This window comes from Felis catus, chromosome B2 (assembly GCF_018350175.1).
Source record: "Felis catus isolate Fca126 chromosome B2, F.catus_Fca126_mat1.0, whole genome shotgun sequence".
NCBI classification, from domain to species: Eukaryota; Metazoa; Chordata; class Mammalia; order Carnivora; family Felidae; genus Felis; species Felis catus.
In genome coordinates, this window is record NC_058372.1 from 107373623 (window position 1) to 108520241 (window position 1146619).

The 1146619-nt window shown below is 35.6% G+C and overlaps 1 protein-coding gene, 4 long non-coding RNA genes and 1 other non-coding gene across 22 annotated transcripts; 4 read left to right on the top strand and 2 right to left on the bottom strand.

Moving 5' to 3' along the window:
- The first annotated feature begins 4147 nt into the window (after positions 1–4147).
- LOC123385530 lies at positions 4148–11459 on the top strand. Of its 2 annotated transcripts, none has more exons than XR_006598221.1 (4): positions 4148–4861; positions 9445–9554; positions 10645–10827; positions 10955–11458. It is a non-coding gene; the product is annotated as an uncharacterized LOC123385530 (long non-coding RNA). The 2 variants fall into 2 exon arrangements; XR_006598222.1 differs by lacking the exon at positions 4148–4861 and adding an exon at positions 5995–6878 and having other exon boundaries at positions 10955–11459.
- Positions 11460–33987: 22528 nt separating this feature from the next.
- Positions 33988–57912, bottom strand: LOC123385531. Its single transcript, XR_006598239.1, has 4 exons — positions 57781–57912; positions 36928–37047; positions 36367–36464; positions 33988–35916 (listed from the first exon to the last, which is right to left on the bottom strand). It is a non-coding gene; the product is annotated as an uncharacterized LOC123385531 (long non-coding RNA).
- Positions 57913–58254: 342 nt separating this feature from the next.
- On the top strand, positions 58255–866215 carry LOC109499872 (high mobility group protein B1-like). Of its 16 annotated transcripts, none has more exons than XR_006598229.1 (13): positions 667732–670019; positions 702235–702376; positions 704991–705101; positions 708047–708092; positions 751017–751063; positions 803936–803997; positions 822000–822185; positions 822654–822791; positions 825307–825461; positions 827562–827747; positions 828061–828083; positions 843052–843211; positions 860557–861443. XR_006598229.1 is itself a non-coding variant. In XM_045057966.1 (5 exons), exon 1 carries the CDS (start codon positions 824061–824063, stop codon positions 824454–824456), a length of 396 nt encoding a protein of 131 aa, XP_044913901.1. In that variant the 5' UTR covers positions 824024–824060; the 3' UTR covers positions 824457–825461; positions 827562–827747; positions 828061–828083; positions 843052–843211; positions 864778–866215. The 16 variants fall into 16 exon arrangements, 2 of the variants coding, with proteins under 2 accessions (XP_044913901.1, XP_044913900.1); XR_006598230.1 differs by having other exon boundaries at positions 667732–669937; XR_006598226.1 differs by lacking the exons at positions 667732–670019; positions 702235–702376; positions 751017–751063; ... (5 more) ...; positions 843052–843211; positions 860557–861443 and adding exons at positions 58255–58769; positions 80283–80320; positions 314995–315138; ... (4 more) ...; positions 769362–769414; positions 808024–808854.
- On the bottom strand, positions 270300–270431 carry LOC111560686. Its single transcript, XR_002742679.2, has one exon. It is a non-coding gene; the product is annotated as a small nucleolar RNA SNORA72 (small nucleolar RNA).
- A 51694-nt stretch (positions 866216–917909) lies between the features above and the next one.
- LOC123385532 lies at positions 917910–928099 on the top strand. The gene is made up of 3 exons (XR_006598240.1): positions 917910–918155; positions 919634–919886; positions 927851–928099. It is a non-coding gene; the product is annotated as an uncharacterized LOC123385532 (long non-coding RNA).
- A 65825-nt stretch (positions 928100–993924) lies between these two features.
- LOC109500209 lies at positions 993925–1013038 on the top strand. Its single transcript, XR_002157852.3, has 3 exons — positions 993925–994086; positions 994602–995060; positions 1012475–1013038. It is a non-coding gene; the product is annotated as an uncharacterized LOC109500209 (long non-coding RNA).
- The last annotated feature ends 133581 nt before the right edge of the window (positions 1013039–1146619 follow it).

Consider the following 1146619-nt stretch of genomic DNA (forward strand, 5'->3'; position numbering starts at 1 on the left):
AATATGCATAAACAATAGCACAAAAACAGGGATAGGAAAAATGAAAATGTGCTACTATAAGATTATTATATTATATGTGAAGTGGTAAAATCATACTTGAATGTAAACTGATTATTTAAAAATGTATACTATTAGCCATAAACGACCACTAAAATAACAAAACAAAAAGTTATAGCTAATCAGTAACAAATGAGATAAAATGGAACCACAAAAAACCTAATTAATTCAGAAGAGAAAGGGAACAATCTTGTAAATGTGAAAGACAGAAAACAAATAGCAATATGGTAGATTAAACCCAACACATCAATAATCATTAAATGTAAATGGTCTAATTATTCCAACTTAAAGGCACAGGTTACCGGGTAAAAAGGCAAGACCCAGTTACACATGGCTTATAAAAAACCCACCTTAAATATAAAGACACAAATAGGTTGAACATAAAAGGATGGAAAAAGATAAATCATGCTAAGGCTAATCAAAAGAAAGTTAGATTGACTATATTATTTCAGATAGATTTCAGAGCCAGAAGTATTATGAAGAACAAAGAAGTGTTAATTCATCAAGAGGACATAACAATCCTCAATGTTTATGTATCTAGTTACAAAAATTCAAAATACATAAGACAAAGACTGATAGTACTGCAATGCAAAATAGACAAATCCACAATTATATTCAGAGATATTTTAACTCCTCTTTCATTAGCTAATAGAAAGAAATAGAGAATTAGAAAATATGTAGAAGACCAGAACAGCACTATCAACTTGACTAACTGACATGTGCATGTGTATAACATTCCAGTAGACAACAGCACATACATTCTTTTCAAGTGTACAGAGAATATTTACTAAGATTGGTCATATTCTGTGTGATGAAACAACTGAATTCAATAAATTTAAAAGAATTCGAATTATACAGAGTATGTTTTCTGACCACAATAGAGCTACGTAAGAAGCAAAAACAGAAAGATACTGTGAAAATCCCTAAATATTCGGAAAGAAAGTAATACTCTTCTACATAAACTATGGATCAAAGAAGAAATCAAAAAAGAAAATAGAAAGTATTTTGAATTGAATGAAAATTAAAATATCAAGTAAAAATTGTGGAATGTATCTAATCTAGTAATTAGGGGAAGATTTCTAGTATAAAACACTTATATTAGATAAAAGAAAGGTCTTGAATCAATGACGTCAACTAACAGTAAATGAAACACTAAGTAGAAGAAAGAAAATAATAAAGATTAGAGTGGAAATCAATGAATTAGAAAATAGAGAATCAATAGAGAAGATCAATTATATCGAAGTTACTTTTTGAGATAAAAAAAATTGATAAACTTCCCGCTAGACTGATTAAGGTAATAATAGAAGATCTAAACTCCAGTAGTATGAGAACTGATACCACCATAGATTCTATATATAGAACTTTATAAAAATACAGTTGGCTATTTAGATGAAATGTTTAAATTCCCTGAAAGACACAAACTACCAAAGTTCACTGAAGAAAAAAGAGACAACCTCAATATTCCTAAATTTGCTTTCAAAATGAATTTGTAGTTTAAAATTTCCCTTAAGGAAAATTACTGGCCCAGATGTCTTTACTGATGAATTATATACTTGAGGAAGGAATAATGTAAATTCCACACAAATTGTTTTAGAAAATTGGAGGGGAAGGAATAGTTCCTAAATTATTCAATGAGGCTAATATTATTCTGGAACCAAGAGCAAAGATATTACAAGATAAGAAAACTATAGATTAATATCCATCATGAACAAAGATGAAAATATTCTTAGGAAAATTTTAGCCAATTTGATCATACAAATATATAAAAATGAAAATACATTATGGCCAAGTGGTGTTCATTCCCTAACATTTGAAAACTAATGAATGCATTTCAACATATTAATAGACTGTTTTAGTTGGCTTATACTGCTATAACAAAATACCATAGACTGCGTGGCTTACACAACAGAAATTTATTTCTCACAGTTCAAGAGGATAGGAAGTTCAAGATCAAGGTGCCAGTCAATTCAGTTTCCGGTAAGGACCTTCTTCCTGGGTTGGGGATAGTGCCTTCTCTCTGTGTCCTTATGTGGCAAAAAGAGAGAGGTCTGTTATCTGTTATCTCTTCCTCTTATAAGGGCACCAGTCCTACCAAATTAGGGCCCCACTCTTATGACCTCATTTAACCTTCATGATCTCTTTACAGGCTCTAACTCCAACTACAGTCATGTTGTGATGGGGGAAGGGCTTCAACATATAAATTTTGAGGGGACACAAACATCCAGTTCATAACACAGATGAAAAAGAAAAAAAGTATATGATCATCCCAACTGATGAGGAAAAGCATTTCACAAAATTCAACATCCATTCCTGGTTAAAAAAAGAAAAAAAAATCTCAGCAAAATGATGAAAGGCTGCTTGCATTCCCCCCAAAACTCAAGGATTTTTGCTTTTACCACTCATTTCTATTCAACATTCTACTAGAGGTTCTAACCAGACAATAAGGCAAGAAAAACAAAAGTTATCCAGATTGGAAAGGAAGAATAACTCTCTTTATTCACAGATAACATGATCATCATGTAAAAAAATCTTATGAAATCTACAAAAAAAGATACTGAGAGTAATAAGCGAGCTTAGCAAAATTATAGAATATGAGATTGATATAAAAATCAATGTACTTCTATACATTAGGAGATAATAATCAGAAATTGACATTAGATAATACCATTGATAATAGCATCAAAAATATGAATTACTTAGGGATAAATCTGGCAAGATGAAGGAATTACAAAAGGGACAAAGATAAAGAAACTTTTGGGAGAAATGGTTATGTTCATTACCTTTATTGTGATGATATTTTGAGTGCATACATGTGTTAAAACTTATCACATTGTTCATTTTAACTAATACAGTTTATTGTATGCCAATTGTGCTTCAATATAGGGATTAAAATATACTTTATCTTATTATTAAAGTTTTTAATGTTTATTTATTTATTTCTGAGAGAGAGAGAGAGAGAGAGAGAGAGAGAGGCAGAGAAAGAGGGAGACAGAGAATCCTAGGCAGGCTCTGCACTGTCATCGCAGAGCCTGAACCTGATACAGGGCTCGAACCCACAGACTGTGAGATCCTGACCTGAGCCGAAATTGAGTCCGATGCTCAACTGACTGAGCCACCCAGGCACCCCTAAAATATATTTTAATAAAGCTCTGATACATGTACTTTTGTTCCTTCTGGGTAAAGTAAGTTGTTCTACCTGAATGTTAAATAGTAGGCAGAGTTATATTTTTAACAATTTTTTCACTGAAACGTTAAACATGATCTATTACTTCATTTTACATCTATCATGACCATTTTGTTGTATGTGCTTCTCCTATTTGAAGAGATGATTTCACTTTCAATTTTGGTTTTAAATAATCTAATAGATCAGTGGAATAAATATGATACATTTACTCTATGTTATATCACACAATTCTTTTTTTTGTAATATCACATAATTCTTAAAAAGAATTAATTAGGGCTATAATTATAGACCTGGAAGAATATCTACACTATAATCTTGCAAAAAAAGAAAATTTGAGGGTGATATAATAGAATCCTATTTTCTATAGCAACAAACAACAGACCCTTATGCATAATAAATTAGTGTATATGTGATCATAGACAAGGGTGTGGAAAGATTCATATCAACTGTCAGCATACATTGCTGTTGATGGGAATGAAAAAGTATAATTTTTTCATCATTTCACTGCTTACAATGAATATTGCTTCTATAAGAATAATAAGTTACAAAATCAAAAAAACAATTTGATAATTTTTCTGTCATGGAACCTATTGATTTTTAGGTAAATCGGCTTGAATTATTACTTAAAAACATTTTAATTATGAATACCATAATTTAATTCAGTACCTAATAACATAAGTTAAAAATATTTTAATGTTTATTTATTATTTTTGAGAGAGAGAGCGAGAGAGAGCAGGGGAAGGGCAGAGAGAGAGAGGGAGACACAGAATTCAAAGCAGACTCCAGGCTCTGAGCTGTCAGGCCAGAGCCTGACACGGGGCTTGAACCCACGAGCTGCAAGATCATGACCTGAGCCAAAGTCAGATGCTTAACCGACTGAGCCACCCAGGCACCCCACCTAATAACATAAATTTTTTAATATTTATCTTAGTAATATATTCCTCTTGTCCTACCCACACACATAAGCTACAGACATGATTTTAGACAGGTTGAATTTCCTCCTAAGCTTATTTTTGAAAATTAAATGAAATATAATCCATACTAAATCCATACTTAGAACACGGACTGATACTTAGTCAATATATAGTCACGGACTCATACTTAGTCAATATATAGTAAGTGTCAGTTATTACTAAATGATACAACTGTTTTTTGTTTTACAAGACTTAGTATCAAGTTGCTACAGATTATGTTTTCCAAAGATGGTTTAAATAATATTTCCTAATGCATATGCTTTTCTCTATTGCTACATCCAGAAGTAGAGTCTATTTCTCTGTCCCCTTGAATCTGAATTGGCCTTGTAATTGCAGGTTAAAGTGGAAGTAAGATGATGCACCAGTTCTGGGCAGAACGTTAATTAATCTGCAGCTTCCATTTTTTGTCTTTGGAATGCTTGTTTTTGGGACACCTTCTTGGAAATTAGCTGCCATTCTGTGGGAAGCTGAAGGCATGGAGAAGACCACATGAAGACAATCCCATTGACAGCTCCCCCTGTGTTCCCAGTTGGCATCCACCCATCATGGCTAACTGGGTTGAACCTTCAGCTGCCTCTAGACCCAGTTACCAACTGAGTGCAATTACATAAAACACTTCAAGTGAGAATCACTCGCCTGAGCCCAGGTAACCCCTGGAACTATGAGAGATAATGCTAAATTGTTTTAAACCATTTAACATCGATTGTAGTAAAATTTTCTTATCACATATTACTAAATATACCTTTGCATTTTTAATACAGTGTATGGTTTTAAAATGCTTAAAATCATGACAGTGAAGCCTGTGAAATATTTATTTAAAAGTTAAATTATTGCAATCTTTAAAGGTGCTGTCTCATGGACCAGTTTTGAACTAACTATTCAACTTGGCCTAGGCTGGTGTTATTTTAAATTAGCATAATGTCTGTAAGAGAACAGACCTTTTTCCTTTTACATATGCTCATTTCTCAGTTTACAAATATGTACAACTTTTATCTTTTTAGTACAACTTGTGGATCCACTAGGAATTATGTTACCTTCAAATACACTTTCTGAAAGTCACCAGCTACTAGGAGGTTTTTAATAAAAGTAATTTGAGACTGAGTGGGTTGAAGTCATCCTTCAAATTCTCTTTAATGTAGTTGATTTGTGAATTTGTAATTCTTACTTTAAGAAGACAGATTTCATTTTATAAATGTGTGCGTATCACAGATCTTGTAGCTCAAAGGGAATATAGTTATTATCTAAGGCTTAAGAAGGTAGCAGAGTGTGTGCAACAGGGCCCTGGACTAGCTCTCAGAAAAACTGGCTTCTTTTCCAGTTGGACTAGATTTGGTCATTTCACCTAATTTTCTTCCTTTGTATTCAGATATTGGCTCCTCTTTATCTGTTTTAAATTTTTTAAAATCTTTATTTTTGAGAGAGATAGAGACAGAGTGGGAGAGAGAGAGAGAGAGAGAGAGAGAGAGAGAAGAAAGAACCCAAAACAGGTTCCAGGCTCTGAGCTGTCAGCACAGAGCCTGACGCGGGGCTCAAACTCACGAAAGCAAGTTCATGACCTGAGCCAAAGTCTGATGCTTAACGGACTGAGCCACCCAGGTGCCCCCATTAGCTCTTCTTTAAAGTTCTTTCCAGTGGAATTGGTGGCAAAGTAAGGCATTTTGCCTCCCAGATGTGTCCTCTTTGCCTGCAATGGTGTCTTCTGGCCCAAGATTTTGAGAAGAGGCCAAGCTCTGTTGGAGTGAAATGATCTTTAGCTTGGCTCCCAAAATGAGCCAGGCACCTTCCGATGCTAATCATATGTGACTTTGAGAGGCTGGTTGTAAAGTTAGAAATGCACAGGCTTAGGAGGACAGTTACTGATTAATTCTAATTGTTTTGTGTGTGTGTATATATATATATATGTATATATATACCAATTTATACAATACAATCCAGGATTCTTCCCATATGGTAATTTTCTTGATAATATAGTTACATACAGAAGAATTGACACAGAATAAGAATAAGATGTCTAAAAAAAAAGATGTTTGCACATTCAATTCCTTTGTTTTCTGTAATTGTTGTATGCACAGCCTTTAGTTTTAGCCAACCATGAGAAACAAGGTGAGAATGTCACCCATCCATTCACAGAGTTGTGACAAAAATAGTTCAGGACAATGCTGTCACCCATAGTACATTGTGCTTAGGAGTGAAGAGGTAGGATGGATATAGAAATTGAACTTTAATAGACAGTTTTGCACAAATCATTTTAATTCAGCTTGCTCTTACTCAATATGTTTACAAGAAAAAATAACATTAAAAAGCAGATCTCACTGATAACTTAAAAAAAGACATTAATAGACAAATCCATAAAGAAAAAAGAAGAAATGAGACATATGGAAAGATGTTCACCTTTTTGAATAATTGAAGAAAAGCCAATGTATCATGAGATATGTATCAAAAGTCTTTAAAATGTTCATATCTTTTTATGCTGTTTGTTGCTTATGTTTTATGACAGATTCCCTTTTTGCATTATTTATGATGGTAAATAATGGAAACCAATGCCCAACAGTAGAATAATGATATGTAAACTATAATACATTTGTTCTGTTTAAGCTAAATTCTTTATAAACAATATTTACAAAGGCTGGGACATAACATGGGAAAAGGCTCTTCAAGTCATAGTAAGTATATGAGTAAATGAAAACTTAACACTCAATAACTTCACTGACATTCCAAAAAATACTGGATTATCTATATATTTTTAAATCTTTGAAAAATATCCATAAGCTAGAAAGTAAGTAAAATAAGATCAGGAACCCAGAAAGTAAGCAAAGAATTGAAGCTGGGGTATTTTTAATTTGGTGAACTTGGACTTTAATCTGCATTTGGAGTAGTAATCTTGGACTGTGGCTCTGGGACCAGGAAACAGGGTCTAGGACCTGTCTACGATGTGGGGTTAAATAGAAAGCATCTCTCATTACGCAGGAACAATACAGGTTGCACCTTCTGTGTGGGGGTGCAAGAAGGACATTTTAGACAACACAGACTGAAAAAGTTTACATCCACCAGAGCCTAACTAAAGGAAATCTGGAGTAAAAGTTTTACTCCAGGCATAAAACAAACAAGGAAGATTTGAGATGCAAGAAAAAAAATAAAGGCAGACAAAGTGGTAAATATGAGTAAATCTAAGCCTGTAAAGCCATATTTGTACCAATAAAAAACCTACCCTGTTGAGAAAACACACAAAAAAGGAAAGAAAGAAAATGTTTGATAATAGCATATAAATTAGGAGGGGATTAAATGGAATTAAGTATTCTAAGACCCTTTTATTTTTCAGATGGAAAGCAAAGATTGATTAACTTTAAACATTGCTAAAATTTCTAGAATGTATATGTAATTTTCAAGTTAGTAGTATGATAAAACATTCTGCAATCTAAAATAAGATGAAAAAAGAGAAAAGAAAACAGAAAAGACAGGATACATTTTAAAATTTGGGGGTAGAAAGAAATTCAAGTATATGAACCTGTTAAAAAATCAAAGATAATTAGGCTAGACTATAAACAAAACCAAGTAAAATTGAGATATAGGCTGCTTACAAGATACACACTGAAGGCTTAAAAAAAAGCTCAAAAGTGAAACCTATTTCAGGCAAAACCTAATCAAAAGATACCTGATGTAGCTTTATTATTTTTATCATACAAAACAGATTTTAAGTCAAAAAGCATAAAAATAAATAAAAAGGGTCAACTATTTTCAGATATTTTTATATACCTGTCTCAGTAACTGACAAATACGGCAAAAAAGTAATATATAGAAGAGTTGACTAACAGATTTACAATAAAATGATCAAAGTGTCTCACAACTGAATCATCAACTTAAAAAAAAATTTTTTTTAACATTTGTTCCTTTTTTGAGAGACAGGGACAGTGTGAGAGGGAGAAGGATAGAGAGAGAGGACAGAGAGGCTGTTAGCACACAGCCTGGTGTGGGGCTTGAACTCATGAACTGTGAGATCATGACCTGAGCCGAAGTCGGATGCTTAAATGACTGAGCCACCCAGGCTCTCCAATCATCAACTTTTTTTTTAAACACACGTGAAACATTTAAAAAACTTACTACATACTAGGCCTTAAAGTAAGTTTGAGAAACTTGCTAAAGATTGGCATTTTGCAGACCATATTCTGGGACCACAATAAAATTAATCTAGGAAATTCTAATTAAAAGATTATCTGAAAAATAAAAAAAATCCTGTAGATAGGAAATGAAGAAACCTATTTCTATTTATTTATTTATTTATTTATTTATTTATTTACTTATTTATTTATTTATTAATGTATATTTACTTTGGGGGAGGGAGGGGCAGAGAGAGAAGGAGACACAGAATCCGAGGCAGGCTCAAGGCTCTGAGCTGTCAGCTTAGAGCCTGACGTGGGGCTCCAACTCACAAGTCATGAGAGACTGAGCTACCCAGGCGCCCCAAGAAACTCATTTTTAAATAAATCATATGCCAAAGAAGAAATCATAAAGAAAATTAGAAAATTTGTAAAACTGAATGATAGTAAAACAAAATGGTAACAAAATCACTGTCTATAAAAACTTACGGGAAGTGGCTAAAGCATTATTAAAGGAAAATATATAGCCTAAAGGACTTTTATTAGAAAGACTGGAAGTTATTGAGTTATGCATTTATATCAAGATGAAGTTAGAAAAGAGAGAGCTGGGGCACCTGGGTGGCTTAGTCAGTTAAGCGTCCAACTCTTGATGTTGGCTCAGGTCATTATCTCACCGCTCATGAGACCAAGCCCCATGTCTGGTTCTGTGCTGACAACTTGGAACTTGCTTGGGATTCTCTCTCTCCCTCTCTCTCTCTCTCTCTGCCCCTCCCCCACTCGTGTGCACTCTCTCTCTCCAAATAAATAAATAAACATTAAAAAAAAGAGAGAGAGCTGAGTAAACCCAAGAAAGAAGGAAACGCATAATGAAAGTAATAGTAGAAATTAGTGAAGTACCTAGCAAACGTTACTTAGAAAGGACCAACAAAGACAAAAATTGGATCTTTGTTAAATCAATACAGTTGATAAACTTATGGCACCAAGATCAGAAAAAAAATGGGCAAAAGGCAAATAAACGATATTAGAGATGGAAAGGGGGACATAACTTCAGTGTGTAGGAATTAAAATAAGAGGATGTTATGAACAATTTTATTCAAATATATTGAAAAATCTTTTTAAATGAACACATTTCCAGGAAAATGACACCTATCAAGTTGACTCAAGGGGATATAGAAAACCTGGCTATCCATGTCCAGTAGAGCTGAGGCTGGTAAACTATGGTACCTGGGCTAAACCTAGCCTGAGGTAAGTTTTGCACAGTCTGTCTGATGGTTTTTACATTTTTAAAGGCTGTAAAAAAGGGGGGGGGGAGGAAAAAGGGGGAAAAAAGAATATGTGAGAGAAGAGGACATGTACAAGAATATTCATAGCAGCATTATTCATAGTAGCCAAAAACAGAAGACCACTTCAATCCCATCAAAAGTAGAATGGATAACATAGATTGTCACAACAGTGACAATGAATTAGTATAACATATACCAACATGGATGAATCTCAAAAACAAAGGTTGTGGGAAAACAGAAGCCACAAAAGAATACAGGAAATATGATCTCATTAAATAGAGTTCAAAATTGAGGCAAAATTGAGCAATATTATGTTTAGTGATACATTACCATGGGGCAAAACTATAAAGAACAGCAAGAATGAGGAATATCATAGTTGAGGAGAAAGGTGGAGGGACTTCTAACAAATGGTAAGAGTGTTAACATCTTACAAATGGTAAGATTGTTAGCATGGCATGTTGCCACTTTGATTTTATTTTACTTTATTTAAAAAAATTTTTTTAAGTTTATTTATTTATCTTGGGAGAGACAGAGACAGCACCAGTGGGGGAGGGGCAGAGAGAGAGGGCGTGAGAGAGAATTCCAAGCAGGGGATGCAGAGCTGGAACCCACGAAGCTGCGAGATCATGACCCTAGCCGAAACCAAGAAACCAAGAGTGGGTCCCTCAACTGACTGAGCCACCCAGGCGCCCCTTTGCCACTTTGATTTTAAAAACAGAGAAGGCTAGAAAGACTTATACCAAAATGTTACCAATTGTATTTGGAGGGTGACTTCAGTCTGATTTCTGTTGATTTGAACATGAAGTGCAGGAAACCAGCAAGGACAGGATCAGCGACTTTATTTCTTATTTTAGTCAATTAACCTAATTTTGATCACAAACATTTCCTCATGCTTTATAACTTTTGATAATCTAGAAAGACTAAAGATGTCTTTCTCTGACTTTATTTATTTATTTATTTATTTATTTATTTGGTATATTTGAACTTAGAGTATGTTGTATTTATAAGATAAACTTTAAAAATAAACTATAATTTCCCCCTTTTTTTAAAAGGCAAAACAAGCTATTGAAAAGACTTCCAGGACATCCTGATTTGTTATTATAAGCTAGAAAAAAATCACTTTCTCTGTTGCAAGCATGACAGCAACATCATCCTTTAAATCCCACAGCCTAGCAGGCAGATCTGACTGGGTGTGTGCCCAGGTGAGAGGCCAGCTCAGCATATGGACAAGGCAGGTGAGCACCGGGACAGCTGTTGGCACCTGCACCAGCAGGAAGACCTTGGCTTACATGTGATTTTAATGCCTACGTTTCTGGGAATCCCTACCAATCTTGTTTTCTGCCAATGGTGCCTCTGTGACAGGGAAATACGATCTGGGAGCCCAGGAAGCCAAGAAGAAATGCAGTCTCTTCGATACTCAGAAGTAGTACACAGGACGTGATGAGAATGGAATGGTGCCTGCTGTCCTGTGTTGTGGGAATCTGCAAATCTTGTGAGTTTCTGAAAACAAAATATAATATAATGAACTGGAAGGAGAGATGTCCCTACACACGTGCCTGTAACGAGCTTACTTCTTGTCCTGTCTAAAGAGAAGAATGGATGTGGAAAACTATGTAGATTTTTCACTAGATAGCTGAAATATGTTAATTTTACTCTACATTCTTATTACTCTTCTAATAATGGATTTGTTTCTCATCTATAGTAAACTTGGTCCACAGGATAGAGGAACAATTTGCGAATTTCCTATTTTATAGGGAAAAAAATAAAGATGATGAGTTGATGGTTTTAGTGAATTTAAGTGATTCAAATTGTCAAATAAAAAATAACACGAAGGGGTGTCTGGGTGGCTCAGTCAGTTCAATGTCTGACTTCAGGTCCTGACTTCAGTCGAGCCCCACCTTGGGCTCTGCGCTGACAGCTCAGAGCCTGGAGCCTGCTTCAGATTCTGTCTTTCCCTCTCTCACTGCCCCTGCCCTGCTCACTCTCTCTCTCTTTCTCTCTCTCAAAATAAATAAATAAACAAAAAAATTAAAAACAATAACATGAAAATTTTTTTTTTTATCTTTTACAACACATTTGATAAACCTGACTATTTGCTTTGCTTTATCTAGTTTGTCTTCCCTGAAAGCTGGGTAAAATTTTTAGTTGGGCCAGCTGGTTGTTTGGTAAGCTTGTTAAAGACTTGAGCAGTTACATTTTCCTGACTTATTTGTTCTTACATAAGACAACCAAAGAGACCAGGCCTGCTACTTTTTCCTCGTAGACAGGACAAATGCACTAGAAAGAAGACAGTTTCTCAAATAAACTACTTGCACAAGAAGATTTCTCAAACACATAAACAAAACACAAAACCTGAGCCATAATTTTTGTTGGGGTGCATAAATTTGAAGCTGGGGTGGAAAAAAAATCTCCTGTTTTCCCAAGCCAGGTTTTAAAGAAGTTTCTTCTTTTGAGCTGACTTGCTAGTGGTGACCTTTGTTCTCTGAGCCTGTATCACTTAAAGGGACAGAACAAAAACCATTTTCATGCTCTAAGCCATCTATAGTTGTAAGGTCAGGGATTAGAAATGAAAAAATATGGTAACTACGAATATAACAGATGTCTGAATATCCTCAAATTCTCCCCCTTCCTTTCTGCCACGTGGCCTTGGCTAGGTCATCCCGGGGCTTTCTTGTAGAATTGGGACAACAGGTAATTGTCTTAGGTCGCAGATAGAAGTGACCTAGATTTTCTTGATTTAAAATGGATAGAGCTGAAAATTTCTTCAGGATAAAAAAAAAAAAGACTAGATCTGGGAAAGGAAGGAGAAAGAAGAAATCAACAAGGACTGGTTTTGAGGGGAAATATTTTGGGGAGTTTGGGAGTAGGGGAAGTAGGAGAGTAGGAAGAAAAAGGCTCTTCATGCTATCTGAAGCATTGGAGAAGGATGGAGTGAGGGGTAATTTAAGTTTGCCTTCTATTATTAATGTCATGACTCTTCGCCATCTTTGAAGGACTGCAGTAAAGGTTTTAATTACTTTTCATCTATGTTTGGAGGGCAGATAGGTGAATCTTCTGAATGGGACACGGTATAGAAACTATCCTTAAAGGGGGTGGGCTGAAGATGCACCTCTGATAATCCCTAAATTTAAGGGCACTGAGGTGAGAGTATGAGTGTAAGAAGGACAGAAAGGTAGAAGAGGGAAGGAGCCTTTTGTCTTCGATCTCCCTTTGCACTGTCAGCTATGTCTTTATTATGTCCTCGATTCCTGAGCACAGCAAAAAGGGAAGTAATTATTATGTTTTCTTCTAATTAACGCATGACCGATGAGATGTTTCTAACATTAGAGAAATAGATTCAGCTATGAAGAGCAATAGCATTTTAAGCGGCAGGAAGAGAGAAGCCAACTCAGACTCTTGCCTTCTGTCTTTACCTTCATTTGACTCCGAGGTTGTCTGGGAGTAAAGATGAAAATGGAGAGATCATAATGTCTAGGAGGCTGACCTTACACAGTGAGCTGTGTTCTGGGATGTTGGAATCAAGCATTCCTATTTCACATCCCCTTCCCTAGGATTGCTCTCCTCCTCCCCACTTTTCCCTGGGTCTATCTCTTCATTTCTTTGCTCACATTTTCTGCTGGTGTTTTTATTCTTTGACTTCCGTATCCTTGCACACACATACTTTCTCTTTTCTCCTTCTTCATCACTTTGTCTTGTTCACATTCTCCTGTCCCCTGAAGCCCACCCACACCATTGTTTTTGCCTCCTGCTATTTATCAAGATTGATATTTATCAAGATCTGGTATGTGCTATTTGAAAATGGTGACAACCGAGTGGCTGATTCCATCACTGACCCTTCACTTTATACTTTTGGCACAGCTAAGAATCGACACTCTGCTCCTTACTGAGCTAAGAGCTTACCCATTCAAAGGACAGGACTGAAGGCTCTGAGTGCCTGCCCAATGATTGTTCCTTCTGAGGAATGCTATTACAGGTGATTTCTCATGATTTGCTCAACAGCTGATTGGACAAAGGACTGATCTGAAGGCACCATCCATAGCATGTCAGTGACCTTGAGTGAGCCTGGCAAGAGAACTCTGTTCAGCAAGAATGTTCTTTCTGGATCGTGTCTGAGTAACCCATACAATCTCTCTCTCTGGAGAGAGTTTGAATGTAGGTTACCAGGATAGGTAGAAGTAGTTTAGAACACATGTGTACCCAGAAAAGAAAAAGCAGAAGTCGTGAGATAGTAGAGGCTATTAGGAAAAGACAGAAAGTCACAGATCAGAGGGAAAAATGCTGTGGAGGCAGAGACAGAGAGAGATGCTAGTAGAGTGACTAGAGATGCTGGAGGAAGGAGCAGGGGAACTCACTTTTGAGAGTCAGCTGCCTCCCTCTCCAGGAGGCCTAGCACTATAGCTGATGAGAGTGAAGCTACTAGAATATGCACGCTTTTCCCTTGCTACTTGAAATACTTAATGCACATATTACTTAATTTAATCCAACAATTCCAAAAGGTTATTCCCATTTTATTGGTGAGACGGCAATTCAGAAAAATTACATGACTTGATTGTGATCTTGTGAAAACCCCCAAATGCCTCGTTCTAACGAAACGCTTCCTTCTAATGTAGTAAGGTAGAGTTTTTGAAGCCTATGAGCAAGTAGAAAAACATGAGATTTTTTTTCTATTGCAAATTCTTTTTTCTGTCCACATTCCAATGTAACTCCAATGCTTTATTCTCTCCTTTCTTCTGTCTGCCACTCCCTCTCTTTTTGTCTCATTAACTTGTACCACATATAGGCTACTTCATCCAGGCACTACTTGATGTCAATATCTAAAAGGCTTGCTTTGATAAAACCAAATTGGGATGTTTTATTTTGACACAATTTAGAGAACAAAATAATCTGGAAATGTTCAGTGAGGACCACACCTGATTTGAGTTAATTAAGAGTGTAGCAGGGATTAATTTGTGACCTGGAAAATTTAATTCCCCAATTAGGAGCTGAGAGCATGATATAGTCTGTGGGGTTCATTTTGGTTTAATATGTTCATATACAATGCTTAAGGTTCTCTGTCTTCTAACTCAGGGTATTAGAAAACGAAGAAATTATTTGAGAACTCATTGTAGTAGGTATAACAAAGAAGGCCTTATTTAATTACTATTCCTTTCTCAAGATAATGTGGATTTTCTATCTATCTATCTATCTATCTATCTATCTATCTATCTATCTATCTAATATCTATCTCCATTCTTCCCTTCCCCTTCCTCATCCTAGGACTAAAGGCCAGTTCTGAATACTAGACAGGGTCTCTTTGTTTTCCTTTGGTCCTCACATGCTTTTCACCGTTGACAGAGAATTTCAGTTTTCCTGTGGGCCATTTTCCTTCCTGATTGGTTTAGTATGATGACTTGCTACCTTGCCTCAAATAAACTGTCTGCTGTTTAAACAACTTGCTGTTGCTTTCTGCTCTGAGCTCTTGGGCTCTGTGTTGCAAGCCCTTTGCTGGGCTTGGGTTTCCCTCATGCTTGTTTTGTGCTGAGCTATGTAACCTAAGTGTACACATTCTCTTTAGCTTCCTGAGCTCAGAAAGAAGGCCTCATTGATTTAGTTGCCTCCTTGATTTAGTTGCCAGGCACTACCATTTTAGCTCAGACTATTCTGTGGTGTTCTACTGTGAACTGTGTCCAGTGATTCACATGGACTCCCCTTTACCATAAAGGGAGGGGCTGTTATCCTGTGCCTGAGTTTTGGGTGGGGAGGAAATGCCTCTGGACAGACAGTATTTGAGGAAACACGGGCATCCTTGTCCATAGTCATTTTCTTTCTCCATGTTTCCACATGTGGCCCATTAAAACCATGCTGAGGCTCATGGCCAGTGCTGTGAACAGCTGGAGAAAAGCTTCATGCCATGTTGTATTTTTCAGTCCTCCATCTCTGTTTATACTGCAAAATGGTCTCATTGATGAGACAGGATTATAGAAGAGTTATTAAAGAAAATAATGAAAATAAACAGGTTTGCCCCCAAATTGGGATATAACAGTTGAATCTTACCTAAATTTCCCCCAAAACTGGGTTTTAAAAGGTATCCTTTCATTCTAGATGGTCCTAAGTTATCATCCCTCAAAGATTTCTGAGAAAGAGAAACCATTTTGGGCTGTCTCTTCTGGTGAAGGCCTGGTTTAGGTGTAGTGGGGGTAGTTTCTGTTTCAGTCTCAAAGTGCTCTGGAGACATCGAGGTCTGGTTTAAATGTTATCTGGAGTAGTGTTTATAAACTCCCGAGCAGGGCCGGCTTCATGGGCATGCAGCCCACGTAGTTACACAGGGCCCATACTTAGAAAGGCCTTGCTCTTGGTCTAACACTCTGCTGTTGCCATCTTGAAATTTCTAATTATTTGTGAACAAGGAGCTTACATTTTCATTTTGCCCTGGGCTCCACAAATTCTGTAGCTGGACCTCCTCCCTAGACCATTTGCCTCAGAATCACCTGATATATGTATTATAAATCAGATTCCTACTGTATGAGACCCAGTAGGGCTAAGACCTCTAAATCAGCATTTTTAAAAAACATCCAATTAATTCTTTCACAAAGTTTGCAAAGCCAAGGAACCACTGGGAGAGAGAGTCAAGACATCAGGTTCTTGGGCAGCTTTGCTTGTTGAAAGATTTAAAACAGAATTCTTGGCTTTTATTTCAATGGGGGTGGGGTGGGGAAAATGCATTCATAATTAAAAATGTTTTATGTAAAATATATTAGGCGGTTTTGTCTTATTTCCAAGTTAATTATTTGGAAATATGCCTAAATTGTGGATTTAAGAATTCTCACTTTCTTTGTTCATTCTGGCATTATTTATTTATGTTTATTTTTATTCATCTCTCATTAAGTCGAGGCAATGCACCCCCTATCTGTTAACTAATTAGACCCACTAAGAGGAGTAATATTGCCCTCATAATTTCAAACAATTTCCTCCAATCCCGTCAACATCCTGCCAAATCAGAAAAGATGGAATCCTCATCCATGACTTATAGGTTTTTGAGAAGTGCTAGCTGACAGTCCTGTAGGCATATATATTTAGTTTATATCCCAAACCTCAAGACAGGAAACTGCTTCAGCTTTCCGGACAGTTTTACCAACACATGGTAATCTGGTTGTGGAAGGAAAGGCCCTGGATCGAGGGTGACAGGACTGTTGTCTTCTTGAGGATCTTGTTGGGACTGGGAACATGAAGATAATTAGTGTTAGTTGTGCTAAGATTGTAGCATTAAATATTTAATCGAGGCTAATTCACCATAGAGCCATTAGAAAGAAACAGCTTTTCATGACTGCACAGAACACAATTTCAGCCAGCACTCCAGTGATGAAAAGTCTACCTGACACCTGAAAGCCCCTGGCTCACCTGACTGCAGTGCTTTTTGAGGTCAAGCCTTGAAATTCCACTCTTTCTGACCATATCAAGCTCAAACTGTGAATATGAAGCATTTTTCTGATCCATATTCTTAGACACTTGCTGATCAATGGACTGTTTGGCCTGATTCCCTGTGTATTTTAAAAGTAATATTTATTAAATTTTTTCCTTCCCAGGAAAATAAGAGGATTTCATGGCAGAAAATTTAGAGGAAAAAAAAACCTATGTATTTTTGGACAAATTTTCTGATGCCTTTTGAAATTTAATTTTGGTGAATCCATTTTACTTAATATTTAGAACTATTGTAATATATAGCTTTCATCTTTGATTCAAACATATGAATAAGAATTTTTGGAAGTTAATTACCAAGATGATTAATTTAGACATTTTACCATTACTGATTTTCTCTCATTGTATGAGGTTATTTAAAATTAAAATCTTTAAAAAAAATTTTTTTTTTAACATTTATTTATTTTTGAGACAGAGAGAGAGACAGAGTATGAATGGGGGAGGGTCAGAGAGAGAGGGAGACACAGAATCTGAAACAGGCTCCAGGCTCTGAGCCTGGGGCTCGAACTCACTGGCCGTGAGATCATGACCTGAGCCGAAGTTGGACGCTCAACCAACTGAGCCACTCAGGCGCCCCTAAAATTAAAATCTTTTAGGATGGAGTTCATTCTTTTTAAGAAGAAATTATTTTAACCCTGAAGTTCCTACTGTCTTTTGATAAGTTAAAAACATTTTTTTAAAGTTTATTTATTTATTTTGAGAGAGAGAGTATGGGAGGGGCAGACAGAGAGGGAGAGAGAGAATCCCAAGCAGGCTTCACACCATAAGCACAAAGCCTGATGTGGGCCTTATACTCACGAACCATGAGATCATGACCTGAGCTGAGACTGAGTTGGTCACTTAACCAACTGAGCCACCCAGGCACCCCATTGATAAGTAAGTTTTTAAATGAGTAATGAGAAAATAAGTCATAGCCCTGTAAATTGGACCCCAAAGATAAACGAAACGTTATGAATGAGTTTTTGGGAACCTCACATTTCTGTTTCCCTCCTGATTCATTTGCCTCCAAAGCAGGGTGGTGGGCAGCCTCTCCATCCTGCTGCTCATAACCACTCTTATCCTTAATGCAAGCCTCGTCCAAACCTCTCCCAGAATGGCATTCAGGCATCTGCTCCATCAGGACACGGGCCAGAGAAACAAACTGAACTGTACTAATTATCTTGATTGCTAAAGTGAGTCAAACAACTGGACAAGAGCCTAAAAGATATAAACAAACAAAACTTCACAGATCTCTGAGATGTACTTTTTGTTTTTAATGTTATTGCCCAGTTAAACGGTGAAGATGGTTTATGTATGTGGTTATTCACAATTCTGTTTGGGCCCTTTATAAAAGGTCTGTCTAATTATTAAAGAATAAATACAAAGTTCTATTATAGACTACAGATTTTATGTAGTCTACAATTATTTGGTTAAAAAAAGGTAAACACTAGCATGATCTGGGAGAGAGATTTGTGTACGCAGGATCATTGTAGTATTATTTACAATAGCCAAGAGGTAGAAGCAACCCAAACGTCCACCAAGGGATGAAAGATAAAGAGAACATGGTACATGCATTAAATCTAGTACGAGTCAGTCTTAAAAAAGACAGAAGTCAGGTCTCATGTTATATAATGGTTGAACATGAAGGACAGTATGCTAAGTGAAATAAGCCAGTGACAAAAAGACAGATAATGTATGATTCCCATCTACATGAGATATCTAGTCAAACTCATAGAAACGGAGTGGAGTTGTGGTTGCCAGTAGCTGGGATGAGGGAGAGGTACATGAAAGAGGTATTCAATGGGTAGAGTTTCAGTTTGCAAAAAAAAAAAGTCCTAGAGATCTGTTGCACAATAATGTGAATACACTTAACACTGCTGAACTGTACACTTAAAAATAGTCAAAATGGTAAAATTTTAATGTTTTTTTTAATCACAATTAAATTTTAAAATCTTAAAGTAAAAACTATAGAATGGCTGATTAGCTCAATTAGTTAGAGCAGGCAATAAAGTTAACCCTGGCCTTAAACTTAATTTTAATCCCAAACTTAGCAGTTATTGTCTTTCTCTGAGCCAGTTAGCTTTCCCTCTGTTATATGTTTTTTTAAATTTTTAAAAATTTTATTTATTATTTAAAAAAAGTTTTTTAAGTTTACACCCAAATTAGTTAGTATATAGTGCAGCAATGATTTCAGGAGTAGATTCCTTAATGCCCCTTATCCATTTAGCCCATACCCCTCCCACAACCCTTCTAGTAACCCTCAGTTTGTTCTCCATATTTAAGAGTCTCTTATGTTTTGTCCCCCTCCCTGTTTTTATATTATTTTTGTTTCCCTTCCCTTATGTTCATCTGTTTTGTCTATTATATGTTTTAATACTGCATGGGTTAGCTTGGACACCTATTTTCTGGATGTTTGCCCAATGTTTCAAGGCATTGCTACCAGGCTGAATATTTAAATGGTGTACCTTTATGACAACTTTATAAACCTAAAGGATAGGTCATTTGTGCCAAAAGCACAACTATTTAATTTTCTTAAGTTTAAAGGTTGAGAAGAGAAAACACACAACAAAACTCCCCATTCTCCTTTCATTTCTGCTTTCAAAATTTTCAAGTAATTGTTCTGACATTTAAAAAAGTATCTTGACATTTATAAATAATAAAAGCTAGGGAATTAAAAAGGTGGGGAGCCCGGGGGGCTAGTCAGTTGAGCATTGAGCATCTGACTCTTGGTTTCGGCTCAGGTCATGATCTCGTGAGCTCTGTGATGAGTGCACAGCCTGGTTAGGATTCTCTCTCTCTCTCTCTCTCTCTCTCTCTCTCTCTCTCTCTCTCTCTCTCTCCCCTGCTCCCACACCCTCTCTCTCTCTCTCTAAATAAACATTTTTAAAAAGAGGAATTTTAGTTGAAATTAACCATTTTGCTTAAACTATGCATTAGTATTTATTGGGTAAAGTTAATCAACAGATTGCCCATGTTAAATTACAAATTCTATTCTATCCCCAGACATTGCATTATAATTAGGGGATTGTTTGTGTAGGGCTTTCTGTTCACCAATGTAGTGCAATTCTTGTCAACACTAGAAAGAGGCATGGGGTTAGATGTTTAAAAATTTTTTGCCAATGACTAATCCTTGACTGTTGTAAAATGAAAATGGTTTGAATTCAAGTTAATATAGTCCAGTTACAGAAGTGCTTCGTAAGGGTATCACCGAATTCAATCTATCTAACAGCAAGCTTACTTGGCACACACATATCACTTTGTATCAGTATTACTCCGATTGAGTGATCTTTTGTCATTTTCAGTAGCCATTTGTCTTTTATAGGAATGAAACAGATTTTAAAAAATGTATTGAACCAATTTATTACTTAGAGAAATGTCCAGCTCAATCTTTGTAGGTGATACTAATTTACAGTTCATTGCATTTACATTCCCAATGAATTATTGGGAGACTTCCACCAAAGTTTTTGCTCAGATTTAGATCATTACTTTTGGCTTAAGAATGTGAGTCTGTAGGAATTCAACTATTAACCACATATGAAATACAGGTTGTTGTTGTTTTCTTTCCTTGAAATCTCACTCATGTAGCATATTTCAATTACCTCAGTTATATATCACTGAACTGCAATTCAAGCTAAACTAGTGCTGTGTCTAAATCACTGTGTCATTTATTGTATTCTTCCCTTTCAGATAATCAAAATGCAATTAAAGTGGAATTAAAACAAAATGACAGGATAAGAAAAAAATTACAAGTAGAAGTGTATTATAATGTAGCTCTTTGTTAAGGATTTAGGTATACTGTGATTACATTGTATTCCCTTCCTGAAAAAAACGAATTTACAGTTTTCCTATTACCATAGACTTAGACCTGTCTCCCACCACTACCATTCCAAAAGAATTCCACTGTCTTGGAAAAGAATGGAATTTACAGTAAATGTAAACACAAGGTAAATATATCAGGACAAGATTTTTAAAATATTTGTTCCAATAGCGTTGCAATTTGCCTAATAGAAAGCATATTGCTGAATGTGTAGAATATTCTTACAGTGGTGGTGCCACTTACTGGCAGGGAATAAGGACCCAAATGGAATTCAGAAATAAGAGTTAGGGAGTGAAAATATTCACAAGAATATTTTTTAACTCTTTCATTTTGACACATGTTTTTATTTGTGAAATTGTTGTTTTTGTTGTTTTCCCAGCAAGCTATTTACAACAAGCAAACAAGCACATCCATAATATGTTCAGCTGTTTCAGACCTTTAACATTCTTACTTGGACCAGATTCCATGGCTTCCCATTGCTCCTAGCAGGTGATTTTCTTACCTCCTGAATCACAGAGCATCTATCTGAAGGCAACTTCCTCAACTTCCCATTTCTTTCTTCACCCCCTTCTACTAACATAGCTCTGTCTAGACCAGGATATAATTTATTCCCTCCACTTTAGGGGAATTGATTTTAAAAATTTTGCCACAAATTTGTTCTCCATTTGTTCTGTTGGTCCTATTCCTCTTTGCACTGCTGATTCTCTCTTCTCTCCTGTGTTTTGTCTTCTAAAGATCCCCTCCTCAGTCTATAAAGACACTAAAGTCTGTATCACATAAAAACAAAGGGAAAAATTCACCCCCCTTCAGGTCCCCTATTACCTCTACAGCGCTATCTACTAGCTTATTTTTCTAATTCATTTATAACTGAAAATTTCCCAAGAAGATAACACTGGTTTCCAATTCTTTTTGTTTTTTTTGTACCTGAATCCATTGCAGATTCCACTCCCATTATTTAACTAAAAATTTTATTTACAAGTCATCAGGGTCTTCACTGCTAAATTTGAGACATTTCTATCTTTTTCTTACTGCATCGCTCTTTAATGTTTAGCATTATTGTCCATTTTGTCTATGAAACGTTTTCACCTTGTTTTCCATTATAATAAGCTTTCATGGTTTTCAGGATATCTTTTTGGCACCTTTCTTTGTTTATCTTTCCCCTAAACACTGGTATTTCCTCATAGTCTATGCACAGACCTCTTTGCTTCTGAATCTACACATGTTCTATGAAAAGCCTTCTCTACTTTGCTGGCTTTAGCTGTGTCCTACATGCTGATGAATCTCAGACTCACATCACATCTTAGATTTCTCTTCTGGATTTTTGTCCTTGATCATGTCACAGGCACCTCAAACATAATGTGGTCAAAAGTGGAGTCTCCCCACTGAATCTGGTTCCCTTCTGTGTGTTTTCTTGTTTACTGGACCAGCAGATATCTAGTTACCCAAGATAAACTGGGACCCTCTATGTTTTCCCTTCTCCTTTCAAGTCATGGCCAGTTAGTGGAAGAGCCTTGTTAAACTTATGCTTTTAATATCTTCTGAATTCACCCCCCTCTCTGCTCACTGGTTGAATTTTGCTCACTGGTTGAATTTTTCTCACTGGTTGAATTTTGACCATTTTCATCCTTAGGTAGAGACAGTCACCCTACTAATCTTTCTAAATCCAGTCCTGATGTCATAAAACCCATTCTTTATCTTAAAAAATAACCATTTTTCTAACGTATGAATCAGATCTTGTCATTCTCACTTTAACACTTTTAATAGTTCTTTAATGCCTTTAGAAAAAAAATCCTGACTGATTAGCACAGTAAAGAAATTCCTTTATTTGGATCCTAACTGACTCTCCAAATCCACCTCTTAACACACTCTGCCATTTATTTCTTGCATGCTTCACTCAAATCATGGTAAGTCTCCTGTTTGTGGAAGGGCCAAGTGTCTTCCCACCTTTGTATCTTTGTGAATCCTTTTACTGATGTTTGGTACATCTTTCCTGTCCCTTTTACACCCATGTATCCTTCAAAACCCAGCCTGATCATCGATTCCTCAGAGAAATTTTCCAGCAGTTTAGTTGTCTGTCTTGTGAGCTCATATTAAATCCTGTGCTTAGCTCATAGCACTTTTTCATTTATATTGAAATTATTTTCCTCTTCAAACTCCTAGAGGTCAGGGACCTATATCTCTGATATCTCAGTGGCTGGAAACACAGTAAGTGATAGAGTTGGTGCTCAATAAATGGAAAAAGAATGAATGAAGATAGAAAGAAAATCCGCTGTTTTGTTAGAGCCAAATAAAGAACTCAGATCCTGGTCTAGTTTATATTGAGATTTGAGAGAGCCACTCAATTTTATTATCTAGGAGATAGAATCTACTGTGATGATGATTTCCAGTTTTCCTTCTGAAAGGTTTTGGCAATACAATTTCCTAAGTATAGAATTTTGGAACCAGAATTTGCCTTAAAAATTCAGGTGGTGTCTACTAGCCACACATATTTTAGATCTTATAACGTCCAGTAAATATGAGTATATAAGCATTATTAAAAGACAAAATGCAAGATCCTCTGACAATTACTCTTGAAACCATTCTTGCTTATTAAAGCATGTTCAGTGTTGTGAAGTACGTAAAAGCAAGCAAGACAATCTTTTAACTATATAGTTTCAAAATCCAAAGGAAGAAAATTCTCCCTTTTTACTTTCAGTTTTCTGAAATTCCTTAAGTGTATCAACCACAGACAAGTTTCCACTGCCATTTTAATGTCTCTACCTTGACAAATGTAATGGTTAAAAAGGAAACCAAATAAGTCACTCAAATGTTTGGTCTACTTAACCTGAGACAATGGGTTTGACGTTTGCCTGTGTTACCTGGAATCATGAGTAAATCAGCCAGTAATTTTGATATCCTATCATTTTTAGGGGATAAAAACATGTTGTTAGGTGTTGCAGTTGTAGGCACTCATGTGTCTATTCTTTGGACATTATTGCATCTCTGTGGAATGGTTAAAAAATTCTTATAATTCAAAGTAAATCTGAAAAATACTTTAATAAACTGATAGGCCTAATGATTCTTTGATCTAAAAAGTCAAAAGTAAACAACTAACGAAAAGATAAGCAACTACCACAAAACCCACAAATCCTTCTGAAATCCACCACCCAAACATTTCTCTTGCCTTTGAGAATTTCCATTAATAACCATATCCTACCTGCTTATGTAGGACTCTAGTCTCTTATATATTCCCTTTCCCAGGGTAGCACTAGGTGTTACATGCAAGTGATGAATCACTAAATTCTATTCCTGAAACCAATATTCCACCACATGTTAAGTAACTAGAATTTAAATAAAAACTTAAAAAAAATAAATTCCATTTCCCCAAGAATTTCTGGAAGTCCTGACCTATATACACACATACTCATCAGTTACTGAGTAGCCCCACCTTCACTCTTCTACCTTCCAAAGTTTGTCTTCTTTAAGCCAGTTTGAGGAGACATCCTTTCTTTATTTTGATGTAATATTCTGTTAGAAAGTTGCCAATTACCACTGTCTGTGTCCAGTGTTTAATGAGGCTTTTAAGGCAACCAACTCTTAGACCATGGGAGATGGGGTTAGAAAAAAAATCCATCTTGCCTGTCATCCTTGTTATATGGGTTATCACTCAAAATGCAAGCCTCTCCAAGTATCACTAAACTCTTGTACAGAGGACCTACATCCTACTTGGGGGTTGGGTTATATGGGTTATATAGGTAGTGTTTAAGGCAAAATCAGGATTACTCTTGAAAATCCTTTAAATTACTCACACAGGATAGTGCGTTTGGTTTTGAGGATATAGTTCTATACAGCAATTCTTTGAGAACCACTGAGGTAAACAAAAGGAAGGAACAAAGGGGAAATACATAGGTCTTGTCTCCTTCATGGTAATCATTATATCCTTGGTGGTAAACAGGTGGAGGTTTCTGAAGTGTACCAGTTTATCTGCTGACTAATCTGCATTGTTTCAATATTAAACCTTTACAGTCTTCACACACATACGGTTTGATTTGTGGCGGTATAAGGATTAAAAGAGATAATATACATGAATGTACCTAGCTCAGGTTCTGGCATACAGTAAATGCTCAAAAAAATGTTTGTTGGATTCAAGGCTAAATTTTGTTTGATCAGATTAATGTATACACTCTTCTTTGGAAACAGGCCACCTGTTTCCTGTTTTTCCTAGTTGCTTTTCCTCTTTGAACAGGTGTCACTTTCATGGGTATTGGTCTTATGACCCTTAAGTGGAATCACAACTTCCTCAAGGATTAAGATCTAGGCAGCCTGAGATAAGTGTGTGCATATGATGTGTCCCCACCGGATTCTTAGCTCCGCCACCCTCCTTTGTGTGTTTCTCTTCCCAGCTCAGCTCAACCCATCTTGTTACCCTCACCCTTGCTCCCTGCTTTAAAACTCCTCTTTTATGAATAGCAAACTCTTCAATATTTGTAGTTTTTTCTCTCTTATTTTTCCAGTTCCTTTCCTTGCCTGACTCCCAGTTGGGCACTCTGAGCCAGGACTTTTATTGTATTGGACCAGATTGTATTGTGTTTTCTAAATTGGAGTACAATTAACATATGATGATATATTAGTTTTAGGTGTGCAACATATTGATTCAACAATTCTGTACATCACTTACAGAGAATTTCCAAATTTGATGTTGTGTTTTGTTTGTTTGTCTCATGCTCTGTGTTCTTCAAGGCCAGAAGTTGGGCCAGTGTCCTTTTTGCTTCTGAATGTTGCTTGTAGACCGTTACTCCTTCTCATTAAAACCCTACTCTTTTGAGGCTAACCTTTTTCCTCCTATCTAACCCTCTCGGTTAACATTTACTGAACATTTCCACTGAGCCAGGGAGTGTGCTAATCATTTGCCTAGGTCATTTCACTGAAAACTCACAATAATACCATTTAGGTAGAATCTATCATTATCAAACCATCATGAGGCTTATAGAGGCCAAGAAACTTGTTCTCATTTTATGATACGAGAATGCCTAACTCATTGGGTTGCTGTGAGGTATCTCTATTTGTAAGGTGCTCAGTAAATACCTTGCAAGTGTTTTCTGTTATTTTGTTGCCCGAGGGAACTCTGTGAGAAAGTGAGGGAACTGGAATTCAGACCCCGGCAGTCTGACTCTGGAACACACATCAGTGATCATTATGCATGGCAAGGTGACATTCTACTGACCATTCCTCATTTGATAGTTATATCCTTGGGACACAGCCTTTAAAGCCAGTTCTGCTTCAGTTGTCCTAGGCTTTTTCATAGCGCAAGGGCTGGTTCACTCCACCTTTGCTCCTATTTCCTTTGTCTCCTCTGCTGCAGCTGGTAGCAGGGAATCAGATCCAGAACACATTTAGAATCTGTCTTTACCAAGAAGAGAGACATTTCCTCTCTATTAAGAGGGAAAAAAGGGGCTAAATGCAGAGGTGGTTTTATGGGTCTGACAATGGGAAGTTGAAGGAGTTTCCATCTTGTTATCTCTATTTTCTTAACAAAGTAGGAAATGAGGTCATCAGTGAGAGTGAATGTGGAAATCTGCACTGATGACACTTTGCTCTGTCATTCTGCCCCAAAGTACCCCAGTGTCACAGGGACACTCCTAGTTTTCACCATCAGTATGCTTCACCAAGTGACCACAATAGCTTAGTGGCTAGATGAAAGAACTCAAGTCTGAAGATAACTTTGACTCAAATAGTCAGGATTTCAGAAGACTACAAACAAGATCTCTAGCATCTAATTCTTCACATTACCTCAGCCACCCACTGCCACAACTCATCCTGCAACTCACTTCTTCTGAAATCACTACTAGTGTATTTCACTATCTCGCCACCACCCCACACACAGTGGTGAATCCTCACTGAGATACCTACCCCATAAATGTGACCACACTTCTATTATCCATCAACGATCCTTCACTTCTTCTTTTGCCCAGTTTAGTTTTCATGGCTCAAATCATAACCATGTCCTTGGGGAGACGCTCAACTCCTTATTCACCTCTCTGCCTCTCGCACTCACTTGGCAGAACTTAGGCACTTGTTGAGCACGATTATTTTCCTTCTTTGTTCCTACATCTGAGCAATTGTGTATGACTAGAGAAAAATAAATAACTAGGCTGCCTGATTTTGACGATAAATGAATTCATCATCATATTTAAGTGCACTGCACGATGGTGTAGTGTTTCCCTAGTAAACTGAACCACCGTCGAGGTAAGTATTATACACTTTTCCCCCCTTCACTTCTTGCACACCTCCTCTCACTCTCACTGATGACCTTATTTCTTACTTCATTAAGAAAACAGAGATAACAAGATGGAAACTCCTTCAACTTCCTATTGTCAGACCCATAAAACCACCCCTGCATTAGTCCTTTTCTTCCCCCTCCCTATTAATACAAAGGAAATGTCACCTTTATTGTTAGAGGCCAGCCAGATCCGATTTCCTACTCCTCCTGCTCTTTTCTGCATGTCGAAAGCCCTCTCAGCAATGTTCCAGGATGAAACCCTCCTACAGCTGCACACACCCTTCCAATTCCTCGAAAACTTAGATCTGAAGTGGACTGCTGTCTGCAATCTTTATCTCTGCTTCCCTATCTCACATTCACTGTATCCTCACCTTATCAGCCTGCTCCCACCCGGCACTTACACCACTTCTCTGAAACTTTTTCTAAGGTCACCAATGGGTTCATGCTGTCAAACCCAATGAATGCTATCCATTCTTTAGTTTACTCACTCACAGGATGGCTTTTTTCTTTTTTCATTCAAATTGCATCTTTTTAGAGAGATCTGCTCTGATGACTCAAGCTGAAATAGTTCCTCCCTTCCCCCATAATGGTGCCATGACATCACTCTGCTTTATTGTCTTCATAGCATTTATTATCTGAATTTATAGTGTTCATTTATTTGTTCACTTGTTGACTGTGCATCTCATGTCCTCACCTAGAACAGTGCCTGGCACATCACAGATGCTCAATGAGTATTTGTTGAGTGATCGACACAATGCTGTATTTAGAATCTTCTCTGCCCTCCAACAACTAAGCTATTATTAACTGGATGAAGTTTGTCTGCCTAACTCTCTCTAATATTGGTGTAACCATCTAGTCCCTCAAAAGAGTTCCTGGTGGCTTCCTTCCTTCTTGGACAGGTCTGAATCCATGTAGGACCAGCTTTATTTTGGGCATGTGTTTCCCATCTTTCTCCTCCTCCTTTTCTTCCCACCCATCTGTACCATTCTGGCCACACATTTCTAGTCTCTTCTTTTCTTTTTCAATAGGATCCCCAGTTTTAGAAACTTATTCTTCCCAAAATAACTTCACAACACAGGTGGCTGTGTTGGTGGTGATTGGTGGGCATCTCTGAGCCAGTTTGGGAGTGTCACAGCCCTATACTTGCTCTATAAATCTGGAAAACTTCCCTGTTTGGGGCCAGCTGGCTAAGTTCCAGATCTTGTCTCTAGTCTTCTGAAATCCTAAGTGTCTGGGTCAAAGTTAGTTGCAGACTTGAGTTTTTTTCATCCAGCTACTAAGCTATTGTGATCACCTGGTAGAGCACATTGATAGTGAAAACTAGAAGCAATGTCTAACCTAGAGGTTTTTGTAGGGTGAGTTTGCCCAGTCCGACAGTGCAAAAAAGAATACGAAATTTAAAAAGTCACCACCTTCCAGGCACACAATGTTATTCTCCATTCTCCTATTGTTAAACAAACATGAAAGCAAAACAACACCCAAAAGAGTATTATTGAGAAACATTTTGAATTCTAATTTTAAAAGTTTTCTTCAAGTGGTCATAAATTCCTTTGAATCATGATTTAATGATGAAAAAATATTGTCATATACACACAGGTATAATCATCTCCCTGATACCTGGACTCAGCATAGATGTATTTTAGAAACCTAAGGACCACGAGGCCAGTTAAGTGTCATTGGCTATTCAACTTCAGCTCCTACTTTGATCATACCCAATAAAGGATCCATATCCAAGGTAATAATTTAATTTACCACCCTAACTGGAATACTATTGATAATTATTCTGGAATAACAGGAACAAATCAGGGCTGTCCTGAGAAAATGGGAACAGATAGTCATTCCAACCATAAGCTCTTATGATGACTGTAGACCAGTCCAGTCTCCTGCAAGCCAAATGGAGGCTCTGTCTGCAGCTGCAACTCATTGCTGCCCTTGGTCCACAGGTTTAAAGGTGTACAGGCACTGTTAGTCATGAACTAGGGACTTACCTAGCTGTTACAAGTGCATTTAAATAATCTCCTAAGTTTGTGATCACACTGACAATATCCTTTTTGGTGTTTCTTACGCTACCTCTCAAAAAATAAAGCAGGCCCTCAATACACGCCTTTGAGAAAGAAGGAACTGAGAGAGAGGCTTCTATGAACTAACTTCCCTTTCCCCAGCCCAACCACTGTTTAATTCAACACATAGTCTGCTATGGTAAATAAAATTGAGTCCTTTTCAGACAGCATCTTATCCTCAATGCATTTGCAATTTCTAACAGAAGCAAAATGTGTGTGCGACGGGTACATACATACATACATACATATATCTCTATCTCTATCCCTATATATATGAAACACATGAAAAAAACCATGAATTTCTTAGAGAAAGGTTATTATATACATGCCAAAACCAAACCAACACTCTCCCTCCTTCAGAGTGACTCCTGTCAGCTGATCCTGGTTATTCTCCTGTAACTGAAGCCCTAAGGCTGGCCCTGAGCAAGGGCACCAGCACTGTTCTCCGTACTGGCTTTATGTTGTGAGCAGTCAACCATGAGAAAAAGCTATGAATACTGAGACTATAAGACATGTTTGGAATTAAAGAAACTCTTTTCCTTGGCGGCTCACAGAATTTATCTCATTTCACATATGCCTTCTATGTGTATGAAGTTCCAGACTCCATAGATGGGCTTTTCTTTGAAAGTCATCAACACCCACCTCCCTTTGAGTGTCAGCCTCGTGCTGAGCTGAGCTTGAACATGTCCAGACAACAAACTCATTGCCTCCCATTGGACAGTTCTGTTAAAAGGTATCTTCCTTTCATTGAATCTGTCATCCCAAGTGACCAACTGTTATTGTTTGCCCACAAATGTCTTGGTTTTAACTGAAAATTCTGCATCCTGGAGGACCCCTCAGTCCTGGGCAAACAGAGACAGTTGGTCACTCCATTTTTCAGTTGCCATATGTTGGCCCTCTGCTCCATCTTTGGCTGTGCAAAAAAGTGCTATTATTTCCTTCCGATGATGTCCATTCCAACACATTTCAGGTATATTTCTCTTGTTCCAAAAATCTCAGCTGGCATAGCTCTAGATACTGCATTTTCCACATGGTCTCCTCAGAATGTATGGTCCTCTGTTGAGGGAGGAACTTCCCATTTCTATCCATGTGTTTCATAGAGGAGATGAATTTTACTTCTCTCTCCATGCAGGGGAAGGGTGGGGTGGGGAGAAGGTAAGTAGGAACACTTTTGTTGTTTCTCTACCCACTTTTCCTCCTATTCCACTGAGAGGAAGAGTCACAGCTCATCTGATTGTTGAGAACCACAACTTTTGGGACAAGGTTCTCAAAATGGCCAGGATTCCTTTACCTCATAGGTGATAAACAGGTTCTGTCTCTTTCACTGCCAGTCTCAGACTCACAGATCACAGAAGACCTGACTTTCCCCTTCTTGCTTCCAGGCAGTGAGCACACTGAAGCAGAAACCAACCCTGTCTTGTAGAGGCAGCTAAAAATTCCTTGATATTGCTTTAATTTCTAATTTCCCTGCTTTCTGGGTGAGTAGGTCAGGTCACCCATGCCCTGTAAAACATGGCTGTTTTTAATTTAGAGTGAGTGAGAGTGAGGAGGCCTCACCACTTTCTCCTATTTTTCTAAAGAGCCCAATACTTGTTATAACAATTAATTAGTCTAATTCTTTGGTTTTTCCTTTGGCTTAATTCCTCACATCTTGTCTTCATCCTTTGCAACAGTGATGAAAAAGAGGAGCAAATCCTTGAACTTAAAGCCCCATTAAGCTAGAATTTATGGCACAGTGCCCAGAAATGAGTATAATAAACTACATGTGAGAACTTTTCTATTCCAGGCATAACACTTCCTTAATCCAGCCTATGATCGCAACAGTTATTTTATTGACTTCATTCTAGATTCCTAGTTTTCTTAATGATGACTGAAATCCTTGATAAGGAACATGTTTGTCCTCAAACTTCTGTACTGGCTGTTTGTACCAAAGTCCAAAGGTTTGACAACCTCTATACCTACCATTCACTTTGAACTCACTGCTCTGAGCCTCTTGTCCCCCAGGGCTCTAAAGCAAGTGCTGTCATTAAGGTTACTGATGATTTTCTAATAGACAATGATCTTTGTCTCTGATCTGCCTTATCACTATTCATTTACCCTGGGTGACCTCCTTCAACCCACTGGCCTTTATCTGTCACCTAGATGTTGATGATTCCCAAACCTATACCCACAGCCCAGACCTCTCTCCCAAACTCCATATTCAGGTAACCCAGTTGCTTATAAGACAGCTTTACCTGGATGTCATTTCTGCACTTCAAATTCAACATACCAGTAACCAGACTATTATCTTGGTATAAGATTCTCAGTTTACTCCAGTATTCCCCATGTCAGAGACTGGCACAACTATTCGCATAACCTCCCAAGCCAGAAACCTGAATACTGGTCTTAATTCCACTCTTTCTACGTTTTTATTTTCAATTTATGCTGTTAATCCTACTTCCCAAATACTGTTGTACATCCCTCTCTTGCTCTCTGGTCTTATCGTCACTAGCTTTCTTGTTGGAATTCCTTTAATACCTTTGGAATTACCCTCTCTGCCTCTGGTCCTACCTGTCCTAATTCTCCACACTGTTGCCAGAGTAACTTTTCTACAAGGCAAATCGTATCAAGTCATGTGCCTGCTTTTAAAATCCTCGAATTCATTCCCATATACTTCAGAATAAAGATCAAATTGTAAAAACAGTTTAACACAGAATGCCCTTCATGGTTTGTCTCCTGACCATACATTAGCCTCATTTCCTGCTACCCTCCCCACCTCTGGCCCTCATTCCTGCTCAGCAACATGAAAGTTCTTGAGTACATTATGCTGCCCCACGCTGCAGAGCTGTTTCCACACACTACTCCCTCTACCTGGAATGCCATTCCTCCCCTTCCTCCATCAAGCCCCAGCCTACTTGTCCTTCAGGATCATACCAAGGGTCATACTCTTTAGAAATCTTTCTTGACCCCATTTTCCTCCACTGTCAGCCAGTTTCATTTTTGATGCTCCTGTTGTGATCTAACTAAAACTCACGCCTCAATGAATGGTCATTTCAATATTCCACTGAAATGGCTCAGAAGAAGATCTATGGGTGGAACGTACAATTTTCTATAGAAAGTTCCTCTATATACACCATTCTATCTGAACCATTAACAAAAACAAATGAATGATCAATTCCCCAAAGCTCTACACTATAGAATGCGGTGGGTATAATATATCCTGGAATATTATCAAAGGAGGAGCTGCAAATAGCCTGTCACAATCATAGAGAGCTCTTAGTAGTTTGCTCAAGAAACATCTGGTTTGGCAAAACTGAGCAACAGAGATTCCCAGTGAAACTGCCAAGGTCCTAAGTAACCACATGAATTATTTGTTTCATGGAATTATTGAATATAAACTAATTGAACCAGGGAGTAGCTGCCAAAAATAGTGATTTTTACCTTCAGAATTATTGGTCATAACCTATCCTTTCTAACAATCATTAGACAGCTGAACCAATTAATTGTCTATTGCTGCTATTAGTTCATGACAATAAAACTATGTCATTAGCATATAGGAGGGATATTTTTCTCTCTGTAGTGAAGAATGTGCTTCAGATCATCCTAAATAGGTTTTATTTTATTAAAGTATAAGTTTAAAAGAAATTTGGATTATGATTTGGTCATATAGGAAGTTTTCTACAGACCCCAAGTCTCATGGTGGTGGTAAAAAGAAGATTTACCAGTTTGGGGACATACAGCTTAACCTGTAACTGCTTTTGGTCTGCAGAATTAAAGGCCAAAGACAGTCAACAATCTTTCATTTGTACCGAAATGACTGCTCACGTGGCCAGTAGTGCATTGTACTTTTGTCTTGACAAATGTTTTCACAAGATGATTAGAGCTTAATGGGTTCTACAGGAGACAGGGGCTGCTGTAGACCATCAGCTCTGCTTATGCTCTTGTAGCCTAAAAGTTAGAATAGCCATAAGAGTTATATGGAGGGTTTAATAACAAATGTGGCTGTAGCTGTGGAGAAGTAAAGAATTTTTTCTTTTCCCAAGTGAGATGGTAATATCTCACACCTAGCTAGCTAATATCATGCCTAAAATTAATAAAGCCAAATACACAAGTTTGCAAGAATTGGAAACCATCAGTGAGAACACACAAATCCATTTCTTAAACATGGATTATAAAACAGAGAAAAATAATTCTCCTGGGTGTTCAATGGGAGCTAGACTTCTGCAGGCTTTATCAGATCTACACCACAGATGAATTCGTCCCCAAATTACATCTAAATGTTTAATGTCTAATTAAATTAATAGATGTCGAAAAAGTTGTGTCAGAGAATAATTACAGGGGCACCTGGGTGGCTCAGTCAGTTGGCCGTCCGGCTTCAGCTGAGGTCATGATCTCAAAGTCCGTGAGTTCAAGCCCTGCGTCGGGCTCTGTGCCAACAGCTCGGAGCCTGAAGCCTGCATCAGATTGTGTCTCCCTCTCTCTCTGCCCCTTCCCCACTTGCACTCTCTCTCTCTCTCAAAATAAAATAAAAGCATAAAAAAATTAAAAAAAGAGTAATTACAAAAACTCTTACCAAAGAAAATTTAATGAGAGCATAAAATGTTTAAGTGAAAAGTTTAACAGAAGTCTATATAGTATGATCTTAATAAAAAAAATTCATAGATGTACCTATAAAAACACTGGAGGAATATTCACAAAAATTTTTGTTTATTTTGAAGAAATTAAAGTGAGGGAAAATGTTTAAAACCATCTTATTACCTTTCAAAACCCATCCTAAGGAGTATGGTAAGCAATTTGTGAGCGAACTATGCTATAGAACTCCAAGGATGAGTATATGCATGGCATTTCCTCAAGTCTTCTCAGGTGCAATATCAGTTTCTGTTTCTGACTATTTTTAATGAGGAGTTTTCTCTGTGAGTTGGAACAGCTGATCCTAGAAGAATGGCAGAGGGGAGACAGCTCCCCTCCGCCACACTGATCCTGGTAGAGCGTGGTACACTGTGGATAATCAGCCTGCACAGAGCAGTTTTCAACTGTACTGTGATTGTTTATATGCATTCTCCACTGTACAGTTGTGCTCATTATTTCGAGACGAGCATGTGTCTGGAGAAGCACAGAGTTTCTGGCTCCTACACAGGAGCCCCCATGTAGAAATGTGTGCCATATCCACTGAACAAGGACACCAGGATTGGTTTGGGGAGGTGAAGTGATGTTTATTTCCTTGTTGCTCTCTCTGTCACATGGTGAGTGGACATATGGAAGAAAAGGTGGCCACCCCTGATGTCACTGCATGTGTGCACATGAGCATGTGCACCTGCTTGTGTTTGTGCCTTGTGGGTACACTCACGGTATGAAAAGGATGAAAATAGTTCAGTCTATAGGATCAAAGGGCTTGAGCAGTGTGGGTGAATCTTGCCCACCAGGATCTCATTTCATAGGGATAGAAAGAGAGGCTTTTTTGTTTCTGATGGCTTTTTTGATCAGATGATAAGCTCACTTGAGCCTCTTTGTGCTTCTAGAAAACAGGCAGCACAGGTAGCAGAACTGGCCCAGGGTGAAGTCCTGATAATCCTGAGTGAGCAAAGGAATGGGGTGGGGTGTGTGTGTGCCTGTGTGTGTGGCTGTGTGTGTTTCCAGATTCTACTGTGGGAATCCCTCGCTAACAAGCCTTAAATACGAAATCTACTAGGGATTCTAGTCCAGTGTCCTTTTTAGATATACATGAGAAGAAAAAGTTGGGAAACACACATTCAGCTGGCAGAAAGTTCCTTTCCTTTCCCATTCAGACATGGCTGAGAGGTTATTTCTCCAGTACAGTACTTATGGTACTCTAGGCTGCAGCTTTGAAGCTTTGCCTCATTTCAGCTATTCATAGAGGAGCTGATTTTTATAAGAACAGAAAATGTATTCTTGAAACCAAGCTTTCCTTTTTCTTGTTTAAGATTTCTTGAAAAGACTGTAAGACGGTTAAACAGTTACTATGTGGCCATACAGTGAAAGTCATAACACTGTTTAGAGTAAATAAGGGAGTCTTTATGAAAACACCATCATGCATATACAGTGGTTTCTGCATGAAATCAAATTGTCTGCTTTCAAAACATAATTGACATTCTTAGGTGGGATGGTGGTTTGGTCCCATCAGAATACTGAATGTACTGGTGCCAGCTTGGAAGGGATCATTAAGTAAAAAGAAATGACACCAACAGAGGGGTGCAAATAATCCACATTAAAATACCAACAGAAAGCTGAGTTTGGGAATTATTTATAACCTTGAAATTCAAAAGGATTGCTAGGGTACACATACAAGTACATACAGAAGATTTATCTCAGCATCTATTGGAAACTTTGCTTTTCACTGGTTTTGGAAAACAGCAATTCTTAGGTGGAATTGTGTATCTCTGGTAGGAAAATTATGATAATTTGCTTGGTCTTGGAAATAGTAGGAATAAAAAAGAGCACAATTCACAAATGGAGGCCCTATTTTTCCCCTTTCATTTTTTTCTTAGCATATATTTTTTAAAAGTAACTATTTCAGAAAATAAAATAGATACAATTTATTGCAGGAGAATCCTTCTTTTTGAGTTTACAGTCCCTATGGGAAGAAATGCAAAATTCTTTTAGCTATTGGAAAGCATTGGAGTGTGATGGCAGAGTTTAAATAATATCCAGCATTCAGTCAGGGAGGGGGCTCGCTGTGTCCCTTGTGAGCCACGGCAAGAACAAATACACAAATACTTACATGACATTGGGCTGTCTTCCTCTAAATGTTTTTGTTCTGCCAGTCGTGTGAAAGAAAAAAAAAAGAACCCTGTAACTCATAAAAATCACATTTCTCCATTTCATTTCAAGTACAAGTTTTGTTCCAGAGACATATTCAAAGTGGAGAATAGGACAAAATATGTTTTATGTTCCCATTCATCTTTAAAATAGCCTCTCGACACTGTTAACTTGCTACTGGACAATTACTTGGCACATAACCCATGCAGACACCAACCTTGACAGAATTAGAGGAAATCCTACTTCAAGGATGAAGCGTTCTTGAACAATTCATTGGAAGCATGAGGCACAGACGCACTCTTTGACTACAGCTCATGCATGCCAACCTTCTTGCTCGCTCATTTTCATGTGCTATAAATGGTTTTGTTTCAAGTTTCCTGTTCTATTTCCCCAATCATCCCTTCCCCATGACAGACCAGTTAAGCAGATAGGGAGGCATTCCACATACGTGTAATTCAGGTCTCCTCGAGAACTTTTCTTGTGCTTCTAGAGGGTGCTTACATGGCATTAACGATAACCTGCATCATTCTTCAAGTGTTGTAAGCTCTTTAGAAAAAAAAAGCCTTTATTTAGCTCACTTGTCTCTCCTTGCTGAACAAAATAAATCCTCTGAGCATGGATTATTGGTAAGAAGAACAGCACTTATTCTAGCCCAGTTCTGGGCCTTACTTTATGCTCAATGTGACTTGCTACCTACGGAGACTGTTGGGTGCCATTGTGATCCTTAAGGAAGCAGGTAGAAACACACTTCTCAACACACACACACACACACACACACACACACACACACACTTTATATGCTTAATATAAACATGTAAACATGTAAACACTTTATATGCTTAATATAAACATGTAAAGAACTGGGAATACAATACTGAACATGTCCTGACTAGCATGATACCCTTCTCTTTCCCAACCACCTGCCTGAGAAAACATGAATGCAGATTCTCACACCCTGTCCTGTAGCATTGTATGCAGGACATTTGGGGGCTCAGTCTCCTTAACTCACCCTCTTGGTCTTGCCTGTTCTCATTCTTTTAGGCTTCGACTTCAGATTCCATTTTGCTGTTTGGCTTTAGCCTTGATGTTTTCGACGTTCCCTTGCTTTCCAGAATGTCCATATGTGATACTGTGAGTTATAATAAATATACATTTGGTCTATATCCCTGTTTCCGGCACAGAGATCCGAAAACCCTTGGAATTTCTTAATTCCAAGAGCCTGATAGATAGTGTCAGAACTGAGTTGAATTATAGGAAACCCAGCTGGTGCCCAAGAATTGCTTGATGGTGTGGGAAAAACCCACATACAGTAGAACTGGTCAGAATTGTATCGTATCTAGGATGCTTGCTCCTCTTTGCTCATACGTCTTGCCTTCATGGGAAACCTACACATTTATTTGGCATCAGTGTTTACTTTTCTTTGTTCCTCATCCAGCAGCCAGCTGCCTACTCCTATAACCAGCCATGGCCCCAAGACTGCGACTAGGGTCAGATCTGAGGGAAGGGGTATCAGTGGAGAAAATAAAACATTTTTTCTCTTCTTTCTTTTGTTCCAGTCATGGCCGTGGGTATCTGTGAGCATTCTGTGGGTATCCCAGAGGGAAAGAGATTTAGAGAAAGGAGCTTTCTTATCCATTTACCTAGGACTCATTTCAAGTCCTCTTTCCTTTCATTCTATAAAGTAGAACATTCCACATATCTTGTGTTTATCTTTTATTATCACCCACTCAAATGTAGCCTCTGTGTGTACGATTTGAGAAACATTGAACAAAGGTGCTGCTCTCCATTTGCCTTCCTTGGCCTTTCCTTGTGTTCAGCTTTCTCAACAACAAGGACACGGCCACCAAATTATCATCCCGAAGGGAAGTGAAAATCAGAAGAGGAACTTGGGAGAGCCCATCCATCTGTGGCAACCATGTTCTTGAGTGCTCTCCCTTTGCCACATGTTCTGGAGGTTTACATGGTGCCTGTTATGCTCCCCTGAGAGGCACAGAAAGCTGGAGGTCAGGATCAGGCAAACCAGCACAGAAAGCGCTCAGCATCCTTACAAAGTGGGGCTCAAAGATCCATAATATTTTAATTTTTTTAATGTTTATTTATTTTTGAGAGAGACAGAGACAGAATGTGAGTGGGTTGGGGCAGAGAGAGAGGGAGACACAGAATCCGAAGCAGGCTCCAGGCTCTGAGCTGTCAGCACAGAACCCGACCCGGGGCTCGAACTCACAAGCCGTGAGATCATGACCTGAGCTGAAGTCGGTCGCTCAACCGACTAAGCCACCCAGGCGCCCCAGATTCAGAACATTTTAAAGTTGCAAAGAGTTAGATATTGAGATTCTATTGCCACAAAGATTACCAAATGAAAGTGTCTTGCTCTGCAGTGTTATAATAAGCAGAAATCTTTTGAATGTACTGGGCAGACTTCAACATAAATGATGAGAGTGGGGTCACTGCTCTGAAAGAAATCTTAGCTTGGAATCTGAGAATTGTTAAATTATTATACAGTTCAGATAGGTATTGAATCCATTCATTTTTGCAGTACAAAACCAAGAAAAACAAAACAAAAAGCCCATTAATGCCTTCCTAAAGATTCCCACTAGTAACAGTTTTAACCAAGGTGAAAATATATTTAATTTTGTGATCTAGGGCTTCAGACTAATTTTTCTGAGGGAAGACCTTTCAAAAGAGTAATTGTTTGAAGCTTTTAGATAATTCAAAATGTATTTTATTATAATTTCAAAGGGGTTGTCTATTTTTTTTTTTAACCTTACCTGTGGCACAGAAGACATTAGCATTCCCGTGCAGCCTAAGTAATGCTAGGTTTTTCATGTGAGAAGCAAACTTATACATAATGCAGTTCTTTCTCTCATCTCTAGTAGTAGGGATTGCTTAGTGTATTGAAACTGCAGGAGAATTACGAACTGATGTAACTCTGACAGAGGATAGACTGTGGCCAAATGGGTTGACTCAGTGCTGTAGCATAATCTTCACTTTGGCAGTTGCCCTTTAAATCACTTCTAATCACTGTGTACACACCCATGCTGGTCCATTTAAGAAAACAAACAAAAATAGTTGAAAACATGGATGTTTGATTGATGCACTATTAATTTCTTGAGCACTCACTATATGCCAGAGGCTGTCCTAGGCACCAGGGACACAGTAGTAAAATTAAACAGATGAGTTTCTGAGCTCATGAACTTGTAAAACAACACAATTAGATGAATCAAAGCCAGGATCAAAATAAACCATAGGTTTGCTTCAAGTGTTTTTGTACTTGGCTTTTTTTTTTTAAATGAACTCTTGGCTCTACACCAAAATGTGGGCTCTGACCATTTGTCATTTGGGCAACACACCATGTTTGATGCTTTTTACACTCCCTTCCAGGCGTGTGGGATCTTGGCACACCTCATATTCTCCAGTTTCGCTCTTCCCTTTGACTTATGCTTTCCCCATTGCTTCAAGCTGGGACTTAGTGCTGGTGACCTTAGTCCTAAGAAACCTGTCCACTTCTACCTCTTTGTGCCCTGGCAGTCTTAGAGGCCAAGCAATCTTGTCGTGCTGCCTGCCTGAATGGTGATGGTTTCTGTGATAACAGAGGCTGATTGGAAGTGATGTGGGTTGTTTCTATTTCTACCATCTCAGGTGAGGAATTATGTGGAAACATTTTTGGGGATCGTAGCTGAAACCTCATCATAACAGATTTTCAAATATGATCAGACAGTGATAACAAATTCGGAGAACAACATCTGAGGATACTGGAATCGCCCTCCTGACCGTTTCACTTCTTAGAAGTGAAAAGGGGAACTGTTGCTCTGAACCAATTTCTGATGAATAAGGAAAAATGAACTGCTGAGGTGCAAGTGACCATGTTGTGATCTATGTAATATATGATATATTCAATATGTAATATCCTCCGGAGAGGAGAGAACCCTAATTTCTAGGGAAAGGCAGATTTTCAAAAAGCATAATCCCCCAATCCAAGACTCTGGAAGAGCCCAAGAAGCACAAGTGACTATCAAAAAAAAAAATTCTGACAGTCCTGTGAGAAATGATTCTTACAAGGGATAAATTTTAGTTATCCAAAGAAATAAGGAGCTATCAGGTGAGTGCGTATTTCAGAAGGATGTGCTCCAAGCATCAGAACCTGTAGAACATCAATCCCATTTTTAGAATCTGAAGTGGATATAAATAATGAGTTATATTCCCTACTCACTTTGCTCTGTTTCCCATGTTTGCTTTTTAATGTTTCTTCCATCTTTTGATTTCCTTCTGCCTGTGAATTCACCTTGTCTTTAAATTTCTCTCTCTCTCTCTCTCTCTCTCATTCCTGTAATTTCTTCTTGTGGTTTCTCTTCTTGGATTTCAACCTACACTTACGTGTGTCCTCTTTCTCCCTTACAGTCCTGGGGTGCTCCTGGTCTGATACTTTCTTCTCCCTGCTTTCTTTTTCCCTTCCTTAGTCCACTCTCCCAGTTACAATGGCCAGAGAGGATTCATTAAAAGACTGTACCTCCAGTTGGGGTTGGGGCTAAAAAGCCCAAAAGCTTTCTATAGTGATGCTTCCTTCCCTTCAACTCCCCTCATTCCCAGCCCATTTTTTTTGACATTAATAGCAGAATGCTTACTTGAAAACTGGAAGATAAATTTAAGAGTGGATTCATTCTCTTAACAAAGTACAGAGGGATCAGAGTCCCTTTAAGTAGCATCTTTTCAAGTGTTTGTTTACAGATCATTAAATACTTAACTTAGTGAGAAACTAAAAGCTGAAGTGTTCCAAACCACTGCTGATTAAATAGCAATCTGGAATTAAGATAAGGCAAATCTAAAATTAAAATAACAACAAATTTGAAAAGTTCATGTTTTCAGATAAGAAGCTAAAATACTTGAGTATTTGGTTCAACAGGAGACAATCTGGCCAGCCCAGACCTTGCTTTTTCTGGTTACTGAGATCCGATGTCAGTTTTTGTATCTTTCTGTCACCTGTGCTGCTTGTATTACTGGGATCTCCCCAGGGCAGGGGGCAACTGCTCCATTCTCAGCCCAGCTCCCTATCCTCTTCCATTGGTACTCTGGTCTCCCTTGGCCAGAACACAAAAGATTGAAGGAGGGGCTCATTGCCAAAAGTGAATATTCCTATAGTGACTAAAAATGTAAGAATAAAATCAGCAAGTCTAAAACTTATCATGATAAAAATGCTAAAGATAATAGCAAAGGACAGTCAAAACCATATTTCTAACTAAATAATTGGGTTAGGATAAAGGCTTGATGGAATGGGGATGGATGGCATAAGGTTAAATGATTGAAAGGATATGCCTACTAAACTTTGATTTCACCTCTGTCTTTTTTACCTGGAGAATGATCTTCAAACTAAAAAGAGCAGAACAAACATAGTTAAAAAGGAACAGAAACCTGAGATAAGGGAAGGAATAGTGAGAAAACACTTAGATCCCTTAAAGGTGCTCAAGCCTCTGGGAAAACTGCATTCTAGCAGAATTAAAGTGCTTACTTGTGTGCTTATGAAAATACTCTTGGTGATTTTGGAGGATTTATGAAGAGAAGCATGCAAAGTCCAGATTGGATAAATATTATTAATTATTAATAAGGACAGAAAGTGGATTTCAGACATGAAAGACTAATTTAAAGGTGAATTTGAAATCACGATAGAGAAGGGAGGGGATGACTCCTACCAGCAGTGTGGATTTAGGAAATAATTCATTTTCTTTTTCTGGTGTGAGTATTTAATCTATTTTTATGAAAGTTACTCGACCATGTGACATAATTCACTTTGTCGATTCATGCATTCAATACACTAATACATTATTAAGTGTTTGCCTGGCTCTGAGGTCAGGTATGGGAGGTCAGAGATAATTAGGCCTCAACTCTGACCTTAAGAACTCATAGTCTATCTGGGAACTAAAGGAATCCAGAAGGAGGAATAGATTTGGAAGAGCACAGTGAGTTTGGTCTTTGGGTTGACTTTGGGATGTCTAGTTGCCCTTTGGAGATGTCTGGAGGTCCAGGGAGATCTTGTCTGGAAAGGTAGTTAAGTGGTGAGTAAAGCTGTGGTCTTGAGTGAGAACAAATGAAGGTGAATTATGCAGGACACTTGAAAGGCAGGTAGTGGCACGGAGGGACCAGTTAAAGAGATGGAGACAGAACTAGCAGGAAGGTAAAAGGAACATCATGAAAGGGGGGGTATGTGGAAGCCAAGTCACAAGAGAGCCAAAAGAGAAATGTCCCTAAAGAAAGAATACAGAGACTAGAACAATGAGACAATCAGAGTCCACTACTTTTGGAATTTAGTTGTTGATGATCTTAGCAAGGTCACATTAGTGGAGTGTGGGGACGGAAGCCAATTGCAGCAATCTCAAGACTGATGAGATGTGAGAAAATGGAGACAGGCAATGGAGACTTTCCTGGGCTTGGCTGTAAAGATGAGATTGGGACAAGGGAGGGACTTTTCTTCCAGCTTCCATTTATTTAAATACAGCTTCCATTTATTGAATATTTAGGCATGGTAAGGAGAGCTTTACTTATATTATCTCATTTAATCTTCATTACCATCCACAGAGGCAGGTATTATCATTCCCAGTTTATAGATTAAACTATTGAGGCTTAGGGATGGTAAGTCATGTGACCTCCGTGCCCAAGAAGGGACACAGGGATCAAACTCAAATTTCCTTGGCTATAAAGCCCTGTTTTTACTCAAAATGCGACCAGTGGTTTTGAGATGTTAGTGTGTGTGTGTGTGTGTGTGTGTGTGTGTGTGTGTGTGTGTGTAATAGACTGCTTGGCCCTTGCCCCCAAATCTCTGATTCAGTAGGTCTGGAGTGGGGCCTGAGAATGTGCATGTCTAACTGTTCCCAGGTGGTGCTGATGCTGCTGGTCCAAGGAATGCATTAGGACCACTGGAATTTAGAAATGCAAAATCTTGGGCCCCTGAAACCTGTGATTTAACAAGACTTCCAGGAGATTCTGATGCCTGCTAAACTTTTAGAACCACTGTGCCAGGCTAAGGAAGAGGTGGTACAAAGGAGCAGGTGGGAAACAGAGAGAGGAAAAATGATGCATTAAGAGGCACACAGGAGATTGGAAGTGCTGGGATTCCTCATGGCCCAGGTGGTGGCTTCTGTGGCAGAAGGAGTAGCTGTAACTTCGAGGTGGGAGGAGGAGGTGAGCATGAGTGTACAGGTAGCTGACTGCATGACTGGGGAGTGGAGAGTGGAAAACCTAGGGCAGAGCTATGACTGCCAGCGTTGTGAGCTTTTAGCAAGACAGCTGACAGTACCTTTTTGGATGCTTTTGTAGAAAGGCGAAGAAATGGGGGCTTGCTGAGAGTGTCTTCAGTGGTTTTGAAGTTGGCTATCCCCTAGAGGGAGACTTTAGGGGTGTGTTACAGGGTTCAGTCAAATTTATAACAAACCGGCGGCAGAGCATGGGAAGCTCACTCATCAAATCTGAGGATGGCATGAAGCTGGGAGCAGCAACTAATTACTTGGATGACAGAGTCAAGACTCAGAAAGATACTGACAGGCTGGACTGGTGAAATTTAACAGGTATAAATATAACTTCCTGCACTTAAGTTTAAAAGCTTATCAACCTCGCCAGTAGAGGGGAAATTTCCAGAACCTGAGTCCCATAGCTCAGGCAGCTCAGCACCATAACTGGTTTCAATAACAAAATTGTTGGCCTTGTTTCTTATGCCCAATTCTTTCCTTGTAACCTGCCTCTGGTAACATGCCATTTTCCCTTGTTTTCTGCTGCTGTGGGCACACCCCAAAACCTGCAGGAATTAAGTAACTGTAGAGACTTTTAATGATGTTTCCTTTTGAAGGAGTGAGAGATTTAGTTTCGATTTACGTATAATTGCTCACAAAAATAAAATTCTGTGCTCATATTGCATTCTGAAATGTATGAAGTACTTTCATGTACTTTTTTTTTCATTTAAATGCGATCATAATCCTGTAGATAGGTATTGCCATGTTCATTTCACAGCTGAGGAAATTGAAGCTCAAGACGGTGAAATGACTTGCCTAAAGCCACACAGCTTCTAATTGGCAGGAATGAGATCAAAACTCAGGCCTTCTTATGCCAGCCACCCACCCCCCACAACAGCTGCACCTGTTCATCAACTTGCAATGAAAACTTGAGTTGTCTCCCAAGTATTAGCTTTTCCTAAATATATATTTTGGGAAAGTGTCAAATAGATAATGACTCCAGCACATGAAACGAAAAGGACCGCAAGGATCAAGAAGGCAATTTTCAGTGTAATTTATCAGGGTCGTTTTCATTATTAAAGGCACCAGCAACTACTTCACCACTTAAGCCAAGTAACTTAAACAGGTTAAGTGTCCTAAGGAAACACAAGAAAGGTAGCTAAGTCCAGTGTTGAGATGTCATTCCCATTTCTATCGTCCCTGTCTAAGCTTTCACTAGTTCATGCTTGGATTTCTGTACCCATCATTGGCTGGTACCTCTGGTTCCATTCTCTTTTTAGCTGTAGTCTATCCAGACCACACGGCAGGGGAGAACCTTTCTGAAATGTTGCCTTTACCGTTGTTATACCTCTAGCCAAAGGCTTTCATTGGCTTGTACTTGTCTGAAACATCAAATTTAAACTATTTTCATGGCCTTCTGTGCCCTTCCAAATCTGATCATATCCTGCCTGGCAAAGCTCTCCTCATACAGACCAGTCTCCTCCATCTGTTTTATCCATGCTACTTGCTTCTCATGCTTCCTGAACTCTTCATATTGAATTCACCTCTTCACTCACTTTTGATTTGTTTTTTAATGTTTATTTATTTTTGAGAGAGACAGATTCAGAGTGACAGCAGGGGCGGGGCAGAGAGAGAGGGAGATACAGAATTGGAAGCAAGCTCCAGGCTCTGAGTTGTCAGCACAGAGCCTGACACAGGGCTTGATCTCACAAACTGTGAGATCGTGACCTGAGCAGAAGTTGGATGCTTAACTGACTGAGCCACCCAGTCACCCCTTCACTCACTTTTAGTATTTCCATTGGGTAGTGCCCTGTGTGCAGCCATGCATAATTGTGAGAATAATATTATGGAACCTGGTTTAGCTAGGGAAAGCATTTGGTGTATAAAACAAGGAACCACAGTAGAAAGCGAGGTTCTCAAGCATGAGCTGAAAACATTTCCTTGGAAAGAGCACAGATTGGGAAATTAAAAGCAACTCAAATAAAGAAATCTGACAAAGAAAAGATATTGTTTGAAATTTATGAAAATGGTGATTTTATAGAGATCATGGAGTCTCTTTTAGATTTGCAAGGGATACAAAAAGTCAGTTATCTTAAATGAGAAATATAGTGTGGTAAAAAGAACATGGGACTTGGTATTAAAATCTCACTTCTAACATTTATCAACTTGTTAACTTGGGTCAATTATTTGCCCTCCCCAAGCCTCATTTTCCTTATCTCTACAGTAGAAATGATGATTCTTATGTGTATACATATTGTAGTCGAGAGGATTAATGAGTGAAGTGGATTACATAAGTGTGTCCAAAATTTAGCTGCAGCCAGCTCAGAGCCTAGAGCCTGCTTTGGATTCTGTGTCTCCTTCTCCTTCTGCCCCTCCCCAGCTCACACTCTGTCTCTCTCTCTCTCTCTCTCTCTCAAAAATAAATAAATAAATGTTAAAAAAGTTTTTTTTTCAAAATTTACTACATAGTGTGCAGCTTAATAAAGTGTAGACACACTTTTAGCCTTTGCTTTTCTTGTCCACAGGCCCTGAGGGCACCATCACCTCTTCTCAGCCCTTCCTCCCTATCTTGTCCCATCCACTTCCTAGGCAAGCTGCCCCAGCATCTGGCCCAGCATCTGAGTTGGAGAGACTCAGAGCAGGTCAGCCAGAAGAGGAGGGTGCTGGGTGGGGTGTCAGGACTGCCGTGTGTACTTTGAGGTGTGGATACAATTGAATTTGATGAACTTTCTTTAGGGGAAGTAGGGGATGTCTAGTTGATGCTTATTTTCAGGAGATATGCTGAATGAAACCTCCCCTTGAACCACTGGAGGGAGTGTGGCCCTGCTGACATCTTGATTAAGGACTTCTGACCTCCAGGACTAGGAAAGAGGCACCTTTCCTAAAACACCTCTGTTGTTTTAAACCACCAGGTTTGTGTTCACTCATCCATCTTTTTGTTTCATATATTCATCTATCAATTATGTATTGATCACAGACTACGGACATTCTTCTAGGTACTACAGGCATGACAAAACATATCTTTTCCTTATATTTTAGCGTGTGTGTGTGTGTGTGTGTGTGTGTGTGTGTGTGTTGGGAGGGAATGGCAGGAGTAAGAGAAAACACAGAACACAACCACAAACATGATGTTTAAAATGTTATGAAGAGGCATCTAAGCCTGAAGCATAGTTGCCTACAGAGTAGTCAGATCATAGTTTATTAATATTTATTGATTTAAGCTCTCTCTTTCTACCCCCAAATCCTGAGGAAACTCCAAGGTCCTTTGTAACTCTAGGAAGCTATATTCTCCAGCTCCAGGCTCCTAGCAACATTTCCTTCATGCATGGCTGTGGTTTCTCAAGAATGATCTCCTTTAAAGCAATATTTATATTACATCTTAAAAATGTAGTACTGGCATTTTAAAGTCCAAAGACAGATGTAGTCTCCTTGGACCCACCCATTGTATCAACAATGATCAAATTCTCAATGTGGAAATCATGCCACACACATGCTTGAAAAAAATAGTGTTCTTAACAAGATTGCACATTAATTAGCAACATTCTGAATCATGTGTTCCTAGGCACTGCACTTAATTTTAAGTTTATTTTATAGTGGTTAAATATCCTCTCACATATTATGGTTTGTATCTTAGTCATTCTTAAACTTTAGTTATGCTTCAAGTTTCTTGCTAAGTGAATACACATTATTCCCGATTTTTTTTTTTAATTTTTGAGAGAGAGACACAGTGTGAGCTGGGGAAGGGGCAGAGAGAGGGAGACACAGAATCTAAAGCAGGCTCCAGGCTCTGAGCTGTCAGCACAGAGCCCGACACGGGGCTTGAACCCACAAGCCACAAAATCATGACCTGAGCCGAAGTCAGACGCTTAACTGACTGAGCCACCCAGGCGCCCCTATTCCAGCTTTCTTAACACCACTTGTAATAAAATTATCTGTTAACCTACTTATACTTGCACACTTCACATTTTTTTATACCAGAGTTACATTAGTATACCTAATAGCATTTTGAAAGAATTTCAGCTTAATTCACTAAAAGGCCATTAAAATTACTTGGACAAGGAGCTGATTATATTTCCTTTAAAAGATTTTTTTTAATGTTTATTTATTTTTGAGAGAGGGAAACAGGCAGAGTGCGAGCGGGGGAGGGAGAGGGAGAGGGAGACAGAAACTGAAGCAGGCTCGGCTCTGAGCTGTGGCTCTGAGCTGTCAGCACAGAGCCTGTCACGGGGCTCCAACTCACAAAATGGGAGATCACGACTTGAGCCGAAGTTGGATGCTTAACTGACTGAGCCACCCAGATGCCACAAGCTGATTATATTTCTTATGTGTACAAATCATGGGACACCAGAAATGCTAGAGACACCAGGCTGGAGACACATGACTTTATTCTTTAATTTTTTTTTTATTTTAGAGAGAGAGAGTGTGAGTGGGGGAGAGGGGATTCTTTATCTTAATGCAGCAGATACATTTTTTTCCCTGTCCACCACCTACCTACCCTCAGTAGGTAGGGCAAAAAATCAGGAAAATTTCACGAATTAACCTCATATTTCTTAACTGCTTTCAAAGCAAGAGTGTCAAAAGCAGTAAAGTTTACTGGTTACTGTCCTACCTGGTGATTTCGTCCCTCTACATCTTTCAGTGCCTCTGCAGGAGTCACTCCCAGCATGTTAGTGGGCTAGGATTAAGATAAATATTGCTAGTAGTTATTGATTATACATAATTTGCCAGGCACTGTATTGTTTTATCTGATTTATCACATTTAAGCATTATGGCAAACAAAAGGGGGGAGCATTATTGCTTTGAGCACTTTACAGAAGAAACAGAGTTTAGAGAGTATGTGCGACTTGCCCAAGATCATATAATTAAAAATTAGCAATGGATGGTCTTCAGCCCACTCGGGCCACTGCAGTTCATGTTCCTATTTGCGGAGTATCCCACAGATGAAGACAGTTGGGATCTTCCCCAAATTTTCTCCCTAGGTCAGGAGCTGATTGCGGTTATTAGATACCCAGGGTTAGCTGTGAATACACTTCGGATTATTGTCTCCATTTCACTCAGTGTGGCTAAATGCTTTTCCTTGTAAGAGAGAAAATGAGATGGATGAGTGCCCAAGGGAGTATTGGATTCAAATACCTTAATTTTTTGGTGTGCGATTAAATACATTCTTATCACAGAAGGAAGATAGAGTGAGTACGTGAAGTTTGGGAATATAGAACAGAGCTAGTATGTGGAAAGTAGCCTTAAATCTCTTTAAGGGCAGCATTTCTGCTGCCTCTTCCTCTCCCCATCCAGGAGGACTGGCTCTTTGGAGGAAGAGGAAAGATAGGAACCAGGTGGGCTTTATGCGTGGGGCTGAAACAGGGCCAGTGGCAATACGATCACAGCAGGAAAGTCATAGAAAAACAATCCTAAGGCTGGTCAAGAAAGAGCAGCTTGTGGCAGATGAGTACTTCTAATGAAAATGGCTCAGAAAGCTGGAGGAAATATAAAAATCTTCAGCATGGTCTAGGAAATGAAAATAGTACTAATTGATGTTAGGTTCTTTTAACTCAAAATGCATGTTATAATCTCAGGGATAAAAGAAAGTATATATAAGAAGCTAACAGAGGACAATAAGTGGAATTATAAAACAAATACTGGATATATCCAAAGAAAAACAAAAAATGAAAGGGAAGAAAAACTGATGGAATAAATAAAAAAAGAACAAATGGTTATATGAAAGTTATAAATTTAAGTATATAAGTAATAAATGAAAGGCATCTAAACTCTCCAATTAAAAGACAAAAATTTTTAAAAAGACAAAAATTTTTAAAAAGGAAAAAATTGGCAGATGTGTAAGAAGATAAAAAGCAACAAAGACCATTATTTGCAAGAGACATAACTTAAGTATAAGTATACACAAAGCCTGGAAGTAAAAGAAGGCAAAAAGATGAGTGTATTAGTTTGCTATTGCTGCTGTAGCAAATTACCAAAAACATGGTATCAAACAGCATAAATTTATTATCCTACAGTTTTGGAGGCAAGAAGTCTGAAATGGATCTTATGAGGATAAAATCAAAGCATCAGCAGGGCTGATGGCAGTTCCTTCTGGAGGCTCGAGGGGAGAATCTGTTCCTTGTCATTTGTAGCTTCCAGAGGCCACCTGCATTCCCTGGCTGTGGCACATTCCAGCAATCACATCTCTCTAACTTCTCTGCTTCTATGATCACATTTCTTTCTTTGACATTCCTAATCAGCATATATGAAGCGCTGCCTTCAACAATGTAACTGCACACATTATTTCAAGTGTATATGGAACATTTACCAAAACTGATCATATATTGTGTCATAAAATAAATCTCCACACGTTTGAATGAATTGAAATCATTGAGTATGATATATGATCACCCTATAATTAAGTTTGAAATCAATATTAAAAATATAAACAAAAAATCTCCAAATGTTTGAAAATAATACATGGGTAAAAAAGGACACAACAAGGGCAATTAGAAATATTTTGAATTGCATGATTCAAAAAAATATTTTGAACTGAAAATATGGCATCTTAAAACTTGTGGGATATGGCTAACCCCATCCTAAGAGGTGAATTTACAGCTATCCATGCTTTATTATAAAAGAAAGCTAAAAATCAATTATCTAAGTATCCATCACAAAAGTTAGAAGAAAAAAATAAAATTAAACCCAAAGAAAGTAGAAAGATTAAAATAATAAAGATGAAACTAGACATTAATAAAATAAAATAGAGCAAATCACTAAAAAAAAAAATTGGTTCTTTGAAAGATTAATAAAATTAATAGACCCAAGTAAGATTAATCAAGAAAAAAAAGTACAAATTCCCAGAAGCAGGTGTGAAAGAGAAGACATAACTACATTTCCTATAGGTATTTTAAATATAGTTAAAAGATAGTAAAACAATAATATATTATTACTATATTTGATATACACGTGAAATGGACAAATCCATTGAAATCCAGAATTTATCAAAACTATACAAAAAGATATAAAATTATAAATAGTTCTATGTCTATTTGTAAATAAATGAGTTCCCCCCCAAAACTCTCCATGACCAGAGGCTTCATCAATGAAAGTATTGAAACATTTAAAGAGGAAATAACATCAATCTTAACAATCTCTTTCAGAGAACAGAATGAGAAGGAACACTTTCTAGCTTATGAATGAAGCTAGCATAACTTTAATAACCAAAATGCAACAAAGATATTACCAAAATAGAGGTCAATCTCTGTCAAGAATATAGATACAAAAAAAAAAAATTAAAAAAAGTATTAGCAATTTGAATCAGTAATGTAAATAAAAGGGTAAGACATTACGGTAAATTGGGTTTATTCCAGGAATGCAAGGTGGTTTCACACTAAAATAACCAGTGTATAAACCACATTAATAGAACAATGAAAAAAAAAATCACACGATCATCTCAATAGATGCAGAAAAGTATTTGATTAAATCCAATGATTCATGATTACGAACAAAACTCTTAGGAAACTAGGACTAGAGGGGAACTACTTTAATCTGATAAGCGATGTCTGTCAAATACATATAGTACATTTCCCACTGTATGGTGAAATACTGAAGATTCCCTTGAGATTGAAATTATGGAAAAATTATGTTATTGCCTCTTCCCTTTAGCATTGTACTAGACATTTTTAGTCAGAGCAATAGAGCAAGAAAAGTTTATCAGTATTAGAAAGGATGAAATAGAACTATTTTTTCAGATGACAAAGAAATCCAAAAATTATAGAAAATACAAAAGAATCTACAATCAAACAACTTAGATGAAAAAGTAAATTTAAGTCTCTAGATAAAAAGTGAATATACACATTCAATTGTATTTCTCTACACAAGCAACACAAAAATTTGAAATAAAATAATACAATATACGATTTATTTACATCAATACCAAAAAAATCAGAAGCCTAGAATTAAATCCAACAAAAAATGCACACAGACTTTATATAGAAACAACACTGAGAGAGATGAAAGCATACTTAAAGAAATGAAAGATTATTCAAAGTTTGTGGATTAGAAGACTCAATATTATAAAGAAATAAGTTCTCTACAATTGATCTATAGATTCAATGAAAGCATAATCAAAATCCCAGGAAGATATTTTTTCTAAAAATTAAAAAATTGAATCTTAATTATGTATGGAAATGCAGAGGATCAAGAATAGTTATGGTAATAGGGAAGAAGAAGGTGGGAGACTTGCACTAGCAAATTTTAATATTTACTATGAGGTCACAGTAATTAAGACAATATTGTATTCTCTGGGGCATAAACAAGTAGATCAAATAGTAGAAAGTCTAGAAATAGACCTATCAATATATGATGACCTGATATATGACATTGACATAGTAGCGAAGGGTGAAAAGAATGGTAGTTTTAATAAATGTAATGGTTCAATTGTATATCCACTTGGAAAAAAGTGAATCTTACTCTTACCTAATTTCACACACACAAATAAAATCCAGATGGGTTGTACATCTAAGTGTAAAAGATAAAACAGTAAAGCTCACAGGAGATAGCAAAGGAGAATATATTTAAGACTTTGGACTAGGGTAGAAAATTCTTTTTTTTTTTAACGTTTTTTAATTTATTTTTGAGAGAGAGAGAGAGAGAGAGAGAGAGAGAGAGAGAGAGAGAGAGACAGAGTCTGAGCAGGGGAGGGGCAGAGAGAGAGGGAGACAGAATGCGAAGCAGGCTCATGGGGCTCGAACTCACGGAGTGTGAGATCGTCACCTGAGCCGAAATCGGTCGCTTAACCGACTAAGCCACCTAGGCACCCCGGGTAGGAAGTTCTTAAAAAGGACACAAGGGGCACCTGGGTGGCTCAGTTGGTTAAGCATCCAACTTCAGTTCAGGTCATGATCTCATGGTTTGTGAGTTCAAGCCCCCCATCAGGCTCTGTGCTGACAGCTCAGAGCCTGGAGCCTGCTTCGCATTCTGTGTCTCCCTCTCTCTCTGCCCCTCCCCTGCCCATGCTCTCTCTCTCTCTCAAAAATAAATAAACATTAAAAAAAAAAGACACAAAACGCATGAGCCATAAAGGGAAAGACTGGAATTCATTAAAATAAACAGCTCCTCAGAAAAACACACAGTTAAGAGAATGAAAGGCCAGACACTGTGAGAGCATATATTTGGAATATATATATTTAACAAAGATCTTATGTTCTCTGTATAAAAACAACTCATAAATTAATAAGAAAATGATGGGCAAACTCATTTAAACATGTGCATAGACTTAACATATATTTGAAAACAGAGGCTATCCAAATGGCCAATCAACAATGGGCAAATAAATTGTAGACTATTAATAAAATGTAACAGTATATAAAAGATGAGAATACAGGAATTACTACCATATATACAATATTGATGTATTTCATAAGCAGACAAAATAAAATGTGAACTGTATGAGTCCATTTATATAAAGTTTAAAACCAGGCAAAAATCACTAATGGTAACTTATGTCAGAGTGGTGGTTACCTTTGGGGAGGCACACTGGTGGTGGTGGGGAACACAAGGTAGGATTCTGAGATGTTGCTAGTATTTTATTTCTTGATCTGTTACACATGTTTTCACTTTGTGAAAACTGAGCTGGGCGTTTATAATTTGTTTCTTCTATTCATGTTATATTACAATAAAAAGAAAATAAAAAAAAAAATTGGGACGTCTGGGTGGCTCAGTCTGACTATGGCTCAGGTCATGATCTCGCAGCTCATGAGTTCGAGCCCCACATCAGGCTCTGTGCTGACAGCTCAGAGCCTGGAGCTTGCTTCAGATTCTGTGTCTTTCTCTCTCTCTCCCCTTCCTTCACTCACACTCTGTGTGTGTCTCTCTCTCTCTCAAAAATAAATAAACATTCATGTCTTCTGCCCATTTCTTCAATGAATTAACAACTCAGGAAACAACAGATGCTGGTGAGAATGTGGAGAAATGGGAACCCTCTCGCACTGTTGGTGGGAATGCAAACTAGTGCAGCCATTCCGGAAAAGAGTGTGGAGGTTCCTCAAAAAATTAAAAATAGAACGACCCAGCAATAGCACTACTGGAAATTTATCCAAAGGATACAGGAGTGCTGATTCATAGGGGCACACGTACCCCAATGTTTATACCATCACTTTCAACAATAGCCAAACTATGGAAAGAGCTTAAATGTCCATCAGCTGATGAATGGATAAAGAAGATGTGGTTTATATATACAATGGAATACTACTTGGCCAATGAGAAAGAATGAAATCATGTCATTTGCAGTAGCGTGGATAGAACTGGAAGGTATTATGCTGAGTGAAATAAGTCAGGCAGATAAAGACAGATACCGTATACTTTCACTCATATGTGCATCTTGAGAAACTTAACAGAAGATCATAGGGGAAGGGAAGGGGAGAAAAGTTACAGAGAGGGAGGGAGGCAAACCCAAAGAGACCCTTAAATACAAAGAACAAACTGAGGGTTGATGGGGGTGTGGGGGAGAGGGGAAAATGGGTGATGGGCATTGAGGAAGGCACTTGTTGGGATGAGCATTGGGTGTTGTATGTAAGCGATGAACAATGGGAATCTATTCCCCAAACCAAGAGCACACTTTCCACACTATATGTTAGTCAATTTGACAATAAATTATACTAAAAAAATAAATAAACATTAAAAAAATAAAATAAAATGAAGTGATATAATACCTGAGTGCAAAGGTGAACTTAGACTAGATCTTGATTATATGTTTTTGGACAATATAAGTAATTTGAATATTATTTAGATATTAGATGAAACTAAAATGTTTCTTCATTTTTTGAGGTATGATGGTATTGGAGGCTTTAAGGAGAACATTTTAATTTCTATTAGAGGTTAAGCTGAAGTAATTACGAATAAAGGGCCAGGATGTTGGCAACATGCTTTCAGTTTCAAACGGTTCAGTACATACATATATGTACATATCTATGTACATACATAGTTATATCAGTACACACACCGATAAAGCAAATATTTGAGTTTTAACATATTCGAATATTCGAATGTTAACAAAAGTATTAACTGTTGAATTTAGGCAGTGACAATACTTACGATCAATGTACCAGTGTTTCAACTTTTTTGTATGTTTAAAAATATTTAGGGGCACCGGGGTGGCTCAATGGGTTAAATGTCTTGGCTTTGGCTCATGGTTCCCGAGTTCAAGCCCCATGTCAGGCTCTGCACTGACAACGTTGGACCTGCTTGGGATTCTCTCTCCCTCTCTCTTTTCCCTATCCCCTTTCCCCCATTCACAGTCTCTTTCTCTCAAAAATAAAATAAACTTAAAAAAATTGTATCGTAATAAATTTGGGGGAAAAATTCTAAAGCGTTAATGTTCAGCTATATGTGGCTTGTGGGCTAGGAGTCCTGTGCAATGGCCATCCTGGGCCAGAATGATGTGTAATGTTGATTTTTGTGTCTTCCCAATCTTTCTAGCTCATTTTGCATTCTCTGGACTCAGGAGGCAAGGCCCAGGCCAGCTGCTGCCTTGCTCGGTCACTCACACTACCAGATGTCAGGTGTCCCTTCCTGGCTTCATGCTCAGCAACCTCTCCTTTCTCTTGTCCTTCTCTCCTTGTACACTGCCTTCCTTCCCTCCAATCCCTGCTCATGGCATCATACAGTCCAATTCCATAGTTTTGGAACCAGGAAAAGAGATACAAAAAAATCAAACAAATGTATCATCTCAATACACTGGAGGACACTCTAACAGCGAATCAAAACAATTTCCTCTTTAGCCAGCACCACAGCAAAAGCTGGGCTCTCACCACATGTGAAACACCCTGCATGTAAATATTTTCAAATTGCCTTGTTAAAGAAAAGAGGAAACCCAGGCAGAGTCATACATCGTCCAGATGTATTAGATCAGAAGAATGAAAGTGGGAAAGGTCAGATACTCTTTCCGTAAAGGAGAGAATATCTGTATTACTTATAAAGGGCAGAATGAAGATTGTATGGACAGGGAGACAGATACTAGCAGGCTGTCCCTGGAAAATTAATGGAGCACTGCAAGGTGCAAGCAGACAAAACCCCAGCCACCTGTGAAAGCAGGACGGAAAAAGGAAGAAAGGCTTCTGAACTGCCATTCTGTAACATGTGGGCTAGAGGCCCTCCCTGCAAGTACACGACTGTTTATTAGTCCTAATGTCCCTTATGTACACTACTGAGAAACACCAATAAACAAAGTTTGTCTGACAAAAACAACATTTTGAGGTCGGTGCTTCACTCAGTTTAAAAAATTCAGGAATGCTAGACTTGTAACTTAGGCTCCTCTGCTTGCTTATTGATGATGTGACCTTAGGCAAGTCACTGCCCCTGTGTGTCTCCATTTTCTTATTTATAAAATGGGGGTATTACAGTATGTACTTCATGAGCTGCTTTTAGTGTTAAATTAGTTAATACGTGTAAAATGCTTAGAACGCTTCCTAGAACAGACTGAGTGCCATCACTTGTAGACTATGATGATGGTGATGGTGTTGAGGAGGAGGAGGAGGAGGAGGAGGAGGAGGAGGACAAGGAGAAAGAAGGAAGAGAAGAAAGAGCAGTTGGAGGCAGAGGACTTCACAGGCATTATCTTCCCTTTAGTCATCTTTTTTTTACCTGTTTCTATTTCTGAAACCATCATTTCAACCTCTAAACCCCAAATCTGGGAGTCACTGTGGACTTATTTTCTCCCCCAAGTCCTGGAGTCACTATTGACATTTTCTCTAAGATTTCCAGAACTCAATTAATTAGTTGACATGTTCTGTGGATTTTTTTTTTCTTTGACAGAAAGAGAGAGAGAGCATGCGAACACCAGCAAGGGATGGGCAGAGAGAGAGAAAGAGAGAGAGAAAGAGAGAATCCCAAGCAGGCTTCTTGCTGTCAGCCTGGCACCTGAAGTGAGGCTCTATCTCACAAACTGCAAGATCATGATATGAGCTGAAATCAAGAGTCAGTTGGATGCTTAATCGACTGCACCCCAAGGGAGAGAGAATCCTAAGCAGGCCCCAGAGCCTGACGCAGAGCTGGAACCCACAAACCATGAGATCATGACCTGAGCCAAAACCAAGAGTTGGACGCTTACTGGACTGAGTCACCAGGCACACCTGATTTGACCTTATGTTTATCATAGGCCTTTACTCTAAGTTTGCTTCTAACCTGAGAAATTGGCAATGACTTCTTGGTCTAATAGTCCCCCCAGTTCCCTCCACTCCATTATGTCTCTACAATGCCATCAACTTGGGTAATGCCAAAACCTGTTCAAAACCGTTCAGTGGCTGCCTGCTGTCTGGCAACAAAGTCTTTAAACTAGAATTTGGGATCTTGGAAACTTGAGCTGTATTTCTAGACTTATTATTATTATTATTATTATTGTTATTATAGTTTATAGATATGCACTAAAAGCTCTGTTCAAACTAGATTCTAACAGTTTGCTGAACGGTTTTCAGTTTTAGATTGCGCTACTTTTAGCTATCTGTCCTGGGCAATTAACCACTGTTTCAGTTTCCTCTTTCGTAAAATGGAGATAATAATAGACTCTGCAGTGTGGTTGTGAAGATTACAGGAGTTAACACATGTAAAGAACTTAGCACAGTGCCCTACATGAAAGGAGTACTCAATACATGCCAGTCTGATGATGATGATGATGATGAATGCAATTGTTTATGCTGTCCTTTTACAGAAACTTTCCTCACCTGTTTCCTTCTGAAAAAAACAGTAGCTATCCTCCAAGTCTTGTCTTTTCTCAAATCTGCCCATTTATAAGGTGCTTTTTTATTCCAAGCAACCAGATACCTTTTTTCTCTCCTCTGAACTCTCATGTGCTTACCTTTCTTTTGGAACGAAACCTTTTTCCTACAGCCACCCCAAGCCACCCTAACTCAAGAACCGTAACACAAATTCCCAGACAACCCCTGAAGGTCAAGGCTGAGGCTTTACTTATCTTTGTGTCTCCTGCAGTATCTACCACGATCACACGCAAGATCCTCAAATGACCCTTTAATTGATAATTTAAGTAAAATTGATTAATTAATAAGCTTAATTGATAAACTCAATTTGCTGGATTACTTCTCCTAACTCCTGCATTTGGATTTGACAGCCATAGAATTAGGTGTTGACTACTTCCTAAAGCCCCTAGCTCCCACAGGGCACTACTTAATAGAAAAGCCCATCCTTAGGACAACTGTAAAACTATGTTATCCAATACTCTTTGGGAAAAGCTTCATATTTTATATTTCCCTGTTTAGAGATAAAGATTAAAATAATCAAGATGAATAATCAGAACTTTGTTGATACTGCTTTACACATACTGGGCTGGTGGAAGGATCGTATTATAATTTTTTTAGTGTTTAAGCTGTAAATCTCTCAGTCTGATCTTACTGTTTTCCTCTTTTGTGCATAAGGAACTTTGCTCAACCTTACCTTTTTCTTTCTTATTTTAAAGTTTACTTATTTATTTTGAGAGACAGAGAAAGTGGGTAGAGGAGGGGCAGAATGAGAGGTAGAGAATCTCAAGCAGGCTGGCATTGCCAATGTGGAGCGGGACAGTCGGGGTCCACCCCGCAAACAATAAGATCATGACCTGAACTGAAACCAAGAGTCCCATACTTAACTGACTGAGCCACCGAGGCACTCCTGAAGCTTACCTTTCTCTTCTCTTTATTCTTCTGCACCCCCTGTTTTTCACTGGGGTGTGGGTGGTGGTGGAAAGGTTGGTTCACAACCTTAGGGATTTCCTGGCGTGGTCTGAAACTGGCTCCCGTAGAAAAAGGGCGAGGAGAGGTGGAAGAAAGAAGCAGCCACTCCAAATTGGTGGTGGCAGGTTTAACAGGCCAGAGAGCTACCACACGAGGCTCACCCTAAGCAGCGGCACCTCTGGTTGGTTTTGCACCTGTCTGCGCCGGAATCTTACAGGTTTAAGTAGAGGCCTTCGCCGGGTTCAGTCACGTGTGCCCGACGCGGGCGCGGAGGGAAACTTTCTCTCTAATTGTAACAGACTCTCACGAGGGGGCGGAGTGTTGCAGGAGGTTATCGAGAGGACGTCACCGCCTACGGCCTGGAGAGCTGGATCCCGGCCTTCCGGGGCTCCTCGCGCCCTCCCCTGACCTTGGAATGTACGTTCTGCCCACCACTCCCTTGGTGGGAGCCATTTTCATGAACACAGTCTTGGCAGAGTACGGTGTATATATACACTCGGAAGATTCTGGCGGGCGGGTGTGGAGATGTACTGGAGTTGCTGCGGCGCAGGGCATGCCTGGTTCGGAAGCTCCCTCGCTTAACCTGCCACCTACCCCTCTTTAGTGGCTGCGTCTTTCTTCGGTCTCTCCTTGCCCTCTGTGTGTGTGTGGGGGGGTCAGTTTGCGAACCAAAAGGGACTGTAAGGAATGAAGAGGGAGTCCTTCATTCCCGTCTCATGGGAAGACCCTGAATTACATTCCCTTCTCTGCACCCTGAAAAGTTTCAGCTGCAGATAGCTGCTGATTCCAGGCTTCAGATGAAAAGCCACAGCTTTCCTCAAGCCAGAGCAGGAACTGTTTTTCTCAGTGGGCTGCTAAGCCTGAACACTGGGTTCCCCGGAGCTCCCTTAAACAGACCAGACCACACCACTTGGGCAAGGTTTTGAATAACCAAAAAGGTAAGATAATGGAGGACATAATTTGTTTTCAGATTTATGTTTTTGAGGATATTCTTCTATAGATTGTAAAAATAAGAATCCATGCCTGATAAACTGGGTAAGTGAGGACAAATCTGGCTTAGCCTAAGGAAATTATTACAGATTCATGGCCTGGTGATTAGAAGCTCTTCATGTTAGGATCAACAGATTGCTTATGTACTATCTACTGCAAAAAGGCCGGGTCACAGCATGTCTTACCTGGAGCTACTATACACTCACGCTTAAAAACTGCTGACTTACACAGGTAATAGAATCTCTTTTAAAGACATCTTTCTAATGTATTTACTTTCCAGACAGCCAAATACCAGGCTGCTAACAGATGAGTTGTTTGTACTTTAAAAGTTTACTGTTCCAGTTTAGAACATTCTTGATGGCATTTTATATTCTCTTTGCAGTGCAGTCAGCTGATTCATGCTGTATTCTGAAGGTTATGAGTCTCCATGTGATGTTAAGAACTATACGTCTGAACCATTAAAGAAGTGTATAAAATGCAGTGTTGCTCAGTGGAAGTATATGAACCAGAAGTATTTCATTTTATGCCATGGCTCTAGCTATATTTGTAGCTTTTGAGCACTGACAGTTCTTCGACTTTCTTATACTTTTGGAGTTATAGCTGTCTTCCATGTTGAAAAACACAGGCCAAGGTTGTTACCAGATGAACTCTTTATATTTATTATACGTGTTTTCAGTTCGACTTACAAATGCCACGATTTGCTGAGTTATTGGTATATGTAAGTTTTTCTGCTAGATCTGCCAAGAGGGCTACCTACCAGGATGACTCAGGTAGAGTCCCTGCTCTTTGGGAACTTAAAGTCACCCATAACTGAAATGCGTGCTAGAATGTGTTAGAGATTATTAGAAAAATATAAAGCATTAGATTCAAAAAAGGGAGAGGACATATTTGTTTGGGAGAGCTGAAAAAAAACTGCATAAAATGTCTTTTAAGATGGGCACTGAAAGATAAACAGGTGGAGCTTGTTTGGGGTAAAGGAGATCCAGGAAAATCATGGATTAGGCCATACATTCTGGGAAAGTGTGGAGTGCCTTTAAAGAACAGTGGGTGTCATAGGGGGATCATACAGAAGCAGGGGGGCTATTTCCACCTAAGATTCTTGCTCCCATCTCCAGTGTATTGTTCCTAGAGAGTGACTACCTGACCAAAGGCTAAAGTTTCCGGATTCTCTTGGGATACAGGCAGACATGATGGGCTATTTCCTGACCTTATGTGCCAGTTAGCTCTTGATTCTGAAGGTGACATTGAAAGCCTCATGCAGCAGTTGGTATAGCCTCTGAATGGGTAGAGCAGCCTCTGACTGGGTAGAGCAGCACGCTCCTTCCCTTCCCTTTCCTACCCCAAGTGGGAACACTCAGGTGTAGTTAGCTGAGCAAGAAAAAGAATTCTTCAATGTGTTTAGGTGTTTGGGGTTTTCTTAAGGAAGCTGGAGTTTACCTTCTCTAATGTGGTTAAACGGGAAAGGTAGTCCTGACCCATGTTTTTGAGAGACAGCATGATATAGTGGAAATAGCTCTAGGCTAAAAACATGGGTTTCATTTATTCATTTATTCACTTATTCATTAATTCATTTCATATTTACTGAGACTTTTATAGCCTGTCAAATCTTGAACTAAATTCTGGGAATGCTATGATTAATAATGCAGAGTTCATGGCCTTATGAAGCTTACAGTGGAGTGCAGGAGAATTAAAAAAAAACACAAAACACCCACTGGGCTGTAATGATCTAGAATGCCTTAGACCAGTAGTATCAACATCACTCAGAAGCTTGTTAGAAATGCAGAATCTCAGGCCCCACTCCAAATCAATGGAATCAAAATCTTCATTAACAAGATTCTCAGGTGATTTGCATGCACATTAAGGTTTTCCAAACACTGGAAAATGTTTAGTAGGAACATGCATGGGGGCAGTGGGAACCCAGAGGAAGCATAATTAGTCCAAACTTTTATCAAGACTTTTCAGAAGGCTTCTTAGACTAGGTGATGGCCAAACTGACTTTGGAACAGCATGTTTTAGTCATAATAGTTGTGTGAAGTTTTGGTTTCCTTCTCTGCAAAAATAAGTATAATATTCCACGGTGGTTTCGAGTCTCAGGACTTTCCAAGGTTGTTTGGAGGCTCAAATGAACAATACGTAAAAGTGCTTTGAGTACTCTAAAGCTGTATTAAAAAACAGAAAATGTTTACTTTCTTCACTTGCACTTGGAAATATAGGAAAACGTTGTATTCTTTGGTAAAGACAGTATTTAGTAAGAAAAAAAATATCCATTATGGATTCTTTGTTTGGAGTATATGCAGAACTGAAAGATAATTTTTTTCCTCCTATTTAGAGTGGAACAGTATAACATCTGAAAAATAGGTCAAGTACGTTGGTCAAATAGGATATCTCATGGGGTTGAAAAGTGCATTTCCTTGGGCCTTGTGGGGTCTGGACTTTAACCATTTGTTCCCTTGCATAGAGTTTACCCAAAACATAGAGACAGTGGGGAGGGACTTTCTTTTGACTAAGACCAACATTAATTTTGGCACAAACAGAAAAATCGAATTGAGTGAGTTTATTCAGAATTAATAGGACTGTAGAAGGTTAATTAAAAATAAAGAAAGAACAAGAATTAATTAATGATGTTAGCGATCCAGTAATGCAGTCTTCACACAGAACTTCCTCACCACCACCAAGTATTTTTAGTGTTCATCAGGTGTCAGGCAAGGTTCCATCCAGTCATGTGTGACCCAGCCACACAAAGTGACCTATTCATTTATGCTTCTATCCTTTTGCATGTGTTTTTTTCTTTGCCTGGGATATTCTTCCTTTTCTGGGTCACCTGGTCTACCTGGGCCATTTGGTGATTTTTCTAAAAACTCCATTTAGACATCATGTCCTGACAGTATGAAGCTTTTATTGACCAATGTAGGCCAGTTAGACTCACCTTCTTCTATAGTCTCATGAAAAGTATATTGAGTCACACTGTGATCATTACTCCATGTGTCTTACTTACTTCCTATCCCTAGTATTTGGCACAATGCCCAGCACATAATAGGTCCTAAATAAATGTTTGTTGAATGAATTGAGAAAGGCTAGCAAGTTTAAGAGGGAATGCATAAGCAGAAACCATACTAATACTGATGGAAATTTGGTTACTTGTTTGTTGATGTCACTTACAGAGGGATTCTGTCAAATAATAGTCTAAGTACTTGTAAAAAGAGATGGTTATTCACAGATCTTAGATATTCTATCTAAATCATGGTTAGATATTAATATATATGTAATGTCACAAATTCTAACTCAGAAATTCCACTTTTAGAAATTTATCCTAAGGAAATTAAGAATGTGCACAAAGATTTAGCTACAGAGATGCTAATTTTATTCAGTTCATAATGACAAAAAACTGTAGATGAGCTAAATGGCCAATAATTGCGAATTCGTTAAATAAATTGGGACACAAAATTAAAAGTGAAAATGTAAAATGTATTTATTAATTTGGAAAGGTGTTCATATTATTTCAAATGTACAAAGCTGGTGATGAAGTAGTATATTTTCTTAGTTGGCATTTTATTAAAAGGAAAATTTGCATGTTTGGACAGGGAAGTTTGGGGAAAAAATGCTCATTAAGATGTTAACAGACATTTTCTGTAGTTGGTAAAATTAAGGGTCATTTTGATTTTTGTTCTCTTCACCTATAATTGTTTAACATGCTCACACTAACATAGATGAATTGGATAATCAGTGTTTAAATTATAAAAGAATCATAAACATTTTTGGAACAAACCATCCCCCTGAAGGCTTCTTGAGACCCTCACATCTTTTAACATTCCCTACATTCTATTCTTGCACAAGTCTTCCTCCTCCTCCAGTGGGTTCCCAGATCATTACAGGCTGGTGAAGGGAGAGGATGGAATTAAGGAACAGGAGGAAGAGGAGTCTAATCCGTTCTTTCCATATTGCCCAAGCTTCTCTGGGGAGTTCAATCACCAGAAGTCAGTTTTGGGGCAGGCTGGGTTGTTCATTTGGGTCGCCGATAGCAGGACTTGGGGTGGAGAATAAGATGTGAACCAGGTGCTAACGGTGTTGACAAGTGAGGGTGTGTGAAATGCAGTTCTTAGATCTGATCAGGATGAAACGGAGAGGACTGAACTGAAGAAACTCATGTTCTTCAAAAGAACATGGCTTTTTTTTTCCCCCCAGGAAAGTGAGAGAATATAGTTCTGGAAGTAGCAATGAGGAATAAGACAGATAACAACCATGTCTACAGACCCTGAGGAACATGAGGTGTGAGAATAAACAGGTAACCCCTTCAGGGGGTCACAGAGGATATGGAGTCCTGGGAGAGTCAGGTTTCACTTAAGGGAGGGATACTGTTGTTGGTCAGACCCAGTAAATTTGCATCACAATCTCAAGGGCAGTGGGTGTCCCAGAGGTTGCTCAAAAAGGATAACACATGGTTCCTGGCTTTAGGTAACTTGCTCTAGGAAGCCACACTGAACATACACAAAACACCTGGAAAACATTTTGATGCTGAGCTGTAGCAATGGGCTGTCAGCTTTAGTTTTTAAAAACAGCCCAGCCTTGGTTTTTAAAACCATTTGTAAGGTTTTGAATTTGTCATCCTTTGAACACAATCCCTGCCTCTAAGTCCTTCTCCTCTCTTGGCTGCTATTTCACCCAGCAAGGTCAAATTCCATGTCATGAAGAAGGAGTTAGACTGTGACTCTCAGTGAAGCAAGGATTCAGAGAAGACAGATCAGAGTGGCAGGAAAGAACTAGAATGGGGATGATGCATGAGACTGACTTACCAGTTCTTAAAAGATGGATAAGGTTTAATTTCTAGACACTGGAAACAACACAAGCAAAGATGCCACAATGGGAATGAGCGTGATAGGAACATTGTAATATTTTTGCATGATAAAGTTGTTTCTATTTTTCTTAGACCATATTTTAAAATTAAGCTTATTGGGGTATGATTCATATACAATGAAATTCATTCTTTATAGTGTACAGTTTAAGAGGTTTGTCAATGTAAACAGTCATGTCCCTAATATCACAATCAAGATACAGAGTAGCATTGTCCAATAGAAATATAATATAAATTACATATGTAACTTTACATTCCTAGTAGCCACATTAAAAAGGTAAGAAGAAACAGGTGAAATTTATTTTAATAATACATTTTGTTTCACTAAATATGTAAAATATATCACGTTTCAATATGTAATCAATATAAAACTTATTGACAGATTTTACATTATTTTTCATAGAAAGTTATTGAAATCTGACGTGTCTTTTATACTCACAGCACATCTCTGTTCAGACTATTCACACTTCAGGTGCTAATAGCCACGTGTGTCAAGTGGCTACTCTGTTCAACTGTGTAGATAGATTATTCCCCTCATACCAAAAAGTTCTCCTGTGCCCTTTTGGAGTCCATTTGTTCCTCCCTAATTCTGGCCCCTGACAACTACTAATCTGTTTCCTATCCCTACAGCATTAGTTAGGGTTCTCAAGAGAAACAAAACCAAAGGGATATATCTACATCGTCTATCTCTCACTATCTCTATATATCTAGAGAGATTTATTTTAAGGACTTGGCTCACATGATTGTGGGGTTGGCAAGTCTAAAGTCTACAGGGCAACCCTAAGGCTGGAGACCTAGAGTTGATGTTGTAGCTCAGATCTGAAGGCAGTCTGAAGGCAGAATTCCTTACTCTCCCTGGGACCTCAGTCTTTTCTTTTAAGATCTTCAACTGATTGGATGAGGCCCACCCACATTATGGAGAATAATCTGCTTTAGTCAAAGTCTGCTGATGTAAATGTTAATCACATCTAAAAAATAACTCACACCCTGCAATTCAGCAATTCCACTTCTGAGTATATATCCAAATAATTGAAAGCACGATCTTAAAGAGATACTTGTACACTTAATAGCATCATTTAGTAGCATCATTATTCACAACAGCCAAAAAGGTGGAAACAACCCAAGTGTCCATCAACAGATGAATGGATAAACAAAATATGATATTTGCTTACAAAGGAACATTATTTAGCCATAAAAAGGAAATCCTGACACATGCTACAACATGGATAAACCTTAAAGATACGCTAAGTGAAAAAAGCCAGCCACAAAAAGACAAATACTATATGATTTAACTTATATGAGGTACTGAGAATAGTCAAATTAATACAGACAGAAAGTAGAAGTGTGGTTGCCAGGGGCTGGGGAGAGAGTGAAAAGGGGAGTTATTATTTAATGGGTATAGAGTTTCAGTTTTTCAAGGTGAAAAGAGTTCTGGATATAGGTTGTGCAACAATGTGAACGTACTTAACACTTCTTAACTGTACAACTAAAAATGTTTAAAATGGTAAATTTTATGTTGTATGTATTTTACTACAAAAAAATATACCTTCACAGCAACGTCTTCACAGCAATATTGGTTACCAGCAACTGGGTACTGTGGCCAGCCAAGCTGACATGTAAAATTAACCATCATGGTATAGTTCTCCCTTTTCTAGAATATCAGATAAATTGAACCATACTATGTAGTCTTCTGGGGATGCTTCTTTTACTTGACATCCTGCTTTTGAGATATATACATATTGTTGGATATGTCAGGAGTTTCTTCCTTTTTATTACTGAATAGTATTCCATTAAGTGGATATACTATAATTTTCCTAACCGTGTACCAGTTGATGGGTGTTCGGGTTGTTTTCATGTTTTTGTTTTTATTATTAGGGCTGCTATGAACATTCGCTTACAGGTCTTTGTTTCTAGTTCCTTTTGAGCAAACATTTAAATCAATACATCATATAGAGTGCTTGTGGCTGCAAATTACAGAAAGTTGCCTCTTAAAATATAGAAATTTATTACCTCATTAATAAAAGTCTAAAAGAAGAATGCCTCTTAGGGTGGATAATTCAGTTGATCAACAACATCATCAAAGACCCAGGCTCTTCCTCTCTTTCCTCTTTTTCCTGTTCCTCCAGTCTGTCCAAATAGTTCCTGATGCTACAGCTGGGGGCCCGCCTTCTGGCCCGCCTTCTCTCCTGTCTACCCCTGAAAATCCTATGAGCTGCCCTCACTCCTGGTCACAAGATAGCTGTGACAGCACCAAACATTATACCCAGATACAACAATGTCCAGAGGTAGAAGATGGAGCTGTCTTTTCCTCATGTTTTTTTTTTTTTTTCTGAAGGTCAAGGAATCTTGCCCGGAAGTGCCCTGGCGAACTATCACTTTTCATTGGTTTGGGTTCCATCAAATATCCAGAATTGCATCAAATGATTAAAGCAATTGATGGCAAAGACAGTGGGGCCCCTTTAGTTATCTTAGAGCATTGAGAACCCAATACAATACTTTGAGATGAGGCTCATATAATTTCCTCTAAGGCACATACCTGTGCAGAGGAGAGTAGACACCTGAACAAGGCCAGAGTTTGCCAGCAGGAAGAGTAAATCAATGTTGGATAGACCGGGTCCATGCCATTAAGTCTGTCCCATGCCACTTTCATACTGGTTTACTGTTGCTAACTTGTGACATACTTCCTGACATACTTTCACATCTATTTTTCTATTTTTCCTAAAAGCTTAACAGTAACAAAAAGAAGCCCCACTCCCATCCTTTAGAATAGATAACTGAAAATTGTGCTTGTTCCTCCTGCAAGACTCAGTTTTAAATTACTTCAATCATTTATTCAACAATAATCTGCTGAACTCTTATTTGATGGAAGGCTTTGCAAGGCAAATAAGGAAGGATTCCTGCTTTTATCACTTTACAGTTTAGAAGACAAATTAAAAGTGATAAGTTAAATAATTGCAGAGAAGATATAAACAGTGGTTCTACATAACTGTGCAGAGTTGGTGCAGGCAGGCGGATGATTAATGGTTAAATGACAGTAAGTACCATGGCAGTTCAGAGGAGGACAGGATACCTGTGGGCTGGAACAGGCTGAGAAAGCTTGCCAGCAGAGGAGGGATTATAGCTGGGTCTTGACAGATAGGATTTACAGAGGTAGACAGGAGAGAGGGCGGGCTCCCAGCTGTAGCATCAGGAACTATTTGGGCAGACGGGAGGAACAGTATGATATTTGCTTACATCCAAGATATAGAGCGGACTCTCCAAATAAATTTTTTTCACTCATTCATTAGATAAATCTGTTTTATGTGCTGCTTATGTCCCAGGCTCGGTTTTCGGCAGAAAGGATATTGCTGGAAAGCAAACAGACACAAATCTGGGTCCTCAGAGAGGATGTATTCAAGGAAAGGAATGTAGACAACCATACAATAAGAAAAATATATCTCGCATTAAATATAATAGAGAAAACTCGGGGAAAAGGAGGGACAGGATGAGGGGGAGGATGTTATGATTTCACGGATGAGTCTAGACCTAGAGGTCTGAGCTGGCTTCTCTCCCATATGTGCACAGGGATACAGGGAGAATGAATGACCTTAAAGGTTTGGAGGCAGATGGTGGCAAGGCTGTGAGTGTGGAGGGGGAGGAAGGGTGGAGGTCTTGCCAACATCATGCAGGGATGAGGGCTCCCTCTTTATTCCTGCTAATGGTGAGGGGGAGGCTGGGGAAGACTCAGAATTACCCAGAGCTCATAGGGCTCCTGGCCTCTTCCTTACTTCTGCCATTGGAGAGGGGAAGTTGGGAGGGATAGCCTTATTCTTTACAAATAGTAGGAGTTAAAGCTGGAAAAGTAGGTTGGAGCCAGGTTGTCGAGGACCTTGAAAACCAGGGTAATGATCAAGTGTAGTCTTGTTGAGCTAGGGGATGGTTGCTTGAATACCTGTTTGTCAACATGATGAAAGCATAGAATGGACCCTCTCAAGTACCCCTTAAGTCAAGTTGTTCTTAAAGTTTTTGAAGTTCTTGAAGTGTAACCAAACAGAAGAAAATCCAAAATAGGTTGGCAAAAATTGTGGTCTATTTAAATTGTTTAAATTTAATACATTAATGTTTTATCAGACAGTAACACCATGTGATATAATTGTGCTTCCCATAAGGTACTACAAGATTTATTAAAGAATAGTTCAAAATGCCCTAGTGGGTTTGGTCATGGGACTGTTATTTAAAGTCATATGATAAATGCCTTCTTTCAGTCCTGTCAGTTTACCTCTGCATCTGTGTGTGCAACCTCATTTGGGTTTAATAACCCTCTACTTTGGGCTGAACTTCAAATTTAGCTGATTTCCCATTTGCTCATTGTTGGATCTTTTATCACTCTCCGTCCTCTGCTGTCAGTGTCCTTTTGACTTCTATTTGTTTAATGACTTTTGACCAACCCTGTTACTGTTGTGACCCTCATGTTTTGTCTGTATCCTGGTTTCCTGATCTGGCTCCTTGCCTGGATCCCTTAACCTGCTGCCATTCACAGCCTGGCATGACAGATGGCCATAGGCTAATGGCAAGGGCACCCCATCAGAGCTTTGGCACTGCATTCATTTAAGATGTGAGACAGGCAGCAGAGAAGAAACATGAATAGGTAGCTTGATGCTTTTTATGTTTTCTATATAGTGCCAGTTCTTGGCTGGACTGCTTGTTGTCCACCTAAATGAATCATTGCCAATGAGACTTTGGGTAGACAGAATCTCTCTGGGTCATATTGCAAATTATTTTAATTCAGTGCATGCTTATTATAGGTTGGTCCTGAACAGAGATGTGCTGGATACTGAGGGGGATACAAAGATGACAAAACACTATTGCTGCCCTCAAGGAGCTTACAGGCCAGCAAGGGAGATGCCCCCGTAACTAGCAAATGTTAACATATATTAAAATGGGGAAGTCCTGGGGTGCCTGGGTGGCTCAGTTGGTTAAGCCTCTGACTTTGGCTCAGGTCATGGTCTTGTGGTCCAGGAGTTTGAGCCCCACATCAGGCTCTGTGCTGACAGCTCGGAGCCTGGAGCCTGCTTCAGATTCTGTGTCTCCGTCTCTCTCTGCCCCTCCCCTGCTTGCGCTCTGTCTCTCTCTCAAAAATAAATAAACATAAAAAAATTTTTTTTTTAATGGGAAAGTCCTGTGGCAGAGATCCAAACCAAGCTGCTGGGAGCACACAGACAAAGCCATTAACTTGACAAGGTGAAGGATTTGCTGATGGATTTGGGTGGTAGTTCCAGTTGTGATATGTGTGCTTCTGGGTCTTGAGAACCACACACACATCAGTTTCTGCTAATTGTTTTGAACACTGCATCAGACTCATTATTTGAAGAGTCAAAGGAGTGTTTAGATACAATCATCGCAGTAAGGCAGATAAGATTCAAAAGTGTGTCATATTTATGGAAGAGGAAGTGACAATGAAAAAAGGCAGAGAAGAAATGGCTCCTTACAGTAAAACCATGGCCTATGTTAATCAATATATTTTAATGTTTAAGGTCAAACAGTATGTAGAATATTTTGGTCTTTTCATTATCATAGGCCTGCTGTGTCAACTTTAATAGTCATTTAACCATTTTCAGGTGCTCACCTGAACGCAAAAATGTCTGTCCTCTACTTGTTATATGTGGTCACAGTTTTTTAGGAAAAACCCTTGAAAATGCTTAGAAGTTACAGTAAAAGATTTTTCTCTTTGGAGAAATACACCGTATCAACTCCTTTAAATGTTCTAATGTATATCCCTAACATTTATTCACAAATGACTGTATTAATATAAAAGGACTATCTTTTTGGTAAAAATAAATAAGAAGTGATGACAGTTTTAATCCCACAGGAGAATGTACAGAAAGGCTTTTCTTTTGGAAAGTGTAGGTTTTAAACAGTAACTGGCTCTGTATTTACTACCAATATTTGCTTAGAGAAATGTGTGTACATGAATTTGTGAAGATAGGCCTATGCATGTATATAGAAAAAACAAATTGCTGTCATCCCGCTTCACATTATTGGCCTCCATATATACAGATTAAGGGGTGCAGGACATAGAACTTTACTTTTCTAAAACTGTAGTTTCTATTTCAACCTTCTATATTTTTGAGATGGTACAAATTTAAGTTTATCAATCTGAGGGTTCTTCCCATATTCTACCCCCAGGGTCATGACTAAGGTCTGGCGGTCTCCACTCTATCAAGGTATTGGAAGGTGGTTTGTCTAGTAGTATACTCAATGATATCTGCCCATCCATAGAGATATCAGAAAAGATGTCCTCTAGGGGCCCTGGGTGGCTCAGTCGGTTAAGCACCCGACTTCAGCTCAGGTAATGATCTCTCAGTCAGTGAGTTTGAGTCCCGCATCGGGTTCTGTGCTGACAGCTCAGAGCCTGGAGCCTGCTTAAGACTCTGTGTCTCCCTCTCTCTCTCTCTCTGCTCCTCCCCCACTCACGCTCTGTCTCTCTTTGTCTCTCAAAGATGAATAAATGTTAAAAAAAAAAAGTTAGAAAAGATGTCCTTTATTCCTGTCCTAATTATCCTAAAGAAAAAATCCAATTTAGATCTTAAATTATTCCAACACATTAAATAATTTACTGTTTTACTGCAGTTCGTTCTTTTATGCATCTCATTAAGCATTCATCCAAATGGTCTGTACATATATGATATCTTCATGAAACAAAATGAAACTGTGGTAAATACAATCTGAGTTTTAATTTATTTTTAGATATGCCTGATGGAGACATTTAAAATCCTCTTTGGAAGTAAACATGGATATAAATAAATAAAAATTGCCGTATGATTGATGAATTTGTAAACTTAATTATTTATAATATTATTTTCTCCAGAATGGATTTCGGGAAGCTAACAGAAATGAATGCAGTAATATATCATGGTAAAATAAATAGATAAAAATAAATCATACAATGAGTGTATAGAAAATTGCTAGAACTGGATTACACATTTAATTCTGAGAGTTTGGAAGCCAAAGTAAAGAGGAGATCACAGTTTATGGAAGGATTCATGTGTCAGTACAATACTGTTCAGGAGTTACCCTAATCCTGGGGCCTTAGAGAGGGATCTCTCGTAGATCTTCATTCATGGAACCTTCTGATGTCCTGGGCATTGTCCTCAGTGCCATCCCTAAAACCAATCTAATACTGTCCAAGGCAGTCCATGAACAGTCACTGCATAAGTCACCAAAGCAATGTTGTTTAAGTACTGAGTTCTCTGCTGTGGCTTCAAGGGAGCAATATTTGAAATATCCAGAGAGATAGAAGTAAAGTTGGTATTTAGCTCAACCGAACACTTGTCTGTGATTGAATGGAGGCTGCGGTTATACATCCAACAAAAATACACTCAAGCATTAGTTTTGGTGTTTAGAGTTTTCCTGTCCCTTATTAGTTGAAACCCAATTGTTGACACACTTTGTTTCTAGTGAAAATCATTTACTATGTGACCGTAGGGTTCAAAGCGGAGCAGTTTTGGGGCCCAGGACAAGCAGGATGAAAAGCAAACTCGTCACCTGTGTGGTTTGTGATGTGGCTTTCAGACAGTGCTATTATCAGCAAGTGCCATCTGGTCGCTGCCTATTTTTCTTAGTTAGTTTTGCAGCTCGGTGCAGAACTCACTTGTTTTTGAGCTATGGAAAGGGGGTGCATATGGTAAACATGTAAATGTCACATATTTTAAAAGGAACAAATTTAAAGATATTTATTATTATTATTATTATTATTATTATTATTATTATTATTATTATTTTCTTCCTGTAAATTTTGATGGTCCAAGACAAAGGCCCAGAAGCATGGTGTCACATTCCAAAGGAAGATCATTAGGGCTTTAAGAATGTCCCCTGCTTCAGATCCAATATCTTGTATCCCAGACTCACTGGTATCTCAGGAATCTGAGAAACAAAGTCTTTGCTGGTATAATGATATTTGTGAATTGCAAACATTTATCTACTTGTCTGACTCTGCATTATTTTGGAAGCTCCCTGTGAGCAGTATTTATTTGGCTTGGATATAATTTGTAAAAAAAAAATTAACTTTAAAATATTTGTAAGATAATTTGGAGAATAATTCTTGGCCATATATCCATCAATCAGCGTTAACAAAGGGTGACATTCTGTCATATTTTCTTAGTCTTTTTTGTTGGCAAGGCAGAGTGTTGAGGTATAATTTGTATACAGTATGGTGCCTAGATCTTCAGTGTGCAGTATGAAAGATTTTGACAATTGTGCATACTCATTTGATAACCACCCAAAGCAAGATATATGACATTCTCAGGAGTGCAAAAAAATTCCCTGAAGCCACTCTCCCATCCACTGCCTGTCACAAAGGGGCAACCTTTCTGATTTTCTATCTGATTTTCCATCAGCTTATGTTAATTTTGTCTGTTTTTGGACACCATATAAATTAAATCACACAGTATACACTCCTTTGTGTCTGGTTTATTTCAGCTCACATAATGTTTTCTAAATTCACATGTGTCAGTATGTATTACAATAATTTGTTTCTTTTTTATTGATGAATAGTATTTCATTGCATTTGTTCATTCCGCCTATTGATGTATCATATTTGGGTCATTTCCAGTTAAGGCTACTGTGAGTATTCTTGTAAAAATCTTCTTGTGAACATATGTTGTCATAAATATATATATATATATATATATATATATATATATGTACATATATATACATATATATATATATTTTTTTTTGGAGGGGGTAATTATTTAGGAATGGGAATGCTGAGTCAGAGGGTAGGTGTGTGTTTAACTTGACAAGAAAATGCCAAATTGCTTCCCAAAGTGGCTGTAGCATTTTACACTCCTACTAGCATCATGCAGGAGGTCTGGTTGATTCACATCCTCCTCAACAGTAGATGTTGTCAGTTTTCAATTTTAGTCATTCTGGTGGTTTTATTTTACATTTTCCTGCCGAGAAAGATGTTGAATACCTTTTCATGTGCTTCTTGGACATTTGTGTATCTTTTCTCTTGAAGTGTCTCTTCGGGTCTTTTGTGCCTTTCTGTGTTTTTCTTTTGTTTGTTTGTCTTTTATTCTTTTGTTATGGAAGTTCTTTATATCCCAGATACAAGTCCGTTGTCAGATATGTATTGCGGATATGTTTTTCCAGTCTGTGACTTCCCTTTTAATTTTTTTTGCCTATCCCAATTTGTAAAGATAGCTTCCAGTGTTTTCTTTTAGAAGCTTTAAAGTTTTAATTTTTTTTGTAGGTCTAAAATTCATCTTGAATTAATGTTTTGTGTATGGTTTCAGAGAGGATGGGGTTTTTTCTTTTTTCTCTCTCACTCTCTCTCTCATATGGATATCTAGGTACCAGAGAGCCATTTATTGAGAAGAGTTTCTTTGCCCATCAACTTGCTTTGTGCCTTTGTTGAAAATCAATGGACCGTATAAACTGTGTGGTTTATTTCTGAATTCTCTATTCTGTTGCATTGATCTACTTGTCTGTCCTTACATCAGTGCCACTCTGCCTTGATTCCTGTAGCTTTCGATCAGGACTTGAGGTTACCTAGTCTAAGTCCTCCAGTTTTATTTTTCGTTTTCAAGATTGTTTTGGCAATCGAGGTACATTATATTTCCAATTAAATTTTATGATTGACTTGTAAAGTTCTCTAAGGAAGTATGTTGGGATTATGATTAAGGTTGTGTTGAATATATACATTAATTTAGGGAGAATTGACATAATAATATTGATTCTTTTAGTCTACTACTATGGTCTGTCTCTTCACTTATTTAGATCTTTTAAATTTTCTCTGAACAATTTTTTTTTTTTTGTCATTTCAGTGTAGAGGTTGTTTTTGATACCATTGTAAATGGAATTGGTATTTAAATATACCTCATAGCCAGGAAGTAACAAAATTCTGATTGGGTGGTGAATTCTGTAACAGGGAATTTAGTGCAAAATTATTTGAATAAGTGAATTACAAGTAGATTCAGGAATGACTAGTTATTATTCAGAAGTGCCAGTCTATTTCTAAGGGCACCTTGTCATTGCCTAATTGTGGAGATTTAAAAGTCCTATAAATTACAAGTTATTGAGATAATTGTTTTATTTGGTTCATTAAAACGATAAGTCAATATGAAAATTTTGATCATTGCAGAAGATGTTCCCTCATATCACAGCAGTGATGAGGAAGGCCTTTTCATTCCCACACAAAAAATTACAAAATATGATTTTTGCATACAACTTGTAAACATAATTGTACATTAAAATTTATAATTGATTTAATTAATCAATTACTGTATAAGGTGATATTTTCTCTAAGTAAATTTAGATTTGTTATAGAAACAATAAGACCATAAAATGATAAATTGAAACAGTTTTACCAATATATAATTCATAAAACAAATCTCTTTGATGAGAAGAAAATACTGATAAAATACTGAAAGCTCATTAATTTGATTTAATTTATATGTCTACCCATCCAATTCCTTATCTATCACTGTTAATATTTAAAATAAAATTAATATTAGTATAAACCAAGATTCCACTTTTAGGTACAATTAATTTTATTTTTTAAAAATTAGTTGGGGCGCCTGGGTGGCGCAGTCGGTTAAGCGTCCGACTTCAGCCAGGTCACGATCTCACGGTCTGTGAGTTCGAGCCCCGCATCAGGCTCTGGGCTGATGGCTCGGAGCCTGGAGCCTGCTTCTGATTCTGTGTCTCCCTCTCTCTCTGCCCCTCCCCCATTCATGCTCTGTCTCTCTCTGTCCCAAAAATAAAAAAAAAATTAAAAAAAAAAAAAAAGTTGAAAAAAAAATTAGAGAGGGGCGCCTGGGTGGCTTGGTCGATTAAGCATCCGACTTCGGCTCAGGTCATGATCTCAAGGTCTGTGAGTTCGAGCCCCGTGTCGGGCTCTGGGCTGATGGCTCAGAGCCTGGAGCCTGTTTCAGATTCTGTGTCTCCCTCTTTCTCTGCCCCTCCCCTGTTCATGCTCTGTCTCTCTCTGTCTCAAAAATAAATAAATGTTAAAAAAATTAAAAAAAAGAAAAAGAATTAGAGAGTGACAGTAAATTTGCGACAAAAGAAAACCTCATTCTACATCTTAATATTTGTAATAATGTTCAGTTTTCAATATATATTGATGATCTTAACTGTGCTAGGATCTCTTGAACCTGCATATAGCACATAACGTCTAGACAAAGATTTTCATCATTGCTGTTATATTTAAAATTATCTGTGGTGCTTCTAATATCTGGATGTCCTTCCCTGTGTGACTTATGATACTTGCCCAGATCAATCTTTCCCCATCGTTGTCACTGTCACCTGCTGTATTAGTGTGCTATTGCTGCATAACAAGTTTTCACTAATTTAGTGCTTAAAATAAGCACCCATATATTAGCTCACAATTCTGTAGGTTGTAGTCCAGATAAACTTGATTGGGTTTTCTGCTCAGGGTCTCACAAAGCCAAAAACAAAGTGTTGGCTTAGCTGGGCTCTTCTTTAGAAGCTCTGGGAAAAGACATTCTTCCAGATTCATTCTTATTGTTAGCAGAATTCAGTTCTTTGTGGTTGTGGGGCTGAGGCTCTGTTTCTGTGCTGGCTTTTGGAAGGGGGTTGATCTCACCTTTGAGAGGCTTTTTCTGTGGCTCCCTCCTTCTTCAAGCCAGCAATGGAGAGCTTCTCATATACAGAGTCCCCTTTACGCTGCAATTATCTGACTTTTCCTTCTGAAACTGGCTGGAGAAAAGTATGTTTTTAAAGGGCTCATATGATTAGGTTTGATTTCTCTGAATAATCCCCTTATTTTAAGGTCACCTGATTAGTATACTTAAATACATCTGCAAATCTTTTATGCTGTGTAATGCAGCACAATCAGGGGAGTAACACCAGGGAGTAGAGATCATGAAGCTATTTTAGAATGGGGGCTCAGCATTTGTGCAGAGACCCTTGTTACACATTTACCCCTAAGTTCCTTGGCTCTATACAAATGGTATTCAACTCCAGGCCTTATTATCATTCACAAATACTGTACATCTGAAATCTGAAACCTGTTCTTCACTCTTAGATAGTAATGTTCTTCTAATTTTTAAAAATATATCCCATATTGATTTTACCAGGAGATATAGTGGAAAAGAAAGGGGAGGATGCTAGCAATGGTTAGGGCCAGGGATGGGGGGACTGACTTTGTAAGAGGGCTCAAGGGGTTTAGGTCAGCAGAGAAGTAGTAGGTCATTCACAGTGATCAAGGAGGCAGGACGTGATGGTGATATTGAAGAACTCTTACTGAGTGGTTGGGGCTGGAGTTTTTAGCTTTTGTGATACTGAAATCAGTGAGGTGGTCATGTTTTGGCAGCTAAGGTCAATATGGATTTAGGCTGGATCCCAAGCCAGCACGTTATAGCACACCAAGTCAGTCCCATGTTGGGTGAGAGAGGGCTGTGAGGGATTCGGTATGCTGTTGGCACTACAGGCAATCATTTGGCATCAGGCAGAACTCTAATCCCAGTTGGAAATCTGCTGAGGAGCCAGGAATTGGAGCATAAAACTGGACAGTTGTGGAGGGAGTTGGGGGGAAGGCCATGGCTGAGGCCAATATGGAAGCTAGGCTTTAGATAGCAAGATTATTTTATATGCCACATGCTAGAGAGATGATGCTTCTAATAGTCTTGTATGGTTGTAGGCTGGATTGAGACTGCATCAGGCTAGGCTAAACTTCCATTTCCTGCAAGGGAACGGATGGGTCTAGGAAAGCAGGACCAACATCTTCGGGCTTTCTTGGTCTCACTGAACTTCTCCCTCTGAAGTCACCTGCCCAGGCTTTTCCTCACATGGGAACTGGAGAAGAGTCTCCTCTTCTGGTTGATCCCATAGGGACTCAGTAGGGTGTGAGATCCTGAGGCACTCTATCCTATGGTCTCACAAGTTAGGAGGTCAGTGGGAGGGTGACATGTCAGGTACTGGATGGACAGTGCTAAAGTGAAACACAGAAAGTGAATCCAAACCCAGGTACCTCTCAGGAGGGGCCAGCAGAGCAGCAATAGCAGGAGCACAAGGTAGAGGTAAGGGGCTTAAGGACCAGGAAAGTTAGGGCAGCAGGGGAATGGGAGGCAGACTGGATGAAATGCAGACCTGCAGCCGAATTCTTTTCCCTTACATTCCCTCCCCTCTCCCTCCTCCAATCCCTTCCCCTCCCCTCCCATCCCTTCCTGTCCCTTCCATCCTTCCCTCCATCATTCCTTCTTTTTAATATTCTCTGCACATTTTAGCGTGAGCCAGCCAGAATGGGAGAATACATCTTTCCATTTTACTCTAGTCTAAAGCACTCTGCATATATGTAACTTTCACATCACTGTATTCTCTAGTGCTCAGAACAGTTTTTTGGGGGGTACTGAACAATAACATTAATTTAAATAAAAAGGAAACATAATAAAAGAGGGAAAAAGATCTTGTTCACAACTAGGGCAGAAACACTGGCTTAGCCTTGTGTGACTAGAATTTTACCAATATCTTATTGACAAATGATTGGCAGTTGGGTGTTTATGTATATTTTGCTTTGTGAAATTATAGTTCAGTTAACCATTGTCAAAATGTATGGTTTGTTTATTCTGTTTCAAGGCTGAAATTTGTTTCAGCCCGTCCTGTTCTTGTTCTTACATAGCTTCAGAGACTCCTCAGTACTGTTACAGAGTAGCACTTGAAAAGCAGGTGCTGCATTGATTGTTTCAGTGGCTCTGCTAATGTCCAGATCAGAACATCCTCTTCCTTTAGAGATGGGATTCTGGAGGTGCCCATGAGGAGCCGCAGGAGTGCTCTACACCCTTCAGAATGCAGGGAATGAAGTACGGTTACATCACAATAATATCTGTAATGCCATGTCCTATGGCACACACAACGTTCCAGTGAGGGTATTAGAAAGTTTTCAGAGCTGCCTAGGTTAGGCTGGTTGATTAAAATTCATCGAGGGCTTTACTGTTTTCTCTGTGTAAGAATATTGGAAAATACAGAGACTCACAGGTGACTCTGGACCTACAGCATCAGTGCCCATCTCTGCCGGAAATTTGCTTCAAGATCACTTCCTGTCTGTCACTGGGCCAGAGCAGGTGGGTGGGTGTGAGAGCACAGCCCTCACTCCTGCCTGGCATTCGGCAGCACTGTCAGAAACATTTGTGTATCATCAATCCCCTAATCATTTCTGAGACACTGAGGCATTTCTGTAAAAAGCCTGATTTACATGGTATGACTACAGATTTAAAAGATGGATTTTGTTCTGGCTTGTTGAAATCATTTTTTAGAGACAATGTTTGAAACAAAATTTATCAAATGGTCTGTGGTCTACTTACTCCCAGATATTAATCTCTGCCTGCAGTGCTGGGAGTCTCTTTTCCTCCCGAAAAAATTCCATTCTTGTGAATTTGGTCCATTCATGTGGAGTCAACCTTATAGGACTATTATTGACTTCTTTTTTAGAGGGAATAGAATAAAAAAAAAAGGCATTGACAACCAATTGTGTGGACTGGTTCATAGAAAGACAAATGATTTTTTTTTTATTCTTTAAAAACATACAAAGCTCTGCTAAAATAGAACTTCATATTACAGGTTGCAGTTATTAACTTAGGAGGTAATGGAGTTTCTACTTTCTTATGATAAAAGCTTCCCATGTTAACACCACCTACTGAATAATGTCTTGGCACGATGTGCAGAATTTTCTTTGTTATATAGTTAGTGAATGGCAACTTTTCCCTCATGAGTTCCAATTTTAGGCAAAGATAACTCCATGAATTCTAAGAACGAGAGCTTGTGTTCTCCTTAGAAATAGTGAGCAAGGCAGTAAAACATACTATTTTTGGATTGCTTGTTAATCTTGTTTTATTATATACCACACATATATTATTCAGAAAACTTCCCTAAAACGTGGACATGAATAAACATTATAATTTTTTACTATCAACCTTAATATTTCCAGAAAAATGTATAGTTAAAAAAAGAGGTTTGGCAGGAAGCTCCTTTGCCTTTATTCTTAATCTTCTTGGCTCTTTACCCAGTTTCTACAAACCTATAATGCTATCTCCATCTGAACCTTGTAGAAGCAGGAAGATGGAAGAAATGTATGGGACTGAGGAGTCTCACACTTTTGGAGATTTCCAAAGCTTCCGTACTGGGGGAGGGAAGCGTGTGCTGAGGTATAGGGATGTGTCTCTAACATAGGAATTGATTTGAATTATAGATGTGGGACAGAGGGGACTCCTCAAAACCTTTCTTCTAGCAATCTTAGTTATTATGGAGGATGGGTTCTCCTTCCACCTCGTGATACAAATTCTTCCCATCGTCCCTGGAATTGTGGTCTATCTGCATTACTATTAAGGGGATGTTTATTGACTAGTAGGGCAAATTCTTTTCTTTTCCTTTTTTAATGTTTACTTATTTTTGAGAGAGAGAGAGGGGCACAGAAAGAGAAGGGGACAGATGATCCCAAACAGGTCCAAGCTGACAGCAGAGAGTCCATTGTAGTAGGGCTTGAACTCGTAAGATCATGACCTGAGCCGAAGTAGGATACTTAACTGACTGACCCACCCGGGCAGACTGGTAAGACAAATTATTTTCAACCAAAGTGATCCAGATCCCCATTTTGATTTGTAACTAGAAGGAGGATGGAGGGGCTCTTAGATTTCTATAAGAATTTGAGCATTTTAAGTAGTGAAAGGAGTGTTTTTTAGTTTTTAAAATGTTCACATTTACATTGCAAATTAGTATAGACTTAGGGAAATATTGATGTGCTAACTTAGAAAAGCATAAAGTGTAGTTCTCAATGCCTTTTGTGGAGAACATTAGATCCCGGAGGTCCAGAAACTGTAGAATAATAAACTCCTATTTTCCCTTTTAAAATATGGGATGCATACTTCACTCTGCTTGTTATATAGAGTAAATGGAAGGAGAAAACACTGAGAATACTATGAAGTCTTATGTTTCTGATTTAGGCTACTGTTTAGAATGCTGATTGTCATTCACATTTTATGTGTATGAAACAATATGAGTTTTATAAAATTACTAAGTTTATGGGAGGATTAAGCAGGTTTTACTTTTATAGTCATAACGTGTTCAAATGCATTTGCATCAAATGGGAGATATAATTTCTCTTTGTAATTGAAATTTAAATCCCAGCATAAATACGGTGCTTAGAAAACTATTTTATAGGCCTTTCTTTTATAAGGATCCTGCATGGAAAGAAGGTTACACAGCTGGAGATTGTTTAGAGACAATTAAACTTATTGGCTTTTCAGCTGGTGATAAAAGCAGGGCTCTGAGACTCTCTGCATCTTGAAATTGTTACCCAGGTGAATTTCCTTTACAACACTAAGCTCTTTAGTATTCTTAAAAAATTATTTAGTACCAGAGACTTAAGGGGATGATCTATTGGAGTTTAAGCCCATGATGAACGCCAAGCATACATTTGTCTTTAACATGATTCATGCGGGGTGAACCTGAGACCCCAGCGATCTTTTCAAGACTATTACTCACTTCTTTTCCTGAGGAAATTGAGGTGTGTGGTTAGTTTGAGCACTCGCTGCCTTCTGTGTCTAGTGCCTCTGAAGCAGTATCCTACTCCCTTCAGATTTTAACATCTATCTCCTGTTCTCTCCTCCAGACTCGGGAAGAGGCTGCCTGGTCCAGCAACCCTGATAAGTAAGTGATTTAAAAATACTACTGATAGGGACAAGGATTTTATGGATGAGTCTTATTAATGAGGGACTTTCAGAATCCATTGGTAAACTATACACACACACACACACACACACACACACATACACACACACACATACATATATATATGTATGTCTTTTTTTATCTTAGCAATATTTCTTTCTGGTGGCTCACATATCAGATCACGTAGGGGATGCTTACTTTATGTCAGTTGTTTAACAAAAACCCTAGAGGATATAAACTTTTATAGTTAAACACTTTAAGTTGACAGCTGGCTTGATCCACCTTTTAATCAAACCCCAAGTGGCCACGACACTCAGATGTGAATAATCTGAAGCCATCAATGTTTTGAGTTTCTTTATTGAAGTAACCGGTCAGAAATTTGACTTGTCTTACTCTCATAAGTGTGACTCTTGGTATCATACAGGTAAGGATGAACCTGTTTCGGAAGTTTGATTTCCGAACTGAGATTTTTACCCTTATTTGACTGAAATCTCTCCACATCTAAATGTGACAGAATTTATTTCTTGATACATAGCAAAGGCAGATTGAATATTAAATTAATTTAATTTGTTCTATTACACTAGTACTATGTGTCTATTAACTTCGGTGGGAACATTGAACTTGTCTTTGGTTTGCTATTTCACGTAGGGACATGAGATGGTGTCACAGTGCTTCCATCTCTGTACTTTGCTTCTGCTTGACACGGTTTTATTTTCTTTGACAGACATTCAGTGGTAAAAAGTAGTGTAATTATTAATTTCCCACTTGACATTGTGAACATTTCAATGCTAAGTTAGCAGGTAAAAATGTCATTTCTATTATATGTACCCACAGAACTTCAAAGGGCTCCTAGCAATCGGTTCTTGAGCTGGAAAGAAGGCTGTGACATGCCGATACCAACTAAAATTAACTTTGTTAACAGTACTTGACCTTTCTATAAAATACTCAATTTTGTCAGATACTTTCCTCATGATGATAGTGTGAAAAAAATTAACATTCATCATCTTATATGGCTTGTGTTAGATGGAAAGAGATTGTTTTAGCAACCGACCTGCGTTAGTCTCTCACATATTGAGCAAATGCTACTCCCTGGGGCTATAATAACTGCCAAGCTGTAGTAGGTATGGGGAAATACCAACCTCTTTACTGAACTGATATATGGTGAGAGACAACTGCTTCTTACAAAGGCACTACTGATTAATTGGCCTCAGAGAGTTATGTCTCGGACCTATTAACTTGAGTGTTACCGCAGGGCTGAAGAGCACTGGGCACAAAGGTAAGGAGCAGGAACACGGCTTTCAGGTCGTGGTGAATCTTGCAGCTCAGCCCAGTAGAAATATAAAACTTGCTGCATTAAAAACCTCCTTGTGGCCACAAAAACAAAAACAAAAAAACAAAAACACCCCACAAAAACTAGAAATAGGGAATTGATTTTTATAATCTACTTTATTTGACTCAGTATATCCAAAATATGGCTGTTGAGCCACATTTCCAGGGCCCAATTGGTACATGTGGCTATTGGCAACCATATTGGCCAGAATAGCTCTTAAGGGCCCTGGATCTTCAAGCTATTTGAGTTCCTGTTTATATAAAGCCTGCTTTCTAACCCAAATGTTGTGTCTGTGTAGGAAATACTGAAATATCAGGTACTTTAAAATCATATTTGACCTTTGATGGGCAGTTTTAACTCTTTATTTTGTAACACTTGTGATCCAAATGGAAAAGAAACTGATTTATCTGAATCAGATTTGTGTGGTGGAAAGAGTCCTGGGGCAGGTGTGTGGACAGCTCTGGTTTGTGAAGGTCACTTGCTAGTGACAGGGACAATTCAGGCTATCCTCACTGAAATTTAATTTTGTTTTCCAGAATATAGGAATAGTAGACTCTACCATGTTCCCACGTGTAAATAGGCATGTGACAGCCTATTTACTTTAAAAAAAAATAACTGTAAACAGCTGAGGAATAAAAGGCACATCTGGGGCACTAAAATTGGTTGAGACCAAAAGTAATTCTTTGGGAGCCATGCCTGATTCCAAACAATTCTCTAGTGTGAGGCTACTTTCTGCCTCTATTCCGTCACTGTTACTCCTTTCAACTTTTAGATCGATTAATGCTCTTTCCCCCTTCAAAATTCTTAGTTTATTTTGAAAAATGTACTGCCTACTCGGGGCACACATGTTGGGCAGGGTTCTTTTGTATCTCTCATCTCATTTAATCCTCAAGACAGCTTTACAGGTTTTGCTTCATTTCATGGACAAAGGTGATTTGCAGAGTGATTAAGTAACTTGCCAACACCCCACAGATAGTAAGCTGTCATTCGGATCAAGCCGTCCGAATCCAGAGTTCACGTACTTGTGCACTAGACAGCTCTGCTGCCAGTCTGAATTGCTGATGGGACATGCTCCTGAACATATTGTATACATTTTTTTATATTCTGTGTATTATGATCTTTTGACCGAAAACGATCTTTCTGGCTGGGCATAGACCGCCCCTCCTGAGGCTGGCCAGTTCTTAGAGATAGCACAAGACTCCACTGGAGCTTACCATCGCCATGTAATGAACCAGTGCAGAGAGATACCTGTTATGTCTGGCTCTGGATCGTACACCTCAGGAGGCAATACTCTTATATCTTAGTCATCCTGGAGCCGGGTCCTAGGCAACTGGACGCCACCCCTGTAACTCAAATCTCACTGAAATCACTCGAACCAGCAGGACCTAAGCTGTTTACCCTGCCCAGCCTTGCCTTTCTTACAGAGACACTAATAAAGGCTGTGGCCTAAATAGTCCTGTGGCTCTTGTCTTCTGCCGCTTGACCAAAACCGGGTGCTTCCATGGTGACTCTGTGTGTGGCATGTGGTGACCCCCTCTTTAGGGTCTGTGAGTATGATAAACTTTGTTTTCGTGTGCCTTTCCTGTGTCCCCTCTTGCAGCTGTACTTGACTGACCATCAACTAAAAGAACACAGAGCACTGAACCATAGCCGTCTGGGCATGACAGTACTAACTGATGATGAGCTTTTGGGTAAATTGTTTTTTTACTGCTCTAGAGTAATGTTCCACCTTGTAGGGTAACTCTAGGGGGGGCAGTGGGTAACCAAGAGTGATCAAAAATATCATAAAAATGACCAGAGATTTCTATAAGTTTAGTGAAGACAACCCCAGGGGGAAGAATACTTGTGACATTTGAGTGGAGAGGACTTTTCTAAGCTTTTCTTAGGGGCTGCTGAAGTTAACAGTAGTCTAAGTTCAGTTTTCAGAGCTATGGAGAAATGAGTAGGTTCTTGAAATGTCCATGGGAAAAAAATCTAATTTGGAAAAAGAATGTGGGTGTGGATGATAGATATGAATTTAAGATAGGAAGGAGGAGGAAAAGTACAAAGTTTTGTGTTCTTTTTTTGTCTAAATGGTATCTGTAAAATGAGGGAAATCAATAAATTAACAAGAATCCATTGAATATATACTCTTTTTAGGGCACAATTGGGTATACAAATATGCCAGAGATGTCACAGCTTATTGGGGAGCTAACATGCACTATATGAACAATCAGGTAGTGTAAAGAGGAAAAGGAGAGGTGGTATAAGACTGCTGGCTGAATGGGGGTCAGGATGAAGTGAGAGCACTTAGCTGGGAGTGACATAGCAGGACCTCCAGCAAGAGCTGGGGCAGGTAAGGGCCAGAGAGATGGTATAAGGTTTGGACAGTCATCAAGAAAAAGAGAAAGTAGTACAGATATTTAAGAAGGTATGCGATTGGTTTTCTTGTGTAATGATTAGAGCGTGGGAGGAAGGTGGGAGGAGAGATAACTGATCTGTGTGTTCATTTAAATTTTAAAACTAAGGTGACTCTCAGAGGCCTCCCAAATGCAGAAGAGGGACACCACTGGCCAGACAACAGGACTCACTGAGATGAAACTTTGATTTATTCTAATTCAATAATTTCTCCATAAGAAGGTGTACATTTTAGTTCCATTCAAGTGTAACCTAACTATAAGGAGGATGGAGCTGGATGACCAAGAAGGTCAAGATACATCTCAATTTTTAAAAATGCACCCTCGGGGCAATGGGGTGGCTCAGTGGGTTAAGCATCCTTCTCTTGATTTCAGCTCAGGTCACGATCTTCTGGTTCAGTTTGTGAGATCAAGCGCCGCACAGGGCTCAGTGCTGACAGTGCTGATAGGATGGATTCTCTGTGTCTCTGTCTCTGTCTCTCTGTCCCTACCCCTACCCCACTCACACTTGCACTCTCTCTCAAAGTTAGCAAATAAACATTAAAAAAAAAAAAAAGAAACAAAAGTCCACCCTCTGTATGGATGTGAAGGGAATGCAGAGGCCTTCTGGGGTCCTGCTGGGGCACAATGAAGTCACCTGCCTCACTACTCCCCAAGCCTGCATGGCTGCAGTGACTTACTGAAAGGATGTGATTGATTTCCATCGCTGTCTTGGCCAGGCACACTTTCAGTCATGGTTTTCTGGTTTCTTCCCCGTTGATATGTTAGTGTTAGTGCATATACTTGTCACGGATTGAAGGCTCAGGAAAATATAAGAAATGGTTGAGGTTGCGGATGCCAGATAGGCAAACTTTATTTCACAAGCCCAAGGGGATAATTTGCTTTTCATCTCCTCCCTCTTTCTCAAAATAGAGAACCACCAACACATGGTATATAAAGGAAAACAGAGCAAACAGAAAGGGGAAACTTTGCAATTTATTAACTCAAGCATGAAAGAACAGAAAATAAGCAGGGCTCAACTTACTTGGAAAAATGAGTCTGAACCTATTGCATTAAAACATGGTGTTGTGCTAATCTAATGAGTTTTCCGGCAAATGAGGCATGAAACATTGCCAAAATATAAAGTCAGTAAAATATCCAAATTACTATTTAATGCCATTATATGTTTTATCTTACTGGGAGTTGGTAAAGAATAGATTATTCCTAAATCTGCATTAGTAGCAAAGTAAGTGAAATTATTCTACAAAAATTTATGATTCTGATAACTTGTTATGTTAATAATGGCAGATTATTAGTTATAAAGTAACTGAAATTCCAACACAAGATACACATATCCTTACTTTGTAAGAAAATATTAACAAGACATAATACATTTTTACCTTGGTCATTTAAGTCCTGAGGAATTCAAGATAATACTGAAGGAGATGAAACATGATAGTATGTATGCAATTTTGAGCTAGCACAAAATAACCAAAGATTGCATATAATTTTTTTAAGAAAAGAGAATTATTCATCAGACACATTCATAAGGTATATTTAGAAAAAAATAAAGAAAACATCTTTAAAGTTTATTCCGGAATTATTCTATTACATTCTGGATATGATTGAATACAGTGTTTTGTTTTGTTGTTTTTTTTGAATATAGCCGAGTGCGATTAATGAAAAGCTTTGGGTTATGTTTTCAGTAGTGAAAAATGGAAATGATTTATTCTGGAAACCCTGATTTTATTATAGTACTGTCAAGTTATTAAAATATTGCCAAATTATGTACAGTTTAGTAAGGGATGGCAGCTCATGAATTTTTTAACACCTTATTTATACGGTTGTTTGAATCTATTTATGTACCATTTGTAATTATTTCTAATCATTAGTACTACTGGCTGTTATGTGCCAAATCCTTTTTCAGGGGAAAATTAATCTTTCATCCTCCACATCATCAAAAACTTGTCATTTAAAGGCATCTTAAGTGCCTTCCAGTGGATTTAATATTGTATTTATTCTGCCTAGGTGAGGCAGGACTAACTTTACAATTTTTATCTCTACTAGCTATTGTCCAGTGTGTATTGACAGTTCATTTGGTTTCGAATGGTTCTAAATGATTCTCCACACTTGGGTAGATGTGCTTATCTGTGAATGAGCAGGTTTCTTGTGTGCACTTGTTTCTGTCACCTTGTGCTGAGTTAAATGCCCTTGGTGCTCTGGAATCATATTACAGTGGGAGGGCATCAGAAAAAGGAGCTGGCCCAGCACAAAGCAGAGCATTTCTCCTTTGTCTGATTCCACTTGGACTGTGTTTCTGGATCTGACAGGAATGAGAAGTTGCTCTTTTGGTCTTCAGTCCATCACATGGCTGGGGGTCCAGCCAGAAATCCATCAGCATCCACGGTTCTCCCTCACGCCCTCCTCTGCCAGGCCAGTCAGCACTTATCTGACCTTTTCTATTCATGCCCTTAACTGCCTGATCTTTACTCCCAGATTTGGTCCCCCCGTTCCCCCTGACCTGCCCTGCGTGGCTTTATACCCTGTTTTCTCTCTTGTCAGAGGGAACTAGTGGATGCTTCCCTACATGACTTATGACTTGTATCGTTTCCTACTTCTTTTCTGGGGGTGAAGCTAACACTACTGCAACTCATGCACTCCATCTGCCCATTTGGGCTTTAAAGGGTCTGGTAAAAATTGGAGATAAAATTTCTGATTGATCTCTTAGGGTAAGTTACAGTACCATTAGCATACAAACAAAAATGTACTTGACTAGAAAAGAATTTGCCTGAACCTCTTTAAAATCTGCCTATGATTTTGTGGTACTAAACCACATAATTTAATTTGGCATTGAGTCTTTGTGACAAGATTGCAGGTGAAAATCCTTAAAATCTTTGGTGCCTGTTTGTGCAAACTGGTCTTGAGGGCAAACTGCTTTGGGGTTTAAGTATGAGAAGAATAAAACAAATCTTCCTCTGTGAAAATAAGTTTGTTTAACTGTTATACAAAATTAAGCAGATCTATTTACCGATAGTATTCTTGTGTATTAATATGCATTGTGAATCTGCAAGAGGGAGATTTCATTAGGCAGTGTTTCCTGAGCCTGTGTGAACATGCATATCCCTTCTTGGAACACAGTCTATGGAAGACTGCTCTATCAAATGGCCTGTGGATAGCTCATAATTCTGTCTACCAGGCAGCTAAATTTAAACCCCACCCTCCCATACTGTTGAATAGCCAAATTATAAATGCCAGATCAAATATCCATGAGAGTATAATCAATACCAAATACATTACTATACTTATCAAAGTTTCTCTACTGTAATTCAGGATTTTCTGTTCTGCTCATATAAAGGCCTTTCCCCAATTAATGGTGCCATAAATTATTAGAGAAGAGGGTACTCTGTCTAGATTATTATAATGTGGCATATTTTACCAATATTTTGGAGAGAGGCAGATATTGGGTGCCCTTATTAGACATTTTGTCAGTTATGCAACTGCTCTTTGCCTTTGCAAATGTTCCCCCAGTCTTTGATGTTATAATTCAGGGTTCCAGGCAGTGACTCAATGTGAAAATCTGGGGAAAGAAACATAGGGAAGTTACTGGCTCCAAATTGAGCAAAACAGACAAGGGCAGGAGTATAAGTGGAACCAGGCCTTGAACAGAGCAGGACTCTCTCCACCTACCTCTAGTCAGCACTTCTGTGTGCTTGTTGGCTGTGTTCTTTTTCTGCAACTCCATTTCGTTCACATGGCCTTGAAGGTGGCTGCGAATAGCTGTTGCCTGACGTTTTCCTTGCTTCACCATCAGAGAGCCAAAGACTATTCTTTTCCTTCTAATTTGGAAAATCATGAAGGAGGCTGATGACCCACCATCTTGTATCATTTGCCATCTGGACAATCACTATGGCCCTGAACAGGACCATTTGAGAAAGTGGCAGTTCATTGTTAGAGCATTCCAACCATGAGTCAGGGAGAAGGGCCAGGCTCTATAAGAGGGAGGGTGTAGTGCTCATCAGAAGCGAGGGAATAATAAATGTCCCGTCCCCTTCAGATGCCCACTCCCCTTCTTTAGTGGCTAAATCTTTCTCCTTCCCCAGCCTCACCTCAGGGGCTTTAGAAGTTTTCCCCACTTTCCCCACCCCCAGGCCAAACATTCTGAGAGCTGGGAGGGGACAGTGGATGAAGGTGAAGGGACAAAAGTGGATGAGCAGAGCAAACTCTTTATGTCACTCACAAACTTCAGGTCAGTTATGTTTCAGGGAGCCTTCTCTGTGGTATTGGTGTATGCAAAACAGGAACATTTGTCCTTTAACTTCACTGCTTGCAAGGGAATCAGTTTATCAGGGGTGATTTGTGTCTGTCTGGGATGATTTCTTACAGCTCTTCCAGACCAGTGATTCTGGTAATTGTCCTTGTTCCTGAAGTCCCAGCACTTGTGACATTTAAGCTCAGTTCCAAATTAGTCCCTTACTCCCCTTTTGGAGGAATGAAGAGGAGAAGAGGGAGGAGAGATGATGCTTCTGTGGCTTTTCTTCTGTCTGAACAGTGCCAATGTGGATCTCCCATAATTTCATTGAAATTTCAAGCATCATGATTCTGCCACCACTAAAACCTTACTAGCCTTGCTGTCTATGGAGTGGACTAGACTTGTATAATTGATTAAATAATTAAAGAAATAATAAGATTAAAAAGAGTTGTGAATTTCATTTGATAAGGTTTCACTTGATAAAATAATGCACACACAAGATGTATTTTACATTTTATTTCTAATGCCTACAACATGATGATATAAGTGAATATTTAAAAAAAAAATTCAGAGGTTAGAGCTATGTGAAATTTAGGAATCACCTGAATCTACCGTCTTTTTTAAAGATATGAAAACAGATGCCCAGGCTGGCGAGACACAAGAATTAGTTGAATATGTAGGCATCTTAGCTCTCTCCAGGCCAAGGACTTTTCTAGTTAATATTGATGCTTCTTACATCTTAAATCAAGTGGGTTATTAGAAAACTTGAGTTTCACTAATTTATTTAATCAGTTGTACAGAAATGTAGGATAGTAGGTTCCAAACTTATGGTAGTAACTGTAAAAATAGTGTTAAAAATGAGTTAGCTACAGGGTCTTCTCTCTTGAAATTATTTGATTTCAAACAGTTTTAAGTCTCTTTCTTTGTCTGCTCCCCCTTCTCCTCTTCTCCCGCTTTCCCTCTATTGTAATGATTGTTTTAGGTGGTTGGTATGCATCTTGGTACTTGGTTGCCTGAAATTAAATACACTTCCCCAAGAAGTGTACATTTGTATTCAAAATGATTTTTGTTTAATTTAGGAAGAGTGAATAAATTCACATAGCAAGATTTGTCAGTAATGGATGAAAATCACAGAACCTTGACATGGAAGTGTGTCTCATTATTCGTTTTAAATCTGTAATGGATTTTTATTTTATTTTATTTTATTTTATTTTATTTTATTTTTATTTTTATTTTTATTTTTTTTTTAACGTTTATTTTTGAGGAAGAGAGAGAGCATGAACAGGGGAGGGACAGAGAAAGAGGGAGACACAGAATCTGAAACAGGCTCCAGGCTCTGAGCTGTCAGCACAGAGCCCGACGCGGGGCTCAAACCCATGGACCGCGAGATCATGACCTGAGCTGAAGTCGGACGCTTAACCGACAGCCACCCAGGCGCTCCTGTAATGGATTTTTAAAGGAACACAGCTTATATTTGCTTACATTAAAAAGTTATTTATTTAAATTCAAGTTACATAAGATACAGTGAAGTATTGGTTTCAGGAGTGGAACTTAGTGATTCATCACTTACATATAGCACCCAGTGCTCATCCCAACAAGTGCCCTACTTACTGCCCGTCACCCATTCAGCCCATCACCCACCCACCGCCCCTCCAGCAGCCCTCAGTTTGTTCTCTGTATTTAAGCATTTCTTATGGTTTTCCTCCCTCTCTGCTTTTATCTTATTTTTCCTTCTCTTACCCTATGTTCATCTGTTTTGTTTTTCTCAAATTCTACATATGAGTGAAATCATATATTTGTGTTTCTTTGACTTATTTCACTTAGCATAATACACTCTAGTTCCATCCATGTTGTTGCAAATGGCAAGATCATTCTCTTTGATTGCCAAGTAATATTCCATTGACTATATATACCATATCTTCTTTACCCATGTATCCATCAGTGGACATTTGGGCTCTTTCCATACCTTGGCTATTGTTGATAGAGCTTATATAAACATTGAGGTGCATGTGTCCCTTTGAATGAACACTCTTGTATCCTTTGGGTAAATACCTAGCAGAGTCGTAGGGTACTTCTATTTTTAATTTTTGAGGAATCTCCATAATGTTTTCCAGAGTGGCTACACAAATTTGCATTCCCACCAGTAGTGCAAAAGGGTTCCTCTTTCTCTGCATCCTTACCAACATCTGTTGTTGCCTGAGTTGTTAATTTTAGCCATTCTAACAGGTGTGCAGTGGTATCTCAGAGTGGTTTTGATTTGTATCTCCTTGATGATGAGTGACATTGAGCATCTTTTCATGTGTTTGTTAGCCATCTGGATGTCTTCTTTGGAAAAGTGTCTATTCATGTCTTTTGCCCATTTCTTCACTGGATTATTTGTTTCTTTGGGTGTTGAGTTTGATAAGTTCTTTATGGATTTTGAATACTAACCCTTTATCTGATATGTCATTTGCAAATATCTTCTCCCATTACATTGGTTGCCTTTTAGTTTTGCTGATTGTTTCCTTCACTGTGCAGAGGCTCTTTATCTTGATGAGGTCCCAGTAGTTCATTTTTGCTTTTGTTTCCCTTGCCTCTGGAGACCTGTCACATAAGAAATTGCTGCAGCTGTTGTCAAAGAGGTTATTGCCTATTTTCTCCTCTAGGATTTTGATGGCTTCCTGTCTTACATTTAGGTCTTTCATCCATTTTGAGTTTATTTTTGTGTATGGTGTAAGAAAGTGGTACAGGTTCATTCTGCTGCATGTCACTGTCCAGTTTTCCCAAAGCCATTTGCTGAAGACACTGTCTCTTTTCCACTGGATATTCTATCCTGCTTTGTCAAAGATTAGTTGGCCATATGTTTGTGGGTCCAATTCTGGGTTCTATTCCATTGATCTATGTGTCTGTTTTTGTGCCAGTACCGTGCTGTCTTGGTGATTACAGCTTGGTAATACAGCTTGAAGTCTGGGATTGTCATGCCTCCAGCTTTGGTTTTCTTTTTCAGGATTGCTTTGGATATTTGGGGTCTTTTCTGGTTCCATACAAATTTTAGGATTATTTGTTCTAGCTCTGTGAAGAATGCTGGTGTTATTTTGATAGGGATTGCATTGAGTATGTAGATTGCTTTGGGTAGTATCGACATTTTAACAATATTTGTTCTTCCAATCCATGAGCATGGAATGTTTTTCCATCATTTGGTGTCTTTTTCAATTTCTTTCATAAGTAGTTTTCAGTGTACAGATTTTTCACCTCTTTGGTTAGGTTTATTCCTAGGCATTTTATGGTTTTTGGTGCAATTGTGAATGGGATTGATTCTTTGATTTCTCTTTCTGCTGCTTCATTATTGGTGTATAGAAATGAAACTGATTTCTGTACATTGATTTTGTATCCTGCCACTTTGCTGAATTAATGTATCAGTTCTAACAGTTTTTTGGTGGAGTTTTGTGGGTTTTCCACGTAGAGTATCATGTCGTCTGCAAAGAGTGAAAATTCAACTTCCTTTTTGCCTGTCTGGATGCCTTTTATTTCTTTGTGTTGTCTGATTGCTGAGGCTAGGACTTCCAACACTATGTTGAATAACACTGGTGAGAGTGGACATTCTGGTCGTGTGCCTGACCTTAGCGGGAAAGCTTTCAGGTTTTCCCCATTGAGGATGATATTAGTGGTGGGTCTTTCATATATGGCCTTTATGATGTTGAGGTATGATCCTTATATCCCTTCTTTTCTGAGGGTTTTTATCAAGAAAGGATCCTGTATTTTGTCAAATGCTTTTTAGCATCTATTGAGAAGTGTGGTTCTTATCCTTTCTTTTATTAATGTGATGTATCACATTGATTGATTTGTGGATATTGAACCAGCCCTTCATTCCATGAATAAATCCTACTTGATCATGGTGAATGATTCTTTTAATGTATTGTTGGATCTGGTTTTCTAGTACCTTGTTGAGAATTCTTTCATCCATGTTCATTAGGGAAATTGGTCTGTAGTTCTCCTTTTTAGTGGGGTCTTTGGTTTTGGAAGCAAGGTAATGCTGGCCTCATAGAATGAGTTTGGAAGTTTTCCTCCCATTTCTATTTTTTGGAACAGCTTCAAAAGAACAGGTGTTAGTTCTTTAAGTTTAAGAATTCCCCTGGAAAGCCATCTGGCCCTAGACTTTTGTTTTTTAGGAGATATTTGATTACTGATTCAATTTCTATAATGGCTATGGGTCTGTTCAAATTTTTTTATTTCTTCCTGTTTCAGTTTTGGTAGTTTATATGTTTCTAGGAATTTGTCCATTTCTTCCATATTGCCCAAGTTGTTGGCATATAATTGCTCATAATATTCTGTTATTATTGTTTGTATATCTGCAGTGTTGGTTGTGATTTATCCTCTTTAATTCTTGATTTTACTTATTTGGGTCCTTTCCTTTTTCTTTTTGATCAGTCTGGCTAGGGGTTTATCAATTTTGTTAATTCTTTCGAAGAACCAGCTCCTGGTTTCACTGATCTGTTCTACTTTTTTTTTTTTCTTAAATATCATTGTTTTTTGGCTCTAATCTTTTTTAGAGCCTCTTCTGATGGTTTTGGGCTTTATTTTCTGTTCTTTTCCCAGATCTTTTATGTGTAAGGTGTGGTTGTGTATCTGCGATTTTTCTTCCTTCTTTAGGAAGGCATGGATTGCTATATACTTCCCTCTTATGACTGCCTTTGCTTGCATTTCAGAGATTTTGGGTTGTTGTGTTTTCATTTTCATTTACTTCCATCTACTTTTTAATTTTTTCTTTAATATCTTGGTTAACCCACTCATTTTTTAGTAGGATGTTCTTTAATCCCCAAGTATTCATGGTCTTTCCAAATTTTGTCCTGTGATTGATTTTGAGTTTCATAGTGTTGTGGTCTAAAAATATGCGGGGTATGATCTCGATCTTTTTGTACTTGTTGAGGGCTGATTTGTGACCCAGTATGTGATCTATTCTGGAGAATGTTACATGTGCACTTGAGAAGAATGTGTATTCTGCTGCTTTAGGATGAAACGTTCTGAATATATCTGTTAAGTCCATCTGGTCTAGTGTGTCATTCACAGCCACTGTTTCCTTGTTGATTTTCTGTTTAGATTATCTCTCCATTGCTGTAAGTGGGGGTGTTGAAGTCCTCTACTCTTATGGTATTATTATCAATGAGTTTCTTTATGTTTTTGATTAATTGATTTATATACTTGGGTATTTCCACATTGGGGACATAAATATTTACAATTGTTAGGTGGATAGACCCTTTAATTATGACATAATGCCCTTCCTCATCTCTTATTACAGTCTTTATTTTAAAATCTAGTTTGTTTGATATAAGTATGGTTACACTAGCTTTCTTTTGATGACCATTGGCACGGTAGATGTTTTCCATCCCCTTATTTTCAACCTAAGGTGTCTTTAGGTGTAAAATGAGTCTCTTGTAAGCAGCATATAGATGGGTCTTGTCTTATCCATTCTGATACCATGTATGTTTTGATTACAGTATTTATGCCATTGACATGGAGAGTGAGTACTGAAAGATATGAATTTAGAGCCGTTGTGTTGCCTGTTGAGTTGGTGTTTCTGTTGGTGGTCTTTTTCCTTTCCAAACAAAGGACTGACTAGATTTCCAGAGTTTTATCTTAGATGGGGTTATGTTTCAAAACCCCCCACTTCAAAGACCCCTGTGGCTTGGATCTGCCCCGACTCTCTGGGGGAGGATCTCGCTGAGCAATGGCTGGGTGCCAGCTTGCCCCAGAAAATGTTTGTGTGATCCCACAGCAATAGAGGTCAGAGATTATGGCAAATCACAATACACAGCAGGCTCCAGGTTTCACCGCACTCTCATACATTGTCCTAATACCAGCAAATGTGACTGATCTCCAGGATCTGCTGGGATTTTTGCCTGTGGGGAGGTTCTATGGCCTCTATCAAATGCACTCCAAGCAGGGGAACTGCTTCTCCCTATGTGGCACGTGGACCCCTCAAACCCTGTTTTCTGATCCTGGGAATTTGCTCTGCTTCCTCACCAGAGCACCGACGGGCACTGAGTTCCGAAACATCAGACTCTGTGCTGCACTGTTTATAGAATCCTGGTGATTGAAATCCTCTGCTTTGTTCCCGCCAATGGTTTTCAGGAACCGATTTCTTGTTCGGTCCCCTGTGAATGTTTTCACTTTCTCTCTCTTTCTCTCCAGCTAATTCTGGGGGACTGATTTTCTTGCACAAACCCAGTCTGCTGCACTCTCCCCTCTTCCCTTTCTCTGTTCTGTCTCTGAAAAAACAGGTCCCTACCCTCCATGGCTTTTCTCTCCCCCAGTTCATTTCTCCACACCGCATACCTGTCAAGTCCTGTGGCTCAAGTTAAGTAGATTGTTGTGTTAATCTTCAGATCAGTTTCTTAGGTTTTCAAAATAGTTTGGTGCTGATCTGGCTGCGTTTCAGGGATGAGACAAACTCAGGGTCTCCATGTATATCACCAGCTTATTATGGAAGGGTATAACTCAGGGACAGCCAGATGGAGAAGACATAGGACCGGGTGTGGGGAAAGGGCAATATGTAAAAATATGGGGAAGAATAAGAGTACTAAAGAGTCCTATATTAAGGGAACCTAACTCAATATTGGCAAATCAGAAGGTTTCCTATGGTGGTGAAATACATTTTGAATACTGAATGCTGAGTAAGTATTAGGACCAGGTGAGTTTGGGGAAGGAAGAAAGGAGGAGGTGAAAGTTATTCTGGTATCAATTAAGGAACTTTGCATTGTTGGAGAGTGGTGACAGGTGAGGCTAGAGATGTGAACAAGAGTTAACTCATGAATTGATGTGTATAATGCAAGTTTTTCTTTTTCTTCAGGGCAATAATTACTCTTCAAGGTGAGAAGAAATGATCCAATTCACATTTTATTGTGATCACCATATTGCAACTAGGAGAATGGATTGGAAGGGGCAAGACTTAAGGAAAATCATGCATTGGGAGATCTGTAGTAACTTGGGTGACCAATGAAAGTGTTGAGAATTAAGATAATGACCATTGGGATGGGAAGAAACAGATATTTGGGGAGATATTAGGGAGGTGAATCAACAGAAATTGATTAGTACAGGGCTTGGTGTATGAAGGAGAGAATAGGTGAAGCCGCCGGAGCCTGAATGGATGAGTGACATCAGTTGTTGATGTAGGGACCAATGTCACATGGGAAGGGAAAAATACTTTTCAAGTTTGGATATATTCAGTTTGATGTGCCCATAGGGCTTCCAAGAGATATTAAGGAGGGCAGTTTATGTAAACATTAAATCTAGAAGAGAGACCTGGGTTGAAGAGTTCTCATGATTTATGAATCATGAGCTTATTAGAGCCATGTGTTGAAATAATAGGTGAGAATGAGATCATCCAGGGAGTGTTTGGAGTCAAAATAGTGTTTGCCAAATAGAATCTCCTGGGAAAAATCAGCATTCAGGAAGCAAAATGAGCAGAGGAAGCTAACAATGCAACAGCATCTGCAAAGGAAACTAAATGAGAATATCTAAGACAATAGACATTATTCCTTCTTCTAAGGAAGAAGATGTAGAGGTCCAGCTTATCAAAAGCTGAGGACAAATATAATAAAATGAAAACTGAAAAAAATTTCATATATAACAAAGATTGTTGATGATCTTGGTTTAATGAGAACTGGTTCAGAAAATGAGATGGAGTGTACCTACAAGAGATGAAATGAATTGTATAACAGGTGTAAATAGAATTGTGAGTTTATGAAGACCAGAATAGGCCACAATACTTGCCTAACCCTGTGTTTTGGAGCATTAAGATGGTGAAATGGGGCAAATATTACATGTTGTGTTAGCATATTTAATATTCTGAGAAGATCTGAAGTAATAAAACTTGCCTAACTTTGCTTATCGTGGAGTTCCCAACGTATATTGTTTATTTCATGTAATAACAATAATGTGATGGAACTGTGTAGGAAATTCTGTGGTAGCAGACATGAGGCAGTGAATGCAAAAAAAGTGAACAGCATTTTGTTAAGAAATATATAAAATACCATCAGCCTTTTAGCTGTTCTTATTTTGACAAGGGTTAATTTTGACAAACTTTACAAATTAACCAATAAAGTGTTTCCCAATGAAAGATAAAGAACAACACTTAAGAATGGTGTTATTTTTTAACCATAACCAGTATTCTTAACCAATAAAAGATTCAAACAATTTTATGAGTTGTATAAAAGGAAAAAATAAATCAACTGTAATCCTACCACTCATATATAATCATTGTTGACATTTCATATATGTATGCTTAAAAAATAATAATGAAAATCCATCATTCACATTGTTTGGTGATATCAATTCTTCCCATCCCCATCAACAAGGGCCTCGTGTGGCAGGAGACCTTTAGAAACCCCAGAATTGCCTATTGTGGAGCTTCCTGATCATAAGTCATGTGATCATGTTTCCTTATTCTGGAAAGGTTTGATTGGTAAACCAATTCATTTGGTTCTAGAGCTTGGGCTTTCTATTAAAATTTTTTTTTAATCTTTATTTTATTTTTTGAGAGAGAGAGAGACAGAGTGAGAGCAGGGGAGGAACAGAGAGAGAGGGAGACACAGACTCTGAAGCAGGCTCCAGGTTCTGAGCCATCAGCATAGAGCCCGACGCAGGGCTCGAACCCACGAACTGTGAGATCATGACCTGAGCCGAAGTCGGATGCTTAACCAACTGAGCCACCCAGGTGCCCCTTGGGCTATCTATTTTATGAGATAATTTATACATGTTACAACTAGGATGGATTCAAAAGCATAAAATATTCTGCAAAATTCTAATGTCTCTTGTCCTCTGTCCAGGAAAATTATATGTGTATACAATTTTGTAACATTTTGTTTAGGGAATAGCAATGACCTGGTTGTCCACGGGCAGCGACTTTGCTGGTGGTGAAAGTATTCTCCTCTGGTTAAGAATTTGGGTTAAAAATTAAAAAATCTCCAGGGCGCTTGGGTGGCTCAGTCGGTTAAGTGTCCAGCTTCAGCTCAGGTCATGATCTTAGGGTTCATGGGTTCAAGCCCTGCATCCAGCTATGTGCTGACAGCTCAGAGCCTGGAGCCTGCTTCAGATTCTGTGTCTCCCTCTTTCTCTGCCCCTTCCCTATTCTCTGTCTCTGTCTCTCTGTCTCTCTCTCTCTCCTCAAAAATAAATAAACATTAAAAAAAAAATCTCCTCCAAAGAGGAGTGAGAAACATGCATGCAAATATGTGATTTTAGTCATATGTAAATTTAAAAAATAGTTGAGGTTGGCAAAGAAAAGGCTAATACTACTTAAAACACTATGGATATCTTTTTAATTCCCCACATAGAGATCAACAGTATCATTTAAAATTTCTAGGGGGTTCATTTTAGAGAGTGGTTTTTAGCTTGTTTAATCAATTCCTTTAAAGAATTACAGTTGTTCATCATTGTATATAGTACAAGCCCCCAATTCTTTTGCATAATATACACTCAAACATTTACACTCAGATTGCATGCAAACACACACACACACACACACATTAATAATTGTTTCACCTGGTTCTATTTTTTTTTCTCTCCTGGTGTAAGTTTCAGAAGGAGGAATGTTGGGCCAATGGGAATATACACTTAAAATTTAAAATCATACGTAATGTCAAATGGCCTTTCTGAAAGTCTGTCCCACTCTAAGCATCTAATAGCAGTGGGTGTTATTAAGTCTTTTAATATTTGCCAATATAAGTAAAATCAAATTTTCTTCATTTTTATTTTTTTGATTAATAAATTTGAACATCTCTTCACATGTCAGTGGACTAGGCATTTTCATTAAGTTCTTTTGGAATTACTCTTATGTGTTTCTTGGCCATTTTTCTATTGCTGTGTTTGTCTTTTTCTTATTGATTTTTAAAAGCTCTTACATTAAAAATATTACTCCTCTGTCTATTATGTATGGTCCAAATATTTTTACTGTTTTTCCATTTTCTTTTAGCTTTGTTTATGATTATGTTTACTGTGATAGTCAAATCTGTCCATTTTTTCCTTTATTATTTTTGGCCTTGATATTTTGCTTTAAAAATACTTTGACATCCCGTTTATGCGTATAGAACTATTTACCTCAATTTCCTTCTAGTTTTTTGTTTCTTGTGTTTTTGACCATCACATATTGTACAGAACAGACATTGTCAGTGCATCCTTCACCTTGACCCAATGCCCAGCTTCATCAGGTGTAGCAAAGGTGACAGATGGGATAAGGCTTAGGGGCATCAGTTTGACTTAACACATTGTTCAAACAAAAATAAATAAGAGTGTTTTTGCATATTTTGGTTACCATTTTTGTACAGTCTAGTAAAAATACTCATTTTTAAAAGGGTAGGTCAGTTCAGCTGCCAAAATGTATTCATGGTGGATGGAGGCAATAACTTTTTCCTGAGGGAATTTTTATAATTTTTATTATCAAGTTTATGAAGCAATAAGTGTAAATTTTTCCCTCTACATTTGAACCTCTCAAAAGACTTTCAGGGCTCTTGAAGGCCCACAACAGTTTTATTTTGCATTGTTATGCAGAATATCAGAGACACACATTCTGTTTGCCAGAAAACCTCTGCTGGGTACATGGAAAGAATTAGTTCATAAGTATGATGACAATAGTAGACATCTGTTGTTTTGGCTTGCTCACTATTTCTTCCTCTCTCAGTACCAGCACACCAATTTTCTTTTGGAAAATAGCCTCTCCTTAACTCCATGTAGTCCAATGGGAGCTCTACGTCATGAGGCACTCTCTTCTTTGCCTTAGGGGTGGGCTTATGACAGAATGGCCAATAAGATCACATGTTCCTCCCCCTTGGTCTTGGTGGTTTGTTCAGCGGTAGTCATACGATCCCAAACTAGGTTAAGATTTCTCTAAGATTTGATATGTGAGCCCTTGGGTGGAGAGGGAGGAGAGGGAAGGGTCACATTTTCTTTTGGATAATAAGTTGGTGCTTATTGAACTCATGTTCTTCGCTTCCTCTGTAAAAGATTTGAGGTCAACATGTAAAGAAGCAGAGAAAGAGATGAGGTGGAGTAGTGGAGACCTGAATCAGTACTAAACCCTCAACTTTTAGATACTTGTAAGCCTGAAATCAGTACTAAACCCTCAACTTTGAGATGCTAACCTAATACATTAGCTCCTTCTCTTTTTTTAAAAGCTAAGTAGAATTGTTCTTGATTTTTATCATTTGCAACTAAAGATTATTGATTAATACAACAGCAAAGTCAAAGTCTTTCAAATGCTCAAAATTATTGTTTGAAATTATTATTGAATTATTGAATAGATGTTGAAGGGTAGATTTTATAGTTTGATTTTAATCTGGAAACAGGTATTACAGGAGAAAGAACATGACTTTGAAACAACGGGACACACTCATTTCCTAATAAGAGGGTGTGAGAATTATTTTCAGATTTGCTACTGATTGTATAACTCTTCTGAAAATGGCTGTGTTATTAAAGAATGGTATTGAGGTGATGCTAGGAAGACTTTGGTAAGTCACGAGATAGTGCTCTCCCACAGGCTCCTCGAATGAACAGTAGCCATTTAATAAGATGCACACTATCAAGCATAAGTGTTGTGATAGGGATTGATTAAATGATTCCAATTCTAGACTGGAATTTCCTGGAGAATATGGCCATGTAATAGCTGGTGTCATTGCCCTGTGTTTAAGTAGTGTATTTAGAAGTGGGTTTGTAGTGCTGGGTTACCACCATTGATTTACTACTGAAGCATACTATGTAGGGCACAGAAAACACAGAGTGTTACTCTTCAGTACATTGGTGATTTTTGAATACCAGGTACTTTGTAATATTCAAGCACTAGTCTTTTAAAATCTAACAATCATGTACTACTACTTTAAGGTGTTAAAGGTGGCTTTCAAAAGGAAAAATTTTAAATCCTGTTATCTTTTTACATAGTACATTTCACACTTAAAAAAAGGCGTGTAAACATTTAAGTAATTGAACAACTTGGATGGCAATTCCTCTCCTTCCTTCCTTCCTTCCTTCCTTCCTTCCTTCCTTCCTTCCTTCCTTCCTTCTTTCCTTCCTTCCTTCCTCCCTCCCTCCCTCCCTCCCTCCCACCCACCCAAAAAAGCCCTAACAATTTGGCTGTGGTTGTATAGCTGTTTTCAGCTAATGTCAGTGTTTTATTCTCTTTTTCATGTTTGCTTCATTATCCTCATAACCTTTTCTTCTCATAGGACATACATTATCATAGCACATCAGTTCAGAAGTGTAGACTAATAGAGAAGACAGAAGATGAGTTTATGACTTCTGCTTTGTCTTTTCCCAAGTCTTTTCACCAAATAGCTGAATGGTTTCAGTAATATTTCTCAGAAACTTTATGTTCAACTGGGAAATACGTGTTAGAAACAGAAGTGGAAGAGGAGGGGGGAAAATGATGACATAAGCAAGGGTTTGAGGCAGAAAAATTGGAATGGCTGTGGCATTATTTTCCTTAAAAATTTTTATCAAAGCACAAAGTAAAATCAATTTAAAGGAATTGGCTTATTAATTTTCACATATATGTGTATCCACATATCTACCCCCCAAATCAATATACAAAATATTTCCAGCACTTCAGATGTCTCCCTCCTTACCCCTCCAAGTCCATACCCCTTCAGTGATGACCATTATTCTGATCTTTATCATCACAGAATAGTGTTTGCAATCTTGAACTTCCACAAATGGAATCAAGTAACATATAGTTTTTGTTTGTTTGGCTGCTTATATTCAATATTTTGTCTGTGAGATTCATCATTGTTGTTGATTGAGTTATGTATATATTTTTATAAGGATATACCACAGTTCTTTTCAGTTGAAAGAAAATACCACAATTAGGCAAACAAATAGAGACAGTAGATTAGTGGGTGCTTGAGACTGAAGGTGATTACAAGGATTAATGGTAAAGGAACATGGAGAATTTTATTGGGGTAATGAACATGTTGTAAAATTAGATAATGGAGATAGTTTCAGAGCTTTATAAATTTCCTAAAAATCATTCCATGATTTTATACTGTTAATCTTAAAAAAATTAAGGAACACACCCATAATTGAAAAATGATAGCATCCTATCACTTGATTTAGATATTTTCCTATTTTTAAAATGAAACTTTATAGGTGCAATTTAAATTTCTTTTTAATCTTCCACAAACTTACTGCCTTCTCTTCTTTTCCAGAAATGCCTACCATCATGAAATTGGTATATATCCTTCCTGTTCATGTTTATATATAATATATATATATCCAGAATATATGCATACATTCACAATCAGTGTATAGTGTACTTATGTAATGAAATAATGAAATATAAGCCTTGTTCATTGGTATCTAACATAGAGTAGGTAGTCATCAAATATCAGTGAAATAAATGAATTTAGAATAACATTTAGTTTTGAGATTTCAAGAGGTGTCATATGCAATGCAAAAAACTTGGCAAACAGGAAAACAGGAAGAGAAACAAAAACTATAATGTCTTCTAACCTCACCATTTGAACACAACTTTTATTAACTATTTGTCATCTTTTTCTTATAATTGTTCACATATATATGTGAAGCAAGCTGCCTGGGCCCTCTGGCTAACCTAATAGTCTTTAAACTTCAGCAACCTCCCTTAGCCCACATGATTGATTAACTAACCTTTCTCTGTATATCTATAGATCATGCATTCTTTCCTAGAAAGAACAGAGCACAACCCCCAAGCACTAAGGAACCAGACCCCCTTGTACAACCCCTGGGCACTGAGGACTGAGCCCTTTTCTTTGCACAACCGCCTAGCACTGAGATAAGGTCTGTAGCTGGCACCACTGAGTCTGCACGTAATCAAGAAATGTTATGGACCACTGCACTCCTTTTACTGATTAACTGCCCTAAGCCCCTTGAAAAACCCCTGGGCCAGGCAGAAACTTCAGAGCTGGCCTTTGTACAAGAGCCTACCTGCTCCCTGGGTGGCCTGCCTTCTGCATAAAGCTCTTATTCCTTTCCAGTCAAGACTCATCTCTTGAGTCTTGGCCTTTTGAGCGACAGGAAGCCAAACTTGGGGTTTCTGTTACATATATACACATATATATGTGTGTTTATACATGTGTGTGTATGTACATGTATGTACATATTTATGTATATATATGTATGTATATATTTATGTATGTATATTGAATACATTTCTTTATTGCCTACTTTAAAAAATAATGTTTGATTTAATATTTGTTTTTTGGCTCCTCTGTGTCAGAAAGTTCTACTGAGCACTTTATATACATTATTTCATTAAAACATTCTGTGACTACATTTATCAACAACATGATTTGTAGTAATTGCATGGCATTCTATTGTATGGATTTATCATAATTTAGTAACTCTCTATTCTTAAACATTAGTTTGTTTCCAGATTTTCACTTTTCTAAGTAACAAAGAAATTCCTTTTAAGAAATTTCTTACATGTATATGGAATTTATATATGGACTGTATATATTCCTTAAATATAACTGATTATTTACTCAGGATAAAGCCCTAGAACTGGATCTGTAGGGACAAGGAATAGATATATTTTAGAATTTTGTGATTTGTTTTACCAAAATAAATTTCAGAAAAGGTGTGCCCATTTAGACTCTCACCAGTAGTATAGGAGACCAGCTTAAGGCAAAGAAGTAGGGTTTGCCTCAATATAGGAAATGACATTTTCACAAAATAGCTGTCCTAGAGGTATTTAGGCAGATACTGAGTGAACATCTGTCACAGATGCTGGAATGGTGGCTCATATTGTGTGGCAGTTGATTTAGATAAATTCTACTGACCTTTTCAACTCTCAGACTTGTAAAATACTTTTTCCTGTTCCTCATTCCTCACTACTTAATTCTCTCAAAACAGCATTTTGATAAAGACTTGTTGATCTTCATGCCAAGATTACCTTCTGGTTTCTATTTACAGTTCTCATTAGGTCTTGTGTTTGTTTTTCCGAATAACTAAAAAGACATCTCTTCACGGTTTTCTTCGTAACTAAATTATTTTTTAAAAGGGCCAGCATTGTATCCATAAGAATGGCCCCATGGGAGGAATTATTATTTGAAATTAATTTTGGCACCTTGATTAAACTACTCTTTGTGTGTGTGCGTGTGTGTGTGCGCACGCGCGCGCGCATGCACGTGTGCTGGGAAACGGAATATAACTAATCCCTGTGAGATTAGAATTTCCGTGAGAACATTTTCTCAAGTGTTCACAAGGAGAATACAAATCTTGATAATAAAAATTAGGAAAACAATGTACTAAAATGAACTTGGAAAGTGTATTTTTACTCTGCTTTTACACTAAGGTCTTCTAAGACCAGCATGGTTACTTATATTTTAGGCTAATATAACACAAAATTTTTAATCAAAAGATTGATGGTTTAATAATTAAATCACCATTGAGCACAGTGGTAGTGGGGTTCATTTTGTAAAAATTATCGACATGGCTATTGTGCTGCAATATCATGCATGTATAAAAAGTACAACAACATAAGTTCTTTGTCTTTGAACACTGTACAATCAATATTCTATTACCACAATGCTGGTTTTGCTGCATTGTAGCTAAATTAGTGTGTCAGGTATAGAAATGCTTAAACCAGACATTCAGGGAGCAAGGATGATACAAGAATTCTAATTATTTTCTCCGTATTTATGCATTTATCTGTTTTTTTCCAGTGCTTTTAAAATTATCTCTCAATTTAAAAGTCATTAAGATATTTATAAATATGTAAAGGAACGTGTTAATTTGTATTATTATAAATGAAATTGTGTGGCAAACGCACATTTTAGTAACAATAATAATGACATTTGTACAGAGCCTTACAGTTAATATTCAGTGGGCGTTAATTCTCAACTTGGCATAAATGTAAAATCTCAAAAGTATAGAAATATAGGATGTTTTAAAATATGTAAATGGAATGAGAAAATATTACTGAAAGATTAACAAAGTTACATAATAAGTAAGGTATCTGAAGTATAGGTTACTGTCTGATCTTTTAGTGGAAATTTACTAGGAGAAAGAGAAAATGGAGTAGCATATGCATGTTATGACAGTATGTAACATGCTGCCTTCAAAAACGCATAGAAGCTAATGCAAACACTCTGAACTTATCCTAAGCAGTGTTACAACAGTCCAATAATTTTTATTCAAATAAAGTCCTGGGTGGTTTAGTGTCTGACTCTTGATTTCTGCTCGGGTCTTGATGTCAGAGTCATGAGATTGAGCCCCACGTGGGGCTCTATGCTGAGTGTGGAGCTACTTCAGATTCTCTCCCTCCCCCTCTCCCTTTGCCCATCCCCCTGCTCTTGTGTGTGTACATGTGTGAACATGCTCTCTCTCTAAAAAAATTATAAAAAAATAAGATAGAATCCAGATTACTAATGGTGTATGCCATATTGATTGAGATCTTTATTATAATCATTTTTTATTTAATAGGAATTGATATATTTAAAAGCATATTTTTATGATAGATTTTTTAGCATTTTCAAACATGTTTTGCAATTTTTCCCGAGTTTTGCAAGATTTTTAATTTTTGTCTTGTTTTCTGATTGTAGAATAACCTTAGGAATCAAAATTTGTGTGTGTGTGTGTGTGTTTTTGAAAAAACAGGTTTGAGGTGTATTGAAAATAACGAATATAATGTTGTTTTTCTTTTTAGTATAAAACATGCTGGCTTTAGTGAGGCTGATAATGCCAAATTTGTTTTAAAAGTACTCCCAAAGATACATTTTTAGCAAACTTTTGTCTGAATTGGATAAAAGATGATTTTTGGGTAGGACAACTATTTGAAATCTCTTAGTAAAATGTAGGATGTCCACACACACGCACACATTTCTTTGGTGCCACAGATTATTCTGTGAGGACAACTCTGGGTGGTCATGAGGAAAAATGGCTGGCTGTTTTTCAGGAACTGCTTTTCTTTCAAGGTAGACATCTTAACTGTTTACTTCTGTTTTAGTTTTTGTTTTCATAGTGGCAAAGAATAAAGTCTTAAGTTGTCCTCACTAATGATAATTCAAAGTTGTGTGGGCATAGATGGCAGGGAAAATCCAACAGACTGGCCTCAGGAAGAGCAAACATGTCAGGTCCTGCAGGAGGCCTAGAGGCTTCAACCTCAGGGTCAGAGGTCTCTGCCTTTTAACTGGACTTGGCCACTCTCCGAATGCCTGCTTTTCTCTTTACCGCTTGATTTCATAGCCTTATGTTCTTTTATTTTCTCTCTCATCTGTTTCTATAACTTCATATTGTTGGGTTATACATGGAGGGGTCTATGCAGCCGCAGCGTGTTGCAAGCAGCCAGGCATCTGCAGAGCATTGAGGTAGCTACTGGTGTGGCTGAGAGGGCTGGTAGACCAAAGGACACGCAACTAGAATGAGGAGAGAAATGACAGAGTGAAGTGACTGTAAAGATAATTAGCATTTTATGTACATGTGACTTTTGTGATTGAGTAAAATTCAAACCTCCTACATAGGAAAATCACATAAAATGGAGTTCCATGTCTGCTGTCTTAGGAAGAGCAACCTGTCATGCTAAGTAAAGTATTAACTACTCACTTTATCTCTGTAATTCATGTGAATCTTGAATATTCTGCATATAATATTAAGTGTCAATGGCTGTACTCATTTACTTTCAATTAACAAATTGATTTGTCTACTTAATAATGATTTTTCATTTTCCATTCAAAAATCTAGAGCATGGCCACCTTTTAACAGGCTTCCAAAATATGTTCCCTTATCCTCCAAAATGCACAGAAAGTTTTGAATAGTCCTCTCATGAATCAGTAGCATATATACTTCACGGTTAATGTAAAACTCCTTTATTGTGTTTGTTTGGGGATAATGACATAGCCTTTAGGGACTAAATTGCTTTTGAAAGATTAAAATTAAAGCAATTATGGTTTTTTCTAAGAATAAAATAAATCCAAGAATTTGCAGAAACATAAACAGTGAGCATATGGATAAATTAGAAGGTGAAAAATGCCGGGGCGCCTGGGTGGCGCAGTCGGTTAAGCGTCTGACTTCAGCTCAGGTCACAATCTCGCGGTCCGTGAGTTCGAGCCCCGCGTCAGGCTCTGGGCTGATGGCTCGGAGCCTGGAGCCTGTTTCCGATTCTGTGTCTCCCTCTCTCTCTGCCCCTCCCCCATTCATGCTCTGTCTCTCTCTGTCCCCAAAATAAACAAACATTAAAAAAAAAATTTAAAAAAAAGGTGAAAAATGCCCTGTGATCAGGTGAAGGGTTAAGCATCAAGTGAGAGTTGGAGAAATGGGTGGCAAGAAGTACTTGGCAATACAAAACAGGGAATTTACATTTTGACAGAATGTGCCAGTGAGGCTGCATTAATGTGACTGCATCAAAATAGAAATGTCAAAATCTCCACATCATGAGGTTTCTATGGGAATGCAAGAGTCCCGGCCTGGCCTATCCAGAGTGTGGGTCCAGTTGTGACTGTCCTTTAACCAGGTATCAGATAAATAAGTAAGTCTTTGAAACTGATTCCATATATTTGAGAATATGCAGTTCTGTCTTGTGGCAAAGGCATCAACATGCCTAGCATAAAATATCAGTAACATTTCAAAAATTTTTTCCGGAGGGATGTCAATGCAGTCTCTCAAATGAACATTTTCATCTGTCGGCTGTTTTGGGTGAACATGGTTACCATGTCAGTGTGACTGGGGATGAGAGGAAGGAGTGGAAGGAGTGGGAAGGACAAACCATTTGCAGTTCATAAATACTTGAATCTAAAAAATTCTTGGGCAGGGGGACAGGTTAAATGGGTGGTGGGTAGGAAGGAGGGAGCTTGTTGTGGTGAGCACTGGGTATTGTACCTAAGTGATGAATCACTAAATTCTACACATGAGACCAATATTGCACTGTATGTTAACTCACTGGAATTTAAATAAAAACTTGAAAAAAATACTGAATTCAAGCCATTTGTGACTGCACCTCACATTTAATCCTACCCTGAAAAATTATCCCAACTTTCACTACCCATGAAGGGAAGAAGAGGACTCAAACCAATTATTAGCAACACAGACTCTTCCATTCTAAGTGGCCTAAGCTTTATTATTTGAAACACTTAAAGCCAGGCTCAGCAAAGTGTAAAATAAATCTTGGTATGAAACAAACCTGTAATAGCAGGGGGTGTATAAGAGGATAAAATAGGTGGGCCCTTTTCTCTTTCCCAGTCCTGCTCTTGGGATCCCTAAAGCTGTTCTGTTGGAAAATTAAATTACTACTTTCAGGTAGGAAGAAGGTTGGGTTAGAGTTTTTCCTTGTGATAGATTACTTTGGGGGATTTGCTCTGTGACAAAGCTTAATTATTTTTTCTTAAAAAATTCTCCTTAGTATTCTAGCCCCAGGGAGAGACTTTAAAAAAGGAGGGCAAGTTGTGGGAGATCACATAGAAGGTCCCCTAGATATACGCACTGAATATAGAGTCACTGAGCAAAGAACATTCTTTTAAAAAAAGTGAAGATAGTTAAAAAGTTAAAAGGTAAAGATTTTTTTACTCAGATGGCAAACTACCTTTTTGCCATTTTGGTTAAAATCCTCTAATGTGTTAACTCATAACTGTACTCTTCTCTCACAGATAGACACACAGCTCTGCAGTTGATATCTTTTTTCATTTTATTTTAATTTACTTACTTTTTTAATGTTTATTTATTTTTGAGAGAGAGAGTGTAAGCAGAGGAGGGGCAGAGAGAGAGGGAGACACAGAATCTGAAGCAGGCTCCAGGCTCTGAGCTATCAGCACAGAGCCCCACACGGGGCTCAAACTCACGGACAATGAGATCATGACCTGAGCTGAAGTCAGACACTTAACTGACTGAGCCACCCAGGTGCCCCTCTTTCTCATTTTTTAAGGACTTCAGGTGACAGTGGTAAGGCAACATGTGTTGCGGAAAGGCTGGATGTGGGTCTAGGTATGACCATTTATTGCCTGGTGAATTAAACCAAGTGAGTGGGCCTCCTGGGTCTCAGTTTCTTCATGTCTAAAATTGGAGATTTATTTCAGAGTTCTATTTTGTGAGGAATAAATGAGTTAATGTATGTAAGAGGCTTTGGTAAATTATAACACGGTGTTAACTATAGTTATTGGAGAACAGGAATTGAAATGATGGTATGGACTTAGAGCTCTTTTTTGGTGGGCAGAGTTAGAAACAGTTTATAAAATTAAGTCCTTGAGTGGTATGGATTTTAGGTTTCTAAAAAAATATGTAAGGCTGATTAAATACCGTTCCAAATATTGTAAAATCCCCAATAGGTATCTATTATACTATTAGAATAAAAGGTGAACAGTTTTAAAAATAAAAACTTTAGGTAGAAATTAGATTGCCTCCAGAGTTCAGACCCAATTCTTTCAATTCTTAAAAAAACTAAAATATTTTAATTCTCTGCTCCATCCATCCATCCATCCATCCATCTGCATCCACCAAATATTTGTCAGCAGATCTTGTGCCGCATACCAGGTTTAGAAAAGAGTGAAGGAGAAAGTAGCTTGGGTTGGCAGCAAAATTACTGCAGTCTGAGTTATGACTCCTTTGGCCTCTCTGCACCTGGCTTACCCACCCACCTTTCTCATTCATCCTGTGTCTTCATTGAGCCGATTCTTTTTTTTTTTTTTTAATTTTTTTTTTCAACGTTTATTTATTTTTTGGGACAGAGAGAGACAGAGCATGAACGGGGGAGGGGCAGAGAGAGAGGGAGACACAGAATCGGAAACAGGCTCCGGGCTCCGAGCCATCAGCCCAGAGCCCAACGCAGGGCTCAAACTCACGGACCGCGAGATCGTGACCTGGCTGAAGTCGGACGCTTAACCGACTGCGCCACCCAGGCGCCTCGATTGAGCCGATTCTAATCTGTCTTCATGGACCACCTCAAGTCCTTTCTCCCCCAATGAAGTAATCAGTGGTGACTCCAGCTCTTAATGCTTTCTTCTTATTGTACATATTTCTAAAACCTCTCATTTTGTATGTATGTGCTCCTGTGGGTGGGTAGCAATGATTTATTACATACTTGAGTTTGTCCCACCCATCCATCCATCCATCCATCCATCCATCCATCCATCCATCCATCCATTTCATCCATCCTTCCATTTCATCCATCCTTCCATGCATCTATCCATCCATCCATCCATCCATCCATCCATCCATGCATCCATCCATCCATCCATCCATCCATCCCACAAATACATATTAAGCACAGTTATGTGCTGGAATCTGAACTAGATTATAACTGTAATGTAGTTATAACACCTACCCTTGTAGATCTTACATTCTTATCTATAGTCTCCTAAGTTAGAATATTGCTCTGTGAAGGTAGGGACTATGTCTTGGCATGGAATCATGGAATTTGGAACTGAGATACCTGCATGTGTATCTATTCATCTGTAACTGCTCAATTTTTATTTTAAGCCTTTTTCTGCTAGGGTGGCAGAAACTAGATGTCAGTGATTTCAGAGCTTTCTTCTTCTCCTCTGGACCTGGGGTTGTGTCAGAGTTCCAGAGAGTTTAATCTGAGCCAACACTAAGGACTGGGGTGGGGAGGGAGTGTGTGGCAGGTTCCTGCTGTCATCTGGCTACACAGACATGTGCTGAAATGGCCTTTGCTCCATTAACTGCTTGGTCATTGGGCTGCATGCTGGCCTGGAAATGTCTTTTGTTCTTACCCACATGACTCCAGAATATCATGCAGCTCTCTTTTCTGCTTCTGTGTCACTTCTGGGTACAGAGTGTTCGTTTTACAGCTCTTCTACCTCCCAGAGAGACTGGAACCTCACAGGCTGCTTAAGATTCTGTCTAGACATACCACCAGGTCCTGCATCCTTCCTGGGGATCTACTTGTAACTTGATGCACAGATTTCTCTCTCTCTCCTCTATCATCAATGTTATTGAAGTATAATTGACAAAAAATAAATTATGTATATTTAAAGTGTACAATTTGATATTTTCTGCTGTATGCATGTACCCATGGGACCATTACCACAGTCTGCCCAACAATGAGAATATCCATTACCCCTGAAAGTTTCCTTGTGCCCTTCTGTACTCCCACCATATCCTCTTGTCGTTCTCTTCTGGACTTCAAAAACCTCTATTAGGACCTACTTGGAAAGCAGGTCTAGGACCCCATCTCTGGGAAGCACCATTCCTACACTCTGCTTGTTTTCCCTCGACTCTTGTCTCCTTGCTCAAGACAAGGAGGGCTTTTCTCTAGCAGAGGGGGCATGAGTGGGAAGAAGCCTTGCCCTTATTATCATGTTTTCTCTCACATCTGTGATATATGCTGTGAAAGTCTGGCTTATAGAAACACAGAAGCCATAAAAGGACCGCATTTCTTTTCTTTTCTTAAATCATTCCTTTGAGGAAATGATATGTATCTTGTATCTGCTTGCATGGCTGATTGAAGGGTAGGTGAGAAGAGAAGGTAAAGAGAGAAAATATTGGGGAGAAGTGATATAAGCTAATGTTTCAAAAATACACTGACATAGGTCTAGAAAGCATATTTCATTTTATTCCCCTTACAAAGCTGGACACAGTAGTAACCAATTAACACCTGTTTAGTGATTGATACCAGTGACCTGGACATCCATAAGAGCTATGTAGGTGGTATTCTGCCCAATGAGGTGAGAAGAATAAACTTGAGAAAAGAGGTTAATGGTTTTTTAAGAGGTACAACTTACTGGGTTTGGATTAAAAAAAAAAAAAACCAAAACAGTCTGTTTCATCTTTCTTTATTGAGGATGATCAAATACAGTAAAATCGTTGGGTCGGATAAGACAAACTCTCTGATGTTCCTTCTCTCCAAGGATCATATTTCCTAAGCATAACTGACAAGTTAAATTATATGACTCCCCAGATTGCTAATTTTTTATTTTGTTGTTCTATGGAGTAGATGAAACATATGTGCATTTTAATATTGGCTGTAAGGATATCTGAAGAATCTTTCTAGAAAGAAATTTGTAAGAAATAATGATTATAGTACTGGACGGTTATCATTTGTCAGGACTAGAAAACTAACAACAGGGGTGCCTGGGTGGCCCAGTCAGTTAAGCATCCAGCTTCAGCTCAGGTCATGATCTTGTGGTCCATGGGTTTGAATCCCTGCATCTGGCTCTGTGCGACAGCACAGAGCCTGGGATCTGCTTCTGATTCTGTGTCTCCTTTTCACTGCCCCTCCCCCACTTTCTCTCCTCTCTCTCTCTCTCTCTCTCTCTCTCTCTCTCTCTCTCTCTCTCTCTCATAAATAAACATTAAAAAATAATAAAAAAGAAAACTAACAACAGCAACAGTAATATTAATTGAGTGTTCCCTATCTTCCAGGCCCTGTATTGTTTTATATGTATTAATTCATTTTTGTCTTGCAGTTAACCCTGTGAGGTAGGCACCATTATTTTTTCCATTCTAGAGATGAGGAAAGTAACACATAAAGACATTAAGCCAAGATCACACAATTAGTCCTTGGTGGACTCAGGATTCAAACCAGGTAGATTCATGCTGTTAGCCACTCTTCTTTATGCATATATATCACTTAATCCTCCTAAAATAGCTCCTCACAATATTATTCCTACTTTACGATGAAGAAAGAGTGTCAGAGAAGTTAAATAATGTGCCCAAGAATATAAATATGATAATTTTTGGTGGATTCAGGACTCATCCATGGTGTGGCTACCTTCAAAATCCTTGTTGTTAACCATGATGCTGTGATACCAAGAATGGTAAATGTTATACTCTTTTAACTCTATACTGAGGGAATAATAAAAAAAATTTGATAAATTTGAATGCATAAAACATTGATATAAAAAGTATACAAAAGTATCCTAACTGATCATGGTTAAATAGTTATATATAAATATAATATTATGGAATTACTAAAATTATGTTTACAAAGATTTTTTGATGATTGGGGTGTTTAATGATACATTGGAAAAATAAGACATAAGAGTAAATGGTTATGTTGTGGTAAATATTTTAAAATGTGAGCAGAGAAAAAAAGAGTGGAAGAAATACATCAAAATGTTAATGAAAAATGAAAAAATTCTGAATGGTTTGATTATGGACAGTTTTAACTTTCTTCTGAATTTTCCACATCAGTAGAAAATTTTACTTACAAATGTGAAGGTCAGGGTTGAGTTTGTGTTTTTATATTTACTTCAGTATAAATTTTACACAAAAGCGCTGTTCTTTAGAACAAATTTCTAAAATATTTACTACCAAAACACTCTTCCTTAGTGTACTGAAAAATAGCAAGTCATTTAAATTGGCTTGTTACCAGCACTCTCAACAATAGCCAAATTATGGAAAGAGCCTAAATGTCCATCAGTTGATGAATGGATAAAGAAATTGTGGTTTATATACACAATGGAATATTACGTGGCAATGAGAAAAAATGAAATATGGCCTTTTGTAGCAACGTGGATGGAACTGGAGAGTGTGATGCTAAGTGAAATAAGCCATACAGAGAAAGACAGATACCATATGGTTTCACTCTTGTGTGGACCCTGAGAAATTAACAGGAACCCATGGGGGAGGGGAAGGAAAAAAAAAAAAAAAAAACAGGTTAGAGTGGGAGAGAGCCAAAGCATAAGAGACTCTTAAAAACTGAGAACAAACTGAGGGTTGATGGGGGGTGGGAGGGAGGAGAGGGTGGGTGATGGGTAATGAGGAGGGCACCTTTTGGGATGAGCACTGGGTGTTGTATGGAAACTAATTTGTCAATAAATTTCATATAAAAAAAAAAATAAATTGGCTTGTTACAGTGTTTTTAGTAGTTAAGTACAGTTCTTAATGTGTGGATCTTTTGTGGAAGCAAATGAAATTTGGAATGTGACCCCTGTACTTTAATAACATTTGATCTACAGCTGACCAAATAGAAAGTGAGCCTCTTTTGTTTAGAGAAAAAATACATTGAATTTTACTCTGTATCAATTCTACGTATAAATTTTACTTCACCACGTATTAAAAATGATGGGTTGTGCTTTAAACCCTAGTGATGGATAAAAGCAGACAAGAAACTTTTGGATTGCTGTGTGAGTTAGAAGCATTGCTAGCCCCTTGTCCTAGACCCTTAGCCCAAGTCACACAGCCAAACATCTCCAATTCCAAAACCAATTGAACTGATAATTTCTGATTATATGTTTATTTTTGATTTACATTTTGGGCATTTACTTGCATTTGACAGTTTAGCACAAACACAAGATCTGATTAAAGAATAATTCTATAGAAAACAATATATTAAGAGAATTAGGTACTTTGAGGTTGGAATTGGGAAAAAAAAAGCGCTTTTCTATGTACTTTTATAATACAAAGGCAAGGACACAGAAGACAGGATTCCTGTCCTCAATTATTCTGGGGAGAAGTATTGCTGGAGGAATGTTGTGTGAGGAGATCAAGTGACTAAGCATAGGCAGGACTGAGAGGGCAGGGCTGTGGAACGTCCAATGACACCTCTACTACCTGTATAATTATGACATTTCAGTAAATCTGTAACACATTACCTAAAATTAAAAAAAAAGTGTTTTGATTAGTTGTAGACTGTTTCCAGAAATGAATCATATAGCATCTGGGGAAGTGCCTCTAGAGGTATTAAACAAATCCTCTATTAGTCATGAGCAGTAGACTGAGTTATAAAACCACATCTGGAGAATTACATTTCAAAAGGCTCATCCTTTTCTCTTTAATTTCACCAGGTGCTAAGGCAGGTGTTTTACATAAATTATCTCATTTGTTTTCTCTGACAACATACTAAAGTAAGTGTTATGAATCCCATTTTATAGATAAGGGAGCGAAGGCTCAAACAGTTAAATAAGTTGTCCAGTTTCACTCAACTCACTGGGATTTGACACAAGACCTGCTCAACTCTAATGCCTTTGCCCTTGCCCCAGTAGCTCGCAGGAGAGCGGGGCATGATATATGAACAAATGGGGAGGGAGTGTGGTGAAGAGGTCATAGAGGGTAGTTATTGAGTGGCCAAGAAATAGAACTCATGAAGTAGACTTACGCGGTAGGTTCTATTTGTAGTGACATAACACAAGAAGCAGTGAAAACGTGATAGGCATGTAACAGGTGAGGCTGTCTGGAAAGAATAAAATGGAAGAACTATATATGTGTGTATATATATAAAAATAGTAGCTTGGAAAGAAGTCCAGATGCTGGCAGGTGAATAGACAGATCTAGGAAAAGTATAGATGTGGTTTAAGGACCTGATTGCTGGCCTAATATCCTCTGATGGATGTAGTTTCAAGTGCATGCAGCTTTAAAATAGTTTAGCCTTGATTGCGTGTGGCTGGAAGTGAGTTTTTGGGAAGCAAAATGTATTTTCTTTCCTCTTGGGAGCCTTATGCACTGCATCAAATAGCCTAAATTAAAGGAATTGCATTGGCTTGTGTGTGTTGATAAAATTACTATTTAAAGCAAACAGAGGATTTCAATTTTTTAGAAGAGGAGGGAATTAGAGATAGAAAATCGGTAAGCTGTGACACCTGCACAGAATCTTGTTTGAAGTTCAGAAAGGGAATAAGCTATGTAAAAAGGTGTTCTTTTTTTTTTTTTTTCTTTTCTGGAGAGATGAGGTATTAGTGCTCTAGTCTAAGTGAACAGAAACAGGAATGTGATGAATTAACTGAATAATATGGTAATTTTCATATAGTCTTGTTTTCAGGAAGGAAATAGACATTTCCCTGGGATATTCATAGTAAGGTGATTCAGACAAATGATGTAGACATGTAAGACAACAGAGACCAAAGATGACTCCTATTTGAAGGCTCAGAACTAGCTAGATAGAGACAAAAAAGTTGGGGGGTTTTGAGTAAGCTGCAGTTATAAACTGGAAGGTAAGTTACCTTGTTACCCTTGAGAAGGGAATGCTGAGCTCCTAGGGCTGTTAATGAGAAGGGTTGAGGCTGAATATGCAGATTTTAGATGCAGCCTAGTGTTAATAGACCCCCAGGAGAATGGCTGCAGAATGGAATCTGGAAGGTAATTTGTGACTGGCAGCTTGTTCCAGATGGGCTAGGCCAACAGAGGATATCAGTCAGAAACTACTCCAGGTTATTTAAGAGAAAGGATTAATTACAGTAATTATAATTACTGAATTGACTATAGAATCAGTAGGAAAATAGAGGAAACAGAAAGTTAAGTTTTCAGGGACTACTTTGAGTTCATGTCACAGAGTCAAGTTATCAAAAGAGCTACTGCTGCTTCTATGATCAGTAGATGTGATCGTGGCCAGGAAATTGTCATAATGTGGAAGAGAGAGCAATTTGGAAAATACCGCAGAAAAACCATGACTGTGCTTTTCAGCAGAAACAGGAGAAGTCATGGAGGTACGGCTTCGTTCTCAATTCCCCCCTTTTAATTATTATACAGGTGTTGGTGGAACTTAGTTGTGTCTAGGGCCCTAAATGAATGGAGCCCAAGAAATGTGCTCTGTCTGACATGTACCAGAAGGAAATTGGTTGGATAGTGCACTCCATTATCATACCCAGCACAAGAAGCAATGCATACTTGGAGAGGCAGCCTCTGTTGTGGTCCAGATAGCTACGTGAGGTGATGCTCCTTGTCTGTTTTGTTTCCTTTTTTTCTTAATGGAAAAATTTTCATGGATATATGGTCAAACAGCAAAAAGAACTAAATTTTGTTTCACAATTTATTTGGTCATTTGATCATTTTCCCCTCTCTTTGGAAGGAAAGATTATGATATTCGTTACTTTTGAGAAGGATTGTAGAAATGGAGGGCGGTGCTTATAGTTTTCCTTTAGAAAGATTAGATCTCTGCCCCAAATGCTATATTCCTCTTGGAATATATCTTAGAATATATATTGGAGCTGATTGCCCAGAGGGAGTATATTCTGCCTCAGGTCATGGAACCAAAGCCACTAAAGGAAGGGAGGTACTTTTGATGCAAATCATGTTTCTCATTTTCTGTAATTTCCACCTCCTTTTTTTCCTGCAAAATTCTTAGGTACTAGGGTTGCAGCCTTTTTGAATCCTCTCAGATGTACAGAAAAATGTGCATGTTCTTTCTTTTGTCTTCCCAGCTCCTACCATGGAGTAATCTGTGTAGCCCCTATACTTTTTTTAAGTTGATATCTAAAATTTTTCAATCATAATGTTATCCTGTTGCAAAGGCTGTTCTTTCTGGCAGGTTGTAATTATTGATATTTTAAAAGGAAACTTTGCATTCTTTTCAATATATCTAATAGAATTGAAAGTAAAAATATTTCTAGGGGCGCCTGGGTGGCGCAGTCGGTTGAGCGTCTGACTTCAGCCAGGTCACGATCTCGCGGTCTGTGAGTTCGAGCCCCGCGTCGGGCTCTGGGCTGATGGCTCAGAGCCTGGAGCCTGTTTCCGATTCTGTGTCTCCCTCTCTCTCTGCCCCTCGCCCGTTCATGCTCTGTCTCTTTCTGTCCCAAAAATAAATAAACGTTGAAAAAAAATTAAAAAAAAATATTTCTAAATTTAGAACAGTCCTGTGGAATTATGGAAATGGTTCCAGATAATATTGTCTCACATTTCTCAAACTTCTATGCCACTTTTCTCACTCCCTCTCAGACATGGTGCTGGTCAGGGTATGTGTAGTAAGAAATTACCTTCCAGAGGATCAAGGAATTGGAGTAAAGAATTGATAAGTGAGGAAAGATGGCCTCACCCAGGTAGGAAGCAGTGACCTCACCTACCTTCCTCAGAGCAGGACCAAAATGTGGGAAGGGGGAGTCAGGACAAAGATAACTGTTTTACATTCTTTGCACATTTTCTTTTTTCCTCTCCTGTCATGTCCTTGTGCCACAGAGATGTAAGTTTCATAATTTATCTATCATGGTCTTCTTTATTTCAGTAGTCTTCAAATTCTTGTATTAGAATATCTTCAAAATAATTTTCAAAATCTGTAAACCCCATCATACACTTTTAAGTTACTGTCTAAAATTTAACTTCTTCATTCTAACTTCAATAGTTTCAAAGATTGTAATTCTGATATAGACTAAGTATTGATGTATCTGAAGAAACCATTAAAATGCTTTTTAAAATGTGTCCCAATAAAATCTAAAGATGATTGTGATTTGATCGTGTCAATTGAAAAATACGAGCCACCAACTGGGTGGCTCAGTTGGTTAAGCGTCTGGCTTCAGCTCAGGTCATGGTCTCATGGTCCGTGAGTTCCAGCCCCGCATTGGAGCCTGTTTCAGATTCTGTCTCCCTCTCTCTGTGCCCCTCCCCTGATTATGCTCTCCCTCTTCAAACTAAACATTAAAAAAATTAAAAAAAATTAAAAAAAAGAAAAATACACGCAAACTTTTCTTTAACAATAATGTTACATTGTTCTTTTTTTTCCTAAAATTTATATTTCATTCTATTTTTCCCATAATATTTTATTCTACTCCTTAAGGTAAAAATGCCTAATGTTTAGAGTAAAAACTCCTATTATTACATGATACTGTTATTAATATATATTATTATATATTCTAAGCATACATTTTCATGCATAAGAGCTTTCATTTTTAATCAATATATTAATTAAAATTTATTTTATTTCCAGTTACTCCACGTCTCTAAGTGTTAAAACATTTCTTGTGACTTGAATTATCATTATGAAGGTTTTTGGTACAGAATCAATCAGAACAACATAAGTGTTAAAAACTAAAATATACAAGAGGAAAAGAATTTTTGTAAATCTATGAATAAGATTTTTCCCTCGTTCACATATTTTCAGATAAATATAAAATTCAAATATCTATGCTATTCCAATTTTTCATTTTTATAGAGATGGTGAAAAAACTTGGTCACATACGTAGGTATAGAGAAATACAATAGAATTTTGTTTTATTATAGCAAAGTCACCCAAGCACTTGAACTCCTTAGGAGCTATATGCTAAAAATTTCATAGTGAAAAGATTGGATGGTGCCCGTGCCTTGCCTTACTGGTTGTTAAGTATTTTGAATATCACACTTAGGCCATATTTTTACTTTGATGTAAGTAAGGAATTGGAAATCATCTGACTTAAAAATGTATTTGGTAACCAATTACTAGATACAGTTTATTCCATTTCTCCTTTCTCTTCTGGCAACTTATAAAACCACATATATTGAAAATGAGCAGGAAAAATTAGGATAATGTTAATTTTAATGTAACAAGAATTTTTTTTTACTAAAACACTTCCATTAGCTTAAGTGTATTTTTATCAAAACTTAGGAGATACAAATTTAGCTCATCTACTTTATGGAAGATGCTTACTATATAACTTGTTAGAATGGCTAGTTTTTATTGTGAAAAGAATTTCCATAATTAGATCTACTCTGAGACAGAAAAGTTTTAATTACCTGACCAAAGAGCAATCACCTAACCTCTAAATTTGAATTCCAAGCTAGAAATATTTGTTAGATGTACCTTACAAATTTTCCCTTTTATCACTATGAAATGACCCTTTTCATATCTAGCAATACACTTAGTTTTGAAGTTCCTTTTATATTAAACTACTATAGTTTTGTTATTCTCACTGTTTTCATAGTGTTTTTTTTCCCATTTATTTGCTTGTATCTAATCTGTGTCTTTATGTTTAAACTGTCTCTTTTAGGTAGCATATGTAGGATCATACTTTTGTATTCACTCTCATTCTCTGTCTCTAGAGAGATTAACAAAGATAAAATGGTTAGATCATTTAGCTTTTGAATAAATAATAGCTTTATTGATAGATAATTCATGTAACTTAAAGTTCCTCATTTAAAAGTGTGTAATTCAGTGGTTTTTAGAATGTTCGCAAAGTTGTGCCTCCCTCACAACTATCTTATTTTGGAACGTTTTCATTACCACTGCCCCCCCCCCCCCGCCCCCAACCAAAAAAAAAAAAATAATAAAACCCTTATACACATTAGTGGTTACTCCCCATTCCTTCTCTCTTCATCCCCTCATAACCCTAATATACTTTCTGCTTCTATAGATCTGTCTATGCTAGATAATTCACATGAATAGATAATCCAATATGTGACCTTTGGTGACTGGCTTCTTTCAGGTAACATAACATTTTTAAGGTTCATCCATGTTATAGCATGTGTCAGTACCTCATTCCTTCTTTTGGCCAAATAATATTCCATTGTATGGATGACTACATTTTACTTATCTATGATAGATGTTTGATAGATGTTTGTTGATAGATGTTTATAATTTCCATTTTTTGTTATTATAAATAATACTGCTATGAATATTTGTGTACAGGTCTTTTGTAGACATAAAATTTCAGCTTTCTTGGGTATACATGTAGAAGTTGAATGCTGGGTCTGGGTCATATGGTAACTCTATGTTTAACATTTTGAAGAGCTGCCAAATTGTTTTTCAAAGTGGCTGCAAAATTTTATAATCCCATCATAACTGAGGATTCAAGTATCTCCACATCCTCATCAGCTTGTTATTGTTCATCTCTTTATTTTACCCAACCTAGTGGGTGTGGAGTGGTATCTCACTGTAGTTTTTGACCTGCATTTCCCTGATGGTTAATGACATTGGTCATCTTTTCATCTGCCTATTGGCTATTTTTATATCTTCTCTGGAGAAATATCTATTCAAATCTCTTTCTTATTTTTTTCAATTAGGTTATTAGTTCTTCTGTTGTTACGTTGTAAGTGTTCTTTATATATTCGGAATACAAGTCCCTTATTACATATGTGATTTGCAAATATTTTAGCCCCTTCTGTGAGTTGTCTTTACACTTTCTTGATGGGGTCTTTTGAAGGACAAAGTTTTTAATTTTGAACTTCGATTTATGTATCTTTTGTCCTTTGTGCTTTTGGTGTCTTATCTAAGAAATTATTTCCTAATCCATGACCACTATACTTTTATATTTTATATGTTTTCCTCTAGGAGTTTTATAGTTTTAACTCTTACAGTTAGCCCTACAATCCTTTTTGAGTTAATTTTTACATATAGTGGCAGGTAGGGGTCCAGCTTCATTCTCTCGCATGTGACTATCCAGGTGTTCAGTACCATTCTTTCCTTAGTGAATTGTCTTGGCACCCTTGTCAAAAATCAATTAAGCATAAATGTGAGGGTTTATTTTTAGACTCAGTTCTGTTCCAGTGATCTATATGTGTATCTTTATGCTAGCATCACATTGTCTTGATTAACGTAGATTTGTAGTAAGTTTTGAATATATAAAGTATGAGTCCTCTGACTTTGTTTTTCTTTTTCAAGATTGTTTTAGTTATTCTGGGTCCCTTACATTTCCATATGAATTTTAGGATCCGCTTGTCAATTTATGCATTAACATAAGCCAGAATTTTGACAGGTATGGCATTGAATCTGCAGATCGCTTTTGAAATGTTGCCATATTAACATTAAGTCTTCTGATCCATAAACATGGGATATTTTTTATTTATTGATATCTTCATTTCCTTTCAATAATTTTGTATTTTTCAATGTATAAGTCTTACTCTCCTTTTCTTTTAAACATTTTTTTAACGTTTATTTATTTTTGAGACAGAGAGAGAGCATGAATGGGGGAGGGTCAGAGAGAGAGGGAGACTCAGAATCTGAAACAGGCTCCAGGCTCTGAGCCATCAGCCCAGAGCCCGACGCGGGGCTCAAACTCACGGACCGCGAGATCGTGACCTGGCTGAAGTCGGACGCTTAACCGACTGCGCCACCCAGGCACCCCTACTCTCCTTTTCTTAATGTTAGTCCTAGGTATTTTATTCTTTTTGATGCTTTTATAAATGGAATGTTTTTCTTAATTTTTGTAAATTTTATTTTATGAGAGAGAGAGAGCGTGCGCAGGAGAGACGGGCAAGGGGAGAGAAAGAATCTTAAGCAGGCTTCATGCTCAGCATAGAGTCCAACATGAGGCTTGATTCCACAACCTTGAGATCATGACCTGAGCCGAAATCAAAAGTCAGACACTCAACCGAGCCACCCAGGAGCCCCTAAATGGAATTTTTTTCTTAATACCATTTTTGGATTGTTCCTTGCTAGTATATGGAAATAAAATTGGCTTATGTATCCTTATCTTGTATCCTGAAACCATGCTGAATTCATTTATTTTAATAATTTTTAGAAGATCCCTTAGGATTTTCTATATACAAGTTCATGTAATCTGAGAATAGAGATAGTTTGATTTCTTCCTTTACAATCTAGATGTTGTTTATTTTTTTCCTTGCCTGTTGCCTTTGCTAGAACTTCCAGGAAGTGTTGAGTGGTAAGAGGAGACATTCTCATCTTGTTCTGGATGTTAGCAGGAAAGTTTTCAATCTTTTACCATTAAATATGATGTTAGCTGTGGATTTTCATAGATGCTTTTTATCTGGTTGGGGAAGTGCCTTTCTATTCTTGGTTTCTGTGAAAGTGCGCTGGATTGTGTCACAGTCTTTTATGTCTATAGAGAGGAACATATGCTTTCTTTCCTTTATTACTATGGCATATTACATTGATTATTTTCACATGTTAAAGCAACTGTTGGCCGCGGTACATAATCCTTTTCATGTGTGTGTTTCTGGATTCAATTTTCTGGGATTTTTTTTCCAGCATTTTTTCATCTATATTCATAAAAGATAATTGACTTATAGTGTTACTTTTTCGTCATGTTGATAACTTTGTCTGATTTTGGTGTCAGTGTAATACTGCCTTCATAGAATGAGTTGAGAAGTGTTCCCTCTTTTGAAATGTTCCTTTCCCATCTTTTGGAAATAGGCCACTGGCTTTTAATGTAATTATTGAAATGGTTGGGGTGGCTGGGTGGCTCAGTCAGTTAAGTGTCAGACTTTTGGCTCAGGTCATGATCTCGTGGCTCGTGAGTTCCAGCCCAGCGTTGGGCTCTGTGCTGACAGCTCAGATCCTGGAGCTGCTTCAGATTCTGTCTCAGTCTCTCTCTGCCCCTCCCCCACTCATGGACGCATGCGCACGTGCACTCCTCTCTCAAGTATAAATAAACATTAAACAATGGTTGGATTTATGTGTACCATGTTATTATTTGTTCTCTATCCTGTCTGGTTTTTGTTCCATAGCTATTACCCCTTTCACCCCACCTCCTTTGTTGCCTTCTTTTGTATTACATGAACATTGTTTTAACATTCAATTTACATTCATCTACTTATATTTGACTGTATAATTTTACATTTTTTTTCTGGTGGTTGTGTTAGGGTTTACATTATACATGCCTAACCTTTCATAGTCTACACTGGTTAATTTTTTATTACTTCATGTGAAATATAGAAAATTTGTATCCATATAGTTCTCTTTAACTCTCATGATCCTTTGTGTTATATATATCAATATGTATAGTATCTTCATAGGTTGAAAATCCCAGCACTGAGTGTAACAATTTTGCTTTCATCATATCTTAACAGGAAAAAATAATCTTTTTAATTTATTGAGATTTTTATTTCTATTGTTCTTTATTTCTGAATATTCAGATTTTCCTGTGGTGTTATTTTCATTCAATTTGAGAAATCTACTTTATCATTTTTTTGTAGAACATGTCTGCTGCTAATGAATTTTATTAGTTTTCATCTGAGAATGTCTTCATTTTTCCTTAATTTCTGAAGGACACTTTTTCTGGATGTAGAATTCTGGGTTGACAATTCTTTTAACAGTTTAAAGATGTTGTTCCTCTGTCTTCTGGCCTCCTTTATTTCTGATGGAAAATCCATGATTATTCAAATCATTGTTCCATTATATGTCTCTAGCAACTTTCAAGATTTTTCTTTATATTTGATATTCAGAAGTTAGTCAGGGTTTATTTTTTGTTGAAGTTATCTTGTTTTGAGTGGTCAAGAACTGTGAAAGGTCTGAGATTTTACCCTACTTGCCAATACCCTATTTGCAAGATAGCAAAGTTAGCCTGATATAATTTCATGGATGCTGACAGAAGGCATGATATTCTTGGGTAAGAGACAAAAGATTTTATTGTTTGTGGCACTTTTAACAATGTGAGCTTCAGGTTCATATTGATTCCTCTTGCTTCATAAGTCCCATGGTATGATATAGAGCAGTCCAAGAGGATGTTGACAATCTACATGGAGTAGATTTGAGACATAGCTGAGGCAATCCCGATCTTTTGAAGGGCACTAAAAACAAACCTGCCCAACTTTTGCCTAAAAAGAGACATTATGCTTATTATAATGGTCACAAAACAAATTTGTTCTTTGTTTCAGAGGGAGATACTATCTCTGTCATCCAAGATTATTTGCTATACAAACATGCTAGAAAAGACAGTCTGAAACAAAAGCTGATAAAAAATGTGTAGAACTGCCATAGAGAATTGTCTTCCAACAGGAGCATGCTGAAATCCCTGGATTTGTTAACATATGGTTTTTATCAAAAAATTATCAAATTTATGGCTATTATTTTCTCAAATAGATGACCCTAATCTTTTCCTGCTCTCTTTGTGGGACTCCAAAGTTCTGTATGTTAGACCTTTTGATGATGTTTCACAGGTCTCTGATGCTCTGTTAATTGTTTTTTCTAAAACTAACTCATATGGAAGTTTGACCCATAGTTACCCGTTTGACCAAGCACCACTGACCCTAAGCCCCCCCTTCAGCAACTGCCAATATAGTCCTCGTTTCTATGAGTTTGGTAAGATTCCACATGTAAGTGAGATTGTACACTATTTGTGTTATTCTATCTGTCTTATATAACTTAACAAAACACCCTCAAGTTTCATCCATGTTGTCACAAATGGTAAGATTTCCTTCCTCTTTTAAGGCCAAATAATATTCCATGTGTGCGTGTGCGTGTGCGTGTGTGTGTGTGTGTGTGTGTGTGTGTGTTTTCTTTATTCGTTCATCTCTTGCTGAACACTTAGGTTGTTTCCATGTCTTGGCTATTGTAAATGATGCTGAAATGAGAATGGGGATGCAGATATCCTTTTAAGACAGTGATTTTATTTCCTTCAGATACGTACACATAAGTGGGATTGTTGGATTATGTGGTAGTTCTATTTTTTAATTTTTTGAGGAACCTCCATATTGTTTTCTGTGGTGGTTGTACCAGTTAACATTCCCATCAATAGTGTACCAGGATTCCCCTTTCTCCACATCCTCACCACCACTTATTTTTTTGTCTTTTTGGTAATAGCCATTGTAACAGGTATGAAGTGATATCTCATTGTGGTTTTGATTTGCACTTTTTCATGTACTCGACCATTTATATATCTTTGGAAAAATGACTCTTCAGGTCCTTTGCCCATTTTTTTTAAATTGGATTATTTGTTTTTCTTTGCTATTGGATTTCTTACGTATTTTGGGTATTAAGCCATTATCAGATATATGGTTTGCAGATAGTTTCTCCCATGCCATAGGTAGATTTTTTTTCATTTTCTTAATCATTTCTTTTACTGTAAGAAGCTTTTTAGTTTGTTGTTTTCCTAGTCATTTATGTTTGCTTTTGTTGCTTATGTCATTTGCTGTCATTTCCAGAAAATCTTGTCAAGACCAATATCAAGAAGGTTTTTCTCTATGTTTTTTCTTTTGATTTCTTTTTTGATCCATTGGTTGTTCAAGAGTATGTTGTTTAATTTTCATGCAATTGTGATTTTTCTAGCTTTCCTCTTGTTATTGATTTCTAGCTTCATACTATTGTCATTGGAAAAGATACTTGATATAATTTCTGTCTTGTTGAATTTGTTGAGACTGGTTTTGTAGCCCAGTATATGATCTATCTGAGAAGCATTCTGCATGCACTTGAAAAGAATGTGTATACTCATGGAGTTGGGTGGAATGTGCTGTATATGTCCATTAGGTCCTTTTGGTTTATGGTGTTCAAACCCACTATTCCTTTATTGATGCTCTGTCTGAATGATCTATCCATTTCATTATCTATCCATTGTTGAGAGTGAAATATTAAAGTCCCCCACTATTACTGTATTGCAGTTTATTTCTCCTTTTAGTTCTGTTAGTATTGGCTTTATATATTTAGGTGGTCTAATGTTGAGTGCATGCATATTTACAATTGTTATAGCTCCTTGATGAATTGACCTCTTTATCATTATATAATGACCTTCTTTGCCTCTTGTGACTATTTCAAGTTTTAAAAAATTTTTAATGTTTATTTTTGAAGGAGAGAGAGACAGAGTGTGAGTTGGGGTGGGGGGGCAGAGAGAGAGGGAGACACAGAATCTGAAGCAGGTTCAGCTCTGAGCTGTCAGCACAGAGCCCGACGCAGGGCTCGAACCCACAAACCGCGAGATCATGACCTGAGCCGAAGTCGGACACTCAACTGACTGAGCCACCCAGTCGTCCCTCTTGTGACTATTTTTAGCTTAAAGTCTATTTTGTCTGATATAAGTATAGCTACTGTTTGCTTTCATTTGATTATCATATGCTTGAAGGAACTTTTCCATCTCTTTACTCTCAGCCTATGTAGATCCTTAAAGCTAAAGTGAATCTCTTATAGACCACATGCCTTTGGATCTTGTTTCTTTTATCTATTCAGCCATTCTATGTCTTTTGAGTAGAGAATTAAGCTCATTTACATTTAAAGTATTATAGGTAAAGACTTTTTTTTTTTTTAATTTTTTTTTCAACGTTTATTTATTTTTGGGACAGAGAGACACAGAGCATGAACGGGCGAGGGGCAGAGAGAAAGGGAGATGCAGAATCGGAAACAGGCTCCAGGCTCTGAGCCATCAGCCCAGAGCCCGACGCGGGGCTCGAACTCACGGACCGTGAGATCGTGACCTGGCTGAAGTCGGACGCTCAACAGACTGCACCACCCAGGGGGGTAAAGACCTTTAATTACCATTTTAAAAATTGTTTTCTGGGGGCGCCTGGGTGGCTCAGTCGTTTGAGCATCTGACTTCGGCTCAGGTCACAATCTCACCCCTCTGTGAGTTCGAGCCCCACATGGGGCTCTGTGCTGACAGCTCAGAGTCTGGATCCTGCTTTGGATTCTGTGTCTTCCTCTCTCTCAACCCTTCCTCCCATTCACACTCTGTCTCTCCCTCTCTCTCTCAAAAATAGTAAAACAAACATTTAAAAAATAAGAATTGTTTTCTGTTTTATAGATGTTAAAATATTTTAAAATATAAATTTAAATAAAAATATTTTTCAAAAATATTTTTCTCCCTTTTCTTCAGATTGGATAATTTTTATTGATTTATCTTCAAATTTACAGAATTTTTTTTCTCTGTCATTTCCAGTCTTGTATTGGACCTATCTAGTGAACATTTTTTTGTTTCAGATATTGATTTTTTTCAATTGAAAAATCTCCATTTCATTATCTTTTATAGTATGTATTCCTCTAAGAACTCTTATCCTTTTATTAATTTTGACTCTGTTATTATTTAATTCATTGTGCATAACTATAATAGCTGTTTTAAAGTCTTTGCCTGCTAATTCCAACACATGGGTCATTTTGAGATTGGGATTTGTCTATTGTTATCTTCTTTTGGGAATTAGTCAAATTTTTCTGGTTCTTGGCATGTTGAGTAATTTTATTCTGGACAGTAAAAATGTAATGTTGTATAGACACTAGGTCTGGTTATAATCCTCTGGAGAATGTTGAAGAACTTGAGTAGATTAAGACTAAATATTTTGTCTTGTCTTTTCTGGCTCTAATTTCTATCTCAATTCAGTTTTCAAAGCATTTTCTATGTTAGTTTGAGCTTATACCACACATTAGTAGCTCAGAGCTTAGTTTGCCCACCATGGCCAGTCGTTCACATCTCCCTTTATTTGTCAAAGAGTGTATTTTATCAGTTTGGTTCTGTCCCTCACATGCATAGATAAGGGTATGCCTAAGACTTGGTATAAGTTCACAGATTTAGGGTATCTCTTGTGTACCTCTCAGTGCTCTAGGATTTCCTTATACTCTTCAGCCTGTTGGATCTACATTTTCTTATTTCTATGACCAGAAATATGGGGTTACCTGAAAGTTTTGTGGCTGCTGCCACTCTACTGTGTGGCTGGAGCTCACCCTTGGGAATGAGGTTGTGAGAAAACAAAAGGACCATTCCTCACTTTCTTTTCTACAATCTGCCTCTTTTGGTTTACTTTTCAGAACCCTCATTAGTTATTTAGAGTCCTTGGGTACTTGAGAACAAAGTTTTTAGATGTATTTAACTAGAGGAAGGTACTGTGGAGTGTTTGTATCCAGTGCTAATTCTAGAATCACCCCCATTCCTTAATTTTTAAAATGAGGATACCAACTAAAGTCACGTCCTGAGAAGGACTTAGGGGCTCAGTCATAAAAAACGATGTCATTATATGTTCTTTGCTTTTCTTCTCTTTTCTCTGTTGCTTTCCTTTACCTTATACTGGTCTCTCTTTCCTAACACACACAATACTTTCATGTCTGCTCCTGGCTTTCTAGTGGTTGCTATTAAAAAACCTTACCCAGGACAGTTTTCCTCTCTTTTTTAGCGTTTTCCCAGCCCTGTTAAGAATCCCATTTTCTTAGTAACCTACTTGAACTTAGTTATCAGGTGAAACACACTTGATAAACGAATTCTCTTTAAGGTGCTGTTGTCTGATAATGGTTATCTCCTCAGTCAGTATGCCACCACCTTTTTAAGTACCTTTCTGGAAGGAGACTTTATATTAAATCTAAAGCCTCATCTCTAATAGGAGAACTCTAAGCTTCAGTGTCAAGTACTTATAGAGATACTTTCACAGGGAAGATAACCAGGAATTCTCAAATCAGCAGGAAAATTTTACCCAAATATAAAGGCAGTTGTGGTTAGTTATATGTGTAATTTACATGTAGAATTTCTGTTACTCATATGGTATAAGGACCTATGTGATAATTTAAAAAATCTTATTAGTAATAAAAATAAAAGCATGTATTAGCAATTGCTTAGACTTTTTACCCAAATTTTTGTGTTAAGCAATAAAAAATAGAAAAATCTCTCACAAACAGCCAAGATTATCTTTCTGTTATTACCTTCATTGTGTCCTTTAAGGTATCATTAAATACTTTTATTAAATAAAAGGAAAATGGTAAATATACATAACTGAAAAGTAAAGACTTAATATAAGTGAAAAAACTCTAAAATATCCACAGGTGTATTTTCCAACCCTCACTCCCCAGATCACCCACACCTACCTGAATAAAATTTCTAGAATATAAATCTAACTTTGTAGCTCTTCTTCATATTGCCTAGAAACAATATATACAAACATTGGCCAATAGCATAACATTTGGGCAATATAATCAATAGTCCTTAAAATTTAGCTCCAGCTTCATCTTCTCTACAGAGTTTTCCCTGACTCCTCCCAAAAGAATCAAGCACTTTGCTGTGTATATATTTAGAAAAACATTTTTCATATAGTTTTCTAATTGTTTAATGACAACCTCCTTCACTGGGGTATGGGTTTCTGCAAATCAGAGACTCTGAGTTACTCATTCTTTGCTTCCTCAGAATCATTGTAAATCCTCACTTAATGTCTGTTAAAAGGGAGATAAAAAGGAAAGAAAGAAAGAAGGCAAGAAAGAAAGAAGGCAAGAAAGAAAGAAAGAAAGAAAGAAAGAAAGAAAGAAAAGAAAGAAAAAGGTGGATAGCTCCAGGGTTGTTATGTGGCTAGAAATGAGACAGCTATGTGTCATTCAAGTGATTAATAACAAAGTGTAGGTTGGAAATCCAAAGGCAAGGGTAAGAGGAAACCAATGTGTTTGAGTTTTCTCTGGGTTAAAAGATAAATGATTCAGCAAATCAACAAGAGAGGGAAGACAAACAAGGAGAGAATCCACCATGGCATGGCATGACCAACCTGATTGAGGTCCAGGTGGTCAGAGCCCAGGGTTCAGCCAGATATGCACCACAGGAAACCATGAACATGAAGGAGCTATGATATCGAGGGCATATTTTGACACAGCAGTTGAGCAAAAGGAGCAAGGCTATTGACATTCCTTTTTTGACACTTTCTTTAAAAACAGTCATTGAGATTTTATTTTTACCCTTAGTCTTGGGCTATTTTGAAGACATTCTAGGGACAGTCAGCTACTGAAAGCAGCAAAGCACTTATTAAATACTTAGGATATGCAGACAACTATGCAAGATGCTGTGTGCTATGCTGAGGGAAAGCTCAACAAACAGAATCTGCTTTGGGCAAAGACTGTATGTGTGTGTGTATGTGTGTGTCTGTGTGTGTACACATGTGTATGAGAGGGACAGAAATGGACTTCAACTAGGTTGAAATAATGTTTTTCAAGCTTGGCCTGGCAGAATTTCATGCTGTGGAAAATAATAATACTAAATAATACTGGGGGGGGGGGAACTCAGCAGACACTTGAGAATCAATTAAGGTTTGGAGGTTAGGGTAGGTGAAGCATTTTTCCCTTGTGCTTTATGCCTTTTTCTTCTGTCCATCAAGATAGTGGGCTAGAATCTATCATATGATAAATAGATATTTATTAACCCCTCTTGAAAAACTAGTCATTTAACTAATTCAGTTGAATAAGTATTTTTAAAAACGTTCTATGTGTCCAGCATTATGCCTTGCAAGTGTTGTGCAAGATAAAAGATAATTCTTGGCATTATCTTGCCTTTGAAAGTTTATTGGGGGAAAATGATAAATGAAAGCAGTATGAAAAAATAATAAGACTTAAAGCAAAGCTCTCAAATGAATTTAACCAAAAGCAGTCAAGAGTACTGACTTCTGTAACTTCTCCTTGCTTTCTCAGATTGTACCAGTCATGAGCATAAGCAAGGATGTGGATGACCATCACAATGGCTTTTGCGTATAGGCTTCTGCTTGTTTCTTCCTATTGAGATTTTTTTTTCTACTGGTTTCCAGGGTAATTCTGGATAATTGGCATCGTTGTCATGGCTTTTATGCTGGTACTCTGGCTGTCACTACCCAAGTACTGAAACTCTGAGAAGTTCTAGGGAGGGCTGGTTCTCCCACCGTCTATTAGGTAATAGGAGAGAAACAGAGCAGTTTGTAGGCACTGGGTGGGTACATTTGGAACAGCTGGAATGGGCACAGGAAAGAAGCAAAAATTTTCAGAGTATACGAAACTGATAAAATTGATGCTGTTTCTTTGAGTTGGAAGAAGAAATTTTTTTCCAATCTAATGAGAGCTCTTATGGCCAATAATAGATGGTGTCATTATATATATATATATATATATATATATATATATATATATATATATATATATATTTTTTTTTTTTTTTTTTTTTTTTTTTTGGTGACTTCAGCTGTTTGGTGTTTCATGGTCAGTGCTGTCAAATAACTTAGGGTACATTCTTCAGGGTTGCTGTACTAGACTGATTGCAAAGAATGAAACCCATTCAAGCTAGCTCAGTGAAATGATTTTTATTTAACATAAGAAGCAAAGAAACTGGGCCTTCTGAGGATGGAGTTGAAAACTGGAAAACTATTAGGAATGTGGACTCCTCTCTCTGGGTTTCTGGCTTTTGCTTTCCTGCCGTGTTTTCCTATTCTTTTATCTCTCTGTGCAATTTAGCGTTCTATGACTTAAACATTAGTGCATACATATTTGGAAATGGTCACTCTAACCCCACCTCCTCATGACTTTTCAGTGGGAGTTCCCATTAGTTCTCTCTCTAGCTATGTAGGTCTTAGTTCAGAGTCTCAGGGAAGACTAGTACCCATGTGTTGTCAAATCACCTGTGGCCATAGGAGCAGGGTCATATGGTAAAAACATGGCTGGTTAGGCCTACCCCTGAAGTAGATGCTGTGCTATAACAGATAAGATGACCTAGATTGGGCAGGAATCCCCAAACCTGCATGCAAAAGTGCATAGGAAGGGCATTTACCCATGTAGCAATACTCCTTGCCAAAATCAAGTCACTTTCCTAGCTCCTTCTGAAACAGGATGACTCACTGCTTTGCTAGATTCAAGAATTTGAGAACTCAAGGGCCTTAGAGAACTAGCTGTCAAATTACGAAGTTACCTTTCGTGTTTCCTTAAAGAAGCCTTTATGGAAATGGATAAAAGGAGTCCTGGTGGCCTGCCTGGGTATCTCGGGGTTCTAAACCTGCTCTTAACCGTTTGGATACCAGTGTAACCCTGGTCACACAGTACAGTTGAATAAGCTTTGCATATCGATTGTTAAAGAAGAGAAGAGAATAATAGTATAACCAAGTTGATATGGGAAAGGATTATCAGTGGGGAATTTCCCTGTTCTGATGTTTTCCCCCTCATAAACTGATTTTAAGAAAGTTAACTATTTTTATTAAAATGTATCTCAGAAATTGGGCGATGAATTTGATTTAAAATTTATTTTTTTAATGTTTATTTATTTTTGAGACAGAGAGAGACAGAGCATGAATGGGGGAGGGTCAGAGAGAGAGGGAGGCACGGACTCTGAAGCAGGCTCCGGGCTCTGAGTTGTCAGCACAGAGCCTGGTGCGGGGCTCAAACTCACAGACCATGAGATCATTACCTGAGCGGAAGTCGGAAGCTCAACTGACTGAGCCACCTAGGCACCCCGGCAATGCATTTGATTTAAATCATTCCATGAACATTTCCTATTTGTATACCATGCACCAGATATGTGTTAAATCCTGTGGCAACTGAGATAATGTTCTTTTACTTGCATTTGGTCTCTCTGTATACAGAATTTGCTACATAACGTGTGGGGCCTAGGGCAAAACAAAATTGTAGGACCCCTTATTAAAAAATTATTAACAATTTCAGGATACTGATAACAGAGCATTAAACCAAATGCTGGTCCCCTTCTAAGTGTGGCTGTATTGTCATGAATAGTTCACTTTTAACTTTGTCTCTCATAATTTTATGAGGAAAATAGGGGGAACTGTATTTTATTGCCAAAGAGTAGATGTTTTATGTGGACCAGATGATTCTGGTCTTTCTTCAGGCTATTATTGTGCCACAAGGAAAAGCTCATACTGTGCAGGGTTTTTATTTTTTTTTAAGAATAAAACTCATTACTTCTAATTATATGTCATTGTGTAGTTACAATATTGGATAACTGCAGTCATTTATTAATTACAAATAGTATTCCCTATAATGGTTTTCATGTTAAATCATCCCCTTTCTTGTGTTTTCTTGTTGTTTAAAACTTTCAGGTGGTATGTTTATAAACTCCTTAGTAATAGATTGTGCATACAGTTAATTTTAGTTTAATTGGTATCCTGGATTATAATAGCCTATAAAATACCAACTCAATACATTTTAGTTGAAAAAGACAATTGACTGGTTGTGTTTCAAGGGGATATAGTGATTTATAATTACAGAATTTGTGAATTGAGAGTATTTATTATGTAAAACCAGAGGGAAGTGGTTTATCCTGAGGGGGAAATGACAGTTTTCCACAAGCGGTATAATGTACCTTAAAATAATTTAAGTAATAAGTTTCATCTCCGGATTTTCATTAACTCAAACAGCATGCATTATAAAATATATCAGGCTGATGTACTATATAAGTGCTGGATTTTTTTAAAGAAAAAAGGGCTTCTATAAAATTTTTAGCTGGAAACATTTCTGAAGAGAGAATAAAGGTTCCAGAGAGTTGTTCGTAAGAAATTATGATAAAATCATCCTTTGTGGCATCAATATAGCCTGAAATGAAATATATGATTATGCCAGGAAGGTTGTTCTTTTTTTTTTTTTTTTTTTTTTTAAGACTGAGCTCATGAACTGATCAGTCTTCCTTTATGTATTCTTCCCTGTAGTGCTCCCCGTGGCTCTGGCTGGGCTGTCTTACACTATGCAGATGCCTCTGTATCAGGAACAGGGAAGGCACCATATTCAGATGCTGGCAAGAGCTGTGACTCTGGGTATTCTGGCCTGCCAGCCTCAGGCTTGTGCAGCCCTGCTTGGTTCCTGAACCAGTGGAAGCCTGACTGGCAATACACTAAGGGTCTCTTTCCCACCAGTGGGGATAAACTGTAAATAGTCTGTCACCTTACACTCATTGTCTGGTATGTGACAATGATTCAGTGTCTGGCTAAGCAGCGAGCTATATCTTCAGCTGTTTTCTTTGCATCCCATTGTAAATGTGGCCAGTCTGCTGTATGGATCTTCTGTCTGATGGGCTCTTGGCTTCTGGTTCCCACTCTAGTTTTCTGCTGGGACTGAATTCTGGATCATAGAGTTGGCAGGGACTGAACCTTATTTCTAAGCTCCTGCCAAGCTTTTCTCTTTGGGCCTGGCTTCTAACATCCTTCAAAGAGACTTAAATAGACCTTCCTAAACTTACGGAACTTCTACTTAGCTGGACAACTCTTCATTGACTGGATGTTTTACTGTGTGCTTTCCCTTGCCCCCTTGGAGTGAGATTTTAGAGATGTTGTTAACACTCCTAGGCTACATTTAAGTTTGCTCTGCTCCAGTGAGACTGCTGCTGATCTTCTCATAGTAGTCTCACTTTGCTGTTAGATTCCCCTGAGTTCCTGGTTTTAAAGGTCCTATAATGTCACCAGGGCTTGGCCAGCTATGACAGAAACTAGGAAAGTGATTGAGATCAGTCATTAATTGCAATGGCTTATCAAGGTATTTTGGACGTGATCTGAGGTGTGGTTATAACTGAGTTGATCTCCTCTATTTAACAAATGTGAAATATATTCTATTAGGAGGAAAACTCTTTTGAGACAATAAAGAATGTAAAGTACCATGACATGACCACTTGTCGATCTACCCTTAGCCTTCATGGAGTAAAACTCAAAGTGTGACTGCTTTTTTTCAGCCATGATTCTTTCCAGTGTAGTGGCTCCAAGAGACTAAAAAGCTCTGGAGCTGATACAGGGCTTTTGTTTTTCCTTTCAGTGGCTCTCTGGTTGGGACTTGGTTCCAGAGCCTGCTCTAGAACAAAAAGGGGCAACTGAATTTTTGGCTCCCATTTGGCAATCACCTGACTTCTAAGGACCTACTCTCTTTGGCTCTTTCTTCTCCACCCACCCTGGACCTGTTCACAACCACAGTTCTTCCCTGGACAAAGCTGACTGGTGATTAATGGGACAAAGAAGAATGCTTTTAGTACCTGCCACCTCCCTGTAGGTGCCGACCCTTTTGTTCCTGTTCCAGGTCCCTTCTTCCATATCAAAACTCACTCTTAGATTCCACTTGAGAAAGAGCAGAATAATTTTAATAGAAAGTATAAGTAAATAATAGCTATTATTTTTATTATACAAACATATAGCTATACCTACATTATCTCTTACATCTCATATCATCTACACATATCACAGAAATAAAAAGGATATGAAGTATTTAAAAAATAGTAGGTATACAAGCAAAACAATAATTAGAATTAGGTTAATAAATCAAGGCCTAAAGAGGATAAGGAAATTTGAAATGGGGAAGAAAATTTGATTAGAAACATAAGAATACTAGATATAATTTTGAATTTATTTTCTAAGTTTTCTGACATCCAAGACCAATAACAACATGATCAGATTTATAGACCTTATTTTGTCCTAAATCAAAAGAAGCATATAATTTCAAAAGGAGAGATAAAATGATAAAGAAAATATAGTCTACTACATTCTGAGAAGAATTTATCTCATGAATCCTCTTATAAAAGGATTAATGTACATATGTATACATATGTACGTATATACATTTTACCTATATGCTATTTATATATTTCTAGATGTTTATGGAATATATTTATAGAGTTATATATACATTTAGTGTGTGTATATGTATGTATAGTCATGATAGACATTCTTATGCCTTTCTCTGGACAGAACTTCTAGGAGTTTTAGAAAATGCCTAGTCTCAAAACTATACAAAAAAAAATGCAGTTATTCCTCAGGTCCTGAGATTATCCTCTAGTGAGATTATCCCTCATGGCTTTGAGGGAACAGATCATTGTTAGCAGTTATTTGTCATCGTTTTGATATTACTTATTTAGTGTTGACTTTGTACTTCAGCCCAGCCCTGACAGCCATATTGGCTTCTGTAAAGAAGTTGTATAGATATATTTTTCTACTCAGGTTCAGTGACCTAACCAAATAGGCCTCCTTCGGATTAAGAGTGACAAGTTAATCTCAGCAACTTTAGAATTATTTTCTGCTTGCTTTCTTAGAAGATGTAAATACTTTGTTGTTTGGGAATTTCTTTGTTTATGGTTCTTCTACTCTTCAAATACTAAGTAAGATGCCATTAGTGGGATTGATTTTCTGTTAGAACACATTTTAATCTGTGCACACATATATTCTTCCAAGAAAAAAATCTATTCACTGAAGTTCAGGGGTACATGAAGTGAAGAAAAGGGAGGAAAGGCTTATCCACTTTCTTCCTGTTATAGGATATTAATCCTATATTAACATAGGAGTATCAACGAATACGGACAGATAAAGATCAATAGTATCTTGCCTATAATTATTTCATTTTTGGTTATATTTACGAAGAATTTGATAAAAGTAATAAGCCATAAAGTAAGGATTCAAAGACTTTTAGGGGTATTTACCTTGAGGCAAAGATTATTTAGCAATGGGTATCGCTCTTCCCATGGTCCTGAGCATTCAAGCCACTGTGCCAACACATGTGGACACGGAGCTCTGAAGAACTAACCACAGTGGTGTTGGTGGCTATTCTTCTTAGAAGTTCTTTCTAATACTTTTGCACTCTCTCCAGACCTACTACTTACTCCCTGGGGTCATGTTCCTGGCTCCCATGTCTTTGGTTTTACTCGTCTGCTCCAAGAACTTGCCTTAGGAGCACTTGTTCTGATGATCAGTTTGGACAACTGACCCTTATCCTACCACCTCAGACAATATTTTGTTAATTACATGTTACATTCATTGTAGCAGTAGGTAGGAGGTAGCTATTTCTTCCCCGGTTGACAGTTTTTAAACCTTGTTCCAGATGGGGTATCCTACTTGCTTTCTTTGTTGGGCATGTAGAGGACATTTAAAGAGCATCTCTAGTATGCATTGTGTTGGGTCCATTCTTATCTTTATATCATGCCTCACGTGCAGGTAAAGTGTGTAAGTGTCTATATCAGTGCTTCTCTTGATGTCTGATGTTCCTTCAAGAGGAGAATTAAATGGGGAATGGGAATATTCCCATGTAACTAGAGACAGGCTGTAAAGTGCAAGTATTTAAGGGAGATGTACATGGGGTTCAATTCATCCCAAGGTGTAAATGACTGATACCTGATCTTTTCCCCAGTCTCATGGATGGTAGTGATTAGTTGTGGTTGCAGAGGCACACAGGCACTGCATGTCTTTAGAGGAAATTTGAGGCAATATGGAGAGGGATATTTGGGAGAGGGTGGAAAAGAGGTGAATTTGGAGGCTGAGAAACTTCATAAATTTTGTCTATTTCAAAATGGTGTCTGAAATCAGCTCTGGATAAGGTGTAAATAGGTTTTGCATTGCCCTTCTCATTACTTGCCTCTTGTGACCAAAGTAATTTGAAGTTGACTTCACATGCAAATTTGGGATGCAAACTCTAAAGATTCAAGTGTCTAAGGAGCCAATAATCATCCCATAATGTGGTATAGGCACTCACTAATTCTTGTTTCCCTTCCCCAGCTCAGCCGCCACCTGCTTTTCCTTTGGTTTCCTTTATAACAGTAAATGGTATGTCTATTTATTCTACTAAACGGTGTTATATCTATTTTCTCTGTATCTGTTAACTTGTTTCTCTTTTGTAATCACAAGATTTGTTAAACGAATACATATGTTGACAAGCAAGAGAATTGCCTTCTTGGAAGCTGGCCGTAACCTAGAACCATGTACATTGAAACAACATTAAAAAAGCAAGGATAAATAAGCGAGTAATTGCATTGTTCTCAGAGTGCGTGTATAGAAACTACTTTTCACCTAACTCTAGGTGCTCCCTGCTCTTTTTGGCCTCCAAGGAGAAGAATTACTATATGGTGGGTCAGAAACTGGAAACTGTAGCCTGGTGCCTCCCTGGGGGAAACCAACCACCATGTGGAAGGAGATGATAGTAATTCCAGGGAAGGGTTTTGCAACTTCTCGATGGATAGATTTCTGATGAATAGATTACCAGGCACGTGCTTTCCTGAGCAAGCTCAAATCACAAACACTTAATAAAACAAAAGGAAACCAAGCTGAAACAATGAGTACCCATTCCTGAGGAACTGTGGGGAGGAAGGAGATAAGTTTCAAGGCAGAGTTCTATGGTGATTGAGTATCTTATAGGTTGGCCTGATAACACAAACTGTGGTGATGACCTATGGGGACATGCTCCAACAGGGCTGTTTAGAATAAAGGTACAAATATGTTAATAATATAAAAGATAGTCTACCTAATTGTGCAAGGTAAAACCATATGAAAACCATATGACCCTTGTAAACAAAGATTTTCCTTGGCCTTTGTCAAGTAGACATCAGACTTGAACTGTACGAAAACATGTAGAGTGTAAAGAATTTGGGAAGCCATGACTGGCAATACTCTTGGTATAGAGGCATGGAAAGTGTGAATTTCAAAATCTACATGAATTTAGGGTACATGGGAGGGCTCACTCACAGCAGAGATGGAAGAGTTAGAAAATAAATTCCAAGAAGAAAACTCAAAGTTGAGTCAATAGCTGTCCTCCAATTTATAAAAGCATTCTTTTGCAGGTGGTAACGAACTGTTGTGTTTTATCTCTTTATCTTTGAAATCCCTGTCACTGTCTACCCTGTGAAACTCAGAGCCTTCTTCTGGAGGTGTTTCTTGACAATGTGATGCTCTGCTGCCTGTAATTTCCTTCACCGCCCCCCCCCCCCCCTTATTATCTGATGAAACTATTTCAAAGCAGACACCTCCCCAACCTTTCTAGAAGAACAGGCTCTCTGTGTTCTTTTCTTCCATGGTATGTAATTTGTTCACACCATTGCTGTGCTGTGTTGGTACTCTCAAGGTTTGCTCTCCTGATAGCCTGAGATTTTTCATAAATGCAGGTATTGCCTTATTCATTCCTGTCTTGCTTTGGCACAGAGTAGATTTTTTTTTTTAGCGTATGTCACCTTTCTATAAGGTCTTTTCACTGCCCCAATTTTAAGGTAATCTGTATCTCTAGCCTTCTCTACTTATATTTTGTTTGTACTTCTCCTGATACACTTGTCATAGTCTGCCCTGCCTTAGAACGACTTGAATTTATGTGTCTCTCTCTCCAGGGACCATGTCTAATCTTGTCTTCTCTTCTGTGCCTAGCACAGTGGCTGGTGGTTAGTAAATGCTCACAATATATAAGTTGTACTAAAGAGATATGGACTTAGGCTTCCAAATGAAAACTTATTATTGCTTAGGTGAGAAATTACATCTGTGATGGCTGTTAAGAATTGGTTTAGATAGCAGAATATGATGCTAATTTATTTCCTGGAGGTTATGTAATTAAAAATTGAATAGATTCATGTCTTTGAAAGAGGAGGAATAGATATAATGGCCTTGCCAGTTAACTTATTTTCCATTCAAAATTTAGTAACTTTTCTGCGTTTTCATATTGAATTTTCAAAATCATGTTTACACTCTACCTTAATTGATAATTTCAAGTAACCTAATATAAATACATATGAAGTTCTATGCAGAAGAGAAATTGCAGAGAAATTCAGAAATGCCAAAGGCAATTCAACCACAACAAGCTGGGCCACAAAAGATGATGGTATATTTAAAATCAAAATGCTATCAGATCCAAAGGACTGAATTGCTGATAGTGGAATTTTAGGAATATAGGAGAAAGGGGATAGATCTGATGGTGAGATTTCTTCAGCCCTTCAGTCGTACTATAGAGGCAAAATATACAATGTACTGGACTGGTAGGAAGAAAACCAATCTTACAATCCTTTCCTTAAATTAAAAGAAAGTTCTTTCTTCAGAAGGAGGAAGTCATGCTTCAGCTGTTAAATGTAGAGCAAGCTAAAGAGTCCTTTCTGTAATAGTGCTTGTTCTATTTTTTCTCACAGTAAGTCACTCAGCCAATCTCATGGAGTTGCATGACAGAATTTATTCCTCCATGTAAATTAATCCAATTGTTTACTCTTTCCTTCATTTTAATTTTAGACATAGTAGTACAGAAGGACAGCTTTTTAACTGGAAGAACATGAAATACAGGTTTTGTGTTTTTTGGGCCCTCAGGGAATTCCCTCCTATTTCTAATTTGGTGTGAGTTCCATTGAGGTAAAAGAGAAGTCAAGGAAACTCTGCCTTTGGTTATTATTTTTGAAAATTTTGTTGAATCAATGTGGTTAAAGTTTTCTACTTTATTTTGGAGATCACATAAATGTATCTCTCTCTCTTCTCCAAGTCCCAAATGGCACATATGATTAGTCTTTAATATATTATACAGATTGTCAGTAATTGAAAGCAATATCCAATATTTCTGCAGGAGAGAAATAGCATTGACTTTTTCTGTTAGTCCTGTCAAGTGGAAGTGCAAGAAATTTTAGTATTTAGGACATATATAAGCTGTAAACTGGAGATTCTTTGAGGACTGTTTGTTTTAAAGATAGCATTTTTGGTCTTGTGAATAGTATATTCTCAGTTAGTTAGCTGGCAGAGCAGATAATACAGAAAAGGATTCTTTTTTGGAATTGCACTTGTGAGGTCATCATTCTATAGGTGGCTCTATTAATTGGTCTGAGATTGACATTTTTACTAAAAAAAGGATTGAGTTTCTTCAGAATAATGCTAAATTGTAACTTGGATGCATTTCCATATTGCACCTTGCATCAATCCTCACCCTCCACAAACAATAATAAAGCAACAACAACAACAACAACAACAACAACAAACTCCTGTAAAAAGAGTATAATGATGTTGATCCTTGATTTATGCTGTATTCTTCAGGAAAGTTCAAGAAGTATATATTTCCCTACAGGTCAAATTCCTCATTGCCCTTTGAAAAGAGTCTGACTTTAAGTTTGTGTTCTCCTCTCCTGATGAAGTTGCATTTGTTGGGCTTAGATTATCTGTCAAGAAAGATGGAAAAGAAAATTTGGATGTAGGCTTCATGAAGGCACTGACCATCTTATTCATCATTGTTTTTCAGTTATCCAGCATAGTTTAAGGCATAAACAGAAATTTAGTAAGTACTCATTGAATGAATGAAGATCAGTGGTTCTCGTGTTTATAATCCTGTTCATTATGTGGGAGATAGTCCTTGCTGCTCTCGATTATGGTAAGAACAAGAGTTTTGGCATCATGAATAGTGAATTTTACATGATATTTGTCTGTATTGATGTATATGAAATTCTGCTTCAACTAAATACAAAGCAACTGAATAAGTTAGAAGTTGTTTTTTCCCCTCCACTTGCTCACTTGCTCTTAAAGAAATAGAAGAGACCCAGCTTCAGCCCAAGCTATATTTTATTGTTGAACTAAGGCTTGTCTATGTGTGTCTGAACAACTGAGGGTCTTGTCAAGGGATTATTTATATGACAAAAGGGCCATCATGGTATGAGAGATTTGAGGCACTTTGCCTTGCTTAAAGTCAAAGGTCATTCTAAGTGTGGTACCTCCAGCTAGTCAGTCAGCTCCCAGGGTTGGTTGTAGGGTACAGCCTCAAATATGAGTGAGCAAATACTAAAAGTTAAAAGTAAACACCAAAAATACCATTTCACCAAAATCTCCACCGATGTTTGAAAACGTAAGCCATTATCAGCATCACTGGTTTTAACAGCATTGGTGGCTGGGCAGACAAAGTCTGACTTGGAGAAATGGCACCACCAGAAGGACACAGGATGCCTGGACAGCCCAACCTGGCAGGCTCCATGAGACATCTTCAGTCTCCCCAGCTCTGCTGGATCAAACTGGCTGCACTGGCAGCATCTCTGCTCTTGATAACATGTTGCCAATGGCATCTATGGCCTAAGTAATACCACAGCAGGGAGATAGCAAAACAAAAGAGGGAAATGTTGATTGCCAGTCACATGGTAACTGAGAACTTTAGGTCAGATGCACAGAAATGGCATCTAACAGACTACTAGATTTATTTGTGAGAGATTTAAGGGAAGAGTTCCTACACCATTGTAACTATATCCACATAAAATAGAGTTTTGTGATTGTTAATGTGACCTTATTTTGTGTGCAGACAATGAAGTATGGCTTACTTTAAGAGGAAATAAGTAAGTGTAAATTGTGATTAAAAAGAAGAGATCAGAAGATGATCTAGACTTGATAGCAATCCAGTGTTCCATGATTTCTACATGTCCAAATAAAGTACTTGATTATCATTCCTGAGCAAAATTGTTTTAGAAAAGAAAAAAACTCTAATATTTTAGGGATTTTCTGTGAATTTCTGCTGAAATTCCTTCTGAGGATTCTTCAATAAAAATCTGATTGTCAAGTTATGAATCACCCACAATTAATGTTGCTCTATATCCTCTTCGGGATCATCTTTATTAGACGTTGGTCATGAAGAATGAGTGGATTAAAATATGTTGGTCTTACAGGAAGTGAAGGACGCATCACATTGTGCTGTATTTTGTACTTCCTCCTCAGAGTTTGGAAAATATGAAGGCATAAATATTTTTATTTTATTAGAGTTTTCCATCAGTGAATATGTTTGATATGATTAATCCTGAACTTCATAGAGCTACAAGTTTAATATGTTGATTTAATTCAGTACATCAGTCAGCATATTTGGTCAAAAAAAGTTAAAAATCTTTGTCCTTCCTGAACTGACTGATTCTGTGAATAAACTGATCAGAGTCTCTTGTTTGCTTTACCATATAAAGCACTGTAACTGCAAATTCTGATTTATGTTTGACTAGCATAATTTCAGATACCTCTCTATATATGGAATGATAGAAACAATTTCAGGCAGACAGAATTTAAAAGTAAAAGTTGAAAATATAGTTTTGAAAATTGAAATTTACTGAAGAAAAATGGAGTTTTACTGAAGTGATGGGAATTAATTGAATTCCAGATAAATCTTTATAAGACATACTTGCTCCTAAAAGATTCTTCTACCTTCTAAATGTTCTCTTTCATATATATATTTTTATAGTCAATATCCTATTTATAGTCAATATCCTATTTTTAAGTATATATTTTAAGTACCCTATTTTTAAGTATATTTTTCAACTTCATAAAATGTCCGTTGACTTAGTCTATAAAAGATTAGTTTATAAACAGAGGCTAATTAGACCTATCATGGTTGTCATTTCATAGTCTATAAAAATATTGAATCACCGTGTTATGACCTGAAACTAATATAATATTGTATGCCAATTTTAATTCAATAAGAAAAAATGAGGGGTTTGGGCTCAAACAATAGAAACTGACTATGGTTCACAGAAAAGTAATTTCTTTGTAAAGATGTAAGGTAGGTTCCAGAATTGATGGAAAGTCTTGACAACATTTTCCTTATTATCCTCTTGGTAGAGCATTATTCTGTATCAGTTAACTATTGCTGAGCAACAAGCCATCTAAAATTTAATGACTTAAACAGTAGGCATTTGTTGTTGTTTACCAGAAGTTTATAGCTCAACCGAATGATATTTTTGACCTGGACCAAGCTTGGGTAATTTTAGCTGGGCTCACTCATGAATCTGTTGGCAGCTGGTTTATCTATCCCTAGCTCCGAAGTCTGGGAGTTAGCTGTCTGTTGTCTGTCTTGAGAAGAGTAACTAGGCCACATGTCTCTCTAGTGGCTTAGCCTAAAGTTTTTCTTACAGTAGCTGGAATGGAGGGGTAAGGGAGAGAGAAAGAGAGAGAGAATTTATAAGAACTTTTGAGGTCTAGGTTCAAGATTGGCATACGATATTTTTGCCATAATCTACTGGCCAGATCAAGTCAATAAGGAAAATAGAATCTATTTTACCTCTTGATGGGGGCAGTTGCATAGTCACATTGAAAAGGATGCAGATAAAAGAGGGTGAGGAGAAAATTGGGGCCATTCTGTTAAAGCCTCCTTCCTCCCTTCATCCCTGGCTCTCGGAAAGCCTCAGTCACTCTTGATGTCAAGCTTGTATGCTAGAGTTTAAAGCTCTAAGTAAAGTTCAGATATGGTTCCTTAGATGTAGTTACTTTTGCTCCAGACACCTATGAATTAAAAAAGGACAATGCCCCCCATATACTTCACATAAAGATAGCGTCAAGTTAGTGTCAAACAATATTCCGTCAAACAAGAGAATGGAAGGCACAGCAGTCACTGGTTTGTAGCAGTTCTGAAACCCAGCTGGGGATGTATTGCCAGGTTCTCCTTTCCTGGAGGTTGGGAATGGTGCTTGATTAGACTGAGGTTCTCCTGGGAGTGTTCCCATTGCTTTCTGAAGTGGCTCTGAAGTCACTGTTTTTCATGACTCTCTGTTTTACACTCTCATCCTTCCTTGTCCATCACCCCCTTGGCTACTTCTGAAGAAACAGCCCGTTTTTTTCTTTTTGCCAGAAGATTCACTTTTTTAATCTGCTCCTTCCTAAAGAAAGTTCAAGGCCAAGATCTTTTTACAGTTTAAACAATCTCAGTCTCTCTTAGTTCAGGCTGGCGGTATTTCACATGTATATTGTTTAAAAAACTTTGTGATCTTACTAAGAATGGAATCAAAGTCCACTTCATTTCCCTAAAAACAAACATTCCTCTTTCTTTACAGAAATTCTACTTTGGGATGGCTTCTGTGGGACCACACTCTGAAGATTCCTATAAGTCCTTTTGTCTAAGTTAGAAGGTCTATTAGACACCACCTTGACTCTTTCAGAGATTTTAATCCTTGATTTCACCTTTGTCCTCAGGCTGGGGACACTGGTGATGAGAAAGATTTCAATTTTCCAACTCAGTAAGTTATGACCCATGATATTTCCTCCAAATTCCAGTTTCAAATAGCCAATTATTTCTTTGTCTTTTTTTTTTTTTTACTGTATTGTGTCATGCTCAGCTAGAACTCTTTTGTCATTTTGCCTGGAGGTTTTGTCAGTCAAATCCAGAAGTTCATTAGATACATTTTTTATCTTCCAAGCAAGCCAGGCAACTGTTTTATCAATGTTTGCTGCTCCATAACAAAGATCACCATATTTTCATCTTCAAATATAATTTCGTCACTATTTTTCCAACTTTTGCTAAGAGTTTGTTTTGTTTTCCAGCCTCTGCTTCTTACCCAGTCCCAAAGTCAATGGTATATGTCTTACATTTTATTAAGGTAGCATCCCCTCCTGGGTATTAACTTCTGTATTCTTTCGATATTGCTGCATAATAAACCACCCCAAAAGGTAGTCCAAAAGGCCATAAGCACTTCTTTTTTATTCCTGAGTCTATGGGGCAGCTTTGCAATTTCAATCTTGGTCAGGTAGGCTCAAGTGTGACTCAAAGAAATGACTGGGGGTGCCTGAAATAGGATGTCTGGGGGTTGGTTGCTTCTGGTTAACAGGAGCAACTTATTATCTGAAATACTAGCCTGGGATTGTTCTCATGGTACTGGACAGATTCTAAGATCAAGTAAATAGAAATGTGCAAGACCTTTGGAAGTCTGGGCTCAGGAGTGTCACATACCACTTCTGCCCTTTCCATCAGCCACATCAAATCATAAGACCAACCTAGGTTCCAGGAGTGAGGAAATAAATTTCACCTCTTGAGAGAAACTTCCAAATCACATTGCAAAGGCATGGATAAAGAAAAGAGTGGAGAATTGGGGCCATTTTTATCAATAATACACCATAATCTCAAACTCTGGGGCAGTTGGTTTTCTTAGTGGAATATAGATGACTTTTGGGGGTCTACTGCGTCAATTCTGCCACAACTTACTGTGGCTCATGTCCTTCCATTTCCTCTGAGAGGGAACACAGTATAATATCTCAAGGCCTGCGTTGGAAGGTGGCTACATAAATATTTCATTGTCTGCTACTGGCAATAGTGGGATCACTCCTAAAATACACTGGAGTTTATCTTGATTGTTGTACCCAATAACTCAGCTTTTTGAGATCACACCGTTAATGTCCAGTGCTTTGCTAGCCTATAACTCCCTCCAAATAGTACCTTCCCTGCAGATTTAACCCAAGATATGATTAATTTTACATACTAGAAAGCAGAGGCTTAATCCCTTCATGTTTTAGGAGGAATATAGCCAGGTATCACAGGATTACTGTTTTAGTAGTCTTGTATCTTGACATGTTAACTCAGATTCCTTCTCCTTGTTCTGACTGCTTAGTTCCTCTGTTCCTTTCTCTTTAGCTTTTTGTATGAGATGCCTTCAGGGTGAGGGATTATCCACAGCAAGAAGAGAGTCAAATTCTTAGCATTTGATCTTCTAAGGAGACATCTGTATATCATCAAAAACCATGATTCTGGTATAAACAATAGGTTTCTGAATACTTAGTTATATTTTTCTGCCTTTGGGAGTAAAGATAAAGTCAGTTGACTGATGGAAGGAGTGAAGTTGGGAAAAGGGGAGAAAAAAATTGGTTGTTTGAGAAAGGGGTATGTAGCTTACTTGTTTGTGGGGTTGAAATCCTTTGTGTTGGGGGGAATAACAGAAATGTAAGAAAAGTTTGGAGGCTCTGTAAGAAGAGTGATCTATACGTTTCTTCTCAAGTTCTAATTAGGATGAGCTACAGGTCTCTCTGACAAGCCCTGAATCCAGCATGAAGCCAGAGCAGAAATGTGCTCTTAGTTGAGGAAGATGTACAGCAGAGAGGGTCTACCTCTCACTGTAGGGTGGGAAAAGCAGCTGGGAGTACCTGAGCTTCTTAAATGATGACCAAAGGTGCTGGTGGACTTGGAGGCACTTTGCAGTTTGATCACGCTGGGCACGGAATATATGGACCAGGAGAATGGAGGCTGTGGAATGGTGAGCTACATTATCAGCTAAGACTGTTGTGGCCTGAGGAGGACTACTTACTACAATACTACATTTCCCCTTGAAATTAAGAAAACAACCCCTCCCTTCTGAACTGTCTCTGGGAGAATGCTGAATTGACTGAGTGTTTACCGAAATGAAACAGAGTAAAATCCAGAAAACATAGTTTACTCTGAAGTAGCAAGATCAATGTTCCTGTTATCAGTAAAAATGGGGTTTGAGAGTTAAGTACAATTATGGAAATACTTTAGTCCATTGATTCCAAGGCACACATTTTTTTCACATTTTAACATGTCTGAAATTGAAATGCAGCTCACAATCCATGGTATATCATAGTTTAGCTGGCAGTGATTTTTCTTTCTTAATGGTACGTAAAACAACAGTGCATCTTATAAATGATGGTGTCTTAAATTCAGTGCCATACAGTGTAATGGAACTTGTATCTTTGCGTACTTGGGATCTGTAAATCTCACTTATTAAACTGAAAATGCTAGTATTTCAACACCTATAGCTCAGCCATTCCTGGCATTCTTAACTCTTCCTTTGTGCACAATGATATCTTTAGGAAGAGTTCCACAGCCTAGAGGATGACAGCTTGATGTTAAGCTGGTATCTAAGATGGGGGGACTATAACTACCACACAGCCTCAAGCTGAATGCCACTTGGGGCCAAGGTGATAATGGCATGGGGTCATTCTGTACGATAGATTGTGCATTATATATGAGGTATATCATACACACTGACAACAGTTGGGAAGTCAATTTTGATAGTAATACCTGTATATGGCTAGATAGTAGGATTATGAGTAGATTTAATTTTCTTTTTTTTTTTAATTTTTTTTCAACGTTTTTATTTATTTTTGGACAGAGAGAGACAGAGCATGAACGGGGGAGGGGCAGAGAGAGAGGGAGACACAGAATCAGAAACAGGCTCCAGGCTCTGAGCCATCAGCCCAGAGCCCGACGCGGGGCTCGAACTCCCGGACCGCGAGATCGTGACCTGGCTGAAGTCGGACGCTTAACCGACTGCGCCACCCAGGCGCCCCTTAATTTTCTTTTTGTATGATCTGTTATTTCAAAATTTCTATATTCTTTCATAAATTATAAAAAAATATTTTTAAAAAGTACACTGCCAGATTCCTGTGTACAAATTTCAAGCCACTGCTGCTGCCCTCAATCTTTTTACTCCAAAGGCCACCTGCAAAGGAATACAAATCCTCTGCCACATTTATATCAATAGGCTTTCATGAGCCATTCCTTTTGAAGGAGCCCATATTCAAACACTGCTTATTTCCTACTTATTATTCTTTAGCATCTCTAACATAGATAGTGATGCTAGTTAATTGGTTAGCCATACATTGTGTGGGGAAATTTTTAAGAAATTGAAACACATATCTCTAGGGAATCCACTGGGCATCAAAATATTTTTACATGATTTGTTCTATAATATTTAGTAATTGCAGTCCCAAAATAGTAAGCATATTCCATCTCAAATAAGATTTACTTTCTTTGAGCTCAGCTAATTAGTCTGTTTTGTAGTTTATTTAATCCCTGGTCAATAAATTACAAAACTCTAGACAGGCCATTCTAAAATACTGTCTGGTTAACTATGCTTGTAAAATCTCAGGGTGAGGGACGGCATGAACCCTTCAAATCCATGTTTTACAACGTCCATGCTTCTATTATTGTCTTCTCCCATGCTATATATTCAATAAGCTATTACTGAACAAAGTGTAATGTCTAAACTAATACTCTACACTATAAAATAGTATTACACATTATGCTATATTGCTGGAATTTTATGCTCCTATAAAATTGTTTTAGGGAATGATTTTTGGGTCCCAGCTTTAGGCTTTCTTCCTAGAGTGCATCTCATTTTTAAAGCAGTTTAGTTGCCATTTATTTTTCTTAAAAGTCAAACACCATGAAACATGATAGAACATTGATCACCTTCCTTTACTGTTTTCAGAATCCATTATCTCTCTTGTGACAGAGGACTGTTAATGCTGTGTGGTTTGGTAGCTCACCATGATTCATAGGAAGATTTTAGCAGAGGCCTCGTGTCATGCACAAGATGGCATCTAGAACACCTACAGAGAATTTGTCAGAGCTCTCTCTGAACTCAGACCTAGTTCAGACAGAGTGTGACTTAGTGTTAAGATTTTGGTCCTTTCCTAAATAGAAACAACTTTGATGACCCTAAGCAAGTTTCTTATTATGGTTAATTTCATGTGTCAAGTCAATGGGCTAGTGGTTGCTCAGAATGCTAGTAAAATGTTATTTCTGCATGTGTCTGTGAGGCTGTGTCTGAAAGAGATTAGCATTTTTTTTAAGGTTTATTCATTTTTGAGAGAGAGAAGGACAGAGGGCGAAGGAGAGGCAGAGAGAGAGAGAGAGAGAGAGAGAGAGAGAGAGAGAGAGAGAGAGAGAGAGAGAGAGATTCTGAAGTGGGCACCATGCTGTCAGTGCAGGGCCCGACATGGACTCGACATGGGGCTCGAACTCACGAACCTGTGAAATCACCAACCATGAGATCACCAACGCAGAGATCATGACCTGAGCTGAACCCAGGCACCCCTGAAAGAGATTAGCATTTAAATCAGCAGGCTGAGTACAGAAGATAGACCTCACCATTGTGGCAGGCATCACATAGTCCCCTGAAGGCCTGCATGGAACAAAAAGTTAGAGGAATGGTAAATTCTCTATCCTTTTGTTTGAGCTGAGACATCCATCTTCTGCCCTCAGACATCAGCGTTTCTGGTTCTCAGGCTTTCAAAATCAGACTAGATTACACCATCAGTCCCCTGTTCTTAGGCCTTTGGACTCAGACTGAGTTACACTACTGGCTTGCCTGGTTCTCCACCTTACACAGGACAGATGGTGGGACTTCCTGGCCTCCATCACTGTGTGAGTCAATTCCTTTAATAAATCTCCTCTTATATATGTCTCTGTGTATCCTATCAGTTCCGTTTTTCTGGAGAACTCCAATTAATGCATTTCTCATCCTTTTTTCCTCTATATCACACATGGCAGTTGAAATTTATATTCAGGACATAGTATATACATGGACCAAAAGTTTTGTAGATATTTCTTAAACTGTTAAGAGGAAAAAACAAAACAAAATAATAAAATGACAATAAAAAACATCACACAGACCATGTATTGGTATAATAGTCATACAAGGTTGTACCAAACATATTCTTTAAAGAGCTTAAAAAAAATAAAGAGCTTAAAAGATGGCATAGAGCAAGGATAAATGGTTAATTTCTTTAATTAGAACATTTTAAAGAGTGTTTTGATTTTTGTAGATACCTATTCAACAAATAATATGAATAAGAATAGACAGAGGACCATGGGGGAGGGGAAGGGGAAAAAAGAGAGAGAGAGAGAGAGAGAGAGAGAGAGAGGGAGGCAGACCATAAGAGACTCAACTGAGGGTTGATGGGGGTTGGGGGAAAGGGGAAAGTGGGTGATGGGCATTGAGGAGGGCACTTGTTGGGATGGAAGCCAAATTGACAATAAATTATATTTAAAAAAAAAGAATAGACTATCAAATATATATTACATATATTATTAAGAAAAAGCAAGCTTTGCTTTTTAAAAATTGAAGAAAGTTTGGACTTCATCAAAAGTGAAAACTTTTGTGGTTCAAAGAATACTATTAAGAAAGTAAAAAAAGAACTCACAGAATTACATATCCTATATATCAAATCATATATCTGATAAGGAACTTGCATGCAGAATGTATAAAGAATCTTCCAACCCAATTACAAAGAGACAAATAACCCTATTTTTAAGAAATAGGCAAAGGATCTGAACAGACATTTCTCCAGATAAGATACACAAATTTCCAATAAGCACATGAAAATATTCTCAATATTATTAGCCATCAGGGAAATGAAAATCAAAACTATACACTAGCATGTATGGCTATGCTAAAAAAAAGTCAGATAATAAGTGTTAGGGAGGATGTGGAGAAATTAGAGCTTTCATGTACCACTGGTGGGAATGTAAAATAGTGCAGTCACTTTGGAAAAAAGTCTGGCACTTCCCCTAAGGAATAAACAGAGTTATCATAAGACCCAGCAATGCTACTCCTAGATATATACCTGAGAGAAATGAAAACACATGTCCACACATAAATAAAATGTATACACGGATGTTTATAGTAGCCAAAAACATTTGGCTATTAATAAATAGCCAAAAATGGAAAGAATCCAAATGTCCTTCAACTGATGAGTGGCTAAACAACATGTAACATATTCATACAATGGTATATTATTTAGCCATAAAGGGGAATGAAGTACTGATGTATATTATACCACGATAGACCTTGAAAGCACTATGTTAAGTGAAGTCAATCACTAAAGACTGGCTTTGTATTATTTCATTCACATGAGATGTTCAGAATAAACAAATAGAGACAGAAAGTAGATTTGTGGCTGCCTAGACTGGGGAGTTTTAGGGGAAATGAGGAGTGACTACTGATAAATATGGGGTTTCTTTTTGGGGTGCTGAAAATGTTTAAAAGTTGATTGTGCCAATAGTTGCCCATCTCTCTGAATACACTAAAACCCATTGAATTATGCACTTTCAATGGGTGAATTGTGTGGTATATGAATTGTATCTCAAAATTATTACCTAAAAAAATTGAAGGGTGTACTTCTGGTTCTGCCAACACAGAGAATTTCTCTGGTTCTACCAAAAAATGGAGTAGCCCCATCATAACTCCCATATTATCCTTCCAACTAAAAAACTCTAGATATTTTACGATAACAAACATAAGAAGACTGAAAGGTGGAAATAAGAAGGTGTGCAACCTAGGGACCTCAAGACCTTAGGAATGACATGATGGTGAGTTCCCTGGATTTCCTCATTGCTTCCCATATAGGTCAGAGCAGTGCAGAGGCCTCCAACACAGAACTGGCAACACACGGAGGTAAAAATGGCTCCAAGGAAACCTTTTACCTTTAGGCAAAGGATTGAAAGAGCGTGGTCTGACAGTAGAAAATCTTTTTGGCAACACTTACCCTACTCTGGGCCACAGACTACTGGAAAAACCACCTCCCTGCCTTTGTTTCAGCTAGGACCAGTTGGGAGTTGATTTTCCGCCACCACTCCCTATCCTCTGTCCTGGGGAAGTAGACAGTGTACTCTGATTACCCCACTATGTGGTACTGGTGGGACTCATTTGAGAGTTGTTTTTCCATCTCTACCCAGTGGAAGCAGGCAGCAGTTACGTATCTAATTACCTTATTGGTGTATTATTGGCAGAATGAAGGGCAGCTGATCTTCCATTCCCTGTCTGGCAGATGTAGTCAGTCCTCTTATTCTCCTGCCAGGGTAGTATCAGTGAGGCTAGGGGAAGCAGATATTGCATTTCTCACTTGGTGGAAGCAGGTTATTCTCTGATTCCCTCCTGTCAGGGTAGTATTTGGAGGGTCTGGTGGGGTGAGCTAAGATCTGACCCCTACTCAGCAGTAACAAGACCTATCTTGGCAGTGTGAGGCGAGGCTAGTTGACACTAGGCTTCAACACCTGCCATTTCAAATCAGCAGGTCCCAGGAGGGAGGTGAACCTCCACCCTCACCTGTCATTATGAGGTGGAAGGAGGTGGTGGCAGGTAAGACTAACTGGCACCCTGCTTTCCCATCCCTTCTCTTAGTGTCAGTGGGATACAATGTGGAGTTGAGTTTCTGACCCCACCATGAGCCAACAAAGAAATGTGTATGTCAGCCCTCTGTTTACTCTCTGTGAATGGTAGTGGGGCCCATAGAGGTGGTGATCTTATAACCTTATTCAGAGCCAATATGGCAGTGTAAGTCAGTGCTGCATTTTGGTTGGAGTGGTATTGGCAGGGAAGCTGATCATACACACTGACCTAGCCTTTACACTATACTTAAAAAGGGAGAATGCTTCCTGATAGAAGATTTAATAAGATCCAAAGTCTCATAATATAATATAAAAAATGTCCGGGGAATAAAATAAAATTACTCATCATGCCAAGAAACAGGAAAATAACAACATGAATGAGAAAATAAAATCTATAGATACTAACACTGAGATGAATCGGACTTGGAATTATTTAACAAGGATTTTAAAGCAGGTATAATAAAAATGTTTAAAAAGTATGAATTCTTGAAACAAATGAAAAAAATTAGGAAATCTCAACAAAGAAATAGAAATTCTGAGAAAGAACCAAATGGAAATCATATAACTGACAAATATAAAAATCAAAATAAAAACTTATTGGGTAGCCTTAACAATAGAGATGACAGATTACAGAATCAGAGAACTTAAGTACAGATCAATGGAAATTACCAAATATGAACAATAGAGAGGAAATATACTGGAAAAAAAAGTCTCAGAGACCAGCGGGATATTAGCAATAGAGCTAACATGTGTATCATACGATCCCCAGGATGAGAGAATAAGTGAACCTGAAAAATTAGTTGAAGAAATGAAGGCTAAAATTTTCCCAAATTTGCCAGAAGATATAAGCCTGTGGATATAAACAGGTGAGTGAATCCCCAGTTGGAGAAACCCAAAGAAATACACGCCAAGACACATCATATTTGAACTTCTAAAAACTAAAGACATAAAAAAATAATCTTGAAAGTAGTCTGGGAGAAACAATGTATTACTTACAGGGAAATACCAACCTGAATAGTAGTGAATTTTTCATCTGATACCATGGAGGGCAAAAGGAAGTGGCATAACATTTTTCAAGTATTCAAAGAAAAAATATTATCTTTGAATTTTATATCCTAGAAAAATACCCCTTTGAAATGGAGGGAAAATAAAAACATTCTAAAGATAAAGAATTTGTTGCTAGCAGACGTATCTTTAAGAATGACTAAAAGAAGTTCTTTAAATAGATATATAATAGGTTCGAAAATTACAAAAGGAACAAAATGAAAAGATGAGCATCAGACTGGATAAAAATAGAGGTAAAATATAATAGACTATCCGACTTCTAGTGAGTTTATTAAATCATATTTGATAGTTGAATCAAAAGTCATAATGCCACCTGCTCTGGTGCTCAATATATGTAAAACAACCACATTTAAACAGTAGGGAGGATAAAGAGACTTAAATAGAAGCATGTTTCTACATTTGACTTGAAGGGGTGAAGTGTTAACATTAGTAAACTACGATCAGTCATGTATATATATTGAAATACCTAGAGCAACCACTAAGAAACCTATACAAAGTTTATACACTCAAAAACTATAAATAAATAAAGACGAAATCTTAAAATATGTTCAAATAACTTACTGAGATGAGAAAAGAGCAACGAAAGAAACAAACAAAAAAAGGTAGGCTTAAACCCAAATATGTCAATGATTAGTGCTGTGGCCTGAAGTTTGTGGAACCTCCATGTTGGGATTAGTGTCCTTATAAGAAGATGGAGAGAGCTATCCTTTCTGCCATATGAGGATACAATGAGAAGATGGCCTTTGGCAAATCAGAAAGTAGATTCTTGTCAAGACACTGGATCTGCCAGGGCCTTGATCTTGGACTTCTCAGCCTCCAGAACTGTGTGAAATAAATGTTTGTTGTTTAGGCCACTCAGTGAGGTATTTTTTTTTTTTATAGCAGCCTAAACTAAGACAATTGCCTTAAAAGCAAGTGATCTAAATACACTGATGAAAAAGCAGAAATTGATACAGTGATTTAAAAACAAAAACAAAAAACAAACAAAAATGATTCACCAATCATTGTGCAAGAGGCTCACTTCAAATACAACCTCATAGACAGGTTAAAAGTAAAGGATAGAAAAGTATACCATGCAAATAGTAAAGAAAGAAGCAAGAACGGCTATTTTAATGTCAGATAACACAGACTTTAGAGAAAAGAAAATTCCTATAGACTGAGAGGGATTAATACATAGTGACAAAAGGATAAATCCACCAGGAGGACATAACAATCCTAAGTGTGTATGCACCAAACATAGAGTCTCAAAATAGATGAAAGAAAAATGATACAGTTTATAGGACAAATAGACAAAGCCACAATTAGAGCTGTGGATTTAAAGACTTCTCTCTTAGCAGTTGGTAGAACTACTAGACAGAAAGTCAGGAAGAGCTGTTCAATAAAGTCAACCAAGAAGGTTTATTTGATGTATATAGGATACTGTACCCAACAATAGCACAATAAAAATTATTTTTCAAATGCCCTTGGGACATATATTAAGATGGACCATATCCTCTGCCTTAAAACAAGCGTTCACAGATTTGAAAGAATTGAAATCATACAGAGTTTGTTCTCTGACCATAATCAAAGCAAACTAGTTATCAGTAACAGAAAGAAAATAGGAAACTCTTCAAATAGGAGGAAATTAAACAGCACAATTCTAAATAATCCATTTATTAAAGAGAAAATCCCAAAGGAAATAGAAAACAACATAAAACTGAATGAAATGAAAATGCAAGATATCAAAATACTTGGGATGCAACTAAAGATGAGGGGAAAATTTCTAGTAGCAAATGTTTGCATTAGAAAAAAAAAGAAGGATCTGAAATTAACAATCTAGATATCTACCTCTGAAAGTAAGAATAAGAAGAGTAAAATTAACCCAAAGCAAGTGGAAAGATAAGAAATCAATGAAATTGAAAACAGGAAAAATAATAGAAAAAAGTCAATGAAATAAAAGATGCTTCTTTAAAAAAATAAAATTGATAATTTTGTAGCAAGACTAACAAAACCATCCATTTCAAGAATAAAATATGTGATATAATGACAGATCTGGCAGACATTAAAAGGATAATAAAGGAATACTAGGAATAGCTCTATGCTCATACATTTGACAACTCAGAAGAAATAGACCAAAAATTTCAAAAACCGAAATCTATCTAACTTCAATCAAGGTGAAAAAAATAAGCTGAATGGTCCTATCACCATCAAAGCAGTTAAATTTGTAACTAAAAGCTTCTGAAAAATAAATTTGTCCCAAATAGTTTAACTGGAGAATTGTAAAGTTTTAAAGAATTGACAGTAATTTTAACACAATTTATCCTGGAAGGTAGAAGAGAAGGGAAATATTTTCAATCATTTTGTGGGGCTAGTCTTATTCTGATACCCCAATTAGACAAAGATAGTACCAAAAACAAACCCCCCTCCAAAAAAGACCCTACAGACACAAATCTTCCATGAATTTATACACAGAATATCCTCAACAAAATATTAGTAAATCAAATCAAACAATGCATGAAAAGAATTATATACCATGAACAAATGGGGTTTTTTTCCCCTAGGCATAAAAGATTGGTTCAGCATTTGAAAATCAATCAATATTATCTACCCTATTTAGAAGACGAATCATACGAATATATCAATTGATGCAGAAAAAGTATTTGACAATATTCAGCATTAATGACAAAGATTTTTAGCAAACTATGAGCAGAGGGGAACTTCCTCAGATTGATAAATGGTCTACAAAAAACCCTATAGTTAATATCATAGTTAATGGAAAAAGACTGAACGCTTTCGCTCTAAAATCAGGATAAAGGCAAGGATGTTTGCTTTTACCACTTTTGTTCCACATAGTACTGGTTGTTCTAACCATTGCATAAGGTAAGAAAAAGAAGAAAAAAGACATAGAGATTGAAAAGGAAGAAACTAATTTATCCATATTGGTAGAAGACATGATTGTGTATGAAGAAAATCCCAATGAATTAACATACAATTTCCTATAATTAATAAATTAGTTCATCAGTTTCATAGGATATAAGAAAATAATCATGTATCTACATACTAATCATAGCTATATGGAAATCAAAATTAAAAATATAATACCATTTAAAGTAACCCCAAAGAAAATAAAATATTAGGTATAAACTTAATAAAATATGTATAGGATCTATATGCTAAAAATCACAAAATTTTCATAAATGAAATTGAAGGAGATCTAAATAAATTGAAATTCTAAAGAAATGTTACATTAACCCAAAGCAAGTGGAAGACTTATGGACTGGAAGTCTCAACATAGTAAAGATGTCAGTTTTTCCCAAATTGATCATGGGGTTCATGAGATTCTTATCAAGATCCAAAGTTTTTTGAAGACACAGACAAGCTTTTTCTAAAAGTTACATGAAAAGACAATGTCCCTGGTATGGTGAAAACAATCTTGAAGTAGAAGAATAAAGGGAGAAATCATCCTATCCAATTTTAAATTCTACCATATAGCCAGTAGCATCAAGACCACATGGTTTTGGTGGAGGGATAGACACAAAGATCAATGGGACAGAATAGAGAATCCAGAAATAGATGCACACAAAAATGTACAGCTGATTTTTCACAAAGGTGCAAAAGCAATTCAATGGAGGAAAGACAGAGTTTTGAACAAATGGTGTTTGTAGTGCAGTTGACCCTTTAATAACACAGATTGGAATTGCCTGGGTCCACTTGTGCACAGAATTTTTTCTGTTTTTGATAAATACGGTATAATACTGTAATGTATTTTCTTTTTTAAATGATTTTATTGATAAAATTTTTGTTTTTCTAGCTTATTTATTTTAAGAATGGAGTATATAATACATATAATATACAAAATAGGGGCACCGGGGTGGCTCAGTCAGTTAAGCATCCAACTCTCGGTTTCAGCTCAGGTCATGATCACATGGTTTCTTGAGTTTGAGCCCTTCATCAGGTTCTGTGCTGACAGTGCAGAGCCTGCTTGGGATTCTCTCTCCCTCCCTCTCTTCCCCTCTCCTGCTCGCGCTGTTTCTGTCTCTCTCAAAATAAATAAACTTTAAAAAAATTAATAAACTTAAAAAATACGCAAAATATTTGTTGTTTGACTTCATGTTATCAGTAAGGCTTTAGGTCAACAGTAGGCTATTAGTAGTTAAGTTTTGGGGGAGTCAAAAGTTATGGATCAATGTTTGTCTGCAGAGAGGTCAGCACCCCTAACCCCCGTGTTTAAGGGCTAACTATAATTGGACAAAATTCCTTGAAATAAATAAACAAGAAGTAAACAAAAATTTCCTTGAAAACAAATAAAAACCTTGGACTAAACTCATACTTTTTTTGGTAATTAAAAAAAATTATATCAGGATTGTGCTTATCTCATAAAATGATTTGGTCAGTCTTCCCTACCCTTCTGTTTTCTTAAATTACATAAAGTGGTCACTGTTTCTTCCTTAAAAATTTTAATATAGTTTGCCAAGAATATTATGTGGCCTGAAATTTCTTTATGGGAATGTTTCGGATTATGAATACAGTTACTTTAATTTGCATAAGATTAGTTAGGTTTACTATTTCTTCTTGTTCTTAGTTTTGATAATTTAAATTTTCTAAGAAATTTGACTATTTGACTAGATTGTTCAATTTAATTTTCATATTTTTTCTTTATGATCTTTTTGTATCTCCAGGGTCTTCAGTGATGTCTTCTTTTTCATTCTTGCTATTGATAATTTTTGTGTTTTGCCTTCTTTTTCTTTGGAGTAGCTAGGGGTTATTACTTACATCAATTAATAATTTTATTTATTAGACTTTTTAAAGAACTAATTTTGACCCTTTAAAATTTCTGTTTTCTTTTTCATTTTTTATTTTGTTGATTTTTGTCTCTTACTTTTACTAATTCCTTCATTCTATTTTCTTTGAAATGATATATTGTGGAGATTATAGGTACCATTATTTTTCTCTGAACTGATTGAGTTTTGTTCTAGCACGTAGCTAAACTATGAGAGATTACTTTAGGATGAATGAAGCTTGGATTTAGGCTTTGTTAGGGATATCTTTATTTTGATTTTGCTCTTGACTCTTAAATCATGGTTCATTTTTGTTTCAATAGGAGGTTACTTTAACTTGGCATGACATGATCTCCAGTGTTCTTGCTGTGCGGAGCTGTGAAAACTTTTCCTCAGCTTTTTCAGACTTTCAGCTGTTGATAATCCACCCTGGGATTTGTGGAGTCTTGCTGTATATTGAGCTGTGCTGGAGTCAACCAAAGATCTGAGGGGAGTTTCTACATGGATTTTCATATTTTCCACTATCAGTCCCTCAACTTCTGTGGCTCTAAATATGGCCTAAATATGTCCTCTGACTTCTTAGGGCAATAGGAGTACAGCCTTCACCTTGATCTTTATTTCTGTACCTGGGCTTGGGAATGCCCTTAGGGAAAAGCCAAACAAATATGATCTCACTTAGTCTGTTTCCTTTCTCTGCAGAGTTGTATCCTCTCCATTTTCAGACTGCTTTTGGTCACTCTCCAGTGCCTTTACACAATTGCATTTTATACTTCATTTACAGTTTGTAATTGTATGGGCAGGAGAATTACTCTGATAACAAGCAACTCCACCATTACCCTTAGAATATAATAGACTTCATTTTATTGTTAACATTATACTACAGAAGATTTATAGTTTTTTACCTGATTATTATTTTTATAAACATTTATTATTGCCAATTTCACTTCCATTTCTTCTTCATTATCACTTTATCTTTGATTAGTAAATGTGATTGTTGTGTTTTTATTAATAGAGGTGTTTTGATATCTTTCTTGCTTGGGTTCAGAATGGATGTAGATTTATTATGGATAGTTTATCCATCCATTTTTCCTTATTACAAGTTAATCCATGGGTAGGATAAAAAAGAAAGTAAAAATCTCAGAACTCACAAGCATTTAATTCCTATGTCAGCATGATGATTAAAATGGGGTTTTCATTTTGTTTTCGTTCTTGCTTTGGTTTCATAATCCCATGGTTACCTCTGTTTAGGACGCTTTTGTTTTCAAGCTTCAAGGAAGCATGTTCATACAGAAGCAGAACAGTGGAGGGAGAATGAGGAGGTAAATGAAGAGGCCATGGAGAAGGAGGGAGTCTATACTTGAACAATTATAAATTGTTCATGGGGAATGGTTGAATATATTTTAGTGATCTTGACTTTTGGCAACACATTTACTGAGAAAATAGCTCCCATTACTCTCCAATGAGAGTGTTCAACAAGTAACAGCTCAGGGCTCCACAGAATTAATCTCCTCAGTCTTTCTTCAAGAATCCATTAGTGGGTCAGAGGGCTTAGCATCAGTTTCATTCTCTACTAGTGTTTTTCTTCTCATGACTTTTTCCACTCCTGCTTGGACTCTGTTTTTTCTTTTCCTTTTAGAAGCTATAAAATATATAAGGGATAAATGATTTTTCCTTCATTAGAATCCCTAGAGTATTAGTCATTATGTGCATATGTGCTTAATAATAACACGGGTATCATTTAGTGGAATGGATGTTTATAAGGTAAGAAGAACATTGTTAATAACTAACCTATGGATTTTCTAAGTAAGTCAGAGCATATGCTAGTATACATGTAAATGTAAATATTTTAGGTGGAAGGAATGCAGATTTTCAGGCCACTGCCCCGCCCGTCAGGTTTGCTTGTTATTAGACTTACTGAAAAGTTAATGAATGTAAGACTGTACATTAAAACTTATGAAGTTCAGTACTCATTGGCAATATTTTTTATCAACTTGAAAACTAAAGAGTACTGAAATATTCCTAAGTAGAAACACTGCATCCAATTGTTTGTAAAAGTTAATAAGCAAATCATTATTAATCTCCATACTGAGTGTTCTAACTTGTATTTTTCATGTTCAATAAATGTAATAGGAGTTTGAAAATTTTTTTGGTATAAAAGAGGGCTAGATATTATTGTGTCTACTAGTCACATGGACCTGGCTGAGAGCTTTAAGACATGAGTTTTTAGAGTGTATACGGAATACAAAACTCCTATCAGAAACTAAAATTATAGACCCAGTAAGTGGTATGAATGTCTCTATATCCAAATAAAAAGAGTACCACCAAAGAGGCTAGCTAGACAGGCTAGCTGCTTCTGTATCTTATCCTCTAAGCTACCTGGCAGGAATAAGCTTAAGGTAGATTTATTTGAACTGAAAGAGAAAGAGCTTCCTCAGATAATTTTATTCTTACCTGAATATAATACTGTATTTGTTATAATTGCCCTGTTGTTAGTCCAGCATTACTATTTTACATTGATATACATAACATATGGTTTCTAAGCACTATTTTTGAAGTGCCACAAGTAACATAAAGGGCCGGATGTAAGGATAATGTAACTGGAGCAGTGGCAAACCCACTGATTTACAATTTGATCCATTTACCTAAGTGGCTGCCTCCTTCCCTCACTGGTGTTTGTGGATTTCTTCCAAAGAAGTAAATTCAAATGAAGAGGACTAGCCTTTCAGATTTTCTTTCACTAATGGTATGTGGATAATTGCACTCTATTGCTAGAAGCTCAAAGAGCACAAACCATTTAGTTTTCTAGTTACTAAATTTGAAGTACATTTTTTTAGGAACATAAGGTGATACTTCTAGTTTTATGTAACAGTTAAAATTTGAAATTGTGATGAGGTGAACAACTCACCACAAAGCCCTCACAAGAATGTCTCAGGAGAAAGACAGTCATATTAAGGGGAAGTGGGTAGCAAGGATGTATCAGGAGAGCCCAAAGTGAAGGGCGCCTGTGACTATCCGTCAGCATCTGGCAGGCGGAAATGGGTGGGAACTGAAATCCTCTTGGTCTTTTCCTGTTTTGGAAGTGAGGTTCAGTGAGATAGGGGAAATGAAGTGAAAGCGGCAGGTAAAACCCCAAAGGGCAGAGTGCCTGGAGAATTTTGGTAATAGCATTAAAGCCTTTTCTGGATCGGTGGGTGAGACAATAGAGAGTAGTTGCAGTGCAAAAGAGGAGAAAAAATAATGTCGCTGTGGGTTGTAAATTAAATCACAAAAATTATATTTGATATGCAAGTAAAGACTGCAATTCCTCTTAAATTACTCTCAGTGGCTGGGCTGTGCTGCTTTGAATGTGACTTTGAGGTGAGCCTGAGCCACAAGGGGTCCTGCATTTATTTTGTTCACAAAAATTCATGGTTTCTAAGTGTGAAAAGATACATTAAAAGCTGATTTATCTCTTAGAAGAAGAGGCACAAAACCTGGGACAGAAAGCACAATAAGCTCCGTGAATTCTTACTCTTCTACCAATTATCTGTATGACTTTGGGAAACTGTTCTGGGCCATATATTCTTAATTTGCAAAATAAAGGGCTACATGAGATAATTGAAAAGTTAGCTTTCACCTCTAAGATTTATGCTTTAATTTTTTTTTAACGTTTATTTATTTTTGAGAGGGAGAGAGAGCCCGCGAGCAGGGGAGGGGCAGAGAGAGAGGGAGACACAGAATCCGAAGCAGGCTCCAGGCTCTGAGCTGTCAGCACAGAACCTGATGCGGGGCTCAAACTCACAGACCATGAGTTCATGACCTAAGCTGAAGTCAGACGCTTAACCAACTGAGCCACCCAGACTCCCCTAAAAATTTATGCTTTATCAGTTAAAATGTCAGCGTGAGCAAACACAGTTACTTTATAATTAATGATTATTACCATGTGCAAACACAATTATTTTATAATTAATGATTATTTTATAATTAATGATTATTACCATTAAAATTAATGATTTTATTACCATAAAACAATAATGCTAATGATTAGACTAGCTATCCCTTAATGTATCTTTTTTTTCTATGTAGGAATTTTCTAAGTATTATCTAACTGTGTCTCATTTAATTTTGATAGTAGTTCTTCAATGTGAGTATTAGTTATCCCTATTTTATAGTTGAGGAAACCAAGGAGGTTTAAATTAGATGAGACCTCAAACTTTCAACTACATGATGTTAGAAATGAGATTTGAACCTAGGTCTGCTTGACTGTGAGGTCAGGCTGGTGTCCCACACCTCTGGGACATAGCTCTACAAAAGAAGGCCTGAGCACCATGGCCTGAGTATCAGAACTAGCAATCTCCAAAGGGCATTGCAGCAATTTCCAGCATCTCTAGAGCAGGGTTTGGCAGGGAGCTATAATCGTTCAGTCAGCTGGAGCCCCATTGTGGAATCCTGCCTAATCTTCTCCAGCTCTGTAGCATTTCACTAGGCAAAGAATTGCTGCTATATCCTTCCCTCCCTAAAAACATCACTATTTATATTTAAGGTGAGCCTACGGCTTGTTCTGTGCAAGGCGGAACCAACTGAAGGGTGCAGAACAAGAGGGGGTGAGGTGCAGAATGGCATTCTTACAAACTCCAGGCTACTTGTTTTTAAACTTCAGGCCTAAAGCATCTCTACTTGTGCCCATAGCTACTCTTGAAAGATTCTGATGGGTTGTCACTATTACCACTTGCCCAGAATCAGTAAGTACCTTAGGAAAAAAAAATTCTGCAGCTTCTGACTCTCTGTTTATTAAATATAATTTAAAATCAATCCACAGGCCAGACAGGCTGTAAATACACTATAATTACCATTCTCCTTTCCCCCCCTCTTCCCTAAGAAAAGGCTATATGTATATGTATATGTGTATGTGTATGTATGTGTATGTGTATATGTATATGTATATGGAAGATAATTCCCCTTTCTCTACCAACAAAACTCAAGCCCCCATGGATATCTGAGTATATAGACCCAGATGAAGAAGGGAGAGTGATTTCTCGGAGCTGTTTGCATCCATCTATCTTACACCCAAACCAAATTTATGGAAGAAATATCTCAGTTGAGTCCTAGACACAAAGAGCAATGATAGGAGCTTGTCTTGACATAGAAATCAGGGTGTGAAATGAATCACAGTCTTCTTCCACATAAATTTTTATGCATAATTATGATCTTTCCAGGTGGAATGAATTGTTCTCTTCTCTGTGGTCCTATACCTCATTTATTTATATCTCTATTATAATATGGATTCAACTTTTTTCTTTCATTACTGTGATTTATATATATGTCATATCTCTCCTCCCAGACTATAAACTTCTTAAGTCCAGATTCCATATTTATATACTTGAACTGCATATTCATATCTTTAGAAATGGAGCTCATATCTTTATATTTTCCTACCATATATCTATGAGACATCTGAAGTTAAATTTATTTTTTTTTAAATTTTTTTTTCAACGTTTATTTATTTTTGGGACAGAGAGAGACAGAGCATGAACGGGGGAGGGGCAGAGAGAGAGGGAGACACAGAATCAGAAACAGGCTCCAGGCTCTGAGCCATCAGCCCAGAGCCTGACGCGGGGCTGGAACTCCCGGACCGCGAGATCGTGACCTGGCTGAAGTCGGACGCTTAACCGACTGCGCCACCCAGGCACCCCTGAAGTTAAATTTAAAAGTTCAAAAGAGTAAAATTCAGAATTCAAGGTTGGCTAAAATGCTCAGAGTTATTTCTTTTTAGTAAACAAAATTTTAGGAAAGAGGATTATTAACATATATAACCTGTCCTTACCATTTGGCCAAACTGGATCCTATCAGTGGAAGAAATTGTGTGAAATAGAAAGGAAAGGCATATCCATTTTTCTATTGAGAAGCTCCCTTTACAAATCCAGGCTAGTTTCCCAACATAGAACAGTGCTCCTACAACCATTCTAGGCTGGTGAAAGATGCAGTCATCCTTTTTGTTCCAAATTCTTCCCCTCAGAGGTAAAAGATATATAGGATAAATAATACACCTCAAAGTGAGATAATCCTTTATAAGATCCTATTTATTGTTAAAATTCTAAACTTTATTTACTTTGATTCATTAGAGATGATCAGTTTTATTCCCATTCCAAAACACTTTGAAGATATTGTTCTGTGTTTTTTACATTTTTTATTTTTTTATTGTTTATTTATTTTTGAGAGAGAGAGAGCAGAATGGGAGCAGGAGAGGGGCAGAGAGAGAGGGAGACACAGAATCTGAAGCAGGCTCCAGGCTCTGTCAGCACAGTGCCTGACGCAGGGCTTGAACCCACGGACTGTGCATGACCTGAGCCGAAGTCGGATGCCCAACCAACTGAGCCACCCAAGCACCCCTCTACTATTTGTTTTTTTAAAATATAGCCTTTCTCCACCTCTAAATAAAGGATCAGTGTATGAAGTTTTAGAGATTGTCTCTGATAAATTCTGAAAGGTCAATAAAGTGGCATTTAGCCCTGGGATCCTAATACTCAAGATTGCATAGTGCTTCTCATTTTGCTTCTCATCCATTTATTATCTTTTTTTCTACCTCCCTACCTGTTATCATTTCTCTGTCATCTATTCATTTACTAATTTATCCATCTTTTTTCTTAGTCCAAGAAACTCTTTTGATAAACAAATAATCCTCTAATTTCCCAAGCATATTTTTCCTCCCTCCCTCCTTCCTTGTCTCTCTTCCTTTTTTCATTTCATCTTTCCTTCCTCAAGTTTCTACAGGCTAGCCATTGTTTGCAAAGGAAAGACACACAAACCATGATCCTAGGATGGGGGTACTTTACAGTATACTAGTGATGCAGACTAGGAAACAAACAAGAGCAGTAGCTATCATGGATATATTCAAAGTATAATGAGAACAGAGAGAAAAGAACAGGTAAGAAAAAGAAATAACATTTAAGTTGGAATTTGAAGGATGAGTGAGTAGGAGTTTTTATATAGACATTTCAGGCAGAGAGAATTAATATGCCAAGACACAGAGGAGAGGAGTGAGTCAACAGGACATGTTCTGAGCATTAGAGACATTCAGTATTGCCTACAAGGCAGATGTGTAGGAGGAGGAGTTGGAGATGGTATGATGGTAGACAATGACCTTGCCACGCAAGGCAGTTTGTCCTTTATCGCAAAAGCTCAGAGAGCCATTCAAGGATTTTGAGCAGGGAATGACAAGCTCTAATTTGCGTTTTACATGGATAGCAGAGTAAGATTGGAGGAAGGAGACAGAAAAGGAAAGTTGGCCTACCTCCTTATACTCTTACACATCCTTGTATCTGACTCCAGGTGAGAGATGGGAGAGACAGAAAAAGGAAATTAGCAATGACAATGGAAAACGGGAAAATCAAAGAATTCCTTTGGAGATTAACTCAGTGATTGGATGAGGGGGATAGCAAGACAGACTCTATAGTCTTTTAGCCCCTACCACACTCCTTGTATGTTTTTCATTTGAATTGTAACATTTATTTTATTAGACATTGAACTTTTCTATCTCACATACACTCAAAGTAATCTGTTGGCCAGAATAGCCTATCAGCATTAGTTGAAGAAGTTCCATTTTGTGGTCTACCATCACATTTCAGGGTTAGACCTCCTCTGCTAAATCCCTGGCTGTTTGAGATTTTGGATTTAGAATTTCTGAAAGAAAATCTCTGAAATACTTTGTAGGTCTATATTCCTAGTAGACTACTCTGAAATTTATTTTTTAAGATGAGCATTTAGCTTGTAGGAGGACATTTATTCACTTGAGAAACAGATAACAGATAACTGTTAATTGAAAAAGTATGCTGCAAAGTAGCAAGTACAATATAATTCCATTCTGGTTGGAAAAGAATCTATGCAGCTATCGATGTATAACTATATACATCATGTATCATGATTCATTCTTCTTGGTCATATCTCCGTTTTCTCTAACAATTATATATTGCTATTATAATAAGAACTAGAAAATGCAGGAGTCACTTATCTGCATCCACAGTTGACCCTTGAACAGTATGGGTTTGAATTGTATGGGTCCACTTATATGTGGAGTTTTTTAATAAATATAGTACTGTAAATGTATTTTCCCGTTTTATGACTTTCTTTCTCTTTCTTTCTCCTTTTCTTTTCTTTTCTTTTCTTTTCTTTTCTTTTCTTTTCTTTTCTTTTCTTTTCTTTTCTTTTCTTTTCTTTTCTTTTCTCTTCTCTTCTCTTCTCTTCTCTTCTCTTCTCTTCTCTTTTCCTTCCTTCCTTCCTTCCTTCCTTCCTTCCTTCCTTCCTTCCTTCCTTGAGGCAGCATGAGCAGGGGAAGCACAGAGAGAGAGGGAGAGAGAATCTCATGCAGGCTCCATACTATCAGCACAGAGCCAGACACGGGCTTGAACCCACGAAACAGCGAGATCATGACCTGAGCTGAAACCAGGAGTCAGACGCTTAACAGACTAAGTCATCCAAGTGCCCCATGATTTTCTTAATAACATTTTCTTTTCTCTAGCTTAGTTTATTGTAAGAATACAGTATGTTATATATATAACATACAAAATATCTGTTAATTGACTGTTTATGTTATCAGTAAGACTTCCAGTCAACAGTAGGCTATTACTAGTTAAGTTTTAGAGGAGTCAACAGTTATATGTAGATTTTCAACTATGCTGAAGCTTGGTGTCCCTAATCCCCATGTTGTTTCAAGGGTCAACTGTATATTCACTTGAGTTGTCCTGAGGCCTCTTTGAGGAAAACTGCTGATGTGCATTTGAATGTTTTGGGCTTCCCTTTGCTGACTTTTTCAAGTAGCAGCTGAGACTAGGATGGCCACCTGCTCTGGAAAACTCCTGCTGGTTCCTCCCAAGCCACCCCTTTTAGGCTAGTTTCTCCTTATGGAGGGCAGACTCAATCAGGCACCTTGAGGTACAACTGCTGAAGGTATGGGTTGAGAACTGTGAGGAGATGAGATGATCTTTGTTTTTAAAACAAGTTTGACCCTCAGGTGGGTGGCTTCTATCCAGCACTCTTAAGATAGGTTGAGGTAGTCTTACTCATAAGTGTGTTAACTCTTTTAAAAATATCTGGTTCATCAAGCATTCACTGTCAGGAATCCTCAGAGTTCATGGTCTTTATAATGTGCCATGAAGATGTATGTTACTTCTGACAAGATTGGGAATAAATTCATTAATTTTCAGATATTCTGATCTGAGATAGCTAGAGCTATGAGATTCTCATAATTATCAACACATGAAACTTTTTGGCAGTTTTGAAAGAAAAATTTTTTTTGAAAAAATGTTGTAGTTGGCGTAACTTCTGTTTTTAACTTGTGTTTAACATTTTCCTTTTGTTCCATCCTGAATAGTTGGAGGAGTGCATGATTGAGCCTGTCAATTTGAAATATGGTTTTTAGATTTCAAGATATGGTAGAGAGATTTTCTTCTTTTTTTTTCACATGACTGCAGGAATTAAGTAGCTGTTTTGGAAGATATTTTTGTTCATGTTTTTCAGGCATTCTACCCACTTCATTCACTTATTTTCTATTCTAATAATAATATTAATAGCTCAAATTATTGAAATATAGGTATGTGATGGTACTTTGTAGATTATTTTATATAAATTATCTCATTTAAACTTCACAATAAGTTTATAAATAAATATTATTTATGGAGGCATAGAAAATTTAAGAAACTTCTTTAATGCTAAGTACTCATACTAACAGAACTGGGATTTGACTGTCTGACACTAGAGTTTTAATTGCTTTATTATATTAGAGCTTTTATATTCTTTCTTTAACAGACATACACACGCACACACACACACACACACACACAACTTCAAAAGGAATGTTGTCAAGACTGGCAATCAGATATCATATTGGATTTTGTTCTTTGTGTTTCTCACTAAGTATATAATTTTTTGCTTCAGGAAAAAAAACTCTGCTAGTTGAAAACAGTAACAAATGAATATACATATGACAATAGGTAGGATTGCCATAAGAGCATAGATTCAAGTTTTAACTTCTACAGAGTTTGGGCAGAAAAGAGTTCTAAAATGTGCATTTAACTTAGTGAGAACCTTATAACAATGACAGATCTGAAGTTTTCAACTTACAACCACAGCTGTATTGAAAACCTCAGGCACTATTCTCACTTCAATTGGTTTTGTGTACAATTTTTTTTAAAAAGTAGGTATCTCCTGACCGGGGGACTTGAAAATAACTTTTTTTCCCCAAAACTCTAGTTACAGTTTATATGTTACACAAATGAGAAATATATCTTAATTCAAGAAATTCCCAGAAGTATTTGAACTCATAAAGTGGAGAATATTACTCACATGCAGTGAAATTAAGGCTAGAAACTAACTGCAAGCAAAATGATGATGTAGACAGCTTGTTGTTTTGGTTACCAGTCTTCCCAGTGACTGTTCACTCCTTTTCCTCTGAGGAGAGCAAGTGTCCTTGAGTCCCGCATCTACGAAAATTATCTTCCTGATCCTTCATTAATCTGACTTGCAAATGATTGAAAAGAAATGATGGATCAGATGCCCTTCCAAAGATATTTTCACTTTAGAGGTATTAGAGATTTTACTTGGGGAGACAAATACATAACAAAATTTTAGGCAGGAACCAGGAAATATAGGTAGTTATTTAAACTCATGGGAGTTTTGTAGTCGTTCAAAAGTACAGTGGTATTTGTCTATATGCAAAGCTGATCCTACCTTTTTAGCTACTGTTATATTTTCTCAGATTGAGCTGGTTCTTATATTCTCTCTTTGCTGATGAAATCAGTCAACGACTGTCAAATATCTAATGTATATAAAGGAGATTATGACATTAATTCATGTCCTTTAATTTCAAGCTAAAAGGAAAGAATGGAACTACAGATAATAAAAGCCACAATTAACATTTGTTTGTTGTGTCATGGTTTGCAAAACACCTTTTATATGCATTGTCTCATTTCATCCTTGCCACATTTTTGAAAAGTAGGTATTTTTGTTATTTCTACTTTACAGCCAAAGGCACTAAGCTTCAGAGAGGCTTTGAGCCAGTCTCAAGTCATCTGGCTGTTAAACTGCAAAGTGAGGGCTTGAACCCATGTCACTGCTTCTTGCAATTCTTGGGACATGGTAGCTAAATAAATATTGATTTTCCTTCTCATTTCTTCACTTGTCTTCTACCTTCCTGCCCTTATTCATTGTTCCCTTCCTTTTTTCTTTAAGTCTGTCAACTCACCAATTCCTCCTCATGAAAATAAATCATATAAATGTGAAATATCAGTAGTATCACATAAATAATTTTTAATACTATTTTGTGGAGTAAACATATGTATGAAATAAACGTGTGTGTGTGTGTGTGTGTGTGTGTGTGTGTGTGTGTGTATATATATATATATATATATATATATATATATATATAACCCTTAACAAATATTAGTGAATATACAGTGAATGAATCAACAAATTAGGGCAGTAGAGAAATCTAGACAAGTTGAGAATTTAGCGGTGCAAGAGAAATAATTGTGTGCGTATCTGGATAGCTTGTTGGTTTTTCCTATTAGTGCATGCCTTGTCACTGTCTAGCAAGGATCTCATTTGCTTTGTACTTTATGAGCTTTTTACTCAAAGACGGATTTCACAAATAAAGCTTCTAATTTAGAATTGAGTTTCTTACATGTTATGGTTGTGGGGACTCATGAAAATTGGGGTAACATCTGTATAATCAGAAAATGGTCATTTTTGATTTGGCTCCTTCATGCTGCAATGTGCCTCATTGTGCTGTGGATCCAGGAAGGTAGAGGCTTACTGCTGGGGTGACGACTGTTGCACATGCATTGGAGACAAGTCCAATATCAGCTCAGGGTCTGGGAAGGGTGAACTGGCAGCATGGTTCTTCAGCGTTGTCACACCATTTCTGTGTAGAGTAGGGAAGAGGGAGAGGAGGGAGAGAGAGCTGAGAGTGAGGTCTAGGGGCGCTTGGAGTTAGGCAGAAGCAAGATGAGTTTTGTGTAGACACAGCAAGCAAAGTGTGTTAAAGTCAGGCAGGCAGGACGTTCAGATGTCACACTAGAGCCAAGAGGATACAGCAACTGAGGCAGTTAAAAAGGAAAGGGTCAGACAACCTGATATCAAAGCACAGTCTCACCATTCATTTCCTCTGTGGAATCTAGTAACTGCATGTCATGAGCCTGAATATCCTTGTGTGTTCAGAGGATATTTGTGTCTTTGCATTGTAGTCATGATGATGGCCTAAAAATCAAAAGAGATAATGCCATCCACAATTGCTCACCGATACCACTTGAAATTCAAAGAGGTCAGTTTCCAAAGGGAAACCAAGGTTTTCTTACCCATAGAATTAGAGAAGGATACTGTGCAGGCAAAACCAAGAGGTGCCTATCAGGGCTGCTGACAGTGTGTATCTCTTTTGATGAATTTTCCTTATTTATGAAATAAGAAGGTTGTGAAAGTGGTATGCTGGCAAATGTTTAACTGGCTCCCGTACCACCTGTCCACTCAAATACACATACACGAGCAATTATACTTTTACAACATAAAAGATATATAGCACAGAATTTACTGTTAATAATATAATACACAGTACCCTTTATTGGAAATTTCATGGAGCTAATTGATTACATAAAATACCTTTTTTGATTTTTGTCACAGTTTTATACCCGTAGTCAACCCATAACTACAATTGATGGTTGGGTATAATTCCAACAGGAGTGTGTATGTTAATGATGAAGATGAAAGAGCAACAGTGAAGATACACACTGGAACTTCACTTGTCCTTCAGTGACACGAATGAATTCTTTGTTGATCTAGGTAATAACTTTCAGATACTGGGAGAATATTTTCTCACAATGTAATGGCTATAGACCTGACATACTTTTAAATTTGATCTGCTTTAATAACATTTTCTCTATTACTTTCTTTTTAAAAAATTTAAAAAAAATGTTTATTTATTTTTGAAAGTGTGGGCGGGGGGGAGAGAGAGAGAGAGAGAGAGAGAGAGAGAGAGAGAGAGAGAGCGCGAGCATGAGTGGGGAGGGGCAGAGAGAGAGGGAGACACAGAATCCAAAGCAGGCTCCAGGCTCTGAGCTGTCAGCACAGAGCCCAACGTGGGGCTCAAACTCATGAACCGCAAGATCACAACCTGAGCTGAAGCTAGATGCTTAACCAACTGAACCACCCAGGTGCCCTTCTATATTACTTTCTACTGTGTACTGAATTGTGTCCCCTGAAAATCCTCTAGACCCCAGTGTGACTATATTTGGAGATAGGGTCTATAAGGGGGTAATTCAGGTTAAATGAGGTCATAAGGGTGAGTACCTTGTACTGTTAAGTTTAGTGTTCTTAGAAGAAGAGACACTATGGAGCTTGCTCTCTCTGTCCACCGTGTGAAGACACACAGAAAATTGGCTCTCTACCAACCAGGAAGAAAGCTGTCACCAGAAACTAAACCCTTGATATTAGACTTTCCAGCCTCCAGAACTGTGAAAAAATAAATTTCTGTTGTTTAAGCCACCCAGTCTGTGGTGTTTGTTATGGTAGCCTAAGCAGACAAATATATTTTCTTTTCCTTTTTTTTTTTTAAAGTTTATTTATTTTTGAGAGAGACCAAGACAGCGCAAGTAGGGGAGGGGCAGAGAGAGAGAGAGAGAGAGGGAGAGAGAGAATCCTAAGCAAGTTTTGCACTACCAGCACAGAGCCTGACCTGGTGCTCAAACCCACGAGCTGTGAAATCACAACCTGAGCCGAAACCAAGAGTTGGATGCTTAACTGCCTAAGGCACCCAGGTGCCCCGACAAATACATTTTTCTTAAGTCTAATTCAGGGATCAAATTACAACCCTCAGGGGGCGCCTGGGTGGCTCAGTCGGTTGAGTGTCTGACTTCGGCTCAGGTCATGATCTCGCAGTCTGTGAGTTCAAGCCCCGCGTCGGCTCTCTGCTGACAGCTCAGAGCCTGGAGCCTGCTTCAGGTTCTGTGTCTCTCTCTCTCTCTCTCTGCCCCTCCCCTGCTCATGCTCTGTCTCTCTCTGTCTCAGAAATAAATAAATATTTAAAAAAACCAAACAAACAAATTACAACCCTCAGTCCCAAACTGATCCACTGTTGGTGAAATTCTGGCCATGACCCTTCATTTATGTATTGTCTATGTAGCAACAGTGGAATTGAATAGTTGTGACAGAGATATAACATGGGGTGCAGAGCCTAAATTATTTATTATGTGGCCCGTTACAGAAAAAGTTTGCCAACCCTTGTGTGGGAAATCAGCAAACAACAAATCAAGACTTGTTGCATTTACTGATTTCCTTGCTGTAAACGTTCACACTATGGCTGATTTTGAGCTGCCAATGTGACAGGGCTGAAAACAGAGTTGGAGGAAATGTGCAGTAGTAGTATTTCCACCACAGATACAATAGACATAAATAACCTCAAGAATACATAATTGTAAAATGTTTTAAAATGACTGGGAATTGATGACTTTTGAGTATTACCACCTTTGTTTTAATATAATTCATTGATGGGGCACCTGTATGGCTCAGTTGGTTAAGCATCCGATTCTTGATTTTGGCTCAGATCATGATTTCACAGTCGAGATAAAGCCTGAGTCAGGCTCCATGTTCAACATGGAGCCTGCTTGGGGTTCTCTCTCTCTTTCTCTCTCTGCCCCTCCCCCACTCACACTCACTCTCTCAAAAATAAATAAACATTTAAAATATAATTTATTGACTTGTAAGGTTATAAAATATCATTTTTAAAATGGCTATATTTAACAATCACCTTGCAAAATTCCTAAATATTTAACAGCCAACTCTCGTGAGCCAAATATGAACCAGCTCTAGCTCACCACAGCTCACCTTAAATTCCAGATGGTGTTTAAATTTCCTTTTAGTTGCTGCATTAAAGCAGTTTTAAGTCTTTATGTCTGGGATTATCCATAACTTGGGTTTTCCAAAATAGAAAAAATAATTTAAAATGAACTTACATTTGAGTGGTCTTCTATAGGTACAAATAGCTTTCATATCTTTCTTCTAATTATTTTCCAAATCTTTCTGATCATAAGTGTCATTTGAGAAACTTGTTAACCCTAGAGGAGAAAGCAGGCAACAACCTCTTTTACCTCAGCTGCAGCAATTTCTTACTTGATACATCTCCAAAGGTAAGGGAATTAAAAATGAAAATGAACTATAGGGACCACATCAAGACAAAGAGCTTCTGCACTGCAAAGGAAACAACCAACAAGACTAAAAGTCAACCGATGGAGTGGGAAAATATATTTGCAAATGGCATATCTGATAAAGGGCTAGTATCCAAAATCTATAAAGAACTTACCAAACTCAACACCTGAAAAACAAATAATCCATTGAAGAAATAGGCAGAAGACATGAGTAGACACTTTTCCAAAGAAGACATCCAGATGGCCAACAGACACGTGAAATGATGCTCAACATCACTCATCATCAGGGAAATACAAATCAAAGCCACACTGAGATACCACCTCACACCTGTCAGAGTGGCTAAAATGAACAAACCAGGAAGCTACAGCTGCTGGGGAGGATGTGGAGAAATGGGAACCCTCTTGCACTGTTGGTGGGAATGCAAACTGGTGGAGCCTCTCTGGAAAACTGTGTGGAGGTTCCTCAAAAAATTAAAAATAGAGCTACTCTATGACCGAGCAATAGCACTACTAGGAATTTACCCAAGGGATACAGGAGTGCTGATGCATAGGGGCACTTGTACCCCAATGTTTATAGCAGCACTTTTGACAATAGCCAAATTATGGAAAGAGCCTAAATGTCCATCAAGAATAAAGAATAAAGAAGATGTGGTTTATATATTCAATGGAGTACTACTTGGCAATGAGAAAGAATGAAATCATGTCATTTGCAGCAACGTGGATAGAACTGGAAGTTATTATGCTGAGTGAAGTAAGTCAGTCAGAAAAGGACAGATATCCTATGTTTTCACTCATATGTGGATCTTGAGAAACTGAACAGAAAACCATGGGGGAAGGGAAGGGGAAAAAATAGATACAAACAGAGAGGGAGGGAGGCAAGCCACAAGAGAATATTAAATATAGAGAACAAACTAAGGGTGGATGGAGGGGTAGGGGAGAGGGAAAATGGGTGATGGGCATTGAGGAGGGTACTTGTTGGGATGAGCACGGGGTGTTGTGTATAAGCCAATCTGACAATAAATTATATTCATAAAAAATAAAATAAAAAAATCAGCATCTGCCAAAAAAATAAAATAAAAATAAATTTGCTATTCCATGTTAAAAATATGTATATAATGTATAATTTATATATAAATATAAATACACACACACACACACACACACACACACACACATATAAAATATGCCCAGGCTGCTGCTTTCCTGGAGATTCTAATGATAAATGTGAAATGCATTTGCAATTAAAAAACGTGATAAACTGGGAAAATATTGCATTGCATGTGACATGGTATTAATATTACTAATTTACAGAAAGGTTTTGGAATTAATAAGAAAATGCTGTCACTCCAAAAGAAAATGGATAGAGCACATGAACAGGCAATTCAAAAAAGAAGACATAAAAATGATCAATATATTTATGCAAAAAAGGTCACTTGTATAAAAGAATTTGGAGATAAGGCTGTGTGAAAAATGTTCAAGCTTATGGACCATAAGGGGGAGAGTAAATGAGAACAAGTCTTCCAGAGGGTTTCAAAATGTAAAATGTTCATCATTTTATATGTAGAAGTTCAATCTCATTAAAAATTTTTCATGTTAAAGGGATAATTATACAAAGGTAAACTAAATGGAGTGATGTTTTAATAATAAAAAAAGAATAAACCTAAATGTCAGTTCATATGTGCATATATACCAAAGAGCCATTACAATAGATAGCTGACATTACAACAGATACGTCTATTATAATGAAATACAGCTTGCCTGTGGTTACTAACTGCTCCAGGTAAAAATCTCGTGCTGATTGCAGAACTTTTATGGAGGGAAGTTTAGAACAGCAACCTAGCTGGGAGTGAAGGTAAAGGCTTGAGAGAATTCTACACTTTTTACCTAAACTTTTTGCTCATTTAGGGTGGTTTGGGGGAGGAAGAACATATGGAGATCATTGGTGTTATTGACTGATTACAAATTATGCAACACTGTCTACATACAGTTTTGCAAATACCAAGTCTTGCCAAATATCATGTTTTGCCTTCTTCGTAGACTCAGATCCCTTAAAATCCCCCAAAGCCAGTTAATCATATTTTATAGACCTCTATTAGGCTGGTAGTTTTATCCTTCTAAATACTTTAAAATTCTAACACTGTGTGTTCTCAGACTGATCATGACTTAACTTTAACCCCCTTTTGTCTCAGTATGACACTCAAGGAACACTGATCTGTGAATCATTTGAGCAGACTTTTTCTACATTATGGTGAATTTTTTTTTTTCAAAACATGTTGTTAAGGAGAAGATTAAACCATTGATGTGTTGCTTACCTCACATTTTTTTTCTTAAAGATTGAGTCCTTATAGGTTAGAATTCTGCTTCTCAGACCAACAGTTGGGTACCCTCCGTACACACAGAATAAACACCCAAAGTTTATTCTATGAAAAACACTTTTCAAATGATTTTATACAACAACCAATAAAGATTCATTCCAGGGTATGTTACTTATTTGAATTTATTTTTATGCTAAACTAGGAGAGTTGAAAGCTATTTAGGTCTTGTTGCTAACAGAACACAGGACTCTTTCACAATCCAGTCTCCACACATTTGCTAGGTTTTGTGGGCTCACATTTGCATTCTTTCTCTGCCCTTTAGCTTTTTGTTTTATGGAAGCTTTAGAAACTGGGTTAGAGACTCGATTTCTGCTTTCTAGGATGTTATGGTACAATCTAGTTTACAATTGGATTCCTTTATTCCTTTCCCTTATACTAGGCCAGCCCTCCCATGAGGATTCCCTGGGCACATATAGACCTGCTCCTTGACATTTCCCAGCAGCCACAGAGTATCTTTATAATTTACTGGTTAGACCTGTTCACAGTAGTGCTGATCCCCCACCTGAAGCTTGTCTGAATGTCTGCCGAGGGGCTCCACATAGTGCTAAAGGCAGATGTTTTCTGCATGGCTCATGTCTTCCAGTCTCATTAAAGTAATTCATATAAGTCCAGTGAACCAATGTAATTCACATTGCTTTCCAGTCTTTGTTTCATGGATGTTAAGATCAACTTGAAAAGTTAGGATTATAGCAATGGGAGAAACCAGTAGAAGAAGCTTCAGTGTTTCTTCAGATGTTTCCCTCTCTCTAGATTGCTCAGTTTAGAGAGGACTTGAAGGGCATTAGGATTCTTCCATGATCACAGATACCTGCAAGAGACTTAACCTGCTCATATGTGACACCTGCGCAGGTGACAGTCTTTATCCTCACTCTCATCACGCCAGCAACAATTTTTTATTGATTTTTTTCATGGTTCGGAGAATAGAGTTTAACTGTTAGAGTTATCTCTGTCCTAGTGTTGCTAGGCTATTTGGATTGGAAGTCACAGGAGCAGAAAATCTTGGTAATGTTGAAAAAAAAAGTTTGGTTAGCTTTCAAGTATTTCACTCAGTGGGTGAATCAAAAAATCATTTTTAATCTGAAGGTTATTCATGTAATAATTAAGATGACACATTTCGAGCTCCCCCTTTCTGACAAATGTTTCTTTAAAGAGACACTGATGCCTCATAGAAAACTTGCAAGACGTGACACATCAGCAGAAATTGTTTCTGCACAGAATGTTTTTCAAAGATTTTTCCTGAGTAATCACTGGCATTTCCCCCCTTTTTTCTATAGTCTTTGCAAAACCTTCTGTTACTGCACGCTTGTTATTTTTGTGCTGTTAGTAAAGGTTTCATTTTTAAAACAACTTCTAAAACCACAGTATATGTAAAATTGCGTTTAAAATAAGCCAAACACTCTGATTTGAATACTGATTAGATGAAGCACACTCATCAATAAACATGGAGCCACAATGACCTCGGGAGGGCGAGGAGCCTGTGATGTGCATCAATTGTGTTTGGGAAATAGCTTTTACTTATGACTCCAAAGTCTGCTTAAATTCAGATTCCCAAATGCAAAGGACATGAAGCGTCTGCTTCACCTGCCAGCACTGCATTAGGCACGGCTTCTATTTTAGTCAGGAAGTCAGGCAGCGTAATAACAACATAGTCATTTCTCTAGACCATCTTTTCATTTTTCCTACCCCAAATTGCTTTTTAGGGGCTTTGGGAATGGCTTTGCATCCTGGACATGCACTTAGGGAGGTAATGAATCATTATTCCTAAAGCTTGCTTTGATTCTATTGCTTAGATTTAAAAATAGGGAAAAAATAAAAATGTACTAATTTCCTGTCAGAGGAATAGGATGGCTTCATGCAGTATGACTAAATATTGATCCCATAACAGGCTGGTGGAGGGCAGCAGCTGGGAATTTAATGCCATTCATGTGATTGTTGCAGGAGGGGTCTGTTTGGGTGCCCAGGGAAGCAGTCCAGGAACATCTCATCTGTACCTGTTTTAGCCTCCACTGGGGGAACTTATGTAGTGCATCCCACTGGGCTTCAGTGGTCAGCACAGTGAGGTCAGCTGGAAGTTTCCCCCAGCCTGGAAGCCCAATTTCAAGAGCCTAGTGCTGTATGTTCTAGACTGGGATGGGTGCCAGCCCCAGAAGGAAGAGGGGCAGGTATGGCACTCAGTATGGGCAGCTCCCTTCTGCCCCATTACTAACACTGTGTGGCCAGCTGGGTTCCCAGGGGGAATGTATGTGTGGCAGGTGACAGTAAATTTGTACAGAGGAAAAACCTGTCTCCATATTTGTGCCTGCTGGGTGCTATTCTCCCACGCATGCTCCACCCGTCTTCTTCCCGGTCCTCCAGGTTCTGAGTCTTGCCTTCCACAGGCAAGCTAAGATTCAGAGTAGAGATGTTCCTTGTTTGTTGGTGGAGAAGTCTTTCCACAATGCAGAGATTTTAGTAGTTGCTTGAAACTGAAGAAAAATAAAGTAGTGGTGGGGAGGGGGTGGGAAAGAGGGGGGAAAGACAGAGACAAAGGAAAAGAAGCCACACACTAAATCAGGGAAATGCCTGAAAGTGGCAACGGTGGGAGGAATTTATAAGGCTACTGATGGCTATTTAGCCACACATCTTAAAGATCCCGGCAGGTTAATAAGCTTTGACAACTGGTGCCTCCATCTCATTTTTCCCACAGCATTATGAAATACTCTACAGACCCCATCTTATTGATATTAATGTTGTAACAGCTGCACGGGCTCACCTGGTGTGTTATCAAATGTTCTGTACTCAGCCCTGCCATGTGCCATGCACGGGCTCACCTCCAGGAGCCATCCAGCACCTTCTGCAGGTGTCTGGGCCAAAGCTTTCAGCACAGGTGCCCTTGTGTCACTTCCGAGTTGGGATCCTGGTGAGATATTCGGATTTGACACAATTTGGTAGCTTTCAAGGTGTTAAATGTCCTGAAATATAGGTGCTGGGGAAGAGATGTGCTTTGTTTTAGTCCCAGATAGCTTTTAGCCTCATTCTCACAAAGGAAATAATTCATGGGGAAATAATTAAATGGGTCTGCCTGAATCAGAAAGGGAGAGGTGAGACTATCTTTTTTTAGCAAGTTCGATAGGCATGGCTGAGATGCATGAAGTGAAGTTTCACACTATAAACACAGCCCTGAGAAGTGCATTGGCTTACTTTTAAAATTCAAGCATTTTCCAGGGGCTGAGTTTATCACTGAGGTCTTAGGAAACAGCAGATTATATTGGGCTTACTAAAAATCAGTTATTAAGGAGTGACAGTGTAGAGGACATAATACTCTTAGGAAATGATCTTAATATTGATTTCTGTTTGTGTTTCCTAATGGAAAATAACTGCAGTAAAATGCAATCAATATTGATGGGGACAAAAAACTAGTATTGGAAAGGTCATTATAGCTAAAGGGTGCTATGATAATAAATTAGTGATTATCCCAAACATCAACAGCAGCCAATAGAAGGCAGTCAGGCAAAGAGGAGTCACTGGAGGATTATAGCTAATAGTGACCTGACATGGGACACTAGGAGGTTTGGAATCATCTTAATTTTTTCTGTTGTTGTGGCTTTCGTTACATAAGTGTGGTGCTTTCACACAGAGGTATGAAGACATTTATTTACATCCTCTACAGGAATCTGTACTGCAGTTACAGCAAATGAGAGAGAATTTAGAAACTGAGCCATTGCTTGAAAAAAGATGGCAGAGCAATGATAGATTCCATGTACTGTTGGAAAGGGCAGTGCCCTGGGAGAACGTACCCTCCAAGAGCAGACCACCTGTGTTCTTTCTTGCCCAGACACTGAAGTTCACTCTCTCACGGCAGAACTTAGGGCAGGCCTGTTTTACCATTTGTGTTGGTACACATATCTGTAGACTGGAAATAATCACATATGCCTAAATTGCAAATGCAGTTCAAGTAAGATAATGTGAGAAAAAGCCTCTTGAAAGTTATAAAGCCTTTTGTAAATAATAAGAATCCTTGTATGAAGACCAGTAGCATGAAAGTCATGCTGAATGTGCCAATTTGGCATGGCCCGGGCCAGTAGGAGAACAGATATCTGTCTGATCTCATAGCAAAGGCAAAGAGGCACCAACAGCAACATGTTTTGAACAATTGACTGATCAAAGAGTAACAGGTGAATGGTTTCCTGAGGTCTGGGAATATTGGTCCTTGAAGAACGAATAGAGTTTCATCAGGCAGCTAGAGTAGGTGAGACAGAGCAGGACACTGGAACACCTGCTCATGTTTTTAAGAATCTGTGGTGCCTTTGTTTTGAAATATTTCCCAAGCCTTTATTAAATTGACCATTTCCACTTTTCTGCCCCATTTGTATTTCATGCAGGATTTTATAACAGCACCTATACATATTTTAGAACCTACTATTTATGTATGTCTGATGGACTCAACTAAATTGAGATTTTAGAAGTTGAAAGGTGTGATTTATTTTTAAATGGAAAATTCTAGCTACAATGCCTGGCATGTGGTGGGTACCTAATAATGAATTTCTTAGATAAATTAACACATGAAGTCGAAGGCACAGGGGTCTAAGAACCAAGATGTGAGATTGTCATATCTATGAAAGTGTATGCAGTGCAGCAAATCTAGATTATAGAGTTGGGGAAAACAGAGTGTTATGGGTAGGAAATTGTGGGAGATGAAGTTACAGAGGATAGGGTTAGATTGCAACTCATGTTTAAGGAGTTGGGGTTTGGGGCGCCTGGGTGGCGCAGTCGGTTAAGCGTCCGACTTCAGCCAGGTCACGATCTCGCGGTCCGTGAGTTCGAGCCCCGCGTCGGGCTCTGGGCTGATGATAGCTCAGAGCCTGGAGCCTGTTTCCGATTCTGTGTCTCCCTCTCTCTCTGCCCCTCCCCCATTCATGCTCTGTTTCTCTCTGTCCCAAAAATAAATAAACGTTGAAAAAAAATTTAAATAAAGAGTTGGGGTTTAATCTTATAAACCTTTCAGATTTATAAGAATTATTAAGCAGAGGAGTGACAAAATGGGAAAAATCTGGCAACAATGAGGAAGATGGATGGAATGAAGGAAAACTAGAGGCAAAGGAGACCAGTAGGGATATGAATGCAGTAAGCCTGGGAGAGAGAATGGGATGATGGGAACCAGGGCAGCAGAGAACATAGTAGCAGTGGAAAAGAGGGAATCGATTTGAAAGCCATTTGGGGATGAAGCTGGTCAATTATTATTATACTTTCTCCTCATTATCAACATAATACATGCCTTTTGAACAAATTTGTTAAGTGTAGTGTTATGAGTTAAATTGTACTGCTTCAGGGGTGCCTGGATGGTTCAGTCAGTTAAGAGTTTGACTCTTGATTTCCCTCAGGTCATGGTCTTGAGGTTCTCAAGACTGAGCCTAGGGTTGGGCTCTGTGCTGACAGAGGGAAGCCTCCTTGGGATTTCCTCTCCTTGTCCTCTGCCGCTCCCCTGCTCTCTCTTTCTGTCTCTCTCAAAATAAATAAATAAACTTAAAAAAATTTATCCTTGGGGAGCCTGGGTGGCTCAGTCGGTTAAGCGTCCAACTTTGGTTCAGGTCATGATCTCCTGGTTTGTGAGTTAGAGCTGCGCGTCGGGCTCTGTGCTGACCGCTCAGAGGCTGAAGCCTGCTCTAGATTCTGTGTCTCCCTCCTTCTCTCTCTCTCTGCCCCTCTCCTGCTCACGCTCTGTCTTTCTCTCAAAAATAAATAAACATTAGCAAAATTAAAAAAAATTGTATCCTTTCAAAAGATACATTAAAATCCTATTCTCTAGTATCAGAATGTGAGTTTATTTGGAAATAGGGCTTTTATGAAGGTAATCAAGTTCAAATGAGGTCATTAGGGTGGGCCTCATCTAGTATGACCAGTGTCCTTATAAAAAGGGGAAATTTGGACACATAGACAGACATGAACAGGGGGAAGACAATGTGAAGTCACACAGGGAGATGATGGTCAGTCACGTGACTGGTGTGACACATGTACAAGTGGAAGAACTCCAAGGATTGCTGCAAACACCACAAGTTAGAAGAGGCAAGGAAGGATTCTTCCCTAGAGTTATCACAGAACACATGGTCCTGCAGACATCTTGATCTTGGACTTATAGCCTCCAGTACTGTGAGACTAATTGCAGTCATTTTAAGCCACTCAGTTTTTTGTACTGTGGTACGGCAGCCCTAGAAAACTAATACATGTAGAGCAGTGTGAAGAATTTGGAAAAGAAAACTCTTAATACCAACTCCTTGAGGTAATTGCCATTAGCATTTTGGCACATTTCCTTCAAATCTTTTTGAAGTTTCTAGTAGAAACTAGCATTGATCATCATACCTTGTATTTATTTAACTAATTTTATAGGTAAAACTAATTTATGTTTTTTTTTTTCCCCATTGGGCCCCTTTATATAGAAAATTTCAAACTATGACAAGATGAAGCTCCCCCTTCCTATACAAGTCACTCATGATTCCACACTTTTATGTCAATCATAATATTTTAACATGTTTCCTTTTAGTTTTCTATGAGTGTTTTTCAGTTGAGTTCATATTATACAAAAACTATAAGTTCTACTTTTATTTATTTTTAATTTTTTTTTAACATTTATTCATTTTTGAGAGACAGAGACAGAACATGAGTGGGGAAGGGACAGAGAGAGGAGGAGACACAGAATCCGAAGCAGGCTCCAGGCTCTGAGCTGTCAGCCCAGAGCTCGATAAGTTCTACTTTTAAAGGAAATACTACATTATATTTATTTTCTCACATCATTCAAAACTTCAGAAACTTGATATTCCATAATATATCATAATATTCCATCAGTAGATGTACCATAGCATATTTAATCAATTCCTTAATGGTGGATATTCATGTTGTTTCTGGATTTTTTGGTTATTATTTAAAACATACTGAAATAAATACCCCTTTGCTTGCATAAATGTTTCTACATTTCTGGTTGTCTCCTTGGGATATTTTCACAGAAGAGCAAGGAAGGAAATGAGCACTTTATAAGACTCTTGATACATATTGCTATTTATCACTTTCTCAGATGGTTGTACCTTAGAAGCAGTATATGGTGAGATTATTTCATCTAAGATCATTGGATGCTTTAAAATTTTAAAAAGCTTAGTAATCTGATAAAAATTATATCAGTAATCTGAAAAAAATTAAGTTATAATTTTTTCGTTAATGGTGAGTCTGAATATTTCCCTACATCTTGTTTAGATACTTGAATTTCATCTTTTTAAATAATTTGTTCACATTCTTTGCCCAGTTATACGCTGGGATTTTAGTATTCTTATCTATTTGAATTTATTGTAATGTTAAGATATTAACCCTCTCAAATACTGTTCCATATATATGGAAACACACATACGTGTGCACAATTTCCTTTATTTCTTTTTTTTTTTTTTGAATGCAAAGGAGCTAATGATTTTTGGACTTTTTCATTTTCTATTTCTTGTTTTCTATGTACCCAGGCCTAAAGTAAACATAGTAGGGTATCCTAGGTAACCTAAACTAAGATTCTTAGTTTAGCTGTGAAAATATGTGGAGCCACATCTTTTATGGAGCATGTACTTATTAGAGCTGATATTTATTGTCACTTGGGGAATTGATTAGACAAAGAATGAAAAGATTGTCTTTGTCAGTGATACCAGCTCACTGATTGGTCCAGTAGAGAGGATTGAATATCACTAGTTTTCTCCTTGATTGTTTGGACTGGGTGGTAGTTCTAGGGAGTAAAGGGTGAGGAAGATGATGGTTTGGGTTTATGAAAGATGCTGTAAGATAACAGATGGGTACCAGTAGTTCTGCTCTTAGGACAGGATGCAGCCTGAGTGAGGTGGAAGGCCATGTCTTAATTTGTACATAAAACATGACACTGCCTGATGTCTTCAAATGTGTGGCTTTGGAAAACTTGGAGAACATTCTAGGCATGAGACCTTTCCATGATGCTACCTTTAGGTGTTTTATAATTATCACTGCTGATTGACACATCTATTGAAAAAAGCTAATGCAGGGGAGAATGAAAACAGCAGATGGTTTCTAAGTGTATGTAAAAATTTCCCTTGAAAGGTTGGGGATACTGGAGAGCCCACACGTACACATTGTAAAGAAAAAAAGCATGTGGGTTATTTAAGTTAGTGTGATTGTACTTATAGGTGGTTGAGTCTTAGAACATATAGTTAACATTTAAAAAGCCTTCTTCTCCAGAGATTTGATTAATATTGAGAGATATTTTGAATATAGAATTGACTAAACAATGACTGAGTAGCTCTGTCTAATAAGAAAAAGGAGGCTTCATGGGAATTGGCCTTGCTGAAGTTTCCAACTTGGGCAGTTGGGTAGATTCTTGACTAAATCTTTGTTGTGTCTCATGATATATTCAGGTAGAGAGTATGAGAAAACTCTTGGACTACATAAATGGTTGAGTTTAGGAGAGAGAGAGTTCAAGAGATGTGTTTGAAAATCATCAAATATGGGTAAAAGTTAAAGCCATGAAAGTAAATAAGATCAACCAGGGAGAATATCATCTATTCATACATTCATCCCATCTTTTGTTCCATGATTCATTCTTTGGCTTTTTCAGAAAAAAAAATTAAATCTGTGAAACTCCAAGCATTTAGGAGTGGTTTTCATGTGTGAGGGATGTTTTAGTGGAGTTATGGGGGAGAAGCCAGATTGTAGTGGGCTGAGGAGTGAATGAGAAGAGAGGAACTCTGGGCACAGAACTTAGGGTATGGAAGGAAGGGAAAAAAAGAAAAATGTTATAATCAAAATTGGTAAGCAGAGTCCTTAGAAGTGATTTTATTTTGGGTGGGGATTAAAGAAAGGAAAAGGATGTGTTTTTATTGAGTGAGCATATGTACCAAGCATTGGGCTGACTGATTTCTGTACAATATCTCATTTAATACTTCCCCAAAGTCTTGTGAGTCATGGATTATTATTCTCATTTTGCAGATGAGGAAACTGAGGTTAGAGACCTTGTCTGTGGTTATGTAGCTTGAAAGTGATGATATAGCTAGAAAGAACTGTTGTCTTCAAAGATCTTAGTGAAGACAGAGAAAATTAAGGTACAAGAATGAGATGGCTAACTGATGGAGAGAAATCCCAGAGGATGTTGAAAAGAAGCAAATCCATGTTCATGTTGGAAACCATATGAAATTTTCCTCTGAGAAAGGGAAAATGAGAAAAGGAAGAGTATAGAGTTAAATAAGAAGGTAAGGAGGTAAAGAAGAAAGAAGTGGAAGAAATTTGTACATGATTGTGTCTATTTTTTAGTAGAATATTATGACATTTGTTGGATATCAGACTGTGGAATTGATTTTAGGGGGATTAGGAGAAGATTAAAATATTGAAAGTCTGAAACTCCTGTGAAGGAGCTGAAGATGGACCAAGGAGTGGAAAAAGTGATAGAACAGCTGGGTATCACCAAAGGCCCCCTGAGGTTGGTAACTATGTTTAGAATGGATCTAATGAACATATGTATGTGACTATTCATAAGCCCTGTCAAGTGACCTATGATCAAAAAGAGATGTTTTAGTTCTTTCAGGTTAGAGATCTACAAAGAAATATTCCTAATTTTTTCATCAGCTTTATTGAGTAGCAGAACTTGTGCTCAGTACTGGGGATATGTGCACAAATAAGTCAAGGGTTGTCTTTTGTGAGTAAACTGCCTATGGAGGGGAATAGACCTCTAAATACATAATTACATTACTGGAATTTAGGAACTATGATAAACAATATTGCAGAGGAGGAAGCTATCTGAGAGGTAGGCAAAGACCTCAGAGAGGTACTTACTTAAGGTAGGCCTGGAAAGAGTTCTAAGAATCCATTATTTCTGGGCCTGCTATAGATGTCTGTGCCTTATATGACTTTCTCCTCTGTCCTTTCTCCTCTGTCCTTCAACAACTGAGGCATTCCAAGTGGGTTCCCGGTGTCCTTAATTAGTCGAAACATACAAAGCTCTTCTCAATACACTTGGTTTTAAAAAGGTGCATACTCTCCCCTCATGTACTTGTATCTTGAAGCTTGCATTTTGCTATTCTCCAAAAAGCATGAAATAGGGGCGCCTGGGTGGCTCAGTCGGTTGGGCGCCCGATTTCGGCTCAGGTCATGATCTTGCGGTCTGTGAGTTCGAGCCCTGCGTCGGTCTCCTTGCTGACTGCTTGGAGCCTGGAGCCTGCTTCAAATTCTGTGTCTCCCTCTCTCTCTGCCCCTTCCCCATTTGCACTCTGTCTCTCTCTGTCTTTCAAAAATGAATAAATGTTAAAAAATTTTTTAAAAAAGCATGAAATAGACCAGGTAAGATCTACCCCAGGATGTGTCTTTGAAAAACAGAGGGAATTCATGGAATACCCAGAGGTTACCCAGGAAACTGGAATGATTTTTCCTCCACTCTCCTCCCGGCACCTTGCTTCTAGCTGGCACATCAGCTTCTTAACAGAAGGCCTCTGCTGCCTAAAGTAGGTGCTACTGGTGACTATTGGAGCAACGCGCAGGAGTAGGAAATGTCAGTTTGCCTGCAGACTGGAAAGCTTATGTCCTTCAGTGATTTTTTTTATAACCATCAGTCAATAGATTCTAGGCAGAAGCTATAGAAGTACAGACTAACATACCTCTCTAGGTCAGACAGGTAGAAAACATTCATTTTGTCTCATAATAACACAATGTCCTTAAAAAGTGGCCTTGGAATGATGGAGGGAGGTAGTGAGTTGAATAGCTATTTCTTGCTTCCCTTAAATACAGTGCTAATATACTTCTCAGAACTTTCTATATAAAGGCTTCAGTGTATTTTTTCCCACTCTTTTCTGTGAGAATGAGTATTTTCCAGGATAAGCTTTAACTGGTGAAGCAGACTTCAAGCTTCTCATTTGCATTGTTGGGTTATGCTCTTTCATAGTTTCATGAACAATAACCTCCCACTTCTCCACAGGCTGATGGGATAATTTGCTCTGCTGAGAAGATGAAAACCAAAATGTAGACGTTTTCTTAAAGCACGTGGTTCAATGGAAAAGCTTCCAACAGTGCAGGCAGTGAAGTTTTAGGTCTTTTAGATTATAGACTGGGATAAAAGGTCTTTCTGTAAAGAAGACTAGTACAATCCATGTGATCGATACTTTTAGACTTAAAAGAAAATCCTTTAACAATACATTTGTTTCTCCCGTGGTTTCCTGATAATGATGCTGGGAGAGAGAAACCTGTCAAGTAGGCTTGGTTTCAGCTTTGCTTGTCATTGGAATCATGCTGGCAAGGGTAGATCCCCTCTTTCTTCACTTATTATCTGGTATTTCATAAATTTCCTTTATGATGTATGGTCCTGGTGATTAGTAAAAGGTAGATTGTGGAAGACTGTCCTTGAGAGTATTTGAGCCCTGGCAGTCTTATTTAGGGTCCCGACTTTTACTTGGGCGCCCCCTGTTGGTGATATGTTTGAGAGCTGCAGCTTGCCAAGCAGTCTGTCCGCTCACACTTTCTGATGAGAGCTGTGTTCACAAGGAAGGAGGTAGGAGCAGAGAGAAAAATCTGTGGAACTTTCTGATGTCCTGCCTAGAGATACAGTCTCTGTTAAAACACTCTACAGGGTAATTAAAGGATTGTTCCATTAAGCTTTTGCCTCTGTGACTGTTTAAGATCAGGTGATGGGAAGCTGTGGCTGACCCACTGTACTTTCCTTAGTGACTAGTGGTTGGTAAGGAGAACCTTTCCTTCGTTTCTCTAATGCTGTCATTTGAGCTACTCCCTGGGAAAGGAAAAGTTATGATTCCCTCTAGGATATTTTTATTACTGCTCACAAGAGAGTCTAGGCAACCCTAGGAAAGCATAATGGCAAGAACCAGTAATAAGGGATTATGCTTTAGATAACTTTGGGTGTTCAAGGTTTATTTGCTTCTGAGTGACTGACTCATGGGGTATTCTAATGGGAGCATTCCGTAATCATTACTGTTGTGTTTTCTGTAGGAAAAGCCATAATCCTAACAGATGTTATTCATATTCATGGAAATGTATGATGCCTCTTTTTTTTTTTTTTTTTTTTTTTTTTTTGAGTTTCACCAAGTCCCATACTCTGTAGCAGTGAAATCTGCAGTGAGCATTGGGCACAGCTGATTTTCCATGGTGCTCCTTTTAATTCCCAATTCACCTGCCCTGGACTCCACAAGAGAAAGGCTATAGTCAATTCGATACCTCAAAACACCTCCTCAGAGCACCAGAGGAATAGAAGAGATGTACATGTGGCTGATGTGACAATAAACCGTATTTCTTTTTGGAAAAAGCTTCTTCAATACTTGATAACTCATTTTCTCCTGAATTAAACGAGGCTGCTTGCTGAATTAAATTGGCTGTGCAGGGATTTCAGTTAGAGAGACTGGCTATGTTAACAAATAAACCCCTATTTTTCATTTCTCCTGCTAGTTCTGACAATGTTTATAAGTTTTGAGGCTGTATTATTAGGTGATTTGAAGCTATATAATTAGATAATATTAAAGTTTTGTCTTCCTGATCAATTGACATTTTTAGATGAAATGACCCACTTTATCCCACACAGAGCTTCTTGCCTTAAAGTTCATTTGTGTTTGTAGTTCATTAGATAGCCAAACCAGCTTTATTTTGGTTAATTCTTACTTGATGTGTCATTTTTTCCTCTGGTCTTTTTACGTTTAGATTTTCTGTATTTTTATGTTTTAGATGTATCTTTCATTTATTTTAAGATCTCCTGACTTTGGTACAATGAATGATTTTTAGTTGAAATGTATACATTTTGGGTATCATGAGATTAAACTGTTAAACTGTTTTATCAGCTGATCTTTTCTGATATCTCTCTGATAGGGGAAGTGGAGGTGGAGGGTGGCCGGGCCTGTTAATTTTGGGTCGGGGGTGAGAGCTCCAGCTTCCTGTCAGGTCCACACCAGTACCTTCCTGGCTGGGAGGAGTAGGAGTGACTCATTGCTGTTCCCCACGTCAGGTGGATGGGCAGTGGCAAAAATCTGTGACTCATTGCTAGGACTCCTCTGACACCTCCCAAGTGCCTTACTATTCCAAGGAGATGGAAGTATCCAAGGCTTTTCATGTGATCTTTGTTGACATTGCAGGATGGGAGGTCTTTCCTTCTCAGCAAGGATGAAGTCATAGCGCCCTATTTGATCTTCTCTGACACCACCTCTGTAGGGTGGCCAGGTCAGAGCACCTCATTATGTACAGTGTGGTAGGGGTGCAAATCTAGGCTCCCGACTCTGTCCTTGCTGCTCGGGGTGGGGTTCCAGTTTTTGCTGTGGTGGATGCTCAGAGTTGAACAGTTGTCTAAGCTTTCTTCATGGGGCGTGTAGGTGGCTCCATCAGTTAAGTGTCTGACTCTTGATTTCGGCTCAGGTCATGATCTCATGGTTCGTAGGTTCAAGCCCTGTATCATGTTCTGTGCTGACAGCACAAGCCTGCTTTTGATTCTCTTTCCCTCTCTCTTTGCCCCTTCCCCGCTTGTGTTCTCTGCCAAAATAAATAAATACACTTAAAAATAAAAGTTTTCTTTCTACTAGATCCCATTTTTAGTCTTTTGGCTAAAGAAAGCAGAGTTTTGTTGGAGCTTTTTGTGTGCCCCTATTGGTGTTTCAAGCTTACCAGCTTCTGCAGCAACAAGTCTAAGATTTGCAAAGCAACAAGAAAACCTGAGGACACACCACTGTGTTGTTCCTTGAGTCTCAAGATTCCTACTTGATTTGCTTTCTTCTCTCCATCTTTCAGGGTCATCTTATGTTTCTTTTATATATAATGTCCCAACTACTTAGTTGTACTTAGTGAGAGTAGGGAAAAGTAAGTCTCCTACATATTCCTGAAAGTGGAAGTCTCCAACGTGTCTTTCTTAAACCGCATTTAGCGTTCATTTTGAAAATAACCCATTCTGAAACAATCTGTCTTCTTAATGGAACATTTAGTCCTTTTACATTTAATGTAATTCTTGATACAAAAATATACGGTACTATTTTATTTTGAACTCTCTTTCACTTCTTTTATATGTTTCTCTTTTTTCCTTAATTGATTAATTTTTCTTTGTTTTTTCATCTCCTTGTTTGAAAATCATACATTCCATTTTTATTTTTATTTTAATGATAGTATGCATGCTTAACTTACCAAAGTCTCAATTTAGTTAATGCCTAGTTTACTTTCTTGAACCATTAAGTGGCTTTAGACACGTTAGCTCTGTTCACCCCCTCGTAGTTAATTATTCTTTGGTGGTTTTAGATTTTAATCATCTTATTTATTCTATAACACATTGTTATTGTAGTTTCTTTCTTTCTTTTTTTGTTATTGTAATTTCAGATAGATTTTTTTTTCACTGTGCTTATTGATTTCTGTGTTTATCATTTCTTCTCAGAGCTCCCACCATCCTTCTGGGATCACTTACCTTCTCTTTGAAATGCAGTAGTGAAAAAAGCTGAACATAAATACTCTTGGATTCTGTTTTATAAAAAATATCCTATTTTGTCTTCTTTTGATTTTTGTTTTTGAGGAGAGCAAGAGACAGAGAGAGAGAGCAGGAGAGAGAGAGAGAGAGAGAGAGAGAGAGAGAGAGAGAGGGAGAGAGAGAGAGAGAGAGAGAGAGAGAGAGAGAGAGAGAATGCATGCACCAGTAGAGAAGGGGCAGAGGAAGAGGGAGCCAGAGAATCTTAAGCAGACTCCACACCCAGCATGAAGCCCAAGATGGGGCTCAATCCCATGACCACGAGATCCTGACCAGAGCAGAAATCAAGAGTCGGAGGCTTAACTGACTGAGCTAACCAGGCACTGCATTGTCTTTGTTCTTGATGGATATTTTTACTAAGTACATAATTCTATAATTTTCTCTCAACATATTAAACACCAGTCTAATTTAAGACTTCCGTAGTTACCGAGGAGAAGCCAGCTGTTAGTCTAAACTGTTGCTCCTTTGAAGGCAAAGGAGTTGGTCTTTTTTCTCTAGCTGCTTTTAACATCATTTCCTTGCTTTGGTCTTCAGCAGATTTACTATGAGGTGTCTAGGTTTTTTTTTGTTGGGCTTTTTGAATTTGTGGATTAGAGTTCTTCTATGATTCTGGATAATTTTCAACTTATATTCCTTTAAATATTACCTCATCTATCTGTGTCTGATTTTTTGAACTACAAATAAGTGTAGTCATATTTTTTCACTTCAACTGTTTATGTCTCTTAACCTTCTTTTTTATTTTTTATCTATTTGTCCTTTTGCACTACCTATAATCTGGATAATTTCTTCATATCTATTTTCTAGTTCACATATTCTCTCCTCATTTATGTGTTGTTACATTTATCCACTGGTTTTTAAATTTCACATCTACACATTACACTTGGTTTATTTTAAATCTGCTTTGTCCAACTCACATACATCTCTGACTTTAAAATTTTCTTTAAATGTGTTAAACATAATTATTGCATAGTTTGTGTCTGAAAGTCCTTCTTTATCACAAGTCCTTTTTAAATTATGTTGTTTTCCTGCTGGTTCTCAATCATGGTGTGTTTTTTCCTTTTGGTTTTAGTTTTTGTTTATGAGATGATTTTCTTCAAAACAAGACATTTTTGTTTTGTTTGTTTTTTGTTTTTTTTGGAGAGGATTTCCATTTGCCTTTGTCTGACAACTAGAGGGAATTATGTCCCAAATATCTAATTTTAATCTTTGATGTGAAGCTTTTCCAAACACTGAGGCACTGTACATTTGTCGTGTGGACATTGGTGAGGGTTGGCTGTGGTTCTGAGTTCTCATTGACGATTTTTCCTCTTTGTTCAGCATTAAGTTTTGAGATACACAGATTTCCTTGCAAGCTTCTGGAGTTGTGGACAGAGGGCTATTTTTGGTTGGCTGTTCACTGAAGGTATATCTCTTTGGAGTTACAACCTGTAAAACCTCATGAGTCTATGAAAATTGAAGCTTTAATTTACCCAGGTAGGCAAATGATCTCAGGGTGAAAGGTGGCTTCAGTATTCTGCTTCTTTGGGTTCTCATTTCAAATTAGATTATTTTTACTTGAGAATTTATTTTATTCTTTCCAGTTTACTTTAAAAAAATTAAAAATATTTACATGTATATACTGCGTTATTAGTTATTTTCAGCAAGTTGTTCTAAACACTTATTTAGCCCACCATATTAGCAGAAACTGTATTTGTGTCTGAACTACAGTAATTATAGTGGCCCTTTTTGGAACATATTTGCATTGTTCTTTTCATTGTTCACGATTTTCTTTATTGTCTGTGTCTTTGATTATGCTGATCCCTTCCAGTATTTTTATTTTTTGTTACTCTTTTTCTATTCAAAACCTGCCAACTCTAATATACAAATGTTCTACGTGTGTATTTCTGACATTTGGCACTATTTGTAATACCTGAAGAGTCAGGGAAGTTACTTTTGTCTTTTTTTCCTTAAATTTCAATTTTTTATTTTAGAGAAACAGAGAGTGCGAGTAGGGGAGAGGGGCAGAGGGAGAGAGAGAGAATCTTAAGCAGTCTCCACGCTCAGTGTGGAGCCCTGAGGTAGGGCTTGATCCCACGGCCCTGGGATCATGACTGGATACGAAATCAAGCTCAACTCATTGAGCCACCCAGGCACCTCTGCTTTTTTTTTTTAATTCAGTTTTTATTTGGTTAGTAAAATTAAGGAGCTCAATAAATCTTTAATATATATTTGGCCAAGTAGTGTATTCCACAAGGTTATAATAGTACTATTTTAGCAACATTTATTTTTTATTTTATCTTTTTAGTGTTTATTTTTTTGAGAGACAGAACATGAGCTGGGGAGGGGCAGAGAGAAAGGGAGAAACAGAATTCAAAGCAGGCTCCAGCCTCTGAGTTGTCAGCACAGAACCCAACGTGGGGCTCGAACCCAGGAACCATGAGATCATGACCTGAGCCTGTAGGTCGTTCAACTGACTGAGCCACTCAGGCACTCCTGTTTTACCAATACTCTTAAGCAGTGATAGCATTTACTCAAATAAATTTGTAATGAAGTATTTTTAAAGACCAAAGCAAAGTTGGTTTAGTTTTCTCACTCAGGAAACTCTGAGTTGATTAACATCTTAATTTGAAAATCTTCAAATCTGTTCATATGTAAACACTGGAATGTGTAGGTTTTACTTCTCTTTAAGATTTTATAGAAGCATTAGATTTGTTAAAAAACCTGAAGTATGAGTCACTTAAACAGAACTTAGATGCTTATGTTACTAGAAACTTGATATAACTTCTGAAAGGATGGTTATTCAACTCATTCATCACTTAATGCTCAAAGTTCATTCATCATGAGTACTTTATGTCATTCTTTAAAAAAAAACAACACGTAACTTTTTCAAAGATTCAAATTACTGCAAGTCGCATTGTGATATGTCCATATGGTACATTTTGCAACTAACAAAAGAAGAAGGAAATAACATCCTAATCTGTTTCATTCATTCATGTGCTCTCTTTATTTCATTCAGGAGGATTTTCAACAGAAAGAGCTCCAGTGATGGTAGAAACTACAGAAATAATGTTGGGAATGCATTATTGGATGCAAATGTTGGAGAAGAGTGAGGAGCCTAAGTAATTCTTCCTTGTTGTGCTTTGCATAACTGAGCCTGTGTTCCTATCAGAACGAGAGGTTTTTCTATAGTAGTTTCTGTAGGAAGAAAAGAATACAGAGGTTTTATTTTTTGTAGTGGGAGACTCAGGTTAAACTCCCACAGAAAATAATATAACTCTTACAGTGTACAAAGGCAATTTAATGAGGAGCACTGTCCAATAGAAATATATTTCAAGATAGACATGTAATTATAAGTTGTCTAATAGTCACATCAAAAAATAAAAAAAAAACAGGTAAAACTTTTATACTATATTTTATTTGATGCAATATATCCCAAATATTATTTCAAAATATAAGCAACATAAAATTGAGATATTTTACAGTCTCCTTCTTTGTACTAAGTCTTCAGAATCCAGCATGTATTGTGCACTTACAGCATACCTTAACTGGCATACTAGTATTGGAAATACTTTATCTCCATTTAGATTTCACTAAACATAGAACAGAAAAAATAGATTCATATCTAAGTTGTTTCAAAAATACTTAAAATTTTCCACTGACTGAAATGAGTATCAGTCATAAAATTTGTCTAAATGAATTAAAATGACATAAAATCAGATATATATTTTTTGAGTGTTCAATAGCCACATGTGGTTGGAGGCAACTTTATTGGACAATAGGGCTCTAAGCCAATGTTAGACATGAGAAATGAAATCTTATTTAATATATACAAGTGAGGTTAGGCTCATGTTATTAATAATAACTTGGCAAACTAATAATTTATATGAAATTGCATAAACAAAGCAATTTTTATAGTGATCTTGTCCTCAAGACTGAAAGTTCTATGCTAATACTGAAAGGACCATAAATGCAGTCGTTTTTTCTAGATTTGCTATTTCCAGGCTAACCAGAGTCAGAGCTCATAGTCAGCAACAACAGAAAAATATCTGGGTTTGGTGCAAGACCTGGGTCAGAACCTCAGAGTTCAGGGTCTAGTAAGGGGCGAGGCAGCAGCAACAATGTAATGTATCAAAGGGTTTGCCTTTCAGCCCAGAGGCTGGGTCTTGTTAACCCCTGCTGCCCAATCAGCCTGCTGCCCTGCAGTGTCGGGTCAAGGGAAACATCTGCAGCTGGTAGGCAACCCAATAATCAACTGATTATCTATCTATCTATCGATCTATCTATCTATCTATTTACCTATCTATCTGTCATCATCATCATCATTTATAATCTATCTTGCAAAGAACCCTGCTGTGCCTTCTAGACTTCATGTTAGAAGTGACTTATCCAAGATCACCAGAGGAGGTATTTGATATTGTAGCACTACAGGTAAGATTTTGAATGGGCAAGTGGCTCCTGAGTAGCTCAGTTGCTTTAGCTTCTGACTCTTGACTTTGGCTCAGATCATGATCTCACAGTTTGTGAGTTCGAGCCCTGCATCGGGGTCTGCACTGAGTGTGGAGCCTACTTGGGATTCTCTCTTCTTCTTTCTCTGTCCCACCCCCACTGGTGTTCTCTCTCTGTCTCTCTCTCCCTCTTTCCCTCTCAAAATAGATAAACTTAAAAAAAAAAAGATTTTGAGTGGACAAGAAGAGAATACACACACACACACACACACACACACATGCTAAAATTTCCAATTTGTTTAGCTAAGAACAAAGCAAGGTTGAGGTCAGTATATGTAACAGGAGCTTTTCTCTTGCCCCTTGTTCTATACGGGCAACTGTAGCTGGTGCGCTTTCTTCTAACCTAAGATCTTGTCAGAGTGAGAACGAAGATGGGTTTTTGCCAGCCACTGCTCTTTTTACTGGGGTTTCTAACACTATTTTAGAGGAATTACATCAGTAATGTTGGTACTTCCCATTTAAATGTTTATAAACATGATAATTTTCTAGTTTGAATCAACTGAGGCATCAGCAAGTCCCTGTCCTTGTCAGGGCCCAGGCAGTCCTAGGCACACCCCCATTGCTGGTCCTTCAGTGACCTGGAAAGTTAATCTTTCCATAAACATATTGTCCAACTTTGCTGATGTTGTTTCTTCTGATAGTTTTGTTTTATCCTTTGACCAGAACATAAAATGGAATCTGGGGCAAGAAGATAGGAAAGCAAATTGATTATTCAAAATATAACTTAAATTCAACTATAAGACAGAAAATTATTTTTCTTGAACACCCGAGTTTGTTGACCTAAGATTATTCACACTTGTTACAAGTTGAACCTGTTCAAAATTTCCAAATATCCTCATGATCATCCAACTCTGCACCATAGACTAATTATAAATGCTGGTCCAAACTGATCTAGAAGCAATGAGTGTTATCCAATGAGGGATTTAGTGTGTAAAGGTAAAGGGGATTCAAAGGTTAGTAAGGCTTTCAATGAAAACTAGTGTGAAAGAGAACTATATGATGTCTTACATTTCCCTATTAAAGGAAATCCTAGATACGGGAGAAGTGGTAAAGGAAGAAAGGGAGAAATACGGAAGGCTATTTTTGAGACTGTTGGCAACTCTGAATTTCTAAAATAGCCAAGTCTCTTCCTGGCCAAGGAGGAGTCCTTCCAGCAACATCAGCTATACTGGCCTGCCCTTCAGTCTGCATACCTATATGGGGAAGACATCTATTGGGTGTTTTTTCATTCCCAGCAATTACTTTTCAACATGTTCTCCCTCCATTTTATGTAGAATTTGTGAAGCATCCACTGTCACAGGACAGAGTTATTGTAACACCACAGCAGACACCAGAATTTTGGGGTTTTGAAAATCTAGGCTGTTGAGTACAGATGTAAAGATCATATAGGACTCAAATTTGGAAGAATATGCATTTCATTCATAAGAATTTGTTTCCACCAACTTAAAGACTAGATACATTTTTCTTTTCCCAAACTAGAGGCAAAGGAAAGAGGAAAATCTATAGAACCATAAGACAATTCAGGTTTTGTTGAACCTTTGTGAAGAGACATTGTGTCTCTTAGTGTAGAACAAAGTCTTGAGAGATGAGATAGAATAAGATGACAGTGGCTTGGATAGTGTGAAAGCAATGGAGCATGTGGAAAAGGGACAGGTACTAGGTAAATTTTGAAGGTAGACACAACAGAGTTTGTAGAAAGATTGAATGAATGTTGCAGAAAGGGGGTGGGAGTCAAGGATGACTCCAAAGCTTTTGACTGGAACAATAGGAAAGAATTGTTATTATCAGAGATAAGGAAGTATGTAGGCAGAAGTGTATATTTTTGGAGAGAGAGAGAGAGGGAGGGAGGGAGGGAAGGAGGGAGAGAGAGAGAGAGAGAGAGAGAGAGAGAGAGAGAGAGAGAGAGACACTGTGTGTGTGTGTGTGTTGATCAATGATTTAATTTTAGGCAAGTTAAATATGAAATGGTTAGTAGGTATCCAAAGGGAATAGTGCAATAGACAGGCAGTGAGGTTGGGATTAGAGATATAAATTTGGGAGTCAGTGTCATATAGATAATAGGACTGGATCAGGTTACTAAGAGAGTGAGTAAAGGTAGAGAAGAAAGGAAGATCAAGGAATAAATACTGGGGCATTTTAAAATTTTGAGATGTTCAAAAGTAAAAGAGGAGGAAGAATCAGGTAAGAGGAAAACCAGAAATTTCTCTAAATACTCACCTAGTCAACAACCCCACACCATAACACATTTGTGTTCTGGTGAAATCTACTTTACTTGAAAGGAGGCTATTCTTTAGAATAGGAGGAGGAGAGGGGTACCTAGGTGTCTCAGTCAGTTGAGTCCCAACTTCGGTTCAGGTCATGATCTCATGGTCCGTGAATTCGAGCCCCACATCAGGCTCTGTGCTGAATGCTTGCTTGGAGCCTGGAACCTGCTTCAGATTCTGTGTCTCCTTCTTTCTCTGCCCCTCCTCTGCTCATGCTCTGTCTCACTATGTCTCTCAAAAGTAAATAAATGTAAAAAAATAAAATAAAAGTATAGGAGGAGGAGGAAAAATGGAAACATATTCATAGAGCCCTTCTTCTTTACTTCATCACTCCCCATGCCTCAGGTTTTCCAGGAAGATACAAGGTTTTGTAAGCAGATTGTATCTTATAATATCCTCAGGTCTAGTTCATCATCTACTTTGGAAGATCCATCTTTTGGTCTCCTGCCTGCCTTCTCCAGGAGTCGTTAGTACAATTTTCTGTGGATTAGTAGAGAGCTTCTTACAATTCAGGTCCAAAACATGAATACCCCACATTTTCCATATTTTGGAAGTGTCTCACTCCACCATTTACAGAAATTTTTGCAACTCTTGAACTGTTGTTTGTCATGAAGCTTTCAAAAATGGATATCCTGTTCATGACGGATTTTCTGCTTCTTGAACAAACTTGGTTAAGACAGATAATGTTTATCATTCTTTTTTCCTTTGTACTAATTTCCTGTTGGGGAAATTCTTGAATTCTATATATAAATAGCTCATGTTAAGAGATTATTACCAAGTCTATTGATTTAGCATCTGAATTGAACATTATTTTAAATAGGATAAGTTATTTAGACTATAAATGAGGATTAGAAGGCATGCCATTTTCTAGTATATTGAGGAGGAACGCTTTTATCTGTATAAAAGAGCTTGTGGGCCCAATGGCTCAAGCGGATGTGCACCAGAAGCCTTAAAGGTAATCAAATGGATTCTGAGATGCATGAGATGATGACTTCCAGAGAATGAAATGCCCTTCACTGGCTTCACTGATAAGGCAAAACTAGTAAACATCAAAGGCACTCCCTACCTTGCAGTCCTTTGGGCTTCCTCTATGCTTGATTCTGACCTTTTTGACATTGGAGAAAAGTAAATTTAAGAGCTGGCATTTTACAGAAGGACAGAGCCATTGCTCTCCTTCTTATGCACAACTTTAGTGATGAATATATTCAGAACACAGATAACTGGCTCTGAAAATAAGGAAAATCTTTCCTAGTGTCATTTATTTGTGTATTGTATAGATGTGTGTCTTTAAGTGCATATAGAGGTATTGTCATTCCTTTGAACTCTATAAAGGAATGGATTATATCTTCATGTGCTTTGTACAACACCCAAGCCCAATATTCTACTTATACTTGGATTAAAATATAACTTAATGATGATACTATGCTTGGATAAATGAACGATATTTGATATTGTACAGAGCAGAATAGGTATTTATTTGTCAGAAACAGAACTTTTCCTGTTTATATTTCTATAAAAGTAAATAATTAGGATGATTTCTGTATCTTTTCTTTGCAGAAACTGGCTTCAGACTTTGTTAAATCTTTAGCTATGTCTTGTGCACTGTGACATAGTCTATGGCACTGGAGTCTGACCATTGTGGTGTTTGCCAAGCAGGCACAAAGGTTAATTGAAAATCTGTAATAGCTACAATACTACACAGCAAAATCCTCATAGCTATTTTCTTCATTTATAAAGGCTTGAGCCTGTCTTACCATTAATATCAAGAGCACAAATGATTCCTTTGAGTGAGATTTCAGAGCACAGAATCTGCAAAAGGGGAAAGAGTTGATGCATGTGGATTGCTTTCCAGGAGGTATGCAATGCCTTTCATAAGCTTACTTTAAAATGCCTTCCTTACATTTGCCTAAAACATATGAATACCTGCTAATGGGGAGAGTAAGAAATCAATTGTAAAACTAACATGAGGGGTAACTAAGTCATACATATTTGGTTTTTTTTTTCCACTCCAAATAACCTACTTTTTAGTTAGGACTTTCAGATGATGCTATAAGATGAATATTCTGATTTTGCATAGGAGAACAAAAGGTTTTATGACAAAAAGAATGAATAAAACTAAACCCAGAGTCCACAGACCTTGAACCTTAATGGTCTCAGGTGATTTTCTCACGTAATACTTAGAGAATTGACCCTGTGGGCTGGGACTGTCAATTGAGACTTGAAAGGCTCTGATTTTGAGATTGTTTGCTTACTGACATTTGATCTTTGCTAAATCACAGAACTGTCTCTGCTCCATTTTCTTGCCAGTAAAAGAAAGATGATCCTTGACACTCGCTCAGCTTGTAAGATGTTATTAAAGTACCTTGGTTAACACGGTATCAGGGAGCATTTTTAGCATCTCAAACATCAACACTGTCTAACCAGAAGTCTCTATTACTATTGTGTGGTTGCTGTTGGCTTTTTCTGCATATAGGAAGAATTCAAGTGGCTTTCGCTTCCTCTTTAGTTCTTTGAAAATCACATAACAATATTGCCTTTGTTTTATACAGAACAAGCAAAGTGGAATACATAAAGTCAGGCAGAATTGCTACTTGTCCCATTCTATTAATAACGATTTTTTTACTTCTGCTGAAATTTGAAAAATATTTGCTTCATTTAAAAGATATAGCTACTTCCTGTCATCAGTTCTACTTTTACAGTCTAACTTCACAACAGAGAGCCTGCCATGTAAATATTTTAAGTGAGAAGTTCCCATCTTAAGCTAACAAGTAATTATCCTTCAGAGTAGAACTACACAAGGAGTCTTAATTAATGAGTATCTTTTAAGTGTCTTTCCCTGTTGCTGTTGACATAAAAGCTAGAAGACTTAAACAGGTGAGATCATTGCTTAGGGGGGAAAGAAAGGAAAAGAAAATACAACACCTCTGAGAACTAATCTCAAGAGTTCTCAAGACAGTCTCTCCATCATTCAGTTCACCTTGCAATTTAAAACATTGTAATGCCTTTGTGCTATTACTGTCTATTTTGAGTGTTTCCTAAGATTTTCAGTTCTTTGTTCCTGCTTTACTGCTGAGAATTGCTTTCTTCTGTGATACTAAAATTATTTTTCATTGTGTGTTTCCTTACAACTTCATAACCACAGAATTTGTTCCCCTCAGCAGAAACTAGTTCCTTGTTATTTTCCCATCTTCACTTATTTCCAATATACTAGTCAGCCAGGCAACCAGTAAAAGGAAAGGCCTGTTGGCATCATTATGTGTGAGATTTTCTGTGGGAAAAGGTTTTCTTTTACTCACTTTTTTAAAAATGGTGTCTGAGATGAGGGCATGAGGCAAAAAGCTCAAATTGGATTCTTAAAAATAAAAATATAGGAAAAGACACTAGTTCAAAAACACAGCCTACAATGCCATCTTAGTTCTAAGAACTGAATATAGTTTTCAGGCTGAATTCAAAGGGTTCTTCATTTTGGGGTCAGCCCAGCTTAGAGAACAGAAGGCACCATATGGAACAGAGTCTAAGGCAATTATACCAATAAGAGTTTATAATGAAATGGTTTAGAAATAATAAAACCTAGATTAAGTAGGACCCAGTTAACTGGAACTTTCAATTATCCACATTTTAGTCTGTTTTTATCTTTTAAAAGAATAGCTAAGTAATGAGAAAACAAACTTATTAAGTGAAAAAAATCCCTTCTTTTATTATATTGGAGGAAAATAAGGCCCATGGACTATGGATTAGCACCTATTTTTCTACCTAAATTCAGAGATCCAGGAACCAACTTTTAATAGAGAGTGTTAAGAATAGGCAAATTTCTGACTTGCAGATAATGAAAGACCATTATAAAGTTAGTCTCTTTTTCTGTAGTTTTCACAGACATGTCTACCATACTACCAGAAAAGGACTAGACTCAGTGTCATGACCTGATCAAAGATCAGTTACCATCTAAGTGTGTGGCCATGGGCAAGTTACTTCCTTCCTATATATCTCAGCATCTTCATGTGCCAGATAAAGAGGTTGGCCCTATTCCTTTCAAGCAATAAGAAGATGTTGAATTTGGAAATCACTGATCTTTGAATGATCACCATGAGGCAGTCAGATTTTCAGCCAAGATAACTGATGTTTTCTTTATGTGTATATATATATATATATATATATATATATATATATATATATATATATATAGTTGTTTATATATTTGTTTATTTTGAGAGAAAGAGAGCAGGGTAGGGACAGAGAGAGAAGGAGAGAAAGAATCCCAAGCACCTTTGTGTCAGTGCAGAGCCTGACATGGGGCTTGATCTCACAAACTGTGAGATCATGACCTGAGCTGAAGCCAAGAGATGAATGCTTAACTGACTGAACCACCCAGGTGCCCCAGGAAGCAATATTTTCTGTTCACAATTGTTATAATGTATTCTGTGCTAGGAACATTGCATACCTTATATACAGAGGAAACAATGGCTTAGAGAAGTTAGGTAACTGGTCAATGGTCACATTGTCAGAGTGACAGCATGTGAATTGGGATGAGAACCCTGGGCTGTCTGACTTAAGTACTCATGTTTGTTTGTTTTTTTCCACGACATCAATGGATATATCCCAAAGGCTCTGTTGGAAATGGGATTTTGAAATGGGAAATACTGATCCTATTTATTATAAACTGAAGACAGACCGGAAATACCTATTAAATCCTATGAATTTGATTTGAAGACTAGAAATTGCAGGAAATAGGGAAATGAATTCAATATGATTCAAAGACATAATATAATGTGACAAGTTTAAAATAAATGTTTACCTAATTTCAAATAAACATTTACAGAGTTTGGGCATCCAAATAGATATTGCCTCTGATGTATTAGGATTACTTGCTTCATTTTTGATTGGAATAATGTTACAGACAATTGTGTCTAACGACAACAACACATTTTTTTTAAAGTATCAGCCTTTAAAGTCTCATCTTTTGAAGATGGATTTTATTTTAGAATTGGTAAATAACCTCTTAAGAGAAAAAACTATTTATCTTCTTTATTTTACATCTAACAGTGCCTATCCTAGTATTTTTTCCTTAACGGATAGTCAGTAAATAGTGTTTTTTCAAAAGGGACACCTGGGTGGCTCAGTCAGTTGAACATCCAACTTTGTCTCTGGTCATGATGTCATGTTCGTGGGCTCGAGCCCCACGTCTGGCTCCATGCTGACAGCTCAGAGCCTGGAGCCTGCTTTGGATTCTGTGTCTCCCTCTACTTCTGTCCTTCCCTCGCTGTGCCCTCTCTCTCTCTCTCTTAAAATAAATAAACATTAAAAAATTAAAAACAAATAATAATGTTTTAAAATTTGATTTATTATTTTTACCAGACTGAAGTGTGAGAATATTGTGAAATTCTTAATTTTAACAGGTATGTTAGTCAGGGTTCTCCAGAGAAACAGAAGCAGTATTATATGTGTATTTCATTATTATTTATAACATATTGGCTTTTGTGATTATGATATGATGATAATAATCTTCTGTCCATACACTGAAGACCCAGTCTGGCTTAAAGGTTTGAAAACCGGGGGCACCAAGGACAGGAGAAAGTGAATGTCCCAGCTCAACATTCAGGCAGAGAATGAATCCAACCTTCCTCTGCCTCTTTGTTCTACTTGAATCCTCAGTAGATTAGATGATGCCCACCCACATTGGAGAGGGACATCTGATTTACTTAGTTCACTAATTCAGATGGTAGTCTCTTCTGGGAACACCCTCATAGGTATACCCAGAAACAATGTGTAGCCCATTATTTGGGCACCTCTTGGCTCAGACAAGCTGACACAAACATTAGCCATCACAATAAGTTTATAGAGTAGATCAAAAGGAGTTGTTTAGGATAACACTTTTTGCTTGTTTTTTTTTGATGGAATCCAAGAATACTCCTAAACCTTTGTTAGAAACTACTAAAGTGGAAATATGTTGTAACATCCAGCATTTCTATTGGGATCCATAGAAGCAGATCTCAGAGGCAAGAGGAAATTTTTGCCTCATAAAAAGTTGTTTTCATTTTTATTAGAAATATTCAAGTAATACTTTTTACTGTTTACAGTGTTTTGGTCATAGGTACAGAGTGACCCTTTGCATTTTTTTGTGCGGTGGCTTAGATGAATTCTGTGCAATATCAAATTAAGATCTAAGATGCCTATTTAATGTTAGTACTACCTGAGGACGACTTACTTGCTTACTTACTTACTGAGGAGAACTGCACTTGTGGGTTCTATGCCTGACGTCAGACAGGCAGTGACTCCGTGTGTCTGTGCTAGAAAGCATTTCCCAGAAACAACCTCATGTAAGGCATAGGCTACTCCAACACTTTACCTGGGCATGTGAGACAAAGCACTTTCCTTGATTTTATTTGATAATAGTCACTTCCCCTTCATTTTCTTCTGCGCAGAATAAACCAAAGTGAATATTCTTCATCATGGTGTTTTAAACATTTCAAATCATTTGTTGTAGGCCTGAAGGATTTTAAACAAAGGTACAACATACACAAATCTCTATAATCCTAGAAAGACAAGAAGAGCTTTCAGAGATAGGGGACACTAAGTTCCTTGCCAGTAAATGAGAATCAAACAGTTATGTTGTCCCACGCAATGAGATACCATGCCCATTTTGCTACTGGAAGAGTCCAAGCTTGGGCGTAAAAGTTCCCATTAAGGCTGATTTTTCAGAAACGGAGTTGGAAGAGCCAGAATTGCTGTTGCAGATAGGCAGATTCCAGGTTTTATTTCTCCAGCCTGTGAATCAGCACATCCTATTATGTTTTAAGGAATCACATTTTGCTGCTCCTGCAGTCTTGCAGCATTTCTGATTAAAAGTGCCTGCTCTTCTGAACAGGTTTTGTAAGGTTTCAAAAGATACTTTTGTGTTTATTTCCCTCTATTTGTGTTTTTAGTACCTTTTTTTTTTTTGGATATTGCCTTTAGCAAAGTAGGAATATGGAATGTTTAGATATAGTGCTGTTAAAGTGCTTATAGCAGTAGTATCTGGTTACTTACATAAATAGATGTGAAACGTCTGTGTGAATAGAGGAAGTTTCAGCTGGACCAATGGTTTTCTGAGAGCAACCTTTGGAATGAAGTATATAGGCCCTCTTGAAAGATTTAAGATAGATTTTAAAATAAGTTGGATATATTTGAGTTTACTTCTGTGGACAATAGACCTAAAGTTAGAGGGATTGAGACAATGGGAATTAGAAGTAGAGAAAGGACAGTTTGAAATGGCCAGAGTGGAACTGAAAAGGGTACATTGTGAAGAGACTCAGACATTGACCAGTGCATTAGGACCTCTGGAGACTTAGGTCTGGTCCTCAGTCATGGCATCTCTGGTCTCAGATGCCACAATAGAACACAGGGAGATGAAGCAACATTCCCCATATCCTGTGACTAGGAGATGATGAGCCTGGCATTCAAAAGCAAGAGATCTATTACAATCTTACATTCACTATTGAAAATGCCTGTGGGATAGGTGCCCTGCGTTATATCATCTCTATTTTAGACATCAAATTCCTCCGTGATACCACTTTTATTTGGGCCCCTTGGTGCCACAAACACAAATTTCATTAGCTATTTGTGTTTGAAATTGTGTCTTAATCTTGAACAGAGTGCATATTTTGTCATCGTGTTTTGCCTTCTATCCTACCTGCACCATGGGATGATGGCTCACTGATGATGGTTGTACCTGTGACTCAGATTCCTCCAAACCCTTTCCAAGAGCAATTAACTTGGGACCTTCCTTTTAAGTCCAACCCCCTGGATTTCTTATCTCTTTTGTCCCGTTGCCTCCTCAGTCCCAGCTCTGACAAGAAGAAAATATTACCAAAGGTAGCTGTGGGAGCAAGAATTTGAATACCTTAAAGAGAAGGAAATAATCTTATTTTCAGGCAGAGGGGAGTAAATTGATGTTGGGGACTGGCACTATTTCCATGAGAGATGATTTTCATTTGTTTAACGGTCTTCATGTGTGGGAGTGTTATTCAGTTTACCTTACAATACCCCTGAGTGCTCTGTCGCCTTCTTAATCTATTTGTTTGATTATGTCGACTTGGCAGGAAAAGGTATTTGAACACGTTAATGTTCAAATATTCTTGTTTGAAAAATAAGCCAGGAGAACAAACTATACCCCACTTGTGTTACTACATTTGCAAATCTCCTTATTTTGAAAGTCACTATATGTTCTTCACCAGTGCTCCTTGATCTCATGCAGTCCGAGTTTTTATGAGAGTATAAAGGTTACTGTATGTTAGATTCAAGAGAATGTAATACTATTTATTTGTTTCACCAATTCACGGTCATGAAATGGAAAATATTAAAAGAAAATTGCTGGTCAACAATGAAGAAGTAGATTGTCAGAATAATTCTCCTGCAGATAACAGTTATAAATTTTGAACAAAATGAACACACATACAATTCTTTAAAGGCATGGAAAGCAACCATAAGCAGGCAGAAACTGAATAGGCTTTAGTCATAAAGTGTATGTACTTTGAAAGAGGTCCATATTTATGAGACTACTTATTCTCAAGCATCCTACCAAAAACACCAAACAAAAAAATCAACAATAAAAAAGCATACTCTAACTTATAAATGAACTTAGTAACTTCTCAGTATATAAGATAAAAAAATGAATTATATTTCTACATCCTAACTTCAAATAATTTTAAAATTAAATTTTATAAATTTCTTTAATATGCAGTCAAGAAACATGAAACATTTTAGGAATAAATGTTACAAAATATATGCACGACCTCTACACTGAAAACTATAAAACTTTGCTGAGTGAAACTAAAGACACTTTCCAAATAGATGAAAAGGCTTAACATACTCATGGAATCAAAGACTAATAGATTCAGTGTAACCTCTATCAAAATGTCATCACAATTTTTTTTATAGAAATGAATAAGCTGATGTAAAAATGTACGTGAAAAGAATGGACATTAATAAAAAAATTATGAAAAAGAACAAAGTTGGAAAACTCAAAATCCCTAATATTAACTCTTATTATAAGCTATTGTAATTAATGAAGGCAATGGTGGTATTGGAATAAAGATAGATAAGTAGACCATTGTAACAGAACAGAAAGAGGCCCATAATTATATGGTTAATGATTTCAACAAAAGTACCAATACAGTTCAGTGGGGAAGGGAAAGTATTTTTGCCAGTGGAGCCAGAATAACTGGATAATGTATAAAAACAAAGGAACCCAGGATTTCTGCCTCACAACCCACATAATAATTTATTCTGATTGGAACAGGACTTAAATGTAAAGATACTTAACAACATTAAGTGACAGAGATACAAATTAATCCAGTATGAGGTATCATTTCATGCCCATTAGACTGTTTAAAAGAATAAAAAAAAAGACCAATAATTGAAAATATTGGCAAGGGTATAAAAGCAACTTACACACTCATATGTTGCTAGAAGGAGTGTGAGATAGTACAGTCACTTTGGAAAACAGCTGTTAAACATATGACCAGCAATTCTAATCCTAGAAATGAAATTGTATGTCCACAAAAAGAATTTTGTAAAAGTATTTAGAACAGCTTTGTTTATAATAGCCTATTAGCCACAACCCAGATGTCCATTTAGTATGAATAAACAACTCGTCAAGTATAATGGAATACCACTCAGCCATAAAAAAAAAAAAAACTATTATACATGCAACAGTATCTTAAAAACAGGTCAGGTGGAAAAGCCAATATGATACGAAAAGGTACATATGGCATAATTCCATTCATATGAAGTTCAAGATGCAGTGATAGATATTAGAACAGTTACAGAGGTGGGGATCGACAGAAGGGAGCACGTGTGAATTTTGTAAATTTTATGAGGTGATAGAAATGTTTTATACTCCTGATTTGGACAGTGGTTACACAGTTGTATACATTTATTGAAACCAATTTTCTATCTATATGTTTCTAGAGCTAGTCTAGACTAACATTTGATTATTTGTCTCTCTAACCCTCATTTTCATCTATAGGCTTGTCTCCTGTTTAGAAATCACACTTAGCACTGTGTGAAGGGCTTTAAATGCATTGTGTAGTTTAATCATCATGACTTCATGAAGTAGGCACCATGGGAGCTTGCCCATTGGACTATCTGTCCACACCTGTTGCCTGACCGGGCCTCTGTCATCTAATGCTATTTCTTGCTCTAGCTTTACTTCATTCACTGCCACACTAAAATCTAGTGAGAGCCAATCAGACAAAATCTGTTTACCTTATTGGTTCAATACCAACTAATGCCAAACTCCTTATTTAAATACTAACTAATGCCAAACTCCTTATTCAATCAAGTGCTGACTTGCTCCTGTCCAAATGATTTAATCTTCCTGGCTCTATTCTATTTTTAATGCGGAAGAAATACTTCCTTGCATCGCTGAATGCGTGTTGAGGAACATGGAAACAATGGTTTTCAATGGTGGGATGAAAATCATGTGAATATCGATGGAAATACTAAATATATACTTGTTTATTAATAATAATGATTTAGTTCATTCACTTAAACCCCAAATATCACCAAATTTATTTAATCTAAATGTTTAGTAAAAATAAAAGACTGTATTTAGTGCTATATTTGTAGAAAAATACAAAATGACTACATGTTTACAAAATGGACTGCAGATTGATGGGATGATTTCTCTGTAAGCCAAATCCTATGAAATCATTAAGGAAAAGGGAGAAACTCTTGGTAAAGATTACAGCCAAGCAGCAGGGTAGAAGCAGGGTAGTCAGCTCCCCAGTAATGCCTTCAGTTATATAGAGGAAACTAGCAATTTTCCATCCTCAGGGGAGAAACAGGCAAGTGGTATTACGTTCTCCTGTGTCTAATCAGGAAACAAAAATAGGAAAACATGTATTTTCATCAGGGAAGCTGTTGGGTGGTGTGTTTGGTGAAGGGCAGATTGTGACTTTCAAAGGAGGGAAATTTGCAAATGTAGTAACACAAAGGTAGTGACAGATGCAGAACTGAAAAACCACAGGGTAGAGGAAGGCTTTTTAGCTGTTGCTTATTAAAATACTGTGTGGGAAGTGAGAAACTTTCATTCTGCACCAACACATTCATCTAAGGGTATTTGTCTTTGTGATGTGAAAGAAACAAAGTCCTATGACTCTTAAACTTTTCTACCAAAGTGCCGTAATAGTGGATGAAGTCATATGTTAACCCAGGAATTGGAGGTGAGAAAATTGGAGAGAGAAGGCTTGGCAGAGGAAGAGAGTATGGTTTAAAATGGTCCTCTGCAAGTGGGAAATTTTGTTGAAATCTTGTTTTATCTGCTTAAAATTATGTAAATAGCACCCACATTCATTCAAAGAGTTTTATGATACTTTCAGTTGTTCTCAATTAAAGTTAATTTGCCATGTTTATCATGTGAAATTATTTTGGGTGACCTAGTTTGGGAAACTGGATGAATACATTACCAATGGTCTTGATTTTCTTGTTAAGCTTTCCTATCCTTTCACAGGATGGTAAGCAGTCTCTGCTGTTCTTCTTTCTGCTATTCCCCTCGGGTAGCCAGCTCTGCACAGGTGATGGTGGAGGGTTGTGTAAAGGAGGTTGGGAGGGCAGACAAGCAACAGAGAATGAGTATATATCCACCCCCAGTTGTGGGTCCCTGACATCTGTGGTTTCCTTCACCATGTAACAACATTGGCAAATGGGTCATTTGAGAAAGCATGGAAATATAACTGGGATTTATTGCTTGTTGCTGATGCCAACCAAAGTAATTGGAAGGACCTAGAGATCAGTAGTCTCAGAATGTTGTCTAACAACAGCTCAAGGTAATCTTACATAAAATGCTATATTCTTCTTGTTCATGACATTGGTCTTTGTCTAAGACACAGATTTTTCCAAAATTTCCTCCTAGATGGTTCTTAAAAACACCACCCATAATTATACTTCATTTGCATCTATATTTTATTGTTTTAATATGGGTATCATAGAAGTGGGTGCTATAGCAGGAAAACCAGCAATGACATATGCACCAAGCAGCTTAGCCTCAGCCTTTATCTGTACCAGATCCTGTTCTCATTGTTCTCTTTCCTTCCCATAGTCAGTGATTTAAAAAATGCAAATCATTTTACCCTTCTCTCCATTTCCTCTTTGTTTGGTCTTAATCCCTCCTTAAGGCCTTTCTAGAGATTTTTCTCTCTCTTTCTGTCTTCACTCCACTTCAACGTCCACATAATTTCCAAAATTTTCACTGAATTTACTAACTTAACTTATATTTCTATAATCTGATCTTGACGCTTTCTTCTTGCTCTAATATATATATGTATATATATACACACACACACACATGTATATATATACACATATATATATATAACATATATTATAATATATATATTTCTCCTGTGATTAATATTTTCACACAGCAGTCTTGCATGGGTTATGGTGAGTAGCAACAATGATGATACCCTGTATTTGTAGAGGGTACTTCCATGGATGATGATGACAGCCAATATATATTAGGTGTTTTCTATATGCCAGATGCTCATTACATGGGTTTATTTAATGCTCATAACTTTTTGAATTTGCAGCAATTATTATCACATCTTTCAGATGAGAAAACTGAAACACAAAAGAGGTTATCAGTTTGCATAGAGTCCCAGTTCTCATAGCAGTTAAGTGTAGAACTGAGATTTGAACCCAAGTCACTTTGATTCAATATATTGTGCTACATACTGCCATCAATACTAATTCTTAAGAGTATTATGATGGTGCCCACCAATCTCTTCTAGAAGCCTTTGCTAGAATAGTCAACACTATATCCTGAAATTTAAGTAAACTTTAACTTTCCTCTAGATTTCTCAGTATAGTGAACTAACACTTTAAAAGTTACATATCACCATTAGGAAACTTATTTATGTAAATAGCAGATAGATAATTAGTTCACTGTTGACTTGAGTCTTCAAGCAAGACTTGTGTTCAGAGATTAACGATGCTGTTGAGCATGCTGTCACAGAATCATTGATTTTTAAGCCTGAAAGGGATCTTAGATAATAATAATGGTAATAATAATAAAAATTAAAAAAAATAATAATAACACCAACAAATACAAGGCACACTAAGCTTTCTATATTCTAGGTCTTTTAGTAATATCATTATATACATTATTAAATTCTTAGCAAGGGATGCCCGGATGGCTCAGTCGGTTAAGCATCGGACTCTTTATTTTGGCTTGGCTCATGATCTCACAATTGGTGAGATTGAGTCCTTTGTCAGGCTTTGCTCTGACGGCGTGAAGCATACTTGGGATTCTCTCTCCCTCTCTCTTGCTGCCCCTTCCCCGCTCAGGTGCTCTCTCTCTCTCTCTAAAATAAATAAACTTAAAAAATTCTTAGCAAAACATTATCAGGTAGGCTATAATTTTGTACTATGATCATTTTGTAACAGAGAAAAAAAAGCTTGTTATAGTTTGATGACTTGCCCAGGTGGTAAATTGGCAAAGTTAAAATTCAAATACTGCAGAGTTTGTGTTCCTAAACATGTTATTTATTCATGTTTATTATACCTACAGATTTTTACAAATGGTGAAGTTCATGTTTAGAGAAGTTTCTTGGCTTTCCCAGACCCTACAGCTAGTCAATGGTAGAGTTGAGGCTTTTAGATAAGACTTCTCCCCATTACTGGCCACGTTTTCTTTCATGTAACCTTTTTATACAGAGTTTCAACTGTTATCTTTCTTTTCATCATTCATTCCTTCATTCAATGCAAAACCCAGGGTCAGGCTTACTCAGTGAACAAAGTACAATGGAGAATACAAAGATGAATATGTCTTCTAAGATCTTATAAGCCAATGAGGGTAGGAAAAAAATACATAAGCAACTGATGGTGTTTCAAAGCCGAAAGAATGATATGTTAAAAGTACAAGCAAAGTGTTATGGTAGTTCAGAGTAAGACACAGTCTTAAGGTGGACCTGGGAAGAATACTTAGAGAATGTAGAACTTGAAATGAGCCTTGAAAGAAGGGTAGGGGGTTTGAAGACAGCGTATTCCATCTACGTAACTAGATATGAGAGCCAGGTAGGTGCTATGAAGGGCAGTCCAAAGACCAGTCTCTCATCACAACAAAGTGAAATGTTACCTGAAGAGGAAAGTCCCATTCATGTGAAATGAAAGTGAACAGTGAAGTGTTAAAATGCCATAGGAGGTCAGATGTAGAGAAATATCTGAGAGCTAGAGTAGACAGGGAAGGTGTCCAGAAAGAACAGAGCCTGAATGAGAACTTGAAAGATGGGCAGGGCTTTTAGGGAAGAGGAAAGGCAGTGCAGGCAAGGGGAGGGTTCAAGGTACAGTGAAGTGGGAGTGCACAAGGGTGTTCATGGCATCGTGAGGGGTACATTGTAGTGTGTGTGTGTGTGTGTGTGTGTGTGTGTGTGTGTGTGTGTGTCCATGTGGTGGTTAAAGAATAATTGCAGCAGACAAGAGAAGTTGGGCAAGTGATGCCATTAAGCAGCATGATGACATGTGCCAGTCAGAAGTGAGGGACCCAGTGCAGTGTCCTGTAGGCTACTGAATAATGACAGGCCCTGGAGAAGGTTGTTATATACCCTGGGTGATTGCAGCTCATGCATCAGTCATGTGAATGCCTCTGGCTGCGAGTAATCTTGTTAGCAGCTTCATCTTTAAATATGAAGAACAAAAACAGTCCATGGCAGTACACATTGTTTATATTTAAAGACTTTCTTCTTTTTATAAGGAAACAACAGTGTTCCATCATGTGCAAAATCTAAACAAATGCTGAAGAGGTCTGCATTGGCTTACATTGTTTTTTCATAATTATTCATTAGAGGGATCTCTAATGTACTTGCATGAAAACTTAAATCAGTTGCTAGCGATGAAGAAATCTGAATTCTGGCGTATGAAAACAGTTGAGTAGGAGAAGCAGCAGAGAGATGAAATGGACTTAGATGAGGAATCTGTTATGAGGATTGTGGAGAGCTGATAGTCTCTATCTGCCATGCTTTGGGGATCTGCTGCCACATTCACGTTGAGGCCATGCTCCCCATGAGCTCCTTCCAGCTGATGCCTGAGTATGGGAAGGTGATAGGGCTGGCGATTTCTGTCCAATGTCAGTCTCCTCTGTGATTATCTTTGCACTGGAGTGCCCTGATGGGCTGGTCAAGACTTTCTCAAAGCTGCACTGTCATCTGAAACTCTTTATAAGGAAACCTCCCTTCTTCCCCCTTTCCTTTTTCAGATTTGTATCTTGGTCTGAAGGCTTTTCCCGACTACTCTTGCTTTCTCTCTCTCTCTAGTAAATCTCTTGCCCTTGAATTCTCTCTTGGTGTCTTTGTCTGGAGGATGCAAACTTATAAGTACCTTTATGATGATCGAGATCTAATAACTGAAGCTATAGTCTAGAAAAGGGTTCAGCAAGCTTTTTCTATGAAGGATTAAATAGTAAATATTTTTGAGTTGATGTTCCAGATATGGTGTATGTTGCATTATTCTTTGTGTGTTTTTTATTTTTTCTTACAACCTTTAATAGCAGAAAACCATTTTTAACTTGCAGATTATAAAAAACTGGCCCTTACTCTATGATACAGATCTAGTTTGGGAGGTATTTGTTTATTTGCTGCATGTTTCCATTTTATTATCTGGAAGAAGAGGCTGATTTCTGCCCTCTAATAAGATCATCGGGATGTTTGTTAGCTTTACCAGTTATGGTGAGTATTTTCAAAATGGCTTTGAGGTCTGAAGAAGGAGTAGACTGAGATGAGGTAGCAATTCACGAAGTGGAGGTGAATGACAATGAATACATGTGAGTCCGAGGCAGGAAGATTTTGGTGAAGAGAGAATTATAAGAACAATAACAGCGAAAGCATCAGAAGGCCTCTCTTCCTAAACTTCTGTAAGTCAGCTGTGCACGAGAACTTTGAAAAAGAGGAATGGAAGGAAAGCTAGAGAATTAGAGCAGGTGAAGAAGGAAAGAAGGGAAGACATTGACAGGAAGGCCAAGAAGAGGGAAGGAAACCACAGATCATTATGTGGTATCTTTTTTTTATTCCACAAAATAAAATAGTTGAGAAAACACAAAATGAAAAAGGGAAGAAAACATAGAAAGCCCATGAGAGTAGAATTGATGACTGAAATTTGGTTGAAATAAGTAGTCCAGAAATTATGTTTTACAGAGTATAGAGGTAACTTCCCAGGAAGAGAGAAATGTGTAAGGAAACCCTGATTAGGATCAATTATGATGAGCTATATTCTTACGAGTTCAAATTTCTAGAGTTTGATGTGAATGTTAGCTTGCAAAGAAGTGATGTCTGCAGGAGGAGTTTAATGTTTGCTGTAGAAGTTAAAGGGATTTATATCACTTAATAGAACAATTGTACAAGTTCTGTTCATTCCCTCTAGGAAAATCTGTGATTCAGGATGTAGGAATCTTTGTTCTGTATTAAGTATTCTGGTGTGGTTTTAGATTAGAAAATATAAATATTAAATTGAACTAACATGAGAGTCTGGGGCAGATATGTGCTATGTTTCATCATATCATTCCCATTTTCTGGGGACACCTGGAAGTTAGGTTGGGGTAATACTAGTGAGTTTTCATCAGTGAGATGAGGGTAGAAATGATATAAGCCTCTTTCAATCCTGGACCTTAAAACGTTTTCCTTGACCCTCACTCAGCTTTCTCTCTTGCTGCAGGGAACTTGGAGGCCAAATTTAGAGTTGAAAATAGCTACACTTTGAAAGAGGACAGCAAAATTTCTGCCATGCTACATCTGAGTACGAAATGAACTGTAGTTAGTTGAGCTAACCCAATGGTATTTGGTGCTTTATTTGGTATTTTAATGGAGTGCAGCCCATATTGACCAGTAGAGGTACCGAGCCACAGTCAGCGACTTGCTACATGTAGGCTCAGATAAACATCTGCCTGTTAAGTTTGGCTAACCAATGTCATTAAAGAGGGGCATACAGAAATGCCTTCTGTAGAAAAGCAGATTAAAAGGAAAGCAGATGTTGCTGGAATAATTTCAAGGGTACGGAATTTTAAAAAAAGAAAAAAAAAGCTCAATGAATAACACCTGTCCAGATGAATTAGAGCAAGCCTTTGAGGGCTACAGGGAAAGGGGGAAAGTCAGACATGATATGTACTCTTTGGAGATATTATTGCTGAGGCAGAATGTAATGATGATTGCTGGTGGTGTTAGTTTTGGTTTGGGGGGTACTATAAAATTCTGCTTTCTAATGTTTAAAAACTACTGAAAAGGGAAAGTTCTTTTGAAGAGAAATTGTTGAAAATAGTAGGTTATGTGTTAAAGTATAGATATCTGTGCATTACAGGCCTGATGTGGTAATTTACCTGAAATATAGCACTGCTCCTTTCAGACCCCTGTTTAAAACAGCTATGATTCCCTCTGTCCTCCCTTGAGCACCATTTATGCTTGTCATACTGAATTATTTGCGCTTTCCCAAATGAATCTTCCATTCTCTCAGTTTAATGGCTTTACTTATCGTGGGTTCTTCTGATGGACATGCTCTTCTTTGCCACTTCTGCCTGCTGAAATCCTAGTTCTTTGTCAAAGCCTAGATCGAATGCTGTCTTCCGAGTAAAGGATTTCCTGCTAATATTAGTTTATCATTTTTTCCTTTGGTTCTTTCATGGAACCTAATAACTTTCTGATAACACCTTCTTTCTACTTGTATTATAGTTATCTGTATTCATGTCTTTTCTTCACAAGTATTTCGTAAACTACTTGAGGTCATATATATATATATATATATATATATATATATCTATATCTTAGTACAAATCATACTTTCTGGTCTGAGGATGTGATAAATAAGTAAATGTTTGATTAAATTGAAGACAATTGAAACAAAAAGAAAAAAAACTAATTGTCTTTGGTATTACTGGGTAGAATAACATATTATAAGTGATAATTAAATTAGCCAAATATTGTTACAAGAAATGAGAAAGTGAGATGAAGGGAAATACTGGTAACCAAAAAGTCTCAGTAAATACAAAGTATATAAATAACAAACTATCAAAATATTATGCTGGGACAGTTAGTTTGCTATTGTAAAAAAGAAAAAGAAAGAAAGAAAAAAGAAAGAAAGAAAGAAAGAAAGAAAGAAAGGAAGAAAGAAAAATAATAAAAATTGGTTTAGAGCCTTACCTTATCCTCTATCAAAATAAATACTAGATAGAGCTAAACATAATAAAAAATCAAGCCATAAAACACTAGAAGAGATTAATATAGAACTTATATAACTTCGATGGACAATAGGACTACAATAGTACGCGAACTGGAAATTGATAAAAGAAAAAAATAAAATTTTCAACCTCATTAGAGGTTAAAGAAATGCAAATTAAAAGAATGATGAGAAATAATTTTTGGCCTATCAGATAATATTAAAGACTTAACAACTGATAATACTGAATGTTAAGTAGGTTAGTGAGTCATGCATTTATACTTATGGGAATGGAAAGTTTCTAGAAGGCAATTTAATAATATGTACCAAAAGACTAAAATATTTATAACTATTGACTCATTAATTCCATTGCTAGGAGTCAATTCAAAAGAAATAGTGTGTAATGTAGACAGTTTTACATGTGGTGATGTTTGCAGAAGTTATTAAAAATGGTAAAAATTAGAAACAATTTAGGTATCTAGCATGAGAGGAATAGTTCAATAAATTATATGTAGTGGAAAAAATATGGAGCCACCAAATATTTTCATAAAGAGTCTTACATCATGTGAGGAATTGCTTATGATATGGTGTTGAGCAAAAACATAGGCTATATACCTTTGTAAGATTTCATAGAAAAATTTGTCAAAATGTTTGTTGTGCTACCTCCTTGTGTTGGCATTATAAATGTTGCTTTCTTTGTCATTTTCAGATTTTCTACAATAATTGTGCAAAGAGTTTTAAAGAGAAAATTTTAAGCAAATTGCACAAATTTTAAAAAGGCCAATAACTTGAATGAAATGATCTGTATGAACAAAATAAAAGTTCATGAATTTGAAATTCAGAGTATTTTCAAAGGTCCATAAGACGTGATCACATTTAGAAGCACATTCTAGGGGCGCCTGGGTGGCTCAGTCGGTTAAGCGGCCGACTTCGGCTCAGGTCATGATCTCGCGGTCCGTGAGTTCGAGCCCCGCGTCGGGCTCTGTGCTGACCGCTCAGAGCCTGGAGCCTGTTTCAGATTCTGTGTCTCCCTCTCTCTCTGACCCTCCCCCGTTCATGCTCTGTCTCTCTCTGTCTCAAAAATAAATAAATGTTAAAAAAAAAATTAAAAAAAAAAGCAGCACATTCTATTTGGGTAGATTGTGGGAAATTTAGGGGACCACTTACTAAAGTATACAAGGTGCTTAATGAAACTAGCAAGAGATACCTTAATATCCCAGGGTAAGGAAAATGAGGAGCTGTTTCTACCCCTAGAACTGAAGGGCCAAGTGGTATATGGAAAAGGATAGCCATATGGGAAAGATTCCCTGGTAGCATCAACCAGTACACAGAGTTCAGAAGATGGAGCAAGAATAATGACTTCCATTTCACTTCCCTCCTGTTCTCCAGGCTCCTGCTAATGTTCCTCTTTGGGTAACCCCCAACAAAGCCAGAGGGCAAGGGAGCCTGTTGATGAGGATCAGCTTCCTCTTGCACGGAGCAGGGTGGAGGGAAGAGAGAGTGGACCTGGAAGGTTAGTGAGACATGCACAGATACTGTCAGGAGAAAGAAGAGCTCTTCATAGTGGATTTCATAAGACATTCTTTATACAACAAACTGTTGTTCAAAGTCGATAAGAATTGGGGAGCTGATTGATACAAAATTTTCCAAATGAAGGGCAATCAAGGTTTGGACATGCCACGTATAGGAAAAAAGATTTTTGGGTACAGCTAGTATTGTGGGAGAAATAAAATAGGCTGCAGTAACAAACAATTTATGGAGTGTCATTAAAATAAAAGCTGAACAACAATCAATTTAGGGATAAAAATTCCCTGGAAGAGCAAAAATGCTCTCATTTGCAAATAAATGTGGATGCAGGTCAGGGAAAGACTAAGAAGTCTAGGACAATTTATACTAAAGAGAATATAGGAACTGGTGAAGAGAAAATAATGATAATTTGAAAAATAGGAGTGTGGGGGGGTTACATACATTGCATACATTTTGGCATATTTAATTAAAAGTATAAAAGTGAAAGTTTGGAAGGTATGATTAGAAGTTAAAAATTTGAAATTACAATTGTGATTTTGTTATTTGTGATTATTTAAAGCTAAATTTAATAATTTTTTCCATTTTTTGTCTGCTTTATTGAGTGTTAGATTTTCAATGATGTTTAATTCATTTGAAACACATTTTTGTGAATTACTTAGGAATGAGGTCATGTTATAAAAAGCAGAATATGGTAGCTTGCCAAAGTTTTTGGATAATTGTTTTAAGTGGTAGTATTACCCTTGGAAAATAAAATGTGGCTGTTTTGGAAAGATAGCATTTCCTCCAAAGGTTAAAAATATATTGACAGCCCCTGAGATTCAACAGGAATTCATCTTTAAGATAAAACCCACATAAAAATTTTAGATATTGTCTGATGGCAGGGAGATAAATGGTTGTCAGAAAATGGAAAAGACTCATTTTCTAAGTCTGAGTGGCAATTTTCCTATAAGTCTGTCACATGGATAAAGTACTTGCCTTTCAAAAGCAGACTAGCTGAAGGGAAAGCAGGAATGGCCAAGATTAATGAGATAAACCAAAATAATATTTATTTTCTGAGACACTCTATTAACATCTCAGAGTAGGTCTGCCAGAACCTTTCTCCCAATATCATTATGCGGATGACATAGTTAAGACATTTATTAAGTTAATAGAAGTGGAAAACAGAGACGCCCAGGAGAAACATCTTTGGCAAAAATGAAGGAATCTGTTATAACTCCATTATGTCTGTTGCTCTTCTTTTGCCCGATCTTATCATGTGTGTGTTTGAAATTTGTTCACTATTCTTGCCTTTTATTTAGCGCTGGGTGAAGGACTCTTGGAATGTATACAGTGCCATGTTTAGCTTTTAAGAATAAAGATAACCTATGGTTTTGCTGAAGAGCAATTTGAGCAGGAAAATGATTGCTTATATCAGAGAGCGAGAGGGAGGGAAGGAGAGGGAGAAAGAAAGAGAGGGAGGGAGAGGGAGAGAGATTGAAAGAGTGATACAGAGACAGAGAAAGAGAAAGAGAGACACAGAAAGGAGTTGTTAGTATAAACTGTGACCCAAAATTTAAAAAATACTTTTAATCAGCCAGGCACAATGTGTGTTCTCCTGTTTTATCCTTTTTACTTGCTTGTGTATTGAAGAGCATTTCCAAGCCTGACTGAATATCTTCCTACATTCTGGACAGAAATGTTTGTGGGAGATAGTGCTGCCAGATATATGGGGGATATATGTGTTAATAGACAGTAAAATACAATTTTGGGTAATTTCCTTCTCATTTCCCCAAATGCTAGCCCACTGGTGTTAGTATAAGATAATGTGGGGACGGTCTTGAAGTTTTATATGTTATTTCCCTGCCAACAAAGTTATTACACCATGAAAGTACCCAACGCATTTAAAGATATCTTATGCAAAATACAATAGCAAAATGACCCACAGCCTGTGCGTGCATCTGACTTTGTCTTTCTTTTGGTTGCTTCAGTGCAATATTCAGATCTGCATAAGTCTGAGAGATTCTCAGGGACTCAGTAATCCCAGTCTAGAGATAAAGTGTTCCTAGGAAAGTATTTATCTTTCCAGCTTTCTGCAATACACATTTAAATGTGTACATTTTCTCTGTTATAGTGAACTTTTCATCTGCATTCCATGTATGATATGCTAATATCTAGCAATGACCTGATCCTTTCTGATGGCCGTGTAGCATTCTGCTGTATAGATGTACTCTGTTTTCAAAATTCTTTATTGGACAACTTTTAGGTTGTTTCACATTTTACTGATGAAACAATGCCCCCAATTAACTTCACAATGCCACGTATGTTTGCACCTTTCTTTCTTTCTTTCTTTCTTTCTTTCTTTCTTTCTTTCTTTCTTTCTTTCTTTCTTTCTTTCTTCTCTCTATCCCTTCCTTCCTTCCTTCCTTCCTTCCTTCCTTCCTTCCTTCCTTCCTTCCTTCCTTCTGTAGGATAAATGTATAATGTGGTATTGTTATGACAGTGTATATTTAGATTATTGGGATGCACTGAAACAGACAGCTCATGCAATTTATATTCTGAATATAAGAATCTATTTCCTCACATGGTCACCAGCATTGGAATCGGAGTAATGTTTGCAGGAATAATAAGTAAAAGTGATATTTTATTGTTTTAAATATTACATTTCAATGAGTTGAAAGGTTGAATAAAATTTTACCTTTTAAAAGTTGAAAATCCGAGTAGTTAAAATGATCCAAAAAGGGAATTTTTTCACAGAATACACATATTTTCTTCATTATTTGGTGCAGATGTTAAATGTTTTCATTTTTCTCTTGCATGTGCCACTTTGGAACCCTCTCTGTTTGCCTAGTGTTCTTCCATAACATTGTAAATGGAGTTACTTATTCTTAATATACCGTAATCATAATAGACCATAAATTTGTGTGGATTCCTCTCCTTCCAGAGAAGTGCATTTCCCTTTGTGGGATTAAATGAGAGGGAAAGTTCTCTGTCATCTAATGACATTGATGGTGATCCTGACACGATTCGCTAAGTGGATCCTATTTCTTTCTGTCTTAAGGTGGTGATTTTTGTAGTTTTGAAAATAGCTTGTATTTAAGATTTGCCTGTTACTTAGGGTTTTTTTTTAATTTTTCCTGAACATTTCCTTTTATATGGCAATGTATATGATTTCTGGTTGTGTGAATTTCAGCTGGATTAGAGCACAAACATCCAAGCTCAATAGTCATTAGAATTTGATAGTTGTTAAAATTTCCGCCAGATACATTATTTCTCTGTGTGTTCAAACTTGGCTATCAGTAATAATGGAATATTTTGTTTGCATGTTATATTTAAGAAATCACATTGAACTTTGTGAAACTAGTAAAGGGAATGTGCTTGACATTTAAAGTCTTGTGTATTAACATTTCAGTGATGTAATGGTAGGTATTGGGGTAGTAAAAAGAGACACTTGGTCTGCTTTATGTGAGGTTGATATTATGATATGTATGTGTGTAGGAAGAATTGATGAGAAATGGAGCTGTGAGTAAATGTTTTCATATCATCTCTAAGACCATGAGAAATTGCTTACCTAGAATACGAATTTTCGAGTTTTTCACACAGTTGTTTCTAAGTCCAAGATCTTAAAATGTAAATAATTTATTTGGAACAAAGTTTATTTTATCTGGAAAATGAGGATAATAATATCATTCCTGTTCTACATTACAAAACAGGGTATTTATTACTAAACAAATATTTTGTTTGACATGAAATCAAATATACATCTAATATTGCTTTTTTCCAATCCTTTTTATTATTACCTAAGTCCTGTGTTTTTGCTGCTTATGTAAAAAGCTAGGAATTTTAAATGGCTGCTTTTGATGCTTCCTATTAATTGCATAAATTATTCAACTGCATAATTTATGTGTACATCTTTAACAAAGGATCACTTTCTATAAAGAGAAATAGGGATGTAACTGAGGGGGAAAATCCAGGCAAATATGCTTGTTTTGTACTTTTATCTTGCTTTCCATTCTTTTTTACATCTGGGTCTAAGTTTCAATACAGCATCAAATATATGTTTTAACTAGTTTTGGAGAGTCTATATTAAGCACTTTTATTATTTTTATTTAGTTTTTAATGTTTATCTTTGAGAGAAAGAGAGAGAGAAAGTCAGAGAGAGTCAGAGCACGAGCAGGGGAGGGGCACAGAGAGAGGGAGACACAGAATCTGAAGCGGGCTCCAGGCTCTGAGCTGTCAACACAGAACCTCATGCTGGGTTTGAACTCAAGAGCCATGAGATCATGACCCAAGACGAAGTTTGTTGCCCAACCCACTGAGCCACCCAGGCGACCCTATACTAAGTACTTTTAAGTAAAACAATTTCCATTTTACTGGTGAGGAAATGGAATCTCAGTGAACTTCAATGACATGCTGAAGTTCACACAGCTAGTAAGTAAGACATCTGGACCCAGAACCCAGAGCTCTTTGGCACTCAACCACTATTCCTTCCTAACCTCAGTGTTCCCTGTTACTTGGGGCATTTTGTTCATACATCATTATTGTGTATCCTTTGATTTTCATGAATACTAGCTGAGAGTAGTAGAAAGAATGTTGCAGTGTAAGTCAGATATCTGGGATTGTAGGTTGACTTTTTCTGTCTTAATTAGCTCTGTGATCTTTGGTTATGATTGAAATTTCCCTGAAGTTTCATTTCATACTCAGGAAAATGAAGCTAGTAATACCACCTACTTTTTTTCTACCCATTCCACAGGAATGATATATGAGTATGAATGAAAAGTTTATAGAGATATTGTGAAGCTTTCTGAATTATTGTTCAGAATTGTCTCTGTCCCTCCCAATGGGAGGATTTATACTTCCCTTTTCCCCTAATATAAGAGTGGGCATATGTTTTGCTTTAGTCAATAAAATATGAACAGAACTGATAAGCTTTATTATAAGCAGAAGCTGTTGATATCTTCTCTTTGACTTTATTCCTTTTCATATCTTCTTGCTATTTTTTTTTCCTCTGAGCTTGTCTCTTTTTTGTAATGAGTTGCACAACGTAGCCATGAGTAGCCCACATATAGTATTAAAGAAGCTCAGTTGTTAAAAGATAAAACTGAAAAGGCCTCGTGCAGTATGAGGCCTTTAGTTAGCAACACAGGCTAATTAAAATAGACAAAATGACTTAAAGAAAAGCGAGGGTGTGGTCCTAAATCCCATTGTTAAAATCCTCAAGTTGACTAAAGTGATACCCACTAAATTCTTCCAAATGGATAAAATTCCCAGGAAGAATAGAGCAAGATCATGTCTCTCCCATGGAAGCCTGATAAGCCCAGTCTGGAATGGAGGCATGTTCTACAAAGAATTACTATTGTGATTCTTGGTGCATGGTGCTAATCTGAGTCAAATAGATAAGAAACTGTTTTTTTTTTTAATAGATTAATGTGACCCTAAATTCTACTCTTCTTTACTAACAAAAACTCAATTTTTAAAACTTACTGTGATCCTTAGGTTTCCAATCCTTTATGGGTGTGAAATTTTTCTGATTTCAAGAAGTTCATTTGCTCTAATTGCCTTCTAAAGAGGTCAGGGGAGATAATGGAAAAAGACCTTCAGAGGGTTGGTTGAGCCAAGGGCCATTCATAACAATGGAACGGAAAGCTACTCCTCCAGGCAGAAACAGGGCTTTCTCATGAAACATTTCCTACCGTATTGGTCTAGGGCTGCTGCAACAAAATACCACAGGCCAGATGGCTTAAACAACAGAAATGTATTTTCACACAGGTGTGGAGGTTGGAAATCTGAGATCAGGGTGCCAGCATGATGGGTTTCCCGTGAGGACTCTTCTTAGTTTGCAGACAGCTGACTTTTCACTGTGTTCTCACATGTTGGTTTTCCTTTGTAGGGGTGGCAGCTAGTGAGCACAAGCCCTCTGGTGTCTCTTCTTATAAGGACGCTAACTACTTGTAACTGTACTACTAACTACGCTACTACGTTAACTACTGCTACGTTAGCTAACTACGCTAACTGTACTACATCTTTTAATCTTAAATACTTCCTTAGAGGCCCCATCTCCAAATATAGCCACACTGGGAGTTAGGGCTTCAATATATGAATTTCAAAGGAAAACAAACATTCAGTTCATAATACTTCCCTTGAGGGTAGGGTCCTTACAATGCCTGCCAGCAGGATTTTAGAATTACTATGCATCACTGGCTGCTTATATCTGCCATTCTTCCTATTTTGGAATGGATATCACTTTTTATGATGGAGGGTAGGGGAAGGAAGATCTAATTGGCCTTTTAGTTCTGGTTCTTTGGATCAAGAGGAACCACAGATGAACCGAGTGTTGAAGCTCTCAAGAGAGGGTAAGCCTTATGCTTTGATGAGATGATGGGACTTTTGGATTGCTCCTGGTGCAGATAGGATGGAAATTTTTATATTTTATATATGGAAAAGAGGATGTTAAATACTTGTGAATAAGAGAGCAGACTGTTATACATTATGATATGGTTTAAATTTTTGTTTGTCCTCCTTGCTGTGACCCTTCTTGTCATGTATCTGTCTCCCTGTGGAAGGATTTTATGTTGGAATCCTATTGGTATTAGACTTGGCATTATGACTTGTTTATTTGACCAGGAAAATGTGAGCAAAAGTGACATTTGTCACTTTTGTGAGGAAGTGTTAAGCCAGACCATGCTTGATGAAGATATATACAACATCCTAGATAGGATCCTAGATACTCTTTCAGCCTTAATGCTGTTGAGAAGATAACATTGAGCACAACCATAATGGGCATGTGGTGTAAAAGAGAATAAGGTACAATAAGACAAAGCTTTTGTTGTTGTGAGCTATTGAGAGTTTGAGCTGGTTTCTTATCACATATAACCCGGCCTATGTTAACTGATAGTATCCCACATGCATATGGGGAATTAATGTTATATTTAGTATATAAGTTATATCTAAGTGATCCAAATTGACCAAAGGATTAAATATACTGTTTTATTTGATTTGCCAGTATCTTGAGGTTATGACTGAGCTATGGAGAGGCACATTGTCATATTGAAAAGTGGCCCGAAGGATAATGGAATCACTCATTCTATTTCATTGTTAATATTATAAACTAATATTAAGCTGTTCTTATCACAAGTGGGAATAAAATCTTTAAATGAAGAGTAGAGATTTGGGGAAAGAAATAGTTCTTCCAGAAAGTTTGTTATGACACTAACTCCATTTTGTATTGTGATAGGGGTACAGTACACTATTTCTGCTCCTAGGGAGGACAAGGATGCTGACTCATCCCATCCTGTTTCATTAAAATAAATTTAGGATGACTTCAGCAACATTTTCTATGAATTGGCCAAAACCATTAAGAGGCTAACTTTGCTTTTTCCTAATTTAAATTCAATTAATGCTCCAATGTAAGATTTCTAGCTTATCTGGTCTTCATTAAGGGCCTGTTAAACTATGAAAAAAGTATTACATTTTTGGACGGTTATACCATTACATATAATATTAATTGCCAAAATGTACTAATTAGCTGATTAAAGTAACTGTTCTTTGTATATATGTCATTTCACTTAGTCTAGAGTCTGTACTTTGAGCACAGAGAGAAGCAGAGAGAAGAAATTTTGTGTTCTGAGGGAAAGGATCACCCAGGTCTTCCATGAGCATCAGTATTCTTTTCAATGTTGCACCAGTTAAAACTCCTTCAGTCACCACCTTGTCTTCAATCACTGGAAAGGACTGGACACTCATTAGTAAGCTTCTCCATTCAGTTTCTGGTGCTGAGCCTAGTATTGAGGGAGGAAGATAAAATGGGCTTACTCAGCACTGCAGATAGAGTCAATTGATCTTCCAGGCAGCAAATACTTGATCAGCCCTTCTTATACTTACCAGTATCACTATGTGAAGATGTCTGAAATTGGGGAACGGTAGCAGCCTAGCCAAGTGAGATACCAACAGGATGTGCTATAATTGTAAGAACAATCTATCCACCTACATTAAGACCCAGAATAATTTGTGGGCATCAGGGGCAAGGCTAATTAGTTAACAAGACTGTTTTTTTTTCCTTATCCTGCAATAATTCCAAAGTCGCAAACCCTCCGTTTTTATCAAATGAATGTAAAATAACGTCCCAGCACAAAAATCTTATTTTATAGGTGGGAAGTATAAATATTTGCTTGAAGTTCCTATGATGTGAGAAAAAGAAAATCAGAACAGAACGATCTTACTTTGTCTTATTACTATAGTGCTCAGAACTACCAACCACAATGCAGTCATGGATAATAGCCCCAATCGGGGAAATCTTGGTGGCGAGAAAGTGAACTGTTCTGGGAGTCAATCCACTGAAGTTCTGCACTGAGAACATCTGAAAATAGGTGACTTCCTTTACAGAAATAGAAAAGAGAAGCTATTTCTAGCATTAATAGTACATTATTTGAGAAATCCATGTCTATGTTTTCAGAATATTGCCAGTAGAAATGCTAATAGAACTCGTGGAAATTTCCAAATGCTGTGGTTCCCAAACTTCTAATATTATATATTGCATACTTTCTTGTTTTGCTGTTTATTTAGCTTTGCACTTTACTTTCATTTTAATCAGCTTATGCTCTCCAAATATTTAGAGAAGGTAAATCCTTATAGTCAAGCTTTCTTGCAATGTAACAAGGATAATTTAATATTCTTGTTCATATTTATTCAATACCTAGTTCTCTCTAAGTGCTTATTCAGTTTGAACAATCAGCTTATGTGTTGGCAACACATTTCTATTGATCACTCACAACTAATTTCTTGTACAATGGCATGGCTAAGGCTTATATTTATTTTGGTGCACATTTTCAGCATCGACATTCCTTGCTGTGTAAATAGGACTGTTGTTAAGGAAGAGTACAGTTTTTCATAAGTATGTGTTGAAAAACGGTTAAGTACTTACTATTGGGAGAAACCGTTAAGAGATGATTACCCCCCAAATTGATCATATGTATTGCTATTTTCATACAAGATAAAGTGTATGTATCTAATACAGGCTTTATATTTCCTGTGTAGAATCTAGTACAGGAGTCTCAGAAAATATTGATAAATAGAGAATCACATATGAAGATATTTCAAAATGGTTTCATCTTGGTTCATATATATTGGAGAATATTAGTAAGAGTATTAAACTCTTAAGAGTATGAAACTTTAGATCTGAAAGAGCCCTCAGAAATTTAGTTGTCCGATTCCTACATTTTAGAGATAATAAAAACTGACCAAGATGTGGCCAGTGCCATGGTGCAAGAGAGTAAAAGATTTGAAGTTTGAATAAAGACTCTGTGAGTAATCAATGCTCCTTCTGCTCAAAGTTGATTACTTATATTCTTAAAAATCACAACCTACTGAATTCATTATGGAAAAATCAGGGCAAAGTAATCCTATCAGTATTTCTTGTTTACCAGATGAGATGGGCATTAGTTGGTGTTCTGACCTAGTAAAGTGATAATTCTTCCTGAACTAAATTCTAAAATTAATAATTTTAGGGAGAATTACTGGGAATTAAGAAATGGGTAATATTTAGTTTGTCCAAAGACAAACTCATCTTTCCTTGCTATGTACCATTTCTTTTTTTATATTTACTGGACTAAAGGCCTGGCTAGAGAATCTTGCCAAAATTCTGTTATTCCATTATTTGTGATATATGGGAATGTCTATTACAATGAAACTAGTAGGAGGTATTTTTCAAATATATTCTTGCAAATACCGTTAGGTGGGAATGTGACTTCCATACACCATTATCTCTAATTTAGGTCCATGGGAGGAGAGCTTGATTAATGCTCCTAGCATCTCTTCATCTCTTTATTCACTCTGCTCCTAGAAAGTAAGGATCACTTACGTGATTGGAGAATTTGAGAAAAATGCATTCACTATATTTGTCTTTGTTCTGCTTTTCTTTTTTCTTTTTTTGGTTTTGTTTTGTTTTTTGTTTTTTTCTATGGGAGGCAGGCTGGCTCAGGAAGCAGAAGGTCTCCAGTCTACCACTCAAAGTGAGGAGGGCTTCTGCTGTTTAGTGTTGCATATAACAAGGTGATAAAATCTTGGGTTTAGTTAGGAGGGTTGTTATAGTTCTCACGATAAGCTATGTCCTCTGAGTCTTTATGGGTAATAAGTGTGGTATTTATGTTATCTACATTCCTTCCTTATCTAAGTTTTTGGTTTGTTTGGAAGAAACTAGGACACTATAGACTTCAACAGATGCTCCTGGCACAGACTAATTAAAAACATAATGCACAAAAACATGATTTTTGAAAATTAGCTTAAGAACAGTGTAGGGAGAAGGAAGACTTTCATTTTTACCCTTCCCAATCATCTACATTAATGAACTCTTGAATGAATGAGCATGAATGAGCAGCGTTAGGCTTGTTATAAATGAAGGGATTTCTCCTCATGATACCTTCTTCTAAATTTTTTTTCATGTTTATTTACTTATTTTGAGAGAGAGAAGGAGACAGCATGAGCAGGGGAGGAGCAAAAGAGAAAAAGAGAGAGAGAGAGAGAGAGAGAGAGAGAGAGAGAGAGAGAATCCCAAGTAGGCTCTGCACCATCAGTGCAGAGCCTGACACAGGGTTTGATCTCACCAACTGGGAGATCATGACCTGAGCTGAAATCAAGAGCCGGAAGCTTAACTGACTGAGCCACCCAGGTGCCCATCCTTATGGTACTTTCTTGATCTTGCAGTCCCAGTCTGGTTCTGTATGATGAGATCCTCTTCTTTTCACCTTCTGGGAGTTGGTGCTGTACTCTCATTCTCTCTCTCTCTCTCTCTCAAAGCCATCAATCTTGCACATTCAATATTCCATAGAATCCTGGCTGTCTCAAACCTGCAAGATTTTTCAAAAGAAGTTCACATTTTAATATTTATTTTTATGTCCACTTTTCTCTTCCTCCCCTAAAACTGTTCTCTTTGGAGTCACTCTTTTTCTTATATATTCCTGTAATATTCCTCCCCTTTAATCCTCCATACTCACATATAATATCCATATGTGTATATATGTATACATATATATATATCTGTATATTATATGTGATTTTTACATTTGTACTGTACAAAAATTATGGTTTATAGTGAATAATTCTCACCCACTTTGCCATTTATATTATGTATATATCTGCTATTACTCTTCACACTCACCAAAGAGGAGTTACTGGAAATGACAATCTGAGAGAATTTACCTAACTTCACTCAAAACCCTTGAAGAGGGTAGTGGGTAATACATATGGAGAGTCCATTGCAATCTGTGGAGCTAGATAGAGTGCTTGATGATGAGGGGCATCTGCAAATTTGATTTTCTTGAGAAGGAAATATGTGCAAATAAGCATTGGATGAGCTTTGGTCAAGAGCCATTTTTATTTATCTGTTGCACTTTCTTTATTCTGACTACACCTTTTAATATTTTATATCCTACAAATCTTTACTTGGAACACAGTGAAAAGCACCAATTGAAATTTTCTTCTTTTGGAGCCATACTCCAAAAAAAGGAGAAATTTTACCAAAAAAAAAAAAAAAAAAAAGAAAGAAAGAAAGAAAAAGGAAAATACTCAGTGCCTCATTTGACAAAACAAAGCAATGTGAACTTAAGAAAATTTTCTAAAATGTGAAAGGCTAGACCAAATTTAATGAGTGCTATAAGAATCTTGTCCATAAGGACTTGAAATTCAGGTTAACTATTGAAGTCAAATTAAACTACTTAGCAAGTTTTATCTGTGACACTGGGATTACTTGGCTTCATGGACAAAGGCTAAAGTTAGTTAAAGACTGAGGCAAAGTTCACTGCAAATCAATTGTTTGAGAGGATGTTGAGTAAATTGCTCTGTGATGGACTGAAGAAAGGGAACTCTGGAGGATAATGGAAGACCTCTGTTAAGGAAAGCTTAGTCCCAGCCTGCATCCATTTTGAAGACTGAGAAACAACCAGGTCATGCTGGTGCAAGGTGAGTGAGTGATCAGGAGAGACATCCAATTGACTGGGAGGTGTATGCAGAGCCCATTGCAGTGTTTGGATTAATAAGAAGCAGGAGAGTTTAAAAAGTGAATCTTTGTGTATGTCAACCATACTTCAATTAAATAAAATCTTTGGTTTCATTAAAAAAAATAGTTCTAAAAGATCAACAGGAAATGAGCTATTGACTATGTGTTGACATTTCAGGTCATAAAAGGACTGGAAGTAACATAAACATACCCTTCAATTATGCTGATACATTTGAGTGACATTTACATAGGAAAAAGAGATTAAAATCACATTCATCCTCCTCTAAAGGGTGTGTGCACCAAGATTAGGGAATTAAACAAGGGTCTTTTCTAAGGAGTTTCTAATTTATAATGCTTGGTTTTGCTCCACTGGCTTGTTGGGCATTGAGACCAATATCCAAGTTGAGCCCAGGTCCCAGTGACCTTCAGGTCCTCTCTGTTGACAAACAGTGACCTCTCAGGGCACTTTTGTGTATCTTTTTTTCGACATTAACCAAAAGGGTAAACTAAATTGAATCACATCCCAGGTCTAATGATGAAAAATAATAATGTTTCCAAAGCTTTGTCATATTTTTGTTAATATAAGCTGAATATCAGAGCAAACCTTTCTTTTTAACATGTAATTTTTTTCTTTCTGTAATAGAGGTCACATATAGCAACTTTTGAGCTCAAAATGTCTTACACATAATTTTTGTGTGTCCTTTCCAGTTTGATAAAATTTGAGAACACTAACATAAGAATCCAGATCTTCAGATTTACTTGAAGAATTAGAAGGTCTGTCACCATTTTCCTCACTTCCCTCATAATAATGACTTGACGGAGTAGAGTAGTGCTGCATATCCAAGCAGAACAGGTTTGTTAGAACAGCTTAATTACTTATTTGAGTGGCCTTATAGGTATGTGAATTTGTGTCTCTGCTTTTGATAGTCTAGCATGTTCGATAGTGCCTGATCCTTCTTCAAACTGTCTCTTGCAAACTTCGTACTCATCTTGCCAGTTTCCTGTGTATTTAAAAAACAAAACTTTAGCTTTGCAAAATCAATCCTTATCTTCCTTCTAGCAGTTATGTCAGACTTTGCCATTTTGATCATCCTTTATTTTAAAAATTTACTGCATCCATAATATTGGTGTGGTGGGTGGTGGTGGAGAAATTGAGGAAACTAACAAATAAGAGTAAGTTGGTCAATAGAAACATTGTGTGTGTGTGTGTGTGTGTGTGTGTGTGTGTGTGTGTGTGCGCGTGCGTGTGTGCGCGCACGCATGCAAAACAAAATCCATGTTGTCCTTTGGGTTCCTATCTCTTATTCTGACAAGACTTTGATACGTTAGTTTTTCTCCTGAGATCTAACTAACCTATGCTACTTTGCTGCCTTTCATCTCTCTGGCAATGTGCTACATTAATGATTAAATTTCAGTGGGTGGATGTGTGAACACCTTAGGCAAGCTGTTCTCTGGGGGAAAAACTTTCCTACCAGTCTTTATTTTTCTTGACTTATCAAGTGGCAAAACCAAATTACTGCCCTGATACGGTGAGTGTAATAAATTAAGGTTAGCTGTATCTGTATTGTGATTCCAGTTACGGTGGTGACCCACTATTAAATGGATTCCAATTTAATTCCTGTAGTATGTCATTCTTAGTTTTTAGTTGAATCTTTAATACACTGTTATCTAGACATGGACACCTTTACCCTTTTGTGATGGATATGGGGGGAGTTTTTGTTACTTTTTTCTTTTTAATTGTACAAAAACATAAATATACACACACTAGATATGAAATAGTCCTCATCTTATTAGAACATCTCTTTCACAGAAGGCTCCAAATTAATATTTCTTTGTGAAAATTAACATGATTATAGACATTCTCCCTCTCGTTTTAGACACTTTCTGATCTGATTTGAAGGTAAACCAAGTCCTAAAGGTGATAAGCTAAGGCATATCACCATCCATTAAAAAATTGGTTAGTTACTTATTAATATTTTGAGAAAATTGTGTTTATCGATATTTGCAATCTGTACTACAGGACTGTATGCAATACAAATTGGGAGAAATTGGTAAATTGATCATTTGCTTAAAAGCCAAATTTACCCTACAGCAGAATAAAGTAGAAGATAGCACATTCAGTGAGATACAAGTAGATTTGAGAGGAAAGCAAATATTTGACCAATAAGGAGCAGAAATTAAAAAATCAAAATAAAAGAACATTGATGATATATTCTAAGGTTGGAGATACATAAATACTTTCAACACAGGAACTAGTTTTTGGTTTTGAATCTCCAGTGCTGAGCCCCATGCCAGTGTATGGAGAAACATTCAGTAACTGTCAGGTGAATTACCTTGAATATAGTTGTGGGGGGGGGGGAATTAAGCTGCTACTCAGATATCTATGGGCAGACAAGCCCAGTGGGAACACTTGCTTCCCAAGGACCTATCACTAATAACAAATGTCCTTCAGAAAATGAATAAAAGATACAGCAACATACTACTGATTGCAGTAATAAAAAAAATGTCTGTTCACTTAAAGATGAATTATATTCCTTGTCTTTAAAGAGACCCAGATATGGGCAGGTCTTGAAGATTCTCCTGGCTGATGCAAAAGGAAATGAAAATTGATGGTGCAAATGTTATGTAATAAAGAATAAGAAAACCTTATTTTATTTTTCTGGGAGGAATTAATGCTGCAAAACCCACAGAATTTTAGAGCTCTTGAGTATACTTTCCAGAATACTGAAAAGAAATGTGACACTACTACAAGCTACTAAAAATATAAGAAACTAAGGTGGTACCAATGCTTTGCTTTTTGAAAGTAATATTAAACATCTTAGAGAGTACTCAGAGTCTTCCATGGCTTCAATGGGACTTAATCATTTTGAGGACACCTATATAGACAAGCTTCTAAGATGGTCTCCCAAGATTTTCCAGTCCCCTGGTGTTCATGCCTTACATAATCCCTGGCATGGTAAGTATGATGGATTTTACTTCCATGCTATGTTGTGTTATATGGCATAGCTGATCTTAAGATAAGGAGATTTATCCAGTGGTCTGACCTAATTAAATGAGCCATTTAAGAAAAGGGAGTTTTTCTTGGTTAGTGGCAGAAGAGGAATTCAAAGATTCAAAGCATGGGAGGAATTTGGTGCCTCATCACTGACTTGAAGAGGGAGGGGGCGATGTGGCAAGAAATGTAGGCAGCCTCTAGGAGCTGAGAGTGGTTCCCACTAATAGCCAGCAAGGAAATGGAGACCTCGGTGCTACAAAGGCAAGGAATTAATTTCTGCTAACAACGAGAATGAGCAATAGGTTTTTCCACAAAACTTCCAGACAAAAACTTAGCCTGACTCCCACCTTGATTTTAACCTTGTAAGCTCAACACAGAGAACCTAGGTATGCCATGCCAGACTTCTGACTTACATGACTGTGAGCTAACACATTAGTGTCATTTTATGCTGCAAGTTTGTGGTAATTTGCTATGCAGCAATAGAAAATTAAAATAACAACCAGAGGCATTTTGCCATTCTTGATCCATAAAAAAATTGTGTTCAGCATGTTCTCTTAAAATGGCTAATCTATGTTACAGTATTATTCAGTTATAAAGTACAATATTCAACAAGTACAATATTCAACAAGGAAGAGTTTCTTCATTCTTTGACTATTCTGGTTAACTGAGATACTGCTTTGTTAATCCTGCCAAAAATATATACTTTTTCATTTTATGTAGCTGTCACATAAGATTTAAGTCTCTCATTTAAACCAGTTATCAACAGTGTGGTAAAATTTGTAAAACAGATACTTGTCTCATTTTACAAATGAGGATGAGATATTTAAAGAGGGAAAACTTGTTCAGTGTGGCAAAATGTGGCTAGAACGAGATATTGGATTAATTTATTCTTTAATCTGTTCACTTATTCAATACTATTTATTATAACCAACATTGTTCTAGGTGGAGAGAATACTGTAGTGGTCAAAACAGAAAAGTTCTTTTATAATGAAGTTTACATTCAAGTTTTGGGAATTTAAAAATACTTTCACTGTAGTATGGTGCTTTCAAGCTGTTTTAAACTTATGAAATGTATCATACATATACAGAAAATTGTACAAGTTAAGGATGTATAGCTCAGTGCTCTGTAACAAAGAAAACACTTGCATAAATACCAAATGGGTCAAAATACAATAAATAGAATATACTCCAGGAGTCTCCGGAAACTCACTCTTATTCACTAAACTCCCTGATGGTGCCATTTTTCAGATTTTTGTACTTATCTTCCTTCTTGCTTTTATTGTTTTACCACCCAAGCTTGCATCCCTAAATATGATTGTTTAATATTTTAACTTCAAAAATATGGTATCATAGTTTGTTTTCTCTTGTGTGTGGTGTATCTCAACATGAAAACTTTGTGGTATTTGTCTATGTTGTTTTGTTCATTTTCATTGCTGTATAGCATTTATGTGAATATAGCAATCTATTTGTCTTTTCTACTTGATGGACCTTTGGGTTGTTTCTTTTTTTTTTTTTTAACTTAAATTCAAGTTAACATACAGTCTAGTCTAGTCTTGGCTTCACGCATAGAACCCTGTGATTCATCTCTTACATATGGCACAGTGCTCATCCTTTCTTAAAAATTTTTAAAAATGTTTATTTATTTTTGAGAGAGAGACAGACAGACAGCACAAGTGGGGAAGGGCAGAGAGAGAGGGAGACACAGAATCCAAAGCAGGCTCCAGGCTCCAAGCTGTCAACACAGAGCCTGATGTGGAGCTCAAACTCATGAACTACGAGAACATGACCTGAGCCGAAGTCTGATGCTCAACCGGCTGAGCCATCCAGGCACCCCAAAAAGTGCCCTCCTTAGTGCCCATCACCCATTTAAGCCATCCACCCACCAGTCTCCTCTCTAGTAGTCCTCAGTTTGTTCTCTGTATTTAAGAGTCTCTCGTGGTTTGCCTCCCTCTGTTTTTATTTTATTTTTCCTTCCCTTCCCCTGTGTTCGTCTGTTGAGTTCCTCAAATTGCACATATGAGTGAAATCATATGATAGTCTTTCTCTGACTGACTTATTTTACTTAGCATAATACTCTTTAGTTCCATCTAGTTGTTGCAATTGGCGAGATTTCATTCTTTTTCATCATTGAGTAGTGTTCCATTGTGTGTGTGTGTGTGTGTGTGTGTGTGTGTGTGTGTGTGTGTGTCACATCTTCTTTATCCATTCATCAGTCAGTGGCCATTTGGGCTCTTTCTATAATTTGGCTATTGTTGATTAAATATCCTTGCACAGATCTGTTGTGTGCATTTCTGTTTGTTATTCAGGAATATTCAGGAATAGAATTGTTGGGTCAAAGGATATGAGTTCAGCTTTTGTGGATACCATCAACATGTTTTCCAGAATAGTTGGGTGGATAGGCTTTATGGTGTATTACACCTCTTGGTGTCCATGCCCTTCGAGTATGAGCAGAACCTGTGACTTGCTTTTAACCAATGAAATATGGCAAATATCACTCCCTTCGGTGGATTATGCTATATAGCAAAGGTGATAGGGTGTCACTTTCATGAATAGATTATGTTATATGAGATTCTATTTAAACAGACTGGAGCAAGAGATTGGTTTTACAATATCTTGGCTGGTTTTACAAAAGTATGCTGTTATGTTTTTGAGAAGGCCCATACAGGAGACCATGTGGCAAGGAACTCTAGGTAGCCTCTAAGAACTGAGAGTGGTCCTCAGCTGACAGCTAGCAAGAAAATGGGGACCCTGGTCTATAAAGAAATGAATTCTGCCAACAACATGGATGATTTGGAAGATTCTTCCGCATTCAAGACTCCTGATGAGAATGCAGACTGGCTGATACCTTGATCACAAGTTTCTGAGGCTTTGAGCAGAGGACTCAGCAAAAGTAGGGCAGACCTACAGAAAATGTGAGACAGTCTGACCCACAAAAATTGTGAGGCAATACCTGTATTGCTTTAAACTACTAAATTTGGGGTAATTTGTTATGCAGCAAAGAAAACTAATACAGTATTTCTACCAACTTATAGTCCCAGGAGCAGTATATGTGTATGTGTATGAGTAGACATATTTGGCCCCATGTGGTATAGTTGGTATTTGAATTTTAGCCATTCTAGCAGATGTGTGGAATTATCTCACTAGGGTTTTAATTTGCACTTCCCTAGTTCCCACTGAAGTCAAGCAACATTTCATAAGCTTATTAGCTATTTGGTTTCCTGAAGTGCCTGTTAAAATCTTTTGCCCATTTTCTCTTGCATGTCTTTTTCTTATTGATTTAGGAGTTTTTAATCTTTCTAGATATGGACCCTTTGTTGCTTAATGAATTGAAAATATGCTCTCCTACTCTATGAAGTGCCTATTCTTTCACTTAATACACCTTTTCATGAACAAATGTTCAAATGTGTCAATATTTTTCTTTATGGTTGGTGCTTTTTGTGTCTTTCTCTACCCTGAGACCATGAATATATTCATCTGTATTACATTTACAAGTTTTATTGTAGCATTTAAATTTAGATTTATAATATATTCATAGTTGATTTTTGTGTCAAATATGTAGTGTGGGGTGGGGCTACTGTTTTCTTTTTTGTTGTTTGTTTTTGTTTTTTGTTTTGGTATAGATATCCAATTGGCCCAGCACTGCCCAAATCTGTCTCCACAATTTACAGAGCTATTTTATTATAAATCAACTATAAATAGGTAAGTGTGTGTTACTGGCTCCTTATTCTATGCCAATGGTCAAATTGTCTATTCTTGACTAGTACCATCCTATCTTAATTAACTGAAATTTATTATTAATTTTGATATCCAGGAGACCAGGTTTTTCATACTGTTTTTCTCTTGGAGTCTTGATTATACTAACATTTCTATTTAAACTTTAAAGTCAGCATGCTAAGGTCAACATATTAAAAAGCAACGTGTTGAGATTTTGATAGATATTACATCGATCTATAGATCAATTTGGGAAGAACAGTCTGTTCCCAATCCATAAACGTGACATATACTTCCATTTATTTAGGTTTTATTTAATTACTCTCTATCATGTTTCATATTTTTCTGCATAGAAATCTTACATATTTTTGTTATATTTAATTCCTAGGTATTTAATATTTTTGATATTATGGAAATTTTTATCTTTAATATTTATTTTTGTTAATATTGAAATGACAAATGAAATTGATTTGCTAACTCATATCAATGTTAATAATTTATTCATAGATATTTGGATTTTCTATAAATAATGATAGTTTTACTTCTGTCTTTGTAATTTTAACATTTCTTTTTTTTTTTTTTTTTTTTTTTACCCTACTGTACTGGCTAGGAGTTCTAGTACAATATTAAATTTAAGTGATTATAATATGCACCCTTATTTCTTTATTGATCTCAAAATAGAAGAATTCAATAATTTTATATTAAGTATGATATTTGTTGTTGTTTCTAAAAATATTCCTTATAATATTAAGGGATTTCCTATTCTTCCATGCATGCGGTTGTTATGAAAAATGGATATTGAAATTGAATATCAATATTTTTATTTATTGCTTTTTTTCTTTTTGTTTTTAATATAATTTATTGTCAAGGTAGCTAACATACAGTATATACAGTGTGCTCTTGGCTTCAGGAGTAGATTCCCATGCTTCACCACTTACATGCAACATCCAATGCTCATTCCAACAAATGCCCTCCTCATTGCCCTTCACCCATTTTCCCTTTACCACCCGCACCCCCCCCATCTATTTTGGCATTCCTTGAGATGACCATATTAACTTTATCTTTCTTTTTTTAATGTTTATTTATTTATTTGGGAGAGAGAGAGTGAGAGAGCCAGGACATGAGTGGAGGAGGGGCAGAGAGAGAGAGAGAGAGAAAATCATAAGGAAGCTACATGGACCCTGACTAGGGGCTCAGTCTCACAACCATAAGAGCATGGCCTGAGTGGATGTCAAGAGTTGAATACTCAACCAACTGAGACACCCAGGTGTCTCTGCTTTATCTTTCTGTTAAAGGCATGGGACACATTAATTAAAAAAAACAAAAAAGTTTATTTATTTAATTTAAGAGAGAAGGTGGGAGGGGCAGAGAGAAGGAGAGAGAATCCCAAGCAGGCTTCACACTGTTAGCACAGAGCCTGATCATGCAGGGTTCGATCTCACAAACCATGAGATCATAATCTGAGCTGAAATCAAGAGTCAGACACTCAAACTGACTGAGCCATTCAGGAACCCCACATTGATTTTGAGATGTTAAAAAACACTTGTATCCTGCAATACATTTAAATTTTGATATTGCTGGACTTGTTTTATTTATATTCTGTTAAGGATATACTCTATTCATGCTTTTGTGAGTTTTTTTTTTTTTTATCACTGATGTTTGCCTTAAAAATTGGGCCAGCGAGTGGCTCTTGTTTTTCTCATAATCTAGAAATGTTTATATAATATTCAAAATATTTTTCCTTAAGTATCTGGTTGAGTTCACTGGTGATGTTATTCTGGGGTTTGGTTCTTTTTTTATGGAAGATGTTTGATTGAATATTCTATTTCTTTTATGGTTAGAGGAACATTCAGATTTTCTACTTTTAAGTGTCATATTGGTAAATATAATTTTCTAAAAAGTTGTCTGTTTATCTAAATAGTCTGATATATTGACATACATGATATCTTTCATTTTAATTCTCTAAAATGTAGTGATATTCCCTTTCCAATTCTACTGATGTTTATTTGGGCATTCTCTATGTTTCTGAATTAGTTTCATTAGGGCTTTATCCATTTTGTTCATCTTTCTATTTTAATAACTTTAATTTTCATCATCAGTGTTCCTTCTACTGTTGGTTTTAAGCTTCTTTTCTTTATCTGACTCTTTGAAATTTAAGTTTAGATCATTGATTTTCATCCTTTATTCTTTCCTAGTTTATGCATGTAATGTTGTAAATTACTTTCTAAGTATTTCTTTATCTCTAGCACACAAATTTTTATATACCATATTTTAATTATTGGTCACTTCAAATATTTTCTAATTTTATTGTTTTATATTCTACTTATAGGCTTATTTATAAGTACAAGTATATTTCTTAATTTTGAAGTGTTTAGAGATAGTCTAGTTATCTTATTTTAAAATTTGTTTCTATCTTAATTCTCCTATTTAAGGTCTTTCATCAATAATATCTCTTCTCAGATATTATCTCTTTAGATATTCCTCTGACCATTTTTTTAATGTTTTCTTTTTTTTTTTTAACATGTTTATTTATTTTTGAGGAGAAAGCGCATGTGGGGGTGGTGCTGAGACAGAGTGAGACAGAGGATCCCAAGCAGGCTGTGTCCTGACATCAGTGAGCCTGATGCTGGGCTCAAACTCAAGAACTGTGAGATCATGACCTGAGCCAAAGTTGCATGCTCAACTGACTGAGCCACCCAGGCACCCTTATGGTGATATTTTAAAATTTGAGGATTGTAAAAAGTTCCAGAAACTATCTGATATAAAGTCAAGGACCTAGTGTGTTTCATTTTAATTAGTAAAGAAAATGTGTTTTCCTCACTTAAGTTTTGAAATCATACCACAACTTCTGCAGAAAAACAGTTGAAATATGGAGTAGCAAAAACATCTTGAAGAAATGATATTGTGAGATAAAAATTTTATGAGGAACTCTATCCTAATCAACCTTAGAAGCCAGTCACATTAGACCATTCATAAACATGCAATTTTACCTAGAAATATCTCAGCATTCTTCCTTTAATATATTAAAGTAAGGCAGTAGTGCCTCTGTGTTCTTCAAAATATGCAGATTAACATTTGAAAGGTCAAAAAACATTCTGATCTTGGGCATTACAAGCAAAGTTCTTAAAATAGATTTTGATAATTTAGTTACAAAACCTTTACTAGTATGATGTAGTATAATTGTTGCAGAGTTACTGAGCTCTTTTATTTAATTTTCTTCTTTGTATTATTTCTGAATTTTCATAAAAACTTAATAAAATTCTTAGAATAGGGGTTTGGGGTTCATTGAATTTTCTGATTAATTGGTGCTCAAGCTTGTAATCTTTTTATGTTCATGAAAATTAAAAAAAAATTTGCATCCACTTGAATGATTTAGTAGAATACAATGAACATAATTGAATTTCCTTTTTTTTGATTATGATACTTACAATAAATGATTCATGGTGGTTATTCAGAATATGAGTTTCCGATATTGTTCAGGAAACTGAACTAAATTTCTTCTAACTTTTGGACTTAGCAGACTGACTTCTTCAAACTGCATGATGATGTCAATGTGTTTTCTTGCAATTTGACTTTGTCCTCAGGGTTGTAGACCATGAGAATGTAATAGCATGCAAATAAATGGTTAATGAAGATACTATGTCTAAGTATTTGGGATAGATTTATTTCTATTAATTTGGGGAAGTGTGGATTTACTTTTTTGACAAGGATTAGAGAATCAAAGTAAAATAGAATTCTAAAATAGAATTTGCATCATTTGACATGATATTAGTGTAAATTTAGTGTCATTTATGCTTTGCTGAATGATTGATACTTAATCTGTAATTGGAGAAGCTATGCAGCAATTTCCTGGAATAGCTTACAATCTATATCTAATTTCTCCTTGGGGGAGAATTTCAATTGTACATTACACCCCAAATATGGACAAATTTAGCTGCCAGATCTTTCTTGAATTTGGTATTAATCTTTCTGGTAAGCCTGCAGTTTTCATGTGTTTATCACCTTTTTTTTTTTTTTTTTTTTGGTGTGATAAAATAACAAAATCTTTTGATACTTTCACAACCAAGAGTAAATATCTTGGTTTAAGAAAAAAAATCACAGCAAACATGAAAATAAATCTCTTTGGTAGAAGTCCCTGAGCTCAGCTTTCCATATTAACAATTATAATCATAGTCATAATTATTCAGTAAAGAGTTATTGAGAGCCTGCTGTTCTGCTATGTGTCAGGCACTGTGATAAGCAGTTCTATGGGCAGATTGCAGAGCATGATAAACAGAGCTTGAGAGCTCATCTACATCTCGTGTATTAACAATGATACCATTTTATACATGCATATGCACATATATACAGGTTTTCTATTTCAAAAATCTTTTAGCATCTCATTTGATCCCTAGATCATATAAAATTCTGAAGATAAAATTTAGAAATCTGCTAAGGTTCTTGATTATGTTACAGGTATGGTGGCCAGTGTTATGAGTGTTCTGGTTAAGTCCAGAAATGACTACTTTTCCTGCATTGTGTGATACACAGGAGACCCTAAGTTGACAAGTGGGGGCTATTTTTAGCTTGCCTTTTTTTTTAACTGCAGTATAGAAGCTAAGAACACAAGTTCTAGACACTGTCCTAGTTCTGTCAGATTGAAAAAAATATATTCTTTTTTCAGAGTCTTAACTTCTTCAGCTGTAAAATGGGTAAAATTGGGGAGAGTAAGATTTACCTCATAGGATTGTGAAGATTTAAGTCAATGATGACCCCTGAAGGTCTAACAGCTGGTATTTCTTGTGTTGCTCATCAGATTAAATTGCCTATGAGGCTGCCAACTCAAGAGTTTCTTATCAACAGAAAACCCCATGGTCAAAAATATTCTTTCCTGCACAATCTAACTTTGTTAACACAATATTTGTATTTTTTAAATATTGTGTTTAAATTTAAATATTGTGTTTAAGTTACAGGAAATTGTGATAGGTTCTGTGAAAACCAACCAGCCTATTTCTGTTCAGGGATTCTGGGAGGTAGACATAGGTAGCTCTTGGAGACATAGCAGGTAATATAGGTTATAGTCTTCATTCATTATAAGTCAGTTTTACTGATCTTGAAATTTAAGGTATAGATTGAGTTATTCACCTGATCGTCCACCTGAAATTTATGCTTAACTCCATTTTAACCTTCTTTAATCTGGTCCTTATCCTATTTTAGACTCTTATCCTAAGCTCCTGTTCATGATCTTGCTCATGCCTCTCGGTCTTTGGTTTGGTTTTGCATTTGGTCTCCCCACCCTTGACTTTGACTCCTTCCCCTCCCTTATTCATTATGGAATCCTGAATTGAATTCATAGCGGCAGGCTGTTCCAGCTCTAGCCCAGGACTTCTCAAAACTTATGTACACAAGTCACCTCAAGATATTGTTTTGTATTTTTTCAATTTTATTCTTGCTAATTAAAAATGTTAATTGAGATATAGTTGTCATAAATCAATTATTGTTAAATATATAGATCTGTTAAAATGCAGATTTTGATTCAGTAGGAGCAGAGCCTGAGATTCTGCATTTCTAATAAGCTTGCAGGAGTTTAATTCTACCGCTACTGCTACTGTTTCTGGGACCACAGTTTGAGTAGCAAGACTCATTTCAGCCAGTGTTTTGGTTCTTACCACCCCCTGCAACCCAATCTCAGCCTCTAATTTTAGCAGTACTTGCTAGTCACACACTGTGCTTCTGCTTATGGGAAAGACTATTGAACATGCACCTAAGGTCTATAAACATCAAATTGAATCTACTTATATGACTTTCAGGGCAGGAGAGGAAGGATAGTCTTTGAAGTCTTAGTCTACCATGGAAGTATCAGATCATTAAAAGTTTCAGTTTTTTATGCTTTTTATGTAAATATACCCAGAGTTCTTTAGCAACTGGCTGTATAGCTTAGAAATCAAATAAATTGCCATTTATTTAAAATGTGCCAAGACAGAAAGACCTAAATCCTGTACCTTACATTCTGTTCAACATGAATAATATAGTCAATAATATAGTCAAGACTATTTTGCTAGCATTATGAAGCCACACTCACTAAAGAGATAGAGAATGTGAAACAAAGAAACCTGTAAAATCTTGTGAGATTTCTGGTGATACCTATTTCTCTGTTGACAGTCATATGAAGAAATGTAAGCATTTGGAAATGACATTGAAGTTAGGATTGTTTTTTTCTCCTTTTAAACTACCTCAATGGAAGAAGGAAATTAGAGAGTTGTTCATGTAGTTATAGAAGTTGTGTGCTTGGATTGTGGAGTCAAGGATTAAATCCAGAATTTAAATTCTGACTGCAATTTTCTATTTGCCCAAATTATCACATACAGTACTTACACTGGGAAAGTATTATTGGTATCTAGCATCTGCTAACTTCCCCATTTAGGTGTGATGATGATTTCTGGTCCCTATAGCCACACTGCTTCTTGTCTGTATGTTGATTCAGGGGCTCATCAACAGTTTGTGAATTTACAAATAGTCCATGTGTCATTCATTCATTGCCCCAGTTTATGTCACCTTGTAAGTCAGGTTTATGTGTTTTAATATGACTTAAGAAGATAAGCAATTTAGAAGGAAATCTTGTTTTCTTTGACCTTCACAGAAAAATTTAATATACATGCAAGAGACAGAAGTGAAACAAAGGCTTTAATTCCACTCCACTTGTAATAGTTATTTTACCACAAGCAGATTTCATTGTATATGTGTTACTGTCTGACCCAAGGAGCTGCTTCCAGAACTGCCATTTATTTGCTGAGTATTAAGTTCACAAGAAAGCAATATAAAGCTTCTCTCAACCATTAGCTGGGGAGAAAAAGCTCCTGTGTTTTACATCAGTGAATTTGGAAAGGGCAGTATATTTAGTTACCTGTGTGTGAGGTGATTATACAATTGCTCTGTGTCTTTTTATGTAGTGATCAATTGAGAAGGCTTTAAAAGCTTATTTGAATTTATGGCTGTTGCCTGGCCCTCCTCCGGCTTTATATCAAGCAAGGTAAACAGGGTGAATTCACCCATGTGGGGCTTCCTGTTTGACAACTTACTGGGGCTTGCAGTCGCTGTTGAATGCTCTCCAGTCACTCTGTATGAAAATGCTTATTAACAACATGGCAGAGGCTTAACTGTCCTCCAGAACTTCTTCCTAATTAATGCCTTTGTGGCTGATCTCCTTAGAGCTCCGCAGCCTGCAGACTGGGACATGTTCAGCAGCCAGATTCTGATTCACAGGCACAGTAATTCACAATGAGATTCTGAACATGCCAGGTGAAGGGGTTGGCCTCCAGGGCTGTTTCTCCTAGACAGCTAAAAGCTATTCAGCAAATTAGTCTGAAGTATTGGTTTTCTTTTTCCACTCATTTTATTCTGAAAAAGGTATTAGACACAAAAAACAAATGTCTTTCATTTTACCCATGAGGGACAATATTAGTGTTTTATATAAAAATCATATAAATAAGGTTGTCATTTTTTTTTTTTTGCCAGAAGCAAGAAGTGCTAAGCATATTACTGTTCTTGGGTCATTTTCTAGAGATGTGAAACTGAGTCAACTAAGTAAATAGGATCTTATAGCCTTTGAGGTCTAATATATAGGTGTTTATAAAGAGGTCATGGCTCAGATGTAAAACAACTACAGGAATTGTAAAGTGGGGTTATCGAACTTTCTTGGTGCCACTGTTATAAGTAAGGCATGTTCATGGAGGGTCTCTAAACTGGAAGAATAAGTAAAACCTTATTTTTACTGAAATATGAAAGTATGTTGAGGGGCACCTGGGTGACTCAGTCAGCTGTGTCCAACTTCAGGTCAGGTCATGATCTCACGGCTTGTAAGTTCAAGCCCCACATCCAGCTCTTTGCTGTCAGCGCAGAATCCTCTTTGGATCCTCTATCCCCCTTTCTCACCACCTCTCACCCACTCATATTCTCTCTCTCTCTCTCTCTCTCTCTCAAAACTAAATAAATAAACTTAAAAAAAAAGAAAGTTTAATATTCTGATCAGATAAGTAAAAGTTTTTCTGGCCTATCAAATCCATCTGCACTCTAATCTCAAATCATTATGTATTGAGTTATTAACATTTTAAATCAACCATAAGTGTACATAGTCCTACACTATTTCACATCTGAGGAAACTGAGGTTCAATTCCACATAGCTGGTGAGGATCCATTCTATCTACAACAAAGTATTGTTTTATTTTTTTTTTTATTTTTTAAAAAAAAATTTTTTTTCAACAATTATTTATTTATTTTTGGGACAGAGAGAGAGACAGAGCATGAACAGGCGAGGGACAGAGAGAGAGGGAGACACAGAGTCGGAAACAGGCTCCAGGCTCTGAGCCATCAGCCCAGAGCCCGACGCGGGGCTTGAACTCACGGACCACGAGATCATGACCTGGCTGAAGTCGGACGCTTAACCGACTGCGCCACCCAGGCGCCCCACAAAGTATTGTTTTAAACTTTTATTAAAGTTCTATGGAGGGGTTTTTTAAACATTAGATATAATTTCTTTCAGATTTTCTCTTCTTTGTGTGGAGTAGATGATCTTTATGGCTTTATTCTAATTTGTCAGAGGATGTGAGCTAGTTTTTCTTTGTTAGGATTTTTGTTTTATGTGCAATGTTGACGTTTCTCCATAATGGTTATCTAGGCTGGTTTGGGGAAGAAAGAGAATAGCTAGGATTTACATCGAATACCTGGGATTTACATTGTCAGATGCCTGTTTTTTTTTTTTTTCTTTTTGCTTTGCTTTCACAGCTTGCCCCATTACAGAAAGATGTATCATGACAAACAAAGAATTAAGAATTTTCAACTGGCCCAAAGGGAAAGAACAGTCTCATTTACTGTCCTACATGGCATTATAAATCAGGAAGGATAATACCCATGCGATTGTAATCTGGCATTAATTCTGGCACTAAAAATTTAATGCTTCCCTGGCCAACCCTCAGAAGTGTTGGAGTTAATAAGGGAACTTTGCTGGGGGACTCTGAGTTCCTTTGGAGGTGAGTATTTGGGAATTTGGCCCAAGTGAGCTTTGTGAAGTCTGTGTTATTACAAATGGCATCCACAAGCAAGCCAGGGTCTGTGACAATGCTGGATTGAGTATCTTTAACAATTCATTCTTCACTTTTACCTAGATGCTGATATCAACTCTCTGTTCCACCAGGTTATATAATAAACCTTAAAAGCAAGAATGTTGAAATGTTTTTAAAAAATATACTCTTCATGGACTCATGGACTAATGGTCACTGTCAAATGAACCAAAGCCACAGTTTGTTTGTTTGTTTGTTTGTTTTTCTTCAGCCTCATTAATTTAGACTTGACATATAGGACTAACCATAAGGTTGGACTACATATTCTGGGCTACATGCATAAGGCTTAATACATATCCACTCTGAATATTCTCTATTTTCCTCATTGCCTAAACTGATACTGTGTAGAGTGACAAACTAATCCTATGTGGAAGAGGTTTCATAGAAGGACTTGTTAATAGAATCTGTATATTTTGATAAGATTGCAAAAATGTATAAAAAGCCATTGATAAGAAGTTTACCCTCACATTTCAAAGTAAGGCGCTGGATCCCTTAAGAAGGCTTGTCAAGAAGGTGGTAAGAACCAAGATTGCCCTTGTGCAGTATAAAAAGAGAGAGAGAGCAAGTGGTGTGGAGCTACTTGTGACCTCAGATGGCCACCTGGAGCCCGATCCATGTTGGGGAGTGTTTAGGGACCTCTGGGGGAATTGGGATACTCTAGTGTCTAGTCTAGAAAAGACTTTCTGATTTTTTTCCCTCTCCTCTCCTCCCCAGACATGGAAAGGGCTATAAGATGTAGTAGGAGGATACAGTGGAAGGTATGGTAATGGGGAATAGGGAACTAATCAACCTTTGCATGCCTCCCTTTCCTGCTGTGGAGTTCCTTCTTGCAGTAAGCCTAAGTTGGGCAGAGATATTTTAACGTTGATTGAACTTCTGAGTTTTTATATTCTTTGGGACTGGACATATCAATTAGTGACTAATACTTTCAGGGAAATCAGGATGCAGTTTTTCTTTGAAGCAGATTGCTTATATGATCCTACAGACTTTGTGACTGAAGATTTTATTTCATATCAGTATATTTGTGTGACATCAGTTAAATAAATAAACAACTGGATAAACAAGAAAATAGTGTGGTCAATTTTTTCAGTGGATGAAAATACAGTGCAAAGATAGTGGGAAGTTTCTGTGGATTGGCTGGTCAGGGAACAGTTCTCCATGGAAAAGGGAACAACACTAATATTAAAGGAACATTTCAAGCAAAAAGGGATAACAAGTGCAAAGACTTAGGATGGAATAAGCTTGATATGTTTGGGGAACAGAGAAGGCCAAAGTGGCTGAAGACACACTGATGAAGTCAAAAAAGATGTGAAGTTGGAGGGGTTAGGCTGGCATGTCACAGAGAACTTGATAAGCTAGAGTAGGGCAGGGAAACATTGGGGGCTCTAAATAAGGAAGTGATGCGGTGTTATAAAGTTCTCTCTCTAGCTGATATCTGAAGAATGGATTCTCAGAAGGCAAGAATGGAAGCAGGGAGACCAATTCAGTGGTTATTTCAAAGTTTAGACTAAAGATAATCATGACTTGAATGAGAGTAGTCAGAGAAATGAAGGGAAATAGTTGGATTCTGGGTATGATATGGAAGTGGTAACTTTAATGATGTTTTGGATGTGGGGATAAGGGAAAGTGTTCTCATATATGTGTTCTAGAGTTTTTGCTGGAACAGCTAGGTGGATGTTGCAGCCATCTATTAGTCTACCACTTGATGTATTTCTTTCATAAGCGGGCTACAATAAAAGACTGATCAAGATTTCATTGGTGCTGTCACCAGAGCCATGGTAGAATCAACATTGGACCTCAGCAAGGTGGTAATAGTAATCCCAGCATTGATAGCATTATTGGCTGCAATAGTTATGGCCTTGACAGCAGTTAACAAGGACATCTGTAGCACAGGGGACAGTAGTGTGCATAATAACAGTGGCAGAGTTAGTGGAGGGGCTTGAATATTAGGCATCAGGTACAGCATGAACTTCAGCATCATTTTTGATGCTTATAAGTGTTGATGCAATGTTTATGGTTGACATTGGCAGTCTTGGTGGTCATAATTGGCAATGGTGGTGGTGGTCTTTGGAGAACTGAAGCAGCTTAGTTACCACTTTCGATGTTGGCTATGTAGCCCCATAATATAGACGAGCCAGAGCACAGGAAAATAGTGGTGGTCACCAGAGTTAATTAACTCCTGGTTTCCATGTAAAAAAAAATCCTATGCTGATACCTAGAATATTTTCCAAGGGACTTATAGGATACTTGAGTTCTCAACAAGTGGGAGAGGATTAGGAATGTTTTGTGGTTATGTGCTTGAATAGCCTGGAAAATATAGATTACCCATAAGTATAGCAACTCTCCAAAGAGAAAGCATATAAATGTGATGGTATGTAAAAGCACTTGGGTAAAATATAAATGGTTTAGAAATGCAAGCTATTTGTTATACAAAAATTATGGAGTGGCATCCAGAGATACCATATGAAGTTTTGTAGGTGGGAACAAGTTATTTTGGTCATAGTGGAGGTTTTTGTTTTGAGCTGTGATTTTGGTATCTCATCCCACTAGAATAAGAACTTTTAAAATACTTCCAAGGCTTTAGGGCTTCCTGCTTCTGCAGAGGATTTTAGGGAGATAACTCAACATCAGATGGATGCTTGGAGCCAGGTTCAGATTCTGAGCACTGAAGAAATACAGCTTTAGAGTAAGTCAAAGTTTTCTTAGCATGTGATTTAGAGCACTGGCCGTAACATTTGTTATTGTGTGGTTTTCTGGGACAGATTCTATTCCCAGAAGGGCTGTGACTCAACACTTCAACCAACCAAATAGAATGCCAGAAGGATGAGACCATAAAAAATGAGCCTTTACTTGGACCTTGTGGGAATTCAGGAGCTCATGGTCCTTTCTGTAATGTTTTGACCAATCGAAATTGGTCCAAAGTACTTCCTTTCCTTTTTCACCTCTAGGCTCTTTGCCATTTTTTTCTGCTTTTCTTCTATTCCTGAAGGGTTTACTTTTTTTTTTTTTTTCCTGGTGAAACTGCATGTGTGGGGTTTTGAGAAATGCTTCAGGGTGAAGTGCTATCTATCAATCCAAAACACTACCAAGAGATTTATTTGTTGTTTGCCTGTTCCTCTCACCCCCTCACCTCTTTGCGTTCTAACACATTTTTCTTCCATTCCTGTTTTTCTTCCATCCACAGCAGAGAAGGGCTGCCTACAGCTTTTCCCCAGAGCCATTCAGCAGAGCAGTCTTAGAGAGGAGTTAAAGTCTTCAATGTCTCCCCTGACAGGCACTAGAATGTTTTATTTTTTCTAACTCTAGCATCACTGATCTTTGCCACCAAATATCTACCACCCTGCTTCTCTATCTCAAATAAGACATTTTTGTTGGTGGGTAGATGGGTGGATAGGTGAGTGGATAGGCAAAGGCCACTGTTATTCAACTAGTTTTCATTTTTTCCTTGTTTTTATGGAGGAGGAAAAAAGCTACCTTGCTAGACATGTTTTTAGGAGGAGTTAGTAATACTATTCACGTAATAGAAGTAGGGAAAAAAGAAAAAAGAAAAAAAAAAGAAAAGACAACCTCACCTAGCAAATTTTGATTGGGTCGGGAAAGCTACTGAAGTTCATACTGCTTAATTATGATGATGGTGATTAGCCTATCTGTCTCAGTGAAAGATCATGACAATGATTAGAAAATCGGAAACATGTAGAATTACCCCACTTTGCCTTATAAATAAACCCCTGCCTATCATCATTAGTATGTGAACATACATGTCATGCTCATATCTCATTGTCATATTGTTTAAGCTGTACCAAGGAAACTATCTTAAAAACCTTTTGTTCGGCATGCCTGCAGTTCTTGTTTTTAGGTGCTATCCTGTCCAGGTTCTTAAAGCAGTCAATAGTGTTAGGAGAGCTTCATTGATTGAAGCTCTGACCTGATTATAAGAATCAAAAAGCTTGGGTGATTATCTAAAGCCTATAGGAACTTAATCACATTGCCTTAGTCATGGAAATAAGCCAAGATTGCACAATCAGCTTTTCAAGTAAGATATCTGTAGATCTAGGGTTGAAAGAGAATAATGTGATCCATTTTAAATTAGATCTTCCTCTTACAGTAGTAAGTGAATAGTTTGTGTTCTACCAAGTTTACGTAAGGGGGAGGTCCTTGCTGCTATCATTAACACGGTTTCATGATTTCCAAGAGTTGATACGAGATAAATCATGGTTGAGAATTTAAAAATAATCAAATTATTTCAATACAACTAAGTAAATACTTCTTTCTTTAGAGTCTTATAAAGAGCCATTTTAGAAAGAGCTAGGTTCACTTTAAGGATATGTCCCTTAATAATTTTAACACATTTATTTGATATTTATTTAATTTATTTTTTAGTGTTCATTTTTTAATTTTGAGAGAAAGAAAGCATGAGCAGGGAAGGGACAGCGAGAGAGGGAGAGAGAGAGAATTCCAAGAGGCTCCATGCTGTCAACGTAGAGCCTGACATGGGGCTCCCTCTCACGAACCACCAGACCATGACCCTAGCCAAAATCAGGAGTCAAGACACTCAACTGACTGAGCCATCCAGGTGCCCTTGAATTGATATTTTAACTATGTGTTCAAGTTTTTATTTACTGCTAATCCAGCCTCTATTGACAGGTGTACATCATTATTCCCTTTTTCTCTTGTTTAAGGCCACGCTTTGCCTTGGATCCCATGGCTTCTAACTGAAGTCACTTAGGGACCAGTAAACTATGGCCAGAGAGGCCTACTTCTACTTTTTTTTTTTTTTTTTTTTTTGGTAAATAAAATTTTATGGGAACAGAACTACACTCATTAGTTCTCATACTGTTTCTGGCTACTTTGTGTTATAACAGCAGGGTTGAATAGTTGCTATAGAGACCTCATGGCTTATAAGACTAAAATACTTACTATCTGATCCTTTAACAAAAGGTTTTCAAAGGTTTCCTTCAGCCAATGAATAAACAAATCTCTTTATCACCCTCAGCAACCGTTTGTCTTTATAGAGCTTCTAGACCTGTCTAGTCTATTTCACTTCCCTTCTATTCAAACTTCTTGGAGACTACTAGACACTCACCAGGTTCACTCCCTGTCTGCCATTCACTCATCAAATCTTCATTTTTCTCTCTGCTCTACTGTATTATAGTTGCTGTTGTTTAGTTTAAAAATGGCTCCTTATTTATCAATACCAATGGCCACATTTTTGGTTCTTTTCTATGGCATTTGATGTTGGGATTATTAGTCCTCATGCTGTATTCTATAGTCTTGGTTTCTGTAATGGTGTATTCTCCTCTTAATTCTGACCTCTGTGGTATTATTCTGTGGGCCTCTTTGAAACCACATCTCAACTACTATGGACATTTCAGGCCCCCATCAGTTCTCTCTTGCATGATCATAGTAGACTTCTAGCTGGCTTTACCTTTCTATATCATTGTCCTCTAAATCACTTTTCATATATAGTGATCTACATTTAAACCCAATACTATACCTCTGATTACAAAGCTTTACAAATTATCATTTTCACAAGGATAACTTTAAAGCTCTTCTACAGCTAAAGTCAACAAGCCAGGGCTCAGATTGCTGCCTTACAGTTTCTTTCTGATGAGAATTGTCCATGGACCACTGTTTTATAACATACTCTATATTCGTGGAAGAGCACAACACGTTGTAAATGCAGAGTGTTGATGCAAAATGTTGGGTGAAATGATTCAGTATTTCATAGGGTGCATAAGAAAGATGGGTAAGAGATGAGGACCAAAGCTGAGTGGAGGACAGGTAATGAGGAATCTAGCATGCTGTATTAGAGAATTTACATTGTATTCAGTAAGGATCCGCTGACTCATTTTTAGCCAATTAGATTTATTAGTTTTATAGTGAAGACAAATCCATTCTTAAAATGGAGTATTTCTGGAAAGAAATTTTTATAATATATATAAAGGTAATTAAGGGGTTATATGGCTGTGCCTTTTTTTTTTAAGTAGGAGAGATTTGAATATACTTATATACAACCACTCAACATGAAATGGCTAATATACAGGACAGAGAAAGAGTCATTGATGGAGTGATTTATCGGGGGCTAGAATACCAATAGAGGATTAGCATGGATAGGACAAAGAAGACCTTGTATGTGAAATTGAGAGAATTCTCATGGGCTTTACTACTTGTGAACTGGGAAGCCACCTGGTCATCTGAGAATGATGAGGGAAATGATGGCAGACAGTACTTGAAAGAGATATTGGACTACAGCTGAGGAAAATGGGAGCTAGAGATAAATCTAGACAGACAGTTAAATGTAGACAGATTATTTGGCAGTGTTAAAGATCACATGAGAGGAGAGGTCTTCAGAGTACAGTGACTTCAACAGAAAACTACTTACAGTGTTCAGCCAACCACAGTAGACTTGCAAAGTGGGAAGCGGCCATTTGGTTGGACAGGTACAGGCCTTGGAGTTTGTCATGTGAAGAGGACATGATGGAGAAAAAGGTATTGACAAATACCATTTTGAAGCCCTGAATCAGTGTCTAAGGCTGGCTGCAGATGGAGTTAACTTGCACAGATTCAGAATTATGATCAGTACACAAAGCGTCAGCCCATCATGTTAATACCCTTCAGTGGTTCCTAATTGCTTTGCATGTTAATGCAATCTATTGGTAATCAGCTTTAATGTCCTCCAACTGTTAGCTTTCTTTTATCTAACAGTTGTGGATGTTTTGAAAGGGAAAGTCTCAGGCAGAATTGGAATGAACTATGAGGAACACCCTGTTGACAGAGGCAGCCAGCCTGCCTAAATCTGTATCCCTCCTTTTGTTCCTCTGAAAATGTCTCCTTATATCATCCACAAACTTCCTTCATTCTCTTCCACCTCAGAGACTTCTGTTGTTCATTTACTCGGTCAAAAATACTTGAATAATATGTTCAGGAGCTGTAATTGAAGTTTGGTTGCCATCACCTGAGCTAGGATATTTAGTTTTAGTATTTTTGGACGTGGAAAAATTTGAGAATTATTCTTGGTTCTTACATGGTGGGGAAAATAAGATATATCTGGAGCTTTTTCAGAGCTGTTGGTTCATGCTGTAAAACAAGGTGCCAAAAACTCACAAGGGAAAGTAAGATAACTGCATGAAAGTGCCAAGGGCAAACATGTCTTGCTTAGTTTTGTGCTTTCAATCTCTCCCTCTCTGATAATATTTCTGCGGTATATTATGAGATATTGGTGGCTATGGTGATGGAAGTTTCAGTCTATATAACATTTTCTTAATGTTTATTTATTAGAGCTTGACTTTGAGATAGCCTTTTCCTGCCTCCCACTGGACTACAAGTCCAAGAGGTCAATGACTAGCATAGGATGATGTTCAAAAATATTTGTTAGATGAATGACTAAATAATGTTGATAGATATTATGAGCCTAGGCCCTGAAAGCCTGTGTTGGGTTCTGTTAAAAATCTAGTGACCCCCAGGGAAACCACAGCTGCTGGGGAGTGAGTTTCCTGATATGATAAACACAAATTACTATAAACTCACTGTAATAACTTCAGACAGGCCAGCCCTTTTCACACCCTGTGATGTGATTGGCCACCCATTCTCCATTTTCCATCTCTAGTGTCCTCTAGGCAAATTGCATCAGAGAAACTCATCTGAAGAATCCAAATTGTCACAAATTATTTCCTGTCTACCATTACAATCACAGTTAAAGGCTTCTCTCACTTCATTTACCCTGTTTTCTTGTTCCACAGTGCTGTCAAGTTCCAGGAGAAACGGAATGGTGTGATGACGTGTTAATTATATTTTCATGCTTTAACAAATATCTAGTGCTTAGGAGATAGCTTGGTTTCCTGCATAGATTTATAATAAACAAAAGGCGAGTAAACAAAAAGAACCAAGGGCTACTATATTCTGATCCTTGGAATATGAAAGCCATTGTCCTGATGCCTGTATCTATATTGGATCTTTAGCTTTTTTTTTTCCTTTTTCTTTCAATAAATCTAAGTCAGACATTTAGTTACCTACTAACATTCCTTACTTTTGCACTTAGCGGGTATTAATAAATGATACAGCCTGAGTAGCTTTACTTGAGGACCTCATTTAAATCTCATACTAAACATTCGAGTATTATCAACATTTTGCAGGTGAGGGAACAGGTTCAGTTTTAAATCGGTTAAATAAGCAAATGATAGTAACAAATATAGTGATAAAGGGAGTAGCATTCAAATAAATGATAATGCAAATACCAGGTGAGGTGAATATTATTGCCACCGCTTTACAGACAGTATCAGTTCAAAAAGAGAAAGTACCGTGTCCAGGTCCACTCAGTTCTAGTATGTGAGGGAGGCTAGTGTTTCAGCCTGATCTGCCTGACTAGAAAGCATGAGCTCTTGCTGGATGGCTGAGTTGTTTAACTGAGGGCTTTTCTCTCAGCAGGAGATCATTCTTGAGTGTGTACAGCTTCCCTGGAACAGGGAAATTACTGGATAAAACTGTATGCTGTCTTGTCCAATTATAAGATAATCAGTGCTGGGAACACTTTACTGGCTAAAAGTGAGTGTTAACACCTCTGTTCTTTTAACCAGCATAGGTTAGTCTTGCTCTCAGGAAAGTAAAACATGATAAGCAAAAACAAGTAAAAATCCTATCGATGCTTGCCACCTTTGCCTTTTTCTTTCTTTTCTCCTGAGCTGGTGCCAAAGTAATCACCTAATGGGCAACCCCAGAAGCATTATGCTGACAGATCCTGATGTTCCACTTCTGTGTTTTCATTTGAGCTGTGCAGTTATGTCTTCAGTCAAATGGAGATATGCTGTGAGAGATGTAGGATGGCATTTTTCAAAAAGCAGTGAGGATCACAGAGACTACTTCTTGTTGTCGGTGGGAAGGAAAAGCAGGAACATAAAATAAAAATGAGAAATTGTAGTTTCTTCTATATTGCCATATAAAAGTACTTTTCTAGCTATGTGTTCTGTATACATTTAATCACATCAAACTAGCTAATAAAATAAAAGCTCTCCTCCCTTGGCCCCATGCTAATTATTCTTGTTAATTATTTTTTAATTGTCTTTCTATCACTGGTGCTAGAACAACTGTCATAATTTCCACCTCAGAGGCCCCAGACATGATATACCTATAAACATAATATAAAGAATGGTGGCTGGTGTGTGAATGCTTTCAAAGGAAACACAAAAGGGAAATCAAATCCAACCACAGCTTCCACCATGTTAGCATGGAAGTCTCTCCTATTGCTTCTGTTAATTATTCATTATAGGAGCACATACACACTAAACCCCTTAATTAGTTGAGGGTTTGCATTACTTAGTTCATATCTGTGTATATTGCAGGTGTCTCTGACAGCATGTTGAACAAAGCAGATCTCAAATAGCCTGCTAGGTTGTCTAACCTTACTTCTGGAATTAAAACAGCAATTAGGCTGAGCACTAATTAATTATGTGGACCTTTAAGTCTGCCTCGTAATAACTAGCTATTCTCTGGTCAAGTGAAGTCATTAGCACTATGCTAGGCACTCGATATGAAGTCATTTGATTTCTGTTCTCTGCTCTCAAGTGGATTTATCATCTCAACAACAAGGCAAAATATGTATATATGACATTAAAAAGTATTGGACCGATGGAGTGGTAAAGACAGGAATCCAGAGGAGATTCTCAGGGCCCTTTCCCTGAAGGATGTTTGGGTGGGAGGACATGGCCCTTCATGGATAAAACTTTAGCTTATTGGTAGCAGTGAGTACAGGTTATTCAGTGGGCTGATGGCCTGATTGAGTTGAAGACTATGCATGAGAATATGAACAGGTAAGATAAACATACATAGACATGAAATATATAGCATATATATCGTATAAATTGTTATCCATTTGCTTAGAATATCCTTGACCAAATTCCATTTCAGAGGCCTGAAACCCTGCAACACTCACAGTACAGTTAAAAAGTTTTTCTTGGGGCGCCTGGGTGGCGCAGTCGGTTAAGCGTCCGACTTCAGCCAGGTCACGATCTCGCGGTCCGTGAGTTCGAGTCCCGCATCAGGCTCTGGGCTGATGGCTCGGAGCCTGGAGCCTGTTTCTGATTCTGTGTCTCCCTCTCTCTCTGCCCCTCCCCCGTTCATGCTCTGTCTCTCTCTGTCCCAAAAATAAATAAAAACGTTGAAAAAAAATTAAAAAAAAAAGTTTTTCTTGTATGAGATTAACAAATTATACCTAAAGATAGTCCCATCAAGACCTGTGCATTTGCTTCTCAGAAAAATAAATTTTGTATCATTGTTACAACTGGACTATTTATATTTATGTTATTTTATTATTTTTTCCTAAATTTTTAATGTTCATTTATTTTTGAGAGAGAGAGAAAGAGACAGAGCTTGAGTGGGGGAGGGGAAGAGAGAGAGGAAGACACGGAATCCAAAGCAGGCTCCAGGCTCTGAGCTGTCAGCACAGAGCCCTACATGGGGCTCGAACTCACCAGCTGAGAGATCATGACCAGAGTCAAAGTCGGACACTAAACCTACTGAGCCACCCAGGCACCCCTGGAATATACATATTTATAAAGTTTAATGCAAGCTCTTTATTCAAAAGTTGGATCAACCTATGTCTCATTGATGTGAAGTATCAGGGAGGGACCTGGAATTTAGAAATACTCCATGTGACAGATAGGATATGATTCCACTCATGTGTGGAATCTATAAAACAAAAAAAAATGAATAATGAAAAAGTAGAATCAGACCTGTAAATGCAGAAAACAAATTTATGGTTGCCAGAGGGAGGAGGATGGGGGGGTGGTGGGCAAAATGGGTGATGGGGACTTGGAGATATGGGCTTCCAGTTATGAGAATAAAAGGTACACATAGGGAGTATAGTCAATGGTATTCTAATAGTATATGGTGACAGATGGTAACTACACCTGTAGTGAGCACAGCATAATGTTTTAACTTGTCAAACACTGTGTTGTACACTTGAAATTAATGTAACACACTGTGTGTCAATTATACATCAATTAAAAAATAAAAATATAAAAATATTCTGTATGAGTTCATCAAGTTAGACTGAATGTCATCTCTGCTTATCATTTCTAAGAGAGGTTATAAGGGATCTGTTACCCTCTCCATTATAGCAGTCAGTTGAAGTCAGGCCCTAGTGCTTATTCTTAAAGAGTTGAGTTATCTAGTTATTCTGGAATATATGAGAAAACTGATAACCTTTTAAGCACAGAGTCCAGCACAATGCTATAATGTCTAAGTGCGTTGAAATAATTGAGCAGTGGAATAACACTTAGACTGGTTTCCAGGTTTGTTCATCTTCTAAGAATACAGCTCATTACTGGGTGTTGTATGGAAACCAGTTTGACAATAAATTTCATATTTAAAGAAAAAATAAAGATCACCTGAGAAAAAAAAAGAATATAGCTCATTGCCTTCTTTCTCCCCAACAAGATTTATTGGCAAAACTTAAGGAAAAGTGACTCCTTATTTTGAAAATTGTATAAGAAATACAGTTTTCACATGCATCATCATATTTAATTCTTGCATAATTCTATGCAACAGGTACAATTGTCTCAATCATTCCTGCCCTTAGATATGAATAAAAAGGTCTTCCAGTCAGTGCTCTGAGCCTTGGATGACACTGCAAATCGTGGGTATTAAAACACAAAGACATTTTTTTTTTCGTTTCAAGCTAAGATTTTCCTTTCTCTCTGTGTCTCTCTGTCTCTCTGTCTCTCTTCTTTTTGGAATGAATTTGACTCTACAAGAGTCATGGAAAGTAAAAACATTAGCCAAAATAACTGCCCCAGTCCAGAGGATCTGGGCTGAGAGTCTGTGTGTGTGTGTGTGTGCGTGCATGTGTGTGTGTGTGTGTGTGTGTGTGTGTGTGTGTGTGTGCGTGCGTGTGTGCATATCACATATTCTGCCTTGGGAAACTAGGAAAAGAAACAGTGTTCTTGCTTCCATCTGGCTGCCCAAATCACCAAAGTGGGTGTCTGGGCTAACCAAGATCTCTAGTTAGTGGCATTCTTTTCCTCCCTACCTCATACTCTGTGCTTGGATGATCTACTTTTGTTAGGTGCTTAGAGTTTGTCTGTAAATCATGACTCAGAAAGAAATCCCTCTGGCACTCCAGTCACCATCCAGGAGGCGTGAGAAGCTTCTTCCCTGCCCAGTTCCAGCAGACCAGAGCTCCTACCCAGGCTTGCAGGGGGCAGGGGCTGGCCCCAGGGAGAGCAAGGTGGCTCAATGGCCTCTGGTTTGTGATCACCAGAGGACTAGACTTGAGGAGGGGGAAGAGGAGGCTGAGTGGAAAATAGGCTAGTAGGGGGCATAGGTTACTTGATAACTTTCAGGTATTTAGACAAATAGTATGTTGGTGTGTTGGCCCTCATTTGTCCTTTTGCCCTGGGCTGTGCTGATATTAGGGGAGACCTATTCTCAATTCTACCGAGGAGAAAATCGAAGCCAACTACTAAATAACAGAGCGGGGATTTGAACACCGATCTGCTCACATCAGATCCTCAGATTTCGGGTAGGGCGGTGGCAGTTTCTCCCTCTAGGGACCACCTTAAAAATATAGACTTATGTAATAAATAGAGCTTCCTATAGAAGTCTAAGGACAAAAAGCATATGAGAAAATCTTGTCCTAGAAAGATTTGTCTAGTGTTCTAAAGGCTATTAACCTTAGCTGAATAAGAATTGGCCTTGCTTCTTAATCTAAAGGTTTCCAGAGGACTGTTTGTTAAACCTTGATTCACCAAATGCTAATAGTTTTTACACAGGTGCACAACACAACAGATGTTCTCAAATTAATAAGAGTAGGAAATCCAAGGTTAAACAAAGTGAAATATCATTCTTTATTGCAGCACTTCTCAGAGTCTTAGATTTGCTTATTTGAATTTCTGTGGAGTAGATAACTTCCCCAAACTACATGCTGAATAGCCTGTTTTGTGGAACATGTTGTGGATATAGTGATTTGTAATCCCTCTCGTGGTGACTTTTCCGTTGGAGGCAGTAGAGGGAAGCAGCCCCAATAGCTGCTGTGACCCACAGTGGCTGAAATGAATGGTTCCCATGTGTGACTACCAGTTGAGCCTCTGGCCAGTGAAGGAAAGACGGACCATAACCTATGGCAAAATCCGTTTTCAAGGCACAGTGATGGTCCTGATAGCCAAGAAAACTTATTTGCACCAAAACTTAAGGATGCTTGCTTTTGGGGGACACCTGGGTGGCTCAGCCAGTTAAGCCTCTGACTCTTGATTTCAGCTCAGGTCATGATCTCTTGGTTCATGAGTTTTAGCCCTGAATCAGGCTCCATGCTGACAGTGTGGAGCCTGCTTGGGATTCTTTCTCTCTTTCTCTCTCTGGCTCACACTTGCTCGCTCTCTCTCTCTCTCTCTCTCAAAAAAAAAAAAAAAAAAAGAATGCTTGCTTTTAAGGGTTAAGTGCCTAGTTGTTCCACATAAATGAAAAACAAACTGAAAGGCAGTACCTTTACTTTTATATTTCTGCATTCAGAAAAATAAGAGAAGAAATAGCCATCTAAATAAATTTGGACAAAGACAGGAGAAGGAATTGAAATTGTTCAGTATCTGTGCCTCTGGCTGGCAGTATTAGAAATAAAGCATCCTCAGCATGGGTTAAGAAAGAAAATTATGAGACAGAAAGATTTTATATTAAAAAAAAAGTCTTACTGCTTCAGGATAACAGGTCGAGAACATACTATCAGGTAATGTGGTTACCAATGGAAAAAGTGATGAGAGCATATAAATGGGAGCATTATTGACTAATTTTTACATAAGAAGTTTAAGAGAATAAGTTAGTGCTTTTCAAAAAGGCTTAAAAATAAAGCTACTAGGAGAAAAAGTATATGTTACAGATCTCCAGAAGAAAAGAGGTACAGCAAAGAAATATATGAAATGGTAAGAGAGCAAGAGAAGATAAGATGAGACTTATGGGAGATGTCTAACCCTTTTTGTGATGTGTCATTTGTGAAACTTTTGACACAAGGTTGGAATGAGGAAGAAGGATGGGATGAACTTTCTAAATGCAGGTCATAGATTTTCTTTAATTTACAAAGCTCTAGCTGACCAGGGCTGCTCAAGCAAGTTTGGTTAGGGTGAAATTTTCAGTCCAGCTCAGAGTAGTATTAGCTGGCACTGGGTGAGACTCAATTACTCTGCCATACCCAGACTTCTTCAGGGCAGCTGTGAAGATGTCTTGCAGTTGAGTGCATCTGGTCTAATGAAGTCTGTGCTTAAACATCAAGGTTATGGTCAGTAGGCTTTCAACAAGCTGCTAGAATGTAAAAGCAAAAGAATCAAATTAAAAGAATAATGCAAATAGTTTATGAAGTAACTAAGTAGTTAAACTCCTTATGTGTATATATGTATAATTATGAATATACTGTTGATTTTTACATACTTTTTATACAGGTAGGCTTGTTTATTAACAATCCTGCTGAGTAGGAATTGGTGACATCTTTTGAATCCTGGGTAAGTGGGAGCCAAATTGTAGCCGTGGTTCATAAATTCGTCTCTTCCTCAGCCTCCTTAATTTTTGTTCCTGTTCATTGGCTTGGCTTTTTCCTAAAAGATCTAACTCTGAAAATATCTTGGCTCCTTTTTCAATTTAAGCAAGCCTCAATTTTATTGTGCATTTCTGCCTTTACCACAATTGCTGCTAGACTGTTGCTGCTGCTAGTCATTTTCATTTACCTCTGTTTACGCCATGCACTTGCACTGTACTATGGAGTTAGATGTATCTCTCTGTTTACTTAGGAAAAATGACTTTTCCTTTTGTCTGTTGCATTAAAGATTTTCTAGTATAGAATTATGGGCTCTTTTTCTTTGTCCCAAAGGCATGTTTTAAAAAATTGGTTTACCAATGTAACCGTTTTTTCACCAAAAACAAATTTAAACATTCAGTTGCAAACCACACATATTGATTGATTGCTTCATGTGGGCCAAGTACTAAGTGAAGTAAATGTAAGAGGAAAATGTGCCTGCCTTCAAAAAACTCATAATCTAGTGGAAGAACGAGGTAAGAAACAATGTAATACTTTAATATGAGAGCTGCCATAGTGGTTTTTGAAATGCTCCCCTTGTCCTCTTTGACAGAACATGCTCCTAGTTCTCCCATTTCTCTGGCTTCTGTTTATTTTTCTTTTTCCACTTTTACTGTTTACATGGCCAGCAACTTGAGGCCAGTTCCTCAAGGGTCAATCCTGGTCTCTTCTCACCTTGTATTCTCTCTCAAGGCTGTTTTTGTCTATCCATGCCTATTATTTTAATTTATATGCAGAAGACTTGTACGTTTTCTCTTGACTGAGAAATCTACTCTGAGTTTCAGACCTATATATCCTAATTTTTATTTAACATCTTTCCAGGGAACCCCCTACACAACATAAGAAAAGACTGAATTCAATATCCACCGCCGCCCCCCAACCCCCTCCAATCTGATCATCCTCCATTACCACAATGTCAGTGAATGATACAAACATCCATTCCCTGTTCAAGCTAGAAAAGGACATCTTTTTATTTGTTTTTTTCTGCTCAATCTGTCATTAAGTCCTATTGGTTTTCCTTTCTAAATTTCCCTCACTTAGGTTATTATAGTACCCTTCTTTTTCCACTCTCAAATCTTTTTCACCACTGAAGCCAGCATGATCCTTTTAAAACTCTAATCCTAGTAAGAGAGCTCTCTTCTTAAAATCTTTTATACTTTTCTATTGTTATTTTTTAATAATAACTTTATCAAGATATAACTTACATGCCATAAAATTCATTCTTTTAAAGTTGCAATTCAATAGTTTTTAGTATATTCATAGAGTTGTGAATTATCCCTAATTTTAGAATATTTTTATCTTCTCAAAAAGAAACCTTATATCCATTAGCAGTCACACTCCATTCCCACTCTTCTTCCAGCCCTGACAACCACTGATGTGCCTTCTGTCTCTGTGGATTTTCTTCTTCTGTAAATTTCATATAAATTAAATTATACAATCCCGTTGCTTTTTGGATAAAGACAAAACTCACTAACCTTAGCTTTAAAACCCTGTAGAGCCTGGCCTCCATTTCTTCTCGTGTCTCATCTTAAATTATGTTCTCTCTGATTCTTTTGCTTCTATTCACACTGGGCTACTTTCCTTACTCCCCAGTTGTCATGCTTCCTATTGTTAAGGTCTTTGAATGTGTTGATTTCTCTTTCTCCTCTTTTCTGGTAAAACTCTTGCTTCATTGGTCAACCAAAGCTCAAATGTCACTTTTTCAGGGTCGCCTTCCCTGACCCCTCTGACTAGGTCACATCTCCCAAGTACAGGATCTGAGGACACTGGTTGCTTTCACTTTGTAGCATTTTCTAGTTATAACATCCATTTGTTTTCAGAATTATTGGATTAATGTCTTGCCTTTAGTGGTCCATGCTTCCTGAGAGCAGGAGCCATGTCTGAGTTTGTATACTGTAGTAGCCCTGGTATCTAGCACAGAATCTGACTTATGTTGGAAGGCTGATTAATATATGCTTAATGAACGAAAGAAATTTGGGATAAAAAAGATTTATAGAAAATAGGTACTGAAGTTGAGCTGACATTAGAACAAATATGAAAAAATTAAAAATATAATTCAAATCTTATTAGTGGAAGGATGCAGCAAATATTAATGGGATTGGCTTCAGCATCCTGGAATACAACTGTAGCTCATTCTTCAGCACCTTCTTGCCTCATTTTCCCAATCTGTAAAACATGGATTACATTTCTCTTTTTATGCCCCAGATTAATTCAAAGACCCAAATGAAGTAATGTATTTAAATAAGGTAAATAGAGGCCCCTTGGTGGCTCAGTTGGTTAGGCATCCTACTTCGGCTCACATCATGATCTCACAGTCTGTGAGTTCGAGCCCCACATCGGGCTCTGTGCTGACAGCTCAGAGCCTGGAGCCTGCTTCAGATTCTGTGTCTCCCTCTCTCTGACTGCCCCCCCCCCCATTTCATGCTCTATCTCTCTCCCTCAAAAATAAACAAACACTAAAAAAATTTAAATAAGGTAAACAAACCATATGGTATAGAAATGTTCTTATTAAATAACCAATAAATATATACTCAATAATCTTAGTTATTATAAGATATAAAACTAGGTTACATGGAAAATTGGAGGAATGATAATTTTTCCCCAATTGTGTATATAAAACACGTATTTGCCCAATTACATAGATTAAGGCATTTTTTTATTGAAAAGAATGTGAAGGTCACTTTGCAATTTTATGAAAAAGAGAAGTGGTTGGATCTAAGGTAACATGACATATGTGACAACAGCATTAGACAGTAGCCAAAACACTGAACATGGGAAGAGATCTCTAAGACCATAGACACTGAACCAATAGGATGTTAAAGGTGGGTTTACTGAGCTGACTGATGTAAGAATGAGTTAGGAAGAAAAAAACAAAACTGTATATGGAAAGGGAGGTTTCGTTAAAAAAAAACTGTTTTAGTTTCATATTGTTGATTAAACATATTATAGAATTATAATTCAAGCATTCCTCTGCTTCTGTGTGCTTTAAAACTCATCAATAGGTTGTGTGGGATAAGAAAATCATGTAGAGACCAGTCACAGCATCCTGGAGAGGAGAAAGATAGGTGTCAGCACTAAATACAGTGCCTGTTTGATAAAATGAGCATATAAATGTGTTATATATACCGATATGTGATTCCTGTATGCTTAATGCTTGATTGTGTTGTACATATCCAGGAACAGAAAGACTATTTGTGGACATTTATTTTCATAATATTATAGAATTTTATGTGGATAGGACCTCAAGTATCATTGTGTTATGATTCAAGGAGGCTATGGCTTTTCTTAGAGGCTTATAGCCAATTAGTGACAGAAATGCCTAGAGCACAGATAATGAGATTTCTGATCCTATGTTGTCTATTTACTACCCACTATCTTCATTCCTGAATTAAGAAAATTTTCAGTCAAGAGAGGAAAAGTGGTAAAATTACGGCATGTAAACATTTTTGCTGGATGAGGAAGATAACTTCAATTATCATATTGGCTCCATTTCATCTGTGGTTATCTATATTTTTATCTACACCTCCAGAGGTTGGCTTATTTACTTACCTTCCCACCTGCAGGCCATTGTGCAAGAGCATCAAATTAAGTTCCTGAATTATTACCCTTTGAATTTTATGGCTACCATGATTAATATCCATAGTGTAATTATTCAAGGCTTTCACGTCTAAGAATAAGCACTATTTTAAGCAGCCAGTCTTTAGGTTCATAGAGAAAGCCTCTTGGAATAGCAGAACTATAAACGTGCTGGGGCAGCCAGTGTTTGATGCTTATATTATAAGCTTACTATTAGATACATAAATATAAGTGGGAAATCAGCAATGCACGTATATTTGAGTAAAATGAAAAGCAAGAAATAATATAAAGCTTTGAAAATCTGAGCAAAATTATTTTGAACCTAGAAATTTTACCTCAGCTAATCTCTCAATCACATGTGAAGGCCGAAGGATAAATATTCAAACTTGGAAGGAGTTTATTTAAAAACATATATTTAAGAATGTACTCCACCAAAACATAAGTGGAAACTAAGCAAGAGGACAGCACAGAAATAAAAAAAAAATAGGACATTAAACTTGGAATGCTATTAAAAGAAATGTCAAAATGAAAAACGTGCATCAACTTTAGAAGAGATAGCAGCAGGTTTTCTAAGAAGATTGTTTTCAAAAAAAATTATTCTATTCAACATATTTTATTGATTAAGAAGCTGGATGACTTAGTTATTTGGCCAAGGAGGCAAACATTTCTTTTGTGAACAAGAAAATAAATGTGAGAGTTGGAGGAAAATGTTAAACTTTCAAGAGAAGACAAAAAAACAAGCTAACAAGAAATCTTCCCTAGATAAATGAAACAAATTGAATAACTGAGAGTTTAAAATAAATAACTCATTTGAACACAAGCCTTTGATATACTTCAAGAAAACAGCTTTCAAAATAAAATTGCTTGTCTTCTGTTATTTGTCCAATTGCTATACCGGGTCCTGTAATGAATAATATTTACATAATAATATTAATGGTTTTCAATCTTTAGAATTAAAACTTAGGCATAAAACATGAGAATAATAGTTATATAAAACAATATAAGTGTTATAAACTTTGATAGTGGAAAAGCAATGATATATGTTGGCCGGCAGGTTGAATGTACAACCAGAGTGTGGAATAGCATTGATGGTGTTTTCATTTTCCAGAGTAGAGAGTGTGTCTTAAATTCTATCCAGTTTCCAGGGCTAACTTGGTCGATGACTACTTATCTAGTTCAACTAGGTGAAAAATCACTCTGTGATAATGTTTTAATCATAAAATGAAAATTTTAGAGTGTATTAAAGTCATGGTCATTGAGATAATATCCCGATTCTGAATATATATTTTAAATAGCAATCTGAAAAGGAAAAGAAAATGTCTAAATGAAAATGTAAAACTAACAAATTGCCCAGTACTCTTGAAAAAATGGAAAAATACTTAAAATTTGATATGTATAAAACAATGTGTGTGAAACTGATAATAATGTGTACTTGAATTATTTATCAAGGAAGATAGTATTATGACCGTAATAACTAACATTTACTGAGCACCTACTATGTGCTGAATATGTAGCAAGTAGATAATGTATATGAACACAAAGTAAATGCAAATGCATAGTTACCACCAGCATTTGAAAGGACAGAAGCCCAGTGGAACCATTGAGAAAAGCATAATAGGAGAGGTGATACTGCAGGAGCTTACCAGTGACGTGGACAACACGGATGATGCTCGTATCAAACTGCCATAGTGTTTGGATTCCCTCTGGCTATATTTTAAAAAGTGAATTTAACTGCTTTTGAAAGTTTTAAGTGTTATTATTTATATTATGACAGAAATTGCATCTTTGGTAACCATTTCAACTTAAGATGGAAAATGTAGAAGTCATTTTAATATTTGAGGGAATACAAAATTACTCAGAATTATTTCAGATAATGCCACCAAATAAGTATGAAGACCAGTGTAATAACCAACCTTTATTTTCCCTTCCAGTTTTTTAATATCATGATTCAAGAAACACTTATTTAAAAATACACAAGCTTTATTTAATAGTTGGCAAATGTTTTGGGATAGCAGTATTGCTTAATTGAGATTTTGCTTTCTTCTTTGAACTCATATTTCCATTATATTTTTACAGTAAATTTTACTCTAATACAATATAATTTTATGATGCTTAAAGTCTTTTATTGGTCACCTATCATATTTCTCTACAACAAAAGTAATTGTATAAATTTTTAATTATTTTTATTTTTCTGGCCATAAAGTTCTAAGTGTTAACAAATATCTTTTGGATTGAGTTCGTGAAAATTATTACTACCCAATTGAACAAAACAACATAATATTATATATTTTTGTAAATACTTATTAAATATAAAAAATAAAATATTACTGAAAATCTCTTAATAAGAATAGCTTATTTGCTCCTGAATGAATATTAGTTATTATTTGATTGAGGCAAAGTTCAACATAAATTATTTTTATATTTTTATATTCTCCATATATGTAAGCCCTGAAAAAACTTATTATCATAAATAAGAAGATAAAAATGGAAAGAGTTCTGGGGTAGCAATAACAATTCTTTGAACTCCTTCCAAGTTTTGTGCCAAAAATTCATATAAGTGATCTATCATCAAAAATATTTTTATTAATCTATCAGCTGACAATTCAATTAGGTTCTCATCAATTTTGGTCCTAACTTGCAAAAAGATTTAGCACCCTGTCATTAGAGTCATTTTATTTCTTAATTTATAGGAAGTATACCCAAAAGGCTATTTTTTACTGAGATGTATTCAATAGCTATTATTATTAATTTTGATACACATTTAGTGATAAGTAGTCTTGATAAAATGCTTTCTTTTCACACACTTTCAATATATTATTGTTACAATCTCAGGACTATAGAATTAGCTAATATATGGAAGATGTTTATTTTACTCATTTGTTAAAGTCAGTCCTCATGTCAAACCAATCAGCCAAATCAGATTTACTATCTGTAAGGAAAATGTGACTTCGCTTCTTAATCCAGTTACATGTGTTAATATGTGTATTCATGAAACCCTCTCACATCTGAATTCTCAATCTGAGAGAGGTAGTCACAGCACAGAGCCCTGCCAAGACTTTATTGCTTGGATAGAATAAAGCAGTTTTGGAGTTGAGTTCTGTAAATGATTGGAATCTTGGGTGAAAATGTTGTAGGATGCATAAAAGAGAAATAAAGAAGTATTAGTCCCTGTCAAACATACTCTAGATTTGACAGAAGCTGGGTTCCAAAAATGGGGGAAAAAAGAGACATGCACATCATAAACTGAGGTACTTTTGAAATGAAAAATGTGAAAATCTGATAGTAATATTGCTTATTATTCCTAGGGAAAAAAATAAAGGGGATACCAACAAAAAAAAATCAATGAACTTCACAGAATATGCTGTTATGAATCCAGATTGTAAAGTTCCCAAAATATAGAATGCCACATGTGTGTAAAAAAGTGGCTAAGGTCTGGAAGAATATGAGCACAGGTAAAAGGCTAGAATAGTAGAGAATTGTGACAGAGTGTTATTGAGGACAGGGAGTGAGCTGGATAAAGACGAGATCAGCCCATGGTTTCCTAGATGCTGTATTACTAAGAGCTCTACTCAGCTATTTTTCTTCCATATTCAAGATCAATAAAATCAGTTTTCCAATTGGAAAAGTAAAGTCTGAAATACATTATGAAACAATAAAAGACAGTAATCTCATTTATTTATTTTTGAGACAGAGAGAGACAGAGCATGAACGGGGGAGGGGCAGAGAGAGAGGGAGACACAGAATCCGAAGCAGGCTCCAGGCTCTGAGCCGTCAGCCCAGAGCCCGACGTGGGGCTCGAACTCACGGACCGCGAGATCGTGACCTGGCTGAAGTCGGACACTTAACCCACTGAGCCACCCAGGTGCCCCTGACACTAATCTCATTTAAACAAAATTATTTTAATTTTAATAAATTACCCTATCATTTATTGAAGGAATTTATAACAGAGTTGCAGAATTTCCATCAGTAGTATTTAAAAAATCATGATTAACTTGGAGGCACCACAATTTTTCTAAAATTGTACAAGTTTTAAAGATTGGGTGTTGATATACTCAATGTCAATGTTAAAAAGTTTCTAGAACAAAAAACTAAAATAATTAACCAGTGATCTCTTACAAAATACCTCTTTATCTCTCTCTTCCAAGAACCTGGCAGAATCTGTTGGTAAAAACCACGGGGGACCACATCACAACTCAAGATGAAATAGATTTCATTAAAATTTATAGTGGCCCAAATTTGAACCATCATCATATCTGTATGTCTGTTGAGAATGCATGCATCTGGAAGATACTAAAGCAGAGACATCACCACAGACTGAAGGGCAATTGAGAGGATTCTTTTTTGGGTAGAACTGTATTCAGGCCATCTCAGATTTCAGTGCCAATTCTTAGTTTCTGGAATTCTGTGCAACTGTCTTGGGTGAATGGAATAGACCTGCTTAAGGAGCACAAATTTCTTTGCATGCTTTCTAAGTTTCACCCATTAGCTCTTGGTAGGAGATGGTGTCAGTAGTAGGTCCAGAGAAGTGTGGAAACTCACATGTGCATCATTGGTGAGGGTGGAGTTGGAGAAGGAATTGCTGTCTACAAATCTGTGCTATATGGATCATCAGCATAATCCACTGGGAAGACCAGTGTGGGTGTGGTTTGGATTCTCTTGGTGTTAAAATTTATCTGCCTCATGTTTAATCTCTAAGAGGTCTTTGCTGCTCTTATGGATTTGGAGGCTCTGCATCACTGGAAAAATCTCCTTTTTTGTTTGCTGCTATTGTATCTGCCCCTTACTCCTGCTGAAAAGTCAGTTACATGTTTTATTGATCATTCCATGTGGAGAGTCACCTGGATTTGGCCTTATCACCACAGTGCTTTTGGCCTTCAGTTTCTGCCTTGTGGGAAAAGAGGGGTATCCAACTTTCCTCAAAATTTTGAATATATGCATTTGTAGGAATTCATTAGTTTTCCATTATAAAAATTAATTTAAAATTACAGGCCTATGAAAAGCAGTAATGGCGGTATAAGATAGTTCTAAGAGGTGTGTATACGTATATGTATGCATGAATATTGAGATGAGTGGTTTCAGGCATACGTTGAAGTGAGGCTTCATTTTTATGTGTACAACAGACTCTACTCAGCAATCTCTTAGCTTCCTTTATTTACAAACCAGGAACTTCAGCTGTTTTATTAAAGACTGGATGTGAAAGCTGAAGTGCTTTGCCGCCACAGACATCAAAGGGACTTAAGTGTATTTTCCCCCATATGTTTTAGCTACTTTTTCCCTTCATGCCTGATATCAGAGAGTGCTAGAATGTAATACCTCACACCTCAAAGATTAAACACCTTCTCAGTTGGTATTTCTGTTTCAACTTCATTTCCTGCCTGCCACCTTCTATCATAAGCACCTTGCACCATGTCATGTACACACTTGGTTCTGTCTGAGCAATGAGACTGTGTTTTTGAAAAACATTTTTCTGCAAATAAGGAGCCTCTGCGTTGTCTTTGACGTGAGCTTAGTTGCTGAATGAATAGCTTTGTTGGACATCGAGATAAGATTATAATAGAGTCTATAATAGCAGTGCCAATCACGGATAGCAGAAAGGCTGTTATTCTTGGGCTGTTGTATTTGTAAATCATGCTAGATTTCCCATGGCTTAATCTAAAAATGCTACACTGTCAGTGGTAGAGGCTTACAGAAAGAACATCCTACTCTTCTTTACTGTGTAATAAATAAGTTCTAAGAAGGGCTCATATCATCTAAGGAGTCACTCAGGTGGCATTTTCACTTCTGTACCTGACCCTGTAGGAGCCAGGAAGTTACCACACTCACTTACATGTAAAATGATTCTTATTTCTGTTGAAAGTTGTATTTTTGTTGGTTTTAGTTTTCCTTTTGATTGAATTAGAAGCATATGTCTTGAGATGGGCTAGGAAGTGTGGATTGTAGAGCTCTTTGTCAAGGGGGCAGAACTATAAAGAGGAAGAGGCAGGTCAAAGGATCAGTTTGGGGGTGAGGAAGAAACTCTTACAAACAGGAGGACTTGGAGTTAGGTATTAAAAGAAAGAAGGAAAAACAAAAAGGAAGTATTTTCAAACATTCTGTAGATCTTCATGGAATTGATATGTTCTTAAGGGTAAAACACCAAGGTATAGCTAAATAAATAAGATTTTGTGTTTCATTGCCTTATACCTTCAGAGATGTTTCATTTTTTATCTGGAGTAGGTGGCTTTTCATATAATTTTCTGTCAACTTTCATATCCCTTCTATATACCCCAGTCACTAAAAGCAAAGTAATCACCACTGCATAGCTATAATAACAAAAGAGCTGTGGACTGTTTCTGTATAAGGAAAGGACCTATTTCAAAGTATGTTCCTATGTAAAGGCCTATTGTGAGTTAGGAATATAAAATTCAGAAATGATAGTAATATTTTATAACTAACCACTCAAATGAGTCAATACTTATAGGGACCCTCTAGGAAAATTATAAGGAAATAGTCGGCAAATTTAGTTTTAGAAAGAACATCATATTATATTCCTTAATCATTGCAGTTGAAAGATAAGCAAAATGAGGCTCAGAGAAATCAAAAACTGTGTCATAAGTTTTTTTTTTTAATGAGTTGGATGTGAAATCCTGATTTCTTGAATGTCATTCCTGCCTTCAAGCTCTCTTGGATATATTTGGTATCTTCTATAATGGAAAATGCTCATAACCAAATCTGCTTGTTTTATAATACATACAAGATTTTTTCTAAACCAGAAAATGTCTTTAATCATAAATTGTCAATTGTAATGAAGTAGCAATCAAGATCTAAAATACAACCAATTTCCTGTATCAAAAAAAGAAATTCTAAACATTGGATAACTGAGCAACTAACAAGAAAACTCTGGTTTGTTACAGCTACACTTTCCAAATTATAGCCACAACCTTAGATTAACTTCAGATGCAAACTAAAATTACTAATGTTAGCTTGAAACAAGCCAGTTCCCTCACCTGTGAAAGTGGGGATTTGACCCACCCATGCTTGTTATATAGCTGTTAAGAGGAGAGTTTTCTGACTCAAGGTTCATTAAATACTTGGATAGCATATTGAAGGCTGCCTATGTGGATTGATTGATGCGAAAGTCAAAAAGATGTTGTGATTTCTGACATTCCTGCAGCCTTGCTTAGAGCCCAGGACAGGCTGTGCAGTATACACGCAACTAGCCCCCTTCACGTCTGTAAATCAAGATGTATCTAAATCAGTATTTTTCCCAGATTCATTCTGCTGAATTTTCCAAAGCATATTAACTGATGTGGGAAAAGGATTTTATGCTACATACTTGAGAGGTGTAGTATGCAGTTTCCCAAAATTGTCAACAACGAACATACTTCATTGTGTATCTTTTAGGACAAAAATTATATAAAACACACTATGGGCAATTTATTGAAGACCTGGGATTATTCTGAAATTGTCCAAGTACATTTTTCTACCCCAACCTCTGCACACCTTTAGGAAAGATCCTTCTTCATCAGAGTTCAGTAGAACTTTTCTCAGCCTTTGACAAAAGTTTGGGTGGGAGAAACATACTTCATTTAATCCTCTTTGCTACTCATATTTGGTAGATTTAAACTGGACTATATATTGTAATTCTGGTTAAATTTTGGGTATTGAACCTTGCTTCCTCCGAAACATTATAAGATTTCAAATGTTAACAATGTCCTGAGACTGGAATTATGAAAATTAATTCTCTTAAAAGCCTACTACAGGAAAGGAACTTAGTGCCCTCCCTTTACGAAAACAGGAACATGGAAACTTGTGTGTATAGTTCTTACTATATGAAAGTCTTGCCACCACATCTAGCTGCCTCATCCTCTCTAAACCTATCTTCAGAAAAGTGTGTTGAAACAAAAGACGTAAAGAGAATAACTAAAATGAACACAGTGTTTTTAAAAGTTCTCTGGCCAGGTTTTTGTTTGTTTGTTTGTTTGCTTTTAGAGAGAGAGTGAGAGAGAGAAAAACTCGAGCATGCAAGTGGGAGAGGGGCAGAGGAGGAGAAAGAGAGAGAGAGAATCTCAACTAGGTTCCATGCCCAGCAGAGTCCCATGTGGGACTCGATCTCATGACTGTCAGATCATGACCTGAGCCAAAACCAAGAGTCTGACACTTAATTAACCACCTGAGCCACCCAGGCACCCCTGGCCCGTTTTATTGGAGAAAAATTTTGCACAACTTACTCTTCATCAGTCTGTTCTGGCATGCTTCTCATGATATTAAAATCAGAAAATAAAACACAATCATTTTACAATTCAGTAAATGAAAACTGGTAATCATCAAACTAACCACGGTTATCTTCAAAAGTTATTACACTAGCTGTGTTCTTGAGGTTGATCAAAGATACTTAGAGTCATAGACACTTCCCATGTAAGATGCATCATATAAAAGCCCCTGGGTGGCTCAGTCGGTTGAGCATCAGACTCTTGATTTCGGCTCAGGTCATGATCCCAGGGTCATGGGTTTGAGCACCATGCTCAGAATGCTTAGCATCCTCTCCCCCCGCTCTCTCCCCTCCCCCTATTTCCCCTGCTTATGCTGTCTCTCTCACTCTATCAAAAAAATGCATCGCATAAATCAGACTTGGTTTTATCTCCAGCACTTATAAAACCAGACCTAGGAAAAGAACGAGGTCTGGAGACATATGCATGGTCTTAATTTAGCAAATGTTGAGCTTGCCCTGATGGTTACAAAATCAGAACAGCAAGAATATTTGCAGTATTTTATCAATTAAAAATTCATAAGTTCAAAACATAATATGTGTTATTTGTAGGCATTTCTAAGAAAAAGTTGTAAAAGATTAAACTCATTTGAAAGAATAGCATATTATTAAATGATTTGTATCATAAATTTTATTTTATTTTTTATTTTTTTTTTTTTTATTTTTTTTTTTTTTTTAAATTTTTTTTTCCAACGCTTATTTATTTTTGGGACAGAGAGAGACAGAGCATGAACGGGGGAGGGGCAGAGAGAGAGGGAGACACAGAATCGGAAACAGGCTCCAGGCTCCGAGCCATCAGCCCAGAGCCCGACGCGGGGCTCGAACTCACGGAGCGCGAGATCGTGACCTGGCTGAAGTCGGACGCTTAACCGACTGCGCCACCCAGGCGCCCCAATAAATTTTAATTATAATACACTTTCACAAATATTTTCCTATGTATTTGTCACAAAATACAAGTGAGGTGAGTGGTTAGGAACTGTACTTTACAGACAAGAAGTCTGAAGCTCCAAATTGAAAAGGCAGATATCAGGGTTGGGTCTCAGGCCCAGGGTTCCTGACTCATCACACCACAGCTGTTTGCATTGTCTCATAGTTGGTCTTTAATGGTTCATTGACCCACCTTTCCTCACCTCCATTACTTATCTCTCAGATGTCATTCCAGTTCAGGAAATAATTTTTAAAAACCAAGAGGTAGTAGTAGGGAATTTCCAAAACAATTCTGCAACTGAAGAAACGTATCTAGAAAGAGTAAGAAGGGAGGCATACTGTTCTGGTAGTTAGGATGGATAGAGGCAGGGACATCGTGAAGCCAGTTCACACAGGTTCGAAAGAGCCCATTGTTAAATTTACAGCAATTTTGCTTTTTGTTAAATAGTGATTATCAGAAATTAATTTACATAAACTTGTAATTGAACATTATGTTAAAAACAAAGGTAGTAAGTCCTGGACTTGTCACTTCCTACTTATTTTACAGTGGTTTACTATTATCTATGCTTTTGATATTATTTACATCCGTGGTGTCTGTATGGTGGAAATACTGTCATGTTACCTGCTTTTCCCTGTCCTGCATTGGTAGTCCAGAACCAACCACGATGGAAGTATTTACACCATGAAAATGACAAATGCTACAATTGTTGTTTTGTTCATTGTCTGGACTTTTAAAAAATGGAGAAAATGTTAATGCAGATTAAATTTAAAAATGTGTCTGTAGCTGTTACATTGTGAATAGCTCGTAAAATGGAGAAAATATTTGTCTAGTATTTGAAACTACTATCTGATTCAGCAAAGAAATTGCTCATGTCAGTGAAAACTGAATGAAGTCTGACAAACGTTTTGTTAGTTCACTTTAGACTCACTCTATAATGTAAAAGAAAATATCAACTAACATTTATGTCAGAACTCCACTTCTTTGTCAATAACATGAGAGATTTCTTTTTGGAATAAGATCATAATCAAGCATTTAAACATAGTTTACCTTTGTGGCACTATTGTTGGGCATAGGATGAAAAGAAAAAACATAATGGATTTTATAAGAAACAACAAGTCACACTAAAGTCATTGGTATGGAGTTTATAGTGATGGTTATCACATATTTTATAACTATTTGTAAATTGGGAGCTAAATGTTCTTAAGGTAGTACATTTTGTAATAAACTTTTTCTACCCCTTGGAGAACCAGTTAAACACTTAGCATACCACAGGATGGAGGACATGCTTTGTTACAAGATGAGCACTCTGCCAATGAGAGAGATACCAGAAAAATCTGTGCTTGTCCCTTTGTAATTCTCTTTGAACAAGAGCTCTAATTATGTATAATGATGCCAGTTTTATGTAATAGACCTCTGTGATTTTTTCCAATATTGTATGGGGAGGGACTCTTTTCTACATGTGAGGTCTTAGCTTTAAATGCCAGAATGCATTTTCCTTGTAAAAGGTCATCAACTTACATAGACAAGTGGAGGACAAAAAGCACTCACTAGCTGTAGGTAAGCTTGATGAGTGGCCCTAATATTCTTTCTTAACACTCTCCTTTATTTCACTTTCTTAGTATCCAGTACCATATAATGATGTTATCTTCTGGAACTAAGCCCCACAGTTCTGGTGCATCTTTGGTCCTTCAGAGCTTCACTCCATTGATGTGACTTCTCCAGAATGAGTCATAATTTACATTTCATTCTATCCCCTTGGGACTCTGCGTTATATTATGCTACTGTAATGATAGTCACCAAGGAGTTACTGGCATCCAAGTGATATATGTTCATAGTTATACTTGTTCACTTTTATACTTGTTTTCTGGTCATGATTTAACCCCAATTGATAACTCTGTGGTTGAGATTCTAAGCATGTGGCACAATGGTAGTGGTGGAAAATATTCAATAAATAATTGTGGATTGATTGATAGGATGTCCTTCTAGACTCCTTCAGGCATACCACTTCCAACTTCTGTACTGAAGGCCAAATTAGTCATATGATTTCTTCTCCCTTTTATTGAATTTTGAATGAAAATTAATTTATGCAAAATCCAAAATTGCAGAATGGTTATCTACCAGTTTTCTGGTAAAGCTGTCTTGGGCTTTAGAGCTGGCTTGCTTTGTCATTCATATATGCCCTGTTGGTTTTTATTTGAGGTTTAACTTGTACTATAGTTAATCATACTTAAGTTCCATTTGTAAAGGCCTTGATGAGACAGCAGAAATGTCTGAAGAGAAGACAAAATCATGAGATGCCATGGTCTTTTGACTTCCAATTGAAGAGTGGAGGTTAGTTACAGGTCAAAGTGAATGAAGGGATGTTTTCTTGTCATAAGAAGCTTGCTAAAGTAAAATAGGGGAACCTTACTGAGAATACATACTTCCTTTTAAAGCTTCCATGGCTACTGTATGATTTAAATAGGAACATCAGGGTGTTCTATATATTTAATGTATGAAATAGTTACCTGACTATGAACATCACAGAGAGAGGTGGGTTAAGGAAAGTTCTTTGTAATTAGGTGGACTGGCTTCCAGTCCTGGATGTGCCTACGCAGAAAACTTAATCTTTCTCAACTTCAATTTTGTTATTTGTAAAGCTGGAGATAATTTATAACGTATAATACCTACTTTGTTAGGCTGTTTTAAATATTAAATAAGATGAAAAACATAAAATGGTTAGCAAAATTTCCACTCACAGATGTTGATGGAAACATTTTGCAAAGAATATTTCCATGATGTAAAACCTTATTGAGAAGGCAAGTTGGGGAATAGTTTCCCTTCAGAAAATCTTTTATTTCATGGGCTACATACTGACTTTCTCTGTTACTATTCTAAAATGGTGCTACTTCATAAAAATATTTTAATAAACTACAAATAGATTTACCTACTTTAAAAATGATTTGCTGAGTTTTTTGAGTATTGTTCAATTATATGCAATTTGTGAAGGTTAAATTACATTGGGGATTCTTTTTTTGTTATAGATCATGAAGATCTAAGAACAGTATGTCTCATATCACAGGGGGAGGTTGTGGTACAACGGTCATCTGGTCTGCTGTCATGGCATGTTTAATTCCAAATCCAGTGTAATAGTTTCCATTTTATGTACATGTTTTCTGTGAATTTTAACTTTTATCTGATTAAATGTCATTCATAGTAGTTTATAGGTGATTCTCTGGCTACTCCTAGAAGATTTATCTATCCCTTTCATTTGAAGTAATTTTCTATATTATCAAAAGATAACAGTTCACATACACATCAAGCCTTTACAATTTATATTTTAATCTCTGTTATGTTAACAAAGTGTAAGTGAGAAGTGAATGCAAAGACTAAGACAATCAGGCCTTACTTACTTGGGCAGGTGAACACCGTCACCCACTCTTGCCCCACTGGCACATTATTTCCGCAGTTTGCTCCTTGGAGCCTGAAGAGGCATGCTGTTACAGAGGGTCACCTCAGAGGCCCAAGTAGTTATGAAAATGCTGCTTTTGAAGATTTATGAAGCACACTGGGATATTAAAATCTCTGAGGAGTCCTGCAGTAAAGCAAGTTGTTTGATCCAGCATTTTCCTCTTTTATTGCATAATAACTATACCTGGTATCATTTGTATTTGATGAAACATGCTTTAGGAAACTTTCCTCTGGATTGCAATCCCTCAGCCAGAAGCAAGAGAAGGACTTGAAATTGCCTTTAACAAAGTTCTTAGAGTTAATTTAGAACAAGAAGAATTGGGTTTGAGCCTTTATGTTGTAGTTTTACAGCTAGATAACATTGGGTAACTTATTTCATTTCTCTCAATCTCACATTCCTTGTCTGTAATAGCATAGAATATCTAATACATATCTCCACGTTTTTATAAATATTGTATAAATTAATGTAAGTGAAAGTGATATATAAAACCAATGGTTGATATTTACTGGCTCCAATACTTCCCTCATAGATTTATTGGGCCTTATTTAATATACACATGTTAATGGACTTAGGTCTCCAGTATCTGAGGCCATGATAAATTAGAATTAGAAAAAACAACTAAAAGGTAGTGGGGCAGTTACAGAACAGTGATAATAAGAGCATCAATCCCAAAATTGAAAAGCAAACTTATTATATTGATACATAGCAAATAGTCATTGGCTATAGTTCATTAAGAAATTGTTAAATGATAATAGAAATTTTCCATTTAAAAATGGACAAGGTATAATATTTTGGAGAAAATAATGTTCCTTTAGATCAAGATTTCTTTTGTTACACATATTTGGGCATCTGCCTTTTGTACTCAGGTCAGGACATACTGAGATCTCTAAATTTCTGCTTAATAATATTTTTAATGTGATTTGACTGGTAATTTCTTTATTTAGGGCAAGTTTTTCTTTGAAAATTCTAGATTAATTGTACTCTTCTTTTAAAAAGTAATATAAACAACTTAATATCTAATTGTTTATAGAGGGTTATGTATATAATACAGTGTGTAATATACATTTGTTAATAATGAAAGTAGAGGAATTATATCTATCCATGTGGAATATATTTGTGATATCCTACTGAGAGAAAAGAGCAAGATTCCAAATAATATAAAGACAACCTTGTTTAAAAATATGTACACAAAGAAAAAAATTGGCCAAAAATTTAGTGTTGATTTTGTCTTGATAGTGAAATTATGGTTAGTTTTTACTTGAATGTATTTGCTTATCTTTATGTTCCAATTTTTCTACAATACATGTATAATCCAGTATGGAATATTTCATACCAGCATAACTAAAAATAAAATCTTTACCCTGATATTTCTGACTACCTTAGTCCGTTCAGGCTCCTGTCAGAAAATACCACAGACTGGATAGCTTATAAGCAACAGAAATGTATTTCTCACTGTTCTGGAGGCTGAGAAGTCCAAGGTCAAGGTGTTGGCCAATTCGATGTCTGTGAGGGCATGCCCTCTGTTTTATAGATGGCACCTTCTCACTGTGTCCTCACATGGTGGAATAAGGATGAGTTAGGGATCTCTGTGGGGTCTCCTTTAAAGAACACTAATCCCATTCATGAGCCTAACACTAATCTACCCTCATTACCGAAGCATCTCTCAAACCCTTCACTGCCTAATACTATCATACTGGACATAGGATTTCAACATGTAAATTTTGGGGAGACATATATAATCATCCCATAGCAATTACGAAAACAATTGAGCCGAACAAATGGTAGCCATCACATGAAAGTCATTCAGGAGTGTGAATGTGTATTCTTTGGTTACTCAGATTTCTTTCTGGTGCTCTGCCTACCCACCTCCCTGAGTGGCATAGTCTCTGAGGAAATGGTGGACTGTTATGCTTCTAATCAATCAAGTTCTTAGATGAACTGGATTTCCTAAAAGATGAAAACACGCACATCAGCGAAAATCTGAAACCCATTAATCTTAACACCCCACAGGACTCTTCAAAAAATTTCTAACTACTATTTTAAATAGTTGAACAAAATGAAAAGAGAGTAATAAGGACCTTGTAAAAACTGTGAACAGTTTTGTAGATTTTCACTGGACTCTCCAAGCAAGTATGTCTCTAAGCTTTTTAATGATTATTCAATATTGGTGCCGTGCCATTGGTGACATAGAAAGGTATGAAGAAGGACTCATCACATATCACCTGGGAAACAACAAAACTAAAAGGCAACCGATGGAATGGGAAAAGATATTTGCAAATGACATATCGGATAAAGGGCTAGTATCCAAAACCTATAAGGAACTCACCAAACTCCACACCCAAAAAACAAATAATCCAGTGAAGAAATGGGCAGAAGACATGAATAAACACTTCTCTAAAGAAGACATCCAGATGGCCAACAGGCACATGAAAAGATGCTCAATGTCACTCCTCATCAGGGAAATACAATCAAAACCACACTCAGATACCACCTCGTGCCTGTCAGAGTGGCTAAAATGAACAAATCAGGAGACTATAGATGCTAGGGAGGATGTGGAGAAACAGGAACCCTCTTTCACTGTTGGTGGGAATGCAAACTGGTGGAGCCGCTCTGGAAAATAGTGTGGAGGTTCCTCAAAAAATTAAAAATAGAACTACCCTATGTCCGAGCACTAGCATTGCTAGGAATTTACCCAAGGGATACAGGAGTGCTAATGCATAGGGGCACTTGCACCCCAATGTTTATAGCAGCACTTTCAACAATTGCCAAATGATGAACTGACGAATGGATAAGGAAGATGTGGTTTATATGTACAATGTAATACTACTTGGCAGTGAGAAAGAATGAAATCTGTCCATTAGCAGCAACATGGATGGAACTGGAAGGTATTATGCTATGTGAAATAAGTCAGTCAGAGAAAGACAGATACCACATGTTTTCACTAATATGTGGATCTTGAGAAAGTTAACAGAAGACCATGGGGGAAGGGAAGGGGAAAAAAAGTTACAGAGAGGGAGAGAGACAAATAATAAAAGACTCTTGGGTACTGAGAACAAACTGAGGGTTGATGGGGGTGGAGGGTAGAGGGGAAAGTGGGTGATGAGCATTTAGGAGGGCACTTGTTGGGATGAGCACTGGGTATTGTATGGAAATAAATTTGTCAATAAATTATATTAAGAAAAACAATGAGGAGGCTGAGGCAAACTCTTGAGTTAATATCACTGTGAGCTTAATTCCTTTAAAGTCCTTGTGATTTGTTGCCTTTAAAAAATTAGTGAATTATTCATGTTACACTGGTATGAAGCAGTAAGGCTAGTAGGCTAGTTATTGGTTGCATGTGGAAGGACAAGCTATTCACTTTAAGCCATGTATTTCAAAAGGTAGGTGGTTTCCACATGCAAGCAAATTATAAGACTGAATAATTTAAAACTAGGTATATTGATGCCCTTTTATTGATTATCCAAGGGGATAATCCTAGCTTCTATGCAGAGGTTTCTATCTCTCTCATTCTCTTTTGCTGATTAGCCAGAAAAAGTGTGGATTTGCAACAGTAACCCTGGCCAGAGATGGCCAAAAGGATGCACAATCCATATGGATTCTCCTCTTCTTCCTTTCTTTAGCTCACTTGCTTTGTTTTTCTGTTATTTTTATTATCTCCTTTTTTTTAAAAAATATGGTTTTTATTAATTTTTGTTGTCTGGTTCTGCATTCCCTTTCCTTTTATTTTCTGAAATGTTTCTCCTGTGTCTTCTTCTCCTGATTGCTTTTTCCCATTATAGTTCTCATTTTCACCCCACGTTAGCCTTAAATTTGTTTTCTCACCATCTCTCCTCCTGGTAGTGCCTGGTATTTTCCCCCTTCTCTCTCATGATTGTTTTTTTTTGTTGTTGTTGTTGTTCCATTCTCTCCTTGCCTTCTGACCTCCAAGGAGCCACTTCTGCACGTTCATCTCTGTGCGCAGTGAGACTCATTCAGATTTGTCTGGGATTGAGAGGAGATAAGAGTTTTATTTAGGGCAGGGGACATGACAGTGAGTGCCTCTTGTGTCCTGCTTAGCTGAGATCTGGCATCTGGTCAGAATCAGAAATCAGGCAGTGTTTAGGAGAGGTGAATTTTTGATTGCAAGACAAGGGTGATGTGTGATGCCTGCTATGGTAGGTCACAGGGAATGGACACTGTGTACATATGTAGGTCCTGGGCTGATTAGGTGTGTTTCAGTGCTGAAGAGCTCCATGCTGATTATAATAGGGCAAAGTCAGAGTCCCTGTCCACTCCATCATTCCGTTTATGCCATATATTCTTGCCAAATGAATTTGTCAAATTTTCTGCCTTAATCTCTCCTCTCTTGAAACCCCTCAGAAACAACAGTTACTGCTTTGTGCAAATCTCTGCTCCTTAGCACTCCTTTCTTGTGCCAGTTGAAAGCCCATTCCAACTTTTCTTCCTTTTCTCACTCATGCTCTTATGTATTGGTTTTTTCCCCAAAAGTATCCCCAGTCTAGCTTTTCTATGAGAATTTACCACAACTGAACAGCCCTATCGGTAATCCCCCAATTTTCTTTTCCTGTGGTAAAGCATAGCTTTATTTTATGCTTTTCCTACATATTAATTAAAAAAATTTTTTTTAACGTTTATTTATTTTTGAGACAGAGACAGAGCATGAATGGGGGAGAGTCAGAAAGAGAGGGAGACACAGAATCAGAAACAGGCTCCAGGCTCTGAGCGGTCAGCACAGAGCCCGACGCGGGGCTCGAACTCACGGACCGCGAGATCATGACCTTAGCCGAAGTCGGATGCTTAACCGACTGAGCCACCCAGACACCACCCCCCCAAAAAAAAACAGATTAAAAAAAAATTTTTTTTAACGTTTATTTATTTTTGAGACAGAGAGAGACAGAGCATGAATGGGGGAGGGTCAGAGAGAGAGGGAGACACAGAATCAGAAACAGGCTCCAGGCTCTGAGTGGTCAGCACAGAGCCTGACACGGGGCTCAGACTCACGGACCGCGAGATCATGTCCTGAGCTGAAGTTGGACGCTTAACCCACTGAGCCACCCAGGCTCCCCTCCTACATATTAATTTTAATCTCATCTTTCCTTCTGTCCAGTATTCTCAGTTCTATGCATAAGCTTTACACCCATCTTGTCTATGTCTAGTAAACATTCATTTTTAATGAGGATATAATTTCACTTTTTAAAATTTTTATGATTAAAGCAATCTTAGTGATTCTACTGATGTGTGTAAATAAAAGTAGTACAAAAGGCAGTGTACTTGGAAGAATTTTATAATATTATGTTTAATTTTTAAGTGATAAGTAGCCTTGTCTATGCTTTTTTTCCCCACAAAAACTGCTGAACAAAACACATTCTTTGGTGGGCAGGGTCTCCATCCAAAATCACAAAGTTTGGTTCTCACTTGAAGTGTTTCAAGTGAGTGTCTTTAAGAGTGGTCTGTTGGTAGAACAGTGCAATAATCCCCATGGTTTGGACCATTCATCTCTTTCTAGGAGATGTCGGGGGATCTTTTTATGTTTTTTAAATGCCTTTTGTTTTTTGTGCCTATGGTATAATTTCCCGGATTGGTTTTTGGACACTATCTTTAAAGTCAAAATCAACTGGATATTTCAAGTACCCTAATGAATAGTTCCTAGGAGAAGCTGATGTTTTGTCCCCTTATTAAAGTAGACATGTTTCCTATAATACCCATGTCTTTTTCACAGAGCGTGTTCTAACAGCCACTGCTGAGTGGGTAGCCACCCATGTGACACTCACTTCAAATAACCCATAGCTTATCAGTAGTCTGTGTGGCCAGTTAGGTTCTTTCTCATAGAAATTTGGAGCTAGGACACGGGGACTCTCCCTAGTCAGCATTTAAATTTATAAAGGATGTTAGGCTAGAACTGGGAGTAGCAGTCTTTGACTCATATATAAATGAGTAAATAGATCTGGACAACACAGAAGATATGAAGAGACATGAAGACAGAAGCAGAGAAAAGATTAGGTGGCATGGGAGATAGAGACAAAAAGCAGGTAGTTACAGACACAGAGAGATGGACACCCGTACACAGAAATACAGATATAGAAGGAGACACATCTGTCAGTTAGGGGGAAAGAGAGAGGAGGGAAGGAAGCACAGACACCCTCACATGGAATAACAGTCCCAGATCCTAACTGTTCTCCAGTTCCTCATTCCAACCCTCACCACGAGGACAGAGGTAGAGCCTCTAGTGCTGAAGCAGGTTGAACTGGTTCTATTCTTTGTATCCAACAGATTCTAGCATAAGATAGAGTCTGTCTCTAGTCTGTCTGTGCCTAACTCAGAGTACCTCACATCAGGACAGTTACATATTCCTCCTGTGAATTAAGGGTTCATGAATTCTGCTCTGTATTTAGTAAGTTGCCAAAGCTCATTAGTAGTTATTACCATAGTAAATTCATAATGAGGACTTTTTTACTGAATGATATTGAAAAATTGCTGCCAATTTTTGTAATTTGGAATGCTTTACTTAGTTCATTGGTTAATCATGATAATAGTAAGTATTTAAAAATAATTGCCTAAAAATAACATTAATCATGACAAAGACCCAAATGATGGTCTGTCATGTTCTAAATGACCTATGTAAAACATGTATTTTTTTTCCAAGAAAATAACCATACTGATTAGCATTTAAATTAAAAAATATATACTGGGGTGCCTGGGTGGCTCAGTTGGTTAAGTGTCTAACTCTTGACTTTGACTCAGGTCATGATCTCACTGTTTGTGAGTTTGAGCCCTACATTGGCTGTGAACTGACAGTGTGGAGCCTACTTGGGATTTTGTCTCCCTCTCCCCCCCCCCCCCCCCCGATTGCTCTCTATCTCTCTCTCAAAATAAATAAATAAAAAATATATACTGAATACATTCATAATTATGTGTCCTATGGTCACACTAAGGTTTTAAATTACAATTTCATTGGCTCTGTACTTTTGCTATCATTTAACTTATAAAGTTTAGATATTTTAGCTCTGTAAGAGTATAAACATAAGAACTTTATACCTATTTTATGTAAGTATATATATATGTATATATATATAATATTAGATAAATTTAAATAATATTGAGTTGTCTAATATTTTTCCCTTCAAAGAAGTTTCATGCGTGGTTTAAATTTGAGAAACTTTAGGTAGTAGTTTTTTAAATGAGAGTTTGTTCTAAGTTCACTTTACTTTTTCAGTTTTTTAGATAACATTCTTAAAATTATCCATGTGTACTTAATATTTACTTATCCTGTGGTAGGCTTCCTTAAGAGTCAAATACATTTATTTTGGACAATTCAGGGGAATTTCTCTCTCTCTTTCTCTCCCTCTCCATTTTCTTCAGTATGTTTCAATCTTTTCTCTGAAAACCAAGAGTTGGTCATTTCTCCTAGTCTGAACACTGTATCAGTGGAGGCCAAGCTTGCAATGTGAAGATAGGAAGTTGAGTGATTTCTATTTATGGTTAGTCTGACTGTGGTGGCTGGTCAGCCCTCCTGGTAACGTTGCAGTATCGTTCATAGGGGTACCCGGGGCAAATAGTCTATCTCAGCTGTAGTAAAGCAACTCATCATTAGACCAAAGCATCATTTTTGTATTTGCAATTCAGCATACCACTATTACTTAACAGAAAAGTGATACAATGCATAAGTAACATGAGAGATCATCACAGGTTTAAAAACAGAGACAAACAATACTCTCCCTTTAAATCCTTCCTAAGCCCCCATATAAATTTTAACTTAAAGTATAAATTAACATTTGGGGAACAATAAGCCCTCTCTCTGAAACAAATGTTTTGAGGTGGCCCCAAAATAAGCCTTCTTCCCTGTGGGTCCTAGAAAAGTTCATCTTCACAACTTGTCCCTGTGTCCTTGTGGTTTCTCCAGAGAACCGGAACCAACTAGATTTGGCTACATGACTGTGGGCTGAAAAGCAGGCAGACAGGTTGGAAACTGTTGGGAGAAACTGATGGCTGCAGTCTTGAGGCAGAATTTCTTCTTTAGGGACAAACTCCATTTTGCTCTTTAGGCTTTCCATTGATTGAGTAAGGTCCACCCACATAATACAGGATAATCTCCTTTAATTAAAGTCAACTGATGGTAGATGTTAATCAGATGTAAAAACACCTCCAGAGGAACACCTAAATTAGTTTGTTTGTATACCTGAATACTGAAGCCTAGCCTAGTCGACACAAAATAACTAACCATTATAGTCTACAAATCTGATCAGAATTTTACACATGCTGACTGGTAGGACCCAGGGTTTCCTCTTCTAAAATGCCCTCAGAATCCACAAGAGGGTAAGATATGATTCACATTTATTTGAATTGCTATTGTACCCAGCTGTTCTCCTCTCATGGTAGCTAGCAGCCTCCATGCCACAGCTGTTTTCAGGTATCTTATGCTTTATTGAAATTCCTGACACTCTGCTCAAGCTGTCCTCCAGTGGTGCTGAGTCCTTGGTCTTTGGAACCTCCTTTCCCCACCACCCATTCTGTATTCTCTTACCTCTGCCAGTGCTTTGGCTGGTAGTATCCTTTAGGGTGGGGTAACCCTAAACTTTATTCTCACAGAATCTGAACACTTTGTAGCCTTACTTTTATTGAATTTCTGCAGATTACCATAAAAATTTATAATGGGAGTAATAGGCACTCTGGTGAATTTATTGGACTCCTCCCATATCCCTTCTTGTTCTTATTCTGTAGCAACAACACAATCACCCTTTGGCAATTGGGATAGATTACCCCAACAATAGTACAGGTTCCATTTCTTCATGTCAATTCAGGGGCATAAGAGCCCTAAATTAATAGGAGGAATTAGCTTCCAATATAATGAAATTTTGACTTTATTCCCAATTGGAAGCATCATTCTCTTAGGAACTCATAATTCCAATTTTATGGAACCCAAGTGTTCAGGAACAGGAAGAAAATTCCTTAACATGGAGAATTCAGGTTTAGTATTGAGGGGCTAATCCCACCTCTATCCTTTGGTTCCTTGACCTGACCATGGGGTAGAGTGGGAAGATAGTATCATATATTGTTCACTGCTTTAGAGTATCCTTATCTCACCATCCTTACATGGTGCCATAGTTGAGCCTTCCTTACACCATCTGCTGCTGGATGATGGCACATGTAGGGAATTCATGTAGTGAATTCCATAAAGTAAGCTCATTGCTGCTTTTCTTTCCTTATAAAGTAAGTTGCTCTGTTGAGGGTGATGTTTTGTGGTATATCACTGAAAAAGGGCACAGATAGGAGTATGTATTATATTCCTTGGGCCACTGTAGCCAACTGGGGGGCTTAAAAGAACAGAAATTTATTCTTGAACAGTTCTAGAGGCTAGAAATCTGAAGTCCAAGTATCAGTAGGCCCAAAATATCTCTAGGATCTAGGGAGAATCAGATTCATGTTGTACCATAAAAGGGAGTATATATGCAAAATGATCTCCAAACGCTCAAGGAGGTGTAAGACTGAACAAAATGACCAACTACTCCAGCTTGACGAGAATAGTTTATTAAGAGGACTTATGAACAGAAGTTGTCTTGGGTAGCTGCAAGACCAGTAGATTTCCATAACCCACCACCTGTTAGACCTGCTTTTATACTTCTAGAGCCTGGGTAATACAAGCTGGGGACCACCTGGAAAGAAATGTTTGAGAATCAGTCATATCTCCAGAATAGATAACAGGTATTGTGGCTCAAGTGTGTACTTAAGAGTGTAGTTAAAAAATGTGGTAGTGGGATCTGTGCTCAAGAAGGCTTCAGGTCACAGAAGGGTCTCATGGCAGATTTGTCCAAGGCGGTGTTAGTCGGTTTCACAGACATTCTCTTAGCTTCTGGTGTTTTGGGAAATTCTTGGCATTCCTTGACTTATAGATGCATAAGTACAATCTCTGCCTCTGTTGTCATGTGACACTTCCCTCTGTATTCTCACATCCTTTTCTTATAAGGACATCAGTCATATTGGAATAAGACACCATCCTATTCCAGTATGACCTTATCTTAACTAATTACAACTTCAATGACCCTTTTTGCAAATAAAGTTACATTCTGAGGTACTGGGGTTTAAGACTTCAACATACAATTGGCGGGGGGGGGGACACAATTAAATCTACAAAAGGTTACTAGAAAAATCATTGTGGACTGGAAGGCCAGTCCATATCTGGGATAGGTATTAGGTTCCTGAGGACGAAATAGTACTCCCCCTCCCCGCCCCCGCCTCTCCCAAATAAAAAGGATCCAATGCAATCCAATGCATCAGGGAGCTGGCTGTTCCCCTTGGAGAAAAGTGCCATATCAGAGCTCATTATTGGCCTCTATGGTTGACAGGCTGGACACCTGGAAATTATAATAAGGTAATCCCAGATGAGCCTTGGGAAGAGAATGTCTGTGTTGTTGAATCCTATGTATAATCTCCAGCCCTGCCACCGTGGCCATTTTGAGAACACTGGATTGGCTGGGTAAGGAAGCTGAATGGTATCTTCAGTAGGAATCACTTAGTCTCTGGTTATTAAAAGAATCCTCTGTTTTTTTTTTTTTTCCCTTCCCCTCCCCCATGGGTTTCTGTTAAGTTTCTCAGGATCCACATAAGAGTGAAACCATATGGTATCTGTCTTTCTCTGTATGACTTATTTAACTTAGCATCACACTCTCCAGTTCCATCCACGTTGCTACAAAGGGCCATATTTCATTCTTTCTCATTGCCCTGAAGTACTCCATTGTGTATATAAACCACAATTTCTTTATCCATTCATCAGTTGATGGACATTTAGGCTCTTTCCATAATTTGGCTATTGTTGAGAGTGCTGCTATAAACATTGGGGTGCAAGTGCCCCTATGCATCAGTACTCCTGTATCCTTTGGGTAAATTCCTAGCAGTGCTATTGCCAAAGCATGAGAGACTCTTAAAAACTGAGAACAAACTGAGGGTTGATGGGGGGTGGGAGGGAGGGGAGGGTGGGTGATGGGTATTGAGGAGGGCACCTTTTGGGATGAGCACTGGGTGTTGTATGGAAACCAATTTGACAATAAACTTCATATATTGAAAAAAAAAAAAAGAATCCTCTGCAGTAGAAGCCCTCTGGTATGCTTTTAGATAGGACATGAATATCATAATATTTCATGACTATTCCAAGAAATCTATTGATATACCTCTTCCTCACTCTTTGTTGCCAATCCTCTAATCTTGTTTTTCAAGTCTCTGATGGAATAGTCATCTCATTAGCTTCTCCCAGGAGTCATTGATGGATCCATATAGTAGACCAGCTCTCCCCTACACAAAGTAGAAAACCAAATGGACTACCTAAAATTCTGCCAGCTGGGAATATTTTCTCTTACGACTGTCTTCCAGACTGTCCCAGATGGGGCTGGAGCGCAACAGCTTTCAACCTCTGAATGGGGTCAACAGCTATTAAGCAGGCACATAATCTTTCCTCTTTAGCTAATATAGTTAACTGCCCATGAGGCCACAGGTAATGTGTAAGGGACTGTTGACACAGCAGTAGGAGTAGGTACTTTGAAGTCTGATTCTACTCAGAGGGGTTGTTTGAGTTTTCTGGACCTCTCCAGGCCTTTTTAGGTCTATTCCACCCCAATTTAATTATTCAGTGCTGCTGCACATATCAACTTTTGGGATTTGGTTGACCAAATAATACCCAATTAATGACAAGCAGCAGCTCAGGTCATACAATCTCCTGGTTGCTGAACTCGGGTGTTGTTTGGTTGAACCAGGGTCAAATAGCAAAACAAATAACTTTACAGATTGAAAATAGTAGTTTTTAGAAGAGAGTTTGGATTTGCCCCAGAGTATAATGGTCTATTCTATGTTTTTTCCTATTGTGGCACACTGAAAGCTGCAAAGGGCATTTTTAAGAGAGTTCAAGTATCATTTAGATATTCTAGCTTATGAAGTCTAAGAGGTGGGGAAGCTTCCATCACAACTTGGACCTATTGTAACTCCTTTTTTTTTTTTTTTTGCTCTGGGCAACAATTAAAACTGGTATTCTTATGGATTACTCAGGAGGGGGGTTATAGCAGTGTCCCAAATATAGTATATGTTTCCTCTAAAATACAAAGACTTATGCTAAATTTGGTCCTCTCTCTTCATAGTAGGGAATTCAAGATACAGTTAACTGTTGCTGACTTTAGAAGGGATACCTACACATGCTCTACACCAAAGGATAACTAGAGTTTTTGCAATGTGGCAGCATCCCAAAGCTTTTTGGGGTTTATCTCCTATTCAGTAGCACACATAGTTTTACTTAGATATGTAGGTGCTTGTGACCTATTCAAGAGGCCCAGTTAGCATAATGTCTTCAGATTAATGGATCAGAGTGATGTTTTCTGGAATTTCAAGATGGTGAAGATTCTTCTGGACTATATTATGACAGAGACCAGGAGTGTTGACATAGTACTGAGGTAAGGACACTGAAGGTATAATTCTGTTCCTACTATTTAAAGATGAACTGTTGCTTGTTGTATTTACAAATTCAGTTGGAGAGAGAAAACCTCACAACAAATCAAAGCACTTCCTAGATCAATAACTACACTCTAGGAACCAGTAGTTGTATTGATTTGCTCTAATAAGGGAACCACATCTGGATCAGCAGATGTGGCTGGTGGCCCCAATAATTCAGGGTCATTCTAAAGCATCCATTTGGCTTTTGTACAGGCGAAACTGAAGCATTAAAAGAGGATTGGGAAGAATTACGATCCCTACTCCTTTCAGTCTTGATATTACTACTTCCTGCAGTTTTAGTTCAGATAGTACCAATTTCTGCAACTTTTCCAAGATATTGCTTTCTGTTTACTATTTGACAGGGGAGATATCAGGGCGCTCTTCCCACCATAATAACATTTACTTCATTGGCCAGAGAACCAATGTAGAGATGTTTCTAGTAGTTAAGTATGATATTCTACCTATGCAATCAGGAACATGGGAAATAACCACCAGAAGCCCACTGACCACTGCAGGTGGATATGAGCCAAGATTCCATTTATTTCCTGACTTTGTGCCCACTCTGATTAGTGCTAAGTTATAGCCAATGAGTAATAACTCCTACATAGTACAGTTATTCTCTCTCTCAGTTCACTGTGACCCAGTTAAATGGCTATGGATCTTCTGGGGAAAGGTTTGGAGGAAGATTTACAGTGTATTTTTGTGTCTACATTTCAGTGATTCCTTAAAAGAAACTAGCCTCCATCTCAAAAGGCTCCAGGTTTGAGAATGGGGTAAAAGGCCATGAATTCCCACTATACTACTTTCATTTGGGTATTACCTACCAAAGGAACAAGAGGTATGATAATGTAGACTAAATGATATTTTAGAATGGTGACAATTGATTTCATTCCTAAGAGTCTCACAGAAAAAGTTAGCCACAACCATATACTCATGTGGATCACAACATTTGTATTGCCATTCTGCCATTCTGTGGTTCATTGTGATTCTTGGGCCAACCTCATCCCTAAAATTGAGCACTGTTACCTGGCCTCTACCACTCCAAGGCCCCAACATTCTCACTGAGATTAGGGGGGCCCAAGTCTTATGTAGCATCTACATAAGGCAGTCATGATAGAACTTTTTGAGGAAAACTAGTGCTCACTACCAAAGCATTCTTATTGCTTTTGAGAAGGAAGTGTCCTTTTGTTTCTCCTGGAGGTATAGTAAGGATGTGGCTGAACAGATTACAAATAATAGGTCCACTCCAGCATCCTCACTTCCTTATGCTTTTGATCTCTTTCCTTTTTGTTTCAGAGAAATCCCAGCATCTGAGTTTCATTTCTTCAGGCCTCCACTGAATCCAGGCTTCAAGCAAACTATTAGAGCTCATCCTAGGTGTTTTAGCAGACACAGTATATTTAGCATCTTCAATAAACTTTCCTGTATGGATAAATTCCTTTTGAACCAACCTTATAATTTTATCTCCTTGATTTAACCCCCTCAGAATCAGTTTTTAAATATGCTTTTCCCCACTCCCATTTCCTGACTATAAAATTTGTCAGGGTTCTATCTCACCTTCAATGTAGAATCTAGCTCATACTTGAGAGTACTTTGCAATTCTCCCTCTGGCCATGGAAGTGATGAATGATGGTGGGGGTTAACTTTGAGGAGAATGGGAATGTTCTTGCTAGGCAAGTGCTCCGAATGAAGTCATTGAAAACAGTTCTTTCAGACAAGCTGGAGGGATTGCTTCAGCCAGCAAGGAAGATTCAAGGGTCTTTGAAAGTTCAAGTTAAGAACCTCATGTCAAGTTTTAGGGTTCTACTTTTTCAAACAGTGACTTATATAACAAGTCTCATAGATTACAGTAAGAGCCCTAGTTACAAAGGAGTGGGACCCTGAGATTTAAGATGTACTGCTAATCTTAACTTCAACTCTCAAGGCCCACTGATTATATGTATTTAATCAGTGTTGCAACTCTTCAACTTATACTATCAGGTTATGACTATTATCATTAATTATGTCTGTGCTACATATACATAAGAGATACATATAAAGCTTATTAGAAACTTTATGGTTTTCTATCATGGCTTGAGTCAAAAGTTCAAAGCACTAAGCTTTTTTTTTGTTTTGTTTTCTGGTTTTTTTTTTTATGTTTGTAAGTTCTCCAGTAGACTGAGAGGCAGCCTGTAATCTTTATCTCTATAACATGCAAATGATACAGACACTTAACTTCCCAAAAGTTTGTCCTCTGCTAGTTACCCATGTTCTTCCTCTACTCGAGTAGGGAAGTCATCTTTATGTTAAGAAATAACATGTGTGGAATCAATACTAGAATTTCAACCTCGGGGTCTGTTTCTTCGGGCCACACCTGCACTCAATTACTGTTATCAGCCAGGGGCCAAGCAAGAGACAGAAGGCACACTGACGGAATTCTGAGAATTTAATGATAGTACTTGTTGGAGATGTGTGGGGTTCAATAACAAAACAAACAAGAGAAGTTGAGGCATCTCCAACTAGCAGTACAGGAAGGTGCTATTATCGCTAAACCTGAGGAGAAGAACAGCTCACTAAAGCTGTGTGACAGCCAAAACCATGGAAGAGGGGCCACTTGGCCGGGGCTGTGATCAGAGGGAGTCACAGTCACTGTTAGAATCCTAGCATTGAAGCCCAGTATGAGTGAACTAAGAACAACATTGATCTCTCTCTCTTTTCTCTTTTTCTGCTTTCCTCCTGGGTTTCCCATAGCTCAGGCAATGTAGTTTGTAGGATCCAGCCTTTCTGGCATACACCAAATACATGGAGAATGGATCCAGGTTAGGGGAGAATGGAGAATGACAAATGGAGAATACTAAATGTGGTTGGGGGAGGGGGTAGCAGTGGTGGTAGTGGTGGTGGTGGTGGTGGTGTCACTGGTAGCAGTGGTCTATGCAGTAGGGGTAAATTCAAGGAGAGTCTCCTACTGTATTCAGAAATACTACACCCATTAGGTATTGCTTCTTGCAGAGAGTATGTATTTTTTAGGCTCATTGTGCCACCATAACAATCCCTTTCCATATCACATCCTACCCCAGTATGTCAAAAATTCTTTCCTATGGGCCTCCAGGGTCCCCAGGCAAATCAGGAACTGTGGCTAGAAACTTTGAATGTCCTGAAGAATTTTCAGACAGCTAAGGTGATTGTATATGGTTGTAGCATATGAGAGCCTCCGGAGAGATCATTGCCTAGTACATCTGAGTTTCAGCCAAGATAACCTGTTAAGAGTAGTGAAGTAAAAGAAAATTAAGGTGAGCATTACTTGGAAGCAAAATTAATTTATAATGTGATGTGGCAGCCGAAAAGCCGAATGCTTTTTGAAGAACTATATGAAGAATAATCACAGACCTGAGTATTTCTTCCCACACAATTCAGTTACAATGCTTCAGACATCACATCTGATTTTGAATGTCTGAGTTACAATAAGTTGCAGACATTTGGTGGAAGAAATGGTAGTAGAAAGAAAAAATGTGCAATTAAATACAAGAAAAAAGCCTTACTAGCCAAAAATATCTACCACCGTTCCCTTCTCCCAAGAACCAAAGTGAAATAGATTAATTGGCTTGGCTCCATAACTGGGAAATAAATTTTTACTACCCAAATAATCATAAAGAGTGTAATGTGTTTAAGACACATAATAGATGATGCAATAGAGGCTGTAGGGAAAATATACCTTGGACATGAAAAAAAATACTATAAATGAGCACTCCTGTATCCGTAACATAATCTTTTTTCGAAAAAGAAAATCAGTAATATAGAGACCTGTGGAGAGGATGTTGATTGTCTTTTCAAGAGTAACTTGTTTATTCATAGCGGTGCATCCTTTTCTGTGATGCATCCCTCCACTCTGAAGGTGAAAATTCAAACTGGGGATAGATCTGAAAATGAGGAAACAGGAATCTTTACTCTCCTTCCATTCCCATAAGTAGAACAAATTTAGCTGTATTTTGCTACAGGCAAGTTTGCTGAACTTGAATAACCTTTACATTGATTGCTATAGACATTCAGGTAAGATTGCGAGGCTTTTTCTGTGGTGTTGCAGTTTTACACGGTGTAGGGTTTGGTCACTGTGTCAATCTACATTGCTTGCCTCAGACTATCTCTATTTGAGTTGCTCCTTAAATAGCGGCCTTTACTTGAGTTACTGGGTTTTTCATCGCTCACTATGGGGGAGAGCATACAAACTTTGAAGCCAATCAACCAGGATTTGAGTCTTGCTTCTTCTACTTACTAGCTGTGTGTCCTTGGACACAATGGTAGCTCCTATGAGCCTTAGTTTTCTTTTCTGTAATATGGGATGATGAATGCTTATAGTGTTTTCAAGATTAGGGGAGATAATATATATAAAGCATCAAACATGGCTGGCATGTAGTGGGGATTCCATGGATGAAAGCCGCTGCAATTCTTCTTCATCATTTTCTTATTTCTCAATTATGGAAGCAGTTTGCCTTTCTTGAGAAGTAGAGTGGCAGTACTTTCAGGAGAGAGAATGTTGGCAGGGCAGGGGCTTGTCTCTGTCGCCAGAGTTAGACACCATCTAACTAAAGTAGCTCCTCCATTTCTACTTCTCAGAATAGACTGATGCAGCACCCCCTGGAGACCTTAACTTCTTCCCTAATAAATGAAAAGTTTGAATCTGAAGTCAGGTAGCATTTTGCCTCAAAGCATTGTCTTAAATAGATTTTTCTTTCCTGCTTAAAAGGAAGTCAGGAAAGATTTATTATAAATGCTCTCAGGAGACCTCTTCCAAAATGCTTCCCTTAAAGAGGTAGTCACAAAAATGAGCACAGAATCCTGCCTTGGAGATTTGCCAAACCACTTTCCACATGTTTATTAGTGATTTTGAACTGAGTTTGAGTATGCTAAAAATTAACCTGAAATTTCACATTTGATTATATTAAGATCCACATGTGAAGTTACGGATAATTCATTTTATTTTAAAGAGACCAATTACTAAAAAAGAGATATGAAAAGCTGATAAGGAAGCCAGATTAAATTAGGTAGCTTTACAGTTATATGTTCAAGGTCAAAATCTCTTTAAGAGATAATTTCATCAATATTTAGTTAACTTACATTTATATTACATTTGATTCAAGTAGCAATTATGAATTTAATTAAGTAATATAAATATGCTTTTCTTTTACTCTTTGACATTTTATAAGTCTTTGCAAACATTCTTTTAATTTGGGGGGTGGGGATAAAAATAAAAATACGAATTTCTTTTCAGATGCCTCTTTCTATGTCTAGGTTTTGAGTGGTTTTTGAATTTTTGAAGGAAGATGAGAACTTGCAGTTTGCAAACTTGCTTTACCTGTGCCCTAAACTCTATTAACAGCTTAACATTCATTGAGAGGGAATGCTGTCTATCTATTCTTCCTAAATTGACCTTTTTGAAACATAATAACAGCCTGATAGATGAGCAAATAAATGTCAGGAAATGTTAGTTCCCCTTATGGAGTATGCTCAGTTGTTTCTTTTCTAGTTTAATAATCCCTTATAATCAGTACTACATGGCAAATTGGAAGTATAGTGTGCATGGCATAGAACCAACAGGTTCTGTTCCTGGTAATTCACTTATTTAACACTGAAGCCTTGTTACAAATCACTTAAATTTTCTTCATCTGTTTCTTCATCTGTGAAATGGAAGTACCAACTCTTGCCTGTGGTGGCTACGGTTGGTCTGTCCTCAGCATTCATTTCTAACTGCTTCTGTGTATCCTTTTTGTCCAGCAGAAGCTAGAAAGCTAAAAAGAAACCATATTTCCGTGGCTCCCATGCTGCTAAGGGTTTGGAAACAAGTTAGATCCTATCATTCAGAAGCATTTATTCAAGATTTGCAAGATGTGAGTGATATGGATGCCATCTTCCTGAAGCTTTGATTTTTTTTCTTTCTTTCAGAGAACAGATTATAAAGATTTGGGGTTTTTCTCAGCAGTGTGCTTGTGTCTAGCTCTGGCTAGTTCCTAAGGTGACAGCAGCAGATACCTTCTCAATTCCAGATGACAGCCAGAGCTGAATGTTCTTGACTTAGTTCCAGTGGTGGCCTCTTGATTCTTACTGTCATATTGTGGCAGAATCAACAGCCCTCCTGGTATTTCAGTCATGTAGTGTTCAAGATCATTCCTGGAGCCCCAGCCTAGAGACTGTTCCTTCCAGATTTCTAAGAATTTTGTAAACACCTAATTTCTTGTATTAAACTCATTTCTCTTAACACACCTGAAGTGTTTCTGTTTACACTATTGAACTCTGACACTTGGCCCAACGTCTTGTGAGGATTGCATGGAATTTATCACATATTTTAAGGTGCATTGTTAAATGTTGTATGAGTATAGGAATTGTTGTGCTTAACACACACACGATTTTCCATGCTATTTGTCTAGTGGAATTTAACCAAAGCACACTCTATAATATACCCCCTGGGGCTGTAAGAAATTAGATCAAAGTGGGTAACTCTTCACAGTGGGAAAGGAAATACTGTGTATCTAAGTCATAATAAGCTTTCTGCTTGTGTTGTGGCAGTGGAGTCAGGATAGAGTAGCCTGAGGGGACAGGCAGGTGGCCCTAGTCTTCTTGAATAGCTTGGCATCTGGCTGTGCAGAGCACTGGGTCCTGAGTGATTTCCTTGCTTCCACACTCTATTCCTGATCTTAGCTCTCTTTGACTAGAATTTTCTGCAACACTTGTGAATTAGAAGTTTCTAAAAGAGTACTGGGATATTTCTTGCTTTCCCCTTTTTCTTGTAAGTTATGTCCCTCAGGAAACTAAAGGTTAGAGGTTTGCAATGGTAAAGGATTGAGCTGATTCCTAACATCGTTAGTTATTCCAAGATGCAATCCTGATATATTTCCTGCAAGAAATCAAATTACTCAGTTAGAAAATATGATGATTCTTGAAATATAACAGGAAAGTTATACGTGCTAAATCAGCACTTTGGGTCTCAATATTTCTGAGTTATGATTAGCCTGTCTCACTGTTACCATTCACTTCATATAGCTGCCTTTAATATTTGTGGCTTTGGATTTGTGGTTAGTACGGTGAGTCAATTATAATTTTTTTCCTTATAGTTGGGGAAAATAAGATAAACAGTGGACTGCTCTGATCAAACACAATCAATTTTGAAGGAAAAATGTTCCTAGTACTATCCTGAATTGATGAGCACTTACTAAAAAACAAATGTTAGTTTTTACGTTGAACCACGTATGCATATTTTATGCTGTCATATATCAAAATACTGCTGAAGAGGTTTTTGATGGTAGCACATGGTGGGAATTAGAAAGATAAGACCTGGTAACCCTATTTAACTGTCCAGTGGCTTTAATATTTGGAGGAGTAAAGCAGGATTTTACTTTACGGATTATTTCTACTTTGAGTAATGAAACACAATAATTGTACAAATTCTGATATAGTCTGTGTTGCCCCTAGCAAGAGCTTTTCAAATCTAAGCTAAAGCCACTTCTATGGATGAGGCAGACCTACATGGGTCAGTGGTTTTTCTCAACACTTTTGAAATATAAATTGTTACCAGGTGAATTGAAAGATTGCTTGGACAGTTGAGAATTTAGAAAATCACATTTTAAAAATGTTTTTAGTATTTATCTATGAATGTAATAAATGTTGGACAGGTGTGAAACACTTCTCAATCTCTATTCATATTTAGATATATATTATCTGCAGGCTAATTTCTATCTGTCTCTGTAACTGCATCTATATCTCTACAATGACATTTATAAATATGTGTATATATATACAGATATATTGGTAGAAGGATGAAATTTGAAATAATAATGATATACCATATAACTTGCAATATAGAATATTTCCTTCTCTCTTCTGTTCCTCAAGGCCATTCCTAATTTAGATCATGAGTTTTTATGGAGTGGGGAGGCACTACTGGGGCCAAGCGCATCTGTTAAGGTGAAGAGCTGAGGAGCCCCTTTTTATTCCTCTTCCCATGCATAAAGGGCTTTGAACCATGTTGAGTATAGAGAGAGAAGAATTGAGTTTTAGATGAGAAAGAGAGTGAAAACCAGCTGGGTGTTGTTTTGTTCCCCTGACCCCTTGTGCTGAATGCTAAATGGGAAAGAAGGATGCAAATATAAGAAGCCCCTAGGGAATATGCAGATACCTGGAAAAGGAGGTGGCTCTTCTGTCTTCTGTCTGCATTTTAAAAGTGGCAGCTGGGCAGATGTGCCTCACACCATCCTGCATTGATAATTCAAGAGAGATAGCCACATGGTTCATTTAGATGTGACAGGGGCCTCCAACCCTCCCAGTCTCCAGGGTGTCACCTGGTCCAAGAGTGACATGCCCAAGGGTTGCTCCTAACAATGGACTAAAACACGAATGTCATGACTCAGCTGGGAGAGGCAGTGGACATACAAGCTGGCAGGGCAAAAGGAGGAGAGAGGAGCAGAGCAGCTGCATCTCTGAGACATCACCCTTCCAGGTTGCTGGAAGGGGGCCCTCTGCCAGGCCCCCTGCCAGGCTGCTCCTGATGCCGCTGAGAGACCACAAATGTCAATGCCATGGCCATAAAATACAGCATGGAAAATAGGCTGCCACTCCTCTTCACACCCTCTCCCCTCTGTAGGTGAGCAGCCAGCTGCTATCCAAGGAAGCGGGCCGGGGGGGGGGGGGGGCTTGATACACTGGAATAATGAGAGCCAGAAGATGAGGTGGGAAAAAAGTATCTAGGCTGCACTATTGAACCAAACCGTAACTGATCTATGCATACTAAGTTGACTATTAAATCACTAGAAGTGGCTAAAATGAACAAATCAGGAGGCTATAGATGCTTGAGAGGATATGGAGAAACGGGAAGCCTCTTGCACTGTTGGTGGGAATGCAAACTGGTGCAGCCACTCTGGGAAACAGTGTGGAGGTTCCTCAAAAAATTAAAAATAGAACTACCCTGTGACCCAGCAATAGCACTGCTAGGAATTTACCCAGTGGATACAGGAGTGCTGATGCATAGGGGCACTTGTACCCCAATGTTTATAGCAGCACTTTCAACAATAGCCAAATTATGGAAAGAGCCTAAATGTCCATCAACTGATGAATGGATAAAGAAATTGTGGTTTATATACACAATGGAATACTATGTGGCAATGAGAAAGAATGAAATATGGCCTTTTGTGGCAATGTGGATGGAACTGGAGAGTGTTATGCTAAGTGAAATAAGTCATACAGAGAAAGACAGATACCATATGTTTTCACTCTTATGTGGATCCTGAGAAACTTAACAGAAGACCATGGGGGAGGGGAAGGAAAAAAAAAAGTTAGGGAGGGAGCCAAACCATAAGAGACTCTTAAAAACTGAGAATAGACTGAGGGTTGATGGGGGGTGGGAGGGAGGTGAGGGTGGGTGATGGGCATTGAGGAGGGCACCTCTTGGGATGAGCACTGGGTGTTGTATGGAATCCAATTTGACAATAAATTTCATATTAAAAAAATTAAACACACACAAAAATAAGTCACTAGATGTGGTAGAATTGTAATGCAAGAACTAAATTAAATTGCCTGATATAAGGCTGGCTGTTTGGAGATTCAGATTTAGAAAATAAAATTAGTTGAAGAAAAAAAAAGCATTATGTTTTTAAACACCCAGCTTTATAATTGTGTAATACAATCATATATTCTAAATTATATTTATTGGGGCGCCTGGGTGGCGCAGTCGGTTAAGCGTCTGACTTCAGCCAGGTCACGATCTCGCAGTCCGTGAGTTCGAGCCCCGCGTCAGGCTCTGGGCTGATGGCTCAGAGCCTGGAGCCTGTTTCCGATTCTGTGTCTCCCTCTCTCTCTGCCCCTCCCCCGTTCATGCTCTGTCTCTCTCTGTCCCAAAAATAAATAAACGTTGAAAAAAAATTAAAAAAAAATCAATAAATTATATTTATTGATTTTTTTCCAAAAAAGAGATCATGCTATGAATGCACATTATCTTTTCTTGCATGCCCATAAACGCTGTAATTTTAATAGGTATCTAATTCACATGTTTAAATTCATACGAGGTCAAAGGTATTTTTCTTTTATTATTGCTTTTTATGTCATTTTTATATTTTGCATTTATAACATAATGTAATATAATATAAAATTATGTAATATACCAGGTATATAAGTATATAAATATCTCTATATTCTTATAGCATTTTCATCATTTTACACTTTTTAATTATTTGTTTTTTGGAGTATAGTTGACAAACAGTGTTAACATTAGTTTCATGTGAAAAAGTATATAAGAATATAAATATCCTCTCTATATGCTTATAGCATTCTCATGGTTTTACATTTTTTTATTATTTGTATATTGGAGTATAGTTGACATACGGTGTTACATTAGTTTCAGGTGATAGTGATTTGATAAGTCTGTGTGTTATGCTATGCTCACCACAAGTGTACCTACCTACCATCTGTCACTATACAATGGAATTATGATACCATTGACTATATTACGTATGCTGTGCCTATGATTTGCTCATTCCATAACTGGAAACCTGTACCTTCCACTCCCCTTCACCCACTTCGCCCGTCTCCCCCACTTACCCCTAATTGGCAACCATTAGCTTGTTTTCTGTATTTATGGGTGTGTTTCTGTTTTCTGTTTCTTTGTTTTCTTTGTTTTCTTTTTTAGATTCCACCTATAAGGGAAATCATATGGTATTTGTCTTTATCTGACTTACTTCACTTAGCATAATACTTTCTAGGTCTATCCATGTTGTCACAATCTCGTTCTTTTTTATGGCTGAGTAATATTCCACAGTGTGTATAATATATACGTTGTGTGTGTGTGTGTGTGTGTGTGTGTGTGTGTGTGTGTGTGTGTGTGTATGTATCTAACTATATCTAATCTCACATCTTCTTTATATGTGCATCTGTCAGTGGACACTTGGGTTGCTTCCATATCTTGGCTATTGTAAATAATGCTGCAATAAACATAGGAGTGCATATATCTTTTTAAATTACTATTTTCACTTTCTTTGAGTAAATACTTAGTAGTAGAATTACTGGATCATATGGTATTTCTATAGTTTTACTTTTAAATTTAATCTTTACTTAATTTCCAACTTATTGTAGGGAAAGGATAAAGAGGAATCTACCTGATTTATTTCTACATTGCTCACTCACTGCCCCAACTCCATTTATTAAATTATTCATCTTTTCTGTATCAACTTGAAAATCCATCTTTATCTACCATTTTTTATATATTTGTGTTATTTTCTTCTTTATTTTGAAAGCACCATACATTTTACATTATGGTAAATTTAGACTACATTTTAGAATCTGTAAGGAGAAATCCTCCTGAATTATTCTTTTTCATAATTTTCCTGTATATCTGGAGAACTTTAGGATAATTTTTATCAATTCACTGAAAAAATGTTGGTATTCTGACTAAAACTGAAATAAATCTATAGCTTAATTTGGGGGGAGAATTTGTGTCTTTATAAAGATGTTTCTTTCTATCATAATCTTTATGTTTTCTACATATTCGTTTTACTTATATGCTTCTGAATAAATTTTATAATTTTCTTCAAATAAGAGATCTAATTTCGTATAAAGTTAATTACCTCTGTAGTTCTTTTACATTTTATGTTACTATTCTAAGTGAAATATTTTTGCTTTACATTTTCTAATTTTGAAAATGTATTAATTTTTTGTTTAATTGTCAAATTCACTGAATCTATTTTCTATTTTTAAAACCTTCTTAGTTGGTTCATTTATTTTTTTCTAGGAAGATAAATCTAAATGTTTTCCTATACTTCAGTACTTTTCATTTGAATTTCATTTTCTTATTTAATTGCATTGGCTATCTGATTCAGAATAATGTGTGCATTATTTGTGGATAAAATGAATATTTTGCAAACTAATACTGGCATTAATGGGCATGCATGTAATGTTTAAGTGTGAAGCTAACTGGAACTGTGATTGATTTTTAACATACTACATCTTTCTATTTATGTTTTTAAGAAAATTTCCATTAAGGGTAGATATTAGATTTTATCAAATACTCATTTTTAATGCATTAAAATTATTTGAGTTGTTTTTATTATTTGATCTATTAATAATATGAATTCTATTAATAAGTTTGCATATATAACCTATATATTCCTGGAATAAATAAAAAGGATATAAATGTTGAATACATAGATGGATTTGATTTGTTAATTTTTATTTAGGGTTTTGGTTGATTATATGCATTATTAACATTAAGGTGGTTCCCGTATCTGCCATGGGATCAGAGTTGCATATGGTAAGGAGGATATTGAGAGAACTTTGTTGTGTACCTTGGTGTTTTTGAAGGCACAGATGCAGGCACCAGACTTTACCTTGGAAAAGTCTACAGAGACCAGTTGGGATTACCAGTGGTCAGAGTGAGCAGGAAGTCTATACTTCCAGAGTTTTGGGGGCTAAACTCTGTTGCTAGCAGATTGTGTGAATTAGAAAAAAAAAATACCTCTTGCTCCAGGCACATGTAGTCCCATTCCAGGTTGTACAGTTTGATATCAAGGATGAAGGCTTCTCACTTGTAGAGAAATGAATACAGTACACAATGTTTTGTGGCAGCTTTGGGAAAATATGCCAAATTGTTATCAGGGCTAAGGAGACAGTAGAGAAGAAAGCCCTATTAGAAATATTTTGTAAAGACCTCCTTAAATAGGACTGTCTGCAAAATCACTGCAGAAGAGGAATGCTGGTTTGATAGAAAAAGAATGAATAAAAAAAAGATAGTTATTAGTGATACAAAGCTTCTCCATAGCCTATGACATGCTTATGGAAGTTACATACGAAATTACTGACCAGAAGTTATGGAAAAGAAAACTAATTCTCTAGCTGAAATAAAATGAAAACAAATGTATACCACAGTGTGGGACAAGATATGACATAGAATTGGCAGATCTTATTAAATGGAGAAGGAATGCATATGCTTCTATGTTCTAAGGATTCCCACTCCTAGACAATGGTAATATTTTGTTAACTTAGCCATTAACTTAATTTTTGTTCCAGGGAGGGGGGAAAAAACAGTCCCTTAGTTTTTAGGCTAGTGTGTGATTTACATCTGCCCTCTGTGTGTTCAAAGAAAAAAAAATGGCACAGTATATTACATGGAAACTCTGGAAGTCAACATTACAAATTTGTTCCAGAGTATCTGATTTATGATAAAAGCCTGTGGCATACTGATGCTGTCTGACCCCATGTGAAGTTGCATTTGGTATTTGGACTGTGAGTAGAATTTCCTTCATTTGCAATAACATGAAACCCAGCAGTAAATCTTCACAAGATTATGTAACTTGGACCAATTGGAAACTATCCTTAAGGTTTACTGAGCAGTGTAATGGCAAAAATTTCAAATCTTAGGTGATAAACAGCAAAAGAAAACCCTCCCTATTTTCCTTCCTGAAAAATTCTATACAAATGGAATGATGCTTCTTACCTCAGTGTCTAGTCTTTGGATCTTTATAAAACCACAAAGAAATAATTCTTTATAAATGTCTAGCATCTTGAATTTAAGTGGCTAGAATATCACTAAAAATAGATTAGTGTATGTAGCCTAGGTGCAAAACTTTATATCAGAGATGAAAGGGAGGTAGAAATCCCCAAACTGTTGTAACTTGAAAAATGAAACATATTTAACCTACCGCAAATGGACCATGTGGATGTAAGAAAGGACATATTAATCAAACCTTACCAATTAAGGAGCTGGTACTTCACTATTAAACTGAGATGAATTTCAAAAGCATGGCTTGATGGAATGGATATTTACGTTATTAAGATTTCATAGCAACCGATCTTTATTTGTTCTGAATGCTACATAGAGGTCAAGTTGAAAGTTCTCAGCTGATTACCATCGTGGCAATTAATAAAGATGATTTAGCTTGTCTGTTCTAACTTCTCTGAAAACATCAGTATCTAGAGGTAGGAGATTCTTTCTAATGCTAAATAGTGATGTCTTCTGCTAAATACATGAGAGATAAATGAATTAAACTATTGCTAATCATTAACATTAAAACATTTCATTTCATTATCATTAAAACATTGCTAATCATTAAACAATAACTTCAAACCAATTTTAATTAATGTAAATTTTTTTAGAATTTATGAAATTTGAAGCTGAAGTCCTACTATTGTCTGCAATGATTTTCAATTATATTTTCTAAAGATGATTTATCTTGGGATGTTATTTTCTTCCAGTTTTTGCTCTGATTACTGCTACTTTCTAAAATGCTTCAGATTTGGAATTTGAGGCTATGTACTTATTACCACTTATATAAACATCTTGTAATGCTATTAACTTCTATTTTTCTGTTTTTCAATGACCAAATTAGCATTTATGGAGCATCTTCTCTTGGAACCCTCTTTTAGGCTTCTTCCCTAGTCTTCCACCTGCCATAACTGTATCACTCTTCAGATCAATCACCTGGAAGTCATCCTTGATTCTTCTTATTTCCTCACAACTCACGTGCAAACCACTAGCAAATCTTATCATCTTGCTCTGCTTTCAAAGTACATTCAGAATCTGACCACTTCTCACTACCTCAATCTAAAACATGACTACCTCTTGCCTGGCCCATTGTAATACCTCCTGACTGGTCTCCCAGCTCCTATTTTTGCAACATGCTAGCCCATTTGCCGTATAGCAGCCATAGTAATCTTCTTAAAAGACGAATCAGATTATGTCACTCCCTTGCTGAAAACCTTCCAGTAAGCTTCTTATCACATGAATATAAAATCTAGACTGCTTACCATAGCCCAGATTGGCCTTACATGATCTGCTTTTTCTAACCCCATCTTATACCCTTACTCACTCAGGTTCAGCCACATCATCCTTCTGATACTGTTGGAACTCAGTAGGGCTCATTAACACCTCAGGGGGCCTTTGCACTTGTGTTCTCTGCCTAAAACATTCTTCTACCCAGATCTTTCAATGTTTCTTTAATATATTTAGGTGTGCTTAAGTGTACTTTGGCCATTTCATCTTACATAACTTTCATCTTTATCAGTTTCTAATACCTTAGTCTGATATGTGTTTCTATAGCACTTTTCCAGCTAAATTTTTCATATTTGTTTGTTTGCTTTTTTAATCTTTGCTCCACCCCATCTCCCCCGACACACTCAGTATAGCTCCATGGGCGCAGGGACTTTATCTTGTTCTCTACTGTGTATCCGGGTCTAGCAGAGTAACTGATACAACAGATACTCAGAAAATATTTGATGAGCAAAGGTATGAAGTGATACTGTAAAAAAGAAGGACAAGGTGATGGAAAGGAGTTAACTAAATGTCAAGGTGTCTGTTGCCAGAGAACTTCAGGTCTAATAAGAGGAAAAACCCCACACCTATGAAAAAGAATATAAAGCATTACAGATTGAATGCATAATATTCAAGTAAGGCAGAGCGAAGCAGGATAGTTTATTATGTATATTACATGGAGCCATCTGTCTCCCTCCTGTTTCTTTTGCATTTCTCCATACTGCCTCATATGGTCTCTGCACATAAATGTTGACTATGACTAATTGATTATTTTTAAAAATATGCAAGTATGAGTAGAAAGTAATATTGAAAGCAAAACTAACGTCAAGGCTTAAATTAACTCTGAATTACCTGTGATTTAATTTTTCCATGCTTGATGACAAATATGTATGAATATGTATTGGCTTGTGTTTAGTGTCTGGACATATATCAGAGCAAATTTTTATGGCATGGTTTAACATTTTCAAGATACTACTAGTTTAAAAAATTGTACTTAAAAATCTCAGTTCCCAGTGCTTTATTCTGCTCTGCCATGTCTGTGATCCTTGGAAATTAAGTTTTATATTTTTTTGAGGATCAAGTTCGTTGTAACTTGACTATATTTGTAGAGTGTAAGTGTATAACACACAATGTACTGAATTGATCATTGATTCAGAAAATTGTTGCTCACTGATTTGGATATAAAAACTTACATAAGATATAGTTTCAACTCTCAAGAAGCTACCATGCATTCATTTGTTCACCTAATGTTTTCAAATAGTTGAGAACTAACAGATTCCAGGCACTGTCCCAGGCATTAGGGATGCAACTGTGAACAAGGCTGTCAAGGTCCCTATAGTTACAGAACTTAAAGTTCTGGGAAATAGAAGCTATACAGATGCTGACAAATGTGATTTTGTATACCTCTTGCCTGGCCCATTGAGAACAGAACAGAATGGGAGCATATAATGGGGAAACCAACTCTGAGCCTTTGGGAAGGCCTGTCTGAGGAAGGACATTGAGATTAGTTCCTAGAAGAAATTTAAGGGCAAAGGCGAGGGTGGGGGAGAATGATGGACATGCAAATAAATCACCATAGTACAGTGTAATCAGAGCTCTAGTAGAAGAAAGGAAGTGAGTACATAATCTGCTGGTTGCATTGAAAAAGGAAAGATAAACACTGTTGTTTGGCATCATCACAGCCTCACCCTGGAGGAGATGCTTTGGCCTCAAGAGTGTAGATTTGCGAGGTAGATAAGGAGGTAGGATTTAGTATGTGCACAATCCAAAGGTTGTTAACACCGTAGGGAGAAAGTAAACAAGTAACATGACCCAGCTTCACAAAAAATGGACCAGTAGAGTGAACTGGTCTAGGGAGCTTGGCTGCAATTCTGCCTTTCTGTCCACATGCTAGGCACTATGACATTTAGAACAGTGATGAATACTTGGGAAGAGTGCAGGTCAGTGCTTTGGGCTGATCTGACCCAAGAGCTGCCTGCAGCCAATTTGCAGCAAAACAGAGTTCCATGGTCACTGCAGACCAGCCATTCACCCTTGCCTGGTGGCCATGCTGGCTGCATAATGGGTACAGTTATATAACAGAGGGCTGACTTCTGTTCCAGACAGCACTGTACTTGGCCCTGGACGTGGAAACAGAAATAGGGCTAAAGCTTTTCAAAATGTTTGAGAAGTACCTAAATGAACAAATTGTGTTGAATAATTGTGGATAATATTGGTGTTATATAAGTGTAGAATAGGGCTTCTTTTATCTTTTTATATAAGAAATAAATAGGGACGATTACATTTCCCTTTAAGAAAGATAGCTTGAAAATTGGTTAATAATCTGTTCAGTACTAATAAAGTAGACAATCTTCAAGAGATATTTTTTTCACAAATAACAAAATGCATATCTACTATTGACATCCATTTTTATGAACAAATACAGAGTAGATTGGAAGGAGAGAAATTCATGAAAACAACTTCAATTCTGTAAAGCAGGTTTTTTTAAGGATTTTATCTGCTTTAGAGAGAGTTGTTACTTTAAAGGACTATGATTTTCTCCACAGTGCCCTGTTTTGAGAACATGGATTTACTTGGCTGTTATGTGCAATTGCTTGCCTTCCACAGCTCTCTAAGTAACAGCATTTTTCATGTATGCAAAAAGGAGGCAAGTGGGTCTGTGAAATGACATCTCGTTTGATTAGCTATATGAAAGCTGCCTTGTCATGAGAAGTCTTAATTGTAATAATTCTCTAGCAAAACTTAGTGATGTCTTTTAGGCAATGCTACTATTTAAGGCTTTGCTTGTGCCCTAGCCAAACAGATGTGTTTATTTACATGTCTGATCTAAACAGGAAGACAAAAGGGCTCTGCCCACAGCCTTGTACTTCCTCTAATACAGATAAAAGGGGAGGAGAGATGTGAGCAGTTGGGGATCATGGAAATGAGAGTGGGAATGAAGAAAAGCCCCGTAGGTGTGAGTCAAACTGAGGCAGCTGTTCTTTCCCTCTCGGCGCTGAAACAGCTGTGTGGGGGCTGTACAGAACCAGAGGGAGAGCTAGCTGGTGGCACTGGTTTTGTGCGGGTGGTCTCTCTCTGTGTGCCTGAGAGGGAATAGATGTATAATCATCCTATCTGTGCAGAAATACTACTGCTGGGGCACTTTGAATCCACATCTGCTCAGGTGCAGGTAAACACAGAGACGTGTCACTGTTGCCGACTGTGACTGCCCACAAAGGGATGCAAAGAGGCTGCTTCTCTTTAAATGTGGATGTAAAGCTTTGAACGGTTGGGCAAACTTTGCAGGTAGAGGGCCTGCAAATCTAGAGTAGATAGAATGCAAGAAGTCAGAGTAATGAAGTGGTCTTTTAGCGAAAAAGCTGAGAGTGGTAGGGTAGGATCAGGGGAGGGTCCTTACCCCAGGCTGGGGACTTGGGGATTGAGCCACGTGGGGCAGCAGGAAAATGAAGAGTTATAGTTTTCCTTCACTAAAACACATTTCTTAAAAGTGTCCTGGATTGAGATTTTCATCTTCTTTCACTTCTCAATCTCTTTCCTTCCTCCTTAATGACATTATACAGTAATGAAAACCTTAAGTAGAAAGCAAAATCCAACAATTATCGTACCAGAGACGGCTTTGGAATTTACCCTGTTTCTACACAGTGAAGGAAAGCGTGTTATCAGTTGTAACTATTTTTTGAAAAATATATTAGCTTATTGTTCCTTTAGTCATAGGTTAGAAAAATGTAAAACCACAGATGCGTGCACACACACACACACACACACACACACACATAAACTATAGAAAAAATGCATCCTGTAGCTTTGTGCAACTTATCTTTTGATTCTAATTTTGGGCTCTTTATCAAATTTCGTTCTCTAAAACTCATTCTCACAGGAAGTCAGGGGATATATTTATTAAAGAGAATTAATAGCACCAATTTTAGTATGACTTTTCTCTAAGGGCATTGATCCTATGTGTTTAAATGGCACCACAAGCCAACTCCGAATTTAGAATTACAGTTAGCCAAGGTTTTTTGGTTTGTTTGTTTTGTTTCTAATTGGTTTGTTTGCTTACTAATATGAGGACCAGGGTTTTCCTGTTTAATTCTAAATATTTGTGACTTATTGTACACAGCAAGGAAAGTAAGAGTCCTCTGTACATTGGTGATGAGACAGGGTCAAATCTCAAAGGTAAATATAACTTATGCTTTTCATGACACACCTTGATGTATGTTTGCACATAGATTTGAATTGAATTGAATTGCATGTGTACTCTGGATTTCTGAGTTTCCTTGAAAGTTTGTGTACATTTTTTATGTATGTGTGAGGGTATATGTGTTTATTTGTGCCAATATTGAAAACTTAAATGGAGACTGATTTTATTCAAAAAAAGGATCCTGAATACTGATTTTGGGGATTGGTATGAAACTGCATATTCAAAAAGCTTGATTTCCATCAGTAAAGAAAAAAATATTTTCCTTATTTCCACTGTTCCTTACTTGGTCTGTAGAGAGGAAGGAGCTCAAGAATGAGTAGCAGGAGGTGACAGGGTTAGGCTGTGTTAGTCTTTATATTTTTCTAATGGAGATGCCACAGTACCTACCAGTACAGTTCTCCCAAGTGCTTGCAGGTAATATGAACCTGTTTAAATGTTTAGTGGAAATAGTGTTTAATAGTTAATAGTTAATAGTTAAAATATGCATTGCCTTCGGTTCCACCATGTTTGTTTATAGTGTAAAGGTTCTTTCAAATATAGTAGGTCCTTTCTTGGTAAGCAAAGTATTCTAACATGTGAACTGTCTTGATCTTTGGCTAGCTATTCTGTTTACTAGCTGTGTGTGCCAGAAGCTGTGATTGGTCTCCAGTGATGGGAGCTCTTTCATGGTTATTTTTACAGCACAGCTCTTATCCTTTAAGATAGTTATGTCCACTAATTCTTAGGCATATGGGTAAGTTACCAGTCACTTCTCTAAACTGAAAAAGAGAAGGGATGGAAACAATAGAAGAAATAAGGTAATTTTCCTGTTTTGGGAACCTCTTGCATATTCCCTGTGGTCATTTCAGATGTTTGCATTCGTGCAGAGAGTAAACTGGTTTTTCTCTACCAGAATGTAAAAACATGGTTAAGTAGAAGAGTAAACAGTGAGTTGCACTAGGGTCTATTTTTATTTCTGAATTAAAACTAAATTGGTTTTTATCACATGTTAGAGCTCTTTCCATTTCATTTTTTAAATCAAATATTTTGGCTGCTTTAACCACGAACTGGATAGTTTGTCAAGAGAGTAATGACCTGCTATACTTGGTTTAAACCAAACAGACTCCTAGAAATAGTCATATAAGAAGATAAAACTGGTCCATATTTCTCCCCTCACCTTAGATGATATGTTCAATAGTAGTTCAGTGGAAAGGTTTAGAGTGTAGAATTTCCTAGGCTGTCTATGAACTTGTTGATTTGATGTATTGGAAATGATAATTTGGCTCTTCCTCTCAGTTCTGAACTTTTTCTATTTAGCTCAGCAAGCTGGTTCCATTTCGTTTTCTTCCCCTTACACAACTGAGAAAATAGATTTGAAAATTACCTGAGTACTCTGGTCTATTTCAAAGACCAAGAAAGAGAATTTTGTTTCCATTTCTGATAAATGATATATAACATTTGGAAAGCAGGAAAATGATAACTGAATATGGACATAACTAATTAAAATATTATATTCAGGACTGGGATTGAAACGTAGCTAAGGAGAAAAATCCTACAGATGCTTAAAATCTGTGAAGCTTCTAAATTAGTTGAATCCCCAGTGAGTCTTCATTATCAACTAGGGGAAATTATATGGTATTCTCTTTCTTTGCAAGGCTTGAAAATTTATTGAATTGATACTAAAAGCTTGCAAAAGGTAAAGGAACCTTCTCAGAGGCAATTATGCTGCATTTTGCTACTGAAATCTAAGTTTTTCCCATGTGTGACAGAGTTTTAAATGAAACTAAGGAAAACAAAATGTTAAAATAGATCATCATAGGCTTGTTTAGAATTAGTGTATACTCACAGAGTTTGAGAATGGTGGTTGAATATAGATGTCTCAGAATATGGCTTATCTGCCAAATGACAGATGGTCTGAAGTCAGAAGAGAAAGGCTCAAGAAGATGTAGTCGAGGATGAGGCTGGTTCTGGAAAGAGCTGAGCAGCTGTTTAGTGGTTGTGTTAACACTCATCATTAGTACAGCCTCTTTTTCATTCTGCTACATTCATTTGTTATTGTTTTCACTTTTGTGATGATTCAACGAGGCTCTTTATTAGAAAGGATGATATCTGCATAAAGGTTCACTGAGTGAAAGTATTCTGAAAGATTTAGACTGAATTAAATAGTTTTTTTTTTTTTTTTTAGACTAGAGGGACACTAATGTTCTGTATCACACATTAGTGAAAAAAATTCAAAACTGATTTCTTTTTTTTGTTCTTCGGAATACTGTCGAGATGTGTCATTGTGTTTTGCTACTTATGGAAGAGAGATGTGGAAGCCAAAGAAACCTCATCATGTGATGAGGAAGCTCAGGAATTGTCAATTATGACCTTTTAATTTACCAAATATTCATTTATTTATTATGTGTTTTAAGTCCACTTTGTTGACTTAAACAACAAAATGCACTTTTTTAAGTGTACATTAATGGGCTTTGACAAATTTAAAACCCCATGTAAACACTATCACAATCAAGATATAGAACATGCCCATCACCTTTAAAAGTTCTCCTACGTCTCTTCCCACTCAATCAATGCCACCTTGGTTCAGGTAACCACTAATTTGTTTCCTATATTAGAGTTTCATATTAAATGGAATCATACAGAATGTAAACTTTTGTTTGTAGCTCCTTTCACTTTATTAAGTGCTTTGTATATATGCATTTAAGGTATGTGTTTCAATGGATTATTTCTTTTTATTGATGACTAGTATTTCATCGCATAAATATACCACAGTTTACCTACTTTAAAACATTTGAGTTGGTTTGGCCATTCTGAATAAAGCTTTTTGAACATTTGTTTGTAGGTCTTTGTGTGGGCATATGTTTTTATTTCTCTTGACTGAATATCTAGAAGTAGAATTGTTGGGTTATGTGATAAGTATGTATTTAGGTTTATTCTACTGCTGAATTGTTTTCCTAAGAGACTGTGTAATTTTACATTTCCTCTAGCAATATATGTGATTTCCAGTTGTTCTATACCCTTGTCAATACTTGGCATTGTCAGTTTTTCCAAAAAAATTGCCATTGAAATGGATGTAGAGTATTATTGTGGTTTTATTTTGCATCACTTTGATGACTAATGATATTAAGCATATTTTTCGTGTGCCTGTTAGTAATTGAATAGTAATTATACACACACATATGGTTCATATCTTTGCCATTTTCTTATTGGCTTATCTTACTGAATTGTAAAAGTTCTTTATATATCTTCGACATGAGTCATTTTCAAATATGTGTATTATATGAATATTTTCTTCCAGTTAACTTGATTTGTTTAACAGCATTTTTGAAGAGCAGAAATTTTAAATTTTGACAATGTTAATCATTTTTTCCTTTGATGGTTCATATTTTTGTACTAAGATACTGACCTTAGTTAATTCTACCTCCATATGTACTCAGTGATCCAAAACAGAAACTTGATCATCCTTGATTCATCTGTTCTCTTCATAGTCTCTATTGGTTTTACCTTCTAAATATCTCCAGACTTTACCCACTTTTCTCCAGCCTCACTTCCATTCACCCGGTCTAGACAATCATTCTCTCTTGCCTGGATTGCTCTCATAATGTTCTTTGGTGATTTTTCAAAAATGGTAACCTGAACACAATATTTGCTGCTTAAAACCTACCAATGGATCCCCAATGATTTTAGAATAAAGTATAAACTTTTATTTATGGCTCCTAATGATCTGGTCAAACTTAAATTTCCCATTTCCTCTTTTTCTACTTTCTTCATCCCATCTCTACCTGCAATGTTCAACTCTTTTTCAACTCTTTTTTCTTTTTCAATACAGAGAGAGAGAGAGAGAGAGAGAACAAGCATGCACATGCAGAAGAGCGTGACAGAGGGAGAGAGAATATTAAGCAGGCTCTGTTCTCAGTGCAAAGCCCCAGGGACTCGAACCCATGACCTTGAGGATCATGACCTGAAGTTGAAATCAAGAGTCAGATGTTCAACTGACTGAGGACCCAGGTGCCCCTGCAGTGTTTAAATCTTTAGACCTAATGAACTATTACCACTTCCTCAACAACTCAAAGCTTTTTCTTAGTTGCATATCTATTTCTTACTCACTTTTTGTGAGTCTAAGTAAGCACCCTTCTTGCCGGAGCCATTCCCTCATGGCCAGGCTGGATTATATGACTGTATGTGTTCTCCATTTAGTGGGGACTATAAATAGACAAATAATGATGTATTTTGAGAAAGTGGGATTAGTCCTATGAAAAGATCCTCACAAAAGGAACATTTTCAAGTAGGGAGTATATTTTATGTACTTTATGATGTAGAGCTTTATAATTTACTTCTGGATACACTCCATACGCTTCACTCTATACACTAAAGTCAGAACAGATTCTTAATGGTTTCTAATAGCCTCAAGCAAGACCAGTGGGTAAAGTGAGCAGAGGCCCTTAGGGGGCAGCAGAGGATCACATACCTAGAAAGCCTTGGGAGGGGCAAGTGTGTAAGCAAAGGGACCTCTGTGTGTCACTAGCTAAGAGGTTAAAAACTATTTGTCTTTCCATTCCTCAATAGTAAATAAGGATAAAAGCTAAAGGAGTTGAAGTGTCAAATCTCACAAATTCAAATGCCTACAGGGGTGTGACAAGAAACATACTTCTGGGAATGAGACCAGTGTTAAGATAAAGCATGATTAAAGATCAGCTACCAACTTGAGAATACATGCTTCATCTGGAAGCATGTAAATGCCTGCAAATGGATGAAATGAGTTTTGATTGATTAACAAAATGAATTTTGTTAATCAATCAACTTGTGGCATCTCTGCACGTGTGCTGCAAATCTGTGACCTGAGAATGGCTGACTACACGGAGCCACATAGGGAACTCCATTTGAAGATGGGAAAAGAAGCAGGAAATACCAGCAAGGAGAGCTAGAATCAGGTTAGAACAAAAATGGAAATGAAGACTGAGCTGAGGTCATTGTATGGAGTAAGTTAGGATTGTGTTTGATGGTATTGTGAGGGAACGAATATTTATTAGGCACCTACTATGTGTATTAAGAACTGTACATAATATTAGAATAGTAACAGCCTTGTTTATTGGGAACTTATATTGAATCAGGCACTTTGTTGGGTATTTTACATATTGTATGCAGTTTAATTCTCAGAACAACATTATGTTATAGGTATTATGTTTTTCCCATTTAACCAACAAGGAAATGGAGGATTAGAAAGGTTAAGTAATTTGTTTGAAGTGAGGGCCACCTGAGACACAGAGAGAGAGAAAGGAAATTGGTGCAGGGCAAAAATTTTTTGCTGGGCCCCTGTTTGTATAAACAACTTGAGAAATCTTAAATCACTTGGAAACAACTCACTGGCCAGGCTATTCTACAACCAGGCTTTCCATGTGGCCCCTGAAGGAATGTAGGAGTGGAAAACTTTGCCCTTATTTCCTTCTAGGTTCTTTAGCTGGTCTAATAATTTAATTGGCATAAGACAGATTAACAGGAAAAAAATTTGCATGTATGGGAGTCCCATTAAAAATATGAGACTCCCCAGAAGTCAGGTAGTTGAGGCTTATATACCATCCTGAGCTAAGGAGAAGGAGGTGAGGGTCTGGGCTTCAAAAGGGAGGAAGACAATTCACAGAAATTGGAAGATGATAATAGCAAATGTTTGGTAAACAATGTTTGCCATGTCACACAGTTAAGTTTTTCTGATATTGAAAAGCTATTTCTGGTAATAGCTCTTTTCTGGTTATAGGCCTTCTATTTAAATTCTTTTAGGCAGTTAAGGGGGCAGTTAATATCTCTTCCTGAGTCTGCTGGGCCCTGATTGTCTTCAGCTGGAAATAATCCACATCCAAAAGTGGCACATTCTGGGGTGACCACATATTCTGCTCCCCCTTAGAAATAATAGGCACGATGGGGCACCTGGGTGGCTCAGTCGGTTGAACATCCGACTTTGGCTTAGGTCATGATCTCACACTCCATGAGTTCCAGCCCCATGTCAGGCTCTGTGCTGACAGCTCAGAGCCTGGAGCCTGCTTCATATTCTGTGTCTCCTGCTGTCTCTATCCCCTGCTTGTGCTCTGTCTCTCTCTGTCAAAAAAAAAATTACAAAAATTACAACAAAAAAAAGAAATCATAGGCATGAGTCCTGGGAGCTCCTTGTGGCATTTGGCCAGTCCCACATATGGGAGGTGGGATGAAGGTATAGTCTCCTTCCAGTATAGGATTGGGCAGCTCCCTGAAGGGGAAGAACAGGTTGGAGGTGAGTGGTCTGGTAGTGGAAGCCTCTAGTAAATAGAACCTGTGTGGATTGGTCTGGGTAGGGCACACTTCCTAGAAGGCACTCTATTGAAGCTTAGACATTTAAATTTTTTTTAATGTTTTTATTTATTTTTGAGACAGAGAGAGACAGAGAATGAGCAGGGGAGGGGCAGAGAGAGAGGGAGACATAGAATCTGAAGCAGGCTCCAGGCTCTGAGCTGTCAGCACAGAGCCTGACATGGGGCTCGAACTCATGGAGCGTGAGATTGTGACCTGAGCTGAAGTCGGACGCCCAACCGACTGAGCCACCAAGGAGCCCCTCAAAGCTTAGAAATTTTAAAGGACAGTACAGTTAACCCTTGAAAAACATGGGTTTGAATTGCACAAGTCCCTCTTATATGTGGCCTTTTCCTTAAGAAATATGGTATGCTGCTGTAAATGTATTTTCCCTTCCTTATGATTTTCTTAGTATTTTCTTTCCTCTAGCTTACTTTGTAGTAAGAATACAGCATTTAGTACATATAACATGCATAATATGTGTTGACTGTTTATGTTAATAGTAAGTATTCCTGTCAACAGTAGACTGTTAGTAATTAAGTTTTGAGGTAGTCAAAAGTTGTACATGGATTCTGACTGCATAGGGGATCTGCACCCCTAACCTCTGCATTGTTCAAGGGTCAGCTGTACTCTAAAGAATAAAGTCTCCTGTGTGTAATGCAGGGGAGGGACCCTGCTTGCTGAACTTAAGAGCAGCGTTGCCCAAAGTTACACAGCTAATAAGGATTACAATCCAAGTCTTTACCTATAAGAACACCATTCACAAGCCATTTTGAAGAGAGTATGAATTATCTACTGTGCCTCTGATTTGTCTTCTATCCTGGCCAGGACATTAGTAGGACCTAAATAGTCTAACCACTTCTTCTTCTTCCTTCTTCCTTCTTCCTTCTTCCTTCTTCCTTCTTCCTTCTTCCTTCTTCCTTCTTCCCCCTCCTCCTCCTCTTCCTCCTCCTCCTCTTCCTCCTCCTCCTCCTCCTCCTCCTCCTCCCCCCTCCATCATCATAACCACCACCACCACCACCATTACTTTAAATTTACAATATGTTGAGGATGGACACCTTTGTAAAATACAATAAAAATGTTCCAGGAATATAAAATTTCTATAGAAGAATAAAAATTATCTCCCAGTTTCTAAACTTTCTTAACCAGACCACACTGGTCCACGCCCCCTCCCCCCCCCCCCCTTTAAATAGCTCTGGTCTAACCCAGTGTCAGGAACTTGTCCTGTTCACTCAGGACTTTTCTAATTGTCATGTTCCCATAATTTGCTATTGAAATACATAAATGTATAATTGTGCTTGGCAAAGAATTCGAAGTGATAACGCTTTAATTTACATCCAGATAGGTGAGAGCTAGAGAAGCCATATCTTTAACTGGACTGTCTTCAATTTTTCATCACTTCACCATTTAACTGAGACATTTTGGAGATTTTGGCTCAATATTTGTGGTAGAGGTGATTTCAATATATAAAGGATTGGAGATTGATAGGTTCTAGTGATTGATATATTTTAAAGTTTGTCTTCTTATCTTCCCACAAATCTTCATCACCTACATATAAAGATATCTTTGTAATTTTCATTTGAGTGACCTCTCCTGGATATACCTGGTTGGAGGAATATGAAATACCATTTATTGAACAAGAAAATTAATATTGTGATGGCTGTATCTGCCAGATTTTACATGTCTCCATTCATATAATCATTTATATGGAACTTCCTTTAGTGGGCAACAGCTCACAGTTGAGGGAATTTGTCTATAACAAACCACTTGGCTTATGTTACATCAAATTAGATCAGATCAATTTCCCTCATTCTTAATTCCATCCACATCACATCAGAATTCTCCTTAAATGAGATGCCTGTAAACAGATCTGGCTCCTTAAGGATGATAACAAGATATGAACATAAATGTCAAACTGTTTTCTGGGAAGGGAGATTTTCCTTTTGTGAAAGGAGATTTTCCTTTTGTGAATGATCAGTTGAGATATGGCAGAATGTAGATTTAGGTTTAAGGGAATATTTGAAGAGGAAACTAAATATGTAAGATAAAATATTTGTACTTTTTGCTAAATTAATTTTTTATTTTTTGAGTATGAAAGCTTGCTAGGTCCTTACCTTAACTTTTAAGGAAAAGATGCTGTTACTTCATGGAAAGTATAGAAAAAACATGTTTTATTTGTAAAAGAAACGAGTCTAAGCATTAGAGTATTGGAAGGCCTCCTGTGGGTATACCACTTTATAATGTTGATTTCCTGCAAGCATATATCAGATCACATTAATGTGCATATAGATGGGTATGCCATCTGTTACAGCTTTAGATGCCAGAAAACATTTCTGTGGGTTTTCTTGAATCATACTAATTCAGAGACTGTCTGTGATACTTCATAAACTTGCTGACCAAACAAGTTAAGAAGAGATTGAGTTTACCTCCTGACATATCATTTTTTTCCCTTTCAAATATTACCTGAAATATTGTCGTCCTTGAAATCTTTCATAGGATTTATTTCCTTCTCATTTGGAATTTTCATTATATTTCCATTCATACTAATGACTTTTCTTGTGTATGTATGTTCTTTGTCTGTATAATTATCAGACAAAAAACTAGGTGATAACTCTGGGGGTTGAATGACTGAATCTGTTTTTTTTTTTTTTTCTGGTCAGAGATATTAATGTAACCACCTGGGTAATAGTATAAAGACTGAGGAAGACCAGATTATTTCAGTTGATTTCCACGGAGGTAAAATTGTGCGGTGAAATATTACATAGGGATTGAATGCAGAGTCCCAAGTGACCGATTAGTAATTATAATGTTTGATGTCAGATGTTGACATGCACTTGATATGTAAGGTAAAAGGAGAAAGACAATGAAAACTTGTAGGTTAGTAACCCACGAAATCTTTAGACTAGCAGATATGTGAAGACATGTTAAATATTAAACAGCTCTGAATTTTTTTTTTTTTAGACAATTCAATGATCACCTCAGGGAAAGCAGCAAACGTGAAAATTTGATGGCTTAGGCCATATTTCACATCCTTGGAGGGCTGTTTGTATGTTTTGTATCATAACTACAAGTCACAGGAAAATCAACAAGAAAAGAAAACTTGTGGTATGTTTAAATCAACTAATACCTTATTTTAAGTATGAATTTTTTTTCTTTTTTTTTAAAGAAGGAGAATATATTAATGTTGATATTCATGCACAGAAATGAGTCAGCTGATATTTTAAAAAAACTTTCTTGCTTTGTTTTGCTTTGTTCCTAGGGTCACTGACCAGATCCTGGATAGGTAGTGTACTAAGACTCTAAATGTCTACAAGGGCAGTTTTTATTTGTTCCATGTAGAAATGCCTGAGAAGGCTCTGGGTCTGAAAGAATATGTAGTTTATGGTAAACATTCCGTTAATATACAGTAACAATGATGAATTTGGGGCCAAATATTTTTTGAGAGCTGGAACTTTATTAAGTACTTATTTCAGGCAAGGTATTAAGCATTCCATGTAGATTTTTAAAAATTCATGTTAGATAAATATTATCCTTATTTCAGAGATTAAAGCAAAACAATGGAAAAATAATAGAAATTGATTATTAGGCACAACTGCAGCTCTAAAGTGGAATGGTTGAGCCTTGGTTTGAACCAAGGCATTCCTACACTAGAGCTCACTCTCTTAAGCAACCACTCCATTATTCTGCCTTGCTATCCAATACTTAAGAGTTGTGGTAATAGCATCAAAGAGGTAATCTAAAGGAAGAACTGACTACAAGAAAGAGGACTATCAAAGAAAGTACACATTTGTGAAACATTTTGCTATGGCAGCAGGAAGATTTGATTTTACAGAAGATGGCTTGCTAGATGCCAGTTTAATTAGGCAATGTCCTCTTGGATCTTGATGTAGTTGTTAATTCTCGGTGTCATGGGAATGACCCTGAAAATTGTATTTATCTGTCTCTTTCAACTGGTGATACACCCTAACAAATTTTGTGTAGCAGGTAAGTTGCTTTTTAAATGTTTTATGCCATTTTCAGAGCACAGAAATGAATCCCTGAGAAGTGAGTGGTATATGAAGCCAAGCAGATGGTTCCATTTAGTCATAGCCTAAGTGGCACATACAATATTAAAATGTATAAATAGGGGCACCTGGGTGGCTCTGTTGGTTAAGCATCCAACTTCGGCTCAGGTCATGAACTCATAGTTCATGGGTTTGAGCCCCGCATCAGGCTCTGTGCTGACAGCTCAGAGCCTGGAGCCTGCTTTGGATTCTGTGTCTCCCTCTCTCTCTGCCCCCCCCCCCCCACTCATGCTCTGTCTCTCTCTCCTTCAAAATAAATAAATATTAAAAAAAAAAAGAGCATCCAACTCTTGATTTCAGCTCAGGTCATAATTCCAGGGTGGTGGGATTAAGCCCTGCATCAGGCTCCATGCTGAGTGTAGAGTCTGCTTAAGATTCTCTCTCTCTCTCTCTCTCTCTCTCTCTCTCTCTCTCTCTCTCTCTCTTTCTCTCTCAATCTCAATCTCTCTCTCTTCCTGCCCCTTCCCCATCTTGTGCTAAATAAATAAATGAAATGAAATGTATAAATGGATATGCTTAGACTAATTTTCTCTCACAGTCTTTCTCTTCTGTTTATGAAACTGAGTATGACTAGTTCTTAGCAGCCTTCCAGAGAACAGGGAAATTCTAGTCTAGAGTCCTGATTTATCATGGTGCTCATTTCAAGATGGAGCAGAGGCTCACCTTGTTGTCTGCTTGGGGCAGGGAGTAGATTGGGGCAGGGAGTAACTGGCCTACTTGCTGTTCCCCACAGTCTTCTTCAACAGAGGTATTATAGGACTTCCAGGAGTTAAGGACCATGTTTGCCAGATAAGGGGTGTATATCTTATATTATTTCTTATAGGTAGAAATGATTTCTTACATAGAGCTGCTATACAAATGACTATAGAGTAATGCTGTGTCCTTCATAGAAAAGTTTGGAAAAGTAAATATCAGAATTCTTAAATTTTAGTTTGTTTCTAACCAGTGTCAATTAGAGATCTGGCTCTTTATGTTAGAATACTTCAATAAGTATCCCCAAATTTATATGGCATTTCTGTGTTTACAGTCTAGGAATCCTCTAACAGATTTGACATTCACCAAAATTCTTCTTTTGATTTTTTTCCACCTTATTTATATATTTTGTTATATTTTACTCTGCACCATTAATGCTCTCTAAATTGTAGGTATATTGTCTTTATCTTGCTTTCACCCTGTTATTTTTATTATTGCAGTTCTCAAATTAGTTGTATAATGTGTTGACAGTTTAATTATTATTATTGTGCCTTAAAGGTTGGATTAAACCCAAAAGATCAGAATATTCTTTTTTAAAAAAAATTATTCTGAGCTTCTTGTTATCTTGTTTGCTCTGTCACAGTGTGCATAGATGCAGAACCATGCTAACTAGAATAGGATTGAAGTCAGCCCTGTCTGCAGAACTATTTCAGCTTTTGTGATATTTTAAATTGTATTTATTATTTTTATGCTGTAATGACATCTGATTTTTTTTTAAGAAACAGAAAAAAAACATATCTTTTTATCTTAGGCAGTAGCTGCCTTCCAGACCTATTTTTTGATCAAATTTGTAGCACAGGTGTCAAACTAAATTGTTTTTTACTTCAGCACCCCAGTGTTTTGTATATTAGAGGTAACCTCCATGCACTAGAAGCTATTTACTTCAGTGACTTCCTCTCTTTCTGACAAGCATCTATCTCTTTACCACTTAGTGCCCACTGGTGAAATTTACTAGGTTTTGGATGGAGAGCTGGGAAAACCAATTATCTCCGCCTTGCACATTTCCCCGATCAGGGGATCAGTCATGTGCTTTAATAGTGGTGTCGCATAATGCCCATGCTGCTTCTTGCTTTGAGCTGAATTGCTGCAACTGTCTATCTTACTTGGACTACTCTTGAAAATGTATCCACGTATGTCTGTTTTTATTGTCTAATTCATGGGCATAAACTGTATATTGGTGACAGAGTGGTATGATGAAGAGAACATTGAAAATTTCATGTCAGAAGAAAAATTTGGTGTCAGAAAGTCTCACTTTGGTGCTGATGCTACCAGTTGTTACATGCCCGTTTGATGTTGGGCATGTTGTTGACCCTCTCTGAGCTCCATCAGCTTCATGATAAAATGTGGTTTATTACAGTAATAATTTTAAGGATATTTATATCCTATATTTTATATGTTATATAGCATATAGTTACATATGATTATATATATAATTTTTTAATGTTTTTTTTTCATTTTTGAGAGAGAGAGAGAGAGAGAGCGAGCATAAGCGAGGGAGGGGCAGAGAGAGAGGGAGACACAGAATGCGAAGCAGGCTCCAGGCTCTGAGCTGTCAGCACAGAGCCTGATGTAGGGCTCCAACTCAGGGACCGTGAGATCGTGAGATCATGACCTGAGCCAAAATCAGACACTTAACTGACTGAGCCCCTAAAAATAATTTTAATTATGTATCATGAATTAAGGGTTACATATTACACAATAAATGTTCTGTGTTATATATATTTTATATGTGGCATGTATTTTATTATATAGATTTTGTTTCTCCTTTTCGTTTCATTTCAAAGTTGATGTACTTGATGCCGGTATTCACCCCTTTGTGTTTTTTGTTTGTTTGCTTGCTTTTTTGTTTGTTTCATAGTCTCTGAAATCCTCCCTCTTTTGCTATTAAAGCATAGACAGGGGACTTCAACAATCCCTTGTTTGATTAATCACTGCCCCTGACCTACCAGTTGGTCTTAGAGAAAATATCCATATGGTGTGTCGTAATCCCCCAAACTAATAGTTTCCTCAGACCTAGGAGATTTTTACTTTAGATTCAGAATATTCAAGGAGAGTCTCTGAACATTGTGTTTAATATTCCTGGTGATATAGGTCTGAATGTCATATTGGTGCAATGACTAAAATACCCTGATAGCTTCAGAGAGGCAAAATCAATTATGTCTGGCTCATCAGCAAAGGCTCCATATTATACTTAGCTCTAGTAAATATGTAGGATTATGTTAGTCAGAACTGGGGTAAAAGTAGATTCTAAGAAGAGAGAATAGTATAAGTGATTATACAGAGATGAAAAGTTTTTGTGGAGTCTTCTATGTAGGAAATGGTGAGAAGTCCATTGCAGTAAGAGCATAGAATACTTTCTGTGTTAGGGGAAAAAATAAATTATCTGAGGAGGGATCTGGTTCTTTTGATTTTGAAAGTTCAATGTTATGATGATATCTTAAGTTTTATTTATTAACTATGTCACCCAACGAAGATAAATTTTATATATGAATGCAAATATTAGCAAAGATTATGATGAAATATTTAAAATGGGAAAATAGCCACTCTATAATTGAACATAAAATTTCTTGAAAATATGTGTATAAAATACTTTTAGAGTTGATAGTAGTAAGGGAAATTTTAGACATATCACCAGCCTCATAAACTGTCTTAAATTTAGTTCCTCTGTGATTCCTACCAACCTTAATATGAATATTTTTTATCTGGATGTAATATGATGATTTTGACCCCCGTTCCCCTCCCCCACAACAAACACACTCTCTTTAATGTTAGAATAGAATCTGTACTCACTTGTACTCAACAATTGGACTATTGAATTTTGTAGGTTGAAGTCTGACATGAAGTGAGTGGCTTTTAAATTTTAGCAGCGTCATGTGAAGGGAAGTCTTCTTTATTCATTTCATGATTCAAAAAAATTCAAGGAAACAATGTGAATTGCTTGTAAGGAAGAAAGAACTGATTGAAGAATTGAAGAACAGAGACTTCAGTTAAGAGGACAAGTTTGATGTTCACTGAAATAATTCAAGTAAAGGCTTTTGAAGGACTAAACTAGGGTAATGAGGACAGAAGAGGCATTTTTGATATAGAATGTATTAAGATTTGAGAACAGATTGTTAGGGATTGAAGAGTTAGAGAAGTTGAGAGCTCTAAATTGTTTAGTAGGGTGACTGGTTAATGGTCATGCTATTAACTTGGGCAGGAAAAAAAAAGAACAAGATGAAACCATTAATTGAAAAATGAAGTAGGTAAGGGTGAATTAAGGGGTTGAGCAAAGTGGCAAATATTTTGGAATAGTCTCTCTGATAAAAGAAATGATAACAAAATATGAATAAAAATAATATTTGGCTTCAAGGAGGTCACAGCTAAGGTTGGAATACAGGTGTTGATATTGACATTCAAATTTTCAATGGCTCCTTATTGGCTACAACAGGAGTTTTTAATGTTTTCCCATCTAGAACCCAAGAGGGGCAATATCCATATCCTGAATATAATCCAATGAAGTTTTGGCATAGACAGAACTGGATTTATAAATGTAAAATTGCCCATTAACTAGCTATAATTCCACCACTTTGTCTTTAAGTATCTAAGTAAATGAGTGTGATGTTATAAAATAACTTTATATGAGTTCTATTTTATTTTTTAGTAATTTTATTTCAGTTTTGATAGTTGTAACAATAACTGTAGTATGCCTCTCAAATTACTTGTAGTATGCCTCTCAACTAATCTTAACACTGAAATTCAGAACTAGTCTGTATAAGCTAATTGTCAAATTTGTTGGTCCAGTAAATGAGGCTTTCCACAGTCAGATCCTATCTCAGATTTTATTTTCCAAGATAGTTGTAAGAGTACCTCTCACCCATATGGATTTCTAGAACCTTTTCACTAGAACTAGAATCTATTTCTTCTCCCATGGAATCTGGGCGTATTTATGGTTTGCTTGTAACTAAAGGAATGCAGTAGAAACAAGTGGACTTCTGAGGCTACTTCAAAAGAAGACAATGCAGCTTCCACATTGTTCACCAGAACATTAGTTTTGGAACTCCAAGCCACCATATAAATAATCCCAACTGACCTCAGGTTGTCATTCTGTAAAGAAATCCAAACTAGTTCATAAGTAAAGAGCATGGAGAAGCCGTAAGACCACATAAAGAGAAAGATGCTTGTCTGGTCTCTAGCTGCAACAGCTGCCATTATTCCAGCTCTGAAGGGTCTGATTGTAATCATAGGAGAGAACTCTAGTAATGACTATCCAGCTGAGCCTTTTCCGAATTCCTGACCCACAGAATCCATGGCAGACAATAAATTGATTTTTGCTGTTTTAAAATTTTGAAGCATTTGTTATGCAACAATAGTAACTGGCACAGAAGTTTGGATCTGGAAGTGGGGTTCTATCAAAACAAAACACCAAAACTTGTGTCATTATATTTGGGACGAGTTATCAGTAGATGTTAGAAGGGGCTTGAAGAAAGGCTGTGAAGAAAGCTTGAAGAGTCCTGAGCAGGTTGTTAGCGAAGCCAGAGGAACTCAGGAAGTCTGTCAAAGGAGGGTCAAATAAGTGTGGAAGCTGTCATTGAATGCTGGGGAAAAGGAGACCCTAGTTATATAATGAGAGAAAGTTAACAAAACTGTTGCCTGTATTAGCATGGAAAAGAGAAAATACACCAAGTGAACTTTACGGTATTTCCAGACATGGTCCTGAAGGTACCACCGAGTTCTTCTAGCTACTCATAGTGAAATGAGAGAGGAGAGAAATGTATGAAAGAACACATTATTCACTTTTAAAATGGAATTTAGAAGACAATATAAAAGTGTCTAGAAGGATTTGTTTCCAACAGCAAAGGGTTCTCCAGGTAAGAAAGGGTTTCAACAGAAAGATCAAATCTAGGATAGAAATAAAAACCTTGGTTAAGACCTTAGAATGATTTAAGATAGAACAACATTAAAAACTTTCAGATGGATATGATGACCTCTACATACCTTAACAGCATGCTTCATAGATCCTTTTAATTAAACAGTAGGGCTTCCAAGACTCTTCAGGGTATTGTTCCATAGTTACAGGAAGCCTACAATAGAACAGGGATTGTCTTGAAGAGATTATTGATACAACTTGGCCACTAGTAGGTCTTTATTCAGACTGACCTCTTTATCTCTTTTGACTATCTCTGTTACTCTAAGAGTGTCCTTGTTTTGACAACATGGTATCTCAGGCTCATTTTGAACTGTCCTACCTACATGGATTGAATTAATTGTTCTAAAAGACTTGGCTCCTTATTTCATTTAGCATAACACTCTCCAGTTCCATCCATGTTGCTACAAAGGGCCGTATTTCATTCTTTCTCATTGCCACGTAGTACTCCATAAATAAGCCATACAGAGAAAGACAGATACCATATGTTTTCACTCTTATGTGGATCCTGAGAAACTTAATAGAAACCCATGGGGGAGGGGAAGGAAAAAAAAAAAGAGGTTAGAGTGGGAGAGAGCCAAAGCATAAGAGACTCTTAAAAACTGAAAACAAACTGAGGGTTGATGGGGGGTAGGAGGGAGGTGTGGGTGGGTGATGGGTATTGAGGAGGGCACCTTTTGGGATGAGCACTGGGTGTTGTATGGAAACCAATTTGACAATAAATTTCTTATATTGAAAAAAAAATAAAAGACTTGACTCCTTTCAGTGGAGAGTAGACAAAGGATTGAGTCTGGATGCTACTGATTGAATACTGTATACATTGCTTTACATGAGCATTTGAGATAGGATAGGATGACACACAAGCTACAAGTTTCCTTTTTGTCTTGTCAGATAATAACCTTTTCTTAAAAAATTACAAGTTTTCACTGATACTTCCAATTCAACTTTTTCATTCTTATACTGCTAAAATGGCTTTCATTTTTTCAATGCTACATTATATTATCATACCAATTATGTATGTACCAATGTTCTTTATTCATTTGTCTATCAACAGATGCTTAGGTTGTCTTCATATCTTGGCTGTTATAAATAATTCTGTGATGAACAGACAGATGCATGTATCTTCTTGAGTTAGTGTTTTTGTTTTCTTTGGGTAAATACAATGTAGCAGAATTCCTGGACTACATGGTATTTCTGTTTTTAACTTTCTTTTGACAAAACTTCATAGTGGTTTCCACAGTGGTTGCACCAATTTACATTCCTACCCACAGTGCATGTGGGTTCCTTTTTCTCCACATCTTCATCAAGACTTGCTATTTCTTGCCTTTTTGATAATAGCCATTCTGACAGGAGTGAGGTGATAGATCTCATTGTGGTTTTAATTTGCATTTCCTTGATGATTAGTGATGTTGAGCATATTTTCACGTGTCTGTTGGCTATCATTATGTTGGAAAAGTATCTATTCATGCCCTCTGCCTATTTTTAATCAGATTGTTTGTTTGTTTGTTTTGATGTTGAGGTGTATAGGTATTTTATATATTTTGAATATTAACCCCTTCTCAGATATGTCATTTACAAATATCTTCTCCCATTCAGTAGAGTGCCTTTCACTTTGTTGATGGTTTCCTTTGCTGTGAAAAAGTTTTTAATTTTGCTTTGGTCCAAATAGTTTATTTTTGCTTTTGTTTCCCTTGCCTGAGGAAACATATCCATAAATATATTGCTAAGGCTCATGTTCAAGAGATTACTGCCTATGTTTCCTTTTAGGAGTTTTATGGTTTCAGGGCTCATATTTAGGTCTTTACTCAATTTTGATTTTTTTTTTAATTTTTTTTCAACGTTTTTTATTTATTTTTGGGACAGAGAGAGACAGAGCATGAACGGGGGAGGGGCAGAGAGAGAGGGAGACACAGAATCGGAAACAGGCTCCAGGCTCCAAGCCATCAGCCCAGAGCCTGACGCGGGGCTCGAACTCACGGACCGCGAGATCGTGACCTGGCTGAAGTCGGACGCTTAACCGACTGCGCCACCCAGGCGCCCCATCAATTTTGATTTTTTTACATGTGATATAAGAAAGTGTTCCAATTTCATTCTTTTGCACGTAGCTGTCCAGTCTTCCCAACACCATTTGTTGAAGAGACGGTCTTTTCCCCATTGTTATCCTTGCCTTCTTTGTTGTAGATTAGTTAACCATACAGGTGTGAATTTATTTCTGGGGACTCTATCCTGCTCCATTAATCTATGTGTCTATTTTTATGCCAGTACCATATTATGCTGACTACTGTAGTTTTGTAGTATAACTCGAGAGCTGATATTGTGATACCTCCAACTTTCTTTTTCAAGATTGCTTTGGCTTTTTAGGGGGTCTTTTGTGGTTCCATACAAATTTTAAGTGTATTTGTTTTAGTTCTGTGAAAAATGGTATTAGGGTTTTGATAGGGATTGCATTGAACCTGTAACATTGCTTTGGGTTTTAATTCTGAGAGTTGTCCACACTAAGCCTGGAGCAACTCATGAATTACAATTCAGGTTTTTTTACTTTATTGGTTCTCACAACAGTGTCCATTCATGTGTCTCTTCTCCAGGAAGCAGTGATTCCCTGTATTCATCTGTCTCTCTCTCCAAACTTTGGGGTGGTGACCTGCTGTATGTCCTTTCCTCTCTTAGGGATCCAAGAAAAGCTTGTTGACTTTTCCAGTTTTTTTATGTGTTAGGATGGGGTAATGACTTCCAAGCTCTTTACATGTGGAACCAGAAGCTAGAAAGTTGTCTTTTTTTTTTAATCAGTCTTATCATTAGATCAAAAGTTTAGGACTTATTGGATATTGAATTTGATTAAAAGCAGCACCAAATGTCATTTACTGTCTTTAAATATTGAGTCCTTCATAAATGGCTCTTGTCTCATTTTCCTAAATCTTCTTTCCTTTCCTTATTGTACTGACTTTTTGACAATGTATATACTCAAAAAACACATCTCTGACTGGAGGGAAAATGCCCCTTCTCTCTATAGTGCAATGGGGTGTTGTTTGTGTTGTAAGCAACCTGCTGGAGTGTGCTGAGGATTTGTAAGGGCAATTGAATGATTAGCATTTGAAAAGAGGATGTGTAAATTTTGAAACTAATCTAGACAGTTGGTGATGGTTAATTTACCTCAGTGCTACCTAGAATAAGGTAGGGCTGCCTACAGTAAGGCCTTACTTAGCGCACTTCACATTTTTTTAGTAGAGTAAATTAACTTTCATTTCTGCATTTATTCATGTAGAAATATTTTAATGTGTTACATGGGCAAACATTGATCAGATTTTCCATTGACATCAATTATATGTAATCCAGGATACATGTATGCTAATTAAGATCTCCCTTAAATAAAGGCCTTAAATAGGATCTCCCTTAAGCATGGATGCTACTATAAAAAATAAATGCAGAGAGAGACCATTCTTAGGAAGATGGTTTCCTGCTTTACAGTCTTTGAGAAAAAAAGATAATTAGACTGTAAAGACCCTCTATGCATTATAAATTTAGAGACAAAATTCCTACTTTGTTTTAGTTTGTAATTTTGGATATTTTGTGTGTTGGGAGTGTGAAGAGATAAGTGAGGGAATGAAAGTTATCAAGTTATGAGTCGCCTTTATTTCAGGGAGAACCACTTCAACTAGAGTGAAATCCCTGAAGACAGAGTATTGTGAAAACAACTGTGTGTGTGTGTGTGTATGGTGGGGGGGGGGGTTGGGGTGGCAGGCACATAGTAGGCGCTTGCAGTTTTTTCCAATATATTTTAATTCATCAAACTGTCAATTTACCCAAAACTATTTTGTATTTCCCGGAAAGAACAGATGGATGATATGTGTTGTTTACACTCTAGGCACTATAAAGTGAAAGAATGTTGATGAAGTGCTCTTTAGACATTTAAATCTTTGGTGCCAGCAAAGAGGAAAACATAGCCACCAATAGGAGAAGTTCCGCTAGATGAGCATGCATACCGTGGCTGTATGTATGGCTTCTTTCTGTGTCTTTCCTGCGTGAACTCCTTGATAAATCACAAGCAATTGCTTGTCTCTCTATGTCGGTGAAGAAGGGATGGAAACAAAAAAAGATGCCCACTGATTTTGTTAAAAGAAAAGTCAATGATAAGTTTTTTAAAATTCAGAGATAACACTTGAATTAATTTAATGTCACCGAGTTTGACTACGTTCTCTCTCTCTCTACTCTTTTTTTTTTTAATTTTTTTTAACGTTTATTTATTTTTGAGACAGAGAGAGACAGAGCATGAACGGGGGAGGGGCAGAGAGAGAGGGAGACACAGAATCGGAAACAGGCTCCAGGCTCTGAGCCATCAGCCCAGAGCCTGACGCGGGGCTCGAACTCACGGACCGCGAGATCGTGACCTGGCTGACGTCGGACGCTTAACCGACTGCGCCACCCAGGCGCCCCCCTCTCTCTCTACTCTTAAGAAAAGGTTTTCTGCTGTCATTTTCCTGATGTTCGAAGGTGAGGTTTGCTGACCCCGGAGGACTGCTCTCCCATCAGCACTAGTTAGACACGGTTCTCATCATTCTGTCATGGCACCCCGGAGTTTCCCTGACACTCCACGTCCTTCTGCACTTGTTGCCCTTTTGGTCTCTGGCTGTGTGGAGTGGGTGGCACCTGTCAGAGGTCTGGCTGGGCTGCCTAGGTGCTATCACGTTTCCTGGCTGCCCTGTCTAGGGATGAGCAGAATACATTGGAAATTTTATGTGTTGTCATATTGGCTGGCAAACATGAATCATCAAAGTAGATTTAGTGTATCAGCAGCTAAAATAAACAGAAAAAAGTAACCCTTTAATCCTTTCAGCTAAGACGCATTTACATGAATTGATTAAGTAGTAATTGGAATAGAATTTCTTGAGCACCTGATATACTCCAGATATAATTCTAGCCCCATGAAATATATGAAAAGAATAAGATACAGAACTTCTGCTCAAGAAACCTATAAGCTTATAGTGGAAATAGAAATGATGTGATTGACCATATTCTAAAGTATAAATTGTCACACAAGGAGTATCTCAGAGAGAAAAGTATCAGGAGTATCAAGAAAGTCTTTATGACTTTATGATTTTCTTGAAGTTTTCTCTCTTTTAGGTTGTTTAATTAGAGTAACAGGAGAGCCAACTCAGATTGGCTTACAGAAGAAGATAATATTTTGGTTCATGTAACTGAAAAGTCTAGGGATAGACGGGATGGCTTACAGGTCTGGCTTCATCAGGGCTCCACACTTTTGTGATTCTTTCACATTCTTATGAAAAATAAATAAGATAATAGGTAAAACCACTGCTCACATAGAGTAAGCAACTAATAAATGTTAAAAAAGCCATTATCAGTATTTTATAAGTAAAAACATATTTAGTATAAAATTCTTAATATTCATGACCATCTAGCTTTCCTGCCCTAGTGATAATTAACATATTTTTAAACTGTTGGAACCATGTAGCACTGAAGAAGTTTTGAAGTCATAGAAGTTTTATATTAAAAAAAAAAACAGGAACCTTTATTGAGTCAACTTCTGCTAATAATATCCACATTAAAAGAAGCATATGCGTATTTACTTTTTAGAGGATGGTTATATAAATATTATTTTTAAAAATTATTTTAGAGAGGGAGAGAGCATGAGATGGGGGAGAGGGGCAAAGGGAGGGAGAGAGAATCTTAATCAGGCTCTATGCTGAACAGAGCCCAATGCACGGCTAAATCCCACAACTCTGGGATCATGACCTGAGCTGATCAAGAGTTGGACCCTCCACAAACTGAGCCACCCAGGTGCCTGTATGAATATTCTTACTAACACCTGTGATACTAATTAAAGATTTTTAATGAAATATCTTAATAATAAGGTAAGTACCCTGGTAGTAAGATTGGAAATGGGGTTTATAGGGATTTTTTTTATGTTTATAAATGATTTGTGCCATCATAAAATAAATGTATAGTTTCTTTTTGTAAGTGGTGATACTTTTACTGCTTCTTATTATCACTTTGGAAACTTAATGTATTTAAGAAGAATTTGGAGAGGTAGTAAGAAAAGGAAACTGGATCGTGAGATATTGTCGTCAAACAAACTAGAATGAAAATAAGTAATATGACAATGTCACCTAAAGCCCAATCTACTTGTACAATTTCCATGAGCTCCAAACTTAAAGTTATTCAGGATTAAATGTATGATCTACCACAGTTGTGTGTCTCTGGACCAGCCATTTCTCCATCTGTATTCCCAGGTTACAGTTTGTGCAATTCAGGTTCGGCTAGATCACTAACTTGAACAGTCTGATTCTGTGCCCTACCTTTCCCAATGTGCCATTCCATATATATTTCCCCCCAGAATGCAATGCCAGTAACACAGTCCCGTAAATTGCTGGCAAAAGCTCCAGAATTCTACCTTAAGCAATGTTTCCATCTTTGTCTTTTTCTGTTCCCTTTAACCACCATCATGTTCAATAGTTTCATCTTTAGTTTCAAAAGAAATTGATTTGAATCTTGGTTCTGCCTCTTCAGTTTGTCCTATTTGGACTAAACCATCTAACTTTTGGCTCTATATTTGCTGCTGATTCTCATAATTACTCCTCAGACTGTGACTGCGATGTCAGCTGGAGGTACTGGTTTTAGTGTTGACCCAGTAGGGTATCTTGGACCCCGCCAGAATCGAGGATGTGAGGTTCATTGAGCTATAGAATCATTAAGGCTTTGTTTGTTCATTTGGTAAATAATATTAATAATAATTATTATTGTAATAGCAACACTTTTTTCTGTCTAGGCTGTTTTATAATATACACAGCACTTTCACAAACTTTCTTATAAAAACACTAATTATTTTTTAAAAAAACATATTTTCCTTATCTTTCAGATTTGAGAGTTAAATATAAAAACAAAATTTGAGAGATAGGTAACCTGCTCAAGATCACATAAGTTAATAAATGGTGAATTTAGGAATCCAATCTGGTTTTAAAGATAGTGTTTCTAATTTATAACTAAGTAGTTATGCACATAACTTCTCTGAAGACTTAATAATATTACTTCTCCCAAGACTTGCTTTCTGTGTGTGTGTGTGTGTGTGTGTGTGTGTGTGAGCGTGTGTGTGTGTGTGTGTGTGTGAGCGTGTGTGTATGTGTGTGTGATATGTGTGTGCTATGTTAAATTTAGAAAGGAAAAGTAGTAATGAGATTCCTCCAAGTCACATGTTGGAGTTAGGAGATTTACATGGATTTTGTTGTATAAATTAAAATGCTGATATAAATAATTTGATAATTCAGGATATAGAGCAAATGGTTAAACTAAAGAGAAAAGAGAAAAGAGAGAGAGAGAGAGAGAGAGAGAGAGAGAGAGAGAGAAATGCTTATTTGCAACTCGTATTCAATATGTTTTACTTTCAGAAATGAAACATCCAAAAGAATGCATTCAGAAACAAACATAGGGGTAAATTTGCCCATTCATCAATTATAAATATTACTTAGTGGGAACACAATTATCACAGGAGAAAGACAGGCAAGAGCTCCAAGTCTAGGACATGCTATCTTTTTTCATTTGCATAACTCCCTACAATTTACAAAGACTTTTTTTATATTTTATTATACATATTTCTAATTGTAATCTGTGTAGTATAATTTGTAATCTCCATTTTACAAGTAGCAGTTGAACACTAGATAAATTTAGTGATTTGACCAAGGTCAGAGTTAATGGGAAAGATTGATGCAGAGGAAAAGGTCATATTATTCATTAAATCATGTAAATCCTAAATCACATCCTTAGTCCTTGACCTATGAAATTTTCCAAGTTCAGATTTCTTCTGCTTTCTTTGTGGTTTAAGTGGCCTTTCCCTATCTATGTAGCAGGATTTTAGGAGTTAGGAAAACATCTATTTCCACAAACAGTTGGATACATGTGAAATTTTAGTCTGAAGATGATCAACTATTATATGCCACAGTATTTTTTAAATTTAAATTAAACTTAGTCAACATACAGTGTAGTCTTGGCTTCAGGAGTAGGATCCAGTGATTCTTCTCTTATATATGACACCCTGACACCCACTGCTCATCCCAAAAGTGCCCTCCTTAATGCCTATGACCCATTTAACCCATCCCTCCCCACCCACCTCCCCTCCAGGAACTCTCAGTTTGTTCTCTGTATTTAAGAGTCTCTTATGGTTTGGCTCCCCTCTGCTTTTATCTTATTTTTCCTTCCCTTCCTCCATGTTCGTCTGTTGAGTTTCTCAAGTTCCAAATATGAGTGAAATCATATGATATCTGTCTTTCTATGATTGGTTTATTTTGCTTAGCCACAGTTTTTAACAAACATCTAATGAGAAGTTGATATAAGTTAAGTTTTTCACTTGTACCCAGGAAAACAAAATTAAATTAATGTAGGATAGAGGGAATTAGAAGAATATAGGATATATGTAGTAAACAATGTAGTTTAGAGTAATATTATGAATTTGTCCCCATGAATTTCCAAAATACTTGAATTCATCTCATATGGTCAGCACATTAGTTCAGACTCTTTCAGTCACAATGAGTTTTGCATTAGACTTGGGTTACAGTTTACCTTGTTGTTTTGGTCCTCCCTGTGTCACGCTGTCCACTTTCAAATATTAGAAACCTATGCCTCTTTAAAAACATAAAATATACCAATCTTTTAAATGTAATTTAAAATTGCTTTAGGTCATTCAATACTAAAAATTTCTAAGCAGACTAAGGTCACCATATGGGGGATGAACATTCTGAGACTTGCTCTTTTTGGTCACCAGCTCAGACTCCTGCCACTGGCAGAAGTGGTTGTAACATTAATAGTAAAGAGAAAGCAGGAAGGGGGCACCTGGGTGACTCAGTCAGTTAAGAGGCCATCTCTATATCTTGACTCAGGTCATGATCTCATGGTTCTTGGCTCTGTGCTGGTGGCACAGAGTCTGCCTGGGATTCTCTGTCTCTCCCTCTCTCTCTGCCTCACCCCTGCTCACTCTCTGTTTCTCAAATAAGTATATAAACTTTTTTTTAAAGAGGGGCAGGAGAATAACTAGGACAATTATTACAATAATTTAAGACAGATTGTTTTATTGCAGATTGCAATAAATTTAAGACACATTACAACTCGTATTTTTCAGGCGGGGGGGGGCGGGTAAGGTGATCTTTTATCAACCTTGGGAAAATATATGCCTTTGAATGAGGTTTAGAAGATTTTAGTGCATGTTCCCATGGTACCAGAATACCTCAAGGCATCAGTGATATTTTCTGATAGTTTGTAAGGCAGTGTGTGAAGGTCTTACTAACTGTACAAAAATCATCTCTGCCACAGGAAACAGACATTTGGGAAGATGAAGGGATGGGGTGTTTAAGGAATGAAGAGAAAGGAACATAAGTGGTTCACATTTCAGAAATGGTGTGAAGCTATGATGGTGTAGAGGAGCAGGATGATGTAAGGAGGAATGTTGAAGGTGTGCTAAGGAGTTCAGGCCATCAGGGAGATTGGATTACAGCGTAAGCACTGAAGTAGAGGTTCATGGACTGCCTCCCTTTGGCCTCAAGGCTCTCTTCTCCTGCTGTATTGAATGAGAAATGGATATCATAACCAACCTTCGTGAAGCAAGCTGCCTCCTTCCTCCAGCACTAAAGTGCCACTTAACAGGGTGGCCCAGGCACCTTATTTCTAGGCCTTGTGCACGGGATCATAAGTATGACCAAATAACTCAAATAATAGCAGTGCCAAAAAGGGGCTGCTTCTTGTCATGTCTGTCCACATAGTTCATTTCACTCTGCCTATTAACATTTCTCCCTTGCTCAGAGCACTGATGTTGCATAAAACTAAGTCATTATGTAAAAGCTGCATGCTGCTGTGCTGATAATTAGAAGCTTCCAACTTGATGTGGCCCACTGGAACACAGTGGGCCTGCTAGCATTTAGGGGAGTAACACCTTTGCTTTAGAAGAAAGGCACATATAAGGTGAGTTTGGGGGCCTGTGCTTACATCTTTTGATGCGTAGGGTCTGTGTATTGTGTTAATTGTGTAGAGGCTAGCCACTCCAACTTGGAAAATACAGGGACAACTCTAGGAACTAAATAGTATAAAGCAGTGTAGCACCTGATTTTTTTTTTAAAGAGCTTTCTGTATGTAAAGCATTATACTCAGTCTGTCAAACACTTTATAACAAGTTTAACATAATTCTTGTCTTTAGAAGATTATATTTGTCATATTAGTTAATGAGGATAGCAACTTTGCAGATGGCTATAAGGCAGACTATGGTAAGTATCAAAAAAGCGATATAAGCAAAATGTCATAGAAGTTCTTAGAAAAGCAATAAATCAGGAGAAGTTTCATGCAGGAGGTTTTATTTAAGATGGGCACTGAGAAGCAGTGATCTGAGAATGAAACTTACCGTTTAGGCTGGTAATAATGAAAAAAAAAACCTGGGTGTAGAAAATTTCAGAGTGACCTTGGAGAATGGGGGATAGTTTATTTGTTTTAGAATTGGGAATATCAATTTAGTGTGTGTGTGTGTGTGTATATATATATATATATATATATATATATATATATATATATATATATATAGTATGTGTGTATATATATATATATAGTTCTGAACTCTATCTACAACCAATGTAGACTGTACGGAGATGAAACCAGATAGTCTCTTTCTCTCTTTCCTTTAACTCCTCAGGTTTAGAATCCATCTGAGCATAGGTTATGTATAGGAGAATGTCAGGACATAAGATTGGAATTTAGGTGAAGACATATTGTGGAGTGTTTTCTTTTCCCAGTAAGCTGTTATTAAGTAACCACTGATAGTTCTTGATCTGGATTGCAATATACTTGTATACTGTAATATACTTGCACATTAGGGGCTACAAATATGATTAAGATAAGAATCACTTCACTCTGAAGACTCATAGTCTCATAAGGGAAATAAACACATAAATAATGATAATTAAATGCAGAGAGTGATATGTGGGAGTATCAGTGAGAAATTCCTACTATATTTCAGATATGAATCAAACATTTTCTTGCTTTCATTCATTTGAGTCCACTCAGCTCCTTCATAACTGAATGACAACATAAATGGAAGTACATTGAAAAATGACAAGCACTATAAGAATTTGTCCAGAATGTATTGAAAATAACAGAAACAATAGAACTAGAAAAATTAAAAGGTTGGTTATTGCATAAATGTAGGTGAGATGCTTAAAGTTTGTTTCAAAACGTAGCTATCAATGAACAATTCCAACAAAGGACCAGGAAAAGGTTATTGTTACAGTGTAAATGGGATGGTATTGAAATGTTATTATTGATGGCTTAATTAAATTTTTGAAGAAGGGCTGAAGTGTACAATCTGAGCTTCATGGATCTCAAGTAAATACTTGCTGAACTTGCACAGGAAAAAGGAAAAAGAGCAACCTTTTCACTATGGTGTCTGGGCATCTGAATTCAACAGATTGATTACATAGCAGCAACCTAGAGAAATGAGGTTTCAGCTTCAATCTCTTTACATGTCTTTTATCTTTGATTGGTTCCATTCCTAAACACTGATTCCCGCATACAGGCAACTGTCTTTAACGTGAGTTGCAGTAGTAATAAGAGACCCTGAAAGAATCAGCACATATCCATCTGCACTCTGGGAAGAAGAATTCCAAATACATGGACCAGTTATATTACTTTCTAGAGGACAGCCCCGTGAAAGGTACTCTTAGTATAAAAGTTAAGTCTTCCTTTCCTGTTGAAATACAAGACCCAGATTATGAGTATGATTTTTTACTGTGCTTATCAATTTAGAAAATCCTTCCCTAGTGTTGTCCTTCAGTTACCACGGATCGAGGGGCTGAGCAGAATTGAATGGAGGCAATTAAATGTTTGTTTCATACCTAAGTATAGCAGGAGTTTCTCTCTGATACTCCTGTGTATCACACTCTGTCTTATATTATGATTATTTACATGTTTATTTCTCTCATCAGGTTGAGGTGAGTGAAGAGATTGTATCTGTTCATCTTTGCAAGCCCCAAAATATCTAGCATAGTATTTTTCAGTGTTGATTTTTAATAAATATTTGTTGATATAAACGGAATTATGAGGGGCACCTGGGTGGCTCAGTCTGTTGAACCTCCGACTTCGGCTCAGATCATGATCTCACGGTCTGTGAGCTCGAGCTCTGCTTTGGATTCTGTGTCTCCCTCTCTCTCTGACCCTCCCCCGTCCATGCTCTATCTCTCTCTGTCTCAAAAATAAATAAACATTAACCAGAATTATGTTTACAAATTGTTTAGTCATAGTGAAAATTGGCAAAGATGTCCAGAGTCTGGTTCTCCATGAAGTTAAAATGACCAGCATGTTCTAAGAACTTTTAATGTTGTAGCATTTAATACTCACAATGAATGTGTAAGATAGGTATTATCATTGCTACCATTATGCCAGTATGGAAACTGAGGTGTAAAGAGATAAACTCTCTTAAGGTTACACAGGTAGAAAATAACATACCCAAGATGCATACTACTATGGTACCAGGGGCAAGGCTCTTAACCACTCTGCTGTTGCTCATGTTGATTCTATCCGCATATCTTTTATAATTGTAATAAAAACACGTATATTTGTGAAGTGCTCTCTATAACATGGAGGCTTTATATGTTACCTGATTGCCATCAAAAAGCAACTATGGAAGATCAGCAGGGCAAGTATCATCTTTATATTTCAGGTGAAGAAACTAAAGCTCAGAGAGGTTGTGATTTCTCCCAGACCCTCTGAGCTCAAAACCGGAAGGTCTTGCGCTACGATCATGCTCTTATGATTTTAGGTCAACCTAGTTTCCTCATTTGTATTCTGGGGATAATAATACCTATTGCCATATTATGTGAGTAATCAAAGTAAAATATACCTTAGCACAAAATATGCATCCAATAAATACTTTCTTCCCAACTGCATATGTATGTCTGTATGTGTGATTATATGTGTGTATGTGTGTGTGTATGTATGTATATATGTATATATATGCATATATAATACATACCTTTGCATTGCATGATGATTAATATTGATAGCATCTCTCAAAACAATTTCTCTCTCAAGCTTAGGTTTAGAATTCTGTAATACTTCTACTTTGATAAATCTTGATTTTTCTTGATCATGTCATCTATTTTTTCTTCTCCTAATATCAAGCTTCACCATTAATGATGCCACTTGATCATTGCTACATTGGGAATATAAATATAAAATGTTAAAATTATACTTACTATATTTCTAATACCCTATTCATGTTCCATCTCTATTATGTTCTGAAATTAACATTTGTAATAACTATTATACCTTCCAGAATTCATTTTGTTGATGTAGTTCTCATTCTTTGATTCCATTGTTTTTATACTTGGTTATCAAGTTAACAAATCATTGAAAACTTCCCTTGAACTTTATTCTAGACTTTAATGTTTATCTATAGAATTTCACCAAGCTTATCTAGAGTGTCATCTTTGAATCCTTGTCAAATACTGGATTCAAATTTTCAAAATATTCGTTGACTTAATGTGTTTGCTGCATGTCTTTGAGATTGTTGACATGTTAGAAGCACCAGAAATGAAGGTGAATTTTGTTCTAAAAGAGTGAATATTATGGGCAGTCTTATATTCTCTGAGATTCATATAAGGAGGAGATAATGTCTTTAATTTTATTAAGGTATAATTGCTCAAATTTTCCTTGGCTCCAAATACTCTGAACCTACTTCTTCACTTGTAAATTAGGATTGTATTCATTTATTCATTTTTTTTTCAATAGATATTTATAGAGTGCATTTTATGAAGGCAATCATTGGGTAATAATAACAAAACATTAACAGCAAAAACAACCATATGCAGTTACTGATGAAATTAAATTATATGAGGTGTTTGGTGGTGCATGACTCATCAGTTGCATATTTTATGAATACATTTAAATTTTTATTTTACTTATTAAGAGTTTATTTATTTTGTAAAAGAGAGAAGCAGATGAGGGGCAGAGAAAGAAGGACAGAGAGAATCCCAAGCTGGCTTGCTGCTGTCAGCACAGGGCCTGATGCAGGGCTCGATCTCACAATTGTGAGATTATGACCTGAACTGAAGTCAAGAGTTAGACACTTAACCAGATAAGCCACTCAGGTCCCCTAAGTTTTCTGAAAAGGGATTTCACTCATAACCATTTCAAATTTCAGTGAATTCTTAGAGTTTAATTGTTTCACTTATTTTCTAAATATAATTTATCATCAAGTTAGCTAACATACAGTGTAATTAGTTTCAAACAGAGATGGAGTTAAACCATAAGAAACTCTTAAATACATAGAACAAACTAAAGGTTGATGAGGTGTGGGGAGGAGGGGGAAATGGGTGATGGGCATTGAGGAGGGCACTTGTTGGGATGAACAGTGGGTGTTGTATGTAAGCGATGAATCATGGGCATCTACTCCCAAAACCCAGAGCACAGTGGATACACTGTAGGTTTTAATTGTTTGAGATGTGCATGATAATCACACACACACACACACACACACACACACACACACACACACACACACACACATATGCTTCTTGAAATACAATTTACCTGTGGGTTTTAATCCAGTGCAGTGACTCAGTGCTACATTTGTTTGCAAGAACTGCACCAAATCATGACCAATAGTAGATGAGCGTCTGTAGAAAAATGCACATGCAAATCTGACTGAAGAATATTAAGAACCAAATTCCTTTAGAAGCTTAGATTTTATTTCTATAACTTTTTGTTTTTGAATCTTATTTAGTGAAACTTTAATTATATAATTCTCTTTTAAGTACTCCTGTAACTCTTGAGAATATTTTTCCATGGTTAACTTTAGAGAGTTATATAAGTTACCTAATATTAATTTTTCCAAATTATTGAAGTACTTTTGCTCCTTTAAGGAATTACACAAATATTGCATGTTTAATGATCTTTGACATAAGAAGTAAAGTCAAATTTCAGGTGATTTTTTGTTGCAATTTGATACATAAAATATTGGACAAATATTAAATAAATATTTAATATCATTTGTTAATGATCACTACATTACATTATCATAAGGTTCACTACCAAAGCTTTCATTAATTTTTCCTGATTTGTGCTGAAGGTAAAAATAAATTTTAATTTTTTTACCATGTGTAGGTGTTATTTTTCAATTAAAAATAAAATTTTAAAAAGGGAATAAAATGATAACATGAAGCTCATAAAAGAATAAAAGCCACAATAAAAACATTGTTTGCCTCATTGATCTCTCTTATATAACTTATGATTTTAGTATTAATAGATCCCACAGATACTGGCTTTTGGAAACTATCTAGTTCAATTCCTAATTTTTCAACCACTGAAATTGAGGTTGAATGACTAGCCTAAGTTATTTAGGTTAATAGCTGAGTAAGGATAAAGAGCTCAGTCCAGTGCTCTTTTCTGGCTAAGTGAAACTTCCATTTCATGGGATATGCTCTCTTATGCTGTATCCTTTCCTTCTTTCATCTTCAGTTTTGAATTTTCTCTAATGCCTACAAGAAGATACCATGTCCAATCATATGTTTCAGTAGATCTATTTTTGTAAATAAAGAAGAAACACAAATCCAGAAGATATTCCTATAGTTGAGCAAATGATGAAGGTCTGAGGAGTATGGAGAGGTTGGAAGAAGGGAGTGGTCACAGAGGGAGTTGTATGGTCATGCAGGAAATTTTGAAGCTGAAGTGACCGTGGGTATGTGATATGAAAGATACATTTACATATGAAAATGAAGGTTGGCATTGAGCTATTTATGACCTGAGTAACTGTACCAGAAGACAGTATTTGATTCAGGTTAATCAGTAGAATCTGGGAGGTGGACTTATCATCTTATGCTTCCTGTAGACCAACATCATCATAGCCATCATACATAGTATCTATCTTTGTTTTCCAATTTTGCTTAATTTGTATGGGCATAAGAGTGCTATATTTGGGCAAGTGTTTAAAAACACACTGATGCAAAATATATGTAAAAGCTCTATATGAAAAAAATTTCAAAAGTTTAATGAATGAAATCAAAGAACTAAATAAATGGAGAGATATTCCATATTCATATACAGGAAGACTCAATATTCTCAAAATGTCAGTTCTCCCCAGCTTGATCTTTAGATTCAGTGCAATCTCAATCAAAATCCCAGCAAATTATATTGTGGATCTCAACAAGCTGATTCTACAGTTTACACGGAGAGGCACAAGACTTAGAGTAGTCAAAGTCGTATTGGAGAAGAACAGAGTTGGAAGACTGACACTACCCAACTTCAAGATTGACTATACAGCTATAGTAATCAATAGTGTGGTATTGGAAAAGAAAGGACATATAAATAAATGGGGCAGAATGGAGAGCCCCAAAGTAGATCCATATAAATATCAATTGAACTTTGACAAAGGAGCAAAGAAATACAATGGAGCAAAGATTGTCTTTTCAGCACATGGTGCTGAAACAACTGGACATCCTCATGCCAAAAAAAAAAAGAAAGAAAGAATCTAGACATAGATATTATATCTTTAACAAAAATTAATTCAAAACTGATCACAGAGTTTAATGTAAAATTCAAAACTATAAAAATCCTGGAAGATAACATAGGAGAAACCCTAGATTAACTTGCGTATGGTGATGGCTTTTTATTTTTTTATTTTATTTTATTTTTTTATTTTTTTATTTTTTTTAGTATGAAATTTATTGTCAAATTGGTTGCCATACAACACCCAGTGCTCATCCCAACAGGTGCCCTCCTCAGTGCCCATCACCCACCCTCACCTCCCTCCCACCTTCCAGAAACCCTCAGTTTATTCTCAGTTTTTAAGAGTCTCTTATGGTTTGGCTCCCTCCCTCTCTAACTTTTTTTTCCTCCCCCTTCCCCATGGTATTCTGTTAAGTTTCTCAGGATCCACATAAGAATGAAAACATATGGTATCTGTCTTTCTCTGTATGACTTATTTCACTTAGCATAACACTCTCCAGTTCCATCCACGTTGTTACAAAAGGCCATATTTCATTCTTTCTCATTGCCACTTAGTACTCCATTGTGTATATAAACCACAACTTCTTTATACATTTATCAGTTGATGGACATTTAAGCTCTTTCCATAATTTGGCTCTTGTTGAAAGTGATGCTATAAACATTGGGGTACAAGCGCCCCTATGCATCAGCACTGCTGTATCCCTTCGGTAAATTCCTAGCAGTGCTATTGCTGGGTCATAGGGTAGATCTATTTTTAAATTTTTGAGGAAACTCCACACTGTTTTCCAGAGTGGCTGTACCGGTTTGCATTCTCACCAACAGTGCAAGAGGGTTCCTGTTTCTCCAGCATCTCTCTCCAGCATCTATAGTCTCCTGATTTGTTCATTTTGGCCACTCTGACTGGAATGAGGTGATATCTCAGTGTGGTTTTGATTTGTATTTCCCTGATGAGGAGTGACATTGAGCATCTGTGCCTGTTTCATGTGCCTGTTGGCCATCTGGATGTCTTCTTTAGAGAAGTGTCTATTCATGTCTTCTGCCCATTTCTTCACTGGATTATTTGTTTTTTGGGTGTGGAGTTTGGTGAGTTCTTTATAGATTTTGGATACTAGCCCTTTGTCCGATATGTTATTTGCAAATATCTTTTCCCATTCCATCTGTTGTCTTTTAGTTTTGTTGGTTGTTTCCTTTGTGGTGCAGAAGCTTTTTATCTTGATGAGGTCCCAGTAGTTCATTTTTGCTTTTAATTCCCTTGCCTTTGAGGATGTGTCAAGAAATTGCTGCAGCTGAATAAATATTGTTAAAATGTCAACACTACCCAAAGCAATCTACACATTCAATGCAATCCCAATCAAAATTGCACCAGCATTCTTCTCGAAGCTAGAACAAGCCATCCTAAAATTTGTATGGAACCACAAAAGACCCCGAATAGCCAAAGTAATATTGAAGAAGAAAACCAAAGCAGGTGGCATCACAATCACAGACTATAGCCTCTACTACAAAGCAGTAATCATCAAAACAGCAAGGTATTGGCACAAAAACAGACACATAGACCAATGGAATAGAATAGAAACCCCAGAACTAGACCCACAAAAGTATGGCCAACTAATCTTTGACAAAGCAGGAAAGAATATCCAATGGAAAAAAGACAGTCTCTTTTACAAATGGTGCTGGGAGTACTGGACAGCAACATGCAGAAGAATGAAACTAGACCACTTTCTTACACGATTCACAAAAATGAACTCAAAATGGATGAAGGACCTAAATGTGAGACAGGAAACCATCAAAACCCTAGAGGAGAAAGCAGGTGATGGCTTATCAGATACAACACCAAAGGCACAATCCACGAAAGAACTAATTGGTAAGTGAACTTCATTGAAATTAAAAAACCTCTGTTCTGTGAAGGAAAGTGTCAAGAGCAAGAGAAGACAAACCACGGACTAGGAAAAATATTTGGAAGACACATCTGCTAAAGGACTGTTATCCAAAATATACAAAGAATTCTGAAAATTCAACAGTAAGAAAACAACCCAATTATAAAATGGACCAAAGACCCTAACATCTCACTAAAAAAGTTATACAGATGGAAAATAAGCATATGAAAAGATGTTCCACATCGTATGTCATCAGGGAAATGCAAATTAAAACAAGGAGATACAACTATATACCTATTATAATGGCCAAAATCTTGAGCACTGAATACATCAAATGCTGACAGAGATGTGAAATAACAGGGACCCTCATTCATTGCTGGTAGGAAAGCAAAATGGCAGACACTTTGGAAGATAGTTTGGACGTTTCTTACAAAACTAAATATACTCTTACCATACAAGTCAGAAACTGTGTTCCATGGTATTTACCCAAAAGAGTTGAAAACTTATATCCATACAAAACTCTGAACATGGATATTTAATAGCAGCTTTATTCATAAATGCCAAAACTTAGATGCAACCAATGTGTCCTTTAGTAGGTGAATGGATAGATAATCTGTGATATATTTATACAATGGACAATTTATTTAACACTAAAAAGAAATGAGCTATCAAGCCATGAAAAGGCATGGAGTCATCTTACATGCATATTACTAAGTAGAAGGTGTCCATCTGAAAAAAGTACATACTGTATGATTCCAACTATATGAAGCTCTGCAAAAAGCAAATCTATGGGGAGAGTAAAAAGGTCAATAGTGATGAGGGGTTTGGGTTGGAAGGAGTGATGAATAGGTAGAACACAGATTTTTAGAGTAGTGAAAATAGTCTGTATAATTCTGAAATAATAAGTGCCATTATATGTTCAAACCCATAGAATGTACAACATGAAGAATAAACCCTAACACAAATTATAGACTTTAGATGATTTTGATGATGTGTCAATGTAGTTTATCAATTACTGCTCTGGTGGGTGATGTTGGTAATGAGGGAAACTATGAATGTGTCAGGAGTAGAGGTAGATGGGAATCTTTTTACCTTCTCCTCAATTTTGCTGTGAACCTTAAAACTGTTCTAAAAAAATAAAATCTCAATATACAAAACAACAAAAAACCACATTGATGATACATCTTCTTTTTAAAAAATTATTTCATTTGAGAGAGAGCAAGCACAGGAGTGGGGCAGAGAAAGAGGGAGAGAAAGAATCTTAAGCTGAGCACAGAGCCTGATGTGGGGCATGATCTCATGACCTGAGCCTAAATCAAGAGTCAGATGCTTAACTGACTGAGCCACCCAGGTACCCGTATACATCTTTTTTTTCAATATCTTTTCCTCTACCCAGAAACAGATATAAGATTCATTCCTAGTGTATCTGGCCATTTTTATATTAAAAAAAAAATCTTGCAGAAATAAATAAAATAACTCCAAAACATAAAATGCTATCTTTACATTTAGACACCAGATGCTTTTCATCTTCATGAAATGCATAAACTAACAGGTTGACAAATATATTAGTTCTCATATGGTTTATTTTGGTACTGCAAAATCTATACAAACACATGCATGCACCTATAGATACCTCCTCCCCCTCCACACACACACGCACACATTGCACTATATTAAGAGACCATTGAGATTAAAAATACTCTAATTTGGGTTGATACGTATGAGATGGATATATAGCAAGTCCACTTAAAAAAAAAGATTTCTCATGAATCACCAGTGTTGAACAATATTTTTTCTTAAATTATAATATTACTTGTTTTTATAGACATACAAACCTAATAAGCTCCATATGGATAAACTGTAATATAAGCATAAGACAAATTTGAAAATCAAATGCGAACAGTGTTAATACCAGTTTCAAGAAAAACAAACAATATAATTTTAATGTGACTGAAGCCTGAAAATACCGCATTGTTGAAATCATTGCTATGGCTTCAGAAGTGACTGTTTTGTATAGATTTTGTTAAATTCAGTGTAACTAGGTTCTCCCATTTTGTACTGTGATATCACTTGGAGCAAATGCTTCCTTTTTTAATTTTAATTTTAATTTTAATTTTAATTTTAATTTTAATTTTTTTTTTATTAAGTCCAGCCTTTTCTCATGGCCTTCAACACAGGTAGTGCTTCTTGCTGCCATTTGAATTGTTAATATAGGTATTAATGGGAGCACATGTGTTGGCTGGCAGCATAATCCAGATGACTTAAATGTGGTTATTTTAAGTACCCTCAATTTCGAAAATATCTTTGATTTTTCTGAAGATAGATTGTACAACAATAAATAGAAAATTATTACATTTTCCTTATGTCTCCATACATCATTCATTACTTATTATTTCATTTGAATATAAATTCTTTTTTTTTTTTTTTTCAACGTTTATTTATTTTTGGGACAGAGAGAGACAGAGCATGAATGGGGGAGGGGCAGAGAGAGAGGGAGACACAGAATCGGAAACAGGCTCCAGGCTCTGAGCCATCAGCCCAGAGCCCGACGCGGGGCTCGAACTCACAGACCGCGAGATCGTGACCTGGCTGAAGTCGGACGCTTAACCGACTGCGCCACCCAGGCACCCCTGAATATAAATTCTTTAATCACCTTTAGAAAGCTGTCAAGGTAATGTAAACAGGAGCTTTGATTTCTTCTCATAACTTCTAAGAAAAGATTTTAGAAGTTGTATATTGATATTGGGAATTCATCATAAACTTTTTCCTTCATCAATATATCTATAACATATAAAATGTAGTCTAATGAGTAATAATGCAACAGAAGTAGTTATTAAATATTTTGAGGTCTAATTTGTTTATGCATTTAAATTTAAATAAAAATTGGCATATTACCTAATTTCCTTTTTTTAAAACTATTTCATATATTTGTAGTTTGGTATGATAATTACATGAGCTCAATTTGATTTTTCTAACCTCTCCTATTACCCTGAATATTATTATTATCTAAAAATTTTTTTGTTTATTTATTTTTGAGATAGAGGACGGAGTATGAGCATGGGAGGGGCAGAGAGAGAGAGAGAGAGAGAGAGAGAGAGAGAGAGAGAGAGAGAAATCCCAAACAGGCTCTGTGCTATCAGCTCAGACATGGGACTCTATCTCACAAGCTGTGAGATCATGACCTGAGCCGAAATCAAGAATTAGATGCTTAACCAACTGAGCCACGAGGTGCTCCTGATTATTTTTGTATTATGAACAAAAAGTAATTTGAATCGTTGATTTATTATTAAAATGTTTAGTTCATTTTTACTTTCACTCATTTCACCATAGTAACCTCTTAGTGGCAGCCTATTAATTTTTTTTATATTGTCTTACCATTTGAACATACAAGTGACAAGAAATATACAAATGCCCCTATTTATGGTAAAGATAATATGTGTCTAATATTATTTTGTGCAGAGCATTGGGAATTATTTCTTACTTATGCTCGTATTATTTTGATAAATGGTAACATGCTTTTTAATTCACACTAAGCAGTTTCACAACCACACAGCTGTAGTCTATGGCATGATACATTTGCTTTTATTTCTGTAGCGAGTAACTTAGTTTGATAAGTTGGAAATGCAAAGAATAAATAAATATTGTGAGTCTAGCAAGTGCAGAGCTTTTGCCTCAAATCTTGGTCAGGTCCAGTTTCATAGGTTATCCAGGGCATCTGACATGGATCAAACTAATTTATTACCCCTGAAAAATTAACTGATTCCTTATGGTGGGCTTATTCTGTATAGATAGGGAACAGATACTATATATGGGTATTGTTATGGAAGGAAGATCACTTCTACATATTCAAACTTGCAAATTTGTACATTTATAGAGGAACATGAACAATATTCTTCCTTTTAATGTGGTCTTCTATACTGGTAATCAATAAATATACATGATCATTATTAAAATGAGAATCTTGTTTGTAATACAAGTTCCTGATAGGGGCCAAAGTAATATTATTTTCTTACTTTTCATAGCAATTGCTATATCTAGAAATACACTTTTTCCCCCCTTGCTATTACTTTTTCTACCCTCAATTCTGCTTGGAGGCTCTTAGCAGCTTTTTTCAAGCGAGATGTTTCACACACAGCAAGAAATAACAACCAAATAACATAATGTCCTTGTGGTTACCTTGTGTATAGCATCTCGGATCAACTGGGGAGGTATTTCTAGTAACCTCACATTTTAAAAATCTCGGATCAACTGGGGAGGTATTTCTAGTAACCTCACATTTTAAAAATTAACATTAAGATGAATTTGAGATATTAAAATTTTTTTTGTTAATGTTTATTTACTTTTGATAGAGAGAGAGGGAGAGAGAGAGAGAGAGAGAGAGAGAGAGAGAGAGAGAGAGAGAGAGGGAGGCAGGCATGAGCAGGGGAGGGGCAGAGAGAGGGAGACACAGAATCTGAAGCAGGCTCCAGGCTCCAAGCTGTCAGCACAGAGCCTGATGCGGGACTCAAACTCACAGACCTCGAGACCATGACCTGAGTTGAAGTCAGAGGCCCAATCAACTGAGCCACCCAGGCATCCCATGAGATATATTTTTATGTTTTATTAATTATATTTTTGTTTTCCACTTTTGCCTACTGTTTTTGCTATGATGTTTCTCAAGGCTTCCTCCTGTGTTCTACAAGGTGGCTTTTGCTCTTTGTAAGACAGCCTGTGTGTGTGTGTGTGTGTGTGTGTGTGTGTGTGTGTGAGAGAGAGAGAGAGAGAGTGTGTGTGTGTGTGTCTGTGTCTACATTTGTATGCTTGTATTTTTACAGAGAGTGAAATTTGCCTGTCAAAGGGACCTGGTGTTAACAGCTCCTTCCTGAGCCAAAGGAAAGTTAGAGTTGGATTTAAGACCTTGTAATCAGAGGAAAGAGTCTATTGAGATCCTCTAGCTGACTTGGTTTCATTGTCTTGAGTTTTATAAAAATTCCTGGAGAAAATGATGAGATACTGCACTGCCTTTCACTCTCAAGGAATTGAAAGCCCCTGATGGCAATAAGGAACTGGGGAGATATAAGGCATTCATTCCCTGGGCATATAAGTGCACAATTTTCTTGACATCACAATATATCACTCTGTATATTACACTGCCAAACTCCACATTTCTTGGTCTCTCTTCAGAGTCTTTTTGATTGGCCATCAATAAGCAAAGAGAATGAGACAGACTTTCTTGAATTTTCATAGCTACGCCCAACCTTCTTTTTTAGTTCTGACATTGTCTTTGAAAATAAAATCATGAATTCAAGAATTATAATGTCTTGAATCCCAAACATTCCTGTAAATTTCCTTCCTTGCTCTGTTCAAAGTGCTAATATTTTGTGTCTGTTGTACTACATTAAGGAGTCTCAGTGTAGTTTCTTTCTGCATTTCCTTGTCTGTGCTAGCTCTTGTGTTTCATCTTCTTTTGTTAAGCTTTGTTTTATTTCTGAGATTGAATTCTCAACCTTATAAAGAGGAGGTGGCTTCACACTTATTTTTCTTTATTCTCTTTCAGGAGTGGTCACAGCATGCATTTCAGCTGTGTTATACTTGGCAACTGAGTTCTGAATGGCAGATGAGTTGTTGCTTTCTAATTGCATCATGTTGTATAGCTATCTACTTTTGTCTCCAATAAAAGACCTCAAAAACCGTGCTATTGCAAGTAAATTCAGGTCTATTAATTTTGAGTTAGATTACCCTTTGCTGTAATATGTCTTGGAACATGTTATTTTACTGAAATGTAGATTAAATTCACTCAGCATATTTTATTATATCTTATTATATACATCTAATGTTAAAGAACTGAAACATATGGCCCAAATCTTTGCCTAAACAAGATCTTGCATGATTATTGGGCAAAAATATAAGGACTTTGAATAAAACCTAATAGTACCAATGTAACTCTATTTTAAAAGAGTTATGATATAAGAGAGACCTCACATGTATCAAATGTAGTGTGTAAGAGTAGCTCTGTCTCTATAAATCATATAAGTGAGATTCTAGTTAAGCTATTTTGAACTTATAAAACTAAAATAATTATAAATTCCAGTAGGCATGTGGGAGGAGAAAGGGAGATACCTACAAATTAAGAGTCAGAAAAAGTTTGGGACCAGAACTGACTCCAGAGACAGGAGTGGGTCCAAACCTGAAAAGCAGCAGAAGAGACACAGGTGGACAGAGAGAGGGAAGACTGAGGGTGGAGGTTCTAAAAGAGAAGACTAGATAGTACATCCTGGGGGAGGGCACTCTTATAATCCTGGTAATAGGTCCAAACCAAATTCATTTCATGTTCAAGGCCAACTTGTTCAGTTTATTATTAAAGTGCTGCAAGAGAAAGAGAATGTGCTTTGGCATCAAAGACCTGAGTTTGTATCATGGCTCGAGCTACTTAGCTCTGTGACCACAATGTGTTTTTCTCAACTGTGAAAAAAGGGTGATAACTGTACAAGAATGTCTCAGGGATCAGGGCTTCTGATAGGATTACAGATACAAGAAGATGCTCACTAAATGGTAACTATAACTTTTATAGCTCAAGTAAAGAAACTGGGTCTTGTGTATTCTGGAGCTTGTCATTGCAAGCCAATCTTTTATCAAATTATTTGTGTTTTAATATTTTGGATTTTGATGTTTTTGCTTTTTAATATTTTGGATTTCTTTTTCATTTTCCCATTGCTACCATTTCCCTAATAGGGTTACTGTAAAAAAAGAGAATTATTTCTTTGCTGAAACTAAGGAGAAAAATAATTTGCTGTCAAAACCAGAAAGTTAAGTGATTTTAGAGGACACACTTGGGGGGGGGCACATCAGTATCTGGCTGGAAGATGGGGAAAAGGAGAGAATAAAAGAGAACGATGGTGCAAGAGAATGGTAAAATCAGGTACAGTGGGATTTCCAATCCATCTCCACTTGAGCCATTTGTTTCCTTAGTTTTGTTTTTGTTTTTGTTCTACTTTTTTCTCTGATTCTCTGTTGTTTGGGAAAGTCAAAGTGGGGCAAGTTGGTTTTGGTCTCAGGGGTACTAGAAGAAGTTATATTTGCCCAATGTATTGGATAATAGATCCATTCAAGAGAACTGTTAAGTCAAGAATTCTAAGGACAGAATAGGGCAGATTTGGGGACAAATCATGTTAGGGCATGATAGCCAGAAAAAAGGGAGTCTAAAGCAGTGACTTCTAACCCTGGATGTATATTGTAGTCACTTATGGTCCTTTGAAAAAATATAGAGACTTGAGCCCCACATTGAGAGATTTTGATATAATAAGCTTGGTGGTACCTAGGCATTGGTATTTGTCAAATACTTCCCTGGTAGTTCTAGAGTCCAGCCAAGACTGAAAACCTACGTATAAACTAAGGGTGAAAGTCTAGGGCAGATGCTTTTCATATATGATGCAAAAAATGCTTTCAAGTCCTATAGTAACAGAATATATTCAGATATGTATAAAATGATTACAGCACATCCACCACTGGTTTTTTTTGATCAGTCATCATTCATTCATTCATTTATTCTTTCTTTCTTTCATTTATTCATTCACTTATTTTGAGTACCTACTGTGGGAGAGACATACAGACATCGGCTTATCCCTGTCTAGGCATTGGAACCCCCCTTCCTATTGTTTTCCCAATAGATGCAATATACCTGTATTGTGTTTTCCAACCACTATTAGTTTTTAACTTTCAAAGTGCAAACTCAAGGAGGTTGCATAGCCTATGTATCAGGTGGTACATATGTAAAGAACCCCCTTCTCTAAATCTTTATGTGAATCTGGGAATGTGATGTACCTTCTACAAGCTATGATAATATATGAATTTTATTTTGACCGTTAACGATCTTGGACATTCAGCATTTTGACACTTCTTCCCTGCTCACCCTGATTCACAACACCAGTATCTCTAATGATTAAATTCTACTCTGGATTATGCATTGTGCTTTACCTTTCCCTTCAAGAAAACATTCTGGTTTTCTTGAGCTTGACCTCATCTCCTATTGGCCCCAGTTTAATGTCATATGATTAGTTAGTACTGGTAGAATTTGATGTCAATATGGCTGATGGAAACAGTATCTTTATTGGAAAGTTACTGATGGTAAATCTTCACAAATATTCAAGTGAGTCCTTGAAAATTACTTCAGCATAATTCACGACACTAAAGAAATTAATATTTTCTGTGTGTACATTTCAATGCTATTACTATAAAATATATTTCAGCAATAATAGTACATGTTTTTATTTTCTTAAGTCTTGCCAGAAAAATGATGATTCTGAACTCATAATATTTATCTCAGAGGAAGTTGTTTTTTTATAATCTGGGGATTCTTTGATAGTGTAATGGGAGATAGTAATAATAAGAAGAAAACAATTATAGCTAACATTTATTGAAGGCTTTCCATGTGTCAGGAATGGTTCTAAGTGCCTAACATATTTTATCTGATTTCATTTTCATTATGTGATATATAAAGCATATACTAGTTAAGTAATGTTCTTGAGGTCATACAGCTACTAAGAAGAACTATGATGCACTGCTTAAATATACATTTAATATTTTACAAATAAAAAAGAAAATTCTTGGTTTTCTGAGTAAAATCCACATATAATTAAAATCTCCTTGGTTTGATACCTCCAAATTATTTTCATTTTTAATGTAAATTTAAAATAATTACTCATTTAAAAATACTACTAGTTCAATGCTGTCTGTTCTGTATTCAGAATTTTAATTACAAACTATTATTTTAGGTAAACAATTCTAATCTAGAACAACATATTGTGTATGTTTATTACACATTGCTTAATATACTTAATAGAATAGAGAGCCAGAAATTCAACTGGAGTTTTGAAATTTTAGAGTAGTTTTACATAACTCAGCAGGGTACCAGTTTTTTTGTGATAAAAAAAATGAGAGTAATAGGCTTAATATTTGACATAACATTTTGATAAAATGAAGATTTCCTGGAAATATAATTTGCATATTGAATTTACTCTTTGAAATAGAGAAATAGTTCTTTTCTCATCTGTACCATGTATATATACTCTGTGCAAAGATGCATCTTTGAGATGCATACCATGTATGTATGCCTCTACAACATAGATATTTGAGAACCTCTAGTGTCTCCAGATGCCAGCAGGAGTGGTCTGAGACTTATCTGAACACTCTTATATAGTTATTTTAAGGTGACCTTCTTTGAAAAGAGGGTCATATTTTCTTCAATATTTGAAATTTTTAAATTTTATTTTTTATTATTTTTAGCGATTTGAGTTTTAATTTTTTTAATGTTTATTTTTGAGACAGAGAGAGACAGAGCATGAATAGCGGAGGGTCAGAGAGAGGGAGACACAGAATCCAAAGCAGGCTCCAGGCTCTGAGTTGTCAGCACAGAGCCCGACATGGGGCTTGAACTCATGGACTGTGAGATCATGACCTGAGCCAAAGTTGGCCGCTTAACGGACTGAGCCACCCAGGCGCCCTGCGATTTGAGTTTTAGAATTCACAATAGTTTTATGAATGATAGGTTAAACATAATTATTAAATCACACTTAATAATTCACAGTGGTTAAATGACAGCATGAAATCGGGAATAAGAAAAATATCTGATAAATGCTGTTTATAGATAGTATGGGTATCATTGGGGTGTCGCTGAGAAATGAAAAGGTATTGAGTCCACATCAATGAAATAACCAAACATTTAATAAGACTGAGAACAAGATGGTGGACTGAGTACATTGATCTACCTCTACTCCTGCTCTAAATTCCCTGAGTTGTAAAGAAGGATCTAAGACCAAGTACTAATAAATACTTCAATATGATGAAAAATCAAAATAGATTCCTTCATTATATGAAATATTCTTAGGAATTCTTGAAAGGCAGAAATGAGCCTGAATTAGAGTAAAAGAGAATAAATAGCTAAAAGTACTTGCAGGAGGGAACTGGTTTGTAAGGAAGGGTTGCTTTTGGGGGAACAGACTTCTCAGAGTGAACATTCTCATAGGGCATGAGGAGAGAGATGGTACAGTAATATAGCGTTGCCAAACCTATTTCCCAAAAAGAGTGGGGCACATACATTTTTTTTTATCTTGAGCCAATTTAAAAGCTTTTTAAATGTATGATGTACACATACTAATCTGCATAAATTTAAAGTGTACAATTTTATAAATGTTGACACAGGAATGAATCTCTGAAACCATCATCATAGTCTTCATCATGCCCCTATCTCTTACAGTACACTTACCTTCTGTCCTTTGTAATTTTCCTTGCCTTTCCCACCTCTCCAGGCAACTATTCATTTACTTTCCTTTACTATGGACAGATACCTTTGCATTTTTCTGAATTTATATGTTTGGAATTATAAGTCATTTGCTGTATTTTTTCCTGTTTTTCGTTATTTGTCATAACTACTTTGAATCCATCAGTGATACTATATGAATAGCTCATCTTTTTTTTTTTTTTTGCTAAGTAACATTATTTTTAGATATACCACAACTTGTTTATCTATTCATCTTTTTATGGGCATTTGGGTTAATTTTAGATTTTGACTATTAAATATAAAGATTGTATAAATATTTTTTTAAGAGGAGAATATTTTCAACTAAATGTAGTGAGTAATTTCAGATAAATCCAGGAGGACTTTGCACCCATGAAACTGTTAGAAATTAAAAATTAGCTGAAATTTAAAACCCTAGAGATGGAACGAATAAGGTTCAAGATAGACTGGAAGATGACAAAGAAAGGTTTTCACAGAATGTAATACAAAAGGGCAAAAGGTGTAAAAAAAAAAAACAGCAAAATTGAGATATAAATAAAAAAATTAGATGTTCAAACATATATCTAATAACATGTAGAGAACAAAGATAAAGAGAAGAAATAATTGAAAGAATAGGGAAAGATTAGTTCAGTTCACTGAAAAAATATAAAAACTTTTGGTGAAAGAACTTGCTGAACATGAAATAAAATGAATGAAAGAAAACAGATCCTGACAACACATGGTGAAATGTCAAAATAGTAAGGATAAAAATAAAACCTAAAGATGTCTAGGTAAAATTGGCTTCTGTAGGGGCCAAAGGAAGGCCACCCTAAGATAGGCCAGTTTGGCATGAAGATTATTTTGAATTAAAAAGCAATCAAAACCCAGTGGTTTCAGGAAAATCTCTTTACCTCCCCCTCAACTGCCTGAAAGAATTTAGATAGAGGACCTGCTCCAGAAAGAGAGCTACCACCTGGTATAATTACATTATACCATGAACTAAGTGTGCTAGACAAGGAGGAACCTAGGAACGTCTGTTTGATCAAAGTTCTCTATGTATCATTGTTTCTGAATGGCCCAGCAAACATTTGTTTACCAAACATTTACTCTTTTTCATTTTCCTGTGATTTGCATTCCTTCCCTTTGAAGTCCCAGAGTCCTACCCTGTTCTCCTTAGTTTAGAATGAACATATGTATTTCCTTTTGCCTGCCTGTCTTTGGAATTTTCATGTCTGTAGATTCTCCATATGTATGAAATTAAATTTGATTTTGTCCTGTTAATCTGTTCTCATGTCAGTTTGATTTGATTTTGTCTTGTTAATCTGTTCTTATGTCAGTTTGATTCTTAGTCCATCTAGAAGGACATTGAAGGAGATAGGAAATTCTTCCTCCCCGACACCTCCTTCAAACGAACGTCATTTGTTTTAGTACAATGAAGATTTTTTAAAACAAAAAAGAAAACTATAATTCAGTTACCAGATACAAAATTCTAAAAACAAAAAGCAAATACCATCTAGTAATATAGGAAAATAATGACTAGTAATTCATCATGACTTATATACATCTTTTAAGAGCAAAGATAATTCAAATTAGGAAATTTATTAAAGCAATTCACCATTTTAAATTTTATTAGAAGAGGGGCACCTGGGTGGCTCAGTCAGTTAAGCGGCCAACTTCAACTCAGGTCATGATCTTGCGGTCCATGAGTTCAAGCCCCACATCAGGCTCTGACAGCTCAGAGCCTGGATCCTGCTTCCTATTCTGTGTTTCCCTCTCTCTCTTCCCCTCCCCAACTCACACTCTGTCTCTTTCTCTCTCAAAATAAGTAAACATTAAGTTTTATTAGAAGAAAAGTATATGATCACTCTGGAAAAAGTAGGAAAGAAAATAACACACCAATTCTTAATGTGAATTTCTAGCAGAGTAGAACTAGTCTGAAATGACCTTAGTCTGATAAAAGATGGCCTTAAAGTAAAGTATACCTGTCAGAGATCCATGAATATGTTCACAAGAGAGAGATTAGAAACACTTCCATTAAAGTCAAGAACAAAACAAAAATGTCATTTATCATAACTACAACTCAATATACATTGGGCTTAGCCAATGGTATAAGACAACAAAATGAACTAAAAAGTTTAGTTAGTGGAGTACCTTTCTATACTTTTTGCTTTTTTTTTTCTTGTAAACCTAAAACTTCTCTAAAAAAAGTGGTTTTCAAAGTGTTTTTATTAATTTAAACCTCCACTGTCAAGGATTAGTATTTCTATTACTGCAAATAATTAGTTTCATTTGGTATTGTCAGTTTATAATTTTGGCCAATTTGGCATGTATAATGTTATCTTACTGTGATTTTAATTTGGATTTCCCTGACCACTTATGAGTTGTAACAACTTTTTAGTGTATCTATTTGTAGTTCAAATGTCCTTTTATGATATTCTTAGTCAAGTATTTTGTCTGTTTATAAGATTTGTATTAGCTTTGATTTTTTTATTAATTTGTGTCAGTTCTTTATAATATTCTGAATATAAACTCTATTGATTATTTGCATTGCAAATATCTTATCCAACCCTGATGCTTGCAAATATCTTATCCCACCGTGATGCTCTTAATGTTATCATTTAATAACATGAGTTCTTAACTTTAATTTTAATATGGATCAATGTATCAATCTTTCCCTTTATAATTAGTACATTTTATGTTCTATTTAAGAAATATTTATCTATTACAAAGTCATAAAGATATTCTCCAACTTTATAATTTAGAAACATCATATTATTTTTATCTATGTCTCATTTATGCAAATCACATCTATGTCACATTGATATCTACAACCCATTCAGAATTCATTTTTGTGTATGGTATAAGGAAAGGTCAAATTTCTCTTTCATACATAAATCCAGCAACCTAACACAATTTACTGAAAAGATCAGCCTTAGAACCCTGTACTTGGGAGGCATCTTTGTCTTAAATGAAGTCTTTGCATCTCTACTGGAAAGGTTCCAGACTGGGTTCTGTCTGTGCCTTCTGTTCTGTTTAATTGGTTTACTTATCTTTCTTTACTCCAACACCAAAGATCTGAATTGATGAAGATTTTAAGTTGTCTTGATAACAAGTAGGGTAAATTTACTTTGTTATTCTTCCTTAACAATGCTGTGCCTGTTCTTTCTCCTTCAGATTCCCATGACCATTTCAGAATCAGATTGTTAATTTCTTATAACAAAAATCTTTATATTTTGATTGGGATTATGTTAAATTTATAGATCCATTTAGGGAAATATGTTCTGTTTATGACATTGAGTTATCTAATAAAGAACATGTATTTTGCTACTTTATTTAGATTTCTCATTTCTACTTGATAAATCTATAGTTTGTGGGCAGAGATTTTGTGCATCTTTTTAAAGATGTATTACTTGGAATTTTATGTTTTTTTATGCAATGAAATAGTGTCTCTTTTTTTGTTTTTAAAAATGTAATTTTTCTGTTTGCTAATGTGTGTGGAAAATGTAAATGCATCCTGTGTAGTTATAAAGAATGTATATTTGGTATCTGTTGGGTCTAATTAATGATTTTTGAAGGAATGCTGGTCATTGTATGTATTGATTTGATTATTAAAACAATGATAAAGAAAAGAGCCTTTGGGGCGCCTGGGTGGCTCAGTCGGTTAAGCGGCCGACTTCGGCTCAGGTCATGATCTCGCGGTCCGTGAGTTCGAGCCCCGCGTCAGGCTCTGTGCTGACAGCTCAGAGCCTGGAGCCTGTTTCAGATTCTGTGTCTCCCTCTCTCTGACCCTCCCCCATTCATGCTCTGTCTCTCTCTGTCTCAAAAATAAATAAACGTTAAAAATTAAAAAAAAAAAAAAAAAGAAAAGAGCCTTTACAGAACTTTGTTCTTATATTTTAAATTTTATTTATTTCTCAATTACATCTATTCTTGTTTATTGCATTGCAGAGTCTACAATTATATTCTGTCCTTGCATGGACATTAGAACTCAGCTCTACTGAGCTGTATATGTCTAAGGTTCAAGGAGGCTAACAGACCACTGTGGGGTGTGTTCACACTCTTAGGGCTCTGGGTTTAAGTTGCCTCTTATTTTATGGCACTTTTGTGTTGCCTTTTATTTAGTCTTGGTGATGTATTAACTTTTGTTACATTGCATACAGCATCCTTTTTGTTTCAGGATATGAAATGGCATCCACTCAATCTACCATGTTGCCAGGAGTCTTCAGCAATCATATTTTCAACATATGCTCCTATTTTCTTTCTTTCTCTTCTTAAAAGTCTAGATTACATGATTTTCTCAGGAGTGAAAAAATTTACATAATCTATTGTTGCTGATCCGTGCCAAGTTCACTGAACCACATTCTGTTAACATTTTTATTTTATTAAAATTAAATATGTATCTTTTTTCTTTATAGGTATGTTATGCATGGAATTTAAACTAAGAAAAAGCAGGTCAAATAAACAGAGTGGCATTTTCTATAGTATAACTAATATCTGTGTTGTCTAGTTTTCTTTACGTGTATTTTTGATGTAAAGTGTCATCAGAAAAGAGAGAACTGAACCAACTCTTTAAGCCCCTGGTTTTTTTGGCTCAATACTTTTTCTTCGATAGGTATACAAATTTTTGTTGGGGTAGAAATCAATTTTATTTCTTATAATTTCAACTTCAGAAAAGTTAGGATTATATACCAAACATTCTAGTTTTGTTAATAACGTATTACGAATTTATCATCTAAAAATGTATGGAAAGCTATATTTTTGGCTTGTTTCACAGTTGGGGGCATAAGTTTCATGAGCTTACTCCCTGCTGCATAAATTAGTACGTTACTTTTGTTGTTTTATAACTACAGCTTTTAGGCTACCTAGGATGCCCTTTTAGTTCTGCTATTATAGAATTTGGTGAAGCAGATTTTAGTGGATGAACATGATTTTCTAGACTCTGACTATGTGAGGAAACTACCATATAACCGTTCAAAAAGTGTTATTCGCTTGCATTTAAGCCTATATTTAAGATTTTGAGAAAGGGTTTTATTACTTTGAAATTTTTATTTTCTACCAGAAAACATCCAGTTTTGCTAACCAAAAGTTATGGAAGGGGTACAGCCACTTTAACTGTGAAATGCATTTATTGAACCCAGTGCCTGAGAGAAGCAGAATCAGAGAGAAGAGCTAGAAGAGGTGAATAGGACACACAGGTGAAAGCAAGAGACTCCTGTGCTCTGATAGGGTCTTCCTAAATGGTTGAGAACATTTATGAGAGTAAGAATCTGATCATAATTTATTTTCACTTAGAATTTGTTCTTTCACTGCACTTGCACTCCAAGTCCCCAACATTTCATCAGATCGACATACTGATTCTATTATCTTGAACATTGAACATGCCCTGAGAAGTGCCACACGTTTGAGTATTTTGTGCCAGCTTCTCTCGAGACCTCCAACCACAGCTGGGCCCTCCATGCTACCCAGCTGTCTTACTGTCCATAGTTAGCTCTGCGCCATCTTTCTCTGCAATCGTGCTTACCTCACTGCTCTCACTCTCTCGAGGACTAGGAGCTTTTGCTCTGCCGCTACAGATTCTGTCTCCGGTTTCCTTCTATTCTTTTCTTCTTCCGTCTGGACTCTGTGTAATCTACATTCCTTTTCCAATCCAAAATATTATCTCTTGGAATGATGCCCCATGCAAGTTCTAGCTACACTGAACCATCACTGCTTTTACTTCCTTCCATATCCGATTTAGCTTCTGTATTTTATTTTTATGGTTACCTCCTTATGGATACTCTCAGAAATTTTGCCTGCTCTCCTCCTATCATATGCACTTGTAAAAGCTCTACCTTTATTTGTTCTAGTCATCTATCTTTTCCATGCCCACAATAGAACTACAGAAACTTCTGCGGGAAAAAAATCACCCACCTGAAATAGCTCATTTTTCTTTTATTACCACAAACCTGAGCAACACTTAATAATGCCTAGCAATACTTTTAGGTTTCCACAGTAAGTTTACTTTGCCATGTTTTGAAAGAATTGTTTTAAAACATTTCCTTCTTAACCTTCCTGTGCCATATATACTCCCCATATTCTAAGCTGATAGCCTTCCTCATACCTCATTAATCAAATAAGAGCAGGTGGCAAATGCCTCATTCTCCCCTCGCCAAGTCAACAAACTTATCTGCCTCGTCATCCATCCTCTTTCCTACCCCTTCCTTTCACAGTTGAAAAGATGTCCTTGCTCCTATCAAGGGCCAATTTCTTCATTTGTACTCACAGGCTTTAGTATTTCTCATTTTAATTTCAAAACCCCTCCTTTGACCTAACATCCTCTGCTTAACTGTCATCCTGTTTTCTGCTGTTTTTCAAGGCAAAACTATATACCTGACCCCTACTCCTATTTACTCTTCAGTGCACTCCAATTTGGCTTCTTTCCATAGTGTTCCATTGCCACAGTATGGGAGTCATCGATTGCTGTGTTATGAAACATAAAGGGCAGTCTTCTGTCTTTATCTCACCATAATTTTTGACTTTTTAAAAGTATTTAACTCAGTGAACTACTCAGTCATTTTGGAAAAACTTTCCTTTTGGGGCTCCTCTGAAATGACTTTCTCCTGAAATGACTCTCTCTCCTGTCCTCCTACCTAACTGGCAAACTTCTTTCAGTTTCTGTAATTGTGTCCTTTTCCACTCGTCTCCACCTCTAGATGTGTGAGCGCTCCACTCATGGGCTCTTTTCTCTTCCTGTGCTCTCCTTAAGTGGCCTAAGCCATTTGACTATAACCTGTAAACTGATAACTCTCACGTTTGTGTCTTAAACCCCGATTTCTGTTCTGAGCTGCAGATTCAAATTCAGTCACCAACTTGACATTCTCCCTTGGAGATCTAATAGGCATCCCACACTAACTTACCAAAATGTTACTTCATGTCTCCCCCACCCTCAAAATTATATCTGTATGACATTTGCAGTAATAATTGTACAGTATTTTTTTCACAGTATTTCAAGCAGAAACATGTGATTCTTCCTTGATCATACTTTCTAGTTTATCCTCTTCATCCAATCCATCAGTAATTCTTATTGATGGAAACACAGCACTTTTATGTCTGTAATGCCAGTGGTGTCCTCTTAGATGCGGCCCCTATGTGCAGTATACAAACTGCACAATCATCATTGTTCTATGTACCAAAATATATCTCAAAATAGGTTTCTCTCTCACCTTTACTGCCACCATACTAATGAAAACGACATAAGTTTTCACCTGGACTGCTTGCTGTGGCTTCCCAGCTGATCCTACTATGTTTTCCTGTATTTTATTTTACATTCAGCTGTCAGGATGATCTTTTTAAATGTAAATTACATTATGTTTTCTTCTTCAGTTAAACAATTTAATTTTAAAACTCCTAGTAAACTTCCATATGATTTGGCTCCTGTCTATTGGACTTCATCTTGACCATTGTCTCCTTGCTGGTCCAAGTTCCTTCCTATTTTGGCGTTCTCTTTTTTTGCCTAAAATATTATTTCCCTCTCAACATGCCTGGATACCTCTTATCCTTCAATTGTAAGCCCCTAAATCACTTCCTCTGAGAGGTATTTCCTGCCCCATCAATCTAAAGCAGCACCTCCCCCTCTTCATAGACTTCTCTGCTACAGAACAATCATGATTCCCTTCATAACATTTCCAATCAAATATCTTGTTGATATAAACATCATGTGTTTTTTTTTGCTTTATATCTTCTGTCACTGCGTAAGATGCGTAAGGATGGGGACATTATCTTGTCACCTCCTATTCTTAATTTCTAGGATAGCATCTAGGACACCTCCTCACCAAGTATTTATTGAATCAAATATTTGTTGAATGGATAAATGATGCTGTGAGATAGTTGCAAAGGTATTATTGTATCTATTTTTAAATTTAGGCTTAGTGAAATTAGATCACTTGCCCAAGGATATATAACCGGGCCATGATTGACCCAGATTTCCAGAAATCACAACCTATTTCTGTTGGGCTGTGTTGGATGATACAATTTCCATAATAGTTCAGGGAAATCATGCTACTTCCTTGTAAAACTATCCAGTATTTGTTTTGCACAGGAAGACGATAGGAAAAAATATCAGAAAAAATGTTCCTTTGGACAAATGGCATCATGAAGAAAAATGTAATACCTGCTTTTGATGAAGCATGGCCAGTTATACATGGTACTGACAAAACAGCTCATTTATCTTAGGCTGAGTATCTCTCAGCAGTGGCAAGCTCCATAGGAAATAACCAATAAAGGGATTGATGGGGGATAGCTAAATAACTGTATTAAGGTAGGCAACAATTGGCTATGTCATGAGGTTGTGTCGATAGAAATAGGAAAGACAAAGCCATTTGGGGCTGGGACTGAGAGTCAAGTGAACTTAAGGGGACTTGGCAGTTACTCAAGAGCAGCAAATTAGTTATTATAAGCAGAGACATTCCAGAAGCTTGTAAATCCAAGCAGAAAAATCAGAGCTTGGAGTCAAGATTTCCTTGACACTGTGGAGAAAATAAGCCCTGGTACTCTTGATAGCTGATTTAGAAATTAAGTGAATCAAATAATCTCAGATATCAACTGAGGCAATGCAAATTAAGTGGATATAAAAGTAACAGTAATAGAAAATAGAGCTGTGACATTTCCTTTGGCAAAGGGATTCTGTCTGTTTTGAAAACCTTGGTTTGCATGAGAAGGCAGATAGAACCCCAGGTGTCAAGAGATCCTGATAGATTATAACAGCGATACAAAATTATTCCTTTCAGCCCTAGCTATTAGGAGAAAACAGCACACAGGTTTTGGCAATATCAATATAGTCATTCTAACTTAAAATGAAAACCATCTTTACAGCAAATTTCCTTAATAATGTTTCTTATTTATTCTGTTGTATTAGTAATTGCTTTTATGTAGCAAAAGCAAAATTGTTTGGAAATCATCGATCCCGGTCTTATCACCAATATTTTAGGATATCTTGGCTATCTGGTAGATTTCTTACCTAACAGCAATTTCCTGAAATTATAAATATAATGTTCTGCAAAATCATATTGAAATTGGCACAAAACCACTTTATTTTTCCAGAGCTTCTCTGCTCCTTTTGTTTGTCTGCGTAAAGGAGACCCTTAACTATTTTTTTACTGCCTATGGTGGTTAGTTTTGTGTGTCAACTTGATGAGACTCTGGTGTCCAGTTGTATAGTCAAACACTAGTCTTGATGCTGTTGTGAAGGTATTTTGGAGGTGTCATTAACATTTACAGTTAGCTGACTTTAAGTAAACATTGCCCTCCAAAATGTGGGTGGGCTTCATACAATCAGTTGAAGACCTTAAGAGCAAAAGCTGAGATTTCCCAGAGAAGGAAGAGTTCCACCTTAAGTCTATAACGTAGAAATCCTGTTTGAGTTTCCTGTCCACCAGCCTGCCCTGTGGATTTCAGACTTGCTAGCTCCTACAACTGTGTGAGGTGACTCCTTAAAATAAACCTGTGTGTGTGTGTGTGTGTGTGTGTGTGTGTGTGTGTGTGTGTGTCCTCTTGTATTGGTGTTTCTCTGGAGAACTCTGATACACTGCCTGTGTGGATGGATATACTACCCATGTGTGGATCTCACTAGGCACCTGTGTGTCAGCTTGTACTTTTATTTCAGGTATGAATGCATCACAGATTTCTATAAGGATAAATGTTTTCTCTGTTAGCTTTAATAAGTTTCTTGAGGAGACCTTACATTTTCTGAGCCTTTGGTGATAATGCTACATTAGATCATCCTCTTTGAGGAATGGTCTTATAGTATATTTTCGGTTTAGGGGTATAATTGATGACATTGTCTAAGCTGTGCCCAGGCATTTGTGCTTGTTCTTTTCTTACAGACTAATTATCCTCAGTGGCCCTTACTAAAGTATTTCAAAGAACCATAAAGCTTTCCAAGAGTCCTGATGAATGTACAATGCAACAAATCATGTGTCTAATGAACCCTGGATCATAATGGATAACTCATAAACTTTCACTGTAGGTGGTTTACATGGTTTTTGCTTATATTGAAACTTTACCTGCCACTTTCTTTATCTCACACACACAAAGCAAAATATTTTTGTAACTTTCCCCATTGGGCTATCATTTTACCATCTGAAAAAGCACATCTTCTGCAAATTTAAGGAATTTACTGTATGTGGATTCATGCTGATTACTTATGAAAGTCTCATCCCTTGTGGACCCAGTGGTTTCTACTTCACTCTCTGAAGGAACCACTGCTTTTCTCCACATCACTATCTCTTTAAAACTCAGTTCTTCATCTCTGACTAAAACAAACCTCTCTAAATTTCATGTGTGCTTTGAATACATTTTTATTGGTATAGTCTGTTCAATTTTATGACCTCCTTTCGAAAACCCAACAAATAATAATTACTAAGGTAACCACGGAGTACGGAGAGATAAATAGAAACAACAAGATCAAATTCTAGTGTTAAAGGATTTTTGGAACTAAATAAATCACATCTATTTGTTTTCAACATTCTTATTTTATGTTTCAGAGTAGTCAGACCTGATTTCTTGCCATGTTTCTTTTCCTTTAGAGATTATGTCTGCTTCAGTATCCATTGAATTTACATTTTTATAAATGCAGCCACCTCTCTTATTATGAAAGTACGATTCATTGGTTTGTACTTCTCTGGTAGTTTTTGAAATTCTTATAGATAAAGATATCATTAGTGTGTCAACAAGCATCCACATAACAAATTGTCTGATTTAAGAAGCAAGTAAGCTGATGATTTTTCAAAGGTGTAAGGAAGATACTTTGTTTTCAAAATCTGGAAAAGTTATGTATTAGTTCAAACATTTGCTGCTAGTGTTAATATTATAAAAGTTAAAGAGAGAATATTTTAAATACTAAAGGAAAATTTTAAAAGAAGCATTAAGTTAACACTAAGATATATAATACTATAATATATAATACACTAAGTACAATAAATGAATATGTGTATAATTACATGTATGTAACATACATATACTTTATTTATAAAACAGAATTCACCAATGCTGGCTGGTGATTTCACCTGAAAATTAAAATAATGAGTTAAGGTAGGAAAATGATCTATCATGAACAGGGTTTTTGTACCTTAGTAAAAAAAAAAAAAGTTAGAAACATAAGCAAGGGAGAATAGTGGAGAAAATACATTGTGCTTTAATGCACATAACTGAAATGTAGTGGGATGATTCTTATAATGAATGTCAAAATTAATAGGTGCAGTCTGTGTGGGAGAGAATAAAAGAAAAGAAGGGTGGCAGTTTGTGCCAAAAACATTTACTAAGCAATTGAGAGTCCTTTTGAAATATGCAAAAGGAGAAGATAGTTTGAATAAGCCTGTAAGCAAAGAAAAGTGAAGTCCTCCTTAGATGTTCTTTTATTGTGTTTAAATTTGGTGTTGGTTTTGTGGACTATTTTTCCTAAGAGGTGTTTTTTCTGTGTTTCTGCCACTTCTTGGAGCCCTGGAAAAGACTGGTTGGAATAGTAACGCGCCATCTATTATTTTCACTATTTGAAAAGAGGCCTATTCAAAAATGGAAGGATTCTGAGACAACTTTGCCACACTGTATCGTTTCCAGTGTGTCTCTACCTTTGGCTATTTTAATTAGGGCTGGACTAAGCTGCTTTAGGCCTTTACCACTTATCTCTGAAATACTCAAATATAGCCCTCCCATAGATTAGTCTCTCCAAATCCTTTAACTCACCTCCTTGATCAGACTGTCTGCCTGCCTTAGCTCAACACTCCTGTATGTCTGAGGTCTTTAGCTTTAATTGCACCTTTTAAAATCCTTCTCATCTTGCAAGCACCCACTATCTGTATCTTCCCTTGTGACCCTCACTGCAACCCCTATGCTGACTCCCCTCTCTTTTCTCTGATCTCATAGAAATCTTACAGAATTTAATGTCTGTATTACTCATCAGTTGTTAATCTGGGTCTTGAGAAGCAGCAGGCTAAGGAAGCAGGTTGGGAGCCAAGAAACTGAGTATAAAATGTGGAGGTAAGACTGGATAAACAAGCAGAAATCAAACAGACACACAAACATACACACGCACATATGCACTGAAAAGCAGGACACTAAGATCAAAGTATATATAAACCACCAGATCAGCAGGATTTGAAGGAGGCTGTCAGTGTCGCTGTCAAAGTCCAAGGGGAGATTGTCTAGCAAAATCTCAGCTTTTCATATTTCTTTCTAAAGCTAATTTTTAGTGAATTTTAGGCCATATTTTTTTCTGCCACAAAGCACCTGCCACCAGCAGTTTACTTAGTAGGTATTCAATAAATCTTTTTTGAATAAATGAATGAATAAATCAAGAGATTCTTCCCATATATTTACAAAAGAATGCTTATCATTCAGGATATCTGAATGCAAGGCCAATTCAATTCTCTTTGGGATTCTAAGCTTTCTGACTGGCTCATTTAGGGTGGGGGCATTTCTCATTAAATCATGAATATTAGAGCTGGAATAAAATCACATTTCCTTATTCAACCTTTTATTCTACAAATAAAGAATCTTTTAGGGCTGGTGATGAGGGATACATAAATGTACATAACAAGCCCCAACCTTAAGTACATTCTTAATGGAAAAAGACTTTCAATGATAAATTAATGTAACCATGGAACGATTCTTGTTTTTTAAAATACAAATCAACAAATAGTCATTAAATACTTTTTCCATATGTATAAAAAGGTACTGTGCCAGGGGCAAGAGTATGAATAAGACGTACAGGAAACCTACCATCAAATAGGTTATCTTCTGATTCCAAAACAAAATGATGGGGGGCTTTATATTTGTTTTCATTGAATTGGAGGCTAACCATGAAGGCTTCTAACTTATATCACAAAAAAGGATCAGGAGCTTAATTCTGTCCCTGTGCATGTTATTCTATATTATTTAGGTATATGCTTGTTCTATTCTACTGTTAAACCAAGTGCACCTGGGTTTCTTTTTGCTTAATTTGAATGTGTGTGTGTCTACACATGCCTGTAGATCTTTTGAATGGCTCCATACACTATGATAGGAATTTTTACTGTGATTCTGTTTTTCATCACATCATTTAAAAATAATTCCTGGGGTGCCTGGGTGGCTCAGTTGGTTAAGTGTCTGACTTTAGCTCAGGTCATGATCTTGTGGTTCCTGAGTTCAAGTCCTGCATCCGGCTTTGTGCTGACAGCTCAGAGACTGGAGCCTGCTTCAGATTCTGTATCTCCTTTTCTGTCTCCCCCTACCCCCACTCATGTTCTCTCTCTCTCTCTCTCTCTCTCTCTCTCTCTCTCTCTCTCTCAAATATAAATAAACATTAAAAAACTTTTAAAATAATTCTTAAATATTTCAAACATACAAAATGTTTAATAATGATACAATCATCAGCTGCCAACTTAACAAGTAAAGCATTAAGAATACATTAGGATCTTCCTATATGTTTGCTATGGAAGACTGATACAACAACATGGGAATAAATAAAGTCAATCTGCTGCTAAAAGCTATTGTAGTAAAAAGCATCAAACATTATTAAAGCCTAATTTGTCTTACACACTGGGGATATAAAAAGAGTTGATACATGCCCTCTGGCCTCTTTTCATGCATTTTAGTGGGATATACCTGTAGAAAGTCTATTAACAATTCAAGTAAGTGAAATAGGCTTCACATCATGCTTCAATAATGCTTAGTTGATAATAGTCATCTGCAGAGCTATGTTAAAAAGATTCCACTTCTGACTTAGCCAGAAGGAATACTAAGAGTGACTAGTAACATCTTCCACAGGCACCCCAGGAAGGTACTGAGGCACTGGTATTGTGTTTGGAGTATTTGTTATTGTCTAAGAGACTGCTAAGTGGTACAGTCATTGAAGTACAAACTCGAATGAGTAGTTATCATGGGAGAGGTGACATTTGAACTGTCCCTTGGAGAAAGAAGCAGCCTGAATTAACTGAGAATAAATTTCAATTAGAGAACAAGTAAGCACAGATGAGAAGATGGGAATATGTATGATATTTTAGGGGTTTTAAGCAGATGTATTAGGCTAGGAAATATAATAGGTAAACTATTTGAAACATAAAGTTAAATAATCTTTCATCTAAGTTTGTGCTTAAGTCTCAAGAGTGGGAACCAAACAATTTCATGGCAGATATTCTCATATTCCAAATTAAGGTGTTAGACCACTTAAGCAAAACTTGCAAATAAGGTATTGAAGAACTCCCACAAACAGCCGTAAAAGAGCTTAAGGAGGCTAATGAGTGTTAGGAGTCAGAATTGTTGAGGTACTCTCAATCTCTCCCCTGCCCTCATGGGGATAAGGAGGCATACTGCCTTTACTCTTCTTAGAGGGGCCTTCTGTCAACCAGAGAGCTCAGGATGAGGTTAGACATACCTCTTGGATGCTATCATTCAGGTTGTGTAGCTTTCAGACATGACTCTTTGTCCTTCTCACCTGTTTGGGTGCTAGAGAAGACGGTGTTACAAACACTTGAGAAATATAAGGATAAGAGGAGAAGGCTGGATTTGTTTCTCTGAAAGCAGAATAAGAATTGGTTTTATATTTGTTTAACCTGCACTTGCACAATTTGATGGGTATGAAGTTTGTGTAAATGTTTACTAATAACCAGAAAGGAACTAGTTGAGATATTTCCGGGCTGGCATTCGCTTTGATCTTATCCAAGAAGCCTGGGTGGGTAGGAGAAGAGACCTCAGCAGAAACAGGTGGATGATGCATGGACAGATTCCCAAGAGCTAAGGGAAGACTGAAGTAGCCATTCTGAGGAACTGCATTCACCTTACAAACAGAAATGCAGCTGTGGAATTACCACTGATGATAAGGAGGGATCTCTGAAGAATACACAGAGCTTCATGTATTCGTCAGGATTCTTCAGTACAAAATAAAGCAAACAGAGATTTATTACAAGTTATTTTTATAGCTTGTGCAATCTTGGGAGTTTCAGTAAACCAGTTTTGTATACTATAAGGCTAGAAATATCAGTAACCAGGAGAAATAACCAACCTCATCACAGAACTGTCTTTTGTATCAAAAGAATTACTGTTGCTGCTCATACAGATTGATGCTTACAATGTCAGACCAAATTCTAGAACCTCTGCTAGAGTTATCCTGAAGAATCAAAGGCCTCTACTTGCAAGAAGAGCCCATTTCCTCATTCATGGCCATACCTTTTATTTCTCATGTTCTTTCAGCGGCATAGAATTTAGGACCTATGTAGCACCCTACCTGTAAGCTAATGGTAATGTAGCTGTTAGTATTCTAATCTGGTTATCATAGGAAGGAACTAAAAACAAACAAAATGAACAAACAAACAAAAAACAAAAAAAGCCCAAAGAACAATGTTTGGTGCAGGTGCTAAGCCAGTGAAACTCCAGTATCTAATATATACTTAAAGAAAGTTACCTTTAGAAATTTTAACAACCAGAGGAAGCCAATGGCAAATCACAATATGCCTATGTAGTAAGACAAGTAAGCATTTTCTATTATTGATTTCTAGTTTAATTTGAGCCAGAGAATATACTCTGTTTTTTTTAAGTGTATTTATTTTTGAGAGAGAGACAGTGCAAGCGGGGGAGGGACAGAGAGAGAGCGGGGCAGAGGATCCAAAGTAGATCTGTGCTGACAGCAGAGAGCTGGATGCAGGGCTTGAGCTCAAGAACTGTGAGATCATGACCTGAGCCAAAGTCAGATGCTTAACTGACTGAGCCACTCAGGCACCCCAGCTCTGTATGGTTTTGATCCTTTTACATTTTTCCATATTTGTTTGATGGTCCTATATGTTAATTGGAGTGTTAAAATTTTTACATTTATCATAACTGGTTGGGTTTAAATCTAACACTTTGGTATTTGTTTTCTATTTTCCCCATATCTACCTTTTCTCTTTTTCCCTCTTGTCCTGAACTCTCTTTTGGATTGACTGATTTTTTTTTGAATTCTAAATATTTTTGGTATTTCATTTATCTCCACTGTTTGCATCTAGCTATTGCTTTTTGCTTTATTCACTTATTTTTTTAGATATTGCTCTATAGCTTACAGTATGCATTTTGACTTGTCACAGTCTACTTCAAATATTTTGCCTCTTAAATCTAATGTGAGAAACTTGCAACAGCACAGATCCATGTCCTGATGTTGTCCTTTATTTATTTATCCTTTATTTATTTCTACATGTTAATAAACACTAAAATACATTGTCATTATTTTTGTTTTAAAGACTAAACTTATCTTTTTGTTTAACTTATTTGAACTAATTTTAAACTTATAGGAATGTTGAGAAAATAGCACAGAGATTTCTTGTATAACCTTCTTTTAGCTTCCCTGAATGTTAACATCTTACTTGATATAAGACATTTTTTTTTAAGACCAGGAACTTTGCATTGGCTTGATACTATTAACTACAGATCTCATTAGAATTTTCCCGGTTTTAGAAGAATTTAAAACAAGGAAAAAAAGGCTTTTATTCACCCACATACTGATCATTTTTGTGTTACTTCTTTTCATAATTACAAATTTCTACCTGATATTATTACCTTCTGCTTGAAGGGCTTCCTTTATCATTTCTTATAGTGCAGACCTGTTAGTGATGAAGTCTCTCAGCTTTCATTTGTCTGAAAAGTGTTTTTTTTTTTTATGTTTAGTACCCTTTTAAAGGATATTTTCATTTTATATTGATATCGAAGTTGGCAGGTTTTTCTTTCATTCCTTTAAAGATGTCATTCTATTGTCTTCTGGCTTTCATGCTTTTGTTTTTGTTTTTGTCTTTTGTTTTTTGGTATGAAGTTCACTATTTCCTTGTTTTTCTTCTGCAAAGTGTCTTTTTCCTCTGGTTGCTTTAAGAGTTTCTCTTTATCACTAGTTCTCAGCAATTTCTCTCTTTTTTTCTTTTAAATGTTTACTTATTAATTTTGAGAGAGAGAGAGGGAACACGACCAGGGAGGAGGCAGAGAGAGGGGGACAGAGGATCCGAAGTGGGCTCCACTTGACAGCAGATAGCCTGATGCGGGGCTTGAACTCACAAACTGCAGGATCATGACCTGAATGGAAGTTGGACATTTATAACTGACTGAGACAACCAGGCATCCCTCAGCATTTTATTTCTGATGTGTCTTGTAGTTTCTTTTTATTCATCCCTTGGGGTTTGTTTAGTCTTTTAAATCTGAGAAAATATAGTTTTCGTGGAATTTAAAACATTTCAGTCATTATTTTTCAAATATTTTTTTTCTGACATCTTCCTTTTCATTTCTCCTTCTGGGACTTCAAATATCAGTCAGTGATTTTTCCCAGAGGTCACCGAGACTCGGTTTCTTTTTAAAATATTTAGTAACAGCTTTATTTTGGAAATTTTTCTTCATTAAGTCTTCAAGTTCACTGATATTTTTTCTGCAATGTCTAATTGGCTATTAATCCCATTCAATGAGCTTTTCATTTCAGATATTACATTTTTCACATGTAGAAATTCTACACGATTGTTTACATATCTTCCTCTTCTCTCTTGATTTTATTCATGATTTCCTTTAAATTCCATAATCTACTTCCATCATCCATCTTATTTCTGTGTCTGGTTCTACTGACTGCTAGTTATGGATCTCATTTTCCATATTTTCCTGCCTTTTATTTTCATATCTAGCACTTTTGTTAAATGTTGTACTTTGTGATTTTTACATTGCTGAGTGCTGAATTTTTTTAGAGTGGTGTATTTTGTTCTGACAGACACTTATGTTGTATGTATATGACTTTAATATACTTAGGCTTAAAAGATAATTTTAGGTTATATTTAGAATGACCTTTGGTCTAAGGATAGTTTATTCCTTAGGTATGGATCTTCTGTATCTTATAACTTCATAACTCAGAAGTTAACCACAACCTCTATTCTGGCTGATGAGAACTTGAATGTCTCCCAGCCCTATGTGTGCTCTGGGAATTGTTCAGTCTATGACTTCCAGTTATTATTTTCTGTCTTGTTAAACTTTATCCTGTGCATGCACAGTTAATATTTAACACTAGACTCAAAGGCAACCCTAAGCAAATTTTTGGAGCCCTTTTTCTGAATATATCCCTCTGTTCTAGAAACGTGCCCTACAATACAGTTCTCTGTCTCCTGAACTTCTAATCTTTGTATCCTCAACTCAGTATGACTAGTTTCTCTGCTTACTCAGAGTACCTTCGGGAAGAAAGAACATTTATGTTATTCTCTTGTGTTGATCTCAATCTGTATTCCCAGTACAAACATCATCCAATGTCTAAAAATGGTTGTTTCACCTTTTTTTGACCAGTTTTATATTTGTTTATGGTGGGAAGTCTAGCCTAGTTCCAGTGACTGTATGATGAACAGAAGCAGAAGTCTACTGGCTGATTTTATGTGGAGAAGTAACGTGATATGCTTTGTGTTTTTAAAGTGTCATTCTAGCTTCTGTGTGGAGAATCGACTTTTAAGGATCACGGTTGATGCAGAGAGATCTTTAGAAGTCTCTTACAATTGTGTAAGAGTGTGATAATTATTATTTGGGTTAACATGTTTTCATCATATTTTGTAAGAAGTGATTGGTTGGTTTTAGGACATATTTGTGAGATGGTGCTAATAGCTCGGATGTGAAAACATGGGTTAACATGTTTTCATCATATTTTGTAAGAAGTGATTGGTTGGTTTTAGGACATATTTGTGAAGTGGTGCTAATAGCTCGGATAGCTAATTCCTCTCCTAGTAGTAGGAGAGGAACTAAGAATGAATTCTCTAATTTCTTAGGGGGCAAATATGGAGCAATTGAGAGAGTGAGGATATATGATTAAAAATGGGTTTAAGGGAAATAGAAGAGTCAAGAGTTCTGTTTTGAACAGATTAATCCTAGTGAGCCCAAAGTAGATATGCAAGTTAGAGATCTTATGGTAAAGGTAGATTCTGAGAACAAAATTTTGGAAAGTAAGGAGTTTACATTTTTGGAAGCTTTGTTATATTGACTTTCATTGTGAATTATCAAGTAGGAGATAAGTGCACTGTGTTTTCCAATGTACTCTCAGACCCTTGTTTCTAAGGAGCATCTTGCGAGATGAGTATTCTGGGGAATACATTTTGGAAATTTTGCTCTGGGAAAACAGAAGACAGTGAATTCTTTAAGGAGGGCTACATGGTCAAAAACTTTATAAGGGTTATTTTGGCAGGACTGTGATTTAATGAGAAAGAGGCTGGAGTTCTAGAGAACAGAGGGGAGCCCGTTGATATCAACAGTTAGACATTTGGGGCTGAGGGTCCATCCAGGTGATGGATAACAGTAGGGGTCAAAATGAATGTGTAGATACAAGAGAACATGTGAAGGACAAAGAAACATCAGATAATGATGCTTAGTTTTAAAGCATAGGTAACCCAGATTATGTGATGGCAAGTTTAAATGAAAAAATCTCAATATAAGTGGCATTTAATGAACACTTGTTATATAACTAGATTATATACCTATCATGTATCTGTCTATATTTATATTCCATAGGCTAAGACAGATGAAGTAATTTATCCATCATCACATGTCTAAAGTTGGAATATTAACAAATGGTGTTATAATTAAGATTTTCTTGGGGCGCCTGAGTGGCTCAGTTGGGTAACCATGCAGCTTTGGCTGAGGTCATAATCTCACAATTCAGGAGTTTGAGCCCCAAATTGGCACAGAGGCTGCTTCAGATACTCTGTCCTCCTCTCTCTCTCTGCCCCTCACCCACTTGCTCTCCCTCCCTCCCTCTCTCTCTCTCTCTCAAAAATAAACATTAAAAATAAAAGATTTTCTGGACTTTACACATGAATTAAAAGAATATGATCAATAAGGAATGTTTACTGTGAGATATATATGTAACATCAAAGCCTGCTAGAAGGGGAATTACCTGAAGTAATTTAAGCATGACACTTAAGCATTAAGAAAGTATTTTGCTGGTAAAAATGTATGATAGGTAATATGATATTATATGATATATAGTTATATGTGATATGATATAAATTGATATAAGATAAACTAATAGACTTCAAGTACAACTAAAAGCTCAAGAGCCTCATAAATTTTACTTGTAAAAGCTGAGGCTGCTGGCAGTAGACAAACTTTTCAAAACAAAGTGATGGGGCAAATGACGAATACAGAATTAACTGAGATTCATCTTAGTGAACCGTGTATACAATAGTAACAAGACCAAATGATTGAGATACAAGTGCCAAACATAGTAGATACTTTTCTATATTAACTGAACAGATAATCTTTTGTGAATTGTGCAAAGCACTGTATAAATCACTTTCTTTACATTATTTTCTATTCCTCACAACAACCTTGTGGATATGGACACATTATGCCCATTTTATCCATGAAGAAATTAGAACTCATCAAAGGTTCATACTCAGTTATCTGCAGAGTTGTAATGGAACTTGGGATTCTGTGACTTTTGTGTTGCTTTATTTCACCAAGAATTTAAAGAAACGTTAGCATTTCTCTATTTTTTTTGTGATTGTTTTAAAAATCATTCTTCAATATCATATAAATACATCCCTTCCAACTTATTTCAGACTTCTTACAATTCCACTTCTTTGTGAAGCTTTTCCTGAATAAAATAGAGATAAAAGATTGTTTTTCCTTACTAAATAGTATACACATACCTTCCAGGGGTGAAGCATAAATGTTCATTCTTGAGCTTTGTATTTACAACATCTTGATTTGTTGTTAAACTATATTTATTCATCTGAATAGTTTTCCTGGTTAAGGAAGGAAACTCCAAATGGAAATTATGAGAGGTTTGAGACCACCTGAAGTCTTTTTGGTTATGTACAGTATTAAGCAGAAATGGTGGAATGGTGCTAAATCATTAGATACAGCCTCAGGTTTGGTACGTTTGCTTTAATGATATAATGAAAGAAGGAAATTAAAAATAAATGAAACTATTTCACAAGTGTTCCTGTAAATGAAAGCAATACAAACACTGATGAGTACAAAAATTCTGAACATAAAATTCTTATGACAGAAGACAAATGGATAAAAAACAAGGAGATGAATTCTGTGTGGAAAGGAGGAGGCTCCCTTATCTTGGAAAAATAATTAAAAACAAGATGTTCAGAAGGAAAGAATAACCTGGAAGCATTACTGTCAGAAAGACCTATGGTAATAGAGAAAAAGAAATTAGAAATGAGGCTGAAATGTGATGGTACACAAGAATGTTATTATGACTTTGTAGCTGCCTATGGAAGCCTCCCATTAGGTAGCAGGAGGGAGCCATGCCTCTTTACAGGGCAGAGACGCAATCACATTTGGAATAATAAATAATACTTCTGTTTGGGGGATCTCATTACCAGAAAATTACAGTCAAAATGGAAGAAGTAAAGAGAAGAGTAATAATAGTGGTTAGGGAACTGTCAGGCTTACTTCTGGAAGAGATGGTTAAAAAAGAATTGAACAGCTTGGTGAGGGGTGACTAAGAGGGCTGCAGCGTTTGCAGTCACACACAGCATGTTGACCCTAAGAAAGAGACGTGTCAATTATTTAGCATAGTTATAAGGGCCATGGTCAGAAGCAACTTAATGAGATCAGGAAAAGGAGGATTGAGGCAACAGTCAGCAGAGCCATTCGAACACTGGCTGAGGAGTGTGCTTAGAAACACAGCCTGGGTTGACAGTTGGCAGTTTGAGCTTCTATGATTCTGAACATTTCTGAGGATCTCATGTACTCTTTTCCCCTCTTTAGTCCTTTTCTTCATAGTTTTTTATCCCTCTCACTTGAACCATAAGTTCTGTGTTCCTTTGTGTCAATACATTTTATGGATCATCGTGGATTCCTGCCCTCTTAAATACACTACCTTTTAAAATTTATGCTTCAGCCTTGAGCTAGCAATCATTTTGCAAGCACTGGAAGCAACCTTTTCCTCACAAATTTACCTTCCTTTCATCTATAGGGATATCCTATTTTTTGGGTGCTATATAATGCATTTCTGTAACCAGAACTTTTCAGTGTTCAAATAAAGGTGTAAAAAAGGCATGACTATTGGTAACTCGTTTTAAATATTATGTTATAGCATTCAGTGTTTCCTGGCCACCAAGTTTGTCTTAATGTGAACTTTAAATAGACTTGGTTTTGAGTTTTGAATATAGTGAAATGTGACAAAATATATAAGGAATTCCACAGAAATGTAAATTAGGAGACAATATTCTTTTATTGTGGAAGAGCCGCCTTCTTTTTAAGAGAGTAATGTTTGGGGTGCCGGGGTGGCTCGGTTGAGCGTCTGACTTCGGCTCAGGTCATGATCTCATGGTTCATGAGTTTGAGCCCTGCATTGGGCTCTGTGCTGACAGCCCAGAGCCTGGAGCCTGCTTCCGATTCTGTGTCTCCCTCTCTCTCTGCCCCTCCCCACACGCACTCTGTCTTTTTCTGCCTCTCAAAAATAAAGAAAACTAATAAAAAAATTTTTTTTAAAGAGAAACATCACAGCATGCCTGGGTGGCTAAGTTGGTTATGCAGCCAACTCTTGATTTTGGCTCAGGTCATGATCTCATGGCTCGTGGGATTGAGTCCTGCATTGGGCTCCATGCTGATAGTGTGGAACCTGTTTGGGATTCTCTCTCTCCCTCTCTCTGCCCATCCCCACTTGTTCATGCACATACATGCTCCCTCCCTCTTTCCCCTCTCTCAAAATAAATAAAAAATAAACATTAAAAAAAGTAATATTACTTTTAAAGTCCTATCATTTAAGCTTTATAGAGAAGCAACTGGAAGAAGCAAAAATGAAGAGATGCTTTAGAAAAACAAATCTCATCATCCTCAGTGGTACCCAGAAACAGATCTCAGAGGAAGATGGAAAAGAGAGCAATTCAGTCATCAGTACTCAAGGAAGGCTGAAGTACCTTTATGAATGCCTCTGTGCCTAGCTCTTCAGTTCCCTTAGGAAGAATGTTCTCTTAATCAAGAATTAAAATATCCCATGTTAAATCCAATGCTATTTTCAAGATGTCTGAAGGGTGATGTGGGAGAATCCATCTCACCACAACAAACAACAAAGAAACATATTTTAATTGCTCTTATGCTTTGGAAAAATATTTAGTTGACATCTAGAAAATTTCTTTCTTCCCTCTTTTCTTCCTCCTTTCTCTCCCTTCCTTTCTTTTTTCTGCTTCAATGAATGTTATTATAAATGATATATTAAATTGTTTTGCCCAATTGAAATATTATGGCTTATGTGAGTCATAAGAAAAGTGAGGAGTTGGCCTTTCTTTTGTTCCGAAGATGTGCCTGACACAGATGGTGCCTGTGGCCTCTTCTGCAATTGGAGGTGAGGACTGTGTGTTCACAGTGGTAGCCAGATCTTCCTCCTGATTCTTGTGGTAAGTACCCCTGGGATCTGCCCTTAGGCCTGGTATAATCCTCTGGAGAGGATACTGTGTACCTCTAAGTGCTCCCAGAACCTGGTTGTAGATAGTACCTGAGAGATAACCAATTGTTCCTGACTTGAGAGAAAAAAATATCCTCTCTAATCTGAGCAGATATTTCTTATCTCTGGATTCCAGTCCAATTCAAAGAAATAAGTAGGTCGAATATGTGTCTTGAAACCTTTGCTCAGTACTGTTTGGTAAAAGAGATCAACACTATTGCCCAGTCCTCACTTACTGTTTTTAGTTTGGAAATAAGAGAAACATTTTGAAACTCTTGACCTACCTGTCTTACTTTGCTAGGGCTGTGATAATGAGGGAAGTGTGGAATTAAAAGGGGCCCACTTACATTCCATACCTACCATGGTTGCACATCTTTCTTAGTGAGTCTCTAAATGAAATGGAAGCCCGGATCTCAAAACAGCACTAGTAAAGAAGGAAACGAGGACTGGTGCCCTGGAGCATACTGTTATCAAGGTGCTGACCTAGGACTTAGATGCCACAGGCCATCAGTTTCCAATCCTCTTTGGTAAAACGAAGTTTAATATATATTGTTCATGCAAATATACACATGCACACACAAAAGTGTGTGTATATAAGTATACATGCACACACATGCATGCATATATAGTTTATTTAGAAAATTGACAACTATAGAAAAACCAGAACGTTGGAAAAATGAACAATATTTCTATAACCCAAAGGTAATTGGAAAATTACTGCTAATATCTTTTTTGGTTTTTCCCCAGGCCTTTACTTAATGGAGTTGTGATTATATTATATTTTGTATCTTTTTTTAAATTTAAAATGATAATGAGCATTTCATGTGCTTCTATAAACTCTTTATAGATATCATTTAAAATATATTTTAAGAGTCCACCGAATGGACAGTAATTCCATAGTTTACTTAATCATTTTCCATATTTGAGGCTTTTGGTTTCTCTCACTCTTTCTAGCTCTTTTTCATTTTTTTTTCATTTTTTCCTTCTTTCCTTCCCCTCTCCTTCTCTCTTCCTTCTTTATTTTTCATTCTCTTTTTAATAGGGACTCTGTGCCAAAACATTGAGATATGACTGGAGTATTAAAAAGACTGACAGTCCTTGCTTCAAGAAAATATTTATATTCAGTAATTTTAGATTTTAGTAAACCTCATGACAGGAAAAAAATAAATAAATATGATGGCAATAACATTACTCCAAAAGAAAACCTTGAATCATATTTACCTATGAGTGTGTATATTTGCACATGTGAGTTTGTATGTATGTCTGCATGTGCATGTGTATGCAAGTGTGTGTGTGTGTGTGCACATGTATGTGTATGTTGTGCATGTGTGTGATATATTGGAAGAATGGGACGTCAACCAGTCAACAAATTAGGCTTCAGATAGAGATGAGTAGCTCCATAAAACAGAATTTGTAAAATGTATTTGCAATTCAGCAGACTTGACAACATGGTCTCATGGTTTTGGATTTAATGTGACAGCTGGTGTAGACATCTTTTTACCCCAGTTTTACTGAAATATAATTGATGTTTAATATTGTATAAGGTATACATGTGATGATTTGATACACATTATATTATGAAATGATTATGGTGTGGACATCTTTTACACTCCAGATGCTCTAATGTATTAGTCTGTGTGCCTTGGAGAGGAGAGGAAGAGCCATGTGGTTAAACTGAGGGACTCTACTGGTAATTTTTTGATAGCGAGGTAATACCCATGAAAATCTGCTGGATATCCCCACATGGAGCATAACCCAGGAGGGGAGCATTAACTTCCTGGTTATAAGAGGCTACTGAGAAGAAACAGCAGCATCATTGTGAGCACTGGTGATGGAACAAGTGCATGGCCTTCAGCTCAGGACCGCAGAGGCCAGTGAAATGCTAAAGGTAGAGGCTTCAGATGGTGACAGCCCTGAGCTATTTAGAAGCAAACATAAAGTATGATGTGTGGACTTTCAAAAAATATTTTATAAGAGCTAAGAGCCAATAAGTTAAGTATTGGGATTCAGATATCAGTGTTACTGTAACCTTTCTGATAGATAGGGAGATTTGAGTCATATGACTAAAATCAAAGTAATCAATCTTTGTTCATAATTTTGCCAATTTTTTTTCTTAAAGATAGATTTCCAAAGACAACTTACCAGGTTTTTCAGTCTGAGTTGCCCCCAAACTAACTTTCAGACAAATATTTTTGTACTAGGAGTTTACTTGGAAGCTCCCAGGATGCTCACATGAGGAGCTGGATACAATGAGGTGAGGAAAGAAGAGAAGCCAATAACACATGCTGTAATGACCCCCATTCTGTCATAAGTGACTTACCTATGTGGGCAGGTGGGCTTCATCTCACCAAGGACTCTATGAAAAATCAGTCCATAGAGACCAGTGAACAGGCTGAGGCATCAGGGCATTGACTAGAATCTCCTTTTATGAAGGTTTTTTAGGCTCATTAATACCCCATGGCTCCAGGAAATGCCTCCTTGCAACTGAACAGAATGATAAGAAAAGAGACGAGGGCACTTGAGGTGTGAAATTGTCAGCAGGATGAAAGTTGTGTATTACCACTGCTAAACCACTCAAGCAAGCCAAGGTGTAAGGGATGGGGCATTGGCAGCATCAGCCACACTGGTTTACCACCTCTCTCCATTTCAATGTACTATTCTTGTGACTATGTGCCACATGTTTAGGATGGTCATTCCCTTGCTTTCTGCCATCTAAGAATCACTGGTATCAGAGATAAACTATGCCTCCAAAGCTTTCTCAATCTCTGTGCCACAATTTTTTTTTAATCTTAGAGCAAGCACATGCATGCAGGTTGGGGAGGAGCAGAGAGAGAGAGAGAGAGAGAGAGAGAATATCCTAAGCAGGTCCCATGCTTAGCTCAGAGCATGATGCACTGTTCCATCCCATGACTGTAGGATCATGACTGAGCCAAAATCAAGATCCAGACACTCAACCAACTGAACCACCCACGTGCCTCCTGTGCCACAGTTCTTTTAAACAACCAAAGCACAGGGGCCATTCTACATTGAGGGCCAGCTGTGATGTTAATGTCTCCTATCAAAGAAGAAATAGTGAGTCAGAAACAGGCTTGAAATAGGGAAAATAAATGTAGTACCATTGGCAGCCTTCCTCTGACGGTGGCCTAATTGACTTAGTGTTTTGGCCCATACCTTTGAAAATTCTCTTTTGTTTCCACCCCAAATTCAAGTTGTCTGATGTCAGTACCTATTTGTTTATATAGAATTTCTTTCATTTTCCAGCTCTCCCTCATTCCACTTGTAATAAATCAACCAAGAAACATTGTTGACCTTTCCTATGTCTTATCTTTCTTTTTTCTTTCTTAGTTAAGAATTTTGAAGGGGGAAAAAAAAAAGAAAAATGAAAGTAGTTTACACTTCCTCACAAAAATGTCACACCTCCACACATAAAAATATTGGTCTACCTCCACCACTCCATTAAGAATGTTCTCATCATATCCACCAAATATACATCGGCAAAGCCAAGCATCACTTTGTTTTTATTCTATTTGAACTTACTGATTGCTCTGCTGAGATCAAGACTGTTACATACACCACAATGAACGTCTCCACTTGTACAATCCACAGACCTCAAGGTCAAAAGCTAAATTCATCATCTCTTAAACCAGCCACACCCCTTGGGGCAGCCACATCCTGCCCCAAATTTGCTTCTTCTCTTGTGTGTTTTCTCTTGGTGACCAGTATCATCATCTACCTATAGCCAAAAGAGTTGGAATCATTTTGGACAATTCTCTATCACTTATTTTTTATAGGCAATCAGTCTTACAGTTTTTGCTTCCTAAATAAAATATATTTCTGAGACTACACAATAAATCATAAAGCAATATTTCTTTGATGCTGAACCTGTGTAATCTTTGGAAATTCTGACCTCTCTCAAGATCTTCCTAAACTTTTCCGGGTATTTCCAGTAGTTATCTCATGTTTATTTCAAGAACTTGTCACCCCATTGAGATTCTGTTATTTAGCATCTTTACCTTATATCTTCAGTTGCTTCTGAGATCAACAGTAAATTATGCCACCAGTATCATATTACAGAAGTCCTTAGGGTCCCTGCTGCTGCCTTACAGAAATGTTGCTACTATTACTGATGTTCACGTGATTTGCATTAAGGCTGTGGAAACTCAAAACTAAGTGTACTATAAATGCTCATCCCTGACTGTCCAGGACACTGGGTAGATCATGACAGCTAGCCACTGTTGCTGTCCATTGCTGCCTCTGCATGTCTGGTGATTGTTGTACTAGCATTCTCCTAAAGTATTTTTCTTCCTCACTATATTCCCTGATCATTTATTTAATTAGACCCTTGGCCAACTATGGCAACTTCCTCCAGATAAACCCACAGATAGCTGAATCCTAGGATAAATAGAATGTAGGCTTAATAGGGTAGACTTCTGCTTCATTCTGTTTTCAGTAAGATGTTTGAAATTTCTCTAAGTGCCTCACCTGAGAACCCAACTTGGAATGATAAGAATATGAAAAATTCTTTGCCTGGGCTACCCCAACATTCTTTTCTGGGGACAGACTCTCAGATGCAGGGACAGACTGTGGATGTGACACCTTCTCCTGGCATGCCAGGCTGTAGAAGAAAAAGAATGCCCTGGTAGTACCTCATATACTTGCTGTGTTTTGCCAACGATAGATTATTTCTGGAGATGACAGTCTTCACTTACATCACCTATCTTTCTCAGCATCTGGAAGTGAGACCTCTGTTTACCTCTGTGATCCTTCACTCATCTCTGGGCTTTTTCTTGGAGGAGCAGCACATGTAGAAGACATGACCCATGTTTTCCATCCTATGCATATGGGATGACCTAACTGCCCAGGCTAGGGTATCATTTATTCTTTCCAGTCCTTTATGCACCATTGATGCTCGAGTTACCTGATAGAACAGACATGTTCCCCAAAACCTAAATGAACGGGCTCTTCTGACTTGGTCCAGGGGGGAGGTAATTACAATCCTTTGTGACTGTTTTGGTGGACTCACTCTGTACTATGCTACACTTAGTGCTCAGGAAGAGTCCCAAATCATCTTCCTCTAGCTAGGGAAGACCTGTGCATCAGTCTCTGACCGTCCCTCTACAGTCTTTCACAAGATCACTGTAGCCAGTTTCTGGGGGCTTGTATCCCTGCTTCTCTCACCTACTCTGCTGCTTATACTACTGCATGGGAGCGAGTCAATGGGGTCAATATCTGGAACCTGCATAGTCTATGAAGAAGAAGAGGAAGATGTGTTTTTTCCCTCTATTCCTTAGGGAGTCAACCAGAGGAAAATTTAAGTGATAAATACCTAGTGGTTTTCTCAACCAATTAGTTGAGAATGTTGATTAAGCCTGTTAGCCTTGAGTCAGAGTTACACCTTGACTTTCTATTCTCCTAGGGTGAACTCCTTTTTTTAGGAAGGTCCTCATTTTTTTTTAAGTAAAAAGACCTCTGAGGAGTCTATTTCACTTAATTCTTTCTTGATATGTTATTCCAGATTCCTAAAACACCAGTATTTCTTGCATATATTTCTTTCATTACATTTCCAGTGTTTTTCCTCAAGGTCAGACACATGATAATGAAATCACAGGCTAGGCAAACCTAGGTTCATATCCCAGCTCCACTGCTTACAAATTATGTGGACCTTGGCATGTTACTTATCACCTTCTCATATCCTAAGCTGACTCATCTTTAAAATAAAAATAAGAGCAGTTCATGCCTCGTAGGGTGATAGTGGGACTGCATGAGCTAATGCATATGAAGCACTGAGAACAGAAGTGAGCACATAATGCATGCTCCATAAAGGTTAGCTGCTATTATTGTTATTACTTTTGCCTGGATTACCACAGAATTGTCTTAACTGGTCTCCTAATCTTTATTTGGAGCTCTTCCATCTATTCTCCTCACTGCTGTAAGAGTAATCTTTCTGAAACTTAACTGTGATTATGTCACTACTCTGCTTAAGACATTTAATTGATTTTCATAGCTTTTATCCTGATGTTTAGACTTCTGAGTCTGGCATACAGGTCCTTTGAAATCCCTTGCTGTCTCCCTCATCTTGTTTCCTGCCAGTATTTCCAAGGTTTCATTGCTTTCAGCATGATCACATACTTAGAGTTCTCTGAAAGCAGAATACACTTTTATGTCTCCTTGATGTTGTGCATATTCCTATTCATGGAATATATTTGTTCTCATTTTCCTCTTTTTAATTTCTTATTTTTTTTACCTGTCTTTAATTTCTCCTCATTCTTCAAAACCGATCAAAAACGTCACATCCCCCCATGAAACCTTCTAGTTGTCAGGAGTTTGATTGAGAGAATCTCACTCTCTCTCTGCCTGTTAGCTTCTAAACAGGCCCATCCTGGCACTTCTCATGTGGGGCTATAATTATCCCTTTTCTATTTGTGACCCTTTTAAATTGAAAGCTCTCCTGGGGCCAAGAGCACGTATTATCATGTATCTTTAATGTATAAGCTATCTAGGAAATGGTAGATACTTAGTGTTTGTTGAATAAAAAGCCTGAAGAGGAAAGAAATGAAAAACCAAGGTATGAATGGGAGGAGAGGCACAGTAATACCCAGAGGAAGGGTCAAAGATTTTCTCTCCTACTCTGGATTTCACTATGCACTGTTAGAAGGGGCAGGGTATTTCTAAGATCTTAGGAAGTGTGTGGGAAGAAGGGTGTAGAATTCTCTAGTGTTGCTGGAATAGATTTGTATTTGGGCTGAGATGTAGAAAGTATTTAATGGTCTGAAACTGCCCCTCCTCGAGGCTGTAGAAAATAGCTGGGTTACTTATTTATACTTGAGAACCTCTTTAGAACAAATCTCAAATATCTGATATGTGGATATTTCAATTTTCCTATTTCATTCTGTTAGCGTCTCAGAGTCATACATTCTCTCCCTTTCTGATCCCCTATAATAAATGGGATTGCCTAATACATATTTACATATTAAATGATATCCACATTACATAATGTAGTGGTAGTGAAGAAAAAAAATGGCTGAAATCTGAGCTGCATGTCTATGAAAAGAGGCTTTAAGTTCATATTTAATTGAAAGTTGCTTAGATAATACACTATTGTTTTTCTTCCTACAAAATTTTCTCATAGTGAGTAGTTTATTTGAAAAATTGTCAACAAGCACCAGGGACTATATTATTCAGTAGATAAAAGTCCTTATCTCTATTAAGAAGATGTGGTTTTAAAGCCTTTATTAGAGGCAGAATTTCCAATGGTTATACTTGACCTAATGACCGCATTATTTGAAAAAACTTACAAACTATCCAATAATAAAAAAATAATTTTCTACATGGCAAAAAGGACTTAAACAACTTTATGCCCTTATCATAAATGTCATATAGTGTGCCACAGTCTCTGCTTCCGAGATTCAATTATTGAGTTTTTAATAAAGCACATCATCAGTTAATTGAAAAAATGGTTTAAGGCAAAAAAAATTTTGAAAGAGCATCATAAATGTTTGAAACCATAAAATTGTAAACACTTAAAGCTTATAAATAGGGCTTTACGGGAAGTCAATTTGGCTTCTTACACTTGTTAAAAAAGGGATATTTGATGCGAATCTTAAAAATCATAAAAAATAAATATTTGGAATTACTTCTACTTTACATTGGAGTAATTTATGTTGATATTATCATATTAAAGTAAAGAGAAAGCATGGTGAATTCAGAAGGCAATATACAATTTTCAGTTGACAGATGGGTTATTTTCCTAAAGTTCCTTTATGTAGTTCCTTGAGAATATGCTGATTGAAGTACCTTTTTTTAAAAAAATTTTTTTTTGATGTTTATTTATTTTTGAGAGAGACAGACCAGACGACCAGGGGAAGGGCAGAGAGAGAGGGAGACACAGAATCCGAAGCAGGCTCCAGGGTCCGAGCTGTCAGCACAAAGCCTGACGCGGGGTTCAAACTCACCAACTGTAAGATCATGACCTGAGCGAAAAGTCAGAGGCTTAAGCGACTGAGTCACCCAGGTGCCCCTGAAGTCCCTTTCTGTAGTTGGATTCCTAGATCAGGAAATGGAAGTTACTTCTGTAGGAAGTATAGTGCTAAATATTATGACATCACTCCACTGGGAATGTACTTTAAGCATTTTGGCTGGGATTTCAGGAACACATCTTGTTTTGCTCCTGTGGGAGTAAGAATTACCAACTCTACATCACAGGATTCCTAGAGTTGCAGTGACCGTATGTTTTAGATTTTCTGAGTTGGTTCTGACAGCATGTGATGTTGACAAGCACCCACCCTATACTGTGAGCTCCCTAAGGCAGTCACCATGTTCACTCAACATCCTAGCTTGATGCTTAGAATACAGCAGAGAACAAGACCACATATCCCTGCCTTCATACAACTTTCTGTTTTTTTGGTTCTGAAGAATTCACCAAATTCTATAGAAATTACCTCATGGAACTTAATTGAAATTGTAACTGGTGAAAAAAGAATGGTCAAGGGAGACATCTCGTATCATTTTAGGATCTTAGAGATAGATCCTTTAATTCAAAAAAATTGACTTAAAGCTTATGAAAATGAAGCTAAAAACTTCATAAATGTCTTTTCTGAGATTTTGTGGCTAATAGTTAATGAAACTGCGACTGTGACATGGGTAGATCTTACTACACTCTTAGTATGGTGTTTATTTTATATTCATACATGTTGTCAATTTGTCACTTTTATCTATTTATGTAAGTAGGAGTGTTATTAGAATTGTGAAGCTGGAAAATATCTAAATAATCATTAAATGTCAATATTTAAAAACAAATCACCCATGATCCTCTCAATTTAACATGCTCTGCTAAACAGAAATGTCAATGTCTAGGTCATGACTAATCCACTGAGAGTCTTTCACATATACTGGGTGACCTAGCTGTAGAGTAGCCAAGGTTAAAGGCACTTAAGTGCCACCCAGAAAAGAGACCAGTGTATGGTTGTTGTTCCCAGAGAATAGACAATAGGAGGAGAGAAAGAGTGTGCAGTATCCAGACCCTTGCACTGCGTTGGTCCCCTGTGGCCAGGGCATCCACTCTGCAGCCAGCAGTCCAGGGTGATGTAGCTGCACATCCCCTGCTTCATGCTGCAGTGGAAATATCCCATCACTCCCCACCTCCCCTAGAGAAAACTGGGTGTGTGCCCGAGGGCCATTGACTCAAGTACTTAAGCAGAACAAAAGAGTAAGAGAGTCTGATATAGGAAGAGATTTTCTTAAATAAGGAAGTCAATCCATCACAGGCTGTGATGATTCTTTCTCTCTCAGTGAAAAGTGTTACAGGCCCAAAGCCCATTCTTATGTGGCTGGAGTCCAAAGTTTGCATGTATGCCCAACAGAGAGGCTAGAGTTCTCTTAACTACCAGATACCACAGCTAGGTCTACCACCATGTGAGGGGCTTAAGAACACCTAATCCCTGCGTTTCTGAGGGTACCCCTATAACTTCTTGCTAACATTTAACAAAGAATTCTGTCAAGACTATAGGCAAGTATCACCCTACTCCCAGAAGTTCAGGGCCCTCAGCCCATGAAGGCCACAGTGTATCCCCCAGGCTCCTGGCTTCTCCTCAGAGCAAGCCTGAGAACACTTCAGGCTTCAAACAGTCACAGCCTTGAAGCTGCCTCATCCACTTCAGAAATTTGAGTCCATTTCATCATACTGTTCATTACCACCACTCAAAATGCACGTTTATTTTTCTCTTACACACTGTTTCCTTTCCCACATTTTGCCTTTTCAAACTTTCCTTCCATTATAAACAGTCTCTACAATATTCTCAGGCTGTTGAGGGAATCCTTCTTCCTCCCCTTTGCTTCAAAAGGAGCCTGATAACAAATTCCCTTGAGTAATGCCAAGTGGAGGGTGATCATGTAGTCTCCCCTCGCCTACATGCATGGGTGGTGGAGGTAAATGCAGAGTCCTCCTTGCTCTCCAGTGCTTTTCCCTCCTGTGTTCTACTGTAAGAGTCCCTTCTGGTTATTTTTAATGTTTATTTGTTTTGAGAGAGAGTAACCGTGAGTCAGGGAGGGGCAGAGAAAGAGGGAGAGAGAATCTCAAGCAGGCTTCACACTGTCAGCACAGAGCCCAATGCAGGGCTTCATCCTACAAACCTCGAGATCATGACCTGAGTCGAAATCAAAAGAATAGAATGCTTAACCGACCAAGCCACCCAAGTGCCGCTAGAGTTCCTTCTGTTTTGACACTCAGGCCATCAGAGCATCCATCCTATGCCTTGGCTCCTCCTGACCACTTTCACACCTTTGGAGGGAATGCTGCCATCCAGCTTATAGTCTCTGTCTTTCTACCTTACTTCCCCCTACTGAACTCCTTTCACAGAGGTCAAGACTTAGCAAATACAGAGTATACTTTTAATATTTTTTTATAATTTTTTTTTTAAATTTATATTTGAGAGATAGAGACAGAGTTTGGGGGGGGAGGGGCAGAGAGAGGGAGACACAGAATCTGAAACAGGCTCCAGGCTCTAAGCTGTCAGCACAGAACCTGACGCGGGGCTCAAACTCATAAGCCATGAGATCATGACTTGAGCCGAAGTCAGATGCCTAACCAACTGAGCCACCCAGGTGCCCCTGCAGTGTGTACTTTTAGTCTTCACTTACTTGACCTCCCTTAATCATGTCCTCTCACCCAAAACTAGGAACTCCTTCTCCTGGGCCATTCTCAGTGAGTGGTGGTGGGTGGGATTGATTCTTAGGACCCATTATGCCACCTCTCAGACATAAGAAAAAATTTATGAAATAAAAGCTAATTATTGATTTTTATGAGTTAATTCCATTTTATCCTTGTAAACATCATGTGAAGTGTTCAAGGAAGATATTGTAAACATATTAAAGGTGAGAATCTGAGGCACAAAGAGAATAAGTAGTTTGTCAAAGTTTCACAAGATGGCAGAAGCCAAAACTAGCATTTAGATCCCTTTCTGATGCTCCTTCCACTGTGCCAAGAAGTATTAGTGAAAGAATAAGGGTATAGAAAATGCCCTCATAGATGGATTTTAAATTCAAATTCTTATTTGTATTTATGATTTAGTAGTATACGAAAGAAGCAAATATTAAGATACAAATTCTGAAGTAGATTTCCTAGATCATCTTACATTCAGAACAGTGTTTCAGGCCTTATTTGAATGAATTTAGATTGGGTGACATGACTTTCCATCTGCAATTTCTATGTGTTTTAGTATGAAAGAACTACTCTGTGAAACTTGCAATTAAAAGAAAGCAGAATAATAATTTTTATGTAACCTCTGTAGCAGAAGAATCTTAATGGTGGGTAATAAAATGTTGAAATGAGATATATTTTAATTAGGTAATAATACCAAGCTTTGTTTATTAACTACTGTGAAGGTTCTAATGAGCTGTGAATTCTGAGGGCTCTTTGGCAAGGAAATGAGAACATTTAACAATTTCCCAAACTAATCTCATTATGGAGAAGTCAGCCTTGCACATGCTTTATTTAAAAATGAAGAAGCAATGGAAAACTTCTCTGCTGGCTCCTCATGATACATCTTGAATACAACTTCCTTTGTTCTTTTATATTTCTGAAAAACACTATTTTATACTATTTTATATTTCTGAAAAACAATATTTTTATACCTAAAAGTTTAGAAGCCAAGTTTCCTAACCCAGGATGAACATAATCAAGTGGAATAATCTTTTTGCAGTGTCGTTTCAGAAATAATTTCTGATTTTGAGGTCTTCTCAAATCTCTTTCTGTCCTCACATTAATCAGAAGTATGCTGTAGCTGAGGTGTATATATATTTTTATATCACCAAGGAGCTGTGACCAAAACTCCATGGTTCTTAGATCCAGTTAGGCTGCTTAGACAGAAGGTGACCAGAACCCTTCAAGTCACAGAGCTAGTGAGAGCAGGAACATGATTTCAACCCAGGTCAGGCAAGATCTAACGTCCATGGCCTTTCATCCATATAAATTGAAATTAAATATTAGTTCATCCTGATTACCCCGTCTTGCCACGTTATTACTGAGGTTAATTCTTCAAATGAAACTTCATTGGTATGTACTCAGGGTATAATTCAATTTTTTTAAGAAGGTTGAGTTTCCAAAATTCTGAAAGGCAAATAAATAGTTGTATATTCTCTTTGCATGAGGACTATTGAAATATACCTTTGTGTAAAGATTTTCTTAATTGTTGTAGGTGGGAATAGCAACAAAACAAAACAAAACAAAAGACCAAAAGACTTGTATTTTTTAACCCCTTCTTTTGTTTAAATGTTTATTTTTGAGAAAACCTCATTTGGCAAAATGCATTTCCTATTTTTCCAAAGGTTAAGCCTTTTCTTTACTGGCAATATCACAAAGTAATTTTGTTGAAAATAAAAGAGGTTTAACTGGTAATCCTAGAAGAATGTTTTCATGAATGGAAGGCATGTATAATATTTGTTATGGTTATGATTCTGACGCTTTATACAGCCAAATTGGGCTTAACTTTTCTATTTATCTTGCCAACATGTATATAGATTCTATATACATTTATATATACAATAGATTTACATTCATACATATATCATTTACTTTAAAGGGGTTTCAAGTGATATGATTTATAATGTTCTAATATTTAATCATTAGAAAATCACTCAAAGACAGATTCTTCATGGGATATTTATCTGGAAATAGATGCCAAGGTCATAAAAGAGAGGATGTAGCTAAATTTATCCATAAAAACACTTGATATTGTTAGCTGACAACCTGTGGGACAAGTCCAGACTGAATTTTAATTTTATATCAAGCAGTGGTGGCAATGTAATTGGCTACTTACCTGTTAGTACACTTTTTGCTTATTTGAAATGTATGCTTTAGCTTACGTTCTTATGTTGAAAGCTATCACTTTTCAATTTTATTTTCTTTGCTATGACTATTCAGTGTCTATTTTTGCTGAATAAGAATTTTAAGAAGCTGAAATAGAATGAGATTTCTAGTTCTATAAACAGGCTGATGTTAATAATATACCAATAAGTTATTAATTCTTAAGGAGGTTTCACTCTCAAAGATATAGCAATCAAGTACTGTGTCTATGGTATCTGCCCCAGGTATGATACACTGATCTTAACATCAGTCCATTCTGGTCATTCCAGACTGCTCAATTGTTCATCAGTTTGACTCCAAGGAGAAACCCAACCTGGGTGAAGCTTAATTCTGTTAGTCTTCTCATAAGGTCATATAAATCATATACCAGTATACTTCATTTAAATGGAATTTTGATTTCTGAGTATCTGGATGTTTAGAGCAACCATAGTCAAGAATAACTTAGTTCATGGGAGTATTATTGGCTTTTAATACCATGATAGAAAAATTAGCATGAACCAACTTGTAAAAATTAAGAATAGATTCTGACTTTCTGCAAAGCCTAAAAAATAAGTATATGGTATTACTAGTACATGGTAATACTAGTCTAAATGGGTAATAACAATTTCCCTGGTAGGCTAGCTTACATTTGAATCATATGTAAAATTTCATGTTTCAATTCCCATTTAACATATTTAGAATAACCATTTTAACATCTTTAAAACATGAGATCATGTCCATGGGCCATAAAAATGGCATGAACATTATATTCTTTACTGATGATATTTCTTTAGAATTGGACACCAGGAATGGGTACAAAAATCATTGTAACTTATAGCTACCATTGGAAAGTTGAGTTCAATATTAACAGTGTCAAGTCAGAAAAGCTTGGTTTTTGGCAGACCTTTTAAAAAAGGTTTGAATCTTAATATTAAAAACTGTCCATCAGATGGATTTATTCTGTATCCTGTGTATTTTGCTGCAGACCATTGGATGTTCATGCTGCTCGAAACTGAGTAATGCACACATATAATACTGAGTTTCTTCCATGGTTGATATAGACAACTAGTAATGTCTTCTCTATTGTTCCTTGGGTTTATGTTTTTTTTATTTTTACCTGTATAAAAGTTGTAATGATAGTACAATAACAACTCATGTACATTTCACCTCTATCTAGCAGTTGCTAACATTTTGCCTTTTTTGCTTTATATATCTCTCTAAACATTTCTTTTTTAATCCTTATTAATTCTTCTCTCTCCCTCCATTCTGTCCATTCTTTCCTCCTGTCTCCCTCCCTTCTTTCCATTTCTTTCTCTCTTTTCTTTTATTGCTTTTATCTTATTTTAGAACAATTTTGAATTACTCTCAGAAGTGAGCTAATTCTTGTATTTTAAGTTTATTTACTTATTTTGAGAGAAAAACAGAACACATGAGTAGGGGAGGGGCAGAGAGAGAGGGAGAGAGAGAGAGAGAGAGAGAATCCCAAGCAGGCTCTTTGTTGTCAATGCAGAGCCCCATGTGCGGCTCAAACTCATAATCTGTGAGATAATGACCTGAGCTGAAGTTAAGAGTCAGATGCCCAACTGACTGAGCCACCCAGGCTCCCCACAAATGAGCCACTTCCTTAACTAACATTCTTTAATATGTATTTCACCTAAGATCAGACATTCCCCTAAATAACTACATTTTTCAACCTAAGGAAATTGAAGAATTTTTCCTAACTGTTCTAATAACGTCCTATGTAGCTCTCCTATGTATTACATTTATTCATGTCTTTCTGGTCTCTTTGCATCTAGAACAGTTCACCAGCTTTCTTTCTGTGTTTTTCATGTCATTGGCATTTTTTAAATGTCCAGGACAGGGTTTTTTTTGTTTTTTTTGTTTTTTTGTTTTTTTTTTTTTTTTTGCAGAATATTCCTTGATTTGGATTTGTGTGATTATTTCCACATCCACACTTAAAATATTGTAAAATTACATAATCTCTGCTAGAATCTGTGGTATCATTTATAGTCTTTTCTAAGGCACTTAAGGTATTTTTCCTTGAAAATAGGAGATTTTTTAGAATTATAAGTATTAGATGATGTGCCAACTCTTTATTTTTATCTTTGAGTTTGAGGAAATTTTCAGATTTTAAATTTCTTCCAAAAATATTTTATTCACTCTATAATTACTTTTGGATGAGAGATGGTCCCAAGTATTGGTAACATCTGGTTCCCTAGGTCATAAGAACTTGGAAACAGAAATATGAAAATCAGAACACTGGCCAATTTTTGTTTAAAAATAAAATTTTCCTCAATTCACAATCAAATATTAATGTACTATATTACTGTAAGAGTGTCAGTAGACATTTATTAAATGCCAGATAGATGAACCAGAAATAGCAATTAAAACGCTCCTAACCTTCTAGTAGTAGTTTACAATAATGTGGGAGAGAAGACACACATAAAATACTCAAATACAGTATTGTAAGTGCTTAGATGTGTGAACAAAGTGCCAAGTAACATAGGGCAGACAACCTCTCATGCTGCTGGGGAGGAATAGGGTGGGTGCTGGGGCATCAGGATAAGCTTTACCTTTGAGAGGGCACTGCACTTGAGGAGTGAAAACAGGTGAGTGCAGTGGTAACATGCCCAAGTTTTGAGTTTTGAATTCAAGGTTTGGCTTTGAATTCAACTGTGTGATCTTTGGTAAAATATGATAACTTTCTGACACACAGTTTACTCTTCTGTAAATTGGGGATAATAATACCTATCCTGTAGTGCTCTGAGAATTGAGTAAGATAATGAACGTGTGTCACCCAGAATAAGTGTTTAATAAATGGTAGCTCTTTCCAGGATTATTTAAATATGATTGGTAGTCTCCTTCATAAGTAGAAAATGACACGAATATGTGCCATATATAGTACACTAGAAGAAAGGGTGTTTTCTGTGGATTCAGCAGGCCTACAAGGAAGTAAGACTGCAGAGTTTAGCCCCAGATTTTGTAGAAAATGTTCACTAACCAAAGAAGAAAGGGCATAATCTTTTGAACAGTCACAGAGTTTGGGAAAGGGAAGGTAGTATCAGGATAAGATCTGTGTTTCAGTAAAATCAGTCTGGGGGGCAGTGTAAGTGATGTATTCTCTGGATCCTAACCTAAGAGGTCAAGATGACTTGAATGCTGTATGTGCGCATATAAAATGTAGGAACTGATAGACTTTTGAGAAGCATCTAATCACCACCCTGGGGCGGGAGGATATGATTCAGTGGGCTTCAGGAAAAAAACATTCGAACTTTTATTTATTTCTACTTCACCTTTTAAATTTATTTTTGTATGTTTAAAAAATATATATTATGCGTTAGCAAAATGAAACAGACACATAATTTATGAATATATAAATGTGTGTATGTTGTGAGTGCATACAGACTTTTTTTTTTTTTTACTGAGATGTGAATGATCTGAAATGTTTTGAGACCTCCTTTCCAGAGGGTCTGTTTCAAAGTTTAAGGACTTCTGAACTAAAAGTAGCTAGTAACTAGTAGAAAAGCTAGTTAGTGTAGCAGTTCAGTGGTCCCGATGAGTTTTTTTTTTTTAAGTCTTAAAATGTATTTTAATAAGTTGATGCAGCATAACTGGTCCATTTCTCAGAAAAACTCCAAAGATATCAGGGACAAATCAGACATGGTACACCAATTAAAAAATGCACAACATAACTACCTAAGGTAGTCAAGAATAAGAGCTACTGTCCGACTTTCAGCACACAAAAATTCTGTTCCTAAGGTGGTACTAGGCCTATCAAGAACAGCTGTGAACAGCAACATCATAGACACTGAAGGCCATTCCTGGGTTGTCTTTACCCAAGAAAAAAAGATGGAGGGGCGCCTGGGTGGCGCAGTTGGTTAAGCATCTGACTTCAGCCAGGTCACGATCTCGCGGTCCGTGAGTTCGAGCCCCGCGTCGGGCTCTGGGCTGATGGCTCAGAGCCTGGAGCCTGTTTCCGATTCTGTGTCTCCCTCTCTCTCTGTCCCTCCCCCATTCATGCTCTGTCTCTCTCTGTCCCAAAAATAAATAAACGTTGAAAAAAAAAAAAAAAGAGGGAGGCAACTCAACACAAGATTTTTTGAAGATAAAAGCCTGATTAGTTTTAATAAAGATTTGATTTAGGGTAATAAGATTGGAATGGAGAAAGGAGCTAGGTTTGAAAGGCTGAAAATAAGTTCATCATCAGGAGCTTGAAAGCTGTAATATCACCATAGATACCTTTGTTTACCAAGGATTTGAAGATTAATAAGGGATCAGCTGAGAGGTGGCTGAAAATGTATCTTACACCCATCCTACACAATCCTTTGAATGGAGATTTATCTTAGAGACAAACTTAAGTTCTTTGATAACCGGTTGCCTAATTGGATTATGGAATTCAGTTGACAAGTAAGAAGTAAAGAAGGATAATAATGTGTATTGAGTTTTCAGTTCAGAAGTGGTCCTGTGAGGAAGAGTTGATTAGAGTAGAACTTTCTACCTCTTTACATGAATTGAGTGGTGATAACTCAATTAAAATAATTAAAGTATCAATTAACTAACTACATGACTTTATGGAGAACAAAGTTGAATGCTTTATTGATACAGAGTCAATAGGTTAAAGTTAATTTTGAGGAATGCTCTTATATACTGTATCTGAAGGAATGAAATTTTGCTGAATCGCAAACTGCTAGAATGATCAAGGAAATAAAGGTTTTCATGAAAACAAATCAAATGTGAGTAAAGAGTACATATTTGTTCTGTAAAATGGCAGTACTATGTTACCCTCAGTTTTGTCAATACAGAGATATTCTTTGAGTTTGTTATATTCCTCTGTCAAAACATGGGTAGTTTTTTTTTTTTTTTTTTTTTTTTTCTGACAAAATGGAGGGAGCATGAGTACTTTTAAATCTACTTAAAAAAAACCTTTATACTAATGTAATTAGAACAAAGCAAGGCTTGGGAAGTTACACTGTACATAGCAGAGAAACATTTTCTAGAAAACCCTATTCATTCGTCATTTAGTCAGTATTTCAATCAATCATTCTTTCCAGAAATAGTTCCTGGATATATCTAATTTGGACCAAAAATGTGGTAGGTCTGTGAATAGTGTGATCAAGACAGAAAAGGATCCTGACTTTATGGATCCTAAATGGAGATACAGACACATACATACATACATACATACATACATACATACATACATAAGACTGATTGCAGAGTGTGAGAACAAATGCTGTGAAATTTATAAACAAATTATATGATTGAGAGTACCTGAAAGAAGGTGTGGTATGTGTGGTTACTTTTTCCAAAATGGACAGGGAAGGTCTCTGAAAATAAGTGACATTTGAGACTTGAAATATGAGAAGGAATCATATCTCTGACCCCAACTTTAGAAAAAAAATTCTTATGATTTTTTGTCTGTCTTTTGAACAATCAATAAATGAAAATGCAAAATCATCCGTTTTTCAATAAACCCATGATGAATCTCCTTAACATATAACTCTACTTCTTCTAGAAACCTCCTCCAATTAAACTTTTCTGATTATTTCCAGATGTATTCTTCAGTTACTGTCATGTCCTTGTTATGATTATATTGCTCAACTTATTGTCATCTGCTACGTTTCTGTCTTTACGTTTACCACAGTTTAATTCAGTGTGGCAAATGTTTTGTAGCTGAACAACTCAGTAAGTTCAGCAAGAAAAAGATCCCTTCAGATGTTAGGGGGGAGGAAGGGATATAAGATAAATTTTAATAAAGTATTTGGCTGTGTGGTAATTTAACTTTTATCAAAAAGACTATAATGTATACAGTGACACCCAGTGTCACTCTCCATCCAAATCTCAATCATTTGGTCTTCTACACCCCCCACTGGGTGAATGTCATGTCTTTTCTGTTACTCTTGCTTTTGATTTAAGTGGACTATGCTCAGCAAAGAATTTTTTTTATTCAATCAGAAAAGGTTGATGTTTTCATTGATTATTTTTTTCTTAGGTATGATCTGCCAACATAACTGAAATAAACACACAGTGTTGCTATGTCCCAAAGACCTTAGCTGACATTCGTGTATTAGAGGATCTGTCCCCACATCTGGATTCTGATACAGTTCAGGAGATTAGTGCTAATTTGCTAGAGAGATGCTGTCTTTCACCAATTATTTTTTTAATGTTTATTTATTTTTGAGAGACAGAGAGAGACAGAGAATGAGCATGGGAGGGACAGAGAAAGAGAGGGAGACACAGAATCCAAAGCAGGTCCCAGGCTCTAAGCTGTCAGCATAGAGCCCAATGCGGGGCTCAAACCCATGAACCATGAAATCATGACCTGAGCCGAAGTCGGACGCTCAACTGACTGAGCCACCCAGATGCCCGTGTCTTTCACCAATTCTTATGAACAAAAGATAAATTTAGAGACATAATCCATAAAAATTGTCCTAGGCTACTTCTGAGGGTTTCTTGACAGAAAGTGAAGAAATGTTTCTATCCATGCCCATGCGGACTTATATATTTAAGAATTTATTTCTTGTATATGCTTTATTTCCTATTTTAACTTTTCAGCCCCCCATGACTTTCCTGGAACTTTTACCCTGAAATCCAGTATTTGGCCCTATCATTAAGGACTGCCATGGCAATGTCTTTTTCCTCATCTTTAAATAAATTCACTAACATTGATAATGCACATGGCCTCTTGGGATTCTGAAAAAAGTTTATTCAGCAAACGCGGTTTACATTTCTTTGAACTGATTTGACCTAGCCCTTTTATTTCTCTAAACAGTAAGCTAGCACAACTGTGTGATCTACTATCAAAGGCGCTTGCCTCTCATCACTATTCAGAAGACTTCTCCCCTGTCTCTGACACATTTTTATAAATTGAGACCATCAACTCCCTGTATTGCTCTGCATTCTTTTAAGGGCTACTGAGCATTTAGCCATGGAAATGGAAGTCTATACATTAAAATCCTCAAACTATTTTTGATGCAAAACCTATAGTATTGCTCTTAATCTCTGTTGATTCTCATTTTCTGAGACCTGACATTACTGTAGTATTTCAGAAGCACATTCTGTTTTCCAGCCCTGGAATGTAATTTCTGAAAACTTCTCTAGTTCTGTAAAGGAGGGATTTTTCAGTCCCCTGAGGTCTCCCAAGTGCCAATGAATCAGGTGTGAGTCTGGGAAACGGCCCTAAAACTATTCAATTATACCTGCTACAGACCTCTTCTTTTCTTCTAAGAAAGACTCTGGTGTTTTAATAAATTATGTGTCTGTAGATGTGGCTTAAACACTAATTTCCATCCTGTAGCCTCATGAGAGAGTTTCTTAGATTTTTACAGTTTGGCAATCTCCCAGAGTTCTAAGGCTCTCTATTCCATTTGATCTATCTAGTTACAGATCAGGCATTCTCCAAACTCGGAGTAATTCCTACAATTTGCTTCTCACCTTAATATGGAGCTATAAGGGCAATTCAATCATGGCTTGTGTCTGCTTTGGCTTGTCCCCCAAATTCAGCCACCTGACTCTCATGATGAAAGGTCAGTCTTGGCTCACTGGAGGTGCATCTGGGCAATAACGTTATATCTAAAACTCCATGAGTCCAGAACTGTGTCTTGAATAAAATTGTTTTTGTTTCTTTTGACTTTAAGAACAATCGCACATGTTGTAATATTAAACAAAGTTGAAGAGAATGCTTTATTTTGAGAAGATTCAGAGGATTTCAGATGAGGGCATTATGTTGCATGGTATGCAGTGTAACTAAGCACCTCTTTTTTGTCAAAGTCCTGTTTCTCATTGCAGCTGACCAAATCCCAACTTCCTTCCTTGTGTTCTCTTTTCCTTTACAAAAAAAAAAAAAAAAAAATCCCAAGCTCACTGGTCCTTTCCCTCACAACAAATCCCTTCCTTCCTTTAACTCAGCTCCTCCAATACTGTTTCTTTCTGCCTTCATATCTCTTTTAGCTACCACTGACAATCTCTTCTCCATATTTTCATGCATTTTCCTATTCCAATCCATTTAACCATTTTCTGATTTTTGTTATCTAGTTTGCAAGCCTATGAGACCTCATTCAGCAAAATAATGGCCTTCTGGCTGAAGTGTACACAAAGGATCAAAGAAAAGTAGTATCTTAGTATGAAGGTAAGTGGATGTATATCCTTGCGATTTGATCGTTTTGTCTTTATCATATTATTACATGTCAAATTACATATCAAATTATTACAAATTTCATAACTCCAAAACAACTTATAAACATGTAAAAAAATAATACCAAGATAGATTCAAGTCACTGATGAGGGCTCTTAGCATTCAGCCCTTAACAGGATTTCTGATTTCCTTCTTAACATATGTAAAATGGATCAAATTAAGCACTCTTGACATTTAGACTCTTAAAACAAAACAAGAAGCCAATTTACACTTCACTCAGAATAAGCAAAAAAGAAGAAAATAAAAATCCCCACAGATGCAGCCTGCCATCCTTTCAACTTCTGAAGTGAAGTCTTATGGATAGACTGCTTCTCAAGAAAAGATCAGAGTAGATTAGTGGATTCACTGGGTTTTAGATGATAGAGGCCAGGCAGTGAGCTTGTCCTATTCTGGTATTAGATACCTGACTTGAGGTTGAACCAGAAGGTGATTGGTAATTATTCCTATGGAAGAACAAGGTCAGATATCAGTAAATCTCCAAGATGAACAAAGCCCTCTCTGTATTGTTCCTAATTGCTTCACAGATTACTGATGACTTATGATCTACTGCTCATCTTTATAATGTCAGAGATTGGAAAAGATCCCATGCCAGATAGAATGTAAATACTTTGACCCTCTTCCTCCAGAACACTTTCCCACTAAAGATCGTCTTATTGATCCTCTCAGGTATGAGTGATTTTTCTTAAGTTTTCCTTAAGTAAGACAGGGCTGGCCCTTTAAAATTAACAGCATGACCCTAATTGTTGCAGCTTACATGGAGAAATGGGAAAAAAACAAGGACAACCAACCAAACAAATATAAAACTTGAAATTGTGTAGAACAAGCTCAATTACAATTTTAATTTTTTGTTGTTGTTGAAGGAGGGAATTAGACACATTTAGAGGTTCCTCTATTCATATCATATTTTTTTACCCATCATTTTTCCTCAAGAACATCACAAGCCTTTCTCTTCCTTAGAAAGCAGATAACATGAAGTTTCTTTTCTGTCTCAAATATCTTTCCCCCTTTGTTCCTGCTCTCTGTCTCTGTACTAGCTTCCCCCGACTACATTAACTCCCACCCTTGCTGTAATAAATATCATTTCTCATTTCACCCAACGGCAAAACACTACTGTTTTTACTATCTTACTTTTGATTAATACAACCCCATCAGCTATTTCCCTTGTTCCTCATGTATTTATTTATTTTTTCTTCCTCTCATCCTCCTTCAGTATTTGAACTTTTAGCTAACATTTTTCCTCATTCTACCAATTCTCAGAAAAAGTGTTATTTGAAAAATTCTCTGTCTCCAAAGATTCTACAATTTTTTTAAATCAGTGTTTGTGCTTCATCTCAAGATTAAACAACTCTCTAAACACTGATAAAATATTGGAGAATTGAATTTACAGCCAACTTATGACCTGAAGAATACCTGTGATGATGGAAAAGAACAAAACTATTTAAAGGAAGGTTTTAGTAAGAAATACAGTGGGTTCCAGGGCCAGTTGGAGGCAAGATTACCAAGCATATGAAGTTTACCATTTCTCTGTACCTTCACCATTTCCTGCCCCAGTATCATGTGTTCTGATGCCGTATAATTATCATTTATTGAAGTTATCATACATTCTTAGTTTGTGTCACTTTCTTATATATCACCTCTCTGGCTCCGTCCTTGAAACTCTAGTCCCTTGAGTTGCCCTGGCATAGGCAAAGTGTTGGGAGATAACAATGTAGTTTAACAACTTTACTTTGAAGTGTCAGTGATGGATAGCCCAGCTTAAAAACCTAGGGATATTTTCACTTGAAAAGACAGAATATCATAACCTTTATCATTATCTAGTTGGCTTATTTAGATAGAATTTCAGGCTTAAGTTGTAACTATTGAGAAAAATATTAGTTAATAGAAGATAGAAAAGACTTTCTGTTCCTCCTGAACCCTACTTACTATATGTCCATTGATAAGTAAGACAACAGCAACAAAATATTGAATGCCCATAGTCAGTGTAGTGCTACAGAAAGTTTACAACAGAAGTGAAAATAAATCTATGAAAGATACTGCCATTTGGGGGAAGACAAAAAAAGTAAGAATAAGAACAGAAACAAGGTAGTTATGTAAGATACATTTATACTGGGCCCCAGGTACACGTTTTTAATTACTGCCATCCCTAGTTCTCAGATACTGATGGTCTGATTGACCATCACTCATTGCTCTACTCCAGCTTTCTCCTCCTTCAACAGCTCTGAACTATTTTTCTTCTGAGTTCTGTAGTGAAGTGTTATGATGATGGCAAGATGGCTGTGCGAGTTTTGTTGTTGCTTCCTCTCATCCTTCCTTTTTCTCTTCCTCCCTTCCTTCCTCTGACTTTATGAAGGTAAATGTTAAAAAAAAAAAAAGAGGGGGGAGTAATGTCAGGGTTTGATTAAAAAGTCTGAACTACTTTGAAAGAAGATGATCAAAATTCTCCTGACAGGGATAGGGTGTGCTGTGCTAGTTTAATTGAGCTTGTTTAATATTGGTGAAAACTTGTTGTTTTGTTTTGTTTCTTTAATTGTGCCTCTGCCTTGTTCTTCTATTTTTCATTTTTCGAATGATAGAGGTGTAGGTATTAGGTTTTCCTTGTGTCCCCAGAGAAGAAAGAAGGCACACTGTATGTTCAGCGTTCTCTCCTGGATATTTTCCTATATATTGTGACCCTTTTATAAAGACCAGGCCAATATTGTTTGTAAGGTTTTCTGGTTCCTGAACTTGCTCAGTTTCTCTAGATTCTACTGCTAAAACAGAGCAAACACTCATTAATGCATCATAGTAGGATGCTTATTAGAAAACACAACTCTGAGAGCAAGAGACTTTTCTATGAAGTATAATAAATCATGGTTTGGTAATAAGTAGTAAGTGTTAGCCAGCTCCTGGAACAATGTTTTTTCCTCTTGTCAAGATTAAGACAATTAGGTGATCTATACAGATTTCCAAATTAAATATCTACTCATTATGCTGCTTTAAAACATTCTATTTGAAATAATAGTATGCTTGATCATTGAGCCTAGTATTTTAGTCTACAAAACTTCTTGGAAGAGCCAAATTTGCCTCTTTTATTTTTGTAATATGTAAATGACCCAGAAAGTTGGATTTAATTGATCATGTTCCCTCTCAAATATCTACCCTTTTGCTTATTATACCTAATTCTTTTTTACTTTTTCCCTCTCTCTTTAGCCTTTGGTTGCATCTGATTGCTTCACATGTGTTTGGTATAACCAAGAAATTAAAAATGAAATGCCTTTAGCTTATGGTTCTGTGAACATTTTTGCCGTCCTTTTTCTTTATAGAGTAATGTCTCACATTGCTTTTAATGCCTCAACATAGTTGAAAATCAGCTACAGAAATATACACGCTGCCAAATCTAGACTATCAGCCCACTGGGGACTTCATTAGAAGATGTCTTCTTCAGTTCAAAGATGGCACTTGAGAGTTTTAAGACTCTCTAGTTTACTAATTAGCTTACCTCCAAGGACCATGTTTAACATAGCTCAAACCTTTTTAACTTTTATTGATATGGGCATTGGCACATAACTGTTTTCAGTTTAATGTATCCAAATCCCTAGTCACATTGAAGAACAAGTTCTTCAGAAATCCTGTTTAATGATTTCCTTTGTCATATTTATGTATATTTATTTATGAGTAAATAATTTATTTTGTCTTACCTTTTATCCAACTAAGCATATTCTCTTTGCTGCTATTCTCTTAAGCCTTCAGGTTATAGTAGCCACATAAAAGTAAATTCACTATGAATTGGTAAATTCTGAACTTAATCCCACCTAGTGGGATTCTAATTGCAATAGAAACCTTTGACATGAGTCTGTATCCATCAGATGGTATTCTAGGGATTAGAGAACTCTCCTGGTAGGTAAACATGGGATTAGCTGTATAAACTCTATTGCCCTATTCTGTTTTCTGTACACTATTACTATATAAAGGGTTTCATTGAAAGTAGTTTTTGTAAAGTTATTGCCAAAGTTTTATCTTGAGTCAAGAAGTAATTGATGTTTATTTATTTTCTGACCTTCAGTTTATGCTGTAATATCACACAGATATATTTCAGAGCTATCTGCTTCTTTCCATCTCCACTGTCACTACCTAAGTCCTACTCCCATTATGTCAGAGGTGCAGTAGCCTCATGACCAATCCCTTTAATCCGTACCTACTACTTCCAGTGCCAGACTGAACTTTTTTATGAAATAAGTTTGGCCAGGTCCTTCCCTTGCTCAGAACTCTTCAATGGTTTCCTATTGCATTTAGCAAAAAAGAGCCAAACCCTTGATATATTTTACCAAGTCCTGCATGACCTGGCTCAAACCAGTTTTTCCAGCTTCTTCTCTCTTATTCTCTATCACTGATGAAGCTCCTGCCTCACCACCTACATTTCAATCCCTTGAAAATGTCAAGATTTTTCCTACATTGCAGACTTTCTCCACACACTGCTTTCTCTGCTTGAAGGGAGCATCCACCTAATAAATCCCTATATTCTTGCATAACTCTAATTTTTTCTTTCTTCAATCTAAATTAGATCATCTCTTGTCTATCATAGACCTTTACTTTTTCATCATAGACCTTATAAAAATATTTAGTCGTATATTTATTTGTGTAACTTAGTCTAAAGTTTGTTTTCCCTATAAGAATGCAAACTCCATGAGGTCAGAGGCCATCATCTCTTTTATTTTTAATCTTTTAATCTGCATTTTAATACTTAGAAACACTGACTGTCACATAATAAGTCATAAATACCTGTTTGATGTTTGAATAAATGGATAAAATGTTGTATTAGATTTTTCAAGTTATCCTCCATTTTTTCTCAGTCATCAACAATCTAGTCTCTAATGGTAAGATTAACTTTCTCTTAGAAACAAAATCTCTTGGTTATTTTATTTTATGTTTTATTTTTAACTGATCATCTATGGAAGGAAAGAGTGTACGTGGGGAATTATATGGATGATATCATATGGTTGGCTGAGAAAACTGAATTTAACCAGTATATCATGTGGGCAATATTTTTGTCATATACTATATATATGATTTTAAAAAAAAGAATCTAATCCTCAGCTAGAAGGGATGTTCATATCATCTGGTTGCTTCTATCTCTAGAGAATTCCAGGCCATCTAGATAAGGTATTCATTGTGCTCTTGAACTCTTTCCATGAAGAAAAGAAAAATGGTTTACTCCTACAATTGTTTGTCTGCATTTTTTCCTTATAATATTTTTATTATGACTCTAACTATTTCGGGGCGCCTGGGTGGCTCAGTCATTTGGGCATCTGACTTTGTCTCAGGTCATGATTTCACTGTTGGGGGGTTCGGGCCCAGCATCAGGCTCTGTGCTGACAGCTTAGAGCCTGGAGCCTGCTTTGGTGCTTTGGATTCTGTGTCTCCCTCTCTTTCTGCCCCTCCCCTGCTCATGTTTCTCTCTCTCTCTCTCTCTCTCTCTCTCTCTCTCTCTCTCTCTCTCTCTCTCCCTCCCTATCTCTCTCTCAGAAATAAACATAAAAAATTTTTAAAAGAAATGAATCTAAGTATTTCTATTTAGTAGAGCTATGTTGGAGCTAATGACAACCCTCTGAATTCATCTCTGAGTTATGATTATAGAGTCATGGGATTAATTTCATTTTAGGTATCCTTAGATGACTCTTAAAATAATTCCCTAAAGTGGAATTCTAAAAAGGGTGTATAAATGGTACAAGTTGCAATAAGTTGCTTTGAGAGAAAAAAATCATTATTTAAACATGCATACTTAAATGTTTCTTAGAAAACACTGGCTTCAAGTTTTGTTCCCATGGAATTCCTCTACATTTAATGAGATAAAAATACGCTAGGAAAAAGAAGAAATTCTTGGTGATTAAAAAAAATCTTTCAGAGTTTTTAGGTCCTGTGGTATTGATCAAATTTCTTCCAAATCATGATGTCATAAGGATATGATTGGTTACACTTTCTTATTGAAGATTTTAACTGTATGATGTTGCCAGGCAGCTTCCTTTTTCACATAGATTAGTTTGATTCTACCAATCCCATTCCAAGAAAATCACCTATTGCGTTTGGTACCATTTACTTGCCTTATGGATTGCATTTGTGGTTGATAGTCTATTAAATTACTGTGCAGATTGGATTCAGGCCAGTGGTTAAAATATTTCTATTAGACTCCAACAGCATACGTGTATTTCTTACAAATTCACATCACCCTCTTATCGTTTGCAGTGTTTCATTCTGTCTACGGAGGTTGAATTGTGTGCACACTCAATTTCACAGGTGAACACCAGCCAGCAGTTTTTCTGGGTTGAGTGTTTGGGAAAAGAGAGCAGTACCCAGAGTCAGCGTAAAGGCTTGTGTGTCACCAGCATTCTGTCAAAATAACCTTATGTTTCCCTTATGAGTTATCAAAAGAGAAATTCCCTCCTATCTTAATTTATAAGACCCCAAAATACACTTATTTACAATTCATTGTTGAGACTTTTTATGTGTTTACTTAATCTGTGCCGTACATTGACCTCTTTCAAAAGACAACATGTGCTATGTTCTCTCTTATTTAGACCAAATATATCTCTCTGTGTTCCACAATAAATGGAAATCCATGTTATTGTTCTGTCTATCAAGACACAATTATGGGTTCCAGGATCAATTTTATTTAGAAGTTACATATCCAGTCTCATTGTTTCCTTTTATTTAAGAGAAAAAAATTTTTAATGTTTATTTATTTTTGAGAGAGAGAGAGTGCAAGCGGGGGAGGGGCAGAGAGCAAGGGAGACATAGAATCTGAAGCAGGAACCAAGCTATGAGCTGTCAGCATGGAGCCCGATGTAGGGCTTGAACTCATGAACTGTGAGACCACGACCTGAGCTGAAGTTGGACACTTAATCAACAGCCACCCAGGCGCCCCTGTTTCCTTTTATTTCTGATTGTCTAAAAACCATAGATTTCTATTGTGGGAGATGTATGATAGGGACAGTAAGGTGATCACTTCTTCTGTTATTTATTTATTTATTTATTTATTTATTTATTTATTTATTTAATGTATAATAGACACACAATACTATTCATTTCAGGTGACTAACATAGTGATTCAACAACTGAGTCACAATTATGATACATTATGCTATGCTCACCACAAGCGTAGATCCATCATCATATATAGTATCATTGACTATATTCTCTAGACTGTACCTTTTATTCCTGTGATTTGTTCATTCCATAACAGGAAGTCTGTATCCCCACTCCCCTTCACCCATTTTGCCCAACACTGACCCCCTCTTCTCAAACAATATTTGACCTTGGGATTCCTCTTTCTCTGATACTGAACTGACTCTCTTTGATTTGATTCCTAGGGGGTTATAGAGATATGATCACCAAGTTTGCCCAAAATTTCTGGATTAGCACTATAAATCATTAAACTGTTGTCATTAAACCTCAAAGAGGCCATGAATTTAGTGGGACCTGATACTCAGAGTGAATGACATCTCACAGGCCTCTCCTTCATTTGGCTTGTCTTGTTCTCATCTTGGCATTTTAGCCTTATCTGAAGGTTATCAGGCAATCCTTGATTAGCCTAGAAATACCTTGCAGTTTCCCAAGGTCTGAAAGTAACAGCAATTTGTTGTACCCATATTCCTTTATTATTTCAATGTTATTCAATGTTATTTCAATGTTATTCTAATATCATTTCTATTTTGAACATGTGATAAGATCAAATCTGTGGATTCAAAATGAAGAAAGACCCTCAGGTTTTCAGGGTGGAGCAATATGAGAACTAATACTTTGACTCTTTCATGCAACTGTCTTCTAAACTCTTCGACATACACACCACCCTTAATGCCTACGGTATCCTGGGAAAATAGATATTCTCATTACTTAGACTCAAGTGACTTGCCAAAGCTTCAAGAGTTTTAAACAAGTGTCAGAGGGGGATTCCAACTCAGATGTGTCAATCTATAACATCATTCTCTTTTGAACTCCCTACACTACCTAGTTAAGAAGAGCATACTATTTTGCTGTGAGACCACAGAGATTCAGACTGAGAATATCCAAGAAGGTTTATTAAAGGAAGTAACATTCAAGTCCAACCTTCTGGATGGACTTCCTTCCACTTTTGTGGAAGTAGATTTTAAACTTTTTAAACAATGATTCAGGAGACTTATTTTGTCAGTTTGAGTCAACTACAAAAGTCTGTAATTTTTCTTTCATGGAGTGTTTGAAATTTATTTTCCTATATCCTGGGCAGGGGGCTGGGGGAAAAATTCCCTGTTACTTCATAGACTTTATTTTTTAAAGCAGGTTTTATTTAATCTACTTTATAGTTCTAATTAAATATATCTTTCTTCCATTTGCAACTCCAAAAATGTTTAATTTTTTTTATCTGTAATGAAACCTCATTTATATTCATCCTAGATCAAATTTAATCCATATTCAAATTCATTGTATTTGCCCTGAAATTTTCCAGTATTCACTAGTCTTTTTCCTTTTCTTTTTCCTTTTTTTTGTTTTCATCTTTTATTTAATTTTTTAAATTTTATTTTCTATTTTTTAAAAATTTACATCCAAATTAATTAGCATATAGTGCAACAATGATTTCAGGGGTAGATTCCTTAGTGCCTCTTGCCCATTTAGCCCATCCACCCTTCCACAACCCCTCCAGTAACCCTCAGTTTGTTCTCTATATTTATGAGTCTCTTCTGTTTTGTCCCCCTCCATGTTTTTTATATTATTTTTGTTTCCCTTCCCTTATGTTTATCTGTTTTGTCTCTTAAAGTCCTCATATAAGTGAAGTCATATGATATTTGTCTTTGTCTGACTGACTAATTTCACTTAGCATAATACCCTCCGGTTCCATCCATGTAGTTGCAAATGGCAAGATTTCATTCTTTTTGATTGCCAAGTAATACTGCATTGTGTGTGTGTGTATATATATATATATATATATATATATATATATATATACCACATCTTCTTTATCCATTCATCCATCGATGGACATTTGGGTTCTTTCTATACTTTGGCTATTGTTGATAGTGCTGCTATAAACATGGAGGTGCATGTGTCCCTTTGAAACAGCACACTTGTATCCTGTGGATAAATGCCTAGTAGTGCAATTGCTGGGTCGTAGGGTAGTTCTATTTTTAGTTTTTTGAGGAACCTCCATACTGTTTCCCAGAGTGGCTGCACCAGCTTGCATTCCCACCAACAATGCAAAAGAGATCCTCTTTCTCCACATCCTCACCAACATCTGTTGTTACCTCAGTTGTTAAGGTTAGCCATTCTGATAGGTGTAAGGTGGTATCTCATTGTGGTTTTGATTTGTATTTCCCTGATGATGAATGAAGTTGAGCATTTTTTCATGTGTCAGTTGGCCATCTGGATGTCTTCCTTGGAGAAGTGTCTATTCATGTCTTTTGCCCATTTCTTCACTGGATTATTTGTTTTTTGGGTGTTGAGTTTGATAAGTTCTTTATAGATTTGGATACTAACCTTTTATCTGATATGTCATTTACAAATATCTTCTCCCATTCTGTTGGTTGCCTTTTAGTTTTGCTGATTGTTTCCTTTGCTGTGCAGAAGCTTTTTATTTTGACGAGGTCCCAGTAGTTCATTTTTGCTTTTGTCTCCCTTGCCTCTGGAGACGTGTTGAGTAAGAAGTTGCTGAGGCCGAGATCAAAGAGGTTTTTGCCTGCTTTCTCCTCGAGGATGTTGATGGCTTCCTTTCTTACATTTAGGTCTTTCATCCATTTTGAGTTTATTTTTTGTGTATGGTATCAGAAAGTGGTCCAGGTTCATCTTTCTGCATGTCACTGTCCAGTTTTCCCAGCACCACTTGCTGAAGAGACTGTCTTTATTCCATTGGATATTCTTTCCTGCTTTGTCAAAGATTAGTGGGCCATACGTTTGTGGGTCCATTTCTGGGTTCTCTATTCTGTTCCATTGATCTGAGTGTTCTTGTGCCAGTACCATACTGTCTTGATGATTACAGCTTTGTAGTATAGCTTGAAGTCTGGGACTGCGATGCCTCCTGCTTTCGTTTTCTTTTTCAAGATTGCTTTGGCTATTTGGGGTCTTTCTGGTTCCATACAAATTTTAGGATTATTTGTTCTAGCTCTGTGTAGAATGCTGGTGTTACTTTGATAGGGATTGCATTGAATATGTAGATTGCTTTGGGTAGTATCGACATTTTAACAATATTTGTTCTTCCTATCCAGGAGCATGGAATCTTTTTCCATTTTTTTGTGTCTTCTTCAATTTCTTTCATAAGTTTTCTATAGTTTCCAGTGTATAGATTTTTCACCTCTTTGGTTAGATTTATTCCTAGGTATTTTTTGGTTTTTGGTGCAACTGTAAATGGGATCAATTCCTTGATTTCTCTTTCTGTTACTTCATTGTTGGTTTATAGGAATGCAACAGATTTCTGTGTGTTGATTTTATATCCTGCAACTTTGCTGAACTCATGAATCAATTCTAGCAGTTTTTTGGCAGAATCTTTTGCATTTTCCACATAGAGTATCATGTCATCTGTGAAGAGTGAAAGTTTGACCTCCTCCTGGCCAATTTGGATGCCTTTTATTTCTTTGTGTTGTCTGATTGCAGAGGCTAAGACTTCCAATACTATGTTGAATAATAGTGGTGAGAGTGGACATCCCTGTCTTGTTCCTGACCTTAGGGGGAAAGCTCTCAGTTTTTCCGCATTGAGGATGATATTAGCATTAGGTCATTCATATGTGGCTTTTGTAATCTTGAGGTATGATCCTTATATCCCTACTTTCTTGAGGGTTTTTATCAAGAAAGGATGCTCTATTTTGTCAAATGCTTTCTCTGCATCTATTGAGAGGATCATATGGTTCTTGTCCTTTTTTTTATTGATGAGATGAATCATGTTAATTGTTTTGCAGATATTGAACCAGCCCTGCATCCCAGGTATAAATCCCACTTGGTCATAGTGAATACTTTTTTTAATGTATTGTTGGATTTGGTTGGCTAATATCTTGTTGAGGATTTTTGCATCCATGTTCATCTGGAAAATTGGTCTATAGTTCTCCTTTTTAGTGTGGTCTCTGTCTGGTTTTGGAATCAAGGTAATGCTGGCTTCATAGAAAGAATTTGGAAGTTTTCCTTCCATTTCTATTTTTTGGAACAGCTTCAAGAGAATATGTGTTAACTCTTCCTTAAATGTTTGGTATAATTCCCCTGGAAAGCCATCTGGCCCTGGACTCTTGTTCTTTGGCAGATTTTTGATTACTAATTCGATTTCCTTACTGGCTATGGGTCTGTTCAAATTTTCTATTTCTTCCTGTTTCAGTTTTGGTAGTGTATATGTTTCTAGGAATTTGTCAATTTCTTCCAGATTACCCATTTTATTGGCATATGATTGCTCATAATATTCTCTTGTTATTGTGTTTATTTCTGTTGTGTTGGTTGTGATCTCTCCTCTTTCATTCTTGATTTTTTTTATTTGGGTCCCTTCCTTTTCTTCTTGATCAAATTGGCTAGTGGTTCATCAATTTTGTTAATTCTTTCAAAGAACCAGCTTCTGGTTTCATTGATCTCTTCTAGTGTTTTTTTTTTTTTTTTTTTGGTTTCTATAGCATTAATTTCTGCTCTAATCTTTATTATTTCCTGTCTTCTGCTGATTTGGGGTTTTATTTGCTGTTCTTTTTCCAGCTCCTTAAGGCATAAGGTTAGGTTGTCTATCTGAGATCTTTCTTCCTTCTTTAGGTAGGCCTGGATTGCTATATACTTTCCTCTTATGACTGCCTTTGCTGCATCCCAGAGGTTTGGGGTTGTGGTATTATCATTTTAATTGACTTCCATATACTTTTTAATTTCCTCTTTAAGTGCTTGGTTAGCCCATTCATTCTTTAGTAGGATGTTCTTCAGTCTCCAAGTGTTTGGTACCTCTCCAAATTTTTTCTTGTGATTGATTTCGAGTTTCATACCTTGAATATATGCATGGTATGGTCTCGATCTTTTTGTACTTACTTAGGGCTGATTTTTGTCCCAGTATATGGTCTGATCTGGAGAATGTTCCACGTGCACTGGAGAAGAATGTATATTCTGCTGCTTTAGGATGAAATGTTCTGAATATATCTGTTAAGTCCATCTGGTCCAGTGTGTCCTTCAAAGCCATTGTTTCCTTGTTGATTTTTTGATTAGATGATCTGTTCATTGCTGTGAGTGGGGTGTTGAAGTCTCCTACTAATATGGTATTACTCTCAATGAGTTTCTTTATGTTTGTGATTAATTGATTTATATATTTGGGTTCTCCCATATTTGGTGCATAAATATTTACAATTGTTAGGTCTTCTTGGTGGATAGACCCCTTGATTATGATATAATGTCCTTCTGCATGTCTTGATACAGTCTTTATTTTAAAGTCTGGCTTTATAAGTATGGCTACTCCGGCTTTCTTTTGTTGACCATTAGCATGATAGATGGTTCTCCATCCCCTTATTTTCAATCTGAAGGTGTCTTTAGGTCTAAGGTGGGTCTCTTGTAAACAGCATATAGATGGATCTTGTTTTCTTATCCATTCTGTTACCCTATGTCTTTTGATTGGAACATTGAGTCCTTCGACGTTTAGAGTGAGTACTGAAAGATATGAATTTATTGCCATTATGATGCTTGTACAGTTGGAGTTTCTGGTGGTGTTCTCTGGTTCTTTTTAATCTTTTGTTGCTTTGGGTATATATATTCATCTTTTCTCCCCTCAGAAAGTCCCCCTTAAAATTTCTTGCAGGGCTGGTTTAGTGGTCACAAACTCCTTTAATTTTTGTTTGTCTGGCAAACTTTTTATCTCTCCTTCTATTTTGAATGACAGCCTTGCTGGATAAAGAATTCTTGGCTGCATATTTTTCTGATTCAGCACATTTAATATATCCTGCCACTACTTTCTGGCCTACCAAGTTTCTTTTTTTTTTTATTTAAATTTTTTTTTTCAATGTTTATTTATTTTTTGAGGGACAGAGAGAGACAGAGCATGAACGGGGGAGGGGCAGAGAGAGAGGGAGACACAGAATCGGAAACAGGCTCCAGGCTCTGAGCCATCAGCCCAGAGCCTGATGCGGGGCTCAAACTCACGGACCGCGAGATCGTGACCTGGCTGAAGCCGGACGCTTAACCGACTGCGCCACCCAGGCGCCCCTGGCCTACCAAGTTTCTGTGGATAGGTCTGCTGCAACCCTGATCTGTCTACCCTTGTAGGTTAAGGACTTTTTTTTCCTTGCTGCTTTCATGATTCCCTCCTTGCCTGAGTATTTTATGAATTTGACTATGATATGCCTTGTTGATGGTCAGTTTTTGTTGAATCTAATGGGGGTCCTCTGTGCTTCCTGGATTTTGATGTCCGTGTCTTTCCCCAGGTTAGGAAAGTTTTCTGCTATGATTTGCTCACATAATCCCTCTTCCCCTATTTGTCTCTCTTCCTCTTCTAGGACCCCTATGATTCTGATGTTGTTCCTTTTTAATGAGTCACTGATTTCTCTAATTCTTAAATTGTGCTCTTTTGCCTTAATCTCCCTCTTTTTTTCCTGCTTCATTATTCTGCATAAGTTTGTCCTCTGTATTGCTGATTCTCTGTTCTGCCTCATTCATCTTTGTCGCCGCGGCATCCATCCATGATTGCAGCTCAGTTATAGCATTTTTTATTTCATCCTGGCTAGTTTTTACTTCTTTTATCTTCACAGGAAGGGATTCTAATCTGTTTTCAACTCCAGCTAGTATTCTTATTATCATGATTCTAAATTCTGGTTCAGATATCTTGCTTGTATCTGTGTTGGTTAAATCCCTGGCTGTCATTTCTTCATGCTCTTTCTTTTGGGGTTAATTCCTTTGTTTCATCATTTTGAATGGAGAAAATGAATTAACGGGGTAGAAAAATTAAAATTAAAAAATTAAAATTAAAAAACATATTAAAATTAAAAATTAAAAGCACACACACAGAAAAAATTGAATAAATGATGCTAGATCCTAGGTGTGTTTTGGTCTGGGTGTTGAAAGTGGTGTGATAGATTAGCAAAAAAAGGGGGAAAAAGTAAAAAAAAAAGGAAATCATTTGAGAATTTGAAAAAATGAGTACACTGAAGTAGGCTAAAATGAAATGATGGGAGTAAAATAGAATTTGAAAAAAATTACAAAAAAGTAAAGAATACAGTAAAAAAAATTAAAGAAAAATTTTTTTAATAAAAATTAACAATAAAAATGATTTTTTTCTCTTTCTGTATTCAAGAAAAAGAAGTGAAAAAGAGAAAAAAAAAAAAAAAAGAAAAGAAAATTGAATAGATGGACCTGCTAACAGATTGGAATAGAACTGAAATTACTTCGTTTTCTCCTAGAAGTCAGACTATGAAGCACTTTATAGTCCATAAAGTAAGCAGGCGGGGAGTCTTGGGTTCTTGAAGAGTGAGGTTGGCCCAGTTGGGCAGGGCTTAGTGTAAAGGCTCCATTCTCCACTAGATGGCGCTGCTAGCCTACTGGGGTGCAGTGTTATGGCGCTCATAAGTGCATATGTGTATGCGCATGCGCGGGAGCGGTGAAAATGGTGTCACCCAGCTACCCAGTCCCTAGTATCAGAACTCTGTTCTCCCCGATCAGCAATCGCTCACCTGTCCTCTGTCTTCAGCTTTCATCAACTCCCTGCTTCTTCACTGTCTGTGACCAGGCCCCAGGCAGTACCTCTCTCCCTAGTTTTGTCTCGGATGTGGCTGTTTTCCCCGGCTCCTTACTTCTGAAGGACTGTGGCTTGGACCTATTCTGCCCCTCTGCAGGAGGGTCTCAGCAAGTAATGGCTGAATGCCGGCTGCACCCAGGAACACTTGCTGGACCCTGCTGCTTCTAGTGCCCCAACACTGAGGCCAGGTGCTAGCCCACCCTAGAAAAAGTTCGCGAGATAGCGTAGCAGCAGCATTTCAGTTATTATGGAAAATCACACACATCTGGCACCAGGCTTCACCCTTAACGACATTGTTCCAGCACCAGTGAATGTGGCCTTTCTCTGGGGTCTTCTGGGACCAGGTGGCCTCAACAGTCTCTACCAAATGTCTTTCCAGCAGTGGAACCGCTTTTTCCTGTGTGGCCCAAGAACCTCCCAGACCCCACTCTGCTCCTGGGGATTCACCCTTCCCACAAGAGCACTGCCAGGTATTGAGCTGGGGAGTTGCAGATTCTGCACTCCCCTTATTTACAGTCTTAATGGAATTTAAACCATCTCCTTTCTCCTTTCTCCCTTTTTAGTTTAGTCCCTGTGACTGTTTCCAATTTTCCACTTTCTCCCCAGCTGCTTTTGGGGAGGGGTGTTTTTTCCATATTCTCCCCCCGCCCCCAGTCTCCATCCTCTCGCCGCCTGCAAAAGCGGCTCCCTGCCCACCACGGCTTCTCTCTCCCTAAGTTCACCTCTCCGTACCCGGTACCTGCTGAACTCTGTGGTTCAGGTTGTGCAGATTGTTGTGATAATCCTCAAATCAGTTTTCTAGGTGTGCAGGATGGTTTAGTGTTTTTCTGGGTGTATTTCATGGATGCAAGACACACAAAAAACTTCCATGCTGTTCCACCATTTTGGCTCCTCTAGTCTTTTACTTTTTAATGTGTTTGTCTAAAAATCTAACTTAGGCAATGCCTGTTCGGCAGTCACTCTCATCCCAGGTTTTTGGTGTAAAAGTACAAAGTTGGCTATGAAATGAGCACACAAAATTAAAAATAGTAGAGATGAATATTCTGTCACTACATGTTTTTTTGATATCATGTTAGTCATGACTTTGGGCTTTTTTGTACAATTTCTCTTTTGAGAGAAAGTGTGAGCAGGGGACAGAGAGAGAGGAGAGAGAGAATCCCAAGCAGTCTCCACGTCCAGCTCAGAGCCCGATGTGGGGCTGCATACCACCACTGTGAGATCATGACTGGAGAGGAAATCAAGAGGCTGATGCTCAACTGACTGAGCCACCCAGGAACCCTATATTGTCTAACTTTTGAAAATATGCTCTATCAGAAGAAGGGCACTGTGTTTAGAAATGAATTATTTCCCCAGTTTATTGAATCTGTTTTTAAAACATTGAGAAGTGAACTTTCTTTAGCACAGCCTTCAGCCTTTCTTTAATCAACTACAGGCATGTGGATGATGAATATCCAATAACTGTCCACTTAGAAGTGACAGAGAGTTGAATACACATTGTAGGTCTTGGCAAAAAAAAAAATGAGACTCATCCATTTAGATTTTCCAATGAAGACATATAAAAAAATAAGAAGAAAAAACCCTATACTGAAAAAACATTACAGTTCCAAATATTTGACAAAATTTCAGTGATACACTTTGGTTTATTTTATTCATGGATTCGGTAATATTTACTGATGTATATATTTAGTTCAGCTTCAGACCCTGAACTAAGGTGATGGAAAATATAAAAAGTTCTTCCAGATTCTTTCTACTTTTCTTACAACAAACTAAGAAGTTATATGCAGTCACTTAAAGCAAGTGAAATCATATCCCTACAGATGTGTAGGAATATCCTATATTAAATTTATTTCTGATTTTATTCATATTTCTACCAAGTTTTCCTTTCCTATGGTCATCTTGAGTTCAAATGGAGACCTTAGTAGATTTAGAAAGCTACTAAGAAGAGAGTCAGAGGCCTTTGAAAGAACATTAAGTGCATCAAAGTAAGTGTGCGTATTTGTGAAATGTCGCTTTTTTTTGAAGCTATGAAGTCTAATAGTAGAAAGCATAGAAGTGAATTAAGATTAAAACATTTCAGGGGTGCCTGGGTGGCTCAGTTGGTTAAGTGTCTGACTTTGGCTCAGCTCATGATCTCACAATTTGTGGGTTAGAGTCTTGCATCAGGCTCTTAGCTGCCAGTGCTGAGTCTGCCTCAGATCCTCTATTCCCCTCTTTCTCTGCCCACCCCCCCCCCGAAAATAAACATTTTTAAAAAATTCGTGGCACCATTTGATCAGATGACAGAGCAGACTGAGATGGGATAAGTACATTTATGAAGCATAAGGAAGACAGAGGATAGAATTTAATATGGCTATATTAATGCTATCTGTAAATATTACCTATTTTGACAACGTATGATAATGATGAAAATAGCAATAATAGTAGCAGGTAGTATTTGTTAGGTTTTTATTTTATACCATAATTCTAAGTGCTTTAATATATTACTTCAACTGATTCTTATACTAACTATATAACTACCATTAGTGTCATAATATGAATGGAGGTGCAAACATAGGCACAAATCAATGAAGTACTCTCCAAATATCACCTTGTAAGGCTGCTGAGGCTAAATCCACTCAGTCTTTGAAGGAGAAGAGTGTAGTACAGTGTTTTCACACAACTGACAAATCCTCAGAGAGCAAAAGAACTATTTACCATTACTGTGGAAAGACCAACATGCTTTTAATACCAATAATTCTGTAAGACCCAAGTATTTATATTAGAATAATACATAGCTTCACATAGCTTCCATACTAAGGGACTGAAGAAAGGTGATATTAAGTTTATTATTTCCCTTAAGATTTTGACTTAATGAGGTGCCATTTTTCTTTCACCTTGAGTTGTGTTGATCCTAAATGTCTTTTGCTCCATGAGAACCCACCACAAAATTTTCTTCTAGAGCACCAAAGCATATCATTACATCTTAGGCTTGATGTATGCAGTGTGTAGAATAAAGAAAACAGCATTGAGATTTCTGTGACCTGATTTCTAACCTTGGCTCTTCTGTTATGATCACGTGCAAGTCACTTGGCCTCCCCTGGGCCTTAGTTTAGTCATCTGTAAAATGAAGGGGTTGATTAGAGATCTCTACAGCCCATTTCCAGCTCTAAAACATGATTCCTCTTCCTAAGCAAAAGGGAAGCCAGTGAACAGTCAAAAAATACTTATCTTCCATAACTTTCCACTGATTTAAATAAGATTATAATTGCTTTGAAAGTGCCAGAAAAACCAGTAATATTTTATTTGGAATGTTTCAGTTCAGTAAGCTTTTTTTGTGAGTGAACCAGGTTAACATCTTTATTTTTAATTTATGGATTCACCTATTAAATGCTTTGAATATGAAAGCATTACTCTAGTTGATTAACAGGAACCCACTAAAAAACACTGATTTAATCATTCATTTATTCGGTAGATAAGGCACAACAATAGGTGCAAAGTGATAAGATGAATCAGGCATTTATAAATGAATAATAATTGCTAATTATCGGGCACCATTGACATGGAAGTTATTTTACATGCATTGCATCACTGATTCTTAACAGCATCTCTGCATAACACATATGGGCTTTAGCAAACACATAGGTAAACTGAGATTATAGAATTTTTAAGTAGCAAAATTGAGAATGGAACCTACGTCTGTCTCTAAATCATGTGCTCTGCTTATTATAACATGTTACCTCTCCTTAATATCTGAAGATTACTCCCCCACCCTCCCTGCACCCCCCCCCCCCCCCCCCCCCCCCGCTTTATCATCAAGGCTCCTGAGAAACCATGGAAGAATTCAGCCTGGTTATTGTAATGTACAATTACAGCTTTTCATGATACCATTTAAAAACAAGCTTATCAAAACAGCTAAATAAAGGTTACGATGTGAGGAGATCATTTTAGGTTGAAGGAGAGATTAGTCCAAGAGAGTTTGTCATTCATTTCTAGACAGCTGGCATCATGAATTCCACCCACTTGCCTCTGTGTGAGTCCATCTGTGTCTGTTGAGAGAACTGTTTTAAATCTCCCATTTTCCAGGTCAACCGTTATATCACAATCCAAAGGAAATTGTCTGGCTCCATAATGTGGCTTAGCAGAAAGCAATATGTAATATTCTGTGAGCCACATATGGTTTGAGGGTTGTAGGATGAATATCACTATGAGATTCTGGATCCAATGATATTGAAAAAAATCTGTTTTTCTCAATTCCGTGTGTTTTCAAAGATTGGAACAAGAATGTTTGGTTTCCAACCTGACTATATAAAAGTGATTGTCTGATGTTCTCCAATTCAACCAAATCATGCAACAAAATTGAAAAGCCCACAAATAATACAATTTCAAAAATTGTACCTATGGAGAAATTCATACCTAAAGGAAAAGATTGAATTCCCATTACTTAAATTAGCTCTTTAAAAATTTTTTTTTTCAACGTTTATTTATTTTTGGGACAGAGAGAGACAGAGCATGAACGGGGGAGGGGCAGAGAGAGAGGGAGACACAGCATCGGAAACAGGCTCCAGGCTCTGAGCCATCAGCCCAGAGCCTGACGCGGGGCTCGAACTCTCGGACTGCGAGATCGTGACCTGGCTGAAGTCGGACGCTTAACCGACTGCGCCACCCAGGCGCCCCATTAAATTAGCTCTTAATGTAGCTTTAATACACATCTTTTCTGGTGATATCATTGAGTAGTATGCTTCAATACACATCAGAAACAAAGCACCCCTTTCTTATTATTCCATTACATAATTCCCGTAACAATAATGAAATTGAATGCAGTCCTCAGCTTTTCTTTTCTTTTCTTTTCTTTTCTTTTCTTTTCTTTTCTTTTCTTTTCTTTTCTTTTCTTTTCTTTTCTTTTCTTTTTTCTTCTATTGGGAAAGCACATGGCTTGCATAAGGGAAATACTGTTGTAACTTAGTTTCAGAAAGAAAGCAATCATTTTGTTTGGAATTGTTGTAAATCTATGCTAGTTATATATGATATTCAGAATTTTGGTCAAATGGAATAAATCACTCATCTGATAGGCTTCTACAAGAAGGGAACTACTTGCATGGAAGACCCAGGGATTAGAGCAGAGTATCAGCCTAGCAATGTGAGCACTATTCCCTTTTCAGGAAGCAAGAGACATTCAGAGAAGTGCTGAAAGCTGAGGCTGCCCAGATACATTTTTTTTTTTCCTCAGCTACATTTTTGATAGAGTCTTGGAAAAAAACTCATTTCCTCTGTTGACCTTATGACTTTCTATTTAAGAAATAGTTCTGAATTCTGACTCCTAATTAAACTAGTAATGCTGTCAATAAAAAATATATATGTATTATATATATATACATATATATGTATATATATGTATATATATGTATATATGTATATATATACAAAATATATATATGTATATATATATAAAATATATATGTAATATACAGCTTCCTGGTAAATTTGCTACCAAAAAAAAAAATGCTTTGAAAGCAGTATGTGTCACCAGCTAGAAAAACATACAAGTAGCCTTATGAACAGTTATCAGTGTTTTCTCTGTTAGTCCTTTCGAGAGTAATTTTCCATGCCTCCTGCACTTCTTCACATTGTTGGCCTAAGAGAATAAAATGCATGTCATCATGTTCGCTTAGAGATTAATCACATAAAATTGAACAGATTGCTGACTGGGTCAGGGTATGATGCATTTCTTTCAGACCTATTGCTTTGTTTCCTTCACATCCTTTATATTTGAGCAAATTGCTATTCTGTGAAGTGGATTTATGGAATTAAGATGATCAAGGCTGCATAATTTGACTAAGGACAGATTTAGAAAATTATATTTTCTCCTAGCTGAAATCTGGATTATTGCTCAAAGCCATGACATTCTCATTATGTAATTAGGATGCTTGGCCAATTCTTATCTTAGTGCTGGTATTCCAATTTCAAGCTTGAACCACCTTTTAAACTACCCCCCTCTTAGTCATTTTAAATCCTTTGTATTCAAAATATAACCCCAAATCTTATTTCACAAGAAAAATAGAGATATCCAATGAGAGGATCCTCATCTGTATGGCTCCCCACATCCTAAAGTCAGTTTCACTTGGTCCCCAGAATGCAATGTACGTCTGATCAGATCTATTTTCCATCTCCCCCTAGGACTCTGCTCTGGCAGCTACCCCTTTTCTGTCTTGGACATTCTTTTTCTGGTCTTGTTCTCACTCTACTTTTTCCTTTGACATGCTCAGATAATTCATATAGTCACAGGTTCCAAAACCACACCTAGAAATAAAACAAAAGGCAAATAAACCAAAGTGAAGCTCTTTAACTCTAGGTCCCTCTCTAGTTATGCCTTCTTTCTCTTCTCTTTTTCCAAACCAAAAAGTTTGAATGAATGGTCTGAACTCACTGTCCTCTTTTTTTCTGTGCTTATTACTTCATTAGTGTATAATGCAGCAATGTGCACAGATCTTAAATATAGCCTAATAGATTTGACCAATCTGCATGCCCAAGTAACCACTACTCCAAGATGTAGAACATTTCCATCACCTCTAAAAGTTTCCTCTTCCCCTTTTTCAGTAAATCCCTGCCCTTCACTTCCCTACAATCACTTCCCTGATTCTTTTAACTGTAGATTATATATTTCTTTTATTTTTCCCTTCAACTTTTCAAACAACTTCAAATATAGAAATTAGCATAGTACAGAAACTTTTTTTAAAAATTATTTAAAATTAAATTGTCAACCTATTGCCTCATCAAGTCTGAATATTTTAGTATGTTTTTTTTCCTCCAGGGAAAACATTTTCATGCAGGACCACAATGCAGCCATCAGAGCTAGGAAATTAGTATTAAAGCATCACTAACATCTAACTCCCAGGATCCATTCACGTTTCACCCATAAATGCCATTATAGCAAAAGGATCCAGTTCAAGATCACACACATTTAGTTGTAATGTCTCTGTCGTCTCCTTTAATCTAGAACAACTCCTCAGTCTTTCCTTGACTTTCATTACTTTGACATCTTTATAAAATGCAGGCCAGTAGTTTTATAAAATATCTCCCAATTTGGTTTGTCTGGCATTTCCTCATGAGTCAGTTCAGGCCAGGTATGTTAGGACTACCACAGGAGGGATTTTGTGTTCTCATTGTATCCTGTCAGTGGCTCATGACTTTAATTTGTCCCATTATTGATGATGTTCACATTGATCACTTGATTAAGGTGCTAACTTCCAGGCTTCTCTGCTGTAAATTACTCTTGTTCCCTTTGTAATTAGTTAATATCTTGTGAGGAGGTAATTTGAGCCTATGTAAATATCTCATGCCTCATCAAAGTTTCAAATTATGCATTTCTTTATTTACATTTGTACAGACTCTGTATTTTAATTTTATTCAATGGATTAAAATCTTTTCCCATAATTATTTATTTTAATGTTTGTATTGGCAAAGATTTGGCCAGCGACAGTTCCTTCAAGCCGGCTTCTTTATTTTTTGACCTGTCTTCATAATTTTTTGATGCTTACTTCCTGGCATAACAGAAGATCCAGACTCCCCTTTTACTGCCCTAGGCCTGGAATCAAATATTTCTCCAAGGAGCCTTGATTACTTTTAGAGGAAAATACAGCAGTAAGCAAAATCTGCTTATTCTTATGGCTAATAGTGTATCACTGCTTCCAGTTTCCCTCAGTGGACAGACTGGGGAATATATACAAGTGTATACACACAGACACACACAGGCACACACACATTCATTTGTATCTGTTTGCATTTTGTTTATATGTGAAAAATTCGGAGTTCACACTGAAACTTCCAATTCCAATCCAACACCATATGGTTCATGTTAGTTTACTCTATTTCCTATTTGTTACCCCTTTCTCTGATAGTAAGAAATAGATCCTCATTATCCTTGAAATTTTTTACTTATCTGATGAACTCTCCTCTATGTAAGCAACATCATTCATGGCATGCCCTTTCCCTTCACCTGGAAGTCTTCCTTAATGCCACACTCACTCCGACAACCTGTGCCGCACTGCCATCACCATGCCGTGAGACCCCAATCAAGGCCTCCTCACCACGAACTGCATGGTCCTCCTTCTCACGCCACTGTTGATCCAGTGTTCTGTACTGGCAGCTCCCACCCCTTACACGTGGATGCTGTCTTTACTTTGCCTATGCTCTGACGCCTACTCCAGGCCTCTGTACTGGGTGGAAGAGTGTTTCACTTTGCCTGGCACCAAAAACCCATGATGGGCCATCATCCATAACCTTGTCAACACGGATGTCCTTTCACCCGTACTTGGCCTTTGACACTTGTACCTCACACCCTACGCTGCGGCTGCCTTCCCATCACTCTCCTCACCCCACATGTGCTCAAACATGCTGCATATTGCCACTGCAATCTATCTTCACCCCGGCCTTAGTCTACTGCCTTTCTGGCTTGGCCCCCACACAAGGCTTTGGTTGAATTCTTCAGGAAAGGAATGGGAATATAAAGGAAGTATTATGAGCTTAATTGTTTCCCTGTAGCTGCCACTTCATAGTTTGAATCTCTAACCTCCAATGTAACTGTATGTGGAGATTAAACCTTTAAAGAAGTAATTAAGGTTAATGAGGTCATAAGGATGGGGCCCTAATCCAATTAAAAATCGTGTCCTTATAAAAGGAAGAGACAATAGGGATGTCTATGCACAAAGAAAAGGTTATCTGAGAACCTAGCAAGAAGGTAGCCATCTAGAAGCCAAAGAGAGAGGCCTCAGGAGAAGCCAAACCTGCCAACACTTTACTCTTGAACTTCTAGCCTCTCAGAACTGTGAGAAATAGACTTCTCTTGTTTAAGCCACTCAATATGTGGTGTTTCAGTATGTGAGTCCTAGAAGACTAATGCAAGAAGAGAAACATAAGAGGAAAAGGAAGAAGAAAGTACTTCCGCTATATTTTACTTTAGGCCATAAGCTGCTTCAGTCCTGCAACTGGGTTGCTCAGTCAGTTAAGTGACTGACTCTTAGTTTTGGCTCAGGTCATAATTTCGTGGTTTGTGGGACTGAGCCCCACGTCGGGCTCTGTGCTGACAGCAAGGTGCCTGCTTGGGATTCTCTCTCACCCTCTGTTCCTCCCCTGCTAGCCCTCTTTCCCTCTCTTTCTCTCAAAATAAATACATAAACTTAAAAAAAACCCAAAACCTTCAGTTCTTATGATAGTTCTGGGCCTACTTTTCCCAAGGTCATTAGGTGTTTTCAAATCTAAATGAATAATTTTAATGGACATCACTCTAATACTTAACACTGTCAACTGCTCCCTCTTTCTTTTTAAAAAATTTACCTATCCATATCTATTTATTTTCCTTTTTAAAAGTTAGAAAAAATTCAGCTTTATTGAGATGTAATTACCATATAATAGTGTCTAAGTTTAAGGTGTACAATGTATTGATTTGATTATATATTGCAAAACAGTTACCACCATAGATTAGCTAACACCTCCACATCACATAATTACTATTTCATTTTGTGGTGAGACAATTTAAGATCTATTCTCTTAGCAATTTTAAACATAAAACATGTATAATATAGTATATAATAAATATACAGTATCATAAACTATAATCACCATATGTACATTAGATCCTCAGAACTTATCCATCTTATAACAGGAAATTTGTACCCTTTGACCAACATCTCCTCTTTTCCTTCACTCTCCAGTCCCTGGTAACCACCATTCCTATCTTATACCACTTCTAAAAATTAACTTGAAATAGGTTAAAGACTTAAACATAGACCTGACACCATAAAATTCCTAGAAGGGAACATAGAAAAAAATTCCTTTACAATGGTCTTGGCAGTGATTTTTTTGGATACAACACAAAATGCATAAGCAACAAAAGCAAAAATTAGTAAGTGGTACTACATACAACTGGAAAGTTTCTGCACAGCAAAAGAGACAACCAACAAAATGAAAAGGGAGCCTACAGAATGGCAGAAAACGTTTGCAAATAATGTATCTGATAAATTGTTAATATTCAAAATATGCAAGGAACTCCTAAAACTCAGTAGCAAAAAAACAAAAATAAACAATACATTAAAGAATGAGCAGAGAAACCAAATAGACATTTTCCCAAAGAAGACATACAAATATCCAACAGTTACATGAAATGTGCTCAACATCACTAATCATCAGGGAAGTGCAAAACAAAACCACAACGATATATCACCACACAACTGTGAGGATGGCTGGCACCAAAAAGACAAGACAAAAAGACATGAGATAAAGGAGTGCCTGGATGGCTCAGTTGGCTAAGCATTGAACTCCTGATCTCAGGTCATGTCTTGATCTCAAGATTGTGAGTTTGAGCCCCACACTGGGTTCCACACTGAGCATGAAGACTGCTTAGGAAAAAAAAAGATAAGAGATAACAAATATTGGCAAGTATATGGAGAAAAGAGAATCCTTTGCACTGTTGGTTGAAATGCAAATTGGTATAGTCACTATGGAAAACAGTATACAGTTTCCTGAAAAAATAAAAAAATAGAGCTACCATATGATCCAGGAATCTCACTTTTGGGTATCTATTCACAGTAAATGAAAACAAGATATTGAAGAGATTTCCTGCACTATCCATGTTTATTGCAACATTATTAACAATAGTCAAGGTATATAAACATACCTATTTGTCCATCAACAGACAAATGGATAAAGAAGATGTATGTGGGTCTACACACACACACAAACACACACACACACACACACACACACACACACACACACACACACTGGAATATTATGCAGTGATGAGAAAGAAAGAACTCTTGCCATTCGAGACAACAGGATGGATGTTGAGGGCATTATATTAAGTGAAGTAAGTCAGAGAAAGACAAATGCTGTATGATATCACTTATATGTGGAACCTGAAAATATACCATCCTTCTTAAATTAACAGGTTGTATTGATTAAGTGGACCTTGCCATTTTAGCATCAAGAAGTACATGCTCCCTTCATAACCTCTATCTCATAAACCAATACCCTTTTTTATTCTCAGCATAAGATTATTTTTAATGGATTAAATCAATTGTGGTTATTAGTTATTAAAGAGTAGGTTTTAAGGCATTAAAAAAGGAAGATCATAGATTTCATAAGATAGGTTTGTTTCTCAGACTACTTTTATTCATGATTCATGTTGCCCTGTTGTCCCCATAAATCCACAGAATCCTGTTTTTCCTTGGCACTTAAAGCATCTTCTCAATAACTAGGGCAATATTTTTGGCTTCCAAAATTTCTCTTCTTGGTCTCTGAGAGGGCACATAGCATCAGTGCAAACAATATCAAGAAAGAAAATGCTTTCTTATCTGTGATTCTCTTTGTAGTGACCACTGGCAGGGAAGCCAGGCAATGACTGCTGCAAAGAGTAGACTCTTAATTACCCAAGAAACTTAAATAAGTGAGCTTTAGCAGCAACTCCCTTAAGACTGCCTAATTAGAAGTACTGACCTGTCTGCTGGCAAGTTAGGAGGCCCCGTGTACATTTGTGAGGCTAAAGACACATGGGACCCAGGCCAATGCCTGTCAGGAAAAGGCTTTTATCTGTCTCAGGACAAAGGAGTATCTCAAAGAGCATCACCCAGCCCAAGTCAGTGGTATAAACAGTGGGCTTCTTTCCCTGTGTGTGTTTTATGATACTTTAAATTACAGAGGGTCATATAAAACATACTATATGTTTTTTCCTTATACTTGCTTCCCCTCTTGACACCTCTAGTTCAATTAATGACACCAACATTTAATAGTTGGCTAAATTTAGTAATCCTTTTTTCTTTCTTTCTTCCACATCCAGTCAGTAACTATGTCTTACTGGTATTATCTCCATAATATATCTCATATCATCTTATCAGTCAACTGCTTTCTATTCCCACTGTTAGCAGCCTTAGTTCAGACCCCCATCCTTTCTTAGTTGGATTATTGAAATTCTGTATTGGCTCTTTCCCCTCTTCTGAGAGCTAATGGCCTATTTGGAAAGAGCCATTATCAGGATATTTGATGGTATTTGACAGGTTGTGTGTACACACACACACACACACACACACACACACACACACACACGGTTAGTGGTTGGAGATGACACTTGTCAGCCCCAAGCTCAACATTTCCCATTATCCCCAGCGACATAATAACACAACAAGAAAATAAGAATGTAGGAAATATGGCTGTTATGGCTCATTTTATGTGTCAACTTGACTGGCCACAAAATGGCCAAATTAAACATTATTTCTGGGTTTTTCCATGAGGGAATTTCTGGATTAGATTACCATTTGAGTCAGTGGACTCAATAAAGTAAATCCCCCTCCCCATTGTGGATAGTTACCATCCAATCCACTGAAACAAAAAGGCAGACAAAGGCAACAAAAGGCAGAGGAAGAAGGAATTCACCCCTTTTTGCTTCTTGAATTTCTGCTTGCATTGGGATAGCTCATCTTTTCCAGCCCTTGGACTGGGAGTTAAGCCATTGGCTTTCTTGTAGGCCTTCAGACTTGAACTGAATTACATCACAGGCTTTCCTGGGTCTCCAGGTTACAAGTGCCAAATCATGGGCCTTCTCAGATTCCACGATTGTGTGAGCCAGTTCCTCATAATAAATTCATAATAAATCAATCTCTCTCTCTTCCTCCCTCCTGTGTGTGTGTGTGTGTGTGTGTGTGTGTGTGTGTGTACGTGTGTGTGTGTGTGTATCTCTTACTGGCTCTGTTTCTCTGGAGAACCCTGACTACTACAGAATGGTAGAATTGTTCCTCTGTACATGAATTCACTTACTTAAATTGTTTGTCTTGTGACAATGCAAGCACTAGTTTTTTCATTTAGATAGAATTTAAAGATAAAAAATACATATTGTAGACAATCCTACTACTACTAAGTTCAAATATTTATTCTCTTACCCAATGCCAACTCTCTTTCCTAGCTCCCCAGCACCATGGTGGCTCATCTGAATTGCATATAGACTATATGGAATCATTGTACATCTTTATTTTTATTTTTTTAAATTTATATATCTATTAATTTTTGTCTTTGAAAGTATATTTTTAATTTCTAAGACCATCATTTTTTAATTTTATTTTTAATTTATTTTTAAAATATAATTTATTGTCAAATTAGCTAAAATACAATGTATATAGTATGGGGAGTATGTATATAGTATATATATAGTATGTATATAGTATGTATATTGTTTGGGGAGTATATTCCCATGATTCATCACTTACATACAATATCCAGTGCTCTTCCCAACAAGTGGCCTCCTCAGTGCCCATCACCCATCTTCCCCTCCCCCCACCCCCAACCCCCATCAACTATTTCACTAGAGAAAGGCCCTCTGCATTTTGTTGTTTTCTGGATCTGAGTGTCTTTACATCTTGGTCAGGCACTTTTATGTTTAGGTTCTTGCCTGCTACTCTACTGGAGGATTATCAGTACAGATGTGGAATCTGAAGGGGACTAAGGCATGCATCAAAGATGAGTATAGCCAGGAGTTCTGAGTAAAACAGACATGATCAAGCAAAAATAACACTATGACGATTAAATGAAGTTATGTATGTATGGAGAGAGATCCTTGTTCAGTACTTGAATCATAGTAGAATGTCAGTTCATGTCAAAAGAGTTGGTGAGTAGATATCAGAAGTGTTGCACGAATAGGTCACTGCTTGAATGTTGGATGGTGTGTGAGGTTGGCAGCATTGGCATAGGGTGTGGTGCCTAGGAGGGTGGGTTTAAAGGACTGTCACTGCATAGTCATGTATCCTTTGTGTCTAATACAGTGTTTAATTCATATTATATTCTGGTTGAATGTGTTTGTGTATATAAATTGTTCATTGAATGCATGGAAAATATATAAAATCTTTGGCATTATTTTCTCACTTACTACAGGTACACTTTTTTGATTACCTTGGAAGTCAGTGTGTCATTGTCTCTTTATTACCTATTTCTTATGGCAATTTTCTATCATGAGTGGAAAACTGAATGCATGCATTTCTAGTCTCACATGAGAGATATGCCTTTTTAATGTGACAGTGTTTATAGTGGATCTTTGACTTGGATTCTCTTCTCCATATCAGGTGTTGATTTTCACCTGGACTCAGCTTCAGGATTTAACTAAGTTTCCAAGGCACCTGTAGCATTGTTGTTCCTGGCAGATAAAAACATTCACAATTTTGCTTCCTTTCCCAGTATATTTTGGCAGGTGTTTGAAGAACAGCATATGGGGAGGAGCTTGGGCCCCTATTTTAGTCCAGGTGAAACAGGGGCATTTTCAAAGTTCCTACAGCTTGTTTATATACAGCCATCACTTTATGACACTTGAACCCTAAGGCAAAGAAGCAACCAACTTCCCCACAGATTTCTCACTGTCTAAGCAGATGGGTGTGATCTTAAGCAGCCAACAGCGCACATATGCTAATGTTGAAAGGAAGGTACTGAGCCAAGAATGACTGCAAAAGCCTGTCTCTTCATACCTTCTCTCTCAGGTGGCAACAGTAAATATGGGCCCTCTGTAGGATTAATTAAATAAAATGAAAAGCACAGTCAAATATTAAGGGATGAAATAGAAGTTACTGTGTGGAGGAATGTCTGATGGTGATTTGATCTCAGTGGGAAATGCTGGAGAAAATTCCTGACAAAATTTTCATTAGGACATCATCAAATTGGTCAGCATGTGTTTCCAACTATTAGTTAGATACTACAGCAAATGTAAACCATAAAAAAACACATGGGACCAAGTTTTAGGCCTACAGATACAGTTATTTAAAATAATGTTTGTAAAATGGCAGCTTTTTATTTTTCACATAATACATAGGACTCAAATTACTAAAAGAGCCTTGTGTAATTGAGGATTTTCCCCAAGCATGTTTCAACTGGTAATTTCTTCCTTTCAATGACGGTACTTAATTATCAAAACTTAGCACACACTAAAACACAATCTCTCCTTTTAAAATTTAAAATCTATGATGACACAGTTTTGTGCATTATAATACCATTGAATATCTGTGGGGGTCAGACACCCCCCTGGGCTTTCTATAATTGTAATATTTCTGTATATTAGTTGAATGAGAAGGAAATGCTCTTTCGTTGGGACAAACAATAAATCATTTGTTAAAGGTCATAATATTCCCACAGATGACAGAATTCAGAAATTCTGATTTCAGTTTCAATTTAAAAATTAGAAACATAAATCATTACAAAATAAAATTCGTTGTCTGTCCTTTAGCCACGTGTATCATGTAAATGTATAGTTTAAATAATTTTTTATTTTCTACATATAGAATACTTCCAATTATGTTCATACTGTGTTCCAATTACTCTTAAAACAAGCAGGTAATCTTGTTCCTCTCATTACATAAGGAAAGAAGAGGTTTAATGATGTGGATCTCAATCTTCCAAAAAATAGGTTTTCTGTATGAAAAATAAAATTAAATGTTAATTAAAATTATATTAATATTAATATGCATAGACTGTGCATACAGTTGGCACAACTTTCCTGCTACACATAGCACTGAACCGCAGCCATTGCTATTGACTTGCTGTTCACATTGCAGAGTTGCTGGCCAAGAGTCTGGGGCTCATTCAGTTCAGCACAGTTTTACTAGGAGTTTTCACATGGATAAGAATCCACTGCTTTCTGTCTATCATGGGACATTTCAGATGATCAATACGCGGATTATAGAAGCATAATGTAGTGAATCTTAACACGCGGTTTTGTTCATATGTAGATCAAAGTTTGGAAAAGGTGGAAAGACACTGAACCAAGAGTGAGACAACTAAACTTGGTATCTTTTTCTGTACCAAGTACTTGGTATCTTTTTCTGCTGGATACATGCCGGGCATTCAGTTTCTCAATTTCCATTACTGATATATACGATGAGAGACAGTAATACCAATGCTGCCAAGGGAAGAACTGTTGAGAAGATATGTGCTTGAAAGTTCTTTGCAGATTCTTAAGTGTGGCCTCATTGTTGTATATATTTTTTATGGACTGAATGTTTGTGCCCTCAAAAATTCCTATGTTGAAATTCCCATTGTGATCGTACTAGGAGGTGGGGCTTTGAGGAGGTAATTAGGTCATGAGAGTAGAGTCCTCATGAATAGGATTAGTGCCCTTATAAGAAGAGGCATGAGAGAGCTTGCTTTTTATCTGTCTTTGCCATGTGACAGAAAGAGGGCTCTTACCAGAACCTGACCATGCTGGCATTCTTCTCTTGGGCTTCCCAGTCTCCAGAAGTGTGAGAAATAAGTGTTTAGGGGCACATGGATGGCTCAGTCAGTGAAGCATCCAATTCTTGATTTCAGATCAGGTCATAATCTTATGGTTTGTGAATTTGAGCCCTGAATCAGGCTCTGAGCTAACAGCACAGAGCCTGCTTGGGATTCTCTCCCTCTTCTCTCTCTGCATCTCTCTCTCCCTCCCTCTCTCTCTCTATCTCAAAATAAGTAATAAACGTTAAAAAAGAACACTTAATCTATGGCATTCTTGTTATAGCTACCTGCACTATGACTTATCTTGTTGTTATTATGAGACATATTGAGCAGTCAGGAATGATTTTCAGGTTTTTATCTGGAGTAGCACCTTTGATCTCCTGCATTATTTGCCTAAAAACCTATGATACTAGCCTTCTAAAAATATTATATAAATGGCTGTGATGAATATTACACTGAGCTACACCTATTCAACCACTTTGGTTCAGTTTACACTGATATTTCTGATAACCTTTATGGTCTAGTAACTCTTCCAAAGCTCTTCTGTTAATTTGGTTAATCATCTCAAATAGGAATTGTTGAATACCTTTGTATTGTGGACTGGAGAATTTAAAGGTGGCAGTCACCACTAAAGGCCACTCCTAGGCCAGGTCCAAGAGTTGCAGAAATGACTTTGTGTTTGGTGAGTGAAAACCTCAGTAGCAAGGTACAATGCTCAGAAATTTGGCTAGTATCAGTACTTTGTGTTTAGAACTGTTTTGTGTAGTACTACTGTACAAATGGGCAAAGATAACTAATAAACCAATTAGTAGATACATCTGTTTCCATACAGGCCACTTGGTTTGGTAACTGGAGAGTAGTCAGGTTAGATGTGGTGATCTTACTTTCATCAATTTGCTTCTGAATGGCATTTGTTCACAATTTCAGCATAATGGTTTGGGGTCTGTGGCTGCCCTACAGGGATGCTAGATGCTGGATAGTATTGGAGAGCTTCAAACCAAAATGTGCTTCACATCCGGTACACATGTTCTGCAAGGCAAACACCTTGATAATTTCTCGGATTTGTGACAATTGGATACTGAAATCTTCTTGCCTCTCAATATGGGGCGTATTTTTTCAAGATAATGAACACTAAATTGGGGTTCTCAAATATTTGTGCTGGGTGTGGGAAACTGATTTGTCTCCTCCAATTCTTCATTTACTCTAGTGTTCAGATGATTGTATAGATGCAGTGTTTTCTGTGTCTCAGTGCTTAGGTAAGAGAAATATGTACTTTGGTCGGTTGTGCCATCTATGCACAGCTTTTATTATTTCCACCCCTACGTAAACCTGACTCAGTGATACACATGTTCACACTTCCACACAATATATTTTAATGCACTTTAACTACTGTAAGGTCATTGGATTTGCAAGCTGGGAAACACTTTGCTTGGTTTAAATGGATAAATTAAGAATGAGTGTGCCAGTGGTAATGAATGACCAAACTAACTTTTCCTATCTCCATCTTTTACTCTGTAAATCATCTACAGCTTACGTCCACAGTGTTATGTTCGTCCTTGACATTTCATTCTATAAGGCTAGTGTCATTATGTGATTGTTAAAATACAGCCATATAAAACATCTGTTTTATTTCAGCATATATAAATATGTGAAAGGAATAACAAAGAAGATGATAGAAACAGAGATAAAAAAGAAGGAAAAAGGGGGAAGAGAAAGTAAAGATTGAAAAGGCATACAAAGAGAATGAAGAGAATGCTGAGCAGGGAGATGATTTTAATCAGAGAAGTGAGGGATGAAGAGGAGGAAAAAGAACCTTTCTCCTTTCTTTCTTTCTATGTTTGGAATAAGTAGTGAACCTGAACGATTCCAGCTGGCATGGTGATATTCCCTTTTAATATCGTTCCATGCCCATCTCCTCAAAAATTCCACCTCTGAGGCAGAGCCTTATTCATTTGTCCTTCATACTCCTGTGGCTTAGGAATTTCTCTACCTTGTCATGATTGTCTGTCATGCAACTGGGAAAGAGGCTTTTATTATTCTGCTTGGGCTGCCATAACAAAATAATATAGATTGGATGGCTTAAACAGTAGACATTTATCTTTTCACAGTTCTGGAAGCTAGAAGTTCCAGATCAAGGTGCTGGCCAATGTGTTTCTTGGTGAGATCTTTTTCCTGGCTTGTAGAAGGTTACCTTCTTGCTGTGTCCTCACATAAACTTTTTTCTGTGCATGTGAGTCATGGAGGGGGTGGGATGGTGAGGGATAGATCCTTCTTTCTTCCTTTTCTTATAAGCCCTTTCAGATTAGGGCACCACCCTTACGACCTTATTTAACCTTAATGATCTCCCATTTCCAAACATAGTCACATGGGGGTTAGGGCTTCGACATATGAATTTCAGGGCGGGGGGTGGGGGGATACAATTTAGTCCATAGCAAAGTCTCCTTCTATGTTTCCACAGAAAAAAAAAGGAAAATTCAGCTTCACCATCACAGAAATAGGTCAGAAGAATACTTTGCTGTCTTTCTATTTTCCATTTCCTATTGATATGGTTGTTTAAATATGGCTCCTTAAACCTTTAAGCAAGACACACACTTCCAGATGTGTCTTCCAAATTATAGAGATTTATATGAAAATACTTCAAACCCGCAAATAAAACTTCCTTGAAATTCAAAATGTTCCTTTGTATGTTCTCCACACCTTCTGTTGGAGCTACTTTGGTTGCCAGTCACTTATCCTTGTCTATTCCAGTAGGTTACCTGAGACTCAGAATTTACTTGAGTGTTGCCCATTATATCAAGAAAGCTTCTCTAGTGCTTATGTTGATTGCTTAACTGGCCCCTTGATTCTTCCTTTTCTAGAATCTTTATATTTCTGGGATGTCTTTTCTTTCCTGCCAGAAATCCTACTTGACATCTTACCTGGGCTCTTGACCTATTGGTCTCCATATTTAGTTAGGTTCTTGGTTTAGGCTATTTATCTACTTTATTTACTTATTTATTTATTTACTTATTTATTTATTATTTAAAAAATATATTTTTAATGTTTATTTTTGAGACAGAGTGTGAGTGGGGGAGGGGCAGAAAGAGGGTGAGACCCAGAATCTGAAGCAGGCTCCAGGCTCTGAGCTGTCAGCACAGAGCCTGATGTGGGGCTCATACCCACCAACCATTAGATCATGATCTGAGCCGAGGTCGGATGCTTGACCAACTGAGCCACCCAGATGCCCCATATTTATCTACTTTTTAAAGGCTGTTAAAAATTTTTTGAAATATGGTAATTCATTTATTTATTTTTTTAATTTTTTCATATTTATTTTTGAGAGAGAGACAGAGAGAGCGTACATGGGTGGGGGATTGGCAGAGAGGGAGACACAGAATCTGAAGCAGGCTCCAGGCTCTGAGCTATCTGCACAGAGCCTGACGCAGTCTCGAACACACCAATAGTAAGGTCATAACCCGATCTGAAGTCCAATGCGCAACCGACTACGTCAGCCAGGCACCCCATTGATGATTTTATTTTTAAAAAGAACTGATTTAATATATCATGCTGAAAATATTTTTCCACATTGCCAATAATACCTTTTATGCATTGACCAAAGGTAAGCATAGATCCTCCATTTTTTCTGATACATAATTGCCCAGAAGTTTGCTATTTATTTTTTTATAAATAAGGTATTTAAAATTTATACACATAGCTTATAAATTTGGATTCCTTAAATGACAGTAATGTTTCTTATGTACCTTCCAAAAGTAAGCATATACCACTGATGAAAGAGAGCGTGTGCTTTGTGTATGGATGTGTTTGTGAGTGTGCCTATATCTTCAAAATGTCTCCTAGCCAGGAAATCTCCCGTGAAGTCATTATGTATTATCTCAGTCAGTGTGTAAGGGTGCCAACCAAAGACAGCATCAGGCATTCTGGTGAAGGTCCTGTTTCTGATATATTTGTTGTCTTTTGACTTAGCTGGGCAGAGAGCTTTCATTGGAAAAATCTGGGTCTGCAGTTGTGATTTCTCAGACTTCATGAAGGGCTTAAAGGAAGTCTGACTAGAAGGTTTAAGTCATGAAAATTCTTAGGCCCAGGGCTGAGATTTCTCATAAGCAGCTATACCTAGGAAGCAAGCTGGTACTTGGCAGCCTTTCCCAAAATGCTAGAATTTCTTTCAACCTAATGATAGCATATGAGTAATTTCTCATTAACACTACGAACATTTGCAGTCTTTCTGCTGACAGTGTGAGAGTGACAACTGACAGGCTTTATTCCCTTGATATAAGAACCCATGAAGAAATGCAGAGAAGTCAGATATGATTTCATTAAAAAAGTAATCATTCTTTGTGGATCATCTTCATAAAGGTTTCTTATATCTTTCCAGAAGGTTCAGATTTGAAGGCACTAGGAAGGTCAATAAAATAAGAAGTACATGTTGATTTTTTTTGTTTGTCCAGTACATGAAGTATACAATATATTTTCCACATGAAGATAATGATGCTCACATACAATTGGGGTTTAAAGTCCATTTTCTTTTCTTTCTTTATGTAAATATGATTTTTAAATATATTTCCCTATTATGAGAAAGGGCATAAGATGGAAATGTACAGGTCATTCTAAAGCAAAAGCAAGGAACAGACATTCACACTTGACAACTGAACTAATGGCCATACGCATTCAAAAACTGATTGACCTATTCAAATAAATCATCTTAAATTAAGGAAAGAAATCCTATTCTTATTCCATTCTTCACTTAAATATGTTTCTTGCCAAAATGGCAGAAGGTTTCATTTCTTTCTCTCTATGGCCTTAGCCAGATCACAGTACTGATAGAAGGCATTTGTTTTTAATAACTTGGTAAAAGTTAATGGAGTATATAATAGACTTTAGCTGGTTTGACTTGAACAGTTCCCATTCACTTGGGGATAGGACATTTGATTTGGACAGAAAGTTGATACTAAAATGGAATCGTGTTGGGTTGAGATCCAGCGACTTCTCTTCAGCCACACTCTCAGCAACGTTTCCTGCTCCAGCTTTTGGCTTAAGTGGCAGCACCCCCTGGAAACATCAGAGAGAAAGAGATGTGGTGACATTTCAAATTTCTGTTTGTCATATTTTACCATTTGTGTGCTTTTGTCTTTTGCAGAATGGTAGCCATAGCTTCTTCCCTAAGGGTTAGCCACAGAAGGCTCTAAACTATTTTAACTCTCTGCTTACAATCTCCCAGGTACAGTCTAATATATACTTTACATTGCAGCATACCTCATTTGGCCTCTTTGGCAGAGCAATCTGAGGAAATTTGTTGAGTAAGACATATTGTTCTTTTTATTATTCTTCCTGTGACCATTGATTCTCTCCTCCCCCCACCTCCTGCCACCTAAGTGTTTCCTTGCCACATGCAGCTTTCTCAGCAAAGGCCATTCCCTAGGTCTTCTGAATTCTCCTCCATCCTCCAGAAAATGACCCTGTGCCCTTGTTTCTAGGCTCTGTTCCATGCTGTATGGCAGCAATAGGTCTAATCACATAGGGGAACCTTAGCTAATGTGAAAGCATACCGATAGTTTCCTCTCCCAGGTGATCTAGTGCATTTAATGCCTTGACTCAGTAAAAAGCACATGTCTCAGCCCTTGTGAGATATATGCTGTCTGAGAAATGGTGGGAAAGGTGTTTTTCCATCCTGTCAGCCTAATTAGTTTCTACAAATACTACTCAATAGAGAGAGTTTAGAATGTTGCAAACCAACCACTGTGGTGAGGACTAAGATATTTTATGCTGTTATATAAGAAGATAATGCTAAAGATTGATTGTCAATGTCATTATGCCATTTTCTCCCATTTTCCTTCTTCAAAAACTTTCACACATTTAAAAATACAAAACGAGTTGAGAACGTGATTTGTTATTATTTTTGTTAGAGTAAAAATAAAAGAGGTAAATGCAGAGATTGTATTGAACTGCATAACTTACAATCATCTTTTTCCTTTATAAAAATAGAAGTAGATTTAGCTTATGTATAGCATATAATGAAATCTGTTAATTGCTAAGTTTTACTGTTAAATTTTTGCCTTTAGTCCCTAGCTCTTCTATACATACATACATACATACATACATACATACATACATATATTCTCACATTTAAAAAAAAATACAGAACAAGCAGGATTCAGGAAAGTAGTACCACTTTCTACCACAAAGAAATTTCTACTACAGAAAACTATTCCTCAGTCTCCTTCTCCTTCTTCACCCCACCCAGTTTACTTAAAACCCTCTGTGGTGCTGGGGAAAATTGTTAGCCGGCTTTCTACTAATTCATAGATAACAGGAAGTACTCACAAGAAAGTTCATCTCAAGGCAATTTGTTTCTATAATTAAAATGTTAGGTCCCACCCCAGACCTGTTCTACATGAGAAGCCTTTGGTGGAAAAGCAAGGGGTGGGCAAGATTGAGTCTTTTTTTACCCCTCTTAGTCTCCAATCCTTTCATTCTCCTCTGGAATTGGCAGGATGGCCCATGGGATGTGCTTCTCCTGGCGATCACAGAGGAGCTGGTGTAAGCACAAGCACTGTTCACTCTCTGGTGTTTCATACCTGGTAGGTCCCATTGACCAAAGGAAGTCACATGGAAAAATCCAGAGCCTAGTGGGGCAGAGGATCTTCCCATGGAAGTGAGTGGGAAGGAATGAACATTTCTGAGCAATAATTCTACCTACCAACACTGGATATCTCCTTCTCCTTCAGCCTGAGCCTCAGAACGAAGGTAGATGGAGCAGAACTGAGCTAAGAGCCAGGCTGCCTGGCCTGTAGCTTAAAACTCAACTGTCCAGCTGACCCCAAGCAGACCTCCAGCCAGACTGCAAATTTCTGATGCTTATTTTGTACACTACTGATTTTGTAGTTGCTTCTTGTGGAACAATAGGTGTCTGATAATGGCAAGATCCATGGTAACCCCAGGGCAACTCATTCTCCTGTGATCCATATCTAGTGCACAGGAAACATACACCTTTGCCCTATCTGTGGTGCTGCAGTTACATCCCAAACACAGCCCTCTATTCTGTGGACATAAACTGCCTCAGCCAGTCTTGGAATCTTTAGAATTATTCAGATGCCAATCTGTCCTTTGAATTCCTGGACCACCTTTCAAGTTTTTTGAGTGGTCTCCTGAAGCTGTCCTCAAAGTAGGATTGAGGAGAAAGGAGAGAACTTCTTATTCCCCATTTGGGATGCTGGTAGTTCTTGGGACTCAGATGAAGTAGGCACTAAGGATCACAATTCTGATATTAATCACTCCCTTTATACCTCTGTGACTGCCTTTGTAATGTGGGATTATTTGCTGCTTATGGCCTTCAAGCCTCAATTAGAACTGATAGAGAAAGATTCCCATTTTCTACCCTGTAAGACACAGAAAAGAAACACATGGTGCACATGAATATACAGTGGTATCATAGTTGGCTGGCTTTTCACTAAATATATTATGAACACCTTTTATCATTAAAAAATTCTACATCGGGGCCCCTGGGTGGCGCAGTCGGTTAAGCGTCCGACTTCAGCCAGGTCACGATCTCGCGGTCCGTGAGTTCGAGCCCCGCGTCAGGCTCTGGGCTGGTGGCTCAGAGCCTGGAGCCTGTTTCTGATTCTGTGTCTCCCTCTCTCTCTGCCCCTCCCCCGTTCATGCTCTGTCTCTCTGTCCCAAAAATAAATAAACGTTGGAAAAAAAAAATTTAAAGAGACCGACTTTGAGAACAATGTAGGCTTTAAAAAAAAAAATTCTACATCATTTTTGATTAGGATATAATATAATGTGTGGAAAAAGTACCCTATTGCATACTTGGGTCATTTCTTTATTATTTTTTTTCTATTATAATCTACAGTGTAATGAACATGTCACAGTGTAACTTCACAGAATTTCTTAGGGCCATATTTCTGGTAGACTAAAGCTTTAGTTCTTCTAATCTCATCCATTCACTGCCATTTACTTTATTCATTATAGCTTTGGTGCTTAAAATTTCCCACTTCTGTCTTTTTTTCCTTTTTCTTTTTTGATTTTTTCAATGTTTATTTATTTTTGAGAGATTGAGAGAGAGACAGAGCATAACAGGGGAGGAGCAGAGAGATAGGGAGACAGAATCCGAAGCAGGCTCCAGGCTCTGAGCTGTCAGCACAGAGTCCAACGCGAGGCTCAATCTCACAAACCCAAGAGTATGACTTGAGCCGAAGTCAGATGCTTAACTGACTGAGCCACCCAGTCACCCCAGCCCAGTTCTGTCTTTCTATATGTAAAGGTTCTGATTTTAAATTTTTTTGTATATTTGATATCAGTGATGGTAAACTTATTCTAGACTCTTCCCAAAAGTCTATTTTTTCTTACGTCAGCTCAATTGAAAGCAAATTGAAAACAATAAAAGAGTTTTTACAATATACTATATTTTATTGAAACAATCACTTTTACAGGTATATCCATTAATCAATGTCCAGTGGGCATTCAGAATTATTCTTGTTTGCAAAGGAGAATAAAGAATTGTATGATACATTCTATAGTCCTAAAGAACTAAATTCTTGGGCAACAATCTGGGCATATACAAAAATAAATAAATAATAAGGCAACTATACAGGGAGTATATGATCAAAAGCTATATTGTGGGATACTAGCCTTAAATTCATTGAGATTAATGTGGTAGTTGGGATATCATGGCATATAAGGAAGAAGGAGATCTACAATCTAGAGATTTGAATCATAGCTTTGCTACTTATAAAATGAGTGATCTTGGGAAAAGATCTCACTTTTTTTAGGTTCAAGATTTCTGTTATAAAAAGGGAGCTAATAATGTGTAAGAATGTGAGACAATGTGCTTCAAAGTGTAAGATCAAAATACATTGGGGCAGCTAACAATTATTTTTGACCAGAGTCAAAAAAACAAATTTGTCCTTTAAGAAAAAAACAAATTGCTATCCAATAATATTTAAATGGTTCAATTTCCTCAAAGCAATGTGTACTTGATAGTCTTGAAAATATTAAGAAATTACTTACTAGAACTGATTTTTTGGTCAGTATATACCAGTCATGTGCTGTTGTGGTTTGGACATCTTTTTTTTCAAGGTGAGTATGTATAAACAAAAACCAAAGTTTATTTTTTGTAGAAATAATTTTCACAGTATTTTATGAATATAAACAAAACTTGTCATAATATTCTGAAGTTCATTACAAAAAAGAAATCACCCCATCTTACTGGCTACCAGTGTGCACCCATGCCATTGGGTGCGATCTATTTACAAGTTAGATGTATAGAAACAGTGGTAACCATAACATCCTCCTATATGTATGCAGAGATATTGACCTCAGATTGTCAGGTAATACACATGAAATTGTTTACAGTACCCACTGGATACTGTTAGGCTGGATAATTTCATACAACTTCTATAATAAATTTCAAACTTTATATTTTAGCAGTTTGAAAAAGTTTACATAATTCTAGAACTGAGTTTCACTAGATCATCATATTATAGCATCCTTTCTTCTTTCAGTTGCTGAGACCAATGCCAAAGAAATTGGGTTAGCAAACTTGTCTTCACGGAGATAAAAATTTCAGGCTCATTAATCATGTTGTGTTGTTTTGTGGGTTTTTTTTAAGATGAGCAGCATTAAATTATTATAAAGACCCTTAATCAAATAGGGGTTTTGGTTTATTTATTTCTAATATATTTGTTATGCTATTTAGTAGGAATTTTAACCACTAGAGGGGAGGGTTGCCATTTTGGTCATTTTCAGACTGTTCTCTAGACAATAGAAGCATGAAGGAAATTCACTTTAATGCTATTCATGACACTTCATTACCCATTAAATTCCATATGGTTTCACATTATGAGCCTTAGAATGTCCAATTACATCCAACCTGAAGCCAACACACTGGGGCTTATGAGAATTTTGTTATTCTGTAACCTTTTAATCTCACCTCTATGTACTGACCTTTTGCAAAAAAACTGATAGGATAAAAATGCAGTTGACACTAATCCACCCATTGCCTCCCTCAACGCTAAGGTGACCTGTTGTGTTCATGATTTCTTAACCTGGGGGTTTAGGAAATGATGTGGACTGCCACTCTTTTGGACTAATCCCATGTGCAAATTGTTGTGTAACTAGAGCAATCAATTAAGCACTATTCGTGTATATACTAGATGTGATTGAGTGTGGAAATATGTTAGTCTGACTTTAAAATAAATTTCAGTAAGTTCAGATGAAAGATGAAAATGATTTTAAATTTCAAAAGGAAAGTTGATTGACTAGAGGTTTTTCTATATTTGGAACTAGAAGGAAAGGAAGGCAGGCCTAGGCTTGGTGTTTTGGGTGAGATGTAAAAAATATAATAAAAGTGAGCAGTGGCACATTTGCTTGCTTAAATCATTTCTTTGTTGAGGAGAATAAGCTGCACATTCACAAGGCTAGAAAATTTATTGATAACAGAGAAATGAAGCCAAGATATTGACCAGAAGCTAAATGTGCACATAATTGCTCTAAATGAGTTCTACTTTTCTGGACTAGGTTAATTGCATCCTGAAAGAATTTATAGATGAAAATCACTGAATGGATGAGTTTATAGATGAAAATCACAGAAAGATTAAAAAAAACCTGTGGAGCAAAAAATAAGTGATAGAAGATTGCCAACAACTGTTATCCTTATTTTTAAGGAATGCAAGAAAATGATTTCTATGAACTTTAAATTAGTGATATGACAATAGTTGTAGAAAATTTTCCGGAATGAATCATTATAAGGTTGGATTATGCATGTTTGGTACAAGTAGCTGTGTTCAGTGGGGGCAAGCCTAAATTCACATATTGTACATTGTAGCAGATATTACAGGTTGGCTTATGATTAATCTTTCTTACTACCTAATTTCTTATTGTTTTACTCAACAGAGGCTTAGAAGCAAAATATTTGATTTTTTACTTTTGCAGGTAGGGGTGGACATCTGACATATTTCTGACCAGAGACACAATTAAAATTTGTTGCCACTGCTCTTATAGCCCTTCATCTTCCTTACTTCTTACTCTTGGGAGGAGTATGTGATTCTTGGAGGTATAGCATCTGTCTTTGGCCATGAGATTATAAGTCAACAAGCTAAGTATGCATGTAATATGACACATCAGTACTAACTGTGATAAAACTCTGGGACTTAGTTCCAGGTACTATAGCCAAATCTGTATGAGATGGAGAGAAATGACTTGAAAGCAGTACATCTGAAAAATACATAATTTTAGTTGCTAGTAAGCTTAGTTCAGACCAACACATTGTATGATATCACCTCCAAAATTCTAGTTCATGCCTGATCTACACTAAATATAGTTGTGTTATATTCTATAATTATCTGACCACATCTAGACCAAGCTAAAGGGCACTGGAATATGTCATGATGGCCTGAAATGATGACTAAAGATGATTAGTTTGTAGAAGAGAAGATTTAGGGAGAATGTGACTGCAAACTTTGAATATTAAAAGGTCGTAAGTCAGAAGAGGAGATAGACTTAACTTTAATGGCTTCCAAGTACAGAAGTAGGACTGGGGCTAAAATTCAGCAGATATTTTACTGTAGTTCAGAACAAAATGGAATATGGTAATGAGACAGGCAAGTATTTTCTGATTTCTTAAAGTATTCCATTAGAGATTGGATGTCCACTTGAAAATATTATAGGAATATTGATCTACCTAATGGGATTTATAACATAGAGTTTCCAAGATTCTTATCAATTTTTGTTTTATGCCTTTATGCCTTAACATTAATCTCAGCATCCTAAAAAGTAGTATTTGGTTTTGCAGATGTTTAAAGTTAATCACCTTTGTAGATGTGGTAAAGATTCTATCAGCCAGTAATTCTACTTCAATAAATACAAATTTATTTTAGCTTAAAATTCAGGATTACATAACAAGTCTTTCTTTCATTTATACCTATCTTTATGCTTTACCATCATCCCAAATAAAGTCATATATTTAAAACTATTGGTGAACAAGTTAATTGTCTGGATTGTTAAATCCAGTTTGTTCCATGATGTGTCTGAAATGTCAAGACCATGGCCTCATCCCTGAACTCGATGCAGTTTATACTCAATAGAAAAGCAAAAGGAAACACATTTGTCAACAGTCTGCACCTTGAATAATCAGTGGTTTTAACAGTGCATTCAGTTCAGAAAGGAGACCGGTTAGGAAAGAGTCTGAAAAACTTTACTGGATGCCCTGGATTGAGTCCTTGAATTCCATTCCACCTTCATTCTGATGGAAAAGACTGAAAAGCTAAAGGTGGCATTTCCCAGACTGCATTTCCATTGTGCTGGGATTCTGGAAGCAAAATATTCTTACCAATTAGTATTTGTGTGAATATTAGAATGTGGAAATGATGTACAGGCCATTTTTCAACCTACATTTAGCTGTTGTCAGTGGCAGGTATGGTTGCAGAATCAGTGGGTTCCCGGAGTAATCTTCCAGGGCCTGTCCTACAGTCTCCTGTGAGTACCGTGGTTGGGGCATGGCAGCAGCTAGTGATTCAGCAAAGCTCCCGGGGCATCCTAGTGGCAGAACTACATACTTTTATGGGCTGTTCCTGGAGGTCCAGGCTTTACTCTGCTGCTACAACCATTATAATATGTTGAAAGCCCTCAATTCTTTTATAATACTCTAAAATATATGAAATCCTTTCTACACTAGACTATCCATGATAGTTATTTGCAACGAAATGAGTTAAAAATGACTAGTGCTTCCTGGCACATGATAAGTGCTTCAGCTATACCAACATCCCCATAGTTATATCCTGAGCGCATCTTGCCACATCATCTTGTCCACAGTGCACACATTCCTCCAAGACCTAGAATATCTATTGCAAGTTTTTTACCTGACTAACTTCATGCCATCTTTTAAGTCTAAGCTAAAACTACTCCTCAATACAGACTCAGATTTGATCTTGTCTCTTACCTCATACTCCTTATTTCTGGGTATCTCCTAGCATCCATGCTACCTCTTCTGGCCTCTACCATACCACATGTGTCTCACTGCACAAAGGCCTGTTTTTGTTACTGTGCTGGGAGGGTTTTTGAGTGCCAGTGCCAGATCTTTTTTATCTCTGGGCCTACACAGTGTCAAACAAATTGAAAGCACTTGAGAATGTTTACTACATGAGTTAATGTATAATTAATGCACAACTGAGTGAAGCATAAAAAGCCACAATAATATTCATGAGTTTGGAAGCAAGAAACTCCTTTACCCATTTAACACTGATTTTTTTTTTTAATTTGGAGAAAATTCATGTTAAAATAGTTAGGAAAGAAGGATCATAATGTTTGCAATTCCTTTCAAATGACTCAGCATTTTTTTTTGAAAGGAGATGCAGACTATCTAAAATATTTTATCATATTTGCTTCATATATGTATGAACATCTACTTCTGCATTATACCTTTGGTAGATTATGGAGCCTATTTAGTTCAGAAATTCTTTGCAATTTAAGTAAGAGAATGCATGAGAATAGTTTGTAAATGCTGAGGATTATTCAAATGATACTTGTTATTTTCATGTGTATTTGTAAGATCATGCTCATCCATAAATACATTTCACACAAAAAGGCTTTCCAAAAATAACTTGTACTCTTGTACTTTCGTCTTTTATAAAATTATTAACAATTTACTTTTATTTTGTTATACATTTATTTTTAATATATGTGTTTATTATGGTAAATTTGGTATGAAATCCTGTAAAACGGAATTTGTTTAAACACAAAAATGCCCTTGTTATGTATATATGTATATGAAACAAATAAGGCGTGTATAAATATGAAGCAAATATGATAAAATAACAAATCTAGGCAAAAGTTGCATGGGTATTCATGGTGTTCTGGAAACAGTTCTCCAAACATCTTATTGCTATTTCTATAAAGACTTTACTTCCTCTTAGAGACCAAGCATGGAACAACATGATTATGAATTCTTACCCCTCCTTCTCCATCCATCAAAATGTATTTGACTGGAAACTGAGCATCAACATTTTTTGAGTGGGATTATTTTAAAGTGTAAATTCTGTAACAGTGTCCTCTCTGCTCCCCCACTCCTCTTTCAGAAATAGGATACTTTGGAGAAGAACAAAACATGTCCTTACACTGCCTGATCAACTTTTTAAACTGGTACCCATAAAGTAAATTCTTATGACAACTCTCATCTTTTGAGAGTAAAACATAGTCCCTTCCACCTTTGCCAATTTGGAAAATGCTATTACCACCATATTTCTAGAAATATTTTCTTTTCCACAGTACAGGAAATTGCATTTCAATTTTTAAATATCATTGTACATATTTTTAGCCCAACCTAGCTGTACATGACACTTCATTGAAGTGAGAAATGTAAAGCAAAAAAAAGGCCTACATCCCCTTTACATACTAAGTCCAAAATTATTACCTGAATCATTTAAGATGAAAATCACCCCACTGGCAGGCATAATTAAAAGAGTAATGCTTCGTTCAGGAGTTTCGCATCATTTATTTGAGACAAAAGATTGTGGAAAGAGAGAGCCAGACACTAGGCATTTTAATGGTATTTCTCATCGAATAGACAAAATATCATAAGCACTGAAGGAATTATACTTTTAAGGCTATAGAGTAAGGGCTATAACTTGATGGCATTACCAATAGTGGCAGCCAGGTTATGCTGAATTTTAAAACCAGTGGGCTCTCTTGGGTTTCCCTAAAATTGCTTTTTATTATAATATTGCTACATTCATAGAATGCATAGAATTTAATATAACACATGAAGTATCACATTCTTGGCTAGCTGTTGGATTTTCAAGCCTTGTAAGTGCTACAGAATTGTCACTGTGTGTACTACCTTTTTAGACAAGGTGTTACTTGAAGTCTCCTTAGTCAGCTGCTTCAGAGAAGTTAAAATTCAGGAGCTTTCTTAGTAGAACTTGAGCCATTACCTCCCTGTTGTGATTAGCTATGTTTTCTCTCTCTTAGAGGGAGTATTCAATATTTAGTATGATATTTTTCTGGTAGTGGGAGGCACATTTTCAATGCTATGGTGAATTTATTAGCTTAGAATTGCCGTGAAGTATTTTTATGTGTAATACATGTAATCACAAGTATGGCACCTATTACTGTTTATAAAGAGCAAATCTTAAGTGTCAGATATTTGCCTGGCTTGAACATCTTACTGGTGCACAAAAATAATTCACTGCTATCTCATTATGCTATAAAGAACAACTGAAAAGAAAATCCATTCTGGACCCTGTCCAAGTAGATTTAATTATTGATGTAGCAAAATACCTCATTATTAAGTGCTAATGTCCAACATTGAAATTATTATATTTTCCTTGAAACCACTCCTTCTCTTTTATTTCTGTTTTTTTTTTCATTATCAACCAATCTCCTATCCTTACCCACACATTCCAATTAATTGCTCAATCTTGTCCATTCTCTCTCCTAGTATCTTATTTTCTTGGTTTAGGAATGAGGCATCTCTTATCTAGACTACTTCCTTTTTCTAGGAGGATGAAGGGGAAGTGTCAAATGTCAGATTTACAGGAATAAAATAATAGATGTTCCCAATTAGAGTAAATCACACATAATTCTAGGACTTGAAACAGCTTTCCTTGAGGATCATATCAAAAAACCCCAGCAAAATATAGGTATAATAGCATGAGCTTTTGAGAGACACCTAGACAGATGTGCCTCTCTGCACTGCCACATCCTAGCTGTGTGACTTTGAGCCATTGCCTTAAATTTTGTTAGTCTCAGGGTTTTTTTGTTTGTTTTCGGGTATAAATAATAAAATCTGTAGCAGTAAGATATACTTCAGAAGATAGTCATGCCATTTAAACAATATGACACAAATAAGACATTCACTGTTCTTAAAAAAAAAATCATCCACCATTCCACCCATTTTATGTCCTACACATATACACACCCCTCAAAAAGAAAAAAAGAAGAAGAAGAATTCCCAAAATACAAGTATGTGCACAGGTTTTTTTTTTTTAACTATTATTCTAAGGAGTAGATTGCACTTGGCTATTTTTGTGTTATATGGTTGTTATGTATAAATAAAGAGTATGCTTCCTCAGGAGTATAGCCTCAACCTCAGAATTTGGTAACCACTTTCCTGATGTACACTGCTTTATCATTTGAAATCTTTCCTGCTGTCTAAACTAAATCCCTTGTTTCAGTATCAATGATATTCTTTTTACTTCATTTTTCTTAAGAATGAAACAACTGCTAAAGTACAGTTTTCCCTGAACTAGAATTAATTTATCTTCTTTATTTGCTTTCTCCTTCAGGAGTTATCTTGTGATGTCTTAGCAAAGCATTATTTTATGGTCTTGCAACATTTGCATTCGTTAGCATTCCATTATAGATAAATATAGTCGTCGCCTCTAGGGTGAAGTGAATGAAAAATAATGTAAGCTCCCATGATGGATCAGGTCAAGGCCTCAATCTAAGTTTCCTCCAGCACCTTGCCTTCTATAACTGTAAAACTCCTTGTGGAATGATGAAATCTTTTATATTTCAAGATTTTTGGTATCTCCCAAATCCCTTATATCCTTGAGTGTTCAGTCATTGAAACTTGCAGTTGCCTGCTGTACAGGCAAATTTCTCTTTTTACATGTTGTATGACTTGAAGAAAAGCATGACCAACTACACACCTGACTTTCAATCAGATTAGTCCTCTTAATAAATTTCCCATGTCTTTTTGATTCCTCAGAGGTCGGGGTAGTGCTTGGAATTTATGGTCTGTGGCTTTATTTCTATTGGCACATTCTTTTGGTATTCTTTCTTAAGAAGTCCCACACCCCTCTGGGGCTTCTTTGCTTTTGCCATTTGGACAAGACATCTAAGACCCTAGAGAGAAGATTGTTAGAAAAGGACATGACCACCATAGCACATTTTCAGCTGGTGGGAGAGAAGAAGCACTTTTTTTTTTTTTTGCTTCTTTTCTTTGTGTTGATTAATAACTAAACACATAGGCACATTGGTATTGAAAAGGTAGTATATTGCTCAGATGATTTTTAAAATGAAACTGTGTTTGTCTAATTCTTTGTGTTTTTTTCTCTGCATTCATCTTTTTTCATTTGTTTACTTTAACCTTGGTCCTTTATTAAGAAAACAGTCATCACTGGGGAAAAGCATGCATGCTCATTTCATATCTTTTAGTGCTTGAAAAACATTAACATATCCATTTCTCTTCTAAATAGAACCTTCTGAAATAACTTAGGCAGGATTTGTGTGAATGGAAACTCATTTGTTTTAATTACACAACCAGGGAGAAAGAAGTTCTAACATGTTCTCCTGTATTGCTTTGCATTCTAAATAAGCATTCACATCCTATACAGGCACTCTCACATTTCAATTACAAGGTGGTAATTGTTCTGTTTTCAAATTTGGTTGGTTTTCTTTTTCCTTCCTCACCCACAGATTTCTTCCAGCTATATTGACAAAATATTTATTGATTTTTACTTTCTTATTGATATCATTCTTCACAATCCTTTTGTCATTTTAAAGCCTATGGCCTTTCTAATCCTGATTAAGAAAATTAAATCATGTCTAATCAGATTGAGCTAATCCAAGAAAACTACAGAATCATTCTGTTTCACAATTTCTCACAGGCACACACTATTCTAGGTTCTGGGAAGCCATGATGAACAAGTGCAGGCCAGACCTTCCAGGGGCTCAGAATCCAGTGGGGCAGATGGATAAGGAAACTGGCAATTAAAATGTGTGCTCATGTTGTGAGAAGAGCTAGAGTAGGCCTGCTGTCTCCTTATAATTGTACCCATGCTGAGATCTGTCCTCAACCACTGGCTGGGCCTCATTTGCAGGACAACTCATTTCCTTTGATCTATTGTCTTATTCATACCACCCTTCCCAAAGTTACTAGAAGCTGAGGAGAATCATATTGACATCTGGTGACTTCCTGGAGATCAAGGGGCATGTCCATTTCTTAGAATCCAGTATACTACATAAGACAAAGTAAGCACTCAGTATAGGTGTGTTAAATCATTGGATCTTGACATAATTAGCAAGGAATATTTGCAGCCAGAGAATCCTCAGGCTAACCTTTTTGTATGATGGGGGTTACTCCTCTGTTTCTCCTTCTGTCATCACACACTTTTATCTGTCATCTAACCAGCAATGGACTCTAGTCATCTGAGGCCTCCAAACTCTTGCCTGCCCTCCTGGCCACCACCGGATATTCTGGGAAAGAGTTATATTTTGATAATTGACTTAGGTATTTAACCCACTATTTGGGAAGTTTTTGACAATATTTTTTTTTCAGGGCTAATCAAGATTATTTTAAGCATTTAATCTGTAAAAGACATTACCATCAGCAGCAACATTAATATCAACAAAATACCTAACATTTATGAGTGTATTCTATATGGCCAACTATATTGAATACTTTACATTTATTGTCTATTTTTACTCTCCACAATAATCCTACTAAGGAAAGTGAGGTTCAAAGAGATTATGACACTGTTTAAGGTGACCTAGCCAGGAAGGGTTAGAGGTGGAATTGGGACCTTTGTCACCATGACGTGACAGAGATTCCATGAGCTAAAGATTCCATGAGCTCCACTGCAGTGTTATCTCACCAGTCCCCACTCACCAACTTGCTTGCTTTCTTGGGTCTACAATTGTATCAGTCCCCAAATTTCTGATAATCTTCGACAAATGAGCAATGTTTCCAATTGACTGGATTAGTTCTCACTTGACCCTCAGCAATAGTTCTGACTGCAAGTGTACATGTCACTGAGGTATTTCATGACATTCTTGGCATTTTTTGTGCATAAGCATTCCATGCTGTTTGGCAGAGTACCATTCCTTTGTGGAAAATTTGTCCCAAGATAATAGAGAAGAACTTGTTTTTATTCACCTGGGCAGTGATTTATCCTGAAGAAAGACTAAGTACTCTATTTGCAAAATGCATGTTGTGGCAGAGTAACCTATTGGGTCTTAGGATGCCTCATGAAATGGAAAAAAAAAAAAAAAAATTAAATCCCTTATTGGTTTTCTTAGCCTGAGATACCAAGTTTGTTTTTTTTTTTTAATTTTTAAGTGTTTATTTATTTTTGACAGAGAGAGAGCACATGAGCAGGGGAGGGACAGAGAGAGAGGGAGACACAGAATCCAAAGCAGGCCCAGGCTCTGAGCTGTGGGCACAGAGCCCAATGTGGGGCTTGAACTCACGAAGTGTGAGATTGTGACCTGGGCCGAAGTCAGATGCTTAACTGACTGAGCCACCCAGGCACCCCTCAAGTTTGAGTATAAAACTTTTTTTTTCCTCTTTTGTGATGATAATAAGAACCATCCCCATGGTACTTTTCTGTTTACATGGCTTCATAAAACTGGACAGGTCAAGATTTATAGGGAGAAAAAAAAATAGGAAAAAGAAAACAATAATTCTTATATTTAACCATTCCTCTACTCTTCTAACAGAGCAGCAAGGGTATACAAATTGAAATGGAAACTTATTCAAATACATTAGGGGGGTCTGTGCTTTAAGACCTAAGAGACACTAAAGGATTTCTGAAGCAGAGCAGTGACTTTGTAAATCTGATGTTTCTATTAGTTGTAATTTTCTTTAAATAGTCTTCCATTTAATTTTCTCTCTTCTGCATGAGCAGTAATTCAGTGACAAGTTTTTCAATCCTCACAGGTATATTTAGGCACACTGAGGAATAAAGCTGCCTTTGGCTTATAGTGTAGGCTTTTATCCAGTACTGAGAACTGATTTCAGAATTTACTTTTCCATTAATAAGTCCTTTCACACCAGGAAAATCATGCAGGGGAATATTTATTTCTTGCAAAAGAGTCTAAGTCGAGAACAGCTATGGAAGACTAGATAAATGGACTGAATCCAGTAGCTACATGAAACATTAGGTAAAGTAAATCAAGGCAGTGGGAGTTCTCTCTTCTCAATGGATCCCAAACTTATATGAGCATTTTTTCTTTCATCCATCAACACTTTATCAAATATGTTTTCCAGTGTTACTCTCTCTGTTCTTAGTAGAAAGTCTGTATCCTACTAAATATGTTTATTTTTGCTGTACTCTGTGTTCTGCACACTGAGTCAGAGAAGCTTGGAGAGAAATAAGGCAGAGGGATATTGAGAGTCACTGGGTGCAGAGTAGGGATAAAATTATAAACTCTGGGCTGGGAATCAAGAAGCCTATGTTTTCCCCTGGTTTCAGTCATTCACTTATTCATCCATTCATTTAATCCTCCTTTCATTCTGTCAGTCAGTGAGGGAGTCAGTCAACATCTATGTATTTAGTGCGTCTTAATTGTCAAGAACTTTTTAAGTCACAAATCATGCAGAGATTAAAATGGCAGGACTGGCCACTGCCCCTGGGAAATGTTTGCCTTTGTAGCTAACTGGTAGGATGCCTTTAGAAAACTTAATCTCTCTGGGCTTCACATAAAAATGAGAAAGTTTATTGGGTGGTCTGCGTTCTATGACAGCAGGTTTTGATTAAGGATTACACTCTGGTATGACTAACTCAAATCTAAAAATTGATTTTTTTTTAATGAATTTGTATTCCTACAACATCCTTTTACTTCCAGCCCCTGCATTTCTAAAGAGAGTTGAAAACTTCTGTTAATGATGTATTCAGGTTTTACAAGAGGGATATCTTTCACATATTTAACATTCATACTTTTCATACTTTAGTTTTCTTTTTCCCAATTATTAGTCATTATTATTTAAGACTTAGGAATAGGAATAGCCTTAGCTTTCTTATGAAAAAAAGTTGTGTCACTGCAACCCATAATAAAAATAGCTACTACTTCTTGAGCACTTAGTCTGCTGGGGGCCCAGTTTTTATAACCAGTCTTTCATTTAAGTTAGGGATGAAGCACTGAAGCTGTCATGTAATAAGCAGATGAGACCACTTATTTAAATTCAGGTCCTCTAGATCTAGAGCCTGTGCTTTTAACCATTGTTATATAATCAGATAGGTACCCAGAGGGGGTGACATTTTTGGAGTGAGTGACCAACCATTCTGGTTTCCCAGAACTGTGCCCGTATTAGTATTGGCAGTCTTGTACTCAGTTCTGCACAAACTGGGGAGAAAGGACCCTTAGTTATTCAGAATGCTAAGAACTGAACACATTGAAGAGAGACTATCCTTGGAGGCTTGGAAAATCTTTAAAGACCACTTTACAAAAATGTATTCTGCATTGTAGTATTGTTACATAAAATGGTTTGTTTTAGGGATAAAGGGGCACTAGTCACTGTTATAGTTTATTTAAAGATCATACTTTTTTAAGAGCAAAACTTTGGGAGTCAATAAAATGATAACACAAACAAAAACTATAAAACCAACAAAAACTCTCTTACATTGATCTTCCATTTCAGTCTTTAAAAAGGAATCTTAAAAGAATTTTAAAAAATTTTTTTACAGAATATAATGATATAAGAATACTGGAGGATCCTTGGGATCCTGGGTGGCTCAGTTGATTAAGCATCTGACTCTTGATTTCGGTTCAGGTCATGATCTCACAGTTTTGTGAGTTCTAGCCCCATGTTGGGCTCTGCACTGACTGCAGAGTCTGCTTGGGTTTCTCTCTCTCTCTCGCTCTGTCTCTCTCTGCCCCTTCCCTGCTCATGCTTTTTAAAATAAACTTAAAAAAAAAAAAAGAATACTGGAGGGTCCTTACTAAAAACATTTTAAAATACAAATCTATTCCAAGGAAATTGAACATAATGTAGTATCTCAAGAAAGAGACAAAATAAATTTCAAAGGGAGATTTTTGAATTATGGCTCTAATTGTATGGTACTGAACATCTGGATAGCATCTGAGACATTTTGTCAAATATTTACATGAATAATTAGCATCCAAAGTTTCGCCTTTGAAAATTGCTTCGAGGCTATCAGTTTTATAGCAATGTTTGGCATTTTTAAGTTTAACCTTTTATTTAAGAAATTGGTGATTAATAATTGCTTCTTGAGGACATTACTGACCTTTGGGCTACTAAATCAGCATTTTTCACAGTTCATTGCTCACTCCTCATTGAAACGTAGCCTTCTCAGAGTTTTCAGGGCACCTCACTTTCCTGGTTACACTTTTACCTCAAAGCTGTGCCTTTCCTTCCTTTTCACTTCTTCATTCTCATCTAGACAACTGTAAACATTGAGGTACCCAAGGGCTTGGCCATCTGGATTTCTCATCTTTTCTATGGACACTGATACTTTCGATCTTTTTCAGTCTCTTGGCTTTAAAAACAAATGTATGTTGAGACAGTCACATTCCTCCTTTCAGCCTAAACTTCTGTGATCCTAGTCTTGTATATCCAGCTGCTTAGTCAACATCTCCACTTGGATGTCCGAAAACATTCTTAAATCTAATGTCCAATACTGAGCTCAGATTTCCACCTCAGTCTTGTTCCTCCACAACCCCAGAAGTGGCAGCTCCATCCTTCTAGTGCCTTGGGCCAAATTCCGTGGTCTCATCCTGACTCCTTCTATCTTCTGCATCCCCATTACCTCTGTCAGCATATCTCATCAGCCTACCTTTGCCATGTAACTACTTATATCTGCCTCCTTCACTATCATGCTAGTTCAAACTACCAATATTTTTCACCTCCTAAGTGGTCTCCTTGATGACAGCAACCAAAGTAATTCTTTATTGGTGTGTGATATCATGTTACTCCCATGCTCAACATCCTCATCATATTGTTAAAAAAAAATCAACTAAGTCAATTTGAAGATCTAATTGGTTATTAAGCACTCTTAAATTGGGCAACATCCCATCTAGAAGGAGAAGGGAGTGCTGAAGAGTTGTACAAAGAGGTGGGTTTTAATAGGAAGGAGGGTGGGCCAAGGAAGTTATTAGCAAAAGAAAAGAAATGATTGTTTTGGGTAAAGTCACCTTCCTTTAAAGGGAAGGGCAGGGTCTTATTAGGTGAATTACCTCATCTTCCTTTGGGGATTAGAGAGTGCCCTAGTGACAGATTACCTCATTGGTACTGATCAGAAAATTCCTGACTGACCTATTAAGACTACATTTCTTGGATGGGGTGGGGTTGAGTTTGGAACTGCAGTTAGATATTAAGCCCGGGTTACGGGTTACGTTACTTGGCCTAAGTGACTTCATTTTGAGCCTGTGGTTTTGTTTTTAACAATATTCAGAATAAAAGCCAAGAGTATCACAGTAGCCTCTAACAACATGTAATCTGAATTTCCACCACCCTCTTCCCTCTGTCTTCATCTTCTCTAACTTTTCTCCTAGCTTTCTGTCCTTGAACTGCCTAGATCAAGTTCCTGCCTCAGGAACTTTGCATTTGTTACTCTCTGGGCTTGGAATGGTCTTCTCCTAGAGAGCTTCATACCTCCTTCTCTTACTTTCTTTAGTTTTACATTTTAAAGTCACATTTTCACCAGGGTCTTTCCTGAGCTCTTTATTTAAAATTGTACTCATAAACTTCCTCACTGCCAGCACTGCCTATCTATCTTGCCAGCTTTATTTTTCTTGTAGCATTGTACCCATAGTTATTCTAAGCTTGAACATCAGTGTCAATATTATAATCTTACCAACAGTGTCAGAATTCACAGTGTAGTAGATGTAACCTGAAAAACAAGGGTCAAATTATATTGGCATATTACTGGAGTCCTATTCTATCATTAGTAATTTGTCCATGCCATCGTCATATCATATGACCAAAATACCTCCCAAGGTGGGGCCACTAAGTTTTGCAGATTTACATTTGACTTTGTCATGTTCCAAAAGCAAGACTGGTCTCAGTAATATACGGCTTCACCCTTTCTGGCATATGGCATAACTAAACTAAGAGAACATATTGTCTCTTGCTCTGAGCCTTTTTGAGGCATTAATGTTATATTGGGTTATCTTGAATGCATAATCTATTTATTCATTTCTTTACTTTCAGCTACTAGTTCTTTTGCTTTCCGTTTGAAGTAAAACTTTTTCCTCCTTGGAAGGAATGTTAATCTTGGCCACTGTGCTCGTTTAGATTAGAGGCAGCAATATTAGTCTAACAAGCAACTCCCTCTTTATTCACTTTCATTCATATGGGGAAGGGTTACTTGGGTACAGAACTTGTGGGCTATCTTGACCTCTCAGCTATACAGCTGCATTCACTTTGAAATTGAATTTGCCAGATGGTATAAAGGCATGGTCCCATCAAGACCTTAGGAATTCTTATATAACAGTTTAAGGGGATAGTCACAGTTTCCTGTTTCAAGCCAGGATCATCCCTGCTTCTGATATTTTCAGTTGAAGTCCTAGTTCTGGGATCCCGCATCAGGTGTGTGCATTGTGGGGAAGTTGAGGTGATATAGAGAAAAAGAAAAAAAGGTTGAGGTTATTTGGGAAGAATTGTTTAGTCATACTAGCATCTATCCTCACCCCCTTTTGCCCAGATCCACCATAAAAAATAGAGGAATCCAACTAGTGGGGACACCACCCTGTGTTGAATATGAGCACACACTCGTTAAGGGGTATAATCCAGCCCTTCATGCCTATATATTGTCCATTTTTGACAAACCATGTTTTCAGTTGTCCATTCCAATTCTTTATCAAACCATTACTCTGAGGAGGTTATCTCTCTGTCCATTGTTGGACATTTTGGCCTGTAAACTGTATTTCTTGGTCTGAAGAAATTTGACTTGGTTGTCCATATTGGTCCTGTAGCAACTTTGTAGCCCCCTGGGGCTACTGGCAGTTATTTTTCAGTTATTTGCAAGTTTGCTTACCCCCAGGGAACCTCTCCCACAGCCATCTGCAGTCTCTTGTCTTTCTTTTTTGGCAGTCAGAAAGTTCTCATTGGCATTTTATGCCTCAGGAAGTATAAGAGGAATATGTATAGATTCAGTCCATCTGGCATTGCTGTAGTATTCCATGTCCACTCATTTCATGAATGAGGTAGCCACCTCAGTTGAATACACCAGAATGTTTACTCATCAATTCTGATCTCCTTCAATTCTGAAAGGGTGTTCTGATAAGCACAACACATCCCATTTTAATGTGTCCCTCAGATTCCCATAGTTATTTCCATAGGGCCATGCATCAAAGTCACATACCTTAAGAGGCGAGTTTTTCATTTTCCTTTTGCCTGACCATATGGCCACGCCATGGCCTACTGGCCATGAATTGTAAAAACTCAAATGTAGGGGCTAAGAGCATACAATTCAGCACACCATTCTGATTTAATGTACTTTCTTCAGTAAGAGTGGTGCCCTTCCATACAGGATGCTGTCCATTTTCCTTGGAACTGCCATTGTTAAACCAAGTAGCTCTTTGTTAGTCAATCAAGAGTCATTTAAGGACACCAATCAAATAGCAGCAGGGTCAGGCAACAATTCAGGTTGTTCCAAAGTCAACCGTAGGGGAAAAGGGGTTTTCTGCTCATTAATATCTCCTTGCATTCCTATAGTAGCATGTTTCTGTGCAAAGCATTTCAATTTTCTTTTGGAACTCTTCTGGGCATTGCCTTTTCTGTTACAACATCTCTCAGACATCACTCAAGATATTGTAAGTATTTCAGTCTTTTAGATTATTCTAAGGGCAGTCTCAATCAAAACCTGATATCCAGCTACTAATTATCTCTCAAATGGACATTTTCTGATCCAAAATCCCAATAGGTATTGCTAGATAGTGCTCACAGGCTTTTGCAATAAGCCCTCAGTTGTGCTCAACACAGATGATTGTACAGATAATTTGTTCATACCAGCACTCCAGCTTTTATTCTACATTGTTTGATACAGGCTCAGGCAATCGTATTGATTCCTGTTTAGTATGTCCAATTAATATTGCCTTAAGGGTAGATTTCCATGCCTTCAGTTTTTTTTTTTTTTAATTCTAGGTAGGAGAAGTGTTCCCCAGTCAGACACAATATAATGCACTCACCCCATCTCCATAATACATTCAGCCAAAGGAAATACTACCACTTCACATAAAGTCTGTTCAAGTAATTGTTCACTGTAATTTTCATCTGAACTTTCATCTTAAGCTCTCAGTGTAATTACAGCCCCAGTTAGGGTTTAACCAATGGATTTTGGTACCAAAATGTATATGGCTCCCATGTCAAAGAGTCCCAAGAGCATCTTTTCTCCACTCCCTAACCATTTTCTTCATTTATGGGCATAAGACCTCGGACCCCCAGTGGAGGAGGGGTGTCAGTCCTATACTTATTAGATTGCTTGTGAGATCATAGTTGAAACTAGGGTGGATAGTGAATAAAGCAGATTTGTTTACGACACTTCAGTGTTGGGGGACCAACAAGGGTTTGTACTGGTCCACCCAACCTCTGAGAGTACTGCTTTAAGATCTTCTTTTTGATTCCATCATTTTCTGTTTTATTCATCCCATTTTTAATAACTGCTTAAAGATTTCTATAGTCCTGATAAGTCCCTTGATTCTCTCCATTTTCTTTCCTCTTTGTTCTACACCATCAATGTTTGATCTATTCACTCCATTTTTTTAATAACCATTTAAAGATTTCCACTTTGCTGGGACAAATTCTTTGACTTTATTCTTTGCCTTTTTTACATTGTCTTGGGAACCAGTCTAGCCTTTTTTTTTTTTTTTTTTTTTTGCTGTCTGTTGTTTCAACACAACTTTTCTCTCTGGGAATTGCTCTGAGGCTAGGAGTCTTACCTCACGCTATGCAGAATCTAAACTTGACCTGGTGTCAGTTTCTACTCCAACACATTCCTTTGACTTGATGCCCTCAGATTTGAAGCTATGATCTGGACTAGCCAGAATCTGAGTTTGGCCCATTTTAGTTATGATAACTAAGAAGAATAATAAAAATAATAGCTAACGGATTACATCTTTTGCTTTTTTTCTCATTACTTTGTATTTCCTTATGTATCCAGTGGTATCCTTGGGAATTAGATTCATCATTTATAACTTCCATTGGTAAATTTTACCTCCAGTAACTAGTAACATATCTTAGAATGTGGTGTCCCTGTGGCTACTCAGAAATCAAAGATTCTTCATCCCCTGAATAACAAGAACACAGCAAGCTGGCCCTCCTCCTTCCTTGCCCTAGCTTCTGAGATGCTCTCCTCTGAAGAGCTAGGAGGACTCTACATAATACCATTTTGTCAACATTATTACTGCTTTGTTCAGTGTTAGAAACCACATTGAAAATGAGTTTCTCAATGTGAAACATATATATTAAATGTTTTTAAAATAAAATATTTAATTTATTCTGAAAAATGAAACATGACTCCTAAGAATTATTGAAAATCTTAAATAATACTTAAAAATAAATATTTTACTTACCTGACTCTGAACATTGAAAAATTATCACAAACCCTAGAGTTTCAAATAACCTCAGTATTTTCTCAGTCTAAAAGTAAATGCCTGGGGTGCCTGGGTGGCTTAGTCGGTTAAGCATCCAACTCTTCATATCAGCTCAGGTCATGATCTCATAGTCTGAGCACCATGTCAGGCTCTGTGCTGAATATCGAGCCTACTTGGAAGTCTCTCTGCCCATTCCCTGCTCTCACTCTCTCCCTCTTTCTCTCTCAAAATAAGTAAGTAAATTAAAAAAAAAGCAAATGTCTATGACTTTAAAAAGAAAAGGGAATAGATTATTGGTCAGTTGAACACTGATCTTGTATTGTGGTTTCAACAGTACATCAGACATCTCCCCATTTTGGAGAGTTTTAGCCCTGTTCTAGGATGCTATAATTCTCTCACCACCATCAAGTATAAAAAATAATCATATAATGTTACTTATTGTTTATCCAAGACAGAACTAAAACAGTAAAATTAAATTATCAAATAATTATTAAGTATTAAATTATTTAGCTTCTAATTTTTATATGAAAGGAACCCAGAAGTCTTAGATCAAGACGGTAAGAGAGCACAGTCTTTGGGTGAGTTCATAACAAACAGCCATTTAAATCAAACACCAAACTCATACTGTTGTATTGATACAAAAGTGAACTCTGCTGATTTTATATAATTGTACTGAGTGTGAATATTTCAGTTGTTTAGTTATCTGTAAGAATAATTTAGAGGAAATTTTAAGTATAAAACCACTTATATTGGGAATGAAAGTTAAAAGCAAAAAGCTCCAAACTTAGCAAAAGTGACCATTTCTTTCTTTTTCTGCACAATTTCAGGAGATTCTATGACAAGGATTCTTAAAGTGGAGTTCTTACACAAAGATGAGCAGAGATGAAAATTCTCAGTCCCACCTCAAACCCTATGATAGAAACTCCCTGTTGGGGCCAGCAATCAGTGGGTGATAACCTCTGGGTGATTCTGAGGTCCACTAGAGTTGGCAAGCCAGTACCTCAAAGTGATCAACTAATCAGGGTTCTCACAGAGATGACACGTGCTTTTTTCCTGGAGCACTTCACCAGGAGGTCCATCCCTCCTTCTCAGCTTTTGGCACTTTCTGTAGGATGGGTATAGATCAAGCTCCTTTGTTAAGAGTCAGTGTTCATGTGCTTTGTGAAGTCAAACTGACAGTCCGGATAGCCAGTGTAGATGTACAGACACTGTGTATGCACAGATGGAATTTTAAGGGGAAATAATCTTACAGAAAATCCTTTGTGAATGGAAAACAAGAGAGGGAAACTCAGTGACTACTTCAGAAGTAGGTACTCCGTCATGGGAGCTCAGCTCATCAGTACAATGACCCCGGATGCATGCAGTGAGCCCAGTTAGGGTGAAGGAGGCAGTACTAAAAGCATAGATAGTCATCATGTTAGCTTTGTGAAAGCTGGGATGTCTGTCTTGTCCAGCTTTGTATCCCCAGTGCTTAGCACAGTGACTGGTACATAATAGGTACTGAGTAAGTAGGTCTAAACTCCAGGAAAAAGAACAAATGGAATAAAAAACGCAGAAGAAAAAATTATGTACAGTAAGGAGAAAAGTTAACAACAGAATTGTAAAATCTGCAAAACATCAAAACTCCCCAGGATTAGAATTATAATAACCAAGTGTTAAGAAATGCTTAAATATGTGGGGGTGCCTGACTGAGTTGCTCAGTTGGTTAAGCCTCTGACTTCATCTCAGATCATGATCTCACAGTTCATGGGTTTGAGCCTGGCGTTGGGCTCTGTGCTGACAGCTCAGAGCCTGGAGCCTGCTTCGGATTCTGTGTCTTCCTCTTTCTCGGCCCCTCCCCTGCTCATGCTCTCTCTCTCTCGAAAATAAACAAACATAAAAAATATTAAAAAAAAAAAAGAAATGCTATATGTCTTTTCTCAGTAACACACATGCAAGAAATTAAATGACAGTAATCAAGATTAAAGCACTGAGGCACTGGCCAGACAATATTTGCCTGCTCTCTGTGTGAGAAAATACGTGTGTTCAGTGTTGAATGCAAATTCTACAGTATATTTATATTAACTAGTAATGTTAGTTTAGATATTAAATAAGCTCAGTGCAAGGTTGAATATAACATATGATTAAGTGAATCTTAAGCAAATCCTTCTTGTTTTATTTTGTTTCAAGCCCAGATTAGGAAGATATTAATTATATAGGATATCAGGAAACTTGAGTGGCTAGGGTGAATTTTTCCTCATTGTATATACTGGGTTGAACCATGTGAAATTGCTGGTTTTGTAAGTCCAAAGTGATTAATTCTTGGCAATTTCATATAGTTCCACCTAATAAAATGAGGGGTTTTTGTGTGTGTGTAATTGCTGAATGTTAACAATTATGTAAGTTTAAAAAAATCTAGAGAATAACGCAACACCACCATGCCATTGTGCATACCACACGTGTCTTTTAACATGTCAGTGTTCCCACATATGACTATAGAGACCATGGAATATACAATTTGGAGTGGGGGTAGCACTATCCATATACACTACTTACATGGCACTCCCCTGGAGTATGCATTAGGCAGATTTACATTTGCCATGTTCATGATAACTGATTTTTTAAAGAGAAATAAAACATCCATCATGGAATTGAAAAAAAAATTTTTTTTACTTTTATTTAATCCTATCTTCCCTTGTCTAAGTAGAAAATTAGTCTAAAGCTGATGTGTACCTTTCCTATTTGTATTTTATACTGTTTTAAAAACATTACTTTTAAAAGATAATAAATAGAAGGACAGAAGTCTATGAATAGTATTTGTAACTCTTATTATCACATAATCATTATAAAAACATATCCAAGCTACTTTAAGAGAAAATTATCTAGGTCAAATTTTCCCAAGTGTGGTTTCTGGTGCACAAGCATGATTTGGGTAACTAATTGAAAATGTAGATTCCTAGACTCCACTTTCTACTCCCATACCCTAAAGACCTAATGCCAGAGATGCTCCCCCAAATAATTCTCACACTCACTAGAGTTTAGAAACCCATGATCTAAGGAAGGAATAAGTAGCCATGTGAGTGTAAGCTATCTCATTTCATACCGAAAACTATAAACCTCTGTTATAACTTGATTATGTGATTAATATATTCATAATGGTAGAAGCAGCTCAAACAGTGAATAATACCAGTCTTTTTTATTTTTCTCCCCAAGAAAATCTAATGTCATTAAATGAAATAATGTCATTATTTCATGCACCAATGAAAAAAAGAAAAAAAAAACTACCAATTAAATCATAGCACATTGCTCTTATCACTTAAAATCTTTATGTTTATTAGAAGAGCTCTTTTAGATGTCTCAACATAGAAAACATGTAATCTGTTCTCATCATCTTGAACAGATGTAATCTATTCTCATCATCATCATCATCATCATCATCATCATCATCATCATCATCTGCTATCATTACCATTGATAGCACAATCTTGAGGCAGAATCTTGATTCTGTGAGAAATTCCAGTGGGACTTTAGCTTCATATGGGCATCAGTTGAATCACTTGCCATTGGAAAATATGCGGGTTTTGTTCAAAGTTAGTCAGAAGTTTCTTACAAATTGATATTGATAACTTAATGGCAGTCCTATATATCATCTGAATCACATGACTTAGTCATTCCAAATTCTCAAGATTTGGGATTTCTTTCATTTTTCAAAGGATTTGCCTGCTTCTATTCTGCATTTGGTTGTGATGGTGGCATATGATTTCTTGTAAACTAGCCTAAATCCTTCACTACTCCCACTTCTACTATCAAGGTAAGGGGTCTACTTCCCCACTCCTTTTATTTGCCTTGACCTTGTCACTTGCTTGAGCTAACAGAATGTGGTAGAAGTGACACCATACCAGTTGAGAGCCTCGTCTTTGAGAGGACTTGCACATTTCTGCCTTCTCTCTTTGGAAATCTGCTACTACTATGAACAAACCCCTCTAGTCTGCTGGAAAGTAAGACTTCGTGGACTAGAGCGCTCCATTCCTCCAGCAACAAAAACTTGCTTCACGTTTACTTATGCCCTGCTTGTTTCATTTCTAAGCATTTCTGGGTAAAACTATCATTTCATTTTAAAGCAGAAGCAGAGTATCATTTTCTTTTGAAGCTATGTAAAATGGCAATTAAATGCAATACATGAACTGTCAAGATTACACATGGCTCAAAGTGGTGACACTGTGAACAGCAATGATGAGTTTGTATGTGTATGGCAATGAATATGTTGTGGCTGTCGCATGGCTGAGAGTGATTCCAAGATGCTTCAGATTTCAGAGATAGAAAAATAAATTTTAAAAAGTTCACATAGAGTACATCTGCATGTGATAATAACAATAGTAATAATAATAATTAATAATAAAACTCAGCATCTGGCTGGAAAGTGCTAGTGAATTTTATGGAGGCTTTCTTTCAGAAGAATTGAATTGCTAAGAATTGAATCATAAGCCTGATTTTTGACTAGAATGTTTTAATATAAAGTGTTTCAAACAGCTAAATTAAAAGATAATTGACTAGAAAAAGACTAGACTTCAAAGCTGGGCAGAACTAACCAGGCTGAATAAATTCTGATCTTTCCTCATTTGTCCTCTCCTTAAAAGGACATCAATGGCCATTTTACCCAAACAGTAGCCCCTGTAACTATCCTTTTACTTACCATCACCCGACAATTTGTTATATATACAGGTTTATTATTTGCTTCCCATTAACATTTTTTATTGCTGTATTCCTGGAACCTAGCAAAGTATTAACATTCTATAGTTTTCAGTGTATAGGTATTTTACCTCCTTCGTTAAATTTATTCCTAGATATTTTCTTTCTTTTTTTTAAATGACCACTAGGTTTGATTACTACTTGGAAAAAGATGTTTCTGGTAAGTTGTAATGTGAAAAAAAGCAAAAGCCACCTATAAAACTATATGTGATGATGAGAGGCCAATTTATTTGAAAAGTATTTGTGTATGTTCATGACTAGATGAAATACTGGTAAGGTATATTTGAAAATACTAACAGTATTTATCTACAGATGATACATATATAGATCTGTTTTCTTCTAGATGATTTTCTGTATTTTTCAAATTTATTATAATGACAATGTATTATTTTAATAATAAAAAAGTATTTTATAAAGTTCTTGCACTTGGAAGTTCTGGAGTCCAGACATTTAGAGAAGTATACTACAAAAATGGCAGTGGAGAGGAAAATAGAAAGGATGGGTAGGTTTCTCCCATCACCAGTTCTGTGGGGAATCTCATTGTCCTTAAAGTAGAACTTGCCATTTTTGTAGTTGATTTAGTTCAGAAAGTACCACGCTATCTATGTCTTAAGTATTATATATCAAAAAGTATATGATGAACGGCAAACATCGGATCTCAGACTCAACTTCTTTTGAGACCATGATGGGGTGGTTTGCTTCTTGGTTCTATGTTGTGTCCAGGGATATTTTATACATGGGCTTGTGCTCTCCTACTGTGGAAGGGGTCAGTCTGAGGCTATGTCACAATCTGTATCACTTCAAAAAAAAAAATCAAGAGCATGTTCTGCATTCTTGGGAATTTCATGTAAAGAGCTAAATAGAGTATTGTTGGCACAATACTTGGATTAAACAACAACAACATTGTAGCTATCAGGTCACATCGGCTTTTAGTTATAGGAAGTTATGACTTGGGGAAAAAGGCAGGTCAGTTTCCTTGCAACTAGTTCTGTGGCCTCTCGGTATTTTATTATTTTTGATGCAATTGTAAAATGGGATTCTTTTCTTAATTTCTCTTTCTGATATTTCATTGTTAGTGTATGGACACACAACTAATTTGTGTATATTGATTTTGTATCCTGCAGCTTTCCTGAATTTGTGTATTATTTATAACAGTTTTTTAGTGGGGTGTTTAGGGTTTTCTGTGTATAATATCGTGTCGTCTGTAAATAGAGATTGCTATACTTCTTCATATCTGATTTAAATGCCTTTTATTTCTTTTTCTTCCCTCATTTCTCTGGTTAGGACTTCCAGCATCATGATGAATAAAAGTAGTGAGAGTGGGCAACCTGGTCTTTTTCCTGATCTTAGAGGAAGAATTTCAGCGTTTTACCATTTAGCATGATGTTAGCTGTAGGGTTGTCATATTGGTCTTTATTATGTTGAAGCATGTTCCATCTGTACCCACTGTGTTAAGAGTTTTTATCATGAATGGATGTTGGGTTTTGTCAAATGCTTTTGAGATGATCATATAACTTTTTACCGTTCATTTTGTTAATGTAGTGTTAAAGTGGCATATCACATAGATTGACTTGCAAGTGTTGAACCATCCTTCATCCCTGGATTGGAATCTCACTTGATGATGGTATACAATCCTTTTAATATATTGTTGAATTTTGTTTGCTAATATTTAGATGAGGATTCTTGCATCTATGTTTATCCAGGATATTGGCCTGTAATTTTCTTTTCTTGTAGTATTCTTGTCTGGTTTTGGTATCAGGGTAATTATAGCCTCATAAAACAATTTGGGAAATGTTTCCTCCTTTTCTATTTTGTTGGAAGAGTTTGAAAAGGATTGGTATTAATTCTTAAAATTTCTGATAGAATTCACCAGTGAAGCCATCTGGTTCCAGACTTTTGTTTGTTGAGAGGTTTTGGTTGGTTTTGATTCAAACTGTTAACTGGTAATTGGTCTGTTCAGATTTCCTCAGTGCTATGGTCTGAATTTCCAAAATCATATTAAATGATTTATATTTTTATATTATCACAAAAATGATTTTATTTTTGCTTATTGTGTTTATTTTACTTTCCTTTCATTGAGGTAAAATTACATAAAATTAGCCATTTTAGAATATACATTTCAGTTCTATTCAGTATATTCATAATGTCGTGAACTAACACCTCTCTTTCGAAAACATTTTCATTACCTTAAAAGAAAACCCAGTATACACTAAGCAGTTAGTTTCCTTTCCCTTCTCCTTCCAGTAACTGTAAAGCCCCACTTTGCTTTCTTTCTCTGTGGATTTATCTATTGCAACCATTTCATATAATGTAATCATACAATAGATGGCTTATTGTCTCTGGCATCTTTCACTTCACATGATGTTTTTGAGTTCATACATATTCTAGCATGTATCAGTACTTCATAACTTTTTATGGCTGAATAAAAATTCCATTATATGTGTCATACCACATTTACTTTATCCATTCATCCATTGATGGCCATTTGCATTGTTTCCGCATTTTGGCTATTGTGAATATTGCTGCTGTGAGCATTTGTGTGCAAGTATCTGCTTGTATACCTGTTTCCTGCTCATTGTATCTTAATGTCCTTTCCTGCTCCAGGTTCATAAATATATTGTCTGATGGCATATTCCAGTATACTTATGGCATGTAGAGTTCCTCTTATATGTAAGTTTTTAATTCATCTGAAGTTCATTTATTTTCCCCTGTGATGATGCAGGGATTTAATTTTGATTTTTAAGCATGTTGATATCCCATTATCTCAACCTTGTTATAGAAAAATTATTCTTTCCTAATGATATAGAATCTGTTTTTTCTTACATTCTGATTGAGGGTTCTATTCTTCTCTATCATTTATTTTTCTTATTCAAAACTATTATCCTATAATTTGGGGAGGATTACTCATTTTTCTAAGCTTGTTGAGATAATTTTAAATATTTAATGCACATGCTAAACTTCATATTTGTAACGATATTATGGAAGATTAGACTATATCCTCCCCCAAACATGTGAAGAATTGTATGCTTCCTTAGTTTATGTAATTCTCAGGTTGATCTTATTTGTAATTTAATTACCAGATTGTGACTAAAATAATTTTCAGGGCACCTGGGTGACACAGTCGGTTAAGTGACTGACTCTTGATTTCGGTTCAGGTCATGATGTCACAGTTTCGCGAGTTTGAGCCCCACGTCAGGCTTTGCGCTGGCAGTGCAGAGCCTGCTTGGGATTCTCTCTCCCTCTCTCTCTCTGCTTCTCTCTCTCAAAATAAATAAATAAACTTTAAAAAAATAACAAAATAATTTTCATTTTTGCATTCAATTCTTACACGTCAAATTATTGGTAAAGAATCTTTACCAAATTCTTGCACCATTTTCTATGATTCAGTTCTTTTTTCATGGGGAACATCTACCAGCTTTGCTTTTAGAAATAATAAATTTGTGGTAACACCTCTGAGTTATGTTATCTGAAAATAATACTATTGCTGGTTATACAATTCTATACTAAAAGCTGTTCTCTCATAGAATTTTAAGCTTTGGTTCCTTGTCTTTCTAATGTTTGTAATGTTTTCAGTGACTTTATGGTCCATATAATTGTAATTATTGTTTGTATTCTCCATTTAATGTGTGAGGTTTTTTGTCTTCATATGTGTTCTGTTTTTAGGTATGGGTTTTATTTTTGCCAGTATTTTTCTTTTTGCTCCTAAAATGCAAGTCCTTTTACTTTTAAAAGTCATTTGTCTTCACAGATGAGAAATTGTCTTCTGTTTTTTCCCTTCTTTCTTTCTTTCTTTCTTTCTTTCTTTCTTTCTTTCTTTCTTTCTTTCTTTTTCTTGCAGAACATTGCCTGTCCAAAATTCTATTTTCTCATAAATCTTGCTATAAATCTTTTCAAATGTATATTGGAACTTTTATTTTAAAGCAGACATCACAAAATGACTAAGAAGCTAAACACAGCTGAGGACCTAGTTTGTCTAATTTGCACAATATTTTGAAAATAATTGATTCAAATATTTTTAAATTGGTAGTTTTTGCCTAAAAGTACAGATTTCTGGCAGTTTTGGCAAATTGGAAGATTTGGCAAAAAAACTCGCATTCCTGAAAAAGTAATTGGCAAGCAGTAACAGCCTCCACTCTTAGATGGGCTATACATGTTCCAGATTGTCCCTATTATTTCTGTTTCCCTTTGTCCTCCTGATCCTAAGATCAATTGTTCGTTGCTAGGCATCATCATGCTTTACCACTTTTTTTTTTTAACTAGAGAGAGATAGTCTCTATTTGTTTATCTTTCTAAGTGGGCACAAGAAAGAAAGTACAATCTGTTTCAAGAAAAAAGAAAGATTATTTCTTAGTGGAAATAAAGTTTTCCTACATATTTATAGCATAAACAAAATCTGTTAAATAAATACCATAGAAAGTGCCATTATATTTATATATATATATATATATATATATATATATATATATATATATATATATGACTAAGGATTATAACAGATATATGGAAAATTCATGATGAAAAAAATTAATGAACTGACATATACACTTTAATGGTTCCACAGGCTTAATATTTGCATACAAATGCATATAAAGTCCATGATTTTGCTATGATATGTTACTACTATGAATTAGGTTAAAAAGTTGCCCAGATAGCACTTTTATTACAGATGGTAATTTTATAAGAGTATCTACTGGAGGCAATAGAAATTATATTTTCCTGAAAGAAACAAGCATTGAAAATATAAGTGAAATTGGAGATAGGGCTAAGAATTTGCAGTCTACATTGGAAAAAAAAAGTTAAGTCATTATGACATTGTTCCTTGTAGTTGATGATAGCACAACCATAAATAATGCAAACTATTTAGATATATTTATTCATCATCAATAAAAATTTTTATATCACTGAGTAACATTTGGAAATGGTGCCTTGATAGTCACAGAATTACTTAATTCTTAGGATTAAGATAAGTTTAATGTAAATTAGTCAAAATCAGTAAGAGTATTTATAGATGATGCCTAAGTGATGATCTATGTTAGATTTTTAAATAAACTTAAAAACAAAGCAATGAAATTTTGCAGAGACATAGAACTATGTCTTTAGATTCCATTATTAACCAGAAGTAGTTTTGTCAGAAAAAAGTAAAGAGCATAATATATAATACACTTAAACTCATTTCTTTAAACTTAAAAGTCTTTTCATTTCTAACGACCTCACCATGGCCTATAGGCTTCACAATCGGTGCTGTTCCCACACACACTAACCTCTTGGACCTCATTTCTTCATGCTTTCTCCCTTGCTTAAGCCACTTCAGGCATTTTAGGGGCCAGGTGTACATCTGTCCCACCTTTGCATCTGCTCTTCCCTCTGCCTGTGAAAATCTCCCACAAATTTCTCCCAATAGGCTGCTTCCTTTACTTCATTTGGCTATTTTCCAAAGTGCTGCCTTTCCTGTGATGTCTTCCTGGGCTAGTCTATTTAACATAGCACTTCCCCACCTTCTGCCACCTGCCAACACACAGGTCATATTGTTTTTCTGCTTTCTTTTTCTCCACAGCCATATATTCTTATTACCTATATATTTTGTTTTCTGTCCCCCACCCCTCCCAACACATACCCACATACACACTTAGAAAGTCAACTCCACAAGGATAGCATATATTGTTTTTAAATTTTGTTTTATTTTTGTTTTGTTTTGTTTCGGTTTTCATTCTCAGAGGTTAGAAAAGTGTCTAGAACATAAAAGTTTCTCAATAACTGTTTGTTAGATATTAAATGAACCAATAATAAATGATCCAATTTATTTGGATAAAATATCCAATTTTTTTTAGACCTTAAAGTTTAGTCAAGATTTTGCTTAATTGGCTGAACTCACAGAATAGTCTGGAAGTTATTTGGCTTGGCAATGATATGGAGGCATAAAAATATTTTAACTATCAAAAGAATCAACATATTTCTGTCACTGAGAACAAAATCCTCACCTCACATCACCGCAAATGTTGATTATGTAACTAATCTTTTTAGTTGACATTAACACACATGATTAAATATTCCTCCAAATGTGATTTCTCTGCAAGTATATGCACATGTATTTACCTACATGTATAAATTTATTTGTTCATCCCCAGCAAACATATATTTGGGAAGCTCATTTGATGCCCTTTTCTACACTGACATTTATTTCCTTAAAAGAACATGACTTCCTGAATTCCTCTTCCAAAATTGGGCTATTTGTGAATACTAAATTCCAAATGGAATTATCATTGTTGAGTTTGCCTTTCTCAATTATGACTAGTGGTGTCAGTTAAGACTTAAGAATAGAAGTTATTGAACTGCAGTGCAATATGGTAGTGTAAACCAAATACGACATCACAATATCAAAATTATACAAATATTTGAGAACTAGTTACTGTAAAATACTGTAAAAATTCTGTTCATGTTTTTGACTACAAATGACATGAAATATTGCTGCTAGGTAAGGATTCAAGCCCCAGTTCTCTATTACATATGTATTCCTGCCCCCCAAAAAACCTTATTATTGACATTTTGAGGCAGAGAAAAAAAATTCAGCTTTCCTATTTATAAAGGAATAAGGAAGCACAAAAAATATATAATATTTAAATACTTTATTTTTAATCTCTGTGTTTGAAGTAACAAATTTAAACATTACTTAATCTTTATTTTGAAACATGCTTATATGTAAGATAATTCACTTGGTTTTAGTTATTACTGCCTGAGGACTATAGGTATTAAAGCTTTGTTGTTGTTTTTTTTAAGTTTTATTTACTTATTTTGAGAGAGAGAGAGAGAGAGGGAGGGAGGGAGGGAGGGAGGGAGGGGAAGAGAGAGATGGAGAGAGAATCCTAAGTAGACTCCACACTGTCAGTGTAGAACCCAATTCAGAGTTCAGTCTTACTAACTGAACTGTAAGATCATGACCTGAGCCAAAATCAAGAGTCAGTGCTCCACTTACTGAGCTACTCAGATGCCCCTAAGCTTTATTTTTTCTAAAGTGAAGTATGGGAAAGACACACATAGAACTGGGTGTTCTTAAATTATATAATGGGGAGGGTTTTGCCCTGGGGCACAATGCCACTTTTAACCTATCTAGTTCTTTACAAAGAGATTCTATGATTTCATGGGAGAAAACTTCTCCATGTTCTCTCTTTTTTCTTTATTTCTTTTTCCTGCATGTTTACAAGACTGACATTCTGTGCATGAAGGCAAAATTGTGGGTGAAGTTTTTTATGTGTAGACTTTAAATTACTTACTTTTTTCTCTTCTTCATTTCACCTGGGCTTTTGAAGGGAAAATCAGACCTTCCCTTACTATAGGAGAAGTTACCTTACCTTACCTTATTTATATCCCAAAATATAAGAGCTTATAGTTTTAATCCATTTACATTTATTATAACTCTTACACTTAATCTTACTTTTGCCTTTTTTATTTTTGTTTTCTATTTTTTTGACAAATATTTTCTTACTCTTTGTTTTGTAGTTTCATGAAACTGTTCCTTGCCTTATTTTTCTTTTTTTCCTTCCTGATTGCCTTAAAGTTTTGTGATACTGTTTTTTTTTTTTCTTTTCTAAAGTTTATTTATTTTGAGAGAGAGAGGAAGAGAGTATGAGTGGGGGAGGGGCAGAAAGGGAGGAAGAGAGAGAAGCCATGCTGTCAGTCAGGGCCCAATGCAGGGCTCAATCTCATGAACCATGAGATCATGATCTGAGCCAAAATCAAGAGTCGGGAGCTCAACCACCTGAGCCACACAGACACCCCGATCCTCTTTTAAATCTAGTTATTTGATGCCCTTCTAGTTCTACACTTAATTTCTTTAAATTAATTTTGGGATATTTTGTAAGATGAGATGTAACTTGATATTTTTATTTAAATTAACTTTATAGGTGACACTTAACACATACTGCGATACTTAACAAACTTTATGATTTCTTTATAAACATTATATAAGAGATCTTAGGGAGATGGCGGGGTAGGAGGATGCTGGGCTCACTGTGTCCTGCTGATCACTTAGATTCCACCTACACCTGCCTAAATAACCCAGAAAACCGCCAGAAGACTAGCTGAACGGAGTCTCCGGAGCCAAGCGCAGATGAGAGGCTCACGGAAGAGGGTAGGAAGGGCAGCGAGACGGTGCACACTACACAGACTGGCAGGAGGGAGCCGGGGTGGAGGGGCGGCCCGCCGGCCAAGCAGAGCCCCTGAGTCTGGATTGCAAAAGCGGAGGTGTCAGACGGAGTGTGTTCGGACAGCAAGTGGTACTTGATATCCGGAAGGTTATAAGCTAACAGCTCTGCTTGGAGAGTGGGAGGGCTAGAGGACAACGGGAGGGAGAGTTGTTGAGCCCCTGACGACAGAGCGCAGCTTGGCGGGGAACAAAGGTGCTTGCCAGTGCCATCTCCCTCGCCCATCCCCCAGCCAAAATCCCAAAGGGAACCGGTTCCTGCCAGGGAACTTGCTTGGACCTCGCAAACACCCAACACTGTGCTTCTGCGGATCCATCCCTCCTGCAGGTCTGATTCCCTCCCGGTGCCTCAGGGCCCCTCCCGAAGCGGATCTCGGAAGGAAAAGCGAGCTGAGCCAGCCCCTTCCGCCCCCATGCACCTTGCCGATCCACCCCAGATAATACACCAGATCCCCAGCACCACAGCCTGGCAGTGTTCAAGTAGCCAAGATGGGCCACGCCACCCGACAGTGAATCCTGCTGCTAGGAGAGGGAGGGAGAGGGCACACACCAGTCTGACTGTGGCCACAGCGGTGGGCTGGGGGCAGACATCAGGTCTGACTGCAGCCCCACCCACCAATGCAAATTATTCAAGACAGCACTGGGGAAGGGCCCGCAGTCCTGCACCACTCCAGGGACTATCCAAAATGACGAAACGGAAGAATCCCCTCAGAAAAACGCCCAGGAAATAACAACAGCTAACAAACTGATCAAAAATGATTTAAACAATATAACAGAAAGTGAATTTAGAAAAATAGTCATAAAATTAATTGCTGGGCTTGAAAATAGTATAAAGGACAGCAGAGAATCTATTGCTACAGAGATCAAGGGACTAAGGAACAGCCAGGAGGAGCTAAAAAATGCTATCAATGAGATGCAAAATAAAATGGAGACAACCACGGCTCAGATTGAAGAGGCAGAGGAGAGATTAGGTGAACTAGAAGATAAAATTATGAAAAAGAAGAAGCTGAGAAAAAGATAAAAAAAAATCCAGGAGTTTGAGGGGAAAATTAGAGAACTAAGTGACGCATTAAAGAGAAATAATCTACGCATAATTGGTATTCAAGAGGAGGAAGAGAGAGGGAGAGGTGCTGAAGATATACTTGAAGAAATAATAGCTGAGAACTTCCCTGAACTGGGGAAGGAAAAAGGCATTGAAATCCAAGAGGCACAGAGAACTCCCTTCAGACATAACGTGAATCGATCTTCTGCATGACATATCATAGTGAAACTGGCAAAATACAAGGATAAAGAGAAAATTCTGAAAGCAGCTAGAGATAAACGTGCTCTAACATATAAAGGGAGACCTATAAGACTCGTGACTGATCTCTCTACTGAAACTTGGCAGGCCAGAAAGGAATGGAAGATCTTCCATGTGTGAACAGAAAAAATATGTAGCCAAGAATCCTTTACCCAGCAAGTCTGTCATTTAGAATAGAAGGAGAGATAAAGGTCTTCCCAAACAAACAAAAACTGAAGGAATTCGCCACCACTCAACCAGCCCTACAACAAATCCTAAGGGGGATCCTGTGAGACAAAGTACCAGAGACATCGCTACAAGCATGAAACCTACGGACATCACAATGACTCTAAACCCATATCTTTCTATAATAACACTGAACGTAAATGTACTAAATGAGCCAACCAAAAGACATAGGGTATCAGAATGCATAAAAAAAACAAGGCCCATCTATTTGCTGTCTACAAGAGACTCATTTTAGACCTGAGGACACCTTCAGATTGAGAGTGAGGAGATGGAGAACTATTTATCATGCCACTGGAAGTCAAAAGAAACCTGGAGTGAGTAGCCATACTTATATCAGACAAACTAGACTTTAAATTAAAGGCTGTAACAAGAGAAGAAGAAGGGCATTATATAACAATCACAGGGTCTATCCATCAGGAAGAGCTAACAATTATAAATGTCTATGCACCAAATACAGGAGCCCCCAAATATATAAAACAATTACTCACAAACATAAGCAACCTTATTGATAAGAATGTGGTAATTGCAGGGGACTTTAACACTCCACTTACAGAAATGGATAGATCATCTAGACATACGGTCAATAAAGAAACAAGGGCTCTGAATGAGACATTGGATCAGATGGACTTGACAGATATATTTAGAACTCTGCATCCCAAAGCAACAGAATATACTTTCTTCTCGAGTGCACATGGAACATTCTCCAAGATAGATCACATACTGGGCCACAAAACAGCCCTTCATAAGTACACAAGAATTGAAATCATACCATGCATACTTCCAAACCACAATGCTATGAAGCTTGAAATCAACCACAGGAAAAAGTCTGGAAAACCTCCAAAAGCATGGAGGTTAAAGAACACCCTACTAAAGAATGAATGGGTCAACCAGGCAATTAGAGAAGAAATTAAAAAATATCTGGAAACAAACGAAAATGAAAATACAACAATCCAAACGCTTTGGGATGCAGAGAAGGCAGTCCTGAGAGGAAAATACATTGCAATTCAGGCCTATCTCAAGAAACAAGAAAAATCCCAAATACAAAATCTAACAGCACACCTAAAGTAAATGGAAGTAGAACAGCAAAGACAGCCTCAACCCAGCAGAAGAAGAGAAATAATAAAGATCAGAGCAGAAATAACAATATAGAATCTAAAAAAACTGTAGAGCAGATCAACGAAACCAAGAGTTGGTTTTTTGAAAAAATAAACAAAATTGATAAACCTCTAGCCAGGCTTCTCAAAAAGAAAAGGGAGATGACCCAAATAGATAAAATCAGGAATGAAAATGGAATTATTACAACCAATCCCTCAGAGATACAAGCAATTATCAGGGAATACTACGAAAAATTATATGCCAAGAAACTGGACAACCTGGAAGAAATGGACAAATTCCTAAACACCCACATGCTTCCAAAACTCAATCAGGAGGAAATAGAAAGCTTGAACAGACCCATAACCAGCGAAGAAATTGAATCAGTCATCAAAAGTCTCCCAACAAATAAGAGTCCAGGACCAGATGGCTTCCCAGGGGAGTTCTACCAGACGTTTAAAGCAGAGATAATACCTATCCTTCTCAAACTATTCCAAGAAGTAGAAAGGGAAGGAAAACTTCCAGACTCATTCTATGAAGCCAGTATTACTTTGATTCCTAAACCAGACAGAGACCCAGTAAAAAAAGAGAACTACAAGCCAATATCCCTGATGAATATGGATGCAAAATTCTCAATAAGATACTAGCAAATCGAATTCAACAGCATATAAAAAGAATTATTCACCATGATCAAGTGGGATTCATTCCTGGGACGCAGGGCTGGTTCAACATTCGCAAATCAGTCAACGTGATACATCACATTAATAAAAGAAAAGATAAGAACCATATGATCCTGTCAATCGATGCAGAAAAGGTCTTTGACAAAATTCAGCAACCTTTCTTAATAAAAACCTTCGAGAAAGTCAGGATAGAAGGAACATACTTAAAGATCATAAAAGCCATTTATGAAAAGCCCACAGCTAACATCATCTTCAATGGGGAAAAACTGAGAGCTTTTTCCCTGAGATCAGAAACATGACAGGGATCTCCACTCTCACTGCTGTTGTTTAACATAGTGTTGGAAGTTCTAGCATCAGCAATCAGACAACAAAAGGAAATCAAAGGCATCCAAATTGGCAAAGATGAAGTTAAGCTTTCACTTTTTGCAGATGACATGATATGATACATGGAAAATCCGATAGACTCCACCAAAAGTCTGCTAGAACTGATACATGAATTTAGCAAAGTTGCAGGATACAAAATCAATGTACAGAAATCAGTTGCATTCTTATACACTAACAATGAAGCAACAGAAAGACAAATAAAGAAACTGATCTCATTCACAATTGCACCAAGAAGCATAAAATACTTAGGAATAAATCTAACCAAAAATGTACAAGATCTGTATGCTGAAAACTATAGAAAGCTTATGAAGGAAATTGAAGAAGATATAAAGAAATGGAAAAACATTCCATGCTCATGGATTGGAAGAATAATTATCAAAATGTCAATACTACCCAAAGCTATCTACACATTCAATGCAATCCCAATCAAAATTGCACCAGCATTCTTGAAACTAGAACAAGCAATCCTAAAATTCATATGGAACCACAAAAGGCCCTGAATAGCCAAAGTAATTTTGAAGAAGACCAAAGCAGGAGGCATCACAATCCCAGACTTTACCCTCTACTACAAAGCTGTAATCATCAAGACAGCAAGGTATGACACAAAAGCAGACACATAGACCAATGGAATAGAATAGAAACCCCAGAACTAGACCCACAAACGTATGGCCAACTAATCTTTGACAAAGCAGGAAGGAACATCCAATGGAAAAAAGATGGTCTCTTTAACAAATGGTGCTGGGAGAACTGGACAGCAACATGCAGAAGATTGAAACTAGACCACTTTCTCACACCATTCACAAAAATAAACTCAAAATGGATAAAGGACCTGAATGTGAGACAGGAAACCATCAAAACCCTAGAGGAGAAAGCAGGAAAAGACCTCTCTGACCTCAGCCGTAGCAATCTCTCACTCGACACATCCCCAAAGGCAAGGGAATTAAAAGCAAAAATGAATTAATGGGACCTCATGAAGATAAAAAGCTTCTGCACAGCAAAGGAAACAATCAACAAAACTAAAAAGCAACCAACTAAATGGGAAAAGATATTTGCAAATGACATATCGGAAAATGGGCTGGTATCCAAAATCTATAAAGAGCTCACCAAACTCCACACCTGAAAAACAAATAACCCAGTGAAGAAATAGGCAGAAAACATGAATAGACACTTCTCTAAAGAAGACATGCAGATGGCCAACAGGCACATGAAAAGATGCTCAACGTCGCTCCTCATCAGGGAAATACAAATCAAAACCACACTCAGATATCACCTCATACCAGTCAGAGTGGCCAAAATGAACAAATCAGGAGACTATAGATGCTGGAGAGGATGTGGAGAAACGGGAACCCTCTTGCACTGTTGGTGGGAATGCAAATTGGTGCAGCCACTCTGGAAAACAGTGTGGAGGTTCCTCAGAAAATTAAAAATAGACCTACCGTATGACCCAGCAATAGCGCTGCTAGGAATTTACCCAAGGGATACAGGAGTACTGATGCATAGGGGCACTTGTACCCCAATGTTTATAGCAGCACTCCCAACAATAGGCAAATTGTGGAAAGAGCCTAAATGTCCATCAACTGATGAATGGATAAAGAAATTATGGTTTATATACACAGTGGAGTACTACGTGGCAATGAGAAAGAATGAAATATGGCCCTTTGCAGCATCATGGATGGAACTGGAGAGTGTTATGCTAAGTGAAATAAGCCATACGGAGAAAGACAGATACCATATGTATTCACTCTTATGTGGATCCTGAGAAACTTAACAGAAACCCATGGGGGAGGGGAAGGAAAAAAAAAAAGGAGGTTACAGTGGGAGAGAGCCAAAGCATAAGAGAGTCTTAAAAACTGAGAACAAACTGAGGGTTGATGGGAGGTGGGAGGGAGGGGAGGGTGGGTGATGGGTATTGAGGAGGGCACCTTTTGGGATGAGCACTGGGTGTTTTATGGAAACCAATTTGACAATAAACTTCATATATTGAAAAAAAAAAACAAAAAAACCCAACACTATATAAAACTTTAGCAATACCATTATATGTTTCTCATTATTTTTGGTTTTATCATGGGTCTGAGTGTTTATTCCTATGCAAAATATCATTACATTTAAAAAATATATTAAGTGTCCGTCAAGAGTGTCTTTTATTATTTTGCTCTTTAAATAATTTCATAGCTTTGGGGCGCCTGGGTGGCTCATTAGGTTAAGTGTCCAACTTCAGCTTCAGGTCATGATCTCACAGTTTGTTAGTTTGAGCCCCACATCTGGCTCTGTGCTGACAGCTCCGAGCCTGGAGCCTGCTTCAGATCCTGTGTCTCTCTCTCTCTCTGCCCCTCCCCAGGGAGGGGCATATAAATAAATAAATAAATAAATAAATAAATAAATATATAAATAAATAAATAAATAAATAAATAAATAAATTTCATAGTCATCCTCATGTATTTATTCTTAAGGAATTTCAAATTACATGATCAATTCAGAACATTCCATTAGAGATTTAGTTTCTAATTTTATTACATTCAAATATTAACTTAGGGAAAATAGTGCTATAATATTTATATTTCATTTTAGAAATATTGCCTTTTCCTTTATTTACATCTTTTTCATCTGACATTTAAAAGTTCATATCTTTCTTTAAACAACTCTTGCACATTTGTGATTAAGCCAGTGTGATTTTTGTTCCATTTATATAAATTACACACACACACACACACACACACACATACACACACATTTTTATTTAAATTTAAACATTTAACCAAGATATATCTGTTTCAATATTCATCTGTTTTGTATATTATGAATTATTTTGAGCTGCATATTTGGTCTTTTATGGTTCCTTAACCTCGGTAAGTTGTTGTAAAAATAATTTTGCTTATTGATTTAGCTGAATTTATTGGGATTATATTTTCAACTCGAATTTCTATAGTCGAAGAGGAACATTTCTCTTTTTTCCATATCTATTATGTTTTCTTATTATTGGTATATCTGTGCTCTTTTATTTTTCTTTCAGAAATCTGGAAGAACTTTTGAAGTTGATCTTTGTATTACATATTAAAAAGTTAATTTTCTAGCTATTTCTCGTCTTTAAGTCCCTTTTTACAGCAGTTTTAAATTAATCTCTTACATTTTTGTGTTCTTAAAATTATTTTCTTAACTTGCTCTTTTGTTTTAGCTAATTGCCTTCATCTAAGCTACTTCTCTTTATGATATTTTAATATTAGTCCATGTAGGCATTTATATGTGATTTTTTGAAGACATGAAGCAGATATTTTTTTAAATCCTCATATATTTCTTGTGTTTAGTTACTTTCAAGAGATTGATTCTCTTTTGAAATAATAATGCTACTCTTCTTTTGCTCTGGATTCTTAATAATTTCCACCCTAGTTTAATCATTCACATATGAAAGAGGATACATTTTTTTATGTCAAGCACTTGCTAAAAATAGGATGCTTTGATTGTTTTTAGAGCCTTCTTCATGTACTTGGGTGCTAATAGACTCTCAGATCTAAAACTGAGTTGATGGGAATAGTGTGTAGTCCAATTTCTGGTAACTGTAGGCTTTGATCTTACATTGTTTCATGCTGAAGTTGAGATTTTTTTTTTTTCTGCCCAACTTCTCTTTTTTTCTTCCTTTTTTTTTTAATGTTTCATATAATGGATTCTAAAAAAAGACAGCAGAAATTTTTTAGATTCTCTCTGAGTTTAGGACTAGGTTAAACCAAATAAGGTACTTTGTTAGGATGCAAAATTTAAAGGGGTGCCCCCCAAAACTTAGTAATCAAAACAAATGTTTGTATATAAATATATTGTGCTTTATATAAATAATGCAATATTAATTTTTTTTCCAAATCAAATTGGGAAACAATGGCTCATAGGTGGCCTCTGTTTTTATAAATTAAGTTTTATTGGAATAAGGGTTGGTATTAGGCTGAGGTGGGTGAGAAGGGTCATACCATTGCAGAGTCACATCTCAGCTTCATTTAAAATTTTGATGTTTTTTTCAACAGTATATTTTTGCATTTAAAGATGTTTCTAAAAATATTATGTATCTTTATAACTGAGGGTTTTGTGCTCTCCTAAATTGCATGCTTGAGGAGAGTGCATGGCATACCTTCTAACCTTAGTCCTGAGCTGGAGAATTTTATTCATAATACATATGTCTGGGTTCTACCTTGAACCTACTCATTTTAGATGAAGGTCTCCAGTGGATCCCCTTACCTCCTCCCATTTCTCTCTCCAGCCCCACCTCCACTACCATCCCTGGCTTTAAGAACTGCTAAAGAAAATAATTTCCATCCTAGAGAAATTTAAAAAGTGTGAGCTTCATCCCCAGAAAACTCCATCTAGGGTTTTATCAGTTTCTTCTTACCAGCTACAGATCCATTCTGTAAGCATTAACATATACTATCCTATTTTCTCTCTGTTTCTGCCTGATGTACCCAGAAAGTAGCTAAAAGGATGCAAAAGAGAAACGGATAGATTGGGTATATGTATTAGTCTGCTCTGGCTGTTGTAACAAACTCACATAGCCAGGGTGGTTTAAATAACAGACATTTACTTAAGGCTGGGAAGTCCAAGATGGAGATGCCAGCTGATTTGGTTCAGTGAGACACTTCCTGGGATGCAGATGACTGCCTTCTTGCTGTGTACTGATGTGGTGGATAGTGAGAGCTCTGGTGGCTCTTTCTTATTAAGAGTGCTAATTCAGGGGCGCCTGGGTGGCGCAGTCGGTTAAGCGTCCGACTTCAGCCAGGTCACGATCTCGCGGTCCCTGAGTTCGAGCCCCGCGTTGGGCTCTGGGCTGATGGCTCAGAGCCTGGAGCCGGTTTCCGATTCTGTGTCTCCCTCTCTCTCTGCCCCTCCCCCGTTCATGCTCTGTCTCTCTCTGTCCCAAAAATAAAACGTTGAAAAAAAAAAAAAAAGAAAAAAAAAAAAAAGAGCGCTAATTCCATCATGAGGGTTCTACCCTCATGACCTCACCTAAACCTCATTATCTCTCAAAGCACCATCTCCAAAACCCATCACACCGGGAATTGGGGCTTCAACATATGAATTTCTGGAAGACACAATCAGTCTATAGCAGTATGTGATTCTGATACCTTCAGAATGTGATTCTCCTGAATTGGGGAGCAGAGTATAGTGTGATGATTATGGAAAAAAATGTTTTCTTTTTGAGGTAGCCCTAGACCTTTAATCCTATTTTTTTTATTTTTATTATTTTTTTAATTTTCCTGTTTCATATGAGTGGAAAGTTCTATTCCTTAATATTCCTTTGTCAGTGCTAGTTAAGTTTACTTCTTTGGTAAAAGTTGGCTGGCATTTTTACTCAAAGATGCTGTTGTAAAGTGCTTCACTCTTTTTTAAAAACTGCAGAGAAAATCCATCAGAGACTATAAATGTCATTTTGACCTGGAGAGAGAATTTTTACTTAGTTTCATAACTTCCTAGAACTACTCATTTGCATACTCCCTTTCCCTTTTAATGGCATATACAGAATAATTTACTTCTTATGTTTTGACCATATATCCCAAATTTCAGTCTTAATTACATACTGGATTTTTTGTCAATTTCTTGACAGTGAAAGATTAGAGAATCTTAGGAGTATCACCAAATTCTAGCAGTCCCTTATCATTGTCCTGTTGCTATATATTGTTGCTGGTGCTACTGACATACTGCATCATATCATATTTTTTATCACTTGTAAAACTGGAAAGCAGTTATAATGAAACTAAATATCTGATCTCTAGTCTCAATTTCATCTGTTTCCAGATGTGTGATCTAGTACAACCCACTGAAAAACTTTGGCCCTCATTTTTCATACCTGGGTTGAGGGTGTATCACTGTTCTATATACCGAATAAGTTCTGGTAACTCCATGGAAAAACAACAGGACTTCCAATTCAAAATATTTTTAAAAATAGAAATATATGTTTCAGATTATATTGTATAATATGAAGCCTTTCCCAATAGAAGGTTCTCAAAGATGCATTAAAAGACAAAATTTCAAAATAGAAATTGCTATAAATAATATAATATTTAAGATTAATGTAATATAATTACTAAAAGAAGGAGGAACAATAATTTTGGAATAGATTTTTGGACTGATAAAATTGTTATCAGGCTTTATTTTAATTCTACTTACTACTACAGACAAATTAGAATGAAGCTTCATGCCTCCTACAGAATCAATCCCCTGGTTTAAAGATGCAGGGGCCCTACCAAACTGTAAAAAAAAAAAAAAAAAAGCATCATCATTATCTACTCTTTGGATATTGATCTGTATGGCATATAACTGTTCCTACCTACTCTCCAAACTTTTGCCTTAGTCATTTCTTTAAACATTCCCCAGTTTTTTCAATTAGGCTGCATCAGGGGTTATAAACATGCCCTTTCTGAACCTCAAAATTGGTTCAGGGAGTCATTGCCTAGAAGGTTTAAATCCTTTTCAGTTAAAATGTTCTCAAAGTCTTTCCATTGATAATGCATATTTTACAAAAAAGAAACTTTGACTAAATCAAAGTCAATTCATGTTGATTGTTATGACCATCACTATCCTGGCTAAGAATGATTTCTATTTTATAACGTTTTAGAATTTCTTGAATAGTCAATAATTTAAAAAGCAACAGTTTGTGAATTCCAGTTGTATTGTCTCAGGCAGCTAGTGTGTCTCTTTCATTGATTTTTTTTTTTCCTGTTATGTTTGCTCAACTTTGTGTGCCACTTTAGTAGGTAAATTCATATAATTTAGAATTATTTCATTTATATCATAGAATTACTCTGCAATCAAATTTTCTTTCTCAGTAAAGTTCTTTAATCATACTATAAATTTTAAGCAATAGGTTTACCAGTAGATAAAGTTGCCAATATTATGCTCAATACCTAAATGTCATGAAGGTTCTTCCTCTTAAAAGTCAAGCCATCTGTGGGGCGCCTGGGTGGCGCAGTCGGTTAAGCGTCCGACTTCAGCCAGGTCACGATCTCGCGGTCTGTGAGTTCGAGCCCCGCGTCAGGCTCTGGGCTGATGGCTCGGAGCCTGGAGCCTGTTTCCGATTCTGTGTCTCCCTCTCTCTCTCTGCCCCTCCCCCGTTCATGCTCTGTCTCTCTCTGTCCCAAAAATAAAAATAAACGTTGAAAAAAAAAAAAAAAAAGGAAAAAAAAAAAAAGTCAAGCCATCTGTTATTTGCTGTAAAACTTCCTGTATTTCGAATCTTTTCATGGAGGGAAAAGGTCTCTACTTACTTGGATTCACAGACTAGAGTTTATCTTCTTTCCTTCTTTCTTTCTTTCTTTCTTTCTTTCTTTCTTTCTTTCTTTCTTTCTTTCTTTCTTTCTTTCTTTCTTTTCTCCTTTCTTTCTACATAAATCACACTATAGCAATCTGCATCATTTCCAATTCTGTTTTCTTTATAGGGAAGTGATTGCTTAGACTGAGTTCAGAGTTCTAAGATTTTAGAATTTCTCTTCTGTGCTTTCAGAGTTAAGCATCAATATCTACTTCATTGGCATTTATAGGTAGTCTTAATAAAGATTACTCCAGAAGAAGCTAAAAGAATACCATCATGTAAAATCATGGAAAAACCATCATGTAAATATCAAAATGGGCTTCTCTCATTATGAAATTATTTAGCTTCCTTAAAGATATATAGGAAGATATACCTTCTACATTTTCTAAGGAGAAAAATAGCTTGGAAAGAAAAGGTGAAATAATGGTATAAAAGTAATCTCAATAAAATGATAAAAAGATTAGAAGCAAATAAACAAACAAACAAAAAAACCCCACAGTAGTGGAGTCAGGCAATATAAAACCTAAGGCTGTCAAAAAATTAAAACACGAATATGAAATAGGCACATGTGAAGTGATCCTGAAAATGTGGAAATAAGATTAAATACCTGAGGAATAGAGAAAATAAATGCTATACTGATTGTTTTGTTTTGAGCAGAGACCAACACCAACAAAATAGATGAGATAATCCAATATGAACAGGATGAAAATGTTCTGGATAAAGAATAAAGTACTATATATGAAAATTAAAATGTTTAAAACTATACACTAGTACAAATTGATATCAAGTTCCAATATCATATTGTGTGTATACATATTATATATATATATATGGACAAAAATTTATTTTACAAATGAGCAAGCAAACATTAAATGATATCTATGAAGGCAAGGGGCAGAAATCTGTCTTTAGACTTCTCCATCACTAGCAGATGTTTTGAAAATTGAGATTAATGAGAGGGATCAAAATTGATGAACTAAGAAAATTTCTTATAAATCTATAGTAATTAAAATATTATCATAGAAAATCGAGCCCTAAGTCTATGCATTCATTGAGGTAAATATAGGCATTTAGTATATAATAAAGATGACATCTTAAATCCCTAAGGAAAGGTGTTGGAATAACTGATTTACCAAATTGGATTCTAGAAGAAAATCAAATTTATCATTCAATGAACTTGGCTTGTAGAAAGGTTTGAAGTTATAAATAGATCCATAAGAAGCCATAAAAGAAAAGCTATATAATCTAATATAGAAAATAAATTATAGCTTATAACAAGAGAAATGAAAATATTAAAAAAACTAAATGAAAAAATGTGCTACATATGACAAGCAGGGAGGTAATAATAAAAATGATATGTAACTCAGCATGTAAAAGACAAATACTCTAATAGAGAAAGACAAAGAGCTACAGTCAACATATACATATATTTAAGTCAAAATATATGAAAATAGTTAATCATAGTGCTAAACAAACATAATTTTAAAAAGCAGTTACCACTTTCTGCCTGTTAAAAAACAAAATTCAACTGAGGAAATTTTAAAGAGCTTATGGGTTTTATTCAAAGATTCATGACTCAGGTAGCACCCAATGTAGCAGATAGAATGGAAGTGTACAAAATGAAAGACTTTCATAGGCAGAAGAGAGCAGGAACAAGGAACTAGTGTTTTGACTAGTGTAACTAATCAAAAAAGTGGATTGCTGACTGCAAGATTGCTTTCCTTTAGAGAAAGCCTGGGTCTATCAAGCAGCTTACCTACTAATGCTGATCATGTAATTCCCAGTTTAAAATTCCATGTCTGGGAGAACCAAAACTGTAAGTTAAGTCTCGGTTTGGTGATGTGAGGCTTACCATGAGCAACTTTATTTTGGGTCCTTGTTGTCTTGCTTTAAGCATGCCTATATGACAGTTCCTAGTATAACTGAGGCTTTGTGGCAGTAAGAGCTCTTATAACCTCTTTGGATCTTTGAGTGAATGCAAATTTTCTTAATGATTGGTAATATGTACTATTAGACTTACAAATACACTTTGGCCCTGAAGAGCTACTTCTAAGAATGTACTGTAAGCAGACATTTTAACAAGAGTCCAAAGTTATATGTACAAGAATATTTTCTGTAACACTGTTAGAAATAGCAAAACAAAACAAAACAGCCCACAATTTATCCGGGTGAATATATCATGTGATAATCTTAAAGTACAATAGTACCCATCATTTAAAATGTTAATTTGAATGTATGTTATTTTTTGGCATGGGAAAATGGTCACAATGCAACTTTCAACCTAACAAGAAAATTTGTAAATCTCTGTATAGTTTGACTTCATTGTTGCAAACTAACATACTTACCTAAATGCATAGAAAAAAAAAACTTTCAAAGCAAAATACAAATAGCATACTCAGTAAGATTTTACTTTTAATTTTTTACTTTTACAGTTTTTCACATTACTTCCTATTTTTCTATGATGAACATATAATGTCCAAACAGAATTATACAAAAATTCATTTCAAAAAATTGAAAGCATTTTCCAAATGCTAAATTACAAGACAAATGTGACGGGGATCATAATATTCACATGAGACGGGTTTCTCCTGAATTTCAGATGTAAATCTAGAATTGAGCAGCAATAAGCTGTGACATTTTCAAAAGCTCAGAAATATGAGCTGGCCCCCAATAAAGGACACCATCTGGCTATGGCTTTGTTAGAGGTTTTCTTTTCGATTACATTTTCTGTTATTTTTGCATAAAAATGCTTCTCTCAGTGCATTTCAAGCACATGTTTGGAAGGTTCTATGTTGGGTTGCATTCAGCCCATTTAGCTGTATTGTGCAGGCATTTAGCACTAAGCTTTAGGCATTTAGGCAGGTGCTTTCTACTTAAATACTAACAGGGAAGAGGTAACATGGAGTAGGAGGTCAGGGACAGGGCAGGCAACATGATTATCATGGCCTAAGGGCTGGAACACATCCCTGGAAACAGACAAAATGCTGTGGGCATTAGGAAATGTCTTTTTTACTCTTTTTTTTTTTTTCACTAGCTGATTGCTTGTGTGAATGTGCAATCAGGTATTTCAATTCCTTTTCTGAAAATCTAGTTTGGCTTTTGTAAGATGGGCTTAAGTTACAGTATTTTTGCCATGTGAGTCTGAATTCATTGCTAAGCTAACAATACATAAATGTGTTTCTTCTCCTTTCAGTATTTGACATTTTGCACTAGTCATTAAGAGAACTGATATGATGCAGAAGTCATTCATAAAAGATAGGAGAAAATAATTTCTACCAAAATTCCATCAAGACAGTCACCCATTTTGAATCAGAAACCACTTATTTTATAGCATATGAGTCCATGATGAATATATGCAGGACTTTCCACACCACCATGCCATATGTGGAAGCTGTTGGTTTGAAATTCAGCTGCCATAAAAGTTTTCTGCACTTTTTGGATTGAACAATTATGACATGCTTTCATGGAATTCACTCTGGAAATGTTAATGACCTTTTGAGATGACCATTATGTGGTTTCTAAGGCTTTTCTGTAATAATGTAATAAGGAATTGTCTCTCTACTTCCCTATTTTACATAGTCCAGCCATAAATGCACAATCCGTTGATCAAAAGTTGCAGAAATAACTTACTATATTAGTATCCAGATAAAATTTTTACATACGTTTCCATGATGACAACAGCTAGGGCCAAATATTTGCTGACAGCAACATTAGTTGATTCTAACTAATTAGAATCAACTGAGTCAGAGGGTACTTAACAATGTCAATTATCTGTCAGCCTCCTCCTTTCTGGGGGGATGAGAAAATAATTGATTTGTAAGAGAAGAGTAAGGGGTGGGTTAAGGGGATCTGGCAGAAATTTAAAGCATTATACTTTGAAAGGAATTTTAAAGCAACACATTTTGCTTAGATTCATCATTGTCAAAGAGTTTCTATTGACTACCTTCAAATGGAGCCGGGCATTTGCATAGTATGGTGTTATATTTGAAGTTGTGGCTTTTGCTAATCCATTACCGGTGCCGAATGTCAGGAAAATGTCTATTTCACATTGTCTAAGGGGAAATTTATTAGAGATAGCTTTTTGATACATTTTCAGGGTCCATTTGAAAGAAAGAAAGCAAATAATCTTACCTTTAGCTGTGTTTTATTGAGCAGAGAGGGTAAAATCATTGGCATTGCAGTTTACCAGAATTACAAGAACAGAGAAAACAAAAACAAGGTGAAGTGGCAAAGGCAGTCTATTTTGCCATCATTTTTTTTCTTTCTACTTACTGCCAACAACTATTTAGTAACAAAGATAATGGAAATAGAATTGGAATCTTGATGGATGCTTAACTGTAGAAGTCAGAGTTTATGTCCAATAGGAGTCATAGAAATTTGCAGGCTTGCTAGAGTATTATAAGGTTACATCCAGGTATGGTGGAACGAAATAGGTGGGAAGGTTGACACTGGTTGTGATGTAACTTTTTCTCTGTCCATGCCGACACAGATGGCATGATTTATTCCAAGGCAGATTTCCAGGGAGTACTGTAGTAAGATTTTCAAGAATAGTCATTTTTAAATATCTCTTTTTTATCCTCCATCTCAAACGGCCCTTTTTTATTTAGTTGTCTGCACTATTCATGAGTGAGAGATGACTAACATAAGATATCGAGAGTTAACGTTTTGGAGTAGAGAAATGCAATGTCAGTTGGGCTTCTGTTTCTGATTTGTTTGTTTTTTGGAGGGGGGATATGTAAGATTGCTGAGTGACTCAAAGGTAAGAATGTGAAGTATAAATACTATTTGACTTCTGGATTTCATCTCGTCATGTATATTGTTGAATAATAAATTTCTACTGAGTGTAAAAACCTTAGTGGCTTAAGACAAGACAAAGTTATTATCTCAAAGTTCTGGAGGTCAGAGGTCTTGGCATAATATGGTTGGATCTTCTACTCAGGGTTAACAAGGCTGACGTCGAAGTGTTGGCCAAGCTTTGTTCCTTGAGCTCAGGATACTCTTTCAAGATCACATGGCTTTTGGCAGAATTTAGTTCCTTACAATTGTAGGACTGAGGTTCCCATTCTTCTTGCTGGCTGTTAGCCAGGGACTGCTCTCAGCTTCTAGAGGCTACTCAGTTCTCCAGTGTGTGGCCTTCTCTACAAAATGGCACTTTGCATCTCCAAGACCAGCAGGAGAATCCCACTCATGCTTTGAATCTCTTCATTTTTAGAGACATCAGCTGATTAAGTCAGGTCCATCCAGATAACAGCTGTTTGATTAAATCAGATATGAAATATTTGCTGCTTTGATTATGTCTACAAAATCCCTTTGTCATAATATGACATAGTCATACCCGAACTCAATGGGAGGGAATTTATACAGGGTGTAAACATTGAAAGTTGTGAATCTTGGGAGCTAAATTAGAATTCTACCTATCATAGCATGATTTTGAAAACTCTGGTATATGGAAATAAAAGGAACATTCCAAGTTCAAAAATGTGGTATGGGAAGACTGAAAATTGAATATGGAGTATGTATATCCAGATATTAAAGGAAATAAACACAGAAAAGAAAGATTTGAGGTTGCAAGTGTTGTTTTTTTACAGGTTGACAATGAGAAAGTGCACTTTGTAAAAACAGAGGTTTCGGGAGGCATACAGTAAGCAAAAACCGACAAAACAATATTCTAAAGAAGTCTGTGTTCATTTGTAAATAGGAAGTATCTACCTCAATAACTTTATCATTTTCTCTCTGTTTTTTTTAAATAATTTATTCATTCTACACCTCAAAAAAACTGTTGTACTGGGGCGCCTGGATGGCTCAGTCGGTTGAGTGTCTGACTTTGGCTCAGGTCATGATCTCTCAGTTTGTGGGTTCAAGCCCCATATCGGGCTCTGTGCTGACAGCTCAGAGCCTGCAGCAGTCTCCTTTGGATTCTGTGTCTTCCTCTCTCTTTGCCCCCTCCCCTGCTTGCACTCTATCTCTCAAAAATAAATAAACATTAATATATTTTTAAACAACTGTTGTATTTAAGTTTTTGTCTTTTATATTTTTTTATTTCAAAATATGAGAATTTTTTGAAGAACTACAGTGACCAGCTTTTTCTTTGTAAATACATCATGAGAAATTTACTACATGCCATCTTGTATTCACATGGAAGATAAGTATTTTCACTACAGTGTTGAAAAGATTAGATATGCATGCATACCCAGAAATGATACTGTCTTATTTACAATTTAAATTCATACTGAGAAAATGGGAATGGAGGTGGGGGCAGGGCCTAGGATAGAAAGAGGCATTGCCAAATTTAATACATTTCTAATTTTTTCTTGGTGTGTGCTGAACAAGTTGGCATTCTCCTCATAATTATACTCTCTATATTCAACAGTAAATCACCTTGCAGTCCATTATTCTCTAGTTTAAATAATTCCAATCCAATTAAGTTTCCCTTGTAAAACCTAATGTCTAACTGTTAAATAGCTTTCCTTTTTTCTCATTAAATTTATGTTTTTCTATATGACTTTAAAACTTTAGAGTGTAGGCATTATGATATACACTATTAGACATACGGAGGTTTTATAATACATGGATAACTATGGATTGTAGATTATGTACATACTTTTATTCTATTGTTAATCTAAAAGTGACAAGGTGGGCCTTGACAAAAACACAACCACTGCATCTCACTTTTTCATTTTTGAATTTCTATTGAAAATACATAGAGGCTTACAATTGAATACAAGTCTACTAGGAAGGTCATTTTACATCGAGTGGAAGAAATAGCTGAGCAGTTGCCTTGGGATTTTTCACTGCCTTTCTCAGACACCCTCAATATTTAAGTAGTTTTGTGATCTCATCAAGATATTGTATTATTTTTACTTCATTAGACTACTGCTGGATTACTTAATAAACATCATTGCTTCTAGGAACTAAATGACATGTGTAATGTATTAGTGCAGATTCCAAAATTGGGAGTATTTCAAGAGGGTAGCTTGTATAGTGAGAGAATCTGGAACCACTGAATAAAACTATTCATAAATCCCTTCCTTCCTTCCTTCCTTCCTTCCTTCCTTCCTTCCTTCCTTCCTTCCTTCCTTCCTTCTTCTTTCTTCCCCCCTTTCTTCTTTCTTTCTTTCTTTCTTTCTTTCTTTCTTTCTTTCTTTCTTTCTTTCTTTCATTCTTTCTTCTCTCTCTCTCTCCTTTTTTTCTTAAGCCTACATCGCATGGCTTTGACATTGCAAAAACTTAATATTGCTTGGTTTTGACATGGTTTAAGTATATTTGCATGATGGATATTACACTTAGTTAAGATACAACACTCTACATTAGGTTAAAAAGTGGCAGGAACCAGACTTTGTGTTTTCAAACCTATAACAAGGCACTCCGAAATATAACTATGTATAAATCATATCACAAACAAGAGTGTTTTTTGGCAAGATATGCAATATCCCAATCTAAGTAAGAAAGGAAAGCCAAAAAATATGTCTAATTGCACTCTGTATAAGCAGAGGTTGACAGACTAGCTTCATGAATGAATGAATGAATGAATGAAAGCATGATGAATAAAATACCTTTATGAAGGGCTTAGTCAGGGACTAGTGGAGAAGCACTGCTGCTGAGTCTGAGTTTTAAAGGGCAAATACATATCAGAGAGTTGAATGAAAGGGTTTTAATCTGGCCAGATCTGAATTTAAGAGGCTTTTTCATGAAAGAACCAAATTACGTCAACAATGCCTCAGTAAACTATCTTTGTTGGCAAAGTAAAAACCTTTATATTATGTCCTTTTGAAATGGTTTTGAAGGTGATGGTCAGGTTTAAGGATAAAAAGTACTTGAGTAAAGAGTAATGGTGAGGGCAAAGGCTTCCAGGGGTAGACTCCAAGATTTTTACTTCCGCCAAATGGGAGGAAAATATATGATTGTTCTGCAAATAGGCACAGACGTTGTTTTTCCCTATGTCATAATGCTAACGTGGGAAGTATAAAGCATCTCAGTCAGTTCCTGCCGTATATTTTTCATAACTTTTATATCTATAAACATTAAACTCTTTCCTGGAGTCATTGACATATTTTATTTAGTCTCAGTATTTTTTGATTGCTCACAAATAGTAGAAACTCTGTAGCAGGCCATTCATTAATGATAAATTTCAAGTACTCGCCTTTAATTTGACATATTTACTTAGTCTCTGAATCTAACTCTTACTTATTGTGTTGACAAAAGAACTCAAAGAATAATATCACTTACTCTGTAATGACCAAGACTCTGAAGTGACTATAAAATAAAACCTGAAAGTCAATTATATTTGGACAGTATCGTGACAGCTCAAGGCACTAAACTTATGGAATATAACATGGGTTACATTTCTCTAGAAATACTAATTTTGAAATGCATTGTGTTTTTGTATTTAATTTTTCAATTTGTACATTATGATTTTTCTGTTGATATAAGGAGAACATACTATGAAATTTTAAATTTCTAAATATTATAAACAACAAACACTATTATGTTCTACTATGTTATATGAATGATTCTATAAACCTATAAATTCATTACAATATACTTCTTATATGTGCAGAATGCTGAAAAACTGTAAAAATAGTATGTATAAAGGTTTGGCTTCCTTGCTAATTAAATGAGATGGGGAGAACCATAAACTTGTAATGAATAAAGGGATGGAAAATATTAAGTGACAATTTTAAGGGTTGTAGGAAAGAGTTAGGTCTGAAGGTGTTTGGCATCCTGAATTACATGAATTTCCCTGAGGTATCTGAATTTTCATAAGTGAGCATTATTTTATAAATATCTTAAATGCCGTTGGTTCATCAAGGCAGTAATGGCTAAATATGAACTTTGAAAGAAGAAGAATTTTGGAAAGTTATGTTAGAAATGCTTTTCAGTTTATTGTGCTTGAAATTATATTATAAAAAGTCATTGTATATAGTTTATATACATTGTTGTGGATTATTATTGAAAGGGTCAAGGTTTACAGTTCTGTAAGTAAACGAATACTACATTCAAAAACAAGTACAGGGCTCTTCAGAGAGATGGCTGATTCTAGGACTGCAACAAGACATATATAATGAGCCTGGAGGATTGTATAGTGCCAGAAGCTTAAGAAAGTGGTAAAAATGAACTTGACAGTTATGTGTTTATGTTAAAGGGATACTCAGGCCAAATGAAATCACTACCAATGGCCAAAGCTGGAACAACTTAACAAATAAAAGAGTATAGGATTATAATCCAAAATATGAACTAAATATCCATAGTGTTAAAAATAAATGATTGAATGGGACGCCTGTGAAGCTCAGTCGTTTAAGCGTCGACTTTGGCTCAGGTCATGGTCTTGCAGCTCGTGAGTTCGAGCCGCACGTGGGGCTCTGTGCTGACAGCTCAGAGCCTGGAGCCTGCTTCAGATTCCGTGTCTCCCTCTTTTCTGCCCCTCCCCCGCTCAACAATCTGTCTCTCTCTCCTTCAAAAATAAATATACATTAAGTAAGTAAATAATGCACAAATAAGTAGATAAATGAGGGATGAGCTACATCTCCCTTGTAGAAGAGCTCAAAATAATTTATACAGATACTTTTTGCTGAAGGATGTGTACCATGACTCCTCATTAGTTAAGTGTGCATTGCACATAGTAACTTTCTTCCAAAGAGTACAGTTATGAAAAGAAAGGGGAAAAAAAGGAATAACTTTACAGTGGAGGTATCTGATAAGCCATGCTTCAGCCAACTGATTAAGATCAATACTGATAAATCACTTGATAGTGTGTACCTTGATGTTATGAGACAAAAATGATACTTTACTACTGTAGTCTTTCTTACAAAACCTTTAATCCAAGTCTAATCATGAGTAAAATATCAGACAAATGCCTATTGAGGGATTATTTTATAAAATGCCTACAAGTAATCCCCAAAACTATCATGGCCATCAAAAATAGTCTGAGAAACTGCCACAGCCAAGAGAAGTCTAAGGAGACATGATGACTAAACATAATGTGGTGTCCTGGGTGGGATCCTAGAAATAAAAATGACATTTATCTACCTGGTACATTTTGAGTATGACTGCATGATAGATAATAGGCTCAATTAAGATACGGTACTCTACCACTTAGGTAAAAAAGTAACTAGGAGCAAAAAGTAACCAAAAGCAGACAAAGATATTACAAGCAAAGAATACTACAACAAATTGACATCATAAACATAGATACAGTAATACTTATTAAAATACTAGCACATCAAATCTAAAAAACCCCAGAAAGTATAATGCATTGTGATCAATAAAGTTTATGCCAGGAATGCAAAGCTAGTTTAACATTAAAAATATTCATTCATATAATTCACCTCATCAACAGACTAAAGTAGAAAGGCATGATTATTTCAATGGAGGTATAAAAGGTATTAGATACATTTTAAAATGTATTCATAAAATCTCATGGTAAAATATGAATAATAAGGTATTTTCTCAAGCTGATAAAATCTAAGAAAAACCTATAGTCTACATCAAACTAAATGCTGAAAAGATGGATGCTTTTCCCCTAAGATCAGAACCTAGGCAATCAGTGATAGTCAACATTTTATTGTAAATTCCAGTCAGTGAAATAAGGTAAAGCAAGATAAATAAATACTAAAAAGACATATAGATTAGATAAGCATGATAATCTATATAAAATATATGAAAGAACCTATAAAAACTACTAGAACTCATGACTTTGGTAACATCACAAAATATGGTCAATATACAAAAATTCATTGTATTATTCATTATAATACTGTGTATAAGTAGTTGGAAATTGAGTTAAGTATTACTTATAATATCAATAAGTGAGAATTGTTTAGGGATAAAGGTAAAAAATGTACAATTCCAGTGTAGTTAAAACTACAAAATATTGCTGATAGAAATGAAAGAAAACAAATGAAATGGGGAAATATTCTATGGTTATGGATTGAAATATTCAATATTGATTTGAACGAATCTATAGATTTAATGTATTACTAGTTAAAATGCCAGCAGACTATTTTATAGAAATTGACAAACTGGATCAAAATTTATGTGAAAATGTAAAAGCACGTAAAAGAGCTGAATAATTTGGAAAAGAACAAATTTGGAAGACTTATGTTATCTGACCTCAGTACTATAAAAGGTGTGAATTCTGTGTAAGGATAGACATATACATCAATGAAACAGAATAAAGTTCAGAAATAAAAAAATGGCAATTGATTTTGAATAAAATGCCATGGAGGGAAATAGAAAAAACCTAGTCTTTTCAAAAATGATATTGTAATACTTGGAAATCTGTTTTGGGATAAAAATAATTTTCAACTTTCACCTCACACCATACACAAGTCACTTTGAAATGAAATGAATCAGAGATATACATATTAAAAGCTAAACTATAAAATATTGGAAACAAAAACCAGGAAAAAATATATGTAATTTTGTTTTAGGATTATATTTTTTTAAAGGGCATGCATCATTAAAGAAAAACTGATAAATTGTCATCAGTAAAATTAAAAAAAAACGTGCTTTTCTAAGTCATGGTTACAAAAATGAAAATGAAGGGGTGCCTGGGTGGCTCAGTCAGTTAGGCATCGGACTTCAGCGCAGGTCATGATCTCATAGTTGGTGAGTTCGACCCCCGTGTGGGGTTCTGTGCTGGCAGCTCAGAGCTTGGAGTCTGCTTTGGATTCTGTGTCTTCCCCTCTCTCTGCCCCTTTCCTGTTCATGCTCTGTTTCTCTATCTCAAAAATAAGTAAACGTTAAAAAAATTTAAAAATGAAAGTGTAATACGCTGTCTGGAAGAATATATTTGCATAACACTGGCAAATAAGTGGATTAAAATATTCTTGGCATCATTATTCACTGGGGATGCAAATTAAGCCACATGTAGATACCATACATACTTACTGCACTAGTTACAGTTTGAAAGGGTGAGAAGAACAAGGGTTGGTAAGGTGGTGGAGCAAATGGAAATCTCATATATATATTGTTGGTGGAAATATGGAATGGTGTAGCCACTTTGGAAAATAGGTTGGCAGTTTCCTATATAGTTAACCATGCACTTGTCATATAATCTAGTTATTCCATTCTTGCTTATTTAGTCAAGAGACTGTTTAGTATTTGCCCAGAAACTAGGGCATGGATTTTTTTTTAGCAGTTTCATCTACAATATCAAAAATCTGGAAACAACCCAAATCTGTCAACTGATTAATTGAAAAATATTTACCATGTAATGGGTTATCATTCAGTAATCAGAAGGAACAAATTATTGATACACATGGCAACGTGAATGAATCTCAAAAACTTCATTCCAAATAAGAGAATCTAGTGAGTAGAATAGACTCTATGCTATATAATTCTATTTATGTAAAATTCTAGAAATGGCAAAAATATTATTACAAAAAGCAGATTAGTTGTTGCTAGAGTCTATGGTTAAGTGGAAGGATTTCATGCAAATAGGCGCAAGGAAAATTTTGGGAGTGAGGGCATTTAAATATGTTTATGTTTATCAAAAATCAGAATAATTTAAATCATTTCATTTTATTATATGTAAATTTTACCTCAAAAAAGATGACCAAAAATATAATTGCAACATCTGCATGCAAAAAATAAATGAACCTAAACAGATCTTATATTAACTCAGAATAGATCTGGCCCCAAATATAAAATGCAAAACTATAGAACTCCTAGAAAGTAATATAGGAGAAAATCTAGATAACCTTGTATTTGATACATCAAAGGCATGAACCATGAAAGAAATAATTGATTAACCTGGAATTTATTAAAATTAAAAACTTCTGCTCGCTAAAGACACTGCCAAGAGAGTAAGAAGACAAACCAAAGACTGGGAGAAAATATTTGTAAAACACATGTCTGATAAAGAACTATTATCCAAAATATATAAACAACTCTTACAGTGGAACAGTAAGAAAATAAATAGCCTGATTAAAAAATGGGCCAAAGGCCTTAACAGACACCTTGCCAGAGAAGATATACAGATGACAAATAAACATATGAAAATATGCTTAAGTCCTATGTTAAAATAGCAATGTGATGTCACTAAGCATCTTTTGGAATGGCAAAAATCCAAAACACCGACAATACCAAATTTTGGAGAAGATGTGGAACAACAAGAACATTCATTTATTGCTTATAGTAATGCAAAAATGATACAGCCACTCTGGAAGACCTTTCGACCATTTTGTACAAACCTAAACATACGTTTACCATGTGATCCAACAATCACATTCCTTGATATTGGCCCAAATTGGTCGAAATCTTGTGTCTAAACAAAAACCTGCACATAGATGTTTATAGCAGCTTTATTCATAACTGCCTAAACTTTTAAGCCACCAAGATTCATAATTACCAGACTTGGAAGCAACTTCAGTAGATGAATGGATAAATAAATTGTGGTAAATCTAGACAATAGAATATTATTCAGTGCTAAAAAGAAATGAGTTATCAAGCTATGCAAAGACATAGAGAAACCTTTTGACCCCATATCTAATTTTCCTAGATTTTTCTCATTATTGTGCATGTGGTATGTTGTTCATAGTATAGGATGTTGATAAAGGTGGTTAAAAAAATGGAAGGGCGCCTGGGTGGCTCAGTCGGTTGAATGACTGACTCTTGATTTCAGCTCAGGTCATGATTCCAGGGTTGTGGGTGGGGTTCCTCAGCATGGAGCCTGCTTGGGATTCCCTTTCCTCTCCCCCCCTCCCCCATTCCCTTGCTTACACACTCTCTCTCTCTCTCAAAAAAAAAAAAAAACAAACAAACAAAAACAGAGATTCCTTAAAAATAAGAACCATGCACTAATTTGACAAGGCCACAGACATCTAACTTTATCATTAGCCAGGGAAGACCTTCTGTGATTTCTAAACAAAGTCAGTGTCCCAGAACTCCATTTTCTACCTTCCATGGCATCTAAAAATGGGAATTCTACCTTTGAATTCTTAGAGAATTTATTTCTCATGATAATTCTGCAGTGACTTTCTATGAAACAGTTTGTTAGCCAATTCATCTGCATATTGATGTTTTTGTCTCCTTTTTCTAATAAGAACAGAATTATTTTTAAGAGTAGTGCATTCTATCATCAATTTCAGGAGAAAATATGTTTGCTTGCCTCTCCCAACCAGGGGCTGCTATTGTACCTTTCTAGTCGGATCTCAGATGAGACTTTTACAGAAAGAATTAAAAATAGAAGAAGAAAAAGGAAATGAAACCGGCGCTTCATCATTCCCAAAGTTTCTTTGACCTTTAAGGGAAATGAATGGCACTGAGAGGAGTTGTAATGAACACTGGCTCCAGTGTTGTGACATTTCTATTACCTCATTGTTTGATAATTTCTCTCTACACTGCTCAAATGATGTCTGCAGTTTGCTTTTTCCATTTTTCACCTTGTGATTTATCCAGTGTTATTGAAGACTTAGTCTGTTTACTGTAACTGTGTTTTTATTATCCTTGTCTAAGGATGACTTTATGATTATGAGTTCCCTCTGAGTCTGCTCTAAATTCTTTGTTGCTAGCATTCTACAGCATTACTTTAACTCATAATGTCTTACAGTACACTGCTGAATATATTGCCGTACAAACAGTGTACAAATTTATTTCTTTCCCTCCTCAGATTTTAATTCAGCAATCAGCTGTCTTGGGGAGTGGTTTACTCAGTACAGCAAATGAAGGAGATACAGATCCCATAACCAAATGTGGCTGGTAAGAAAACTCCACAGAAACAGAAATATTACACATTTATAGCTTTCTTGCACTAGTAAACTCTGGGAATTTTCATTTGTTTTGTAAATGTAAAGATAAACCTGAAACTATCTTAAAATATATTGCACCATGGACACCTTAATGGGATGTGAATGTGGAACTGTCAAGTTATGCGTACGAATGATGTTATTTCCTAAACAATTTTATTTTAGGGATTTGTACAGTATTTTTCCTGAACCAATATGTGGATTAAGCCAAGATATGTCAATAAAAGTGCTGGGGAAATGCCTTATGGATATGAACACATTATCTGATAAAAATTCATATGCAGCTGTTTGCTCGTGGCTGAAGATATAGATAGGCCAAAGATCACTGAAGAGGAAACAAATCCAATCCTATGCATTAGGATTCCTCATCATAGGGAGCACATACCTAATACACCAAAGCAGCACAGTAATGATTTTGTTTAATCTGAAGTTGCACTTATGATCAGGCAGAACTGTGGTCTCACGGAAATAAATTTGAACTTATAGGAACTGGTGTAGACCAGCTTGTCACTGTGTTGCTGCCTGGAAAAGTACGCATTCATCTTTTCTTAAGTATTAAGTGTATTCATTAATTGGGATGATCAGAGAACTATTCTAAATCAGAATATGCTGGCTTAGAATATTCCTGACCACCTCCCTCAAGTCTAGGAGGCTGACTGGTACTTTGCTTAAGAGCATATCCTCTGAGATTAGACAGCTGGCTAGGATTTAAATACTGGCTCTACCAACTTTTCTGGCTTAGGTATGACCTTGAGAGTGTCTTCAGAACAGGATGGGTATAATAATGGTACCTGCCTCAGAGATGTGTGAAGAATTTAACACATAATAGAGGAGAAATGGTAGTGGCTAGAAAACGGTTGCTTTTGCCAATGATGTTGCTTATCTAGTATGTCTAGTAAAGTGACATATTCCTTTCTCCCTTACACTCACTCTAGTACCCATCCAGACCTATTGAAATACCATTGGCAGAATAATATGACATTCTTTTTTACATTTGGGAGTATTTGCTCTCTATTTCTCTCTATCATCTATAGGGTTCACTCTATTGCTTCCCCAAGAAACTGATGGCCCAATATTTGTAAACCTCAGGACCTATGTACCTTTCAGAATTGTTAAGATTGGGCATTAATTATACATTGACAAAAATAATCTTTATTTTATGAACTTTAGAAAAGGAAAAAAACCTACTTGTTATATATCTAGGGATAGAGGAAGTGTGATTAAAAATAATGAATAATACGATTTCCTATGACTAATTTGAAAAATGAATTTTCCAAACTACAACATTGGATCAAAGCCGTGTGCAGATTATTGAAATAAATGATTAGGAAATGCTGTAAAGAGAAAAGAACAAGTAATATGAAACATGAAAAGAATTGCTCACTTCATTTATATTTTTGAAAGGTGCAGAGCTTCCAAAACAAGCACAAAATCAGTCTTGGCAAAGAGGATATTAACCTAATAACAAATACGGTTTCATTTTTCAAATCAGGCTCAAGATTTCCAAATTAATCTTAGAAGATTTAAACTGTGATTTTATAATGATAAGAAGAAATGAATGGATGAAGTTACTTGAGAGAGTATCTGAGGGAATTAGTAGTTGGATGTTGTAGAAAAGCAAATTAATAATGTATATTAAGTGCTCTGTACTTAAGTAGTGAACAAACTGATATTTCACATTACTGTTATTTTATGAGAAAATTGCTTTATTTAAACATAAGATGATAGCAGTGATTTCTATTCTTAAAGACGTGGAAACTATTATTCTCTTTTAGAAAAAAAAAACTGAATGTATCCACACTGTACAAAATTTTAAAATGTGCCCCAAAGTATACATTGCAATGCATATCTCTTCATAACCTCATCTACCTATTTCCTCCCAAAGGAAAACTGGTACTATTTTTGTTTCATCTACTTAGAGATATTTTAGATCCTACCTTGGCATAATGCTAGGCCTGGGGTCTAAGATTAATAGTTTCACTTGTGTGCCATTTGAAACTGGAATCAGGATTTTTTGGATATCAACATTCAGTATTGGGGAAGTAGAGACCCTCTCTTGGAATTAAAGGTGTGGCGTAAGACTTGACCAGAATAGATTGTTTTAGTTACTGGGCTAAAGCCAAGTGCCAGGAATACTTGTGTCTGACACTTTCTTAGGAAAACGCCAGCCTGCAAGGTATTTATCTAGAATCAGTTAACTCTTATCTCTTAGAGTCTTTGCTTTGATATTATTTTTTATTGTAATGCCTCCTCTTCAGTTTTCCATCTAGTAAATTGTCAATAACCACTCTGGGCTTGAACTCAAATAGAACTTTACTTGATTCCTGATGAACTCAGTAATAAGAAATACCCCCTCAAATATATTCTTATAGTATATTATATTACTTGCCATTTATACTCCCAACATCTATTTATACTATATCCGCTACACTGATGTATTTATATACACTCCTTCAGTAATCTCATTCATATTCCATTGATGTTCTATTGCCCCCAAGATGAATACTTTCATCCCAGAACAGTTTTTTAACCCCAGATCTAATATAGCTGATGGCCTACTTGATTTATCCACTTGAAAATCAGAATTACCTTCCTGAACCTGAAAATTGACTTATCCAGATGGCTTTTATCAATAGGGGAGAACTACGTTCCCACCCTGAAATAAACTCTAGAGATCGCTGTGTTTTTATAAGTCTGCTGAGGACTTATAGTTCTTAATTTGGTCTTAACTCTTTTTGAATAAAATTATTTTTCTACTGCTATCATATTTTGGATTGGTAACATTAAAAATAAAAGCCAGTTATTTTACCAGCAAAATAGGTTTATGTGGGAATAGCAAAGAATTGCAATTTGGGACACGCAAGCTATGGCAAAATCATAGACAAATCCAACAAAAGAGTGTAATGTTATTTTATGAAGAAGGAGGAAGTTGGGAGATGTTTTGAATGAAAGTCTATTGGAGAAAAAGCAAGAGTTCAAGGTGATGACAGTTTCTCTTTGGCTGATTTTCTGGGATAGTTGATTTCTTGTAGGAGATACTACGTATGTCTTCCTGTTGGAACCCTTAATAGATAATTCTTTCCTGCTAGGGATTCTTCTGCTGGGGTCTGAAATTGACAACTCTTCCTGTGATTAATGTGGAGTGGTACAGAGTGAGAGCTCCCCCTTCTGGCCTCCCAACTCCTTTTAAAATGAGCTTTCCCTTTATTAATTTTCACAGGGTTAAGGAATACTGTCCATTTCTAATTTCAGGATATGTCATCATATTTATCTTTAGATTACTAGATTGATTTACAACTTATCCCCTTTGTATTATATTTAGACATACATAAATTTATGCTTACTTTATTTGTGCCATTCAAGAATTCATGGAGTAATTGCTACCCCAGTTTCTGTTATCCAAATGCAAGAGGTCAGATATTTTTATTCTTATAAGATGAATGTACTCCTTTTCATTCTCATTCGTAATTCTGGGGATCTATGAATCTTTTTTATTAATTCATTATTTCTACCTTGGAATGTTGTACAAATTATTTTCCAGATACAGACATTTTTAATAAAAGAATAAAGATAAGTTACATGTTTCCATTTAGTTTACTATTTTAATGATATCTAACAGTCTGTATTTTTACTGGACTTAGCTCATTCCTGGAGAAATACAACATAGAAAAACCTATAGCCAACCTTCCTCAATCATGTCTCCTAATTCACTCTTGAAAACGTCTATAAATAAAAGCTTTAATTGAGATATAATTTACATACCATACAATTAAACTACTTAAGGTGCACAATTTGATGGTTTAACTATATTCACAGAACTGTGCAACCACCACCATGGTCAAATTTGGAACATTTTCACCTCCACCACAAAAATAAATCCTGCACCCTTCAGAAGTCATTTCCCATTTCCCCCCAAAGCATCCCCTCTCCAAGTTCTGGGCAATCACTATTCTATTTGTGTCTCGAGTTACTTCCCCATTCTGGAAATTTCACCTAAATGTAATCACATTATTATATGGTCTTCTGTGACTGACTTCTTTCATTAGCATAATGTTTTCAAGATTCACTCATGTTTTAGCATGGTTTTTTTATATACCAAATCATGTCATCTGAAAATGAAAATAGTTTTATTTTATCTCTCCAGCCTGGATGACTTTAATTTAATTTTCTTGACTAATTGCCCTGGCTAGAATCTTTAGTATAACATTGAGTAGAAGTAATGAGCGCAGACATCCTTGCCTTGTCGCTGATCTTAGAGGGAATGCATTCAGTCCTTCTCCATAAAGGAGTTATCTTAGTTGTGGATTTTGAAGATGTCTTTTATATTGAAAAAGTCCCCATCTGTGACCAGTTTGTCAAATATTTTTGTCACTTAGTTAGGTTGGAGTTTGTCAAATATTTTTTCTGCATCTATTGAAAAGATCATGTGGGTTTTGTCCTTTATTCTGTTGACAAAGAACATATCTCTATCTATCTATCTATCTATCTATCTGTCTGTCTATCTATGATTTTTATCCTATTTATCTCTAGTAACTGTTAGAAAAATTTTTAATGTTTATTTTTGAGAGAGAAAGAGACAGAGCACGAGTGGGGGAGGGGCAGAAAGTGAGGGAGACGCAGAATCTGAAGCAGGCTTCAGGCTCTGAGCTGTCAGCAGAGAGCCTGATGTGGGATTCGAACTCACTGAGTTGTGATCATGTGATCATGACCTGAGCCAAAGTCCAAAGCTTAACTGACTGAGCCACCCAGGTGCCCCTAGTACCTTTTTTGTTTTAAATCTATTTTATCTGATATTAGTCTAGGTGTTTTAATTCTCATATAGTTTTTGTTTGCATGATATATAACTTTTCAACCTTTATTTTAATTCTATTTATATATTTCAGTCTAAAACTGTGTCTCCTATGAACAGGATGGTGATATAGGAGTTTTTACCATTATTCCTCCCCTCAACCCCCAAAACATTGATTTGTAGGAATCCAGGAGTCTAGCAGAGAAGTTCCAGCATACATCTTTCCTTAACATTTAAATTAAATTGTTTTGTCCTCAATCCCATGTATTATAAGAGACCTAACCATTTTTTTCCTTTGTCCCAATATTTTTACATGTCCTGAAGTTTATCTAAACTTTTTTTTTTTGAGAGAGAGAGAGAATGGCAGAGCATGAGTGGAGGAGGGGCAGAGAGAGAGAGGGAGACACAGAATCTGAAGAGTGGGAGGCACAGAATCTGAAGCTCCAGGCTCTGAGCTGTCAGCAGAGAGACCAAGGTGGGGCTTGAACCCATGAACCGTGAGATCACGACCTGAGCTGAAGCTGGACACTCAACCGACTGAGGCACCCAGGCACCCTTATATAAACTTTTTAAAGGGATTAATTTCATTTCTCATGGTTGTAACTAATTTCTTCTCCTTCATCTCCTTCTCCTTCTTCTTCTTCTCTTTCTTTCCTTCAACTGAATCCCCTGTCTCACTTTCTTCATATTTCTCCTTTTTTCTCCTATCCATTGTATGCATTTCATTTCCTGTGTTGGATATTGTCTCTATTTTTCCTTTCACCAAAATATAACTAACACAAAGCTGTTGTATGTAGTATGGGTATGTATGTGTATGTGTGTGTGTGTGTGTGTGCCTCTGTGTGTGTGTGTGTGTGTGTGTGTGTGTGTGTGTGTGTGTGTGCAACAGGCTGAATAATGCCTTTCCCCCACCAAATATATCCACATCTTAATCTCTGGAAACTATGAATGTCATGTTACCTTATATGATAAAAGAGACTTTGCATATATGATTAAATTAAGAGCCTTGAAATGACAGGATTATTTGGGATTATTGGAGTGTGTCCAACATAATCACAAGGGTCTTTCTAAAATGGAGGCAGGAGGATCAGTGTTAGTAGAAGAAGGCAGTGTGTCATGGAAGCAGAGATTGGGGTGGTGTGACTGCAAGCCAAAGAATGCCAGTGATCTCTAGAAGAGACAAGGAGTGGACTCTCCTCCAGAACTTTCAGAAAAAGCCAGCTTCACTGACACCTTGATTTTAGCCCAACAAGTCTTACTGGACTTCTGACCTCCATGACCATAAGAGAATGTGTTGTTTTGAGTTATGAAGTTTGTGATAATTTACTACAGCATCAACAAGAAAATATAGGGTGTCGCACTTTTTCTGAGAGTCTGAGGTTATGGAGGAAAATTCGGGTATTTCACAGTTTCATAGCAACAACATAAACATTAATTTTACTAGACATATATTTCCTAAAATTGACTGGCCATCTCTACCAAATCATCAGATGGCCTTGTTCTAAGACCTTCTACTTGTTACTTTCCAGACCTTTATTTTAAGAGACCGTTTCTCCCATTCCCTATTATTTTTCTAGTTTGTCTCCTGAGTTACCAGTAGAAATCTTTAAAGTCCTAATATCCAGACCAATTGAGCAATGTTGTTTAAATGCCATTCATCTATACTGTGTTGACTTTCTAAACCAACAGTAGCCATCCATTATTAAGATAATATTTACTTTTTCAAAGGTAGAAGCACAGACATTATCTTATTTTTCCCCCAAGACTAAGATTTTATTCCCTGTGAAATGTAAATATATTACTATTTCCTTTCTTCTGTTAAAACCTGTCTCATTTCTACTCACTTTATCAGACCTTTCTTAAAATCTATTCTGTGACTATCAGTAAGAGTTTTAAGCATTCATATCTTATAGGTCTTTAACCCTGGTCAGATAGGTCTGTGCATCATTTTGATAATCTTTTATGTATGCAAGCATATTTTTCTGTTAAAATTATGGTTTGGTTACTCAATTAAGAATTATTTATCAATTATTTTTATCAATAATTATAATTTATCTATTATTGAGCTCCTACTGTATGCACACCTTGGTACATTGGCTTATCCACATGATATCATTGAATGTTAACAACAAACACTATTAGGCAGATACTGTTTTTCCCATTGTATTGCTTAGTAAAAAACAAGTGTTTATGTTTTATATTAACATTATATTCTCCCCTAATGCTTCCATTATACAGACTATAGCATTCTAATCCATTGAATACCTTTTGGTTCTAAACAAGATGAGAAAAACAAATGTACTTTAATAATATATTCCCTATAATTTCTATTACCCTTTATTTTATCTCATCCTCTACCTTAAGACTTTTATACTTCATCTGTCGTTTATAATTGTCTCAGGCAGCTATGTAAAGTAAACCATGTGAGTATGTGAGTTTGCTTCAGTTTTCTAGGTGGAGTTAATCTTTCTTTCAAGGAAGATATCTCTTCTGACTCTGAATTTATTACATGGAGTACTTTGATAGTGATTAGGGAAGCCTCTGGGGTTTTTCCACTGAATAAATAACAAATATCATCATTAAAAGTGCTGCAGGGCAAGTAGTAGGTATAAATTTATGGCATTAATTTGAAGTAAGACAAAACACAAATATACATGAATTCCCCAAGCCCCGTTATAAGTATTGGTTAATGTTTTCAGAAAATAATGATATAGAAACAAATTTTTATTTATTCTGAAGGCTGATAATGGTTATAATTAGATTTTGCAAAATTTAGTGAAGAAAAGAGATGCTATAATTTTATGTGTGTCTGTTTGTGTTAGTATTGTGAATTTTTAAGCAGGCAAATAAATATCCATTATGCTCTTAACATAAAGAAATGCTTCCCCACAGGGTAGAAGAAGTGTGGGTATGTCATCCATATTTATTATACAAGGGTCAATTAATATCTAGAAAATAACACTTAGAGAAATCAAAGCTCTCTTTAAAGATTTCAGACACAATAGTGATTAAATTTAGGACAAAAGGTAATGACAATGCTTAATTTCTTCAGAAAAATATAGTTTATCTATCCCCAAATTTTTTATTTTAATAAAATAGCTTTAAGATTAGAACAAAATTAAATTTTTGTGGTTAATACTGACTTGTTTATAAATTTGAAGTGTATCCATAAAAATTGCTCCATGTGATAGATTTTATTTAATATGTAACTGCTTTAGAGGTCAGTAGTTAGCCTTAATTTTACATCCATTAGTAGTATGTTTTCAGTGCCCGAACACTTTTTTTTTTCAATATTTGTGTTAACTTTGGTGGCAGTCTATGTATTCTTGAAGCTTCCACTCAATCAATTAATGAGTTTGAATTTGGTAAGAGCAAAAATAGCTGTGACCCCAGAGGCAATGTTCAGATTTAATCACCCTGTCTATTTGGGGTGAAAATGTGATGCTATGGCTGCTATCAATGGGAAGCTCAGGGCACAGGGCAGGGACTGCATTAAAAAGTTTTGTATTGGGGCGCCTGGGTGGCGCAGTCGGCTGGGCGTCCGACTTAAGCCAGGTCACGATCTCGCGGTCCGTGAGCCCCGCGTCGGGCTCTGGGCTGATGGCTCGGAGCCTGGAGCCTGTTTCCGATTCTGTGTCTCCCTCTCTCTCTGCCCCTCCCCTGTTCATGCTCTGTCTCTCTCTGTCCCAAAAATAAATAATAAAAACGTTAAAAAAAATTAAAAAAAAAAGTTTTGTATTGGGCAACAAAGATATCACATTCATAAAGAAAACTGCAATTGTACTTCCCTGCTTTACCTGTTCTGTAAGATTTAGCTCAAGTTCCCCCCTCTTTCTGGAAAACTTTCATTAGTCCTATCTAGGTTATTTGTTCTTATTTTTTTATTTAAATTTTAATTAGTTAATATACAATGCACTATTGGTTTCAGGAGTAGAATTCAGTGATTCATCACTTATGTACAACACCCAATGCTCATCATAAATGCCCTCTTTAATACCCATCACCCATCTAGCCCACCTCCCACCCACCTCCCTCTATCAACCCTCACCTTGTTTTCTATAATTAAGAGTCTATTGTGGTTTGTTTCCTTTTCTTCTCTTCCCCCTTCTTCCCATATGTTAATCTGTGTTGTTTCTTAAATTATACATATAAGTGAAATCATATGAAATTTGTCCTTCTCTGATTGACTTATTTCACTAAGCATAATACATTCTAGCTCCATCCACATCATTGCAAATGACTATATGTCATTTTTTTGGCTGAGTAATATTCCATTCTGTATATATATTCTTTATTCATTCATCAGTCGATGGGCATTTGGGCTCTCTCCATCGTTTGGCTATTAATGATAATTCTGCTATAAACATTGGGGTGCATATACCCCTTTGAATCTACCTTAGGATAAATACCTAATAGTGCAATTGCAGGATTGTAGGGTAGTTCTGTTTTTAGTTTCCTGAAGAACCTCCATACTGTTCTCCAGAGTGGCTGCACCAGTTTGCATTCCCACCAGCAGTGCAAGAGGGTTCTCCTTTCTCCACATCCTCACCAACACCTGTTGTTTTTTGTGATGTTAATTTTAGCCATTCTGACAGGTATGAGGTGGTATCTCATTGTGGTTTTGGTATGGATTTCCTAATGATGAGTGATGTTGAGCATCTTTTCATGTGTCTGTTAGCCATCTGGATGTCTTCTTTGGAAAAGTGTCTGTTCATGTCTTCTGCCCATTTCTTAACTGGGTTGTTTGTTTTTTGAGTATTGAGTTTGGTATTTGGTAAGTTTTTTTTTATAGATTTTGGATACTAACTCTTCATCAGAGATGTAATTTGTGAATATCTTCTCCCATTCCTAGGCTTCCTTTTAGTTTTGTTGATTGTTTCTTTTGCTGTGCAGAAGCTTTTTATCTTGATGAGGTCCCAATAATTCATGTTTGCTTTCATTTCCCTTGCTTTCAGCAATGTGTCTAGTAAGCAGTTGCTCCAGCTGAGGTCAGAGAGGTTGCTGCTTGTATTCTCCTCTCTGATTTTAATGGTTTTCTGTCTCATATTTGGGTCATTCATCCATTTTGATTTTATTTTTTTATATGGTGTTAGAAACTGGTTTAGTTTCATTCTTCTGCATGTTGATGTCCAGTTTTCTCAGCACCATTTGTTGAAGATACTGTCTTTTTTCCATTGAATTTTTTTTTCTGCTGTGTTGAAGATGAGTTGGCAATTAGTTGTAGGTCCATTTCTGGGGTTTTTATTCTGTTCCATTGACCTATGTGTCTGGTTTTTTGTGTCAGTACCATATTGTTTTGATGACTACATCTTTGTAATATAGCTTGAAATCTAGAATAGTGATGCCTCCAGTTTTGTTTTTCTTTTTCAGGATTGTTTTGGCTATTCAGGATCTTTTGTGGTTCCATACAAATTTTAGGATTGTTTGATATATCTCTGCAAAGAATGCTGGTGGTATTTTGATAGGGGTTACATTAAATGTGTAGATTGCTTTGGGTAGCATAGACATTTTAACAATGTTTGTTCTTCCAACCCATGAGCATGGAATGCTTTTCCATGTCTTTGTGCCCTCTTTAATTTCTTTCTTAAGTTTTCTATAGTTTTCAGAGTCCTCGTCTTTTATAACACCTTGAGTTTATCATGATCTTAGCATTTAATGTACTATATCATAACTGCATGTTTTCTTGTTTTGTGTATTTGATTAGACTGTGAGCTTTGTAAGGGACAGGACTATATTAGATTCATTTTAAATCTTCAGTGCTTAAAATGGTGCTTATCCCCCATAAGACATTTTAAAATACTTTTGAGTGAATAATAAATGAATAAACTGAAACATTCTGTGCTAAGCTTGTAAGTATAAATAAACTTATATTTAAGAAAAATAAAAACAAGTCAATTAAAGGTTATTTTCAAAACCAACCAGGCTTGTTTTCTCTGAAGAGTCGTTAAGTCAATTTGGAAGTCAGAATGTTTCTAGATAATAGAAATACAATTTGAGGGGAAGAGAAACAGAAGGAAGGGTTTGTTCTTGATAGATTGATAGGTATTTGGGGTCCATGATATGACTTAATGTATGTTTAAAATATTCACCTCATCAATAGCAGAGGAACTTCTCCATGTATCTAGACAGTTTTGACTTTCTAGGGATATGTGAAAGTAGACTTCAGCAGAGATTTGTATTTCCAGTGTTCTGCTCTGACTGTGAAATGAGACATGCCATAGGGAAACTAAAATTCAAGGAAAAAGCCGTTTGTTAATTTATGCCACATTAGTTGTCACTCAGCTGTTGTTACCATTCATTTATGACTTAAATTCCTTTAATTACATCTCCATTTCACTATACGGGCATAAAGGGTAAAACCTTTTATAGTGCACACAGTTTCCTGATTAGCTTCCAAAGACTTAGTTGGGTGCTTTCTCAATATGTGAGGCACATCCAGCTTTCCTGATTATGTGTTTCTGAGACATTTTGCCTACATCTTCTGAATTGAAGTAAAATATCATGGAAAATAAAATAGCAAGAGCTTTCCCCCCTTTTTTTGTTTTTCTTTTTTTTTCTCTTTCTTTTCTATTTTGTTCTGTTTTGCTCTTGGAATGAAAGAATAGAATAGGTGTTGGAACAATTTAGTATAAACTAAAGTGTTTGCTTTCCATTTCATGGGGCTTATGAATACAAATGGTGAATCAACATTTCCTCAAAGATATACAAATGGCCAATAAACATTTGATCAACATCATTAGTTATTATAGAAATGTAAATCAAAACTGTAATGAGTATCATTTCATACATACTAAGATTTAGGATATTTTTTTAAAAACACCAAAAAGCAACAACAACAACAACAACAACAACAACAACAACAAAATAAAACAGAAAATACCAAATGTTCATGAGAATGTGGAAGAATTAGAACTCTCATTTATTGCTGGTGGTAATGGTTTAGTGTCTATGTTAAACAGTTTGGTGGCTTACACAAAAACTAAACCTAGAATTACCGTATAAATCTGCCATTCCATTCGTATATATATACCGAAAACAAAAACAAAAACAAACAAAAAACCTTAAAAGAGGCATTAAGGCACCTGGGTGACTCAGTCAGTTGAGCATCTGACTCTTGATTTTGTTCAGGTCATGATATGAGTTTGTAGGATCGAGCCCCGCGACTGGCTCAGTGCTGACAGCAAGGAGCCTGCTGGGGGTTTTCTCTCTCCCTCTGTCTCTGCCCTCCTCCCCTCCCCTCCCTCAAAAAATAAATAAAGTAAAAAAAAAAAAAAGAAAACAGGCACTAAACTAGTACATGTGCACACATGTTCATATCAGAACTATTCACAAGAGCTAAAAGTTGGAAACAGTCCATCAACAGATGAATGGATAAACAAATTATGTTATATACATACAATGGAATATTATTCCAACACAAAAATGGTTGAAGCATGATATTTGCTACGATGTAAATGAACCTCCAAAGTAAAAGAAGCTAGACACAGAAGGTCCCATATTATATGATTCTATTTATATGAAATATCCAGAATAAATGAATCCATAGAGACAGAATACAGATTGGTGGATGCCATGAAATAGGGGAAGGTGGAGATGAGGAGAAACTGCTTAGTGGGTAAGATGTTTTACTTTGCAATGATGGAAGTGCTTTGGAACTAGATAGAGGTGATGGTTGTACAACATTGTGAATGGACTAAATGACACTAAATTATTCACTCTAAAGTGGTTAATTTTGTGTTATGTGAATTTTGCCTCAATAAACTACTTTAAAAATACAAATTGTTGAAAAATATTTATTTATATATGCAAATGAGATTAAAGAGTGAGGTGATAACAGTTTTGATGAAATTAAACTTATTTTTAAGAGCAAATTGGTTTATTTTAAAATTAGTTGCTAACTCTTAGGAACTGTGATGCATAGGATTAGAAAATGAGATTAAATTACTATAAATATAAAGAACAATGCCAACTGAATTTCATTTTAATAATTATGACAATAGTAATAATAATAATAAACATCTGAAGAGTGCCTCTTCAAGGGTCTATTTCCATTAACAATGACCCTAACAATAGTATGTTACTCCTATACATTTCTCAAGAGCTCTTTTTTTTTTTGGCCTTTTAAATCTTATTTTATTCATTTCAAAAAATAAATTTCTGAATTTTACATTCTCTTGGATTGTATATACAGTTTTATTATAATAAAACCTTTGTACAACAAAGAAATTTCTGACAAAAGTTCATCCCTTTCAAGTGCTATTTAATAAAGCAACATTCCATCTGATCAAAAATGAAAACGCTTCTACTTCTCACTTTTCTTTTAATAAACAACAGTTGAATTGCTAGACTAAAATCAAAATGATGTTTCTTTGTAAAGAAATCACTTTCTTGCTACTTCTTTCTAAATTTACTTTTTATGCAACCTCAGAAATAACATATCTCATCCCAATCTGCCAACCCCCTCTGCATTATATGGCTATCACCATAATAACCCTCAAGGAATGATTTAACTTCATAATTACAAGGACCCAAAGAATGATTAGAACAATTTTTTATTCTCTCTCATTTCCTCTTGTTAATTCTCTAGCCTGCAATTCTCCTTTCATTTAATGTTCACTGTTGGGGCCCACTAATGCCCCCTGGTAGAAGCAGGATGAGGAGTTTATTCACTGCAGAATGATGAATGTCTCTTAACAGCAGTGGGATGTACAAGCATATTGAATTGATTGCTGGCTTGTTTTTCCCATTTCCTTTTAAAATTTGTTGTTTAAAATTTTTAGTAACAAATACTAACTTTGACTTTTTGGAAAATATCAATAGCTATTTTCAGAGTTGGTCTGTAGAGCCATATTGACTGAACATATATTATTTTATATATCTTGCATTTTATGTAATTGGGTGTAAAGACACATCTCGTTTTATGGCCGTGTAAACTCCCTGACCTTTTATCCCAGGATTGAATTGAAAACAATGGATTATGTATCTGTTTGCCTGTCTTTTCTCCACACAACTATTACTTAATTGCAGAGAAACTGTTGATTCTTGTAGATTGGAAAATAAATTAAGGCACAAATAAGGGTGAGTGCAATTAAGAAGGAAATGTAAGCACATTAGTAAGATTGGTCCAAGCAGGATAAAGAGAACTGAAATTTTTAAAAGGGCCAAGAAGAGAAACTTTAAACTTTTAAATAAATGCTTTTAGAAAAGTTATCTATTTGGGTCAACAATAATGTTAAGCCCCTGGGTAACACTATACCAAAAATTGAGGATGTTCTAATAATTTAAATGTGGAAAAAAATATACAATAACTAGACTGGAATATGAAAAAGTTGTTTCATAATTAGCAACAAAATAGGATTTGTGCTTAAGTTTTGGCCCTGTAAAGGACAGGATTGGTGGATTTGTCAACACAGACTTTCAAATCAGCGAAATATCAGAGGGGCAATGTAAGATATAGGTTGAGAATAAATACCAATGAAATAGTTACCAAATAAAATATTATATCTATATATTATAGATAATATTTTATTTTAGATACATATATACTTAGATAATATATTTTTAGTATATATCTTTTAGAAACTATATAAATTTCCCAAACAACATAAGAGCAAAGTAGGCAGAACACAGATAATTGATAGAATCTAATTGTGTGATAGGTTACACAAATGATCAATAAATTCCTGAAAAAATGTTTAGATTCACTGAAAATCAGTGAAGGGCAAATTGTTTCACATCAATGAATACCATTTCTTACATATATAGAAAAGTAAAGATTGATGCTATCTAGTATTGGACATGAATGGAAATGTGTATCTTTACACATTTCTGATAGGAATATAAACTGATAAATCCTTTTCTAAGGTCTGTTCGTGAACAACTATCAAAACTTTAAATGTGATTAACCTGGGTTAGAAGTTCTTTTCAAAGTATTCAAAACTACAGAAATGCTTGTACATGTGCCCAGCTACTTCTATATGAAAATATTCAGGGTAAAATTTTAAGAAGAATATTAAAAAGCAACATACATGTCCATTTCTAAGAAATGTTTGGTTAAACATTTAGCCTGTGCTACAGGCTATTCTGCAACCTTTAAAAAGAATGTGGTAGACTTGTGATAATGTGGAAATAAACTCATGATTTTTTGTTCCACGAGGGAATTATTTTTAATTTGAAAAAGTTATCTATAGTATTTAAAAAATCCAGATGACTGTATGTATAAAAGTGTGCACCTGCATAGAAAAAAAAGGCCTCAATGGTTGTTTCAAACATTATATCTGATAAACAAAAATTAATATATTGGGGAATGGCAAAACAAGACATTTAAGCTTTACCCAACATACCTATATTATTTCACATTTTTATGCATGAATGCTATTTTTAAATAAGTTTAAATATAATAAGTATAATAAAAAAGAGCAGAGGAAAACAATAGAGATGTTTGAGTTTTACCCTTTGATGATTTTTAAATTGAGATTTTTCATAAATTAGGTGTTCTAAGAAAGCCTCTCCAAAACATTTAGTTGGCCTAATATCGGAAGCAATTAAAATGAAGTCACTTTTCAAATTAACCTTTTGGTGACATTACAGATTGAAATAAAATGAATGTATTCAAACAGAGCTTTAGGCATTTCCTCTGTATGTGTGTTCCAGTGAAAGGGCTCAAAATTGTAACTTGTCTAAATCAGAATGTCCAGGAGGGAATATGGACCCACACATCCTCTGAAGTGTTGGAGGAATTATAAAAACCAAATAAAAATTATTCACCTTGTGAAAAAGCAATCTTCATGTGTTACAGATTTCCTTAGATCTCGAAAATAACTTTATTGCCTTTCACCTTGCCTGAACTTGTAACTCACAATGTACTCATTTTTTCCCTGACTACACCACTCACTGTAACATTAAAACAAATCTTTGATATTTTCACATGGTTTTTATGTATGTGTTTATGCTAATAAATACACTGTTAAGAGGGATCTGTTTAGCTGCCCTTTATGGGTTCTCTAGTATGACATAGCATATATTCAAAATAACTCTTATAAAAATAACTGAATTATACATTTAGTTATAGAATATACTTTCCTAATGTAGGAAGAAGATTTTTCAATCTGTTTTATACTTTACAATTACTATTTTTACATGAGTGCTTTCAAAATTATGTTTATTTTAATGCATGACTTTCATTTTCTTTATAATTGGTTAGTTGATCATTATTTCTAAAAAATAACCTCAATTACTGTTTCACAATAAAAACAGAACAATCATGGAAATTTTTTGACTAAACTGTGTGTAACTCACCAGAATATAAATGTACTTGGACACTCTTTTTTGGAGGGGCTACTTGGATAAGGGCTTTTTGTTTGCTGGGTTTTTTTCATAGGTTTATTTCCATGAATTAAAATAACTAAGGAATAAAAGATGAATTAATTTCAGAAAACCATCCCAAGATGATTCTCCCTTTCATTAGTACAAAAAAGAGATAGGCATGATACTTATCATTTACTTGGGCATATTGTCATGATGCTATGTTTTATAGATTGAATATTTCTGGGTGCCTGGGTGGCTCAGTCATTTTGGCTCAGGTGATGATCTCCTGGTTCATGAATTTGAGCCCGTGCCGGGCTCTGTACTGACAGTGCAGAGTCCTGCTTGGGATTCTCTCTCTCTCTCTCTCTCTCTCTCTCTCTCTCTCTCTCTCTCTCTCTCTCTCTCAAATAAATAGATAAACTTAACAATTTATATAGATAGAATATTTCATTAAGTCATGGAAATTATACTCAGAGACATTCTCCTTATCCTTGTAACTTTTTGCTCTTTGTTTTTCCTAATCTTTAGAATTGTTTCTCTTTCATTTAAGAAATGTAGGCGTATATTCTAAATTAGTTGTTGTTACTAAGAAATTTCCCTGGATCTAAATTAGTCTGGTTTTGACAGAATTATAGGTATTCAACATCCCATCAATCTCTGTGAAATCTTCTGGAATAATATGAATTCATCAACATTGCTGACAATGGTCTGTATCAATCAATCTGTATGGAAGTTGTTCGTTAGCAAGTTGTATTTAGTTTATCTGCAGTAATTGTAGTTTATCTTTGATAGTTTGCTCTCTAGGTTGTACTATGCTATTGTGAGTTTGTCCCTGTGCTATTCCAGCCTCTTGAATTTTGAAATATTAATTAATGACTGGCGTTTGGCAGAAGGTGCTTTACACGGGAATGCATGTTGTCATAATAATCTGGGATTGGATGATTTCCATTGTTGCCAGTTCATGCCACACTTAAATTATACAGTTTGGTCTGCTTTTCTGAATTAAAGCATAAATGAGAGTGGCCATGGAGTTATTTTTTAAATAAGACACAGGGGATTGGTAATGTGCATATTCTGACTTAAATTCAATGTCTTAACAGTAAACTTGTAAACACAAGTTTTATTAATATAAAACTTTTCAGTTTGGTTTTCTTACCAAATATCCCTTTCGAAGCTTAGCTTGAGGACTACTTGTATTAACTAATACCTTAGAAAAATCTATTTAAGACCAAAACCCCTATACTATGTCTTGTTTTTAGGTAAAATTTAATAGATATTCAAATTAAGGAATGACATATATATGGCATATTATGTAATTAGGGCCTATTAGGACATTCAAAACCTTAAGTAAAAAAGTTATAACTTTTCTTCTTTTATAATACTTTTTAAAGTTTGTATTTATTTTGAGAGAGAGATAGAGAGCAAGCAGGAGAGGGGCAGATAGAGAGGGAGACAAAATCCCAAGCAGGCTCCGTGCTGACAGCACAAAGCCCAATGCAGGCCTTGTACTCACAAACCTTGAGATCATGACCTGAACCAAAATCCAGAGTTGGATGCTTAACTGACTGAGCCACCCAGGCACCCCTATTACTTTTCAAAATCTCTTTTTATATCACTTTACACCAGTCTATTGAAACATTTTTACATTTTATGTATTAGGGTCTCTAGGTATTTGCCAAAATAGGTGCTTCTTTAGAAAAATAGTTTCACTCAAAAATTATTTGAGGTAGGATTTCTGGCTGGAGATTGTTTTAGAAGAAGGTGTGGTCAATATTGAGAACAAATATGTCAGAAGTTTGTGTAAGTCAGATTTTTGTGTAATAATATTTTTATATTATAAACTTTAAGGGGAATTACCAATTGCAATTAGGTAAATTTAACTTTGGAAATTTAAAACATTTCGAATTTCTAGTCCAAGCTCATTAAATGATTTTGCACTTTTCTCACTACCCTTTTATTAATGATTACAAAGTGGACAATCACTTTATATTTCTGTCAATGGCTGAGGCCTTGAAACAACTGAGTCCATTCTAATAAGCTAAATGTCTTATTAAAGTTACAAGGAAGAAGGAAACATGTTTAGATGGTGAATTTACCCCTGTTATCATGACTTCTCAATTAAATTCCAGTTCCCATATATGCATGGTTAATGTCCTTTATTACAGTGTTTAATTGGTGAGCCACAAATGTGGCCATCATTTTCTAATCTCAAGCAAGGTTTCCCACCTCACCTTGATATGTAAATGTTAATCTCTATATAACAATATATTATACCTCTAACATACATTCATGTATAGGAGCCTTCCTTTGATATTTTTAACAAGTAAACTTAGAGGTGGTTCTCTGGTGGGTGGTATGTTTGTGAGTGTGTATAAAGCACAAATGCCTTTAATACTTGTATTTCCTTTTTCCTAATCTGTTTGAGGTATATAATACCATCCCAAAGAGAGTTTTTCTTATGGCAAAATTAATCAAAATTTTAATTTTTCTCCCTATGATTTCAACCATTATAGCACAATCAATTTCGCCAGTACCTTCAAGATAAACTCAAACTTATTGGCATGGTATAAAAACTCTGACTTTGATTTGACTCTGTCAAATCCCTTGCTATTCCTCAGGGCCCCTGTGTTTTCTCTTGCCCTCCATCGTTTGAATATTATACTTTCTCTGACTGATTCACCCTTTTCATATGGTTAACACTTACTTAAATTGTAATACTCTGCTTTAATATTCCACTGACACTTCAACTAAGTTAGATGTATCTTCTCTGGGAGGTTAGAACATGCAGGAAGCCTTTTTTTGTTACTCAAAGCCTTTTTAATTCTTGTCTCTTAATCACAACTTCATGCTTCATGTCTTTTCATCATAAGAATGATATATACTGTACAACCTAAGTCTATTTCATATGGTCTCTCATTTATCGGATGAGACTTTTCCTCTTCACACCCATTTACTCCTTTATCTCAAACATATGGGTTTACTCATTTCCATAGACGATGTGCAATTTCCCTACCAGAATATTCACTGGGAAGAATGAATCTTAAGTTGGACCTCAAAGCATTTGGACATCTGTTGTTTAGTTTGTAGTGTTAAATGTACCTATGTTGTGTGCAATACTTTAATCAACCTTAATGGATCACCATAATGTTCAGGACTGAAGTAAATGCCATTGCATTCAAATCTCCTCTTGATATAGGCCAGATAATAACACAAGGCTTCACCCATGCCTTCTCCTCCTCCTCTACCTCTTCCTGTCCCCCTCCCCCTCACTTCTTCTCCTTCTTCCTCTTCTTCGTCTTCTTCTTCCCTTTCTTCTCCTTCTCCCTCTCTCCCCTTCCCCTCCCCCTCCCCCTTCCTCTTCTCCTCCTCCTCCTCCTTTCTTCTTCTTCTTCTTCTTCTTTTTCTTCTTCTTCTTCTTCTTCTCTTCCTTCTTCTTCCCTTCCTTCTACTTATTCTCCTTTTTATCACCTAAAACCATAGTTTACATTAGGATTCACTCCTAGTGGTAAATTTTATGGGTTTGGCAAATGTATAATGACATATATCCACCATTATATATCATACAGAATAGTTTCACTGTCCTGTGAAATTATAAATCCTCTGCTCCACCTATCTTTCATTCCTTCCTCCTCCCTAACCACAGAAATCTCTGATCATTTTAGTGTCTCCATAGTTTTGCCTTTTTCAGAATGTCATATAACTGGAATCAGTACGTAACCTTTTCAGATTGGGTTCTTTCACTTAGTAATATGCATTTAGGTTTCTTTCATGCCTTTTCATGGCTTGATAGCTCTTTTTTTTTTAGTGCTGAATAATACTCCATATTCTGGATGTACCACAGTTTATCCTTTCACCTACTGAAGGACATCTTGGTTGATTGTGAAAAGTTTTCACAATTATGAATAAAGCTTCTTTAAATCTCTGTGTGGAAATTTTTGTGTAAGCATAAGTTTTCAACTCCTTTGTGTAAACACAAAGGAACACCATTACTGGGTTGTATAAGAGAATGTTTAATTTTGTTGAAACAGCCAAACTGTCTTCTGAAGTGCTCTATGATTGTATGTTCTCAACAGCAATAAATGAGAATTTTTTTTATTGCTCCAAATCCTAGCCAGAATTTGGTGGGGTCAGTGTTCTGGATTTTGGGCACTCTTATAGGTGTGTAGTGGTATCTTGCTGTTTTAATTTGCATTTCTCTGATGACATATGATGAGAAACATCTTTTCATATGCTTATTTGCCATCCATACATCTTTTTATGAGGTATTTGTTGAAGTCTCTGGCCCATTTTTTAATTGGGTTGTTTGCTATTATTAAGGTTTAGTAGTTTTTTTGCGTATTTTGGATAACAGCCCTTTATCAGATGTATCTTTTGCAAATATTGTCTCTCAGTTTGTGGCTTGTATTTTTAGTATCCTGACAGTGTTTTTGAAGGGCAGAAGTTTGTAGTTATAATGAACTCCAGATTATCAGTTATTTCTTTCATAGATCCTGTTTTTCGTGTCATATTAAAAAGTCCTCACCAAACTGAAAGTCATCTAGATGTTCTCCTCTAAGTTATCTTCTAGGAGTTTTATAGTTTTTCATTTTATATTTTGGTCAGGTCAATTAACATTTTGAGTTAATTTTGTGAAGGGTTTAAGGTCTGTGTCTAGAGATTTTGTTTTTGCTTTTGTTTTTGTTTTGTGGTGGATTCCAGTTGTTTCATCACCATTTGTTGAAAAGAATCTTTGCCTTATTGTATGGCATTTGCTCCTTTGTCAAACATTGGTTGAATATATTTTGTTTTTAAGTAAACTCTTCACTTAATGTTAGTCTTGAACTCATGATCCTGAGATCAAGAGTCATGTGCTCTACCAACTGAGCCCCACTGGTTGACTATTTTAATGCCTTTCCACTTTTGGGTATGGGACACATAGTTAAGGTTCAGGTAAGAATTTTTAATTAGATATTTAATTAATAAATTGACAGAACAGATGTCCATGTACAATTTAAATCAATTATTTAAATACTGCTATTAAAGTATTGCTACTAAAATATTGCTACACATGTAAATGGCCTTTTTTACTTCTCCACCACTACAAATCAAAATGTATGGAATTTGTTCCCTGTTTGGAATTCATCAGTTTATTTTAGTTGAGGAAATTTAAAATTTAAGCCATTTTTACTATAACCTTCCATAACACCAAGATTTAAGTGAATATTTTTCTAACTGCAGAAAGTTGAGCTTCTACCTAATGATTCATATTATTGCTACCCATTGGTGTAAGATTTAGGAAAATATCTCTAGAACTGCATTTATGTTAATTAATTGACATTGCAGACTGGATACTTATTTGGACTCTCTTCATATTGTTTTTTCCCACTTCAGAGTCAGCTCAGTCAGGTACCTGCTACATTAATTTATCCACAAAACCAACTTCCAGTTAAATCTCACCTAATCTTAACCTCACATATAATTCTTTATGTTTGACATATTCAGTTGAAATAATTTTACTATATTTTCTTGCATCTGGTATTAAACATCTTTTTTTTCGAGAATCTAGTAAGTGTGGCATACTGTTCCCTAGCACATGGAATATGACAGTGAACAAACATGATTTTCCTGCCTTCAAGGACCTTCCATCTTTCTTATAAGGAGTGGAGTGGCAGGGGAGAAAAAAAGGGATAAGTATGATGGGTGATGGAATGTGTTAGGGGATATTACGTAGGGTGTGTGGGCAAAAAAACAAATGTGGAATGTTATTCTAAGTTAGTCTGCAGAAGTCTCTGTGATATGGCGATATTTAAGGAAAGATCTAAAGAAAATGAAAAGGAGGACCTTTGTGGATATCTGAGATTAAGTCATTCCCTGCAGAGGGAACTGCAGTAGCAGTTCAGTGTGTTCAAAGAACAACATGGAATCTAATGTAGTTGGAGTAAAATGTGCAGAAGGGAGAGATGTGGGAGATAAGATCAGAGAAATAGCAGGGTCCTGGGTTATATAGAGTCTGCTAGACCGCTGAAAAGACTGGTTTTTTACATCCTATCAGAGAACTTTGAGTAGAAGAGTTTTACTTCATGACTCTGACTCTTTTTTGAGAATGAAGAGCAGGAAAAATATAGAAGCAGAGCTCTGATCCAAATGAAACATAACGGTGTCTTGGACCTGGGTGGTAGTGGTTAAAATGGCATAAAATTGTTACATTTTCGATATATTTGAAAAGTGGAGTTGTTAATATTTGCTTTATGATTGTTATGTGGGGTATGGAGGAAAGATATGAGTCAAAGTGATGCTTAAGTTTTTGTTCTGAGCCAGTGGAAGTTCAGTGTTTCCATGTATTTAAATGAAAGAGACGGAGGGAAGAAGCTGTTATAGGAGAAAAAAAATAATTTGCTTTTGGACATGTTACATATGAAGTTTTAACTTGTTAAACATGTTAATTCTGAAATATGGTGAAAAGTGTGAGTTGAAAATGTAAATTTGAAACTCATCACCATATATGTAGTATTTAAAATTTTTTAATGTTTATTTTTGACAGAGAGAGAGAGAGAGAGAGAGAGAGCGAGCATGAGTGGGGGAGGGGCAGAGAAAGAGGGAGACATAGACTCCAAAGCAGGCTCCAGGCTCTGACCTGTCAGCACAGAGCCTGACGTGGGGCTCGAGCTAACAGACAGCGAGATTATGACCTGAGCTGAAGTAGGATGCTCAACTGACTGCGCCACCCAGGCGCCCCCATATATGTAGTATTTAAAGCCTTTAAAGAATGGAAAATAGAATGTAAGCAGTGTCACTGGAGTTGAAAAGACGTCTACAGATTAAATCCTTGAACACAACCAAGAAGGCTAATAAAGAACAGCCAGAGATAAAGGAAGACACCAGAAGATATTATCCTGGAAGTCATAACTTGGGTAGGATCCTACTTTTGAAAGTTTTTGTTTGTTTTGTTTTGTTTTTAATTTTTGTTTTAATTTTGTGAGCTCCCTGTAAGAGAGGAGTCAGGGCCATATTCTGGACTAGCAGGATGTCATGCCTGGGTTCGTTAAACTTAAATTTTAATGCAGCCAATAAAAGCAGGCAGCAATAGGACATTCCTAATGCAAAATTTCTCATCTGTCCTGTCCCCAGACACTGCTGCCATAGGGACAGTCTGCTTCCTGTAATTATAGATTTTCTGTGTGCTTTCATGTTTAACTCTGATTTTTCTACCTCTCATAGAACCACATGGGTTCTGTGGGCTTTTTTTTTTCATATTGGTTATATTTTTAATGCTGTCAGCAGCATTTCCAAGTTGTACCCCCTCAAACCAAGTTCTTAAGAGCACCGTCAGGTGGGATTGCAGGATACCTCTGTGATTAGGGTCCATGCAGCATGGATTGGGTTGGGCATGCTGGAGGGGCAGGAAGTCTTGGTCTGTCCAGTGCCTTGCAGCAGCATTTCAGGGGCTCTCCCAGCTAGCCCTGACAGCTTCAATATCACTAATCAGATTCTGAACCAAGTATATCCCCCAAATCTGTAGCAATGCAACGCCTATGAAAATACCAGCCATTATGGTTAAATTGTCCTGTCTCAAACTGGAGCACACAGCCTTTCATGCAGATTACAATCTGCTGGTCAACTTCTGGTTTTTGCCTGGCATCATGGCCACATTGAGTATTGATGACATCTTCTGCAGAATCTTTAGTACAGCAGGATAATGGCATGCTGCATGACTCGTGACTTGCACTGGAATCTGTGCAGTTGAAGTAAATATTTAGGTTCTAGTCATCAGCTCCAACAGCCTCACAGCACTGCCAGTATTCCTGGGTGAAGTCTATGAAGTTCTGCAAATCCATGTCATCTCTGTATGCTCCGATGTTGTTTATAAAGAAATACAGCTGGTCTTTGATTCAGGAATGTTTTTGCCACTAGTTTGAGCACCCCCTTCTAATTGTGTGAAAATCAGAATTTTTGCTTTTGCATGTGGGAAAATGAGCTTTTCTGGCTCATTCCTGAATCTGCAGCCACAGGGGTCTTCTCTGCTTTATCCAGAACACCTGGATGCAGACCAATCTCTACCACATCTGGCATGACTCCTACTTATTTGGGTCTCAGCTTCCTTTCTTTGAAGAATGTGCATTCTTTGGAATGTAAATTGCACTGGTTTTCATAGTCTATACAGGAAACCCTTATTGTTGGTGATAAAAGGAGTCAGTATTAAGCAGTTTATACCATGTCTTTATATTTTACTTTGAAAAAAGAGAAAAAATGCCTTCAACTAATGAAGGTAAAAATTGTTATCTAATAAATGAATTGACTAGAATTGATCCTACTTGAGATAAGATTATTGAATTTTAATTAGGGGCAATTTTATAGATACACTAATTATTTCATATGACTACTGACCTCTGTTCCCTCATAATCCAGCATAATCCAGTGATTTATTATATAATGTAGCTTCTTTTGTTTATGGGAAAGTTGTCTCCAAATGCCTTCTGTGACTCAGGGAGCATTTGAGATCCCCTCTGGTAGTTCAAATTGTGTTGCAGTGGCAACACATCAAAATGACTGTGAAACGTCTTGTGTTTGTAAGTCATTGCAAAATGTGTGGCTAATGGTCACAAAAGGGGAAAGATGTACTTGAAGTATTGCAAACGAGATTCTCTCAGTGTTCAGGATGAATCTTAAGATTATGAAATTGTAGCACTATATCAAACTTGAATAAGGGAACAAGATATTTATTGAAGAATAAGGAAAACCCACTCACTTTAACAGAAAAGAGATCTTTGTGTCATTTTTTCCCCCTTCATCTTGCCTACTTCCTTTCTCCATGATTCCTACTGGCTTATTTTTGGCTTGGTTTCAGAAGGAATAGAGGAGAACATTGAAGAAAGTGTGATTTACTTCATCTTTTCCAGTGTTGCCTTGCCAAACCACAGTCAGAAAAAGTACTCCTTGCTTTATTTTCAAAAGCAAATTATAACCTCATCAGTTTTAATAATAATATTTAAATGCTTATTATGTTATACAATTTTACAAGGAGCTCTTTCAATCTTCTGAGAATCCCATGAATTATCACATTTCACAGATGAGGAAATTGAGGATTGGAAAAGATGTATAATTTTTCTATGATTAAAATATGTCATTATAATTATAACTATGAATTTATTAGTTGCAGGATTTTGTATTTCTGGTTTCACAGAGGGAATTGTACCAAATAAATACCATTACCTCATCCCCTACTACATAATTTCAGAAGAGTTTGAGGGTTTTTCTTTCTGTAATGCATATATTTTTTGAGATATATGTGGCACACAACATATTAGTTTGAGATGTACAGCATAATGATTCAATGTTTGTGTGTACTGCAAAATGATCACTGTAATAAGTCTAGTTAGCATCCATCACCGTAATGGTTATTTATGTTCCTAGAAGTACTAGATGCTATGTGCTGTGACATTCTCAAACAGAACAGTATTCTAATTAGCTCCCAATTTCAGGCCAGAGAGACGCACATTGATGATTTCAGAACATGTTGGAATAAACTGTGCTCAAATATGGGAGCATAGTCACAAAGGTAGGCCCATGGGCTCAGGTGAGGCTTCCTGGACAGGACAGTTGGGCTGGGTTTTGGAGGATGTGAAGGCAATGATAAGGGTAAGGGTTTGAGCAGGGAGGTAGAAGGTGACATCCAGTGGTGGTATAAGGTTGCTGTCACTCCTAATCTCATCACACGAGTGCAAGGCCAACAAAATCAAATGGGAACTGATAGATCCTGCTGAGTTTGCTGTTTGCATTGAACTGGCCAGAGAGGAAGGACAATCAAATATGGCACATAGTTATGGGTTTGTTTGTTTTTTGCCTGATCCAGCCTATTGACTCTGTCTCATTCAGAACTTAGTCTAAGACTTCTTTTTTTCCCCAAATTTTTATTTAAATTCTAGTTGGTTAACGTACAGTGTAATATTGGTTTCAGGAGTAGAATTTAGTGATTCATCACTTGCATGTGACACCAGGTTCCCAACACAAGTGCCTTCCTTCATACCCGTCACCCATTTAGCCCATTTGCCACCCACCTTAGTCTAAGATTTCCAATTATTGTTGGAGAAGTGAGTACTCTTCACTCAGAAAAATAGCTTTACTGGTGATAACTTTTGTCAAAATCACACAGTTTCAATTCTGTGAAATATCATATAGAATTTACAAGTTTACAAGATTTTGAGGTCAGAATGCCTGGATTGAAATATTGGTTTTACCTGTTCTTTTGGCAAGAAATTCAAGCCTCTTTTTACCTCCATTCCCCCATCTATAAAATGGAGACAATACTAGTGCCTATGTAATAAGATCCTGTATTTATGGAATGAAAAGAAATATGGAGAATACAATGCCTGCTACATTGTCATATTCAATAAATATTAACTCCTTTATTATTCAATTGCAAAACTAGCTGAAATTGCAGCAACAAGCAAATAGAACCTTTGTATAAACTGGGGAATGGTAAGCCTGGCTTTGGATCTGGATCCTTTGAGGATGACTGTCAAGATGAAAATGTCTAAGACATTGTGTGAGCAACTCATACTTTATCTGTGTTGTCAGTAGTTAAGCATGCTGACAGTGGGTGGGACTGGGACAGGATGGGAGAGTCGTCCAGGTTATAGTAGAACCCTTAGCCAGAACAGTATACAGTAGCTGAGGGCAGTATGCATGCTAAAATGAGATTGGGAGTGAATCCAATGAGATCCTAACAGCTGGGAGTAATGAGAATATAGAGTAGGCTCTCCTAGGATAGCAAACAGCTAAAATCTTAGTAGAGAGCCTGAGTCGAATTGATACAAGAGCATCCTGCTGTGTGTGGACTGTGATGCCACTACAAGAGATTAGAAGGGAAGCTTTCTTGCATAATAAACAGTAAAACCCTGGGATGTCCAGTGATGCTCATGAGAACCCAGGACCTAACAGAGTAAATGAAAAATGATTACCTGGGACTGGCTCCTTCCCTCCAGGCACATCCGTTGCCTCAGGCGAGATACCTTCCAAGTCTCTCAGTTATCTCAACTGGAGGACAAGCTTAATAATATGCACTTCACAAGGTTGCTGTAAGAATGGGAAAAAATAATGCATAAAAAGTGATGTAAACTTCCAAGTGTAACACGGACGTTGTTATGATTCTTGTATTATCTTTATTCCCTTCCATCTCTTGAGGGTTTGTTCTTATTCTACATGGCTTTTTAGAAGAGAACATTGTTAGTATTTTCTAAGGTTTTTAACTCTCACTCCACATACATTCCAGTGACTCCAACAGAATATTTTTTCCTCTTCAAAGACCCTATTTTACCTGGAGACTGACATCTCTAATCTGGATCATTCAGCCATTTGAGAAATCTGATTTTTATGAAATTGAAAATGAATTAGAGGCAGCATTAGGGCAGGGCTCCTGTGTTGGGGAGAAAGTTAAAATCTAGGAGCTGGCTAGTTATTTTCAGTTAGAATTGCAAAGTCAGAATCACTATAGTAAAAGGTTTCGGGCTCAACTGATTTAACCTATTTATATTTACTAAACTGGTCCAATTTCATACAGATTGACTCAAAATACCTTTGCCCCTTTGAAGCTTGTCAAAAAATATTAATCTACTTTGGATCTTGCTCTCATCAAAGAAAAAGATCTAAGAATTTGTCTTTGAGTCGTAGAAATAAGAAATCATGGGGGATTATTCTTACAGGATGATTGTTTCATGACCTCCAAATTGGAAGTGCTCATTTAAGCTAGAAGCAGTGATGGCACATTTTCATTTAGCTGTTTTCTTCTGCTAAAAATCTCACAACTAATATTCTCTGGTGGCTGCCTTCAGTAATGTGCAAAAATGGTTCATACTCGATTAAATCCCACTGGCTTAAGGATAAAAAGAGGCTATGGCCTTTCCTTGAACCGAGTTTGCCTGTTTATTCAGGTCTACTCACACTTTTATTCAGCAACTGATGGAGTGTTAGTGGTAAGTTAAGCATCATGTTCATAAGATGTAGCCTTTACTTTAGATGGTTTTCTAAATTCCTATCTGAATAATTGAATATTATCATCTGAGCTGTGCATATAAAGTCATGGCAATGAATATGAAGAGGGAAATATGCATGTTTGACATATTAGCACCCTCAAAATACAAATAGTCCTACTGAGATAGTAGGCTTTGACTTTTTCCAAATGATATACACATTTCATTTTTTGGATACATATCCTCTAGTTGCTTTCCAGAAAGACAACTTTTAATTCGCATTCTCACCTACAGTGTAATATATGCTGGCTTCAGCAAGGGGTATTCTCAGCCTTTTAAGTCTCTTCAAATCTGAGTCATGCACAATTAAGTCATATGGTTGCTTTTATTTATTTTTAAAACAGCTATTATGAATGAGAATGTATATTTTTCATTATGTTCATTTGATAATATATTTCTTTTTTATTGAGATATAATTGACATATAAAATTATATTAGTTTCAAGTGTACCACATAATAATTCGATATTTGTATATATTGTGAAATGATCACCTCCAATAAGTTTAGTTAACATCCATCACCACACATAGTTAACTTTTTTGGTCTTGTGTGATAGTCACATTTCTTATACCATGATGTGCTTACTTACGTTTCTTGCCCATTTTTCTTTTAAGATATTGGTCTTTTACCGATCTCTTAAACTTTCTCTGTATTAATAGATAACTATGCTTGAGGGCTTATTATACATTGGTCAGGGTTTGACTTTTAAAGAGAAGGATCTCCCAGATACATGGCGTTGGATTCTTTCAGAGTCATAGATTTAAAAAAATATATAGCGTATAAAAATCCTGTTTCAAAATTATGACTTGGGACTTCGTTCCCCCCTATTCAAAATAGTAATGTGTGATTATGTGGTCTCTAATTGATCAGGAATTTTAATTACTCTGAAAGAACTGTAGTTTTATTTTTATTTTTTTTAATTTATATTGAAGTTAGTTAACATACAGTGTAGTCTTATATTCAGGAGTAGAACCCAGTGATTCGTCTCTTACGTATGACACTGAGTGCTCATCCCAAGTGGCCTCCTTAATGCCCATCACCCATTTACTTCATCTCCCCACTACTTCCCTCCAGCAACCCTCAGTAGTATATGAATAATTGCTGCAACAGTCACTCTGAAGACTTTGCCAACTTGTGAACGAAGGACACTTTAGAAGTCAGCCTGTTCATTTTATAAGTCAGTCTTCAGTTAGTGTCTCTTATACCTACAATTAGTTTGAAAAATCAGAGATTCCAATTTGCTGTGGTGGAGATCATGGATGATTGACCAGGACTGGCACTTTTTCCAGCTGTTAGTGAGTTGAAGCCAGAATCTTTTGGTGGTTCACCGAATAATGTGGTTTTCTTCTCTGAAGAATGTCTTGCACCTGCTCTGTCTCTCCACTCCCAGACTGAAAGACCACTTACTCCCAGAATTCAGGTCATGCTTGTTGTCAGTACTGTTATTACTACATTTGTTCATTTAATGATACAAAACTGAAATGTTGCCCTGTGCACCTAATCACGGGTGAAAATGGAACAACAACAAAAACCCACAAAAACTATAAATACATACTATAAACATATGCACATATATATATATATATATAATGTTTCTGTATATAGATAATAGATACTTCTGCATATAGATAATATATATTATCTCACAGTATAATTCCTCAAAGTATATTCTTTTGTCTCAGTTGTTTGTAATATTATAAAAATATTACCACACTGTATGTAATCTTTTGGGAAATGTGTTTTTCACTAACTATTAAATTTCTAAGATTTGCTCAGATCCTTTTGTGTCTCTCTAGGTAATTTTTTTAAATAAGTCTTTTATAGTGACAGATTTGTATTGTGCTTCCAAATGTTGCTGATTTTACTGCTATTATGAAAAAATTCAGTCATTAAAGTTTTGGAGGTTCATTGATAGAATATCTCACATAAGGACTACTTTTTAATTTTGTTGTAGTGCTTTTACCTGACCAGTGTTTTCCAACTCATGATAGTGGGCTTTGTTTTGCTTATTACTTCTTTTGAAATAATAGAACTGGTTAGAATTGAGAGACTAAACTGAAAATTAGTTTCCCCAACCAACATTTTTCAGTTATGCTGACCAGAAGTCTCTCAATGTTTTGTGTAGACTGCATTCCTGACTATATCATAAAAACAAGTTTGTGATCATATGAGACACATGGATAGTGTTAAGCTCATGTGGTTTGTATTACACAAGAAACCATTTTTTCACATTTCCTTTAAGCAACTGTGTTTTAAGAATCGATTAAAATCTGACACATATGGGCCTTTGAGCCTATTTATTTGCTTAATTTAATCAGTTCTAATTAGACAGCGTACACCAATTAGATAGATATTAATTGATTGTGAGACATCTGTGTCATAGAAGTAGGGCTGAAACCGTAGGGCTGATTATTTCCCCTGAATCTTTCCCTAGATAGCCATAACACCAAGTTTTTAAATAGGAAATAATTTTAATAACCACATAGTCCAGTGGTTCTCAATTCTGTCTGCATATTAGAACTCTGGAGAGTCATTACCCTGATAGAATTTATTTATAATAATCAGAAACTGGAATAATGCAAATGATCATCAGTAAGGTAATGGATAATCCCACTGTGATACATTTGTAGAGTGGAATATTACCCACCTATGAAAGTCAACATATTGAGTAATGAAAGCCAGACAGTAAAATGCATGCTGAATGATTCCATTTAAACAAAGGTTTAGGATATGCCAAACTAAGCTATTGTGGGAAAATCAGATCATTGGTTTCTTGGGGCAGGGGAAGGGAAGGCTAATTATAAAATGGCAAAAGGGAATTTATACAGAAGATGGCAATATTCCATATATTGTCCAATATTTTATTATAAGAACTTTCAAATATACAGAAAAGTTGAAAGGGTTTTACAGTGAACCCTTGTTCACTGGAATCCATATGTTAATCCATAACCAAGATTCAACCATTAACATTCCACTGTTCTTTATTTGTTACAAATCTATCCATTTATCCATCCCTCTATTCACCTATGAATCAAACTATTATATGGGTGCCTTTCAAAGAAAATTGAAGACATCAAGATACTTGCCATTAAATACTTCGACATGCATATCATTAGCTAGAATTCAATATTTGTTTATAATATTTTTCCTTTTGAGTAATATTTATAAACAACAAAATGCATAAAAATTAAGTACCATTCACTGAATTTTGGCAAATGCAAACACCAGTGTAACTGAAAGTCTCATGAAGATACAGAACATGCCTACTACCACAGAAAATTTCCTTATGCTCTCTCCTGGTATATTTCCACTCCAAATATTCCCAGTGGCAATCACGTTCTGTTTTGTTTATATGGTAGATTCTTTTTGTCTGTTCCATAATTTCATATAAATGCAATAATACAATAGGTACTCAATGATGTCAAGCCTCTTTTACTCCTTTTGAAATTCATCCATGTTGGTGTATCAATAATCCATTTTTTTCATTGCTGAAAACTATTTTGTCACATGAATATATCAGAGTTTATTTTATTTATGGACACTTAGACTATTTCAAACTTGAGACTTTGATCAATATAGCTTCTTTGAATATTTTGTACAAGTCTTTTTGTGAATATATGTTTTTATTTTTATTGGAAAAATACCTACAATAGGAATTATTGGTCACATAATAAAGGTATGTTTAGCTTCACAAGAAACTGACAGATTTCTTTCCAAAGTACTTCTATCTTTTTACCTTCCCACCAACAACATATGTGAGTTCCAGTTGCTCCACAGTCTCACCAATAGTTTTGTCAGTTGTTTTCTTTTAACTTTGGGTTTTCTATCTAGTAGGTATGTAGTGGTATCTCCTTGTGATTGTAATTTACATTTCCCAATAATTAATGATTTAAGCACTTTTCACGCTTGATTCTTGGCCATTTGTATATCTTCATTTGTCAATTGTGTTAATTTTTATTGGGTTATGGTCTCCTTTATTATTCAATTGTAGGAATTACAATGGGTTCCAATCCTTTGTCAGATATATATTTTGGGATATTTTCTCTCAGCCTGTCACTTAATTGTTTATTAATTAATGATATCTTTTTATGACCAGACATTTAAATTGTGGTGAAATCTATCAACTTTTTACTTTTATAGTTATCATTTTCTGTGTCTTTCTAATAAATGTTAATTTCTGATTATTTAAAATATTATCTTATGTTTTCTTCTGAAAGTTTTATGTATAGATTTTAGATTAAGAATTATTATATATATTTGATTTTTTTAAGGTACTGTGCTCATCAATCTTGATGAAAAACAGGGCAAGACAAAGCAATAAAGAGTGCCAGAGGAAGAGTGAGATCGTATTTTTAAATTAGCTGCTAAGGGAAATTCTCTCTGAGAAGGTAAAATACAAGCAGAGACCTGTTGACTTCATAGAGATGTGTGAACACATCATTTAGTTGCCTAGGAGAGAAACATGCTAGATGTGGGGAAGAGTAAATTAACTGAAGGAAAATGCTCCTGCGTGTTTGTTTGTTTTTGAGGAAGCAAGGAGGCCAGTGTGGCTGTGAGGGAAATGGAGTAGTTGGGAAAGAGAGCAGAAGAATATCAGGTGAGTTCTTTGGGTCTTGCTGATCATCTTAAGGACTTTGGTATATCCATCTGAGTGGAATGGAGATCTGCTTCAGGACTTTTAACACAGGAGTGGTGTGATCTCACTTGACATGTAAAAGTCCAAGCTTTGGATTCTCTCTCTCTCCCTCTCTGTCTGCCCCTCCTCCACTCGTGTTGTCTCTGACTCTTTCTAAATAAATTAAATAAACTTAAAAAAAAAAGACACCTCTGACTACTATATTGAGAACAGATTCTAGGAGGGAAAGGATAAAAGAAAAATGCCTGTTAGGAGGACAGGCAGGAGCAAATAGTGTTGGACCAGTTTGGCAACAATGAAGATAATGAAAAATAGATCTTAATGGTCTTTTTAAATTTGATAACTGATACTTTAGTCTCAATTTTTGAGCTCAAATACCTCTTTAGCTACATCAAAATTTTAATGTGATGCTGTCAATGAGATTATATTTCAATATTTGCAATCTGGAAGAGTAAAAATGGGTAAAAATTATTATTTTAAATTGGCTACAGATGTTTTCTGATTTATTTTTGGAGAAAAGTAATGTTTACTTTGGGGAAGAAATATTGTAATGGTCTTTTGATTATGTAGACGTAGAACCAGTTTTTTTGTGCGTGAAATGGAAATGTTTAAATCAGTGAGGAGGTGAATTATTTTACATAGCAGTGTATAAATGTTGTCTTGTCAGGTTCTCATTTCAAGGGGTTATATCCACTTAGAGTAAATTCTGGGCCTTAGCCTGGAGGTCAGTGAGAGTGATGAGAAAGGCCTACTCTATGCACATGAAGGCATTGAATGGTCAAGGCCTTTCTCTTGGGGAAAGGAAGCTAACAGAAATTCTAGGTATGACACCATGTGAAAGGCCATGATCCATTGATATGCAACATTTGATTTTTTCTTGTTTCTTTTTAGTCAGTGTGAGTCATTGCTACATGTCTAAGTCTTCAGTCAGGAGAGATAGATAGGATAGGTAGATAGAGATAGGTATAGATATATATGTATAGGTATAGATATAGATATAGTATGTGTGTAGATATAGTATGTATATATTTATATATGTGTATGTATATTTATATATTATATACATATATGTGTATATAATACATACCTAGATATGCACATATGTACAGACTACATTAATATAATATATAATATTACATTGTACACATGTTCAATATGTACATATATACACATCTATGTGCATATATGTATATATGTACATGCATGTGTATGTTAATGTTATTTTTACTCAAAGTAATTCAGGGAGAGACATATACATTCTTGGTGAAAACCATGTAAGTATCCTCTAGAAATGTCAGGCCAGTTAATTTAGAGCAATTTCGGAAATTGACTTTTTACTTTGCTTTTTACTTCTGAGAGTAAAACATGATTTCAGTTTAATGTCTTGCAAAGTGCTGCAGCATGGAGAGATTATGAGGTGGAAATGTCCCCCTTTTCCTGGGAAAAGGGGTTTCTATAGGTTTTGGTGTTTGGGATTATGGAAGGTCAGCAGCTACATGCAATTTCATATATTCTTTTTGGGAAAACATAATAGGAAAACTTCTGAAATTGGATCCTCCCGAGATGTGGTCACTGTGGCTAAAGGTTAGTCAGATACGAATTTTGGATGATAACAGAAGTTCACTGTGCCTGCGGAAACTTTCTAGGAGCATCAGTTTTGCAGGAGAACCTCCCTTGCTTTCTCCTTTCAGGAAGGGCTTAGCCCCTTTTAATGGCTTACCCAATTAGATTGTGCCCACCCAGGATAATCTCTCTTCTGACTAGCTCAGTCATTGAATTTGGGGCCTTATGGCTTTCCAACTAATTAAGTCAGTTTGACTTAGTAAATTCAAAGATTAAAAAAAAAGAAAGGAAGGAAGGCTGACAAAGCACTTCAAACAGAATATAACTTAGGGAGGGTTCAGTCTTTAAAAGTATAGCCATATTATGGCAATCATTCAAGCTTTACAATAGGATATAATGATTATTCAATTAATTGATTTACTTCTTAAAAGGAGAACATTCCACTTGAAACTTGAATTAAATGACAACATACTTGTACATTGGACTTGTGCAATATAAAAATTAAAATCACCGATTAAGTTAATGGTTACTATTTGATGGTCGTTAGGACATCGTATTCAGAGCAAAGAAACTGAACTTGCAAGTATAAATGTATGGCCAGTAGTGATTTAAGAAAGTCTTCACTGCACATTAAATGTTTGTTATGAGCTGGATCTAAATTCATTTAATGGTAATACCTGGGTACTTATTTTGTGACTGGTATAATTCTAAGTATTTAAATGTATTATTTTATTTGGTCCTTATAATACCCCTTTGAGGCAGACATTGTTATTATTTCCAGCTTGCACACGAGAGTTCATGTAACTTGCCTGAAGTCTCATACTAACTAATGCCATGTGGTGCCAGAGTCTAATGCTTGTGAGGCTGACTCCTGAGTCTGCCCTATGTGTCTCCCAGAATAAAAAAACAGAATAGACATTCCTAAAGTTCCATTTAATTTAATGATAAGTATCTGGTGATTCTCAAATTACTCAGGAGGGAGTAATTTAGACTGAGTTTTGTTTTGTTTGTTTGTTTTCCCTACTAAGGACTGGCAAACATTCAAAAGAAAACGGGATTAATTCCTTTTTTATGGGCAGTTATAGTCTCAAATATGAGAAGAATAAAGATGGTTTCTTCACATAATACAACTAATAAAGATTTAAACAAATACAGATTCTCTCTTTAGTTGTATGTATTTGTAAACTTATGTTCTTTACAGAAAAAAAAAGCAAAAAATACTGGAATCTTTTCCTTTATTCTCTCCACAATTCTTCACTTTCATCTTGTCCAGGCAAACACCTTGATATATTACATAGTTATCTCCGTTGGCAAGATTATAATATTTTGGTTTGTGTGTTTTCCTAAAGAACACACCAGCTGGGTTGTGATCTAAGTGCCATGCTGCTTGGCGCAGCTGTACCTGGCAAGAAGTGACATTCTACATGTTAGCACTATGAGCTTTTTAGGCAAAACACTGAAAATATGACAGTGACATTAGCATTAAATAATAGATGTTATAAATCATCAAGGCAGCATGAACTGGAACTCAGCAGCTAAGGAAAACCTACGTATTAAAAACTTCTATACACATGACTCATCATTAGAGTGAGCCAAAGTCCTGTGCACAGGTGCTAAAGACACCTCATAAAGCAGGAAAAGTAATCATCAGAGATGATATTTAACAGGTATCAAGCACATAGTTTAAGCAAATAATACTATCCTTGCAAAGCTTTCCAGACTTCAATCCCTAATCCTTAAATGTTAGCAGAATCATTTAATGTCTTTGCGGTTGATTTTCTCTTTAACTTTTTCCCATTCCATGTTGCTTTTTCTTTAAATTCTGAGTATCATCAAAATTTATGGTTTTAGCTATGTCTATTTTCCAGTTAGCTACTCTTGTGGGAAGCATAGCATTAATACATAGACTTGTATAGGCTTGTGGAATCACTGTGTTCTATACTTGAAACTAATGTAACACTGTATATCAATTATACTTTGATTTAAAAAAAAAGAAATCTAAATTAAAATTAATTCAGATTTGTATCCCTTCTTTCCAAAATATTTCTTGCTTTTAAAATGTATAATTCATAATTTGACTATTGTTTATAGCCCTGCTATAAACATTGGGGTACAAGTGCCCCTATGAATCAGCACTCCAGTACCCTTGGATAAATTCCTAGTAGTGCTATTTCTGGGTCATGGATAAAGAAGATGTGGGATATATATACAATGGAATACGACTTGGCAATGAGAAAGAATGAAATCTTGCCATTTGCAACAACTTGCATGGAATTGGAGGCTATTATGCTAAATGAAATAAGTCAGAGAAAAACAGATTATGTTTTCATTCATATGTGGAATTTGAGAAACTTAACAGAAGACCATGGGGGAAGGAAAGGAGAAAAAAATGTTACAAAAAGAGAGGGAGGCAAACTATTAGAGACTCTTAAATACAGAGAACAAACTGAAGGTTGATGGAGGCAGCGGGGGAGAGGAAGAAATGGGTGATGGGCATTGAGGAGGGCACTTGTTGGGATGAGCATTGGGTGTTGTATGTAAGCAATGAACCATGAGGATCTATTCCTGAAACCAAGAACACACTGTATACACTGTATGTTAGCCAACTTGACAGTAAATTATATTTAAAAAGAAAGTAAACAATGAGAAATCTGAAAAAATGTATATTTCATAGAATTTCCCTTGTTTTTTTGATACAGTTTTTAAAGGTGAAGCTGAGCTTTGAGCTGGTAACAAATACATTATCTAACAGGGAAAATGAAGGGATGGAGTAGGGAGAGGAAGAATGGGGAGAAGATAGATTTTTAACCATTTATATAATTTGGTACTTAAGGAATGAAAGGGAGAGTGTTACAGGGAGGAAGATATAAAAATTTGTCTTGCCTGACCGAGATGTTGTGACATTTTTGCTGTTTATCCATATTTGAGAATTTTTCAAAAAGTTACTTATTTTCAGGGCACCTGGGTGGCTCAGTCCGTTAAGTGTCCAACTTCAGCTCAGGTGATGATCTCAGTCTGTGAGTTCGAGCCCTGCGTCAGGCTCTGTGCTGACAGCTCAGAGCCTGGAGCCTTCTTCGGATTCTGTGTCTCCCTCTCTCTCTGCCCCTCCCCTGCTCATGCTCTGTCTCTCTCTGTCTCAAAAATAAATAAAAAACATTAAAAAAGTTTTCAAAAAGTTATTTATTTTCTACATTTTCATCTCTCATTTTATTTTCTTTTATACACTTCATTCTTCAAGCCCGGTAACAATTGCCATTTTCTATGATCTCAGTTTACTTTCTCCTTTTTCCCTTCAAGTAGTTATTGGAAACTCTGCCTGTTCCCATTTGCCCATGTAGTTACTCAACATCTCAGCTGAAGTCCCTACCTACCTCTTCACCAGCTCAGCCCATGTTGTGAGGTGTGATCTGCAGGACGTTGGCTCTACACCCCTGGAGGTTCTCTCAGTGAGGTATCGCAATATTTCCTCAAAGCCAAAAACATGAGACAAATAAAATATGAATGCACATCTCAATCTTAGGTGCCATGGCTAAGTTCGAACTTCCTATTATTCCTTGAAAATACCAATCTGTGGTAGGAAGAATAATATCACTCCACAAAGATGTCTGTGTCCTATTTCCCAGAACTGTGAATAGGTTAGGTTGCATGGCAAAGGAGAACTAAGCTTGCATGTGTAATTAACACACTAATCAGGTAACCTAAAATAGGTAGTTTATTTTGAATTATGTGGCTGGGCCCAGTGCAATCACAAGGGTCCTTTAGAGTAAAAGGGAAGCAAAGGAAGAGAGTCAGAGAATCTGATGTAAAGAAAAGCCCAGAGAGACTCAAGGCTGCTGGCTTTGAAGGAGGATGAGTCCATTAACCAAAAGATTGTAGGCAGCCTCTAGAATCTAGAAAAAACAAGGAGACAGATTCTCCCCTAGAGCCTCCCAGGACACAACCTAGCCTGCTGACACCTTGACATTAGCTCCATGAGAACTGTCAGATTCCTGAGCCACAGAACTGTGAGGTAGTCAATGTGTGTTGTCTAAAGCCACTAAGGTAATGGTATTTTGTTATGACAGTAATAAAGACTAATAAGCTCTCCTTGCAGTTCTGTCCTTTAACTCCTGTTGACCCTTCCTGGCTCTTGCTGATGCTGGTCTCTCTTCCATGTATCTCCCACAGTATCTTCTGTTCCTCTCTGCCTGCAGCCAGCAAACTTACATTTTCTGGTGCTTCCTTTCATCATCTCACCCTTATTTTAAGTGGTTCTCAAATACTGGTACTCGACTGCAACCAAACACTGAATCAGGACTACATTAGCAACTAAACAAAATTCTCCACAGGTGATTAAATATGCATACAGATTCCGGAATTGTTGCCCTGACTAAAAACCGAGTCTCTCCTCAAACATGTTTTTAAAATATTTCACCTTTAAAAAAGGTTTTCACCTTTAAAAGTTCTTTCCAAAACACCAGGAGCTGACAGTATTTTTGTAACTAAGTATTATTGCTTCCAAAACATTTATCTTTCATTTGTAAAATACCTCTTTCATTGAGGCTCCTGCCAACTGGCTTTATTCCTTTTCTCCCCCCTCTCCCTTTTTGCTATTTTCTGTTAATTACTAGGTCAATTCCTTCAAGTCATTTCAGTCTTGGAAACTGGTTCACAGTTTTCTCTTCACACTAGCTCCTGCCATAACTTGAGGATACTTCAGTATCCCCACCTGAGAAATGCATCATCCTCCCTTCATTAATTGGACTGGCAGCCAGTGATTCTCAACCAGGGAAGGGAGGAGCATTTTAGATTGATCATTATATACACTTCTTCACAGTCCTCTGGTAGCCAAAGTGGTGAGGAAGAAGAATAATTGTTTGATCTGTATGTTTGATCACTATTTCTTTGCTGTCCATTATATGCTCTCTGCCATTTTCCATGATTTTGTTCTTTTGCCCTTCCTTCTGTAAATAGTATGTTCTCATTGACATCTCCTATTTCATAAACCAGCTTTGTGTGCTCAGGGTTGTCAGGTCTTTAATCAACTCACACAGTGGAACTAGTATATCTTATCTCACCCTGGTTCTTTCATTACACTTCAGTGTGGGTTGTCCTTCATATTCAGAAAAGTGCTTGTGCAATTCAAGGGAAGACTCAACAATGCCAGGGGAAGTGGAGTCAGGAAAGAGGCCTACTAGGTGCCTGAGTGGCTCAGTCAGTTAAGTATCTGGCTTCGGCTCAGGTCATGATCTCACAGTTCATGAGTTCGAGCTCCGCATTGGGCTCTGTGCTGACAGCTTAGAGCCCGGAGCCTGCTTTGGATTCTGTATCTCCCTCTCCCTCTCTGCTTCCCCTTGCCAAAAAGTAAATACACATTAAAATTTTTTTTTAAAAAATGAAAGAGGTGTACAGTCCATAGGTTCTCAGGGTCCTGTTGCCACACATGTTGGCCCAACCCTGTGTAACCCTCCAAGGCTCATTCTTGGTCTGTTGAGGCAATAGTTGCTACAAATGGAAATCTACCGTTAGTTCAGAAGAGTGGTCAATTTTGCCTCATATGACTTTGCCGCATTTTGAAAATCTGAATAAGAGAGAATGTTCATGGCCTATGAACTCTCTTTAGAGGTAGCTTCATGTTTGCCTCCTCTGTTTGGCCAGCCTTCTCATCTGTCCTTGACGTCCACTCATTTCTTTTTAAGATTTTTTTATAAGTTTTCACAGTACAGAATGGTTCTTTCATTCTGGGCCATGTGTTTTTGCTGACATCTTTCAACTCGATCATCTAAGAAAAGCAGCTGTATTGTGGTATGTAGATAATACTTTTCTTTATCTGTAATCATACCAGAGTTTCCTTATTTTGAAAGTATTCTCTTCTCCTTTTATTGTTGTGTGTTATTGTGACAGGGCTTGGGCATCTATTACTGGGTTATCATTTTCTTAGAATTCCAAGGGAGATTCATCGAGAAGAGAAATTATGTTTTAAAATATCTTAGAGACTGCAAAACTAGTCTGAGCCTATTCAAGTATTTAGGCCTATTCTGATAAGTGACTAATGTGGAAATGTATGACACGGTTATGAATTAGAGAAACATTACAGTGACCTTAGGGGTTATCTGAAGGGGATATAAATAAGATGGATAAGTCTCAGTGACACAAAGGTTTTTGTGCTCAGCCATACCAGTTCAAATATCTGTTACTATAGAGAGTATGAAACAGTGTATGCGACATATGGAGTGAGAAGTTTATCAATGAGACTCACTGAAAGCTCTTCAGCATGAGAAAAAGCTGATTCTAGATATGTAAAGCTGTTTTGCAGATGTTACATTAAAATTCTACCATCCCCATTTGAGCAGCTGGTAATTTGCCTTTGATATAATAAACGTAGTCCTCCAAAACTTACATTCAAGTTATAGGTGCTGCTGACAAGTATAATTACACACAAGTTGTTATGATTCCTCTTTCCCACAAACAGGCATTTCCAGGGTTGCAACTGAGTTTTTCAGTAGTCCAGCTCCAGAGATACTCTGTTTGGTGTGCAAAATTTGTATTGATTTTTTTGCAAATGCATTTGCTAAGCATTAGTTCTACTCCATGGAACTTACTGGGTTTCCTTACAACATAGAAGTATAAAGAAATTATTAATGAATGCATTGGTCAATAATAAGAAACACTAATGAAAAAAAAACACAAGGAATTCACTGAGAAAACCTAGTCGTAAGAAACATTAACACGGTAGCAATTTATAGATATTTTCAAGAAAAAAAATCCTGGTCTCTCCCCGTAGTCAGATTTTTCTACCATTGGTCCTGAGATCTCTGACATAGCTGGTAATAAACATTTTCACACTCAGGTTTGGGCATGGGTTCCCAATCCTCCTCCTGTCACTTTTACTTTTCCAGCCTTTCTAAGCATGTTTGTCTTCTCCAGGAACTTCTCATCTAAATGAAATGAGAAACAGAAATGTCTCTCTGTAGCAACTGTACAAATTTCTTATAAGAAAGTGAACACTAAAGAAAAAAGAAAGAGAACAGGATGATAAGGTAATTATCTTATGGATACCTGATTTTTGTAAAGCCTACTTCAGCCAAAAGAGACTTTTTTTTTGTGGTGGTTTTTATGATTATAAAATATTCAGTGACAATTGAGGAAAGAAACTTGTCAACTCCAGGTTTTCTCATATGGCAAATATAGTACCTTATCTTAAACACCCAGCATAAAAAAACTTAAGACCATTTCCAGGGGTATATAATTGGTACCCAAAGATGATACGAAGTTCAACATCTGACCTGCAACATAGGCCAAGTGAACTGCCCATGTCGCCGCTGCTGGTTGAGCGAGAGGTTGCTTTGCTGTTTGCTGTCTGCAGTTCCCAACATGGTGCCTTTGACTATTAGCACCACCAAGGGTAATATAATTACCTCACTCTCCCTTGGGAGATAGTGCCTTCAATGTGGCAATAGAAAAAATATAAGCTAGAAATGTAACTGTACATTTTCTTTTGCAGTTGCTTATGGAAGCACTTTCTTAAAGAAAAATTAGAACTCACCAGGAGCTCCTGAATTTAAACTTTTATTACCTGATGTTTGAGGGCTTTTTAATTCTGTTGATGTTTACTTGGTATCTATGTGCACTGGCTTATGTAAACTAATTAAACATTTTTAAGGTGCAGTTTTGAAAACAAAAAAAAGGAGTTTAGGATATAAATATCACCGAGATTAGTCCTTCCAAAAAGCTGTCATAAGGAGATATTGCAAATAATAAATACACCTCATTTTATGTTCGTTAAGCAGGCACAATCTTAGTTATAAATAGGGCTTACACTAAGCTTCATGAGTGTGGGTTCTCTGTTGCCTTTTGTGTTCATCATTGAAACCAATGCGTAGAACTTAATGGAATTTGCTAAAGTCTGGTTTTATGATATGGAGTTGGTATTGATTAAATATTTAAGAAATGTAGTCACCATCTCAAGCTCCTTTGTCCTGTCTTTTACAGGTTCTGTTTCAGGATCAATATAAATTAACTGTTCACGGAAGTAATTGTCTATCTTTTGTCTTAACTGCACTGTGTTATAAGGAAAGCCTTTTCTTTGAAGATGTTCCTTTAGGGAATTGTGCTCATGTATGCCTATCACTCTGATAACACATATTCCCAGGTCCTATTACTACTGTTGTCCATTACATACTCATTGTCATGTGAAACCTCATTCTTTGCAGCCATGCCATCTGATCATAATTGGACCTTCTTACAATGTTATCTACTAACTATTATTTATCATTGGCTCATTCCAACAACTGTAATAATTTGTGGGGCTCAACATCTGTGGAGATTATTCTTCTAACATTCATGCTACCTATCTCTGATTTTTAACCTTAATAAACTTCAGATCCACAGAATTCTGCATCCTGTATCCATGTTTAACCTTGATCTTTGACATCATACAAGATTTCATCAGCTTTGAAATCATAAAATATAGCACACGCAAGACTTGTTTTTTTTTTAAAAAATTAATGTTTATTTTTTGAGAGAGAGCATGAGCTGGAGAAGGGGAGAGAGAGACAGAGACACATAATCTGAAGTAGGCTCCAGGCTCTGAGCTGCCAGCACAGAGCCTGATGCAGGGCTCGAACTCACAAACCACAAGATTGTGATCTTAGCCGCAGTCAGATGCTTAACCAACTGAGCCACCCAGGTGGCTGCACATTCACGACTTCTTAAATAGTGTATAGGTTGCAGTTTTTCAATTGTTAAATTAACACTTATAAAAACACAAGTAAAACTTTAGTAACTAATACTAAAACCCAAGATTGGTGGAGACAGTCAATGCCATAGGTGAGAAAGGTCAGAATGTGTCATAAGGGGAGACCTGGATTCAGAATATCCCATCCACATTTTCTTGTTGGAAAACCTAGTTTTTTACTCATATCAAACAATCAACTGAAAAAAGGCAGAAAGACATATCTAACCTTTTCAAATTCAAATAGATATAAATGAAAACAGGTAGGCATATTACTTCTAGGAGGATCTATTTTTTTTTCTGAATTTCGTTAACAGTACAAACCAAATATTTTGTATCAATTTTTTCCTGTTTACTGCAATATGTTGTTTTAAAAGTTTGTCTTTCTACAGGTTCTTGAATCTTATATTCTATTTCTTTCATGAGAATATCTTTTTTGACCCCACTTATCCTGTTCTTCCTCCATGAGCATATGGAAATATAACTAATTTATCCATAAAGAGAAGATGTATTTTATCATCTCACAAGGGTGTGGAATTTTCTTCCCAGTCTTAACTAATTGATATATAGTGTCTCTAACTCCATTTCTGGAATACAAATTCTTTTATATACTGGGTAAGCTGCTTATTTGGTGAGACATCTCATTCACTGCTTTCTTGAATAAATTGACTTTTTTTTCTGTAATAGTTGGAAACAGTCTGAATTTGGTATTTATTTCATTTTATTTTTTTTTATAATGCACATACTGGAAGAAACAGTAAAAACTATCATCTTAAACTACACTATGCAATTCCTGTTACACTTACCATGGACATGTGTCTTCATCCACAAGATGGCTAACAATTACAGTCTTAAGAAAAGAAAAGAAAAGAAAAGAAAAGAAAAGAAAAGAAAAGAAAAGAAAAGAAAAAGAAAGATATTAACAGTAAGAATAGGGATGTGAACTTGCTCTAGTTATGCTAAAAATCAGTTTCCATACATTCTTTCCTCTCTCCTCAGGTAGACAGTGGGCTAAGTGTGTGAAGTAGTAACAGTATAACATGGTGACTAAAGGTAGAGTCTTCCAAGTCTGATATCAGGCTGTGTTGAAATCCTAATAGTACCAATGGCCCAAGTATTTGATTTGTGAACTTGTATAAGTTGCTGAATCTCATTAAGCATCTTACTTGCTTAATTTTTAACATGTATGTAATAAGAGGCTTTGTCCTGAGGATGAAGTAAGGCCGTGTATGCACTACTCTTTGCCCAATAGACCAGTGGTAGATACTTGATTCATGACAAGAGAATTGTCAGAATCTTTCAGCACACTAGACATGGACATCAGTGACGTACTGGCTTTTATTCTGCTTGTGGTAAGAATGGTAAATAGAAGCATGGGAACTATGATCATATTAGGTCTTCCATAATGCTGGGGAACAAGAGAGGAATATAATAATTAGATATGCAAAGAGAAGAAAAAGTGGAAGATTTTAAAAGTATTTCAGTGACTTTCCATGTCCTGGTTACAACCTCTCTGTCCCCTGGCAGATCCCTACCATTGTGTTCTGTGAGATCACTCTGTTTTCTTAGGACAAATTTATCCCGGTCCTGTTCCAATTGTACTTTGTAAACTAGCCCCAATTTGTTCCTATCACTTGAAAACAATCAGTGCTAATTAATACATCCATCATTTTTGTGCATCTGGGTTCTAGCCACAATGGCCTTCTCTAACTACCCTCTGTTCTTGGGTGCCTCTGAATATGTGTTAAAATGCGGAACAACCAAGTAAACAAACTATCTCATGTCCTTCTTTCCTTTATATACTCATTAAAGTTTTGTTTTCTTTGCTTAGATTAAATGGTTCACCCATGAAGTCTTCCCTATTTCTTCAGCTGTATTATCCATGATATATCCATAGACATATGCACCTGCTTTGTGGAAGTTATTTCATTTTGTCTCACATTATAGTTAATTAAAAACCACCACCAAGAGTTTCTAACTCCTTTACAGACAGTGCCATTTCTTCTTACTCATTTTATATTCTCCTAATATATGTCTTTACACATAGTGTGTATTTAATAGAAGCTCATATGTATGAATGACTAAGGAAATCCATTTCACACAGCCCTTTAATCATCCCTTTTATTACATAGAGTCAATGTTTGTTGAAGGTTTACTGTATTCTGTGTGTGGGTGTGTGTGTGTGTGAGAGAGAGAGAGAGAGAGAGAGAGAGAGAGAGAGAGAGAGAGAGAGAGAAGCAGAGAGAGTGATAGAAAGCATATGTATAACAGTGTATTATAAAAAAGGGAGTAAATATTTGCCTAAATATTTACTGGTGGGGTGATGAGAAAAGAGTAAGTAAAAAGTAAAGCGGCAAGTTTTGTTCAAGTAACTGTAAGAAGAGTTGCAGGAACATAAAGCATAAAGTTTGATGAGAATAATCATGATAGATAAAGAGGGCAAGATAGTGAAGAGTCAGGTAAAAAAGGACCTTTTATAATATGATAAAGAGATAACAAATTGCCAAATTTGTGGAATGTAAATTAAGGCATTTGGAAGTATATTTACTTTTCAGGTCACTGGAAGAACATTGAATGAATGTGACTGTAATTTTAAAGATAATGCCTTAATGGCCGGAAAGACTAATTCAGTCTTCTGTGGCATCTAGATAAGGCAATCTGCTTTTAGTATAGCACAGATGGATTCAAAATTAAAGAGACTGTTAAACACTCTGAATTAATTGCTTTTAACTTTTGTGTTTGAATATAAATTTGAATTTCACTATTGAAATTCAGGCCTTGCTCATTATCCCCTGGGCAGGAAACCTAAGTTCAAAGGCGCTGAACTGGACAGAGATAGTCATTGTCCATGTGATGCATAATTAGTGATAAATCATGTCAAAGTGTATGCTCCTAAAAGTTTGGGAAACTCCAAAATAAGACAGGCTTGTGCTTTAGCAAAGTTTGTTTACTTGTTACTTCATTATTTTTTTTTTCATCTAGAAAAAAAAAAAACACAGAGCAAATTGCTGCTGTTTCTTTCTCTTTAAAATTGTATCAAAAGCATACTTTTAAACATCTGAAATGCTGACGTGATCTACTTTCTCTTTTGGATAATGAATATAAGCTTAAAGTGTCACTGCATAGAATCACTTGGCATAACAGAAAGTTTTATCATATTTATGACTTCTGAGCCTAGATTTGATAAGAAGTTGTTATAGCTGAAACAATGACACTGTATTAGAGCTAAAGTATTTGGACCCATCACTTAAGAGATGAGTATAGTCTATTATACATGAATTTTTTGCTGGTTAGCTCCAAGAAAAATTTGTAACTTCAATGGTTTGTTAAATATGTATATTTTATGATCGCACATTTACAGTACTTATGATACCAATTGATTGAATCCTATAATTGATTTCTGAAGTATATATCAGGGATCAAATAATAGCATAATTTTTAGTAGAATTTATAAACATGTGCATATCTACATGGTATGATTTGTAAATAAAATGCACATGTATGTATTACATTTATAATATTTTTATATGCGCACACCCTTGGCAGAAACCTCCCCCAAATTCTGAGGTTTCTATACTGTACAATCATCAACATCACAATATTTTTTGAACTTTTCTACCTTCTATGTAATAAGATTATTTTTTGAATATTTTTCTCATTTTTTACAGTCTATAGACCAAATGGTAAGAATCAGCTGTTTTATAAAACTCAATACAAATTAATCCAATTTTGACTGATTCCTATACATGCTGAATATATAGCATGCCTGTATGTCAGAGGTCTTGCTCATGTGCTTATGTGTGTGTATATTTGTGTTTATTGAGACTCCTGTTTGCAAGTGGTAGCAACCTGACTCAAAATAACTCAGGGAAAAATGAGAATGCATAAGTTCATGTGGCAAGGGCAGGTGCAGCTGCAATGCAGGGAGGTCTGAAACCAGAGATTTTAGTGCCTTCAGGAAGTCCTAGGGTTCACAGTAGTGAATCTAGTGAAACCTAGTGAATTCTACCAAGAGTTTATTTTACTTAGGCAGGAAGCATGGCTGCCAGGATACCAGATTCTCAAGCATCCAGCATATTCCCCATATAGGAATATGGTGTGTCTGGGGCAAGGTGAAAATGATCTTGGAAGGGAAATCATCAGAATTAGGTAAGAAAAGCAGGAGCTATCCTAGGCAATCAATATGGGAAAGGCTCGTGTTAGGAAAGTAAAGGTTTACAGAACCTTTGCAAACCGGAACAAAGATTAGAAAGGTGAACTGCAGGAATTTCAGAAAGGCCACCATCCCATAAAACTAATATCCATGGTTTCTGTTTTCTGCTATACCTAAGTAGAGGGAGTTCTTCTCAGGGAGATATCCAAAAATTACTGGCAAAAACCTGTTTCTTTACTCTCTCAACACCAATGCATGTCTCATCCATTTGAAGTCTTTCTTCTCCATCATACCACAGTTCTGGCAGCTCAGCTTACTTTCATGTGTTGCTGGCATTTCACTAAGCAACCAAGCAAACTGTGAGTGCTATTTGCAGCTGCTCAAGCCTGTACTTTAAATTCAAAAATCTGTAGAAAGTGTACTCATAACTAATAAATTTGGACAAATCCAAAATTGTATTTTTCCTCCTTGATCGCATATCCTTGGAATCCATCCCTTCACCTACCCCAAAGGTTTCTGTCAATGTCTACTGGGAAAATCTTGCGAGCTACTTGGTACACATATACCTTCTCCTGGGATAGACTTTAATTTGTCTTCCTGAGTTGCTAGGGTCTGACATTAAATATAGATCTGTAAGTATTGAGAGTAGATGGAATGGGTCCTGAAAGGAGTCAGCTTTCCTTACAAGGCAGCTCGCTCAAATGAGGTAATTATAAGGTCTTCAGAAAGTGGAAGCAGTCACAGAAAGTATGTTTATATGGCAAGATAGGCCCAGTAGAACCTCGGTCGGCAAGCTATTCATATGATTGAGTATCCAAACAAATGTCTCCATTTCAATTCTCAGGGAACTGTTCTTTCCCAACTGATGTCTTAACATTAAGGACAAGCATATGATAAGGCTGTAAATTCAACCTGCATTATAATTCAGTGACCACAGAATCAAAATTTGTTTCTGATTTTCAGTAATACTGGTCTTCAACTACGTGAGGAAAGAATTCTTTCAGGGCAATAAAAGGTTTCTGGCTATACCTTCACCTGAAAATATAAACCCTGTACTTATAATTTTCTTTAAATTGTTCTTTACAGTATGAATCAGCCATATAGAATAGTCCTTATATTCATTATTTTTGCCATAATATTTCATTGCAACAGCGATATGGTCACTCGAATCTTGTTTTAATTGTCACATCATTTCAACAATAGTAAAACTAAATTTTTAAGTTTAAGCTTTTTTTTTTTTGCTACTACATACCAATATTACATATACTGGTAATAAGATCATCTAGTAATGTGATCATCATTGCTTTCAAATCTAACTAGATCAAAAAACCAATCCCAAATTCTCATATTTGGGATTGTTTCTTTGGAAACACCGCTGGTAATTAAAAGGACTTAATTACAGTATCCATGGATGATTAAAAGTGTCAATTCTTTCCAAATACTGATGGGACTATTTTTATTTTTGTTTTGTTTTATTTTTTTAAGTTTATTAATTTAGAGAGAGAGAGCAAGGGAGGGGCAGAAAGAGAGAGGGAGAGAGAAACCCAAGCAGGCTCTGCACTGGCAGCATGGAGTGCAATGAGGGGCAAACTCACAAACTGTAAGATCATAACCTCAGCAGAAACCAACAGTTGGACAGTTAACCAACTGAGCCACCTAGGTACCCCTGATGGGACTAATTTTGAAGCTTGGTCACTTAATTTTAAGATTTAAACAGGAAAGAAGAGTGCCAAGATATCTATGACCCTTTTGAAGAGAGCTATACAGCTTGCTTATCTGGTATCAAGAATTATTACAAAGTTGTAGTAATTCAGATGATGTAGTAAACAGTAATTGCACCTTGAAATTTAATCCAGAAAAACACCCAAACAATATGGAATTTTAATTTATGAGAGGTCTGGCAGTGCAGAGTAGTGAGAAATAAAATGAACAAAATGAGGCCAAGTCAGTTGGCTCTCCAAAAAGATAAAAGTTAAATTAGACCCTGTGGTAGGCATAATTTTACCTACTACTGATGCCTCCAAGAGTCTCACCCTTTGGTCCACTCAGCCCTGTAAAATCTCTTGTGAAATATAGGCTGAACTTGTTAATATGGTGGGATATCACTCTGGTATTACATTTCCTGACAAATTGTGCATGTGTAAAGAATGTCCCTATTCAGCTGACTTTGAGCTCCTCAGAGGACAAGTTCTCTTGGGTGGGCAGACCCTAATCAGGTGATTCCCTAAAGAAACAGGAAGCAGTAGCTGATGCTCTCCTGCAGCCTGGAAGAAGTCAGACACCATGCTAAGAACAGTCCTAACCAACAGCTTACAAGAAAACTGGAACCTCCATTATACAGCTGGAGGGAAATGAATTTTGCCAACAACCAGTAAGATTGGAAAAAGATACTGAGCTCCAAATGCGAATATAGAACAGCTAGCATCTTGAAATCACTTTGTGAGACATTGAGCAGGAAATCTAGCTATGCTATGTCGACTTGTGACACATGGAAACTGTGAGATAATTAATCAATATTGTTTTAAGTCACTAAGTTTATAGCAATTTGTTACACAGAACTAGAAAATTAATACTGACCCTTACTTCCATCACACACAAAATCAATTCCAGTTGGATTAAAAACCTATACGTGAAAAGGCATAAAACTTTATAATAATACATGGTAAAAAAAATCTTTATCATGCCAAAGTTGAGGAATATTTCTTTATTCTTAAAAATTTTATTTATTTATTGAAGTATAGTTGACCCACAATGTTACATTAGTGTCAGGTGTATGACATAGTGATGGGACAAGTCTCTACATTGTGCTATGCCTACCACAAGTGTAGCTGCCATCTGTCACCATTCAATCCTATTAAAATATCATTGACTACATCTTCTATGCCGTGTCTTTTAGTCTCACAATTTATTCATTTTGTACCTGGAAGCCTGCATCTCTCACTCCCCTTCACCCATTTTTCCCATCTCCCCCACTCTTTTCCCTTCTGGCAACCATCAGTTTATTCTCTGTATTTATGGGTCAGACTCTAGTTTTTCTTGTTTGTTAATTCATTTGGTTTGTTTATCTTGGATTCCACTTATAAATGAACTCATACAGTATTTGTCTTTTTCTGTCTGATTTATTTCACATAGCATAATACCCTCTAGGTCCATCCATGTTGTCCCAAATAGCAAGATCTCATTCTTTCTAATGGCTGAGTAATATCTCCATTAATTATATCTATAATGTATATTATATATATTTATTAATGTATATATGTGATATATATATATATATATATATATATATATATATATATATATCTCACATCTTCTTTATCCATTCTTCTATGGATGGACATGTGGGTTTCTTCCATATCTTGGCTATTATAAATAATGCTGCAATAAACATATATCTTTTCATTTTCAGTGTTTTCAATTCTACCACTAGTAGAATTACTAGATTATATGGTATTTCTACTTTTAATTTTTTAATTTTTAATTTTTTAATTTTTTTTTAAATTTATTTTTGTGACAGAGAGAGAGCATGAGCAGGAGAGGGGCAGAGAGAGAGGGAGACACAGAATCCAAGGCAGGCTCCAGGCTCTGAGCTGTCAGCACAGAGCCCGATGCAGGGCTCGAACTCATGGACTGTGAGATCATTCCCAGAGCCAAAGTCGGACACTCAACTGACTGAGCCACCCAGGTGCCCCTCTACTTTTAATTTTTAAAGAAATTGCTATGCTGTTTTCCACAGCAGCTGTATGTATCAGCCTACATTTCCACCAACAGTCATGAGGGTCCCTTTTTTCTGCACATCCTCACCAACACTTGTTATTTCTTGTCTTTTTGCCTATCCATTCTGACAGGTGTAAGATGATATCTCATTGTAGTTTTGATTTGCATTTCTCTGATGATTAGGGCATTATTAGGGATGATTAGATGTTGAGCATCATTTCATGTGTCTGTTGGCCATCTGTATATCTTCTTTGGGAAAATGTCTATTCAGGTCCTCTGCCTATTTTTAATCAGATTATTTGGGTGTTTGGTGTTGAGTTGAATAAGATTTTTAATGTTTATTTATTTTTGAGAGAGAGAGAAGGATAGATAGAGTGGGGAAGGGGCCGAGAGAGAGGGAGACAGAGGATCCTGTGTGGGCTCTGTCCGACAGCGGAGAGCCTAATGTGGGGCTTGAACTCACAAACCATGAGATCATGACCTGAGGCAAAGTTGGATACTTAACTGACTGAGCCACCCGGGTGCTTTAATAAGTTATTGGATTTTTTGGATATTAATCTTTATCGCATATAGCATTTGCAAACATTTTCTTCCATGAGGAATGTTTCTTTAAAAATACCAAAAACAGGACACCTGGGTGGCTTAGTCGGTTAAGCATCCAAATCTTGATTTCGCCTGTCATGATTTCATGGTTCGGTTCATGAGATGGAGCCCCATATTGGGCTCTATGCTGACAGCACAGAGCATGCTTAGGATTCTCTCTCTCTTTACCCCACCCCTGCTTTTGCATGTGTTCTCTCTCTTTCTCTCTCAAAATAAATAAACTTTAAAAATATATATAAAAAGCACAAAGAAAATGAAAAATTTATATTGAGCACATTAAAACCAAAAACTTTTTTTTAAATCTAAAGACAAAATAAAGGAAATGAAAAACAACTCAAAAACTTGGAAAAGCTTTATAAATACTACCTAAAATTTACAAAGGATTAATATCCAGAACTTATTTAAAAACTGTTATAATCAGTAAGAAAAATACAAGTAGCACAATAGGAATACAGGCAAAAGAGATGAATAAACATTATTCAGAAGAAGATGGCTAATAAACATAAGAAAAGATGTTCAAATTTATTAACAACAAAAGATTAATTAACAAGGGATTTACAAACAAAACCAAAGTGACCTACCATTACACAAACTCCAGACTTTGAGGGAAACAACAAAAGCCCTACCAGTAGTAAGTGTTGACAAAGATATAGAGCAAATAGAATACAAACACTGTTCTGGGTAAAGTATAAATTGGTGTGGACATTTTCAAGGAAAATAATGTGGTTTTACTTTCTAAAGTTGAAAAAGCACATGCTTTATGATCCAATTGATTCTATTTCAACTTAAATACCAAAGAGAACCTCTCACACCTATAAGTGGCAAGACCCAAAAAGATTTTAAGAACTGGGTTGCAATGATTTATTCCTTGTATACTTTATGAATATTTTTTTTATCTACTCAATATTTCATAAAAATATCCTTTAAAAATTCTTGAGGATTGTCTTTAAATGTGTTTTCTTCGGACTGATCACAGTGATGAGAAAGAAGAGTTTCATTTAAAATAAGATTAGAAGGAGTATTTTCAAAACTGGCAGGTGTTGTTTGTTGTCAAGGTCCAGGATCAAGGCAGGAAAAGAAATGGAAACCACCCTTGCTTAACAATGAAATGTTAAAGGTATTTACCCAAAGGATACAAAAATACTGATTCAAAGGGATACATCACCCTGATGTTTATAGCAGCATTATTAACAATAGCCAGATTATGGGAAGAGCTCAAATGTCCAGTGACTGATGAATGGATAAAGAAAATGTGGTATACACACACACACACACACACACACACACACACACACACACATACACACACACACACACACACTGGAATGTTACTTACCCATAAAAAGGAATGAAATCTTACCATTTGCAATGACATGGATGGAGCTAGAGAGTATTATGCTAAGCGAAATAGAGAAAGATACCATATAATTTCACTTGTATGTGGAACTTAAGAAACAAAACAGATGATCATAGGGGGTAAAAAAGAGAGTGAGGGAAATCACAAAACAGACTCAACTATAGAGAGCAAACAGGGTTGCTGGAGGGCAGGTGGGTAAGGGGATGGGCTAAATTGGTGGTGGGCATTAAGGAGGACATCTGTGATGAGCACTGGGTGTTTATGTAAGTGATGAATCACTAAATTCTATACCTGAAACCAATATTACACTGTATGTTAACTAACTGGAATTTAAATAAAAACTTCAAAAAAAGTGAAAGTGAGAGAAGAAAGAAACTAATTGTAGGAACATAAAATCCTCCAGAAATCAGGAAAATCAATATGCATATGATATTAATCCACACTGTGTATATAAACTTGGTCTAATTAATCAGTATGCCTGACTGAAACTCTTGGCTGATGGTGAGGCTGTATGGTTTCTCAACAGGAAAAATGCTGGGATCAGTTCTTATTATAAACTGCAGATTTAGTAAGATAGAATAGTGGCAAAAGGGTTTCATGTATTTGTCAGTATTTTATTTATGTACTTGCTTAAAATAATCCCAAATTTTGACTCAAAGCATTCTACCAGCTAATGTTAAAGTGAAAACGTAAATCATTGCACATTTCATAGTGTTCATTAAAATAATCCAATTACCTAGAAGAAATATAACACTTCTTGGACAACCATTCTTCTAAAATCCTCATAGATGTGTACAGTTTGATATATTGTACTATTGTTTTTTAAATAATATAAGCAACAAGGAGTTGCACAGGGCTCTGCCTTATATTGATACTCAATATAGACTGAAGGCATCAGACTAAAAGCAAATCAATAAAAGTGATTTTTGTCTGCAAAAAATACCAGAGGTTCAGGTACCATCTATCTGCTGATTTATAGTTTGAATCAGGAATAAAATTAGATTATGTAATAGAGAAATAGCTATACTTCAAGTGTTTTTTTCTAAATATTGCTTCTCTCGTTGTACAATTCTATCAATTTGAAATGTATTTTATGAGTATTGACAATTTATTTCAGACATTTGTAAGGGAGTGAGGATCAGGTTAATAATTTCTTGTGAGGTTTGAGGAGTTCCTGGTCTTTACCACACCAAGGAAATAAAGTGATGGTCTAGATGAAATATGGGAAAAAAATTATTCTTAAGCATCATTTTGATTGTGCTTCAGTGCCTTAATATATGAGTAATGGAGCCTGCAGAATTCTAATTCACCTAGGATTAGACATTATATTTTTCCCTTTAATGCACATTTCACAGCAGTAAGCAATGTTAATTTAATATATGACTATAACTATTGTTCAACAAAGTCACTGAGAACCAAGAGTCCTTTTTGTGTCCTTCTCTGTCCATGTGTCTGTCCAGTTTTCTCTGTCACTGTCCCAAAAAGATTGCTTCTCTTTAAGAAGTATCTCTGTCCTGAATTAAGTTAGAAGGAAAGGATTCAGAGCAAAAGGCAGGTGGCTCCTGCAAGGTGTTTCCCTAGATATTAAAAAACTCCCATAGCTTTTGTAGAAGCCCCACTTAGGATTCTGCTTACTTTTTAAATGATCGCAAATAGACTTTGTTTTTCAGAACAGTTTTAGATATACAAAAAAGTGGGCAAATAGAACAGAGTTCATTTAGACTCCCTCACACAGTTTCCCATTCTTATCATCTTACATTTCTATGGTATATTTGTTACAATTAATGAGTTAATATTGGCATATTGTTATTAACTAAAGTCTGTAGTTCATTCAAATTTTCTAGTTTTGATGTAAAGTCCTTTTTCTGTTCCAGAATCCTATGATACCACAGTGCATTTAGCAGTTATGTCTCCTTAGGTTTCTCTTATTTTTGATAGTTTCTTTGTTTTTTGGTGACCTTAACAGTTTTGAAGATTATTGGTCAAGTATAGGTACAGGATTGGAATTTGTCTCATGTTTTTGCCACCATTATGCTGGGCTTATGGGCTTTAGGGCTCACAGTGTTAAGGTGCCATTTTTACCATGTGCTTTATGACTGTTGGTGTTGATCTTGATCACCTGGATGAGGTAGTGTTTATCAAATTTCTCCTAACAATGAGTTGCTCTCTCTTTCCTTCTTTCTATACTATACTCTGGAAGGAAGACACTGAACACAGCCTATACTTAAGGAGTAGTGAGTTATGATCCTTCTGTTTTTGGCTGGAATATTTAAATAATTTATTTGGAATTCTTCTACATGAGAGATATGCCTCCTCTCCCAATTAATTTATTCAATTGTTTATTCATATTAGCATGGGCTTATAAATATTTATTTTATACTTATAACTGAAGCTTTATTATCCAATGTTGCTTTGTTTGTTGTTCCAGTTCTTGTAGCTTTGGCCATTGGGAGCTCTTTCATTTGGCCTCCGTATCCTTTGACAAACCCCTAATCAGTTTTTCAACGCTATCTATTTTCTGGCATTACACAAACTCCAGGCTTATATTGCATATTTCTTGCTCCAGTCTTGGAATTAGCCATTTCTCCGAAGAGCTTTGGTCCCTTTTATTGGAGAATGGTACTAGAAACCAACATCTGAGTGCTAGGTGTGATTGTTGCCACTGAGGTATCATTTTTTTTAGGCTCACTCACTTGCCAGAACAAAAAAAAATGTGTGTATATTAACACTGGTTACAGATATCTATTTATATATTTTATGTGTAGCCATCTATAACTGTATTACGAAAAACATAATCTCTTACTGATGTCTGCAACTGTAATCCATTACCACATGAATGATTCTAACCTCCTACATTTGCTTGCCTGCATTCCCTGACTCCCAACAGTGAGAATCCTGGTTACTATTATCTGCCATCTATTTGCTCAATTGTTCACCTATAATATACATGTAAAGCAGTACCAGAATTATTAAGCCAAATCCCCACGGTAAACATTTTAGCAACTAGAATACAGTGTTTATGTGCAATTCCTTTGATCTTTAGCTTTACAGATTCCATTAATTTTGAAAGTTACATAGATTATCACCTTATTCCCTTTACCCTTCAGTGAGATTTCTCCATACATTTGTAATATAGGTAATTTGTAACATATTTCATTTGTAAAGTAGTTATTTCCTTGGAGTCCCCAACCTCCTCAATGATCTTTTAAAATTTGCATTATTGAAAATTCACTTTTTGAACTTTGGACTTTTGAACTTGGAAACTTCTGTAGGTTTTGACAAATGCAAAATGTCATGTATCTACCATTTCAGTATCATACAGAATAGTTTCATTACCCTAAGAAGTCCTTTTGTATTCACTACTCTTGTCATCCTGAAACCTTGGAAAATAATGATATTTTCCTGGTTTCTAGAGATTTGCCTTTTTCAAAATGTCATATAATTGCAATCATACAGTATATAGCCTTTTCAGACTGGCTTCTTTCATTTAGCAGTATGCATTTAAAACTCCTTCATGTCTATTTGTGGCTTGATAGCTCTTTTTTTATCACTGAAAAATATTCCATTGTATGAATTACCACAGCTTGCTTATCTAATTATGTATCATAGAACATCATGGTTGCTTTCAGTATTTGATGATTATGAATAAACCTTCTCTAAGTAATTTTGTGGAGGTATTTGTATGAACATAATTTTTCAACTCCATTGGGTAAATACCTAGTAGTATGATTATTGGATCAGACGGTAAGTAAGACTGTTTAGCTTATGCCAAACTGCCTTCCACAGTGTCTGTATCATTTTGCATTCCAGCAAGGAATGAAATCTCCCACCGCTCTACGTCCTCGTTATATATGAATGTAGCTCTGGCGCTGGCTTTGTCTCTTTGGATCATGTTTCGCTTTGCTTTTTAGCTGCTTCACAATTTTTTATTGAAAGGGGAGCACGATGTTTCGTGCAATGGAAAGTGAGGTGAATAGGCATTTAATATGAGGTGCGTGTTAATCTCATATTAACATATGAGATAGGTGCTGGGATGTGTTTAAGGTTTACTATAGCTCCAGATGCCAGAGGCTTCAGTTTCTTCAAATGTCTTTTTGTTCGTTTGTTCTAGTTTGTTTTGTTTTCTTTGAACCTTTTTGTATTTAGTTTTCCCTAAGTCCTTCTTGTTAAATACTGTGTGTGCTTTCCATCTCTTTGCATTATAGTCCACTGTTACACTTGAGCCCTGTGGATGTGGATGTGGATGTGTGGAGAAATGAAGCATTCTGTAATATTATGATTAAATCACAGTTTTTCGTGGGCTTGGGTCCCTGGGTTCTGACTTAGAAGTGTGTCTTAGTGTCATTCTACGCCCGCTCCCTTAGGTGAAATAGGGTGTCTAGAGGGAACTGAATTTGGTTATTTCCCTTTCCCCAAGATTAAAAAAGCTCTGGTAGAGTTGTTTCTTCTGGAGGGCAGAGTTTTGTTATGGGAAATGCTATAGGAAATATAGAATAATGGATAATTGGAAAAACACCAATGAATTTCATATCCAACTTTATTTATTAGTATTCATTTTCAAATCCATCCTCTTAGTGAATCGTCAACACCTGGTTAGCATTACATCCATTGCCTTTTAATCTGGAGAGACTTCAGTTTCTTCTGATCTATCCAGCTACTTTCTTGACCTTATTATGGACAAATGGAAGTCATGGGAGGCTGGTCTAAGGAACTAACATTCGGACTAAAACCTAATGTTGTAATAGGACTTCACGAGATGAATTAATTGGATGGAAGACAGTTCTATCCAGAGGAAAGGATGTGCATATGTGAAAATATCATCCAGGAATCAACACAACTAAGAAACAGACAGCAGGCCACAGTGATGCTAAAGTGTAATGAGGAAGAACATGGATGCTTGGGACTCCTTTCAGTACACACACTTGTGAATCTTTGCAGTTACTCAACATTGTTAGCTAATGTAATTAAACAAAAGAAATAAATGAGAAGCATAAGAATTAGAAAGGAAGGAGTAAGGGGCGCCTGGGTGGCTCAGTCAGTTGAGCCTCTGGCTTCAGCTCAGGTCATGATCTCGCTGTTCGTGAGTTCAGCCCCGCGTGGGGCTCTGTGCCAACAGCTTGGAGCCTGGAGCCCGCTTCAGAATCTGTGTCTCCCTCTCCGTCTGCCCCTCCCCCACTCATGCTCTATCTCTGTCTGTCTCTCTCTCTCTCTTTCTCAAAAATAAATAAACATTAAAAAAATTTTAAAAAAGAAAGAAAGAAGTAAGACACTATTTGCTGACAATATGATAGTATACCTAAAATGCCTGGAGAATCTGTGACAAAATTAACTCACAATAAAATAATTCAGTGACAGTATACAATATCAACTTAATACAAAGAACCAATAGCTTTTATATACATGAAGGATAACCAGTTGGTACAGAATATAATGTTTGAGAAACTATTTACAACAGTAAAAAAAAAAGTAAATTACACAGGAGAAAGTTAAAAGAACTGTATAAAATCAATATGGGAGAAATTTTAAAGCACTTCTGAAGGACACAGATGCAGATTTGAACAATTATAAAGACATCCTTGTTCTTAGATAACCTGATTCAACATCATATAGATTCCAATTTTCCCTAAATATTAAATATTTAATGCTATCTCACAAAAATTATTCACAAACTCTTGTATGAAACTAGTTGATGCTTCATTTCACATGATAAAATAAATATGCAAGAGTAGTCAGGCAAACACTGAAAAAGGAAAGCTATAAGGAGGAGATTGTACAAATTCAAAGTTAAAACTACTTGACACAGGTGCTTGAATAGATATGCAGGCAGTAGAAATGTGCTCCAGCACATATTTAGTATATTGGGATTTTAATAAATATCGTTGCTGGCTGATTGAATAAACAACCTTCGATCCACATCTCAAAAGAATTAATTGTAGATGAATCAGAGATATAAGTGCAATAAATGAAACTATATAACTATTAAAAGAAAGTATGAGTAAATTATTCTATAACATAGGTGTAAGATTACACTTTTTAGCTATGGCTCAAAATCTATTTGTAGTCAAAGAAAAGATTGACAAATTTAGCCACACACACACATACACACGCACACACACACATACCTGTACAGCAATAACAAACACGTAAAACACTGTAAGCAAAATCAAAGTCAAATGATAAACTTAGAGAAAACATTTGCAACATGTCACACAAAAATGGTTAATATCCCCCAAGATTTAAAAAAATATACTTAAAAATTAAGGAAAAATGGAATAATAGACCACACAGCCCACTCAAAAAAAATGAGTAAAAGATAAAAACCAGGAATTCATTTAAAAAAATACAATTGCATTTAAAAACGTAAAAGTATCCCCTACTCATAAGACAGAGATGTAATTGTCAGATTAACAACTATTAAATCCCTTGGCAATGTAGTCTGTTGACTGAGCTAAGCAGACATTCTATGCCATTGCACCTGGGAGTACAAACTGATAATAAACTGATGCAACTCTTGTGTAGGAGTATTTGGCAACTTCAAAAACAAAAATATTCTTGTCTGTTTATCTTCAGGACCAGCATCCTACTCCTTGGAATTTACCCTAAAGATAATACTTCCAACAGTTCAATATATATATTACGCACACACACACACACACACACACACACACACACACACACACAAAAGGTTGCATTGTAGCATTATTTGTATTTGCAAAAGAAGAGTAAAGGAATAAAAGCAATAGAAGGAAAATGTACAAGGGAAATGACAAGAATATACAAAGGATATCAACAAAGTTATGTTATTTACATAGTGTTAAAGAATAAAAATTCAACTGAGTAAAGTTTGAAGATCTAATTGGCTGTATTAATTCCTGATTGATTCATGAATTGGGCAGGATCCCATCTAGCAAGTAGATGGGAGTTCCAAGAAGCTCCCCAAAATGGAAGGATTGTATAGGCAGAAATAGGAGTGGGACAATTAGCAAAAGAAAGGAGTTTTTCAGGCAAGGTCACCTTCCATGATCTTGGGGAACGAGCTAGAGGGTGCTTATTAAGGATATTACCTCACCTTCCCTTGAGAGATGGAGAGAGCCCTTGTGACCAATCTCCTTGTTAGTGTTGACCAGAAAATTGCTGACTGTCCTGTTAAGACTACATTTCTGGTATGGTGACTTGGCATCGCATAAGTGAGTCCTTTAGGGGCCTGTGGTTTTCTTTTTAACAATAGTGATGGAGTAGTGTCAACTGCCAGAGGATGTTAAGAGGCTAAGTATATAAACAGACAAAGGGCAGAACATCCAGAACTCTGAATCACAATCTGCAGACAACTGCCCAGGAAACCAATCCGTATCTATATCAAACAACCCAGGAAGCCAGCCTGCTACAAGTGAGTCTTACAGCGAGCCAGATTGCCATCTCTAGTAACAATTCAGGGAGCTCAAGGATAAGTTCTGTAACGATTGGCTCAGAATGGCCAGGATTTGATTAATAACTGACAGCTTCCCCTAATTTTTGTCCCTGCTTCCAACTTAGGGCCAGAGAAAGCCACATCTGTATCCCTAACCAGTCACATAGGAAGCCCCACTTCTAACTGGGCTGCCTATAGCTTCCCCAGACAAACAGGGCATGCCTGAAGTCTTCACTTTTGTCCACTATAAAGCTTTCTACTCCTCTGTGTGACTTGGAGTCTGTGCCCAAACACAGACAACAGTATCTGGCTCCTTTGCCATAGCAAGCAGAATAAATGGCATTCGTTTTTCTGTTGTAGTTAGCCTTCACTTGTTTCCACAATACTAAAACCTATGTATAAATACTTGGAGCCATTATCTCAGAACATACATAGGAAGTATCAGTTGCCTCAGGAAATGAAAGAGTTTGGAATAGGGTGCAAAGTGAAAGTGTGGTTGAGAGATATATAACTATTTCAATCCTGAAATTCCTTCCCTGAACCTGCCCATATAGAAAACAGAGGTATTGATAATCAGTACTCTTCTCTAGCTCTGTCTCTAGAATGCCAGAAACGAAGCCATACTCCTTGGCCAGAGGGTCATGCTACACTGAATTAGGAAACTTCCTCAAAGGAAAAACAAGATAATAATATGGGTAATTGAAATCCCCAATTGCTAAGTACCTATATGACTTGCCTGTAGGAAAGCATAACACTGGGCAAATGCTGTTTCTACAAACAGAATGTCTAAGCAAATTTGTAGTGCCTCAATCTCAAGTATGAATGCTCAAGTAAATTTGAGGAACGTCTTTAATATGAAAGATACAAAAATCATGCATAAAACTAAAAGGAAATCAAAGGCAACAATCACTAGAAAAATAAAACCAACTAACAACAACCTAGTTAGTGTTTTCAGAGAAATAAGAAAAGGTGTTACTCTTATAAAACAAGATATTTTGAGGGCACCTGAGTGTCTCAGTTGGTTAAGCGTTTGACTTTGGCTCAGGTTATGATCTCACAAGTCATGAGTTCAAGCCCAGTGTGCTGTACTGACAGCTGAGAGCCCAGAACCTGCTTCAGATTCTGTGTCTCCCTCTCTCTCTGCCCCTCCCTCACTCATGCTCTGTCTGTTTCTCAAAAATAAATAAATATTTAAAAAATTAAATTTTTTTTTAAAAAAATATTTTTTAAAGCATGCATATTCATAGAAATAAAATATCTTAGTAGAAATAATTACTACAACAAAATATTTGGAGTCTGGATGAAGAAAAATTTTTGGATAAAACAGCAACATTAACAACAACTACAAAACTCAAAATGAAGGAAAAATTAGAAATAAAATTTAACTGATGCAGCCTTCTGAATAATATGAGTTACAGAACGGCTAAAATATTATAATAAAATTTCCCCATACTAAAGGACATGTGTTTCCAGATTCAAATGCACACAAAAGACCTTACACAATGATTCCATATAAATACACCAAGACATGATATTGTATTTTTTTTAGTTTTTTGAGGAAGAATGATATTTAATATTCCCAGAAAGAGACGAAAGGCAAGAAAAAGGAGGAAAACCAGTGCGTACAAAGACTTAGAGACTAAAATCAATGGCAATAACATCAGAATCTCCAAGGTGAGATAGAAACACCTGCCAGACTCTAGGATGAGGCATTGCCCATGTAGAATAACATACAAAGGAAATTATTAACCAAGTGTTAGGACAGAATAAAACATGTTTTCAGATATACAAAGTCTCAAAAATTTTAACTCTCATTCACTTTTTTCTCAGGAGGTTACTAGAGTGTGGGCCCTATTAATGTATAGAAAGATTGACTAGGGGCGCCTGGGTGGCGCAGTCGGTTAAGCGTCCGACTTCAGCCAGGTCACGATCTCGCGGTCCGTGAGTTCGAGCCCCGCGTCCGGCTCTGGGCTGATGGCTCAGAGCCTGGAGCCTGTTTCCGATTCTGTGTCTCCCTCTCTCTCCTCTGCCCCTCCCCGTTCATGCTCTGTCTCTCTCTGTCCCAAAAATAAATAAACGTTGAAAAAAAAATTAAAAAAAAAGAAAGATTGACTATTGTTTAAAATATCGTTTACACTCTACTAAAATACCATACATATTTACTTCCAATCCCTGTCAGATGTTTCATGGAACTTCACAAGCTGGTCCTTAAATAAATATGAAGATGTAAATAAACAAAATCAGATAAGAAAATTGTAAAGTAAAAATGTTAAGAGGATATGTTGTAACAAATAGAAAGATTTGTCATAGTGGCATGAAATTTAAACATTGTAGCATTGGCACAGACGCATACAAGTAAACCAATGGAACAATTTGGAGATACCAGAAATAGAGCCCTGTATATTTGGGAACTTAGAATATGGTAAATATTTCATTATATTTTAGTAGGAGAAAAAAGGTTTATATGATACAGAGGACATCAAAATTGTTTGCATATGCCTCAAATGTATTATTACAATCTAATCTCCTTTACATATTTATTGTTTTTTATTATAATTTGTAAAGTTTGTAACCTCTGTATGCTTAAACATTGAGATTTTAATTAAAACTATTATAACATTATTTCATATTAAAACAGTTTATAAAATATATCCAATGGAATGTAAATACCATAACAAATTGTATCCACAAGCATCCACCTAAAAAATTCATGAATATGCTCTTTTTAACATTCTGAGGCTTTATATCATAACTTTCTCCTCTTTGAACTCATATTTCCATTCCACTTGGTTGCAGATTTTTTTCCCAATTTACTCTGTTTTATGCTTGAAAGTTATTTATTGATTGTCCTATTTTTCTTCAATAAAATATGTATAAAATTAACATTTTAACTTATGGGTTTTTTTCTATGACATTAAAGATCTAAGTATTCATATATTCACAGGATTTTTAACTTCCTTTGATTAAATAACAGTTTACTGAAATGTTAAATACATGTGAACATATGCACAAATAATAAATGTAAATTGGGATCATTTTCACATGTTACACTCACAGATCAAGAAATGGAACAAGACTAGCCATCAAGAAATCTCCCTCTCCCTCTTACTCACTGCTTCCCCTCTAAGTGACCATTATTATGATTACTGATATTAGAGATTAGCGTTGCCTACTTTTGAGCTACATATGAATGGGATCATATGTTAAGTCTTTATTTCTGTGGCTTCTTTTGCTCAGTATGGGCTCATGAGAAACATTCACATCATTGCCGTAGCAGTGGGTCATTCATTCTCATTGCTTTTTAGTTTTCAAGTATGTGGCTATAACATGTTTTTTGTTGTTGTTATTGTTGTTTTCTGTACTTCTGCTCTGCCCCCTCTAGTGTAGTGCAGTCCTCTAGAGTTTCCAAATGAGGTGAGGTGTTTACCAAGGTGCCTCTCCTCGGTGGGTCTTGAATTCCAGTTTTTGTCTTTCAGCACTACCAACAGCATAAAACGCCTATTTGACCACTAGCAGCTTTCTGCCTAGCTTCTTATCTTCTGCCTTGTGAAATTCAAGCATTTGTCAGTTGCCTTGAGGTAAAAAACAATATAATGCTAGTCTTCTTTCCTGTGCTACATTCTCGTTCTCTGTGGTAGAGACCCTAGACCAACTCCCTCTCTCCCAAGTTCTGATATTTTTGTACCCATAATTTTCTCTTCTTTTCTCCAGCCCCATGAAACTGGAAGAATATCTGCCGAGTTCTCTACCTTTAAGTAGTGGTAGTTCCTACATGGATTTTTTAGGATATATGCCAAGAATCATCGAGTTTCCCCAGGGATGAAGAGCCTGGGGCACAGCTCACTTACGTGTACTTCCCTTTCTCTTTGCGATATTGACTACTTGAGTTCTGTTTCCTTTGGGAATTCTCCACTGCCTTCTAACAACTTTGTTGTGGTAGTTGCGGTATGCTGTGGTATTTGTTTGTTTTCTGTATTATATCTGGGTATTTCTGGGTTTCTTGGTGGTACATTTGACTGTTTTAATTATTTTATCTTAGCCCAACAGAAAAGTCTACCATCACTTTAAGTAAACTTTTTGTAATCAAAGCATAACAGATACACAGAAAAGTGCACAAATATTCATGGACAGATACAAGATTTTTCCAAAGTGAACATGCTCTTTTCATAAGCACCCAGATAAAAAATAGAATGTAGTAAACAGTAAATTAATACCCTTATGCCTGTTCATAGCCACTTACTACATCCACCCAGGAATACCGACTATTCTAATTTCTAACATCATATATTACTTTTTGTTGTTGTCGACCTTTATACATAAAAGGTCATCATGAACATTTTTTGTAACAGCCTTATTTTGCTTAACATCTATTTTTCATACAGTCATTCTTTTTATCATATTGAGTACCCTTTTTGTTCATCGGTAAATTTATTGATTTTCAACTCTTAAACCACCTCTGAATTCCCACAACAGCATTTGGTTATGACACTTATCCACAATATATTATCTTGATTCGATATTATAACATGTTTTAAGAATCTTTGCACTTTTGAAGGTTGTTTATTACATTTATATTTAATGTAATTTTTCGTGTTTTTTGGTTTATGTCTGCATTTCACTATGTATTTTCCATTTGAACCACCTGTATTATATTCTTTTTATCAATCCTTTCTGCAAGTTTTTAGTAACCAAGTGTATTTATCATTGCATTTCCCCATTTATTAACATTTAGCTATATATGACATCTTTATGGTTTTAATTGTTACCAGAGGATTTATTACAGTTGAACAATAAGTTGAACACTTTTATGTCTCCCCCAGTATTAGGCTTTAAAAGGATTTATTACAGTTGAACAATAAGTTGAACACTTTTATGTCTCCCCCAGTATTAGGCTTTAAAAGCATTTATTCCCATCCATGTACCTCACTCTTGCCTTTGTTTTATGCATTTATGTTTGAAACCCCACAAACGGTATCATTAAGATTCCCCCTCAGCTTTTCATACACACACACACACACACACACACACACACACACACACACACACCACAGATATACATGCTCTCCTCCATGCTTACTTGTTTCCCGGTTCTTTATAACTTCTTTCTTTTCCTTCTTTCCATTGAAATTATCATTCTGCATAAAGAATCCTCTTTTATTTCCTTTAGAGCATATCTTGGTTGGCAATAATTTTTCAGCATATTAAAGATGTCTTTGCTTATACTTAGAAATTACTTATCCATTTTATTCTATTGCTCTCTTGAAGGTATCTTATTCTTTAGCTACTTTTAAAATTTTCTGTCACTGGGGTTCAGACATTTTACTAAGAAACATGGGTCTGGCTTTCTTTGTGTTTTTTTTTCCCTTAGAATTTTCAGAGTATCTTAAATATATATGTTGATACCTTTCATCAACTCTTTGTTGAATTTTCTTCCTTCTTTTTTTTTTTAAATTCTGTCCGAATATGAAATCTTTTCACTGTGTCCCATGTATTCTTTCTCTTTTCCCTATAATTTTTATTTTTTCTTCTATGTTTTAGTTTATATATTTCCTCTTGGCTTGTCTTAAACACATCACCAATCCTTTCTTCTTCTCTTTGGTAATATTTTATTATGCCATTTGATTGCTTATTTCTGTTATTGAAATTTTCAGTTTATTTCAGTTATTGAAGTTTCCAGCTTTTTTCAAATCCAATTTTTCTGTTAAATTCTCCACTTAAAAAAATATTTTCTCCATCTGCTACTATTTCTTTTAAAATTTTACTCATAGTTACTTTAAAGGCTTTGTGAGTGTACTCCAATATCTGAATCCTATAATTTTTCAGTTTTCTTGATCTTCAGTTATATTTTTCCATATTTTGGCAAGTCTAATACTTGTTGGTTGACTTGTGGACATTGTAGATAAACTTAGGTGTTTCAGATGATACATCCCTCTTTCAGATAAAATCCACCCTGCTTTCTATTAGGGAAATTGAATGGGGAATATTTACCTTAATTTAACCAGAAACAACTGAGTCATCCTGTTTTGATGATTTGGTATTACTTCATCTACTGATTTCCCCTATTCCTAGAGCAAAATATCCAAGAGTATAATTAAGAGGCCAGTCCTCATGAGTATATATCCCATTAGTATGTCCTGAACTGAAATTCTTTTTTTGTTCAACACATCAAGACATTCAAAAACTGTACTGTACACATAGAGATTTTCTTACTACTTTTTAATCACTTTTAATCATGTGGCTTCCAGTTTTCAATGTGTTTGTAGAAAGCTGGTTTCATTTAAATTCAGTTCTCTGATCCTTTTTTTTTCCTTATCAGGATCTTGATCTCTCAAGTGTCCAAATTTATTCCTCAACTCCTGAAAACCTATAAAAGGTCTTCTGATTTCTCCATTCCCTGAGAAGTGTTCCTCTATTTAGGAAATGGCAATGTTTTTAAACTCTTGAATATATAAAATACAATATATCCATATCATGTTATAGAATCCATCTACCTACTTCCATCATTTTATAATCCATCTACCCATGTATCTGTCTATCATCACTCATAGATATTTATGAGAAAAAAATGGAGAAGAGACAATGGAAAGCACAGAGAAAAGCTATAAGAATCTTAGAGTTTCTATACATATGTTGATATTGTGGCAGTGGAGATGAAGTACAGTAGATGTGACTAAGATGTATTGGCAGATATGACCTATAGCAGTATTTCAAAATATTTGTGATAGTAAAAACTATTTTTAAAGTTCACCAATCAGTTACAGACCAACACTTTATAAAGTAAAATAAAACTGAATTGCCATGAAATGAATTGGCAAATAAATACACAAAAATGTAATCCTATTTTTTATTACTAGATTTAACTGATACAAACTATTTTGTTAAATTCCTGTAAGAATTTCTAAATATTGACTCTATTTCTGTATTTATCTCATCCCATGTTGCTAGCAAATAGTTTGCTGACTACATTTAAGTAACACTGATCTAGATTATGTGGTGAAATAGAAATAGAGATGCACTACTTTTGGGCTATTACTTTTGAATTAATATAAACGTAATTTTGTATTGGTATTTTTATGCTACCGGTATCAGCTTTACAGCTTGAACAACTGAATGGGTGCATTTAAATATTTATTCATATTGAAAAGTTTTAAAAAATTATTTTGACAGGAAACAATCTAAGTTTTGTCTGTAGCATGTTAATTTTGAAATGTCTTTGCACATTCAAGATTGGTATTTCATGTACACGCTTACCTATATTTAAAGCTGAAATTATATGATTTTATTTCTTCTATTAATAGTCTTCTAGTAGTATACTTTCTAAGTCATTGTATGGCTGAAAAAAGTAATTGTGTATTCTTCCTGCTGAATGCCATCTTGCGTTGAAAGCAGGATTAAAAATAATTGTGTTCTCAAACTTTGCTTCATTTTCTTCTAAAATCCAAAATGGCTGTTCTGCACCAAATTTGTTTGTAACCATACTTTTTATTTTCCTATTTGTATCTGGATTAAATTGTAATTCTTATTTTCTCTTGCTTTTTTAAAGTTATATGAGGATGTCTACAGCTATACCTATTTATAAATGTGCATCTTGTAGAGAAATTAAAGAGCACTTAAAATGTATGAATTCCTATATATCTATAATTCTAGAAAATATTGTTTTATTTATTTTATTAATCTCCCCACCAGATTCTCTACTAACTTCTTTTAGAATAATATTGGAAATGCTAGCTATGTTCCAATATTTTAATTTTTGCTATTCCTTTTTTTCTTTGTGATAGAATTTAATTCCTTTGTTTGGTCTTGTATTTCCTTAATTGACTCTTCAGCAATGTCACATAGAAATTCAACTTATGCATAGCTATTATTTAGATATCATTTATCAAGTTTAAAAATTTTTTTAATGTTTATTTATTTTTGAGAGAGAGAGAGAGTGAGAGAGCACAAGCAAGGGAGGGGCGGAGAGAGGGAGACACAGAATCCAAAGCAGGCTCCAGGCTACAAGCTGTCAGCACAGATCCTGATGTGGGGCTTGAACCCATGAGCTGTGAGATTATGACCTGAGCTGAAGTCCGATGCTCAACCAACTGAGCCACACAGATGCTTCATCATTGATATATGTATATTTTTAAAACAAACCTTTGTTTTGGGTAGCTTTTGCATGCCCTTATTCTGAAATTTCAGGACAATGACTATATTATTCTGCTGGTGGGATGTTAATTCTTCTCCTTGTTGAGTTTGTTAACTCACTATATCAGTATTTTTTAGTTTTCTGGTCACATTTTAATTGAAGAACCTATTTGCCTATCAGTATTGTTTAAAACTCATAGGCTGTTTCCGTTAATAATAACCAGGTATTTTACTTCAACTCCATGGTCAGCACTTATTTAATTTGTTGATAGCTATTACTTTCAAGCTCAAGTGTCTTGGGTGAGTAGCAGGATACAGTAATCTAAGTGATGTCAATTTAACTCCAAAGTAATTATCCTGGTAAATGTTACAGGAATTCCTCTACCTATTTGTATCAGCAAGTATAGGATTAAATACTATATGTTTTTCTTACATTCACATTTAATCTCAGTCTTACATATAATGTTCACCACTAGTCTTTATGTTGATTTATCTCTTGTCATTTTGGTTGCCTGAATTTTGCACTCTAAATTCTTCAAGAGTAATTTTGTACTCTAGATTCTTCAAAATAATATCCATGGAAACAATATTTTCAGAGTTCTTTCATATCAATTACACTTTTTTGTAGCTTTTACTTTTCTTATTAATTTTTTATTTTTTAAGTTTTTATTTTATCCTATTAGTTAGCATACAGTTTAATATTAGTTTCAGATATACAATTTAGTGATTCAACAGTTACATACAACACCCAGTGCTCCTGGGTCCCCATCACCTATTTCCTCCGTGACCCCACCAGCCTTCCCTCTGCTAACCATCACTTTGTTCTCTAAGTTAAGAGTCTGTTTCTTGGTTTGCCACTTTCTCTCTCTTTTTCCCTATTCTGTAGCTTTTACTTTTGAAAATCTGTTGGCAGATATAATATCCTTAGTTCACACTTTCTTTTGGTATCTGAGATGTTTTAATTCACATCCTTCTGGCGGAAGGGATTGAGTTTTGCTATTTTTTTTCCCCTAGTCTGTCCTTTGATTTGGTATTTTTACTTGCCCGCTTCAAAGTTTTCTCTTTTTAATTTTCTAACTTCTATTGATTTTTTGAGAATATGTTTCAGTGTTGGTAGTTCTGGATTGATTTTCTCAGGAACGTGATATGTCCTTCCAATATGTCATTTAATTGCTTTTGCTACTCAAGAACATTTCCTTGACTTAAACTTTTCAGTACTTTTCTCTTTATTCTTTTTGTAAAGTTTTTGTTTAAATTCCAGTTAGCTGGGGCACCTGGGTGGTTCAGTCAGTTAAGCATCCGACTTTGCCTCAGGTCATGATCTCACGGTTCTGAGTTTGAGCCCCATGTTGGGCTCTGTACTGACAGCTCAGAGTCTGGAGCCTGTTTCGGAATCTGTGACTCCCTCTCTCTCTGCTTCTGCCCCGCTTGTGCTCTTTCTCAAAAATAAATAAACTTTTATAAATAAATAAATAAATAAATTCCAGTTAGTTTATATACAGTGTAATATTAGTTTCAGGTGTATAAGTTAGTGATTAAACACTGATATGCAACGCCTGGTGCTCATCACAATATCCCTTTACTCTTGCTTTGGTTTTCTTACTTAAATACTCCTATTATGCATATGATGGACCTTCTTTGCTTATCATCTACATTCTTCACTTTCCCTGGAATTAAAAAAAATTCTTCCTTTATTTTTTAAAGTTGCTATTAAAGTACAATAATAATAACATAGAAGAACAAACATAAATGTACACCTAGGTAAATTGTCAAAAACTGAACACATCCATGTAACAATACAGAGATCAAAAAATAGAACACAGGCAGCACAATAAAAATCTTTTCTGGTCCCTTTCCAGTCTCTACTGCCCACATGGCTAACCACTATCATGACTTGCAATGGCTTATTTTAGGGGTGTTTCTTTTTATGTTTTATATGAACAGAATTTTTATGTGAATACTAAGGCAATTTCCCTTTTTCAGTGTTGTAAATGTGAAATTTTATATTATTATATTTTGGTATGTCCACACATTTATTGTATCATTGCTATTTATATTTTCATTTTGATATGTTTCTTTTCTTACTTGAAATTTTACTTTTACTGATATGAACTCTAAAAATGACTCTATATTTTGTAAGAAATTGCAAAATAAATGATAAAATATTTATCACTTGAATTAATCTAGTAATTTCAAACTGTATTGACCACAAAGATTTTTTTTTTCCAATATGGACTAAAGTTAATGATTATTCCTCCTAACAGTGTTTATACCAAGTAGGGCTTATTGTATGTGTGAATTTGAAATGCATACAGAAGTATGTCAATATGAATTTGAATTAAATTGTATCTATTGTAGTTGACTGTGAAACTTGTTATTGGAAGATGAAATTAACAAAGGTCTATAATCATATTAATCTATTAGATAAAATATGAATTTATAATACCAATGAGGAAACTTCTATATTCTTAGCACCAAATAGCAATTACTATAAAACATGTGGCAAAAAAAATAATTTTTTCTTCTTTTCAATAATGTTTAATATAATACTTTTATATGACCTTATGAGTTACTATATGTGCAACATCTTGTACACTGTAAATATGTACACAAATATTTAATGTTTGTCTACCTACATTTTATGTGTTGTGGATTATAAATTGATTTAATGTATATAAACTAAAAGCTATTCTGCCCCTCTATGTAACAATTTTCCTTAATTGGAAAAATTTATATTCCAAAATATAATTTCCCTGTATGTAAAACATTCAATACCAAATTACATTGTTTAAACAGTGTCTAATCAAAATTCTATTGCTTCTCTATGACTGCTAATGAGAACTAAGACCCTAGACAGTAAGTTGGCAATGTATATTCATTCAACAAATATTTTTGGACAGTTTTCCTATCCTGGGGATTATATTCAAAACTCAAAAATAAGACATGATAATATGCATTTTAGTTATGGAAAAACAATTGTGCACATGGTAGGAACAGTACCATATTATTATAAACTTTGCCATAACCTAGGATTCTTAAATATAATATATTATTTAATTTTGGCAACCACCTATGATGAAAGTTTTATTTCATCATAGATGAAATAAAGATGAGGAAACATGTTCAGATAGTTTTGGTGGTCAACCAAAAGTTAAAAACACAGAAAGTCCAGAAGCTGAAATTGGAATATGTGCTTTTGTTATTAACACTCAAGATCTTTCCATTATATACCATATGGCTAGTCAGATAAATTTTAATGATCTTAAGTGAGTGCTTTGTAAGTATATAATTAATCTCCAATTTGGAGTTCTTGTTTTAAGTTCAAAATTGACATATAAATACCCATTAATTGGAACTCAGAGATAATGTTAGTCTGTTTTGGCAAAATTAATATAGTTGCTAAATCTTAGTCCTTAATTAAGTGGTTATGTTACAGCATATCATTCAATAGCCTTATGATTTTGTTTTTGGATAACTATTTCCATTCCATATTAAAATGTGTTAATATGTTTTTCAAAGAATACTTTTTCTTATTTTTATTTATACATAAGCAATTTATTGCCAAATCAAATAACTCCCAACTATTTCTAATGACAATGTTAGTACTTGAATAATGAGAATCATTTGTTAGACTAAAGTGAATTTACTTCAGATTCCATTTATTTCTAGTGGTCAGTAAATCTTTCAATTTACCTTAAGGACTCAAGAAACTCATTCAAAGTTTGTCTAAAGGAAAATTATACCCCTAGTGGGAAACATTATTCTAGATGGGATCCTGCAGCAACCATAATATACTATAGTTACAGAGATTGATTCTTCTGGAGAGACATGATTCCTACAGTGTCTTTGGTGTCTGTTTAGATTTCTTATTGTAATAGAAATTCATTCATTCATTCATTCATTCATTCACACATTCATCTTTGTAAATTATGACAAACATATAATCATCCAAAATATAAGATTAAGTCTAAAGAAATTAAAAATAGAAAATAACTATGACATTAAAATTTATTCTCAGTTTAAAATGGTGATAGATTAGATTGAACATCTAGGCCTTTCTGTCCATTATCAGAATCCAAACTAGGAATTAGGAAGAGACCGAGAGACACTATTTCATTAATTTTGCATCTCTGTGTGAGAAGCATTCTGTTTCTTAGATATATACATTTATTAAGGGAAATGAAGATATAAAAGGAAAGGAAAAATGTAAAACTGTCTTTTTCAAGAATAGTGTATGAATACCATTTTTAAAAAAACAATTAAAAACTTGTTCACATATCCTGGTGCTTATTTACATTATTTTTATTGTAGTGTTTCTTAAATATGTACAAATATAAACTACAAAATCTTACAACTATAAACTACAAATCTAAAAGCAAATATGTAAGTTAAATACAAGCAAAACAAGAAAACAGTAACATTCTAATCAAAAGGATTAATCTGATATACAAGTTGACATTTTGTTGAAACTGTGATGTTGTTCAAAGTGACTTGTGTGCTCATGCTATTGCATGAGTCCTTGTGAGTTTGGCATATCTGTGTTGCGAGGTAAAATCTGCTAGGTGAGTTATTCCACTATTTTCCTCTAGGTGAACTGTTGGAAAACATTTATTCGTACGTAATGTTCTGATAACATTTGATCCTCACAGAGCAATGATGAAGACTATATATACACACATTGCTCTCTTCTTATTATTAATTTACTACTATTAAAATCATAAAGGTACCAAGACAAATATAAATGAGAACATAATAGTAAACACTGAAGTTAATAGCAAGTAATAGTTATCACCCAAACCATTTTAAAATAAATTAAGATATTATAAGAGTTTATTATTGCTATTATGATGAAAATCAAAACATACCAATCTATGTGAATGAGCATGGAAAGGTATAGATGGCATATTCATCAGGGAACTAGTATACCCTGAATGAAGTTTGGAGACATCTTCCTCCTTACTCATCTTTGCAATATGTCTCTAATCCTCATTGATAATTCTGTGGGTCTTTCAGTATTAATTAATATGCTAATTATAGAATGTTTCTATAATCTTAAAGTTTCAGTTTTTTAAGTGTATCAACTATGTACATACTACTCTTGAAATTTCTATTTTTTTCTAAAAGAAATTCCAGATATCAGTGCAATGGGGAAATTTTATCATAATTCTTAGGTAGGTTATTGTAAGTTCCACAAATGCATTCTTTATGTCAGCCTTTTAGAGGTTATAGGTATTGCGAATATCTTCTCCCATGTTTTGGTTTATTTTTGTGATTTATGGGATCCTTTGAAAAAGAATTTTAAAAAATTTAATACAGACAATTTGATCAATCTCTGTGTGTGTGTCTTATTTAATTTATGAGATCATGGATCTGTGAATTTTTATTTTCTTTAATTCTGAAAATAAAGATCATGACCTGAGCTGAAATGAAAATGAGATCATGACCTGAGCTGAAGTCGGACGCTTAACCGACTGAGCCACCCACACGCAACCCCCTGCTATGTTTTTTTTTTAAGGAAAAATAAGGCAATTGGAATGTCAATTTTTTTTAGTAATATATTGTAAAAGCTTAAACAGTATACCCAGCTGATTGACAAAATTCACCCAGCTGTTAAGGGCAAAACAAAACTATCTCAAGAGGTACAGTGAAAAATACTTTTTTTTTTTTTTTTTTTACATTTTTAACAGAATAAGATTTTGTTTTTCACACTTAAATTCCTAATTCATTTGTAATTAATTTTTATGTAAGATATCTGTTATGGGCTGAATAATATCCCTCCAAATAAATATGTTGAAAATATAACCCATTCTGTCTCAGAATGTGACTGTATTTGGAGATAGGGTAATGAAGGGGTAATGAAGTTAAAATGAGTTCTGTAGGGTGGGCCCTAATCCATTATGGTTTGTTTCCTTGTGAGAAGAAGGAATTTGGACAGAGATACCAGGGCTACTCATGCAACAGACGAAAGACCATGTGAGGACACAGTGAAAAGGCGGCCACCTACAAGTCCAGGAGAGAAGCTTCAGAAGAAACCAAGCCTGCTGACATCTTGATTTTGAACTGCTAGCCTCCAAAACTGTGAAAAGTTAAATTTCTGCTTTTTCGGCTGCCCAGTCCTTGGCATTTTGTTATGGTAGCCCTAGCAAACTAATGCACTATCACATTTTTGTTTTCCATACATATAACCAACCACTCCAGGATTATTTTATACTCTATCCTTTTCCGGATGCTCTGAAGCACCACCTTTGTCCATGTATCAAGTTTCCATTTATGTAGGGGTCATTTCTAGGACCTCTATTCTCTTCAGTCTATTTGTTTAGTTCTGCCCAGTTCCACACTGTTAAAATTATAACAGCTTGAAAAGATAACTTGCTAGAGCAAATATTCCTACTTTATCATCACCTCAATCAGTGTCACCATCAGTCTTTCTAACACAATATTTTTTTGGATTCATAGCCAAAGTTTGTAGAGTAAAAGGTAAGGCAAGCAACAGATAAGTCTTCCGATAGCTACAGATCAAAGAATTGCTAAGAATGAACAAATAAGTTTGCAAAAGAAATAAAGTTCTAGAAATTAAGAATATAATTGAATATAATTGATGAAATGAAAAACTCTGGATGGCTTAATCAATGAAAACAGTTGATGGTTGATGTGGTAAACTGAAGAATATACCTAAATACATCCTCAATGTGTGGCACAAAAAGAAAGAAAAATATACCTGAAAAAGAAGGTAAGAGGAGCACCTGGGTGGCAGTCAGGTTAACACCCGACTTCAGCTCAGGTCATGATCTCATGGTTTGTGAGTTTGAGCCCCATATTGGGCTCTGTGCTGTTCTGACAACTTGGAGTCTGGAGCCTGCTTCAGATACTGTGTCTCCCTCTCTCTCTGCCCCTCCCCTGCTCTCACTCTGCCTCTCTCTCTCTGTCTGTCTGTCTGTCTCTCTCTCTCTCTCTCTCTTTCTCTCTGTCTGCCTCTCTCAAAAATAAATAAACATTTAAAAAAAGGAGGTAAGAGCTAATGAGAAAATGCAAAGGTTTAATGTGGGTCAATGTAGAATCACAGAGACAGAAAATGGAGAAGTAACATTTGAAAGAAAATGGCTACAATTTTTCAGAATTAAAGAAAATAAAAATTCACAGATCCAGGATTTGTGACCTATCACAAGGAGAATAAACAAAAATCAGTCAGAATGCAGACACATCATAGTAAAACAGTAGAATACAAAGCCAGAAGAAAGAATGACAATTAGATAATGACAAAAGTCTCAGCTGTAACAATGGAGAGCAGAGATGGTAGAATCATATCTTCAAATTGTGGAAGAAAAATGATGCTCAACCTACCTTTAATTTCCAAAATAGTAACTTTTAAGAAAAATTATGAATTAAAGTATCATCAAGAAAGGCCTGCACTCAGGGAATTCTCTAGGATATAAAACAAAGAAAAAATCTGTGTTGCCAGAAATAATATATGATCAAATGATAAATGTGTACATTAACAGCTCATTACTTGATCTTCACCTGTAAGAATCCTGCAGGCCCAAATTTGATAAGATTTTATCAGGCAGGATTGCTTTTACTTTGGCTTGTCACCAAGGAAGGTTTCTGCCTCAGTGTAGGCATCTGGGTTCACAATGGGCCAAGCCTCAGTTATCAAACAGAACTTTTCCTATTGGTTCCTACCATAAAGTACCTTATCCCTCCCATTTGCCTGTTGCGCCTGGCTTCCAGGGCTGGTTTCAAATCGTGTGTGTGTGTGTGTGTGTGTGTGTGTGTGTGTGTGTGTGTGTGTTGTGTAATGATCCTCATGATAAGTTTAGTTACTATCTGTCACTATAAAGAGTTCCATTATTTTTATGAGGAGAACTTTCAGCATCTACTCTCTTGATTTCTTTTACTTGAACTCCCTTTAAGTGCTTACTACTTTTTGTTGGGGGAGAGTAAGGGTCCAACTCTTTTATTTTTCTTTCCATCTATTCTATGTGCTTTAATTGTTCCTTCCTGTTGCTTGTTATCAGATTATAAAGCTCTATTGAGGATCTCTGACATTACAGGTTTGCCCATTTGGCGAGTTGTAACCTAAAACTTTATAAATTTTGTAAGCTTTATATGAAGAGATACACTACATCTTAGAAAGTAAGTTTGATTGATTATAATACATGCGGTTAATAAGTAATACTTACTAACATTATTTTCCTGTATTTTAGAATAATAATAATTAACCAAACTGCTGTTTTGCTTTTCACATTTAAAATGACTACTCCCACATAAAGCTACATTCTGCTTCACTACACTTGTTTCCCTCTGGTGTTAATTATCATGTATTTTTTCCTCCCCAAAATGATAGACTGTAACCATAAATGAGTGTGCTAAGATCTGTGATATTCCAGGAAATTATTACTTGTCCTGTTATTTTTTGTTTGGGAGGTTGTTTTTTAAATGTATTATAGGTCGCCAGTAACAGAGGGCTTTTCAATATTTTTACGCCACAAGTTGCAATGATTTGAGGTATATTTATTTGAAGTGCCATTCTACAGTGTGGAGAGATTTTCCTAATAAAAATGTGTATTTATTTCTGAGTGAGAACTGGTGAAATAAGATGAGTTATAAATCATTACTTTTTATGAGACACCCTTACTTTATTCCAAATGACTACCATGTTATAGTAATTATTTCATCTGTAGCAGGTTAAACTTGGCTAGAGCCTGTGTCTAGTGGCCTGAAAGTTTCTGCTACTGTACTTAAAAAATATAGCATGAACCTCCCTGCCAAAGCCCTTTTTAATTTTATGTTATTTTTATTTATTTTTATTGTTATTTATTTTTTAGGAGTGTTGGCTAAGAAGCTTTTGTTAGGACTTGTCTTTAATTTTTTTTAAGAATGTTGTGAGTCCTATAAACCATTCTTCTGTTTATAAATTTTGACATATATGTAACACAAAATCTGCCTTAAAAGTCTGCTGAGTCATAGGGTAAGAGTGTGTTTAGTGATGTGAGAAACTACTAAACTATTCTCTAAAGTGGCTGTATCATTTTGCATTTCCATCAACAATGAATGAACATGAATGAACATTCATGAATAATTCATGAATGAATGAACATTCCTGATGCTCCACATCATTGTCAGCATTTGATGTCAGTATTCCAGATTTTCGCCATTCTAATGGTTGTATAGTGATATCCACTGATGTTTTAACTTGCAATTCCATAATGACATATGATGCGTATTTTTTCATATGAGCACTTTCCATCTGTATGTCATCTTTGTGAAGTATCTGTTCAGTTCTGTGACCCATTTATTAATGGGGTTGTTTGTTTTCTTATTGTTGATTTTGAAGCTTTGTTTGTAAATTTTGGATAACTGTCCTTTATCAGATGTATGTTTTGTAAACATTTTCTCCCAGTCTGTGCTTATCTTCTCATTGTCTTGAGATGGTGTTTCATAGAGCAGAAGTTTTAAATTTTACTGACATCCAGTTAATCAGTTATATCTTCCATGGATCATGCCTTTGGTGTTGTGTTTAAAACAATCATCACCATACTCAAGGTCATCTAGGTTTTCTCCAGTGTTGTCTTCTAGAAGTTTTGTAGTTTTGCATTTTACGCTTAGGTCTGTGATGTACTTTGAGTTAATTTTTGTAAAGAGTATAATAAGGACTGTATCCAGAATCATTTTATTTTTTATTGAGATAGAATTAACATATAACATTATATCGTGTGTTTGTGGGCATATGTGTGTGTGTGTGTGTGTGTGTGTGTGTGTTCTGTATGTGGATGTCCAGTTGTTCCAGCACCCCTTGTTAAAGAGACTATGTTTATTCTATTTGATTGCTTTACCTCTTTTATCACAAGCAGTTGACTATATATATATCGGCCTATTTCTGGGCTCTTTATTCTGTATGATTGATATCTTTGTCTATTCTTCCACCAACAACACTGTCTTGATTACTGTCACTCTATAGTAAGTATTGAAGTTGGGTAGTGTCAGTTCTCTGCCTTTATTCTCCTTCGGTATTGTATTGGTTATCCTGACTCTTTTGCCTCTCCATATAAATTTTAGAATCTCAGTGTCAAAATCCATGAAATAACTTCATGGTATTTTGATTGGGATTGCATTGAATCTACAGACCAAATTGGGAAGAACTGAGATCTTGATCAATATTGAGTTTTTATCTATGAACATGGAATATCTTTCCATTCATTTAGTTCTTTACTTTTATTCATCAGAGTTTTATCATCTTTCTAACATAGATCTTGTATATATTTTGTTAGATTTGTAACTAGGTATTTCATTTTTTGAGTGTACTATGGTATTGTGTTTTCAGTTTCAAATTTCATTTGTTTATTGCTGGTATGGAAAATGTTTGACATTTAAATATTAATCTTATATCTTGAAATCTTGTAATAATCACTTATTAGTTCCAGGAATTTTTTAATAGTTCTTTTTGGTTTTTCACATAGGCGATTATGCCTTCTGTCAACAAAGACATATTTACTTCTTCCTACCAACCTGTATATCTTTTATATCCTTTTCTAGTCTTAGTGCTTAGCTAGTACTTCCAGTATAATATTGACAAAGAGTAGAGAGAGATGATATCCTTGCCTTGTGTATTAAATTAGTAGGAAAGCTTAGTTTCTTACCATTAAGAATGATGTTAATTATGAGTTTTTTGTATATTTTCCTTAGGATGAGAATGTTACCTTTTTTTCTTAATTTATCAAGAATTTTGTCTTGAACAGGTGTTGGATTTTGTTAAATACTTTTCCTGAATCTAAAGATAAGATCATGTGATTTTTCTTTTTCAGATTGTTTTGATGTGATGTAATTGAGTTTTGAATTTTGAACCAGCCTTACATACCTGGAATAAATTCTGCTGAATCATGATGCATAATTCTATGATTATGGGTGTGATTATGGGTATGATTTTCTAATATTTTGTTAAGGATTTTTACATCTATGTCCCTGAGAGGTATTGGTTTGTAGTTTTCTTTTCTTATAATGTGTTTGTCTGATTTTGGTAGTAAGGTAATGATGTCTCATGGAATGAATGAGGAAGTATTCCCTCAGCTTCCATCCTCTGTAAAGAGACGGTAGAGAATTGGTATAGGGCGCCTGGGTGGCTCCATAGGTTGGGCGTCCAACTTCGGTTCAGGTCATGATCTGGCAGTGCATGAGTTCGAGCCCCACATCGGGCTCTGTGCTGACAGTTCAGAGCCCAGAGCCTGCTTCGGATTCTGTGTCTCCCCCTCTTTCTCTCTGCCCCTCCCCAACTCATGCTCTCTCTCTCTCAAAAAAATAAATAAATGTTAAAAAATTTTTAAAAAGAGAGAGAATTGGTATAGTTTTTTCTTTAAAAGTTTGGTAGACATTGGATCCAGTGGATCCATTTAAGCCTGGTGCTTTCTGCTTTGGAAGGTAATTATTTATTGATTCAATGTCTTTAATAGATATAGGCCTATTCACATTATTTACTTATTTCTTTTTGTGTAAGTTTTGGCAGATTTTGTTTTTCAAGTAATTAATTCGTTTCTTTTAGGTTATTAAATTTGTAGGTGTAGAGTTGTTTTTAGTATTCCTTTATTATCCTTTTGATGGCCATGAGATCTGTAGTGTGCTTTCTCTTTCATTTCTTTTCTTTTAAATTTTTTTAATGTTTATTTATTTTTTGAGGAGAGACAGACAGAGAGAGAGAGAGAGAAAGAGCATGAGAGGCAGAAGGCCAGAGAGAGAGAGGGAGACACAGAATCTGAAGCAGGCTCCGGGCTCTGAGCTGACAGCACAGAGCCCAATGCGGGACTCAAACCAACAGACCATGAGATCATGACCCAAGCTAAAGTCAGCCGTTTAACTGACTGAGCCACCCAGGCGCCCCTTTCATTTCTAATATTAGTGATTTATGTGTTCTGTCTTTTTTTCTTAGTTAAATGGGCTATATAGTCTTATTGATTGTATTAATTTTTCAAGGGATTAGCTTTTAGTTTTGTTGAATTTCTCTACTTATTTTGTTTTCAATTGTATTGATTTCTACTTTTTTTTTAAATTTTTTTTTCAACGTTTATTTATTTTTGGGACAGAGAGAGACAGAGAACGAACGGGGGAGGGGCAGAGAGAGAGGGAGACACAGAATCGGAAACAGGCTCCAGGCTCTGAGCCATCAGTCCAGAGCTCAACGCGGGGCTCGAACTCCTGGACCGCGAGATCGTGACCTGCCTGAAGTCGGACGCTTAACCGACTGCGCCACCCAGGCGCCCCTTGATTTCTACTTTTACTTTTATTATTATTTTTAGTATGCTTACTATGGGTTTAATTAGCTCTTCTTTTCCTGGTTTCTTAAAGTGCAAACTTAGATTATTCATTTCATAGTTGTTTTTTTTTTTCCTTTATGTGTATTTAATGCTATAAATTTCCCTGTAAATACTGCTTTCACTAATCCCATGACTTTACTTTTGGAAGACTATTCTGGGTAAATATTGCCTTGATTATGGAAAATTAACTTGCAAACTTACACCAAATCTACTTTCAGTAATTGCAATGTTGCACGTATACATTTACATGATAATTACTGCTAGAAGCAGTGGTACTCAATAATGTTGAATTATGTATGTAGAAAATACATACATAGATGTGCCTAACTGTAATGTACAGATTTATCCTAAGACTTACAAGTTAGACAAAATCATATTCTGGCTTAACATTAGTACTGGCCCATTACTAGTATTTTTACGGAAGTTAGTCTTTGTTGGTGACTATATAACAAGATCAAGGTGGGCTTTCACTGCTCTTAGAGTCATGCAGGCAAATATACAAGGACAAGGATGTTCATGTGTTAGTGGGCTTCTCTAATCTTTATGAAGTTTCAAAATAGTATTCTCCAGAACACTCTGGCATCAACTACTCAGTGAATACTATCCTTTTGTAAAGTGGTGTGTCAATACCAAAATATAGAAAACATGTTTTTAGCCTTCTTAAAAACATGGGGAAGAGTTAGTAAGCATAACCAGGTAGGGGATGGTAGCAGTTGCTGCTTTTCTTTTTGGGCTAACCATACTCTATACATGTGATCAAGCCAACATATTTTTTAAAGACAAAATGTTGGCACAATGTTTTTTAGAATTACCTACAGACTTGGTAAAAACACTGTTTTGGGGGCCTAGCTCTAGGTCAATTAAATAAAAGTCTCTGTGAATGAGGACTTAGGAGCCAGTGTTATATACAAACTCCCTAGTAATTCTAAAATGCAGTCAGTTGAATAGCATAGCATTATAGGAAACAGTGTAAAAACATCAGTCTGTTTAAAACTCAGTTGAGGGGCGCCTGGGTGGTGCAGTCGGTTAAGCATCCGACTTCAGCCAGGTCACAGTCTCACGGTCCGTGAGTTGGAGCCCCGCGTCGGGCTCTGGGCTGATGGCTCAGAGCCTGGAGCCTGTTTCCGATTCTGTGTCTCCCTCTCTCTCTGCCCCTCTCCCGTTCATGCTCTGTCTCTCTCTGTCCCAAAAATAAAAAATAAAAAAATAAATAAAATAAAAAAAAAAAAACTCAGTTGAATTCCCCAGTCAGTTACTGAGATACTTAGAAAGATCATGAAAGGTTGTGCGCTGTTTTACCCACCAATCAATGACATAGGTCTTTTCCCTTGGCCTCTGTTCTGCTCTGAAACTTATTCCACCTCATGTAAGAAAGTGAAACTACTTCAAAGAAACAGTATATGATCCAAAGCATACTCTGGTTCTCAGAGTGTTATGGATCTTTGGAGTTCTGTGGCCTGTAACCTTAGGTGATTTAATGTGGAGTTAATTCATTAGTTCATCCAGAGTAAAAAGAAATACGATGGAAGTTCTAGCTCTACTCATTTGTTGCAAGTATTATTGTTAATGAATGAAGCGGTAGACAAATGTGTATTTATTTTCTAAATTACTGAATTTCCCTAAGTTAACTTAGAATCTTTTTTTAAGCAGAATACCTTCCCTTAGTGCCATATATGCTGTGTATGTCTTCTATTATTTTATATCATAGCAAGTGATGTGCAATACCTATTTAAAACAACAATATAAAAATAAAAGGAAACTATCTCACAAGCATAACAGGCATTTCTTGGTGCACAAATCATAACTTATCTTCGTGGATAAAATATGTGACTGACTAAACAACCAAAGAGGCTGGCAATTTCAATATGACAGTTTTAAAAAAATAATTTTAAATGTTTATTTTTGAGAGAAAGAGAGAGAGACAGAGAGAGAGAGAGAGAGAGCGCCTGTGCATACTAGTGAGGAAAGGGCAGAGAGAGAGGGAAACAGAAGATCCAGAACAGGCTCTGTCCTGATAGCAGAGAGCCCAATGTGGGGCTCGAACTCACGAGCCATGAGATCGTGACCTGAGCCAAAGGTGAATGCTTAACTGACTGAACCATCCAAGCACCCCTCAATATGAAACTTTACAAACCAAAGTCTGAAAAAAGTAAAAGAGATACACTACAAAATGAATGTTTTATCTTATTAATGTCTATTTTTTTCCTTAGAGAAATGATTCTCCTAAAGAGGTATTTTTTTATTTCATTTTTTAAAAATTATTTATTTATTTACTCATTTATTTTGAGAGAGAGAGAGAGCTGGGTAGGAGCAAAGGAGAGGGAGAGAGAGAGAGAGAGAATCCCAAGCACGCTGCATGCTGCCTGCGCGGAGCCCAATGTGGGGCTTGAACTCACACACTGTGAGTTCATGACCTGTCTAAACCAAGAGTCGGGTATTTAACCGACTGAGCCACTGAGTCATCCCCAAGAAGCTATTTTAAATTGTTAATATTCTTCATTACTGCTTTTCTTTTGCTTATCTTTTGACCTCAAAAAAGATTTAAAGCCTCTGAAAGCTCTTAAGAACTTGTTTCTGTTGTTTGAGAATGTTTCTTGTTCAGGTATATTTTCTTTACTTTGAGAAATTCTTCTGTTCAAAGACCTCTGATTTAAAGCAAAAGTAAGTGGGCACATAAGAGAAAATATGAATATTGCACTAATTATGTATCTGTGTATTCTGTGAAGCTGACATTATTCAATAACCTAAAACCTAATGAACTTTTCTCTTGACTGAAACTTTCAATTACTCACTGTTACATTAGTCCTTAAATATTTCATTTATTGCCACAGCTCATTAGAATGTAAATGAAGACCAAGGGTCAAATTAACACATTTGGGGCCTGATTTAATCCCGGATTAGTTTAGAGAGATTTTCTTGCAGATGTCAGTTTCTCCCCTCACACACTAACTGTAGACACCAAATCAAAGCATTCTATACACATATATGGGTTCATAACAGGGACATTTCTGCCTTTATCTTTTACTCAAAGAGATTCAAGATGATCCTGAGTAGTGTTCTTGGAATAAAGGCTTTTTAACCTTTGATTGTAGTTTCATTGTTTGTAACACATCTTATTAATGCTGTCACTTTTGCTTCCCAGAACAAACCAGTCACCCTGCAGTTCACGAAAGAGGGCTTGTATGGCAGCACTGGAGTGAACTTAATGGACTGGTCAAATCCTTTCTGAACTAGCTTAGAGATAATGAACTTTTTCAAGTAAACATTTAACACTAAAAATCATCCATATTGCTGATGATTATCTTTATTTTTTTAACCAAGAGGCCGAAAGTCTTAACATATTTTGCAGTTATTAAATACACTGTGATTGCTAGGAATTTACCCAAGGGATACAGGAGTACTGATGCATAGGGGCACTTGTACCCCAATGTTTATAGCAGCACTCTCAACAATAGCCAAATTATGGAAAGAGCCTAAATGTCCATCAACTGATGAATGGATAAAGAAATTGTGGTTTATATACACAATGGAGTACTACGTGGCAATGAGAAAGAATGAAATATGGCCCTTTGTAGCAAAGTGGATGGAACTGGAGAGTGTGATGCTAAGTGAAATAAGCTATACAGAGAAAGACAGATACCATATGTTTTCACTCTTATGTGGATCCTGAGAAACTTAACAGAAACCCATGGGGGAGGGGAAGGGGAAAAAAAAAAGAGGTTAGAGTGGGAGAGAGCCAAAGCATAAGAGATTCTTAAAAAACTGAGAACAAACTGAGGGTTGATGGGGGGTGGGAGGGAGGGGAGGGTGGGTGATGGGTATAGAGGAGGGCACCTTTTGGGATGAGCACTGGGTGTTGTATGGAAACCAATTTGACAATAAATTTCATATATTGAAAAAATAAAAATAAAAAGTAAAAAAAAATACACTGTGATTTTTGTTACATATCATGTGATTTTATATACTTATGCTTTTAAATATAAATATGTAAAAGCCTTAAAAATCATTAGCCATTCTTCAAATCCTTGCAGTTGTGTAAAAACAACATGGCTCTTTGCCCTTATTCTTTCAGCACCTCCCTAGCTACTTTCTTTAATTGAGGCTATGAGAGCATCTGTGTCTGTCCACATAAAATGCATACAGAAGCCATTCTCCTATTTTTTTTATTTGTAATTTATTTTTCGGAGAGAGAGAGAGCACGAGCAGGGAAGGGGAAGAGAGAGAGGGAGACGTAATCTGAAGTAGATTCCAAGCTGTCAGTGCAAAGCCCGATGTGGGGCTTGAACCCACAAACCCTGAAATCATCACCTGGGCCAATCAGATACTCAGCTGACTGAGCCTCCCAGGTGCCCCCCCCCCATTCTTCTACTCTTAAAAAGACAACTGATGACAACTGATGGGGGAAAAATTGGTGGTGGCAGCAGAGAGCAGCAGAGATAAATATTTTAATTATCTACACTGTTGGGGAAAAAAGGAAAGATGTAGATAAAGAAAATCCACACGTCATCTAAATGTGTTGTTTTCATAATTTGCATCAACCTATTTCATTGGTATTTTCAAATAGGTGTGAAAATGAACAATTGCAGATTTCATCTATTTTGTATTCTCTCTTCTCCAGCTTTTCTTTAGGTGAAAGTTAAACATCCAAGAATTAGGTAAATGTAAAATATGTTCAAAAACAAGCAGGGAAAGCGGAAGAGGTGAAAAGAAAAAAGAAACCTCCATAGTCCACTTACTGGTACACACCATCAATTAGAAGTTAAAACTTCATTAAGTTGCCAATCAGGCCCAATGCCACCCATGATGTTTTTTAACAATTTTTTTAAGTTTATTTATGTTTGAGAGAGAGAGAGAGAGAGAGAGAGAGAGAGAGAACGCAAATGCAGGAGGGACAGAGAGAGATAGGGACAGAGGATCTGAAGCAGGATCCACACTGACAGCAGAGAACCCAATTTGGGGCTTGAACTCAGGAACTATAAGATCATGAGCCAAAGTCAGACACTCAACCAACAAAAGCAACCAGACACTCCACCACCCATGATTTTTCATGCAGAAGAGGGAAGTTAGTTCTTTTCAGGACTGTCAAGGATGCGACCCACTCCAGGTACAGTAGCTTGTCAGCCACAACTCAGAACAAGTGATGAGACTCTCTAGGCAAATATCACATAGTTGGCAAACCACACATGCTGTGTGCTACAAAAGAGGTAACGGTAGATGCTTCATGTATTGTATCCAGCTTGATTTCACAAAGAATTAAGGTGGTTCTGAGTTTTTCTTAGGATTTCATGGGAGGGGTCAGACAAAGAATTTCCTGGTTCGACTTCTGGCCCCATTTTTGATTACCCTGCCTTATAGGTTCCTCCTGATCTATCTTCTTCATAGGATTGCACACTTTTATGGTATGAAGTTAGCCCTGCTTCATTCTCTCAGTATGCTTTTTCCCTTTAGATTACTGTAATTAGTTGTATTAGTAATTAATTTGCAATTGCCCTTGTCAGAAACTGACACAGAAAAGGACTCAATTAAATATTGGCTTTTAATGATTTCATGAGTCATGAGAGACAAGAAAATGGAGAGTTTATTTCCACTTTTGTTTAACTGAATCAGCTAGGCCTTTGTCAATGGTCTTCATGGCCCTGGTTGTAAATTTGGGACTTTTTGGACTGTCTTGGCCAAGGGAAGGAAAGTGTCCTGGGATGAGCTATTTCCAGGCTTCTCTGAGCAGAAAAGAATAAATTTCTAGGAAAACTAAACCTTTTGATTGGGGACCTGAACTTTTTAAATTAGAGTAAGTATGGAAAAATAGTTTGGCTTATAGATGATACCACCCAAAATATTTTTCTCCTACTTATCCTTATTGCAGAGCTCATTTGTTTTACTGGGGTGAAGATTATTACTTTGCAAAAAGTCTCATGTTAAAGGTTTTAGACCTAACCTTAAAAGGACATGAAAAGATAAGAAATATCTAAAAAGTGATAAAGATTTGATCCTAGGTGATGAAATGTGAAAGTTCCCCTCACACTACACTGTCACAAGCATATACTGGTCATAATCTGCCTCAATACTGACATTTTCCCATAAACGGTGAATGTTGATTATCCATGTTTTTAATAATTAAATTCTTAATGTGACATATTTTGGTAAAATATAAAAGAGAGAGAGAAAAACAGGCAACAGAGTCTGTAATTCAATAAAACCCAGATGAATATTAACATTTTCTCTTTTTTAACCTCACTTTTACATTTTTATATGCAGTTAAATCATATAATGAATGATTTTCTGACATACAGTTTCAATAAACATCATATCAAAAACACTTCCATGGCCATGAAAATCTACATAAAATAATTTATTATAATGAGGTATTTTGTTTTCCTGAAATAGTATCAATACATGTTTCTAAAAAGTATAAAACACATATATATAATAGAAATGCCAGTGTTTACATTGCATTTACTTTGTGTCAGATAGAAGTGCTTAATTTGTATGATCTAATTCTAAAAAGAAAACCCTAAGCTTTTAATTACTGTGTGGCAATGCTTCTAGATAGTGTAAATGCATGAATATATAAAAATTTAAATGCATTTACTACTAAGAAATACATTCCTACATAATTTACTTTTGTTGATGTATAGGTACTTTTTACTTTATAACGAATGGTATGTTGAAAAACTTGTGTCTTAAGCTTTGAACATATTCCTAATTTTGTCTTTATGGCTGGGCCTTTTAATTTAGGATATTCATTATGGGGAATACAGCCATGTGCCAAGATGCTCTCAAAGATAGGATACATAGATTATGTTTTTGTAAGGTTTAAGATTACTCAAAAATTCAGAAAAACAAATTTGCAATTAAAAAAAGGAGATAGGATACATAGATTATGTTTTTGTAAAGTTTAAGATTACTCAAAAATTCAGAAAAACAAATTTGCAATTAAAAAAAAATCTATTCATTCAATTCAAAATGTATTTATTGAATGCCTACTATATTCCGGGAATTATTCTAGAAGCCAGATGCATAAGACACACTGTGTATACCTCTCATACTCTTTTGGTTTCATGTAATAATTCATGGGTTTCCTTCTTTCTTCTTTTCTGTTAAATGCCATCTCTTCTGTGTAGTTATAGTCTTTGAAATGTTTAAGTTTTTCTTTTCAAATATGCACAAAGCAAATAAATCCACTACCTCTATATCATTGTTTGCAATCTTGTATTTTGTGGTGAAAATCTAGTGAGGAAAGTACAATGTGCTATTAAGAAATGGGAAATCTATCTAGACATAAATATAGTTATGTTAAATCTAGAGCACAGAGAGAAGAGGGCAGATTACTTTTTGTGTAATGTCACATGCTTAGTGAGAGTTGCTGGTCAGCTGGTTTAAATAAGCTATTCTGTTAAATTCATCAGTAAATCTAAAAAGGGCCAAGCAGCTAGCTTTGTAAGTTGTTGAACTTGTCACTGTGCAAACAGTATTCTTAAAAATTTTGATTACAGAAAATTAAACAGTGACACTCATGAATGCATTCAAATCATGTCACAATTATACTCAATCAAATGTTATTTACAAACACCATTAAATTATGCCTCGTTCCATTTCTCAAATCAGCGAGTTCCCAGATATCATAAAATTACCAATTTCTAGTTTGTGTATTTTAATGCTATTCTTCATTTACTTTTAAAATTATTTAATTGAAGTATAAAATGTATACAAAAAATGCAAACACATAAGTGTAGGGTTCAATGAATCTTCAAAAATGGAAGGCAAGCATGTAATAGGCACCCAGATCAAGAAACAGAACATTTGGCAAAATGAACTCAAGCAGAAGTGCCTGGTTGCTGCAGAATCCCTTCCTCATAAACTCACGAAAACAAATCACTCTCGGGGCCCAGAGGGGAAAATGGCTGCCTATGCTCCAAATATTTGTCTCTATTCTGGTATTTTAGGCTGTCTAGACTGAGTTGTTCTCTAGTTCTCTGATGCTTATAAAAATATATTTATTCCAATTTTTCTAGTTATTGGGATCGTTGGCCTGCCATGAACTACTGTATCCTACCTCACATAATAAACCCTCCTTCTTCGCTTTAAAAAAATTACACTCCAATTACAACTTACTGTTTTGTAATACAGAGTAAGTGAAATCAATCCAAAAGTTGTCAGTCAAATATGCACTTTATTTCTGAGTAATTGGAAGTGAGACAAACATTGAATTTCTTTGGAAAGAAAAATAGAGTACTAATTGTGTGAAGCTCTAAACAATATATATCTCTAAGATTAAATTATGAAAATTTTGAAAAAAAATATTTTTTAATTGGTAAATGGTTTGGCTTGAGCCTAAATATAACAATCACAGTAAAACAATGAAATAAAAAATACCAAATGCCTGAATCTTTTTTCCCCCAGAATTACTAGGCTTGGAGAGGCTTCTGTGATGGATAACTATATTAGGATATCTACAGAGTAGTCGTGGCCAAAACTATTTTGAATCAGAAAGTGAAAATTAAGCTGACAATGAAATATATACTCTTAAGGAATATTTTAATGATTTAAAAATGCATACTTGACCATCTGATTGAAAGAATGATATTAACCTCATTTTTAATCAGGTAGCTGGACCAAGGAAAAGATATTAATTTTTTGCAAAGTAATTAGGTTTATTTCCTAAACCTGTACTCAAGCTTGTAAATACTTGGGGATAAAGTCATTATCTAAGAATTTTATTAACAAAAATACTTTGTAAGCAAAATTTTTCTTTAAAGACATAAGAAGTATAAAAGTACAGACAAATATTTTTAGAGGCACTATTTTAACAGTTAACTTGGTAATGAAAGCTTTCTCTGTAATATATCAAAAACAGAGAAAGTGTTGATCAGAGTTCAAATATATGAATGTTTGTGTGTGTGTGATACTACAGATTATTTGGGGATTATTTAGAGCCAATTTTCTTTTATAAAAGACCCATATCAGTCCCTGTTTTGGCCAACTGAAAGAAATCTAAAGAAGATCTTTGCTTTTACAAAAAAAAAAAAAAAAGCAAAAATAGTGTTCAGTATTTGTTTTGCAGCAAGATGCAGATCTGGTATTTACTGGGAAATGGTAAAAATAATTTATATTAAACTAAAATAAATTGAGGATGTATAATAGAATCTCTATGATAACTCTTAAAAGAGTAAAAAAGAATCTATAAATAACAATTTAACAGGGAGAAAAAAGATAATAAAAAGATACTTTTTTAATCTGAAAGCAAATAAGATGAAGAAAAAAGATTTAAAAAAAGAAGAAGAAAAGGAAAAGGAAAAATAAGGGACATATATAAATAGAAGATAAAAAATTTGAAACAAATATGAGTTTTTAGAGTAAAATCAAAGAGACTAAATACTACAGTTCAAAAGAGAAATGATTGTTGGAATGGGAAAAATACAATGTGCATATGCTGTTTATAGTAATTAGCATAACTTAAATGTAAGTATAGAGAAGTTGAAAATAAAAGGATGTAAAAGAGATACACCTTAAAAACACTGACCAACAGAAAGTGAAAGTTATTATACAAATATTTGGCAAAATGAACTTTTAAGCACATCTCAGAATGGAAATTTCAAAGATAATATAGTGAATACAGCAGAATGTATGACATAGATGAAAAACAGATCATGATAAGTATACTCCTTAATTCCCCATCCTCCCACATACCTCCCCTCTGGTAACTACGTGTTTGTTCTCTATAGTCAAGAGTCTGTTTCTTTGTTTCTCCCTCTTTTTTCCTTTATTTTTTTGTTGTTTATTTGTTTCTTAAATTCCACATATGAGTGACATCATATGGTATTTGTCTTTCTCTGACTGACTTATTTTGTTTAGCATTATACTCTCTAGCTCTATCTGTGTTGTCGCAAATGGCAAGATTTCATTTTTTATGGCTAAGTAATATTCCATCAGCTCTTTCTTATCCATTCATCTGTTGATGAAAACACTTGAGCTACTTCTGTAATTTGGTTATTGTAAATAATGCTGCAACAAACATAGGAGTGCATGTATCCTTTTGAATTAGTATTTTTGTATTTTGGGGATAAATGCCCAGTAATGTGATTATTAGATCATAGGATGATTGTAATTTTAATTTTTCTGAGGAGACTCCATACTGTTTTTCACAATGTCTGCATCAGTTTGCATTTCCGCCAAGAGTGCAAGAGGGTTCCTTTATCCCCACATGTTCACCAACATTTATTGTTTCTTATGTTTTTGATTTTAGCAATTCTGACAGGTATAAAGTAATACCTCATTGTATTTTGATTTGTATTTCCATGATGATCAGTGATGTTAAGCATCCATTGACCATGTGTATGTCTTCTTTGGATAAATATGTATTCATGTCTTCTGCCCATTTTTTAATTGGATTATTTGTATTCGGGTATTGAGTTGTATCTGTTCTTTATATAGTTTGGATACTAATCCTTTATTAGATATGTCATTTGCACATATCTGCTTCCATTTAGTAATTTGCCTTTTAGTTTTGTTGATTATTTTTTTGCTGTGCAGAAACTTTTATTTTGATGTAGTCCTAATAGTTTATTTCTGCTTTATTTCCCTTGCCTCCAGAGACATATCTAAAAAAAATGTTGCTATGGCCAGTGTCAGAGAAATTACTGCATGTGCTCTCTTCTAGGGGTTTTATGGTTTCAGGTCTCACATTTAGGCCTTTAATCCATTTTGATTTTGTTTTGGGGTATGGTTAAAGTAGCCTAGTTTCACCTTTTTGCATGTTACTGTCCAGTATTCTCAATACCATTTGCTGAAGAGACTGTATTTTCCCCATTATATGTCTAATTCTCCTTTGCTGATGATTAATTGACCATGTAATTCTGGGTTTACTTCTGGGTTTTCTCATCTATATCATTGATCTATGTTTCTGTTTTAATGCCAGTACTATACTGTTTAAATTACTATGGCTTTGTTTTAAAACTTGAAATCTGGAATTGTGATACCCCTGTTTTTTTGTTTTGTTTTGTTTTGTTTTTTTGTTTTTGTTTCTGTTTTTGTTTTGTTTTGTTTTTAAGAATGCTTTGGCTATTCAAGGTCCTTCGTAGTTCCATGCAAATTTTAGTATTGTTTTTCTAATTGTGTGAAAAATGTTGTTGGTATTTTGATAGGGACTGCATTAAATATGTAAATTGCTTTGGATAGTATATACATTTTAACAATATTTGTTCTTCAACCCATGATCATGGGATGTCTTTTCAGTTATTTGCATCATCTTGAATTTCTTTCATCAGCATTTTATTGTTTTTAGATCACAAGTCTTTCACCTCTGTGGTTAAGTTTATTTCTAGATATTTTATTGGATCAATTGTAAATGGGGTTGTTTTAATTTCACTTTCTGCTTCTTTGTTATTAGTATATAGGAATTAAACAGATTTCTGTACAATGATTTTGTACCCTGCTACTTTACTGAATTTATCAATTCTAGTAGTTTTTTTTGGTGGAGTCTTTTGGGTTTTCTATATATAGTATCATGTCATTTGCACACAGAATTTTACTTCTTCCTTATCAATTTGGATGCCTTTTATTTCTTATGTTGTCTAATTGCTATGGCTAGGACTTGTAGTACTATGCTGAATAACAGTGGTTAGAGTAGACATCCTTGTTCTTGTTCCTGACCTTAGGAGAAAACTCCCAGTTTTTTATCACTGAGTATGATATTGGCTGTGGGTTTTTAATATCTGACCTTTATTATGTTGAGTATGTCCTTCTATACCCTCTTTGCAGAGGGTTTTTATCATGAATGGATGTTGTATTTTGTTGAATGCCTTTTCTGCATCTATTGAAACAATCATATGGTTCTTATCCTTGCACTTATTGATGTGACATATCACTTTGATTATTTTGAGAATATTGAGCCACTCTTGCATCCTGGGAATAAATCCCACTTGATCGTGGTGTATGATTTCTTTTAAATGTGTTTGATGATCCAAACAGAAAACAAAACAACAATGAAACAGTGGCTTTGACACTGACACACTGAATCAGAAGGATTTACAGACATATTCAGAATACACATTCTTTTCAATGCATTTGGAATATTCTTCAGAATAAATTACATATTAGGCCACAAGTCACATTTTCTGACCACAACACTATGAAACAAGTAATCAACCACAAGAAAAAAATTTGGAAAGACCACAAATACATAGAGGTTAAATAATACAACAAAATGGATCAACCAATAAATCAAAGAAGAAATAATAAATTATATGGAAACAAATGAGAATCAAAACACAACAGTCCAAAATCTTTGGGATGTAGCAAAAGTAGTTCTAAGAGGGAACTTTATAGCAATACAGGCCTACCTTGAGAAGCAAGAAAAATATCTCACATAAACAACCTAATGTTGCACCTAAAGGAGTTAGAAAAAGAAGAAAAAACAATACCCAAATGCAACAAAAGGAAGGAAATAATTAAGCTTAGAGCAGAAATAAATGATATAGAAACTAAAAAAAATAATAGAACAGATTAATGAAGCCAGGAGCTGATTCTTTGAAAAGATTAACCTCTAGTAAGATTCATTAAAAAAAAAAAAAAAAAAGAGGGAGGAGAGAGAGTGAGAGGACCCAAATAAACATATTGCTTATTAACATATATGCCGGAAAGCTAATAGAACATTAGGAAAATAAGTGCACTATATTAAGGATATACACCATGATTATTTATGTATTTTTAATGTAAGAATAATTCAACCCTTAAGAATAGTATTGAGGGGCACCTGGGTGACTCAGTTGGTTAAGTGTCCGACTTCTGCTCAGGTCATGATCTCACTGCTCATGGGTTCGAGCCCCGTATCCGGCTCTGTGATGACAGCTCAGAGCCTGGAACCTGCTTCACATTCTGTGTCTCCCTCTGTCTCTGACCCTCCCCAGCTCGTGCTGTGTCTCTCTCTCTTAATAATAAATAAACATTAAAAAAAAAAAAGAAGTGTATTGATATTCAAGTACTCACAACCTGTTCTCTCACATTGTATCAGTGAGAACGGGTTACATGACTTCACCTAATTTTATTGGTGGGAGGGAGCTGAGAAAGGTAGTGCATGGGTAGGAAGTCATTTCCCAGCAACCATTTCTACTACTGGGAAGGGACACATTAATGTTTCGGTGGATCTGTAGCTATGTACTACACCAGACGTTAGTAATGCGTTCTTAGTACTGGAACTAATTGCAGTAATCTGTACTCTCGACCATTGTGGTTTCAGAGAGAGGCAAATGACTTAAACTGATCTATCTAATCTGTTTCAGTCAGGATTTGAGATGGCAATGCTGGGATGCAAATTCTTGCTCAGCTCCTGAGTAGGATGTTGGGGTCATTCTACTAGTAGCTTCATGTGATCAAAAGAGTAGATGCTATCTGAAAATGGAGCCAACCCAAATGAAGGAAAAAAATGGATATAGATCCTGATTTTAAATGCTATTTACACCCTGAATCAAGCCTCATCTGAAAAAAATCAGATTAGGCCTGAGGTGTTTAATTATGTGAGCTAATTAATTTCATATTTTGCTTAATTTGGTTGAGTGTTCACTTATTTGCAGCTAAGCATGTTCTTATACAAAAATTAATAAAAGAGTTCATTAATGTGGCCAGTTAACATACAGCTTTGGAGGAAACAACAGCCAATTTGTAAGAGCACTGAGAAAACAAATCCTATTAACACTCATAAAAAATCTGTTAATAAGGAAGGAGCAAACATATGGAATATATTAAAGTGCATATTTAAAGGCCTGGATTCAGCTTTTAATAAAATTATTATTTAGTGAGATTTTGGAAGATCTGAGTCATAAATTAACATGGATGAGAGTATTTGTTTTAGAGAATGATTCTACAACTCTTTTCTCCAGTTTATACATTATTGGTTTTTCTCTTTCACGGGGATAATTTCATTCTCTATGTTTTCCTTGCAAATGATCCACTTTATGGAGGTTTACAAATTCATGAGCACAATGTCTCAGCCTTCTGTCATAATTACTGTGCTGTGATGTCTTCTATAACTGCAGGAATAGCTCTTATTTGTTCCTGATATTTGTACTTTTGTTTCTCCATCTTTCCTGATTAACCATACTAAATGTTTATGGAGTAGTTCTGACCCGCATTACCCTTTTTAACTCAGAGGAAGTAGAGACTGACTGAGTTGCAGAATATAAGTTGTTTATAACTAAGGTGATGTTCATTTGCTTGCAGCATGGGAGTCTGGCATTAGCTTTGGCCAAGCCCAAATCAGAAAAGAAAAAGAAAAAGAAAAAAAGAAAAAAACCACAACTTTATGCAACCATTCTTATTAATGCAAACACCAGTCTATCATTATATTACTTCTCAATTCTACTCTCCTTACTTAAAAAATCAATTTCCCTGCTCTTTGCAAGTATTTTCTGGTAGCATATGATCTACAGCATGACCCCAGTATATTTATTCCTCCCAGAAATTTTAGCAGCCTCAATAATATTTATTTTTTATATATTAGAGAAAGAGAGAGCAGGAGTGGGAAAGATGGACAAAGGGGGAGAGAGAGAGAATCTAAAACAGCCTCCAGCCTCACACGGAACCTAACACTGGGCTTGATCCCATGACCCTGTTACCATGACCTGAGTCAAAATCAAGAGAGGGATGCTCAACTGAGTCACCCAGACATCTCTGCAACCTCAATAATATTTAAAGTTCACTCACAATATCTCAATGTTCAGCATGCATGAACCAAAAACGTAAGAAATACCAGCTTTATATTCCCAACAGAGAATATATACTCCACCCAAGTGCCTACCATGAGATTCACAGAAAGAAAGGAAGAAAGGAAAACAGAGGGAAGAAAAAGGGAAAGGAAGGAGGAGACCAGCAGACAGGAAAGCAGAAAGTCTTTTAAAGCAATTCACCTGAATTAAAGATTAATCCCCTGCCCTCCACTTCCTGAAGACATGTGAGTTGTGTCAGGAGAAGGAAATTACTATTTCAATTGAGTTTGCTTCAGTTATTTTGACAATTAGGTCCCCTTTATTTTAATGATAAGTGTCTCACATTAGGCCTCATTAGCATTTGGGTATTCACTTCAGTGATACTCATAATATTCAAATAACCCCACAGCACAGACAGCAGCCAGAGCAGATGCTGGGTATAAACAATTGGTAGACTGTGCTGGTTCACACTGGCTGAAAAATCAGCTTGGGTGTTCATCAAAACATGAGGAGGACAAGGGGCGCCTGGGTGGCGCAGTCGGTTAAGCGTCTGACTTCAACCAGGTCACGATCTCTTGGTCCGTGAGTTCGAGCCCCGCGTCGGGCTCTGGGCTGATGGCTCAGAGCCTGGAGCCTGTTTCCGGTTCTGTGTCTCCCTCTCTCTCTGCCCCTCCCCTGTTCATGCTCTGTCTCTCTCTGTCCCAAAAATAAAATAAAACGTTGAAAAAAAAAAAAAAAACATGAGGACAACCTCACGCCCATTAAACTCTTCAATGTATTTATAAATTATCTTGCTTTTATATTTTATAAATGAGTATTTTTGTGCATATTTACCTATATTAATTTTTCTGTTTTCCTTTGCTCATTTGTAAACCTTTGCCAGTTTGGATAGATTTGATGTTTTCTTTTATAGTTTCTTTTGTTGTACAGCTTTTGATGTGTAATAATAAAGCAATTATAGCTTTTTCTTCGGAATACAACTTAAATGCCATGTTTGAAGTATGTTATTATAATTTCTCTTCTCTTAATTGGCCATGAAATGTAATGTTGTCATCCTCTCTGACCCCAGTTTTAATTTGAGTGATTAGTATTTTTTTTTAATTTACAAATATATGTAGTTTTTTTTAGTTGGACCAATATTATTAATTTCTTCTTTTATGGCATCAGGATCAAAGAAAACATTCTGCACATTTTTACTTTGAGATTTAAATTTTTATCTTATAATACAATAAATTCTTGGAATACTTCATGGTTCGTGGCATTTGAATAGTGCACTGTTCCACTGATAAGGAAATATAGCATACGTTGCAAGTTGCCCCAAAATATCCTTTCTCCCTTTTTTTTTATTGACATAAAAAATGTTTGCAGTGGTAAGTGTCCAACTCAGAATATGCCACTTCATAGACTCTGCAGCTTGGAGCAGTCATGTGAAACATTTCTGGAGAATAAACAAAAGTGGGTCTGAATTTGAGTTTTAATGATAATAATAACCACTATTCATGAGATGTGAATAGCCAGCAATAAGACTTCTTGAATGTAAGATGAGGAATTCTTTATTTCTTTAAGCCACTGTTTCTTTAGAAAAATAGCTTGATTCTCTGTATCAGGAGTTGGCAAACCTTTTCCGTAAAGAACTGGAGATTAAATATTTTTAGTTTTGTGGGCCATATGCTCTCTGCTGCAACTACTCACTTCTGTAAATAGATGACCTTAGGTATATTTCACTGAAACTTTATTTACAAAACTAATGATGCTTCATAAATTAATCATTGTGATGGTTCTCTTTCTCTCTCTTATTTTCAATTTTATCTGTTAAATGCCAAGGTAGATGAAGTAGATTGTCCCAATATTTCTGTTTCTCTCAATTTTTTCCTATTTCTGTTTCTATTTTTTATTTGTTATAGCAGTCTATAGTTTATTCTTTCTACTTTTTTATTTGAATATAACTTTTTATTTTAATTTGAGCATAGTTGACATACAGTGTTTCATTAGTTTTAGGTGTACAACATAGTGATTCAACTTCTCTATACATTGTGCTGTGCTCCCCACAACTATAGCTGTCATCTGTCATCATACAAAAATTTTATAATATCATTGACTATATTCCCTATGCTGTGCCTTTTATTCCTGTGACGTATTCATTCCAGAACCAGAAATCTGTAACTCCTACTCCCATTCATTCATTTTGCCCAACCCCCACTCTTCTTCCCTCTGGCAACCATCAGTTTGTTCTCTGCTTTTTGTTTATTTATTCATTTGTGTTTTTTTTAGATTCCACATATGCGTGAAATTATATGGTATTTATCTTTCTCAGTCTGACTTATTTCATGTAGCATAATACCCTCTGGGTTCATCCATGTTGTCTCAAATGGTAAGATCTTGTCTTTTTCATGGTTGTGTACTATTCTATTACTTATCCATTTGTCTTCCTTATCCATTCATCTATTTTTAATTTTTTTTTTTAATTTTTGAGAGAGGGAGACAGAGCACGAGCAGGGGAGGGGCAGAGAGAGGGAGAGAGGGAAAGACACGGAATCCAAAGCAGGCTCCAGATCAGAGAAGTCCTATGACATTTTTTAATCAAATTGTAATTTTGGTGTTGAGTTGTATAATTCTTTATATATTTCGAATACTAGCCCCTTATCGGATGTATCACTGCAAATATCTTCTCCAATTCAGTGGGTTGTTTTTGTGTTTTGTTTTATTTTGTTGATGGTTACCTTTACTGTACAAAAGCTTTTTATTTTGATGTTGTTCCAATAGTTTATTTTTTCTTTTGTTTCCCTTGCCTTAGGAGACATTCAAGAAAAATGTTGCTATGGCTGATGTCAGAGAAATTACTGACTATGCTTTCTTCTAGTATTTTTACAGTTTAAGGTCTTTAATCTATTTTGAGTTTACTTTTGTGTATGTTATTACAAAGTGGTCCAGTTTCATTCTTCTGCATGTCCCTACAAATTTTTGTATTATTTTTTCTAGTTCTGGGAAAAATGCTATTGGTATTTTGATAGGAATTACGTTGAATCTATAGATTGCATTCATTAATACAAACATTTTAACAATACTAATTCTTCCAATCCACAAACTTGGGGTGTTTTTCCATTTGTTTGTTCCATCTTCAGTTTCTTTCATTAATGTAAAATAGCTTCATAATACAGGTTTTTCACCTTCTTGGTTAAGTTTATTCCTAGGTATTTTATATATTTATTTTTGGTACAATTGTAAATGAAACTTTTCTTAATTTTTTGCTACTTTGTTATTAGCGTATAGAAATGCTACTCATTTCTTGGTATTAATTATTTTAATACACTATCATAATTTTGCACAAGTTACAGCTTAATAAAAATGTAATAAATAAATATATGGGGCACCTGGGTGACTCAGTCAAACTTCGACACTTGATTTCAGTTCAGGTCATAATCTCACAGTTCATGAGATCAAGCCCCACATTGGATTCTGCTAACGATGTGGAGCCTGCTTGGAATTCTCTCTCCCTCTCTCTCCACCTCTCCCCCACTTGCACTCTCTCTCTCTTTCTCAAAATAAATGATAAATAAATTTTTTGAAAATGTAATAAATTTAATAAATGTAATAAAAGATAAATATAATTTTTGAGGTATAATTGACATACCACATTATATCAGTTTCAAGTGTACAGCACAATGATTCCATATTTGTGAATATTGTGAATGATCACCACAATAAGTCTAGTTAATATGTGTCACCATACACAGTTATAAATTTTTTTCTTGTGATGAGAACTTTTAACATATATTCCCTTAGCAACTTTCAAATATGCAATGCATTAATATTAACTATGGTCACCGTGCTGTTTATTACATCTCCAAGACTCTTTTATTTTACAACTGGAAGTTTGTGTGATTTCACTTTTTTCCCTCATTTCACCCTATCCCTGCATCCTTACTTCTGGGAACCACCAAATTGTTTTCTCTCAGTATCTATGAGCCTTTTTTGTCTTTTTTTTCCAGATTCTACTTTAAGTGAGATCATAGTGCCTTTGTCTCTTTCTATCTGACTTATTTCAGTTAGTATAATGCCCTGAAGTTCCATCCATGTTGTTGTAATGGCAACATGGCCATTTTATGGCTGAGTAATATTTGATTTGTAAATTTTATCATTACAAAATAATGCAATCAACAATCCAAAAAGTAAATTAAGAAAATCAGTTCCATTCTCAATAGCTTCAAAAAGAATAAAATACTTAGGAATTAAATTAATCAAGTAGATTGAAGATTTGTACACTTACAACTATTAAACATTGACAAAAGAAATTAAAGATGTAAATAAATGGAACCCCATATCACCATTCCATTTATGAATTGGAAGTCTTTATGGATTGGGAGATTTATATTGCAAAGACATCAATACTGTAAAAAGTGATCTACATATTAAATTCAATCTCTGAAATTCCTAAATATATTTTTTGTAGAACTTGAACAATGAATTATAAAATTAATATAGAATTTCAAGTGATTTCAAATAAACACAATAATCCTCCAAAAAAAAAAACAAGTTTTCAGGTCTCATATTTCCTGATTCTAAAACTTATTACAATGCTACGGTAATCAAAACAGTGTGGTATTGGCATAAAGATAGATATATAGACTAATAGAAGAGAAAGAGAACCAGAAATATACCCTGTATATATGGTTAAATGATTTTTTACAATGGTGCCAATCAACTTATAAAATATTTTCATCGTACCTGACATTTCCCTCATGGTCTTTGCAGTAAGTCAACCCTCCCCCATGCTGCAGACAATTAGTGACCTGATTTCTAGTGCCATATTATCTTTTTGCCTGTTCTAGAACTTGACACAAATGTAATAACATAGTATAGACTCTTGTGAAGCTTCTTTTTTTCACTTACTTGGTAAGTGTAACAGAGGTTTACCAATTTTTATTGATAAGAAGTACTCCATTGTATAAATATACTATAATATGTTCATCTTGTCAACTATTGATGATTTAGGCTTCTAGATTTTACTGTTATGAATAATTTTCTAATTTTCTATTAATATTTGTGTATTAGTTCTTTAGGAACGTATATTTCCATTTCACTGCATAAATGCCTAAGAGTAACATTTTATGATATGATACCTATATGTTTACTTCTATAAGAAATTTCCAAAATGGCCATAAAATTTATACTACCTACAATGTGTGAGAATTCCCACTGTTCCACTTCCTCAGCAAATTAATATTTTAATATTCAGAGTAAATATTCAATATTTTTAATAGTAAATATTTTAATGTTTACTATTATGGGGGTGTAAAGTAGTATCTAATTTTTTCTATTCATCTATTTTTTGTTCCTTTTGCATTATTTAGGATAAATTGAGTGTTGGGTTTGTTTGCACATTTTTTTTACTTATCCCCATTATTGGCATATAATTTACACTTTTTTAAAATTTGTGTTTGCCCTGGCATTTTATAATATATTTATTTAAGTGATCCCACTCTACCTTCAAATGACATTACTGCATTTTACCTATATTGTAAGAAACTTAAACCATGTACTTTTATTTCTTCCCCTTCCATTTTGTGTTATTATTATCCTAGTTTTCACTTCTACATATGTTATAAACCCCCCAAAATATTGTTATTATTTGAGGACACTATTAGTATTATCATTCACTTTTAAAAAGCTTTATTTAGGGTATAATTAACCTACAATAAACTACATATATGTAAATTACATAATTTGATCAGTTTTGAGATCTGTAAATTAAGAAAATTTATTTTACCTTTGTATTCATTTTTATAAATTCTGTTGATCTTTATTTTTCTTATAAATTGAGAATTCTATCTGATGTCTTACTCTTTCTTCTGGAAACATGTCCTATAATATCTTTTGTAGTGCATGTCTGTTGACAATGAATTCTTTCACCACCTTGTAAGGAAAAGTCTTTTAATAATTATTTTCTAATTTTTTTAATGTTTGTTTATTTTTGAGACAGAGAGAGACGGAGTATGAGTGGGGGGAGGGCAGAGAGAGAGGGAGACACCGAATATGAAGTAGGCTTCAGGCTCCCAGCTGTCAGCACAGAACCTGATATGGGGCTTGAACCCACAGGTTGTGAGATCATGACCTGAGCTGAAGTTGTATACTTAACCGACTGAGCCACCCAGGCGCCCCAGTAATTATTTTTGAAAATGTAATGTCAGTAGAAATAGAATTCTGTGTCAATTTGTTTTTAACTTTAAAAAATGTCACTTCATTATCTTTTGGCTTGCATTGTTTCTAACAACTAATTTGGTGTAACTATTATATTTGTTACACTAAATGTTTTGCATTTTTTTTAATTCTCCCTCCCTACCCTTACCCCTAGCTGCCTTCAGGAATGACTCTTTTGGTTTTCATCAGTTTGATCATGACGTGTGGGGTGTGTGTGTGTGTGTGTGTGTGTGTGTGTGTGTGTTGCTTTTTGTATTTTTCCTGTTTGGGATTTTCTGACCTTCTGGATCTGTGGTTTGTTGTATTTCATTATTTTTGGAAAATTTTAGACCATTGTTTTCCTAAACATTTCTTTTGCTCATTCTCTTTCCCTTTTTCTTTCTGTAAATGCAATTTCGTGTGTATGCTGACTCATTGTTATACACACTTGGGAGCTTTGCTCTGTTTCCCCAAACACACAAAAACTTTTTTTTCCATCTTTTTTATTTCATGAATTTTCATTCATTTCTCTTCGATTTCACAGATTCTTTCCTTGCCTATATCCAAATTGCTGATGAGCCCATCAAAGGAATCTCTTGTCTCTGATATTATGTTTTTTATTTCTAGCATTTCATTTAACTTTTTCTATACTTATAATCTTTCTGCTCAAATGATCTATCTCTTTATGTATGTTGTCTACCAATAACATTATGAACACAGTTATTTTCAAGTCCTTGTGTTATAGATCAGACGTCTGGATCATCTCTGAGTCTGTTGATTGCTTTTTTCTTAATGTGTTGGGTTTTGTCCTTGCTCTTTTGTGCCTCAGAATTTTTCTTTAATTGAATATCAAAAACTTTGTGAAAAATAGTAGATACTAAGATAAATATTACACTCAGACATGAACATGAATCTTCTCTCAAGCCTTATTATGTGGAATTCAATCAAACTAGTCAAGACTTGAGCTGGGTTTGGGTTTTGTTATCATAATCTTCTGGTGACTACAGGACATTTTTTCAGTGGTGACTTCATGTTACCTTGTACCTGGAATAGGGTATGGGGTGCCTAAGGGTTTTTTCCCAAAACTCTCTTGGCAGTCCTTGTACACCTGTAGCACAGAGATGGTCTCCCCTTTTGCCCTTATACAATGCAGAAAGAAGCCTCTGTTTTCTTGGTTCAGCTTCAGTATTGTAGGCCCTGTATCATTGGCCTTGAGAATGGGCTTTTTTTTTTTTCAGAATTCTTGTCCCTTTTACTTGTGAGAGCCACACTCTGACTTGTATTCTTGGTGACTCTGGGGAAGGAAAGTAGTGTTTACCCCTCCTTCTGTGACACACATAGTGCAATATTTTTATTAATGCAGTATTGTTAGTCACAGCAAGTTTCCTGCCCATCCATCCACATGTAGAAGGTTGTTGCTTTTATCTGTCCTCCAGGAGCAGTAGATCTTTGCTTGTGTTCTGGACGTGGAAGGTTTCCCTATTCCTTTTCTAGAGGAAAAAAATTGCTTCTATCTCTTCCCACAAGCAGTAGATTTTTGACTGGGTCTGTGCTGAGGTGGGACTATTTCCATTTGTCCCATATAAGAGATTGTATTTTAAGAACCGGAATTCAGATGTTAAAAGGAAAAGTATTTGCCTTCCAGGATTGCATTCTAGTTGCAGAGATAAATGAATTATTATTATATTATATTATATTATATTATATTATATTATATTATATGTTTTTATATCATATCACTGATTAAGGAAGTGAAATTTTTAAGAAGAAAAATTAAGCAGGATGAGGGCATAGAGAATGAGGGGGGTGAGGGCTTATCTTTTAGATGATGTGGTTAGGCAAACTTTATCAGAAAGGGTAACTTTTGAACAAAGACTTAGATTAAAACCAATGTAAAAGTTAGACTTAGTCAAGATTGTTAGAGAATGTTTTTTTTTCTAAGAAAAAATGTCTTATTCATATATTTCTAGAATATGGACAAAATACCAGGAAGTTCAAAAAAAAGCCATACTTCTAGGTCAGTTTAAATGTTCTCTATAACCTCACCACCTGAATCCTCTGAGCATTATTATCTCTTTTTTTCTGTTCTATCTAGCAAGATAAAAATGTCTCTAAACAATTTAAAAGCAATTTCATATCATTAAGATACAAAGATGGCCCAAATATACCTGATTTTAAATTTGCTAAGCTACTACATGATCTCTTAGAAGAACATTTTTTAAAAATATTTTTAATGTTTATTTATTTTTGAGAGAGACAGAGACAGAATGCGAGTGGGTTGGGGCAGAGAAAGAAGGAGGCACAGAATCTGAAGCAGGCTCCAGGCCCTGAGCTGTCAGGACAGAGCCTGACATGGGCTTGAACTCACAAGCTGTGAGATCATGACCTGAGCTGAAGTCGGACACTCAACTGACTGAGCCACCCAGGCACCCCAGAAGAACATTCTAAATAAACTCTGACTCTCACTGTAGTGTTGAAATGCAAATTCTATTATTAAATATTAACAAAAAGCCAATATTGAGTTCATGCAGAATAAGCTATAATATGATTCTTTTGCAGAGTAGAAGCCAAAGAAAAGTCAATACAAGATGCAGTCATGGTATACACATGAGATGAACAATTATACACACATATAAATAGGGATATAAAATAATATTTATTGATGTGATAAAAGAAACATAAGAAAATTAACTTTGGAAATTGAGTAGTAATAGATGTCTACAGTTTTAAAATATATAAACTGCTCTGCTTAGCCAACTTTGGGCAGACTAATGAGACCTCATCACAAAATTCTATGAGTATGCTTATTTATTATTAAATTTTGTTATAATACTCAATAGCTAAGTATAGTAACAAATAAATAAGTGTAGTAACAAATATAAACAACCATAAATAAAACATTTGCCTTCTGATTCTAAATCTATAAACATAATTTTTATTTTTTTTAAGTTTATTTATTTTGAGAGAGAAAGAGAAAGAGCACATGCCATAAGCAGGGGAGGGGCAGAGAGAGAGCTAGAGAGAGAGAATCCAAAGCAGGCTCCCCACTGTCAGTGCAGAGCCTGACACAGGGTTCGAACCCTTGAACCACAAGATCATGACCTGAACTGATCTTCCCACTAGTGAGGGAAGAATTCTCACACTAAGGTCATGAGGATGGGAGAACACATGGTGCCCAACACTGGCCAGGTGAGATCAGTGGCAGTTTATTAGTCTCATATAATCACAACCTTGGGGAGGAGGACTGCATGCAGGGCTACATAGGGGACACACTTGGGAAGAGTTAACAAGGAGAGGCTATGGGAGGCTGACTTCATAGCATCAGGAGGCCAGAGAGTTTCCTGGTTCCTGCAGAAGTAAGTATGTGATTTGGTTGTTCACATAATTCTACATGCTGGTAGGACATTGAAACCTGCTACTAACTGGTAACCAAGAATTGCAACTAGTCCATATGATAGGGGGAGCTGGGGAAGGAGATCTTACCCACAAGGTCAGAGGGGGAAATAACTTGTGGTTAGGCTTTTTGAGGTCCTCCTGATTTTATCAGATGTCAAGGCAGCACATGATATTAATTCTAATCTTTCTACCACACAACCTCAGCACTGTTGACATTTTGGGTTAGATAAAGCTTTGTGGTGGTACTTCCTTGTGTGTTATAGGATGTTTTGCTGCAACTCTGGCCTCTATCCACTGATGCTGGTAGCTACCTGTCCCACCACATTCCCCTAATTCTGACAGTCAAAAATGTCATCACCAAACATTGCCAAATGTCTGTTAAGTAGCAAAAGCAAGCACAGTTGAGAACAACTGTTATAGAAGAGCAGAATTACATGCCCTCACCCCCAAATTCCAATGGGCCCTCTACAGGAGACCTGGGATTCCCGTTGAAAATCACTATCTAATGAACCTCAGTTACCTATGAGAACATGAGGTATTCATTCTGGTTGTTGAAGAAATGATAACTATTTGTATGATTTGTTCTCATCCCATGCTCTCAGGCTCCATCATTTATGTGTTTTTATTTTATGAGTGAATCTGTTGATTTAATAAATTCGTTTAGTGCACTTATATGGGGCCTAATAATAGCTTTTTTGTATACAATGGTAAATAGAAATGGTCTTGACCTCCATGCAGCTCAGAGTTTCATAAAACTATGAAGTACAAAGGAAGTCACAGCAAATTGGTCTCAACACTGTGAAACACAGAGGAGGGTCATCTACCAACTAGTGGGTTTAGGAATTTTCCAGTAATTGAAAAAAAAAGTAATTTTCCAGTAATAAACAACAACATTGAAACATGAAGGATGTTAAAGTTTATAAACTAAGGAGACAAAAGTCTGTTATAAGTAAGAGAGATTCAGAGGTTAGAAATTACATTGCACATTCAAAGGAGTGAAAATGGAATGCATTTCACTTTACAGTGTGAGCCTTGACAAGAGATGATTCAGGGTAGATAAGCAGGGGCCAAATCATGAAGGGATTTGCAGACCATGTGCAGCTATTGTACTTTATTCTAAAAGAAAGTGAGATGATTTTGAAAAGCAACAAAGTAAATTTATGACTTATTATTCTATTTCTTGATTTTAGTAGGGGTAGTAGATTGAGGCGGAAAAACTTGGGGACAGAAAGGCTTGTGAAAAAGGTATCTATTTATTGTTTTGTTTTGTATTTCAGCAACATAGGTGAGCTATATCTATGTTGGTGCCAATGGAGATAAAGAACGATGGATGGATTTGTAAGGTTAGCACTAAGAACTGACATGGTTTGGTGATGCATAGAATGAAGGAAGGGGCAGAATTTAGATATTTTTTAAGTGATATAAAAGTTTCTGCATGACCAACTGTGTAGAAAGTTAGGCAACTTTTATTGAGATTGGCAATTGAGAATGAGAAGCAGGTGTTAGGAGCAAAATAAGAAATTCAATATTGGAGAATATGACAACTCAAGTGGAAATATCAAGTTAACAATTTAACTCTGGGACTAAGGAGAAAAAACTGGTAAGGAGCCATAGATTTGAGTGTAATTTGTTTATAGGTTATTTATTAAAGCTGTGATGGAAAATGTGGAAAGATAATCCAAGAGGAGTGAAAAATCTAGGGATCTAAAACAGACTCTGAGGTATAATGCCAACTATGACTTAGGCAGAAAAAAAAATAGGAGGATACAAAGTACTTTGTAAAAAAAAAAAAAAGGCAATATGGAAAGGAGAAAATCCTAAAGATTTTATCATTATAGGAGGTTAAGGAAGCCATAGTGAACAGTATTAAAAGCTGTTGAAAAATAAAGTGTAATAAAAGATTAACATGTCCTCTTGATTTAGTATCCAAAATAAATTAATAAATCTGTGAAAAACAGTTTCAATGCTTTTGTGAGGGAAAAAACTATCAAGCAATGTGTGAGGATTAAATAAGTGAGGAAAAGAAAATTTGAAGGAAATTTTAAAAAACTGGGGCTAGAAAGAGGATATGAATGATATGGCAGTAATTGGAAGGAGATAGGCATTCAAGAGAGTATGTTGAAGAAATTGAAATTCAAGAGAGTATGTTGAAGAAATTTGTTGCCATAAAATTGAAGAAAATGAGATTTGAGAAACCTATAAACATTATGAGACAGCTTTGAAGTGGACTTTGGGGGCTTTGGTTTTCTTCATCGCGGTAAAATTTTGCTATTATATCACTTTCAACAGTAGTCTGAATGAAGGTGTGGAGAAGAGTTGGTTTAACCTAGTGACACATTTTCAAAATGGATAGAATTAAAGAAAATGGTGAAATAGAAGAATGTCAAGATTTTGCCTGATGTGTTGGCCTGGATAGCTTAGATAATTGGAGTTTAAAATGAGGATCAGAAGAGTCTGATATATGGAGGAGAATTAAAAATTTCCCTGTTGTTGGAGATAATAAGTGGAGTGAGAATGAGAAGAAAAACAGGAGTCTTTCAGGAAAGAAAATGAGTTTGAATTTAAAATTTAAGAAGCCAAGCTGTTCAGGGAGACGATGGAGTAGAGTGTGTCACAATTGGAGTAACTAGTTGAGGTCATAATGCACTTCCATGTCTCAAGTGCTGTCAAACTAAGATGGCTGATGAATGATTCTCACTTATATTTTCCCTGACTTATCATTAACATTCTTACTGACCCTACCTCCTCTGAAGAATTTAATCTTAAACTGCCATTTATTTCTCTTCACATCTTAATGAAAAAAAATGGAGTAAACTTATCACCTGTCTTCCTTCATCACACACTTTACCGGACAGGGCATTAATGACTTCTTATCTCCAATTTCTGTCTTCTTCATTGGTACCTCCACAACATTTGAAGGGATTGATTTCACCCAGTTAGGTATTATCTTGTCAAATTTACTTCACATACACTCTCAATTCCCCTCCATTTCTGATGACCATTTTCCAGCTCTCCTCATTTAACCTTTTTTAAGACCTGTCTTAACACATAAGGATTACTGATCCATGGATTTGTCTGTTTCATCAGCTCACAAACCTACAACAAATATATTTTCATGAAGATTACTGCCAAATCCAGTTTTTTGTTTTTTGTTTTTTTTTTTTAAGAATGGTTAGGCACAGTTTTGAAAAGTTTCATCTTATAGAGAGATTTGTTGATGACAAAATAGAAGCAAATAGCTGATGTTCTTTTTCAGGTGCAAATATAATTGTTTGTTAATTTCTGGACATTTACAAGTATATAATCTCCTGGATCCTCATACAAAATGACTGAAGACAAACTTTTATTTATTTTTAAATCAAACCCCACTTTCAATATTTAGTAAATACTTGCACAATTGTTTCAATCATCTCAACTCTAAGACCTCTGCTTTGGTCGTAACCCTAACCTTCAGGCTGCTTTTTGTGCAGTTAAAAATTTGGGGCCCTTTAGCCTTCAGGATCTTCTGTAATTCACCTATTATTATTAACCCCAAATCTTTTCACTTTTGTTATTTTGTCAACATGGAATAACTTACTCATTCGTCTCTGCGTGTTGAAATTCTGTCCTTTTTTTTAGGGCCTGGTTGAGATATCATCTCTATGATTTTCCCTAATCATCACAGGGAATAACCATGAAGCACATATATCTTGTTCTGTTGATTTTTTTTTAAGTATTAAAGTTTAGACCTTCATTCTTCAGCTCCTAGACTGGTTATGAAAGTCTCTCATCAAAAGGACTATATTTGCCAGTTAAGTATTGAATGAATACTTTATACAGTTATGATCATTTAATAAATACCTTTCCTTGATTTGTATTTTAAAAAAAAAATTCTCTGATTTTTTATTTTAACGTGTTTTTTTACATTTATATTTTATGCTTGGAGTGTTTTTTTACATTTACATTTTATGATGGAGTGTTTGTAAATTATTAAATGTACTTTTTGAAAATGAAGGCAGTATCTTATTATTAAGAGTCCTGCTTAAGACCTAGTAAAATCAGTAGCTTTTTACTCTGAGGTGAGTTGTATTGTTGTCTAGTTAAAATTGTGTTTTAGAATAAACAGTTGACATCTACACTTGCCAAATTACCCATGTGCACACATAAACACAAACAGAGCATATTTACATGTATATAGAGAATGTACTCAGTGATACAACATATTTGCAAATAGTCTTCAAAATGTGATTTGTATATCTGTGTTGATGTGTTAAATGCACTAATTCCTCACCCCTCGTCTCAATTAACTTTGGCTGAGTAACCAAGAATTACAATGTAGAAAGGAAGAATGTGGAACTATTCATTGCTCAACAGAAAGTGTTAAAAGATTTAATATAAGAAAAGAGATGAGGTATAGCCTACTACCCAATTTCTAGGTTTACTGTTTTAACAATTCTAGAAATAAGAAATAGGTTTATTTTTTATAACTGTCTGTGCTTACATGAAAGTCTCAAAGAAAATGAGGAATTTAATAGAAAATAAAGTAGCAAGAGCTTAGACATATCTGGATATTTCTCCTCCAGTTCTAGGGTCCTTACTATATATAGATTCTGGTCAACTACAAAATATTTATCTATATTATATTTTTGGCATTTTATGTTAAGAAATATAATAAAGAATGTTCTCATTTATATATATTTCTTTATGTATAAGTTTACTTTTCCTGTTCTACTCACTGTAGTAGCAATAACATTTTTTCTTCTTAATATAAAGACTACTGAGGACTAGATTAAAAACCTATATTTAGATAGTTTGTTATGCATTTCATTTCCTGTATGTCAAAGGAAATGAATGCTTAAGTAAATGACTTTTTAACATGGTTGCTTAAGTGTTTGTTCCTTTTTCCTGCTGTGGTGACAAGGGTCTTATTAAATTTTGTTTTAAAGTGTATTCTTTAAGTGGCTTCTCTTCCTATGAACTGTAAAACTGGCAATTTTAAGGAGCATTTTAAGGTAGACACAGTTAAAGGAAAACATTTGCATTGCTCTTGGAGATAGGGATGTAAGTGATTTTAAATTGGCAAGAAACCACTTTTCAGGCCTTTTCTTTTTAAAAATGTGTTGTAAGGCAGCTTCAGGAAATTTTAACCAGTTTAAATTTAACTATTTAATTACAATAATGTAGGAAAATTAAAAAATAACTTGTTTAATATCTTCATGCCATATCATTTCTGATAATTTTTAATTTTGTTGGATAGGAATAATGTATTTCTTCCTTAATTTTAAAGAGAACTCTGACAATACTAATTAAAACATAGTATAATTTTATATAGAAAATATGTTTGATTTTAATGAATAAAAGGAATTTAGCAGAAAAAGTTTTAGGGAAAATGACAACCTCTTTGAATTAGATATCATTCATAGCAGTGGAATAAGACATAAGTAATGAAATTATAACTTCTAAAATCAAATCTTAGAATATAAAATGGACATGCACCTCTTCATCAGTCTTGTAAGACAGTAACAAAACTTATCAAAGACCTAAGTATAACTCCAAGAGCTTAGAGTGAAAAAAAAATCTGTTTAGACTCTTGTACCTAGCAATCCAAGGCAAATATTGAAATGACCAGTCATCTAATAAAGATTCAGTGAGTCATCAAAATCACTGCGAAGCAGTTTGACAAAGATGGCAGTTGAGGGGATCTGGATGGCTCAGTCAGTTAAACGTTGACTCTTGGTTTCGGTTCAGGTTCGATCTCACAGTTCATGGGTTTGAGCCCCGTGTTGGGCTCCCCACTGGCAGTGCAGAGCCTGCTTGGGATTCTCTTTCTCTCTTCTTCTCTCTCTGCCCCTCCCCTGCTTGCTCACTTTCTCTCTCTCTCAAAATAAATAAATAAACAGAAATATATGGCAGTTTGAAGTCAAATATACTCTACTATCCTTGAGACTTTCTAATATCCACAAAATACAGAACATAAAAGAAAGAAGTCTGTATTAACAAAGCAAAGAAAATCAGAATTCCAAACCATAAACTATGAAGAAGTATAATCCAGTCCTATGAGTTTGGGCATCTAGGAATAAGATGTTGACAACATACATGTAACTCAAGAGAATTTAAGTGGGTGTACATTTTTCTATGACTAGTTCAGTAGCTGTTACATTTTGAAGGATCTATCTACCAATTTTGATCCCAGTGAACATCTATTGGCTAAGATATGCCATGAAAGTGTGTGTGGTGGGGGAGGTATGTCTATAGAGATCCAGTTATGCATTAGAATTTAAAATAGGGGGTGGACTTGAAGATAAAATCCCATCAACATTACAGTTTTACTTGTCACAGCCTCATGTTTATGTGACAGAAATTGTGGTGAGGCAGGACTGGCAGTGATTGGAAGGTCGTCACAACTGAATCTCTTTAGTAATCATTGTAACTTGCTAATTCCTGGAAACTAAGAAGAGACTCCTTTAAGGGCAAAAATCATCTCGGGAAGATATGTTTGAGAAATTAATGTCAAAAATATAAAATTAAAATTAAAGTTCTTTAGTGTTCTACATGTCCTCTATTGAGTTGACATTTTTAATTTTCTTTTTTTAACGTTTATTTATTTTTGAGACAGAGAGAGACAGAGCATGAACGGGGGAGGGTCAGAGAGAGGGAGACACAGAATCTGAAGCAGGCTCCAGGCTCTGAGCTGTCAGCACATAGCCCGACTTGGGGCTTGAACCCACGGACCGCGAGATCATGACCTGAGCCAAAGTCGGCCGCTTAACCGACTGAGCCACCCAGGCGCCCCGAGTTGACATTTTTAAAAGAACATGAATCATAAGAAAACCATCATAGAACTGAAGCATACAAACTTAAGAAAAATGGAAAGAAATGTATGCAAACGTAAATAAGCAATAGCACAAGGGAAGTTGCCAAAAGAATCTACTGAGGTTAGACAAATCCTCCTCTATAATTTCAAAGAAAGAACAGACAAAATGAAACCCATAAAATAAGTTAAAGGAGAAATCTTAAGGAGAGATATAAAGGAGTGAGTTTAAAAAAGAGATTAATTAAGTAAAAGGAAAGAGTTAAATAAATAGAAAGAAAACACTTGAAATTGAAAGACATACTGAAAATAATAAAAAGTAGACTCAAGAGAAAAGAAAATCAGGCAAGGATACTATGAGTAAGTTTGAAGTCACACAAGGAAATGGAAGGGCACCTGGGTGACTCAGTCGGTTAAGCGTCCGACTTCGGCTCAGGTCATAATCTCGCTGTTCATAAGTTCAAGCCCCGTATCGGGCTCTGTGCTGACAACTCAGAACTTGAAGGCTGCTTCGGATTTTGTGTCTCCCTCTTTCTCTGCCCCTCCCCCCTTCGTGCTCTCTCAAAAATAAGTAAACATTAAAAAGGAAATGGAAAAATTATTTAAAAGTATTAAAATGATTTGAAAGATGAGATATTAAAGGAAGACCCCGGATATCCAACATAAACATAATTGGGAAGATTAAGAAGAGAAAAACATAACTACAAACACATAAAATAAAAAATAGAATGAAGACTAAACATTGAAATTTCAATGTAAATATTTTAAAGGCATATACTCAAGAAAAATAATAAGTGATAAATCACAGGAATTTACTCCTGAAGCCAAGACTACACTATATACACTGTGTGTTAGCTAATTTGACAATAAATTATTTAAAAAGAAAAAAGAAAACTCCCATCATTCAGGAATTCATTTCAAAATTACTGAGATTTAATGGGAAAAATAGTCCTGTGGACCCTTAGAGAAGGAAATAAAATCATCACTACAGGAAAAATGTCATTTTTGTCTTTAATTTCATCATACCAGTATTTATTATTTTTTTTTCAAATTAAGTGAGGCAGCCCAAGTTCATTTTTTTTTAATTTTTTTAACGTTTATTTATTTTTGAGACAGAGAGAGACAGAGCATGAACAGGGGAGGGGCAGAGAGAGAGGGAGACACAGAATCAGAGGCAGGCTCCAGGCTCTGAGCCATCAGCCCAGAGCCCGACGTGGGGCTCGACCTCACGGACAGCGAGATCGTGACCTGAGCTGAAGTCGGACGCTTAACCGACTGAGCCACCCAGGCGCCCCGTCATCATACCAGTATTTAAACCTAGAAAGTGACAGGAAACGCTATAGCACATTTTTTTGTGAATTTATATATGACCTAAATTTTTTACACTTCATTTTTCAAATAAGACATTTTTAAGCATGCAAAAACTTTTAGCATCTATTAGTTCATTCTGAAAAGAAAATTTTAATGATCAGTTGTAGAAATTCAAGGAAATGATCAAAATGAATTATAGGACTGAAAAGATGGTTTGTTATTTAGGAATCCATAATTCAACATATCTAAGAAAAAATCACTAACATAAGTGATAAAAATACTTTTTATCAATTGGATAAATTTCTACACCTGTTATCTTTTGACAGCAAACAAAACTATAAAATAGTAATATGTACATGCTTCCATATCATTCTAAGTCATCTAGCTCAATCACAGTATGCCATCATGCAAAAAGAATATAGAAACATTAAAAATTTTTAAAGATAGTTATGTCTATTAATTCCACTATCTTAAACATTGATTTGAGGTCTTAGTGGAAAAAAATAAGGAAATGAATTAGAGATATAAATTGAAAAATACGCTGGATGTTACCACTTTGTTCATTTGATTGGACCATATATAGCTGGAACACCACATGAGATCTGGTAGAAAATAGTACAAACAATAAGTCAAAATAATAATATAATAAGTAATCCAGCATTTTTATATGTTCAAACAAAAATTGTTGAAAATTTCCCCAAAAGATTTCCCCAAAATAATCTATAAATTTAAAGCAATCCCAAGAAAGAAATGCCTACAGGATATAACATATTGTTTAGTTAGGGTGATATTAAGGTAAGTAATACACTAACAAATATGTTTAAGAAAATTTTGAAAGAAGGGTGCCTGGGTGGCTCAGTCGGTTGGGCTTCTGACTTCGGCTCAGGTCATGATCTCAGTCGGTGAGTTCAAGCACCGCGTCAGGCTCTGTCTGACAGCTCAGAGCCTGGAGCCTGCTTCAGATTCTGTGTCTCCCGCTCTCTCTGCTCCTCCCCTGCTCATGTTCCATCTCTCTCTGTCTCAAAAATAAATAAAAACATTAAAAAGAATTTAGAAAAGAAAGAAAATTCTGAAAGGAATGCAATGAGGAGAAACTGATCCTGTTATATATTAAATCAACTTTCAATTAATGTTCTAGTATTAGTTAATGAATAAACTGAATAAGCAATGGAATGCAAGAGAAAATGCTAATAAAGTTTCAATTGCAAATTGAAATGTTAAATATTATGTAAGTGGCAAAATATGAATATCTGAGTAAATTGTACTAGAACCTGGAAGTCATGTTATGAAAAAGTAAAGTTGGATCCATTCCTCACATCTTAAAAAACAATTAATTTTAAACTGAACTATAATTTATAAATAGTAAAACAAGATAATTTATCAATTCCTTTAGACATTATAAATATTTCCAACTCATCCAACAGTTATATAAAAATTATCTACACATACAGGGAGCACCTGAGTGGCTCAGTCGGTTAAGCGTCTGACTTCAGCTCAGGTCATGATCTCACAGCTCGTGAGTTTGAGCCCCACATCCGATTCTGTGCTGACAGCTTGGAGCCTGAAGACTGCTTCAGATTCTGTGTCTCCATCTCCCTCTCTGCCCCTCTCCGGCTCATGCTCATTCTCTCTCTCAAAAATAAATAAACATTAAAAAAAATTAAAAAAAATTATCTACACATACAAACTTACAAAGCAATGAAAAAAGTACAAAAAAATAAATGAGGAAAAGATAGTTCATAAAAAGGATATAAAAGGGGCTTTTAAACATAGGAAAAGACGTTTAGTCTCTCTTACAAGAAAGGCAAGATGCAACTCTAGCAACATATAACTTTTCACCTATCAGAGACAAAAGTCTAGTAATGATTCTTATTGTTAAATTTCTGAAGAAATAAGAGCTATCATACTATACTTGTGGGTGTGTAAATTGGTACATACGTACAGAGAACAATTGGGAATATCCATCAACATTTTAAATTGTAGATACCTTTTGACCAGCAATCCATTTCCAGGAACTTGTCATACAAATTTACTTACACATGTGGGAAATGATGTAAATATGAATAAATTGATGAAACAAGAAATTAAGTATGGGTTCAAGTTTACACAGCCAGTACATTACAAAGCCCGATTCACATCCAGTTTGTGTGGTAGTAGGTCTTAGATTCTTAACCACTGCACCATCCTCTCTACCTAGAAAGACAGAGCACTGACCAAACCGACCAAAGGACTCAGGTTCAGTGATACAGAATGGCATATGTAGCAAATTAGTAGCAAAGGAATTATTTAGCAAAATTAATTAGAAGATATATAGGTAACTAAAAAGACTTCCATTCTTTCACAGTAACATAAATAGGTAAATGCACACTACTGGACATTTAAATGAACCTTAAAATAAGTACAGTAATGAATGCAACAGAAAAAAATGAAAACAGGAAAAAAGTTCTACCCAATATAAACTAAGACTTAAAAAAACATACTTATTTTTTTTCAACGTTTATTTATTTTTGGGACAGAGAGAGACAGAGCATGAACGGGGAGGGGCAGAGAGAGAGAGAGACACAGAATCGGAAACAGGCTCCAGGCTCTGAGCCATCAGCCCAGAGCCCGACACGGGGCTCGAACTCACAGACCGCGAGATCGTGACCTGGCTGAAGTCGGACGCTTAACCGACTGCGCCACCCAGGCGCCCCTAAAAAAAAAAAAAAACATACTTATTCTTGATAGAAGTTTTTGACTATTATAAATATGTCATTTCCTCAAAGGTAATTTACAGCTTAAATGTAATACCAATAGAGGTTTTAGTAAATATAATTATGAATTTTCTGTAAAAATGATGGGATGAGTAATATAATTTTGGTAAAAGATTAATTATAGCTAAATGCCTTCGCAGACATTAAAGCATATTATAAGCCAGTGTGAATGATAGAAGAGCAGGCAAGTTGATCAGTAGAAAAATATAGTCCAGACACAGAACCAGACCATGCTGGCGCCTCCGGGGCAAAAGCTCGCAAGAAATGACTCTACACATCTCTTACTTCAGGAACATCACATTAGCAGTTAGAAATAGCCCATGCTGGCAGTAATTCACACCAGAAAAATTGACATTTATCACCACAGAATGGAACTAAAGACATGCAATGGTTACATGACAAAATTGGCATTATACATCAACTGAAATAGAGGCTTTAAAGTGCTATTTACCTGATAGTGGCAATTATTTCAATTCTGAACTATATTTCAAGTGTATCAAAAAGTTAAGGAAAAAAGTGAATAAAATTTCTAAAACCTTGAAATAATATAGGTAACCCTTAATTTTTCAAGAAAAGGGGAAAGCAAACTTTTACAGATTAAATTACATAAAAAGTTTAAATATCTTGACAAAAATAAGTACAGGCAAACCTACAGGACAAATATGAATATAGAAAATATTTTCCAAAAGGTTAGCAAATATTTCTTCCTTGTAAATAGTTAATGCTATTTCAAAAGAAAATGTCTAGGATCTAATAAATAATTAAATAATCATCATATGCATGTACTTCATAAATGTATGAAAAGGGATTCTCATGAATTATCAAAAATTTTAATGAAATATATAAGGTGCCACATTTCCCTATCATATTAACAAAGTTTAATATTTAATGTTTAAATTTTACTAATTGTAGGAAGTTTGTGGTAAGATAACAAAGTTCTTATAGGATTAAGAGGTATGATCTATGTAAAAAGAAATTTAATTATAGATATTAAGAGTCCTTAAATAGTTCATATGCTTTGATTCACCAAGTAAAATAAACATTTGGAAAGACATATAAATCTGAAAATATTATTTATATTTATCATATTTTATATTATATATGTATTAACTTTATATTACTAAAAATTAGAAAATATGTTCAATTAAATCATGCTATATTATGGATGAAACTATAGTGGCCACTAAAATGATATCTGAAGTTTTTAAAAATGGAAATATATATTTGTATGATATGTTAATAAAAAACAGAATAACAACTTTTCATGTAAAATATGTAACATTATATATAAATATATAAAAATATATTAACATTTTTATAACAAAATATCTGAGAGAAAGTATTCTGGTAGCAGATTTACGAATAGTTGTTAATCTTGTTTTTATAATTGCTTGCATTAAAAAAACTGTCTCTAATGGGCATGCCCTTCTTCATTTTATTTTACCACAGTTCTGTCATTTCTTTTCCTTCCTGCTTAGCTGAATCTTATTTCAAAACTCCATTTTCTTGCCAACACTTGCAATACCTCAGCTTTTGAGATGGTCCCATCCAAATCCATAAAGTTGAATCTGACATCAATTCTATCTCTTTCTCATTTCTTGGACCTTCACTGATGCTTATTTACCATTTTACTGACACTGACTCCTATGTACCTGTTTTTGGTTCTTGTTATTTGGAGAGATATACATGACATAACAATTGCTTTATTCCTTTCTGTAGTATCCTTGCCACATGCTAATCCAAATTAAACCTGAAGCCTTTGAAGTTCAGGGGAACTTACTAGTTTCTGACAGTAAGATTCATCTTTAGATGGCTATGGCTTTTATGATTATTGAGTTGAAATCAGCCTCCCTATAAGCCCATTGGTAATGCCAATGTATAAAGTTACAGAGAATAAATGAATCATTTCTTCATAAGCTGTGGTATACCCCTCAACCTTTGCAACATGATTTTGTAGTTTCTCTTATTAAGACATTGTATTTAATGGAAGAAGTGGAAACAGTAAGACTTATTTGGACTAAGAGATTTATCAAGAACATCAGGTCCAAGACACTGTGGGAGGTTATCAAACAATATATGTATATCTTTTGCTTCTACACCTGGTGTCAGGAAGTTAGAAAAATGGATTTGTCCTGAGGGAGAGCCAGACAAACTTTGAAACTGTGAGAACTAACTGGAATCCACAAATGCAAACTGGAAGTAGTTGTCCTCCCTGCTTCCAGTGCCCAATGCCAGTGACATAGGCAACCTACAGGAGAAGCTGGATCCCTTCATTAGGGATCTAAGCATCAAGGATGTTTGTATATCAAACAGCTTTGAAGTTGGACAGTCTCTCCTACCACGGAAAAGAATGTATTTGTTTGCAGATCAATACAATAAAGATACTGTTTTTCTCAGGCGCAGAGGCTGTAGCACCTCTAAAAGATTTGGCTGTCCTCAGTGTGAGAAACAATCCCACTGCCCCAATCAAAGGAGGGACAAGGAAAGTTGGAGCACAGGAGGCTTTAGTCAGAGGTTTTAATCAATGTTCTTGCAAGAGCGGGTGTCTGAGGGACAGGCACACTTGGGACAGTCACCCCAGGCAATTTATCTCAGCATGCAAGTCCTTCCCCTGGTTCCTCATTGGCTGAGTACTACAGAGTTTACAGTCTTACCCAGAAGTCACCTATGCCCATAGAAGGCAAAAAGTACATTCCTTGGGGTGCTGCAGAGATATCAGTTCTTGGGCGCATGCTCACTGCAAAGCCCCGGAAAATAAGCTCCTGGAATGGAGAGGGGAAGAAAAACCAGGAAGTGAGTGTCTGTTGGGACTCCATTGCGGGGTGGGAGGTGGGGGTGGGGTTCGTACATATTTCCAATGGTTGTTAACTAGACAGCACTGCTTTTATTTGGTATTTCTGAAAATCAGTCATCTCACCTACTTCTCACACTAAGCTCAGTATTCCTCAGTTCTGATAAAAAGTATCAACCTGTGCAATTCTGTGTTGCCTCTGTGGGTTTCTGAGGGCAGGAGAACTAACACAAAAATGAAGTTCGTGCTGCCTGTTTTGCTGTGAATAATAAAGTCCTTTGATTCTGACCCAGGGGTTTTGTGTTTTCTGCCAGCATCTATGAAACGATGGCAGGCTAACTGGTTAGATCATAAGTTGGGTACACTCTCAGACCCTTCACAGTTTTGACAAAAATTCATGGAAAGTGAAGGAACCGCAGGACTAGCTGTGCCTCACAATGTGGCTCAGTAAGGCAAACCAGCGGGTCTGTGTGAGACCACAGGCATAAGTTGCAATAGTACCTCCCTTACACTCGTTTTCCAAACATTAGCATGGCTGCTGCTTCTCTTTTAGTTCCAAAGCTCATCAGATTTCTCTAGTGGCCAATCTTTGCCCAGAACAATGCAAGAAATGCAATTCTAGAATACATGGTTTTAGTTTAGTTCATCAGCAGAGTACAAGGCCACTACAGAACTGGAAGTTATTCCTCTCCCCTTCCAAACTGGGCTGTGTAGTGTAAAGCCTGAAACTGATGTGCAACATTGAGTGCTACAGTGACATCTTTACATCTCACAGGGACTCAAAGGCCTTACCGTAAGTTTCTCTGCCTCCCACCCAGTGAGAAAGGCTATCCACCCAGATAGTTCCCCATCAGCCATCGGCTGCACTCCACCCAGTATTCAATCTAATGGGTTTCATCTCCTTGCCAGCCTGCAAAATAAAGCTTGCCTCCCATAACCCCTGCTTGTTCCCTCTGTCCTCAAGAACAACAACGGTGTGGTCTCCTCTTCCCCTGCGATGTGAGTGTATATGACTAATAAACTGCTGTCAATCTCATTTGTCCAGTCAGGCGTCATGTGTTTGGCAATAACCTAGATCAGAAATCCCTTCCTCACCCACTAGATGGGAGGAAGTGATCAAAACAGGCTGACCTTTAGACTTGCTTTGGCCAAGGGAGCTCAGAGGACGTGGCATCGTGCTGTTCAGAGCTTAGCCAAAAGAGGTCATTGATGGTTCCTCCTCTCTCTTGACACCTTTCCCAGAAGAGATGTGAACAAGCCCTGTCTAGCCAGCTGTGTAACAAGGAATACATACATGGTCCAGTTTCCCCAGCCACCACTGTTTTTCCAGACATGAACCAGTGAATACCAGAAAAATGGAGCATCTTCCTGACTTTGTTGTGGAGTATAGATTTAAGAGGGAACCCCAGCTGAGACCAGAAAAATTGAAGAGCTGAGCCCAGCCTAAATTGTAGATTCAAAATATCATTAAATAATAAATGCCATTGTTTTAAAGCATTAATTTTGGTGCTGGTTTGTTATATAGTGATACACAACTGATTTGTAGTCTAAAATGTATTTTTTTTAAATAAAACATTTAAGTTCCTTGCATCTCCAGTGTTATAGACTTATCATTCCAAGGTTAGGTGATATGTTATGGAAAAAGTATGGGATTTGGAAACAGGAGAACTAGAATCTAGATCAGGAATTGTCACTTATGGACTGTGTACTATTTGTTCAATATATAATCTTTTAGAACTCCAATTTTATAAACATTAAAAGGTGTGAAATAATAAAATAATAATAATAATAAAGTTTTATATCATTGATTTTAGGGAGACCATGAAATATTTATTGCCCACCTCCTCCTACTGCAGACACTCACAACAGAAGATTTGGTTTTGTTTTTAATATTAATTCACTGTCATGCTCACTGGCCTGTGGATTGCAGAATGTATCTTCCCTGTTTCAAAAAGAAGAAGGTCGTTTTCCCATATTCAGTCTTTGTACTGCCTTCATGATTTCTCAGAAAGTAGTAACGTGCCATAGTTATTGAATTTGTAGGTTTCCTTAGACCTTGGGCAAATTATTTTTCTTGACTAAGATGTATAGATTCTTTTATTACATTTTTCTCTCTAATATTGGGCTTCGGTTTTCTAAAACTCAATTTTGTTCCAATATTTTCAGTCTCATGATTGCTTCTGACAAAGAATACAGAAGCAGATTACCAAGGAGTCTAACAACTATTATATCTCAGAGCTACTAGCATCTTGCCTTAAACATATAAAGTCAGATCTTCGTTTCCTACTTTCTTTGAACTCTTAAATTCCTCTTGTCTGTTGCTAGAAGTGTAAAGTTTTGAGTTTCCTTCTTCTCTGCTTAATACATTTCTCTGGCTTCACCTCTTTATTCAAGTGTGGCTTTTTTCTTCCTTTTCGAAGAATATTCCTCTGTTGTTTTTCGTGGCTTCTCTTATTTTTCTGCAAGATGGCTTCTAGGTGGACCAAGCCATTTGTATATCTCCATGATCCAGATTATTTTTCCTTCTCTTATATGTGAAGTCTTACTGATTCATATTCTCTTCCACCTACTAGAACATCTTATTTATTTATTTATTTATTTATTTACTTACTTACTTACTTACTTACTTACTTACTTTTTGTTCTTCAATATTTAGGCTTTCTTCATCTTCTCTGATAATATAAAAAGAAAAAGGAAAAGAAGGGGGATATTTTGGAAACTTGTAAAAGTTTATTATGGACATCCTTAAATGGATAAGGCAATAGAGACTCAGAAAGCTAAAGTATTTTATTAAGGTTTATGAAGAAAATAGATCCAAAATAGCAACCCAGTTGTCTTTTACAATAGTTCTGTGTTATCTTGATAGAGGGGTTGTTAACCGCTAATTTCTAATTCTACATACTCGTAGCTCTTTGGATAGACTGAGTGTAAATGTATTTGAAGACTTTGAGATAGCTCCTTGAATGTTCAGACTAATCTGCCTTCATTGTATTTACATATGAAGATTACCTCTCATAAGGAAGGCAAATTAATATAAAACTTTTGTTTACCTTTTAAATAATTGCTTTGGCAAACTCCTTATTTCTTCTCGGGCTTTTTTTTAAATACTCAAATTTAAAATTATAATTAACAACTATCCATTTCTCAGGTGATTTCATCCAGTTCCACAATCACTAAGCTATTACCAGATAAATACAACCAATTTCCACCAATTAATGACAGCTTGCAATAAACTTTAGAATGTGAAAAATGCACCAAATAGTAAGCAAACTGTTAGGAGATTTTATAAAGTCACATTTTCCCTCTTTTCAGTTTTTACACATTTGTTACTAACTATGAAAATATTATTAGCTTTATTGGTTAAGGTAATTGATCTTTACTGAATTAAATAAATTTTTTTTGATTAAAACAGAATCAAGGTTAAAATAGAAGGCTGGGGCACCTGGGTAGCTCAGTTTTTTGAGCATCTGACTCTTGATTTCAACACAGGTCATAGGCTTGAATCCTGCATTGGGCTCAATGCTGATCATGGAGCCTGCTTAAGAGTCTCTCTCTCTTTCTTTCTGCCCCTCTCCCCATTCCTCTCTTCCCTCAAAAACAAAAATTTTTAAAAATTAAAAAAAATAGTAGACTAAATCAAGTAAAATGGGAAATTTATACAATGTACAAGGTACTCTTTGGATAATGATTCCCAAATTTAAATGTTACTGGGAAGCAAAATATGTAGATTGGAAGATCCTCTCTACTGATGACCTTCTCCTCCCTGCAAAAAAAAAAAAAATAAATTAGCCATTTGGGTCCTCAAGTGTAAAATTAGAACTGTAAATATTTAGGTCAGACAGCTCTGTTCAATATAAAATATATTCAAAATCATACCTTAGTTAATACCTTTTCTCTTTCAATATTTACAATATTGCATAATGTAGAATACATATTTTTGCTGAATTTTTATAAAGTCAAAAGATTTTCAATCTGGAAAGTATCTTGGGAATCAGATGGTCCAAACCACTCATCTTATGAATAAATAGAATGTTTTCAAAATTTATTAAGTAATTTCGTGAAGGTCACACATATAGTTGTGGGAAGAATTCAGATTCCTTAAACTTCAGTCTATGTTGCATTTAACTTACTTAATTAAAATTAAATCCACAAGACACTGAATGTCCCTTTTTTCTTTGTAGTCAAGCTACTTTTTTAAATGTGATTCAATATTATTTCTAACATATCAAGAATATATTTTACATGCTATTGTACTGAAGTCTTTATTGGATAAAAGCTCTGGAAAGTGAATTTGATATATTTTACAGGTGCAAATTATGTGGGTCACTGGTTTTATTAAAAATCTGAAATACTGGGGCACCTGGGTTCCTCAGTCAGTTAAGCATATGACTTTGGCTCTGGTTATGATCTCGCAGTTCGTGGGTTTGAGCCCTGCATTGGGCTCTGTGGTGACAGCTCAGACTCTGGGGCCTGCTTCAGATTCCCTCTTTGTGTCTCTCTCTGCACCACTCCTGCTTGCACTGTCTCTCTCTCTCGAAAATAAACAAACATTAAAAAAATTCAAGGGGTTCCTGGATGGCTCAGTCAGTTAGGCAGCCGACTTCATCTCAGGTCATAATCTCACGGTCAGTGGGTTCAAACCCTGCATCAGGCTCTGTGTTGACAGCTCAGAGTCTGTGTTTCCCTCTCTGTCTGCCCCTCCCCCATTCACGCTCTCTCTCTCTCTCTCTTTCACTGTCTCTCTTTCTCTTTCTCTTTCTCTTTCAAAAATGAATAAACATTAACAATGTTTTTTAAAAATTAAATAAACCGGAAATACTGAAGGCGCTCCAGGGTGGCTCAGTTGGTTAAGTGTCCAACTCCTGGTTTCAGCTCAAGTCATGATCTCACAGTTTGTGGGCTCGAGCCCTTCATCGGACTCCACACTGACAGCACAGAGCCTGCTTGAGATTCTCTGTCTCTCTTGATTTCTCTGCACTTCCACCCCCCTCCCATTTGTCAGTAAATAAATAAACTTTGAAAAAAATCTGAAATACTTACGTTTGAAAAAATGATGGAGAGTACTCATGGTAGAAAGAATATCAGCCTGTTTAAATGGTTTGTTTAGTGATCACAGGGCTATATTTAGTTTTTTGTTTTGTTTTTTACATGGAAGGCAATTCTTGGGAAGGAGAAAGGAAAATTACAGGTTTACAGACCTTAGTCTTTTCTAAAGGAAGTTGAATATAAAAATAATGATACATATGGTTATTTATGTGAACTGAATGATACTTTTACATATTTTATGTGAGAGTTCCACAAGTATCTATGTAGAATATTCATCCATAAGCAAGTCTATAAACCTACATGATGAGGGGCACCTAGGTGGCTCATTTGGTTAAGCATCTGCTGTCAGCTCAGAGCCTACTTCAGATCCTCTGTCCCCCTCTCTGTCTACCCCTCCCCCTCTCAAAAGTAAACATTAAAACAAAACCCTACATGATGATATTGACCCTGTGTTAATTAAGATTAGCATAAGAAATATTTCCTTGGACTTGGTTTATACAATCTGATGTCTTCAAGAGGCAGTGGAAAGTAACTTTGAAGAAGACAATTAAAAAAAAATCATGTGTTGGGTTAAGAAAGAAAGAGCTATAAAATAAGTACCAAGTGTATGGTGTAGGTGATGTGATTGTATTTAGAAGTATTGAGAAGAATGTATGCTTGGAGAATTGAGAAAGCTGGACTGAATTTTTTATATCAAATGCAGCTTTAGTAATTAGCATAGAAAATTAGAGGAAATTGCTTTTTGCTGAATTGTTCATTTTGCCCCCTTAAGTTCCTACCAGTGCGAAATTGTCTTATTACAATTGAAATTACTTTAACATGATATATTGAATTATAATTAGTATAATTGAAATATAAAATATTCCAATCTGTTTATTTGATATAATTGTTGCCATAGGAACAAGGAGAAACATTAATTAATACATACTTTGCCTATGAATGAATAATATGTACAGCATTTATTTTAATATTATATATATTTCATTACTATATGAGAAAAAATTAATAGAAAATTAAGAGCAGGATATTTTCTTTAGTTATTCCTTGAGGATTTTCATTGTACTTTTTAAACCAACAACAACAAAAAATTTCTTCCATGCCAGCAAGAACCACAGGTGTTTTCCAATATTGATCTTCAGCAATTAATAATTTTTAAGCAAGGAGCAGATACATATCAAGTGTTTGTATAGGAGCCAGAAGGAGAAAAAGACAGGAGTTTTGTTTTGTTTTTTTTTTTCCCACATAGACTGCCAAAAAAAATCAGTCTTTATCTTAGTCTATAATACGTACCACCATTATATCCCATACCTAATCAGAGTTGATCATAGATAAGTGATTTCTGTAACTTTATGAACATCAAGTTTCAGAAGCTAACGATGTTCTGAAGCAAACACAAATCCACGAGTGAAGAAGATAAATTGACTGCAGCTATTACTAATACAAAGATGAGGTAAAGTGGAAGGGAACAAAGTATTAACATATGCATATACATGTTTAGACAGTTAGGTTTAGTGTTAAGTATTCAAGCTTATATAAGGTCATTGCTAACATGTTTATAGCAGGTAATTTCGCATTCTTCCAAAAATTCTTTGTTACTTTTTTCGTCTGTCCCTGTGTTAATATTTTGTTAGACATTTAAAATAAGAGTTCTATATATTTACCTTACCTATCTTAAATCAATTTTGTATGATGCCATTCTCCAAGTACATATCATATATGCAGGTATTTCAAACAAAGACCTTGAGCCATCATAAAGCCCAAATCACTAATGGGATGCTGCTCATACATCTCTTGTCCAGAAAAAGAAAAAAAATACTGTCATTTTCCCCTTCCTTTTTATTTTTCTTGCTTCTAGTCCTTTTTTCATGAATAAATGCATTAGGATCTTGATATATGTTAAAACCATATTAGGCCATTTTAATATTAATTAAAGCTGCTAATAGGACAAGTAAAAATTATCTGTTAAAACTTTACAATATGTTGAATTCTTTCAATTCTTGGAATTTCTTCAGTAAAATGCACTGCTATTCTTATCTTTCTGAACTCTAGGTGATGTTGGTCTCAAAGGGGTTCTGGGAAATAACCTTTGACCTTGCTTGAATGAGCTCTCTGGGAAGCATTTTCTATGTTTTAGTTATTAGTAATTAGCAGTATTTAACACCAGTTAGGTGAGGAGCAAATGACTACATATAAAAGACATTATGACAGCAATACTTCAAAATAACCTATTTTCATCTTCCTACTTCTTTCATTCTTTGGCCTGTTTCCTCTAATTTCCTGGTTATATTGGGGACTTTAACCTAGAAACCAAGCTATTAACCCTAATAAATATAGACAATGAAAAAATTTGTATACTTTTCTGTAAAGGAATGGAATTGGTTTTTAGGCAAATTAATTCTTGTGTATATATATATCTCTAGAGAGCTTAGTAATGTATTTAATGAGTCCAAATACTTACAGAAATGAAAGGCAGAAATGACCTATAATGTTCTCTTTTTTGTGTCTCGAGTTCAGTACAAATGTTCTACTTCTGGCTGCTCTTACAATAGTATCAAAGTGTTTGCTTTGATTTTGTTATGTTTCCTACCGAATTATAACAATTTTTGTTTGCATAATATATATTTTATTTAAAAAAATCTCCTACACGGTATTTCAGTGAAGTAAATTTACATGAATGGACTGTCAGAACTAAGTTTGTAGGCAAGCAGCTTCTGAATACATCTGCTTCTCCAGTGGTGAAATATCCAAGGGAAAATACGTAAGAAAATATGTAAACTAGAAGATGCTAAGGCAATGAAGATTGCCTCAGAAAAAGCATTGTGGAATAGAAATGTGGAAGGAGGAAGTGTTTGGCTTTGTAACTAGTCTTCTATTGTTTTCTTTCTTTCTACCTTTATGGGGCCACCATGAAGGTCATTGTGATGGTCCTATGTGCTGAAAGTTTTAGGGGAGGACTAATATCATACCTCTTCCAAAATTCAGAACTAATCAAGAGGTTGATATATAATTCAGCCATATGTTTATTATTACTAAAAGAGTAATTAAAAATATGATATTCGATCTGTGACCAAAATAGCTCATTGATAATTTATCCCAGAAGAAAATAAACTTACCTACCCCAGTTACATGAGACTGTAGTCAGTTCTAGTCCTCCTGCACCTTTCCTCAGGAAGCAGAACCCACTCCCTTAAACTTGCCACATACATGAAAGCTGAGTAGAATATACTCTCTCTGAAGGCAGACAGGTTAAGATACTAATGATTATGGCGATGATGATGATGATGATGATGATGACAGTCATGATGAGAGAAACAGAGATTAAAGGAAATTAAGGGACCAATTTCCTTTTCCTCACACACTCCATGCACATATCCATTCAGAGGTCATTCTCCCTCCCTTAGGGAAGAGTAGAAAAGGAAATGAAAGAGACCAGGGAGGTCATTCTAGTGTTTCATCTATAAACATGAGATCCGGAAAAAAATTGCTACCCCACCCTCTGGGTCAGTCTATTTATAATCATATCATATGACAATTGAACATACAATGTTAAACTGAATTAAATAGCTCATGAAAATTTTTCATAGATATTCTCAGGGAATTTGATATTAAAATAGAATGTGTAGATCTGTTTTCTAAATATTTAGATCAAATTACAAGATCTGAATTAAGATTTCATAATTACTCCATAAAAATGGTAGACAAAAAATTGTCCTCAAATTTATAAAGTGGCAAAGTGGAGCTATCATCTGAGGTCAAATAAAATCTCATAAGAAGACAGTACCTTGTAAGGTCACTCGTGGCTTTTGAAAATTTAATCTTTAGCTTTGCAAGTGCGTGAAGTAAGTTGATCTCCTAAAATGTATTACTCTCTTAGGGATAAATCATTGTAACCAAATTCACAGGAGACTAATATGTTAAGAATCTCAGACATAAATGAGAAATCTTATATCTACAAAATGTTTTGGAATATGAGTAATCACTGATAATCAGTGGGGTCCTCTTTATTGTACATTTTCCTCACCTAAAGAAATCTCTTATAAATGAGTTGTAAAGATAAGAAGATCATGCATAAGGGGCGCATGGGTGGCTCAGGCGGTTCAGCTTCTGACTTAGGCTCAGGTCATGATCTGGAGGTTCGTGGTTTGAGCCCGGCTTCAGGCTCTGTGCTGACAGCTTGGAGCCTGGACCCTTCGTCAGATTCTTCCCTCTCTCTCTCTGTTCCTCCCCTACTTGCACTCTACTCTGTCTCTGTCTCTCTCTCTCTCTCAAAAATGAATAAACATTAAAAAAGAGAGAGAGATCATAAAAAAGCATAAAAAAGTCTACTTTATTCCTGGTCCATAGTGAAAACAGTGCATGTTAATTAGTCTTTACTGTTATCTAGCACTTATTTAACACTTTGCATATGTCAGACCATCTTCTAAGGATTTTTCATGTGTTAACTCAATGATCCTGGGACAGTAATGCTACTACCAGTTTCATTTATATGTGAGGGAACTAAATCACTATGAGTTGAATATTTTCCAGAGTCACACATTTGATACATGGTGGATCTAAATTCAGTCAAACTCAGGCATCTAATTTCACCACTCCATGTAGATAGAAAAATTAGAATTGCATGGTGAAAATATGATTAGAAATGGAGAGGTAGGTGATCTTAAAGAGTCTGGATTCCCAAGTTCTACCAGTTTTTTAATATCGCTATAAATCCATCAAGATTTATGAATGAATACTTGTATTTATGAATACTTATATTCATTAATATGCCATGATCTCCATAGGCCAGAGTCAAGATGCAATAACTCTTAACTAATTTCTTAGCTCCTTTGAAAGCTATTCCTCTTTTGTTAATTTAATATTTTTAAGGTAATATACAATACATCTGATAATATTTTGACTTTCTTCTTTGAAATCATATATAATTTTTCCAGGAAATGCAATTTATCAGTATAATGGGATTTGGGAAGAGGGAACAACTCCATATATAGGTGTGTATATATGTGTATATATACATTATGTATATATATGTGTATGTATATATATATACATAATTTCAGTTGTTTTATTCCCCTAAATATGAATTTTATCCAATGAGAATTTAACTTAAATCTGGGCTGAGATAGTAATGTATCTTTAATTTCTTATTGAATATTGTACTTATTTTCATCTTCGTTCATAATTTTGTCAGTCAGTTAAAATTTAATAAATACCAGATGCTGTATACACAGAAATAATAATGCAGTAGAAGCACTGTTTGATTCATAGTTCAGGTCATCTGGCTTGAAATCTTAATTCTTCCTCTTGACTAACCCAGTTGGTCAAAGCATTTAAGTTCACCAGGTGTCCTTTCCTTCCTCTGCAAAATAGCAGTAATTGAAATGAAATTAAGAGATTTATATAAGCTAATATATGCAAATATCATTTATAAGTATATGTGTATGTATTTGCATGTTTTTAAAGTATTAGATACCGCAGAATTTTGCCTTCTTTATAATTTGAAAGTCATACTTTAAGCATTTTTTATCAAGTTAAGCAGATAACACTATTTCACTTAAAAATTGTTCAAAGTATTGATTATATCTCAAACTATGCATAAGGAGGCAAACATGTAAGTAACTTAAAACCATATGCTTATTGTAAACTAATATTTTATCACCATAATCCTAGTTTTATTCAGTACCAGTCTAATGGAGAAAGGCCGTTTTAATAAATTTTTTCAACAACTTTTACAGAAAATAAATGCACATGTATTTCCATGTGCATTTCCATGTGCATTACAAAGAAAACTTGTTTCTATGCTTTAATTTTGTTCAGATTTTTTAATATGAGCTTTTAAAACCTTTTCTGTAGCATTTAGTTTGTATGTCATCCCTATTGTATCAGCCCTGATTCAGTTTAAGGAGTGAAAACCACATTTGATATTTTAAGCTGAAATGGAATACAGGGAATGTGATGCTTAGGAAATTATCAGAAGGGGTGGCAAAGTGGGAGTCAAGGGGTCCCTTGACCACAGGGGCCACAGGACTTGCTGGTGCTTGAACAGACTTCTTTATATCTCAACTCTGTTGCTCCTTCCACAGCTGCCTATAATCTGGTGGTGGCTTTGGAAAGCTGCAGCATCCTCTTGACGTTTGGATCTCTGTGAGTTCACTTGCCTGTAGAAAAACAGGAGTAGGCCGGGAGGGAACATTTATTGATTTTCATTTAAAATCTTACATGGAATTCTGTATCCAATTGTAGAATGAAATTCACTTCTAAAACCCTGGCAGGAAGAGGCCTGGGAAACAGAGCCTTTAGCTTCCAGACTTTACAGTACAAGAAGGCCTGTGGAAGGAGGTGGCAACAGAGTAAGCAATTCACAGAATGCTTTCAATGTTGTCCGTGTTGCAGAACTACAAAGGAAATCAAGAGATTTTCGATGGAGTAATAGACATAATTACACCTGTTAGGGGTGTTAAAGATGTCTTAAAATAAATTACTAGGTCCTGGATTTCAATTATTTCCTGCAACAACTCAGATGACAGATATGTTTTACCTGTACTACAAAGTCCAATAATAGAACTCAAACTTACAGTACACAACACCTTAACTTTAATTTGTTTGATTCCAGTGAAGACTGTTTATCAGAATGCAAGGAAGAGGGGTATAATTATATAATTCATCCTTTTTTAAAAATATATTTGGTTATTTTTGAGAGACAGAGAGAGAGAGCGTGCACACAAGCAAGTGCAAGCAGGGGAGGCACAGAGAGAGAATCTTAAGCAGGCTCCACACCCTACGCGATGCACGATGCAGAGCTCCATTTAATGACCATGAGATCATGACCTAAGCTGAAATCAAGAGTTGGGCACTAAATCCAAGCACCTCTATATAATTCATCCTTAATCTGATCCCTTTTGTGAAAGAAATCAGTCATAAACAGTGGCACTTCACTATTAATAAAATATTTACACCTTTTTGTTAATATTACAAGGTTCTTACATAATGGAGAACTAGTTAATTATGAAGACCCCAGGCCCAGACATATTCTTTGGTACTTCTAAATAATAAATTGCTATGAATATCTAATCTATTCTAATGTTTTGAAGTTGATCTGTGGAAGCTATTCTCCTTCTGTTTTTAAAGTTTATTTATTTATTTTTAAAGAGAGAGACAAAGCACAAGCAAGGGAGGGGCAGAGAATGGGAAGAAAAATCCCAAGCAGACTCTGTGCTGCCAGCATGGAGCCCCACACAGGGCTCGATTCCACAAACTGTGAGATCATGACCTGAGCCAAAATCAGGAGTTAGATGCTTAACCGACTCAGCCACTCAGGAGCCCCTCTGGAAGCTCTTCTCAAAATATGGACCAAAGACCATAGGTATGCTTCAAATCTATTAAAACCTGTAAGTTCCTTCTTTGGTTCTTATGGCCAGATAGCAAACAGCTTATTCTGCCTTTGTTATATAGATAGATAGATAGATAGATAGATAGATAGATAGATAGATAGATAGATATATTATTATAGATATATAGTTATAGATGTATATATATATATATATATATATATATATATATATATGAACTATTTATTAGTAATTTACCAAATTTTTGAGTAATTATAATTTCTTAAGTGGGGAGAATCTGCTACTTTTAGCCCCTCAGGAACTCATCTTGAGGAGCACAAATGGCAAGTAACTAAATTCCAGGAGCATCTAAAAACATTACAGGAAAATTAATATCAGTAAGTACACCATACACCTTTTCTGCTGCTGTTAACTTTAAAGAAATTTTCTAAACATGCACACTATAAATTTTCATCTTTTCTGAATTAGATATATTCTTTCTAATGGAAAAACTACTTGAATCATATTATAGGAATGGAAAAAAAAGAAATGGAATAATTTAAGAATAACCTAGGTCTGAATTTCCCAAAATGTGTTTTATGATCATTAATGCCAAGGGATGATTTAAAATACTTCCCAAAAAAGTTTCTATAGTTAAATGACTATAGTTTATTCTGATTTGGATATTTTAAACAAGTTCTCTACTATGAACTACATAGTCTTTAAAATACTAATAGGAAATGTAAACCTCTAAGAGGCCTTTATAGTAGCTAGTATATAGGTTGTGTTTTCCACATTTATTTCACCTTCTAATCTTTTTTTAAAAATTTCTATGAATATATTATGAAACTAGTACCCAATTAGAAACAATTCTTGGAAATATTGATCAAGAATCTCAATCCTTGCGCAAACACCTTCCCCTTTCCCACCTTCACTTTTCTTGTACAGTGAATTTCCATTATTAAGATGAAGAATAAGAATTATGGAGTATAGTTCGCTTAGTTCTAGTTTGTTTGGTTGTTTTATTTGGGTTTGGTCTTAGTCCCCTTGCGTTTTGAATACGTTTGAAATAATCTTGTATTTTCGCATGCGCGCTCGCGCGCGCGCACACACACACACACACACACACACACACACGGCTTTGTAAATAGTCACGTGTAAATATTATTTTCACCTTCCAAACCTAATAGATCCTGAATTACTTCCCAGAAATTATTAGCAAGTGTTGGATAGTGTAGTGTTATAGCTAAAAGTGATTTAGGTAGTGTTGAAGTTCCTTTATTGAATACAGGGTGAAGGAAAAAGCCAGAATAGGTAGAAACACATACGCACTCACACGTATACACATATATATGAAAGGAAATTTATAGGTGAAAATTAAATTAAAAGTGTATTTTCCTGTTGTTTTTAGACCTTCCTCTTCTGCAATCACCACTCTCACGATATTGTTAGGAGATTGTTTTGTAAGTATTTAGAATTGTGAAAATAGAGCTATCTCTCTATTTTTTCTTTCTACATATCTTGATATGCATCTAAATATTCCACAGTTTTAGTTTAACTTTAAAAACAATACAACCTTGAAATTGACAATTCCTGGATTATATAATTTTTTATTTCCTGCAGTGATTATATTAGGTATGCTAGTCACATTTCTAGCTTCTATGTGTTTTCCTGCTTGATAGAGTGACAGTTTCAATATAAATAAATCAATAGAGCTCTGTGTAAGTTACAAGAAATGATATACTTATATTCTATCTACCGTTTTCTATCGTGATGTGAGAAGCTTCATAGTTAAACCCATTACTGAAAAGAGTGGATTTTGATTTTTTGTTTGCTTGTTTTTGGCTTTGATCATGTAATTTAATTCTGGATGTACTGGTTGCTAAGGTAGTTATAAATCTGAGATAACCTTTGTATTTTGTGAATTCAGATTATTTCTATTCCTACTTATGGGCTACCCCAAGTAGGATATTCCACCAGTTATTAAAATCACTGAAAATGGTCTCAGCAAAGAGTAGAATCTTGCTGCATATATATAAATTACTGATAAACCTTAAAAAGGCTCTGCATTTCTTGATCTTGCCCTAAAGCCTCACACATGACCATCCATGACATTTTCCTCAGAAATGTCTTAATAACAGAAGAAGGTCTCCAATCTTAAGAAAAAACTCTGTTAAAATTTCAATAAATTTCACCATGCATATTACAAGTATTTGCAAATAGAGGTTCCCTTTCTCTTCACTGAAAACAAAATCAGTTTAAGAGAAATGAGCCTACAAAATATTTTAAATAGATGTTTCTGAGAGTGATTCATAATTAACCAGGTCTTTTAATAATGTACTAGGTTACTAAAGGCCTTTTTTTAGATAATTTAGGCCATACTTTATTTTTAGAATGGCTTCCCACTTCAAAATGGTGAACATGAGTTGATATGTCAATAAGTGGGCAGTTCTAGTGAACGTAACTTTGTCTAGGAAAAAGCAATGAAAACGGGGGCATTCATACCACAGACAAAAACAGCAAGTGCATTATTATCCTTTCAGGCAGACAAGCAGCGTGAAGCAATGAGCTTTTTTTTTTCCTTTTAATTTTTTTTCTATCCTCAGCAAAATCTCTTTGCCTTTACCTAGCTTTCATTAGAATTCACGTGCACAATTGAGAATAGAAGAAAAGACAGGGATAAGAAGCCAAATAGGTAAAATATTACTTTAACACAACTTTATTGAGCTATAATAAGTGACAATTATACTATAAAAATATGGTGTTTTAACCTACATATACAACCTTGATTCTATCACTGCAATCAAGATAGTGAACATATTCACCACTCCAAACTTTCCTCATTCCTATTTCAATCCATGTCCCTTCCTCTCTTCCCTGTCTGTGCCCTGCTTTCTAAGTAACCACTGCCAAGTTCACTGTAGTTTAGTTTGCATTTTATAGAGCTTAACGTAAGCAGATCATACAAGTATGAACTTCTTGTTTTCTTTTGTCACAATTATTTTGGTATTCTTCCATGGTGTTTCATGTATCATTATTTTATTCTTTCTTATGGCTGAATAGTAGTCTACTTGATGGATATACCACAAAGTGCTTATTCATGAACCTTTTGAAGGATATTTGAATGTTTTCTGGATTTTTGGCTACTAAAAATAATCCTTCTGTAAACATGCATGAACAAGTTTATTTTGTGCTTTTGCTCAATGATCTGGGTTTTTTCCTCCTAACACGAAATACACAGTATCTTTTCCAGTACCTTCTCCAACTCTGACACTAACTACATATCTTACAATTCAATTCAATTCTGACACCATCTACCTAGTGTTAGCATCAGGTCCCAGAGGTTAAAGTACTCAGTCCCACAAGACGACAACCACTTCAGATGCCAATCACAAATCTCAGGCCACTTGTATTTCCGACTGACTAACTATACATTGGAGGTTCCCCTCTCCTTAGGTTCAGTGATTTGTTAGATGGCTCACAGAATTCAGGAAGGCACTTATGTTTATTGGTTTATTGCAATAGCTAGATGAAGAGGTACAAAGAGCAGGGTCTGAAAGAATCCTAAATGCAGAAGTTTCTGTCCCTATGGAGTTGAGGCACACTAACCTTCCAGTACAGGGATGTGATTACCAACTGAGCTCTCTAAATCCCATTGTTTAGGGGTTATCGTGGAGGCTTTATTATGTGGGCACAATTGAAGATCATTCGCTGTTAGTGATTACTTAATTCCCAGCCCTTCCTTCCCCAGAGGTTGGGGGTAGGGCTGAAATTTCCAAGCTTCTAATCAAGGCTTGGTCTTTGTGGTATCCAGCTTCAATCCTAAAGCTGTTTAGGGGTCTGCCAAGGGCTGCCTCCTTAGAACAAAAGGTGTTCCTATCACCCTTATAATTCAGGAAATTCCAAAGATTTTAGGAAGTCTGTGCTAGGAATGAGGAACAATGGCCAAATATACATTTCTTATTATGACAAATTTAGCTAAATCTCAAGATGTAGAATGGCTAGCTCATACAGTAAGTTTATGTTTAAATTTTTAATAATGTATTAAATTGTTTTTTGAGTGTTTGTGCAATTTTACCGTGCTACCAGCTGTGTTAGAGGGTTCTATTTCCTCCACATCCATTTCAACACTTGGTATGGGCAGTCGGCTTTATTTTAGCTATTCTAATAGGTATTTAGTGTTTAGTTTTAATTTGTATTTCTGTACAAATATATGATGTTGAACATTCTTTTATGTACATATTTGCCATCTGTATATCCCCTTTAGTGAAGTGTCTATTCAAAGATTTTGCCCATTTCAAATCTTGCTATTTAATGGTAGTTAGTTACACTTCAGTGACATTCATTCTTTTAAGTAGATATATATTTCTATCAAGTATCCATTTCCTTTTACCTGAAGAGCTTCCCTTAGTTTTTGTAGTGGAGGTATAATGGTGATGAATTATTTCTAGTTGGTATGTCTGATAAAAGTTTTATTCTGTGTATATTTTGGAAGATATTTTTAACTAGTATAGGATTCTATTTGGACAATTTCTCTTTTTCTTTCGTATTCTAAATGTTGTTCTAATCTCTCTTCACTTGCATTGTGTCTGACATGAAATCTGCTGTTATTCCTATTTTTGTTTCTCTGTATGTAACACTTCTTGGTTCTCTGTGTACTTATAAATTTATTTCTTTATCAGTGTTTTTGAGCAATTTTACTATGATATGCCTTGAATTTGTTTTCTTTGCATTTCTTATGCTTGAATTACTTGAATTTGTGGGTGCATCGAGTCTCTTGGTTCTATAGTTGTATCATTTTAATCATACTTGGAATTTTTCTGGCCATTATTTCAATTTTTTTAAGAAACACGTTCTTTCATCTACTATAGGGACCCTAATGGCACAAATATTAGGAAGCTTGAAAATTTCCCATAGTTCACTGATGCTTTTTCCACTCTTTTTGACTATTTTCTATAAAACTATTTGCTATAGCTTTAAGTTTACTAATCTTTTCTTCTGCAATATCTAATTTTTTGTTAGCATTGTACAGTGGGTTTTTTCTCCTCAAACATCTCTAGAAGTTTATTTTAGGCCTTTTCATCTATTTCATGTCTCTATTTACCTGTTTGAACATATGGAATGTGATTTATAGTAATTTTTATATACTTGTCTGTAAATGTGAACATCTGTGCAAGTTTTAGGTTGGTTTTCATTGGTTGATTTTTTTCACTACATTTTATATTATTCTGTTCATTTACGTACTTGTTAATCTTTGGCTGGATAGCAGATATTAATAATTTTAACTTTTAACTTTTTGTTTGCTGAATATTTTTTGTATTATTTTTTTTTAACGTTTATTTATTTTTGAGACAGAGAGAGACAGAGCATGAACGGGGAGGGTCAGAGAGAGAGGGAGACACAGAATGGGAAGCAGGCTCCAGGCTCTGAGCCATCAGCCCAGAGCCCGATGCGGTGCTCGAACTCACGGACCGTGAGATCGTGACCTGAGCCGAAGTCGGACGCTCAACCGACGGAGCCACCCAGGCGCCCCTTTTTTGTATTCTTATAGATACTCTTAAGTTCTGTTCTGGAATAAGGTTAACTTAATTAAAAAGATTGCTTCTGTTGAGCCATGTTTTTAGTATTTGTTAGAGGTATTCAGAGCAGTTTGTAGTCTAAGGATAATTATTCCCCACTACTGAGGCAAGACCCTTCCCAATGTTCTACTAGGTGACTCTAATTTTTTCCAATCTATCAGGCATTATTTCTGGTCCTGTGTACAGTGGGCATTGTGTGCTCTAATCCTTTCAGAAGGATCTCCTTCTGGCTTCAGATAATTTCCTCACATTCATGCACCGAGCAGTGCTCTGTTGAATACTCAAGGGGTGCCCTCTGCACATCCCCACAGCTTTCTTTCAAGGCTATTTTCTTTTCTCCAGTGTTCTATGCTGTAAACTGTAATGCCTTGTTCCTTCCCAAATACTCAGCTCAGTCTCCTCAGAAATTCTGTCTTAATGCTCTTGGGTTTGCTGTACCTGTACTACGGCCTGGAAACTTTCTGAAAGATATAAGCTGAGATAATCATAAGAATCATCTTGTTTCCCACATCACAATGATCACTCTCCTTTATTACCAGATGAGCAGCATCTTAAAAACAATGGTTTCATATATTGTATATGATTATTGGTTTTTTCAGGTGGGCAGATAAATTCAGTTCATGTTACTGCATCTTGACCAAATACAAAAATGTGAATAGACTTTTAAAACTTCACTGATACAAGGGGAGCCTGGGTGGCTCAGTCGGTTAAGCGTCCGACTTCAGCCAGGTCACGATCTTGCGGTCGGTGAGTTCGAGCCCCGCGTCAGACTCTGGGCTGATGGCTCAGAGCCTGGAGCCTGCTTCCGATTCTGTGTCTCCTTCTCTCTCTGCCCCTCCCCCATTCATGCTTTGTCTCTCTCTGTCTCAAAAATAAATAAATGTTAAAAAATTAAAAAAAAAACTTAACTGATACAATTATTTCAACTTTGAAGTATAAGGGTGCCTGTGTGGCTTAGTCAGTTAAGCGTTTGACTCTTGATCTCAGCTCAGGTCTTGATCTCAGGGTTGTTAGTTCAAGCCCCACATTGGGCTCCATGCTGGGTGCAATACCTACTGTAAATAAACAAATAAATAAATAGATAGTACATATATTTATGCAATGTAATTATCAATTAAATCTTAAATTTCTATTTTCAATGTTTCCCTTACTGTTTTTTTAACTTTCTAGATGTTAAAACGTATTTTAATTTAAATTATTTACTACAAAGTGTCATGGGCTTACTAAGGTAACAGACAGGAAGATGCATTTTACTATAGTTCCAGTAGTTAATATTTCTTAAGCATGCAAAAAGAATTCTTTATTAGTATGTTAAATAATATTTTTCTCATTATAGACTGAAACTAATTACAGTAATGCTATCATCCAAACCCTTCGGGAATAAACAAAAATATTTAAACCAGAAAGTGAATTATTAAAGTCTTCCTGTCTTCATAAGCTGAGTTCTGGTTTTTGAGATTTCTGTGCTCTCTGACAGTAAGATAAATGCTCAAATGTATATTTTTTATGTGCCCATTCTCACCTATAGGTCTGGGTCATTTTGCCAACTAAGACTGGACCTTTTCAGTTTGCAATTTTATAATTTATCATTATTTTGATTACTACAGTGTGAGAGAATGTACTGTCTATAAAATTTCTCATCTCATAAGTACAGCTATAGCTGTTGATTTGAAAGTTATTATAAGAAATAACAGTAGACACAGTAAAAGATTCCAGTATTCTTCACCATAATTAGGAGATGGTCTATGTTATTTGTCAATACTGTGAATACAATTCTCCACTTCAATAACTGAGCTAACACTCAGGAGAAAAGATTATATTCATTGTTCTTTGTGGAAACTTAACTGATGCTGTAGCACAGTGCTTTAAATATATATCCCTGCTGGATATGGTATAGTTCACATTTAATCCTATTAGCACTCATTTCTACTTCATTATTGCAAGTGCATTATATAATAGAGAAAATAAAATATAGAAAGCCCTTAACTGGATCATTTATGAAAAAACTTTTGTTTAAAGTTCATCTTCACGGGGCTCCTGGGTGGCGCAGTCGGTTAAGCGTCCGACTTCAGCCAGGTCACGATCTCGTGGTCCGTGAGTTCGAGCCCTGCGTCAGGCTCTGGGCTGATGGCTCAGAGCCTGGAGCCTGTTTCCGATTCTGTGTCTCCCTCTCTCTCTGCCCCTCCCCCGTTCATGCTCTGTCTCTCTCTGTCCCCCCCCCAAAATAAATAAACGTTGAAAAAAAATTAAAAAAAAAATAATAAAAAAATAAAGTTCATCTTCATTAATCATTACAGTTTTAGAATATTTTCTAAGTTGTATCTTTCAATGATTATATCGTACTGTTTTTAAATACTGAAGAACACAATACGAAGTGTGAGAATCTAATAGTCAAGCATCAAGATCTACTTATAAGTTACAATTTAATTAATAATGGTGGGGAAATAAAAGTGACACAACAAATATGTGTGTTTACATATGTGATGTTTAACGTATGTTGTCAATAACTATAGGAGGACCAACAAATTGTTGCAGAAGTGATTTGTATTTTTTTTAGTGCTTATTTGCTTTTGAGACAGAGAGAGACAGAGTGTGAGCAGGGGAGGGGCACAGAGAGAGGGAGACACAGAATCTGAAGCAGGGCCCAGGCTCACAGCTGTCAGCATAAAGCCCTGACATGGGGCTTGAAATGACAAACTGTGAGATCATGACCCGAGCCGAAGCTGGACGCTTAACTGACTAAGCCACCCAGGTGCCCCAAAAATGAATTTAATTTAAAGGTGTCATAGTCCATTATGTGTTACATCATTCCATATTAATTCTAAATATATATAAATTAGCCAATTTTATCTTAAAACAAAGGGAGCATGATGTTTAGGTCTTTCCTAATCAAATCAGTTTTTCTGCTATAAATTGTAAACCAGTAGATCATATACTTGTTTGGCACAAAACGGTTTTAGGAAGTTTTTTTCAGTAAGTAAATGGTTTCTCTATCCCTAATTTATAAGGGTATCAGTCAGAGTTGAATCAAGGAAAAAGAAATCGTCCCAGTTATTTCAATAGAGGGAATTTAATGTAGAAAATGGTCTATGCAGGTATTGGAGCATTTAATGAGCAAGAAGGAAAACTGAGGTCACCTCAAGACAACTACAGGAAACAGGTAAACTCCTTTAGGGTTGGAGTAGAGAAGAGGCCAAAGTGTTCAAATCTGCAGGCTCCAAGAGGGACTCTGCAAAGCTGGAGCACAGGTGTTAGAAGGTCAGGTGCTACCAGGCTGCTGCTGTCACCTGTGAAGGAAACTAACAATGTTGATTCTGAATATGCCAAGATAATCTGGAGTCTGGAGGCAACTGCTACATCCAGGGTAAAGTCCAATTGCTAAAGTGAGGCAGAAAAGCAGTACCATTCTCTGACTTTGGCAAGGAGGCCCTGTAAGTCTACTCCCAGTACTTGGGACATAGGACTGGCAGTAGCATCTGGGGATACCGCTCTGAACCTGTTCCAGAATCTTCTAAGCCTTGTTTTCTGTTTCCTAGTTCTCTCAAATCCATGCATGGGGTCAACTAGTCATCCCACAGTGCTTGGTAAATTGAGCCTTTAAGTTGTCCAAGCCTATAGCTGAGCCCATTTCTAGAAGGGAATTCTGAGAAGCACATTGTTAGTCTCACTGGTTGCCGGGCTGTTTCTTTTGAATGATCACACAAGCTTGCATTATCAGAAAGGTGTTAATTTTGGATTTTTCTGCCACATGTTGGACACAGGATGAATTGAGGGCACCAGGCTGTTAAGTTTGCTGCAACCCTTTGGGTTTAAGATGCATATCTGGCTCCATGTGTCAGATCTTGCTTGCCTGTGCTCTGACCACAATGTCTCCTCTAGTCTACTGCATTTAAAGACAGTGGACATGGAGTCAGGCATCCTTCACCCTGTGTATTCCTTGCCACCAGCACCCAGGGTGGCCACTATAACCCTTACACCGCCCTTATGCTATGTACCAGGGATTCTTGTAATGGTGGCCATGACTTTCTCATCTAAGAGCTTTCAAGACTGTTGCTCTTCAATGACAAAAGGCCCTTCAGATTATGATCTTCTCTCTTGCCTCTGAAGTGATGAGGCCCTGCTCTCCAAAACCTGTTTTAGGCCATGCTGGACAGGAACTCATATTCCTTGGGCAAATCAGACTGCTTTTTTGCTTCACTCATACTCCTTTCCTTATTTTTCCCACTGATAGCAATGTCTGTAAGACAGGGATTTAGTCAACTTTGAAAGGAATTACATTATAGGCATGCACTGATTATGATCTTAAGAGTTCAAGAGAAAACACAATAGGAAAATGTGTCATTCTACCTTAATGCTGTAAAATTCTAAACAGTAAATTTAACATGTCTAGAAAATGCATTATCATTTATGTGTTTCTGCATGATCTGAGAACATTTCTTTTCATGCTCATTGTCAGTGAGGCACAGTAATAACTTTAGAGAGAATCGTTGGAAGCCAATATTCTCAAGTAGCCCAATGAAATGTAGCATCATGAACAGTGGTGTAGCTAGCACTAACTAAATGGTATTAGAAAACTACATATGCAGAAAGAATGATATTGTTTCAACACAATCAAGTTTTAAAACAACTATGGAATTGTGAGTAATAAGAGTTACTACTTTTTTTCCGGGATAGTACATAAGAAATTAGACAGGAATGGCATATTTGACAACAGAATACCTCAAAATAACTAATAATAATGATATCAATCATTGAGTGAAGTTCTGGGCTGTGGGAGGAGGCACAGATAATATAAAATGAGAGAATGCCTTCATGGAAGGTAGATGATGAGTAAATGGACTTTCTTTTTATATGTTTGAATTTATCATGATAAAATGTGTTTTTTAAATTTCTGATAATCTTAAAATATGGACAAATGGAAACCAATAGCATAATAGAAATAATTATAAATATTCATCTTGGCAAAATGGTATTTATATGAGGCATGAAAGGATGGCTCAGTATTTTGAAGTCCATTTGTGTAACCCATCATTTCATCAGAGCCAATTAGAAGAAGAAATTGTATGATCATGTCCACAGATGTAGAAACATATAGAGCCAGACTCAAAAAACACTGCGAAAATTAGACATGAGGAGAGTCCAATAGAAGACTGCTTGCTTGGACAGATATGAGGATCAAGAAGGATGGTGAATGAATCTGAAAGAATGAAAGGAAGGTCCTCTGTGAATACATTGAAAGTTGTTTTTATTTTCTAAAGTTCTTAAATGTAAAATTGATCTGTTTAGGTACTTTAGCTCAAGTAAGGTCAACTTTTAGTGATTTGGTTTTCCCTAAGGAATTGTCTATCTCAGCTAAACTTAAAATTTTTGTTTTTCACTAAGGGTATTCAGAGTAGTCTCTTATGACTGTCTTAAAATTTTCTGTCTTTTTTTTTTAAGTTTATTTATTTTGAAAGAGAGGGAAAAAGAGAGCATGCAAGCAAGAGCGAGAGGAGTGGGTGCAGAAAAAGAGAGAGAAAGAGAATCCCAAGCTGTGAGCTTGGAGCCCAATGTGGGGCTCAATCCCATGAATGGTAAGATCATGACCTGAGCTGAAATCAAGATTTGGATGCTTAACTGACTGAGCCACCCAGGCATCCCTAAAATTTTCTGTTTTAATAGTTACTTATGTCATTTTATTTCTTCTTTTGTATATTTGCACCTTTTTTCCCTTGATCAAGTTAGCTAGTGGTTTGTCTATTTTGTTAATGTTTTTATGAACTAATATTTTTATTAAATCTACTATTTTCTGTTTTCCACCTCATTAATCAATGCTTTTGTATTTATTATTTCTTTCATTATACTTTTTAAAAATTTCCTTGGTTAGTCTTTTTTATAATTTTTGAGCTAGGGATTTAACTCAGTTATTTTTATTCTTTCATTTTTATTGATAAAACTACTATCTGGAACAATGAATTGGCCCCTTGTTCCCCCTTAAATTGCACCTATAAATTCTTCTAAGCGCTAGTTTTTGTTGCCATTACCTGTATACCTCAGTTTCTATTTCTTTTTTTATCTAGATTTTTAATAGGATATCTATAAACTTCTAAGTTGAAGGACATTTCTTTTTTTTTTTTTTTTTGCTTTTATCTTTTTTTTTAATTTTTTTTTATTTTTTTTATATGAAATTTATTGACAAATTGGTTTCCATACAACACCCAGTGCTCATCCCAAAAGGTGCCCTCCTCAATACCTATCACCCACCTCTCCTCCCTCCCACCCCCCATCAACCCTCAGTTTGTTCTCAGTTTTTAACAGTCTCTTATGCTTTGGCTCTCTCCCACTCTAACCTGTTTTTTTTTTTTTTCCTTCCCCTCCCCCATGGGTTCCTGTTAAGTTTCTCAGGATCCACATAAGAGTGAAACCATTTCTGAGTTGTGTGTGTGTGTGTGTGTGTGTGTGTGTGTGTGTGTGTAGATTCTAATTTTATTTCAGTGTGATTAAAGTATGTTGTCTGTAATATTTCCCCAGTAAATACTAAATAGAAATGTTCAGGGACATTTTGACTTATTCTCAATCTCCAGTGAAAATATTCTTTTATAGTATGAAAAGGTATTTGCTGTTATCAAGGTTTAGTGGTCAGCGAAAACTATATTTTTGTGAAATGCATCAATTCCTTTTTAATTTTTTTTTACTGTTTGTTGATTCTTAAACAGAGCATGAGTGGGGGAGGGGCAGAGAGAGAGGAGGACACAGAATCTGAAGCAAGCTCCAGGCTCTGAGCTGTCAGCACAGAGCCTGAAACAGGGATGGAACTCACAAGCCATGAGATCATGACCTGAGCTGAAGTCAGAAGCTTAACCTACCAAGCCACTCAGGTGCCCTGAAATGCATCATTTTCTAATTGAACCCTGGCAGTAGTCAGAAATAATAATAAATTCTTTTAAGATAAACACACACACATATACAGGGCTTATTTCATACCTACACATTGAAAATAAAACATCTGGGGTAAAATCTAGATAATATTTTCAAAATTCAGCATACTATTTCTACTGAAGGAAAGAAAACTTAGATTTTTTGTGAGTAGCTTTCATATTGTATACAGCTTTCTAGACAATTAAATTCATACTGGTGAGCTGTATATGAGAGGAAATGTTTGTTGATTAATTTGACAATTATATGGTTTATTATTATATTTAATGGATAATTAAAAGATAAATTAAAGTTTATATTAAGTAACCACTACTTTTCTAACTAAGGAAAGAAAAAAATTCAGGGATCTAATAAGAATATGGAAACTTATGTTGAAGGGGATTTGTTAGATATGGCAGAGATTATCTTTTTAATAGTGTTAATTAGTTTCTTTTCCCCTCACAAGTAGGAGAGGAGCAAAATATTTTTGCCCAGAACATTCAGTATTACTACTCTTTTATCATCCAATTTAGCAAAAAACTAGTTTACAAACACTACATAAAAATTGGCAAACATTATGAAGTATTGTATGCTAATGCTCTTAGTTTTTTTGCAAATATTAAAAATGTGTTTTATGATGGATAATTTCAATGATCTGGGAGAAAATAAGCATATAAATTAAAGTTTTAATTATGTTTAATTTAGTAGAAAGATAGTAATATAATACCTAAGACAATTGAAAATCACAAACAGAAGTTTTAATAGATACCTTGTTAAAACTTGCAGAATTTTATTCTCTCGATTCAGATCTTTATTAAAAAACCCAAGTTTAATACTAATTTTTTTATTAAGCAAAGGTCATGAAAATTATTTTTGTGTCATTCACTGTAATATTCATAGGATTTTAAAATATTCCTTATTAGTCTCATAACTCACACTTTCAACAGTGTCACCATCCAAAAGCATTCCACATACCAATGAAGAAAACTATGCAAAAAGATAAAAATATAAAACAAACATATGTAATCAATTCATATATGAACAAACTACCAAAAGGTACAATTTAAATAAAATGTGAAGAAAAATTAGAAAAAAAATTATGCAGACTTTTGATATTTATTAGGATAAATAATGAAACATGAAATACTAGTGGTTGTGTTAATGAGCACTTCCTATTCTTCGTGGATATTTTCTATTTTTAATTTATTGAGCATACATTTTTTATGATTAAAAAAATCACTATTATAGGGGCGCCTAGGTGGCTCAGTTGGTTGAGTTTCTGCTTCAGCTCAGGTTATGATCTCACAGTTCATGGGTTCAAGCCCCATGTTGGGCTCTGTGCTGACAACTTGGAGCCTGAAGCCTGCTTCAGATTCTGTGTCTCCCTCTCTTTCTGCTTCACCCCAACTTGTGCTCTCTCTCTCTCTCTCTCTCTCAAAAGTAAATACACATTTAAAAATATCACTATTATAGAAAGCTAATACTATATGGGTACCATGGATGGTAAAGCATGATTTGAAAGAAGGAATGGAATACAAAAGTAATGAATTCTAATAATGGACTCTAATTTTGATGGAATTACATTTATAACAAGACATTTTGGAAACAATATACTGAAAAAAAGCACCAAATTCCGAGTCTATCAATATAACTGATTTATATGTTCAAAGCTTAGAATTCCAGCTATATGTATTATTGTTCCAGCAAGGCCTTCACTAAAAATAAAAGTATGTATGCATGTGTATGCATGTGTACACACAAACACATACACACAGAGGTACATAGTGCCTTCTTCATAATACACCTACTATCTCCCCAGTTATGGATTAAGACTCTTCTGTTCAAACATACATTGTCCTGGGTTGTTCTGTTAGGTACATAAGGTTTGGAACCATATGCATGCTGTTCACATTGTACATGGTAGGTACACATTTGTTCTTTCAATGAATATGTTAACATCCATTACCAGAAAACCTTGAGTTCATTTACCGTGTTTCCACAGAGATAGTTAGCCTGAAAAGAAAAGATACAGCACAGAAAAATATTTGAGAGGAAGGAAAAATAGAGTAAGACAACTATGGGTTAGTAATTCTAAAGATAATATCTTTTTGTTTTGAGAGAGAGAGACAGAGATTGCAAATGAGCAAGTGGCAGAGAGAGTTTCACGAGGTGGGGGGAAAGAGACAGAGAGAGAGAGAGAGAGAGAGAGAGAGAGAGAGAGAGAGAGAAAGTGGGCTCACCTGAAGCAGGACTCAGGTTTACCCGAAGTAGGGATTAAGCTCACCAAATGCCAGACTTGAATTCACAAACTGTGAGACCATGACCTTAGCTGAAGTCAGATGCTTAACCAACTGAGCCAACCCAGGTGCCCCTTGAATGAACATTTTAAAAACAATTTTGGCAAGGATTGTCTTTGCTAACCATCCATGGAAGTCTGGAAGTTACCTTTCTAAGATTAGGCAATGGAGAGCATGTGAACCAGAAAGACTGGTTTGACCATTCCAAAAATTCTATCCATTCTGAAAAGTATGGACCATTTCCAGGAGAAATCTGAACATGTTTTTAATTAGAGAAATCTGAAGATTAGTCAGCCATACTTCAGGGTAGATTTTTCTTGGAGGGAAAAGTTTGGATTTAGTTTTTAGTTTTGTAGGTCCAAAAGCTAGATTTAATCAGGTATATCTAGAAAGACCATGCTCATTAGTTTGCCTTAATCTGGCCAATAAGAGAATTGTATAGTCAAAAACAGATATTTACTCATTAATGTAATATAGTAAGTGCATTTTCTCCTATGACTGGGAAAAATCAAATTATAACCAGACTTTTCTTGGCATAGAGAGATATTATGCCTTAATTAATATCTTATCCAAGCCATGACAAAGCCCAATGCACTATTCTAGCACTGAAATAGAATAAACCAATTGTGGTGATTTCTTAGTGCTCCTGAGAAAATCCCTAGCCTCCTTAGATATAGAAATGTATACAATATAAATGTAAGGAATGTTTACCTTCTCTCTTCCTGGAAACATTTTTCTCCAAACAGACCATGAGAATTGAAGCTGTAGTCATTCATCTAGCTAATTGCGTTGTTGCAAAAGGATAATTAGACTTGTTACCTACCCGAGATCACCAATGGTTACAGCCTAGACCAAGCTCCTAAATTAAACTCCCATAGTGCCAAGAAAATTGAAGCACTATCCCCTTAAATGTTTGCACTGTCAATAGGTTGAAGCCCAGTTCTTCCTTTTGGCTCTGTGACTTATCTGGCTCTTCAGAGACAGTATCTATATTCCAAAGAGTTCCAGTAAGAACCTAGGATCCTTTACATCACATCTGCATAAAGCCAAATTTTACATCTTTCTAGGAGGGGAAGGGGAAGCACCTACCTCTTTCCTGTATAAAAACAGAATATCCATGGTTCTCCATGCCATCTCTCCCTCTACAGAGTATAACACACCCCTCATGTAGAAAGTTTTCATTACTCCTAATGCCTTCCTCATAGGTCTAGATGTGGGAGATGGATGCTAACCATGTTACTCTGGCTGCTGATCTGGTTGTATCAAGAAAAAAACTTTTTCCTGACTCAGGTATCTCATGTTTCATATATAACTATATCTATGTATTCTCTCTCTCTCTCTCTCTCTCTCTCTCTTTATATATATATATATATATATATATATATATATATATATATAGTGTAAAGTATTATAGCTATATACATACCTATATATATAACATCTCAGCATCTCAGACCATTCACGGTTTTTGACAAAACATCTAACTAGAATCTGATATATTTTCTTAAACAAACATTCTCTGAATGCTACTGGATTTACTTTCATCCTATGGCAGCTCCACCTGCTTCTTTGTTGATATATTATTTCTTTATATTATACATCTAAAGAAATACATATACATATACGTTATATACATATACATTATACTGTTAATTAACAGTAATTAAGTTATACTTTCATTTTATATCAACCTTTGATTGCCTTTTTCATGCTTCAAAATTTTGGGCCTGAGAAATAATCAGACTTTTAGAAACTTCCATGGATGAATATTCTGAATGAGAAGTCAAATCACTGAAAATTTTTGAATAGGGTAATTACATATTCATGTAGTGCATAAGCTGGATTTAACATGGCAGAGCCTGGAGGTGAAACGGCTCTGTTCAGAGCCTGTTAGTATAGTCCTAATGAGAAATAATGAAGCCCTCAATTAGGGCCAGTAGCAGTACTTAGGAGCCAGAATGTGAATTAGAAACGCAAGTACTTTATAGAAACCACTTAAAATAAGTGATTTCCTGTGAAAAATTATAATCCAAGTTTAAATTTTAATAAGGAAAAACTGTTATCTCTGTGTCTGGTTATTTCTTTTGAGTTTTACACTATTAACTACATAAATTACAGTTACAATGACTGGGCCTCTCTTCAAGTTGTCCTAAATACCTGTTAGACATGTAAGAGATAGATAATTTGAATGAGCTAAGGAATGAAATAATTAATCAAACAATTCCTATATATTCATATTTTCAGCTGTATGCTAAATATTAAATAAAAGCTTTCAAATCATTAAATACTGACATAAAATAGATCTTCTTAAACTAGAAGCATCTTCATTTTATATAAAAACTTCCAGTGTAAGCAATTATGAATATTAGATAATACTTAATATGAGTTAGGTTTAAAAATTTAGTGACTTTTTTAAGGGATCTTGACTCATCTGTATAAAAATGGAAAGCCTTTGAGAGTAGAAATTTGTCTGTTATTCACCATTATGTCTTTGCTGCTAGAACAATGTCTGCATTTAGTTCAATTTTAATGAATAACTCTCGAATATATGAATAAGCAAAAACTCTCTAGAAATGTCATATTTTAAAAGCTCTTAATTTTTGAATTAATGGTTTTGAATAAACATATAAAAGCAAGTAAGTGGCCATAATATTAGGATTAACAATAAAAGAAGCAGTTTTAATTTTGGAAGGTTCTCAATGAGTATGAATGAGGTTCTATAATAGGATTCTCCAGGACTAATAAGATGTGTGTCAGTCTTTGTATCTATGTGGGTGTGTGTGTGTGTGTATATAGCGGGTATTTATTTTAAGTAATTGGCTCATGCAATTGTGAGGACTAGTAAATCTGACATCTGCATATCAGACTGGCAGGCTAGAGAGCCGGGAAGAGTTGGTGCTCCAATCTTGAATCCAAAGGTAGCCTGGAGCCAGAATTCTCTCATGTTTTCTTTTAAGGACTTCAACTGATTGGATGAGGACCACTCATATTATAGACACTAATCTGAGATATCAAGTATTACTGATTTAAAATATTAATCACATTTTTAACACACGCTTATAATCAAATTATAACCCAAGTGTGTACTTGGATTATAACATCTAGACTGGCTTTTGACTAAATAACTGACCGTAATAGCCTATCCAAGTTAACACATAAAATTATCACAGCTCTTCATGGTGAAGGATAGAATTTTCTTTTTTTTAAGAAATAATTTTAAGTAGTGTCAAGTACAATGGTGTAAATATTATGAGAGTGGTATAAATGTATTAATACAATAATACAGGTACTTGAGATACTGGAAGTGATTCATGTTGTATTTTGCTGTCATATCAAAAGTAGTTCATGGTGAAATCTCCATATACCCAGGAGAAACTATATAGCATTATTAAAAATTGGCAATTAAATTACTGGTTTAAGTGAATCTACACTTTTCTCAGTATAACGTAGTTGAGATTCTGTACCTTTCACTTCATTATAATTCAGTCCTTAATTCATTCTTCTTAAAATACTCTTGTTTGAAATCCTTTAAGGTGAGATTTGCTCTGCATGTCCAAATCTAGGACAGTTTTACATACGATGATTCCTCAATGTGCTTTTCAATAATGGTTAGCATAAAAAACTAAAGTGATGATTTGGATGGAAGGAAAATATTGAAGGCCATCCTTACACTTATTGTGAAGACACACTATTACAAGGTGCAACTTTATACTGGAACTTCATCTCTAATGTTAGAAATAATATTGAGATTATTATAGTAATTCTCACTAAGGGAATAATTTTTGAACAAGGCATGGATCTTTAACTCTGCTATAGGCTTCTAGAAGCATATCTGTGATTAAATGAAAGAACCAGGAATAAAAGTATAGCATTGACTGCTGGAGGCAATGGTAATTTCCCTTCCCTTCCCACAAACTGCAGCCCTGAACTGTGAGAGCTATTATTTCATTAGCCAAAACTTTTTATCCTCAAAGCAAGCTCTTACTGTTAAGGTTACTGAATTCTGGGAATGTCAAAAACAAAAGAAGTTGTCTTTCTGAATGGCATGTTTTCCTCCTTGTAAATGTCTCTAAAATTTATTCATAGCATTGTCTTGCTTAGAGTTCCAGCACTTTGTATTCTCTACAAATGTTTATTCAAGCTAAATACCAAAATATTCAGCCAGTGCATTTGCTGCCTCATCTTACAAATATCCATCAGTGTAGTCCCAAGTGAATTTGCTTGGTAGAAAGGAGCAATTGATTGTGAATGAGTTTTACTTTTTCTAGCAAATTCTTCTTTGAATATGGTTACATGTGTCTAGGGACAAAAAAATTTTGTAAGAAATTGATATTCTGCATCTCTCCTATTCCAATAAAATGGAGATATGGTAAGAAATCTGCCCCAAAAGGATTCATAAGTACAGAATAAGGCTGCCTATGACGATTGCTTATAGCTATAAATGGTTTATAGAAACCAGATTTGAAATTCATTGGATCTCTGTCAAAAATAATATTGTTAGTATATTGGATAGATCAAAGGTTTGAGCTCACATAAGCACAGTTTTTCACCTTTAGGTCAGCAGCATGATTCTCTGTTATGCAGAGACTGAGACAAGTTTCCCTCTTTCTGTATTTCCCAGTGGAAAACAATAGTAGTAAAGTAAAAAAAAATATTAATAATGGTAATATTGTCCCCAAATCACACACACACACACACACACACACACACACACACACACACACACACATTGCCTTTCCAATTAGGTAATTGGTTAAAATTTAAGAAAAAATGAGAAATGAAATTTAAATAAATTGCTTTCTAATGGCATAAATTAATCAGTAAAGGAACTGAAGAATATTATTAGGAAATTGTGTTTTCTTTTGTGAAGTTTGCAAATGTTTCTCTATCTTAAACATCTGCATAGAAGTTTTCATATATTCTCTATAAACTTAAAATATGAAAAAGGAAAGGCAATGTTTCCTTTGAATAAAGCTCTACATCTGTTCCAATTATTTTTATTTTCTTGGTGTACCCTAACCCTGTTGTTTATGAGTTCGTTGTAAACATCCTGGTTCTTAGCATGTGGCATACAAATTTCTCAAGAACCCCTTGCCCTTGTGCGTATGTCATGTAGATTGATGCCGATCCTGTTATTAAAAACCTTCTTAGTTTTTTAATTTCCTAATTAATTCTTCCCAGTATTTAATGACCTTTTCCGAGAGAAGGAGGCTTTAATTATTTTGAGTCTGAACCCTTACTTTGTGATTTAAGCTTAGTTTATTATTCTATTTCTCATAACAAGCCTTTATATGTATGACAATTATTATGGTTGGTCTCCTTGCTGTGCAAATTTTATATAGCCTTAATTTAGTAAAATGCTTGTCTTTTTGTTGATACTAATAATAGCACTACCTGTGGTTTACAAGCCCCTTAATTTCAGGCCCAGCTGCATACATGCAAACTCTATTCACCAGTTCTACCTATGTCAACTTCTGTCTTAGGTGATCAACCAGTTATATTTTCTTCATTATGTATCAAAGCAATACAGTCCTTTCATTTCTACCTAGTAAAGCTTGCTATAATACTGTTTCCAAGCATTTCCAAATGTCCTGAGCTAACTACTGAAAATAACATCTTTTGAAAAATACTCACTTCTAAAGCTTTGCTAGGCATTGGTTAAGATAAAAAAGGCATTAACACTTCCCCACATTAACTTTCCCCACTGTAACTGTGGGTACAAAAGGAGAAAATCTCATTTAAAAAACTTTGAGAGACTTTGAGAGAACAAACCAAATTTTTGATTCCTCATTGAAGTTCAAGGAAACAGAAAAATAATGAGTAAGGAAACCAAGAGATGGGGTTATTTCAAGAAGAATATGGTAAACATAATGAAATCCTATAGAAATAAAGAGCTATGGAGGCAGAGGAAAGACTATTGACTCAGTCACAAGATTTGCTAATATTCCAGCAGTTTGGGTACAGTGTTGTGTAAGCTAAGTGTTGTGTTGCCTAGGAGGAGGAAGGAGGTACATGGAAGCAAAATTGCATGCTGAAATCACCTTAGGTCCCAGAAATTCACTATGTAGGGGCCAAGGACAGGCAGCCCCAAGATGGGCCACTTTGGCATGAACATTATTTTGAGCTAAAAGCAATCAAAATGCAGCAGATTTCAGAAGTTCCTTACCTCCTATTCAATTGCCTGCCTGTAGCAGGAAGAGAGCTATTAAGGGAGACTCCTCTTTACCTAAGAAACTTATGTGCATAAAAGGGCAGCCTTTGTTTTCCAAACATCTCCTTTCACCTTCTTGCTAATGGTCTGTCTCCCCTTTGTACTGTCAGACCCTTACCCCTCATCTTAGCTCATATAAGCATCATGTTGCTTCACTGTTTTTGGAATTTCCATGTCCATGTGGATTCCCCATATGTACACTTTTAAATTTTATTTTCTCCTATTAGTCTGTCTCATGTCAATTTGACTCTTAGTACAACCAGAAGGACTTTGAGAGACAGAAGAAATTGTTCCTCCCGGAGAACTATATGCAATCAACAAGACACAAACATGTTTTTGAAGTTAACTGATGTCCTTCCTGGATGAAGTTAAGCAGCATGACGTTTATTGAATCCCATTAACAAAATTATAAGAATATATCCAACACTACTTACAGGGCTGATTTAGGGGGAGGGCAAATGAACAAGAGTATTAAATTAGCAAGATAAGAAGGGTTTGGGGTTTTATGAAAATGTAGCCTTATTATTATTAATTTTTAGTATTGTGACTAAAGATCTGGGAGGAATGGTGGGTTGGCAGTTTTGTTGATGAGAAAGGAGGAATGAATAGGGAAATGAAATGAGTGGTTTCAATTCAAGAGCAAAATTGCAATATTTTACATTTTGAAGATGGTATATTTGTAACCAAGCTGAAGATAGGGGTGTAGGGAGTGGAAGTACAGTGAAAATAGAGAGCACTAGGATTTTCTCCTTTCTCAGCAATTGAAGTTTCTCTCTTTGTGATTCAGATTATTATCTCCATGTGTGCTTTGTAAACAATTCAGGCAATCTGTTTTATCAATCATACCTTATTCTCCTAAAACTTCTGCCTCTTCTCCTATGGCTTCTTCAGCAGGTAAGTATATAAGTCAGTTCAAAACATTTCTATCAGAAAAGGGATGGGTGGAAAGAAAGAAAAAAAAAAGAAGCGTAGCGATGATGGTTAATTCCATGTGTCAACTCAAAGTTTTGTTTTTGGATGACATTAACATTTAAATTGGTGAACTTGGAGTAAGTGGATCGTCCTCCATAATGTGGCTGGCCCCATTTAATTAATTGAACACCTGAATAGAACAAAAAGACTGGCCTTCCTGAGCAAGAGGCATTGTCTAGTAAACTGCTTTCAGACCAGAAATGCACCATTGGCTTTCCTGGGTGTTGAGCCAGCCCTCATTGTAGATGTTGGACTCTGTAGCTTTATAATCACATGACCCAATTGCTTATAATATATATAAATATATGGGAATCTAGATATATATTTCCTATTGGTTCTGTTTCTCTGAAGAACCCTGATGAAGGAAGGAAGGAAAGAAGGAAGGAAGGGAGGAAGAGAGGAGGGAAAGAGAGGAGGGAGGGAAGGAGAAAATAAATTTGACCCTTTAATTTGTACCTATTCTACAGTTGTCTTATGGTTTAAAGCTCAAATTTCTAGAACACTTCCAAACCTCAAAAGTAGTCTTGCCCTTCAAACACAGAATGACTCATGCTATCTTCCGCAATCCCATGGTGGAAATCTAGTTCCAATTTCTTCTGTATTAGTTAAGCCAAGGAATGCTAACCCTTATACAATCAATCAATCAATCAATAGCCCTGTAACATAACATTTATTTCTCAATCAAAATCTAATCTCGTTATTCTAGATTGGGAAGTTTTCCTTTTATCAAATACTCAAAGATACAAACTGTTCTAACTAAGGATGTCTTTCAAATATCTGTGTCATATTCTCCTCATTCAGCCAAATGTGAGGGGAAAAAAAAAAACAAGGGGGTGGAAGAAATTTTGAGAAAATTTAAGGTTATACTTAGAATTGATCTACACTATTCCATCCATATTCTATTGGTCAGAAATAACCACTTAACCATTCATAGAATGAGTCAAACTGGGTTGTTTTCTCTTTTTGTGTACCCAGGAGGAAAGAAATTATTTGTCAAACATCACATTCTTTATGCCACAGTTGTTATATTATAATTTTTGGTGATAGGAATATACATGAAGCATATTATTATTTCTATGTAAGCACCATTCAGGTAGGCTGTATTTTGTTTGTTTTCTTTGGAATTAGTCATTATATTTTTGCTTTTTTTTCTTAATTTCCATTATTAATTCATTTCCAATCTCTTTAAAATAAATATAAATCTTTTCTTAAGATAGACATATCATGTATTTTATTAATTTTAACTTCTTGAAGCTATTTTTCCAATAAAAACTTTTTCAGTCTAATGTAGACTGTCCACTTTCTTCTTTTAACCTAAACCTGTCATTTTGGGCTTTTCCTTATTTTTTTCTGCTCCCTCTGTTTTCCCCCCCTTCTATTAATTGTTGTTGTTATTTTGTCCTTTTACTATATTTGCTTGAGTTTAGGAGCAGAGATAAATACAAATGTTCAGTCAACAGCTTTACTATACATACTACATTATACTTATCTTCTGAATTTCTTCACTTGTTACTTAGCCATACTGAATTTCTTGTTGTTCCAAGAATTGTCATGTTATGTCATTCTTCCCAGACATTTGAAATGCTGCTTCCTAAGGCAAAATAAGCCTTTGTATATCTGAAACTTGGAGTGTTATTATCGCTTAACTTCCTCTCTTCTATTTGACAAAATTATTTCGATTAATAATAATGGAATTAGATAAATTTTAATGGCCAGAAAAAAGTGACATTTTATTGAAATTTGTACATAATTATGCCAGGAAAAGAGAGAGAGAGAGAGAATACTCTAAAATAATATGAATACAATAATAGAAAAATAATAATTTTTAATTTCATTAATACAGATTTTAAAAGGGGACAAAACATATTTACATATTGCCTTATTAATAACTTAATAATATTATAGTTTTGTTAGAGTAGGCAGTTGGTTAGGTTTTAATAGGATGCTGCCAAAAGAGGAGTCATAGCTACCTATTGATAAAACTATAGACCTGTCCTGGTAGCAGTCCAAAACAAAGTCACAAAAAGTCCTATCAAACCAGACAGGCCCAAGATAAAGAAGACCAAAAACCCTGTCTGAGGAAGGGATAAAAGTCAAAACCTTGCTCCCTAGAAATCCCCTCCCCATGTAATATTCCTCCCCCTAGTTAACAACTCTCAGTAAAGATAAAGACCCAAACCCAGGTGCAGCTCTCTCTTAAGCTTGCCCACTCAGACATCTGAAGAATGTACTCTTGCTTTAGTAAATTTTCCTACTTGCACCACTTAATCATTGTGTCTGTTCTGTCCTTGAATTCTTTCTTATATCAAGACCAAGAGCATCTGGCCAGATCCTGAGGACAGACCTGGGTGAAGTCCTAAGGGCCCAGGGGTGTCCTTAGTCTACCCAGCAACAGTTTCTGTTTTGTAGCCAAAATCCTACAAATTTGCCATTGACTTCATCAAAATTATCTGCTTATTTAAGGACAAGATGAACTAGACAGACTTCTCCCTGTGTCTTTCAGTAAGGGCAATTATAAAACCTAGACCAACTGTATGAAACAGCTATTTAAAGACTGAAACATAAACAATAGTGAGTGAATTGAAGAAGATGAGGAAAATTTGAAATACTGCCAAACTAGCCATGAGTTTATAATTTTTCCTCCATTCTTCCCTGGCCTGGAAACAGGAAAGCCTAAAACCAAGAAATAGACACAAGAGTGAAAAGAGAGCTCCAAAGAAACCAAAGAAGCTCTCTAGTTCTGATTCAAAGAAATAAATAATGCTTACAAAAATTAAGAGAATTCTCCCTTTATCTTTTCTGTTTTTCTATGCCCCTGCCCATAGGTAATACCATAACTGTAACAGCGGTAACATTGACCGTATCAGCATTGGAGACCCATGGGAGCCTAAAACTCTGAGGCAAGGCAGCTTTCTTCTTTTATTGGATGACCTATGGTCCCCAGTGGCAGAGCAATCCCCATTGCTTTTGTTTTGTTCTCTGTCTTCCTGCCACTTGCCCCTGCCAAAAATTATATGAAAGTGTATAATCAAAAACATAATAGATAAGTTAAAATGGAATACTGAAATATTCTTAATAGAGGTGTGAAAAACAGGAGGAACAAACAGAAAACAAATAACAAAATGATAGACCTAAATCAAACTATATTGAGAACTAAATCAAATGTAAATGGTCTGAACATACAATTAAATAGTAGAATGAACAAAAACCAATGGTTCAACTATACATTGTCAATACAAAACTCACTTGAATCATGTGATATAGGTAGCTTAAAGGTAAGAAAATGGAAAAAATAAACCATCAAAAGAAAGCAACACAGGCTCAATTACTATCAAAGTAGTCCTCAAGGAAAAAATTACAAGGAATTAAGAGGAATATTGCCTAATGATTAAAAGGCAGGTTTATCACAGAGATGTAATTGTCATACATCAGTATGAAACTGTAGTGAGCAGAAGGCTCCCCTCTCTAAAGGTGTCACACCCAAATCCTTCAATTTTGTGAATATATTTTATTACATGGCAAAAAGAATTTTGCAGATGCAATTAAGGTTATGGACCTTTAGATAAAGAAATTATCCTGAATTATCCAGATGGATTCAATCTAATCACATGAACACATGAAAGAAGAGAACTTTCTCTGACTACAGTCAAGAGATGTGACAGAAGACAAAATCAGAGCTCATCTAAGCACAGGAAGGATTTTAGCTGATATTGCAGGCCCTAAGATGTAGGGGACAATGTGCAGAAACTGGAAAGAAGCCTCTCAGACCTAAGGGCATTCCCAGCATGACAGCAAGCAAGGAAATGGGGCTCTCCATTCTATAGCTAGAAGAGACTGTCAACAACATAATTGAGCATGGAAGTAGATTCCTCCTGGAACCTCCAATAAGAACCCAGCTGGCAGACACCTTGATTTTGGCCTTGTAAAACTGGGGTCATAGAAACCAGGCAAGCCAGACTAATTGATAGGACTGAGAAAAAAATTCTGTTGCTTTAATTCATGAAGTTTTTGATAAAATGTTATGGCAGCAGTAGAAAACTGACACAGCATCTAAAAATATAGCTTTAAAATAACTGAAGCAAAAACTGACAAACTGAAAGGAGAAATAGACAAATCCACAATTATATTTGGAGATGTCAAGAATTTCTCTCAGTAATAAATAGAACTAGTAGAAAATTGGCAAAGTTGAAGACCTGCATAACGCAATCAACCAAGGGCAGCTAGTTGACATTTACAGAGTACTCCATTTATTAACAACAGATTACTCATTCTTTCAAACACATATGGAACATTCTCAAAGACAGACAATATCCTGGGCCATAACACATACCTTAACAAATTCAAAAGAATTGTAATTATACAAAATATACTTTATGATGTAATAGAATTAAACTAGAAATTGAGTTATCCGGAAAATCAAACACTTGGAAATAAATAACATAACTCATTGGTCAATGAGGATATTGCAAGGGAAATTAATTTTTTTTTAATTGATAGAACATGAAAAGATGACATATCAAAAGTTTCAGGATGCTGTTAAGTCAAATCAAAGAGGAAATTTGTTGTATTAAATTCTTATAATGGAAGAGAGTTCTCAAAACAATAATCTAAGATTCTACATTAAGAAACTAAAAAATAAGAGCAAAATGCAAGAGACTAAAGGAAATAATAAAGAAGAGTAATATATGAAATTGAAAATATAAAATAAGGAAAAACATTGAAATGAAAAGCCTGTTTCTTTGAATAGTTCAATAAAAATTATAACCTGTTCAAACTGATAATAAAATAAAGGGAAAAATAAATTACCAATATCAGGAGTGAAATATGTAATATCACTATAGGCTTTTATTTCCCTAGACATCAGGCATATAATGAGGGAATTTTACAAACTCTATACACATAAATTCTGAAAGATAATGAAATTGTCCAATTCCTTAGAAACTACAAACTTCAAAATCATCTAAGATGAAATAACTCTAAGAAATTTATAACTACTAATGAAATAAAAGTTATACTAAAAACCTTTTAAATAAGAAATTTCCCAACTCAGATGTTTTTATTAACAAGCTTGACAAAGGGTGTATTTCCAAAGAAGACATACAGTTGGCCAACAGACACATGAAAAATGCTCAACATGGCTAATCAATGGGGAAATGAAAATCAAAACAAAATGAGAGATCTCCTCACTAGTCAGAATGGCTAGTGTCAAAACAAAAAAAAAAAAAAACAAGAAACAACAAGTGTTGGTGAGGATGTGAAGAAAGGGGAACACTCATGCATTGTTGTCAAGAATGTAAATTTGTACAACAAAACAGCATAGAGTTTCCTCAAAAAATTAAAAATAGAAATACCAGCTGATCCAGTAATTCCACTACTGGGGATTTACCCAAAGAAAATGAAAACACTAATTCAAAAAGACATATGGACTTCTATGTTTATTGCAGCATTATCCACAATAGCCAGATATGGAAACAACTCAATGTCAATTTTAGATTGAATGAGTAAAGAGGGTGTGTGTGTGTGTGTGTGTGTGTGTGTGTGTGTGTGTGACAATAGAATATTACTTGGCCATAAAAAATGAGATCTTGTCATTTATGACAACATGAATGGACCTACAGTGTGTTATGCTAAGTGAAATAAGTCAGAGAGGGGTGCCTAGGTGGCTCAGTGGGTTAGGCAACTGACTCTTGATTTCGACTCAAGTCATGATCTCGCAGTCGTGAGATCAAGCCCCGTGTCAAGCTCAGTGCAAACTGGTGGTTATCAGAGAATCTTAAAAGCTTCAAATATTTCTGCAGTCAAAACATTTCCACTAATTTCCTTCTCAGAAAAATGACCCAGAATTTCTAATGTATTTGTTAAAAACTTTCAAAGATTTTCTTTTGCTGATACCTTTCACCCCATAAAAATTCCCCAAAAAGCTGAAAACAAACATTGCAGATATTATTTGCTATAGTGTCTAGTTTGTGATATAAACAAGTTATTCAAACACTAGTCATTTATGTTTGCTGACAATGTAAGAATATAGTCTTTTTGTCATTTCTCCAAGTATTCACAAATGACAGAATAGAAGTAACTCAATTTCTGTTTCTTCATGTTATAATCTTTGTGCTATCATTTCTTATTTCAAATCTACTGTTTAAATACAGAAGTATAAGGCATTATCTGGGTTGAAGACATAAGTTGAACTAGATCATTCTGAACTGTTATAAACTCTTGAAACAAAACATATGCTCCTGAGAGTTAGATAACTTTGGGTTCTTCAAACTGCTGTGTAAAGTATGTTTATTAACAAATATATTAAAAATGTAGCATACATATATATTATGTCAATGCAAAAATAGTTCAGAACAGAGGTAAAATATATTATCACTGATATTTTAAAGAATAGAGTATGTATATGATAGTAAAAATTGGACAAATTTCTAAGTGGCATTATTTTATTATCTTGTTTAAATCTGTAGAAGCAAATGCATAACCTTATTGCCTGCATTCAGGCCAGCCAGACAACTCCCATGGGCCTGCCCTTCATGCTCTCCTACCACTTGACCTCTTGATGAAATTTTCTTGGCACCTGCTTCCTTCTTCCTGACTTCACTTACCTAAGACGTACTGGTTCTAAAATTTTTATCCCAATCTTTATCTTCTTCAAGAGACATTTCCTGATTGTTGTCCCCCTTGCTGTTCCCTGCAAAGCATATTGTTTTTGCATTTATCTTAGTATTTATCAGAATATGGTAACTTATCTATCTTTACAAGTAAACATGGTTATCTTAGTGTAAGATCCTCCAAGAGCAACCCCTCCGAGAAAGTTTATAGTGCTGGTGCGAATAATTTCTTTGAAATGATCCCAGGGGATGCCTGGGTGGCTCAGTCGGTTGAGGTTTGGACTCTTGGTTTTGGCTCAGGTCATGATCTCACCATTTGTGGGTTTGGCCCCTGAGTGGAGCTCTGTGCTGACATCGTGGAACCTGCTTGGGATTCTTTTCCCCTCTCTCTCTGCCCCTCCCCTGCTTGGTCTCTCAAAAATAAGTAAACAATAAAAAAATGATCCTAGAAACATTGGTAGACAAATGGGAAAGGGTAGAAAACATTGTCAGTATCCTACCCACTGTTCTCAAACCATCTCATTTCAACACACTTAGTATCCTCCCTTAAAACCAGTATTTGCATCTCCATGAGGAAGGACTTTCTCCAAATATAGACCTCTGCTGCTGTGATTGGCAGGTTGGAAGTATCAGGAACTAAATGAATACCAGAGCCTTCAATCAATAATTTATGGGAGTTGGTGTGAAATCTGAGGTCTCCCTTCCTCTGGTTGACACAACAATGAAGCATGTACTTTCCTTTTCCCCTAGAATTAAACAAACTCTAGTTGTTAACCCTAGCTTTGTAATGTACATTGAATGGATTGGCTCCTTCCTTGTATCACTTCTTCATTCCTCTGTCAATGCTCCTCATACCTCCCAAATAGATGACTTGTGTTTGATATTTGTATCAGGTTCTGTTTCTGGAGGCTCCTAAACTAAGACAGGAAGTAACAAAGTGAAGGGAAACTGCCAATGAAATGACTGCTTTAAAGCAAATTACTGTGGGGCTCCTGGGTGCTCAGTCAGTTAAGCATCCTATTCTTGATTTTGACTAGGTCGTGATCTCACAAGATGGAGCCCTGGGTCAGGCTCCATGCTGAGCATGGGGCCTGCTTGGGATTCTTTCTCCCTTCCTCCCTCTCTCCCCCTTGTGTTTGCCTGTGCTCTCTCTCTCTCTCTCTCAAAATAAATAAATAAACATTTAAAAAATGAAGCAGTGTTCCCTGGATGGCTCAGTCAGTTAAGCATCTGACTTCTGCTCAGGTCACGATCTCACAAATTCATGGGTTCGAGTCCCAGTTGGGCTCTCTGCTGACAGCTCAGAGCTTGGAGCCTGGTTCAGATTCTGTGTCTCTCTCTCTCTGCCCCTTCTCTGCTCATGCTCCGTCTGTCTCTCTCTCTCTCTCTCTCAGAAATAAATAAGCATTAAATTTTTTTTAAGCAAATTACCACTATATAAACAATGGGATCTTATTCCCACTAAGGAAATAAGGGATAAAGTGAACTTGAGTCACAGATTTATCCCACCCAGAGGAAAAGGGGTCAGAATATCAATACACAAACTCCTACCAGTTATTAATTAAGTACTTCTTCTAGAAACCATCTCTGACATGTACGGCTCACTTTGGGCAAGGTAGAGAGGGGGGATCTTGCAGAAAGCACTCAGGAAAATAAATACAGGTGCTGACTGCTATAAAGCAAGCCTATTTGCTTTCAAATGGAAAGACAGGCTGCGTAACAGGAGGTATAAAACCCCTATACTTTCCACATTGGACTAGTCTTGAGAAAGCTACCATTTTTTTTACTTGCCTTTCTTCTGAAGGACACTGCCTGACACATAGATGATGTAAAAATGTTTTCCAAATAAAATAGTTAAGGATGAAACAACTGTAAGCCTGAAAACTCATACTGATCTTCCATATAAGCCCTTTAAGATGATGGTGTGGAATGGGGATTATGAGGAAATCTGTGCTAAGTGTTGGGCTTCCTGAGTAGAGCATTTCCTGGAGCTTCAATATCAAGTGGAATAAAAAAGAGATAAGCCAGTGAGAAAGGTAGTTTAGAGCTCTGGTAATCAATCTCTCCCTTAGTTGAAGAAGATCAAAGAGGTAAAGTGCAAAAACACATGCTGTAACTGGAAGAAGCCTCATTTTTTGAAAATTATACAAGGTAAATGGACTATTTTAAAAAATCAGTTGGAAAATGAAAGGCATTTTGCAGAAAAATAGAATATAAGTTTCCAAAAGACACAGTGGAATAGAGAATATAAATATATCAGAAAATAATAAAGAGATAGTTTTACTTCTAGGGGAATAATTTTCCATAATGATAAATAAGAATATCTTTTAGAAGAATATTCTAAAAAATAACTAGTGAATCTTTCACCCATTTTATGACCAGTGCAGGGAAGCTGCCACATTTCTCTATTCTTCTGATGAGAAACTCAGGCCATTTCACTAGTTACACTTTTCTCAGGAAGAGAAAAATCTCTCCACCATCTTGCTCAGTAACTACTTACTCTGGAAAGAAAAGAGAACAAGCAAAACAACTTTTGTGCAATGAGAAGCCTGCTTTGTCTTTGGAAAGGGAGAAATACAGGTAATAGAATCAGTGTCAAGCTTCCCATAGCTGTTAATGATAATGTCAGAAGTTTCTGATATGGACATGTTACATTTTCAATATGCCATGGAGTGTGCTAGATGTAACCTATAAATTATCTTGCCAACTTTATCTTCTTTAGTGTTCTTTGACACCAAAGCTCAATGACAAAGTACATCTCACTGTGAACCAGACTGAAATGATTTTGTTTACGCTTGATTTTTTTTATTCTTCATCTTGGTGTTGTCAGGCTAGTTTTGCCATCTGTCTGTTATTTGGAAGACACTGGCTGCTGTAAGGTCATCATCTTCTCACAGATATGCCTAGACTGATATGTACTGTGCACGAGCTGAAGCATTGTCTTCTTCAGGGATCCAGGTAGAGAGTCAGATTTATTACCTGTTCCTTGGAGGAGTATACTTCAAAATGGAAATGAACTTGGGAGTTCAAGATGTCCAGCATACCAATAATACTTGCCTTACATTGACAACAGCAATAAAGCAGTTTCTTCTTTAAACAAAACATCAGGAAAATGTAACATTTGCATTACAATAATGTATCCCTTGAAATATCTCTTCATCAGACAGACTTGTTTTCTCTCTCGTTTGCCCATCTATGTAATTGCTGTGTCTGGATCATTTTTTTTTTCTGTTTATTAACTTAGCAGATACATTAAATGAAAAAGGAGTTTGGTTGACATTTACTCCCACAACACTTTTTCAGAGACTAATGACTAACAGCATGAAAGGAATAGGTACTTTGCCATGAATATTTCAAGGATGAATTCCAATATAATTTTTCATTAGTTTTAGTAGTGCAATTATTATGATTACAGTTACAGTTCTGATCAAGGGTTGCTTCTGGCACAATTTCTTCTGACAGGATTTTCGTAAAGTGCACTCCAGAGGTTTCTGTGTTTGTAGAAGAGGATGAAGCATGAATAGTGACCTTTTTACTCTGTCAGGTAGTCTCCCGGTTCTCACCAGGTTTTCATGTTTTTTAGATTTGAGTCTCCAAACCAAAATATCACTGAGAGATTTTTTTTTCCCCGCAGAAGTCCACTAACCTTCAGAAGTACAAATATTGTAAAAGAAAAGAAAATCAGTGTCTTCCCTCATTTTTCTGCTTTATTGAACCAGCAAAACTAAGCATTTTTATTTCACTGGGAATTTTCTGTCTTTTCTTTTGAATGCAAATAATGTAACTCACAGTCGCCACAGGTTTAGATAAAACAAAATGATTGGTTGGGTGATCCTCTTTGACTTATGGGATAAATGTGTGTGTGTGTGTGTGTGTGTGTGTGTGTACATGTACGTGTAAAAATGCACAGGCTTTTATTCAAACGTGACAAATGTAAGAACATCTACTAGCAAAGAAATTAGATAGCCATTATCTTAAAGTTAAACAGATCCATTGGCCCTCCCAATAGACCATGTAAGTGAAATGAATGTGTACATCTCAGCTGATTCCTGAGGGTCTACAGGAACTGAAACAAATATCAGCACTTATTTGACAAGTATAGACTCTTTTGACTGAGAAAATTGTTTAACACACTATCTAGCCATCTCTTTGTTAATACTTCTAAATTATGAGTCAAAGGTCTTGCCAATGGTGACTGAAAAAGGAACACCAGCAACAATGGATATTATTTATTTATTTTTATTGCTTAAGACACCTTTGCTTATGATTTCTCTGAAATCAGTTCAAGGTAAAAAAAAAGAAACAAACAAACAAACAACAACAACAAAAAGTGCATGGAAGTCTCATTTACAAAAAGAGGATAGATCTCAATTGGTTACCCAAATATTATTGATTGCTTTGATTACAGTTGCTAAACTTGATTGACTATGGGCAATTCCAAATGTAAATTTGTAATGTCCTGTGATTTAGATAATATCACAATAAAGAAGACTTTCTAATACTATGCAGAAAATGGCACCACTAGCTCCCATATACTGAAAAACACTATAATTTATAAATGATCACCTAGTGAGATTTTGACTTGTGTTTAATCAGCAACTATCAAGATATGTTGCCCTGAATTTTGAGGTATTAGTTTCCCAGGGCTTCCATACAAATTACCACAAACCTGGTGGCTTAGAACAGCACAAACTTATTGCCTCATAGTTCTGGGGGCTAGAAGTCTGAAATCAAGGCATCAGGAGGACCATACCCTCTCTGAAGGCTCTAGGGGAGTATCCTGTATCCTTCCTTGCCTCTTCCTATTGTTAGGTAGTTGCCTGCAATCTTTGGCCTTTATTGGTTTGTAGGGGTTTCACTCCAAAATCTGCCTCTGTGTTCACATGGGACTATCTTCTATGTCTTCATGGCGGGTTCTCTCTATTTATGTCTCTGTGTTCAAATTTGTTCCTCCTTATAAGGGGACTGGTCTTGGATTAGGGTTCACCTTAATCAAGTATGACCATCTTCACTATATTATATCTCTGCAAACACCCTGTTTCTAAATAAGGTCACATTCCAAGGTTCAGGGCAGAAGTGAGTGTTGGGAAGACATTCTTCAACCCAGTGCATAGGCTACACAGGAGGAAATAATAATGCCACCAGGAACATACTTTGGTTCAAGTGACTCATTGGGAATTCTGGCTTCTTTAAGGAACCACAGGTACAAGATGGTTGTAATAAGACAGCAATAAGATGCAGAGGGTTTTTATGTCCTACTATAAACAATTTGAGTCTCTTGGAGGTAATGCAAACCATCAAATAGTTTCTAATCAGTGCAGGAATGGTTGATGCTTGTTTTAGCAGATTTATTCTCTTACAGAACTAAGTATAATGTAAGGAAATGTGGAGGCAGCAGTTTTAGAAACTTTGTTAGAAGTCTTGATGGTGAAGGAAAGGAGAGAGGGCAGTACTTCAATGAAAATAGAGGCTCAAGGGGAGATATTTTTAGTAAGCAAGAAAATTTGAACAGTTTCTACTCTGGAGTATAGAATCTACTAGAAAGGAAAAAGTTTAAAATACTTGGGGGAAAGTGAATAGCCAATATCAAGCCATAAGGCTATCAGAAGAAGAGTATACATGGCTGACTTGGACTGAAAAACAAACAGAACAGTCTGTTTTTGAGAATGAAGAAAGGGACAAAGAGTTACTTCAGATATGAATTTTTATAGGTAAAACCTTGAGAAATTGAAAGAATTATGTCTCTATGAAGTGGAAAGCAAGGTTGAGTGCTTAACAAGTGCCAAGATTGCTGAGGCCCCAGGCAGGCAAGAATGAATAGAATAGGCATACCTCTTGCCATGTAAGAATGTACAACCTAGTGGGAGACATAATGACAATAAAGGTGATAAAGAAAAGTGGGGTGTGCTGCAGAAATACAGAGAGAAGATCAGATGCAGTTTTATAGTCAATGAAGTGATTTAAACAGACCTAAAGAATGAATAGGAGTAACTGTCAAAACAATGTACATAGGGAAGAGTATTCTAAACATAAGAAACAGCATGCCCAGACCCAAGAGAAAAATAGGGGTTTCAAGGGATTGGAAGAAACTCTGTGAGGCTGAATTGCTAACTATATGAGGGAGATTGAGACAAAAGTTATGCTAATATGAAAAAAACAAAAACGAGTAACCAGATGGTCTTAGTGGCTATTTTATGTTCAGACTTTATTCTAAGAAGAGATGATGAACAATGGAAATGTTTTCAGGAGAGTAACATAATAAGATTAAATGGTGGCTCTTGTAGCTTCTGTAAAAGAATTAAAGGGAATCAAAAGTGAGGAGGGGGGAGAGCAGTTTGGAGCCCAGGGTATTAATCCATGTGAAAACTGGCGGTAGCTATGATTAGAATTGTAGAAGTGAAGATAATTGATAAATTCCAGACACATTTAGAAAAACAATTTATAGGATTGTGTGCTAGATTAGATGAGTGAGGGAAAAGAGAAGGATGGATCAAATATCACACCCAGAATCCTGACTTGCTTGGTGGATTGATGCTGGAGTCATGCACTGCTACATGAAGTTGGGGAAATTATAAATTCCATGTGCAAAGTGTGGCATTTGAAATATGTGAGGAATGTGGAATCATCCTTAACATTAGGGGAGCGGTGTAGACTGGCATTGGGATTTTGTCAGTCATTTATATGAAGGTGGAAGCACGCTATAGAAGGGCATGAGATGGTTTTGTAATCAGAAAAATGTGCTAAGAACCAAATCCTAATCAGTTTAATATTTAAAACAGTGGATCAAGAAGAAAAGGAAGCTAGATGTAGAAAGATCAGACCTTAAAGTGGGAAAACAATTTTGGAAGATGTGGTATACTAACACTAAAAAATAAATAGGTCTTCAAAAAAGAGGCAGGGTTAGTTAAGAGATTAAGTAAAACAACTCATGAGAAATGTGCATTTGGATTTTGAAAACAGAGGAGTTTGATGTCACTGGATGGTGCAGTAAACAGATGTAAAAGCTGGGAAATCTCAAAAAGGCAATGGTTTCAAAAGTTTTTTTCTACAGATTCATATACTTATTTGTTTATGTCAGATGCTATCTTTTTCTTCATTGTGTGTATTAACTAGATATGGGTGATGTCACTGAGTACTATTGAATTTGGCATATTTGCATTGGTTTTGACTATTTTATTAAACTAATTTATCAATTCTAATTCCTTTCACTTTTTCAAATATATAGCATGCCATCTGAAAATAGTGATTTTATGGTCTCTTTCATTTTAATATTTGCTCTTCTTAGTTTCATTTGATAAAGTACTACATTGATTATGACTTCAAAAACAAAATGAAATGACAGTGAGAGATAGTTTCTCCAAGATGGCTGGCTCACTGGATGATTGATTGCTTGTGAGGAAGGGAAATTATTGAACTTCCTGATTACAGTCATAAGTCTTACAAGCCTTTGACATAATATAGTTCTTCCTTTTCAGGGGCACTATCTGGTTACCTGTTCACTTCATTGGGAAGTCACTGACAACTTATGCTTTTAGGGAATTTAAACAATAATCTGGACATCTTCTTGAGATAATATTCTTTCTTTACTTATTGAAACATTCTTTATTTTTTCTCTTTTAATTCATTTCAAAGGTAAATTTATTTTATTCTTTTTGAAAAAAAAACGTTCTGAAAAATTAATAATAAAAATCAGTTGTTCCTTGCTCCACACATCTCCAGCCTCGACTTTGTCTAGAAGCATTTCCTACTACACATTTCTGCTTTTCTTTACCTTTGTGCTTAGGTTCACGGTCTTAAATAATATGATTTCACCATTATTTTGACTTCTGAGTTTTAGACTTTACATCCCTGCTGTAAACAATAGAAATATAAGCTTATTTGAAACTATCACCTCAAAACCCTTTAATCTATCTACTTTGTAGCTATATTTTATCTTTTGTTTTTCTACTGCTTATAATTATACATCAGTATGCTCAATCTCCTTTTCCTTCAACTACATGGAGCTTTCTTGCCTCTCCATGGTATGAGACAAGTATGCCAATTTACCTACTTTTCCCTAACCTTTTTCTCCCTCCCAGCAATTCTCTTGCCTGCTTCTCAGAGTTGTGCCTTTACTTTTTTACATTGTCAATCTTGTCACATTTAATTTTCTCTTTCCAAATCATTTTATATAACAGTGTCTATCATCTTCTGTCAATGGGCCCATTCTAATAACTGAAAATCAATTCACATTTATGTTATGATCATTATTGTTTACTGCAGAGTCAATGAGTTTTTAACAATTATGCTTCCTTGGTCATAATTTTAGTGTCACCATACCCTAATCCCCGGAAAAAAAATGCTGCAGGTTTAATGGAGTATCTTTACTTGAGTTCCATAATTTGTTCCAAATCATGCCATTTTATTTGCTTTATAGAATTACCTCAATAATTTTACCCTGGAGTTTATAATTACCTTGTATTTTATGTTGATAGAAGTAAATGCCTAATTTTCTATCCTCTATTTGATTTTTATTCTGATCTTTATTATTTCCTCCCTTCTACTAGCTGTGTATTTAAATTGCTCTTCATAAGTTAGTTCTTTAAAATGTAAAATTAGCTTATCCATTTGAGATCTTTCTTCTTCTTTAATATAGGAATTTACAGTTATAAGTTTCCCCTGAGCACTGTTTTCACTGCACCCCACCAATTTTGGCATGTTATGTTTCATTTTCATTTATCTCAAGGTGATTAATCTCCCGTGTGGTTTCTTTCTTGACCCATTTATTGTTTAGGAGTGTGTCATTTAATTTCCACATATTTGTGAGTTTTCCAGTTTTCTTTCTGTAATTCATTTCTAGCTTCACTCTGCTGTGATCCAAAAAGATTATTTGTATGATTTTAATCTTTTAAATCTATTATGATTTAATTTGTGTCCTAACATATAGCCTATCCCAGAAAATGTTCCCTGTGCTCTTGAGAAGAATGTGCTATTGTTGGGTGGAATGTTCTGTTCATGTCTGTTAGCTCCAGTTGGCTTATAGTGTTGTTCAAATTCCCTATTTCCTTATTGATCTTTTGTTTGGTTCTTCTAGCCATTATTAAAAGCGGGGTATTAAAATCTCCAACTATTATTATACAACTGTCTATTTGTCCCTTCATATATTTTGAGGGCTTTATTATTAGGTTTGTACTTATGAATTAAATGTAATCCATCAGACCAGGCTTTCCTGAATAAACTCTTCACTCTCTGTCCTCTTGCAACACAAAACATGGTAAGCAGTCCAGCAACATCGGCATCTCCTGGGAGGCTATTAGTAATGTGGATCTCCAAAATCTATAAAGATCTTATCAAACTCAACATCCAATAAACAAATAACCCAGTTAAGAAATGGGCAGAAGGCATGAATAGACACTTTTCCAAAAAAACATCAAGATGGCTAACAGACATGAAAAGATTCTCAACATTACTCATCATCAGGGAAATACAAATCGAACTATTTTGATACCCCTCACACCTGTCAGAATGGCTAAAATTAACAACACAAGAAACAACAGTGTTGGCAAGGATGTGGAGAAAGGGAATCCTCTTGTGCTCTTGGTGGGAATGCAAACTGGTGCAGCCACTGTGGAGAACAGTATGGAGGTTCCTCAAGAAACTAAAAATAGAACTACCCTACAATTGCAGTATTAGGTATTTACCCAAAGGACAGAACAATACAGATTCAAAGGGGTGCATGCACCCCAGTGTTTATAGCAGCATTATCAACAATAGTCAAACTATGGAGTGAGCCCAAATGTCCATTGATGAATGGATAAAGAAGTGTATATATACAATGTATATTAAGCAGCCATCACAAAGAATGAAATTTTGCCATTTGCAATGATGTGGATGGGGCTAGAATGTATTATGCTAAGCAAAATAAGTTAATCAGAGAAAGACAAATACCATATGATTTCACTCATATGTGGAATATAAGAAACAAAAGAGATGAACATATGGGAAGGGAGGGAAAAAGAAGAGAAGGAAACAAACCACAAGAGATTCTTCATTATAGAGAGCAACCTATGAGCTGATGGAGAAAAGTGGGTGGGAGATGGGCTGTATGGGTGATGAGTACTAAGGAGGACACTTGTGATGAGCACTAGGTATTGTACGTAAGTAATGAATCACTGATTTCTCTTTCTGAAACCAATATTGCACTGTGTGCTAACTAAAGAAATAAAAGAAAAAGGGGAAAACAAAGAAATGGGGATCTCAAACTTGACTCCAGAACTGCCGAGTCAGACTCTGCACTTTAACAAGAATATTAGATAGTTCTTATGCACATTCAAATCTGAATAGTAGTCTAGTAGTATTCTATCTTTATACTGATTTTATTATTTTTAATAGTACTTATGAGTTCCTCATATCTTATATATTAATTGTGATTTTATTTGTAGGTTATCTTCCCCTCCTAGAGCTTATTGGGAGCAGAGTTTTATTATGTTCCCTGTCATAAATCAATATGTAAGACAGTCTGGTCCATAGTAGGAGCTGAATAATAATTGAGTAACTGGAAGAAAGAACAAATGAATGATAACATTCCTGATTAAATCTTCAAATGACCATTTCCTTAAGATATAGATCTTAAGTCTTCTGCCAAATTCTCTTCTCACACTCCTTTCCTTTTCCTTCCTCCCCGTCTCTCCAAACACAAACACATTGGACCTTTTGATCCCTGGGATATAGCATAGTCTTTTCTCTTTCTTGTCCCTTTGAGGGTATTCACCCCTCTGCTCGGAGTGCTAACTTCTTCCCCTTTCACATAGCTTGTTCTTACCCATCCTTTAGATGTAAACATCTTTCTTGATCAGATCACATGACATTATGCTATCTATGCATATTTCCCTGAATCTCTTCAATACAGTATTTATCTCAATTGAATTATATTTTAAAGTCTGTATTTCCAGCTTCAAAAGGCAAAGCATATGTTTATTAAAGTTGCTAAGGCGATAATCTTTACTAGGTTAAGGATATATCTTTTTATTATATTTTTAAAATTAGTTACAAATGTTTTATATTTAATCATGTTTTCTATAATTATTGAATATGTTTTTACTTTGATATGATGTATAACATTTATAAATTGTTTTCTTTATCCTGAGCTATCCTGCTTTGAGAGTAAATTCTATTTGGATATGATATATTATACTTTGAAGATATTTTTAATTTTGCCCCTGATTCCTTGATTTGATATGTTTCCTGCTGTGAAAAACAGTTCTAACTATGGCAACATATACTTGTAATTCTCTTCTTGTTTTTTGTATAAATATATTCCTTATTTCTGTAATAGTAGATGTTTATACATGTGCCTATTCTTCCTTCAAAGAGATTTCAAAGAAAATAATTATATCTTATTTTCAGGGTTTACTATCATTTAGCTTAATATATTTCTAAATTTTATTCTTCATTGTTGATAGGGCTAGGTATTCATTTATTAATTACATAAGATGGAGTTCAAGAAAACTCAGTGTAAACTCCTGCTCCAACACTAGTAAACAGTATGACCATGAGTGATTACTAAGCTGCTCTAAAACTGTTTCCTTATCTGTAAACAATAGTTATCTTATTATTATCTTGTGTTCTGAGAATTCCTTGGACTAAGACATGTTAAGTTGCTTGGCCTTCTTGGCAAGCATCCAATAAATGGAGGTGTTGTTATTTAATGGTGTTCCTTAATTGGCAATGGTTTATTTATAAGTTTGTCTGAAACTCTTTTGAAAGGGCTGTCTCTACTTACACTGCAAAGCCAAATGGTAGAATTCACATTTTCTTATTTCAGATAGACCATGATGAGCCACGGCTGAGTCAGGTAAACTTTGCAAGTACCTGATTACTATTTTCCTGTGTTCCTTACAAATGTAGAGCTCATATGAGCTCTCAGTATGGTCTTTGATATGGAAATTTTTTTAAGTAATAAATATATACATTATAAAACCACATATACTTTTGTATTAAGTAGGATCATGGAAATGTGGAGAAATGTCCTGGAGATGGAAGGTGGGGGATATCTTGTTTTATCTAGTAGCCAGCTCCTATCTTTCCGTCAGATTCACTCAATTCCCTCTGTGGTTAGAGAATAAAATGGCATAGTTGCATGTGCATCATAAAAGTATAGTGTGTCTAAGCCATTTGAAAAAGTTTTAAATAATGTTTCTTAATGCACGTAGTGTATATTACATAGTTCAGTAATGCTGCCTTTGTTCTTGCTCCCCTTCCTAATTGAATTAGTACAGATACTGCAGGGAACTCATGAGTCAAAGGGATCAGAGGTACACATTTCTAGATTTTCTGATCAGTTGCCCAAATTATCTAACCATGCAGGAAGACACTTCAGTGTTCCTCTATTTTTCTAATAGTCTCTCTTCTAATATTGGAGTGTTTCTGCTTTCCTTTTTGTTTGGTAGTTTTCTTCTGGACGTCTGAGCAACGTAGAGATAGGGAGACAAGACACATTAACAATGTAAGAACTGATGGGGCGCCTGAGTTGCTCAGTCGGTTAAGCGTCCGATTCGGCTCTATGAGCTATAATGTTGTACACTGGGAGTTGTAAGTTTTCTTTGGGAGAGGAAGGATTTAACTTTTGAACTAATGAAATGTATTTGATAAAATTAACAATAGAAATAAGATTTAAATACCTAGGGAATCCTTCAGTGCCTGACTGCCACTGTCCTATTCAATTGTGGATGATAATTTATTCCCTGGTGAAGTATTTATTCCCTTGATAAATAAGAGCTTGACCCAACTGTATAGTAGGAAGTGCTGTACCAGTGAGTAGGACCTGGAAATAATCTGCTGCTCCCTTAATGACAGTTTGGCATTCTAAAGGTTAGTCTATTGCCAAAGGTAAACCTACACAGACTTGGTGAGTAGTGTGTCTGAAAACCTACCTTAATCTCTGGTTTTGATTTCCAACCTGTATCAGTTATGATGCTTCAGCCACAAAAACAATAACTCTAACTCAAGCTGTCTTAAATGGTAAGGTGTTTATTTATCTCATACATTAGCAAATCCAGAGGTAGAGTGGTTTTCAGGGTTATTTGATTTGGTAACAGAAATATCAACAACTTTTCATCTCTCCATTTTGTTTGCCCTATCACTGATTTCATCATCAGATCTAGAGCAAGACTATAATGCTTTCAGATACCACACCGAGATATGCATATCTAGAGGTAGGTTATATAATATCTCTTAATGTTGACATTTCTTTGGAAAAGGAAAAGTGTTCCTAGAATCTACTCAAGCATTCTTTCCCTCGTATGCCCTATTAGTGAGAATTGGGTCATGTACCCATTTTAAAACCAAAAGCCAGCAAGAGGAATGGGGTTTAGACCAAGCAAGCCCAAGGGATTGGTCTGTGGCCAATTGGTTGTTATTCACCATGCTCCTTGAGAGCTTGTAAGTAGATAGTTTGTTATTCCTAGTGAGTGTCGGAATTTCTATGCTAGTTCATTTTTTCAAAAGGTTTTTTTTTTTTCTTTCAAAAGTTGGTAGATGCCCTTCTCCGTAGTAGGTCACAAAAAATGTTTTAGCCCCATGCCATCACAAAGGGTTTCAAGGGTCTTTTAATGAAAATGAATAATGAGTAGAAGAGAGAACTGTCATGAAGGGAAAATATTGAAACTATAAAGTAACTTATTGTTGCTTTTCCAGAGTATTGTGTAATAATTTGGGCAATGAGGAGAATTTTTGCCTACTTTGGTTCTCATTGTGTTTGCTGCTACTTTATTGTAACCTGAGCAAAGGTATATCTATGGATGGGTGAAGATCCTTATTATGTAATACCATTGGAGTGGGTTATAATTTCATACTCAGGCATTTAGTTATATAGTATTGTTTTAAATAAAATGGTGACTCTGTTAAAAACATTTACTTGGGATAAATGATAATTCTATATAATGATATCCAGCTCATATTAAAAATATATTTTAGGGGCGCCTGGGTGGCGCAGTCGGTTAAGCGTCCGACTTCAGCCAGGTCACGATCTCGCGGTCCGTGAGTTCGAGCCCCGCGTCGGGCTCTGGGCTGATGGCTCGGAGCCTGGAGCCTGTTTCCGATTCTGTGTCTCCTTCTCTCTGCCCCTCCCCCGTTCATGCTCTGTCTCTCTCTGTCCCCAAAATAAATAAACGTTGAAAAAAAATTAAAAATATATATATATATATATTTTATGTCATTGATAAATATGTTGATTCCAGAGGCTTTCCATTAATTCCATCTTAAGCACAGATGGGCTTCTTTAAACTTTGCATGTTTGATAAAGCTTAGGATGGCTTTCATAAAATCCTATCAAAATTACTTGTTTTCTGTACTTAAAATGTTTAGATGATTACATAGATATTTTTTTTCTTCTTAAAGTGTGATACCAAATTGTCTAATATGTTAGGAATATAATTTTTGTTATTATGTGATATGTGCTTCAAGAAGTAAATTTTGTGAAGAGTGTTGCAGTAGAAACTTTTAAGATCAGAAGAAATTTTTGCTTTAAGGTCTTTAAAAATAGATATTAAACATGTACACATTGTATATGAGTGGTAGATATATGTTTCTCATAATTTTGACTTTAAAAGAAGGTAGATAGGAATAGTATGCTAGGAAGAATAGCAGAAGAATTCTAAAGTGAATTTTCTTAGCATTTTCTCCCATAACTTGCATGTTAGACCAAAAGATTCAGTAAGGCCTAATTATCAAGGAAAGAACAAAAAGTGGAATAAGCAATTGAGACTCTGGAGAAAACTAATCTTACATTTTACAAAGGAAAATGAGCAGCTCACATATTGTCTGAAAGGGTATATAGCACTATTAAAATTCAAAGAAAAGTTAACAAGGTCTTAGAATATTAGGGCAATCTATAAAACTCAAATGTATTCTATATATTAATAAAGAATTCAAGTTGAATTTTAACTTTTTGTACTATGACTGAAAACAAGGAATACTTAATTATTAATTTTAAGAATATATGTAAAAGATCTATACATAGGAAATCACATAACATTGCTGAGAAAATGTAAAGAACTAAATAAATTGGGATATATACTATGTTCATGGATTAGATGACTCAATATTATCAAAATGTAAATCCCCTCCAAATTGATCTAGAGATTAAATGCAATCTCAGTCAAAATCCCAGCACACTTCTACAGAAACTGACATGCAGATTCTAAACTTTTAAAGTGCAAAATATTTCTCAGAATAGCCAAAACAATTTTGGAAAAAAATAAAAAGAACAAAATTAGATACTTATGCTACCTAATTTCAATATATAAATCTATAATCCTCTGATGTAGGCTTGTGACCTTCAAATCATAGGACTTTGGTGTCTATGAAATGTCTGTCCTACCTCAAAGCATGTCAAAGGAATCAAATAAATACTGAGAGCACTTGGAAAAAAAAGATTTAAGGCATTGTTTTATTGACTTAAGTCTGAACATATAGATCAATGAAACAGAATATAGTGGCCAGAAATCGGCCATTTATTTTTAAAATTTTTTTTTCAACGTTTATTTATTTTTGGGACAGAGAGAGACAGAGCATGAACGGGGGAGGGGCAGAGAGAGAGAGGGAGACACAGAATCGGAAACAGGCTCCAGGCTCCTAGCCATCAGCACAGAGCCCCACGCGGGGCTCGAACTCACGGACTGCGAGATCCTGACCTGGCTGAAGCCGGACGCTTAACCGACTGCGCCACCCAGGCGCCCCATGGCCATTTATTTTTAAAACACCATGAGAATAACTTAATGGAGAAAATATAACATTTTAAACAAAGGTTATAGGTATCCACAGAAAAAGTAAAAAATAAAACCAAAGACCACATCACACTATGCCCCAAAATTAATCTTATATGGGGCTTGTACCTAAACTGTATCCTTCATGGGGCATAGACCTAAACCAAAACTTCTTGAAAAATATATAAAAGAAACACTTTGTTAGATTGGGATAGGACAGGATTTCTTTGATTGGATTAAAAAGCATAATTTAAAATAAATTTATAAAATGCATCCTAGCTAAAGTAAAATATTTTGCTCTGCAAAAGGTACTGTTAAAAGAATGAAAAGACAAGCTAAAGACTGGCAGAAAACGTTTGTAAATCATATTATCTGATAAAGGTCTTATATCCAGAATACATGATAAACATGTAAAGCTTAACAATGACAAAACAAACCCAATTTCAAAATGGCAAAATATTTGAATGGACAGTTCACCAGAAAAAGACATACAGATATCAAATAAATATGTGAAAACAAGTTTAACACCATTAGTAATTGGGAAAACACAAATTAAAACCACAATGAAATGTTGCTTTGCTGAAATACCATGCCCACCAATAGAATGGCTAAATTTTAACAGAATGATACTATTAAATGTGAATGTAAAATGGAACACTTGATTTGGAAAGCAGTTTGATTGTGTCTTGTAAAGCTAGATGTATACTTAGCATATGACCCAGCAAATCCATTCCTAACTATTTATTCAAGAGAAAACATAGGTACAAAAAAAGACCCATACACAAATATTTGTATCCAGTTTATTAATAAAAAGAAAAAAAGAAAAAGAAAACAATCCAAATTTCCATCACCAGGTGAGTAAAAAAAGAAAGAGGGGAATTCTCAGAAATAAAAAGTAATGATACATAAAGAATTATGCTGAGTGAAAGAAGGCAGAAACAAATCATACATATAAACTCTAAAGGTTGAATTTAATCTATTATGAGAGGATGCAGATTGGTGGTTGCCTAGGGAAAAATGCAAAAAAAAAAGTGGATAGGGCAAGAGAAATAGCAAGAGATTCTGCCTTCCCTGATATGATTCTGGTCTTATTAGGTCAACATTGTACTTTATCCTTCAGGATGAGAAGTCTTTCTCAAAAGGCTCCTCTGAATTTAATTAACCTGCTGCTCTACAAGCTTTCTAGACATATCCTAGATAAATTTAAATTCCAACAGTGAATGCATGGTTAAGTTCATTTGGAATATTGTTGACATGGTTACATACCAGCGTTCTACTTAAGAAAAATATCCCAAGACACCTTGAACATCACTTTGAGTTTTAATTAGGGTGGAAGAAAACCTACCACATAGTAGGGAGATGAAATCCAATGGCAAGACTGTGACCAAAGAAGTATGTACAAAAAAGGGCCTTAGTACCCAGAAGTGATTTAATCTTTTAAAGAAGGGAGAGGGGATTTTTATTACAACGACCTTCACATTCTAATACTATAATTCCATATTAAATATTCTAAAGTAAGTTTTTACTCCAAAAGCTAAAGTTTTGGGAATATTTCATAGTGTATATGAAAAGCAACTTTTGTCTTAATTTCTATGATTACATAGAAATTAATGTCACAGGATTTTTGTACAAATAACTCCCGAATAAAACTTTTTTCTTTTGCTGGTGAAATGTGTTTTCCAAACCTTCCCATGAGTACCCAAAATTCAATGGGAAAAAAATGCATATATTACCTGATGTTTCTACTTGAAACCTCTTTATTGCCTAATTTTATCCTTATCATCAGTATTGCCATTAGCTTAACATTTTACTCATTTTCAACTTAAACTCTCTGTTACTTTCTAAATCCTATTGTTTTAATTTCACATAACTTTCCCATTTCTTGTTGTCAGTAAAGCATTCATTATATTCTTACCTTCACATAATTAGGTCTCAAAATTTCTCTTGTCTGGTCATTTCTGTCTAAAGTTTGTTCTTAACTTTCTTCACAATTATTTTGTATGCTCACTGTTTGGGCCCAATTATTTTTCTTTCTGAAACTCCATCAATGAAAAATTGCTATCATTTAGATTAAATGCAGTCTTCTGTCAGTAAATGTCAAGGACCTTCTGCACTCTTATACTTTCTATCCTATTCCATATTGACTTTTAAAATTCCTACCTTACACAAAACTCAGCATGAAGCGTCCTTTTAAGGTGAGTACCCATGAGCTGTCTCCTCATCCTTCTGGGTCTCCGCCTTTACGAAGTCATTCCTCATTAGAACTAATTCCTTATAATGTGGCCACAGTGAACTGACAGTGCTGATTTGATCTATTCAGGCTTTGGCTTTCTTTGGCAGCTCTAACAGAAATTCAAATTTTGAGCAGCCTGGGGAAAGTAGAAGCAGCAATTTGCAGTTCAATCTCAAGTTCACTCAGTTGCTAAAAAAAGAAAGAAAAAAATTCTTCATTTAAGACTTGTTCATATAAGACAGAACGAATAAGTCACATGTAATCTTTCACTTCTGGTTTTGTTTTTCAGTGTATATTCAGTTTTAAAGGCAATATTCTAATGAGTTGGGTGTGATTTTGTTTTTTCCCTTTGTCCTTTTTCTCTCTCTTTAGCCCATTCTCATATTTATTCAGCAGAATGTGGGCTGAAAACGTGTACGCATACTACTTATAGATGTATTTCTGTTTCATCTCTTAAGGAGTGGTAGGATTTTAAAAGGTATTTTTTAATACTTTCCTTTCTCATTCTGTCATAAATGAAATAGTACTTATAATGGACTGGATATTTGTGTTTTCCAAACTCATATGCTGCCCTAGCCTCCATTGTGGTTATATTTGGAGATAGAGCATCTAAGAAATAATTGAGGTTAAATGATGTCATAAGGGAAGGACTCTGATCTGGTAGGGTTAGTGCTCTTATAACACACACCACAGAGAGCTTCCTCTCTCTTTCTCTCTCTCTCACTCTCTCTCTCTCTCCTCTCTCATTCCCTCTTCACACTTAGGAAAGGCGATATGAGCACATAGCTAGAAGTTGGCCAGGAAGAGAGATCTCACCAGAAGCTAACCATGCTGGCATCCTGATCTCAGATTTTCAGCCTTCAGAACTGTGAGAAAATGAATTTCTCTTATTGAAGAAACCCAGTCTGAGTTGTTTTGTTAGGGCAGCCCAAGCAAACTAAAGATAGTGTGTAAGTTCCTGCAGGCTATTTTTGAAAGAATGGTATTTGGTTAGGGCCTAGCATTCCTGAACTTATTCACTCCTTCCACAGCCTGTCCTTATCATTCAGGAAAATTTATATATGTATTTGGTATATATATATTTGGCAACCAGGAAGACTAAAGATTTGAAGTTTTGAAAGCCACTGAAATCTCTTGATTACCTGGGCTTGACCACAGAGAGGAGCCATTCAGCCTTGTTCATGGCAGACCTAAGCAGTGTATAATAGAGTATGCTAAGCAGTCCCAAGCAAATATAGAAGTCTTGACTTCACCACACAGGTAACAAGGCAAGGAAAAGAAGAATAAAGGAAAATGATTATGTGCAGAAAGAGTATTTTCACTGCTATTTTCTGAGGGTTACATTTTGATAATATCATGCAGACTGGATTTACACTCTGCCCTGACCTACTCAGCCACTTTCCAGCTCAGTCCTGAAATGTCTCCCATTAGACAGGCCTGGGCATTTATAAACTCTTTTTGCACAAGCACTCTACTGATTCCCTAATGTTTTCTAGAAACTTTTTTTAGACACGTAGAAATTATCAAACAGAAAATGAATTGGCCAAGGTCTATGCATTCTTGCTCCTTTGAAAATTAACAGTATGTTGCTTGGGGAGTGTTCTTGATATTTCCTGATAACAAAATTCACATTGTTTACATATAAGGAGCTCCAAGAAAATCATGTCATTGTGACAAAGTTTTGAGATTTTTAATTCAACACATGTGAGCTTGCTGAGAATTTTTGGTAAAGTACAGTGAAGTGTAGCTAACTTGTACACTGTAGGGTCCCAGGAAAACTTTAAAGTTATTAGAACCCTTTTTCCCTGTTTGTCAGTTTCCCGTGTTTTTCTATTTATAGGACTCCAGAACTTTTCCATTTATCTCAATCGATTCTCATTAGTGTGCCCTATGGATTTGAGCTTAGTTAGTGAATGTTTTCCTTTTATAAAGTACTGTATTAGTGTCTGCTTTCTTATAGGACACAGAAGAATAAACTGTACAGATGATCACCTGAAAAAAAAAAAAACCTTTGAAAACATAAAGATTTAGTGGAATTATTTAAAATTTAATATATATCTTTTAAAAAGATAGTAAACAATTTACTTCAAAAGGAACTTAGATTTGCATTTCCTCTTGTAACACAAGGAAATTCTAATTGACAGCTTTGTGGTTTAAATTTCAAGAAGTGATAAAAATTGCTTTTTTACCTAAGATCTTTTATTGTTCATTTAGGTTTGGGCTCACTGCACCCAAATAAATGTACAATATTGTACCCAGCCAATAGGAATTTTAAGAGAATGAACAACAAATATGCTATACAATTAAAGTATAAAAATTCTTGACGCTAGGAATGTTCACAATAATTTATCAGTGTTGCTAATATGTAGAAGTGCAAGTAATGAAATGACTCAATTTTATCATCCCGGGTTTATTGTTCTTGCTGGTAAATAGCTAGGTGAAAAATAAATTTTATCTAGGAATACAAAGAAAATTAGAATACATTTTGGTATGATTTTCCAGAGGGAAAAAAGAAAGCAAGATAACAGTCTTAATTCAAATTCAAAGAAGGTTATAATTGATGTAATTTTTCAGAGGTGTTTCTAGCAAGCATCACTCCTGGGCTTGGAATATAGAAGAGAACAAGGTGAAGAATATTAAAATGTTTAATTATAGTTCACTGGATTAAAGGCTCATTTATTCAAGAAAAAGTGAGAACCATCATTTATGCTACATTCTTTCTTTCATCTTCCTGGGATGCAGATAAACTTAACCTTGGAACAATATTATCAGTGAAGCCAGCTCTGAAAATGCGCTCTCTGTTTAGCATGGTCACACAGAAATTAGAACTATTTTCATGTGTCATTTCTTTAGCAGATGAGATGGAAAATTAATTTTGAAACAAAATTTCATGAAGCATTGGATTCACCCTTATTTCATTCTATAGGCTAATATTTAAAGAAAATAACTTAATTCCTCCTGTGAATAAACATTTTTATCTGAATGGCATCAGAGGTGTTATTAGAATACATTTCATCTATTTTTCTATTATGATATTTTGTCACTCTGTCATTATATAATCATACTAAATTTGTTAAATGTTTTCTGTCATTAGTAAAGCAAAGAATACAAAAATAAAGTTTATCATTGTAATAGCCTTGTGCAAGGTCTGGATGAATTTACTCCTGTTGATAAAATTTTACAAGGAAAATTAGTTTGAAAGAAGACAGACTAACGGGAAAATATGATATACAAGAATAAACATTTTTAATTGAACTTGTCACTTGAAACCGGTAGCCGAATAAATTCACTTATTCTGTAATGTATCATAATTTATGCAAGATCATATTGACAGAGGGTATTTTCTGTAAGTAGAAGAGATCTGAATAAAGCCCTTAGTCTTCAATGAGATGGATGACATAAACACTAATTTGTTATGATAAGAGATATCACTATTGTATCAAAGCCGTTGTACAAAGGGTATATATTTATGTTGAGATTGCTTCTCATAATTTAGATGGTGATAAATGTATCAGTAATAACCAAGTGAAATTGAGGAGAAATTATCAGATATATATGACTAGGCTTGCAATATTTTAGACAAGTGGCATCCTATTGGTGATAACTCATCCAAAACAAATGATAAAATGCCAAAGAACTAAATATCTCTAAAATAGACCTCTTCTGGGGCACCCGGGTGGCTCAGTTGGTTAAGCAGCTGACTTCAGCTCAGTCCATCGTCTCACAACTTGTGAGTTCAAGCCCCACATTGGGCTCTGTGCTGACAGCTCAGAGCCCAGAGGCTGCTTTGGATTCTGTGTCTCCCTCTCTCAGTTCCTCCCCTGCTTGCATTCTGTCTCTCTCTCAAAAATAAATAAACATTAAAAAAATGTTTTTAAATTAAAAAGTAAAATAGATCTCTTCCAAAATCTTTCTGACTTAAAATTGGTATTAGTCTAATTTTTCTTTTGCTTGTTTTTATTTGTTAACCAAATTATGTTCCCCTTTCAATAATAAACATTCAGCACAGGAATCCAATGCAATCTCCTCTACTGTCACCTACACCCCCATCGCTCTTCCCATAACATATACAACTCCAAGACCATGAGGGAAATGGCCAATAACACTTGTCAAAAACTGTAAGTCCTCCTGAAAATTTAGGAAAGGAGTTTTTCATATGCCAAAAAGTTCCAAAAATTCCTGTGCCTAATGGTAGTAATCTGAATAAGAAATCACTTAGGAGGCACCTGGGTGGCTCAGTTGGGTAAGGGTCTAACTCTTGATTTTGGCTTGGGTCATGATCCCAGGATCATGGAATTGAGCCCTGCGTCAGCCTCCATGTGGAGCATGGAGTGTGTTTGAGATTCTCCGTCTCTCTCTAAAAAATAAATTAAACATGAAAAAATTAAAATAAGAAAGTACTTAAGCCTAACTAAAAAATCCTTAATCCTGAGGCAAACAGCATCTTGAGAAGTGAGTAGAAAGGATGTGGCAAAACCTAACTCCCATTTGAAGGTTGTAAGGCTGGAAAGAAATGTGAGTCATGAGGCTGGTATGAGCCCTACACCTCGAATCCATTTTCCACCGAGGCTTAGAAAATATGACAACAGTTTTATTGGAGGACCATAGATTTCTGCAGCAACCATAATAACAGAAAACTGGGAACAGTGGAACTTCTCTCTTGTTGATGGGCAGACTTCCCCTGCAGCATCTGCATAAAACACAGAAAAGACAAAAATAGTGAAATGTCTGGCTCTGTTTCCCTCCAGATTACATAGGAATCTCTATAAAACTCAATCTCCGAGGTAAATTTGCATCAAACACCCATCCAGATTAACCTTAAAGAAAATGATACTAAAAGCAGAGAGAGGGACAGTGAAAGTAAACAATGAATGTTTGTTTATAGAAAAACATGAAGTCTTAAGTAAACCCCCTCATTTAAATATTGGTAGGATTGTGCAGCAATTAAGAGTAATACTCTTCATTTAGGATATGTTCAAAATCTGGATCTTCCACTTAATAGTTATGTAATCATAGGCAACATATTTAATTTTTTTGCCTGTTTTCTTGTACATTAATGCCACCAGGTATTTCTTCTCTATTTGTCAAGAAACAAAACAAAAGAAACTCTGAAGTCCCATATTGTCCTTCATCTGTGACCATATTATACTAACACACATAAGGCTCACACATCCTTTATTTTGTTCCATTTCCTACTTACCTCCAACACATAAAACCATTACACTATGTTCTTTGGAATGTGTGTTCCATGTTCCATTAAAAGCATCATGCCTATTCAACCTCATCTCTGAAAATAGTCTTTATCATATTGCTCCAATAGAAGCCACCATTTAAAATAGAGGTAGGCAAAAGACATGGGTGTTGTTGCTCTTCCTTTATGAAATAAAATATCTTGAAAATTTTTTCTATATTAATTCTCTGATTTTCTCATAAATGCACTGTAGTCAGGTTTCACCATGTCATTCCACTGAAACTGCTTTTGTCAAAATCAGCAATGATTCAGTGTTACCAAACACAATGACTGATTATCAGTCCACCTTTAATTTGATCAATAAACAACATTTTTAACAATCTATCACTTTTTTCTTCTTTTTTTTTTCAGTTGGCATTTAAGTCACCAAACTTTATTTCCTAATACACATTTTATACTTTCTCCATCTCCTTTCAAGTTTTACTCTTCTTCCTTAGATCTTTTATCTTCTCTATATACACATACTATCTTGGTGATTTCATCTGACATCATGACTTTAAATACTATCTGTATTCCCTAATTTCCAGACCAGACATCATTCCTGAAGTCCAAACCAATATGTATAACTTTTAATTCAACAGTACCCCTTCAATGGCTGAGATATCTCAAAGTCAAAAGAACCAAATCCAAAATTCTCATCCCTTCCTATTCTTCTTATTTTACAACCTCCCTCAGCAGTTCATCATTCTAGTTCCCTAAGACACTTGTCGTCTTCACTGACTCTTTGGTTTTCCTCACAACATAGATCTAGTCCATTAATAGCAAAGATGTTATTAATTCTATTATCAAAATATGTCCAAAATCTTGTCAGCTTTCACTATGTCCAGACTTTGGCCAAGCCATTGTCTTATTTAATGAGCCAACTAGTGTACTTTCTTCAAATAAGAAGCAAAGTAAGGTCAATCTAACATCTGCTCTTGAGAGTGGCCAAGGTGCTTTTAAAAAATAATTCATATCATGCCAACCCTTCTGTAAAACCCCTATAACTGACTCTCAATTTCATTTTGTAAATGTCATTGTCCCAACAATGCTCTAAATGTTCTCATATTTTTCTGGCTCTGATACCAGCTGGACCTCAACTTTTATTACTTATCTCTTACTACTATTCTCAAATTAGTAGGAAATATGAACTTACACACTTTGGTTTTATACAGTCTTTATTGGGGATAGAGGATAGAAATTCGGCAGTGGATAAAAAATAAAATTGAATGTGGTTATTCCATGGCCAAGCAACTCTACTTGCACACCGTAGCTGGGTTAAATGCACACTGCAGCTGGGTTAAATAACAGGAAATACACACTGTAGCTGGGTTAAATAAGAGGAAATGCTAACCTGATTTCTAGAATCATCTGGATAACCTTTTTAGCCTCAATTACTCTGCGTTAAGCTCATAAATGTTCTTGGATAAGTCTGAATGTGTCTGGGAGTGAGGTAGATGGCAAAATTGAGTTTCTAAGTATATTCTGTATGCTGTACACTGACATACATATTTTGCATTGTATAAATGAAATTTGTGTGTTGTACCTGCCCCAGTAAGTTGGTCTCTAGCATGTATTCAAACAGGGTATGTATAGAAAATTCACCTAGCTTTATGTCTGAAAAGAAGGCTTGGTGTAGAAAAGTAGATATAATTCTGAAGTTTCAAGGGTCACCCTCATCTTCACAACTGTTATCCTCTACACTGTGTAACTACTGGCTATGTATAAACTCCTTGACACTTGCACCTCTTTTTGAGAACATTGTTGACCTCTGTACAGTTAATCTTGAATGTCTTTTTTCCTCAGTGTCCTTAAATAAGCAAGCATATTTGACTTACACAGGCAGTTTCTGGGCCTAGATATTCTCTTAGTCCTTTTTCTACTATTTATATTTCTCATAATCATTTTCATCAAGAAAAGGGATTTATGCAAAAATATCAAAATCATTTTAGCAATTTTCCTTGGAGAGTGAACAGAAATAATGAAGACATAAGAGATGATATTGTGGTTACTATTTGAGATATATATGTTGAGATAGTCTAGTTTCATAGATAGATGACAAGAGAAAAAATATCTATCAGGGGTGTAGGAAGATGATACTTTTAGTAACTCCTAACTGGGAAGGAAAAACTGAAAATGAGAAGGAAGGTGAAAGTTTTACAGTGGTTTTGTGTGGCATATTGCATTATTTACTAAATATTGTCTATTCAATATAATAATATGTTTATACTAATATATTAGTAGTGCCACATTAATAATATATTAAAACTATTTCATTATTTTCTGGGCAGGACACATTGAGAAAGGGTCTCAGGTGTCATGGATGTTTTGCTTTCCAGTTCCCCCTACACATCTATTCAAGGAATATAATGTGAGTAACAGTTTCTCCCAAAAGCAAAATCAAAGCCATAGAGAACAATGGGCCAGGGAATTGCTCTCAAGGAGAAGAAAAAGTGCTACTTAGACAAAATATTGGAGAGTCATTTCTCTTTTGACTCCAGCATTTTAGAGTGAGTGATAGCCAAATAAGTTATTCCTTTATACAATAAATAGGTAAGAGCTGTTTGATTTACGCAAGATTCTCAATTCGATGTGGCTTTCATGCATGTTTTGATAAATGAGACTGTTTAGTGAGAGAGGTGAAGGACTTCATTCTTGCCATTTTTAAAACTGAGTTGGGAACTCATCATGTTTAACATTAAGGGGAAATTTTGCTCAAAGACCCGACTGCACAAAAATGGGAAATACCTTTTGAAGTGCTGTATTACAATTGAGGACAATTTTTAAAAAGATAAATAACAACGTTTGAAGATTATGGTGGCCTAAATATGCCTTTTATTCAGTCTTTTAAATAATCATTGTAAAATTCTTTATTCATGTGCTCCAATGATAATTTTATGAGTTATACAAGAAGCATGGTTTACCATGTTTGACTGTTTACTAGTTTACCCTGCATAGATCCAAATAACAGAGAAAATATTGCTCTGACCTTAAATTCAGAGAAAAATAAATAACATGAAGTTGATTTTAATATCAAGGACAAAGTCTGACTTGCTTTAAATATAGAGGCTGGGCCACTATTTAGGAAGGTTGTAATAATGATTATGTTTTTTGGGTGAGTGATGTTTGGGCATCCAAAGAATAGATATAAAAGAGGTCATTTATAGTTATAAGGTTCCAGTTGAGCTCCCAAACCTCAGACTTATATTTGGGATAAATCATCATAGAAATGGTAATACAGACCATGGTAATAAATAAGACCTCCCAGGACCATTGTTAAAAATGAGAATCAGAAGCGTTCTCATTTGAGATATATATTGATATGTGAGAAACCTGCAAAATAGTTGAAGTGGAAGTCAGAATATGCTGTCATGGAAACCAAGGAAACAGAATTGAAAAAAGAGGAAGAATTAACTGTGTGAAACACATTGATAGTTAAAGGAAGATGACACTAAGAGCAATCCATTTTAATAACAAGGAGGTCCTTGGTGACCCTGATGAGGGCAATTTCCTTGAAGTGGTGAGGGTTGAGGCAGACTATGGAGTACTGCAGAATTCTCAATAGTTGAAGAAATGGAGAAAGTAATTGTAGATAAATTTTTAAAATAATTTTGCCTAGGAGAGGGAAAAGTAAGAAAAAAATAGAAGGAATTATAGGCTCAAATATTGTCATTCTTTTCATGTGTTCTTTCACACAAGACAGATGAGTATATTTAAATACTGATAGAAAGGATAGACAGAGAATAAGAAGTCAATAAGAGAGGATACTTGTTGAAAAAGGGCATCTGTTGGGGTGGACAGCACATAGTGCAAAATGAGGGATAACAATTCAACTTTAAAGTGGAATAACTAGGATGGATACAAGTGCAGGTTTGCTGCCAGGAGGTTCTCTTCTCTACGTCTTTTACCTCTATAATGTACAAATGGAGGGGGGAAAGTATAGGTGAGGTATTTGTGAAGAACAAAGGCAATTGGAATAATGACTGGGGAGAGTGTACCTCATTTGGAGCAGGCATTTTGGAAGATGAATGAAAGATATAAAAAAGAAATCAGAGAAGGATTTTCTGGAAGCATGGGGGACTAGCTTTAGTATAATGAACATGAATCTTAGTGACAATAATGTGATGGTAATTCCTGTAGTGTCTGGCAGCTTGAATGTAGGCTCTGAGAAAAATAGACATTTGGATAGATCCAGTGTTGTGGCTTTGTCAGAAAAGTGAGACAGGAAAGCAATGGGAACAATTACATGATTTTGGCCAGAGGGTGATTTAAATGATGGTTGATTCAACCTCAGGGGAGAAAATGAAAGCAGACTTCATTTGATAGGTAGTAAGTGGAGAGGTCAAAGGAATGGAGACCCCACTACTTAGAAATAAGACAAAGAGGAAGGTGAAGAGAAAGAAGAAGATGAAGAAGAGGAGGAGGAGGAAAAGAAAAGAAAAGGAGCAAAATTAGGGGAAGGAGAGGAGGAGAAAGCAAAAGAAAAAAATCAGCTGTAATGCAAGTAATTGGTAAGAAATCTGAAAGGAGAATAGGTGTGGCAGAGTTCAAAGTGTGGGAGTTTACTATTTTGCAGGTGTTTCAGAGTCCAATATTTAGCCATTGGTGAGGATAAATGAAGTGCAGTGTGGGATGACAGATTCTTGCAAGTGATTAAGTGAATGAACTACAATTCTAATGGTCCAGTTCCCCCAGACTATTCATCCTAAGGAGGGAGAGGCAAGCCAGAAAATTGGTGAAATCCAAAAGCTGGTGTGCAGTGAATAACATCTGGAGCTGGGATCTGGGACCAGGCAAGGACTGCTCAGAATACATATTGGGAATTTTCTTTAAAAGTATCAGAAGACCACTTGCTTAGACTAAGCAAAAAGAGTATTACAAGGACACAGAGCTGTCTTCTTTGATCTTAAATCAGAGCTATCATGACATACTCAAAAAGAGGCAAGAATGAGAAATTTTCACGTCATCTGGAATTTCCTTCGTACCGTTTTATACCTCCTTTTGTAATGTTTTCTCTGTTCTTCTCTTCGTGAAGGCTGGGTTTCTCTGCTTTCCTTTCCAACAAGAGTTGCCAGTTTAATGTTCTCTGTAATAAGTGATTACAACAATGGCAGGTGGATGTTATGTGATACATAAATCCCTCTTTAAAAGAAATCTAGGTACATTAAACTGATAATAAACACACTTTTGAATTCATAGCGAAATTTGAAATAAATGAAAACAAATTCTTAGTAACCAGATTAAGAAGGAGTTGAAATAGGGGCTCCTGGGTAACTCAGTCTGTTAAGTGTCTAACTTTGGCTCAGGTCATGATCTTGCAGTTTACTAGTTTGAGGCCCATGTAGGGCTCTGTGCTGACAGCTCAGAGCCTGGAGCCTGTTTCAGATTCTGTGTCTCCCTCCCTCTCAAAAATAAATAAAAACATTAAAAAATATTTTTAAGAAAAGGAGTTGAATTAAAAGGAATTGATGTGCTACTGAAGCTGTAGGTGCCCTGGGGGTGTTCGTTATAATCACATGAGGTAGATGTTAAAATGAAAGTACTAGAAATATATAGGATCTTGAAGAAATATACCTTTAGTATCTCTGTGTGTAAATTCCATTAGCTGGCAAAGGGATATTTAAAGAAATCTTGTCTGATAATGATCTCAGATCCAAGTAGGAAACACATCACTTCTCTGAAAACTCTTAAAATCTCCAACCTCACATATCTTGAGGCTTCAAATATACATTTCTTGGCCAGTAGTTAAGCTAAAATGGTTATATATTGTTATCTTACTAAATATCTGGAAGAAGCAAAAATCCATTATCTCTGGAGAACATATTTTAGGTCTTACAGAATTTCTATAGGTAAAGCCCAAATATTCGGAGTAAATAGCACAAGAAAAAATAATACACCATCAGCAAGAGTCATCAGTAAGACATGCAAGTAATGGACTCAGGTTTACAATGACCCAGTGTCTTGACATTTCAGACACAGAATGTAAAAATAAAGAAATAAATGAGGAAATAGGAAACAGGAAAAGAAAAAGAAACCAACTTTCCGAAATGACTACCAAGATTTTCGAAAAAACAAATAGAATTTCTAAGAACAGTGGATATAAGAACACAAAGAATAGGTTAAGAGCACAAAACACGTTAACAGCAGAATACATATGAAGAGAAAACTGTGAATTGGAAAATAACTGTGACAAAATTACTGTTAAGCCAGTTTAGAGAGACAATGAGATAGACACTATCAAGGACAGATTAACAGAAGATGCGGAAGGCAAAATTGATAAGGTGTGATCTCTGTCCCCTAAAAATATTTAAAAAGAAGAACAATGATGGAGGACTCACACAACCTGGTTCCAAAACTTATTATAAAGCAACAGTAATCAATATAGTGTGATAATGGTAAAGGGATAGATAAGAGTTTAATAGAAAAGAAAAAACAGTAAACATATAGGTGGATTTTTCACTTTCAAAAAAGTTTTGCTCAGTGAAGAAAGAATAGTCTAATAGGTCATACAACAATTGGAGCTGGAACAAGTAGGTATCCATATGCAAAAAAAATCATACCTCACATAATACACAAACATTAGCCAATCTGGATCATAGAGTCAAACTTAAATCCTACAACTATAAAACCTCTGGCAGAATATGTAGAATAAAATCTTGGTTACCTGGCATTGGTAAAGATTTCTTAGATACATCAGCAAATACAATCTATTAAAGAAAAAATTATAAATCATACTTGATCAAAATTAAGAGTGTTTGTTCCTCAAGAACCACTTAACAGATTGTAACAAGACACAGATTGAGAGAAAGTATTTGCAAACTAAATATCTGATAAAATACTTGTATGTATAATATATAAAAAACTTACCAAACAACAAGAAAAAAAGAACTTTGCAAACTCAGAAATAAGAAAACACGCAACTAATAAAAAAGGAACAGGCAAAAAAAAATAAAAAAGACACTCCAACAAAGAAAATATATACATTATAAATAAGCACAGGAAAAGGTGAAAATTGATACTATAATAAGATACCACTGTACAACTATCAGGATGACAAAAAAAATAATAAGGGCAAGCTGACATTGTCAAATATGGGAGAAGATTTGGAACAATAGAAATTTTCATACATTGGTGACTGGATTACAAAATTGTATGACCACTTTACAAAACAGTTTGGCCTTTTCTTTAAAAGTTAATCATACATTAACCATATAACTCAGAAGCACAGCTTCTAGGTATTTATCCAAGCGAAAGAAAATATATTTTATACAAATCCTAATGTGAATGTTTATAGCCATTTTTTATAACTGCCCAAACTGGAAACTATCTAAATGTCTTTCAACTGGTAAATGATAAACATACTGTGATATGTATATATATATATATATATATATATATATATATATATATATATATAATATTATTCAGTAATGAAAAATGATACAATTATTGGTACAGGACAACATGGGTAACCTCCAATGCATTATTCTAAGTTAAGGAAGCCAGACTCAAAAGGCTACATAAGATTACATTTACATGACATTCCTTAAAGACATAATGAAAGGGAAAGAAAAGAAGTCAGTGGTTGTCATGAATTGAAGGTTTGAGAAAATTTGAATTACAAGCAAGAATAGAATAAGAATTCTGGAGTAAAAATGGATACTCTAATTAAATTGATAGTTACACAATTGTGCCTTTGTTAATATCTCAAACTGCTTGCTAAAAGGGATGAATTTTACTCTACTTAAATTATGTATGAGTAAAACAAATGAAAAAGTGTCTGATAATGTCCATAGTATTTAGGTTTAATTATATGACGGTGTCATTATTCAACCATTTTGATTTACAAAAATGGTAATTTTATATAGCTAAACCAGGGGCGCCTGGGTGGCTCAGTGGGTTAAGAGGCCGACTTCGGCTCAGGTCATGATCTCGCGGTCGGTGAGTTCAAGCCCCGCGTCGGGCTCTGTGCTGACAGCTCAGAGCCTGGAGCCTGTTTCGGATTCTGTGTCTCCCTCTCTCTGACCCTCCCCCGTTCATGCTCTGTCTCTCTCTGTCTCAAAAATAAATAAACGTTAAAAAAAATATATGGCTAAACCAAAAACACTTCAAAACTTGATGCATCTTGGTCATGATTTGAAGAAAATTTATAGCTCTTAATGCTTATTTTAAATAAAAGAAAGACTAAAATTTAAATAATTCAGCCTCCTACTCAATAAACTATGGTAAGATATGAATAAATCATTAGGTGCCAAGATTGAAAAATTTGACATCTTAAAATAACTACTCAACTAAAGACACCTTTAAAAAGTGAAAAACATTGCACACATTTTGGAGATAATATGCATGTCGTTTACAATATGTTATATTCCCAAATAAATGAACAAGTTCTACCAATCATAAGAAAAATTCCAAGAATGTAGTGGAAAGTTGTGAACTGAAAATTCACCGAAGTGGAAATATGAATGGGCAATAAAACATGAAGTGACACTTTTCTTGATATGAAATCAGTAAATGCAAATTAAAACTACAGGAATTTCCTTCTGGATATGACAGAATGTCATATAGAAGATGGATGCTTCTGTCACAAAAAGAGAAAAATGGATTAAAAAAAAAATCTCTTTGAAGTTACATTAAGAGCTGCTGAGGCAATCAGGGCTTGAGGAGCAAAGATCCCTGAGTAAAAAAGGAATTTTTGTGTGTGTTTGTTAGGCATGACATACTGGCATTGCCTTTGCCTTTGAATCATTGGATGATTTTTTTAAATTTATTTTAATGCTTATTATTTTTGAGAAAGAGGGAGAGACAGAGCATCAGCGGGGAGAGGGGCAGAGAGAGGGGGAGACACGGAAACAGAAGCAGGCTCCAGGCTCTGAGCTGTCAGCACAGAGCCTGATGTGGGACTCGAACCCACAAACTGTGAGATGATGACTTGAGCTGAAGTCAGAGGCTTAACCGACTGAGCCACCCAGGTGCCCCTCATTGGATGTTTTTTTAATGGAAGCAAAGCATCAAGCAGAAAACATAATCAAAAGGAGGATAAGAAGCAGAGACACCACCAGAGTTGTTTGTTGGCAACCTCATGGGGATAAAGACACAAACATTGGAAATTGACTGCATTGAAAGTAGCCAAGGCTTATAGAAAAGGGAAAATCCCAGAGAGAAGGGAAATGTAGAGAGATGATTATTAATAATTTTATAATCTGTTTCTCCTTTAGGCATTTTACCACTTTAATTCTAGTACACATGGCAACAACCTAAGAAAGCAGTAGAAATAGCTAGAAAGCTGAGTTAACTTTATATACCAATACAATGCACAATTGACTAAAAGGGACTACCCAGCAAAAAAAAATCCCGGTGAAAACCCTAGGCTCTCAGCTGGGACAGCTGGAGAGCCATATGGCTTGGAATTGGTGTTCGCCAGTAATAGAAATAATCTCTGAATAGATGGTAAAAGATGAGTTTGGATTTAGCAAACAACAGAAAACTAATACAGGAAAAGCAAAGAGACACATAAGACCCATAAAAATGTCAACAGTCTGTGTAATTGAGGCTTTGGAAGAAGATAAGGAAGCACAAGCAATATCTGAAGAGCTGATGATTAAGAATTTGTCAAAACTGATGAGAGACAACGATCCAACAATCCACAGACACAAAAAGTACTATGAACTCTAGTAAAATAAATGTGAAGAAATCCCAACCAGGCACATTTCATAGAAAACTTCTAAAATCAAAAGACAAGGGGAAAACATAAAGATTGACCAGGGAGCGACAGTAAGACAGCTGGCCTTCTAACAACACTAAATTATAAAAGCAGAAGATAATTGCATAGGATAAAGTGCTAAAAACAAAAAACAAACAAACAAAAAAACTGCCAAACTAGAATTGCAAACCAAATGGCAATGTCCTTCAAAGCAAAGATGAAATGAGGGTAATTTCAAACAAATAAAATTTGAGAGGTTTTGTTGCTAGCATGCTAGCATTAGAGCAAATAACAAAGAGAGCTATTGGGTTTGGTTGAGTTTGGTTTGATTTTACCTCAGAGAAAGGAAAGTTATCCTAAAATGAAATATAAAAGTAAATGAAGTAATGACTAGCTAAACAGCAATGGAACTAGTAATTATGTAGATATGTCTTCAACTCTAATCAAAATAAATAACAAATAGCATTGGGCACACACACACATATAAACAAAACATTTTACTTATTTTGTTTATTTATTTATTTTTGAGAGAGAGAGAGCACGAGTCAGGGAGGGTCATAGAGAGGAGAGAGAGAATCCCAAGCAGGCTCTGCACCATCAGCATGGAGTCCACCACGGGGATCGAACCCACAAACTGTGAGATCATGAGCTGAGCCATAGTTGGACACTTAACTAACTGAGCCACCCAGGTGCACCAGCAATGCATTTTATATGCAAAACAATATCACAAAAAGCAGGAGGGTGTAAAAGGCACACAATTTTTGTATTCCTAACATTGTTTCTAATACATTAACGATATATAATCTCAAGGTAACAAATAGAGGAAGGATACAAAAATGATTTCTTCATCAGTGTATAGCAGAAAAATGCTAAAAATATTTGAATATTGCAGATAAGGAAAAAAGATCATAAAATGGGAGACAAAGGAAAAAACTGTTCAAAGATAGACATGAATCTAGTGTGTTGAAGTTATCATTTTATGAAATCTAACTCTGAAATATTGTGACTGACTTAAAAATAACAGTAATAATAATGACATGAAAGTCATGGTTGTCATATAGTCATAAATTTTTCTTGCTATAAAAGCCTTGTAAACTGTTAATATAAGAATTCATTTTGAATTCTGTGAGATATTAATCTTCTGGATTAACAGCCCTAGTATTACAGTGGAAGTAGGGATATTGTTGGAAGAAGAAGCTAACTTGGAGGAGCTGGGCTTTGAAGCTTAACAACCCCCAAAAGCATTAATGTATTACAAAACAAGGTATATAAAAAAATAAGTTTTGGATGGAATTTTAGGACTAGCAATCCACTTCCCTCACTTAAGACCAAGAAAGTCAAAAAAGTTTTCGAGATCACAAAACTAAATAATGAAATAGAATTTTTAAAAACTGGTGTTGTTTAGTATTTTTTTAACTTAAAAAAAGTGCTCACATGTGCACTTGAGCAGGGAAGGGGCAGAGAGGGGCAAGAAAATCCCAAGCAAGCTCCAAGCTGCCAGGACAGAGCCTGATGCAGGGCTCGAACCCATGAACCCTGAGATCATGACCTGAGCCAAAATCAAAAGTCGGACACTTAACCAACTGAGCCACGCAGGTGCCCCCAAAACTGGTGTTCTTAGATTTATTTTCAGTTCCAGAAAATAATTTGTTATGTAATAACATATGAGTAATATTTGCATTAAATTTAATAGAATATTAATTACCAGTAATATTATTAGACTAGATTCAATTGCTATTTGAATGAGGTCCTCTGGCACTTCTCCTTATATACAATAATATACTTCCAAAGAACACAAATAGTTTTGAAATGGTTTCACAATGATATAAATAAGGGAAGGAATGCATTATCCACACACGTACCCCCAAAAAGCATTACTAAAAACGTTTCAAGTGAAAATTCGTACCTGTATAATATATGTGACACACAGGGCTATTTTCTTTTCTATTCTAGTTTGTGATTTTATTTGCATTAACATGCTTGTCGTGCCCCACTAGATTCATTTAAGGATGCACTGAATGGCTTGAGACCTGCATTTGAGAAATGGTGCTTTAGATACAATTATTTTTCAAACCTGCATCCTTCCTTTCTCTTTCTCTCTCCCTCTTTCTCTCTCTCTCTCTCATAGTCACACACACACACACACACACACACACACACACACACACACACACCAGAGTCAACCTTCAGTGGACACTCATGTAAATAAGAGATAAACTTTTATTTCTAAATAAAATCTTTGGGCTTTTGTGTTATAGGTTTACTAATTTTAGGTTTGTTAATCCTAGATTTGTTAATTCTAACTAATAGGTTTGGTAATTCTAACTAGTAGAATGACACTAACATTCTGAGAATCTAGGTCACGAGAAATTTCAGTAATCATAACCATTAGGTTATCGTTGGGTTTATAGTCAAACAAATAATTATCTGGAAATCTGATGACTTCTTGTTGAGAAATGCTTGTAGAGAAGAATTGCTAGCAATCTTTCTTTTTGTAAAAGAAAGTTCATTAATCAATGTTTAATTTCCATGCATAAATTCCACTAACAACAAGGAAAAGGGCATTTATTAAACTAGGAAATTATTAAGGTTCTATTCATAAGGTATTTCCAAAATGTCACTTAGATAAATACTACACATTATGAATGAAAGAACAAAAATCTCAATCTAAATGTGATTGACCTTTACAGTGGCAACAAAAATCCTGAGACAAGTATCATAAGGATAATTTAAAGAACAACAGGATTATTGCATGAAATGATATTCCTGTGATTCATATATTGGACCTCATTAGTTTTACATTTCAGGTTATTGATGTATTTGTTTGTGTATTTTAAAAAATATAGTACTTGTTTAATGAAATGTAAAATGATTAATCTTTGGTAAACTGACACTTAGAAAATAATGAATAAAATTAATTTAATTTTTCTCAGCTATATCATGTGGTTAAAGCCAACCAGTGTGACACAGAAATCTACTGTTAAGCAAGACAAAAACTCCGGAAGTCACCTACTATCAATTAAATATTAAATTTAAAATGTTGATTTCAAAATTAGAATCAGTTAAAATAGACTCTTGTGTTTTTCAGAAGAATTTTTTTGATCATAAAAGATTTTTAAGACTATAGACTAAAAAACTATACACTATTTTACTTCATATCTCTTTATAATATTGGTCAGAAAAACAGCTCTTCTAGAGGTAACTGTCTACACTAGACTCTCTAACCAAGTTGTTGGGAAATTCAGAGAGCTTCCTATTTAATTTCCAGAGCAAACTTTATGCTATGATTTCTGTATTTAACATGGTTGAGACTTGAAGAAACAGACACAGCTTTTAAGGAAGTGTAACCATGTTTCTTCTGTATGTTTCCAGAAATGAGTATGATGATCTTGAGAGAAGAAACACGATAGAAATTTTTTCCTATTGTCTGGATATTTGTAATTCTGAGGGTAAACCACTTAAAACTGAAGCCCAATGTCCTATTAATAAGAGATACGCAACACATTGTGTATTTACAACTATATTTAACAGAAAGCCTAACATTTAGTGGCTTAGTCTCTTTTTAATCAAAAAGAAACTATTTTAATTATTTTAAAATTTCATTCTGCCAATTTCTTTTTTTTTTTTTAATGTTTATTTACCTTTGAGAGAGAGATAGGCAAGTGGGGTAGGAATAGAGAGAGGGAGACAGAACCTCCAGCAGACTCTGTGCTGACAGCACAGAGGCCAACATGGGGGTCAAACCCACAAACCCAAGATTATGACCCGCCAAAATCATGAGTTAGATGCTTAACTGACTGAGCCACCCAGGCACACCTCACTCTGCCAAATTCTAAAATATTTTCAAAAAATAAACATGAAAATCATTTCAATGGCCACTGCAGTTTAAATTCCTTTTATTTAAAAAAATATATTTTCTTGTTTAAATTAAATTATTTGAATTTTAATTAACATTAAAAATGTTAATTTTTTAGTGTTTATTTAAATTCTAATCTAGTTAACCTACAGTGTAATTTTAGTTTTAAGTGTACAATATAGTGACTCAATACTTCCCATACAAAGCCTGGTGCTCATCACAATAAGTGTACCTCTTAGTTTTCAGAGTACAGGTCTTTCACTACTTTGGTTATGTTTATTCCTAGATATCTTGGTTTGGGTGCAATTATAAATGGATTGATATTTTAATTTCTTTTTATTCTGCCTCATTTGTGTTTAAAAATGCGACAAGATTTATGTGCGTTGATTTATATCCCTTATTTGTATATCAGTTCTAGTATTTTTTTTTTTGATGGAGTCTTTCTGATTTTCTCTATCGAGTATCATGTTGTCTGCAAATAGTGAAAGTTTTACTTCTTCCTTGCCAATTTGAATGCATTTTAATTTTTTTTTGTGGTCTGATTGCTGTGGCTAGGACTTCTAGTACTATGCTAAATAACAGTGGTTAAGATTGACATCCCTGTCTTGTTCCTGACCATAAAGGTAAAGCTCTCAGTTTTTCCCCATTGATGATGATATTACCTGTGGGTTTTTCATTGATGGCATTTCTTATGTTGAAGTATATTTTCACTAAGTCTACTTTGTTGAGGGTTTTTCTCATAAATGATATTATATTTTGTTCAACGCTTTTTTTTGCATCTATTGAAATGATCATGTGGTTTTATCTTTTTTTATTAATGTGATGTATAATGTTTATTGATTTGTGAATATTGAACCACCTTTGCAACCCAGAAATAAATCTCACTTAATTGTGGTGGATGATTTCTTGGAAGTTTTCCTTCTTTTCTATTTTTTTGGAATACTCTGAGAAGAGAAGAAGCTCACAAATAAATACAATCATAAATGAAAGAGGAGAAATAACAACCAACACCATAGCAATACAAATAAATAATTATGAGAGTATTATGAAAAACCATATGCCAACAAATTGGATAACCTGGGAAAAAATGGATAAATTCCTACAAACATATAAACTACTAAAACTGAAACACGAAGAGATAGAAAACTTGAAGATACTGATAATCCACTAAGAAATTGAATCAGTAATCAAAAATTTCAACAAACAAAAGTTGAGGGCCAGATGGCTTTACAGGTGATTTCTACCAAACATTTAAAAACATTTAATACCTATTATTCTCAAACTATGCCACACAATAGAAAAAGAAGGAAAACTTTCAAATTCCTTTTATAAGGCCAGCATTACCCTGATACCAAAACCAGATAAAGACTCCACTAAAAAAGAGAACTACAGGCCAATATCCCTGATGAACATGGATACAAAATTTCTTAATGAAATACTAGCAAATTGAATCAAAAAATTAATTGTATTTAATATAAATAAATAATTAATAAATGAAATATTAATATAGATAGCTTAAAATATAGTTCTCAATTATCTAATCTAACATTTAAAAATCATGAGATCCTTGAAGTGATGTGTCTCTGGACCAAATATTTATAAGGGATAATTCTTTATGTACTATCTTTCTAATTAGAGGTCAAATAAAAGGGCTTATATTTGTATGTTTTAGTGATCATAATAATATTTAACATAAGCCATATATCTTCTGGACATTCAATAAATATTTAACTGAGCATAATAGCTCTGCCTATTGTTGTTAAAATTACTATTACTGAATGTGGTTGAAAGTTCTACTCCCATGCATAATATCAGAAAGGGTTACTTTGTTTATAAGCACTTGATCACTGTTCTGTTATTTTCTTAGGATAGGTTTTTAAAAGGAAAACTGAATCAAAATACACAAATAATTTTAATATTCTTGGCATATAGGTTCAATTTTTTTTTCTAGAAACTTGCATTATTTTGTAAATAGCTACTAGGAGGAAATAATTTTCATATATGTCTCTTTGGTGAAAAACATAAACCTACAGATTAAAGAATATAACTGAACCCCAAACAAAATGGAATCAAAGAAATCCATGCCAGACACATCATAGTCAAACTGGTGAGAAATTTTCAAGATGAAATTTTGAAAACAGCCTGAGAAAAATAGGGGTACTATGATTTGAATGACAGTAGATTTCCTATCAGAAACTGTGGAGGATAGAAAGAAGTGGTAGAGTAATTTTAGAGTATTTTTAGAAATAAGCTAACAATCTAGAAATAATACGCACACATGTAAGAATGAGAAAGCAAAACAACAACCATGGTGGTTTACTAGAAACTTATTTTGAAAATATTAATATAGATAGCTTAAAAGATACTTCTCAATTGTCTAATCTAAGATTGTCTCTGATGACAAAATTTTATATATATATATATATATATATATATATATATAATTAAAAAAACAACACTAGAGACCAGTCCCTCATAGACACAGATGAAAATACAAAAACAATGAAAATAAAGATTTAGACCAATTTATCTAGACATGCACATATAAAATATTAGTTTATGTTTTAACATTAAAGGTGCAAATAAAAATTCTTGTAATTAATATTTAATATTTCAAATGTGCTGTTTGAACCCAAATTTAAAATAATTTGAAAATCTGTGTTCATCTTACTGAGGAAATTATTTTATTATTCTGTTAGTTACTGACTTTTTGGTATTACCATATCTCTTATCCAAATGTCCAAAATGATGCAAATTCTGGCCTCTGTGCTACATCTTTCAGCTATTTGCAAAATTGACAGGTGCCAGGGATTTTGAACAGGGAAACAGTTAAAAAGTATATTCTGAGGAAGCTGAAATCATTGCCTTAAGGCACAATGTAGTATGAAGAATAAGGCAGTTTATGTATTTTTGGTGTGAACACTTTTTTCGAAGTATGGTATACTAGTCAAATAGTCCATCCTTAGTCATCCTTCCAAGAACAATACTACTCCAAGGTGCTATTCTGAAGTTTAGAACTGAGCTCACTAGAAGTGCACTTATTGATGTGCTTATTGATTTGACCTCCACCAGTTTGGCAGTTAAAGAGAACAAATTGTCTTCAAGATAGACAGACTAAAATACAATCGTGGATCCATCTTATGAAGATGGTGAATTCATTTTACAAGTAGAGGAATCTCTAAAATGTCATTTGATTTGGAGCTTAATGTTTTGTGTTTAATATTGTGTTCAATATTTAAAAACAGCATTTTAAAATATATTAGCTTCCCCCCTTTTCTTTTCTTTTTTAAATTAAGACTTTATGTTTTTAAAGTAGTTTTGTTGTCCACAAATAGAAATAAAAGGCATCCATAGTGGTAAAGAAGAAGCAAAACTTTCACTCTTCTCAGATGACATGATACTCTGTAGAAAATCTGAAAGACTACACCAAAAATTGCTAGAACCGATACACAAATTTAGTAAAGTTTCAGGAAACAAAATCAATGTACAGAATTCAGTTGCATTACCATACATCAATAATGAAGCAGCAGAAAGAGAAACCAAGGCATTGATCCCACTTACAATTGTGCCAAAAAACCGTAAGATACCTAGGAATAAATCTAACCAAAGAGGTAAAAGGCCTGTATTCTGAAAACTATTGAACTCTTATGAAAGAAATTGAAGATGACACAAAGAAATGGAAAACCATTCATGCTCATAGATTGGAAGAACAAACATTGTTAAAATGTCTATACTACCCAAAGAAATCTACACATTCAGTGCAATCCCTATCAAAATAACACTAGCATTCTTTACAGAGCTATAACAAACAATCCTAAAATGTGTGTGGAACCACAAAAGACCCTGAATAGCCAAAGCAATCTTGAAAAACAAAAGCAAAGCTGGAGGCATCACAATTCCAGACTTTAAGTTATATTACACAGCTGTAGTCATCAAGACGGTATGGTACTGGCACAAACATAGACACATAGATCAATGGAATAGAATGAAAAACCCAGAAATGAACCCACAACTATATGGTCAACTAATCTTCAACAAAACGGGAAAGAATATCCAATGGAAAAAAGACAGTTTTTCAACAAATCGTGTTGGGAAAGCTAGAAAGCACACACAGAAGAATGAAACTGGACCAGTCTGTAACACCATACACAAAAATAAATTCAAAATGGATGAATGACCTAAATGTGAGAAAGGAAACTATCAACATCTAGAGAAGAACACAGGCAGTAACCCCTTTGACATTGGCCATAGTAACTTCTCACTAGATAAGTCTCTGGAGGCAAGGGAAACAAAAGCAGAAATAAACTATTGGCAATACATCAAAACTAAAAGCTTCTGCAGAGCAAAAGAAACAATAAACAAAGCCTTTTATCCACCTTCAGAAAAGATATTATTTGAAAATGACATATCTGATAAAGGGTTAGTATCCAAAATCTATAAAGAACTGATCAAACTCAACAGTCAGAAAACAAATAATCCAAGATATTTCCATCAAGAAATGGATGGAAGATATGAATAGACATTTTTCCAAAAAAGACATACAGATGGTTAACTGACACAAGAAAAGATGCTCAATATCACTCTTCATCAGGGAAATACAAATCAAAACTACAAGGAGATATCACCTCACACCTGTCAGAATGGCTAAAATTAACACAGGAAGCAACATATGTTGGTAAGAATTCAAAGGAGAACCCTCTTACAATGTTGGTGGGAATCCAGACTGTTGCAGTCACTGTTGAAAACAGTTTGGAGTTTCCTCAAAAAGTTAAAAATAGAACTATATATGACCCAGCCTTAGCACCACTAGGTATTTACCCAAGGGATACCTAAATACTAATTCAGAGGCACATGAACCCTGATGTTTATAGCAGCATTGTCAACAATAACCAAATTATGGAAAGAGCCCAAATTCCATCGACTTATGAATAGATAAAGAAGATGTGTTACTCACACACACACACACACACACACACACACACACACACACACACACACAATGGAATATTGCCTGGCCATTGAAAAGAATGAAATCTTGCCATTTACAGTGATGTGGATGGAGCTAGAGTGTATTATGCTAAGCTAAAAAAGTCAGTCAGAGAAAGACAAATACCATATGATTTTACTCATAGGAATTTAAGAAAACAAAACAGATGAACATAAGGGAAGGGGGGAATCATAAGAGACTTGTAACTATAGAGAACAAACTGAGGGGTACTGAAAGGGAGGTGAGCTGGGGGGTGGGGTAAGTGGATGATATGTATTAAGGAGGACACTTGTTGTGATGAGCACTGGGTGTTACACGTAAGTGATGAATCACTAAATTCTTCTCCTGAAATCAATTTTACACTGTATGTTAACTAACTAGAATTTAAATAAAAACTTTCAACAAACAAAAACAAAACAAAAATTAGTTTTAAGTTTAAAGCAAAACTGAGGGAAGATACAGAGATTTCTCACATACCTCCTGCTCTCCCAAATGCACAGCCTCCCCCATTATTGACATTCCCCCTCCAGAATGATACATTTGTTACAACTGATGAACCTAAATTAACACATCATAATCTCCAAAATCCATCGGTAACCTAGTTTCACTCTTAGTCTTCTACATTCTATGGATTTGACACAGTGTAGAATGAGATAAATCCACTATCGTAGTATCATACAGAATATTTTTATTGTTCTAAGTCATCTGTGATCTACCTGTGCATTCCTGCTCACTCCAATACTTGGCAAACACGGCTCCTTTTGCAGAATGTCATACAGTTGGAATCAAGCAATGTATAGCCTTTTTGTATTAGCTTCTTTTACTTAGTAATATGCATTTAAGTCCCCTCCTTGTCTTTTCTTGGCTGAATAGTTCATTTCTTTTTAGTGCTTAATGATATCCCATAGTTGGGGTGTACCACAATTTATCTATTCACCTGCTGAAGGATATCTTGGTTGCTTTCAAGTTTTGGAAATTATGAATAAAGCTGCTGTAAACATCTCTATGCTGTTTTATGCTTAGATATAAAATTTCAGCTCTTTAGGGCAAATATTAAGGAATGTGACTGATGAATTGTATGATAAGAGTGTGTTTAGATTTTGTTAGAAACCACCAGACAGTTTCCAAAGTGACTGTACCATTGTGCACTCCCACCAGCAATGAATGAGAATTCATGCTGTTCCACATCTTTGTCAGCAGTTGGTATTGTCAATGTTTCAGATTTGGGCCATTTTGTATAGTGGCATCTCATTGTTTTAATTTGCATTTCCCTGATGACATATGATGTGGAGCATCTTTTCTAAACTTATTTGCCATCTGTATATTTCCTATGTTGAGGTGTCTGTTAAGGCCTTTGGCTCACTTTTCAATCAGGTTGTTTTCTTATTGTTGAGTTTTCAGTGTTCTTTCTATATTTTGGATAACCATTCTTTATCAGATATATCTTTTGAAAATATTTCCCCCAGTCTTGACATTATCCATTTTTTTACAAGTAGTAAAATTAGAGGAGGTTTACTTACTTATTGTATTTTTCCATTAATCTATTTCATATCATTGCTAATTATAAAAAAATTTGTGCTCATTTTTTTCAAGTATGTGAACATTATGCTTGTCATATATACATTTCATTATATACCCTGAATATAGAATTAGTAAACTGGAAAAGAGTAGTAGTTTGGCTAAGGCTTGTTCATCCTATTTGGAGAGGAAAGCTAGGGGAGGGAATTACCATTTAAGTATGCTAGTTCACTGTGGGCTAGATATTGTCCTTATTCACAAAATACAACACCTCATTTCATCTTCATCCCTCCATGAAAATGCATTATTCCCATTTTTTAAAAATAAGATGTTTTTAGAGTAGCTTTAAGTTTGCAACAACTTAGAGGGAGGTACAGAGATTTCCAGATATGTCCTGCCCCTAGACATGCGTAGCCTCCCTCATTATCTGACATCACTCTCCAGAATGTACATTTTTTCCCTAAGGATGATTCTACATTGACACATCACAATCACCCGATGTCCATAGTTTACCTTAGGATTCACTCTTTATGTTGCATATTCTATGAGTTTGGACAATGTATAATGGTATATATCCTTCATTATAATATAATATAGAATATTTTGCTGTCCTAAAAAGACGTTTCTTTTGCAGAGCAGAAGGTTTTAATTTTAAAAAAAATCCAGCTTATCAATTATTTCTTTCATGGATTGTAACTTTGGTGTTGTATCTAAAAAGTCATCACCATACTTAAGGTCATCTAGGTTTTCTTCCTGTTATATTCCAGAAGTTTTATAGTTTTGCATCTTATTTTTAGGTCTTTGATCCATTTTTGAGTATGCATTACCTTTTTGAAGTCCATTTTGGTTCATCAGACTCTTCATTATTTAATTCCTGGCCTCCTTTCTCTACATCCCTCTAATTTTTCCCTATGATTTTCTTGAATTGCTCTTGGTGATACTACAATGCACCATTTTCCTTGGGTCATTTAATATGCTGACATATTAGTCAGAAACCTGACAGGAACAGATGAAACATTCAAAGTAGTATTTGAAGAGAGTTTAAACAAATAGAATTTATAGCAGTGTAAGCAACAAAATTGGAAAGATGGAATCCAGCAACAGTGGGGAATGATCCCCACTCCCAGGCTTGAAAGGTCAAGGGGAGGGACAATCACTGCAACCCAGTGAAAGCTTTGTTCTTAAGAATGAAGCCTAAACAGAAGCTACAGCATAGGGAGAAGAATGCAGCGACAATCAGACTGCAGACTGAACGGTAGAAAGCAGAAGGAATAAATACCAATCCTCTCTATCCTCAAGAGGCTCTTATTAACTGAGTTCAAATGGAAACCATGGAGGCCAAGCCATCTTGTACACAGTGAAAAGGCAGAGAAGGAATGAGGATAGATGTAGAGGTGCAAATAGAATATGCAATACGGTATACAAAATGTACTCCTTAATATGTGCTCTAGCCTTTTTTTTTTTTTTTTTTTTTTTTGGTTAAAGAAAACTGATCCCTCAGTATAGGGAAACATAGGCCTGTGGAGAATAAGCTTAGGAATTCCCTGAGCTTTCACTGATGGGTTTTACAAGACATAAAGAATTAGAAAGCCACAGGATGAACACACCCAAGATTGGGTAAACAAGATTAGGTAAACAGGGCAAAGGCTCCCAGTATAGGACAAAGATATAGGAATAGAAAAGCTCATGATGAAAGCATCAAAAATAAGATAAACAAGTATAGGTATTCAGGGCAGAAATGCCCCCACCCCCCACCCCTTACTTGTTACAATAGCAGAAATCTGCTTTCACAGGAAGGAAAGACCAAATTAGGTAAACAGGGCTATAGACTACAGCAGGACGAAGTTGCCCAAAGCAGAGCTAATTATCAAGAAAAAGGTGCCGGGGCGCCTGGGTGGCGCAGTCGGTTAAGCGTCCGACTTCAGCCAGGTCACGATCTCGCGGTCTGGGAGTTGGAGCCCCGCGTCAGTCTCTGGGCTGATGGCTCAGAGCCTGGAGCCTGTTTCTGATTCTGTGTCTCCCTCTCTCTCTGCCCCTCCCCCGTTCATACTCTGTCTCTCTCTGTCCCCAAAAAAATAAATAAACGTTGAAAAAAAAAATTAAAAAAAAAAAAAAAAAGAAAAAGGTGCCTTGTAGACCCTGAGGTAGCATGTTCTGTCTTTCTTGTCCCCTGGGCCAGTTTAGGTAAACAGAGGTGGCGCCTCAAGTCTGCTGTAAACAACCTTCTGCTCAGCACCAGAATTTTATTTTGTATTGATCCAAACCCCTAACACTGCATATCTTCAAAACCCCTTTCCCCCATGCCCATGAGTTAATGTTCACGGTTTCATTGTCTCTTTGTGCACGGCCATCCTGTTTGTAAGCCTTCTGATCCTAATAAAAACGGAGCAAGGACCCTTACTTGGGGGCTCTTGTCTCCTCCCTGACATTAGTCTGTCTCACATTTTAATCCTGCATCCATTCTCTTGCTGGATAAGAGAGCACTTCAGACCCAGAGTCTACAGCAAAGGCCTTAGTAGTCATATCATCATTGTGTTTCCACAGTTTTCCACTGATAGTATTATCAGGCATGAGGAATACTAAGTGGCAATGAAGTCAATATTCTGATTTTAGACATTGTTCCTCCTGGCCCCCAATTTTGTATCATGACTGGTAGTTAGGATCATTCACTAACTTCTTTTTGGTTTAGTGCTATGAAGATCTGAAAAATTGCAAAGTGGCTCTCTCAATTTTTAACTCATTAGAATCAACTCTTTGCTTTGGTAGAAGCATTTATCTCTTAGGCATCCCAGAATTATGAGGAAAAAACCTTTATATTTATTATTATTATTATTATTATTATTTATAATTATGAAGAGGGTCACTTTTACTTCTATCTTTTGGTTCCTGGATCTGGGCAATCTGCATATGTGGGAAATGCCATCACATACTGACCAGTGGTTTAAGGCATAAAACGTATCCTATAGCACAGTGCTTCAGCCTTGTAAGATGTTTTTTCCTAGCACATTCTGCAGTTGAGCCTTCACCATTCTGCCTTATCTTTCTGTCAAGCTGCATGCATTAAAGAGCACATGGTAAGATGACTGAATACCTTGAGTATGAGCCTATAGATGTACTTTTTTTTCATATAAAATACAGTAAAACCTTGGATTGCAAGTAACTTTTCTGCTTGTGCAGATGAGCAAACATTTCTAATAAATGTTAACTTGATGAATGAGAAATGTCTTGCAATCCAAGTAGTACGTGACTCTGAATATCACATGATCACAACTGAGCTAATGGTTCCTCTCTCTCTCTCTGTCTTTCTCATTGTGGGATTGTGGGTGATTGTCTCCCATGCTCGGATGCTCAGTGTCAGGCTGCAGTGTTTGGCAGAAATCAGTGATTTTTCATAATGTTAGAAGGTGCTCACAACTGGCACTAGTGTATTTTTTGTGACTTCAAAGCACCTAAGGCCACTCCTTTGCTTTTCCATACAAGAGTAAGCTTAGGAATGCTTTGCTTCATTCTGGGTTAGGCTGCCTGCAGATATAGACTCTTTCCTCTACTGCCTTATTGCCAGTTACATTAAATACAGTATAGGACAAGAGTTTATTAATACTACACTGTAGTCAATATCCATTAATGATAGTGAAAGTTGTCCTACACATTTACCCTCTACTCTCTTGCCTCCCTCACACCAGCCACAAAGGTTTTCAAAGGTAAATGCCAGGTTAATTTGTTTATTTTTCTTTGTATCTTGTATTTTCTTTATTATTTTGTATTATATTACAGTATTATAATCATTTTATATTAATATTTTGGGGTTGTGGAATGAATCATCTGGGTTTCCATTATTTCCTATGGGGATATTCGTTTTGATATACAAGTGCTTTGGATTACAAGCATGCTTCAGGAACGAATTATGCTTGCAAACCAAGGTTTTACTGTATGTACTCTAGTCAGCAGCAATATTGTGTGGTGAAGACTCAGACATTCTGTAGATCTGCAAATGGTGATGTCAGCATATGCAGTGAGGTAGGAAAAGCAAATTTATATCCTGTTTATATATTACGTTGAGTGTAAACTCTGCCCCTTCCAAGATGGAAACCATTATGTAAAATAAGCCTGCCAACATCCTGTCACGAAGGGACACGTTGACCCTCCATCCCCCAGTGAAGAGTGTCATACAGACTCAGTGTTGGTGCCTTATACTTTGTGCCCACTTTGTATGTTCAGCCTCATATCTCTCTCCTAAGATACCTTGTCAGCAATCTTATTTTGTCTTATTTAACATCCTGATATTGTCTCAACTATTTCTCCTACTCAAAAGGCACAACCAGATATATGCACTTAATGTCACAAGACAAGACAAAGCCCACCTTATTCTTTCTCTGTCCTTTTCCTCCATCCTTATGGCCTATAGATATCTCCTCTCAAGTTTCTAAAGCAACTCAACTTTGTGGAAATGACAAAATATCTCTTTATTACAGCTGAAACTGTTCTGATATGAAGATCAAAATTTCTTCTCACTCTCTTTTACACAGTGAATATATGATTGAATCATTGAAAGAGAATTTTAGTCACATTTTCAGAAGATATTTTGTCCAGACTCTGCCTGACATTAATTGCAATGTTTCTTCGTCATGCAGCTACATCTGCTATATTCTGGTCTTTCATAGCAGTGGATGAAGTGTGGCAAAATGTGTATGTTTAGCTGATTAAAATTTGCTATAAAGATTCAGGCAATATGAGCTGTACACATTGATTTATGAATTTATCTGCACATGGAAAATGTGACATTTGCTGTGTAAACCCCTAAGGGATGGGAACCAGAATTTCTCTGGGATGAACATTAATGCATAACCACTGCCTGAGGAAAGTTGCTAAGAAAAAAGTTTACCAAATTACACTCACAGTGATGAACAAAGTTCTACTTTCCTTTTCAGCCAATTATCATCTTTCAGTAATGAAAATAGAAAATATTTAAAATGAACTTTACCTGTTACATAAAATAAATCAGTAATACTGGATGAAGATTAGGAATATAATATTAATATTCAGTTCTTTACATTTGCTCATCTTTAAAATACATTTATAAGCTATTTATAAAGTATAGTTTATAACAGTTTATACATTTATAATCTATAAGTTATAAAAATCAAAACTTCCATTAGACATTTGAAATCTGGCATTTAATTTTGTCAGCAGGAAAAGAAGAAGATGTGCTTCCTCCTCTCATCTGTAGGTATCGCTGAGCTATCTTGAAATTTAAGCAGCTTGGAATGTGAAATTTGGGCAAGATTTTCTAATTTTTTATGAGACATCACCTCTGGTTAACAGCAGTAAAATGTTAATTTAGTCTTTGCTAGGACATTAGCACTATAAATCAGAACAGTTTGGGTATGCTAATTCTTAAATTAAAATGGCTCTGATTAATGCATGAATCAATATAAAAACTATTAGTTGTCTGTAGTGACAAAGCTGATCAAAGCTGCCAAAGTGGTATGGCAATGTGCTCCCAGTGTTATGGTGCTAAGTGATTCAGGGAACTATTAATGAAACCTCTAATTGATAACATCTGAAAGCACACACATTACACCATTTTCCATGCTATCACCTGGCTATTACACATTTTTAAACTATGAAAATAAATATTTTAAAATTTATTGTTCTACTCTGCTGACTTTAGTTTGCAAGTGATAAGAAACAAAACCTGATGAAAAACACAAAATGTTTTCTTCAGTGTTTGCTGGTTAAAATCATACAGTTTTTAAATAGATTGTTAATAAGAAAATATGAGGCTAACAATAAAATATTTTCTTCTGCTTCTGGTTAGTCGGTAGGTAAGAGAGACATATTCAATTGATTTTTTACTGATATCAAATTGTCTCATAATATAAGTGTAGGAAGAATCTAATAGCCATCATGTGTTTTTTCTTCTTTACTTTTTCTTACCTCACTCTTACATTTACTGTACTTTTCCTTATTCAATGTCACTTTTAGAATTGTGCCATAAGTCATGTTCATGGTTATTTCTTTTTTTTTTTAATGTTTATTTATTTTTGAGAGAGAGAGAGAGAGAGAGAGGCAGAACATGAGCGGGGGAGGGACAGCAAGAGAGGTTCCAGGCTCCTAGCTGTCAGCACAGAGCCTGATGAGGGCCTAGAACTCGTGAACCACGAGATCATGACCTGAGCCAAAGTCAGACACTCAACCAACTGAGCACCCAGGTGACCTTGGTTATTTCTTTCTCATTCAGAATATTTCTTAACCCTAGTGTATTTCCTGAAACATTACAATCATTGGTGGTTGCTAGCCTTATTTACTTTAAACTCTACTGCTATGTCTTAAGTCTGTATAAAAACTTTTCACTTTGGATACTTTGTATGAGGCAAATGTTTGTATGAAATTTAAAATTTAGTATTTCTAGTAATTCTTTATCACAGCTTTGCATTGGATTTATAGGTTTATGTTAAAGAGTTACTTCCACCTCAGCAGAGTCCATTCAATTCTACAATATTATAGTTAATCTTCACAGTACTCTTGGTGAGGGTATTCTAGTCACTTCAATCTTAAAAGTCACACAAAATAGTCACGTAATTCAATGTGTTTGTCACTTGAATTCTCTGTCAGCGACAGTTAGGATCTTATTTCTCCTGTTAATAACATTCTTACTAAGAGAAAATTATCTGAAGGCTACATGTGCTCAGATGATCAGGGGGCATGAAAAATGAATGGGCTATCTAAAATGTGAAAGTTAAACAAATTACTGTATTACAAATGAGACTTAAAGGTCTGTACCTGCAGTCTTCTTTTATGGGTTTGGGGCTTATAATATTAATAAAATGATCCTTTTCTTTACTCTGGATGTTTTTCGGAATAGCTCAAGAAATTTTAAATTTATACTCAAGTATCTGACCTTTTGATTAGTTTCCACTCTCTCAGAACACAACATAAATTCCACCCTCCTCATAACACCTAATAGAATCACATATTCTATGTACTATTTTTATATTATAAATATATTTATTTTCTATGTGGCTTGTTTGATACATGATTATCTGGGTTCAATCTTAAATATCATGGCTGAAGACTAGAAGAGTAAAAGACTATGACCATACATTTTTTCGCATTATTATTTTTAATTTTTCTATGAGTGTTCACCTCTCTGGAAAAGATTATCTTCTTCCCCCTTGCATAAATAGCTGTGATTTCCCAATCCTCCTGAAAATATTATATCCAAAACATTAACTTTTGTAGCTATACCATAATGTCGCATTTGTCACAGTCTTATCTCTTAGTTTTTATTAAGTAGTAACTGTATGTAGCAACTGGAAGGACAAGTGAATGGGGCATACAGAAGAGCCACAATCTTTGATAGGAAAGCTGAAAGTAAAAAAAGATGGGAGTGTCTCACACAGCAGCACGTCTGCATCAAAAATGGTCACGACAATTTGATATTGCAGAAGATGCACAGAGGAATTCTCTCTGAATACGGACTGCTCTCTAAACTTTGATCAGACTTTTAATTTTATTCAGCCATTAAAAACATCTTCCATATAGTGTAGAAACACCCTTGTTAAATTATTTGATAAATATATCTGGGACAGGAAATACATTGAAAACGAGGTAGTATTTCTCACATCATTGCATAGGTTAATGCTACCCTGAAAATACCTAACAGATCTTTCTCGCCAATTTAAGATCAGCTAGTTCTCTATATTGGTTGAAGTATACCACATACAGTTGCCTGTGGTTATGGAAAGTTATGTAGCAGCATGGTGGTTAGTCCTGGATGCCAGTCTCATGAGCATATTTAACGTATATAATAATCTTGAGTTAAATAGCTGTACATTTATGTATCACTTCATTTGGTTCCATATTGGCAGGAAACACATGTACTGAGAAGCCACCAAGGAGTTGCATCATATTTAGTGTACATACTGTTCAAAACCCTGTATGAAGCAATTTCAAACGAGGTCTCAGTATCATGCCCTTCAAGGATATGAAAATATCAAAGACCATCTGAATGTATGTGGACATTCTATGATGTTATATTCTGATCAGTTTAAAGCTCAAGACTCAAGAATTTGATACACTCTACATATGTCTATGAAAATTTAAAAACTATAGTGGAATAAGAATTTTAAAATAGACAAAAATTTCAATTTAAATGACAATCCAGAAATTACAAACTCATTTTCTTGTCTCTCTGAAGTGATATTATTTGTTTTAAGGGAGAAGTGAAAATCACAGAGTCATCTATGATTTCCACTGTTATTCATTTGAAGTTATTATAGTGTGGTAAAATGTATTCTGGATTCTATCTATCTATCTATCTATCTATCTATCTATCTATCATCTATTATTTTAATAATGTATAATTGATATATAAAGAACTTGTACGTATGTAATATATACAATTTGATGAGTTTGAACATATAAAACACCCATGATACCATCACCAAAATCAAGGTAATAGGCGTACTCAACACCACCCAGTTATATATATGAAATCACATCTTCCTTACTTTCTCATGTGTAGATGACAGTTGGGTTGTTTCCATATTTTGGCTATTGTGAAAAATGCTGTAGTGAATATTAGAGTATAGATATCTCTTTGAGATAATGATCTTATTTCCTTTTGATAAACACTTAGAAGTTGGATTGCTGGGTCATATGAAAGCTCTATTTTTAAATTTTCAAAGAATCTTCATGCTGCTTTCTATAACTGCTATGCCACTTTGCATTCCCTCCAAGAGTGTATAAGGGACAAGGATTTGAATTTCTTCACGTCTTTGCCAACACTTGTCATTTTTTTTAATAGCCATCCTAACAAATGTGTTGATATTTCACTGAAGTTTTAATTTGCATTTTTCTGATAATTAATGATGTGCGTATCTTTTCATATACTTGTTGCTCATTGGTATGTCGTAAGAAAAATGTCTGTTCAAGTCCTTTGCCCAGTTTCAAGTGGCTTTTTCCCCCCACATTGTTGTATAAGTTTCTTACATATGTTGGCTGTTAACCTCTTATCAGAGATCTGATTTGCAAATATTTTCTCCCATTCTGTAGTTGCCTTTTCATTCTGTTGACTATTTCCTTTGATGTACAGAAGCTTTTTACTTTGATAATAGTCCTACATCTCTATTTTTGTTTTTGTTGCCTGTACTCTTAGTATCATATCCAAGAAATCATTGGCATGACCAATGTCAAGAAGCATTTCACTTAAGCTTTCTTCTAGGACTTTTACAATTTCAGATCTTATGTTTATGTCTTTAATCCATTTTGAGTTGATTTTTGTATATGGTGTAAAGTAGAGGTTAAATTCCTTCCTTCTTTCCTTCCTTCCTTCCTTCCTTCCTTCCTTCCTTCCTTCCTTCTTTCCTTCTTTCCCTTCCTTTCTTCCTTCCTTCCTTTTTTTCTATTTCTTTTTTTCTTCCTTCCTTCCTCTTTCTTTCTTTCTTTCTTTCTTTCTTTCTTTCTTTCTTTCTTTCTTTCTTTCTTCTTTCTTTTTTATTTCTTGACATGTGGATACCTAGTTTTCCCAGCACATTTGTAAAGACTATCTTTTCTCCTTGTGTGTTCTTGGCACACTTGTCAAGGATCAATTGATCTTATGTGCATGGGTGTTCTGGATTTAAATTAGACTCTCTGTTGATGTGTGTGGGTAAATTAAATTCCTGCCCTATCTTTTGACACGGTAAATATTTAAGTACCAAAGGAAGCCAGATAAAAGAACATGGCTTGGGGACTTAGAAATAGATTCATGACCTAAGGTAGTGAAATCAGTGAGAAGGTAGACCCAGCCATAGTGTTGGAAGAAAGTCAGGTGCCAACAGAATTCAGTGTCTGAATTTTGTCAGGGTGGGAGTTGGCAGCTGGTGTTGATAAATCTGTCAATAGTTGAGTGTGGCATATTGATAAGTAACAAGCTGACAGATTCCTGAAATGTAAAATCATGGGGGATGAAATACTAGACTATCAAAGCAGACAAACAGGCTTTTTAAAGGTAATAGTAGATAGCAAGGTTTAATTCTGGGTTGGAATTCAAGAGAAAGTATTTCATATATTTTTGGGAGGCTGGAAAAACAGGCCAGGTTCTAAGAATTTGTGCCTTTTGTCCAAGACAGGCTATAAAGGCAGAACTTCATAAACAGGGAAATACAGCAAAATAGGAATGCAAAGCCATACTTGGATTAATTACCTGACAAAATTACTTTATGCTAATGACAGTGATATGTTTCTTATGTTGATCAGGTCTAATTTCCTCTAGAAATTGAGATAATGTTTTGTGACAAGAAGGTGAAAAAATGGGAAAATTCTATAAAGGCCTCAAAATTTCCTCAGCTGCAAAATATATGTGATAATACTTCCCCAAATTACCTTACAGAGTTGTGATAATTTTTAATTTTTAACATGATCCACACATGTGGTTCACACTGGCTTATGATGAAGACTGATAGATGTTCATTGAAGTCTATTTTCCCCTTCTTTCTGAGATTATAAGCACACTGAGTTTCCCATCCACTCTGCAATTATTTTTATGACAATGGCTCTAGTGGAGAAGTGATATGTGCCATTTGTGGACTACACATTTAATAAACAGGTCTTCTTTCTCCAAAATCTCTTCCCTTTCTATTAGGTGCATGTGGATGTAACCAGACTCCAAAGGATTGTATAACAACATAGCCTACCTCATTGACTCAGTACCTGCAAGGAAGCTACCCACCAACCTTCATATCCACACCATACTGTGAGTATGTGAGCAAGAAATAAACATCTCCATTGCTTGATGCAATCCACATTTGGATTTGCTTGTTAAGTGGTTTCAGTGCAACTACTTAAATTGGGCCCTGGATTTTTCATACTCAACCTTTAATTAAATTTTCTATAATTGTATTCCTATTTTATTTTTCTTAAATATTATATCTTCTATCATCACTAGGCCAGCTTTCTTCTCACTAAATTATAGCCCTTTCTTACTCAATTTCACAATAAGCAGCTCAACCATATGCCATTGATCGTTGTCATATTTTATGTGATTTTATTTTATGTGATTTTATTTTTGTTGTCATAATTATTTATATAAATTTAAAAATAAAAATTTTAAATTTCTCAAGTCATATATTCATTGATTATAAATTTTTGATTCATGAGAGATATAGATGAAAAAATATCTATCAGTCCATATAAAAATATCTCAAGGAAGATAGATGTTAACATTAATAAAGGTATTGGTGATGTATTTCCAACTATAACTGTAATTTATTGTGTGTGGCTGGGACTTCCTTCTCCTAATGATAATTTAATATACTTTTACATAGTATGCCTTTCCTCTTACCCTTAAAACAGATACACAAATAAAAATAGGTATTTTTAATCAATTATTATGTGGGATTCTGATAATATTAATGGCATCTATTCAAAATATTGATTTATTTAGTTGTTTGTAGTGTCATTTAAAATTCCCCTTTGCCAAGTCTCAATTTAAAAAACTCTTGGGGTTCCTCGGTGGCTCAGTCAGTTAAGCTTCCAACTTCAGGTCAGGTCATGATCTCACAGTTCATGTGTTTGAGCCCTGCATCAGGCTCTGTGCTGACAGCTCAGAGCCTGGAGTCTGCTTCAGATTCTATGTCTCCCTCTCTCTCTGCCCTTCCCCCACTCATGCTCTGTGTCTCTTTCAAAAATAAATAAACATTGATAATTTTTTTAAAAAATAAAAAAAACTCTTAAAATCAGTATTCCATATGAAACATTAAGGTTCAATGATTCAACATGCAGAATGCTAATTCTCACCTACAAGTATTTTATGTCATAGACATCTTTTTCAGCTTCTCTCTATGAGGTTGGGAAAGCCTCCATTTAGAAAACGGTTCAACTTGGACACTACATGTCATAACCTGAGGATATGTTATAAAGAGCATATCTCTTCAGGACTCAGAACAATAAATATTTTATAGTATTGGGTAAAGACATGAGTTGTTAAATTCCTGCTCCATCTCTAATTAAATATCCATTTAAACATTGATATTTGAGACAGTTGTCCAATAGCCACTGTGATGATCAGTCTTTTAAGATCTCTATAATCACTCTGTTGTCAATATATATCATGAAATCTGTGTAATGTGACTATATCCTTTTAACTCCAAGGAAATATGCTTTCACAGAAATATGGTTTAATTGTATACCCACGAATGTTCATGACAAGTGACACAATAAATGACCACATAAACCCAATTTTTATTTTTTGTACTTGCTCCTGAGGATATTGCAAAACATCCTTTACAGAGAAATCAACGCCATAGATTCTCTTAACATTTGGGGGAAAAATATTTCCCCCTTAAAAATAATATACCTGGAAAATTCATATTTCTAGTTTTCCTTGGTTGCCAGTATCTTCAGGATATATTATTTTAAGATTACAAAAACATGACATATATTTAGAACTTTGATTCATTATTTTTCTTTGTATTGCCATTATTGTTTCAATTATCTTAATGGGATCTTGTCACTTCATATTATTTTGTTTCTATTTATTTTACATAGATTCAATTTTTACATATATTCAATTCAAATGAAAAATGTGATATTATTTATTAATTTGTTAATATTTTAGAAAATATTAACTAAAGGATTGTAATGCATATAAATATATTGATATATAATATATATTTATCTATTTCTATATATAAAATTTAAAACAATTATACATAATTGTTTTTAGCAGTAAGATTATAGTAGTTTTATTTTATTAAGTATTCATATAACATTACTACAAAATATTGTTAATATTTTTAATTCATTTCTACTGATCTAGTTACATTGCCTCATGTGAATGAAATAATTTTTATTTTAACAATATCCAGACCATTGAATATTTAGCCTTTTTTTCAATTTTGTGTTAGATGAAATATAGCAATGGGTTCCTCATCCATCATTTTTTGTGCTAGATTTTTTTCTTTGGATATATTACTATAGGTGAAACTATTGCACTAAAAGCTTTCCACCCTTTTGAAGTTCTTAAAACATAATGGCAAATTATTTATATTAAAAAATCAATTCATATTCCAAAGATGAATGTTTTAGAATTACTACCTCACCACATTTTCGACAACTTTATTATAACTTAAAAATATATCTACTTTGAGAGTTTATAAGTATTTTACTGATATTTTCAACAAATATTTTGTCAGTTACTAGTAACATTGTGCATGCTTTCAACTGTTGTTAGAAATCTTACACCTGTGTCTGTGAATCCTTAATGCATCCTTTTGTCATTTTCATTTGACTCATTATATTTTACTTACAAATATATTTATATATTAGGGAAATTGATTTTTATATTAATTATTAATATTTCCAAGCCTTTGATTTGTATATAAATGTTTATAGTATTTCCAGCGCAACTATGTTTGCATATTTAAATATATTAATTTCATTTACATTATTGTCTGTTCAAAAGTTTCCTCTGCCTTCAAGCCCTTATTGGATACCCCAGTTTACAATTACTTCTCAATATTTGATTGAACTCATAATGAACATTATACTTCATTTCTATCAGCTTTTTAAATTTTTGTATTTTATACATGTTATTTACATATTTTATTTAATATATTTATACCTTGATTTTATAACTAAAGTTCTAATTTTCTTCAGAATATAGATTCTTCATCACTATTCTTTTTTATTATATTTTAGCCCTCTCACAGTGACTAATGCATGACTTTGCACATGAAGTTACTTGGTAAGAGCATCTTTTTCATTATTTCATATATAGTAGGTAAAAATAGACATTTTATACACAAACTTTCTTTTAAAAATGCTCATTCATTTTAATGCAATTCTATATGACATATCTAATTCATATTTTTCTGAATTCATATCTAATTCATGTCTTTTTTGTATGAATATATATATAATTATATTTTATTTTTAATCAATTAGAAATTATATGCTTTAAGAATTCTTTAGTATTGGGGCAACCTGGGTGGCTCAGTCAGTTAAGCGTCTGACTTTGGCTCAGGTCATGATATCCCGGTTTATGGGTTCGAGCCCCTTGTCGGGCTCTGTGCTGACAGCTCAGAGCCTGGAGCCTGCTTTGGATTCTGTGTCTCCCTCTCTCTCTGTTCCTCCCCCACTCATGCTCTGTCTCTCTCTCTCTCTCAAAAATAAATAAACATTAAAAAAAAAAGAGTTCTTTAGTATTATATTTAAACTTGTGTTACAATTACCTAGACAGTTATTGGAGCACTAAAGAAGAGTGATCTTTGCAAAAATAGATAAAATCTTAAACTTTATCCCAAATAAGATGAAATAAGTATTAATAATAAAATTGGAGCTTAAAATTTAAATATTTTAGGGCATTTTATGAATCTGTGCAGTTTAGAAAACTATGTTGCTTTATACTGAATAAAAATTTGAAACTTTCAAGGTTTAGTAGCTAAACCTTGAGGGTAGCAACATATGCGGTCTATGCTTACTGTGCAATAGTATTACTTTTTTTTTCTTTATAAGATCTCTCTCTCTCCCTCCAGCATATTTTTTGATTGAGATATCTCTTTCCTTGAAAGGGAATATACTTCACTGCTAAAGAAAATGTAGCTCTTCCCAACTAGCTTCCCTGATACCAAGTGAAGAAATTAGCTATTAAAATTAAATAACATATTTGAAAGAAAAATTAAGACTGTCAACAGAAGTAGATTGCTTTTACAAAGCTGCTTCAGTCCTGAAAAATATTATTAGATAAGACCCTAATGACTTTGACTGGTGTTCTTCTTGATTAAGTTTGAAGTGAACCCACTTAATCTTAATGTTTAATGATCTTTTACTTGTTCCTTTCATTCTTGTAAAAAGTAGTAGTTATAGGAGTAGACATTTACAATTACCCAAAAGAAAAAAAAAGACATTAACTGATAAAGTTGTTTGTAGAAATAGAACTCCTATCCTTAATATTTGAGGTTTATTCTAGGATATAAATCATGTTTTCAGTTACCAAAAAGAAACCATTCTACTACTATGAGATTGAGAAGAGTCTTCCAAAGCTGTATATTTTTTTCCTCTAGCACTTAGGTGCGAATTATTTTAAGGATTGGCTCATGCCGTTATGGTGGCTGGCAAGTTCTAAATCTGCTATACAGATCAGCTAGGTAAGTTGATGCTCTGGTCTTGAAGCCAAAGGCAGTGTGGAAGCAGAATTCCTTACTCTCCTGGGGACTCTAGTCTTTTCTTTTAAAGCCTTCAACTGAGGGAGCCTGCCTGTGTGGCTCAGTCGGTTAATTGTCTGACTTCAGTTCAGGTCATGATCTCACAGCTTGTGAGTTCAAGCTATGTGTCCGGCTGTGTGCTTGACAGCTCAGAGACTTGGAGCCTGCTTCAGATTCTGTGTCTCCCTCTCCTCTGCCCCAACCCTTCCAAATAAATATTAAAAAAAATAAATAAATAAAGCCTTCAACTGATTGGATGAGGCACACCCACATTATTGAAGGTAAGAAGTCTACTTATTTGAATGTTAACCACATTTTAAAAAACACTTTTGCCATAACATCTACACTGGTGTTTGATTAAAGAATTGGGAACTGTAGCCCAGCCAAGTTGAGACATAAAATTAACCATTACAATGACTTATTTTAAGCCAATTTAGTTAGCATTTCTAATACTTTCAAAAGCGTGTTAACAGAGAGAAATTGAAGAAAAAAGCAAGAGTAAAAATTGATGAACAAATACGAGACAAAAAAAGGAGTTGACTAGTGATTTGCACTCTGTCACAATATCCCCTGTATTATATTTCAGTGAATTTCATAACACTGTAGATTTCTTCTTCAAGTTAATGTGCAACTGTAGAAATTCCCATACACTCAAGCATTAGAAAGAAAATTCCTTTGTCTCATATTCTTATGTGTAGTTCTGTGAATTTAGGAGGGAGCTGGTTCAGTTCATCCTGAATTTTAGCTCTCATTTTAAAACTTCTAACAAATTTTATATGGCTTAAGTAGAAGGTAGACAAAGGCAAGAATGATCATGTTAGGATTTACTTCACTAGATCCTTGATCCATACACTTCTTTTTTCATATTTAACTTTAAACATTTGTATATTCTATGGGAGAACAATAGTGCTTCCTCAGTTTCTGAGGAAATTCCCATAGCAGAGGTTGATGCCTCAAAATGAATGAAATCTAGCCTATAATGAAATATCTGGCCCATGTCTCCTTTTGAAACTCTGACCTTAGAACAATGCAGGAGAAAAATAAGGTTCTATCTTGCAGCTATGAATATTCATTATTGCCAACCATATCTTTCCTACATATACAGTCATATTTTGCTTAGAAAGCTGAGTTTTGTGTATAATCTATATGATTCAAGAAATAGTTTCTGAATGTATTAACGTATTTATTTGCTCCTGATTTCCCAATTACTAAATCAATTTATTTTTATTTATCCCTACTATAAATTTCTCCCTTTTCCACCAAAAACTTATAGGACAAATGTTAAGGTCACTTTTTAAAAGACATGATATATTTGGAGTACCTGGATGGCTCAGTCAGTTAAGCAACCAACTCTTGGTTTCAACTCAGGTCATGATCTCACGGTTCCTGAGCTCGAGCCCCACATCCGGCTCTGTCCAGACAGTGTGGAGCCTGCTTGGGATTCTCTCTCTCTTCCTCTCTCTGCCCCTCCCCCACTGATGCTGTCTCTGTCTCTCTCAAAAATAAATATATACATACAGTTTTTCTTTAAATTTCATAAACCCATAAATCTAAGGATTTAAATGGAATGTTATAAAGAATATCACATATAGTCTTCTTTTCAAATATTTCTCTCATGAATCCTTGTTCCAGAATGTAACTATTTCTGAACAAAAAACAGAGCATTTCCACAAGCAAGCAGCAAAAAGTTGGATTTCCTGTGAAAATTTCCTATGCTATTCACAAAAACTTATGAATTATACTTCTACAATTATATTATTAGAAGCTACTACAGCTTACATTTGCCCTGTCTTCAAAAAATAGAGTCACAAATTAAGTTTCTTATTTGAATGGGAGCTCAAGGGTTCTTTCATCAACCAGGGACTTCTGAAGGCAGAGGGATAAAGGTTTCCTATAATGCATCACACATATAAAAGATCTCATGCAGGTTTGACATAATAGGTCAAAGTAAAAATATGCCACTTTCTTTCTGTGGGTGGATTTTATGTTAAGGTAACTTTATTGTTCCTGGAAAGACTTTAATTAAGAAATCTTAATAACCTTCTTAACTCCTTTTGAAAGTAATATGATATTGGCATAGCAGAGAAAATCATAGCCCAATTATCATCACTTAGCACTTCCTGAGCTAAATGTTTTACAGACAAGGAAGGTTCTTGTTTGTAAGGGAGGTCCTTACCCAATATGCAAATTCTAAGCTGTAAATTTCCCACAAGGGTTGACTACTTAGTCTTTTAATGTACAGCTACTCACCATCTATCACAGTTATTCTTAGTTATTTAATATAGCCAATCTTTTTTTTTTTTTTGCAGTTGAAGTAACTGGAAGTTAAATAATTTGTTCTGAATGAAAGGTCAACTTGACAAAGATCTCAAATTAGATTTTGGTGTGCCTACGGTATCATTAGGATATATTTTTATTTTCAAAGTCTTTTTTGTATTTACTCAAGTGTGAGGCATACTATAAAATTTTAGACTTTCAATGCAATCTAAGCCAGCAACTGAGTAATATTGAGATAAAACAATTCATAGTACATATATCTCTGATTACAAAAAATAAATTTTCAGTTTGGATTTTTAGGTGATCTGATCCCTTCATTATGTGAGGGAACAAACATATGCATTCAGCACAGTAGTGTTTAAGTAGTCAGGTCAGTTTCATAGTAGGCAGAATAAAAAGGAGATTCCAAGTTCACGTGTACATCCCACGCACCTCAGAAATCTAGGCGCCAGCACTACAAATAGTACAAGAACAAAATGCCCAGGAACCGACATTACCCTTGTGTAGGTTCCTACTGGAAATGTATCTCAGAGGACCTCAGACTCTCCAGTGAACTTAGAGTAGCCACTCAGTGGGAGGAAAGGGGGGAAACAGAGACAAGCCACACAGTTTATTCTACTGTCCCTATACTCTCAGCATCAGCAGCGATCTCCACTCGGTGCTGTGGAAACATCTTAAAAACTTTGCATCAACAGCGGCATGCATTATTGTTCTTGTTATTATTATTATTTTTGTATCTATTAAACAGCTTATAATCAGACCTTGAGAGAAATCAACATAAACTACAATTTTAATAGAAATGTGCTAGAGGCGCCTGGTGACTCAGTCCCTTAAGTGTCTAACTTCCGCTCAGGTCAAGATCTCGTGGTTTGTGAGTTCCAACCCAGGATGGGGCTCTGTGCTGACTGCTCAGAACCTGGAGCCTGCTTCAGATTCTGTCTCCCTGTCTGTCCCTCCCCCCACTCCCATTCCATGTCTCTCTCTTTCTAAAAAATAAATAAAACATTGGAAAAAAAAAAAGAGAAAGAGATGTGCTCAAAAATAAAATCGGTTGACCACACACATGAAAACAGAGTAAAAGTCCAGACTAAAATAACGCAAGACTCTTTTCATCTCCGTTCATTGCCACTTAAAATGTACTGAGATAATTAAAATCAACAGTACAAAGTATGATTTCAGAGTTGACAATGAACAAAGGCAAACCACTGATGTGGGAAAAAAATGCAAAACCTTTATCTAGGATTCAGAGGAACAAGGCTATGGATTTTAAAGTAGGAGACAGATGATAATAGAAAAGATAATAACTTAGATGTGTTTAAAACTGGCCAGAGAAGGTGGAGTAAACTATTCATGGAATGAATTAAAGGAAACCCATAGCTCTATACACAGCGACACAATTTTGAAATTAAAATTCTATAGAAATTATCCTACAAGCACACATATTGAAAAAGATAATTAAGATAATCACTTTCTTATTTTCCATCTGTAGAATAAATATCAGAAGAAAATGATGCAACTTTTATATAGAGAAAACATTTCTGAAACAAGAAATTTATTTACACATAAGTTTCCATTTGTAAAGCAGGAGGGGTGCCTGGGTGGCTCAGTCAGTTAAGTGTGAGACTCTTGATTTAGGCTCAGGTCATGATCCAGGGTTGTGGATTCTAGCCCTGTGTCTGGCTCTGCACTGAGTGTGGAGCCTGCGTAAGATTTTCTCTCTCTCCTGTGCTCTCTAAAAAAAAAGTAAGAAAAAGAAGTCCTCAAATATTTTAGTGGTCAGAAACTACAAAAAAGAAATATCTTTCACAACAATATTAATCAACGGTGTTCCTCACATAACAGTAAGATAAACCAAAATAAGAAATCCAAGGAGAATATTTTTATTATCCAGGAACTAAGAAAGAGAATTAAAATTTGCTAAATAAAAAATTATGTAAGTAATTATAGGTTTAAAAATTATTTTATTGGTAGAAGAGATACATATTTTTAAATAATAATTTTATAAAATGAACTTCTAAATTTTTAAGTTAGTTCTTCCATTAACCTTTACATATAATTATATGCAGACATTAATTAATGAGTTTGAATAAATGTATAAACCCCCAGTCCGAGCATTGTACAGAAGTTTTTATCACATTAGAAATTACTCTCATGCATTTCCAGGAAATTCTCACCCCTTGGCAATTAAATTTCTAATTTCTACCATAATAGATTAGTTTTGACTGATTTTGAGCTCCATATAGATAGATAGAATCATATACTAGGTACTCTTTTTATTTCTGTGAGATTTATTCACCCTATAGCATGTTTTCTCTTTATTGCTTACAATAACAAAATAATTCGCCTGAGTCTCTGGCTGATGGACAATCTGTTTTTTCTCTCTTTTTCTGGTTATGATTAAAGATTGTACTACACCCTCACCAAATTCTGATTATGCAGGTTTTGTTTTGCTTTTAAAAATTTAGCCTTTCTAGTGACAGTGAACTTATACCTAGTTGAAGTTTTAATTTGCTTTTAGTAACTATTCATGTTGAGTAACTTTTTATATGCTTATTGGGCATTATATATCTTCTTTGAGTGTCTCTTTATATGTCTTAAACAATTCTTATTAAGTTTTTGATGTTTTTACACTGACTTATAGAAAATAAATCCTTCTTAAAAATATATATATATTGTAACTATGTTCTTGTTAAAAAATATATATTTGCAACTATGTTCCTTGGCTTACATTTCATTTTCTTGATAGTGTCTTTGTGAAAGTAGTCTTCAATTTTGATGAAGTACAATCAACCTATTATTTTCATTATTTTGTCCTAACCAGCAAATTTTTTCTTATAATATGGTCATGAAAATATTATCAGATATTTTCTTTTAGAAGCTTCTTGTTTTAGCTTTTACAAATTTTTTTTTAAATAGGCTCTATGCTCAATGTGGGTCTTGAGCTCATGACCCTGAGATCAAGAGTCGCATGCTCTACTGACTGAGCCAGCCAGGCACCCATTTTAACTTTCATAGTCAAGTCTCCAGTTAACCATCAAGGTTATTAATTTCTTTTCATATATTTATTCATTATTAATGACAATATTATTGAAAAGACTGTACTTTCCACCTTTGTCTCACCCTGGTACATTTCCTGAAAATCATTAGGCCATGCATGTATAGGTCTATTTAAGACTATCTGTTTGGGGGGCGCCTGGGTGGCGCAGTCAGTTAAGCGTCGGACTTCAGCCAGGTCACGATCTCGCAGTCCGGGAGTTCGAGCCCCGCGTCAGGCTCTGGGCTGATGGCTCAGAGCCTGGAGCCTGCTTCGGATTCTGTGTCTCCCTCCCTCTCTCTCTGCCCCTCCCCCGTTCATGCTCTGTCTCTCTCTGTCCCAAAAATAAATAAACGTTGAAAAAAAAATTAAAAAAAAAGACTGTTTGGGGGGCAACTGGGTAGCTCAGTGGGTTAAGCCTCCGACTCTTGATTTCAGCTCTGGTCATGATCTCATGGTTAGTGAGTTCTTGTCCACGTAGGACTCTGCACTAACAACATGGAGCCTGCTTGGGATTCTCTCTCTGCCCCTCCTCTGTGCATGCGCACATATTCTCTCTCTAAAAATACATAAATAAACTTTAAAAAAATAGGCTACCTGTTTGGGTCTATTCACTCTTTGTCAGTGCTTATATCAACTTATGTCAACACACCCTTTTGATTACTATAGATTTATAGAAAACCTTGGAATCAAGCAAGGTCACATGAGTGCTATACCTGCATTTGTTATATTTCCACCCAAAGCTCATTGGGAATTTGATTGTGATTATCTTGAATCTATAGACGAATTTGTGTAGAACTGACATATTAACAGTGTTGTTATCCCAATTCATAAAATGTTCTATATTGTTTTTTCATTCTTTAATGTACCTTGACAATATTTTGTAGTTTATTTGTGTAGATGTAGACACACAAAAGACTAAACATATTTCATGGTTCTTGTTAAATTTATTCCTTTATATTTTTATTTTTGAAGTTCTTGCAAATGATATTCTAACATTTTATTTTTTGATTATCTGATTGTTTTAGAATGTAAAAATGCAGTTGACCCTTAATAATAAAATCACTTTTGAATTTATATATTTTTTGTAATTTCATCAGGATCTTCTAAGGATAGAATCACGTCATTTGTGAAAACGGAGTATTTTAATTTTATTTCCCAACTGTTTTGCTTTTTAACCCCTTTCTCTTGCCTTTATTGAACTGGCCATACTGATCCCGGACAATGTTGAATATAAGCAGTGAAAGTGAATATTCCAGTCTTGTTCTCAATTTTAAGAATATATCCATCATCATTTGTGTTATTAACTGTAGTTTTGGCAAATCCATTTTTCAGATTGATGAACTTCCTTTTTATTATATTTATTTTTATTATTGCTGAAATTAATTTTTCATAATAAATGTTTTCTGGATTTTGTTAAAGGCTTTCTTCTATATCTGGTGATATGATCATTTTTTCCCTCTTTTACCTATGTGTGAGTTGCATTGATTAATTTTTGAATGTTAAACTAAATGTCCATACTTTGAATAAAACCCATTTGATTATTATATGCTATGAATGAAACCCAGTTTCTGGTTTATCCCTGAACTCTCAGCCTTTTCTCCCTAAGGTACAAAATGTAACTCTATCTGATAATGATTTTGGAATGGAAACTAGTTAAGAGTTGCTCAGCTACATTCCCCAAATAAGTTGTATCAATAATAAAGATGACATTTTGGCCCATCAGTATTTACTCTTTATTTCTCAGGTTTTTTATCTCATAGAAGAGGAAGAAATGTTGTATTCATTGAATCCCCTAAATATTCCCATGGAACGCTATTTTTATCAGAATTCAGTAGGACCAAAAAGGAAATTCTAGCCAAATTAAGCAGATAGAATTGGGCTTTGTAGTACTGATCCTGATGAATTGGATATGAATACAGATTTAATCTGGCAGCAAAAGAAAATAGGGTCCTCTAAGAGGTCCTATATTTAATTTGTATAGCAATAGAAATTTCATCTGATTATTCACTGATTGGTTTTCATTTAAAAGATGGAAAATAAAATAAAAGTGTCTCTGGCTTATAAAATGGACACAATTTTGTAATTGGCACCATGTTACTTGCGTAAAATTAAGCAAACGTACATTGCAGTTATTTTGGAAATTTTGCATATACCTGAGACAAACTGTGGGCCTTTACTTTTGTTTCACATCTGTTTTTAAAAGCACGTATGGACAATTGTTTTATCTATTTCAGTTTCATTTTAATTGTAGCACAATGAGGCTAACCACATTCTTTTTTTTTTTTAAGTTTATTTATTCTGAGAGAAACAGAGATAGCATGAGTGGGGGAGGGACAGACAGAGAGGGAGAGAGAGCGAATCTGAAGTGGGCTCCATGCTGCCAGTGCAGAGTCCAACATGGGGCTCAAACTCATGAAATTATTTTACCACATGCTATTTATAACTAAGGATCACATGATACTTAATTATAAATAGCAGCTGGTGTCACATTTGGTATGGAGGGTATTAACTGGGTTTTTTAACCGATTGACCCTAATTTTCCACACACAACTTCTTAGCAACCATATTCTACTAAGCTTCATGTAGATTTGTCTTGTGTGTGTGTGTGTGTGTGCAGCCTATCCTTCAGTCAGGAAGTCTTAGAGGACTCCCATGTAGACCTCAGAGGCTATTTTCTGCACAGCTCTCTCTTCATCACCCTGCCACATGGGTTCTAGTTGCTTTGGCTGACTTGGATATTGATATGTGCTGTCCTCAGCTTAGCTCGACCCCCTTGTTCTGCTTGAAGAGCACCTTGCTGTACGAAGTCAGGAAATTGTGTCCAGGCAAACACCTAAGGTGATGACGGGACTCCTTTGCCATCACTTCTCTCAGTGATCATGATCTTTCACAGCCTGTGATTCAAAGCCTGATTGTTGCTGTTTCCAGTGGGCAGGGTAGTGGGATACCAGAGACTTCATCAAAGCCAGAGCTAGAAGTCTCTGTATTTAACTGTTTCTCCTTTGCCATTGCCACCTAACCAAGCTATCTGCATTGGGTTTGTATTATGTGTGTGGTTAAGTTTCTTACATCAAAACAGATGAATAGGATCTTATGAAAGTAAATCCAGTGTAGGTCTAGTTGTTTTGTTGTGTTCAAGTTTTCTCTGTCCTTTTTCATCTTCCTAGTTGTTCTGTCCATTACTGAAAGTGAGGTATTAAAGTGTCCATCTATTTATTGTAGAAATTTCAGTTCTGTACGTTTTTTCTTCATATATTTTGGTTAGTTTGGACAAATTATAGAATGTCTGTATTCCCTGCCATGTGCAAAGTCTGTCTGGTCTGCTCTGTAGTCATCTGACTGAACAGGTATTTCCTTAAATGCCTTGAACAAGTAAGTCCATGTTTGACAGATGGATTGTGTGTGATTTTAGCACATTTTCTACTTCCAGCAGTTTACAACTATTCCTTATTCTTTACTTACTGCTTGTCAAGGGACTCAGAATTAGAAACAGATGAGGAATTGGGACCTTTCAGACTCTTCTTAAGTATATTCATAGCCCTGCATATGTCTGTAGTGATCTGTACTCCAAATAGTATGTCCTAGTGTTTTCAAAGCCCCACATAGATATCTTATTCCCCAGCTCATCCTTTTATGTTTTTTTGGTCACATTCTTTTTCCCCTAACTGGTATCACTTCAAACAGGTGTGATGTTGAAAAATTGCCAAACACCCTGGGTCTACAGGGCTTTACCACTGAATGAACCCTGAGTCAGGTCAAATTACAAGCCCTGTGAACAAGGTGTTTCCAGTGAGCTGACAAACAGCTCATCTCATTTCCTATGGGTAAGGTTTAGAGTAACTACAAACTCAGTCTTCCCATTTTGGTGATTTCTAGGCTGCTAGTTTTCATAACTCCCATGGTTGCCAGGGTGATGGTTTTCAAGGCAAATGTGAAAGTAAGCAGTGAAAGAAGAGACTAAAGCAAATTGAACACCACAAAGCTTACCATTTTTACTGAGACTCAGTAGCTTCTCCTGACTAAATGCTCCTTGGATTATTGTCTTTGACTGATTTTTTCCACTTTTTAAAAAGGTGGCTTTGTCCACTTTTTGGTTGCATTGATGAAGCAGTGAATTTTCACTTATTTTGATCTGAGCTTAGTTGACACACAATGTTACATTAGTTTCAGATGTACAGCTTAGTGATTTGACAAATTTATACATTATGCTGTGCTTATCACAAATATAAGCTGTTGTCTGTCTGTCCCATTATATCACTATACAATGTCACTGACTGTATTCCTTATGTTCTGCTTTTTATTCCTGTGACTTACTCATTCCATAAACTGGAAGCCTGTATCCTCTCTCCCCCTTAACCATTTTGCCCAACCACCTACCCACCTCCACTATGGTAGCCATCAGTTCGTTCTTTATATTTATAGTTCTGATTCTACTTTTTGTGTATTCATTTTTTATATTCCATTTATGAGTGGAATTATATGGTATTTGTCTTTCTCAGTATGAATTATTTAACTTAGTATAACATCTTCTAGGTCCACCCATGTTGTCTCAAATTCTCAAATGGCATGATCTCATAGTTTGTTTGTTTTTTTTTTATATAGCGGTATAGTATTCCATTATGTATATATACCGCATTTTTCTTATCAGTTTGTCTGTTGATGGACACCTAGGTTGCTTCCATGACTTGGCTGACGTAAATAATGCTCTAGTAAACATAGAGTTGCATATGTCCTTTCAAATTAGTATTTTCATTTTCCCTGGGTAAAAAACCCAATAGTGGAATTACTGGATCATACGGTATATCAATTTTTAATTTTTTTAAGGAAACCATACTCTTTCCACAGTGGCTGTAACAATTTACATTCAAAAGGTCCTTACTCCACAATTTTAAAACAATCATATCAAATTATTGATATAAAATTAGCAAAGTACTAAAAAAAAACACTTAGTAAAATTTTCTCCAAATGAATTAAGATATCTCTATTATCTTATATTTATTTAAGAAATTAAATCAGTAGTCAGAAAAATTCCCATGTAGAAAATGCTGGCCTGTATGACTTCACTGGTGAATTATTTCAGATATTTCAGCTAAAAAAAGAAAAAAAAAGTCTAGGTTTATCCAAAGTCAACAAGGATTATTCATGTAAATTTATAAAGTTACCATAATCTTATAGCAACACTTGCCATAGATAAGGCAGGTGTTTAAAGTTTAAACTTCATTCCTAAATGTATATGCAAAATTCCTAAAATACCCCAGGAATAAAAAATGTATTGTCAAATGAGAAATCCAGCAAGAGAAACTTGCCATAAGTATTAGGAAAACAAATTATAGAATTGTCTTTATATATGCAATAAAAAACATTTAATAAAATTCAAATCCATGCAAGATCAAATAACTCATGGTAAGCTAAGAATGTAAGAGGACCTCTATATTCTGATAAAGCTTATCTACAATAATACCTACAGTAAATATTATTTTGTTAATGGATCTTTGAAAATATTCTCTTTGAAATAATGGGACAAGACAAAGTTTCTCCTTTTTTAAAAGTTTAATTATCTAATTTGAGAGAGGGAAAGAGCTGGGGGGGGGGGTAGAAACAAAGGGAGAGAGAGGATCCCCAGCAGGCTCTGCACTGACAGTACGGGGCTCCACCTCATGAACCATGGGATCATGACCTAAGCCAAAATTAAGAGTCAACGCTCAACCGACTGACCCACCCAAGCCCCCAAGACAAAGTTTCTCCTGATCATTATTGCCATTTTACTAAATGTCACAGCCAGTATATAAGGCCAGAAAAATAAATATAATGAGTATGGATCAGAAAGAAAGGGATACAATCCTTCATTATTTGGACAGTACATGCCTGCATTTATAGAAAATAGATAATAAAATATTAAAATTAGTAAGAATTTAGGGGCACCTGGTTGGTTCAGTCGGTTAAGCATCTGACTCTTGCTTTCGGCTCAGATTACAAACTCACAGTTTGTGAGTTCTGGCCCCCTGTCTGGCTCTGCACTGGCAGTGTGGAGCCTGTTCTGTATCCCCTCTCTCTTTCTCTCTGCCCCTCCTCTCCTCATGTGTTCTTTCTCTCTCAAAATAAATAAACTTTAAAAAAAAGTTTAAAAGAATAAGAACTTACAAATTAGTATAGAATGTATTTATAATTCTATAGGTCTCAGGGAAAAAAACCTTAAAACTTTACTGGTATAAATACTACCACGTAACTGAAAATAAATCTAAAACCAGATTTACAAGCTCTCTTATTTAAAAATATATATGTAAATAATTTTTTATTTATATATAAATGTTGGTATATTATATACTTTATATCATAAGTATATCATCTCTACCACAGTTGATATATAGATTCAGGGCTATAGGAGAGTATGAACAGGAAGGGACACAAAGGGAGTTTTTGGGAGTAGCTTCCAATGTTCTAGTTTTGCCCAGTTGTTGGTTACATGAAGATCACTTTATAACTATTTATTAATCCATACGTAAATATTTTATGCACATGAACTTTTTCTGTGTATGCTACATTTCACAATAAAGTCATTAAAAATAAAGCAGAAAAATAAGTTTATAAAATTAACTGACTTGTAGTCAAACTATAATAACATGAAGATGTTTGTAATATAATTCCCAAAGAGAAAGCAAAATGTGTAGGTCATCGTAATTCATTCAGGGGATTTAAAGGATAACAAGAGATATTTTTCATGGAATCGGTTCTATTTCTACTATTTCCTAAATTGGGAGCTGTGCCTTCATTCTGTGTCATCCCTTGCTGTCTTTTCTCTGTTGGCACTTTTTATCCAGAGATCCTGGCTTGCCCCACCTCACTCATCTTCTGGCCTTCCATCTATTCACCTGTGGAGTGGCTCTTTCAACTTCAGCGCTTTCCTCTTTCTAATCAATTTCTGCCTTTTTCTTTCTGCTTTCCAACATTTCAGTGATCCTTTTGTTTGACTTACTGACGCTTTCCACTTATTGTTCTCATTTTATTTTCTTTGCAATTTGAAATACTTATAGTGTATATTCTTTTCCTGCAATTTCCCTTGGTTTTTATCTGAGCTCATTCTCAATTGGTTTGGTCTGAAACCACACATGTAATGTGTCCAGTGACCTCTTCAAAAGCATCTCCAATACCTTCTTCTAAACTGCCTTAATGTTCATGCTGCAAACAGCATGGTGAGTCATGCTTCCCGACTTTCAGCCTTTCTCCCTAGGATCGATATTTACTCACTGTCCTTTCTGACATATTTTTGTATTTGCTTTAATAACTTCCTCTTTACTTTCTAATTAGAATGAGAAGCTAGCCAATGCTCTATCTTAAAATCTCAGTTCTCCTCACATCTTCTCCCTTATCTTGTTAACAAGTCTTTAGATTTTATTAACTGCATAGAATTGAGCTATTTATTTCCTTTTCTCCATTAAATCTGTAGAAAACATCCTTTTAAAAATATTGAAAGATTTTGCATTTAGTATTGTACTTGCTTCTTTCATACTCCGTACACAAACTAAATATTTTACTTCTTATTTTATGCCAGTACTCCCTTACTATAGCCAGATTAAGTCATGACATGGCTGTGCAAGGCTGTGTTCATCAAGGTTCAGGTTAAGCTTCTTAAATTGGCCAAGATAGGGTACAATATGCTGCAGCAACAAACAACCTCCAAATCTCAGTGGCTCATCATAAGGTTTTTTTTCTTGTTTACACACTAAGTGTCCATAATGGATTCGCATAGGTATTGTGGCATGTTGTCTGTAGTCCAAAGCCTGATTTGACACAGAAATCTCTATCTGGAATATTGATGTCCTGTGACACAGGAAAAGTGATACAATGGAAAATAAACTGGCTTTTAAAACATCCTGAAAGTGTTTCATCCCCAGGCACATTGCATTGGTCAGAGCAAATCACATTGACTTCAAGGGACCATGGGATTACAATCCAAACAAATGTAACATAGTAACTGAATACAAATAACTTAAGGGAAACAACTGTCTTACATAAGATTTCCTAGTTAAGCAATCTATGTATTAGTGATGGCTCTGTAACCTATGGTTAATTAGGGTTTTAGGTTGATTCTCTCTTGGTTTTCTAAAAGTATTTTCATCATCTGCATGACTGAAATGGAATCTCTATGTCCAGGTACAGACAGTGGAAAGAGGAAAGTGGATTTAGAGGAATTCATTCTTAAGACCCAGCCCAGGAAATAGTTTAAATCATATTGCTTACATTTCATTACTATAAAGTTTGTTATAAAATTTTCATGCGAAATTATTGGGATTTTGACTGAAATTGTATCAAATCTGTACATAACTTGTGAAGCTCATATATTTATGATATTAAGTTTTCCAAGCCATAAAAATGGCATTTCTCTCCATCCATATGTTTGTTTTCCATAACACTCCAGAAAGGCCACATATAACTCCCAAGGACAATGAGAAGTGCAGTTTTGCTAGCTTAGAAGGAGAGAATGAATTTTTATTTTATTTTATTTTATTTTATTTTACTTTTTAAACCTTTATTTTTATTTATGTATTTGAGAGTGAGAGAGAGTGCAAGCAGTGAAGGATAGAGAGAGAGGGAGAGAAAGAATCACAAGCAGGCTCTGCACTGTCAGCACAGAGCATGATGCAGGGCACAAACCCAGGAACTATGAGAACATGACTTGATCCAAAATCAAGAGTCAGACGCTTAACCAACTGAGCCACCCAGGTGCCCCGAGAATAAATTTTTAAAACATCTCCAGTGATTCAATGATAAAATAAGGCAAAATTAGGAGTAAGCTTTGTTTTGCTGAAATGTACAATATGGGGACCCATAGTTTTCTTTTTTTTTTTTTTAAATAGGCTCCACACCCAGCATGGAGCCCAACACAGGGCTTGAACTCACAACCCTGATATCAAGATTTGAGCTGAGATCGAGTTGGATGCTTAAAAGACTGCCCCCCCCCCCCAGGCACCCTGGGACTAAGGCTTCTTAGATTGAGTTTTCAACATTATATAACAAGGAACCTGAATGTTTTAGCGTATACAAGACATTAAGACATTGTATCTAACTCATCATTTTTTTAATGTTTATTTTTTATTTTTGTAAGAGTACAAGTGGGGGAGGGGTAGAGATAGGGGGGCAGAGGGTCCAAAGCAGGCTTTGCACCAACAGCAGCGGGCCTGATGTGGGTCTCAAGCTCACACACTGCAAGATCATACCTGAACCTAAGTCAGACGCTCAACCAACTAAACCACCCAGGCACCCCTAACTCATCATCTCAATTTATATTTACAGATATTCTTCTCATTAAATGTGATAAATTCTTTGGGATATATACTTTTACTAATTACTTTAAAAATGTGCTTATTTTCCATAACAAAAAGATAAAATATTAAATAAATGAATAAATAAACAAATAAATATGTATATATATAAAGTGTATTTATTTTGAGAGAGAGAGAGAGAGAGAGAGAGAGCAGGGGAAGGGCAGACAGAGAGGAGGTGAGAGAGAATTCCAAGCAGGCTCCATGCTGTCAGTGCAGAGCCTGACATGGGGCTCAAACTCATGAACCGTGAGATCGTGCCCTGAGCTGAAATGAAGAGGCGAAAGCTTAACCAACTGAGCCACCCAAGCACCCTTTAAAATATGTTTTTAATTATATTCATTCTTTTTCCAAGGTTTGCACTTTGTTTTAATATTTGGACAGTAAAAATAAAATTATAATAAATAAAGGATTAATGTCACTAAACAATACTGAATGTGACTACATTATTGTCTTTTTTCCTCTCAACAACAAACAACTTCAAAGTTCTATATATCTATGATGAGTTCAAATTCTGTTTTCCCTGTTTCTATTATTGCTAATTCCCTCATTGTTTTCACAGTATTTGCCTTGCAATTTATATTTTATATCCTGACTTTTTGTTCACCTGAAATAGCTATTCCTTCTAGAGTCTGAATGCTCTTTGCCTCCAAGATTTTAAATCTATTTTCTCATGTTATTGTATTAGTCTTTGACACATCTCAATGTTAGTATTAGAACAAGTTTATTGTTTTCTCCATTGATTCTTTTAAACAAAGACTTTAACATATTATTTAACTAAATTTATTATTTCATAGACACCTACATGTGGGAATTGTGAGGTTTGTTTCTAAATTGCCACAAAATTTACAATAGAAAATATTAATTAAAAAAAATTTTTTTTGTTTATTTTTGAGAGAGACAGAGAGATAGAGTGCGAGCTGGGGAGGGTCAGAGAGAGGGAGACACAGAATCCAAAACAGGCTCCAGGCTCTGAACTGTCAGCACAGAGCCCAACATGGGGCTGGAACCCACAAACCGTGAGACCATGACCTGAACTGAAGTTGGACACTCAACCAACTGAACCACCCAGGTGCCCCCCAATATACTATTTTTTTAACTGAGTGCTATCACTAAAGAAAAAAGTGTAAAAAAGAATTAATAAGATGAAACCACGTTTTCTTCTAACACATAATATTGCATATTAGTGACAAATGTCCCACAACAATATTTTGTTTTTCCCATTAGTGTTTTTATAGCCCATTGCAATAGACAGTTTCCAGAAAATGCAGTATTGTCTATGCAATACAATTGTAAGCTACAGCACAAATCAGCATAAACACTTTTAGACTTTATCATAAAAGAACTTAATAATACATTAATTCCAAAAGCCACTCCTCTAACCATAGCTCTGTAAAAGATGTCTGGGAATATTATTTAAAGCCTTTTGTCCCTGTCCTATTCATTTACACTGAAAACAAATCACAATTATGATATTAAGGCAGCTTTTCTATATTTAACAAGAAATAAAAGGTTCATTTAAAGTAATAACACTTCGTGTTTTTCTACTATAATTGCCATCAATGTGTGAAATTATTCTGAAAGGGAAAATGATTTAATAAAGATTTACATGGAGCTAAGAAGAAACATTGAGCGTTGCCAATGGTAGATATTTTGGGGAGTATTCTCTTTATGTAGAACAGTATAAATAAAATGGTTGCTCTGTGGTAACATCTAAATTTTAGAAAGACAAGAATCATAGATACTGCATTCCCTACAAAAACCGGTTAATATCAGGAATAATTAATAAGCATTCACTCTTTGCTGACCACTAGAAAATGACTGAGAAAAGGAAAGACTGGAGATAATAAAGAGAAACCAAAGATACACTGTTTTTGTTTTTCTTTTTAGTTTCAAGTTTCTACTTCAATTCCAGTTAAGTAACATACAGTGTAATATTACTTGCAGATGTAGATTCTAGTGATTCATCACTTAGATACAACACCCAGTGGTCATCACAAGTGCCCTCCTTAAAACTAATCACCCATTTAACCCATTCTTGCACCCACATCCTCAGCTTGTTCTCTATAGTTAAGGGTCTGTTTCTTGGTCTGCCTCTCTTTCCCCTCTATGTCCATTTGTTTTGTTTCTTAACTTTCACGTATGAGTGAAATCATAAAGTCTGCCTTTCTCTGACAGACTGATTTTGTTTAGCATGATACTGTCTAGCTCTACTCATGTCCTTGCAAATGGAAGGATTTTGTTCTTTTTTATGGTTGAGTAATATTCCATTGTATATACATACCACTTCTTTTTCCATTCCTCAGTCCATGGACATTTGGGTTCTTTCCATAATTAAGCTATTGTTGATAATGCTACTATAAACATTGGGGTGCACGTATCCCTTTCCAATTAGTATTACAATGAGTACAATTGCAGGATTATAGGGTAGTTCTATTTTTAACTTTTTGAGGAACCTCATACTGTTTTCCATTTCTGTATTATCCATTCATCCATCCATGGACATTTGTGCTTTTCTCATAATTTGGCTATTGGTGATGATGGTGCTATAAACATCAGGGTGCATGTATCCCTTCAAATCAGTATTTTTGTGTCCTTTGGTCAAATACCTTGTAGTTCAATTGTGGGATTTCAGGGTAGTTCTATTTTTTAAATTTTTGAGAAACCTCCATATTCTTTCCCATAGAATCTGTACCAGTTTGTATTCCCACCAACAGTGTAAGAGAATTCCCCTTTCTCCACATCCTCTCCAACATCTGTTGCTTCCTATGTGTTAATTTTAGCCATTGTGACAGGTATGAAGTAATATCTCATAGTTTTGATTTGAATTTATTTTATGATGAGTGAATTAGCATCTTTTCATATGTTTGTTGGCCATCTGGATGTCTCGGGGAAAATATCTATTCATGCCTTCTGCCCATTTTTTAACTGGGTTATTTGTTTTTTGGGTGTTAAGTTTGATAGTTCTTTATGTATTTTGGATACTAACCCTTAATCAGATACATCATTTGCAAATATCTACTCCCATTCCAAAGTTTGCCTTTTAGTTTTGTCACTGTGCAGAAGCTTTTTATCTTGATGAAGTTCCAGTAGTTCATTTTTGCTTTTGTTTCCCGTGCCTCCAGAGACTTTCGAGTAAGAAGTTGCTGTGGCCAATGTCAAACAGGTTACTGCCTGTGTTCTCCTTTATGATTTTGATTTCCTGCCTCACATTTAGGTTTTTCATCCATATTAAATTTATTTTTTTGCATGATGTAAGAAAGTGGTCCATTTTCATTCTTCTGTATATTGCTGTCTAGTTTTCCCAACACCCTTTGTTGGAGAGACTTCCTTTTCCCTACTGGATATTCTTCCTTGCTTTATTGAAGATTAGTTCTGTTTGTTTTCTATTCTGTTTCATTGATCTATGTGTCTTGATGACTATAGCTTTGTAGTATCATTTGAAGTCTGGAATTGTGATGCTTCCAGCTTTGCTTTGCTTTTTCAAGGTTGCTTTGACTATTCAGTGTCTTTTATGGTTCCGTACAAATTTTATGATTGTTTGTTCTAGCTCTGTGAAAAACGCTTGTGTTATTTTGATAAGGATTGCATTAAATGTGTAAGTTGCTTTGGGTAGTGTAGACATTTTAACAATGTTTGTTCTTCCAAACCCTGAAAATGGAATGTTTTCCATTTCTTCTTTTTTTAATACTTTTTTTATGTTTTATCTTAAATTTGAGAGAGAGACAGAGAGAGAGACAGAGAGAGAGAGCGAGCAGGGGAGGAGAAGAGAGACTGAGACAGAATCTGAAGCAGACTCCAGGCTCCAAGCTGTCAGCTGATATTTCCTTTCATTCTATTTCATGGAATAATTTGAGAAAAATAGGTATTAACTCTCTCTAAATGTTTGGTAGATTCCCCTGTGAAGCCATTTGGCTCTGGACTTTTGTTTGCTGGGAGATTTTTGATTATTGATTCACTTTCTTTACTGGCTATTGATATATTCAAGTTTTCTAATTCTACCTGTTTTGGTTTTGGTAGCTTATATGTTTCCAGGAATTTATCCATTTATTCCAGAGTGCCTGATTTGTTGGCATATAATTTTTCATAATATTCTCATAATTATTTGTATTTCTGTAGTGTTGGTTGTTATTTATCCATTCTTATTTATGATTTTATTTATTTGGATCCTTTCTTATTTCTTTTTGATAAGTCTGTCTAGAGGTTTGTCAATTTTATTAATTTTTTCAAAGACCCACCTCCTAGTTTCATTGATATTGTGGGTTTTTTTTCTTTGTTTCTGTATAATTTATTTCTGCTCCAAACTTTATTATTTCCCTTGTTCCAATGCCTATAGGCTTTATTTGTTTTTCTTCTAGCTCCTTTAGCTGTAAGGTTATGTTGTGTATTTGAGATTTTTCTTACTTTTTGAGGTAGGACTGTATTGCTCTATACTTCCTTCTTTTCACCACTTTTGTTGCACCCCAAAGGTTTTGGATCATTATGTTTGCATTTTTATTTGTTTTCATGTATTTTTTTTCTTTCTTATTTGATTTTCTGGTTGATCCACTCATCCTTAAGTAGGGTGTTCTTTAGCCTCCATGTATTTGTGGTCTTTCCAAATTTTTCTGTGATTGATTTCAAGTTTCACAGTGTTGTGATCAGAAAGTATGCATTATATGATCTCAGTCTTTTTGTGTTTGCTGAGGCATGATTTGTGACCCAGCCTGTGATTTATTCTGGAGAATGTCCCATGTGCCCTTGAAAAGAATGTGTGTTTTACCTCATTAGGATGATATCTCCTGAACATATCTGTTAGGTCCATCGGGTTGAATGTGTTATTCAAAGCCATTGTTTCCTTGTTGATGTTCTGCTTAGATGATCTGTCCATTGATGTAAGTGGGGTTTTAAATTCCCTTACTATTATTGTATTATTATCAATGAGTTCCATTATGTTTGTTATTAATTGTTTTATGGATTTGTGTGTTTCAAGTTGGGGACATAAATATTTACAATGTTAGATCCTCTTGATGGATAGGCTCATTTATTATGATGTAGTGCCCTTTTTCATCTCTTATTACAGTCTTTGGTTTAAAATCTAGTTTGTCTAATGTAAACATTGCTACTCTGGCTTTTAAATATGTATGGTAAATATTTCTCCATCTCCTCATTTACAATCTACATGTGTCCTTAGACTCATTTTAGTCTTTTTTTAGGCAGCATATAGATGGATCTTGTTTTTTTATCCATTCTGACACCCTATGTCTTTTGACTGGGGCATTTAGCCCACTTACATTGAGAATAATTATTGATAGATATGAATTTAGTGCCATTTTATTACTTGCTTTGTCATTATTTCTGGAGATTTTCTCTGTTCTTTTCTAGTCTTTGTTGCTTTTGGTCTTTCTTTCCCACTCAAAGAGTGCCATTTAATATTTCTTGCAGGGCTGGTTTAGTGGTCATGAACTCTTTTAATTTTTGTTTATCTGGGAAACTTATTATCTCTCCTTCTATTCTGAATGACAGCCTTGATGGATAAAGTTTTCTTGGCTGCGTATTTTTCCCATTCAGCATATTGAATACATCATGCCACTCTGTTCTGGCTTGCCAGCTTTATGTGGAGAGATCTGCTGCTAACCTTATTTGTCTTCCCTTGTTAGTTAGGGACTTCTATTGTCTTGCTGCTCTTAAGATTTTCTCTTTGTCTCTATATTTTGCAAGTTTAATTACAATATGTCTTGGTGTTTGGCCTGCTTTAGTCGATTTTGTTGGGAGTTCTCTGTGCCTCTTGGATTTGGATGTCTGTCCCCCCCCCCCCCCAGATTAGGGAAATTCAGCTATAATTTTCTCAAATAAACCTTCTGCACTATTTTCCCTCTTTTCTTCTTCTGGGACTCCTATGATACAAATGTTATTACACTTTATGAAGTAACTGAGTTACCTAAGTCTATATTCAGGATCCAATATTTTTCTTTTTCTGTTCTTTTCAGTGGCATTATTTTCTACAATTTTGTCTTGTGCATCACTTATTTATTCCTCTGTTTCTTCCATCTTCGTGGTCATTACATTCAGTCAGTTTTGAATCTTGTTTATTGCATTTTTCATTTCAGCCTGGCTAGTTTTTAAACTGTTTTATCCCTATAGTAAGGGACTACCTGGTGTCTTCTATAATTTTCTTAAGCCCACCTAGTATCCTTATTGTTGTTTTAAATTCTGGATCAGGTATAGTACTTATATCTGTTTTCATTACATCTCTGTCTGTGACCTTTTTGTTCGTTTGTTTTTTCTTTTGGGATGAGTTCCCCCAGCTTGGCATTTCATTGAGGTCTCATCTTCTGTGTTTTCTGAAAGCCTGTTTTGTTTCCTGTTCCTGAGAGTAATGGCTTTATGAAGAAGTCATCTAATGTCCAGGGCCTGGCTGTTCAGGGAATGTCTCTGGTGCATGCTATGTACACTCTGCTGCTGTGTTTTGTGGCTCTTTTCCTCAGGTCAGTCCTTTGCAGAGTTTCTCCTTGCCTGCAGTGAGGAGTGTTTGGACCTTTGCCAGAGTGTGGTAAGTTTTAACTAGGTGTGCTCTGGTTTACTTGTTAAAAGAGACCTGATGCTATTTCCACTAGACCTGCAGTTTTGCAGAACTCTATGATCAGTTGATATACAGGCGGGGGGAGGGGGGGTGGGGGCAGGTTGTACTGGCCTTCAGAGGAAGGAGCACTCTGTGCTGGGTCTCACACACATTTGCCTGAAAAAAGCAGCACCAGCAGAATGGAGGGGGTGGGCTTGTTGTAAGCAGTTTAGGCCACCAGTGTTGGCATTGTGCTGCTTACTGAAATTAGTTTAAGCTGAGGGTTGGAGAGAAAAATGGTGTCAGCCAGCTCCCTAGTCCTCAGAGAGTAGAATTTGCACCCCACACTGTCTGGAAAACACTCACAGAGGAGAAAATTGTTTCCCCTCATGTGTCCCAGGTGTTCCTCATATTGCTGCCTTCAACCTGTCTGTGCCTGAGCCATCTACCTACCAGGCAGCACAGTGCACCTTGAGGTCTATTCCAGGCAGGCAGGCTGAGTTTTAAAACTCCAAGTTTTAGGGACCTGCCATAGTGAAGACCCACGCTCGTCCTCTGGGGGACCATCTAGCCACAATAGGATTGATGCAGGTTTGTCTCAAAAGGGCAGTCCCACCAGAGCAAAGGGCCATGGAGTTTGAAGTAAAGCACAGCAAAGAACCAGTGTCCAAGTTAGTTACCCCTCAGCAGGATTTCCTGTGCCTATGCTGAGGGGTGGAGTTGGGGGTCAGTGGTGCCTGTCAGCTCTTTTGTTCCCAGAAAGGGAACCTTTACCACCTCTCCCAGATGTACTCCAATAAGGGGAATCTGTCTCTCCCAGTGCATCCCAGGAGATCCTCAGATTGTGCCATCTGCCCCTCGGCTATCTGCCCTCCTCCACAGGAGCACTGCAGCACCCTTGGGGCTCCACGTGCTATGCTATAGACCTCTAAAACTCCAGCCTTTGAGCACTGCTGGTTGCAAAAACTAATGAAAACCAGCACCTCTTGTCTTCCAAGTCAATGGCTCTGGGAAAGTGTTTTCCTTGTGTGATCCCCTGTGCTCTCCCCTCTCTCTCTCTTTCTCTTTCTCTTCCCTCTCTCTCTCTCTCTCTCTCTGTGACCAGGACTCTCTCCTGTCTATAGCACCTGCAATTCGTTTCTCCCTCAAATCATGTCTTTGCACCTCCTGCCTTCCACAATGTGGCCTCTTCTCTCCCTCTAGTTGTGCAGTTTGTTCTGTCAGTCCTCAGATTGATTTCTTAAGTGTTCAGAATGATTTCATGCTTATCCAGCTGTGTTTGAAGGAGGAGGCAAGCCAATGGTGCTCCTACTACTCCACCATCTTAGAGCCTCCTATCAAAGATACACTATTTTCTTCTATCTTCCATTTTTTGTCAAATATATGAGAAAGCCTAAATTCAAAGAAATACATTCAACATTGAATGTTAATATACAAGCAGTATAAAATGGTCAATAATTATTTTTTGTCTCCTCAATTCTCTTTAGAAAGTGGATTTTTCTTGAGATGAGGATCTTAACTGGATATCACTAATTCTAAAAATGAGCTAGTAACAAAGCATAATATTATTGTGTTCATCTTTTGTCTAGTGTCATCTTTCTTATTTTTTTGTCTTGTGATTAATATAATTTTATTTTTTTCCTATTACTTACCTAGTCCAGTCTTCTAGGTAAATATGGGCATCTTTCATTTCTATTTTTAGCTTTGTCTTTCTCAGTTTATGTCTTTGCCATTTTCTGTATTGCAGGCAAAAAAAGTATCATGTGAAAAAAATTATGTCTCACAGAACATTGACCAACAAAACAGTTCTATAAGAATATGCAGAGGTTAGTTGGAAATTAGTGAAGTGGGAAGCTGAAGAGACTGTCAGAGGCCAGTTTGTGAAGGCTCTTACGTGTCGTACTAAGAGCCATATAATTTAACAATGGAAAATAAGCTAATTTAGCAGAGGAAAGGCAATGAAGGATTCTAAACAGTCATAATCTTCTTTGCATTTAGAAATATCAGTGCAGCAGCTGTTGTTGAGAATAGGAGAGAATGGATAGAAGCCAAAAGACCATTTAGGAAACTTTACAGCAATCAAGGGGAGGAATTATGGAACAGTAGTGGCAGGAGGGGTAGAAGAAAAACAAATTTGGTAGGATGTGTGAATTATATAACTGGAAATTTTAATGGAATTGCCTAAACATAAATGATGAATGAAAGAGAAAATCAAAGATTAGTTTAAACCAGGGTTCTGAAATCTCTTTCTGTAAAAGGCCATCATTTGCAATGCTGGATTTAAGCAACTGAGTGAATTTTGGTGGCATTACCTGTTTTCTTCTGAAAGTTTTATGGGCTTGAAGTCTAAAGTAAATTCAGAACTATCAGAGAAAGCATGACAATTCAAGCAATCACATAAAGAATGCCTCGACAAGTGACAACAAAACAACTGAAAAGGCCATACATAAAATGAGAATACTACTTCATGTTTTTAAAAACCTAGCTCTAATTAAAACAATTAAAATCATATTTCAAGTATTTAAAACAATGTCATTCAGAAAAGAGTCAAATAAAGTACATACTAAATGTGGGGTGTCTGGGTGGCTTAGTCAGTTAAGTATCTGACTCTTGATATCAACTCGGGTCATGATCTCACAGTTTGTGATACTGAAGCCTGCATCCAGCTCTGCACTCTTATGTGGAGTCTGCTTGGGAGTCTCTGCCTCCCTCTCTCTCTGCCCCTCCCCCACCTGCTCTTTCCCTTTCTCTCTCTAAATAAATAAATAAACTTAAAAATATATACTGTAACTTTTTAAGTCTTTGAAGTCCCTATAAGTTTTACATACTACAAAATTAGTATTAACCAAAAGATCATTTGCTTATTTCTATTCTACTTCTCCTTTTGTGGTCATGCTGTTAAGAGTATTAACTTTTATCTATTAGCTCCTGTTCCTGAGTTTTCTAGTGCCCAATAAATGCATCTAGTCTTCCAAGCAATTTAATTTGTGATTTCTAAAATAGTTGCTACTTTTTCAATGCTAGTCATAGTGAATATTCATGATAAGTTTATTCTGTTTTGTTCTAATAATTTTTAATTAATTTAATTTTATATAGGTAAGATATTCACAGAGTTCAAACCTAAATATATGTTCTGCACCAATTGTATGGAAGATTCTATTTTCTCAAGTATCTTCTCACTGCAAAACAACTAAATTTTGAAAAAAAAAATACTCCTTCTTTGTTGGAAGAGGTAAAGAGGTGAATCAATTACCCAGAGTAGATTTATATGTGTATCATATGTGTATCCTATTCCTATGTGTATCCTCTGAATTCCCATAGAATTTTTTTTAATGAAAAATAAAATTGGTATGGGAACACAAAGGTATGTTTGGGTTTTTTTTTTTTAAATGCCACTAAGATTCCTGAGAGAAAAAATAGGTAGTTAATGATAGGCCCTATTTAGGATATCAGTAATCCTTATCCCAGTAACTTCTTTATTTCTAAATTTTAAAGTTTATTTTTTCTGTTCTGAAAGTCAAATATGGGAAGAGCACATTTTTGTTTGAGTGAATAAAACAATTTCAATTACTGTTTTCCTTTTACTGTTAGTTCAAAATAGCAAAATGCTTGATAAGTGTAATGTTTAGCACCATTGAATCCCTGATCTTTTTTGAGGTTTCAGTTGTTTATTTAACACATCAAACTGGGAACAAGCCATTGCACAGAATCAGTTCCTTGGTTCATTCTGCCACACTATCAACCTGTTCTGTTTGTAGTTCTAGCCAACAAAATGACATGAATTGTGCTGAAAATATACAGTTTATAGACATTGACCACTTGATCACCTTGAATCTCATAATTGAGAACATTAAACCATTTATTATTCAAGAAGGAACAGTTTGGCAATTCTCATCTTTACTTTGATAGGATTTTTCTTTTAAATACATACTGACTTTGATAGGATTTTTGTTTTAAATATGAACTGGAAAATTGCTTTGTAGTTTAAAATATTCTGGGATTTTTTTTGTGTGCAAAATTTATTTCAATAGTGTCATGTTATAATGTTCCCGCTTTCAAGTTTTTAACTAGTTATTTTTTATAAAATAAAAATTCCTATCCCAAGTCTATTCAGTTTGATCACTCATCTTTCCTTGTATATTATCATCTAAACACATATTTCTAGCCATCAATTTTAAATTTTCTATCCTAACTTGTCATATTTTTCAATAAGTATACTAGATTAAAAAACTGCCCTGCATGGGGCATCTGGGTGGCTCAGTTGGTTAAGTGTCAGACTTTGGCTTAGGTCATGATCTCACAGCTCATGAATTCAAGCCCCCCACTAGGCTTTCTGCTGTCAGCACAGAGCCTGCTTCTTACACTCTGTTCCCATCCCCCTCTACTCTTCCCCCACTGGTCCTCCCTCTCTCTCTCTCTCAAATAAACTCTAACAATATATTTTAAAAAATAAATTAAATTAAATAAACTGCCTTGCAATAATGTTACTAGATTCCTTAGTTAGATGATATAAAACTAGCATTGACCTTTTTTATGGCAAAATTCATCTCATCTTTATTTCAATATTTCTTTTACCTGTTTTATAATGCTCAATCAATGCACAACCAATGAATAAACGCAAAAATATATAAATGATTCCGTGGAATATGTTAGAATAGTGAATTAATTTTATTAGCATGTGCTCATTTAAATCCATCATCTTGCCCTTGATAGTAAATATAGACCTCAATGGTGGACAGAAGCTAAAGCTGATGCCCAAGAGTTATACCCTGTTCTTCCTGATAGTCTGCCCTACAGATTTCATACTTGCCTGGCTAGTCCCCTCAATTGCATAAAGCCAGCTGCTTGCAATAACTCTCTTATACATCATCTATTGATTCTATTACCCTTGTTAAACTTTAACTGATACAGGGGCTTTAGAATCAGAATGCCTGATTCAACTCCACCCCACATTACCTCATTTTAAAAGCTAATTAAACTCTCCAAGCCTATTTCGTGGTGTGTTATACTGTAATAGTAACACTATCTACTTCTAGGCTTGTTGTGAAAAATCAAAGCCTATTGGTTAATACAGTGCTTAGCACAACATCATCCATGTTAGCTGCTATTTTATTAAACCACTATTACTTAAAATGAGATCTACAAAAGGTAGTTGGACGAATGATTCAAGCTCAGGAAAGACATCAGGATATGGTTGAATTTTTTTTTTCAATATATGAAAATTATTGTCAAATTGGTTTCCATACAACACCCAGTGCTCATTCCAAAAGGTGCCCTCCTCAATACCCATCACGCACCCTCTCCTCCCTCCCACCCCCCATCAATCCTCAGTTTGTTCTCAGTTTTTAAGAGTCTCTTATGCTTTGGCTCTCTCCCACTCTAATCTCTTTTTTTTTTTTCCTTCCCCTCCCCCATGGGTTTCTGTTAAGGTTCTCAGGATCCACATAAGAGTGAAAACATACGGTATCTGTATTTCTCCGTATGGCTTATTTCACTTAGCATCACACTCTCCAGTTCCATCCACGTTGCTACAAAGGGTCATATTTCGTTCTTTCTTATTGCCATGTAGTACTCCATTATGTATATAAACCACAATTTCTTTATCCATTCATCAGTTGATGGACATTTAGGCTCTTTCCATAGTTTGGCTATTGTTGAGAGTGCTGCTATAAACATTGGGGTACAAGTGCCCCTATGCATCAGTACTCCTGTACCCCTTGGGTAAATTCCTAGCAGTGCTATTGCTGGTCATAGGGTAGGTCTATTTTTAATTTTCTGAGGAACCTCCACACTGTTTTCCAGAGTGGCTGCACCAATTTGGATTCCCACCAACAGTGCAAGAGGGTTCCCGTCTCTCCACATCCTCTCCAGCATCTATAGTCTCCTGATTTGTTCATTTTGGCCACTCTGACTGGCGTGAGGTGGTATCTGAGTGTGGTTTTGATTTGTATTTCCCTGATGAGGAACGACGTCGAGCATCTTTTCATGTGCCTGTTGGCCATCCGGATGTCTTCTTTAGAGAAGTGTCTATTCATGTTTTCTGCCCATTTCTTCACTGGGTTATTTGTTTTTCGGGTGTGGAGTTTGGTGAGCTCTTTATAGATTTTGGATACTAGCCCTTTGTCCGATATGTCATTTGCGAATATCTTTTCCCATTCCGTTGGTTGCCTTTTCGTTTTGTTGATTGTTTTCTTTGCTGTGCAGAAGCTTTTTATCTTCATAAGGTCCCAGTAGTTCATTTTTGCTTTTAATTCCCTTGCCTTTGGGGATGTGTCGAGTAAGAGATTGCTACGGCTGAGGTCAGAGAGGTCTTTTCCTGCTTTCTCCTCTAAGGTTTTGATGGTTTCCTGTCTCACATTCAGTTCCTTTATCCATTTTGAGTTTATTTTTGTGAATGGTGTGAGAAAGTGGTCTAGTTTCAACCTTCTGCATGTTGCTGTCCAGTTCTCCCAGCACCATTTGTTAAAGAGACTGTCTTTTTTCCATTGGATGTTCTTTTCTGCTTTGTCAAAGATGAGTTGGCCATACGTTTGTGGGTCTAGTTCTGGGATTTCTATTCTATTCCCTTGGCCTATGTGTCTGTTTCTGTGCCAATACCATGCTGTCTTGATGATGACAGCTTTGTAGTAGAGGCTAAAGTCTGGGATTGTGATGCCTCCTGCTTTGGTCTTCTTCTTCAAAATTCCTTTGGCTATTCGGGGCCTTTTGTGGTTCCATATGAATTTTAGGATTGCTTGTTCTAGTTTCGAGAAGAATGCTGGTGCAATTTTGATTGGGATTGCATTGAATGTGTAGATAGCTTTGGGTAGTATTGACATTTTGACAATATTTATTTTTCCAATCCATGAGCAGGGAATGTCTTTCCATTTCTTCAAATCTTCTTCAATTTCCTTCATAAGCTTTCTATAGTTTTCAGCATACAGATCCTTTACATCTTTGGTTAGATTTATTCCTAGGTATTTTATGCTTCTTGGTGCAATTGTGAATGGGATCAGTTTCTTTATTTGTCTTTCTGTTGCTTCATTGTTAGTGTATAAGAATGCAACTGATTTCTGTACATTGATTTTGTATCCTGCAACTTTGCTGAATTCCTGTATCAGTTCTAGCAGACTTTTGGTGGAGTCTATCGGATTTTCCATGTATAGTATCATGTCATCTGCAAAAAGTGAAAGCTTGACTTCGTCTTTGCCAATTTTGATGCCTTTGATTTCCTTTTGTTGTCTGATTGCTGATGCTAGCACTTCCAACACTATGTTAAACAACAGCGGTGAGAGTGGGCATCCCTGTTGTGTTCCTGATCTCAGGGAAAAAGCTGTCAGTTTTTCCCCATTGAGGATGATGTTAGCTGTGGGCTTTTCATAAATGGCTTTTATGATCTTTAAGTATGTTCCTTCTATCCCGACTTTCTCAAGGGTTGTTGCTGAATTTTGTCAAAGGTCTTTTCTGCATCGATTGACAGATCATATGGTTCTTATCTTTTCTTTTATTAATGTGATGTATCACATTGATTGATTTGCGAATGTTGAACCAGCCCTGCACCCAGGAATGAATCCCACTTGATCATGGTGAATAATTCTTTTTATATGCTGTTGAATTCGATTTGCTAGTATCTTATTGAGAATTTTTGCATCCATATTTATCAGGGATATTGGCCTGTAGTTCTCTTTCTTTACTGGGTCTCTGTCTGGTTTAGGAATCAAAGTAATACTGGCTTCATAGAATGAGTCTGGAAGTTTTCCTTCTCTTTCTATTTCTTGGAATAGCTTGAGAAGGATAGGTATTATCTCTGCTTTAAACGTCTGGTAGAACTCCCCTGGGAAGCCATCTGGTCCTGGACTCTTATTTTTTGGGAGATTTTTGAAAACCGATTCAATTTCTTCGCTGGTTATGGGTCTGTTCAAGCTTTCTATTTCCTCCTGATTGAGTTTTGGAAGAGTGTGGGTGTTCAGGAATTTGTCCATTTCTTCCAGGTTGTCCAATTTGTTGCATATAATTTTTCATAGTATTCCCTGATAATTGTTTGTATCTCTGAGGGATTGGTTGTAATAATTCCATTTTCATTCATGATTTTATCTATTTGGGTCATCTCCCTTTTCTTTTTGAGAAGCCTGGCTAGAGGTTTGTCAATTTTGTTCATTTTTTCAAAAAACCAACTCTTGGTTTCGTTGATCTGCTCTACAGTTTTTTTAGATTCTATATTGTTTATTTCTGCTCTGATCTTTATTATTTCTCTTCTTCTACTGGGTTTAGGCTGCCTTTGCTGTTCTGCTTTTATTTCCTTTAGGTGTGCTGTTAGATTTTGTATTTGGGATTTTTCTTGTTTCTTGAGATAGGCCTGGGTTGTGATGTATTTTCCTCTCAGGACTGCCTTCGCTGCATCCAAAAGCGTTTGGATTGTTGTATTTTCATTTTCGTTTGTGTCCATATATTTTTTGATTTCTTCTCTAATTGCCTGGTTGACCCACTCATTCTTTAGTAGGGTGTTCTTTAACCTCCATGCTTTTGGAGGTTTTCCAGACTTTTTTCTGTGGTTGATTTCAAGCTTCATAGCATTGTGGTCTGAAAGTATGCATGGTATAATTTCAATTCTTGTATACTTATGAAAGGCTGTTTTGTGACCCAGTATATGATCTATCTTGGAGAATGTTCCATGTGCACTCGAGAAGAAAGTATATTCTGTTGCTTTGGGATGCAGAGTTCTAAATATATCTGTCAAGTCCATCTGATCCAATGTATCATTCAGGGCCCTTGTTTCTTTATTGACTGTGTGTCTAGATGATATATCCATTTCTGTAAGTGGAGTGTTAAAGTCCCCTGCAATTACCACATTCTTGTCAATAAGGTTGCTTATGTTAATGAGTAATTGTTTTATATATTTGGGAGCTCCTGTATTTGGCGCATAGACATTTATAATTGTTAGCTCTTCCTGATGGATAGACCCTGTGATTATTATATAATGCCCTTCTTCATCTCTTGTTACAGCTTTTAATTTAAAGTCTAGTTTGTCTGATAGAAGTATGGCTACTCCAGCTTTATTTTGGCTTCCAGTAGCATGATAAATAGTTCTCCATCCCCTCACTCTCAATCTAAAGGTGTCCTCAGGTCTAAAATGAGTCTCTTGTAGACAGCAAATAGATGGGTCTTGTTTTTTTTTTTTATCCATCCTGATACCCTATGTCTTTTGGTTGGCGCATTTAATCCATTTACATTCAGTGTTATTATAGAAAGATACGGGTTTAGAGTCATTGTGATGTCCATAGGTTTCATGCTTGTAGCGATGTCTCTGATACATTGTCTCACAGGATCCCCCTTAGGATCTCTTGTAGGGCTGGTTTAGTGGTGACAAATTCCTTCAGTTTTTGTTTGTTTGGGAAGACCCTTATCTCTCCTTCTATTCTAAATGACAGACTTGCTGGATAAAGGATTCTCGGCTGCATATTTTTTCTGTTCAACACATTGAAGGTCTCATGCCAATCCTTTCTGGCCTGCCAAGTTTCACAAGAGAGATCAGTCACGAGTCTTATAGGTCTCCCTTTATATGTTAGAGCACGTTTTTCTCTAGCTGCTTTCAGAATTTTCTCTTTATCCTTGTATTTTGCCAGTTTCACTATGATATGTCGTGCAGAAGATCGATTCAAGTTATGTCTAAAGGGAGTTCTCTGTGCCTCTTGGATTTCAATGCCTTTTTCCTTCCCCAGTTCAGGGAAGTTCTCAGCTATTATTTCTTCAAGTACACCTTCAGTACCTTTCCCTCTCTCTTTCTCCTCTGGGATACCAATTATGCGTATATTATTTCTTTTTAGTGTATCACTTAGTTCTCTAATTTTCCCCTCATACTCCTGGATTTTTTTATCTCTCTTTTTCTCAGCTTCCTCTTTTTCCATAATTTTATCTTCTAGTTCACCTATTCTCTCCTCTGCCTCTTCAATCAGAGCCGTGGACATTTCCATTTTATTTAGCATCTCGTTTAAAGCACTTTTCAGCTCCTCCTGACTATTCCTTAGTCCCTTGATCTCTGTAGCCAGAGATTCTCTGCTGTCCTCTATACTGTTTTCAAGCCCAGCGATTAATTTTATGATTATTATTCTAAATTCACTTTCTGTTATATTATTTAAATCCTTTTTGGGGCTCCTGGGTGGCTCAGTTGGTTAAGCGGCTGACTTCGGCTCAGGTCATGATCTCGCGGTCCGTGGGTTCGAGCCCGAGTCGGGCTCTGTGCTGACAGCTCAGAGCCTGTTTCGGATTCTGTGTCTCCCTCTCTCTGACCCTCCCCCATTCATGCTTTGTCTCTCTCTGTCTCAAACATAAGTAAACGTTAAAAAAATTTTTTTAAAAAATAAATAAAATAAATCCTTTTTGATCAGTTCATTAGCTGTTGTTATTTCCTGGAGATTCTTTTGAGGGGAATTCTTCCGTTTTGTCATTTTGGATAGTCCCTGGAGTGGTGCAACCTGCAGGGCACTTCCCCTGATGTGTGGTGTATAACTGGAGTTGGTGGACAGGGCCACAGTCAGACCTGACGTCTGCCCCCAGCCCACCGCTGGGGCCACAGTCAGACTGGTGTGTGCCTTCTCTTCCCCTGTCCTAGCGGCAGGATTCACTGTGGGGTGGCGTGGCCCGTCTGGGCTACTTGCACACTGCCAGGCTTGTGGTGCTGGGGATCTGGTGTATTAGCTGGGGTGGGTAGGCACGGTGCTCGGGGACAGGAGGGGCAGGCTTAGATCGCTTCTCCTTAGGTGATCCACTTCAGGAGGGGCCCTGTGGCAGCGGGAGTCAGACCCGCTGCCAGAGGGGTGGCTCCGCAGAAGCACAGCGTTGGGTGTTTGCGTGGAGCAAGCAAGTTCCCTGGCAGGAACTGGTTCCCTTTGGGATTTTGGCTGGGGGAAGGGCGACGGAGATGGCGCTGGCGAGCGCCTTTGTTCCCCGCCGAACCGAGCTCTTGTCCTGGGGCTCAGCAACTCTCCCTCCCTTTGTCTTCCAGGCTTCCCGCTTTCCAAGCAGAGCTATTAATTTATGGCCTCCCAGATGCTAAGTGGCGCTTGCTGTGGGAACACACTCTGACCGGCCCCTCCGCTTTTGCCAGCCAGACTCGGGGGCTCTACTTGGCCGGTGGGCCGCCCCTCTGCCCAGGCTCCCTCCCGCCAGTCCGTGGAGCACGCACCGCCTCGCCATCCTTCCTACCCTCTTCCGTGGGCCTCTCGTCTGCGCTTGGCTCCAGAGACTCCGTTCTACTAGTCTTCTGGTGGTTTCTGGGTTATTTAGGCAGGTGTAAGTGGAATCTAAATGATCAGCAGGATGCGCAGTGAGCCCAGCATCCTCCTATGCTGCCATCTTCTCCAAAAAGCCTCAGGATATGGTTGAATTTAATGGGAGTTGACCCCATAATTTTATGAGGTCACCCAAAGATCCACTGGAAAATGCATAGGTGATAACCAACAGTTAAAAAAAGAAGACTAATAAGTATATGTGTTTTCTATATATGGAGATCTAAACGCTGTCTTATAATCTTTACTGATAAATATTTTTTTCAGTTTCGCAGCTGAAACTGTGGAAAATATGATTATCAAATTGTAAACAACAGAAAACCTGGGAATGTAATGTAGTTAGCAGAAATGTTGCGATGTTTGCAGATCTAATACATACTGGTAGTGTCCATTCCCATTCTTTGGATTTTCCCATGTGCTCCACCCAACTTCCAGCTGCCTCTGTCTTCTTCTGTGTGCCTCAGTGCTTGTGTCTTGACCTATGGAAGGTCACTCTGCTCATGTGCTCTTGAGAGTCTAGAAGTGCTGTAGTATTAATATCTACTTCCTTACCCCAGTAGCATCACCAAATGACTTTCCAGAGTTACTGTATTCGTTTCCAACTTCCTTCCCCTTGGGTAGGGATAATTCTATATTGTGTGGTTTCAAGTGCTTCCCAGACTTTCACCGAGTTAAGCTTCATTCAACAACTGTAGTAGCTGGCTTGCCAGTGCATACTTTATTCGCTGAAATTTCCTTGTCTGTTTTACATCTCTCTTCCCTGCCAGTGTCCCTTACGCATTTAAATAATCTATCTGCCCTTGAATACACTTGTCCAAGCACCATTTTCTGCAGGAACAATACTAAAACAGGGCACTCAAAATTTAGCTGAACTGAGAGGTCAAAAGCTTTTGTTACTCTGACTTTTAGGTGACTTATAAAACCCTTTATGAATATGGGCATGGCCTCTTGCCATTTAATAAATAAGCAATAACCTTATAAGCCACTTTGTATAGTGAAAGTGTAAGTTAAAATATTTTATTCTGCTGCTCTTATATATAATACGTGGGAGTAGTGACATCTTCCATTTACATACAGTTGGATTCTCTTATCCTATGAATATTTTTCTATTTCCTAAACCTCCACAGTTTTTTACTGGGGAGGGAATTCTCACTCTCATCTGAGAAAGAAAAGACTCCACAAAGTATTGGAGGAAATCTAAGAGTTGGAGAAAGATGGAAAAGTCATAGAGTCAAATGTATTATGAAGAAACCCAAGCACTTATTACTATGATTGATAAACTGTCACCTTGGAAACTGAGTCGAAGGTACTTGCCCCCATTATTTTTCATGAAAGGAACCAAATTTAAATAAGTCAGATTTTTCAAATTTTGAGTTACCAGTAAAAAGAAAGAAAAAAAGCTAAAAAATCTGTATGAAATATTTTCCCGGGAAAAAGCATTAGATTTTAATGACTGCACACTGGGTGATAGAAAGCATTTAAATTTACCTAAGAAAAATGTTTTTTAATGACTTCATTTATTCTTTTTTTAATAACCCTGTGAAATTGTCATGTACAAATCTAGAGATACTCCCGAGTGTGATGTTGAGAGGCAATTTCAATACCTATTATAGAGCTTCACAATGTAATATAACCTGTTGTGCCTCACTGCTTAATCACTTAATGGCATTTAGAAATTGTTCACACTGTTCACACTGCCTAGAAACAAATGTCTTGCTACATGCTATTATGGCAACATGTACTTTTATTGTGATTTTTATGCCATAAGAAAACATACCAGAGTGCTCAGAAAACATCTTAAGTGAGTAGCCATAACAGAATCTCCAAGGAGAGCAAGAACTTTATGAACAAAGAATATACCTAATAAGAATTACTTCTTAGAAGGCATTGCTATTAAAAACATGCATATTTTTAAGCTCTCCAAAAACTTTATTACAGAAACTATCACTGAAGCAATGCCAGTGAGACCACTTAGTGTCACATTATAATATATGTTCAGAGGAATAAATTGATAACTTTTTTGGTAGTCCAATAATAAAAGGAAATTATTTATATATCCTGTTATGGAAACTGTAAAATATGGTAGAATACTTTTTAAAATGCCTATCTTTATATGTTATGTACACCTCATATTCTTAATTAATGGTAAAATGAAATTATAAAAAACTTCCTGAGATATTTACACAATAAAACTAAAACTTGCTATATGGCAATATAAAGTGCTTTATAATTTTATTTGCAGGAATAACATGCATCTGGAGAAGTCTATACATCAAAAACATGTTGAATTAATTGTCAGACCTTAATGTTTTAGATAAAAAATATGTAGAGTAGAAGTTCATTTTAGCAAAATACTTTCTTTTTTCTCCTCATTGAGAAAGGTACGGCTTCTTCACAATATTCTTAATATATTATCGTTTTATAACTAGAAATTAATTTGTCACTTTACTTGAATACCCACATTTCCATTCTAATTTTAATTGTTTGCTTCAGACATGGACCATGTTCCCTTCTAAAACTTTTTGTTTTTCCTAAATATTTCTAGTTTTTTCATTTCCTAAATTGTGTTTCTTTATCAAATTTATTCTTTTTTTCTATCTCTTCCTTATATCCACTGTTTTACAGAAAATAATTTCTCTTCCAAAAATCTTTCTTGCTGAATCTTTCTTAATGTGTTCTCCCAAGTGGAATAGTGTAGGGTTTTTATTCCTTTACGCAGCTACTATACTGGGACTTTCCTTTTACATTCCTCCAAGTTTGGATCCTCTAGTTATTTGATTCCAACTCTAAATTAAGGTATATTCTTATATATATATTCTTAATAAAAAACTAAACAGGAATTAAACCTTCAAGTATTTACATGCCTGAAAAATATATTTATCCTATCTTAACCAGTGATGAACATTTCCCTGTTTATGAAATTTTAGTTTGAAAATTATGTTCCTTAAAAACTTTGAAGGGGAAAAGGATCAGAGTAATGAAACAAATTTCTACAGTTGCTTCTATTCTCCAGATAATTTGACAATTATGATAACGGGGCGAGATACACATCATTCGGTTCATGGCCATGCAGGAGGCAAGTATGAAAATACCGAGATAACAGCAGAAGTTTGACAGTGTTGTGGGGAAGATAGACCAACATTATAAACTTTAGGGTTGGTATTCTGATGTAAAGAGAGTAGCAGAGAAATGAATACGTCAAGCTGTTGATTCTGCTCTCAAGACATTTGCCGAATTCTTGAGGATTAGGAATCCTTATTATTGATTGTCTCAGCAGCAAATGTATTTTCAGTACTTTTATCTGGATTTTTCACATGTTTTGGCAGATGTATTGATTTTTTGCAAGCTACTCTGTCATGCTTGGAAGCAGAACCCTTGAAATCATGGATTCTTATGTCAGTTCTATAGCCTACAATGTTCTCATGTTCTTTATAGAAACTTTTTTTTTCTACATTGATCCTTTGGAATTATCTAAATATACAATAACTCATAACCAAACATCTTTTTCCAATTATTAGGCATCTAAACCTTTCTGTTGTCTAATTACATTCTCTAAACTTTATAAAAATAGTCTTCATAAAATAGCAGTGATGACAACAATCATCCTACTTTTTTCCCCTGAAAACAGCAGGAAAGCCCCTAATGTCTTTCCATTAAGCAAGGTGTAAATTTTGAGAGAGTGAAGAATACATAAAATACATTCATATATAAATAAGGATACCATGTTAAAGAATTAGCGAATTATAATTCATTGAGCGCTTTTAATATAAGTGTGCTTTGCATTGTACAGCATGAGCTTTCTGCATTCATGGAGTTAGTCCTATGACTTTTCTACATAGGTTAATTAAGACAGCATTACAAGTTGAATTATGTCCAGTGTATCCAAATGTATATATTGAAGTCCTAACCCCTAATACCCTAGAACATGACCTTGTTTGGAGATGCCTATCAGAAATTATCAATTTAAAATGAGGTCATTAGGATGAGCCTTTAACCGATATGACTGGTGTACTTATAAAAAGGAGAAATTGGGAGACAGATAAACATCCAGGAAGGATGTCATCTGAACATGAAGATAGCTATCTATAAGCTAAGGAGTCCTCAAAAACATTACCCTCACAGACCTCAGAAGGAATTTACCTGCTTACACCTTGATTTTGGACTTCTAGTTTTCAGAACTTTGAGACAACACATTTCTATTGTTTAAGTCACCCAGTTGGTAATACTTTATATGACAGATTAGAAAACTAATACAGATGGTAAGGACATTAGCAACAATAAAAGAGAAAGGACTTCCAAAAACTCTCTTGTTCATAGAAACAGTGAGAAAAATGACAAAAACTGACAGAATCGACTTTTTTTTAAAACTCCAGGAATTAACCAAGAGATTGTAACGATCTAGAGAGCATTCATTCAAGAAAATTGGTGAAATCTCAGTGAAAACAATGAACCTTGTGATTTAACTTGCCCCTTTCCCATCCCCCATTCAAGCTCTACTGTAGCCTTGAAAATCAATGGCCAGGAATCATGGTGAAAAGCAGCAATCTAGCAGTCAATAGAGGGGCCAGAAGATGATTGAACCTCCTTTCCCATATAATTTCCAGAGAAATGGCATTATTTCAACTGTCTGATGGTTCCCTGGAACACTCTACTTGTAAGTCGTCTTTAAGGAGCTCACCTGGAGTGGAAAGCCTTTTTCCAGGGCACTTTTGTCAAAAACAATTGGAGTCAATTGATTAACTCTATGGCTGCCTGAGGTGATGGATAATAGTGGGGCAAATGAAAAGCTAAACAAATGCTTAAAGGAAAAAGCTGGAGAATATGTCTGCAGAGGGTTTGAAAAATTCTGCCATATTCCTGGGAATTTAGAAGGACACATACGTTGGTAAGACTGTGTGGATACACAATCCTGTGCATATGCTCTAGAAAGATGTGAGAAAACCCTAAGCTCTTACCTCTGGAGAACCTTTAGGCTATGTTTAAGTAGAAAGTGAATCCAGAAGCAGAGTTGTCAAAGTTCTGCCTGCCTGAGTGTTAAAGGTCTGCTTCAATATGCACCACAGCCCCTTAGCAAAGACTGAGAGAACTATTTTTTTTTCCAGGGATTTAAGGAAATCTCTGTCTAATCACTAGCTAATTACTAAACTAACCAAGGAAAGACTTCAGAAGCCATTGATGACCAAGAACACTGACTTTATAGAATTAGTTTAGACAAGTCATGAAATGAACAAACAACAGAGAATAGCATGAACAAAAAGCCCTGGGAAGGGGGAAGAATCTGATGTACAGAGTTGCCAGAGCATATTATTTAAAATGCCTGGTTTTCAACAAAGAAGGCATAAAACACTCAAGAAACAATAAAGTATGTTCCTTACACAGGAAAATTAATTGCTAGAAATTGTCCCCAAGGAAGTCTAGACATTAGACTTACTAGAAAAAGATTTTAAATCAGCTATGTTAAACACATACATATACTAAATGAAACCATGTTAACTTATGTCAAACTAAATAAAATTATGAGGCCAATGTGTCATCAAATAAAGAATATCGATAAAAAGATTTTTAAATGAACCATACAATTCTGTAGTTGAAAAGTACAGTACTTAAAATGAAAATTCACTGGAGTCTCAACAGCAAATTTAAGCAGTCCATAGAACTTGAAGATATGCCAATTGGTATTATCAGGTTTAATGAACAGAAAATAAAAAAAGAATGAATAAAATCAGCAGAACCTCAGAGACCTCTGGGATACCATCAAGCATACCAACACATGGATAATATTACTTCCAGAAAGGAGAGAGAGAAAGGGACAAAAAAATGTTTGAAGAAATAATGGCTGAAAACTTTCCAACTTAAAACAACAACAACAGTCTGCATACCTCAGAAGCTCACTGAAAGCCCAAGTAGTATAAAGTCACCAAGATCACGTCCTGGACACACTATAATAAAACCGTCTAAAGACAAAGACAGAGAGAATCTTGAAATCCTTGAAAGAAGTGAATCATTGCATACAAGATATTCTCAATAAGATTAACAGCTGATTCCTCATCAGAAACCATAGAGGACAGAGACAGTAAGAAGAAGACTATCAACTAAAAATTCTAAATCCAGCAAAACTATCTTTCAAAAATGAAGGAGAAATTGAGCACTCTAAGATAAAAAACTGAAAGAATTAGTTGCTGGTAAACTTGTCATATAAGAAATACTAATGGGAGCTCTAAAAGAAACAAAAAGACACTAACGCAGTGATCTGAACCCACAGAAAAAAATAAAAAGCACCAAGATAGGCATTAAAATACAGAAATAGAAAAGTTAATGTAAATGTATGTTTTGCTTGTAATTTTTTCCTATTTGACTTAAAATACAATTGCAAAAATAATAATTATAAATCTGTGTGGATAAGCACACAATGTATACAAATGTAATTTGTGTGCTAACAGCACAAAGGAGGGGAGAAGAAAAGGAGCTATGTTGCTATATAAAATTGAAATTCAATTTCTATTAAACTGAATTAGATTATTAGAAATTAAGACGTTAATTCTAATCTCAAGGGTAACAACTAAAATTCATTTTTAAACAAAATATAGTAAAAGAAACAATAAGGGAATAAAACAGTCTTCTATAAAATATTTAATGCTAAATTGTATTAATAGATTTACTGATTGGTGCATTTCTGGACTAAATTGCACTTGATCATACTGTTGGATTCTGTTGCTACAATTTTACCTCAAGACTTTACATCAGTATTCATAAGTGATTAGTCTGAATTGTCATGATTGTGAAATAACCTCACAAAATAATGTAAGTTGTTTTTGCTATTTTCTGAAACATTTGGTTATCATGGGACTTGCATTTCATCAGTTTGTTAGAAATCCCCTCCACAGCCATATTATTTTCATGCTTTTCCTTTGGCAATCACCTCAATTTTTTCTTAATCTCTTTTTATAATTCGGTCTATTTAAATGTTCTGTCTTGGTGTGCCTGGGTGGCTCAGTCAGTTGAGAGTCCAACTCTTGATTTTAGCACAGATCATGGGATTGAGCCCCGCATTGGGCTCTGCTCAGAGCGTGGAGTCTGCTTGGGATTTTCTCCCTTCCTTTTCCCTGCCCCATTCCCTACTTGCTTGCATGTGCTCTCTCTCTCTCACTCTCCCTCACTGTCAAAAAATAAAATGTAAATTTTCTGTTTCTGTTGAGATCAATTTTGATAAACTTTTATTTTTTCTAGAAAAGTATTATTTTAAATATTTAAATTTATTTGCATAATCTTTAATGAGTACTGCTGGAAAAGGAATACACTTTAAAAAGTAGCACAACTACTTTGAGAATCAATTTGGCATTACTCCCTGCAAAGTAACATGTATATGTACTATGAACTGGCTGGTTCCATCATAGATGTATATCCAACAGAAACGAACACTTATATGCACCAAAAAATATGTTCATCGTTTTAGCCTGTGTGCTATAGAACATGAGGCAATGATAAAAATGTAGGACTTTGTTTGACAGATGTAAACACCCAAGTGCAAGAGTGAGGAAAAAGGAAAATAAACTTGTGATGAGTACTGGGTGTTGTATGGAACTGTTTAATCACTATATTGTACACCTGAAACTAATATTACACTGTATTTTAACTGGAATTTAAATAAAAACAAAATAAAAAGATATAGCTAGCCAAAAACTAACCCATCTTCCCTCCTGCTTCCTTCCTTGTAACATATCTATTTGTTCTCTATAGTTGAGAGTCTGTTCCTTGGTTTGCTTCTCTCTTTTTTTTCCCCTTTCTTCATTTGTTTAGTTTCTTAAATTCCACATATAAGTGAAATCAACACCCTGAAAATTATGAATTGAATTAAAAAATGTTCAGAAGAGGAGTGCCAGGGTAGCTGAGTTGGTTAAGCACCCAACTCCTGATTTTTGTTCATGAGGTAATGATCTTGATTTTTGCTGTGAGGTCATGATCTTACAGTTCATGAGTTCGAGCCCCACATCGGGCTCTGTGCTGACAGTACAGAGCCTGCTTGGGATTCTCTATCTCCCTCCCTTATTTGTACTTTTTTTCTCTCTCTCTCAAAATAAATAAACTTTTAAAAAAAATGGGCAGAAGACACAAATAGACATTTTTCCAAAGAATACATACAAATAGCAAATAGACACATAAAGAGATGTCAGCATCACTCATCATCAAGGAAATACAAATCAAAACTACAATGAAATGCCACCTCACATTTGTAAGAATGGCTAAAATTAACAACAGAAGGAATAGGTTTGGTGACTATGTGGAGAAAGGGGAGCCCTCTTGTGCTGTTGGTGGGAATGCAAGCTGGTGCAGCCACTCTGGAAAACAGTATGGAGGTTCCTCAAAAAGTTAAAAATAGAAGTGTCCTACGATCCAGCAATTGCACTACTAGGTATTTATCCAAAGAATGCAAAAATTCTAATTAAAAGGGATCCATGCACCCCAATATCTATAGCAGCATATTTATAATAGCCAAATTATGGAAACAGCCCAAGTGCCCATCATTGATAAATGGGTAAAGAAGAGGTGGTGTATATATACAATGGAATATTACTTAGCCATAAAAAGAATGAGATATTGCCAATTGCTATGACGTGGATAGAGCTAGATACTATTATGCTAAGTGAAAGAAGTCAGCCAGAGATAGCTATGTCTTTTAATTGCCATGAAACTATTAGGCTAAACTGTTAGTTTCCACTCAGAAAGCCAATCCATGAAGGTGATATATCTATACATTAAGTTTTTCTTAATTTCTCTTCATAATATTTTTATTTTTCATTGTAGATGCCTTACAATTTTTTTGTCAAATTGTGTTTAAGAATTATATTTTTAATTCTATTACAAAAATATTTCAAAATATTTAAAAATCAACTTTTCTTTAAGCATAGTTTAAATGGAGCAAAAAGCATACATTTTAAATTTGTAATTCAGTTACTTGTGAAAAAATATATACTCATGTATATATACCACGTTGCAGTCAAGGTATAAAATGTTATTTTTTTCCCCAGATAACTTTGGACTTTTTGCTGTTGATCCCCAATACCTCTCACTCCAGGTTAGCTTGGATCTGATTTCTAACATTATGAGTTTGTTTTATCTGATCTAGAATTTCATATATAATCATTCAATATGTATTCTTTTCTATATACCCACTTTTTTCTCAGCAGAATGATTATTAAAAGGAATCATCTATATTTCTGATGTATTATTTATTATTCCGTTAAAAAATACCTACAGTATTTGATTGTGGCTTGGGCCATGATATTAAAGACTCTTCCTCTTTGATGCTGACCTTACAACAGCTAAACATAATAACAAACATCCTTTCTAGCCATGTTACCTAATATCCCATGCTGTGGTTTTATTTAGGGCTTTTTTACTGGAACTATTTTTCTAAACTGCCAACAGATCTCACTTATTTATCTCCAAGAGGAAAAAAAAATTGATTTAAATAGAGTTGTTCCTATTTTCCAGAATCCATGCTTTTTCAGAACCCAGTTTTATTCTTCTGAATTAGTGTGATTGGCTGCGTTTTCATTTACTTATACTTGTTTCTCTCAAGGCTATATGTATTTGTCAAATTTTGAACTGGGCTTGGGTATCCTTCTTAATGTGGTCAATTATGCAACAAAATAGAAAATGTTTCTTAATGATTTTGGAATTGTGAGTACATGCTCCTTTTTCCTCCTTGTGTTCATGTAAGATTTTCTATATATTTGTATTTATTATAAAAGTTTAATTGTGATTTTGCATAAGTCAGATAAATTGGCATTTTACCCTGAACACTTTTTTGATAGATCTTTGAGATTCATGATTATACTCTCATCCATGCATACACACAGTATGCACACACATACAGAGACACATTTACACACATGTAATTTATTCACTCTATACATTGTTTTCAAAGTATATTATTTGTCTGACTGATCTTGACTGATAACAATTACCTAAAAATAAGCAAGTTGTATATACAAAAGGGAATATTCCAGAAGGTATATATACAAAGGAATAACAGTGCTAGATCTCAAGAAGCTTGTTTTCTAGTATGAGAAATAGATGTATGAATAAATCGCCACAATATAGTATATTAAGTGTTATGAATGATGTATACCCAATGAGCTTTGGAGGCATTGTTGATAAATTGATGTGGGGGTTGGGAGAAAAACAAACAAGAAACTGGAAGAAATGCTAACTGAATTCTCCAGGCTAAAGGGGAAGTAAGGAAATTTTAGAGAACTAGCATAGTGAAAATGAAAATATTTCATATTTCATAGTGAAAAGCTATGAAATAGAGAATGAGAGAGGCTAATTGATTCAGGAGAATCTCAGAGTTAATTATCTAAAGGTGAAATATAGTTGATATAGGAATGCTGTAGAAGGTAGCATCTGGGAGCTGTAGATTTTAAATCTGACTCCATGGGAAAATCCCTTCTGAAATGTATAATAGCATGCTACTGAGGTGCATAAAAAGTCAAGCAAACACTACATGAATATGTATATATGATGAATATCATCAATTCCATGTTAGTTCGCTTTAGGTCCTAATGTCACACTGATAGTATTTTATGAAAAATCAATTATAACACTAATTGTAACGTTTTTCAATGTGTTTTGTATTCATCTGCAATAATGATTCTTCAAAAATTTTAGTTACATTTAAAAGATACGTAGTGAATAGCCTCACTGTGATGTTTTTAAAGGCATTTTTTTCAAAATATGAAAGTAGATCTTATAATATGCCAGCTTCAAAGACATGTTATCTGTCCATTTTCTCAAACTGTATTTTCAAAGTAATGGTACAAGTATAGAATAGCTATTGAGAACTGATAAGATCTTAGTATTTTTGTTGAATATAATAGTCTGAATTTTTTTCTAGAAAAGAAACTTTCCTTTTAAATAACTTGAGAGCCTCTTATGGAGATTTCATAATGTTTATTTTAAAAAGCAGAAAAGTAAAAAAATCATAAAAAAAATAAAATAGCAGGCAAGTGTGGAATAAAATCTGTGGTCATCAATTTTTCCACTTCTTTTTTCTTTTTTCTTTTTTCTTTTTTTTAAGTGAAACATGAGATTAAGCATAAACAGAAAGAGGAGTGTTCAGACAGGAGTCACGGATAATGTCAAAGACAAGTTTCTCTTTTCACATTTAGCTTGCATGTGGCACTGAACTGAAAAAAGATCAGAGAAGACTGATCTGAACAGATCTTTTTAAATCCTGTGTGCTTTTTCACAGCTGATGTAGTATCAGATGTGTGACGTTTACTTTGTATGGGAGCAATTTATCACCCTAAAAGATTATGTTAGAACACTGTTTACCCTTTCTGAATAACTTGAAACTGTCCCTGTCAGGCATTTGTCACTGTGATCTCAGCAGCACCTTATTCTCTACATTAAATAGCAGAAAAGTCCTGTTTTCTAACCACTCATTTTATTAATTGAGTGCAATAACTACAGAACCTGTGAGGTTGTCCTGTAGAATTGCAATTTGCTCTCATTTGGAAATTGGTTCTAGATAGCAGTTTGTTGTTACCTTCTTTCCTTTTTGAAATTGCATATATGCAAGTACTAGATCTTATTTAATATTCAATCTACCATATACCCCTATTTTTAATATTTAAGTTCAACTCAGTCTTTTTTATATGTCCACTACTCGATTAATTTGCTTTATACCATTTTTCTGTCTTTCATCATTCTGAATTTAAACATTCTCTTATATCTTAAAAATATCATGGCTCTTTATAGGCATTCTCCATGAACAAAGATCTAGCAGCTTGATGTCATGCTATTTTCACACGATCATCTTCCCAATAAGCACTGCTGACATAAACAGCAGAAGAGTGGTGAGGTGCCTTTTCTGCTACTAAAAGTGGCACTAAATTGTTTAATATCCTTCTATGAAAGACAGAAACTTATATTTTGAGTTCTTAAAGCACTTTGCTATTGAAATATAAATGAAGCTTTCTTTAAAAATAATTTTCAGTCCACTAATCCTTAAATTATACTATCTCTAAAGGAGAAATTTAGATATGAAATGACTTGAGATGGATACATTTCTTCAATTTTTCCTAAGAATCGTCTTCAATGATTCAAGTGGTAAATTAAAGGAGATTGCAGAATCTCTAAGCATGACAATTTATGACTGAACTATGGAATAAAAGCATCAAATGTACAACTTCTGCTTCTAGCCCAGGTGGGTTAACAAGGACCCACAAGGTTTACTCCCTCATGTGAAACAAAAGCAACAATAAGAAATACAAAGAGTATGTGAAATAATGGTTTTTATGTCACTGAATATCAGGCAACAAAGTACAAGGATCTTTGGGAGATGAGAAACCAAAGATGTGCTCTACAATTGTCCCAGATTATTTCCTGGAGTGAGTTCCCAGGCTATAAAATAGGGAGAAAGAATTCAGGTAGATCTGGCAGACTCCCTAGGTTTTGGAGACAGAACTAAAAGTCTGAAGAGACCAGGCAGCATCAGTTCGTAGAACAGAGTTCAAGAAAGGTTAACCTGCACAGAGAATTCCAGAGATCTACTTAGAGTCTCTCCATTGCAAATTCAGTAAGATGCTGATTATAGGACATGCATATGAGGAAAATATCCAAGACTAGAGGTGGAATACTTGTAATGGTTGAAGAAAAGAGTATCCACAGAACAGAAGGGTTATAACACATTCCTGTTTTCACAAAACAGACTGGGAAAACTCATAATCTGTGGGACATTAAGTGGAACACACTGAAGGATTTTGCCTTGGTAATTAAAGCAAAACAAAACAAAAGGTCTGAAGGCTGTTTTCCATTTCCTGTCTCAACTAGCAAATCCCACTTAATCCTTTAAACCAAGACCTGAAAGAGGTAAGCCATTTGCAAATAATTCAAATGCATCCCAGAAAAAAGCTCAATAACTCAACAATATTTATAGAAAAACCAAATATTCAACACCCAATGCAAAATGTTCAAAGTGTAATGTTCAAAATGTCTAGCATCCAAGAAAAAATTTCAGGTGTGCAAGGAAAGAAAATATATCCCATAATGAGGAGAAAACTCAGTTAATCAGGATATATGTAGAACTGAAATATATGTTAGAATTAGCAAACACATATATTAATAAGATTTTTAAAACCTTTTTGTTACTTCTTAAATTCTTTTTTCCCAGTTTTACTGAGAAATAATTTTAATACATCACCGTATACATTTATTTTTTTTTTAATTTTTTTTTCAACGTTTATTTATTTTTGGGACAGAGAGAGACAGAGCATGAATGGGGGAGGGGCAGAGAGAGAGGGAGACACAGAATTGGAAACAGGCTCCAGGCTCTGAGCCATCAGCCCAGAGCCTGACGTGGGGCTCGAACTCACGGACCGTGAGATCGTGACCTGGCTGAAGTCGGACGCTTAACCGACTGCGCCACCCAGGCGCCCCTTTCACCGTATACATTTAAAAAATATAGCACGATGGTTTAATTTATATATATTATAAAATATATACTACAGTAAGTTCAGTTAATACATATCCTCTTATACAGATACAACAAAAAGAAAAGAAAGAAGAAAAGAAAGAAGGGAAAATTTATCTTGTAATGATATGATTTTTTAAATTTATTATGTTAAACAAACTAAAAGAAAAACTGAAGATGTAAAGTAAAATACTAAGGATAAAATTACTGCACTTGAAAATCCATGTGCAAAAAGAAGGAAAAAAATCTACATACAGGCCTTATATCTGCACACACACACACACACACACACACACACACACAAGAAATGAAAATGGATCATAGACCTGAATTTAAAAATGCAAAAACTATAAAACTCCTAGAAGAAGATACCATAGGGAAGAAACCTAGATGACTTTGGGTTTGGTGATGTCTTTTTGGATGAAACAACAGAGACACAATCCATGAAAGAAAAAAATTGGTAAGTTGAATTTAATTAAAATGAGAAGCTTTGCTGGCTCAGTCGGTAGAGAATGTATGTAATTCTTGATGTCAGGGTCATGAATTCGAGCCTCATGTTGGGAGAAAAGTGTACTTAAAAAAATTAAAACCTTTGGTTCTGTGAAAGACATTGTCAAGAGAATGAGAAGATAAGCCATAGACTGGAAGAAAAAATTATCAATGACAAATCTAATAAAGGATTTTTAATCCAAAACATATGAAAAACCATTAAATTCAACAATAAGAAAATGAACAACCCAATTAAAAAATGGGCAAAAGACCCACACATTTCATCATGATGATATATAGATGGTATATGATATATAAATGATATATCACATAAATTATGACAATCATATTAATGATATAGCATATATAAGCATATGAAAAGATGTTCAACATTAAGTGTCATTAGATAATTTCAAATTAACAAGATCCTACTTTGCACCTATTATAATGGCTAAAAATCCAAAACAATGACAACTCTAAATGCTGATGAGGACAAAGCAACAGTAACGCTCAACTGCTGTTGGGAATGCACAATAGTACAGCCACTTTAAAAGAAAGTTTGGAGGTTTCTTATAAAACTAAACATAATCTTACTTCACAATCCAGTAATTCCTTTCTTTGTTATTTATCCAAATGAGTTGAAAATATATGTCCACACAAACAGCTGTGCACAAATAATTATAGCATCCATATTCATAGAAGACCAAACTTAGAATCAACCAAAATTTCCTTCATTAGGTGAGAGGAGAAATAAACTGTGGCACATCTAAACAATGGAAAAACATTCAGCACTAAAGATAAATAAGCTATCAAGCCATGAAAAGAAATGGAGGAATCTTAAATGCACATTGCTAACTGAAAGAAACCAATCTGAAAGGCTACATACTGCTGATGCCAACTACATATATTCTGTGAAAGGCAAAACTATGGAAAAAATGAAAAGATCAGTGATTGTCAGGGGTGAAGGGGAAAAGAGGGATGAATGGTTGAAGCAGAGGGTTCTTAAGGCAACGAAACTATCCTGTATATTACTACAATGGTAGATACATGTCATTCTACATTTATCCAAAACCATAGAATGTATAACACCAACAGTAAACTATAAACTATGGACTTTGTTGATAATGATACGTCAATATTGGTTCATTAATTGTAACTGACGCACCACATTGATGTGAGATGTTGATGGTGAAGGAGGCTGTGTGTGGGAGAGAAGGTTATGTAAGGCCTCTGTGCACTTTCAATTTTTCTGTGAATGTAAAAATGTTCTAAAATTAAAATTCATAATTAAAAATAAAATTGAACCTCTGGAGATGGAAATTTCAATATCTGAGGTAAAAAATACTGTGGACAAGATTAAAGGAGGTTTATATATAGCAAATTGAAAAATTGGTGAATTTGAACACATAGCAATAGAAATTCTCCAAAGTGAAAAGCACATACAGAAAAAAATAAAATAAAATAAACACAGCCTTAGTGACCTGTGGGGCAAATTGGTCCGCAGAGGTGGGAGAAGAATATTATTTGAAGAAACACGACCAACATAAATTCCAGATTTGATACATACTACCAGACCACAGATCTCAGAAGTTCCACAATAAGAATTAGGAAGAAAATTTGATGAAGGCACATCACAATATGGTTGCTCAAAGCCAGTGATTTTTTTTAAAAAAGCACTAAAAGGAGAAATGGTTAGAAGGTATTATATACAGAGAAACAAAGGTAAGAATGACATCAGATTTCTTATGTGAAATATTCAGGAAAACAGTGAAATCAGCATCATTCAAGTATTGGGGAAAAAACAGTCAACTTAGATTTTTATAAACAGAGAAAATATCTTTAAAACTGAAGGTAAAAGAAAAACTTTCAGGCACACAAAACAAAGGATTCATCAGAAGCAAATTTCTGCTGCAAGATGTGTTAAAAGGAAAATTAAAAGAAGGAAAACAAAATAAACAAATGGAAAGACAGAGAACACACCACAACTTGGAAGATTTAAATCCAACCATATCAATATTCATGTTAAACATAAACCATATCATTACAAAGACAGAGATATTGGATTGTGTAAAAAGGTAAGATTATATGCTGCCTATAATAAATATACTTTAAATATACAGGCAATAATAGGTTATAAATAACCTGAAAGAGTAATTCAGAGCAAATAATATTTTTAAGTATTGAGATGGTCACTTCATGATGATCAAGTGCTCAATTCCTCAAGATAATAAAACAATCCTAAATGTTTATGCACCTAATAATAATTTCAAAATACAAGAAGCAAAAACTGGTAGAATAGCAAGGAAAAACAGATAAACCCACAAATAAAGGAGGTTTCAATGTCCATGCTCAAAAACTTATAGAATAAGTATTAAAAGAATTAGGATATTGAAGACTTAAAAAACAACTATCAACTAACTTGACCTAAATGACAATTTTATGAAAATTTCCCAGTAGCAGCATGCATTCTTTTTAAGTTTGCATAAATGTTTTACATACATCAGTAACATTCTGAGCCAAGAAATAAGTTTTAATAGTTTTAAAAAGATTTAAGTAATACAAAATATTTTCTCTAGTCATAATACAGTTGTTAAAAAATAACAAAAATATCATAAATTTTCACATTTTTGGAAACTACCACACTTCTAAATACCCCATAGATCAAGTACGATATAAAAAGGGAAATTAGTGGGACGCCTGGGTGGCGCAGTCGGTTAAGCGTCCCACTTCAGCCAGGTCACGATCTCGCGGTCCGGGAGTTCGAGCCCCGCGTCAGGCTCTGGGCTGATGGCTCAGAGCCTGGAGCCTGTTTCCGATTCCGTGTCTCCCTCTCTCTCTGCCCCTCCCCTGTTCATGCTCTGTCTCTCTCTGTCCCAAAAATAAATAAACGTTGAAAAAATTAAAAAAAAATAAAAAGGGAAATTAGAAGATATTTTTAACTAAATGAAATTGAAATTACAACCTATTTAAAGTTCTCAAATCAATGATGTCAGGTCCTATAAAAAACACACACAAAACCCAGAAAACCTAGCAAAAGAGAGCTAATTGAACACAACATAAACAAAAGCATGGAAATGGTAAAGACCAGAGTGGAAATTAATGAAACAGAAAACAGGAAAAAAAATAGAGAAAAATCAATAAAACCAAAAGCTCATCATTGGGTTAGTAAAATTGATTAATCTTTAGTGAGACTGATTAGGAAAAAAAGAGAGAAGATAAACATTTCCAATATCAGGTTTCAGAAGTCTGGCATTAATAAAGATCTACATATATTAAATGAACAATAATGAAGTAAAAACTTTATACCAATAAATTTAAAAATTAAATTTATAATTAAAACCCTTCCCAAAAAAGAAAGCCTCTGGCTCCATATGGCTTCACTGATGAATTCTAACAAATATTTGGGGAAGAAATAATACCATTATTTTCCATGAGCTCTTTCAGAAAATTAAAATGAGACTACTTTACAACTCATTCTATGGAGTCAGCATTATCCTGATACCAAAACCAGATAAACACATTAGAGAAAAGTAAACTATAGATGATATCTGTCATGTGTGTAAACACAAAATTTCTGAACAAAATTTAGCAAACCAAATTCAACATTATATAAAAATGATAACACACCATTACTAAGTGGGGTTTGTCTCAGGAATGGAAATATTTAAAGATCAATCAACATAATTCACTATATTAACAAACTAAAAAATAAGAGTCATATGATCATCTCCATAGATATAGAATATGTCATTGACACAATCCAACATTCATTCCTGATTTTTAAAGAAAACTCTCTGGGGGCATCTGGGTGGCTCAGTCAGTTAAGCGTCTGACTTCAGCTCAGGTCATGATCTCATGGTTTGTGGGTTCGAGCCCCACATGGGGCTCTGCACGGACAGCTCAGAGCCTGGAACTGCTTCAGATTCTGTGTCTCCCTCTCTCTGCCCCTCCCCTGAATGCGCTCTGTCTCTCTCTCTCTCTCAAAAATAAATACACATTAAAAAATTAAATAAATCTCTCTGCAAACAAATAAAATAACTCATTCAACTTAATAAGGGTAATCTATACTTAAAACTCACATCATGCTTAATGTTGACAGATTGAATGAGTCTTCTGAAATACAAGAATAGGGCAAGAATATCCACTGTTAACACAATTATTCAGCAATTTATTGGAGATAAAAGCAAATGCAATAAAGCAAGTGAAATAAAACCTTCATTATCAGAAGAGATAAAGTATAACTATACCTTTGTTTATAGATGACATAATCCTCTTCATAGGAAATCTTGAAAAAATAGTACTAGAATTAACAAGTGTGTCTAGCAGTGTTGCAGGATTCAGGATTAACATACATTCAACATACTAAAATCAACAGAATAAAGCATATCAATGGAATAAAGCCAACCCATGGAATCATTTCAAAGATGCAAAGCATTTGGCAAAATCCAACACACTTTCATAATGTAATAGGGATAGAAGACAACTTCCTTAATCTGATAAAGAACATCTATAAAACCCCACAATTTTGCTATATACTAAATGGTAAAATAAAACCTTCCCTCTAAGATCAAGAATAAGTCAAAGATATCCTCTCTCACCACTTCTATAGAACATTTTGTACTGGATGTTTTTGCCAAGGCAATTAGGCTATAAAAATAAATAAAAAGCATCTAGATAGGAAAGGAAGAAGTAAAACTGTCCCTATTTGCAGATGACATGCTTCTATCTATATAACATCCTAGGGAAAATGCACATGCACGCACGCACATGCATACACACACACATACACACAACTAAACTATTAGAACCAATAAATTCAGCAAGGTTGGAGGATATAAAATATCACTATACACTGCCAACAAACAATCTGAAAATGAAATAAGTTCCATATATGATAGCATCAAAAAATATTTAGGAATACATTTAACAAGAGGTATTAAAGACTTGTACAACTGAAAACTACCAGATATCTGTGAAAGTAATTAAAGAGGATCTAAGTAAATGGAAAGAAATCTCATGTTCATGGATGGGAAGACTTACTATTGGTAAATGGGACAAACCCTTCAAATTGTCCTATAAATTTCATCTAGTTTCTACCAGAATCCCATAATAGCCAAAAGAGTCTTTTTTAAAATTTTTTTTAATGTTTATTTTTGAGAGAGACAGACACAGAATGCAAATGGGTGAGGGGCAGAGAGACAGAGAGGGAGACACAGAATCCGAAGCAAGCTCCAGGCTCCAAGCTGTCAGCACAGAGCCTCACGCGGGGCTCCAACCCACGAACAGAGATCACGACCTGAGCTGAAGTCGGATGCTTAACCGACTGAGCCACCCAGGCACCCCCAAAAGAGTCTTAAAAAAGAATACAAATCAGTAGACTTGTACCTCTAGGATTCAGAACTTACTACAAAGCTGCACTAATCAAGACAGTGTGGTAATGGCTTAATGATGAATATGTACATAAATAGAATCATATGGAAACTCTAAGAATAAACTAATATGTTTATTGTCAACTGATTTTTGATAAAGATGTCAAGACCATTTCAATGGGGTAAGAAAATTCTTTTCAATAAATACAGCTGGATATCCATGTGCAAAGGAATGAAATTGAAACTTAATCTCACGCAATATGCAATAATTAACTCAAAATGGCCTTTAGGTCTTTAGATCTAAATGTAAGATCTGAAAGCATGCAACTCTTTGAAGAAAATATAGCTATCAATCTTTGTGACCTTAGATTAAGCAATGGTTTCTTAGATATGACACTTAAAGCAAACACAGCCAAAGGAAAAATAGATAAATTGGACTTCAAAATTAAAAATGTATGTGCCGCAAAGGATACTATCAAGAAAATGAAAAGATGATGCAGGGGATTGGAGGGAATACTTTCAAAACATCTGATAAAGGTTTATTATCTAAATATGTAAAGAACTCACAAGTCAACAATAAAAAGACAAACTATACAATTAATAAATGAGTGAAGGATTTGAATAGACATTTCTCCAAAGAAAATATACAAATGGCTAATAAGTCCATGAAAATTTTCCCCAAATTGTTAGTCATTAGGGGAAATGTAAATAAAAATCACAATGATATACTACACACTGACAGGATGGCTACAACAACAAAACCGATGAAAGCAAGTATTGGTGAGGTTGTGGAGAAAATGGAACCCTCATATATTACTGGTCAGAATGTAAAATGGTGCAACCAGTTCAGCAGTTACTCAAAAAGTTAAACATAGTTATCATATGACCTAGCAACTCCCCTCTTGGTATATAGCCAAAAGTCTTGAAAATATGTTCACGTGAAAATTTGTACATGAATGTTCACAACAGCATTTTTTTGTAATAGCTCAAATGTGGAAACAACCAAAATATTCACTAATAGATGAAGTGATAAACAAAATTGGTATGTCCAAATAACAGAGCGTCAGTCAGCCATAAAAAAGAATGAAGTATTAATACATGGTACCACATGGATGTACCTTGAAAAGCATCATGCTAAGTGAGAGAAGCCACATGTAAAGGCCATACATCAGAATACTCTATATGAAATGTCCAGAAAAGGCAAATGATAGAGACAAGAGAGTAGATTAGTGGGCAAGGGAAGGTAATTGCTAGTGGATGCAGGGTTTATCACTTGTATTTCTACATGGTAAGAACAAATGGCTGAAAACTGAAAATTTTAAATGCCATTTACAGTATTATTAAATGTGAAATAATTAGGATAAATCTCACAAAAGATCTGTGCATTGAAAAGTAAAATGATGCTTAGAATTTCAAATAGATCTAGACAAATGGAGAGAGATACCTTGTTAATGGGCTGGAAGACTCAATATTGTCAATTCTCTCCAAATTGATCTATAGATTCAATGCAATCCAAATCAAAACTGCAGATTTTTTTATATAAAAATTTGAAAGTGATTCTAAAATTCATACGGAAATGCATAGGACTTACAATAGATAATACAATGAGGGAAATAAGAACAATCTGTCAAGAATATTACCCGTTTTCAAAATTTAGTATAATTTTATTGTAATCAAGATAGTGTGGTATTATAAATAATTATTAGAAACTAAACACATAATTAATGACAAACTTTTTCAGGAGGTGCCAAAAGTATAGTAGGTAGAAAATATTACAGATAACAAGGGGCTAGTCTTTCAGTCCATTTAAGAATTTAGCATATAGAACTTTAAAATCAGTGTGGGCAGTGTAGCTTTTCTTTTTACTAAAATTGTCAATGTAGAAATAGATAAATTGATAATAATAGAATCATGCATCAGCTCAGTTTTGGATTGAATATGAATATTTTCAAAAGAAATTCCAAAACTATTGTTATTAAATTTTATGAAGGTTAGATTGGCCAATTTTACTTTAGAAAATGCTGTGCTTCTTTCTGGTAAGTCAATCATGAATGTCGTTCTTCTCTTGTCCTTCTTTGCTTTTTTCTTCAATTCTCCTCCTCCTCCTTTCTCTTTCTTCTTTAATTCTAACTTTATATTTTTCATGTATCTTTTTTACTTACTGACTGGTTTATTTCACAATAACGTAAATAAAATGCCATTCATTTTATTATACACAGACTTTAAGAGAAGGTGAATCATTTAAAAATAGTGTGAGTTGGTCAAATTTAATACATTCTTGCAAGGTCAGTGTCTTCTTATCAAATCAGTCTTCCTGCACAAAATGTAGATGAATCACTATCTAATAAATACTTAAGGGATTGCTGCAGTACACTGTCTTCATTAAATTGCTATTTGTGACTGACAGTTGAGGTCTGTGATTATAAGAATGTCTATTAATTCAGAAACATTAAAAGCTCTAATGTCAGCAAAAAAGCCTTCTCATTTTTAAAATGTTTAACTGCTTAAGCATTTTTGCTGAGTATACTACATACTGAAATAAGCATTCAAATGATATGATTTTTTAAATAGTTGCCATAAATGTAATTGCAAACATTCTTTTAATATATGCAAGGCATTTTGCTAGAAACTACCAGCAAACACTTGATCACAAAGATAAGACCTTCTAGAAACATGACCCAAGTGTTTTCATATGCTAACTCATTAAACTTCTTTACAACCATTAGCAACCATTATCTCTATTACATATGGGGAAAACTATGGAATAGAAAGATTAAGTAGCTTTTTCAAGTTTATACAACAGATGTACTAAGATTATATATAGAAATGGAAACAGCCTTATTCTCAGGAACATTACCTCCCTAGTAACTCTATTCTTCAAATGTGACTGGAATTGACTGGCATAAGTAATGCCATAGCCTGTTTTGTTCAGCAATCAAGTTAGTGATAGATAAGGGAGGGTGCAGACAGCAGCAGCATCTCTGGCTGGTTTTTTTTTTCCTTTGAACTTTTTTTTTGTTTTTTACTTGAAACAATTATTGAGTCAAAAAAGTTACAAAAATAGTACAAAAAGTCCCATGTACTCTTCACTCAGCTTCCCCAATGGTGACACCTTACACGGATGTAGTACCACATCAATAGGAAGAAACTGACATTGGTACATTTCTACCAACTAGGTTATAGACCTAGTTTTCAACAATTTAAAATCTGTATTGGGGTCTGTGTATGTGTGTGTGTGTGTGTGTGTGTGTTTATATATAGTTCAATGCAATTTTATTCTGTGTATAGGTTGATTTATCTCATGTATAGACATTTATCTCATGTCCCATGTATAGACTCATGATTCTTATCAATGATCTGATAGCCTTTGAACCAGTCCTTTTTTCTCTTTATTCATATCATACAGGCCACCCTAATGGTTCCATCACTTTCTATATACATGAGAAAATTGTCTGCAGAAATCATTGCCCAGCTCTGCTCTTTGGACTCATCAGTACTGGTTTACTAATTTGGCACACAAAGAAGGGATGGGGTTTCCAATTGCTTTTCATTGGGGAACTGCTCCTCTCATGCTCAAATCAAGGATAGAAATTCCTACCTAGTGGGAAGGAGAGCTGTGTCCACCTAAATCACGTAGTATATGACCACCAAAACTCCAGGATACATCAGGGGAATTTGTTACAACTCCACTCAGTCTGAGCACAGTCAGAAATGCCCTACATACACATGGAGCATTTCTGTTTAGATGTCCTAAGTCACTTCCAGCTCATCATTTACAAAACAATACTTCTCAGTTTTGTTCTTATGCTTCCTTTTTTGTTTTTCAAAATTTTCCTTTCAGTGAAATACACCATCTTTGAATTAACCAGAAGACTTGACAAATCCTAGACTCCTTTTTCATCAGCCTCTGCCCCTTCCAAATTTAATTCATTGCCAAATTATGGTAATTCTGTGTCCTTGTTAACTCCAAAGTCTGCTCTCTTGGCTACATTCTCTTAGCTACTGCTATATTTCAAGCCCTTAAGATTCTTTGCCTTAGTAGTATCATTTGCCTTTTAATTGTTCTTTCTGTTTCCACAAAGACTTAATATATCCCATATATTCCAGTCTGCTACCACACTGAATTTAAATAATTTATAACATATGAATACACTCTCTTATTAGGTACTAGTCATTAAGTTCACCATAGCTATGGGATACAGCTCAAATTCCTGAGAATTATAGTTATGCCTCTTATAATTTTACCATTCCTATCTCTTCAGTCCCTTGCCAGAGCTGAGGCTTTTGTGAAGGTCAAACTACCAGATGTTCATTGAATCCCGAATATTCTCTTATACCTCAGTGCCTTTGCAAATACACATTCAGTTCTTCCCTCTGCTTAAAAATCATTTCCTGCCTTCTTAAATCGCAGACTTACATTCATCTTTCATAACTTAGAAAACTCTTGTCTAAGAAGCATTTCATTGTTCCCACTCCACCCAGCTATTCACAACGTTTTCAATAGACATTAGAATTCCATACTACATTATACATTCCATCTTACCCATTGAAGTGGAAGACATTAAGTATGAGGACTGCTGTTTATTTCTATATTTCCAGTACTCTAGATGTATTATAATTTTCATGAATATTTGTTGAATAAATAAAGATGTTATAAACAGCAATTATAGAGTGTAACTAAAATTAAAAATGCTTCAAGTTACCTGAGATGTAAATGCTTCAAGTTACCTGAGAAGTTATTTTCCTTATGTCTTTCATTTTACGGATGATAAAATTGAGTCCCAGAAAGATATCCATGAGGATGAGTTATGGTTGAATTGTGTCACCAGAAAAGGTATGTTGACATCTTAATCACCAGTACCTCAGGATATGACTTTATTTGGAAACAAGATCATTGCAGATATAATTAGTTTATTTAAGATGACGATACACTGGCATAGGATGGCCTTTTAATCCAATATGCCTAGTATTATAAGAAATGAGAGGACACTGCCACATGATGGGAGGATGCTATGTGGTAAAAGAGACAGCAATTGAAGTGCTATATCTACAAATTAAGGAATGTCAAAGATTGCTGGCAAACCACCAAAATCTAGAACAAAGGAAGGAAGGATTCTCCCCATAGGTTTCGAAGCAAGCATGGCCAACAATATTTTTTCAACACTAAAACTAATAATTTATTTCTGCTTATCAAAATATACATTATAAACACTCATAAAAATATCAAAGTTGACAAGGTATCACAATAAAGTAAGCAACAAAAGTTTAGTGTTCTGAATACATAAAGAACTCCTCTAATTCTGTAGGTGAGAAGTCACAAACCAAGATAAATGATAGAAAATACATGCAGAGTACTTTCACACACACAAAAAAATGAAACATAGTTATCTACGTTTACATTTAAAAAAGTGCAGTTTCATTTGTAATCTGACATTTTATGTTGGCTAAATGAGGAAATAAAAACATTGCTATTAAAATCAAATTAATACACATATATTCAACATAATTTGAAATTAATACCATTGATACTAATAGGCCCATGACATAAAATTATATCCCCTCTAAAGTCAAAGAATGTTTTGCTGTATTCATTATAGTAGTCCACAAGAAGAATGACATAGTAATGGTATCAGTTACCTCATATCTATTGGATAAATAAAAGCATGTCAAAAAGTAGGAGGAGAAGCTCATGCAAGTTTGCAGGCCTACCAATAATGTGATATCATACTTCTAAGCCTCCAAAATTTTGTCTAGGATCCATGTTCCTGACAACATGTTTCTAATATTTTTGGTTCAGTCACAATAGCAAAATGTGGATGCCTTTCTAAAGATACGTAAATTTAGTTTTGTAAACAGACTTTGCTGATAAAACATATATTATCTTTAGTTTTTACAGACATCACTTTTATTTTGATATTACAATGGCCCTTTTAATAAAGTTATCTTGTCACTGTCATGTTGCTTTCTTGGGGAAGACACACATTTGGATCTGGCTATTAAAGGAAAACCTGGAATAAATTATACATCCAGCTTCACATTTGTGATGAATCCTGTGATGGTTATTTTTATGTCAACATTGCCAGTCTATGGTGCCCAGTTGTTTGGTGAAATACCAGTCTAGATGTTGCTATGAAACATTTTTAAAAATTTAGTTAATATTGGGGTTAAGTCAGTTAAGCATCTGTCCCACTTAGGCTCAGGTCATGATCTCACTGTTTGTAGGTTAGAGTCCCGCATTGGGGTCTGTGCTGACAGCTCAAAGCCTGGAGCCTGCTTTGTATTCTGTGTCTTCTTCTCTCTCTGCTCCTCCCCCCGCTCATACTCTGTCTCTCTGTTTCTCAAAAATAAATAAATGTTAAATTTTTTTTTTAAAAATTTGGTTAATGCTTACGATCAATAGGCTTTGAGTAAAGTAGATGACTATGAGTTGGTGGGCCTCAACCAAATTAAAGGTCTAAGAATAAAGACTGAGATTTCCTAGCACACACAATTCTGTCTCAAGACTGTAATACAAATTTTGCTTGAATTTCCAGCCTGCTGGATTTACCCTCCCTACGGATCTCTAATTTTACAGTCTCCACAGTCCCATAGCCATAAGCCAATTCCTTAAAATTCTGACCCCTTTCCCAGGTAGACTCTTTCAACAGATGATACAGATGATATAGATTTAGATACCATGTTTCCTCTTGAGAACCATGAATAATACAAACTCCAGCTAATGAGGTGATACCATTTAAATGCAGAGTACAAAAGAGGATACAGTTGGAACCTGGGAAGAGTAATGCCTGAATAGCCATGAGACAAAGCTGTATGGGACCAAAAAGCAAGATATCCTCAAAGAGATGAATATCTAAACTGAATAGCGTATTCTGTGACTTTCCTGGTACCCCAATACAAATTACAACCTGAAGACTATATGGAATGTGTGGAGATGAGAGAGTTTGAAAATGTGATTAGGTGAGATGAAGGCATAGTTTGCAAATATAGCATAGTATGCGATAGGAACAAATTAATTACTAACTGCCTAAGAACCCTAAGGACCATGAAGTCAATGCACAGAATGTTGTTCTGTTCTTCATTTCCATGTTGTGGAGTGGGTTGAGGTAGTTCCCCTACAGAGAAACAGGCCCCACACTTAATTTAATTGAATATTATTCTGCCATTCACATACCCTTATTTCTTTTATCTCTTACTCCATTGAACAGTAAACCTTAGTCCTGAGCACACATAAACACACACATAGTTCTAGGTACCATGAAGGCTGCAAGATGGTATAGGATTCCCTACACTAAAGAATCCTAGAATATACTTGGAAAGGTAAGACCTTTATAAATCTCTAATGAATTTCAGATGTGAAATGTTGCACTTCCTTAGCAAGATTTTTCTCCATTTCCTTAGTCACTACCCACTATGTTCCTGAAGCCCTCAATCCATGCCTTTCCACCACAGAATGTATGTTGTTTATATATATTATTTTTTAGCTTGTTTCCCTATTGACTTGAACTCCCACTTGACTCTGAACTCTTTAGAGACAGCAATTCTGTACATAGCTCTTACTCAACTTTGTGATGTCTCTCTTCCTAGCCTCCAAGACAATGTCTAGCATGCTCTTGGGAATTAAAGTGTTAGTGAGCAAAAATGTGAATCAAAGAGTAAATGAATTTCAGAACAAAAACATGTATAATAGTCAAAGAAAAAGGTAAAAGAGCATTGATCAATTTGAAATATGGGAGATGATCATAAGCTACGAAGGATGGCCATGTAGCAGGTAGCCAAATTCCATTAGGTCATTTTATAGAATGGCTTACAACACTGTCTCACTTTGGAGTCTGCAGTGACTGAATAATTTGAGTACTTCACAAAAACATTTTCCTGACTCTGTCCTCTCCCATCTCTCTGAATATGAATACCATGGAAACTAGATAAGGAGACATTCCTAAGGTCATAAACTTTATTCTTGAGGGTCCTATCCTCTTAAATACTATCAAAGACTCATGGAACCAGATATATTTACTTTTTCAATTTTTCACTTGCAGTGTCTGTTCATCCTTACTGAATCATATACTAAGCCTTTACTATGCTTGCTTAGGTATGTATTTGGTTTTGTCTTTTTAAACTTATTTATGTGAGAAAAAATAGAAATTGTGCTATTGAAGAAATATGGGCTGGTAACTCTTGTTATTCTAAACCCAATAGAATTTCTGCAAATTTATGTCTTACTTAAAGAGCTAGAATACAAGAGAAAATTATGAAAGCCTTATAATGTATTTAAAGTCTCCACATGCAGAATTCTTACCCAAGAAATTAGAAAAATAGAATAACTAATACATTTACCTTCAACTTCATCCTCCACTGTGACAGAAAATCCATTTTAGTGTGATTATACCAAAAAAAGCTATACAATATAACAAAGTAAGTTATTCAGTCCCCGAGGAAAGAAAAATCTAATGAGACTATATATAGATAATTTTCAAGTGATAAAAGTTTATTTATTTAATGAAATGCCAGTTTCTCATTCCCTCAGACACAAATATAATACCACTAACTGAAAACTGGGTCCAAAAATGCTAACCATTGTTGATTCTTAGAAAATACAGATACATAGATACCTAGGTAGGTAGTTAGACTATGCAAAATATAGCTTTGACATGCAATCTGTATTGGATTATTCTATCCATTTGATTTTTGTTACTTTTCCTTTTTTGTATCAACTTGAGAAACTACATGGGGAAAAACAAACAGAACAAAACAAAACAAAAACACCTGAACTGAGAGATATCCTGGGGCAATGGGGAAGAAAGTGATTTGGGGTTAAACAGGCACCCAAGTGACTCTCCAGTCTATTTCTGTTCTTTTACAACTGTGTAACTGTGGGCAAACCACTTTCTCAGTTTAATTCTGAGAAAAATAAAGGAAATAGAAATACATAAATATTTATTACAAAGAATTGCATAAAGAAGACTCACAATCAATATCAAGTCTTCTCTCTTTTTTTCTAATTTTGGGATTTTTCTTTTTTTAAACAGTAATAGGAGTGGGTTGAAGTTCTCTTTATCCTGCCCCACCCAACAAAATAATGTAAAACATGATAAGAGGATTGGAGCAATAATAAAAGAGTTGTAATAGAGTCTACTTTTGATATTTAATTGTTAAAAACTTTCAAGCTTCACCTTCCTTCTTCTGTCCACATCTGGACAAATTAATGAGAAAGCTAAGTTGTTCCCTCCTTTGTCACCATGAAGAGGTTCATAAGCCCTGTGTATGCCTGTCAGAAACCCTTACCCCAGGGGTGCCTGGGTGGCTTGGTCAGTTAAGTGGCTGACTTCCACTCAAGTCATGATCTCATAGTTCATGGGTTCGAGCTCTGTGTCGGGCTCTGTGCTGGCAGCTCAGAGACTGGAGCCTGCTTCAGATCCTGTGTTTCCCTCTCTTTCTCTCCTTCTCCTCCGCTTGTCCTCTCTCTCTCTCAAAAATAAATAAATAAATAAATAAATAATAAAAAAAGAAAAAGAAAAAGAAAAAGAAAAAGAGAAAGAAAACCTTACCCCAGCCTCACTCCCTAACCACAGTAAAATCCTAAGCCAGTTGCTGCTTCTTATTCTCTTAAGACACTTTTATACCAGCCTTGGAGCATATATACTCTACCTTCAAAGCCTCATATGAATAACAAACTTTTTTATACCCTCTTGATGTATAAGTGACTTCATCAGTCTCCATATCCAAACTGAATTTTGGATTGAGGGACCCATCCCATCTCTGTGAAAGGCCACAAGAATGGACGCCATGGGCAGAGTGTCTATGTGATGACCACCACCAATGGGGTCTTTCTTCTCTTTCTTTGGTTTGCTATATGGCTCTGCTGCCTGCTGTCTAGCATGTATGTTGAAATGGTGCCTACTGACTAGCTTATGCTTTTTGAGGTGCTACTTTGTGTTGCATTTGCTGAGTCTTCAGAAGTTTCTGTTAGAGATTTAACCAACCGAAGACAAAATTTTCAAACATTTAGGGACAAGAATATGACATTGCAGCCCTCTTTAAAATGGCATTGTGCAGGTCACGATCTCGCGGTCTGTGAGTTCGAGCCCCGCGTCAGGCTCTGGGCTGATGGCTCAGAGCCTGGAGCCTGTTTCCGATTCTGTGTCTCCCTCTCTCTCTGCCCCTCCCCCATTCATGCTCTGTCTCTCTCTGTCCCCAAAAAAATAAACGTTGAAAAAAAATAATAAAATGGCATTGTGTTGCATATCTCAGTTCAGACTCATCTATAAATTTTAGACTAAATTGTGAATATCCAATTCAGCATAATCTGTGATCGACACTAGGCTCAGGGAACAACTTTTACCCTGTAACTGCTGGTTGTGTGTATCACCCAGGCATTGGCCTTAATCTATAGAGTTTTCAGGGGAAAGACTAGTACCCTGTGCAATATGTGGATCTACTGGGTGGTCACTTGTGTAGAGGAAGAGAAGTCATCCTGTAGCATGCTGAGGTCACATTTTAAAAGTAAATAGCTCACTAGTATGATAGGGAAAAGATAGGATAAAATAGGCAGAGAGATTTTAGGTTAGGACCTGAGGTACCTGGGTAGGGAAAAACACATATTTTGGAACAATGCTAGGAGCATCTGACCACAGCAAACGCTCTGGAACATAAGGTTCCTCTTTAGAATATAACAGACACCACCTACTCCCCCTCAGGTTTTCGTCAGGAATTTGACAATCAAAATACCTAACTAAAAAAAGTAAGCCATAAAACTTAAGTTACACGAGGGACAGTATGACCATAATCTGACTCCTCACACAATGGAGTGGAACCAGTCAGGAATGGGCAACCCAGCACCTAGAGTTATCCAGCCAATAAGGATAAAACCTGAGATGAAACAGGGGGAAGGGAAGTGGGGGCTGACCAAAGCTTATAAAACAAAGACCCTTGCCTATAGTCTCAGGTATTCATTTTCAAATGTCCCCTCTCTATAAAGAGAACTTTCATACTATTCTTACTTTCTTATACTCTAATAAACTTTTGCCTACTGTTCATTTTATCCTGTGTCCACCTCTTCATTCTTCGAAGCGGCGAGACAATGAATCCCGAGTATAGAGGTAAAAAAGTCCTGCAATACTAGTGCCCTAATATTGGCCTTTGCTGATGCTGCTACCCATACCTTTGTTGCAAAAAAGATCCAGACCCTCAGAGTTACAGGAAAAAACCCATGCCCTATCTCCAATCCATGGGATAGGAAAGGGTTTATTTAAAACTTGACATTTAAGTTCAAGGTCCTTAAATCAAATAAAGCAATCGTTGCCATGGGAAAAGATTTCTTCCTCCATAGATACCAATTTATAACTTTCTGAAGGAAGAAACTTATAAATATGAGAAATGCAGTGATGACCCCATACCTAAAATATATTAAGTAATGAAAGGAAGAAAAGAAAGAAAGAAGAAAGAAAGAAAGAAAGAAAGAAAGAAAGAAGAAGGAAGGAAGAAAGGAAGGAAGAGGAAGGAAGGAAGGAAGGAAGGAAGGAAGGAAGGAAGGAAGGAAGGAGGAAAGGAAAGGGAGAGGAAAAGAAAGGAAAGATGGAAAGAAAGAAAGAAAGAAAGAAAGAAAGAAAGAAAGAAAGAAAGAAAGAAAGAAAGAAGAAAAGAAAAGAAAAAAGAAAAGAAAAGGGTTGAAAGAAAAGAAAAGAAACAAAGAGAAGGAAATTAGGGAAAGGAACAAACAAAAAACTAAAAATTATGTTCACAATTTGACCCGGTTGGATACTGTATATTTATTAAAATACTTTGTATAACAGAAGATAAAGGATGCTGATTAGATTTTGCACTTCTACAATACAGGTTCTGAATCAACTTTAACACCTACTGAGATGTACCAATTTGCAAACTTCCCATGGCTTTAATCAATACTAGGACTCAAATTAGAGTTATGCATAGGAATCCACTAAATATAAAAAAGTACCTTTTATACCCTTAAATGAGTTACCAAATATAAAATAGAAAAAAAATATTTATACTTTACCTTATCCTTATTCACTAGTTCAAACTAGTGTTTTGCCTAACTTTCCCATGGTTATATTCTAAAATATCCACAGCAGGGCAGGCATGGATGCAGTAACTCAACAGTAATACAGAAAAATTAAGTCACTGACGTTTATAACTGCCTTGACAAAATAGACCCAATGCCCCTGTCCTTCCCCACCAGTTAAAATAGTTAACCTTTTCGAGAAGGGTGATTACCCTCATTGCTCCATTAAACAGCTCAATTTGGCCTATTTACTTAGAATGAATGGTATCTCAGAGTGGATTACTGCAACCTCAATGCAATAGGTCCCACTCATTAAAGCCCTCATACTGATTGTATTGAAATTACTGATTCCATACAATCAATAATTGGTAAATATTGTGCCATTACTGATTTGGATTATAAATTCTGTTAAATATCTATTTCAACTGCTTCTGAGCTGCTTTCACCTTCAAAGGGTGAAATATATTTTTTACAATATAGTTTTATTTGGCTACCAACATGGTACCATTTCCTCACACAGTGCATGGCCCCAATGTCTCAGCTGAATTTCTAAAAATTATTTGCTCAGCTGGGTACTCTTCTATCCCTGATACTATTAGGAAACAGCTATTGATCTCATCAGCATCATTAATATCAGACAATGTTAAAACAAGCTCAACATCTACTTTAGACTTTCTGGAGATAATCATTTACAAATTTTACTTGTCTATTTATACTGTTAAAAATTGGCCCACCTTGAATGTAAATACCTTCAACAAACAATTCTAGAATCTATCGAAATTTCTATAGGACATTGCCAATCCCTCTACCCACCCCCACCCAACCCCAATTTCTCAATCTCCACCTCCCTACACCTCCAATTCCTGCACTGTAAAGGTTAGCTACTCTCTTTCATGCCTCCTGGAGTCGCTGGACTATTCATGATTACCACAGACTGTTCACAGTCTTCTCATGAAAGAAACTTCCCTCCTCAGTCACATGCTATATATCATTAGAGTAGCAATTGCTGGTCGTATGCTGGACTTTCTTGGATACAGAGATCTTGAATCTGTGATTCTATGTACCACTGGCCATAGGTATAGCATCCTATAAGCACAGTGTGGCTTCCTTGCTATAAAATAAATTGTACTTCCAGGACACTTGTAGACCCTCTGGCGTACCCCTCTTGGAGAAAGGCTCCCCCCGCCTTTTGCTCTTTGCCAAATGCCATGGTGCCAGAGGAAGTCATCTTTCTCCTAGAGTCCTTGGCTACTTGGGCAGCCCCTTGGGCCAACTGAGTGAACTACTAAGGGAGTTCATATACTTTATGTATGGTGGGGTCCTGTCCCAAGTGATAGAGCTCTCTGGAGAGCTTCTGGTTTTTATCATTTAACGAGAAAATCACTGATCAAAGACAATTCCCAAGGGTCAGCACATTTAGCCAAATTTAGTCAGTTATTTTAGCATTGGATGCACTAGCCAACAATCAGCCCTCTCTGCTGATTCTTACACATTCTTACCACCATTGCCAATAGTCTGGACACCTGGTTTGGTCCATGGCAATAACATTTCCTTATCCAAGGTCATTCTCTTTGGGATAAGGAATGCTGGAAATCTCTTGCCTCATAAATAGCAAAAATATAAATCAATGTCACAGAGTTCTCTGCATATACTAAAGCCACAAACACCACCACCATATACAAAAGCCACCACCACCACCTCAGCAAAACACGCTTTGTCTTTTTTTGGGAAGATCCAAACATTCTTGCCAGTGGCCGAGGCACTCATTTCACTAGTTAAAATGTGCAATGTGGGACTCTTGAAAAAGGAATTAATTAGCCTCAGGCTACAGGCCTCACAGAGTACCATAATGACATGCAAACAAACCCAAATTCAATTAAATGAAACATGGTGTATTTCAGTTATCAGTAAATCTCCAGGAGTGAATTGTAGTAAAAAAATCTGACTCCATTTTTGATGTTTGTTGGTAGGTTTTAAGCCCACCATTCACCTTCCTTTTGGCACCATATCTAGGCAAGCTGAAAAGAAAACCTGAATGAATATTCCCTCTTTTGGCATCAGTGGAAAGTTTAAATCATACAAACACAAGTTTGCACATAGGAAGACCTTCATCCCAGCCCACTTCCTTACCACCACAAAATCCCAAGCCAGTTGCTCTCCTTTGATCTTTTCTCAAGCCTTTATTGGCTTGGCTTCAGCATGGAAACCAGCCTTGCTCTCCCTCATTATATGACCTCCTTATGTGACCAATAAATCTCTTCATGCCCCTTGGGTATGTGTGTGGTGTCATCAGTCTCAACATGCAAATGAAATTTTGGGCGGAGAGTCCATCTCAGTTCTTAGGGCTAATCTGGTGAAGATAAATACATAATTTCCATAAAGTATGCTTTGTTAGAAAGGAAGTTTTGTTGCTTTTCACACTGATATACTTTCCTTCTTATTTCTTTTTTCCTTTTCATCCTTCTGGTTCAGGAAGAAGCTTTAGGCTGATTTTTTTCTTGATTGGGCTTGTCTTTTCTGTTGTCTTCTCCAACGCACTTTAAACCCAGTCAATGGAAGGCATTGCACAGTGGTTTTCCAAGTGGTATCAGCACCACCTGGAAACTTGTTAGAAATGCAATTTTTTTAACAGGCCTACTGGATCAAAGATTTAGAGATTGGAGTACTCAGCATTCTGTGTTTTAACAAATCTCTAAGTGATTCTGCTGCATCTAAAGTTTGAGAACGAATGGTCTATAAAATAGGGTCTGAGAAAGGAGTTAAGGAGTGAGTGGCTCAGACTGGTTGTGCTCCAAGGTTCTCTTTGCTATTTTATTTCCACGAGGTAAAGTTTAGAGGGTTTATGTTGATACCTTAAGCTATTAAAAAATAATAATAAAAATAAGTTTTGACATAATCAACCCAAAATTTCTTTTGAATGTTGATACTGATGATCCTGGATAAGAGAATGCCTGAGAAAATTGAGCCAAAGCCTTCACTTATCATAAAAAGTTTATTGACCTGGACTCCCTATGTATGCATCTTGTGTCTATGTATGGGTACACACAAATGCAGACACATACAATAGACACCTTGGGAAATCAAATTGGCAGGAAGTAGGCTGCTTGTTGATTTGTTGTTCTGCCAACTCACTTTCAATCAGGGAGGCAATTAAGAAGCAAGATGGAATAAAGAATCTCTAATAGCCTCTCCAGGCTCAACATTTGAGAGCCTATTACTAGTATTGAAGTTTTCATCTTAAGATCAGAGTGAGTAGCTCTCATTTTTTTTTTTTTTGGCTTTTTCACCTTTCTGGGGATGAGATTTTCTGCAGCAAATATTTCTTTAAAGAAAACTTTGCCTTTATGTGTGTGTGTGTGTATATATATATATGTGTGTGTGTGTGTGTGTGTGTGTGTGTGTGTATGTCTTTCCACTTGCAAAATCTTCACAGTAGGGTACAAATGGAATTTTTTTCTACTACTTTCTGATTGTGTTTAGTAATTGAGTTTTTCTTATGGGAAAAACTATATTATAATGGGAAGATTAATTCAGTGGTTATCAGAAGATACTCTTGCCCACTCTCACCACTGTTGTTTAACATAGTGCTGGAAGTTCTAGCACCAGCAATCAGACAACAAAAGGAAATCAAAGGCATCAAAATTGGCAAAGATGAAGTCAAGCTTTCGCTTTTTGCAGATGACATGATATTATACATGGAAAATCCGATAGACTCCACCAAAAGTCTGCTAGAACTGATACATGAATTCAGCAAAGTTGCAGGATACAAAATCAATGTACAGAAATCAGTTGCATTCTTATACACTAACAATGAAGCAACAGAAAGACAAATAAAGAAACTGATCCCATTCACAATTGCACCAAGAAGCATAAAATACCTAGGAATAAATCTAACCAAAGATGTAAAGGATCTGTATGCTGAAAACTATAGAAAGCTTATGAAGGAAATTGAAGAAGATTTGAAGAAATGGAAAGACATTCCCTGCTCATGGATTGGAAAAATAAATATTGTCAAAATGTCAATACTACCCAAAGCTATCTACACATTCAATGCAATCCCAATCAAAATTGCACCAGCATTCTTCTCAAAACTAGAACAAGCAATCCTAAAATTCATATGGAACCACAAAAGGCCCCGAATAGCCAAAGGAATTTTGAAGAAGAAGACCAAAGCAGGAAGCATCACAATCCCAGACTTTAGCCTCTACTACAAAGCTGTAATCATCAAGACAGCATGGTATTGGCACAAAAACAGACACACAGACCAATGGAATAGAATAGAAACCCCAGAACTAGACCCACAAACGTATGGCCAACTCATCTTTGACAAAGCAGGAAAGAGCATCCAATGGAAAAAAGACAGCCTCTTTAACAAATGGTGCTGGGAGAACTGGACAGCAACATGCAGAAGGTTGAAACTAGACCACTTTCTCACACCATTCACAAAAATAAACTCAAAATGGATAAAGGACCTAAATGTGAGACAGAAAACCATCAAAACCTTAGAGGAGAAAGCAGGAAAAGACCTCTCTGACCTCAGCCGTAGCAATCTCTTACTCGACACATCCCCAAAGGCAAGGGAATTAAAAGCATAAGTGAATTACTGGGACCTTATGAAGATAAAAAGCTTCTGCACAGCAAAGGAAACAACCAACAAAACTCAAAGGCAACCAACGGAATGGGAAAAGATATTCACAAATGACATATCGGACAAAGGGCTAGTATCCAAAATCTATAAAGAGCTCACCAAACTCCACACCCGAAAAACAAATAACCCAGTGAAGAAATGGGCAGAAAACGTGAATAGACACTTCTCTAAAGAAGACATCCAGATGGCCAACAGGCACATGAAAAGATGTTCAACGTCGCTCCTTATCAGGGAAATACAAAGCAAAACCACACTCAGGTATCACCTCACGCCAGTCAGAGTGGCCAAAATGAACAAATCAGGAGACTATAGATGCTGGAGAGGATGTGGAGAAACGGGAACCCTCTTGCACTGTTGGTGGGAATGCAAATTGGTGCAGCCGCTCTGGAAAGCAGTGTGGAGGTTCCTCAGAAAATTAAAAATAGACCTACCCTATGACCCAGCAATAGCACTGCTAGGAATTTATCCAAGGGATACAGGAGTACTGATGCATAGGGGCACTTGTACCCCAATGTTCATAGCAGCACTCTCAACAATAGCCAAATTATGGAAAGAGCCTAAATGTCCATCAACTGATGAATGGATAAAGAAATTGTGGTTTATATACACAATGGAATACTACGTGGCAATGAGAAAAAATGAAATATGGCCTTTTGTAGCAACGTGGATGGAACTGGAGAGTGTGATGCTAAGTGAAATAAGCCATACAGAGAAAGACAGATACCATATGGTTTCACTCTTATGTGGATCCTGAGAAACTTAACAGGAACCCATGGGGGAGGGGAAGGAAAAAAAAAAGAGGTTAGAGTGGGAGAGAGCCAAAGCATAGGAGACTGTTAAAAACTGAGAACAAACTGAGGGTTGATGGGGGGTGGGAGGGAGGGGAGGGTGGGTGATGGGTATTGAGGAGGGCACCTTTTGGGATGAGCACTGGGTGTTGTATGGAAACCAATTTGTCAATAAATTTCATATATAAAAAAAATAGAAAAAAAAAGAAGATACTCTTTAATATGAACAAAAGTGTTAGTATTTTCTTTGTTTATAACCTTACATTTTTTTTCAATATATGAAGTTTATTGTCAAATTGGTTTCCATACAACACCCAGTGCTCATCCCAAAAGGTACCCTCCTCAATACCCATCACCCACCGCCCCTCCCTCCCACCCCCCATCAACCCTCAGTTTGTTCTCAGTTTTTAAGAGTCTCTTATGCTTTGGCTCTATTCCACTCTAACCTCTTTTTTTTTCCTTCCCCTCCCCCATGGGTTTCTTACATTTTTATGGTCATCTTATATTCTTTCTGCCAAGATTTTATGAAGATTAGGATTTTTCCAGTATATTCTTTTTTTCTTTAAATTTTTGTTTTTTATAGAGGTCTGAAGTGTTACAATACTTTTAATAAGTAAAAAATAAACTTCCTAGAACTAAAATAATCTAAGACTTTAACAAATTTTGTGTATGCAGATGCTTTCAGTTATAAAATGATTATGTTTCAAATGTAATTAAAGGATGAGTTTAGTTTCTCAAGAACTGACATATCTGACAGTTTCTAATTTTAATGTGTTTTTTTATTTTTTATTTTTTTAACGTTTATTCATTTTTTGAGAGACAGAGACAGAGCAAGAGTGGGGGAGGGGCAGAGAGAGAGGGAGACTCAGAATCTGAAGCAAGCTGCAGGCTCTGAAATGACAGCACAGAGCCTGATGCGGGGCTCAAACTCACAAACCGTGAGATCATGACCTGAGCCGAAGTCGGATGCTTAACCGACTGAACCCAGGTGCCCCTAATTTTAATGTTTTTAATGGTTCCTTGACATGACTGTCTTTCTAATGATTTGTTAATATTTTTTAGCTTGTGTATATATTTTTTCTCTTCTTTCATTGATTTCTTAATGAAAATTGTGATAGATTTAACAAAGCATTTATTTCCTCTATCATATCTCATTTATTTCCAGAATCCCAAACACTGCAAGCATTTACAGAGATGACCACTCATTTATGGATGAATTATTTTAGACTATCCTGCCAATCTGATGGGATGGGGAACTATTGCCTTAGGATGTGAAATAATGTCTCCATTCATTCTGAAAGTCATTTTCCGCTAATAGATTCTTTAATTTTTCAATAGCTATCCGTTAAATCCTTGGACCGAGAGTTGGAAATTTTTAGTTTTTATCTGAATTCTATGTGAAAATGAAGTCACACAAAAGGTTCTCATTAAGTAGTACTCACATATTATATGATCTAAACGTGGTGAAGAATTTGCACCAAATTCTTCTTGATGCTCACTAGAACAGTTCTAACCATGGGAACAGAGTCAAACTAGTCATCTTGGGGATTGAATTGTATCAAAGCAAGCCCCATCCTCCAGGCTAAAGTGCAGCAGGCCTAGAAGTTGACTTAGATTGAGCCAACTGAGGCATTAATTAGTTTTGAGCTCTTCTGGGCCAGGTGATCTCTAAAGTCACATTCAATTATGAGATTTCATATTGAATTAGCTATGTTTTACTTGTCGTTAATAATATTTTAAAACATTCTAATACTATTTAAACATTATTTGAAGTAATTTTTTACTTCAAGTTATTTCTAAAGATGGCTAATTATTTGGATTTTGTTCTGATGCTTGGCTTCATTGGTAATTAAAACATGAAAAGAGAGCGCCATTGTGCAACCAATTATCTTACATGTTAGGAATAGGATTAAGTATTACTAATGCAAAATTAAAATAACAGCTTTTACTCTTACAGAGCTCACCTGCTGACAATACCACTTATGAAAAAATGCTAGACTTGGGTATTGTTTACATTTAATACTAGTAGTTAGTACTAGTTAAAAGATTCTTCTCCCTACTTTATCTCTCCCTTACAAGACTTTGGCCACACGCCTTCAAAGTAAGGTCTGAGCTTTTCTCATCTCTTGTCCTTTAATATCAACTGACAGGGTATTAACTTCTAGCGTGGTTTTTACTTCCCTACATGTACAATATAACTGCAGACTTTGTATTATAGACATGTACATATTATATATATATATATATATATATATATGTGTATATATACATATATGTATATATACATATACAGTATATGCGTGGTTTTTACTTCCCTACATGTACAATATAACTGCAGACTTTGTATTATAAACATGTACATATTATATATATATGTGTATATATACATATATGTATATATATATATGTGTATATACATACACATATATATATATACAGTATATATGTGTGTGTGTATATATATATATATATATATAATTTTTAAAACCCTCTCATTTAAGATCATTTACATTTAAAAGTGAGGAAAGGTTTAATTAGGAACCAATTCCTCCTAGATTCTGCCTTAGCCCTTACTTTTCTCTGAAAGACCAACTTTGTGAAAGAAGTAAACTTTGCAATTCTTCAATCACAGGTTTTATCTGCATGCATGTAATTAAGGCATACCTCACCTATTAGAAAATCTTATGGGATAGAGACCATGTCTGTTGTCTTCATAATTTTACCTCAAACATCTTATATAGGGCATTATGTATAACGGGAATTCATTAATTGGCCACTGAATGTATTCTGTTTACTTAGCTCTCATTTACTCTATAACCCAGTGCAGTCCATTTTTCTTGCCCATAATGCCTTTAAAACTCTTCTTGTGATGGTCATTTTTCTAAATACAGCCGAAATTTTCTAGGCTCTAATTTACATGACCTTATTTCAAATTTGAAACTATTTTGAGGATGCCTATCTTGAAATTTCCTTCTGTTTGATTTACATAATGATACTTTGATTTCCCATCTCCCATTTCCCAGTAATCCTCTACTTCCTTCCCCTCTTTCTATGAACCTGCTTATCACTGAGCTCCACTTTCAATTCTCTTCTCATTTAATCTCACCAAAAGTATGCCAAAGATTCAACACCCATCTCCATGGTGATGAATTTCAAGTAATCTTCAACGTAATAATATATTATATATACTGAAATATAATATTATATATATATAACAATATAATAGTTTTCCAAAACTGTATATCCAAATCCCTACTACATATCTCATGTCAGATAAACTGAAATAGTTTAAATTCAATATGGATAAAACAAAAATTTTCTGCTAATCACCTCCTTCTCTACTTTAAATGCTTTAATTTTATAGTGCCCATATCAGTGAATGGCCCAGCCTTTCACCCAGCTTTCAACATTATAAAATCTGAAACTGTCATTCATCTCTCCTTTTTGCTCATGTAATGTTACCAAATCCTGTACATTCAGTCTATTTATAGCTCCTTAATTTGCCCCATTCTTTTTATCTACTCCAAAGCGTCAGAGACTTCAGTTCTCACAGAGATCATAAAAACAGTCTCCCAAACAATTCCATACCTCTAATCCTTACTCCCTTCAACTGGTAAAGTAAATATGTCTAAAAATATATGATGCCACTCCAAGTTTAAAATCCTTTTGTTCTTTTCATTATGTGTAATAAAAAGGACAAACCACTTAACAAATTTCTCAGACTCCTGTCTAAATTAATGGCCTTCTCTATCAGTCTCAACTCACCATTTTTTTCGTTGCTACAGCACCAGGCATGGGAACCATTCCAAGTCCCACGAAGTACACTATACCAGTCTCCTCTCAGTGGTTGTATGCACCTCCTACCTCAATTTAGTCAACTCCCATGTCTCAGTCATCACCTCCTCCATGAAATTTCCTTTAAAGTTGTCCTACCTCCAAGAGTGCAGCTTTGGGGAACCCTTTATATGTCCTGATATCATCTCTTGTAGTTCTACTATAAAAATTATTACCTTGTATTATAATCTTTTTTCTCTACCCTTTCCAATACCCAATTATATTGAAACCATTTGAAGGTAAGAATGGTCTATCATTTGTTCAGCACAATTCTTGACATCATATAATTCCTTTATTAATGATTTTGCATAAATGAGTGAATGAAACCTGAACGCGAGTCCCATCAATACTTTTTCAGAGGGTATAGTCTAGTTTCCCTATATTTACATTACATTGTGCATTAATGTCTGTGGTTCTTATTGTTTAAATATTCACTATTTTTTCCAATATGGATATTTGCTTTTTTAAATTTTTTTTAATTTAAATTTTATTTTTGAGAGAGAGAGAGACAGAGCATGAGCAGGGGAGGGGCAGAGAGAGAGGGGCACAGAATCTGAAGCAGGTTCCAGGCTCTGAGCCATCAGCACAGAGCCCGTCGCAGGGCTCAAACTCATGAACTGTGAGATCATACCCCGAGATGAAGTCAGACACCCAACCAACTAAGCCACTCAGACACCCCATGGATATTTGCTGTAAAATGTGCTTTCTGTGGATGCAGGTAATTTAAAGGCATTTAGAAAACTTTTCTAGACTAGTCATGTTCTATTTTTTTGTATGCTGTAGTCATTCATTAAATGATTCTTTTTATCTGAAAATGTTCATGCTGCTGCATATATATCCCTTATTATTTACTTACAAGTCATATATAACCTAATAAACGGTTTCATGAAATTGTTTTGAGAAAGCTGGAGGAGACTATAACAATGCTTTAATTTAGTTTCTACTTGGTGTTTTTAGCTGTAATAGAAAAGTTAACAAACTCAAATCTCAATATTTCATTACCATGTGGTAGACACATTTCTGAAATTTAATACAAAGGTAGAGTCAGAGGTTGAGCCTAGATTTAGAGAAGGGAATTTATGGCCCTCTAAAATCATGACTTACTAAATCTGAGGCTTCTCTTATCTCTCTTTTTTTATATTGCCTCAACAAAACTACTATTTGGGTACATAGCACAACACTGTAAACTATTCAATATATCAAAAAATTATAAAATAAAAAATGGTAATAATTTTTTGTGTAACAAATAATTGAAAGGTATTTTAAAAATTGTCAAGTTATCTTAAATTCACCAACATTATCATATTTTTAATATATATCTTACCTTTGGGAATGATCCATAACTGTAATACTTAATGGTTTCACTAATATTCTTAGTGATTTTAAGATTTTAGGCTAATTAGATTGAGATGAACTCTCTGGGATGGATTTACATATATATTTATGCATATACTCCATATATATTTTTCTTTTAGACAGTACAATAAAATTGGAGCGGGTATTTCTGTCATGGAGCACATTGAGCCAAAAGTTAAAATGACACTGATATTATGTTATTCCACATCTAATTTACTACAACCTAGAACAATTGGGAGATAAGATATAATGGAATTAGTGACTTCAGTTTCTGAAGAAACGATGTAGGCATTCATTTGTGTTACTATGCACAGTTCTGGTACATGGAGCACTTTCGATTTGTAGTTATTGTTGGACAATGTGTGTCACATTCAATCTGCTAATTCCATGAAGGATTTATATTATTATCACATGGTCTTCATAAAGAATGTCACTCATTATCTCACTTAATGCTTACTCCCTGAAAATACTAAAAACCTTCACGAATACTGTCATTAAGCTGGTATCTATGGACAAATAATGCGAACAGTTTAAGAAAGTTTTTTTTAAGTGGTATTTAAAAAGTAGAATCCAAAAGAAAATAAGATTTACTTTTTTAAAATCTAAGTTATTTTGTTTAATGAAATGTTTAATTGTAGTTGTTATATCAACTTATATTGGGCCTCTCCCTATGTGTTTGCTAGATTCCGAGACATTATTTATCATTTAGCAAAATATTTACATCTTGAAAATTATTTTGAAGACTATTGCTTCTTTTTAATATTTTGCCCACCATCTTTCCACCTTCCATTTTAAAATCGTGTATGTATTTACTCCTCCTTGAAATTAAATCTACCAGTTTCTAAGCCATATGCTTTGTATAATTCATTTTAGTGGGTGCTAAGGATTGTGAATGTTAACTAAAGTAGAAAAAGAAATTTTAACATGTGCTAGAAAATGTCCTCAAAGATCAGCAGCAGAAAGAATCCCAACTAGAAATTCCTACCAGAGATGATTTGATCATAAACCTCTCAAGCAGAAAATTGGCAATCATTGTAGAAACAATTCCTCAGAAAGGTATTCAACTTTCAAATAACCCTGAAACAAAGCAACCAAATGACATTTGCTTTCCAAAGAGGAAACCACACAAGTTTTTCCATATCAGGTCCTCTGGAAAGGAAGCCTGGAGCAAAAGTGAGGCCTCTGAAGAAAAGAGTAACCAGAAAATGTGGGCCTTTTGTGATCTTCAAGAGGTAAATATCTATATGTATGTATATATATATATATATATATATATATATATATATATATATTCTTTGTTTCCTGGACACTATCTAGTCAATTGGTCCCAAAGTCTTTGAGAAAGGGTACAGGTTTGGATTGTATAGATTATATAAAGACCATATAAATGGACAGCTTGTTAACCTCTTGGTGAGCTGAAATATGCCCCTAGACTTTTGTACAATGCAGTACAATCAGCCCTAGTCTGCAATCATTCAGAATGCAAATAAAGATGAACACTTGTATTTCTTTCAGTTTTCTTTTAAAGATTATCTTTAAAATTTAAGACATTGAGTGTGTGTGGTATGTCCTTGTGGCTCTGCCCCAAGGACATTTTGTATATACAAACACACACACACACACACATATAGACATTACATATGTGTTATGTGTATATATATATATATTTTTCAAACTCCACTTTTAACAATTTCTAGATGATTACATTTTGAATTTATGTATATTATATATATATATATATATATATATATATATATATATATAGTCAACTACTAATAATTTCCAAAATAAATTTGATTTTGAATTTAAGCAAGGCATTAGGAATTATAGAAAGATTGTTCTAATATTTGACTTAAAAAATCAGTACAAGGGGCACCTGGATGGCTGAGTCAGTTGAGAGTCCAACTCTTGATTTAGGCTTAGGTCATGATTTCACCATTCATGGAATGGAGCTCAGTGTCAGACTCTGTGCTGACAGCATGGAGCCTGCTTGGTATTCCCTCTCCCTCTTTCCCTGCCCCATCCTTGCTCATGCTCTCACTCTCTCTCTCTCAAAATAAATAAATAAACATTTAAAAAATCATGACAAAGCTTCATAAGTCACTAAAATGACCATGTTAGAATTGAGAAATTAAACATAATTTCAAATTTGAATCTGCTAATATAGATGACCCAAAGTAAACAGAGAAGAAAACATATTTTATTGTATAGTCACTAGTTCAAGTCCTGTTTTCTTACACTTAGTTTATACTCATTAAAAAATGCTTTTTAACTAGTTTGTCATTCCTAACATAGTATTAGCATCAGAAGGAGGCTCCCAAGCTACAATGTTTTAAATGTAATCAAACATAAGATATGATACCAAAGTAAAATACAACCATAATCTTTGAAATATATGAAGGAACTCAACACTGTAGTGTGTGCAGAGAAACAAAAGTTTTAGTTCACCTACACAATTGTAGAATTCAGAAAGGAACTAGGAAAATGAGGTGGGTAGAAGGAGTCCCTCTATCTAGGTTAGAGTCTTCCAGTACCTTCTGAAGGTGATTCCCTTACTGAGTTCCTTCTTTTACAAAATAAGGGAGGAAATTAGACTACATTTCTTTCATCTTAAGGATCTATAATGTAAGTGATTTTGAGCTGGATTCTTCAGGAAACATTTAAGTTATGGTTAGTATTTGTTTAAAGAGACAAGGTCATGTGGAAGAGAACCTAAAAAAATCCATTAAAAATGGATAAAATAGAAATAAGCATTAGTGATTAAAATGGGTTAGCTCCAATTATTTGAAAGCTTTTATGTCTGTATAATAATTTATTTTTTAAAACAGAAAATTAGGGAGTCACTGCATTTCAAACAAAATTTAGGAGATATTACTAATTTAAGAGTAGAGGTATATATTATTGATAAAAATCCACATGCTTAATAAAATAATACTTTATGTTCCTAAAAATTAGGTTATTAAGTCTAATTAGCTATGTACTCTAGCAATCCCAATTCACTCATAAATTTGAACAAAATAATATTAGACTGAAAATGCTAACTCAGACTACATCTGCAGCAATAGAATGTGTAAGGTGACAATAAATTCTCTAGAAAGTTAAGTGGGTTCTCAAAGAACAGTTTTGTTGATTGATTAATCCAGATTTAGGTATGTTAGGTATGCAATTTTCATGACACAACAGTAGTGTGCAATTTAGAAACAGAAGTGCTTGACAATTTGAAATGTGTTTGTTATTGAAAATGTATTGAACAGATGTTTGATCACCAATAAATCCTATCATTGATATAATATTTTTATTTTGTTTTGTTCATGTTTATCTGAGGCAGAAGTAAAAACAGATCAGTGTGGTGTTAGGTTACTTGGGTTCTGCACTCAACTGTACCTTTAGTTGGCTTGGTCCCCCAAGGCAATTCAGTCGATTGAATTAGAGGTTTTAACTGGTGACTATTAAATCTTTTCAATCTCTAAAATAGTACCTGATTATGAAAAGTATGTTGAGAACAAGGGCTAGCAGGACAGTCTGGGGTTATTTCTTTCCACCAGTGAGTGTTCCTGATTCCCCTCCTATCTGAGTTCACCTCATTTCAACATATCTACTTCTCCAGTAACGTCGGATTCTCAGTTCTCTACAACTGCACCCTTGAGCTGTCATTTCTTTCTTCAATTCCTCACTTGCTCAAACCTCAGTAATACTTCCTTTTGAATCCCATGGCTTTATAATTCATATCTGTCATTGTTATGTCTCCTGCATCTTTACCTATTTCCTTTGCTTTTTCATTTTTAATATGAGCACAGATATAGGCATTGGAGTAGCACAAATGTAAATGGGCAGCATATATATTAACAAAATGTTTTGTTCAGAAACATATATACATTTTGGACTATGTAATGACACTTAGCCAGTGAGCATCACAAACTGAACGATCTAATTAATGTTTTCAATTTGATGGGAATGTTGTTTCAGCCATAGATATGACAAAGTCAATCACTTAAAGATTGTGTTTGTATGTAGTGCATGTGTCTGTATGTGTTCATTTGGCTTAAACTGACAGTTTAGTCATATGTCTATTAACTAACATTGTAGACACTATTATTACTTTTAATGGGTTTTATAGCTGAGAAAAGTGCCTTTTGCCATTTTAAGATATTTCTTTATTTATATAAGCTTCATGAGAACCTCAGTACTTAGGGTTTTAGGGGTATTCTGACATTGTATTAAGATAATACAATACTACTATTACTCTTCCTACTATACACTAATGTAACAAATCAATTTCCTGTGGTAAAGAAATTGAGTCAGTTTATTTTATATAGATTTTTGGAAGGTAGTCATCATTTCTAATAGATGGAGTGAATTTTGATGTATGTAACATAGTTTGAAGTATACTAAGAGCATCACAGCTCAAAAATATAATTCCTGTGTATTATTAAGGATTGCTCCTATATTCAAGGAGACACTCAACCATGGAAGGGAAGTCCACTGTCTTTTCAGTTGTTAGTACTTAAAATTAACTTATTTAAATTTTCAAATGTGAGAAAGACTTCAGATCTACAATTTATAGTATAGAAATAAAAAAGAAAAAATATCTGAAAAGGAGTTAAGTATCAGGAAAATTCTGAGGGAGGCTGACCCATCTATAATGGTACAACCTATATTTTACAAAGCAAGAGGAGAGTATAAGAAGAGAAGGAAATTAAAAAGAGAATTGAAAAAAGCATACAGATGGGAGATGTGAGGGCAGTGTTCCTGACTTTAGAATGCTGATAATTAAAACTTCATAGCAACATTTATTTAAAAAACTGTGGGTCTAAATGGCCCCTTTTTTAAATTGGGTAGTGAATATTGTAGAATAAATTTTAATATATGAGTCAACTGATAATTCATATTACTTTGGGAGAAGAGTCTTAGATAACATTTCTAGCTTTCTTGCAGTAATTTCTGTGCACAAGTGAATAAGCTGTACATTCTTTTAAGAAGACTTGATAAACTTTTTAATAATCATATTGGAGTTGCAATTTTGACAAACTCATTCTAGGTTTCAGAACACTTGAATTATTCCTTATTTTATAGTAACTCTATACTTCTGGTTCCTATTTAAGAGAGCAGATTTCAAATGTCTCCTATCCATATCCTGAAAAAGCTGAAGTGATAACTGGAGAAAAAATTATGTTTATGTACTTTGGGCTATTTAAATAATATCTTTGGATCAAAAGATACCAGGGGCTCAGTTGGTTAAGCGACTGACTGGCTCAGGTCATGATCTCGCAGTTTGTGAGTTCGAGCCTGTATTGGGCTACATGCTGACAGCTCAGAGCCTGGAGCCTGCTTTGGATTCTGTGTCTGCCTCTCTCTCTGCCCTCCCCCATTCATGCTCTGTCTCTCTCTCTCTCAAAAATAAACATTAAAAAATTTTTTTTAAAGACACCATATGAAGTATAACTTGCTCTAAACATTTTAATACAACATAAAACTACTTTGAATGAATTCAGTTTTGAAATCCACTATGTGAAGCAATGTTATGCTGAGTAATAAACAACCTTCCAATCTCAGAGAGTTTAAACTACATAGGTTTTATTTCTTGCTCATGCTTTATGTCCACTATGAGTCTCAGAGGTCCTGCTCTGAATTATTCTCACTGTGATGCACAGGCTTAAGGAATGGCTACCATCTTGAACATCATCATTGTACCATGAGAGAAGGAAAAGAGCACTGCAGAAAACCCACATGGACAATTAAGTACCACAGTTACACTTAACAACCATTTACTAAACTGTTCACATGGCCAGACAACCACAGTGAGCAAAGGAGTGCACCTGTGTCTAGAAGAATGAGAACTGGAAATATCCAGGAGTAGAATATATAGTCACCACATTTATAAATACCTTAAAACAAAAACTTAAAAAATATATAACACATGGTCTTTTCTACCACATTTGTTATACATATATTACTAAGATTATCTTTTAAAAAGTTAGAGTCTTCTTATAGAAGACACATGAAGATTTATTTCAGATTATATCAAAGAAAGTTTCATTTTTGTTACTTTTTACCATGAGGTTTGCTTCCTACCTGAAATGCTTTGATGTATAATTGATAGTATTCTCCTTTTTGTCTTGGCTGCCAGGAAACTTAAGATAAATTTGAAGCTAAATCAATAATAATTTTGTTGAACTTTAGAATTATAAGGTTTGTTTTGTTTTCCTTAGTATGGATTTTCTATTTGTATTTCTAATTTAATACCTACTTTCTGTATCATTTGTTGTCAAAAGACTTTGTAGAATAATAAAGGATGTGCAAAAGCAAATCAATCAGAATGAAAATTTATAAGAATCCACTGAAATAATTCAAGTTAATGAAGAAATCAAACCTAATTTCAGAAACTATAAGGAAAGAATGATAACCAGAAGACTCCGCACTACTTGCCAAAATGTATAGGAATAAAAATTATATGCAGAAGGAAATGTTATAACATTAACAGCATGTTAGAAATTTCCTTAAGAAACTGATAATAATAAAAAATGTAAAATATAATTAATAATAAATTTAAACATATGTAAATATATGGAATACTTAAAGCAAAAAAACCTGGTTATTTGTAAAGAAAAATAAATAAATAGAAAAACTGACAAGTCTCATCAAGAACTGATGAAGAAACATGAAAAATATTAACGATGAGAATAGGTAACAGGTACTAGAGGAAATTATGTAACTAGTAGAGGCTATAAGGACAAATTTCAGGCTTAACATTTAAAAAAATGGGTAAAATGGATCAGTGTTAGAAAAATAAATCCTTATTTTTCCCTGCAGTGAACTTTAATTTCTTTTTTTTTAATTTATGCTTTTATTTTAATTTGGAGCTTAACTTTTTATAAGATGTATAGCTTGCAAATATTTTCTCCCATTTCATAGGTTGCCATTTCACTCTATCAATTGTTTCCCTCTCTGAACACAAAACTTTTAGTTTGATGTAGTCCCATTTGTCTATTTTTTTATTTTTGTTGCCTATACTTTTGGTGTCATATCCACAAATCATTGCCAAAACAAATGCCATGAATCTTTTCCTCTATGTTTTTTTCTAAGAGTTTTATAATTTCAAGTCTTACATTTAAGTCTTTAATCTATTTTGAGTTGATTTTGGTGTGTGATGTAAGCTAAAGGTCCAATTTCATTTTTTGCATGTGGATATCCAGATTTCTCACCACCATTTATTAAGGAGACTATCCTTTCCATATTGGGTATTCTTGTTACTTATGTTAAAGATCAGTTGGCAATATATGCATTTCCTTAACCTGTAGTTGACATATCAAGATGGTATGGATATACATACACCTCGAATGGAGCATTTTAGAGCATATTTCTTAAGGAAACAAACCAAAAATGTCTAACAAAATTGCCTCACTTTGTGAGGCACTATCTGCATCATAGACAGTCAATTTGCATATATATGGTGACCATGTTCTAACAGAAAGCAGCAAAATATCTTCTTTTTACAACATTAGTGTATTCTAACAAATTTCTGACATATGCGACTAAAGTATTTTTTTTAATGTTTATTTATATCTGAGAGACAGAGAGCGAGTGGGGGAGGAGCAGAGAGAGAGATGGAGACAGAATCTGAAGCAAGCTCCAGCTGTTGGCACAGAACCCAATGCGGGGCTTGAACTCGTAAACTGTGAGATTATGACCTGAGCTGAAGTCAGACGCTCAACCAACTGAGCCACCCAGGTGTCACGGGGACTAAAGTGTTTTGATAATACTTTCCTGATAATTTGTATAAAAGCACCCATAGAGTTTAGCAGTGGCTCTGTTGTTAAACATATCTCATTATATATTATTTCTTCAAATGAAGTGAAATGTTGATTGATATATATGATGGAGGCTCTTTAAACTAGGTCAGATCTGACATTGATATTAATATTATCTGGTTAGTTTTTTTAATGTGATGCCTGAGTATGCTCAAAGTACATAAACTTATATATAAACATATATTAAATATAATAGATAAATAATACATTTTCTTAAGTTATTAATATATTACATTGAGATGATGCCTCAGAGTGTTTTTTTACATAATAAATCCACTAGAAGCTCATTGTCTCCTGGATATATTATCTAGTCATATCAGTTTATTTTACACTTTAAGTCCTTGCATTACATAATAGAAAATTTGTGTGATTTTCTTGAGACAGTCACTTAGGATTTGGGATTTCTGCAAAAACAACTTTAACATTAAATGGTCAGCATATACGCATATATTTTAAATTTTCTCAATGAGTCTGTCTCCACAGAGTTCATAATTAATATTCAAAAGTCAGATTTAATTAAGAAGATGCCAACAAAATATATGTTGGATCTGAGTGATTTGGGAATAAAATTGTTTTCTATGTGCATCAAGTTTGTAATTAAGCAAAATAGCTTTGGATGGAAAGATGATTTAGCATCCTTAACCAAACACCCACGTTTTTAAACAAACTTGTAATTTGCATATTCTAGGTGATTTGCATTCTCAGACTGCCTTTTGAGTTCTCTACCAAGCTATTTAAATTCAGGTAGGTGGCAGGCAAATAGCACAGTGCATCAATGGTTGTGACCAAAAAATAAATAAATGAAAGAAAGAAAGAAAGAAAGAGAGAGAGAGGGAGGGAGGGAGAGAGGGAGGGAAGGAGGGAGGAAGGAAGGAAGGAAGGAAGGAAGGAAGGAAGGAAGGAAGGAAGAAGGAAGGGAGGGAGGGAGGGAGGGAGGGAGGGGAGGGGGCTCCTGGATGGCTCAGTTGATTAAATGGCCAGCTTCAGTCAGGTCATGATCTCGACGTTTGTAGGCTGGAGCCCCACATGGGTGTTCTGTGCTGTGGGCTCAGAGCCTAGAACCTGCTTCAGATTCTGTGTCTCCCTCTCTCTGTGCCCTCCTACTGCTCACACTCTGTCTCTCTTTCTCAAAAATAAATAACTGAAAGAAAGAAAGAAAGAAAGAAAGATAGATAGAAAGAAAAAGAAAGAAAGAGTAGCTGAATACTGTTTATAAAGTGCCCATGAACTTTTATAGTGATCTATCAACGGTCATGCCAGCTGCTACAGCTATAATTGGTATGCTCAAAAAGAAAAGGTAATAAGTGATGAGGAGGTAATAAGTGAAGAGAGGTGGAACCAAAAGAAATAATTATATTTGTGGACTTAAAAATTTATTTGATTAAAATGGAAATTAGTAAGTCTTCTTGAACATGTAGGACTTATTAATATATGTGATCAAACGTTGGTTATATGTATTTCTCATCAATAAATAATATAGTTGGGTTTTTTGTTTGTTTGTTTTAATTAAATATGCCCTTAATAAGGAATCAACAACAAGAGCATGAAATCACACTTTAGGACATGATCAAAGAACTATGAGCATAATCAGTCAGGTATTAAACATTCTATGCAATTATAACAGACCTAAAGTAAAGCCATAAGAAGAATATTTTATTATTTTATTTTATTTTATATTATTTTATTATTTTATTTTTTAATGTTTATTTTTGAGGGAGAGAGAGAAACAGAGCATGAGTCAGGGAGGGGCAGAGAGAGATGGAGACACAGAATCTGAAGAAGGCTCCAGGCTCCTAGCTGTCAGCACAGAGACCAACGCTAGGCTTGAAATCATGAGCGGTGAGATCATGACCTATACGGAAGTCGGATGCTCAAACCACTGAGCCACCTGGGTGCCCCTAGAAGAAAATTTTAATAGAAATTTTAAGTAATTCCTTATATTTCTAAAATTACTTTAAAAACTAATGTTTCTTGGGGCACCGGGGTGGCTCAGTGGGCTAAGTGTCCAACTTCAGCTCAGGTCATGATTTCCCGGTCGGTGGGTTCAAGCCCCATGTTGGGCTCTGTACTGACAGCTCAGAGCTTGCAGCCTGCTTTGGAGTCTGTGTCTCCCTCTCTCTCTCTTTCTCTGCCCCTCCCCACTTGAGCTCTCTCTGTCTCAAAAATAAATAAACATTAAAAGTTGCTACATTATTTTCATTACAGGTCTCAAATGAGACATTTAGTTGGCATATTTTTCTTTGTTCTTTTCTCTCCAACAACCCTATGCCATATCAGCAACTCTCCCCTCTGGAGAGCCTGTTCCTTATTTCTGCTTGTCCTGCCCTCACTGAAGCTACTTTCATACATATTGCTTATAACCTAAAAGTGTATTTTAAACTAAGAGTGTACCTTTCTTTTAGCCATTTCCAAAATAAAATGTTCATCTCATCTTAAAAAGACTTAAATAAAGGTAATTTGGATATAATTAATCATGTTGTCCCTTCAGCTTTCATTTAAAAGTTTATTCTTAAAATATTGGGGAAATCAAGTTAAAAATCATTCTAAGTAGCAATAAGCTGTTTTGAGAGAAAACTGATAAAATGTCTTATCGACATATATAATGACAATCAAATTGCAAATTCTATAGCAGAAATCACATATTCAACTGACTATATCCCTTGAGAATATATTCTTAGGACAGAAAAATAGTTTTCATGTGTTCACCATTCATTTACTAGCATATTATCAAGTGGAAGAGACAGAAGTTAATTACTACCCAATTAAATACAAAATTACAATCTGAAATAATAATAAAATTAAAGTTTCTTCTTGAGCAGATAGATTCTGTAAGATATTTTTTTGCATTCATAAAAAACTAAATAAGTATTCATTTTTAAATCTCCACCATTTGGGAGGCACCTGAGTGGCTCAGTTGGTTGAGCACCTGACCTTGATTTCTATTCAGGTCACGATCTCATGGTTCATGAGTTCGGGCTCTGCATCCATGAAGAACTGGCTTGAGACTCTCTCTCTCCCCCTGTTTTCCCCTCCCCTAGATAAATAAATAATTTTAAATCGCCACCATTATAGATATTTTAATACATTTAATTTATCTTATGGGCAATGTGTTTCTTTTCTTTAGCAATCCTAGATAGAAGAAGTATTTTCATAAATATATGTAGTATATTCTTTAGGACTAAGACAAGCTTAACTTTTCATGCAAATATTTTAAATACTATTTACAATGTTATCAATATATTTCAGGATACTGATATGTTTACTACATTTGTGGGTCTTATTATATTTTTTGACAAATTAATCTGTACCATTTTGAATTATTTTTTCTGGGTGTGAGAGATCTTAAGGAAATTCCTAATAAGTATGTCACACATATATAAAGAGTACAGAATTTAATTTCTGGAACTTTATTTTTTCATCTAATTTTGTAAGAAAACAAACTTGAAGACGTGGTATTTTCATTTTGTTCTTTCAATGTTAAAATTTAGATTTTTCAAATCAATGTGATAATTACAAAAATGTTCATTTAATTAAGACAGCAATGCTATTGTCAACATTTGTTAACCCTTAGGAAGAATGTAGACGCTATTCGTTTATTTATCATAACCATAATTTTCTCTAGATTTATTGAAATATTGGACTAAGGGTTTATATAAATGAAATCATTAAATAATAGTTTAAATATTTTATTATTTACATATAAGTAAATAATTCATATGTCATTTTCATAGCAAGCTTTTCAGTTATTTCTATTTCCTCTCCTTCCCATATATATCTCTGGTTAAGATTTGGAATCTGCCCAGAAAAATGAGCAGTTATAATGACCTCAAATGCATTTGTAGAAGCAAGTGAATGTTTATTGGGGGAAAAATGGAATTGTAAATCTAACCAGAATTACAGCTGTGAATATAATGGTAATGTAGAAAAGTTTTCCTTTTATTTAGCAGCAGCTCACAATACTTTTTTTCTTTTAATTAAGAATTTTTGTGCTCAGCAAATGCTGAATAAATAAATCCTACTTTAAACAAAAAGGAATCGTAATTTCAAATGTAATTGTCATCTTCTTTTGCCTACTTTCTACTTTTCCCTCATCCCCCCATCAATATCTCTTCTTTCATATGTAAATGTAATTTAACTTGAATATTTCTTCAATAACTCAAAAATTATGGAAATTTAGCAGCTCAATAAATTTACTTTGAAATAAAGGTTACTAGAGGTGCTGGTTTCAACTATGGAGTAATATGGATTTTAGAGTAAGTTTCATAGCAGATTCAGTAAAAAATAAAAAAAAAAAAAGAGTGGCACCTGGGTGGCTCAGTTGGTTAAGCGTTTGACTTTGGCTCAGGTCATGATCTCAAGGTTGGTGGGTTCAAGCCCCGCATAGGGCTCTGTGCTGACAGCTCAGAGCCTGGAGCTGCTTTTGATTCTGTGTCTCGCTCTCTCTGCCCCTCCCCAAATTGTGCTCTGTCTCTGTCTCTCTCAAAAATAAATAATATTAAAAAAATTTTTTAAATAAGAGACTGCTTTGTGTGAAATAACATCTGTATTCTTACCTGAAGAATTAAATATTTATATCACAAACCCTGGTAATTTCTCTGACCACTGGATTCATGTATTCAACCTTTGTACTACCTCTCTCTACATTTGAATAGGCAAAATTAATATATACAAAATTAATATAAACTAATGAAATTAAAATTAATATTAATGTTATAATATTATAATATTAATTAATAATTAATATAAATTAATAAAATATCACAAAATTAATATATACAAAACAGAACTAACTCTAACTTCAACCTTTTTCAAAATCAAACAAACACCTGTTTCATCCACAAGAGCTTATATCAGGAAATGGCAATTTTGTTCTTCTAGGTTCTCAGGTTCTTCCTCTCCCACTTTGCATCCAATTTATCAAAAACTTCTGGGGGTGCCTGGGTGGCTCAGTCGGTTAACATCTGATTCTTGATTTGGGCTCAGATCGTGATTTCACAGGTTCATGATTTCAAAGCCCAGCTTCAGCTTCTGTACTGACAGCTTGTGGAGCCTGCTTGGGATTCTCTCTGTCTCTGTCTCTCTGTCTCTGTCTCTGTCTCTGTCTCTCTCTCTCTCTCTGTGCCTCTTCCCTGCTCACCTGCACATGTGTACACTCTCTCAAAACAAATAAACTTAAAAAAAATTCTATGAACGCTTTCTTCAAAATATATCCCCAAACCTGTCATTTCTCCCTGCTGCACCATGACTCCCCTGTTTCACTTTCTCCTCTCTCTGTCCTTCTGTAAATCTTCCTAACCCAACGTCCTGATTGTCTCCTAGCCCCGCTAGCAGCTAGAGGGATCCTCTAAAGACAGATCAGGTAATTCCTCTTCACAAACCCACTAGTGGGTTTCATTTCATTCAGTTAGAAAAAATACATTATGGCTTAAAAGGTCCTACACGGTCACTTTCCACTCATTGTTTTCACACTCTTCATCCACTCCATTCCTGCCACACGGACTTTCTAACTGTTATATCTTACCAAGCATCCTCTCACTTCAGAGGCTTTCGGGCAGCTCTTTCCTCTGTCTGAAGCTTCTTTCCTCATGAAACTGCCTGACTTGCGCTTTTACTTCCTTTAAGTTTGCTCAAATCTCAGTCCCTCAATAGATCTTTTCTCGCTTTATTTAGCACCCCACACATATTTCCTCTTGCTTGCACTTCTTAACTTTTTCTCCATTCCTCTCCCAATGTGAAAATTCCACGAAGAAAGGATTTTTCTATTTTTTTTTACTGCTATATATCCTGCTCCTAGAAAATTCCTAGAACATAGTAGGTGCTAAATAAGTATATGCTGAATAAACGAATACATTTACATTTTAAATGGCATAAGGGTAGCTTTAAAGAAAATAATCCAAGAAGACAAACAGATTCCATTAATCTAATTTGCCTTCCTGTTATTCTCAGAGTAATTAACTAATCTTCATGATTTTTCCATTGTTCCCCTGGGAAATCTCAAAGATTATTTTAGATGTAAAAATAATATGAATATTTCATTTTATGTTTTTCTAAATTTAAAGTTCAATCCTGAGTAAGCACTTGTTTAAGATAGAATTGTAGGAACTGATGTCAGCAAGATGGCAGGATAATTTTGTTCCCAACTTAATTCCCATCACAGACCAACTAGCAACTATGCATAGATAAGATGCCTTTCTGAAAATCCCAGAAGCCAGGGGTAAAGCTGAAGAATCTTCTTGAATGATAAAAACCAAAACTGCATTTGAAGAGTAAGAGAAGTAATTACACTTTGACTGCATTGCCCTTCCCCAATACTGGCACAGTGCCACAATAAGATGTCCCCCTTAGGTCCCACAGTTTCTCTAATAGGAAAAAGAAAGCCCAAGATGGGCATCCAGCTTTCTCAGTGTCAAAGGATGCTTCCCAGGAGGTCCATTTAAGTCTCACTTCATGGACATCACTGGGAGTATAAGTAGAGCTAGATCACCAGGGATCAGCTAGGGGTTGAGGAAATGGGTGGGAGCTCACAGAAATCAGGACAAAGATCTTGGTGAACCTCATTCCTGCTGGTGGCAGTGCCCAAGCGGAGATACAAGCTAGCAGTTCTGCCCATTTGCAAAGCAGAGTAAATGGTCTCATCTGGTCAGGGAGCCCAGGAGTCAGTTCTATACAGTTCGGGTCCCCAAAGGGCCCTACTGGCTGCACAGCCCAGTTAATATCTCTGTCCATCCAGGGAAGCAAGTCAGCAGCTCCACTCAACTGCTGAGCAGAGCCCCCAGCCCTACTGACCAGAAAGTTTGATCAGCAAGCAACCCTGCGACAGCCTCAAACACTAGCCAACAGCCCTACCCAAGCCGAGAGGCAAGCCAGCAGTCCACCCACTATACTATGGTGAAGCATAGCCTTCAGCCTCACCTGACCAACTAGGTCAGCCAGAGACCCCGGGCAGCTGCAGAGCCCATCCTACTGCTCTGCTTAGGCAGAAAGCCAAGCCAGCACCCATACCCACTGTGGAGCTTAGCCACAAGCCCTGCCTGACCAAGAAGCCTGAACAGAAACTCTGCGCAAGCTTGGAGCCCAGCTAAGGAACTGACCAGAAAATTTTTTGAATATGACACCAATAGCACAAGCAACAAAAGCAAAATTGAATAGTGGAACTAAGTCAAACAAAAACGTTTCTGCACAACAAAAGAAACAGTGAACAAAATGAAAAGACAGCCTACATTATGGGAGATGTTATTTGCAAATAATAAAAAAAAAATCTTTATTTATTCATTTACTTATTTAGAGTATGCACGTGAGCAAGGAAGGGGCAGAGGGAGAGTGAGAGAGAGAATCTTCATCAGGCTTCATGTCCAGCATGGAGTCCAACATGGGGCTTGATCTCACGACTGTGAGATCATGCCCTGAGCCAAAAGCAAGAGTGGGACACTTATGCAACTGAGCCACCCAGGTGCCCCTTGTCTTACATCTTTTAGAATGGCTATTATGAAAAGACAATAGATAACAAGTGTTGGTGAGAATATAAAGAAAAGGGAAACCTCGTCCACTGTTGGTGGGAATATAAATTGGTGCAGCCACTGTGGAAAACAGCATGGAAGTTCCTTAAATAAATAAATAAATAAATAAAATGAAAATAGAAGTATCACATGATTCAGCACTTCCACTGCTGGGCATATATATGAAGGAAGTGAAATCACTATCTTGAGATACTTGCATTCTCGTGTTCCTTGCAGCCTATTCACAATACTCAAGATACAGAAACAAGCTGAATGACCATCACTGGATGTATGAACAAGGAATTGTGCGTGTTCCCTCTCTCTTTCTCACTCCACACACACACACAGGAGTATTATCAACTATAAAAATAAAGGAAATCCTGCCATTTTCTATAACATGGGGATGAACCTTGAAAGCATCATGTTAAGTTAAATAAGTCATAGAAAGATAAATACTATATGATCTCACTTATATGTGAAGTCTAAAAATGTCAAACTTCTAGAAACAGAGTATATTCATGATTGCCAGTGTCCTGGGGGACTGAAAAAATGAGGAGATGTTGGTTAAAGAATAAAAACTTCGAATTATAAAATGAATAAATTCTGGAGATGTAGTTCATAGTACAGTGACTACAGTTAATAATACTGTAATAATACTCTATTGTAATACAGTATTGTATTACATACTGTATTGTAGACTTAAAAGATATTACAAGTGTACATCTGAAATGTTCTTATGCACACAAAAACAAGCATCTATGTGAAGTGATAAATGTGTTAACTAACCTATTGTGGTGAGCAATTCACAATATATATGTATATCAAATCAGTATGTTGTACACCTTAAATTCACATTATATTTCAATTATATCTCAATAAAGCTGGAGAAAAAAAGACATAACTGTGAGTACTTGAGAAAGACTAATTGGTTAACTATCTAATAAAAATTTTAATAAACCATTCAAAATAAAAAGAGAATATTATTCTACAAATTCTTAGATATTTTTATTAGCATGAAACATTTTTCCTATTCCTTAAATAATTCAAAACTTAATAATGTTTAAAGAAAGCCCAGGAAATTATTTCAGTACCTCACTGAAGTTCTGATATCAAAGCAGATTACACAGATTACTACAATCTTTCCTAGTATTGATGAAGTCACTAATCAGTAAATCAAGGAAGCAAATCCATCAAAACTGAGCCAATTTTACCAAAGTTCTAATATTTTTATGGCTTCTTCACAGGTTCAGATATCATAAATCCAGGAACATAAAATTCGCTCTCCAAATTTTATCTTTTATCATGCTTTTTTATATTCTGTAACATACTGATCAATTACTTTAGGGCAGTAATTTTTTAAAAAAGCATTCATTTTTTTTAATCAATAAATGTTTTAAACATGTTTTAGTTTATACTTTTCATATAGTAAAATATTTTTCAAAATTTATATCCTTAGTTATTTAAAGAATGTAAAGTAGTTCTGAGGTCAAAAAATGTGAGATTATCTGCTTTAGTACAAAATTATTCTTTGGTCTTAAAAACACACACACATGCATAACCTAAAATATACAGAGAACTCTTAAAACTTAACAATAAGAAAAGAAACAACTCAAATAAAAACTGTGCCATATACTTTAAAAGACCTTTTACCAAAGAAGATATGCAGATGGAAAATAAGTGCATGAAAAGATGTTCCAAATCGCACGTCATCAAGGAAATGGAAAAGAAAATGACAAGATACCACTACCTATCTGTAAGAATGGCCAATACCCAAAATACTCACAGCATCAAATGGTTGTGAGGATGTGGAGTAGCAGGAACTTTCATTCATGGTTGGTGGGGATCCAGAGTGGACAGACATTTTGGAAGAGAGTTGGGCAGCTTCTTAAAAAATGAACCACATGATTCAGCAGTTGTGTTCCTTGGTATTCACCCAAAGGAGTAGGAAATTTATCTTCACACAAAAACTTATACATGGATGTTTATAGCAATTTCATTTGTAATTGCCAAAACTTGGTGGCTCCTGGGTGGATCAGTTGGTTAAACGTCTGATTTGAGCTCAGGTCATGATCTCGCAGTTTGTGAGTTTGAGCCCGCGTGGGGCTTTGCCTGTGCTGACAGCTCAGAGCCTGAAGCCTGCTTCAGATTCTGTGTCCCCCCTCTCTCTGCCCCTCTCCCTCTGGTGCTCTCTCTCTCTCTTTAAAAAATAAATAGATATTTTTAAAAAGTTTGTAATTGCCAAAATTTGGAAGCAACCAAGATGTCCTTCAGTAGGTGAATGGGTAAAGCTTGGTACATTCAGACAATGGAATATTACTTAGTACTAAAAAGAAATAACCTCCCTTTGTGGGTTCAGTTATGGAAAACAGTGTGGAGGTTGCTCAAAAAATTAGAAATAGAACTACCCTACCACCCAGCAATAGCACTACTCAGAATTTATCTAAAGGATATAGCAGTGCTGATTCATAGGGGCACATGTACCCCAATGTTTATAGCAGCACTTTCAATCATAGCCAAATTATGGAAAGAGCCTAAATGTCCATCAACTGATGAATGGATAAAGAAGATGTGGTTTATATATACAAGGGAATACTATTTGGCAATGAGAAAGAATGAAATCCTGCCATTTGCAGCAACATGGATGGAACTGGACAGTATTATGCTAAGTGAAATAAGTTAGTCAGAGAAAGACAGATATCATGTTTTCACTCATATGTGGAACTTGAGAAACTTATCAGAAGACCATGGGGGAAATGAAGGGAAGGGAAAAAAATAGTTTCAAAAAGAGAGGGAGGGAAGCAAACCATAAGAGATTCTTAAATACAGAGGACAAACTGAGGATTGATTGGGGAGGGGTGGAGAGAGAGGAAATGGGTGATGGGCATTGATGAGGGCACTTGTTGGGATGAGCAGTGGCTGTTGTATGTAAGTGATGAATCACAGAAATCTATCCCCAAAACCAAGAACACACTGTATACACTGTATGCTAGCCAACTTGAAAATAAATCATATTTTAAAAAAAAAAGAAAAAAGAAAAAAAAAAGAAACTATCAATACATGAAAAGACATGGAGGAACCTTAAATGTGTATTACTGAGTTTTTTAAAATGCTGAAAACGCTACATACTAACTATATGATTCCAAGGATATGTTACTCTGGAAAAGGCAAAACTTTGGAGACAGTGAAAGTATCAGTGATTTCTAGGAGTTACAATTGCAGTGAGATGAATAGGTGGAGCATAGAGGATTTTTAGGGCAATGAAAATGCTCTGCATGATACCATAATGATGGATACATGTTATTATACATTTGCCCAAACCCATAGAATGTATAGACCAAGAGTAAATCAGAATATAAACTATGGACCTTGGATGGTTAGTTACAATGTGTTAGTGTAGATTCATCAACTGCAACAAATGTAGCACTGTGGTTGGAAATGTTGATAATGAGGGAAACTGTCTGTGTGACCTATGGTGGTATTTGGGAAACCTCTATACCTTCCCTTCAATTTGGCTGTGAACCTAAAACTATTCTAAAACACACACAACTACATGGTTTCATTGTTGTATCACTATTGTACTGGTATAGTCTCAACAACTCATAGTAATTGTAACTTTTACCCAAAGTAAAGGATTTCTATTTCACACAGAAAACCAAGACATGGATAATTGGGAACTGGCTGCAATATAAGCATTTTAGTGAACCATCTAAGCGCTTCAACACACACTGGTCTCATTTGCTAAAGATCTGCCTTAGTTATGTAAATTTAAGTTACTTAAAATGTTTTTGAGAGCTTGAACTTGCTGAAAGAATTGCTTTTTCTTCCACAGCATTTAAAATATTAGAAAGTCCGTATCCTTATTTGCTAGTAATTTTAGGAAAATTCTATGGAAATAAATGCTTACTTACTTTTATAAACCAATTGGAATAGATCTCTTTCAATTTAAGGGATATTATAATCCAATTTGTTAATACTCTCTGGAGATGGGAAGATATTTCATCATCACAGGAGAGGTAAATACCTCTCTGAATTGCAAATAAAGATACATAAACATATAAATTGTTTAAAGCTTCAGTTTTACAATTTCAGCAACAGGTCAAGAGTACAACAGAAAGACAAGTATTCATTTCTGACTTCAAGGAGCCTTTCTCCTCAGTTAGACATAAAATTCTTCATTGATTTGAGTTGAAAACAAATAGGCAAAATAACACAGAAGACTAATAAACTATTTCTCTATTGTCTCTTATCTAACAGATAATAGATCTCTTTATCACTCATCTATAGATATTATCAAATACTCAGACTGCCAAACTATAATCACTGCTGACACTTAGGGGGTTAATTTATCACCTATGCATGAACCAGAAAACAAAATACATTGCAACATACACTCAGTAAAGAAAAATTTCTAAAGAAATGGTTATAAAGGTTAAACATCTATTGTTGCTTGGCATTCCCTTTGGAAATATCTATCTACCTATCTATATATATATCAGCTTAAGCTATCATAAGTAACACTTCCATGGTTTACCTCTCTCTGTCAGGGGAATCTTTTGGGCATCTCAATGAATAAACTTCAAAACTGTTGAAATAGTTTTATAGGTAACTTTCATACAAATGTACATTAAACATGTCTCAAAGATTTTATTTTTCCCATTAAGAGAGAATAAGAAGATGTAAATACCAGTTCAAAGGAGAATCCAAAGGATACACACAGGTGCAGGTAATCAGAAATGCTGAAATAAATTTACAATGAAATGCAAAACTAGTCTCTTCATTAAATGTATCTTCACCGGGAAACATATATTTGCATTATTTTTGACAAAATTATTTGCCCTCTACACGTGCCTTCATTCTCTACAAAGTTGCAAAATATTCAAACATAATGAAAGAGTCAGTTGCTTATAATATCAGATAAAGCTGGGAGGTGCCTCTAGGTCTGGATAATGCGTCAAATTATCCCTGCCTATCTTTTTGCCCTTTTCAAAAGATTTTACATTTTGTTTCCCTGACATAAAGTCTTTCAAAAAAGAGGCTCTGGGTGTTAACTGGCTTGCATTGGGGATCTGAATTTCTCTTACAGCAGTTCAAGTTTTAGCCCAGTATAGCTCTAATTCTTCTATTTACATGATTCACATAGCCCTTAATAAACCGTGCATCTGTTTAATTCCCTGGATGCTGAGATGAGTTCGCCATCTTCACACACGTCTATAGCTTATGTCAGTCACCCCTACCTTGTGCTCAAGGTTTAATACTCACACTCACCTCTGTCTGGGATTCTGTTGTTTCCATTGAAATCAGGAGTCTAATGGCTTTAATGTGTCTTTTACTACCATTTCTATTCTTCACTGAAAAGACATCACAAAATTTTACCAATTTGGACTCTTCTCATGTGAACTGTACAGATAGGTAGATTTCTCTGTTCTATTTCTTTCCTGTTACATGTTTCAGTTACAGCAGCTGATTCATGTAGGACATCTAATGTCTCTTATTCCTGATCATGAACTTGTGTGTAATTAAGTCGTCTTGGTTTTTCTTCTGTGATTATTTATGTCTTTTAAATCTTTACTATAACTCTTAGTGACTTGTCATGTTAATTATTTGCTTATTATGCTTTTTAAATTTCTCTTATAGCAATATTTCCCTCCTAAAGATTTTATTTTACTGTTGCTGTCATTGTCTTATTTAGTCATTAATCTCCTGCTTCATGGTATATAGAAACTATGTGCAAATTAATATTCAAAATTATATTATTTTGAGTGTATTTCTATTTCTTCCAAAATGATTAGTACAAATTTAAATATCAAATCCCAGAATATTACTTCTAATTCTCTTTTTATTTTTTTTTTAAATTTAAGTAAAGCATGTTACCTAAAACCTTTGTATTATTCAGATTTATATTTCCAATACTTAGAAAAATACCTGGAATAGAATTAGCTATCAATATAAATAACTCTAGCAATGCAGAACACTAAGATTGAATGAAACATAGGTCAAATTTAGAATTATATTTTTCTAAAAATCATTAAATCCTACAAAAATAAAAAATACTTACCATAAGAATAGAAATATATCATGTTTATAAAGACCTATTATTTGTATATTTGAATAAATTACAGTTTTAAAATGAAGGCTCTATCGATTTCTGCTACCTGAATCCAATCATATAATATCGTATATTGCCATTGGTTCTGTATCCAAGGCCATCTTTGAAAGCTTTTCACCACTTCTTACTTCTTTTCATTTAATATTATTGCAGAAAAGTAATTTTCTGTAGAAAATCAAGAGACTTCATAATCTTAGTCGGTAATTCTCACTATTACTGTTATTATTAGAGAATAAAAGCTATTTCATCAGTGATGCAATCAGTTAGAAATACTACATGTTGGTTATGACACAGCAATACTGGCTGTCAGCAACTTAATCTGGAGTCAAGGTTATAACACCTATAAGGGATTTTTAACATCATATACTCTAATCTTTTAATTATATAGAGAGAGAACATGGAACTCAGAGATAAAAGTGATTTATCTTAGTCGCACAGTAAAGGTCAGAGCTGGTACTCTAGAAATCATATTCTTCTAACTCTCAAATACCTATAGAAGGAAAAAGTAACTTGAGGTTTAAATTTTTCCAAGGAACATACTAAAGGATATATACACATCTCTTTTTATATTTTCTGGCATTTTTGCACCTTTATTGTAAATATATCATAAATGAGAATGCATGTATGATGTGTATTTAAATAAGAATAATAACAGATATTCACCCAAATAGAATTTTACCAATACCTTGGAAGCCTCTTGGTTCTCTTGCCCCAGTTATGAACTCCTACTTGCTCTCTTCCTTTTTTAATTTATGATTTTATCACTAGACAGAGATGCAGTAGAATAGTGCTTTAAGAGAGTGCATTATAGATAAAAACGAAGGACTCGTCTTTTTCAAGGTCTCATAAAAAATAAAAATAGTTCATTTTGCCCAAGGAAATTGATAAATAACAATCAACACCAAGATTTCTACTGCAGCAGTGACTCAATTTCAAGGCTAGAGAAGAAATCCTACAAAAGTACAGATAGAAGACATACGAAAAATCAAACTGGCAAGGGTTCCACTCAGCAACATCAGTTTGCTGATAATTAAGTAATGTTTAAAAAGCTCAGAAGGGAAAACTGCACGACACAAGTAGTCTATATCTGAATCGTTATTGAGAAAAAAAATCCAGAGATGTTAATAAAACTTATGAAATTCAGAAATGTGGGTGGAATTTATAGTACTAATTGTCGTATGAGAAAAGATTTAGTATTTTCAACAAAACAGTCATATAATCTGAAATATTCCTGATGTAGCTAAATAAGTTTTACTCACTTTGTAATAATTTGTGTTACTTCTGTTTGTTAACTTAATTCCTTTTATTATTTCTATTATGGCATAGAATAATCTCTATTCACAGAGTAATTAATTATATATGGCAACAGTTTTTCTTTTGTTTGAATTAATAAACCTGTGCTTTGATTCAGACAGAACTTTTAAAATTTGCATTTCATGTAAAATATTTTTAAAGGAATCCAGATAATCGTTGTATAACCTTTTATCAACAATATATTTATTTTAACAATATATTTATTCTCATTTTATTTGTGGGAGGAACTTTGGATATAAAATTTGTGTTAATTATTTTTTTCATGGAATTTCCAACATAAATGCACATTCACCTTAACCAAAAATATTTTATATATTATTGGAATAAATTGAGAATGTTATGCTTGCAAAGCTCTGATTGAGAAAAATTGGTCCAGAATTTTCCCAGTGTGGTTGATAATATTGTTAATATTACATGAAGAAAGATGTATCCATCACAACTTAAATCGGGTAAATGGAGATGTTATTATCGTCAATACTAATTATATCAATACAAATTATATTTGTTTTAAAAAGTTATAAAAGGACCTTCCAAATACCTTTCCCTTAGAGTCAAAATGTTTGTATCCAACTCCAAAATGTACAAAGTCCAGACCTACACAAATGAATACTTATTCATCCCATAAACAAAGGTCAAAAACTCTGTGATTAATACTGGGATATTTTGAATATTTGTTTTGTCCTTGTTTTAGTTGCTTAAAATCAGTGGATAGTGAAACAGCTGAATAATAAACTTTTACCTACTCAACAGGTTTCTAGTTGGATTTTCCAGCTTTTTGATTAATTAAATATTACTTCAAGCCTTGAGAAGGGAGTCATTCCTGCATTTCACAAGTATTTCTTGTAACTTATATTTACAATTAAAGAGGAAATTTGACACATTTATGCCTGAGGAAACCTGATATTTAAAGAACACATCACTTTTTTCCCCTTTCAATTCATCACATTAATTCAATTAGAACATTTAATTTAGGTATCTGATTGATGTCAATGTATATTAAGATATTAGAATAAAATTTGGAAAGCTTGATGATCCTTTGGGGTTTTTTGGAATAATGCATGTGTACATGTTCCATACATAATAGCATAGCAATTTAACTTTCCTCTGTGATCACATGCTTTATTTGAAGGTGATTATAAACTCATTAAGCATGAAGAAACTCTTTTCTTTGTATTGGTTTTCAACTTGTTCATCATCTATCATTTGAAGAGTCCTAACGATTTTTATAACCACACAACTAATCCAATGTAATAAATTTTGAGTCCTAGGGGGACATAATTATGTTAACAATCATCTTACACTCAGCTATTCTTTGTCTTTCGCCCTTAGATTCCATTCACGCTCATGCTCCTCTGATTCCTGCCACAAAAATCTGGCAAATCCTGCAAACCCTGCTCCCAGATACATTCTTACACAGGAGTACACAGGGATTTGGCTCTTCTTGTAAGTCTGGAGGCAAGGAGGGGTGCTAAACCATCCCAAGGAAAATAAGCATCTCCTGTGAAACAATGACCCACGTAGAGTGCTTAAGACTTTCTGTGCCTGAAAAAAAAAAAATGGTTCTTTCAGATTCTTGAGATGGGTATAGCAAGATGTTTCTATTCTTAATAAAGTTTCTGACATACTACGGTTTTCAACATTATCAAATTTATCTGTGTCTATTCAAAAATTCCATTTTTGCTCCATTTAGTTTGCAAAGCCTTCCTTATCATGGCCTATTCTTTAACACAAGATTCCTGGCAGAGCTGTGTATTTATTTGGTGCTTCTACAAGAATTGCATTCATGTTCTAGGCTTAATTTTAGCCATGTCTGGCCTAACCTACATCAGATAAGGAATTACTTTAAATTTGTCAGAAAAGATTTCTAATTTTTCTGATTTTTAATCAGGTTTATTAAATTTATTAATCCAGAGCATTACACTTCTACTTTATATATTCTCTAGGGCAACAGAAACTTCCAGACTACCCAATAAACTTTGTAATCACCTTTGACTCCATATGTCTTAAGTGCTACACCCACTTTTTCCACCAATGCTCAACCCTCTAATTCTGATTTACCTAATGCCACTATTGTTAATAAGTTAGGTAATCATAATATCATCGGCTGTCATAGATTATAACCCTTCCGTTTTTGTTTTTTTTTCTCAAGAGCGCAGGCTGTCCAGGGGTGCCTGGGAGGCTCAGTCAGTTAAGCGTCCAAATTCAGCTCAAGTCATGATCTCATGGTGTGTGGGTTCGAGCCCCACGTCGGGCTCTGTGCTGACTGCTTGGAGCCTCGAGCCTGATTAGGATTCTGTGTCTCCCTCTCTCTCTGCCCCTCCCCGGCTTGTGCTCTGTCTCTCTAGCTCTCTCAAAAATAAACATTAAAAGATTTTTTTTTTATAAAGTTTTTAAAATTTTTTTTTTCAACGTTTATTTATTTTTAGGACAGAGAGAGACAGAGCATGAACAGGGGAGGGGCAGAGAGAGAGGGAGACACAGAATGGGAAGCAGGCTCCAGGCTCCGAGCCATCAGCCCAGAGCCTGACGCGGGGCTCGAACTCACGGACCACGAGATCGTGACCTGGCTGAAGTCGGACGCTTAACCGACTGCGCCACCCAGGCGCCCCAAAGAATTTTTTTTTTTTTAAAGTAAGCTGGGGCGCCTGGGTGGCTCAGTCTAACCGACTTCGGCTCAGGTCATGATCTTGCGGTCCGTGAGTTTGAACCCTGCGTCGGGCTCTGTGCTGACTTCTCAGAGCCTGGAGCCTGTTTCATATTCTGTGTCTCCCTCTCTCTCTGCCCCTCCCCCGTTCATGCTCTGTCTCTCTCTGTCTCAAAAATAAATAAACGTTAAAAAAAATAAAATAAAATAAATAAAAAAAGTAAGCTGTCCACAAATTAGTCAAATATATGACCAACCAAGTTCCAGAGTCATATTTTGAGGGTTCTTTTCCTAGACCTACTAATTATTTTATCACCTAGGTCCCAGAAGGATGGCTTACTCAAGGAGAGAATTAAAAAAAAAAAAAAAGTTTAATAAAGAGGGCATATAAAAAGGTGTGGATAGGATTAAAGAAACTAACAAAGGAAGTTCATATACCCAGTAACTAGCAACAATGTGAATTATTTTTTATTTATAGGTTTAAAGGGAAAAGGAAGGTGGTAAATGGAACATGGGGGGAATTTAAATTTGGGAGAGGATGGCTTCAAAGTAACTATGGCTATAGGTACAAAATATATACCACTGTACCATCATAGACTGGTGGGAGATAACCAAGAAAGTAATTCCCCAACTTTTCCTCCAACACACCAATCTTCTGCCAGTAATTTGTATCGTCTGAACCCAAATAGAAGCCAAGAAGAAAGGAATCCCAAGTAATATAAAAAAACAAGTTAACCTCATAAAGCAGAGAAGGACAAAGAAGAATAGTGTTTGAGAAACAATAAATGCAGAAAAAAACTGCCCACTCTGCTATCAACTTTATCAGCCTAAGAATAATATTTGTATTTCCACCGTTTTCCTCTTAGTTTACGAGATTGGGAACTGTTATTTATGTCCAGTGATGTAATTTTGGGTATCTCTATTGTTCCAAATAGTAGTATCTCTACACTTTTATCATGCTTTTTTATAGGTTTATCTTGGTTATGTTCGCAAGACTGGACTTTTGCTTCTTTTTCTATGTATTGTGTTCCTCTGTTTATAACCATGAACCTCACAGTTTTCACATGCCCCATCTATAAAATGGAATCCACCATTGGCCTCATTTGTGATTGATCCTCAAGGCAGAGATTTTTTGTTTGGGTCCAGATAACTTGTTTAAAGTCAATTGGATATATATATATATATATATATGTACACTTCCCTGTAATTCAAGTTCTTTGGAAAGAAGGAAGAAAAGAAGAAAGGAAGGAAGGTAGAAAGGAAAGAAGGAAGGGAGGGGGGAGGGAAGAAGGAAGGAAGAAAGAAAAGAAAAGCCACATCTAAATTTGAGTTGAGGTGAAGATGCCAGCAGATTCAGTTTCTGGTGAAGCCTCTCTTTTTGACTTGCAGACTGTTATCTTCTTACCGTGTCTTTACATGGCTTCTTTGTGCACATACCAGAAAGAGAGAGAGATCTCTGGTGTTTCTTCCTTTCTCTTAAGGACACCAGTCCTATCAGATTAAGTCCTCAGCTTTATGACTTCATTTAATTGTAATTACCTCTTTAAAGATTCTGTTTCCAAATGCAGTCACATTGGTGCTGTTTCGACTTACGAATTTTGTGGGGGAAACATTCATTCTGTAACATCTCCTCAGCAAATACTGTACTCTAAAACCAGATCTGATAGAGGTAGCATCAGGAATAGAGGCAAGTATACTTATGTTAAGGACAGTTTACTCACATGGATTTTAGGGGAAAAGTACAGATATAAAGGCTCTGATTCCATACTGGGCCATAGGAGGCATTAATTTCCATCTTTGAAATGTTACTTCCACAATCTGAAGCTAAAAATACAATATAACAGACAATAACAGATAGGTACTGAAAGAATAAAGCAAAGTATCTTTAAAATCAATCACAAATCATAATGCAAAACCAAAGCCCATCAAATGTGCTTTCTCTGATATTTCTCAACATTATGAAAACTTAGTTGTATATTTTAGTCATAAAATCTGTCATAATTGACCTGTGATTAACATGCTTTGCAAGTTTATTGTATAACTGATAGAGTTTATGTAAACATAACCTAAACCAAGTGACATTCAAAGAAGGGTGACAAGAGAAAGATCAATCTTTATCATTTTGTAAATTCTTTAGTGTAAGCAAAAAAGATCTGTAGTACTTGAATATGCATGAACATTTTGAATATGCATGACTGTTATAATGAGAGAACTTTGCTGACCCCTAGGTCTAGGGTCACAAGAAAGTCAAACGCAAGAACATTCTATTAAGAAAACTTTTATTGGATAAAGTAATATTCTGAAAAATAATAACTGATAACCAACTTTATGTAAAATAATAATGAATTACATTTTCTAGAAATTTCTCCAGCTTCAAATAGATATTCAATTTTATAAGTCCTTGTAGTGTTATTTTCTACTTATGTAAATGAATAATACGAAATTTCTATCTTTCTGTTGTTGTATGTCAAATTTGCTAGATGGACTTTTAAAATCTATTTGATATGGTCTGACCTAAACCACCCTACTGGTTCTCTTCTCACATTTTACTCCTTATTTCCTGATTCCTTTTCTCTGCTAGGTCTCTAAATGTTATGTTAAGTCTTGGTTGTAGAAAATCGATGTATTCTTTCCTTCACATTTGCATATAGGTATAATACATTAAGTACCATCTATATGTTTTTTACTCCTAGTTGTTTTTTAACTCCAATTTCTGAACTGTCCCATGAATTCCAAACATATGCATTCAATTGCTTAATTGACATATTATTCACTGGTATGGAAAATAACATTTTAAATTTAACATACAAAGGGTAACTCTTAAGTTTCTACTCAGACCTACGCATTACCTCACCAAGTTATATAATATGACTCCCTGGTTACTCTCTCTCATACAATGTTATTTTATTTTTTAGATAACATATTTATGATACTTTCATGTTTATTTATTATCTATACTTCCCATGCTAAAATATAAGCACCTTGGGAGTAGAAATTGTATTTATCTTGTTTAACATGGAATTTCCGGCCTAGAATGAAATTGGTTCTCAATATATATACATTAATGAAAGGAAAACATGGACGATGCAACTTAAAGAAACGGGTAGTCCTAATCTAAAAATACTAAAAGTAAGGTAACCATTAAAATTCCTTATAATTAGGAGAGATATGCCAGATAAAAGAAGGTCATGTGAACACAGAAAGAAAAACAATAGTGGTTTCAAATATAACTCTCAATCAGACATCAAAGATACATATACCCCGAGGCACACCACTGGTTTATGATCCAGCCACTTCTAATGCAGGCTGCTCTTTTTAGCATGCTCTATTATTGGAAGCAGGAATACTTTATGAACAATGCTGAATGATTCTCCCAGGTACACACTGCAAAAATGTACCTAAATAACATACTCTATGAATCCAAAAGCCTCTAATTAATTATTCATACATGTGTAATGTATATGTGTTATGCTGACCAGTTATAAGGGTCTGATTCGAATGTTAAGCTGCTCTGACATGTTGAACATAAGCTGCACTAATATAATTAGGAAAATACATGTAGCTGTGTTGTGGTCTGAGAGAAGTTAGAAAAGGGAAAGCGAGATACTGCATCAAGAATTTTAGCCTTAGAATGAACATGAACCTTTTGTCAATATTTTTTGTTAGTCTCCAATTTGTTCCAAATGAGGTTTATGACTCCTATTTCAATAAGTGATAAACTAATATTGTTTGCCTACACTTTAGAATGTGGAAAAAATATTCAGTCCTCTTATAGAGAAAATTAAATGTGCCTTTAAGCAGAAAGTTTTTATGTAAGAAAATTAAGCCCACTCTACTGTTGATATGAAGAATAAATTTATCTTCTTACACTTTTCAGATATTAGCAGAGAATCTATTTAGTCACCAGGAATTAAATATCTAAATATAAATAATCTTGATAAATTAAAAATGAATTAGTTGGCATTTGGTAAAGAATATGTGCCTTGTTTTTAATCTTAGTGTTAAAACATTCAGTTTCATTATTTTTTAAAATGTTATTTTTTAAAAATATTTTATTTATTTTTGAGAGTTAGAGAGAGACAAGAGCACGAGTGGGGAAGGGGCGGAGAGAGAGGGAGACAGAATCTGAAGCAGGCTCCAGGCTCTGAGCTGTCAGCACAGAGCCCGACATGGGGCTCAAACCCATAAGCTGTGAGATCATGACCTGAGCCCAAGTCAGACGCTTAACTGACTGAGCCACCCAGGATCAGCCAGCCACCCAGCCAGCCCTTCCATATTTCATTATTATGATGTTATCTGTAAGTTTTCTTATAGGTGTCCATTATCAGATTGTGGGATTTTTTTTATTCATAGTTTACTGACATTATGAGAATTTTTCCCAAATCTTTTTTTAATCTGCAACTTTCTAGATGATCACATAATTTTCTTCATTGTTCAGTTAACATGCTGAATTATACGGACTGATTCTTGAAAGTTTAATTGACTTTTGATTCAGTTTGGTGTAAAATTTTATCCTTTTTACTTATTGTAAGACTCAATTTGTTAATTCTTTGTAAAATATGTTTTCATCTATGTTTATGACAGATATTAATCTGTCATTTTTTTCTTATCATGTTTCATCAATTTTAGTATTAGGCCTCTGCTATTCTCTTAAAACAAGGGTTTTTGTGGAGTTTTTGCATACTCTAATTTCAATCATGGCTTTGAATTTTTCTACTCTGCTGCCATATCGCCAACATTTGAAGGACTTCTGTAGTGCCTTCAGTGGAGACACAGAGAGTTTCTAAGTGATTTCCTTTCCTTCTTGTGCAGCTAGCCTTCAAAAGCCAGCAGCCAAAAACCATCGGCTTGCCCTCAGTGAAGTCCAGGATTATGTAGAAGAAATTTCTTTCAGCTCTATTGCCCTGCTCCAATCTTAGTTCTCTTTTGAACCTTAGTTTCTCTATTGAAATAGTATTTTGGTATACCATTCCCAAGCAGAGATAATCTTTGGGAAAAAGCAGATGGTAGGTACAAATTCTCTGCCACTGAAGCTCCTGGTAATTCCCATCTGTCACACCAATTCACACATGCACGTTAAAGTTTATTAAACGTGACATTTTTCTTACCAATGATCCCTCTTCCTCATGCCTCTTTATCAGGGATGAAACCAGCTTTGGGTATCTTCTTTCCCTAGGAATTTCTTGGTATTCTCTATATTTTAGTTAATTCAAGTTTATTACAATATTCAGCTCACTAATGAGGGAATAATATGATATTACAGTCTAATTTGCTTTTGCAGTTAAGATTGGGAATAAAAGGGGGCGCATGGGTGGCTCAGTCGGTTAAATGTCCAACTTCAGCTCAGGTCATGATCTCCCAGTTCACGGGTTCAAGCCCCACATCGGGCTCTGTGCTGACAGCTCAGAGCCTGGAACCTGCTTCGGATTCTGTGTCTCCCTCTCTCTCTGTCCCTCCCCTGCTCATGCTCTGTCTCTCTCTCCCTCTGTGTCTCTCTCGCTCTCAAAAATGAATAAAAACATTAAAAAAATATATTGGGAATAGGGGCGCCTGGGTGGCGCAGTCGGTTAAGCGTCCGACTTCAGCCAGGTCACGAACTCGCGGTCCGTGAGTTCGAGCCCCGCATCAGGCTCTGGGCTGATGGCTCGGAGCCTGGAGCCTGTTTCCGATTCTGTGTCTCCCTCTCTCTCTGCCCCTCCCCCGTTCATGCTCTGTCTCTCTCTGTCCCCAAAATAAATAGACGTAGAAAAAAAAAATATATTGGGAATAAAAGTTATGAGACCTTCTATGTCTTATTAAGAAGCAAAATCAAGTGTTTGTTTTTGTTTTTATTTTTACTGAAAACATAATCACAGGTCAAATATTAACTTTAAACAAAAATTTGTTTATTTTGATTATTATTTTATTAATGAAATATTAAGAATCTTCTTCAAATGCCTTCCATTTTAAGCAATTTTCCTTTAATAAATAACTTTTGGGCATCTACTTTCTGTTTGGTGATAATTGTTGATATTTAATGTAAAGTGAATCACATCAAATCTCATGCATTAGTTTAAAAAAATGAAATCTAGAAAGTTAGGAAGACTTGAGGGTTTACTCTTAAACATTAAAAGAAAACAAAATAAAAATTATAAATCATGCAAGACATTTCCCATAGAAATAAGGCACTGTTGTACTCTTGCAAATGTGCAATGATAATGTGGCAATTATTTTCTTGAGCCAATTTTTCAAACACTATGACATTATTATACTTTGATTTTTATTTCCATTCTACACACAGATTTCCAAAAATACTATGAATATGTATGGACTACATACATCATCTGCATTTCTTCAACCATACTGTCTCTGGATTGTGGTCTAGTTTTAACAGTAACACTTTAAATTTTTTCCCATAGCACTTTTGTTTACGGTTAAAATAACCTTTCTTCCAAAAAATACTAAAGCATGGAACAGGGCAGTGATGAATGCTCATGCAGAGTACAGATAAAGAAAAAATAATTGTCCATCACACTTCTTGCTTAAGAATAAGCAAACACCCAAAAAAGAGAGACAGAGACAGAGAGACTATAGAATGTATAACACAATTATTTTCTAGTATTGAGTTGAATAATGGTGTACTGTCTATACGGAAAAAGTATATTTCATTCAGTCACCTTGTGATATATTACTTTCCATTAAATATATGACTGTAAATGAGATCCAGTATTGGTATCTGAATATTAATAGATTAGGACTGTCTTTAGACCCACTTTCCTATTCTGACAAATGATGACAGTTAATGCCATAGTGGAAATATGTCAATACCAGTCTTAATCTTGAACATTCAAAAATCATATATATTCATGTATACATGATTTTAAAACATGGTAAGACTTAATATGTATTCACAGTGTTTGCTATTGCAATTATATGATAGTTAAATGAATGAAATGGAACTGGTGAACTTAGAGTAATTAGTTGTAATTATGTCATTATAATTGAAAAAATATGTCTGTGTTTTCTACCTACCATTTATGAAATTTGACATTTGCTTGAAAAATAAAAATCAATATCTATGCTTGCATGAAGTACAAATAAATGTGTAGTGATAAAACAAATTAATACCATACATATATTTTTTTAGTATGTTCTTCCCCTGAACAAATTATGTCTCCCTTCCTCTTTTATTTGAAATAGTTTTTGTTTTGTTTTGTTTTGTTTTTTCAACGTTTATTTATTTTTGGGACAGAGAGAGACAGAGCATGAACGGGGGAGGGGCAGAGAGAGAGGGAGACACAGAATCGGAAACAGGCTCCAGGCTCTGAGCCATCAGCCCAGAGCCTGACACGGGGCTCGAACTCACGGACCGCGAGATCATGACCTGGCTGAAGTCGGACGCTTAACAGACTGCGCCACCCAGGCGCCCCTGAAATAGTTTTTAAAGTAATGATAATTTCATGTGAGAATTCTGGCCTTATACTTCCTAAATTTACCTAGTTATGAAAATAAAAAACTAGTAGGCAGGGCAATTTGTCACAGTTTCTGTGCTTAGAAATAGGAATTAATTAAAACCTTAAGAGATTCCTCATTTGATTTTCCGTACTTTTGAGACATGAAAGGGTGAATGCAAAGGTAAACTTTCAGATGCTCCTTATATCCTAATCATATCACACGTGCCTCCTGGCAATCTGTTGCTTAAAACTCAAGGGACCTAATGCTTAATGAAAATGTTTTTCTGATTAAGAAACAAAAACATATAGTCTTTTGGAATAGATCCTAATAGTCTAGAGCGAATGGGATAAATTCACTAACATACTTAGAAGAACTAGCACCTAAAAATGATTTTTGTTGTTTTATTGTTTGCATTCTTAAGTAACTCATTTCAATATTTAATTATTATAAAAATATTAGTGAGACATTTTACTTTTTTTTATAAGTCATAGAAATTCTGAGTAGGTACATTTCTGTAAACACATGTGGCTAGTCAGTGCTATGCTGGACAGTGAACCTCTACGCTTTCAGTTCAAAACATTTAATGAGCACACTATGAGCCATAACTTTAACTCCTAATTAAATAAGAGTTCTGAATTTTAGAATTTGTTGATGAAGGAAGGTTTCCAAATGAAGAAAAACATTTTCATAGAGATTAAGTGTAATATGGAGATACAGAGCATAAAGAAGCTTTCTTTTGCAGTGGAAAGATATATGGGTCTAGTATTTGAAAGTGTTTCTCAAATTCAGAAAAGGCTAAAAAGAAGTGTTAAAAATGTCTGAAAAAGGAGGTGCCTGCGTGGCTCAGTTGGTTAAGCATCCGACTTCAGCTGAGGTCATGATCTCCCAGTTCATGAGTTCAAGCTCCCCATCGGGCTCTGTGCTGACCACTCAGAGCCTGGAGCCTGCTTCGGATTCTGTGTCTCCTTCTCTCTCTGCCTCTCCCCCACTTTTGCTCTGTCTCTGTCTCTGAAAAATAAGTGCAAAAAAATTTTTTAATCTAAAAATTACTTTAAATGTTTGAGCCTTTTAAACAGTTTTAAATTGTACTCACTGTAGTAACCTTAAGGTTGCCTAGCAAGCCTTACTAAAATGCATCTGTCCCAGCTATACTTATAGAAATTCTGATTTAGTGGGTGTTTTCTGGGTCCAGGAAATTGTGCTCATTTATTAAACATCTCCATTGTTTCTAATATAAGTAGTCCACAAATTTTGAGAAACACTGTTTTCGTGTCTGGAGTGACTTAGTTTTTCCTTTAGTCAATAGTTTCTTAGGGCTTTTGATCTACATTAGCACTTTGAAGAAACAAAAATTAGGGGAAGTTCATCTTGGGTTATCTATCTTCTTATTTTTACATCTCACACATAAAGTAATTATTAACATTATCTTTATTTTCAACATTTTTCAATGGTTATTTTTTCTCCATGAATGTTTTTTATTTATATCATGCTGTTTATGTTTTATATGGGTAATATTACCTTGAATTTCTCTAAGTATATTCTTTAGAGATTTTTAAAAGCTATATTGTTTCCAAAACACCTGGGTGGCTCAGTCAGTTAAGTGTCCAACTCTTGGTTTCGGCTCAGATCATGATCTCACAGTTCTTGGGTTCGAGCCCTACATCGGGCTCCGTGCTGTCACTATGGAGCCTGCTTGAGATTCTCTCTCTCCTCTTTCCGCTCCTCCCCCATTCCCTCTCTGTCTCTCTCTCTGTCTCTCCCCCTCAAAATAAATAAATGAAAAAACTTAGAAAAAAAAAGGAACTATTTTGTTTCTTCCAAGTTCGATTTTTGGGATTATTGGCTTTTCTTTTTCTGCTCTGATGATTATTATGCACATGTATGATGATTTTGGTGGTTAATATTATATCTACTCTCTACCGAAACTACCGCACATCAATCTTAAGCTTGTCTTCATTGACTAACAAGTCTTCTTTCAAGAACTACAAAATACTGCCTTTACTTTTTAGCATTTATCTGCCTGCTGACATTTTTGCAAACATTTGAGAGTTTTTGAGCTGCTGATTCTGTAATAGCTAATCCTGTGCTTTAGATCTCTAAAATCATTTATACTCTTTTCAGTTTTCTAATTTTTGCTTAGCTAAAGGTAAATTTTTTCATGATCGATTTGTGATTACCCAAAATTTAAGTGGGAATGTGAAAGTGATTTTAAATGTAGCACAATCAGTGTTTAGTTCAATAGTGCCTTCACTAAACTTGGAGTTTTAAAGTCTACCCAACAGTTACATTGTTTTTCTTTACCTTCAAGATATTTCAAAACCCTGGAAAGGTATCTGCATTCTAGTTGCTGTTAAGAAATCATGAAGTTATGTCCTTGGAAAGTACATTTCATCCATGTTTCCTTCCTTTATACCTATAAAGTAAAATTAATACACCCTAAAGATTTTGAAATTATAGAACTGGTAACTTTTAAAAATAGCTATTTCATATAGGATTTGTTTTTTCATTTTTGCCTCAGTTGCCAAATAGGCAAAATAGTATAGTCTTATTTTTCGACAATTACATTATTAGAAATGTGAAATAAATAAGTTATGGCCCTGAAAAAATTATGTGAGTGTATGCAAATAGTGCTAAAGTACTAGCCACTGAAGCATTAACCTTTTAGAGCAAGTATCTAAATATGACATGCCCGCACTGTTACCCCATACTGGACAACTGCAGAAAAAGTAAGCTGTTGCCTGAGGAAATACATCTGCTTTCTCTAAGTGAAGCAAAATCAACCAAAGAGCACATTAATGGTTAGAGAACAGCCTATACTGTTTAGGAGTAAATACATGAATACATACATGCTCCTCTCACATTTTTGGCACATGACTGCTTCTAGGACATTTTTCACAATCCAAATATGCATCAAATTAGAAACAAAGCTTTAGAATTTGAGGCAAAATAGGTAAATGGACATTTCTGGGCTTTCATGAGAGAGGGTGATGAAGGCCATGATGAAAGAAATTTGTAGAGGATTCATGTATATTTCAACACTCAGCAAAGATATGAGAAAATTACCACACAGTTTTATCACGTAATATCACAGAATTTTTAATTTAGAGGGAAAACTGAATAATGTTTGACCTGTAAGCCAGGTCCATAAATGAGAGGTTCTCAAAGAAAAAGAATGTTAATACTGAAATATATGATAATGCTTAATAGAGTGCCTGGCAGGAAAATTGAGGCAATCTTTAGATAATTCACATTATTAAGAGTTCTTTTTTCAAATATGTTTATGCATGGTCTTCAGAAAAAAAAATCTTTATCAAAATTCTTAGTTTTATAAAATATATGGGAAACCAATCACAAACTGAATAAGAAGATGATGTATTACATTTGAGTTTTGATTTAATATTCTCTTCACAACTCATAAAACATAGTCCTGACTTTCTAGTCACTGCAATGACACAAGTAAAAAAAGTAAAATATATGTATATTAGAAAGGAAGAAATAAAACTGTCCCTATTTGTATATGACAAGGTTGCCTATATAAACATTCTGATAAATATACAAAAATAAAAATAAAAACTTATGCAATTAACAAATGAGTTCACCAAGTTTATAAGATACAAGATGAACATACAAAAATAAATTGTATTTCTATGTACTAGCAATGAACACATGACCAAATTGAAAATAAAATACCATACATACTAGCTCAAAAATAATGGAATACATAGATATAAATTTAACAATACATGTGAAATATTTGCTTGCCAGCATCTACAAAATGATGACAAAGTGTTTAAGATCTAAGTAAATGAGAAAACATTTTGTGATTATGAATTTGAAGACTTCACAGAGTAAAGATGTCAAGTCTCAACAAACTGATATACAGACTTAATCAATTCCTATCATACTCTCAGCAAAATTTTTTTTGTAAATATAGACAAGATTATTCCTAAATTTATATGGAAATGTATAGATCTCAGAATGACTAAAATAATGTTGACAGAAAAAAGAATAAACTGGGAGGAAATCAGTCTATCTGATTTCCAGGTTTATTATACAGTTTCAGTATTCAGGCCATGCAAATTGTAGAGGTTTTGATACATAGATTACTGGAACAGAATAGAGAGTTTGGTAATGGATCTATACAAACCTGCCTGACTTTGACAAAAATGCAAAAAAACAATTCAATGTCACCTTTCCAAAAAGGTTGATGGATCTCCCACCTCATACAAAAAGTAACTCAAAATAAATCATGAACTTCAATATAAAACTATAAATCTTTTAGAAGAAAATTAAGAGAAAATATTCTGGCTTCCAGGCTAGGCCAAAAGTTCTTAGATTTGACACCAAAAAGCATAATCCATAAAAGGAAAATAAAACAAATCTTTTGCTCTATGATAGACCGTTTTAAGAGCTTCAGAGACAAGACAGACTGAAGAAAACATTTGCAAATCACAAAGGATTAGTATCTAAAATGTACACAGAACTTTCAACACTCAATAGAAAGAAAAATAAGCAATCCAAAATGCAAAAAAGTCACAGATACTTCATTGAAAAAATACATAAAAAACAAACACGTGAAAAGATGTGTTCAATATTACAAGCTACTTGAGTTCCTTCACTTGACATCTGAAAAAACTAAAAACTTAAGTTTAAGAATATGGTTTGGTGATCCACATGTAGCCTTTCCCACTTGAGCTAGAGCTACTGTGGTATTATCTTGAGGAGATGAGCAACGCTTTTTTGTCTCCTACTTTCTTCTTTGGGTTTGAGATCTGGAGGAAGTTGAGAGAAATATCAAGCTCCAACATGCAGAATTTGGTCAATTGTTTCCTCTAAAATACTGTTTTGCATCAGAGCTAACTATATCTAATTCATTTTGCCTGTAACTCATTTTGCCTGAATCTAGGTTTCACTTGTCCAGGATTCTCTAAAGTATTTAGTCTAAACACTTATACGAATATGTGTCAATTTATGAGAAACCTGGAGCCATTTGGCCATGTAGATGTTTTCAGGAACCATGTGTGACAATCTTTCCACAACCCATAACCCACATGCAGAAGAATCATCTATCTAAGCAGAAGGATACCAGAATCCTAACTTGCCAAAAAAAGCCTTTTGACTTGCTTCCATGTTTGTGTGTGTACAGGGGGAGAAGCCTGAGCGAAATGAGAAGAAAGGTTATGTAAATGATTAAACAAACACAATACCTGTTTTTCCTTTTACCCAGATAACCGAAACACAGAAGAGATCAGATTAAAAGGAAAAGATGCCCACCCTATTATGGATATAAAGCAGGAAGAAGGCATAAACATGCCCCTGCCTTCCTCGTTCTCATACTGCCACCTAACACAGGGACACTTTGCCATGCTTTGGCTACTCTGAAGGGACAAAGGGAAGACAAGGAGAATATCCTGTAAGCATAAACCAGAGAGGCAATAACTCTGAAAATAAAGTGAATGTGGCTGGAGATGAAGTATCAGTCTCTAATAGTGTCAATAAGGTTCATGAGACTTCCTTTATATTACAATTGCCATCCAAAGAAATAGTATCCCATGGACCAGATAAGACCAGCTCTAAATGGCTACTTTGTACAAGAGAAGGAATAATCATGACAAAGGTAATAAAGAGAAGATCTGGCCCCTTACTGGTTTTTCTGTTCAGCCAAGTAAGCTCTGAAGTGTCTGTTATAATTCAAAGAAAGGAGAGTCTTCCAAAGTTAATAACTATAAACTAATTAGCAGCACTGAATGGTGTCTGGGCATGTGTGTATGTGTTTGTGCAATCAAAATGTATAATGAGAGATTTCTTGATTTCACAAATTGTGGAAAATTTTATACTTCTTATGAGTACTTATTTTCTTCTTTTCTTTCAATATTTAAAGTAGATGGATGTGGAAACCAACAGAGAATAAGAAGACCCTTTCGGAAATGAGTTAACATATCATTATCATCTCTGCCAATTAGCATTTATTGAGCAACTGGGCACTTGGAACTTCAAGAATCTCCACAGAGACTCCATAGTGAGACAGGTTTCTATGTTTTATAGTCATCTATTTGAGAACAAGATTAATCTGCAAATGCATTACATCATGTGGAATTATTCTTGGGTTTGTTTTTCTAAGGGAAATTATTTTTTAAGCAAGTTAATCTGTATTACCTCATTCAAATATTCATGATTGGAAATTTATTTGTTTCAATAAATATGATTTTACATATTGGAAGGAAGGAAGTTGGAAGGAGTTTACCTTGTAAATTGTTGCTATGAGCTTTGGGAGAGCTATAAACCAATTCTTACCCATGGTGACATATATCTACACGTTGAATTATTCTTTTCAATCTGATATCATTGAAAGTAAACAGCTGGTCCACTCCAGGGGACAATTTTCCATGTTAAATGTCATTGAACATGAAATTCACTCTGATGCTATCAAAATCTTCTTTTTTGTAGCAGCTCTAATCTGGTATCACTTTTCTATAAGTTTTGTAATAGAATTAACCAAAAGCTAATAGTATTGTCTGTCCTTGTCTCCATTTTTAAAAACTAATGTTCGTAATTCCTCTTGGAGTCTGACACTTAGACCAAAAAAATAGCTCTCATATATGCATACACAAACAGGGCCATTTTGAAGTTTTAGAGAAGTAAATAACAATTTATAAATGTGTCGGGAGTCACAAATTTACTCTCTCGGCAAGTTAGATATGGAGAAGAAATTGATTTCTTCGTATAATTTACTTACCTTCAAAAAGAGACCCTACCGGCTGCTGATGAGCTGCTTAGTCCCAGCTGCTGATTCTCACAGTCCCTTTACATAATGATTTTTCTTTGAGATAATTGTTCAGTGTTGCTGTTATTGTTGCCTCAACATTTGCTCCTCTCTGAGGTTGTGTTTGGTGGGACACATGATGCTTTGGTAGAACCGTTAAGAAGGCAGGGCTCCAGGGGTGCCTGGGTGGCTCAGTCAGTTAAGTGTCCGACTTCAGCTCAGGTCATGATCTCACAGTGTGTGCGTTCGAGCCCCCCATTGGGCTCTGTGCTGACAGCTCAGAACCTGGAGCCTGCTTCGGATTCTGTGTCTCCCTCTCTCTCTGCCTCTCCCCTGCTCATGCCCTTTCTCTGTATCAAAATTAAATAAAAACTTTTTTAAAAAATTAAAAAAAAAAAAAAGAAGGCAGAGCTCCATAGAGACAGTGCTGGGGCGAGAGCCAGAAAGGCACTGGGCGACTCTGTGCCTCACTGAGGAAAATAATTAAACCTGGGCAAAGGGGATCCTAAGAAACCGAGAGGCAAAATGTCATCGTATTCATTCTTTGTGCTAGCTTGCCGAGAGGAGCACAAGAAGCACCCAGATGCTTCAGTCAGCTTCTCAGAGTTTTCTCGTAAGTGCTCAGAGAGGTGGAAGACCATGTCTGCTAAAGAGAAAGGAAAACTTGGAGACATGGCAAAGGTGGAAAAGGCCCTTTATGAAAGAGAAATGAAAGCTAATATCGCCGCTAAAGGGGAAACAAAAAAGAAGTTGCAGGATTCCAATGCACCCAAGGGTCCTCCTTTGGCCTTTTTCTTGTTTTGTTTTGAGTATTGCTCCCAAATCAAAGAAGAACATCCCAGCCTATCCATTGGTAATGTTGCAAAGAAACTGGGAGAGACATGGAATAATACTGCCACAGATGACAAGCAGCCCCACTAAAAGAAGGCTGCTAAACTGAAGGAAAAATATGAAAAGGATATTGCTGCATACTGGACTAAAGGAAAGCCTGATGCAGCAAAAAAGGGAGTGTCAAGCTGAAAAAAGCAAGAAAAAGAAGGAAGAGGAGGAAGACAGGGAAGATGAAGAGTATGAGGAGGAAGATGAAGAGAATGATGATGAATAAGTTAGTTCTAGCAGTTTTCTTTCTTGTCTATAAAGCATTTAAGCCCCCCTGTACACAGTTCCTTTTAAAGAAAAAGATTGAATGTAAGGCTGTGTAATATTTGTTTTTAAACTGTACGGCATCTTTTTTTGTATAGTTAATACACTCCTAAATGTGTCTTTAGATAGCCCTGTGTTGGTGGTACTTTCAATAGCCACTAACCTTGCCTGGTGCAATGTGGGGGTGTAAATTGGCATGGAAATTTAAAGCAGGTTCTTGCTGGTTCACAGAACGAATTAGTTATATATGGGGATGGTAGTTTTTTCATCTTCAGTTGTCTCTGGTACAGTTTATACAAAATAATTGTTGCTCTGTTAACTGAATACCACTCTGTAATTGCAAAAAAAAAGTTGCAGCTGTTTTGTTGACATTCTGAACACTTCTAAGTAAATACATTGTTTTTATTTTTTAAAAAAAAAGGCAGAGAAATGTGGTCAGGCAGGATGATGTTGCACTCCAGACAGTTCCCTATACAGTACTGATGCTGAGTTAGGAGCTGGTAGACTTACTAGGAAGCCTGTCCAGGCAGAGAGAAATGACCTTATAATAAGCACTGTGTGCATAGCATCTAATTGTGGAGCTAGATACAGGCTAAGGAAACTAACTGAGAAGGTTTTCATTTCTAAGCTCTGATCCATCTGAGAAAGACTACAACTCTGACCACAAACGCCAACAGCAGACAACATCATGATGCCCAGGAAAGGGACCAGGCTAGCCACATCCCAAACTTATCAAACCAGCCATTTTGTAATTTGGTCGGAGGATTCAGAGAACACCTTGAGGTATGATGATTCATTTATTTTGCCATTATGAGATCAGATGTTCACAATGCTCCCTGAGAGGAGCCAGAGAGAAAATAAAATATGAGAGGAGTTGAGAAATTATCTTCCAGAAAGATTGAACATTACCTAAAATGTCTGTTTATATTCTCAAATTGGACTTGGTTATGAAATGAAAAGGACGGAATGCTGTATTTCCCCCACCACTCAACAGGTTCCTCTACTTATCAAATCTGGTGCCCGGGCTACATGCACTATAAATGCAGCCTCAAATAAAACAAATAACCCTCAGCATAGGGTTCCTAACAGAAATAAATGCAGAAGATAATGACAGGCAAAATCATATTTCATTTATGGCTGGCCTTTAATTTTGAATCTCAATAACTCAGGAACTCAAGTGAGCTGGGATAAACCTTGCCTAGTATTCTGCCTAAGCTAAATCAGAGAAATGATCTGTAAGAAAAAGTTCAGCTCTATTTCACCTATATGAAAATGGTTATTTGTTAATCTGACTCACTTTTATAGCAAAAGGAAGAACAAAAATATATAAATTTTAAAAAAGATTAATACAAATAAAAACCTACACTGGAACATTAGTACAAATGGATAATAAAGGTGAGGAAACAGGACAAATGGGAAAGCACAGTCCTGTTATTTAGAGTGACATCGGCCTAAACTGATCTGTCCATGCCTTCTAGGACAACCACATTAGTCCTGAACTTGGTTATTCTTCAGAAGAGAAAGTATTCTATAGGAGCCAAAAGCAGGCTCCTCAAAATGTGCTACTTTGGCATATCGATTATGTTAAACACAAGTTCCTTAAGAAACAGCCAGTGCAAGGACACTCAGACCCTCTTAGGTCCTCCTGAAATCAGGAAATAAATATCCCATATGAAACCTACTCTCCTTGTACTAAGAAGTAAAAAGTCATCCTTATCACTAGAGATAGCAACTTTAAAGTTGAAAGAGCGACAGAAGCAAAACAGTTACTTTTCTCTAATCACTGCCTCAGCCCAAATTCCACTTAGAATTCCTCACTAATTAAAGTTCCCAAACATCTGTTTTCTTTATCCTGTCAATTCTCACAAATTTATTGTCTCTTTGTCTAAAAAATATGAAAACAGTCTGCTTTGGTCATTTCTTTAAATCTCAATTTCATTATTGGGCTTCTGTGTGCATGTAATAAGTTTTGTGGGCTTTTTAATCCTATTTATCTGTCTCATGTAAATTTAATTCTTTGTCCAGCTGGAAGAACTTGAAGCATAGAGGAAGATTTTTTCCTTCCCTATAATACAAAGAGAGAAATATTATGCTCCAACTTTTCTGTTCTATTTTACAAACATAAGGTAGAGAGAAGTTGCTGGAACACATGTTTTTAATTCCTTGGAAAACCCCAACCCACTGGGTGTAGGTGGGGGGCTCTAATCTTTGTAAACCCAAAGATTAAATGAAATGGTCCTCTTATTAGGGGAATCGAAATGGGGAGGTAGTACAATAAAAATGATTTCCAATCCCTAATTTCCAGAAGACATAAAGCAGATAATTTATGATACAGAGACCTTGAAAATAAATCAGAAAGTGAAGAAGTTATAAGCACATCTCACTTCTCATCAGTTTTCCATCTGATGACAATAGGGTACAATAGGAATATCTATTTCTTCTTCTTATTTTCCATATTATATAACCCCATTTTTTGACATTTGATAGATTAATAGAAGCAAAATATATATAATTACACCTCAGCCTGCATGAAAATACCCATAGTAGTTTGGTTTTTTCAAATGAGACTTGGAATAAAGGCTTAGCGTGTCAGGAATGGTAATTATGCCTGGTATATTTTAAATTTAAGAAATTTGAAATTCCTAGTCTAAACCTTTTACAGTTCTGCTTATATAGCATTACAATAAAACCTTGGATTGCGAGTGATTTGTTCTGTGAGTGTTCCACAAGATGAGCAAACATTTATAATAAATTTTAACTTGATAAACAAGAGATGTTTTGCAATATAAGTAGTACATGACAGCAAATGTCACATGATTACAACCGAGTCAGTGGTTCTTCTCTCTCTCTCTCTCTCTCTCTCTCTCTCTGTCTCCTCTGCAGGATTGTGGGTGATTGTCTCCCGTGCTCAGATGCTTGGTCTCAGACCGTGGTGTTTGGCAGAAATCAGTGATTTTTCAGAACATTGGAAGGTGCCCACAAATGGTATCCGACTGTTGCATCCAACTGTTGCATCGTGAGCAACAGCAAGAGGTTATGGAGATCTCCTCTGCAGAGGAGGAGATAAAGGTGGACGAGTCCCTCACTTCAAATGGGATTAGGGAGATGCATAAAATGTCAGAAACGGGGTAAAATTTTGTAGAAAACCACCACCTAAATAAGGCTGTAGCAGTGCAAGTGATGAATCTACTTAATGACAATGTAATGTCATATTTCCGAGAAATCCTCAAAAGGAGGCAAAAGCAAGTGCCATTGGATAGGTTCCTTGTTAAAGTTGCATGAAAAGAAAAAGATTCCATTGAGCCAATAGATAGCAGTGATTCCATTAGTGATAGTGAAAGTAGTCCTACACAATAACCCTCCTCTCTCTTGTCTCCCTCAGACCAGCCATGAAGGTTTTCTAAGGTAAGTATAGGTTAATTTGTTTTTCTTTATATTTTGTCTTTTTAAAAAATTATTCTGTATTATATTCCAGTATGTTAATCATTTTTATGTGAATATTTTAGGTTGTGGAATGAATCATCTGAGTTTCCATTATTTCTTATGGGGAAATCGCTTTGCTATACAAATGCTTTGGATTACTAGCATGTTTCAGGAACGAATTATGCTCCCAAACCAAGGTTTTACTGTACTTACTGTTTGTTTGTTTGTTTGTTTGTTTGTTTTTCCTAGAGTGATAAGTAATTTAGTTCATCCTCTTGCCTTCAGGTACACTCACACTGTCTTTTCCAGGAGATAGGACTTTTATTAATAATTTTCAAAGGAAGAATTTTATAATAAGTTTTACTAATTTATTCTCATTTAGCTTAAACATGTCAGGAAATGTTATTTTAAGTAAATTTGTAATTTGCATACTGAAGTCTTAACACTTTTCTCATAAGGAGAAATAATAGACTCTTGGGCAGATCATAAAGAATTTCTTGTAACCTCTTTTTCTAAAGATTAAAAATATATTTCCTTTCCTCAGCACCTCCCCCCATATGTTTGGAATTTTTGTATTCTCATCTGACATGCCTAACTTTCAAAATCTACAACTATTTTTGTAGGCTATCTTCTTAACTTCCACTCCCACTCATCTTCTAGTTCTCTGACAATAAAGGAAACCAATTCAAGGCCATTTCTCTGCAGCATCTTGCTTTTCCGTATCACCAGATGTGTCTAGAGCTAAAGCGCCTGGACCTGGGTGGTCATGCAAAATTCTTTGTTAGAATTAGCTCATTTCTTTAATAGGTCTTATGAAGCCTCCAGTATGTAAAAGGGTAGGAACAGATTTCCTCCCACATTCTCTCTAGAAGATTATAGTTAAACAATAATAAATTTTTTAAATAAAATTCTGATCTTCTGGAACATTTATAGATAAAAGGTTGGTGAAGTCCTAGCTGCTTGTTCCTTTTAGTGATCTGAAAACATGTGAAATATATCAGAGGCAGAAAGACTGTAACTAACTATCAAAGCCACATTTAAAAAAAAACCACCAGGGGGACAAAAGGATATTTAGAGATTAAGAGTAGCTTACATTCTTTAAGGAAAAATAAGAAGAATAAGAGAAAGCATTTTGGTTTAATAACAGAGTACATCATTGCTACTAAAGAGGTGAGCAATTAGAGAAGCATTTAAACTTTTTTCAACACAGAATTTAGGCTTCTCACAACATACAGATTGATTATAATTCTAAAAGTATTTTAATAGTATTTTTCCAATTCTAACTCTAAGACTCTTAATTCATTCTAATTTTAAAACTGTATGACTAAAAAATAATTTCCATAGCAGAAATTTAATGTTAACTGGGTAAAAATAGAGTTAGCTGCATTGCTTTTTTTTTCAGTTGAAATACCTTCACATTGATAGTACAGGCAATATTGATAGCAGGGATGATTAATTATTCTTCTGAGTATAGAATCTGAAATCAAATGATAATTTATTAACATCTGTACCAGTATCTGTACCAACATTGCGATGGTTATTTGGACATACCTGTGGACAAACAAAAATATCCCAATAGTAAAAAAAATAAGCAAAACTTACCTTAGAATGGAAATACAGTTTTATTTAAACCTGAGTCTCCAAGAAAATCCGTTAGCTGTTTTTAGTTCTTTAAGACAACTATGCATTCAAACTACTAAGTCAAAGGGATATATACACCCTGTGTTTATAGCATTATTATCTACAGTAACCAAATTATGGGAACAGCCCAAGTGTTTGTCAATTGATGAATGGGTAAAGACAAGATGGTACATATACACGATGGAATATTAGTCATAAAAAAGAATGAAACCTTGCCATTTGCAATGATGTGGATGGAGTCAGAGTAGTATTATGCTAAGTGAAATAGTCAATCAGAGAAAGACTAATACCATATGCCTTCACTCATATGTGGAATTTAAGAAACAAAACAAATGAGCATAGGGAAAAAAAAGACAGAGGCAAACCAAGAAACAGACTCTTAAGAATAGAGAACAGGGGAGCCTAGGTGGCTCAGTTAGCTGAGTGACTCTTGATTTCGGCTCAGGTCATGATCTCATGGTTTGTTGGTTGAAGCCCGATTCTCTGTCTCCCTCTCTCTGCCCTTCCCCTCCTCACGCTGTCTCTCTCTCAAAATAAATAAACAAACATTAAAAAAAAAAGTAAAGAACAAACTGATGGTTTTTAGAAGGGAGATGGGGGTTAAATAGGTGATGAGGATTAAGGAGTACACTTGTTTTTGTTTGTTCTTTTTATTCTTTTTTAGGAGTGCACTTGTTATGATGAGCACCAGGTATGGTATGGAAGTGTGGAATCAAACTTAAGAAAATATTTCTGAGATGGTTGATATGTTTAACCAATTTAAAATTTATTTCTAAATGATCATACTTCCTGATAGTCTTAATCTGATTTATTAATATATTCTAATTCACCTAAGAGTTTGGAATTTTTTCTCTATGTAAACCTATGTGTTTTATGTCTAAAATTTAATCTTGATTTTTGCTGATAAACAACTTATGGGTTAGTTTTGAAGCAGTTGATTCCTCCAAAGGACTAAAAACTAAGACTTGCCACATTAATAGACAGTGAAATACAGGATCACAGAAGTAAATGCAGCAGTTTAGTAAACAGTATCCTTCCTAGTTAAGTTCAGTTGAAAAAAATTTAATAATTATTATAGATTGAGTTCAAAGGCACTTTAACAATTTAATTCTACTATCACAAAGATCAGATGAGAGACTAATAACTTATCAATTCAAAAAAATAAACTGGGCAGAAAATACAGTGAGGGAAATATAATAATGTGCTTGGTAATTGAACTAGTGTTTTTCAGACTGTTATTAGGGCCACTGTATCAAAATAAGGTGTTGCAAAATATATTAGCATTATTTATAAAATGTTAATCAATTTTAATTATACTTTTACCCTTTCAAAGTTGGTAGAATTAAGCGATTCACTTTTTCCAAGGGAAAACAGTAAGTCCGATGATCAATTCTTGAATTTCCCATGCCTAAATACAGTTTAAAAGCTATAAGCATAGTCCAAAAACCAGTGTTAAATAAGCACCTGAGTTCTGGAGTCAGACTATGTTGACATCCTGGTTTTACAAAGTGCTAACTGTATGATATTGGGCAAGTTTACTAATCTCTCTGAACTACAGTATTCAAATCTATAAAGCTACTTTCACTTGTTAGAATGAGGCTTAAATCAATTATTGATATGTATGGAATATTTACAACAGAACGTGACATATAACAATGGTCAATGAGTGTTAGCATTTTTGCTTTTCAGAAAATTGCCTTTCTCTAATTCTGAAAGGCATTTTTGTATAAGATGGAATGAGAGAGATAAAGCTTCTGAGAACAGTCTCATGTTTTGCTGTGCTCACAATTTTTGTTAACATCTATTATATATGTTTTGCTTTTCTGCATTTGTCCTTTGTTCTGATTATATCTAATTAGTAGATTCTAAAATTATTCAGTTAATTTCATTCCAATCATTCTTCTCCATCATCACTATTCTTAATTCCCTCACATTTTCACATTTTGTAATCTATATACACCAATTTTCAATACTTCTTATATAGTTTCTCCACATTCTTATTCTCACCATTAATAATAATTGCTTGTAAAATATGTAGTTATGATTGGATTAAAATATTAAAAAATCACATAATCGTTGGAGTTTTAAAAATGGAATTAAGGGGCACCTAGGTGGCTCAGTCAGTTAAGTGTTTGACTCTTGATTTTAGCTCAGGTCATAATCTCAAGGTTCGTGAGTTTAAGCCCCACATCAGGCCTTGCACTGAAAGTGCAGAGACTGCTTGGGATTCTCTGTCTCCCTCTCTCTCTCCTCCTCTCCCACTCCCTCCTCTCTCTCTCTCAAAAATAAATATTAAAAAATGAATTTTTACTGTTTTTAAAAATATTCTATGTCTATATTAAGTTCAAAATTGAAAAAACTTACTAAAATTTTTATATCATGAACTTTCTAGGCAATTTTTTAAAAGGATGGAGATTTTAACTGATTTAAATTGATTTGATTCACTGACTATAAGGAAAATAATTTTCATGACTTCAATTTCATTTTAGGGCATATCAGTGGTGTATGAGGTAGAATGTTCCATGTGTACTTGAGAAGAAGATATATTCTGCTATCGGTGGTCTATACTAGAGATGTCTCTTTGATCTAGTGAATTTATAGTGTTGATGTCTTCTATTTCCTTACTGATCCCCTGCCTAATTATTTCATTAACTGTTGAAAGTGAGGTATCAATGTTCCCAAATATTATTGTTGAGTTGTCTATGTCTCTCTTCAGTTCTGCCAGTTTTTGGCTTCATTTATTTTGAGGCTTTGTTCTTAGGGACATATGTTAACTGTTTTCTTTATAATGGATTGACTTTTAGCATTATAAAATATCCATTTTGCCTCTAGTAAGAATTTTTTGTCTTAATATATTTTTGTCTGATGTTAGTGTAGTCATTCTAACTCTTTTTTTGGTTATTGTTCCTATAAAATATCAGTTTCTATCCTTTTACTCTACATATATGTGTTATTGAATTTGAAATGTGTGTTTTATAGACAGCATATAATTGAATCATGGGTTTTTCCTTTCTCCATTCTTCTAATTTCTGTCTTTGATTGTAGTATCTTATCAATTTATACCTAATGTAATCGCTGAAAAGATCAGACTTATTTCTGCCCCTTTGCTTTTTGTTTTCTATATATCTTATGCCTTTTTTCCTCTACTAATTTATTAGTTATCTTTTTTTTGTTAAATAGATATTTTCTTGTGTAGAATTTTAATTTCCTTGTTTCTTTTACCATATTTTTTAGTTATTTTTATAGGAGTTTCCCTAGGTATTACAATTTTTATCTTAACTAAAAATAGTCCAGTTCAGATAAATATCAACTTAGTTTTAACAGTAAACAAAAACTTTGCTTCACTATACTTTCATTTCTTTTCCCCACCTTAGTGCCATTGTTGTCAAACAAATTACATTTTTATACATTATAAGCTCATCAATATGGTTTTATAATAATTGATTATACAGTTGTCTTTTAAATCAGATAAGAGAAAAAAAAGGCTACAAACAAAATACATACATTGTGTCTTCTGTATTTACCTACACAATTATCTTTACCAGTGCTTTTTATTTCCTTGTGTGGATTCAAATTACTGTGTACTATCCTTTCATTTTAATCTAAAGATTCTCTTTAGGTTTTCCTATAGGGCAGAACAATTAGTGACAAATTCCTTTAGCTTTTGTTTAGGAATGTCTTAATGTTTTCTTCTTTGTAGGATAGTTTTGCTGAATATAGAATTCTTAGTTGACTATGTTTTTCTTTCAGTCCTTTGGATATGTTATGCCAAAACCTTCTGACCTCCATGGCCTGTGATAAGAAGTTAGCTGTTTATTTTATTGAGATTCTCTTATATGCTAAGACACTTTGCTCTTGCTGCTGTCAAAATTTTCTCTTTGTCTTTAAACAGTTTGATTGAAATGTATCTAGGTGTGGTTTTCCTGGATTTGGTCCTACTTGGTTTATGTTGGGTTGCTGGGATATGTAAATTAATATTACTTGGTTTTTGTTTTGTTTTGTTTTAATATAATCTGGAAAATTTTTGCCACTTATTTATTCAAGGAGATTTTTTTTTTGCCTTTTCCCCCCTCTCTTCTCCTTATGAGATTACTATTAAGCATATGTTGGTATAAATGATGATATCTCACAGGTCAGTGAAGCTTAATTTTTCTTCATTATTTTTTCTTCCTGTTCGTTAGACTGGTTATTTTCAATTGAACTATCTTCAAGCTGATTGATTATTTTTTTAAGTTTATTTATTCATTTATTTTTAGAGAGAAAGAGAGAGCACAAGCAAGGAAGGGGCAGAGTGAGAGAGAGATAATCCAAAGCAGGCTCTGCACTGTCAGTGCAGAACCCAACGTGGGTCTCAAATCCTTGAGCCATCAGATCATGACCTGAGCCAAAACCAAGAGTTGAATGCTTAATGAACTGAACCACCTAGGTGCCCTCAAACTGATTGATTCATATCTGTTGAGCCCCTGTAGAGAAATTTTCATTCCAATAATTTTATTTTCAATCACAGAATTTCCATTCATTATTATTATCATCATCTCTTAATTCCTCATATTTGGTGAGACATCATTTTCATATTTCCTTTAATATTCTAAACATGATTTCCTTTAGTTTTTTTTAAACTGTATTTATAATTGCTGATACAAAGTCTTTGTCTACTAGGTCTAAAATCAGGCTCCTAAAGAACAAATCCTACTGACTGCATCTTCCCCCATGCATGGGCCATGTTTCCCTCTTTCTTTACATGCTTCATATTTTTTTATTAAAAAAAATTGTGAGTTTTCTGAGATAATTGCATAATCTGTATTCCTTATACTGAATAGCCACTGAAGTCTCTGCTTCATTAGTTTAGTCATCAACTAATGATGGGGCAGATTTTTCCTTAAATGACTTGCACCAAAATATCTATTTGCCAAGGAGCTTTGTATGTGGTGAGGCATATTTTAATTTTGGCACTTTATTTTTTTTAATGTTTATTTATTTTGAAAGAGAGAGAGAGTATGCACATGAGAGTGGAGGAAGGTCAGAGAGGGAGAGAGAGAATCTCAAGATGCCTCTGCACTGTCAGTATACAGCCCACCAATCATGAGACCATGACTTGAGCTGAAATCAAGGGCTGGATGCTCAACCCACTGAGCCATGCAGGCACCCCTAATTTTGGCACGTTAAAACTGAGGTCCTTGGGTGTACCTGGGTGGCTCAGTTGGTTAAGCGTCTGGCTTCAGCTCAGGTCATGATCTTGTAGTCTGTGACTTCAAGCCCCACCTTGGGCTCTGTGCTGACAGCTCAGAGTCTGGAGCCTGCTCCGCATTCTGTGTTTCCTTCTCTCTCTGCCCCTCCCCTGCTTGCACTCTGTCTTTCTCTCTCTCTTAAAAATAAACATTTGAATTTTTTTTTAAAAAGTCACCCCAGAGTAAGTACTATTCTGAACATTGAACTTCTCTATTTTGTGTGGTTTTCTTTAACACAAATTACATTATTATGCAACCTACTCTTTTGAAGAGTCTAAATATATATAACTGCAAAAAATTGTTGTATCTTAAAGAAATATTTAGCTAAAACATTTTATTTCTGTGAAATATTTTCATCTTTGTTAGAAAGTTGTCACAACTGCTTACGTGAAAACTGGACACTTTAACATCAGCTTTACAAACATGATTTTAATGAGCTTTAACTTTTAAGATATTCTATTTCCATTTCCCAAAACAAACAATATTTACAAATTGTATATCAGTTTTACATAGGTTTGTCTGTTATTTATTTTAATGTTTGTCATTCTACATACCTCTATTCATTCTTAATCAAAACAAATTTTAAAAATAAGGAGAGAGATGAAAAAGATTAAAAAAATGTGATTCTTCCCCCATTCCAATTTGGTACCTTATTCTTTAAAAGGAAAAATAAAAAGAAAAGAGTGAAAATTTAATATAGTAATATTCTTCTGTGAATGAGTTATTTACTTAAACAATGTGTCAGTCCATAAAAGATACATTATTTTCATCAATTTTGGTGAAAATCCACTTAGCATTCTAAGTAAAGTCATATTTTTCACTTTATTTATCCATCCCAAAGCAAAGTTTCCTGGCTGAGACTGTTTGGAATCCTTTTTCTAATTTTCTATGATCCAATGTATCAAATATTAAAAAGAAAAAATATTTTTATTAGCCAAATTGCCAGAAGAAAAAGAGGAAAGGGGAATTCTCCTTGAGAATTGCCCTCCAAAGAGGCCCGTCAAAAGCCTGTTGAAGGAAATGCCAAGCTTGATTGTTTGAAATCTCAACTGTACATATTTCCATTAAAATCCCATCCAGGTCCATTTAATTTATTCACAAATAAACAAAATGCCCTTTATTGCATTGAATGCAGTTTTGACAGATGGCTCTTAGCATTCTGTCCAGGTGTAGAAGACAAAGATAAATGAATCTGTTCTTTTTAATTCATACACTTTATGACTTTCATCTCCACCTGACAGCATCCTTTGGCTCTCTACTCCATGAACCCAATAAGCGACAGCTCTTTTTCTAGCTGGAGATTGCTTCATTGTGCTTCTAAAGAGTAGCTACCTCTATTTGAAATAATCAGTTTGAGAGCACAGCAACAAAACAAATTATTCTCACCAACATTTCAAACATATTATTATTCAGTTTATTAGAATTATCTTAAACGCACATAGACCTATTAGATTTATCTATGCGTGGATTATCTGTAACTAGAGTCTAAGGTGATTAAGACTTTACGATATTCATTATTATGTAAATGCTAATTAAATGTATGTCATCCAATGTAAAGCAAAATTGAAGTTAGGTTTAATAACTGAAATTAATTTTAAATTACTTATCAATAACATTAAATACTGAAAAGCTGAAACATTGAGCTTATATTTAAATTATACCAACTTGTCATTGCCCAAAATCTTCAAGCATGTTTCATAATACTGTTTTAAAAGATTTAGTGGGTAAATTTTAATACTAAATTATTACTACACATTATTTTATTTATAATAAAATAAACCCTCATTAATTAAAAAAATGGGAGAATGATATAAAAATATTCTGTTCCTATGGATTGAAAAGCACATGAAATGTGAATGTTAAGATACTGTTTCTCATATTAATATGACCTCCTGAAAAAGAATTATACATTTTTTCTTGAAAAAATAAACTAGTCCTTATAATTTAATTTAGGAGTAGAAATGTACTATAGTTCATTTTTACTGGCATAAAAAACAACCTATCAGCACAAAAGTCAACAGTTATTTGCTTTTTGAAAATATTTATATTTATCTATTTAAATAGATTCCCATATTTTTAAAAGAGTGGTTTCTAAATTGTGATTTATAGAATTGTCTCAGAATTGTCTATACCCTCAGAATTGTTTATACCCTTTCAGGTGGTTGTGAGATCAAAATTGTTTTCAAAAGCATACTAGGCATTATTTCATGTTTGCCTTTGCACTGTGTTAACATTTGTACTGATGGTGTAAAATAATTGATAGTGAGGAAAATTACAAGTGCCTTAGCAGGAATTAGGGCAATAGCACTAACCCATACTAGTAGAGATCACATTCTCAACCACAATCCCCACATCAAGGTCATTTGTATACTAATGCTCATTTTACACTACTTAAAATCAGCATTTGACACAATTATCACCTTCCTTCTAAAGAAAAAACTTCCATTTAATTCAAAGACAACAAATAATGTTTGTTTTTCCTTTAACACACTGGAGACTGCTCAGTCTTCTTTGAATGTTTCCACCATTCTTCCACACCTTTTAACAGATGGAGTATACCAGAGAAAAGTCTTTGGACATCTAAATACCACTGACACCATAAGAACTCTCAAATCAAGATGAGACTTCATATTGAAGTCCTATCAGTATTTCCATTTGGATGTCTAATAAATAAGAAAACACTTTTTTTTTTGGAAAACGAGGGAGAAGATCATAACAGAATATAAATGTTTAGAAATGTCTGGAGCTATGAAACAAATAGGGTCAGAATAACAAAAGAGCAAATCAGTAAGAATCTACCTGAAAAGAAAGTTGACAGAAATAAACAATATAGTCTCAACATTCCCTCTACCAGAGACTAGTGAATATATGGACCAGTTGTAGAGTTGTGAATTAAATTGTGTTAATATGTTTCAGTTTCTCATACATTGAGAAGCTAGCTTTATAATTAACTCCAAGAGTATTATTTAGTTCAGTCTGCTCACTTAGAAAAGTCAAAGATTGTTCAAACCCATGCTTAAATATGAAAAGTCAGTTAAAAATGGAGGGAAAAATCTCAACTACATTTGGAAAACTTCTACAAATTTGGGAGAAGAAAAAATGTTGATACAAATTAAATGCCATAATTTTCTCTGATTCTTTTTAAAAGACAAGAGGTTTATTCAGATACATAATATATCACAAAACTCACCTATTTAAGATGTACAATTCAGCTGCTTTTTGTATATTTACCACAATCTAGCCTTAGACCATTTTTAGTCATCCTATAAAAAAGAGCCACTACCATCAGCAATCACTTTCCCTCTTCCCCTCACTTAGCATTAGGCAAATATATATCTACTACCTCTTCTTGTTAGTGACTTCTTCCACTTAGCATAAAGTATTTAAGGTTCATCCATGTTGCAGAATATTTCATTCTTATTTAAAACTGAAATGTTTATTGAAATAATTGTAGATTGATACATAGATACAGAGAGGCCCTTTGTATACTTTATCTACTTTCTCCCCAAAGAGAACATTTTGCAAAACTATGGTATAACACCACCACAACTAGGAGATCAACATTGATCCAATCTGCTGATTATATTCAGATTTTCCCACTTTTACTTGTACTTTATCATATATATATATATATATATATATATATATATATATATATATATGTATATGTATATTTTAATTCTATACACCTTCATTACATGTACAGGTTTTTGTATCCACTAACACAGACAAGAATCTCAATAGCTCCATCACTATAAGGATCCCTCCTGTTGACCTTTTATAATTGTGGCAACATCCTTCCCACCTCTCTTCCCTCCTATAACCCTGGCTCTGGTAACTATCAATGTGCTCTCCATTTTAAAATGTTACATGAATGAGGGGTACCTGGCTTGCTCAGTTGGAAGAGCATGTAACTTGTGATCTCAGGGTCATGAGTTTGAACCCCACGTTGGGTGTAGAAATTACTTAAATAAATAAATCAACTTTAAAAAAATGTTATATGAATGACAGAATACAATATGTAACCTTTAGCATAATCTCTTTTAACTCAGTGTAATTCCCTCAAGATTCTACAAAGCTCAGGTCATGATGTCATGGTTTATAGGGTCGAGCCCCACATCAGGCTTTGTGCTGACAGTGCAGAGCCTGCTTGGTATTTTCTCTCCCTCTTTCTCTGCCCTACTTCACCTTGTGTACTCTCTCTCTCTTTCAAAATAAATAAATAAACATTTTTTTAAAAAACTGTCTTTGAACCAATTAATTTCTAGTTTGATTCTTTGATGAGTGCTACTTTGGTTCTAATCCTGGATCTACCATATCTAGTTTACGCAATGTTGGACAAGTTATTTAACTTCTCTGTTTTACTTCCCTTATCTAAAAATAGTAATCATATGGATAATTTAGATAGTAACTGTCTAACTCAAAGAAGTGCTATATAATAATTTATGCTAAGATAAACTTAAGAATTTTAGCTTTACTATAACGTGGAAGTGCCTTTGATTTCCTCCAAAGATAGGGACTAATGGGTAAAAAATTGGTTTGTTCTTATTAGGTGCTTTAATGTCATGGACTCCTAGAATACTATTAAGTACTTCTGTGTGTTTATATTATATTTCAAAATAGAATGTGCATTGTCATATGATGCTATTTTAAATTATGGCTGATATTTTATAATCAAATGTAGTAGCAGATTGATATAATTAAAACAACACTGGGTTGGAAGTTCATTTCAATTTACCCAGTTGAAATCATTTAAAGTCTTGAACTTTACTTTTCTCATCTGTAAAATAAGATTTGACTAGATAGGCTCTGGGGTTCTGTAAATCTCTTTATTCATGGTTGTGAATAGTTTCCATATTTAACGTGTCTTATTTAAATCATTCCTTCCTCCTGCTTTAATGACATAGTCATGTAAAGCATATGTGTTCTTTTATTATTCTAAATGCTGTCAGAATGCATGCCAGGAATCCAGGAGACAGACAAGAGCTGCCATTTACTTACTAATGGATTACTCTATTGATGAGGAGTTCTATATTCAAGTAGTACTTGAATCTATCTTACTTCACTGATAGTTGAACTTACTTAATATTCTTGATCAGGCAAGAATATTGTCTCTTGATAGTCTCAGAAAGGTTGTTTAACAATGTTCTGAACCTTAGGTCCATACATGTATGTCAGAATTTTAGTAGAAACTTTGCTATTCTTCTATATTTGATTCCTCATAAATAGTAGCAAAACAAAAACAAAGATTAATGCACCTGTGATCATTTAGAAAAGCAATTAAATAGAAACTAAAAAAATGAAAATCAAGTTAAATGATTAGTCCACTAATCAAGCTTATTTGTCACTTCATTTGCCAATGAAGTGATGGTGGCACCTGGAAATCAAGATTAAGTCAGACAAAGAAACAAAATATGTTAGTGTATTGAGTTTAATTTCTTCCATCTGCAAGGCTTCAAATGGCTATTTAAAAATTCTCCATTATATATTGGCTCCAACAATCACTGGGAAAAGAAACTTAAAACAAATTGTTTACAGAATAATTATTTATGCAAATATGTAACAAAAGATCTCTTAGCAAACAATCTATTGCTAATCCCGGCTTATACAACTTCAAAGTTATTTGTATGTATTAATACTTTGCAAGCCCTGATAATATCATCATCTTTCTTGTATCTATACTTTTATGGGCTCTTTCTTTCCCCACTAAGAAATTTCTTGTTCAGACTTATATTTTTCAAGAGACAATTCAAAAGCTATCTTTTTGTAAAATGTTTTAAATTCCTTCCTTCCACCATTTCTTGGTATAGGTCTATTTGCTCCCTGAGTTTTCTGGGAGTTTTATTTTACTCTTATTTTACTGAAATTGTGTTTTCAAATGTTAATACTCTAAATAGAGGATAAATTCTTTCAGGATATAAATTGGGTCTTACATTTCTTCATTGTAGCATGGATGCCTGGCATAGAGTGTTAGAAACTCAGTAAGTGTTACAAATGCCAGTGGAGGCACACCTTCCTATAACAAGGCAACTCTGCTAATAAATGCTAGTTGAAAATAATGAGGTTGAGATTTTTCGAGATACACAAACACCTTTCGGCTGATGGAAAATTTCTGTGAAGGCATAAGTTGAATCAGTATTATAATTGCTTATGCACGCTTTTGAATGGGGCAGCCCATGTCTTAACAAGAGGACAAATACATGGAACTACAGCAACTATGGTTAGTTTTATTAACTCTAGCTTAATTTCTGAGGTTTTAGCCACAAATTTATCATTTTTCTAGATTATCTGCTTATCTTGTGAGTGCTCATTATTTGTCTTAAGCAAAGTGCAAATAAGGAACAGACTAGATTGGGTAAACATCAAATTATTACAGATTAAAACCACTGCCTTGGAACTAAGATTGCTTTAAAATGTTGTCCCCTTTCATATCCATTAATTATTTTCTTTACTCACCAAACTCCAACCAGTTATGCAGGGACTGATTCATATAATATTTAAAATATTTTTATTACAAATCTTAATATATCTTCATTTAGATGTTAGAAATTATAAACAAGCAAAAATTTAAATATTTCCTGGAATAGAATCCTCAACAGCAATCATTGCTATTAGTTGTGAACACATCCAAACTTTTCCTTTTCTAATAATTACATAAAATTGTACAAATTATATATTGTGTATTACACATAATACATTATATATTATGCCCACAGAGGAAACTTTTGCAAAATTGCAAGTTATTTATCTCAATATTTTAACCTGATATTCCTATTGGAGATAACTTTTATGTTCTTATATATATCAAAACATCTCTTTATTTTCACACTTCTTTATGGTACCATGATTGTTTGACACATTATTTACATGTCCAAATAAATTTTGAACTCATGCATTGTAAGCCATACCATGTAAAGTAATAGTCATTATAATGATGATGATAATGATGATGATGAGAAAAAGAAAAAGGAGAAGGAGGAGGAGGGGAAGAAGAAGGAGGGGAAGAATAGGATCAACACTGAGCATTTGTGTAGCTACTCTTTAAGTAGGTACTGTCACTCCCATTTTACAAAGGCTGAAACAGAAAGTTTACATAATTTGCTTATACTATACACATTCTAATGGAAGAACAAATGCAAGTAACATGAACTACATACCTATGCTTTCACTCTTTCACATTTTATAAACTATAATGTAATTTAATCCATGTTCTATTAGTGTGTGTTTAGGTTTTACTTCTCATTTTTCTTTTTCTATTACAAAGAACACAATGAATAATTGTATGTATCCTTGCATATCTTTTTAACTTAAGATGAAGAAGGGTATTATGCAAATTTACAATATAAAAAATACTATATTGTAGCATCTATTTATCATGTTCCATAACCAAATATTATTTTTTTTAATTTTGAAAGCCTGCTTGGTGAAAAAAAATGTAATTATTTCATAAAATTGAATTTCTTAAATTATTTGTGAAATTGGGGATCTTTTATTTAGCTGTTTAAATAATTCTGTTGTGGGTACACTACTCATACTCTCGAAAATTATTCAGTTTTATTTTCTGCAATTTATTGAAATATAATTTATATACAATAGGTTGTGCACATGTAAAATATATAATTCAATGAATGTTGATAGAAACATATGCCTATGAAACCACCAGTATAAACAAGAACAATTCTGTCACTTTCCCCAAAGAATTCTCATGCCACTTTGCAGTCAGTCCCTCTCTTTATGAAGTATACATTGATTCTATTTTTCATATTATTGATTAGTTAGCATGTTTTATTTGTTCATCCATTTATTTATTTAGTCTAATTTATTTAAAATAATTATTTAAATAAATGGAATTAGAAAAATAAAGATTTTTGTTCCTTGAAATTAATGTTTTCATCAAGAGTTTATAGCCATTATTTCATTAAGTATATATTCTGTTCATTTTTTTAATTTCTCCTTCTGAGTGTCCTATTACACAAATATTGTACCAATTGATATTCTCTGACAATTCTGAGGCTTTGTTCATTTCTCTTTATATTTCTTGTTTTGGAAAGATTGGGTAATTTTTACTAATCTTTCTTCAGGTGTACTGAAGATTCTCACATCTCCATTATTTTGACAAAGATAAGAAAAGCAGTAATGTGTTCAAGGCTAGAAGATTCTAGCCCTCATCTGCTCAAAGAAACATCAACTGGAAGAGCTTCAATGGACAAAAATACCTTCACAAGAGCCACAAGAATCCAGGTGAGAAGTTAAAGCAGCCAGGTAAGGCACAGAAATTAGAAAAGATACACTGAAGACAGTAATTAAGAAGGAGAGTTTCATTTTAAAGCCCATACAGTGTAATGCGCCTGGGTGACTCAGTTGGTCAAGTATCTGCCTCCTGATTTTGGCTCAGGTCCTGAGTTCATGAGTTCAAGCCCCGTACTGGGTTTTGCACTGCCAATGCAGAGCCTGCCTGGGATTTTCTCTCTCTCTATCTTTCCCCTTCTTATTCTCTCTCTCTCTCTCTCTCTCTCTCTCTTTCTCAAAATAAATAAAGAAACTTAAAAAATAATAAAGGAGAAATAAAGACTTTCCCAAACAAAAACTGAGAAAGTTCATTATCACAGGTTCTGCCTTATAAAAAGTATTAAGGGAGTTCTTTAAGTTGAAATGAAAGAATGCTAAGCAGCAACATGAAAGCATATGAAAGTTTAAAACTCACTGGTAAAGGTAAATATATAGACAAATACAGAATAATTGGATAACGTGAGGGTGGCTCATGAATCAATTTTAATCCTAGCATAAAAGTTTAGAGACAAAAGTATTAAGAATAAATTATAACCACAAAGATTGTGGATACACGATTTAAAATGAAGTAAATTCTGACATCATTAAAATAAAGTGCGTGGGGAAGTAAAAGTATAGACATATCTTGTGTGATTGAACTTAAATTATTATTACCTCAAAAAGATTGTTACAGTAGAAAATTTTCTGCACTCCTAACCACAAAGGGAAAAAAATAAAACTTAACAAAAAAGGATTAAAAAAAGGATTGCTAAAAAAAAGGATAAAGAAAAAATAATTAATTCCTGCCTGAGATTCTCTGTATCCCTCTCTCTCTCTGCCCCTCCCTCACTCCCACTCTCTCTGTCTCTCTCAAAAAAAAAAATAATAAAAAAGAGAAAGAGAGAAACAAAAGAGCTTCAAAAAATAAAGCAATAAATATAAGTCAATAATCACTTTAAATCTAAATAGATAAAATTTACTAGTGAAGATATAGACTGGTAGAATGGATTTTAAATAATCCAACTATATGCTGCCTACAAGATAACCATTTTTTTTAAGGACACATGCAGGCTGAAAATGAAGGGATGGATGAACACATTCTATATAAATGCTAATCAAAAGAAAGCATGGATATCTATACTTAATATCAGAGAAAACAGATTAAGTAAAAATTGTCCAAGAGTCAAAGAAAGTCTTTACATAATGATAAGAGAGTCAATTCAGTGGAAAGATATAACAACTATAAATAGATATACATTGACATACACTTAAAAAAATGAAAATAAGTACAAGCAATATGCTAAGAATTAAGAAAAGCTGAAATCATATAAAATGCTCAACGGAAACCACAAAAGGTAGCAAAAGAGTAGAAGATTAAATAAGAACAAATAACAAGGGTAATAAAGAGAAAACAGTAGTGAATATGATACATATTAATCCAACTCTATCAATAATCACCTTGAATGTCAATGGTCTAAATGCACTAGTTAAAAGACAGTGGACCAAAAAGCAAGACCCAACTATGGGATGTCAATAAGAGATCCACTTTAAATGTAAAGACACATACAGATTAAAAGGAAATGGATGGAGTAAAATATACCATACTAAAACTAATCAAAGAAAGCAAGGGTAGCTATATTAGTTTCAGACAGAACAAATGTCAAAGCAGGGGAAGTTATAAGGGATAAAGAAGGGCATTACATAGTGATAAAGAAGTTCAATTCTCTAAGAAGATATAATAATCTTTAATGTTTCTGCACTCAAATCAAGCTATGTAAGGCAAAAACTAACAGAATTGCAAACAGCAATCGATGAATCCACTATCATATTTGGTGCTATGATTTCAATGTTTGTGTCCCCCCAAATTCATATTTTGAATTCCTAACACCCACATGATGGTGTTAGTAGATGGGATGTGCTTAAGTCATGGGGGTTGGAAGGCTCATGAATGCAATTAGTGCCTCATAAAAGAGTCTTTAGGCAGATCTTTAGCCTTTTACCCATGTTAAGGACACAGCAAAAAGACACTGGCTATTAACCAGAAGGATGACTCTCACTGGAGAACATGACCATGCCAGTGTCTTGATCTTGAACTTTCCAGCCTCCAAAACTGTAAGAAATACATTTTTACTGTTTATAAGCTACCCGGTCTGGTGTTTTGCTATTTTTCATTTGCTAAATGAACTATAACAGTTGGAAATTTCAACATCTTTTTTTATCATAAATGGCAGACATCCCTTTATCAGCTCTAGTGGGCAGAAAAATCAGCAAGGACATAGTTGAACTCAATAATAGTATCAGTCAACTGAATAGAATTGGCATTTATAGACTATTTCATTCAACAATAGCAGTTTACACATTCTTCTCAAGCTCAGTTGGAACATTCCCCATGATAGACAACATTCTGGGACATAAAACAACCCTTACCAAATTGGTTTAACCATATGGTCACATATGACAGGATTTCCTTCTTATTCTTTTAAGGCTGATTTATATTACATTATATCTATATAGCACATTTACTCATTCATCCATTAATGGACATTAGTTTGTTTGTACATCTTGGATATTTGAATAATGCTACAATAAACATGGGAAATGCAAATATCTCTAAAAGACCCTGATTTAAATTCTTTTGGATAAATACACAGAAGTGGGATTGCTGTATAATAAGGTAGTTCTATTTTTAATTTTTTTTTTGAGTCACTTTACCTTTGAGACTTCCAAAAGTCTCTCTTTTTCTTTGGATTTTGACACTGAGAAAATGTGTCTCTACATGGACTTCTTTGGGTTCCTCTTTAGAGAATTTTTGGGTTTCTTGAATCTGAATATCTATTTTCTTCTCCAGATAATGGGGAAGTTTTGGTCATTATTTCTTTAAATAAACTTTCTTCCCCTTCCTCTAGCTCTTCTTTTTGGGCTTCTATAATGTATATACTGGCCTACTTGATGGTGTCCTATTAGTTCTATAGGTTTTCTTCATTATTTCTCTTTCTTTTTCTTTCTGCTCCTCGGTGACTGGATCATTTCAAATGGTCTGTAGTTATATTCAGATTCTTCTGCTTAATTTTGTTTGCTGTTTTAACTCTTCTAGTGATTCTATTTCAGGGCAGTTTTATTAATCAGCTCCAGGATTTCTCTTTGTTGAAATACTCATTTTCTTCGTATATTATTTTTCCTGATTTCAGTCAGCATTTTATACGCGTTATCTTGAGTTCTTTCTCAGGCAATTAATATATCTTCATTTCTTTAGGGTCACCTTCTGTAGATTTGTTGTTGATGGTGTTCCTTTGTTTGGACTATGTTTTCCCGTCTCTTCATTTTCCTCAACACTTTCTATTGGTTTCTGCACATTTGAAAACACAGCTACGTCTCCCAGTCTTTGTGGACTAGCTTCATTCAAGGAAAGCCTTTTGTCTATCAGCCTTGGTAGAGATTCTCGCAGCCTCTCATATCTTTCCTGTGGTCATGTTGTGTCTAGACTTAAACATATAAATCCTGATTAGAGTGATTTTTTTGTTCCTTTTTAAGGAGAACATAATCTTTGTTTCCATGTTTGTCTGCTATACTGTGGATTTTCTGAAGCAGCAGCATACTGCTCAACTCTTTTTTTTCTTTTTTTCTTTTTGAGTTTGCAGCAGCCTCCAGGCATCTAGATTTCTTTATTTCCCATCAGCAATCTGAGGCAGATGAGAGAGAAATCAGTCCCTTGGGCAACCCCCTGTAAAAATCTGAATGTTGGATATATGTTTGAGTGTTCTCTTTCCCTGCCTAGAGATACGTCAGAGACTGAGTTTTCCTGATCATGTCACACTGAGCCAGGGACAGAGGATCTGGTGGTGACTGTATACTATACCAAACCTCACCTTTGTTCTCAGTGGCTCCCAGCCAGTGAGAGCATGCCAAGTCCTGGAAGTGCTCTAAGGAGATTAAGAAGCGTGTCCCTTTGGCAGCTCTTTGAAAAGCTGGGATATTGGATGGATATTCCAATTCTTGCTCTTCTCAGGGGGAAGCAGGAATTGGGGATATTTGCCTACAATTTCTGCAATAAACTGGAGAGAGGGTTTATAGCCAATAAGTGTGTATATAGTCCAAATCGTCTCCTTTGTTCTCAGCAGCTCCTAGCATGGGGCCCTTTCCTGTCAGTGCTCAGATTCAGGCATGACAGAAACCAGTTTCTTGAGCAGTCCCCTGAAAAGTCATAATGATGGGTATGTTATCCAGTCCTTTCCCTCCCTTGGGAGAAGCTGGGAGCTCAGTTTCCTCCTGACTATGTGGTGCTGTGCCTGGGAGAGGGATTATGGTGAGAGTGGCCTCTAAATTTTCCTACCGGTTTGAATGTGCCTGTTTTCATGCTTGCTTGGGGGTGTAGGAGCCTCCCAACTGATCTCTGGATTTCTCACAAAGGGAATTGGTCCTTGTATTCGTGTTGAATAATTGTGTCTATGAAGAGAAGGAGGGCTGGGCTTCCTCTTTTATCATCTTGCTGATGTTTCCCAACTTCAAATTTCTGAAGTCCTTGGTTAATTTTCAGAAGTTAATTATTTATTTTGCAGTTGACTTGTAGCTTAATTGCATTATGGTCAGAGAACAAGCTCTGTATATTACAATCATTTCAAATGTGTTAGAATTTGCTCACTGGCCAACCAGAATAGGATGAATTTTTTAAAAATAGATTATTTACCCTCGAAAAAGGAAAAATGCTCAAATTCTTGGAGAGTTCTATACATGTCTATTAGTCAACATTGATAATCATGTTCAGATTTTTGAAATCTTTCCAGATAGTTTTTTATCTTTTTAATTATTTCACTAATGACTAGAGGTCTGTTAAAAATCACACACTATGACTTAATTTGCCTATTTATTTTGCCTATAAAGTTTTTGCTTTCAATATATAGAGGTTATGTTTTGGGACACATAGAAGTTTAAAATTGCTATATCCCTTAGGCTTTTATAAAATTTATTCCATGTCATTTTATTTAGTGGCAAGTCTGGTCTCCTCATAGTGCCCTGGGGAAGATGGGAATGCTAGTGGTTTACTTCTGGTTCATTTCTACCCAGAAGGTGGAACCAACTGTGGATAAACAATAGGATGCTAAACCTTCTTCTCCTCTTTTCAAGTCCATCACCACCACACTTCAGTATCATATCTTGATTTAATCTAGAGAAACCCTGACCTTGAGTGCTTTGTCTATGTCTCAGGACTTTCCTCTCTTATTTGTCCTGCTAATTTGCCTTTGATATCTTTAATTTTTGAAGATCATTTTTTCATATTTTACTCAGGATTTTGAATTAAGTATGTTTTGTTTTTCCAATAAGAAGATGCTTCTAGGTAAAGTAACCCACATTTACTAAAAATCAGAATGAATGTTTTCAATACTTTTTTAAGAGTTTGAAGCTGTTACTTAAATGTTGTTACCATTAGCTGCCATCCACATTAGGCTTCAGCTATCGTGTTCTTTTTACTATTATTTCACATCTCTCATACTCTCTTCACTATATAGTTTATTTATGTCTGGAATTTTTTTTCCTCCCCTCCAGTTGCATAACTAAGTCCCACTTGTTGTGCAACTTGAAACTCAAACTTAGGCTAAATCTCCCTTTTATGTATTTAGAATAGTATTTCTTCTTTATAGACTTATTTCAGTTGTTCTTTACATTTGTATGTCTGTATAGAGGTAAAGGTATGTGCAGGCAAGGTATCACTATGCCAGGATATGCTAAAAATATGCATGAAATAACTGAATGAAATAAATGAATGAGTAAAAATTTGAAAGGTAGAAATATTTACTTCAGGTATGCAATTTAAAAAGACTGGTCACTATCAATTTCTACATAATTTATGTTTGTTTATTTTTTCTTGTATACTTTATTCCCTGCATATTTTTCATGATATTTGAATGTGGGAGATCCTCTTAGACCCATTAACTTGTTCTTTAGAATTAATCTTCTTTTGGGGGTATTAAAAGACTTGAGTGATCATTTCTGTCACTCAATATTCTAAGAGGAAGAGATATATTATTATCTAAAGTCCATTGCATTCAGGACACTTTGTTTCTATTTGATTCCTCTATATCCTGAAATCACTTCTTTTCCTGCCTGCTGTGTTCTACTGTGTCCCAACAATTCATACCCCATTTGAATTTTTGTTTTCTTTCTTTTTGCTTTTTTTCCCTGGTTTTAAGTGAACTGGCTTCTTAAGTGAGAAACTGAATTAGGGAGAAGTACCCACCCTGAATTCTTATTTGTGGATCAGAATACATTTTTCTGTGCATATCTATTTATGCTTGATAGTTGCTCTACAACTATAAAGTTGGGTCACTGTTTATTCATTGATTTCTCTCATCTCCCCTCATCTTCACCCTTCCTGTTTTACAAGGGGACAGTGGTAAAAATATATGGCTAAGTATAAATGTATAGGCTTTTTTTTAATCCTTGAGGCCAATGCTGATTCATAATTTGGCAATGAGGTACATATGGGGTAATTTTAAATTCTCTTGTTTTGACAAGTCCTCAGGACTCATGAGTCACAACAAAAGGATACTAACGTATGCTTTAGAAATGCATATGATTACTTTATATCATAGTGCATCTTTCTTTCAGTTGAGAAATTGTCAATTCACAATTTCTTTTTCCCATCTGACTGTAATTTCACTAAATATTGGAGTTACTCCTCATTGTTTATAAAATGATGCTGCATCTATTTGCTAGCTTTAACATTGATGAGGTTTACATATCTCTATTTTTTGTTCCTTTCACTCATTCCACTATCTTAAAGACTTTATACCTACATCTGCCCTAGAATCTACCTTTGAAGTTCCCACAATAATAATGAAAAAGGATCAAAGATAATAACATATTACACTTGTAACTCAAATCTCAGAATAATTGATTTGCAAATTAATATATGAAAATTAATATATAAAAAAGGAATCATGTGAAAAACCTATTCTGACACATTGTGTTTGATTTTGACATTTAAGTAACTTCTTGTGGGAGGCACATAGATACTACTATCCACTGGCTTTTCACCAGCAAATTATCCAAGTTGATATCCAAGGAAAGCATCTAACTTTTATTAATGAAGGAATATAGACTGTGATAGGAATAGATTTTGAATAATACTGAAAGTTAAATACCTATGAAGTATATGTAATTTTCCAGATTTTTCTCATATACTAAAATTTATCTTCTATAAAACTAAGCAAATTTTATTCTCCTGTGAGACTATAGAGAGCTGTTTATGTAATACTGCTTTAAAAAACATTTTTAAAACCTTTAATATTGTGTATAATTGTCACTTGGCTGTAATTATTCTAAAACTGTTATTTGTTAATACACATTGTCTTCAAATAAATTCTGACAGTTTTGCAGTCATATAAAGTTCATGTGAACTGCATCAAGTATTTCCATATGACAAGCATATTAAATTAATTCAAAAAGGGGCACTTAAGTGTTTTTGTTATTTTTAAATTTTCATATAGCACCAATTTATTTGCTGCAGGTGTTTATCTTGCTGTGCACAGCAGCAAGTTCTCATATGCCTGTCCACTTGAAGTAACAACTGAGGGCTCCACATTGAGCTATATAACAATTAGCATCTCTCCGACAATATTGTCTTTCAAAGAGCTCTCTGCCTATCAGCATCATGTCTCTTCTCTGGGCCAATATCTCATTCATTAGAGAAGATGTGTAGTGGAAGAATATCATTTTGAGCATGAGCAACAATGAAGAAATAAACAAAAAATAATGATGAAAGATAATTTATATATGTGTTCTTCCTAAGTGAATACATCAAGAGTGGTCAAAATCACTCAGAATGCTCTATTGGATTTTCCCTGAGATGAAGTTTGATTTTTTCAAATCTGAATTATCCCAGGAGTGATATACAAAAGACAATTAGAATGTTTGCACTCTTCCTCTGATATCCTACCAATCTTATCCTTGAAAAATATCATAAAAAAAAAAAAACCATGGCGCTCAATCATGAAAGCAAATTAGTGGCGTTTAGTTTAAGAAGAACTATGTCCTCCTATGAATCATGATTATGTCATTATGAAAATCTGGATTTTATAGCATCAAGTCAGCAGAAAGATTCATTTTGAAAGTTGACAAATTTTTCAACATTTGGCAAAATGTCTACTTCTATATAAAATTATTTTAAATATCTATAAAATCCTTGAGGTTTTAAATATTGAATTACTTTATTCTTCATTCTTTAAAAAATGGCTTTTCTCTTAAATGAATAAGATGTAATTGTTACGATCTATTTCCTCATTAAAGTACACTCTATGGTTTGCAATGTCATGTGTAGCATAGCTAAAAAGAAAACATCTTTGTTCTCATAACTTTTAAAAAGATACCATAAGAAGCCTTCTATCACCATAAGAAACTTGTATTTACTGATCCTCTTGGATTATTTCTACATTATAAGATTTTTCTTATTGTATGGAAGTGTGAAAGGCATTAGTTACATACTAAAGGTTATCTGTATTAATAGAGTTGAAATTGCCTTTAAAACATTTTTCTTATTGTCTTTTGAGAGGTAGATATTTGCATATAATTTTAATCTTTTCCTTTGCTATTGTTTTTGGTTTCCTTATAAAGATGGTCCAATTTGGTATTTCATATTTTCTTAAAATTACATCTTATAATCCTATATCTAAAAATCTTTTTATTTTTAATTATGTCATATTATTCAGTTTTAGAATTGATTGTTTATTCATTCTCTAATATTTCAGGATTATACTAGTGAGAGGTTTTTAAAAATATATTATAAGTTTCAGATAAATAGTTTTGTGTTTTTCTGATCATTTCTCACTCTTATATATTTTACTATTTTCTTGTCTGTATCTTTACAAATGCTTTACTTCTATTTATTTTGAGTTTATTTAATTTTGTGTGTTCAGCTAAGTTAATGTAGTCTCAATCTTTCCTATTTTTTAATAAGTGAATTTACTTCTATAAATTACTCCCTCAAAACTACTTTGTCTAATTCCCAGATTTTACATACTAGCACTCTCATCACTCATTTGATTTTTTTCACTTTCTATTTTCTTGTCATCTTTTACTCACAAATTATAAGGAAGCATATATTAAAATTAACATATGGATTTTTTAAGTTAACTTTAATTTTGATTTGTAATTTAATTGCATGTGCTAAATGAATATTGCTTATATGGTATTGATTTTGTTGTAGTTGTAAAATTCTTTGGGTTCTATTACATGATTGATGTTATCAGTTAGATTTAGATTTAGATATGAGAAGTGGGAATAAAAATAACATTGGCTTGACATCATAGAAGTTTAATTCTCTTTTTTAAAAAAAATATTTATTTTTGAGAGGGAGAGAGACAGAGAAAGTGCGAGAGCAGGGGAGGGGCAGAGAGAGAGAGAGATATTCAGAGGATCTGAACCAGGCTCTGCGCTGATGGCTCAAACTCATGAACCCTGAGATCATCACCTGAACAGAACCAAGACTCCACACTTAACGGACTGAGCCACAGAGGCGCCACAATTTCTCTTTTATTTAACGATTTGGAAACAGGTTGATATGGAAAACCTGTTCCACAAATTCCTTCAGGGATACCACCTACTTGAATCTTTCTACTCCACAACCTCCTAATATGCCCTTTATCTTCATGAAAGATTGAGCTCCAAGACTAATTTTTATAGTTCAAACATAAAGATTAAGGCATGGCAAAAGACAGGGCACCAGGCATGCCCTACTTGCCTCCTAAGGAATATTCCAAGAAACTGCCACATGACAATTTGCTTAAAGTTATCTCTAAAATACTGCACCCCACTCAAGTCTAGGATCCCTATGTGGTACTCAATCCTGTCTATGTGTCTAGAGTTTGGCCCTTTGACACATAAAATAGTATAGGACCATCTTCTCCACAATCTCCCAAATACAGAAACAGTACACAGAGAGTAAAAACTCTCACTCAGAAACAAGGTGGGATGTGTGTGTGTGTGTGTGTGTGTGTGTGTGTGTGTGTATGAAAAACTCAGCAGAAATTGGTTTGTATTACACCAAACCCTGCAAGATAAAAACTGGGAAGATTTCATACCATTATATTGCATATTTGCCATGTTTAGTCAATCAGATAGACCTTGGTTCTGCTTTTTGAGAATTTCTTTTTTCATTGCTCTCACAGTACCATGGTCCCAAGGGCTTACATAGTGAGCTGTAGTTTTCTAGCTTACCTCAGATGAGATAATGTTGCTGACGCTCTGACAGTACTGACTTTATTATGAGTTCCTTAAATGCATAAAAGCTATGTGATTTACCACAGTGGTGTCTGTATCTGCCATTTCATTCAACCCAATGCTACCATTGGCACTTCTTTGTAATGATTGTAAACTGTGTTCATGTCAATAATATATTAATATTTGTACAATTATAAATGATAGCCCAGTTAATTATATACTCTTGGTTAGTTTCCTTTGTGGTTGTGCATCTGGTTATCCAGAAAAACTTTACAGGGGGTAGGATTATGGTAGGTGGTAAGACTCCCAGGGGCATTTATTAAGTGACTCAAAAGTCCATTTATTAAGTGACACAAAAGTCACATGGCATGTGACTAGCAGTATTCAGAGTTAGAATATAATTTCACAAATTTGTTAGGATATTTAATACATTTGAATTTAGACAACTATTACTGAACTTGCTATTGGATTTGTATATACCAGATATAGATGTAAATCAGAGTAATTTTATTTAAGACTACACAGTCTCAGGATCTTTCATGTTCTTATTATGCTTACTTCAGTAAGAATGGGCTATTTAGGCTAGCTATAAAATAAATTTTAAAAATAAACATTTTTGGAAGGAAAGAATGAAAAGTTACATAGTGACCTGATCAGACATCATACCAAACAGATGGCATCAACATAAGTTAGAAATGGAAAGATACATTGTAGAATTTTGCTAATGTTCATGTTTTGGAAAAATGTTCTACAACTTGAACCATTAATTGTTAAAATATGGTATCTAAGCATGTCAACCCTTATTGTATTTAGGTGAAATGTATAATGACTCATAATTAGTTATTCAAACTTAACATTCTATAATTACTCCAAAACCTAAATTGTAAACAATTTAAAGTTTCCTTTCTTCACCAGCTTTTAAGCTGAATTTATCTCTTTATATAAATTTCTTTAAGTCTTTGCAATATTTGTAGGTAGCATTTTAATTGTATGAATCAAAATATATTACCCATATATAGTCTATTTATCATAATAACAGGCTCACTTTTCTTTAACAATTGAACAATTATAATTAAGATTCATATGAAGAAAAAAATTACTGATATTTTTTACTAGATATTAAATCTATTTTTTTTTAATTTTTTTTTCAACGCTTATTTATTTTTTGGGACAGAGAGAGACAGAGCATGAATGGGGGAGGGGCAGAGAGAGAGGGAGACACAGAATCGGAAACAGGTTGCAGGCTCTGAGCCATCAGCCCAGAGCCTGACGCGGGGCTCGAACTCACGGACCGCGAGATCGTGACCTGGCTGAAGTCCGACGCTTAACCGACTGCGCCACCCAGGCGCCCCGATATTAAATCTATTTTAATGACCCAAGCATTTGAAGAAAAACTTGGAGGTAGAATCAATGTGATGAAATTTTAAATTAAATCATATGTGAAATAAATTCTTAGGAAAGGAAGCTACATACCTCTTCAACCGTATAATTGATGTTTATACACATGCATCTCTATAAAGCAATGGATGAAGTTAGTACTAACTTCAACTCAGAATGGCCTCTAAAGTTAAGAAGTATAAAATTATCAGGTGGAATAAAAATCTAAAGATACACTAGCAGATTTAAAATTTGTAAGACATGATTGTAATTTGAAAGTTCTTAAAACAAATAAGTTCTATAATACTGTGGCCTCATAGGTTAGTATATGGGTGTTTAATGTAGACATATCACAATTTTTAAATAATTGAAGAGATCACTATTTTCTAAGGGAAAAATAAATAAAATTCTTTTCCAGTTTGTAGATGATTTACATTGACCCAAAACATTGGTAGCTTCATTTTATCCTAGTCTTTGTCCTGAAAGCTTAGTACATAACTTAGAGATAACTGAGTTGTATGTTTTATTTGTTGAGATAAATTTTAAGATATAATATTTAGGAAGATTCTTCACTTCTTTATCTACTGGATTGCATAGCTTAAAACAACATATTTAAAAGTTTAAAAATCACATCTACATTATTTTAATAGCAATTTATTCGTCTTGTTTTGCATACTATACTGATTGGATTAATATTTTCTTAACCTAATGCAGATTATTACTAAGTCAAAATAAAGATACTATTTCAGAAGCACCTGGGTGGCTCAGTCAGTTAAGCACCCAACTCTTGGTTTCAGCTCAGGTCATGATTTCATAGTTTGTGAGACTGAGCCCCACATTGGGCTCTGTGCTGACAATGCAGAGCCTACTTGGGATTCTCTCTCTCCCTCTCTATGCCCCTCCTCTGTTCTATTTCAAAAATAAATAAATAAATAAATAAATACATAAATAAATCTTTTAAAAGATTGTATTTCATTTATTCTGAAATAAATTTTCAACACACTGTTATATATAATATTTAGTTACAGTAAATTTGGTTAAAAGTGAGTTTGCCTATTGTACTGTTTTTGAGCATCAATAGAAGAACATTCTTAAATCCTTTTAGATACCAGAGATATCAGTAAACTTGAATCTCTTAAATATCGAAGCACCTTCCATGCTTGTTATCAAGTGTTGTTTAAATAAAGATTGTTTTTTGCAAACCTCTGAGATGTATATTAAATTTTTGGCAGCAGTTAAGATACTGAAATTTTAAACTTACACATTGATATATGTCAATTATTTCTTAATAAACTGGAAAAAAGAACCAAATTTTTTAAACCACATGCATTATTTATTATTGTTAGTGTATTGCCTTTAAGATTAAATTTACCAAATTATTACATTTTTGTTACCTATTTTGTTACCTATTGGTAGTTGTGGACTTTGTGTCACAAAAATGTCAGAAGTCAACACCTTAACTCAGCCTTACTTAAGATAAAGCAAAGACCCATTTTTCAACTGTATCAAGCATATTAGTAGGGTTTTTAAAAATCTGATATTATTTATATGTAAGTTACAATGACATAATACAAAATAATTAAAAGAAAAAAGAAATAAAATCACGAACTGTGTTTATATTTCACTTAGTTATCCAGAAAAATTCACTCTTTCATCAGACATGATGTTTTTATCCACTCATTACCTGGTGCCAGGTGGAATTCTGGTAACAGAGTAGTGTTGTACAAGGAAGCATCATAAAGCAGATCATGGGCAGCCCAACTGCGCTGTGAACATATGCAGTACCTATTTCAAATGTTTAATACAAACACTATTTACATGAATTTAGAAGATTGCAAATAATTATATATCTTTGGTAGAAATATGTCTAATTCAGTGGCAGTTTACAGTCAAAGTATTGTCAAATAAGAAGGAAATCAAGAAAAAAATTCATATAGTCACTTAGCATTTATTTGCTAAATAAATGTTTGCATCTTTGTGGCAACATCTCATCAACAAAGATGTTTAGCAAATTTTTGTTGCTAACCTAACCCGGATCATCAGGCAGCAAACGTGAATACTGTGTTTTCATTCTCTGCCTTATCCATTGCTATCCTATACTTCACACACATACACCTTTCAGCTTGTTTCCTACATCTTCCTTCTCCTGCTCCAGCATACCCATATACCTTAATACAGAATAGCCACAAAACTTTGAGGGGAAAATAAATTACTCTTGTCAACGGACTGTTCCTTGGTGAGAGTTAGTCTGAGGGCTCATAAGGACCCTCCAAGGAGCTTAGTACTCACGAGTAGACTGAGGAAAGCTGGAACATATATATCAGAGAAACAAATAGTAAAATCCCAGAATAGATGAGAAACCAAGGCCCATGGAAACCATTTTAAACCAGTTTCCACACTGAGTCCTTGGCTTATAACTGTGGGCTAGTGGGTAGATGAGAAAGGCTTTTTAAAAATCAGTGATCAAAACAGAGATAATCTTATTATTTTCATTAATATTGATTTGACTGTAATCATTTTCTGGGGAGATGTAATCAACATTAAGTGACCCAAGGGAAGCTAAAGGATTAAAAGTATATGAATAAAGATATACTTGTAAGGAAATGATAAGAAATGTTGAGAATAGGAAAATAAAATAAATGTATAGAGGGTATAGATGAAAAGAATGACAGCAGTGAGAATAAAAGAAAAAGTAAGAGGAATCAAAGTATTAGAGTTCTTTTTTATTTTTATTTTTTTTAATTTTTTTTTCAACGTTTATTTATTTATTTTTGGGACAGAGAGAGACAGAGCATGAATGGGGGAGGGGCAGAGAGAGAGAGGGAGTCACAGAATCAGAAACAGGCTCCAGGCTCTGAGCCATCAGCCCAGAGCCTGACGCGGGGCTCGAACTCACGGACCGCGAGATCGTGACCTGGCTGAAGTCCGACGCTTAACCAACTGCGCCACCCAGGCGCCCCTAGAGTTCTTTTTTAAGAAACAGTATAGAGAAAGGCATTATATTCATCTTTTTTTTTTCCCTTTGTGTGATGAATATTGCTTTATGTTTTGAAGCTGCTGCTCTAGACCAAAAATTAATGTCACATGTAATCTACATAACTAGAGATGACCTAATAATGTCAAAGGATTTTCCTATTACATTAGTTCATAATTCTGATTTTCCATTATTGAATATTTACCAACTGTAGAATTCAACTCAGGAAAATCTAGAGTATGTTTATTTACATAATCTCTAAGCTTCATATAGTATTTGGAGTTATCCTTGCTAAGGGCACTGAAATGTTTGAGTTTAAAGAAAGTCAAGAAAATAATGAGCTAATCATCATTTTAAATACCTTACTAGACTAAGACAAAAAATGAAAGAGCCACCTGATTCCCAATTTTATATAAACATATCTAGCAATAAAGAAAAGCTATAGGTAGACCCATTAAGGAAATATGCTGATGCTCGGCCAGTGGAAAACAAGGCGTTGTGTAAATCAGATTTAGAATTTTAGGTATTACCAAAAGTGTCTTCTTATCAATTAACTTTCATTCATTTTGCTAGTACCACAATTTTAATGTAATATTTTGTGGTACTTAGTGTCAAAAAAAAGAAGTTTCTGTTAAGAAATAGTTTCTTGTTAATTTCCAAATGTCATCTAATCACCCAATCAATCTCAAAACAATAGATGGTAAACCTTTTCCTAGACAGACAGTAGAAAAGAAAATGTCTATGAGTCATACATTAGAGGCTCTATATTTAGTTAATTAATGACTGTGGAGATGGACTTGATAAACCAATTTAAATAATACCTTATCTTGAATTGGGAAGAAAAGATTAAGGAAGATCTAGAAGGAAATTATATGCTAAATATTTATATGAAACCCAGTTTAAATTTTTTTTAAATTAATAGTCAAATATGGTTCCAAGATAGAAGACTTGTTGATTAAGTGTTACAAGTTTTAAGGCAGAAATCCATTATTTAATATTTAAATTTAATTATGCCCTTTTAATTTTGGAAATTCCAAGCTGCATATCCAATAACTTAGTACAAAATATATTATCAACTGCTACTTCAATTTATTTGAAATGTATTAGCTGAATCTAGTATGATCTTCTCTGTCATTATAGTTCTGAATATCTAAAATTTATTTGTAAAAATACTGATTGCTAAGGCTATACTTGAGTTTGTCTTTGCCCATTCTACTAATAATTTACCTCATAAATAAGTATTTTGACCTAACAGGTAAAACAGTAAGATACTCAGATAGTGTGATTATTTATCTATATTCCATTATTGAAAAACTTTGGAACATGTCATAAGCAGCCTTAGTAATTACTACCTAATAGTCTATTTAACAGAGAAATATGATGAATGGATTACTTTTGTCCTTTTTTTGTAGATTTCTTTGAAAAAATAACTTCACATGGGGCGCCTGGGTGGGGCAGTCGGTTAAGCGTCCGACTTCAGCCAGGTCAGGATCTCGCGGTCCCGGAGTTCGAGCCCCGCGTCAGGCTCTGGGCTGATGGCTCAGAGCCTGGAACCTGTTTCCGATTCTGTGTCTCCCTCTCTCTCTGCCCCTCCCCCGTTCATGTTCTGTCTCCCTCTGTCCCAAAAATAAATAAACGTTGAAAAAAAATTAAAAAAAAAAGAAAAAAGAACTTCACATACACTAAGAAGTAATGTTCGTTCTTTTTTTAAAAATGCTTATTTATTTTTGAAAGAAAGAGAGAGACAGAGTGAGAGTGGGGGAGAGGCAGAAAGAGAGGTGGAAACAGAATCTGAAGCAGGCTCCAGGCTTGGAGCTGTCAGCTCAGAGCCATACACGAGGCTTGAACTCACACGCTGTGATCATGACCTGAGCCAAAGTTAGAAGTTCAACTGACTGAGCCACCAAATGGCATTCAAGAAGGCCATGTGGCACTATATATACTTATTTGTTGTCATACGAGGCATATGAATTTTATTCCACAAAGAAAGTGAATAGTTATCTTCAAACAATGAGGGTGAGTCAAATGGAAGCATGTAAATGGTATAATTATAAAAAAATCCCTTCACGTTGGCCTTACTATAATTCAAAGATACTACACTGAATCTATATAGCTGAAAACCATTGGCCTAAAATGATTTAAACCAGGAGGAAAAGAATATGAGATCTCACCTACCTCCTTCAAGCTGCCAAAGAGCAGTGACTTATTTTTACTTCACCACAAGGATTTTTCTTTCAAACTTTATTCTAAAGCAAATACTAAGAATGAAGCAAAATGGGGTAATTTATTTCACTTACAAAGTTGTAAAGTGTTTATTGTCTATATAAAAGTATGTTTTGACTTCATCATGAAAGGTTAAAATGAGAAGAAACTCTTTATTGTATATCACATAGCCAGTGAAAACATTAAATCACTTGCGTTCTGCAAACCTCACTGCTTAAACACTTATAAAATGATGATGGACCATTCAAATTTTGCCTTTTAAGTAATAACACCTAAGAAGGGCCATGCTAATACAATTTTTGGAAAGCAACTAGAAAAAATTGAACATTACACAATTTTCCATTTTCGATATAATCATGAATATTCATGATAATATATTCATTTTAACTGTCTAGCACTAAGGTAAGGATTTCTGAATTAGCATGTCTGATGGAGTACAGTACATTACTGGAAGTTGAAATAAATGGTGGACTTCTTTAACCTTTATAAAATCTGTTAAATCCTTGCCTATTCCTTTTGCCTCTCATCACAGCATCCAAAGCCATAAACTCAGCGAAAAAAACTGAGAAAGTCAAGTCAACAAAATACAAAGAATCACCAGAATATTGCCTGGAAGAGTAATGAGAATTTTCCAAAACTCTATTGAACTATATCCCCGGGATACCAAATAGAGAAAAGCAACCATGATAAATAATTGCCTTCACATAAAAGAACTTGAAACATAAATTTTTCTTCAAGTGGTCTAAAGAATTTTACAACTCTGACTGGAAATTAAATTATAGAAGTTTTCTGGAAAATATAAGTGTAAATAAAGAAAGAGGGAAATAAAGGATGGGAAGAAAATTGGTTTTACTTTTTAAAAGATGTAGTTCAATTAAGTTCAATTCAATGAATAGTTATTGAATACAAGTTAGAACAATATACTATAATGAATGGGGACAAACAAATAACAAATAGTTATCGAGTTTTTTCTGAAAAAATATCACCCATAGAAAATAAAAGGCTAACCATGCTTCTTAAAACTTTATGTATTTGGGGTTTGCCCAAGTGCTTCCTAGTCTTATTTCGTAAGTTGATAGAAAGGAGTTTGCACTTTTTCTTTATCATATATGTTATCCTTTAAGTAACCAGAGAAGCAGAGTAATATAAATATGAAGAAAGATTGTTGAAAACTTAAGTCATCATTATTTCTTTCAAGATTTGTCTTTTATTTTTTGTTTATTTTTCAAGAACTATATTATGCACATACTCTCTTTTGTGTGTTTGAGAGAATAAATGGTAGAGAAAGGATGGGCAATTTAAACAACTTTATTCAAAGGAAAGATAAGGAATCACAAACTATGATTAGGTAGATGAGGTTGACAGGTAGTAAGCTCAGATACTGGGAAAGTAGTGACCAAGGATACTGAAAGCTACATATGCCAGTGAAAAATATGTAGGTGAAACTTAAGGTAAGTTAAAATATTTAAGAATTTTTTTTCACAGAAAATAGACAATCTTAAACAAGGAAAGTTCTTTAAATCTACCAGGTTTGTCATTCATTATTCTGTCTATTTAAAGAAGGATAGAAATGTCAGAAAAGTTTGTTTGCTAATATAATAAAAGAAATTAATATAATTTTAAGAGTATTTTTTTGCAAATTCACTACTGGAATGGATCCTAGAAGGAAGGAAAAGTGATTGTTCATGTTAAGAGAAGTTGAGATATTAGAATAACTGTGGCAGGTGGTGGAGGTATGAATTAAATTGCTCAGAGAAGTGGGCAGCTTAGGAAAATTCTCTAGATGACTATGTGCTACAGTAGGGATCAAAGTTTAAAACAGTTACTGAAGAAATAAGGCACACAGCTAAAGGCTACAAAACTCTTAGAAGAAAACAGGAGTAAAGTAAATTGTTTTCATTAAAATTAAAAATCTTTTGTGATGCAAGTGATACAATCAAGAAGGTGAAAAGACAATTCACAGAATGCTGACAGTATTTGTTAATCATAAATGATAAGGGACTTGTATTTAGAATACATCAAGAGCACTTAGAACTCAATAATTCAAGTACAAATAATCAAAACATGGTCACTAGTATAGTCAGAAAATCAATTTTCCAAAAAAGAAATTCAAATTGGATAACCATAATTTATACACAATTATTTATAATAATATGATAATTATTATTTATAATAATAATAAACAGAATGATCATAATAAAAACATTAGAATGACTATAATATAAAGGGTAGGAAATAATGAGCTGGTAAGGATGTGTGGAAACTGGAACCCTCATGCCTTGCTGGTTGGGATGTGGAAGTGTGCAAATACTTTGGAAAACAATTCAGTAGTTCTTTGAAATGGTAATAAATAATTGTCATATGACTCAGCAATTCTAGTCTCAGATATTTACCCAAGAAAAATGAATTACCTGTCCACAAATAAACTTGCACCTGAATGTTCTTATCAGTATTATTTGTAATAGCCAAAAAGTGAAAGTGAAAACAACTCAAATGTCCATTAACTGAAAAGTGATAAAATGTGGTACATCCACACAATGGAATATTATTTGGCAATAAAAATGAATTATATATATACATATATATAACATTATATATATTAAAATATTATATAATTATTTAATTATACTTATTATATGTATTTATATTTCTATATAATGACTGAACCTCAAAAACATCCTAAGTTAAAGAAACTAGTCACAAAACTCACAAATAAGATGATTCTATTTATATGAAATATCCAGAACAGCAGATCTATACAGATAAAAAGTAGACTAATGGTTGCCTAGGACTTGAACACAGAATAGGGGGAATCAAGAGTTATATGTCTTTTAAGTCTACAGAGTTAGCACAGTAGAGGAAGAGATTGGAAGGCAAGTCTCCAAAGCAGTTTACATTATAAGCCATTGCTTCAGAATAATACTGTTTCGTTTTGTTTTGTTTCTTTTGTTTGTTTTTATGTTTTGTTTTTTGCTTTTTGTGTTTTAGCTAATCTGTATGGGAAGGGCTTTCTATACCACAGACTCCCAAGCACATGTAATATATTATCTTCAATTGGTCTCATTCAGAAAATAAATTTTTCCCTAAATCTTATTAAGGGTCTCTTTTGTGTGGGGGCACCTGGGTGACTCAGTCGGGTAAGAATCCTACTCTTGATTTCGGCTCAGGTCATGATCTCACCATTTGTGGGATCAAGCCCTGCATCAGGTTCTGTGCTCACAGTTTCGAGCCTGCTTGGGATTCTCTCTGCCTCTCCCATGCTCGCTCTCTCTCACTAAAATAAATAAATAAACATTTAAAACAATGTCCCTTATGTGTGGTACTGTGCTAGATACTATGTGATACAAAATTCTTTACCTCAAGAATCACATTTCCTTCAATCAGAAACAGTAATATGGTCAATCTATACAACACAGAAGGACCATACAATGAACACATAAATGCATAAGTACATGACAAGCAAGAAACAAAGCCCCCACCCTAGGGTTTTAGATATTACAGAGTACACAGTTTATCTTTTACAAGATAAATTATTAACATTTTCATGCTCAATTTAAAAATACCCGGGGCGCCTGGGTGGCGCAGTCGGTTAAGCGTCCGACTTCAGCCAGGTCACGATCTCGCGGTCTGTGAGTTCGAGCCCCGCGTCGGGCTCTGGGTTGATGGCTCAGAGCCTGGAGCCTGTTTCCGATTCTGTGTCTCCCTCTCTCTCTGCCCCTCCCCCGTTCATGCTCTGTCTCTCTCTGTCCCAAAAATAAATAAACGTTGAAAAAAAAATTAAAAAAAAAATACTCAAGAAACAAAACAGTCTTGATCAGAGGAGTTAAAAAAAATAAAGTGTTTTCTAAGCAGTAAAACATCTTTTTTGGGAAGGAAGGAAAGCCCATTTGTTTTAGTCTTGATGAGCTAAATGACAGGCGCAATCTGCATCTTTCCTTATCATAAATTTCTTGAGCTGTCATATAGAAGTAGCCTCTTGTAAGGAAGTACTTTCTTAAGTGGTGCTTAGATGCTAATTAACTTCACCCAAACTCTGAAATATCTTTCAAACACATTTTCATAAGTGTTTCTGGCATAAGTGGATAGATTTCCATTTTACCACATACATTGATACTCTTATCAACTTAATCTTAGGATACATTACTGAGTTGTTTTAATAACAGTGAACTTGGTAAGTAAACTTCATATATATAAACTCATTAAATGTACCTACTTTGTATAAAGTGAAGGATAATTTTAAAAACTCATCATTTCAGATTTAAAAGCCAAGAAATGTGTTTCACTTTGTTTAAGCAACCAATTATTTTACCTCAAGTCCTTCAGGGATAGAGATTTTATATATTTTTGTTTTGCACAAATGTTAAAAAGAGAAAAGTTGCGGACATGGATATGTTAACAGAATCTTAGTAGCTTGGTAAGGATCCAACCTCATTTCCATAGAGCAAGAATTTGCTTTGCTTTTTTAAGGATGATTTTAGAAAAATATAGTTTTACCTATCATGCCAAGATTTCTCAAGGAGAATAAGAAAAAATATAGTTTGATAGATGGTGGGGGGGGGGGGTGTGGGTCCCACAGACTTCCAGGGTTTGGCAGGAACAGCCTCACTTGCAAACTATCAAAAACCACTTCAGCTTACTCCTCCCCAAAGATGGGCCTCTCTTCCTAATTTATAGGAAAACAAGCGAACAAAAGACAAGAACTATCTACCTACTTAGTCTGCCCCAGTAGTGATATTCCCAATCTTTCTTGCAGGGACTCAGAGAGAGGTGGAGAAGGAGCATCTCAAGGAAAGCAGCCCAAAGGAAAGAGTTGTTCTGTTCAGAGTCTGCATGACCTAGAACAACAGGTCCTGGGTGTGAGAGAATAGAAGCAGTGTTGGTAACTATGGCTGTAGTAAACTAAGAGGGAAAAAATTAGAAGCAAAAAGGTTCCGGATCCACGTGGCCAAGTGTTTACAAAGGTTGCCAACTGTCAGAGGCCTAAGACATGTTTTTAGCCTTACCGTGAAGTGCAGGGATTACAAATTCAAATGTACATAGGAGCCAGGAAAGTAACATAAATGGCAGAAGCAATTCACATTTAAGAAAAATCAATTGATAGGAATATAATCAATATGCCTTTAAATTATAAGATAGTTCAAATGTATAGGTAATAATACTGCCATCAATCCCTTCTCACACACCAGCGAGCTTTATCAAATGTCGCCATACATGATGCAGTTATTTTCTGCTTTTCAACAAGACACTACAGATGAATTTAGTTTCCTCTGTTCCCTTCTTCATTTATTCTCCTTCTTACAAAAGAGATAAGCACTATCACGTGTTTGATATTCTTTACCTTTGCACTTGTTTTATATGTTAGCTTAGTTATTTTACTAATAAAAAAGAATAACTGGTATGCAACAGTGCACAACCTGCTTCTATTGCTTGCATTAAGTTCTTGAGATATATCAATGTTGATACAGATGTTTATTTTCAACGATATGTATACTATTTCTTCCTGTAAATAACCATATTTATTAATCAATTTTCTTTTTATGAATAGGTCACATCTAAATATTTTCTTCACCAGAAAGTGCTGTAATAAGCACACTTGTATATGATTCCATGGAGAATAATGTACCATTATTTAAAAGAATATACGGACTGATTGTGGCATAGTATATATGCTTCTACAATGTTACCAGTTATGTCCAAATTATCATTTAGAATTGTTGAAACATATAATATATATGACACGCCAAATTGTTGAAATGTTTTATAAATATATGCATATAATATTTAAGACATGCCAAAAGCCCAGGTTAAGATGAAAAAATGTTATTAAGACCTTAGGATCTCCTTGGGAATCCATGCCGGTCACATTTCCAGACTTCTCTGGAAATAATTAGTATGCTGATTTTGTGATAATGACTTTTTTGTCTTTGTTTTTTTATGCTCCAATTTTATACTTACCATACATTTAAATGGATGTTTTTCTCTTGTTACACAATTCTAGGAGTTTTAACACATGTATACTTTTGGGTAATCACCACCACAATAAAGATGCAGAGTTCTCTAGACGTGTAAAAAACCCCTCATGTTATCATTTCATAGTGATAGCATCACCTCCACCCATACTCCTGCTAACCACTGACCTGTTTTCCATTTGTTTGTTTGTTTGTTTTGAAAATGACAAGGAGGGTCGCCTGGGTGGCTCAGTCAGTTAAGCGTTGGACTCCAGCTCAGGTCATGATCTCGTGGTCAGAGGGTTTGAGCCCCACATCGGGCTCTGTGCTGACAGCTCAAAGCCTGGAGCCTGCTTTGAGACTCTGTGTCTCTCTCTCTCTGCTCCTCCCCTCCTCATGCTCTCTCTCTCTCTCAAAAATAAACATTAAAAAAAATTAAAAGAAAATGACAAGGAAATGGAAGCATACGGTATGTAATTTTTGAGACATGTAATCATTCAGTATAATATCTTTGAGTTTCACCTAAGTCATTGTTTATATCAATAGTTTTCCTCTTTACTTCTGGTAGTATTCCACTGTATGGATATGTCATAATTTATCCATTCACCCGTTGAAGGCCATTTCAGTTATTTCTAGCTTTTGGCTATCATAAATAAAGCTTCAGTGAACATTTGTGTACAGATTTTACTGTGCATATAAATTTTCATTTCTCCAGTGTAAATACCCAGGAGTGCTTGCTTAGTCATGTGGTAAGGGTATGCTTAACTTTACAAGAAACTGCTGAACTGTTTTCCAGAGTGCCTGTACTATTTTGCACTGCCATATGAGATAGTTCCAGTTGTTCTGAATTTTGCCAGCAGTAGATATGATTAGTATATTTTTAATTTTATTTTAACCATTCAAATAGGCATATAGAGTTACCTGATCAGGGTATTAATTCGCATTTCCCCATGGCTAATGCTGTTGAACACCTTTTCTGTGATATCTTTCTATCCCCTGCGGTGAAATGTCTATTCAGTCCATAGGTTGCCTTTTTATTTTGTTGTTTTCTTTTCTGTGCAGAAACTTTTACTTGGATATAGACCCAATTGTTCATTTCTGTGTTTGTTACCTAAGCTTTTACTACTGTCCTATCTAAAACATAACTAATAAGGCCAATGTCAAGAAGGTTTTATCCTAGGTTTTCTTCTAGGAGTTTTATGGTTTCAGGTCTTACATTTGAGTCAAATTCACGTTGAGTTGATTTTTGTGTATAGGGTAAGATAAGAGTCCAATTTCATTCTTTTGTATGTGGATATCCAGTTTTCCCAGCATCACTTATTTGTCTTCTCTCTATTGTGTATCATTGGTGCCCTTGTCAAATATTAGTTGACTGTATATGTTTGGATTGTTTTCTGGGCTCTCTATTCTGTTCAATTGGTCTGTATGCCTGTTGTTAATGCCAACACCATACTGATTTGATTACTATAGATTTGTAATATAATTTGAAATTAGGAGGTACGTTGCCTTCAATTTTGTTCTTCTTTTTCAAATTGCTTTGTCTATTCAGGGTCTTTAGTGGTTCCATATGAATTGTACAATCATTTTTCCTATTTCAGTGAAAAAATGTCATTGCAATTTTGAAAGGGATTGTGTTGAATCTGTATTTTGTAATTGGGAGAAACCATCTGTAAACATCATATCTGACAAGGGATTAATATCCAAAACATATAAGGAATACATACAACTCAATAACAAAAAATAACAATAAATAACTAGTTTAAAATGAGCAAAGAATCTGAATAGACATTTTTCCAAAAAAAGATATACAAATAGCCAATAAGTATATGAAAATTTGAAAACAAGTGTATTCCAAATTTGAAGATTTTTCACCTATATTATTTCAACCCGTTCTTTTTCTCTCTCCATTAACATTAGGAATTTTGCATTTTTGTTATTGTTTGACAGGTTCCTGAGATCTGTTCTTTTTTCTTTGTTTAAGTCTATTTTCTTTTTGTTGTTCAGATTGGATATATTCTTTTGATCTGTTCTAAGTTCACTGGTGCTATACTGCCATCTTCACTCTACTATTAAGCCCATTCAACACACCTTTTACAAATTTAATTTACTATATTTCTCTGTCTATAATTCCCATTTGGTTCTTATAAAGTAACTTCTTTGCTGAGATTGTTTTTAATTTTTAATTTATTAAAGGGAATGTTTAATTGATCATTGAAACATTTTACGGCAGTTGTGTTAAAATCCTTTTCAGATAATTCCAATATCTGATTCATCTTGGTGTTGGTATCAGTTGATTGTCTTTTCTCATTAAAGTTATGGTGTTCTTGATTTTGGTATGTTGAGCAATTCTCAATTGTATCCTAAACATTTTGTCTTATGTTGAGAGGTTTTGGGTCATGAGTACTTCTTTTATTTTAGCAAGAAGTCACCCTGGTTAGGTTTAACACATGGTCCTGGACTACTTTTGTGGATTGTGATTCCAATTATAATTTAATTTTCAGACACTTGCAGTATTATTTTGATCTGCTGGCTTATTTATGTGGTGCTATTGTGGCTCCCACTGGTCAATGTTAGCACTGCCTGAGAGGACAGAAGGGTTTTTTTCCAGGCAAGCCACAGAGTATCTCTTGATGGGGGAGTAGAACCCTCAGGTCTGGAGTAATGTAGAGGCTGCCAGTGCCTGTGCCCACCTGCCTACTTTGGTGCCTCTCATTATAAGAAGAGAGTCTCAGGCCTGCGGACAAAGAATCTTCCCTGACTGGGTTTTTATTGGGGAGATTTCTTCCCACTAGTGACTCCCAAACCTCTCTGGTGTCTCTGGTGGGAAGGAGACTGTCTAGTATGCTAAATGCAAAGGTTTATGGCAAGATCATGAAAGGGACCCTATAGGGTTTTAGTGTTTGCTTTAAAGCTTACATTTGATTTGTAGTTTCAGGTGTGCTTTGGCATATATATATATATATATATATATATATATATATATATATATTGGTGCTGGTAGTTATGTATGGTTTTGGTGGACATATGAAGACTCAAGGCAGCTATCATTATCCTCAGTCACCCTTGCCTTCAGCAAGGTGACTGGAAGCATCAGGAAGACCCTTCTTTCCTCCATTGTCCCCATCACAAAGAGTAAGTTTTCATAGTCTGGTTTGACTGGAAAAAAAAAGAAATTATGCAACTTGACACATTGCCCTGGTTACCTATTTTCTAAAAAGCATGGCATCCAATTAAGTAACATTCATAATAGCCATTTATCTTCTGTCATAGAAGATGCTCCTTAAACTCTCCTAGAGAGACTTCTTTCTATTTCTACCAAAATTGTCTTAAATGTTTCAGATCATTAACTATCCTGGAAATTGGTGAGGACAATATTTTAAATAAATATGCACTAATGAGATTTAATGTAGTTTATTAGTAATGATAATATTGAAAATAGCTTGATGAGGGCTTGGAATCTGTCTAGTTAACTATGTCCAAGTGCTTCACATTAATCAGGATGAAAGCCTTGTGAAAACAAAATGGGAGGTACTTTATTTGTAATCATGAGTGTCATCCGTAGTGAAAAATATGGAATGGTTTTCTACCTATTAGCAGTATAAAATTACTGGAATCATAAACGCTTAAAATTGGAGAGTACTGTTTAACTGTCATCTTTTCCAGCTCCCATCCTTTTCCTTTCTGGAATTTGTACCACACTGCTCTAATATACACAGTGGGCAGAAGTGAAGCAGCATTAGAATAATTGGTATTGTATTTCTAGCTTCAGGGAAAAAAGCTTTAAAAAAAACCTTTATATTATCACACAGACTTTTGGGCTACATTAGGGAATATTTGGTATGAAATTTTGAAGGTACTTGCCTTGGTTTCTCATCACTATAAAAATCAATACAAATATGTCTAACTACTTCAACCTGAAGATCACTGCTTATATTGAGAAGTGATAGTTATAGAGATGATACTGTCTGCAACCATAGATCTGACTTTTGAGTAATGCATTGAAATTTGAGAACTGAAAATTCCTGGCATTTCCAGGAAAAGAGTGGAAAACATATAAGTGTAGTGTAGATAGATGTAAGCTATAGCATTATTTTGATATTATGAAATCTTTGCAGCCTGCTCTAGAGCTATGGATATAAAAGTAGATTAAATGGCATATATTACTATATAAAAGTAAAGTGCAATCATTCTTATTATTCATCACTTCTTCCATCTTCACCAAAGTGTAATTTGACTTCTCAGCAATGCTCAATTTATGTGCCGGTTCAAATTAAAGATAGATCTTCCAAGTGCTTGAAACAGGACTAGAAAATTTCTAAGGTTCCTTATAGGCTCATTTGTCTGTAAAATATTATTATTTATATAATCTTATGACATGCCGTTTTGTGTCATGTTCCTTTAAAATGTCTGTAGGTTAATTTCTATAAATTAATTATTCCTTCTGAAAAACTCAGTTTGTACCTGTTCAGTGGCAATTAATTGAATTTCCATTTTCTCAATTCTTTCTTAAAATGATAGAGATGTGTTCTTTTACCCCTTTCTTAAAATATCACATAAGCGTTCAATACCTTTTAATTATGTTTGAATAATGCAATAAAACTAAAAGCTCATTGACCCATTCAATTTATCAAATAGCATTTATTTTGTACCAACTTCACCTAGCCCTGTGCTGGGTACACAAAATAAATGAGAGTATCACTGCCATTGAAGATTTTACAGTCTTAAGGCTAAAGACATTATGAAAGCCTGAAGTGTTGAGTAACATAAATTCCTACCTTTGATATTATAAAAAAATTCCTTGAAAATGTGTCCTGTCAGCTTAGAAGGTAAGGGCTTTTTGTAGTAAGGAAGTTTGAAATAATCATTTATTTAAAAACTTGCTCTTGGGGTGCCTGGGTGGCTCAGTTGGTTAAGAGTCCAACTTCAGCTCAGGTCATGATCTTGTGGTCCATGAGTTCAAGTCCCACATCGGGCTCTGTGCTGACATCTCAGAGCCTGGAGCCTGCTTCAGATTCTGTGTCTCCTTTTCTCTCTCACCCTCCCCCGTTTGTATTCTGTCTCTCTTGCTCTCTCAAAGCTAAACATTAAAAAAAAATGTTTTTTTTAAATATTGTTCTTTCTGACAATTTTGCCTATTAAAGTCTGTAGGCATAAATGTTAAAATCTCAATATATACCAAGAATAAGGACACATGATTAACCTAATACATTAATATGTATGTCAGTGTTTTTCAATGCCTTCCATGGCCTAGAGAGAAACTTAACCTTCTCACCTGCTCCCCCCAAACTTTTTTTTGCTATATGTTAATTTCAGAAAGAAAACTAGGACCACATACATATGTATTTGTTAGTTTAAATTTCATAAGTAAAATCCAGCAAATAAAAAAATAAAAACTCCTCAACCAAAAAAAAAATTATGAGATTTAAATTTCTTAACATAATATATGTGTGCATTGTGTGTGTGTATACCATAGTACCAAAAGAGTAAAAAAGAAAACTTTTTTTTTCCCCTAAGACATGACCTATCTACAGAAAAACAATTCTGGGACTTTTATTGCACTCTGGGTAGTGTTTTCAGATTATTCTTTAAAGGAGTAGGAAAGCATTATCTGGTCTAAGAGTTTTGACAAGAGCTGTCTGAGTGCCAGCATAAAAGGACATTAGTAACCAAGATATATCATTTACAATGTGGCCTTCTTATGGCTTCTGTCAAGTTACAGCATAATCTGAAGAAAATCAACATCATTTAAGGTTGCAGTGACCTTCTAAGGGCTTGTTTTTAAGAGCAGAGGTTAGAAGGCACAACAGTATGAGTCACTGAATATGATTGTACTGAAGCAAGTTTTATAGAATGTCATTTTCTTTAAATTCTGCTTTTGAGTTCAGTGTCTATCATATAATTATTTAATCATTTTGGAGAAAAAGAAATCTCTGTAAGGATGTCTGGATTTTTTTACCTTCTAATTTAGTTTTATATACAAACTCAATAAAGACATATAGCTATTACACCTTTTAAAATGTCACCCTCAACATGACAGAGGCATGCTGAAAAACTAATGTAATCAGCTTATTGTATGTTGTTATGTTTCTCATATATTAAAAAAAGAACATGGCTCATCAATGTATAAGGAAAACTGATGAGGGAGATAGTTGGTGACACATCAGAGGACAGGGCAATAATTCATGGTGACTTGATAAACCAGGTGACTTTTATAGCATTTGAAGTGACCAAATAGGAAGAGTATTATACTGGAACCATGTTACAATTCATTTTAAATGTCAATGACAGGTTCTAGTAAAGACAGTAAAGACAAAGCACACACAATCTTTTCCTCTTGAAAATCTTAGAAATGGAAACAAAATATCAGAAAAAAAAGATGTCAATATATAAAATAAGTAATCGACTAGTAGACAATCTTGAAGAGAAAATTAATTACTAGAATTTGGAAATGAATGTAGCACAAAACATATCAGAGAGAAATAAAGAGATGACAAGTTTGGAAGTTGACAGAACTAAAGAACAGAGTGAGAAGCTTCAATTTTATCTGAGAGGATTTTCAGGAGGAACAGCTACAGAAAACTACAGGAAATACCAGAAATAGTACTTGAGATTTTTCAAGGTGAAAAAATATCTCAGTATTGATACTGAAAAAATTAATCAAAACTGAACATTATTTTAAACAAACAAACAAAATTCACATTTAGATACATCACAGTCAGTGAAGACCCTTTCGTGTCTTTATAGAAATCTAACAGACTAGTTTCTTTTTTTTATAACCTAGGTCCTCTGCCATGTCCTATACAAACTGTAATCATTCCTGTCTATATGTTTAAACTTCTGCATTTTTCCCTAGTATACCTGGAACCTTTACTTCCACTTTGTGAAATTCTTCCTAAACTTCCACTGTATTTAAAATGCTCACTGGTCATCTCAGGAAGGATTGCTTTTCCTGTGTTGTCACTCTAGTTCCTTCTCTGTGTACATATTTGAATTATTTTCTTAATTTGTTAGCTTATTATACAAAGATATATGTCTAATTTATATTTTCAACCTCCATATTTTCCCACAGTATTCTGTGTATAGTAGACTTTCAGTATATATATTTAAATAAACCAATAAATGAATGAACCCAGATAAAGTTCTTCAATTATTCCCAGCCATCAAATAGGGTCTTATTTAATATATGCCTTATTGATAGTATTAACATTTGAATATTGTGGAATAAAAACAGTTGGATCTCATTAGTTATAGTAAAAGTTATTTAGTTTTAATAAATGAAAAAGCATCCTCCATAAAAACACTTATATTTAGTGGATTTGAGATAAGATTAACAAAGTTTTCTTTACTTCAGGCAAGTAAAATATAGGCAAGATTTTCAGTTGTTTGCTGCCATATGAATAAAGGGATTAGATTTTTCACTGAAGTGCCAAAAAGCAGAAAAAATTATAAACTCATGAGAGTTAGGTTAATAACAACATTTTCCTTGATAAATATTAGAAATAAAAATTTTATGGGCACCTGGGTGGCTCAGTCGGTTAAAAGTCCGTCTTTGGCTCAGGTTATGATCTCACAGTTCATGGGTTCAAGCCCCCATCTGAGCCTGCTTCAGATTCTGTGTCTCCCTATCACTCTGTTCCTCCCCAGGTTGTATTCTGTCTCCCTCTCTCCCCAAAATAAAGAAAGATTTAAAAATTAAAAAAAGAAAGAAAGAAAGAAACATTTTAAACAAGGTCTCCTATAAATAAACATATGGAAAAGGATTGAAGGCTATCTGTTCTGAACTGTACTAGTTGGATGTTTTGAGACCCTAGTGGGAGAGGGGGGCTTTTTCTGACTTACAAATAATCTATTATTATGTATTTTTGAGCTGCGGTCTCTCTGTTTTGTTCATTTTGTTCAACTGGGGACATTTCTCATTTCCTTATCAATATTTTAGATTAAGTTTGACCATTCCATTGTAAATCAGTTTTCATTTAGTCCTTTTATTCTCTCTGCCGCATTGATATTGAGGAATATTTCTTAAACATAATTTGAAGAAGTAATAGACTTAGACATATAGAAAAAAAGCAAGCCTACATATGATATATGTATCTATGTGTAGATTCCATGCAGAAGGGCGATTGATATGAAGAATAGTTGTAAGAATCTTTCTCTATAAACACTACAGGGAAACACTTATTTTTAAATTAATGGCATTTTTGTAAATATTTTTAAGATAATGGAGTTTTGTGTAGCACAATGAAGATTAGAAAGACAATATTTGGGTGATGAAAAACTGTATTTTAACTATCAACTTAACTAAAAATACAAATTTCCAATATATATTCTTTTTTAAAATTAAAAACAAATTATTTTTTAGATAGCATGAGTTGGGGAGAGAGAGAGAGGGAGCTCCATGCTCAGAGTGGAGCCTGACACAGGGCTCGATCCCACGATCCTGGGATCTTGACCTGAGCAGAAATCAAGAGTTGGACAATCAACCAACTGAGCCATCCAGGCGCCCCACCTTTGTTTAATGTTCATTTATTTATTTTGAGAGAGATAGTGCCAGCATAAGTGGGGGAAGGGCAGAGAGAGAGAGGGAGAGAGAAAATCCCAAGTAGGCTCCACACTCAGCACAGAGTCCAACTTGGGGCACGATCTCACAACTATGAAATCATGATCTGAACCAAAATCAAGAGTTGGTCACTTAATTGACTGAGTCACCCAGGCACCCCCCAATATGTATTCTTTATAAAGTCATAAATGAACACAAAATAGCTCTTTAAAATAATAAATATCTTACTTCAGAAAAGAAAGAAAATAAAAAGAAAGCAAATACCTGAAATTTTACTAAGATAATGGATATAAAAGATGGACCACTTTAGGGGCACCTGGGTGACTCAGTCGGTTGAGCCTCCAACTTTGGCTCAGGTCATGATCTCAGGGCCCGTGAGTTGGAGCCCCGCATCGGGCTCTGTGCTGACAGCTCAGAGCCTGGAGCCTGCTTTGGATTCTGTGTCTCCCTCTCTCTCTGCCCCTAACCCACTCGCATTCTGTCTCTGTCTCTCTCAAAAATAAACATTAAAAAATTTTTTTTTAAAAAAGGTAGACCATTTTAGCTCATAACTAGTGAATATAGAGAAAAGTATTATAGTGTCTGATTGTCTGAGTGATCACAAGCTAATTAGATAATGCCTCTCTCAAATTGACAGCTTTGACTCTTTCAGGTAACTATCTCAAGAGAAAAAGATGATAAACAATGTGATTACAGAAAACTTAATTTACTTAGATCTCAGGCTTTTCTGGTAATGCAGGGCATGTTCTGGTAATACTCAAATTATATTTAATAATCCTAGATAATGGCTGCATAATATAGGGAGCTCTCTTTATTTCCATTCCTTCTGAAAAGCAGTTGTGGTTACAGTAGGCATTTTTTAGTATAAATGCTGTTTCTAAAGCATTCAGCTTCCCTGAAAAGTTTGGCAATAAGTGAGATAGATGACTGAGAATCACCAACGCTTGGAATCACTGGCCTTTCTGACACATCCTGATCATCCAACTCTGTCCTCTCATTGTGAGTACTGCATGATGGGAAAACACAGAATTGGGAATCAGCTGATTATGATCACATTTCAGGCTTTGCCTCAAACATAACACAAGTAGAATAAACATGACTGTGACTATCTCAAACTGATTCATTTCTTATTAGAAATAAGGTCTTATAGGGGCGCCTGGGTGGCTCAGTGGGTTAAGCCTCCGACTTCAGCTCAGGTCATGATCTTGCGGTCTCTGGGTTCGAGCCCTGCGTCGGGCTCTGTGCTGACAGCTCAGAGCCTGGAACCTGTTTCAGATTCTGTGTCTCCCTCTTTCTCTGACCCTCCCCTGTTCATGCTCTCTCTCTGTCTGTCTCAAAAATAAATAAATGTTAAAAAAAATTTTTTTATTAAAAGAAATAAGGTCTTATAGAAGCCAGGGGAAAAAAAAGGAAGCAAATAGCAGGAAATATAGGATTTCCAGTTACCATATATCTGATGGGTTGGTCACCACTGGCTAGTGTGACAGAGTATCTCTGGGACAAGAAAAGTGAAAATAGACAGTTAATTGTTCCTTGAGGAGCCATTGCTGAGTTAAGCATAGATGTCTAAACCATTATGCAATTTCTGGTGATCCAATATACATATATCTATTTCTCCTCATAAACAGTACAGGCTCATATGGAATGGAATCCATTCTAGCACTGACTAAAAGAGGCATCCTGTTATTAATTATGACAACAAAAATGAAGTTATTTGAATATTTACTATGTGTGAGGCTCTGAACTAAACATTCTTATAATTATTATATTTTATTCTGCAAAACTCCCATAAAATGAGTACTGTAATTATTTACATTTTGTAGATGGGGCAACTCAAATTTAAAGATAATAAATAACTTGTCCAAGTTTATATATCCTGGAAGTTGTATTATTATTGGTCCTTAAATCCAGGTCTGGATTTGACTCTAAAGCAAATTATTTTAATCAGTATAATATACTATTTGAATATTTGAAACAGTGTCAGAATGACCCAAGAGAGCCTTGTAAGAGGACATGACTGTTCAGTGAGCAACCCATTTTAGTCCATGGTTGGGTAATATCTAGGATGTTTTATCTGTCCAAAACTACTGACGCTCCTCTAAGGTAGAAACTGGGAGTCATCATCATCCCTTTTATTCCCTGAAGGGGCTAGCACAGTTGGGGAGCAACATGTTTTGGATGTTTCATCTGTAAATTTTTATTTTATAATAGTTGATACATAAGTATGCCCACAATATTTCTTAAATTTAGTTATGTGAAAATCCAGATGAAGTGGATGAACACATTTATTATACAAGTAGCAATTTTCAAAATAAATTTTTTTCAGGATTGGGGAAAAGGATCTATAGTGGAATGATTTTTCCCCTCTTGTTTTTCTCCATAAACAACCTGTTTATAATGCAAATATCAATTGTTAAAGTATTTAAACACGGAGGCCATAAGACTGCGGTGGCTCTAAAATCTTGATAGGCTACCTAAGCAAACCAAAACTACTCCAGAGTCAATGCACTAAAATTTGAGAAAGTGAAATTTACAAAAAACCAATCACAAACAACCAATTAGGCTCTCCAAAATAAAGTACGTGCTTAAGCTATAACCAATTAAATAATTGCTTTACTTTGCTTTGGTATCTTTATAAAAAGACCTTACCCCTTACACCTTACCCCTACCTCCTGGCACAACAGTGTTCCTAACCACATTAATTTGGTGCAGCCTGGTTCAGATTGATGTATATGCTCAAATAAACGCTTGAAAAATTGTAATGTTCCTCAGCGTACCTTTTAACACAAATTTAGCCCACCACCCACCCTTTTCTCCTTTTTTTTTTTTTTTTTTTTTTTTTACCTATAATGCATATGTACAAAAAGAAATTAGGTTAGAGAAAGAAAAGAGACCATAAAAGAAATGAGGCTTTCCATTTACTATTAACAACAACAAAATAATAAAATTAAACTTTTCCAAAAAGGGGTCTTGGGAAGATATTTTCACCTTTCTCAAACTTTGTTTTTAAATTATTCATAAATACTTTTCTTTCCATTGTATGAGTATATAATGATTAATACATTTCCATAGCTCTAAATTCCACTAATAACAGATGCTCAATACTCACATTTCTATAACTTCTTTCAAGTCAATCTTCTCTCCTCTTTAATTCTACTAATTCCAGTTTCATCAGCTTTACTCTTGTTACCATATGTTTTTCTCCAAGAAAGGAAAAAGAATATATTTCATTGTCTGTAAGAATGTTACAAAAGAATTTAAGAAACTGGCTTTGATAACACAAAAAGCTTTTACTTCTAAATGACAAAGGGCTATGGGCCAGTTGGAGGGGTATTCTTATTTGCACAACAAACACAGTAATTGTTTTCCCTGTGAGATTGGAAAGCCTGACAAATATGTTTATTTGCCAACAGTTTTCTATTGGAAAACTAAGCTTATTAGCTTATTTGGATGACTATGTTGGCCAGAATTTTACCAGTGACTTAAATGATCTCTGTCTTTAAAACTGTTAGGTATAGGGGTGCCTGGGTGGCTCAGTTGGTTAAGGGTCCGACTTCGGCTCAGGTCATGATCTCACAGTTTGTGAGTTCGAGCCCCACATCAGGCTCTGTGCTGACAGCTCGGAGCCTGGAACCTGCTTCAAATTCTGTGTCTCCCTCTCTCTCTGTCCCTTCCCTGCTCATGCTTTGTCTCTGTCTCTCAAAATGAATAAATGTAAAAATAAAATAAAATGAAATAAAACTGTTAGGTGACAGATATCCTCAGAAAGTGAGAAATAGGACTACAGAAACTATGTCAGGAGGAAATTTATCTTTTTCCAACATATTTTTTAAAATTCTACATAAATATTTTCCCATGAAATACGTGTTTAAGTAGCCAAAGGAATGTTGATGTATTTCTAATTATTAATTCTTAATGATAAAATATAGACATTTGTGAATTATAGTACTCTTAGGGGTGGATATCCATCTTTTTAATTTCATTATGGAAAAATTATCTGTTCCATAATTTACAGAAAGCTAACATTTTTTTTTAAAGTTTTTAATTTAAATTCCACAGTTAGTTAACATACAGTGTAATATTAATTTCTGGCACAGAGTATAGTGATTCAACAATTCCAGACAACACCCAGTGCTCATCATAATAACTGCACTCCTTAATCCCCCAAACCTATTTAACCTATCCCCCCACCCACTTCCCCCCTGATAACCATCAGTTTGTTCTCTGTAGTTGAGTCTGTTTCCTGGTTGGCCTCTCTTTTTTTCCCATTTTGCTCCTTTGTTATGTTTCTTAAATTCCACATATCAGTGAAATCATATGGTATTTTTCTTCTTCTGACTGACTTATTTTGCTTAGCATAATACTCTCTAGTGCCATCCACATCATTGTAAATGACAAAATTTAATTATTTTGGGTGGCTGAGTAATATTCCATTGTATACATACCAAATCTTCCTATCCATTCATTAATCAATGGACAGTTGGGCTGTTTTCATAATTTGTGTATTGTTGATAATATTGCTATAAACATCGGGGTGCATGTATCCCTTCAAATCAGTATTTTTGTATTCTTTGGGTAAATACCTAGCAGTACAATTGCTGGATTGTAGGGTAGTTGTATTTTTGGCTTTTTGAGGAACCTCCGTATTGTTTTCCAGAGTGGCTGCACCAGTTTGCATTCCTCACAACAGTGCAAGAGGGTTCCCCTTTCTCCACATCCTTGCCACTCCTGTTGTTTTTGTGTTGTTGATTTTAGCCACTATGACAGGTGTGTGGTGATATCTCATTGTAGTTTTGATTTGTATTTCCTAATGATGAGAGATGTTGATCATCTTTCCATGTGTCTGTTGGCCATCTGTATGATATTTTTGGAGAAATGTCTATACATGTCTTTTGCCCATTTTTTAAATTGGATAACTCACTTTTTGGGTGTTGAGTTTATTATTTATTTGTTTGTTTGTTTGTTTGTTTATTTATTTAAGAGAAAGAGCTCACACAAGTGGGGGAAAATGGCAGAGGGGAAGAGAGAGAGAGAGAACCCTGAGCAGGCTCCACACTCAGCAGGGTTCAATCCCACAACCCTGGGATCATGACCTGAGCTGAAATCAACAGGAGGACGTTTAACTGACTGAGCCACCCAGGAACTCCTGGGTGTTGAGTTTTATAAGTTCTCTTGAATTGTGGATATTAACCCTTTATCAGATATGTCATGTGCAAATACCTTCTCCCATTCTATAGGTTGCCTTTTAGTTTTGTTGTTTCCTTCATTGTGCAGAATATTTTGTTTTGATGTATCCCCAGTAGTTTATTTCTACTTTTGTTTTCCTTGCATCTGGATATATATCTAGTAAATAGTTGTAATAACTGATGTCAAAGAAGTTACTCCCTGTGCTTTCTTCAGGAATTTTATGGCCTCAGGTCTCATATTTAGGTCTTTATCCATTTGAGGTTTATTTTTGTGTATGGTGTAAGAAAGTGGTTCAGTTTCATTCTTTTGCATGTTGCTGTCCAGTTTTCTCAACATCATGTGTTGAAGATACTGACTTTTTCCCACTGGGTATTCTTTCCTGCTTTGGCAAAGATTAATTGACCATATAGTTGTGGGTTCATTTCCGGGTTATCTGTTCTGTTCTATTGATCTGTGTGTCTATTTTTGTGCCAGTACCATACTGTTTTGATCACTATAACTTTGTAATATAGCTTGAACTCTAGAGTTGTGATGTCTCCAGCTGTGTTTTTCTTTTTCAGGATTGCTTTGGCTACTCAGGGTCTTTTTGTGTATCAGTTCTAGTAGTTTTTGGTGTGGTCTTCTGGATTGTCTATATAGAGTATCATGTCATCTGCAAATAGTGAACATTTTACTTCTTCCTTGCCTATTTGGATGCCTTTATTTCTTTTTGTTGTCTGACTGCTGTGGCTAGGACTTCCAGTACTATGTTAAGTAACAGTGGTGAGAGTGGACATCCTTGTCTTATTCCTGGCCATGGAGGAAAAGCTCTCAGTTTTTCTCCATTGAGGATATTAGCTGTAGGTTTTTCATATGTAGACTTTATTATGTTGAAGTATGTTCCCTCTAAACCTACTTTGTTGAAGGTTTTTATCATGAATGGGTGTTGTACTTTGTCAAATGCTTTTTCTGTATCTATTGAAATGATCATATGGTTCTTATCCTTTCTTTTATTAATGTAATGATATAACATTGATTGATTTATGAATATTGAACCACACTTGCAACTCAGGAATAAATCTCAGTTGATATTGGCAAATAGCTTTTTTCAATGTGTTGTTGGATTTGGTTTGCTAGTATTTTGTTGAGGATTTTTGCACCTATGTTCATCAGAGATACTGGCCAATAGGTCTCTTTCTCTGTGGTGTCTTTATCTGGTTTTGGTGTCACGGTAATGCTGGCCTTAAAGAATGATTTGGAATGTTTTCTTTCTTTTCTATTTTTTGGAAAATTTTGAGAATAGGTATTTACTGTTCTTTAAATATTTGGTAGAATTTGCCTATGAAGCCATCTAGCCCTGGACTTTTGTTTGTTGGGAATTTTTTGATTACTAATTCAATTTCTCTGCTGCTTACTGGATGGTTCAAGTTTTCTATTTATTCCTGTTTTAGTTTGGTAATTTGCATGTTTCAGTGAATTTATCTATTTTTTCTACTTGGCCAATTATTGGCCTATAGTTTTGCATTATATTCTCTTATAATTGTATTTTTGTGGTGTTGATTGTTTCTCCTCTCTCATTTGTAATTATATTTATTTGAGTCCTTTCTCTTTCCTCTTTGATAAGTCTGTCTAGAGACTTATCAGTTTTATTAATTTGTTCAAATAATCAGCTCCTTGGGCTGCCTGGGTGTCTCAGTTAGTTAAGTACCTAACTCTTGATTTCGGCTCAGGTCATAATCTCATTCTTTCTGAGCTTGAGCCCTGAGCCCCATGTGGGTGTATGCACAGATCCTGCTTGGAATTCTCTCTCTCTTTCTCTCTCTCCCTCCTTCTCACACTTGAGCTCTCTCTAGCTCTAAAATAAATAAACAACAACAACCAGCTCCTCTTTCCATTGATCTGTTCTATTGCATTTGTTTGTTTCCATGTCATTTTATCTCTACCCTAATCTTTATTATTTACCTTCTTTTGCTGGCTTTAGGCTTCACCTGTTGTTCTTTTTCTACCTTCTCTGGGTATAAGGTTAGGTTGTTTATTTAATATTTTCTTGCATCTTGAGGTAGGTCTATATTGCTATGAACTTCCCTCTTAGGACTACTTTTGCTGTATCCCAGAGGTTTGGGATGGTTATGTTTTCATTTTCATGTATTTTTAATTTATGCTTTCATTTCTGCATTGATGTATTTATTTTTTAGTAGCATGTTATTTATCCTCCCCCATGTATTTGTGATCTTCAAGATCTTTTTCTTGTGGTTGACTTCTAGTATCATAGCATTGTAGTTAGAAAAGGTTCATGGCATGACTTCAATTGTATTGTATTTGTTGAGGCCTGTTTTGTGGCCTAATAGGTGATATATCCTGGAAAATCTCCCATGTGCAGTTGAAAAGAATATGTATTCTGCCATTTTATGATAAAATCCTCAATACATCTGTTAAGTCCATTTTGTCTAATGTGTCATTCAAAGTCATTGTTTCCTTGTTGATTTTCTCTTTAGATGATCTGTCCAGTGATGTAATGGGGTGTTAAAGTCCCCTACTATTACTGTATTATTATAAATTAGTTTCTTTATGTTTGTGATTGTTTTATATATATTTGGGTGCTCCCGTGCTGAGTGCATAAACATTTACATTTGTTATATCTTCTTGTTGTATTGTACCTTTTGTTATGATATAGTGCCCTTTTTTGTCTCTTGTTGGTCTTTGTTTAAAGCCTAATTTGTCTGATATAAGTATTGCTACTCCAGCTTTCTTTTGACATGTATTTGCATGATAAATGTTTCTGGATCCCCTCATTTTCAATCTGCACGTGTCTTTAGGTCTAGAATGAGTCTCAGCATATAGATGGCTCTTATTTTTTTTTATCTCTTCTGAAACTCTATGTCTTTTGATTGGCATATTAAGTCCATTAACATTCCATTTACTGTCCATTTACATTCAAAGTAATTATTGATAGATATGTATTCATTGCCAGTTTATTACTTGTTCTGTGGTTGCTTCTAGAGACCTTTTCTGATCTTTTATCGTCTTTGTCTCTTTCATGTTTTGCTGTTTTTCTTTAGGGATGTATTTGGACTTCTTTCTCTATATTCTTTGAATATTTATTAGTAGTTTTTGATACATGGTTACCATTAGGTTTGTATAAAACCTCTTCTGCAGATAGCAGTCTATATTAAGTTGATGGTCGTTTAAATTTGAACCCATTTTTGTCTCCTCTTCTCCCTATGTTTTAGGTATATGTTATAATATTGTGTGTGTGTGTGTGTGTGTGTATGTGAGTTCCTTAGCTGATTTTTTACAAAAATACTCATTTTTCTTGCTTTGTTTTTCTGTCTTTATACTGTCACTTTTGGTCTCTCCTTTCCAATCAAATTTCCCCTTTAATATTTCTTGTAGAGCTGGTTTAGTTTTTGTCTGAGAAACTCTTTATCTCTCCTTTTATTCTGAATGATAGCCTTGCTGGATAGAGTATTCTTAGATGCAGATTCTTCACATTCAGCACTTTGAATATATCATGCTACTCTTTTCTGGCTTGCCAAGTTTCTGTTGAAAAATCTCCTGATAGCTTTATGAATTTTCCCTTGTAAGTTAATGACTTTTTTTGTCTAGCTACTTTTAAGATTTTTCTTTATCATTATATTTTGCAAATTTAATTACAGTATGTGTTCATGTTGGCCTGCTTTGTTGATTTTGATGGGAGTTCTCTGTGCCTTCTGGATCTGGATGTCTGTCTCCTTACCCAGATTAGGGAAGTTTAACTATTATTTCTTCAAATAAATTTTCTTTCCCCTTTTCTATTTCTTCTTTTTCTGGGACTCCTATAATACAGATGTTATTATGTTTGATGGAGTCACTGAGTTCCCTAAATCTATTCTTATTTTGCATAATTCTTCCTTCTTTCTTTTTGTCAACTTCATTGCTTTCCATTACTTTCTTTTCTAGGTTGTTAATTCATTCCTTTGCTTCTTCCAGCCTGCTGTTCATTGCATCAAGCATGTTTATAATTCCATTTATTGCACTATTCATCTTTGAATGATTTTTTTTAACATTTTTATCTCTGGGGTAAGTTTCTCACTGATGTCTCAATTATTTTCTCAAGTTCAGTGAGTGTTCTTTGGATCATTGCTTTAAATTCTCTATCAGGCATATTACTTCTACCTGTTTCACTTAGATCTCTGGCCATGCCCTTTCTTATTCTTTCATTTTGGATCAATTCCTCTTTCTTCTCATTTTGTTTAGTTCTGGTGTATTTAGGATGATTTGATAGTTGTCTAGTTGTATTCATAAGAAAAAGGTGAGCCCTCCTACTCTGCCCCCATCTTCCTCTAAAGGTAACATTTTAAAATTAAACAAATACATATTGCATTTAACAATTTTTAAACTAGTAGATAATAGAAGATTTGAAAAGAAAATGGTATACTGAGTTACTATTGATAAATTTCTTTGCTCTAGAAACTGTTGTTTCAATCTTAGATGCATCATATCTAACATTTGTTTATAAAATATGATTTGAAAATCTTATGGATCTCTAGCCACTTTTCTAAAAATTATTTTTTAATCTGTCCTAATTCTTAGTTCAGCAATAATGAACATATATTAAGTGGCTAATACATATTTGTTGATGAATTAAGTTGTATCATTACAGTAAAAAAAATTTATTGTGTTTTAAGTGAGATAGTCTTGTGACAGTAAATCATTTACCTATTTCAGTTCTTAGTCTTTTGCCATTTTACATTTAATTTTTATTCAACATGGTGATCAAAGCAAGAAATCATTTACTACCAAGTTACTAAGGCATATGAAATTATGAAATAAGTATAAAATTATGTATGATAAAAATATCTGTCAATTCTTAATTATGACAAGAGTTATAGAATGATTAACATTTTTTGCTTATCATGTTTTGTTTATATTTCTTTTGTTACACTCATATCAGAAACATGTAATGTATTTAGATTTTACTGTTGTTAACAGGCAATTCCCAAATGTGTGTGCCTTAAAACAATACAATTTTAATTTTTGTATAATTATATTTCCTCACAGATTGACAGGAATCTCAACTCACTGCAGTTACTAAGGAATATAGACAGATGGAGTATCCACTAAATTGAGTGTTTCCCTCTCTTTGTCAGAGTCTCACATAGGCAATTAAATATTAGGCCTGAAAATAATACACAGAACTTATTTACCTGGACTACATGGAAGCACAAAGCACTGGTGCCAAAAAAACATAATCCTACCGAAGTTTCTGGAAGGTGTAGAGCTGAAATTATATTTTTGAGTATGAAAACATTATTCATTATATTTTTGTTATAAAAACAATTTATACATATTATAAGTTTGTATAGTGCAGCGATGAAAAGCACACATTCTAGAACTATAATGCTGTTTTAAGTCCTGGTTGTGACACTTAATTAACTACAAGTTGAGTGAGTTACTTAAATTCTTTGTTCTTTAGTTTTCTCATCTGGCTATATTGGTATCTTTCATAAAGTTCTGTTGTGAATATTAAATATGGTAATTATGTGTAAAAACTTAGAACAGTGACTGGAATGGGAATTGTTATAATTTTGGCATATGAGCTCAATATAATGCCTTAAAGTCACATCTCAATGTCATTGTAGATAGAATTTATGTTTTTCATATCCATGTATGTGAATGCTTTAGGATTTATAGTTGGATAAGATCTAAGATTCAAATATACTTTGTGTAGAGAATTAGATGAACTGTCTTCTCTATCCTGAATTTATTGTATCTACAGATTCACATGAAGAGCTGAGGGAAATAATATCAAATGTAACCCATACAGGTTGCATCTTACATCGGCAAATGTAGTCTGAAGAACCTCCTAAAACTGGCAGAGATAAGTGCAAGAAAGGAAGAAGGTGGATGGATAAGTCCAGACTTTGGCCTACTAGCAAGGCTGTTCTCACAGTTTCTGGCAGGGACTTCAGTGAATGAGAAGTAAGGACCCTATTTTTTTTAAAGGTGGTAGGTAGGTTCCTGGTTATCTCTTTCATGGTAAGAATTCCCAAAGTAGAAGCAAGAGAAATTCTGACTGGCAATAATGAAGAATTATCTATTATTGCATTTAGATGGTTCATAAAGAGAATGCTCGCACAATTACTACAGAAGTATTAGTATTGGCCTAATTTGGAAATATCTTAAGTCTTCTTAGGTATATTCTTAATGTTGACAAATTTTTCACCTTGTAGGAAAGTTAATTTTTCATCAAAATTAATGAGTGAATCTCAATATGAATAATTAAAACTGGTAATACTGTTACAAAAGTAAGTGTAACTATGAAGTAATTGTACTAAAGCTCTGTGTGTTTCCTAAAATAATGCTGTAGGCATTTCTTTAACAAAGAAAAAAAAAGTTTTATAAAGGAGCAGAATTAATTCCAAATTTGATCTCTTGGAAAGTTAGCATTTATTTGAAAATATAGGTAAATGATAAATGGTATTTTTATTAATTAAATTTATATATGTAGTTATGTAGATTCATTTATCAATTGTGTGTATATGTATATATATACATATACACCCATATATATACACAAATATATATAACTAAATTATGATTCATGGAAGAATACAAAAGGGGCTAAATGTCTTGGTTTGATTTAATAAACCTACACAGGTCTAATAAGATATAGTATATATTCTGAAACTAGACAGGTTTTACTGGGAAAAAAACACATAGTGGAAAGAGAGGCACATGGCTACTTGGTATTTAGAATCTTTGACTATGTTAACTGAGTGAGAAGTTCTTGCTGTCCATGTGCTATGAGCACATGGTGGTACTGACAGGGATTTTTTACTCTTGGTTCCCTCCAAATTTCTAAATAAGGCAAGATTGATAAGACAAAAACAGAACAGGGAAGTAAAAATATATATACATCTGATCAATTGATCCAATGTGATGCTCAGTTGGGGCTCCTATGAGCACTCTAGATCAGATGAAACGATCCAACTGCTCCTTTTCCTAGGTCCTGCAATGAGATTGGATCAGATCTATCCTGCTGAATATGTAGTTACTTAAGAGTTTACAGCCCCAGTGATGGGGATTCTTTCTTCCTCCCACTCTACCTTCTTACAATGCAAGTGTTAGAAAGGCCTAATACATATGAATTAAACAAAGGAGAGTTTAGAGATCAAGGTATCTGGGTATAAAGGTCACGTATGCATGAAGATGTTGGAGGCTTGGATAAATTTTAGCTTAAATACGATGACCTTGGGTGAAGCTGAGATCAGGCTTATAAGCAAAGGGAGCTCCTCTGTCTCCCACACACTATCCAGTCTCCTGGAAAGTTTATCTTAGCTGCAGATTCTCTCATTTGGCTTTTAGAGAAATAAAAACTACAAATTTTTGGTCAATCTTGTCTCTATTCATATATTTCAAACCCTGTTCATATAATCCTAAAACACCAGATCTGATGTAAAAATTCAATCATAAATCCACACTATGGAATCCAAAGCTATGGTTAAGCTTCCAGGTTCATCAAAATGCGTCTTTCCTTGGAAACAGAAAGCAAAATAGGAGCTGTTATATGATCCATAGAAAACTCTTGACACTAGTTGTATTTTAGAATTTAGAATTTGCTTTATAATTTTATGAAGATGATAGATTATATATTATGAAACACACTCTGTGGAATCTGTCGAAGTTTCCCATAATCAAACACATGTGCTCAAATACAACTATTGAAACTAATAACCACACATCAGTTGAGGTCACATTTGCTATGACTTTTCTTTCTTAATTTGGTCTTAGAACTTTTTGATTTTTGGATTTTGATTAACTTAAATTTAATGACTGTGGATCTGACTTACAGATTTATTTTAGGAACCAGAAATAAGGAGTCAGATCTATTAACCTTAACTAAAGTGCCCACAGAATTCCCAATTGAGCATGTAATGGATCACATGAATGGATATTTTAAATGATTAGGCTCTTTTTTTCCTTATCAATAGCAGCCAATTTTGTGATATTTGGAAGGTGCCAAGTATAAAAGACCATCTCAATGCAAAAATGTGCCCCCAGCTGGCTTAAGAAACTTACTCACAAAGTTGAGTGAGTCAAAGATATTAAATATAGAAACCTGAGCCAATGATTAAGTCCCAAAGGTAAATACTGTTGAACAATCCAAGCAGATGCTTGAATTTGGTAGTTTTTGAACATTCAAAAAGAAGTTTTCATTTTCATCTGGATATCCAATACAATAAAAATGGGCAAATGTATGTCTAGAAAAATAACTATGAAGCTGGGCACCTGAGTGGCACAGTCAGTTAAGATCCAACTCTTGATTTCTGCCAAGGTTATTATCTCACAGTTCATGAGTTCAAGCCCTACATTGGGTTCTGTGCTGTCAGCCCAATGATCTGCTTGGGATTTTCTCTCTCTTCTTAGCTCTCTGCCCCTCCCCACTCATGCATGTGCCTCTGTCTCTTTCAAATTTAATAAATATTTTTAAAAAGTAAAACAAGAAAAAAAAAGAAATATAATCATGAGGCATGCTCATTAGAAATATACATGCACTATATCTGCACATATGTACTTAAAGTGGTGTGCTTACTTAAAGCTAATGAGGTAAAATTAGAGGAAGATAAATTTCAAGATTCTGTTAAAAATGATCTGAATAGAAATCAAGAGAAAATAAAATCATTTTCCCTAAAATGATCCAATATTCATTTACATACTCATCTACTTTCTCATTCAGTCAAGCAATATTTGAATATTATGACTTTTACCTCTTCTCCCTCAAGAGTTTTTTTTTATTATAGATATTGAAAAAAAAGAAAGCAAATTCCTTTGCTATATCCAAGCCCCAGGTTGCTACCTAATAGATATTACCTGATTGCTACAAACTATAGACTTAAGTCTTTACAAAAAAAGGCATCTACTTCTGTGGGAAGAATAACAGTTCCTTGGTCAAGTGTTGGTTCAGTTATTAGCAGTTGATGCGCCAACCGCACAAACCATGTCTTCTGTGTCAACTGAAGTAGGGATTCCAATGTCTCTCACAAGACAAAGTTTCACAGTAGAGATGCCCACTTCACAGTCCCCAACTTTAAGAGCATCAATTCCTGCAACATCCACAGTTCAGAATGTTCTGATTAATGCATCATTAATTGGGTCCAAAAACATTCTTTTTACCACTAACATGGTGTCATCACAAAATACTGCCAATGAATCATCAAATGCATTGAAAAGAAAATGAAAAGATGAAGATGATGACTATGATAATTTATAATCTAGCCTTAATACTTTAACATGTATACTTGATCTTGAATCCATTGTACTGAGATTAAACATGCATGCTGGGTGTTTTCAAATTGTGTTGTAGAAAACTCAAATAGTAATGAATAAATATAGTTATTCTTTCTGACTGAGATGTACAATTTTCTTTAATAGGATTAGTAATGGTTTTTCATCAGCTTTTAAGTATAAAAAATAAAGTTGTCATTCATTGAAAAAAAAGTCAACATAATATTAAGACTGCACTTGAGTTGCTCACAATCTTCATCAAGCCTTGACTATCCTTGCTTTTTCTCTGGTGGCAAGGGTACTTTCAATTAGTGAAATCAGAGGTGTCTATAAATTTGAAAAGTATGTTCTCTGTAGCTGATAAGAACTTTGGATTTTGAGTCCATTACGATCCTGAGTGTAAAATTCAAGTAGTTTGTGGCTTCCCCTCTCTTTCTCAGCAATGTCCTTCCATTTATCCAGTATATAACAGAGGGTGTTACTATTATTGTACTATTATTGTACACAATAACACATTGAACAATGAAACAAATTTAAATATAAAACTTTAGAGAACTCTGGGAAAAAATAGTAAGTCTTTAATTTTACCCATATTCTTTCTCTATCATTTGGCTACTGCAAGGATTCTAGAGAGGAGTCTGCACCTTCATGGGGACCCAGATCTGAATGTAGAAATTAATTACCTCCTTCCAGTTAATAGATTCTTTTAACCTCCATTGGAAAGGGAAAACAAAACAAAACAAAACAAAAAAACAAACGTTAAACAGAAGGTTTCCAAGTTAAGCAGGATGGTTGCTTTGAAGTTCCTAAATGCTTTCTATTAACACTTTTTAAGTTTTTGCTTCTTGATTGTCTAAGTTGTTTCAAATTACACAGTTTATTATTCTCTTCTCTTGGAAACCCTTGCTGGATAACTTAAAGAGATCATGATTTAACGTTCTTTACAACTTAACTTCAAGTTGAGTTTCCTTCCCCAGAGAGTAAAAGAAAGCACCAACAATGCAATATCAATAGGAATACCAATAATATATTGATTGAATTGTCTGGCAAACTGAATCAGATTTTTTTATAACTCTTTTTTTCCAACAATTTCTTATTGAAGACAAGAAATACGTCCAAACATATGCCTAAAATGTATTCAAATATAATCTTAACTAAATTAGTGGCAAATGCAAAATGTACTGGTAAGTTTCCTCTGAGTGGCTATCAGTTCTTGCTATAGAACTCCACAATTACTCCAGAGAGAGAAAAAGCATGCTCACAAGGACCTAGTATTGATCTAAATATCCTTCTTTTTATTTCTGTTTAGTTTCCTTCTGTTCCACTGGCACAGCCCGTATGGGGTTGATTGACCCTACCTTTTGAAATACAAAACTCTTAAAAATGATAGGAACTTGACTCTTTTGTTCCTGATCTTGTTAACATGTGTCTTGTACAATACAGATAAAGGTTTGCAAATTGTGTTGATCATTCAGAGGACCAAATATTGGTTCATTGATTTGTCTTCTTTTTCATTGATTTCCACTTTAGTCTTTTATGTTTAATTCTTCTGTATGCTCTAGGCTGAATTTTATCTTTTGTTTTTTATTTCTAAATAGAGAATTTTAAGTTATTGATTTAATATAATTCCTTTATTAATGTAAGTATTAAAAAGCTACAAATTTCTCTCTGTGTCTGGCCTTATCTGCTTTATCTGTTTGGTATTTTAAAGTCTTACTAGATTCTAAAGATTTCAATCATGGGTTCCATTAATTAACCTATTTGATACAAATATAAGTTCAACAATCTCTGTTTACTGTTAAAAATAAAAAAAAATTAAGACAAGTTAAAAAATTAATAATCACAGCACGAAGGAGAAGCATTTCACCCTATCCATGCATGCATTTTCTAGTGACCACTAAAAAGTCATCTTCCATCTCGAGCCACAGGGGAATATATAGTTGTCACTCTGACTACATCCGAACAGCCTAAAGAGGGTTTCATAAACACTCTAAAACTTTTCCTTTCTCCTCTCTTCCTCTTTTATATTTTGTTCAGCCTCTTGAACTTTACAACTCTCAAGAACCAATCTTTTTTTGGCAGAAAGCTGCATGAGTGATAATCCAACTGAGCAGTGTCATCCTCCTGAAGGATGACACTGGAAATTGCATGATTCGTAAGGGAAGAAATTGTCACATTCTGAATGGTGTTTCATTACGAGTCTGAACCAGAGTGTATCTTCACGCATACCACTCTACTCATACCAGTCTCAAATTATCCTGCCTCATGGAGTTCAAGTCATGAATGTTCATGTAGTGATAGCTCAAAAGGGCAATTTATATTGTAGTTAATGTACTCAAAAAGTCTTAAAGGTGAAAAATGCTATGAATTGTTGGAGGTAATTTGATGAGTTTCTACATTAATGCAATTTATTAAAGAGTTGCAGCCAGTATATAGTATTTTCTTGATTTTAAATACAGACAGATTATTTCAGTCTAATACATAAAATATGAACTTTATAAAACAAGTACATAAGGTTTTATTATTTTCAGTATGAAAAATTTCTTTGGATTTTTTGAAAGCAGTTTTTTAGTGGCAAGGGTGCTTCCATACGATTAATCATTTGGCAAAGAGCCTAAGGTCAAGAAAAATTTTAATATTGGAATATTAACTTCATGAAACTATTACAAATATTTAAAAATAAATCAGATATACACACATTTTAAGTGTTTGTTTATTGTGAAAGAAGAGGTACATCTTTTTCTAGAAAAACAGTAGAATGGGACAAATTTATTTTAGCCAATTATAAATGCTCTAATAGTATCTGATTTGAAAGTCCTTATTCACAAACATAGAACCTGTTGTTAAGGTCTATTCTCATGTTTATAAAATCAGAGTTTTATTTTTTAAATAGAAAATTCAATATTCTTAATTTACATATATGGTATGAATGGATATAAATTTATATTTTATTTGAAAGTGATTTGAATGTTGAAAACACTGCTGAATTATTTTATATTGTCCATATATATTATACTTGAATTTTAACTTAAATTGTATTCATATAATTCCATTTTTACATTAATATTTTCATAATTTCAAAGGCTTAGAAGAATAATTACATTCAGTCATATCTCCCAGAGGGTAGGTTATTTTTTATTATTAAGCAGATACCTAATATATCATTTTAATTCTGTTGATTTTTCCCCCATTTTTTGAGTTATTTTCTTACTGATTGCTGTGGGTATTATAATATGCTCTTATCCCTCACAATTCTAGTCCAAATTAATACTAACTTAATTCTGGTAAACACAGAGGCAATGTAGGCATCCTGAAAATATACTTTCTCCTTTCCACCTTAAAAAGTATGATCTTGGGGATTTGGGAGCCTTATCTGTTCTTTTCTTTTTCTTGTTTTACCTTTTGCCACCTTAGCTACCATAGCAAAAACAAACCCAGAGATCCACTGAGCCAGCTCTCCTCGGATTAGACTGATCATTTTTCAGGTCCATTGGTAAATTTCACCTCTCATAAGAAATTACAGCTCAGCTTCTATTTCATATATGGGTGATTCCATAGATATCTAGGCAACAGATCTTCAGAATCCCCACCTTTCCCGCTTTCTTTTCTCCAAATAACACGTTAGTCATGTTTCTGTGAATGGAGATAATTCTAAAAAACTTCATCACTGTTACTATTTGGGTTAGGGAGTCCCAGGTCCACTCTCATATTTGTTGATTTGTTAGAACTCAGGGGACTTGGAGGCTATTATACTCATGGTTGTGAGTTATTTCAGAGAAAAGAAACACAACAGGATGAGCAAGGGGGAAAAGACACATCTAGCAGAGTCTGGTGGAATCCCACCATGGGCTTTCTATGTGCTCCTCAAAGAGCCCCCCTTAGCACACTCATTCCTCCCCAGTGAAATTTACACTACTCTGCAAAGGAAAGCCAGTTTAAAACTCAGAGTTTGAGGTTCTATTGGGGGCGGGTCATGCAGGCACTCTGCCTAGCCACAGCTACCAAAATTTAAGATTCCCAGAATGAAAGTGGATGTTCACCATAAATCACATTGTCGGTACAAACAGCCTAGGTAGGATGGTAGAGAGACCTAATCAGTCTACAGAATGTTCCAAAGCCAAGTTCCCTAAAGCCACCCAAGGGCCAGCTCTGGAAACAGGCCCTTCTAAGGATCAGACCTGTTATGAGCATTTTCCTGTACTGTAATTCCTCAATTCCTATCCATTATTTAGTGCTAAGTCTTTAATAACATGTTACCCCATGAAATTCTCCCAATAATTCTTTGAGGTACATATTTCCATTCCTTCCACTTTTCTGATGAAAAAAAAAATACTGAGAACTGAAGAAACAAAATCAGTATATGTGCTGCTGAAGTGAGTACTGGAAAGACCAAATTAATTTCAAAAGTTCATATAACTAGGAAGAGGTAGCAAGGTTTGACTTCAAGGTCAAGCAAGGTCTTGACTTCAAGCCAAGATTTTAATTATTACAATATACCCACATGGTATATCTTCAGGAAATATTTTGTGAATGAGTCGATGCCAAGTGAATTGGGGCTGACATTACCATAGTATTGAATATTCCTGTGCAAGTGCAGAGTACTGTATCTTACTGTAACTCTGTGAATTAAGTATAACCAAAGTTATTATTCTCATTAGGCATAAGAGCAAAATCAAGAGCTGAAGTGTATAGAAATATACACTTTATATATATATATTCATATCTATATATTTACAATATTATATTACTTATATAATATTTTTATTATATTTAAATATAAGTATATAGCTCTCAATTATCACTTAGAATTTAAATAAACTTCCTGACTCATTGCGTGCTTTCTTTCTATACCTAGAAATACGTGTCTGCCATGACAACGGTGGCTTTTAAATATTCTAATTAATATGCCCAAGCACTGCCAGAGACAGGAAAACTGCTTGCAATTTTGGTGGGAGATAAAGCTCAAAGGATTAAATGTAAATTGTAATAGCTTTTAGAATGCAGGTCAGTTGGGTAGGAAAGCTTCTCTAGATTCTGTTCTTCAGGGGTGAATATTAATCCATCACATAGAAATCTGCTCACATATCACATCAAGGCAGAACCACGAATGTCTGGCAAGCTTGAACTTCATGGTACTCACAGAAACAAATTCATTCAGACAATACTCCTCTTTTTTTCCTATTGTAATACTAAGTTATGCACAGCAAATATAAAGAAAAAGAAAAATATTAAAGATTAATCCAACAACGAATATAATTTGTCTAGAGCAAAATATGGTATACAAAATAATTTTTTAATAATACTTGCAATAATCACAAATCTTTCTAAAAGATAAGGACAAGAAATTCAAACATTATCATGGAGGTGTCTTAAGCATCTCTTTTCATCATCTGAAAGAAGCAGGCTAAGAATGTACAATAGGAAGTGTGCTTTTAGAAAAAACTTAGGTTTCAGCCAATATTAAACTTCCTTTCTGATATCTTTCTCTCCCCCCTGATGTTAGCAGATTAGTTGGTACAGATTTAATTATTTATTGTTAGTCTCTTAAACTAATAAGGTAACTCTAAACGAACACAAGAAACATAGACTGAGTGCCTAGTATCAATTAATTAAAACACTTCCTGGGTATTTTAAAGTATGGCCTGGAGCTGAGAACTATTGAATTAGAGGATTCCCATTCTATTATTTATAGAATATTTTCCAGTTAGCAATTTTGATACATTTTTATGTCAATGATACCAAATGTGCATTTCCCATAGCTAGATATAGCAGTCCATAGAAAATAAATTATAATTTTGAATACAACACATGCTTTTGATAAATGTCTTTAAATATCAATTTAAATTCCAATGTGACATTTCAGAGAATTTAGAAAACTGAAGCTTTCAGTTTTATATATACATATATAGTAATAAACAATGTTCTCATTGGCAAACATAATGTTTTCAGTTTAGATGGTAACTTGTGTCAGAGCTGGCAGGAAAAAACAATTAAGTTCTTGAAATCAGCTAAGAGATATATTTGTTCATCAGACTCCTACAAGACAGTGTCTTTGTCTTTGTAAATGTTACTATATTGATTAAAATTTTTACATGTTAGGTTTTTTGGCTTGGCTTACAATGCCCTTTACAAACTAACTTCTCATGCATTCTAACTCTAGTGCCTGAGGCAGCCACAGTCTTTCATGATTCCAGAAATTTCCTTCTTTTACCCCTCTCATCTATTAAGACTTAATGCAAGTTGGGGTCCTAAAACTCTAGTCTTTTACTTTATACTTTCTAATAGAACTAAAGGTCACATCTCAATATATATGAAAAAAATATATTTCAGTGTCTTGAAGTTTGATTATAAATCTATCTGATGTACTACTTTGTGATCAACTGATTTACAGTTCTGTCTTAGGTAAATCAGTTCTATCTTATTCATTTTTACATCATGTAAACACAGACTATTAAATCTTTATACATTTATAGAGGCTACCTGGATAATTTTTACACTTACTCTTCTCTAAAGAGATTGAATTTGGTCACATGTTGTGACTGTTGGAAACATTGCTTAGCTGAGTGTTTCCACAAACTAAGCAGCACATCAGAATCACTTATTTTAAGGAGGGCCCTGTGCCCAGAGAATCTGAGTCAGTAAACTAGCCGGGCATTTGGTAATCCTTCATGCTAATATGAAAACCATCAGTTAATTCAATATATACTTACCTAGTCTGGCACTTAAAAGGTGCTAGGAAGTGTATCAGTGAACAAAACAGCCCTGATGTTTACCTTTAGGGAGATGACAGTAAAAATATAATTGGGAGTGATAAATACTATGAAAGAAAATACAAGGAGCCTAACCAAAGTTTTGAATGGGCAAGAAAAGCTTTTTTGAGCAATGATATTTAAGCAAAGACCATACAAAAATAAATGGAACCTAACTAGGTGAAGAAAACAATTAGGAAACAAGTGACAAAAAAGCATTTCAGGGAGAAGGGAATTCCTTTACATTCTGAGGCAGCAAGACTGAACTTTGAGAAATCTAAGAGACTCCTGTGAATGGATCAATGAAGATTTGTGCAAAGTTAGTTCAGAGTTGTGTAGGGAGTGGAGTGATGAATACTTCAGACTTTCAAAGTCAGGTTAAGGATTTTGATTGTTATTCCAAAAATAATGGGAAGAATTTTAAAGATTTCAGCAAGACATTCATCACCAAACTTAGATTTTAGAAAGAATAGTGGCTGCCATGTGAAAACTCCGTGGTATTGGGTGCTTCCACCCAATTGTGGTACCATTTGTGGTAGAGATAACAGTGGGAGCAGAAAGACCAGGGAGAAGTTTGGAACATAAAGTCAGGTGAGGAATATCTTAGACTGTGGTGACTGCCAGAGGTAGGGAGAAGTAGACATAGTCAAGACATATTAGGAATTAATAATTGCTTTTCAGTCCTTTGGAAATGCTTCCTAATTTCATTCGGAGAGGAAATAACTTAAAATGGAAAACGTGAGTGCTTCGAATTGTAAGGACTCATGTTGTGGCCCTGACACCCCTATTGACTTGTCCCCTGAGTAAATCTTACAAGCTCTCTGTTCCTCAATTCCTCATAAAGAAAATAGGAATGGCGTTAAATGGATGCAAGTTTTGATATGATTTCATAGCATGAAACTATTTCTTATTTTTTTCTGAAAGGGACTTGGGTCTATAGTACTGCTTGATTATCATTTAGAAAACTGACTCTTCCAGACTACCTGAAACATCAGTAATATCCTCATTTTTGGTTTTGAAGAGACATCTGTGCCACATTTTATAATTTATTACCCTGAAGTATATTAAGGTAAACCTTGTAATACTCCCCCTAAAATTCCTCCACCTAAAATTAGGCTTAATGATGAGTGATAGCAATATAATTACTTCTATTTTTAAATAAAATACAATTTATAAAAAGTAACTATTAAAATGATAGTTTAATGGAATGTACATTTTACTTTATGTGCTACACAGTCTTTAACTTGTTGGAAAGGATTGATAGAAGTAAGTCTTAATATACAAATGTTTTTCATAAGGATTTCCAGCTTCTCTAAGAATTAACCAATATCAATTTTCTAATCATTTATTCATTCACTCAATTCATATTTACTGAGTGTCTACTGTATACCACATATAAGTATCATGTCCTAGAGAACAATACAGGCCCATTACTTGGGGAAAACGTTGTCAGGGAAGATTAATGAGAGGAAGTAGCATTTAAGGTTGAGACCAGGAATATATTAATTTCCTAGTGCTGCTGAAACAAGGTACCAAAACCTGGATGGATTAAAATAATTGAAATTATTGTTTCACAGTCTGAAGGCTAGAAGTCTGAAATCAGGGTGTTGCTTTTTCTAGCTTCTGGTGTTTGCAGGCAAATCTTTGGCATTCCTTGGCTTGCAAATGCACATTACTCCAGTCACATGACCATCATCTCCCTTTGTCTCTTCACGTTTCCTTCCCTCTGTGTGTGTGTGTCCAAATTTCCCCTTTTCATAAACACACTGGTTGTATTGGATTAGGTCCACCTTAATAGTCTCATTTTCACTTGATTACTTTTGTAAAGACCTTACTTCCAAATTTGGTCACATTCTGAGGTACTGGGGATTAGGACTTATTTGAGGAGGGAAACATATTTGGGGAGGGAAACATAATTAAACTAGAACAAAGAGGAAAAGTTAACCAAGCTAAAAACAATAAAGCAGGAGCAAGAACATTCCAGAGTTAAATGAGCTGTGTGCCATTACTGACTTAAAATTCACACTGAAAATAAGAAAGTAAAATGTGGTTCATCAACAGGATCATTTTATATTCTTTAGAATAGTACCCCAACTGCTCTAATTAGTCTTATATGGAAAGTTTTATAAATGGGAGTTTATAAAGATTTATAAATGGGATACCCAGGAATATTTCTAGCACCCACAGTTGAGGACTTACTTTTCTTCCTCATTTCTCTGCTCTCCTTTGTCAGTTGCCTCTCTGAGCCACTGTTCTGTTACTTGTTTATAGGGGAGTTGTAGTTTTTCATTCTAAAAGCTCATCCCCTGGTCAGAGATTCTTAATGTTTGCTGTAACATGCCCAGGACAGAAGATGACCATGTCTGACACTCTGCTGGGCATTCTTCACTATATTAAACTCCAGTTTTTGTTTTGTTTTTATTTTTTTTAATCTCAGGAATAAATCAGGATATGTGGGAATGAAAGTGAGTGTAGCAGGATCATATCCTTGATATAATACATAAAATTCCATATTTATTCTTAAAGCAAATCACTGACATGGCAATACTTGGGCAACCATTATTTAGTCATGTCTTTACTGCCATCACAACCTTTGAAAAGATCAGGCTCAGTCACTATTCTTAAGAATACCTGATACCTGAAACTAATATCACACTGTATGTTAACTAACTGGAATTTAAATAAAACTTAAAAAAAATAAAAATAATAAAAGAAGAATACCTGACAATCCATTCATTGCAATTCATTCACTTAGTCTTAAAGCTACCAATTCAGCTGACATCTAATTAGTGCTTGACAGGCACCCGGCATTGTGCTAGGTAACACAAATAGGAGGAAACCATTGATCTTGCCTTTAAGTGGTTTGCAGTCTATTAGTAAACTGAAATAAGAGCACGAAATAACCATTATTCTCTTTTGATACTGTTGACTTTACCCAATCAGATGCCTACCCAGAAATGTCTGAGAAGTGAAGGGTGATGTTAAAAATGGTCTAGTAAAGAAGTATCCGAAGAAAAATTTGTTCTGTATCTTACCTGTACAGAAGTTGTGTTTCCAAACATTTTCCCTATTATCTGGTCCAGCACCCTCTAACAACAAATAAATTTGCATTTTTGTCAATTTTAATTTAAAAAATCCTCTGAACTCTGTTTTCTCACACTTTTCATTTCTTTAATTTGAAGGTATTTCTTAATTTGAAGAAATGTCATTATATAGTGAAAATAGGGAAGGATTTGTTATAAAAAAATGAATCTTGTGGGTTGTCAGGCACAGGGGTTAGAAACTTGAATGTACAGGGTAGTAAAGTGGAAAGTTTAGAGGCCAAATGTGGAGAAAAACATTTCAGTGTAATCTAAGAATGTTTTGATTAATGAATCATTTGAGTAGATGGGATATTTTAGGACAAAGGGAATAGAAGGTGATGCAAATGCCCATAACCAAACATAACCTGTCCAAGACACTCAGTGATACGTACACTTTGTGATCCATTTTAAATGTGGTAAGTGCCAGGGTTAAAGTCTTCCCAGTTCAATGTTTGTAGGGTGTCAAGAAAGATTATTGTCAATGATGTTATTATCCCTGTGTATATTATCCCTACAACATCCCTTCAAAACAGTGTTTTCCGTGAGAGAAGGGGCCAAAAAATTATATAACCATTATTTTAAGGCAAACACATAAAATAAAGTGACAGAATAAAGTAAGGACTATAAAGTATGTAACATGATCTTCATATTTGGACCATTGAAATTTGCTGCTGTTTTTGGAGGATGGGGGATAAAGTGAAGAGAATTAAATGTACTATGTCTCTAGTTAAGTAGAAAATGATGAATACATCTTTTGATTCTGATACACACTAAAAATGTTTCAGGTACCTGTCATTGGCTCGAGCAGGTAAACTATGAGAAAATTCATAAAGAATTGTTAAGAAGTTCCAAGTAGCAGCTTATATCTTAATGATTCTGAGGATAAAAATATCATCTTCAAAGTGTGAGGGTTGGTGTGGTTAAGGAAGAAAGATGGAATTTCCGGAAAAAAGTCCAGCTTTGAAACTATATAATATTGAAAGGTGAGCTGCTTTCCAACTGCTCTTACTGGATGTACCTAACAGATTTGTATACATATGCTAAGAAAACCTGACATTGTTAACAAAAGAGCAAGTGACCTGCATATAATCTCTGCTACATTAAAAAGCTGTGTTTTATTAATTAACCCTAGAAGGTACATTTCCACTTGCTTCTTCCCAATTCCTAGATTTCAGCAGAGGCCAACATAGTCATAGCACACACGCATTAGTGATTTAATTCCAACTGAACACAAAACAATCATTTATACTACAGTCTAAGTCAAATTTTACCATTTTTTTTAGGAGTCTAGAAGAGGAGACTACCTGTTATGAAGTGAATGGCTATATTAAAAAAAATCTGTTAGGATGTTCATGGCATTCCAGAGGAGTCACACATCTCCCCATACATTCCATTTGCACCATTTGAACAGAGAGGGGACTTTTTCATGGTTGGCATTCCACCCATTTCTCTAAATGAATACATAGAAACCCACCCTGCAGCATTTTTACTCTCCTCCTACATCAAGATATTAATAAGTTTCCCTGAACTCAAAAGACCAAAGGGCAAAACTTAAAATACCTATTATTAGGTCTAACCCAAATGCGAAACTGTTGTGAGCATAGGGTTCAGTGCTGGTGCTGAAATTCCCTATATATCCTATATTTCCTCAGTGGTAAAAGTCCCACAGCTTGGATGGGATAAAAAATCTTCATCATCAAATTCTAAAAAACAACATATTTATGTTAAATTCCCCAAAAGCTTTCACTGTGAACTATTAACAAACTGTTAACCTGACATGGTATCATTTTTTTGTCTCTTGTAACCCCATCTGAAATACCAATCCTAATAAAGCTGTTTAAAGTATTCCTATGTAAAAGAATCAAGGATTTGGTGGTTTAGCAGCTTTCAATCAATTGGCCTTTTCCTCGACAGTAATATATAAGTTTTTAATGAATTTAACAATTTACTCTATGGTTTTCTTCCCATGAAGCAATGAGTTATGATATCACGCAGGCAAGCAAGATAAATCTCTCACCCATGATGGCTGATTTATAACAAGCCTTTGTAAATTGAATATTCATGTTACAAAAAGTTCTTTTAAACATGAATGATATATAATGACATCCATAACTCATTTTTCTTCTTTTACTTCTGTTCACTGCAACACTGGTATATTTCTTCCTTCTCCCTTCATTTTTATATGCTTGATTTACAATTTCTTGAAATGGAAAATATATTTTAACATGCAGTAAGGTGTGTGTGTGTGTTATGTGTATATGTATGTGATTATATCAATGTAATCAGAGTAACTGATTACATTTTGACCGGAGCATAGGATGATTAACATTTGGGTTCAGGAATAAAAACACTTCAATTATCACAAATCCTGGATGAGTAAATAACTGATATAAAAGCTCTCATGCCCACAGTGTAAATCTTGGATGAGAGGGAGGAAGGTTTTCTCTTTTGTATTTCAGGATCTAAAATACCTTCTTGGCATTCTCCATTATATTTAATTTTTAATCTTTTCAGACACAATTAAATTGGCGTGGATATGCCTATAAGAACATTGGAAAATATTCTGATTTATTGGTCACTTTTGTGACTGATATTTGATGCAGACACTATTTGTAAACTGGGAAATTTCATATAACCTAAGTTTTCCAGATTTTTTTGAAAAATCAGAAGATGGCAACATTGAACTCATATTCTTCATTACAAAGAACTGAATGTTTCTCAGTAGCAGTATCTTTCAATAAAAGAGTGACTATAACTTAAACATTTCAATGGTTACAAGAGTCAGGAAGGCAAAGTAAATAAGTGAAGTCAGCGAGAAATAACACATTAGGGTGTTTCAGGGCTATAGCAAATGCACATCTTTTCTTGAAGGAAATAGCTGCTACTCAGCATTAGTGTTATTATGAGGGAACACTGTCTCAATGTTGCCACATCTAATATTTCAAGAAAATCTGGAAAGTCAGATTATTATGTGAACCTTCTCAGTTTTAGAGCACAATGTGGGTCAAACGTTGGCTGACTAGATCTAGCCTGAAGACCACCAGTTTGCAACCCCTAAGGTAGACGATTTTTTTTTTATGTTTATTAAAGAGAATTTTAAACATATATAAGAGTAGACAGCCTAGTGTAAAGAATTTCCTTGTGGCCAACAAACATTAGTCTGTTGATCTCTCCCATCTACATGCCATCTGCATCTCCCACCCTGTATTGTTTAAAGCTAATCCCAAACATCCTATCATATTATTTATAAATATTTTAGGCTACATTCAAGTTGTTTTTAGGAAAAATAGAATGGTAATATGTTTCAGAAAAGAAAAAATTTCTACCAGGTCACTTAAACAGTACTGATCTGGGGCGCCTGGGTGGCGCAGTCGGTTAAGCGTCCGACTTCAGCCAGGTCACGATCTCGCGGTCCGTGAGTTCGAGCCCCGCATCGGGCTCTGGGCTGATGGCTCAGAGCCTGGAGCCTGTTTCCGATTCTGTGGCTCCCTCTCTCTCTGCCCCTCTCCCGTTCATGCTCTCTCTCTGTCCCAAAAATAAATAAACGTTGAAAAAAAAAATTAAAAAAAAAAAAAAACAGAACTGATCCACCAATGTACTAACACAAGTTAAAAACTTACTGGGCACCCAAAATTACTTGAAAATTCAATACAATTCTAGTGCCTTACAGACAAAACCATGAAATTTAGAAAATTCACTCAGCTGATAACTAGAACACGTGAAATAGTTTATTCCTTCTCTGATTTCTTTGCTCCTGAGATTAGGTTTTCGGATGTGATAGCTTTAATGAATATCTTTCTATATATCCTACTGTTTACAAATTGTCCATAAAAAGTAAGTGAAACTTGAGCCACTCTTACTTATTTCCAACTCATATCTTGAAACACTATATGCACATGAATTTTCTAATTCTTTTAAAAATCATATTTACATTAAGTGCAAATATATATTTTACCATAAAGCAGAAAAAAGTAGGTATCTCCAGAGACACCATTAGAAACTGATTTACATAAAAGTAGCAGAGGAGAGTTATTTGCTATTCTGAATAAATTTTTTGAGAGTATGCATCTTATCCTAGAAGGCATTTTACATTCAAGAGTGTTGGACAGTAGGCACTAAACAAAAGTAGACTAAATTCTTTTTAAAAGGAAGGAATGTCACATCATCACCATGTATTTGCTCATAGAATGTGGTATTATAATGATTTTGCTTGGTTCTGTGCAGCAGTTTCAGAATGAAACTATAATAATCATACTTTTTCCTTCATTTTCAGATTCAGCTGAAGTGTTGAACTTCATTAACCTTGTTGGAAACTTAGAAATATAATAAAACCGCTTTTGAATGTCCCTTTTTAACCTATGATTTAGATGAAACTGAAATTCAAAGCAAAATGGGATTGAAACTAGACAACACATACATTTGTGGAATTAAGAATGTAGCGTAATTTGATGCCATGGTGCCTTTATCAGATTTACAAGAGCACGGGGGTAATATTATTGGGGACAAGAGCAAGTTTAATCACAAAGCTTTCATTTAATTACAGTTATATAAACAACCAAACTTCATACAGACTTTTGGTAGTCCAAATCTGAAAACGGTATCTCCTTCCAGCAGGAGACAAACTCGCTGGTGGTCTGCTCATGGCACCTCTTGGATAGTAAGGTGAAAGTGGGGAAGATAGAACCGGTTCTGTTTGGGTGGCTGGCCTTCTCAGTTACCACTATTTCCACCAAAGCTGCATCATAAACCTGCCAATCATCCTAATGAGATGCAGCTGGTCAATTAATTGAGCAATACTAGAATGTTCACAGACATAAGCTGCATTCCCAGTAATACCAAGGATTTCGGGCAGGGAGGCATCATAATTAGATGATGGCACATAGCAATAGAAGGGTGGATGGCAGACAAGGCACTAATAACAGGAACTGCTTTACACAACACCAAAGAAATAGCCTTTCCACACTTGGTCTCACTGCTCATTTGATTTAACATTGCCGAGAATGGTAGTTTCTGGTTTAACTAGAAATGGAGAGAGGCCTGCAGGGAGAAGAGACTTGTTTCTCTCATGAAATCAGTCTTGGTTTGAATAAAGGAAGAAAACATGGATATAGGCTGTTGCGAATTGGATGCTGCACTAGTGAGGGTTGAAGGGTAAGGATCTGAGACTAAGCAGTGCTATAGAAAAAATAATGTAAGAACATAGATTATTATATTAAATTCTTAGGAAAATGATTCATATTTGATGTGGTTCTTCTTAATGTAACTTATATTAGTTATGTCAAATATATGACAGTTATAAAATATGTTGCTACTTTAGCTCATTTTTATTTCCTTAAGATGTAGTAAATATGTAGTATTTTCAATTATGTCATTTCAAAAAATAGAATAAGATATCCATATTAATAATGCAAATTTATGATAAAATTTCTCATATGAAAGCATTTTACTATACAGCATACGAAGCATAATACTTTGCTCACCACTGAAATGCAATTATCTTTGGGCCAAAAGACAGCTAGAGTTTCAGAGCCTAGAACAGCAGTACATAATAAAAAAGAAATGACTTCTCCAGGCTGGAATCAGAAAAGGATTTTAGGTATGCAGAATTTAATTATCCTTGTTAGAATCAGGCCAGGAGGCAAACCTTTATTCTCATGAGAAGCCTGATAGTGTTTTTAATGATCACAATCAAGCACATTTTAGTTTTCCATATCATCTGTATACAACTTCTTTCCTAAAATAGCATCTTCTGTTCCAGAAGCATGTAAATACATGCAGTCATTTTATCTAAGGAGTCTAGCTACTTTTCTTCACAAAATTTTATCCCCAAACTGACCAGGACTGGTCCTGGGGGTCGCAAGGTTTAATGAGCATGGCAGCATAAAATGTGCATTACCTTTTTGCATGTTTCTAAATCAGCACTTTCATTCAGATTAACGTTTAAGAGACAGCCTGTAGCCAGAAAGTACACACCACTGATTCTAATTCCCACTGTCTTTATAAAATATACAACTCTGAACAGGATAAAGAGAAGTTGTTTTTATTTTGTTAATTTGAGAAATCTATATATTCATTCTCTTTGTGTGTTCCTAGACTCTGGATTATTTTTTAAGGAAAAGAGTTTAAATTGTGTTTCTGACCAAATGGAGTGAAACAGGAGGTATAATGGATGAAAAGTGCTGAACAGTGAATGTTTGAGGACTACTGGAGACTTGCATTCGTTGCTCTCTTACTAAGGTATTCCTGTGAAATGTTGCTTATCACTGATCATTCTTTCCAAGGAAAGGCTGAAAGTTCATTTGTTCTGCTTCATTGTGTTTAGAAATTAGAATTGTCTTCAAAACAGCTCAGGGATTTTTGCTTTTTATCACCTCTAATGCATGCTTTTGTCAAACGCTTACAGAGTTTTTGTTTTGTTTTAATAAGTTTTAGAAGAACCCACACAGGTGGATAACATCTTGACACTTAAGATGCTTTAAAAGTTGCTTTTTATTGTTATTTTCCTTAAGTGTAGAGTTTTTTCACATAGTTCTTGGTAAAATTTCATTGAGATCATTTTTAAAGATTAAAAAATATATAGAAATATCAAGAAATGTTTACTGAGCATATGTAAATTGTCCATATGGTATTATATATCATATTTTTCAACTATAGTAATTATAAGGGTTATGCATTTCCTTCTAACATTTGCAATTTAACATTTATTATTTTTTTAGTATGCAATTCTTTGGGAGATGCATATAATTCTTTTTTATCCCATCCTTACTTTACATCATTCAGTTTCTTATATCACTTTCATTAGTCCTTAAACTTGAGATTCAGCAAAGACATCATAATTTTGTTTCAGTAAGCTCAAATTAACATCAGAGTTTGAAACAACAGAGAAATATCTGTGCAAATTTTTAAACTTGTTTTTATATCAAACTATGAGAAAATATGCATGTTAAACTTTTTATGCTTTATATATTTATGAATAATATTTATCCCACATACAGCTATTGTTTGAAAGATGGAATAGGAATATTTTGGCAGTAATCCTATGATATGAAGAGGCCTTGAAAAGAATCAGTCCACTCCAAAATGTGGTAAAATCAGAGCTAAAGAAGTCAGGATAAAAAGTGATCTTTTCTTTTTGTGATAGTTTCTATAAAGATTTCAAAGCCTTTCACAGTAAGTACTACAGCTGTTTGACATGCTAAACCATCTTTCTTATGTCATATATGAATTTAACTCACAATTAGAGCCCATTTTTGCATTTCAGAAAATATGGTGAACAGCTGTTCCCCTTTCTTCTTACAATCACCTTACATTTTCTAACATTTTATTATTGTCATCCACTCTGTTTAAGTTACTGTCTGGCATTCAATTTTGTTTATTTTCTTGGAATAAAATAAAAAAAAATCACTCTCAACATACTTTTCTGCAACCTTTTTATCCCATTTCTGTCTTTCACTGTTACATAATCTAATCTTACCAAACAGAGGTCAATGAGCATTAATCATTACATTTTCATTTAGCAAATGTTTTTAAATGACGCCTCTATACCAGTTACTACACTAAGCGTAAAAGATACAACATCCAACAAAAGAGACAAAGTCCTCGTGGAGTTTATAGTCTAGTGGGAGGGGTAGATATCAAACTAATAAACTAATACACATGAAATAGGTCAAGTGATGATAAAGTGGGTAGAAAAGACTTAACAGAGCACACCTTATGTCGCTCACCTGTTTGCTGTCTTCAGGAGGGCCTGCTTGTATGGGTGACCCTTGGCTGGCCCTGGGAATTCAGCCTATGTTACTAATTAGTAAGGACGTTCTCAGCACCTTTGGCACTGAACCATACTGTACCAGTTTGTCTAGCTGCTCTGTGGAAACAATATGATGAATGGTGGACACGTACTTTCCTTCTGGGTCTATAGTTTCAGTGATCATGGCTGGCTAACACACAGGTCGTATGTGCCTATGTGAGTAATCCTCTTTATAAGGCCTGGACCCTGAGGAAGTTGGCTTCCCTGGGCAGAAACACCGTATATGCATTGCCACTGTTTGTTGCTAGAGGAGTAAGTTTGTCTTCTTATTGTCTTTGACCCCTAAGAGGGAGGACTTCAGAAGCCTGCACCTGATCTCCTCTAGACTCCACCTGATAAATTATCTTCCCTGTTGATCCTGCTCTGTAACTACTTTTTGAAATAAACTCTGATCTTGAGAATGACTATTAATCCTGTGAGTCCTTCTAGAAAATCACTGGGTGAATGATTGGTTGTGGACTCTCCCTCAAACAATGTCAATTAAAAAAAAAAAAGCAGCAGAGTAAGGGATTAAGAATGATAGCAGTCAGGGCATCTGGGTGGCTCAGTCGGCTAAGCATCTGACTTTGGCTCAGGTCATGATCTCATGGTTTGTGAGCTCAAGCCCCACTTTGGGTGAGCTCACCTTCTCTCTCTCTGTCTCTCTCTATATCTGCCCCTTGCTCACTTGTGCCCTCTCTCTCTCTCTAAAAAAAAAAAAAAAAAAGATAGCAGTGTGCTATTTCAGGGATTGTCAGGGAATCTCTCTCTAACAGGAAGACATTCCAGCAGAGGCCTGACTGAAATGAGGGACCACATTTGGCAATAATTTGGGGGAAGCATTGCTCCCCAACAGCAAAACCCACAGAATAGTAGCGTGCTTGATATTCTCAGTGTGGCTAGAGCTCAATGAGTGAGGTGGGGAGATGGATGTTATACATTAGACAGAGTCCAGGTATAGACCATGTTTAATGTAAAACAAATCAAAGAATCATTTACAACACATTACTTCTCAATAATTAAGAAATCAAAGAATATATTTAAATGATTTCTGTTGAGAAAAGTAGGCCGTACATTGACACATGAAATTTTTCTCACTAAATGATTCTGAAAATGTCCCTTAGTAAGGGATCTTATTAAAAGATCTTATTAATAAGAGAAATATTTTTTTCTTTTGGAGCTAAATGACTAAAATCTATATTTTATAACTAAGATTAATGTCCAGTAAAACAAAATCAAAAGATTATCTAAATGTTACTACAGACTTTGAAAAAATCAAAAACTCAATTCAAATTTATCTGAAAACAATTTCAACGGTATTAAATAGGCCCACTATTTGGGAACTTACAGAGTATTTGATTCACTGAAATGAAATACCACATAAAACCATTTGGACCAAGGTAGTAAATGTTTGTTTTACAGCAAACAAGGTGTAGTATACACTTATGACCATGGGACCCAATGGTCATCTTAAATGCCACACAATCCAAAAGCTGCCAGACTATTTAGAGTAATGATATAGACTTTTGAAGTCTGCCTGTGAGCCTGTGAAATATCATTTTGGAGCTAACACCCTGCAAGCATGGAAAGCTATCCTTCAAGATTCAGTATACACCTGGTACAAGGAAACTGGTCCTTACTGGATGTATGCTCATCTCTAGGGATGCCTGAAGCCATGATGTTTATCATTGGCCAAATTAAGGACAAAATGCAGCACTAGTGACTTATAATTGTTCGTTTAAAGTCTGAAAGTCTCCTGGAGGCATCTGGTACTAGCCTGTTTACATCCTTTCTTGAAAATTTACTAAATGACAAATTATACCTGGTTTAACTCATTACACAGACCCCTGAGTTAACTTATATGTTGGTTTTCCTGAAACAGAGTAACTTGCTTGTATCTTCGTAGTCCATAATCCAAAAGGAAGTGCATCCTGTGCAAAGGACTCAGGCAGCTGTTTTTGACCAGAAAGTTTTTGACCTTTCTATGTTTGCCTTTACTTTCTTTCTCATCTGTATCATATCCTTTACCATTATTGAAGTTTATGTGAGTATACCTTGTGGATTCTCAGTAATTAATTATCTGACCCTGTACAATTTCTGTGCATTGTAAACTAACAACCATATTATAATGCTCTGTCCACAAAAAAGTAGAATGTATAGTCTGAGATCCAAGAGGTAGAACTGAGTAGTCAGCTTACTTATAATGAGGCTTCAATAAGTAGAAATTATTTCATTATTAATTCAATAAATACTTATCAAGGGCATATTAATAATAGGTACTTTCATACAATGTCATGCAATGAGAATAATATGGTGCATTGTTAATCTTTTATAGGCCACATGCATGAATGTACATGACATGTATTCATATTATTTAATATATTCTATTCGGAAGTTTGAAATTCCCAATATTTAGGCTTCAAAATTATTTCTGTAAATGATTAACAGCTTTACAGAATGCTTTTGAGGAGGTCATATCATAATAAAAATCTACACTAACTTTTGAAGCTACTGGTCTTCTCAAAGCCATCTTCAGAAAAAGAAAACACCGTAAGTGATGATAGAAAAGTGTGAATTTAATCAAGGAAAAAATCTATATTTAAGTAAGGCATTGTATATCCTCAAACAAGCATTCTGAGCATAGCTTTAATCTTTCCTCTAAAGGAAGTTTATGACTATAATACAAATCAATTTTATTTTTATATGAGCAATTTAAAAAGAGAATGAAGGAGATTATACTGACCTTTAGAACAATATGGTCTCTATTCTTTACTTAGGCTTCTTTGGTTTTATTTCTTGCTAAGTGACCTGGTGATACAAAGACAACAGAGCCATTTATTATTTTTATTATACAACAGCTCATATCACATAGAGATATTGTCATTGAAAAAACTGGCCGGTGCCTCCAGATGCAATAACAAAATGACAGGTTTTATGGCTAATTTCTTATTCACCAAGCTCCTGTATCTGTTCTTCTAGTCCTTGGGTTACTGGAAACTGAAAACTATACAATTATATTCATTAGCAATAGTTCTTCTTTATTAGATATTTCTGTTTCTGGCTTTATTTTAATCTGCTTGTCAGTCATAGTTGGCAACAATTTATTGAGACAAATGATAGCTTGTCACATTATTTTGAACCATATAATAAAATAGCTTTAGCATTAGTTCAAAGGGCCCAATCTCAAATGTCTCAATTGTATGACTCTAAATTACAGTGGAAATCCAAATTGTTTGTGGATGCTTCAAGTTTCTCTCTTTTAACATTTAAGTTGCCATTTGCGTTATTTTAACTTAAAAATACAAGCTGGTCCCATGACATGACATTTGCTGGAATTGTGTATAAAGCAATTTAGAAATTATGTGATAGGTTCAAGTAAGTTTAAAATAAAATCCCTAGCTTAAATAAAACATAATGAATCTACCCCCTCATTACCACATTTTAGATATGGACATGTTGTTTTATGACAGAACTGTAAAAGTAAAGGGAATGCAATATGTTTTAAAAGTGCAACAATTGAAAGAGTAATTAGGAAACTTACCAGGGACTTAAAATGTGACTATTTTAATGGCCTTCAGCCATCCCCAAAGTAATTAATGACAGAGAAAAAAAATCTTTGAAGTTGACTTACTGTCAATAAGTATGCAGTCCCTGATTTAAAAGATTACAGATATTTCCATGATCTGACAATGCAAAATTGTCTCAAAAAATAAATTATCTCATGAAGCTGCTTAAACATTATAGACTTCTATGAGGCTGCCCCAGTGTTTACCTAATTGTAGTTATTCAAATACTTAACAGCTATTTTTTTTAATGGTATTTGATTGAATTCCAATACCACTTGCATAGTTTGCTCAATTACTTCTAAATAATTTATATATTTTCATTTATTTTAATAGGTTTGTCTCCTCCTTGTTTCCTTTTCTAAAGTTCAGTGATTATTATTGACTGAAAAATATATGCCAAACTGTTTATTGTTACCTACCACTTCAAGAGAAATTGTGTTTCTCTAAAGGAAATAATTCTCTAAAATATACAATGTTTAAATATTACCATTTTCTCACTAAAGGTGAAGTTATGACTATTTGGACTAGGAAGTTTAAACAGAACTGCTTGTGAAGACATTTAAGCATTCTAAGGCTTTATGATGAATATATTTTTGAGAAACAAAAGGGAAACATTTCTTAATTGGGGTGGTTCATGAGATTGGGAAGGGGAAATTTACCAAAATTTCTGGAATTAGGTTAGTTTAAACTAGTCAATATGGAAAAATTAAAAGTGTGTTCTGCTAAATCCAGACCCACACAAATCCCTTTAGAAAATCAAATGCACCATTAAACTGATATTTTGTTTATTTATTTTTAAATGTCTATTTATTTTGAGAGACAGATCACACGTGTGTGAGTTGGGGAGGGGCAGAGAAAGAAAGGAAGAGAGAAAATCCCAAGCAGGCTCCATGCTGTCAATGCAGGGTCCAACCTGGGGCTTGATCTCATGAACTGTGAGATCCTGACTTGAGCAGAAATCAAGAGTCAGATGCTTAAATGACTGAGCCTCCCAGGCTCTCCTAAAGTTAATTTATACTGAATTTTATGTTATGTATATCTGTTGATTTTGGTGCTTTTAAACTAATAAGATATATGGGGATTTAATTTTATTCTTAATTTTGTTTAAAACTTTAACTTTACATATTGTTGATGCTCAATATTCCTCACCTATGATTTTCATTCTGAATAAAATTTGTATCTACATTTAACATTATTATAATAATGCTTTTTCATAAAAAGCAGAATTTGATAGATTTTTACTTGTAATTGTTTGTCTGAAGGGTTTATAATGTACCCAATATAATGTTATGTTTAATAATTGAAAATTCTGTATATTAAAATGTTTTTTATTCCACACAGCAAATGTATACTGTCTTTTCTCAAGTTTTTATGGTTTTCTCCACTGATATAAGGTGAAAGTATGTAATTCTTAACTATCTTGCCTAGTCTTTGGCATATTTGGGCCACATGACTTATTTGCTATTTAAATATTTTAAATTGCTAGAAAGAATTACTAAACATTAAATTGCACCATTTAAATTCATATCTATGAGATGAATTTTACTTGATTAAGTACTGAAAAGAACATATATAAAAATTTCTCCCCATCATATCCTAAATTATTTTGCATATTCTTAAAATTGATCCCTTCCAGGAACTCCCTATTGTCTTAATGTTAATGCTTTGCTAAGCTTGACAATAGGTAGACTCCCATAATCTGTGAGTCTTTAGCATATGGAAATCCCCAATAAAGAAACTTCCTCTTGACTTTACCTCCCCCAAACTCCATAGTACATAAACAGTCACTCTTCACAACCTCAGTGCAGCTCTTTCTGTCCATGGATCCTGTCCCCATGCTTTAATAATATCACCATTTTGCATCAATCAATCAATCAATAATTCCGGTATCCTTGACCTTTTTGAAGAAGTAGAAATCACGGCATGAGTACATTTGGAGTTCCAAACTATTATTTGTTTAGAGTACATACACTCTGATTTTTTTTTCAGTAACTTTTTTTTCTAATTATATTCACAAAAATAACCAGGTTAGTAATTGATTCAATGGATGCTTGTTTGGCAATTTTCCCACAAAGCCTGGAATTTGATGGCTCTCAAAAATAAAAGTTTTAGTAACTACTCCCAACTAGAAAAACAATAATAATATCCAAAATATAATTCAAGAACCATATGGCACGCTCTCATATGTAGACATAAATTACCTCATATTTCAAAACTATGCATTCTTCATTAAATAATATAGATGGGGAAAAATTGGGGGAAGAAAAGGACATGAATGCTAAATAATACCAACATTTATCTGAGTCAGAACTCCTTGAAGATTTCTGATTTTGTTTGGAAACTGCAAATTCTAGAACTAATATTTAAAAATTCCACTATAAGTATAAAAAATATCATCTCTGTTATTTTATCTCTGCTCTTCTCCCTAGTCAAAAGAGTAAAATGTAAATGTGGTAAATTAAAATAGTAACATTTAACATACTTGAAGTCAAAATTTTATCAAGTAATAAAATTACCTTAGAGTAGAAACACATGAATACAAGCATGCCCTTATGGATAAAATTCACTAATTAAATTATTGGGCTTTTTCAAGTTCTTTGGCTTGAGTTATGTGCAAAAAAGAGTTAATAGCAGTCCTAAGATTATTATCCTTAGAAAAGCTGTTTATAAGATTTGCCCTTGGCTGGCATTTGGGAACTTGGATTTCAGGAGGCAATGATGGGATCAAATGAGCACGCACTTAGGCCAATGGTTCTCAAACATTAATGTACAGAAGAATCAACTGAGATTCTATTAAAATGTAGATTCTGATTCAGTAAGTCTAAGGTCAGGCCTGATATTCTGCATTTCTAATAAATGCCAGGTGATGTTGACATCATTTATTCAAAAACCACCCTTTGAATAAAAAGAACCTAAGAAAACCAACACCACTTTTGAAAGAGCAGGAGAGGCCAATGTTAGAGGGAGGCTAGAAATGAATTAAAAAAATTTTTAACTTACAACCTATTCTCCTAACACACTGCCAACTTATTCTAACAAAACTGTATTTCCAGTAAAAATAAAGACAATAATACAGTAAAAGTAAATCATGTCAGAGGAATATTAAATAAGTTGACTTAGTTCTTTTTAGCAGTACTTTCTGCTAAAAGAATGATGTCAGGAAAATGTGACCTAAGAAGTTTTTACTTCAAATACTATGAGAAGAGAGTGTCACTTTCAATGATTTTATAAGTTAAGAGAGCACCAGTAATTTCTTTAAAAAATAATTTTATAAAACTACTGAATCAAAAGAGGGGCATAAAAATTAATATACAGTGAAGGAAACACTATTATATAAAGATATTCAATGAGAAAGAAAATCATGAATATAGAACTTAGACCAAACAGCTGTTCAAATTAAGTTAAAAAAATACATAGAATGTTATAAGTAATAGCTATGTAGTATTGATATAACTAGTAATAATTTAGAAATAAAAAATTTAGCTCTGCTAAATTTATAATTTTTATAACAAGAGCCAATAGATATATTTGAATATTAAAATGACACTGTTTTAAATAGTCAACATATTTAATATTTTTATTAACTTTAGAGAGGTTTGGGGAAACATGTAACTTATTAAGAAATATTTATGTAAGTATCAGCAGTTACCTCAGGTTCAACTCAGATATATGGAATACAATAATGTAAATTATATATCACTTCTCTTTTTGATAACAGCCATTCTAACAGGTATAACCTGATATCTCATTGTGGTTTTGATTCACATTTCCCTGATGATTAGCGATGTTGAACACTTTTTCATTATCTGTTGGCCAATTATATTCTTTCTTTAGAAAATGTCTATTTGGGTCCTTTGCTCATTTTTTAATTGTGTTATTTGGGTTTTTTGATATTAAGTTCTATGTGTCCCTTTTATATTTTGCATATTAACTCCATATTAACATTTGCAAATATTTTCCACCATTCCATATGTAGATTATCTTTTCATTTTGTTGAAATGAACAAAATTTCATTTTGTTGATTGTTCCCTTTGTTAAACAGAAGCTTTTTAGTTCAGTGTGGTCCCACTTGTTTATTTTATCTTTTGTTACCTTTGCTTTTGCTGTCAAATCCAAAAAATCATTGCCATGACCAATATCAAAGAGGTTACCCCCTATGTTTTTTTCTAGGACTTTTACTGTTTCAGGTCTTTAAAAAGACAAGGGATAACAAATGCTGGAGTAAAAGGATCTTGTACACTAATTGGTGGGAATGTAAACTGCACAACTACTGGGGAGAACAGTATGGAGGCTCCTCAAGAAATTAACAATACAATTACCATATGATCTAGTAATCCTACTTCTGGGTATGTGTTCAAAGGAAACAAAACAATTGTCTTGAAGAGATATTTGTATTCCCATGTTGACTTTATTCACAGCTATGTAGTAGTGATATAACTACACTTTATTCACAATACTGCGTGATATAAACACAGCTTTATTCACAATAATCAAGGTATGAAAACCACCTAAGTGTTCGTCAAGAGATGAATGGTTCAAGAAAATGTGATATATATACATAGTTGACCTTTGAACAAAATGGGTTTGAACTGCGTGGATCCACTTCTATGCAGAATTTTTCTCAAACAGGACAGTACTATAAAGGTATTTTCTCTTCTTACAATTATCTTAATAACATTTTCCATTCTCTAGCTTACTTTATTGTAAGAATACAGTGTATAATACATAAAATGTATAAAATACAAGTAATTTGACTGTTTATGTTATCAGTAAGGCTTCTTGTCAATAAGAGGCTATTAATTAAATTTAGGGGGAGTCAAAAGTTATACATAGATTTTTGGCTGCGTAGGAGGTCAGCATTCCTAATCCCCATATTGTTCAAGGGTCAATGTGAACATACATATGCACAATGTATATACAATAATATAATAATATATAATGGAATATAATTCAGCCTTAACAAAGAAGGAAATCCTTTCATTTGGAATAACATGGATGAAACTGGGGGCATTATGCTAACTGAAATATGCCAGACAGAGAAAGACACATACTTCATGGTATCACTTATATATGTAATTAAAAAAAGATTAGAACTCATAGAAACAAGTAGAAAAGTGGCTGCCCAGAGCTGGGAGCTGGGGGAAATAGGAAGAGGTTGTTAAAAGGCTACAAACTTTCAGTTGTAAGATGAATTAGATCTGAAAATCTAATGTATAACATGGTGATTATAGTTGATAACACTCTATTGTGTAATTGGAATTTGGTAAGAGAGAACTTAAATGTTCTTGCCACAGAAAAGAGGGGATGGATTTGTTAATTAACTCAAAGGGGGAGATTCTTTCATAATATCTATGTATATTGAACCATCACACTGTACACTTAGAATATGTTAAAATTTTACTTATCAACTATATCTCAATAAAGCTGAAAAATTTATACATTTATACAAAACATATGTATAAATCATATTTATATAAAATATAATTTCCATAATATGTTCCATAAATATGAAATATATGTAAATATAACACATATAAATACATATAAATTAGATTTTACATTAAAAATTCTAGATTTTGCAGCCCAACTCTAGATATTCTAATTCAGTAGGTTAGAGTTGAGGTCCAATAATTGGTTTAAAATAAATCCCCAGTAAAACTGATGCTGTTGGCTCAGGTACCATAGTTTTCAAACTGGTATTATTACAGTATTATAAAGCGTTTAATAGTAAGAATAGTGGAGTATCTTTGGCATAGACTAACATCTATCACTTATAAATGATAGTCTTTGGCAAATTAATTAACCTATCTTTGCTCCAGTATCCTTATTAATACATGGCTAGTGCATCATATTATTACCCTCTATATGTAGGATTTGTGAGGGTAGAAAAGATAGTAGGTATTAAGCAAGTACATCAGAATCATGCTCATAATACCTGCCCAAACAATGCAATCTTTAAATTTGTATTTATTTAAAATAATATGCATTGAAGGGTGCCTGTGTGGCTCAGTCGGTTGAGCGTCTGACTTCAGCTCAAGTCATGATCTCACAGCTCATGAGTTTGAGCCCTGTGTTGGACTCTGTGCTGACAGCTCAGAGCCTGGAGCCTGCTTCGGATTCTCTGTCTCCCTCTCTCTCTTTGCCCCTCCCCCATTCACACTCTGTCTCTCCATCTCAAAATAAATAAACATTAAAAAATTTTAAAATAATATGCATTGAGAGCTGCCTGGAATGATGTTTCCAAATGTTGTTGAAGGTTATTGATGGGTAGTAACATTTAATGATTTTGTCATGGTTTTTAAACTTTTTTTTTCTCTTTAGTTTGATTTTTTTACAGCTTTATATACAATCGATATACAGTAAACTGGACTAAAAATATAAACTGTATATCTTGATATATTTTAACATATATGTACATTGCTGAAATCAATACAATATCATCCCTCCAAAGTTCTTTTACCATTTTATAATAGGTCCTTACTTCACTCTAGCTTTACATCCCTTATCCACACTGATTTGCACTTTATCAAACTGTGTAGACACTGAATTATGCATTTATATTTTTTGTCATGTGTACTATTTTTTTATCTGCTTTTTGTCCAATATAATTACTTTGAGGTTCACTCATGTTGTTGCATGTGTTGACAGTTTATTCCTTTTTACTACTGAGCAGTATTCCTTCTGTGGGGATATACCCCAGTTTGTTTATCAATTCTCTGGTTGATGAACATTGGTGGTTTTTTTTCCAGGTTTTCACTACTACAAATAAATCTGTGTGCATTCATATTTAAGTCTTTGTGAAGATATATCATTTTATTTCTCTTGAGTAAATAGTAAAAAGAGGAATGGCTGGATTATATGCTAGGCATATGTTTGATATTTTAAGCAATTTCCAAGCTGTATGCCAAAGTGGTTGTAGTATTTAATAATCCCAGCAGTGGTACATGAGAGTTCTAGTTATTCCACAATCCTTTCTAACTTGATGTGGTCAATATTTTAATTTTAGCTATTTTTGTGTTATGTGTGGATATCTCTCATAGTTCTAATTTTCATTTCCTTAATGACAAATAATTTTAAGCATGTCTTGATGTGCTTATTTTCCATCTGTCTTATCCTGCTTGGCCTGCCATAACAATACATCTTAGATTGGGCAGCTTAAACAATAGATACTTGTTTCTCACTGGGTACTGGGGAGTCCAAGTTCAAGGCTCTAGCTGATTGATTTCCAGTGAGAACTCTCTTCTTGGCTGCAGATAATTGTTTTCTTGGTGTGTCCTCACTTAGCTGTTTTATTATTTTTTTTCTAATATTTATTTGAAAGAGAGAGTACATGAGTGGGGGAGTGGCAGAGAGAGAGGGAGACACAGAATCTGAAGCAGGCCAGCACAGAGACTGTTGCCAGGCTCCCAAAGTCACAGACTGCGAGATCATGACCTGAGCCAAAGTCAGATGCTCAACCAACTGAGCCATCCAGGCACAGCCTCCTGTAAGCTGTTTTAATGTCCTTCTCTGACAGGGGTAAAGAGTGAGCTCTCTGATATCCCTGCTTTTTCTCCTTCTCTGCTATTATCTCTGTTCTGAATGAGTTTTGATTGATTTCTCTTCCCCTTTTTGGTCACATTTCCCTGATCCTTTATAGTTTGGTAAATTTAATTTGTGTAGTAGACAGATCTTAAGATGGACCACAGAGATGTCTGCCTTGATTATTTACATCCTTGTATAATTCTCTCCCCCTGAGTGTACTAGTTTAATGACTTGGTTCTAATAATCAGAATAAGGCAAAAGTGATAGAATGTCACTTCTTTCATTAGATTACAAGAGACTGTAACATCTATCTTGTTGGCTTACTCTCTCTACTGCCTTCTTAGCTTGCATGCTTTGAAAAAACAAGCTACAATACTGTACAAGCCCACGTGGTAAGAAACTGATGGCAGGTTACAGCCAAGATAGTGAGAATCTGAGGCCACCAGTGAGAAGCTGAGGCTACCAGTTGAACAGTTTCCTACAAGGTATTGTACTGAATACTACCAATAATCATGTGAGCTTGGAAATGAATTTTTCCCTAGTTGAGCTTTAAGATAACTGGAGCCTAGCAGGCACCTTCTGAACTTTTAAGAGAACCAGAAGTAGAGTCTCTAACTAACCCATGTCCAGATTACTGATGCACAGAAACTGTTTTTAGCACTGAATTTGTCATGCAGCTTTTTAATGTGGTAATAGATAACTAATAGTTTTCATGGTGGACATTGTGAATATGTAAACACGAACTAACAGTTTTCATGGTGTACATGAAAGGTGGGACCAGGACAGTCCTGTCTCACACTATCTGATCTTGCCTATTCATATTGAAAGCTCACATTCCTTAAACATTTACAGGATAAAAAAAAAATCCTTGAGACTGGTTTTTTTTTTCAACGTTTTTATTTATTTTTGGGACAGAGAGAGACAGAGCATGAACGGGGGAGGGGCAGAGAGAGAGGGAGACACAGAATCGGAAACAGGCTCCAGGCTCCCAGCCATCAGCCCAGAGCCTGATGCGGGGCTCGAACTCACGGACCGCGAGATCCTGACCTGGCTGAAGTCGGATGCTTAACTGACTGCGCCACCCAGGTGCCCCCCTTGAGACTGGCTTTAAAGTATTTGCTTCTGCTGGGTGACTAGAATACCACCGACCTGAAACCACATTCAACAGTATACTTAGCTTGGAGATTTAGGGATTACATTGGTAGTATGATCATAGTCCCAAAACTACATGAGAGGAAGTCTATGGTTATGAATTCCTCTTGCTACATATATCAAGAAAAACTAAGGCAGGAAAGTTCCCTTAGAGTCTTCTTTTTTGGTGCCTATTTTGTTTTGATTCATCTTTTCACTGACCAAATGGTCCTTCATGGTTCTGGCTTTTTACAGGATTTATAAAACTCCCATATCTGGGCCTCCTGATTTTCATGATCAATTAAAATTAAATATCTGGATTATTGGTAATCAAGTTTTACTATTGTTTGCATATCCCCTAAAAGAATTTTGATAAGTTATAAATGTATGATACCTAAAATGTTTCAATTTAAATTTTGAATGGTCAAAAAATACATAATCTGTTGTGTTTTAATATTGAACTTTCAAAATAAAACTGTTACTTCACCCTTCTAAATGTGTTTAGTAGAATATAAGTGAATCAATACCCACAATTATTCATATAAAAGTATATTATAATGTTATATTTTAACATTCATATATTTTCCATTATTTACTATGCTAAGATGATCCCATGTGTATTTTCACCTGTTGTGTGAAGATTCGATAATCTATGCTGTGGATTAACAATAAATTTTATCTGGAGTAAGCTACCATAGCCAGCGTCAGTAGCAGAGAAGACCTGAGCTCCTATTTTCCCACTGTCCCATTGAGAAGATAGGGTGCTGTGCTGGACACACAATATGGATTGTATTCTAGTTGATAGACATTCTTTCCCATTTCTCTCCTTCAGGGAAAATGCAACATTATGAGTGAAGAGTCACATGAATAACGTGCATACCAGCAAGTCTATATATGAATGACAGCATTTTACAAAATAATACCTGGAATACCAGCTGCTCATTTCCTAGAAGAATTGTAGAGCCTTCTAAGGAGTGGAAAAGCCACTGATCCCATTGGAAACTCATTTCTGATATAGCCTTTGCTTCTGAGGAAAAGAAAAAAAAAAGGAACAATCCTACTGATCTCATGATCCAAACAATCTGGTGAGAGTACCTTGGATCATTTTCAGTCAACCTGTGCCTTCCTTTACCAGCTCATATTTGCATGGCATCTCCTACATAGGAATTTATCTTATGTTATATTTTATGCACAAGTTTGTGGAGCCTAAATGGGGGGTCCCTCGATTGAATGGAGGCCACCAAATGTGAGGCAACAATAGGATGGAAGCCAATGGCACTGGGGGTGAAATCATTCATTCACCTGAGGCAGAACAAAGGAGATAGCTTATTGAATACACTTCACGGGAGCAGCAGGCAGGACAGTAGAGACAGGCTGTCTGCAAAGAGGTAGGGGGTTAAGGCTGTTTTTAAAGGGGGACGATCAGGAGGTATGGTGATGTTTGGAATTCTCCTTTATTGGTAACAGTGCCTAGTTGTAAGCCCATTGATCAGTTAGGGGCTATGGATATTTTGAGGTGGGTCACCTGATGGGTCTTTTCGACATTCCATTGCTCAAGCATGTTTGCTTGAAAGCAGCCTCTACCAAACTTTTTTGTGGCCTACCATATTCTCTTCGACTAAATTATGTTTATAAATTGAAATTGATTTTTCACTTCCTCTAAAGCTCTAAATGTTAACCAAGTTCCTTTGTATTAAATCACTACCCAATTATTAATAGTACACAATTGATTAAAACATGAAAAATAAAATTTTACTGGAAATGTATTACTTAATGAGATGGATAGGTCTCTTAAAATTAATTCATGTACTTATAGATGAGTATGACTTATTGGTAGAATAAAGTAAGTGTCAATGGAAATTAACAGGAAATGGCAAGAGACTATGTGGGCCACCAATAAATTCAGGGCTTGCAAACCATGAATTAATGATTGTCATTAAGTACATTATTTATAGTAGAATCCTCAGCATATTCCAACTAGATTAATACAAAACAAGTGAATACATAATGCACAAATAAGCAAGCAGTCAGCTGACCAGTGATAGTGAGCCAACTTGCAGCCAAGTTAAAAAAAATGCATGAGAATTTTTCAGTGCCAAAATTTAGTGAAAATTACTTTCATAAATCTCAATAAACATCTAAACTAACTTATCTCTGATATGTGTTTTTGAATCAAAGATCACTTTGCTATGTCAGAAATAAAATGGAAGTTTTTTTTACTTTCTATTTGAAATCATGCAAAAGAAGAAGCTGAGGCAGTTCTTTGATTACAGGAACTGTGTATAGTCAAGATTATTTTGGACTGTCCTTTTTAAATATTTGCTTTGTTTCAGATCTTTTCTCTTTTCTTTCACTTTTCTCTCCCCTTCCTCCTGTTCACAAACACTTCAAAAGTTTTGTTTTTATATTTGGAAAATGGAATGCAATCAAATTCAGTTATGTTAAAGTTTTGACTTTTTTAAAAAAGTGTTTTTTTGGAAACTGGGAGAATTATAACAAGAAAGGGCAAGAGAAAAACTAGAAATGATAATGCTGCTGGGAATTTGACTACAGGCAAAGTTTCAGGCAGATGATTTTTTTTTAAGTGTATTTAATTATTTTGGGAGAGAGAGGCAGAGAGAGAGGGAGAGAGAGAGACTCCCAAGCAGGTTCCACGGTTCCACACTGTCAGCAAAGAGCCCACCATGGGGCTCCATCTCAGGAACCATGGGAGCATGACCTCAGCCACTTAACCAACTGAGCCACCCAGGTGCCCAAGCAGATGAATTTAAAAAAAAAAATTGACATAAGTTAATGTGGAAACTGATTTTCTTAAAGCTGTGGTCTGTATCCACATCCACTAGAAAGTTTTAGAGTAATCTGGAAACATTATATAGTTTGAAGACCTCTGCTCTGAGCCTTGAGGATCAGATGAACAAAGGCTACAGTGCATTTCAAATTTCAGTTAGTAGTTTGCATTTGTACTTTCTTGTCATCTTTTGGTCTCTAAGGATTTTCCTTACTTTCCTGCCATGCAGCATATTACCTTTAGTTAAGGAAGTTAAGAAAAGATGTGAATATATAATATTTTTATTTGGATGTTTTTCAAAGTGGAAGATTTTGTCTGTTTGTTTGTTGTTGTTTTGTTGTTTAAGAAGGAAGAGAAGATAGTTAATATGCCAATATACCTAAAGCAAATGCACTTCCATGTTATCTTAAAAATAAATATATAAATTTTTATTTATGTAAGTAAAATATATAATTTTACTTGTTTTTTAAAAAATACTATTTATTTAGGTTTTCTCAAAATCTTAGATCAATTGCCCGTTTTAATATATTTGAAATTCGGGGCGCCTGGTGGCTTAGTTGGTTGAGCGCAGACTTTGGCTCAGGTCGTGATCTCACGGCTTGTGGGTTTGAGCCCTGCGTTGGGCTCTGTGCCGACAGCTCAGAGCCTGGAGTCTGTTTCAGATTCTTTGTCTCCCCTTCTCTCTCTGCTCCTCCCCCACTTGTGCTCAGTCTCTCTTCCTCTCTGTCTCAAAAATAAACATTAAAAAAATTGAAAAAAATAGTAATATATTTTCAATTCATAAGAAAAAGAATGTGGTTAGTCAATCAGTTATTAAGTAGGTTATTGCTATATGTACAGCACTTGTTTAATTGATAAAATTGAATTTCTATTTTTTAATTAAAATTTTTTTTTAAAGTTTATTTATTTTGAGAGAGAGAGATAGAAAAAGAGCACAGGCGGCAGGGCATGTGGGGCAGATAGAGAGGCAGAGAAAGAGAATATCAAGCAGGCTTCTCACTGCCAGGGCAGAGCCCAACATGGGGCTCAGGGTCACAAACCATGAGATCATGATCTGAGCTGCAATCAAGAGTCAAATGCTTAACTGACTGAGCCACCCAGGTGCCCCTATAAAATTGAGGTTTTGAATGGGAGATAGAATAGTGTCAAATTTGTGGATAATAAGGATTTGCATATAACATAATAAGAATCTTCAGGCAAAGTGAATTAATTATGATAACAAAATGTACTTTTTTAATGTTTATTTATATATTTGGGGGGGATGGGGCAGTGATGGAGGGAGAGAATCTGAAGCAGGCTCCGTGCTGTCAGCACAGTCTGACGTGTGGCTGGATCTCGCAAAGTATGAGATCACGACCCGAGCAGAAATCAAGAGTTGCATACTTAACAACTGAGCCAGCCAGACACCCCAGAAAATGTATTTTTGAAGGACACCTGGGCATTATATCTTCTGTGTTTGCTTCCTGGTGATAATAGAAATCTAATGTTTGTGTACATTTGCTCAAAAGGAAGGTAGTTATTATAAGATATTTTCAGGACCATTGATGCAACATATGAGTATATAAGAGCAGTGATATACAAGAATTAGCTTTCATCTGTGTGGTCTTGTCAGAGATTCTAGATACCAAGAAAGCTATTTGAAGATACTATGTATATGTTCTTGTCTCATGTGGCTACCACACTTCTGATAAGATTTTGTCTCAGGCTAATCAGATGAAGCACCTAAAATTGAGGGATGTTGAGTGAGTACTACCTGACATTCTTCGGGTGATATCAGGAATAGGTTTTGCATGACAACCATGGCTCCTATAGTTAGTTTTTAAGGGACTCAGGAAGTTATAGGAGAGAATGATGAGGTAAGAGTATCTCTTAGAGTCCAGCTGACAGAGTCTTTGAAGACACTGAGTTTTTGAAGAAGGTTTTGTGGGGAAATTGTACTTAGTGGAATTTGGCACCATTCACCTTCTTCTGACTGATAGGGTTAGTAGATAATAAACCCAATTGTTTGGTTCTCTTTAAGCAGTAAAGGCTTTCTTGAAAATCCAAAGGGATGGGTAGTCTTTCACATAGAAGGCAGAAATTGGGTGAATCTAGAGGGTTTAAATATGAGAGGGGATTATTAGAGCTGAGAAAACTCTGCCCCTCTAATTGAGTCTATTGTCCTGTGTGATTCTGCCTGAAGGAAGAGGCTGGTTCCAATGTAAAGTGAATTTTTGTTGTTAATTTGTGTTATCTTAAAATAACACTGTTTTTAAAATGTGTGTGTTAAATTTTCCCCTCACACAAGGTCTATTTGATAATGTACAGTATGGAGAGGTTGGGTTAAAATTTGTGTTCAGTAGGAACAGAGTTTAATTATATAGGACCTGTGAGATAATATAAAATATATATATAATATATATGTTATATATTATATTTATATTATATTATATTTATATATAATATACACAATATATGTATAATATATAATATATACAATATATGTATAATATATAATATATATATTATATTTATATATTATATTATATATATACAATACATATAAATATATATATTATATGTATATGTGTATATATATATATATATATATACACATATATATATTTCTCTGTCCCTGGCACAGAGCTCCTAAAACCTTTATAATTTCCTAAGTGAAAGTAGCACTAAGAGCATCTCTTTTTCTTTTCTTTTGTTTTAATACAATTTATTGTCAAGTTAGCTAGCGTACAGTGCATACAGTGTTTTGGGTGTAGATTCCCATGATTCATTTTTTTCTAATATTTGTCTTTGACCTGTCCCTGACAGAGGGCTCCTAAAAGCCTTATAATTCCTAAGTGATAAGAGCATTGGAAATATCTTTTGTTCTATTTGAGACAACTCTGAATGGGTTCCTGGATGGCACCTGGGTGAGGGCTGGTCACTAAAAGGCCAAGCTATGATTGGAATCTTGGAATATGCATCCTCAGCATCCACCTTCCAGAGTGACAAACACATTGACATCAGGAAGGTGATGTGCCCCAACTCCCCTGGGACAGAAGCTCCTGTGCTCAGTATCCTCCCAGACCTTGTCCTATTTACCTCTTCCTCTGGCTGTTCATCTGTATCCTTCTTCAGGTCCTTTAATAAAATGGTAAATGTAAGAAAGTGTTTTCCTGAGTTCTGCAAGCTTCTCTAGCAAGTTAAATGAACCTAAGGAACAGGTTGTTAGAACCTCCAATCTATAGTCCATCGGTCATAACACTGGTGATAGCCTGGGGTTATGACTGGCATCTGAAATTGGTGAGGAGGAGCAAACAGTCTTGTGGGACTGAGCCCTGAACCTCTCGGATGTGATACAGAGTGCCAGAATTTAGTTAAATTTAAGGACAACCAGCTGGTGTTGCACAGAATTGGTTGGTGTGGGAAAAACATCACACACTTGGTGATCAGAAATGTCAGAAGTGAAGTGTTCTTTGTGAGTAGTAAAGGAGACACACAAGAGAGAAACAGTCAGGAAGAACTGGATTTTCCTTGCCCAGGTGGAATAATGAATTTTTCTATATTACAGGACTGTAATGCAGTAAGAAAAGAAAGTAATTTATTTTTCAAACTCTAGTTGCTGCCTGCAGACAAAGACCATCAAAACCATACCTGTGGTCAAACAAGGTTAGGTTTATGAGTTCTTGTAATGAAGTTTACTGTGTGCAATATGGAACCTAGGGCATGTAAACAAGAGGAGATTTTTTGTTTGTTCTTTAGAAGGGACTTGTTACGGAGTTTAGGTTTGTGTTGGTGTTTTGGGAAAGAGATCAGTGAAATGTGATTTTCCTGTGATTTGGGTAGTGTTAGAAAGAGAGAGAAAATCTATGGGTGTGTGTGTGTTTGTGTGTGTGTATATACAAATGTATTCTTTTTTCAGTCTCAGAAATGGAAGAAATACAGTGAATCTAAAAAAAAATTCACCTCATGAGAGAAGTCTCTCATGTGAGCCAGGAGAAGAACATGACTGGTTATTTTTGTGGTTTGAAACATCTTGTTTTTGTCTGTGTGAAAGATGTTTATGGAATGGTTTTATTTTTAATTGTTCCATCACGGTCAGAAAGTGACCTTTGATGATGGTACCCTCTGAAACTGTTTAATAGGAAAACAATCATACGGTGATGGAAAGGGATACATAATACAAAAGGTGTTAGAGAAGTTATTACTACTGATCTCAATGAATAAATATCAGTTAAAAAGAATACAACTGTATTATAATATGGATGCCATTATCATCCTCATTTTATAGTTAGAGAAACTGAAATTGAGAATGGTGAGGTATGCCTGAAGTCACCGAGCTATTAAGTAGTAACCAGCCTCACTTGAGAGTCTGGATACTTAACTAACGGGCCATGCTGCCTTATTTCCCCCAGGATCTATGATACCTAAATATATGACCCACCAAATTTCAAGGGAATAGACGGGGACATGGATTTATTGGGATAAAACTCAGTATAAAAACCATTATGATTCAAGGGTATTATATCAGAATTGAGGACAGAACTGCAGGAAAATGTAATTTCCACAAAGCAGAAAAGCTGAAGGCAGATATATTATTTAGTAAATCTGGGAGAATCCTATGTATTTGACCTTGTCAGCACTTAACTTTAATTCAAGAACTAAAAGAGTCTTTAAATGATGTAAGTTTCATGTAGTTGCAGAATAATTGAAATTTTCAGTTCTGATAAGAAGTTACATTGGGTGAATAATGTCACCAGAAGCTGTATATATTTCTGTTTGAGTCTTGAGGTTGCAGAACCATGGAATATCTTTACGCTGAATCCGCCCATGGCTAGTGGTACCTCTCATTCTGATAAATTGATATATCTTTATGTTGATAAATCAAGAAAGTAAACTAATGTGTTAAAGATTGTGCACTGGCAGGTGATAGAGCATGGCATGTTCTCTTTCTGCACTTATAATCCATCTGATAAAAATAAGACGCCAATAGCCATTATTGAAAAAAATGGAATGGACTGATTAAAATGGTACTCTAGAAATAGTGATATGCAAATAAATTGCAGGCTGCATTGAATAATCAAAGAAATTGATGTTAGGTAAGAATAGAAATTAGAAATTTGCTATCATGGGGTAAGTATTTTGACTAAGATCAGGCAGTGGGAATGGAAAAGATACTTCAAATAAAATGCGGTAGAATTAATCATGAATTAACACTGAGACAATGGAAAATAAGAAAGAAAATCCTGAGTATCAAGTTCAAACAATTAAGTGTTCCACAGAAAAGATGCTGAAGAAGGAAAAGAAGGAACTAGAAAAAAAAATGAAAGAAATTACAATTCAACTACCGCTGACTCTTGAATAGTTGAATAGTGTGGAGGGTAGGGGGGCTTGGGGGCACTGACTCCAGCAAGGTCAAAAACCCATATGTAACTTTTGACTCTCCCAAAACTTAACTACTAATAGCCTACTGTTGGTCAGAAGACTTACTGATAACAACATCTAGTAACACACATTTTGTATATATATTATACACTGTATTCTTATAATACAGTATGCTAGAAAAAAATGTTATTAAGAAAATCATAAAGAAGAAAAAATACACTTACAGTACTGTATTTATTGATTTAAAAAATCCATGTATGAGTTCAAACACATGTTGTTTAAGGGCCAACTTTAATGATACACTTATTAATAAAGAAGTATTTAATGAGATCCTATTTCATACAAGGCACACCTCTAGGTGCTGAGGCTACAGCTGTGATTAAAAAATAAAAATACAAATTCTTTACCTTTACAGTGCTTTTATGATGGTTGAAGAAACAGATAATAGGCAGCTAATCATAAATAAATTAGATGGTGACGAGTGCAATGAAGTTGGCAGGATTGTAATTAAAAAATAGCATAAAATATCAGAAACTAACAGAGTTTCTTAAATTCTCTAATTTATTTTAAAATTATTCGTTTAAATCTAAAAAATGGAAATTGTTTTAAAATTAAGAAAGATCAAAGGCAATTAAAAGTTGTAATGTTTTAACGGATGAACAGGGCAAATTAGTTTCCTAACAATGGTATTACTTCAGGCTAGAGGCGCTCCCCTCCATTATATCTGATATTTTGGGCTACCAATCCCAATATTAGGTCTTGGAAATTTGTGTTTTCTCTCTGGCATGTTATATAGTGTCCTCAATAATTTTCTTTTAGCTCGGTTCCTCAAAGAGTTTTGATCTGCATTAAATACAGGTCTGTGATTCTGACAGTCTTGATTTCTTTTTTACATCTCAGCTACTGTGCAGTTGCCAAATCTGGGCAGAAGTCAGGAGATAGGACTCCTGTCCAACAAATACTACATATTTGTAACCTTGGACAAATCATGCAAATTCTGTGAATCTATTTCATCATCTATAAAATGGGGATAATAGTACCTAATACCAAGTATTGACAGAATCAAATGAAAAACTATGCAGGCAAGTATTTTATAAACCGCAAAATTCACTACAAACATAGTAGAGGATTACTTTTCACTACGTTACCTTGTAGAGGCTCACCAGAGCTTCTTAAGACTCATTTTGCTTTTCTCCACTGTATCCCCAGACTCCTGCTTTCCTTTGAATTTCTGAGCATTGCATATTAAATGAGATACAGTGATATACATATAAAGTGTCATAACTTATATTAACACTTCCCTTTAATAACTTCTTTTGAGAAATTCTATAACTTGTAACAGAAATTTTGGAGTTCCTATCTGCTACTATCAAACTAGTTCTGCCTCATGGAAATCCGGACTCTATTTACAGCCATAGGCCATTGATTGCATATATGATTTTCTAGTGCTGCTCAACTGTTAAGTGGCTGACTTTGCAGTCTTATTATTTGTGCCAGTTTTCAGTTTCTCTTCCACATTCTTTCCACCAACAGCATATGGCTTTGCATGGTCTATTCAGTAAATACTCATAATTATTCCACTGAGCTTTGGTGACGATGAATGTGTGTGTTATTGGAGATAAATTGTGCAATCTGCAAGAAAAACAAGGATGAGTTTTTGCTTGGATATTTTTACTCATTTTGCCGCGGAGGCAGATGCTCTACTCCTTAGTGAGGCAGGGCTTTGCTTTGGGGACAGGGATGCAGAGTTCATCACGTGCTTTGTGCTTTCTTATTTATACTTTACGACTGATTAGCATGCCTTCTACAAACACTTCTGGTATACGGATGTAACTACCTTCCGTACAAGGTTATAAGAATAAGATAATGCATGCAAAGGAGTATCCTTTACCATAAACAAAAACTAAGCTAAGTCTGAATGTAAATATTGCATGATACAAAATCAAAATATTTAATATCTCTTGATTAAATATTAGAAGTTGCTTTCTTTCTTGTGTTCTGACAAAATGAACGCACAGACAAAAGCAGTAGCTGAGGTTGTATCAGCAACCGATAAAGGGTTTTTTGTTTGCTTTTTACTTTCCCTCTGCTGACCATTACCCTCAAAAGTAAAGAAAAAAAATGAAACCTCTCCTTTCTAGGTTTTACAATGAAATGAAATAGTAACACATAATTTCAGGGAGCTAGAATTCCTACTGTCAAAGAAAAACACTTGCCCAATTACCAGTATTTCATATTTTTGAACACAAGAAAATATGAAGTGTGATCCAAATTCATTTGTGCATCAAAGCTGGAAATACACTGGAATTTTCTTTTATTCTAGAAAATAATTCTTTATGAGAAAAAGGATGAAACAGCTTTAATGTAGATTTACTACTCCCATTGCTGTCCTGGGTAAATCTTCACATTTTACTTTTTAACCAAAATATAAACCACTAAGTCACAGAAGGAACGAGTGAGGCTTTTTATATAAGCTTGAGGTCTGATTCAGTAGAAATGTATCTACAAATTTTGTGAACAAGGACATGAAAGTCTGTGTAAGCTGGATCTGGAGGTTCATAAGAAGCTAATAAAATGAAAGGGTTGGGGAGGGAAGCATGGCTCCTCTTTTGAAAAAGATTCTTTGGATTCTAGCGAAGTCAGTACAAAATACCAAGAGTCCATTCGGGCACAGTGTGATAATGCTCAATCTTTACAACTTGTCTTGGTTTTTAAAAATTATCCATTTTTTTCCCTGACATTCTGGAAAGCAGTATAACTTCTACCTTATTTTAATACTAATTGGCTACCCAGCTGAATGATGTCAATTAATCCCAGTTATTACTTTTTTAAAATATTTATTTATTTGGGGGAGAGTGTAAGTGGGGGAGGGGCAGAGAAAGGGGGACAGAGGATCCAAAGCGGGTTCTGCACTGACAGGCTGACAGCAGCTAGCCCGATGTGGGGCTTGAACTTGGGGCTTGAACTCAGGAACCACAAGATCATGATCTGAGCTGAAGTCAGATGCTCAACTGACTGAGCCACCCAGGTGCTCCAATCCCACTTGTAATATATACACAAGGTATTAGTATCTTCAAGAAAGAAGGGAGAAAATCCTGAACTAAATAAATGATAGCTTTACATTAAAAGCCTTGTTTAATTATCTCTTTATAAAATCATCTAAATGCAAGCTCATTTATATAGCCCTTTATCTTCCTTTGTAATTTCTTTTGCTGGATCAAATGAAAGGAAATAAGGTATCTCTGGTAGTGTATGAAGGCAACACTGAAGGAAATGATAAGGAGGGGAAGGTGGTATCATTTACATTTACCAAGTTCTTGATCCTTGCTGGCCAGTAGCCTTTGCTCAAGATTCAGTTGGAGGTATCTGAGATGTTTCTAGGCATACTCAGCTGACTTTTAATGTACTGTTGAGGTCCTACTCAAATATACAAATGATAGTTGTAGGTCACAGGGATGCCATTGCCATTCATTCCCCCCTTTGGTATTATGTCTTTTGCTTTTTTGCACTAGAGTTAATCCTCAGAGGGCTAATATCTGGACTGACAAATAAAGATTGGTGAGCTCTGAAGTGCTCAAGGGATGCACTATCAGTTCATTCATGCAGCAAAGGGGTCCTGTCTTTTAAATTAGGGAATTTTATTGCTTCCTAAAAGAACTCCCAGAGAATTTAATTGTTTGTTTGTTTGCATACATGTGGGAAAAGGAAACCTCCTCCAATTCTAAGGTATGGTACACCAGGAGATATTTTCTGGTTCTCAAGGAGTAGATTTAGAGATATTTTACATGGTGGAAGAAGAAGCAAAACATGAGCCTTCCATTAAGAAACCACATGAATACATTTTGTGTGAGCAGAAATATTCTATGATATATGGGGACATGTTTTATCTCTTTCATTTTTCACTTATTCATTATTGCTCAATTTCTTTCAAAACTGATTCAGGTCAACTGTAAAAAGACCTAAATGGAGTGGAACATGCCTTAAGTTGGGTTCCTCAGAAACAGATTTTGAGAAAAATATTTATATAAAAGGAAAATATTAGAAAGTGTTCTCAAGGGGAAAAAAAACAGTAGGAAAGAGGACAATTGGGACTAGGAAAAGAACAAGGCCAAGAGAGAGTTAATACCAAGCAAAGTTTTTATGTACAGTGTCTATTCCACACGAATTCAAACTACTTCTGATTCTCTTTCCTAATGAGTATTAAAGAGAACACACATTTGTTGATCAATTTACATGTGAAGTGCCAGACGTCCTGTTGATCTGTTCTAGTAAAGATACCACATGTAAGCCTGCAGTGTCAACAAATGGCCATAGAATCCTTTGAGGAAAAATTGGAGGAATTACTACCATATAAACTCACTATTGTGTTATAGGGTCTTTCCGGATCCACATTTATATTCTCTTTTAATCTATGGGCACTGTTTCTTAGAACTACCTCGAGGTAATGTCCTATGTATTATAGTAATTCAGTGTTCCTTTTCTCTAAAACCCAGTTTTATAAATGCAAATTTTATCATTAACTCTAATCTGTAGAGGACAGCTCACACTGAGCTTCTTCACAATGCACTGGCCCCACCATCAGAGTAATTCTTATAACTGTAAGTGAAGGTAGGGTCTTCTGAACCCTATTCGAGAAAAAAGACAGCTAGAGGAGGAGGTGAAGGTTATTGGGTCTTTCATAATTGATCCATTGAGAATAGCCATCTCTCTTTGGCCACCTTTATATACCTTCCATAACACTCTGCTAGGGCACTTCCAGCAGTACTTTCAGTATGAACCATTACATTTTCAAAGTTTAGAAGAGTCATCCTAATTACAGTCAATTATTATAACCAGGTCAATAATCTCAAGCATAGGCTTGGTGGTTATAGTTACAGCATTACAAACAGGGCTAAATTGGGAGCTCTGGCAATTCTCCAATGCCAAAGCCCCAGGCCAGATAAAGAAGAAGTAGGACTCTGAGACTTGGGACAGAGATATCTGAGTAGATTTGCCAAAGAACATTGAATGCCAGAACACTGTTGGTCTGCTGGAATGAACTGAAATGGAGCAGCAAGGATAGTATAGGCTGAGGATGACACGGAAGATTCACAGGTTGTATATGCATTGCAAACTGATGTTTATATGTGATAGAATAACAAACCATGCTTGAGAATGCATCTTGAGGATGTCTTTCTCACTGAGGAACAGGGAAGTAGGACCAGGAAAAGAAAGGGGTAAGTAAGACTGTATTATCATACACAGTTCTACTAAAATTAATTCTGGCTCAGTTTGAAAGAAGATCTGTGGCAACAGTGTAGACCTCCAAATGGTCCGCTCAGAAGAAAACAATATGGATTATTTATACTACTATGCTCCTTAGGTATTGATTAAAAGCTGCCCCCTTTTAATCAGAAAGACTCTCTAGGGGTGCCTGGGTGGCTCAGTTGGTTAAGCATCTGACTATTGATATCAGCTCAGGTCATGATTTCATGGTTCGTGGGGTTGAGTCCTACATCAGGCTCTGCACTGACAGCACAGAGCCTGCTTGGTATTCTGTCTCCCCCTCTCGCTGCCCTCCCCCACTTTCTCTCTATCCCTCTTTCAAAATAAATAAAAATAAACTTAAAAACAAAACAAAACAAAAATAAAACAAAACAAAAAAAAAACAAAAATAATCTGTAAAATCCAGAGAAATCTAGCTATCTGTGGGCAAAGGTAAAATGCTTTCTACTAGCCTGACCCCCCAAAATACTATGTTGGCCTCAAAAATAAAAGCTTCAATGTGTATTGTGAGTAAAAATTTTCTAGAGATTCAAGGGTATACGTGCAGAACATTGACAGTATTAGCCACAAACCTTTTTTATTATGCTCCATAGTTCATGTAGAAAATTACTCCTGCATTCAGAGTGAGGTAAATTTCCATTACAAGCTGCAAGGGATGATCATAAGAATAATAAATACACTGTCAATTGGTTCTATAGGTGATAGTTTTAATCTATTTTCAGTTGAATGTATGCTTTTCCAGTTGTTTTGATGGGTTTATGTGAAAAGTAAGCCATTCATGACTTACAAGCAAAAATGTGGGTGATTAGTGCCAACAGCTGGGTTTTTGGTATGCAAGCTGCAGCTGTAGAATAGATTGCATTTTGTTCTCTAATGTGAAGGCTTAATACAATTATGGACTCATTAATTCTACGCACTAACCCATTTAGAAAATCATTTTCTGAGAAAACTAGATGAGGGATGAGGGTAGGCAAAGCCAAGGGTAGGTTTCTTCAGGAGAAAAAAAAAGTGAAGAAAGTAATCAAATTGGAAAAAATGAGGTCCTGGAAAATAGTCACTCTTCCTTGTTAAATAGTGAAAAAGAAATTTAGTAGAAAATTAAAACATTCTTCAACATGATGTGAAAATTTGTGTAGAATTTCTAAAAATTTATATCCAGTCACTAGTCTTTCAGTAGAAATATGATATACATGCATTTTCTAAAATTACACAATAAATCTATTTACTTTAGTTATAAGATTAACTTATATTGTGTAATAGGGGGAAATACGAATGAAGTAAGGATTATTGCCATGGGAAGACTATGCACCTCATAGCTTCTGGTCCTAGAAGAATGAAGAGATACATGGAAAAGACCAATATATCTCTCTAAAAACCCACCCAGGCCCCATGCTGTGGCAGATTTGCTGCAATTGCCATGGATGTTTATATAATAAAAATAAATGGCTGTTCTGGCAAGCCACTCAGATTTGGAATGATTTAGGTATTCCAATAGCAGACCAATACCATAAACCAGTCCCTAAAACCTGAATATTTTACCTCATTTATACCCACTATTTATTCTGATACTACAAAAATATATCAAGTTTCAGAAAAGTTTTATGGATCTAGAGGGAAGATCTATTGGGGTCAGAAAAAATAGGGTCTGAATGGAAATAACCTTTTTTCAGTTCTGCCTTTTAAGAACCCAAATCAGCACTGACCTTGAGCATCATTCCATATCTCTGGGCCTGAAGTGAAATGCTGGAGTAGATGATCTCTAAAATCCCTTCAATTCAAATATTCCATGATTTTTTGCATTACGGTCTTTGTTAAAACTTGCTGCTTGGCTATATGAGTAACACAAAGTCTAAGTCCCATGGCAGGATGCTAACTGTAAGAGCCCCAGTCCCTTCACTATCTACCTCATTCCCCCAATTTCACTTTAGTGAAACAGATGATTTATACCAACTACTCAGAGGTGATTTACCCTTTGCAGAAGTCATGGCTATAATTGAGCAGAATAATTTAGACAAGTTGATAAGAATGAGCAAGTTGCCAGTCTTTACAAAAAAGAAATATACAGGTTATAAAAATTGGTTCTGCTGACATCTTACAGAGCAAATCACATCAAGGATGAGTGGTGCTAAACATGGCATTGTGCTCACAGAATTTGTAGTGTGCTTTCCATTCCTCTGGAGATTAATGCCTGATCGACCCAACACATTTGAAATCATTCACATATAAGGGCATAAGTGTGAAGATGAACTCTAGGTGATTTGGTTGGCTATTCTACACTCAGGTGAATACCCTACTTCCTATCTCTGTCACCATCAGGATTAAATTATTCTGTCATTTTCTTCAAGTGGTATATGACTTGAAGAATGTCAGAAAGTCTCTTTCTCAAACTGTCTGTCTCACCCTGGCTCATAAAAATAGCTCAAATATCACCACTAGTCGTTTTCTAATATTTACTTGAAATTACTTCTGGAAGGGAGACATATTTATCATTTTGTAACTATTGACACATTAGTGGAGGTAAGTGTTCACATTCTTCAAATAGCATATTAGTGAAAGATTCCTTCTTTATCTTTGTCCTCCAGAATATAATTGTGCTTTAGTGACTACTAAATGAAATCAAATTCTTTTAGATTCCTTTAATCCAAGTTTAACTCTCCTTTTCCAGTTTATATTCAACTCTTTTCCATGTTCAACCATCTTCCTATATGTACTAATTCTAGATTCGAGTCAGACCTAGTTCTTAATTATTATATTTTTATTAGGTTAAGTTTATATTCTAAAATACACATTTTCTTCTTTTATGTATCAAAGTTTTTTCGAATAATTTCCGTTCACTATAGCATGTTAGACGATGTTAATTACTGTTAAGGAAAATAATGCTGATAAGGGGAAAGAAAGTAAAATGTTGCAATTATAGTGATAAGGGAAACATCTTGGAGTAAATAGCATTTGAGTAAAAATTTGAGATTGTAAGAAAGTGAACCATATGTTTATTTGGGAGAAGAACATTCCAGGAAGAATTAGTTTAAATTGGAAAGGCTCTGAGGCGAGCACCAGCCTTCTGTGTTTATGGTTTGAGATGGAATAAGCATAGGGGAGATTGTTAGGAGATAAGGCCAGAGAGAAAATGAACAGATAATGCAGGACCTTGAAGGACACTGTGAAGAATTTGCTTTCATTCCAAAGGAGATGGAAAACCTGGAGGGTTTTGAGCAGGAGAACAATATAATCTGATTTAAGGTCATTCTGGCCATTGACATGGTCATTGATCTGCAAAGGCAAGGGCAGATGGCAAAGAATTTAGGAGTTTGTATCAGTGATCCAAGTGAGAGAAAATGGTGACATGGATAGCAGAGTTATTGAGAGCTGATCAGTTTCTTCATAGATGTTGAAACTAAAACCAATGAGCTTCAGTTACATTGAATAGGACTTTTGAGTAAAGAGGAGGATTTAGGCCTTACAAAAAGAAGAGTTTCCACTAACTAAGAGAAAATAGTGAACATTAACAGGCATGAAAGGAGATATCTGACAGTTTTGAATATGTTACATTTGAAGTACCTAATAGGTCTCCAGATGAAAGTAGAATAGGAAGTTAAAATGCAAATCTGTAATTCAGTGTAAAAATCTAGTCTAGAGATATGAATTTGGGAGATATGACTACATAAATGATGTTCAAAACCTAGATGAGATCATCAAGAGAATAGTGTGCAGATGAAGAAGAAAAAAGCATTGATCTAAGGCAAAAGCTGCTAAAAGATCAACAAGATGAGGAATGATTAACAATGATTAGCAACATGGATATCATCAGTAACTTCATTAAACAGTTTTGGCGGAGTAAGCCTAATTTTAGTAGGTGGAAAACACAATTGCAAGACTTAATCTAAATAGAACAAGTCCAGGCAAATTTTTTAGTTTTGCTGTAAAAAGAAAGAAGTAGAGTATGAGGAGATTTGCGATGAGAACTGTTTGTTTTAGTTAGTTTGTTTTAAAAATGGAAAAAAAAAATAGTATGTTTGCACCGTAAGTTGGAATGATTCATCACAAAAGTAAAAATTGATAATGCAGGAGAACGAGGGAATAATTAAAGGAGCAATATCTTCAAAAGGAGAGAAGAAATAGGATTTTATAAATAAGTGCAGTGTGGCTAGGACCACGGACATTTAATTCAAATTAATGAATTAGCTTATTTAATTTATATTAATAAGGGCAAACAAATTTTACAATACAACATTTAGTTTAGAGAGGTAATTATGGTAGTTCTTACAGTATGTGGAAATTTTCTTCTATATTTTCCCAATTTAAAGGCAACCATATTTATATGGAGGAGGAGAATCTGAGATTTGAAGAGTGGGTAGGGTATACGCACAAAGGAGAGAGGAAGCATGAGTGAACTAGGAAAATGTTTGCTTAAGAGGATAATATATACCTGGAAAGATTACTGTGAAAGGGCGGGCCTACGCCAGCCGACTCCATCTTGTTCTGTGTCCTTCACCTTGACCACACCTCCTCCCCTCGAGTAAACCCTCCCTCACCTGCCGGACCCTTCCCCAGGACCCCTCCCCAGCCAATCGGCTGAGGCCATAGCCATTACCTCACCAACTGCCCCCAGGCCCCAATAAAACCTTTGTCCTTTTGAAACTCGCTCTCTTTCCCTGGTATCTCACCGCTGCGTCGGTGCAGGTAGGGGATTGAGCTCGAGCTAGCTCGAATAAAGGCTCTTTGCTTTTGCATCGGACTCGGCTCCCTAGTGGTCTTTGGGGATCACGAATTCTGGGCATAACAACTGGAGAACTGAATAATTTGCTTGAGTTTAAATGTTTTCAATAATAATAAAGGTGAAGTAATATTACATTATTTTCTGAAAAAAATTGCCTGATGTAAGAAGAGCTATAAAAGTTAAGAAAAATAAGAAGAGGACAATACTTAGAAACTAACACATATATAGGCCTTTGCTCTTCATTGTGTAAATCATAAAAACATGGAAATTAGATACAATTTTCATGATGAACAGTGAAGAAAAGAGAATCTCTGTTGGAATATTAAGATTTTCCTTTCCTTCTTTTTCATTGTCCTTTTAAATATTAATGTACTTAAAGAGCATCTCCCAATCACGTAAGTGTTAGTTGGGGTCAGATTTTAATTAATAAGAGGATGGTAGAGACTGGTCAGAGTGCCCAAGATCAGTAAGATTTTATCATACAAAAGACCTTTTTTCCCTACAGCATATGAAGATTTCTTCTTTAGTTCTTGTGACATGAAAATTGTAGCCATGTTGCTTAAAGAAAGTAACAGAGAGACTAGAGTTTAATTATACTGTTTTATTTCCCTTGCAGCTGTATCCCATTAGCTACTGAGCATTAGGAAAGTTCTTTGTAATCTTTGACCCTCCTACCAATACAGTCCTGTGCAAACTGGTAATTACAATCAATTATAGGCCATAGAGTGAAAGAGACACTTTTTTTTTCTCTTACAGAGGCCTATGAATTAACTTTATAATCAAACTATAACTCTTCAACTTCCGGGCCTCAGGCTACTAATAAGTTCAAGATATATGGTTGTCTTCAATATTGTAATAATCTGCTAAGAATTGTGATGTTTCCTAACTCTGATTTTCATCATTGGTGGTTGGTTTTCTATGGATAGGCATGCTTTCACGAGTTCTTGTGCATCAAGAACATGCAAAGTTCCTATTTGAAATTTCTGTAACAGAATAATAAGAGCAAGTAACACATAACTACATTTTCTTAATGCAGTTAATGTATTAATGCATTCAATTCTCACAATAAACTTACAGAGCAGGTACTAATATTTATTCTCTTTGATACCTGTGGAAACTGAGGCAGAGTAGAGAGTACCTTCTCACATTTAGGAGGTGCTAGCTCAAGGAATAGTACTCGTCATCTAGCTTAGGGTTGGTCTTCCTAATCACTGTGCTAACTGCCTCCTTGACAATTGGAATCTTTATGGAGCCGTAAAAATTCATGGAAAAGGAGCCATAGTAAAAAAGAGAATAAACAGGTAGAGCTAGCACTTACCACACTACTGAATAGCTCACAGGGATCAATAATTTCTCATTGACTGCCTTCTCTCACTTAGCTTTAAAAGGAATGTGACTTTCCACTGAAGATGTTGTGATTTATCAGATTCTCATCACATACCTACTGCAATGTGATATAGAAAAGGCAAATAGCTGACGTCCTAGGGTTTAGTCATAAGTGTTTAAAGACGATATCTTCTAACATTTCCCTGGCCAATGCAATATTAAGTAGGTGTTCGAGCTCTGAGTGAAACATGGAGAAAAGATATGTAAGCAGGTATTTGGGGCCACACTCTCCCAATTTTCTGGGGTTCAGAGCAGCTTGTCTTTGAGAAGAAGAAGGAATAACCTCTTAAAACTATTAGAGAAGCTTAGCATATGGATAAACTACCAAAAGTTTATAAACCCTTGTTCACAGAACCTGCCTCATCCTCTGTAGAGCCAAGTGCAAAATAGAAAATGTAGGACCTCTTTTTCTTTTTTTTTTTTCAACGTTTTTTATTTATTTTTGGGACAGAGAGAGACAGAGCATGAACGGGGGAGGGGCAGAGAGAGAGGGAGACACAGAATCGGAAACAGGCTCCAGGCTCTGAGCCATCAGCCCAGAGCCTGACGCGGGGCTCGAACTCACGGACCGTGAGATCGTGACCTGGCTGAAGTCGGACGCTTAACCGACTGCGCCACCCAGGCGCCCCTAGGATCTCTTTTTCAAACAATACTAAGAACTACAAGAAAGTGAGAGGACAGTAAGCCAAGCATGGGCCTCGTGTGACTTACTATACAGATCATACACCCATGAAGCTGGCCTGACAACATTCCTTAATGTTGATTTTCAGTAATCTGAGAGTGGCATGCTAGCCTCACTCAACTCTAATGCAGCTTTTCCTGAGGTCCTGTATGTTCCTCCATTCTAATAGCACAGGACACATCCTTCTCCTGTGGAAGTAATACTTTCACAATTTGCAATCAGAGAAATATTCTCCATCCCATCTATGTGTCTTGCACACTGAGCTGGACTTCGATTATTCCTATTATGTATATAGATGGACAGGCCAGTGGCACGTTCTTTCTTAGTCTTTGGCCTGGCTTGTCCTGGAGGTATTGAAAGAGAATAATCCAATCCTCAGCTGACCCACCTTCTTATCATTCTCTATGGTTTTATAAAAAAAAAAAAAACTTTTTCCAAATGTGGTAGAGAAAACCTTCTATCATTAATTCTTCCTTTACAAAAGACTGAAGGATTAAGATCGCTCTATCAGTGATCTTTTATTCTTCCACTTTGCCAGAAACTAGAAATAAACTTTGTAAAGGTCAGTTCTAGGAAATGCATTTTAAAAGGCAGAAAATTGTATGATAGCTGAATGTATCTTCATTCTAATCTTTTTTTCTGTTTTGCTATAGAAAGAGAGCTTGCCCAAGTTTTCTTTCTCGGGGCTATTTCTTAGTCACCTTTTTATTTTTTTTCTCTTTGACAGCACTTTTGTAGAAAGTTTATCTTTTATTAGCTTTTAGGCCTCCAGTCATCATGCGCTGCAAAATCCTTTGGGGCATGTTGAACTTTCATTCTAGTGTTGTCTTTCTCTCTCAAAGCCTATCGCTATCATTTCTTTGAAAGGCTGTCCCCAGCTTAATATCTGAAGGTTAGTCTCTGATAGAACCTTTTAATCATATCAGCAGAGAAGTCAACCAGTAATATTACTATTCCAGTCTCATATTTATGAGTTTAATTAGCTTGGTTAGATATACAGCAGAGAAACTTTAGCCATTAAAGAGAATTTGTTGATAATTATTTAAATTCTTGCCTACTTTTGAACAATATACCTGAAAATGCTAATATTTAAATAATTCAATATAGTGCTAAGAGAATAATTAAAAAAAATCTTGATTATTTGTACATATATATTAGGAATATAAATTTATACATTATGACATATTATATTATATTGTTATATTATTTTCTCTGCAACTTTACACCTGATTTCTACTGAAGAGCTGAACATCAATAGCATGTTATATATTTTCTTTAGTAAATGGGTGACACTTAAATAAGAAAACACACTGAAAAATCACATAAGGTCACACTCTCAGAAATATTATTGTATTCCTCATGCAGCATTTAAGTGTTATTTAACAATTTAATTAATAACATAAATTAAACATTTATGCTATTACCCTGAGGGTAGTGGTAGTCTTTGAGGCTCATTAGCAGGAGAACACAAAACTGGAAAGATATAAAGGAAGTGTAGTTTTCATTTTGTTGGATTCCAACTAATTTCAGTAAAATAAACCCAGTACTTTTGCCAGCTTTAACTCTCATGTTAGAGTAGACAGTCCTAAATCCAACCTTTTGATGCCTTTTGATGTGGCCATGTATCTATTGCCAAGTTTCTTTTCTTAAGTCCCCTGAAAAAATATGTATGCCAATTAAGCAATATAAAAAAGGGAGGAACTTGTGCCTCATGCCATTTTCTCATTAATTCTAGGAAATGACTGTGGGACTTCTTCCCACTATTATCCAAGAGTTTAAATGACATCTTCCCCCAGTTGACTAAGGTAAAAGTGCCAGGTTTACTTTCATCTTGGATTCTATACCCTGAACGAAGACCAGACCAAACAGTGCCCTTTGAGGCTGATGATGCCTTTCTTCATAATGTCATCCATTAGCAAAAGGTTTGAGAAAAGGTCAGTCTTACCCCACTGCAAAAGAAAATGTTGGCAATTCATGTAAAGTCACTTCTTGCTGCTTAGAAGTATCTTTATTTCAAGACTTGTTGCAATAATTTTCCCACCAAATAGATTTGGAATACCAAATAATATCATAGAGGTATATTTACAAGTAAATGACATATATTCTTGTATTAAATATTTCACTTAAATATTTTAAATATTTCCTTTAAAATAAAAATATTTTTGAAGCATGAAGGAAGAAATCATTAAACAGGGTGGAGATAATAGTCTGTATCAGTCTATATTCAGACAGGAAGCACCACACTCAAAGTGTTAATTGACGTGAATATAAAACAAATAAACAAACAAAACAAACACACAAAAAACTATTTCCATGATGTGGCTAAGACTAAGAGAATCAATACAGTATCATGAAGTACACAGAGGCTAAGAACAGTGGGAAATCATTAACATCTCTAGGTTTATAGGGCTAAGAGGATGGGGCGATATACCTAGACTCAGAGAAAAGCTGTAGTCTTAGGAGCTCTGTCCACTAACTACTACCACTGTCAAACCATGGCCAGTGAACAGGCCAGGGGAAAATAAAGACCAAATGTTCTTTCCTTCCTCCCTGTGATCTCATAATGTGTACCTTCCAATGACTAGAACAAATGGGAAACAAGAGTGAAAGGCAGCATTAAATATTAGAATTTTTTTTTCAACGTTTATTTATTTTTGGGACAGAGAGAGACAGAGCATGAACGGGGGAGGGGCAGAGAGAGGGAGACACAGAATCGGAAACAGGCTCCAGGCTCTGAGCCATCAGCCCAGAGCCTGACGCGGGGCTCGAACTCACGGACCGCTAGATCATGACCTGGCTGAAGTCGGACGCTTAACCGACTGCACCACCCAGGCGCCCCTAAATATTAGAATTTTTGACCTCCAAATTGGGCAGAAAAGAATAGAAAACTGATCTGTGGGGGAAACAGAGCAAAAACAGTACCCATGTATTTACCTTCTTTGAAACTGAACACACATATTTTTTTTTCCAGTATCTTTGACACTTTTTAAATAGAAGTCAGGAAACAGAGGTCTGCCAAGATGAGAATAGTTTGAAGAAAAGAAATAGTTTTATGGAAAAAGACATTAAACACTTAAGTTGCTCTCTCTATTTAAATGAAATCTTTAGGGGTGCCTGGGTGGCTCAGTTGGCTAAGTGTACAACTTTGGCCCAGGTCACGATCGCATAGGTTGTGGGTTCGAGGTCCGTGTCGGGCTCTGCGCTGACAGCTCAGAGCCTGAAGGCTGCTTCAGATTCTTGTCTCCCTCTCTCTCTGCCCCTCCCCCACTCGCACTCTGTCTCACTCTCTCAAAAATGAATAAACATTAAAAAAAATTTAATGAAGTCTTTATTTAATAATTACATTATTGTATTTTCTCTTCATATTATTGATACCAAGATGTCCTCTGATAATTATCAACAGAGACTGCCATTGTGATTTGAGCCCCTTGGCATATTAATTATATTCTTACTTCTCAGAGATATTGGAATAACAGAAGTTGTCTCCACATCAAATAACCAGAATGGAATTTTTATTCACTTTATAATTCCTTGCTATGATACTCAAAAATATGAGCAATTCAACTGATATTTTATTTGTCCTTTATCCTTAAGTGCTACAACAATGAAAATAGGAAACAACTACACAGATACCTATATTGGAAATCTCACATTATAGAGATCTTAATATAAGAAACACTAAATTTCTCTGATATCTAGGAAAGAGCATCTCATCTTTACTTACTTTTAATTAAGTTTATTACTACTTAAAGGGCATATAATAGTTTTTTTGGAAGTAGAATGTTTAAACATAATTTCTGTTATCAAGTTAAAACTAAGATGAGAGGACTTAAATAAAATATTTCACATTAATACAATTGAGTCAGCAATATAATACCCCCCCAAAAATAATAAACACTATCATAGGAATAAAGCTCACATATTGCAGTTCTTACATGTCCCAACCAGTTCTTTAAATGCTGCTTATTTAGCATGCATCCCTTTGAATAAAGATCGTATGAATATGCTCTGTGGCCTTGGTAAGGAGCACTCCAAGACTATAAAACAGGTAGAATCAAACTGCAAAACCTGCAGAAAGATTAGCTTTGGGCTTATGGGGAGGAAGGCACTGAGAAAAACAGCAATCCAGAATCCTCATTCTGTAGCAGTGACCAAATATTGGTATTACTCTTCAAATATCAATTTGAAATTTATCTGCAGTAATTTCTACAATGATCTCATGTGTCTGCTTATGTAAAGTAATAGAAAATTAGCTTCTTTTATTTGTACCTTAAGTCTTGATTAATCTAGACTGCTCTATAATAATAACCTGTTTTTCAAAACTATGTTTCCAGTAGATAGTACCTTGCAGGCACTAGTTTTCTTTTAATTTTATATTTTTAATTTTCATACAGTATAATTCACTTTTTTGGTACAATTCCAAAATCAGGATATCAAACGGCTTCATAATCCTCAAACTACCTTGTATTATCCACTTATGGTCACACACACCACAATGATACATTCTCCATCATTATAGTTTTATTTATTCATGAGTGTCAAATAAATCAAATGAAATCATATTCTTGCATCATGTAAACATTTGAAACAGACTTCTTCCAAACAGCATAATGCTTTTTAGATTCATTCAAATTGTTGCACGTATCAATAATTTGTTGAGTTTTGTGTTGTTTTTAATTGCTTAGTTTGGTATAATTATAAATAGAGCTGCTGTTCACATTTACGTACAGTATTTTTAGGGATCATAACTTTTTATTCTGCTAGATAAAATAGTGGTAATGTTGCTGAGTCATATAGTAAATGCATTTTTAAGCAACTGCCAGTTTTTTAGAGTGTCTGTACCATTTTCCATTCTCGTCGGTATTGGGTGATAAATCTGTTTGTTAAACATCCTCTCCAGTATTTTCTATGGTTAGTATTTTTTATTTCATCTATTTTAACAGATATGTAATTGAACTTATCATGGTCTTAATTTGAATTCTCCCTAATGAAATACTGTCTTCTTGAAGTAGTTGGTTGATTTTTGTAAGTGAAATAATCAGAGTTGGTGATTTCTTTTTTGGAAGATTTTAAAATTAAATTTATATAATAGCTGTAGAATTTCTCTTTTATTCTGGGTTTGTTTTATTCATTTGTGCTTGACAAGAGATGGGTTATTTCGTCTCAGTTGCCAAATGCACATGCCTAGAATGTCCATAGTCCCTTGTTATCCTTCAAATATTTTCACAATCTACTATGACACTCTTTTCATTGCTGGTATTGGTGATTGGTGCCTTCTCTTTTTCTTTCTTAATCTTGCTAAAAGTGTATCAATTATATTGATCCTTTTGCAGAAGCCACTTTCGCTTTCACTGTTTTTTCACTAATGTAAGTCTGTTTTAAATTTCATTGACCTCTTCTCTTCATTATTTCCCCTCTTCTGATAATCTGGATTTATTTTGTTCTTTTTCTCCTTTATTCTAAGTAGAAATTTAGATTATTGATTTGAAATATATTCTAATATAAACATTGAACACTATAAATTCCCCTCTATGCACTGGTATAATCACATCATACAAATTTTGGTATGTTATGTTTTTGCTTAGTTTAAAATACTTTCTTATGGCTCTTGACATTTTTCTCTTTAACTGTATAAATTATGTAGAAGTATGTTGAGTTTTCTAGTTTAATTTCATTAAGGCCAGAGACACACATTTTGCTTCTATTCTTTTAAAAGTGTTATTTATTTATTTATTTATTTATTATTTTTTTTTATGATGCAGGATACAGTCTATTTTGGTGAATGTCTCATGTGTCCTTGAAAAGAATTCATATTCTGTGGTTGTTGGTTATTCTTCTTGTTTAAATATCAATTCATTTCAGATGGTTGGTGGTGGTGTTCATTTCTTCTATATTCTTGATTTTGTGTCTTTTGGTTCTATAGATAACTGAGAGAGGAGTATTGATTTCTCCATCTATAATTAAAGATTAATCTATTTCTCTAAGTTCTGGAAGTCTTTTGCTTTAAATATTTTGAAGGATATATATATATATATATATATATATATATATATATGCATTCATATTTAGAAATGTTATATCTTTGCTGCCTAGATTCAGATCCATGAATGTGCATGTTGGGGCTCCATCCAAGGGTTTATAGACAACTTTATGGGGCTTATTGGCTGAGCTCCACCCTGTTAAAGCTCTCCTTGGTATTTTAGGTTCCTTGGGAATCCCCTTTACTTTCATTGGAGAGACAATGGGGATTTGTTTACCCAGCTCTGTCACACAGTTCCACAGATTCACCACATCTGAAGGAAGCTGTCATCATCAAAAGACAAAGAGACAAAATGCCACGTGGGTTTGCAGCGACACTTTTTGGAGCACAGTTGCACCAATCAAAGAGGAAAGTTTTCCTCCTCAGAGTTTTGGTTCCTATGACTTCCCACTGCCACCTTTGCTGCCATGTTTTGTAATTGGTTGGAAGCTGAAGCATGAGAAAATAGAGAAAATTAACAGGGGAGGAAGGTGGATTCTGCATTCTTTCTAAGTGTCAGGAGGTCCGTTTTCCACATCCTGAGTCCAAACTACAGTGCTTTCCTAGAGATGTTTTTGTCTGCACCAAATACCACTTCTGGGCTTCCTATTGTAGTGTGTTGAAGCTAGAGAATACGGAAGGAAAAAAGTGGTGAACTTGCTGTTGATTTGGTGTTACTTTGAATTCTGATATTCTTCCCCAACTTGCCTATTACAATTTGCTTTCTGGAGTCCCCTCAAAGATATTACATATCCTGTCCAGGTTTTACAGTTGCATCCATTGAGAAAGAAAGGATAGAAGCGCTTATTCATCTTATCACACACCCTCACTCCACACACTGAGAACTGAACATGATTAACTAACAAAATTAAAAAAATATAATAAAGACCAATAAAATGTTATTTTGGAGGATTTTATCGCACTTCAGCTATATTCTGTTGATACTAATTACTTCTATTTGTATTGTTTGTATATCACCTTTTAGTTTACAAAATCTTATCCAATAAATCTTTCCTACCTTAACACTGTTCAGTAAAAAACTAAACCATTTGAAATAGTTTGATCGGGCTCCGTGATACAGTGTAACACATTTTCTACAAGGATTTTCAAGAATCATGTAATGAAAATCAATTCAAAATATAGATTTGGATGAGCAATTATTTCTTTTCTTCCTTGTTTTCACAGATGAAATTATATAATCCCATAAGTATATTTTAGTCAACGATCTTTTTGTTATATAGTTATATAATGGAAATGTGATCGTTCCTCTTTATATTATAGTAAGTCTACTAGAACTGTGATTATATCAACTAGTAATAGTAATCTGTGTTAGCTTTTCCCCCACTTTCCTGGCAATATTGTTATAAGCAAATTAAGGGATAATTTATTTAATGACATAATGACTTAGTAACATCAAACTCAAATTAGTTTTTAAAGTTTTCAATATATATGGTGTTTGTTAAAATAAAACTTTCTGTTTAAAAGACAAGAGAAATATCAGATGGTTTTCCAACACAATTCCTGCATTCCTAATTAGTGAAGATCTATGTATAAAAAGAGTTTTTTTCTTTTTTAGTAAGGGCTGGTTTTATCTTAAAGTTGAATAAGATTGATAGCAGAAGTAGAACTTAAAGCAATTAGTCTGAACACTATAATATTTTTTTCTGAATATATTTTGTGAATTTTTTCTACTTGCAACAAAAACATCACGAAATAAAATTGAAATTGTAGATTAAATCTAAAGAAAAATGCTTCTTTCATAAGACAACTTATGCCAATGACTTTAACCTTAGAGATTTGGGTGATCAGATTTATTATCATTAATATATAAATTGGACAATTGATACTCTGACATACCCATACACAAATAAATTTAAAAATTTATTGAACTAATTTTACAAATTATGTAAATAAAGTAAAAAAGTTCTTACAATGAAAACAAAGTTTCAACTTTTACATTTTATTAGAATGGTTTCCAGATTTCTAAACATAAATTTTTTTTAATTTTTTTAAACTTTTATTTATTTTCTGAGAGACAGAGAGAGGCAGAAAGCGAGTGGGGGAGGAGCAGAGAGAGAGAGGGAGACAAAGAACCCAAAGCAGGGTCCAGGCTCTGAGCTGTCAGCACAGAGCCCAAGGCAGGACTTGAACCCACGAACCGTGGGATCATGACCTGAGCCAAAGTTGGATGCTTAGCCAATTGAGCCACCCAGGCACCCCTAAACACAAAATATTTTTAAGTAGGCTAACTACAGTTTGTTCAGGATTTGTTCAGATTTATTTTGAGGACTTTATAAATTGCCTTTCTTTTACTACTCCATTTTTTTTTTTTTTGTTTTTGCCAATAAGAAGTAAACGCTTACTAAATCTGTATCTTGAAGGTAATAAAAATAAAATACCCACACAATTCTTTTAAGAGTTTCTATTGATCTCTGTGAATTTTTTCTAGATTTCTAGCAAGTAGTGTCCTCTTAGAACCACTGCAGGTATAATGTTGGATCACTTTAATATCTGTGAAGAAGTTAGTAGATATATAATTTAGTTCTTCTTATAGATCTTTTGAAGAGTGTGAACCTATTTTATTTCTTAGCACATTCCAGGTTGTTAGGTAAAATAATGGACTGCAGGTGAAAATAAATAAGCTAGTCTTTCATTTCGAACTCCTCTATAATACAAGACTGAATAATGATCATTATAGTATATACAGAAAGAGGGGAAACAAAATGAAACATTTTTAGGTTGTTAATAGTTGTCAGTTATAACCAGTCTAAAAGGTGGCACATTCTACTAGATTTAAAAAACAAACAAACAAACAAACAAACAAAAACCTCTCCATTATGAATAACATATTTTGGGTTTGAAAGATACAGCAGGAGGTTATAGGATATCTTAAAGGTGTGTGTGAAAACAAGAGACACAAAGACACCATGGGTAACCCATGACCTTCTGTCTGTTTTTACTTACCCTTAGTGAACAGAAATTGCTCAAGGTTCATAGTTTCATGTTAATAGTTTTTTTTTTATTCCAGTGTAGTTAAAAATACAGTGTTATATTAGTTTCAGGTGTACAATATAGTGATTCGACAATTCCATATATTACTCAGTGCCCATCAAGATAAGTGCACTCCTAATTCCCTTCATCTATTTCATCGATTCCTTCACCCACCTTCTCCCCTCTGGTAACCATCTGTTTGTTCTCTATGGTTAAGAGTCTTTTTTTGTTTGTTTGTTTGTTTGTCTCTTTTTTTCCCTTTGTTCATTTGTTTTGTTTCTTAAATTTCACATATAAATGAAATTATATGGTATTTGTCTTTCTCTGACTGACTTATTTTGCTTAGCATTATACTCTAGATCCATCCATGTTACAAATGGCAAGATTTCATTCTTTTTTATGGCTGAGTAATATCCCACTGTGTGTGTGTGTGTGTGTATCGCACACCACCTCTTCTTTATCCATTCACCTAATCAATAGACACTTGGGCTGCTTCCATAATTAGGCTACTGTAAATAATGTTGCAATAATATGGAGAGTGCAAACATCCTTTCTAATTAGTGTTTTTATACCCTTTGGATAAATACCCAGTGGTGTGATTACTGCATGATACAGTAGTTCTATTTTTAATTTTATGAGGAACCTCCATACAGTCTTCCACAGTGGCTACACCAATATGCATTATCACTAACAGGGCACTATGGTTCTGTATCCCCCACCTCCTCACCAACAGCTGTTCTTTCTTGTATTTTTGATTTTAGCCATTCTGACAGGTGTGAGGTAATAACTCATTGTGGTTTTGATTTTTTTTCCCTGATGATAAGTGATGTTGAGCATCTTTTCATTGTCTGTAAACCATCTGTATATCTTCTTTGGACAAATGTCTGTTTACGTCTTCTGCTCCTTTTAAATTGGATTATTTGTGGGTCTTTTCTTCTTTTCTTTTCTTTTCTTTTTTCCTTTTCTTTTCTTTTCTTGTCTTTTCTTTTCTTTTTTTTTTTTTTTTTTTGGTGATGGGTTATATAAGTTCTTTATATATTGGATATTAACCCTTCATTGGATATGTCATTTGCAAATATATTCTCTCATCCCATCCCGTAGGTTGTATTTTGGTTTTATTGATTTTTTTTTCCTTTGCTGAGCGGAAGCTTTTTATTTTGATGTAGTCTCAATAGTTTACTTTTGCTTTTTTTCCCCTTGCTTCTGGAGATGTATCTAGAAAAATGTTGCCACAGCCAATGTCAGAGAAGACACTGCCTGTGCTCTCTTCTAGGATTTTTTCTGGTTTTTCAGGTTTCACATTTAGGTCCTTAATCTATTTTGAGTTTGTTTTGGGGTATGGTGTAAGAAAGTGGTCCAGTTTCATTCTTTTGCATGTTGCTTTCCAGTTTTCCCAAAATCACTTGCTGAAGAGACTGTCTTTTTACCATTGCATATTCTTGCCTCCTTTGTTGAAGACTAATTGACCATACAGTTGTGGGTTTATTTCTGGGCTTTCTATTTTGTCCATTGATCTATGTGTCTATCTTTGTCCAGTATCATACTGTTTTACTATAGCTTTATAATATAACTTGAAATCTGGAAATGTGATACCTCCAGACTTTTCAAGATTTCTTTGTCTATTCAGGTTTTTTTTGTGGTTCCATACAAATTTTAGGATAGTTTCTTCTAGTTCTGTGAAAAATGCTATTGTATCTTGATAGGGATTGCATTAAACCTGTAGACTGCTTTGGGTAGTATAGACATTTTAACAATATTTGTTCTTCCAATCCATGAGCATGGAGTGTCTTTCAATTTCTTTGTGTTGTCTTCAGTTTTGTTCATCAGTGTTTTATAGTTTTCAGAGTACACGTCTTTCACCTCCATGGTTAAGTTTATTCTTAGGTATTTTATTATTTTTGGTGCAACTGTAAATGAGATACTTTTCTTTCTCTTTCTGCTGCTTCTTTATCATGTATAGAAATACAATAGATATCTGTACACTTATTTTATATCCAGCAACATTTCCAAATTCATTTATCAATTCTAGAAGTTTCTTGATGGGGTCTTTAGGATTTTCTATATGTAGTATCATGCCAACTGCAAATAGTAACAGTTTTATTTTTTCCTTGCCAACTTGGATGCTTTTTCCCCTTTTTATTGTCTGATTGCTGTGACTAGGATTGCCAGGATTATATTGAATAAAAGTGGTGAAGAGTGAACATCCTTGTCTTGTTTCTGACCTGAGGGGAAAAACTCTCTAAAAGATGCAATCCATGAGAAAAGTTCAAAGGATATTTTATTATTGTCATTATGTTTGGTGAAAGAGCTTGGCCTCTATAATCCACATGGAGTTGAATTTCAATATCAAGTTTTCAGTTATTTGCAACCTTTGATAAATCTCAGATTTTTCAACCAAAAGTTAGTATAATAGTATTTACATCATATGGTCATTACATTGGTTTAAAATGTAGTTGAAAGCACTAAAACAATCTAGAATGGAGCAAATAATTTTTTAAAGCATCAGGTTTATTCATGCCATTCATGTTTTGTTTAATAGCAATTGAAAAAATAATCATTAAAGTGCAATGGGTGCTATGATAATTTGGATTCATGCTCACAACTAGCTCACCCTAAAAGAGGTTGGCAACGTTCAAGAGGAAAGGAAGTGATTTCAGAAGCAATGAAGCACAGACATAAAGAAGCTGATAAACTTTAACCTGACTTGCCAATGAATTCTAAATTGAACTTGGCAGTGTCCACTTCTCAGCTGAACATAACAGTATAGAGATAATGAGTATGTAAAGCATCAGAAAGTCTTTAAACTTTTCCCCTATTACAAAACATATAACATATATGTACATGCATGAATGATATAGTCCTATGAATTCACCAGATTACAAGATGCTGAAGAGCTAAAAAAAAAAAAGGACAACAAGATATGTCAATTTCTTGTTCTCTCCCTTTTCTTCTTCTATCAGAGAAAGTTCATTGAATTGTGCATGACAGCAAGTGTAGCTATTATATGGACCATTTATAAGCACTCCAATTAAAAAAAATGAAATCACTTGTACAATTGAATAATTTAACTGTAATTATTACAATAATATTTATCAAATCCACAATGGAGTGTGATGACAAGTTAAGCACCACTACTTAAAGGACAGAGGCATATTAGGTGTCATATAATTTTAAAATCCTATTTTTTGTATTATTTCACTTTATCATTATTATTTACTATAGTTTATAAATAGCAGCATTTTATAATGTATGGAATTATTACTCTGATTGCATAATATCTCATTTACCTAAATCCATTCAGACTGCTGAGCTATACTATCTACTGAAAAGAATGGCAACTAGTGACAACTTCTTTGAATTGTGTATTTAATTAGACCCTGAAGTACTTATATCATCAGTGTTTGTATTCTACTTTTTAAAATTTTCATTTAGCTCTTTTAATTCATGTCTTTAGGACTAATGTTGAATTCAATTCCAGGACAAATTAAATTAGAGTGTGAAGCCCCCACCCCGTATCAGTATATTGCATCTATGAATAATGTAGGTCCTGCTGCCCCTGACTATATACAGAGCTCTTAGATAACATAGCTTCCCATAGTGACTACCTCTTAACTGAGGTTTGCCAGTAAAGGTCAAGGAGAACAGCTTCACTGGATCTCTTTTATCCCTATCATCAACACCATTATGGTGAGCTGAATCAGTTTCAGTTTTGTCCTCTTTTAAAAGTCACTGACACAGCAAAGAAGCTGATGTTTTGACAAGCATAGCACATCAGAACTACCAAACAGAGGAAAAGATACTCCTAACACTATTTTTATAGAATGAGGAAATCTTAAAGAATTTTAAATCATTTCCCAAGAGGATTCTGTCAATCATTTGTTAACCAATGTCATAAGTGAACATAAATGCTTTCTTTTTAAGTTAATCAGTACTCATACATTCAATATTCACTCAAAAAATATTTACTTATGCCTGTTGAGGGTCAGATACTCTGCTGGGCATTACATCCCTCAGCTGTCTTTGAGTTGAGGAGGATTTCTCAAGTTAGAGGATATCAAAGCAGTTAGGGAAAATACCTTCATTTGAATACAAAGAATGAAGAAATGCACCTGAAAAATTTAATCTATTAGTCTCAATCAAAAATGTTAACGTGATTCTGTATACATATTATTCTTTGGGAAAACACTTAAAAATCACATCCAAAGCTGGATGACCAGACAAATTGACATTTACCAGCCTCAGTATGATAGATATATTCATAGCATGCTACTTCTTTAGCATTTTAAGATTTTGCTATTTTCTTTTTTGGCATATATATGTTCAGAATAAGTTTTTAATGATTTGTCTGCTTTTTGATTTGCTTGCTTTATAGAGGGAAGCGATAGCTATGTACACCAGGTGTTTTGCTTCAGGGAAGTGATGGTTGGCTAACTGCTGTTCTCAGAGGTTGCTTCCACTCAAACCCTGTGTATTGCAGGTAGGGAGCTGGACCAAGCATAATTCTTACGACAGCAATTTTCAGCAAATTGTTCTGCTAAATAGAAATATATTACTTGAAGCCTGGAAAAGTGATGATAAACCTGACCCTTCAGCCCTACTTTTAAAGGTCATTTTGGTTAAACGTAAGCAAATCGTGGTACAAAGTACCTTTTACTTGCTGTTTCTCACTTATATCTCCCCTCATACCTCATTATGCTAATGTAATGACTTATTTGACAGAGTAGTTTCATCCATAATCTTGGAAATATATAATGGATTTAATTTTCAAGGTTATATTTTCAGAAAACTATTAATGTCCCTTTCAAAGTCATTGAGACTGAATTATGTTTCAGCAAAATATTAAGTACATTAAAGGTTCCTCTTAGATTTGAGTAAAGCCAATTGGCAATCCAGTTGCAATTATTTAACAGCTTTGAGCCCTGAATTGTTAGACTTATTATGAATTATCCATGCTAACCATTATCTTGAAAAATTAAACTTCTCTGCCACATTCAAACTTCATCAAATAGTGTCACCAAAATAACTATAGGTTCTCTTTTTAAACTGTCAGAGCTTTTCATTTTTAAATGTTTATTAGATAATGATCCTTAAATATTCAGGAAATCTTACCTGAATTGAATAAGATTGCCTCCTGCTAAAAAGTGACTTTTCATTTCCAGGAGAAAACAAGTATTTGTGTATACCATCTCCTCCACATGCATCATGTAACCAGAACCACTCACATTTATGTACATGATATTGAAAAATAACTAGCACTATATTATTCTAATAATTATTGGGCCTTATAATTAAGCATTAAAACCTCTTCAGTCTGGGAATGGTTTTCACCAATATTCTGGCCAAAAGCTCCATAATGGATACATATCATCTGGGGGAAGTATCTACTAAAGGTCCTATGAAAACAATCTCAGTGATTCTTAACCAATAAGAGACCTGTTAGAATCAGGTTTGCACAGAGATTTAGATTTCTCTTGTTATAGTTACCCTACTGCTCATCCTAGGAAATGATATATTTATGACATGGCAGAATATGTAGTTGGTATGACCTGGAGTAAATAATATCAGACTCACGTGTGCTTGACTTAACTCTTTAAGCTCTTGTGTCATTCTTGATACCTTACAAATAGTTGGCCTCTTCCATTTAGAACCTTATTGTCTGAAAGTTAGCACAAACAAAAACACATAAGAAAGTGTATTTTAATGCCTAAAAGATGACATTAACCAATAGAAGACGGTTAAAAATCTTCATCACAGGTAAGTGGTAGTGAAGTAAATTTTGATAAGGTTGAGTATCATTAATCATGTGTCCTTCTAACTCAAAGAGGTTCTTTTATTACTTCAAAACTTGAGTAGGTATGGAAACTCTGTTTTGATAAGTCAAAAAGGCCCAAGCTTGCTGAAATTGCTGCTTCACTGCTCCTAGTATGTTGAACTCACACACATTTCCAAGGTGACTCACTACCATACATGAATTCCAACAAGTGGGAAAAGAGAATGAGGTGAAGTGAAGGACACCCATTATGGGAAGGAACTGGAAGTTGCACACATCACTTCCACTCTCATCTTACTGGCCACATTTTAGACATATGACCACACTTAGTGGTATATGGAATCTGAGAAATCTGGTCTTTATTGTGGAACCTGTGTACCTGGCTGAAACATTATGCACCTGCAACTAAGAAAGGGAATTAAAAACAAACCAGAAAAGCATAAAACAAAACATAAATACTATATATTTAGAGCATCTGGCATAGGCATTTAAAACAGAAGGACAGGGATAGAAATAAGATGGCCAGGCCAGCCCATGAGAAGGAATAAGGGGAAAATTCAGAAGGTTATTTATGTGATTACCAGTCAGTTGTTTTTTTTAGAATACAATAAAAATCAACTGAGTATCTAAGTGAAAAGGGACTTATTATAAAGCATTGGGTAGTTCCCAGAACCACAAAAATGCTAGAGAAAATGAGTAGGAGTTCAGACAGGCTGGACAGCTTAATATACACCAGATCATTACCCAGGGCCGGTGTAGTTATAGAGTCACCACAATGAGCACCTTTACTGCCAGACACAGGCTGCTGGGTTGCTGGACTCTCACCTCCATTGTTATTACTATGTCAAAAATCTGTTTTTCTCTATATTTCTGTGAAGAGGAGCATACAGTTGACTGTGCATCTGAATACATCCGAATACACTGAACATCTGAGTGTGCTTCACATGCCAGGATACTGAGAATTATCAGCCTTCTTTTAACATCTTCAATGTGTTTGAGTGTAATTCATCACATACACCACACACAGACAAGGACATTCAGACATATTTTTTTTTCTATTGGGAATTCTAGTTCCTGTGTGATATTTTACTTTCCTAGTGCAATGTTGAGTTGCCCTGATCCTATTCAGGGTCCTTCCACCTACCAATTCTTATTGTGCTACCTGTGGAAAACATATGAAATTGAGAATTCCTTCCTTGCTTGACTTCATGCCCACCGCAAGTAGAATTTAGTTCTATTCTGCCTTCTCTCTGGGTATTTCCAGTGTCTGTCAGTGGACCAGAATCATACTTGTACATCGTCTTACAGATGTTGGAGGCCAATCCTAACTTTCTTTAAGTTAAAAGCCTCAGGTTATAAACAATGACTCCACTAACATTTTTTCAAGTTTACATATTTATTTTGAGAGAGACAGACAGAGACAGAGAGAGAGCACAAGTGGGGAGGAGCAGAGAAAGAGGAAGAGAGAAAATCCAAAGCAGGCTCTGTGCTGTCAGTGCAGAGCCCAATGTGGGGCTCAAACCTATGAATCATGAGATCATGACCTAATTAAAATCAAGAGTCAGGTGCTTAACCAACTGAGCCACCCAGGTGCCCCTCCACTAACATTCTTTAAGTTATATCTCCTCTGAGCAAGGTATAACAGTCTACCTGTTCAAGACAAGGTAACACAGAAGCAGTAGGGCCACCAAAGCTTCGCTGAATACACACTTCATCACATACACCACACACCCAACATTCACATATTTTGAAGAGCCAGTAAATCAGAAGTTTCCTTCTATCAGTTCAAAAATCTAATGATGAGGGGCTCCTGGGTGGCTCAGTTGGTTAAGTGTCCAACTTCAGCTCAGGCCATGATCTCACAGTTCATGGGTTCAACCCCCCCCACCGGGCTCTGTGTTGACAGCCTCAGAGCCTGGCGCCTGCTTCAGATTCTGTGTCTTCCTCTCTCTCTGCCCCACCCCTGCTCACATTCTGTCTCCCTCTTTCTCAAAAATAAATAAACATTAAAAATTTTTTAAAAAACAATGATGATTTAATAAGAGAGAAATTATAATGCCTCCTGCTTTTTTATTGGAAAAAGTTTCTTCATAATTCAGTAGTAAATATCATTGAATAATACCATTTAAAACATATAAAATTGCAATAAATGCATGATTTATGCTTACATTAATATTCATTACTTAAAAGCAAAGGCAATTTTTTTTTTGCAAAATGCAATTTAGTTGAAAAATCTACATATTTCTCTTCAACAACACCCCAAATTACTCTCCTCAACACTAATATGTCAGATAAGGATTTAAAATTTATTAACAAATTTACCAAAGAAATTTTTTTCAAATAATTTTATGCATTAGAGCAAGCAACAATATAAAGACAAAATTATGAGTAATAAAAACATCTAAATATTAATTTAAAACCATTTGAGGCACATCATGAAACAGACACAGAAATAATAGCTTGGGCAAATGCTTACTTCTAGAATTAGTCTGTCAAATCCCCTATAGGGAATGATGACTTAAGCCAGAATGAAGGAAAAATCAGTGAAGTAGAAAAAATGGAGTTGAGCCTTTCGACCAGCTGACAGTGTTATGATTAAATCTGACATACAGTAATCTAGAAATCAAAACTGCAAACTAGTTAGCACCAAAACAAATCTTATAACTTTAGAAAGATCAACCTTGAAGACAAGTAAAGTCAAGTGTTGATAAATTGAACATATACACTGGAAAGAATAAAAGGTGTTTCAATTTAAAAGCAAAAAGTGGTTTCCTTCAATAAGAGTTAAGATGCTGAACAAAACTATAGCATAAGCCACATGTATGTTATTGTGCTTGTGTGTATTTGCTGTAGATTTTGACTCAACTAGGAAAGTAGCAAAGAAAAATGAAATAAAATAATGAGCTCTAAGAAATAAAAAAACACAAAAGACATAACAGAATAAGAGCTTATTTTGAGTTAATAATTTAAAAAAAAGTTAAAACTGTAAATAGTTAATAAACAACAATTGAAATATATAAAACTTATCTCCAAGTGAAGTTAAATCCATTTTATTTAAGAATAAGGGATCAATGAAGAAAGAAATTAAACCATTCTAAGTTGGAGTGGGAAATTAAGTTACTGAGGGCAGCAAATGAGAGTAGGTGATGGATTACTACTTTCATTATGTTTGGGAAAAGGGATATTAAAGCTATATCACTGGTGCAGTTTTGTACTTGTGGTGCCTGAGATGAGTTGAAATAAGGTCTAATGAAGTAGAAATATGTTTGCCAAAATATTCCATGTCATATATGAACAAATTATCACAACACCTGAGACATTTTTCTAAACCATCATGCAGTTTAACTATTAGGTGGGAGAAGGGATATGGAAAGGAATGAGAAGGAATTGTTTCTGAACAGAAAACTAAAATTAGAAATATTTTAATTTACTTTCAATAAGCATGTGGTATAAAGCACTGATCTTAGAATACGAAAAGTGCTCTATAAATGTAACAACAACAACAACAGCTAACCAATCAACAAAACAAACAGAGGAACAACATTAATAACACCAGCAGAAACTTGAAAAATAACAGTCAATATGATATACTGACGGAGAACCTAGGAAATGGATTTATACTCTTGCCCTACTATTACATATTCCAGTAGACAATTCACTTAACTCCATCAAACCTTAGATTTTTATTTCTTTTTTTTAAGTTTATTTATTTATTTGATAAAGAAAGAGAGAGAGAAAGAATGCAGATGGGAAGAAAGAAGGAGGAGAGAGGGAGAATACCAAGCATGTGGGGCTTGAACTCACAAACTGTGAGATCATGACCTGAGCTGAAATTGAGTCAAATGCTTAACCAACCAAGCCACTCAGGCACCCCAGACTTTTTATTCTTAAAATGAGTGTGGTTCAGTAGCTATCCTTGCCCTATTTTGCCTCTCAGCACTGAGACAAGCCCTAATTGCAGAAACAGCCACCCACTCTTCATCAAGAAACTTGACTGTATTTATTATGTTGGATACTTGGAGATGCAATTAACCAAAACTCACACAGTCAACTGCAAATAGTACAAGGATTTTAAAGGATGCATAAGGAAGACACTACCTAATAGATATCCAAAGACAGACATAGTTTGGAGGCTAGTAGATATGTAGTACAGTTTAATCAGAATATATCTGTCAACAATACTACAGCACTATCATCATGAGGTGATGGGGCTTGGTATTAGATTTTCTGCAAAAAATAGAACTCACCATACTGGGTAAGTTCATTAGGTGCTCACACCTTCATATTATGGCCTCACGGCCAGCCTCTCCCATGAAGAACTGCTCCTATGGGTAGAGCCATTTGGTTATCACCAGCAGATTGAATTGGACCTTGAAAATTATCTTTACCAACTCTTTATCTCTCAGGTATGGATCCAAGGTCAGTTTTGTTTTTGTTTTTGTTTGTTTTTTCAGGGTGTTTGTATACTACCAATATCTTTTCCCACCACAATTCTGATAGGTGGAGAATAAGTGCAAAGTTGGCTAGCTAGATGGGATTCTAGTATTTTTAGATCAATTACTCAAACAACGTAGGTATAACCCCAAATAGTGTACTTTCCAAATACTACAGTGGATAATGTAGACTGAAGCCAAACTGAGGTTTTACACTCTCACCAGAATCTACTCTGAGCCTATAAACTCAAGAAGCTGCATAACAAACATCATGGGATCACATCTTGAATATTAATAACTAGAGCTAATGGAGTTCATGTGGTCCCTTGAAGACATCATGTTCTCTCACACCTCTATGCATTCCTGTATTCTTTTTCCTTTGCCTGAAATGCACTCTCCCACCAGTTCATCTGCCAAATCATTCTTTATTCCTCAATTCTCAGTTAAAGGTCCTTCTACATTGTGAAATTTCTTTATTTCTTCCAACAAATATGGGTATTTACTGACCAGGCTAACATCATATAGATCCTTCTAATTAATTAAACTGATTTTCTGTCCTCTAGTTGTATTCCATGTTGTTAATGTCAAGAATCTAGACTTTTAATCTTTTTATACCTCTGCAACCACCACAATGGATAGCCCAGAGTAGATGTTTAAAAAAAGAACTGTTGCTTAGGATATTCTGTGGAAATATTCCTATTTTCTTTTTTAAAAAAAATTTTTTTTCAACGTTTATTTATTTTTGGGACAGAGAGAGACAAAGCATGAACGGGGGAGGGGCAGAGAGAGAGGGAGACACAGAATCGGAAACAGGCTCCAGGCTCTGAGCCATCAGCCCAGAGCCGACGCGGGGCTCGAACTCACGGACCGCGAGATCGTGACCTGGCTGAAGTCGGACGCTTAACCGACTGCACCACCCAGGCGCCCCTATATTCCTATTTTCTAATGCAGAGGAGAGACTACTGCATGCATGAAAGGAAATCATCTATATGTGGTACAATCTAATAACCAAACAAGTGAGATTAATATTAAAACAAAACATTTATTTAAATTTTTTCTTTATTACTTATTTGTTTTTGGCATAGTAACAATTTTGTAACATTCTAAAAGTATTTTGATTATTGATCCTTTAATACTTTTTAAAGTCATACAAATAAGAGAACTTTGTTTATTCTGATGCAAGTTTTTACTAAATTAATAAGAAAAAGAAATTGAATAGGTCAGACAGCCAATGGGTATTGAGTACCTACATTGTTTCTGGCACTAGGAAATAATTACATATGACTCACAACTTATAAATTTTATGGATATTTAAGTCATCAATATTTGAAATATTAGATAATATGAAATTAACAATAATATGGTTTAAAATGCAATGAAAAAAATTGGCAACCAAAGAAGGCTGCAGAACTCTTAAAAAATAAGTCTGCTCTTCTTGGGGAAAAAGAAGGAGGCATAATTTGATGCTTTTATTATTTGATGGGCAGCTAAACCTTAAGCAAAGCAGAAAATACACTATTTTCCCCCCAATACATGAGGATTATTTAGCTCAACGGAAAATATGGATCACCTTGTTAAAAGAAGAAATTTTCCCTTTTCTAAATGGATTTACATCATACAACTATGCCAAAAGTAATGCCTGTTTGAGGACTGCACATACTTCATTTAAAAGAACACCAAACGGCTAAAGAATCAATCTGCCTATAGTAGTTGGTGATGGTAGTGCCAATAATGAAATCCAACAAGGTGTCACATCTGCCCTTGACCCAAGAGAGAGTCACTGGAAACTGGATAAGATGATTCCCCTCCCTGGTACTACTCCTCACTGCCCTCCAGGTGATTTCTAAAAGTAACTCATTCAGACTACATATCAGGGGGCACAAATAGATCTAGCCAGTGAGCCCCTTCTTCTGGGCAAGGTTGTGTTTAGTTGAAAGCTGTGTCATTTTCCTATGGGGTTAGAAAGGGTAAATATTTTCAGCAAAATAACTGATGAAGAAAGGTTTCCACAAGGAAGCAGATAAGAAACTGAGAGCTGGCATGCCTCAAAGTAGGGACACCTGGGAGAGAAACCCTTCTTGATGAATTAACCTTCAGCTGCCTTCTCCTGTAAACTGGAATTGCAGTCTGAATGAATCTGAGGCACAGAGAGGCAAAATTATTCACCCAAGGTTGAGTGTGGTTTCAAATCCAAGTAGTCTGAGTTTAGGTCTTACTTCCCTAACCACTTTGTACTCAACCTTTCCTTTTCAAATTATAGATTTCCTTTATACATTGTAATTTCTCTCTGAAATTGCCCTACCTGTTGCCTTAAGGAAAGCTTTATTTGTTGGTGGAATTGCCTAAAGAAACAACACAGGAGGGAAATGGGACCTTAACTACACTTTCTTCTTAAAAGCTCCAGTGAAAGGTGGCAAAAGCTTAGAGTGCCCAGTACTCAGTTCCCAGAAGTGGGCAATGGAGTAGGAGGGCAGTGTATGGAGATAGAGGGAGTAGTGAGGAGATAACCTCATTGCTAAGGAAATACTACAAGGTATATAGGCTCGAAATGGATCAATATTTAAGCTCAGAGAGCAAGAAGAAAGTCTTCTCTGAAATAGGAAGTGGAAGAAAGCCCAAATCTCTGGATTTTAAAAAAAAAAAGTATATGAACAATTTTCAAGTGAAAAATCAATAATTTTTCGAACAAATCTTTAATTCCAGAAGAGAGTTTTGTTTTTATTTGTTTTTAATAAAGGAATAGCTTGAAGATGCAGTCATAGGGAGGTAGTTTGTGAGTTAGTCCTCAACTATGAACATTGATATGTCTGTACCAGATATGATCAATATCCTACAAAATGGTGCCCAATTGTATATCCACTCAAAAAAACTTGAAAAGTTCTGAAACATGAGATTCTGGTTTATGTGATATAATGACAATTCATGCACAGCCACATAGATTTAAAATCTGAAAAAAAAAAGAGATGTCCATCATTGGTAGATAGATAAATAAATTGTAGCATATTCATATGATCGACAGTAATCGCATCATGAGTAGTTGCAATGAGAATGAACAAGCTACAACTACATACAAGAGCATGGATGAATCTGACAAACAATGTTAAGAGAAAGAAACCAGAAACAAAGAAGTACATATTTTGAAGCTATATTTATGTAACAACAAACCAGACAAAACTAACCTATGGTGTTTAGTTAGGATAGTTCTTAACCTTGGGTAGTGGGGAAAACTGCATCTGAAGAGGAGAATAGGAGGGTTTGGGATGTAATATTCTACCTTTGCCCTAAGTTGCAGTTACACGTATGCTCAATTTCTAAAAATCCACTGAGTTTTACACCAATTATTGTGTGTGTGTGTGTGTGTGTGTGTCTTATGTGTCAATAAAACAAGTTAAATATTTTTGTATATAATCTTGAACCGAGATGAGTCTAGTCCAGCCTAAATGTGTTATCTATCATTCATTTCAAGCAGATCCAATAAACGGGTTTCCTCTTTGGCAAGATTTAAACTGATAATGGAGGGGAAAAAATAGAAGAAGAGAAATAGATACTGTGATAATTAGAAATCTAATTAGCTCTGTATTTTAATACAATTGGATACAATTATCTGTGCCCTAAAATACAAAACATTATTCTTTTGTCAGATAACTGATATTTTAAACTGCTAAACTTCTATGGGGAAAAAATATATACCTCATTCAAAATTCTTATTTTTTACTTCTCTATTAATATAGACTCTTTGTAAATGAATTCGGATTCCTCTGAAAAATTCTATCCTGTAGTCTTTTCTAACATCTGAAGGAAGTTGACAGTATTGTTCACACACTTATTAGACAGAAACTGGTAGGTAAATACATAAAACAAGTCCCTAGAGAATAATATTTGAAATAACACATTTTATATATTCCTTTTATCTTAGCTGAAAATATTTTTTCTTATAAGAATCTGTCCACATTTTGTGACATGCTTTGCCCAGAGAATGTCTGAGCATAACATTTATTTCAAGATTGCTAATCAGGCATGCATGCTATTGTGGTTTACATATCCAATTTGATTTACCCACTCAGGCAAATGTAAGGGCATCAATGCACTTGAGCAAGCTTTCTCCCTCTTTAAATATCCTATGGTCAATAACTTCTTAGTTAATCTCATTGCACTGGGTAAAACAGTTCCCTCCTAAAATTACCTCAAGAAGAGGGTGACAAGCACTTTAAGAAAATGTGGCTGGAATTGTGATCAGAAATTGGAGGAATGAGATAGGTCTGAAGAATAGTTATTCTCTCTTTCTTTCTGGCTCCATGGGGTATCTCATAGTATTCCTGCTTCTGGGCACAAACTCTCCATTCTCTTCTAGATACTGATAATTTTCCATTTTTTTCTGGGTCAATGACTCCTACTTTTTTTTTCTTACTTAAAGTCTCTGTTCCCTCCAAAATTGTAATTTATTTTTTAGATTAGGATTCTTGATTGCATATAACAAGAACTAACTACAACCATCTTACTTTTAAAGGGAAGTGGGATATTAAAGATATGCACAGGTAAGACTCCAAGGGCAAACATACAGGTGGTTTTCAAGAATGGAACCAGAAGTGTTTTGCTTGAACATTCATCTCTTTCTCATTGCATGTTTCCTTCATTCTTCCTCCTTCTCTATAGACCCATTTTTTATAGTTCCCTAGTTTGCATGATAAAACATATCCACCCAGAATTCCTAAGCCCACATTCAGAGTCCAGTAATATGAAAATCTGTCTTTCTGTTCATTCTAATTTCATCTTGGGAGAAAGTGTCCAATTGAAATATGGTCAGAGCAGAGCTTCCTAGTGAAACATTGCTAGAAACTCACGTGTCAGGAGGGATAGGCAATTTTAGGGGAGAGGGACTGAGCAGAAATGCCAGTAGCTGCAGACATCAACATAGAATGATTCCAATGCTTGCAACTCTTTCTTTCAAAGCATCCTCAGCTTTGAATCACTTGTTCTACAACAATTAAGTTGGTACTTTATAATTCAAATTCTAGAGAGAGTGAATGCCATGTCAAAGCATGTATTTCTTACAGCCTGCTGGGCAGTGCATCACTAGCCTGTCTATGATTTGACAGTCCTTGTGCCAGAGTCTTGAGGCACAACACATGGATTAGAGTCAGATTTCCCCAGAAGGTGTGGCGGACATTCTAAGTCTTGGCATATCTAGTAAGATAACATAACTGTCTGAGTTATGTCAAAGAGAAATGTCACAAATATATTCTTTATATAGTAATGTTAACCGTGGTCATGTCAAGGTCCATTATTCCTTTGGAAATGTTCTTTGAAGGGGAAAACAAAGTTCTATGAACAATTATGTTTGGAATAAACAGCAAGGTTAATCCTCTTTTTTGGGATTTTATAAAATATGTTAGATTATTAAATGCTCAAAGAACATTTGTGCTTCTATTTAACCCATGTCCCATCCTTGTTGAATGCAGTTAACATAGTTTGAACTCTTATTTTGCAAATTAAAGGAACCAATTCTTTAAGTCATATTTTATGGGGAAGAATTGAAGACAAAAATGAAGTCCCCCCCCACCTAAGAAAAAAATGAAGCTCAGCCTCAAAGATAAATGAGGAAACAGAATATTGAACTTAAATATTCAGAGAAGTTTTTTGTTGTTCTTGTGCCTCTTCTCACTGAATAAAGATTTCAGTATCCTCTCTCAACAAAACTGACTTTTTTAAAACTTTTATTTATTTTTGAGAGAGAGAGACAGAGCACAAGCAGGGGAGGGGCAGAGAAAAAGAAAGACACGGGATCTGAAGTAGGCTCCAGGCTCTGAGTTGTCAATACAGAGCCCCACGCAGGACTCAGGCCCACAAACCTGACCTGAGCCGAAGTTGGACGTTTAACCAACTGAGCCACCCAGGCGCCCCAACAAAACTGACTCTTGAGGCATCTCGTGGCTCAGTTGGTTAAGTGTAAGAATCTTGATTTTGGCTCAGGTCATGATCTAGTGGGTTCCTGAGTTTGAGCCCCATGTGGGCTCTCTCTCACTGCCCCTTCCCCACTCCCTCCCTCTCTCACTCTTTCTCTACCCTTCCCTCCCCCCCCCAAAATAAATAAATAAAGTTAAAAAAAAAAGCCTGAATCTGTACTCAATCAATATGATGGCAAAGGTTATTCATTAATTATTTTTTTTTAAATTTCCCTTGCAAATACTATTACAGACTTAAACTATGGTCTTTTATTTCTGATTACATATTTCAAGGAAAGAGATTTGGGAACAATGATGAAGGCAGGGATGGAACTGGATAGGTGTCAATTTATTCATATCAGTATTGGGGATCTAAATCTATAAATTAAAGAAAGAAGGAGACATAAATCCCAGCCAAAAAATGAGGACTATTAGTTCTCTGTCCAGAAAATTGGGATAAAATGTGTTCTACATTATAGAAAATTTATCATAGAACCAGTGTCAATTAACATTAATAGAGAATATTTATGAAACAGTTCTAAATATTCTATGTATTTTAATTCATTTCATTCACACAGTAAACCAATGATGTAATAGAAGTGTTATTCTTATTTTCTAGATTAGGAAATTGAGGCACAGAAAGTGTAGGTAAACTGCCTACACGCACACAACCTATAATTTGTAGAGCCAAAATTTGACTAACATACCTGATACTATGATGTTATTAATATAAACAGATTTTTGTGTTTTTATATGTAAAGATGGGAAGTAAAAGAAGTAAAATTGCCTTATTTAGCCTTGAACATAATAATAAATCTAACTATTAGAGTTTTTATCATGTTATGGTCAGCATTTATTTTTATACAAAGAATTTGTATATAACAGTGTCTCAAAGGATATTATTCTTTCTTCTTCTCACTATAGACAATCTCCAGTCAAATCTTTCTCACCTGATCTCTTCAGTAATTTAGACTTCTTCACAAAAAGTTTCAACCTAAGATTTGAGTATCTTGGTTATTTGGAAGATTTAGATACGATATAATTATGTTCGCTGTCAAGTATGAATAATAGGACTGAATTTATAGTTCATCATTTATCTTTAATTGTATATTGAGGACAACATTACATATTAAAGAGCAGGCTTCCTTTACTGTTGAATGAGGCCATGCACTTGGTGAGGTTTGATTAGTCACAAGCCTAAAAAAAAAAGTATCTCACTTTATTTGCCAAGGATGTCAAATCATCTTTATATAAGTATAGAGCTTAAAAAGCCAGAGTAAAACAAAAAAAGTAATTTCCTGAGAAGCTAAAAAATGAGACTCCACTGAGTATAGGAAGGACTTGGCTATTTACAGAGCATTTGGTCTGATTCCTAAGGAGGTAGGCTAAACCCAGGTTGGGGGGGGGGGAGGGTTATGCATTTTATATCCTTTAATAACGAATACACTATTTTAGCAAAGTCCTCAAAACTGTCCCATTCCATTTTAAATTTATGAAACAGGTTAAAGATACTCTTAATTGCATACTTGGCATATTAAATATCTGAAAATATTTCTCATAATTTGAAGATCTATTATAAAATAGTAACTTGAGAAACTGCTAGGAAAAAAAACAGTGCTCTCAAGGTTTTTCATTTGTTTGTTTTTGTTTTTTACACCAACAGGAACAGAAGAATGCTCTATCTTAATATAAGGTTAATGTATTTGCATCTCTTGCATTATTAAAAAAAATCCTAATCCTGGATAATTATTCCTATATATGTAAGTATACATTATTTTAGTATAAATTTTGGATGAGTGCTATAGCAGAACAGAGTAATCTGTCAAAAATCCAGGTTCCCTGTTACTTAAGTATGTACCTTTCTCTGTAGGTGAATTTCCAGAAGGGGACTACATCTCTCAGACCATTGCAGTTAGGTATAGCCATATGATTGAGCCTGGGTCAATGGAATATGAGCTGCATTTCTGTACACCACGTCTAGGCTTGACCCATAAAAATTCCCTCCAAGTTATATTCTTCCATTCCCTTTCCTTTTCTACTAGCAACAGGTCAATTCCCTAGGAACTTTAGAAACTGTGTTGAAAATGGCAATATCCATCACTCTGCGACTCAAAAACTGCATGGAGAAAATTCCTTCCCCATTCCAGCTCTACCCCCAGATTATAAGTAATACTGCACTGCAATATCAATGGCCAAGAAGTAGAATTGTACTGGGAGTCTATTTTAGCAGCTAACATTATACTAACAAATCCAGAAGCAATAATTAGAAAATTGTTCAAAAATATATTATTTTTAATGTGGAATTTATTAAAACTATTTTCTTCTTTGAATATTTAACTGCTACTTTTACTAATAATTATTTATAAAATATAATTGAGAGGATTATTGCATGATTTCATGTAGTATGTGTTTATTAGGAAAACTGCTATATATAAGGTCCAATGGTTAACACTGTGCTTGAGGAGAAAATTCAGCTATAAATTGATTATAATTTAATATGGTATATGATAAGTGATCTTCACTATGTTTGTTGCCTTTAGAGCATTCAATGCTCAGTTCAGATTCTGTGTGGACAGATGTTCTAATTTTTATACAAATATCTGCCTAATGAGAGAAACACATTGTTGGCTAAGCAAGTTACATAAAGGAAAAACATTTCTATGGTCAGCCCTTTTACTGTTAACCAGAGATATACATTCTAGCCCTCTCCTTTAATATTTTAAAGGGGAAAAACCCAAGAATTTATGTACTGTTAAAATTAAGGGAAGAGGCTAGAAAGTAAATCTACAGTTAAACTTAACCTACAGTTAAGCCATAAGAAATGTTCCTTTGTTCACATAACTTGTTTAGCCAACCATGTGTTTCTCTCCCCCAAATCTGGAGGAATTAAAAAAAAAATCCCTGTTAAATAAAGATGAAAGGCCCTATGACAAAGTCTGTGTAGAAGTCTTACATCAGAACAAGGTTAGTAATACTAGAAGAGGAAAGGAATGATTTTATTTTTTTATGTTTATTTATTTTTGAGAGAGAGAGAGAGAGAGACAGAGAGATTAGAACACGAGCAGGGGAGAAGCAGAAAGAGAGGGAGCCACAGACTGGGGCAGGCTCCAAACTCTGAGCCATCAGCACAGAGTCTGACACAGGGCTCAAACCACAAACCCTGAGAACATGACCTGAGCTGAAGTTGGACACTCAACCGACTGAGCCACCCAGGTGCCCCAAGAAAGAAATGATTTTAACTCACTCAGTGTCTTGATGTAAGTCTAGACTATAGGTATATTCTCTCTTTTCTTTCTGTGTCAGTAAGCAAGGATGAGAGCTCCATTCAGTCATTCCTCCCCCTAAATATCCATCTATTCAATTCATGAATATTTTAAACATTATACCTTGGGTTGCCAACTTGCTTAAGGAAAGGTATTGAAACCTGGGAAGGTACAGAGAAGGCATTCATTTATCTTCATAGAGAACTATAAACTACATCTCTAGCAACTCTATAGTTTAGCCAGAAAATAATTGGCTGCAGTAGACAAATGGCTGTTGGGCACAGGAATTGAAAACTATCAAATTTTAATAGATTTCCCTGCTCAACAAACAAACCAAAAAAATCATCAGCCTCATAAAAAAGTGTGAAACATAAAGAAAAGAAAACTGTGTACTAGTACATTAAAAAGAGAATAGTTACATAATTTACTTTTCTGAAAGAACAGATGAAAATTTTAGTAAACACTCATATGAGTCCAACAAAAGCTTAGATAAAATTATCTGAAATGGGACTAAAGAGTTATATTAAGTGTATAGGCTTAAATTCAAAAATGTAAAACAAAACAAAAAGTAAGAAAACTCAAAATGGAAAAGAAAAATAAAAATCTCTATTTCAGATAGTGTGGAGCAGCCTTAACTTTATACACAATTAAATATGAGATGTTAGGAGAAACCATTCCAAATGCCAAAAAAATGCAAAAAAAAAAAAAAAAGATGAAAATGATAAGTGGAGATGACTATCATAAAAAGTGAAGGAAAGAAACTATAGAGTTATAGGAACAAAATAAAAATCAAACATTTAAACAAACTTTCTCAAACTAAAGGATAAACTTGGCCTACAAATACTCCTTTATTCTTAGAAATCAAAGATTTTGCTACAATATGTTTAAGGGTCATTTTAAATATAAAATAACATCTTGCAAGTATCCAATCAGGAAGAAATATAGTTTACCAACTAAGAAGCAAAATTCAAGCCAATCTGAGGCATTTTTTCTGCAACTCTGAACATTAAAAGAAACTCTACAGAGCACTGTGATGAAACATGGTAATCAGGAATTTTATGATATACTGTTTTGTCGCTGACATTTACAACAAAAGAGGATTCCCAAAAGTATAAGAATTTCTAAAACTTAAATTATTAAGAAAACTACTCAGAGAAATATTCATCTGTTCCAGGAGAAAGTTGAAATTATAAATTAAGAAAGACAAAACTAAATATATAACAATATCAGAAGTAATAAAATCAATTAGAGTGCAAATTCCATGACAGTAAGCATTGTGTCCTTCATGCTGAGTGGTTTTTCCTCGGTATGGACATAATGCCTGGCACATAGAAGGTGCTCATAAAAGTAGGACATATAGAGCATGTAAGTTTTTTTTTTCATCTCACGTCCATGAAATGCAACCAGATCCACACTAAACCATCCTGCACATCTAGAAAACTGATTTGAGGAGTAACACAACAATCTGCACAACCTGAACCACAGAACTCAGCAGGTACACAGCACGGAGGGTGACTGGGGGAGAGAGAAGCTGCAGAGGGCAGGGAGCTGTTTTTGCTTGCAGAGGGAGGACAGAGACGGGGGAAGAGTATGGGAAAAGCACCCCCCCCCGAAAGCAGCTGGAGAGAAGTGGAAAAGGGGAAACAGCCACAGGGACTGAACTAAAAAGGGAGAAAGGAGAAAGGAGAGGGTTTAAATTCCATTAAGACTCTATAAACAGGGGGAGCGCAGAATCTGAAACTCCACAGCTTGATACCTGGTGGTGCTCTGGTGAGAAGGGAGGATCCCCAGAAGAGTGAAGTCCAGGGGTCTTCAGGCAACATGGGGAGAGGCAGTTTCACTGCTGGGAGGACATCTGGTAGAGGTTGTGAGGCCCCACACACACAAAGGCCCCAGTGGACCCGGGAGAACAACCACATTTGCTGGTGCTGGAACAAGGTCGTTAAGGGTGAAGTCTGATGCCAGATGTGTGTTGTGATTTTCCATAATTCCTGAAACGCTGCTGCTACATGATTGCGTGAACTTTTCCTGGGGTGGCTGGCACCCAGCTGCAGTCTCTGGGCATTGGCAGCAGCACGGTCCTGCGAACGTTCCTGGGTGCAGCCAGCACCCAGCCATTGCTCAGTGAGACCCTCCTGCAGAGAGACAGAACAGGACAAAGCTGCAGTCCATCAGAAATAAGTGGTCAGGAAACACAGCCACATCTGAGATAAAACTCAGGAAGGAAGTGCTGCCTGGGGTTTGGTCATGGACAGTGTAAAAGCAGGGAGTGGATGGAAGCTGGGGACAAAGGACAGGTGCATGATTGCTGATCTGGGAGAACAGAGTTCCAATACTAGAAACTGGGTAGCTGGGTGACACCATTTTCACTGATCCCGCGCATGCACATACACACCTACAAGAGACAACAATCCATCCCAGTAAGCTAAGCAGCACCATCTAGTGGAGAACTGAGCTGTTACACTAAGCCCCGCCCAACTGGGCCAACTTTGCTCTTCAGGAACACAAGCTCTCTGCCTGCTAAGATTTTGGACTATAAAGTGCTTCATAGTTCGACTTCTAGGGGAAAATGAAGTAATTTCAATCGCATTTCAGTCTGTTTGCTAGTCCATCTATTCAATTTTCTTTTTTTTTTTCTTTTTCATTTATTTTCTTTTTCTTGAATATAGAAAGAGAAGATATTTATTTTTATTTTTAATATTTATTAAAATATTTTTCATTAATTTTTTCTACGATTTTTTTTGTAATTTTTTTTCAAATTCTATTTTACTTCCATCATTTCACTTTATTCTATCTCAGTGTATTCATTTTTTTTCAAATTTTCAAAATATTTCCTTTTTTTCTCCCCTTTATTCCTTATCAATCAAGCCCCTTTCAACACCCAGACCAAAACACATCTGGGATCTAGCACCATTTATTTGATTTTTGTGTGTGTGTGTTGTTTTTAATTTTTTAATTTTATTTTTTTAATTTTAATTTTTAATCTAATTTTTTTACCTCATTAATTCCTTTTCTCCCTTCAAAATGATGAAACGAAGGAATTCACCCCAAAAGAAAGAGCAGCAAGAAACAACAGCCAGTGACTTAACAAACACAGATACAAGCAAGATGTCTGAACCAGAATTTAGAATCACGATAATAAGAATACTAGCTGCAGTCAAAAATAGATTTGAATCCCTTTCTGCAGAGGTAAAAGAAGTAAAAGCTAGTCAGGATGAAATACAAAATGCTATAACTGAGCTGCAATCACGGATGGATACTACAGCGGCAAAGATGGAGGAGGCAGAACAGAGAATCAGCGATATAGAGGACAAACTTATAGAGAATAATGAAGCAGAAAAAAAAGAGGGAGATTAAGGCAAAAGAGCACAATTTAAGAAGTAGAGAAATCTGTGACTTATTAAAAAGGAACAACATCAGAATCATAGGGGTCCCAGAAGATGAAGAGACAGAAAAAGGGGTAGAGCAAATCATAGCAGAAAACTTTCCTAACCTGGGGAAAGACACAGACATTAAAATCCAGGAAGCACAGAGGACTCCCATTAGAGTCAACAAAAACTACCATCAACAGGGCATATCATAGTCAAATTCACAACATACATAGGCAAGGAGAGAATCATGAAAGCAGCAAGGGAAAAAAGTCCTTAACCTACAAGGGAAGACAGATCAGGTTTGCAGCAGACCTATCCACAGAAACTTGGCAGGCCAGAAAGGAGTGGCAGGATATATTCAATGTGCTGAATCAGAAAAATATGTAGCCAAGAATTCTTTATCTAGCAAGGCTGCCATTCAAAATAGGAGAGATTAAAAGTTTCCCAGACAAACAAAAATTAAAGGAGCTCGTGACCACTAAGCCAGCCCTGCAAGAAATTTTAAGAGAGACTCTCTGAGGGGGAAAAAGAGGAAATAAACGAATCAATGAATAAAGAAATAAAAAATACATACATACATACATACATACATAATACATACATACATACCAAAAGCAACAAAGACTAGAAAGAACCAGAGAACACCACCAGAAATGCCAACTCTACAACCAACATAATGGCAATAAATTCATATCTTTCAGAACTCAGTCTAAACGTAAATGGACTAAATGCTCCAATCAAAAGGCATAGGGTAACAGAATGGATGAGAAAACAAGATCCATCTATATGCTGTTTACAAGATACCCATGTTAGAGCTAAAGACAACTTCAGATTGAAAGAGAACAACCTATCATGCTAATGGTCGACAAAAGAAAGCCAGAGTAGCCATACTTAGACAATCTATATTTCAAAATAAAGACTGTAACAAGAGATGAAGAAGGGCATTATATCATAATTAAGGGGTCTATCCACCAAGAAGACCTAACAATTTTAAACATTTATGCTTCAAATGTGGAAGCACCCAAATATATAAATCACTTAATCACAAACATAAAGAAACTCATTGGTAATAATACCATAATAGTAGGGGACTTCAACACTCCACTTACAACAATGGACAGATAATCTAATCAGAAAACCAACAAGAAAACAATGGCTTTGAATGACACACTGGACCAGATGGACTTAACAGATATATTCAGAACATTTCATCCTAAAGCAGTAGAATATACGTTCTTCTTCAGTGTACATGGAACGTTCTCCAGAATAGAAAACATACTGGGACACAAATCAGCCCTCAACAAGTACAAAAAGATCAAGATCATACCGTGCATATTTTCAGGCCACAACATTATGAAACTCAAAATCAACCACAAGAAAAAATTTGGAAAGATAACAAATACTGGGAGACTAAAGAACGTCCTAAAAGAATGAATGGGCTAACCAAGAAGTTAAAGAGGAAGTTAAAAAGTACATGGAAACCAAGGAAAATGATAATACCACAGCCCAAACCCTCTGGGAGTCAGCAAAGGTGGTCATAAGAGGAAAGTATATAGCAATCCAGGCCTACCTAAAGAAGGAAGAAAGGCAATACAACCTAACCTTACCTTAAAGAGCTGAAAAAAGAACAGCAACTAAAACCCAAATCCAGCAGAAGGCAGGAAATAATAAAGATTAGAGCAGAAATGAATGCTATAGAAACAAAAAAACAAAAACAAAAAACAGTAGAACAGATCAATGAAACCAGAAGCTGGTTCTTTGAAAGAATTAACAAAATTTATAAACCACTAGCCAGTTTGATCAAAAAGAAAAAGGAAAGGACCCAAATAAATAAAATCAAGAATGAAAGAGGAGAGATCACAATCAACACAGCAGAAATAAACACAATAATAAGAGAATATTATGAGCAATTATACACCAATAAAATGGGCAATCTGGAAGAAATGGACAAATTCCTAGAAACACATAAACTACCAAAACTGAAACAGGAAGAAATAGAAAATTTGAGCAGACCCATAACCAGTAAATAAATCAAATTAGTAATCAAAAATCTCCCAATAAACAAGAGTCCAGGGACAGATGGCTTTCCAAGGGAATTCGAGCAAACATTTAGGAAAGAGTTAACACCTATTTTCTTGAAGCTGTTCCAAAAAAAAAAAAAAATAGAAATGGAAGGAAAACTTCCAAACTCTTTCTATGAAGCCAGCATTACCTTGATTCCAAAACCAGACAAAGACCCCACTAAAAAAGAGAACTATAGACCAATTTCCCTGATGAACATGGATACAAAAATCCTCAACAAGATATTATCCAACTGGATCCAACAATACGTCAAAAAAATTATTCACCACCACCACGTGGGATTTATACCTGGGATGCAGGGCTGGCTCAGTATCTGCAAATCAATGTGGCACGTCACATCAAAAGAGGGGACAAGAACCATATGATCCTCTCAATAGATGCAGAGAAAGCATTTGACAAATTACAGCATCCTTTCTTGATAAAACCCCTCAAAAAGTAGAAACAGAAGGATCATACCTCAAGATCATAAAAGCCATATATGAAAGACCCAATGCTAATATCTTCCTCAATGGGGAAAAACTGACAGCTAAGGTCAGGAACAAGAAAGGGATGTCCACTCTTGCCATGTTATTCAACATGGTATTGGAAGTCTTAGCCTTAACCATCAGACAATGCAAAGAAATAAAAGGCATCCAAATTGGCCAGGAAACGGGTCAAACTTTCACTCTTCGCAGATGACATGATACTGTATATGGAAAACCCAAAAGGTTCCACCAAAAAAACTGCTAGAACTGATTCATGAATTCAGCAAAGTTGCAGGATATAAAATCAATTCACAGAAATTGGTTGCATTCCCGTACACCAATAATGAAGCAACAGAAAGAGAAATCAAGGAATCGATCCCTTACAGTTGCACCAAAAACCATAAAATACCTAGGAATAAATCTAACCAAAGAGGTGAAAAATCTATACACTGAAAATTATAGAATGCTTATGAAAGAAATTGAGTAAGGCACAAAAAAATGCAAAATATTCCATGTTCCCAGATGGGAAGAACAAGTATTGTTAAAATGTCGATACTACCCAAAGCAATCTACATATTCAATGCAATCCCTATTAAAATAACACCAGCATTCTTTACAGAGCTAGAGCAAACAATCCTAAAATTCATATGGAACCAGAAAAGACCCCGAATAGCCAAAGCAATCTTGAAAAAGAAAACCAAAACAGGAGGCATAACAAGCCCAGACTTCAAGCTATACTACAAAGCTGTAATCATCAAGACAGTATGGTACTGGCACAAGAACAGACACTCAGATCAATGGAACAGAATAGAGAACCCAGAAATGGACCCACAAACGTATGGGCTAATCTTTGACACAGCAGGAAAGAATATCCAATGGAATAAAGACAGCCTCTTCAGCAAGTGGTGCTGGGAAAACTGGACAGTGACATGCAGAAGAATGAACCTGGACCACTTTATTACACCATACACAAAAATAAATTCAAAGTGGATGAAAGACCTCAGTGTAAGACAGGAAGCCATCAAAATCCTCGAGGAGAAAGCAGGCAAAACCTCTTTGATCTTGGCTGCAGCAACTTCTTACCCAACACATCTCCAGAGGCAAGGGAAACAAAAGCAAAAATGAACTATTGGGACCTCATTAGAATAAAAACCTTCTGCACAGCAAAGGAAACAATCAGCAAAACTAAAAGGCAACTAACAGAATGCGAGAAGATATTTGCAAACGACATATCAGATAAAGGATTAGTATCTACAATCTATAAAAACTTATCAAACTCAACACCCAGAAAACAAATACTCCAGTGAAGAGATGGGCAAAAGACATGAAAAGACACTTCTCCAAAGAAGACATCCAGATGGCTGACAGGCACACGAAAAACTGCTCAACATCACTCAACATCAGGGAAATACAAATCAAAACCACAATGAAATACCACCTCACACCTGTCAGAATGGCTAACATTAACAACTCTGGCAAGAACAGATGTTAGTGAGGATGTGGAGAAAGAGGATCTCTTTTGCATTGTTGGTGAGAATGCAAGCTAGTGCAGCCACTCTGGAAGACAGTATGGAGATTCCTCAAAAAATTAAAAATAGAACTACCCTATGACCCAGCAATTATATACTAGGTATTTATCCAAGGGATACAGGTGTGCTGTTTCGAAGGGTCACATGCACCCCAATGTTTATAGCAGCACTATCAACAATAGCTAAAGGATGGAAAGAGCCCAAATGTCCATCGATGGATGAATGGATAAAGAATATGTGGCATATATATACAAGGGAGAATTACTTGGCAATCCAAAAGAATGGAATCTTGCCATTTGCAACTATGTGGATGGAACTAGAGGGTATTATGCTAAGCGAAATTAGTCAGAGAAAGACAAATATTATGTGAGTTCACTCACATGAGGATTTTAAGACAGAGAACAGATGAACACAAGGGAAGGGAAGCAAAAATAATATAAAAACAGGGAGGGGGACAAAATATAAGAGACTCTTAAATATTGAGAACAAACAGAGGGTTACTGGAGGGGTAATAGAAGGGGGAATGGGCAAAATGGGTAAGGGGCATGAAGGAAGCTACTCCTGAAATCATTGTTGCACTATATGCTAACTCACTTGGATGTAAATTTAAAAAATAAAATAAAATTCAAAATTAAAGAAGTATGTAATATATAAAAGTATTTAAATAATTGTAAATATAGCCATAAAATGGAATTCAAGCAAAATTATTTAAAATCAGATATCTGTTCTTAATAACATGCAAAAATAATCCAAATTATCATAAATCACTTAATAGGTTTTTTCTGTCTTTAATTTTTTTAAGTTTATTTATTTATTATTTTGAGAGAGAAGGAGAGAGGGGAGGGGCAGAGAGAGGTCTCCAGAGAGAGAATCTCAAGCAGGCTTCCTGCTGTCAGTGCAGAGCCCAAGGCAGGGCTCACCAACCATGAGATTATGACCTGAGTCAATGAATGCTATGACAAGAAAGTTAGCATTTATCTCAGTTTCGCTATAGAACTCCTATCTTAAAAATATATATATATTAGGGCGCCTGGGAGACTCAGTCGGGTAGAGACCAACTCTTGATTTCAATTCAGGTCATAATCTCACATTTCCTGAGACTGAGCCCCTCATCAGGGTCTGTGCTGACCATGTGGAGCCTCCTTGGGATTCTCTCTCTCTCCCTCAGTTGTGTCCTCTCTCTCTGTCTCAAAAATAAATAAACTTAGAAAAAGAGAGAGAGAATGACAAAAATAATACCAAAATGGCTTGAGCTGAACCAAGGAAATGCAGAAATTCTTGAAATTAAGAGCAAGGGTCTTTTTCCTCTGAGGAGCCACTGTGTATTGTGTTCAGAGCCACATCTCCAGGGGACATGATTCATACTGCATTCAGCTTGTACTCTTTTGTTACTTTTTTTTCTTTACATAATGCAAAAATTTCCTACATCTCTAAATCCATTTTATGTGCTTTTTGCAACAATTTGCATGCAGTTGATTTTATGTAAATTGAATGCTATATATTACAAGGATTATCTATGCATGTGTAATGAGGTGAAGAAAAATTGTATTACATTAGTGTACTATACAGAGTACACTTTACTATACATATAGGGAAAGAGATAAAGACAAGAATGGAACTAGGAATAATCATTACAATTAATTCCTTTTTTTAATGTCATTGATGGAACTAATAGTCAATAAAATTCTGTAGATGCCCAATGTATTAAAGACTCTTGTGTGTTGTTAGGTTTATTTAATTGTTTTAGATTGTACCTGCACAAATATCCACCATTTTCTATACATAAATCTATTATCTTCTATGTCAATGGAAGACATGTTCCACATTATGTTAAGACTAATTATTCTGCCTGTCTTTCACATGTCCCTTCCTACCTGTTCAATGATTCCAATTTAATGATTATTCACTTTCCTATATGTCTCTGGGACAGACACTATAGGTTGGCAAATCCCATCACCTATCCAATTCTCTTCTCTTTCATCTATCTCTCCTCTAAAGGATATATGCACTTTAAAAATGATTGATTTCCCAGCCTTCCTTTTAATATTGGTTTATTAACGTGATATAGTTCTAACCAATAAGATATAAAAGAATTTTCCCTTCTTCCTTTACCCTGCCTGGAAGGTGTATGGCAAAGACTAGAATATAGTACACACATGTATGGGGTCACATGCACGTGTAAAAAAGGAAACACATCCTTGCTATTTGCAACAACGTGGATGGAACTAGAGTGTAGTATGCTAAGTGAAATAAGTCAGAGAAAGATAAATACCATATGATTTCATTTATATGTGGAATTTAAGAAAGAATACAGATGAATATAGGGGAAGGGAAAGAAAAAATAAGATAAAAACAGAGGTAGGCAAACTATAAGAGACTCTTAAATACAGAGAACAAACTGAGGGTTGCTGGAGGAGTGCTGGGTGGAGGGATGGGCTAAATGGGTGATGGGCATTAAGGAGGGCACTTGTTCGGATGAGCACTGGATGCTATCTGCAAATGATGAATCACTAAATTCTACTCCTGAAGCTATTATTAAACTATATACTAACTAATTTGGATTTAAATAAAATAAAAAAAAATTAAAAAGGAACACATCAAGGATTGTAAAGCAGAAGGATAGGAAAAATGGAACCCTATTGGCATGGTTGAGCTTTTTTCCAAACCTTATCTCTGAGCACATTGTACAAGGAGAGAAATTCTTACTTGTTTTGGAAACTATTCGTTGTATTTCTTTGTTATTTGCGACAAAAATATTCCTATATGTGTTCTCTCCATTGCTTTGCACATAAATCCTCAAATCTTGTCATTTCACTCACTTTCAAAGTCAGTATTGCTCTTAATCTCCATGGTAATGCCTTAGTTCAGGCTATAACCATCAGTTGTTTAATTTCTTACAGAGCTTCCTGGTGTCCCCATAGGTAGTCTCATATGCCACTGAATCCAAGCTAATATGACCAATGTTCTTGATTATTTTCAATAGAAAGCCCAAAACTTTTATGATGACATTTAAGACCATTAAAATTGCCCCTGCCTGTCTCCAGCTTCATATTCATCAAAATGTTCTTCGACCCTGCACTTTAGTACACTTGTCTTAGCCTCACATACTTTACAGCCTTTGTACATGCCACCTGCTCAGCCTGGCATACCCTGGCTATCATTCTCTTGTACCTCATCCTTATTTACTGTTCAAATTCAGTCCTATAGTTTTCACATCATAAAGTCTTCCTTGATGCTGCACTTTGATAGGTACTATTACCACATGTTCTACCAGCAGCCCAGGCTTAATATTGCTATTGCCATTATTACTGTCTTACATGTTTGTTGTCTATATTTTAGCAGCTAGTTCTTTGGATAAATCATTAATTTATTTTTATTTTCATATACACAATGCATTGGCTAACATAAAGCATAGCCTCAATAACTGTTGAAAGATTGATTGAATAGAAAAAAATGGTAACTTACATTGATCATAATTATATATATATATATATATAATCAATTAATTATATCAATAATCTACATTTATTTTCTTCTTATTAACTTCCTGAAGTAAACGTGCATCTGTTCTATTTTGTTAGTAGTACATCTTTATGTAAAAATGTAGACCCCAAGTGTCAATTTTTCCTGTGTGGCAGACAAGAACTACAGTGCAAAAAAGAGACATGGCTTACATATTCTTACAGATTAAAAGATTATAACCCACTACAAATTTTACTTTTGCATATTTTCTGTTATATAAATAGCTTTTAAATCCTAAAGAAAAATACCCAAAATGCTTTCTTAATTAATGTGATATAGAAACATTTATTATTTGTTGCAAATGTTACTTGTTAAGAGTTGCATATTTAATACAGTGTTATTCTTTTAATACCTCCAATATATAGTTTTTTTATTTTGAAAACGTTCTTAAGTTTGATTTACTTCTTCTCATTGACAAACTTTTAGCTAATCTTACTAAGACATAGAGAGAGGACTCAAATAAATAAAATTAGAAATGGAAAAGGAAACATTATAAATGATACTACAGAAATACAAAGGATCATAAGAAATTACTATGAACAATTATGCACCAAGAATTAGAAAGCCTAGAAGAGGTGAATAAATTCCTAGAAGCATACGATATACCAAGACTGAACTATAAAGAAATAGAAAATATGAATAGACTAATTACTAGTAAGGAGATGGAATCCGTAATTCAATACCTTGCAACAATTAAAAGGCAAGAACCAAACAGCTTCACTGTTGAATTCCAACAAATATTTTAAAGAAGAGTTAATGTCAATCTTTTTCAATCTCTTCCAAAATATTGAAGAACAGGGAAGACTCACTCACCTTCTCATTTTTTGAGGCCTGCATTACAAGACCTCAAAATACCAAGGCGAAATTAGGATACTATAAGAAAATAAAATTATAGGTCAATATCTCTGACGAATATAGATGTAAAACTTCTGAACAAAATACTAGCAAACTGAATTTAACTAAATTCAACTGAATTCAATTAAAAGGATAATAAGCTACTAACAAATGTGATTTCCCCCTGGGACTAAAGGGTAGTTCAACATACACGAATCAATGTGTATACACATTAAAACAATGAAGGATAAAAATTATGTGATCATCTTAATAGATGTAGAAAAAACATTTAACAAAATTCAACATACTTTCATGATAAAACATCACCACAAACTGGGTTCAGCAAGAACACACCTCAACATAATAAATGCCATTTGTGAGAAGCCCGCAGCTATCAAACTTAATGGTGAAAAACTGAAAGCTTTTCCTCAAAGATCTGGAACCAGACAAGGGTGTTGACCCTCACCACTCCTATTCACTGGACTTCCTAGCTAGAACAACTAGACAAGAAAAAGAAATTAAAATACAAATTGGAAAGAAAAAAGTAAAATTATCTCTGTTGCCGATTACATGATCTCTTTTAGAACCCTAAGGACTCTACCAAAACACTATGAAAACTAATAAATTCATTGAAGTGGTGGGATATAAAATCAACATTAAAAAGTCAGTTATGTTTCTGTACACTAACAATGAACTATCTGAAAATAAAATAAATAAATAATCCCATTTATAATAGTATCAAAATAATAAAATACTTAGGAATAAATTTACCTAAAGAAGGAAAAGATCTGTGCACTGAAAACTAGAAGACATTCATGAAAGAAATTGAACAATACACAATAAGTAGAAAAATAACCTGAATTCATAGAACAGCATAATTAATATTGTTAAAATGTCCATTATACCCAAAGCAACCTATAAATTCAATGCAATCCCTATAAAAATTCTAGTGAAACCAAATGAAGAATACAGAAGTAAACCCATGCCTATATAGCAACTAATATTTAACAAAGTAGCTAAGAATGCCCAATGGGGAAATTATAGTCTCTTTTTTTTTCAATATATGAAGTTTATTGTCAAATTGGTTTCCATACCACACCAAGTGCTCATCCCAAAAGGTGCCTTCCTCAATACCTATCACCCACCCTTCCCTCCCTCCCACCCCCCATCAACCCTAAGTTTATTCTCAGTGTTTAAGAGTCTCTTATGCTTTGGCTCTCTTCCGCTCTAACCTCTTTTTTTTTTCCTTCCCCTCCCCCATGGGTTTCTGTTAAGGTTCTCAGGATCCACATAAGAGTGAAATCATATGGTATCTGTCTTTCTCTGTATGGCTTATTTCACTTAGCATCACACTCTCCAGTTCCATCCATGTTGCTACAAAGGGCCATATTTAATTCTTTCTCATTGCCACATAGTACTCCATTGTGTATATAAACCACAATTTCTTTATCCATTCATCAGTTGATGGACATTTTGGCTCTTTCCATAATTTGGCTATTGTTGAGGGTGCTGCTATAAACATTGGGGTACAAGTGCCCCTATACATTAGTACTCCTGAATCCCTTGGGTAAATTCCTAGCAGTGCTATTGCTGGGTCATAGGGTAGGTCTATTTTTAATTTTTTGAGGAACCTCCACACTGTTTTCCAGAGTGGCTGCACCAATTTGCATTTCCACCAACAGTGCAAAAGGGTTCCCATTTCTCCACATCCTCTCCAGCATCTATAGTCTACTGATTTGTTCATTTTGGCCACTCTTACTGGCGTGAGGTGATATCTGAGTGTGGTTTTGATTTGTATTTCCCTGATGAGGAGCAACGTTGAGCATCTTTTCATGTGCCTCTTGGCCATCCAGATGTCTTCTTTAGAGAAGTGTCTATTCATGTTTTCTGCCCATTTCTTCACTGGGTTATTTGTTTTTCGGGTGTGGAGTTTGGCGAGCTCTTTATAGATTTTGGATACTAGCCCTTTGTCTGATATGTCATTTGCGAATATCTTTTCCCATTCCGTTGGTTGCCTTTTAGTTTTGTTGGTTGTTTCCTTTGCTGTGCAGAAGCTTTTTATCTTCATAAGGTCGCAGTAGTTCATTTTTGCTTTTAATTCCCTTGCCTTTGGGGATGTGTCAAGTAAGAAATTGCCACAGCTGAGGTCAGAGAGGTCTTTTCCTGCTTTCTCCTCTAGGGTTTTGAAGGTTTCCTGTCTCACATTCAGGTCCTTTATCCATTTTGAGTTTATTTTTGTGAATGGTGTGAGAAAGTGCTCTAATTTCAATCTTCTGCATGTTATTGTCCAGTTCTCCGAGCACCATTTGTTAAAGAGACTGTCTTTTTTCCATTGGATATTCTTTCCTGCTTTGTCAAAGATTAGTTGGTCATACGTTTGTGGGGTTTCTATTCTATTCCATTGGTCGATGTGTCTGTTTTTGTGCCAATACCATGCTGTCTTGATGATTACAGCTTTGTAATAGAGGCTAAAGTCTGGGATTGTGATGCCTCCTGCTTTGGTCTTCTTCTTCAAAATTACTTTGGCTATTCAGGGCCTTTTGTGGTTCCATACAAATTTAAGGATTGCTTGTTCTAGTTTCGAGAAGAATGCTGGTGCAATTTTGATTGGGATTGCATTGAATGTGTAGATAGCTTTGGGTAGTATTGACATTTTGACAATATTTATTCTTCCACTCCATGAGCAGGGAATGTTTTTCCATTTCTTTATATCTTCTTCAATTTCCTTCATAAGCTTTCTATAGTTTTCAACATACAGATCTTGTACATCTTTGGTTAGATTTATTCCTAGGTATTTTATGCTTCTTGGTGCAACTGAATGGGATCAGTTTCTTTATTTGTCTTTCTGTTGCTTCATTATTAGTATATAAGAATGCAACTGATTTCTGTACATTGATTTTCTATCCTGCAACTTTGCTAAATTCATGTATCAGTTCTAGCAGACTTTTGGTGGAGTCTATCGGATTTTCCATGTATAATATCAGGTCATCTGCAAAAAGTGAAAGCTTAACTTCATCTTTGCCAATTTGGATGCCTTTGATTTCCTTTTGTTGTCTGATTGCTGATGCTAGAACTTCCAGCACTATGTTAAACAACAGCGGTGAGAGTGGACATCCCTGTTGTGTTCCTGATCTCAGAGAGAAAGCTCTCAGTTTTTCCCCACTGAGGATGATATTAGCTGTGGGCTTTTCATAAATGGCTTTTATGATTTTTAAGTATGTTCCTTCTGTCCCGACTTCCTTGAGGGTTTTTATTAAGAAATGTTGCTGAATTTTGTCAAAGGCATTTTCTGCATCGATTGACAGGATCATATGGTTCTTATCTTTTCTTTTATTGATTTGCAAATGTTGAACCAGCCACGCAGCCCAGGAATGAATCCCACTTGATCATGGTGAATAATTCTTTTTATATGCTGTTGAATTCGATTTGCTAGTATCTTATTGAGAATTTTTGCATCCATACTCCTCAGGGATATTGGCCTGTAGTTTTCTTTTTTTACTGGGTCTCTGTCTGGTTTAGGAATCAAAGTAATACTGGCTTCATAGAATGAGTCTGGAAGTTTTCCTTCCCTTTCTATTTTTTGGAATAGCTTAAGAAAGATAGGCATTATCTCTGCTTTAAACGTCTGGTAGGACTCCCCTAGGAAGCCATCTGGTCCTGGACTCTTATTTGTTGGGAGAGTTTTGATGACTGATTCAATTTCTTCACTGGTTATGGGTCTGTTCAAGCTTTCTATTTCCTCCTGATTGAGTTTTGGAAGAGTGTGGGTGTTCAGGAATTTGTCCATTTCTTCCAGGTTGTCCAGTTTGTTGGCATATAAGTTTTCATAGTATTCCCTGATAATTGCTTGTATCTCTGAGGGGTTGGTTGTAATAATTCCATTTTCATTCATGATTTTATCTATTTGGGTCATCTCCCTTTTCTTTTTGAGAAGTCTGGCTAGAGGTTTGTCAATTTTGTTTATTTTTTCAAAAAACCAACTCTTGGTTTTGTTGATCTGCTCTACAGTTTTTTTTAGATTCTATATTGTTTATTTCTGCTCTGATCTTTATTATTTCTCTTCTTCTGCTGGGTTTAGGCTGCCTTTGCTGTTCTGCTTCTAGTTCCTTTAGGTGTGCTGTTAGATTTTGTATTTGGAATTTTTCCTGTTTCTTGAGATAGGCCTGGATTGCAATGTATTTTCCCTCAGGACTGCCTTCGCTGCATCCCAAAGTGTTTGGATTGTTGTATTTTCATTTTCGTTTGTTTCCAGATATTTTTTAATTTCTTCTCTAACTGCCTGGTTGACCCATTCATTCTTTAGTAGGGTGTTCTTTAACTTCCATGCTTTTGGAGGTTTTTCAGACTTTTTCCTGTGGTTGATTTCAAGCTTCATAACATTGTGGTCTGAAAGTATGCACGGTATGATTTCAATTCTTGTATACTTATGAAGGGCTGTTTTGTGACCCAGTATGTGATCTATCTTGTAGAATGTTCCATGTTCACTCAAGAAGAAAGTATATTCTGTTGCTTTGGGATGCAGAGTTCTAAATATATCTGTCAAGTCCATCTGATCGAGTGTATCATTCAGGGCCCTTGTTTCTTTATTGACCGTGTATCTAGATGATCTATCCATTGTTGTAAGTGGAGTGTTAAAGTCCCCTGCAATTACCACATTCTTATCAATAAGGTTGCTTATGTTTGTGAGTAATTGTTTTATATATTTGGGGGCTCCTATATTCGGCGCATAGACACTTATAATTGTAGCTCTTCCTGATGGATAGATCCTGCGATTATTATATAATGCCCTCCTTCATCTCTTGTTACAGCCTTTAATTTAAAGTCTAGTTTGTCTGATAGAAGTATGGCTACTCCAGCTTTCTTTTGACTTCCAGTGGCATTATAAATAGTTCTCCATCCCCTCACTCTCAATCTGAAGGTGTCCTCACGTCTAAAATGAGTCTCTTGTAGACAGCAAATAGATGCATCTTGTTTTTTTATCCATTCTGATAGCCTATGTCTTTTGGTTGGCGCATTTAGTACATTTACGTTCATTGTTATTATAGAAAGATATGGGTTTAGGGTCATTGTGATGTCCGTAGGTTTCATGCTTGTAGCGATGTCTCTGGTAATTTGGCTCACAGTATCCCCCTTAGGATCTCTTGTAGGGTTGGTTGAGTGGTGACGAATTCCTTCAGTTTTTGTTTGTTTGGGAAGACCCTTATCTCTCCTTCTATCCTAAATGACAGACTTGCTGGATAAAGGATTCTTGGCTGCATATTTTTTCTGTTCATCACATTGAAGATCTCCTGCCATTCCTTTCTGGCCTGCCAAGTTTCAGTAGAGAGATTGGTCACGAGTCTTATAGGTCTCCCTTTATATGTTAGAGCACATTTATCTCTAGCTGCTTTCTGAATTTTCTCTTTATCCTTGTATTTTGCCAGTTTCACTATGATATGTCGTACAGAAGATCGATTCAAGTTACTTCTGAAGGGAGTTCTCTGTGCTTCTTGGATTTCAATGCCTTTTTCCTTCCCCAGATCAGGGAGGTTCTCCGCTATTATTTCTTCAAGTACACCTTCTGCACCTTTCCCTCTCTCTTCCTCCTCTGGAATACCAATTATGCGTACATTATTTCTCTTTAGTGCATCAGTTAGTTCTCTAATTTTCCCCTCATACTCCTGGATTTTTTAATCTCTCTTTTTCACAGCTTCTTCTTTTTCCATAATTTTATCTTCTACTTCACCTATTCTCTCCTCTGCCTCTTCAATCTGAGCTGTAGTTGTCTCCATTTTATTTTGCAAACTTGTTGATAGCATTTTTTAGCTCCTCTTGGCTGTTCCTTAGTCCCTTGATCTCTGTAGCAAGAGATTCTCTGCTGTCCTTTATACTGTTTTCAAGCCCAGTGATTAATTTTATGACTATTATTCTATATTCACTTTCTGTTATATTGTTTAAATCATTTTTGATCAGTTCGTTAGCTGTTGTTATTTCCTGGACGTTTTTCTGAGGGGAATTCTTCCGTTTCGTCATTTTGGATAGCCCCTGGAGTGGTGCAGGACTGCGGGGCACTTCCCCTGTGCTGTCTTGAATAACTTGCGTTGGTGGGCGGGGCCGCAGTCAGACCTGATGTCTGCCCCCAGACCACCACTGGGGCCACAGTCAGACTGGTGTGTGCCTTCTCTTCCCCTCTCCTAGAGGCGGGATTCACTGTGGGGTGGCGTGGCCCGTCTGGGCTACTTGCACACTGCCACGCTTGTGGTGCTGGGGATCTGGTGTATTAGCTGGGGTGGATCGGCAAGGTGCACAGGGGTGGGAGCGGCAGGCTTAGCTCGCTTTTCCTTCCGAGATCCACTTTGGGAGGGGCCCTGTGGCACCTGGAGAGAGTCAGACCCGCCAGAGGGATGGATCCTCTGAAGCACAGCATTGGGTGTTTGCGCAGTGCAAGCAAGTTCCCTGGCAGGAACTGGTTCCCTTTGGGATTTTGGCTGGCAGATGGGCGAGGGAGATGGCGCTGGCGAGTGCGTTTGTTCCCCGCCAAGCTGAGCTCTGTCGTCCGGGGCTCAACAACTCTCCTTCCTGTTGTCCTCCAGCCCTCCCGTTCTCCGAGCAGAGCTGTTAGCTTATAACCTTCCAGATGTCAAGTCCCACTTGCTGTCGGAACACACTCCATCCGGCCCCTCCACTTTTGCAAGCCAGACTCGGGGGCTCTGCTTGGCCGGCAGGGCCGCCCCTCTGCCCCGGCTCCCTCCCACCATTCCGTGGAGCGCGCACTGCCTCTCCGTCCTTCCTACCCTCTTCTGTGGGCCTCTCGTCTGCGCTTGGCTCTGGAGACTCTGTTCTGCTAGTCTTCTGGTGGTTTTCTGGGTTAATTAGGCAGTGTAGGTGGAATCTCAGTGATCAGCAGGACATGCGGTGAGCCCAGCATCCTCCTACGCTGCCATCTTCCCAAGATCCTCAATGATAGTCTCTTTAATAAAATTTGCTAGAAAAACTGCACATTTACATGTGAAAGAACAAAACTGGACCCCTATCTTACACTACTAACCAAAAAGTAGCTCAAAATGGATTAAAGATTTTAAATGTAAAACCTGAAACCTTTAAAACTCCTAGAAGAAAACCTTTAAAACACCTTTTGACAATGATCTGGGCAATAATTTTTTTCAATATGACATCAAAAAGCATAATCAGCAAAAGCAAAAATCAATAAGTGGGGTTGCATTAAATTAAAGATACTGCACAGAAAACAACAACAAAATAATCAATGCAGTGAAAAGGCAATCTATGAATACGAGAAAATATTTGCAAATCTGATATGGTATTAATATACAAAATTCAACAGCAAACCCCCAACAATCAGATTTTTAAAAATAGGCAGAGGAACTGAGAGACATTTTTTTTAAGACATAGAAATGGCCAACAGGTACATGAAAAAGTACTGACCATCATTAATCATCAGAGAAATGCAAACCAAAACCAGAGTGAAATATCACTCACACCTCTTAGAGTGGCTATTACCAAAAAGAAGAGAGATAACATATGAAGAAAAGGAAACCTTTGTGCACTGTGATGGAACAGTAATTGGTATAGGAACTAGGGAAAATAGTATGGACGTCCCTTCCAAAACTATAACCAGAACTATCATATGATCTGTAATATCCCAATTATGGTTATATCTCTGAAAGAAATGATACAAGACCTCAAAGATATCTGCACTCCAATGATCATCACAGCATTATTCACAATAGCCAAGAAAAACTCATAGAAACTTAGAACTTGAACTTGAGTTCTAAGTTCTTAGAATTTAGAACTTGAGAAACTTGAACTCATAGAAACTTAGAGTAGATTGGTGGTTAATGAAGGTTGGGGGGAATAAGGGACATGAAAAGATATTGGTCAAAGGGTTCACACTCTTAGTAATGAAATGAATAAGTTCTGGGAATCTAATGTACAGCAGGGTAATTATAGTTAACTATAGTTATCAATATTGTATTGTGTACCTGGAATTTGCTAAGAGAGTAGATCTTAAATGTTCTCACTAAAAAAATTAATAAATAAAAATAACTATGCTATAACTATATTAGGTGATATATTAACTAGCCTTACCATGGTAATCATTTGACAATATAAATGTACACCAAATCACTTTTTTTACCTTAAGTTTATTAAATGATGTTATTTGTCAAATATATCTCAAAAAAACCCTGAAAAATTATATTATTAGTACAATCTAATGTAAAACATTAGATTAATATGTTGGTCTGGAAAAACTAGTAATAACATACATTTTCATTTAAAAATTGAAGGAACTGTGAGGATATTAGTACCTATGTTTTCTTTCATCGTTTTTTGAAAGCTTTACATGGTTATTTCTCTAATGTTCCTAGTGAATGTTTTCCAGACCTTGGCTACATGCATTATGGTCTAGTGACATTATCTGGAAGCTTGTTAGAAATGCAGAATTGTTCAGTCCAGCTGAATCAGATATTGCAAATTAACAACAGATAATCTGTATGCACATTAAAGTATGAAAAGCATTGACCTTGATAACTCAAAGTTTGAGAGTTAAAAAGTAAAAGTAACCTTCATAACTCCATCCTTTATTTAGTGATTCTTTCAGGAGTAGGGTACGGCAGTGGGAGCTTATTCTGGGTGTGGGCAATTGTTTAAAACTGAGACCATCATCAACAACAACAAAAGTTCAAAAGAATTAGGATTTTATCATTGATATTGTTTAGAACTGTTAGTGAATGCCAATAATTTAAAAATACTAATTTTAGTCAGTTTTATTATTATTTTAAAATTTTCAACATCCAATCCATTCCCTTATGACATACACTTGTGGTGGGCCAGCCTTATGACCTCACTCTTTATGTTGTCTACAGAACATTATTGTTGTTATTGTGTTTTTCTTTTGTGATACTATTTTTCTTAAGTTTTTAAATTCCAGTTAACATACAGTGTAATATTAGTTTCAGGTGTAGAATTTAGCAATTGATCACTTACATACAACACCCAGTGCTCATCACAACTAGTGCCCTCCTTACTACCATCACCTATTTAACCCATCCCTCCGCCACCTCCCCTCTAGTAACCCTCAGTTTGTTCTCCATAGTTAAGGGTCTGTTTCTTGGCTTGCCACTCTTTTTTTCCCCTATTCATTTGTTTTGTTTCTTAAATTCCACATATAAGTGAAATCATATGGTACTTGTCTTTCTCTGATTGCCTCATTTTGTTTAGCATAATACTCTCTAACTCCCTCCATGTCATTGCAAATGGCAAGATTTCATTATTTTTATGGCTGAGTAATATTCCATTGTGATATAAATCACCTCTTCTTTATCCATGTATTAGTCCACAGACATTTGGCCTCTTTCCTTAATTTAGCTATTGTTAATAATTCTGCTATAAATACCGGGGTGCACATATCCCTTCAAATTAGTATTTTTGTATCCTTTGGGTAAACACCTAGTAGTGCAATTGCCAGACTACAGGGTAGTTCTATTTTTCACTTTTTGAAGAACCTCCATACTGTTTTCCAGAGTGGCTGCACTAGTTTGCATTCCTGCTAATGGTGTAAAAGGATTCCTCTTTCTCCACATCCTTGTAAATACCGTTTGTTTCCTGTGTTGTTAATTTTAGCCATTCTGACTGGCATGAGGTGGTATCTCATTGTAGTTTTGATTTGTATTTCCCTGATAATGAGTTACATTGATCAATTTTTCATGTGTCTGTTAGCCATCTGTATGTCTTCTTTAGTAAAATGTCTGCTCATGTCTCCTGACCATTTTTTTAAACTGGATTATTTGGTTTTTGGGTGTTGAGTTCTTTATATATTTTGGATACTACAAAAGACCCTGAATGGCTAAAGCAATCTCAAAAAAGAGAAGCAATGCTGGAAGCATCACAATTCCGGATTTTAAGTTATATTACAAAGCTGTAGTCAGCAAGACAGTATGGTACTGGCACAAAAACAGACACATAGATCAATGGAACAGAACAGAAAATCCAGAAATGAACCAATAACTACATGGTCAATTAATCTTTGACAAAGCAGGGAAGATTATCAAATGGGAAAAAACAGTCTCGGGGCGCCTGGGTGGCGCAGTCGGTTGAGCGTCCTACTTCAGCCAGGTCACGATCTCACGGTCCGTGAGTTCAAGACCCGCGTCGGGCTCTGGGCTGATGGCTCGGAGCCTGGAGCCTGTTTCCGATTCTGTGTCTCCCTCTCTCTCTGCCCCTCCCCCATTCATGCTCTGTCTCTCTCTGTCCCAAAAATAAATAAATAAATAAATAAATAAATAAATAAATAAATAAAAAACAGTCTCTCCAACAAATAGTGTTGGGAAACCTGGACAGCAATATGCAAAAGAATGAAACTGGACCACTTTTTTACACCACACGCAAAAATTTAGGTGGAGGAAACACCTAAATGTGAGACAGGAAATCATCAAAATTCTAGAGGAAAACATAGGCAGTAACCTCTCTGACTTTGGCTATAGCAACTTCTTACTAGACACATTTCCTGAGGCAAGGGAAACAAAAGCAAAAATAAATAAATTATTGGGACTTCATCTGCACAGCAAAGGAAAGTCAATAAGACTAAAAATCAACCTACAGAATGAGAGATATTTGCAAATGACATATCTTTTGTGATACTATTTCCCATGTATTTAAAATATGATATTCATTGTGGGGGTGCCTGAACAGGTCAGTCAGTTAAGCATCTGATTCTTGGTTTCAGCTCAGGTCATGATCTCATGGTTTTGTGAGTTCTAGCCCCGCATCAGGCTCTGTGCTCACAGTGTGGAGCCTGCTTGGGATTCTTGATCTTCCTCTCCCTCTGCCCCTCTCCCACTCATACTGTCTCTGTCTCTCTCAAAGTAAATAAATAAACTTAAAATATGATATTCATTGTGAATAGAAAATGGCCACAATGGTACAGAAGATCTTTTAAAAATGATCCAATATCACACAAAGAATGGTCATCAAGCCAGAAAATGTAGAGCATATTTCTAGATCTCCTGACTTTTATCTTAATGTCCACACACCTGGTTCCATATAATGTCAATTTCTAGATCCATCATAGGGAACTGAGTAGTGGTGAACAGGAAGTTAGAGAGGTCCATGTACATATGTTACTTTCACCTTAGGCCTTTATTTCAAGTCTCTAACAGTTCCTCCCATGTACCTAGGTGTGCATGTAAAGATGGAAGAGGCAAGGAGTGATTCTGTTGCATCAGGACTCCATGACTAAACTTTTTTATTTTTTTTAAACAAGGATGGAAACAGCTGTTTTGAAACATTTAAAAACTGCATTCACCCTTGACAAACAAAATAGATTTCTGAGGCATCTTTTTTTATACCAAGTAAAAAGATCTTTTGAAAACAGAAAAGACAAGTTAGTTTTGCTCATTTTTTTATTTTTGTTTTTTAGTACTCATAAATTTTAGCCGAGGGAATTTATTGCTTGTAGAGTAAAAACGAATAGCACTTTTAAGAGTAAGAAGAAAGCAGCCAGTGTGAATGCTTTTCAACCCAGCATGATCGGCACTCTCCAGCTGCAAAGAGAAGATGCTATGTTTTAGAGGAAAGCCCCCTCATCTGAGTACTAGTTGACTCCAGGGGAAGTTATCACCAATGATGGACCAGTACTTTCACTGCCTCCTCTACCATTTCTCTCTCCTGAGTGAAGTCTCTCAATCATGGTACTGCATTGGGCCATGATATACATTTGAGATAGAGTTAGAGATGTGGGCTATTCATCTTTGCTTTCAGCCCTGCAACCATTACAGAGGACGTATCTGCTGCATTTGTTTTATCACGAGGAAGCTCTGTCACCCTTCCTTTATATCACCCAGCATTTTAGAACTAAAAACAAAACAAACAAACAAAAAGAACAATCTCAACTACACAGTGCTAACAATAGGAAGGTGAATGAAATGGCATCACCAAGTGCTAACCTATCTTTTTTAGTTGTTCCAGCAAACCCTATTAAAAAAAGCACTATGACAATCTATTATTAATGACCAATTTGTGTTGTAGTAATCAATAGAGAATATTGTCTAAAATGTGAAGAAATATGCTGATGATCATATTTTTTTTTAATGATTATTTATTTTTGAGAGAGAGAGAGAGAGAGAGAGAGAGACAGAGAGAGAGACAGAGTATGAGTGAGGGATGGGCAGAGAGAGAGGGAGACAAAATCTGAAGCAGGCTCCAGGCTCCGAGCTGTCAGCACAGAGCCCGATGTGGGGCTAGAACTCATGAACCGTGAGATCATGACCTGAGCTGAAGTCAGACGCTTAACGGACTGAGCCACCCAGGCACCCTTTGATGATCATTCTTTATAATTATTACAAGTCTGCACCCAAAGAAGTTTCCAAGATAAGCCATGGTTCAAAAAGAAGGCAATTTTGTGTCACAGGATATTTGTTTGGGGCTAGTCCAGAATAGGGTTTGTTTTCCTGGAAAGATCAGCGGAGAAGCTAACTATTCTGTGAAACTGACCAAGTAGCTTTCAGTTATATCCACTCTGAATGATTATATAATTCAAAAAATAATTTTAAACAAATGATGGATCACCAAAACCTGTTTACAACCAATTGAGAAAAAGACATAAGGTTAAGTGATAATTATATATAATTGTCCAAAATGGTGGCTGGATTAACTAATAAATGTGTTGCTAAATATTTACTTTAAACACAGTTATGTGTGGACTATTCATGAACTAAAAAAATATTGTAAACCAAAAGTGGTATTCATAAACTCTTCTGACAACTCCTTTATTCCAGAGGTAAAATTAGGAACCAACTGGAAGGAGATGCACAAGGTACAATGTCACCATATTTGTTGAACTATAGGGCACCTACCAAGGAGGCTGAAGCTGCAAACTTTTCCCTTTTGGAGTTAATAATCTAGGGAAGTAAATAAGATACATGCTAAAATGTAACAAAAAGCACAATGGCTATATAGAACTGTATCAGTTGTGAACTGCAAATTATAAATGCTACAGCATTTAGAATTGTAAAAGTGTTTTGTTTGTTTTGTCATTTATTTAAGAGAGAGTGTGTGAGTGGAAGAGGGGCAGAGAGAGAGGAGGAAAGAATCCCAAACAGGCTCCATGCCTGCTTAAATATGTAGGTTCTATAGGGAGAGGAAAAAAATGGGGTCAGTTGACTTCATAATTTTGAGGTATCTATAGGCCATGCAGGTGAAAAAGCTTAGAGGTGATCAAAAATGAAGTCTGTTATTCAGAAAACGGTTTAAGAAACATACATTGGCAGTAATTGAAGCCTTTTCCATGGATGGAATTTGGTTAGAGATGTTATTACAGAAGAGGGAAAAGAAGAACAATAATATATTCTAGATAATATTACCACGTAAGGGGCAAGCCTGAAAAGTAAGATTATTTGGAAGAACCTCATGACTTTACAGAGGAGTAAAGAGAATCATGAGAAACTGGTATCATTTCATAATTTGCTTTTCTGTGCATTTGTATAAAAACAGTACAAAACATAGTTTGTCATAGCTTAAATATTCTCTCCCTGAAGGAGCCCCTAACTTAAATCACCTTAATGGCAGAAACTCTAAGAGCTCATAATAGTGTGTGAGGAATGATCAATAATAGTAAGACTCACAATTCAGAAGACAAAGTTCTGTTCGGTTTATGTGATTTAAACATTTTGAGATCATTATTTCTCATTTTCTTATTGGGCATTCAACTTAGTATTATTTAGTAGGTAATGAGCAGACAATTCAGATAAGTGATTATCGTTGATGGAAGTTTTCCTGGTAGGTATCATTTATATAATCTACTTGTTTCAACCTTTATTCAATTAGATACCATTTAAGGCTTTTAAAAATTATTATTTCTTTCTCATTATGATTGAATATGCTCTCTGATACTAATCCAGAGAAGGAACCACTAATATTTTTTCAAATGTTTATTTATTTTGAGAGAGAGAGAGAGCACACACACACACACACACACACATGTGAGTGGGGGAAGGGCAGAGAGGGAGAGAGAGCAGAGAAGAGCCTGACACAGGCCTTGAACTCAGGAACTGTGGGGTCATGCCCTGAGCGGAAATCAGTAGTCAGATGATTAACCAACTGAGCCACCCATGCACCCCTAACATTTATTTTTAAAGATAGTTGGGAGATCTGTAGCGAAACTGAGATAATGCCAACTTTCCTGTCATAGCATTCATTCAGTAATTTTGCCTCAATATTTCCTCGGTTGCTCAAAAACCATTCTTATTTTCAAAATGCTATATTTTTCTATATTATTTTAGTTGATTATAATTTGGTGTTTCAGTGAATTGGGACTGAAATTCATTATACTGTATTGTTTTTGCTGTAAAGAGTAGCTACTACGAGAGTATAAGTAGGCATTCCATATTCAATTGAAAAGTGCAATGCTGGCATGATTATCATAATGGGATCCAGATATCTCTAAACATGATTTTACCAAAGCATGGTCTATAAAATCCAGGTATCAGTGAAAGCAAACTTCAGCATCTGATGCAAAGGCCTCTAATACTGACCTAGCATTTATTTTGATATCAGAGTTTAAAACATGAACACAATATGTTAAAATGTCATTAGTTGCTCCTAATTCAAATCCACAATCAGATACCAAGTAGACGCAGGGCCCTTTGGTTGTTTTCTCTATGAAAAAACAAAATTTCTCAATTGTAATAAATTCTCATGTTTCTAGGTAGGACCTGTCTTAAACATGTTACTTACAAATGAAATACACCAGGAAAAACAGATTTTGATTTAATAGAAACAGAGAAAAAACAAGATTGTGCTGATCTATAATAAAAGCAGAAGACACACAAGAGAAGAATGTGAAAGCAGATAAACAAGCTGGAAAGGAATTGTGAGTTGTGACTTAGGGGAAAATTTTGAAGCTGAAATTTCATGAACAGGAGCTGGAAAATAAAATTATGTGCTAAATAGTTAAATATTTCAAAATAATATTCTCCAGGCTGGATATTCTAAACTAAGTGTTACAAAGTTGTTATTAATCACTGTCAGAGAAATATGATAGGGTATGTTATACATTATAAAGGAAATAAAAGTGTTCAATATAGTATTATTTTCCCTGAGACGAATGGGACATTTAAGCCATCTATAGATATTACTGAACTGACTGATATAAGAAATGATATTATACTTCAGAAGTAAACTATGCTCCTCTGTATAGGAGGATAATATAAACAGGGAAAAACAGGAGATACTGAATAAGGCAAAGGGGCTGAATTTGTTATACATATTTGAGATTAATTTTCAAATTTAATCTAGTAGGATACTGCCTAATTAAGTTATGCATCTTCAATTCCTAGAGAATCACCTGTTTCCAGATAGACATTATTTTGTTTTCTCATTTCCAAGGTGCCTGGAAAAATACAGCAGCCTGTGACAGGTGAAACTTTAAGAAAAATTTGGCGGTCAGAGCTTCTCTCCTTAAAAGAAGCCATGAGCCTGTGGTTCCAGAATATACTTCCATGACGTGTGTGGAATGAGGATGGTGATATAATAGGATTGGGGGACTTGGAGGGCCGTGGGACTACTGGCAAATATAGTGGAAAGCCAAGTATCAATGATGTAATACTGTCTTCCCTGTGACATCACCAAAATGTAAGTACATTTCCTAAACACTACAAAAGGCCAAACTGATTTATTCTTTGGAAGGGGATAAGGGACATAACTCAGCACTGGATCTAATCCAAAACTGGGTACCCCCTAAATATTATCCTGAAAGTAACTACAAATTCTGGGGGGACAAATCTAAACAACAACCACAAGAGGACTCCAGTGACTGAACCAAAGCAGGCAGAATTTGGACATGAGGTAAAAATGTGAATCAGGCAATAGGCATAGGATGAGTCCCTCCTCTAGCACTCTGCAACTTGACTCAGAGGAGAGCTGCAGTCACAGGAAGGAGGCACCAGGTGCTAAAATTCTAGTATAAAAACATGATGCTTTCCAGGCCAGGGAGTCCAGAGAGAGGAGTCTGGGCTCAATACAGGTTCCCAGGGCATTTTATGGTTCATGGTTTTGTCCTCTTCTATGTAAGAGACTATTGCCTACCCAATTTCACAAATATTTTTTCTTCTATTCTTTTTTCCTAAGAAATCTATACTTTTAGATTTTAAACTTAGAAGTATGAATACATATATGTACATATAATATGTGTATATTGTTATATACATACATATATAAGTTTATGCATATATATGTATATAAATATGTATATATGTATACATATATGTGTGTTGTATATACATGTATTTATAAATATACTACATATAAAATATATAAAATAAAAAATATCTAAAACAAATCCAAATTAATGACCACTTTACAAAATACATAACCAGTACTCTTCAAAATTCTCAGTGTCATTAAAAACAAGGGGAGTCTGAGACCATGAGAAGCCCATGACAACTAAATGTAGTGCGGTAACCTGTATGGGATCCTGGAACACAAAAAGAACATTAAGTAAAAACTAAAAAAATCAGAATAAAGTATGACTTTAATTAATAATAATGTGTTAATATAGGTGCATTAGTTTCAATACTATATCATACTAGAGCCAAATGTTCATTATAGGATAATTGGATATAGGTTCTATGGAAAATGTGTACTATCTTCAAAATTTTTCTGTAAATTTAAAATTCTTCTAAGAAATAACACATCACAAAATTTAAAGGATAAATGATCAACTCCCCAATCATATTGGAAATTTTTACAACCGTATAAAAAACTGCTAGAAAACTACACAAAATACAATAAAGAATTACAGGATTTAAATCATTTTTAGCCATTTCAACTATTTCAATGAAATAATTGAAATTTGCAAAACTTTATTTTCACCAACTGCAGAATGAAGCTTTTTTTCAAGTACAGAGTTTGTTTCCCCTGATAAACCATAAGGTGAACCATTATACAGGTCTCAAATTTAAAAAGACTAAATTCAGGGGCGCCTGGGTGGCTTAGTCGGGTAAGCATCTGGCTTTGGCTCAGGTCATGATCTCACAGTCCATGAGTTCAAGCCCTGCGTTGGACTCTGTGCTGACTGTTCAGGGCCTGGCCTGCTTCAGATTCTGTGTCTCCCTCTCTCTCTCTGCCCCTTCCCCACTTGTGCTCTCTCTCTCTCTCTCTCACTCTCTCTCTCTCAAAAATAAATGAAACATTAAAAAAATTAAAAAATAAAATGACTAAATTCAGAGTATCTTCTCTGAACACAATACAATTAAAATTGAAATAGATAAAAAGATACAAAATAAGATTCCAAATGTTATGCAAACTTGATAATACATTTCTAAAAAGTCAAATGGGTAAAAAAAAAAAAGAAAAAAGGTAATATAAATTATTTTGAACTAAATAGTACTGAAAACACAATAGATCAAAATGTATGCAATGCAGCTAAAGAAGTGAGTAGAGGGAAACACGTAGCACATACGTCTTAATACATCAGAAATAAAACTAAAATCAATGGTCTAAAACTCTACATCAAAAAGCTGGGGGAGAGGGTTGGGCCACTTGGGTGACTCAGTCGGTTAAATGTCAACCTCGGCTCATGTTATGATTTCATGGCTCATGAGTTGAAGCCCCACATTGGGCTCTGTACTAACAGCTCAGAGACTGGAGCCTGCTTCACATTCTATGTCTCCCTCTCTCTTTGCCCCTTCCCCACTCAGGCTTTGTCTCTCTCTCCTTCAAAAATAAATAAACATTAAAAAAAAAAAAAAGGTGTGGCAGAGGGGAGTAAAACCAAAAAAGTATGAAGGAGAAGATCATGAACAGGAACATATGAAATAGAAACCGACACACAATGAGAAGTTATCAAAATAAATAGCTACAGCTACTTCTTTGAAGTTGGCAACTAGTTACATTGCTCAAGAGAAAAAGATAGATACAGATATACAGAATGTGAAGACATAGCCTAAGTCCACTTAGAATCTTCTATATCCAAAATGCAAATGCATATACTGATGGACTTGGAAGACAAATACATGTAAAAATAAGGTCTTGGCCCTAGTCACAGGACCAGTAAAAATCTTTTACTTAACAAAACTAGAAGTATTAAACTGTCAATAAAACTTAGAAGTTAGATGCAGAGATGAGGATTGTGGCAGAAAGAGGTAATTAAAATAATACCAAGTTTTTGTATATAAGTGAGAAGGACTGATGAAGAAGAATGTGATAACGTTCTTGAATATTTTTCTTAGTTTATTTGGCACGAGTAGAAGAGTACAGAGATATACTTCATATTTTTATTTTGCAATAAAAATGCTAATAATTGACCCCTATTATTATTACCTATTTACTTTTAATAATAAATTCCCTAGAGTTAGTAGGGCAAATTCCCAGCTATAGCTTCCATTTCCTAGATTCTTTTGCTATTAGTTGTGATCCATCAATGAAGTAGTATCAGCCAAATACATATGAGTAGAAGTGATGTGCCACTTGCAGAGGAAACCTTTTAAAAAACAAGTGATTCCATATCCTTTGTGCCTTCTTATGGATTAGACGTTTAAGTTACTTATAAGTAGTTTAAGACAATTACAGATTGTAATAAATTCTATGAAGAAAATGAAGACTACCTCATGCAAGGGAATCTACTCTAGTTAGGATGGATCAGGGAAGGTCTCTGAAGAAATGATATGTAGCTGGTACCTAGTGTAAAGAAGGTTTTGGAGAAAGAGCATTCTAGGCAGAGAGGACAGCAAATGAAAGATCTTGAGAATGTAATATATCTGCTGTCTTTGAGAAAAAGAAAGGAGCTCTGGGTGGCTAAAGCTTAAGGTGGGCGAAGAACCAATGAGAGGTGAGGTCAAGGGAAATGAAGAGACGCTAAGATTTTACAATAATTGTTTATCAACCTTTTGGATCTATTGGGCTTTAGGCATATCTATTTTTAAGTGGCATACAAGAGGATTATTTTCTCTTTTTAAATGGTGAATGATCTGTGAGTTGCTATAATAAATGCTAAATTTGTGTATATCCTTACAATCTCATACTGTGTTTTACCCTTACAAGTCATTTTCTTTACCTCCTTTTTCTTTTCCTTTTTGGCAGGTTTCTGGTTTAGAAGTTAAAAATTCTACCTGAGGCACCTGGGTGACTCAGTTGATTAAACATCAGACTTTGACTCAGGTCATGATCTCATGGTTTGTGGGTTCGAGCCCTGCATGGGGCTCTATGCTGTTAGCATGCCCCTCCCCTGCTCGCATGATTTCTCTCTCTCAAAAATAAATAAACATTAAAAAATTCTACCTGAGGATGGCTAGTGGTTATGGTCACATTTTTTTAATTGCATACTTTACTAAAACAAACAACAACAACAAAAATAAACATTAGAAATCCACTCTCTTTAGAGTAACAAAAAGTCTTAGAATGATTTAATTCAAATCACTAGCCTATTTAAGTTATTACCAATTTTTTTCATTTCACTTTGCTTTTGTGTCTTCAAAAGTCATAATTATTATAACTATATTATTCAAAACATCCTTATATAGATTTACTGACATGTTTATCAATGTCTGTGTTCAACAATCCCTTTTACATCTCACTTTTCCTCCTGAGATTTTTTTTTTAAAGCACATTCCCTATTAGTTCTCTCATTAGTGGGCTGTGATTGTTAATTTGCCTGTTGTTTTACTTGCTTAAAAACCGTAATTTCATCTTCATTTTTTATGTATATATATAAACTTTTTGAGAGAGAGAGAGAGAGAGAGAGCACACTGAGGAGGGGGAGAGAGAGGAAGAGAGAGAGTGAGAGAGAGAGAGGATCCCAAGCAGGCTCCACACTGACAGCATGAAGTCCAATGTGGGACTTAAAATCATGAACTGCAAGAATATGATCTGAGCTGAAATCTAGAGTAGGACTCTTAACCAACTGAGCCACCTAGGTGCTCCCATCCTTATTTTTTTTAATGATAATTTAATGACATATGCAATTCTAGACTAATAGTTATGTTTCCACAGTGCTTTTAGGATATTAACCCAGTATCTTCTGGACTCTATTATTCTTGCTGTTAGCAATTATTGTTGTTGTAATGATTATATTAATACAATTACTATTATGTTTATTATTTTGAAGTTAGCTATCAGTCTAATTGTTTTTTATTGGTTAGAAACGTGTATTGCCTTCATACTTGATTACTTTAGGATCACAGACTGTACTAGAAATAGATCCATTTACTTATTTTAATCTATCTGAAAGAAACTGTTTTCCTAAATCTGAAGATTCATGTGTTTCCTCAAGGCTTCCTCATTATCATTTTGAGGTCAATGCACAGATTGGCAAATGAGCATGATCCTTCCTTAAGCAGACCCATGAGCCTGGTGGTAAGCAAAATAAGGCCTGCCACAGACACTAAAGCAGTCTTCCAGTGGGAATAGGCACAAATCAATACATATCTGTTGAATTACTCAATAAAATGGGATTCCAAACAGTAATTTTTTTAACTCATCTATGTCTTGCAAGAAAAAAGCAACTATACAATGAACTAAAAATGAAGTTCAAAGACAAGTCACAAATATGTGTTTTAAGACAGTATAATAAAATATTCTTAGGGAAGGAGCAGAACCTAAAAATGAACAGATTTTTGTAGTTCTGATGGTAATTCAATTACTTTTCAAGTTATCTACAGAAGTAAAACAATATTTCCCTGAGTATAGATTATTTTATTTTTAAAAAATAAGATGGCATGTTGATTTACATATACCAGGAAATCACTTAATGATTTTGCCAAAGATAATGCAAAAATATTTAGGGTAACTAGATTCCAAATTTTATATAGTTAGAAAAAAATAATGGTTTTTGAGGTGACTACCCCAGTATGAAAAATGACATGCTTGCTGTGCTCTCAACTGAACATGGTGAATTAGAAAAAATAGCTCAATGGTGATCACTTCAGTGGGCAACTGCTGTGGTCATCAATATGAGATAGCTGTGTCCAGGGAAAAAGACATGCTTTTAGATGGACAGGAAAATGATCCTAATGTTTACAGCTTGAGACGTAACCACAGAAATAGAAGTGAATTCCAGTGAATGAGTTCAATTAATAAACAGGTGTACAATCAGAGATTTCTGATGAGCATCATGAAAATTTTAGATAGTGTTGCCCTTACCCAGCATCAAAGATTAGAGAAACACCTTGCAATGACTGAATTTTAGAGCTGCCGACTTCTTCAGGTTACATCTCCCTTTAACCTTTCAGAAATATACATATTTATTTATTTATTTATTTATTTATTTATTTATTTATTTGAGCTTATTTATTGCATAAATGTGTACTTGTTTTCTTTGTAGTATGTATGTTTTTAACTATCTGCCTATCTATATATTATCTATCTTCATGTTGTAAATGCACTAAAACATCGTACTTCATTGTGCAACATTTCCTGACTTTCAACAATATCTAATTAGTTTGTCAATTTAAGTTACATGTGTGACAATACATTACTAAATGCATTCTAACTAAGCCAAAGTGTTTCATTTGCTAAGAATGTTATGCAAAAGTTCCCACTGAAGGTCTAACTTTCAGCTAGACCCTAACTTAGGTCAGTGACATTACAAACCAACACTGGGAAATATCCCACTTAAACTGAGTATTCTTTGAGAATTTATGTTCAGTGATGTCTAAAGAAATTAGAGATTTTCGGGGGTGGAAAGTATTAGAAATTTTAATGCCAAAACCCATTTAGAAAATATTGTGACATCTTAGAAGATTGTGAAATTTAATTATAAATATGGCACAACCTCATTTGACAGGTGTTTGTTATTTCTTCTTAATTAGATATGCATTAATTGCTAAAGCTGTGAAGGTATCTCTCTGTGTGTATGTAGGCATTATAAACATATTTTTCTGTTTCCTTGTTTAGTATCAGGGAAGTATCTAGAAAATCCTATTATATATTTGCTACCATTGACAAGAAAGAGTAGAACTTAAAAATCATGTCTGGGGGCGCCTGGGTGGCGCGGTCGGTTAAGCGTCCGACTTCAGCCAGGTCACGATCTCGCGGTCCGTGAGTTCGAGCCCCGCGTCAGGCTCTGGGCTGATGGCTCAGAGCCTGGAGCCTGTTTCCGATTCTGTGTCTCCCTCTCTCTCTCTGCCCCTCCCCCGTTCATGCTCTGTCTCTCTCTGTCTCAAAATAAATAAATGTTAAAAAAAAAAATTGGGGCGCCTGGGTGGCGCGGTCGGTTAAGCGTCTGACTTCAGCCAGGTCACGATCTTGCGGTCCGTGAGTTCGAGCCCCGCGTCAGGCTCTGGCTGATGGCTCAGAGCCTGGAGCCTGTTTCCGATTCTGTGTCTCCCTCTCTCTCTGCCCCTCCCCCGTTCATGCTCTGTCTCTCTCTGTCCCAAAAATAAATAAAAACGTTGAAGAAAAAAAAAATTAAAAAAAAAAAATCATGTCTGCTATCTCCAATCAAAATCTTTGAGCAACCAAATATATATGCAACTTATCTATATTTTTTCCTTTTTAAATTTATATTAATTTATATATATTTTAGCATTTATTAGAACGATAAAAAAGTGATTTAATCACAGAGGCTGCTTTTTCTGTGAAATTTTCTTTAAGACTCCATTATTAGCAAAAGAGATAAAGGTTGAATAGTCTAACTTCTAACTCTTTGCTAGCTTTATTTACTTTTGCTTATTTATTATTTTTTTATATTTATTTTTGAGAGAGGGAGAGAGAGCATGAGCAGGGTAGGGGCAGAGTGAGAGGGAGACAGAGGATCTGAAGCAGGCTCTGAGCTGACAGCACAGAGCCCTATGTGGGGCCGAAACTCATGAACCAAAGTACCGATTGAGCCACTCAGACACCCCTACTTCTGCTTATTTAAACTATCTGCAGTTCTCTCACCCATTCCAATGCTCTTAATTTGCATCCTCTTACCTCTTTGACTTTGCTAACAAACACTATCGCTTTTCCTCCAACACCATCCTTTGTCCTTGGGGGGAAAACACCTTTAAAAATTTTCTTTATCTGTGATCATAACTTTCTACTTGAAGAATATAAAGACTTTGCAGATATATATAGGAAGATGGTGATTCTGACTCAAATTATGCTTTCACAGTTGTGGGAAACATCTGATCAAAGCCCTTCATGCACTTAGCCTCTCTAGCACCAATGTCTCATGCGAGTGGCTGGGTTTACAGTGACCTTCATTATAGGAATAGAATCTTTTATTGTCATAAATGAATCAGCTCATATGGCAATCATGTTCTAGTTAAGTTAGCTCACTAGCTAAACTACCTATAAAACACATAAAAGACACCATCTATCTATCTATCTGAGGTTTTTAGAGTTTCTGGTTATATTTGTGTTGTTATTTGATATTGAATGTATCTGCGAGGGCAAATGCATAAGAGGTACCCACATTTCTTACTTCTCAAACCATAGTCCCTGACAGTTAAGCACACAAATTTCCTGTTTAATTCACAACATCCAACATACAAAATTTAAAAAAAAAATGATTATCAACTAAACTAAGAACTCTCTTCACCACAAATAAGTGGTATTCCAAAATATATTAATGAATTAGTCACTTAGAGCATTTCATTAAATGTGACCAGTTCAGAATATTAGTACCTGAACATGAAATGTATGAAGCATGAAATAAATGTTGTCAGTTGATACATGGGCAGAGTCATGAGATAAATAAAAATTCAGGTTTTCATGTCTCCTTTAATTTTTAAAGGTTAACTTAGTTGTGTTCCTGTCAGTCTCAGCACATTTACAACTGCTGAATTCATTGTCAATATTAACATAGCAAATGTGATGTCTTTTCCTAGAGTTGGTTTTCTTCCGTGTTGAGAATCAACCACCCACAGAGCAGGACATAATGGCATTATACATTACAGTAGCCATGAAAGCTGAGTACACAGAACAGTATAAACAAAATAAAATTTTAAGAATAAGTCCCAAAACTTGTAGCTCAGTGATTTCCAGAGCCAAATAGGTTTAGAGAGTTTTTTTGTTCAAAGTGAGACTGTCAATATTTGAAAAAAATTAAAGATACAATCAAAAGTTAAGTTAGGAAGAGAATTTTGGATGAGAGAGGCGATGGGGAATATTTCTGAATCTGTTAGTAACTTATGTGTGACCTTCACTAGCTTTTTAGTTATTTTTCCCATCTGGACAACATTATTTGCCTCCCTCACTAGAATCTTGTGAAGCTTAATTAATGTTTGTGAACCACTTTGACTTCCACAGCTGGAGGATGTTGGAAAAATGCAAATTATTATTGTTGTTATTTATTATTTATTGTTCTTTATCTAGACTTAGTTTCAGTCTCTGCGGGTTTACTGGTACTCTGAGCCATGGAGACAAATTAATAATAAATGTAGTGCTAGTCCTTCAGCAAATATCATAATGGCTCAAGAGGAAACAGTTAAAAAAAATGTTTTACTCTTCTATTATAAAAGTCACAAGAATTAAAAGTTTAAAAAATTACCAGAAATCTCACAATTTGATTCATATTGACCACTTCTACCTTTACTCTGAACGATCAAGGACTTTCATTTAGTGCAGCACTTTTCCTCCTCTGGAATTATGCTATTTTAGATTGGCAACCTGTCTGCTTAATTTTTTTCCCATTGGGGAAACTACACCAGTTATAGTTTCTGTCTTCTTCAATCATATATATATATATATATATATATATATATATATATATATATATACATATATATATATACACACACACATATATACACATATATACACATATATATGAATATATATATACATATATATGAATATATATACACACATATATGTATATACATACATGTGTATGTATATACATATATATATTTGCAGCTTTGTTTAATATACAAAAGTAAAAGTTAAAATGATTGTTCTAGGGGTGCCTGGGTGGCTCAGTCAGTTGGGCATCCAGCTTCAGCTTAGGTCATGATCTCAAAGTTTGTGGGTTTGAGCCCCGCGTCAGGCTCTGTGCTGACAGCTCAGAGCCTGGAGCCTGCTTCTGATTCTGTGTCTCCCTCTCTCTTTGCCCCTCCTCTCCTCATGTTCTCTTTCTCTCTCAAAAATAAACATTAAAAATTTTTAAAAATGATTGTTTTATTTTATTGCACTAAAATCCTTTGAGTTTGCGTTTCTAAGGAGATGTTCATCTTCTCTTAAAATAGTTCATTTTCTCTTTTGTAAAGTTTATAACCATCATATAAATTAAGTTTTATAAATATTGAATAAAAATTGTAGATGTTTTTCATTGAATACATACTAAGAGATTCTTATTAAAAAATAATTAACTTTTTTATAAAACATGATAGGAAAAATGGAGGGACTCCACTGACATCTTTCACAGAGACCACTTTTTCTTCCTACTAACAAACTCTTCATTTTATGTTTAGGGAATTCTGTAGTACTCCTTAATCTCTGGGAAAACAGGGCTCTGCATCCTCTGGGGATGAGTGTGACTTGTGGAAGCTAACCTTGGCCTTCCCTTTGCCAGATATTCACTGCCATGGGCTCCCTTGAACCCAGGGTTGTCAAGTGCATGGCCAATGAGGTAGAAGTATGATGATAATCTTCTGGGAAGATTCCTTTCTTTCCTAATCAGGAAACATTCATACCTTTCCTTTCTTCATGAAAGGACAGTACAAAAGTTTTTTAATGAATTTTCCCAGCCATCTCGTTACCAGATGAGAAACAAGAGAATTTTAAAAATCTGTATCAAAAGCCCTGCTGTTTAACAAACCCTAACTTGTGCAAATAGATGTCTTATGATAAATGTTTTTTATTATGTAAGCTATTCATTTTGTCAATTTTCTGCTAGATACTGAAGAAAACAATCTCAGCTAATATACTTCACCTGAGTATACCAATCCCCATTAGTTTTCTCCATACTTCTGTAGCACTTATAGTCACCACATATAATTTAGTAGTAAATTATAAAGGAACTTGTATTGTTTGGCATTTGTTTTTATATGGCTCTTGGACTGAACTATAAGCTCCTTGAATGTGAAAGACCTATTCCATCCTTCCTGTGCTTTTCCCCTAAGCCTTGTACAATACTGGCTCATAGGAGGCTCAATAAATTTTAAAAAGGAAACGTGTGTGTGTGTGTGTGTGTGTGTGTGTGTGCGCGCGCGTGCGTGCATTACCTTTTTCTTACCTTAAACTCAAAATTCTATCCTGGCTTTTCTGAAACAGCTCTTTGCTATGTTCTACTATTCCTTTGTTTTCTTTTCTGCTCCTTCTCTTTCCACGGCTTATCTGTAGGTGTTCAAAAAAGCTTCATCTTTGGTTTTATGATCTTTTGCTTCTGTGTTCTCTTCCTTGAAGATTGTATCTACTATGTCTCTCATTTATTTTATGCAAAAATGACCATTATATGATACTGTCCCTCTGATCTCTATCCTGAATATCGAACATTCCCAACACCTTACAACTGGTACTTCCCACCGAGTATACAATTAAAAATCTCAGTCTGTCATCGGTCATTGCAAGTTGAAGTATTCTCTCTCTCTTCTGAATTTCTGGAGCTTTGTGTTTGTACCAGTATTGTTTGCATTAATAATTTATCTCCACTTATATTTAAAACTCGAGAACAAAGACTATGTCTTGTTAATTTACTTTACTTTCCACCTATATGTCTTAAATATAATATGAAATCAGTAAAGGCTTGAATGACTATATGCCTACTTTATTCCAGCGTAGAATCAAATTATGTTGAAAAATCAGTTATGCTTTTTTCTCTTTTAGTATCGCTCTATATATAGTTCAGTATATGAGGGGTTTCATCTATTTTTGTCCACATAAAACTAAGGAAGCTATATTTTCATTGATCTGCTTAATATGTAGAAATTCTGATTATGTTTTCCAACTTCAACATTAGTATAGTTTAATTAAAATTTATTTGTGCTTTTAGCTTCTTTTCAATACAAAGAATTATATTTTATTAAGATGACATATTTTTGTAAACTTGTACGAAAAAATACCAGGTATTATTTAATCACCCCTTATTCTGAGGATGAAAACTTCATGAATTTACTCCAAGAGAATTAAAAACATACGTCTACAGAAAAACTTGCACATGAATGTTTATAGCAGTATTTTTTAAATGTTTATTTTGAGAGAGGGAGTGTGAGTGTGGGAGGGACAGAGACTTAGGGAGAGAGAAAGAATCCCAAGCAGGCTCCACACTGTCAGCAAACTGCCTGAGGCGGAACTCAATCTCAGGAACTATGAAATTATGACGTGAGCAGAAGTCAAGATTCAGATGCTTAACCACTTAAGCCACACAAGCACCCTTGTTTATAGTAGTATTATTCATAATGGTCAAAAAACAGAAACAGCCCAAATTTGAAATAATTGATGAATGGACAAACCAAATGTACTCCAGGGTAGAAATAAAGAACTACCGGGGCGCCTGGGTGGCGCAGTCGGTTAAGCGTCCGACTTTAGCCAGGTCACGGTCTCGCAGTCCGTGAGTTCGAGCCCCGCGTCAGGCTCTGGGCTGATGGCTCAGAGCCTGGAGCCTGCTTCCGATTCTGTGTCTCCCTCTCTCTCTGCCCCTCCCCCGTTCATGCTCTGTCTCTCTCTGTCCCCCCCCAAAAAAATAAATAAATAAATAAACGTTGAAAAAAAAAAAAGAAATAAAGAACTATCTTTTCCCCTTTTATGTCATTCTGTGATTTTCCCACCTCTGGCTGCATTAGTAAGGAAACTGTTCCAGATTTTTTTAAGCAGTTAATATTTAAAGATAAAAAAAATTGAATTTTAATGCATCTGTGTATTTTATGCAAAGTTCAGAGATTGCTTTTATGACAGTAGTAACATTAAATACGTAGAAAGTAGTGGATTGATTCATAAAAGTCATAGTAGAGTCAAACAAAATTGTATATAAAAATTATTTTGTGCTTTCTATATGTAAGTCATTGTGCTAAAAAGTAAGGAGAAATAGGTAGGAGATATAGTCTGGCTTACAAGGCATAGAGCAATTCAAGTCTTTGAATATAGATCATTTATGTCAATATTCGAAAAGACCCAGAGGGAATAACTTTGGGGTGGGGAAAGGTCTTGTTAACAGATAAATTTCTATAGAATCGTCTATAATAGGAAGAGGATAAAGAAAAGGGAGGGTGGAGAAAAGGAGGAGTAAAAGAGAGTGGCAAATGAGAAGTAAAGGTCTAAATGGAACAGATGTTTTATATGGAAATTTCCAGCAACTATTCTTAATCAGGCCACAGACTCTAAAATGCAGAGCTACACTCTGTTCTCCCAGGAATTCAGCTTGGAACATACTACCTGAGGAGGTTACAGTCCCCCCAGGTCATCCAGGATAGACCAAGAGTAATTGGTACTTGCCTAAGGATAGTATCCAGAGAATAGTGCTCCAAATACTACTAAATTTGAGCATTCTGCTATATCTCTCCTGATAAAATGTTTTCCCACGTGGTAAAAATGCCCTAAGTAATTGACAAAAGGTCAAAGATGTCTTTTGAATATAGGAATTTGTTAATTATTCAATTTATCAATTTATTAAAAATATAACCTACCATTCTATAATGGCAAGGTCAGAGTTTGAAACATAAATTAAATCTCATTGTGGGGCGCCTGGGTGGCGCAGTCGGTTAAGCGTCTGACTTCAGCCAGGTCACGATCTCGCGGTCCGTGGGTTCGAGCCCCGCGTCAGGCTCTGGGCTGATGGCTCAGAGCCTGGAGCCTGTTTCCGATTCTGTGTCTCCCTCTCTCTCTGCCCCTTCCCCATTCATGCTCTGTCTCTCTCTGTCCCAAAAATAAATAAACGTTGAAAAAAAAAATTAAAAAAAAAATCTCATTGTGGTTCACTTGCTCTTTGTGACATCAAATTTTCTAATGCCAAAGTAATGAGTGTGACATTATTGAAAATTCAAAGTCAAAAATCACTTATTTCAGTCACCATTCTTATCTGATATCATGTGCATCCCTTTCTGTTTCCGTGATTCTTTTAAAAGATTTACTCAGAGATAAACAGCTTGTCTTTACTTCTCCAGCTGTGTCTTCTCTTTACTTGCACACAAATAAGACTTTCTCTCATACATTATTTCTATGGATTGCCATTTCTCAGAGGCTCTCTCTTCTTCAGAATTGACATGCTGGTGAACATTCAATTAGGGAAGTGAAGTGATCTAATATTGATTGGCATTACACAGTGACATTATGATCAGCATCAGGTTAAAGCACCATATATAGTTGGTGATAAGCCAGTCTGATATTTGATACTTTGCTACTTGGAAAAGGAATTCTTTTTTAATTTAATTTAATTTAATTTAATTTTACTTATTTTTCTTCCATTATTTTACTTAAATTCAAGTAAATTAACATATAGTGTAGTATTGGTTTCAGTGAAACCCAGTGATTCATCACTTACATGTAGCATCCAGTGCTCATCCCAACAAGTGCCCTTCTTAATGTCCATCACCCATTTAGCTCATCTCCCCACCGACCTCCCCTCCAGCAACCCTCAGTTTGTTTTTCTATAGTTAAAAGTCTCTTACTGTTTGCCTCCCTCTATGTTTTTATTTTATTTTATTGGAAAAGGAACTCTTATCCCATAACTCTGACTGGGCTCTTCTCTTCTGCTTTCTTTTTTCCCTTTACCAGCTTTGACCAGAAACATGGAGGGTAGGAAGAAATATCAAAAAGATAAGAGTAGACTCTTGTGATATTTACTGTGCCCTAACTGTTCTTGTCATTTTCACACAGTTGTAATTAATTAACTGAGTTGTAGTAAACTGGGCAGGAAGAGGAGGTGAGAGAGAGAGAGAGAGAGAGAGAGAGAGAGACAAATATGATAGATATATAGACAGATATTGTAATAGATAGATATTTTATTTCCAAGATCTGTGTTATCTCTAACCATCTCCCACAATCTCTGTCATGGTCCATAGCTCTAACATACGAGCAGTGCCCTGAGCAGCCATAGCATCTCAGAGCTTCACATTAGGCTATTAGGCTCTGCCACTGCAAAGATCTCACTACCCTGTCCTCATCACAAGGCTGTCTATACCTTGTATCTCTGCCTACACACACGGATAGACTGGTGCATAAGGAGGAATTTGGGCACATGACTAATTTCGGAAGTTAATACTTTGAAACGCTGGTTTCCAGAAAATCCTCAGTTAATAATTCTCTCTCAGCACCCTAAAAAAAACATACTACTTACAAGTAATATGAGAATACATAAACGCTAAAAGAAACTCAAGTAGTTTTTTTAAATATTTTTTAAAGTTTATTTTTGAGAGACAGAGAGAGAGAGTGAGCTGGGGAGGATCAGAGAGAGAGACAGACAGACAGACAGAATCCAGTGCAGGCTACAGGCCCTAAGCTGTCAGCGCAGAGCCTGATGCAAGGCTGGAACTCACAAACCGCAAGATCACGACCTGAGACAAAGTCTGATGCTTAACCGACTGAACCACCCAGGTGCCCCAAGAAATCTGTTTTTTAAAACTGTATTTCATATAAGTATCATTTTATTTCATTTGACACTTCGTTGAAATACTTTTATTTAGATCTTATAATAAATGGTCAATTTATCATATTCGTTAAGGAGCATCAATTCCAGAACCAGACCTCCTGGATTTAATCCCTTCTGTGTTATTTTACCAGCTGTGTGAACTTGTGCTAACTTCTCAGTGCCTCAATTCTCATTTGTACAATGGGAATAATAGTAACACTGCTTCATAAGGCAATTGTAAGGAATAATAAGGTAATATATGTAAAGCCCTGAGCATAGTTCTTCTTAGCACACAGTAAGCACTATGTAAGGGCTAAATATGGTTATTATTATCTTAGGCTTCTCTCTGAAAATATCAAATAATAATAATTATTATTTTATTTGTCTTATTAGTTAAAATATTCTAACGTGGCCTTTTAACTTATCACACTATTATTATTCTTCAAAGAACAATCTATTCCTCAGATTTTTAAAAACTATTTTCAAAATAGTGAACCAAGACTATATGTTTAACTATACACATTACCTTTTACAGATTCCCTATCCACTACAACATCCACTAAAATGACAATGTATTATCCAAGTAGGAATAATCTGAATCAGAATAGCAAATCAGAGAAGGCAACTATTACATACAGGAATTTCAATAAACTTCTGCAAGATATATTACAAATAGGATAGTTTGAAGATAGTATAAAACAATTCTCTCAAAAGAAGCCCACAAGTAACCCTAGGTTTGAAGCTCTGAGTCAAAATTCTACTTGTTTTACTTTATTTTATTTATTTTTATTTTTTAAATGTTTATTTATTTTTGAAGGAGAGAGAGACAGAGTGCAAGTGGGGGAAGGGCAGAGAAAGAGGGAAACACAGAGTCTGAAGCAGGCTCCAGGCTCTGAGGTGCCAGCACAGAGCCTGATACAAGGCTCAAACTCACAAACTGTGAGATCATTACCTGAGCTGACATTGGATGCTTAAACGACTGATCCACCCAGGCACCACAAAATTCTACTTATTTTAAATACTACCCATATAAAACTTTAAATTCTTATGATTATATAAGAAAAAAAATCCTATATATATATTACTACCATAGCAATGTGAGGTATTGAGCAAATTCTTGGGATAGTATCATCCAATCAAATTCATGCAAATCAGAATCTTATCCATCAAGCTTTACTTAATAATTTTAAGGATACTAGTAATCAGATAGTTCAGAAGAAACAGAGAGGCCCTTTCTTACTGCATGGTCATATACCTCTAGCCCAAAATAGATGAAGTTTTTCAGTGAGGTTTGCAGGTTTCTTCACACAGAAGAGAGAATTTAATTTATGTCACATCTCTGTTTTATACCCCCAGAGAATTGTATTGTCTACATGGCATTCTCCAGGGAGCCATGTCTCACAGATTTTGTGTTCTATTTACTATGAGTAAACTTATCCAGGGACTTTTGCCCTGGGCATTTTGGAGACAAGGCCTCTTCCTTCTAGCAAACATCATTAATTTATTTACCCAGAGGTCCTATAGACAAGAAAATTACACCAGGTTCCCAGCCCTCTCTTCTTTTTTCTTGAGATATCCCTATAGTAAAGTAAGTGAATTCATTTCTATCCAGCTGCTTTAGCTATTTCCTTCCTTAAGCCATATTTAATATTTCAGATTACCTTACATCCATGTTGTTATGGAATGATTGCAATCAGATTTATAAGGGAAGAGTGAGTGTTAGCTGTGTTTTAAAATAAAACCACTGAGGTTCAAAGAGAGAAGCTTAGGGTATCTAACTGTCAGAACCAACAGTGATTGGATTCTCAGTTTAGAGTCCAATATCCCAGTCAAAAATAAAATAATAGCATTGCTTGGTGGTGATTACCTCAATTGGTGGGCAATGGCCTCTGCTATCCAAATAAAGCCTTAGCAGTCCACGTTTGACTGCTTCACTAGTCTAAAGGGAGTCAAATGTCCCATGAGAGGATTCTAAATTTTCTGGAGAGACTCAAACAATGAAAACAAACAAATCATTAGTGGATTTGTATAGAAAGAACACAACTATAGTTTCAAATAGTGTAGGAGCATTATCCCTATAAATAGGCCTAAGATACCTTGATCAAGTAAACCATGTTTTTAATTCTCAAAGAAAGAGTTGTTACCAGCCATGCATGCCCCGGAATCAATTTAAGGTGGAAAAATTGGTTCTCTTAAGATACTGTATTTAAAATCGTGTATCTAATTGTGTAAGAAAAGACTGCCTCAATTGCTAAGGGATTTTCAAGGGTTAGAAAGAAGTGGTCAAGAAGGTTGAAATGGAACTCTTTTTCTAGCCTTGGTCTTCAAGGACACATAGAGCCTGCTCTGTCTGAAAAGAGATTTCATCACTCCTGACGTTGCCCATATGCATAAGAATACAGAGTTGTGTCAACAATGTGGGAGCCCCTAGAAAAAATATAGGCAGGTTACTTGAGAAGAAAATTGAGGGAAGAGAATTGTCTTTTTAGAAAAATAAGATGGCCTAGCTTCCTCTAAATAGCTTAAGAAAAAGAGATACAAAAGTGAGAAATACATATTTGTATCTCATGCTTACCTCAAAAGTTCCCTTAGGCTGGGAATATACTGGTCACTATCAGTATTATTAAGCAATATTTCCTGGGGTCAGAATGAAGTTATTCATTTGATTTACAAATAAACTCATATATCTATGATGAGTTCCCTCTTCATAATCATTTCCAATGATAGAATTAATGGTATACTCATGTTATTGCTCACAGAACATTCTCTCCTGCAGGAAAATGCTGAAAATTATGAACACTCACTGAAGCAGGACTGTTCCACACAATGACCTGATGAATTCTGAGCCTTATCTAAGAAGTTGTTTATAAACTTTATGCTGTTCCCTGAAGAGAGAAGAGCTAACAGCATGATGATCGAAATTAAATTTTTAAGAATGGAGATAGCATTTTTAATCATGGGGAAATTGCCATCTCAGTATTCTTAAAAGATGTTCAATATTTAAATACGAGCATTTCAAGATCTAATGAAGCATATGCAATATTTAATTGAATCATAATTTTCCTTTAGAAAACAGGGAGCTTCTCACATATACATTTTCATTAATTGTATAGTAGTTCTCAAGATTTATCTTAACAAAACAAATTAATCTTAACAAAACAATTAAGAAGGAACCATTGGTCTTTAGTTATTCAAAATCTGAGTGGAACTGACCACCGAGCTCTGCACTGGTAATGCAGTCAGAATCAGTATTTGAGTAAGGCAATTGTATCTCAATACATGACGTATGTGGATAATTCACATTAGTACAATATTAAAAAGACTCTTTGTTTCTGGTAAATCTTTTTTTCCTGTAGCTAGAGATAATTTTCAAAATTCTCATTTTCAAATGCAGGTTGAGCATTTGCACTCATTTTCAATTTCATAAACTATGCATAATCCATATTATTAATAAATACTTAAAATACTTATTAAATTAAAACACTTGTACATGCACAATTAAGACTTTACCTGAGTGATTGGTAAGTTACATGTAAAAAATGTTACACATCAAGTAAAGGTAACTTATCTATATTTAATACTTGTGCCATTGTTCACAAAAAATCTTTATCTTGGGGCACCTGGTCAGTAGAGTATGTGACGTTTTTTTTGAGAGAGAGAAGACACAAGTGAACGAGGGGCAGAGAGAGAGAGAGAGACAGAAGTAAGGCTCACCCGAAGCAAGGCTCAAACTCACCCAAAGTGGGCTCGAGCTCACCCGATGAGGGACTTAAACTCATGAACCATGAGATCACGACCTGAGCCAAAGTCAGATTCTTAACCAACTGAGCCACCCAGACACCCCTAGAGCATGAGACTTTTGATCTGGAGGTCATGAGTTCAAGATTAACTGCTTAAATAAAATTTTAATTTTGATCATTCTTTTCTGAATTCACTATATGATTTGAATCTTTTCATTGCTTAAATTGAAATAAATTTCACAAATAAATATCTTCCACTCTAAAACTAGTTTTCTGAATAAAGTCATAGTTTAAGAAATATATAAATAGTAAAGTAAAAGAACACTGTTAAGTAGGCCTCACCAATTAAGAAGGATTAGATGACTGAAAAACTTAGTTCAAAAAGAATTGAAAGCTTGTGGCATGATGCCTTATGGGAGGTCTACCCAGGCCTCTTTTGTTCTGAATTTCCTACCCTTCAGAGTGGGGCTACTGACAGCTAATCGTGCTCTTTGCAATGCCTTTTCCCAGATATAGGTGATTAAATAAAGTCCATTAAATTTGGAACAGGGATTCAAAACAGATGGTTCGATTTTCCATGTGGCCATGTGGTCAGAACTTTAATATGTAGTCTGGGGAGTTGTAGGGCAGTTGTATTCTACTGTGAAGATGGAAAACAGAGGAGAAAACTGCTTTGTTGGGAAAGTAGAAAGAAAAGCATATGTTGTAAGGGGTGACTTTAAACCATCTCATATGACTATAAAATGATTTTTTGGGGGTGCCTGGGTGGCTCAGTCAGTTGAGCATCCAACTCTTGATTTCAGTTCAATTTATGAGATTGAGCCCTGCATTGGGCTCTGCGTTGACAGTGTGCAGCCTGCTTAGGATTTTCTCTCTCCTTCTCTCTCTGCCCCTCCCCTGTTCATGCTCTTTCTCTCTCAAACAAATAAATAAACATTAAAAATAAATAAAATAAAATAAAATAAAATAAAATAAAATAAAATAATACAATACTTAGGCTGAGATATAATAAGAAATTGTTAGGACTTCGGCTTTTGTGTGCATATGACTGTAATGGTCCAGGATTGGAATGGGTTTCCTGCCAAGGACTAAAATGCTGTTATCGGGATTTTATTTCTTCTCCTTTTCTTGGCTCTGCTTCTTCTCATTTGACCATTTCTCTCCTCAAGTCATATATAGGAAAGATGGACCCCAGCAAGTCCCATGGGTAACATAGTTCTTACAGATAACAATTTCAGAAGTGGCAGAATTTCCTCTCCTGGCACACATCCATTCTCCCCCAAAGGCTCTAATCGTCTAGGTAGAATCATGTATCCAGCTCCATAGTGAGAACATGGACCAAATGAGCCATGTTCAATGGTAATCTCATTAAAATCATATGAAACAGAGAAGAGAGTTCCTAAAAAAAGGAATATAGGGCTTTTCAAAAGTTGGAGAAGACTACCATTACCGTGTAACAATGGACAAGTTATATCATCTCTCTAAACTTCAGTCTTCTCATCAGTAAATTGGGAAAAATAATACTTACCTCATAGGATCATTGTAACAACCTGGAAAACTTTGGCAAAGTGCTTTCCTTAAATGGTCATTAAATGGTATCTGTTACTACTATAAGATAAAAATAGATGTCTTTGGAAAGTCTAAAATATACTATGAAACATTAGAGAAATTTTAACTTTCCAATTATATTGTGGAATACTTATTTTTCCAAAGGAAAACAGGATCTTAAAAATTGAAAGCTACAATAAATATGGCCCTATTATTTAAATCAATGTCATCTAGTCATGATTATTTAAGAGTACAGTGGCTTGTTTTCAAACTATAAATTACACCTGTAATAATAACAGGGACAAATATTTGACACTGGAATTGACTAGAAAACAACTTGGCTACCATAGCTTTGGCCTTTTATCAGGGTATCTGCTTTCATTCCATCAGGCAACATCATCTACTGGTTTTGCTTTTCTTCCCCTAATAACATTATCTGAATAGTTACAGCCACAGGATTAAAGATAATGGACAAGGATTAAAGACAAAGAGCTTTTCATATCAGGAATTTTAATTTCCTTTTCCAAGTCTAATTTTTCTTATCAATAACAAGACAGTTTTCACCAAATGTTCCTTGAAATCTCTTTTAGAGTATCATTCTTCAGATGAAAATGTGACAGCATTACATTAAATTCTATAACTACCCAACAAGTTCTAGAGGGTTGCTTTTATTGTGAATACATACCTTTCTGTAATTAAAAAAATAATCATGGGAAGACTTTAATTCTGCATATTGTGAAGAGAGTCAAGTGTTATCTTGGGCATAAAAGAAGAAAAATAAAATTCCAACTTTCAAAAGCCAAGTATATACCTAAAGTATTTTGCTTTAATCCTTCATGCCTGGCTTCTGATTACTTCTAGCTGAGATGATAGAAAGCAATTTTCAGCTAAGTGCGTAACTCCAGTAGTCTGCTTTCACATCTGGACCTCCAGGGCCCTACTTATATATCCCATCATGTAAAGTGTCTCCACAATTCTCTGCCTTTCTTGGAAGAACACATCCTTTGAGATTTTACATGGCTTTCCATTTCAATCACTATGTTAAGCTCAGAGCTCTCAACTTTTTCTTGCTTTCTCTACTTTACTAACTACTACATTTCCTATGATGAAAGTGACAAAAAGAAATCTCAAGTTTCCTGCAATTTAATTTCTGTCACACTAGATGTGTTTATCTGTTTAATCAAAACCAAGAGAAAACTCTGAAGTATGCATTGCTGATCAGTTTGCAACAGTAAAATGGAATTAAAATAGACTTGGGCAAAATGACTGTGACAAATTCCACACATCACATGAAGGAAGAAACTAAAAAGCCATGGGTAGTTCTGCATAGATGATCCAAGTCTCACTAGAATAGAGATGAGGAAAAAATAAGGAATTAGCTATGACCAGTGTACTTTCTATTTACTTGTTGTTTTGAAATCTAGAGGTTCTTCATGAGACAAAATTGTGGTTCATATAAAGAGTCATATTGGCACATGATAGTCACTAGTTATTTTTTATTCTCTATAATAGGTATAAGTTTTCAGAGAAATTATAACACACAGAGCATTACCATGTGGTTTCAGTGAAGAAATCTGAGGATCTCAGTGAAAATCTCAGTGAAACAAGGAAAGATATATGGAAATAATAAAAAAAATAATAATGTAGCTAAAAGAGCAAGGCAGTGTCAGTAACATTTAAAATGAATTCTTTACATAATTATGACTCAATAAATTTGAAAAAATATGTTTAATATGTTAGTAACTTATAAACTGTTTTATATTAAATTTCAAATTTGGGGGAAGTTTGTGATTTTCCTCTAACTGGTTTTTAAAATTATTTTTGGGGCGCCTGGGTGGCGCAGTCGGTTAAGCGTCCAACTTCAGCCAGGTCACGATCCCGCGGTCCGTTGAGTTCGAGCCCCGCATCAGGCTCTGGGCTGATGGCTCAGAGCCTGGAGCCTGTTTCCGATTCTGTGTCTCCCTCTCTCTCTGCCCCTCCCCCATTCATGCTCTGTCTCTCTCTGTCCCAAAAATAAATAAACGTTGAAAAAAAAATTTTTTTAAATAAATAAATAAAATAAAATTATTTTTTAATGTTTATTTATTTTTGAGAGAGAGAGACAGAGCTTGAGCGGGGTAGGGGCAAAGAGAGAGAGGGAGACACAGAATCTGAAGCAGGCTCCAGGCTCAGAGCTGTTAGCACAGAGCCCAATGTGGGGCTCAAACCCACGAACTGTGATTATGACCTAAGCTGAAGTCGGATGCTTAACCAACTGAGCCACCCAGGTGCTCCCTCAACTGGATTTTGAGACATGCAACTTCTCAGTACAAAATGAAAAAACTGTAGATGAACATTTAAAAGAAAGAATTAGTCATTGTCAAAAATGTAAAATAATAAGGTAAAACTGTAACAGAAAACTAAAGATACTTTTATGTCCCCAATTATGAAAAATGAAATGGATATAATCTCAATTTGGAAAGTAAAAGTTCTTTTTGGACTGTCCATAAAGGAAGAAAGATATTCAATATAGGCAAGTATTTTGGGGTTAACGGAAAAATCTCCTAGTTATAGCACATATTGAGAGAAATTGATTCCCATTACTAGAGTTCACATGCACATTTAGTTTTAGAGTTATATAAACTAGTGTGTTGATAAAAACAACTAATGATAAAGTTATAATAATGGCAATTAGCAAATAGAAGGAATTGCCTCATGTTAGCATGACATATAATTTATATAATATCAAATATAAACATGAGAAAAATTGCAAGCTTAATTTGTAGAAAGATTTACTAAAAATACCAACTGATCTCATTTTGACACTGAATATTGTAATCATGATTTCAGGTAAATTTAAAAGTTGAAAAACCTCCCATTTCTCAGGTTATTGTACACACATTAAAATACATCAATAGGTAAACAGAAAATAGTCTGCAATTTTTAGATTGTTCATAATGAAAGCTGCTTATTAATTTAGAAAACAGGCTTCAGTTTTAAACAGTTGCTTAGTTACTTCTTGATGATGATCTCTCTATAGAGCATTTACTTCCAAATGACTAAATTCAAGCTCAACTTGAAGACTAATGTGACTATAAACCATTAACATCACCCAATATATGGATAGCACCTCCCCATTTATGTATTGCCCTGATGTATCTCAGTCTTAAAATGAACACAGATGGGGTGCCTGGGTGGCCCAGTCGGTAGGGCGACTGGCTTCGGCTCAGATCACAATCTCACAGTTTGTGGGTTTGAGCCCTGCGACAGGCTCTGTGCTGACGTCTTGGAGCCTGGAGCCTGTTTCGAATTCTTTGTCTCCCTCTCTCTCTGTCCCTCCCCCACTCACTATCTGTCTCTCTCTGTCTCGAAAATAAATAAACATTAAAAAATTTTTTTAAATGAACACAACTTACTATGAAAATAGCATCACTTTATAAATTATGAACTTATAAGGCCCACTGTTTTACTCTATCACAAATTTAAGAAACTTTCTGAAACTGGTATTAAAAAATAAAATAATAGGTTGAACTTGGAATAACTTCTTTTAAAATAAGTGCTGTTCTATTCATTCTTAGTCCAATATTTAGTTCAAACCCTAAAGACTTTCCCAGTGTTGGTAAATGCCAGAGAGTTGGGATGTTACCCTACTTAAAATTATGAAGATTATTTTGAAGTAAGGAAGTATGATGTCTCCATCTTTGTTCTTCCTAGTTTCAAAATATATTGCAAAGCTACAGTAATATAAACAGTATGATATTTACATGAAAATAGACATGTTCACCAAAAGACAAAATAGAGAAATAAATCCACACATATATAATCAACTGATCTTCCATAGGGGTGTCAAGAATACACAATGAAGAAAGAATAGTCTCTTCAAAAAATGGTGCTGAGAACTGGGCATCAACATGAAAAAAAATGAAATTGGACCCTCATCACAAACCATACACAAAAACTGACTCAGAATGGATTAAAGACTTAAATATAAGACCTGAAACTATAAGACTTCTAGAAAAAAAAAAAACACGGGCAAAAAACTTCCTGTCTTGACACTTATCTTGACAAGATTTTTGAATATGACACCAAAAGCATAGGCAACAAAAGCAAAACTAAACAACAGGAACTACATCAAACTAAAAAGCTTCTTCATAGCAAAGGAAATAATTAACATACTGAAAAAGGCAACCTATAGAATGGAAGAAATATTTACAAATCATATATCTGTTAAGAGATTACTATACAAATATGTAGGAAACTCTTAAAACAATAGAAAAAAACCAAATTACCTGATTAAAAAATTAGAAAAGGACTTGAAGAGACATTTCTCCAAAAATAGCCAAAAGATTTATGAAAAGATATACAACATCACTAATCATCAAGGAAATGAAAATAAAACCACAATTGAGACATCACTTTATATCTGTCAGGATCGTTCTTATCAAAATAACTAACCATAACAAAAATGTGGACAGAAGAGAACCCTGGAACATTGGTGGGAATATAAAATGGCAAGGCTACTAAGAAAAACAGTATAGAGATTTCTGAAAATTAAAAATAGAGCTACCATATGATCCTACAATCCCATCCCTAGGTATATATAACAAGGTGTATTTATTTATTAATAAATAAATTAATATTTATTAATTTATAAAATTAAATTTATATTTAAATTATGTTAATAATTATGTTAATTCATGTTAAATGTTCTTATCACAATAACAAAAATTAATTAAAAATTAAATTGTAAATATTAAAATAAAGTTCACTATGAAGCAATAGAGGTTAGTAATAAGAAGCTCAAGAAAGAGTATTCTACTCAATTTCCCTCTTATATTTGTATTAAAGATTATAAATTTTTTGGGAAAAATTGTTATAAAAAATGGTAAAAGTTCTAATTGCAACTTATTACTAAAATTAAGGTAGACTTCCACCAATATTTCCTTTCTTTTAAGTTTTTCTTCAGTACTGGCAGATAAAAAGGGAAAAAAGCAAGCAAGGTATTAAAATTCTATACTTAAAATACTTGCTATTGTAAGTGGACAGGATAGTTTCCTTTCTATTATAATTGGTTATCTCAGATCTCCAAACTCAAACATGGGATTAGGATTTAACAACAGTTTGACTTTGCTTAGGTCCACCTTCTTAGAGTTAATTCCTGTGACTGCAAATAACAAAAAGCAAGGGCATCTAATCTGTAGGCTTGCCCTGTAAGGAATCCATGGAATAAAGTCACTTTTTTCAAGGGACCAAATACATTCTTCATTTTCATGACAAGGTTTCTTGGAAATAAATCAGCATTATTAGACAAGGGAAAAAAGCAAAATGAAACTAAAGATAAATGCTTTGCTGCAACAGTATTCACCTTAAATCCGGACAAGAAGGGGTCCTCCTGTGCCCTGCACTTCAGAGTACTCCTATATCACAAAGACAAGACACCTGAAGACATTTTTATTCTTCTCATAGTGGTTTTGTGAAGTTGTTATATTTTGTTTTGTTTTGTTAGGGTATTTGTTTGTTTGTTTGTTTGTTTGTTTGTTTAGTTCAGTAAATTGGTTAATAGATTGAGAGGGTTACTAGAGCTGAATTGAGACCCTAGGCCAGAGAATGCAAGAGTAGATGCCTGAATATAAGGGTAGGATGGTAGGGAGATACAATCACAATTTCTGCCTTGGAAAACTGGATAATTTATATACAGTTAGTCTTCACAATTGTCAAACAATGGTTGTCTAGTTAAAGTGAGTTCTGACAACAAGTAGACAATTATGGGCCCTCTCTCCTCTGCCTCTATGATCTAGTTTTGGTAGGCACTCTGGACAGCCTGGAAATTCTGAGCTGGAAAACAGAAGTGAGCAGATCATAGACACACTGACCTTGACTGCCTGGGAAGTTTGTGTGCTCTATGCCCCAGTCTAAACTTAGGTGGATTCAGGCACTGACCAGGAGACCTGGGTCTCAGCCCAGATTTGGACCTGTCGTGTCCCAGAACATCACTCAGACTCACAGACAGCAGGAAAGAGCTCTTTTTAGCTCTTGTTTGCAAGGACCATCACCAGGGAGCGGGCTGTAGGTCTGGGGTGGGAATATGGACAGATGCATGGATGCAAGCTGATGTATAACGTTCAAATATCTAGATAATCTGGTACAGTGGTCACAGCCTCCTGTGTGCCTTTGTTCTGCACATAGACGAGCATATTTTTCATTCTGCAGGCAGATTCAGGCATACTCTATAGTTCATCTTTGTCCAATTGCTGTACTTTTCCTACAGTTTGATTTCTCATAGTCTTTTACCAACCAAATTAATGGCCTTCTGTTTTTTACTTCAGTAACTTATCATCCCAGCTTACCTTAAAGTTTTCCCTACCAAAAAACCTAAATAAATAAAAATAAAAATAAATACCTTTCTACTGTGCTCTTGGCAATGTTGTGTTCCAAGTGAAAGGCACTAGCTTTCTCTAAAAGTGCCCTTGGATTATCGAAGCTGCTGAGGAAGGCTCAGCAGGACATGCCTAAACTGCTTAGAATCCACTCCTCTGTGGGTATTAAACACATATACAGAAGTCTCAGGCAGATTCTTGTGAGCAGGGGGGTAAGAACTGGCAGCCTCAGTGCCTTGGGGTCTCTGACTGGGCACTTCGACCATAGCCTCTCCACCCATTTCATAGGAAATCTCAGCCACTTACTTCAATTTAGAAGACTGTTGCCTCAGACTCTGTACTTTGGCTAACAGTATGTCACCATTTTATCCTTGTTTCCTAATCGTGTCCTTTTATATATTTATTATATTACTATTTATTTCATCTTTATTAAAATGGCAGACAGGAAGCCACATTAAAAGCACTGTAAATTATGGGGATATGCCAGTGAGCTTAGTAGAGAGATTAAACTTCATCTAAGAAAGAGTTCTTGCCAAAGTCCAGGATGGCAGAAGAAAGAGTTAACTCTTGTTCACTGAGGGTGGACATGTATTTATGTAGTATTTTTCCAACAAATTAGAACAAAAACACAGCCTGCTGGAGTTTATCAGCTTAATCCCTATAGACATTCTCCATTGGGTAGTATTTTTAATGCTATGGCCCAAATAGAAAGTGGTCAGATAAGTCTTTTTTTTTTTTTTTGAGTTTATTTATTTATTTTGAGAGAGAGAGCATGTGCACAGAGGCAGGGCAGGGGCAGAGAGAAAGGGAGAGAGAATCCCAAGCAGGCTCCATGCTGTTGGCACACAGCCCAATGCAGGGCTCAATCCCCCAACCCATGAGGTCATGACCTGAGCTGAAATCAAGAGTTGGTCACCTAAATGGCTGAGACACCCAAGCACCCCAGTTTTGAGATAAGCTTTAAAAAAACTGGTGCCTGGGTGGCTCAGTAGGTTGAGCGTCCGACTTCGGCTCAGGTCATGATCTCAGTATGTGAGTTCAAGCCCGGTGTCGGGCTCTGTGCTGACAGCTCAGAGCCTGGAGCCTGCTTTGTATTCTGCGTCTTACACTCTCTCTCTGCCTCTCCCCTGCTAATGCTCTGTCTCTCTCTGTCTCAAAAATAAATGAAACATTAAAAAAAATTAAAAGGACTGTATTTTCTATAAAAATATGCTTAAAGATCATGAACCGCAGTCTCTCAGGAAAAAATAGAATAATTTCCATACTCTTTTGTTTTAACTTCCAGGAAATACAGAAAAATGTTTAAACTTAAATGTTAAACTTTAATGTTAAACTTAAAATTATATTAGCCTAAATGATGAATGCATTTACTTTTCGCTGTACATGTTTGGCATATTTACTAATTTTTAATTATTTTATATATCTATGTGGCTTTACTGATGAAATATATCATATCACATTGAAAACATATAAACTATAAATATTTAAATTACTTTGAATACTAATTAATTTAAGACCATAAGCTTCATGTTTATATTCTATTAATTTACTTATTGTGTTACTCATAATAAACCAGTCACAGATATTTTTATAGGTAAAGAAAGTCAGGTTTAGAGAGTTTAAATGACTTGTCCTATATTGCTCAAAGGTAGAATATAATGAAAATTCCAACATCTAATTTTCTCCAAATTGAAATTTCAAATAACAATAGCAAAAATGAAATCAGTAAAATAAAAAACAGAAGACATGCTTTTAGAATGAAACTTTCCATATGGCAACAAAAATATCTGAGAAATCAAGTTCTTTCAGTCTTTTTTTCAAGTTTTCATATTATAGCCTAATAGAATCTAATTCAATTCCTGTATAAATTATTTTGTTTCCTATCTACTTAGTCCAACTAAAGAAAGAATTAACAAAATACATTATGTGTATCTTGGAACTAGATGATGAAAATAATTATTGTCATGACACTTCCCATTTTGTCAAATTTCTAAAATGGTTTTAGAAAGCAACACACTTTAGATTTTACTGTTTTATAAAGAAAAAGGAACTGATGACTTGAATATTACCTTGTATATAGGATATATCTGTGCGGTAAATAAAAGGAATTATGCTATGTGATAATGGAGCTGCTTCTAAATACTTGGCTCAGTAAAGGCAACCAAAACATGACTATTATTTTCTCTCATCAAGTAGTAAGTACTTCTGGTTTTTGATCAACATATCTTCAACTTCTAAAGAGTTACAGAAAGCTGATTCTTGATGAGACAAATGAAGATCTTTTCTTCCCTAGGGGAAAAGCAAAACAAAACAAAAAACCTTTCCCCTAAGTATTTTCTAATCCAAAGAATATCATGGTATTTACACTCCCATACTACATATTAAATAAGAAAAAAGAGGATTTATCTTTTTTGCCACCTTTCACAAAAGCATATTTACAATTTAGTAATTCTCCTAATTAACCTAATTGTATTTGTGGAAGTTTTGATAACAGTATTAAAACTTTCATGAAGCTTTTAAAAAGTCTGATATGTAGTTATCCTTTATATTTTACTTTTCTTCTTTTAAAAAAATTCCAATGGGTTTTTAACTTGCTAATATTTGACTTTAAGGCCATTCAAGTGCCACTTAGCCAAATCTTTTCACATACCTTACATAATTTTTCAAACTCTTCACGTATATGTCTTTTAGCTTGGGTGCTATAATAAATGTAGAATTCTCAGAAATCACATTTAATTATATAAAGAATTTGACACTTGAAATAGTGCATTTTTGTACAATAGTAACCTGAGCATCACTACTGACCATATTTCAAAAATTTTCAGTTCCACACATTTGCATGGAGGTGAACATATCAGATCATTTAATTTGGTTTAGAAATTGGAATCTCAGTATCTTTAAGACAGAGGGGGAAAAAAAATCTAATACTGTTAAAATCCAATACTTATGTTTCTGCTATGCGTCACTCACTTTCCACCTGTACAGATTGGTATTAGTTGCAAGGGCAGGCCTTGGGCAAATAGAGCAATGGTTGTTTTTTTGTATTACTTGCCCTCCCACATGCCCTCTCAGGCTGCTCCATTATTTCAAATATACTTCAGCTGGGCTTGTTTGTGCTAGTATTTGCTCACATGTGTGGGAATTTAGGTGACCTACAGCACACGTTCAGGGTCTACAAAGTCAGCTACAGAATTAGCTCAATTAATTAGATTTTACTAAAGTTCATTTGGAGAACTATGCTCACGAATTCTACATATATAAACAATACACTTTAATTTTAACTTGGTCTCATAGAGATACTATCCACGTAATATTTATTGACAACTCAAGATTTCAGCAGTTTAACTCACTGGATCTTCCAGTGGGTGCCCAACTTTGCTATTTAGTACATTTCTTCTCAGTCTTTCTTCCCAAAAATTGCTCACAAAAGGCTGCAAATGTAAAGAAGGTTTATTTGCATATGTACAAGCAATCATTTCTGTATCCACACATAACAAAAGCCAACAAAATGAGATGCAACTTGGTTACTTCCCGAAGCTAAAGACCATCTAATTTATCTCTGTAACCTCACTGCCTAGCATAACACCTGAGGTACAATGGATGCTCAACATATTTTTGTTGAATAGAAGTATAAATGTACAAATGAGGAAATGAATACATGAACAGGCATTATAGTCCATGGGAAAAGAAAGCATCTCTGTGCTCTTTGATATGGCCAATAATTTACATTACTAGGAACTGTGATTTACCTACGGCTGAAATGACTTTAAATTTTTCTTACTAAAAGGCCTTGGTTACACAGTTTTTTGAGTGAGAAATGGTCCATCAAATTTCATACCTTTCTTGAAGAGGTCATCAGAAAATGATGGTATGTTCAATCATCATTGATCAGATCTAATATTCTGCCAATTATCTACTCTCACTACAGTGTTTATAAAAGTGAAAAATAGGGGTGTCTGGGTGTTTCAGCTGGTACAGCTGCTGACTCTTGATTTCAGTTCAGGTCATGATCTCACAGTTCATGGATTCAAGCCCTTCATCAGACTCTTAACGGACAGTGTGGAACCTGCTTGGGATTCTCTCTCACTCCATGTCTTCCTGCCCCTCCCCTGTTTACCCTCTCTGTCTCTCTCACAAAATAAATAAATAAACTTTTTAAAAAAGACTGAAAAATATGTTTTGTGTATACATGTACATGTACTAAATCTTTACACTTACATTTATACATTTAAAATACATACTCAATAATGCATACATATTCTAATTACTCTATAATTTTGTAATTAGTGGAAGATGAAATCGACTATTAATTCCCTCACACCTTTAATAAACTACATATTATAACAATAGGAAACTAAAGCTTAATTCCTCTCTTTCTACAGCTATGGAAATATGTTTCAATAGGTGAAGTTATTTCCTCAAGGCTACACAGTTAAACAACAGTGCTCAATATATTCCTTATTATTCTGTCTCCCAGATCAGTGCCCTCGTAATTAAAAGATGATTGGCTCTACTGCAAGTGACCTAAAATTATTATGTGATATGATTTTATTTATATACGAGAAGACACCTTGGAAGTGAAATCCACAAGATCTCAACACCTTATGCTTACAATTGAGCCTAAGTGTAGCAATCTTGAGTAAATCATGTTAAAATTGTATAATTCCATATATTCAATAATTCACACATTCAGTAACACTTATTAAACACCTACTTTGAGTTAGGCACTCAATATGGACATAAATATGAAACCACCTTATGCTTTAAAGCACGCGCAGTTTAGTGAGAGGGACTGATAAGCCAACAGCCAAATCAACAGATAAACCAAATTGTAGAATAAGATCATAAGTGACAAATAAAACTTATGAGCAGAATAGGCTGAACAAAACATAATGTCTTATATCTATATAATTCTGATCAGATATATTCTGATTTATCTCACTTCTGCCCTCATGTCTGACACCAGATGTGATACAAGTTCAGTGGTTTCCCAAAACTACCTTTAGGTTTGATAATTTTCTAAAAGACTCATAGAACTTAATGATATTCATTAAGATATTCATATCTACATTTATTATAGGGAAAAGATACACATTAGAACAAGACAAAGGAAGGGATGCTTAGGACAGAGTCTAGGAGGATTCCAAACACTGAACTTCTGTAGTCCTCAGCACATTACTTTCTCACAGGAATGTGTGATAATATGTATGGAGTTATTAACTCAGAAAGCTCATCCAGGCTTGAGAGTCCAGAGCTTTGTTTGGTTGATTGGCTCATTGCCCATGTTGGACTTCCTGTAGCACCCTCTACATCTCCAAGTAATTAAAATGGGAAAGGAAACATATTACAGCACAGAATATAAACACATGCAGTATTTTTCCTTCACTATTTTATTAATTAGGTAAACCATACTTCAATAAGTTATTATATCACTGTTATCATAGTACCAAATTAGAGAGTGACAAGAATTATTGAAGTTTAGAATTGCACAGGAAACTCAAGTATGTTTGATCATACCATATACATAGTCAATCAAGCTATGTAATATTACAATAATTTGTTTATGGACTTTTTCAAGATAGCATTTTCTGTTTTTACTTTGTCTTATCAAATGTTCCTGGAGGAAAGGAGATAATTTGCTATTTCTATGGACTATAAACATTAACAAGGTGAGCCTTATACACTTAAAAGGAAAGTGTTTGAAACAAATATGTGGTGCTCACTCAGAGTCCTAAATGATTTTCTTTCACAGGCTTACTGACCTCTACCTCTAAAATTGCCTATGTCTCAAAAAATCGCTTTTCTCTCAATCTGTTTTTCATCTGTGTTTTTTTCCCCTATAGCATTGGTATTGAGGAGAATTCCCATAATAAAAAATGAACACTTTCAATATATATAGGTGATGGGTACATTTAAAATTAAGTAAGTTCAAACATCTGACCAGGAATTAACAAATTGTCATTTATAAAACATTTCCTTTTCTCTCCTTAAACTAGCTTTCACTTTCACAGTGATTTTCTCAAGCCTTTTGAATTAGATAAAATTTTACTATTTTATTTTGATATTTTTTTGTCTTTTCTATTATCTACACTTTGCCAAACTTACATATTATTTTGTTTTCAAATTTCCATTCTGTCTCATGGTTGGTTTACTCACAAGCCACTTCATCTTCATATCTAAATAGCTCCATCATGAATTACCAATTAAGCCAAAATTAAACCAGTTTAATTTAGCGCTTAGGACCAGCATTTATTCTGTACTGTGAGTAAGAAGTGAATGAAAAATACAAATTCTTTTAGAAAACTCACAAAGTAGACGATAGGAAGATGGCAGTGTAGGAGGAGGCTGGCCTCACTGTGTCCTGCTGATCACTTAGATTCCACCCACATCTGCCTAAATAACCCAGAAAACTGCCAGAAGACTAGCAGAATGGACTCTCTGGAGCCAAGGGTAGACAAGAGGCCCATTTAAGAGGGTAGGAAGGGCGGAGATGCCGTGCGCACTACATGGACTGGCGGGAGAGAGCCGGGGTGGTGGAGGGGCAGCCCACTGTGCAAGGCAGAGCTCCTTGAAAAAGCAGAGGGTCCCGACTCCTTGAGTTCTGACAGCCAGCAGGACTTGACATCTGGAATGTTGAAAGTCAACAGGCCTGCTCTCAGAGAGGGGGAGGACTAGAGGACAACGGGAGGGAGAGTTGTTGAGCCCCGGAGGACAGAGCTCAGCTTGGCGCTGGGCAACGCCATCTCCCTCGCCCATCCCCCAGCCAAAATCCCAAAGGGAACCAGTTCCCATCACTGAACTTGCTTGCACCATGCAAACACCCAACGCTGTGCTTCTGTGGATCCATCCCTCCGACGGATCTGCCTCCCTCCTGGTGCCACAGGGCCCTTCCTGAAGCGGACCACCGAAGGCAAAGTGAGCTGTGTCTGCCCCTCCCTCCCTGTGCACTTTGTGGATCCACCCCAGCTAACATGCCAGATCCCATAGAAGCAGCACCACAAGCCTGGCAATGTGCAAGTAGCCCAGACAGGGGCCACACCAATCCACAGTGAGTCCTGTCCCTGGGAGAGGGGAAGATAAGGTACACACCAGTCTGACTGTGGCCCCAGCGGTGGGCTGGGGGCAGACATCAGGCCTGACTGCGGCCCCACCCACCAACGCAAGTTACTCCAGACAGCAGAGAAGAAGAGCCCTGCAGTTCTGTGCCACTCCAGGGACTATCCAAAATGACAAAACAGAAGAATTCTCCTCAAAAGAAACTCCAGGAAGTAGCAACAGCTAACAAACTGATCAAAAATGACTTAAGCAATATAACAGAAAGTGACTTTAAAATAATAGTCATAAAATTAATCACTGGACTTGAAAAACGTATAAAGGACAGCAGAGAATCCATTGCTACAGAGATCAAGGGACTAAGAAACAGTCAGGAAGGGCTAAAAAATGTTATAAATGAGCTGCAAAATAAAATGGAGGTGAACACAGCTCGGATCGAAGAAGCAGAGGGGAGAATGGTGAATTAGAAGATAAAATTATGGAAAAAGTGGAAGCTGAGAAAAAGAGAGATAAAAAAGTCCAGGAGTATGAGGGGAGAATTAGAGAACTAAGTGATGTGATAAAATGCAATAATATATGCATAATTGAGATTCCAGAGGAAGGAGAGAGAGAGAAAGGTGCTGAAGGTGTACTTGAAGAAATAATAGCTGAGAGCTTCCTGGATCTGGGGAGGGAAAAAGGCACTGAAATCCAAGAGGCACAGAGAACTCCCTTCAGACGTAACTTTAATAGATCTCTACATGACATATCATAGTGAAACTGGCAAAATACAAGGATAAAGAGAAAATTCAGAAAGCACCTAGGGATAAACATGCTGTAACATATAAAGGGGACTGATAAGACTAGTGACGGATCTATCTACTGAAACTTGGCAGGCCAGAAAGGAATGGCAGGAAATATTCAATGTGATGAACAGAAAAAATATGCAGCCAAGAATCCTTTATCCAGCAAGTCTGTCATTTAGATTAGAAGGAGAGATAAAGGTCTTCCCAAACAAACAAAAACTGAAGGAATTCATCACCACTCAACCAGCCCTACAAGAGATCCTAAGGGGGATCTTGTGAGCCAAATTACCAGAGACATCACTGCAAGCATGAAATCTACAGACATCACAATGACTCTAAACCCATGTCTTTCGATAATAACACTGAATGTAAATGGAATAAATGCTCCAACCAAAAGACATAGGGTATCAGAATGGATAAAAAAAACAAGACCCATCTATTTGCTGTCTACAAGAGACTCATTTTAGACCTGAGGACACCTTCAGATTGAAAGTGAGGGGATGGAGAACTATTTATCATGCTACTGGAAGTCAAAAGAAAGCTAGAGTAGCCATATTTATATCAGACAAACTAGACTTTAAATTAAGCCTGTAACAAGAGATGAAGAAGAGCATTATATAATATTACAGGGTCTATCCATCAGGAAGAGGTAACAATTATATGTGTATATGCCAAATACGGGAGCCCCAATTTTGTAAAAAAAAACAATCACAAACATAAGCAACCTTATTGCAGGGGACTTTAACACTCCACTTACAACAATGGATAGATCATCTAGACACATGGTCAATAAAGAAACAAGGGCCCTGAATGATACATTGGATCAGATGGACTTGACAGATATATTTAGAACTCTGCATCCCAAAGCAACAGAATATACTTTCTTCTTGAGTGCACATGGAACATTCTACAAGATAGATCATATACTGGGTCACAAAACAGCCCTTCATAAGTATACAAGAACTGAGATCATACCATGCATACTTTCAGACCACAATGTTATGAAGCTTGAAATCAACCACAGGAAAAAGTCTGGAAAACCTCCAAAAGCATGGAGGTTAAAGAACACCCCACTAAAGAATGAATGGGTCAGCCAGACAACTAGAGAAAAAATTAAAAAACATATGGAAACAAATGAGAATGAAAATACAACAATCCAAACACTTTGGGATGCAGCGAAGGCAGTCCTGAGAGGAAAATACATTGCAATCCAGGTCTATCTCAAGAAACAAGAAAAATCCCAAACACAAAATCTAACAGCATACCTAAAGGAACTAGAAGCAGAACAGCAAAGACAGCCTCAACCCAGCAGAAGAAGAGAATAATAAAGATCAGAGCAGAAATAAACAATATAGAATCTAAAAAAACCTGTAGAGCAGATCAATGAAACCAAGAGTTGGTTTTTTGAAAAAATAAACAAAATTGATAAACCTCCAGCCAGGCTTCTCAAAAACAAAAGGGAGATGATCCAAATAGATACAATCATGAATGAAAATGGAATTATTACAACCAATCCCTCAGAAATACAACCAATTATCAGGGAATACTATGAAAAACTATATGCCAACAAACTGGACAACCTGGAAGAAATGGACAAATTCCTAAACACCCACATGCTTCCAAAACTCAATCAGGAGGAAATGGAAAGCTTGAACAGACCCATAACCAGCGAAGAAATTGAATCAGTTATCAAAAATCTCCCAACAAATAAGAGTCCAGGACCAGATGGCTTCCCAGGGGAATTCCACCAGACATTTGAAGCAGAAATAATACCTATACTTCTCAAGCTATTCCAAAAAATAGAAAGAGAAGGAAAACTTCCAGACTCAGACTCATTCTATGAAGCCAGCATTACTTTGATTCCTAAACAAGACAGAGACCCAGTAAAAAAAGAGAACTACAGGCCAATATCCCTGATGAATATGGATGCAAAAATTCTCAATAAGATACTAGCAAATCGAATTCAACAGCATATAAAAAGAATTATTCACCATGATCAAGTGGCATTCATTCCTGGGCTGCAAGGCTGGTTCAACATTCGCAAATTAATCACTGTGACACATCATATTAATAAAAGAAAAGATAAGAACCATATGATCCTGTCAATCGATGCAGAAAAAACATTTGACAACATTCAGTATCCTTTCTTAATAAAAACCCTCGAGAAAGTCAGGATAGAAGGAACTTAGTTAAAGATCATAAAAGCCATTTATGAAAAGCCCACAGCTAATATCATCCTCAATGGGGAAAAACTGAGAGCTTTCTCTCTGAGATCAGGAACACAACAGGATGTGTACTCTCACCGCTGTTGTTTAACATAGTGTGGGAATTTCTAGCATTAGCAATCAGACAACAAAAGGAAATCAAAGGCATCAAAATTGGCAAAGATGAAGTTAAGTTTTCACTTTTTGCAGATGACATGATATTATACATGGATATTCCGACAGACTCCACCAGAAGTCTGCTAGAACTGATACATGAATTCAGCAAAATTGCAGGATACAAAATCAATGTACAGAAATCAGTTGCATTCTTATACAGTAATAATGAAGCAACAGAAAGACAAACACAGAAACTGATCCCATTCACAATTGCACCAAGAAGCATAAAATACCTAGGAATAAACCTAACTAAAGATATAAAAGATCTGTAAGCTGAAAACTATAGAAAGCTTATGAAGGAAACTGAAGAAGATATAAAGAAATGGAAAAACATTCCATGCTCATGGATTGGAAGAATAAATATTGTTAAAATGTCAATACTACCCAAAGCTATCTACACATTCAATGCAATCCCAATCAAAATTGCACCAGCATTCTTCTCGAAGCTAGAACAAGCAATCCTTAAATTTGTATGGAACCACAAAAGGCCCTGAATAGCCAAAGTAGTTTTAAAGAAGAAGACCAAAGCAGGAGGCATTACAATCCCAGACTTTAGCCCCTACTACAAAGCTGTAATCATCAAGATAGCATGGTATTGGCACAAAAACAGACACATCGACCAATGGAATAGAATAGAAACCCCAGAACTAGACCCAGAAAAGTATGGCCAACTAATCTTTGACAAGCAGGAAAGAATATCCAATGGAAAAAAAGTCTCTTTAACAAATGGTGCTGGGAGAACTGGACAGCAATATGCAGAAGGATGAAACTAGACCACTTTCTTACACCATTCACAAAAACAAACTCAAAATGGATAATGGACCTGAATGTGAGACAGGAAACCATCAAAACCCTAGAGGAGAAAGCAGGAAAAAACCTCTCTGACCTCAGCCGCAGCAATTTCTTACTTGACACATCCCCAAAGGCAAGGGAAACAAAAGCAAAAATGAACTATTGGGACCTCATTAGAATAAAAAGCTTCTGCACAGCAATGGAAACAACCAACAAAACGAAAAGGCAACCAATGGAATGGGAAAAGATATTTGCAAATGACATATCGGACATAGGGCTAGAATCCAAAATCTATAAAGAGCTCACCAAACTCCATACCCAAAAAGCAAATAACCCAGTGAAGAAATGGGCAGAAGACATGGATAGACACTTCTCTAAAGAAGACATCCAGATGGCCAACAGGCACATGAAAAGATGCTCAACATCGCCCCTCATCAGGGAAATACAAATCAAAACCACACTCAGATATCACCTCACGCCAGTCAGAGTGGCTAAAATGAACAAATCAGGAGACTATAGATGCTGGAGAGGATGTGGAGAAACGGGATCCCTCTTGCACTGTTGGTGGGAATGCAAACTGGTGCAGCCACTCTGGAAAACAGTGTGGAGGTTCCTCAAAAAATTAAAAATAGACCTACCCTATGACCCAGCAATAGCACTGCTAGGAATTTACCCAAGGGATAGAGGAGTGCTGATGCATAGGGGCACTTGTACCCCTATGTTTATAGCAGCACCCTCAACAATAGCCAAATTATGGAAAGAGCCTAAATGTCCATCAACTGATGAATGGATAAAGAAATTGTGGTTTATATATACAATGGAATACTACATGGCAATGAGAAAGAATGAAATATGGCCTTTTGTAGCAACGTGGATGGGACTGGAGACTATTATGCTAAGTGAAGTGAGTCATACAGAGAAAGACAGATACCATATGTTTTCACTCTTATGTGGATCCTGAGAAACTTAACAGAAGACCATGGGGGAGGGGAAGGAAAAAAAAAAAAAAGAGGTTAGAGTGGGAGAGAGCCAAAGCATAAGAGACTCTTAAAAACTAAGAACAAACTGAGGGTTGATGGGGGGTGGGAGGGAGGGGAAAGTGGGTGATGGGCATTGAGAGTGGCACCTGTTGGGATGAGCACTGGGTGTTGCATGGACACTAATTTGACAATAAATTTCATATTAAAAAGAAAAAATAAAATAAAATAAAATTTTTAAAAAAGGACATAAAATAAACAAATAAATAAAACTTAAAAAAAAGAAAACTCACAAATTAAATTACAAATAGAGAAAATAGAGTTTGCAATTATTTTTTAAAAGGAAATTTGGGTAGTGGTAAGATTTATGGTAATATTTTATCATTTAAATATTGTAAAACATTAAGTACATTCTAAAATAACATGAACCTAAGGCACCTGGGTGGCTCAGTTAGTTAAGTGTCCAACTCTCTTTTTTTTTTAATTTTTTTTTAACGTTTATTTATTTTTGAGAGAGACAGAGCATGAGTGGGGAAGGGGCAGAGAGAGAGGGAGACAGAGAATCTGAGGCAGGCTCCAGACTCTGATCTGTCAGCCCAGAGATCTAAGTGGGGCTCAAACTCACGGGCCATGAGATCCTGACCTGAGCTGAAGTCAGATGCTTAACCCACTGAGCCACCCAGGCACCCAAGTGTCTGACTTTTTTATTTTTTAATATGAAATTTATTGTCAAATTGGTTTCCATACAACACCCAGTGCTCATCCCAACAGGTGCCCTCCTCAATGCCCATCACCCACCCTCCCCACCCTCTCACCCCCCATCAATCCTCAGTTTATTCTCAGTTTTTAAGAGTCTCTTATGGTTTGGCTCTCTCCCTCTCTAACTTTTGTTTTCCTTCCCCTCCCCGATGGTCTTCTGTTAAGTTTCTCAGGATCCACATAAGAGTGAAAACATATGGTATCTGTCTTTCTCTGTATGACTTATTTCACTTAGCATAACACTCTCCAGTGCCATCCACATTGCTACAAAAGGCCATATTGGGACCTTATGAAGATAAAAAGTGTCTGACTTTTGATTTCTGCTCAGGTCATGGATTTGAGCCCAGCGTCAGGCCCTGCACTGACAGTGTGGAGCCTGCTTGGGATTCTCTCTCCATCTCTCTCTGCCCCTCCCCTGCTCTCTATCTCTCTCTCAAAATAAATAAATACACTAAAAAATATATAATAACATGAACCCTTTTATGAGGCATAAATTAAATAGCTTAGACATACCAGCAGACCCTCTTTCTTCTTTTCTCGCTTCATTCTTTCTTCTTTACTACTCAGGAAGAACAGTCAGACAGGCAGCATTTATGCCATTTATGCCATTATACCATTTATGTCAAAAGCATGTGTGGCTCTTTACTCAATAAGTTAAATTATTAATGGTTATTTATATTTATACTTTAGATGTCTATTCATTTTCTACTTACTTTGTGGTGTCTGGTACCCGTGAGTGAGAACTTCACAAAGAACACTTGAGAATTACAAATAAAGAAATCTAAAAAAAAAAAAAAAAAAAAAAAAAAAAGGCACCTAAGAGCAAATATCCAAAACAAAGACAGCCAAGTGAACAAGTAGATCTCACATATTTGAAGCCACATGGAAATGTAAAGGAGTCAGGATGATTTGTATTAAAGGAATAACATTAACTCCAAATTCCTAGTAACTAATAAATCACGATTCTAAGCTCATACAATATTTGGTGAAGCTATCTATTACTGCCAGGGCCATATGGAACATAACACATGAGTCTGGCTGCAGTCTCCTGTTACTATAGGTATCACTGACTTTTTGTAATAATAGGTACATGAATAGAATGACATGCTCACCAGCTTCATAAATTTGCATAATACAAAGCACATTACAGTATATTACCTACTTAGCACTCATAAGCCCCTGAATTAGAAGAGATAAAATAATGTAACTTCTTTTTCGATAGAAAGAGATCTGGGAGAGTTCAAGTGATTTGATAATAAATAAAATGTTAATAAATGACAAAGAATGGTGTTCCAACCTCCAGGTACAATGACCTTTCCTCTCCACATTTCTAATCCTTCATCAACAATTAAGGCAATAAATTATATGATCATTTTTTTTAGGTCAAACTCTAGACCCTATAAAGGAAGCTCACCCTCATAAGTGGTCATTATAAACAGCATTAAAAAGTGGAAACAACTCTCTCCATGGCATCAAATCAACAACTCCAACACTGCCCCTTAGCAGCTGTGTAAACTTTAGCAAGTTGTTTAATTTCTCTGAACCTCTGGTTTGCAAAAACAGACTTACTAAATCCTGTCTTCACAGGATTTTTGTATGGACCAGAGAAGAAAAATATTTTTATATCGGTTTTATATTTTTATTAATTTCAAATGATAATTTAATTATTCCTCTGAATAGCAAAAGGAAGTATATGATATTATCTAATTTTAGTGATAAAGACACTGAAGCTTAAAAACGTCAAGTAACTGGCTCAAGATTGCATTCTTGGTCAGTGATAGAACCAGAGTCCAACCTGATATATATAATTTCAAATCTCTTATTTTTTAGGTTTCTAATATGGGAATTCCAGTCTCAAGCAAGGAAATATGAAGTCTGAGAATAAACAAAAAAGCAAAATGATACTTGCCTGTTAATTTTATCCCTCTCTCTGGACTTAAAAACAATAGTTAAAGGTTAAACCAATAAAGGAAAGTATATTGATGAGAAACTATATTTTTCCATAGTGTTGAAGTCTTATCTCATATATACTTAATACTTAACAGAGGAAAATATAACTTTACATTGGAGAAACAAGGATGATAAGAGCTGAACTGTGAGAATTCTTTTGATGGATCATTAGACATCAGATGACTGGACTTTACATGGCTTCTACTGATCACAGTGTCACATAAATAATACCATTCTGACTAAAAATGTTTACTCTGTGGTGGCACCCCAGAAACACCTCCTCCCAAAAATCTCAGCAAGCTTTTTGTAGAAATTGCTAAACTGTTTCTAAAATTCATATGGAAATTCAATTCATATGGACCTAGGATAGCCAAAATAATCTTGAAAAAAAGAGTAAAATTGGAGGACTCACATTGCCTGATTTCAAGGCTTTTTTCAAAAAATGCAGTACCATTATTAAAATAAATAGATCAATCAAACAGGATAGAGAATTCCAGAATGAGATTTATGCATATATGGACAACTGAATTTCTAAAAATATGCAGATGTAATTTACTTGATAAAGAATGATCTTTTTAATACATGGCAATGGAATTGTTGGATATCCATTTACAAACTATAATAACTTAGATCTATACCTCATGCCATTTAAAAGAACTTAACTGTAAATGGATCATAGCTGCAAATGTAAAATCTAAGACTATAAAAATCATAGAAGAGGATATAGGAGAAAATGTTCATAGCACCAAAAGCACAATTCATAAAAGAAAAAAAGATATAAATTGGACTTCCTCAAAACTAAAAATGTATGCTCTTCAAAAGACATTGTTAATGAAATTTTAAGAAGCAGACTGAGGAAAAATATTTTAAAATCGTATGTTAAAGAATTTTATCTAGAATATATAAAGAACTCTTAAAGGTCAATACTAAGAATTCAATTAAAAATGAACAAGATTCATAAGGTAATCTTCAGATCAGGATTGGGATAATCTATATTTGGAGTTGTCTGTGTGTATGTGTACTTTTACCTCCAAAGAGAAAAATACTTCTGTTTAAAACAGGTCAGGGAAAGGATGTATTTTTCTCCCTGCTCTACCGTCAGAAACAACATCCACTTGCATTCCTTACCTCAGTAAATGTATCCTTCTTTACAGGGGCATCAGCTCAGAAATAATCCCTATTTTGTTCTCGTTCTTCACTGCTAGATTCTTTAGTCACCAAATTCTGCTACTTATATCATTGAGCTGTCATTCATATTTATACACTGCCCCATATTTTACTATAATCGCACAGTTTTAGAACAGCTCTTCTAAACCATAGCTTCATCTGCTTACCTACGGTTTCTCCCCACTACAATCTTTTTGACTAACTGGAATATTAAGATCTAAAATAGATAGGCAATCATGTAATTAGTCCCTGTCTCTGAAATGTTAAGTTGTTGTCAATATAAAGAGAATGCTTGACATTTAAAGCCTTTAATAAATTTATATTTATTCTTCCAATTGTGTTTTCTATCACACCTCACTTATGGGATGTATGTCTAGTGAAATCAGTTTCCGTACCTCCCTGAATATCTCACTCTTCTACATAGATTCTCAACCCAAACTGTAGTTTCCAACTAAACTATCCTTACCTACAAAGTATTGTTTCCTAAGATTCCAGCTGAGGGTTCTGCTCTTATTCTTAAATGAAGCTTTGTACATTTTCTCTGTTGCAATAAATCTTTCTTTCACTTATAATACATTATGTAATGGCCATTATTATAATGTTAATATTAAACTCTTAAAAATGTGAATCTCTCCCACTAAATTTGTGAATTCTGAGTTTAGAAATCTTGTCTTTTTAATCCACACATTCTCCAAATACTCAAATTCCCAATATTATACTTAGCAAATATTAAGCACTATGTGTGTGTGTGTGTGTGTGTGTGTGTGTGTGTGTGTGTGGTAATGTAATAATAAAGAAAACTAGGCTGAAATCAGCTGTGTCCTATTTTAGTTCATCCACTGTTCTCAGAGTAAGATAAGTCCTCTTTCTAACAAGAGGGCTCAGGAATGGATAGAATAACTCAGTAGCAATTTAGACCACATCAAATGCATTCAGTTTTGAAACTTCTAAAGCACACAGATGTCATTATTAGTAAAGGTGTTTATAATATGTGCAGTGTCTTTAGTATTTTCATTATATGTTTAGAAAATTAAAAAAAATATTTTAATAAAAATTAATTTATTACTCAGTTTTGACTATAAGAATATTGCACTGCAATAAAACCTTGTTTTCCCAAAGCATACTTATTCCTAAGTAATAGTTTTCTCTAATTATAGGATTTTTACTTGAAAATCCAAAATTTTAAATGCTATATTGCATTATTAGTTGAAAACCACCCTATTAGCAATTAGAGGAAACAGAAAACAAGGGTGATTATTGGTTATCTTACTGTGGTTTAACCTTTGTCCAGACCACAGTTTGACTGACCTACCAGCACATGGGCTACATGCCAGCTGAGCAGAAGCAAGAGTGAAATTTCCAGCAAAAGCACCTAATGAAGCTACAAAATATTTTAAGTGTATTTTTTTTCTTACACTCTATTAACCCAAAACATCTGCACATAGGATTTTCAGTGCAGTTGCAGATATGGATAACTGAATCAAGTGAGCTGTCATTAACTCAGGGAAGAAGATTCTCTCTTAACCTGTCTTCACTTTAGTGTGCTGTGTCTAGATCTTTAAACATTATTGTGACCTAACTATACTGCCCACAGTTTACATGTATGTGAATGATATTTTTAAAAGAGGCATTTTTTATTTACTTGCAAATTGAAATGTTCAAATTGTCTCCTTCTGGATCAGTTTTAAAATCAGATGCTTTCAGTATGTTTTCTGAAGACCACAATGCAATAGGATCCAAGATAGTTGTTTTCTGGCATTCCTAAAATTTCTCTTTTGAGGAAAGCGAGAGAGATATTGGCGAGGAAAAACCAGAACAACATGTGTCTTTTGGGTGGTATGACAATTGATGTATTATCTTTAAGGCTGTGTACAAATAAGTGACACATAAGGCTATAAATAATGAAGGGACATTATCATTACTCTTGTGATGGAAATAATCACTCAGTTAAACACCAGTAAAGAACATCGTTAGATTTAGAAGCACTTTGCTATATTTTCATGTAATAGATCCTTTCTACAGAAGGTAATAAAGAAATCCAATTTGTAAGGAATATTTTTATTAATAGAACCATTTCTTTATGGTCTACTGATATAATGCCATAATTTTGTCATCATAATGCAGGCTATTGTGTTAATGTGGTGATTCTGTCAGCATAATGGGAAAGGAAAATACTAAGATGACAGTATAAATGGAAGAAATTTTCACAAGTAATCGTCCTTCCATCCCTCTTCAAAGACTGTGTTTATTAGAAATGTAAGTTATAAACACATCCTGTAAAACTCCACACACTGCTATCATTTTACATCAATACTTTGTTCACAAAAAGTTTACAGAAATTACAGCATTACAAAGGGATTTTAAGAGACTCTAATGACAAAAATGGCATTCCTATGTAATCCAGTTCTTTCTCTTTTTATCATTGAGGTGTTAATGGCATAATTATGTGAGAAGTACAGGGTTTATATGAATGAGGTGGGTTATTTATAAATTATAAAGTAAGTTTATATAATCCTGTAGCAATAATGCCAAATGTAAATCACCAGATATAATTGGGCAGTTTTTCTTTACTTCTATCTCTCTGTGTAATGACTGTATATGTCTAGCAAAGTCTAAGAGAAATTAGAGAGAGCTGAACTACTTATGAGGAATTGAATCACTTGATTTCTGAGTTTAAAGATCCTGCCTTCAGTCCTTTTGGCATCTGCACATTGCAGAGTGCAAACATCAAATTCTCGCGAGACAAGAACCTCTCTTCAGAGATGTTACAAGCCGTTTTGGAAAAATAAAAATAAAAAGGAAGAAATATGTGATTCAAGTAGCTTGGAGTTTTACTGTGAACAATCTTGCTGTACATGCAGTAGTGTTGATAAATCATGTACTATTCAAGCAGAATTCTCTGTTGGTTACTGCAAGTTTCAGAATCTGAAAGCTCTAATGTACATTTGATCAATTTCATTTTAGCATCAGGAGAAAAGCAGTCAAACTGCCATTTAACTGAGTTTCTCTCTACTCTAAAGTATAAAACCAACACTTGAAAATTTTAAAACTAGAAAAATAAGTTTCTCTACCACTCATAACATAAAAATGGTATGAAGGAAATACTCCTAAGAAGAGGTAATGCCAATGAGGCAGCAAAGCAAATGTAACTGATTTTTTTGTCTTGCAAAAATATGTGTGTGTCCACATATGTATGTGTGTGTATAACCACTAAATCACCAAGGAAGAAATTGAAATATTTTTATCTTAGTACATTCAAAAATACAAAAGTTTTTCAAAGAAGAATGCAATGTATAAAGTACTTGCAGTGCATTTTAAAAAATGTCTCATTAGACCAACCTTGGGAATACACTAGCCTCTAAAAGAAAAAAAAAATAATCAATTTATGAACCATGGATAACTTGCTTTAGAAGATAGAAATTAGGTAAGTCAATTAAATTATACCTATTTTTATTCTATTTGGGAAAAGAATTGATGTGTCTTTGGATTTTTTCTTAATTTATCTATTCTGTAGAATTTAATCCCCTATGATTTTCACAAAGAGAAATACCAAGATAATTTCAATTTATATAAAATATTTTTGCTTAATTATGAGAAATTATTTATACCTGGTGTTAATTGTTGAAGGACTTTATAGCTATCATGTTATTTTTCTGCTTTTTTTGTTGACTTGGCAGTTGACTTCAAACAAGTAGAACCAGAAACATCAATTTCTAGAGACATTTCAAATTACCAAAGGGAGATATAAGTTGATAGACTATTGTCATTCTAATCAATAAGTGAATATTAAATTTTTAAATTTTGTTAATTAATCAAAAATAATAGGAGTGCCTGAGTGGCTTAGTCAGTTAAGTGTCCAACTTTGGCTCGGGTCATGATCTCACAACTTGTGAGTTCCAGCCCTGTGTTGAGCTCTGTGCTGACAGCTCAGAGCCTGGAGCCTGCTTCTAGTTCTGTGTCTCTGTCTCTCTCTGCCCTTCTCCCATTCTCTCTCTCTCTCAAAAATAAGTAAACATTTAAAAAATAGACAAATAAATAAATAATAGCAAAACAAACGAAGCAAAACTACCAGATACAGGCTATGAATGGAAGCCTAGATTTGATCATTTTACTATGGAACTCTTCTATCAACCTAGGGGAATTTGTATTAATACTCTTCCCATGAAGACATAACACAGTAGAATTTGTATTAATATTCTTCCTCATGAAGACATAACACAATACATGATAAAGAAATTAATATATTGTTTATAGTTACATCTCTAGACCAATGTATGATTTTTGAAGAATTTAAAATATCAAAAAAATGAATAATTTTTAACCAAAATAATAAGAACTGTGAATTACTATAACACCAGTTTTCCAGTCATTAATTAATTAAACAAATCTCTATTAAGCACCTACTATGTGTCAAAGCAGTGTTCTCTGTGCTAGTGATACATTATGAAAAAAATAGCAAGTATGATAACATGTAAATATATACAACTAAAAAAAAAAAGTAAATAAAGCTAGGGAATTTTCCTGCCTTGAAGGAAAAAAGGCAGGGAAATGGGACAGGAAATACTGGACTGTGGTAACTACTTTCACTATGGTGCCCAGGTCTTCTTTGGGACCAAATATGTGAATAATGAGAGAGAGCTATGTAAATATCTGGTGAAAGAGTGTTCCAGGCAGAATAGAATTAAAAAAAAAAAAGTCCTAGGCAGGTGTAAGTTGACTATATGTGAGAAACAGAAACATAATGCCAATTGAATATAATGAAAGATAGGGAGAGAATTAGGAATTTAGATCAAAGACATGGATACCTGCTGATTCTATAGACATGATGAAGGTATGATAGAAATTGGGTTTATTTGAATGAAAATGGCAAATTAGGGTAGGGTTTAAGCAGAAAGGTGATATGATTTTTTATTTTATTTTTTTTTAATTTTTTTAATGTTTTTATTTATTTTTGAGACAGAGAGAGACAGAGCATGAGCAGGGGAGGGGCAGAGAGAGGGGGAGACACAACATCCGAAGCAGGCTCCAGGCTCTGAGCTGTCAGCACAGAGCCCAACGCGGGGCTCAAACTCACAGACTGTGAGATCATGACCTGAGTGAAGTCGGACGCTTAACCGACTGAGCCACCCAGGCGCCCCTGATTTTTGATTTTAAAAGATCATTCCGTCTTTCTCCATTGTAGTAGGGAAATAATGGAAACAATGAGAGCAATTAGGAAGCTATTGTGTTAGTGAAAACAAGAGACAATGTTAGTTTCAACTGAGGAGTTAATACGAAAATGATGTAATCAAACTTGACACATATTTTGGAGACAGAGATGACATACCTTTCTAATAGATTACATGACCAAAAGAAATAACTAAAACACAATCCTTAGGTTTGGAAATTGAACTACTGGATAGATAGGTTGTCATGTACAGAAATGGGAAAGTTTTACTCCTGATATTAGTGAAGTAGTTTATATCACATCTACCTTCCTGTAGCTAATAAGTACAGCTGGACAAAATTCAGAAAAACCAATATGTGAAAGAACCAAAACATGAACAAAATGAGAAAGAAACTATAGGGAAACTGACAATTGGCAGAAATAGAAGATGAGTCTTCTAGTTTTATGGCTTTGTGGAAGGGGATCCTCTCCAAGAAGTACAGGTGGTTGCCAAAACTCAGGGAGAATACTGTCAACTTATTGGCCAAGGAATCAAAAGATGGAGTTTCAGAACATCACAGAAGCTGGGAATTGGGACATCTACAAAAGGGAAAGCCACAAAGAAAGAACCTCATTTATACTGCTTGTAAGTTCTAAATAAATATATAGCAGATCCCTGAATTATATATTAATAGAGTGAACTCAAAGCTTCTAAGAGCTAAGAGAAGTTTCAGCTGCTGCCCACCAAAAGGGAGACAGAGTGTGAAGTTTAACTTAACTGTCAACCAAATAAAATCTTAAAATCACAATATTTGGAGAAACATAAGAAAATATAGAATTTCTACATGTATAATTCACAAAGTCCAGGATACAATCTAAAGCAAAATATATAATTAAAGAAGAAAGAAAATCTGACTTAAATCAAGAAAAAAAGAGCAATTTACAGGGATTTTACTCAGAGATGACAGAAATGAGATGTTTAATTGTTAGACAAAGGTTTTAAAAATGCTGTTGTATGAATGCACAGAAAACAGAAAGAAACATGTTTGTAACAAATGAACAGAGAGGTAATTTTAGAAGAGCATTAGAAACTGCAAAAAAAAAGGCCAACTTAGAATTCTAGGATGAATAAACATGTATATAATATAAAGAAATACTGGATGGGTTTAATAAAGCATTAAAAATGACATAAGGAAGAGACAGGAATATTGATAAGAAATTAATAGAAATTTTGAAAGTGAAAAAAAGAGAAAAAAAGCAATAAATGAACAGAACTTTGGTAGCTTGTGGGAAAATAACAATTTTTTAGTTTTAATTTTATTTATTTATTTTGAGAGAGTGGGGAGGAGCACAGAGAGAGGGGGAGAGAATCCCAAGCAGGCTCCTTGCTATCAGCACAGAGCCAGATGTGGGGCTTGAACTCATGAACAGTAAGATTGTGACCTGAGCTGAAATCAAGAGTCTGAAGCTTAACCTACAGAGCCAACCAGGTGCCCCCTAAATACCAGATATTTTAACTTACATATATAAAAAAAAGAGGCATAAATAGAAAGATAGCCACACTGAGGCACATAATAGTAAAACACCTAAAAACCAAATATAAAGTGAAAAGGTAGAAGCAGCCAGAAAAAAAATGATGCTACATCAAGTAGAAAAACTATATAAAGAATTCCAGACTGCTGTAGAACAATGACTTGAAAGTGATAAATTAAAACAAACAAACAACAAAAACCTGTCAATACTGAATTGTATATTCAGTGAAGGTATGTTTCAAAAATGAAGCAAATGTATAAAATATATAAAAAATACATAAATAAAGCCTAATAGAATTTGCTGTCAGCAGAGCTGTATCATAAGAAATGTTAACAGAAATTCTTCAAGTTGAAAGGAAATAAGACCAAGTTAAAACTGAGATCCTTAGGAAGGAATGGATACTACTGAAAATAGCAAATGGATGTGGAACTATAAAAAAATAATTCCTTCTCAAATTTCTTTGAAAAAACTATGAATTTAGGAAAAATGTTTAACTTTATATTGTGAGGCTTGTAGTTGTAATGAGTTAGACTACAAGATGTTTAAGGGCAATATAAAACTAGTTACAGTATTCTTTAATTTTACATGGAGTGGTACAAATTAAGTTTAATTTATAACTATGGAAAGTTAAGAAAGCATATTTTAATCACTAGCACAGCCAGTAAAAGTAATGCAAATAGATATTGGTTAAAAAGCTGATAGATTAAATACTAAAAATTAATTAGTCAAAATAAAATATAAAATAAAAACAGAAGAATACAAAGCAAAATGATACAATTAAATAGAATCTACTCAATAACTGAATATTAGGAATGAAACTCTGTCTCCAAATTTGCATCAGCTGAACAAAAGACTCTCCATGTCAAGATATTTTCAGTCAACAAACCCAGTCATGTTTCTAGTGGATTTTAGTCTAGTCTAATTTTAAAGGTAATAACCAAAAAACAAGCAAAACAACAACATCAAAGAATAAAAGAAATTTGGAGGAAATTGAGAGAGTATAAGAAGGAAAATAAAAGATGAGAAAATTATTCAGAATAGAAAAAGGAAAATTCAAGATAAAATAAAAATTGTACTCAAAGATTTGAAAAAGTTGAATAGTCTCATGGAAATCAAAAGCTATAGAGATAGAGGATGTGTATATAAATATACATACATATATATGTATGTGTGCATATATATATGTTTGCATATACATATATTTACACTCATTGTGTATACACACACACACACACACACACACACACACACACACACATAAGTTATAATGAGTTCCATAATGAGGAGACATAGGAAATTGTGGAAGGAAATTGCTCAAATATAATGCAATACCAAAAACAAAACACAACAAAAACAAAAAACTAGGAAATAACAAAACAAGGATCTACATTATAAGAAATATTACTGCATAGCCCAATAAATATGAAAATATTCACATCTCAGGATAATAACATGAAATTTCAAATAAAAAAAAAAAGTGAGAAAGTTTGCATGCCAAGTTTTAGTAATCTGAATGGCACCTAATTTCACCACAATCTGTTTTTTTAATTAAGCAAAACTTTCAACAATTCTAAGGAAGAATACCCACATGAACAATCAATCAAGTCTAAGGGTAGAATTTCCAGATATTCAAGGCCTCAGAATATTTTCTTCTTATGCCCCCTTTCTCTGGAAGCAACCAGAGTATCTTTTGTCCCAAACTGAAGAAGAAGATAAAGGAAATCTACTGAATGCTGAAGTCCCAAGTCTTCAGTTGTGAATCAGGTGAAGAGTTCAACCACTGCAGAACAAAGCAGAGTCAGAAGGAAAGAAAAAGAAAAAGGAAGAGGACAAACTGAAATGATTTGACATGTTTGACTGTATTGAAAAACTTTAAGGTTCTATGAGAAAATTGGTGCTGCAGTCATTAACTCCAGGAAAAAACGAAAAGTTGAAAAATAAAATATAATCATAGTTTACATTATGTGCTACTGAAAGCAATATTTTATTACATTAATAACATAAACACTGAATATTGATTTAGAAGTTCATGTATATATGAGAGGATGCATGTGGACTGGTAGTAGAGAGAGCCAGATACTTATTTTCTATTCTAAGAGGTGACAAGTAATGTCCAAATTGAAATGTCAATACAGATCAATACAGAGCAGTATAAAATAATGTATAAATGGAGAAGAAAATAAAATAATGAAAGTTCTTCTGTTTAGGAAGTGTGAGTTCAGGCAGAGAGGGTGAAGGGCAATGAATTACTGTGTTTCAACATAAACACTAAAATATCATCTTAATTTTTTTTATTTTTTTTAAGTTTTTATTTTATTATTTTGAAAGACAGAGTGAGAGTGAGCAGGGGAGGGGCAGAGAGAGAGGAAGAGAAAGAGAATCCCAAGCAGGCTCCGCACTATCAGTGCAGAACCAGATGTGGGGCCCGAACCCATGAACCACAAGATCATGAATGGAGCCAAAGTCAAGAATCAGAGGCTTAATTGACTGAGCCACCTAGGCACCCTGTAAAATATTTTTAGAATATTTTAAAGGTTTTTTATTTTTATTTTTTTAAGTAATCTCTACACCTGATATGGGGCTCGAACTCAGAACCCCAAGATCAAGAGTTGCATGCTCTTCTGACTGAGCCAACCAGGCACCCCTAAGAATGCTTTAAAATATGCACATATATTGCTCTGTTAGAAATACAAATTTTAACATTATATTTGATCCAGCATTTCCATGTCTAGGAATTTGTTCTAAGAAGATTATTGTAAATTAACGCATAGGTAGGGATATAAGGATGTTTATTTAACTACCTGTAACAGGGAAATTTGGAAGACAACTTAAATCCCTGAAAAAGTTCCAGTTAAATGCATTTTATGCAGCCCTTAAAAATGTTAAAATAATTTAATGACATGGTAAATTTTTTATAAATATATATCATCATTTTAAATTACATGTGTATGCATATATGTATCATTTAATAACATATTTTAATATATTTTATAAATATATACTAATTATATTTATTACATATTGAAATTATTATATATTTTATAAATACATTTAATTTATATACACACACCTGTGTGTGTGTGTATATATAGCATATATATAGCATACATAGTATATATACTATATATATTAGATATACTCTAATCATCATTTTTAATGCTTCAGACCTGTTCCACTCTTCAAACTTCTGACTCTTTCCTTTGTCACTGATTGTCTACAGACAAATTTGACTTCTATTCCACAAAGACAGTCAAAGATGTAAGACAAACTACATCACCACATTTCCCACCAAGGATCCACAAGGATCCTTAATCTTACCCATCCACCTTTCCTATTACAACGAACAGAATGCCCTTCTGCAATTAAAGGTCAGTTCATCCTGTGTGATCTGAATCCATACATACCCCATCATCTTTCTGAATTTCCTCCCTATTTGATATTTCTTCTCTTTCTCCAACTTCTTTCTACTCTTTACTGAGTCCTTCAAAGAAGCATTTATATGTGGTTGATTCTTTTCCATCTTAAACAAAAAACACATACACTGTTCTGGTGTGAACTGAGGCATCTGGTAGATGCCTGAGGTGTATGGGTGTGCATCTTGTGCACTCGTATGTAGTTTGGTTCATGTGGGTTAAGGTTTCTGCATTCATCTGGCGTTTCTTCCAGATGAAATGGCACATAAGTGAAAATTCAGTAATGTTCAAATTGTTTCTTAATATATAAGTCCCGTCAAAACAAATTCACATTTTCAAAACAAGCATGAATTGACTATACAGAATTAACTATACATTATAAATTTTCCTTTGTGGAATACCATTATAAATCTTAGTTTCAAATAAAGTATCAAACCTTAAATGTCAGTTACAGTTGAAATTCAAAAAAAAAAAAATACAAAGAGTTTGAGCAAACTAGACTGATAAAAGATTTGCAAAAATTTGTTAGGTAAAATATGCTTAAAGGAGCAAAAATTGGGGCACCTGGGTGGCTCAGTCAGTTAAGCGTCCAATTCTTGATTTCAGCTCAGGTCACGATTTCAAGGTTGTGGGACTGAATCTCACATTGGGCTCACACTGGGTGTGGAGACTGCTTAAGATCTTCTCTCTCCCTTTCCCTCTGCCCCTCCCCACCTTTTGCGCATGCACGCTTTCTCTCTCTAAAATGTATATATGTATTTTAAAAGGAGCACAAATTAACCAAGCAAACAACAAACAAAAAACAACAAAAAAATGTCTTCGGGTAAACATAATCCTCAATTATATACATAGAGATAATGTGAAAGCCCTTCTCTGTGCTGAAGTGAATGGTTGTGAATCAAATGGAACCACTAAAAATGAATGTTTAGAGAACCCCAGATTCCCTCACTTACCCTTTAAAAACAGAAAAGCTTATTTTACATAGACAAATTTTATGCAACATAAATTTAAATTGCCCAGAATCTATGCAGTAGAGAATAGGTAGTATACAGGATGAAGCTTCCTCAGTTATCAACATCTTTGGAACTGAAGCTCCTCCAAGCATGCTATAAATATCTTTTAGTGAGAACTGCTTCCATGTTATATAGAGAAAATGTCGATGTTGATACTCAACAAATATTGTGGTGTGTATTTATTGCCTCATAAAGTTTAACTATGTGTTAGCTGTGCTGCTGACGGAAATTTGTCTTAATGTGGTTTATAGTGGTGCTAATTCTGATGGGGTCCCATGCCACAGAGGGATGAGGTAGTAATGCAGTCATTAATTAAAAGGATAAAACAGACTTTTCACATGTGGCTCAGAGCCCAACTTTAATTACTCTTTGGCTCCAAGGCCTCTAGTGGGGTCATTTCTGCAAGTAGTTTCTTAGGTTGCTGACAATGCCGTTCTACACTTGACAGATTTCAATAAGGCAATGGCAATGGTTTCACCACTTGTATTATTAAATATCATCCTAAGATTATGAGAAGTACTTAGCTAGCTAGTTGAAAATGATTTAATCTTTCATTGGTAACCTTTTATGAGACAACTTATTTATAGACTTATATGTAAAATCAATTCTGTGCTGTTATATTTTGTTCTATAGCTGTGATATTGGTAGTCATCCCATATTTATAGTATTAAAGGCTGATTTCAGAACACTAACTTTCGAGCCTTATTACCCATAAATCCTCAACCAATAAAACCCCAATCTAGCCATAATATTACTAGTAAGTCTAATAATATCAACAGACATTTATTGAGGACTTATTATGTGACAGGCAGTGTTCCATGTGTTTTTTTATATATTATGTCATTTATACCTCTGCCAAAATCCTTTGGGGTAAGTTTAATTATCATCCCTACTTTAGAGATGACCAGTGACCCAAAGAGGTTCAGTAACTTTCCTAAAATCTCACACAAAGGGAGTAATAGTTCTGTTTAGCTAGAATTAATCTGTACTCTCTATTTTCCTGAAATTTTGGATTAGTTTTAAAATACCAAATATTGGAAGAATAGCACAATGAAATTGTTCTTACTCATAAAATTTGACTAATCTATATACTTAAACTTTTTTTTTTGGTAAACCATCTAAAAGTTGCACAAATTATGGCACTTGTCTTCAGTGTATAACTCATAAAAATAACATTTAAGACATTCTGTTTCCTAACATATTGTCATTAAAACATTCATTCAATATCATCATCTACTATATAATCTATATTTAATTTCTCCAGTCGTTTCTCCCCAAAATGTCTTTTACGGGTAGCTTTTTCCTTAGATCCAGGATCCATGAAACTTCCTTCATTGCATTTAGTTGTCATATACATTTAATTTTTCTTAATTTTTAAAAATCTTTGTTTTTTTCCTTTATTTCCATGATATTGAATTAGTGACAAGTTGTCTTTTAGAATATCTTATATTCTGCATTGTCTAATTTTTTCCTCATTTCAACATTAGAGGAGAGTATACAATTCAAGTGACAACATGTATTTCTTATTGTATCACATCAGGAGGTTAGTATCACTGTTTATATGGCTACTGTAATACAAATACTGTTGCTGGTGCTAAATTTGAACAATTTGTTAAGGGGGTAACAATGGCATATTTCCATTGTAAAGTTAACTTTTGTAATTCAGTGTTGATATTTTGTGTGACTATTTTGTTCCCCACCCAAACATGTTAAGTAAACATTGATAAACATTTTATGAAGCAATTATCGCATCGAGGGGTTGCAAAATGATGAATTTCCTTCTACATATGTTAACTAGTAATTTGGTGTAAATAAGATACTTCTCTACTTTTTTTTGGCATTCCCTCCATCTTTATTCACTCATACATTTTTATTTATTTATTTATTTATTTATTTATTTATTTATAGTTATATATATATAATATATGTTATATATTAATATATAGTATATATTAATATATATTCATTTATATATTTATATACATTATTTATTTATTTATTTATTTATTTTTAATGTTTTGCTGTAAATAAGATACTTCTCTACTTTTTTTGGCATTCCCTCCATCTTTATTCACTCATATATTTTTATTTGTTTATTTATTTATATTTATTTATTTATATATAATAAATATTATATATTAATATATAATATATATTATATATGTTTATTTAGACATATTTATTATTTATTTATTTATTTATTTATTTATTTATTTATTTTTAATGTTTTATAATACATAACCATTAACATTTTTTCACATTCAAACATCACAAATTTGGTCAGTGGCGGCCCCTTCAAGCTGAATTCTTTGTCTGTTTCCTATGAGCCCATCAGTCTCAGAAATCCTTTGTTTCTGGAGCAAGATGACCATGGCTCATCATTTGTTTTTCTTCCTCAAATCTATAATTAACCACTTAGCCAAGTCTCAATATCCTTTTAGTAGAAAGAGTTATTTGGAAAACAAATTCTAGTATTAAGTCTATACCCTGCTCTAAGGTATTATTTCTTTTGTGTTTAGTCAGTGGAAAGAAATACACACACACACACACACACACACACACACACACACACACACATTCTTAGTTTATAATGATATAGGCAATAAAAATCCAATAAAATACTTAGAATAAAGCATACGGGAAAAACTTCATGACATTGGATTTGGGCAACAATATCTTGATTATGAAATCAAAAACACAGGCAACAAAAGCAAAGACAGATAAAATGGAAAACCTCAAAATTAAAAACTTTGTGCATTAAAGGACACTATCAACATAGTGAAAATGTAATTCATGGGAGAAAATATTTGTAAATTATATATATCATAAGACACAAATATCCAGAATATATGAAAAACTACTCATATACATATAAAGGATATGTATGTATTATAAAATATATAGGATATATTATATAAATGATATGTATTATAATATATATAGGATATAATATATAAAGGATATGTATGTATAAATAATATATATATACATATAACATATATATCTTTTTTGGAGAAAGGCCTATTCAGAGTCCTTTGCAGTATTTTTTTTTAAATTGGGCTGTGTGTGTTTGGTTGTCGATTCAAGTTTGCATACATATGTCATAGATATGTAATGCATATATGTAATATAAAAAGAAATTTATATATTTTACATTTCTTTATATATTATACATACACACATACACATATATGTGTAATATATAAACAACTGAACAGCCAAAACACAGCAACTCTATTTTAAAAAATGAACAAAGGACTTAGTCATTTCTTCAAAGAAGATACATGATTGGCCAATAAGCGTATGAAAAGAAAGTTAAATACTACTAATCATTACAGAAATGTAAATAAAAACCATAATGAGATAGTACCACACACCCAGTAAAAGTTAAAATTCACCAGTTTTGATGAGGATATGAAGAAATTGGAACTCTTGGGTTGTCTGGGTGGCTCAGTCTGTTAAGCATCCGAATCTTGATTTCTGCTCAGGTAGTGATCTCATGGTTCATGAGTTCAAGCCCCACAGAGCCTCCTTGGGATTCTCTCTCCCTCTCTCTTCCCCTCCCCTGCTCATTCTCTCTCTCTCTCAAAATAAGTAAATAAAATAAAAATAAATTAATAAATAAATTAACTAATTAATTGGAACTCTTGTGCACTATTGGTGGAAATGTAAAATGGTGCAGCCACTATGGAAAACAGTATGGTGGATCCTCAAAAACTTAAAAAGAGGATTATTATGCAATTCCACTTCTGGGAAATACCCAAAAGAATTTAAAGCCAAGACTCAAATAGATATGGTTAATTACCAATATGGTTTATTTTTTGTTTGTTTTTTTTGTTTTTTTTCTGATTCTTCATATATGTTAGGCTTGTTTTTATTTCATGTTTTTATTTAAATTCTAATTAGTTAACATATAGTATAATATTAGTTTCAGGAGTAGAATTTTGTGATTCATCCTACAGTACACTGTTTTGAAATTATATCTATAGGACAAACAAAAACTAATCTAAGTTCAATTTTTTTGTAGTTTTTTATTTTTAGAATATAAAACCAAGTGCAAATTACAAGGTTGAAAAGATGTTTGAATTCATTAATATTTATTTGTTTGGAAAAATTTTTATCTTAATTTTATTTTTTAATGTCTAAAATATGTTTTAGTATAAAAGAAAAAATATGGGAAGTTATAAAAAAAGAAATTTTGCTGTCATCTCAATGTTGTCTACCCTATTCCTATGTATCCTGTATCCTGTAAAGTTTTTTATTAGTTTCTGGCTTATCTATTATTTTTCCTCTGTAAAAAGAATAAAATGCATATATTTATTTGTGAACACTTTGAGTGTAATTGATATACAATAAACAACATGCTTAAATTTAAAGTTTGACATAGCATAAATTTGATGTATTTGGCACACTGACCTATGAAATCATTACCATTTCCTGACTAATTTATAAGTAGTACTATTTAGTAGCACTGTTTGTAGCACTAGTAATTTACTCACTCTACAAAAAAAAAAAAAAAAAAATCCTTCCTAGAGCTAAGTATAATCTTTACTACATGTGGTTAAAAATATAAAATAAAGTGGGGTGTCTGGGTGGGTCAGTTGTTTAAGTGTCGACTTTAGCTCAGGTCATGATCTCACTGTTTGTGGGTTTCAGCCCTCCATCAGGCTCTGTGTTGACAGCTCTGAGCCTGGAGCCTGCTTTGGATTCTGTCTCCCTCTCTTTCTGCCCCTCCCCTGCTTGTGCTGCCTTTCTCTGTCCCTCAAAAATAAATAAATGTTAAAAAAAAATAAGTATCAAATAAAGTAGAATATATTACATTGACTTTATATCTTTGAAACTTTTTGCTAAAGTATTCAATGATTCTTTAAGTTATTATCTCTCTGTTATGAAAGGAGATAAAAATATAAATATTGTGTACTATTGATTTATAATTCTGGGAAAATTTGTTGTGTTGCTAAATATGGTGGCCTAGTTACAGAAAAACAAAAGCTGTTTATAAGATGTCAAATTAACAGATCTAAATTAAACCTTCCAAACACCCTAATAACAGCTGTGATTTGAAAACATTTTTTGATCCTTTTTTTCTCTCTCCCTCTCTCTCAAAGTAAATAAATAAACATTTAAAAAAAAAAAAAAAGAGGTGGTAGGGGGTCATGAGTGTCTCAGTCAGTTGAGATTTCAACTCTTGATTTTGGCTCAGGTCATGATCTCATGGTTCCTGAGATACAACTCCCAGTCCAGCACTGCACTGACAGTGTGGAGCCTGCTTGGGATTCTCTCTCTCCCCTTCTCTTTGTCCCTCCTCCACTTGCATGAGCGCATATGCTCTCTCTCCTGCTCTCTCAAAATAAATAAACATGAAAAAAAAACATTTTTTTATCAAAAGCCAAAAACAAACAAAAAACAAACAAGAACACATTTTTTGAGCCATACTCTTCATAGAAACATGTGACAGTGAGTTCTATATCAGAGAACTATAGGAAGAAAAAAAAAAGGAGAGGTGTTGTTATCTTTTTTAACTTGAAACTAAATATTTCTGAAAGTATTATAGGAGAAGAGGTGCCAAGATACATTAAGAAATTTTGAAACTCTTAAATTTATATGCAAGAGATGCATTTATGTCAATCCTATTCTTGCATCATAAAACTGTGTAGCAGATTATGGATAACTGTGGAGCTACCAATTTAAAATATTTTCAAGAGGAAACTTACATTCTGAGTTTCTATGTTACTAAAAATAAATACATGTTTGTAGAGTGTACACAAATAACCACACACTTTACTTATATTTATGACCCTTTCTAAAACTAACATAGATTCTCCTCTAATTGCCTATTAATGAGGGGAGGCTTAATGAACCTGAAAGCAGTTGCTTCTATTAGTAAAATAGTAACCATAATTTTCTTTTCCTTTCTGGCTGTTTTTTTTCTTATATCTTGGTGTACTATGTAAAAAAACCAAATATGAATAACTGCTTTTATTTTGAAAAAAGGGAATAAAAGTGTAAAAACCTGTGTGCTGTTTTCTATTTATCTTATATTTTTTGTAATTTTATTATTTTCCTCAAACACCAGAATAAAACCTACTAAATGTAACATAATTATCAGTAGGTCTCAAATCCTTTTTAAAGCATGTAAAATGTACTACAGATAATAAGTATGATTCACCTATGCCATTATTACAGGCTGCGAAAAGTAATACAATTTAACTTAATTTCAGCAATGCCTTATGTTCAAGACTCTGCCACTTGGCATAGATCAGAGTATCAGGGAAAAATTACATTAGTCTAGAATCTATACACTAATTCTTTATAACTTAAAAAATCACATTAAGAATAGCAAATAAATCCGAAAAGTGCAAAGCAATGAAGTATCTTTAACCTTAGCTCTCTAATCATTTTAGCTTGAATAATTTTTTTAAGTTTATTTATTTTGAGAGAGAGAGAGAGAGACAGGGAGAGAGAAACCCAAGTAAGCCCCACACTATCATTGCAGAACCTGATGTGAGGCTTGAACTCACAAACTGTGAGGTCATGAATGAGCCACCCAGGTGCCCATTAGCTTGAATAAATTTAAGGGACTTTATCTGAAGTCTTTTATTTGTCCACTCAGTCTACATTTAATACAAAATCACTCATATAAATAGACACATAAAATGTACCAAAGAAAATGACACATTAATTATAATTTCATAGGTTAACTAATTATCTGAAATAATTTTGGAAGGGTACATTATTTTCAGGTTTCTCTTGGATATCTGGTTCTTTGTGAATGCTTTAGGAGGGAAAAAATGAGATTTACATGTCTCTCTTATCTTCTGACTAATTAAATCTAAATTATAACTCTCATTTTAATCAAAATTAGAATTCATAATCTGAAGCTAATTTGGCAGTAATAAACTTAAAAAATTAATTAGTAATCTAGATAAATCCTTAGAAATTCATAAGAATTTAAACTGAGTTCAATTTTCACATGTGGTTTAGAATAGTTGCTATAAGCATTTTTCTTTTGGCTCTGAGTCACATTTTCCTTTTTATTCATTTATATCTAAACTTTTGATTGTATGCCAAACATTATAGATTATCTGTTTTAGAAACTCTGCATTTTGTTATATTCCTTTAGGCAGTGTTCAGATTTTTTACAACTGGTTAAATTATCAGCAGATCTTCTTGAACATCTAGAACTTGTCATAGAACTTCAATGCTGGGATTGACATTTCCTTTTTTGTTCTGTTAAAGTTTGGATTTTATAAGGTTTTATGTTGGACTCAGAAAATGGAGAGGATTTTCTCTCCTGTTCTCTGAAATGTATTTAAAAGACTAGAGTAAATCTTAGCTTGAAAATTTGATAGAAATGACCATAACCCCATATAGGCCTTGTCATTTATTATAAAATCATAGTTTTCTTCTGATTAAGTTTCTGGAATTATTAGAAGACACTCAGAATTTTGTTTAATTACATATCTTGATTATGACAATTTCCTTTAATTTTTCCAGTTTGTTATAGACTTTTGGTCTTCTTTTAATCTCTGCTTTATATGTAGATAGTATGTTTTTTTTAATGTTCTTTCACCTCACTTTTAATATTGTTTATTTATATTTTCTCTTTTATTCTTCATCATTTCATGGAGGATTTTATACTCTAAGTACATTCCATATAATGCTGGAGCAGAATAGTGTGCAATGAATGAAGGGATCAGAGACATGTGTGGTAAAATGTGGATCCCCTCATACCTTGGAGACTGGGAAAGCCAGCAAAATAAAAAACTCGTCTCTGGGGTTTGAGTAGCATTTTCAGTTAACCCCTAAATTTTTTATAATTACATAGTTTTCTCAATGTGTCAAGAAGCAAAAATGTTTGAGGATCACTAGTTTATGTTATTAATATTTTCAAAGAATAAAATTTTGGATTTGTTGCTCATAAATAAGTTAAATATAAATATCAAATAAGAGTAAAAAATACATTCAACTATTTATTTTTTCAGAGAAAAGGAAATACAAATACATATCAATATTACCCTTTAAAACAGCTAATTAAAATATGAAAATACCAAATGCTGGTTAAGATATGGAATAGCTCATTTTTTTCCATACAATGATTGTTAGCTATTTAGAATTATACAACCACTTTTGGGGCACCTGGGTGACTCAGTCCGTTGAGCGCCCAACTTTGGCTTAGGTACTGATCTCACAGTTTGTGAGTCTGAGCCTCACATAGGACTTACTGCTATCAGTGCAGAGCCCACTTTGGATCCTTTGCCCCCCTCTCTCTCTGCCCTGTCCCTCCCCTGCTCATACTTCCTCTCTCAAAAATAAATAAAAACATCAAAAAAAATTTTTTTAAGTTAAATTATACAACCACTTTTAAAAACACTTTGGCAGTTTTTTATGATGTTAACTTATCCTAACACCTACTAATTCCATTACTACATGTTTATTCAAGATAAATGAAACATATGCCAAAAAAATACTTGCATAAAATTTCCTCAGCAGCTTTATGTATATTAATCAAAAACTGGGAAAAACATTCATCATGAAGTAAATGTATAAAAAATATAAGAGAACATAAAAGTGCTAAAAAGGAACAATTATATGATACACTTCAAAACATACGTGAATCTCAAAAACATTGTATTGAGCAAAAGAATCCAGATACAAAAGTGTATATGTTGCATGTTCCTATTTAAATGATGTATCAAAACAGTGAGGGAAATCAGAACAGCGGTTGCATCTAGTACATAATGCAAAGTTACATGGGATAGAACATAGATCTTTCTGGAGAAAGGGAAATATTTGAGTGGGAAGATAGTTACAGAGATGTGTACAGGCAGTCCTTACTTGGTATAGTAATGTAGGACCATTCAAGCTGAAACCATGCAAAGCAATCTTAATAATCAATGGTAAAAGTATTGTTATGTGAATTTAAAATTTTTTGTCAAAACATTAGAAACTCTTATTGTTAATTATAAATGTGTAAGACAATGGAAGTAACATTGGTATCTATTTAACACACTGTAATTTAAAACATTAGAAACACTGAGAATTAAACTGTTTTATTTCTTTATTTAAAAAAAAGCATTGAGTAGTTTGAACAGTGCTTGTCTTCCTCCTCTGCCCATATAACTTATAGAGTGATCATCTTTTTTTATGCCTTGATGAGAATTATACTCCTTTCTAAGATTGAAACAGCTTCTAACTTTTTATCCCTTGTGCTTTCAATACCATAAAATATGTCTGGGAGATTTTCTAGTGAGAAGTTTTGCCAACATCACTTCTTCTGGGACATTCCCATCCTTTTTATCATAAACATTTTATTTATATCAATAAATTTACCTTCACTAGGATATGGCTTCATCTCTAGAGTGTGTTGAATGGAGATTCTACCAACATTCTTACAGTCAGCTATTTCTTCCATATCTCTACTTTCTATACAAATTTTACTTTCAGCATTAGTAGTTCTAATTTTTTGCATCACCTTCATCTTGGCTAGCTCATTTCCTCTTTTAATCACCCGTTTGTGTAAAATGTCACATGGTTTAAACTGGGAGAAAAGGATTCTATAATATACCTACATGCTTTGCTGTCTAACTTGGAAAATAAATTGCAATAACTAATCACTGTCAGGCTTTGAAAGAAATGATGTGAAATGTCAATGATCATCATGCTCACCAGTTACTGAAATAGTGATTCGTACCCTGTCAAAATACCAACAACATTTTTCACAGAACTTGAACAAATAATAGTAAAATCTGTATGGAACCCCCAAAGAGCCCAAATAGCCAAAGAAATCTGAAGAAAGAAAACCAAAGCTGTACATATCACAATTGTAGATTTCAAGATATATCACAAAGCTGTAGTAATCAAAGCAATATGGTATTGACACAAAAACAGACACATAGATCAATGGAACACAACAGAGAGCTCAGAAATAAACTCACGGGGCACCTGGGTGGCTCAGTCAGTTAAGCGACTGGCTCTTGACTTCAGCTCAGGCCTTGATGTCATGGTTAGTGGGTTCAAGCCCCATGTCAGTCTCTGTGCTGACAGCATGGAGCATGCCTGGCATTCTCTCTATCCTTCTCTCACTCCTCCTTGCCTTCTCATGCTCTCTCTCTCTTGAAATAAATAAACAAAATTTTTTTTAAAAATAAAGAAAGAAAGAAACTCATGCTTATACAGTCAATTAAATCTATGACAAAGGAGGTAAGAATATACAATGGGGAATAAACAGTCTCTTTAATAAATGGTGCTGAGAAAACAGGGCAGTTACATGCAAACTGGACTACTCTATTACATCATAAGGGATTAATATCCACAACATATAAAGAACACATAACAACTCCACACTAAAAAGGCAAACAATCCAATTAAATAAAGGACAGAGGACCTAAATAGGTATTTTTTCCAAGAAGACATACAGATGGTTGACAGACTCGTTAAAAGATGTACAACATCACTGATCATCAGGAAAATGCAAATCAAAACTACAGTGAGATATTACCTTAATTACCTGTTAGAATGACAAAAATAAAAAAGACAGGAAATAACAAGTGTTAGTGAGGATATAGAGAAAAGGGAACCCTCATGTACTATTGGTGGAAACATAAATTGGTACAGCCACTATGGAAAACAGTATGGAATTTCTTCAAAAAATTAAAAATATAAATATTATATGATCCAATAAGTCCACTCTATATTTACCCAAAGAAAACCAAAACACTAATTCAGAAAGATATATGCATGTTTATTATAGCATTATTTACAATAACCAAGATATGGAAGCAACCTAAGTATCCATTGATAGACGAATGGATTAAGAAGATGTGAACACACACACACAAATAATATGCAACCAAAAAAAGGATGAGATCTTGCCTTTGTGACAACATAGATGGACTTAGAGGGTATTATGCTCAGTGAAATAAGTCATACTAAGAAAGACAAACAGCATCTGATTTCTCTTATATGTAGAAACTAAAAAGCAAAACAAATGAAAAAAAAACAAAAAACAAAAAAAAAGGGAGACCCAGTCCTATAAATAAAGGAATAAGTTTATGGTTGCCAGAGATGGTGGAGAGGGCGGGGATTGGCAAAATGAATGAAGGCGAGTGGAAGATACAGGCTTCCAGTTATGGAATGAATAAGTCACAGGAATAAAGGACATAACATAGGGGATATAGTCAATGATACTGTAATAGCATACCTGATGATGCATGGTAGATATATCTGTAGTGAGCACAGCATAACATATAGAGATGTTGAATCACTATGTTGTACACCGGAAACTAATGTAACATTGTATGTCAACTATACTCAAATTAAAAAGGAAAATGAATGAATGAATGAATGAATGAATGAACAAATAAATACAAATAGAGATTTGTGGACTAAAGAAGAGTAATGCTTGTACTTTATGCAACTTCTCATACTTGGTATAGCATGATCACTAAAATTTGAACCATGTTGCTGGGGGACTGCTATTATTAAACTAAATTACAGTAACTGAAATCTGTACATATGGAAACATGCAAAATAAGGACTTCCTGTATTTATTAATACTTATAAAACATTGTATGCAAATGATATCCCTTTATAAATTAATTTTTAACAAATGAAATCTGAAAGATATAAAAATTTTAAAGGAAAAAAGCTATAATTTCTACTAGATAATACAAATAATCTAAAACTTTTAATTAATTAGAGTTTAGTAATGTGGCTGGATATAAAATTATTCATAAAGATTTATAGAGCTTAATATTTTTATTAAAAGAAATTGAAATAAACCTAAATGGATATGGAGTTATGCCATATTCATAGACAAGAAGATTCTATATCATAAAAACTTATTTATGTAAGTAACCTAATATCTATGTTAGGTTTGTCATTGCATATCCTTGGCAGGAGGAGAAACTACTTATTAAATAGTGCTAACACAATTGCTTATCCACAAATACAAAATAATGGCTACTTAATTTCCCATGTAACCAAATATCAATCACAAATGGATTTAAATATGAAAGTTAAGTTTCAATCTTATAGAAACATATTTGTAGGAATCCTAAGTAGTAAGGACATCCTTACGCAAGATACAAAGATTTCAATGATGGTTTTAAAATAAAGAATTTCTATTAATCAACAAGAAGAGATAAGTTATGAAATGGCAGGAAGTATTTGCAACACATAACAGCATCACAGAGAATTAATAACATGAAAAAGAAAAGAGCCTTTACAAATCAGTAAGAAAAAAAAATCAAACATGGGCAAAACAGTTATACAGGCATTTTCACAGACAATTGAATATGAATGACTTTTAAATAATGGAAATATATTTAATCTTGAATACTCAGAGAAATAAAAATTACAAAAATGAAATGACTTTTACAACCATTAAATTGTCAAAAATTAAGAATTTTGTGAATACTAAGTATGGATGAGGATGTGTATAAATGGAGCCTGTTGGTAGGATATTACTCTGTTAAACAACTTGGCTGCATAGTCTAAAGTATACTCTCTTGGCCTACAAACCAACAATTCTACACTCAGGGCTATATCCTAGCAGAGATTCCCAACTGGTCTGAAGAGTCATATAGCTGTGGAGACAAGGTTAAAGAGGTGCTAAGAAGTTGAGCCACTTAGTACTCAGGGTAGCCTGGTAACTCAGTCTGGTCACCTCAGGCTGTGAACAGCCTCATCCCTTTGCCTCGGGGTGTCATGCATGGTTTAAGTATAATGTGAGATGTATAAAGCTATTAAAGACAGCATTGCTTAGGAAAGCAAAAACACAGAAGTGACTGCAAATGGATGAGAACAGATAAATAAATCAAGGAATATTCAAACAATGGAATGATCCATAGAAGGAAAATAAATGAACCACAAGTAGGAGCAACAATATAGATGAATCTTACAAAAATTATGTTGATAGAAGAACCACCCTCAGTACCAAATATAAGGAAACTAAAGTTAGAGAGTGTATGTTTATATGTGTGAATATGCTTGCATATATGTTGACCATATATGTGATCAAACCATGTTTTTAATAAAGGGAAAAATAATATTAGAACTCAGGATGATGGCTTTCATATGATTTCATTACGGTTTCTTTTCCTGCTGGCCTGGTGGTAGGAAGACCAAGCAGTGAACTTGGGGAAAAGTATATTGGTAATTACAGGGGCAATGTTAATATTCTTATTTGCAAGGTTGGCCATAAAGCACAATACACAATGGAATAAGGGATGGGGGGTGTTGGAAGACACATAAGAGATTGGTATTTATACCAGATGGAAGAATAATGTGCTCCCATGCTTATGGGGATGATTTAATAAGTACAGAAAACTTCATGGCAGAATAGAAAGAAGGAGAATTATGAAGAAAAAAAATTTTCCAAAACGTGGAAGAGAATGGGACCCATCACATAACTACATAGGCTGGTCTTTTTAAGGGACAGGAAAATCCACTTATAAAAGGAAAGGTCAAAGGCTAAAGGTACAGATATTTCTGGGTTGACTAGTTTGGTTGTGGAAAAGTAAGGGAGTTCAAGATATTCAGCTGGGGGTGAGACAGATGTATAATGTGTATGGGGTATATGGTAATGTATAAAGGCATGAAATGGACACAAATAGAAGAGGAAATTTCTTATTTATGTATCTGTGGCCAGAAAATTTATCATAGTAATTGATGGTTCTAAGAGAACACAATCTGGGAGAATCAACCAAAAATACAACTAGGACTAACAAAAACACTTGAAATTGCCTGCTGCCTGAAGCCATTAACACAAATCATCAAGACTTACAAGCCACCACTCCAACTTTCTTTTAATTACAGTTATACAGATGAATACAGTTGTAAATTCTAAATAAATTTTGCCAATGGGAGTATTTATAGTTTCCTTTTCTGAACTGGAATTTCCCATTGTTACTGTAAAATAAAGCCATTATATATTTTTCAGTGATAAAAGAAAATAAAAAATTTTAATAATTATAATTTAGAACTTGTTATTGAATTAAATCCCAAAGGAAAATTAAACTCTCTCTATATATTATTTGCCAGGTTTTGCTTTGTAAGCAGTATTATTTAAAAGGAACTGAGCAGATGACAATCAAAATAGTAGCTAGAGAAGAACATTAGTAGAATGGATTTTCACATGGTAAATAAGGTCTTTAAATGTGCTGCATTAAAATAAATGTTCTCCTTCAAAAATCCTGAGGAATGATAAATACTTACATCAAAATATTTCTATTGCATGCACAAGCACACAACTATATTGATTTTCGTGTTTTGTGTGTGTGTGTTTGGTTTTTGTTTGTTTTTTGTCTTCAGTGCTAGATTTCCAAGCCATGTATAAAATCAATGCTTTTATGGACTTTTATAACCTGGGAAAACCAAAACATACATTAATGAGTGCATCTCTCAGCTCCTAGAATGCATATTATGCAGTGTTTTTTCTCCTATAAAAAACTAAGTCTCACTCAAATCTCTTTTGGAAGGCAGATACATAACTCAACATTCTACCTTATGAGAATGCCTGGATCCAACTTTACCTTTCAAAGGGACTTATCCCAGGACATTATCTTATTTTGTGGAACTCTCCTGTCTTTGATCCCTCTCAGTGCTCTGTCTGGCCCCTCACACAGGCCTCCCAGGTGCATCCACGGGCATTCCAACTGCATCCACGGGCATTCCAAGCTGTAGAGCTTGTGGGTAGCCTGCCACCACATAGTCACACCTTGATACCAAATAAACATAGCATTAGCCAACTCTATTAGCTATTTATTCACTGGAATGCACTTAATGTCTGTTCAAAATTACGGTCTTTTAGATAAATTTGACACTATTGAGAATATTAAGATTTCAAAGAGCTTCAGTGAATAGGTAAAAAGTGATATGATATTTTGAAAGCTCTCAAAGGGGACTACTTTAATGATCACTGTGCTAATTTTCATGTTTGGGTTTATATCTCAATTACATGATAGTCAAACATCAATATACTCCTGTCTATCTAAAAATATAGATGAGGGGCGCCTGGGTGGCTCAGTCAGTTGAGCATCTGAGTTTGTCTCAGGTCATGATCTCAGGGTTCATGGGTTTGAGCCCCACGTAGAGCTCTGTCTGGGCTGGAGACTTGGACCCTGGAGCCTGCTTCTGATTCTGTCTCCCTTTCTCTCTCTGCCCCTCCCCTGTTTGTGTGTGCTCTCTCTCTGTCTCTCAAAAATAAATAAACATTTAAAAAAAGAGAGAGAGATGAATTCTATACTTCAATGATATTTTTTGACTTTCTCCCTTTTTTTTTTTTTTTTTTTTTTTTTTTTTAGTGCTCATCAAGGTAAGTGTGCTCTTAAACCCCTTTATTTCACCCATCCTCCCACCTCTCTCACCTCTGGCAATCACCAGTTTGTTCTGTTTAAGAGACTGGTGTTTTTGTCTCTTCTTTTCTTTGTTTGTTCATTTGTTTAGTTTCTTAAATTCTACATATGAATGAAATCATATGATATTTGTCTTTTTCTGACTGACTTATTTCATTTAGCATAATACCCTCTAGGCCCATTCATGTTGTTTCAAATGGCAAGATTTCATTCTTTTTATGGCTGAGTAATATTCCATCATATATATATATCACATATAATTTTATATATATTTATACATTTTACATATATTATGTATATCAAATCTTCTTTATCCTTTCATCTATCATGGACACTTGGGTTGCTTCCATATCTTGGCTATGGTAAATACTGCTGCAATAAACATGGGGGTGCATATATCTTTTCAAATTAGTTTTGTTTTGTTTTGTTTGGGTAAATACCCAGTAGTGGAATTATTAGATCACATGGTAATTCTATTTTTAATTTTTTGAGGAAACTTCTGTACTGTTTTCCACAGTAGTTGTACCAATTTGCATTCCCACCAACAGTGCACAAGGGCTCCTTTTTCTTCTTATTCTCACCAAAATGTGTTATTTTCTGCTTTTTTAATTTTAGCCATTCTGACAAGTGTAAAGTGATATCTCATTGTGGTTTTGATTCTCATTTCCCTGATGATCAGCGATGTTGAGCATCTTTTCATGGGTCTGTTGGCCATCCGGATATCTTCTCCCCAGGGCAGGGATCACTTTGGGGTAGCGTCAGTCCCTTCCAGGGCTACCCGCAAGACGTGATGTGGCAGGAGCCACTTTGTAGGGATGCCAACCAAGCAAAGCAGGTTGGATGGGGCAGGTCTGTAGGAGAACCCAGGGACAGGGCTCACAGTATTAGCAAGATAAGTGGAGAGTGGTTCCCACAAATGTCCAGCTATCTGGGCTTGGGGAAGGGCAAGAGGGCATAGAAAGAAATGTGACCCCAAGGCCCTTGTGCTCTTGGAGAAGTTTCCTTAAGATCCCTGCCCTTCAGCACATGTTCTGAAATTGTAAATAAATCTCCTTCATGTATACCCCAGGCACTTTTCTAACCGTTGTTCTATGCCGTATCCCCTGGGGTTGTTTGTTTTGTGAGCGTTGCCCTTAGCTCTCCCAGAGCTAACCTTAGTGATTTTGAAAGTACCTAGAGTTAAGCCCCGCTGATTATAAAAACTTGCAGCGTGAAGCCCTACTGGTTTTCACAACCAAATGTTATGAAAATTTGTGTTCCCAGTGCAGGTCCCCCAGTGCCTGAGATGCCTGGTGTACAATCCGCTCCTCTCAAATCCGCTCCTCTCCCTCTCTGTGACTGTGGTGTCCTTCCTGTGGGCAGTTAGTCTCACCTGGAGTTTGTTTCCTGACCCTGACCCACCCCTCTTACCCTTTTTGATGTGGCTTCCTCTCTACCACTGGAAACTACAGAAGTCTGTTCTGCCAGTCATCAAGTCATTGTCTGAGTTACTTGCACTGATGTAGCTGTTATCTAGGTGTGTCTATTAGATGAGGTGAGTCTAGTATCCCCCTACTCTGCCATTTCTCCTTCCCATTTTGTTTTAATTTTTCAATTTTTGTTACTTCTTTTCTCTGGAAGTATATTCCTCTAAAGTCTCTCTCCCTACCAATTGTCATATTGTATCCACAGTGTATTACAAAGTGCCAGACATTATAAGTATTATTAAAAGTAGCTATTTGATTTTTTTTTCAACGTTTATTTATTTTTGGGACAGAGAGAGACAGAGCACGAACGGGGGAGGGGCAGAGAGAGAGGGAGACACAGAATCGGAAACGGGCTCCAGGCTCTGAGCCATCAGCCCAGAGCCTGACGCGGGGCTCGAACTCACGGACCGCAAGATCGTGACCTGGCTGAAGTCAGATGCTTAACTGACTGCGCCACCCAGGCGCCCCACTATTTGATTTTTTAATATTAATATTTAAATTATTGGAACCAGAACATTGCCTCGCAATGTCTAGACATCTTAAAGATCTCCTAGAATATCAATTCAAATAAGTGAATATGATATATTCTTGAATTGCTTATAATTTCATCACCCTGAGATACTCAGACCAAAAAGAATGGTAGTAAAGTAAAAACAAAAAAAAAGTATAATGTTTAAAATTTCTGGTACATGGGGAGCCTGGGTGTTTCAGTCTGTTAAGCATCCAACTTTGGCTCAGGTCATGATCTCACAGTTAGTGAGTTCAGGGCTCTGTACTGCCAGCTCAGAGCCTGGAGCCTGCTTCAGATTCTGTCTCCTGCTCTCTGCACCTCCCCTGCTCGCACTCTGTCTCTCTCTGTCTCTCAAAAATGAATAAACGTTAAAATAAATAAAATAGGATAAGATAAGATAAGATAAGATAAGATAAGATAAAATTCCTGGTTAGAAAAACTAAGCATAGTGAAAAAACAAGAAAAACTGGGATACTTTCTCAACCTGCCCCTTCAATGGCCTGTGAAATTTAAAAAAAAAAAAATTAACATTTATTTATTTTTGAGAGACAGAGATAGAGCATGAGCTGGGGAGAGGCGGGGAGAGAGGGAGACACAGAATCCAAAGTAGGCTCCAGGCTCTGAGTTGTCAGCACAGAGCCTGGCATGGGGCTCAAACATCACCAACCGTGAGATCATGACCTGAGTTAAGTCAGACACTTAACCGACTGAACCACCCAGGTGCCCCATGGCCTGTGAAATTTTAAAGAATCATTCACATGCAAAGGACACGAGCAAAGGAAAGATCAGAAGGGGCTAATGCTTATAGAATTATCTACATTTGAGACCAATTCAAATTCAGGAAACAAAGTAACTTTTTATTTTCCTCACCTGCTTCATTCCTAAAAGAAAGAAATACTAATCATGTTGGTCACACTCTAGAATATTAATGGCCTTAAACCTTGAGAGGCCAAGTGATGATATAATAAAACGCAGAAGTGTGTCTGTAGGATGCAGGAAAAAATTGATATGGTACACAGCAGACCCCTCAATACTGATATCTTCCCCCATTCCATCCCCACTAATAAATTTAAATTTGTACAAGTGCATCAAGCCCAGGTGTTATAGTTTCTTAACCTGTTTTGGGGCTTGCTTCTATGAGGTGCCAAGGAAGCAATAGAGAGCCTCCTCTTGACTAAAATCTTGACTTCTTTCTACTGTTTGCTGAGTAATAAAATCAACAAAATAAGCAAAGATCAAATTGTTATTCTAATTTCTCCTCAAACCTGGGCAAATGTTTTAATGTCTGGCCTAGTTTAAAAGAGAGGAATACATACTCAAAAGTTTTCAGATCTGAATTTTGATCCTAACCAATTTTCTCCTACTAAAAATAAGAGGCAATCTATTAACATTTGTTTTTCTAAACTTTCTGTTAAATTGATTTCTTAAAATTATGCAGAAATAAGAGCTAAGAAATCATACATGAATCATTAATTTGATTAAAAAAATCCATACTATTCCAATTTTATTTAAAGGCAAACTCAATTGGAAGAACAGGAAATTTAATAGCATGAGTCTGGATTTCATTAAGAATTTTCAGTTTCTCCCATACCACCCAAAAGTAGAAAATGGAAATAAAACTGATACAGAAATTAGTTATTAGACATTTTTTTCCACTGCAAGTAATAGAATGACTACAGTGTCTTAAACAGTAGGGGGTTATTAGTGGGCCTTACTTACCAGTCTTTCTGAAGATAGCCCCAATGTTGGTTAATTCAGTGGCTCAGTGTATTAGGATTCTTTGTTAGTTTCTCTATGGTTCTTATACTCTCTCTCTCTCTCTCTCTCTCTTTCTCTCTCTCTCTCTCTCTCTCTCTGTGTTTGTGTCTTTTCCTGCCCCTCCTTATCTTGTTCCCTCCCTCTCTCTTTTCTTTATACAAAAAGGCTGCCAAATCACCATTCAACATGATGTCCTACAATAATGTCCAACAAAGAAAGGGAAGGAAGCAGGATTTAGGCAGAGGAAGAAGTCAAGCTGTAATGCAAGTAGAGGGACAGCTTCAGCTGACCCCTTGGGGATTTGATATGACTCCAGAGGTGGCTTATATAGACAGCCTTTTATACTTCCTCACTGTTCACTAACTAGATGTGTACCTCCCCAGTCATGACCTTAGACAAGGCAGCCCTCTATAGAAGGGGTAATTCCCCTATCTGATGGGGCTGGTAGCTAAATAAATAAATGGAGAGACATGTCATGTTTGTGAATTATAAGACTTAATATGAAGTATGTTAATTATCCTCAAATCAATCTCTGGAGTTAATATAATAGCAGGTATTTTTTAATGAAATTTGGTGAGCTTCTACTATAATTTATATGAAAAGACAAAGTATAAGAATAGATAAGGTAATCTTAAGGGAGAACAAACAAGCTGGAGGACTTATACCATCAAATATCAAGATTCATGGTAAAACCATAGAAATTAAGTCAATGTGAAATCAGTACAAGGATAGACAAAGAGGCCAATAAAAGAGAAGAGTAAATCCAGAAACAATTCATTCATATATGTTCTCTGGATTTATGACAAAGTTTGCACTACAATTCAGTAGGGAATGGATAATTTCTTCAAAAAATACTTGTTGGGTCAATTGGCTATCCATGTAGATAAAGTGAATCCTGAAATCCCTAACTCATATCATTTGTGGAAATCAAGTCTAGATTGATAAGACAGATAAATATGAAAGGCAAAACAATAAAATTTTTAGAAGAAAACATGGGAGGATATCATAGAAGCATAAAAAGCAAAAATTTCTATGAAAGGACACAAAAACTATTATCATGGATATATTTGACTATTTTAGAATAATAACCTTTTGGGGCACCTGGGTGACTCAGTAGTTTATGCCTCCAACTCTTGATATCAGCTTATGTGATGAGCTCAGGTCATGATTTCATGGTTTGTGAGTTTGAGCCCCACATCAAGCTCTGCACTGTCATCTTGGGATTCACTCTCTCTTCCTCTCTCTCTACCCCTCCCCTGTTAGTGCTCTCTGTCTCTCTCAAATAAATAAATAAATAAATAAATAAATAAATAAAATAAAAACTTAAAAAATAATAACTTCTTCTCATCATAAGATGTCACTAAGGGGCAACTGGTTGGCTCAGTCAGTTAAGCTTCCAACCTCGGCTCAGGTCATAATCTCACAGTTTGTGAGTTCGATCCCCATGTTGGGCTCTTTGCTGACAGCTCAGAGCCTGGAGCCTGCTTCAGATTCTGTTTCTCCCTCTCTCTCTGTCCCTTCCCCACTCTCTCTCTCTCTCTCTTTCTCTGTCTCTTTCTCTAAATCTCTCAAAAATAAATAAACATTAAAAAAATGTTTTTAAGATATCACTAAGAGGGTAGTCAATCCACAGAATGAAATAAATACTTGCATTAGAAATATCATAAAAATTAGTTGTTTCCAGAATATACAAAGAACTCATAATCAATATGAAAAATTTGAAAATACCCTAAAAATGAGAATTGAATAAGCAATGACTATTAAATTTACCAAAACCAAAACTCAACTTCATTAGGAAAATGCAAATTAATGGGACATTAGAACTTTCAGTATCTACTGAATCTAAATATATTCATCACTATTAACTTTCAATTTTCTCCTAAGTGTATACTCAAACGATATATATATTTTTGCCAAAACAAAATCTCTAGAATGTTCAGAGTGGCACTATTCATAATATCTCCAACCTAGTAATTATCAGTATGTCCACTGGATAAATGAGTAAACAAACTGGATAAATACATTGAAGTATATTTGCACATCAATAAGAACAAACACATTACAATTACAAACAATAATAGGGACAAATCTCATAAACATAATATTAAGAAGCAGAAGAAATAAATTGGCAAAACATTGTATTATTCCACTTTATACATAAAATTCAAACACAGAACTAAGTCATTATGTAAGAGATGGTTGAAGAGGGGTTAGTCTTGGGGTGAGGAGTGATTAGAAAGGGACACAAACGGGCTGTATGGAATATTGGTATCATTTTATTTCTTGATCTACGCACTTGTTATACAAGTGTTCATTTTGTGAAAAGCCATCAAGCACCACACTCATGATTTGTACACTTTTCTGAGTATATTCTAACTTTGAAAAAATATATATAAGTAATAAAATCCATTAAGTTCCTCCTCTTTCAGAGTCAAAAAGCCTCCTATACTGATGTTTTTGCTTTTATACATTCATACACTTACCTGAGCTTTGTTTGACTGAATTTAGCTGGACTATCTGGGACTTCTTCCAAGTTCTTTTTTCCTTCATCTTTTGATTTCTCAAGAAATCTTCTTTCCCTCTTTTCTTTATTGTGACAGGCTCTATACTTCTCACTTCTCTCTTGTAATTTATACTCTTGTGATACTGATGGGAACTATCAATTTCTTTCGACATTTCTCCTTCTTTAATTTTCCTAGAAGTTCTCTTTTCTCCAATTTCCTCTTTTGAAAATCTCAGAGGAAACTGTACTTGAGGTAGGGCTTCTCTGCTCCTTTAATTAGAAAGGCTGATTGTCTCTCAGTATTGATAAATTCTATTTTTAATATATATTGAAGAGATGTGACACCAAACTTTTGGACACAAGCCTAATGTGTACATTTGTAGTTGTTTGGTCCTCAGTCTGATAGTCCCTTTTCTGAATAACAGGGGGGAAATGTGTCTTTTAAATTATAGAAATAGTAAAATCAATTTTATCATGTTAACATGTTAGGTTCTTTTAACCAAAATATGTTTTGACCATATTTCAATAAAAGAGTCATGAGTATTTAATTTCACTGAAATATATGTAGAACTAGGCCTGTTAGGATAAGGTAGCTTTTGGTATCTTCAATTTAATAAATAAGATTTTTAGGTACTGTTTCGATCCAAAAGTAGCTTTATAGTAGTACTGAAATTACAGAAATGGAGTTAGAAAAAATATATAATTAATTTTGGATAAAGACATGGCAGGGCATTTAAGCTGTAAAAGTTAAATCTCATGCATGTCAAAGTCCATGGTGAATAAACTTTTATTAAGATCATGATGGTTGGGGCGCCTGGGTGGCTCAGTCGGTCTGACTTAGGCTCAGGTCATGATCTCATTGTCGCGGGTTCGAGCCCCGCATCGGGCTCTGTGCTGACAGCTCAGAGCCTGGAGCCTGTTTCGGATTCTGTGTCTCCCTCTCTCTCTCTGCCCCACCCTCCCTCGCTCATGCTCTGTCTCTGTCTCAAAAATAAACACTAAAAAAAAATTTTTTTTAAAGATCATGATGGTTTATAGAGATATCATTGATTTAAATAAGAAGAGAAAGCCGTATATATTTTTAGATGACTTGAGTTTATAAAATTATACATCAGAAAAATAATGACTTTTATTGTTTAGCATAAAAATATAAAAATCATTTATTACAATATCAAATTTCACTTTGTTTGAAATCACAAGTCTAAAGAAATGTATAGAAAAATACAAGGTAAAATGTAAGATACAACATCATTTAAAGTTGAAAGAAGTAGAAATTATACACAAAATGAGGACTACACAGAAAAGTGCTAACCTAGCAGAGAAAGACATAGTGATCACACCAGATTGTACTCTGAATCAGCAGGATTGATAAGAAAGGAAATGTACTGCATGGATTAGAGAAACCGCATGGTAATTCTCTATACTATTTGTCTAAGGCTTAGCACAGATGCTGAATTTTGAAAAAGATTAGAAAAATAGAACATTTAGGAAATGATAAACAAGTTCAGGTGATATAGCAAAATGAAGAGAACAGTGGACACTGCAGGCAGGACTGTGTGTTCTTGAGGTTACGGCAATGCCACCAGTTCTCCAGAGGCCAAGTCATCTCACACCTCTTGGCCCTGCTGTTCTCATTTGTCAAATAAAAACAGTTAAAAAATCATATCATAATTCTATGCAGGTCCCAGATTTTCCTATGATATGAATTACAAATACATGAGCAATTGAGAGGCTGCTGACATAGTTGGCTTTAAATATGTGTAGAGGTGTTCTATAAAAGCTAATAAAATATTCACCTCATTCATGGATAACAGAATTGGGGGGAAATGGGCTTCATCAAAAGTAAGAAAATGTAGGTTAGGTCAATGATTCTCAATTCTCACTACCTTAGAAGCCACTGGGAATCTCTTTATAAAATGCAAACACTAGTCTTTGCCCCAAGATTCCATTTCAAATGGTCTGGGGCATGTCCAGGAATCAGTGTGATTTAACAGTCTCCCTAAATGTTTCTAATTTTCATCAAGGTATGGAAACTTCTGGATTAGATGTAATAAAACACTCCCTTTGAATGAAAAGTTACAGATAATCTCTCCTCTAGAGCCTATAAATATTAGAAAATCATTACAAAATGAACATTAACCCACAAAAATAATTAATATCTATTTACACTTTAATATATTTACTAGACTCTTCTAAGTGCCCGGATTACATCACTTTGCCCACACTATGGTAGACCTATATAATTGTACCTTCAGCCACAGAATTTCATTTGCTGCCAGTTCAATTCTTTTCTGATGAAGTTATGACTAAAAATAAAGGAATGGAAGAATATCTGTCCTTTTACTATATTCTGTCTTGTCCAAAAGCATTACATTAATATAAAATGCCTATTAATTAATTCAGTATAAAACATGGTTCAGTTTTCCCACATAATCCATATCCCCAAATTAAACTCTTTTGAAGATAAATGTTCTGCTGGAAAATATTATCTGTTTTAATTGTAACTGTGCAACCTTAGATTTCCAATTGAGTTTGGTGTTCTTGGAACTAGGACATAAAATTACTACGTTCTTTTTCAAACTTTCTATTGAAGTCAATATTATGACTTTCACTATATCAGAAATTCTCTGCTTTGTGTTGTTTCATGCAGTCCCCGTGTTATAGGCATTTTACGACTTTTTGAGATTAAGATATTTCAAACCTCAGTGACTATATGTTTCCACTGGGATACTGGAAACAGACTTTACAGTCTCTACACAGAATACAATTTTTAAAATAAAATTCCATAAATTAAGGCTCTTATAAGCCTTTGGAAATGCTGCTGTTTCAAGCAGCTGTTTTGTTGCATTTGATCCCCACACTGTTAAGTTAAAGTTCATAGAGATATGTATTTCAACCCAGGCTACCCTTAATTAGCATGAAGGTCCTGTGAAAAGATTATGCCTTGACAAAGAGCTTATGTCAATTAAAAAATCCCAGACAGAAGATCAATATGTAATCACAACTTGAAATACACTGATCAAAATATACTATCTTGAAGAAAATACCAACTGTATCTATTGACCATGTAACACAGCTAGAGGGCTCGTGAGAGAGGCAGGCTATAAACTGAGTTGTGGTCAACAGGAAAATTCAAATTTCAGCTTCCATTTGTTATTTGCTTAAATTTCATACATCTTCAGCAAGAATTAGAAGGACAAGATGAGACCTTCTAGGAATCAGAAGAGAGACAAGGACAGTAACCATTTGGGAATGATCCTGAAAATTTTGCTATTTTTGCTAGCTATTTACTATTTTACTGTTTTGTTTGTTTCTCTATGGGAATCAGAAATCATACTTTCAAAATGACTTCTAAGTAAAAGCCAAAATTCTTATGGCACTACTGTAGTCTGAGTATTTGTGTCCCCTCAAAATTCATGTTTAAATCCTAACCCCCAAGGTGATGGTCTTAGGAGGCAGAGCCTTTGAGAGTTTCTTAGGTCATCAGGGTGGATCCTCCATGAATGGGACTGGTGCCTTATAGAAGAGACCCCAGAGAGTTGGCTCACCCCTTCCACTGTGTGAGGACATAGCAAAAAGTCAGTAGCCTACAACCTGAGAGAGGGCCTTCACAAGAAACTGACTGCTGATATTGGACTTTTAGCTACCAGAACTGTGATGAAAAAATTTCTGTTGTTTATAAGCTACCCAGTCCACAGTATTTTGTTATAACAGCCTGAAAAGACTAAGACAGGCAACCTACAAAACTTTATAAAATGTGTATTCCTTCTTCTCACTCACTACTCTGACCTTTTTTATAATATGTGCCCCCTCACTTTGCCCCAGCCACATCAGCTGGTTATACCAGACACACTCCTTCTGCAGGATCTTTGCACCCACTGTTTCTTCTGCCCATATAGCACTTGACTCCTGCCCTCTTTCAACTTTTGACCAACAATCTTAGTGAAGTTGTCCCAGGCCCCTCTATCTAAAATACAAAACACAGCTAGCCACATACAAACTTCATGTACTCTATCTTCTATTTTTTTAGTGCTTACCTATCACATCATATATTTTATATATTAAATCTTGTTAATTCTCTGCCCTCTTCCTTTCTCAAATGTAATTTTGATTACAGTTAGGATTTTTGTTTATTTCTCATTGCTATATCACTAAAATCTAGAACAGTGATAGTCATATGGCAGGTACTCAATAAATATTTGTGAATAAATAAATGATTGAAAACCTTTGAATTATGATTTTTATTAATTTTTTTGTGTAGGAAAGTCAGAATTAGGGAGAATATGGCCAACTCTAACTAGACACAAGGGGGACCAACTCTGAGAGAAAGGGGTGTATAGCAGTATTAAAAAAAAGAATAAAAGGAAGTAAAGATAGGCTGAATTCTATATTTTTCAACCAGTTAACTTGCCCCTAAGACTTTCAGTGAGCACCACCAGGAAAAGTAAGCTCAATTCCTTCTCTCCTCCCAACCTCTCCATGAGGACTAAGCCCTCAACCTTATCTCAACCAGTTTATTTTTCCTGATCTATGCAATGTCTCCAAATCTGGCCTTTTGTTGCATTACATCAGCTGTGGACATCAGTTACAATTTCTCAAACTTGTTGCTTCCAGTTAATCTTAATGGTAACCATAGCTGATACAGCTCTGTTCCTATTCCCTGTCTAGAGCCAGCCCCATGTAACAAGATTCCTTTTCAGGTTGCTCTACTTGTGATTATGTTCCTGAATAATAAAATGGAAATTCTACTCTTTCTATTTAGTGTTGAAGATTCAGTAGCCCTCTCTGCAGCTTTGATAGCCCTTTTTCATGGGACAAGGAAAGACCAATTTATGATGAGATTAGGAAGTAGTAACTCTGGGGCAAAGATTCTTCTGTGTCGATACTACTGTGTTGCTTATAAATAGAATGAACTTTCTTTTCCAGCTTTTCCAGAAATAAAACTAATATTTTATCAGAGCAAGAAAAATATGAGAAAATGAAATCACAAGCCTCAACAGCAGAGACAGTGTCTCAGAAAAATTTGAGATTTGAGTTTAAAGAATAGTTGCCATGTCCCTTTTTATATGAAATATAGACAGTATGAAGTTCCCCAGGATGGGATTAGAGAGCCATTTGGGGTCATGCACCATGACAAATACTTTGTTAATTTTTTTATTAACAACTTTATTAATATCATAAGAAAAGCATACAGAATTATTTTACCCATAAAAGAAAAAAATGTTTATTCATGTTTTATTTTTCTACCTATTAATCAATATACAGTGTTGAGCCTTAGCTAACATTTACCAATCTCTTCCTGGATGACAGTACTTTGTAAAATAGGTATTATTACACTTAATTCTCATAGAGGATCTGTCATATAGATCATATATTACCCTTTTGGAGGATACTAAAGCCAAAATAGTTCAGGTAATTTTTCCAAGATTACACAGCTAAGTGTGGAGAAGCCAGACCTGTATCTAAATGTCTAAACTATACAACCCTCTAACATAATCCCTGGGCTGGTATATGGTATTGCATACTTGAATGAACTTCTAGTTGTCTTTATTAAATATTAGATCACATATATGTAAAATCAGATATTTAACTGTAAGCTTTAGTAGAATGATAAAAAGTATTTTTCCTATTTATGATAGGTGCACTTGTTTTGGAACATGTGCTTCAAAAGTCTGCATTACCATCAAACTAAACGAGGTCACAATCATTCTATATCTAGAATTGACCTAACTCTTCTTATTGCTTCCACTCTTGCCTGTACCCAAACTATTCTCCCCACAGAGAAGCAAAGAGAGCTTATTAAGAAAAAAACTGAAACCATGTCTTTCCCTTACTTAAAACTAGTCAGTGCATCCAAACACACTTGCAATTCTACCATGGCCATAAACCTGGCCTGATCTGGCCCTTGCTGATTCTTAAGCATTCATTTTGAGCCACTCTCCACTTCTTTCATTAAGCTCCAGTTACATGATACTCTTTATTTTTCTTCAATTTCCAAATGACTTTCTTTCCTCATGGTCTTTACAAAACCTTCCATTTCCCTATACGCCATGTCTCCTCACAGTGCATGGCTAATTTATTCTTACCCACTAGATTTCAGCTTATATGTCATCTCTTCAGGGAGGCTTTCCATGTCCTCTCTATCTGAAACACATGTATTATTCTTCTTCCCTAACTTATATTCTACTTTAACACCCTATTTTCTTTATGATAATTATTAAAATTCATAATAATTATGTTTATTTGCTTACTCTTTTTTTAAAGTTCATTATAATGCCAATTTCATGAAAATAGTGATTGTGTCCATCTTTTCATCATTGTGCCTCCAATAACTAGCATGGAACCTACAACATAACACCAACCAGTAATTATTTGTTAAGTATATTATTTTGTCCCCCAAGATAAAATAAAAATGGCTTTCAATTTCAGAGAAGGTGGATTTCAAATTTCTTATCCCAGCATTCAGTGTTCCACCAAGACTTTACCTGATTCCCTTTTCTCCTAAATCTACTCAAAACATTCTATAAACCAACACATCAAATACCTCCAGTGTGTTCCTGGACATCTTTACTCACAGCATTCTCTTTTGCTTGAATGTCCTCTACTTTTCCAAATTGTGCAGATTTCAAGTACAAATCTTCCTCAACTTACAATGGGGTTATGTCCTCATAAATATTATAAGTCAAAATGCATTTATACTCCTAACTTAAACATCATAGCTTAGCCTAGACTGTCATAAAGTTACTCAGAGCACTTGCATTAGCCTACAGTTGGGCAAAATCATCCAGCACAAAGCCTATTTTATAATGAAGTGAGGAATATATCATATAATTTAATAAATACTATACTGAAAGTGAAAAAAAGAATTGTTATATGTATGTAGAATGGTTGTAAGTTTATAAGTTGTTTATCCTTACAATCACATGAGTGTCTAGGAGGTGTGGCTCACTAACACTGCTCCATATCATAACAGTATTGTACGGCATATTACTAACCTGGGAAAATATCAAAAATTAACAATTCAAAATAAGGGTTTTTCCCTACTGAATGCATACCATTTTCACATCATTATAAAGCCAGAAAATCATAAATCGAACCATCGTAAGTCAGGGATCATCCGCACATACATTCTAGCTTTAGGAAAACTTTCTTCTTTCCCCATCATTTCTTGTCCCCTTGAATGAAAATTAATGGACTATAATCTAAATTTATTTTGGACTTTGAAACATCTATTTATATATAGGAGTGCTTAGAAGCATTGAAGCTAGAGAAACTTAGTTGCCCCATCTTACTTCACCATTTAGTGTCTGGAGATCCTTGTTTGCTCACCTATAAAATTACAATAAAATTATGCCTATGTCATCATTTTTTGAAAATCAAACATATAATTCATGTAATGCCCAAGTACAATATATCACTGTCATATAATAATTTCTTAATAAGTGTTCATTATTCCAAGTCAGAGTGGAACTTACATTTAGTTAGCGTTACATTCATTTGGTTATATGCCTATGAACTACAAAGAGATTATAAACTTCTTAAAATCTTTGAAAATATGTTATTCTGATCATGTTCCACAATCTCTTGCGTAAAAAAAATATTCAATTAATATTTGTTGACTTGACTGATTGCATCTATTAAAGAACACTTTTTAAAAATGAAGCTTTGTCTGTAAGTGTGCTTCTTCCAGAAACAGGAAACCTGTAATTAGCTCTTATTGTGAGGAAAATTCATAAATCTGAATTGCCATGCAATTCTTTTTCTTCTACCAGTGTATGATGTATGTGATGCTTAAAAATAATTACAAACTCTTGGAGGTAATCAGGTTCCCTTTATACTCTAACTGGAATATATTAAATAGCATTTAACAGAGTCTTGTAGTTGGAATTCTGTTAATCCTCACTAGTAGCAGATACTGCTTTTTTTTTGTTTTTTTGTTTTTTTTTAATTTAGAACAGTGACCCCCCCAATGCCACAGACTTGGTAAGTTAGAATTACCTGTGGTGATTATTAGCACCATAGTTTGCTGGCCTCCATGTCCTACCCACTCATCAGAATCTCTGGGGGTGAGACACTGGAAATTATACACCCTAAGAGATTCTGAGATGTAGCCACATGTAAGAAACTCTCTCCTAGAAAAGCAGCTTAATAGAATACCATGTACAAAATAAAGGGCAGTGGACTTTTTTTTAAAAAACTAATTTATTTATTTTGAGGGAGGAGAGGGGCAGAAAGAAAGGGAGAGAGAGGATCCCAAGCAAGCTCTGTGCTGTCAGCCCAGAGCCGGACACGGGGCTCGATCCCACAAACTGTGAGATCAGGAACTGAGCCAAAATTAAGAAAAGGAGGCTTAATTTACTGAGCCATCCAGGCAGCCCAAGGGCAGTAGATTTTTACATTAACCATCATTTCTATTATATCTTCTGAAAGCTTTGGGCTTTACTTTCACAGAGAAGTCTATCTCTAGTACATTATTTCTCACTGTAAATGATAAATTTAAATTTATATAGTTTCCCATTTTTAATTGATAAAGTCTTTAAAATATCATGATGTGGTTACAAATTTTAAAAAATGTATGATTTATAGAAATAAAAGCTTGTCACTACAGAATAAGTATCAATGAAATAAAAAGTAATGCATGAGTCTATTGACTTTTAAGATCCGAATTTTGACAGCAGTTCTGAACCTATATATTCATCTTGTTGAGAAGTATTTCATTTTATGAATCTACCGTATTTTATTTATCCACTCACCAATTGATAGGCATTGGGTTGTCTCCAATTTTTTATTATTAATATTGCTGCTATAAATATTCAAGTACAAGTCTTTGTGGGAACATATGTTTACATTTCTCCAGGAGAGCTACATAGGAGTGAAATTGTTGGTTCATATGGTAACTTTGTGTTTTAAAGCTTTAAGAAACTGTCAAAATGTGTTTTTGCAAAGTGGATTTCCCAGTTTACATCCCCACTGGGTATATAGGAAGTACCTGTTCCTCCACATACTTGCCAACACTTGTTATTACATGCTATAACATGAATGAATCTCAAAAACATCATTCTAATATGAATGAAGCCAGGTGCAAAATACCACATATTATATGATTCCATGTGGATGAAATGTTCAGAAAAGACAAATCCATAGAGACAGAAAGGATGTCAGTGCTTCCCTGGGAGTGGGAATAAGCATTGACAGAAAATGGTTATGAAGTATATGGAATAATGAAAATATTTTAAAAAATGGATCATAATATTGGTTGAATAATTCTGTAAATTTACTATTTATTATGATATATAAATAATACCCAACTAATGATACATATGAATATGTATATACGTGTATGTAATGATATATATGTGTGCATATATGTAGATGAATGTGCATATATATGTCCATATATGTGTGTATATATATGCATATATTCACTTCTTTTTCAAAATCCTTTTTACTACAATAATCAAGAGACATACTTCTCTACTATAGTGAATATAGAAAATGAACATAAAAGTTTATGCAATTGTTAGCTGAATTAGTGGTTATATTCATTATCAATTTTCCTGTGGCTTTTGAAGTAGAGAATCATTTCTTGAAGAATAAAAACAATATATTTTAGGAATGCCACCTGGATGAAAAGAAAAAAAAATAGCTCCATTTTTTTCATTAATACTCTTAATCTCTATTATAATATTTTTCTGTTACTGTTTATTTATCTTTTTAAGTTTATTTATTTATTTTGAGAGAGAAAGTAGCAGTGAGGGAGGGGCATAGAAAGAGGGAGAGAGAGAGAATCCCAAGCAAGCTCCATATGGTCATCACAGAGCCCGACACGGGGCTCAAACTCACGAACAGTGAAATCATGACCCAAGCTGAAGTCAAGAGTCTGTCACTTACTGACTAAGCCACCAAAGCACCCCTTTCGGTTACTCTTTATAAGGGTGTTTTTAATATCTAAATTCAAAGTTAGTGATATGATGCTGTTAGTAATTTTAATCTTATATTTACAATGCTGGAGGTTTAATCTTCATGACATATATTCTTTAAAATATTTGTTATCTGTGTTTTTTAAATGCTTATTTTTAAATAAATAAAAAGAGAGAGAAAAAGCACAAGCAGTGGAGGGGCAGAGAGAGAGGAGGACAGAGGATCTGAAGCAGGCTCTGCATTGACAGCAATGAGCCCAAGGTGGGGCTCCAACTCACGAACTGCGAGATCATGAACTGAACCAAAGTTGTACATTCAACTGACTGAGCCACCGAAGTGCCCCTAGTAAAGTATCTATTTAAATCCTTTGCCCATTTTAAATTATGTTTGTTGCCTCCTCTTATTGAATTTGAGAGCTCTTTATATATTTGAAACCTATTTTTTATGTATGCTGGGTACAGGTACTTTATAGATACACACAATTTTTTTTCAGTCCATGGCTTATCTTTTCATTGTTTTAACATTGCCTTTCAAACAGCAGAAGTTCATTAATTATGATAAACTACAATATATCTTTTGTTTTATAGATAATGTATTTTGTGATATAATGAAAAGATCTTTGACTAACACAATCACAAATATTTTCTCCTATGTTATTTTCGAGAAATTATAGTTTTAAGTTTTACACTGAAGTCTATGATGGATTTGGTGGTTATTTTTTAAGTGGAGAAAGGTCTTTAATGAGGTTCTTTTTGGTGCATATAGTTGTGCTATTGGTACAGCACTATGCTTTCTGCATTGATTTGCTTTTGCACATGCCCAAAATAAATCGAACATGTAAGCAGGGGAGTGTATTTCTAGTACTCTGTTCTGTTTCATTGATGAACTTTTTCTAACTTTCATTAACAACACACTGTCCTAAATATTGTACCATTAAATTATAAAATCAAATCACATGAGTCCCCCAAATTTGCTCTGTTTTGAAATTGATTTTACTATTCTAGTTGCTTTCAAGTTTTATATACATTTTAGAATTATCTTGTAAATTTTTACCAAAACCTACTTATACTTTGAGGGAGATACATAGATTCTATAGATTAATGAAGGGAAAATTGACAATATTAGCAATATTGCATCTTCTAATCTCTGAAAAAATATGTTTCTCAATTTATTTAGGTTTTCTTTTATTTTTAATTAATATTTTATAGTTTTAAGCATCAAAGGCTTGCACATGTTTTGCTGAAATTCTATTTAAGTATTTTATGATTCTTTATGCTACTGTAAAAGGTTTATTTTTACACTTCCAATGTTCAATTATTCATCTAATATAGAGACGATAGTGAATTTTGTATATTCTCTGTGTGTCTTGTGACCTTGCTAAATTTCATTATTAATTTTAGTAGCTTTTTTGTAGATTCTCTGGATTTCTACATAGATAATAATGCCTTGATTTCCAATATATATGCCCTCTACTTCCATCCTTCCTTATTTCACTGGGTAGGACCTCTAATATGATATTTAAGAGAAGTAATTACAGTGAACATTCTTGTAAGAAAGTATTTAGACTTTAGGTATGTTGTTAGCTTAAACAACATTAGAACATTTGAACATTAAAAAGTTCAAAAATATTCCTTTCTGAAAATCCTAGTTTTCTGGAAGTTTTTGAAAAAGAAATTATAATGAATTTTGCACTATGCATTACTACATATATTGAAAATACATATTTTCTTCTTTACTATGTTGATACTGTAAATTATATTGATTGTCAAATGTTAAAGGAGCCTCTTATTTCTGGGAAAAACCCCACTTGATCATGATATATTGTTCTTTTTATATATTGCCAGATTAGATTTGGTAATATTTTGGGGGTATTTTTGCCTCTATGTTCTTGAGGAAAATTGTTTTGTGGTTTTCTTTTTTTTTTAATATCCTTTTCTGTTTTCATATTAGGGTAAGGGTAAATTTGAAAAGTGAGTTTAAAAGTGCTCACTCTTTGGGGCACCTGGCTTGCTCAGTCGGTAGAGCATGTGACTCTTGATCTTGGGGTTGTAGTGGTGTAGTGGGTGTAGAGATTAGTTAAAAACAAAATCTTTAAAAATAAATAAATAAACAAAAAAACAAAAAAAAATAAATAAATGTGCTCACTCCTCTTCTATTTTCTAGGAGGATTTGCGTAGAATCAATATCTTTTTTTCCCCCTTAAATGTTTGGTGGAACTTACCTGTGAAGCTATCTGACTGGAGTCTGTTTTGCTCAAATATGTGTATGTGTGTGTGTGTGTGTGTGTGTGTACATATTCAAATTCTTTAATAGTTATAGAAAAATTAAGATAAGCTACTCTGCCTTGAGTAATGTCTGGCTACCTTGCTGTCTTTTAAGGAATTTGACCATTTCATTCAAATTATTGAATTTATGGCCATAAAGGTTTTCATGATAAATATTCATTTACTTTTTATCTCTGTAGAATATCTAGTGATATTCACTGACTTAGACAATTTTCCTTTAGAGTGATCAACATTAAAGTTAAAAACAAGGACTTTTATTATTTTCCCTAATGTTACCATTTCTGGGCTCTTTTTCTTTGTGTATATTTGTCTCTATCTGGTATCATATTCCATGTGCCTAAAGATGGACACATTCCTTTAATATTTTACAAGTTAGTAGTTAATTCTTTCGGTTCTTTATTTGTCTAAAAAAGTCTTTCTCATTTTTTCTCTGGGTGTAGAGTTCTGAACTGACAAGATTTTCTTTTCTTTCCTTCTATTTTTATTTAGCCTTCTAACAAAGTTATCCCCTTGACTTCAAGTGAGAAGTCTGCTGCAATTCTTATTTTTGTTATTTTGCATGTAATGTTTCTTTTTATTCTTTGCTTATCTTAATTATTTTTGATGTTGTTTGAAGTTATTTAAAAATATTTATAGGAGTTGTGTGTGTGTGTGTGTGTGTGTGTGTGTGTGTGTGTGTTCCTTTTCCTTGTCCTGGGTGAGAGAGGGATCATGTGAAATTATCTTGCTTAGGACTCTCTAAAATTTTTGGATCTGTAGTCAGATTTTAATTTTTAATATTCTTCTTGTTCAAATTCTCTTTTCCTTATACAATTCCTATTAACTATTTGAACATATAAGAATGCACCACAGGTCTTGGTGCTCTATTTGTTTCTGTCATTATTTTTTCTTACTTAGTTTCACTTTGCAAATTACATTGCCTTCTCTTCAAGTTGACGGATTATTCTCTGGCCATCAGAAGTTTATTTATAAAACCATCCAAGGCTTTCTTTGCTTTTGTTACCGTATTATTTTAATACTAGGATTTCCATTTGACCCTGTATTGTGATAGCTATCTCTCTTGAAATTTCACATCTGTTCATGCATGTTATTCACCTCTTCCCCTAGAACTTTCAACATATCAATCATAGTTAATTTAATTCTTAATTCCCTGGATGAAAGTTCCAAAACCTGGCTAATCTTTTTGTCTGGTTCTTTTGATTCTCTTTCTCTGGGAAGTGGGATATTTTTACTTGTTTTTGTTTATGTCTCATAATTGTTTTTTTGAACACTGAAATCAAGTGTGGGACCATAAAGACTGAGACACATAGTATTTATTTTTCTAAGGAGCTACAGTTAAACAAGGAAATATTGTTCCTGCTCTGCTCTCAACTTTAAAAATTTTTTTTCAACGTTTATTTATTTTTGGGACAGAGAGGAGACAGAGCATGAACGGGGGAGGGGCAGAGAGAGAGGGAGACACAGAATCGGAAACAGGATCCAGGCTCTGAGCCATCAGCCCAGAGCCTGACGCGGGGCTCGAACTCACGGACCGCGAGATTGTGACCGGAGCTGAAGCCGGACGCTTAACCGACTGCGTCACCCAGGCGCCCCTCAACTTTAGATCCTCCATAGGTTCTTGATCCTCAGAAAGGGTCTCTCTCCACATTCCTGCAACTCTCCCAGAGATAGATTGCTGTTGTTTGTTATTTGCTGCTTGGTAGACTAATGGTGAGGTTCCTTTGTTTTCCTGGGTACAGTTTCAGACTTACACAGGTCCTTGGGTCTTAGACTTATCATTGGGTCTTCAGACTTATCCTTGGGTCTCAACTACGGGGTTTTCTCTGTCCCTGCCTTGCCCCTCGGATGAAAAGATTACTAAGATTGTCTGAGCCCAAATGGTTTCCCCTTTCTCAGACATAAAAGCATTTTTCTATTTCCTTCTTTCACCCACAATGAGTCTTCATTGTGCTCTGGGACAACAGGGTATACTGCTCTTCCTTAGTGACCAAAGGCTCTTATGCCTTTCCCAAAGCAGGAACTGAATCCTTTCTCTAGGTCTGCCCAACCAAAGAAGGTTTTCTCCAGTTCCTCCCTTGTGAGCACCCTGTGCAGGGCCATAGAGAAAAACCTGTAAACAACTGTTAACTATCCTGTATCTTTGGCCCTAAGGAATTCTATACTCTCATGCTATCCCACATTTGGCCTTCATTCACTAAAAAGTTTAGCTGAATTTTGTTATCCACTTGTGTCATGATGTCTCTTTTTTTCAAACTCTGTCATAGGTAAGCCAATGTTCATGTTTTATCTCTTCTTAGATTTCAGTCTAGTTGCTTGCTTTGCAAACTGTTCTTTGATGAATTCAGGAAAAATCACGAACTTGTAGATTATCAAGATTTTCTTGCAGTTAGGGTGAAGATGATGCTCTTTTAGTTTTATACATCCTAGCTGGAAACCAGAAATCAGTAATTTGAAAACAAACAAAAACAAAAAGCCTTATATATCTGGTTATTTTTATCCACTTTGTATTTTTTTAATTAAAAACAAATAAAAAAACATTTTGAGTCTTAAAATGATGTTACTTTCATCCAGACATTTTCATTTGATTTTCCAGGTCACTGGAAACACAATCTTTTCATATTACTTCAATACTATTTCTGGAATTGACACCTTCTGGTTCATTCAGATGACATGAGGCTAAGTTGCATTTTATGCAAGATATTATTTACTTATTCAGTCCACAAAGATAAAACTTAAGGCACAAGATATTTTGAAGAAATAATACCAATGCCAAATCATAAAATTCAGCTTTTGTCTTCTTAGCACAAGGTAAAACAGTCACGAACACTGGGCTCACTTTTCTAGATCCCAGAGTTCTACCATTTCCTATGTCACCAACCTTGTCCCATTTCCTATGTCACCTTCCTTATTGTTCACCAACCTTGGTAATGCCTCAGTGCCTGAAATGTTTTTTATTTTGTTTGTTTTGTTTTTCTTTGTTTTAATTCCATCTGGTTGTCTTTAAACAAAGACTTGCTTTAACTTTGTTGGTCTTTCATTAATATCTATATGGGTTTCAGATGATGTAGGTAGTATAAATTTTAGTTTCAGTCCTCTTAGAGAGTCAGTTTGTTATTTTGAATTTTCAGAAATTTTTCTTCCTCCACATAAATTAATGTCAAAGCAGTTATTTTTCTCACTAGTCCCTTTGTGTAATCTTACTTTTTTCTTTTTATTTTAATTCAAATTATCATTGACACTGTAGCACACGTTCCCTTCCCCACTCCCATATCTTGTATATGCTTAAAGGTTTTACTTCTGCCCATCTTCTCACTTGTAAAATGAGACCTCCAAGTTCCCAGGTTTAGCAGATTCTCTTAGGACAGGCACCAGATTTAACATTCTTACTTTGTCAAGTTGGTGCTTTAGATTCATTTTTGGCTTCTATGGCATATTAATGTATAAACATAGGCCAAATTTAAAAGCTCACAGATAATATTCATGTGTCCACCATCTATATCTTACTATTAACAACTTACTGGGCTTACTATTAACAACTTACTAGGCTTACTAGGCTTGTTTTGTAATATATCTCATCATTTCACTATCACCATACCCCTTATTTTTAATTTAAAACTGAATCATTGACATTTCCATACTTACACCTTAAATATATCAGCCTACAAATTAAATAATATTTTATTTTAATTGTAAACTTCAAATACAACAAATTGCACACAAATTTTAAGTGTATATTCACTGGGTTTTAACAAATGCATGTATCTAGGGGTGCCTGGGTGGCTCAGTCGGTTAAAAGTCCGACTTCGGCTCAGGTCATGATCTCACAGTTCGAGGGTTCGAGCCACGCATCGGGCTCTGTGCTACCAGCTCGGAGCCTGGAGCCTGCTTTGGATTCTGTGTCTCCCTCTCTCTCTGCCCCTCCCCTGCTCATACTTTCTCTCTCTCTCTCTCTTTCTCTCTCTCTCTCTCACACTCTCCCTCTCTCAAAAATAAATAATAAAGATTTTAAAAATTTAAACAAATGCATGTATCTACATAATGCATCCTGTTATCAAGATACCAAGCATAAACATCTGCATAGAAAGTTTCCTCATTCCTCTTTGCAGCAGGTACTCACTTCCATCTCTACCTCCAGAGACAATCACTTTTTATTCTTTCTTTTCTTCCAAAATAGATTACATTTGTTCTGAAATGCCATAAAATTAGATACTTTTATTGTATTTGGTCTTTTGTATAAGGTTTCTTTCATTCAGCATTTTATTGAGATTCATCCACGTTGTTCCATGTATTAGGAATTTGCTTTATTGTATTGATGAGTAGTTTTCTATTGTATGACTCTACTACAGTTTGTTTATCCACTCTCATGTTGAGGTACACCAGTACTTTTTTTATATAGTTTTTGGATTTTATGATTAAAGTACTACAACCATTCACATATACATCTGCTGGGGGAACAACTTCCAATTTTTACATAAGCTCCTAAGGTTGGCATTGCTAGGTAGTAGGATGGGGCATATTTAATTTTGTAAGAGACTGCAAGAGCTTTCAAAGTGGTTTCACATATTATACTCCAACCATGAGAAGATGCTTCATATCCTCACCAACATTTGGTGGTAAAAGTATTTTCAGTTTTAGTCATTTTGACCATTGTATAGCAATATTTCACTGGGGTTATAATTTTCACTTTTCTGATCACTAATGATGTTTATCAGCTTTTCATGTGCTCGTTGGCCATTTGCATGCCAAGTGTCTGTTCAATTCTACTGCTTATTTATTTTTTATTAGATTGTTTGTCTTTTTATTGTTGAGTTGTAGGAGTTCATTTTATATCCTGGACGCTGGCCCTTTCTCAGATATATCTTTACGAATCCTATCTTTTTGACACTTAGCTATGTATTTAACTGGCTTTAAATATGGATTTTTAGCGCTTTTATAAGTGGGAGATTTTATTGGAATTTTTTTTTTAATTTGAGAGAGAGAGAGAGCACAAGCAGGGGAGAGGGGCAGAGGGGGATTGGGAGAATCCCAAGCAAGCTCCATGCTCAGCACAGAGCCCGAGGTGGAGCTCAATCCCACTACCCTGAGATCATGACCTCAGCCCAAATCAAGTTGTTCAGGGGCACCTGGGTGGCGAACTCAGTTAAGCCTCCCACTCTTGATTTTAGCTCAGATCATGATCTCCTGGTTCATGGGATTAAGCCTCCTGTCTGGCTTTGCACTGTCAGCATGTTGTCTGCTTGGGATTTTCATTCTCTCTCTCTCTGCATCCCCCTCAAAATAAATAAATAAACTTAAAAAAAAAGACTCTCAACCAACTATGTATGGCACCCTGGGATACTTCATTTTTTATATTTCCTGATATTAGAATGAACCCTTTATATTGCCTTATTTGCTGGTAGGTGCAATAGATTTCTGTTCACTCTAGAAGTAAAGAATTTGGGAGGATAAATTACTGTGTAATGACGACCTCAGTAGTACACACAAGAGGCATAATCAAATACTTTGTTGCTGAACAATATGAAAGTAGGTATAATTTAGATCACATAGATTAAACGTATGTGATCAGCACTGTTCTAACAAGAATAAGAAAATGTCCTTATCTTTGAGAAATACATAGTCTAGATGAAGATAGATATGATTAAATGCAAAAAATGTACAAGGCGCCAAGTCAACAAATAAATACACGATTGTGTCCATTGGATATAAGCATGGTCATTACATATAGTAGTTAAAGATCACTGAAGGCTAACGAAAGCATAACAGCATCACAAATTTGAAATGAACCCTAAAGAACAATTTAGATATATAAAAAGAAAGTACTTGAGTGAATTCACAGAGGTGGAGAGAATCCTGACATGTTCATAGTATATTACATTGGGACAATAAAAAATAAAGTTGGATCAGTTAAAAAGTACTATGTTATCAAGATCTTTGCAAATCGAACCAAAGCACAAGAATGTAATGTAATAAATAGGTGGGAAAGAGTCAACATAAGGTCTGTGCGTGTGTTTATGAGGGGATTTGGGGGTGTTGCTAAAGAGATGAAATTGCTATTTTAAGCAGATCAACTGGGTAATACTGCAGGGAGCAAAAATTATGTAATAGAGGCTGAAAAGAAACTATGCTATAGAGACACTACTTCAAACTTAATAGGAAAGAAGTCTTGGCCATGGTAAAGGCTGTGGGAAGAGAGAAATGCATGGTAACAAAGACTATTCAAAGGAAAGAATAACCAAGGTATTTAGTGAGTGGCAGGAAAAATATATATGAATGATGGTAAGTAGTATTATTTAATGAAATATAATAACAACTTAAAAATCTCCAGGGCACCTACAATAAAATCTTAACTTTTAAACTGATTAAATAAATTGCCCAATCTATGTAGACAGAAGTGAAATATATAAAATCACATAGGCATGCAAATGTGACTCAGCTCACACCTGCTTGTTTTCCACAGAAAATGATTATTGAGAGTACCTTTTTGAGGAATTTAATCTGTTAATCTGAAAATGGGCATATTTTATAGAGACATCTTTTGCTTTTCTTATTAGTTATGTTTCCTTTTTTTTTTTTTAATGCTACTGTCAACCCTTAGAGTTTATTGCAACACCTGCTGTGCTCTTTGAAAGTTATTTTCCTGTTTAGTATTTATTTTTTTAACACATGAACATCTGGTAAAAATTTACTTTAGAAATTCTCTCAGAATTCATCTGCTTCTAATATCCTACTTTCTAACTTTACATTATCCTCCTGCGTTACTGGACAGTGATATATTTGCATCAGAAAACAATTAGTTCTCATGAATCTTTAATATTCAAGATGATAACCAACAGGATTTATTGGGTACCTATTTTTCAATACTCTGATGAGCCTGCAAGGAGAAGAAAGATATATGATTTCATTCTTGTTTTGAAGAAGTTCATAACCTGGTTGGGGGTGGGGGGGGGAGGTGGAGGACACTAAAACCTAACAGAGTGAAAAATACAAGGTAGTGTATCATTAAACATTTTATTGTATGGCTTTACAAAAAGATATAAATGAAGGCTGAGAAAAGAGAAAAGATGTTACAGAAGAAGAGATGGAACTTGAACAAAGGATAGGCTTTGGGAAACTAGAACTTAAATTATACATTATAGCCAAGAGAAGACAAAGGAGATCATTTGGGGGCATTACTTATTTTCATTCTTGCAATTTAACCTCAAGCCATTCTTGCTTTCTTTTTTTTATTCATCTAATATTTATCAAATTCTTTTAGTTAAATTATAGACTTAAAATATTTGTGATCTTCCAGCTTACTAATAAGGACTTGATTTCTTAAGAGTGGGAGGTGCTATTATATATATATGTTTCCTAGATCAACGCTGGGGTTGTCTGAAATTTTCTGCTGCTAGGAAAATGTCTCAGAAACTTTGTACTAACTTTAATTTATTGGTTTTATTTGGGGCAATTAGGAAAGAAATATTTTGGGCACTAAATCTAAGCCACAAATTTTCTCTTTCACCCTTCTAATAAAATTTATCCCGTTAAATCTTCACCATTTTATTTTAAGTTTATTTATTTATTTTGATAGAGAAAGAGAGAGAGTGGGAGCAGGGGAGGGTCAAAGAGAGAGAGAATCTCAAGCAGGTTCTGTGTTGATGCAGGGCTCAAACTCACAAACCACAAGATCATGACCTGAGCCTCAATTAAGAGTCGTACCCTTAACCAACTGTGCCATCCAGGTGCCCCAATGTTCACCATTTTAATGCAAAATAATAATTTCCTATTTCATTTAGTATTTATCCTATAAGGAAAATAAATAAATTTCACAAATATAGGATACACATTTATTGTTATTATTAATATTTTTAGAGAATGAGAGAGAGAGAGAGCGCACGAGTGTGGTAGAGTCAGAGGGAGAGAGACAGAGAGAGAGAGAGAAAGAGAGAATCTCAAGCAGGCTCCACACTAAATGTGGAAGCTGATGCGGGTCTCCAACCTACAATCCTGGGATGAAATCAATAGTTGGTCACTCAGCTGACTGAATCACCCATGCACCCCTAGGATACAAACTTATTTTTATATTGATAAATCAATTTTTTCCCTCTTGTTTCATACAGGTAGTGCTATAAATACAGGTTAAAAAGTCAAGTATTTGTTTAAGTAAGGTAATTCTATGACAATCTCTTTACCCAGTCAATAATTCACAATATATAAATATGGACTGTGATATATACATACATATATATATGTGTGTATATATATATATATATATATATGTAGCAGATTACATTGCCTTGTTTAACACAAAAGTGGAATTAACTTTAAGAAGCTAATAATTCTCTCATTCATTTGAAGATTCTGTTTCCAAGTATATTGAAAAAATAAAAGTTTCCTTCGATCTACCAAAATAGATTGTTACCGATTTGGGGGCACCAAAGAAAAATATGGAGTATGCCTATATTTCAGTGTTCCATGTAAATCTTATGATTTCTGGTACTCAGAATTCTAAGAAGTAAATTTACTACTTAAAAGTTGCAGAAGAAAATTAAGGAGTAGAAACAGTCAGTTCTGCTACACACTATCTTTCTCACTAACAGTTTTATAAAAGAGTCATTTTAGAGCAATCCTAGGACTTGGATTTAAGTCTTGTAATTTAAGGACTTGTAATGTAAGACAGACATCTATCCATCCTATGCAGAATGATATGTTCATTGCCTATTCACTGGGATCTGTTGCACTGTGATTTCAAAATGGCACACTGTAAATGGGTGAGACAAATATCTACTGAGCCATCTGCTTCTAAAACATGGAAAATGGAAGTCATGGAGGACTTCAGCATCCACACTAGAATCAGTCACTCAATTCCACTGATTATACATGTTAAGTACCTCAAATGTATTCTCTTGAAACTATACCTCCATTATGGTCTTGGCTCAACCCTAAATCACCTTTTTACATAGACTATAGACATAAGCAGATTGTCCTAAAATTGAGCATGCTTTTATGCTATTCTGGCAGCAGAGTTAATGGATGCCTGAACAGGTCTATAGACATAGATATAGGATTATCTCTCTCCACATACACACATGACACACATATACATGCTCATGTGTGTGTGTGCATATATAAAAATCCAAATATGTGTTTGTGAATCTTTACTAAATAAAATTTACCAATTTCCTAATTTCAGTAATGGCAAAGGCTCAGGGATAATCAAGATCCTTTTCTTTATTTGTTCTTGTTCTGCTTTCCCTCAAATCCTTCTTGCCTATTTCTCTTCTCTATGCTGGACCACACTGCTCTATGGTAATATCAGAAATGATATGCTAATTGTAAAGACTCTCTGAAACTGCTTCATATCTATTCTTTATAATATAGAGACTTTATACCTTGAATACAGTTTTTGATCAACTGTATTTTATTGCTTTAGCTGTTCTTTTCCTATTTTGCTATTTCACCAGTGGCAAGTTAAAATCTCAAGATATGCAAAATCCACCTTAGATTCAAATGTGTTCTGTAAAATCCTTTCAGTCTTTGAATAACTTTTTCAAATATATTTTGTTCTGCTGGTTAAATGGAAGGAATATTAAAGACCTTTTTGAATTTAGGGGCAGAACTTATCCTCCAGGCTGAATATCGCCTGGAAAAATCTTAACCACCATTCCTAGGAAGTTTTTTTTTTTTTCCTTTCCCACCATTAAGCTCCACATGCCAGTTCCCTGTCCCTGAAATTTTTATTTCCAATAATGAAGTAAGAAGTGATAAATGCTTTAAAGATCATTTAACTTCCTAGTATTCCATAATTTTAAAATTGAGTTCTTTACATTGGAGTTAAAGGCTTTAGTTATTAATTTTGATTTAATATAAATTGTATTGGGTACTAATCTGAGTAATCAGCCTTCAAATTTTTTGATGTTGTCTTCCTTTCTTTTAACTACAAATACTGTTTTTTGTGTATGTGTAACTAAAATCTGTCCTGTATTTTGGTTATTTACAGATGACAACAGGTAAGTATATTTGCTCTTGAAAAGCACCAAGCAAATAATCGTCCCTGATACTCCCATTACACAGGTATAATGAGGATTCACATGTACATGTCTATTCTTTCAGGTCTTTTTCTCAGTACATCCCCTCTCTTACTGGTAAACGTGATCAAATTGGAGTTACTATGGATATGCTGCTTTTACTTTGATTAGATGTTTTTCAGCCATGTAGATATCTCCTATGGAAGTTTTTCATTAATTGTTTTTAATCTCCTTTCATCTATTTATTAGGATATGAATATTGAGATGCCTGGACCTTTTAGACAGCAGTCAAAAAACGAAAAGCACTGAGGAAGCCAACACAATTTTCCTGCTGATTGAATGGGAGTTTCAGTCTTTTATATGATCCCATAGATATTTGCTGAACAATAGTGTCAGTCACATTGGAATGCTAAAACAGACCTCAGTCTCAAAGGTCCATTTTTTTGTAGCTGCAATATTAAAAATGAAATGCAGCCATAGGAAATGGAGGCAGGAAATAATTTTCCCCTAGTATTTCATGTTTCTACATTTGTCTGAAATTCAATTTATTGGAGTAGAAGGTTAGGGACAAAGACCCAATAGTATATAGAAATGCAAATTAACAAAACTTGAATCAATATTTATAATAAAAAAGTGCTAGCTACTACTTATCAAGTCATCACACTATTATACAATAGAAGAAAAGGACTTTTTTTATATATGAATATTACATATATATTATGTAACACCTGTCAAACTATATTTTTTCACTTTTTTTATGTTAGAGACAGAGAGAGCATGAGTGAGGGAGAGGGAGAGGCAAAGAGAGACAGAGAGAAAGAGAGAGAGAGAGAGAGAGAGAGAGAGAGAGATCTTAACCAGGCTCCATGCTCAGCATAGAGCCCAATGCAGGGCTCAACTGCACAACCCTGGGTCATGATCTTAGCCGAAATCAAGAGTCAGACGCTCAACCGACTGAGCCATCCAGATGCCCCACAAGCTATATTTTTAATATGCCGAAAATGTTCCCATGATCCTAATTCCTATGCTGCCTAAAATACTAGAAAAGCTCAAGAACTGCTAGATTTCAATAAAAAGTGCTAGGACACTAAGAGAGACAGTAAGAGGTGTAGAGGCAGAAATAGACATTAAAAGAATTACAGGTAGCTCAGAATACCACATAATATGTAGAACTATAAGAAATAAAGTGAGATGGGAAGCAGGACCCAAATACCAATGATCAGCAAATTTGGACTTGATCTTGAAAACAACGGAAAATCTTTGAAAGTATTTAAACATCATGACATGACCAGATTTGTGCTTTGAATGGTCAGGAAAAAAAAAAAAAAAGAATGGATTTGAACAATAAACCTAGAAGAATATGTTATCATCCTTCAGCAGAGAGCACATGATGCCCTGAACTGTGACAGTGAGAATGAAGTGGCATCCTGTGTGGAACAGCTCACCCATGGAAAGTACCTTTCCAGTGGAATCTTAGTCTAAGTGGCAGAAAGGCTTTCACCATGGGTTTCAAACAAATGTTACCCACAGAGAATGGAAAAATAGGCTCCTCTGGAATGAGTCCATTATACTCTAAATTTACTAGATCTTTTTCTGGAATTTCTGAAGCAAGATAGCAGACTACATGGATTGATTCCATGTCTACTATGTTGTTTTAGTTTTCAGTCTTTGGAAAACTTAGCCTCTCTTTGTCTCAAACTCCTTATTTGTAAAATAGGGATAATAACAGGATCCATGAAGTGATGTGCTGATAAATATTTTAACAACTGGCTCTAGGGGAATGAGGCAGCTGGTAAATGTTTAACAACTGGCTCTCTGAGGTAGGGAGGAAAACCATAGTTTACCGTATTTATTGATTTCCATGGTATAAATTATTACACTATGGCCATTTTCAAAGTACTTCAACTTGATATGAACCAACTTATAAAATTCCTTGAAAAATGAGCTCCTGGCTCTCCTAAGCCAGTACAACACTGCTCTTGCACATCTCTAAATTTATTTACCTCAGAAGACTATTATTAGTATTAAACATGCAAATACATGCAAAGTACTTGCTGCACTGCCTAGCACATATTGAGAGCTCCATTATGTTAGCTATTATTATATTGATTCTGATAATTTTCATTCCCAACTCTAATTATGATTATGTAAAAAAATACAAACTGATTGCTCTATTTTTTCAATTATTTTTTAGAAAGTCCTTGTGCTCAACAAGTTTCTAACTAAACAATATTCATAAAATACCTCTTATTTCTTATGTTCTCCCAAAGGTGCATAGTTTTATTCCAGTGAACTTGGGGAAATTATTTCTAATTATTTAGGAGAGTTATTTCAGTTCTCCCATTAACTTTTGTTGAAGTTAAATTATCAGAGAAAATTTAACAATGGATTATTTCGAGACTTCTTTTCGAAAGTGTCTTTATAATGCAGATAATGTGGGTTCAGCTATGAAGTGCTATATCTGTAAAAATTCATCTTAAAAATAATCAGTATTACTATTATATACTTCAAAATAAATCCCTAAGGTACAGATCCTTACTACCAAGAATGAGGTATAAGTCACTAACCTTCACCAAATCATAATGGCATATCTTTATGTTTTTTTCTTTCTTTAAACAACTATTTCTATATAAATGTATTATCACTGAGAAATTCACAATTTGGAAATTAGTGCACACCAACAGATAAAATGAAATTCAGAAATATAAAGAAAATAGTTTCACTTACTCTTTTTTATGACTATTACCTTATAATGAATAATCATTTCTAGAGTAGGATGTGAAACAAGCCCAAGGTGGGATTTTAATAGAGAACATCTCATATTAAAATATGATTGCTAAAATATCGGGCTAACAATCTTGGTAGAAAGCAGTTTTACCTAAAAACTAGGATACCTGGAATGATAAGGATCAACAAATTCATGGGGACATCAAAATAGAAGGTTTGGAATCAGGTGTCCTGAATCATCCAGTTGTGCCAGTATGATAAAACTTTATCATGATTCAAAAATATTGAATTCAGATAAAAAATAGCAAAATACTAATGTTATGGTCCACAATATATATGTACTATATCACCAATTTAGATACATGTATATTTCACCTTAAATTTTAAATGAGTCATTTGTTGTTATGTTAGGGGATAAACATTTCTTAAAATAAGTTTCTTACTTAACTCATGTACTTTGAAGATAGCTTAAAAATCTCATTAGGTGCACAGATACACACACACACACACACACACACACACACTCACTCACTCACTCACAAATACAGAGCTATAGAGTTTTCCTAATACTTCTTTATGATTACAAATTCAACTCTTTCACCACTGCAGTAATTTTTATATATGTTTTCCAGCATTATAATCCAAAGAGCGACATGTTGTCCTTCCCTAGGTCTTAGTTTATTCCATGAGTGATGGGAACAATTAGTCTATATACTGAAGGCACCATCTCCACTCATCAGCGACCAATAAAACCCCTAGGAAAGAGAGTTGTTTTGACACTCGTTTTCAGGACAAAGAGACAAATCACAAGAGACAGTGTGCAAATAAGTACAGTCAGTTTAAATAGTCTTGACTCATAGGGGTATAAACACAGAACAATTTTGTTTTTCCAATGACTTCTACCAACTCTCATCTGTTATTCAGTCCTCACCCTTTCCTGTTGAATGGGCAGTCATCTTTAGTGGAAGCTCAGTCTGATTCTATACCTTTTGTCCTGTCACCTTCAGTTATTAAAAGTGCCATTCCAGTTTTTTAAGACTCAATCTTTTTCATTTTAAAACTTCAGTATCACCATGACTGTTTAACCCCAGCTAGCCTATTGCATTATTTCCCAGAAGAATAGAAAATTCATAGATCTTTGCCATGTTTCTTCTGTACTTCTTATCTTACCTTTGTTATACATTCTCAGTTCTCTTCTTTATACTCTGGCAAAGTCCAGCACATTAGCTCAGTAACTCCCATATGGGAGATATTTACCCAGTATTTCTTGAGTTAAAACAAAAAAGAGGGTGGGTGAACTTCCTAATTTTGTAAGAATAGTCTATCTCTTCCACAAATAAGAAAGGGGAGTGACATCAGCACCATGACCACATGAGTCATTCTTTTATTCTCTCCCCTTCAGTTCACAACTTACATGGACATGCATAACTGAAAAAAAGGGACCTCTGCACAGCATACCAGAACACTCGAGATCCTCCTATCTGTGCATCCAAATGTGAGAGGCTTGGGCTGTGGAAGAGGCTGAAGAGTGAGGGGAATGGCAGGAGAGCTGGTAGCAGCAGAGGCAGTGGTAGCAGAGAAGGCAGCAGAAGACCCAGCACTGGGACAGTGCAACCTTTCTGGAAAAGTAGGTGAAGGGTAAAGGCAATGCATGGGGTTTATCTGGCCCACATTCAGTGGGTGGTGGTCCCACTGATCTTTCTGAAAAGAGACAGCAGTGACTAGGTGGAAGGAAGGGAAAGGGAAATAGGCGACAAAGAGAACTCAAAAAAAGTGTCTCCTGCTCTTTGCCCAGAGATTCTAGCAAGAGGACCACCCATGGACTTCTGAGATGTGCCACTAAGGATCTGCCTATCAGGCATGCCCCAGTGCTTAGTACATACCTTTTCCCACACTACTGGCATCCCTTTTCTCCCAGCAGCTTTCTTTATATGCATGCTCCTCAACCTTAGCAGGAGTCAGTTTTGGTTTTTTTTTTTAATTTTTTTTTCAACATTTATTTATTTATTGGGACAGAGAGAGACAGCATGAACGGGGGAGGGGCAGAGAGAGAGGGAGACACAGAATCGGAACCAGACTCCAGGCTCTGAGCCATCAGCCCAGAGCCTGACGCGGGGCTCGAACTCACGGACCGCGAGATCGTGACCTGGCTGAAGTCGGACGCTTAACTGACTGCGCCACCCAGGCACTCCAGCAGGAGTCGGTTTTGAAAACAAAAGGAAGTCTCTTAATTACCAACTGTTGAACTGTAAGAATAAAAGTAAACAAAACCATGCCTAACTGAAAAAATAATCACTACTTCTAATATGGTCGTAGAAGCACTTTTTGTCAAACATCATGAGAAATCATGGTAATACAGCATTACAAAAAAGAAAGTGACAACTTTTCAGCTACCAAACCCAAAGACACTGAATATTGCAATCTAATTGATAATATTCAAATTAGCTTTTATAAAGAAATTCAACAATCTATAAGAAAGCTCATAAAGGCAATACAATGATCGCAAAAATAAAATTAACAAATGGAAGGAGTACTTTACCAAATACATTGAAATTCAAAAACAAAACAAAGCAAAAAACAACAGACATTCTGGAGCTGAAGAACTCAATAAATGAAATAAAGAATGCATTAGAATGCACTAGAAGTAGAGCAGATTAGATGGAACACAGAATTAGTAAGCTGGAAGATAAGAGCCTAGAAATATTCAGGGGGAACTGGAGACAGGACTCAGATTTTTAAAAAGTGCAGAAGTGCTGTAACAACTATCTGAATCCATTACAAAAGCCAATATAAGAATATAAAAATTCCCAACAAATAAGAGTCCAGGACCAGACGGCTCCCCTGGGGAATTCTACCAGACATTTAAAGCAGAGATAACACCTATCCTTCTCAAACTGTTCCAAAAAATAGAAAGGGAAGGAAAACTTCTAGACTCATTCTATGAAGCCAGCATTACTTTGATTCCCAAACCAGACAGAGACCCAGCATAAAAAGAGAACTACAGGCCAATATCCCTGATGAATATGGATGCAAAAATTCTCAATAAGATTCTAGCAAATCAAATTCAACAGCATATAAAAAGAATTATTCACTCTGATCAAGTGGGATTCATTCCTGGGCTACAGGGCTAGTTCAACATTCGCAAATCAATCCATGTGTTAAAATCACATTAATAAAAGAAGAGATAAGAACCATATGATCCTGTCAATCGATGCAGAAAAAGCATTTGACAACATTCAGCATCCTTTCTTAATAAAAACCCTCGAGAAAGTCTGGATAGAAGGAACATACTTAAACATCATAAAAGCCATCTATGAAAAGCCCACAGCTAATGTCATCCTCAAAGGGGAAAAACTGAGAGCTTTCCCCCTGAGATCAGGAACACAACAGGGATGTCCACTCTCACCACTGTTGTTTAACATAGTGTTGGAAGTTCTAGCATCAAAGGCATCAAAATTGGCAAAGATAAAGTCAAGCTTTCACTTTTTGCAGATGACATGATACTATACATGGAAAACCCAATAGACTTCACCAAAAGTCTGCTAGAACTGATACATGAATTCAGCAAAGTTGCAGGATACAAAATTAATGTATGGAAATCAGTTGCATTCTTTTACACTAATAATGAAGCAACAGAAAAACAAATAAAGAAAGTGATCCCATTCACAATTGCACCAAGAATCATAAAATACCTAGGAATAAACCTAACCAAAGATGTAAAAGATCTGTATGCTGAAAACTATAGAAAGCTTATGAAGGAAACTGAAGAAGATATAAAGAAATGGAAAACATTCCGTGTTCATGGATTGGAAGAATAAATATTGTCAAAATGTCAATACTACCCAAAGCTATCTACACATTCAATGCAATCCCAATCAAAATAGCACCAGCATTCTTCTCAAAGCTATAACAATCCTAAAATTTGTATAGAACCACAAAAGAACCCAAATAACCAAAATAATATTGAAGAAGAAAACCAAAGCGGGAGGCATTACAATCCCAGACTTTAGCCTCTATTACAAAGCTGTAATCATCAAGACAGCATGGTATTGGCACAAAAACAGACACATGTGAGACAGGAAACCATCAAAACCCTAGAGGAGAAAGCAGGAAAAGACCTCTCTGACATCAGCCGTAGCAATGTCTTACTTGACACATCCCCAAAAGCAAGGGAAACAAAAGCAAAAATGAACTATTGGGACCTCATTAGAATAAAAAGCTTCTGCACAGAAAGGAAACAACCAACAAAACTAAAAGGCAAGCAACGGAATGGGAAAAGATATTTGCAAATGACATATCGGACACAGGGCTAGTATCCAAAATCTATAAAGAGCTCACCAAACTCCATACCCGAAAAACAAATAATCCAGTGAAGAAATGGGCAGAAGACATGAATAGACACTTCTATAAAGAAGACATCCGAATGGCCAACAGGCACATGAAAAGATGTTCAGCGTCGCTCCTTATCAGGGAAATACAAATCAAAACCACACTCAGATATCACCTCACACCAGTGAGAGTGGCTAAAATGAACAAATGAGGAGACTATAGATGCTGGAGAGGATGTGAATAAATGGGAACCCTCTTGCAGTATTGGTGGGAATGTAAACTGGTGCAGCTGCTCTGGAAAGCAGTGTGGAGGTTCATCAAAAAATTAAAAATAGATCTACTCTATGACCCAGCAATAGCACTGCTAGAAATGTACCCAAGGGATACAGGAGTGCTGATACATAGGGGCATTTGTACCCCAGTGTTTATAGCAGCACCCTCAACAATAGCCAAATTATGTAAAGAGCCTAAATGTCTATCAACTGATAAACGAATAAATAAGTTGTGGTTTATATATACAGTGGAATACTACTTGGCAATGAGAAAGAATGAAATATGGACTTGTAGCAACGTGGATGGAACTGGAGAGTGTTATGCTAAGTGAAATAAGTCATACAGAGAAAGACAGATACCATAAGTTTTCACTCTTATGTGGATCCTGAGAAACCTAACAGAAGACCATGGGGGAGGGGAAGGGGGAAAAAAAGTTACAGAGAGGGAAAGAGGCAAACCATAAGAGACCCTTACAAACTGAGAACAGGGGCACCTGGGTGGCTCAGTCGGTTGAGCGTCTGACTTCGGCGCAGGTCATGATCTCGCAGTCTGTGAGTTCAACCCCCGCGTCGGGCTCTGTGCTGACAGCTCAGAGCCTGGAGCCTGCTTTGGATTCTGTGTGTATCTCTCTCTGTCCCTCCCCTGCTCATGCTCTGTCTCTCTCTGTCAAAAATAAACACTAAAAAAAAAAAAAAAAATTTAAACTGAGAATAAACTGACCGTTGATGGGGGTGGGAGGGACATTGAGGAGGCCACCTGTTGGGATGAGCACTGGGTGTTGTATGGAAACCAATTTGAGAATAAATTTCATATTAAAAAATAAAATAAAACAAAACAAAACAAAACAAAACAAAATAAAAAAGAATAGTGGGAATTTGAGAAAGAGAAAAGGAGGAGAAAGGGGCAAAGCTTGCTTGCTTATTTATTTATTTATTATATTTATTTATTTATAAATGTTTATTCATTTTTGAGAGAGAGAGTATGAGTTTGGGAGGGGCAGAAAGAGAGAGGGACAGAGGATCCAAAGTGAGTTCTGTACTGACAGCAGAGAGCCTGATGCAGGGCTTGAATTCAAGAATCAAGAGATCGTGACCTGGGCTAAAGTCAGACACTTAACCAACTGAGCCATCAAAGTGCCCAGGGCAAAATTTATTTAAAGATAGTAGCAGAGAACTTCCTGAACCTAGAAAAGGAACTGGACATACAAATTCACAATGCTAATGGGCAACTTATTACCTCAATGTAAAAAGACTATCTCCAAGACACATCATAGTAAGACTGTCAAAAGTCAGTGATAAAGAAAGAATTTTAATGGCAGCCGGGGGGGGGGGGGGGGGGGAATGACAGTACCCTACAAAGGAATCCCCAGTAGGTTATCAGCAGATTTTTCAGCAGAAACTCTATAGGCCAGGAAAGAGTGGGATGACATATTTAATTACTGAAAGATTGAAAACTGCCAGTCAAGAATACTCTATCGGCAAAGTTACCCTTTAGATATGAAAGAGAAATAAAGGCTTTCCCAGGCAAAAAAAAAAGCTGACAGAATTCACCACTATCAGACCTGCCTCATAAGAAATATTGAACGGAGACCTTCAAGCTGAAGACACAAAATTACAGAATTTTGACTGAAGTAATAGAATTATAAAACTGTAACTGTCTTGTAAGAATAGTATATTAAACTCTTACAGAATAAAGGTTAAAGAAAAAGAGCATTAAATATAAGCTAGTATAACTCAGTAACAAAATCACAGCATAAAAGGAGATAATATGTGATTTCAAAAATATATAAGGGGAAGAGTAAAAGAATGGAGCTTTTAGGGGCGCCTGGGTGGCGCAGTCGGTTAAGCGTCCGACTTCAGCCAGGTCACGATCTCACGGTCCGGGAGTTCGAGCCCCGCGTCAGGCTCTGGGCTGATGGCTCAGAGCCTGGAGCCTGTTTCCGATTCTGTGTCTCCCTCTCTCTCTGCCCCTCCCCCGTTCATGCTCTGTCTCTCTCTGTCCCAAAAATAAATAAACGTTGAAAAAAATTAAAAAAAAAAAAAAGAATGGAGCTTTTATAGGTATATAAAGATAAATTGCTATAAGCAGAAAAATGACTATTTTAATCTATGTAATATTGTATAAACCTCATTGTAGCTGCTACATAAAATCTACAGCAAGCAGATGAAACATATAAAAGGAACAAATCACCATGGAAAGCCACTAACTTACAAACGTAGACAGAAACAAAAGGAAAATGAAACAATAGTGATTCTAACAAACCAAGAAACCAACAAACCCTAGAAGGCAAAAGATAAAATGGCAATAGTAAATCCTGGCATATCACTAATCACCCTCAATGTAAATGGATCAAATTCACCAATCAAAAGGCACAGAGTGGCTGCAAAGATAAAAAAAAAAAAAGATAGACCCAACTATATGTTGCCTACAGGTGACACAGTTCTAAAGGCATGCCTAAGCTTGAAGTGAAAGGACGGAAGATAATATTCCAAGGAAACAAAAGCCAAAAGAAGGCAGGAGTAGCCACCTTATATAAGATAAAATTTACTTTAAGCCAACAAGGGGAAAAAGAGATAAAGAAGGTCATTATGGAATGGTAAAGAGTCAGTATATCAATTTTAAATATATATGCTTCCAACACCCAAGCACCAGAGTATGTTGTGTAATAATAACAGATCTTAAGGGAGAAACAGACAATAATATGATAATTATAGGCGAGTTCAATACCCCACTATTAGCAATGGATAGATAATCTGGACAGCAAATCAACAAGGGAATGTTGAAATTGAACCATACTTTAGAACAAGTGGATTTAATAAACATATACAGAATATTCCATCCAACATCAGCATAACATATATTCTTCTCAAGAGCACACGGAAAATTCTGTAGATCAAGTGATAGGCCACAAAGCAGATCTTAGCAAATTTAAGAAGATTGAAATCATACCAGATATCTTCTTTGACCACCAGGGTATGAAACTAGAAATCAAAAACAAAAGGAAAATGAGAAGATCTACAAATGTGTGGAAACTAAGCAACACACTTCTAAACAATCATTGTGTCAAAGAAGGAATCAAATGGAAATTTATAAATTTATCTTAAAATAAAAAATATGGAAATATAAATACTGTGGGACACAGAGAAAGCAGTTCTGAGAGGAAAATTTACAACAATAAACACATATTTTAAGATCTTAGAAAGATCTCAAACAACCTACCTTTTCACCTCAAGGAACTAGAAAAAGAACGAATTTAGCTCAAAGTTAGCAAAAGGAAGAGAATAATATTAAGATCAAGGTGAAAATAAACGATATAGAGACCAGAAAAATAATAAAGGGTCAACAAAAGTAAGAGCTGGTGTTCTGAGAGATAAACAAAATTGACAAACCTTTAGCAAGAATAAGAAAAAAAGAGAGAAGACTCCAACAAATAAAATTAAAAATTAAACAAGAGACATTACAATTACACATAAAATAATAAGAGACTAGTAGGAAAAATTATATGCCCACAAACTACATAACCTAGAAGAAATTGATACATTTGTAAAAACAAAAAACCTACCAAGACTAAATCAGGAAGAAATAAAAAATATGAACAGATAAATACCAAGAAAAGATTGAATTAGTAATCAAGAAATTCCCAACAAAGAAAACTCTGGGACCAGATGACTTCACTGGAGAATTCTATGTATATTTAAAGAAGAATTAATACCAATGCTCCTCAAAATCTTCTAAAATATGTGTTGAGGAGGACACACTTCCAAACTCACTCTACCAAACCAACACTACTTTGATACCAAAACCAGATGCCACAAGAAAACTGTAGAAAACTACATAGAGAAAACTATAGAGGATATCCCTGATGAATATAGAGCAAAATTCTGAACAAGATATTAGCAAACCAATTTCAAGAATACATTAAAAGGATTATGAACCAGGATCAAGTAAGATTTACCCCTGGGATGCAAGAATGGTTCAACATATGCAAATCAATAAATCTAGTAGGTCACATCAATAAAATGAAAGATAAAAATCACATGATCATCTCAATAGACACAGAAATAGTATTTGACAAAATATAACATTCTTTCATGATAAAAACCCCTAACAGATTGGATATAAAAGAAACATACCTCAACATAATAAAGGCTTTTTATGACAAACCTATACCTAACATTACACTCAATAGAGAAAAACAAAGTATTTCCTCAGAGATCAGGAACAAAACAAGGATTCCCACTCTCACCATTCCTATTCAATACAGTACTGGAAGTTCTTTCTAGAGCAAATAGACAAGCGAAAGGAATAAAAGTAATTCATATTAGAAAGGAAGAAGCAAAACTGTCACTATTTGTTGATGATATGATCTTATTACACATTAAAAAAAAATTCCAAAGAGTCAGTCAAAAAATTGTCATTAATCAATGATTTCAGTAAACTGGCAGGATACAAAATCAACATACAGGAATCAATTGCATTCCTCTACACTAATGATGAGGTTTTTAAAAAGAAATAAAGAAAACTATCCCATTAACAGTAGCATCAAAAACAATAAAATACTTAGGAATAAACTTAACCAAGAAAGTGAAAGATGCAAGACTTTGCTGAAAGAAATTGAAGACACAAATAAATGGAAAGACATCTTTGGTTTGTGTATTGGAAAAATTAATATTGTTAAAATGGTCATATTACCCAAAGCCATCCACAGATTCATTCCAGTCTCTATCAAAATACCAAGGGCATTTCTTTTTTTTTACAGAAATAAAATAAACAATCTTAAAATTTGTGTGGAACCACAAAAGATCCCAAATAGCCAAAGCAATCTTGAGTAAAAAGAACAAAGCCAGAGGTATCATACCTTGCAAATTTCAAACTATTACAAAGCCATAGAAATAAAAACAGAAAGGTACTGGCACAAAAATAAATACACTGATCAATGGAACAGAACAGAAAGCTCAAAATTAAATCCCAGCATATACGGTCAACTAATACTTGATAAGGGAGCCAACAATTCCCAATGGGGAGAAGGTAGTCTCTTCAACAATGGTTCTGGGAAAACTGGAGAAACACATACAGAACAATGAAATTGGAGCCCTATTTCACAACACTTACAAAAATTAACTCAAAACCTGGATCAGAAAATTAAACATAAAGTATGATATTATAAAACTCCTACAAGAAAACATAGGGAAGAAGCTCTTAGATATTGGTTTTGGCAATGATTTTTTGAACATGATGTCAAAAGCACAAACCACAAAGGCAAAAATCAATAAATGAGACTACATCAAACTTAAAAGCTTCTGCACAGCAAAAATATATGTATAAAAATAAATAAAATAAAAATGGACACAATAAAAAAACAACCTACAGAATGGGAGAAAATTTTTGCAAACTCTATATTGAATACGGGGTTAATATATAGAATATATAAAGAACTCAGTCATCTTAATAACAACAAAAATTAAACAATCTAATTTTAAAAAGGGGGAAAAAAACTAAATGGACATTTTTCCAAAGAAGATGTAGAGATGTCCAGCAGACACATGAAAAGGTACTCAACATCATTAATAATTAGGAAAATGCAAAATAAAATCACAATGAGATATTACCTCACACCTGTTAGAATAGCTATCCATCATCAAGAAGACAAGAAACAACAATGCTGATGAGGATGTGATGAGAAGGGATCCTTATACATTGTTGGTGGGAATGTAAGTTGGCCCAACTGCTATGGAAAACAACAATAGGAAGTTCCTTAAAAAATTAAAAATAGATCTACTGTACTATGCAGACATCCCACTTCTGTGTATATACCCAAGGGAAAAGAAAACAGGATTGTGACAATGTGTACACTCTCCATGCTTATTGTAGCGTTATTCACAAGAGCTAAAATATAGAAATAATCTAAATGCCCATCAATGGATGAATGGATAAAATAAGATGTGGTACATATATGCAATGAAATATTATTTGGCCATGAAAAAGAGTCTGTCCTTCCATTTGTGACAACATGGATGGACCCTGAACACATTATGTTAGGCAAGGGAAGTAAGAAAAAATAATACAAGTACTGAATTATATCACTTACATATGGATATATATACAGCCTAAATCTGTAAAAAAAATGGAGAGTAAAATGGTAGTTACCAGGGGATGGAGTGAGGGAGAAGAATGATGATGTTAAATGGTACAAACTTGTAACAGAATAAATAAGCCGTAGAGTTCCTATGCACAGCACAGTATAAGGAATATAGACAACAATATTATACTATAACTATATAATGTGATAAGTAACAGTACATTGGCAACCATATTACAATATATAAATGTTTCAAAGTAACTTGCTGTACACCTTGGATTTATACAATTTTACATGTCTAATTTATTCAATAAATTGGAACAGCCACTGTGAAAATAGTATGGTGGTTTCTCAGAGAAAACAAAAAGCTCAGGGTGGGGGTGGGGGGGGTGTCTAGAAAAACTGCTTATTTTTCTTGAAAAACAAAAACAAAAACTTGCCTTTAGATAAGCCCACCAACCAGTTTGGTTTCTGATTCTAAGATATCCCAGGAGTTACAAAACAAGAATAAACCCTACTAAAAAATTTCACTGGAGAAGTCAGTATTTTTTCACTACCATATAATGTCTTCTCTGCAATTTCTGTGGGTTTCTTATCCTCCTTTAATAGAAAAATATTTCCCAACTCAATGATAATGTATTATAGGTAACTTTTTGTCAATTTGGGGAATCAATATACATTCAACTCTACTATGGAGAGCAGTAACCCTGAGGATATATGTACTATCCTCAGTCATCAAGGAGAGATTAAATATTCAAATATATTTTTACTGAAGTGTCTCAATAAGATCACAATAGCTTTTATTTTTTTAATTTTTTAAACGTTTTATTTATTTTTGAGACAGAGACAGAGCATGAACGGGGGAGGGGCAGAGAGAGAGGGAGACACAGAATCGGAAACAGGCTCCAGGCTCTGAGCCGTCAGCCCAGAGCCCGACGCGGGGCTCGAACTCACGGACTGCGAGATCGTGACCTGGCTGAAGTCGGACGCTTAACGACTGAGCCACCCAGGCGCCCCCACAAATAGCTTTTAAAAAAAAGAAAAATTTCTATATATGTGAAAATCAAAATGATACCATCTTAATTACCATGCTCTATAATAATTCCAATTATTTGAAGCTTTGCTCTATTATATTCTGTAGAGAATTAAAAACAAACACAGCATCATCCTGAAATTCCAAAGTTCCCAGTGTAATGCATAAGGATCATCAAAGCATCCTTCTGAATGGATTAAGATTCATCGATCCTACCCACATAAACCAAGGTGAGTTATTAAGAAAGAAGTAAACTGATGTTAGCAGTCCCTTTCTCCAGCTTCACCCCAGAATGTAACTTGCTTTGTATATCTTAAGAATACAGGGATATGATAGAAGAGGTAGCATAAGTCAGGAAGAGAGCTTCCGTGTTCCAGGGCTAAAGGGAAGAACTAAAGATAGAGGCTGGTACTCTGAGTGGGAGAAGATTAAGCTGGGAGGCACTAAAAAGTTTAAGCTTTTCTGGGGTGCCTGGGTGGCTCAGTCGGTTGATCTCAGGTCATGATCTCACGGGTCTCTGAGTTCGCGCCCCGAGTTGGGCTCTGTGCTGACAGCTCAGAGTCTGGAGCCTGCTTCTGATTCTGTGTCTCCCTCTCTTTCTGCCCCTCCCCCACTCATGCTCTGTGTGTGTGTGTGTCCCTCTCTGTCAAAAATAAATAAACATTAAAAAAAAAGTTTAAGTTTTTCTAAAAGTTAAGGAGGAAATAAATAAAATCTTTATCTTAATCTGTAATTCTTTATATTTTAAGCAGCTTTTTCTTGAATTACTAATAAACTTTGCTTTGTATAATTAACTGGCTTGTTATTTTATATATATAGGTTTTTGATAGCTGGAGATACAGAACTGTATTTCTATCTTTTTGTAAAAGTCCTACTCTCTCCTATTTAGAAATATTTATTTTAAAACCAACCAATCTAATACTTGTAGTACCATTCTTGCTCATTCATATTTCCCCTATCCCCCACCCTCTCTCTCTTTGCCTACTCTCTTTCCCTATCACTTTATTTTAAAATATTTCCTTATAAGTTTTAATTTTTTAATGTTTATTTATTTTTAGAGAGAGAAAGAAAGAGAGTGTGAGTGGAGGAGGGACAAGAGAGGGAGAGACAGAGACAGAGTCTGAAGAAGGCTACAGTCTCTGAGCTGTCAGCACAGAGCCTGATGCAGGGCTGGAACTCATGAGCCTTGAGATCATGACCTGAGCCAAAGCTGGATGCTTAACTGACTGAGCCACCCAGGCGCCCCTGTAACTTTGTTCCATATGCAGTTTTGTAAACAGTATATGACAGTGCTTTAATTAGGAAGCTATCTAATTATATAATATTTTGAAGGCTCAAGTTTAGAGAATGGCCTTACCTTATGTTGATTATTTTGTCTTCCCCTTAGTTTTACTGATTTGTATTTTACTGTTATTTTGAAAGGTCTACTGTACTCTTTTATTTCCTTAGTGGCCATCTTCCCTTTACCTACTCTTAAAAATCACACATATTTCTCAATTTTAACATAAAACAAAATATCTATTAGGGTGGCTGGGTGGCACAGTCAGTAAAGCATCCGACTTTCACTCAGGTCATGATCTCATGGTTTGTGAGTTTGAGCCCCACGTCAGGTTCTGTGAGGACGGCTCAGAGCCTGGAGCCTGCTTCAGATTCTTTGTCTCCTTCTCTCTCTGCCCCTTCCCCGCCCATGCTCTGTCTCTCAACAATGAATAAACGTTAAAAAAAAAATAAAATAAAATAAAAAACTATTATTTTTCCCTAATAAATAAGCTTAAGTCTTTGGGATATTTTCGTTGATCCTTCTCTATTCCTCCTCTCTCTTTTCTTTTCATTCTCTAAACCATTTAGAAAGTTTTATTTGTCTGTATTTTCTTCCCCCCTCCAACTCTTAGGTATCCAAATGTGTTACACGCAAAGTCATTTTTTTCTGTTTCTAAAGTCCTATTTAGCACATTTTTATAAAAGGTACTTTTAAGTATATTTGACTGTATATTTCTAGAATATATATTTCACTGCTCACAACTGTCTCCTTTCCTTTTCATCTTGTCGAAGTCTCCATTCTGATTCATTTGTCATTTGGGTAGTGTCGATCAATTTTCTTAAACTTTATTAACTCATCCTAGAAATTCATGTTCTACCCATTGTGGCTGTATAACAAGCCACTCCAAAACCAAACCGACAACATTTATTCTATCTTGAATCTGCATTTGGGCATGGCTCAACAGGAACAGCCCATCCCTGTTCTACTTGGTATTGTCTGGAGCTTCTGGACGGCTGGGGGCTAAAGTAATCTGAAGGCTCATTCACTCACCTATTGATGTGTGGAAGTTGATAATTTGAAAACTCAAACAAGAGTCTAAAAGAGCCCCTCTTAAAGTCTCTTTCTCTATCCTTAAGTAGACGTCTTGTACGGTGTCTCTAGAATGGCTGCTTCAGGGAAGCTGGACTTCTTACCTTCAAAGGCATACATTCCAAAAGAAAGAGATAAAGAGAGAGAGGCCAAGCATACGGTATAAGGCCTTTTATGATCCAGGATGAAAAGTCACAATTAGAAGCAAATATCTAAGGCCAGCCTACATTCCTAAACTCATGAGGAGAGGCATTAGAATCCACCTGTTAATGGGAGAAATGCCAAAGATTTTGCAGAAATGTTTTAAATTTTCTAGAGTCTGTAGCATGATAATGATAATGATAATGGTGATGGAGATGACTGCGTTTTCAGAATAGCACAATCTATGTCCAGGTACATTCAAGTTCAGAGAAAGTCATCTTCATTATGTGTTTAATTATCATCTCTGTTAATATAAGATATAAAAGGGGAACCAGACTTGAAAATTCCCTGAGTTGGGGCACCTGGGTGGCTCAGTCAGTTAAGAATCTCACTCTTGATTTCAGGTGAGGCCATGATCTGTGGTTCATGAATTCAAGCCCCACATCTGGCTCTGTGCTGATGGTACAGAGAAAGAAAGAAAAGAAAAGAAAAGAAAAGAAAAGAAAAGAAAAGAAAAGAAAAGAAAAGAAAAGAAAAGAAAAGAAAAGAAAAGAAAAGAAAAGAAAAGAAAAGAAAAGAAAAGAAAAGAAAAGAAAAGAAAATTCCCTGAGCAGACAAAACTAGTTAAGCAAAACCTAATTTAGCATATCCTGTAACATAAGCGAAACTTAACTTGGGTTTTTCTTGTAAATGCCTCTAAAAATCATAAATAAAACCTAAAATGTTTTTTAAAAATGGCATAAGAGAACCACTTTTAACCAATACCCTGTCACTGCAAAAACCCCAATGCTATAAAATTAATTATTACAAAGATTAATACTTTGCAATATGTGTATAAACTGTCCTATAGCAACATGCCTTTGAGCTTCATTTCACGATTGATTTGAAGATTCCTCGTTTGTGTACTGTTCTATGCACAATAAACTCATTAAATACAATTTTACTGATCTGGTTTTGTTTTTTTTTTTTTTAGCAGTTTCTGGGTTTTGATATCTCCATAATTGTTTTTTTCCTTATTTCCAGAACTCTGGTCCCCTGAATACACTATCCATATTTATCTTTTCCACTATGTTGTTACCTCACTGCAATATATGTTTTGCATATATTGCAAACATACCTCACACAATATATGTTTTGCACCATATATTTTAATGTTTATTTATTCTTGAGAGAAAGAGAGACAGAGACAGAGTGTGAGTGGGGAAGGGGCAAAGAGAGAGGGAGACACAGAATCCGAAGCAGGCTCTAGGCTCTGAGATGATAGCACACATATTTTAGAACTCAAAATCAATTTCTTTTTCCTTATATTACTTCATTTGTTTATTAGGGAATTATATCTTAGGTTCTAAAAAGCTCTTTTAACTCTTGATTTGATTCACTGAAGTGATTCTAACATGTATGTGTAGATAGATATATAGATATATAGATATAGATATATATTTTATTTAGGCTTTTAGATATCTCCCTCACAATCTTATTTCACTGGATGTATATAGTTTGTTCTACCTAAATTTCCTCATTCTAACAGATGAAACCTAAATGTGTTGTGTTCTTCCTCTGTAGATTCACAGATCTTGTGTCCTATCTTAACTGGTAGCTATCTCCGAGATTTGGAAGGTGAAATGTTCATTACTTCTTGGGATTGCTGGTGTAGATGCAACAGATCACTGTTCCCTGCTAAGGTACATGCAGCCAATCCCTCTGTTCCTGTCTCCTTGTTCTCTCAGATTTGGGCAATGAGGACATCTTGCCACCCAGTCCCTTCCTGGTCTCTTGGGAGCCAAAGAGACAAGGCACCTTCAGGGGGAAGTGTGGATTGATGTCAACTTTTCTCAGTGAGAGTCCATAGATCTCTGTGAGCCAAACTCTTCCTGGAATGTAATTTTCTGTCTTTTTCTTTTACAGCATCCTCAAAGCTGACCTTCAGATGTTCAGATTGTGCTCAAACTGTTCTTTTTCTTTTCTTTGTTTTTTGTTTGTTTGTACTGAGGTTTAACCTTAAATAAGACCAAACAAAAATGCTCTTCTTAGACTTAAAACCTATTATGTATCCATAAGGAAAGAACTCTTGGCATTGCTTGCCTTCTTAGTATCTATGTTCTCAATCCCAATCTCATGAATTTTAACTTCCAGCTGTGAAGAAGTTAACTAGGAGTTCCAGATTTCAGTTAATATGAAGCTGCATGTTTGTACCATAATAGTTTCCTTTAGACTGTCCAAACTAGAGTTCCTTACCTTAATAGCTTATTAGCATTGAATAGGTTTCTTCTGCTAGCTGAACAATTTTAACTTTTTTGCGATTTAGGTATTTTTGCTGACACATTGGCTTTAAAAGAGACCGGACATTTTCTTTTCATGACTTAAAATTATATCTTGGATATGACCAAAGATAGCACATTTAGAAAAACATGCAAAGCAATAATTTCCTCATAACTGCTTAAAAGTGGTTTGTATGTGAAAAATACAGGGGCGCCTGGGTGGCGCAGTCAGTTAAGCGTCCGACTTCAGCCAGGTCACGATCTCGCAGTCCATGAGTTCGAGCCCCGCGTCAGGCTCTGGGCTGATGGCTCAGAGCCTGGAGTCTGGTTCCGATTCTGTGTCTCCCTCTCTCTCTGCCCCTCCCCCGTTCATGCTCTGTCTCTCTCTGTCCCAAAGATAAATAAAAAAAAAACGTTGAAAAAAAAATACAAATAACTCTGGGAAACTTTTTTTTTATAATTTCAAATTATGTTAGAGACAAGTTGCAAATAGTGTCTAAAGAGGATTGAAAAATCCAATGCTCATTTCATTTCACAAAGAACAAACAAAAACATAAACCTAAGATAAAAAAACTAAAGGAGAATTAGAAGAGGTCGTGTCAATTCCCTTACCAAAATGTTAAGTTCATACTCATTTCAACAACAACGACAACAACAGTAAAACAGTGATGAGGGAGGGAGGGAGGTCCAGCTTCTGATGCATTACATGTTTATAACTTCCCTATTTCTTCCATTCATAAAGAGAACAAGTCCGGAAAGAAATTATGAGTCAAAGCTTTATTAAAAGGCTATGACAGCTGAAACAAAGAAAGCTATTTCTATATAAAGGCCAAATCACAGGGAAAGATTTTAATATCAAGCAGGCCCAAGGCAGAGTGATCTTTCTATGGGATTCATTCCAAAGTAAGAATGATAAATCATTAGAGATAATCACTTCCTTCATGCCAGGAAATAAATCTGTTATTAGCATAAATTATGCATAAAAGTGTCCAAATACTTAGTTCATTTGTTTAAATCTTATCCTGGAATTTAATTCACTTCTAACCATAATATTCCTTACTATTACTCTGCTTTACTTATTTTCATGCAGACTTAAGTAAAGGGTAATTCACATCAAAGAGTGCTATTTGTTTCTGGTAGTTAACCACACCTTTTGAATGAAGCCTAGTGATCCAGACTATTCAGATAAATGACAGGTAAAGGCCCCAAGTGCTGAATTTGCAACTTAAGCAGAAACCAACATGATCCATTTATTTATGTAACAAGTATTTATTTAGCAACTATTCTAAACTAGACAGCGCTGAGCATTAACAATTCAAAACTTGTTTTCTTTCAGTGAACATCGTTATTGTCTGCCCTGAAAGTTAGGTTATAGCTAGTGTAAAATTCAAGTATATATCTGCAGCTTAACCATTTTAAGTGTACTTCTATGCTTAAAAGACTATTATCTTTCAGTAATAAAGTTTTAATTTTGGAATAAGTTTTGTGTAGTAGAAGAGCTGCAAAGATAGTACAGAGTTCCCTTATCCTTTTCATCCAGATTCCCCTGATGCTAACCTATTCTACAACCAACCACAGTTCATTTGTCAAAACTAAAAAATTAATAGAATAGTAGATTAGTAGAATATTAAAAATAATTTATGGATTTTATCCACATTTCACCAGTTTTTCTACTTTTTCTCTTCCAGAATTTAATCCAGGATACTATATGATATTTAATCATCATGTCTCCTTAGTCACTTCTGGTCTGTGACAGTTTCTAAAACTTTCCTTCTTTTTCAGGACCTTTCCACTTTTGAATATTACCAGTCAGATATTTTGTAAAATGTTCATCAACAGATGATATCAAAATTACTTACTCTGATACTCTTAACCTTGATCACTTGGTTAAGGTGGTGTCTGATGTTTTTCCTTTCCATACCCTATTTGGTGGAAACGAATCACCAAGTCCAGCCTATGTTCAAGCAGAGTTGAATTGTTTCAACTCCTGGAGGGACCATTTTTTTTTAATTGTTGGTTATATATTTCCATACAATATTAAAGAAAAGATACGTTGGCCTTCATTATCTATAGTATTTGAAGAGTCACAATATCCAGATAATTTAATCAAGTCATTAAAAAAACTACTAAACCCACAATTAATTGTTGTTGCTGCTATTGTTTTACTTACCATATATAAATGGATAACCATGTAATTTATCTTATCAACTTTCTCTTTTGAGAGTGAATGGAAGCACCATTTATAACATTTTAAAATAAGAGGCATAAGCTGGGGCATATTTACTCACTATAAGAAAAACACATAATTGAATGAATTGCAGACTTTTAAAAAGGTTGCTGTAGATTCAGAGACACAAGGGTGTGAGTATAAAGAGCAATAAAGGATGCTCATGGAAGCAAGCTGGGAGCATCTCAGCAGATTCACAAGTCAAGGGTAATTCTGAGGCATTGTGGGCAAGAGCCCCTCTTTGAGACATACAGATAAATGTGGAGCAGTGGTCTCAAACTTGTATCTCCCAGGTCACACCAAGCCCACAGATGTGTTGTTTGGCCACCGGTATTCAGAAAACATTGAATTTCTTCCCAATGTTCAACCACTGAAATTTTTCATATAAAAATCCAAGACTTGACTTTTTTTTTAATTAAGAGATGTAGCGATGCTGGGCTGCCAGTCTACATGGATGGCTACAATTAGCAGAGCTGAGTAATTGGTACCTCCTTTTGTGATTTCTAGGACCCACCATTACAGAACTTCCCTCACAATGAGTTCGTAGTTAGTGCCACCCCACCAACTCATAGGCTGCTTGCTTTATTAATTTTTCCAAATGGCTTGTTGTGGGAATTTGAGTACCTGATCCTTATCTGGCATTCATGTGTCAATGTCTTTAACATAATAAAGCTTGAAGCGACTTTGGGTTGAGTCTCTCTCACTCCTTTCCCTGGTAGACTTGATGTGAGCACTCATCCTGATGAAAAAGGACATTTCCTGGGTACTATCAGAGACTTGGTAGCCAACAGTTTGAGCTATGTTTTATCTGTCCACTGAGAGAAAGGTATTTTTTATTTCCACTTTTATCCTCATCTAGAGCAGTGGTTATCAACCCTAAGTCCACATTAGAATCACTTGAAGAGCTTTCATAAAAATCCTGATGCCTGGGTTCATTAATAAGGAATTAAATCAAAATATTTGGAGGTAAGATCCATGTATCAAAGCTTATTAAAAAGTTCCCAGTTTGATCTAACATGCAGCCAGTGTTGATACTCGCTGATTTAGATTCCCTCTATATTTGGAAAAATAAAGAGACAATCTTTTAGAAAAGTCATTGCTGCCCAGAAATACCACAGCTCCAAACAAGGCAGCCTTCTAATCTGTGGGCCTGAGGGAGATTAAGTCCTTACAGCTACACCCACCCTTTGACATCTCACATCTTGTCCATTATCCTTATTCTTTTCTCCACAATAATTCCAACCTGTGTCCGATTTCTTTTCCTGTTCCTCAGGTCATCCTGCCCATCTGCCATTCACATTGCAAACTCCTCATGACCTCTACATCCCATCCAACTTCTTAATATGATGGGTAATTCTAAATAATCCTACTGATGCTTTGACTTCCTGCCCTAATTCCTAAAATGTCCATTTATTGTCCTCAGCATAATAATGATACAAGCACACTCAGCTTTCAGGTCCTATCTTCCAAGTCTCTCAGCACTAACATCTCTTACTTAAAAATCTGACTTTCCTTTCTACTCAGAAACTACTTTCAGCCCTCTAAAGTCACCTTTTGTAAAAACTTTTGATGGCTGGCAAATGCTTTGACTATTTTAAATATAAAATATCAAAAATTTAATCACCAAATCTTTAGTAAACACGATCAAATTTTAAGAATTTTACATTTTAACCTATTTTTAAAGGCAGCATATGCTATTAAATTTAGAACTTGATAGAATAATCCATTGTTTAATATCCTGTTCAATGGAAAAACAGCTGGATTTTGCCACATGGTCCTTCCTATTTAATACATGCATAGATTCTCTCAACCTCTAGACTCCCCAAAATATATTATCTATCTATGAAAGACATGGGATATCATTTTTCTTTCACCTAAAACAGTTAGAGAATTATAGGGTCTAGCACAGGATTAACACCTTTAGGGGAGGTCATGCATGAAAATTAGAATACCATTTTTCATTGTACTGCGTTATACATTGCTACTGAAGCTGCAGAGAAGTTCTCATTACTTCTCTTCAAAAACATTGTAAATTTTGTTAATGCCAGCATCCTTCCATGAATGCCAATGTACTGTTTGATATTTTTACAGTCTGAATTTTTTCCTTTCCTAGAATAAAGGGCAAATGGATCAAGTGTTGACCTACACATTATGACCCCCATCTAAGTATTCTTTCTTTAGAAAACAGTTTGTGTATATGAGCACTAATCTGTAAAATATTTCTGTCCTCACTGTTTTGACAAAGCCACTGGTTCAGAAATGAGCGGAAGACATCATACACATTTTAATTTGACTACATCATGGATCAGTGGCAATGTGCTTTGAAACATTGTTTCAGTTGATAGTTTGTGTTCAAGGACATTGCCTTAGTTAATAATCTTAACTTGAAGTCCAGAACTTTTACCAACTAATTGTAAGAATATCAAAGAATCCAGGTAAATACATTTAATAGCATATTTAAATTAAACCATTATTAAATTAATATATTAAATAAAACCCAGTTAAACCAAAGTCTTTGGCTTTTGTCTTAGTTTCACTCAAAGCCACTAGGAAATAGAAAGCAACCCTCTTACATCCAATGCAGGGTATTAATTCATTATTTGCAAAGGACAGTGCCAAAAAAATACTTTTACAATTATTTTCCCTCATTCACATTAAAGGACTAAAGATTTGGGGTAAGAAAATGTTGTGCATTTTGACTTCCACAATGGGCAAAGAGCAGGCTGGAGTAGATTTTCTACTCTCAGGCCAAGTGAATGGGGTTCAGTGAGCTCATGGAAAAAGCTTGTATTGTGATCCTTGGAGCTCTGAGTCAGAGTAGCTGATACTGACTCAAGCATGAGAATCTAAAAGACCATCACTAGAACTACTCAGACAAGAAGACCAAGATTATGCCTCACTTCACGCCTTTGTAAGAGATAAGGATAGATAGGTATATTCCCCGTGGAAAAAAATGTGCACACATCATAATGAAATAATGATCATATTCATTGCTCTCCAAAAATACCACCTAGAATTATAAAAAGAACTCAGCAGAAAGTAACTTGGGAGTGGACCATGGCCTCTGTAGTACTAAAAAGATAGATATAAAAAAACAACTAGGCAGATGGAGACCCCAGTGACTGAGCTTAGAGTTAGGAATTCGTATCAAGTAATGAGTCTCAAAGCGTCCTTTAAAAGTGCCTAATCAAAATACATGTCAAGCTCAGAGAGACAAGGCCAGACCATTAGTCCTGGAAAATTCACAAATGTTTCACCCCTTACCTCCACTTCCTCTCCTCCACAGCCACCTCTCCACTTGCATTCAAACCAAAGAAGCCAGAGGCTGCCTTTTGAATGGGAAGGAGAGGTGGGCAAATAGAGGAAAAACTGTCTGATCTTTTCTACCTCAGGAGAGTAGTCATCAGAAGGCCTGTGCTAAAGAAGGAGTGAAATCATAAATGAAAAAGCTATAGGCATTTGATCATTATTCTAGACTGGACATAGTAATTACTGAACTGAAACTGCTTTTTTTATGAATAAAAATTATCAAAACTTTTTGATTACTTAAAAGTAACCAGGAACGTCATGAGACTTACCCTAAGTTTCATCTAAGTTGCTGAAAAATTAACCAACTCCTTCAAGGTGAGTTTGAAACCCCAATGGGAAATTGAATTATGGTTCTTTCTTTCTTCTTTTCCTCCTTTGCTTGCTTTCTTTCTTTCTTTCTTTCTTTCTTTCTTTCTTTTCTTTCTTCTTTCTTTCTTTCATTTTCTTTCCTTCCTTCCTTCCTTCCTTCCTTCCTTCCTTCCTTCCTTCCTTCCTTCCTTCCTTTCTTGAGAGGGCACCCAGTTGGGGAGAAGGGCAGGGAGAGAATCTTAAGCAGGTTCCATGCCCAGCACAGAGGCTGACAAGGGGCTTTATCTCACAACCGTGAGATCATGACCTGACCAGAAATCAAGAGTCAGACACTTAACTGACTGAATCACCCAGGTGCCCCAAATTATGGTGCTTTCTGATTATTGTCACCACTCTTGCCTCTTTCAAAGAACAGTGAAGAACATCATCCGAAACATCCTCTCCTGGGGTAAAGTCATTCACAAATATGTGTCATGATTGGCATCTGCTGTAAGTGGCATTTCAATGCTACATTGTGACAATGGCCCTGTGGTAGGGTTGCCTGATTTAGCAAGTAAAATAAAGGACTCCAGGTTAAATATGAGCTTCAGAAAAGTAAGGAATACTTACTTTCAGTAGAAGTGTATCCCAGATACGGCATAAGACATATAAATAAAAACCCGTGTTTATCTGAAGCTCAAATTTAACTGGTGTCTTATATTTTTGTCTGGTAACAGGCCTTTTTCAGTGACTGGAGAAAGGCAAGAAACAGACTTCTGAAGGCCCACTGCCATGAAAGGTTGTGAATGATCAGAATTAAATGAGGTGTTTAGAAAGACAGCAAAGATCTGAAAGGAAAATAAAAATGAAAAGGGGGAAATTGTTAATGAATGGCTAAGGTAGATAGTACATTTTCAAGATGTAGAAGGTAAATGTGGCATTATTTAAAACTTAACTTTTTTTAGAATAGAGAAGAGTAGTCAATGATGGTAAGATAAGACAGTATTGGATGATAAGACAATATTGTCCTAATTTTCTAAAAAAAATCACTCTGCCTACAGAAATCATGGAAACAAAGGTTTACACAGACCTTTGATAGATGAGCCCTGTCAGTATTCTGTTTTTCACTGTCTCTCAGTATCATGCTTATTCTTTCTTGTTTTTTGAACTGTGAATTTTATGTAACTAAAGTTTAGCTTGCGATTCACTATAACTTCTTTTTATTTTTTAAGTTTATTTATTTATTTTGAGAGAGAGAGAGAGCATGAATGGGACAGGGGCAGATTGAGGACAGAGAGAGAATTCCAAGCAGGCTCTGTGCTGTTAGCACTGAGCCTGATGTGGGGCTCAAACTCATGAACCATGAGATCATGACCTGAGCCAAGGCCAAGAGTTGGACATTTAACTGACTGAGCCACCCTGACACCCCTATTCACTATAACTTCTGTTTTCCGTTTTTTTATATAGGTATCCATTCTCCCAAGATTTCTTTAGTTAAATTTCTTTCATTTAAATTTTTGTTCCCACATGCATCTTTGTTAACTTATCCTTACTGAACTTTATAAAATCACAGACACACTGCTATTTTGTAAATTATGTTTCTGTTAAATAAGTAAAGCTACCAGAAAACAAACTTGTAATCAAAATTGAAATTTAATATTTAAATCATGTGTTACCTTGATTTATATTCAAGCACATATTTCTTTATCAGTGCACCTGTAAATCAACATTATGGAGACAGCTACCCAAGTATAAGAACAACTGAATATGTATAAACCACACTCTGTTCGTAAATATGTAGATTGAGGCAGTAAACACCTTTAATACCAGTTAGAAATCTGTCACTGATTATACATAGGGCAGAAAGCAAGCATAAAATTTTTAGTAAATAGCTTAAGAATCTTGAAAATATCAATGGTCTAAGTTTGTATTCCATATCGATAGGCTGGATAGAAACTTTGATTACATATACAATAAAGAGATATGCATGCAGAATATAAATCCACATACAGTAATATTTACAATATACTGTAAACAGAGAACAACCATTATTGACACTTAAAAGGCCCTGAAAAATCAGTGTTACATAACTGTACTTTTAGGATATCATCCAAGAGCATTTCCTTTTTATTCTTTCTTATGAAAATAAAAAATAAATGGGGTCATCAGGTTAAATGCATTTTTAGTATACTGTTCAGTGACAAAAAATAGCTTAGTATATTTTTTGTCCCACTATAGCATTATCTTGGCATAGCTGATACTGGGTTCAGAACCATTTTTCATGGCTAATGAGCTAAAGATAGTCAAGCTCATGTCTGCCCCTCCTGACTCATGCTCAGGCTCATCTCTACCAACCAGTCATTGGGTCCCTCTGTCACCCCGATGGCTCTCTTGACGAAAGACTTGAAAACCTCTTAGTCCTTGGCGTGACTCATGACTTCGCAGCACTGCACTGCTCCATGTTCCCAAAGAAACAACAAGGAGGCTCTTTTCTTTAGTTTGAAACTACTTTATTAGAAAACAATGAGTATCTACAATGAAGAATGTCATGATGAAATGACGAATGTTCTCTTGTCAAAATCACAGAATCAGGAAGATCATCTGTTTCTTAGTGTATCTTTTGATTGTTTTTGCTTGTTACAGTCATATTTTAATTAAAAAAAATAAATAATGAAGAAAATTAGACATAAAGAAACACAGAGAAAAATCAAAGAACCAGGGAATTTTCTTAGTCTGAGAGTCCTCTATCGTACGAAAACTTGAAAAGAGTTGTAGAGACTCAATGAAATACAAGACGTTTCCAGAAAACCACAGAAAGAATTTCTAGAGAAACTTGTTGGGGTAGCAAGATTGAGATACTTGGGCATCACTTCCTTATATGGGTTATATTCTTAGATCCCAAAAATAGTATATAAAACTCAATATTATATACATTTTTTTTCTTTTCTTTTTTTAAGTGGGCTTCATGGCCAGTGCATAGCCCAATGTGTGGCTTGAACTCATGGCCCTGAGAGCGAGACTTGAGCTGAAATCAAGAGTTGGAAGCTTAACCGAGGTGCCCCCTCTGCTAAAATATTTTTAAAATATCTATTTTTCACTTGCAGATCTTAATCTATTCCAAGGGAAGACTTTTCTTACCAATTAGTATGACTGACTGGATCCAATAACATCCATATTTATTTTTACCTAAAGGTACAAAAGCTTTTTGTGTGTTATTTTATAAATATTCTCTGAATATTATTGAATATATCAAGTTTTTGTATCTATGTATTTTTATCTACGATCTTTTATATCTATGATTTATATCTTGATCTTTTCTTTATTCCTTTCTTTCTTTCTTTTTTTTTTTTAAATAGGCTTCACACTCAGCACAGAGCCCAACACAGGACTTGAACTCATGACCCTGACATTAAGACCTGAGCTGAAATCAAGAGTTGAAAGCTCAACAGACTGAGCCACCCAGGTGTCCCTAAGACCTTGATCTTTGAGACCTTGATGGTAGAAATGGTGCTGGAATTTTTTTTAATTTATTTTAACATCTTCATATGAAAATGTTTCTGTTTTGATTCAGGATGAGGGTGGGGATAAATGATTTTTAATTTTGTATATTGTATCTTAACTAGGATCACATGTAATCTTTATTTACATAATTCTTTCTTCTTTTTTCCATGCTTTGACATGAACAAAGAATTGTGCAACAATTTTCTAACCCAATAATTTTCTAAACACAATATTTTTTGCCTCATATCCTAATACACAACAGCCTAGATTATTGTGCATTTTGTATTACTGTGGCTCTGGACACTAAATCTGAGTCTGATTCATTGTAAGCCAGTGGGTGTTTAACCTAAAAAACTAACTTGTGTAAGATAAACTACAATATATCAAATGGAGTATATTCCAGTGGAATGGAGGGAAGCTGCAAAGTTGTTTTTTGATGAAACTCCTGTAAAGCCCAACTTTAGTCAACATCATGAAGCTGATTGACATTTTTGGTTTTTTTGGTGTTTTTGTTTTTGTTTTTTTGGTGTGTAACAAGAAATTGATTCTGGTATAGATAGTCCACTTCCTATTTTTTCCTTAGTGGACAGCAGTAATAGCTTTGAAAAGAAGGAGATGCCAGTAGTAAATTAATAAATATGAATTTAAAAACTCTCAAACTAAGGCTTATTCATCACATCTCCCTGTTAGTCTACTAAATATTTCCATTGAAATAAAACATTGATCAGTGTCCTGTCAATCAATTTCAGGCTTAATGATAGTGTAGCAGAAGATAACACACATACTCCTACTGGAATTTAAGCTCCATAGGAATATGGGGGCAGCTGGGTGGCTCAGTCAGTTAAGAGTCCAACTTCAGCTCAAGTCATGATCTCACAGCTCATGAGTTCGAGCCCCACATCAAGCTCTGTGATGACAGCTCAGAGCCTGGAGCCTGCTTCGGATTCTGTGTCTCCCTCTCTCTCCCTGTCCTTCCCCCGCTCATTCTCTCTCTTCCTCTCTCTCTGTCTGAAAAATAAACATTATAAAAAAAATCAAGCTCCATATGAATATGGACATTTCTCACTGACTGCTGCATTTTCAGTTTCCAGAATATCACCTGGCACAAAGCAGACATTCACAAAATAATGTTTGAATGTTTTTAAGTAAATTCACTCAAGATAGAAATAAGGAATCTGCATTTTCAAAATTTCTCCATAAAATCCTGAGAATCAGTATATTTAGAAAGGATTGACCAAAAATGTATTTCTCTAATATCATTTGTTTCTGACTTGTAGAAAAAATTTCCTGTTGGGATTCACAGTGGCCCTTCAGATAAATGAGATTCACCTAAACTATCAATAATCCCTGGCATGCTTCTAATCTTGACAATTGGCATAATCTTAGTATAGTATAAGAAAGCAAGTCTCAAGACCAAGCATCATTTCTATTCTTGGCTGTGAAATAAATACCAGTCGGGAATGGGGAGAGAATTGATCTAGTGAACAAAAGCAGTGATCTGTTAAACATCAAATAAACCAGTATAGTGCTTGTCATACTATAGGCATTTACCTACTGGTTTTCATCATCATTGTCTTTGATTATTGTTATATTATTAATTATAATAAAGTTATCAATAGCTATTGATAATAAATACCAATAATTTGACGAATATATTGACATGATAGCGTCAACATAAATATTAATAATATAATAATTATCTGGGGCGCCTGGGTGGCTCAGTCGGTTAAGCCTCCGACTTCGGCTCAGGTCATGATCTCGTGGTTTACGGTTCCAGCCCCGTGTCGCGCTCTGTGCTGAAAGCACAGAGCCTGAAGCCTGCTTTGGATTCTGTGTCTCCCTCCCTCTATGCCCCTCCCCTGCTCATGCTGTGTCTCTCTCTGTCTCAAAAATAAATAAAAACATTTTTTAAATAAACAAACAAATAAATAAAATAATAATTATCAATAACAATAAATATGTAATATAAATGAGGGGAATTAATGTGGTAACAAAATTTAAGGGAATACATTTTGAAATTTAGGCATCTGAGCATTGCAAAATGAAACAGGAAATATTGTTTCCATCTAAAGAGACTCCCATGTTAATACTGTGAAAGTCCAGCTCAAATAACATTTATACAAAGAACAGAATATACACAAGATGTAACTGACAATAATAATAATAAAAAAAAATCTGGATCCTTCATGTAGCTTTTTTCATTGAAAGAGCTCCAGTACTGGAAGAAGACCAGGAGGACTGCACGCAGAGCTCATTGCTACTGTTACGTGGCAATTAACAGTCTAAATAGCAGTTTGTAGAATATGTTTCAAAGTGGGCGTGTTTCTCATGAACACATTATCTTAAAAGTATATTTATGAAGATTATCTACTATTACCGACCCAGATTTTTTGAAAAATAAAACATTAAATGATGATCTCAGGTTTTGTTTATTTAGGATTGTCCTAGAAATCTGGAGGAAAAAAATATAGTCCTTATATAGATATTGGGCCTTATGAACCTGATGGACTTTCACTTCTCTTGTTAATTTTTGCTCTCTCCATGAAAATAAAATGATTTGGGGTACCAAAGGAAAGACAAAGATTATAATTTTAACTGTGAGTTATGTGTGTTGAAAAAAAAAATGTGTTAAGGTTTTTTGTTTAGTTAAAGCTCAACATAATGTTCCCTGTGTCGAATCAGTGACAATTTAGCATGTTGCAATCCCTCCTTCCTTTATTTATTTATTATTGAAATATAATTAACATACAATGTTATAACTTTCAAATGTAATTCTCTCAGTGCTAGTCCACACCTGTTTTTGTCCTTTTTTTATTTATCAATGCCTTGTTGTCAAAATATTAACTTACAAACCAAGGCAAGAAATAAAACAACATTCACTTTACCACACTCCTTTCTCATCTTTTACCTCCCCTCCCTTCAATATTCTAGAGATTTAAATAGAATTAATTGAATTAAATTAGCTCTTGCATACTTTTATTATTATTATTATTATTATTATTATTATTATTATTAAATTTAATTTCTTGAATCTATAGCTGAAATATGACTGGGGGTGCAAAACTGTAGTAATGCCCTAAAATAAGATTGATATGCAAAGACTACAGGCAATATAAAAGGGCTTTTTCAAATGACATATTGCAGATGCTTCAAAAAGATGTTTATTTCCAAGAGGCAGCCTCCTATGGGCAAAATTATCATCATTCCTAAATTCAATTTACTTCAGGTTGAAATACAAGGACAGTTTGGTATTCTCATAATTATATGACTTAAAAAACTGACAAATTTTGATTTGAAGAGGTCTTTTTTGTTGTTGTTACCTTGAAAACAACAGAAAGATTCTAAAGAAGTATAATGATGCAGCAGGTTTTTAGCCAGCATTTATGTAAATGGTATCACTGTTATAAATTTTAACATTTTGTTAAAATGAATATTGAAATTTAGAAGGAAAATAAATGACACCTTAAGAATCATAAAATGTATAAATCAGTTATAGACTGTGGGAATTATGGCATCTGGAGAGAAACATCTGGATCCTCATGGTTGGCTCTGTCTAGGCGTCTAGCTGAGTCTTGGTATTGGAACATGGTAGATACTTGACCACTGGATTTACTCAGTTGGTCTGCATGTGAGATGTAGCTCCCACCTTGCCAGGTCTCCTCTTATATGAGTATAGATTCTATCTGTCTAGAGGAATTTTCATAAATAAGGGCAATAACTGCAGGCTATAAGGATTAAAAGTTTGACTGGGGGATAAGATGTAAGAGGGTCAGAAGTGACCTCAGATAAATGAAGAAAAAAACTATAAAGAGGAGAAAAAATTAAAGTTGAAAATATAAAAAGAAATAAGGTTTTCTTTCCTCACAGTGAAAGGATTTTGCATTTAATCCCTGCTTTTTGTTTCAAGAGAAAGATAACTCCACAGAGCTCTAACTGTTGATAATTACACAGTAACTTTAAGATTTCTGCAAAATGGGAAAGAGATAAGAATTCATCAAAAGCATTAGAAAAAGCAATCTCTTGCTATGTCAAGGATCAAAGGTTCTCACCTCCTTCTCCCCTTCTCCACCAGTATTAGCAAGGAAATGACTCAGAACCAACAAGGTGGTGGCATTTAGTAGAAAGAAGGAAATGAAGGCTGCCACCTTTGTATCAGCAGCTATGTTAATGTTAAACACTATTTTTAATGTTAATTAAATATGTTAACAAATATGTTAATTTAATACTTTGCCAGTAAAGTTCACAAAAAAAAAAAAATGTTCTTGTTTAAAGACACTAACTTGGGGCACCTGGGTGGCTCAGTCAGTTGAACGTCTGAATTTGGCTCAGGTCATGATCTCACTACTTGTGAGTTTGAGCCCCACATCTGGCTCTGTGCTGACAGCTCAGAGCCTGGTGTCTGCTTCAGATTCTGTGTCTCCCTCACTCTCTGACCCTCCTCCACTTGTGCTCTGTCTCTCTCTCTCTCTCTCTCTCTCTCTCTCTCTCTCTCAAAAATAAATTTAAAAATGTTAACAATTAAAAAAAAAATAAGACACTAACTTATTTAAGGTAGAACAGGTTTCTAGGTATAAAAATTTTATCCAGGGCTTCTTGACTCATCAAAAGGGGCTATGAGGTAATATGTATAAATCACTTCAACTTGTCTTTTCAGACAAGCATTTTTATATCAAGCTGGAAAAGTGTTTTTCCAAAAGGTTTTGAAAAACTTTTTTTCCAACTAGGAATTCATGGAATCTGATCCATAAGATGTTCTGCCCAAAAATGTGTTCTGTGGCAAAATCAGTTGGGGAAGGTGCACACTAGATATTCCTACTTGGATATTTGCTATTACTAGAAACATACTTAAGAACTACATTTAATTTAGCATTTTCCAAGTCTCTTTTTAATTTTTTTTTTTTTATTATAGGAAGAGAGAGAGAGCATAAGCCAGGGAGTGGGGCAGAAGGAGAGAAAAAGAGAGAGAGAGAGAGAGAGAGAGAGAGAGAGAATCCTAAGTAGGCTCCACACGCAACACTCAGCAGAGATCCTGATGCGGGGATTGATCCCATGACCCTGGGACCAAAACCTAAGCCGAAATCAAGAGTCAGTTGATCAAACAACTGAGCCACCCAGGCACCTAATTTTTTTATAGCATTTTCCAAATCTCTTTAAATATGATCTCTCTCTCTTTCACAGAAGGAATCATCATAGGGGAGATGACAATTGAGCCTTAACAATCTTGAAGGATAAAGATCATCAAGGGTAGCATTTTAGAAGGAACCATCCTACAAAGAGGTATGACAATGTCACTGTGATTTGGTAAATAGTAATCAATTCAACATGACTTGAGTAGACAGGTAGTATTTGTGTATATATATATGGAAAATTGTCACAAGTTAAAAAGCTGTTAAAAAAAAGGTAAGTATCCTTCATTGAGGGACCTTGTATATCATATTCATGGTGACTGAATTCATCCTATAAATAGTTAAGAGCCAGTAAAGGAGTTGCATCAGTCATTTTCACACTGTATGTTAGGATAATTGTCCCAGCAACATGTAATATGGATCAGAAGATGATACTGGAGGTAGAGACATCAGTTTGGAGGCTATTACCCTTACAGCAATTAAGCTCAGTTACTAATTTATGAGAACAAAAATAAAGAGATTGAGAAAGTGTTCGAAGAAGGTAAAAGATGCTGCTGAATTTCACGTCCCTTCTCAGGAAAGCAGTAGTCAAGGTCATGCAGACTGTGAAGAAATTCAGGGGTAGAATCACAACTAGTGAAGGCTCTCTCAAAAAGTTATCAGCTTATGCTATTTTTAATTTTGCCTAGTAGTTTAAAAATTGAATTAAAAACTAAAAAGCACTTTATACTTAGTTGTTAATTTCTTGATGAAATCTTGATAAATCTGCTTAGATAGATAACTATCAGGAATACTTATCTTGAGATCAAGTTAAACTTTATTCTGACAAGTCCTTATTTTTTTCATACCAAATATTTTCATCTCAATTATTACTGTATTAAAACATCTTCGTATACTTATTGATTAGCTCTATTCTCAAGTTTAAAAGTTCACTTGACTGAACTCAGTGAACAGTTTATATTGATTTCACCTAAAACAGTTTTTACTTAACACTTTATCTTATCTCTCTTTACCTTCGTTTATTTGTGCACCAAAGTAACTAGTTACCTTCATTGTAAGAAAATTGAATCTAAATTATCCACCATGAAGAGAAATAACATGGGCCACAAATAACAAAATACTCACAAAAAATAAAAATAACCATACTATTTTGTATATATCTCCTCCAGTATGAATTGTTTCTTGGCAGAACTACTAAGAAGTAGACGTGCAACTTTTGCCCCCCAATTTAATATAAACAAGCAACCTAAAATGTCAAATGCCTTTGTAAGTCAAATCTCTGATGATCAGTCCAAGGCTAGGAATTGGTGTGGTTCTAAATATCTAGAGTTGCTCTATTTATAGTGAGAAATTATACCATTTTGCTTTCATATTTGAGAACTGCAGGAGAAGAGTAGTAAAAGAATGTAAATTGATCTTCATTTAACCTATCCATGGAGCCAGCTGCTTAAATTTGAAATATTCAATGAATATGTGTGCAATAACCATGGCTGGTCCAAATGTATTTCAAGATACAGCTACTTATTAAGTGCACAGAATTCTGCCAATCTGCTCTGTTTGAAAGTAGGTCATAATTAAAGTGTAATCACTTAGTTTCACTGGAATTTCTGCTTAAGCTTAAGAGTCAGAATTAAACAAAATCATATTAAGAGGTACTTCTATAACAAGAGGAGAAATGCGTCTTCCTTTTGAACTAGTCTTTTAATTTACTCTTCAGTATCATTTTTTCCATGGCTATTTTTCTTATTAACCAAAAAAGACTGCATAAAAAGATGAATGGACTCACAGAGTTCCAGGACTCATTTAGACATGGATGTTAATTATGCCCATTTCAGGCACTTTTTTTTTACAAAGTTTACAAAACCTTTACAAAGGTTTTTCTTGTAAAAGTTAATGAATATCTATTTAACCCAATTTACATTATTTATGAAAGACATTTAGCCACTGAGAGTAGTAGAATAATGTATTTAGTTTTGGGGAATCAATCTGAGAAAAATTAAAAGGATATTTAAAATTTCAATTTTTTTTCCATAAGTCAGTTCTCAAAACATCTAGATAAAATTACATGCAAATGATTTTATTACATTAGATTCTATAATTTATAAACAGAAAAGGATGCAAGATTAACTTTTTTTGTTTGTTTTGAAGTAGTCTCCATGCCTAGCATAGAGCCTAAAGTGGGATTTGAACTCACGACCCTGCAATCAAGACCTGAGCTCGAATGCAGAGTTGGACGCTTAACCAACCGAGCTACCCAGGTGCCCCCAAGATTAATTTTTGATCCAAGTAATAGCTATGCAGTACATCCTAAATCTTGTGGAAAAAAACTTGAAGTTCCTTATCGTAATTTCAGGAAATTTATTCACTAAGAGATGAGGATTCTTTTTTATTTAGTAAGAAAGTTCTTTGTCCTACTAAGATTACAATATCTATCAACACAAAATCTATAGTTATCAACCAAAACGGACTAACAAGAATTAAAATTTTTCTTCCATCTTAACTTTAAAAACAAAATATATATGGGGGTGCTTGGCTGGCAAAGTCAATAGAGCATGTGACTTGATCTCAGGAATGTGAGTTCAAGCCCCATGTTGGGTATAGAAATTACTTTAAAAACATAAAATATTTGAAAAAAAACCCAAACCAAAATATACATTTATAACAATATGTATATAACAATATACATAAAACAATGGTTTTCAGATAGCACAGCACTGATTCCTGAAAGAGGGATAACAAACAAGGTGGGCAACAAAATCACACAAGCTTATTGCAGGTAATGAAGGCAATGTCCATGCTGAAGGTCAGGGTGGGTGCGATGCAACAGAGACTAACGGTTTAGCTAAATTTAAAAGGCAGAAACTAAAGAATAAAGTTTGGAATGGAGCTAGTTTGCTACTCTGTATAGATCAGTTCTCCTGGGAGCCTTTACTAAGATGGTTATTAGAATCTGTGATGTAAGAGCAGTTTTCCAGCCTCTGGGTGCTGATTAATTGAATCTGGATCGTGATAAGACTCACAATTAGTATCGACTCTCACACAACTGAGAACTTCACAGGAAGAACAGACATTCAACCTGTGGAATTGGGTTGAAGGAAGAGTATGCCATATGTAAAATGAAAACAGGGACTGTGTCGTCCCATCTTTTGATCTGAAATGGAGTGTACCCACTGAAAAAACAGAAATGTTGTCAGTGTAAGCCTTCCTAGATGTCTGGTGGTTCCTGAAAACAGTGGACCAGCTGACAGTCTGTGACCACTCAATAGTCATATTAGTATTCCAAAGAAGAGAAAGCTAGAAAGGAGAATTTCTATAAATTCTAGCTTTCCACTGTTTGGAATACTAGCCAGATGAAATATCCTTTCCAAATTCACTATTATGATTGAATATTATGGGTAATATTGGCTCTAAAATCCTGTCAGTACCACCACATGATCTGAAAATATGGGAAGCCAGGAATGTTTCCTGCAGTCTTTTCTCTTAAAGGAGTATTAGTTCTCTGTCATATTTGGGATGAATATATGAAAATCTAATCTTGTAGCGGCCTGTCAACAAAGTGGGTATAGAAGGAACATACATCAACATAATAAAAGTCACATATGACAAACTCACTGCTAACATCCTACTCAATGGTGAAAAGCTAAAAGTTTTCCTCTAAGAGGGGTAACAAGACAAGAATGCCCATTCTGAGCACTTTCTTTCAACATAATAATGGAAATTAGGTAAGAATTAGGTAAAAATAAATAAAAAAGGCATCAAAATTGGAAAGGACGACGTAAAACTGTCACTATCTACAATAACATAATATTATGTATAGAAAACCTAAGGACTCCAGAAAATATATATTAATATTTTTTAAGTTTTATTTATTTGAGGGGGGTGGGGCAGAAGGGAAGAGAGAGAATCCCAAGCAGGCTCTGCACTGTCAATGCAGAGCCCAAAGCAGGGTCTGAATCCATGAACTGTCATGGATTCATCATGACCTGAGCCAAAATCAAGAGTCAAGCTCTTAATGACTGAGCCACACAGGTGCCCCTATATTAATACAGGGCCCCTATGTTAATATATGTATATATATATATATATATATATATATATATATATACACACACACACACACATATACACATATATATATATAAATGGCACCCATATATATATATATACACTATACACACATATATATAATATAAAATAAATAATATATAAATAAGTGAATTCAGTAAAGTTGCAAGATACAAAATTAGCATACAGGAATTGGTTGCATTTTCATATACTAATAACAAGCTATCAGAAAAAGAAATTAAGAAAACAATCTCATTTACAAGTGCATCAAATGCAGAGAAAGAGGAACCCTTTTGCACAGTTGGTGGGGATGCAAACTGGTGCAGCCACTCTGGAAAACAGTATGGAGGTCCTCAAAAAATAAAAATAGAACTACCCTAGAGTTGCACTATACCTAGTGCAACTACCCTATACCCAATTGCACTACTATGTATTTATCCAAAGGATACAGGAGTGCTAATTTGAAGGGGCACATGCACCCCAATGTTTACAGCAGCACTATCGACAATAGTCAAAGTATGGAAAGAACCCAAATGTCCATCGACTGATGAATGGGTGAAGATGTGGTATATATATACAATAGAATATTATTCTACACAGCAGTCAAAAAGAATGAAATCTTGCCATTTGCAACAACGTGGATGGAACTAGTGTATTATGCTAAGAGAAATAAGTCAGTCAGAGGAAGACAAATAACATATGATTCACTCATATGTGGAATTTAAGAAACAAAACAGATGAAAAAATAAGGGAAAGAAAGTAAAAATAATATAAAAAAAGAGAGGGAGACAAACCATAAGAGATTCTTAAACACAGAGAACAAACTGAGGGCTGCTGGAGGGGTGTTGGGTGGGGGCATAGGCTAAATGGGAGAGAGGCATTAAGGAGGACACTTGTTGGGATGAGCACTGGGTGTTATATGTAAGTGATGAATCACTAAATTCTACTCCTGACATCATTATTACACTATATGTTAACTAACTTGGATTTAAATATGAAAAAGTTAAAAATAAAAAAAAAGAAACTGGTCATAAAGATAGCACAGAAATTGTAAAAAAAACAAACAAAACAAGTGCATCAAAAAGAATAAAAAAAAACCTTAAATTAAACCGAGAAGGTAAAAGACCTGTTCTGAAAACTATAAGACGCTGATAAAAGAAATTGAAGATGACACAAATAAGTGGAAAGATTTTTCTGTACTCATGGATTGTAGGAACTGATGTTGTTTAAAAATCCATACTACCCAAAGCAATCTGCAGATTTAATGTAATCCCCAGGAAAATACCAATGGCATTTTTCACAGAACCGAAACAAATAATCCTAACATTTGTATAAAACCACAAAAGACCCTGAATAGACAAAGTAATCTTGTGATAGAAGAACAAAGCTGGAAGTACCATGCTCCCTGATTTCAAATTATACTAAAAAGCTATAGTAATAAAATAGTATGGTACTGGCATGAAAACAGACACATAGATCAAAGGAACAAAAATAAGAACAAAATAAGAACAAAAATAAGATACAGACCAGATATAAGCCCATGCATACATGATTGATTAATCTACGACAAAGGAGGCAAGGACATAAAATGGAGAAAAGATAGTCTCTTCAACAAATTGTATTAAAAAAACTGGACAGTTACATGCAAAAGAATGAGACCAGATCTTTATATTATACCATATACAAAATAAATTCAAAATGGAAAGACTTGAATGTAAAACCTGAAGCCATAAAACTCCCAGAACACATGCAGTAAACTCTTTGACATCAATCTTAGCAATATTTTTTTTTCTGCCAGTCTCCTCAGGCAAAGACAGCAAAAGCAAAAATTAAATAAATGAGATTACATCAAACTAAAACATTTTTTTATACATATATGAAATTTATTGACAAATTGGTTTCCATACAACACCCAGTGCTCATCCCAAAAGGTGCCCTCCTCAATACCCATCATCCACCCTCTCCCCCCTCCCACCCCCCATCAACCCTCAGTTTGTTCTCAGTTTTTAAGAGTCTCTTATGCTTTGGCTCTCTCCCACTCTAACCTGTTTTTTTTTTTTTTTCCTTCCCCTCCCCCATGGGTTCCTGTTAAGTTTCTCAGGATCCACATAAGAGTGAAACCATATGGTATCTGTCTTTCTCTGTATGACTTATTTCACTTAGCATCACACTCTCCAGTTCCATCCACGTTGCTACAAAAGGCCATATTTCATTTTTTCTCATTGCCACGTAATATTCCATTGTGTATATAAACCACAATTTCTTTATCCATTCATCAGTTGATGGACATTTAGGCTTTTTCCATAATTTGGCTACTGTTGAGAGTGCTGCTATGAACATTGGGGTACAAGTGCCCCTATGCATCAGTACTCCTGTATCCCTTGGATAAATTCCTAGCAGTGCTATTGCTGGGTCATAGGGTAGGTCTATTTTTAATTTTCTGAGGAATCTCCACACTGCTTTCCAGAGCGGCTGCACCAATTTGCATTCCCACCAACAGTGCAAGAGGGTTCCCGTTTCTCCACATCCTCTCCAGCATCTAGAGTCTCCTGATTTGTTCATTTTGGCCACTCTGACTGGCGTGAGGTGATACCTGAGTGTGGTTTTGATTTGTATTTCCCTGAGAAGGAGCGACGCTGAACATCTTTTCATGTGCCTGTTGGCCATCCGGATGTCTTCTTTAGAGAAGTGTCTATTCATGTTTTCTGCCCATTTCTTCACTGGGTTATTTGTTTTTCGGGTGTGGAGTTTGGTGAGCTCTTTATAGATTTTGGATACTAGCCCTTTGTCCGATATGTCATTTGCGAATATCTTTTCCCATTCCGTCGGTTGCCTTTTAGTTTTGTTGGTTGTTTCCTTTGCTGTGCAGAAGCTTTTTATCTTCATAAGGTCCCAGTAATTCACTTTTGCTTTTAATTCCCTTGCCTTTGGGGATGCGTCGAGTAAGAGATTGCTACGGCTGAGGTCAGAGAGGTCTTTTCCTGCTTTCTCCTCTAAGGTTTTGATGGTTTCCTGTCTCACATTTAGGTCCTTTATCCATTTTGAGTTTATTTTTGTGAATGGTGTGAGAAAGTGGTCTAGTTTCAACCTTCTGCATGTTGCTGTCCAGTTCTCCCAGCACCATTTGTTAAAGAGGCTGTCTTTTTTCCATTGGATGTTCTTTCCTGCTTTGTCAAAGATGAGTTGGCCATACGTTTGTGGGTCTAGTTCTGGGGTTTCTATTCTATTCCATTGGTCTATGTGTCTGTTTTTGTGCCAAAACTAAAACATTTTTGCACAGCAAAGAAAACCATCAGCAAAACTAAAAGGCAACCTACTGAACGGGAGAAAATATTTGCAAACAATACATCCAAAGAGATTAATATCCAAAATACATAAATATCCAATACATAATACATATTGGATTATGGATTATTGATGGATACATAATATCCAAAATGGATTATGGGTGGATACATAATATCCAAAATACATAAATAATGTATAAAACTTAACACCATAGGAAAGAACAACCTGATTAAAATGAGCAAAGAACTTGAATAGACATTTTTTTTTCCAAAAAGACATACAGATGGCCAACAGACACATGAAAAATGCTTAATTTCACTAATCATCAGGGAAATGCAAATCAAAACCACAATGGAGTATCACCTCATAGCTGTCAGATGGGCTATTATCAAGAAGACAAAAAGTAATGAGTGTCAACAATAATGTGGAGAAAAGGGAACCTTTGTGAGAATGTAAATTGGTGCAGCCAGTGTAGAAAACAGTATGGAGGTTCCTCAAAACATTATAAATAGAACTCCTGTATACTCCAGATATTCCACTTGTGACAACTTATCTAAAAGAAACAAAAATATCAATTAAAAGAGATATGTGCACCCCTTGTTCATTGCAGCATTATTCACAATAGCCAAGATATGGAAGTAACCTCAGTGTTCATCAATAGATGAATAGATACAGAAGTTTTGGGCTGTGTGTGCATGTGTATGTGTATGGGTATTACTCATCCATAAAAAAGAATAAAATCTTGCCATAGATAGACCTAGAGGGTATTATGCTAATGAAATAATTGGACAGAGAAAGACAAATGCAGTATGATTTCCTTTATATGTGTAATGTAAAAAATAAACAAAACAGAAACAGACCCACAGATATAGGAAACAAACTGTTAGTTACCATTGTGGAAAGGGGGGGGGGGTGGACTAAATAGGTGAAGAAACAAAACAGAAACAGACCCACAGATACAGGAAACAAACTGTTAGTTACCATTGTGGAAGGGAATGGAGTGGACTAAATAGGTGAAGGGGATTAAGAGAGACAAACTTCCAGTTATAAAATAAATAAGTCATGGAGATGTAAAGTACAGCACAGGAAATATAATCAATAGTTTTGTAATATTGTATAGTGATAGATGCTAACTAGACTTATTATGGAGATCATTTAGTAATATACAGAAATTTCAAATCACTATGAGGTACACCTTAAACGAACAAGATATGGTATGTCAATTACAATTCAATTTCAAAAATAATTTGATTAACCATACACCATTAGTATGATACATTCAAAGATTCTTCCTCCAAGGCAAATAACGTACTAGATTTTTTTTTTAAGTAGGCTCCGTTTCCAGTGTGGGGCTTGAACACATGATCCTGAGGTCAAGAGTCACATGTTCTACCCAATGTGCCAGCCACGTGCCTCAATGTACTAACTTTTTAAAAATTCATATATATTCGTATATATATATATATATATATATGTGTGTGTGTGTGTGTGTGTGTGTATACACACACACACACACACACATAATGGAATATGACTTGATGATGAAAAAGAATGAAATCTTGCCATTTGCAACAATGTGGGTAGAACTGGAGGGTATTATGTAGGCTCCTTCAGAAGTTATGCTAAGTTAAATAAGTCAGAGAAAAATAAATATATTTCACTCATATGTGGAATTTGAAACTTAACAGAAAGTAAAAATAAAATTAAAAGAGAGGAAGGCAAACCATAAGAGACTCTTAAGTACAGAGAACAAACTGAGGGTTGATGCGGGGGGGTTGGAGGGTGGGTTAAATGGGTGACAGGCATTAAGGAGGACACTCTTTGGGATGAGCACTTGGAGTTGTTTAGAAGTGAGTTGTTTAATATCCAAGTATTTGAAGGTATTACTGTTTATCTTGAGATAAAACCTACATAATAGGTTGTATCTGCTTGGCTATATAAATAGGTGACATTTCTTTCTATCTTTGCAATTTCTTAGCAGATTGCCTGACATGTGCATAACATTCTTGTTTAATTCTAATACAAGAATAAGATTATTTTCTCTCTTCTAGCTTTGTGAAGCAGTTTTATGGATTGGAAGGAAATGATTTTTTTAAAAATTATATTTCCCCGGGGGGCCTGGGTGGCTCCGTCGGTTGAGCGTCCGACTTCGGCTCAGGTCACAATCTCGCGGTCCGTAAGTTCGAGCCCCGCGTCAAGCTCTGGGCTGATGGCTCAGAGCCTGGAGCCTGCTTCCCATTCTGTGTCTCCCTCTCTCTCTGACCCTCCCCGTTCATGCTCTGTCTCTCTCTGTCTCAAAAATAAATAAACGTTAAAAAAAATTTTTTTTTTAAATTATATTTCCCCAACACCTTCAAATATTTGGATATTAAACAACTCACTTCTTTTTTTCCAACATTTATTTATTTTTGGGACAGAGAGAGACAGAGCATGAACGGGGGAGGGGCAGAGAGAGAGGGAGACACAGAATGGGAAACAGGCTCCAGGCTCTGAGCCATCAGCCCAGAGCCTGACGCGGGGCTCGAACTCACGGACCGCGAGATTGTGACCTGGCTGAAGTCGGACGCTTAACCGACTGCGCCACCCAGGCGCCCCTAAACAACTCACTTCTAAACAACCCATGGTCAAAACATGATATCACCAGTGAATAATAATGAATCCAATTGAATAATAATGAAAATGTTACAAAACAAAGTTTGTGAGCTACAATAAAAGCAGTACTCAGGGTGAAATTTGTAGCTTTAAATGCTTGTATTATAAGAGGGAAAAAAGTTTAAAGTTAATGATCTAAATTGTCATCTTATAATTAGAAAAAGGTGAGCAAATTAACATCAAAATTAGTAGAAAAAAAGAAAATGAGGGGCGCCTGGGTGGCTCAGTCAGTTAAGAGTCTGACTTTGGCTCAGATCATAATCTGTGGGGTTTGAGCCCCACATCAGGCTCTACACTAGTGGTGCAGAACCTGCTTGGGATTCTCTCTCTCTCTCTCTCTCTCTCTCTCTCTCTCTCTGTCTCTCTTTCTGCCCCTTCCCCAATTATGCTCTCTCAAAATAAATTTTAAAAAATTTAAAAACAAAAAGAAAGAAAATGAAATAGTAAAGAAGGAATGAATTCAATGAGTTCAAAAATAGAAGCAAAATTAATAAAGCTGGTTCTTTGTAAATTTATAAACACTTAGCAAAACTGCTCAAAAAATACAAGAGGGAAAGAAAATTATCAATATAAGGGATAAAAGGAGACTGAACTAAGGATTCTGTAGACATTAAAAGAAGACAAAGGAAGGTTACAAAAAGTTTTGCCAATGAGTTTGGCAACTTACATGAAAAGGACAAATTCCTGAAAAAAATCAACACCTCTCTAAAACTAAGTTAATGGAAATAGAAAAACAAGAATTGTTCTTTACTTTTAAAATTTGAGTTTATTATAAAAAGTCACCTCATAAAGAAATTCGAAGCCCAGATGGATAAATGAGTGAATCTTATAAAAATTTAACAATGGAGCAATACCAATATTAAACAAACTTTTCAGAAAATAGAGGCCAGTGTAACACAAACACCAAAATCTGTGTCATTAAAAGGAAATAAAATTACAGACAAATATCACTTTGGAAAATATACTTAAAATTCCCTTATAAAATGTTAGCAAAACATGGGGTGCCTAGGTGGCTCAATCAGTTAACCATCTAACTCTTGATTTCGGCTCACATCATCATCTCACAGTTTGTAAGATAGAGCCCTGCATTGGGCTCTTCTCTGATAGTGAAGAGCCTGCTTGGGATTCTCTTTATTCCCTCTCTCTGCCCCACCCTCACTTACACACACACACTCTCTCTCTAAATAAATAATTAAGTAGACATTAAAAAAAATATTAGCAAAACAAAATCAGAATACATAAAAAGATAATCATGACCAGAGATTATATCAGAAATGAAAAGTTAATTTAAATCTCCAATGCAATCCATGTAATTCACTCTATTAAAACTAAAAAGAAAAAATATTTTCTTCATAGATTCAGGGAAGCATTTTTTTTTAATTTTTTTTTTTAACGTTTATTTATTTTTGAGACAGAGAGAGACAGAGCATGAACGGGGGAGAGTCAGAGAGAGGGAGACACAGAGGGAAGCATTTTAACAAAATGCTTTTTATACAGAAATCTGTATACTAGGAATTGAAACTTCCTCAATGTGATAAAAGGAAACTGAAAGGTCTCAATTAACATCTAAGCAAAAGACATAATGCATCCTAATATCTAGAACAAGGCAAGGATGTAACTTCTCACCAATTACTTGTAACATTTTATTGGAGGTTCTAGACAATGCAACAAGACAAGAAAAATAATAAAAGCATAAAGATTTTTAAAATAATAAAACTTTATTCATAGTAGACATAATTATGTCTATGTAAAATAACTAAATGGGGGTGCCTGGACAGCTCAGTCAGTTGAGCATCCAACTTTGGCTCAGGTCATGATCTCACAGTTCGTGGGCTCGAGCCCTGCGTTGGGCTGTGTGCTGACAGCTCAGAGCCTGAAGCCTGCTTCAGATTTTGTATGTCTCTCTCTCTCTGCCCCTCCCCCGCTCATGCTCTGTCTCTCTCTGCCTATCAAAAATAAACATTAAAAAACTTTTTTTAAATAACCAAACTACTTATAAAATAACTACTAGAATTAGTAAGTGAATTTTGCAATGTCAAAGGATACAAATTAATACACAAAAATACCTGTTTCTGTATAGCCATATCAAACAAATGAAAAATAAAGTGCAAAATATTCCATTTGCAATAACATCGACAGCCACAAAAATATTTATAAATTTAATAAAATTTGTACAGTACTTCTAAACTAAAATATTCAATAAGCCCTGAGATAAATTAAAGAATAGAAAAATAGAGAGACAGAACATGTCCATGAGTTGACCCAATAAATATTAAGATATTCATATATTGATATACAGATGTATTAGAATTCCAATCATAATCCCTGAAGAATTTTATAGAAATTGACAAGTCTGATTCTAAAATTTATATGATAATGCAAAAAAAACCTATAGTAGAAAAAAATAATCTTGATAAAGCAAAACAAAGTTAAGAACTTATATTACCTGATTTCAAGAATTGTTATAAAGCTACAGTAATCAAGATAGGGTGACATTACCATAAAAATAGATAAATAGATCAATGAGACATTTAGAAAACACATTCACTTAATATTGACAAGTGTGCCAATGTAATTTATTAAAGAAAATGAAATGTTTTCATTAAGTGGTGCTGAAACAAGTAAATTTTTATATAAAAGAAAAAGAACCTCAATACTTACTTTACAGTATACATTAAAATCAACCTGACATGGATCATAGACCCAAATATAAAAACTAAAACTATAAACTGTCTAAAAAAACATAGACTATTATCTTCATGATATAGGTGCAACCACAGGCTATTTTGCTACATCACAAATAGGAATAACTACAAAAGCAAATAATAAGAATTTGATAGACTAAAATCAAAAATAAAAATATGTGCTCATCAGGGCACCTAGGTGGCTTAGCCAGTTAAGCATCTGACTTCAGCTCAGGTCATGATCTCACGATTTGTGGGTTCGAGCCCCTCATTGGGCTCTGGGTTGACAGCTCAGAGACTGGAGCCTGCTTCAGATTCTGTGTCTCCCCCTCTCTCTGCCCCTCCCCTGCTCGCTCCCTGAATCTCTCTCTCTCTCTCTCTCTCTCTCTCTCTCAAAAATAAACATTAAAAAAAAAGTTGTTTAAATATGTGCTCATCAAAAGTCATCATTAAGAAAATGAATAAGCAAACAAAAGACTAGAGAAAAATATTCACAAAAAATATATTTGGCAAAGGACTTGTTTCTGGCACATATGAAGAAATCTTATTAGTCAATAATAATATATAGTTTTTAAAAATGGTCAGACTAAAACATAGACCTTACAAAGGAAGATATATAAATACTTGATAATCACTTGAAAAGGTGTTCAACATCATTAGAGTAATGCATATTAAAACCACAGTGAAATACCATCACACAAACCCTAGGACTGCTAAAATGAAAAAGACTGATTCTTCCAAATGTGGGAAGTATATAGAGCAACTGAAGATCTCATATGTTGCTAGTGGGAACATGAAATGGCACAATTACTTTGCAAAAAAGGTTTTGCAATTTCTTTAAAAAATTAAGCATGCATCTACCATAAGATGCAGAATTACATAGCTAGACATTTACCAAAGACAAATGAAAATATATGTTCACAAAAATAGACTTATACAAAGATTCTGTTACCATCATAATAATCCTGAAATTTTTAGCACTGATTCAATTATTTGGAATAAATGAGGCTGGCTAGGACACTTAATCTTCCATTCAACAGTAAATGCTCATCTATTAAAAACCAGCTACTCCAGAGGGCCAAGAGTTTCCTATCCTCACCTATACATAACAGTTTTTAAGGCATTCTGGGGTCTAATTTCAATGTAAAGGTTTATATTACAAAGATTTTTCAAATTCATAGTTGAAGTCCCTTTCAGTTTGGTTTATGTGTGTTAATTCTAATTTCCTGAATTTATTTCATTATCCAATCATGTAAAAAGAAAACATTCTTTTGAAAACAAAATCACATGAGAAAAATAAAATGAAAAGGAAATGGTTAGTAATACTCTATTTTAAATATCCATTGTCTCCTCCACAAACTTGCAAAGCTTTTATTCTATTTTTCCTTTTGGAAAAAAAAAAAAAAGTGGTCACAATAGTTGGAGAGGCAATTTATAATTTCCAAAATATTCTTTGGAGAGTGAGTAGCCTGCGCTTGGTCACAGAAGTGTGGAGCTGCGGTTAATTTTCCAGGAGTGATAATGACACATCACTGCATTAGATTATGCTGGCCTGGCAGTCTCAGTTTAAGTAATTCACTGTGTGTCATTTCCATTCAGAGGAGTGACAGTGTTTCCTCTCTCCCTCAGCCAAAAGTCGCCTCATGAGGGAGCTACTTCTGGCCTGCCAAAGGTTTAGCTGCTTTAGGCACTCCCTGGGGTATTGTCTAATGAACTCATTGTGACAACTGATATTAATGGTGACATAATCATCGATCTAGAGTTGGGTTACAAGTTGTATACTTGTTGGATGGAGGTGAAGCAAACACATCTCTGTCATTCATCATAATCTTAAATTTGAGTGACCAACTCTTCATTCTTTCCATTATTCATACCAGGGAAGAGATGGATAGGCAATTTGATGATCAAATCAGTTCATTTTCTCAGAGATGCTAAAAGGAGAATAAATTAACATTTTTAAAGAGCCTATCCCCATTGCTAAGTGCTTCATATAAATGACCTCATCAAACTCCCCCTTGACAAATGTAGAAACACACACTCAAGAAGTTTAAAGTTATCCAAGGGCATGCAATTAACAGATATCAGAGGCCAGGAATTAAACACAGAACTATTTGATCTCCAAACTTTTTAACACCAACTATTGCCCTTTCTTCCTTTAAACAACATGGAAAAGAACATCTTCATGAAGAATCAAAGAGCAAAGACTCTAAAAGAAAATACATGTTTCGAAAAAAGAAAGAATGACAGTGAGTCTGTTTAGAAATGTTTACTCCAAGTCTTCTCTTTATGCAAGTTCAGAAGAGCCTAATCTTTGTTACTTACAAAAATGCAAGCAAAATGAAGGCACATGTATTTGGAGACAAAGATGCATCTCTTTAACCTGGAAAAGCTACAGTAAAAACCGTGAATGTGCAAGCAGCTCAAAATTAACATCAGAAAACATAAAAACTAAAAAACCTAAAAGAAAAGACAACCTCTAAAAATTTGCTAATGAGGCTGTATAAGCATCAAAGATATTTGACTATAGTGTCAAGAATAGACCTAGTATGCTAGACATAGACCTTTGTTTTAAATTCTTACACCACTATGATATCAAAAGAAATGAGCCAATTGCAAGTAAAGAATATTTTTAAGACAATTTAAAATTATTAATCATTGACTTTCTGATAGACTAGCAGAAAAATAAAACTGCTACGTCAAACTTTACTTTCCTGGATGAAAAGTAAAAAAAAAAAAAAAAAATCGCTCAATCAAGTTTTTAGTTTACATAATGCCCAATACTAGGCTTAATAAATTGATATATCAGTTAAACATAAAGAAAAGATAAAAGAAACAGAGGGGAAAGTATGCTTTCTCTGTGACTGTGCTTGTATAAAGCCATGCTATAAAGAACTGGACAACAAAAAGATAGATTTTAAAATAGTATGATTGTAATAAATTTGAGGATACTGGGTCTTAGGAAATGATTTTGTTTTATAAATTACAGTTGTTTTCCAAAGGCTTAGTGTTCTAGGACTCAGGGTTTATATTCACTAATTTATGTTGGTGAAGTTCTGCCTTTAAAGAGTTACTAATCCGGGGCGCCTGGGTGGCTTGGTCAGTTAAGCATCGGACTTCGGCTCAGGTCATGATCTCACGGTCCGTGAGTTCAAGCCCCGCGTCGGGCTCTATGCTGACAGCTCAGAGCCTGGAGCCTGTTTCACATTCTGTGTCTCCCTCTCTCTCTGCCCCTCCCCTGTTCATGCTCTGTCTCTCTCTGTCTCAAAAATAAGTAAACGTTAAAAAAAAAATTTAAAGAGTTACTAATTCATTGGTTTTGTACAGTGTTTAACTCAATTATGTACAGTGTTTAAACTCAAATAGGCTTGAGTAACCACAAGGATATCAGATATCAGATACTAGATGAGGGCCCATGAGGTTTGTCACAGCAAAAACTGCACTAAACAATTACACATGCAAGGAAGACTTTATTCAAGGCTATTGCAACAGGGGACAGAGACCAGAACTAAAGTTTGAACTCAACAACTCTGCTGGAACCAACAGTGGGAGGATTTATTTTTATTTTTATTTTTTTAATGTTTACTTTAGTTTTGAGAGAGAGAGATACAGTGCAAATGGAAAAGGGGCAGAAAGAGAGGGAGACACAGAATCTGAAGCAGGCTTCAGGCTTCAAGCTGACTGTCAGCACAGAGCCTGTGAGATCATGACCTGAGCCGAAGTCAGACACTCAACCAACTGAGCCACCCTGGCACCTCAAACAGAGAAAGGATTTTTAAGCAGTGGGGTGAGAGGAGGAACACAGGTCAAGTGATTTGCCAATTGCTTTGACCAAAGGAAAAGTAAACTTTCTTGTATCTTCACGACAGGAGGTAGTTTTATAACTTGGAGCAAGTCACCCACCAAAGATATGTTCTTACCCTATCCTCCAGAAACTGGGAGATAAATAAAATTGGTAAGAGGCTTATGTACATTACATGAGATTTATGTAGATCTCACAGGAGCAGAGAAAGAATTTGCAATAGCAAGTTTTCTAAGGTAAATGTTCTTATATAAAGGGAGGTAAAGGCCTAGAGCCAGGAAGAAACCTGTTTAAAGTTGTCAGTCTGAAGGACACATTTAAGCTGCCTTCGTTAAGTCCCAGAGCTAGAACCACTATAAAATAGAATGACTTAGGACATGAGTTATATGGTTTCTTTTCTTTCTCTTTTTAATGTTTATTTTAGAGAGAGAGAGAGCACAAGCAGGGGGCAGACAGAGAGAGAGAGAAGGACACACAGAATCCAAAGCAGGCGCCAGGCTCCAAACTGTCAGCACAGAGCCTGACGCAGGACTTGAACTCACAAACCTTGAGACCATGACCTGAGCTCAAGTTGGACACTCAACCAACTGAGCCACCCAGGCACTCCTAATCATTGATTTCTGACTAGGGAGACATCTTAACAAACCCAAATCTTTTCCAAGATATGTTCTAAAGCCTGTAAGAAGGCAATGATAATACATTGTAGGCAATTATGACTTTCAGTTTCTTGAGTATGTTTTGAAATTTGGGCTGGGCCAACAGCCTAAAAATTCACTTACCAATGGCATTATGTGTGTCTCAATTCTACCTTTGGCCTATTTTCTATTTTCAGTCCACAGTACTACCACTCTTGCTTTTGTATTTACATTTTTGCATTTGAATCCCTAGATCTCCAAATGGAACCAATTAAAGAAAAATTCCATTGTTCCTTCTCTTTGTCCACCGCTACAATAAGCCATATATATGACTTGGTGAACTGATTCTAAGGTTTGGTCATTATACCAAAGCTACAATCAGTGCAAATGGTTTATGTAGAAACATGAATTAAAAATTGGTTTTGTGAGTTGGTGGACAAGTAAAGCTGGTGAACAGAAGGATCAACTAGTGAAAAGCAAAAGCAATTTGGGCTGACACCTGGCAAATGTATTATGTTTATATTTGAGTAGTTATGTCTATTTGTCCTAGAAATTAAAACATCATTTTAGAATTGATAGCATTAATGCCAGCTGAGGAAAAAAATAAAAGTATTCAACAATGCATTGATATCATAGTTGACCCTATGGCATGGAATTATAATATAACTGGAATGACAATAAGAGATCAGCACCTTTTCAACCTGAAATAGTTTTGTTTTAGGTAAGTGACAGAAGATAGCAAATGCATGGTGTCATCATTCTTCTTTCTCACCAATGTGAGAGATCATCATTCTCCCTATTTTCAGTCTATCTTTTTTTTTTTTTTTTGTCATCTAGTGTCAAAGACCATAGTCTTATTCCACATATTTGAGGTAAATGACAAAATCTTTTCTGTCACACTGCTCCCATTTTTACTCCTTGGTCATTTGCTCTCTTCTCCTTCCTTTCATCTACAAATCTACTCATAATTCCGCTATCTTTAACATTTTACTTAAGTTGGTACCTACTCACAAACTGCTATCCATTTATTTTGTTTTTACAACTAAAATTCTTCAAACATACACTACATTCACCTCCCTTACCACCTTTCCCCGCACACTCTTTAATCCACTATTTCAAAAGTTTGTCCCCATTGTTTCATGAAACTGCCGTTGCAGAAATCACCAGTGACTTCCTGATCTTTAAATGCGATGACCTTTTCTTAAAGCTTATCTCTTGAGCTGTCTATAGCATTTGGCATAGGTGATCAGCCATCACTTCCTTGTAATATCTTCTATTAGAACAGAACTTCTCCTTATTTGAAGTACTATCACTTGCAGTATTTATCCTACTTTTAAAATCAAGAGTGTAAAATCACAACATCTAATGACTGCCTATGTCTGTTGATCACTGGTCTAGTGCTGTCATTACAACATGCTGTTATGATAGTACAGTTCAGTGGTTAGGACCTGAGCTTTATAATTAGAACGATTTCTCATTCTAATACACATTTTACCTTAAATTCTCTACATTTCATTTACCTTATGTGTGAAATGGGAATAGCTGTGCCCACATCCTAAGATTATGGTTGGGATTACAGTGTAACATAAGTAAAGCCCCTAACTAAATTCTGTCCTATATGGCACATAGTAGGCATGGTTATTTTCATCTCCAAAACATTATCTACATACTCAACAACTTAGCAAATAGTAACTGAGCATCTTAATCCTTGGAGATAAAATAGAGACTAAATAGAAATGGAGCTTGTAAGAATTTGTGCTCTAACTACAGTGATGCTGCACTGTCCATATTTTCTCCTACTGTTGGCTTACTCCATTCCATTTATGCATTTTGTAGTGAATCCACTTCTTTTCATTTTAGGCCATAGCCCAGAGTCAGTCCTTAAATGTCTGTTATTTGCTATGCAATGTCTCCTATAGAAATGTAAAACTTCTCATGGTCCAATTGTAACTACATCTTTGTACTCTCTCCTAAGCTTAAATTTTATATCACCAAATGCTTGGTACAAATCTTTGGTATATATTCTATGTCTCTAATGAACCAATCATCTATGCAGGTAACTAAATTTATTTTTAAAACTTGCCTGTTTTAGGGGCACCTGGGTGGCTCAGTCGGTTAAGTATCTGACTTCTGCTCAGGTCACATCCTCACAGTTCGTGGGTTTGAGCCCCACATTGAGCTATGTGCTGACATCTCAAGCCTGGAGTCTGCTTCAGATTCTGTGTCTCCATCTCTCTCTGCCTCTCCCCTGCTCACATACTTTCTCTGTCTCTCAAAAATAAATAAATGTTAAAAAAAAAAAAAAACTTGCCTATTTTATATTGCTACCAGGCCTGACAACCTAGAGGAATCTTAAACTCAGCCTTTATAAATATGACCATCATCCTGCTTTCCGTAAATTTGCAAATATTTTCATATTCCTTAATTCATGACACCACGATCCACCTAACCTCTAAAGCCAGAAACCATGTTGTTATCTACTGCTTCTGCTTCTCCTCCACTCATCTATGTTACCTTCTTAATATCAATCCCATCCATCTCCAACCTTAATTCAAGTGTTATTGTCATCCCAAGCTGAAATACTAAATAAACAAAAACAAAAACAAAAAAATCCCTAAAAATCATCTTAACTGATACCCATTCTCCAAACCTCAAACCTTTCTTGCACTTGGTGGCTACCTTCACCATTTGCAATACACTCACTTTGGGCCAGCAAACTGATGTTTGCACACTTCACATTACTGTCCATTAAACACCCCATAATTACCTCTCCATTGCCTCAGGGATGGAGCAAGACATTGAGCATGTCCTTAAGAATATCCCTTCTCCAAAGTGAACTTTGTACACCTGGATTCCCCTACCATTAGCCTCCTGCCTTTAAGCTTACAAGCAATGCCATACACAATCTTCAAAACTATGTGCTTTTGTATAGGCTGTTCATCAGCTCAGAATGTACTTTCCTACTGGTATGCTTAGAAAAAGTCTAGCAATCCTTCAAAATCTTGTTATTAGTAATAACAGCTCCCTTATTCTGAAGTACTGTCTAGGGGCTTGGCACTAGTATACTAGTGTGTATTCACAAACCTACATTAGAGTCTTACCACAATCTGTTGAAATAGGTACTGTCATTGTTCCCATGTTATAAATATGGAAACTGGCACAGAGAGACTAAGTAACTCACTAAATATTAGTAGACTTAAGATTCAGCTTTCATTTTGGCTTCATCCCAAAGTTACAGTGAACTATGCTGATCCACGGTGGTTGTTTATCACCTCTTTAGTGAAGTCTTTCCTTTTCCTCCCACCTATGATGCTCCAGTCCTAACTATTAATTGCCTTCTCTGGCAATTATACTTTGGCTTCTATACTTTGTATTCTCATCTTCTGAATAATAATAATAATAATAATAATAATAATAATAATAATAGCTACAAACACATACATGTCTGGCAATGTCCAAAGGGCTTTAATGGTGTAATATTTTTTAATCTTCACAGTAACCCTATGAGAAAGAATCTATCATTATTCCCACTTATCTGATGTAGAAATTGAGGTACAGAAAAGTAATTTGTACTAGGAAATAAAAAATAATTATAGCTTCATGGGCATTTTGGGAAGCAAGTTGTCTTTTTAATCATTTTATCTCCAGGGTATAGAAAGTATATGGCTCCTAAGGGGTACTCCACAAATATTTATTAAATTGACTATCCTTGCTTGTTCCTGTCCACTAACACT

What these genes read in the sequence shown, in the direction of transcription:
- LOC109499872 (XM_045057966.1), top strand. Translation starts at nt 824,061, where the DNA reads ATGTCATCGTATTCATTCTTTGTGCTAGCTTGCCGAGAGGAGCACAAG.